The 880,946-nt window shown below is 44.6% G+C and overlaps 5 protein-coding genes across 9 annotated transcripts; 1 reads left to right on the top strand and 4 right to left on the bottom strand.

Annotated features, from left to right (window-relative positions):
* Positions 1-31,908: 31,908 nt before the first annotated feature.
* Positions 31,909-104,193, bottom strand: BCR (BCR activator of RhoGEF and GTPase). Of its 2 annotated transcripts, XM_077293771.1 has the most exons (23): positions 102,785-104,193; positions 81,516-81,682; positions 80,508-80,612; positions 80,228-80,413; positions 74,378-74,485; positions 72,095-72,155; positions 71,834-71,886; positions 65,144-65,284; positions 55,865-55,986; positions 55,614-55,782; positions 54,723-54,842; positions 54,550-54,625; positions 54,333-54,437; positions 54,161-54,235; positions 53,955-54,052; positions 52,959-53,093; positions 52,802-52,861; positions 52,489-52,598; positions 52,208-52,347; positions 50,292-50,426; positions 50,091-50,196; positions 43,120-43,282; positions 31,909-35,498 (listed from the first exon to the last, which is right to left on the bottom strand). In XM_077293771.1, the coding sequence occupies exons 1-23, from the start codon at positions 103,752-103,754 to the stop codon at positions 35,409-35,411; spliced, it is 3,495 nt and encodes a 1,164-aa protein (XP_077149886.1). In that variant the 5' UTR covers positions 103,755-104,193; the 3' UTR covers positions 31,909-35,408. The 2 variants fall into 2 exon arrangements, with proteins under 2 accessions (XP_077149886.1, XP_077149893.1); XM_077293778.1 differs by lacking the exons at positions 80,228-80,413; positions 80,508-80,612; positions 81,516-81,682; positions 102,785-104,193 and adding an exon at positions 75,234-75,299.
* Positions 104,194-225,239: 121,046 nt separating this feature from the next.
* On the bottom strand, positions 225,240-267,310 carry RAB36 (RAB36, member RAS oncogene family). The gene is made up of 10 exons (XM_077293843.1): positions 267,172-267,310; positions 265,033-265,124; positions 256,503-256,568; positions 253,116-253,217; positions 241,914-241,978; positions 232,855-232,906; positions 232,696-232,777; positions 228,365-228,455; positions 228,152-228,271; positions 225,240-226,111 (listed from the first exon to the last, which is right to left on the bottom strand). The coding sequence occupies exons 1-10, from the start codon at positions 267,229-267,231 to the stop codon at positions 226,044-226,046; spliced, it is 798 nt and encodes a 265-aa protein (XP_077149958.1). The 5' UTR covers positions 267,232-267,310; the 3' UTR covers positions 225,240-226,043.
* Positions 267,241-592,053, top strand: RSPH14 (radial spoke head 14 homolog). Of its 4 annotated transcripts, none has more exons than XM_077293829.1 (7): positions 267,241-267,357; positions 267,822-268,038; positions 301,210-301,312; positions 310,669-310,787; positions 558,520-558,745; positions 591,054-591,190; positions 591,267-592,053. In XM_077293829.1, the coding sequence occupies exons 2-7, from the start codon at positions 267,840-267,842 to the stop codon at positions 591,503-591,505; spliced, it is 1,023 nt and encodes a 340-aa protein (XP_077149944.1). In that variant the 5' UTR covers positions 267,241-267,357; positions 267,822-267,839; the 3' UTR covers positions 591,506-592,053. The 4 variants fall into 4 exon arrangements, with proteins under 4 accessions (XP_077149944.1, XP_077149936.1, XP_077149927.1 ...); XM_077293812.1 differs by lacking the exon at positions 267,241-267,357 and adding an exon at positions 267,396-267,440; XM_077293803.1 differs by lacking the exon at positions 267,241-267,357 and adding an exon at positions 267,472-267,726.
* GNAZ (G protein subunit alpha z) lies at positions 321,291-533,029 on the bottom strand. Its single transcript, XM_077293790.1, has 3 exons — positions 532,804-533,029; positions 463,417-464,634; positions 321,291-324,861 (listed from the first exon to the last, which is right to left on the bottom strand). The coding sequence occupies exons 2-3, from the start codon at positions 464,137-464,139 to the stop codon at positions 324,517-324,519; spliced, it is 1,068 nt and encodes a 355-aa protein (XP_077149905.1). The 5' UTR covers positions 464,140-464,634; positions 532,804-533,029; the 3' UTR covers positions 321,291-324,516.
* Positions 592,054-603,813: 11,760 nt separating the features above from the next.
* SLC5A1 (solute carrier family 5 member 1) lies at positions 603,814-772,828 on the bottom strand. Its single transcript, XM_077293857.1, has 15 exons — positions 772,318-772,828; positions 769,790-769,861; positions 694,561-694,665; positions 664,932-664,991; positions 660,553-660,657; positions 656,508-656,613; positions 651,277-651,357; positions 650,914-651,134; positions 650,688-650,823; positions 650,498-650,605; positions 647,979-648,129; positions 619,837-620,005; positions 614,241-614,456; positions 605,280-605,388; positions 603,814-604,651 (listed from the first exon to the last, which is right to left on the bottom strand). Exons 1-15 carry the CDS (start codon positions 772,441-772,443, stop codon positions 604,443-604,445), a joined length of 1,974 nt encoding a protein of 657 aa, XP_077149972.1. The 5' UTR covers positions 772,444-772,828; the 3' UTR covers positions 603,814-604,442.
* Positions 772,829-880,946: the final 108,118 nt, after the last annotated feature.

The following is an 880,946-nucleotide window of genomic DNA, read 5'->3' on the forward strand; positions in this document are numbered from 1 at the left end:
ATCAACCTCTCCGCGCCTGACATTGGTTTTGTACTCTGAGCCTGTGCTACCTGTCCAGAGGATGGATTGTCAGACCAAGTCTTTGCCTTCATCCTCCTATACCTTATACCTGTGTCTCTGACCCTCCGGTCAGCTGCTGCAAACCTGGAGACTGCCATGGAGTGCTACCTGGTGACTACCAGCAGCCAAGCCTATGTTCACCATCAGAGGCTCTAGTAAAAACCTGGTAGTTACTTAGTTACACTACTCCAGATTATAATGATGCCAACAGAGTGAACATGTGCTCTGTCGCACAGCACTTTGGAGATGGACACCCAAATGCAGTCTACTAGTCTACTATTGCAGCAGAGCATGATAAATAATGCATGACACAGCACACATTCATTCTGTCAGCACCATTATTGTCTATGGGCCTCTTGGCAAATGCGCCACCAAATCCCCCGGGAAGGGGGTTCAGACACAAGCTTTGATGGGACCAGGGACCAACGTACGTGTGCTGAACCGCAGTGTGAAAGCACCCTTAAAAGGGAATGTGCCAGGTTCTGATGGTGATGTGAGGACACTTCTGATGAGATTAAATTGGTTGTTCCATTTCAACTAAATTTCTACCCTGGCTTCAAATTGTGATAAAAAAAATGTGAAACTAACCGCGCTATACTCTGATTCACTGGCGAGTTGTTGCTACTGTTACCTGTGTTGCCTGGAATGTGGGAGGAAACCAAAGTACCTGGGAGAAAACCCACGCAAACTCAGGGAGAACATGCAAACTCCTTGCAGATATTGTTCTTGGTGGGATTTGAACCCACGTCCCCAGCGCTGCAAAGCACTTTCCCACAAAGGGAATTAAACCGTATAGAAGGTGCAAATTGGCCAGACTGAGGCAAAAAGGAAGCACTCTTAGCCTCCACGTGGTGATTTGAGGCCTATAGGAATGTTAAAAAAATATATATGCTGAAAGCTTTCCTACGGAATATGTTTGCTCAAAAGTTGTATGGCCTGAACAAAAATATTACCAAGGGCATGGATGGGGTGAAAATAACAAAATAAGACAAACTTACCTGCTGCAACCTCCAATGATCCAGCACAGGCCTCTCTGGTACTCTGCACTGACACCAATTTTTTAACCCTCCTGTCACATGGCCTCGGAGGTACATGATTAGCTGCAGCAGTCAGGTGACTGGAGTGATGCGCTATTAGAGAAACATTCGATGACAAGCCATTCTAGTCACCTGTCTGCTGCAGCCAAACAAAAGCCTCAGCGGTCCCATGACAGAACCTTGAAGTCTTCAGTTTAATTGCTGGTACAAGCCATTGAGAGTGGCCTGTCCTGTAGCCACGAGGTGGCGGAAGGTAAGTATGTGGGGTTTTATCTATTTTCACCCCATCTATGGCCCCAGTAATTTTTTTGCTATCTGAAAACAGCTTTAGATTATGTGGACAAGATGCCTTTTTTCAGGCTGAAACCACCTATAAAGTCAATCAGACAATGCTCAAAAAAGAATGAACAGATTATTATTATTATACATTTTTATATCGCCATTTATTCCATGGCACTTTTCATGTGAAAAAGGGGGCAAATATAGATGTAGCGCCCCCACCGCCGCAGGGCCGAAGGGTACCCGGTCCCGGGCCTCTGAGTCTCGGCTCTGGGGTTGTCACGGTGGCTAGGCCCGGTCCGTGACCCTGCTGAGGGGCGTTACAGTGAAAGATATGATGGATGATGGTGGTGGTGATGCCGTAGTGGTGCGGTGCAATAAATAACAAGGACACCAGGTTGCAGTCTCTTTACTGAAGATCTCTGGGTCCTCAATCCGGAATACGGTTCACCAGGCTGCGTAAGTCCGGCCGGTCCAATGGCACCTCCAGAGTTCTCTTAGCAGGTGGAAATCTGTGCCTTCCTTCTAGCGCTATGTGTTGCGGTCCTTCCCTGCTGTGCTTACAGAAAGTCCCCACAACTGTTGTGTCTGTTTCTTAAGTTCCCTCACAACTCGATTAGATGATGTTCTGCTAATCCTCCGTCCCTCCCTGGTGTTCTGGTTGGGACGGCACCCGTTTGACGGGTAGGCTCGGAGCTCTTCCAGGACTCTAGAGTCGCCCCTCTCCACAAGTTGCCCCCCAAGACTGCATAGGTGATTTAAGTTAGACAGCCCGCCTTAGACTGACTGCCCTGCCGCTGTTTAGAGTATTGCTTGAAGCTGGATGTTGAAATTCCCTCTCGGTGTTCCGGCCACCGGTAGTGCGCCTCAGTAGGGTGTTGCTTCGGTTTTACAGCACGACCCCTACCGGTATTCTCCTATTGCTGGATCTCGTTTCTCACTCAGCACAATCTATCTCGCTTCTAGTCCTTCCTTGGGCACCGCCGCTATCCTGAGCAGGCACGGTCCCGTTACGTTCGTCCAAGTTGCCAAGCCTCTGTCAGGATCCCACCCCTGACAGAGACCCTACTGTATCTTCCCCCCACAACACCCTCTGCCACAAGGTGTTGCCTGGTTCCAACCCAGTCAGCTTTTTGATCTAACTTCCTGCCTGACCCCCAGTTTACCCACTATGGTGGGGAGTGGCCTAGTGAATAGAACCCTTAGCTCCCCCCGGAGGCCCGACTGTGAAATGTATTGGTGTCTGTGATACCTGATCAGATGAACTCCTTCAGTGCCATCAGACGCACCATAGCTCCCCATAGTGGCGGAGCCACAGTACTGCAACGACCAGGACTCTGGGGCGCTGCACTCCCCCCTGGTTAAACACAGTACTCCGGGACTGAGAAGAAAACAACAATACAGGTTAGCAAAAAGACATACAATTTTGTTGAGTGCAATAACAATAAGTATACTTGAACAGAGCTTCCCTTTATGGGAGGTGAGGACACTTGAACGTTACAAACATGGCTAGATATCATAGCAACATGCTATAAATAACTTTCTTTTACCCAACCGGGTATTCTACTAAGTGCAAAATTGTTGAACAATAATTTAACATTGCCTTTAAGGACATACACTCTGAATCCACTAAAGACCTTCTTATAATCACATTATAAGGCAATTTAACTTTTTCATTCTCCTACTTTAAATCTGCAGGACCGCCTGTCCTAACGGCACCAGACCTTCTGCCTCTCCTTTCTGTTACAGGACCGCCCCGTTCAGCCCGGGCCTACTGCCTTTTCAACTACTATACACAGTATAGAACATAACATTACTTTCAGTTTAAGAGTACTGAGCCATTTCTATATAGCTCCTATGAGGACTCAGGGTTCACCTTCTATTCTCATTGTCTATCAACATTATCAGCATTTCTTTACAATTAACTAGTTGAATACATAGAACTTTCTCATGTAAACATTATCATCACTTTCTTTCATTAAACATTATTGCCACCTGTCTTAAAGCAATATCACCATTTAAGTGCAACAAATGAACATCCCCTTTAAGAGGGGACCAAGTCTCTATGAGGTAGCATATCTTCTCCAGCTACCAGTCCATACTCGGCAAAGGTTCCAGTGTGGTATCTTCACAAAGAGTCCTTTCTGAAGTAAAACCAGTAGGGAGCACCTTTAATAAGGTGCAAACTATTTACAAAAAGTTCGTATCATGCACTGTTCATGATTGCGGCAGTTCTGGAAACTTGTGCAAAACTTAGAAGAACAAACAAAACAATAGGGATCCCGGGTCAACAAAAGGAATCCCTTTAAAAGTTAACCCTGGACGGGTTTTAGCAGCAACATAATAGAACAGTAACTATTTACATTCATAAGGCATTCATGCTTACTCATTTTTCGGCAGAGAAGGTGGTTTCCTTCCGGGCCTCACCAGACCCACGGGTCGTGCTGCCGATCCAGGAAGCGGTTCCGGTCCCAGCAATGACAGGATCCCTCGTCGCGATGCTCTTTTCACTGATGATCCGGCACGCCCCCAAGGTACATGGTGGGTCCGGGTTCCCCGCTGCTCCGCAGGGACAGGTTCCATTACCTTTTCGGCAGGAGGTTCATCTTCGGATGTTTCAGCGGCGGCCTGGAGCGCGACACACCGCTGGACGCCCCGTGCCATCCAGCCAGCTTCGCCTGTTCCCCTCCTCCACCTGGTGTAGGTTACAGCGTCACCTGGCTCCAGGTCGCGAGCGAACCTTCTTCCGCAGGGCTCTACCTCCTCCCGGTCTACGCGGACTTGTAGCGGCTCCCCGATCTCCTGTATAACCCCGCTTCCATGTCGGGGGTTAAAGGACACCACCACACCCCAGTGTGACGTCGGGATTTCTTCCACGCTGGTCAGGTCAATCCGGGCTGCAGGCTGGGGCCGGTTCCGCCACGCTGTCGTCAGGCGCCGCAGGTGTTCGGCCTCCGGCAGAAGTTTCATGCCCTGCGCCCGCAGCGTACCTTCAGCCACGGCCGGGTTGGGAGGAGCAGGGAACACCGGAGACAAACGGACCTCCGTGGGCTGGCCCAGCCGAGCGAGCATGCGGGCATCGGCCTCCAAGCGGCGTGCTATCTGGCGGGCCTCGGCTGCAGCTACACACTCCTCAGACGGTGGCAAGGGGGGTCGGCCCATCGGTAGCTCCGCGAGGGTCAGTCCCCGCAACGTTGGCGCATCTGGGGCTGTGTCAGGTGGCGCAGCCTCAGGCTAGATCAGGTCAGTCCCACGCGGTGTTCCCGGCATCGCCATCTTTTCTCCTTCTCCAGTGTCCTCTTCCCGCGGTCTCCTTCGTGGGCGGCCCAGTCTCCATGGTCTCCACCCTCCAAACAGGATCAGGAGGCGGACCTCAGCTGTTGACGGACACGTCCTCAGGACACAGAAATATTTAGACTGGGCGGCCATTGTTGTTCGCGCTCTCCAGCTTGCCTACGCCCACTCCACGCCCCTCTTCTCCTGCGCTCTCCTCAGCGCTATAATGGCGGCGGATTTTGGCGGTAAATGGCGCAGCACAGTCTTTGCAATAAAGTACAGTCCAAGCACAACAAATCACAGTTCCAAGGCACACATGACCTGATTCTTCAGGCTTAAGTAGATCCTGTTCGTGACGCCAAGTTGTAGCGCCCCCACCGCCGCAGGGCCGAAGGGTACCCGGTCCCGGGCCTCTGAGTCTCGGCTCTGGGGTTGTCACGGTGGCTAGGCCCGGTCCGTGACCCTGCTGAGGGGCGTTACAGTGAAAGATATGATGGATGATGGTGGTGGTGATGCCGTAGTGGTGCGGTGCAATAAATAACGAGGACACCAGGTTGCAGTCTCTTTACCTCTTTACTGAAGATCTCTGGGTCCTCAATCCGGAATACGGTTCACCAGGCTGCGTAAGTCCGGCCGGTCCAATGGCACCTCCAGAGTTCTCTTAGCAGGTGGAAATCTGTGCCTTCCTTCTAGCGCTATGTGTTGCGGTCCTTCCCTGCTGTGCTTACAGAAAGTCCCCACAACTGTTGTGTCTGTTTCTTAAGTTCCCTCACAACTCGATTAGATTATGTTCTGCTAATCCTCCGTCCCTCCCTGGTGTTCTGGTTGATGGGTAGGCTCGGAGCTCTTCCAGGACTCTAGAGTCGCCCCTCTCCACAAGTTGCCCCCCAAGACTGCATAGGTGATTTAAGTTAGACAGCCCACCTTAGACTGACTGCCCTGCCGCTGTTTAGAGTATTGCTTGAAGCTGGATGTTGAAATACCCTCTCGGCGTTCCGGCCACCGGTAGTGCGCCTCAGTAGGGTGTTGCTTCGGTCTTAAAGCACGACCCCTACCGGTATTCTCCTATTGCTGGATCTCATTTCTCACTCAGCACAATCTATCTCGCTTCTAGTCCTTCCTTGGGCACCGCCGCTATCCTGAGCAGGCACGGTCCCGTTACGTTCGTCCAAGTTGCCAAGCCTCTGTCAGGATCCCACCCCTGACAGAGACCCTACTGTATCTTCCCCCCACAACACCCTCTGCCACAAGGTGTTGCCTGGTTCCAACCCAGTCAGCTTTTTGATCTAACTTCCTGCCTGACCCCCAGTTTACCCACTATGGTGGGGAGTGGCCTAGTGAATAGAACCCTTAGCTCCCCCCGGAGGCCCGACTGTGAAATGTATTGGTGTCTGTGATACCTGATCAGATGAACTCCTTCAGTGCCATCAGACGCACCATAGCTCCCCATAGTGGCGGAGCCACAGTACTGCAACGACCAGGACTCTGGGGTGCTGCATAGACAAATACTTTAAACATGAGCAAAAAACAAGGCACACAGGTACATAAGGAGGGAGGACCCTGCCCGCGAGGGCTCACAGTCTGCAGGGGATGGGTGAGGATACACTAGGAGAGGGTAGAGCTGGTTGTGTGGCGGTTCTGTAGGTTGAGGATGACTGCAGGCTGTAGGCTTGTCGGAAGAGGTGAGTCTTCAGGTTCTTTTTGAAGGTTTGTATGGTAGGCGAGAGTCTGATGTGTTGGGGTAGAGCGTTCCAGAGCATTGGGGAAGCAGGGGAGAAGTATTGGATGCGGTTGTGGGAAGAAGAGATGAGAGGGGAGTAGAGATCTTGAGAGGATCAGAGGTTGCGTGTAGGTAAGTACCGGGAGACCATGTCACAGATGTATGGAGACAGGTTGTGGATGGCTTTTTATGTCATTGTAAGGGTTTTGAACTGGAGTCTCTGGGTGATAGGAAGCCAGTGAAGGGCTTGGCATAGGGGAGAGGCTGGGGAATAGCGGGGAGACAGGTATATTAGTCGGGCAGCAGAGTGTAGGATCGATTGGAGTGGTGCCAGAGTGCTAGAGGGGAGGCCAGAGAGTAGGAGGTTGCAGTAGTCAAGGCAGATGATAAGGGCATGCACTAGTGTTTTTGTGTCGCGGTCAAGGAATGCGCGGATCCGGGAAATATTTTTGAGTTTGAGACGGTAGGAGGAGGCAAGGGCTTGGATATGTGGCTTGAAAGAGAGGGCAGAGTCGAGGATCACCCCGAAGCACCGGGCATGTGGGACTGGGGTAAATGAGCAGCCACTGACATTGATGGATAGGTCTGGTGGAGGGGTAGAGTGAGATGGGGAAAGATGATGAATTCTGTTTTGTCCATGTTCAGTTTTAGAAAGCGAGTAGAATGTAAGCCCGCAAGGGTCCTCCACCCCCACTCACAAGACCTTATCTTTACTCGCCTGTTCCCTTACTAATCTCACTAACTCACCGCTCCCCCTGTCTGACCACATCCTACTGACATTTTCTTTCCTCTCCTCTCCTAGTGTGCATAGCTCAAGTCTGCCAAGACTTTAGTCTGAGTGTGTATTATCATTATGCATTTTTATAGCGCCATTTATTCCACGGCGCTTTACATGTAAACGGGGCAAATATAGACAAGTACAATAAACATGAGTAAAACAAGGCACACACAAGTACAAGGAGTAGGGAGGACCCTGCCAACGAGGGCTCCCTGTCTACAGGGGATGGGTGAGGATACACTAGGAGAGGGTAGAGCTGGTCATGCGGCGGTTCAGATGCATTTCTATGTAGAAATGACTTGCTGTGCAGATGTTCGGGTTTTGGAACTTTTTTTTTAACTGCTTCATTTTTCTAAATACAGCAAACGGTTAAAAGAAGTGAAATGACCATTTCTTCTGCTGTTTTTCACTCAAAATCAGTGGAAAGCTCCAAACACACCTGGACTTCTTTTGTAGCGCTTTGCCACTCTTTTTGCGTAAAAAAGAAAAATGTGAGAACCTTCTTTGTTATTCAATGGAGTGAAAAACAGCATCAGAAAACGACTGTAAAAACTACAATCACAAAAATCATGGGAAAACCCTTAAAAAAAATCTCTTGTGACCAAAAACACTCAGGAAACAAAGACAAAATATGCTACTAGGGAAAAAAGCCTGAGTTTTCCGATACAACCTTTGATTGAAAGACTTGGCCAGAGTTTATAAGACATCATGTGCACATAGCCAAATATTATTATTATTATTTATTTATATAGCACCATTAATTCCATGGTGCTGTGCATGAGAAAAGGGGTTACATGGTTATAGATATCGTTAGCAGTTAACAAATTTACAATAACAGACTGGTACAGACGGGAGAGGACCCTGTCCTTGCGGACTTACATTCTGCACAGACACATGGTATTCTTAGCCTAATTTGTCTTTTTGGGGGGCATTTTTACAGCCTCCGATATGCGTAGTGTAGAAACTGCCGCCGTACCCCCATATATTACATTACTGTGTTAATTATTTTATACTGCAGAAATACTACTCTCCAATCTATCGATGTTGCAATATGATGTGTAGTGTCTGAAATCTCTTCATGCCATAAACCTAGAAGTTATGAATCAACATTTACTGCACAATTATGATTTATTTCACATTCAGATTTAACTCCTCACATCACCTGAAAATTCAGGTTAAACTACAGTTCCACCCATCCCTTACTGTGTCTCCCTCTGGGAAAGGAGGGTTGCTTTAGCTTTTCCAAGCCTGGATTGATAACATTTCATATTATCAATTGCTTAGCAAAGCGCACAAAAAAAATCTTTGCTCTGAAAATATGTACAGATTAGTAGACTGTAAATCCTTGCGGGCAGGGTCCTTGCCTTCTGCATGTCTGCACTGATAGATCATGTTTATTGTACCTGCTTTGTATTTATATATGTGAACCCTCCACTAGTACAGCACCCAGGAAATAATAGTGCTTATAGATACAAATACAAGGTTAAAGCAGCTCTCTAAAAATGCACTCAAGGGGAGGAAGTTACCCTGATCATACATTCTCAACGACTCTCAGTTGAAAACGCCAAAACTTTCTACAGACATGCATTCTCAACTCCGTTGCGCATACATATGTCCTGAATGAAAAGAGGAATAAGTTCACTGCCAGATCAGGCACGTTGAACTATTATTTCCTGGCATGGGATTTCCTGGCATTAGACAGTCGATCCTTCTGAAATTATGGATTATTACGCCTAATTTATATTGCTGCTAGTTCAGACAAGCGTAATTTCAGTTTGTGCAGACTGATTGGCACTTTGCACATGGGTTCATATGTGATATACAGGGTGGGCCATTTATATGGATACACCTAAATAAAATGGGAATGGTTGGTGATATCAACTTCCTGTTTGTGGCACATTAGTATATGGGAGGGGGAAAACTTTTCAAGATGGGTGGTGACCATGGCGGCCATTTTGAAGTCGGCCATTTTGGATCCAACTTTATTTTTTTCAAAGGGAAGAGGGTCATGTGACACATCAAACTTATTGAGAATTTCACAACAAAAACAATGGTGTGCTTGACTTTAGCATAACTTTATTCTTTCATGAGTTATTTACAAGTTTATGACCAATTATAAAATGTGTTCAAAGTGCTGCCAATTGTGTTGGATTCTCAATGCAACCCTCTTCTTCCACACTTGACACACTGATAGCAACACCGCAGAAGAAATGCTAGCACAGGCTTCCAGTATCCGTTGTTTCAGATGCTGCACATCTCATATCTTCACAGCATAGACAATTGCCTTCAGATGACCCCAAAGATAAAAGTCTAAGGGGATCAGATCGGGAGACCTTGGTGGCCATTCAACTGGCCCACGACAACCAATCCACTTTCCAGGAAACTACTCATGTAGGAATGCTCATACCTGACACAAAAGATGGTGAACCACATCATTATGACACTGCCATCATTTTATAGACGATCATCTTGGCTATCTCATACATAAATTTGATTTGCAACTATTTAGCATATGATTAGTTATGCAGATTCTTGTCATTAGGTTGATTTCCAAGTGAAAGGTCATTGGTTTGAATCGAGAAGCAGCCATGAAGACGATTTCCCAACAAAAGAGAAACTGGATCATCCAGTTCATCGATAGCGATCTCTTGGCCAAGAAAATTGCCAAACTGCTGTCATGAGTGTCATGAGTGTGTCACACTAACCTGGGAGATTTGGGGGTAGAATATCCCTGCATATTGTGAATCACAGATTTTCAATTTAGCCTGTGTATTTGGATCCCATATTAAATGAGATTGGTTTATTTTGGTGCTGAAGAGGTTAACGACCCTTTCGATAATGGTCAGAAACAGGCAGCTCCATTTAAGCTGCTTCTGATCTGGTTGCTAACTCTCTATAAAAACCTGGCCAGACCCTCTCTGTCCTGCTGGTGAAAGCTCTGCTTCCTTGCTCTTAGGAGACACTGTCCTACATATTAGTTCGTTGTTGCTATTCTTCTTCCTGTGCTGTCTGCTAAAGCTAAGTAGTTGAAGTTTCGAGTTGGAGTTGTGGTGTTCTGTAGGTTGCTGTTGTACCTGTGTTTATCTCCTGTTCCCTTTGCCCATTTAATGTATTCCTCCTAGTCCCTATCCTCCTCCTTATGGTTTGTTAGTGCTTTTGTATGATAGAGGTTTTCTGTTATCCCTGTTTTGTCTTTATGTCTGGTTTACCTTTCATTGCTGTCCCATGGCTCATGGGGTGGAGGAGGGGACAGATTAGGGTTTTTACAGGAGCATAGTAAGTTCAGACACTCAACGGATTTTCCGTTTTTCCGTGTTCGTTTTTCGCTCCCCTCTTTCCCAGAGCCATAAAAACAAAGCCATGCGAAACAAGTTGTACTTTTGAACGACATCATTGGTTTTTAGCATATCGTGTACTAGAAAACGGGAAAAAAATTGCAAGTGCGGTGAAATTGCAAAAAAAGTGCAATCCCACACTTGTTTTTTTGTTTGTCTTTTTTTGCTAGGTTCACTAAATGCTAAAACTGACCTGCCATTGTGATTCTCCAGGTCATTACGAGTTCATAGATAAAAAATAACCTAGTCATGTTAGGTGTCTAAGTGGTGAAAAAAAATACCAAACTTTGCTTAAAAAAAAAAAAAAAAAAAAAAAATGCGCCAAATTCCGATGCCTGTAGCGTCTCCATTTTTCGTTATCTGGGGCTGGGTGAGGGCTTATTTATTAGGGCTTATTGTGTGCCGAGCTGGCGTTTTTAATTATACCATTTTGGTGCAGATACGTTCTTTTGATCGCCCGTTATTGCATTTTAATGCAATATCGCGGCGACCAAAAAAACGTAATTCTGGAGTTTCAAATTTTTTTCTCGCTACGCTGTTTAGCGATCAGGTTAATGCTTTTTTTTTATTGATAGATCGGGCGATTCTGAACACGGCGATACCAAATATGTGTAGTTTTTTTTTTTTATTGATTTATTTTGAATGGGGCGAAAGGGGGGTGATTTAAACTTTTATATTTTTTTTATTTTTTTCACATTTTCTTTAACTTTTTTTTTTTACTTTTGCCATGCTTCAATAGCCTCCATGGGAGGCTAGAAGCTGGCACAACGCGATCAGCTCTGCTACATAGCAGCGATCATCAGATCGCTGCTATGCAGCAGAATTGCAGGTGTGCTATGAGCGCCGACCACAGGGTGGCACTCACAGCTATCCGGGATCAGTAACCATAGAGGTCTCAAGGACCTCTTCCCAGTTGGAAGCGCTGGTTAAATGCCACTGTCAGCGTTTGACAGCGGCATTTAACTAGTTAATAGCGGCGGGTGAATCGCGATTTCACCCGCCGCTATTGCGGGCACATGTCAGCTGTTCAAATCAGCTGACATGTCCCGGCTTTGATGTGGGCTCACCGCCGGAGCCCTGCAACAAAGCGGGGGATCTGGCCTCGGACCTACTATCCCGTCCGAGGTCAGAAAGGGGTTAAAAGTACCCCCCGGACAGGGATAGTTAGGGTCCCAGGCTCCAGGGACAGTTTGAGGCCCTTCTTCCTTACTGAAGACTGTCACAACGTAACATGTGCATCATGTGAGTGCCATGGCAGTTGGAAGAATACGAAATTAAGTCCGTCCATCCATTGAGAAGCCAAAAAGAGGACATCCAGGCAAAATCTCATAGTCAACAAGTCGGCTCATCCCAAGGTCTATCAGTTCTGGCGTGACAAATACAACAGTGGAGGTGGCTTGTATGCTTCATAATAGTTTGATCACTGACGTCGATGTAAGCACCGTGCAATGCACATTACACAAGTATCCAATAGTGGCCCGAAAAAAAGGTGAAGAAGCCTCAACTACAATATTTTCATAACAAGCGTCGGTTCGCGTTTGCAAACATGTACGAAAAGTGGACGTTTAATGATTTGAAACAGGTGATTTGGAGCAATGACACGAAAATCAATAGACTAGGCTCTGATAGGTGCAAATGGGTCTGAAAGAAACAAAGGTGAAAGGGACTAAGGGATTGAGAAATTGAAGGAAATGTCAAGTTCGGAGGAGGAAGCCTGATGATATGGGGTTGATTCACAGCTAAAGGCATTGGATACCAGGATCGATGGTGATCTCAATGCTGAGCTATATCTGAACATCCTATAAGTACTATGAGCATGAAAAGGACGACAGTGTTCCAACAGCACAACACAAAGCATATGTCGAGATTGTCGATGAAATGGTTAAGTGACAATGAAGGTGCTGGAATGGCCCCCAAAGTCCCCAGACCTCACCCCAAACACTTGTGGCTAAAATTGAAGAAAAAACTATATACATACCCAAGTGAGTAGACCAATATGCACAAACTTTTGGAAATTTAGATTTTTAGGAGCAAAACAGTAAAAATTCAGTGACATGACAAGAATCTGCATAACTATTCATATGCTAAATAGTTGCAAGTCAAATTTATGTATGAAATAGTGATGGTCTATAAAATTATGTAAGTCTCGAGTTCAAAGCAAAAGTAGATAATAAGGTATGCGGCATGAAAGTCAAAAGCTAAAAACATTGTTACCCTTTTGCAATTCACTGCATAGACATACCAATAGCTATTACCATTCACCATATACTATTAAATATACACTTTTTTTGTGAAAATAGGGCAAGCTTTCCATCACCAGAAATATAAGGGAGGGAATTAGCATGGTGCTGTCATGGTTCTAGAAAATCAAATTACTGGTAAGTAATTACTGTATATACTCGAGTATAAGCCGACCCGAGTTCAAGCCGACCCCCCTACTTTTGCCACAAAAAAACTGGGAAAACTTAATGACTCGAGTATAAGTGCAGCGCCCCCGCTGCCGCAGGGCCGAGGGGTACCCGGCACCGGGCCTCTGAGTCTCTGCTCTGGGGGTTGTCATGGTGGCTAGGCCCGGTCCGTGACCCTGCTGAGGGGCGCCCAAATAATAGGGTGTGGATGGTGGTGGTAGTGCGGTGCTGTGCCGGTCGCAGTAAATAACGAGGACACCAGGTTTCAGTCTCTTTACCTCTTTACTGAAGGCTTCAGGATCCTCAGTCCGGAATACGGTTAACCGGGCTGCGCAAGTCCGGCCGGTCCGATGGCACCTCCAGAGTTCCCTTTGCAGGTGGAAATCTGTGCCTACCTTCTAGCGCTTGTGTGTTGCGGTCCTCCCCTGCTGTGCTTACGGGATAGTCCCCACAACTGTTGTGTCTGTTGCTCGTGTTCCCTCACAACTGGATTCTGATGTTCTTCTTCGTCCCCCAGATGATATGGCTAGGACGCACCCGTATGACGGGTAGGCTCGGAGCTCTTCCTGGACCCTAGTGTCGCCCTTCTCCTAGTGTGCCCCCCATGTCTTCATAGGTGATTGGTGTGAGACAGCCCGCCTATAGCTGACTGTCCTGCCGTAGGTTTGAAGTATTGCTTGGAGCCTGATACTTCCTCGGCGTTCCGGCCACCGGCTACGTGCCTCAGTAGGATGTTGCCTCGATCTTACAGCACGACTCCCACTGGTATTACTCCTTGTTGCGTTGATCTCGTTTCTCACTCAGCACAATATACCTCGCTTCTTGTCCTTTCTTAGGGCACCGCCGCTATATCGTGCAGGCGCGGTCCCGTAACGTTCTCTCTGTTCGCTAGGCCTCTGTCAGGATCCCACCCCTGACAGGGACCCCTCTGAATCTTCCCCTACAACACCCTCTGCCACAAGGTGTTGCCTGGTTCCAACCCAGTCAGCTTTCTGATCTAACTTCCTATCCAACCCCCAGTTTTACCAGACTGTGAGGAGTGGCCTAATGCATAGCGCCCTTAGCTCCCCCTGGAGGCCAGACTGAAATGTATTGGTGTCTGTGATACCTGTTATGACCCCAATGGCGAGGGTCTCAGAGGAACGTGGAAATCTGCAGAATACAAAAATCCAGCTCATAGGGCAGTGGTAACTGGGTTGACCATATATCTACTCCTAACGCCAACACTAGAAGTAGCCGGGGATCATTCCTACGTTGATTCTAGATGACACGCGCCAGCCGGAGAATCTAGCTACCCCTAGTAGAGGAAAACAAAGACCTTTCTTGCCTCCAGAGAAGGGGACCCCAAAGCTGGATAGAAGCCCCCCACAAATAATGACGGTGAGGTAAGAGGAAATGACAAACACAGAAATGAACCAGGTTTAGCACAGAGAGGCCCGCTTACTGATAGCAGAATAAAGAAAGGTAACTTATATGGTCAACAAAAACCCTATTAAAATCCACACTGGAAATTCAAGAACCCCCGAACCGTCTAACGGTCCGGGGGGAGAACACCAGCCCCCCTAGAGCTTCCAGCAAAGGTCAGGATATAGATTTGGAACAAGCTGGACAAAAATACAAAACCAAAACAAATAGCAAAAAGCAAAAGGCAGACTTAGCTGATATAACTGGAACCAGGATCAGTAGACAAGAGCACAGCAGACTAGCTCTGATAACTACGTTGCCAGGCATTGAACTGAAGGTCCAGGGAGCTTATATAGCAACACCCCTAAGTAACGACCCAGGTGCGGATAAAAGGAATGACAGAAAAACCAGAGTCAAAAAACTAGTAACCACTAGAGGGAGCAAAAAGCAAATTCACAACAGTACCCCCCCCTTAGTGAGGGGTCACCGAACCCTCACCACGACCACCAGGGCGATCAGGATGAGCGGCATGAAAGGCACGAACTAAATCGGCCGCATGAACATCAGAGGCGACCACCCAGGAATTATCCTCCTGACCATAGCCCTTCCACTTGACCAGGTACTGAAGCCTCCGCCTGGAGAGGCGAGAATCCAAGATCTTCTCCACCACGTACTCCAACTCGCCCTCAACCAACACCGGAGCAGGAGGCTCAGCAGAAGGAACTACAGGCACAATGTACCGCCGCAACAAGGACCTATGAAATACATTGTGAATAGCAAACGACACAGGAAGATCCAGACGAAAAGATACAGGATTAAGGATTTCCAATATCTTGTAAGGCCCAATAAAACGAGGTTTAAATTTGGGAGAGGAGACCTTCATAGGAACAAAGCGGGAAGAAAGCCATACCAAATCCCCAACGCGTAGTCGGGGACCCACACCGCGGCGGCGGTTGGCAAAGCGCTGAGCCTTCTCCTGTGACAACTTCAAGTTGTCCACCACATGATTCCAGATCTGCTGCAACCTATCCACCACAGAATCCACCCCAGGACAGTCAGAAGGCTCCACATGACCCGAAGAAAAGCGAGGATGGAAACCAGAGTTGCAGAAAAAAGGCGAAACCAAGGTGGCGGAACTAGCCCGATTATTAAGGGCAAACTCAGCCAACGGCAAGAATGTCACCCAATCGTCCTGATCAGCAGAGACAAAACACCTCAAATAAGCCTCCAAAGTCTGATTGGTTCGCTCCGTCTGTCCATTAGTCTGAGGATGGAAAGCAGACGAAAACGACAAATCAATGCCCATCCTACTACAAAAGGATCGCCAGAACCTGGAAACGAACTGGGATCCTCTGTCTGACACAATATTCTCAGGGATGCCGTGCAAACGAACCACGTTCTGGAAAAACACAGGAACCAGATCGGAAGAGGAAGGCAGCTTAGGCAAAGGAACCAAATGGACCATCTTGGAGAAGCGATCACATATCACCCAGATAACAGACATGCCCTGAGATAGCGGAAGATCAGAAATGAAATCCATGGAGATATGTGTCCAAGGTCTCTTCGGGACAGGCAAGGGCAAGAGCAAACCGCTGGCACGAGAACAGCAAGGCTTAGCTCGAGCACAAGTCCCACAGGACTGCACAAATGACCGCACATCCCTTGACAAGGAAGGCCACCAAAAGGACCTGGCCACCAGATCTCTGGTGCCAAAAATTCCCGGGTGACCTGCCAACACCGAGGAATGAACCTCAGAAATTACTCTGCTGGTCCACTTATCCGGGACAAACAGTCTGTCAGGTGGACAAGACTCAGGCCTATCAGCCTGAAATCTCTGCAACACACGTCGCAGATCCGGAGAAATAGCTGACAAGATAACTCCATCTTTAAGAATACCAACAGGATCAGCGACTCCAGGAGCATCAGGCACAAAGCTCCTAGAAAGAGCATCGGCCTTCACATTCTTTGAACCTGGTAAATACGAGACAACAAAATCAAAGCGGGAGAAAAACAATGACCAGCGGGCCTGTCTCGGATTAAGGCGTTTAGCAGACTCGAGATACATCAGATTTTTGTGATCAGTCAAGACCACCACACGATGCTTAGCACCCTCGAGCCAATGACGCCACTCCTCAAATGCCCATTTCATGGCCAACAACTCCCGATTGCCCACATCATAATTTCGCTCGGCAGGCGAAAACTTCCTAGAGAAAAAGGCACAAGGTTTCATAACAGAGCAACCAGGGCCTCTCTGCGACAAAACGGCCCCTGCCCCAATCTCCGAAGCATCCACCTCAACCTGAAAGGGAAGTGAGACGTCAGGCTGGCACAAAACAGGCGCCGAAGTAAACCGGCGTTTCAACTCCTGGAAAGCCTCCACGGCAGCAGGAGCCCAGTTAGCTACATCGGAGCCCTTCTTGGTCATATCCGTCAAAGGTTTCACAATGCTAGAAAAATTAGCGATAAAACGACGGTAGAAGTTAGCGAAGCCCAAGAACTTCTGAAGACTCTTAACTGACGAGGGCTGAGTCCAATCAAGAATAGCTCGGACCTTGACTGGGTCCATCTCCACAGCAGAAGGGGAAAAAATGAACCCCAAAAAGGGAACCTTCTGCACACCAAAGAGACACTTTGAGCCCTTGACAAACAAAGAATTTTCACGCAAAATTTTAAAGACCAACCTGACCTGCTCCACATGCGAATCCCAATAGTCAGAAAAAACCAAAATATCATCCAGATAAACAATCAAAAATTTATCCAGATACTTCCGGAAAATGTCATGCATAAAGGACTGAAAAACTGAAGGCGCATTGGAGAGCCCAAAAGGCATCACCAAGTACTCAAAATCACCTTCGGGCGTATTGAATGCGGTTTTCCATTCATCACCTTGATTAATGCGCACAAGGTTGTACGCACCACGAAGGTCTATCTTGGTGAACCACTTGGCACCCTTAATCCGGGCAAACAAGTCAGACAACAGCGGTAAAGGATACTGAAATTTGACAGTGATCTTATTTAAAAGTCGATAATCAATACAAGGTCTCAAAGATCCGTCCTTTTTTGCCACAAAAAAGAATCCCGCACCAAGAGGGGAAGAAGACGGACGAATATGTCCTTTCTCCAGAGACTCCTTGATATATGAACGCATAGCGGTATGTTCAGGTACCGACAGATTAAACAGTCTTCCCTTAGGAAATTTACTGCCTGGGATCAAATCTATAGCACAGTCACAGTCCCTATGAGGAGGCAGTGCACTGGACTCAGACTCACTGAAGACATCCTGATAATCAGACAAATACTCCGGAACTTCCGAAGGCGTAGAAGAAGCAATAGACACAGGCAGGGAATCCCCATGAATACCACGACAGCCCCAACTTGAGACTGACATAGCCTTCCAGTCCAGGACTGGATTATGGGTCTGTAACCATGGCAGCCCTAAAACAACCAAATCATGCATTTTATGTAAAACCAGGAAACGTATCACCTCGCGGTGTTCAGGAGTCATGCACATGGTAACCTGTGTCCAATACTGCGGTTTATTTGCTGCCAATGGTGTAGCATCAATACCCCTAAGAGGAATAGGATTTTCTAATGGTTCAAGAGTAAAACCACAGCGCTTAGCAAATGAGAGATCCATGAGACTCAGGGCAGCACCTGAATCTACAAACGCCATGACAGGATAAGATGACAGTGAGCAAATCAAAGTTACAGACAGAATAAATTTAGGTTGCAAATTACCAACGGTGACAGGACTAACAACCTTAGCTATACGTTTAGAGCATGCTGAGATAACATGTGTAGAATCACCACAGTAGTAGCACAAGCCATTCCGGCGTCTATGAATTTTCCGCTCATTTCTAGTCAGGATTCTATCACATTGCATTAAATCAGGTGTCTGTTCAGACAACACCATGAGGGAATTTGCGGTTTTGCGCTCCCGCAACCGCCGGTCAATTTGAATAGCCAGTGCCATAGTATCATTCAGACCTGTGGGAATGGGAAAACCCACCATAACATTCTTAATGGCTTCAGAAAGGCCATTTCTAAAATTAGCGGCCAGTGCACACTCGTTCCAATGTGTCAGCACGGACCATTTCCGAAATTTTTGGCAATACACTTCAGCCTCGTCCTGCCCCTGAGACATAGCCAGCAAGGCCTTTTCTGCCTGAATCTCAAGATTGGGTTCCTCATAAAGTAAACCGAGCGCCAGAAAAAACGCATCAAGATCAGCCAATGCCGGATCTCCTGGCGCCAGCGAAAAAGCCCAATCCTGAGGGTCGCCCCGTAAGAACGAAATAACAATTTTTACTTGCTGAGCAGAATCTCCAGATGAACAGGGTCTCAGGGACAAAAACAATTTACAATTATTCACGAAATTCCTAAACTTAAACCTGTCTCCGGAAAACAGTTCAGGAATCGGTATTTTAGGTTCTGACCTAGGATTTCTGATAACATAGTCTTGTATGCCCTGCACACGAGTAGCCAGCTGGTCCACACTTGTAATCAAGGTCTGGACATTCATGTCTGCAGCAAGCATAGCCACTCTGAGGTAAAGGGGAAGAAGAAAAAAAAAAAAAAAAAACTCAGAATCTTCTTTCTTATAATCCCTCTTCTGCAATGCATTAAACATTTAATACTGGCCTGGCAAACTGTTATGACCCCAATGGCGAGGGTCTCAGAGGAACGTGGAAATCTGCAGAATACAAAAATCCAGCTCATAGGGCAGTGGTAACTGGGTTGACCATATATCTACTCCTAACGCCAACACTAGAAGTAGCCGGGGATCATTCCTACGTTGATTCTAGATGACACGCGCCAGCCGGAGAATCTAGCTACCCCTAGTAGAGGAAAACAAAGACCTTTCTTGCCTCCAGAGAAGGGGACCCCAAAGCTGGATAGAAGCCCCCCACAAATAATGACGGTGAGGTAAGAGGAAATGACAAACACAGAAATGAACCAGGTTTAGCACAGAGAGGCCCGCTTACTGATAGCAGAATAAAGAAAGGTAACTTATATGGTCAACAAAAACCCTATTAAAATCCACACTGGAAATTCAAGAACCCCCGAACCGTCTAACGGTCCGGGGGGAGAACACCAGCCCCCCTAGAGCTTCCAGCAAAGGTCAGGATATAGATTTGGAACAAGCTGGACAAAAATACAAAACCAAAACAAATAGCAAAAAGCAAAAGGCAGACTTAGCTGATATAACTGGAACCAGGATCAGTAGACAAGAGCACAGCAGACTAGCTCTGATAACTACGTTGCCAGGCATTGAACTGAAGGTCCAGGGAGCTTATATAGCAACACCCCTAAGTAACGACCCAGGTGCGGATAAAAGGAATGACAGAAAAACCAGAGTCAAAAAACTAGTAACCACTAGAGGGAGCAAAAAGCAAATTCACAACAGATACCTGGTCAGATGAACTCCTTCAGTGCCATCAGACGTACCATAGCCCCCCTTAGTGGCGGAGCAACAGTACTGCAACGACCAGGACTCTGGGGCGCTGCACTCCCCTCCGGTTAAATCCAGTACTCCTGGACTGGGAAGAAAACAACAATACATGTCAGCAAAAAGACATACAATTTTTGAAATGCAATAACAAGTAAACTTTAACAGAGCTTCCCTTTATGGGAGGTGAGGACACTTGAACGTTACAAACATGGTTAAATATTTAAGTAACATCCTATAAATAACTTCTTTTACCCAACCGGGTATTCTACTAAGTGCAAATTTTTGAACAATAATTTAACTTTGCCTTTAAGGACGTACTCGCTGAATCCACTAAAGACCTTCTTATAAAACATTATAAGGCTAATCAACTTTTCTGCATTCTCCTTCTTTACATCTGCAGGACCGCCTGTCCTATCCGCTCCAGGCCTACTGCCTCTCCTTTCTGTTACAGGACCGCCCTTTTCCGCCCGGGCCTACTGCCTTTCTACTACTATACACGGTATAGAACTTATCATCCATCTTTCAGTTCAGGATTACTGAGCCATCTCTGTATGGCTCCTAGGAGGACTCACTGACTAACCCCGTACGGGTTCACTTCCTGTCCTCATTCTTCTATCAACATCATTAAACATTTCTCACAATCAACTAGTTAGCTACATTTAACTTCTTCTTTCAAGACATTATTGCCATTTAACCATCTTAAGGCAACACTGTTCATAAGTGCAATATGTGAACATCCCCTTTAAGAGGGGACCAAGTCTCTATGAGGTAGTGCAACTTCTCAAGCTGCAAGTCTGTTCGCAGTAAGGACTCCGGTGCTGGTTCCAAGACCAGTGTCTTCGCAAAGAGTTCTTTCCTTGTGTAAAACCAGTAGAGAGCACCTTTAAGAAGGTGCAAACTATGTACAAAAAGTTTGTAATCATGCATTGTTCATGATTCAGCAGTTCTTTCAATGATGAATAAACAGGAAACAAAAACAAAAAGCAGAAGAAGGGATCCCGGGTAAACAAAGGGATCCCTTTAAGAGTTAACCCTGATCGGGTTGTAGCAGCAAAAACATCAGAAGGACAAACAGTTAACTATATACATGTTCAGAAGATCAGGACATTTACTTGAACCAGTCAGGGGGCAGCACCGGCGGAGGCAACCCCTTTGGATATTGCCCGCCGCCTGGTACTGCGTAAGGGGGAGTACTGTCCCATCTGGGGGTCTGCGTACCCACTGTCTTCCGTTCTGGGGCAGCTGGAGCACCGACCACCTGGGAGGACGCCCCCTTCCTGGGAGGACGCCCCCTTGGCCACGACAGTGGTTGAGGTGACAATGTTGCAGGTCGTGGTTTTAATGACGGTGTACGTCGGAGTGACCTCGGTGGTCTTGGTGACGATCATGGGCTGACCACGAGGGGGCACCTTTGCTACGGGGGTCAGCTTCACTGGCACCTTAGTCGGGGGTGTCACGGGGCTCTGCTTCTTGTGGACATTCAGGGCGAACCACCCCTTTTCCCCAAAGTGCCTGGTGTAAATAACTTCGTCCCCCGGGTAGAGATCCCGGTCTGGGTGGCCCTCTCTGAGATGAGACTCTACATCCCGTCGGTTAACAAAAACTTCGGCGTACAGGCCCGGCTCTTTGATAAAGCCCCAGCCTCCGCGGAGCTTGAAGGCGACAACGGTGCCCTGCCTGCGGGGGCCTGGTGAGCAATGGGGTCCTTGCGGGCCCGGTCCTTGACCACCAAGTCCTTTTGGTGGTAGGCCTCTAGCCCGGCCTGGTACGCCCTTTCTCTCTCCTCCCACTGCTGTCCCAGCTGGACCTGGTATTCCTCCCAGCTCAGGGCCTGTACCATCTCCCCTTCCTGTGTCTTCACCCCGGGGAACCCCATGAGGTCGGGTCCTAGGTTCACCAAGCGGCATACTGTACGCTCCGCATGGACCTCACTCAGCAGGGTAATTGGTGGAATCAGGGCTTTCAAGAGGTGTTCCATACCCGTCGCCTCCTCCCACGGCAACAAGCGCTGGAGTCTATGGGTCCCAGGGAGAGGGGGTGCCACAACGGGGCCTATCAACAGACCCTCAGCCAGCGGGACAGGGTCGGCGGACTCACCAGTCGGTGTGTGCCCTTCCTCCTCGGTCGGCTCCGCTGGTGGTATGGTCAATGGGAGCGTCGGCTGGGGTTCCGGCAGCAAAGTAGGGTCCGGCGTTAGAAGGTCCTCCGCTGGCGTCTCCGTCCGTAGCTGGAGGAGTTGTTCGATCAGGCCCTCCATCTCCATTTGCAGGAGACCGGTCCCGATCACGGAGAGCTGGCCACTGTGCTCGTCCGGGTGGCTGGGGAAGTCTTCGGCTTCAACCCCGCATTCCTGGTCTGAGCGACTCGTCATGGCGTCCTCCGCATGGGTCGCTTCCTGGTCTTTTTCCCGCTCTCTCCTTCGTGGGCGGTTTCGTTTTCTCTGTCTCCGCCCACCATTGAGAATCAGGAGGCAGATCTCGGCTGCTGACGGACACGTCCTCACAGTGCAGAAATATTTAGACTGGGCGGCCATTGTCTTTCGCGCTCTTCAGCTGGTCCACGCCTACTCCACGCCCTTCTTCTTCTCCTGCGCTCTCCCTAGCGCTGTAATGGCGGCTGGTTTTGGCGGCAAATGACAATCCACAGTCTTTGCAATAAGTCACAGTCCAAGTATAATAAATCACAGTTCCAAGGCACACATGACCTGATTCTTCAGGCTTAAGTAGATCCTGTTCGTGACGCCAAGTTTTGCAGCGCCCCCGCTGCCGCAGGGCCGAGGGGTACCCGGCACCGGGCCTCTGAGTCTCTGCTCTGGGGGTTGTCATGGTGGCTAGGCCCGGTCCGTGACCCTGCTGAGGGGCGCCCAAATAATAGGGTGTGGATGGTGGTGGTAGTGCGGTGCTGTGCCGGTCGCAGTAAATAACGAGAACACCAGGTTTCAGTCTCTTTACCTCTTTACTGAAGGCTTCAGGATCCTCAGTCCGGAATACGGTTAACCCGGCTGCGCAAGTCCGGCCGGTCCGATGGCACCTCCAGAGTTCCCTTTGCAGGTGGAAATCTGTGCCTACCTTCTAGCGCTTGTGTGTTGCGGTCCTCCCCTGCTGTGCTTACGGGATAGTCCCCACAACTGTTGTGTCTGTTTCTCGTGTTCCCTCACAACTGGATTCTGATGTTCTTCTTCGTCCCCCAGATGATATGGCTAGGACGCACCCGTATGACGGGTAGGCTCGGAGCTCTTCCTGGACCCTAGTGTCGCCCTTCTCCTAGTGTGCCCCCCATTTCTTCATAGGTGATTGGTGTGAGACAGCCCGCCTATAGCTGACTGTCCTGCCGTAGGTTTGAAGTATTGCTTGGAGCCTGATACTTCCTCGGCGTTCCGGCCACCGGCTACGCGCCTCAGTAGGATGTTGCCTCGATCTTACAGCACGACTCCCACTGGTATTACTCCTTGTTGCGTTGATCTCGTTTCTCACTCAGCACAATATACCTCGCTTCTTGTCCTTTCTTATGGTACCGCCGCTATATCGTGCAGGCGCGGTCCCGTAACGTTCTCTCTGTTAGCTAGGCCTCTGTCAGGATCCCACCCCTGACAGGGACCCCTCTGAATCTTCCCCTACAACACCCTCTGCCACAAGGTGTTGCCTGGTTCCAACCCAGTCAGCTTTCTGATCTAACTTCCTATCCAACCCCCAGTTTTACCAGACTGTGAGGAGTGGCCTAATGCATAGTGCCCTTAGCTCCCCCTGGAGGCCAGACTGTGAAATGTATTGGTGTCTGTGATACCTGGTCAGATGAACTCCTTCAGTGCCATCAGACGTACCATAGCCCCCCTTAGTGGCGGAGCAACAGTACTGCAACGACCAGGACTCTGGGGCGCTGCATAAGCCTAGGGTGGAAAATGCAGCAGCTGCCGGTAAATATCAAAAATATAAATAGGTACCAATAAAAGTAAAATTAATTGAGACATCAGTAGGTTAAGTGTTTTTTGAACATCCATATTGAATCAGGAGCCCCATATAATGCTCCATACAGTTTATGATGGGCCCCATAAGATGCTCCATATTAAAATATGCCCCATATAATGCTGCAGAAATGCTGATTATGGCCCCATAAGATGCTCCATAGACACATTCGTCCCGTATAATGCTGCAGAAATGCGGATTATGGCCCCATAAGATGCTGCATAGAAATATTTGCCCCATATAACGCTGCACATGGCCCCATACGATGCTCCATAGAGATATTTGCCCCCATATAACGCTGCACATGGCCCCATAAGATCTTCCATAGAGATATTTGCCCCATATGCTGTTGCTGCGATAAAAATGAATATGAGTAATGACTATGCGGCTCCACCCCTATGGGAGTGGAGTCAGGTCCATATTCATTACTGTAATGAGCGGTACCATGTGACCGCTCAATACAGGAAGAAGCTGTCAGCGCCCGGAGAACCAGGGACCTGCAGGGACCAAACCAGGAGCAGGTGAGTATTGTCAGACCCCTGGGAATGACTCGAGTATAAGCCAAGAGGGGCAATTGCAGCCTAAAAAAAATGGGCTGAAATTCTCGGCTTATACTCGAGTATATACGGTATCTTCTGTCTTCACCATAACAGCACCCTACCTACAGTTATATGAAAAAGTTTGGGCACCCCTATTAATCTTAAGCTTAATGTTTTCTAAAAATTGTTTTTTTTTTGCAACAGCTATTTCAGTTTCATATATCTAATAACTGTTGGACACAGTAATGTTTCTGCCTTGAAATGAGGTTTATTGTACTAACAGAAAATGTGCAATCTGCATTCAAACAAAAATTGACAGGTGCATAAGTATGGGCACCTCACCAGAAAAGTGACATTATTATTTAGATCCTCCTTTTGCAAAAATAACAGCCTCTAGTCGCTTCCTGTAGCTTTTAATGAGTTCCTGGATCCTGGATGAAGGTATTTTTGACCATTCCACTTTACAAAACAATTCCAGTTCAGTTAAGTTTGATGGTCGCCGAGCATGGACAGCCCTCTTCAAATGATGCCACAGATGTTCAATGATATTCAGGTCTGGGGACTGGGATGGCCATTCCAGAAGTGTAATTGTTCCTCTGCATGAATGCCTGAGTAGATTTGGAGCGGTGTTTTGGATCATTGTCTTGCTGAAAGATCCATCCCCTGCTTAACTTCAACTTTGTCACTGATTCATGAACATTATTGTCAAGAATCTGCTGATACTGAGAGGAATCCATGCGTCCCTCAACTTTAACAAGATTCCTGGTGCCGGCGTTGGCCACACAGCCCCAAAGTATGATGGAACCTCCACAAAATTTTACTGTGGGTAGCAAGTGTTTTTCTTGGAATGCTGTGTTTTTTTGCCGCAATGCATAACGCCTTTTTGTAGGACCAAACAACTCAATCTTGGTTTTATCAGTCCACAGGACCTTCTTCCAAAAAGAAATTGGCTTCTCCAAATGTGCTTTTGCATACCTCAGCCGACTGTTTGTGGCGTGCTTGCAGAAACGGCTTCTTTCGCATCACTCTCCCATACAGCTTCTCCTTGTGCAAAGTGCGTTGTATAGTTGACCGATGCACAGTGACACCATCTGCAGCAAGTTGATGCTGCAGCACTCTGGAGGTGGTCTGAGGATTGTCCTTGACTGATCTCACCATTCTTCTTCTCTGCCTTTCTGATGTTTTTCTTGGCCTGCCACTTCTGGCCTTAACAAGAACTGTACCTGTGTTCTTCCATTTCCTTACTATGTTCCTCACAATGGAAATTGGACAGGTTAAATCTCTGAGACAGCTTTTTGTATCCTTCCCCTTAACAACTATGTTGAATAATCTTTGTTTTCAGATCATTTGACAGTTGTTTTGAGGAGCCCATGATGCCACTCTTCAGAGGAGATTCAAACAGGAGAACAACTTACAAGTGGCCACTGTAAGTAGCTTTTCTCATGATTGCATACACCTGGCTATGAAGTTCAAAGCTCAATGAGGTTACAAAACAAAAAAGGGCTTTAGTAAGTCAGTAAAAAGTAGGTAGGAGTATTTAAAACAAGAAAATGATAAGGGTGCCCATACTTATGCACCTGTCAAATTTTGTTTGAATGCAGATTGCACATTTTCTGTTAGTACAATAAACCTAATTTCAAGACAGAAACATTACTGTGTCCAACAGTTATTAGATATATGAAACTGAAATAGCTGTTGCAAAAAACTCAATTTTTATAAAACATTAAGCTTAAGATTAATAGGGGTGCCCAAACTTTTTCATATAACTATTAAAATTGAAGAAATCCCTAGGGAGGGACCATAATTTTTTTGTTCGGAAGATTTAAGGGTTAAAAGTTGATCAGCGATTTCTCATGTTTACAACAAAATTTTCAAAACCATTGTTTTTCAGGGACCACCTCACATTTGAATTGACTTTGAGGAGCCTATATCACAGCAAATACCCAAAAGTGACACCATTCTAAAAACTGTATCCCTCAAGGTGCTCAAAACCAGATTCAAGAAGTTTATTAACCCTTCAGGTGCTTCACAAGAATTTTTGGAATGTGGAAGGAAAAAAATAAACATTTACTTTTCATTGTCAAAAAATTTCCTTTAGACCTAATTTTTGTTTTTACTTTCGCAAGGGTAACATGACAAAATAGACCATACAATTTAGTGTGCAATTTCTCCTGAGTGCGCAGATACCTAATATGTGGAGGAAAACAACTGTTTGGGTGCACGGCAGGGCTTGGAAGGGAAAGAGCGCCATTTGACTTTTTGAATGTAAAATTTGCAGGAATAATTAGCGGATGCCATGTCGCATTTGGAGAGCCCCTGATGTGCCTAAACAGTGGAAACCCCCAACAAGTAACACCATTTTGGAAACAAGGCCCCTTAGGGAACTTATCTGGATGTGTATCGAGAACTTTGAACCCACAGGTGCTTCACAGACATTTATAATGAAGACCCGTGAAAATTAAAAAAAAGTTAAAAAAATCAAATTTTTCCTGCAAAAATAGTTTTGTAGCTCCAAATTTTGTATTTTCACAAGGGTAACAGGAGAAAATGGACCCCAAAATTTGTTGTGCAGTTTCTCCTGTGTTCACTGATACAGTGCAAAGCTCAGAAGGGAAGAAACGCCATATTACAGAGCAGATTTTGCTGCACTTGTTTCAGGGTGTCACATTACATTGGCAGAGCCCATGAAGTACCAACACAGCAGAATTCCCCATGAGTGACCCCATTTTACAAACCAAACTTCTCAATGAATTCATCTATGGGTGCAGTGATTATATTGACACCATAGGTGTGTCACAGACTTTTATACCACTGGGCAGTGAAGGAAATTTTTTTTTACATTTTTACAACCAAGATTGTGTTAGCCCCAAGTTTTACATTTTCCTACTGGGAAATGGGTAAAAATTGCACCAATATTTGTCCCACAATTTCTGCTGAATGCAGAAATACCCAGTATGTGGATGTACAGTACTGCTTAGCCACATGGCGAGACTCGTGAGAGACAAAGCGCTATTTGCCTCCTGGAACTCAGATTTTCCTAGAATAGATGGCGGACTCCATATATAGAGCCCCTAACTGCTAGAGTAGCACGTGACCCCATTTTAGAAATTATATCCCTTTATCTACAGGTGTAGTGACGATTTTGACTCCATGGGTGTTTTCCAGAAACAAGCAGTAGTGGATGTTGCTGAGTGAAAATTGCAAACTGCCGTTGTAGTGACGAGTACGTTGCAGTCACCAGTCTGGAGACACACACCTGTAATTTAGGCGGGCTCTCATCACTACAGAAATGCCAAACATGTAACGCTAAAAGTGGTTTAGGTACACTGTGGGGCTCAGAAGGGATGGGGCATTTGGGAGCAGATAATTTGCTGAATTTCTTTTGGTGGGTGAGAAGCCATTTCACTTTTCCAGAGACTTTTTACTACCCGTACCGTGGAAGTCCCCTATATTTCCGTTAACAGATGATGACCCTGAATGGGGATTTGTTTTTTTTTGTGGATTGAATTGAAGCTTTTATTGGGAATATTTTACACAACATTTTGGATCACATTTATCGGGCGTTCTACGCTGAGCACTTACTTTGTGGTTTCCATCTAAATCTCTGAGTGACGTGATTCAGATGAAACCCCCGAGTGATCCATTCATATTATGAGGCTGCAGAGTTACTCTGGACTGTCTGGCCTCTGTTCAACTGTGTCCTTTTCAGAAGTGCACAAAACTGTGGCCGACTGCACTTTTATACAATCCTAAAAAGACGGGGCTTCAGCGACTCTGATGTATAGCAATAACATTTATACTTACCTCATGATTTATTGTGGAGCCACAGACTGCAGCCATAACCAGTCAGTATTGAGTCTGATTGCAAGCAAAATAAACAATATGGTATCACTCTAGCAAATTTAATCTTATTGACCACTTTTTTTTAAATTGAGATTTAATGAAAGTCATGTTTTATTACATCCCTTAACATGGGGTCTATTTACCCTTTTGGGTAATTTGTTGTAAAGAATTTTCATCCCTAAAGGGGTGTTTATACTTCTTTTTGCCTTATTTTTAAATGTATGCACTCAACAGTGCCACACTTTTTCTCAGCCCAGTCTTCCGAACCCAGAAGCAGCCCGACGGGAAATCAAACAAAAAGGTCCGGGTGGAAGGTCTTCAGAAGTTTAGTGCCCCCAACCTTAGGACAGCCATTCAGCACCACAAACATCACAGGATCCGCACCATTACCAGGAGAAATCTCCCCAGTTGTGTTCCTTCTCCCTGACTGTAGTTATCCTTTTCCAGGAACAGGAAACCACACTGGGGCAAATGGAGAGGTACCACCCCTTTTATTTCACTAGGGTTCCTGTACCTGGGGAAGGATATTCTGCAGTCTGCCTGTGTAAATAAGCTATAAAACAATCAATCTGCAAACAAGTACATGATCAGAAGTCGATACATGCAGCAATTCGGGTGGTTTAAACTCACTCGTAGAAAGCTGAGAGACATCTATACCAACTCCTCTTTACAAATAAATGCTAGGTATTAGGGCTCATGCACATCGGTCCGAACACGTACCGATAATGCACGGGCTGGCTTCGGCTCCTGACCATCGCATGACTGCCTCATAAAAATATATCAACCTGTGACGCTCGAATCAGGAGAGCTTCAGCCATTCCGTGCGTTGCAGGCTGAGATTCACAGATCTCTGCATGAGCTCTTAAACAGGAAAAAAGGATTAAGATGCTGCCAGAGCTTATTGCACATACACCGTGTTCCAAATTATTATGCAAATTGGATTTAAGTGTCATAAAGATTTAATTGTTTTGTTTTTTAAATAAACTCATGGATGGTATTGCGCCTCAGGGCTCAATGGATCATAGAAATCAATCTTAAACACATGATAATTAGTTTTCCAGGTGATTCTAATTAAAGGAAAAATACTCAAAAATGAAGTTCCACATTATTAAGCAGGCCACAGTTTTCAAGTAACATGGGAAAGAAAAAGGATCTCTCTGCTGCCGAAAAGCATCAAATAGTGTAATGCCTTGGTCAAGGGATGAAAACATTAGATATTTACCAAAAACTTTAGCGTGATCATCGTACTGTTAAGAGATTTGTGGCCGATTCTTAACACAGACATGTTCGTGCTGATAAAGGCATAATGAGGAAGGTTTCTGCCAGGGAAGTTCACCGGATTAAGAGAGCAGCTGCTAAAAAGCCATTACAAACCATCAAACAGATATTTGAAGCTGCTGGTGCCTATGGAGTCCCTTGAACCTCAAGGTGTAGGATCCTTCAAAGGCTTGCTGTGGTTCATAAACCTACTATTCGGCCACCCCTAAACAGTGTTCACAAGCAGAAATGGTTGCAGTGGGCCCAGACATTCTTGAAGACTAATTTTCAAACAGTCTTGTTTACTGATGAGTGTCGCGCAACCATGGATGGGCCAGATAGATGGAGTACTGGATGGTTGGTGGATGGCCACCATGTCCCAACAAGGCTACCGTGAGTGGCGATATGCGTCGGGTCCTTCCTGCCTCACATGATTCCATGTGTGCTGTGCATGTTGGTGTCATGGCGCGGGCATGATATTTTGCATGGATTCTCTGTAGGTATACATTTCGTAATGGCATCCCTTTTACCATCTTTTGCACTTTAATATATTTTGATCATTTATGATCATTAACCATATACATCATTGTACACTGCCCTCTCTATTTCTATGCAGTGCCTCTGATTTTGGGGCTTCCTAGAACTTGATTCTGGGGCTGGTTTATTTTTTTCAGCGATACATAGCTTGGTATTTATGCAAGGTTGTTTAGGAAATGGAGGGTTAGGAATTTGTTGTTTAAGTATGCATTTGCACTTTCATGTTATTAAGGATTGTGCCGTACACCTGTGCTGGTATGCTGTTTATACCTTTATATTTTAGCCAGCACACACTGGTTATCTGTGGGTAGGTTTAAGCTTTATTAGGAGCTTGGGTTGTATATTTTCTGCTATGTCACATGTGTGACTTATTTTAATGTTTTTAATGGTGTTTGTGTTTCTTTGCATCCAATACAATTTATATATCATGTTCAAGTCTCATGGTGATCCCCTCTTTATAGTCTACTGCTTTTTCTTCTATTAATGGGAACAAGGCTGCGATGTCAGCAAGGAAGTGGAGGATTCATGTTTTGGGCCGGAAACATGGGGAAACAGCTGGTAGGACCCTTTAAGGTTCCTGAAGGTGTGAAAATGACCTCTGCAAAGTATATAGAGTTTCTGACTGACAACTTTCTTCCATGGTATAAAAAGCAGAAACGTGCCTTCAGGAGCAAAATCATCTTCATGCATGATAATGCACCATCTCATACTGCAAAGAATACCTCTGAGTCATTGGCTGCTATGGGCATAAAAGGAGAAACTCATGGGGTGGCCACCATCTTCCCCTGACCTCAACCCTATAGAGAACCTTTGGAGTATAATCAAGCGAAAGATCTATGAGGGTGGGAGGCAGTTCACATCAAAACAGCAGCTCTGGGAGGCGATTCTGATTTCATGCAAAGAAATACAGGCAGAAACTCTCCAAAAACTCACAAGATTAATGGATGCAAGAATTGTGAAGGTGATATAAAAAAAGGGTTCCTATGTTAACATGTAAGGCTACGTTCACATTTGCGTCTTTGGGCGCAGCGTCGTCGACGGATACCGACGCATGCGTCATTCACCCCTATCTTTAACATGGGGGGCGCATGGACATGCGCCGGTATGCGTTGTCATGCGTTGTATGATGCATGCATTTTTTTGGCGCACCAGACAGGGCGCAGACGACGCTACAGGTTGCAGTTTTGCGTCACATTTCCAAAGAAAAACGCATGCAACGCACCTGCATCGTAAATGCGCCAAAAACACACATTAGTGTCTATGAAAAACGCATAGGGCGCAGTTGCCTGCGTTGAGCCGCGTTTTTAGACGCATGCGCCTTTTGACTAAATGTATTTTTTGGGGGGCGCTTTGGATCTTCAATTGTATAGGACAACGCATGCGTCAAAAAACGCTGCGTTGTGTATGCGTTTGACATGCGTTGTGCGTTGCGTCGACGCTGCGCCCAACAACGCAAATGTGAACGTAGCCTAACTTGGCCTGTTAGAATGTTTTGGAGTTAAATAGCTTTTTTGTTCAGTGAATGTGACCTCCTAATGCTGCAAATTCCACAAATGAGCATTTTCTGTTCTTTAAAACATATCAAATGTTTAGAAATTCTACTGTGCCTAATAATTTGGAACAGTGCATTTTGAGTTTTTATTCATTTTGGAGATTATACTGTTATCATTGGGAGGTTTCAATAAAATTCAATTTATACTCTAACGGGTGATGACTTTTATTAGACTGACTGTCATTTGCACCAATCATTTAGGAAAATCTGAAAAAAATATAATTTGCATAATAATTTTGAACATGGTGTATATAAAGACGTTAGATGTTTGACTTCAACCTTCCCGATCCTCATCTTCTCTGTTTTGTTCTCCCAGTTTAGGAACAATTTTCCTTTGCCCTAACTGTTATAACTATACCTTGAAAGCGAGGTAATATTTAAGTTCTACAAAACAAATATTTTTTTTTATTTCCTCCCCGATGTCCTGCCCAGTTTAGGAAGCTGCAATAAATACATTTAGTAGCCAAAATATAGTTCCAGCTTTAGTTTTATTGAATAGCTTGTGTACAAACAGAGGCTAAAAATGCATTTGGATTTTTAAACAAATACAATATAATTCCCTTTTTAAATATTATTTATCTAATTTAGAAAAAAAAAAAAAACATTAGTGTATTTAGGGTTCTTGTTCTTACCCCTAAAACTGGGGTGAAAATACCAAGCTTACCTTAGCCAAAACATTCTAATGGTACTGGTTTTCAGAATCCTCCTAATTGTAATAAATGATGACTTTGTACACAGGACAGAGTAAAATAGAACAAGTGTAAAACACTTTAATATAAAAAGTTGACTATAAAGGTTTGTGGTAAATCAGAATTTGCTTCTTCATATCAGCAAGCCATTGGATGACTAGTAGAGAAACCAATGCATCAGTACAACCCTTACAAATAATGCTCTTTATATGGAGCCATAAAGACACTATATGACTACTACATAGGAAGGAAGAGCACACAGGTACGTTATAGATGTAAACTGAGTGTGCACCAATTCTCATTTCTCCTATACCCCCATAAGTAGAACCCATATTAATTGAAAGTGCTGTTACGTGACGTTTCGGTGACTTACTATAGAATGGTTGTTATTATTTCCATGCACATCATAAAAAAAAAAAAGTTTTAAGTATAAATTCACATTACAAATTACTTTTTTAGTAGAGAAACCTAAAAATTATCAAATGTTTAATAAACTGACACTGGCTTCAGACCTGTGAATATACAATTTTATAAAACTTAGGGGGTGTTCCAGACTTCAAAACTTCAAAAGTATATAAAAAAAATTCAGTCTATGTCCAAATGTGTCAGATTTGCTGAAGATTTTGCAATTAATATGATCCAAGATCTGCAGGGAAGCTGGGCAGAAAATCCACATTAAATTTTGAAAATTTTTTCTATTCCTACAATTGATCTGGAAAAAAGAATAAAAACTTGATATCACTCTCCTTAAGCCATTTCTTACCTTCTCTGGTGCCCCCTGGTTCCCTGTACAGTGACTGTTAGCACAACAAGAAGGGACCAGGAAACAGAGACCGGAAGGGGGAGAAAGGAAGACCAACTTCCAACGAGTATGGTAGAAAACTAAGTTGAGTGTGCCGTTTTTGTTCTCAGAAAAGCTTACACTTCTGCATATTTCTATAGGTAATCCGAAACAAAAGAATCTGATTGCGGATTATGATTTCCCCATTAAAGTCAAACATGCAGTCACTTTAGAAAATGACCTGCAATTTAGATTTTGAAACTAAAACTTTCTGCAACATAGGTTAAAATCTTATCCATTTTGCTTTGCTTTTTTGCCCGTGAATCAAATTGGCATATCTGAAGCGTTCCTGACCAATGTGGACCCTCCTGACCTGATTTACCAAATGTTCTATGGAAATCCCTTTTAACATTGACCCTTGTACTATTGCTTTGGTAGTTTTTCTTTTTTTGCGTCACATTCTGTTTGGGTGCTATAAACAAGCCAGGTCACAGTACTTCACAGTTTTGAATGATTCTGATTCTTAACACATTCAGTGTAGATAAATTATTTCTCAATAGTCCACTGAGTGACAGAATTCTAAGAACTTAAATCTGATTATCGAAGACAACAAGGTGGAAGAGGCATGAGGAAATCGCACATTTAAGTAATTTATTTCAACCCCAAATAAGGATTCTCCAATATTTGGCCAATTATATATTTCCCTCCACCAAATCATTTAGGGTATGTTCACATACAACGTACTTTCTTTTATGCAAACAAGAAGATGTGTTTACAGTTCCAGCAAAAGCCATGAGATTTCCGAAATTCCTGCACACGTCTGGTTTTTTTCCTGACTATTTTGACAACAGTAGCGTTTTTGAAATCTGCAATATGAAAATTCTTTCAATGTTTTTGCAGTGTTTTTCACCCAAAGAAAGAAGAAGAAAGTGCAAAAACACTGCAATAACCTCTGCAAACAGGTTTTGCTGCATTTTGGTGAATAAAATTAACTTCATTAAATATGTACTGTGGACAAACCATGTATGCAGCTAAAAAAGTTGCAAAAACATCACAAAAGTGCAGCAAAAACTGCTGTTTGAATGCAGTGTTTTTTACTGCCAAGACAACAGTTTTTTTGCTGCATGTGAACATAGCCATGGGAGGATTCTGGTTCCACATTGCAAGACATAGCACACAAAATTGCCATATGTGCTCAGTAACCGCCCTGTAATAACTCCCCAAAAAAGCAAGGCGGCCTACTTCATAGCACATCACACATTACATGCCTTTGTACTCCTTGTGTACAGATCACACCTAAAACTGTACATCAGTGTAGTGAAGTAAGTGGAGAAAATGTATCCACATATCTGGCAGTGAATTCCTATGGTCCAGAATATGAAGCACCTGAAGGCTGAGACCAGCTCCGCTTTCAGATTGTAACATTGTCCGAGACATTATTCCGGCAGCCGCTGAGTGGAGGACATACTTGAGATAAAGTCAGTAACTCACTTTATGGCTTTAGATCCCAGTGTAGACAATTTATCTGATGACATGGTATATGCATCCGCTGGTTGATACTGCACAAATTAAAGAAATAAGCCAAGGCCATATTCATATCTTGTAAATGTAAGGGTAGCTGCACAGTGATGTCCACTTGGAGTGTCAAACACACACTTGTCTATGCCAATGGGCTGAAAATGAATTGCTTATGACAAAATACACTTTACAGTTCCTGCATAAAACTGGATCCTGACATTTTTGGCTATATTTCTTAAAAGGCCAGTCAGAGAAAGAGTCAGCTAAAACATGCTGCAAATACAACAGACAATAAAAAATGTTCTAAAAACTACTACAAATACACCTGAAACAACAGGCACAAGGACGTCCTACAAAGAACATCCCAGTGCTAAAAAGGAGGACCTCAGATATATCCAGCATTGAAAAGCTAAATTCAGCAGCAGGTCAGTCTTCACTTGGACGCTAGGTGTCAGGATAGGCTTTCAAGATCTGAAGCTTATTAGAAAGAGTCCTAGATATATTAATTATTAGCTATTGCATTTATATATCATGATAACACTGTGCATTGACAAGTATGAGCTCAACTTCTAACAAGGTCATCTAAATTGTAACCGGAGAACATGACATTTCTGCTTCATTAGTTATACAAAGCAATCATTCGTATAAAGGAAAGGATGCACTGGATTTTCTATTAGGGTGAACAAATCTACAGAAAATCCTTAGGATCGTTTGTTTTTTGAAGAAATAAGGATGTCTTCTACAAAATTCTGTCTCGTAGGAATGGAAGCCACGGGGCCATGGATGAACTACAGCTTATCTATCAGCTAATAAATAAATAAATTAGAAATATAGTATTCTAGTGCAAGCCTCATATGGATTGAAGAAAAGTCCCTGTCCCTCATTCATACAGCGCCCTCTCCTGAGAGACGATAAAAGGCTGAGAAAAACAAAACTCCACAGAGGCGACACACTTGCTCTGTCTCGGTGGGGAGGACTGTATTACACTTCAGTGGAGAAAAGTATGCTCTGACGTTTGCTGTCCGGGGTGGGAATTGTGTCCAGTTGTAGAAAATACAGCAGAACCTGCACCTGAAAGATAATTTAAAAAAAAACCAAAAGATCAAACAAATTCAGTCTCCCAATAAAATAACAACATGAAACAATGCAAATCTAAAATGTTTTCTATCCAGCGCGTTTCTCTACTTCAGGTATATATACACATTTTCTTTTTTGCTCTATTTTATTGAGTCTGACCACAGAAGAATTCAACTGGAGTAGCTCCAATATTAGCAAATACCTACAAAATGGAGCGAGAATATTGACACGTGTCTCATGTGTTAAAAACTAGCAATAATGCGACCATTAGGTGTTCCTCAGGTTGTTGTGCCACAGAATAGAAAGCCTTTGTACACAAAATTACTATTCCTTTCTGACTTTATTAGCTACACATTTACATTTACATTTAGAATTATGCATCAAATTGTTAGATATGATTGTTCAAGGAAGGGTATCTTCACAGGTAGTGTTTTAATGCATTTTTCTGCCTGAAAAACACAGGCCAAGTCCCGAAAACTGCAGTGTAAATTACATGTTTTTTGGTGATATTTTTAGTGTTTTTTTTTTTTAAGCCTTTTTGCTTTTTCTACATTTTTTTTGTACTTAGCCACTTGGGGGAAAAACTGCAGAACAAAACACTGAAAGGCACCATAGGTTAAAAAGACAAGAAACAAACCCACACTAAAGCCTAAGTCACACTAAACGACTTACCAAAGATCACGACCAGCGATACGACCTGGCCGTGATCGTTGGTAAGTCGTTGTGTGGTCGCTGGGGAGCTGTCACACAGACCGCTCTCTCCAGCGACCAACGATCAGGGGAACGACTTCGGCATCGTTGAAACTGTCTTCAACGATGCCGAAGTCCCCCTGCAGCACCCGGGTAACCAGGGTAAACATCGGGTCACTAAGTGCAGGGCCGCGCATAGTAACCCAATATTTACCCTGGTTACCATTGTAAAAGTAAAAAAAAAACACTACTCACATTCTGATGTCTGTCACGTCCCCCGCCGGCGTCCACAGGGTTAAAACTGCTTTCGGCAAGAGCGCTGCTAATGCACGCGCTGCTGCCGAGAGCTTCCCTGCACTGAATGTGTCAGCGCCGGCCGTAACAGCGGTGACGTCACCGCTGTGCTCTGCTTTACGGCCGGCGCTGACACAGTCAGTGCAGGGAAGCTCTCGGCAGCAGCGCGTGCATTAGCAGCCCTCCTGCCGAAAGCAGTTTTAACCCTGTGGACGTCGGGGGACGTGACAGACATCAGAATGTGAGTATGTACTGTTTTTTTTTTAACTTTTACAATGGTAACCAGGGTAAATATCGGGTTACTAAGCGCGGCCCTGCGCTTAGTAACCCGATATTTACCCTGGTTACAAGTGAACACATCGCTGGATCGGCGTCACACATGCCGATCCAGCGATGACAGCGGGTGATCAGCGACCAAAAAATGGTCCTGATCATTCCCCAACAACCAACAATCTCCCAGCAGGGGCCTGATCGTTGGTCGGTGTCACACATAACAAGATCGTTAGCGGGATCGTTGCTACGTCACCAAAACCATGACGTTGCAACGATATCGTTAACGATATCGTTATGTGTGACTCAGCCTTTAGTGAATGCGATTTTAACCCCTTTCTGTCATTGGACGTACTATTCCGTCCATGTGGGGTGGGCCCTACTTCCCAAGGACGGAATAGTACGTCCAGCACGATCGGCCGCGCTCACGGGGGGAGCGCGGCCGGGTGTCAGCTGACTATCGCAGCTGACATCCGGCACTATGTGCCAGGAGCGGTCACGGACCGCCCCCGGCACATTAACCCCCGGCACACTGCGATCAAACATGATCGCGGTGTACCGGCGGTATAGGGAAGCATCGCGCAGGGAGGGGGCTCCCTGCGGGCTTCCCTGAGACCCCCGCAGCAACGCGATGTGATCGCGTTGCTCCGAGGGTCTCCTACCTCCTTCCTCGCTGCAGGTCCCGGATCCAAGATGGCCGCGGCATCTGGGTCCTGCAGGGAAGGAGGTGGCTTACCGAGTGTCTGCTCAGTGCAGACGCTGGTAAGCCTGCAGCCCTGTCAGTGAGATCGGTGATATGACAAAGTGCTGTGCACACTGTCAAATCACCGATCTGTGATGTCCCCCCCTGGGACAAAGTAAAAAAGTAAAAAAAAATAATGTCCACATGTGTAAAAAAAAACAAAAAAAAAACAAAAACCTAAATAAATAAAAAAAAAAAAATATTCCCATAAATACATTTCTTTATCTAAATAAAAAAAAAATCAAACAATAAAAGTACACATATTTAGTATCGCCGCGTCCGTAACGACCCCACCTATAAAACTACATAACTAGTTAACCCCTTCAGTGAACACCGTAAAAAAAAAAAAAAAACGAGGCAAAAAACAACGCTTTATTCTCATACCGCCAATCAAAAAGTGGAATAACACGCGATCAAAAAGACGGATATAAATAACCATGGTACCGCTGAAAACGTCATCTTGTCCCGCAAAAAACGAGGCGCTATACACCATCATCAGCGAAAAAATAAAAAAGTTATAGTCCTCAGAATAAAGCGATGCCAAAATAATTATTTTTTCTATAAAATAGCTTTTATCGTATAAAAGCGCCAAAACATAAAAAAAGATGTAAATGAGATATCGCTGTAATCGTACTGACCCGAAGAATAAAACGGCTTTATCAATTTTACCAAACGCGGAACGGTATAAACGCCTCCCCCAAAAGAAATTAATGAATAGCTGGTTTTTGGTCATTCTGCCTCACAAAAATCGGAATAAAAAGCGATCAAAAAATCTCCCGTGCCCGAACATGTTACCAATAAAAACGTCAACTCGTCCCGCAAAAAACAAGACCTCACATGACTCTGTGAACTCAAATATGGAAATATTATAGCTCTCAAAATGTGGTAACGCAAAAAAATATTTTTTGCAATAAAAAGCGTCTTTCAGTGTGTGACGGCTGCCAATCATAAAAATCCGCTAAATAACGCGCTATAAAATTAAATCAAACCCCCCTTCATCACCCGCTTAGGCTACGTTCACATTTGCGTTGTGCGCCGCAGCGTCGGCGACGCAACACACAACGCAGGAACACCGCATGCACAACGCTGCGTTTTGCGACGCATGCGTCCTTTTTTTGCTTGATTTTGTACGCACAAAAAAATGCAACTTGCTGCGTCCTCTGCGCCATGACGCGTGCGCCGCAGTGACGCATGCGTTGCAAAACGCAAGTGCAACGCATGTCCATGCGCCCCCATGTTAAATATAGGGGCGCATGACGCATGCGGCGACGCTGCGGCGCCCGACGCAGAACGCTAATGTGAACGTAGCCTTAGTTAGGGAAAAATTTTAAAAAATTAAAAAATGTATTTATTTCCATTTTCCCATTAGGGCTAGGGTTAGGGCTAGGGTTAGGGTTGGGGCTAAAGTTAGGGTTAGGGTTTGGATTACATTTACGGTTGGGAATAGGGTTGGGATTAGGGTTAGGGGTGTGTCTGGGTTAGAGGTGTGGTTAGGGTTACCGTTGGGATTAGGGTTAGGGGTGTGTGTGGATTAGGGTTTCAGTTATAATTGGGGGGTTTCCACTGTTTAGGCACATCAGGGGCTCTCCAAACGTGACATGGCGTCCCATTTCAATTCCAGCCAATTCTGCGTTGAAAAAGTAAAACAGTGCTCCTTCCCTTCCAAGCTCTCCCGTGCGCCCAAACAGGGGTTTACCCCAACATATGGGGTATCAGCGTACTCGGAACACATTGGAGAACAACTTTTGGGGTCCAATTTCTCCTGTTACCCTTGGGAAAATACAAAACTGGGGCTAAAAAATAATTTTTGTGGAAAAAAAAAATATTTTTTATTTGCATGGCTCTGCATTATAAACTGTAGTGAAACACTAGGGGGTTCAAAGCTCTCACAACACATCTAGATGAGTTCCTTAGGGGGTCTACTTTCCAAAATGGTGTCACTTGTGGGGGGTTTCTACTGTTTAGGTACATTAGGGGCTCTGCAAACGAAATGTCACGCCTGCAGACCATTCCATCTAAGTCTGCATTCCAAATGGCGCTCCTTCCCTTCCGAGCCCTCCCATGCGCCCAAACGGTGGTTCCCCCCCACATATGGGGTATCAGCGTACTCAAGACAAATTGGACAACAACTTTTGGGGTCCAATTTCTCCTGTTACCATTGGGAAAATTCAAAACTGGGGGCTAAAAAATAATTTTGGGGGGAAATTTTTTATTTTTTTATTTTCACGGCTCTGCGTTATAAACTGTAGTGAAACACTTGGGGGTTCAAAGTTCTCACAACACAACTAGATAAGTTCTTTGGGGGGTCTAGTTTCCAATATTGGGTCACTTGTGGGAGGTTTCTACTGTTTAGGTACATTAGGGGCTCTGCAAACGCAATGTGACGCCTGCAGACCATTCCATCTAAGTCTGCATTCCAAATGGCGCTCCTTCCCTTCCGAGCCCTCCCATGCGCCCAAACGGTGGTTCCCCCCCACATATGGGGTATCAGCGTACTCAAGACAAATTGGACAACAACTTTTGGGGTCCAATTTCTCCTGTTACCATTGGGAAAATACAAAACTGGGGGCTAAAAAATAATTTTGGGGGGAAATTTTTTATTTTTTTATTTTCACGGCTCTGCGTTATAAACTGTAGTGAAACACTTGGGGGTTCAAAGTTCTCACAACACAACTAGATAAGTTCCTTGGGGGGTCTAGTTTCCAATATTGGGTCACTTGTGGGGGGTTTCTACTGTTTAGGTACATTAGGGGCTCTGCAAACGCAATGTGACGCCTGCAGACCAATCCATCCAAGTCTGCATTGCAAATGATGCTCCTTCCCTTCCGAGCTCTGCCATGCGCTCAAACGGTGGTTCCCCCCCAGATATCAGGTATCAGCGTACTCAGGACAAATTGGACAACAATATATAGGGTCTAATTTCTCCTGTTACCCTTGGAAAAATACAAAACTGGGGGCTAAAAAATAATTTTTGTGGAAAAAAAAATATTTTTTATTTGCACGGCTCTGCGTTATAAACTGTAGTGAAACACTTAGGGGTTCAAATCTCTCACAACACATCTAGATGAGTTCCTTAGGGGGTCTACTTTCCAAAATGGTGTCACTTGTGTTTTTTTTTTACTGTTTAGGTACATTAGGGGCTCTGCAAACGCAATGTGACGCCTGCAGACCATTCCATCTAAGTCTGCATTCCAAATGGCGCTCCATCCCTTCCGAGCCCTCCCATGCGCCCAAACGGTGGTTCCCCCCCACATAGGGGGTATCAGCGTACTCAGGACAAATTGGACAACAACTTTTGGGGTCCAATTTCTCCTGTTACCCTCGGGAAAATACAAAACTGGGGGCTAAAATATAATTTTTGTGGGAAAAAATGTTTGTTTTATTTTTACGGCTCTGCATTATAAACTTCTGTGAAGCACTTGGTAGGTCAAAGTGCTCACCACACCTCTAGATAAGTTCCTTAGGGGGTCTACTTTCCAAAATGGTGTCACTTGTGGGGGGGTTTCAATGTTTAGGCACATCAGTGGCTCTCCAAACGCAACATGGCGTCCCATCTCAATTCCTGTCAATTTTGCAGTGAAAAGTCAAACGGCGCTCCTTCCCTTCCGAGCTCTCCCATGCGCCCAAACAGTGGTTTACCCCCACATATGGGGTATCAGCGTACTCAGGACAAATTGTATAACATCTTTTGGGGTCCATTTTCTCCTGTTACCCTTGGTAAAATAAAACAAATTGGAGCTGAATTAAATTTTGTGTGAAAAAAGTTAAATGTTCATTTTTATTTAAACATTCCAAAAATTCCTGTGAAACACCTGAAGGGTTAATAAACTTTTTGAATGTGGTTTTGAGCACCTTGAGGGGTGCAGTTTTTAGAATGGTGTCACACTTGGGTATTTTCTATCATATAGACCCCTCAAAATGACTTCAAATGAGATGTGGTCCCTAAAAAAAAATGGTGTTGTAAAAATGAGAAATTGCTGGTCAACTTTTAACCCTTATAACTCCCTAACAAAAAAAAATTTTGGTTCCAAAATGATGCTGATGTAAAGTAGACATGTGGGAAATGTTACTTATTAAGTATTTTGTGTGACATATCACTGTGATTTAATTGCATAAAAATTCAAATTTGGAAAATTGCGAAATTTTCAAAATTTTCACCAAATTTCCATTTTTTTCACAAATAAACGCAGGTAATATCAAAGAAATTTTACCACTATCATGAAGTACAATATGTCACGAGAAAACAATGTCAGAATCACCAGGATCCGTTGAAGCGTTCCAGAGTTATAACCTCATAAAGGGACAGTGGTCAGAATTGTAAAAATTGGCCCGGTCCATAACGTGCAAACCACCCTTGGGGGTGAAGGGGTTAAACATTGCATTTATTTTATTGTTATTGTAAAAGGCTTTGTTTTATCCCACACATACAAGACATTTTGGTGCATTTTTTATGTCAGTATATATCTAACTGGTGTTACCATCTTACTGGGATTTGTGTTATGCACCTACTGACTCCCTTTTCTTGGTTAGGCTACGTTCCCACAATGAGCTTTTGGTGCATTTTTGATGTTGCAGAATTTCTTCACCTACTTTTTTTGTCTGTTTGGTGCGTCATGCTTGAAATAAAGCTGCTTTGTTTTTGATACTTTTGTTTTCTTTGCTTTGACAAAAACTTTGGCCATGTACCTGAGGAAGTGAACGGGACGTCCACGAAACGCATAGTTTTATAGCCCTGAATAAAGTATGCAACTCTTTTGAACTCTGTGATTCCCTTGCCTGATTTTGGAGGAATGCGGATTTGTCGGAATCTTGAATATCCTATCCCGAATTTCTTGACCAAAACTTTGACATATTTAGATGCGGATTACCTGAGTTTTTGATAAGCGTCCGCTGGGAAATACACTAAAAACACATGTGTTTTTTACCTGCGGAATTTCTGCACCTAATGCAAGTCTATGGGAAAATTGTGCAGAGAAAACTTATCGTACCCCCAAGAGAAATTGACATGCTGAGGATTTGAAAAATGCACCGCAGGTCAGTCTACGAAGCGTAAAAAAAAAAACAGGTGCCTTTAGGCTAAGTTCACACTAGTAGGTTTTTTTATGCTTATTGTCAGCTGCGTTTTACAGTACCAGCAAAGCCTATGAGATTTCAGAAATCTCATGCACACACATTGTTTTTTTTTGTCATCAGTATTTTGTGCTTTGCATGGTTTTGGACATAGAGCATGTCACTTCTTTCAGCGTTTTTTTACCCATTAAAAGCAATGGGTAATGAAAAAAACAAGTACAGCAGTATTGGAAACTCATTTATTTTTGTGATTTTTCCAGGTTTACCATCTTGTCTTGGTCATCTGAGATGTCAGTTGGGATTAGAACAGTTTAAATAAATTTGTGAAATGTACGAGTAAAGCAAACATTGAAGATCAGTGTCCAATCAAAACTGCAAAGTTTGTTAATTTGTTCCATATACTTGTAAAAAGCAACACGGAGGGAAAAAAAATAAAAATAAATGTTTTGGATAAAAACTTGGATTGATAAAAAAGGTCATTCTGTAACTATAAATTATTTTAAAACTAAAATTATACTGTATTATTCTCAAAGTATTCTTCCACATTACCTGCGACATCACTTCCAAACTCCAGCTGTCTGCCATACTGATCGGCTGAGTGGGATTGGTAGGGATCTTGCTATCCTTTTCTGAAGGGCGGAGTAAAGTTGGGCCAAAAACTGTGGCAATGTTATGAAGGGACATCTTATTCTGACTCTCTTTGTCAGCCACCCTGACAAGAAAAATAAAAGATTGAATTAAAAAAAAAAAAAAAAAAAAAAAAATCACAGTACCGTAAAGAAATAGTTCCTTGATTTGATTCTGTGCCAAAATCTGGAGAATTCATGAGAGGAACATTTAGGTGGGGTTCCATTTCTTCACATTATAAACCTTTTGCTTACAGTAAATCATGGAGAATATTAACCTTAGTTTCACATAAGATATCAATGCAAATCGTAAAATGTCTGCTTGAGCTTATTAAGTAGACTCTAGATAAATTTTCAAATAAAAGATGCAGCCATTCACATTAGGAATCTGGAGAGTTGGTCGGCTTTCCCAATTCTCCACTCTCTTCCTTCTAGACCGTTAGACAATAATAAGACAGAATCCGAAACATCTTGCTCGGATATAGGTCCCTTGCAACATACATGGTCCTTCTCATAACCTCTGCTGATCAATCCCCCCAGGGACCAACCTAACACCTGTGTTCAGACCCAATGGCTGAATGACCCGAGTCTCACTCTGTCAAGGGATCTGTGACAGTGTATTCTTGCTTTAGCACAAATCCTCTGAGCGTGTATTCCTCTACTATGGAAAAAGACACCAACCCAACAACTTCCCTCTGGTTTGTGAAGATGAATTAACCGATGCTTATGGAGGAACTTACATCTATGATCAATAATTCCTATGACCGCTTCTATAAAACTTGGTTTTATTGCCTGGAATTTAGATCCTCTGCTGAAAATTTGGCTCTGATTGGGGATAACTGAATCCGTAATTTTTTGAACCCCAACCTTTATATACATTCTCCTTTCCCCACTTCTCCCTGTCCTCCCACCTTCCCTCTCTCTCTTATCTCTGCATCTCTTCTGCTTTTCTCCATTTCTTTCTTCTTCTGAACTTAAGGTACCTTCACATTAAGCGACGCTGCAGCGATAGCGACAACGATGCCGATCGCTGCAGCGTCGCTGTTTGATCGCTGGAGAGCTGTCACACAGACCGCTCTCCAACGACCAACGATGCCGAGGTCCCCGGGTAACCAGGGTAAACATCGGGTTACTAAGCGCAGGGCCGCGCTTAGTAACCCGATGTTTACCCTGGTTACCAGCGTAAAATGTAAAAAAAAAACAAACACTACATACTTACATTCGCGTCCCCCGGCGTCCGCTTCCTGCACTGACTGAGCGCCGGCCCTAACAGCAGAGCGGTGACGTCACCGCTGTGCTGTACTTTCACTTTCACTTTACGGCGCTCAGTCAGTGTGGGAAGCGGACGCCGGGGGACGCGAAGGTGAGTATGTACTGTTTGTTTTTTTACATTTTACACTGGTAACCAGGGTAAACATCGGGTTACTAAGCGCGGCCCTGCGCTTAGTAACCCGATGTTTACCCTGCTTACCAGTGTAAAACATCGCTGGTATCGTTGCTTTTGGTGTCAAACACGACGATACACGCCGGTCTGACGACCAAATAAAGTTCTGAACTTTGTTCAACGACCAACGATGTCACAGCAGGATCCTGATCGCTGCTGCGTGTCAAACTAAACGATATCGCTATCCAGGACGCTGCAACGTCACGGATCGCTAGCGATATCGTTTAGTGTGAAGGTACCTTTACTCATATGTTCATGTTAGATCACTTTGACTGTGAGATTATGTTTATAGAATTAATATTCTGCCCTCAGTATACGTTTTATGTTAAAGTTCTAGACTCTTTGTAGGGTTCTTTGAATAGACAACACTGTCTATGGTTATTACTCTTTCACAGTGATTGTGCTTTATTTTGGCATGGTTAGTGCCTTATTTTTGTACATTTTTTTTTCTTTTTATAAACCAATAAATAAAATAAATTGAAAAAACTTGAAGCTTCAGGTGTGATGTACTAGTGATGAATCAATGTTTAGAACAAAAGGGTGGAGATTCACAAAGCTAAAAGTGCAAGATTTCTAAAGTAACTCACACCAAAACCTTGATTATAAGCCTTGTGCCATATTTCTTACATGTTTTTAACAAATTGGGCCTCGACAAAAGAGCCTGGCTTAGAAAAAAAGGGTCATGGTTTAACAGAAAGGCATGGAATGAACAAGTTGATGACATATTGTAATGTCTCGTTTTACATTCTTGAAGAATGTTCCATTTCAGAGCCTGGATGCTGGATGGAGAGTTATGCTCAAGTTGTATCTTCAGAATTTCCCGTAGGTGATCGAATGAGTTCAGATCAGGAGACACACTTGGCCACTGAATCACTTTCTCCCTGTTAGTCTTCATAAATGCTACAGATGTGTGTTTTAGATAATTGTCATGCTGAAGTACACGTCTATCAAGGGCATGGAATTATAGTAGCACCTTCTCTTTCAATATAGAGCAGTACATCTGTGATTTCATGATACCATCAATAAAATGTAGCTCCCCAACACCAGGAGCACTCACGCAGCCCCACACTGCCACCATGTTTCAATGTAGGCACCATGCACTTTTCTTTGCCCTCCTTACCTTTGCGACGTCATAGTTTTGAAACAATCAATTCCAAAACATTTATCTTGGTGTCGTCGCTCCAGAATATACAGTCCCAGTAGTCTTCATATTTTCTTACATGGGCCCTTGCAAGAACTTGCAAGTCGATTTTTTTTCAACCCTTCTCATCAAAAGATACTCCTGTTTACCTATTTAGGTGTTACGTGGCAGCCCAGCAGTCACTGGCTGCTATTCCATATTTATTAAATGTTTGTATCACTTTTGCTACAGTATTCTGACTGATAAGTAAAAGCTTTGCTGATCTTCTTGCTGCCGTCACCTCTCTTGTGTAAATAATTTTTTTTTTCTACATTTCTCTTCCATGTGGTGCCACTGCTGACAGCACCTTTTATTGTAAATGGTCTGCTGGAAACCAGTTTAATGAAAAATTAGTCTTACCAGAGGTCCAATTCTTGTTAACTAGAATTCTGTAGTCTAAGCTTTAGCTTTGCTCCTAAGATTATTTTTAATAACCAGCTAAGGTAAAGCAGACAGCTGGGGGCTGATATTAATAGGCTGGAAAGGGCTATGGATATTGGTACCTTACCAGCCTAAAAAGACCAGCATTCAGCCACCCCAGAAATGGCACATCTTTTAAATGCGCCAATTCTGGCATTTAGCGTCGGCTCTTCCCGATTGCCCCGGTGAGGTGGAAATCGGGGTAATGGGATTGTTGGGTTGAGGTCAGCTGTGTAATGTCCACTGACATCAAGCCCGCATGTTTGTAATAGAGCGGCGTCTATCAGACACCCCCATTACTAACCCAGTAAGTAAAAAAAGAGAAGAAAACACACCGGAAAAAAATCTTTATTTGAAAAAATCTCCAATAATCAATAATAAGGATGTCCCACAATTATCCCAGTCTTCTTCATCCAGTCTATGGAGCTGATGAGTGGTAGTTCATCAGTCTGGCACTGGGGCTGTGCATTATGAGAACCGGTGGCTATGAACTGAGGTAACATCAATTCACAATAGCCGGGTCTCCAGGAGTGCAGCGTGAGACCTGGCAGTGGATGCTACTCCAGTCTATGGAGCTGCGTTCTCTGAACGAAGCTTCACAGACTGGATGAAGAAGACTGGGATGGTTGTGGGACCTCCATATTGTGGATTATGGCAGACCCTGTAGATTATTTTTTTTCATTATGTTTTTTTAATAAATGAGTAAACGAGGGAGTGTGGGGGGGAAGTCTTTATTTAAATAAAGTATTTTTGTCCTGTTATAAGGGGGACCCCATGTCTTTTTACTTTTTTTCCCCTAACATGGTGTGTCGGCCAATCACAATACTTGGCATGGCTGTGATGGTGTCAGAAGAGTCCACACCAGAAAAGCATGTTGATAAGGCTGCCGCGCAACCTTTCAACAAGCTTTATCAGTCTGCTGAACCCGAAGAGTAAACCGGACGTACAGTCGGTTTTACAGTTTATACTTTACAGTTAGGGCTCACTCATCCGTATTTATGAGGCTTTTATTTGATGTGCCGTCAATTTGCATTTTCTGAAACTGGTAACTCTGATGAGCATCTCTTCTGCAGCACAGACAATTCCTGGACTTCCATTTCCTGGGTCGGTTCTCATGAGAGCCAGTTTCATCATAGTGATTGATACTTTTCATGACTGCACTTGAGGATACCTTCATAGTTTAAACTAATATTCCGATTTGACTGACCTTCAGGTCTTAAAATAATGTTACACTTTCTTTTTTCATAACTTAATTGAGTGGTCCTTGTCATATAATCTGGTTTAGAACTGTTGAGGAATAGGACTCAGCAGAGTATGGAACTATGGTACAACACTCCCTCTGCAAAAAAACAAGCCTAATGTTCTAAAACACTTCTTGAAGGCATGGGTAGTAGGGTGGCTCAGTGTAGCCTTGCAGCGCTGGGATCCTGGTTTCAAATGCCACCAAGGACAACATCTGCAAGGGGTTTGTATGTTCTCTCCATGTTTGCGTGGGTTTCCTCCATATACTCTGGTTTCTCCCACACTCCAAAGACATACTGATAGAGAATTTAGATTGTTAGCCTCAATGCAGACAGCAATATTAGTGTATATAAAGCGCTGCGGAATATGATAGGCTTAATAAATAAATAAGGCCATTGACTCAACAGATGGGCTCTTGAAGAGTATGTAGATTGTAAGCTCTCACGAGCAGGGTGGTCTTATTTTGCTTTAATTATTGTATTCTTAAAGGGACTCTGTCACGGCAACACAGCAAAATACTTTCGGGACATAGCGCGCTGGCGCATGCGCAGTAATGCTTTTCGGCTTTGCCCGCAGTTGTACAAAGCATACTGCGCGTGCGCAACCGAAGATTGCATTGCGCATGGGCCAACTATGGAGCACAAGTTCTCTAATTCACTAACATATTGTGGACAACAGGGACGGACGGGGTGGAGAAATGAAGATGAAACGCCGCCCATCGGACAATTGAAAAGTCATTTAAATATCCCACAAATTTGAGGTGACAGAGTCCCGTTAACATTGTTACTTATGACTGTTGTGTTTGAAACTGTTAAACTGTAAAGCGCTGCGGAAAATATGTTGGCGTTATATAAAGGTTATTATTATTATATTATTATTGAAGAGGCATACATATTTGTTGGAAGCCATTCCATCTGATGAAGCTGCTTGAGAGAAGGCTAAGCGGTATAAAGCTGTTATCAGTGAACTCCACGGTTTAACACATATTCTCGTTTTTGTCACAGGCGTTTCTTTACTCGTTTCCATAGGATCTCCTTTGAGGTTTTGTTGCCTTCAGTCTCAATATACAACGTGCACATTCAAGTAAGAACAAGGAAAACTATTGTATGAATAGGCATGTTCAAATTTTTGAGCTGTATAGTACGAGGAACATACCAAATAAAAGTAGTGAGCTCATGCGAGTTTATTACAAAATGTTGAGTGAACCAAACTACTAGCTCCATTATCAAGTAGGGACTGCAGCTAAGTCCAATCAGAGCAACAAGGAGAGGAAGAGGCAATGAAAATTCTTGTCTCTTCCTTCCATTGGTGGCCTTCACTTAAGTGGAGCCAGTAACCTAACCCTTACTTGGAAAACCCTTTTAGTGCAAGAAGATCCTCACTTGAGATGGTTTGCTAGACCTTTTAAGGCAACAGTATTCCGTTGCTGCTTGTCTGTGGGCCTTCCTGCATCAAAAAGTGAAAAACATGCTCCATCAGTTAAGTTTTTTGTTTTTATTTTTGCTTCATTGCTCATGACATCTGGGTCCAGGATGGAGCAGGTATATTTAGATGTCTTCTAGCAAAGTGTGATCTGAGCTTTCTGTTCTTGAGTGGTACTAGTGATTCATCCACGAAGAACTCTAGATTGTAAACTTGGATAATTATATGCCAACCTCGTGAGTGTTCTTGTTTTGGCTAGATATTGTTTACCAAGGAATTCTTTCTGCGATTGTTCACTTTAGGCTTCTTTCACATTTCCGTTGGTAGTCGGCCGTCACAAAGCGTTGGCGCGACGTACCGACGGATGTTTGTGAAATAGTGGATAGCGTGTGCAGCGGATGAAGAGATTTCCTGCCGGGCATGCTCAGTAGGAAACACAGGATCCAACGTACAGAAAAACGTTCCCTTGAACGTTTTTAGCAGACAACGGTCCGCCAAAATGCACAGGATCCAGTGCACGATGGACATAACGTGTGCCCCTACGTCGCTAATACAAGTCAATGAGAAAAAAACAGGATCCTGCATACAAATTCGCAGGATCTTGTTTTTTCACAAACCGACGTATTTCGACGTGTGCAGAAAGACGAAAGTGTGAAAGAGGCTTTAGTTGTCTTCCATGGTCTTATAAGGCTCTTAGGGCCAAATTGTTTATTTAGCCACTCCAAAGGTATCTGCTCTCTTGCTCAGAATTTTTTTTTTTTTTTTCTGTCTAATAATCATTTAATTAATTTGCAATAAAGATAACATGCAAGGAGTTGCTTGCTGCCCAAACCACAGGCAGCATGAAACAGGAACAGTCTCCTTCACCACAAAAGTTAGGTTTTGCTCTAAAACTCTGCAGTGTTTTAGAAAAAGAGAATGATAAGTTGGAAATGGTGAGAATAGTCATGGAGAGGGGGAACCTTTAAATCAAACCAAGAAGGGCGGGGAAATATTGCCATGGAGAGCCGCCTTCATGACTGGCTGCCCTGAAAACCACGATCGCAATCACAAGAGAAAACCTGACGTCTGAATGAGCTCTAAGACACTGTGGCCAATCTCTTTACCACTAGAATTCACAGCACAAGTTGGAATGGAGACCGTTGCAAACACTTTGTAATTTCTTAAAAAAAGAAAATAAATGTACCTTTTGAGATGGTCAAGGAGATAAAGGAAAGTTAGCAGGTTGGGCTCTGGCAGGGACAGCAGTAAATTCAGCATGCAGCTTTCTTTGGCAACAGGGTCTGAAAGGGCTGAGAAGTGAAGATCCATGGAATGTTAACAGCTGATCGCATTTATATATTCACAATGATCTCTGTAATTCTTGAGAACAATACAGAAAACTCACCAATTCCTTCTGCAAAGTTGGGATATAATTCATCAGTAAACAAAGGTGCTGGTAGTTCCCGAAAATATAGTTTGAGGGTTCCGGCAATGGCATTAACATCCATATCGCTCATCATGATAGCCACATCCTTGTTATCTTAAAGAAAACAATAAAACAGTGTTATTTCAGTATTTAGTATGTTTGCCGAAAGATAAAAAGGTTTGATGCTCCTTACTGCACAAACCTGCATGACAAGATCCTTGACAGGAGCTGGTTTGGCTACAGTTAAAAATGCATTGATCCTTTAGTATTGTTTCTATTTCTAAAAAACTATTTTGCTTACAGAAATTGCATAAGCTCCCTACATAAATAATCCAACTACTAATATATGTAACCAATTACTATGACATTATCCACTGCCTTGTATTACAATTTCATAATACTTACTTAAATATGCAAATTGTCTCTTCAGAGAGGACGAGAACTAGAACTCTAGTGCCACCTATTGGAAACAGCAATTCTAAGTCAATATCGACTCTTTAATGAGCCTTGTCACATGACTTAGGATAAAAGCCAAACCAGAATCTCAATTTGCAGACAGCTATTCTGATTTGGCTTTTATCCGAAGTCATATGGCAAGGCTTGGTAAAGAGTTGATAATTTTTAGGATCACTGCGTCCAATAGGTGGTATTAGAGTTCTAACCCGCTACCTTGCTGAAGATACAATTTGCATATTTAATTTCCCAAAGGAGCATGCATAGCTTATAGGTCTCCTCACTCTGACATGCCAGGCTTGGCTTGTCACTCTCCACAAAAAGAAACGTTACCCCTTTGAACAGACTTGGGCAAACTGCAGCCCGCCAGTCACATTCAGGAGGCTATGTGGAGGGGCTCACACTGTATATACGGAGGCTATGTGGAGGGGCTCACATTATATACGAAGACTATGCAGAGGGGCTCACACTGTATATACGGAGAGGCTATGTGGAGGGGCTCACACTGTATATACGGAGGCTATGCAGAGGGGCTCACACTGTATATACGGAGGCTATGCAGAGGGGCTCACACTGTATATACGGAGGCTATGTGGAGGGGCTCATACTGTATATACGGAGGCTATGCGGAGGGGCTCACACTATATACGGAGGTTATGCGGAGGGGCTCACACTGTATATACAGAGGCTATGTGGAGGGGCTCACACTGTATATACGGAGGCTATGCGGAGGGGCTCACACTATATACGGAGGTTATGCGGAGGGGCTCACACTATATACGGAGGTTATGCGGAGGGGCTCACACTATATACGGAGGTTATGCGGAGGGGCTCACACTATATACGGAGGTTATGCGGAGGGGCTCACACTGTATATACGGAGGCTATGTGGAGGGGCTCACACTGTATATACGGAGGCCATGCGAGGGGCTCACACTGTATATACGGAGGCTATGTGGAGGGGCTCACACTGTATATATGGAGGCTATGTGGAAATCACACTGTGTATATGGAGACTATGTTGGGGGCTCATACTGTATATTGTGAGGCTATGTGGGGTACATGCTGTATATAAGAGGCTTTGTCGGGCTCATGCTATATATAGTTAGGCTATGTGGGGCTCACGCTATATATAGGAGGCTATGTGGGGGCTCACAATGTATACAGGAGGCTATTTGACAGTTCATATTGAATGTAGAAGGCTATGTGGCGGCTCATACTGTATACAGGGGCTGTGTGTGGGCTCCTAAGGTATATAGGGGAATGTCAGGATACTTAATTCTGCTCAAGGTTAAGTGATACAATGAATATTAATATAAATGATTAATTTGTTAATACTGCAGAATTACTTTCAGCCTATTGGTTCGGCCTCCACAACAGTCACGTCTCATGTGGCCCTTCGAAATTAATTGCCCATGTCTGCCTTAGACCATAATACTTACTTGAATCAAATGCATTTTTCAGTGCTTGAATATCTGTGGCTACACCAGAAACTCTGTAGATGCCAACTTCTTCCATGCCACGTCTCTCAATTTCCTCCACACATTGCCGTACTATATACGGCACCTTGGAACGTTCTCGCCTGTCAAAATAACTATAATTACACTAACTGAATGAAAAAGGCAACATTTAGGATGCAAAGCTGCACCTTTCCCATTGTCTCAGCATAAAAGAAACACCTTCCGAACATTTTGGTACTTAAAATCTAATAGAAGACACTTACTTAGTAACCACGCCAATTTTTACACCAAAAACTCCGGTTTGTTTTCGAGATGGGAGACGCTTCAGACTAAACTCTCGGCTTATGAACTTCATCGACAGTTTGACCTCTATCTATAAAGAAATTGATCAGGATTCTAGGGAGTGATATGAAGGCCAAAATATAATAGGGGGTGACAAGTGGGATAAGATGAATGTAAGGCTATACAGAGGTATAAGGCAGCGCTGGAGGGTAAGGGGAGGTCAGGTAAGGAGCTGCACAGAAGGCACAATGCACCTCAGCAGCATTCCAATTATTATTACTAGTAAGGGCTTACCCCATTCATGGAGACCACTGACCGCTGCCAATCCTTTCCTATGACAAGCTGAGGGTCCAACTGTAGTAAAAAGCAGAAAACAGTGGGTTTGATGCTAGACAGTATCTTAATGCTGTAATATTGAACTTCCAAGCATCCTGCTATCATTTGCTCTTACCTGCACCTGTCCTTTGGCCACCAAGCGCTCACTGCTCTCACCGACATCCTCCCTCACAGGTCTGTTTTTATTATAAAACTTTTCATAGCACAGGATGCGTAACGTCTGGGAGCCCTCCAGCTCAATCTCAAATTCCTGCACATAAAGAAACCAATAGATGGAGTAAACTGATGAAACACAAGGAAACTATTTTTATCAGTTATGAACCATCAACTAATTAATGTGGAAGTTTGCTGCCACAATTTCTTCCCACATGCCCCATTTGGAAGCAATAGATGGGTACTCTAAAGAAATCCACCCCACTCTTCCTCCCTCCAAATAATATCAGATCAGTGGGGGTCCAACCCCTGAAATTGTTCCTTTTTATACACTTTTTTTTGTGGCGGTCGGAACCTCACAGATCTGATATTGAAAAGCCCTTTATATAAGTGTAAAAAGAGGTAGGAGGTTTCTGTACGAAAACTAATATTTGCGTAATCCATTGTCAGATTACCTTTAAATGAAAGATACATAGTATGGAAGAATTGTTGCAGTCATTGCTTAGGTAAAATTATTAGTTTGCCTAATCATATAATGAGTTTCACATACTTTCTCTAGCTGCACAAGGTCAGAAGGTGGGCACTTTGGACTGGCTATAGATGTCACGCGTGGTCCCAATAATGCAGCAATGGGCAAGCTGTGTTCTAATGCAGCTCACTGGAGGAGAACCATTTCGGTTCTGAGACAGGAGAGACTTTGGATACTAGTAGGCAGACCCAAAAACTACAGTTCATAACGCTGCCTTTTTAATCAAAGTGAAGTATGTTTTGCTCACGTCTGATACTTTCTGCTATTTTAGTACTTGTGATGCAGATTGATTTATCTTAACAGGAGAATACACGTTAATTTTTTTTTGTTTTGCAAATGTGTAGGAAAAAAAATCAACAAACTGCAACTTTAACAACCCAAGACTCAATCCCAGAGGTCTGAATAGGGAATAGCGGACAGAATCCTCACCTCATTCCAGCTAGGTTCAGTGGTGTTCCGGTAAACTCTTGTCTTTGCTTTGTTAACAAAATATCCAAAGGAATCCACTTCAAGAGAGCAGAACAGATCTATTGGGACCAACAAGGATGCCAGTGTCATAAATTATTCACTTTTATATACAATGTGAAAACTGTATTCTACGGTGTGATGGTCGTACAGGTGGCAATGGCACATACTTGAGCTCTGTTGGAATCCAGAAGCAGAATGGACAATAACATTCAGGAACCCATAGAGGCCAGAAGACTCATCATCTATAGGAAATAAATATTCATGTCATCAGAAGACATTAAAAATCAAAGACAGGCATATGTGATACTGTTTTCACATATAGGTGCCAAGTGTTTTTACCTTCTTTCCCAATGGTCAGAGGAACCCGGTGTACTGTCTGTAATTTCACACAGGAATTCGTTAACATTTGAATCTCCAAAGAGGTAAGAGAGAAGCTTTTTACGCCTAAATATAAAGGAAGACACTAAGAAAGACCGAACTAATACTAGACATTTCTATGAAACACAATAAAAGGAATGAAGTACAGCTACAGTAATCAGATGTACACTGCACTCACATTTCTTCTGCTGTTCTCGTATGTGTTCTCCCCATTCTGCCCGCTCATAATCAGACCACGTTAGGAATGTGTAACCCTATAAAAATGTCAGTTAAAGGTAAGACACTAACCAGGCTGGCATGTAGGATAGTAGAAGTGTGCCAACTATGGTGGAAATACAAAGGGAAAGTCACCTTGCCATTGCGATTGTGCACTCGGAAGGCCATACTTGGGGACAATAGCAGCAACATTGACTCCTGTTCTGAAAGTTTCTTGCGTAGACGCTCCTGACCCTTTCCCCCCTTGTTTGCCTTCTAAAAAAAAGTGGAGAAATGTGTTTCAGTTTGACATTGTGTTTAGTATAAGGCTTTGGTGGTGACAGCCACCATGAGACCAAGTTCATTCGGTGCCGCTGCTAGGGGTTGCATTGCGACCGCTACACTACTGCAACAAATAAGTCACAAAAAAACCTAACAGAATTTGATATTTTTTACGACTTCCTTGTCATTTTGCGTAGGTGTCACAATGCAACCCCACTCACTTCTACAGCGCTGCGATGTAGAAGAGGCACCAAGCGAATTGCTCTCGCGGCCAAAGTCGCCATTCAATGACATATTGGCAGATCCAATGTCAAACATTTTGGTTTCATGACCATTTTTATTATAGTGTATTCATTTTAATACTGCTTAGACGTCATGAAACTTTCTGAAGGAGATGCATTTAATTCATTGTCTAATTAACATGAACTGGATCTTTGAAGGAAGGATACAGCGGAGGTGTGATATTACAGTGCCAACTATAGTGTGTCGCCCAATACAGGGTGGGTAGACCCTGAAAGTCAAAATGCTAATCTTCTCCACCACTGAATATACAACTTCCCTACGTTTCTGCAGAATATCCTTGCTCAGCCAAGACACTAGTGCTCAGGCTTTCATAACTGGTAAATTCACCAATTATACATGAATTATTTACAAACTCACAAATGAAGGGAGCCAATAATTACAAACCCAAGAGACTTCTTATAAATATATTCTCAAATCCAATTGTGCTCCCCCTTGTATAAAATACAGGTAGATAAGACATACCCTTTCCCTTTGGATATCGCTTTTCAGCTGTGAAATTTTCACTTTAATAGTTTCCAGCTCATCGTCTTGTATAAGAGGAATGTTGATTGCAGTTTCTGATTCATCCAAAGGTTGGAATGACAGATCCGCAAGAGGAATGTACCACTTACAGTCATACTGTTGACTTTTCCTGAGTATTTAGAAATATTAAAATTATTACACATGGTTAATTTTCTGAAAAGACCATATTTTGACCAATAATAGACTCATACCCTCCTAATTGCTTCTTTAACTTTGCACAAAGCAGAAGATCAGTGAAAAGAAAGACATGACGCAGCTTTCGAGCTCCTTCCACCAGCTCAACCATGAAACTGTCCTTCAAAAGCTGTCGATGCTATGGAAGAAGAAAATAGGAAAAAACTTTACTAGAAAAAACAAGCAAACATTAAATTATCTGCCATCCAAGTCCATAATAAACAGTAAATTGCTCCAGAATGTATGTTTATCCTGTATGATGCCAACATCAAGCAATAGGCCCAGTATTATGAGATGGGTCAAGATTAATCATCAGACATGTCAGGAAATAGATTTCTACTTATTTGTGTCTATAGTCAAGTTTACTCCTCGATACTTTTAGCGTCAACTGGCACACAAAATCTCTAGGTAACTAGCGTATATAATGGAAACTTTATTGGTCTGAGACAAAAAGTAAAAAACTAAAACGAAGTAGAGGTACATATAGATTGTAACTGAAAATTATATTATTGAGATTTTTTTCAAATATCACACATTTCACAGCTTAGTATCCATATACTGTTTTTATTTAAAAAAAAAAAAAATAATAATTTTTTTTAACCCTTTCATGACCTGACGTATTTTTATTTTTTGCTCCCCTTTTTCCCAGAGCCATAACTTTTTTTTTTCTGTCAATATGGCCATGTGACGGTTTGTTTTTTGCGAGTTGTACTTTTGAACGACACCATTGACTTTACCATATCATCTACTGGAAAACAGGAAAAAAATTTCAAGTGTGAAATTTCAAGATACCCTAAGTGCAATCCCACAGTTGTTTTTTGTTTTGCTTTTTACCATGTTCACTAAATGCTAAAACTGTCCTGCCATTATGATTCTCCAGGTCATTACGAGTTCATGGACATCAAACATGTCTGGGTTCTTTGCTATCTAGGTGGTGAAAAAAAAATCCAAAGTTTGCTTAAAAACAAAAATTGCGCCATTTTCCGATAACCGTAGCGTCTCCATTTTTCATGATCTCAGGTTGGGTGAGGGCTTATTTTTTTCATGCCGATATGCCGTTTTTAACCCCTTTACCCCCAAGGGTGGTTTGCACGTTAATGACCGGGCCAATTTTTACAATTCTGACCACTGTCCCTTTATGAGGTTATAACTCTGGAACGCTTCAACGGATCCTGATGATTCTGACATTGCTTTCTCGTCATATATTGTACTTCATGATAGTGGTAAAATTTCTTTGATATTACCTGCGTTTATTGTGAAAAAAAAGGAAATTTGGTGAAAATTTTGCAATTTTCCAACTTTAAGTTTTTATGCCCTTAAATCACAGAGATATGTCACACAAAATACTTAATAAGTAACATTTCCCACATGTCTACTTTACATCAGCACAATTTTGGAACCCAAATTTTTTTTTGTTAGGGAGTTATAAGGGTTAAAAGTTGACCAGCAATTTTTTTTAGGGACTACATCACATTTGAAGTCACTTTGAGGGGTCTATATGATAGAAAATACCCAAGTGTGACACCATTCTAAAAACTGCACCCCTCAAGGTGCTCAAAACCACATTCAAGAAGATTATTAACCCTTCAGGTGTTTCACAGGAATTTTTGGAATGTTTAAAAAAATGAACATTTAATTTTTTTTTCACAAAAAATGTACTTCAGCTCCAATTTGTTTTATTTTACCAAGGGTAACAGGAGAAATTGGACCCCAAAAGTTGTTGTGCAATTTGTCCTGAGTACGATGATACCCCATATGTGGGGGTAAACCACTGTTTGGGCGCATGGCAGAGCTTGGAAGGGAAGGAGCGCCATTTGACTTTTCAATGCAAAATTGACTATAATTGAGATAGGACGAAATGTCGCGTTTGGAGAACCCCTGATGTGCCTAAACATTGAAACCCCCCACAAGTGACACCATTTTGGAAAGTAGACCCCTTAAGGAACTTATCTAGATGTGTGGTGAGCACTTTGAACCCCCAGGTGCTTCACAGAAGTTTATAACTTAGAGCTGTGAAAATAAAAAAAATTGCATTTTTCTACAAAAATTATCTTTTTGCCCCAAAATTCTTATTTTCACAAGGGTAACAAGAGAAATTAGACCACGAAAGTTGTTGTGCAATTTGTCCTGAGTACGCCGATACCCCATATGGGTAAACCACAATTTTGGCACATGGAACTTATCTAGATGTGTGGTGAGCACTTTGACAAGTGCTTCACAGAAGTTTATAACGCCATGAAAATAAAAAATATTTTTTTCCACAAAAATTGTTTTTTAGCCCCTAGTTTTGTATTTTCCCAAGGGTAAGAGGAGAAATTGGACTCGAAAAGTTGTTGTCCAATTTGACCTGAGTACGCTGATACCCCATATGTGGGGGGGAACCACCGTTTGGGTGCATGGCAGAGCTCGGAAGGGAAGGAGCGCCGTTTGGAATGCAGACTTGGATGGATTGGTCTGTAGGCGTCATGTTGCATTTGCAGAGCCCCTGATGTACCTAAACAGTAGAAACCCCCCATAAGTGACCCCATATTGGAAACTAGACTCCCCAAGGAACTTATCTAGATGTGTTGTGAGAACTTTGAACCCCCAAATGTTTCACTACAGTTAATAATGCAGAGCCATGAAAATAAAAAATCTTTTTTTTCCACAAAAATTATATTTTAGCCCCCAGTTTTGTATTTTCCCAAGGGTAACAGGAGAAATTGGACCCCAAAAGTTGTTGTCCAATGTGTCCTGAGTACGCTGATACCCCATATGTTGGGGTAAACCGCTGTTTGGGCGCACGGGAGAGCTCAGAAGGGAAGGAGAATGTTTTACTTTTTCAACGCAGAATTGGCTGGAATTGAGATCGGACGCCATGTCGCATTTGGAGACCCCCTGATGTGCCTAAACAGTGGAAATCCCCCAATTCTAACTGAAACCCTAATCCAAACACACCCCTAACCCTAATCCCAATGGTAACCCTAACCACACCCCTAACCCTGACACACCCCTACCCCTAATCACAACCGTACATGTAATCCAAACCCTAACCCTAACTTTAGCCCCAACCCCAACCATAGCCCTAACCCTAGCCCCAACCCTAATGGGAAAATGGAAATAAATTCATTTTTTTAATTTTATTATTTTTCCCTAACTAAGGGGGTGATGAAGGGGGGTTTGATTTACTTTTATAGCGAGTTTTTTAGCGGATTTTTAAGATTGGCAGCTGTCACACACTAAAAGATGCTTTTTATTGCAAAAAATAGTTTTTGCGTCTCCATATTTTGGTCCACAAAGTCATGTGAGGTGTTGTTTTTTGCGGGACGAGTTGATGTTTTTATTGGAACCATTTTCGGGCACGTGACATTTTTTGATCGCTTTTTATTCCGTTTTTTGTGAGGCAGAATGACCAAAAAACAGCTATTCATGAAGTTCTTTTGGGGGATGTTTATACCGTTCCGAATTCGGTAAAATTGATAAAGCAGTTTTATTCTTCGGGTCAGTACGATTACAGCGATACCTCATTTATATCATTTTTTTATGTTTTGGCGCTTTTATACGATAAAAACTATTTTATATTAAAAAAAAATTATTTTTGCATCGCTTTATTCTGAGGACTATAACTTTTTTATTTTTTCGCTGATGACGCTGTATGGCGGCTCGTTTTTTGAGGGAGAAGAAGACGTTTTCAGCGGTACCATGGATATTTATATCCTTTTTTTTATCACGTGTTATTCCACTTTTTGTTTGGCGGTATGATAATAATGCGTTGTATTTTGCCTCGTGTTTTTTTTGTGTGACTGTGTTCACTGAAGGGGTTAACTAGGGGACAGTTTTATAGGTCGGGTCGTTATGGATGCGGCGATACTTAATATGTGTACTTCTATTGTTTTTTTTTATTTGATAAAGAAATGTATTTATTGGAACAATTTTTTTTTTCTTCATTTAGTTTATTAATTTTTTTTTTTACATATACATATACATATATATATATATATATATAACTTTTTTACATTGCCCCAGGAGGGGACATCACACTATAGTGTCAGATCACTGATTTGACACTTTGCACAGCACTGTGTCAGATCAGCGATCACACAGGCAGTGCTCCTGGCTTACCAGCGCCTGCTCTGAGCAGGCGCTTGTAAGCCACCTCCCTGCAGGACCCGGAAGCAGCCCCACGGCCATTTTGGATCCGGGACCTGCAGGGAGGAGGTGGTAGAAGACCCTCAGAGCAACGCGATCACATCGCGTTGCTCCGAGGGTCTCAGGGAAGCACGCAGGGAGCCCCCTCCCTGTGCGATGCTTCCCTATGCCGCCGGAATGCTGCGATCATCTTTGATCGCAGTGTGCCCTGGGGGTTAATGTGCCAGGAGCGGTCCGTGATCGCTCCTGGCACATAGCAGACACCCGGCCGCGCTCCCCCCGAGAGCGCGGCAGATCGCATATGACGTACTATCCCGTCGGTGGTCATACGGGCCCACCCCACCTCGACGGAATAGTACGTCTAATGTCAGAAAGGGGTTAAAGATACCATTTTGGTGCAGATACGATCTTTTGATCACCCATTATTGCATTTTAATGCAATGTTGCAGTGACCAAAGAAACCCAGTTCTGGCGTTTTCACTTTTTTTCTCGTTACGCCGTTTAGCGATCAGGTTATTTCTTTTTTTTTATTGATGGTATCGCTGCATTCAGAATCGCCTGATCTAAGTATGTGTATGGTTTTTTTTATTGTTTTATTTTGAAAAGGGCAAAAGGGGGGTGATTTGAACTTTTATATTTTTTTTATTTTTTTATAATTTTTTATTTTTTTAATATTTTTAAAAAACTTTTCCCTTTACTTTTGGCATGCTTTAATAGCCTCCGTGGGAGACTAGAAGCTGCCATAACCTGATCTCCTCTGCTACATACAGGCAATGATCAGATCGCTTGTATGTAGCAGAATTGCTGACTTGCTACGAGCGCTGACCACCAGGCGGCACTCATAGCAATCTGGCAGTGACAACCATAGAGGCCTGCTGGGGACCTCTGGTTGTCATGTAAAACCAATTGGCGACCCGCAGTCATGTGACACAGGCGCCGATGAGCGGGATTTCCGGCAGCGCATGTTAAATGCCGCTGTCAGAGTTTGACAGCGGCATTTAATGGGTTAACAGCCGCCAGAGGATTTGCGATTCCTCCCGCAGCTGTTCAAAACAGCTGACATATGCCAAAAAAGATGTGGGCTCACCGCCGGAGCCCACATCAAAGTGAGGGTGTCTGACATCGGCGTATTATTACGCCTGATTTCGGAAAGGGGTTAAAAGTGTAAATTATTATCTCCCTCGTGCACTCTGCCATACTTGTTAGTCATGGCCAGGGTACGCATGGGTGGAGCAGGCTCAGCAGCTAGGTCCACTCCTTATAGCTCAGATGCCGGCTGTAATTCATAGCCGACATCTGCACACAACAGCAGCGGACAGCATTAGCCACAATCACAAATGTTTAACTATTTAAATATCGCTGGCAATCACTGACAGAGCCACTTAAATAGTTTGATCCATGCTGTGCTTGCTCACTGGTGCCCATCGGCCACCTGTGAGATCCTAGGGGACCAATAGGTAATTGCCATCTTTACTGTAGTAGTGCAGTATATAGTATAAGTGATGAAACAATTGCAGGTGAACCCCAAGTTTTCACCTTCATGACCAGGTCAAATTTTACAACTCTGACCACTGTCACTTTATGGTGTAATAACTCTGCAACGCTTTAAAGGATCCCACCAATTCAGAGATTTGTCTTTTCTTGATAAATTGTACTAAAATTTGGTCAATTTGACTTGCGTTTATTTGTGGAAAAAAATTGGAAATTTGGAAAATGTTGTAATTTTCAAACTTTGAATTTGTATGCCCTTAAATCACAGAGATATGTCACACAAAATATTTAGTAAATGACATTTCCCACATGTCTACTTTACATCAGCACAATTTTTTAAACAACTTTTTTGTTTTGAAGTTATAAGGGTTACAAGTTGGCAAGCGATTTCTCATTTTTACAACAACATTTACAAAACCATTTTGCCTATATGACAGAAAATACCCCAAAAGGACACCATTCTTAAAACTGCACCCCTCATGGTGCTCAAAACCAAATTAACAAAGTTTATTAACCCTTAAGGTGCTACACATGAACCGATGCAATATGGAAGGAAAAAAAAAGAACATTTAACTTTTCAGTCACAAAAAGTTTACTTTAGACCCATTTTTGTTTACTTTCACAAAGATAACAGGAAAAAAATGGATGCCAAAATTTGTTGTGCAATTTCTCCTGAGCATGCACATACCCCATGTGGGGGAAAAACACTGTTTGGGTGCACAGCAGGGCTTGGAAGAAAAGGAGCACAGATTGACTTTTTGAACACAAAATTGGAAGGAATTGTGAGCGGACGTCATGTCCCGTTTGCCTCTTCTTATGCGCGTAAATGGTGGAAGCCCCCCACAAGTGACCCTATTTTGGAATTGAACTAGTGCTTCCTGCTATGTAAATTTTATAATAAAGAAAGTTATGTAGAGTGCATCAGGTTGGCATACGTGAGTGGTGTAGTGTACGTCAGGATGGCATACGTGAGTTGTTCAAGTCAGAAATTAATTTAGCCTATGGATGTATGGTACAGTTTGAAGCAATCTTTTGCTACCTTCCTTTCTTTGTGGTTTGAGGGACCTCTCCGGGGAAATGTTGGCCTGGAACGATACGAGCACCTTCAGTTCCGGAAGTACTGGGGCCCGCTCCTTCCTGACCTCCAAAGATTAGGGCCTTGGATCACTACCTCCTGGAACTGAAGGTGCGATGTACCAGTCTGGCCTGCACATCGTGATAGCACATAAGCATTGTACATTGTCATCCTTACGATGGGCACAGTCAGCTTCTTGTACCACACTTTGGCCTTTCTCATGGCACTGTACGGCTGGAGGACTTGATCAGAGATCAACTTCCCCCATGTTCTTATTGTACCCCAGGACACAGTCTGATTTGGTGACCTGTGTAAAAGTATCTCGCACAGCGGTGGGGGTGCTGCTATCACCATGTATGGTGGTCAAGAAAAGGACATCCCTCTTGTCCTTTTACTTGACCACCAGCATGCTGTTGCTACATTGGGCTCCACCTTCACCCTTTCTGAGAAGCTGCCTAATTAGCGTCTTAGAGAGGCTTATGATTTTTGCAGACAGTACTACAGGCTGTGGTAGCTCGTGCAGAGAGGGACTTGAAGAGTAGGATACTGGTATAAAAGTTATCTAAGTAGAGGCGATAACCTTCATCCAGCAGTGTGTGCACCAAATCCCACACAATTTTCCCACTCACTTCCAGGACCGGGGGGACATTCAGGGGGTTCAATCCGGGTGTCCGTCCCTTCATAAACTGTAAGAATGTGGGTATACCGTAAGGTACTCTCGCACAGCTTGTAGAGTTTAATTTCGTACCTGGCCCTCTTACTGGAAAGGTATTGCCGGAATTTTAGCTTCCCCTTGAAATGTATTAGGGACTTATCCACGCAGATGTCCCTTTGGGAAATGTACATCTCAGCAAACTTGTTGCTGAAGTGATCAATGACCGGCTGAACTCTGAAAAAGTTGGTCAAAAATGGGGTCATCTTGGGGATGACATTGTGCATTATCGTTGTAATGCAAACATTTTTTACTTGCTTCAAATCGTTTACGGGTCAACACCATGTGGAACAACGGAGTGTTGTATAAAACATCAACACTCCAATATTGCCAGTTATGGTTTCTTCACTAATGCCTTATGAAGGAAAAGTCCGCAAAACGTAATCATTTCTATTGCGTCTACAGGGGTCCAGATAGAAAATAATTAAGGGAGGTTTTGGGCCAAAAATTGCTGGGAGTACAAATCTGTCTGGCCCACCACTAGGTTTTACAAAATCCTCAGAGAAAAAGACTTTCAAAAAGTCTATGTCTGTGAGACCAGTGGCGTCAAATTTGAGTCCTGATTGCGCCACAAAATCAGGAATCAGTAGCTCATAATCTTGGGGGGTGAGGTCTATACAGGGTCAATAACGGCGGGTGCTGTTTCATTTTCTGTCATGGTGCGCTCTGTGGCGGTTCAGTATCACTTGAGGAAGAGTAGGAGGAGGAAAAATAAAAGGAAGGTGGAACCCTCTACCTCACTATCAGTGATGGAGGTAATGAAGGTGTATGCCTCTTTCAGCTGAACACAGTGATTAGGACATTTTTTCACGTATGCGGTGCCCGAGTGTGTACCAAATTTTATTCAGAAAAAAAATTCAGTAAAATTTAGAAAAATTAATTCAGTTATTACTAGTCATTACTACGGTAAATTTTTACTGTCCCTAATCTAGTCTTATTAACTGATATAAAAAATGTTTTATTCTTTTTTCACACCAAATTAAAAAAAAAAAAGCAACAACCCGAGGCCGATCACCGATGTGCGCCAGTGATCAGTGTTCGACGGCTGTAGTATGCAGGCACGGATGTGGCACAAAAAGGGGCTAAAAAATAAAATAAAAAAATAAAAAATAAAGACAGAAAAAAAAGAGAAAAGAAAAAAAAGTCCTTGCCAAAAACAAGCACGAACTAGCGAGCTAATGCGGAGGTGGTGCAAAGGGAGGGGGAAAGAAAAAATAGCGACAAAAAAAGTCCATTAAAACAGTGAGATTTGCATCACTGATAAGGGATCTGCAGAAAAGTCCACTGTATCAAAATATAAAACTAGTTAAACATAAAATTAATGTGGTTAACAAAAGCATAGTTCCTCACAAAAAAATGCAACAAAAAATGATCAATGTATCATACGTACCCAAAAATGGTATCAATGAAAACTACAGGTTGGCACGCAAAAAAAAAACAAGCCCTTTTTACAGCTCCACCAAGACAAAATACATTTTTTTATGAATTTCAGAAAATGATGACAAACAAAAAATGTTTTAATTTTTTTTCTTACAAATTTCAGAATTTTTTTCACTGCTAAAATATAAAATAAACTACAAGTTTTTTTCCACAATATCATCCCTCTTGGAATATTATTCCCAATTTTAACGACATGATACATTAAAATGAATACTGTAATTCAAAACTTCTACCCGTCCCATAAAGAACAAGCCCTCACACAGCTCAGCTTTATTAATGGAAAAATATAAAAAGTTATGGCTGTTGGAAGGAAAGGAGAAAATGAAAGTGCAAAAATGAAAAATCGGATGGTCACAAAGGGGTTAAAAGCCAATATGTGAATGCTCTATAAATGTGTGGAGAAAGTAATTTCCAAATCTTAATACTCAGACCTCTACGGTGGCCACTTACTTCTCCTTTTTGAACAGTCATTGACTGCCGACGTGGTGTGATCTCCTCATTGATGCTAGATAAGAAGTTTTGGGAAATTCGAAGTGCATCTTGAAGTAGGGGGTAGTCTGGATGCCCACTGGGTGTATGCTTCAGCAAGTCCTACAAGCATTAAAATGATTCAGAAATCAAAGTATTTATTTGTTTCATCTAAGGCCTTTTTCACACTTCCGTCTTTTACCTCCCATCATAATCCGTCGATTTTTGAAAAAACAGGATCCTGCAAATTTTTCTGCAGGATCCTGTTTTTTTCCCATAGACTTGTATTAGCGACGGATTGTGACGGATGGCCATCCGTTTCATCCGTCGTGCACTAGATCCGTCTGAAAATACCGTATTTTTCTGACCATAAGACACACTTTTTTTCCTCCAAATTTGTGAGGAAAGTGTGGGTGCGTCTTATGGTAGGGATGTAGCATGTGGGGAGGGAGGCAGCAGCGAGTGGGATCGCACTGTTATCCCACTTCAGGAGGCAGAAAAATGTCCCCACTGCCGGGAATCAGCGCTGGGGAAACCATGTGGTCCCGATGATTAAGTGCAGTGAATATTCATTAGCTACTCCCTGCCCAGCTGAGCGGTGAGTCGGGAGCAGCAAATGAATACTGCACTTAAGCAGGGACACACATGGTTTCCTCAGCGCTGATTCCTGCAGCAGCTGGGGAGATCTGTGTGTCCGGAGGAGGAGGAGGCAGCAGCAGCAGGGTCCGGGGGAGAGGAGATCGCTGCATACCTTCCTGGGCTGGAGCTGAGTGCTGTGCAGTGTGCACAAGGAGGACCTGTGATGATGTCAGAAGTGGGCGGGCTGGAGCATCACATGGCAGCACAGAGCCCTCCCTCTTCTTGACATCATCACAGGTCCTTCAGACTCCAACACTAGAATCTGCTGGCTTCCATTACCTGTGCTGTGGAAAGGCAATAAGAGGGAGGGCTCTGTGTGTGCAGTCATGGGATGCTTTTACCTCACCACAGTGTGGCTGGCTGCCACAATTAAGAGGTTAGTCTTTCCAAAACACAATAAAGCACTCTGCCACTCCTTTAGTGAACTATAACTCCCAGCATGTCATAGGATCTGCAGGACATGCTGGGAGTTATAGTTCTCCCATGGGATTTTAAAGCAGCACTCCAGTGTTATTTTGCAGTGCTGGAGTGGTGCTTTCAATATAAGCCCTGTGCCCCCATTCTTATACTCACCCTCCAGCATCTTCATATAGTACTTCACAGACACCACACTGGTCCCGCAGCTTCCAACATAATAACATACTATTATATATAATAACACCACATATAATAGTATGTTATTAAATATTTTACCACATTTTTTTGCTTCAAATATTTTTTTCCCTATTTTCCACCTCTAAAACCTGGGTGCGCCTTTAGTCCGGAGCGTCTTATAGTCCGAAAAATACGGTAACTGTCCGTCGGGCGGAGAAAACATTCAGAGGAACATTTTTGTGCACATCAGAAAATCGCTCAGTGACGAGTCCTGCGCTGCCCGTCAGCGGCTATAATGGAAGCCTATGGGCGCAGGATCCGTCACTGACCGTCAAAAACAGGAATCCAGTGAAGTATCCCGTTTTTGTATTCTGAGCATGCCTGGAAGGATTTTCTAGTCAGGGGAATCTCTCTCTCTCTCAGCGCCAACTTCAACGCATCCATCAGGACACATCCTTTTTCCACTATTTTTAAGACATCCATTGCATTGATGCATTCTGACGGCCGCCTGTCAACGGAATTTGTGAAAGAAGCCTAAATATACATTGCAGACTGAAATTTATGTGAATAAATAAAAATATCAGGGATTTACATATTCTTTCATGTTAAACTGAAAACAGGATTTACTGTATTTTGCGAACTATAAGGCACACTTTTTCGCCTAAAAAATTTGGAGGAAAGTGGGAGGTGCATCTTATAGTCCAGATGTACCTTCTAGTCTGGCTGTGGAAAGGGGGGAGGAGATGGAGGGGCGGCGGAGGAGCAGGTCACAGGAGGCAGGAGCCGGCTGCTACGCCTAACAAGTGTGCCAACTATTAAAGAAAATGAATGTTCACTGCTCCCCACGCCCATAGTCCCTCCCACCTCTATGTACTGATGCCTGTACTGAAGTGAATAATCATGCTCTTTAATATCGGGCACATGTGTTAGCTGCAGCCCTCCGCTCCTGCAGTGACGAGGGGATCACGCGTGTCCGCAATTAAGGAAAATGAATATTCACTGCCCCCCACTCCCATTGTTCCGGGCGTATGAAGCAGTGAATATTCCGGAAGCTGACGTCGGCGTATGGGGAAGCATGGCAGTGACGTCACATGCTTCTTACATGCCTATGTCAGCTGCCAGCATCAAAACTGGACGGCGCGCTGCGAGGAGGCGGAGAGAAGGTCAGTAGAATTGTTGCTTATTTTTTATGTGTGCGGCATGATTGGGGTCATGTATACCTGGACGGGGAGCCATGTATACCTGGACGGGCAGCCATGTATACCTGGACGGGCAGCCATGTATACCTGGAAGGGCAGCCATGTATACCTGGACGGGCAGCCATGTATACCTGGACGGGCAGCCATGTATACCTGGACGGGCAGCCATGTATACCAGGATGGGGATCATTAGTACAGAATTAGGGGACATTACCCCTATAACAGTGTCAGCAGCAGATCCCCCCAATAACAGTGTCATTACATTTTTTGCTTACTTTTTTCTATTTTCCTCCTCTAAAACCTAGGTGCGTCTTAAAATCTGGTGGGTCTTATGGTCCGAAAAATATGGTAATAGTTGCTGCAGAGTAGAATACTTTTTTTTTTTAATTTCAATTTCCTGTTGGCGGAGATATTAGAAATCAAAGAATTTTGCATCTAATGAGTTAATTTTTATTTAACTGTGTGTTATCCAATAGTTTTCACTGGGGCATGCAGTTATTTCCCCTATAGGATGCTGACTAATCTTGGGCAGGCAGCAACACTCATGGGATAAAAAGAACATGCCCCCACCACAGCCTGATCTTTGTCTAACCTCCTGCATGAATCACTGTAGGGGGAAGAGGAACCACAGCTGAGTTTAGCTATGTTACACTACAAACCCTTCAATCAGCTCTCCTATTCTCACAACACAGCCTGCTCTACTGAACTGCCCTTCCCCCACACTGCCTATCCAAAGATGTGTTGTTAAACTTATGTCTGCTGTGCTCAAGGCACGATGAAATCACTCTGCAGTGATATCAGAGCAGGGTGTCATTATATGTCTCACAAAGAAGTAACCTTTCTGTTCTGGACTACTCCTATCTGAGATATCTTTTTTATTTTTATAGATATAATGACACCCTGCTCTGATCTCACTGCAGAGCGATTATAAGTTCCCTAGCGAACAGCAGACATACAGTTGCTTCTCACAAAATTATTATATAATCAAAAAGTTAATTTCTTTCAGTTCGTCAATACAAAAAGTGAAACTCATATATCATATAGAGTTATTACAAACAGAGTAATCTGTTTCAAGTGTTTATTTCTGTTAATGATTATGGCTTACAGCCAATGAAAACCCAAAAGTCATTATCTCAGTAAATTAGAATAATTTATAACACCAGCTTGAAAAATGATTTTAAAATCCAAAATATTGACCTACTGAAATGTATGTACAGTAAATGCACTCAATACTTGGTCAGGGCTCCTTTTGCATGAATTACTGCATAAATGTGGCCTGGCATTGAGTGCCTGTGGCACTGCTGAGGTGTTATGGAAGCCCAGGTTGCTTTGATATCAGCCTTCAGCTCATCTGCATTGTTGGGTCTGGAGTCTCTCATCTTCCTCTTGACAATACCCCATAGATTCTCTATGGGGTTAAAGTCAGGCGAGTTTGCTGGCCAATCAAGCACAATGATACTGTTGTTTTTAAACCAGGTATTGGTACTTTTGGCAGTGTGGAAAGGTGCCAAGTCCTGCTGGAGAATGAAATTTCCAGATCCAAAAAGCTTGTCAGCAGAGGGAAGCATGAAGTGCTCTAAAATTTCCTGGTAGACTGCTGCGCTGACTTTGGTCTTGATAAAACACAGTGGACCTACACCAGCAGATGACATGACTCCCCAAACCATCACTGATTGTGGAAACTTCACACTACACCTGAAGCAGCTCAGATTGTGGCTTCTCCACTCTTCCTCCAGACTCTGGGACCTATATTTACAAATGAAATGCAAATTTTACCTTCATTTGAAAACAGCATCTTGAACCACTGAGCAACAGTCCAGTTTTTTTTCTCCTTGGCCCAGGTAAGTCGCTTCTAGCGTTGTCTATTGGTCATGAGTGGCTTGACACAAGGAATGCGACACTTGTAGCCCATGTCCAGGATACGTCTGTGTGTGGTGGCTCCTGAAGCAATGACTCCAGCAGCAGTCCACTCCATGTGAATCTCCCCCAAATTTTGAATAGCCTTTTCTTAATCCTTTCAAGGCTGTGTTTATCCTGGTTGCTTGTGCACCTTTTACTACCACACTTTTTCCTTCCACTCAACTTTCCATTACTATGCTTGGATACAGCACTCTGTGAACAGCCAGCTTCTTTAGCGATGACCTTTTGTTTCTTACCCTCCTTGTGGAATGTATCAATGACTGCCTTCTGGTCATCTGTCAAGTCAGCAGTCTTCCCCATGATTGTGGAGCCTACTGAAACAGACTAAGGGTACCGTCTCACATAACGATTTACCAACGATCACGACCAGCAATACGACCTGGCCGTGATCGTTGGTAAGTGGTTGTGTGGTCGCTGGGGAGCTGTCACACAGACAGCTCTCCAGCGACCAACGATGCCGAGGTCCCGGGTAACCAGGGTAAACATCGGGTTACTAAGCGTAGGGCCGCGCTTAGTAACCCGATGTTTACCGTGGTTACCAGCGTAAAAGTAAAAAAAACCAAACAGTACATACTTACATTCCGGTGTCTGTGCCCCGGCGTTCTGCTTCTCTGCACTGTGTCTGCGCCAGCCGGAAACCACAGCGGTGACGTCACCGCTGTGCTCGCTTTCCGGCCGGCCGGCGCTCACAATGCAGAGAAGCAGAACGCCGGGGGACAGACACCGGAATGTGAGTATGTACTGTTTGTTTTTTTTACTTTTACGCTGGTAACCACGGTAAACATCGGGTTACTAAGCGCGGCCCTGCGCTTAGTAACCCAATGTTTACCCTGGTTACAAGCGAACGCATCACTGGATCGCTGTCACACACAACGATCCAGCGATGACAGCGGGAGATCCAGCGACGAAAGAAAGTTCCAAACGATCTGCTACGACGTACGATTCTCAGCAGGGTCCCTGATCGCTGCTGCGTGTCAGACACAGCGATATCGTATGGATATCGCTGGAACGTCACGAATCGTACCGTCGTAGCGATGAAAATGCCACTGTGTAACAGTACCCTAAGAGACCTTCTTAAACACTTAGGAATCCTTTGCAGGTGTTTTTTTGTTAATTATTCTAATTTACCGAGATAATGACTTTTGGGTTTTCACTGGCTGTAAGCCATAATCATCAACATTAACAGAAATAAACACTTGAAATGGAGCACTCTGTTTGTAGTGACTCTATACAATATATGAGTTTCACTTTTTATATTGAAGAACTGAAGTAAATTAAGTTCTTGATGATATTATAATTTTATGAGAAGCACCTGTAAGTGCATGCTGTCAGCAGGATTGTGCTGAGTAACCTACAGTTTTAGGTTGGCGCCATTATACTGATTAAAATGATACCTTGGTTGATGAAATCCATCTTGTGGTTGTTGTTTAATCTGTATTTGTAGTTTTCAACTAATGATATGCCCGAGCTCCGGTGCGGCCTGTGGTGGGTAGGGGGGTCTTTATGTGGTGCTCTGCTTAGGTATTCATCTGTATGGGCTTATGACAGGTCACTGATTCTTCACTGTAGTTTACTGAGCAAAATCCTGCTGACAGGTTCACTTAAAAGATAATCTGTCAGCAGGTTTTTGCCAATTAATCGGAGAGCAACATAATGCAGAAGCAGAGAGCCTGATTACAGCAATGTGTCACTTTCTCAGCAATACAATCAGTGTTTTACCAGAAGAAGATTATCATTGCCAGACTAGTTGTGGCCAGGAAATCCAACTAGATGTGTGTAACCTTGCCCCCACCACTGATTGGCAGCTTGCTGACAATCTGACAATGTACAGTGTACACATGAAGCTGACAGTCAGGGGTGTGTGGGTGGGGTTATACACAGCTCAGCATTCTGAGCACTGCTACATCTACAACAGAGAAAACAGGGATTTTATCAATACTACACCAAGCAGTCTGGGAAATGATACATGGCTGGAATGAGGGTCTCAGCCCTATATCATCTCAGAATACATAGTAAAAAACCTGCTGACAGATTCCCTTTAACTGAAATTTAAGTCATTGGGGACCAAATACTTTGATTGCTAATATCTTCGTAAAGGAGAGGTAAAATGAAAACAAAACAAAAACACAACAACAACGTTTTATTCCGCTCTGCAGCCATTATTATATTCTGTGTCCAGTTCAACATGAAATGTTTGGTGAAAGGTCCTCATTAAACAAAAGCCACAGCTGTATTACTGGGGGTCCTTCACTGTAAAATTGCAGAATGACTGGAGTTTGCCTATATACATTATAGTCACATATAATATAAAATCACTCACATGTAGAACAAGTGTACTGCGTGTCACACGATCCACCGGCTTATAGAGAAGAGCTACAGACAAAGAACAGACAGGGTGGCACATTTTACCATTACAGCATAAAACAGGATGACACACCCAGGACTAGCCAATATTCCAAGATTCCCGTCAACACCAATTTGGCCATTATACTGTAAGTATGTTTCTGAAGATCACAAAATGTCCTGCCCCAATAATGCCAACCAGCCCATCCCTATCCCTTTACAAATGCAAATCACTCACCCTCCAGGGAGGTTTTAGCCGGCTGCTCCTTGGACTCACGGGTGCTTCTGGCTCTTAAATTCTAGAAGCAAAAATTCCAGGATATTCATGCTATTTTTATTTCAGACAAATTCCATCTTAGAGATTCAATAACTACTGACTGTCTTTGTATATGGATGAATTAAGAACAAATGTGAGGAAAAAGAACATGGAAGATTAATGTTTATTTATACTAGATTGCACACATAACCATAAGTAGTCTATAAGCCCATAAGTAGTCCAGATTAACCGTAAGTAGTCTATAAATCCATAAGTAGTCCAGATTAACCATAAGTAGTCCATAAGTAGTCCAGACTAACCATAAGTAGTCCAGATTAACCATAAGTATTCTGTAAGTCCATAATAGAAGATTAATGTTTATTTATACTTGATTGCACACATAACCATAAGTAGTCTATAAGTCCATAAGTACTCCAGACTAACCATAAGTAGTCTATAAGTCCATAAGTACTCCAGACTAACCATAAGTAGTCTAGATTAACCATAAGTAGTCTATAAGACCTCAAGTAGTCCAGATTAGCCATAAGTAGTCTATAAGTTCATAAGTAGTCCAGATTAACCATAAGTAGTCTATAAGTCCATATGAAGTCCAGATTAACCATAAGTAGTCTATAAGTCCATATGAAGTCCAGATTAACCATAAGTAGTCTATAAGTCCATAAGTAGTCCAGAGTAACCAGAAGTAACCCCTACATAGAAATAAATTTGCACAAACAGGATCAAACTCGAGCACAATAATTTTTATTATACAAACCACATTAAAATCAAATCCTAACAATCTGTGGGATACTCTGATAAATGACAACTACGAGGGAGCCACAGGTCAGAGGCTACAAACATGCATGTAATAGTACTGATACCCTTAATATAATCATAACACATGTGCATAGTGGGTCCAACAAAATGGAGCATAACACACCACGCTGGTAAAAAGCATCCAGCAACAACACAAAGGAAAACATTAAGGGAGTTATAACCACTCGTGCAGCATATTTACCTCAGACCTGCGGCGCCACAACCCCTACGCGCGTTTTGGCGTGCGTACCTTCTTCCGGGGGAGGCACACTGTGTATTGTTCATCAATATCGGTTTATATAACCAGAAGTAGTCTATAAGTCCATAAGTACTCCAGACTAACCATAAGTAGTCTATAAGTTCATAAGTAGTCCAGATTAACCATAAGTAGTCTATAAATTCATAAGTAGTCCAGATTAACCATAAGTAGTCCAGATTAACCATAAGTAGTCTATAAGTCCATAAGTAGTCCAGATTAACCATAAGTAGTCTATAAGTCCATAAGTAGTCCAGATTAACCATAAGTAGTCTATAAGTCCATAAGTAGTCCAGATTAACCATAAGTAGTCTATAAATTCATAAGTAGTCCAGATTAACCATAAGTAGTCTATAAGTCCATAAGTAGTCCAGATTAACCATAAGTAGTCTATAAGTCCATAAGTAGTCTATAAGTTCATAAGTAGTCTAGATTAACCATAAGTAGTCTATAAGTCCATATGTAGTCCAGATTAACCATAAGTAGTCTAGAAGTGCATAAGTAGTCCAGACTAACCATAAGTAGTCAAATGGAAGTCCAGTATGCATTCTGCAGCCCCAAAAAGACTCCTACATAAATCAGTTGATTTATAAGAAAAGTCAAAGATATCAAAGGATGGTGACGAGTTAATGCTATTATTGTGAAGAGCGAAAGATGAATTTCATTCAAGATGGTCAGCTGCATGTTAAGATGTGGTGGTTTTACCTTAAAAGAGCTTTCCCACAATGGATATTTATGATATATCTACAATATTATTGATAAAAGTCTCATTGATGGGGTCCTCACCAATGGGATCCTGATCGATCAGTAGAATGGAGACGGAGGATTTCAAAGCCCCTCAATTCCCCCTTACTTCACAATAAGGAGGAGTTTGAAGGGAGTGAAATTCAAGAACTGCCCCATTCACACTCCTTCTCTCTGCAATCGTGCAATGATGCGGACGGGCAGTACTAGGGACCCCCGTGGTGGTTCCAGTAGTTGCCCCAATGATCAGACATCAATCACTTCAGTAGCCATCCTGTCAGAAGGTGATAAATGGCAATTATGGCAAAACCCCTTTGAAACTGTATAGCAGATGGTCACAGAGCGTAGTTTTCTGCATTATCAAGGAATTACGAAGTCACTAAAATGATTTTTTTTCTTATGTTGCACACTTTTTATTTTAAGCATGAAAGGATTAATGCTCTTCTCACCTCGGAAATTTCAGCAAACTGAGCGTTAGCTTGACAACATTTCTCCGCCGTTTCCATAGCAACCTCATAGTTGTCAACAAAGGCGCGATACACACCCAGCTGGCTGGCCTGTACATGGAAAGAGCGAGGAAGAATTAGAAAGGTGGAAAATAAAAAAAAAAAAGGTGTAGAGTGAAAATAGCAAAAGATAGATAATTAAATAATTGGGAAAAATGTACTTCATATAATACCATAAAACTTCTAAATTCTTGCAAAGTAAGGATAGATTTATCTAGTGTAACAGGATATCACTTATACATCAATGAGAGTGCAGACATACAGTGGCTTGTGAAAGTTTTCACCCCCTTGGCTTTTTACCTATTTTGTTACATTACAACCCGTGCTAAAATATTTGGTAATCTGATTTGTGTGGGATGCATCAGCACTAAATAGTATAAGTTGGGGGAAGTACAAGGGGGAAAGAAAAAAACGATCAAAAAGTCCCATATGGAGTAAAATAGAAACAAATCTTTATTAAGCAAATGGTAGTAGAACAGACACGGAAAAAACTTGGAAAAACAACATACCGTACACAAAACATATACAAAATATGTGCATGGGACACTCAGAGCAAGGAGCTATGTTATACCACAGTAACAGAATATTTGTAATAGGACAAATGTAGCAAAGTTAAAATATATGAGGTAACTCTGCAGTAAGAAGCAAATGGAATCATGTCAGATAATCCAAATAGGCATAAGCAAAAACAATAGTCACCACAGAGAAGGTAAATGTGAAATAGATGGCCCTAAAGTGGTGGCCCAAACATTGTCACCAAAGGTGATGCCATGGTCACAAAGAATGATAGGTATTATACCTGAGAACTGACACCAAAAGAAGCAGGGACTCACAATGCCTGTGTGCCCACCCCAACGAGCGTTTCGGATACCAAACTTGCTGTTCAGAGGAAACCATCTAACTTGAAGGAGCTGGAGCAGTTTAGCCTTGAAGAATGGGCAAAAAAATCACAGTGGCAAGATGTAGTACGTTTATAGAGACTTATCCAAAATGGCACAAAGCAAGAAACAAAGCTATGACTGCACAGCTGCTGCTGGACCACAAACAGTTAACAGTCACTACGACGCTGAACCAGGATCCAGGGTCACGGTCGAGGTGCTCGCAGGAATGAGGATGAACAAGCAGCAATGAACAGAAGAATGCGGCACACTCACGGATCCAGATGCAATGCTTTATTGAAGATTCTTATATACGGGACCCGTTGAAGCGCTGACGTAAGCGCGAAACGGCCGTCGTCACATCCTGCTCACCTCCTTCCTGTTTCACCGTCCCGGACCGTGTCTGAGATGTCTGTATAAGAATCTTCAATAAAGCGTTGCATCTGGATCGGTGAGTGTGCCGCATTCTTCTGTTCATTGCTACTTATCCAAAGTGGCTTGCAGCTGTAATTGCAGCAAAAGGAGGCTCTACAAAGCAGGGCTGTGGAGTTGGAGTTTGAGCCCATTTTGGTAGAGTTGGAGTTGGTATAAAATGGACCGACTCCTAAAATATATAATAAATTGGGTATAGTAGTTCAATGCAGTTTGTGGAGAATATTTTTTTCATAAGAATTTGGGAAAGTTATGAAATGTCCTATAAATGTCTGTCCTATTCCTGATTTAAGGTCTAGACTTTTAGCTGAGATGAATCTGTGCTGCAGTTTATGTTCATGATAATCATCAGAGCCTCCGGAGTGAACAGGAAAGAAGGATTAAGGCAAGTACTTCTTAAAGCATATCTAAACTTTCAATAAACCGTGCATAAATAAATAGTCCAATATATGTTGTCTCTGTATTCTTGATGTTTTAGTTTGTTTTTCCTCTTAGGGTACTTTTACACTTCCGTCTTTCTTGGTCCGTCGCAATCCGTCGTTAAGGGCAACAAACGGATCCTGCAAATGTACTTGCAGGATGCGTTTTTTGCACATAGACTTGAGTAAGCGATGTATCGCGTCGGATGGGCACACGTCGCATCCGTCGTGTGATGGATGCGTCGTGTTTTGGCGGTCGCGACGCACAAAAAAAGTTCAATGTAACCACTAGCGTCGTTTAGAATACGTCACAATGCGTCGTTTAGGAGAAAAAACGCATCCTGCAAAGTTGTCTGCAGGATGCATTTTTTTCCTCATAGACTTACATTAGCGACGCATTGCGACGTATGGCTGCGCGATGGTTGCGTCGCGTTTTGGCGGACCGTCGCCACAAAAAAACGCTACATGTAACTTTTTTTTGCGCGTCGTGTAAGCCATTTTCGACCGCACATGCGCGGCCAAAACTCCGCCCCCTCCTCCCCGGACCTTACAATGGGGCAGCGTAAGCGTCGTAAGACTGCTTCCGCTGCCTACGTCGGGCATCACTTTCACAACGCGCGTCAGCATGTCGGGCCGACGCTAGTGTGAAAGCAGCCTTAGCAGAAAAAATTCTTCAAGATTATGAACTAAAAAAAAACAAAACAGGTTCTTGCTAGTGTAACTGAAAATGCTGCAAACATGATAAGTACAACTAAACTGATGAATGAGAATAATGAAGGTAAACAGCCGCCAGAAGTACATTTCACATTCAGTATGTTGGAGATGGAAGGCCACAGTCCTGTTTCCATAACGGAGGAACAAACAGATATTACTACAGAAGAACAGCAAAATGATTCTTTACAATTAGATGATCTAGTTGAAGCTGCTTCACACCTCTTTCCTATTCATCACATGCACTGTGTTGTGCACACACGGCAGCTGGCAATAAGAGATAGTCTGCAAGAGGGACATGCTGGAACTCTGATTAGCAAAGTGAAGAAATTGGCTATTGCTGCCAGAACCCCTAAAATTGATTCAATCTTGAAGAGACGTGCTGGAAAAGGGGCAATTGTGGTTGAAGCCACTCGGTGGGGAAGCACCCATTTAATGATTGAGCGATTACTTGAGCTGAAACCCTTCCTTGTAGATATGGCCAACCCTCAGGTAACACTACATGAAGGTCAATGGACACAGGTGGCTGAATTGAAGGAATTGCCTCATCATCCATTTACAGTGACTAAAACATTACAAGCTGAGGATTTAACTCCTGGTATTTTTATAAAGGAGTGGAAGAACTTGTTGTTTTGCCTGTTGTGTATCCGCTTTTTGGGCTCCCCTGGTGGTTGCTGGTGGTACTGGTGACTTGTTTGCACTTTGCTGCTTCTGTTCACCTGCTTCCATCAGTGTTTGGGAGTTTCCTATTTAGCCTTGCTCTCCAGTCATTTCCTTGCCGGTCATCATTGTAACCAGAGCCTTTGGTTGCATGTTCCTGCTACTAGTCTGCTGATCAGCTAAGTGGACTTTGTCCTTTTGTTTTGTACCTTTTGTCCAGTTTGCAGTTTTTGTAATTCTCTGTAGCTGGAAGCTCTTGCGGGCTGAAATTGCCACTCCTGTGTCATGAGTTGACACAGGAGTCTTAAAGTAATTTCAGGATGGTTTTTGAAAGGGTTTTTAGTTGACGTCCTCTTTTGTATCCTTCTGCTATCTAGTAAGTGGACCTCTCTTTGCTAAATCTACTTTCATACTGTGTATGTCTTTTCCCCTGAAATCACCGTTAATATATGTGGGGGCTGCTATCATCTTTTGGGGTATTTCCCTAGAGGTAAGCCAGGTCTGTTTCTTCCTCTACCAGGCGTAGTTAGTCCTCCGGCTGGCGGGTGGCATATAGGAAGCCGTAGGTATGCTCCCTGGCTACTGTTAGTTGTGTGGTAGATTTAGCTCACGGTCAACTCGAGTTTCCATCACCCGAGAGCTCGTTCGTTACTTATATGTTTCTTACGTTCCCTTGCCATTGGGAACCATGACATTTGCCTGTCCCAAAGACGAGGTTTAATTGTAGATGGCATTGCTGCTTCAATGAATCGGAGCGAGACACTGATATTAGAAAATAAAATTCTTCTGGCAGCTGTTTATGTGGACCCGAGTCATCGTATATTGCTGGATGATCAACAGCTTACTGAAGGAAAAGAAGCTCTGACTGAGGTAGCAGTTAGGATGAGTGGGCTACAGGACGGCCAAGAGCAAGAGGACTTGGGTCCTGCTAGTGCTGCTGCTGCCGTTTCTGTCATGATCTGCTTAGTTTGTGGGATTAGGTTGTTCAGAGGTTAATCTTGACGGCCTCACTCTGGGATTCTGGGAGGCTTCTTATAGCCTCATTGTGGGGTCATTCTTCGTCGCTTATACTTTGACCCTTGGCCGAGTGTGTGTGACCCTGTTGTGCCTGTGCTACTTTATGCTTGTCTGGTTCTGATCTGGTTCTGTCCCCATTAAGAGTTCTGCCTGTCCCTCTTGTACTGCGCTGCTATCTCCGTGTATGACTCCTTGCCTACGTTCTGACTATTCTCTGCTCGCCCCTCGTGTACCGCGCCACCCTCTCCATGTATGACCCCCGTTTGTCCGACCTGAGTTCCCCTATCCTCCATTCCAGGGTCCCAGTAGCATCTTGCACTCATCTCCAGAAGCAGGACGCTAAGCCCCGCCCCTGTAATCACATGATCGCAGGTCCTTCTGCTTTCTACTATCCTCAGCGTCTACTCTAACCACACTGCTCAGGTTCCATCTGCCAGACCTTTCCCTGCGACATCTGACCCCGGGCTCTCCCGCAGTGTGGGTGAGTCACCCTGCTCAGTCGTGGCAGTTTGCCGGTGCTGACAGGATCCTGATAGTATCTTCATCCTCATCAGACGAGGAGTTTGATTTCGACAAGTATTTGGACGACATGGAGCAGGCAAAGCGTTGCTGCTGGGAAAAAGCATCCACTCCCATAGAAAACAGATTGATGATATTTCAGCAACGTTTTTCACTTGCTCTCAAAGAAGTAGAAGAGTTCAATTGTTCATCAAAACTGACTGCACGAGGCAATTCCTTTATACCCTGAAATTGTTAGAGATGTTGCCCATGTGGTTACTGCTTTGCCACCAAACCAAGTTAGTTTAGAGAGGTTGTTCTCTAGCCTTAAAATAATTAGGTCAGATTTGAGGTCATCTATGAAGGAGGATCTGATGGAGGTGATACTATTTCTCAGAACAAATTCATAGACCTGCACAAATGCTATTCAGTACGTTTTTGTTGAAAACTTTTTTTTTTTTTTTTTTTACACTTACTGCATAGTGTATAATAAATTGTAAATATGAAAAAGTTTTTTGTTCTAAAGTTACATTCCAATAAATATATTTTATGTTCATCTAAACGGCTTGATTTTTGTATCATAATAATGATTAAAAGCCTGATGTTACCATTTTACCACAGTAAATTTGTCACGAAAACTTAAACATGAGCCATGTATGAGGGAGTCGGAGTTGGAGTCGGTGTCATGGAAATTGAGGAGTCGGAGTTGGAGTCGGAGATTTAGCCTACCAACTCCACAGCCCTGCTACAAAGTACTGACTTCAGGGGTGTGAATAGTTTATACAAACTGAAAATTTCAGTTATTTGGTCTTATTTTTTGTTTGTTTCACAAAAAAAGAAAAGCCAAATGTTATTTACATTAACTGATGCAAACCCTCAAAACAGTGAAATTTCAGGTTGTAAGATAGAAAAACATGAAAAATGCCTAGGGGGCGAATACTTTTGCAAGCCACGAGGATGGGAGATTCCAACAACTATATACTCAGCAATATCACCAACCCTTTCTTTGTGACAATGGGGATCACAGGGCACATGTCCGGCACCAAACACTTTTTTCTTTTACGTCAGATTATTTTCAAACCAGTATGACAAAAAACATTTGTTGAAAAATAACTAATTCTTGGGAAAACTATCAGGACTTGTAAACCCTAAATTATGTTCCGAAATCCTTCACTGACCAGTTTTTGGAAAAGATCCCCAACTCGTTGCTGATGACTCCATTTTTGGACTCGAGGGAACAAGGCATCATAAAATTCCTTGTGGATCTCATACAACTCTGGAACCTTGAAGAAAATAATTTCGATCTGCTGGATGGTCAAAACAGGCTGTGAAGTAGTTGCTGCTGCTTTAAGAGGTTTCATTGGCTACAGGACAAAGTGGTAAAAACAAACAAAAAAAGTTGGATATTCATACGAGTTGTTGGTGAAATGAAAAGCACAGTAATATCCATATACTTACCAACAGTAAAGCTTCAAGATGACTTAGGTATGTTTCTTCACTAGCCAAAATTGCAGACAGGACCCATTTCCTCATCTCCAGGCCCTTCTCCAGATCCAACTCATTCTATAAACCAGAAAAAAACATCACAGCTAAACATGGCTAATGTGAGCATATCATATCAGGCTGGGCGTTGGACTGTGTATGTGGAGCCATGAAAGTCTTCTGGAGATCAGGAGCACTTAATACCTCTAAAGACATCTCCCCCAACATCCCTCTGTCAGAGACTAAGGAGATGTCTCAGCAACAGTGAAATGTCTCATGGTGTTTGGCTAACAGCCACTTGATTCAGTCATTTAATTAAAGTGTTAGAATATCTTGAGGTTTTTAGAATAGAGATAGCTTAGGATGAATTCAGACATCCGTGAAACCTGGCCCAAGTATAGACCGTGATGCACGGACTGACCATGGATCTCTTGACCTGAACTCAGCAGCCTATGAGGCTGTCAAGCTCAGTCAGGAGTCCCGCAGACATTCCGTGCAGCACAGTCCATACACCGACGGTGTTTTATGGACGTCCAAAGTTGCCGTTAATCTGTGTGGTTCCCTAAGATGCAACCAATGTATTGTCTGTGGTTACTTCTCCATACAAAAATTAGACTATATGAGCAGATCTCCTTGTCTGAACAACCCCAACTCTAAATGATGACTAGCTGTGATCAGCTGGTAGTCATTGGCCGGGCACTAGAAAACCCCAATGACAAGCTGCTTTTCTCCAGTAAAGCTGAGGGTGACCACACGTGGTATGTAGCCATGGATCACTAAGTGTTTGTCGTGCGGCCAGTGACAGTCCAAGGTGCGGGTGAAAAGCAGCCACTTCATAAAAGTCACAGCAACTTTTTGCTGAGCTATTGGAACTTAATTGTTAATGGTCATGTGGTTTTGTAGAACGCTACTTAAGACCCAAGTCCTGATGATGCCCAATGTGTGCATAGGTGCAATAGAAGTGGTCCTATCAATACTACTCACCGATTTACTGGAATCCAAAGACGCAGAGGAAAGGGTGTCTCTGCTGCTGTGGCTCTTCGCACTGAGCTGAGGAGAGGAGCTGGGGGAATCATCAATATATGGCATAAGTTCATGCTGTGTCCTCTGCTCTTCTGTCCCGCCAGGGGGTGTCCTGCAAAGTGACCCATCTAAAAGGAGAGAAACCACAAAATTAGCCAGTATGAAAAAGAGCATGTCACTAGGCCATTGGCATGGAGTTGAATCATAGAAAAATATATTATTCTTCTGAAAACAGTTGTAGCCTCCACTTTGCAGTATTGTAAGTCTACGTTCCCACGATGAGCTTTTGGTGAGTTTTTGATGCTGCAGCATTTCTGCAACTATTATGTAAATTGGGTTACTTGCGTGTTTTTTTCAATGCATTTTTTGCGTGTTTTTTTTTTAAGGCTGCATTTGAACAAGCCTTGAAACCTGCAACAATTTTAGATTTAACTACAGTTTCCGGACGCCTGTAGAGTCGGTAAGCCAAACCTCCAACTCAGACACCTCAATTTCTCCGACTCCGACCCCACAGCACTGCCCCCTACTGAGCATGTTGATAAAGTGCAGCACAGATTCATCTCAACTAAACGCCGAGGACCTCAGATCAGGAACAGAACAAACATTTATAGGACATTTCATAACTTTCCCAAATTCTTATGAAAACATTTACAGCAAATCCTCATTGTACTACTGGACCCAATTAATTATATATTTTAGGAGTCGGTCCATTTTATACCGACTCCAAGTCCACCAAAATTGACACCGACTCCAACTTCACAGCCCTGGACTTTCCAGCAGATTTCAATGATTTTGTCCAGGAATTAAATCTGCTCCCCAAAGCCACAGCAAAAAGGACGGCACACTTCTGAACTCCTGCAGCAAGTCTAAAATTGACTGAATCTTTTACTTGGTAATTAAGTGGATTTTTCTTTAATTAAAATCACATTGATTTATACTGATTTGTTCTGAAACTGAAATTCTGCAACAAATATGAAGCACAGAAACCCAATGAAGTGAGAACTTAAAGGGGTATTCCCATCTTGTACATTTATGGCATATCCACATTAGACACACAGGTAAGCAGATGGCTCTGACTTAGGCCTCTTTTACACTTCCGTTTTTACAATCTGCACAGGATCCGTCAAAATGTTGAAAATACAGATCTTGTGCAGATTGTAAAAACAGGTGCACTGGGCCCATTTTTCTGATGGACCCATCGAGGCTATGTGCACCTGTTGTGTATGCATCTTCGCAGCGGTTTTCCGCTGCGAAAACGCATACACAACACAACCCAGCTTAAAAATAATTAAAAATAATTTAAAAAAACCCGCAATATTCTAACCTTCCTTACATCATTGGGTCATTTTGCAATGCATTACTGGGAACGCCAGCTGCCGGGAGCATCGCGAGCATCGGTAACGCTGCACGAGACGCCGGAAGGTGAGAATATTGCGACATTTTTTTCTTATTATTTTTAACATTATATCTTGGTACTATTGATGCTGCATAGGCAGCATCAATAGTAAAAAGAGCGAGCGACAATTTCCCTGACTGGAAATTCTTCCGCGCATGCTCAGTTTCAAAAGACGGAACCCATCGCTGGATTCCTGATTTTCACAGTCAGCGACGGATAGGCTTCCTTTATAGCCAATGACGGACAGTGCAGGATCCGTCACTGAGTGATTTTCTGACGTGCAGAAAAAACGTGCCCGTTGTCCCCGCCCGACAGACAGCAATTTTCCGACGGATCCAGTGCACGACGGATGAAACTAATGGCCATCCGTCACAATCCATCGCTAACACAAGTATATGAGAAAAAACAGGATCCAGCAAAAAAATTTGCTGGATCCTGTTTTTTCAAAAATCGATGGATTTCGATGGGAGCTCAAAGACGTAAGTGTGAAAGAGGCCTTAGCTGCTATTATCATAGAATATTATTGTTGGAAAGGACCTAAAGGCTCATTTTGTCCAACCCCCTTCTAAATGCAGCAGAGGATTTACTAAACCTCTGTTTGAAGACTACCTTTAAAGGGAACTCACCACTTCTCATGGCAGCATGTTCCACTCATTGATCACCCTCACTGTCAAAAAGTGTTTTCTAATATCTAATCTGTATCTTCTCCCTTTCAGTTTCATTCCATTCCTTCCTATGTTTCCTTGTGTAAATGAGAAAAAGGATGATCCCTCTACACTATGACATCCTTTCAAATATTTGTAGACAGATATTAGGTCTCCTATTAGCCTTCTTTTTTGCAAGCTAAACATTCCCTCGTAGGACATACTTTGCAGTCCGCTAACCATCCTGGTAGCTTTTCTCTAAACTTGCTCCACTTTTTTAAAATGTGGTGCCAAAAACTGGACACAGTATTCCAGATGAGGCCTGACTAAGGAGGAGGGAGATAATTATTTCACGTGATCTAGACACTGTGCTTCTCTTACTAGATTGTAGAACTGTGTTTGCCTTTTTTTCTGCTGCATCACACGGTTGACTCATATGCAGTCTGTGATCTATTAGTATACCCAAGTCTTATTCACACATGCTGTTGCTTTAGTTCTATTCCTCCCATTCTGTAGATGTTTATTTCGTTTCTCTTGTCCAGATATAGAAACCTGTGTCTTTCCCTGTTATTAGGATGGGTCACTCCTTTTCACAAACTTTGCTTGACCCTGTCACTTTCTAACTGTACATGCATACTATCGGTATCCATTTACTGCACATTTCACCCTTTCTATCACAAAGACCCATAGATGTGCAAGGGTAAATCTGATCTGTGAGTTGGATCAAAGTAGCATGTCTCCACATTATTTTTATTTTTTTTGACAAACTGGAAAGAAAGCACAGACGTGAACTTCACTAAAGTATAGGTAAGTGTTCTATGAACATGCGGATGTTAGAGTGCTGCCAATTGTTGGAGATGAACTTCTCAGGTACAAATACCTGTGTTCAACTCAAACCTCTATAAACAGTGTCATTGTAGAACGAGAACGAGGTATTAAATATTGGGCACATAGACTGAAAACATGACTTTGGCTAGATAAAATATAGCATTCTTCCCACACACATTCCTCTAGTGTTCATTTCATTTATGCTCTATTTTTTTTTTCACCTGTCCCTCCACATTTTTCTCTTCGCTTCTGCCCTTTCCACCCTCTTACACTGAGGCGAAAGGAATCTGAAAGAGCGGATTTTCCAGCTTGATAAGCGAGTTAGGAAACAACCAGCTTCACAGAGATGTTATCTCACAGACAAACATGGGTGAGGGAGTGTACACGGATGATCGCAGGACGATAAATAGAAGTGACATGTATGTGCCACATACTCCTGTAATGAGGCCAGGAATGCAAACAGACAAGTGAACGCGAGCCATCTATGTGACGGCAGCTCCCAGGGTGTGCTCACAGGAAACATGACCAGCAGACTAGGAAACTGGCCTTCTCATGGAAACACAGGCCAGGAGCCAACATTTAAAGCGCCACTCCAGAAGTTTTTTTATTGCAGTGCTGGAGTGGCGATTCAAATGTAGGGTCCCTGACCCAACTCTTACTTACCCACCTTCTACACCTTCTATCGCCACCGGTCCTGTCAGTATCCAGCAGTTTGAGACCTGCTGGATTGCTCCAGTGTTTGCTGGAGGTTACTTTTCAATGCAAGTCTATGACAGCCTCGTTCAGGCCTCGTTGTGGCTCTCAGATAGACTTGCATTGAGAGTGTATGTCATAACTTCTCATTTCCAGCCAGTCAGAAGCTGCAGACACAAGACGGCGCCACAGTACTTGAGCGGCGCTGAGAAAAGGTGAAGATGGCAGCGAGTAAGTATATGGTCAGGTACCTTATATTGGAAGCACCACTCCAGTGCTGAAAAAATCAAACGCTGGAGTGGTGCTATAACCCATGCTTTTCTCAATTGTAATTTGCTGTGATTTGACAGCATCACATACCTGCAGATATCATACTCATTTCCTCAAATAGCATGTGTTTTTCAATGATACCTCTCAGAAACACTCTTATTTACCAACGATTATGGACTAAACTGTTCAGGCTTGGAAATATATCCAGATAGCCAAGTAAAGAAAAAGACAAATGGCAAATTATTTTAGAAGAAATGTGTCACCAGGTATGTTTTCTAGTTTGAGAGAGGCATGATGTAGGGGCAGAGACCCCAATATGAGCAGTGTGTTACTTACCTGGCTTCTTGCCACACTTTTATTTGTTGCAAATCTATCAATACTCTGAATGATGGGCTGTGTATAACCTAAACCAACATCATTGACAGCTTTTTATCAACACTGTGCATAGGCAGAAAGCCGCCCAACAGTGGTAGTCATATACAGAGCTCATAAATATCAAGGACCACATAGCAAAATGTCATCATTGAGAAGACTAGCAGAACTGCAGCAGTTCAGCAGTGTTTTATCAAACTGACAGCAAGAAGCCCGGTAAGTGACACATTACTGGCATAGGAGTCTCTAGGGGGAAAATAAACCACAGCAAACCAAATGCTAAGACCTTTAGGGGTTAATAGTTTCAGACATATGAGAATAATGCTACACAATATGTGCAAAGGTTAATCAGGCTAAACTAAAGTTTCAATATAGTGAAAACCCATGTACGTCTATGAAACCAAAATCATGGAACAAGAAAGAAACGCTTCTATCCTGCAATGGCTGCATGTATTGCAGTGCGAGGCAGTCACACAACGCCATCCTGACTAATACTGCTGCAATGCCAGGCAACACCCAACTACAGTGTTCAAAGCCACAAATGCCAGGGTATAAATATATTTTGGTTCAGTTCCACGTGTATGATAAATCCAGTTCTGTATCAAAGCACTTAATTAGAGGAGTCTTCCGCGTATACCATGAAGCTCCCCGGTACCCTCCGCTCCACAGCAGCTGTACGGCTATGCCATCACTCTGCAATGTGCTGTGTGCACCCTAGGGACCACATTGTATTAGGAACCAATGGCAATGTGGGGTACAGGCAGCAAAAACAGGTGGAACACACATGTGGGCTGACAGCCCCGTTTTGGATACAGTGCACCTGTTACCTAGATGCCAGCTGGACCGTTGCACTCACAGGCTACTGTGAGCCTAAGGGTAGCCCCAATATATGCTGCTGTAACTGCCCAATCATTGGGTTACACAACAACAGACATATTACTGACCCAATAGAACATAAACTGCAAAAAATAAACACATACAAGAAATCTGTATGCCTGCTACAAAGCATTTATTAACATAAGAAAAATAAGATCCCAGAACTAAAACACTGCTACAGTGGGCATAAAAAGTATGGCGCCACGTATGGTGTCAATACGTGAGAAGAGGCAAGTTGTCTGTCTGGGGTGGGACCCAAGTGGTCAGAACTGATCCAAGCAATATGGATCCACGTCTCCAAAAATCACCCCTCTGCTTCCTTCGCCCATAAAGGGATCAGCTTTGATGCCGATGGACACTTACCACAAGTCAGCGCCATTTTATTTTTATTTATTTTACTCATTTATATAGCGCCATTAATTCCACAGTGCTTTACAGACATTATCATCACTGTCTCCATTGGGGATCACAATCTAAATCCCCTATCTTTGGAGTGTGGGAGGAAACAGGAGGAAACCCGCAAGCACATGGAGAACATCCTAACTCCTTCCAGATGCTGTCCTTGTTTGGATTCGGACCCAGGACTCCAGCGCAGTACTAACCACTGAGCCACCATGCAGACCTGTTTTCATATGATTATTAAAGTCTGCACTTTACGTGCTGTGAACGATGTGTGTGCGTCTTACTGCACTTGCAAACTCACCAGATCTCCTAATCGGTATGGTTCCGACCCAGCGCTTGAACATCCATCAACCAATAACGGTACTGCATATCCTATCACTATGTCGGAGATAATTCTGGTAGGAAAAACCCTTTAACAACCTGACATAGGACAAAACGTAATGACTCATATTCACCGGCTGCGGGATGTGTTGGCACTATATAAAGAACAGGAAATATGTTATTAAAATAAAGAGATTTTGGTGGGGATTTTCGGAGGAGTGCTTGCCAGCTTATTTCTCCCCTGCTCACATACAGCTGCAGTTTCCCATTCCAATCATTGCCATCACAGAGGGTGCATTGGTGCCATCACATCTTACATAATAAGGATCCCTCCTACAGCCGAACAAGGTCAGCATGGCTAGAAGAACATATCAAATATTTACACTGGGGCTTACTCAGGCAGTAGTCCTACTGTGGGGGGCAGGGGCTGGTTTCCCAAAAGGAGGAGAGAAGGGAGTAGAGAGAGGTGGTATAAAAGACAAATACAAAGCCCGGCCATTAGCGGAGCTGGAGGTGCTCAGAGCCTGATAAGGTTGAGTGGACACAATGGGATTAGGCTGTAACTATCTGGCGCCTGAGAAGAAGTCACATGGCCTCGCTTTATCTCTTATATATATATATATATATATATATATATATATATATATATATATATATATATATATATATATATATATATATATATATATATATTCGCTGATTATTTTCAATTTTAGAGATGCCCTAGATAATCATACCCAAGAGATCCAGGAGTCCGAAAGTGAAGCAGTGTCAGTATTTCAAGATGAATATGGCAAGAGAACAAGTGGGAAATAAAAGAGTGCCCCCCGTTTGCCCTGGTGGGATGAGAGTTCTTTAGGATTAGCAGGTGCTCCATGCAACTAGGCTATTGTTCTCAGGACAGAGAACCGGCCCACTGTGCGGAGACAGATGGTCTCTACAAGACACTCCTCATTAACATCTGTCCAGCTTTTCCTTCTCCATGTATCCTGCCCATAAAAATTCAATAAGCACACGCAGGAGAGGCAATGAATGGATAGTAGCAGACTGGACAATCAATATAGCCGTCACACCAGCACACATGAGATAACAAGTGTTATATGGCGCTACTAAACCAGCCGCCTTGTCAGCACAAAGTCTCACCCGGAGATATTTACATGGGTTCTCCTGAAATTTGCAAAACGCAAATAATGGCACATGTCAGTCCAAAGTGCACTGTGCTTCACCCTCCACAAAATGCCCCTTTTACAACATCTATAGTGGCTCGCAAAGTATTCACCCCCTTGGCTTTTTACCTATTTTGAAACACTACATCTTGTGTTTAAATATTTTTGCAATCCGATTTGTATGTGGAACATTAGCACAAAATAGTCTAAGTGAAGTAAGAAGAATATAGGCATAAATTACATTTACATTATCAAATAACTAAAAATTGGCCTGTGCATATGTATTTACCCCTTTTGCAATAAAGCCCCTACAAATTTTTGGTGCAAGCAATTACCTTCATAAGTCACATGCTTAGTGACAGGAAGTCCGCCTGTGTACAATCTAAGTGTAACATGGTCTGTCAGTGTATACACACACCTGTTCTGAAAGGCCACGGAGGCAGCAAGAGGCACCACTTACCTAATACCACCATGAAGACCAAGGAGAACTCCAAACAAGTCAGGGACTACAGTCATGGCACTGCTACAATGCAGTAGCTTAAACAATTAGTCAAGTTAATATCTTGGCCTATCATCTACTACAGAGGTGAACAATATGCGGCCTGGGGGCACATGTGACCTGTGATGCCTTTCAATTCGGCCCCCAACCATCAGGTCACAGAAATGCCTGCCTGTGTGTGGTTGACCGAATGCAGTTTTCTTATCAAAGAAAAGCAGGTGGCAAACAGTCATCTTTGTGTCTCCCATCAGTTTTAGAAGAATGGGGACCCTGAATCATTTGGTTCCAGAAAAATGTGGCCACCTGTAAACCTCGTATACCTCTGTTCTCCCATTCATGCACAGCTTTCCCACTTCCCTAACTGCAAACAGGTAAGGAGGACCCAGTTTATTCTCGTAGATGAAGGTTCTTCTTTATGGACTACTATCCATCAGGCATTTAGGACATAATTTTGATATGCAGATTTTTTTTTCCATGAGAATACCCCTATAAGGTTTTTCCTTTAAACAGCGGAAAGCTATTGACCATATTGCTCAAATTGTGTCGAACACACTAAAGCTACCTTCACACTGAGCAACTTTCCAACGAGAACGACAACGATCCGTGACGTTGCAGCGTCCTGGATAGCGATCTCGTTGTGTTTGACACGCAGCAGCGATCAGGATCCCGCTGTGATATCTCTGGTCGGAGCTAGAAGTCCAGAACTTTATTTGGTCGTCAGATCGGCGTGTATCGTCGTGTTTGACAGCAAAAGCAACGATGCCAGCAATGTTTTACATGGAGCTAACGACCTGTGAGAACGATAAGTGCGTCACCGTTACGTCACTGGATCGCTCCTGCATCGTTGTGGAGCTGCTGTGTTTGACATCTCTACAGCGACCTAAACAGCGATGCTGCAGCGATCGGCTCGTTGTCTATATCTGCAGCGGCGCTGAGTGTGACAGTACCTTAAGATTCTTAGACTAGGTTTACATTCATACAGTGCATTCTTCAAGACATATATGCCTGGATTGCAAAAAAGATAACTGCATTCAGATGTATATATGGTGGCATAGCCACAGAATTATTACAAAACAAACTAGTTCTTCCATGTGGCTTGAAGACTAGAGTAAATTTGCAATTAGATGATATGTATGAATGATCATTTGGTGGTGGTTCATTACCCGGGGCCTGGTAAGTTAGGGACAAAATAAAATTGTCCTGAGGAATGGCTATGCATCAATTATTTACAGCTTGGGACAAATAATAGTGTAAACCTACACACACAAAAGCCCCAAGGGTGGCTCATATTGCGGAACAATTCCTATGCTAATCCAACAGTCTAACATGCTTCTCACATTATAAGTTTTGTAGCACTGAAGTATATGAGCAATATATGCCGCTGTGTGTACAGTGGGGAAAACAAGTACTTGATACACTGCTAAATTGTTAGTTTTCGCCACCTACAAAGAATGGAGAGATCTGTAATTTTATCATAGGTACACTTCACCTGTGAGAGACAGAATCTTAAAATAAAAACAAAAAACATAAAATCAAATTGTATGATTTTTAAATCGAGTATAAGCCGACTTTTTTTTTTGTGTGTGCTGAAAACGCCCCTCTCGGCTTATACTCGAGTCATTGTCCCAGAAGATGGAGGGGGAGCGGAAGAGCAGAAGGTCACAGGAGGCAGGAGAAGCTAACACCTGTGCAGGCTGCTAAAGAGAAAGGAATATTCACTGCGCTCGCAATAGATGTTATTTTATGCTTTTCTGATGGGGGCATGCATACAAGGATAGGGATGAGGTGGCCATGCATACAAGGATAGGGATGAGGTGGCCATGCATACCAGGATAGGGATGAGGTGGCCATGCAGACCAGGATAGGGATGAGGTGGCCATGCAGACCAGGATAGGGATGAGGTGGCCATGCATACCAGGATAGGGATGAGGTGGCCATGCAGACCAGGATAGGGATGAGGGGGCCATGCAGAACAGGATAGGGATGAGGGGGCCATGCATACCAGGATAGGGATGAGGTGGCCATGCATACCAGGATAGGGATGAGGTGGCCATGCAGAACAGGATAGGGATGAGGTGGCCATGCAGACCAGGATAGGGATGAGGTGGCCATGCATACCAGGATAGGGATGAGGTGGCCATGCATACCAGGATAGGGATGAGGTGGCCATGCAGACCAGGATAGGGATGAGGTGGCCATGCAGACCAGGATAGGGATGAGGTGGCCATGCATACCAGGATAGGGATGAGGTGGCCATGCAGACCAGGATAGGGATGAGGTGGCCATGCAGACCAGGATAGGGATGAGGTGGCCATGCAGACCAGGATAGGGATGAGGTGGCCATGCATACCAGGATAGGGATGAGGTGGCCATGCAGACCAGGATAGGGATGAGGTGGCCATGCAGACCAGGATAGGGATGAGGTGGCCATGCAGACCAGGATAGGGATGAGGTGGCCATGCAGACCAGGATAGGGATGAGGTGGCCATGCAGACCAGGATAGGGATGAGGTGGCCATGCAGACCAGGATAGGGATGAGGTGGCCATGCAGACCAGGATAGGGATGAGGTGGCCATGCAGACCAGGATAGGGATGAGGTGGCCATGCAGACCAGGATAGATATGAGGTGGCCATGCAGACCAGGATAGGGATGAGGTGGCCATGCATACCAGGATAGGGATGAGGTGGCCATGCAGACCAGGATAGGGATGAGGTGGCCATGCAGACCAGGATAGGGATGAGGTGGCCATGCACACCAGGATAGGGATGAGGTGGCCATGCAGACCAGGATAGGGATGAGGTGGCCATGCAGACCAGGATAGGGATGAGGTGGCCATGCACACCAGGATAGGGATGAGGGGGCAATGCATACCAGGATAGGGATGAGGGGACAATGCATACCAGGATAGGGATGAGGAGCCATGCAGAGCAGGATAGGGATGAGGGGACAATGCATACCAGGCTTATACTCGAGTCAATAAGTTTTCCCAGTTTTTCATGGCAAAATTAGGTGCCTCGGCTTATACTCGGGTCGGCTTATACTCGAGTATATACAGTAATTAATTTGCATTTTATTTCATGAAATTAATATTTGATACAATAGAACAACAGAACTTAATATTTGGTACAGAAACCTTTGTTTGCTATTACAATGGTCAGATGTTTACTGTAGTTCTTTGACAGTTTGCACACACTGCAGCAGGGATTGTGACCTACTCCTCCATACAGATTATTATTATTTATTTATATAGCACCACTGATTCCACGGTGCTGTACATGAGGCGGGGTTACATACAAATTACACTAGCGTTAACTGCAATACGTCGCAAATGCGTCGTTTTTGCGAAACGCCGCATCCAGCAAAAGTTTTTGCTGGATACGTTGTTTCGTCATAGAGTAACATTAGCGACGCATTTGCGACGCATTTGCGACGCATTTCCAAACGGTGAATGCGTTTGGCGGCGTTTGGGCGTATGGTAGCGGTCCGTCGGGAGAAAAAAACGTTACATGTAACGTTTTTTGCTCCCGACGGTCCGCTTTTTCCGACCGCGCATGCGCAGTCGGAACTCCGCCCCCACCTCCCCGCACTTCCCCGCACATCACAATGGGGCAGCGGATGCGTGGGAAATATGCATCCGCTGCCCCCGTTGTGCGGCGGAGACCACACTAGCGTCGGGAACGTCGGCCCGACGCGCAGCGACGGGTTGTTCCCGACGCTAGTGTGAAAGTAGCCTAAGCAAACTAACAATTACAGACTGATACAGAGGGGCGAGGACCCTGCCCTTGAGGGCTTACATTCTATAGGATTATGGGGAAGGAGTTAATAGGTTGAGGGTTGCAGGAGATCCAGTGTTGGTGAGGCAGTATCTCCGGTAGTGATGAGGAGGCAGCGGGGTCAGTGCAGGCTGTAGGCTTTCCTGAAGAGGTGGGTTTTCAGGTTCCGACTGAAGGATCCGAATGTGGTTAATAGTCGGACGTGTTGGGGCAAAGAATTCCAGAGGATGGGGATATTCGGGAGAAGTCTTGGAGGCGGTTGGATGAGGAGCGAATAAGTGGAGGAGAGAAGGAGGTCTTGGGAGGACCGGAGATTACGTGAGGGAAGATATCGGGAGATTCATTCAGAGATATATGGAGGAGACAGGTTATGGATGGTTTTGTAGGTCAGTATTAGTAATTTGAACTGGATACGCTAAGAGAATAGGAGCCAGTGAAGAGATTTGCAGAGGGGGGAAGCGGAGGAGTAGCGAGGAGAGAGATGGATTAGTCGGGCAGCATTTTAGTAGATTGACGGTTGAGGAAAGGACGGATTCCGGAGATATTTTTGAGCTGGAGGCGACAGGAGGTGGAGAGAGCTTGGATGTGCGGTTTGAAGGACAGGGCAGAGTCAAAGGTTACTCCAAGGCAGCGGACTTCCGGTACGGGGGAAAGCATTATGTCGTTAATTGCGATAGATAGGTCAGGCAAGGAAGATCTATGGGATGGAGGAAAGATGATGAGTTCAGATTTGTCCACATTGAGTTTGAGGAAGCGAGAGGAGAAGAAGGAGGATATGGCTGATACACACTCCGGGATTCTGGACAGCAGAGCGGTGACGTCTGGGCCAGAAAGGTAGATCTGAGTGTCATCAGCATAAAGGTGGTAATTGAAACCATAAGACTTTATGAGTTGTCCCAGGCCAAGTGTATAGATTGAGAAGAGTAGGGGTCCTAGAACAGAGCCTTGGGGGACTCCAACAGAGAGAGGGTGGGATGACGAGGTAGTGTGGGAGTGGGAGACGCTGTATGTGCGGTTAGAAAGGTACGAGGAGATCCAGGATAGGGCGAGGTCTTTGATGCCAAAGGAGGAGAGGATCTGTAGTAGAAGGCAATGGTCAACTGTGTCAAAAGCAGAGGACAGGTCTAGAAGGAGGAGTACAGAGTATTGTCTGTTAGCTTTGGCTGTAAGTAGGTCATTAGTGATTTTGGTCAGGGCTGTCTCAGTTGAGTGATGGGGGCGGAAACCAGATTGTAGATTGTCAAAGAGCAAGTTAGATGAGAGGTGGGAGGAAAGTTTAGCGTGGATAAGCTGCTCCAGGAGTTTGGAAGCGAATGGGAGCAGCAATATTGGGCGATAGCTGGACATAGCAGTTGGATCGAGGGTTGACTTTTTAAGGATAGGTGTGATTGTGACATGTTTAAAAGCAGAAGGGAAAGTGCCAGAAGTTAGTGATAGGTTGAAGAGGTGGGTTAGGGATGGGATAACTGTGGTGAGGTTGGGGAGGAGGTGGGATGGGGTCGAGAGCACAGGTGGTGAGGTGTGATTTGGAGAGGAGACAATTAAGCCCCCCTTCAGTGATGTTGGATAGGGAGGTTATGAGGTTTGGGCATTGGTCTGGTATACAAAGGGGTTGCGGTGGTTGAGCAATGAATACTTGCCTTGTTTGGTCGATCTTATTTTTAAAGTGTGTGGCAAAGTCCTCAGCAGAGATGAGCAGATCCTCTCCGTCTTTCAGGTGTTGGGGCTGTCGCTGGGCAACATTGAGTTTCAGCTCCCTCCAAAGATTTTCTATTGGGTTTAGGTCTGGAGACTAGGTGGCTAGGCCAATTCAGGACCTTGAAAAGCTTCATGCGGAGCCACTCATTAGTTGCCCTGGCTGTGTGTTTTGGGTCATTGTCATGCTGGAAGACCCAGCCATGACACATCTTCAATGCCCTTACAGAGGGAAGGAGGTTGTTAGCCAAAACCTCATGATACATGACCCCATCCATCCTCCCTTCAATGTATTGCAGTCATCCTGTCCCCTTTGCAGAAACGTCCCCCACTTTAAAGTATGATATTTCCTCCACCATGCTTCACGGTTGGGACGGTGTTCTTTGTGTTGTACTCCTCCGTCTTCAACATGACCTTCTCCCATGCCTCCTCTGGATCACCCAGATAGTCATTGATGAACTTCAAATGGGCCTAAACATGTGCTGGCGTGAGCAGGAGGACCTTTCGTGCCCTGCAGGATTTTAATCCATGACGGCGTAGCGTGTTACTAAGAGCAATGTTTGAGACTGTGGCCCCAGCTCTTGTCCTGTGTTCTGGGCTGATTCCTGACCTTTCTCAGAATCATACTTACCCCACAAGGTGAGATCTTGCATGGAGCCCCAGACCGAGGAAGATTGACAGTCATTTTGTATTTTTTTAATAATTGTGCCAACAGTCGTTGCCTTCTCACCAAGCTGCTTCCCTATTGTCCTGTACCCCATCCCAGGCTTGTGCAGGTCTACAATTTTGTCCCTGATGTCCTTAGACTGCTCTTTGGTCTTGGCCATGGTGAAGAAGTTGGAGTGTGAGTGTTTGGATAGGTGTCTTTTGTACAGGTAACAAGTTCAAACTGAAATGCAAGTGCAATTAATTCAGGTAATGAGTGCAGAGTAGGAGGGCTTCTTAAAAAACTAACAGGTCTGTGAGAGCCGGAATTCTTGCTAGTTGGTAGATGATCAAATACTTATTTCATACAATAAAATGCAAATTAATTACGTAAAAATCATACAATGTGATTTTCTGTTTTTTATTAGATTCTGTCTCTCACAGTTGAAGTGTATCTGCGATAAAAATTACAGACCTCTTCATTCTCTTTCGGATGTGAAAACGTGCAAAATCGGCAGTGTATCAAATTCTTATTTTCCCCACTGTATTTGGCATACGTTACAGTAGGGTATAGTAGGATCTTGCCCGTCAGAGGAGGAGCTTGAAGCTAGATGCAATATTGTGATTTGATAGCTTCATGCGAAAATACCGAATGTGAAAGTAGGAGCCCTACAGATGTAAATATACTGCCTCGGTGTGATTTCTATGGGGAAACATTGGTTGTCATTACACATTTAATGGGGGCCCTGGGTGTCACTACTGTAGTTAAATGGGAGGGTTGAAGTAGGGGCTGGATGTCACTACTCGGGGGACGTCGATGTGGATCATGATCGTCCATCAGAGTTGAAATGTGGATCTCAAGGAAAGAAGGGTTGGGGAGCACTGCGTTAGAGGTATATGCTAGGCAATACACCTGACATACAGGATACACCTGCCTGAGGGCAATTCACACAACCACATCGTGGCCATATTTTCTTGCTTTTCCTGTGGCCGCTGCTCCTGGCCCAACTGCAGATTATGAGACGTGTAGTTGGGCCATCCCTGTGCTATCCATATGCAAAGCGGGCAGCATATCACAGCACAAGGACCAATGCAAGTCTAGGTAGTAGTTCACATGAACATTTTTATGGTGGTCAGTAAGTAAAGGAAAAAAAAAGCAGCATGTACCGATTTGATCCACATTCCGGATCAGACTCATTATTAAGTCAATTGGTGAGATTAAAACCACATTCAGATACCATCCTTAGGTCATGCCTTTTTTCGCTTATCCATTACAAATAATAATTTAGCAAACTGTATTTGGCCTTATTTTTTATTAAGTTGTTTGTGTAAAAACTGGATGCCATATGGATGTTCCAAACAGACGTACAGAGGGAAAACTGATGATTTGAAAACCTGCCTTAATGAAGAGTTAAAAAAATTGGCACAAACATGACCATTAGTGATGAGCTAATGGCCTCCGAGTATTTATGACTGCTCGGAGATTTAGGGCTCCTACTCACTTGCGTGAAATACGGCCGAGTCTCGCATGGTAACACCCGGCTCTGCCGCCGGCACTAGGGAGCGGAGCGTACAACTCCATGTATTGCTATGTGGCCACACGCTCCGCTCTGGAGTGCCGGCGGCAGAGCCGGGTTTTAACCTGTGAGACTCGGCCGTATTTCACGCAAGTGAGTAGGAGCCCTTAGTTTTCATCGCCGCAGCTGAATGATTTACATGTGTTAGCCAGCTTGATTACATGTGGGGATACCTTAGCAACCAGGCAACCCCCACATGTACTCAGCCTGGCTAGTAGCTGTAAATCATTCAGCTGCCGTGATGAAAACTAGATCTCCGAGCAGTCAAATACTCGGAAGTCACCCGAGCGTGCTCGGGAAAACACGAACAACGAGTACACTCACTCATCACTAGTGACCATGTGATTTAGACCTTAAAAGGTTTTTGCTATGAAATCTGAGAGCACCATGATGTAGGGGCAGAGATCCTGATTATAGAGATTTATCACTTACTAGGCTATGCTTTGCTGTTTCAATACAACAAGTGTTTTATCAGAAGGAGATTATCACTACAGGTCAAGCTGCTTGGGTGCCTCCTACTCTAAACGTACCCGCAGCACTGATTAGCAGCTGTCACAATACACTGTACAGAGAAAGCTACTAGTCAGCGGTGTAGGGAGGGTTTTACCGGGCTAAAAATTCTGAGCTCTGCTAAATCTACAGAAAAAAACTGTAAGGCTATGTTCACACTTTGCGGTTTTTGCTGCGGATCTGCAGCGGATTTGACGCTGCGGATCCGCAGCAGTTTTCCATGCAGGGTACAGTACAATGTTACCCTATGGAAAACAAAAACCGCTGTGCCCACATTGCGGAAAATCCCTTTTAAAACCGCGCGGAATTGCTGCGGAAAAAAAGAAGGAGCATGTCACTTCTTTCTGCGGATTCCGCAGCGGTTTTCAACATGCACCAATAGGAAAGTGCTGTTGAAAACCCGCAGAGGAATCCGCAGAAGAAACCGCAGGAAAATCCGCAGTGGTTTTGCACTGCGGTTTTTCCAAATCCGCTGCGGAAAAATCCGCAGCAAAATCTGCAAAGTGTGAACAAGCCCTTATTCTATCACAAGTGCTGCACCCAGTAAACTAAGTGATACATTTCTGGAATCAGTGTCTCTGTTCTTACCTCATGCTGCTGTCAAATTACACAGTGAAAAAAAATGCTGACAGATTCTCTCTGAAAGAAAATGGTCAACGAGCATTCTTAAAAACATTTGTTTCATGATTACAGTGCCAAATAAAGCTGCCGATCACCCATTGAATAAAAACAGATCTTTTCCAGGTTTCTACTCCTTCAGCCTGAAAGAAAACAGCCATGAAATGGCTAAAAAAAAATATCACTATCTATCTAGATACATTTAGTATTATAAGATAGTGGAGTGGATGAGCTAAATCTCCTGTGTGGAAGGTCTGCATTTAGTAAAATGGAACAAGCAATGCTTTGGGGAACAGAGAGTGATGTCAGCAGCGTTGCTGTAGTATTCAGGTTTCAGATGATGAAACTAATTCTTGCCATCTCAGGTGTTTCCGAACATCAGAGCTGTATTCTCACGGATGACTCCTGACTCATTAGTTCATCACGAGTCTTACAGAGAGAATTAACAGATACAAGTTAATTAAATGGTCGTCGGTTAAACCTGGTAACATTTAGCCAGTATAAGGCTGCCGTCACGCTAGCAGTATTTGGTCAGTATTTTACCTCAGTATTTGTAAGCCAAAACCAGGAGTGGAACAAATAGAGGAAAAGTATAATAGAAACACGTCACCACTTCTGTATTTATCACCCACTCCTGGTTTTGGCTTACAAATACTGAGGTAAAATACTGACCAAATACTGATCGTGTGACGGCAGCCTAAGCCTTCCATCTTCTTCCCCTACTCAGACATAGAGGACCGAATGTAGGACACATACTCAGACGCTCACAGTCATCAGTATTTGCTGCTCTAGTTAACCAATATGATTAGCAGATAGCTGACTTTTACTGGAGGAGGTAAAACAATAAAGATATTCACACATTGAGGTTGCAGCGAAGTTTTAGGTCATTATATCTGAAAGGGGTAGTCCTGTCATATGATATTGATTAGCCATTTTCGCCTCAAGATGTCATCAGTATCAGATTGGGGAGGGTCCGGCAAGCAGCTCCAACAGAGGTGGCCGGATATTAACATTTAATGGAGCGCAATGTAAAAGCTGCCACTGGGGGCTGAACAACTGGCGCCTGAACATCCGGGGGCGGTGGTCCTTTCATTGGAAGAATAAGAGCTGCTCAGTTCTCAACATCACATAATCAGACAACTTCTTTTAAAAAAAGCACGGACGTGTCTAATGGGTGTGAAAGTCTAGCCTAAGGGGATGTGGATACGGTGTCTTTTAGACACCGGCGTACCTGCTGAATTTTTCAAACGAAAGACGCTTCAAGAAGACATCGGCAGTGTTTTTCCTGATGAGTCTTCTTTGGCATCTCTGGTTGTTTTTCGGCAGTCAGGTAAATTCTTTTAACGGTTAAAAAAACAGTTAAAAAGACTAACCATCTGCAAAAAGACTAACCATCTGCAAAACGACTAACCATCTGCACAGCAAGTTGTATTTACATTGCTGTACACTATGTTCCATCTTTTGGCCATTTTTAAACATTTTTTAAGCAGAATCAGCATGCAAAGGATGTGTTCTCATACCCCAAAACCAGTATCATATATGCGTTTAGCAGTCTGTACTTGGATCTGAATGCTCGGACGTGCTGCAGGTCTCATGAACCCAATGTGACAGCCTCACATACGGCCGGGTTTCATGGTGTCAGTATGGACCATTATGCATGGACTGACCATGGGTTTCCTGACCACATAGGCATGTATGAATTCAGGTCAGGAGACCTGAGGCCGATCTGTTCATCACGGTCCATACTCAATCCATGAAACTCGGATGTGTAAAAAAATAAGGGTATATGCACCCGCTTCACGATTCCAAAGACGGTTAAAAGAAGTGACCTGACCACTCTCCAGATGTCTTCCACTCAGGAGATGCTCTACACTTCACAATACAAAGCAATAGGAAAGCTCACTGACACGCTGACGAAAAAAAAAAGAAAAAAAAACGCAAGAAAAGTCTCTTTAGGGAAAAAACAAAACAAGTACACTCCTGCGTTTCCTAAAGTCTCTTTCTCTTGGTTCACCAACCTGAAAAAAACCCTTGTGTGCACACACCCCAATAAGGTTGTGTAAAAAACTCTCCAAATCAAGTTCAAAAACTCTGCAAAAAGACTTGTGTGCACATACTCCAAGGCGGTATCCAGACTGCTTCCACCGTAATTACCTTTAGTGCATGCACTGGGAAGTGCAGGCTGCATACATATTCCCAAGGGCACAAAAAAAATATCCTTTTGGCCACCATCGAGGTGCTAAGCAGAGGTATACCCATTTTTTCTACTGTATAGAAAAGTGCGGAAGTCTGAGAATCTCTAAACATTGGACAACGGCAAAAGAACATAAGGGTTTTTCTTGCAGTTGAATTACGGTAAATGGGCAATTGATGCTTTGAATGCAGTGTGCACAGAGCCTTAGGACTACACTGCATCTTCAGGGGCTTATAAAAAAAAAACTTGTAAAGCTTGATTATTCACTAAAACACACTTCCCAGAATGCCATGAAAGCTTACCTATATATTATTCAGAGTTTCCTTCCCATTTATGAGCTCTGTATAGATTTAACAATTTAGGAAGCAACATCAGTGGTCAGCGGAGTGCGGCTCTCCAGCTGTTGGGAAAGTTCAGGCTAGTCCCTGGTCTCCATCCTGGTGCTTCCCAGCCGTCAGGGAATGCTGGGAGTTGTAGTTTTCCAACAGCTGAAGAGCAGGTCAGAGATCACAGCTGGGAAAGGGTAAATATGAAGCTTAAATATATGTCTTTATCTGGAGGGCACAATCCATGTCTGCACACAGTGAGTAAAGGTTGGGAGGGGACAGCTATAAGAGAAAGGTAAAGGTTGGGGTGGAAGGCAGAAGGGATTATGCAGAAATACTCAGAGGTGCTAATATGATAATACATCTATATTTCTCTTATACAGCGCTGACAGACAGCTAGTCACCACAATGACAGTAACTCAGAGGGCAGCCTGACTATGTAAGGCTGGTTTCACACTTGCGTTTTGATCTGCAGCGTTTTTAAAAAAAACGCAGGTGGTGAAAAAACGCATGTAAACGCTGCGTTTTTGCATGCAGAAAAAAAAAACGCGGCGTTTTGACGCGTTTACATGCGTTTTTTCCTGCGTTTGCGTTTTTGAAACGCATGCTGAGAAGTGTGTGACAGCTGCCAATCATCAAAATCAACTAGAAAACCCACTATTAATAGAATTAGCTAGGGTTAGGATCCCTAGGGTTAGGGTTAGCTTTTTATTAGAAGAATGTCCTGGTCACCAGGTCACTGATAAGCCACCCCCCACCATCAAGGTGATAAAGGGATCCAAACCCTAACCCTAGGGATCCAAACCCTAACCCTACCCCTAACCCTAACCATAACCCTTGGGATCCTAACCCTAACCCTACCCCTTGTGATCCTGACCCTACCCCTAACCCTAACCCTTGGGATCCTAACCCTACCCCTAACCCTAACCATAACCCTAGGGATCCTAACCCTAACCCTACCCCTAACCCTAACCCTTGGGATCCTAACCCTACCCCTAACCATAACCCTAGGGATCCTAACCTTAAGGGTTAGGATCCTAACCCTAAGGGTTAGGATCCCTAGGGTTACTAGGGATCCTAACCCTAACCGTTACCCTAGGGATCCTAACCCTAAGGGTTAGGATCCCTAGGGTTAGGGTTAAGGTTAGGATCCCTAGGGTTACTAGGGACCCTAACCTTAGGGTTAGGGTTAGGATCCCTAGTAACCCAAGGGTTAGGGTTAGGGTTTTCTTGTTTTTGTGTTTTCTTGTGTTTTTCTATAGAAACGCATGTGCTTAAAAACGCATGCGTTTACATAGACAGCAATACATTTTTTTTGCAGCGAATAAACGCATGCGTTTTTTTGCGGCAAAAAAACGCCGCTAGAAATTTTTACTACAGGTTGCATTTCTGCAACTAAACGCACGCGTCAAAAAACGCATGCGTTGCCGAAAACGCGTCAAAACGCATGCAAAAAAACGCATGCGTTTTTAATGTTAAGTATAAAAAACGCATGCGTTTTTTAGCGCTAAAACGCAGTGGCAAAAAACGCAAGTGTGAAACCAGCCTAAGGTGTTCAGGGGGCTTCCAGCCTCTCCCCTGATGGATGGTGTCGGGGGATGGGGGTCTGAGGACCAGCCTATTGAGTTCACTATAATAATTCTGACCCTTTACATCAGCTGCAGCCGGAGAGCTATCTGATGTCTCCTACTACCCTTCTCCCCACTAAGGCCACACTCACAATCTTGTAAATCTGTTTTTTTTTCAGTATCAATTTCTTTTCTCATCCGTTTTTTTCTATCACTGAAATAAGTAGATCGCCTGAGCCTCTATTTATCTTTACTCTCTTAACATCGCCCAACGGATGAAAGACGGATGGAAAACTGAAGTACAAAGTATGTCTTCTCTTTCTCTTCCGTATTATACGGCTCCGCATCGACTTCAATGGCTGAGACTGATCCGAGAACAGGATATGTTCACAGACCGGAGATACAGATCTGTTTGTTCTGTCTGAGAGAAAAAAACTGGACAGCAAATAAATGCGTGAATGTAGCTCGAGTCCAAACTGAGAATTATAGAATGGGTCTATTAACATTGTAGGCACCTTTTACAAAAACGTCACTCATGTACAGGTTCATGGGCGCTTTAATGTGGCAAAAGGTAAGCTTCATCACTTCTTCAGGTCTCTTATTTACCGTAGTTCACAGATTAAAGTTAACTCTGAATTACAATGGGATAGAAAGATAGACAGAAGGACAGACAGACAGAAGGACAGACGGACAGACAGACAGGACAGACAGGACAGACAGGACAGAAGGACAGAAGGACAGAAGGACAGATGTTTTTAAAAAAAAAAAAAAGAGGCAGGGAATGAAAATATGGAAAGATGTTGAAATGTTTCGGCGACATTGGAAGGAAAAAAAGGATAAAATAGAATATTCTCACCGCCATCTGCATGGTATCCTCCATCCCTTCCCGGCGGGTCAATACAACTTGGCCAGATCTGTCCACTACGTCTCACACCAACAATTGCGGCTTCAGATACCCTCAGCTGACAGTGGCGAGCGGGTGCCTGAGGTGTGGGAGGACTGGCACTGCCAGGAGAGGGAGGAGACCGACCCCAGGGACCTCGTGGTGAAACTCTTCCTGAGGGTCCAGAAGACAACTCCTCCTCACTGGATGTCAAGTTCTCGTTGGAGCTGCAGTCAGGTGTATATCCGCCCCCTAGATCCTCAAAGCTTTGCGGTGAAACTGAGCGCCTAGGCCATGGTCCTCCCCAATGACCTCCAGGACCAGGTAGTGCATTATCTCTAATGAAGCGTGGATTCAACTCGGTTTCTTCGTAGTCGCCATCCCAGCCACAACTGCTGTCTGACGAGCGTCCACGGTGAGGTTCTATAGGCTGTAGGGGCCTTGGATTCCCTTCTGGATGAGACGCTGCCCTGCGAAGTCTTTCTGAACGAGGTTCTGGGGCATCCCTTTCTGTTAGACTTGATAGCCTGCGGGGGCCCCTAGGCTTGTCCCCTGGAGACAGATCAGGGGCTCCGACAGGTGGCTCCCTGCGACCTGGTCCTCTAATTCTTTCCTCTGGGCTCTTTGGCTCCCGTGCCGGACCCAGTGCCCTCTCTTCTCGCCCAGGACCCAAAGGTCTCTCCTCGCCACCACCTGGTGGATCCCTTTCTTCGAATCCCCAGCGCTGTCGATCATATCCTCGTCTTTCTTTGGCCAGGAGGGTCTGCAGGTAGATCATACGGAACCTCTCCCGGCTTAGCTCCCGCTCCAGTCTACGTACGGACACACGGCATCGCTCCAGCTCCTGCTCCATGTCCCGCACCGTGCGCAGCTCCATGCGTGGCGGTTCCGCGTCCGGAAACTGGGCACGCCACGCCTCGACAAACCCTGCTGGCTCCAACATCCTGACCTGGGCCCCTGGGGGACACTTTGCCAAAGAAACTCAGCATGGGGCTTCTGGCATCACCAGTCTGTGTCCAGCAAAACCAGTATGGAGTAACCAGTGAATGTGGCACCTAGGGGCGTTCATCCAGGTTGTCTTCTATCAGATCTGGGCCATAGAGGACAAGGCTGCTCTGCCCTCGCCAGGTGTCACCAAATGTCACTGTATGCCCGGCTCCGGTGCACCCATGTTAGTGTCCGCTCCACAGCGCTCTCTTACCAGGACTCCTGCCGCCAAGGTGGCTGTAGTGCTCCGGTCTCTGGCCTCAACTCTCCCGGGATATGAGGATGAGTTCAGGGCGTCTCGGCTCCGGAGCGTCTCCGTACTCCTCTCGTAGTATCCTCGGCCTCTCTATTGTGTCAGTGCCTGACTGCTTGTGTACGTGTGGGCGGGGCCCGGCGCGGCTCCTCCCCCGGTGTCAGCCGGAGTGTACGCTCCCTGTCAGGGAGGGAGAGAGGAAGGCAGGCACTGGCAGACATGGCACAGGCAGGCAATGGTGTCCCCCGGGCGGGCACTGCACATTGCTCCGGTCACAATGCCGGGACTCGGAGTACACACTGCTCCGTCCACATTGCTGGAGCTCCCGGGAGTGCACTGCACACAGCTCCTACACAATGCCGGGAGTGCACTGCACACACAGCTCCTACACAATGCCGGGAGTGCACTGCACACAGCTCCTACACAATGCCGGGAGTGCATTGCACACAGCTCCTACACAATGCCGGGAGTGCACTGCACACAGCTCCTACACAATGCCGGGAGTGCACTGCACACAGCTCCTACACAATGCCGGGAGTGCACTGCACACAGCTCCTACACAATGCCGGGAGTGCACTGCACACAGCTCCTACACAATGCTGGGAGTGCACTGCACACAGCTCCTACACAATGCCGGGAGTGCACTGCACACAGCTCCTACACAATGCCGGGAGTGCACTGCACACAGCTCCTACACAATGCCGGGAGTGCACTGCACACAGCTCCTACACAATGCCGGGAGTGCACTGCACACAGCTCCTACACAATGCCGGGAGTGCACTGCACACAGCTCCTACACAATGCCGGGAGTGCACTGCACACAGCTCCTACACAATGCCGGGAGTGCACTGCACACTGCACCTACACAATGCCGGGAGTGCACTGCACACAGCTCCTACACAATGCCGGGAGTGCACTGCACACTGCACCTACACAATCCCGGGAGTGCACTGCACACAGCTCCTACACAATGCCGGGAGTGCACTGCACACACAGCTCCTACACAATGCCAGGAGTGCACTGCACACACAGCTCCTACACAATGCCGGGAGTGCACTGCACACAGCTCCTACACAATGCCAGGAGTGCACTGCACACACAGCTCCTACACAATGCCGGGAGTGCACTGCACACAGCTCCTACACAATGCCGGGAGTGCACTGCACACACAGCTCCTACACAATGCCGGGAGTGCACTGCACACAGCTCCTACACAATGCCAGGAGTGCACTGCACACACAGCTCCTACACAATGCCAGGAGTGCACTGCACACAGCTCCTACACAATGCCGGTGCTCCCGGGAGTGCACTGCACACAGCTCCTACACAATGCCGGGAGTGCACTGCACACACAGCTCCTACACAATGCCGGGAGTGCACTGCACACACAGCTCCTACACAATGCCGGGAGTGCACTGCACACACAGCTCCTACACAATGCCGGGAGTGCACTGCACACACAGCTCCTACACAATGCCGGGAGTGCACTGCACACAGCTCCTACACAATGCCAGGAGTGCACTGCACACACAGCTCCTACACAATGCCGGGAGTGCATTGCACACAGCTCCTACACAATGCCGGGAGTGCACTGCACACAGCTCCTACACAATGCCGGGAGTGCACTGCACACAGCTCCTACACAATGCCGGGAGTGCACTGCACACAGCTCCTACACAATGCCGGGAGTGCACTGCACACAGCTCCTACACAATGCCGGGAGTGCACTGCACACAGCTCCTACACAATGCCGGGAGTGCACTGCACACAGCTCCTACACAATGCCGGGAGTGCACTGCACACAGCTCCTACACAATGCCGGGAGTGCACTGCACACAGCTCCTACACAATGTCGGGAGTGCACTGCACACTGCACCTACACAATGCCGGGAGTGCACTGCACACAGCTCCTACACAATGCCGGGAGTGCACTGCACACTGCACCTACACAATCCCGGGAGTGCACTGCACACAGCTCCTACACAATGCCGGGAGTGCACTGCACACACAGCTCCTACACAATGCCAGGAGTGCACTGCACACACAGCTCCTACACAATGCCGGGAGTGCACTGCACACAGCTCCTACACAATGCCAGGAGTGCACTGCACACACAGCTCCTACACAATGCCGGGAGTGCACTGCACACAGCTCCTACACAATGCCGGGAGTGCACTGCACACACAGCTCCTACACAATGCCGGGAGTGCACTGCACACAGCTCCTACACAATGCCAGGAGTGCACTGCACACACAGCTCCTACACAATGCCAGGAGTGCACTGCACACAGCTCCTACACAATGCCGGTGCTCCCGGGAGTGCACTGCACACAGCTCCTACACAATGCCGGGAGTGCACTGCACACACAGCTCCTACACAATGCCGGGAGTGCACTGCACACACAGCTCCTACACAATGCCGGGAGTGCACTGCACACACAGCTCCTACACAATGCCGGGAGTGCACTGCACACACAGCTCCTACACAATGCCGGGAGTGCACTGCACACAGCTCCTACACAATGCCAGGAGTGCACTGCACACACAGCTCCTACACAATGCCGGGAGTGCACTGCACACAGCTCCTACACAATGCCGGGAGTGCACTGCACACACAGCTCCTACACAATGCCGGGAGTGCACTGCACACAGCTCCTACACAATGCCAGGAGTGCACTGCACACACAGCTCCTACACAATGCCAGGAGTGCACTGCACACAGCTCCTACACAATGCCGGGAGTGCACTGCACACACAGCTCCTACACAATGCCGGGAGTGCACTGCACACACAGCTCCTACACAATGCCGGGAGTGCACTGCACACAGCTCCTACACAATGCCAGGAGTGCACTGCACACACAGCTCCTACACAATGCCGGGAGTGCACTGCACACAGCTCCTACACAATGCCAGGAGTGCACTGCACACAGCTCCTACACAATGCCGGGAGTGCACTGCACACACAGCTCCTACACAATGCCAGGAGTGCACTGCACACAGCTCCTACACAATGCTGGGAGTGCACTGCACACACAGCTCCTACACAATGCCGGGAGTGCACTGCACACAGCTCCTACACAATGCTGGGAGTGCACTGCACACACAGCTCCTACACAATGCCGGGAGTGCACTGCACACAGCTCCTACACAATGCCAGGAGTGCACTGCACACAGCTCCTACACAATGCTGGGAGTGCACTGCACACAGCTCCTACACAATGCCGGGAGTGCACTGCACACAGCTCCTACACAATGCCGGGAGTGCACTGCACACAGCTCCTACACAATGCCTGGAGTGCACTGCACACAGCTCCTACACAATCCCGGGAGTGCACTGCACACAGCTCCTACACAATGCCGGGAGTGCACTGCACACAGCTCCTACACAATGCCGGGAGTGCACTGCACACAGCTCCTACACAATGCCAGGAGTGCACTGCACACAGCTCCTACACAATGCCGGGAGTGCACTGCACACACAGCTCCTACACAATGCCGGGAGTGCACTGCACACAGCTCCTACACAATGCCAGGAGTGCACTGCACACAGCTCCTACACAATGCGGGGAGTGCACTGCACACACAGCTCCTACACAATGCCGGGAGTGCACTGCACACAGCTCCTACACAATGCTGGGAGTGCACTGCACACACAGCTCCTACACAATGCCGGGAGTGCACTGCACACAGCTCCTACACAATGCCAGGAGTGCACTGCACACAGCTCCTACACAATGCTGGGAGTGCACTGCACACAGCTCCTACACAATGCCGGGAGTGCACTGCACACAGCTCCTACACAATGCCGGGAGTGCACTGCACACAGCTCCTACACAATGCCGGGAGTGCACTGCACACAGCTCCTACACAATGCCGGGAGTGCACTGCACACAGCTCCTACACAATGCCGGGAGTGCACTGCACACACAGCTCCTACACAATGCCGGGAGTGCACTGCACACAGCTCCTACACAATGCCAGGAGTGCACTGCACACACAGCTCCTACACAATGCCGGGAGTGCACTGCACACAGCTCCTACACAATGCCGGGAGTGCACTGCACACAGCTCCTACACAATGCCGGGAGTGCACTGCACACACAGCTCCTACACAATGCCGGGAGTGCACTGCACACAGCTCCTACACAATGCCAGGAGTGCACTGCACACACAGCTCCTACACAATGCCGGGAGTGCACTGCACACAGCTCCTACACAATGCCAGGAGTGCACTGCACACAGCTCCTACACAATGCCGGGAGTGCACTGCACACACAGCTCCTACACAATGCCGGGAGTGCACTGCACACAGCTCCTACACAATGCCAGGAGTGCACTGCACACAGCTCCTACACAATGCTGGGAGTGCACTGCACACACAGCTCCTACACAATGCCGGGAGTGCACTGCACACAGCTCCTACACAATGCTGGGAGTGCACTGCACACACAGCTCCTACACAATGCCGGGAGTGCACTGCACACAGCTCCTACAGAATGCCAAGAGTGCACTGCACACAGCTCCTACACAATGCCGGGAGTGCACTGCACACAGCTCCTACACAATGCCGGGAGTGCACTGCACACAGCTCCTACACAATGCCGGGAGTGCACTGCACACAGCTCCTACACAATGCCGGGAGTGCACTGCACACAGCTCCTACACAATGCCGGGAGTGCACTGCACACACAGCTCCTACACAATGCCGGGAGTGCACTGCACACAGCTCCTACACAATGCCGGGAGTGCACTGCACACACAGCTCCTACACAATGCCGGGAGTGCACTGCACACAGCTCCTACACAATGCCAGGAGTGCACTGCACACACAGCTCCTACACAATGCCGGGAGTGCACTGCACACAGCTCCTACACAATGCCAGGAGTGCACTGCACACAGCTCCTACACAATGCTGGGAGTGCACTGCACACACAGCTCCTACACAATGCCGGGAGTGCACTGCACACAGCTCCTACACAATGCCAGGAGTGCACTGCACACAGCTCCTACACAATGCCGGGAGTGCACTGCACACAGCTCCTACACAATGCCAGGAGTGCACTGCACACACAGCTCCTACACAATGCCGGGAGTGCACTGCACACACAGCTCCTACACAATGCCGGGAGTGCACTGCACACACAGCTCCTACACAATGCCGGGAGTGCACTGCACACAGCTCCTACACAATGCCAGGAGTGCACTGCACACACAGCTCCTACACAATGCCGGGAGTGCACTGCACACAGCTCCTACACAATGCCAGGAGTGCACTGCACACAGCTCCTACACAATGCCGGGAGTGCACTGCACACACAGCTCCTACACAATGCCGGGAGTGCACTGCACACAGCTCCTACACAATGCCAGGAGTGCACTGCACACAGCTCCTACACAATGCTGGGAGTGCACTGCACACACAGCTCCTACACAATGCCGGGAGTGCACTGCACACAGCTCCTACACAATGCTGGGAGTGCACTGCACACACAGCTCCTACACAATCCCGGGAGTGCACTGCACACAGCTCCTACACAATGCCAGGAGTGCACTGCACACAGCTCCTACACAATGCTGGGAGTGCACTGCACACAGCTCCTACACAATGCCGGGAGTGCACTGCACACAGCTCCTACACAATGCCGGGAGTGCACTGCACACAGCTCCTACACAATGCCTGGAGTGCACTGCACACAGCTCCTACACAATGCCGGGAGTGCACTGCACACAGCTCCTACACAATGCCGGGAGTGCACTGCACACAGCTCCTACACAATGCCGGGAGTGCACTGCACACAGCTCCTACACAATGCCAGGAGTGCACTGCACACAGCTCCTACACAATGCCGGGAGTGCACTGCACACACAGCTCCTACACAATGCCGGGAGTGCACTGCACACAGCTCCTACACAATGCCAGGAGTGCACTGCACACAGCTCCTACACAATGCTGGGAGTGCACTGCACACACAGCTCCTACACAATGCCGGGAGTGCACTGCACACAGCTCCTACACAATGCTGGGAGTGCACTGCACACACAGCTCCTACACAATGCCGGGAGTGCACTGCACACAGCTCCTACACAATGCCAGGAGTGCACTGCACACAGCTCCTACACAATGCTGGGAGTGCACTGCACACAGCTCCTACACAATGCCGGGAGTGCACTGCACACAGCTCCTACACAATGCCGGGAGTGCACTGCACACAGCTCCTACACAATGCCGGGAGTGCACTGCACACAGCTCCTACACAATGCCGGGAGTGCACTGCACACAGCTCCTACACAATGCCGGGAGTGCACTGCACACACAGCTCCTACACAATGCCGGGAGTGCACTGCACACAGCTCCTACACAATGCCAGGAGTGCACTGCACACACAGCTCCTACACAATGCCGGGAGTGCACTGCACACAGCTCCTACACAATGCCGGGAGTGCACTGCACACAGCTCCTACACAATGCCGGGAGTGCACTGCACACACAGCTCCTACACAATGCCGGGAGTGCACTGCACACAGCTCCTACACAATGCCAGGAGTGCACTGCACACACAGCTCCTACACAATGCCGGGAGTGCACTGCACACAGCTCCTACACAATGCCAGGAGTGCACTGCACACAGCTCCTACACAATGCCGGGAGTGCACTGCACACACAGCTCCTACACAATGCCGGGAGTGCACTGCACACAGCTCCTACACAATGCCAGGAGTGCACTGCACACAGCTCCTACACAATGCCGGGAGTGCACTGCACACACAGCTCCTACACAATGCCGGGAGTGCACTGCACACAGCTCCTACACAATGCCAGGAGTGCACTAAACACAGCTCCTACACAATGCTGGGAGTGCACTGCACACAGCTCCTACACAATGCCGGGAGTGCACTGCACACAGCTCCTACACAATGCCGGGAGTGCACTGCACACAGCTCCTACACAATGCCTGGAGTGCACTGCACACAGCTCCTACACAATCCCGGGAGTGCACTGCACACAGCTCCTACACAATGCCGGGAGTGCACTGCACACAGCTCCTACACAATGCCGGGAGTGCACTGCACACAGCTCCTACACAATGCCAGGAGTGCACTGCACACAGCTCCTACACAATGCCGGGAGTGCACTGCACACACAGCTCCTACACAATGCCGGGAGTGCACTGCACACAGCTCCTACACAATGCCAGGAGTGCACTGCACACAGCTCCTACACAATGCTGGGAGTGCACTGCACACACAGCTCCTACACAATGCCGGGAGTGCACTGCACACAGCTCCTACACAATGCTGGGAGTGCACTGCACACACAGCTCCTACACAATGCCGGGAGTGCACTGCACACAGCTCCTACACAATGCCAGGAGTGCACTGCACACAGCTCCTACACAATGCTGGGAGTGCACTGCACACAGCTCCTACACAATGCCGGGAGTGCACTGCACACAGCTCCTACACAATGCCGGGAGTGCACTGCACACAGCTCCTACACAATGCCGGGAGTGCACTGCACACAGCTCCTACACAATGCCGGGAGTGCACTGCACACAGCTCCTACACAATGCCGGGAGTGCACTGCACACAGCTCCTACACAATGCCGGGAGTGCACTGCACACAGCTCCTACACAATGCCGGGAGTGCACTGCACACAGCTCCTACACAATGCCGGGAGTGCACTGCACACACAGCTCCTACACAATGCCGGGAGTGCACTGCACACAGCTCCTACACAATGCCAGGAGTGCACTGCACACACAGCTCCTACACAATGCCGGGAGTGCACTGCACACAGCTCCTACACAATGCCGGGAGTGCACTGCACACAGCTCCTACACAATGCCGGGAGTGCACTGCACACACAGCTCCTACACAATGCCGGGAGTGCACTGCACACAGCTCCTACACAATGCCAGGAGTGCACTGCACACACAGCTCCTACACAATGCCGGGAGTGCACTGCACACAGCTCCTACACAATGCCAGGAGTGCACTGCACACAGCTCCTACACAATGCCGGGAGTGCACTGCACACACAGCTCCTACACAATGCCGGGAGTGCACTGCACACAGCTCCTACACAATGCCAGGAGTGCACTGCACACAGCTCCTACACAATGCCGGGAGTGCACTGCACACACAGCTCCTACACAATGCCGGGAGTGCACTGCACACAGCTCCTACACAATGCCAGGAGTGCACTAAACACAGCTCCTACACAATGCTGGGAGTGCACTGCACACAGCTCCTACACAATGCCGGGAGTGCACTGCACACAGCTCCTACACAATGCCGGGAGTGCACTGCACACAGCTCCTACACAATGCCTGGAGTGCACTGCACACAGCTCCTACACAATCCCGGGAGTGCACTGCACACAGCTCCTACACAATGCCGGGAGTGCACTGCACACAGCTCCTACACAATGCCGGGAGTGCACTGCACACAGCTCCTACACAATGCCAGGAGTGCACTGCACACAGCTCCTACACAATGCCGGGAGTGCACTGCACACACAGCTCCTACACAATGCCGGGAGTGCACTGCACACAGCTCCTACACAATGCCAGGAGTGCACTGCACACAGCTCCTACACAATGCTGGGAGTGCACTGCACACACAGCTCCTACACAATGCCGGGAGTGCACTGCACACAGCTCCTACACAATGCTGGGAGTGCACTGCACACACAGCTCCTACACAATGCCGGGAGTGCACTGCACACAGCTCCTACACAATGCCAGGAGTGCACTGCACACAGCTCCTACACAATGCTGGGAGTGCACTGCACACAGCTCCTACACAATGCCGGGAGTGCACTGCACACAGCTCCTACACAATGCCGGGAGTGCACTGCACACAGCTCCTACACAATGCCGGGAGTGCACTGCACACAGCTCCTACACAATGCCGGGAGTGCACTGCACACAGCTCCTACACAATGCCGGGAGTGCACTGCACACACAGCTCCTACACAATGCCGGGAGTGCACTGCACACAGCTCCTACACAATGCCAGGAGTGCACTGCACACACAGCTCCTACACAATGCCGGGAGTGCACTGCACACAGCTCCTACACAATGCCGGGAGTGCACTGCACACAGCTCCTACACAATGCCGGGAGTGCACTGCACACACAGCTCCTACACAATGCCGGGAGTGCACTGCACACAGCTCCTACACAATGCCAGGAGTGCACTGCACACACAGCTCCTACACAATGCCGGGAGTGCACTGCACACAGCTCCTACACAATGCCAGGAGTGCACTGCACACAGCTCCTACACAATGCCGGGAGTGCACTGCACACACAGCTCCTACACAATGCCGGGAGTGCACTGCACACAGCTCCTACACAATGCCAGGAGTGCACTGCACACAGCTCCTACACAATGCTGGGAGTGCACTGCACACACAGCTCCTACACAATGCCGGGAGTGCACTGCACACAGCTCCTACACAATGCTGGGAGTGCACTGCACACACAGCTCCTACACAATGCCGGGAGTGCACTGCACACAGCTCCTACACAATGCCAGGAGTGCACTGCACACAGCTCCTACACAATGCCGGGAGTGCACTGCACACAGCTCCTACACAATGCCGGGAGTGCACTGCACACAGCTCCTACACAATGCCGGGAGTGCACTGCACACAGCTCCTACACAATGCCGGGAGTGCACTGCACACACAGCTCCTACACAATGCCGGGAGTGCACTGCACACAGCTCCTACACAATGCCGGGAGTGCACTGCACACACAGCTCCTACACAATGCCGGGAGTGCACTGCACACAGCTCCTACACAATGCCAGGAGTGCACTGCACACAGCTCCTACACAATGCCGGGAGTGCACTGCACACACAGCTCCTACACAATGCCGGGAGTGCACTGCACACAGCTCCTACACAATGCCAGGAGTGCACTGCACACAGCTCCTACACAATGCTGGGAGTGCACTGCACACACAGCTCCTACACAATGCCGGGAGTGCACTGCACACAGCTCCTACACAATGCTGGGAGTGCACTGCACACACAGCTCCTACACAATGCCGGGAGTGCACTGCACACAGCTCCTACACAATGCCAGGAGTGCACTGCACACAGCTCCTACACAATGCCGGGAGTGCACTGCACACAGCTCCTACACAATGCCGGGAGTGCACTGCACACAGCTCCTACACAATGCCGGGAGTGCACTGCACACACAGCTCCTACACAATGCCGGGAGTGCACTGCACACAGCTCCTACACAATGCCGGGAGTGCACTGCACACACAGCTCCTACACAATGCCGGGAGTGCACTGCACACAGCTCCTACACAATGCCAGGAGTGCACTGCACACACAGCTCCTACACAATGCCGGGAGTGCACTGCACACAGCTCCTACACAATGCCAGGAGTGCACTGCACACAGCTCCTACACAATGCTGGGAGTGCACTGCACACACAGCTCCTACACAATGCCGGGAGTGCACTGCACACAGCTCCTACACAATGCCAGGAGTGCACTGCACACAGCTCCTACACAATGCCGGGAGTGCACTGCACACAGCTCCTACACAATGCCAGGAGTGCACTGCACACACAGCTCCTACACAATGCCGGGAGTGCACTGCACACACAGCTCCTACACAATGCCGGGAGTGCACTGCACACACAGCTCCTACACAATGCCGGGAGTGCACTGCACACAGCTCCTACACAATGCCAGGAGTGCACTGCACACACAGCTCCTACACAATGCCGGGAGTGCACTGCACACAGCTCCTACACAATGCCAGGAGTGCACTGCACACAGCTCCTACACAATGCCGGGAGTGCACTGCACACACAGCTCCTACACAATGCCGGGAGTGCACTGCACACAGCTCCTACACAATGCCAGGAGTGCACTGCACACAGCTCCTACACAATGCTGGGAGTGCACTGCACACACAGCTCCTACACAATGCCGGGAGTGCACTGCACACAGCTCCTACACAATGCTGGGAGTGCACTGCACACACAGCTCCTACACAATCCCGGGAGTGCACTGCACACAGCTCCTACACAATGCCAGGAGTGCACTGCACACAGCTCCTACACAATGCTGGGAGTGCACTGCACACAGCTCCTACACAATGCCGGGAGTGCACTGCACACAGCTCCTACACAATGCCGGGAGTGCACTGCACACAGCTCCTACACAATGCCTGGAGTGCACTGCACACAGCTCCTACACAATCCCGGGAGTGCACTGCACACAGCTCCTACACAATGCCGGGAGTGCACTGCACACAGCTCCTACACAATGCCGGGAGTGCACTGCACACAGCTCCTACACAATGCCAGGAGTGCACTGCACACAGCTCCTACACAATGCCGGGAGTGCACTGCACACACAGCTCCTACACAATGCCGGGAGTGCACTGCACACAGCTCCTACACAATGCCAGGAGTGCACTGCACACAGCTCCTACACAATGCTGGGAGTGCACTGCACACACAGCTCCTACACAATGCCGGGAGTGCACTGCACACAGCTCCTACACAATGCTGGGAGTGCACTGCACACACAGCTGCTACACAATGCCGGGAGTGCACTGCACACAGCTCCTACACAATGCCAGGAGTGCACTGCACACAGCTCCTACACAATGCCGGGAGTGCACTGCACACAGCTCCTACACAATGCCGGGAGTGCACTGCACACACAGCTCCTACACAATGCCGGGAGTGCACTGCACACAGCTCCTACACAATGCCGGGAGTGCACTGCACACAGCTCCTACACAATGCCAGGAGTGCACTGCACACAGCTCCTACACAATGCTGGGAGTGCACTGCACACACAGCTCCTACACAATGCCGGGAGTGCACTGCACACAGCTCCTACACAATGCCAGGAGTGCACTGCACACAGCTCCTACACAATGCCGGGAGTGCACTGCACACAGCTCCTACACAATGCCAGGAGTGCACTGCACACACAGCTCCTACACAATGCCGGGAGTGCACTGCACACACAGCTCCTACACAATGCCGGGAGTGCACTGCACACACAGCTCCTACACAATGCCGGGAGTGCACTGCACACAGCTCCTACACAATGCCAGGAGTGCACTGCACACACAGCTCCTACACAATGCTGGGAATGCACTGCACACAGCTCCTACACAATGCAAGGAGTGCACTGCACACAGCTCCTACACAATGCCGGGAGTGCACTGCACACACAGCTCCTACACAATGCCGGGAGTGCACTGCACACAGCTCCTACACAATGCCAGGAGTGCACTGCACACAGCTCCTACACAATGCTGGGAGTGCACTGCACACACAGCTCCTACACAATGCCGGGAGTGCACTGCACACAGCTCCTACACAATGCTGGGAGTGCACTGCACACACAGCTCCTACACAATCCCGGGAGTGCACTGCACACAGCTCCTACACAATGCCAGGAGTGCACTGCACACAGCTCCTACACAATGCTGGGAGTGCACTGCACACAGCTCCTACACAATGCCGGGAGTGCACTGCACACAGCTCCTACACAATGCCGGGAGTGCACTGCACACAGCTCCTACACAATGCCTGGAGTGCACTGCACACAGCTCCTACACAATCCCGGGAGTGCACTGCACACAGCTCCTACACAATGCCGGGAGTGCACTGCACACAGCTCCTACACAATGCCGGGAGTGCACTGCACACAGCTCCTACACAATGCCAGGAGTGCACTGCACACAGCTCCTACACAATGCCGGGAGTGCACTGCACACACAGCTCCTACACAATGCCGGGAGTGCACTGCACACAGCTCCTACACAATGCCAGGAGTGCACTGCACACAGCTCCTACACAATGCTGGGAGTGCACTGCACACACAGCTCCTACACAATGCCGGGAGTGCACTGCACACAGCTCCTACACAATGCTGGGAGTGCACTGCACACACAGCTCCTACACAATGCCGGGAGTGCACTGCACACAGCTCCTACACAATGCCAGGAGTGCACTGCACACAGCTCCTACACAATGCTGGGAGTGCACTGCACACAGCTCCTACACAATGCCGGGAGTGCACTGCACACAGCTCCTACACAATGCCGGGAGTGCACTGCACACAGCTCCTACACAATGCCGGGAGTGCACTGCACACAGCTCCTACACAATGCCGGGAGTGCACTGCACACAGCTTCTACACAATGCCGGGAGTGCACTGCACACACAGCTCCTACACAATGCCGGGAGTGCACTGCACACAGCTCCTACACAATGCCAGGAGTGCACTGCGCACACAGCTCCTACACAATGCCGGGAGTGCACTGCACACAGCTCCTACACAATGCCGGGAGTGCACTGCACACAGCTCCTACACAATGCCGGGAGTGCACTGCACACACAGCTCCTACACAATGCCGGGAGTGCACTGCACACAGCTCCTACACAATGCCAGGAGTGCACTGCACACACAGCTCCTACACAATGCCGGGAGTGCACTGCACACAGCTCCTACACAATGCCAGGAGTGCACTGCACACAGCTCCTACACAATGCCGGGAGTGCACTGCACACACAGCTCCTACACAATGCCGGGAGTGCACTGCACACAGCTCCTACACAATGCCAGGAGTGCACTGCACACAGCTCCTACACAATGCTGGGAGTGCACTGCACACACAGCTCCTACACAATGCCGGGAGTGCACTGCACACAGCTCCTACACAATGCTGGGAGTGCACTGCACACACAGCTCCTACACAATGCCGGGAGTGCACTGCACACAGCTCCTACACAATGCCAGGAGTGCACTGCACACAGCTCCTACACAATGCCGGGAGTGCACTGCACACAGCTCCTACACAATGCCGGGAGTGCACTGCACACAGCTCCTACACAATGCCGGGAGTGCACTGCACACAGCTCCTACACAATGCCGGGAGTGCACTGCACACAGCTCCTACACAATGCCGGGAGTGCACTGCACACACAGCTCCTACACAATGCCGGGAGTGCACTGCACACAGCTCCTACACAATGCCGGGAGTGCACTGCACACACAGCTCCTACACAATGCCGGGAGTGCACTGCACACAGCTCCTACACAATGCCAGGAGTGCACTGCACACACAGCTCCTACACAATGCCGGGAGTGCACTGCACACAGCTCCTACACAATGCCAGGAGTGCACTGCACACAGCTCCTACACAATGCCGGGAGTGCACTGCACACACAGCTCCTACACAATGCCGGGAGTGCACTGCACACAGCTCCTACACAATGCCAGGAGTGCACTGCACACAGCTCCTACACAATGCCGGGAGTGCACTGCACACAGCTCCTACACAATGCCAGGAGTGCACTGCACACAGCTCCTACACAATGCCGGGAGTGCACTGCACACACAGCTCCTACACAATGCCGGGAGTGCACTGCACACACAGCTCCTACACAATGCTGGGAGTGCACTGCACACAGCTCCTACACAATGCCGGGAGTGCACTGCACACACAGCTCCTACACAATGCCGGGAGTGCACTGCACACAGCTCCTACACAATGCCAGGAGTGCACTGCACACAGCTCCTACACAATGCCGGGAGTGCACTGCACACACAGCTCCTACACAATGCCGGGAGTGCACTGCACACAGCTCCTACACAATGCCGGGAGTGCACTGCACACAGCTCCTACACAATGCCGGGAGTGCACTGCACACAGCTCCTACACAATGCCGGGAGTGCACTGCACACAGCTCCTACACAATGCCGGGAGTGCACTGCACACAGCTCCTACACAATGCCGGGAGTGCACTGCACACAGCTCCTACACAATGCCGGGAGTGCACTGCACACACAGCTCCTACACAATGCCGGGAGTGCACTGCACACAGCTCCTACACAATGCCGGGAGTGCACTGCACACAGCTCCTACACAATGCCGGGAGTGCACTGCACACAGCTCCTACACAATGCCGGGAGTGCACTGCACACAGCTCCTACACAATGCCGGGAGTGCACTGCACACAGCTCCTACACAATGTCGGGAGTGCACTGCACACAGCTCCTACACAATGTCGGGAGTGCACTGCACACAGCTCCTAGACAATGCCGGGAGTGCACTGCACACACAGCTCCTACACAATGCCGGGAGTGCACTGCACACAGCTCCTAGACAATGCCGGGAGTGCACTGCACACACAGCTCCTACACAATGCCGGGAGTGCACTGCACACAGCTCCTACACAATGCCGGGAGTGCACTGCACACACAGCTCCTACACAATGCCGGGAGTGCACTGCACACAGCTCCTACACAATGCCGGGAGTGCACTGCACACACAGCTCCTACACAATGCTGGGAGTGCACTGCACACACAGCTCCTACACAATGCCGGGAGTGCACTGCACACACAGCTCCTACACAATGCCGGGAGTGCACTGCACACACAGCTCCTACACAATGCCGGGAGTGCACTGCACACACAGCTCCTACACAATGCCGGGAGTGCACTGCACAAAGCTCCTACACAATGCCGGGAGTGCACTGCACACACAGCTCCTACACAATGCCGGGAGTGCACTGCACACACAGCTCCTACACAATGCCGGGAGTGCACTGCACACAGCTCCTACACAATGCCGGGAGTGCACTGCACACAGCTCCTACACAATGCCGGGAGTGCACTGCATACAGCTCCTACACAATGCCGGGAGTGCACTGCATACAGCTCCTACACAATGCCGGTGCTCCCGGGAGTGCACACTGCACCTACACAATGCCGATGCTCCTGGGAGTGCACACAGCTCCTACACAATGCCGGGAGTGCACTGCATACAGCTCCTAGACAATGCCGGTGCTCCCGGGAGTGCACACTGCACCTACACAATGCCGATGCTCCTGGGAGTGCACACAGCTCCTACACAATGCCGGTGCTCCCGGGAGTGCACTGCACACAACTCCTGCACAATGCCGGTGCACCCAGGAGTGCACACTGCACCTACACAATGCCGGTGCTCCCGGGAGTGCACACTGCTCCCTACTCAATGCCAGTGCTCCCGGGAGTGCACACTGCTCCGTACACAATGCCGGTGCTCCCGGGAGTGCAATAAATAAAACCAATTCTTCACCTATTGTTCATTTTTTCATTCTGCTTCCCAAAGATTGCAGTAAGTCTCACATTTATCCTGTGCTCTGTTGAGCGCTTACACCGGGGTTTCTGTGTAAATGTCTGAAATACGTGATTCAGACGGAACCTCTGGAGGAAGATTCCCTATAATCAGGCAGATGGAGACACTGTGGAAGCCATCTGACTTGTTATTCGGCGGTGTCCGTCTTCTTAGGATTACATAAAAGTGCTGTCGGCCACAGTTTTGTGCACTTCTGAAAAGATGGACACCGCTAAACAGAGGCCAGACGGAGTCCAGGGTAACTCTGCAGCCTCATTATAGTGAATGGTATATAGTGTGGGGTACACAGAAACTTAGTGATACATAATATATAAATAAATAAATATTGGTCCCTATTGTCACTAAAAGAGACCATACCTATTATCTTAATTTAACAAAAACACATATAGCCAAAAGATTATATATATAACACAAAAAGTGACAAGTGAATAAATGTGAAAATCATGAAAACAACATATACATATTCAACAAACAAGAAATAGCAACGCTTCTTCCTTCTTTTGCTCCGTGAAGTTGAAGGGGTTCCGCTGCGGCACCGTGACAGGTGTATAGCCATGGACATTATACACATATACTAAAAGAAACAACACAAACAAGACTGTCAAAACACATAATATTTAAAAACGAATGGTGGGTCAGTCATATTAGAGAGGTCAGCCAGATCAAAAAACCATAAACGTGTATCCACATATATTGCTGCATATATTTAACAAAGCTGACAATGCAAGTAGGGAATAGGGCAAAAGGTCAAAATATTAAAAGACATCACAGAGACCTCACAAAAATGGAGCGAAACTCAGTTGTTCATTAAGTCCTTTAGGGGCAAGGGTATCCAGGGTGACAATCCACTTACACTCGCATTGTGCGAGTATTTTGGTCATATTGCCACCCCTGATTCCTCCATGTATTTTATCAATCCCTCTCACTTTTAGGCCCCTAGGGTCAGATCCGTGAAACAATCGGAAGTGCCTTGGTATAGTTTTCAAACCTGATGGGTCCTCTACTTCTTTAGCAGCCAGAATGTCTCTTACGTGTTCGCGTGTCCGAACCTTCAATTCTCTGGACGTGAGACCGATATAGATCAGGGAGCAGGGACAAGTAGCATAATACACCACAAATGTAGTGTTACATGAGATAAAATCTCTTATTTTAAATTCCCTGCTCCCATCTGAGTTCTTAAAGGTCCCACATCTAAGAATGTTCGGACACGCGACACATGAGCCACAAGGAAAACATCCTTGTCTTGGACTTCTCAAATCAAGAAATGTTTTATTTTTTGCTATGTAGTGGCTTCTGACCAATTTATCTTTCAAATTTTTGCCCCTTCTCTGTGTCATCAGGGGAGCTTCCGTCAGGTATGAAGCCAAGGCACTATCAGTTTGTAGCACGGGCCAGTGTTTATTAAGCACCTCACGAATGCGGTGCCATTGGCAGTTTGAAGTGGAAATAAATCTAACTGCCGTCTCATCGTTCGCTCTAGATTTGTTTGATTCCCGGAGTAGGTCCTCTCTCCGTGTTGATCTGGCCCGTCCATACCCTGCCCTGATGCTACGACGACTATAACCCCGTGCCCTGAAACGCTCCGTGAGGATGGCAGACTGCCTCTCAAAGCGGGCATCTGTAGAGCATACCCGCCTATTCCTCAGAAATTGCCCAACTGGGATGGCCTTGATAACAGAATAATTGTGTGCCGAGGAGGCATGTAGAAAGGAATTCACTGACGATTCCTTGCGGTATAGATCAGTTTCAATAGAGCCATCCTCGGCAACACATAACGTAATATCCAAAAAATTAATCTTTTTAAGGTGCCAAGTATATGTAAATTTTAAATTAAAATTATTAATATTCAGAACCGGCATAAATCTGGATAGGCTGGCCTATCTTTGAAAACAAAATAATTGTGAGTTAAAATAAACTCAAGTAGTTCCAAAATAAACTCAGAAAAATGGCCATCCCAGTTAGCAGTCTCGAGGAAGAAGCGGGCAGCCCTCAGACCATCTTCGTGTCTAATTGATGTATACAACGATTCAACATCGATGGTAACCAGAATCATACCCGCCTCGAGAGACAGCCCATCCACCCTCCTCAATACGTCAGTAGTGTCTCTGACATAGGAGGGAAGTGTCTCCACCAAGGGTTTTAAGTAGAAATCAACAAATTTACAGATGTTCTCACACAACCCCCCTATGCCAGAGACTATAGGCCGTCCGGGTGGGTTAACAGCGTCCTTGTGCACCTTGGGCAGGGCATAGAAAGTGGCCACCTTAGACCTCGGCATAAGTCCATCAAGGACCTTTTTAGGGGCAATACCCGACTCGTTCGCCAGACCCAAGATATGTTCCAATTTCCCAGAAAAAACCATGGTAGGATTTTGGGGTAAACTCCGATATGTCTCTTTATTCTTTAATTGTCGAAAAATCTCTCTTTCATATTTTTCGATTGGCCAGATCACCACGTTCCCCCCCTTGTCTGCAGGCTTTATAACCACTGTGTCTAATGCCTGTAGTTCACTTAATGCCTTTCTTTGTTTTAATGTTAAGTTATCATTATACAATCCTCTCGGTATTTTCATTAAATCCTCAATGACAAGTTTACAAAAAATGTCAATCTGTGGGCATAGATGATATCTTAGACTTGGTTTAATGCTGCTATCCGAAGGGTATATTAGAGCATTCCCCCTCTAACTTGGTTAGTGCCACACTTCTCCTTTCTGTATCTCCTGCTATATGGCTGTGTTGACAACACACCCATTTTGTATTTTGTGCATTGATGCATGTATGTGATTGTTATAAATTAATAAACATTTTGAATATTTTTATACAATTATGTTCAAGTGGACGTTTTTTCTCCGTATCTTTGTGGTTCTAGTATTTTGGAGTAGTCCTGGAGGGGCACCTGTGGGGTGCCTAGAGAGAGCTGGTATTACCCGCTCACCTGTATTAAGCATATCAGTGCTTCATGATTGTAGTATTAAACTGAAGGTGTGCGTGTCTGGGCCGCCAGGCCTGACCCTGAGTCCTGTTTCAGTACTAAGCTGAAACCTCCAGCCGCCACCCAGTGATAAAACCTCACACCAACCCCTACAGAAAGCACAGACAGGGAAAACTAAAAACGCACCACGCCGCAGACACACAGGAAAACACTATAATGTGCACAGGGCAAAACAATACAAATATAGGAAGGAGAAATATAACGAAGGATAATACACCACCAGATACAATATTTCCTCTCCTAGACCACCACTCCAGACCAAGATCACCAGGCACAAGACACAAGCTATAATCGGCGACGCCCAAAGCCCAGCAAAACTATTTAAAGGCAATGGGCGTGACTAAGCCTCCAACCCGAGTACCAGCCAGATTAACCCCGGACAATCTGGATCAATCTAGCCGGCGCCACTGAGCATATAGAGGACGAATGAGGAATTACCGCTGTCTGTCGGACGCCCTAGTGTGAACAGCGTCCAACATGACAGTACCCCGCCTTCTACGAGGGACCCCAGGGCCCTCACGACTTATAGGACCCGGCTTGTCCGGATGGCGGCGGTGAAACATACTGACCAGCCGGTCCGCATGTATATCCGAGGCTGGTACCCAAGACCTCTCCTCCGGCCCATAACCACGCCAGTGTACCAGGTACTGTAACGTGCGGCGCACCACTCGAGAGTCAACCACCTTGGAGACTTCAAACTCTAAACTGCCATCCACCAAGACTGGAGGAGGCATCGGCGCCGCGTCCACAGAACCCACCACCTTTTTTAACCCCTTAAGCCCCGAGGGTGGTTTGCACGTTAATGACCGGGCCAATTTTTACAATTCTGACCACTGTCCCTTTATGAGGTTATAACTCTGGAACGCTTCAACGGATCTTGGCGATTCTGACATTGTTTTCTCGTGACATATTGTACTTCATGTTAGTGGTAAAATTTCTTCGATATAACTTGCGTTTATTTGTGAAAAAAACGAATATTTGGCGAAAATTTAGAAAATTTCGCAATTTTCCAACTTTGAATTTTTATGCCCTTAAATCACAGACATATGTCACACAAAATACTTAATAAATAACATTTCCCACATGTCTACTTTACATCAGCACAATTTTGGAACCAAAATTTTTTTTTGTGACGGAGTTATAAGGGTTAAAAGTTGACCAGCAATTTCTCATTTTTACAACACCATTTTTTTTTAGGGACCACATCTCATTTGAAGTCATTTTGACGGGTCTATATGATAGAAAATACCCAAGTGTGACACCATTCTAAAAACTGCACCCCTCAAGGTACTCAAAACCACTTTCAAGAAGTTTATTAACCCTTCAGGTGTTTCACAGGAATTTTTGGAATGTTTAAATAAAAATGAACATTTAACTTTTTTTCACACAAAATTTATTTCAGCTCCAATTTGTTTTATTTTACCAAGGGTAACAGGAGAAAATAGACCCCAAAAGTTGTTGTACAATTTGTCCTGAGTACGCTGATACCCCATATGTGGGGGTAAACCACAGTTTGGGCGCATGGCAGAGCTTGGAAGCAAAGGAGCGCCATTTGACTTTTCAATGCAAAATTGACTGGAATTGAGATGGGACGCCATGTTGCATTTGGAGAGCCCCTGATGTGCCTAAACATTGAAACCCCCCACAAGTGACACCATTTTGGAAAGTAGACCCCCTAAGGAACTTATCTAGATGTGTGGTGAGCACTTTGACCCAACAAGTGCTTTACAGAAGTTTATAATGCAGAGCCGTAAAAATAAAAAATCATATTTTTTCACAAAAATTATCTTTTCACCCCCAATTTTTTATTTTCCCAAGGGTGAGAGAAGAAATTGGACCCCAAAAATTGTTGTGCAATTTGTCCTGAGTACGCTGATACCCCATATGTGGGTGTAAACCATTGTTTGGGCGCAGGGCAGAGCTCGGAAGGGAAGGAGCGCCATTTGACTTTTCAATGCAAAATTGACTGGAATTGAGATGGGACGCCATGTTGCATTTAGAGAGCCCTTGATGTGCCTAAACATTGAAACCCCTAACAAGTGACACCATTTTGGAAAGTAGACCCCCTAAGGAACTTATCTAGATGTGTGGTGAGCACTTTGACCCAACAAGTGCTTTACAGAAGTTTATAATGCAGAGCCGTAAAAATAAAAAATCATATTTTTTCACAAAAATGATCTTTTCACCCCCAATTTTTTATTTTCCCAAGGGTAAGAGAAGAAATTGGACCCCAAAAATTGTTGTGCAATTTGTCCTGAGTACACTGATACCCCATATGTGGGTGTAAACCATTGTTTGGGCGCAGGGCAGAGCTCAGAAGGGAAGGAGCGCCATTTGACTTTTCAATGCAAAATTGACTGGAATTGAGATGGGACGCCATGTTGCGTTTGGAGAGCCCCTAATGTGCCTAAACATTGAAACCCCCCACGAGTGACACCATTTTGGAAAGTAGACCCCTTAAGGAACTTATCTAGATGTGTGTTGAGCACTTTGACCCAACAAGTGCTTCACAGAAGTTTATAATGCAGAGCCGTAAAAATAAAAAATCATATTTTTTCACAAAAATGATCTTTTCACCCCCATTTTTTTATATCCCCAAGGGTAAGAGAAGAAATTAGACCACAAAAGTTGTTGTGCAATTTGTCCTGAGTACGACGATACCCCATATGTGGGTGTAAACCATTGTTTGGGCGCATAGCAGAGCTCAGAAGGGAAGAAGCGCTATTTTACTTTTCAATGCAAAATTGACTGGAATTAAGATGGGATGCCATGTTGCGTTTGGAGAGCCCCTGATGTGCCTAAACATTAAACCCCCCCACAAGTGACACCATTTTGGAAAGTAGACCCCCTAAGGAACTTATCTAGATGTGTTTTGAGAGCTTTGAACCCCCAAGTGTTTCACTACAGTTTATAACGCAGAGCCGTGAAAATAAAAATTATTTTTTTTTTTCACAAAAATGATTTTTTAGCCCCCAGTTTTGTATTTTCACAAGGGTATCAGGATAAATTGGACCCCAAAAGTTGTTGTCCAATTTGTCTGGAGTACGCTGATACCCCATTTGTGGGGAGGGACCACTGTTTGGGCGCATGACAGAGCTCGGAAGGGAAGGAGCGCCATTTGGAATGCAGACTTAAATGGATTGGTCTGCAGGCGTCACGTTGCATTTGCAGAGCCCCTGATGTACCCAAACAGTACAAACCCCCCACAAGTGACCCCATATTGGAAACTAGACCCCCCAAGGAACTTATCTAGATGTGTTGTGAGAACTTTGAACCCCCAAGTGTTTCACTACAGTTTATAACGCAGAGCCGTGAAAATAATTTTTTTTTTTTTTTTTCACAAAAATGAAATTTAGCCCCCAGTTTTGTATTTTCACAAGGGTATCAGGATAAATTGGACCCTAAAAGTTGTTGTCCAATTTGTCCTGAGTACGCTGATACCCCCTATGTGGGGGGGAACCACTGTTTGGGCGCATGACAGAGCTCGGAAGGGAAGGAGCGCCATTTGGAATGCAGACTTAAATGGATTGGTCTGCAGGCGTCACGTTGCATTTGCAGAGCCCCTGATGTACCCAAACAGTACAAACCCCCCACAAGTGACCCCATATTGGAAACTAGACCTCCCAAGGAACTTATCTAGATGTGTTGTGAGAACTTTGAACCCCCAAGTGTTTCACTACAGTTTACAACGCAGAGCCGTGAAAATAAAACATATTTTTTTTCCCACAAAAATGATTTTTAGCCCCCCAAATTTTTATTTTCCCAAGGATAACAAGAGAACTTGGACCCCAGAAGTTGTTGTTCAATTTGTCCCTAGTACGCTGATACCCCATATGTTGGGGTAAACCCCTTTTTGGACGCACGGGAGAGCTCGGAAGGGAAGGAGCACTGTTTTACTTTTTCAACGCAGAATTGGCTGGAATTGAGATTGGACGCCATGTCGCGTTTGGAGAGCCCCTGATGTGCCTGAACAGTGGAAACTCCCCAATTCTACCTGAAACCCTACCCCTAACCGTTTACTGAACATTTTCTGACAGTCATAAGTGCCACGTATATAAGTGCCACGTATATAAGTGCCACGTATATAAGTGCCACGTATATAAGTGCCACGTATTTAAGTGCCACGTATATAAGTGCCACGTATATAAGTGCCACGTATATAAGTGCCACGTATTTAAGTGCCACGTATTTAAGTGCCACGTATTTAAGTGCCACGTATTTAAGTGCCACGATATTTCAGTGCCACAATATTTCAGTGCCACGTATTTCAGTGCCACGTATTTCAGTGCCACGTATTTCAGTGCCACGTATTTCAGGCACTGAAAAATACGTGGCACGTAAATACTTCAGTGCCACGATATTTCAGTGCCACGATATTTCAGTGCCACGTATTTCAGTGCCACGTATTTCAGGCACTGAAAAATACGTGGCACGTAAATACGTGGCACGTAAATACGTGGCACTTAAATACGTGGCACTTAAATACGTGGCACTTAAATACGTGGCACTTAAATACGTGGCACTTATATACGTGGCCACTGAAATATCGTGGCACTTATATGCGTATATACGTATATAAACGTATATTTCAGTGCCACGTATTTCAGTGCCACGTATTTCAGTGCCACGTATTTCAGGCACTGAAAAATACGTGGCACGTAAATACGTGGCACTTAAATACGTGGCACTTAAATACGTGGCACTTAAATACGTGGCACTTAAATACGTGGCACTTAAATACGTGGCCACTGAAATATCGTGGCACTTATATACGTATATACGTATATAAACGTATATTTCAGTGCCACGTATTTCAGTGCCACGTATTTCAGGTTAGGGGTAGGGTTAGGGGTAGGGTTAGGGTTTTTTGTTTTTTTCTTGTTTTCTTGTGTTTTTCTATAAAAACGCATGCGTTTTACCGCATTTACATGCATTTTTTCACACATGCGGTTTTTTTAAAAAACGCATGCAGATAAAAACGCAAGTGTGAAACCAGACTAAAAGACGCTTTTTATAGCAAAAAAGTTTTTGCGTCTCCACATTTTGAGACCTATAATTTTTCCACATTTTGGTCCACAGAGTCATGTGAGGTCTTGTTTTTTGCGGGACGAGTTGACGTTTTTATTGGTAACATTTTCGGACACGTGACCATTTTTTATCACTTTTTATTCCGATTTTTGTGAGGCAGAATAACCAAAAACCAGCTATTCATGAATTTCTTTTGGGAGAGGCGTTTATACCGTTCTGCGCTTGGTAAAATTGATAAAGCAGTTTTATTCGTCGGGTCAGTACGATTACAGCGATACCTCATTTATATCATTTTTTTATGTTTTGACGCTTTTATACGATAAAAACTATTTTATAGAAAAAATAATTATTTTGGCATCGCTTTATTCTGAGGACTATAACTTTTTTATTTTTTTGCTGATGATGCTGTATGGCGGCTCGTTTTTTGCGGGACAAGATGACGTTTTCAGCGGTACCATGGTTATTTATATCCGTCTTTTTGATCGCGTGTTATTCCACTTTTTGTTCGGCGGTATGGTAATAAAGCGTTGTTTTTTGCCTCGTTTTTTTTTTTTTTTTCTTACGGTGTTTACTGAAGGGGTTAACTAGTGGGCCAGTTTTATAGGTTGGGTCGTTACGGACGCGGCGATACTAAATATGTGTACTTTTATTGTTTTTGTTTGTTTTTTTTAGATAAAGAAATGTATTTATGGGAATAATATTTTTTTTTTTATTATTATTTATTTAGGAATTATTATTATTTTTTTTTACACATGTGGAAATTTTTTTTTTTACTTTTTTACTTTGTCCCAGGGGGGGACATCACAGATCGCAGATCTGATAGTGTGCACAGCACTCTATTAGATCTGCGATCATACTTTCATCGGAGCAGGCTGCAGCTTTCATCTGCAGCCTGCTCCGACCCGGAAGTGCTCCCTGCAGGACCCGGATACAGCCCCTCGGCCATTTTGGATCCGGGGCCTGCAGGGAGAAGACGTTCGGTACGAGGTGAGTACATTCCCTTGTACCGATCGTCTCAGGGAAGCCCGCAGGGAGCCCCCTCCCTGCGCGATGCTTCCCTGTACCGCCGGTACACCGCGATCATGTTTGATCGCGGTGTGCCGGGGGTTAATGTGCCGGGGGCGGTCCGTGACCGCTCCTGGCACATAGTGCCGGATGTCAGCTGCGATATGCAGCCGACACCCGGCCGCGATCGGCCGCGCTCCCCCCGTGAGCGCGGCCGATCGCGTATGACGTACTATACCGTCACCGGGAATTAAGGCCCACCCCACCTCGACGGTATAGTACGTCATATGGGATTAAGGGGTTAATAACGATCTGTGGAACACGTTGTGAATCTTATATACCGTAGGGAGCTCCAATCGGTAAGCAACCGGGTTAATAATGGCGGCGACCCTAAACGGACCAATAAACCTAGGACCCAATTTAAGGAATGGTATTTTGAGTCTTATGTTTTTTGTGGACAACCACACCCAGTCACCCACACTCAGGTCCGGACCTGGCACACGTCTACTGTCAGTCACACGTTTGTACCTAAAACCCACGCTCAACAGGCGCTGTTTCACTTTCCAGACGGAAGACAGTTGTGCTCCTAACAGGTCCTCCTCCGGGACGCCGGAAGAGCCCCCCTGACTCAAAGTACAAAATTGAGCATGGTGCCCGTAAACACAAAAGAACGGAGACTCCCCAGAAGATTCCTGGCGGTGATTATTTATGGCAAACTCAGCCAAAGGAAGGAACGTCGACCACTCCTCCTGGTTGTCAGAAATAAAACAGCGTAAGTACTGCTCCAAATTTTGGTTCATACGCTCGGTCTGACCATTTGACTGAGGATGAAATGCCGAAGAATGCGACAACTTGATCCCCAGCCGTGAGCAAAATGCTTTCCAAAATGTTGCCACAAACTGAGTACCCCTATCAGACACGATGTCAGACGGGACCCCGTGAAGTCTGACCACCTCCTGCACAAATACCTGAGCCAGAGTCTTAGCGTTAGGCAACGAAGGCAAAGACACAAAGTGCGACATTTTTGAGAACCGATCAACAATCACCAAGATGACCGTGTTCCCAGCTGAGGAGGGCAAGTCCGTGATAAAATCCATGGAGATCTCCGTCCACGGCCTACTGGGTACCTCGAGAGGAAGTAGTGTGCCAGCAGGACGGGAGAGGGGCGTCTTAGCCCTAGCGCACGTGGTGCATGCTGATACGTATGAGACCACGTCCTGTCGGATTTTGGGCCACCAAAACCGACGCGACACCAACTCCAAAGTACCCATAACCCCTGGGTGACCAGCCAGGACAGCATCATGATGCTCTGCCAATATCTTTAGGCGAAGATGGAGCGGTACAAACGATTTGTTAACGGGAAGTTCTGGTGGTACTTCCTCCTGAGCCTCAGCAATCTCAGCCTCAACCTCTGTCGTGAGAGCCGAGACCACTACACCTTTTTGGAGGATGGGTACCGGTTCTCCCCGAGGTTCTCCCCCCGGAAAACACCTGGACAAAGCATCCGCCTTAGTGTTTTTAGACCCAGGTCGGTAAGTAACAAAAAAGTTGAACCGCATGAAAAACAATGCCCAGCGAGCCTGCCTGGGGGACAGACGCTTGGCTGGCTACAAATAAAGCAAATTCTTATGGCCGGTAATAACAGTAACCTGGTGAACCGACCCCTCCAAAAAGTGTCGCCATTCCTCAAAATCCAACTTGATAGCCAACAACTCCCTGTTGCCTATATCGTAGTTACGTTCGGCGGGCGATAGTTTCTTGGAGAAATAGGCGAATGGACGCAACTCGCTCAAGGATGAGCCTTGAGACAGCACCGCCCCCACTCCAACCTCAGACGCATCGACTTCCACGGTAAATGGTTTTGAAACATCCGGTTGCACCAGAATGGGAGCTGAAGCAAAACTGTTCTTCAGAAACTCGAATGCGCGCACAGCAGGCTCAGACCAGGCGGAGAAATTGGTACCTTTTTTGGTCATGTCAGTGAGCGGTTTAGCAATGGTAGAAAAGTTTTTGATAAACTTTCTATAATAGCTAGAAAACCCAAGGAACTGCTGGAGCGCTTTTAGGTTATCAGGCCTTTCCCAACGCAGCACCGCTTGCACCTTAGCGGCGTCCATTTTAAACCCAGAAGCGGACACAATATAACCCAAGAAAGGCAACTCCTGGACCGAAAATACACATTTCTCCAAATTAGCATAGAGCTTATTCTCTCTGAGTAGCTGTAACACCTGCCTAACATGCTCTAAATGAGTATCACGGTCGCATGAATAGATGAGAATGTCATCAAGGTACACAATAACGAATTTTCCCAGGACATGAGAGAACACATCGTTTATGAAATGTTGAAATACAGCAGGCGCGTTTGTCAAACCAAATGGCATCACCAGATTTTAAAAATGACCCTCAGGAGTATTAAAAGCCGTTTTCCACTCATCCCCTTGACGGACTCTTATGAGGTTGTACGCCCCCCTGAGGTCAGGCTTAGAGAACCACCTAGCACCAGCCACCTGATTGATCAGATCGGGTATCAGCGGCATAGGGTATGGGTCACGAACCGTAATCTGGTTTAACCCCCTGAAATCCAAACACGGGCGTAAACCGCCATCTTTCTTCTTAACGAAGAAGAACCCTGCTGCCACAGGCGAGGACGAAGGCCTGATGTGCCCTTTGCTCAGACTCTCAGCGATGTAGTCTTTTAAGGCTTGCCTCTCAGGACCGGAGATGTTAAACATCCTAGCTTTCGGCAATTTGGCCCCTGGTTTTAACCTAATAGTGCAGTCATAGGGACGATGTGGTGGCAATTCTGAACAACCCTTCTCAGAAAACACATCTGCGAAATCCAGCAGAGACTCAGGAATACTAGGAGTCACAGCGGACACACACGTGGCCAGGCAATTCTCCTGGCAGAATCTGCTCCACTGGATGATGCTCCGAATGTAGGACCCCAATGTGGAGTTTAACCTCCGCCACAAACTCAGTAATCTCCCCCTGTGGGAGAGGAGCGGCATTGATGGTGACCACCCGGATAGGATGAGGCAGTTTTTCGATCCTAAAACCGGCTGTGCGCGCAAACGCCTCATCAATAAGATTAGTGGCAGAACCACTATCCACAAACACAGTGATTGGCAGCTCTCTGCCAGCGACCATAACTTTGGCAGGGAGCATGCATTGAGAAACCACCATGGAGGATATGCATAAGTTCAGATTGGCCTCCTCCACACCCTCTGAGCTTAGTAGTTTTTCCGCCGTTGCGCTTTTCTTAGATAGCAGAGGACAAGTATTAACATAATGACCAGTTTTACCATAGCAAAAACAGGCTCTCTGCTTCCTGAGCAAAGGGGCACGATGCTTCACATGTGACACCCCTGCGATTTGCATAGGCTCCGTGGGCTCACCTGCAGCAACCTCACGTGTACCTACGCTCTCTCCCATAGGCGGCGTTTCTTGCACCCCCTGACGCAGACAGCGATCAATGCGGATAACAAGACTCATAGCGGATTCTAGAGAAGCAGGAGTCTTGTACATCAGAAGAGCTTTTTTAACCCTTCCTGAAACCCCATGAACAAACTGACTCCGCAGCGCGGGATCATTCCACTGTGTATCTACCGCCCAGTGGCGAAATTCAGAACAGTAATCCTCCACCATACGCTCCCCCTGGCGGACAGCGCGAATTTTAGATTCTGCTAGACCCATTCCGTCAGGATCCTCATAAATGAGTCCAAGAGCAGAAAAAAACTCTCCACTGAGTTATATGCAGCTGAATCAGATGGTAAAGAAAACGCCCATGCTTGAGGATCCCCGTTCAGTAATGACAACACCGGGCCCACACGCTGAGCCTCATTACCTGAGGAGATCGGGCGCATATGAAAATATAGTTTACAAGATTCACGAAAAGTAACAAATTTACTGCGTTCCCCAGCAAACCTTTCAGGTAAAGGAAACTTTGGCTCGGCAACTCTGCCTGCAGATTCAGCTTGCACATTAGATACTACTAGACCCTGTTGCTGAACTGTCCCCTTCAGCTCAGTGACCTGCAGGGACAGCGCCTCCAACTGGCGAGTTATGGAAGTCATGGGATCCATGGAATACAAAAAATATGGCCGATTATAATGTCACGGGGGGTACTGGGTAGACTACAGCTGATTACCCGGGCCCCTGCAATATCCCTCAAACTAGGGAAACCCTGTCTGTCCCTCTCCCAGAGTTTACACTGAAGGTGTGCATGTCTTGGCCGCCAGGCCTGGCCCTGAGTCCTGTTTCAGTACTAAGCTGAAACCTGCACCCGCCACCCAGTGATAAGACCTCACACCAACCCCTACAGAAAGCACAGACAGGGAAAACTAAAAACGCACCACGCCGCAGACACACAGGAAAACACTATAATGTGCACAGGGCAAAACAATACAAATATAGGAAGGAGAAATATAATGAAGGATAATACACCACCAGATACAATATTTCCTCTCCTAGACCACCACTCCAGACCGAGATCACCAGGCACAAGACACAAGCTATAATCGGCGACGCCCAAAGCCCAGCAAAACTATTTAAAGGCAATGGGCGTGACTAAGCCTCCAACCCGAGTACCAGCCAGATTAACCCCGGACAATCTGAATCAATCTAGCCGGCGCCACTGAGCATATAGTGGACAAATGAGGAATTACCGCTGCTGTCGGACGCCCTAGTGTGAACAGCATCCGACATGACACCCTCCCGTCTGAACCCCACAGTGTACCTAAACCACATACTGTATAGCGTCCACGTTTGGAATTTCTGAAGCGATGAGAGCCCACCTAACTTAATGGGTGCATGCCTCCAGAAGCACGGGCTGGGCATAACGTACTGGTGACTGCAACATACTGGTCACTACAGCATATTGGTTACTACAGCGGCAGTTTGTCATTTTCACTTGGCAACATTCATTGCTGCTTGTTTCTGGAAAATACCCATGGAGTCACAATCAGCACTACACCTGTAGATAAATTCTCAAAGGGGTATAATTTAAAAAATGTGGTCACTTGAGGGGGATTCTGCTCTTCTTTCAATTAGGGGCTTTGTATATGGAGTCCGCAAACTATTCTAGAAAATCTGCGCTCCAGGAGGCAAATAGCGCTCTGTTCCACCTGAGTCTCTCCATATGGCTAAGTAGTACTGTACAGCCACATATAGGGTATTGCCACGTTCAGTAGAAATTGTCGGACAAATTATGGTGCTATTTTTACCCACTTATTGTGTGAAAATGTAAAATCGGGGGCTAAAACTAAATTTTGATGGTAAAAATGTACTTATTTTTTCTTCACTGCGCAATGGTATAAAATTCTTTGACACACCCATGGTGTCAATATGATCACTGCACCCATGGCCAACGCTGCTAAAGGAGACCGCTGGGGCTAATGGTGACGCAGCTGGGATGGTTCTGCTCCCCACAGGTAGAGTGAGGCCCCAGGGATACCGGTTTTGTTTATGTCAGGCTTCGTCAGGGCCGTATTTAGAGTTTCTGCTGCCCTAGGCACTTTTAGCGCTGCCTCCCCCTTTGGTGAGTATGACACTATCGGCAGTGACTTTGGCAAGAATCGCTGATGTGAAAGTCGCCTTTTGCAGCAGATCCGGCAGTTTTTCTGCATCTGCCGTGTAATGGATCACTTACAGCAACACTGCGTTCAGCCTCATTCATTCCCTATGGGATTTGCGGCACTTGCCATGATCTGGCAAATGCGGTACCATACCTCCCAACTTTTGAAGAAGGGAAGGAGGTATAAAGTTTGCGGCGCACTAAGTGCGCCGCGGCAAATTTTAGGCCACGCCTCTGACCACACCCATTTCACAACTAGTCACACCCATATCCACGTTCCAACCACAGCCATTTAGCACTGCTGATCACACTGTTTTATATACAATAATTATGAACGAAAAAATATGCCACAGTGCTCCATACTGTATAATGGCCACACATGATGCTCCATACTGTATAATGGCCACACATGATGCTCCATACTGTATAATGGCCACACATGATGCTCCATACTGTATAATGGTCAAACACAGTTCTCCATACTGTATAATGATCCCACATGATGCTCAATACTGTATAATGCCCACACATGATGCTCCATACTGTATAACGGCCACACATGATGCTCCATACTGTATAATGGCCAAACACAGTTCTCCATACTGTATAATGATCCCACATGATGCTCAATACTGTATAATGGCCACACATGATGCTCCATACTGTATAACGGCCACACATGATGCTCCATCCTGTATAACGGCCACACATGATGCTCCATCCTGTATAACGGCCACACATGATGCTCAATACTGTATAACGGCCACACATGATGCTCCATACTGTATTATGGCCACACACAGTTCTCCATACTGTATAATGACCCCCCCTCACACAGTTCTCCATACTGTATAATGACCCCCCCTCCTGTATGCATGGCTCATATTCACCTCCCTGTATGCATGGCTCATATTCACCCCCCTACTGTATGCATGGCTCATATTCCCCCACCCTGTATGCATGGCTCATATTCACCCCCCCTGTATGCATGGCTCATATTCACCCCCCTGTATGCATGGCTCATATTCACCCCCCTGTATGCATGGCTCATATTCACCCCCCTGTATGCATGGCTCATATTCACCTCCCTGTATGCATGGCTCATATTCCCCCCCTGTATGCATGGCTCATATTAACCCCCCTTCTGTATGCATGGCTCATATTCACCCCCCTACTGTATGCATGGCTCATATTCACCCCCCTACTGTATGCATGGCTCATATTCCCCCCCTGAATGCATGGCTCATACTCACCCCCCTGTATGCATGGCTCATATTCACCCCCCTGTATGCATGGCTCATATTAACCCCCCTTCTTTATGCATGGCTCATATTCCCCCCCCCCCCTGTATGCATGGCTCATATTCACCCCCCTACTGTATGCATGGCTCATATTCACCCCCCTACTGTATGCATGGCTCATATTCACCCCCCTACTGTATGCATGGCTCATATTCCCCCCCCGTATGCATGGCTCATATTCCCCCCCCTGTATGCATGGCTCATATTCCACACACACACACACCCCCCCCCCCCCCGTATGCATGGCTCATATTCACCCCCCTGTATGCATGGCTCATATTCACCCCCTGTATGCATGGCTCTTATTCACCCCCCTGAATGCATGGCTCATACTCACCCCCCTATATGCATGGCTTATATTAACCCCCCTTCTGTATGCATGGCTCATATTCCCCCCCCCTGTATGCATGGCTCATATTCACCCCCCTACTGTATGCATGGCTCATATTCACCCCCCTACTGTATGCATGGCTCATATTCACCCCCCTACTGTATGCATGGCTCATATTCCCCCCCCCCGTATGCATGGCTCATATTCCCCCCCCTGTATGCATGGCTCATATTCCACACACCCCCTGTATGCATGGCTCATATTCACCCCCCTGTATGCATGGCTCATATTCACCTCCCTGTATGCATGGCTCATATTCACCCCCTGTATGCATGGCTCACATTAACCCCCCTTCTGTATGCATGGCTCATATTTTCCCCCCACCCTGTATGCATGGCTCATATTCACCCCCCTGTATGCATGGCTCTTATTCACCCCCCTGAATGCATGGCTCATACTCACCCCCCTGTATGCATGGCTCATATTCACCCCCCTGTATGCATGGCTCATATTAACCCCCCTTCTGTATGCATGGCTCATATTCCCCCCCCCATATGCATGACTCATATTCACCCCCCTACTGTATGCATGGCTCATATTCACCCCCCTACTGTATGCATGGCTCATATTCACCCCCCTACTGTGTGCATGGCTCATATTCCCCCCCTCCGTATGCATGGCTCATATTCCCCCCCCCCGTATGCATGGCTCATGTTCCACACACACCCCCCCTGTATGCATGGCTCATATTCCACACACCCCCATCTTGAATGGCACGGCTTACCATCCTCCTTCTTCCCCCCTCCCCTGTCCCCCCATCCCTCATACTCACCTGTTCCTCACCGCGCGGCCGCGACGTCCCTCTGGCTGTCCCGACTCCCGGCGCGCTGCACCTTCTTCCTGCGTGAGCGGTCAGGTGATACCGCTCTGCTCATTAAGGTCATGAATATGCGCATATTCATGACCTTAATTAGCGGTACCACGTGACCGCTCATTCAGGACGAGCTCCAGACGCCGAGACCAGGCATCGCTGGAGCAGGGTGAGTATCGTCTTCAAGGAGGGCGGGTGGGGGGCGGGCGGCCAGTGGGGGGCGGGGGGGCATTGGGGCGGGGTCGGTCGGGAGGTGACCCAGCTTTAAAAAAAACAAAAACAAAACAAACCTTGCTCAGGTGCCGCCCCCTGCAGTGTCCCCGCCCTAGGCACGTGCCCTCACGTGCCTAGTGGCAAATACGGCCCTGGGCTTCATGTACCTTGTAGTGCGGGACTCGGGACTCAAGAGATCACTGGAGGACACAAGGACTGTAGTTTTTTTTCCTTTACTTAATGGTTGCTAGTACAGACCGGGGCACTGGTAACAGATCGTGATAGAGAGCCGGTCAGCCTTGAAGCAATTTTGGATACAGCTAGCCAGGTAGGTACGGAGCCTTTCCTTCTGCGCTGTCCTCCCTTTTCCCTTGCTGCTTAACATCTCATCCTCCTGCTGCTAACTACTCTCTTTTAAAAAAACTAACCATTGCCCGCATGGCAGGCTGCTCGAGCCTATCACAGGTGCCGCTCCTTTGTGTTGGCTCCAGGCTCTGGTATGCTGCTGTGCCGCCAGGTATTAGATCGGGCCATGAGACCTGCAGTCCCTTGCCCTCCAGATTTAGCTACCGGGAATTCAGTACCCACGCAATCACGGACTCTGGTATCCGGTTCCTAGCGCTCAGCTCTGGGGCGAGTTTAAGCACAGCTCCACTCCCCAGGTTATGCTCTACTTCTCTCTTACTGACACCTGGTAAGGGGACCCCTCCTTGCTTCCAGGCAAGACATTACCCACTGTGGCAACCAAACTCCTGGGGTGCCACAATGGTACCAGCAAACCATAACAGTAAAATCTGTCGCTCCATGCTTTCTGAGCTTTACACTGTGCCTGAAAAATATTTCCCGATTACATGTAGAGTATTGGTGCACTCAGGAAAAAATGGACCTCAGTTTGTTGTAAAAAAAAAAAAAAGTCCTATTAACCCTTAGAAAAATTAAAAACTTTATAAACGTCTGTGAAGCACCTGGGGATTCAAGCTGCTTATCATGCATCTAAATACATTCCTTGAGGGTTCTATTTTCCAAAATGGGGTCACTTGTGAGGGGTTTCCGCTGTTTAGGCACATCAGGGGCTCTCCAAACGCGATATTGCGTCCGCCAATTGTTCCAGGAAATTTTACATTCAAAAAGTCAAATGACGCTCCTTCCCTTTCGAACTCTGCTGTGTGCCCAAACAGTGGTTTTCTCCCTCATATGGGGTATCAGCATGCTCAGGAGAAATTGCACAACAAATTACATGGTGCAAATTTTCCTGTTACTCTTATGAAAATGCAATATTTTGTGCTGAAAACATATTTGTGGGGAAAATTTGATTTTCTTTATTTTTACGACTCAACATTATAAACTTCTGTGAAGCACCTGAGGGTTCAATGTGCTCACCACACATCTAGATCAGTTCCCTGATGGTCTAGTTCCCAAAATGGTGTCACTTGTAGGGGATTTTCACTGTTTAGGCACATCAGAGGCTCTCCAAATGCAACAAGTCAAATGTCGCTCCTTCCGTTCTGAGCTTTGCCGTGCGCCTAAACAGTGGTTTTCTCCCTTATATGGGGTATGCTCAAGAGAAATTACACAACAAATTGTGAGGTCAATTTTTTCCTGTTGCCCTTGTTAAAATAAAAAAAAAATTGATCTTAAGTCAATTTTTTTCTCAAAAAATTCCTGTGAAACACCTGAAGGGTTAATAAACTTCTTGAATGTGGTTTTGAGCACCTTGTGGGGTGCAGTTTTTAGAATGGTGTCACTTTTGGGTATCTTCTTTCATATAGGCCCCGCAAAGTGACTTCAAATGTGATTTGATCCCTAAAAAATGATTTTGTAAATTTTGTTGGAAAAATGAAAAATTGCTGGTCAACTTTTAACCCTTATAACTTACATAACAAAGAAAAGTTTGGTTCCAAAATTGTGCTGATGTAAAGTAGACATGTGGAAAATGTTATGCATTAACTATTTTGTCTGACATATCTCTGTAATTCAAGGGCATGTAAATTCAAAGTTTGAAAATTGCGAAATTTTGTAAAAATTCAACAAATTTCCGTTTTTTTCACAAATAAGCGCAAGTCATACCAAATAAATTTTACGACTATCATGAAGTACAATATGTTCCAAAAAAACAGTCTCAGAATCACCAGTATCCGTTAAAGCATTCCAAAGTTATAATCTCATAAAATGACAGTGGTCAGAATTGCAAAAATTGGTCCATTCACCATTGGTGCAAATCACCCTTGGGGGTAAAGGGGTTAAGATTACATTTATACATGGGAAAACGTTCACACAGCTTCCATGCACTTAATAGCTCTCTGTGTCTGTACTGGACAGATACTGGCTGGTGACGGGTACATGCAGAGTTATGTGAATACCCTATTTATTATATTGATGGCTGCAGCATACAAGCATTTTTTACCATTTACCTCTCGTGTCTTCCCTATTTCATTATGGATTGTAAGCTTGCGTGCAGGATCCGCACTCTTCTTTGTATCTATGGAATTATGTGTTTTCTCTGTTATGGCTTTATTGTCTGTACAGATCCCCTCTGTAATGTAAAGTGTTGCAGAATATGTTGATGCTATAGAAAAAAATTATCATTAAACAGCACTGCATAGGTTCAAATAGGGCATTGAAAATCTGCTTAAAATGAGCATGTCACAGACTGTAAAAGGGAAGTGCACGCAAAATGTACATCTTTACATAGAGATGTGTTTAGTGCATGTTTTGGGTATATCCCCCACATGGAGCAAAGCCCCCAGCTCCAGCCTGCTGTAAAACAAAGCTGCCATGAGCTGGAAAAAGAAGTTTCATTTAGGACTGAGGGGGTGTATCTTAGTGGACAATAGACCGTGACCTCATCTCACACACCTGGCGCTGGACACACCTCTTTTAGCTGGTCACTTATAAGGGACAAGACCAGGTGGTTCTGACTCTTTTTGCTGTGCCTGCATTGCCTGGAATGATGATGGACCCACATGGCTTAAGTATACTCTGTATCCCCTTTTCTTAATAGGCCCAGTACTATTTATTAGGGTTAGCTAGCCATAGGTGAGAGGGCTGATATTGTATGTGTGATTTGGGTAATCGGACAGTTAATTGCGGGTTTTTATATTGTGTGATATTGTTGTGTTATTACTGGTTATTGTGGGTTATTACTGTGTGATACTGTTGGGATATCACTGTATACTGTAGTGATATTACTATATCAAAGTTGTGATATCCGTATATTTGTATATATATACATGAAAACAGGAGGACAAAGAGCATATGGTAAAGATATATACAAACATAGTCTTTATTAATATAAACATTAAAAAACAGACATCAGTAATGCAATAAATACACAGAATGGGGGATACCACCCATCTGCCACCCCAGTACTGAACCATGACTACACAAAAGGAGAAAAAAGAAACCCCATGTGCAAAGTAATTATGACAAGGCAAGCCAGAGTATAAATAATGTGCCCAGTAGTCCAATCACATGCGCTGGACTAAGATAACAGTGGTAAATAATCCGTACCGCGCCACATATGTAAAGGGTGGACTTACCAACACAGGGGGAGGCAGAGGAGAGGAGTCCCATCGGTGAAATGACCCCGACGCGCGTTTCGTGGCACTGCCACGCCGCTTTCTCAAGGGGATGTATATATATATATATATTGTGGGGATATAACTCAGCAGGGATCTTTGCTTTAGCCCAAGCAGGTGGCTATGGAGTCACGATGGACAGTAGCAGGTTGGCGAGTTCCACACAGATATGAGCCAGGCGTATTTATTGTACACACTTGTCATACAATGTTACGCTTACTAAACATAAAATAAAATGTCTAAGGCCGTCTGGCCGCTAACTAACAATAAGATTCTAACTACAAAATAAACCTACACAATAACAAAGAAGTTCATGCCGTCTTACTGTGTCAGCTCCCCCAGACCAGCAGATGATGAGAGTGAGATCCCAGCAGCTCCTGATTATATCAGCTGAAGCAGTCAGGAGTCAAAACCTGGATTGCATGTGTGGAGGGGAAGCACCAGTCCTTTCCACGCTGATCACTAAAGAAACCAGGACCGGATTACATTGAAATAAACAGCTTCACAATCAATGCCGGGAGACATATGAAATGAAACGGGGAGAAACATATCGGTTTTCTAGTACTTCTCCCCTTGGCACCTCACACACCCCCTTCCTCTGTTTGAGCCCGTAGGGTCGGACACAACGAGTCGCCAAGCAGTGCGTTCTAGACAACGCATCTGCATTCCCGTGCGCTGCGCCTGCCCTGTGCTCAACGGAAAATTTAAAACCTTGCAATGCTAAGAACCAGCGTGTCACCCTCTTTTGCCCTCTTTTGCCCGGGACATCCACGTTAGGGGTGAATGATCCGTCACTAGCCTAAATTGGCGACCTAGTAAATAATAGCATAAGGTGTATAGGGCCCATTTCACAGCCAGGGCTTCCCGCTCAACCACACTGTAATTCTTTTCTGCCCTTGTAAGTTTTCTGCTTAGATAGCCCACTGGGTGTTCCTCGCCATTCACTTCCTGTGACAACACCGCACCGAGGCCAACACCAGAGGCGTCCGTTTGGACAATAAACTCCCGTTTAAAGTCAGGGGCAACCAACACTGGTTGGCCACAGAGGACCGTTTTCAAATGTTGAAAGGCCTCTGCTTCTGCGTTCCACTTTACTGTGACAGATTTCGACCCTTTGGTAAGATCTGTGAGAGGGGCCGCGATGGTGGCAAAATGTTTGATGAAGCGCCTATAATAACCAACGATTCCTAAAAAAGCACCAACTTGTTTTTTGGTGACCGGTCGTGGCCAATTCTGAATAGCGTCCACTTTATTGGACTGTGGCTTTACGACTCCTCGCCCTGTGCTATATCCCAGATAGCGAGCCTCTTCCAATCCCAAAGTACATTTCTTGGGATTGGCAGTCAACCCAGCGGTTTTTAGCGAGTCCAAGACGGCTTGTACTTTCGACAAATGTGTGTCCCAGTCATCACTAAAGATAATGATATCGTCCAAGTATGCGGACGCATACTGGACATGGGGTTTTAGGACAATATCCATTAGACGTTGGAAGGTGGCTGCGGCACCATGCAACCCAAATGGCATATCACGGTACTGGAACAGTCCCTGGGGCGTGACAAAGGCAGTTTTCTCCTTGGCTGAATCCGTGAGGGGAATCTGCCAATAACCTTTTGTTAAGTCAATAGTGGATATGTACCTGGCCGAACCCAGTCTCTCTATAAGTTCATCAACTCTTGGCATCGGCTAGGCATCAAATTTCGATACCTCATTTAATTTCCGAAAATCATTACAAAATCGAATAGTCCCATCGGGTTTGGGCACCAGTACGATTGGGCTAGCCCAATCGCTCCGGGACTCCTCAATAACTCCAAGCTCTAACATTTTCTCGACTTCCTGGGCAATGGCTTGTCTCCGAGCCTCTGGAACTCGATATGGTTTTAGCCGTACCCGCGCCTGTGGATCAGTAACAATGTCATGTTTAATTAAGTGAGTACGGCCAGGAAGTTCTGAGAAAACCTCTGCGTTTCTCTGTATGAATTCCTTGGTCTCTCGTTTTTGACTTTCAGATAGTGTCTCTGCAATACCCACTTCTGGCAGTGCTACCTGGGGGTCATTTACCATAGATGGTGGTACCCTTCGAGGTCCCTCAACAAGGGCAGCTCCTGCCATTAGGCTCTCCCTGTCCCGCCAGGCCTTAAGCAAGTTTATGTGGTAGATTTGTTCGGTTTTTCTCTTATCTGGTTGGTGTATCTTATAATTCCCTTCACCTATTCTGTCCAAGACCTCGTATGGGCCCTGCCACTTCGCAAGAAATTTATTTTCTACAGTAGGTACTAATACTAACACTCTGTCTCCGGGTTGAAAGACTCGTGTTTTAGCCGCTCGGTTGTATACCGTACTTTGGGCATGTTGTGCACGTTCTAAACATTCTTTAACTATTGGCATGACTGCCTCAATTCTATCTTGCATAAGCATTATGTGTTCAATTACACTACGATAAGGAGTCACCTCTTGTTCCCAAGTCTCTTTGGCAATGTCTAACAGGCCTCTAGGACATCGCCCATATACTAACTCAAATGGCGAAAAGCCTGTGGAGGATTGGGGTACCTCACGTATAGCGAACAGGAGATATGGTAGGAGAGCATCCCAATCCCTCCCGTCTTTGTCCACCACCCTTTTCAACATTCCCTTCAGGGTTTTATTAAATCGCTCCACCAACCCGTCAGTCTGAGGGTGATATACTGAAGTACGCAAGTGGGAGATTTTTACATAAGTCCTTAAGTATACGAGACATAAAGGGGGTCCCCTGATCCGTTAGTATTTCCCTCGGAATGTCGGTGCGAGAAAACATATTAATAAGCTCCTTTGAAATTGCCTTCGCATTGGCATTCCGCAGGGGTACTGCTTTAGGATAACGAGTGGCATAATCTAGTACTACAAAAATGTACTGATGATCCCGGGCAGATTTAACTAATGGACCGACTATATCCATTGCTATCCTCTCGAAGGGCACCTCTATTATCGGTAAGGGCACAAGGGGGCTTCTAAAATGTGACATAGGTGCGGTCAATTGACACGTAGGACAGGACTGACAATACTGGGTCACGTCTCCCCCTAGACCCGGCCAAAAGAAACGTTGCAGAATACGATGTTTTTTTTTTTCTCCGGCCAGATGTCCTCCCAAGGGATGTTTATGTGCCAGATCCAAAACTACTTGGCAAAAGGACTTGGGCACCACTAGTTGCTCTACCACCACTCCTCGCACTTTATCTATGTGATACAGCATACCCTGTTGCACCGCCACATGTGGGAACTCATATTGAGCCCCTGGGTACAATGGTCTTCCCTCAGAGACCTTTACATTTTCCCATGCCCTTGCCAAAGTAGGATCCTGGTGTTGAGCGGTCCCGAACTTACCACGGGCCAGCTCAAGGCCCGGCATTTCTATAGCCTCCTCTAGTTCATCTGCCTCGCCTGCTTATACAGCCAGAGGAGAGTCTACAGATTCTGGGGTTTCCTCTGAGATGGGTCCCCTTTCATTTTGCTGCAATGGGTCAGGGGGTAGCCCCACGGCACCGTCTTCAACTAGAGTTTTCATGCCATTTTTAAGGCTCCACAAGTCCCAAAATAAGGGAAAGTCTCTCCTCAATATTACGTCATGTCCCATAGACTTTAGGACTGCCGCTTGATGTCTTTTGGTTCCCACTGGCGTGGCAAGGGTGACCCAGGCAGTGGCGTAGTTTTTAATATCGCCATGGATACAACTAATGCCCACGGTTAAGTTTGTTAGGGCTCTAGGGTCCACCAAACTGGCATGTACCAGAGTTACTTGACTGCCGGAATCCAAGACGGCATTAACACTATGGCCATCTACCTCAAGGCAACACACGTTTCGTTCTTCTCCTGTAAGGACCTCTGCAACACAGACCGACTGTACATATAACGAAAGACGCCTCATAGCGTTACAGTCCATGGGCTCTGTAGTCATTGGGCAGTTAGCTGCTACATGGCCAAGCCCGTGACATTGCCAACACTGTATAGGTCCTTGCCTCCTTGCTGGGGACCCCAGAAAGGGTCTGCTGGCTTGCTGTGAGACCGTACCACCTCCATAGTCCTTTGTGGGTTGGCTACCCTTAATTGCAACGTTCTCTTCTTTTGAAGATGAAGTAGGTTTGGCAGGATTTTCTGGCGATTTCTTGGGAGCCCAGCGAGGTGATAACGTCCCTTGGAGTAGGCTTTCAGAAGCATTGTAGCGTTCGACCATATTCACCAACTGGTCGGCCGTAGATGGGTCCCCCTGTCCAACCCACCTCTGTATCTTAGCGGGTAAGGACCGTAGGTACTTGTCTAGAACAACACATTCCACCATCTGTGCGGATGTCAAAGTCTCTGGTTGCAGCCATTTTTTTACTAAATGGATGAGATCATGCATTTGTGAGCGGGCTGGTTGATGCTGCACAAAAGTCCACAAATGTACCCTCTGTGCTCGTACATATGTGTTTACTCCCAGCCTTGCCAGGATTTCGCCTTTTAGTTTGGTATAATCCATAGCATCCACTCCACTTAGATCGTAATAGGCCTTTTGTGGATCTCCGCTCAGAAATGGAGCAACCACTTCAGCCCATCTATCCAGCGGTAAGTGCTCACGTTCTGCAATACGTTCAAATACGGTGAGATACGCTTCCACATCATCGTCAGCAGTCATTTTAAGCAGAGTCTTTTGTACGGCTTTCCATGCACTAGCAACACTTTGTGCATGGTCTTCCTCATCTCGGGGCTGCCGAACCAAAGCCTGCTTAATTGCATTCAACTGCTCTTGCTGAATCTGGTTTTGCTGGTCCAGGGCTTGCTGGAAGTAAGTATTGGTCTGCTGTTGTTGAACATTTGCCTGCAATAACTGTTTCACTAGTTCCTCCATATTACTGGACTCTTGGCTCTTCAAAAGCACAGGAGCTTTCAGTCAGGACTGTTGTGAATTTGGATTCTGGGCTCCCCCGGTGGCTACTGGTGGAATTGAACTGGTGTTTTCATCTTCTCTGTTCACCTGTTCCCATCAAGATGTGGGAGTCGCTATATAACCTTGCTGCTCTGTTAGTTGCTTGCCGGTCAACAATGTTATCAGAAGCCTCTCTGTGCTTGTTCCTGCTCCTAGACAACTACTAGATAAGTTGGACTTTTGTCCATGTTTGTTTTTGCATTTTTGTTCCAGTTCACAGCTGTAGTTTCGTTACTGTGTCTGGAAAGCTCTTGTGAACAGGAATTGCCACTCTGGTGTTATGAGTTAATGCCAGAGTTTTAAAGTAATTTCTGGATGGTGTTTTGATAGGGTTTTCAGCTGACCATGAAAGTGCCCTTTCTGTCTTCTGCTATGTAGTAAGTGGACCTCAAATTTGCTAAACCTATTTTCATACTACGTTTGTTATTTCATCTTGATTCACCGCCAATACATGTGGGGGGCCTCTGTCTCCTTTCGGGGTATTTCTCTAGAGGTGAGCTAGGACTAATATTTCCCTCTGCTAGCATTATTTAGTCCTCCGGCTGGTGCTGGGCATCTAGAATCAACGTAGGCATGCTACCCGGCCACTGCTAGTTGTGTGTTAGGTTTAGTTCATGGTCAGCTCAGTTCCCATCTTCCAAGAGCTAGTTCCTATATATGCTGATGCTATGTTCTCTTGCCATTGAGAACATGACAGTTTGACCGGCCCACTAAAGGGTTAAAATCCTTGGCTGAGAAAGGAGAGAAATAAGAAGTCGGCTGAGAATTTTTTTTTTTTTTTTTCTCCTTCTAATCTTTGAATGGCTCTGTGTCCACCTGTTTGTAATGGATCTTCAGAGTGTAACTGCAGGTTTGAATAATCTCGCCACGAAGGTACAAAATTTGCAAGACTTGGTTTGTCATGCACCTATATCTGAGCCGAGAATTCCTTTGCCGGAATTTTTCTCGGGGAATAGATCTGGGTTTCAGAATTTTCGAAATAATTGCAAATTATTTTTGTCCCTGAAATTTCGCTCTGCCGGAGACCCTGCACAGCAGGTCAGGATTGTGATTTCCTTGCTCCGGGGCGACCCTCAAGACTGGGCTTTTTCATTGACACCAGGGGATCCTGCGTTGCTCAATGTGGATGCGTTTTTTCTGGCCTTGGGGTTGCTTTATGACGAACCTCATTTAGAGCTTCAGGCAGAAAAAACTTTGATGTCCCTATCTCAGGGGCAAGATGAAGCGGAAATTTACTGTCAAAGATTCCGTAAATGGTCTGTGCTTACTCAGTGGAATGAGTGCGCCCTGGCGGCGACTTTCAGAGAGGGTCTCTCTGATGCCATTAAGGATGTTATGGTGGGGTTCCCTGTGCCTGCGGGTCTGAATGAGTCCATGACTATGGCTATTCAGATCGATAGGCGTTTGCGGGAGCGCAAACCAGTGCACCATCTGGCGGTGTCCACTGAGAAGTCGCCAGAGAGTATGCAGTGTGATAGAATTCTGTCCCGAAGCGAGCGGCAGAATTTTAGACGGAAAAATGGGTTGTGTTTCTATTGTGGTGATTCTACTCATGTTATATCAGCATGCTCTAAGCGCACTAAAAAGCTTGATAAATCTGTTTCCATTTGCACCTTACCGTCCAAGTTTATTCTATCTGTGACCCTGATTTGCTCTTTGTCATCTATTACCACGGACGCATATGTCGACTCTGGCGCCGCTTTGAGTCTTATGGATTGGTCCTTTGCCAAACGTTGTGGGTATGATTTAGAGCCTTTGGAGACTCTTATTCCTCTGAAGGGGATTGACTCCACCCCATTGGCTAATAATAAACCACAATACTGGACACAAGTAACTATGCGTATTAATCCGGATCACCAGGAGATTATTCGCTTTCTGGTGCTGTATAATCTACATGATGATTTGGTGCTAGGATTGCCTTGGCTGCAATCTCACAACCCAGTCCTCGACTGGAGAGCTATGTCTGTGTTGAGCTGGGGATGTAAGGGGGCTCATGGGGATGTACCTGTGGTTTCCATTTCATCATCTATTCCCTCTGAAATTCCTGAGTTCCTGTCTGACTATCGTGACGTCTTTGAAGAATCCAAGCTTGGTTCATTACCTCCGCACCGAGAGTGCGATTGTGCCATAGATTTAATCCCGGGTAGTAAATACCCAAAGGGTCGTTTATTTAATTTGTCTGTGCCTGAACATGCTGCTATGCGAGAATATATAAAGGAGTCCTTGGAAAAGGGACATATTCGTCCATCGTCATCTCCCTTAGGAGCCGGTTTTTTCTTTGTGTCAAAAAAGGACGGCTCTTTGAGACCATGTATCGATTATCGGCTTTTGAATAAAATCACTGTAAAATATCAATACCCATTGCCGTTGCTGACTGATTTGTTTGCTCGCATAAAGGGGGCCAAAGTGGTTCTCTAAGATTGACCTTCGTGGGGCGTATAATTTGGTGCGAATCAGGCAGGGGGATGAGTGGAAAACCGCATTTAATACGCCCGAGGGCCACTTTGAGTATTTAGTGATGCCTTTTGGTCTTTCAAATGCTCCGTCAGTTTTCCAGTCCTTTATGCATGATATTTTTCGCGATTATTTGGATAAATTTATGATTGTGTATCTGGATGATATTCTGATTTTTTCGGATGACTGGGACTCTCATGTCCAGCAAGTCAGGAGGGTTTTCCAGGTTTTGCGGTCTAATTCTTTGTGTGTGAAGGGTTCTAAGTGTGTTTTTGGGGTACAGAGGATTTCCTTTTTGGGATATATTTTTTCTCCCTCTTCCATTGAAATGGATCCTGTCAAGGTTCAAGCTATTTGTGATTGGACGCAGCCCTCTTCTCTTAAGAGTCTTCAGAAATTTTTGGGCTTTGCTAACTTTTATCGTCGATTTATTGCTGGTTTTTCGGATATTGCTAAGCCATTGACCGATTTGACTAAGAAGGGTGCTGATGTTGCTGATTGGTCCCCTGACGCTGTGGAGGCCTTTCGGGAGCTTAAGCGCCGTTTTTCCTCTGCCCCTGTGTTGCGTCAGCCTGATGTTGCTCTACCTTTTCAGGTTGAGGTCGACGCTTCTGAGATCGGAGCTGGGGCAGTGTTGTCGCAGAAAAGTTCTGACTGCTCCGTGATGAGGCCTTGTGCCTTCTTTTCCCGTAAATTTTCGCCCGCGGAGCGGAATTATGATGTTGGGAATCGGGAGCTTTTGGCCATGAAGTGGGCTTTTGAGGAGTGGCGCCATTGGCTTGAGGGGGCCAGACATCAGGTGGTGGTATTGACTGACCACAAAAACTTGATTTATCTTGAGACTGCCAGGCGCCTGAATCCTAGACAGGCGCGCTGGTCATTATTTTTCTCTCGGTTTAATTTTGTGGTGTCATACCTACCGGGTTCTAAGAATGTTAAGGCGGATGCCCTTTCTAGGAGTTTTGAGCCTGACTCGCCTGGTAACTCTGAGCCCACAGGTATCCTTAAGGATGGAGTGGTATTGTCAGCCGTTTCTCCAGACCTGCGGCGGGCCTTGCAGGAGTTTCAGGCGGATAGACCGGATCGTTGCCCACCTGATAAACTGTTTGTTCCTGATGATTGGACCAGTAGAGTCATCTCTGAGGTTCATTCTTCTGCGTTGGCAGGTCATCCTGGCATTTTTGGTACCAGGGATTTGGTGGCAAGGTCCTTCTGGTGGCCTTCCCTGTCACGAGATGTGCGAGGCTTTGTGCAGTCTTGTGACGTTTGTGCTCGGGCCAAGCCTTGTTGCTCTCGGGCTAGTGGATTATTGTTGCCCTTGCCTATTCCTAAGAGGCCTTGGACGCACATCTCGATGGATTTTATTTCAGATCTGCCTGTTTCTCAGAAGATGTCTGTCATCTGGGTGGTGTGTGACCGTTTCTCTAAGATGGTCCATTTGGTTCCTCTGCCCAAGTTGCCTTCTTCTTCCGAGTTGGTTCCTCTGTTTTTTCAAAATGTTGTTCGTTTGCATGGTATTCCTGAGAATATCATTTCTGACAGAGGGACCCAATTCGTGTCTAGATTTTGGCGGGCATTCTGTGCTAGGATGGGCATAGATTTGTCTTTTTCGTCCGCTTTCCATCCTCAGACGAATGGCCAGACCGAGCGGACTAATCAGACCCTGGAGACATATCTGAGGTGTTTTGTGTCTGCTGACCAGGATGATTGGGTTGCTTTTTTGCCATTGGCAGAGTTCGCTCTCAATAATCGGGCCAGCTCTGCCACTTTGGTGTCCCCATTTTTCTGTAATTCGGGGTTTCATCCTCGATTTTCCTCTGGTCAGGTGGAATCTTCGGATTGTCCTGGAGTGGATGCTGTGGTGGAGAGATTGCATCAGATCTGGGGGCAGGTGGTGGACAATTTGAGGTTGTCCCAGGAGAAGACTCAGCTTTTTGCCAACCGCCACCGTCGTGTTGGTCCTCGGCTTTGTGTTGGGGATTTGGTGTGGTTGTCTTCTCGTTTTGTCCCTATGAGGGTCTCTTCTCCTAAGTTTAAGCCTCGGTTCATCGGCCCGTATAAGATATTGGAGATTCTTAACCCTGTTTCCTTCCGTTTGGACCTCCCTGCATCCTATTCTATTCATAACGTTTTTCATCGGTCATTATTGCGCAGGTATGAGGTACCGGTTGTGCCTTCCGTTGAGCCTCCTGCTCCGGTGTTGGTTGAGGGTGAGTTGGAGTACGTTGTGGAGAAAATCTTAGACTCTCGTGTTTCCAGACGGAGACTCCAGTATCTGGTCAAGTGGAAGGGATACGGCCAGGAGGATAATTCTTGGGTGAATGCATCTGATGTTCATGCCTCTGATCTGGTTCGTGCCTTTTATAGGGCCCATCCTGATCGCCCTGGTGGTTCTGGTGAGGGTTCGGTGCCCCCTCCTTGAGGGGGGGGTACTGTTGTGAATTTGGATTCTGGGCTCCCCCGGTGGCTACTGGTGGAATTGAACTGGTGTTTTCATCTTCTCTGTTCACCTGTTCCCATCAAGATGTGGGAGTCGCTATATAACCTTGCTGCTCTGTTAGTTGCTTGCCGGTCAACAATGTTATCAGAAGCCTCTCTGTGCTTGTTCCTGCTCCTAGACAACTACTAGATAAGTTGGACTTTTGTCCATGTTTGTTTTTGCATTTTTGTTCCAGTTCACAGCTGTAGTTTCGTTACTGTGTCTGGAAAGCTCTTGTGAACAGGAATTGCCACTCTGGTGTTATGAGTTAATGCCAGAGTTTTAAAGTAATTTCTGGATGGTGTTTTGATAGGGTTTTCAGCTGACCATGAAAGTGCCCTTTCTGTCTTCTGCTATGTAGTAAGTGGACCTCAAATTTGCTAAACCTATTTTCATACTACGTTTGTTATTTCATCTTGATTCACCGCCAATACATGTGGGGGGCCTCTGTCTCCTTTCGGGGTATTTCTCTAGAGGTGAGCTAGGACTAATATTTCCCTCTGCTAGCATTATTTAGTCCTCCGGCTGGTGCTGGGCATCTAGAATCAACGTAGGCATGCTACCCGGCCACTGCTAGTTGTGTGTTAGGTTTAGTTCATGGTCAGCTCAGTTCCCATCTTCCAAGAGCTAGTTCCTATATATGCTGATGCTATGTTCTCTTGCCATTGAGAACATGACACAGGACATACACAGAGCGCTTTCTCTGCAGTCACAGTCCAACAGCCACTATGCCCGCTTTCTCCACCATTTGTGGGGATATAACTCAGCAGGGATCTTTGCTTTAGCCTAAGCAGGTGGCTATGGAGTCACAATGGACAATAGCAGGTTGGCGAGTTCCACGCAGATATGAGCCAGGCGTATTTATCGTACACACTTGTCATACAATGTTACGCTTACTAAACATAAAATAAAATGTCTAAGGCCGTCTGGCCACTAACTAACAATAAGATTCTAACTACAAAATAAACCTACGCAATAACAAAGAAGTTCATGCCGTCTTACTGTGTCAGCTCCCCCAGACCAGCAGATGATGAGAGTGAGATCCCAGCAGCTCCTGATTATATCAGCTGAAGCAGTCAGGAGTCAAAACCTGGATTGCATGTGTGGAGGGGAAGCACCAGTCCTTTCCACGCTGATCACTAAAGAAACCAGGACCGGATTACATTGAAAAAAACAGCTTCACAATCAATACCGGGAGACATATGAAATGAAACGGGGAGAAACATATCTGTTTTCTAGTACTTCTCCCCTTGGCACCTCACAATATATATATGTGTATATATATATATATATATATATATATATATATATATATATTTATAGTCGCCAGCTTAGGTATAAATATATATGTATGTTATAGACTGTAGACTTGTGTGTGTGTGTAATAAATACCCTTTATTGTTACACTGTTTTGTCTCAGTTAGTATATAGTATAAGGTAAAGATAACGTTGTGGTATTAAGTGGATATTAATTATTAGTAGTCAATTTTGGCATTAATAGTTGATATCGGACCTCAATAGAGGTGTAAGGAGAGTTCCCCTCTTTGATAACCATAAGGTTTAGTATTTTGTAGAAGGGAACCCTGCCCTTTTACACAGACTTAAAAAATCTGCAGTGTTTGTGCAGATTTTTTACACATCATTTGGATTGGTTTCAAACCAGTTTTCACTTGGATTGGAATCATTGGACTGATCTGACAACTTTTAGAAAAGTGGATGCAGCCAGGGCTGGGCTGGGTTTTTGGGCAAGGCCACCCAAAAATTAATCTTGATTTTCTCCACAAATGTTTGCTAGCACCTGGCTGGAGTAATATGTCTGACCAGGGCCCGGCTCCAGTTTTTTGTGGGCCCCGGGAGAAAGAGTCTCAGCGGGCCCCTTTAACACATGATGCACAGATTCGGGAAAGAAATAAAGGTATTAGTACAATGCCAAAGATTTCCCTTCCCTTACATTACATGAGTGATATTTATTGTAAATTCTCCAATAGCTCAGAAAGTATAGTCATCCATACAGTATTATGGGCACCACATAGTGCTCTTTACAGAATAATGGACCCCATATAAGACTCCATACAGTATAATGAGCCCCATATATTGCTCCATACATAATGAGCCCCATATAATGTTCCATACAGTATATGATGGGCCCCATATATTGCTCCATACATAATGAGCCCCATATAATACTTCATACAGTTTATGATGGGTCCCATACAGTAAAACGAGCCCCATATAATGCTCCGTACAGTATAATGAGCCCCATATATTACTCCATTCAGTATAATGAGCCCCATATAATGCTCCATACAGTATAATGAGACCCATATATTGCTCCATACAGTATAATGAGCCCCATATAATGCCCCATACATAATGAGCCCGACATAATGCTCCATACAATATATGATGGGCCCCATATATTGCTCCATACATAATGAGCCTCATATAATGATCCATACAGTTTATGATGGGCCCAATCTACTATATAATTGTCTAAGGGTCACTTCCGTCTTTCTGTCTGTCTGTCTGTTTTTCTGTCTGTCACGGATATTCATTGGTCACGGTCTCTGTCTGTCATGGAATCCAAGTCGCTGATTGGTCGTGGCAAAATGCCCACGACCATTGCCACGACCAATCAGCGACGCGCACAATCCGGAAGAAAATGGCCCCTTCTTACTCCCCTCACTCAGTGCCCAGCGCCCGCTCCATACTCCCTTCTGGTCACCGCTCACACAGGATTAATGCCGGCAGTAACGGACCGCGTTATGCTGCGGGTAACGCACTCCGTTACCGCCGCTATTAACCCTGTGTGACCAAGTTTTTACTATTGACGCAGCCCATTCAGCGTCAATAGTAAAAACATCTAATGTTAAAAATAATTAAAAAAAATAAAAATCATTACTCACCTTCCGCCGCCTTTCCCGCTCCTCGCGATGCTCCGGCCGGTCCATGCAAGCAGCACGTTCCGGTGGCAAGGATGGTCTGGGAGAAGGACCTACCATGACGTCACGGTCATGTGACCGCGACGTCATCACAAGTCCTGCGCGCCTGCGTGAGAAGGACCTGCTGTGACGTCACAGTCATGTGACCGCGACACGGTCATGTGACCGCGACGTCATCACAGGTCCTGCGCGAAAAGGACCTGCCATGACGTCACGGTCACGTGACCGCGACGTCATCACACCCTGGGACCGGAAGCTGCTGCCTGCACCCCACATAGGCGACAGAACTACAACGCGCCTGCGGAAGGTGAGTATATGTTTATTTTTTATTTTTTTAACCTGTGACATACGTGGCTGAGCAATATACTACGTAGCTGGGCAATATACTACGTGACTGCCCAATACACTACGTGGCTGGGCAATATGCAACGTGGCTCTGTGCTGTATACTACGTCACTTGGCAATATACTGTCATGTCGGACGCTGTTCAGACCAGGTCGTTCAACAGACAGCGGTAATTCCGCTTTTGACCACTATGTGCTCATTGGCGTCGGCTAGATTCTATCTAGCTGGTCCGGGGTTAATTTACCTGATGCTCGGATTGGAAGCTGGGCCATGCCCACTGCCTTTAAATATTTCTCCTGAACATTGGGCGTCGCCGATTATAGCTTCTGTCTTGTGCGTTGTTATCTCGGTCTGGAGTGGTGAGCTAGTAGTTGGAGTATCGTTGCTGGTGGTGTATTTCCCTTTGTCTTATTTTCTCCTTTTTATATTTGTATTTATTTTGTCCTGCGCATTTATAGTGTATTCCTGAGTGACTGCGGCGTGGTGTATATTTTCCGTTATCCTTGTCTGTGCCAACTGTGGGTATTGGTGTATGATCTCTTCACTGGGTGGTTGGCGGTGGTTTCAGCCTAGGGTTGAAACAGGAGACAGGGCGAGGGTCGAGGCCTAGACATGCACACCATCAGTGTAAACTCTAGGTAGAGGGTCAGTCAGGATTTCCCTAGTCTGAGGGAAATTGCAGGGGCCCGGGTTATTAGCTCTTGCCCACCTAGTTTCCACGTGACATTATAATCGGCCTTTACAACAAAAAAAAAACAGGGGTTTCCTTTTTTTTGTTTTGTCATCGATCCCATGACTTCCATAACCTGCCTGTTGGAGGTGCTGTCCCTACAGGTCACTGAGTTGAGGGGGGCAGTGCAGCAACAGGGACTAGCAGTATCTAATGTGCAAGCTGGAGCGACAGGTAGAGTTGCTGAGCCTAAGTTTTCTTTGCCTGAAAAATTTGCTGGGGAACGCAGTAAATTTGTTTCTTTTCGTGAAGCTTGCAAACTATATTTCCGTATGTGCCCGATCTCCTCAGGTAATGAGGCTCAGCTTGTGGGCCTGGTGTTGTCATTGTTAAGCGGGGATCCCCAAGCATGGGCGTTTTCTTTGCCATCTGATTCTGCTGCATTTGACTCTGTGGAGAGTTTTTTTTCCTTTCTTGGAAATATTTACGATGAGCCAGGCAGAATGGCTCTAGCAGAATCTAAGATACGCACTGTTCGCCAGGGGGAGCGAGTTGCAGAGGATTACTGTTCTGAATTTCGTCGCTGGGCAATCGATACACAGTGGAATGATCCAGCGCTGCGGAGTCAGCTTATTCATGGGGTTTCTGGAAGGCTTAAAAAGGCCTCCTGATGTACGAGACTCCTGCTTCTCTAGATTCCGCTATGAGTCTTGTTGTCCGCATTGATCGCCGTTTGCGTCAGGGGGAGCATGAGACACCGCCTATGGGAGAGGGTTTAGGTTCACGTGTGGTTGCTGCAGGTGAGCCCACGGAGCCTATGCAAATCGCAGGGGTGTCACATGTGAAGCGACGAGCCCCTGAGCTCAGGAAGCAGGGAGCCTGTTTTTACTGCGGAAAGACTGGTCATTTTATTAACATCTGTCCTCTACTGTCTAAGAAAAACGCAACGGCGGAAAACTTCTAAGCTCAGAGGGTGTGGTGGAGACCAATCTGAGCTTATGTATATTCTCCATGGTGGTTTCTCAATGCATGCTCCCTGCTAAGGTTATAATCCCTGGCAGTGAGCTGCCAATTACTGTGTTTGTGGATAGTGGTTCAGCCACAAATCTCATGGATGAGGAGTTTGCGCGCACAGGGGGAGATTACTGAATTTGTGGCTGAGGTGAAACTCCACATTGGGGTTCTATATTCTGAGCAGGTTACATGTAAGGTGCTCAGGAATCTTCCTGCTCAGGTGGTTTTGGGTTTTCCATGGTTGTCTATGCACAACCCGGTAATTGACTGGAAAACTCAGGACATAATTCAGTGGAGCGAATTCTGCCAGGAGAATTGCCTGGCCACATGTGTGTCTGCTGTGACTTCAAGCGTTCCGGAGTCACTTCTGGATTATGTGGATGTGTTCTCTGAGAAGGGTTGTTCAGAGTTGCCGCCACATCGCCCCTATGACTGTACTATCAGATTTAAACCAGGGGCCAAATTGCCTAAAGCAACAATGTTTAACATCTCCGGTCCGGAGAGACAAGCATTAAAGGATTACATTGCTGAAAGTTTGAGCAAAGGGCACATCAGGCCTTCATCCTCGCCTGTGGCAGCAGGGTTCTTCTTCGTGAAGAAGAAAGATGGCGGATTACGCCTGTGTTTGGATTTCAGGGAATTGAACCAGATTACGGTTCGTGATCCATACCCTATGCCACTAATACCAGATTTGTTCAACCAGGTGGCAGGTGCTAAGTGGTTTACCAAGCTTGACCTCAGGGGGGCGTACAACCTCATAAAAGTCCGTCAAGGTGATGAGTGGAAGACAGCTTTTAATACCCCTGAGGGTCATTTTGAAAATTTGGTGATGCCATTTGGGTTGACTAACGCACCTGCAGTGTTCCAACATTTCATTAATGATGTGTTTTCGCATGTTTTGGGGAAATTCGTTATCGTGTACCTAGATGACATTCTTGCGACCGTGATACTCATTTAGATCATGTCAGGCAGATGTTACAGCTTCTCAGAGAGAATAAGCTGTATGCTAATCTTGAGAAATGTGTATTTTCTGTTCAAGAGTTGCCTTTCTTGGGTTATATTGTGTCTGCTACTGGTTTTAAAATGGACGCCGCTAAGGTGCAAGCGGTGCTGCATTGGGAACGGCCTGATAACCTGAAAGCCCTTCAGCGGTTCCTTGGGTTTTCTAACTAGTATAGGAAATTTATCAAGGATTTTTCCATCATTGCTAAACCGCTAACTGACATGACTAAAAAGGGTACCAATTTCTCCGTTTGGCCTGAGGCTGCTGTGCGCGCATTTGAATTTCTTAAGAACAGTTTTGTTTCAGCCCCCATTCTTGTGCAGCCAGACGTATCAAAACCTTTTGTTGTGGAAGTCGATGCGTCTGAGGTTGGTGTGGGGGCGGTACTATCACAAGGCTCATATTTGAGTGATTTGCGTCCATGCGCCTATTTCTCCAAGAAACTGTCGTCCGCCGAACGTAACTACGATATCGGCAACAGGGAGTTGTTGGCAATCAAGTTGGCCTTTGAGGAATGGCGACACTTCTTGGAGGGGTCGGTACATCAGGTTACTGTTATTACCGATCATAAGAATCTGCTGTATTTGGAGTCAGCCAAGCGTCTGTCCCCCAGGCAGGCTCGCTGGGCATTGTTTTTCACGCGGTTCAATTTTGTTGTCACTTACAGACCGGGGTCTAAAAACACTAAGGCGGATGCTCTGTCCAGGTGTTTTCCGGGGGGAGAACCTCGGGAGGATCCAGTACCCATCCTCCAAAAGGGTGTTGTGGTTTCGGCTCTCACTACCGAGGTTGAGGCTGAGATTGCCGAGGCTCAGGAGGAGGTACCATCTGAGCTTCCCATCAACAAATCTTTTGTACCGCTTCATCTCCGCTTAAAGGTTTTGGCGGAGCATCATGATGCTGTCCTGGCTGGCCACCCAGGGGTTAGAGGTACCTTGGAGTTGGTGTCACGTCGGTTTTGGTGGCCCAAGATCCGACAGGATGTGGTCTCATACGTGTCAGCTTGTACCACGTGTGCTAGGGCTAAGACGCCCCGCTCCCGTCCTGTTGGCACACTACTTCCTCTTGAGGTACCTAGTAAGCCATGGACGGAAATCTCCATGGATTTCATCACTGATTTGCCCTCCTCAGCTGGGAACACGGTCATCTTGGTGATTGTTGATCGGTTTTCAAAAATGTCGCACTTTGTGTCTTTGCCTTCGTTGCCTAACGCTAAGACTCTGGCTCAAGTATTTGTGCAGGAGGTGGTCAGACTTCATGGGGTTCCGTCTGACATCGTGTCTGATAGGGGTACTCAGTTTGTGGCAAAATTTTGGAAAGCATTTTGCTCACGGCTGGGGATCAATGTGTCTCATTCTTCGGCGTTTCATCCTCAGTCAAATGGTCAGACTGAGCGTATGAACCAAAATTTGGAACAGTACTTACGCTGCATTGTCTCTGATAACCAGGAGGAGTGGTCTACCTTTCTTCCTTTGGCTGAGTTTGCCATCAATAATCACCGCCAGGAGTCGTCTGGGGAGTCTCCGTTTTTTTGTGTTCACGGGCTACATCCTCAATTTTGTACTTTGAGTCAGAGGGGCTCTTCTGGCGTTCCGGAGGAGGACCAGTTAGGAGCACAATTGTCATCAGTCTGGAGGAGAGTTAAACAGCGCCTGTTTAATGTGTGGGTGCTAGGTACAAACGTGTGGCTGACAGTAGGCGTGTGCCAGGTCTGGACCTGAGTGTGGATGACTGGGTGTGGTTATCCACAAAAAACATAAGACTCAAAATACCATCCCTTAAATTGGGTCCACGGTTTATTGGTCCATTTAGAGTCACCGCCATCATTAACCCAGTAGCGTACCGATTGGAGCTTCCTACGGTGTATAAGATACACAACGTGTTCCACAGATCTCTTTTAAAGAAGGTGGTGGGTTCTGTGGACGCGGCGCCTATGCCACCTCCAGTCTTGGTGGATGGTAATTTGGAATTTGAAGTCTCCAAGGTGGTTGACTCTCGTGTAGTGCGCCGCACTTTACAGTACTTGGTACATTGGCGTGGTTATGGGCCTGAGGAGAGGTCCTGGGTACCAGCCTCGGACATTCATGCGGATCAGCTGGTCAGGTTTTTTCACCGTCGCCATCCGGACAAGCCAGGTCCTATAAGCCGTGAGGGCCCTGGGGTCCCTTGTAGAAGGCGGGGTACTGTCATGTCGGACGCTGTTCAGACCAGGTCGTTCGACAGACAGCGGTAATTCCGCTTTTGACCACTATGTGCTCATTGGCGTCGGCTAGATTTTATCTAGCTGGTCCGGGGTTAATTTACCTGATGCTCGGATTGGAATCTGGGCCATGCCCACTGCCTTTAAATAGTTCTCCTGAACATTGGGCATCGCCGATTATAGCTTCTGTCTTGTGCGTTGTTATCTCGGTCTGGAGTGGTGAGCTAGTAGTTGGAGTATCATTGCTGGTGGTGTATTTCCCTTTGTCTTATTTACTCCTTCCTGTATTTGTATTTATTTTGCCCTGCGCATTTATAGTGTATTCCTGAGTGACTGCGGCGTGGTGTATATTTTCCGTTATCCTTGTCTGTGCCAACTGTGGGTATTGGTGTATGATCTCTTCACTGGGTGGTTGGCGGTGGTTTCAGCCTAGGGTTGAAACAGGAGACAGGGCGAGGGTCGAGGCCTAGACATGCACACCATCAATGTAAACTCTAGGTAGAGGGTCAGTCAGGATTTCCCTAGTCTGAGGGAAATTGCAGGGGCCCGGGTTATTAGCTCTTGCCCACCTAGTTTCCCCGTGACATATACTACGTGGCTGGGCAATATACTACGTGGCTCTGTGCTGTATACTACGTCACTGGGCAATATACTACGTGGCTCTGTGCTGTATACTACGTCCCTGGGTAATATGCTACGTCATTGGGCAATATACTACGTGGCTGGGCAATATACTACGTGGCTCTGTGCTGTATACTACGTCACTGGGCAATATACTACGTGGCTCTGTGCTGTATACTACGTCACTGGGCAATATACTACGTCGCTGGGCAATATACTACGTGGCTGGGCAATATACTACGTGGACATACATATTCTAGAATACCCGATGTGTTAGAATCGGGCCACCATCTAGTACAGTATAATGAGCCTCATATAATGCTCCATATGGTATGAGTCCCATATATTGCTCCATACATAATGAGCCCCATATAATGCTCCATACAGTATATAATGGGACTCATATATTGCTTCATACAGAATAAGCCCCATATAATGCTCCATCCAGTATATGATGGGACTCATATATTGCTCCATACAGAATGGGCCCCATACAATGCTCCATACAGAATAAACCCCATATAATGCTCCATACAGTATATGATGGACCCCATATAATGCTCCAGTATATTATGGGCCCCATATATTGCTCCATACGGAATGGGCCCGTATAATGCTCCATACAGTATATGATGGCCCCCATATTATGCTCCAGTATATGATGGGCCTCATATATTGTTCCAAACAGAATGGGCCTCATATAATGCTCCATATATAATGGCCCTCATAAGATGCTCCACATAAAATGGTCCCCTTAAGATGCTTCATATATAATGGACCCCATATGATGCTCCTGTATAGGATGGGCCCCATATGATGCTTCATTGTACGATTGACTCCATATAATGCTCCATATATAATGGGCCCCATATGATGCTCCGGTATATGATGGGCCCCATATAATGGTCCATACATAATTGGCCCCATATAATGCCCCATATATAATGGGCCCTATATGATGCTCCAGTACGTGATAGACCCCATATATTGCTCCAAACATTTAAAAAATGAAATACTCACCTCTCCTCGTGGGCTGCTGCTCTGGACTCCTCAGCGTCGACGTCTTTCGCCTCTGCACTGTGACAATTCAGGCAGAGGGTGCACACCAGTAATGTCATCGCACCCTGTGACCTGAAACGTCACAAGCAGAAGACACTGGCACAGGACCCCCATAGCCTGCTCAGGGCCTTCTCAGGGCCCCGTCACTAGCCCGGGTGCAGACGCCGGCCCTGTGTCTCACAAAGATCCACAGCAGTTTTAAGATGTGCTGAATTCACTAAGAAGCACACAACTCTAAATTAATTTGGCACAAATTGCTCAAGCGCTCCCTTCATTAAGACTGGAACACGAAACAACAGTTTTAATGAAGCGGTTCCACAGTCTAAATAATATGCACTGCTCAAAAAAAAATAAAGGGAACACTTAAACACATATCATATCTCAATCGATGAAAGATACAAATTAAAAATCTTTGATATAAATTCACTGATAGCACAATTGTCTAAACAGTCAATGGAAACCAACATTATCAAGTAATTTGGCCTGGATTCCAAATTACCATGAAAATCAATGGAAATAAATTGAAAACAAAATTAATCCAATGTGCATTTATTTCATGCCAGTAAATCATAATGTGACTCAGTAGTTTGTATGGACAGGACATCAGTGAGCTCGTGGACAGCACTACTTGGTGTTGTCAGATGCATTGATACATCATGTTGCAGAGGACTTCAGTTGGACTTATGTCTTAGGAATGGTAGGGCCTGTAAATAATACCATTTTCATCCTGAAAACAGACATTGTTCTGCACCATGATTAATCCAAGGTCCACTACACTATTGTAAGAAATGACAATGGCTCTGAAGATTTCATCATGGAATCTAATAACAGTCAGCAGCCACTCAACACTTCTCATTTAATGGCTTGTATCTTGGCATCTCTTCCATTCTCTTGAGACTGTGCTGGGAGACACTGCAAACCTTGCAACAGTGGGCATGTGTCACGGGTGTGTCAGATGCTACAGTCGCTCTGCAACTGGCTGCAGAAGGTCTCTGCGTTTTGCTTTACAGACACCTTCTTAATCCTTCTGACTTTTGGACCCAGTGGCAACCTCCCTCCAGCTCTAATTGACGCACCAGGAGCTGGTTGTTTATGGACTCCGAGTCTGCTTCAGGTAGTCGCCGGTGATATTCACATTTTCCCTTGTGAAGGCCTTGAGCTATAGGAGTCGGCTTACTTCCTCTCTAGTGCTCCTGAAGGACCTTTGGTGTTATCTCTCTGGAGTCTGCTCAAGTTACGTTGCTTCCCCTTGTTTGTCTCCCTTCATATCTTTAGTATTCAGTGGGAACTGACCAGTGCTCATCCCCCTTCCCTATTCAGGGCCTAGACTGTCCTTTTCCTCTGCCTTCCAACCCCCATCGAATGGACAGACCCAGCGCATTAATCAGAATTTGGAGACTTACCTCTGGTGATTTGTCTCCGAGAGTCGGGAGGAATGAGCCTCCTATGTACCACTGGCAGAATTTGCTATTAAGAACCATCGTCAGGAGTCTATCGGCAGGTCACCGTTCTTTAGTGTGTAAGGTTACCATCCACAGTTTGGTACTTTTAGCGGGGGAGGGGCTTTGGGAGTTCCTGAGGAGGAACGTTTTGCTTTATCGCTCTTTGTGGTGTGGTGGGGGTTTCTGGGTAATTTGAAGATTATGGGAGACAGGTACAAACGTATGGCTGACAGAAAACGCTTTCCAGGCCCGGGCCTGAATGTGAATGACTTAGTGTGGTTGTCTACCAGGAATATCAAGTTGAGGGTTCCTTCCTGGAAGTTGGGTCCTAGATTTATTGGCCCCTATAAAATAACCGCAGTTATTAACCCAGCAGCATTTCGTCTTTCACTGGTCTCTGCTCAAGAAATATGTGGAACCTCTTGAGTCCTCACCCCTACCGCCGACCCCAATAATGGTTGATGGAAATGTAGAGTTTCAGATTTCGAGGATTGTGGGTTCTCACCTTCAATGTTGTAACCTATAGTACTTGGTGCACTGGAAGGGTTATGGCCCAGAGGAAAGGATGTGAGTTTCAGCATTAGAAGTGAATGCTTCCAGGCTGGTTCATTCATTCCACACCTCTTATCCTTGGAAACCTGGCCCTGAGTGTCCGAGGCCATTCGTAGAAGGGGGTACTGTCAGGGGTGAGTCTGATGCTACAGACAGTTGTTCTGCATCTGGCTGCAGAAGGTCTCTGCGTTTGACATTGCAGACGCCTTCTTAATCCTTCTAACTTTTGGACCCATTGGCAACCTCCCTCTGGCTCTAATTGACACACCTGGACTCGGGTGTTTATAGACCCCCAGTCAGCTTCATGGAGTCTCCAGTGATATTTACATTTTAACCTTGTGAAGGCTTGGAGCTATAGCAGTTGGCTTACTTTCTCTCTGGTGCTCCTGAAGGACGTTTGGTGTTATCTCTCTGGAGTGTGCTCAAGTTAAGTTGGTTCCCCTTGTTTGTCTCCCTTCTTATCTTTAGTATTCAGTGGGTACTGACCAGTGTATCCCCCCTTTCCTATTCAAGGCTTAGTTCTAGGGATATACAGGACTTAGATTCCTTCTAGGCGATTGGTGTGGAACCAATATAGGGACGGTAAGGGAGGTAGGGTGCTATTAGATCTACCTAGGGGTCTCCACTCCCTCTTCCCCTATCTTTTGGGCTTCCTTCCCCTCTTCCCCTCGTGTTGCACTTAGTCTTCCCACACTATGGGAGTCCTATACTGGAGGGGCTGAACAACCTGTGCATCCTGGATGGCTGTAGGTACCGCCTCATGCTACGAGTATTGACAAGGGCACTAGCAAAATGCAAAAATAAAGAACAGTAAGATAGGAAAGAGAAAGTCAATGTGTGCAATCACCTGCAAAATAATTCCTTTTTAAGGGGCTATCTTGCTGCTTCCTCTCCAGTGCTTCGGTCATTACTTTCATTTGAACAAATACAAATGAAAGTGATTCAAAATTGCTTGTGCTTCCTAAATGGACAGTCTGATGAAGTTTAATTCACTAGAAAATACAGTATTGTGCAAAAGTTTTAAGCAGGTTTGGAAATGATGCTTCCAGGTAATAATGGTTTAAAAATAGTTTATTTTTATCAGCTAACAATATGCAAAGTGAATAAAAAAGAAATAAAAGAAATCTAAATCAAATGATTATTTAGGGTGTCCACCCTTTGCCTTCAAAACAGCATCAACACATTAATATTTTTCTAAGTACACTTTTCTAAATACATTTTGAAAGGACTTGGCAGTAAGGCTGTTCCAAGCATCTTTGCGAACTAATAACAGATCTGTGGATGACCAGTGCACAAATTTTTCTTTCTCTTCGTGCAATCCCGGATACACTTGAAGATGTTGAAATAAGGGCTCTTTGGGGTTCATATCATCACTACCAGAACTACTTGTTCTTTTGTATGCTGCTGATGTTCTTCATGACATTGGCTCTTTGTATGGGGTCATTATCCTGCTGCTAAATATATATTTATATATTTGGAGTCCATCAGATGCCTTCTTGATAGCACTGCATGATGGATAAATATTTGCCTGTGGCAATAATACAGTAGTAAGTAGTAACATACACCATTTTTTGCCCCTCACCATTGAGTCGAGATCTAAATCTGTGCATGCGCCACCTCCAGCAGCCATTGTCCTGAAGCCCACCAAGCTACATTCGGACTATGAGAAGCACCCCCATTTTTGGGGGAAATTGCATCTTATAGTCCGCAAAATATGGTAGATCCCCATACAATAACAATGCCCCCACTTGCTGCCATAAACTAATAATATTCCCTCATTCTGGCCCTCATCCTGTAATGTCCCCCATCATGGCTGCAATCCTTTAATAATGTTTCCCATCTTTCTATAGTGTCCTTCATTCTGACCCCTCTAATTAATAATGTTCCCTTTCCTGGCCACCATTCTGTAATAATGTCCCCCGTCCGGGCCTCCTGGCCACAATAGGAAATATTAACATCGCCATTGTGGATTAATAGTGTCCCCTATTCTGGCTCCCATACAGTAATAATCTCCCCCCCTTGCTACCATAAACTACGGTAATAATGTTTGTACTTCATTCTGTTCCTCATCTTTTAATGATGTTTCGTATCCTGTTATAGTGTCCTTCATCGTGGTCCCTTTCTTTAATAATGTCCCCTTCCTTGCTTTTGTCTTTAATAATGTGCTCCATCCTGTAATAATGTCTCCCTTCTTTGCTCCTATCCATTTATTAACCCCTTAGTGACGGAGCCAATTTGCAGCTTAATGACCAGGCCAATTTTTACAACTCTGACCACTGTCACTTTATGAGGTTATAACTCTGGAACGCTTTAACGGATCCCGCTGATTCTGAGACTGTTTTTTCATGACATATTGTACTTCATGTTAGTGGTAAAATTTATTCTATATTACTTACGTTTATTTATGAAAAAAACAGAAATATGGTAAAAAAATTTACAATTTTACAATTTTCAAACTTTGAATTTTTATGCCCTTAAATCAGAGAGATATGTCACACAAAATAGTTAAAAAATAACATTTCCCACATGTCTACTTTACATCAGCACAATTTTGGAAACAAATTTTTTTTGTTTGTTAGGAAGTTATAAGGGTTAAAAGTTGACCAGTGATTTCTCATTTTTACAACAAAATTTACAAAACCATTATTTTAGGTACCATCTCACATTTAAAGTAACTTTGAGGGGTGTACAAGACAGAAAATACCCAAAAGTGACACCATTCTAAATACTAAACCCCTCAAGGTGCTCAAAACCACATTCAAGAAGTTTATTTACCCTTTACGTGCTTCACAGGAACTGAGGCAATGTGGAAGGAAAAAATTAACATTTAACTTTTTTTTAGGAATATAAGTTTATAATGCAGAGCCGTGAAAATAAAAAATAATTTTTTTCCACAAAAATGATCTTTTCACCCCCAAACTTTTACTTTCACAAGGGTAACAGGAGAAATTGGACAATGAAAGTTGTTATGCAATTTGTCCTGAGTACGCTGATACCCCATATGTGGGGGGACCACTATTTGGGAGCATGGCAGAGCTCGGAAGGGAAGGAGTGCCCTTTTGGAATGTAGACTTTGATAGAATGGTCTGCGGGCCTCATGTTGCATTTGCAGAGCCCCTGATGTGCCTAAACAATAGAAACCCCCCACAAGTGACCCCATTTGGGAACCTAGATCCCCCAAGGAACAGAGCCGTGAAAATAAAAAGATCTTTTTTTGTTCCACAAAAATGATTTTTTAGCCCCCAATTTTTTATTTTCCCAAGGGTAACAGGAGAAATTGGACCCCAAAAGTTGTTGTCCAATTTGTCCTGAGTACACTGATACCCCATATGTGGGAGAAAACTACTGTTTGTGCGCACGTCGGGGCTCGGAAGGGAAGTAGTGATGTTTTGGAATGCAGACTTTGATGGAATGGTCTGCAGGCATCATGTTGAGTTTGCAAAGCCCTTGATGTGCCTAAACAGTAGAAATCCCCCACAAGTGACCCCATTTTGGAAACTAGATCCCCCCAAGGAGCTTATCTAGATGTGTGGTGAGCACTTTGAACGCCCAAGTGCTTCACAGAAGTTTATAATGCAGAGCTGTGAAAATAAAAAATCATTTTTTTTCCCAAAAATGATTTTTTAGCCCCCAATTTTTTTTAATTTCCCAAGGGTAACAGGACAAACTGGACCCCAAAAGTTGTTGTCCAATTTGTCCTGAGTACCCTGATGCCCGATATGTGCGGGTAAACCACTGTTTGGGCACACAGCAGAGCTCAGAAGGGAGGGAACACCATTTGACTTTTTGAACGCAAAATTGGCTGGAATCAATGGGGGCACCATGTCGCGTTTGGAGACCCCCTGATGTGCCTAAGCAGTGGAAACCCCCCAATTCTAACTCCGACCCTAACCCCTACACACCCCTAACCCTAATCCCAACCCTATCCATAATCCTAATCACATCCCTAACCGCAACACACCCCTAACCCTAACACTAATCACAAACCTAACCCCACCACACCCCTAACCCTAATCCCAACCCTAACTATAACCCTAATCACAACCCTAGCCCCAACACACCCCTAACCCTAATCCCAACCCTAACCATAACCCTAATCACAACCCTAACCCCAACACACCCCTAACCCTAATCCCAACCCTAACCATAACCTCAACACACCCCTAACCCTAATCCCAACCCTAACCATAACCCTATCCACAAACCTAACCCTAATCCCAACCCTAATCCCAATACACCCCTAACCCTAATCCCAACCATAACCCTAAACCTAACCCTAATCCCAAGCCTAACTCTAATCTCAACCCTAACCCTATTCCAAACCTAACCCTAATCCCAAACCTAACCCTAATCCCAACCCTAACCCTACTCTTAACCCTAATCCAAACCCTAATCCTAACCCTAATCCCAACTCTAACCCTAACTTTAACCCCAACCCTAACTTTAGCCCCAACCCTATCCTTAACTTTAGCCCCAACCCTAACCCTAACTTTAGCTCCAACCCTAACTTAAGCACCAACTCTAACCCTAACTTTAGCTCCGACCCTAATTTTAGCCCCAACCGTAACCCTAAATTTAGCCCCAACCCTATCCCTAACTTTAGCCCAACTCTAACCCTAATTGGAAAATGGAAATAAATACATTTTCTTCATTTTATTATTTTTTCATAACTAAGGGGGTGATAAAGGGGGGTTTATTTACTATTTTTTTTATTTATAGGGTCTATCACAGTGACCAAAATGAACCGATAGGAAAAATCTTCCTATTGTTGCCGGGTGCCGGCCAGCAGATCTCACTGCGCATGCGCCCACCATTTTCTTGCCGGAAGAAGATGGAGGCGCCCATGAGGGGAAGCAGGAGGGCCAAGGAGCACCGGGAGACATTGGTAAGTATTGGGGGGCGATTGGGGACCCTATTTCTCTGTCCTCTGATGTGTGATCAGGACAGAAAAATTAAATGGCACAGCGGACTTTTTTTTTTGTTTTGCACAATACTGTTAATACCACCAATCGCAACCCGGGGGTTGGTAAAAACCATCCCGGATCATGTTCTTTGGGGTCTTGGCTACCCCTGGCAGCCGGGACCCCGAGATTTGCCGGGTGCAGGCCGGCAGATCTGCGCCCACCATTTTCTTCCCGGAAGAAGATGACAGCGCCCATGGGAGGAAGCATGAGGAGCACTGGGAGGTACCGGGGGGGTTCAGGGACCCCATTTCTCTATCCTCTGATGTGTGATCACATCGGAGGACAGAGAAATGAAATGGCACAGCTGACTTTTTTTTTTGCAGTCGCCGGTAAACGGTTAATACCGGCGATCGTAACCCAGGGGTTGGTAAAAACCGACCTGAATCATGTTCTCTGGGGTCTCAGCTATTCCCAGCAGCCGAGACCCCGGAGAAAATCCGACTCTGGGGGCGCTATACATTCTTTCCACAGCGCCACTAATTAACGGTGCTGTGGTTTGAGTACCCTTAATTACAGCCGTTAAAAGGTGTATCGGCAGTCGTTAAGGGTTAATGTGTCCCGTCTTGGCCCCCTCATCCTGTAATAAAGTACCCCATCTTTTAATAATGTTCCTCATCCTGGTCTCTACTGTTTTTTTTTTAACCCCTTCCCAACCTGTGACATCACGTAGGCTGTTATGGTTCCCAATGGCAAGAGAACATAGCCCAGCATACATAGGAACTAGCTCTTGGAAGGATGGAAACTTAAACTGACCATGAACTAAACCTGCCGCACAACTAACAGTAGCCGGGTAGCGTAGCCTGCGTTTTATCCCTAGACGCCCAGCGCCGGCCGGAGGACTAACTAATCCTGGCAGAGGAAAATATAGTCCTGGCTCACCTCTAGAGAAATTTCCCCGAAAGGCAGACAGAGGCCCCCACATATATTGGCGGTGATTTAAGATGAAAATGACAAACGTAGTATGAAAATAGGTTTAGCAAAATCGAGGTCCGCTTACTAGATAGCAGGAAGACAGAAAGGGTACTTTCATGGTCAGCTGAAAACCCTATCAATACACCATCCTGAAATTACTTTAAGACTCTAGTATTAACTCATAACATCAGAGTGGCAATTTCAGATCACAAGAGCTTTCCAGACACAGAAACGAAACTGCAGCTGTGAACTGGAACAAAATGCAAAAAACAAACAAGGACAAAAGTCCGACTTAGCTGGAAGTTGTCTGGTAGCAGGAACATGCACAGAAAGGCTTCTGATTACAATGTTGACCGGCATGGAAGTGACAGAGGAGCAAGGTTAAATAGCGACTCCCACATCCTGATGGGAACAGGTGAACAGAGGGGATGATGCACACAAGTTCAATTCCACCAGTGGCCACCGGGGGAGCCCAAAATCCAATTTCACAACAGTAGGCGTCATGAAAGTCGGTGCCAATCCGACCTGTGACGCCTATGTGGCGTCATGGAGGGATTGCGTTTCTGCAGATCGGGTGAAAGGGTTAACTCCAATTTCACCCAACCTGCTGGGACAGGGGGAGTGGTACTTCAGCCCGGGGGGGTGTCTTTGCTTCATGTGGCTACGATTGCTCTGATTGGCTGTTGAAAGTGAAACAGCCAATCAGAGCAATTTGTAATATTTCACCTATAAAACTTGGTGAAATATTACAATCCAGCCATAGCCGATGCTGTAATATCATCGGCCATGGCTGGAGACCACGATCTGCCCCCTCCACCAACTGACAGCGGCGATCTGCAGCCGCTGTTAGTCTTTCCTCCCCTCCGTTCTGTGCTCCGCTGCCCTCCTCTCCCCTCTGCCTGCCCCCTGCCTCCCCTCCCCCCCTGCTGTCTGATCCCACCCCCCATACTTACCAAGTCCCAGTGTCCCCAGAGTCCATCTCTCTTCAGCGATGGTCGCCACCATCTTCCAAAATGGCGGGCGCATGCGCAGTGAGCCCGCCAAGTCTGCCGGCCGGCAGATTCATTCCAGGTACATTTTGATCACTATGATAGGTTATATCACAGTGACCAAAATAAAAAAAAATAGTTAATAAAGCCCCCCTTTATCACCCCCATAGGTAGGGAAAATAAGAAATAAATAAAATATATTTATTTTTATTTTTTCACTAGGGTTAGGGTTAGAACTAGGGTTAGGGTTGCAATTAGGGTTAGGGTTAGAATTAGGGTTAGGGTTGCAATTAGGGTTAAGGTTAGAATTAGGGTTAGGGTTGCAATTAGGGTTAGGGTTAGAATTAGGCTATGTGCACACGGTGCGGATTTGGCTGCGGATCCACAGCGGATTGGCCGCTGCGGATTCGTGGCAGTTTTCCATCACGTTTATAGTACCATGTAAACCTATAGAAACAAAATCCACTGTGCCCATGGTGTGGAAAATACCGTCCTGAAACGCTGCGTTGTATTTTCCACAGCATGTCAATTCTTTGTGTGGAATCCGCACAAAAAACACTGGAAATCCGTAGTAAATTCGCAAGTAAAACGCAGTGCATTTTACCTGCGGATTGTTAAAAAACGGTGCCGAAAAATCCGCACACAAATCCGCGACGTGGGTACATATCCTTAGGGTTAGGGCTGGAACTAGAGTTAGGGTTGGAATTAGTGTTAGGCTTGGAATTAGGGTTAAGATTAGGGTTAGGGGTGTGCTGAGGTTAGGGTTAGGCTTGTGATAGGGTTATGGTTAGGGTTGGGATTAGGGTTGGTTGTGTGTTGGGGTTAGGGTTGTGGTTAGGGTTGGGATTAGGGTTAGGGGTGTGTTGGGGTTAGGGTTGTGGTTAGGTGTGTGATGGGGTTAGGGTTGTGATTATGGTTATGGTTAGAGTTGGGATTAGGGTAGGGGTGTGTTGGGGTTAGTGTTGGAGTTAGAATTGAGGGGTTTCCACTGTTTAGGCACATCAGGGGGTCTCCAATCATGACATGACGCCACCATTGATTCCAGCCAATCTTGCATTCAAAAATTAAAATGGTCCTCCCTCCCTTCCGAGCCCCAACGTGCGCCCAAACAGTGGTTTACCCAAACATATGGGGCATAAGCGTACTCAGGAAAACTTGTACAACAATGTTGGGGGTCTAATTTCTCCTGTTACCCTTGGAAAAATAAAAAAATGGGGGCTAAAAAAAATTTTTTGTGGGAAAAAAAATTATTTTTTATTTTCACGGCTCTGTGTTATAAAATTCTCCATAACAACTTTGTGGAAAATATACCCATACCACTTTGTTTAATTAGTAATGTACAATTACATAATACTATGGGCTATATCAGGATTATAAATCATAAAGGGATAATCGTAAACATTTAATAAACAAGGCCATCACGCCGAAACGCGCGTAGGGGTGGTTGCACTCTGTGGGTTGAGACTAACAGCTTATACAGGTAATTATGGAAACCAACATGGTGATTGCAATGTATGTTGACCAGCTCTAAATTGAATATTGGTTACACAACCTGTTAAGCTGTATTAAACATGTTATACTATGCATTTTGTAGCGAATCACTAGATGTGAGATCCATTTAATACTGTTTGAGCCTTGACCCATTTTTGTGCACCCCTGAGTTTCCCACATGTACAACGTGGCTTTGATCCTTCGCTGTTCTCCCAATAGCCTGAATATTTAATAAATATTTAGGGGTTTTTTTAAATAAGATTTTGTTGGGGTGTTCTTATGATCACGGTTTCTTTGCGGTTTGGGTTATAAAATTCTGTGAAGCACTTGAGGGTTCAAAGTGCTCACCACACATCTAGATATGTTCCTTGGGGGGTCTAGTTTCCAAAATGGGGTAACTTGTGGGGGGTTTCTACTGTTTAGGTACATCAGGGGCTCTGCAAACGCAACGTGACTCCCCCAGACCATTCCATCAAAGTCTGAATTTCAAAACGTCACTACTTCCTTTCCGAGCCCTGACGTGTGTCCAAACAGTGGTTTACCCCCACATATGGGGTATCAGCGTACTCAGGATAAACTGGACAACAACTGTTGGGGTTCAGTTTCTCCTGTTACCCTTGTGAAAATAAAAAATTGCAGGCTAAAATAATCATTTTTGAGGAAAAAAATATATTTTTTATTTTCACGGCTCTACGTTATAAACTTTTCTGAAGCACTTGGGGGTTCAAACTGCTCACAACACATCTAGATAAGTTCCTTGGGGGGTCTAGTTTCCAAATGGGGTAACTTGTGGGGGGTTTCTACTGTTTAGGCACATCAGGGGCTCTGCAAACGTAACATGATGTCCACAGACCATTCTATCAAAGTCTGCATTCCAAAACATCACTACTTCCCTTCCGAGCTCTGCCATGCGCTCAAATAGTGGTTTACCCCCACATATGGGGTATCAGCGTACTCAGGACAAACTGGACAACAACTCTTGGGGTCCAATTTCTCCTGTTACCCTTGTGAAAATAAAAAATTGCGGTCTAAGAAATAATTTTTGAGGAAAGAAAATTTTTTTATTTTCATGGCTCTGCGTTCTAAACTTCTGTGAAGCACTTGGGGGTTGAAAGTGCTTATCACACATCTAGATGAGTTCCTTGGGGGGTCTAGTTTCCAAAATGGTGTCGCTTGTGGGGGAGTTTAAATGTTTAGGCACACAGGGGCTCTCCAAACACGACATGGTGTCCGCTAACGATTGAAGCTAATTTTTAATTTAAAAAGTCAAATGGCGCTCCTTCCCTTCCGAGCCTTGCCGTGTGCCCAAACAGTGGTTTACTTCCACATATGAGGTATCGATGTACTCAGGAGAAATTGCCCAACAAATTTTAGGATCCATTTTATCCTGTTACCCATGTGAAAATGAAAAAAAATGAGGCTAAAAGAATTTTTTTGTGAAAAAAAAGTACTTTTTAATTTTTACGGATCAATTTGTGAAGCACCTGGGGGTTGAAAGTGCTCACTATGCATCTAGATAAATTCCTTGGGGGGGTCTAGTTTACAAAATGGGGTCACTTGTGGGGGAGCTCCAATCTTTAGGCAAACAGGGGCTCTCCAAACGCGACATGGTATCCGCTAAAGATTGGAGCCAATTTTTCATTCAAGAAGTCAAATGGCGCTCCCTCCTTTCTGAGCCCTGTCGTGTGCCCAAACAGTGATCCCCCCCCACATATGGGGTATCGGCGTACTCAGGACAAATTGTATAACAACTTTCGGGGTCCAGTTTCTCCTTTTACCCTTGGGAAAAATTGTTGCTAAAAGTTAATTTTTGTGACTAAAAAGTTAAATGTTCATTTTTTCCTTCCATGTTGCTTCTGCTGCTGTGAAACACCTGAAGGGTTAATAAACTTCTTGAATGTGGTTTTTAGAATGGTGTCACTTTTGGGTATTTTCAGCAATATAGGCCCCTCAAACTGACTTCAAATGTGAGGTGGTCCCTAAAAAAATGGTTTTGTAAATTTTGTTGTAAAAATGAGAAATCGCTGGTCAAATTTTATCCCTTATAACTTCCTAGCAAAAAAAGAAAATTGTTTCCAAAATTATGCTGATGTAAAGTAGACATGTGGGAAAAGAACAGGCTAGAGCGAGCCGCCCCCTCCCCCCCAGGCGGCGTATGTGCAGGCCGGCATGACACGAGTTTGGAGCAGAAGGGTAGAGGGTGGGGTTATGTTTAAGGGGAGGGGGTAATATTTATTATAGGGCAATGAGGGGGTGGGGTTTGGTCAGTTCCCGCTCTGGAGGCCAATCAGCAGTAATCTCTACATACCGGGATGGCATCCGTGGAGCAGGTTGTTGATAGGCTGCGGGCGGCTGCCGGAAATCAGCCCCCTGACTGGCTGGATTCCCAGGTGGCTGGAATCCTGGGTGGAGGCAGCAGGGACGTCCCGTCGGTGGCTGCAGGCGAGCTGTGCTCCCGGCGGGTTTGGCCTCCGGAGCGCTTATCCCCTGATATGCCTCAGCTGTCCCAGCGCAGGCGCAGGAGCCCCTCCAGGGACCCTCCGGACCGAGTGCCCGCCCGCAAACGTCCAATCAGGGCCTGGTCCGGGAGGAATCCACCCGTAGCGGTGATGCCACGGCCGGGCGGCCCGCTTCCTCCGCAGGACATAGACAATGGGGGAGAGCCTCTCCTTGAGAGCCTTGACGAGGCCGGAACATCACGGTCTTCACTGCAGGGTGAACCTCTGCTCCAGGCGGGTCCACGGAGCAGATCGGGAGCAGTGGACGGCTGGACAAGCGGGATGTCTGCGGCTGGGGGGATCCCAGCTCCCCTGTAGCCTGGTGAGCACGAACCTGTGTCTGGTTTGTTACCGACGCTATCATTTTCCCCGTCAGTCGGGGTTAGTCAGGTGGGTGAGTCTGTAGTTATAGGTGAGCATTTGGGAGTTCAGTCTGATTCGGGGATTGAGGGGGTAGGTGAGCTGTTATCTAACGTTCGAGAGTTGCTTACACGGTTGGGAGGTGTTTGGTCGGTGCCGTCACCTTTGGCGGCGTGGGTGGGTCCTACATACTTAGGTCTCGGATTGTCAGGTTGTGGTTCTTTGGTGCAGAGCAGGTCGTCTGAGACGGTGTCGGTATCCGTGCAGACTGAGAAAGAGAAGGAAGGCGGGAATCGTTTGGACGATAAGGCGCGGGGCGAAGTTTGTTTGTTTTGAGGGACCGTTGGGGGCTCATTTGAAAAAGGAAGTTGGCGTCTTATTCCTCAGACTTTTGTGAATTGGCTACAAGCGTTTGCAATTTTCGCAAGCATAGTAAGCAAAAAAGCTCCTGAACATTGTTCTGCCTTATTTTGCTATATGAATTCAATAGGCGAGGCACATAGGGCATATGGAGGCCAGGCGTGGCTCCATTATGACGAGCAGTTTAGGCAGCGAAAAGCGGTTCATCCGGCGATTAGATGGGTTCCGAAGGACATAGGAATGTGGCTGCGTTTTATGGCACCGACAAAATTTGGTCATTCCTTTCAAGGTGGGGCCGGAACTGCCGGCCAAGCCACTTCGCAAGGAAGTTCTTCAGGATCAGGGGGTCAGTCCGGACAATCAGGAGGTCAAAAACACTGTTTATACAGGTGGGTCTGATGATCACCCGAAAAGGGATAGGTTAATGACTGATCAGGCAGGCACCAAAGATACCACTATCCGCTCTTTACAATGGTGCTCATGGAATGTCAATGGACTTAATTCCCCGGTCAAAAGGAAAAAGGTTCTACATTTCCTGCAGAAACAGAATTTCCACATTATTTTTCTTCAGGAGACACATTGGGTTAAGGGTAAACACCCTTCTATGTTTAGCAGGAAATATACACTCTGTGCTGAGGCCTCATATACAAAAAAACAACGAGGGGTAGCCATACTGATATATAATGGCCTCAACTATGAAATACTAGACACTTTAGAAGATCCTCAAGGCAGATTTCTGCTAGTCAAAATCATGATTGAGGGAATGTGTTTCAATCTAGCCAACATTTACGCCCCAAATACACCTGAGGTTCAGTTTCAAGTTAAATTACGAGAGAGACTGGCGGGATGGGATACATCACGGGTGGTCATGGGAGGTGACTTCAATGAGGTAGCAGACATATTCATGGATAGATCTAACCCTAAAGACACTCATCGTTCACTGCAGAATAGTGGCATCCAACTACTAATAGATCACTTTGATTTGATTGATATATGGAGGCTACAACATCCTTTGGAGAGGGACTACTCTCATTACTCCCATGTACATGATACACATGCCAGGATTGATTGCTGGTTGATACATGAATCTCTGTTACCCTTAGTAACACAATCAAACATACAAAACATTCATATTTCGGATCACGCCCCGGTGACATTTCAGACCAAATTAGTATCCCCAATTCATCAGGAACGGAGGTGGCGCTTTCCGTCATACCTATACCAATCAGACGATTTTAAAAAATACCTACAAATGTCATGGGCAGTATATAAAAATGATAACCAGGTCCACTGTGATAATCCACACCTGTTCTGGATGGCCTCTAAGGCCGTGTTGAGAGGTCAAATTATTTCTTATGTCAGTCATAAAAAAAAAGAAATAATGAATAAAGCTAGGGATATACAGAATTCACTAACCCAAGCATACAAAGATTTCAAACTAAATAACACTCCATCGACGAAGGAAAAATATTTGAGGGCAAAAGAAGATGCAGACACTTTAGCACATGAATTGGCTTTATTTAACTTAGACTACCAAAAACAAAAATACTTTAAATGGGGTAACAAACCGGGGAGGGTGTTGGCATCTCTCACAAAACCATATAGGAAACAAACGAGAATACACAAAATTAAACAACGCAGTGGTCACACCCTATTTAAAAATGAAGAGATAGTGGATGAGTTCCGTTCTTTTTTCAGTGAGTTGTATAAGTCAGAAATAGGGGGAGGAAGCGGGGAATTTCTCACAGACAACCTTGCCCCGGCGCTTACGGAAGAAGAGAGAGAGACTATTAATTCCCCAATAACACCCTCAGAAATTGTACAGACTATAACTAAACTTAAAGTATCCAAGGCACCCGGCCCAGATGGGTTCAGCAATGAACACTATAAGATCTTAGGTCCTTGTATAGCTCCCCATTTGAGTGAATTATTTAATAAGATAGTTAGACTTGGTCACATGCCGGACTATTTCAATGAGGCGGTGGTTATTGTTCTCCAAAAACCAGGTAAAGATCTTGCTCAGGTCGAAGGTTATAGACCTATTTCATTATTAAATTCAGATTTTAAAATTTTCACAAAAATTCTGGCAGACAGATTACAGAAAATAATGCCAAAATTGATATCACCACAACAAACTGGTTTTATTCACGGAAAATCCATTACATTCAACATTAGGACAGCGGTGAGTGCCATATCTTATAGTAGAGCTAATAAACATATGAAAACCATTGTGGTAAGTCTAGACGCGGACAAGGCGTTTGATAGAGTAGCCTGGAACTATTTGTATGACCTGTTATCATTCCGGAAGTTTGGTCCGTGGTTTAGTGAAGCGGTCAAAACAATTTATAGGAAACCATTATCCAGAATGTCCGTGAACAATGTACTATCCAAACCCTTTGAGATTCAGAGGGGAACCCGACAGGGTTGCCCCTTGTCTCCACTATTATTCAACATAGCATTAGACCCATTTCTGAGAAGATTACAAAACGAGGCGGCATTTGAGGGGGTGAAGGTGGGAACTACATCGGTAAAAATCTCGGCCTTTGCTGATGATGTCCTTTTATTTATTGCCAACCCAGTTAAGGCAATCCCGGCCATAATGCTTATTTTAGAGAGTTTCGGTAAATGCTCTGGTTTCAAAATCAACTACAGTAAATCTGAAGCCCTGGCAGTTTTCAGATCCGGGAGGCTAAGTGACCCCACATTCCCATTCCACTGGTGCCAAGAATCCATTAAATACCTGGGGATACGGTTGCCTGCAGACCCATCTATTTTATATAGAGCTAATTATAGGCCACTGATCTCCTCCACAGTTGATCTCCTCCACTCCTGGAAACACTTCTCACTATCATTCTCTGGTAGATGCTATTTAATTAAAATGATAATTTTTCCTAAACTGCTATACGCCTTTCAGACTCTGCCCCTTCTCCTGACTCAATCGGATCAGGATCTGTTGAACCTAAATTTTCGAAGATTCATTTGGGGAATCGGAGGTAGATCACGCATAAGTCTCGCAAAATTACAAGCGACTAAGTTGGAGGGTGGTGTTAACTTTCCTGATTTGGGAAGATATAATTTAGCGGCTAACCTCAGATATGCAATTGACTGGATTAGGGGTCTTTCTCATTTTGCAAACGTTGAAATAGAGCAACAATTTTACCCACACATTTCATTACCATCTTTATTACATTTAAGTGGGGAGGAACTCCCAGAGGGAATACATGACCACCCATCACTTTGGCAAACGATGCAGACTTGGCGACAATGTAGGAAGATTGGTGGCTTGAGATATGATTTATCTCCATTTCAGACCTTTTTGGGAAACCCGAAATTCTTGGAGGGCTCCACACCGTCTTTTTATAGGATTTTGGCCTCTCAGGGTTGCAGGCAGGTGGTAGATCTCTTGGATCTTAATTTCTCAATAATATCTTTTGAAAAGGCATCACAACAATACCCATTATTTAATAATAAACCGTTTTTATTTCTTCAAGCGCGTAGCCTGGTACAAAAATGTCAGACACTGGGGGAGACGACAGTGGGGAGGGCCAACTTGGATGGGTTTATTCGGAATGCAAATTCTAATCCGGCTTCTATAAGTAACATCTATTCAATATTGCGTAAAAAATGGGTGGGGGAAGGGAAAACCACGGGTGTGGCAAGATGGCTGAGGGTTATGCCTGACTTGGAGGTGAGTGACCTTTTTGAGGCTACCATGACACAAAGAAAAATTTTACCATATAGCAGCTATACTGATATGGCACTTCTAATATTGCATAGAGCCTATATCACACCCAGCATGCAATCTAAGATGTCCCCATCCATTGTCTACTCATGCTCCAAATGTAAAGCCCATAATACTGACTTATACCATCACTTATGGAGTTGCCCGCTAATCCGGGAACTTTGGGAAAAGGTACACAAAGAACTGCAAAACATTTGTGGAGTGGGTTTCACACTTACCCCACAATGGGCTATCTTTAATATACTAGATGAAACATCTCAAAAATTACCCAAACATATCAAGGCAACACTTATAATATGGGCCTCAGCAACTAGAAAGAGTATTTTACATCAGTGGTTGAATCCTTTAGTTCCTTCGCTCCCTTTCATTCGCACAAAAATACAGTTTATATTTAGAATGGAATGGCTAGACGCATTGACTAACAAAGAAAGACAAGTAAGCAAATTCTTTTCTACATGGGTTGCTTTTATTCCTTCGCTCCCTTTGGAAACTAGGGAGAAATTGAGAGCACAATTTGAAAATACCCAATGGTACTTATTGCAGCGGATTGGTGGTGACTCACCAATTCCTTGAGACACCTCTATGATTGGGTGTACGCAGAGTCTAGAGGTTTATGTTTTTGGTTTAAGTAGGGTTGGGAGGGTTTGGGGACATAATATAGTTAATTTTGCCATATTACTGCATTATTATCATTGGAAATGTATGTTGTAAATTACAATATATTATAAACTCTAATAAAAAGATTTTCAAAAAAAAAAAAAACACTGTTTATGCTGGCAGTTTAATGAAGGCCAGTGCAAGTTCGGAACCACTTGTAAGTTCAAGCACATGTGCTCGTACCGCAATGGGTCTTCCCATGGCGCTGCCAAGTGTTTTAAGAAAAAAGGGAAGCCAGAGGGCAATTCAAAAGGGGGTGACACCAGTGAGTCTGGACACGATGGTCCCCTATATAAATAGGTTCCAGGATAGGGAAAAAGCAGAGTTATTGTTGTTGGGTTTCCGTGATGGTTTTCGTATACCTGCTCCTACTTTTGTTATCCCTCAGGTGTTGAAGAATCTTAGATCAGCTGAGTTGCACGCTGCTGTGGTTTCGGAAAAGTTGAATAAGGAGGTTTCTTTAGGTAGGATGTCCGGACCTTTCCCTGTTCCGCCGTTAGAGGATTTAGTAGTATCGCCGTTGGGTGTGGTTCCGAAGAAGGAACCAAACAAGTTTAGGCTGATTCAGCATTTGTCCTATTCTCGGCGGAGGTCTGTGAATGACGGGATAGACCCGGAGCTTTGTTCCATTGTTTATACGTCTTTTGATGAGGCGGCACGCTGGGTGCGTAGTTGCGGTAGGGGTGCGCTATTGGCCAAGACCGATATTGAGTCTGCTTTTCGTTTGCTACCTGTTCACCCCGATAGCGTGCAGTTGTTGGGTTGTTATTGGAATGGGGGGGTTTATGTTGATAGATGTTTGCCGATGGGTTGCTCGTTGTCTTGCGCATATTTTGAGGCTTTTAGTTCTTTTCTTGAGTGGGTCGTTCGGAATGTGTCTGGTTTGGATTCTGTGATACATTATTTGGACGACTTTTTGTGCATCGGGCTGGGACAGTCCGGGTGTTGTGACGTTGTTTTAAAGACAGTGATCTGGGTAGCCGAACGATTTGGTGTCCCACTAGCGCCAGGGAAAACCGAGGGGCCTCGCAGGAGTCTTTCTTTCGTGGGCATTGTTATTGATTCAGTTAATTGGGAGTTTAGGTTGCCTGAGGAGAAAGTGGTTGGTGTCATGATCTCAATGGCAAGAGATCATAGCATCAGCAAATATAGGAACTAGCTCTTGGAAGATGGAAACTGAGCTGACCATGAACTAAACCTAACACACAACTAGCAGTGGCCGGGTAGCATGCCTACGTTGATTCTAGATGCCCAGCACCAGCCGGAGGACTAAATAAAACTAGCAGAGGAAAATATTAGTCCTAGCTCACCTCTAGAGAAATACCCCGAAAGGAGACAGAGGCCCCCCACATGTATTGGCGGTGAATCAAGATGAAATAACAAACGTAGTATGAAAATAGGTTTAGCAAATTTGAGGTCCACTTACTACATAGCAGAAGACAGGAAGGACACTTTCATGGTCAGCTAAAAACCCTATCAAAACACCATCCAGAAATTACTTTAAAACTCTGGCATTAACTCATAACACCAGAGTGGCAATTCCTGTTTACAAGAGCTTTCCAGACACAGTAACGAAACTACAGCTGTGAACTGGAACAAAAATGCAAAAACAAACATGGACAAGAGTCCAACTTATCTAGTAGTTGTCTAGGAGCAGGAACAAGCACAGAGAGGCTTCTGATAACATTGTTGACCGGCAAGCAACTAACAGAGCAGCAAGGTTATATAGCGACTCCCACATCTTGATGGGAACAGGTGAACAGAGAAGATGAAGACACCAGTTCAATTCCACCAGTAGCCACCGGGGGAGCCCAGAATCCAAATTCACAACAGTACCCCCCCCTCAAGGAGGGGGCACCGAACCCTCACCAGAACCACCAGGGCGATCAGGATGGGCCCTATGAAAGGCACGAACCAGATCAGAGGCATGAACATCAGATGCATTCACCCAAGAATTATCCTCCTGGCCGTATCCCTTCCACTTGACCAGATACTGGAGTCTCCGTCTGGAAACACGAGACTCTAAGATTTTCTCCACAACGTACTCCAACTCACCCTCAACCAACACCGGAGCAGGAGGCTCAACGGAAGGCACAACCGGTACCTCATACCTGCGCAATAATGACCGATGAAAAACGTTATGAATAGAAAAGGATGCAGGGAGGTCCAAACGGAAGGAAACAGGGTTAAGAATCTCCAATATCTTATACGGGCCGATGAACCGAGGCTTAAACTTAGGAGAAGAGACCCTCATAGGGACAAAACGAGAAGACAACCACACCAAGTCCCCAACACGAAGACGAGGACCAACACGACGACGGCGGTTAGCAAAAAGCTGAGTCTTCTCCTGGGACAACCTCAAATTGTCCACCACCTGCCCCCAGATCTGATGCAATCTCTCCACCACAGCATCCACTCCAGGACAATCCGAAGATTCCACCTGACCAGAGGAAAATCGAGGATGAAACCCCGAATTACAGAAAAACGGGGACACCAAAGTGGCAGAGCTGGCCCGATTATTGAGAGCGAACTCCGCCAATGGCAAAAAAGCAACCCAATCATCCTGGTCAGCAGACACAAAACACCTCAGATATGTCTCCAGGGTCTGATTAGTCCGCTCAGTCTGGCCATTCGTCTGAGGATGGAAAGCGGACGAAAAAGATAAATCTATGCCCATCCTAGCACAGAATGCCCGCCAAAATCTAGACACGAATTGGGTCCCTCTGTCAGAAACGATATTCTCAGGAATACCATGCAAACGAACAACATTTTGAAAAAACAGAGGAACCAACTCGGAAGAAGAAGGCAACTTGGGCAGAAGAACCAAATGGACCATCTTAGAGAAGCGGTCACACACCACCCAGATGACAGACATCTTCTGAGAAACAGGCAGATCTGAAATAAAATCCATCGAGATGTGCGTCCAAGGTCTCTTAGGAATAGGCAAGGGCAACAACAATCCACTAGCCCGAGAACAACAAGGCTTGGCCCGAGCACAAACGTCACAAGACTGCACAAAGCCTCGCACATCTCGTGACAGGGAAGGCCACCAGAAGGACCTTGCCACCAAATCCCTGGTACCAAAAATGCCAGGATGACCTGCCAACGCAGAAGAATGAACCTCAGAGATGACTCTACTGGTCCAATCATCAGGAACAAACAGTTTATCAGGTGGGCAACGATCAGGTCTATCCGCCTGAAACTCCTGCAAGGCCCGCCGCAGGTCTGGAGAAACGGCTGACAATACCACTCCATCCTTAAGGATACCTGTGGGCTCAGAGTTACCAGGCGAGTCAGGCTCAAAACTCCTAGAAAGGGCATCCGCCTTAACATTCTTAGAACCCGGTAGGTATGACACCACAAAATTAAACCGAGAGAAAAATAATGACCAGCGCGCCTGTCTAGGATTCAGGCGCCTGGCGGTCTCAAGATAAACCAAATTTTTGTAGTCAGTCAATACCACCACCTGATGTCTGGCCCCCTCAAGCCAATGGCGCCACTCCTCAAAAGCCCACTTCATGGCCAAAAGCTCCCGATTCCCAACATCATAATTCCGCTCAGCGGGCGAAAATTTACGGGAAAAGAAGGCACAAGGCCTCATCACGGAGCAGTCAGAACTTTTCTGCGACAACACTGCCCCAGCTCCGATCTCAGAAGCGTCGACCTCAACCTGAAAAGGTAGAGCAACATCAGGCTGACGCAACACAGGGGCAGAGGAAAAACGGCGCTTAAGCTCCCGAAAGGCCTCCACAGCATCAGGGGACCAATCAGCAACATCAGCACCCTTCTTAGTCAAATCGGTCAATGGCTTAGCAATATCCGAAAGACCAGCAATAAATCGACGATAAAAGTTAGCAAAGCCCAAAAATTTCTGAAGACTCTTAAGAGAAGAGGGCTGCGTCCAATCACAAATAGCTTGAACCTTGACAGGATCCATTTCAATGGAAGAGGGGGAAAAAATATATCCCAAAAAGGAAATCCTCTGTACCCCAAAAACACACTTAGAACCCTTCACACACAAAGAATTAGACCGCAAAACCTGAAAAACCCTCCTGACTTGCTGGACATGAGAGTCCCAGTCATCCGAAAAAATCAGAATATCATCCAGATACACAATCATAAATTTATCCAAATAATCGCGAAAAATATCATGCATAAAGGACTAGAAAACTGACGGAGCATTTGAAAGACCAAAAGGCATCACTAAATACTCAAAGTGGCCCTCGGGCGTATTAAATGCGGTTTTCCACTCATCCCCCTGCCTGATTCGCACCAAATTATACGCCCCACGAAGGTCAATCTTAGAGAACCACTTGGCCCCCTTTATGCGAGCAAACAAATCAGTCAGCAACGGCAATGGGTATTGATATTTAACAGTGATTTTATTCAAAAGCCGATAATCAATACATGGTCTCAAAGAGCCGTCTTTTTTTGACACAAAGAAAAAACCGGCTCCTAAGGGAGATGACGATGGACGAATATGTCCCTTTTCCAAGGACTCCTTTATATATTCACGCATAGCAGCATGTTCAGGCACAGACAGATTAAATAAACGACCCTTTGGGTATTTACTACCCGGGATTAAATCTATGGCACAATCGCACTCTCGGTGCGGAGGTAACGAACCAAGCTTGGATTCTTCAAAGACGTCACGATAGTCAGACAGGAACTCAGGAATTTCAGAGGGAATAGATGATGAAATGGAAACCACAGGTACATCCCCATGAGCCCCCTTACATCCCCAGCTCAACACAGACATAGCTTTCCAGTCGAGGACTGGGTTGTGAGATTGCAGCCAAGGCAATCCTAGCACCAAATCATCATGTAGATTATACAGCACCAGAAAGCGAATAATCTCCTGGTGATCCGGATTAATACGCATAGTTACTTGTGTCCAGTATTGTGGTTTATTATTAGCCAATGGGGTGGAGTCAATCCCCTTCAGAGGAATAGGAGTCTCCAAAGGCTCTAAATCATACCCACAGCGTTTGGCAAAGGACCAATCCATAAGACTCAAAGCGGCGCCAGAGTCGACATAGGCGTCCGTGGTAATAGATGACAAAGAGCAAATCAGGGTCACAGATAGAATAAACTTAGACGGTAAGGTGCAAATGGAAACAGATTTACCAAGCTTTTTAGTGCGCTTAGAGCATGCTGATATAACATGAGTAGAATCACCACAATAGAAACACAACCCATTTTTCCGTCTAAAATTCTGCCGCTCGCTTCGGGACAGAATTCTATCACACTGCATACTCTCTGGCGATTTCTCAGTGGACACCGCCAGATGGTGCACTGGTTTGCGCTCCCGCAAACGCCTATCGATCTGAATAGCCATTGTCATGGACTCATTCAGACCCGCAGGCACAGGGAACCCCACCATAACATCCTTAATGGCATCAGAGAGACCCTCTCTGAAAGTCGCCGCCAGGGCGCACTCATTCCACTGAGTAAGCACAGACCATTTACGGAATCTTTGGCAGTAAATTTCCGCTTCATCTTGCCCCTGAGATAGGGACATCAAAGTTTTTTCTGCCTGAAGCTCCAAATGAGGTTCGTCATAAAGCAACCCCAAGGCCAGAAAAAACGCATCCACATTGAGCAACGCAGGATTCCCTGGTGTCAATGAAAAAGCCCAGTCTTGAGGGTCGCCCCGGAGCAAGGAAATCACAATCCTGACCTGCTGTGCAGGATCTCCGGCAGAGCGAGATTTCAGGGACAAAAATAATTTGCAATTATTTCGAAAATTCTGAAACCCAGATCTATTCCCCGAGAAAAATTCCGGCAAAGGAATTCTCGGCTCAGATACAGGTGCATGACAAACAAAATCTTGCAAATTTTGTACCTTCGTGGCGAGATTATTCAAACCTGCAGTTACACTCTGAAGATCCATTGCAAACAGGTGAACACAGAGCCATTCAAAGGAGAGAAAAAAAAAAAAATTTCAGCAGACTACTTATTTCTCTCCTTTCTCAGCCAAGGATTTTAACCCTTTAGTGGGCCGGTCAAACTGTCATGATCTCAATGGCAAGAGATCATAGCATCAGCAAATATAGGAACTAGCTCTTGGAAGATGGAAACTGAGCTGACCATGAACTAAACCTAACACACAACTAGCAGTGGCCGGGTAGCATGCCTACGTTGATTCTAGATGCCCAGCACCAGCCGGAGGACTAAATAAAACTAGCAGAGGAAAATATTAGTCCTAGCTCACCTCTAGAGAAATACCCCGAAAGGAGACAGAGGCCCCCCACATGTATTGGCGGTGAATCAAGATGAAATAACAAACGTAGTATGAAAATAGGTTTAGCAAATTTGAGGTCCACTTACTACATAGCAGAAGACAGGAAGGACACTTTCATGGTCAGCTAAAAACCCTATCAAAACACCATCCAGAAATTACTTTAAAACTCTGGCATTAACTCATAACACCAGAGTGGCAATTCCTGTTTACAAGAGCTTTCCAGACACAGTAACGAAACTACAGCTGTGAACTGGAACAAAAATGCAAAAACAAACATGGACAAGAGTCCAACTTATCTAGTAGTTGTCTAGGAGCAGGAACAAGCACAGAGAGGCTTCTGATAACATTGTTGACCGGCAAGCAACTAACAGAGCAGCAAGGTTATATAGCGACTCCCACATCTTGATGGGAACAGGTGAACAGAGAAGATGAAGACACCAGTTCAATTCCACCAGTAGCCACCGGGGGAGCCCAGAATCCAAATTCACAACAGGTTGGATTGAGAAGTGAAGTGGCTCGAGCGAGATATTTGAAAAAGCTGCCACTCCGTGAGGTTCAGTCCCTTCTCGGAAAATTGAATTTTGCTTGCAGGTTCATCCCGATGGGGAGGGTGTTTTCACGCAGGTTGGCTAGTGCCATGGTTGAGTTAAGGCCCCGCATCATTTTGTTCACTTGTCTAGCGACCACAAGGGCGATTTAGAGGTTTGGGACAGTTTTTTTGGCATGGTACAATGGCCGTTCGTTGCTGATGGAGGAAGTGGTGGGTAATGCTGATTTGGATTTGTTCACTGATGTTTTAGGCGGTGTTGGTTTTGGTGCCTTTTTCGGTGGCCGGTGGTGTGCCGCTAGGTGGCCTGATGACTGGTTCGCTGCTGGGTTAGTGAAGAACGTCACCTTGCTGGAAATCTTTCCTGTCATGGTTGCGGTTTATCTGTGGAAGGAGGATTTTCGCAATAGAAGGGTCCGCTTTAATTGTGACAATATGGCGGTTGTGTGTGTCATCAACAGTTTAACGGCAGCTTCCCCCTCAGTTATCAGGGTTCTTCGTCAGTTGGTGTTGTTTTGCTTGTCTATTAATGTGTATATTACGGCATCTCATGTGCCTGGAGTTAAGAATTCTATTGCTGACTCTTAGTCTCGATTTCAGTGGGAGCATTTTCGGTCATTGGCCCCAGACACGGAGGAGGCTGGTCTGGACTGCCCGCCGGAGCTTTAGAGCGTGGTATCCGGGCTGCAGAACCTTTGATTCATGCATCTTTGGCACCCAGCACATGGTCTGCGTATCAGTCGGTATGGTGTGATTGGGAGACCTGGTTGGCGTCATGCGGGGCTACTGATGCGGGTGATGATCAAGTGGATGCCTTGTTATTGTGGTTGAAACGTGGTGCCGATGAAGGGTGGTGGGCAACGAAGGTAGATAGAATTAGGGCAGCTTTGGTTTTCGGCTTTGAGGCCTGCGGGATTTGACAAAATTGTTTCTGGTACAGCAAGCGGTAAAAGGGTTTATGTTGTGAATTCTGCTCTTGGGTTCCCTCCGGTGGTTGTTGATAGTAATGCAGTTGTCCCTGGGTTGCAATCCTGGGCAGGTGTCCCTGCTGATTGCAGCTCTGACTGGGATATTTAGGTGTGCAGGATTCATTAGCCCTTGCCAGTTGTCCATTGTTCTTGGAGGTTTTGCATCTCTGTCTGGTTCCTTCTGCCCTGCTGTCAAATCAGCAAAGATACAGTGGGGCAAAAAAGTATTTAGTCAGTCAGCAATAGTGCAAGTTCCACCACTTAAAAAGATGAGAGGCGTCTGTAATTTACATCATAGGTAGACCTCAACTATGGGAGACAAACTGAGAAAAAAAAATCCAGAAAATCACATTGTCTGTTTTTTTTAATCATTTTATTTGCATATTATGGTGGAAAATAAGTATTTGGTCAGAAACAAAATTTCATCTCAATACTTTGTAATATATCCTTTGTTGGCAATGACAGAGGTCAAACGTTTTCTGTAAGTCTTCACAAGGTTGCCACACACTGTTGTTGGTATGTTGGCCCATTCCTCCATGCAGATCTCCTCTAGAGTAGTGATGTTTTTGGCTTTTCGCTTGGCAACACGGACTTTCAACTCCCTCCAAAGGTTTTCTATAGGGTTGAGATCTGGAGACTGGCTAGGCCACTCCAGGACCTTGAAATGCTTCTTACGAAGCCACTCCTTCGTTGCCCTGGCGGTGTGCTTTGGATCATTGTCATGTTGAAAGACCCAGCCACGTTTCATCTTCAATGCCCTTGCTGATGGAGTCGTCCTGGCACCTTTGCAGAGAAACAGCCCCAAAGCATGATGTTTCCACCACCATGCTTTACAGTAGGTATGGTGTTTGATGGATGCAACTCAGTATTCTTTTTCCTCCAAACACGACAAGTTGTGTTTCTACCAAACAGTTCCAGTTTGGTTTCATCAGACCATAGGACATTCTCCCAAAACTCCTCTGGATCATCCAAATGCTCTCTAGCAAACTTCAGACGGGCCCGGACATGTACTGGCTTAAGCAGTGGGACACGTCTGGCACTGCAGGATCTGAGTCCATGGTGGCGTAGTGTGTTACTTATGGTAGGCCCTGATACATTGGTCCCAGCTCTCTGCAGTTCATTCACTAGGTCCCCCCGCGTGGTTCTGGGATTTTTGCTCACCGTTCTTGTGATCATTCTGACCCCACGGGGTGGGATTTTGCGTGGAGCCCCAGATCGAGGGAGATTATCAGTGGTCTTGAATGTCTTCCATTTTCTAATTATTGCTCCCACTGTTGATTTCTTCACTCCAAGCTGGTTGGCTATTGCAGATTCAGTCTTCCCAGCCTGGTGCAGGGCTACAATTTTGTTTCTGGTGTCCTTTGACAGCTCTTTGGTCTTCACCATAGTGGAGTTTGGAGTCAGACTGTTTGTGGGTGTGCACAGGTGTCTTTTTATACTGATAACAAGTTTAAACAGGTGCCATTACTACAGGTAATGAGTGGAGGAAAGAGGAGACTCTTAAAGAAGAAGTTACTGGTCTGTGAGAGCCAGAAATCTTGATTGTTTGTTTCTGACCAAATACTTATTTTCCACCATAATATGCAAATAAAATGATAAAAAAACAGACAATGTGATTTTCTGGATTTTTTTGTCTCAGTTTGTCTCCCATAGTTGAGGTCTACCTATGATGTAAATTACAGATGCCTCTCATCTTTTTAAGTGGTGGAACTTGCACTATTGCTGACTGACTAAATACTTTTTTGCCCCACTGTAAGTGTCTTGTTTTGTTTCTACAGCACACATGCTGTGTGCTTTACAATTCAGTACTATTCAATGTTTTTTCTTGTCCAGCTTAGACTGTGTTTGGATATTTCAGTCAAGTTGGATTCTCAGGAGATGCAGATATACATTCCATGTCTTTAGTTAGATGGTGGAATTTTTGTATTATCTGCTGTGGATATTTTTAGGGTTTTAATACTGGCCGCTTAGTATTCTGTCCTATCCTTTCCTATTTAGCTAGCGTGACCTCTTTTGCTAAATCCTGATTTCTGCCTGCGTGTGTCTTTCCTCTAATACTCACAGTCAATATTTGTGGGGGGCTGCCTATACTTTGGGGTTCTGCTCTGAGGCAAGATAGAATTCCCATTTCCATCTATAGGGGTATTTAGTCCTCCGGCTGTGTCGCGGTGTCTAGGATGTGTTAGGTACACCCCACGGCTACTTCTAGTTGCGGTGACAGTTTAGGGTTTGCGGTCAGTATAGGTTCCACCTACTCCTGAGAAAGTCTCATGCGGCTCCAAGGTCACCAGATCATAACAGGTTTAGGAGAAAGGTGAGGCAGGGGGATCACAGGCGCCCGGTCTCTTTTGGTGTGTTGGAGCTTTTAGGCGCGCGTTTGGGTGAAATTTGTATATCCAATTTTAAGGTGGCTCTTTTGGACCTTTGAGGGTTGGGGAGATTGTGTCTCCCACTACGTACAGACAAGGGGGGCTTTGGGCTAGGGATGTGTTGCTTATTGGGGGTCGTTTACATTTCTGGGTACGGCGGTCTAAGACAGACCAGGAGGGAAAGGGTAAAAGGGTAGTTTTGGGCACTGTTCCAGGTTCACTTATGTGTACCATTCGTTGTTGGCAGGTTTTTAATAGCTTTCAGCCGACGAAAAATGGACCTTTGTTGTGTCGTGAGGATGGATCTTTCCTATCCAGATTCCAGTTTGTTGCGATTTTTAGGCAAGCCTTGTCGTTGCTGGGTTTAGATGCTTCTCGTTTTGCATCTCATTCGTTTCGTATCGGGGCCGCGACTGAAGCGGCTTTGGGAGGTTTGGCCCCTGAAGTGGTTCAGAGGATAGGAAGATGGGAGTCCGGCCGTTACAAGAGTTATATTAGACCTTGAAGGCGTGGGTGTTTTCTTGTAGGTCTGTATTTTCTATTTGATTGGACTCTTAAGTTGTTTGTAGTTTTCTAGGTCACAATTCTCTGTTGGTTTGGATCGTCGGCCACTCCTACGTTTATAGGCGTGCGAGGCGTGCGGATGTTCGGCGTGAAGGACGTCAACTCGGTTTTTCCAAGGAAGTTGCTGTGGTCAGATGGTTGGATTTTCGGGGTTTGTGTTGCAACAGGGTCATGCAGGAGGTACATAATGGTGCTCGGTTAGATAAACTTCCTGACATTTTGGTGTTGCATGTTGGGGGAAATGATTTGAGAGTTTGCCCATTTCGTGAGTTAATACGAGATATTAAGCACGATCTGCTCAGTTTATGGGTGTCTTTTTGAGATTTGCTCGTGGTGTGGTCGGATATCGTCCCGAGGAGATGCTGGAGGCACGCTAGATCGGTGGACAAGATTAATAAAGCTAGAATTAAGGTAAATCGGGCGGTATCTAGTTTTGTCGTCAGGAACGGAGGCTTGTCTATCCGTCATTTTGATTTGGAGAATGGGGTGAAGAATTTCTCCTGGGAATGGTGTACATTTGAACGCGGTGGGCATTGATTTGTGGGCCCTCGGGTTACAGAGCGGTATTGAGAGGGCCATAGCGGTTAGGTGTGGGGGGTCTCGGGTATTTGAGGTGTTCAGTTACCCTCGTTGTGGCAGTGGGAGGGGTCCGTGGAGTTGGTGCTAAATTGGCCCGGGGGGATCCGTCGGAATACGGATTCTTCAGTTGGTGTAAAGTTTGATTTCGGGTCTGGTGGTTTGGGGGAATATTGGAAACGGTGGGCCGGATTCCCAAGTTTTAAGTGGACAATGGTAACCCTTCGGGGTACTTTGGTGCTCCCGAGCCAGTGTGGTAACGGCTGGGAGTAAATTATGCTCTGTTTTTCTGTCCACTTTCTCTTATGGTTTACCACCAGATTTTGAGCTTCAAGGACCCTCCCCACGTTACTTTACTGTTATGTGTTTTTGTATGTTTAATAATAAAGACCGCTGTGGCCAATTATTATCCAAGTTTAGAATCCTGTCGTTATTTGGGATGGGGTTTTTTCCCCTTGGGAAATGGGGGGAGCAAAAAGGTGAGAGCGTCCTACTGGTCTATCGACAATACCAATGTCATGTTATTTATTAACTATTTTGTGTCACATAACTCTCTGGTTTAACAGAATAAAAATTCAAAATTTGAAAATTGCAAAATTTTCAAAATTTTTGCCAAATTTCCATTTTTTTCACAAATAAATGCAAATATTATCGACCTAAATTTACCACTAACATGAAGCTCAATATGTCACGAAAAAACAATCTCAGAATCGCTAGGATCCGTTGAAGCGTTCTTGAGTTATTACCTCATAAAAGGACACTGGTCAGAATTGCAAAAAATGGCCAGGTCATTAAGGTCAAAATAGTCTCGGTCATGAAGGGGTTAAACTGTAAATTTTTATTAAAGTTTTACCAAATTTTGTCGTATGAACATATATCAAGACACAAAATTACATTCGAAGACAAAAGAAATAAAAGGAACTGGTCTCTACTTTTAAAAACATCTCCCATCCTTTAATAATATCCTCCATTCTGGTGCCTTATATTAATAATCTCCCCCATCCTAGCCCTTGTTCAGTAATGTCACCCATCCTCTACTACACTAAAAAAATAAACAATTCCTGTCACTTGTCCCTGCTCTTGCGATATGCAGCACCATTTTCCTCCTTCATAGCTGGGGTAGGAGGGCAAAGTGGCAAATGATGTTAGGCCCTGCCTGTGACTGGCACGCCGACGTTAGCTGCCGGCATTTTAGAACACTCATATGAGAATGCACTTACAGTTGAAAAAGGTGTCAGTGGGCCTCCTTCCAAGAGTCTGATCGCACCATCGGCGACTGTCATCTGGTGTCCACACCAAATACTGATGTGACTTAGAATTTTCTTCTTTTTTTTCACTCACTTTGCATTTTGTTAATCGATGAAAGAAAACTATTGACACTTCTATTTTTGAATCCATTCTTACTTTGCAGCATTTTTTACACACCTTCCTAAAACGTTACCATAGTGCTTTATGCTATGATGTTCAAGGGTTGCCTTAATTTTTTGAGCAGTGTCTCAGTACCGTAGGCTATAAAACTACTTGAAGGAAGAAATAAACCAGTTGGAAACTAGCAGGTAAAGCTATGATTGTGATTCATACTTCCTCCTCAGTCTGACACCTGTTTCATCATTTTCCCACCGATGGTCACATAAGGTTTGGTGGTTAGCAAATTTGATGTTGATAGCTGGGACTATCAGCAACATGGAGCAGGAAGTAAGACGATATTGCTTAACAGCGCCAAGAACATTATTTTTAGTGCATTGCATGATGTCATTAATATAACCCACATGTCTCTCGTTCAACAGTCTCTCTCATGTATCTCCCAGAATCCCAACTTTGCTGCTCATTTATGGCCTGAAGTCAATCCAGCTTCATTAATAATTACTGACATGGCTACAGACAGTGTACTCTCACTTCTTTGCTTTTAAAAGGAAATAATCATCAGAAAATGACCCATTTCCTTTCAGGAAAATGAATACAGCAGTTTCCTTATCAGCAGAGGCAGGATTACAAGGACAGGGAACACAGGAACCACCAATCACAATAGGCGATTTCAAATTAATTGATGCTGTGCTGCGATTTGCTGCTGTGGGCAGAGAAGATTTTCTTAACCCAGTTTTCAAAGAGTGTGCAGGTGTCCATAATATCCAATCATAGCATATCTTTCATTTTACCTCAGTAGTATAAGAAATAAAAGCTGCGCTGTGATTGGTTGTTATGGGCAGTAAAGACTGTCACAGTTCATAACAGTGTGGTGGTGTCTATAGCATCCAACCAGAGAACAACTTTCATTTTACCTCAGCAGTATAAGAACTGAAAGCTGCACTGTGATTGGTTGCTATGGGGAGCAAAGGCAGATTTTCTCTTACACAATGTTCATAGGAGTGTGGTGGAGTGCCTACCACAATTCCTTTCAGTGTTTAGGGGTTGTGGTGGATTAATCTTCTGTTTCTAAAAACAAGTTCGAAATGGCTGCAATGGGGTGTCCTAATTCACAACTTTTGCTTCATTTGCGGTTGTTTTGTAGTGAAGAAACAATGAAGGAACATTACCGACTTCGTTAGAAAACTGTATTATGCGTACTTTGGTGTAAAATGACATGATCAGGACAAATCGTGGTCTCCACATGTAGTGTGTTCTGCTTGTGTAGAAGACCTATGGCAGTGGTCTAAAGGGAGGTGCTTATGATCTGGAGGGAACCATGAAATCATGGTGATGACTGCTACTTTTGTACATGCAACGTGGAGGGATTCAACCTTACAAATAAAACGGAAATTATATACTCGGACCTCCCGTCAGCGATTCGCCCTGTGCCTTACAGCCCAGGAATACCTGTCCCTTCACCTCTGGAGAAACTTGAAGATACCTCTGATTCAGAACATGAAGAGCAGGATTCTGACAAAGGGTTTCACGCTTGCCCCAATGAGCCACAGCTTTTTTCACAGCTCAAATTAAATTATTTAGAAAGGGACTTGGACCTTCCTAAACGTTATGCAGAACTTTTAGGCTCTAGAGTAAAAGAAAAGATCCTGCTAGTTCCTAGTAGCTGTTGTTCATGGTACTCAAACAGAGAAAAATAATTCCTCCCATACTATTCTCAAGACGGTGCTCTAGTATATTGCAGTGATGTTAATAAGCTGATGGAAAATTTTAACATTGAGTACAATGTGAGCGAATGGAGACTCTATTGATTCCTCAAAAATAAAATCTGAAAGCTGCGCTAAAATGGCCGCAAGTATGCTTCAGCACCTATAGAACATTCTGTGCACTTAAAGGAAAGCTATGAGATTTTGGACTTTATTCTTAAGAAACTTAACTATGAGTATGAAGAATGGTCATTATGTGGTGATCTGAAAGTTCTCTCTTTGCTCCTTCAGCAGCAAGGAGGATACATGAAGTACCCATACTTTTTGTGTGAATGGGACATCGGGACTGGATTCACTTATAGAGCCAAAAAAGTTGGCCAAAGAGAACATATTTGCAACCTGGACTTAAGAATATAGTGGCGGAAAGTTTAGTTGATCCCACAAAAGTTCTCTTGCCACCACTTAACATTAAGCTTGGACTGATGAAGCAGCTTATAAAGCTCTACCGAACGAAGGAGACACTTTTAAGTACCTGCGTACCAAGTTTCAGTTTTATACATTTTATAATCCACCACTGTTCCCCAACTAACTATACATAGCACCTTTCCCCACCTAATAAATATATAAATTAATTAGCACCTGTACTCTTTCCTCCAATTCATTACCAGTCACTGCATACTGCCCCCACTATGTACCTCCCGCTCCCCCAATTCATTATATTTACATGCCCCTTCCATTCCAATTCATTGTCATGTCTTCTCTCTCTCCCACCCTCTATTAATTATCAACAGCTCTCCCCCCACATTTAATACACTATGTTCCAAATTATTATGCAAATGACATTTTTCTTGGCTTTTCCTAAATGGTCAGTGCATAGGACAGTCAGTCTAATAAAAGTCATCACCCGTTAGAGTATACATCGAATTTTATTGAAGAAACCTCCCAATGACAACAGTATAATCTCCAAAATTAATAAAAACTCAAAATGCACTGTTCCAAATTATTAGGCACAGTAGTATTTCTAAACATTTGATTTGTTTTAACCCCTTAAGCCCCGAGGGTGGTTTGCACGTTAATGACCAGGCCAATTTTTACAATTCTGACCACTGTCCCTTTATGAGGTTATAACTCTGGAACGCTTCAACGGATCTTGGCGATTCTGACATTGTTTTCTCGTGACATATTGTACTTCATGTTAGTGGTAAAATTTCTTCGATATAACTTGCGTTTATTTGTGAAAAAAACGAATATTTGGCGAAAATTTTGAAAATTTCGCAATTTTCCAACTTTGAATTTTTATGCCCTTAAATCACAGACATATGTCACACAAAATACTTAATAAATAACATTTCCCACATGTCTACTTTACATCAGCACAATTTTGGAACCAAAATTTTTTTTTGTGACGGAGTTATAAGGGTTAAAAGTTGACCAGCAATTTCTCATTTTTACAACACCATTTTTTTTTAGGGACCACATCTCATTTGAAGTCATTTTGACGGGTCTATATGATAGAAAATACCCAAGTGTGACACCATTCTAAAAACTGCACCCCTCAAGGTACTCAAAACCACTTTCAAGAAGTTTATTAACCCTTCAGGTGTTTCACAGGAATTTTTGGAATGTTTAAATAAAAATGAACATTTAACTTTTTTTCACACAAAATTTATTTCAGCTCCAATTTGTTTTATTTTACCAAATAAAAAATCATATTTTTTCACAAAAATGATCTTTTCACCCCCAATTTTTTTATTTTCCCAAGGGTAAGAGAAGAAATTGGACCCCAAAAATTGTTGTGCAATTTGTCCTGAGTACACTGATACCCCATATGTGGGTGTAAACCATTGTTTGGGCGCAGGGCAGAGCTCAGAAGGGAAGGAGCGCCATTTGACTTTTCAATGCAAAATTGACTGGAATTGAGATGGGACGCCATGTTGCGTTTGGAGAGCCCCTAATGTGCCTAAACATTGAAACCCCCCACGAGTGACACCATTTTGGAAAGTAGACCCCTTAAGGAACTTATCTAGATGTGTGTTGAGCACTTTGACCCAACAAATGCTTCACAGAAGTTTATAATGCAGAGCCGTAAAAATAAAAAATCATATTTTTTCACAAAAATGATCTTTTCACCCCCATTTTTTTATTTCCCCAAGGGTAAGAGAAGAAATTAGACCACAAAAGTTGTTGTGCAATTTGTCCTGAGTACGACGATACCCCATATGTGGGTGTAAACCATTGTTTAGGCGCATAGCAGAGCTCAGAAGGGAAGAAGCGCTATTTTACTTTTCAATGCAAAATTGACTGGAATTAAGATGGGATGCCATGTTGCGTTTGGAGAGCCCCTGATGTGCCTAAACATTAAACCCCCCCACAAGTGACACCATTTTGGAAAGTAGACCCCCTAAGGAACTTATCTAGATGTGTTTTGAGAGCTTTGAACCCCCAAGTGTTTCACTACAGTTTATAACGCAGAGCCGTGAAAATAAAAATTATTTTTTTTTTCACAAAAATGTTTTTGTAGCCCCCAGTTTTGTATTTTCACAAGGGTATCAGGATAAATTGGACCCCAAAAGTTGTTGTCCAATTTGTCTGGAGTACGCTGATACCCCATTTGTGGGGGGGGACCACTGTTTGGGCGCATGACAGAGCTCGGAAGGGAAGGAGCGCCATTTGGAATGCAGACTTAAATGGATTGGTCTGCAGGCGTCACGTTGCATTTGCAGAGCCCCTGATGTACCCAAACAGTACAAACCCCCCACAAGTGACCCCATATTGGAAACTAGACCCCCCAAGGAACTTATCTAGATGTGTTGTGAGAACTTTGAACCCCCAAGTGTTTCACTACAGTTTATAACGCAGAGCCGTGAAAATAATTTTTTTTTTTTTTTCACAAAAATGAAATTTAGCCCCCAGTTTTGTATTTTCACAAGGGTATCAGGATAAATTGGACCCTAAAAGTTGTTGTCCAATTTGTCCTGAGTACGCTGATACCCCCTATGTGAGGGGGAACCACTGTTTGGGCGCATGACAGAGCTCGGAAGGGAAGGAGCGCCATTTGGAATGCAGACTTAAATGGATTGGTCTGCAGGCGTCACGTTGCATTTGCAGAGCCCCTGATGTACCCAAACAGTACAAACCCCCCACAAGTGACCCCATATTGGAAACCAGACCCCCCAAGGAACTTATCTAGATGTGTTGTGAGAACTTTGAACCCCCAAGTGTTTCACTACAGTTTATAACGCAGAGCCGTGAAAATATATATTTTTTTTTTCACAAAAATGAAATTTAGCCCCCAGTTTTGTATTTTCACAAGGGTATCAGGATAAATTGGACCCTAAAAGTTGTTGTCCAATTTGTCCTGAGTACGCTGATACCCCCTATGTGGGGGGGAACCACTGTTTGGGCGCATGACAGAGCTCGGAAGGGAAGGAGCGCCATTTGGAATGCAGACTTAAATGGATTGGTCTGCAGGCGTCACGTTGCATTTGCAGAGCCCCTGATGTACCCAAACAGTACAAACCCCCCACAAGTGACCCCATATTGGAAACTAGACCCCCCAAGGAACTTATCTAGATGTGTTGTGAGAACTTTGAACCCCCAAGTGTTTCACTACAGTTTATAACGCAGAGCCGTGAAAATAATTTTTTTTTTTTTTTCACAAAAATGAAATTTAGCCCCCAGTTTTGTATTTTCACAAGGGTATCAGGATAAATTGGACCCTAAAAGTTGTTGTCCAATTTGTCCTGAGTACGCTGATACCCCCTATGTGGGGGGGAACCACTGTTTGGGCGCATGACAGAGCTCGGAAGGGAAGGAGCGCCATTTGGAATGCAGACTTAAATGGATTGGTCTGCAGGCGTCACGTTGCATTTGCAGAGCCCCTGATGTACCCAAATAGTACAAACCCCCCACAAGTGACCCCATATTGGAAACTAGACCTCCCAAGGAACTTATCTAGATGTGTTGTGAGAACTTTGAACCCCCAAGTGTTTCACTACAGTTTACAACGCAGAGCCGTGAAAATAAAACATATTTTTTTTCCCACAAAAATGATTTTTAGCCCCCCAAATTTTTATTTTCCCAAGGATAACAAGAGAACTTGGACCCCAGAAGTTGTTGTTCAATTTGTCCCTAGTACGCTGATACCCCATATGTTGGGGTAAACCCCTTTTTGGACGCACGGGAGAGCTCGGAAGGGAAGGAGCACTGTTTTACTTTTTCAACGCAGAATTGGCTGGAATTGAGATTGGACGCCATGTCGCGTTTGGAGAGCCCCTGATGTGCCTGAACAGTGGAAACTCCCCAATTCTACCTGAAACCCTACCCCTAACCTCACCCCTAACCGTTTACTGAACATTTTCTGACAGTCATAAGTGCCACGTATATAAGTGCCACGTATTTAAGAGCCACGTATTTAAGTGCCACGTATTTCAGTGCCACGTATTTCAGTGCCACGATATTTCAGTGCCACGATATTTCAGTGCCACGTATTTCAGTGCCACGTATTTCAGGCACTGAAAAATACGTGGCACGTAAATACTTCAGTGCCACGATATTTCAGTGCCACGATATTTCAGTGCCACGTATTTCAGTGCCACGTATTTCAGGCACTGAAAAATACGTGGCACGTAAATACGTGGCACGTAAATACGTGGCACTGAAATACGTGGCACTTAAATACGTGGCACTTAAATACGTGGCACTTAAATACGTGGCACTTAAATACGTGGCACTTAAATACGTGGCACTTATATACGTGGCCACTGAAATATCGTGGCACTTATATACGTATATACGTATATAAACGTATATTTCAGTGCCACGTATTTCAGGTTAGGGGTAGGGTTAGGGGTAGGGTTAGGGTTTTTTGTTTTTTTCTTGTTTTCTTGTGTTTTTCTATAAAAACGCATGCGTTTTACCGCGTTTACATGCATGTTTTCACACATGCGGTTTTTTTAAAAAACGCATGCAGATAAAAACGCAAGTGTGAAACCAGACTAAAAGACGCTTTTTATAGCAAAAAAGTTTTTGCGTCTCCACATTTTGAGACCTATAATTTTTCCACATTTTGGTCCACAGAGTCATGTGAGGTCTTGTTTTTTGCGGGACGAGTTGACGTTTATATTGGTAACATTTTCGGACACGTGACCATTTTTTATCACTTTTTATTCCGATTTTTGTGAGGCAGAATAACCAAAAACCAGCTATTCATGAATTTCTTTTGGGAGAGGCGTTTATACCGTTCTGCGCTTGGTAAAATTGATAAAGCAGTTTTATTCGTCGGGTCAGTACGATTACAGCGATACCTCATTTATATCATTTTTTTATGTTTTGACGCTTTTATACGATAAAAACTATTTTATAGAAAAAATAATTATTTTGGCATCGCTTTATTCTGAGGACTATAACTTTTTTATTTTTTTGCTGATGATGCTGTATGGCGGCTCGTTTTTTGCGGGACAAGATGACGTTTTCAGCGGTAACATGGTTATTTATATCCGTCTTTTTGATCGCGTGTTATTCCACTTTTTGTTCGGCGGTATGGTAATAAAGCGTTGTTTTTTGCCTCGTTTTTTTTTTTTTTCTTACGGTGTTTACTGAAGGGGTTAACTAGTGGGCCAGTTTTATAGGTTGGGTCGTTACGGACGCGGCGATACTAAATATGTGTACTTTTATTGTTTTTGTTTGTTTTTTTTAGATAAAGAAATGTATTTATGGGAATAATATTTTTTTTTTTATTATTATTTATTTAGGAATTTTTTTATTTTTTTTTTACACATGTGGAAATTTTTTTTTTTACTTTTTTACTTTGTCCCAGGGGGGGACATCACAGATCGCAGATCTGATAGTGTGCACAGCACTCTATCAGATCGGCGATCATACTTTCATCGGAGCAGGCTGCAGCTTTCATCTGCAGCCTGCTCCGACCCGGAAGTGCTCCCTGCAGGACCCGGATACAGCCCCTCGGCCATTTTGGATCCGGGGCCTGCAGGGAGAAGACGTTCGGTACGAGGTGAGTACATCACCTTGTACCGATCGTCTCAGGGAAGCACGCAGGGAGCCCCCTCCCTGCGCGATGCTTCCCTGTACCGCCGGTACACCGCGATCATGTTTGATCGTGGTGTGCCGGGGGTTAATGTGCCGGGGGCGGTCCGTGACCGCTCCTGGCACATAGTGCCGGATGTCAGCTGCGATATGCAGCCGACACCCGGCCGCGATCGGCCGCGCTCCCCCCGTGAGCGCGGCCGATCGCGTATGACGTACTATCCCGTCACCGGGAATTAAGGCCCACCCCACCTCGACGGTATAGTACGTCATACGGGCTTAAGGGGTTAAAGAACTGAAAATGCTCATTTGTGGAATTTGCAGCATTAGGAGGTCATATTCACTGAACAAAAAAGCTATTTAACTCCAAAACATCCTATCAGGCCAAGTTACATGTTAACATAGGAGCCCTTCATTGATATCACCTTCACAATTCTTGCATCCATTGAACTTGTGAGTTTATGGAGAGTTTCTGCTTGTATTTCTTTGCATGAAGTCAGAATAGCCTCCCAGAGCTGCTGTTTTGATGTGAACTGCCTCCCACCCTCATAGATCTTTTGTTTGATGATACTCCAAAGGTTCTCTATAGGGTTGAGGTCAGGGGAAGATGGTGGCCTCACCATGAGTTTATCTCCTTTTATGCCCATAGCAGCCAATTACTCAGAGGTATTCATTGTCATGCATGAAGATGATTTTGTTCCTGAAGGCACGTTTCTGCTTTTTAGACCATGGAAGAAAGTTGTCAGTCAGAAACTCTATTTACTTTGCTGAGGTCATTTTCACACCTTCAGGAACCTTAAAGGGCCCTACCACCTAGTTCCCCATGATTCCAGCCCAAAACATGACTCCTCCACCTCCTTGCTGACGTCGCAGCCTTGTTGGGACATGGTGGCCATCCACCAACCATCCACTACTCCATCCATCTGGACCGTCCAGGGTTGCTCGACACTCATCAGTAAACAAGACTGTTTGAAAATTAGTCTTCATGTATGTCTGAGCCCACTGCAACCGTTTCTGCTTGTGAACACTGTTTAGGAGTGTCCGAATAGTAGGTTTATGCACCACAGCAAGCCTTTGAAGGATCCTACACCTTGAGGTTCGAGGGACTCCAGACACACCAGCAGCTTCAAATAACTGTTTGCTGCTTTGTAATGGTATTTTGGCAGCTGCTCTCTTAATCCAATGAATTTGTCTGGCTGAAAACTTCCTCATTATGCCTTTATTTGTATGAACTCTGTCTGTGCTCTGTTTCAGTCACAAATCTCATCAGAGTATGATGATCACTCTTAAGTTTTCGTGAAATATCTAATTTTTTCATACCTTGTCCAAGGCATTGCACCATTTAACGCTTTTCAGCAGCAGAGAGATCCTTTTTATTTCCCATATTGCTTGAAACCTGTGACCTGCATAATAATGTGGAACATCATTTTTGAGTAGTTTTCCTTTCATTAGAATCACCTGGAAAACTAATTATCACATGTGTTTAAGATTGATTTCAGTGATTCATTGAGCCCTGAGACACAATACCATCCACAAGTTTATTTGAGAAACAAAACAATTAAATCTTTATAACACTTAAATCCAATCTGCATAATAATTTGGAACACAGTGTACATAATTTACTCCCCCACCCTCAAAATTCATCATTATTTGCTCTCCCCAAGATTAACATTTGCTCTCCCCACCCCCACCTTCTATTCAATTGCTGTCCCCATCCCTCACTCTCAATTCATCACTCGCAGTCTCCCATCCCCTCCTCCCAGTTCTTCATGTGCAGTCCCCCTCCCCCCACTTCATCATGTGCAGCCCCCTCCCCCTATTTCATCATGTGGAGTCCCCTTCGCGTTTCATCATGTGCAGTCCCCTTTAACCCCTTCATTATTTGCAATCCCCATTCCCCACTTCATCATGTGCAGTCCCCTTTAACCCCCCACTTCATTATTTGCAATCCTCCTTCCCCCCACTTCATCATGTGCAGTCCCCTTTAACCCCCCACTTCATCATGTGCAGTTCCTTTTAACCTCCCCACTTCATCATGTGCAGTACCCTTTAACCTCCACTTAATTATTTGCAATCACCCTGCCCCCCACTTTATCATGTGCAGTTCACTTTAAGCCCCACTTCATCATGTGCAGTACCCTTTAATGCCCCCACTTCATTATCTGCAATTCCCCTCCCCCTTCATATGCAGTACTCCTTAACCCTCAACTTCATCATGTGCAGTCCCCTTTACGCCCATGTCATGAGCAGTCCCCTTTACCCCCATGTCCTTATGTGCAGTCCCCTTTACCCCCCAGGGAAGTCCCCTTTACCCCCCATGTCACCATGTGCAGTCCCCCTCCTCTTCCCCTCACTCATTTATTTTATAAAGAAAACAAAAACATTTTTCATACTTACCTCACAGATGTTCTCCAGCAGCGCAGCTCTGCTTCCAGTGTCCGGTACATGTTGGCGTGTATGCGATGATGTCATCGCGTAAGCGCCGTCACCTGACAGGAAATACACAGAAGACGAAGTTAGTGGGAGCTGCGCAGTAGTCAAGGTAAGACAGCCACACACAGCTCAGAGAAAGCTTGCGGGTCCCAGCCCTGACTTGTGCACTGCAGTGCGCACCACGTTAATGCACGATGGGGCCCAGTGAGCAGAAGCATTTAGGTCTAAGTACTGCTGCTCACCGGGCCCCATAAAGCAGTAAAAGCAGTAATGCTCTGACGGCGGCCCTGGCCTTGAAATTGTTCTAGAAAATAAAATATGTCTCTCAAAATTCTTGCAATTACACATGGATTGTTATAAACGTTTATTTCCTTGGTGTGCTGTTGTGAATTGAACTTTTTGGCTCCCTCTTGTGGTCACTAGCGACATGACACTTTGATTTTCTTTCCCCAGCTTGGTACCCACCTGGTTCGTTAGTCCAGGGGTGTTGCTATTTAAACTCCCTGGATTCTCAGTTTGGTGCCTGGCATCGTTGTAATCAGTTCCTTTCTGTTTGCTCCTGTCTGCTGGTCCTGGTTCTTTGCAAAATAAGCTAAGTCCTGCTTCCTTATTTTTTGGTTATTTGCATTGCTCTTATTTTTGTCCAGCTTGTACTAAATGTGATTCCTGATATTGCTGGAAGCTCTAGGGGGCTGATATTCTCCCCCCGTGCCGTTAGACGGTTCGGGGGTTCTTGAATATTCAGCGTGGAAATTTTGATAGGGTTTTTGCTGACCGTATAAGTCATCTTCCTATATTCTGCTATTAGTCAGTGGGCCTCTCTTTGCTAAAACCTAGTTCATTCTTGCGTTTGTCTTTTCTTCTTACCTCACCGTTATTATTTGTTGGGGGCTTGTATCCAACTTTTGGGGTCTTTTCTCTGGAGGCAAGAAAGGTCTATTGTTTCCCTTCTAGGGTTAGTTAGTTCTCCGGCTGGCGCGAGAAGTCTAGAACCAACGTAGGTACGTTCCCCGGCTACTGCTATTTGTTGTGCTAGGATCAGTTATACGGTCAGCCTAGTTACCACTGCCCTATGAGCTGGTTTTTTGTGTGTGCAGACTGTTGTGAAATTGGATTCTGGGCTCCCCCGGTGGCCACTGGTGGAATTGAACTTGTGTTCATCATCCTCTCTGTTCACCTGTTCCCATCAGGATGTGGGAGTCTCTATATAACCTTGCTCCTCTGTCAGTTTCATGCCGGTCAACAATGTAATCAGAAGCCTTTCTTTGCATGTTCCTGCTACTAGACAACTCCCAGCTAAGTTGGACTTTCGTCCTTGTTTGTTTTTGCATTTTGTTCCAGTTCACAGCTGCTGTTTCGTTACTGTGTCTGGAAAGCTCTTGTGATCTGAAATTGCCACTCTGGTGTTATGAGTTAATACTAGAGTCTTAAAGTAATTTCTGGATGGTGTTTTGATAGGGTTTTCAGCTGACCATGAAAGTGCCCTTTCTGTCTTCCTGCTATCTAGTAAGCGGACCTCGATTTTGCTAAACCTATTTTCATACTACATTTGTCATTTCATCTAAAATCACCGCCAATATATGTGGGGGCCTCTGTCTGCCTTTTGGGGAAATTTCTCTAGAGGTGAGCCAGGACTGTATTTTCCTCTGCTAGGATTAGTTAGTCCTCCGGCTGGCGCTGGGCGTCTAGGGATAAAACGTAGGCACGCTACCCGGCCACTGTTAATTGTGCGGCAGGTTTAGTTCATGGTCAGTTTAGATTCCATCTTCCAAGAGCTAGTTCTTATATATGCTGGGCTATGTTCTCTAGCCATTGAGAATCATGACAGTTTGACCGGCCAAAAAGGGTTAAATTATTGGCTGAGAAAGGAGAGAAAAAAAGAAGTCTGCTGAAAATTTTTATTTATTTTTTTTCTCTAGTTCTGAGTGTGCTCATAATTGAATCACTTGCTAGTCTGCCTATACTGCAGCCTTCCTCTCTTTCTCTCCTTCTAATCCTTGAATGGCTCTGTGTTCACCTGTTTGAAATGGATCTTCAGAGTGTAGCTACAGGTTTGAATAATCTCGCCACGAAGGTACAAAATTTGCAAGATTTTGTTGTTCATGCACCTATGTCTGAACCTAGAATTCCTTTGCCTGAATTTTTTTCAGGGAATAGATCTTGCTTTCAAAATTTTAAAAATAATTGCAAATTGTTTTTGTCCCTGAAGTCTCGCTCTGCCGGAGATCCTGCACAGCAGGTCAGGATTGTAATTTCCTTGCTCCGGGGCGACCCTCAAGATTGGGCTTTTGCATTGACACCAGGGGATCCTGCGTTGCTCAATGTGGATGCGTTTTTTCTGGCCTTGGGGTTGCTTTATGAGGAACCTCATTTAGAGCTTCAGGCGGAAAAAGCTTTGATGTCCCTATCTCAGGGGCAAGATGAAGCTGAAATATACTGCCAAAAATTCCGTAAATGGTCTGTGCTTACTCAGTGGAATGAGTGCGCCCTGGCGGCGATTTTCAGAGAAGGTCTCTCTGATGCCATTAAGGATGTTATGGTGGGGTTCCCTGTGCCTGCGGGTCTGAATGAGTCCATGACAATGGCTATTCAGATCGATAGGCGTCTGCGGGAGCGCAAACCTGTGCACCATTTGGCGGTGTCTACTGAGAAGACGCCAGAAAATATGCAATGTGATAGAATTCTGTCCAGAAGCGAGCGGCAGAATTTTAGACGAAAAAATGGGTTGTGCTTCTATTGTGGTGATTCAACTCATGTTATATCAGCATGCTCTAAGCGTACTAAGAAGCTTGACAAGTCTGTTTCAATTAGCACTTTACAGTCTAAGTTTATTCTATCTGTGACCCTGATTTGTTCTTTATCATCTATTACCGCGGACGCCTATGTCGACTCTGGCGCCGCTTTGAGTCTTATGGATTGGTCCTTTGCCAAACGCTGTGGGTATGATTTGGAGCCTTTGGAAGCTCCTATACCTCTGAAGGGGATTGACTCCACCCCATTGGCTAGTAATAAACCACAATACTGGACACAAGTAACTATGCGTATTAATCCGGATCACCAGGAGATTATTCGCTTTCTGGTGCTGTATAATCTACATGATGTTTTGGTGCTAGGATTGCCATGGCTGCAATCTCATAACCCAGTCCTCGACTGGAAAGCTATGTCTGTGTTAAGCTGGGGATGTAAAGGGACTCATGGGGACGTACCTTTGGTTTCCATTTCATCATCTATTCCCTCTGAGATTCCTGAATTCTTGTCTGACTATCGTGACGTTTTTGAAGAACCCAAGCTTGGTTCACTACCTCCGCACCGGGAGTGCGATTGTGCCATAGATTTGATTCCGGGTAGTAAATACCCCAAGGGTCGTTTATTTAATCTGTCTGTGCCTGAACACGCTGCTATGCGAGAATATATAAAGGAGTCCTTGGAAAAGGGACATATTCGTCCTTCGTCATCTCCCTTAGGAGCCGGTTTTTTCTTTGTGTCTAAGAAAGATGGCTCTTTGAGGCCGTGTATTCATTATCGGCTTTTGAATAAAATCACGGTTAAATATCAATATCCGTTACCACTGCTGACTGATTTGTTTGCTCGTATAAAGGGGGCCAAGTGGTTCTCTAAGATTGATCTCCGTGGGGCGTATAATTTGGTGCGAATCAAGCAGGGGGATGAGTGGAAAACCGCATTTAATACGCCCGAGGGCCACTTTGAGTATTTGGTGATGCCTTTTGGTCTTTCAAATGCCCCTTCAGTCTTCCAGTCCTTTATGCATGAAATTTTCCGCGATTATTTGGATAAATTTATGATTGTGTATCTGGATGATATTCTGATTTTTTCGGATGACTGGGACTCTCATGTCCAGCAGGTCAGGAGGGTTTTTCAGGTTTTGCGGTCTAATTCCTTGTGTGTGAAGGGTTCTAAGTGCGTTTTTGGGGTTCAAAAGATTTCCTTCTTGGGATACATTTTTTCCCCCTCTTCCATCGAGATGGATCCTGTCAAGGTTCAGGCTATTTGTGATTGGACGCAACCCTCTTCTCTTAAGAGTCTTCAGAAATTTTTGGGCTTTGCTAACTTTTATCGTCGATTTATTGCTGGTTTTTCTGATGTTGTTAAACCATTGAGTGATTTGACTAAGAAGGGTGCTGATGTTGCTGATTGGTCCCCTGATGCTGTGGAGGCCTTTCGGGAGCTTAAGCGCCGCTTTTCTTCCGCCCCTGTGTTGCGTCAGCCTGATGTTGCTCTTCCTTTTCAGGTTGAGGTCGACGCTTCTGAAATCGGAGCTGGGGCGGTGTTGTCGCAGAGAAGTTCTGACTGCCCCGTGATGAGACCTTGTGCTTTTTTTTCCCGTAAATTTTCGCCCGCTGAGCGGAATTATGATATTGGGAATCGGGAGCTTTTGGCCATGAAGTGGGCTTTTGAGGAGTGGCGTCACTGGCTTGAGGGGGCCAGACATCAGGTGGTGGTATTGACTGACCACAAAAATTTAATTTACCTTGAGTCTGCCAGGCGCCTGAATCCTAGACAGGCGCGCTGGTCGTTGTTTTTCTCTCGGTTTAATTTTGTGGTGTCATACCTACCGGGTTCTAAGAATGTTAAGGCGGATGCCCTTTCTAGGAGTTTTGAGCCTGACTCCCCTGGTAATTCTGAGCCCACAGGTATCCTTAAGGATGGAGTGATATTGTCTGCCGTTTCTCCAGACCTGCGGCGGGCCTTGCAGGAGTTTCAGGCGGATAGACCGGATCGTTGCCCACCTGGTAGACTGTTTGTTCCTGATGATTGGACCAGTAGAGTCATCTCTGAGGTTCATTCTTCTGCGTTGGCAGGTCATCCTGGAATCTTTGGTACCAGGGATTTGGTGGCAAGGTCCTTCTGGTGGCCTTCCCTGTCACGAGATGTGCGAGGCTTTGTGCAGTCTTGTGACGTTTGTGCTCGGGCCAAGCCTTGTTGTTCTCGGGCTAGTGGATTATTGTTGCCCTTGCCTATTCCTAAGAGGCCTTGGACGCACATCTCGATGGATTTTATTTCAGATCTGCCTGTTTCTCAGAGGATGTCTGTCATCTGGGTGGTGTGTGACCGTTTCTCTAAGATGGTCCATTTGGTTCCCTTGCCTAAGTTGCCTTCTTCTTCCGAGTTGGTTCCTCTGTTTTTTCAAAATGTTGTTCGTTTGCATGGTATTCCGGAGAATATCGTTTCTGACAGAGGGACCCAATTCGTGTCTAGATTTTGGCGGGCATTCTGTGCTAGGATGGGCATAGATTTGTCTTTTTCGTCTGCTTTCCATCCTCAGACTAATGGCCAGACCGAGCGGACTAATCAGACCTTGGAGACATATTTGAGGTGTTTTGTGTCTGCGGATCAGGATGATTGGGTTGCTTTTTTGCCATTGGCGGAGTTCGCCCTCAATAATCGGGCCAGCTCTGCCACCTTGGTGTCCCCGTTTTTCTGTAATTCGGGGTTTCATCCTCGATTTTCCTCCGGTCAGGTGGAATCTTCGGATTGTCCTGGAGTGGATGCTGTGGTGGAGAGGTTGCATCAGATTTGGGGGCAGGTAGTGGACAATTTGAAGTTGTCCCAGGAGAAGACTCAGCTTTTTGCCAACCGCCGTCGTCGTGTTGGTCCTCGGCTTTGTGTTGGGGACTTGGTGTGGTTGTCTTCTCGTTTTGTCCCTATGAGGGTTTCTTCTCCTAAGTTTAAGCCTCGGTTCATCGGCCCGTACAAGATATTGGAGATTCTTAACCCTGTGTCCTTCCGTTTGGACCTCCCTGCATCTTTTTCTATTCATAATGTTTTTCATCGGTCATTATTGCGCAGGTATGAGGTACCGGTTGTGCCTTCCGTTGAGCCTCCTGCTCCGGTGTTGGTTGAGGGTGAGTTGGAGTACGTTGTGGAAAAGATCTTAGACTCCCGTGTTTCCAGACGGAAACTCCAGTATCTGGTCAAATGGAAGGGATACGGTCAGGAGGATAATTCTTGGGTGACTGCCTCTGATGTTCATGCCTCCGATCTTGTCCGTGCCTTTCATAGGGCTCATCCTGATCGCCCTGGTGGTTCTGGTGAGGGTTCGGTGCCCCCTCCTTGAGGGGGGGGTACTGTTGTGAAATTGGATTCTGGGCTCCCCCGGTGGCCACTGGTGGAATTGAACTTGTGTTCATCATCCTCTCTGTTCACCTGTTCCCATCAGGATGTGGGAGTCTCTATATAACCTTGCTCCTCTGTCAGTTTCATGCCGGTCAACAATGTAATCAGAAGCCTTTCTTTGCATGTTCCTGCTACTAGACAACTCCCAGCTAAGTTGGACTTTCGTCCTTGTTTGTTTTTGCATTTTGTTCCAGTTCACAGCTGCTGTTTCGTTACTGTGTCTGGAAAGCTCTTGTGATCTGAAATTGCCACTCTGGTGTTATGAGTTAATACTAGAGTCTTAAAGTAATTTCTGGATGGTGTTTTGATAGGGTTTTCAGCTGACCATGAAAGTGCCCTTTCTGTCTTCCTGCTATCTAGTAAGCGGACCTCGATTTTGCTAAACCTATTTTCATACTACGTTTGTCATTTCATCTAAAATCACCGCCAATATATGTGGGGGCCTCTGTCTGCCTTTTGGGGAAATTTCTCTAGAGGTGAGCCAGGACTGTATTTTCCTCTGCTAGGATTAGTTAGTCGTCTGGCTGGCGCTGGGCGTCTAGGGATAAAACGTAGGCACGCTACCCGGCCACTGTTAATTGTGCGGCAGGTTTAGTTCATGGTCAGTTTAGATTCCATCTTCCAAGAGCTAGTTCTTATATATGCTGGGCTATGTTCTCTAGCCATTGAGAATCATGACAGCAGACTTGGTAATAACCTCTGAGACCCTCTGCCATTGGGGTCATAACAGTGTGCATTGAAACAGAGGAAAAATAGGTGGAGCGCCCCGTCAGGGCCGTGGGGTCCTCGGTACCGGTCCTGCTGTTCAAAGGGGGATGTCACAGTGGCTGTGACCCAATCTGTGGCCCTGGGACGTCGGTATAAAAAGGGAAAGCTCTTTAAAGGGATAAAGTTTATGTATGTGACGCCACCTCTGGTATTCGGTCAGGGTGACCGTCGCTGCTTTAAGGGGTCCGCTGGGGTGATGTTATGGCAGCTAGATGGTATACCTTCCCACAGGTGAAGTACACTCACCGGCCACTTTATTAGGTACACCATGCTAGTAACGGGTTGGACCCCTTTTGCCTTCAGAACTGCCTAAATTCTTCGTGGCATAGATTCAACAAGGTGCTGGAAGCATTCCTCAGAGATTTTGGTCCATATTGACATGATGGCATCACACAGTTGCCGCAGATTTGTCGGCTGCACATCCCAAAGATGCTCCATACAAGGCAGGATGGATCCATGCTTTCATGTTGTTTACGCCAAATTCTGACCCTACCATCCGAATGTCGCAGCAGAAATCGAGACTCATCAGACCAAGCAACGTTTTTCCAATCTTCTACTGTCCAATTTCGATGAGCTTGTACAAATTGTAGCCTCAGTTTCCTGTTCTTAGCTGAAAGGAGTGGTACCCGGTGTGGTCTTCTGCTGCTGTAGCCCATCTGCCTCAAAGTTCGACGCACTGTGCGTTCAGAGATGCTCTTAGGCCTACCTTGGTTGTAACGGGTGGCGATTTGAGTCACTGTTGCCTTTCTATCAGCTCGAACCAGTCTGCCCATTCTCCTCTGACCTCTGGCATCAACAAGGCATTTCCGCCCACAGAACTGCCGCTCACTGGATTTTTTTTCTTTTTCGGACCATTCTCTGTAAACCCTAGAGATGGTTGTGCGTGAAAATCCCAGTAGATCAGCAGTTTCTGAAATACTCAGACCAGCCCTTCTGGCACCAACAACCATGCCACGTTCAAAGGCACTCAAATCACCTTTCTTCCCCATACTGATGCTCGGTTTGAACTGCAGGAGATTGTCTTGACCATGTCTACATGCCTAAATGCACTGAGTTGCCGCCATGTGATTGGCTGATCAGAAATTAAGTGTTAACAAGAAGTTGGACAGGTGTACCTAATAAAGTGGCCGGTGAGTGTATATCCCCAGGGCTTCCCAGTAAGAAGATGGTGGTATGGTGAGAGGTGCAGAGAAGAACGAGGACACAAGGTTGCAGTCTCTTTACCTTTACTGAAGACTTCAGCATCCACAGTCTAGGGCACCAGACCATAGGGCAGGCAGAGTCTGGCCGGTTCAGAGGAAAGTTCAGAGTCCCATTGTCCAGGTGGAAATCAATAGCCTTCCCTTGCGCTGTAGTGGTGTAGTCCCTTACTGCATAAGCTTCAAATAAGGTCCTTACAGATGTGGTGTCTCTCTCTCTGTCCCCCGTAGTCGGATAGGACAAAACCCGTATGACTGGTGGCTTGAGGCTGTTTATAGGGACTCTAGCACGCCCCAGCCTCTGAGGGGTGCCACCGTGCCTCCTGGGTGTAGGTGCGGGCAGGTAACGTGCAATTAGCTGTCCTGCCGGTCTCTGAAGTAAGGCATAGAGGTCCTTACTACCTCGGTGTTCGGCTACCGGTGTTCTGCGCCTCAGAAGGAGGCAGCCTGTTTGGAGCTGGTCCCCTTCTGGTATCCTCTAATTGCTTTGCTTTCCTTCACGTTCGCTGCAATACAATTCTGCCTTCAAAATGTCTCTTTCAGGGAGCTGCAGCTCTTAGGGCATGCACAGCTCCGTGGACTCTCTCCTCTGTCCTCTGACAGGAATTTGCTTCTGCCAGGAACAGCTTCCCTGAAACACTGATTGACTTTCCCTACAGACTACCAGTTATATATATATGGGGAGTCACCTAGTAAATAGGATCAGAAGCTCCCCCTGGTGGTCTGCAGTGTGAATGTGTTGCATTTTTGTGATATCTGGATGCAGTTATCCTTCCTTGCCTCCAAACGTCAACTTAATATTTGGTCACACACCTTATAAATAATAAATGCAATAAATCGCTTCCTACAACCATCAATAAGCTTCTTACACCTCTCAACTGGAATTTTGGAGCACTCTTCTTTTGCAAACTGCTCCAGTTCTCTCATAAATGAAGGGTGCCTTCTCCCAACAGCAATTTTACGATCTCTCCACAGGTGTTTCAGACTCTTTGCAGGGAACTTCAGAACTCTCCAGTGCTGTGTTTCCAATCATTTCTGGGTGCTTCTCAAAGTATGTTTGGATTCATAGTCCTGCTGGAAGACCCATGACCTAGGCGTCAAACCCAGCTTTCTGACACTTATGCTATGTGCCCACGTTGCAGAAATGCTGCGGAAATGTCCGCAGCATTTCCGCAACTCCCTGCCGCAGGTAAAATTCATGCGGAATTCGCATGCGTTTTCCCACAAAACACAAGCGTTTTGCAAGTGTTTTTAGCTTGCAGAATGCTTGCGCTTTTCGAAGCAATTTGAAGCATCGCTTGGAAAAGTGATTGACAGGTTGGTCACACTTGTCAAGCATAGTGCTTGACAAATGTGGGCAACTTTTTACTATTGATGCTGCCTATGTAGCATCAATAGTAAAAGATAGAATGTTAAAAATAATAAAAAAATAAAAAATATGGTTATTCTCACCTTCCGACGGCCCCTGATCTCCTCAGCGGCGCTCCTGGTATGTTCCGTTCCCAGGGATGCTTTGTGCGAAGGACCTTTGTGACGTCACGGTCGCGTGACCGCAATGTCATCTCAGGTGATTCGTGCAATGCATCTCTGGGAACAGAAGCCGCCATGTGCACCGCTGAGAGCCGAGAGGACTCCTGGGGCCATCAGAAGGTAAGTATATCCCTATTTTTTATTTTAATTATTTTTTTTACAGGAATATGATACCCAGGGCCTGGAGGAGAGTCTCCTCTCCTCCAGACCCTGGGTACCATCCGCACATGAGGTGTTCACTTTACGGTTGGTGGGCATAGCTACATGCGTAAAGTGAGCAGTTCAATGCAATCCTATGGCGGCGGAATCGCCGTGATTCTGCAGAAATAATGAACATGCTGCAGATTGTACTGCTTATGCGATTCTGCAGTGGGAAAATCCGCAGCATGGGCACAGCAACTGCGGAATCCCATAGAATTGCATGGGAATGTGTTTTTAAGCGTTTCCGCTCCGGCAAAAAAGTGGCGGAAACGCATACAAAACGCAACGTGGGCACACAGCCTTAACATTACATTGCAATTCAAAATCCATCGGTAATTTCAGATTTTAAGATGCCTTGCACACAGTCATGCCACCCAGTGTCAGAGGCAGCAAAACTACAAAACATCTTTGAATCCCTATCATATTTGACTATAGGTACTGTGTTCGTTCCTTTGCAGGCGTCATTCGGGTTTCGGTTAACAGTAAAATGATGTGTTTTAATAAAAAGATCTATCTTGGTGTCATCTGTCCACAAGATGCTTTCCCATAAGGATTTTGGTTTATTCACAAACATTTTGGAAAACCGTAGTCTATCTTTCTTATGTGTACTGTATGTCAGCAATGGGGTCCCTCCTGGATCTCCTGCGAATAGTGTTTCATTTCATTCACATGTGGACAGATAGTTCGCGCTGACACTGATGTACATGAGCCAGCATGACAGCTTGAATGTCTTTGGAACTTGATTGGGGCTGCTTATCCACCATCCAGACTATCCTGCATTGCCACCTTTTATGAATTTTTCTCTGCCGTCCACGTCCAGGGAGGTTTGTAAACTTCTTGATTATTTTGTGCACTGTGGATAAAGGAACATCAAGGAGATGGACTTGTAACCTTGAGATTGCTTGTATTGTTCATCAATTTTGGTTCTCAAGTCCACAGGCAGTTCTCTTCTCTTTCAGTTCTCCGTGCTTAGTGGAGTACACAGACACACAATGCAAATTACCGTATATAACTCGTGTATAAGCAGAGTTTTTCAGCAATTTTTTTTTCTGAAAAAGACCCCCCTCGGCTTATACACGAGTCACGGTCCTACTTACCTGTTCTCCATTGACGTGCGGGTGGTTCCCAGTCTCTCCTGGTCATCTGCGAGCACCTGCAGCCTGCCAGTGTTCTGGAGACAGCTGACAGGGCCGGCGGTCGGCGTTAGCATCGGGGCAAGTGCCAGGGTCCTGAGCAGGCTGGGGCACCGATGCACTACGGGCAGGGGTGCCGCTATCATGAGGCAAGTTGAGCCCTTTGCTTCAGGCGGCAGTCCTCACTGAAAGACAGGGGGTGGCAGAGCGGCAGTCAGAACACCTGGTGACAACTATCCATAATCCCCGACATTTGCTGAGTCTCACTAGTGCGGTGCGCGTGCCCCTGCTCACAACCCACAACCTATTGGCTGCTCTGTGCGCACAGGACCTGTGATGAGGTCACAGGAGGGGAGGAGTCAGGGGTCACATGATCGGGACCTCCATGGATTGCAGGACTCTGCTGTGCTGGTTGCCATGGTAAACTACCTTATGTGTGGGGTCAGGAGGGGTTTACAGTGTGGATGTAGCAGAGCCATGTGTGTATGAGGTGTGCGGAGCTGAATGTGTACGAGGTGTATGGAGCGGAGCCGTGTTTGTATGAGGTGTATGGAGCGGAGCCATGTGTGTATGAGGTGTATGGAGCGTAGCTGAATGTGTATGAGGTGTATGGAGCAGAGCTGAATGTGGACGAGGTGTACGGAGAGGAGCCGTGTGTGTATGAGGTGAGCGGAGTCGTGTGTGTATGAAGTGTACGGAGCGGAGCCGTGTGTGTATGAGATGGGCGGAGCAGAGCCGCGTGTGTACGAGGTGTACGGAGCAGAGCTGGGTGTGTATTAGGTGTACGGAGCGGAGCTGGGTGTGTATGAGGTGTATGGGCAATATACAGTATGGAGCACTATGTGTGGCCAATATACAGTATGGAGCATCATGTGTGGCCATTATACAGTATGGAGCATCATGTGGGGAAATTATACAGTATGGAGCATCATGTGGGCCATTACACAGTACGGAGCATCATGTGGGGCCATTATACAGTATGAAGCATCATGTGGGGCCATTATACAGTATGGAGCATCATGTGGGGCCATTATACAGTATGAAGCATCATTTGGGGCCATTATACATTATGGAGCATCATGTGGGGCCATTATACAGTATGGAGTATCATGTGTGGCCGTTATACAGTATGGATGCGGCCATTATACAGTATGGAGCATCATGTGCGGCCACTATACAGTATGGAGCATCATGTGAGGCCATTATATAGTATGGAGCATCATGTACGGGCAATATACAGTATGGAGCACTATGTGTGGCCAATATACAGTATGGAGCATCATGTGTGGCCATTATACAGTATGGAGCATCATGTGCGGCCAATATACAGTATGGAGCATCATGTGGGGCCATTATACAGTATGGAGCATCATGTGTGGCCGTTATACAGTATGGATGCGGCCATTATACAGTATGGAGCATCATGTGCGGCCACTATACAGTATGGAGCATCATGTGAGGCCATTATATAGTATGGAGCATCATGTATGGGCAATATACAGTATGGAGCACTATGTGTGGCCAATATACAGTATGGAGCATCATGTGTGGCCATTATACAGTATGGAGCATCATGTGCGGCCAATATACAGTATGGAGCATCATGTGTGGCCATTATACAGTATGCAGCATCATGTGTGGCCATGATATTGTATGGAGCAATATATGGGGCTCATTATTCTGTATGGAGCACTGTGGTGCCCAGAATACTGTATAGAGGACAATACTGTCTGATTTATGACCTATTGTAGAATGTACAATAGTTATCACTCATGTAATGTATGGGGGACTGTATATAAAATGGGAGCCCTATAGGGGGGCTGTACTGTATGTGTTTGGGGGGGCGCCGTTTTGAAGTTCGCCTCAGGCAGCAGTGTGGCTAGGTTCACCCCTGACTATGGGGACCAGGTGTCTGTGCCGCCGCTTGCTTAGAACCCTGGCACTTGCGATATTCACCTCTCCCAGTTTCACTGCTGCAATGTCTTCCGTGTCCTCTGACTGTGACGTTCAGGTCAGAGGGCATGATGACGTGATTAGTGTGTGCCCCCAGCCTGAACAGTCACTGCAGAGAGACGGCAACGCTGAGGAGCATCGGTCAGCGACAAGAGGTATTTCATTTTCTTTGCAGCATAAACTGTGCATTATATGGAAATCTTATGGGCCCATCATGAACCTTATGAGGCGTATTTTGTATGGAACATCTTATGGGGCCCATCTTGAACTTAATGGAGCATCTTATGGGGCCCATCTTGAACTTTATGGAGCATTATAAGGGGCATATTTGGAATGGAGCATTTTTGGGCGCACATCTTGATCATTATTGTGCATCTTATGGGGCCCATCTTGAACTTTATGGAGCATCTTATGGGCGTATTTTGTATGTAGCATCTTATGGGGCCCATCTTGAACTTTATGGAGCATTTTATAGGGAGTATTTTGTATGGAGCATCTTATGGGGCCCATCTTGAACTTTATGGAGCTTTATATGGGGGCATATTTTGTATGTTGCATCTTACGGGGCCCATTTTGAACTTTATGGAGCATTATATGGGGCATATTGTGTATGGAGCATTTACCAGGAGCTGCTGCATTTCCCACCTTAGGCTTATACTCGAGTCAATAAGTTTTCCCAGGTTTTGAGGTAAAATTAGGTGCCTCAGCTTATACTCGGGTCAGCTTATACTCGAGTATATTAGGTGTATATAAGGTAGTTAACTTTTTCTTTTTTTATCTGGTTTCATGTGTGATTTTCATATTGCCCTCACCTCTTACTTGCCAAAGGTGAGTTTGAACGAGCATTACATGCTTGAAACAATGTAGCGTACCCACAAATTTGGAAAGGTGCTAAAAATTTTGTCTGGCCCATTTTGGGCGTTTTGTGTGAAATTATATCCAATTTTTTTCTCTGTTTAAGTTTGTGTTTTCAATACACACAAAGGAAATAAACATATGTATAACAAAACATGTAATAGCAATAATTTTCAGGAACAGTTTGAAGGGTGCCAACACTTTCGGCCATGACTGTATACTCTTAATATTATGTATCAATAAAGTCCATTTGAATTGGTCTTTTGAAAAGGTTTTCTGTTTTTTTTGTTGTGGGTTAGATGATGATGTTTTTCGGCTTTCTTACATGGATAGTGGCTATATGTGTGTCTAAAATTAATCAGTAAAACAAAATTAGAAATCTGCAGGCAACTGACTAGTAAGTGCTTACTGTAACAGCTCCATGCACCGTCCCGACAAGTGGAAGTGAGTGGCTGCAGGGAAAATATAACTTTATTTTCTCCCTGTAGCTGCTGTTCCAATTTCATTGCCCAACATGATTTAAATGCTGTTTATAGGTAGATTACCACTATACCGTTTGGAGGTGACAGTCTTGCCATTTGAAAATGGAGCAAATAGCTCCAAAATGTGTTATGTATTAGACTTTTAACAAATAAAGTCTCCCCTTTATAGAAAGATTTTTCGAATCATAGTTTCCTTTTAAGTCTCTGCTTTGTATTTCCTTTATTAAATTTTGATTGTGAAAACGCCTTTCACAAATAGAAAAAAAAAATTCAATTTCGGAATTGGGGCATGCTCTCAATTTTAGAATGCAATGCAAAGGGAGAAATCTATGCCAAACGACAGCAAAGTGCATTGTAAAATCTGCATATTACATTCAGATTTGCATCAAAATTTTCAGATCAAAAATTCTACTACACCTCTACTTACCCTAAAGAAGACTGAGGCTAAATGATACCTGTGCTTGACTGGGACACCCAATCATAGCAATGGTAAAGTACGATCCAAGGAACTGTGCCATGCTCAAAGTTGTCTTGGGCCTGTTTCACACATCAGGTTTTCGCTGTCAGGCTGAGTACGGCGAATGTTGAAAAAAAGGATCTGTCGCAGATTGTGAAAAACTGATGCGACGGATCCGTTTTTTCCACGGATCCAACTAGCTGATCCAGCTAATTGGATCCTAAAAAAATCTGAGCATGCGCAGTTAAAAAACCCGGAATCCGGCGCCGGAATCTGCCATTTGACGGATCCGGAGCCTTCCAGCGCCCATAGGCTTTCATTCTAGCAAAAATTCGGAAGTGCCGGATCCGGCGCTGTCCGGTTTTTCGCCGCAGACAAAAAACGTAACTTTGTAAGTTTTTTCCAGACACCGGAATACCCCTTTTCGCCGGATGCGGCGAAAGACGAATGAAACATGAGGCCATTCGGCACTAATACAAGTCTATGAGAAAAAAAAGGATCCAGCAACAGCTTTTGCTGGATACGTTTTTTTTTTTTTAAAAAGACGGATTTAGCCTGACGGCGAAAACCTGATGTGTGAAGGGGGCCTTAACCCCTTCACCCCGAAGCCTGTTTTCAACTTCCTGACCAGGCCATTTTTTTCAATTCTGACCACTGTCAGTTTATGAGGTCATAACTCTGAAACGCTTCAACGGATCCTAGTGATTCTGAGAATGTTTTCTCGTGACATATTGTACTTTATGATAGTGGTAAAATTTCTTCGATATGACTTATGGTTATTTGTGAAAAAAATGGAAATTTGGTGAAAATTTTGAAAATTTTGCAGTTTTTGAACTTTGAATTTTTATTCCCTTAAGGGTATGTGTCCACGTTCAGGAAACGCTGCGTTTTTGACGCAGCGTTGAGCCGCAGCGTCAAAAACGCAGCGTCCAGATGTTACAGCATAGTGGAGGGGATTTAATGAAATCCCGTCTCCACTGTGCTTTAAAAAACGCATGCGTTTTTCCCGCAAAAACGCACATGCTTTGCGTTTTTTCAGAACGCAGCATGTTGCTACAATGAGCAAAACACGCAGGAACACCGCAGGTGACCTGCCAGTGACCTCAGGTGCATTTTTGGTCAGGATTTTACCTGCATAAAATCCTGACCAAAGCCTGAAGCAAACCTGAACGTGGACACATACCCTAAATCAGAGAGATATGTCACACAAATTAGTTCATAAATAACATTTCCCACATGTGTACTATACATCAGCACAATTTTGGAACCAAAATATTTTTTGGTCAGGAAGTTATAAGGGTTAAAAGGTGACCTGCGATTTTTCATTTTTTTTCAATAAAATTTAAGAAACCTTTTTTTTAGGGACCACCTCACACTTGAAGTCACTTTGAGGGGTCTATATAAAAGAAAATACCCAAAAATGACGCCATTCCAAAAACTGCACCCCTCAAGGTACTCAAAACAACATTCAAGAAGTTTATTAACCCTTCGGGTGCTTCACAGGAGCTGAAGCAATGTGGAAGGAAAAAATGAACATTTAACTTTTTAGTCACAAAAATGATAATTCGGCAACAATTTGTTTATTTTCACAAGGGTAAAAGGAGAAAATTATCCACTAAAGTTGGTGAGCAATTTCTCCTGAATACGCCGATACCCCATATGTGGGGGAAAACCACTGCTTGGGCGCACAGCAGGGCTCGGAAGGGAAGAAGCGCCTTTTGACTTTTTGAAAGCAAAATAGGCTGGAATTGAGAGTGGACGCCATGTTGCGTTTGAAGAGCCCCGATGTGCCTAAACATTGAAAAAACCCCACAAGTGACCCCATTTTGGAAACTAGACCCTTTAACGAACTTATGTAGCTGTGTGGTGAGCATTTTGAACCCCCAGGTGCTTCACAGAAGTTTATAACGTAGAGGCGTGAAAAAAAATCAAATTTTTTTCCACGAAAATGATCTTTTAGCAACAATTTTTTTATTTTCACAAGTGTAAAAGAAGAAAATGGTCCAATAAAATTGTTGAGCAATTTCTCCTGAATACGCCGATAACCCATATGTGGGGGAAAACCACTGTTTGTGCGCACGGCAGGGCTCAGAATGGAAGGAGTGCCGTTTTGGATTGCAGACTTTGATGGAATGGTCTTCGGGGGGAGTCATGTTGCATTTGCAGAGCCCCTGATGTGCCTTAACAGTGGAAATCCTCCACAATTGACCCCATTTTGGAAACTACACCTCCCAAGGAATTGATTTAGATATGTGGTGAGCACCGTAAACCTCCAAGTGCCTCACAGAAAATTATAATGTTGAGTCATGAAAATAAAAAAAAACAACACATTTTTTCCACAAAAATGATCTTTTAGCCCCAATTTTTTTATTTTCACAAAGGTAACAGGAGAAAATAAACCACTAAAGTTGTTGCACATTTTCTCCTGAGTACGCAAATACCCCATATGTGGGGGAAAACCACTGTTTGTGATGTTTTAGATTGCAGACTTTGATGGAATGGTTTGCGGACATCATGTTGCGTTTGCAGAGCCCCTGATGTGCCTTAACAGTGAAAATCCTCCACAATTGACCCCATTTTTGAAACTACACCTCTGAAAGAATTTATCTAGAGGCATAGTTTTATAGTAATAACTATAATGCTTTTGGTTTTAGTGTATGAATTTATAATGTGGCGGCATGTGTAAGATGTGCTCGGTACATCAGATTATAGATGTGTTGTGTCAAAAGGGTATAAACTAATTTTATTAATTTGTGGCCATGTGGTACGCTTTGAAACAATCCTTAATGCAAAGGACAGGTTTCTCAGGGCAGGTTTCACAATGGTAAGTTGTGTCCTTTCGGATTCCCCTCTTGGAGCATATTCTGCATCGTTTTTGTGATCAGCCTGTCCTTGCTGCTTGGGGAACCTGTCCTGGGAAATGTTGACCTGGGACAATACGGGCACTAGCAGATTCAGAAGTACTGGGGCCCTCACCTCCCCGAGTGCCAAACATTAGGGCCTTGATGACTTCCTCCTGAAAATGAAGGAAGGTCCCCGTATTGCCTGCAGATTGGGACAGCACAAAAGCATTGTACAGTGCCATCTGTACAATGTGCACGGCCAATTTTTTGTACCATACTTTGGCTTTTCGCATGGCACTGTATGGTTGGAGGACCTGATCTGAAAGATCCACACCCCCATGTACCAATTGTAATCCAAGATACAATCTGGCTTTCGGACTTGTGTTGTGGTCCCACGAACAGTGACAAGGGTGCTGTTGTCACGGTGTATGGTGGTCAGGATAAGGACATCCCTTTTGTCTTTATACTTGACCACCAGCATGTTGTCGCTGCATTGGGCTCTGCTTTCCCCTTTTCTCAGCATTTGCCCAATTAGCGGCTTAGGGAGGCCTCGCTGATTTTTTTCGCACGGTGCCACATGCAGCTGTACCTCTGGCAGAGAGGGCCTTGAAGAGTGGGATGCTGGTGGAAAAGTTATCAATGTAGAGGTGATAACCCTTATCCAGCAGTGGGTGCAGCAATTCCCACACAATTTTCCCACTCACCCCCAGGATGGTGTGTGTGTGGGGGGGGCATTCAGGGGGGTTAATTTGGGTGTCCTTCCCCTCGTAGACCCTAAATCTGTGGGTGTACCCGGAGGTACTCTCGCACAGTTTGTACAGCTTTATTCCATACCTGGACCTCTTACTGGCAGGTATTGTCGGAATTTTAGCCTCCCTTTGAAGTGAACGAGAGATTCATCAACAGCGATGTCCCTCTGGGGTATGTACGCCTCAGTAAATTTTCTGCTGAAGTGTTCAACCGCTGGCCGAATTTTATATAGATGATCAAAGTTAGGATCCTCTCGGGGAGGACACTGCGCATTATCACTATAAGGCTGGGGTCACACATGGCGTAAGAAAATACGCCACGTATTATACGTCCGTACTACGGCCGTAATACGGAGAAATGTCCCCAAAATATTGATCCGTAGTCAGGGTGTTTCAGCGTATTTTGCGCATGGCATCCTCCGTATGTAATCCGTATGGCATCCGTACTGCGAGATTTTCGCGCAGGCTTGCAAAACCGACATCTAATGGATTTATGTGCTCAAATGTTAGGGAAAACATATATACAGTATATATATATATATATATGTCATTGAGACACATATATATATATTCTGTATTTAGATTTCATTCAGCGCGATATCTGTGAACAGCCGCTAATTCAATTGCCGGCTTTTCATTTCTCCTGCACAAACCCGACAGGATATGAGACATGGTTTACATACAGTAAACCATCTCATATCCCCTTTTTTTTTGCATATTCCACATTACTAATGTTAGTAGTGTGTATGTGCAAAATTTCAGCGCTGTAGCTGCTGAAATAAAGGGTTAAATGGCGGAAAAAATTGGCGTGGGCTCCCGCGCAATTTTCTCCGCCAGAGTGGTAAAGCCAGTGACTGAGGGCAGATATTAATAGCCAGGAGAGGGTCCATGGTTATTGGCCCCCCCGTGGCTAAAAACATCTGCCCCCAGCCACCCCAGAAAAGGCACATCTGGAAGATGCGCCAATTCTGGCACTTGGCCACTCTCTTCCCACTCCCTGTAGCGGTGGGATATGGGGTAATGAAGGGTTAATGCCACCTTGCTATTGTAAGGTGACATTAAGCCAGATTAATAATGGAGAGGCGTCAATTATGACACCTATCCATTATTAATCCAATTGTAGGAAAGGGTTAAAAAACACACACACACATGATTACAAAGTAGTTTAATGAAATAAACACAGCGGTTGTTGTAATAATTTATTGTTCTCCCATTCCATTTCCAGGACCTCGCTTGGCAACATAATAAACGCACAAGATACATACCTTCTGCTGTCAGATCTCGTCCCACGAAGTAATCCATCTGAAGGGGTTAACTAATATTACAGGCAGGAGCCCTGCAAATGCAGCTGTGCTCCCTGCTTGTAATCCCCGGGGAATGAATGAAATGTAGGTCATTGACCTACATTTCCTTCAGTCGCGGTGATGCGCCCCCTGGTGGATGTCCTCATATGACCTGGAGCGTGGGAAAAAGTTCCCAGGCTGCAGTTCATGAGAACATCCAGCAGGGGCGCATCACCGCAACTGAAGGAAATGTAGGTCAATGACCTACATTTCATTCATTCCCCGGGGATTACAGGCAGGGAGCACAGCTGCATTTGCAGGGCTCCTGCCTGTAATATTAGTTAACCCCTTCAGATGGATTACTTCGTGGGACGAGATCTGACAGCAGAAGGTATGTATCTTGTGCGTTTATTATGTTGCCAAGCGAGGTCCTGGAAATGGAATGGGAGAACAATAAATTATTACAACAACCGCTGTGTTTATTTCATTAAACTACTTTGTAATCATGTGTGTGTGTGTTTTTTAACCCTTTCCTACAATTGGATTAATAATGGATAGGTGTCATAATTGACGCCTCTCCATTATTAATCTGGCTTAATGTCACCTTACAATAGCAAGGTGGCATTAACCCTTCATTACCCCATATCCCACCGCTACAGGGAGTGGGAAGAGAGTGGCCAAGTGCCAGAATTGGCGCATCTTCCAGATGTGCCTTTTCTGGGGTGGCTGGGGGCAGATGTTTTTAGCCACGGGGGGGCCAATAACCATGGACCCTCTCCTGGCTATTAATATCTGCCCTCAGTCACTGGCTTTACCACTCTGGCGGAGAAAATTGCGCGGGAGCCCACGCCAATTTTTTCCGCAATTTAACCCTTTATTTCAGCAGCTACAGCGCTGAAATTTTGCACATACACACTACTAACATTAGTAGTGTGGAATATGCAACAAAAAAGGGGATATGAGATGGTTTACTGTATGAAAACCATGTCTCATATCCTGTCGGGTTTGTGCAGGAGAAATGAAAAGCCGGCAATTGAATTACCGACTTTTCACTAACAGCGCTGCGTATTTCTCGCAAGTCACACTGCAGGTCCGTGTGGAATCCGTATTTTTCGCGCCCCCATAGACTTTCATTGGCGTATTATTTGCGCAGTACGCTGACAAACGCAGCATGCTGCGATTTTGTACGGCCGTAGAAAGCCGTATAATACTGAACCGTAATATACGGCTAATAGGAGCAGCCCCATTGAGAATAATTGTGCCGTATGTAATGCGAGTTTTACGGACGTAGTTTCTGCGCTCTTACGTCCGTAAAACTCGCATGTGTGACCCCAGCCTTATGCAAAAATCTTTGGATCCCTTCAAACCGTGTCCTTTTCATGGCCATGCGGAATACTGGTGTACTGTAGAGAATATCAGTACTCCAGTACTGACGAATCTCTGTTTTTTTTATTATGCCCATATGCAGCACAATTCCCCAAAATGTCCTCATCTCTGCTGCATTTACGGGGGTCCATCTGGCGTATGATGACGTGGGATTTTGGGTGAAAAATTGCTGGGCATACAGGTTCGTCTGGGCCACCATAAGATTTATTATTTCCTCACTGAAAAAGAATTTTAAGAAGTCAATTTCAGTGAGGCCAGTGGTGTCAAACTGGATTGCTGAGCTGCTGCTGAAATCCGGAATGTCGGGCTGAAAATCGGGGGGTGCAATCCATACGGGATCAATTGCTGCAGGAGTTGCCTGGGTCCTAGGGCGCCTTGTTGGGGGTCCTTCCTCACCAGATGAGGAAGAATAGAGGAATGTGGGATCTTCCTCAGTGGCTGAATCCGTGTCGGACGCAAGGATGGCGTAAGCCTCCTCTGGTGAATAGCGCCTTGTTGACGAATGGGCCATTTTTATTTTTTTTCCCAAACCCCGGGGATGTGTATGTAAGTGGTGCTTTTACACACGTAATGTGTGGGGCTTGTGTATAGGGTACTCTTTATTATAACAAAACAGAAAAAAAGAAGTAGAGGTAAAATGTAGAAGAAAAAATGGAAAGAAAAGTCAGATTTAAAAAAAAGTTTGTATAAAAAAAACAACAAAAAAACAGACGTTCACTACACTTACGCCCCCCCCTATAAATTTATCCGACGAAAAATTTTTTTTACAAAAGAAAAACGGACGTCACCAATAATGTGACGTACGCTCCCCTAATGCACTCGCTAAAAAGTTAATCGACGCAATTCTTTTTTTTACAAAAGAAAAACGGACGTCACCAACAATGTGACGTACGCTCCCCTAATGCACTTTTTATGCAAGAAAAAAAAAGCTACCTCCCTACCTATAAAACTACTCTGTACTTTTTTTTTTTTCTAAAACAAGATTGGTCGTCACTAACGCTGTGACGCCGGCTGTACTAACACGCTACCACTAAAACTACGTGGTACAATTTTTTTTCTCTAAAAGAAGATCGGTCGTCACTAACGATGTGACGCTGGCTACGCTACCTTGCTATGTCTAAAACTATGCTGAACTACTATTATTTTTTTCTAAAAAAACTTGGACGTCGCTTAAGACTGCGAAGTCCGCTACACTAGCTAAAAAAGAAAAATTCCCGTGGCGCAGTCTCTGATCAGCAAGGATACTGATCGAAGCACTGCAGACACAGGAAGAGCACGAATGCTCTGCGCGGGACGACGCGCACAGGAAAAAAAAAGCGCAAAAAAAGTGCGCTAAAAATTCAATTGGACGGTGTAGGTCACTAAACACTGACGCCGGCTGCGCTACTTTGCTACGTCTAAAACTACACTACACTAACTACGATTGTTATTTTTTTCTAAAAAAAATCGGACGTCACTTAGACTGCGAAGTCCGCTACACTAACTAGCTAAAAAAGAAAAATTCCTGTGGCGCAGTCTCTGATCAGCAGCGATACTGATCAAAGCGCTGCGAACACAGGAAAAGCACGAATGCTCTGCGCGGGACGCTGGACACAGGAAAAAAAAGTGCAAAAAAGTGCGCAAAAAAATCAATTGGAGGGAGGGGGTACTGGAACAGGGATGGGGGATGGGAAAGGGGTGGGGGAGGTGCTGCTGCTGCTGTGATCACAGCAGTCAGATGGCAGCACAGCACAGATCGCGGGAGATCAGCACAGGAGGCAGGAGATCGCAGGGACGATCGCACTGGCCACCAATGGAATCTTTTGCTCAGGTGACACAGAGGGGCTTAAGACCACCGCTCTGCACGCCAAATCTGAGGTAAAGGATAGCGTGCAGGGCGGTGATCGCTATTTTAAATTAACCCCTTTGGCGCTGATTGGCTAGAAGCTATTGTTCAGCCAATCAGCGCCATAGGGGTTAATCAGGTGAGGTGACGTGGTGATCACCCCGCCTACTGTGACGGCTGTAATTGGTGCGACGTCACACAGCACCAATCACAGCCTGTCACATGCTTTTTTTTTTCCTCTGCAACTATAATGTCAGCTTTGCTGTGATTGGCTGGTGAGCGTTCACCAGCCAATCACAGCGATCGCCGACGTGGGGGGGGGCAGATCAGCCCCTCGTGGTGACGTGTCGGGATGGTCTACTATCAGGAATAGCAGCCATCCTCACCCAGTCACCGCGCGATGCAGCGCGGTGACAGGAAATAGCAGCGCCGTATAGTACTGCGGTTTGCGGGAACAGGAAATGGTTAAAGATGGTCATATCTGACCTTGAATTGTGTTAGTCACCTTTCTGCCTTCTTTTCAACCATAGGAGATGATAGATTGGAGACTGGCAGGCACTGCATGACTCAGGAAGCATTTATTGTTCGGTAATCTGGTTAGTACAAGAAAGAGAGGAGACTGGAGACTTTTAGATTAAAAAATAATAACTTTAACCATCAATAGCTTAATTGATTTTATTCACATGGCCAATGAGTCATGGAGAGAGCTCATTGACCAAATGACCTGCTACTAATACCCGCATGTGACTGGCATGTGTAGTGTTGTCTTGTTCTACAATAAAATAGGTCACAAACGCAGTTTGGTTTTTAAATATCACTTTTATTATTCATGTAATAAAAAGTAGAGAGATATTTTCAAAAGGATCAACAATTCTAGAATAAAAATCTCTTACTGGACAATGTATAAAGTATAGAAACAAAACTATTACCATAAAAATACTCCATGATGCATTTAATGAGAATATTGCCTTCATCAGTTTCCGGAGTCACTGCCACAGAATGGTAGTCAGGTGGTGGCACGCAATATGGCATGTATGCCAGGGCACCAGGAAAGCTCAACTTTTACAATGTTTCATTTACATCAGCTAATCACATGCATCAAACAGATGGCACGGCAGTGAGGGGAAAGCACAATAAAACACAGGGACAGAATGAGAAAACCCAGGCTTGGAGGCTGGAAATGTCATGATTCATATATATACACACACACTAATGAAGACAAGGAATGTGCTGCCATTATACAACATCACTAAAGTTAATGCCTTTGGTATCTTCCGTAATATGTAAAGAAAAAATTATAAATGAATGCTTCAATGTCTATTGTAGAAATCACTATAGTTTCCTGCATGTTAAATATATCACACAAAGTTTTAAAAGTAAGGCTATGGCAAAGTGGCATTTAGTACATAATACAGTTGCAGGGCGGTATGTAGTCTTGATGCAGTGAATGGCTGTATTGTCCCAGTGCCGAGAATTAATACTTCCAGTCATTCATGCCCACGATGCAGCATCCACGGCAAGTTCAAGAGTAGAAGACACACTTCAGTCAACATTCACGCCAACCTTTGTGAACTCGCCACTGATCCCAAGCTAGTGTTGTCAGATCTGGTTAGCAGCAGTTCATATTATTCTGCAGATTTTCATTTTCCTTTTTCTCGGAGGGATTCCCCTCTAGCTCTGAAATATAAAAGAAACTGGCTCATGGATATACTTTGATCGTTGTAATGAATATAAGTCCGGTATTTCTATATAAAGCTTCGAAACTCTGGACGCAGATCTTCATTTGGATAAAGATATCACAGCTGAAAAATCTACTGTATGAAGAGGTGTTTTCATGTATCAGATTTGTACAGAAACATCTGACTGTCCCATACTCCTGAATTGGGCTTTGAAAATATATAGCCCAAACAGAGGAGTTCAGAGGTACAGAAACGATAGTCTGTTTTGAGAAAATGTGAAAATATCCATATTTGATTGCATCCGGCAAAATCAAATGCCATAGCCTTATTGAAGACAAGTGCTCAAAATGTTAGTAAGACATAGCTTACGGGCGCTGCACGCTGGGTCTAAAAGGAAGAGAAACTGTAAATACAACTGGGACAAACCTGAAAGTATGCAGTGTGGTATCGTTTTCCCATAACAGCACTTTTGTGGCCCTAACCTTTGGTATCGTTTTTGGGATTCTAACTAGAGTTGTTCTAAATAAGTCGAATAAACCTGAAATACAAGTTGGATTTATGATCTTTGCTACACAGAGGTAATTTTACTACAGTCATTATGCATAAGGGGGAAGACGTTATTTGTACAGAAACGTTAAAGAGCATATCCCAAATCTTTTAAGGGAACCTGTCTCATCTATTAAGTCTCCAAAACTGTCTCCATATCATATAGGTCTTGAAACCTGCATTCTCAACATGGTGCTGTAATGCTAAATAACCCAGGTTATCACAGAATATAGCTGCTATGCAAATTACGAGCTTCTAGTCAAGTGGGAAGGGGCAGACTCACAACAGTCAAAGCTTTAGAACCTATAATCTCCTCCCATCTGACTGGAAGCTAAAGGTTCAAAGTGTTTTGGATTTTTTTTTAGATATGCTTATCGTTTCAATATGGTATTGTGAATGCAGGCGGGTTTTCTGATTTATATTGTACAGGAGTGGTTGGGAAGGCATAAAGGACATGATAGCTACATGAGGGCTTGGTTTTTGTGGGATGAGTTTTGATTGACATCAATCATCTTGCTTTATAATGTACGGAAAAATTAGGAAGAAACTCCAAGTATAGTGGAACTGAACAAAAACCTGAATAGTCATTGCTATTTTTTGAGTGCCTACAAAGTTCACATTTGTTCTATGGGTCAGTACTAGTGATACCAAATTTATATAGGTTTTATGGTTGTTTACTTAGAAAATGGTGGCTGAAACCAATTTATTTCTAAGAGTTATATCTTTTTTGGGGGGCTGATAGCGATGTGTGAGAGCTTGTTATTTCCATACAAATTGTAGTTTTTATGGATACTATTTTAGGTTCCATACAACATATTTTCTTTATTCTTTTTTTGGGTTTGCAAAACAACAAAATAAAATGATAATTCTCATTTTTTTTTTCCCCACGCAGCAATAGCAAATATGTTAATATTTTAATTTGTTAGACATTGCTTACGTTTTGAGATATTGTTTTTAAATTTTCTTTCTTTTTTTCGGTTTTAGTTGGTTACTTTAGAGCACTTGAATCTGTGATTGCTTGATTATCTATGCAATACACTACAATACTATGGTACAGTTAGTAAATATATGGTGAATGTTGCCAAGGGGTTGAAAATGGGCATGAAGCAGTGAGTGCGATAAAATAAGTTAAATTTATCAGGTAAAACCCCTGCGACTCTTGTAAACCTTCCAATCTTGACCTGCTGTGCCAACTACACACACATGAACGCTTCAGCTAGTCACTGCTAAAATCAGTGACTGGCTGCAGCAGTCATGTGCACGTGGTAGGCAAGCTATAAAGTCAGGATGGTTCACCAAAACCAGCAGAATGTATCTGTTATTTTATCATTTTTTTTTGGTCTGTGGTCATTTTAAAAAATCTTGGACAACCCCAATCATGATTCGAATAGTTATTGTAGACAGCAAATGCTTCCTTCTTTTCATTCTCCCAAACTTTTGTCTGAAAGAGCTTATTATGCCTTTACTACACCAAATTATTCACAGCACATACGTATGAGATTGCCATCGCCAATCTGAGCTGTACTATGTCTGTTCTTCTCCAGCTCTTTTTTCATGGACAGTTCAAAGGCAAGAGCTGCCACTCGGAAAAAGAAATCTCTTACATTTTCACCTGGGCAAAGAAACAAATCAAAGCAGTGTGTTATCAAAATTACAAATGTACTACAGTGGTATAAATACTACATAAGTGTGGAAACAGTGGTACCTGTTTTTGCCGAGACAGACCAGTATTCAGCCTGCATTTCCACAGCAAATTTCAAAGCATCTCGCTCTGTCCGCTCACACTCTGCTTCTGACTGCAAGAAAAAGTAGATTAAGGAGGAACTAGCTAAGCTTTTTACCTGCGCCAGATCATGTTAGCAACATATGGCATCTTCAACAAAGTCAATGTCATGATCCAGGCCGGGTTTTGGTTTTGTCTTTCCTTTCCCGGTCTGATCATGTAGGGGTTAACTTTCCCTGCCTCGTTCCAGTGTCCGATCTGCTATATATTGGTGCTGCTACCTGTGGGCAGTGGCAGTTATATTGCTTGCCTTCGGCATGCTAGCTGGCTCTGGTGAGTTCCTGATCTGTCCTGCTGCACTTTTCTGACCTGACCCGTGTCTCTTTACCTTCCCACCTACCCGTTCCTGCCCCTTTTTCCCATGTGTGTTTTGATTCCCAGGTATTGACTTTAGCTTGGCTCTGACCTGATTCTGTCTCTCCCTTCTGGTATTTCTGCTACTGACCGCTACTGATATTTTACTCTTGGCTGACTCTGCTCCTTGGTTTTTCCCTGATACTGCGTTATCTCCTGGTATTGACTCGGCTCTCTGACTACTCTGCTGCCACCTAGTGGTAGCTCTGCTGTATTATTGTGGGTCTGCTTCATAGCAGGATTTTCAGCTCACTCTCCACTCTGTTGCCATCTAGTGGAGTCTGTGTTACTCAGCATTAACCCTCGGGAGTACAGCGTGACAGTCAAATTTTGAAAAGCATTCTTAACTCCTTCCAACAATCATTGTTATTTCTTTCCCTTTAGTTTTTTGCTTTCACCACAGCACAAAGATTGATAAAACAAAGGGGCAGTACTACTCAGCCAAGCAGTTACTCATAAAAAGGTCTTATCTAAAGTAGGTATGATGATCTGCAATAAATATACTGAGAGATATAAAAAAACTATTCAAAATATTTCTAGTGAAAAACCATATGCAGGCGAATATTTCGGATTTTAAAATCATTTTTCAAGCTGGTGTTATAAAGTATTCTAATTTACTGAGATAATGACGTTTGGGTTTTTATTGGCTGTAAGCCATAATCATCAACTTTAACAGAAATACACACTTGAAGTAGATCACTCTGTTTGTAATGACTATATAATATATGAGTTTCACTTTTTGTATTGAAGAACTAAAATAAATTAACTTTTTGATGATATTCTAATTTTGTGAGAAGCACCTGTATATTACCTCTAAAGTCATCTTATAAAATGGAGCTATAAACATAATTGACAAATGTAAATGTTTCTGGGTTATGGGTGGGTGACAATGTGAATATGCATGACCAGTTTTAGATATCTCTTTGATGGCGGCTACACACAATTTCTTCCCATAGTAAAAAAAAAAAAAAGACAGATTATTTCAAGCTGCACAGCAAAGAAAAGAATGACTACAGGCCTGATTCTTTTCTGCATTTGCACCTTTTTGTCTATGTTTTTAGTTTATTTAGTCTGTTTTTGTTTTGTGTCAAATTTTTCTTTTAATTTACGCCCTTTTTAAATCATTTTATTTGTGTATGGGTATATTGGGTTACTTTTTAGTCATCGCTGTGGTAGGGGTTTTGGGTTTCCAGTCATTTTCATAAAATGCAACTTTTTAAAAGGGCCCTTTATGTTTTAAATGTAACTTCTATGTCCATATAACAGGATGACATTACACGCTTCCAAAAACAGCAGTTCTAAACAAATTGTAGGATATTGCCATGCAAAACCATCATGTAGGCTTTTCTTTACATCTCTTTTTCAATTGATCACTCATTGGATTAAATGTCTTATCCTCACATAGCAGACGTTATAAACACTCATGTGAACAGTTTACCTTGGCTAAGAAAGCTGGCAACCAAAACAGTGGCCCCTGGCAACAGGCGTACAACAAATCCCACATAGATTAATAATTAAAAAGGACAGACGGCCTCCTTGTATCTCTAAATGTAATTTAAAGCCAAAGAAGATTCTTATAATCTAAATTAGATTAAATATACAATCACAATGTACATTTACATAATACTTGATTCCTATATCCCTAGACGGACATGTAAATACTTTTTTTCTTTGTGTTCACATACATAAAAGAATATTTTGTTCATGTTCATCTGAAGGTGCAATTGACCGTAAGTCCCTGTCTGAGGTTGGGGGGAAGGGCTACATAGTAATTCATGTCTGGATCTTGATCCCCTGTGAATGAGGCTGTGCGCTGTCACTGGTGAAACAGCTAACATAAAACGTTGTAACAAAAGCTTGAGCATCTTTTAATGAGAATACGTTTATTCTAGATATAAGACTTTGAGATACTGTAAAGTTACACCTCAGTACATCAAAACAGAGGATCAAAAATCGTTATCTGCTTGGTGCACGCTTGTGTTTCTGTTATAAAGCTGGAAATAATAATTCTGCATTATTAAGATTGGGCTTGAAAGTTGTTCTTCATTTTGTCTTCTTTCAACTGTACAACTAAACAACAACTTGCTGATACGTTTTCATGTTAGACGATAAACAAATACAATTATTTATGCTAGAAAACAAATGTCCGCTTGATCGATTTCACAGAATTCTTGCTTCTTTTGAAATTTTTTTTTTAGAAATTTGATATGAAAAAGGGGGAATCATATTTTTAAAATGAGAAATACTGCATAAGACAATTATAGCTTAGTTTTTACAAACTCGGTATTTTGGCTGCACAGGGTCAATATTATAAGTGCTGGTAAGATTCTTGGGCAACACAGACTTCCAACATTAGTTTCTATACATAAAGTTTGAGCTACATTGAAGCATCAGCTGAATTTAGTGCATGATTTAGACCATATGGCCAAACATATATACTGTATATACGGTATACACCTTCTCATCTACAGTAATTGTCTTCCCTCTATCTCCACCCCCCGTTTATTTGTTTGAAAGCTCTCCCTTTATAGAGCCAGAAAAGGGTGGTAATAGAGGGAAAACAAGTAGGTGGGAAGGTGCATTTAAATGTTTGGCCATAGTGCTCCATACAGTATAATGGCCCCACATAGTGCTCCATACAGTATAATGGCCCAGCATAGTGCTCTATACAGTATAATGGCCACGAAAAGTGCTCCATACAGTATAATGGCCCCACATAGTGCTACATATCGTATAATGGCCCCGCATAGTGCTCCATACAGTATGCTGCACCCCACATAGTGCTCCATACAGTATAATGATAGTGCTCCATACAGTATAATGGCCCAACATAATGCTCCATACAGTATAATGGGCCCCTTATAGTGCTCTATACAGCGTAATGGACCCCATATAGTGCGCCATACAGTGTAATGCGCCCACATAGTGCTCCATACAGTATAATGTGTCCCACATAGTGCTCCATACAGTATAATGGGCCCCACATAGTTCTCCATACAGTATAATGGGCCCCACATTAAAAAATAGAAATACTCACCTCTGTCTGTTCCCCTGCTGCTCCGGTCTCTTCAAATCCTCTGCACAACTTGGTACAGGGGGCGCGTTGTAGTGATGTGATCGTGCCCACTAAGAGGAGACGTCAGACGCAGAGGGGGAAATGATGGGAGAGTGAGCATCAGCTGACGCTCCCTCCTTCATCATTGCTTTCAACTGATATAGTTGAAAGCACAATGCCGGGCGGGAGACCGGGACAAATATACTTGTTGGACTTACCTGGCATTGCGGGCCAAATATACTCACCCTGTGGGCCAGATTTGGCCCGCGGGATAAAGTTTGATATATGTGCTGTAGAGAGAATATAAGATAATTTTCTCCCTCTAGCTGCTGTTTTAGTTACAGTCAAACATGATTAAAATGCTATTTACCTGCAGATTACCACTATATCTACATGTAAATACCATTTTGTAAGTGACAGGTTCCTTTTAATAAAAATTATTTGGTTTAAAAAAAATGAAAATGAATGTTCACTGTTTATAAGATGAGCATGCTGATAAAGGCCTGCCAGCAGAAGGTTTTTTTTTTTTTAGAATGTATATATACTGTAATATTCCTTATGTTAACTAGGGGGCAGGTCAGTGAGGGATCAGTTTGAAAAATTGATGTGAAAAACATTCAATAAAAATATTAAGAAAAAGAAGACGTTGTGTACAAATACAAAACACCTTTAAAGGTGTCCTGCCCAATCTGTAGAGATGATGATTTATATAAAATAAAAACAAATCATGTCTATCCTGCATTTTAACTTTATTTTATCAATTCAGATAAAATGGGACAAATAAAGATAAACAATTTGTAATCGCAATGTACAATATATCAATAGAGGAGCGCTCTTCACTTACCAGTGTGTCTTTTTTAGTTCCGACAAGGAAGACTGAGCAAGTATCAGGTTCATTCTCCCTAAGAGCATCTTGTAGCCAACGCCTAAAACAACAGATGAGATGTGACATCAGATCGGGTTCTGATGTGCAAACAAGTCACTTGTGTTTGCTAATGCTCACTTTGTGTGCTCCAGGGTCTGGATGTCACCAAGATCAAAGGCGGTAATAATCACTGTAAGGTAAAAGAAACAATGAACAAGTCTCAGGAGAGGATACATAGTCAGTTGTATCACCTGACCTATGGAGGGGAGACATGTACCCATTAAGTAGACCACTCACCCCACTTGCCTGTGATAATGTAATGAGAGAAAAGGATAAGATTGCATAACTCCCGAGAAACTGTCCTTTCTGTTGTGTGATCATCATTACCTCCCTCTACACAGCCTGTCGAATCGTATAGGGCAAATCACTACCAGGAACTTGCTTTTATCTTTTAGTCTTTATCTTTTAGTAAAAAGTAATCAACATCTGATAAAGTAAGAGCAATGCTGTTCATTTTCTTACCAGGTGCATTATTCCTGATTTAGGAGCCTTTGTTCTGTTCCTTGGCTCTACCATGTAGCCTCCCTCTAAAGGTACCGTCACACTCAGCGACGCTGCAGCGATATAGACAACGATCCGATTGCTGCAGCGTCGCTGTTTAGGTCGCTGTAGAGATGTCAAACACAGCAGCTCCAGAACGATGCAGGAGCGATCCAGTGACGTAACGGTGACGCACTTATCGTTCTCACAGGTCGTTAGCTCCATGTAAAACATTGCTGACATCGTTGCTTTTGCTGTCAAACACGACGATACAGGCCGATCTGACGACCAAATAAAGTTCTGGACTTCTAGCTCCGACCAGCGATATCACAGCGGGATCCAGATCGCTGCTGCGTGTCAAACACAACGAGATCGCTATCCAGGACGCTGCAACGTCACGGATCGTTGTCGTTCTCCTTGTAAAGTTGCTGAGTGTGAAGGTACCTTAAGGCTACAGTCACACGTTCAGTATTCGGTCAGTATTTTACATCAGTATTTGTAACCCAAAACCAGGAGTGGGTGATAAATACAGAAGTGGTGCATATGTTTCTATTATACTTTTCCTCTGATTGTTCCACTCCTGGTTTTGGCTTACAAATACTGAGGTGAAATACTGACCAAATACTGCTAGTGTGACCCTAGCCTAACTCTCCAAATCACAAGACATCGTCAGTGAGGTCCGTCAGTCTCTATGCATTCAATTGAGAGCCTAGATATGAATCTCTTAGGGTACTGTCACACTCTGCAACTTTCCAACGATCACGACCAGCGATACGACCTGGCCGTGATCGTTGGAAAGTCGTTGTGTGGTTGCTGGAGAGCTGTCACACAGACCGCTCTCCAGCGACCAACGATGCCGAATGCCCCGGGTAACCAGGGTAAACATCGGGTTACTAAGCGCAGGGCCGCGCTTAGTAACCCGATGTTTACCCTGGTTACCATCGTAAAAGTAAAAAAAGTGAGTGCCGCCGTAAAGTGAAAGCAGATCACAGCGGTGACGTCACCGCTGTGCTCTGCTCTTACATTCCGGCCGGCAGTCAGTCAGAGCGGGAAGCAGACTGCAAGGGACCTGACGGGCACCGGAATGTGAGTATGTACGTTTTTTTTTTTTTTTACTTTTACGATGGTAACCAGGGTAAACATCAGGTTACTAAGCGCGGCCCTGCGCTTAGTAACCCGATGTTTACCCTGGTTACAAGCGAACGCATCGTTGAGTCGGTGTCACACACGCCGATCCAGCGATGACAGCGGGAGATCCAGCAACGAAAGAAAGTTCCAAACGATCTGCTACGACGTACGATTCTCAGCAGGGTCCCTGATCGCTGCTGCGTGTCAGACACAGCGATATCGCTGGAACGTCACGGATCGTACCGTCGTAGCGACAAAAGTGCCACTGTGTGACAGTACCCTTAGGTGTACATAGAGAGACTGACTTCTGGTTCACACAGAAGATGCTGTATGATTTGGGTAGTCACTGTGTGGGTCCCAAGGTATGGCTGAGGAATGGCGTTTCAAAAATCAAGAATAAAGAACCTGATAAGATAATTAGGATGTTCACTTTTGTGTATTTAAAAGGAAACATGTGCCCTCCAGAAACACTATTTACCTGCAGATGTAGAAATAGTGTTCCGGTAAATCAAGTTTGGCAGGCTTCTGTGCTAAACAGAGAAAATGAAGTACCGTATTTTTCGGATTATAAGATGCACTTTTTTCCCCAAAAATTTTTGGGGAAAATGGGAGTGCGTCTTATAATGCGGATATACCTTACTAGTACCGTTGCTGCAGGCTGGGATGAGGGGGTGTCCGGCGCTGCTGCGGGTACCCGGCGGTGCTGCGGGGGTGTCCGGTGCTGCAGGGGGCTCTGCTCACATTTTGTGAAAGGCCAGAGGCTCCCGCAGTTCCATGGTTTCCTGTGCGGTGGACTCCTGGAAAATGGCTGCCAGGGGGAGGTTCATGTGCAGATGGAGATCTCGGCACCAAGATCTCGGGAAATGAGATCTCAGCAGAGTTCCCACACTTCCTTTGCTCCGGGGGCTCCACCGAGGCCTGTACTCATCAAATGACCACATTTTAAAGATAGAGACCTTATCCTACGAAAGGTCTGGGACCACTCTTGACTTATCATTAATGGAAGAAAAATATCCACTTATCTTGATTTTTCAACATAAGTTCAGAAGAAGAGAGCAAAGTTCTGGGATATAAAAAGGAGGCTCAGTGAAAAGCAAATTTCCTATTCTATGATCTACCTTACTCGGTTCAGGATGGTTGCCCTTGGTGGTATTCATATGTTTGACTTCCCTACAGATGCTTTATTATTGTTGGATGCCAATGAGAGATCTCTGCGAAATGGAGCTGGATGAGAGACTTCTCCTAGAGGCGGTTTTCTCCAAGTATTTTTCATATACTATTATGAAAAAGTGGCTATACTATGCTTGTTTTGCTAATAGCCGATTCTATTCCACTACTCCACTATGAAGGGAAATGTTAAGTTATGATAGTATACAGTATGTACCTGCGTTATTGTACATACAAACTATTCTTCTTTTAAGGGCAGTCAGGTTGGTAATTATCCCTAATTCTCTTAAGTTAAAGGGGTTGTCCACTACTATACAATATACAAACTGAACATGAAGAGGAAGTAGGGGATGAGCTGCAGCCCTGGCTTCCTCTTAGTGTTCAGTTCATACGAAGGTGGAGACAGTGACGCCAGCGCTTATTGGCACAGCACTGCATCACAGCCCCAGGAGGGCGAGTATCGACACCGTGGGAACGGCACTGTGACGGGAGGCGAGTATAAGCTTTATTATTTTATCGGGCCCGAAAATTTCGTATAACAAGGGGTTGTAATAGTAGTCGACAAGCCCCTTTTAGAGGAATGTGCCAATATTCTTGTTTGAATGGTTTCTGGTTTTATGAAGGAGAATAGTCCAGTAAGGTTTTCTATACTATGCAAGGAAGTATTCTTAAGAGATAAGCAATTCAAAGGGGGGAAATTATGTTTTAGGCATTATTTTTTTATATGATTTATCCTGCCCTAAAATGACAAACTACTTAATGTGGCGCATATGACTAATGTGATAGCCTGGAATGTCAGGGGCTTTGGGGGAAACAGTCAGGAGATGTGCTGTGTTCTCTTGGATCCAACAATTTCAGCGTGGTATTATTTTTTCCCAAAACTCATACGACCCGTGAGAGACTCCGATTTCTAAGGAGGTCGTGAGTAGGTCCAGAGTAGCATTCAGTTTTTTCTACTCATGCACGGGGAGTAAAGATACTGTTACACTAAACGACTTACCAACGATCACAACCAGCGATACGACCTGGCCGTGATCGTTGGTAAGTCGTTGTGTGGTCGCTGGGGAGCTGTCACACAGACCGCTCTCTCCAGCGACCAACGATCAGGGGAACGACTTCGGCATCGTTGAAACTGTCTTCAACGATGCCGAAGTCCCCGGGTAACCAGGGTAAACATCGGGTTACTAAGCGCAGGGCCGCGCTTAGTAACCCGATATTTACCCTGGTTACCATTGTAAAAGTTAACAAAAAAAAAACACTACATACTCACATTCCGATGTCTGTCACGTCCCCCGAGCGGCCCTGCGCTTAGTAACCCGATATTTACCCTGGTTACAAGTGAACACATCGCTGGATTGGCGTCACACACGCCGATCCAGCGATGACAGCGGGTGATTAGCGACCAAAAAAAGGTCCTGATCATTCCCTACGAACAACGATCTCCCAGCAGGGGCCTGATCATTGGCCGCTGTCACACATAACGAGATCGTTAAGCGGGATCGTTGCTACGTCACCAAAAGCGTGACGTTGCAACGATATCGTTAACGAAATCGTTATGTGTGAAGGTACCTTAAGACTTTTAATGCATAGATCAATTCCATTTGTCTGTTCCTCCTCTAAAATAGATAACGATGGAAGATTTATATGTCTTGCTTGTACCATATACAATATTAACTGTTATTATAGTAGCTTGGTATATTCCACCCCCTTACTCAGCAGAAATCCTTAACAGGATTACCGTATTTCTTTCATAAATTCCCTTCCAGAGTCACCAGTTCTTCTTTAGCATCTACCTTACACCAGTTCTTCTTTAGCATCTACCTTACACCAGTTCTTTTGATAAATTTCATATGGGAAATATTTCTTAAAATGTGACATATACATCACTACATCATCTCCTAGAGGAAGTGGGCACGGTGGACCTATGGAGAATATGGCACCCTGATATTCCTGTTATTCCACCTCCCATCATTATTTGCCAAGAATAGACCTAGTCATTGGGTCTGAATCAATCATACCCTATACTAAATCAGTGAGGTATCTGCCAAGGAGTATCTCTGCCCACTCGCCTACACAGGTATAACTGCAGATAGGTGGTGTGAGGTCTCCGGGGGGAGATATACATGGCTCCTCAATCCTTTTTGGTTGAAACTAATTGGCCCTACTCTTAGCTCTGGAATTTTAGAATATTTTTGTTTTATTGATGCGCCGTCATGTACAAGATTTATATGGGAAGGTATGTACGGGGAATATGTATAGGGGAGATCAATAAGATAAATTCCAAAACAAAGGAGTTAACCCAAAAATTGCAACAGAATGTTTGGGAAAAGGAGACACATTATGTGGCAGATATGCCTGTGACAAGAATAGAATGGGAAGATGCACAGAAAATATTGACTGATCATTAGCTTCTCAGAAACAACTGTTTCCTAAGCAAAAATACCTCATAGAGGGTGAGAGTGCAGGCCACCTACTGGCAGCTATAGTTAAAGCACAACGCGAATAGCCTATACAAATAGACTGGTCACAACAGATGGGAGGGTGGTTACGGACACTGATGAGGTTATTAAACTTCTCCATTCTTATTACATGAATGTGTACACATCTAAGACTAAGGCTTTGGAGGGAGATATTGCCTCTTACCTAGATGGAATTGCTCATCCTAGACTGTCTTGATCTACAAGTGAGGCTTTGTGTCAACCCTGGACTTGGAGGAACTAGATAATGCATTGCACAAACATTGAAAAATGAGAAATCACCTAAGGGTACCGTCACACAGTACCATTTTAATCGCTACGACGGCACGATCCGTGACGTCGCAGCGATCGTATGATTATCGCTCCAGCGTCGTAGACTGCGGTCACACGTTGCAATCACGGCGCTGGAGCGATGCCGAAGTCCCCGGTAACCAGGGTAAACATCGGGTAACTAAGCGCAGGGCCGCGCTTAGTAACCCGATGTTTACCCTGGTTACCAGCGTAAACTTAAAAAAAACAAACAGTACATACTTACATTCCGGTGTCTGTCCCCGGCGTTCTGCTTCTCTCCACTGTGTAAGCGCCATAGCCGGAAAGCACAGCGGTGACGTCACCGCTGTGCCCGCTTTCCGGCCGGCAGGCGCTCACACTGCAGAGAAGCTGAGACGCCGGAGGACTGACACCGGAATGTAAGTATGTACTGTTTGTTTATTTTACGTTTACGCTGGTAACCACGGTAAACATCGGGTTACTAAGCGCGGCCCTGCGCTTAGTTACCCGATGTTTACCCTGGTTACAAGCGAACGGATCGCTGTCACACACAACGATCCAGCGATGTCAGCGGGTGATCAAGCGACGAAAGAAAGTTCCATACGATCTGCTACGACGTACGATTCTCAGCAGGATCCCTGATCGCTGCTGCGTGTCAGACACTGCGATATCGTAACGATATCGCTAGAACGTCACGAATCGTACCGTCGTAGCGATCAAAATGGCACTGTGTGACGGTACCCTAATGCCGATCAAGGAGAATTTTATAAACTAAATAAAGAGGTTCTGTTGCCAAAGCTCTTAGATGTATTTAACCCCTTAACCCCCGAAGCTTTTTTCAGTTTTGCGTTTTCGTTCCTCTTCTTCCCAGAGCCATAACTTTTTTATTTTTCCGTCAATATGGCCATGTGAGGGCTTGTTCTTTGCAGGACGAGTTGTACTTTTGAACGACACCACTGGTTTTACCATGTCGTGTACTAGAAAATGGTAAAAGAAAATTCCAAGTGCGGTGAAATTGCAAAAAAAGTGCAATCCCACACTTGTTTGGCTTCTTTACTAGGGTCACTAAATGCTAAAACTGACCTGTCATTATGATTCTCCAGGTCAATACGAGTTCATAGACACCAAACATGTCTAGTTTCTTTTTAGAATGGGGCAAAAGGGGGGTGATTTGAACTTTTATATTTTTTAAAAAATTTTTTATATTTTTAAAAACGTTTTTTTTACTTTTGGCATGCTTCAATAGTCTCTATAGGAGACTAGCAGCTACCATAGCCCGATTGGCTCTGCTACATAGAGGCGATGGTCAGATGTAGTAGAATTCATGACTTGATGGTCAGATGTAGTAGAATTCATGACTTGCCATGAGCGCCGATCACTGGGTGGCGCTCTCACAGCAATCCGGCACTGACAACCATAGAGTTCTCCAGGAGACCTCAGGTTGCCATGCCGACACACTGGTGACCAGCGATCACGTGACGCAGGTCACCGGTGTGTTTATTTCTGGCGCGATTGCCGGAAGCGCCATTTAAATGCCGCTGTAATTCGTTTCCTGACGAAGGAATCTACATTCCGAAATGCACGTCAGGGTGCGCGGTATCAAGATCCTTGCAGTATTTAAAGGTATATTCCCCTATTTTCCTCTTTGGTGATTTTTGAGCACCATGCACATTTCACTTTAAAATGCACATCGTATAGCACTTTGTTGATCTGTACACACAGGCACTTCATTTTTTGTGCTCAATTTTTTCCATAGTGTTCACTGTTAGGCCGGTTTCACACGTCAGTGGCTCCGGTACGTGAGGTGACAGTTTCCTCACGTACCGGAGACACTGACACACGTAGACCCATAAAAATCAATGCATCTGTTCAGATGTCATTGATTTTTTGCGGACCGTGTCTCCGTGTGCCAAACACGGAGACATGTCAGTGTTCGTGGGAGCGCACGTATTACACGGACCCAATAGAGTCAATGGGTCCGTGTAAAACACAGACCTCACACGGACGTTCTCCGTCTGGGGTCCGTGTGCGTGCAGGAGACAGCGCTACAGTAAGCGCTGTCCCCCCCACATGGTGCTGAAGCCGCGATTCATATGTTCCCTGCAGCAGCGTTTGCTGCAGAGAAAATATGAATAATAGTGTTTAAAATAAAGATCTATCTGTCCGCCGCCCCCCCACCCCCTGTGCGCCCCCCCGCTGTCCTGAAAATACTCACCCGCTCCCACGTTGGCTGTCACTCCTTCCTCTCTGCCCCGCGCCTCCTACTGTATGCGGTCACGTGGGGCCGCTCATTTACAATCCTGAATAGTCGGCTCCGCCCCTATGGGAGGTGGAGCCACATATTCATGACTGTAAATGATCGGCCCCACGTGACCGCATACACTAGAAGCCGCGGCCAGACCAGGAAGCAGCGAGGGAGGCGGGTAAGTATTTTCAGAACAGCGGGGGGGCGCACAGGGGGTGGGAGGGCGGCGGACACATAGATCTTTATTCTAAACACTGTTATTCATATTTTCTCTGCAGCAAACGCTGCTGCAGGGAACATATGAATCGCGGCTTCAGCACGAACTGGTACCCACTCGCCATACGGGCGGCACACGTGTGCCGCACGTATGGCCTACGTGAGTTCCCAGGCACACGGACACGGATAACTCCGGTACCGATTTATTCCGGTACCGGAATTATCTGGACGTGTGGGACAGCCCTTATACACAGTTTATATTATTTGCTTTTATCCTATTCACCAAAATATATGTGTGTATATATTATATATATATATATATATATATATATATATATATATATATATATATATATATATATATATATATATATATATAATGTGTGTGTTCTCTGGCTTATATGCACCTTGTGAATATATGATTTTTTTTATATTTATTTTTTATATTTTTTTTCATGTATTATTCTGGCGCTCTCGGTTCACAAGTATGACCCATATTTTCAATCCCTATCTTGCTTGTGCATCGTAGTGATTATTTACACATTCTGTTCTTTTATTATGTATTATTATTTTTTATGTTTGGTGCTTATACCTCTTAGGGGAAATATTATACTGTAAAATATATATATATATTATCTTGTTAATTATACCTTATCCGCTACATGCAAAATTAGTCTTTTTATATACAAAAATTCTTTAATAATTTCTATTTTTTGCGCATATCTTGATACGTGCACATTTATTGTATGCCTTTCTATTGTCATATTTCTAATTAAATAAAGATATACCTTTTTATTATACATTCTCTGTTTTGGTGCTTCTTGGTCTTTTCATGTTTGGAGAATGGATTACTTTTTTTCTTTTAAGCGGTTTCCACTAAATCCTTTGCACAAACAGTGGTTCTATGGTATTTAATTATTTCTTTATAAATATTTTTTGAGTAAATTAGGTATTCCTATATAATACCATTGGGTATCACTGTTGTGTTTATAAAAAAAAAATAGCATCTTCATGACACTTAAATCCAATTTGCATAATAATTTGGAACACTGTGTATTTACTGCAGATTATTCCTATATCTGCCAACAAATAACGTTTCTAAATGTGATAAATTCCCATAGAACGTAATTCCATTATTTATAAATAATAATCACCTTGTGCTCCCCGATAATAAGCAGATGCAATGCATTTGAATTTCTCTTGACCTGCAGTGTCCCAACTTTGTAGGGAAGAAAAAAACAGACCATTAATTTGAAAAAAATATATTAATATAAATAAAATTATTAATATGTTACAACTATTCATTAAAATTGTTCCTCGGAAGGATCATTTCATGATAATCCTACAGTCTAAATAGGCTGCGTATTACCTGACAAACAAGCAAGCACTCGTTTGTTGGGTGAAATGATCTTTTGTGCTGCATCATCCCATGTAAACAGGAGCAGTGCTGTCAAGAAAAATGGCAGCCTATCTGAACAATCTGTTAGGGTAGGTGCACACGTTCAGGATTTTTTATGGTTTTTTTCGCTATAAAAACGCGAAAAAAACGCTTAGATATGCCTCCCATTATTTTCAGTGTATTCCGTATATCTTGTGCAAATGTTGCATTTTTTTCCGCTAAAAAATCGCATTGCAGAAAAAAAAGCAACATGTTCATTAATTTGCGGAATCGCGGGGATTCCGCACACATAGGAATGCATTGATCTGCTTACTTCCCGCATGGGGCTATGCCCACCATGCGGGAAGTAAGCAGATCATGTGCGGTTGGTACCCAGGGTGGAGGAGAGGAGACTCTCCTCCACGGACTGGGCACCATATAATTGGTAAAAAAAAAAAAGAATTAAAATAAAAAATAGTGATATACTCACCTTCTGATGGCCCCGGAGTCTTCCCGCCTCTCATCGGTGCATGCTCTCTCTTCCGTTCCTATAGATGCTCTGTGTGAAGGACCTGCGATGACGTCGCGGTCATGTGACCGCGACGTCATCGCAGGTCCTACACACAAAGCAACAGCTGAGGAGATCGGGGGCCATCAGAGGGTGAGTATAACCTTTTTTTAAATTTTTTTATTATTTTTAACATTATATCTTTTTACTATTGATGCTGCATAGGCTGCATCTATAGTAAAAAGTTGGTCACACTTGTCACGCACTATGTTTGACAAGTGTGACCAACCTGTCAATCAGTTTAACAAGCGATGCTACCGATCGCTTGGAAAACTTTAGCATTCTGCAAGCTAATTACGCTTGCAAAATGCTAAAATAACATGTGGATTTCTTGCAGAAAATTTCCGGTTTTCTTCAGGAAATTTCTGCAAGAAATCCTGACGTGTGCACATACCCTATCTGAAGTGTAATCTGTCTGTGAAAACAGGGTAGTAAACGACTGGGATCAGCCAACATTTATTCGGTGATTGCTTAAAACCAACGGTCGGTTTATGTAAATGGACTTTTAAGCTAACCAAAGTAATAACAGCCAGATTGTTATAATTTACTAAATATGTAGGAGATCTAGAGGTCTGTATCAGAAAGACAAGAGTTCAGAACTGCTATAAAAATATCTTGAGAAATGAAAAAGCTCAGACTTTTAACCTGAAGAGAACGTGTCACTTGCTCAACAAAATGAAACAGGTATTCTCATCTCCAAAATCTATCCAAATATGTAGTAGGTGTGGTGATAATAATAATAATATTAGCACATACCTCCAAATTGAAATGTAATATAGTTCTTCTGATTCACTATGTCCCTTACCCCATGTGCAGGGCATTGCAGTAGCTTACAATGGGTACGGAAAGTATTCAGACCCCTTTCAATTTTTCACTTTTTGCTTCATTGCAGCCATTTGGTAAATTCAAAAAAGTTCATTTTTTTCTCATTAATGTGCACTCTGCACCCCATCTTGACTGAAAGAAACAGAAATGTAGTAATTTTTGCAAATTTATTAAAAAATAAAAACTGAAATATCACCTGGTCATAAGTATTCAGACCCTTTGCTCAGTATTGAGTAGAAGCACCCTTTTGAGCTAGTACAGCCATGAGTCTTCTTGGGAATGATGCATCAAGTTTTTCACACCAGGATTTGGGGATCCTCTGCCATTCTTCCTTGTAGATCCTCTCCAGTTCCATCAGGTTGGATGGTAAACGTGGGTGGACAGCCATTTTCAGGTCTCTCCAGAGATGCTCAAATGGGTTTAGGTCAGGGCTCTGGCTTGGCCAGTCAAGAATGGTCACAGAGTTGTTCTGAAGCCACTCCTATGTTATTTTAGCTGTGTGCTTAGGGTCATTGTCTTGTTGGAAGATGAACCTTCGGCCAAGTGTGAGGTCCAGAGCACTGTGGAAAAGGTTTTCATCCAGGATATCACTGTACTTGGCCGCATTCACGTTTCCTTCAATGGCAACCAGTCGTCCTGTCCCTACAGCTGAAAAACACCCCTATAGCATGATGCTGCCACCACCATGTTTCACAGTTGGGATTGTGTTGGGCAGGTGATGAGCAGTGCCTGGTTTTCTCCACACATACCTCTTAGAATTATCATCAAAAAGGTATAGAATCTAAAGAATAAGACCATAGAATCTTATTTCTCACAGTCTGGGAGTCCTTCATGTGTTTTTTAGCAAACTCTATGTGGGCTTTCATATGTCTTGCACTGAGGAGAGGCTTTCGTTGGGCCACTCTGCCATAAAGGCCCGACTGGTGGAGCGCTGCAGTGATAGTTGACTTTGTGGAACTTTCTCCCATCTCCCTACTGCATCTCTGGAGCTCAGCTACAGTGATCTTGGGGTTCTTCTTTACCTCTCTCACCAAGGCTCTTCTCCCACGATTGCTCAGTTTGGCTGGATGGCCAGGTCTAGGAAGACATCTGGTGGTCTCAAAATTCTACCATTTAAGGATTATGGAGGCCACTGTGGTCTTAGGAACCTTGAGTACTGCAGAAATTCTGTTGTAATCTGTGCCTTGCCACAATTCTGTCTCTGAGCTCCTTGGCCAGTTCCTTTCACCTCATGATTCTCATTTAGTCTGACATGCACTGTGAGCTGTGAGATCTTATATAGACAGGTGTGTGCCTTTCCAAATCAAGTCCTATCAGTTTAATTAAACACAGCTGGACACCAATGAATGAAAAAAAATCACAGAGAAAAAAGCAGAGATGGTTACCTGCTGAAGCCTCCAAACAAATGCACCAGCAGAGCGCATCGTACCCGATTAATGATGGCCATCATTAATCGGGTCCGATGCGCTCTGCTGGTGCATTTGTTTGGAGGCTTCAGCAGGTAACCATCTCTGCTTTTTTCTCTGTGATTTTTTTTGTCAATTTTCTGGAGGATTTTTAAGTCCTCTTTGTGCGTCTGTGAGCTTTTACTCAATGTTTAGTGTTAGGACCGGCAAAAATGTAAGGACCCTTGACGTGGGTTGCCAGCTTATGTACTGAGGCCCCAGTATAAACTAATACCTTACATACATTGATATGTGTTTTTTGCGCAGTCGGACCAAGATGGCTCTGTAAACTGTAGGCCTCTATTCACACAGCATGCATTTTGTAGCACTGGGCAGCCCGCCTGTATGTGCGTTAGTAATAGGCTGTAGACCAGATGCTCTGCATTGCTTGTGTGAACAATGCCACATACAGACTATTATCGCTTATCTTTTTGTGCACTAATGCCAAACAACCAATACTGGATTGAAAGTGGTTGTTTCATCGGTATTTTTTGCACCTGTGTTGTTGCCATCATTAATCGGGTCCGATGCGCCCTGCTGGTGCATTTGTTTGGAGGCTTCAGCAGGTTACCATCTCTGCTTTTTTCTCTGATTTTTTTTGTCAATTTTCTGGAGGATTTTTAAGTCCTCTTTGTGCGTCTGTGAGCTTTTACACCAATGAATGAGTAGAACCATCTCAAGGAGGATCACAAGGAAATGGACATCATGTGACTTAAATATGAGTGTCTGAGCAAAGGGTCTGAATACTTTTGACCATGTGATATTTCAGTTTTTCTTTTTTATTACATTTGCAAAAATTTCTACATTTCTGTTTTTTTCTCAGTCAAGATGGGGCGCAGAGTGTACATTAATGTGAAAAAAATGAACTTTTTTGAATTTATCAATGGCTGAAATGAAACAAAGATTGAAAAATTTTAAGGAGTTTGAATACTTTCCATACCCACTGTAGGTATCAATAGTTATGGCCATTAATAACTAACTGTCACTATATGAGTAGTTGGAACCATGGATAGCTAAGCTACTGCACTGCCTTACATGAAGTAAATGACATAGCGAATAAGAAGAACTATATTTCTAATTGGAGGTATTTGCTAATATTATTATTACTCCTACTACATATTGGAACAGGATCTTGGAGATGGGAATAGACCTTTAAGTTAAATACTCTGACAGAGTCACTGGCACAGTGTACGAGGGGAGATTTGGGTCGCTGCGCATATTGGCATCAGTGATGTGAAACCAGGATATTTTTCCTCCAGCACACTAAGGCCTCTTTCACACTTCCGTCGTTTGGCATCCGTCGCAATCCGTCGTTTTGGGCAAAAAACAGATCCTGCAAATGTGCTCGCAGGATGCGTTTTTTGCCCATAGACTTGTATTAGCGACGGATGGCCACACGTCACGTCCATCGTGCGACGGATCTGTCGTGTTTTGGTGGACCGTCGTCACAAAAAAAACGTTCAAGTGAACGTTTTTTTGTCCGTCGCGGCCGAAACTCCGCCCCCTCCTCCCCAGACTGCAGAATGGGCAGCGGATGCATCGAAAAACTGCATCCGCTGCCCACGTCGTGCAAAACTTTCACAACGTCCGTCGGTACGTCGGACTGACGCATTGCTACGGACCCGTACCGACGGAAGTGTGAAAGAGGCCTTAGCGTTGAGAGAGTTAAATTAAAGTTGCATATGTTAGAGGCCGGGACTTCCCTGCCCTGTGGGATCTATCGCAGGAACGGTTTGTTGCTCTGGTCCCAGCATCTTGCTCAGGCTCCTGTTATATGTGTGGTTACTACTGGCTCTCCAGCTAAAGTCTATGGCAACCAGTGGTATACAGAGGCAGCCCCACTCTCTGGAGTCTAAGTCTAGAAATCACCTTAGTGAGCATGTCCGTGATGTGGCGCCTTGTCATTGGTGCTCGGATGCTTTCTGCTCTGGTGATGTGGCAGCTCCGGATTGGCCCAAGGGCGATGCCCCGTCCGACTGGGTGCGAGTGTTTGGGGTGGAGCAAAGGGATTTCATCGAAGCACGCGGGCGTATTAGCGTCACTTGTGTTTGGTGTATGTGTGGTTGGATACGCTATTGCACTGTCTGTGCGTTTTGTGTGTTTAGCACTGTATCAGCTACCAGTGGGACATCTGTGATCTTGTCAGAATGTGTTCAGAGCTGGCCCTGTGCCATTAGAATTCCGGCACCTCCGGAGAGGAGGTTTGCTGCATGTTCTTGCTGAATGTGAGTTTTTGCTGTCTGTTTCCGTCCGTGTGTATGCTATACTTTCTTGAGGGGTTAACAGGGTATTGCACCACAAAGCAAGTTCAACCCACGTGTTCTTTCGCAGTGGTTCTAACAGGGTATTGCACACTTCCTATTGTCCCTGTATCCCTCGGTGGTTAGCTGAGCTGGTATTTACTGTCCCTTCACCTCTCGGTGGTTATATGAGTAGTTACTCCTCTCCCTGTGCATCTGAGTAGTATCTGGGTTTGGTTTTCTGCGTTCCATTCACACTTTGTGGAGTTAACTCAGTGTGTTTAAGGAGGAACGTTCGCTAGTTTTTTATCCGTCTTTGTTCATATTAGCAGCAGTTTACTGCACGGTGGACCCCGGGTTACGATTATGCAGCGCCCCAGAGTCCTGGTCATTGCAGTAATGTCGTTCTTCCACCAGGGGGAGTGATATTACGTCTGAAGGCAATAAAGGAGATCTCTTTACCAGGTATCACAAACCAGACAACACACTTCACACTCCAGGCCGCCAGGGGGAGCTACGCTCCTATCTATTAGGGCACTCCTCACAATTAGGTAAAACTGGTGGTTTGGATAGAAAGTTGGTCAGAACCAGACGGAGTTTGGCAGAAGATGGCTGGAGCGTGTTCCAGTCAGATCCAGACTGCGGTCTGAGGAGGACGAGGGTCCACAGAGCTGCGCCTGCCCCACGTGCGGCAGCATCCTAAGAAAGAGACATTAGAAGAGAAGTGTATTGCAGAGAGTGAGAAACGAAGTCATAGCAAAAAGGAGAGGAAACCAGAAGGAGTTCTGCCCTGTGAAAGGCTGCCTCCTTCTGAGGCGCAGGAATTCCGGTAGCCAGAATACCGAGGGAGTAAGGATCTCTACGCTTTACTTCAGAGACTGGCAGGACAGTTAATTCCACGTTAGCTGCCCGACCTTATACCCAGGAGGCACGGTGGCAACTTGTGGGGGCCGGGGCGTGATAGAGTCCCTGTAAAAAGCCTCAGGCCATCAGTCATACGGGTTTGTCCTATCCTATCCATCAGGGGGACAGAGAGAAAGAGACTTAACGTCCACAATAGTTGTGAGGACCTTACCGAGAAGCTCAGCAGGGAGGTACTACAACACCCAGGCGCTAGAGGAAGGCTATTGATTTCCACCTGGATAAAGGGACTCTGGATTTGCCTTCGGACCGGCCGGACCCTGCCTACCCTGTGGTCCGTACCCTGGACTGTGGACACTGAAGCCTTCAGGAAAGGTAAAGAGACTGCAACCTTGTGTCCTCGTTCTTCACTGCGCCTCACACCATTCACCATCTTCACTCTGAGAAGCCCTGGCGACATATTTCACCTGTGGGAAGGTATACCATCTAGCTGCCATTACATCACCCCAGCGGACCCCTAAGCAGCGTCGTCGGTCATCCTGACCGAATACCACAGGTGGCATCACGAACATTATCCCTTTATTGACCTTTCCCTTATTTTACAACCGACGTTCCCCTAGGGCCACGGACCGGGTCAGCTACCGTGACATCCCCGCCAAGAGAGAACTGTAGGACCCGGTACCGAGTACCCCACGGCCCTTGGGGGTGCTCCAATTGCACCTTATTTATTTGTTTTTATTTGGTGCAATCCGCCAACCCTAACAGCATACATGGGCTGGTTTTATGTGGGCACCCATAAAGCGGGTGGGAGGGTGCTCACCATATCTCCACCTGCACAGCCAACATCAGCATGTGTACTGACAGGACCTGGGATGATGGCACAAGCTATTTAAGCCAGACAATTTGATCACCTGATCATCACATTGTCTGGGTCAAATAGCTTGTCTAGAAAGTCAGTGTGTGTTGTAACTTGGGACAGGCAGAACTCCCACGTGGCTCCAGGAGGAGCTGAGGACATTGTGTGGTATCTGCGGGTGAATCCTGTTATGACCCCAGTGGACAGGGTCTCAGAGGTACGTGTAAGTCCGCGAGATACAAAAATCCAGCTCATAGGGCAGTGGTAACTGGGTCGACCAAATATCTACTCCTAACACCAACACTAGAAGTAGCCGGGGATCATGCCTACGGTGATCGCTAGATGACTCGCGCCAGCCGGAGAATCTAACTACCCCTAGGAGAAGAAAACAAAGACCTCTCTTGCCTCCAGAGAAAGGGACCCCAAAGCAAGATACAAGCCCCCCACAAATAATAACGGTGAGGTAAGAGGAAATGACACACAGAAATGAACCAGGTTCAGCAAAGAGAGGCCAGCTTACTAATAGCAGAATAAAGCAAGATAACTTATTTGGTCAACAAAAACCCTATAAAAATCCACGCTGGAGATTCAAGAACCCCCGAACCGTCTAACGGTCCGGGGGGAGAACACCAGCCCCCTAGAGCTTCCAGCAAAGGTCAGGATACAGATTGGAACAAGCTGGACAAAAATACAAAACAAAACAAAAGCAAAAAGCAAGGAAGAGACTTAGCTTTAACAAGCAGGAACCAGGATCAGTACACAAGAGCACAACAGATTAGCTCTGATTTCAACGATGCCAGGCATAGAACTGAAGGTCCAGAGAGCTTATATAGCAACGCCCCTGAACTAACGGCCCAGGTGAGCATATAGGAGAAGACAGAAGCTCCAGTGTAAAATCACTAATGACCACTAGAGGGAGCAAAACGCAAATTCACAACAGAATCCTGCAGGGAAAGGACTCTTTTGCACTTTATCTTTTTGTTTTTCTGTTAGGCCAGAAAGGCCACGTTTACTTTATTCAACCCTGCTATGGTTTATGCTGTGTTTTAATAAACTAGCGTGTAAGGTTTCCGGATGTTCTATGGAGCCTGTTTTGCCTTTGTCCAAGATGGAGTCTGGTACTTTGCCCTGTCCTTTAACTTCCTGTCAGTTCTGTTGTTTAAGTCCATGTTGGGAAATACTCCTTGCCTGAGTATTTTGTTGCTGTTGGCTTCTGAGCTTCCTTCTGGCTTGCTTCTGGAATTCCTGCTGCTGCTCGTTTACTCTGTGCTCTGCCTCATCACTTCCAGCTGCCTTCAGTCCTCTGTGCTGCATACTCCATCTGTGTACTAATTCTTGGACTGTTCTGTGCGGGCTGCTGTGCTGGACTTGAGCAGGACTTTTCAACCCAAAAGAGGGACACTGAAAAACCTTCTCCTTATTGTGCTTCACCTGCATATTTCTGGACTTCCATGAAATGTGTCGTCTCCACTGTCTGCCTATTTCTGGACCACCACGTAAGGAGTGCCGGTCGCACTCTTGCTTCATATAACTGCTGGACTTGCTTGTATTAGTGGTCGCGCCCCGCTATCATAGCTGCTGGACATTTCAGTTTTGTGCTGTGCACTTCGCTGTAATTTCAGGATTGTCTCTGTTAGTTTGTTATAGTCCTTGCTTTGTTAAATACAGTTTTATTTGTCTCAACTTTGGTCTCAGATTCGTTTTATCCCGTGCAATCAGATTTCATAGTATCTTCATAATTGTTACATAGCGGGTGATTTACCTCAAGAGAGGCGTTCCTGAGTCTACCTTTGCAAGCAGCCAAGTGAGTCAACCTCTCACAATACCTTAAAAACTCCCGAGCTCTCCTGATTTTACCACTTTTTTCCATTTTGCGGTGTGTCATTCTATTGCAGGGATATTCACATTTGTTACTTTTGGAGCACAGTATATAAAAACTCTGCTTGCAATCCAAGTGGGCGTTTCTTCAGGATTTTTTCTAGGGGTGTACACTTTCACTTCTTGCTCTCAAATGCAACCAATCACAGCTTGGCAGCTCATCTAGCAGTCTAGTAGTCTCCCATGTTGCCAAGCTGTCAGGGATAGCGATTAATAGGAAGGGGTGAAAGCACATGTTCGCAGGGGAGACTCTGAAAAAAATACCTGGAAGCAGAGATTTCACATACTGCTCTCCCAAATCAACAAATATGAATACCTCCGCAATGGTGAGATGCAACGCAAACCAGAAAAATCGGCAGAATCAGGAGAGCTCAGGGATTTACAAGTTATTTAAATTGCTGGTCCGAATCTAAAGTTGATATTAATCCTAAATGTCTGTCTATGTCTATTTAATGTAATAATCTATTTGCTCAGTTTTTGTGACAGGTTCACTCTAAAATGACATGGTGATAAAGGATGCAGATTGATTTTACTCCTTAATGACTGCCGATACGCCTTTTAATGGCAGCAGCTAAGAGTACTTATTCCTCAGCGACGCTTTTTAACAGCACTGAAAATAAGTCTGTAGGGCCCCCCAGCGTCAAAAAATTTCAGAAGTCTCAAATACTTGGGGTAGCTGAGACCCTAGAGAACATGATCAGGGCAGGTTTTTCCAGTTCCCTATCACGTGATCACCGGTATTCACCGAATAACGGCGATCACAAAAAAAAAGACTGATTTAAAATCAATTTCTCTCTCCTCTGACATGATCTAACATTTCAGAGAAAAGAGAAATGGAGTTCCCAGAAAAAAGCTGGAAAAAAATGGTGAGCGCATGCGCAGTGCGCCCGCTGAGATTTGCCGGCCAGTACCCAGCAACAATAGGGAATTTTTCCTATTTGTTCTTTTTGATCACTGTGATCACCCTATCAAAAGTAAAAAAACAAAAAAACAAAACAAAAACATGGCTATGGTTGAGCTCAAGTGCTCGGGTATGCATAGAGTATCGCGGATCCCCACATGTTTTTATTTGGGTGTCTAACAGACGGGAAACATGCAGGGCAGAGACCTCAGCATATCACTTGAGCATCCGCCATATTCGGTGCATACCCGAGCACCAGATGCAAACTGGAGTAGCGAGCACTTGCACTGAACACTAATGAAGACATATTCAATATGACAACCTGTGATCAAATTCTGTGTCGTACCTGTGAGTTCAAAATGCTCACAATGGAGCCGCTTGGGGGGGGGGGGGGGGGGGTTTCCACTGTTTAGGCACATCAGGGGCTCTCCAAACACGACATGGCGTCTGCTCTCGATTCCAGTCCATTCTGCTTTCAAAAAGTCAAATTGCGCTCTTTTCCTTCCAAGTCCTGCCGTGCGCCCAAACAGTGGATTTCCCCCACATATGAGTTATCGGTATACTCGGGAGAAATTGCACAATAAATTTTGGGGTACATTTTCTCTTGTTACCCTTCTGAAAATAACAAAATTTGGGTCTAAAAGTATATTTTTTGTATAAAAAGTTAAATGTTAATTTTTTCCTTTCACATTGCTTCAGTTCTCGTGTAGCACCTGAAGGGTTAAAAACGTCATGAATGTGGTTTTGAAAACATTTGGGGATGCAGTTTTTATGTGTCACTTTTGGGTATTTTCTGTGATATATGCCCCTCATAGTCCCTTCAAATGTGATGTGGTTCCTAAAAAAAATAGTTTTGTAAATGTTGTTGGAAAAATGAGAAATTGCTGTATAACTTTTAACCCTTCTAACTTCCTAACAAATAGAAAATGTTTCCAAAATTGTGTTGATATGAAGTAGGGAAATGTTATTTATTAACTATTTTGTGTGACATTACTCTCTGATTTAAGGGCACAAAAATTAAAGGTTTGAAAATTGCTAAATATAAAAAAATGTTTTTTGCCAAATTTCATTTTTTTCAGAAATAAATGCAAGTCATGTCAACGAAATGTTATCACTGTCATGAAGTACAATATGTCACAAAAAACATGCTCAGAATCAGTGGGATCTGTTGAAGCGTTCCAGAGTTATTACCACATACAGTGACACTGGTCAGAATTGTAAAATTTGGCTTGGTCATTAAGGTCAAAATTGGCTCGGTCACTAAAGGGTTAATATGTGTAAATGAGCACTATCTAATACAATTTATTTGTATTATCAGTCATTTTCTATGAAGGGTACTTACGCACCACATACACAACAAAATACCTGGGTATATTAGATATGGAAACACTGTTAGTTACTTACACCTGCAGGTTAAAAGAGACACCCAAGATTTCAAACCGTTCAATCTCAAAATCAACACCAATGGTGGCTTTATAGTCACGATCAAATACATTCTTGCAAAACCTGTAGAAACATATTTAGTTACAGCTTTTAATTTGCTACTGATTAGATATAATTAACTTTACTATAACCTTCGGGAAAATACATTTTAGGCAGGTTTCACACGTCAGTGGCTCCGGTACGTGTAGTGACAGTTTCCTCACGTACCGTAGACACTGACTCACATAGACACATTCAAATCAATGTGTCTCTGCACATGTCAGCGTGTTTTCACGGACCGTGTGTCCGTTTGAAAAACACGGAGACATGTCTGTGTTCGTGGGAGCGCACGTATCACACGGACCCATTAAAGTCAATGGGTCCGTGTAAAACACGTACCGCACACGGATGCTGTCCGTGTGCCGTCCGTGTGCCGTGCAGGAGACAGTGCTACAGTAAGCGCTGTCCCCCCAGCTTGTGGTGCTGAAGCCACCATTCATTTCTTCTCTCCAGCAGCGTTCGCTGCATCTGGTGCTGAAGCCGCCATTCATTGCTTCTCTCCAGCAGCGTTCGCTGGAGAGAAGATATGAAAAATCTTTTTTTTTTTTTTTTTGTGTTTCAAATAAAGATCCCTGTCACCACCCCCCTCCCACCCCCTGTGCGCCCACCCGCTGGAAATAAAATACTCACCCGGCTCCCTCGCTGCTTCCTCTCAGCGCCGCAGCTTGTCCTGTATGAGCGGTCACGTGGTGCCGCTCATTACAGTGATGAATATGCGGCTCCACCTCCCATAGGTTTTGGTGACAGGGATCTTTATTTGAAACACAAAAAAAAAAAAAAAAAAAGATTTTTCATATCTTCTCTCCAGCGAACGCTGCTGGAGAGAAGAAATGAATGGCGGCTTCAGCACCAGATGCAGGGGACAGCGCTGATCTCTAGCGCTGTCTCCTGCATGGTCCGTGTGGTACCCAGTCGGCACACGGCTGCCGCACGTGTGCCACACTGATGTGCCACGTGAGCACACGGACACAGGAACATGGATAACTCCGGTACCGATTTTTCCGGTACCGGAATTATCTGGACGAGTGAGACTGGCCTTAGGGTGGGTTTGAATGGCCTACATCATAGCTCTAGAGTAGTGTTAGCCAAACTCCAGTCCTCACGGCCCACAACATATCAGGTTTTCAGGATTTCCTTAGTATTGCACAGGTGATGGAATGATTATCAAGGTATCAGAAAATGCCACAGGTTCCATCACCTATGCAATACTAGGAAAATCCAGAAAACATGATGTGCTGAGGACTGGAGTTTGGGAAACACTGCTATAAAGTAAAGAGAGAGAGGTTTTCTTTATTTCACATATTTCACAAAAAAATCCAAGTTCTTCCACAAGCATCATAGCTCTATTATTCATCTCTGTAACGTTCTCAGAGCCTGCACCCCATTAAAACTATTTTTGTGCGCATAATTGAATATTTTTCCTAAATGAATGTTAAAAAAACATGCTTATGTTATTCTGCTGCTATGCATATTATGGGCCCAATTCATAAAAGCTTTTACATCAGTATTCTGCTGTAAAAAGATTTGAAAAGTCACACAGTTTTGGTGCAACTGGTGCGTGTTCTAACATTAGGCCAATTCTGGTGTTGTCAAGCCATTTTCGTCCAGCTCTGACAAAGGAGGTGGAACTAAGGAAAGACGGGGGCATGGTGACTGCCACCAGTCTAATTCATGAAGGTTTAGGCAGATATAAATAAAATATAAATTTTATTAATAATTACATAAAATCGTACATAAAACAAGACAAGGAAGGTTCACAGAAAAAATGAAAATAACTGATGGTAACACCGATGCAAGAATTAAGAAACGCTATGGGCATAACACCAAAAAAGGTTCAAAAAGTATATAGATAAATACATGTCAAATCCTCAAACCTTAACACGCCCCCATTTGAGGAAGCCAGTATGGCGAAACGGCGCTGCCGGGGTCACTGATGGTCTCATAGATGTAAGTAATAGAATACATACGCTGTGGTATATTCTGACTTTGTTATTCACAACAGTAAATTGTATCCATTCCATATGTGAGCTGCTGTTAGTTCATCGGTGGTTTTTGTATTTGCACAGCATAATGCACTTTATATATACCTCATACTAGGATATATACAGCAGGTCATACATAGGAACATCATTTAGGCTCACTTTCTTATGAATTAGAGGTTACTCTCCCTCCTTTTGGCCCTAATATGATTTATTGCACTATGCACTTTATTTAATGGGCTGTTAAGGTTTGAGGATTTGACATGTATTTATCTATATACTTTTTGAACCTTTTTCGGTGTTATGCCCATAGCGTTTCTTAATTCTTGCATCGGTGTTACCATCAGTTATATTCATTTTTTCTGTGAACCTTCCTTGTCTTGTTTTATCTACGATTTTATGTAATTATTAATAAAATTTATATTTTATTTATATCTGCCTAAGCCTCTAAGTTTCACCAGTAATATACCTGGTAGATATGTGTTTAATATACTGATTGGAGGTGGTACTCCACTATTGGACCTTTTTTGGTAATGTATTAATTCATGAAGGTGGCTGATGGAGTAGGATTTGTTGCGAGGTGCACAGAAAAATGAACGTCACTCATTCGGCACTTCTGATTTATGAAGAGACGTACACTTCTTCTGAATCAGGAGTGTGTGACTCCAGTCCATCTCTTCATCAAGAATGGCGTGAACAACGCTGGTCTTGATGTATCGATGATATGGGTTTTCCAGATAGTAAGACATCAAAGGCCTATTCATGAAAGCTTTCATACCAGAATTTTGGGGAAAAATTTGGCATTTTCACCCCCGCTTCTACCAACTCCAACAAAATGGGCAAAGTTGCGGTCAGACAGTGGCGTGACACCACAGCTCGTCTAATTCATGAAATCTCACTCAAGTAGGTGACTGAATTTCTGGGGTGGTGCATGGAGGAGCATGCCACTGGTGAGAAGCTTAAGATTTCTGCAGAGGAGTGCACTTCTTCATAAATAAGGAGCATCTGACTCCTGCACACTCCATGATCAAGATGAATTGGGCCCATAGTATATTACGTTAGATTCCTTTACTACTGAAGGACTCTTCCTCTTTTACTGATGAAAATATGAAGGTTATACAGCATATTCCAATATTAGTAACTGTGAATACTTTCTCACTACCGTGTCTTCATCTATAGTCATGTATTGATAAAACATTTTTGCCTCCTTCAGTACCAAATACTTTGCAGACTGCATCTTATGTAATATAAATCACATAACATGTTCATCCTGCATTAATTTGTAAGAAATCTAATAAAAAGTAATAAAATAAATATTTAAAAAATGTACCTGTTGATCAAACTTGTTTTCCCAACATAAAGATCCCCCACCATCACAACTTTTGACATCTTCAATCTGTGGAACATGTTTATATATAAAAAAAAATAAATTAAAGTGCATCCATGTATTCGATGGTTTAAGGAAACATTTTACTGTGTCCGTTTGATCATTCTACTATTGAGGCTCATTTGTTTTAGAAAGACAACATGTAGCAATTAGTGGTTCATTAGAGGTGATTTTGATCATTTTTACTCATTCTGCCCTTGCAGTGTTCCCTAAATCCGATGAGCTTGTAGTGGGCTTGTGATTACACACATCTTTAACATTAAAAGTACCACGTCAGATCCATTGAGGTTTTTTTAACTATTAACTATTTTATCATTAGGATTTTGAGTCATGAGAAGACAGATATTTACCCAACAGATTATTGAAATAACAAGGGCTGACCACCTTTGGAGACATTTTTATTTACTTAATGCAAGTATTTGGGGCTAAAAAATCTTTTTTCTAAATAAATAAATAAATTTGTCTCAAAAGTTAGACAACACCTTGTTAATTTCCAGGTCCAATTCTAAGGTTTTGTTACTGTTCTTCATTATTAAAAGTTGCCGTACTCCATACACCAATGTAAATGAATAGCTAACACAATTATGTAGCGAGTGATATGTGTAACACAGGTATACACTTATGTCAGACAAGGAGAAGGGGTTTTGCAGTTGTGGGTGGAAGTCACATTATTTTTGGCACTATGTCACAGTCACGGGTATTTACTTCTGCTCAAAGTCCATATTTGCCAGCCATAATATCTGTTCTACACATCCATGAGGATGGTTTGTGTCTGTGCTCGCTTGATCTAGTCCTACTGTTTTGTGGATCTTACTCCACACCTGAGCGGTGTAGCTAGAGAGACAGCAATTACACCTGGATCTTACTCCACACCTGAGCGGTGTAGCTAGAGAGACAGCAATTACACCTGGATCTTACTCCACACCTGAGCGGTGTAGCTAGAGAGGCAGCAATTACACCTGGATCTTACTCCACACCTGAGCGGTGTAGCTAGAGAGGCAGCAATTACACCTGGATCTTACTCCACACCTGAGCGGTGTAGCTAGAGAGGCAGCAATTACACCTGGATCTTACTCTACACCTGAGCGGTGTAGCTAGAGAGGCAGCAATTACACCTGGATCTTACTCCACACCTGAGCGGTGTAGCTAGAGAGGCAGTAATAACACCTGGATCTTACTCCACACCTGAGCGGTGTAGCTAGAGAGGCAGCAATTACACCTGGATCTTACTCCACACCTGAGCGGTGTAGCTAGAGAGGCAGCAATTACACCTGGATCTTACTCTACACCTGAGCGGTGTAGCTAGAGAGACAGCAATTACACCTGGATCTTACTGCACACCTGAGCGGTGTAGCTAGAGAGGCAGCAATTACACCTGGATCTTACTCCACACCTGAGCGGTGTAGCTAGAGAGGCAGCAATTACACCTGGATCTTACTCCACACATGAGCGGTGTAGCTAGAGAGGCAGCAATTACATCTGGATCTTACTCCACACATGAGCGGTGTAGCTAGAGAGGCAGCAATTACATCTGGATCTTACTCCACACCTGAGCGGTGTAGCTAGAGAGGCAGCAATTACACCTGGATCTTACTCCACACCTGAGCGGTGTAGCTAGAGAGACAGCAATTACACCTGGATCTTACTCCACACCTGAGCGGTGTAGCTAGAGAGACAGCAATTACACCTGGATCTTACTCCACACCTGAGCGGTGTAGCTAGAGAGACAGCAATTACACCTGGATCTTACTCCACACCTGAGTGGTGTAGCTAGAGAGGCAGCAATTACACCTGGATCTTACTCCACACCTGAGCGGTGTAGCTAGAGAGGCAGCAATTACACCTGGATCTTACTCCACACCTGAGCGGTGTAGCTAGAGAGGCAGCAATTACACCTGGATCTTACTCTACACCTGAGCGGTGTAGCTAGAGAGACAGCAATTACACCTGGATCTTACTGCACACCTGAGCGGTGTAGCTAGAGAGGCAGCAATTACACCTGGATCTTACTCCACACCTGAGCGGTGTAGCTAGAGAGGCAGCAATTACACCTGGATCTTACTCCACACATGAGTGGTGTAGATAAAGAGGCAGCAATTACACCTGGATCTTACTCCACACATGAGCGGTGTAGCTAGAGAGGCAACAATAACATCTGGATCTTACTCTACAACTGAGCGGTGTAGCTAGAGAGGCAGCAATTACACCTGGATCTTACTCCACACCTGAGCAGTGTAGCTAGAGAGGCAGCAATTACACCTGGATCTTACTCCACACCTGAGCGGTGTAGCTAGAGAGGCAGCAATTACACCTGGATCTTACTCCACACCTGAGCGGTGTAGCTAGAGAGGCAGCAATTACACCTGGATCTTACTCTACATCTGAGCGGTGTAGCTAGAGAGGCAGCAATTACACCTGGATCTTACTCCACACCTGAGCGCTGTAGCTAGAGAGGCAGCAATTACACCTGGATCTTACTCCACACCTGAGCGCTGTAGCTAGAGAGGCAGCAATTACACCTGGATCTTACTCCACACCTGAGCGCTGTAGCTAGAGAGGCAGCAATTACACCTGGATCTTACTCCACACCTGAGCGGTGTAGCTAGAGAGGCAGTAATTACACCTGGATCTTACTCCACACCTGAGCGGTGTAGCTAGAGAGGCAGCAATTACACCTGGATCTTACTCTACACCTGAGCGGTGTAGCTAGAGAGGCAGCAATTACACCTGGATCTTACTCCACACCTGAGCGGTGTAGCTAGAGAGGCAGTAATAACACCTGGATCTTACTCCACACCTGAGCGGTGTAGCTAGAGAGGCAGCAATTACACCTGGATCTTACTCCACACCTGAGCGGTGTAGCTAGAGAGGCAGCAATTACACCTGGATCTTACTCTACACCTGAGCGGTGTAGCTAGAGAGACAGCAATTACACCTGGATCTTACTGCACACCTGAGCGGTGTAGCTAGAGAGGCAGCAATTACACCTGGATCTTACTCCACACCTGAGCGGTGTAGCTAGAGAGGCAGCAATTACACCTGGATCTTACTCCACACATGAGCGGTGTAGCTAGAGAGGCAGCAATTACATCTGGATCTTACTCCACACATGAGCGGTGTAGCTAGAGAGGCAGCAATTACATCTGGATCTTACTCCACACCTGAGCGGTGTAGCTAGAGAGGCAGCAATTACACCTGGATCTTACTCCACACCTGAGCGGTGTAGCTAGAGAGACAGCAATTACACCTGGATCTTACTCCACACCTGAGCGGTGTAGCTAGAGAGACAGCAATTACACCTGGATCTTACTCCACACCTGAGCGGTGTAGCTAGAGAGACAGCAATTACACCTGGATCTTACTCCACACCTGAGTGGTGTAGCTAGAGAGGCAGCAATTACACCTGGATCTTACTCCACACCTGAGCGGTGTAGCTAGAGAGGCAGCAATTACACCTGGATCTTACTCCACACCTGAGCGGTGTAGCTAGAGAGGCAGCAATTACACCTGGATCTTACTCTACACCTGAGCGGTGTAGCTAGAGAGACAGCAATTACACCTGGATCTTACTGCACACCTGAGCGGTGTAGCTAGAGAGGCAGCAATTACACCTGGATCTTACTCCACACCTGAGCGGTGTAGCTAGAGAGGCAGCAATTACACCTGGATCTTACTCCACACATGAGTGGTGTAGATAAAGAGGCAGCAATTACACCTGGATCTTACTCCACACATGAGCGGTGTAGCTAGAGAGGCAACAATAACATCTGGATCTTACTCTACAACTGAGCGGTGTAGCTAGAGAGGCAGCAATTACACCTGGATCTTACTCCACACCTGAGCGGTGTAGCTAGAGAGGCAGCAATTACACCTGGATCTTACTGCACACCTGAGCGGTGTAGCTAGAGAGGCAGCAATTACACCTGGATCTTACTCTACACCTGAGCGGTGTAGCTAGAGAGGCAGCAATTACACCTGGATCTTACTCCACACCTGAGCGGTGTAGCTAGAGAGGCAGCAATTACACCTGGATCTTACTCCACACCTGAGCGGTGTAGCTAGAGAGGCAGCAATTACACCTGGATCTTACTCCACACCTGAGCGGTGTAGCTAGAGAGGCAGCAATTACACCTGGATCTTACTCTACATCTGAGCGGTGTAGCTAGAGAGGCAGCAATTACACCTGGATCTTACTCCACACCTGAGCGCTGTAGCTAGAGAGGCAGCAATTACACCTGGATCTTACTCCACACCTGAGCGCTGTAGCTAGAGAGGCAGCAATTACACCTGGATCTTACTCCACACCTGAGCGCTGTAGCTAGAGAGGCAGCAATTACACCTGGATCTTACTCCACACCTGAGCGGTGTAGCTAGAGAGGCAGCAATTACACCTGGATCTTACTCCACACCTGAGCGGTGTAGCTAGAGAGGCAGCAATTACACCTGGATCTTACTCTACACCTGAGCGGTGTAGCTAGAGAGACAGCAATTACACCTGGATCTTACTGCACACCTGAGCGGTGTAGCTAGAGAGGCAGCAATTACACCTGGATCTTACTCCACACATGAGTGGTGTAGATAAAGAGGCAGCAATTACACCTGGATCTTACTCCACACATGAGCGGTGTAGCTAGAGAGGCAACAATAACATCTGGATCTTACTCTACAACTGAGCGGTGTAGCTAGAGAGGCAGCAATTACACCTGGATCTTACTCCACACCTGAGCGGTGTAGCTAGAGAGGCAGCAATTACACCTGGATCTTACTCCACACCTGAGCGGTGTAGCTAGAGAGGCAGCAATTACACCTGGATCTTACTCCACACCTGAGCGGTGTAGCTAGAGAGGCAGCAATTACACCTGGATCTTACTCTACATCTGAGCGGTGTAGCTAGAGAGGCAGCAATTACACCTGGATCTTACTCCACACCTGAGCGCTGTAGCTAGAGAGGCAGCAATTACACCTGGATCTTACTCCACACCTGAGCGCTGTAGCTAGAGAGGCAGCAATTACACCTGGATCTTACTCCACACCTGAGCGCTGTAGCTAGAGAGGCAGCAATTACACCTGGATCTTACTCCACACCTGAGCGGTGTAGCTAGAGAGGCAGCAATTACACCTGGATCTTACTCCACACCTGAGCGGTGTAGCTAGAGAGGCAGCAATTACACCTGGATCTTACTCTACACCTGAGCGGTGTAGCTAGAGAGACAGCAATTACACCTGGATCTTACTGCACACCTGAGCGGTGTAGCTAGAGAGGCAGCAATTACACCTGGATCTTACTCCACACATGAGCGGTGTAGCTAGAGAGGCAGCAATTACACCTGGATCTTACTCCACACATGAGCGGTGTAGCTAGAGAGGCAGCAATTACACCTGGATCTTACTCTACATCTGAGCAGTGTAGCTAGAGAGGCAGCAATTACACCTGGATCTTACTGCACACCTGAGCGGTGTAGCTAGAGAGACAGCAATTACACCTGGATCTTACTCTACACCTGAGCGGTGTAGCTAGAGAGGCAGCAATTACACCTGGATCTTACTCCACACCTGAGCGGTGTAGCTAGAGAGACAGCAATTACACCTGGATCTTACTGCACACCTGAGCGGTGTAGCTAGAGAGGTAGCAATTACACCTGGATCTTACTCCACACCTGAGCGGTGTAGCTAGAGAGGCAGCAATTACACCTGGATCTTACTCCACACCTGAGCGGTGTAGCTAGAGAGGCAGCAATTACACCTGGATCTTACTCTACACCTGAGCGGTGTAGCTAGAGAGGCAGCAATTACACCTGGATCTTACTCTACACCTGAGCGGTGTAGCTAGAGAGACAGCAATTACACCTGGATCTTACTGCACACCTGAGCGGTGTAGCTAGAGAGGCAGCAATTACACCTGGATCTTACTCCACACCTGAGCGGTGTAGCTAGAGAGGCAGCAATTACACCTGGATCTTACTCCACACCTGAGCGGTGTAGCTAGAGAGGCAGCAATTACACCTGGATCTTACTCTACACCTGAGCGGTGTAGCTAGAGAGACAGCAATTACACCTGGATCTTACTGCACACCTGAGCGGTGTAGCTAGAGAGGTAGCAATTACACCTGGATCTTACTCTACACCTGAGCGGTGTAGCTAGAGAGGCAGCAATTACACCTGGATCTTACTCCACACATGAGCGGTGTAGCTAGAGAGGCAGCAATTACATCTGGATCTTACTCCACATCTGAGCGGTGTAGCTAGAGAGGCAGCAATTACACCTGGATCTTACTCCACACCTGAGCGGTGTAGCTAGAGAGGCAGCAATTACACCTGGATCTTACTCCACACCTGAGCGGTGTAGCTAGAGAGGCAGCAATTACACCTGGATCTTACTCCACACATGAGTGGTGTAGATAAAGAGGCAGCAATTACACCTGGATCTTACTCCACACCTGAGCGGTGTAGCTAGAGAGGCAGCAATTACACCTGGATCTTACTCCACACCTGAGCGGTGTAGCTAGAGAGGCAGCAATTACACCTGGATCTTACTCTACACCTGAGCGGTGTAGCTAGAGAGACAGCAATTACACCTGGATCTTACTGCACACCTGAGCGGTGTAGCTAGAGAGGCAGCAATTACACCTGGATCTTACTCTACACCTGAGCGGTGTAGCTAGAGAGACAGCAATTACACCTGGATCTTACTGCACACCTGAGCGGTGTAGCTAGAGAGGCAGCAATTACACCTGGATCTTACTCCACACCTGAGCGGTGTAGCTAGAGAGGCAGCAATTACACCTGGATCTTACTCCACACCTGAGCGGTGTAGCTAGAGAGGCAGCAATTACACCTGGATCTTACTCTACACCTGAGCGGTGTAGCTAGAGAGACAGCAATTACACCTGGATCTTACTGCACACCTGAGCGGTGTAGCTAGAGAGGCAGCAATTACACCTGGATCTTACTCTACACCTGAGCGGTGTAGCTAGAGAGGCAGCAATTACACCTGGATCTTACTCCACACATGAGCGGTGTAGCTAGAGAGGCAGCAATTACATCTGGATCTTACTCCACATCTGAGCGGTGTAGCTAGAGAGGCAGCAATTACACCTGGATCTTACTCCACACCTGAGCGGTGTAGCTAGAGAGGCAGCAATTACACCTGGATCTTACTCCACACCTGAGCGGTGTAGCTAGAGAGGCAGCAATTACACCTGGATCTTACTCCACACATGAGTGGTGTAGATAAAGAGGCAGCAATTACACCTGGATCTTACTCCACACCTGAGCGGTGTAGCTAGAGAGGCAGCAATTACACCTGGATCTTACTGCACACCTGAGCAGTGTAGCTAGAGAGGCAGCAATTACACCTGGATCTTACTCTACACCTGAGCGGTGTAGCTAGAGAGACAGCAATTACACCTGGATCTTACTCCACACCTGAGCGGTGTAGCTAGAGAGGCAGCAATTACACCTGGATCTTACTCCACACCTGAGCGGTGTAGCTAGAGAGGCAGCAATTACACCTGGATCTTACTCCACACATGAGTGGTGTAGATAAAGAGGCAGCAATTACACCTGGATCTTACTCCACACCTGAGCGGTGTAGCTAGAGAGGCAGCAATTACACCTGGATCTTACTCCACACCTGAGCAGTGTAGCTAGAGAGGCAGCAATTACACCTGGATCTTACTCCACACCTGAGTGGTGTAGCTAGAGAGGCAGCAATTACACCTGGATCTTACTCCACATCTGAGCGGTGTAGCTAGAGAGGCAGCAATTACACCTGGATCTTACTCCACACCTGAGCGGTGTAGCTAGAGAGGCAGCAATTACATCTGGATCTTACTCCACACCTGAGCGGTGTAGCTAGAGAGGCAGCAATTACACCTGGATCTTACTCCACACCTGAGCGGTGTAGCTAGAGAGGCAGCAATTACATCTGGATCTTACTCCACACCTGAGCGGTGTAGCTAGAGAGGCAGCAATTACACCTGGATCTTACTCCACACCTGAGTGGTGTAGCTAGAGAGGCAGCAATTACACCTGGATCTTACTCCACACCTGAGTGGTGTAGCTAGAGAGGCAGCAATTACACCTGGATCCCATAATCCGCACCGCAGTCATTTTCTGTATAGTCTTATAAAAAGTGCTCTTTTTAGAGACAATTCTCCAATTATTCCAGGAGTTAAGAAAGCCACGCAACTTTAATTACCATCATCTGCCAGTTTAGTGTACAGCATTACAGAATATGTTGGTGCTATATCAGTAATGAGATAAATAGGCAGTGTGACATTGGTATTCACTCACTTTCAACCCAGTTTTCAGGCTTTGTAACACAAATTGTCTTCTAACTCATATAACTCATGTCTTATGGTATCATTTTGAAGTCACAGACATGATAATGACATGAGATACTTGCGACACAACAATTTGTGGTGTGACCCAGCTTAGGTTTTTTTAAGTATAGATTAAAATGTAACCTCACCCAAAGTTCCCGGCATGGCGTTGCTGACAAGCGCTCTTCACTACCGCATCAAAATGAGTTTTATACTGGAGGCAAGACTCTGCTGTGTAACACTGAAAGGGAGAAAGCGTGGAGAATCTGGTGAGAACACATTCACTAAGACTTCTACAATAGAGCCGGCATGGTGTCCAGGCAATGGTTAAGGACGCTGCAGCAAGGGAGACAAAAAGCAGCACATCAGCCTCCGGCAAGGTCAGTTCCCCTAATACAGACTGAAACCTAGGATGTTTAAAGGGGTTTCCTGCTCCTGCGTCCGTAAAACTTAAAGGGCTTTCCCATAAAGTACACTCTAATCAATGGAGCTTGTAATAAATAAGTGTCACATTCGGATGTGTTAAATAAAATGTCCCTGTGCTGAGATAATCTTATACATGTGCCCCTGCTGTGTCCTGTGTAATGCCCGTGTCTGACCATGAAGGAATATGGTCTGATCATACCACAGCTCCTGGGCGGGGGGGGGGGGGGGAAGGAAAAGAGAATACAGACATTACAACACGGGATCACAGCTGAGTCTTTCTGTGAGGTAAAACATTTCCCTGCCTGTTTAAAAACATGTTTTACCTCACAGAAAGATCAGGTGCTTGGTCGCTGGACAGTCTTCTCTTCTGATCTGACGAGTACCATCGAAGTGGCAGAGCTGGAGCGGAGTGAGGAATCTGGGGCAAAGTGTGACTCCTTTTGCTTTTAGAAGCATTACTCCTCACTATATATGAGCTCGGGTCAGGAGAGCCGTGGCTAGACTGAGCATTATACGGAAATCTGACTGCGCCCCCATAGGGGTTGTCTCATTGTCATTCTTGAGGCGCACTGCTCCCCACTTCCTGCTTAACAATTTGCCTGTGCTGTCTCAGATGCTCCTTTTCGAGGCAGCTTTGGCTACTTTCACACTAGCGTCGTGCACTGCACGTCGCTATGCGTCGTTTTGCAGAAAAAACGCATCCTGCAAAAGTGCTTGCAGGATGCGTTTTTTCTCCATTGACTTGCATTAGCGACGCATTGCCACACGTCGCAACCGGCGTGCGATGGTTGCGTCGGACCGTCGCCACCAAAAAACGTTGCTTGTAACTTTTTTTAGTGCGTCGTTCCCGTCTTTTCTGACCACGCATGCATTGCCGAAACTCCGCCCCCTCCTCCCCGCACCTCACAATGGGGCAGCGGATGCGTTGAAAAACAGCATCCGCTGCCCCCGTTGTGCGGCGCATTCACTGCTAGCGTCGGTACGTCGCAACGATGCAATTCGTCGTGCGTCGTCCGACGCTAGTGTGAAAGTAGCCTTAGCCTGCGGAGCACTGGAGGGAATCTGTATTCAAGTTTTTGCTATGTAATCTGAGCTCAGCGTGTGGTAGGGGTTAAAACACTGAACTCAATGATGTGTCACATGTCCGGCTGTGTGCTGTTGCTTATTCAGACTGAAGGTTTAAATAGTTAGTGATTAACATTGCTGTGACAAGCTGGTGTGTGTATGCTAGACCGACTCCGCCCCCTCCTGTGATAAGCAGCTCACTGTCTATATACATTGTATATAGAGAGCCTGGTGTGGGCGGGGCTACTGTGGTGTGGGTGGGGTTAGCTTTCTCAGCTCTGCTGCATTGTTAAATCTAAAAGCTCTGATTGTGTCACAAATGCTGCACCAAGTTACACCACTGGATTCAGGGTCTCTTTTCCTACATTATGCTGGTGTCAGAGGAGGTAACAAAAACCTGCTGACAGATTCCCTTTAATATGGCTGGATCACTGAACTAAGAGTGTGCTTACAAGCTCTATAGGAAAGCACTGCACATGTTCGGCCACCTCTAACACCCTGCAGCAGTGGACGGTAACCTAGGCAACCAGCTCTAAACAATAACATAAAATCTCTCTCTGGTTTGGAGAATTGTGAAGCACAGCGCAGTTGTAGCCATTTACAGAAGAGACTAATGGAAAGAGCAGCAGTAACCCACAGACTCGGGCACTCTGGGATCCTATGGATCCCGCACACAGGGTGCCAATCGCTGAGCACAGTGCACACAGGGTGCCAATCGCTGAGCACAGTGCACACAGGGTGCCAATCGCTGAGCACAGTGCCCACAGGACGCACGGGCGGACGCAGCGGGTACTCGCCTTGGGCATGTGGCAGATGAGCCTGTCTCTGGGCACCGGGGACACCGGCTGGTTCTGCATGCTGGGCTGGCAGGTCCCTTCTGGCTCGGCCTCTGGGGACGCGGCGGGTTACGGTTCTGGGGTAGCGGATTTGTCAGGGCAGCGTTACCAAGACAACGGCTGGCAAGCTATGGGCGTGGTTTGAAGGTAACAGACGGCTTGGGGGAGGGACAGTATAGTTGGTTATTGGGCGGGGCTTACACATTAACTTTCTAGGACGGTTTTCCTCGGTGAGTATGACCGGACCGGCTGCCTCCTGTTTTATACAGGAGCCGGTAAAAGTGCCAGAAGTGTACAAGCACTGGGCGGTCCCATCACTGCGGTAATGACAGAGGCGCATTTTCCTGTTTGCGCTTATTGCGTAGCTAGCAGAAGTGAATGCTCTACGCTTACGTAAAGTAGTATTCTTCACCGCGCACGCCGCGTTCGGCTCCTGGTTGCTTGGTAACCGTAGTACGCTGCCCTGTGTCAAGCTGCGGAGTGCAGGCAGGTGCTGGGGTCGGACACAGCTGACGGGTGAGCCCCATAACAGAGAGACTCGTACCCCGCCGTGCGCCCCCTGCAGGACGGGCAGCGCAGTGCTACCCAGTAACCCCCTGCTTTTCCCCTAGGACACAGACGACTGTACAATGGCTGCTGCGAGGAGCTCTCCCTACCTGCCCCCTAACATCGACCCCACTAAAGCAGCTGTTGCCTTTGGAGACAGGGCATTACCCAAACTAAACGAGGAGCTGAGGGCCCCCGCCCTACTCACCAGGCAGCGGGCACTGATGGCGGTGTGCGACCTGCTGCACGATCCGGAGAACGTCTACCAGGCCGTACAACTGGGTACGTCGCGAGGTCACGTCTTCTCGAAGTCATCTGGGTAAAATGTGTCTGGTAATTCCACACGATAAATCCCTGGGATCTCCTTATGGCCCCCCAAGAGATCACCATTCGTGGTCCGCGAACACGCCGCATCCATAGAGATGAACGGGACCATTAAGGGTATGTTTAGGTATACCTAAGGGTATGTTTCCACGGTCAGGAAACGCTGCTTGTTTGACGCTGCGCAGAGCTGCAGCGTCAAACAAGCAGCGTCCAGATGTTCCAGCATAGTGGAGGGGATTTTCTGAAATCCCGTCTCCACTATGCGTGGAAACCCGCACGCGGCGGCCCTGCGACTCCGGACATGCTGCGCGTCTTTTCAGATCGCAGCATACCCGTACACCTTGCGGGGACGCAGCGTCCCCGCAAGGCATATCACAGGGCCCTATGGGAGGGGGGGAGATGATCCCGGATGTGAAGAGTTAACACATCCGGCATGATCGCGTCCCAGAAAGGGGGCGGGGCTTAGCGCCGAGCGGCTTCGCCGCTGCGGCGATACCGCCGGCCATCCTGAACGTGGAGACATAGCTTAAGGGTACGTGTCCACGTTCAGGAAATGCTGCGTTTTTGACGCAGCACTGAGCAGCAGCGTCAAAAACGCAGCGTCCAGATGTTACAGCATAGTGGAGGGGATTTAAAGGGTCACTGTCACCCCCCCCAGCCGTTATAAACTAAAAGAGCCACCTTGTGCAGCAGTAATGCTGCAGTCTAACAAGGTGGCTCTTTTAGTTTTTGATTCATTTATTACCTCAATAAAGCGTTTTAAAAATTGGCCACAAATACCAGATATTGTACCAGGAGGCGGTCCGAATCGTCCTCTATCAATCTCCCAACTGCCGTCACTCTCCTCTTCAGGGGCGATGGTCGCCGCCCCCTTCGCGCTGTTGCTTCTTAAATCCGGCGCCTGCGCTGTGCGTGCCTGCCTGGGGCCCGCACTGTGTTATTCATTATGCACAGTGCGGGGCTGGGGTTCCTGGGCATGCGCACTGCGCTTGTCAGACGCTCCCCCGGTCCCCCGCCTTCCAGCATTGCCGGAATATACAGGTTTCATTGCCGACGTTTTGAACAGCCACAAAGAACAACGCTGGAAGGCGGGGGAGCGTCTGATAAGCGCAGTGCGCATGCCCAGGAACCCCAGCCCCGCACTGTGCATAATGAATAACACAGTGCGGGGCGGGGATTCAGGAACAGGGTGGCCGCACTGCCCGCACAGGCGCAGTCAGGCACCCTGCATCTGACCTATGACGGATAATGAAGACTGCGCCTGCCCCAGGCAGGCACGCACAGCGCAGGTGCCGGATTTAAGAAGCAACAGCGCTCGGGGCGGCGACCACATCCCCAGAAGAGAAGAGTGACGGCCGTTGGGAGATTGATAGAGGACGATTCGGACCGCCTCCAGATACAATATCTGGTATTTGTGGCCAATTTTTAAAACGCTTTATTGAGGTAATAAATGAATCAAAAACTAAAAGAGCCACCTTGTTAGACTGCAGCATTACTGCTGCACAAGTGGCTCTTTTAGTTTATAACGGCTGGAGGGGGTGACAGTGGCCCTTTAAAGAAATCCCGTCTCCACTGTGCATTAAAAACACATGCGTTTTTCCCACAAAAACGCACATGTGGTGCGTTTTTTCAGAACGCAGCATGTTGCTACTATGAGCAAAACACGCAGGAACATCGCAGGTGACCTGCCAGTGACCTCAGGTGCATTTTTGGTCAGGATTTTACCTGCATAAAATCCTGACCAAAGCCTGAAGCAAACCTGAACGTCCGCACACGTGCACACGTCCGGATTTCTTGCAGAAATTTCCTGAAGAAAACCGGAAATTTTCTGCAAGAAATCCGCATTTTTTTTTTTGCGTTTTTTTTCCCGTTTTTTTCCCGTTTTTTTAGCATTCTGCAAGCGTAATTAGCTTGCAGAATGCTAAAGTTTTCCAAGCGATCTGTAGCATCGCTTGGAAAACTGACTGACAAGTTGGTCACACTTGTCAAACATAGTGTTTGACAAGTGTGACCAACTTGTTACTATAGATGCAGCCTATGCCGCATCTATAGTAAAAGATAGAATGTTTAAAAATAATAAAAAAAATAAAAAATGGTTATACTCACCCAGACGATCTCCTCAGCGGCGTCCGTTCCTATAGATGCCGGTGTGGTTCAGGACCTGTGATGACGTCACGGCTTGTGATTGGTCGCGTGAGTCACATGAGCGGTCACGCGACCAATCACTGTGACGTCATCACAGGTCCTGAACCACACCATCTATAGGAACGGACGCCGGAGCATGCACCGGAGAGGTGGGAACACTTCGGGCCATCAGAGGGTGAGTATAGGACTATTTTTTATTTTCATTCTTTTTTTTGGACCAATTATATGGTGCCCAGTCCGTGGAGGAGAGTCTCCTCTCCTCCACCCTGGGTACCAACCGCACATAATCTGCTTACTTCCCGCATGGTGTGCACAGCCCCGTGCGGGAAGTAAGCAGATCAATGGACTCCTAGGTGTGCGGAATCCCCGCAATTCCGCATTTTTAATGAACATGTTGCTTTTTTTCCGCGATGCGATTTTTTCGCGGAAAAAATCGCAACATTTGCACAAAAAATGCGGAATACCCTGTAAATAATAGGAGGCATATGGAAGCGTTTTTTTCGCGTTTTTATCACGTTTTTATAGTGAAAAAACGCGAAAAAAACGCGAAAAATACTTAACGTGTGCACATGGCCTTAGGGTATGTGTCCACGTTCAGGATTGCATCAGGATTTGGTCAGGATTTTCCATCAGTATTTGTAAGCCAAAACCAGGAGTGGGTGATAAATACAGAAGTGGAGCATATGTTTCTGTTATACTTTTCCTCTAATTGTTCCACTCCTGGTTTTGGCTTACAAATACTGATGGAAAATCCTGACCAAATCCTGATGCAATCCTGAATGTGGACACATACCCTTAGGCTGCGTGTTCACGGTCAGGATGGCCGGCGGTATCGCCGGAGCGGCGAAGCCGCTTGGCGCTAAGCCCCGCCCCCTTTTTGGACGCGATGATGCCGGATGTGTTAACTGTACACATCCGGGATCATCTCCCCCCTCCCATAGGGCCCTGTGTTATGCCTTGTGGGGACGCTGCGTCCTCGCAAGGTGTACGGACATGCTGCGATCTGAAAAGACGCGCAGCATGTCCGGAGTCGCAGGCCCGCCGCGTGCGGGTTTCCACGCATAGTGGACACGGGATTTCAAAAAATCCCCTCCACTATGCTGGAACATCTGGACGCTGCGTGTTTGACGCTGCAGCTCTGCGCAGCGTCAAACAAGCAGCGTTTACTGACCGTGGACACGTACCCTTAGAGGTCTGCAGTGATTGCAGTCACCTAACCCCTGCAGGCAATCACTGGTCCCCATGGTGACATTTGTATGTCTGACGTGACGGCCAAAGCCGATGATTGCTTGCAGCGGTCACGTAAACGATAAGCGGGACATGATCTCTGCAGAAGCAGCAGGGACCCCTCATGCCCTGGAGCCGAGGGGTGCCAGCCAGGGTGAGGATTTCTGTATTTTACTTCTTACATGCTCTATTCTTTGCCAACTTTTACAAATTGATGGAAAACCTCATTTTTGCACTTAACTCTTATTTGTAATTGTTTTTTTTTAATTTTTAAGTTATTATTATTTTAAGTACAGGGTAGCAAGCCTACAGACAGGGGAAAAAACCTTGCAAAACAATTTGGCACAGTACTCAAATTCTGAGAGGCAGCACATTTTTGTTTTTCCGATGACGGACCTGCTCAATGTGATGGTATAACAAGCTGTAGTTTTCATTGATACCATTAGGGTCTTTTTATTCCTTTTGGGGGGCGGTGACTTGACCATAAAATCGAGATTCTGACATTTTTTTTCTGTTGAGACATTCAACATGTGCAATAAATATTTTTAGATTTCATGAATTCAGACAATCACACACGATGCTGTACCAAATATGGTATTTTATATTTTGCTATTTGCATTATGGGAACAGGGATTTAAATCTTTTGTTTTTGTTTTTTTTCCTTTATATTTTTTCACAATATTTTGTCATGCATTTTAGTAATCTCTTTAGCGGACTTGAACCTGTGATTGCTACCCCGCCTTTAGAATACATTGCTATCCTGTAGTATTACAATATATTGCATAATTACTGGTCTCTTATGAAAGCCAGCCACAGGCCAGACATAGGGGCCTTTAATGGGCCTCCAGCTGCCATCACAACCCATTGGCATCCCACAAGGGTGTTGTGGGGGGTCAGATGGACATCCAAATGCTTCCCCCGTTTCTAACCTCTTAAACCCCGCTATCGCAATTGACTAGCTCCAATCGTAGTAGTTGCTCTGCATAACACAGATGACCCCCATGCTGTGTAATGCAGACTCCTGAACCTGCTCTATATAGTTAGTGCATCTATCTGCCGCACCTACTTACACAGTGCATGTCGCCAAAGGTCATTGTGCTGCTGGTACTTATCAATGTGTGTCTCCTTTTTCAATATAATTGACAAAGGAAGATCTTACCAAGACATTGTAGAGCTAGCGTTATAACATCGGGGTCGGATTCTTTAACCTCCTTCCACCTGGCAGTGTGACAGTATGCTGCGAGCTGCCATTCATGGTGTTGTAATGTGGAGGGCACAATGGCAGTGCCCACTCCATCACTCGCTGGATTTTTCATACATGGCTCTCATGGCCAGAGACTGTGATGACACCAGTACTGTCATGTCACCACCTGCATGCTTCAGTCTGCGTTACCTGTCACATCACACATAATGCTTTTAAAGAGGGAGCTCCCCTCAAAAAATAAGTTCTTATGAGACTTTGTCAATGGAGAAATTGAAAAGATTACAGATCTTCGTACTTTTATTGTGCAAAAGTTGTTTCTGAAGTTAGAATATTAAAGGGATTGTCCTGTCTAAGAAGCAAAGTCTGCAGTCACTCCAGTATGCTGTCAGCCTGCACCACAGTGCTCCTAAGGGCCGGGAGGACGGTAACATTTCTTCCTCATGTAAAGTGTGGTACCCATGAGCATGACATGCTGACAGCAATAAAATATTCTTCACTTCAACCAAAGAGTGCAGTGGTCTTTTGTACATTGCAGTCACTCTATGTGATTGTCAAATCGTGACAGTGTGCAATGCGCGCATTGTCATGATCCCCGATACTCCCCGTGTGGGAGGGTGGACACATGCCTGCATGTATACCATTTTCATACTCATACCGGCTGCTCAATTCTCTTCTATTGAAAAAAGCTTTGAGACTGGTTGGCACGTGACAGCAAGTTTGCAAATCGCCCTGTTGCACGGGGCATACTCAGGAATCGTGACGGTGTGTGCACAGCAGACTTTGCTTTTTAGACAACCTTTCATTTGTTCCAGAAGTTTAATATTTTGTAACTGGGAAAATTAAGCTCCGGAAAACTACAAGATGTGTGTCTTTCTAGCCCAGTATAAAGAGTAGTGTCATCTCCCCATTGAAGCCATTTTTATCCTCCTACGTCATCCACATGGAGCCGCCTTTAGCTGTCACCATTGAGCCGAGGCACAAGACATTTGTTCACAGTTCCAAGCAATATACTTCTATAGTATAGAGTATAGACACTGAACCCCAGCATTGCAGTATGGTGTGCTCGCTGTACTCGGCAGGGTATTGATTCCTAAATGCCTTCTGATACATATGACAGGGACTTTCTTTATATACTTATCTTCTTCCATCCACTAAACCTTTATATAGGTGGGATTTATCATTCTTATTGCACCACTGTTAGCTTCACTTTGTGTGTTTGCATTGGTTTTCTTTTCTGGATTATTTATATGACATGTTTGCCCCAGTATTTAGCCTTTGTGCTCCTGGTCTGTCATTTTATCGATCTTTAATACCTGCAAATTATTAAAGTTGAAATACCAGTCAGGCCGGGTGCACACAATCTGGAAGTAGCAGCGCTTTGGACGCGGCACATGTCCACTGCGTCCAAAGCGCTGCTATGTATTTAACACAGGTAAATCTGCATGTGTTCTGTGAGACAGTGACCGGCGTTGTTGTGAATGACTGGTATGTGTCGCAGACTAGGAGGTTCTCTGCGCTGTAAGCCTGAAATGTTCTTCTGGGACCTGTAGTTCCACAAGCTCTGTTTAGCTTGTAAGGGGCTGGGCTTACAGTTTTGATTGGTCGTTCGTGAACGATCCGGTACAAAGAGTCGAAGCTGCGAATGATGGGAGCCGGCACCCCAGTGAGAGCCACAAAATTCTCTGAATGGCTCTCACTGGGCATAAAATTCTGGTGTTCGCCGGATGTAACTCCACCCACCTGACACAAACTACACCCATTTATCAATTTAATTGGCTGGCCCAAGTAGGCAGGGTTTCGGCCATGGGTGAGCGGAGTTTTGGCCACATTCACGTAATTTTAAATATGTGTTCACATATTGTGAACGCATATTCAATAGGGATCCATTTAGGATCCAAAAGAGCCAGCTCTTCTTGGTGAGCGGAGCCAAAAGAGCCGGATCACCAAAAAGAGTCGGACTGCCCACCACTAGCCTACAGGGTTGGTCGGAGAGCTGGGTGGGTCTGGCCAACCACCTACCTCCCATCAAGGAGTGTGTCTCAGATGATATAGTGAGACTGTGGTGTGATCACATGGTCTCTGTGTTGGAAGGTCCTGCAAGTAGGGACTTCCTGAAGAGCACATGGTGAGGCCATGTTCCTGGATGGTCTGTGTTGGAAGCTCCTGTAAGTGGAGACTTCCTGAAGAGCACATGGTGGGGCCATGTTCCTGGATGGTCTGTGTTGGAAGCTCCTGTAAGTGGAGACTTCCTGAAGAGCACATGGTGAGGCCATGTTCCTGGATGGTCTGCGTTGGAAGCTCCTGTAAGTGGAGATTTCCTGTAGAGCACATGGTGAGGCCATGTTCCTGGATGGTCTGTGTTGGAAGCTCCTGTAAGTGGAGACTTCCTGAATAGCACCATGTATCTGCAGAGTCTGTGATGGCTAACTGCATTGGGGAAGCTACCGACCTTCTGAGGGTCTGGAACTGTCGAGTTTAACCTGTTGAGCAAGTCATCGTCCAGGACAGTGATCCTAGTAAGGCAACTTCCCTGGAAGCCAGTACTGACAAGGAGTCAGCGTGTGGACTGGAGCTCCTGGAAGGTAACCTCAGACAAGGGGGTTGCAAGTAGGCAGAAAGGTGTATCTGCTACATGGACAGACTGGTGTCTTATTATGTTTCGTGGATGTAACAGTACTTACTGTACTCTATCTGATTTATGCTGCATTTAAATAAACCGGATGGTATGATTAAGTGAGAAACCGTTTCTGGGTGCATTAATCCAGTTGCCAAGCAAGTGTTCCCCAACACACTCAAAGAGCGCTATCTCACAGTTCACTGAAACATGCGGATTCACCACGTTCAATATATTCTATAGGTGAAATTGACATGCTGCGGTCTGGAAAGATGCGCCGCATGTCCGTCTCCGTAGGTGTCTCTGGATGTAAAGTGGACTTGGCATTTCTTGAAATCCCATCCAATATGCTGTAACATCTGGAAGCTGCGGGTTGGATGCTGCACAAGCATGCAACGTCCGGATCGTGTGTACATACCCTTACAAGGTGGCGTAAAAGCCGGAGAACAACTTCCTGCCTCAAGTGTTGAATTGATACATTTGGCATAAATAAATGTAACAAAGCATTTAGCGAAATCTCTCCTACAGTATTATCACTCACAGATCAATGTTGGTGATAGATAATTCCGTAGTCCACAGACCGTCCATATCATGCCTAGCAGTGCAGAAAGTCCACGAGGGACATGCTGCCAAGTGCGCCAGTTGTTTCCACAGCCCTGAATAGTGCAGTCTGAAATGCACATGTGCCAGACTTCAGCTCCGCAGCTTGATGTGTATGATGCCGGACGTCATCCACATCAGCCAAAGACAAAGAGGAACAGGATTGTCAGGCTCAGATTGGACGGTGATGATGGTCAGGGCCTTTAGAGGGCACACAGAACTGTCACAGAAATTTGCAAAAAGGAATCCTGATAACACACTCTCAATACCTTCCGTTAACTCAATGTGGGAGTATGATTGCCTAAAAATTATACTTAAAACACTGATAACCTTGCTTTTCACCATGGCAAAACAGAATTGCGAATCAACTAGTAACAGCCACATGTGATTTTTGTTTCCACCACTAGGTGGCGATGTTATGTGCACATTAATTTCCTAGAGCTTTTCCTTTATTGCGGATTCATAATGAAAACTAAAAATGCTCCAAACCTTTCCGTGTTCTACCTATGACCGCTTACATTGTTATGACCACAGGATATTAGCTTTATTAAACATTTCTTTAGCCTAAGGTGTATCTCATTGCAGTAACAGGTAACCTGATGCTTGCTTATATATTGGATATTAGTGTAGAAGATAACCTCTAAATGTATCTAATACCCCAAATGGTGAGAACAGAAAACTGTAAGAAATATGCTGTTTGTACAATGTTTTCTATCCATATGGGCTGAGAGGGATCCAGTGGCCCACAGTGCACCTTAGGAATACGGAGCTTGCACTGGCAAAGATCCCACAGGTTTAACCATTCATAAGGTTCATCCACACCATGTGATGCCCATTGTTAAACTACCACCGACCTGGCTTCAGATGCATATTGAAAAATGACTAATAGATTGCTCAGTTTGCACAGGCTGCCATTGTTTTCAGCATGGCAAGTCCTGTTTACACAGAGCGATGCACTGCCAAGAACGGTGATCTTTTGTGCAGTACAGAAGATAATTACAACCGACAAACAAGCATTTTGTCCCCCTGAGTCAATACTTTGTAGGACCACCTTTCACTGCAATTACTGCCGCAAGTCTTTTGGGTTATGGCTCTACCAGCTTTGTACATCCAGAGGGTGAAATGTTTGCCCGCTCTTTTTTGCAACCCAACTCTAGTTCAGTGACATTGGATGGAGGCGTCTGTGAACAGCAGTTTCCATGTCTTGCCACAAATTCTCAATGGGATTTAGGTCTGGACTTTGACACATGAATATGCTTTGATCCAAACTATTCCATTTTAGCTCTGACAGTATGTTTAAGGTCAATGTCCTGCAGGAAGGTAAACTTAAGCCACAGTCTCAAGTTTTTTGCAGCTTCTAAAAGGTTTTCCTCTAGGATTGCACTGTATTTAGCTCCATCCATCGTCCCATCAACTCTAATTAGCTTTCCTGTCCCTGCTGTAGAGGAGCATAACCATTGCATGATGTTGCCACCACCATGTTGGACAGTGGGGATGGTGTTTTCAGGGTTATGTGTAGTGTTTGGATTCTGCCACACATAGAGTTTTGCACTTAGCCCAAAAGGTTCTACTTTGGTCTCATCTGACCAGAGTACCTTCTTCCATATGCTAGCTGTGTCCCCTACATGGCTTTTTGCAAACTACAAACAGGACTTCTTATGGCTTGCATTAAAAAATGGATTTCTTCTTGCCACTTCTCCATAACTGCCAGATTTGTGGAGTATGCAACTAAGGGTTTGCTAACACTAGCGTATAGCATCTATTGATTCCCTCATGCGAGAGAATTATATACAAATGACCCTCGGCTCAAACTCTGCTGCAATCATGAGCTGAATGGAATCCAATTCTCTTGCATGCGACAATTGGATCACAGGAGCGGACAAGATGGAAAACTTAATTTTTCCATCTTCTATATTGTGTGAGTCGACCTATTTCGGATGACATCCGAGTGCAGTCCTATGTTTCACACACACCCATAGACTTGTATGGGTGTGAGCCGAGTCTCGCAGCCACTCACAGTCAGCATGAGAAGAAAAAAACGCTACTCTGCACCTCTCCATAGTATAATATTGGAGTGAGTGCTAGCCGATGAAACATCGGATAGCACGAGTCTGAGTTATACTGGATACTCGCCAGTATGAGCAAACTCTGATAGATGCCTTGTGGACAGATTCTCACCTGAGCTCCTCCAGAGTGACCGTGGGCCAGTCTTCAGTTGTACCATACGCCTTCCATTTTTGGATAATGGATTGAACAGTGCTCTGTGAGATGTTCAGAGCCTGGGTTATTATTTTATAACTTATCCCTGCTTTACTCTTCTCCACAACTTTATCCCTGACCTGTCTAGTGTGTTTCTTGGTTTTCATGATGCTGTTTCATCCCTAATGTTCTGAAACAAACCTCTGAGGCCTTCACAGAACAGCTGTTATACTGAGGATAAATTACACTGAGGCCTCTTTCACACGTCAGTGTCTCAAGTACGTGTAGTGACAGTTTTCTCACGTACCGGAGACACTGACACACGTAGACACATTAGAATCTATGTGTTTCTGCACATGTGAGTGTTTTCACACGGACCGTATGTCCGTGTGCAAAACACGTAGACATGTCCATTTTTTTCCGGCAGCACGTACAGCAATACGTCCTGCACACGTGCACACGGAGGACAGTGTGCACTCTCCTCCGTGTGCACGTACCGTCCGCAGGAGAGACAGCGCTACAGTAAGCGCTGTTTCCCACGGAGATGAAAGATCAAGTTTTTGTTATTTTTTGTAAAAAATAAAGTTTGCATGTGACCCCTGCGCATATTCCTCACTGTAATGAGCGGTCCCACGTGACCGCTCACACAGGACAGGCTGCCGGCGCTGAGAGGAGAGTGGAGACATCGCGGGAGCTGTGTGAGTATTTCTTCTGCAAGGGTTCGGGCGGCGCACTGGGGGTGGGAGGCAGGGGTCACATGCAAACTTTATTTTTCACAAAAAATAACAAAAACTTGATCTTTCATCTCTTCTCTCCTGCGGGGGAGAAGAGATGAATGCCGCCTTCAGCACCACACAGGGGGGACAGCGCTTAGTGTAGCGCTGTCTCTCCTGCACGGTCCGTGTGGTCCTCAGGCAGCACACGGGCGGCACACGGATGCCGCACGTGTGCCACGCTGATGTGCCACGTGAGCACACGGACACACGTACACGAATAACTCCGGTACTGATTTCTCCGGGACCGGAATTATCTGGACGTGTGAAAGAGGCCTTAGGTGGATTAAATCTACTAATTATGTGACTTCTTGAGGCATTTGGAACAATCAAAGAATAAAGTAGAATAGAAACTCGTCACCACTTCTGTATTTATCACCCACTCCTGATTTTAGCTTGCAGAAACTGAGGTAAAATACTGACCAAATACATATGAACATTGCGATAAACTGAAGGTGCACTGCTAAGGCCACCAGTGCACTTACGAACCTATTTTGTATATCTTTAAGAGCTAAAGTTTAACTCAACTGCCTAGTGGATAGCGCTGTAAGGCTACTTTCACACTAGCGTTGGTACGGGGCCGTCGCCATGCGTCGGCCCGACGTACCAACACACGTTGTGAAATAAATGCACAACGGGGGCAGCGGATGCAGTTTTTCAGCGCATCCGCTGCTTCATTGTAATGTCCGGGGAGGAGGGGGTGGAGTTTCAGCCGCGCATGCGCAGTCGAAAATGGCGGACGCGACGCACAAAAAAAGTTACATGGAACGGATGCGACGTGTGGCCATAAGTCGCAATGCGTCGCTAATGCAAGTCTATGGAGAAAAAACACATCCTGCGGGCAACTTTGCTAGACGTTTTTTTTCCAAAACGACGCATTGCGACGTACGTCACACAACGCTAGTGTGAAAGTAGCCTAAGAGGCACCCCAAGAGAATGCCAAGAGTGTGCAAAGCAGTCATCAAAGCAAAAGGTGGCTACTTTGAAGAACCTGGAATATAAGACATAGTTTCAGTTGATTCACACTTTTTTGTTAAGTATATAATTCCACATGTGTTAATTCATAGTTTTGATGCCTTCAGTGTGAATGTACATGGAGCGCCCCCACACCGCCGCCGGGCCGAGGGGTACCCGGTACCGGGCCTCTGAGTCTCTGCTCTGGGGTTGTCACGGTGGCTAGACCCGGTCCGTGGCCCTGCCGGTCAGTGGGGGACGTCCGGTGCAATGAGTGATGATGATAGTGGTGCGGTGCAGTAAATAACGAGGACACCAAGTTGCAGTCTCTTTACCTCTTTACTGAAGATCTCTGGGTCCTCAGTCCGGAATCCGGATAACCAGGCTGCGCAAGTCCGGCCGGTCCAATGGCACCTCCAGAGTTCTCTTAGCAGGTGGAAATCTGTGCCTTCCTTCTAGCGCTATGTGTTGCGGTCCTTCCCTGCTGTGCTTACGGAAAGTCCCCACAACTGTTGTGTCTGTTTCTTAAGTTCCCTCACAACTCGATTAGATGATGTTCTGCTAATCCTCCGTCCCTCCCTGATGTTACGGTTGGGACGGCACCCGTTTGACGGGTAGGCTCGGAGCTCTTCCGGGACCCTAGAGTCGCCCCTCTCCACAAGTTGCCCCCCAAGACTACATAGGTGATTTAAGTGAGACAGCCCGCCTTAGACTGACTGTCCTGTCGCTGTTTAGAGTATTGCTTGAAGCTGAATATTGTGATACTCCCTCGGCGTTCCGGCCACCGGTTGTGCGCCTCAGTGGGATGTTGCCTCGGTCTTACAGCACGACCCCTACTGGTGTTCTCCTTATTGCTTTGATCTCGTTTCTCACTCAGCACAATCTATCTCGCTTCTGATCCTTCCTTGGGCACCGCCGCTATCCTGAGCAGGCACGGTCCCGTTACGTTCTTTCAAGTTGCCAAGCCTCTGTCAGGATCCCACCCCTGACAGAGACCCTACTGTATCTTCCCCCACAACACCCTCTGCCACAAGGTGTTGCCTGGTTCCAACCCAGTCAGCTTTCTCATCTAACTTCCTGCCTGACCCCCAGTTTACCCACAATGGTGGGGAGTGGCCTAGTGAATAGAACCCTTAGCTCCCCCTGGAGGCCCGACTGTGAAATGTATTGGTGTCTGTGATACCTGATCAGATGAACTCCTTCAGTGCCATCAGACGTACCATAGCTCCCCTTAGTGGCGGAGCCACAGTACTGCAACGACCAGGACTCTGGGGCGCTGCACTCCCCCCTGGTTAAACACAGTACTCTGGGACTGGGAAGAAAACAACAATACAAGTTAGCAAAAAGACATACAGTTTTGTTGAGTGCAATAACAATAAGTATATTTAAACAGAGCTTCCCTTTATGGGAGGTGAGGACACTTGAACGTTACAAACATGGTTAAATATCATAGCAACATGCTATAAATAACTTTTCTTACCCAACCGGGTATTCTACTAGTACAAACTTTTGAACAATAACTTAACATCGCCTTTAAGGATGTACACTCTGAATCCGCTAAAGACCTTCTTATAATCACATTATAAGGCAATTTAACTTTTACATTCTCCTTCTTTAAATCTGCAGGACCGCCTGTCCTAACGGCACCAGACCTACTGCCTCTTCCTTACAGGACCGCTCCTTTCAGCCCGAGCCTTCTGTCTTTTCAACTACTATACACAGTATAGAACATAACATTACTTTCAGTTTAAGAGCACTGAGCCATCTCTACATGACTCCTATGAGGACTCAGGGTTTACCTTCTGTCCTCGTCGTCTATCAACATTATCAAACATTTTCTATAGAACATTAAACCTTCCCATTATTTTCTTACTGACATGTATACTGGACACTACGTCTACCCCCACGGGCCCACTGCATCCTTCTTCTAGCTTCCACTTTCTTTCAGGGAACATCATCAGCATTTCTTTACAATTAACTGATTGGATACATATAACTTTCTCACGCAAACATTATCATCACTTTCTCTTTATCAAAACATTATTGCTATCTCTCAGTCTTAAAGCAATACCATTCTCTAGTGCAACAAATGAACATCCCCTTTAAGAGAGGACCAAGTCTTTATGAGGTAGCATATCTTCTCAAGCTACCAGTCCGTACTCAGCAAAGGCTCCGGTGCGGTATCTTCGCAAAGAGTCTCTCTTTAAGTAAAACCAGTAGGGAGCGCCTTTAATAAGGTGCAAACTATATAGAAGGAGTTTGTATCATGCATTGTTCATGATTCAGCAGTTCTTTTCAACATGGGTGAACAAAAAGCAGAAAGGAAAACAAAAGCAAAAATAAAAGGCAATAGGGATCCCGGGTAAACAAAGGGATCCCTATAAGAATAACCCTAGTCGGGTTTAAAGCAGCAAAAGCAGGGAAACAAACAGTTAACTATTTACATGTTCAGGTTTCCGAGGTTTAGTTGGACGGCTTCCAGGGCTGCACCTGGCACTTAACCCTTCTCGGCCTGGGCAAAGTGAGGTCCAGGGTTACACCCAGTGCTGGACAAACGCCGTTAATCCGTCTTTCATGTACAGTTAAATCATGCGCAACGATGGAGGTCTGCGCAGCTTGAGTAGGGGCATTTGCTGCAGCAGAGGTAGCGGCTGCTGCAAGATCAGTCACTGGAACAGAGTCAGCAGCTGTGGCACTAGCAGTCACTGGAGTGGTGTCGGTCTTCAGGGCAGGGTCGTCCTTCATACCTGCCTCAGACGTGGTCCCTCCGGTGCCGGTCTGCTCCGCCTCCGCTGGGGTCTGGAACGCTGGTTGCGGGGCCTTGTGCTGCGACGTTGTCATCTCTGCTCGCAGCATACCCCTTCCCGGCAGGGCCTTGCTTTCCAGCTTCGGAGCGCTGGGACTTCTTTCCTGCTCCGGACCAGATGAGGCTGCTGACAGATGTCTGGCGAGGCTCCCGATGATGGTCTTCTTCCACCCGGCCTCAGTGCTCAGCTGCGTCTGCAGGGGTTGGCGGATCAGCCCGTCCGCTCCGGTCTGCAGGAGGTCAGCGTCAGCTGTGGAGGTCTGGCTGCGGTGCCTCTCCGGGTAGCTGGGGGAGTCCTCGGCTCCGACCCCACGCTCCGGCTCTGGATGACTCGCCATGGCGTCCTCCATGTCGCTCACTTCCTCTTCCTGGTCCTTTTCCCGCTCTCTCCTTCGTGGGCGGTTTCACTTTCGTTGTCTCCGCCCCCCATTGAGGATCAGTAGGCGGATCTCGGCTGCTGACGGACACGTCCTCAAGGGGCTGAAATATTTAGACTGGGCGGCCATTGTCTTTCGCGCTCTCCAGCTTGTCTACGCCCACTCCACGCCCTTCTTCTTCTCCTGCGCTCTCCTTAGCGCTGTAATGGCGGCGGTTTTGGCGGGAACTTCTGGCGGCAAGTGGCAATGCGCAGTCTTTGCAATAAGTCACAGTCCAAGCACAATAAATCACAGTTCCAAGGCACACATGACCTGATTCTTCAGGCTTAAGTAGATCCTGTTCGTGATGCCAAAATGGAGCGCCCCCACACCGCCGCCGGGCCGAGGGGTACCCGGTACCGGGCCTCTGAGTCTCTGCTCTGGGGTTGTCATGGTGGCTAGACCCGGTCCGTGGCCCTGCCGGTCAGTGGGGGACGTCCGGTGCAATGAGTGATGATGATAGTGGTGCGGTGCAGTAAATAACGAGGACACCAAGTTGCAGTCTCTTTACCTCGTTACTGAAGATCTCTGGGTCCTCAGTCCGGAATCCGGATAACCAGGCTGCGCAAGTCCGGCCGGTCCAATGGCACCTCCAGAGTTCTCTTAGCAGGTGGAAATCTGTGCCTTCCTTCTAGCGCTATGTGTTGCGGTCCTTCCCTGCTGTGCTTACGGAAAGTCCCCACAACTGTTGTGTCTGTTTCTTAAGTTCCCTCACAACTCGATTAGATGATGTTCTGCTAATCCTCCGTCCCTCCCTGATGTTACGGTTGGGACGGCACCCGTTTGACGGGTAGGCTCGGAGCTCTTCCGGGACCCTAGAGTCGCCCCTCTCCACAAGTTGCCCCCCAAGACTACATAGGTGATTTAAGTGAGACGGCCCGCCTTAGACTGACTGTCCTGTCGCTGTTTAGAGTATTGCTTGAAGCTGAATATTGTGATACTCCCTCGGCGTTCCGGCCACCGGTTGTGCGCCTCAGTAGGATGTTGCCTCGGTCTTACAGCACAACCCCTACTGGTGTTCTCCTTATTGCTTTGATCTCGTTTCTCACTCAGCACAATCTATCTCGCTTCTGGTCCTTCCTTGGGCACCGCCGCTATCCTGAGCAGGCACGGTCCCGTTACGTTCTTTCAAGTTGCCAAGCCTCTGTCAGGATCCCACCCCTGACAGAGACCCTACTGTATCTTCCCCCACAACACCCTCTGCCACAAGGTGTTGCCTGGTTCCAACCCAGTCAGCTTTCTCATCTAACTTCCTGCCTGACCCCCAGTTTACCCACAATGGTGGGGAGTGGCCTAGTGAATAGAACCCTTAGCTCCCCCTGGAGGCCCGACTGTGAAATGTATTGGTGTCTGTGATACCTGATCAGATGAACTCCTTCAGTGCCATCAGACGTACCATAGCTCCCCATAGTGGCGGAGCCACAGTACTGCAACGACCAGGACTCTGGGGCGCTGCATACAATTTTCATAGTCATGAAAATACAGAAAAATCTTTAAATGAGGTGTGTCCAAATTTTTGGTCTGTACTGTATATCTACTATATAATTGTCTAAGAGTCACTTCCGTCTGTCTGTCCTTCTGTCTGTCTTTCTGTCTGTCACGGATATTCATTGGTCGTGGCCTCTGTCATGGAATCCAAGTCGCTGATTGGTCGTGGCAAAACGCCCACGACCATTGCCACGATCAATCAGCGACAGGCATAGTTCGGCGGCAAAATGGCCGCTCTTTCCTCCCCGCAGTCAGTGCCCGCTCCATACTCCCCTCCAGTCAGCCCTCACACAGGGTTAATGCCAGCGTTACCGGAGCGCAGTGTAACGCACTCCGGTTACGCAGCTAATAACCCTGTGTGACCAAATTTTTACTATTGATGCTGCGTATGCAGCATCAATAGTAAAAAGATCTAATGTTACAAATAAGAATAATAAAAAAAAAAAGGTTATTCTCACCCTCTGACGTCGCGCGCTGTCCTCGGCAGTGCAAGCGGCAGGTTCCGGTGCCAAGGATGCTATGCGAGAAGGACCTGCCATAACGTCACTGTCATGTGACCGCGACATCATCACAGGTCCTGCGCTCATACCAACCCTGGGACCGGAAGCTGCCGTGTGCACCACACACAGGCGCCAGGACTTCAAGGGGCCTTCGGAAGGTGAGTATATGTTTATTTTTTATTTTAAGTTTTTTTTAACCACGCATATAGTGCCCACATTGCTATATACTACGTGGGCTATGTTACATACTGCATGGGCTCTGTTATATACTACATCTCTGTGCTATATACTAACGTGGCTATGTTATATACTGCGTGGCTGCTATATACTGCGTGGGCTGTGCTATATATTACATGGCCAGTGTTATATACTGTGGGGGCTGTGCTATATACTGTGTGGCTGCTATGTACTGCGTGGGCTGTGCTATATATTACGTGGCCAGTGTTATATACTACGTCGCCTGTTTTATATACTGCGTGGCTGATATATACTGCGTGGGCTGTGTTATATAGTACGTGGGCTGTGTTATATATTGCGTGGCCACTGTTATATACTGCGTGGCCTGTATTAACGCAGCGGGTATTCTACAATATTTATGTATGTATGTATGTATATAGCAGCCACATAGTATATAGCGCAGGCCACGTAGTATTTGTCTGCTATATAATACATGGCTCCTATATACTACCTGGCCTGTGCTATATACTATGTGGCTGCTATATACATACATATATATTCTAGAATACCCGATGCGCTAGAATCGGGCCACGCAGTATATAACACTGCCCACGTACTATATAACACAGCCCACGCAGTATATAGCAGCCACGCAGTATATAACACAGGCGACGTAGTATATAACACTGGCCACGTAATATATAGCGCAGCCCATGCAGTGTATATATGTATATATATTGTACCTATAAATAAATATTTTTATGAAAATAAAACAAAACAAAAAGAACCCCACATATTTGGTATCGCTGCATCTGGAACGACTCAACCTATAAAACTAGTTAACCCCTTTAATAAACACCGTAAAAATTAAAGTTGGCAAAAAACTACACTACAGCATACTGGTCACTACAATGGCGGGTTGCAATTTTCACTCGGCAACATCCAATGCTGCCTGTTTCTGGAGAACACCCATGGAGTAAATATCCTCACTACATGTGTAGATAAATTCCCAAAAGGGTATAATTTTAAGTGGAACTTTGCTCTTGTAGCACTTAGGGGCTCTGTATATGGAGTCCGCAAACTATTCTACTAAAATCTGTGCTCCAGAAAGCAAATGAGCGATGAGAAGTGAGTATGTGATTTATTTATTTTTTAATCGCAGCAGCCGGCTATGGGGCAAATGTTTATATGGAGCATCTTATGGGGCCATAATCAACCTATGCAGCATTGTATGGGGCAAATGTTTATATGGAGCATCTTATGGGGCCATAATCAACCTATGCAGCATTGTATGGGGCATATTTTCTATGAAGCATCTTATGGGGCCCATCATAAACTTTATGGAGCGTTTTATGGGGCATATTTTATTATGGAACATCTTATGGGGCCATCGTGAACTGTATGGAGCATTATATGGGGCTCCGATTCAATATGGATATTCAAAAACACGTAACCTACTGATGTCTCAATTTTAATTTTATTGGTATCTATTTTTATTTTTGAAATTTACCAGTAGCTGCTGCATTTCCCACCCTAGGCTTATACTCGAGTCATCAAGTTTCCCGTTTTTTTTGTGGCAAAATTAGGGGTCTCGGCTTATACTCGGGTTGGCTTATACTCGAGTATATACGGTAATTATTATTTTTCTTCACTGCCCAATAGTATAAAATTCTGTGATACACCTGTGGTGTCAATATAATCACTGCACTCCTAGATGAATTAATTGAGAGGTGTAGTTTGTAAAATGGGTGTCTCTTATGGGGGGTTCTTCTTTTCTGGCATGCCAGGGGCTCTGCCAATGTGACATGGCACCCTCAAACCAGTGCAGCAAAATCTGAACTCCAATATGGCGTTTCTTTCCTGCTGAGCTTTGCATTGGGGTATTGTTGTACTCTTGAGAAATTGCAAAACAAATTTGGAGTACAGTTTCTCCTGTTACCCTTGTGAAAATAAAAAAAATTGGGGCTAAAATAAAATTTTTTATTTTCACGGCTCTACGTTATACACTTCCGTGAAGCCCCTGGGGGTTCAATGTGCTCACCACATATCTAAATACATTTTTTGAGGGGTCTAGTTTCCAAAATGGTGTCACTTGTCGGGGGTTTCCACTGTTTAGGCACATCAGGATATGTCCAAACGTGACATTGTGTCTGCTAATTATTCCATCAAATTTTGCATTCAAAATAGCGCTCCTTCCCTTATGAGCCCTGCTGTGTGCCTAAACAGTGTTTTTTCCCCACACATGGGGTATCGGCATGCTCAGGAGAAATTGCACAACAAATTTTGGGGTCCATTGTTTCTGGTTACCCCTGTGAAAATAAGAAAATTTGGGTCTAAAGTAAAATTTTTGTGAAGAAAAGTTAAATGTTAATTTTTTTCTTTCCACATTCTAAAAATTCCTGTGAAGCACCTGAAGGGTTAATAAACTTTTTGAATGTGGTTTTGTGCCCCTTGAGGGGTGCAGTTTTTAAAATGGTGTCACTTCGGGGTATTTTCTGTCATATAGACCCCTGAAAGTGACTTCAAATGTAATGTGGTCCTTTAAAAAAATTTTTTTTGCAAATTTTGTTGAAAAAAAAATAGAAATTGCTGGTCAACTTTTAACCCTTATAACTTCCTAACCAAAAAAAATATGTTTAAAAAATTGGCCTCATGTAAAGTAGACATGTGGGAAATGTTATTTATTAACTATTTTGTGTGATAGAACTCTCTGATTTAAGGGCTTAAAAATTTCAACATTTTTGCCATATTTCCTTTCACAAAGAAATGCAAGTCATATTGAAGAAATGTTACCACTATCGTGAAGTACAATATGTCTCAGAATCAGTGGGATCTGTTGAAAAGTTCCAGAGTTATTACCTCATAAAGTGACAGTGGTCAGAATTGTAAAATTTGGCCTGGTCACGAAGGTGAAAACAGGCTCGGGAAAGAAGGGGTTAAGCGAGAGGCACCACTAACCAAACAACACCGTGAAGACCAAGGAGATCTCCAAACAAGTCAGGGATAAAGTTGTTGAGAAGTACAAATTAGGATTGGGTTTAAAAAAAAAAAAAAAAAAAATCTTATTCTCTGATAATCCCACGGAGCACATATTATCAAATGGAAAGAACATGGTACCTCAACAAGCCTGCCAAGAGAGGGTTGCCCATCTCATCGAGGGCAAGGAGGGCATTAATCAGAGAGGAGCACAGAGACCAAATGTAACCTTGAAGAGCTGCTGAGTTCCCAATCAGAAACTGGATTATCTGTCCATGTAACCACAATAAAGGTACCGTCACATTAAGCGACGCTGCAGCGATAGCGACAGCGATGCTGATCGCTGCAGCGTCGCTGTTTGGTCGCTGGAGAGCTGTCACACAGACCGCTCTCCAGCGACCAACGATGCCGAAGTCCCCGGGTAACCAGGGTAAACATCGGGTTGCTAAGCGCAGGGCCGCGCTTAGTAACCCGATGTTTACCCTGGTTACCAGCGTAAAAGTTAAAAAAACAAACAGTACATACTCACCAGCGCGTCCCCCAGCCTCTGCTTCCTGACACTGACTGAGCTCCGGCCCTAACAGCACAGCGGTGACGTCACCGCTGTGCTTTCACTTTCAGTTTAGGGCCGGCGCTCAGTCAGTGTCAGGAAGCAGAGGCTGGGGGACGCGCTGGTGAGTATGTGCTGTTTGTTTTTTTAACTTTTACGCTGGTAACCAGGGTAAACATCGGGTTACTAAGCGCGGCCCTGCGCTTAGTAACCCGATGTTTACCCTGGTTACCAGTGTAAAATATCGCTGGTATCCTTGCTTTTGCTGTCAAACACGGCGATACACGGCGACCTAGCGACCAAATAAAGTGCAGACCTTCTAGCAGCGACCAGCAATTTCACAGCGGGATCCAGATCGCTGCTGCGTGTCAAATACAGCGATATCGCTATCCAGGTCGCTGCAACGTCACGGATCGCTGGCGATATCGCCTAGTGTGACGGTACCTTAAGCTGTGCACTCCAGAGATGTGTATCTTCCCATATAGCACGAGTACTCTGTATAGGACATCTATGTCTACACTATGAAAAGGACAATGCGGTTATAATTTTAGAGATCTGTCTTTTATAATTGCTGCCAAAGTATAAGGACACCTAATTCTAAGGTCAAATATACCCCTAATATGAGTAGTAAGTCGTATCCTACATTTTGTAATGAGAAATCATATTATAACTGTACATGGATTAATATGTAGCTGTTTTCTGTTTTTGCTACCTCATCTGTGAGCAGCCTGATGTAGACAAAGAGACCCTGAATCCAATGATGTGCCACTTAGATTACTGGATACACTGATTCTGACACAGAGTTCTTAGATTTAGCAATGCAGCAGAGCTGAGATAGCTAAACCCCACTCTCACCACTCTCACCAGATTCTCTATGTAAATTGTCTATAGACAGTGAGCTGTTTATCACAGGAGGGGGGGCGGAGTCAGACTAGCATTCACGCCCTGCTGTAGCTGGTGTAGTCCAGACAATGATAACCACAAAATGGTAAAACCTTCAGAATAAGTAACTAACAACACACAGCTGGATATGTGACACATAGTTGAAATCTGTGTTTTACTTCATGCTGTTTTTAGATTACGTAGCAAAAACCTGCTGACAGATTTCATTTAATAGGAAGTATACAGCAGCCTCCAGTTTACGAGGACTCTCTAGCTGTTTCCGCTCTACTCAACTCTGACCATTTTATTAGCTTGTATAGAATAGTGATCATCAATCAACTCAAAAGAGGACGGCGATCACCATGAATGTGGAGTCCTCTGATGTATGATCAGTTTAGAATTACTTGAATTGTTTATTTATGCCAAGAAGCATTGCTATAAGATTTAGTAATGTTTCCCTTCATAAATAGCAAGCTCCTAACAGTGTGTGTTCCCTCGTATTCCAAATTTGCGTTATAGCAAATGACCTACTCTTGTATATGGGTATTGTTACCTTTCTCTAAATATGCAGCACAACTTCTGAATCCAGTCGTCATTAGGAGAGTGTCAGCCACTCCTGCCACAGTCAGGATCATGAACGATAAACCTATAATTCATGAACAACCATTGACTTTCTGATTGATGAATGAACTTTAAAAGGGTTGTCATATGTCTGAAAACTTCCCCCTATTAAGGGCTCATTTTATGAGGTGGATACTCTATGTCCAGGTGGGCACATGGATCCTGGGAGCTGATGCAGCAGCAAGAAGGCATGTATGGAGTGAGGACTTGGAGCACTGCAGGCTGTAGACAGACAGGACATAGGAAAGCAAATATGGAGTAAGGACTTGAGACACTGCAGGCCACAGGCAGGCAGGACGCAGGAAAATCCAAGACCATGCAGTTGGAAGCTGGCCAGGAGCAGGTAGTAGTGCACAGTAAAACTAACAGAACCAAGAGTCTTAATACCAAGACACAGGTGTGTGCCTTAGTGGGCCTTATATTGGGCTAGTCAAATGATGATATTGGAGCGCCCAGGAAAACTTGTAAAACCCAACATGGAGCACAGCAGAGGGCAGTAGCCATAGGGAAGGTGGAGAAGCCCTGCTAAGCCAGACGCATAACACCCAGAATTGCCAACCATCCAGAAATTCCAAGACAATCCTTAAAATGGGGCATTTTTTTCCCTGTCCTTAAAAAATGTGAGGCGTCCATGAGTTTTTTGAAGCTGGAAAAACTTATGCTGATTTTTTTTTTTATTGTAATTATCATAGTTTTACAGTTTACAGTGAATGCAGCTGATGTCTTCATACCAAAATAATAGCCTGTAGACATTTATCACTTTTAATCATAATAAATAGTAATGAGCGAATATACTCGTTACTTGAGATTTCCTGAGCACGCTCGGGGGGTCCTCCGAGTATTTTTTAGTGCTCGGAGATTTTGTTTTCATCGCAGCAGCTGAATGATTTACACCTGTTAGCTTGATTACATGTGGGGATTCCCTAGCAACCAGGCAACCCCCACATGTACTTATGCTGGCTAACAGATGTAAATCATTCAGCTGCGGCAAGAAAAACTAAATCTCCGAGCACTAAAAAATACTCGGAGGACACCCGAGCGTGCTCGGGAAATCTCGAGTAACGAGTACCGTATATTCGCTCATCACTAATAATAATTTATTATGGTTTTCCAGTGTGTCAGTAAAAAACATTGTCTGTACATGATTTTTTTAATAAGCAATCCATAAAAAAATAAAAATTCACATTAGCAATCCTGGTTAATACCTACAGTTAGGTCTTGAAATATTTCGACAGTGACACAAGTTTTGGCATTTTAGCCGTTTACCTAAACATATTCAAGATACAGTTATATATAATCAATATGGGCTTAAAGTTCAGACTCTCAGCTTACTTTTAGTATTTGGTCATTATTTCAAATCAGTATTCGTAAGCCAAAACCAGGAGTGCGTGAAAAATACACAACTGGTTGATGTGTTTCTATTATACTGTTCCTCTGATTGCTCCACTCCTGGTTTTGGCTTACAAATGCCGATGTAAAATACTGACCAGATCCTGAACATGTGAATATAGCCTTAATTGAGGGTATACACATCCTAATTGGAGTAAGAGTTTAGGAATTATAGCTCTTTAATATGTATCTGCCTCTTTTTCAAGGGACCAAATTTAATTTGACAGTTATCTGAAAAGTTCTTTAATGTGGTGCGTGTGCTAGTCCCTCGTTAATTCATCATCAATTAAGCAGGCAAAAAGTCTGGAACTGAGTCCAGGTTTGGTATTTGCATTTGGAAGCTGTTGCTGTGAACCCAAAACATGCGGTCAATGGAGCTCTCAATGGAAGAGAAACAGACCATCATTAGGTTGACAAAAAGAAGAAATCCATCAGTGAGGTAGGAGAAATATTATGAGTGGCCGAATCAACATTTTGGTACAGTCCATGAAATAAAAAAACACCCTGGTGATCTTCAGAACTCAGAAAGGTGTGGACGTTCACAGAACACAACAATGGTGGATGATCGCAGAATCTTTTCCATGGTGAAGAAGACATAACATCCACCCAAGTGAAGAATGGACCCCAGGAAGTGTTTCAGTATCTAAGTCTAACATATAGAAAATACTTCATGGGAGCAAATAGAGTTTTCACTGCAAAATGAAAACTATTAATCGGCCTTAAAAATAGAAAGGACAAATTAGACTTTGTTAAAAACATCTAAAGAAACCAGTCCAGTTCTGGAAAAGCATTCTTTAGATAGATGAAACTAGAATCATCCAGTACCAGGATGTTACTTTCTGTTCAGATTCAACCAAATGCAGCAAGTTTGATTGGACGGCGCTTCACAGGACAGATGGAGAATGACCCAAAATATACTGTGAAAGCAACCCAGGAGTTTTTTATGGCAATGAAGTGAAATATTCTGCAATGGCCGAGTCAATCACCAGATCTCAACCCAGTAGCGTAACTACTGGGGGGCAGAGGGGGCCATCGCCCCGGGCCCTGTCACATGAAGGGGCCCACTGGGAGCCAGGGCCACTACTGTGAGGAGGCAGAACACTGCATAGGAGCAGAGCAGTATAATGTCTGCTCCCATCTGAGGAAGACTCTGCAGGCTGCTCGCACAGTGGCCGGCTGCAGTCTCCCCCCTGCAGTGAATGGTGCTGCCCTTCTGACCTGATCATGAAGCTTTTCCCCGACTGCAGTTTTCTTCACTCTGTGCAGGCTGGGATTGGCTCAGGCACGCTGGGTCCTAGTGCCCACACCGTGCATTTCACCTAGACACTTCCTGGTCCTGCCTGCAAACTTTATCAGTAAGTGGGGATGGAACTTATTAGGTTTATTAGATTCAGGTATGTCACTGTGATGTGAATGTGAGACCATTGGGGTATTGTGGGGGCTGAAAGTGGGTGAGGGGGGACAGGGTACTGAGGGGGTGGATGTGAGACCATCGGGGTATTGAGTACTGAAGTGGGGGAGGGGAGACAGGGCACTGGGGGGTAAATGTGAGACCATGGGGGTGTTGTGGGGGCTGAAGGTGGGTGAGGGGAAACAGAACACTGAGGGGGTGGATGTGAGTTGATGGGGGCATTGGGGCTGAAGTGGGGGAGGGGAGACAGGTCACTGGGGGCTGAATATTATAATGTTTTGTTATGATATTATATGTGATCCATCACATGTAATATTTGCTGGCTGGAGATGGGGGAATGGTAGGGGGCTTTTGATACGTACCACCTGGGTCTTTATGAGTATTAGTATACGAAGCCCTCATATAGTAACCAAGAGCTGCATCACACTTACAGCACCACTCCAGCATTTTTTTTCATTTCACTGCTGGAGCGGTGCTGAAAATCCACGTCCCCTGCCCCCTGTCTGATACTCACCTTCTGGAGTTTTCATCTGTTTTAGTCTCCGCTCGGCTCCGTCTCCTGCAGTTTGTGACTTGTCCGCTGCTCCAGTGTTTTATGGAGCAGCGCAGAGGTCACTAATCGATGTAAGTCTATGGGAGCCTCGTTCTGGCCTCTTTCTCACTCTCAGGCTATGTGCACACGGTGAGGATTCACAGCAGTTTTCCATGCGGTGTACAGTACCATGTAAAACTATAGAAAACCAAATCCGCAGTGCACATGGTGCGGAAAATACCACACGGAAACGCTGCATTGTATTTTTCACAGCATGTCAATTCTTTGTGCGGATTCCGCAGCGTTTTACACCTGCTGTATAATAGGAATCCGCAGGTGTAAAAACGCAGGCAAAATCCTCACAAAAAACGCAGGAAATACACGGTAAATCCACAGGTAAAACGCAGCACGTTTTACCTGTGGATTTTGCATAAACGGTGCGGAAAAATCCACACACGAATCCGCAACGTGGTCACATAGCCTCATAGTCTTACATTGAGCGCTTGTGACATAGCTTATCACTTCTGGCCAGTCAGAAGCTGCGCTCACAAGTTTGAGCCGTGGGACTGCAGCAGTGCCACAAAATAGTGAATATGCCGGAGGATGAGTAAATCACCAGGGCAGGGGACTTGCGTTTTAAACACCACTCCAGCGGTGGAAAAAAAAACCCTGCTAGAGTGGTGCTTTAATAATTTAATAATAACAAATTTATTACTATAAAGTTGATAAAGGCTTGGAATAAATGTCTGCAGACTGCCAAATCATGACAGGGAGCTGCGGGCCCATCATACTGTGTATAAGGGAGCTATGCGCTCATCATACTGTGTATAAGGAAGCTGCGGGCCCATCATACTGTGTATAAGGGAGCTGCGGGCCAATCATACTGTGTATAAGGGAACTGCGGGCCCATCATACTGTGTATAAGGAAGCTGCGGGCTCATCATACTGTGTATAAGGAAGCTGCGGGCCCATCATACTGTGTATAAGGGAGCTGCGGGCCCATCATACTGTGTATAAGGGAGCTGTGGGCCCATCATACTGTGTATAAGGGAGCTGTGGGCCCATCATACTGTGTATAAGGGAGCTGTGGGCCCATCATACTGTGTATAAGGGAGCTGTGGGCCCATCATACTGTATATAAGGAAGCTGCGGGCCCATCATACTGTGTATAAGGGAGCTGCGGGCCCATCATACTGTGTATAAGGGAACTGCGGGCCCATCATACTGTGTATAAGGGAGCTGCGGGCCCATCCTACTGTGTATAAGGGAGCTGTGGGTCCATAATACTGTGTATACGGGAGCTTCGGGCCCATCATACTGTGTATAAGGGAGCTGCGGGCCCATCATACTGTGTATAAGGGAGCTGCGGGCCCATCATACTGTGTATAAGGGAACTGCGGGCCCATCATACTGTGTATAAGGGAGCTGCGGGCCCATCATACTGTGTATAAGGGAACTGCGGGCCCATCATACTGTGTATAAGGGAGCTGCGGGCCCATCATACTGTGTATAAGGGAACTGCGGGCCCATCATACTGTGTATAAGGGAACTGCGGGCCCATCATACTGTGTATAAGGGAGCTGCGGGCCCATCATACTGTGTATAAGGGAGCTGCGGGCCAATCATACTGTGTATAAGGGAACTGCGGGCCCATCATACTGTGTATAAGGGAGCTGCGGGCCCATCATACTGTGTATAAGGGAACTGCGGGCCCATCATACTGTGTATAAGGGAGCTGTGGGCCCATCATACTGTGTATAAGGGAGCTGCGGGCCCATCATACTGTGTATAAGGGAGCTGTGGGCCCATCATACTGTGTATAAGGGAGCTGCGGGCCCATCATACTGTGTATAAGGGAGCTGCGGGCCCATCATACTGTGTATAAGGGACCTGCGGGCCCATCATACTGTGTATAAGGGAGCTGCGGGCCCATCATACTGTGTATAAGGGACCTGCGGGCCCATCATACTGTGTATAAGGGAACTGCGGGCCCATCATACTGTGTATAAGGGAGCTGCGGGCCCATCATACTGTGTATAAGGGAACTGCGGGCCCATCATACTGTGTACAGGGGAGCTGAGGGACATCATACTTTTTGACGGAAGCTGCGGGCCCATCATACTGTTTATAAGGGAGCTGTGGACCCACCATACTGTGTATAGGGAACTGTGAAGGCATATTGTGCATATGGGAGCTGTTGGCCCATTACACTGTATATAGGGGAGCTCTGGGGGTCATTATACTTTCTATAGTGGAGTTCTGTCAGCATTATACTGTGTAAAGAGGAGCAGTGAGAACATCATACGGTGTATAGGGGAGTTATAGAATCATCATACGGTGTATAGGGGAGCAGTGAGAACATCATACTGTGTATAGGGGAGCTGTGGGGGCCTTAGACTGTGTATAGGGAAGCTTTGAGCTCACCATACTGTGTATAATGGAGCAGTACATGAGGGAACTTATGGGACATTATTAAATGTAAAGTGGGCACTTAAGCATTACTGTATTGTTATAGGGGCACTCAGAGTATTGCGACCATCAAAGTTGCATATGGTCACAGTATGGCGGTAAAATCAATGTTCGTTTTTGTATATAGATTTATTTTCAATAACAGAGCGGTCTTATTCTGAGTTTCCACTATATTCACAATTAGAGTGCGCAACCGTAGCTGTAATCAGGGTTAGCTGGTTAGGGGCCCACTCAGATGTTTCGCCCCCCCTAAGTTGAAACCCTAGCTCCGCCTCTGTCTCAACCCCATGGAGCTGCATTGCACATTCTCTAGATAAAACTTAAGGCAGAAAGACCCACAACCAAGCAACAACTGAAGTCAGCTGCAGTAAAGGCCTGACAGACATCACAAAGGAGGAAACCCAGAGTCTGGTGACCGCCATGGCTTCCAGACTTCAGGCAGTCATTGTCTGCAAAGGATTCTTTAACATTAGGTACGCAGGTCGTGCGGCTGTATGCGGATGCTGCCGCATGCGTCGTTGTGACGACGCGGTGACCAGCGTAGGACGCAGCCTGTAGCATTTTTTTTTTCCGCATTGTCAAAACGACGCATGCGGCAGCATCCGCATACAGCCGCACGACCTGCATACCTAATGTTAAAGATAGGCACGGAGGTCGCATGCGGGCCGCATGCAGAAGTAGGCGGAGCTAGAGGTGGAGGTGTGGCCGAGGGTGGGGCTTCACGGAGAAAGTCCGCAGCCTGCCGCAGATCAGGTAAACGCTAGTGTGAAACTAGCCTTATGAAGGCTATTAATGCATGCCATTGTGGCCATAAATCTTAGCTATCTCAACTCCCCCATATACAGTACCGTGCAAACATCTTGCGATTGTCTGTTTTTGCATTTTCACTTCTTCCTCCCCTTATTAAAAGAGCCATAACTTTTTTTATTTTTCTATCCCCATAGCTGTTTGAGGGGTTGATTTTTTTTTGCAGGACAAGTTGTGCTTTTCAATGACACCATTGAATTTATCATGTGATGCACTGGAAAGCGGGGAAAAAATTCCAAGTGCATTGAAATTGCAAAAAAAAGAGCAATTCCACAATTGTTTTGGGGTTTTTTTTGCCATGTTTACTATACAGTAAAACTGACCAGGTAATATGATTCTCCAGGTCAGTACAAGAACGCAGATACCAAACATGGTGTGTATGTGTATATATATATATATATATATATATATATATATATATATATATATATATATATATATATATATATATATATATATATATATATATATATATATATATTTTAAATTTATTTGGTGGAAAAAAAATCAAATTTGTACAAAAAAAAGACTCTAATGTCGCCATTTTCCAATATTCGTAACATTTTCAATTTTCAGGATATGAGATGGGGTAAGGGTTTATTTTTTTTGTGCCCTGAGCTGACATTTTTACTGCTAGCATTTAGGGGCAGGTTCAATGTTTTTTTTTTTTGTGGCGGCCTAAAAAACATAATTCCAACATTTTTACTTTTTTTCCGTTACGCTGTTTATCGATCAGATTAATATATATTTTGATAAATTGGACTTTTGCGATATCAAATATGTGTTTTTTTATTGTTTTATTTTTAATGGGGCAAGAGGGGGTGATTTGAAATTTTGTGAGTTCGGCGTGTGCAGTGCCCCAGAGTCCTGTTCGTTGCAGTGATGTCGCTCTTCCACCAGGGGGAGTGATATTACGTCTGATGGTACTAAAAGTGTTCACCTTGCCAGGTATCACAAGTCACACACTACACTTCACACTCCAGTCCACCAGGGGGAGCCTTGCTCCTATCTATTAGGGCACTCCTCACAATAGGGTAAAACTGGTGGGTTGGATAGAAAGTTAGTCAGATGCTGCCTGGGTCTTGACCCAGAGAGTTCCTGTCAGGCAGACAGGGGGAAAAGGAGGAACATCTGAGCTGCAGACAGAGGTCCCTGTCAGGGGTGGGATCCTGGCAGAGGCCTAGCACGAAACAGAAAGTCACGGAGCTGCGCCTGCCCCACGTGCGTCAGTCTCCTAAGAAAGGACAAGAAAGGAATTGTATTGTGGAGAGTGAGAAACGAAGTCACAGCACAAGGAGATAACACCGGGAGGAGTTCTGCCCCGAGATCGGCAGCCTCCTTCTGAGGCGCGTAGCCGGTGGCCGGAACACCGAGGGAGTAATAGACTCTACGCTTTACTTCAGAGACCGGCAGGACAGTCAATTCCAAGTTGGCTGCCCCACCTTAATACCTAAAAAGACACGGTGGCAAATTGTGGGGGTCGGGGCGTCTCTAGGGTCCCTACAAACAAGCCCCAGGCTATCCCAGTCATACGGGTTGTCCTATCAATACCATCTGGGGGACAGAGAGAGAGAACATCAGAAACATCCACGAAAGTTGTGAGGACTATCCTGTGGTGCTCAGCAGGGAGGTACTACAACACACAGGCGCTAGTAGGTAGGCTACTGATTTCCACCTGGATAAGGGAGCTCTGGATGTGCCTTCGGATCAGCCGGACTCTGCCAGCCCTGTGATCAGTGCCCTGGACTGTGGACGCTGAAGTCTTCAGTAAAAGGTAAAGAGACTGCAACCTTGTGTCCTCGTTATTCACTGCGCCTTACATCGTCCACCATCACCACCTACACATCTGGGAAGCCCTGGGGACATACTTCACCTGTGGGAAGGTATACCATCTAGCTGCCATTCCATCACCCCAGCGGACCCCTTAGCAGCGTCGGTCATCCTGACCGAATACAACAGGTGGCGTCTCGAACACCGTACAAACTACACCTTTATTTGGAAAAGGGCCACGGACCGGGTCGGGCCACCGTGACATCCCCAGAATTGAGAGGGACCCGGTACCGAGTACCCCATCGCCCTACTCTGGGGCGATCCACGTGCGAAAAGCTTTTTTTTTTTTTTTTATAAAAAACCTATGAAATATGGATACTTTAAGAAATATAAATGTCCATAATTTATTTTTAGCAATTAACAAAATGCTAAGTGAATGAACAAAAGAGAAATCAAAATAAAGTCAATATTTGGTGTGACCACCCATTGCCTTCAAAACAGCATCAAGCACTTCAATGCATTTTTTTTTTTTTTTAAGGAACTTAGCAGAGAGATTGTTCCAAACATTTTGGAGAAAAAAACACAGATCTGCTGTCATGTAGGTTCTCATCACTTCCAGGGGCCAAATCATCACTTCCAGGACTCCGTGTTTTTTTGGAAGCTTATAGTTCTTGGCATTGGCAATGACACTGGTTTTATGTTTGAGGTTCTTGTTTTGTTGCAGACAAAATTTGGAGCTAATCAGAGGCCTCCCTGGTTTTATTTCATGATGGATAAGTATCTGCAAGTATTTCTCTGCATTGAGAACACCAACAAATTGGCAATGTAGATGCAGTGGTCTGAACATAAAACTTAGTTCAGCAGCAGAAAGACACATTATACTTCCCTCTGATATCGGAAGATGCCCAACAATGCCATTGGCTCAGAACTGTCAGCAACTAGTGGGGCCCCACTATACTCAATGTACTGTTCGGAGAAGCTTGGCCAGAAGTGATTTTTATTGAAGAATTGTGGCCAAAAACCATATTTGACATAGAAGCAAGGCCAAGCTACTCAACTATTAAAGAAAACCTAACCGGGATGCATAAAAATGGCAGCAGGTGCTCTGGAGTGATCAAAATGTGAAATATTTGGCTGTCATGAAAGGCAATTTATTTGCTGCAGGGCTGGGGAGTGGTACAGTATTGAGTGTCTGTAGGCAACAATGAAACATGGTGGAGGTTTCTTGAACACTTGGAGCATCATTTTAGCAAATGAAGTTGGGGATTTGGTCAAGATTAATGGTGTCCTCACTGCTGAGAAACACAGGCAGATAATTAGTGTCTGCAGGCAACAATGAAACATGGTGGAGGTTCCTTGAACACTTGGAGCAGCATTTCAGCAAATGAAGTTGGGGGATTTGATCAAGATTAATAGTGTCCTCTATGCTGAGAAACACAGGCAGATAATTACCCATCATGAAATACCACTAGTTAGGTGTCCGTCTGATTGGCTCAAAATGTATCCTGCTGCAGGACAACGACCCCAACAAACAGTCAATGTCATTAAGGACTATCTTCAGTGTAAAGAAGAACAAGGACTCATATTTGTGCCTCATATGGGTGTCTTATGCTCTTGGTTAAGGTATCAGACCCATGGTATAATTAGGGCAAGGTTAACTTTGCCAGACAGTATTATTTAATGAGCAATGAAATATACTGTTTGTTGTATGATGTAACCTTGATATGTTGTATAATCTTCAATAAAACGAGCTTAAAAAAGGAGGAGTAGTCCTGGAAGTGATGGTATGGCCTCCACGGAACCCTGATCTCAACATCTGTCTGGGATTACATCAAGAGACAGAAAAATTTGCACAAGTCTACATCCAGAGAGAATCTGTGGTTAGTTCTCTGAGATGTTTGGAACAACCTCTCTGCCAAATTCCTTCAGAAACAGTGTGCATAAGTGTATCTAGAAGAATTGAAGTTGTTTTGAAGGCAAAGGATGGTCACACCAAATATTGATGTGATTTAGATTTCTGTTTATTCATTCACTTTATATTCATACATTAACAGAATGCAATTGATGAACACTTCCGTTTTTGAAAGCTTTCTTACTTAACAGTATTTTTTCTACACATGCCTAAAACTTTTGCACAGTAGTTGCTTATATACATTCAACTCAGCTAAGCATGCCATCATTATTAATAGGGAATAAATTAGAGATTGTAAACCACGTCAGAAACAAAGGATCGGTGGCTTCTCCACTGAAATCTCTGGGTTCAGTTGACTTATATCTAATGCTGATGGTCACTTTACCAGAACATCAGTTTGTATTTTGACTCTTTAACCCTGGTAAGCTATGATTACTTGAAAGTGGCTGTGAATGTAAAGATTTGTCCACAATATCACAAGCAGTACAATATTTGTGTTCAGAAAGCTCATCAGGATTAGGGCATTCAGGAAAAAAGTTTCCTATAATATGAAGAATAGAGACCTGTAGTATAGGATTTAAAGGATAGGAGCTGTCATGCTTGAATTTACAGGTTGAATGGAGAAAGCTTTAATAATAAAGTTATAATTCTACAAGAGTAAGACAATATGGTCCTGTAATCATTTATATCATCTCTTTATGACACAGGTATTATGGAAAGCCTGAAAGATCTATTGTATGATGACGACTGCACAGTTCGACAGAAGACTACTGAGATTTTCTACATAATGGCTGGTCATAATATTGGAAGGTTGGTGAGCTCCGATTGGAATTAAAAGGAAGCTGTCCGCTATTTCATGCAAACCCAAACTATGAGCAGCATGAAATCCAGATGGACACCCTCATTACAGAGTTTTACATTATATTCTGACATGCTGCGGCATTGATCCTCATAAAAACCTAGCTTAAACGGATTGTCCACTACTTGGACAACCCCTTCTGAATCTGTATGTTCCCCCCCAGTAAAATAATAATACTTATACTCGCCTCCGGGGCTGGTGCCGTCCCACAGTTGGAGACTGGCTCTCCGGAGGCTCGGGTAACATTATGTCACGTGATCACTGCGGCCAGTCAGCGCTGGCTTCACACTCCCCTCCTTTGTTCAAAATCAAGACATATGGAGGTAGTGAGAGCAGCTGCAGCCCTCTCGCTTTCTCCGGATGTCAATTACGTCCATAGGAGAAGAGCGAGAACCAGCTCTGATTAGCCACAGGGACATAGTAATGTCACGTAAGCCCCGGGAGAGCCAGTACCGACACCGGTAGTACAGTGTCGTCACATAAGAGTTGAGCTTAAATGTTATTCTACTGAGGGAAAACATTAGGATTCAGAAGGGAATGTCCAAGTAGTTGACAACCCCTTTAAGCAAGGAGCAGGGTATAGGAAGAATATACAGGATGGCTCCCTCCAGCATCTCCCTGTAAATCTTGGCTTTATTCCTGTAGGGAGAGAGCTGTCACTCAAGCTGAGTCAGGCAGAGAAGTGATGGAGGAACCACCCAGAGGACTCCTTCATTTGTGCTTGGCTCATTTTTTTCAAGCTAGGTTTTTTCGAAAACTCTGTAATGTCTCACAATAAAACATAGCTCTTTGTAATGACGTGGCCTGTGTGGATTTTATGCTGCCCAAGGTTTAAGAAACCAGAAAAGTCTGACGGAATGAAGAAAATGTAGGCTGTGCATATGAATTTACTTTGATAAATACAAGCTCGGTGGCTTCCAGGACAATCTCCTAAAGACTGAATGTTAAAGAGGTTATTATACAAAACCCCATATTTAAATTTTATAACCTGACAACTATAGCGGTCATAAAAGTAAAGGGGTAGGTGCGACTTCTGGGATATCTAGTGTTACTATGGCTCAATTCATACTAGATCATGACTTCCATTTATTACAGAGCATAACAGCTTTTCTGCAGCCATTTTTAAAGGGAACCTGTCACCCCCAAAATCGAAGGTGAGCTAAGCCCACCGGTATCAGGGGCTTATCTACAGCATTCTGTAATGATATAGATAAGCCCCCGATGTATCCTGAAAGATGAGAAAAAGAGATTATATTATACTCACCCGGGGCAGTCCCGCTGCGGTCCGGTCCGATGGGCGTCGCGGTCCGGTCTGGGGCCTCCCATCTTCATCCGATGACGTCCTCTTCTTGTCTTCACGCTGCGGCTCCGGCACAGGCGTACTTTGTCTGCCCTGTTGAGGGCAGAGCAAAGTACTGCAATGCGCAGGTGCCGGGCCTCTCTGACCTTTTCCAGCACCTGCGCACTGCAGTACTTTGCTCTGTCCTCAACAGGGCAGATAAAGTACACCTGCGCCGGAGCGTGAAGACAAGAAGAGGACGTCATCATAAGAAGATGGGAGGCCCCAGACCGCGACGCCCATCGGATTGGACTGCCCCCCCAGGTGAATATATCTAACCTCTTTTTCTTACCTTTCAGATTACATCGGGGGCTTATCTACAGCATTACAGAATGCGGTAGATAAGCCCCTGATGCTGGTGGGCTTAGCTCACCTTCGATTTTGGGGGTGACAGGTTCCCTTTAAATAGATACTGTTGACTTTTGACAGTCCACTCGTTTTGCCTCTACAAGAGGCATGTTACCACAAGGTAGTTGCCAAATGGTAAAAATGATGTGCCAGCAAAACTGCACAGAATACACAATACATAATTTGTTTGCTGTCTGTTATCATGGAGACACTCAATCTGCATAAAAGCTGTAGAAACAAAACCATAGATTTGTTTTTTAAGACATATAGCAAAAGTGCTTTGCTTTTATTTCCGATTCATTAGGGCGGTTAAAAAATGTTGTGAAGCTGTACATAGCGTTTAAAGAGATATTTCATATAAAATGTAATGGGTTGTCCATTTTCACAATAAATGGACAATAGGCAAGTGATACAAGCACTTACATTTTAAATCAATTGCCTCTCCTCTGCAACTCGTAAAACTCATGACTCCCCCTTATTTTTAACGCCTTTACAACGTCACCGTTCATAGAGTAGGAGCCAGCAGTAAGTTCGCACACTGCCGATAACCTTACACTCGTCACAGCAGCTAGGTTCTCGCGCTAAACAGCGTGATAACCCACCGTGACAGCAGCTCCAGTCTATGGAGCCGTGTTCTCTGAATGGGGCTCCATAGACTGGTCGAAGTAGAAAGGGATCGTTGTGAGACATTCATATTATGAATTGCGGCAGACCCCTGTGGATTATTTGTTTATGGTAAAAGAGCGCAATTGTCGAGGAGTGCTTTTTACAATTAAAGGATATTTGTGTGTGTGTTTATTTATTTTGACTACGGGGTTAGTAATGGGGGTGTCTGACCGATATAATGACAGTAAGAATAATTACCGTATTTTTTTCGGACTATAAGACACACTTTTTTCCTCTAGAAATGTGGAGGAAAATGAGGGGTGCGTCTTATAGTCAGGATGTACCAGTTCTGGCTGAGGTGGGGGAGCGGCAGCGGTGGAGCAGCGGGTCACAGGAGGCTGCAGCTTACTCCCGTGCCTGCTTTTAAAGAGAAATTAATATTCACTATATTCCACACTCATGGGCGTGGAGGGCCATGAATTTTCACTTCTGTTTAATAGCATCCTGGTATGACTGGCCCCCATCCTTATCCTGGTATGCAGGGCCCCATAAAAAAAAACGCTCCCTCACAGCGTCTTGTTCCAGTGGCAACAGCTACTTTATGCTTGTAAGTAGCTCATGGCAGGGATGTCATATGCTGCTTACAAGCCGAAGGACAGCTGACGGAATACTCATTGCTCCCCACTCCGGGACTATGTGCGTGGAGGGCAGTGATTATTCATTGCTCTTTACTAGTGAGCACAGTGTCAGCCACATGCTTCCAGCAGCTGCCGGACGGTCACGGGTCCCCGCTACTAAAGGGAATGAATATTCAATGCTCTACGCTCCTATAGGCGTGGAATGCAGTGGATATTTATTTCTTTTAGTAGCTGGGACACGTGACCGCCCGACAACTGCAGGAAGCCTGTGGCTAACACTGTGCGAGCTACTAAATAGCAATGAATACTCACTGCCCTCCACACACATAGTCCCGGTGTGGGGAGTAGTGAGTATTCCGGAAGCTGTCCTTGGCTTGTAAGCAGCGCATGACGTCCCTGCCATGTGCTGCTTACAAGCATAAAGTAGCTGCTGGCACCAGAGCAAGACACTGTGAGGGAGGGCAGGAAGGTAATTGTCATGTTTTGGGGTTTTTTAAATGTTTTTCTGATGGGGTCATGCAACCCGTATATATGACCTGATCTTCTGGGACTCCTGCATGGTGTTTGGATACTTCCTGAGATGATTTTGAGGTCAATGCCATTGTCAGGTCCAAAGTGGTGTGCGGCAAAACATTTTTTTGGGTGGACTGGAAGGGTCATGGACCAGAGGATAGGACCTGGGAGCCTATAGAGCACCTTCATGCCCCCCAGCTTATTGCGGCTTTCAAGCATGGTGAACGTCGTGGGGGGGGGGCAATGTTAGGGTTTCTCCCGCTGCACAGGGTAGATCTCAAGCCTTGTCTGCCTCGGCGGTCTCCCATTCAGACTCGGCCGCTGCAGGTGCTGCTCAGCATAGAGGTCGGTCCCAGCATCTAGCTCTGGCTCGTGGTGTGCGCTTGGTTACTGCTGGCCTTCCAGCCAAGTCCCTAGTGACCAGTTATATTCAGGGACAGTCCAGCACTCTGGAGAATAAGTCCGGAGATCACCATACTGAGCATGTCCGTGACGTGGCGTCTTCTCATTGGTGGTCGGACGTCAACTGCTCTGGTGTTGTGGCAGTGCCGGATTGGCCCACGGGCAAAGTCCTGTCCGACAGGACATGAGCCTAGTGTATAAAAGGTTCTCAGAGGCGCATGCTGGTGCGCTAGTATCATTTGTGTGTGGCTATGTGAGTGAAGACCCTACCACTCTGTCTGCAAGTGTCGTATGTCTGTCTAGCTTTGGGACTGTAGACATAGGCAGGCAGCTAGCATCAGTGGGGGCAGTTAGCCGTTTGGCTTAGCATCTGTTACCTACAGGGGTGGATTAAGGGTAGCCAGGGCCCCGGGCTGTTCAGAGACTGTGGGCCCCCCCGGTCATGTGACGGGGTCATGTGTGTCATGTTACAAAGATTTTGTAAGCCGCCACCATAACACGGTAGACACTTTTGGCCGGGCCCTACTCTACTGTAACCTATTAAATATTTGTTAAAATATGCAATACAATTTAGTTACATTATGATTTATTTTTCGATTTTTAAAATGACCAATAATATCACATACAAGGAACAAATACCACCGCACCATGACCAGACCACATATTAAAACCACAGTGATTGAATAATATCACATACAAGGAACAAATACCGCTACACATGTCAAGACCACATATTACCACCACTTGGTGACCAAATAGCACATACAAGGGACAAATACCGCAACACCATTTCCAGACCACATATTACCACCACATAGTGACTGAATACTACAATACTGATCAGTAATAAAACAAAACAAAACAAAACACAATACTATCACAAGTGCCAGTATTCACAGGAGATCTGTACTTAGTATGCAGTGTCTGTGTAGAGGTAATACAGAGATCACTGGTGGTATTATACACAGGAGCTCTGTATATAATGTATAGGTAATACAGTGATCACTGGCGACATTATACACAGGACCTCTGTATATAGTATACAGTGTATAGTGTCAGTGTATAGGTAAGGGCTCATTTCCATTGGCGAGAGACAAATCGGTCCGTAATCTGGACCGAAAAAACGGATGTAACGTATGCGATTGTCATGCGAGTGTCATGCGAGTGCAATGCGATTTTTAATCGCATCATCCGTATGACATCAGTATGACATCCGTATTGCTGTCCGATTTTTACGCACCAGTGTCCTTTGAAAAGCCGGCAATTCAGCGCCGTGTACAGTAAAATCACACTGACAGGTTAGAATAGACTAGATATATACACATAGAATGTGTATATATACATATATATATGTCAGTGAGACACCTATATATGTATATTTATATTTAATGCAGCGCTAGATAGCATAAAAGCCGCTAATTCAATTGCCGGCTTTTGCTCTCTCCTTCACAAACCCGACAGGATATGAGACATGGTTTACATACAGTAAACCATCTCATATCCCCTTTTTTTTTGCATATTCCACACTACTAATGTTAGTAGTGTGTATGTGCAAAATTTGGCCGCTGTAGCTGCTCAAATAAAGGGTTAAATGGCGGAAAAAATTGGCGTGGGCTCCCGCGCAATTTTCTCCGCCAGAGTGGTAAAGCCAGTGACTGACGGCAGATATTAATAGCCAGGAGAGGGTCCACGGTTATTGGCCCCCCCCGTGGCTAAAAACATCTGCCCCCAGCCACCCCAGAAAAGGCACATCTGGAAGATGCGCCTATTCTGGCACTTGGCCACTCTCTTCCCACTCCCTGTAGCGGTGGGATATGGGGTAATGAAGGGTTTATGCCACCTTGCTATTGTAAGGTGACATTAAGCCAGATTAATAATGGAGAGGCGTCAATTATGACACCTATCCATTATTAATCCAATTGTTTGAAAGGGTTAAAAAACACACACACATGATTTAAAAGTATTTTAATGAAATAAACACAACGGTTGTTTTAATATTTTATTGCGCGCTGAATTGCCGGCTTTTCAAAGGACACCGGTGCATAAAAATCGGACAGAACTCGCATGGTGTGAGTGCTGTGCGATTTTTTTTCTCGCACCCATTGACTTGCATTGGCGAGTCTCGTCCGAGACTCGCAGCAAATCGCAGCATGCTGCGATTTTTTTCTCAGTCCGATTTCGGCCGAGAAAAAAATCGCAGATGAAAAGACACCTATTGAATAACATTGGTCCGAGTGCAATCCGATTTTTTATCGTTTTCCGCGCCAGTGGAAATGAGCCCTTACACTGACTCACCAGTGACGTCTCTAGGTGAAGTCCTTCATCTTTCATCCAGCACAGACCGCCATCATTTCTTCCAGCCAGGACTCGTTTCTGCAGGAAATAACACAGTTATCTCACGCTCCGCTTGCAGAACACATTACTTAATTTTTCACAACTTCTACATTACACCACATGAAGAAAAAAAGGCGATATAGTGTCACTCTGCACAGTAACAGGACCGCCCCCCCCCCCATTTAAAACAGTATACTCAAAAAATAAAATAAATACATCACTGCAGTAATAATATCCCTTAATTAGCTCCTATAGGTAATAATATTCCCCATCCTGGCCCCGTGTATCTCATTCCTGGCTCCAGCTATATGTTCTCGCATCCTGCCCTCATGAGTATCCATTCTACCCCATATGATCTCCCCATCCTGCCCCATCTGTCTCCATCGTATCAATCCTGCCCCATGATCCAATCCTGCCCTATGTCTTTCATTCTGCCCCGTGTCTCCAATCATGCCCCGTATCTACATTCTGCCCATGCCTCCAGTCCTGCCCCCAGTGTGTCCAGCAATTTGCCCCAGTGTGTCCAGCATATTGCCCCAGTGTGTCCAGCAATCTGCCCCAGTGTGACTCCAGCATATTGCCCCCAGTGAGTCCAGCAATCTGCCCCAGTGTGTCCAGCATTGCCCCCAGACAGTGTGTCCAGCATATTGCCCCAGTGTGTCCAGCAATCTGCCCCAGAGTGTCCAGCATATTACCCCCAGTGTGTCCAGCAATCTGCCCCAGTATATCCAGCATATTGCCCCAGTGTGTCCAGCAATCTGCCCCAGTGTGTCCAGCATTGCCCCCAGACAGTGTGTCCAGCAATCTGCCCCAGTGTGTCCAGCATATTACCCCCAGTGTGTCCAGCAATCTGCCCCAGTGTGTCCAGCATTGCCCCCAGTGTGTACAGCATATTACCCCCAGTGTGTCCAGCAATCTGCCCCAGTATGTCCAGCATTGCCCCCAGACAGTGTGTCCAGCAATCTGCCCCAGTGTGTCCAGCAATCTGTCCCAGTATGCCCAGCATATTTCCCCAGTGTCCAGCAATCTGCCCCAGTGTGTCCAGCATTGCCCCCAGAGAGTGCGTCCACCAGAATCTGCCCCAGTGTGTCCAGCAATCTGCCCCAGTGTCTCCAGCATTGCCCCCAGACAGTGTGTCCACCAGCAATCTGCCCCAGTGTGTCCAGCATTGCCCCCAGTGTGTCCAGCAATCTGTCCCAGTGTGTCCAGCATTCTGGCCCGCCCGGGCCCCCCGGATTGCCGTTAGAAAAAAAAAAGAAAAATGCGTTCTCATCTGACCTGTGCGCTCCAGCGGCGAGCTCCCTCCAGCAGCGCGCACTCGCCAGCGACTGACAGCGGATTTGCAGCTGCGGATCCGCAGACGTTTTCCATGCAGGGTACAGTACAATGTTACCCTATGGAAAACCAAATCCGCTGTGCCCACTTTCCTTTTTTCCGCTTGAAAATCCGCGCTGATTTTCTGCGGAAAAAAAGAAGTAGCATGTCACTTCTTTCTGCGGATTCCGCAACGGTTTTCCACCTGCACCAATAGGAAAGTGCAGTTGGAAACCCGCAGTGGAATCCGCAGGAGAAACCGCACAAAAAACCGCAGGGAAATCCACCGCGGATTTGCACTGCGGGTTTTCCAAATCAGGACCTGAAAAATCCGCAGCAAAAAAAGGATAGTGTGAACAAGCCCTAAGTGTGTCATGATTTTACATTTGAAATGTATTTATAAGGGTACTGAAAAGAGATGAACAGTTTAAAGAAAATCTTACTTTTGTCTTTAAAGTGAATCTATCAGGAGGTTTTTGCTATATAATCTGATAGTAGCAGGAGATGGGTACAGAGACCCTGATTCCGGCATTGTATCACTTAGTTTACTGGATGCTGCAGTTGTCATGCAATCACAGTTCTCTCTGCTACAGTTCTTGCAGAGCTCAAACGTTGATCCCTTTGTAACCTGCCCACACCAATGATTGGCTGCTTTCTGTGTACAATGTATGTTGTCATAAAGCTGCTAGTCAGTGGTGGGGTTAGGATTGGACTAGGAGGCACGAGGCCCCTTGTTCTGTAGTAATAATCGTCTGCTGATAAAACACTGATTGTATTGAAACAGCAAAACACAGTCCAGTAAGTGACACATTGCTAGAATCAGTGTCTCCTATATCATGCTGCTTTCAGATTATAGCAAAAACCTGCTGACAGATTCCCTTTAAATATTCATGTGCAATGTGGACAATGCAGCCAGTGCTAATGGATTGCAGCGCTCACACCTCCCCGGACATCTAGGTGATGGAACTGTTTGAATCTGATATGAATGAACAGACAATACATCCCTGCCCTGACATGAGATCGATCCTGTTTCTTACAGCATCCAATCAGAGTTCATGGGTGATTTTTTTCCCCCCACAAATCTGTAATATAAACTATGATTGGTTTTTTGGAAATACAGCCAAGTTTCTCTGGCATTACATCCATTTGGGGTTCCTGCCTCGGGCATTGTTTGATACTTGTCTTCTAAGTGGGTGAGATGCGGTGTCGCCACTGGGCACGGTTAGGTAGAACAGAGGCTTTAGGATTATGAGCAATGAGAGACACATGATCAAATTGTTAAAAAAAGAATGGCATGTTTAGGAAAACGCACCAGTGTAAAATTCGGTTCTGTTGGCACCATCTTGGGCTTTCCCAAAGGTTGTGAAAAAGTGGTCTGTTTGGTAAAGCTGTCAACCAGACTAGTGGGCTGAGTGCCAATGCCAGATACATGCCCTGTCCAAGGGGGTAGTTTTTCGGGAACTATATTTCCAAAAATTCATACAGCCACTATTAAAGGATTTTCCCATTTATTTATTTATTTTTTTAAAAAAAAGGTATTTAACGCCATGCTTTGTAGGCAAGTTGACCTCTCCCCAGGGGAAAATAGTGCTGGAGAGGCCCCCTGCATATAGAAAGGCCCTTCAACACTAGATATCCCATTTTAAGCTGTAAAGTCACGTCTGACAGCAGAACAATGTGGTGTTTCCAGTGACAACCATGGAAAGTTCAGTTTAGTAGGTATCTGACGCTAGATATAATCACTATATTGTGAATAAGCAGTTCTTTTTCTCCACGTCTATTCCTAATCCATCTATTAATATTTCTTTTTTAGAGATGGCATTCTGAGAAGTGGTATTATTGTTGCCATTTCTCACCTCCTTGATGATCCCATAAATGTCTGTCGGAGGAATACGCATCTGATGTATGAAATGCTATCTGAGCTTCCCGCTGGTGAGTGCATACAGTATATTTCGGTGTATTTGGGCATAATTCATACTAGTTAGCTCTCTGGCATAATGCATTGTCTATAAGTCTCCACACTCAGTAGGTCTTTCTAATTAGAATCTGTCAACAGGTTTTTGCTACCTAATCTGAGAGCAGCATAATGTAGAGAAACAGACCCTGATTCCAGCGATGTGTCACTTACTGGGTTGCTTGCTGTAGTTTTGATGAAATCATTCATGTGCTCTGAGTAACCCCACCCCCACCACTGATTGGCAGCTTTCTGCCTATGCATAGAAAGCTGCCAATCAGTGGTGTGGGCGGGGTTATACAGAGCTCTGCATTCAGAGAACTGTTAAATCAGCAGCAAATAAAACTGTCATTTTCTGGTATGCAACAAAATGAGTGACTTTCATCAGTATTTTGGATTAGTGATCAGTTACAGTTTTTTAAAACATAGCAGTAAAAAGGCAGCCGTATTTACCAACACGGGTCACAAGCTAAGGCACTTACAGGGTGCACCTCAAAACTGGACATGTGATTTCATCCGAGCACATAAGGTCCATGAACAACCACCCACGTACATATGTACAACACTATAGATTATATCATGGGGTTGTGTTTTATCTGTGAAAAAGGGACTTCTGAGTGTGCCGTCTAGGGAATCAGTACATCTCCCCATGGAGCAATTCATGAAAATCCATACATAGGGAAAATGATGCAAGCTATTGGATCTGAGGTCTGTTTTATCCTACGGCATAGTACAAATATGAACTCTAGTGATCTATGCTAAGATTATAACCCGTATTATTGCCATTTACAATGTATACACATTATAGTAATAAGAAGTCTGTATATTAAAGGGGTTGTTGCCTTTCACTTAATTGTCTCCCTGATTGGCTGCAGCGCTGTTGACGTGATGTCAACGCCACAGCTAATGTCAGGCACCGGGGACAGTGGCGGAGACTCCGCAGGTGACCTCCGCAAGGGGATTACAGCGTGAATTTGCTTTTTTTTTTAGAAAACTGCAGCCAAGGAAGGTATGTAATTGTAAAGCGCTGCGGAATATGTTGGCGCTATATAAATAAAGATTATTATTTTTGAAAGGTTACAACCCTTTTTATGTTTATGGAAATCTGTACTTTCATATAGAAACAGAACTGGTGACAGCAGTAGCACAAGATTGCCTCTAGAGGGCATGATTGCTTGCGATCTGTCCCTGGGTCTTTGGAGACTTGTCTATTCAGTAGCTTCTGACTCATCACATCAGTAATAATATTCAATCTGTTTCTGTGTGATATGGGTGAAAGGTGCAGCGGGGTAAGGGACATACTTTTAAGCATTGAGCATCTCCTAGTTTTGTATCATTCTTAGATGCAAACTTACCGTCAGTCTCATAGATTGTGTGCAGTGGGCGCATTATTATAGCCATATGTATAGTAACAGCGGTATGATGGCATAGAGTGTGTGGCACAAAGGTGCCATCAGATCAGGATAACAGAGACTACTTTGACAAGTCTTTATCTAAAGGTAGGTTCACATGACCGGTGTCTCCACATCCAAGGAAAACAGTCTGATTATTCTCATCAGTTTGATCAGAGCGGCATCACTTTTTCTCCGATGTGTCATTCTGTGAGTCTGCGAAAATTCACTGCCATCTGAGTGCGGTCTGATTTTTTTCACAGACCCATGGACTTGAATTGCCCACTCAGTCTGACACTCGGATCAAAATTGGACTTGTCTCCAATTTTCTCTGTGGACCACCTGGTTCTAGGAAAAAAATGGGACATATGCACAACCCCATAGAATATCCTAGTTACGAGTGCGATCCGTGAAAACCATTGATAGTAGTAGTATGAGCTCTTAGGACACATTCAGATGTTCGTACAAATCCGTCTAGGATTGGACCACAAGGCATGGACTGGCCGTGGGCCTCCCGACCCGAGCATAACAACTTCATAGAAATAAGGAATAGAAAGAGGAACAGGTAAAAAAAAATGGGAGACCTGCGGTCAGTCTGTGCATTGCTGTCCGATCCCAGACCGATTTGTACTGACGTTGAATTTGACCTTCTTAGGCTAGATTAGCAAGGCTGAGCAGGCAGCTATGTAAGCCTGACATGATTGTTTCTGGAAGATAGACTTCATAACACGCCTGCTTTTAACATTTGTATTTTTTTAAGTCACTTTTTTCGTCTTGTGGTATTCATTGTTGCTTTTTTGTGCTAGTTTCCTCAAAGTGGGGCATGCGGTCCATGAATTTTTGTGTATAGTCAAAGTTTTGATTTCGGTCTTTAACCTTTTCTGTAACAATATTTTTGTCAAAACTCCTTGACCAAACCCTCACCGTTGTTGGGCAGCAGTACAAACATAATTGGGAACTGCCTTCAAAATCAGAGTCCAAAACATTTTCATTAGGCCTCATTCAGATGTCAGTGATGTTTATCATTAGTGATGAGCGACCGTGGTCGCGTGCTAGTAGTATCTTCGGCATGCTCGAATCCTACATTCGAGTTGCTGTGGCTATAGGTCTCGCAGCTGTTCAACAGACGTAACAGATGCAGGGATTTGCTATTTGTTAAGCAACCCCTGCATGTGTTACGGCTGTTGAACCCTGCAGCCTGCCATCTAGATGTAGCAGAGCTAGACTCGTCATGGGACAAATGGATTAGCAGCATCTCTTCTGAAGGGTGAGGAATATTTATTTATTTTTTTTTTTTAAACTCTTTTGCAGGTGGGGAATAGGCGAGATCGTAAGTGGTTTAATTAAGATTTATTAGAGGAATCTGTGTCATTCTTTCAGTTAAAGGACTTTATTCTGGGTGTCTGTGTTTTCATACAGTGTGACTATGGGGTTAGTAATGGGGGCGTCTTATTGACACCTCTCCACTACTAACCTTGGGGCTTGATGTCACCTGACAATACAAAGGTGACATCAACCCCTCCAACTATGATCCCACTTGCCACCCCTACAGGGCAAGCGGGAAGAGCAAGGCTAAGTGCCAGAATTGGCGCATCTGATAGATGCGGCTTTTCAGGAGCGGCTGAGAGCTGATGTTTTTAGCCCGGTGGGGGGGGGGCAGTATCCATGGACCCTTCCTAGGCTATTAATATCAGCCCACCGCTGTCTGCATAGCCGTTGCTGGTTATTAATTATAGGGGGACCGTACATGATTTTTTTTAGGGTCCTCCATTTTAATAGCTAGTAAAGGCTAAGTATACAGCTGTGAGCTGATATTAATAGCCTGTGAAGCTCCATGGGTATTACCCCCTTCCCAGGCGATACTCAGCTGCCCCTAGCCGGCGGCTTTCCCTCTGCTGTTTAAGAAAATTACACGGGAACCCACGCCATTTTTTCAGAAAAATAATCTTTTATTAATTAAATGTGTACAGTAAGCTGTACACACACTGCACTAATTGTATTTGTCACTGATGTGTATATATCTACCTATTCATGTGTACTTGCTGTATGTAATCCATCTCTTCTATCCTGTCGGCTCCTGGTCTGATATTACTGTACACGACAGATGAATTGCCAGCTTTTCTTCTGTCTATGTAATATACAGTACAGACCAAAAGTTTGGACACACCTTCTCATTTAAAGATTTTTCTGTATTTTCATGACTATGAAAATTGTACATTCACACTGAAGGAATCAAAACTATGAATTAACACATGTGGAATTATATACTTAACAAAAAAGTGTCAAACAACTGAAATTATGTCTTATATTCTAGGTTCTTCAAAGTAGCCACCTTTTGCTTTAATGACTGCTTTGCACACTCTTGGCATTCTCTTGATGAGCTTCAAGAGGTAGCCACCGGAAATGGTCTTCCAACAATCTTGAAGGAGTTCCCAGAGATGCTTAGCACTTCTTGGCCCTTTTGCCTTCACTCTGTGGTCCAGCTCACCCCAAACCATCTCGATTGGGTTCAGGTCTGGTGACTGTGGAGGCCAGGTCATCTGGCGTAGCACCCCATCACTCTCCTTCTTGGTCAAATAGCCCTTACACAGCCTGGAGGTGTGTTTGGGGTCATTGTCCTGTTGAAAAATAAATGATGGTCCAACTAAACGCAAACCAGATGGAATAGCATGCCGCAGCAAGATGCTGTGGTAGCCATGCTGGTTCAGTATGCCTTCAATTTTGAATAAATCTCCCAACAGTTTCACTAGCAAAGCACCCCCACACCATCTCATTTAAAGATTTTTCTGTATTTTCATGACTGAAAATTGTACATTCACACTGAAGGCATCAAAACTATGAATTAACACATGTGGAATTATATACTTAACAAAAAAGTGAGAAACAACTGAAATTATGTCTTATATTCTAGGTTCTTCAAAGTAGCCAACTTTTGCTTTGATGACTGCTTTGCACACTCTTGGCATTCTCTTGATGAGCTTCAAGAGGTAGTCACCAGGAATGGTTTTCACTTCACAGGTGTGCCCTGTCAGGTTTAATAAGTGGGATTTCTTGCCTTATAAATGGGGTTGGGACCATCAATTGTGTTGTGCAGAAGTTTGGTTCATACACAGCTGTTAGTCCTACTGAATAGACTGTTAGAATTTGTATTATGGCAAGAAAAAAGCAGCTAAGTAAAGAAAAACGAGTGGCCATCATTACTTTAAGAAATGAAGGTCAGTCAGTCCGAAAAATTGGGAAAACTTTGAAAGTGTCCCCAAGTGCCGTGGCAAAAACCATCAAGCGCTACAAAGAAACTGGCTCACATGAGAACCGCCCCAGGAAAGGAAGACCAAGAGTCACCTCTGCTTCTGAGGATAAGTTTATCCGAGTCACCAGCCTCAGAAATCGCAGGTTAACAGCAGCTCAGATTAGAGACCAAGTCAATGCCACAGAGTTCTAGCAGCAGACACATCTCTACAACAACTGTTAGGGCTCCTTCTCACTTGCGAGAAATACGTCCGAGTCTTGCAGGTTAAAACCCTGGTCTGGCGCCGGCACTCCAGAGCGGAGCGTGTAGCTCCATGTATTGCTGTGCGGCCGCACGCTCCGCTCTGGAGTGCCGGTGCCAGGGCAGGGTTTTAACCTGTGAGACTCGGACATATTTCTTGCAAGTGAGAAGGAGCCCTTAAGAAGAGACTTTGTGCAGCAGGCCTTCATAGTAAAATAGCTGCTAGGAAACCACTGCTAAGGACAGGCAACAAGCAGAAGAGACTTGTTTGGGCTAAAGAACACAAGGAATGGACATTAGACCAGTGGAAATCTGTGCTTTGGTCTGATGAGTCCAAATTTGAGATCTTTGGTTCCAACCACCGTGTCTTTATGCGACGCAGAAAAGGTGAACGGATGGACTCTACATGTGTGGTTCCCACCTTGAAGCATGGAGGAGGAGGTGTGATGGTGTGGGGGTGCTTTGCTGGTGACACTGTTGGGGATTTATTCAAAATTGAAGGCATACTGAACCAGCATGGCTACCACAGCATCTTGCAGCGGCATGCTATTCCATCCGGTTTGCGTTTAGTTGGACCATCATTTATTTTTCAACAGGACAATGACCCCAAACACACCTCCAGGCTGTGTAAGGGCTATTTGACCAAGAAGGAGAGTGATGGGGTGCTACGCCAGATGACCTGGCCTCCACAGTCACCAGACCTGAACCCAATCGAGATGGTTTGGTGTGAGCTGGACCGCAGAGTCAAGGCAAAAGGGCCAAGAAGTGCTAAGCATCTCTGGGAACTCCTTCAAGATTGTTGTAAGACCATTCTCGGTGACTACCTCTTGAAGCTTATCAAGAGAATGCCAAGAGTGTGCAAAGCAGTCATCAAAGCAAAAGGTGGCTACTTTGAAGAACCTAGAATATAAGACATAATTTCAGTTGTTTCACACTTTTTTGTTAAGTATATAATTCCACATGTGTTAATTCATAGTTTTGATGCCCTCAGTATGAATGTACAATTTTCATAGTCATGAAAATACAGAAAAATCTTTAAATGAGGTGTGTCCAAACTTTTGGTCTGTACTGTGTATATATATATATATATATATATATATATACATACACACACTGCTCAAAATAATAAAGAACACTTAAGCAACAAAATATAACTCCGAGTAAATCAAACTTCTGTGAAATCAAACTGTCCGCTTAGGAAGCAACACTGATTGACAATCAATTTCACATGCTGTTGTGCAAATGGAATAGACAACAGTGGTTCTGCAGGTGGGGACCACAGACCACATCTCAGTACCAATGCGCTCTGGCTGATGTTTTGGTCACTTTTGAATGTTGGTTGTGCTTTCAAACTCGTGGTAGCATGAGACGGACTCTACAACCCACACAAGTTGCTCAGGTGGTGCAGCTCATCCAGGATGGCACATCAGTGTGAGCTGTGGCAAGAAGGTTTGCTGTGTCTGTCAACGTAGTGTCCAGACGCTGGAGGTGCTACCAGGAAACAGGCCAGTACACCAGTCAAGTAGAGGAACAGCGCTCCATCCAGGTGTAGACCTAATGATGGTCGAAACGTCGCTTCACATTATGGCAGAATGAAGTTCTCTTTTCTACTACACCTGGATGGAGCACTGTTCCTCTACTTGTTTGATTGCTTGGACTATACATGACGGTTCCTTGGATTCGGAACAGGCGCCCCAATATAGTGAGTGCTGTCAGCCTTCTCTTACGTATAGGCCAGTACACCAGGAGACGTGGAGGGGGCCATAGGAGGGCATCAACCCAGCAGCAGGACCGCTATCTCCGCCTTTGTGCGATGAAAAACAGGAGAAGCACTGCCAGAGCCCTGCAAAATGACCTTCATCAGGCCACAAATGTGCATGGGTCTGCACAAACTGTTAGAAACCGACTCCATGAGGATGGTCTGAGTGCCCGACGTCCACAGATGGGGGTTGTGCTCACAGCCCAACACCCTGAAGGACGCTTGGCATTTGCCACAGTACACCAGGATTGGAAAATTCGCCACTGGCGCCCTTTGCTCTTCACAGATGAAAGCAGGTTCACACTGAGCACATGTGACAGACGTGACAGTGTCTGGATATGCCGTGGAGAGCGATCTGCTGCCTGCAAAATCCTTCAGCATGACCAGTTTGGCAGTGGGTCAGTAATGGTGTGGGGTGGCATTTCTTTGGAGGGCCGCACAGCCCTCCATGTGCTCACCAGAGGTAGCCTGACTGCCATTAGGTACTGAGTTGAGATCCTCAGACCCCTTGTGAGACCATATGCTGGTGCGGTTGGCCTTGGGTTCCTCCTAATGCAGGACAATGCGAAGACCTCATGTGGCTGGAATTCCCCAGACCTGAATCCGATTGAGCACATCTGGGACATCATGTCTCGCTCCATCCACCAACATCACGTTGCACCACAGACTGTCCAGGAGTTGGTGGATGCTTTAGTCCAGGTCTGGGAGATCCCTCAGGAGACCATCCGCCGCCTCATCAGTAGCATGCCCAGGCATTGTACAGTAGGGAGGTCATACAGGCACGTGGAGGCCACACACAATACTGAGCATCTTCTCCTTGTCATTAGGCATTTCCACTGAAGTTGGATCAGCCTGTAATTTGATTTTCCACTTTGATTTTGAGTATCATTCCAAATCCACACCTCCATGGGATATTCATTTTGATTGACATTGATAATTATATTTTATTGTTCTGAACACATTCCTCTATGCAATGAATAATAATTTGCAACTGGAGTATTTCATTCAGAGATATCTTGAGCAGTGTATATATATATATATATATATATATATATATATATATATAACAGTATACTTACCGAAACTTTGATTGCATTCTGAGTCTTTCTTAAGATTGTTTACATATCGCCAATATTGCTCACATCTGGATTCTTATGAGCAAATGTAATAAAGTCCATAAAAGTTGCAATACTATAGCTCTGAAGAATTGAGGGGTTCGAAATCAGGAAAGGCCACAATGCTTTCATTTTTCAATGGAGGTCCTAGTGGTCAGACCCACTGTTTAGACAAAGACCTATCCAATTGATATGCCATGAATACTTAAGGTGGAAAGCCTCATTTTAGGGTACCGTTACACTAAACGATTTACCAACGATCACGACCAGCGATACGACCTGGCCGTGATCGTTGGTAAGTCGTTGTGTGGTCGCTGGGGAGCTGTCACACAGACAGCTCTCCAGCGACCAACGATGCCGAAGTCCCCGGGTAACCAAACAGTACATACTCACATTCTGGTGTCCGTCAGGTCCCTCGCTGTCTGCTTCCCGCACTGACTGTGAGTGCCGGCCGTAAAGTAAAAGCAGAGCACAGCGGTGACGTCACCGCTGTGCCCTGCTTTCCGGCCGGCACTCACAGTCAGTGCGGGAAGCAGACGGCGAGGGACCTGACGGACACCGGAATGTGAGTATGTACTGTTTTTTTTTTTTTTACATTTACGATGGTAACCAGGGTAAACAACCGGTTACTAAGCGCGGCCCTGCGCTTAGTAACCCGATGTTTACCCTGGTTACAAGCGAACGCATCGCTGGATCGGTGTCACACACACCGATCCAGCGATGACAGCGGGAGATCCAGCGACGAAATAAAGTTCCAAACGATCTGCTACGACGTACGATTCTCAGCAGGGTCCCTGATCGCTGCTGCGTGTCAGACACAGCGATATCGTATGGATATCGCTGGAACGTCACGGATCGTACCGTCTTAGCGACCAAAGTGCCACTGTGAGACGGTACCCTAAGGTGTTATGGTGACGAGATGAATCAAGTGACAGAAAAGCTGGATGTGATTTAATTTGCCAGAGATATGAGTAGCAGATTTAAGGATTATTCTTAATGAGTAGAGGATTATCCTGTGATGACTGAGCATGCCACAAGCCTGTCACTACGTAAAGAAACACTCCCTATGCACGATATGACAGAATCCAGCAGAGAAGTATTTATTTCTACCTTTGGCCTCATTCAGACTTCTGTTTTCTTTTTTTGCTCATACATGAAAAAAAATGGACCAAATTTTAATCAGTGTTTTGGGTTAGATTGTCAGCAGTATCTCAGTTTTTACCATCAGTGTTTCATTAGCGATTTTCACTCATGGAAAAATAAATTGCCAAGTCTCTCCTGGTGATTTGAAGTTGTATGGTTAAAAAAAAATAAAAAAATCTAAAAAAAATCTGAATTTTCTATTTTGGCCTTTCTGATAAACTTTCATTGATTTTTTTCTTCACTTGGAAACATGCACAGTTTGTATAAATGCAAGTAACGATGACCGATCACCAAGATGGACCCATTGAAGGGTTCCTGAAAAGGCATGGGCATTATGCAGTGAAGCAAATCCCACTAGTTTAATTGGCCAAGTGGGATCATCTTACAAGCTCTAGATCTTATTTAGAAGAATTTTGCCAAGCAGCTTGTCGTTAGATAATCTCAGCCAGTTAGCCAAGAAGAATGAACGTTTGGATATGGCTGTGCACACTTTCTCCTGATCAGATTTCTTGAGGTGCTTATTCACAACACACTTCTCAGGTGAATTCCGCATGAAGAAGCACCAAAAAAGACTCAAAAAAAAAGTGAACATATGCACAGCAATGTCAAAATGACTTGCAAAACATATGTTCGGTCTTTTGTCACTAAAAAGAAGTGATCTGATTATTCTTCAGTATGGATGCCGCCAATACATTACTATGGAATGTAAAACTCTGCCATGACGAAAGATGTCCAAATTGCTGTCAAAGATGTTTCAAAAAAATGCAGGCATTTAAATAAAGGATGCAGTTAAGCTGGCCTCTGAAAAATGCTATGTGCCCATACCCTAACTCTTAGGCATGACCTTTATGGTAGTTGCAAAATTCATATATCAGTAAGATTATCAGAAAGCAGGGCTGTGGAGTCGGTGTCCTTTTGTGGTGGAGTTGGAATAAAGTGGACCAACTCTGACTCCTAAATTATATACCGTAATAAATTGGGTGCAGTAGTAGAATGCAGGATGTGCTGTAAATGTTTTCATAAGAATTCGGAAAGTTATCAAATGTCCTATAAATGTCTGTTTTGTTTCTGATCTAAGCATCTAGGCCAGAGGTGAGGAACCTTTTTTCTGCCAAGGGCCATTTGGATATTTTTACCATCCTTCAGGGGCTGTACAAATTGTGCCCACAAAGTACATCCTGAAGCTGTGCTTGGTTTCAGGGCGTAATCTTTAATTGCATGCCCTTAGTTCTCAGTAGTAAAGCACTGTATGCGCAAGCTCAGAGTAAGAAATTAATGGGCCGGCAGCCATGACAATTCACTTGCCTGCCCAGGTACTGCGGTCCCCAGGAATCTGCCCTGGGGCCGGTTAAAAGGTTGTGGAAGGCCATAAACGGCCCTTGGGCCTGAGTTTCCTCACCCCTGATCTAACTTTTAGGCGAGATGAACCTGCGTTGCACTTTATCTACATGCTCTGTAGGGGGCAGTGCTGTGGGGTCGGGGAAATTGAGGAGTCAGAGGTTTGGCTTACAGACTCCACAGCCCTGTCAGAAACCTACCCCGAAAAACAACCAATTAGCCATCAAGAAGAATGAAACACCAAGTTAACCATTCAGAATCTTTATTTCCCTTTCGCCAGTAGAGATTTCATTCTGAAATTGTAGTGTCATTAGTCTTCAGGGGCGAAGAAGCCTGCAAGGCACCCTGGGCAGTGCCAGGTACCAGGTACATACAGTGTGTTGCAGGCATCATGGACCCTGAGGATATAAGCCCTTGGCAGAGGAGTCATACACTTTTTATAGGGGGGTTGTGTTTTCAGGAGGACACTGTGTGACTTGACTTGAGTTACACATGAAGCTGGAAGGAGAGGAATTTACAGACTAAGTGGATGTGCTTTACACGGTCTCAACTTATTTACACACAGACATCACACAGACATCCAGAGCCAGCAGCCCTACTGCCAGAAAATGGAGAATATCCTTATGTTGGGCCTATGGAATATCACACTTCCAGCTCCCAAAAACCTTGTAAAAAGCAAAAATGTGAAGATATTGTTCATATTGCTCCACTGATGCTTCTTTAAAAATGTACTGCTGTAGTTTAAGGGAAAGAAAAGCCAGGCCTCGCCACAACGTCTTTATTACCATAGAAAGTCTTTGTCTCTCAGTGTAAATACTCAAAAGCTGAAAGCTTCTTTTCATTGCTTTGTATGTTTGTTTGTTTTTTGCAAAATAAATAGCCAGTGTTATATGTTCCAGTGTTTCTTTGCTTTTTTTTTTTTATATATAGCTTTTTTTGTTTCATAACAAACAAAAATAGTCAAGCATGTCTTTAAAATGTCTTAAAAATGTCCCCCTTTTTTTGTTTATGAAAAACAGCATGGGATGTTGCAGAAAAAAAAGAATCTTGACAGCTGTATTTGAGTGGGCAATCTGCTGCTGGAGCCTGTTCCAAGCCGTCCTTGTGTCTTTAGAGGAGATGGTTGGGTTATAAGGATATTACCTCGAAACAAAGCGCCAGAGGACAGGCTCTTCTAGTGCAGATACGGGCATACAAAATAGAGGTTCAGAAATTTAAAAAGAAAATGTCTCCAAAGTGACCAATTCTTTGGATTCTACCTACTGTTGTTCAGATGCAACAGAGAGCAGCTGCTAAACAGGATTCCAATATAGAGGCCCATTTGCCACATTGAAAACGAGAAGGTGAAGACAGGAGAAAGTCCTTCTGGTACATATATTAGCAACTGTAAGGCAGTAAACACTGGGGAGCAATCCTGGCCTAAACCATGAGAAGAACAAACTGTTGGGGAGCTTGGCCTGCTGCGTTTTCACAGCAAGGTCATTTGGCATGCTTTACATTACCAGTCTATAATATAGCTGAATGTTGTATACTGCCTTCCAGAAGACAAAACATTCTGGAGAAATACTATTAATATGGTGTCATCATATCAGTACATATGAGTACTAGTTCCAGAAATATTTCACCTTCTCACCAGCAGCATCTGTGTAATACCATTGATATTCTGAACAAATCAGACGAAGCAGTTAAATCGATGGTTCAAGATTTTCTAAAACTTGTAGGACACAGGGGATCCCCTAAAATTACCATGTGAATTACAGTCCATTGATCCTGGAGTCCCACCGATCTTCGTTACCTACACTGCGGTGACCAAGCTTGGACTTGTCTTGTGACTGCTGTAGCCATTGCCAAAACTAGGTAGTGGGAACGTCGCCGTTGTAGGACAGTTAGACTGGTGAAAGTACTAGAGCTTGTAGGGTTTATTAAAGAGAGAGTCTGTCAGCAAGTTGAAGCAATCAGTGCACTCTTGGAGTGGAAAAACAGTCCAGTGCATCTTTTCACCTACCTTCATTCCTTACTTGTTTTCCATCTATCTCTGCTCTTCGCTGACTCTGTAAAGCAAGAGCTGTCAACCAAAGAAGAGGGAGGCAGACAGAGGGAGAAACAAGAAGGTGATAAAGCGCAGTGACATGTTTGGCCAAACCAAGGGTGCTCCGTGTGACTATAGGAACAGTCATACTGTGCTGACGAGAGTCCCTTTAATCATGCATTGTGTGTTCTAGTACGAGCGCGTGCTCTAGTGCGTTCGTTTGTGTTCCAGTGCGCGCGTGCCTTCGCGTGTGTGTTCTAGTGTGTGTTAGTGTGTGTTCTAGTGTGTGTATGCGTTCGTGCGTGTGTGTGTTCTAGTGCATGCATGCGTTTGTGTGTGTGTGTTCTAGTGTGTGCATGCGTTCGTGTGTGTGTTCTAGTGCGTGCATGCGTTCGTGTGTGTGTGTTCTAGTGTGTGCATGCGTTCGTGTGTGTTCTAGTGCGTGCCTGCGTGTGTGTTCTAGTACATGCGTGTGTGTTCTAGTGTGTGTGTTCTAGTGCGTGCGTGTTTTAGTGCATGTGTGTGTTCTAGTGTGTGCGTGCATTTGTGTGTGTACGTTCTAGTGCGTGCATGCGGGCGTTCTAGCTTTACGTACTGTATATCTGTTAATATGGAAAAAACTGAACTATTGTTGCAGTTCTCCAGCTGCCTTTCGAGTGGTGTATGAAGGAGGAGTAGCCGGTCCAGAAGGATAGTTAAAACAGAGACGTAGGTTCATAATGGTACATCACTTGGGAATGTGGTTGTGAGTGGTTTTGGTTTATCTTGTCCCATCTCTGTATGAAGTAAGGCTACATGAATGAGACAAGCTATTGGCACCTTGATTTGTAGAAAGTTTTAAGCCGCTGCAGCCATATTTGGACCAAAGAAAAAAAGAAATATCTTGTATTGCAGCCATAAAGTTGCAAATGTACAACAATTTTAAATACATATTAAAATATATAACCCTGTGTAGCTTTGGCACATATCGTAGGTGCCAGGCCTAGTTGGAATAATTCATGATTGTTTGATCGGTGCTGGCAATAAAGCATCCTTTCTGACAGAACCTAGTGACATTTGGGACTTCTGCCTCGCTGACATACCTTAGATTCCCATTGGTAGCCAGTAACCTTTTCTCAAACGGAGCTTGTCGCAGGTTTACTACATCGGGCACCAGTCAAGCACAGTAGATCCACGCACACACCACACATACTTGATACAGGGAGCAAATTAAAAAAAAACATTATTTTTCTGGTCTGACACCAGAAAAATCCAGATCACCCTTTCAGTCTGAAGACATCAAGTTTGTGAGGGTGAGGAATTCACTCTGGACTTTCAGTGCTGTATGTGGGGACTTTCTGGATCTGGCCTCACCCCTTGCTTAGTGTTGGCTTTAACCCCTGGCATGTAGTGTCAGGGATAAGGACGTGCCCTATTTACTTCGCAGGCTCCAGGGGAAACACTTAGCACAGTCCAATGTATTTGAGATTGTTCTGGATAATAACATCTGTCACTGCGTCAAACACAAACTGAATGTTGCTGGTGTCCGTAGCGCAGGTGAAGTGTGAATAAATCTCCTTGGTCTCCTTGTTACGATTCAAGTCCTCAAACTGACGCTGGATGTAGACTGCCGCTTCCTCATACGTATTCTGTCCCTTATAGTCGGGAAAGCAGACAGTAAGTGGGATGCGTCGAATCTTCTCAGCTAAGAGGTCCTTCTTGTTAAGGAAGAGGATTAGAGAAGTGTTGATAAACCAATTGTTGTTGCAGATGGAGTCAAACAGGCGAAGGCTTTCTGCCATGCGGCTCTGTATAGAAAAGAAAAGAGAGTTAGCTGTAAGTCATAGATACAGTATAATACCCAGGTATTAACAAATCTTCTGGAGAAGGATTTCCTGAAACATTCTTAAACCACAAGATGAAATTCTGAAGGCAGTTACAGCATTTGCAGGTGCAATAGTTGAATTAGTTACCAACCATACTGTCAAATATGTAGACTCACATTACTGAACAATTTATACTGATAAAACCTCTTTAATAATCTATAGAGCTAGTAATGTGAAATTGGTGACCGATTTGCTTTAAAAAATATGTATAAAATAAACTTAGACCAATTAACAGTGGGGTGCCACAGAGGGTCATTATTGGGCCCTCTTCTTCTTAACATATTTCGAAGATAATACATATTTAGTAGAATTTCAATATTGGAAGAGGATACTAAACTCGTCAAGGCAATAAACAGAGGAGGATAATTTAATATTACAAAAGGATTAATATAATTTGGAGGCCTGGGCAGAGAAACTGCAATTGTTTTAATTTAGATAAATATACGGTCATACACTTGGACTGAAGAAATAAAATGTACAGTTATGTACAAATGGTAGAACACTTAGTAAAACTTTCACTTAAAAAGACTTATGGGTGGGCAGGAAACTCTGCTTTGGTGACCAGTGCCAGCTGCTGCATGGGATGCATTAAAACAGGCATAGATGCTTATGACAAGAACATTGTTTTGCCTCGATAAAGGTCACTAATGTGGCCACACTGCTACACTGGAGCCCAAAATTGTACACAGTATTCTAAAAGGGACGAACTAGAGCCGATGCACGGATATTGAGGGAATGCGTGAACTGAAATTACTGGTTTTCACACCTAAGGTTATTTAGTTTGGAAAAATGAAGGCTTTGGGGCGATTTTATAACAATGTACAAATATGAGGGGACAGTACAGAGATCTTTCTAGTGATCTTTTTACACCTAGGCCTGCAATGACGACATGGGGGCATAGAGGAAAGAAGGTTTAATCACAATCACAGACGCAGATTCTTTACTAAGTATGTTCAGAGAAACTATGGAACTTTCTGCCACATGATGGTTGATTAACAAAAAAACTACAATGAGGGCCTGGATGCCTTTCTCAAAAAATGTAATATTACAGGTTATGGGTACTATATTCTACGATGGGATGTTGATCCAGGGAACTAGTCAGATTGCAGTTTCAGAAGTCGGGATGTCATTTTTTCCCTAATCTGGGGCAATTAGCTTTTGCCTTCCTCTGCATCAACATGTTACGGTATAGGTAGAACTCAATGGACTGGTCTCTTCTTTCAGCCGTAAAACTATGCCACCAAGATATAAATACAAAGAAAAAGAAATAAATCTAAACCATGCCACATACAGCTCTGGCAAAAATTAAGAGACCACTGCAAAAATGTTCAGTTTGTCTGATTTTTCTCTTTATAAGCATCTGTTTGAGTAAAATGTAAATTGTTTTTTTATTTTATAAACTTCTGACAACATGTCTCCGAATTTCCAAGCAATACATTTTTGTATTTTTTTTCTGAAAAGGAGAAATGGTCAAAATGAAAAAAACAAAAAAAACAAAACAGTGCTTTCAGAACTCAAATAATGCAAAGAAAACACGTTCATAATCATTTAGAAACAACAATACTAATGTTTTAACTCAGGAAGAGTTCAGAAATCAATTATTTTGTGGAATAACCGTGATTTTTAATTACAGCTTTCATGCGTCTTGGCATGCTTTCCACCAGTCTTTCACACTGGTTCTGGCATAAAAATGTAAGACGTTCTTTGTTTGATGGCTTCCGACTATCCATCATCCTCTTGATTACATTCTAGAGGTTTTCAATGGGGTTCAGGTCTGGAGATTGGGCTGCCCATGACAGGGTTTTGATGTGGTGGACTCTTAATTTTTGCCAGAGCTGTAAGAGTTCAAATAGGGTAACTTGACCCCCTACTATTGCCATCAGTTGCCTCTTCTGCTCCTCTGCACTGACTTGTTCACAATGGGGAGGAGTACAACAAGGAGCTGCTGCATATACCTCTATGGGAGACATAGAAACAGCTGAGCGCTTGCCATGGGGTTGGCCAAGAATATGTAATATTGCTAGAGTATATACCTGCTGTGAATAGAAAACCCCCGTACGGATCACATCCTGTATTTGTTTATTCAGATCAGTTTGCGTTTTAGAGAACAAGGGCCTGGGCAGAAATCCCATTTTACAGACACTTCCGTGTCCTTGTCACCGATGCCCAGGTGGCTCCCTGCTCCTGCTAGATAATTAACAAGCCAATAGCAGCGATAAGCGAGAGTATGCTGCCGGTGACTGAGCCCACTGTGTACACGCACATTCAAGTAATGTCACGGATCCCCCCAGGTAACATTACAGCCACCACAATTTAATTAATCTCGCAGACTTTGTGTGAAGAATTAGCATGCATATGGCTCCAATATGGCTCGCTAACCTAGAAATATTATCCAGATAGTTTTACAATAAACTGTGCTTTACATATGCGATCGCTCAGCAAGCAAGATTAATAAATGTCTCATACAGAATTAATCATTCTAATAGTGTAATTTAATTTATCCAGTAGCGTAATTTATTAATACGGACGCTTGGGCTAATAAAACTCCAGGATGCACTCAGATTGTTAATTACTTAGTTAATTAGTCATGCTGCGGCCCTACCTAATACAGTCACGTGCATCAAAAAAGGGCACATAGACTTCTGACCGGTTGTGTGTAGAGAGTAACAGTAACGACGCCCTCGTTCCGGCTCTCATAGACTTACATTAAAAAGTGGCTCATTCTAGCAAACAATGGAGCAATCTGACAGGTCACAAACTGCTGGAGACTGCCTGGGGTGGCGCCGATAACAGAAGAAAAAGGCAGCTGGTGATATAAGATGGGGGAAAGGGAACTCAGATTAGTTGCACCACTCCAGCGCTGCAACAAAAAAACAAAACAAGAAAACACTGGAGTGGTGCTTTCCATTGTCAGTCTCTCTACTGAACATTGCAGGTTTGTTGTTCTTTTACTTAACCACAAACTAATTAATTAGGGGCCACATATGGAATAAAAAGAATGGCTCCTCATTATTATTATTATTATTATTATTTATTGTTATAGCGCCATTTATTCCATGGCGCTTTACAAGTGAGGAGGGGTATACATAATAACAAGTACAATAATCTTGAACAATACAAGTCATAACTGGTACAGTAGGAGAGAGGACCCTGCCCGCGAAGGCTCACAATCTACAAATATCCCAGAACAGCACCGTTCCAGTAATGTTGACGCCACCATTCTTGGAGGGTGACGGGACGATGCAACTCCTGAGCGGCCAGATGCAGCTCATCAATATTCCTTCAGGGCAGACGTCCACACATGCACATGACACAACAATGTCACGTCACTGTCCGGGAACAGTGGTGCGGACATCACTGAACAGCACCAGGCAATTATCCAATGTTTTTATCAGGGCTGTGGAATCGGAGTCGTGGAGTCAGTCGGAGCCCATTTTGGTGGAGTCAGAGGTTTGGCTTACCGACTCCACAGCCCTGGTTTTTATTGCACATGGAGTCCTAAATTGATTAAGCTAAAACCATGTTCACGCATTTTTGCAGTGTTTTTTTCCCCGAAGCAAAACCTACTCTGTTGACATTAAAAACAAAACACAGATTTTGCTGCTTTTTTGGTGCTGATTACATGTTTGAATTGTCTACAATACATGCGGCAAAGCCTGTTTGTTGTATTTTTTCCCCACCTTCTTATTGCTTTCTATGGTTAAAAAAAGGTGCAAAAATTGACATGCCCTGGATATCAAAAACACTGCAGTACCGTACAAGTCAGGAAACAAAACAAGAGTAAGCCTAAAAGCTAGGAGATTCAGAATCCTCAGGCAATGTGCACACGTCAGGATTTCTTGCAGAAATTTCCTGAGCAAAACCGGACATTTTCTGCAAGAAATCCGCATGCGTTTTTTTCGTGGTTTTTTTTTTTTTCCCCCGGAGCTTCCCAATGCAATAATATAGTGGGAAATCAGCAAAAAAAAATCCGCAAAATGAATGAACATGCTGCGTTTTTTAACGCGATGCGTTTTTTTCGCGGAAACAAACACAACATGTGCAAAAAAATTGCGGAATGCATTATAAATGATGGGATGCATATGTATGCGTTTTTATAGCGAAAAATCTGCAACGTGTCCACACAGCCTTACAGCTTTTCAGGAGGCAGAATAAAAAAAAAGGCTATGTTCACATGCAGCGGTTTTTGTAGTGTTAATTGTTTTCTCCCCAAGATCAGTTTTGATATTCCACAAATAAATGGTATATAGAGCTTTAAATGCTAACACTACATAATTCTAGGCATGTGATGGTTTAAAAGGGTTCTCTGGGAATAGAAAAAGAAAAAGGAAATGTCATTATAAAAAGGTTCCTTATTTATATTTAACCCTTTCATGACTGAGTGATTTTCATTTTTTTGTTGTTGCGCTTTCGTTCTTTGTAGCCTGTCTTCTTATTTTACGGGGTTTGCTTTATTGTGGTACGAGTTATGGTTTAGAAAAGCAGCATTAATTTTAATATAGAATGTACTGGTAAATGTGAACAAAAACTCCGAAGTGAAGTAAAATCATTAACACCCCTCCACCCCCTCTGCAATTCCACCATTGTTTTTCAGATCTTATTTTTGCAATGTTCATTGTGCCCTAAAAGTGACCGGGAGATAGGATTGTACTGGCCAATGCGTTTACGACAATATCAAATTTGTAAACATTCTTTTTTTCATTTAAATTTTAAGCAGTGAAAAGAATTCAGAAAAATGTCATTTTTTTGTGTTTTGAACTGACACATTTTACTAGCTTTTTATTGCATTTATTTATTTTTTTATGAGGTGCAGGGTTCAGAAAAAAAAAAATGCAATTTTGCCATTTCAACTTTTACCTTTTGGAGTCAATTTTATAATTTGGACTTTTTCAGACGCAACACTAACAAACATTTATTTTTTATGTCTTTTAAAAAGGAAAAAAGGTGAATTCGAAATTTTATATATTTTTTTAAATATTTTTTAAAATGTGTTTTCTTTACTTTATCTTTTATTCGCTGTGGGACTCTGATCACTTGTCTTACATACCGCATACCATGTTAGTGTATAGATAAATTCATGGTGTCCTATGAAGGCCAGCCAAGTGCTGGACTACCTAGGAGTACCTTCATAGCAATCACCCAATGGCAATGGCAGCCCCCCGGCACCCTGTGAGGAACAGAAAGTAGGAGACAACATTATCTTTTAACACCAACTCAAAGAGTATGTCTCCACGATTAGGAGACCGATTTGGCAATGTGCTGTGCACGCTGTAAGAATTCAGAAGTCAGTCTGCAGTCAGTGATGTAGTGACTGGAGACTATCATTAGAGGTCCAGAGGAGTCCATGTGATTTGCATGCTTCATGCAACATTCTAACGACGTTCCTGGACTCATTCAGCTCACTTGTATAGAGCGAGGCCAAGCAAGTCTAGACGGCACGTGACTGTATGTGTACAAATCGCATACTTGTGGTCATGCTCTCGCAGGCAATACTAGAGAATCCTGACAGTGTGCAGTGCACACACTGAAAGGATTCAGGAGTCTGCAGTCACAGACTGACTGCAGACTTTCATCAGCAGACCGGACAACCCCTTTAAGGCCATTCCGATCTACGTAACCTATTAGCCTAGAGGAGCAGTGTAGAGGATGGCATTTAAAATGAGCGCTCGTTGTGCATTCCGCTCTAGCCATGCCACCTCAGGCATGGTTACCCACACAGGGAGGCACACTGATGTTGTACCCACACCCCTCGCAAAGGCTTAATTACTAGAATAGCACTGATCATGCACCTGACTTGTCAAGTGCCAATCTCAGCACTAACCAAAAGAATAAGGGCCAGAATAAAGGCCACAGGGAGAGCATGAGGCTGAGCTTCTGCAGCCACAGAACACTGCGGATTCCTTGCAGTAAATACATTGGAAAGATGCTGATGACCAAGGGAAGAAGGGTTTTGGATTATAGTCACTTGTCCTGGAAAACTAACAATGTTTAGTCCTACTGAATACAAGCAGAGGGGATAGGATCCTGCTGTAACTGGTTAGGAAGAGTGGACATAACTGACTTCTTGGAAAACATACAGAGGAATTCTTTATATATATATATATATATATATATATATATATATATATATATATATATATATATATATATATATATATATATATATATACACATATATATATATACACTAGCTGTTTCCAGCCAGCTAACGCTCGGCACGCTCATTGCTATCTAATTAACGCTGCTGGTGATTATGCAATTAAATGTACGTTTACCTTGGCTGAAGTGGTTGAATTACATAGAAAGGAAGTGCTGTGTGTGGTAATGTGGGGGGGAGGAGCTTCGTGTGGTAATGTGTGGGGATGGAGCCTCGTGTGGTAATGTGGGGGGGGGCGGGATTATGTGTGGTAATGTGGCGGGGGGGCGGGATTATGTGTGGTAATGTGGCGGGGGGGCGGGATTATGTGTGGTAATGTGGTGGGGGAGCGGGATTCTGTGGTAATGTGGTGGGGGGCGGGATTGTGTGGTGGTGGAGGGGCGGGATTATGTGTGGCAATGTGGTGGGCGGTGGGATTATGTGTGGTGATGTGGTGGAGGGGCGGGATTATGTGTGGTAATGTGGTGGGGGACGGGATTATCTGTGGTGATGTGGTGGGGGGGCCGGGATTATTTGTGGTAATGTGGTGGGGGGCAGGGTTATGTGTGGTGGAGGGGCGGGATTGTGTGGTAATGTGGTGGGGGGCGGGATTATCTGTGGTGATGTGGTGGGGGCGGGATTATTTGTGGTAATGTGGTGGGGGGCAGGGTTATGTGTGGTGGAGGGGCGGGATTGTATGGTAATGTGGTGGGGGGCGGGATTATTTGTGGTAATGTGGTGGGGGGTGGGATTATGTGTGGTGATGTGGTGGAGGGGCGGGATTATGTGGTAATGTGGTGGGGGGCGGGATTGTGTGTGGTGATGTGGTGGGGGCGGGATTGTGTGGTGATGTGGTGGGGGTGGGATTATGTGTGGTGATGTAGTGGGGGTGGGATTATGTGGTGATTAGATGGGGGCGGGATTATGTGTGGTGGGGGCGGGATTATGTGTGGTAATGTGGTGGGGGGGCGGGATTATGTGTGGTAATGTGGTGGGGGCGGGATTATCTGTGGTAATGTTGGGGGTCGGGATTATGTGTGGTGATGTGGGGGGCAGGATTATGTGTGGTAATGCGGTGGGGGGCGGGATTATGTGTGGTAATGCGGTGGCGGGCGTGATTATGTGTGGTGATGCGGTGGGGGGCGGGATTGTGTGGTGATGTGGGGGGCGGGATTATGTGTAGTGATGTGGGGGGCGGGATTGTGTGGTAATGGGGTGGGGGGGCGGGATTATGTGTGGTGATGTGTTGGGGCGCGGGATTATATGTGATGTGTTAGGGGGCGGGATTATGCGTGGTGATGTGTTAGGGGGCGGGATTATGCGTGGTGATGTGTTGGGGGCGGGATTATGTGTGGTGATGTGGGGGGGCGGGATTATGTGTGGTGATGTGGTGGGTGGGCGGGATTATGTGTGATGTGTTGGGGGTGAGATTATGTGTGGTGATGTGTTGGGGGGCGGGATTATGCGTGGTGATGTGTTTGGCGGGATTATGTGGTGTTGTGGTGGGATTATGCGTGGTGATGTGTTTGGTGGCAGGATTATGTGTGGGGGTGGGATTATGTGTGGTGATGTGTTGGGGGGCGGGATTATGTGTGATGTGGGCGGGATTATGTGTGGTGATGTGTTGGGGGCGGTATTATGCGTGGTGATGTGTTGGGGCCAGGATTATGTGTGGTGATGTGGTGGGGGGGCGGGATTATGTGTGGTTATGTGGTGGGTGGGATTATGTGTGGTGATGTGTTGGGGGCGGGATTATGTGTGGTGATGTGTTGGGGGCGGGATTATGCGCGGTGATGTGTTTGGTGGAGGGATTATGTGGTGTTGTGGTGGGGGGGCGGGATTATGTGTGGTGATGTGTTGGGGTGGGATTATGTGTGGTGATGTGGGCGGGCAGGATTATGCGTGGTGATGTGTTTGGTGGCAGGCTTATGCGTGGTGATGTGTTTAGTGGCAGGATTATGCGTGGTGATGTGGGGGGCGGGATTATGTGTGGTGATGTGGTGGGGTCGGGATTATGTGTGGTGATGTGGTGGGGGGCGGGATTATGTGTGGTGATGTGGGCGGGATTATGTGTGGTGATGTGTTGGGGGTGGGATTATGTGTGGTGATGTGTTGGGGGGGCGGGATTATGCGTGGTGATGTGTTTGGTGGCGGGATTATGTGTGGTGATGTGGGGGGGCGGGATTATGTGTGGTGATGTGGTGGGCGGGATTATGTGTGGTGATGTGGTGGGCGGGATTATGTGTGGTGATGTGGTGGGGCGGGATTATGTGTGGTGATGTGGTGGGGGGGCGGGATTATGTGTGGTGATGTGGTGGGGGGGCGGGATTGTGTGTGGTGATGTGGTGCGGATTGTGTGTGGTAATGTGTGTGGTAATGTGGGGGGGCGGGACTGTGTGGTAATGCGGTGGGGGCAGGATTGTGTGGTAATGGGGTGGGGGCGGGATTATGTGTGGTGATGTGGTGGGTGGAGCTACTGTGCAGGGGGCGGGATTAGCGAGTGTGATGTGGTGGGGGGCGGGATTGTGTGTGGTGATGTGGTGGGGGGCGGGATTATGTGTGGTGATGTGGTGGGCCGGCGGGATTGTGTGGTGATGTGGTGGGGGACGGGATTATGTGTGGTGATGTGGTGGGCAGGATTATGTGTGGTAATGGGGTGGGGGGCGGGCTCATGTGTGGTAATGGGGTGGGGGGTGGGATTATGTGTGGTAATGGGGTGCGGGGTGGGATTATGTGTAGTAATGGGGTGGGGGGCGGGATTATGTCTGGTTATGTGGTGGGGGCGGGATTGTGTGTGGTAATGGGGTGGGGGGGCGGGATTGTGTGTGGTAATGGGGTGGGGGGGCGGGATTGTGTGTGGTAATGGGGTGGGGGGCGGGATTGTGTGTGGTAATGGGGTGGGGGGGCGGGATTGTGTGCGGTAATGGGGTGGGGGGGCGGTATTGTGTGTGGTAATGGGGTGGGGGGGCGGTATTGTGTGTGGTAATGGGGTGGGGGGCGGGATTCTGTGTGGTGATGAGGTGGGGCGGAGCTACTGTGCAGGGGGTGGGATTAGCGAGTAATCACGATGCCGGATTTACTCAATTGGGGCGTGAAACAGCACAGCTCCAACTGTATAGAGGCCACAGCAGGTTACTGCAGATCGACATCTATTCATTTGAATAGGAGCCAATTTGCTGTACCTGGCCATGACCACTATACAGTTGACGGAGCTCTGTACTGTGCATCTCCGCAACTGATGACATCCAGCTGCCATCGGGAACAGCTGAGCAGCAGGGGTTGCCAGGTGTTTTACCCCCACCTTATATTGATGGCCTATCCTTAGGATAGATCATCTATACTAAAATACCGAACAACCCCTTTAAGCATGCCATACATTAGGAATATTAACTGGCCATTTTTCTAACAGGTCGTTAATTTTTAGATTGGAAAAGCTAGTCTAGTCTTCCATTGATGAGATACAGATCCTCAGCATAAACAACTTTTCAACTACAGCACCTGACAATGACCCCCAAAAAAACATGGCAGATTGGCTTGTCGACAGATATCTCAGGGCATCTGTCAAAACCAATAATGTAAGAAAAAATCACTGATGGTTACCAGAAAATGGTCTAAATCAGCCTTTTTGGCCATCCTAATGTAACGCGTATAGTGGTGGAACCACTGTGCCGTGGACCGAAGAGAGCATGGCGGTGCATTATTAGGCGAACACCTGACTCTTCGCTAGAGCCCCTGAAGGTGAGGTTAGACTTGGCTCCAGATGGGAGCCAGGTACTACTCCATGACAGACCTTGGACATATGGCAGCTGACCCTCAAAGGGGCAGGTAGTTGGATTGGCCAGGAATGGATGGACCTTGACAAGTACAGGCAGGTGCAGACAGGTACAGGTGGTATACAGACTGGCATTGCAGGTATACAGGTTAGGACAGCAGATGACGCTGGTATACAGACAAGCAGATACTGAAAGGCACAGGTAAGAAGGAGCAGGCTCAAGTGGGTACTGGTAAGTACTAACAGACAGTGGACCTGAGAAACAGTAAGTGTTCAGACTAACTGACTTAACACGTTGCTCAAGCACCTCCCAACAGGTGGAGGTGCCTTAAATCAGTGTCTCCCAGCCATTGGCTGGGGACACTTTTGGACGGTGCACACGATCTCTTTAAGACCTAAACACCTTAAATGCAGTGCCAAGCATGCGCAGACCCCAGGAAGCAGCAGGAGGAGGAGGAAGACACGCAGGACAAGGGCTGGGCCAGGACGGTCAGTGAGTCGGTGTCCTTGTCGGGGGAGGGGAGAGTGGGAAACGTGCAGGGAAACAGACGCTACACCTAAAAATTGCTAGTGACCATTTCAAAAAGGAATGTTGCTGTTGATTTTTTTTTTAGGTGAGTGTGGGGGAGGGGGCATATTCTTTGATTAGGTTTCCTTTTATTCCAGAACTGTGGTTTTTAGACACATTTCTAGGAGATTGCTGTTTGTGTTAACCCTGATAATGACAATTATTACTAATTTTCTTTCTATGCAGATGCCAATTAGTCCCAAAGAAATGCCTGTTACATATTTGCTTGTCATTTCTACACAATTTGTGTAGGACGGAGGAACGTGGCTACTTCTATGAGCGACGGAATTCAGACTAGTCACTAGTTTTAGGAATTAGGTAAAAAAAAATTAATTGTGAATAATTACATTATCTTTAATGAAGAATATTAAAAATTTAATTGACAAATAAGCTTGTTGTCCTTTGTCCTGTAAGGATTAAGTAGCCTCTCTGTGTAGCTGCTATTTTATGCCATTTGTCTGTACGTTTTATAGATCTGCAGTTCGTTGTTCTCATTATTAACCAACCCAATCAGTGGGGTTCAACAGCGTACAAAGCAACAGCGGAGAGACGCTCGCCGAGACAGCCATGTTGGTGGTAACCATGGGAATAGCAACAGGCAGGACCACATGAGGGAAACATGTCTTGATTGTTCCCAGCTGAATACCTCACTTGGGTCGCAATGTAAAAATTTTAATTAGCCCATACACCAAAATTAATTAACGAGAGGCAAGTGAACTCTATAGGCCTAAAGGAAAGGGGGACAGAATGGAGCGAGGGGAGGAGGAGGGAAGCAGCCATATGCAGCATGGGGATAAGTGATGCTTTTCCAGTCACTCTTCAACTGCTTTGCTTTTGGCAAGAAGTTCATAGACAGTAGCTGGATTTCTTGTGAACATGCACGCGTGCCCAATTGGTTGATGTGGGGTGCGGATACCGCCCTCCTGCAACATTGTCATGTACCCCCATATTAATTAGCACATAAACCAGAAAGAAATACCATTATTTTAGGCCAACGAAAGGGAAGCCAGCTCACCGTGGACAAATGAAGTCCAGAATGAACAGACACACATGCTGATCACTGTGTGGATGCAAAGTGGCTAACAGGGCTTCCAGATAAATATCCAACTTTATTGTGTCATTAATATTCTTTATCAAGAACAGTGTTCCTTTTTTTTTTCTATCCCCCTTTTTTTGTTTCATTTGGCATGGCATTTTAATGACAAAATAAAAATTGAATATGTTGTCAGAAGTTGGAATGCCCTCCTTGCCACTTTGTAAGCTTTTAGGCTGCCTGTGGGTGAATGGCTTGGGTAAACGGAATACTGGTGGGACACCCACTTAACAAGGGATGAATTCCACCCAAGTATTAACCACTTCAGTACCAGAGAAAAAATATTGAGCCGGCTCGATTAATTTTCATGGCTTACGGACACAGCCCCCATTGAAATCAATGGGGCCGTAAAAACAACGGAAGCTTGCCCAGTGTGTTGGTATTGCGGTACACCGTGAAGAACATATAGGCGGAACGAACGCCGTATTTTTACTAGACACTCCCATGTACTTCCTGTTTATCACTTTGAAGGCCTGCAGAGACACGAGATGGACCTATTCCAAACCAGAAAAACGGCGATCCGAGAAGATTTTTGCAGTTCGTTTTTGTGACAAACCGTGAAAATTACAGCAATACGGCCCGCAAAAAACACGACAAGTGTAAAAGAAGCATAATACATATTTTAGTCTGCTTAGTTCCTCCTGGGCCCTATACTATGCCTTTGGAGATATTGATGTGTATAAATAGGAAAAAGATGACCCGGCTGTTTATAACCACAATAATATGGCTCTATTTAGATATGAAATTGCCGTAGCCTAAGGTGGGTGGCGTATAGTTATCTTGATAAACAAACGATGCAATATATAAACTAAACCAGTGTTAATCAGAACTGAGCATATCCTTTTATTAGGAACCAGTGAAATCAACAGAACACTTCATGCCCAGTATTCATGAATGATGGTAATTATCATTGAGTCATTAAAGGTCACTGACTCATGGAGTAACATTCTTTTTCTAGCAAGCAAAGGCAGATATAAAGATTTACATGGGCATAGATGCCTACCCATATATATTTATAGTTCTTCCAATAAAAGTAATATATATATATATATATATATATATATATATATATATATATACACACACTATGTTCCAAATTATTATGCAAATGACATTTTTCTCGGATTTTCCTAAATGGTCAGTGTAAATGACAGTCAGTCTAATAAAAGTCATCACCCGTTAGATTATACATCGAATTTTATTGAAGAAACCTCCAATGATAACAGCATAATCTCCAAAATGAATAAAAGCTCAAAATGCACTGTTCCAAATTATTAGGCACAGTAGAATTTCTAAACATTTGATACGTTTTAAAGAACTGAAAATGCTCATTTGTGGAATTTGCAGCATTAGGAGGTCACATTCACTGAACAAAAAAGCTATTTAACTCCAAAACATCCTAACCGGCCAAGTTACATGTTAACATAGGACCCTTCTTTGATATCACCTTCACAATTCTTGCATCCATTAAACTTGTGAGTTTTTGGAGAGTTTCTGCTTGTATTTCTTTACATGAAGTCAGAATAGCCTCCTAGAGCTGCTGTTTTGATGTGAACTGCCTCCCACCCTCATAGATCCTTTGTTTGATGATACTCCAAAGGTTCTCTATAGGGTTGAGGTCAGGGGAAGATGGTGGCCACACCATGAGTTTATCTCCTTTTATGCCCATAGCAGCCAATGACTCAGAGGTATTCTTTGCAGCATGAGATGGGGCATTGTCAGCATGAAGATGATTTTGCTCCTGAAGGCACGTTTCTGCTTTTTAGACCATAGAAGAAAGTTGTCAGTCAGAAACTCTATATACTTTGCAGAGGTCATTTTCACACCTTCAGGAACCTTAAAGGGCCTTACCAGCTGTTTCCCATGATTCTGGCCCAAAACATGACTCCTCCACCTCCTCGCTGATGTTACAGCCTTGTTGGGACATGGTGGCCATCCACCAACCATCCACTACTCCATCCATCTGGACCATCCAGGGTTGCTCAACACTTATCAGTAAACAAGACTGTTTGGAAATTAGTCTTCATGTATGTGTGGGCCCAATACAACCATTTCTGCTTGTGAACACTGTTTAAGGGTGGCCGAATAGTAGGTTTATGCACCACAGCAAGCCTTTGAAGGAGCCTACACCTTGAGGTTCGAGGGACTCCAGAGGCACCAGCAGCTTCAAATATCTGTTTGCTGCTTTGTAATGGCTTTTTAGCAGCTGCTCTCTTAATCCAATGAACTTGTCTGGCAGAAATCTTCCTCATTATGCCTTTATCAGCACAAACACATTTGTGCTCAGATACAGCCACAAATCTCTTAACAGTACGATGATCACGCTTATGTTTTTGGAAAATTTCTAATGTTTTCATCCCTTCACCAAGGCATTGCACTATTTGATGCTTTTCAGCAGCAGAGAGATCCTTTTTCTTTCCCATATTGCTTGAAACCTGTGACCTGCATAATAATGTGGAACATCATTTTTGAGTAGTTTTCCTTTAATTAGAATCACCTGGAAAACTAACTATCACATGTGTTTAAGATTGATTTCAGTGAATCATTGAGCCCTGAGACACAATACCATCCACGAGTTTATTTGAAAAACAAAACAATTAAATCTTTATGACACTTAAATCCAATTTGCATAATAATTTGGAACACAGTGTATATTACGGTATCGTTTAAAAATCTATAAATATCTTGGCTTACTTTTACAGTTCTGTTCTTTTTATACAATACTGATCCTCCATTCTGCGTCTGAGACCGGTATACACCGTTCAGGAATTTCAAAAGAAAAGTGCAAGGATTTAAATCACTGAGCCATGCATTGATCGGCCTAATGCAAGCCAAATCCTGGACGAGGCAGAACCTGTTCCAAGTACGAGAGTAAGGCTGGCAATGTGCCATCTAGCTAAGGAAGCAGACTAAAGGGGATTGTTCAATTTTGGCTTTTATGAAATGTCACTGACATTAATGAGAAATTCACTAGCGGGAATGCAATGGGTGTACCACCTACTTGCGCAACTAAAGCTACCCAGGGGTGCTTCTGGGATTGCAGTCAACAAGGAGATATGGTCCTCCACACCTGTTGGATATGACCAAAGTAGTTGTGTCTGGTATAGAATGTATTGTCTTATTTTTTATCTGTTCCAAATCCAGCTTTGAGGAACAATTTTGAGAAGCCTAGCTTTATTTTAAAATAGCCCAACGTATGGTCTTCCAATTACGACCTTTATTATTGACATTTTTGACTGCTAAGCAGACTATTTCACGTGCCCGGAAATAGCCCTCTGTCCATTTTAAGCAGAAAAAAAGCCAGATTCAACAAAATTCTAATGAAAAAAAAACCTCATGAACATCCATGATAAATCTTTGAAATTCTGATCCTCCTAGATCACATACGCCCACCAACATCTGGATCTGGAAACATTTTAAGAGCCCTTTCCCTTTTTTCCTGCCTTTTTCTGTTTTCTTTTTAGACTTACTGTTTATTATTTTCAGCATGAATCTTCCATTTAATTTTTTTTCCTCTTACCATATATATTCGTGTATAAGTCGACCCAAGTATAAGCCGAGGCACCTAATTTTGCCACGAAAAACTGGGAAAACGTATTGACTTGAGTATAAGCTGGGTATGCGTGGTTCCCCATCCCTGTCCTTGTATGCATGGCTCCCCATCCCTGTCCTTGTATGCATGGCTCCTAAAAATAAAAAACCACATCCTACTTACCTTCCCTGCACGCCCTCGCTGCATCTCGTTCTGGCGCCAGCAGCTCTTCCGGCCTAGCGTTCACGTGTCCCCACTCATTAAGGTAATGAATATTCACTCCATGCCTATGGGAGTGGAGAGAGGTGAATATTCATTACCTTAATGAGCTGGGGACACGTGATTGCTTGGCCAGAAGAGCTGCTGGCGCCGGAACGAGATGGAAGCCAGCTGCTGTAACTGTGCCAGCTATGAGAGAAATGAATATTCATTGCCAGCGCAGTGAATATTAATTTCTCTTTAGCAGCGGGCACAGGCTTTAGCCACAGCCACCGACTTCTGCCTCTGTGACCTGCCGCTCTCCTTCCTCCGCCGTCTTTCTGGGACAATAATTCGTGTATAAGCCGAGGGGGGCATTTTCAGCACAAAAAAAGGGCTGAAAAACTCAGTGAGCCCCTGCATGCATCTTATACCCAGGTACTATGACTCGGCCTCTGAAACTTGCTATATAGTAGGTTATCTACTACGATGGAGTCAGTAGATACCATACAATTATATTAGACCCATATCTATTAGCACAGGGCAGGCTTTCCCACCTATATTTATTGCTAATACACTGATTATTTAACCACACATCTGCGTTGTGGGATGTTTGTTCCCCCGTTTCCGTTCGTCCCTTTGTGATCTGTGCATTTGATTGCATGTTTATTTGTCCACTGTTTCCCCATACTTGTAATTTATACATTTATATTAATAAAGTTATTTTTTTTATGCATTACGGACTTGGTCGTTTTTGGTTTCCCTCCCCCCTCTTCCCTTAGTGCATGATGACCAGTCCGCACTGTAGTCCATCACTTATGTTTGCTGGTTTCTGAGCCATATTTGCGGCAGATAGGCACATACTTACATCTTAAATCTGCTGAAGCTTTTCAGGAGTTTTCTCTGAGGCTGATGTATGTATATTAATCAATCCATGTTAGACTTTTATGAGTCCATGTTAGAGCATTTTATGAGTCTAGCTAAAGAGTGACAAAGCACAGGGAGTCCTGTGTATTCTGTCCCCATCTACCCAGTCTGATAGCGGCGGCTTGTGCTGAGCAGGTTCAGCAGCAGAGAGGAAGTACACTGATGGAGTATGAACTTTCAAAAAGGATAAAATCATTAGGTCTGATCTATGTAGTGACATGCAGGTTTTATTTAGAAATCTAGTGATAGATCCTCTTCAAATGTCAGCCTTTTATCTACCTCCTCAAAGCTGACCTTTTAGTTTGCCTATTCAGTCTTATACGACTTAATTTTAACGTTGTGAAAGGGAATGTCTTGTCAAAAAATGGCATAACTGTTAACACTAGGTTTTTAGGGTAAACGTGGTTTAATGTTTGGTTATGTGTTTTTATTTCAATTTTAAATAGCACTATCTATTTATATACTTATATATTTTTCTCCTTGTCTCCTTTCTTCTGACCCGCGTGTAACAAGCGACCTCAAAAGAAAGGAGCCAAGGAGAACACGTGTGGCTGCACACTCACTGACAGCATTCAGACAGTGCTGGCTCTGGGAAGTGAGGACTGTCAATCAGAAGCAGAGGAAGACCCCTAATATGCAAAGTGTGCCAAACTACTGGCCACAGCAGGGGTGCATGGAAGCCTCCTCATTTGCATATAAATTAAGTTATTTTCTCAAGCACAGTACCAAGGGTATGTGCACACGTTGCGGAAAGGAGTGCGGATTTTTCCGCAGTGATTTTGGTAAATCTGCACTGCGGAATTACCGCTGTTTTTGTGCACAAAGAATTGACATGCTGCGGAATGTAACCCGCAGTGTTTCCGCACTTTTTTTTCCGCAGCATGGGCACTGCGGATTGCGTTTTCCATAGGTTTACATTGTAATGTAAAGGCATGGAAAGCTGCTGCAGACCCGCAAAATGTGCACATAGCCTTATACAAAGTTTAGATAAAGCATAACTCTACTTGCAAAACCAATTTTTTAAAGCTTTTAACAGAATTGTGAGATTCACAGCCGTGCTTTACTTTTAAGTCTGCCCATCTGAATGATGTTGTTGCGGGTTTTCTCCCCATGTTTAAATAGATAAAAACTAAACAGAATCAACCAGCCAGGTTACATCTCGCCTTCCTGCAGGTGTGACCACCAATCAATATAACAATAAGTCATCTATTAAAATAAGGACAACATGTTACCTTCCACTAACTGTTACAACTACACTACTATGCCCCCTCCTTACTCCGAACTAGGGTAGCAGAAATGCCCTGAAATCACCATGTTGTACAGTCTTTGATTTTCATGATGTGAATGTCGCATCAACATTTTTGAATGGGATTTAACAGGTTTTTTTTCCATCTCTTGGTTGGAAAATTTGTATCTACTTTTAGGATCACATTAGGCTTTTTTCAGCGTTTTTTTCTGCAGCGAAAACATCTCTTGGCAGAAAAGAAGCTGCAGAAAAAAAATGTCCTTGTTTTTTTTTTTCTTGCAGCTGTTTTGGCATGCTAGATTTCTCATGTGCATGCTGATATACTTTAGTGTTGAAAAATAAATTCCTATTCTATAGAATCAGGTTTTGTCCAAAAAACCATGCAAAGCACTAAATACTGATGACAATAAAAGCAATGTGTGTGCATGAGATTTCTGAAATCTCATAGGCTTTGTGGTCCTGTAAAACCCAGAAGAAAATTAGCATAAAAATGAGCAGCAAAATCGCCCAGTGTGAACTTACACTTATTTTTTTTAAAAGAATTATGGTCCTATGAAGTGGATTGACATGAGTCAGGCTTCACTAATCCTATTGATCGGCTATTATAGTCAGAGGAAGATGCTTCTGGTCAGAAATTTGTATTTTGAACTTAAAGGGAACCCTTCAGCAGGATTGACCATTTATGTAATATACGGACAGGAAGATGTGTTAGAGCTCTTTATCAACTGTGTATTTTGGTCCATACAATATACTTCTGCACTATTCATGTAAAGACATATGGACGGGTTGTTTTCATGACACACCCTCTGAGGTCGGGGTCACCAATCATTGTTACTTGAGAGCGACATTCAGCACTGAGAGATGGTTGCGAGGCACCTTAACCCCCGGGCCATTTTCATTTTTTGCTCCCCTTCTTCCCTGAGCAATAACTTTTTATTTTTCCCGTCAATATGGTCTTAGGAGGGCTTGTTTTTTTCTGGATGAGTTGTACTTTTGAACAACACCATTGATAACATATAATGTACTGGAAAAAGGGAAACAAATTCAACGTACGGTGAAATTGCAAAAAATGACCTGCCATTATGATTCTCCAGGTTATTACGCATTAGCAGCTGCCAAATTATACCAAACATGTATAGGTTCTTTTTTATTTAAGTGGTGAAAAAAAAATCCAAAGTCTGTAAAAAAAAATAAATAAAGCCATTTTGAGACCCATAGCATCTCAATTTTTCGGGATATGGGCCTGGGTGGGGACTTACTTTTTGCATGCCGAGCTGACGTTTTTATCGATACCATGGGTAGATACGATCTTTTGCCTGTTATTGCAATGTTGCGGCGACCCCCCCACAAAACTGATGTTTTAAATGTTTTTCTCATTACTTAGCTTACCAATCAGATTAACCTTTTTATATTTCAATAGATCGGGCGTTTCTGAACGCGGCGATGCCAAATGTGTATTTTTTTATTATTTTATTTTGAATGAGGTGATTTGAATTTTTCAAATTTTTTTTTATATTTTTAAAAAGTTTTTTCTTTTTTACACTTTTTATATGCTTCAATAGAATACTTAGGAGACTTGCAGTTGCGATCTTCTGATCGCTTGTGCTACAAATCGCAGGGCTTATCAGAAATGCTCATCAGCTATGAACGCTGGCCACAGTTCGACACTCATAGCAAATAGTCAGTGACAACCACGAGATCTCCTGCAGACTCCGCGTTGTCATGCCAACCCATCGGCACCCCGCAGTCATGTGACAGGGGCGCTGATGAGTGAAGTTAGTGACCCTCCTCTGGCACGATCATGTTAAATGCCGCTGTCAGAGATTGACAGTAGTATTTAACATGTTAACAGCTATGGATGGATTGCGATTCCACCTGCGGCTGTTAGGGGCACCTGACAGCTGTCATGTGCCAGAAAAGATAGGGGGCTCAGCGCCGGGGGAGACACGACACTTGACGTGTGTGTGTGTGTGTGTGTGTGTGTGTGTGTGTGTGTGTGTGTGTATATATATATATATATATATATATATATATATATATATATATATACATATATATATATAGACACACACACACACACACACACACACACACACACACACACACACACACACACGAAAGCAGCACACCAGTTCAGGGTGAAAAAAGCAAAGGTTTGGTCATTGACTTGGAGGCACGGCACCCAGGAACATTATCTGCTTGTGCTGCTTTTCGTTTTATATACACTGTGTTCCAAATTATTCTGCACAAAGAGTTTAGGAGTGATAAGGTTAGATTTTTTTTGTTTGTCATTTAACCCCTTCACCCCCGGAGCTTTTTCCGTTTTTCCGTTTTTCGCTCCCCTCCTTCCCAGAGCCATAACTTTTTTATTTTTCCGTCAATTTGGCCATGTGAGGGCTTATTTTTTGCGGGACGAGTTGTACTTTTGAACGACATCATTGGTTTTACCATGTCGTGTACTAGAAGACGGGAAAAAAATTCCAAGTGCAGTGAAATTGCAAAAAAAGTGCAATCCCACACTTGTTTTTTGCTTGCCTATTTTGCTAGGTTCACTAAATGCTAAAACTGACCTGCCATTATGATTCTCCAGGTCAGTACGAGTTCATAGACACCTAACATGACTAGGTTATTTTTCACCTAAGTGGTGAAAAAAAATTCCAAACTTTGCAAAAAACAAAACAAAACAAAATTGCGCCATTTTCCGATACTCGTAGCGTCTCCATTTTTCGTGATCTGGGGTCAGGTGAGGGCTTATTTTTTGCGTGCCGAGCTGGCATTTTTAATGATAGCATTTTGGTGCAGATACGTTCTTTTGATCGCCCGTTATTGCATTTTAATGCAATGTCGTGGCGACCAAAAAAACGTAAATCTGGCGTTTCGATTTTTTTTCTCATTACGCCGTTTAGCGATCAGGTTAATGCTTTTTTTTTATTGATAGATCGGGTGATTCTGAACGCGGCGATACCAAATATGTGTAGACAAAAGAGCACAGTGAGGTCAAAAATACGCTGTTGTAAAAAAAATCACAGTAATCAGCAAGTGCTTTTCTAGCACTTGCTGATTACTGTGATTTTTTTTACAACAGCGTATTTTTGACCTCACTGTGCTCTTTTGTCTTCAAGTTTTCTGGTGGTGTGAACAGGTTCCTATAGACTTGTTCAATGTGCAAGTGGCCCATGTGTTTCTGGTTCTCCAAATATGTGTAGGTTGGGTTTTTTTTTTATTGATTTATTTTGATTGGGGCGAAAGGGGGGTGATTTAAACTTTCATATTTTTTTTATTTTTTTCACATTTTTTTTAACTTTTTTTTTTTTTACTTTTGCCATGCTTCTATAGCCTCCATGGGAGGCTAGAAGCAGGCACAGCGCGATCGGCTCTGCTATGCAGCAGCGATCATAAGATCGCTGCTACACAGCAGAAATGCCGGTGTGCTGTGAGCGCCGACCACAGGGTGGCGCTCACAGCCACCGGCGATCAGTAACCATAGAGGTCTCCAGGACCTCTATGGTTACAATGTACAAGCATCGCCGACCCCCGATCATGTGACGGGGGTCGGCGATGCGCTCATATCCGGCCGCACGGCCGGATGCGGTAGTTAAATGCCGCTGTCTGCGTTTGACAGCGGCATTTAACTAGTTAATAGCGGCGGGTGATCGCGATTTCACCCGCCGCTATTGCGCGCACATGTCAGCTGTAAAAAACAGCTGACATGTCGCGACTTTGATGTGCGCTCACCGCCGGAGCGCACATCAAAGCAGGGGACCCGACATCTGACGTACTATAACGTCAGATGTCGGGAAGGGGTTAAACTCATTGATGGTGATGTGTGTCAGGGCTCTTTATATCACTGAAAGCAATTGCAGATACCTGTGCACATTAGTTTGGCAGGTGTGTCCAAATAAAGGCAAGACTACTTAAGAAGGCTGTTCCACATTATTAAGCAGCCTACATTTTTGGCCAAAATGGGAAAGAAAAAGGATGTGTCGGTTGCTGAGAAGCAACAAATTGTGGAGTATTTAGGTCAAGGCATGACTACAATCAACATTGCCAAGACACATCGTGATCATCGCCCAATCAAGAAGTATGTAGCTTATTCCCAGCACACACGTGTGCGTGCTGATAAGGAAAAATTGAGGACTCTTTCCAACAGGCAATTGCGAAAGGTTAAAAGAGCAGCTGCAAAAATGCCTTGTCATAGCAGCAGACAAGTTTTTGAAGCTGCTGGTGCCTCCAACGTCCCCAGAACAACAAGATGCACGGTCCTTCAGAGGTTTGCAGCTGTGCGTAAGCCATCCTGTCGACCACCTCTATCCACTGCACACAAGCAAAAACGGCTCCAGTGGGCCAAACGATACATGAAGACTGACTTCCAAACTGTTTTGTTCACCGATGAGTGCCGTGCAATGCTCGATGGTCCAGATGGATGGAGTGGAGGATGGCTGGTTGATGGACACCCCATGAAAACACGGCTAAGGCGCCTACAAGGAGGAGGTGGAGTAATGTTTTGGACTGGAATAATGGGGAGAGAGATTGTCGGCCCCTTTATGATCCCTGAAGGGGTAAAGATGAACTCCATAATCTATGTGGAGTTTCTAAAACAACACTTCCTGCCATGGTTCAAGAGGAAGAACCGTACTTTCCGCAGCAAGATCATTTTCATGCATGATAATGCACCGTCTCATGCTGCAAAAAACACATCTGCATCTCTGGCTACTATGGGCATAAAAGAGGACAAACTTATGGTGTGGCCACCATCTTCCCCTGACCTCAACCCCATTGAGAACCTCTGGAGCATCATCAAAAGGAGTGTCTATGATGGCGGGAGGCAGTTCACATCTAAGCAACAGCTCTGGGAGGGTATTCTGTCCACATGCAAAACAATTGAAGCAGAAACCATCCAAAAACTGACAAATTCAATGGACGAGAGAGTTCAGAAGCTGCTTTCGAACAAGGGGTCCTATATGCAAATGTAACATCACCTATAATAAAGTTTTCACTTGAAAACTGTTTGATTTCATTTTGTAATAAGCTGATAATGCTTATAACTTCACAATTGACCATTTTTTTGTTCAAAATAAAAAAAAAAGGTTGAAAACTCTGCTGTGCATAATAATTTGAAACATGCATTTTGAGTGTTTTTTTTTTTTTTTCAAAAAAAGATACTGTTTTCATAGGCAGTTTGTTCCAAAACATTGCAATTATACTAGAATAGTAGATGACTGGAAGATAACAATGACTGCAATTCAGATAGGTAATTTAGAGAAAATATGAGGAAATATTATTTGCATAATAATTTGGAACACAGTGTATGTATATATATATATATATATATATATATATATATATATATACTGTATATATATATACCAGCTGAAGAGCCCGGCGTTGCCTGGGCATAGTAAATATCTGTGGTTAGTTATAGCACCTCACTTCTCTTATTTTCCCATCACGCCTCTCATTTTCCCCATCACATCTTTCATTTTCCCCCTCACATCTCTCATTTTCTCCCTCACACCTCATTTTCCCCCTCACTCCTCTTATTTTCCCCCTCACTCCTCTCATTCCCCCCTAACACTTGTCATTTCGACCTCACATCTGTCATTTTCCGATCACTCCACTATTTTCCCTCACTCCTCTCATTTTGCACTCACACCTTTTCATTTTCACCTCACACCTCTCATTTTCACCTCAGTATATACATGTTTGTCATCTCCCTTATATATAGTATACACCTGTATGTCATCTCCTGTATATAGTATATACCTGTATGTCATCTCCCCTGTATATAGTATATACCTGCTGTGTGTCATCTCCCCTGTATATAGTATATACCTGTATGTGATCTCCTCCTATATATAGTATATACCTGTATGTAATCTCCTCTTGTATATAGTATATACCTGTAGGTAATCTGCTCCTGTATATAGTATATCCCTGTGTGTCATCTCCTCCTGTATATAGTATATACCTGTATGTCATCTCCTCCTGTATGTAGTATGTACCTGTAGGTCATCTCCTCCTCTATATAGTATATACCTGTGTGTCATCTCTCCTGTATATAGTATATATCTGTGTGTCATCTCCTCCTGTATATAGTATATACCTGTGTGTCATCTCCCCTGTAAATAGTATATATCTGTATGTCATCTCCTCCTGTATTAGACCTCGTTCACACGTTATTTGGTCAGTATTTTTACCTCAGTATTTGTAAGATAAATTGGCAGCCTGATAAATCCCCAGCCAACAGTAAGCCCACCCCCTGGCAGTATATATTAGCTCACACATACACATAATAGACTGGTCATGTGACTGACAGCTGCCGGATTCCTATAGGTTACATTTGTTGCTCTTGTAGTTTGTCTGCTTATTAATCAGATTTTTATTTTTGAAGGATAATACCAGACTTGTGTGTGTTTAGGGCGAGTTTCGTGTGTCAAGTTGTGTGTGTTGAGTTGCGTGTGGCGACATGCATGTAGCGACTTTTGTGAGATGAGTTTTGTGTGGCGACATGCGTGTAGCAACTTTTTGTGTCGAGTTGCATGTGACAGGTTAGTGTAGCAAGTTGTGTGCAGCAAGTTTTGCGCGTGGCGAGTTTTATGTGTGGTGCCTTTTGAGTATGTGCAAGTTTTGTGTGCTGCAACTTTTGTGCATGTGGCAATTTTTCCGCGTGTGCAAGTTTTGCGTGTGGTGAGTTTTCCATGAGGTGAGTTTTGCACGTGTGGCGAGTTTTGCATGTGGAGAGTTTTGCGCGGCGACTTTTGTGTTTCGACTTTTATGTGGCGAGGTTGGTGTATGTGTGGTGAAATGTGCGCTGAGGGTGGTATATGTGTTCGAGCACGTGGTAGTGTGTGGCGCATTTTGTGTGTGTGTTCATATCCCCGTGGTGGTGTGGTGATTATCCCATGTCGGGGCCCCACCTTAGCAACTGTACAGTATATACTCTTTGGCGCCATCGCTCTCATTCTTTAAGTCCCCCTTGTTCACATCTGGCAGCTGTTAATTTGCCTCCAACACTTTTCCTTTCATTTTTTCCCCATTATGTAGATAGGGGCAAAATTGTTTGGTGAATTGGAAAGCGCGGGGTTAAAATTTCACCTCACAACATAGCTTTGACGCTCTCGGGGTCCAGACATGTGACTGTGCAAAATTTTGTGCCTGTAGCTGCGACGCCTCCAACACTTTTCCTTTCTCTTTTTCCCCATTATGTAGATAGGGGCAAAATTGTTTGGTGAATTGGAAAGCGCGGGGTTAAAATTTCACCTCACAACATAGCCTATGACGCTCTCGGGGTCCAGACGTGTGACTGTGCAAAATTTTGTGGCTGTAGCTGCGACGGTTCAGATGCCAATCCCGGACATACATACACACATACATACACACATTCAGCTTTATATATTAGATATATATTATTATTATCTGTTATAGGCAGCAACTACATCCAGAAGCCTCAAGTATTTACATTGAGGGACCCCCAATATTCTTATATACTGTAAAGCACACTCACCAAACTATTTCATTTAACTTCAAGGACCCCTCTAAGGCCGGAGTCACACACAGCGAGATACGGCCGAGTCTCACAGGTGAAAACCAAGCTCTGGCACCGGCACTCCGGAGTGGAGCGTGCGGCTCCATGTATTGCTGTGCGGCTGCACGCTCTGCTCCGGAGTGCCGGTGCCAGAGCTTGGTTTTAACCTGCGAGACTCGGCCGTATCTCGCTGTGTGTGATCCCGGCCTTACTTGGAGTATCATCCTATCTCTAAATTACTATATTCCCCCCGCCATTAAATGTACATTAAGATTTGCTGTTGTGTTCAGGACTACTCACAAAAGTCACCATCAGCAGACCTTCTCTATATAGCGGTTTGCTTGATTTGTTACTAATGCGCCAGCCAGGAACCACACATCATGTGCCTGCAAGCGACATGTGGCTCCCTGCTCTAAGTGTTGGCCAAAGTCTTTACCCTGAGGGTAACGTATTCTTGAGGTCTGCGGATTTTTCTGCAGCGGGTTTGTGAAAACCGCAGGTAAAAGGCACTGCGTTTTACCTGCGGAATTACCGCGGATTTACCGCAGTTTTTGTGCGGATTCCACTGCGGTTTTACACCTACGGTTTTCTATTATGGAGCAGGTGTAAAACAGCTGCGGATTCCGCACAAAGAATTGACATCCTGCGGAATGTGAACCGCTGCGTTTCCGCCCGTGTTTTTTCCGCAGCATGGGCACTGCGGATTGCGTTTCCCATAGGTTTACATTGTACTGTAAACGCATGGAAAGCTGCTGCAGACCCGCAGCAAAATCCGCAGCGTGTGAACATAGCCCGATAGTCCCAAAAATGGGCTTTTTTTTTTTTTAAAAGGGAACTAGTCGTGAGAAACTTGCCTATTGAACTTACGCCACGCAGGTACAGTACATATAAATATAGTTGTAAGTATATATGCTTGTGTAAATAGGAAGTTTAAGGTGCAGAGAGAAAGAAGAAGAAACTCTGTGCAGAGTGGGGTATGTAGCACAAGGTCATTGTTGTACGATCGGGCCCCAGGGTGCATCTGCGGAGTAGCTGCTCACTGATTTAGCAAGCTGAATAGAGTAACCAAAAAAGACCGGATCAGAACCAGAGAATAAGTAGACTATGGCCAACCAGAGTTCAAGAGCGAACGGCTAAGGCTGCGTCAGAATGCAGGATTGTTAGGCAGCATCATTAGGCAAGGAGTCTGGCAGAGGAAAGTATGTGACACTGATCTAACATTTTGTAGCGGAGTTGCAGTGCTGTAATATGCACATCAATGGCCAGGACTTTGCATGAGACAGCAGATTACGCCTTTCCACAAAGTACAGTGTAAACAACAGATTTTCCTCCCCAGAACATAGGAGATAAAGGTTGTGTCCTGGTGGAGAGGGATAAATACAAGCTGTCATAGCGCAGCTGGAATGTAAAGCTAAAGTCAATGAGTGGGGGCACACAAGGGAGTCTGCGCACGTCACAGCGCACAATTTCATCCCGGGCTGCAGAAAAGACAATATGACTGTGGGTTACTGCTAATCACTTACTGAAACTGGTACAAGGCATATGCTTTTCTGTGCCCAGCAGCCAAGGGCAACCATAAAGGCCCCGGACAGGCGAGCGCATTATTTCAGATTCATTACACAACCGCTAAATTAAATAAATTGTGATCTCTGAATATAATGTGCCAAATTGGGCAATAAATGGCATCTCTCCTGGTTTTCATATAAAGCTACAGTCCTCCCAGAACCTTTTATGAGTATTAGCGGGAATGTCATTTGTTTTGTAATAACGGTCTATAGGCCAATTCGCCAGCCTATTTACACCGCTACTGCTTTCTATGTAATCTTTCTCAATGACAAATTCATCATTAAAGGGAACCTGTTAGGTCTCCTGGCAGTCCCCAACCAATCATACAACAGTATGCATGGGTATTTCCTTTATCTAATAGGGTGATTTATGGGACTTACTGGCGGTGCGATCTTTGAAATATTAAATTTAATCCAGCAGCGCCACATATGCAAATGAAGCCAGACTAATCTGGTGGGGCGTTTCTACTCCTGCCATTGGCCTGCATCAATTCTTCTAAGGCCGGCGTCACACTTGTGAGAACAATGCGAGGAACTCGCACGAATCTCTCACATCAATACCCGGCACTTGGGACCGGAGCGTGCGGCTGCATAGAAATACATACAGCCGCACGCTCCAGGCCCGAGTGCCGGCTGTAGTGTCGGGTATTCATGTGAGTTTCTCGCATTGTGCTCGCAAGTGTGCCCCGGCCTTAATTATGCCTCTCTGGCGAGACTGGTGGACTGCATATAATACTCATTATGGTAGGACCATTATTCAGGTTGTCAATCATGCCCAGGGAGGAGTGTTTAGAAGATACAAGGTAGGACTAATGAGACCATATACCTCATCGGACTAGCCTTATTAGCATATGCAGAAATGCAGGATTGAGGTTCAATTTTCAAAAATCGCAAAATTAGTAAGCATAGTATTACTAAGTATTAGGCTGGGGTCACACTTGCGTGTGCAATGCGAGAAACTCGCACATCAATACCCGACACTGCCGCCGGACCGGAGCATTCAGCTGCCTAGAATTATATGCAGCCGCACACCCCGGTCCCGAGTGTCGGGCATTGAGGCAAGAGACTTGCACGAGTTTCTCGCATTGCACTCGCAAGTGTGACACCGGCCTTAGAGAGGTCCTTGCATATTTCAGCAAGACAATGCTAAACCACATACTGCTTCATAAAAATAATTTATATGAACATTTAGCCCATTAGGATATGAACAAATCTAGCAAAGAAGTCCCTGTTCCAATTTTTTTGAGATATGTTGCTGCCATAAATTTCTAAATTAGACATTTTTCCATTTTATTTGAAAAAAAAAACCTAACTTTCACCTTCTGATCTGTGTTCTATGTTCTGAAAACCATATCTATAAGGGATTTCCAAATCATTGCATTCTTGTTTTCTTGACATTTTACACAGCATCACAACTGTTTTGGATTTGGGGTTTTATTAAGTTGAGCAAGAAATAACTACAGTTAACAAAAAAAAAAAGACATTATGCTAGTGCATGATTAAACAGCTAGATATAGATATTATCTCTAAAGCCCGGTGGAATATGATGGTTCGTAAGATTTGAGATCAAATTCCTATATTTGTGAAGTGAAATGGATTGGCATACATCTTCAATATCGACATGTTAGACTAATCATTTTCTAGGTGTTATCCACTAGTTGACAACCCAAAGTTAATAGTCTTTGTTAGGTCTCGGAAGGATTTGGCAGAGTTTTCCTACATGGTGAAAGCTCACTGTCTAATGATTAGGATGACTGACTCTCACCACGCCGACTCTGTGTTTAGGGAAAGGATGCCATATGGTCAACAGAATGATCAAAATCCATTTCACAGGATTCTCTGGCATTATGTCTTACATGTAGCGAGCAGCCACACGGCTGTTTATTTAAGCCCTGCGTGTTATAGTGGGATTTACAAGAACATAATATGAATACCTATAATGGGCTAGTAGGGGGAGGGGAAATGTACTGACTATTGCCTAGACCAGTTAGGATGACCTGAAACAGTACATAGGTACCTACTTTATATACAGTGGCAGTGAGCTAGAGGTTACTCGACATAACTCACGTGTGTACATAGTATAAGCGATAACCTTCTTTTATCTTCGTGTTTGACCCGGTTGACTCTGACCTCAGTGTTTGGTGAGCACATAGGGGACATTCTCTACTCACAGGTTAGTCCCTTAATTTTTAACTTTGTTCAGATTTGCATTATTTAGCAAGGTTAATGTCTTTTTTTCAACCTAAGTAACTATGTCTTCAGGCTGAAGAATTCAGTACATTGTTGTAAAATAGATTTTCCAGATATTGGACTACATTTATAATTTCACTGGCGTTATGTACACCAACCTTACTGAAAGCACAGCTCGAGTAACCTATGCATGCACCTCGCAATCAATTACAGTCATGGCCGAAAGTGTTGGCACCCTTGAAATTGGTCCAGAAAATGAAGTATTTCTCCCAGAAAATTATTACAATTACACATGTTTATTTTTTATTGGAACAGCACAAAAAAAGAAAAAAGGGCAAATTGTACAGAATTCCACACAAAACCCCCAAAAAGGGTTGCAAACTCTTAGGAATATATAATTGCAATCAATTGCTTCCCATAACCATCAAAAAGCTTCTTACGTCTCTCAACTAGAATTTTGGAGCACTCTTCTTTTACAAACTACTCCAGGTCTCTCATGTTTGTAGGGTGCCTTCTCCAAACTGCAATTTTAAGCTCTCTCCACGGGTTTTCAATGGAATTTAGATCAGAACACTTCAGGCTCTCCAGCACTTTCTTTCCATCCATTTCTTGAAGTATTTTTGCTGTCATTATCCTAATGGAAGGCCAATGAACTAGGACACAAATCCAGCTTTATGACACTGGACACTCCATTGTGACCCAAAATCCTTTGGTAATCTTCAGATTTCATGATGCCTTGCACACAGTCAAGACATCCAGTGCCAGAGACCGCAAAACAACCCCAAAACATGTTTGAATCTCCTCCATATTTGACTGTAGGTACTGTGTTCTTTTCTTTAGAGTCCTTATTCCATTTTCGTTAAACAGTAGAATTATGGGCTTTAGCAAAAAGCTCTATCTTGGACCCATCTGTCCATAAGACACTGTCACAGAACGATATTGGCTTATGTACATTTTGGCAAACTGGGGTGTAGCTAATTTTTTGTCTATGTATCAGTAGTGGAGTCCTCCTGGGTCTCCTGCCATAGCGTTTTGTTTTATTCAAAAAAAGGCAACTGATAGTTCACGCTGACACTGATGCACCCTGAGCCTACAGGACAGCTTGAATTTCTATGGAACTTGATTGGAGCTGCTTATTCACTAGCCGTCCACTTCCAGGGAAATTAGCTACTGTGCTATGGGTTGTAAACTTCTTGGTTATGTTGCGCACCACAGACAAAGGAACATCAACATCTGTGGAGATAGACTTGTAATCTTTAGATTGTTGATATTTTTCAACAATTTTGGTTCTCAAATCCTCTTGTTCTCTTCTCTTTCTATTCCCCATGCTTAGTGTGGCACATACAGACACACAATGCAAAGACTGAGTCAACTTCTCCCCTTTGTATCTGGTTTCAGGTGTGATTTTCATATTGTCCACACCTGTTCCTTGCCACAGGTGAGTTTTAACAAGTATCACATGCTTGAAACAAAAGTTGTTTACCCACAATTTTGGAAAAGTGCTAACAATTTTGTCCAGCTAATTTTTGTGGCTTTGTTTGAAATGATGACAAATTTGCCACTTTTTCTTTTTGTGTTGTTCCAATACACACAAAACAAATGAACTGTGAATGTGTATGTGAATGAATGTGTAAAACAAAACATGTATATAATTTTCTGGGAGAAATACTTCATTTTCTGGAACAATTTCAAAGGTGTCAACACACGGCCATGACTGTATGTGCATCTTCCAGCTGCTGGGTACTTCCGTAAGAAATGTTACTCCAGTCCTGGAGTACAATTCTGGCGTACATTTTAACAAATTTGCCAGGTGGGCCTCAAAGCACCCAGTCATACTGAAGCTCCTCCAACTTAGTGTGCACGTGTATGAGGTGGGTGGACGGAAAGGATAGTTGTTGGCTGAACAAGTGTTCGCAAGCAGATATCTAAAGTCAAGTCAAGTCTATCAAGCTTATAATTCGTTTGAAAATGCTACTAGGTGCCTAGGTTGCTTTTTATCTAGTACAGTTACTCTCCTTATTTATTGATATTTACTTACCATCCTATTAAATGGAATCTGACAGCAGGTTTTTGCTATGTAATCTGACAACATCATGATGTAAGGACAAAGTCTCCAATTCCAGCTAGTTTACTGGGTACAGCAGTTGTGATAGTCTCAGTCCTCTCTGCTGCAGATTGAGCAGAGCGCAGTTGTTGAGCTGTGTATAATCTCACCCACCCCACAGCTTTCTGTGTACATTGTATAGTGATAGAGAGCTGCTAATCAGTGCTGAGCGCATGGTTGGATTAAGGTACCGTCACATTAAGCGACGCTGCAGCGATATCAACAACGATGCCGATCGCTGCAGGGTCGCTGTGTGGTCGCTGGAGAGCTGTCACACAGACCGCTCTCCAGCGACCAACGATGCTGAAGTCCCCGGGTAACCAGGGTAAACATCGGGTTACTAAGCGCAGGGCCGCGCTTAGTAACCCGATGTTTACCCTGGTTACCAGTGTAAATGTAAAAAAACCCAAAACACTACATACTTACATTGCCGTGTCTGTCGCGTCCCTCGCCTTCAGCTTCCCTGCACTGTGTAAGCGCCGGCCCTAAGCACAGTGGTGACGTCACCGCTGTGCTTTGCTTTCCGGCCGGCCGGCGCTGACACATTCAGTGCAGGAAGCTCTGAGCAGCAGCGCGGACGCCGGGGGACGTGACAGACATCAGAGGGTGAGTATGTAGTGTTTTTTTTTACTTTAACAATGGTAACCAGGGTAATTATCGGGTTACTAAGCGCGGCCCTGCGCTTAGTAACCCGATATTTACCCTGGTTACCATTGTAAAACATCGCTGGCATCGTTGCTTTTGCTGTTAAACACGACAATACACGCCGATCTGACGACCAAATAAAGTTCTGGACTTTCAGCAACGACCAGCGATATCACAGCAGGATCCAGATCGCTGCTGCGTCAAACACAACGATATCGCTATCCAGGACGCTGCAACGTCACGGATCGCTATCGTTATCGTTGCAAAGTCGTTAAGGCTACTTTCACACTAGCGTCGGGAACAACCCGTCGCTGTGCGTCGGGCCGACGTTCCCGACGCTAGCGTGGTCTCCGCCGCACAACGGGGGCAGCGGATGCATTTTTCCCACGCATCCGCTGCCCCATTGTGAGGTGCGGGGAGGTGGGGGCGGAGTTCCGGCCGCGCATGCGCGGTCGGAAAAAGCGGACCGTCGGGAGCAAAAAACGTTACATGTAACGGTTTTTTTTCCCGACGGTCCGCTACCACACGCCCAAGCGTCGCAAAACGGACGCAACGTTTTGCAATGCGTCGCAAATGCGTCGCTAATGTTAGTCTATGACGAAAAAACGTATCCAGGAAGAACTTTTGCTGGATGCGTATTTTCGGCAAAACGACGCATTTGCGACGTATTGCAGTTAACGCTAGTGTGAAACTAGCCTTAGTGTGAAGGTACCTTTATTCTTCACATGTGAAATTGCTCTGTACTGATAATCTCCTGCTGATAAAATGCTGATTGTATTCATACAGCAAAACACAGCCCAGTAAGTGACACATTGCTGTAATCAGTGACTCTGCTCCTACATTATGGTGCTCTCTGACTACACAGCAAAAACCTGGTGATAGATTCCCTTTAAAAATTCCATAGTAGCTATTGTAACACATTAGCGAATTAGCTCACAGGATCGCTGTCTTCTAGGACAGGCCCTCCAAGAAACCGTCCACACCAGGCAAGTTTGTTGCAACTGGCCCGAAAAGGAAAACACAGGCCTCCAATCATCAAGGCTGGTGTTTTCTACGTCAGTTTTAATGGTGCGTGCAGGAATAATATGTGCCTTACTCATTTAGAGAAGAACTTGATGGGTGGGCATAGCCACACCAAGATCAGTCTCCTCCCAAGCTCCACCAATTTTGGAGACGCTGCAAAAATTTGTGAGAAAACACCAAAAGTGGCAAAATTTTATGCATTCTTATTGCGTTGCACAAGCATTTTATGAGTTTTTTAAGTGTTTTATGCCAGTTGATGAATCTGGGCCAAAGGGTACAAAATAATATACTAGGCTGGCTGCTAGCTATACATGCCGGATTAACTAGAGCAGGGCCTAGTGCACAGCTCCCAGCAGTTTGTGGACTCTGCCCTTTTACGTCTCACCTTGAGCATTGCAGGCGTTCAGCCAGGATCACCACCAGCACCTGGTGTGGCTAAACGGCACAGGAATATACACAGTTCCCGGCTACAAATTACCTGGCTGGTTCATTTACACTGTATAAGTCAGGACCCTAGGGAAAATGTACACATCTAAGCTTTACCTAGTCCTGCTATATTACCTATACTTGTCATGCCAGTTTTCCAACCTACAATTTGATTCTAGTCATTGTAATTGTCAGCTAATATGTAAATCTATAGATTAGTAAGTTGTAGTCGAACTTAACAGTGGCCTTAATGGCTGTTACTTTTCCAACTAAGAAATGACTGAAGAGCGTTCTCATTAAATGTGATGGAACATGACTGTATATTAATAGTAATCGTAATTATCGAGTCAAATGATCATACACAATTTCCTTTACATGGATAGAATATTTAATCATTCTGTGAAGCGACTGATATCTCGACAATCATCAGTGTTTAATTCTCATTATCTGATCCTACCAAACTGTGTGAAATATAACAATCTTGAGAACGGAGATGCTCGTTCTTGTATTCATTCCTTGAAGTGGCTACGTGTCTCAGAGAGAGAGGGCATGCTCACATGAGCGTATACCACGGCTGAGTGCTACGCAATGTTTTATCAGATGGCGCTCGGACTAATGTTACACTATTGGGCAGTGCAGATCTGCTACTTTTTTATCATTCTGATCCGACAGGAATAAAAAATTGCAACATGATGCAAGTGGTTCTGCAGATCGGAGCATATGCACCCATTCAAGTCTATGGGTGCATGTAAAACATAGGAATGCACTCGAATGTCATCTGAGTGCAGTCCAATATACGCGGACACAGACTATGGTGAACATGGAGAAATTAAAGCAGATATCCAGGACTTTAGAAAAAAAAGGCATGTAGATGCTAACAGAGGCTACTACCTGTCTGTTGTATCAGGGAAAGATAGAGTCCAGCTCACCCGCATGCACTTTGAATATCCAGAGCAAAGGAAGCATCCGTGCCTTGGTCGTGAATGATTTTAAAGAAAGAAAACTCCAGCTCCACAAAAATGCCAAAACTCTTCTTTATTAGTGTTACTAGAAAACACTCCACTTCCATGGTAGTAGATAAACAACTAGTTTCAGGTAGTGAAACCATTGATCATGGTACCATGATTACCTACCCGAAACTAGTTTTATCTACTACTACGGCATTTCAATTCACCGACTGGAGTGTTTCTAGTCACAATAATAAAGAAAAGTCTTGGGATTATTGTGGAGCTGGATTTTTCTTCCTTTGCACCTGTCTGTGGTACTCGGCCATTGACCGCTCCTGCCAGAGATTCAGCTACTCACTGTCAGAGCAGCAGTTTGTCTTCCTGTTCACAGAGTACTAATGTCATGCTGATTGACAGTCTGCTCTCCGCTGCCTAATTGGGGAAAGCGCGCTGTCGATCAGCATGACACCAGTAGTCCCGCCCTGTCAACAGGAAGAGAATCTGCTGCTGTGTTGTCAGGGAGCAGCTGAATCTCTGGCAGAAGTGGTCAATGACCGGCGCTGGGTACAACAGGGAGGTAGTTGTCTCTGTTAGCTTTTTAAAGACCTGTATATCCTCTTTAAGTTGGCCATCTTCTAAACACCTGTGATACGATTCTCTTAGCCAAAAATCGAATCACCGTAAACTGACCCTCGGCTTAAACTCAGAAACAGTTTGAGCCGAGTGTGATTAGAGATTCTCTCACAGAGGAATATCACTCGCGTGACCTTGGCCTTAACGGGACACTGTCAGCACAGAATGACTGTTCAAGCATAGTACAGGTGTTTGGTGCATAATCGCTTGGCCAAACATTTAACTACACCTTCCCACCTGCTTGTTTTCCATCCATCTCTGCCCTTTTCTGGCTCTATGAAGCCAGAGCTGTCAAAGAAGAGGTGAGGTGGAGATAGATGGAAAACAAGCAGGTGGAAAGGTATATACAGTGTGTCCGTAAAGTCATGGTGCACTTTTGACCAGTCACTGGAAAGCAACAAAAACGATAGAAATGTGAAACCTGCTCCAAATAAAAGAAAAACTCTCTCAGTTTCATACCTATTCAGTGCAGTTTGATGTGGGCTCCATATGTTGCCCTACACTCATCCAAACGATAGTGAAGTTCTTGCCACACCCGGGTAAGGACGCCTGGTGTAACAGAGTGAATAACGTCTGCGATTCTCTGTTTTAAGTGATTAATGTTGTTGATACGTTCAATGTACACAAGTTGCTTCACATAACCCCAAAAGTAAAATTCTAAGGGCGTCCGATCCGGCTTGACAGAATCCCTGCCTATCCACCGCCGGGGGAATGTTCTATCCAGAAACTCACGAGCAATGGTGGCGTAGTGTGGAGGAGCGCTGTCCTGTTGAAAGATGACACCTTCTGGAAATTGTGGCACTGCATACAATTCCAACACGTCAAGATACGTATTTACCGTCACAGACCGCTCCTCGAAATAAAATGGGCCTATCACCTTATCATGCATCAGGCCACACCACACGTTCACTTAAAGGGTGTTACGTTAGTACTCCACATAGGCATGAGGATGTTCAGCAGCCCATATTCGGACATTATGGCGTTGAACATGTCCACAGATATGGAAGGTCGCCTCATCGCTAAACACAATCTTCTGCAAAAATCTTGCATCATTGTCGATCTCATGAAGCATATCTGTAGCAAACGCGCATCATTTGGGTCTATCTGCCGGTTTGATAGCAGGCAACAGCCGCAATTTGTACCCCGTAAAACAGACGTTTCCTAAACACCTTATGAACTGTAGTCTTGCTGAGGTGTAATTGTTGAGCACACGCACGCACAGATTTTTTAGGGCTCCTTAGGTAGCTATCCTGTATAGCCTCTAAAGACTCGTCACTGACTGATGGCCTACCAGAATGGGGTTTCTCCACCAAACTGCCGGTTTCCTTCAACTGCTTATCCCACCGAGTAATGTTATTCCTATGTGGTGGCACTTCGTTATAAACGCGCCGATATTCACACAGCACTTTAGTCACAGATTTGGATTTAGCGAGCCACAGAACACACTGGACTTTCCTCTGTACCGTCCACATCTCAACTGGCATGGATGTTGTCACAGACCTGGCAGTGTATTAATCAGAGTTCAGTTTATCAGGGGTTAATCTGGGGGCTCAGCAACAGCTTAAATGAGTTTGGTGTTGTTTGATTGGTTCTTGTTATCTCTCCTCATGAACAGGTCTGATATGATTGGGCCAGAGAAAGGGCGCCAAAATGTAAACTATAAATAGATCCTGTGACTGGTCAAAAGTGCACCATGACTTTACAGACACACTGTATAAGTGTTTGGTCCCGCTTTTATGCACCAAGCTTCCTGTACTTGGTTTGGCTTGATCAGTCATTCTGTGCTGACAGAGCCCATTTAAAGGAAATCTGTCACCAAGTTTTTGCTACCCCATTTAAAAGCAGCATGATATAGGGGCAGAGACCCTGATCCCAGTGACTGGTCACTTACTTTACTGATTGCTGCGTTTTTTACAAAATCACCGTTTTATCTTCTGCAGATCTCTCTCGGTTTCTCTGTCTCTACATTATGCTACTCTTAGATTAGGTGGCAAAAACCTATTGACAGATTCCCTGTAAGTGAAAAGGGACCTGCACACCCTGGTCATGTCGTGAGCAATATGAGTAAGGACACCATCAATTGTGAAATAAGTTGAGAGATGAAAATTATTTTGACATATACAGTTTAATGGCAGAGTCAGGCTGCTGTATTTCTCCTGCGATAATCGCATCGCACTGCAGGGACTGGCCGGCACCTCTCTTGACCCGAGCATGACAGCATAATGGATTACTATGCAGCTGTCAAGCTCAGGTCAGGAGAGCCGACAGCCAGTACGAGGTTTACGATGCGACTCTCACAGGAGAAATACGGCAGTGTCTCTGCCCTTAACTGCCTGACATGTTAAAAATGGCCATTTCCAGAAAATCCCTTTAGGCTATGTTCACACGTTCAGTATTTGGTCAGTATTTTACCTCAGTATCTGTAAAACCAGGAGTGGGTGATAAATGCAGAAGTGGTGACGTGTTTCTTTCCCTCTGATTGTTCCTTTCCTGATTTTGGCTTATAAATACTGATGTAAAATACTGATCAAATACTGATTGTGTGAATGTGGCCTTAAAGTGAGACCATGAGGTGTTGATTGGTGGAGCAGATATGTGTAGATTAGGATCTGGTTATAAGGCCAAAGAGTGTTGATAGAAGCAGCAAGAATATGTACAGTGGAGGGGGTATTCCTATCAAGTGTGGTAGATCGGCTTACTCGGCTGCACATGGAGCTAGACACAGATACACTGTCTCTTTAAATCTGCTGGTTTATTATACATGTGACATAAACCAATGTGAAGTGAAAATAAACATGTCCCTTTGGACAAAACAGGAAAAACCCAAAATGATATCTAGTCTCTGCAGCTGCGGGTGATCCACCAGCTCAGGACATCACAGCCAGGGTGAGTATAGTCCACATGAACCAAACCACTTCTCTGGAGCTGTCGCCTCCAGACCCACTGAACACTGAATGCCTCAGGAGGCTGACTATTTAAACCCCAGAACACACTCTGGGGTGGAGGTAAGGTGGCCAACTTCCCACCCCTCTATGGTTTTCCACAAAAACCCCGCCTTTAAAATGGCCGATTAACCCCTCTCAACACAGTGTGCTGGAGCAAGCTTCTGGATCTCAAATCACTGAAGCTAATAGCCTCAGTGAGACGTAACTCCCCTCTAGCACTTTGCCAGTGACTTTGTCACTATATATACCATACTCTCACTTAGAGTCAGAAACTTTTACCCAACTACTGAATAGCTGATGCTTGATTAGAGGGGTCTAGATACTGGTTGTCTTTAACAATTGCCAGGTCTAACATTGTACCTCACTTTAGAAAATAAAACGGAATGTTCTATGTACCGTATATTTGTAAGTGTATGAGCTCCACTAGGATGTGATCCTATTAGGTCAGGTGTATGGAAAATGCTACATTAGTATAAAGTCTTGCAATAAAAATATGGGTTGGCCATATATGCGCAGGCTGGGATCTATGGTGAACCAAATGAGAGATAGGGGAGTGTCCGGCGACAATAATGCTCAGCATCACAATAAACATGGTGGAACCTCGAAAAATAACGTTAGCATAGACTTGTATCATCTCCATAACTGGCTCATGCAGTTTGAGCTTTACAAGCCGTTAGGCCTCATTCAGATGGCTGTGAGTCACATACAGTTAGGTCCATATATATTTGGACAGAGACAACATTTTTCTAGTTTTGGTTATAGACAATACCACAATGAATTTTAAACAAAACAATTCAGATGCAGTTGAAGTTCAGACTTTCAGCTTTCATTTGAGGGTATCCACATTAAAATCGGATGAAGGGTTTAAGAGTTTCAGCTCCTTAACATGTGCCACCCTGTTTTTAAAAGGACCAAAAGTAATTGGACAGATTCAATAATTTTAAATAAAATGTTCATTTTTAGTACTTGGTTGAAAACCCTTGGCTGGCAATGACTGCCTGAAGTCTTGAACTCATGGACATCACCAGACACTGTGTTTCCTCCTTTTTGATGCTCTGTCAGGCCTTCACTGCGGTGGTTTTCAGTTGCTGTTTGTTTGTGGGCCTTTCTGTCTGAAGTTTAGTCTTTAACAAGTGAAATGCATGCTCAATTTGGTTGAGATCAGGTGACTGACTTGGCCATTCAAGAATATTCCACTTCTTTGCTTTAATAAACTCCTGGGTTGCTTTGGCTTCATGTTTTGGGTCATTGTCTATCTGTAGGATGAAACGACGACCAATCAGTTTGGCTGCATTTGGCTGGATCTGAGCACACAGTGTGGCTCTGAATACCTCAGAATTCATTCGGCTGCTTCTGTCCTGTGTCACATCATCAATAAACACTAGTGACCCAGTGCCACTGGCAGCCATGCATGCCCAAGCCATCACACTGCCTCCGCCGTGTTTTACAGATGATGTGGTATGCTTTGGATCATGAGCTGTACCACGCCTTCGCCATACATTTCTCTTTCCATCATTCTGGTAGAGGTTGATCATGGTTTCATCTGTCCAAAGAATGTTCTTCCAGAACTGTGCTGGCTTTTTTAGATGTTTTATAGCAAAGTCCAGTCTAGCCTTTTTATTCTTGATTCTTATGAGTGGCTTGCACCGTGCAGTGAACCCTCTGTATTTACTTTCATGCAGTCTTCTCTTTATGGTAGATTTGGATATTGATACGCCGACCTCCTGGAGAGTGTTGTTCACTTGGTTGGCTGTTGTGAAGGGGTTTCTCTTCACCATGGAGATTATTCTTCTATCCTCCACCACTGTTGTCTTTCGTGGGCGCCCAGGTCTTTTTGCATTGATGAGTTCACCAGTGCTTTCTTTCTTTCTCAGGATGTACCAAACTGTAGATTTTGCCACTCCTAATATTGTAGCAATTTCTCGGTTGTTTTTTTCTGTTTTCGCAGCTTAAGGATGGCTTGTTTCACTTGCATGGAGAGCTCCTTTGACCGCATGTTTACTTCACAGCAAAACCTTTCAAATGCAAGCACCACATCTCAAATCAACTCCAGGCCTTTTATCTGCTTAATTGAGAATGACATAACGAAGGGATTGCCCACACCTGTTCATGAAATAGCCTTGGAGTCAATTGTCCAATTACTTTTGGTCCCTTTAAAAACAGGGTCGCAAATGTTAAGGAGCTGAAACTCCTAAACCCTTCATCCAATTTTATTGTGGATACCCTCAAATGAAAGCTGAAAGTCTGAACTTCAACTGCATCTGAATTGTTTTGTTTAAAATTCATTGTGGTAATGTCTATAACCAAAATTAGAAAAATGTTGTCTCTGTCCAAATATATATGGACCTAACTGTACGTGTTCTGCAATTTTCCAGGATAAAACATATATGGGGCTTGTCACATGTCCATGGTTTTTTTTTGTACGGCCTCACAAATAATCAGAGAAATGTCTGTTTTTTTTAATCAAAATTACCCATACAAGTCTATGGGTCTGTGAAAATCACAGATAGCGCACGGATGGCATCAGTGACCAACAATGAAATGGGTAGGAGAAAATTTGCATTTAATTGATTTATTCCATAAGTAAAAATCACTGACCAAACACTGCTAATAAAAACTGAAAATGACCAAACACTACTGGAAAAATCAAGGATGTCTGAATAAGGCCTAAAACGGTGCAAATGAAATGCTGTTACAGCAAATGAAGAAGACGAATGTGCTTAAAAATGTGAATCTATTACATCACTTTTGAACAGATGTCTATGCCATGTTTTTCAGGCACTGGTAACATGAGCGGCCAATGTAATAAATGTAGCCTAATTTTCATTTTTATAGAATTTACATGACATCAGTTGAACATGAGCAGTTGGCAAGCCGTAGACAATGCTGCTATGCTGCAAAATGTTTGACAGCATCACTCGTCTGAAAAGAAAAAAAACCCTCAGAAAAAATTTGATGTTGCGTTTGGAGCAGTTTTTTACAAGCTCGGGTCTAATGATGTCCAGCTGCTGCCATCCCGCTTGTCTTCTGCGGATCTCGTAAAGCTCAAGGCTGTATCTTCAGGGTGAAGAAGCCGAGAACGGGCCCTCTTCCCTCTCCATTCTCTTGGAATCCTATTGACTGAGCTTTTCCGGTTTCCATGGAAATAGCAGTATTCTCAGTGTTAAAATATTCAGAGTGAGAGCAAGAGCTCCGAAGATCACACGGCAGATGCTGCTGAGGCAGACAGAGCTCCGTACGCAAGCATGGCTCCTACGCACACCATTATCAGACTGGAAATGTGCCCCGTACACGCACGCCCACCCTCCCGCCCACACGCATACAACTGTCGCCTACTTGTACTTCCTGCACGCGCACCTACAGGATGACAACACTCAGACATGCATCTTGTAAAATTAATATTGATAAACAGACGTTACAAATGTCACGAGCGTCAAGATCAAAAAATGTTTCCACATAACCAAGATACTGACAAGTGGTGTGTGATTGTAGCCGAATACATACATAGTGCACGTGGTTATATGGGGGCACTGCGACACCTCTCCTGCGTGCTGCACCATACAGAAGCACACACTGTCCATAGTCCCTATGTTGTCCCCAGTAAAACAATAACACTTGGCGCTGGAGTCACACTACCGTAGTTCTGCGCGATAAAACTTCACATAGTATGGGCCATATTTAACCCCTTCACCCCCAAGGGTGGTTTGCACGTTAATGACCGGGCCAATTTTTACAATTCTGACCACTGTCCCTTTATGAGGCTATAACTCTGGAATGCTTTGACGGATCTTGGCGATTCTGACATTGTTTTCTCGTGACATATTGTACTTCATGTTAGTGGTAAAATTTCTTTGATATAACTTGCGTTTATTTGTGAAAAAAATGGAAATTTGGCGAAAATTTTGAAAATTTTGCAATTTTCCAACTTTGAATTTTTATGCCCTTAAATCACAGACATATGTCACGCAAAATACTTAATAAGTAACATTTCCCACATGTCTACTTTACATCAGTACAATTTTGGAACCAAAATTTTTTTTTGTGACGGAGTTATAAGGGTTAAAAGTTGACCAGCAATTTCTCATTTTTACAACACCATTTTTTTTTAGGGACCACATCTCATTTGAAGTCATTTTGAGGGGTCTATATGATAGAAAATACTCAAGTGTGACACCATTCTAAAAACTGCACCCCTCAAGGTGCTCAAAACCACATTCAAGAAGTTTATTAACCCTTCAGGTGTTTCACAGGAATTTTTGGAATGTTTAAATAAAAATGAACATTTAACTTTTTTTCACACAAAATTTATTTCAGCTCCAATTTGTTTTATTTTACCAAGGGTAACAGGAGAAAATGGACCCCCAAAGTTGTTGTACAATTTGTCCTGAGTACGCTGATACCCCATATGTGGGGGTAAACCACTGTTTGGGCGTATGGCAGAGCTCGGAAGGAAAGGAGCGCCATTTGACTTTTCAATGCAAAATTGACTGGAATTGAGATGGGACGCCATGTTGCGTTTGGAGAGCCCCTGATGTGCCTAAACACTGAAACCCCCTACAAGTGACACCATTTTGGAAAGTAGACCCCCTAAGGAACTTATCTTGATGTGTGGTGAGCACTTTGACCCACCAAGTGCTTCACAGAAGTTTATAATGCAGAGCCGTAAAAATAAAAAATCATATTTTTTCACAAAAATGATCTTTTCGCCCCCAATTTTTTATTTTCCCAAGGGTAAGAGAAGAAATTGGACCCCAAAAAATGTTGTGCAATTTGTCCTGAGTACGCTGATACCCCATATGTGGGTGTAAACCATTGTTTGGGCGCATGGCAGAGCTTGGAAGTGAAGGAGCGCCATTTGACTTTTCAATGCAAAATTGACTGGAATTGAGATGGGACGCCATGTTGCGTTTGGAGAGCTCCTGATGTGCCTAAACATTGAAACTCCCTACAAGTGACACCATTTTGGAAAGTAGACCCCCTAAGGAACTTATCTAGATGTGTGGTGAGCACTTTGACCCACCAAGTGCTTCACAGAAGTTTATAATGCAGAGCCGTAAAAATAAAAAATCATATTTTTTCACAAAAATGATCTTTTTGCCCCCAATTTTTTATTTTCCCAAGGGTAAGAGAAGAAATTGGACCCCAAAAAATGTTGTGCAATTTGTCCTGAGTACGCTGATACCCCATATGTGGGTGTAAACCATTGTTTGGGCGCATGGCAGAGCTTGGAAGTGAAGGAGCGCCATTTGACTTTTCAATGCAAAATTGACTGGAATTGAGATGGGACGCCATGTTGCGTTTGGAGAGCTCCTGATGTGCCTAAACATTGAAACTCCCTACAAGTGACACCATTTTGGAAAGTAGACCCCCTAAGGAACTTATCTAGATGTGTGGTGAGCACTTTGACCCACCAAGTGCTTCACAGAAGTTTATAATGCAGAGCCGTAAAAATAAAAAATCATATTTTTTCATAAAAATGATCTTTTTGCCCCAATTTTTTATTTTCCCAAGGGTAAGAGAAGAAATTGGACCCCAAAAAATGTTGTGCAATTTGTCCTGAGTACGCTGATACCCCATATGTGGGTGTAAACCATTGTTTGGGCGCATGGCAGAGCTTGGAAGGGAAGGAGCGCCATTTGACTTTTCAATGCAAAATTGACTGGAATTGAGATGGGACGCCATGTTGCGTTTGGAGAGCCCCTGATGTGCCTAAACATTGAAACTCCCTACAAGTGACACCATTTTGGAAAGTAGACCCCCTAAGGAACTTATCTAGATGTGTTTTGAGAGCTTTGAACCCCCAAGTGTTTCACTACAGATTATAACGCAGAGCCGTGAAAATAATTTTTTTTTTTTTCTCAAAAATGATTTTTTAGCCCCCAGCTTTGTATTTTTACAAGGGTAACAGAATAAATTGGACCCCAAAATTTGTTGTCCAATTTGTCCTGAGTACGCTGATACCCCATATGTGGGGGGGAACCACTGTTTGGGCGCATGACAGAGCTCGGAAGGGAAGGAGCGCCATTTGGAATGCAGACTTAAATGGATTGGTCAGCAGCCGTCACGTTGCATTTGCAGAGCCCCTGATGTACCCAAACAGTACAAACCCCCCACAAGTGACCCCATATTGGAAACTAGACCTCCCAAGGAACTTATCTAGATGTGTTTTGAGAACTTTGAACCCCCAAGTGTTTCACTAAAGTTTATAGCGCAAATCCGTGAAAATAAAAATTCCTTTTTTTTTTCACAAAAATGATTTTTTAGCCCCCAGTTTTGTATTTTCACAAGGGTAACAGGATAAATTGGACCCCAAAAGTTGTTGTCCAATTTGTCCTGAGTACGCTGATACCCCATATGTGGGGGGGAACCACTGTTTGGGTGCATGACAGAGCTCGGAAGGGAAGGAGCGCCATTTGGAATGCAGCCTTAAATGGATTGGTCTGCAGGCGTCACGTTGCATTTGCAGAGCCCCTGATGTACCCAAACAGTACAAACCCCCCACAAGTGACCCCATATTGGAAACTAGACCTCCCAAGGAACTTATCTAGATGTGTTGTGAGAACTTTGAACCCCCAAGTGTTTCACTACAGTTTATAACGCAGAGCCGTGAAAATAAAACATCTTTTTTTTCCCACAAAAATGATTTTTAGCCCCCCAAATTTTTATTTTCCTAAGGATAACAAGAGAGCTTGGACCCCAGAAGTTGTTGTTCAATTTGTCCCGAGTACGCTGATAACACATATGTTGGGGTAAACCCCTTTTTGGGCGCACGGGAGAGCTCGGAAGGGAAGGAGCACTGTTTTACTTTTTCAACGCAGAATTGGCTGGAATTGAGATTGGACGCCATGTCGCGCTTGGAGAGCCCCTGATGTGCCTGGACAGTGGAAACTCCCCAATTCTACCTGAAACCCTAACCCAAACACACCCCTAACCCTAATCCCAACGGTAACCCTAACCACACCCCTAGCCCTGACACACCCATAATTCTAATCCCAACCCTAATCCAAACGTAAATGTAATCCAAACCCTAACCCTAACTTTAGCCCCAACCCTAACTTTAGCCCCAACCCTAACTTTAGCCCCAACCCTAACTTTACCTCCAACCCTAGCCCTAACCCTAACCCTACCCCTAACCCTAACCCTAAACGTGACTGAAATACGTGGCACTGAAATACGTGGCACTGAAATACGTGGCACTGAAATACGTGGCACTGAAATACGTGGCACTTAAATATGTGATACGTGGCACTTAAATACGTGGCACTGAAACACGTGGCACTGAAATACGTGATACGTGGCACTGAAATACGTGGCACTGAAATACGTGGCACTGAAATACGTGGCACTGAAATACGTGATACGTGGCACTGAAATACGTGGCACTGAAATACGTGGCACTGAAATACGTGGCACTGAAATACGTGGCACTGAAATACGTGGCACTTAAATACGTGGCACTTAAATATGTGATACGTGGCACTTAAATACGTGGCACTGAAATACATGGCACTGAAATACGTGGCACTGAAATACGTGGCACTGAAATACGTGACACTTAAATACGTGGCACTTAAATACGTGGCACTGAAATATGTGATACGTGGCACTTAAATACGTGGCACTGAAACACGTGGCACTGAAATACGTGATACGTGGCACTGAAATACGTGGCACTGAAATACGTGGCACTGAAACACGTGCAACTGAAATACGTGGTACTAAAATATGTGGCACTGAAATACGTGATACGTGGCACTGAAATACGTGATACGTGGCACTGAAATACGTGGCACTGAAACACGTGGCACTGAAATACGTGGCACTGAAATACGTGGCACTGAAATACGTGGCACTGAAATACGTGGCACTGAAATACGTGGCACTATGACTGTCAGAAAATGTTCATTAAACGGTTAGGGGTGAGGTTAGGGGTAGAGTTAGGGTTAGGATCCCTTTATCACCTTGATGGTGGTGGGTGGCTTTTCAGTGTGTTTTCTGTTTTTTTTCGATAAAAATGCATGCGTTTTTAACGCAAACAAACGCATGTGCTTAAAAACACCAAGAAAATACTGCAGGTTGTATTTCTGAAAATTAACGCATGCAGAAAAAAACCGCATGCGTTTGAAAACGCGACCAAACGTGTACAAAAAAACCGCATGCGTTTTCAATGTTAAATATAGGGAAAAAACGCATGCGTTTTTTTGTGCAAAAAACGCTGCAGACAAAAACGCAAGTGTGAAACCAGCGACGCTTTTTATAGCAAAAAAGTTTTTGCGTCTCCACATTTTGAGAGCTATAATTTTTCCACATTTTGCTCCACAGAGTCATGTGAGGTCTTGTTTTTTTGCGGGACGAGTTGACGTTTTTATTGGTAACATTTTCGGACACGTGACCATTTTTGATCGCTTTTTATTCCGATTTTTGTGAGGCAGAATGACCAAAAACCAGCAATTCCTGAATTTCTTTTGGGAGAGGCGTTTATACCGTTCCGCGTTTGGTAAAATTGATAAAGCAGTTTTATTCTTCGGGTCAGTACGATTACAGCGATATCTCATTTATATCATTTTTTTATGTTTTGGCGCTTTTATACGATAAAAACTATTTTATAGAAAAAATAATTATTTTGGTATCGCTTTTTTCTCAGGACTATAACTTTTTTATTTTTTTGCTGATGATGCTGTATGGCGGCTTGTTTTTTGCGGGACAAGATGACGTTTTCAGCGGTACCATGGATATTTATATCAGTCTTTTTGATCGCGTGTTATTCCACTTTTTGTTCGGCGGTATGGTAATAAAGCGTTGTTTTTTGCCTCGTTTTTTTTTTTCTTTTTCTTACGGTGTTTACTGAAGGGGTTAACTAGTGGGGCAGTTTTATAGGTGGGGTCGTTACGGACGCGGCGATACTAAATATGTGTACTTTTATTGTTTTTTTTTTTTATTTAGATAAAGAAATGTATTTATGGGAATAATATAAAATTTTTTTTTTTCATTATTTTGGAATATTTTTTTTTTATTTTTTTTTTACACATTTGGAAATTTTTTTTTTTACTTTTTTACTTTGCCCCAGGGGGGGACAATACAGATCGGTGATCTGCCAGTTTGCATAGCACTCTGACAGATCACCGATCTGCGAGAAGTACAGGCTGCTTCACAGTGCCTGCTCTGAGCAGGCGTCTGTGAAGCCACCTCCCTCCCTGCAGGACCCGGATCCGCGGCCATCTTGGATCCGGGTCTGGAGCAGGCAGGGAGGGAGGTAAGACCCTCGCAGCAACGCGATCACATCGCGTTGCTGCGGGGGGCTCAGGGAAGCCCGCAGGGAGCCCCCTCCCTGCGCGATGCTTCCCTGCACCGCCGGCACATCGCGATCATGTTTGATCGCGGTGTGCCGGGGGTTAATGTGCCGGGAGCGGTCCGTGACCGCTCCTGGCACATAGTGCCGGATGTCAGCTGCGATATGCAGCCGACACCCGGCCGCGATCGGCCGCGCTCCCCCCGTGAGCGCGGCCGATCGGCTATGACGTACTATCCCGTCGGCGGTCATACGGGCCCACCCCACCTCGACGGGATAGTACGTCGGATGTCAGGAAGGGGTTAATATCCTAGACGAGTCATCTCACAAACTGCCCAAACACATTAAGGCAACACTTATAATTTGGGCTTCGGCGACTAGGAAGAGCATTTTACACCAGTGGCTGAGCCCTTTGGTCCCTTCACTTCCTTTCATCCGCACTAAAATTCAGTTTATATTCAGAATGGAGTGGTTGGACGCACTGACTAATAGAGAAAAGCAAGTGGGTAAATTCTTTTCTGCGTGGGCTACTTCGCTCCCTCTAGAAACTAGGGAGAAACTGAGAGCACATTTTGAAAACACCCAATGGTACTTGTTACAGAGGATAGGTGGTAACTCACCAGTTTCGTGAGACACTTCTTGGTTATGCGCAAGCAAAGTTTGGGGGTCTCTAATTTGGATTTTGTAGGGGGGGGGGGAGGGATGTTGAAGTTACATTGTTATTCAACACTGTCATATTATTGCACTATTATTGGAATGGTATGATTTGTACTGTCTTGAAAAATCTAATAAACAGATTTTGAAAAAAAAAAAAAAAAAACTTCACATAGCACTCGGCCAGTGTTATACTATGGGGCAGATCAGATCTGCCATTATTTTCTCATGCCGATTCGGCCTGCTGCGATTTGCAGCGAGACTCGGCTCACCTGCACCCATACAAGACTATGGGTGCGAGTGAAACATCCCACTGCACTCTGATATCACCCAAGTGCAGTGTGATTTCCGCCAACGCCGGCAGCAGAGGAGATGGAGAAATTACTTTTTCCTTCTCCTCCAATCCGGTCATACATGAGGATCGGAGCACAGTAGCATGACATTTGGCTCCCGCTCCTAGCAGAGCTGGGGCTGAGGTCATTAGCATACCACATTCCATGCTCTCACATCGGGTGCCATACGCTGGTGTAATTCCAGCCTTATACTCCCCTCCAGTGGCAGCACCGCTCCAGCAGTGTCGGCGGTGATCCCTACAGCCAATCAGCAGTGGCTTCACTCTTCCCCGCTTTCCAAGGAATAACACCAGGATGAAATGAGAGCGCTGCAGTCTGTGAGCAGTGGCCTGTCTCCTAGGCACAAGGTCTTTCCGCTAGAGTTCTGTAAGTGCTTGCTCTAGCCGTCCAGCTTCAGTGCAAGCATTGGAAAGAGCATAGTTCAGGCCAATGGTTCAACGATGCCAGGTCCAAACTGAAAAGCAAGCAGGAATTCTGGAGGCTTTGCGGCAATGCTTCAACAAGATGAGACAATTCATTTACATTTGTTTTTTTACAAACTTTTTCAAAAAAATTTTTTTATATCCATATTGTATTAAGAAAAAAAACAAAACAAATGCCTACTTCCACACTGGCCACCAGTAGTGATGAGCAAACATGCTCGGATGCTATCCAAGTGTTTTGGGCATGCTCCGATAATATGTTTGAACCTCAACACATGCAGGGATTGCCTAACAGACAATCGCTGCATGTGTTGCAGCTGTAGAGAAAAAAACACAACTAACTTCATCAAAATGGCGCCTGCGCTTTCCGATATAAGGTACTGCGCAAGCGCCGCCACTGGCTCCATTTTGCTGGAGAAAATTTTTTTAGTCGCCGGCACTTGTGTAGTAGCATCTATCGGAATTACAAAGATGCTAGTGTGCGTGCGATGGCGGCATTTTGCTGGAGAAAAAAAAAAACCTGTGCTCCAGCAAAATGGCACAGGCACAGTAGCATCTACCGGAGCGCAATAGATGCTAATGCACATGTGCCGCCGCCATTTTGATTAGGTTCTTTTTTTTTTTACCTAACAATAGTACAGGCATAAAGCAATACATGCTACAGCACAAGGCACTATTTTAAGTTTATTTTTTTTTCTAACACCAGAATACTATATGTATTATGTAAAATAGGAGGCAGGTCACTGAAGGATAAGCCCATACAGATGAATGTGTAAGCAGATCACCACATGAAGACCCCCACAGGCCGCCCCGGAGCACGAGAATGTCATTATCTGAAAACTACAAATACAGATTAAACAACTACAAGACCGATTTCATCAACTAAGGTATCATTGCAATCAGTATAACAGCGCCGACCTGACACTGTGTGTAGTTTACCCAGCAAAATCAGGTTTGTTTTAACTCTGATTGACAGGTTGCTTGTTATGTACGGTAGGTTTACAGCAGCCAGCCTTCAGTCACTGATGAGAGGGGTTTGGGAGAGACCAGGGATAGCACTCCCCTCATAACTACTGTATACTCTTAGCTATGTGTCCATTGTATTTTTGTATTGTTTTCATAGGGCAGATCTCCAGATTTTACCCAGAGTCACAATGCTTGCAGCCTGACTTCACACTCACCTCACCATCAGTTGGTGTAATGAACCTCCAAGGAACCTGTGCAGAAAATACCTTTCTGTGCAAGCAAGCTAGTATGTGCAGGGGTGACCTCCAAAAATACCATCCTGGACCTCCAACCTTGGATTTACTTCAAGGGCAAGAGCTGAAAATCTCAGCTTTTTTTAGTCAATTTTGTTGAAAAAAAAAAGGGATATGCTTTTTCTTAGACACCAAATCATGTCTTCCCTCTCTCTCTTGAACTCATCATTCATTCTAAAAAAAAATGTCTTCCTTAAAACAAGACAGACTGTTGGTTCACTGATGGGTTAGGTTGCATATACCTATTGAATTCTATGGACAGGATAGTAGGATGTATGTTGAGGGTGAGAATAGAGAAAAGCACAGACAAATCTAGATCAGTTGCAGGATTCACAGTTACCCTGCTCAGTACAACTATATGATGTTCTCCATGTTTCTGTGCATGTGCTACATGCAGATAGGAGAAAAGGAATCCCTCAAGTCCCTGACTGTATATTTAAGATTTCAACAACAAATTAAAATTAATTAGCAAAATATAGGATTACAAGTCATTTAATATCAAGAAATAGTATGATTTCTCATGTGCTCACACAAAAGCAACTTTGAAAGGCCTCCTGATAACACAGGTATGCTTGAAGGATGGTTTCACGTATAGTTTTTCTAAAAAACAAAAACGCAACGTAGTCCCCCATGTTAGTAAAAAATCCATATACCCATCTCCTGACCTGGTGCCATTTCAGCAGTGTCAGCACTGTGTCTCCCAGCACTCATTATGCCATCTGAGTGCAGCAGTTTCAACTGAGGGAAGCATGAAAGCTGCAGTCGATCAATGGCCACTAATCGACTGCAGCACTTACGTGGGACAATGATACGCAATCGTCCACAGACATAGCGCTGACATTGCTGGAATGGCATCGGTATGAGGGGGATTATGTTTTTTACTGTACACAGGGAATTATAGTGTTTGAGAAATAGTGGACAACCCCTTTAATGGAAGCTACTGTTATATGTAAAAAAAATGGTGGTTTCAAAATGACTATTTATTAATTATAAAAGACCTCTTGAAGGAAGCCTATGGCAGAATGTGCTGTACAGATGGCCTGGTGCTTGTCCATATGGAATGCCTTTCAAAGAAAATAGTTCCTTGTCAATCACGGCACCATGGATAATTGATGTATTGCTTAATGGGGACATGACAAAGAAAATCAAATCAATGAAATCTGTTCAAAACTGGAAGAAATTCATGGCAAATAGTAATACTGCATGTTTATTTAGACATCCTCATTTCTGCCGAAGCTTTCCACAGCATTCAGTATACTGTACCAGTTTATGTTGTGGATTTTCTGTTCGGATGCTAGCTTTTGCAATGCGTAGGGTAACATTTGTAGCAAATCCGCACCAAAATTCACATGTAAAACTGACAGATTTTTCTACAAAATCTAATGCTGGATACACAGTCAAAGAAATCGGGCACAAATTTGCCCGATGGAAACATTCCCTACTAAGGATGCGGACTTATCTACCACTGCTATTGTGCACAGCATAATACATGAATGTAAAAACTAGATAGTTAATGCGGATCGGTCACCAGATTCCCCAATACATACTACATACATTATTCAATAGATCTATTAGACCTGATTAATTTACATTGTTTTACATCAGAATGGCTATATAATGCTTCTCTTTTTTGTAAAATGTATTTTATTGGTCAAAACATCACAGGATAGTATAGTAACACATGTGATTGCAGGCCCTAACATTAGGGGTACAGTGCAGAAATAAAATGTTATAATCGGTTATCTATACTGTTGTGAATTAGACTTTTTGGCTCCCTCTTGTGGTCACTAGTGATATGACTCTGGGATTGTCTTTCCTCAGTTTGGCACCCACCTGGGTCGTTAGTCCAGGGGTGTTGCTATATAAACTTCCTGGTTTCTCAGTCCAGTGCCTGGCATCGTTGTAATAAGTTCCTTTCTGTTTGCTCCTGTCTGCTGGTCTTGGATCTTGCAAAATTAAGCTAAGTCCTAAAATGCAGAAAAATAGGAAATGAAGGCACTCACCGTCTATCGTTCATTTCTGTGCTTTATTGTGGCATAAAACGAAATCGTAGGAGCAGGTCTTACAGGAGAATGCAGGTGTCAAGACGACGGCCCGTTTCGCGCTAGTGCGCTTCTACAGGTCTACAGGTAAACTAGACAGAAGGGGGAATTAATAGCAGCTGTGGCGCTGCCTCAACTCCTCCTCTACCGGCTTCCCGCAAGTGACCTAACAACATACTAAACATTAAAAGAACAAATTAAAAACAATGTGTATATACGCTGACACCTTTCAACAGTCACTATTATGGTAAGCACGTATGTGATTAATCAGACGAGGAACTCCTTTTCCTGTTTTTATGGAACTAAAATGTTCTCTGAACCTTATGAATAAGGGGCGAATAGTTTTCCCCACGTAAAAATATCCACATGGACAAAAAACTATGTATACAACGTGTGTTGTTCTACAGGTCACAAAATCTCTAACTCTGTGATAAACCGATCCTATGTGTATTACTTTCTCAGTTAGATGATAATCACAGAAATTACAATGTCCGCATTTGTAGTTCCCTTGCGGGATACCTGTTTTTAACCAATTGTTGTCATGTGAGATTATTCTATTACGTACTAATAGATCTTTTAAATTTTTTCCTCTACGACAAGCAAACAGCGGTCCTCGGTTAGTTAATTCCGCAAGAACTGGATCTTTTTCCAGAATATGCCAGCTTTTACGGATGGCTGATCTTATACAATTATCCATCGGTCCAAATTTGAAGCTAAATACAAATCTTTTTTGCGAAGTGTCGTTTTTACTCAGAACTATACCTTCATTTGTTTCGGCTCTCCTTTTCGCCTTATTCAATATAGGTTGTGGATAGCCCCGTGTTCTAAACCTTTTATATAGCTCCTGGGGTTCCATAAAAACAGGAAAAGGAGTTCCTCGTCTGATTAATCACATACGTGCTTACCATAATAGTGACGCCACAGTCATGCGATTTGCTGGTTTAGAACGTGTCTCTCTCCCAAAACAGGGCGGCGATCTCAATAAACTTCTGCTCCAAAGAGAAAGTAGATGGATTCTAAAAGTAAACGCTATAGGCCCCATGGGTTTGAATGAAAGAGTAGACATGTCGATATTTTTATAAATATAACAAGTGTGTTTTTGTAAATAATTGCATTTATTCCATTTATATAGCAACTGTTGAAAGGTGTCAGCGTATATACACATTGTTTTTAATTTGTTCTTTTAATGTTTAGTATGTTGTTAGGTCACTTGCGGGAAGCCGGTAGAGGAGGAGTTGAGGCAGCGCCACAGCTGCTATTAATTCCCCCTTCTGTCTAGTTTACCTGTAGACCTGTAGAAGCGCACTAGCGCGAAACGGGCCGTCGTCTTGACACCTGCATTCTCCTGTAAGACCTGCTCCTACGATTTCGTTTTATGCCACAATAAAGCACAGAAATGAACGATAGACGGTGAGTGCCTTCATTTCCTATTTTTCTGCATTTTTGGTATTAATGGACTATACCTTACACAGAAGTGCACCCCGCCTCTCAGCTCTAATGGAACTGATCCACAAGCAGCAGCAGACGCAGTCTATACATAGCTGTTAGTGCGGACCATTTTTTCTTTTTTCTTTTTTCTTTCTTATTTTGGGCATTAAGCTAAGTCCTGCTTCCTTGTTTTTTGGTTATTTGCTTTGCTCTTATTTTTTGTCCAGCTTGTACTAAATGTGATTCCTGATTTTGCTGGAAGCTCTAGGGGGCTGGTGTTCTCCCCCCGGGCCGTTAGACGGTTTGGGGGTTCTTGAATATCCAGCGTGGAAATTTTGATAGGGTTTTTGCTGACCATATAAGTCATCTTACTATATTCTGCTATTAGTCAGTGGGCCTCTCTTTGCTAAATATCTAGTTCATTCTTACGTTTGTCTTTTCTCCTTACCTCACCGTTATTATTTGTTGGGGGCTTGTATCCAACTTTTGGGGTCTTTTCTCTGGAGGCAAGAAAGGTCTATCTTTTCCCTTCTAGGGTTAGTTAGTTCTCCGGCTGGCGCGAGACGTCTAGAACCAACGTAGGCACGTTCCCCGGCTGCTGCTATTTGTGGTGCTAGGATTAGATATATGGTCAGCCCAGTTACCACTGCCCTATGAGCTGGTTTTTTGTGTTTGCAGACTTGGTATGTACTTTTGAGACCCTCTGCCATTGGGGTCATAACAGTATGCCAGGCCAAGGTTGAATGTTTAATGCATTGCAGAAGTGGGATTACAAGAAAGGAAAGTCTGAGTTTTTTTTTTTTTTCTTTCCTCTCTTTTTTCCTCCCCTTTACCTCTGAGTGGCTTGTGCTTGCTGCAGACATGAATGTCCAGACTTTGATTACAAGTGTGGATCAGCTTGCTGCTCGTGTGCAGGGCATACAAGATTTTGTTACCAGTAGTCCAATGTCTGAACCTAAAATACCTATTCCTGAACTGTTCTCTGGAGACCGATTTAAGTTTAGGAATTTCAGGAATAATTGTAAATTGTTTCTATCTCTGAGACCCCGTTCATCTGGAGACTCAGCTCAGCAAGTAAAAATTGTTATCTCTTTCTTACGGGGCGACCCTCAGGATTGGGCCTTCTCGCTAGCGCCAGGAGATCCGGCATTGGCAAATATTGATGCGTTTTTTCTGGCGCTCGGATTGCTTTACGAGGAACCCAATCTTGAAATTCAGGCAGAAAAGGCCTTGCTGGCTATTTCTCAGGGTCAGGATGAAGCTGAAGTGTATTGCCAAAAATTTCGGAAATGGTCCGTGCTTACTCAGTGGAATGAGTGTGCTCTGGCCGCAAATTTCAGAAATGGCCTTTCTGAAGCCATTAAGAATGTGATGGTGGGTTTCTCCATTCCTACAGGTCTGAATGATTCCATGGCGCTGGCTATTCAAATTGACCGGCGTTTGCGGGAGCGCAAAGCCGCGAATCCTCTGGTGGTGTTGTCTGAACAAACACCTGATTTAATGCAATGTGGTAGAATTCAGACTAGAAATGAACGGAAAAATCATAGACGTCAGAATGGGTTGTGTTTTTACTGTGGTGATTCTACACATGTTATATCAGCATGCTCTAAACACCTAACTAGGGTTGTTAGTCCTGTCGCCATTGGTAATTTGCAACCTAAATTTATTTTGGCTGTGACTTTAATTTGCTCATTGTCCTCCTACCCTGTTATGGCGTTTGTGGATTCAGGTGCTGCCCTGAGTCTTATGGATCTGTCGTTTGCCAAGCGCTGTGGTTTTGTTCTTGAGCCGTTGGTAAATCCTATCCCTCTTAGAGGTATTGATGCTACGCCATTGGCGGAAAATAAACCGCAGTTTTGGACACAGGTAACCATGTGCATGACTCCTGAACATCGGGAGGTGATCCGTTTTCTTGTTCTGCATAAAATGCATGATTTGGTCGTTTTGGGTCTGCCATGGTTACAGACCCATAATCCAGTCTTGGATTGGAAGGCAATGTCTGTGTCAAGTTGGGGCTGTCAGGGAATTCATGGTGATTCCCCGCCGGTGTCTATTGCTTCCTCTACTCCTTTGGAAGTTCCTGAGTATTTGTCTGATTACCAGGATGTATTCAGCGAGTCCAGGTCCAGTGCTCTTCCTCCTCATAGGGACTGTGACTGCGCTATAGATTTGATTCCAGGTAGTAAATTTCCTAAGGGAAGATTATTTAATCTGTCTGTACCTGATCATACCGCAATGCGTTCGTATATCAAGGAATCTCTGGAGAAGGGGCATATCCGTCCATCCTCTTCCCCTCTTGGTGCGGGATTCTTTTTTGTGGCCAAGAAGGACGGATCTTTGAGACCTTGTATTGACTATCGGCTTCTGAATAAAATCACTGTTAAATTTCAGTATCCTTTGCCTCTGTTGTCGGACTTGTTTGCCCGGATTAAAGGTGCCAAGTGGTTCACCAAGATAGATCTTCGTGGTGCGTACAACCTTGTGCGCATTAAGCAAGGAGATGAATGGAAAACTGCATTTAATACGCCCGAAGGTCATTTTGAGTACTTGGTGATGCCTTTCGGGCTCTCTAATGCTCCTTCAGTGTTTCAGTCCTTTATGCATGATATTTTCCGGAAGTATCTGGATAAATTTATGATTGTTTATCTGGATGATATTCTGTTTTTTTCTGATGATTGGGACTCGCATGTAGAGCAGGTCAGGATGGTGTTTCAGGTTTTGCGTGAGAATGCTTTGTTTGTTAAGGGCTCAAAGTGTCTCTTTGGAGTACAGAAGGTTCCCTTTTTGGGTTTTATTTTTTCCCCTTCTGCGGTGGAGATGGACCCAGTCAAGGTCCGAGCTATTCATGATTGGACTCAACCCACGTCAGTTAAGAGTCTTCAGAAGTTCTTGGGTTTTGCTAACTTCTACCGTCGTTTTATCGCTAATTTTTCTATCGTTGTTAAACCTTTGACGGATATGACCAAGAAAGGTTCTGATGTTGCTAACTGGGCTCCTGCAGCCGTGGAAGCCTTTCAAGAGTTGAAGTGCCGGTTTACTTCGGCGCCTGTTTTGTGCCAGCCTGATGTCTCACTTCCCTTTCAGGTTGAAGTGGATGCTTCTGAGATTGGGGCAGGGGCCGTTTTGTCGCAGAGAGGCCCTGGTTGCTCTGTAATGAGACCATGTGCTTTTTTCTCTAGGAAGTTTTCGCCTGCTGAGCGGAATTATGATGTTGGCAATCGGGAGTTGTTAGCCATGAAGTGGGCATTTGAGGAGTGGCGTCATTGGCTCGAGGGTGCTAAGCATCGTGTGGTGGTCTTGACTGATCACAAAAATCTGATGTATCTCGAGTCTGCTAAACGCCTGAATCCTAGACAGGCCCGCTGGTCATTGTTTTTCTCCCGTTTTGACCTTGTGGTCTCGTATTTACCAGGTTCAAAGAATGTGAAGGCTGATGCTCTTTCAAGGAGCTTTGTGCCTGACTCTCCTGGAGTCGCAGAACCAGTTGGTATTCTCAAAGAGGGAGTTATCCTGTCAGCCATTTCTCCGGATTTGCGACGTGTGTTGCAGAGATTTCAGGCTGGTAGACCTGACTCTTGTCCACCTGACAGACTGTTTGTTCCTGATAAGTGGACCAGCAGAGTCATTTCCGAGGTTCATTCCTCGGTGTTGGCAGGGCATCCGGGAATTTTTGGCACCAGAGATCTGGTGGCTAGGTCCTTTTGATGGCCTTCCTTGTCACGGGATGTGCGGTCATTTGTGCAGTCCTGTGGGACTTGTGCTCGAGCTAAGCCTTGCTGTTGCTCTTGCCCTTGCCTGTCCCGAAGAGGCCTTGGACACACATTTCCATGGATTTCATTTCAGATCTTCCGGTGTCTCAGGGCATGTCTGTCATCTGGGTGGTATGTGATCGCTTTTCCAAGATGGTCCATTTGGTATCTTTGCCTAAGCTGCCTTCCTCTTCCGATCTGGTTCCTTTGTTCTTTCAGAATGTGGTTCGTTTACACGGCATTCCTGAGAATATTGTGTCTGACAGAGGATCCCAGTTTGTTTCCAGGTTCTGGCGATCCTTTTGTGCTAAGATGGGCATTGATTTGTCGTTTTCGTCTGCCTTTCATCCTCAGACTAATGGACAAACGGAGCGAACTAATCAGACTCTGGAGGTTTATTTGAGGTGTTTTGTTTCTGCAGATCAGGATGATTGGGTGACCTTCTTGCCGTTGGCTGAGTTTGCCCTTAATAATCGGGCTAGTTCCGCTACTTTGGTTTCGCCATTTTTTTGCAACTCTGGTTTCCATCCTCGTTTTTCCTCGGGACATGTGGAGCCTTCTGACTGTCCTGGGGTAGATTCCGTGGTGGATAGGTTGCAGCGGATCTGGAATCATGTGGTGGACAACTTGAAGTTGTCACAGGAGAAGGCTCAGCGTTTTGCCAACCACCGCCGCGGTGTGGGTCCCCGACTTCGTGTTGGGGATTTGGTATGGCTGTCTTCTCGATTTGTTCCTATGAAGGTCTCCTCTCCTAAATTTAAGCCTCGCTTCATCGGTCCTTACAAGATATTGGAAATCCTTAATCCTGTGTCCTTTCGCTTGGATCTTCCGGTGTCGTTTGCCATTCACAACGTGTTCCATAGGTCTTTGTTGCGGCGGTACGTTGTACCTGTGGTTCCTTCTGTTGAGCCTCCTGCTCCGGTGTTGGTTGAGGGCGAGTTGGAGTACGTGGTGGAGAAGATCTTGGATTCTCGTCTCTCCAGGCGGAGGCTTCAGTATCTGGTCAAGTGGAAGGGCTATGGTCAGGAGGATAATTCCTGGGTGGTTGCCTCTGATGTGCATGCGGCCGATTTAGTTCGTGCCTTTCACGCTGTTCATCCTGATCGCCCTGGTGGTCTTGGTGAGGGTTCGGTGACCCCTCCTTAAAGGGGGGGTACTGTTGTGAATTAGACTTTTTGGCTCCCTCTTGTGGTCACTAATGATATGACTCTGGGATTGTCTTTCCTCAGTTTGGCACCCACCTGGGTCGTTAGTCCAGGGGTGTTGCTATATAAACTTCCTGGTTTCTCAATCCAGTGCCTGACATCGTTGTAATCAGTTCCTTTCTGTTTGCTCCTGTCTGCTGGTCTTGGATCTTGCAAAATTAAGCTAAGTCCTGCTTCCTTGTTTTTTGGTTATTTGCTTTGCTCTTATTTTTTGTCCAGCTTGTACTAAATGTGATTCCTGATTTTGCTGGAAGCTCTAGGGGGCTGGTGTTCTCCCCCCGGGCCGTTAGACGGTTCGGGGGTTCTTGAATATCCAGCGTGGAAATTTTGATAGGGTTTTTGCTGACCATATAAGTCATCTTACTATATTCTGCTATTAGTCAGTGGGCCTCTCTTTGCTAAATATCTAGTTCATTCTTACGTTTGTCTTTTCTCCTTACCTCACCGTTATTATTTGTTGGGGGCTTGTATCCAACTTTTGGGGTCTTTTCTCTGGAGGCAAGAAAGGTCTATCTTTTCCCTTCTAGGGTTAGTTAGTTCTCCGGCTGGCGTGAGACGTCTAGAATCAACGTAGGCACGTTCCCCGGCTGCTGCTATTTGTGGTGCTAGGATTAGATATATGGTCAGCCCAGTTACCACTGCCCTATGAGCTGGTTTTTTGTGTTTGTAGACTTGGTATGTACTTTTGAGACCCTCTGCCATTGGGGTCATAACACTATACAGTATATTTTAAAACCCAGTTTCTGCCCCCTCAGGGTTCCACCTCCCTGCTGCTGCAAAATATCTCACATTGCTCAGTACAACCTGCTGCTCTCGGTGAAGCTCTATACAGGACTCATGAGCTCACTCTCTCTTTATCTGGACTCATAAAATTCTCACACACCAAGATTATACAATAAGTATATCTGTCACATCAGGAGTAAGATCTAGTTAACAGTGTCCTCTGCTGCATAATGAGAAGTCCAATGTAATAAGTGACCGGCAGCTGCTTGTGACCGCTGGCCGTGACCCCTCGCTGTTTATTGTAAGCTTCTTGTTACTTATCTATCTAGTGAGAAGGGTAGAGACCCCATGAGAAATCGGCCACGGTCCAACATCTGCTCATATGTTGGCTGCTCAGTTCGCGATTTAATTCCCAGCTTGTGCTAAAATATCAGCCCTAATCTGGCCAATGAGCAGGGCGTATAATTCAGCACAGCGTCTCCATTCGATGGGAGTATAAACCGGCATAAGTGAGTCCGGCTGACAGGTGAGCGCTGGCTTGGACAGGGCACTATGTGTTATGATGACATGGACCAGAGCAGAAGCTCATGAATTACCGCACATTGACTTTCTTGTATTTCTGCTGCCAAGACAGCCCATCATGACCATTTGTTACTAGCCGACAACTCAGGTGTCTTTCATGGCGGTGAATTAATTTGCAATGTTATATATTTTATCTGACAGTTTCCCTTTTTTCATTTTTATTATGCACTTTGATCCATTCATTTAGATTCTCACACCTGACATCCAGTCACGTTTGCCCAGAAAGTGTATTTCCATTCTAGAAGTAGAAATGTTACTATATGTGCAGCCCGGAAAATTCTGCTATGGAAATTGCCAGAAAATCCTTATGTTACAAGCAGATTTGGCCACAGATTTAAAGAGGCGGCACATTAATACTGTATATATCCATCATGTTTCTAACAATATTAAAAGTACTTGATACATTTTTTTCATTCCTGGAGTTTCTGTTCACACTCCAGTGCACAATAGAGACTTCCATGACTCTGAAATCACATTTCCCATTAAATATTTATAGAGATCCCGTCCGTTCGGTACACGGCTCCCTAAATGCGCTGCCTCGTCCCTCCCTCCAGCGCTACTCTTTCCATAGTAGACACACCCTTGTAGCAGGGAGAGATGAGACAACCCTTTTAAATGGACGTTATATTATTTCCTACACGGGAGGATTGACATCAAGTGGGAGAGAAGTGTAGTCATTTCCCGTAGAATTGGCGTGATGAGCTCCCCTGATGCTTTTTTAACAATATATTGGAGAGCATCAGTTTTTCAGAAGTTGTGAATGGTGGGTAATAAAAAATGATTAAGAACAACCCAGGGACTGACATATCGCTAGAGCAGCCGGTGCTGCCGTACAGGGGCCCCAATACCACCTTCAAATTAGCATGCAGCTACTCTCAGACAGAACTATTGGACTGCAAGGGGCCCTTTTATTGTTCTTGCACAGGGGCCCTTTTCTGTCTGTGCCCACCACTAGAACAACCACTTTAACCATTTTCACCTTAGGTTTAGCTAAAATAAACAGCTCAGAAAAGTTTAGGGAAAAGTTTTGTGAGGAGTGCATCTTTAATTAACGTACTAATTATGTGTGTAGTATAGTTGCATTAAAATATAAAATATATACTGATTACAGTCATTTCTCTGTTCCAGCATCACTCCGATCCTCTTCTGACTCGTGTGACTTCAATTGCGACTTTCTATATTATTACACAGGGGTTTATGCGTCTGACACTCCCTAGACTTCCATTGTAAGGGCTCATACTCACCTGCGAGAAACTTGGAGGAGTCTCGCACGGCAATACCCGGCACTCAGGAGCGGAGCATGCGGCTGCATGTATTCATATGCGGCCGCACACTCCGATCTGGGTGCCGGGTGCAGCGCCGGGTATTAACATGCGAGACTCATCCGAGTTTCTTGCAAGTGAGTATGAGCCCTAAAAATGACTTCGGTTCACATATAAACCCTTTGTGTGATCCGGTGAGTGGGAATTGAAGTTAAGAGGAACACAGCGTGAAAAATGGGGAAAATGGCGATCATTAAATATTTTAATGCACCTACAGTTGCTTCTCACTAAAATATCATCAGTAAGTTAATTTATTTCAGTTCTTCAATACAAAAAGTGAAACTCGTATGTTATATAGAGTCATTACAGACAGAGTGATCTATTTCACGTGTTTATTTCTGTTAATGTTGATGATTATGGCTTACAGCAAAAGAGAGTATAAAGATATTACTTAACGGGATCACAAATGATTCTTTTTGTGAGGAAAAACATTTCACTGCCTAGTTTTAAGCAATGTAGTTTCTTAAAGAAAAAAACAACTGCGATCCCATGCTGTAATATCTGTATACTCTTTCCTTCCTCCCCTGCCCAGGAGCTGTGGTATGATCAGACCATGTTCCTGTACGGTCAGACACGGCCAGTACACAGTACACAGCAGGGGCACATGTATAACATTATCTCAGCACAGGGACATTTTATTTAAACACATCCAATTGTGCAAATTATTATTATTCCAAGATCTATTAATTAAAATGTACTTTGCTCATAGGACAACCCCACTTATTCCTAGGTCCATACACCTCAATAAGCTGTAGCTAAACAACTGTTTGTCCCAGAGCCATTTCTCCTGACCCAAGTACATGTGTTCTGTATGGGGAGAGTGGAGAAAGCAGCGCCACCTCCAGCAGTTGCGGATCTCCCCCACCGCCCAATATCATAGGTCTTGAGTCCACCACACAGCCACTTCCAATGACTTTCTAATGTGTATTGTGGTCCTTACACTGGCTGGAATCAATAGCAATTGATGGCTTACTATATATTTGCAGGATTCTTATGGTCCAACTGAGCAAATCCGGCGAAAAGACGACCATAGTCATTTAGAGCCATGCTCATATTGTAGTTCTCCAATAAACAGTAGGTTCACTGAAGGTAAATCTACATTGTATGCAGAGGTCTGATGGGGAGCATCACAAAGTGACTGTTTATCATCAGGGCAGGAGCGAAGACGCGCGTGTTTACACTAATCCCATCCAGCGCGCTCCATATAAAAGCTTTGGATGAATGCTGTTATTATAATGAATGCGTTCAGCCTGCAGATCACACAGCAGCTCTGGCTTCTTCACAGAGAACAGGACAAGACATCAAGTGGAGAATATCATCCTCCTGGCCCCATAATAATAAAGGATTGTACTTCATTTATATGACACTGGAATAAGCCAGAAGGGCTGTGTTATAACATGCACGTAAAAGAGCACGAATTGCAAAGTGCTGCAGAATATGTTGCCATCATATATAAAAGTTATTATACATTTTAAGACTTTTTAATGACATTATAAAAAAAAGTCTAGGCAGAAAAGAAAACACCATACTTATTGGATGCTGTATGAGCAAAAAAAAAAAAACCTTTCAGCACTTCACTGTTGACCTGGAAGGCTATGTTCACACGTTGCGTTTTTTTCTGCAGGCAAAATCTGCTCTCTTGGCAGTAAAGAAGCTGCTTACAAAAAGAATTGTTTTGCTGCCGAGAAAACCACAACCGAAAATGAGTGACAACACAGTGTAAAACCAGCCTAATGGTATGTGTCCACGTTCAGGATTGCATCAGGATTTGGTCAGGATTTTCCATCAGTATTTGTAAGCCAAAACCAGGAGTGGAACAATCAGAGGAAAAGTATAATAGAAACACATGCACCACTTCTGCATTTATCACCCACTCCTGGTTTTGGCTTACAAATACTGACGTAAAATCCTGACCAAATCCTGATGCAATCCTGAACGTGGACACATACCCTAAACGTCCTGGGCATGCTCTGTGCAGGTCCCCATTTATGTGGCGGAAAGGAAAAAAAATACTATGTCATGCTCACATTATGACCACTGCTATACAGGGGGAGGACGGTTTTATAGCGGTGTGAGAATGTGCTCTTTTCTTACAGCGTACAGAGATTTGGCCCAATAAATGGAGCTTAATTATTGCAAATGACAAAGTTATGACACTGGCTGATAATACGGGGCAGATATACTAACCCTAGACAGTCTAAACTTAGACAAGACCGTCTGAAAATGTGCCGAATTTATCACAGTGGCTCATGCTGGATGAGAAATTTGGTGTATCTTTAGACATTGTTTACACCACCTTATGTTTTAGGGCCTTTTTTTTGCGCTTGGGTGAATATTAAGCCACACAGCTACACTGCTGTCATATGAATAAAACACAGAAATGAATAAATAAGTCTAAATCTAGATGGATGCAATAATTTGCACAAGTTTCAGTAGCTATATCCTATTCATCATGTGATACAACAGAACTGGGGGAAATTAACCAGTACAGTAGCCAATCCGCAGGGTCCAGAGTGGGCACCCCGAGTCTTTCCCGTCACACACCCGTCTTGTAGGCTGTGGCGGGCGGCTCTGATATTTACTGGAAATACCGAGGTGTGTAAACATTAACAAATGTCTCGCTTCTGTTTACACTGTCAGTTAATGAGTAAAAGAGACTGTTGTTACTGCACATCTAGGAATCTGATGCAACAACACGCGCAGAGAACCAATGTCAGAGTGCCACCCCGGGACTAGATCAGGACTGGCATTAGGATCGAGGAGTAAGTCAGGCGTGGATTATTATCCGGATTTTGCGCACATGAGGATGTAAAAATCCCCTGGAACGCACTGCTGTGAGCAGAAAGCCTGCAGAGGTTTTTAACCCGGTTGACCTTGGCATTGCAGGTTTTTTATGTGTCTTTTGTGCTCTATAAACAACCAGTGACCCACCCATCTACCTTGACCTTGTTGTAACCTGTTCTAAGGAAACCTATGCTGAGTATAGGACGTTGCTTCTGCACATTGCCATTTACAAGAAATATTTCTTCTGGACTATATAAAGTTTATACCATTTCTGCTTTTTAAACGGTGTAATCTGACTATAAACCCATAACAGGGTAAACTACTGGTGATTAAGAGCTCATATTATAGCACTCCTATATACTTGGCATCCAGCTGGAAAGGACATTCGGAAAACATTATCATGAACTGCTGCTCGTCGGTCAGCTGCTCGCTACCAAGCTCAGGGCCACAGCTTACATGAACCTCTGAAATTGCCATATCAAATAGTGCCAATATACAGTGCCTACATAACACTGCAGCAGGTGCCATTGGGTATCTCTGTGGCAGGCTGCAAGAGATACATTTTATAAACATGTGGCTAGTGTATAGGCTAGAACTAAAAAACTCAAAACTTCTAGGGGACAATTATTACAAAAAAAAATGCAAAGAGAAAAAACCCATTAAAAACAATACCAATTAAACTATACTCATAGCACACAAAAAAACCACACTACAGCCTGGCAAGGAAATGGTTTAATCAGAAGCTCCACTGACAAATAACTAGGGGCATTAATAGGTATAACCAGTGTGAAGGCTGACACCAGAGAGATCCCACCGAGTCCCACCATTACACCCCGCCTGACTTCACTGACATCAAGAGGGACCACATTGTACAGTCTCCCTACTTGCACCATCGTAACGTTCCGCACCCGCTGGGTACACGTAAGGTCAGCTTGGCACAGTATTATACAGTCATCCCCTGTACACAGGCCCAGGGAGGCACGGGGAAAGTGGCTGCAGCCACTGATGTGGCACCAACTCTCACAGGCTAAGCGACCCCTTCCACTAGCACCAGTGAAACAGAGTCCTGCCAGCCTGGTAGGACTGCCACCAGTTCCTTGTTAGATATAAGCCCAGTCTGTTAACAGGATTATATCGGACCAGAAACCAGCCCCGGTAGCATAAAAAGTTAAAACAGAGAACGCGGATGTGTGGATTCGTAGATCGAGACATGTTGATCCTTTTAAAGACGCCTCTCAAATCAATGACAATTTTATATCCTTATGCCAAGCACATGTTGTACAGGATCCCCGGCATGTTCCCATACATATGACTTGAGTCATTTATTTCTTTAATATTAATATTGTAATTTCATAAAATGAGTAAACCTAGCAAGACCAGTATTACAGCCAGTCCATAATTCCACAATTCAGCTCTAGTACAGACCCCATGTGAGGATTTTTCATTGCATGAACAGGCAGTAATTGTAATACTTGCCAACAACTGACAAGAAGGAAGAATAAGTAATAAAAGTGCCTTCAAGGACATTTTGTAGTTAGGTGGGTGCTCACCAAGTCTGCTCGATAATGGGCGGCCGCCTCAGTCAGCTGACAGTGCTCAGACTTGACTTAACCTCTGCACCACAAACAATTTACATAATACTGAAGCTGCTCCAATATGGAACATTATATGCACAAGACTGCTGTATCTACCCTGCTAAGTAGGCACATTTCCAGAGACTTCTACAGCCTGTTCTGGATCGGTCTGACCGTACAATAAGAACGCTATATGTGTTAAAATCCAGAGTCTGACCTTGCTATGTACGCAGTTATCAATTAAATTCATCTTTATTAACCCTAACAGGTTACTTATTCCACCGCCGGTGTTATTATTGAAATATACTTCTCCAAACTCCCTTTACTTTAATTTGCTTACACCATAGGCTTTATTCTGGCGTCAGTAATGGAAGGCACTTAGTACAACTCATCCTGCAAAAAACAAGCCCTCACATGGCCATATTGGCGAAAAATAAAGTTATGGCTCTGGGAAGAAGGAGAGCGAAAAACATACGCAAAAGCTAAAAAGGGCTCCATCATGAAGGGGTTAAAGGCCAATTTTCACAGTGTTGAAAGACTGTTGACTGGCAACGTGTTCCGTAATAGCATGTTCACACAGGCCAATCCTGCCTCAGATGCACACTGAAGGATCAGTAATAGATTTCTCAGCAGCACAGGTTCTGTTTACAAAGGACGATGCGCTGCCGAGAATGATGATCTTTTGTGCAAGGCAAAGATCATCTAGTGGGATTGTCAGCCTGTTTAAAAGTGCACGATTGTTATGGAATGTGCGTACCTGGGAATGCTCGTTCATGATAATCGTGCAGTGTAAATGCATCTTTAATGAGTAACGGCTTGGTCGCTGTGAAAATAAGACCACCATCACTGCTGACTCTCCCCGGTCTTCGTAGATCTGGCAGCAGAGGTCACAACTACAGAAGCAAAAGGGCCAGCGCTGGGTCAGAAGGGGATAAGTAATGTTGATCTTGTTATTTTACTACCCAAGAAGCCTACGCAATAAAGAATACATAAACCGGAAAAACCTCTTTAGCAGATAACTTTCTGGCCACTTACAGGTGTTTATGGAGTGAGCATGTGAGCTCATTGCACACTATATTGCTAAGTGTTTTACAATATGTAGGTAGCTAAAACCTACAACAAACGGTTTTCTTTCCACTTAAAGGAGTTGTCCACTACTTGGATAACTGCATCTCATACCCCCGGATAAAATAAAAAAGCCTATACTTCCCTCCCATGCTGGCGCCGTTCCAGCGATGTCGCAACTTGCTCTCCCCGGGGCTCTTTTACGGTGTAGTGACATGTGACCCTGGCGCCCCATCAGCGCTGGCGTCCCTGTTTAGCGGAAGTATGGGCTGCAGCTAATCTCTGACTTCCGCTTCATGTTCAATTCAACAGGAGGCAGGGACAGTGACGCCAGTGCTGATTGGGCGCTGGCGTCACATGTCACAACACCACATGGGAGTCCCGGGGAGAGCGAGTGCCGACACCGCAGGAACGGCGCCAGCACAGGAGGTGAGTATAGGCTTTATTTTAATTTATTGGGGCCAAGCATGGGTTACGACAAGGAGTTGTCCAAGTAGTGGACAACTTCTTTAGAGAAGAGAATCCCAAATATTTCCGGTCATGTAAAATAACAAAATTAGTGCTGGCTCTCAGTCAGTTCTCCAGCCTTAGTGTTTAGGCGCAGCGAGCGGCGTCACAGCGGTAGCTCACATCATGGCTGCAGCAAATCATAGTAAACAGTTGGGTATAAGTGCTGAGATTGGTCAGTTCACAGTCAGGTGTAAACGCTGCAGTCGGTCAGTCCACAGTCGGTGTAAACGCTGCAGTCGGTCAGTCCACAGTCGGTGTAAACGCTGCAGTCGGTCAGTCCACAGTCGGTGTAAACGCTGCAGTCGGTCAGTCCACAGTCGGTGTAAACGCTGCAGTCGGTCAGTCCACAGTCGGGTGTAAACACTGCAGTCGGTCAGTTCACAGTCGGGTGTAAACACTGCAGTCGGTCAGTCCACAGTCGGTGTAAACACTGCAGTCGGTCAGTCCACAGTCGGTGTAAACACTGCAGTCAGTCAGTACACAGTCGGGTGTAAACGCTGCAGTCGGTCAGTCCACAGTCGGTTGTAAACACTGCAGTCGGTCAGTCCACAGTCGGGTGTAAACACTGCAGTCGGTCAGTCCACAGTCGGTGTAAACACTGCAGTCGGTCAGTCCACAGTTGGGTGTAAACACTGCGATCTGGAAGATTTAGGTCTATGGTTTATAAATAAAATCGTGGCAGCTATGCGTCTATTATTGAGATGATTTCCATTGCCAGCTCTGAACATGGCCACTATATACAATGTAGTATTTTTCATCCAGTATTTCTCACGGTAATGAGGTTTCTAGCTGAAATTTGATAGAAGCTTAACCTACAAACATTTCTTTCCATCTCATTGCAAACTCTGATGAATAATTATGTAATGATGATTTTATTATGGTTAACCCTATGAAGACTTGACCCCTTATTACTGCATTTTTCTCTACTGCAGTATACAGGATGTCTGCTTTTCGTACCAGATACAAGATTACCATGGAAATCTCACTACCAGGACCGTGACTCAGCAATACGCTACATCTTAGCGTACTTGTACACGGTCAGTAAACGCTGCTGGTTGGACGCTGCGTACATCCGCAGGCGTCCAAATGATATATCATAGTGGATGGGATTTCAAGAAATCCTATGTCCACCATGTGTGCACAGACGCCTGCGGATCACCCCCGGAGACGGACATGCGGCTCATCTTTCCAGACTGCAGCATGTCAATTTATCTTGAGGAGTAATCTCACCTATACAATGTATTGGACGTGGCGATTCTGCACGGTTCAATGAACACTTGCGAAATCACCTGTGTTGAAAAGTTGGCAGCTCTTTGGATGCAGCGGACATGTGCTACTTCCAAAGCGCTGCCAATTACTGACCGTGTGCACCTACCCTTAAAGATCTAATTCTGGGCTACTTTATCAGTCGTGCATGAAGAAACGTGTAAAATATACCATACAACATATTCTGTCTATATATGTGTGCCTCATAAGATGCAATATAGCTTGATGGGTGTGACACTACTAAGCCGTATGTAATAAAACAGAATTAATAAGTTGCCCATACAGCTATTAAAGTGCCCACTACACAGGCATCCAAACCAGAGTCTAGAGAAGTAAAGCGGGTTATATACTGCTCCAGACGGGGCTCTGCTGACATTCTGCTAACCAGACAGCAGATCAGATGAGTAAGAGCATCAGTATTTACAATAAAGACAAGGCTATAGCTGCTATCATAATGCCTCCTCCATGGATATACCTTCATAATACTGCCCCATGTGGAAAAGGATATACAGTGGTGCTTGAAATTTTGTGAACCCTTCAGAATTTTTCATATTTATGCATAAATTTGACCTAAAACCAGATCTGATTGTCACACAAGTCCTAAACGTAGAAAAAGAAAACCAAATAAAATAAGTTAAAAAATATTATCCAATATAACGTCTGTGAGTGGCAAAAGTATGATAACCTTTAGGATTAGCAAATAATTTGAAGGTGAAGTGGATAATCAATATTCAGATCAGTGGAATGACAATCAGGTGTAAGTGGGCAACCTGTTTTAATTAAACAACACAGATCCATCCACGTTTGTGGAAGTGCATCAGGACGTGGACAAAAGGTGATTTCGGAGGACTTGAGAAGAGATGTTCATGCTAATCAGGTAGGAAAAGATTACAAAACAATCTTTAAAAAGTTTTGACTCCACTAATCCACAGTCAGATTGGAGGTAATTCAAGACCATTACCAGGAGTGGTTGACCAACAAAGATCACAGCATATAGTAATCTGTGAGGTAATAAAGGAACTCAAGGTAATCTATAAGCAACTAAAGGCCTCTCTCACATTACCTGATGTTAATATTCACAAATTTCATGTGTCCACCGACATGAGGACGCTGAACAACAATGGTGTGGATGACCGGTTTGCCAGGAGAAAGTCACTGCTCTCAAAAAACAAAACATTGCTGCCTGTCTGCATTTGAGAAAGTTCTCATGGACAAACGAGTAGGCTACTGGAACAATGTGTTGTGGACGATTGAGAACAAAATATAGCTTTTTGGTTTAAATGACAAGCTTTATGTTTGGAGATCGAAAAATACTGCAATACAATATAAAAACCTCTTACCATCCGCGAAACACTGTGATGATAGTATCAGGGCTTGGGCCTGTATGCGCTATCTGGGCCCGGGCAGTTTGCCATCATTGCTGGAACAATTAATTACGGTGTGCCATCAAATTCTAAAGAAAAATGTCAGGACATATGTCCACGATCTGAATCTCAAGAGGAAATGGGTGATAAAGAAGATAACATCGCGGACAATACAAGTTGTTCTATAAAATAATGGGTAAAGAAGAATAAAGTTAAAGTTTTGAAATAACTAATTCAAAGTCTTGACCTTAATACTATAGAAATGTTGTGGAAGGACCTGAAAAGAGCATCTCATGGGAAAAAACAGCAGCATAAGAGCTGCAACTGGTAATGCAGAATGGGCAGAAATTCCTCCGAGCTCGGCAGGACCAACCAACAAGTACCAAACGCTTACATGCAATAATTGTTGCACTAGATCCTGGAAGCAAAAGGTTCTCGTAGTTTTGCCACTCAGACACGTGATATTGGATCACTTGACCTAACAAAACCATGACAAGTCTGATATTTTTTACTTTTTGTTTGATTTTGTTCTCTTTATCTACTTTTAGGACTTGTATGAAAAGCTTACGTGGTTTTAGGTCAAATATATGCAGAAATATGGACATTTTTCAAGGGTTGACAAACTTTCAAGCACCTACGTACATACTATAACACTGCCCCCTATACCATAGGGGTAGTATGATAGTAGTATTATAGCAGGTATACACATGGGGCAGCATTATGATACAACTTTATTTAGCCTATTGGAGCACTAGGCAGCATACTGGAAGTTATAGTTTTGGAACCACCTATATCACATAAAAGATGTGCTTGATAACTTTCCTGAGTGCCAGTAACCAAGACCGGCCATACACAGCCTGACTACTGCTATCCTAGTCACCGGGAACACTGGAATTGTAGGGCATTCATTCATGGGTACGTTGCCTTATGTTGCTGGACAGAGCAAGGAAACACTTAGGCTACGTTCACATTTGCGTTGTGCGCCGTAGCGCACAACGCAAACAAAAACGCAGCAAAACGCATGCACAACGCTGCGTTTTGCGCCGCATGCGTCCTTTTTTTCATTGATTTTGGACGCAGCAAAAATGCAACTTGCTGCGTCTTCTGCGCCCGGACGCGGGCGCCGCAGGGACGCATGCGGCGCAAAACGCAAGTGCGACGCATGTCCATGCGCCCCCATGTTAAATATAGGGGCGCATGACGCATGCGGCGACGCTACGGCGCCCGACGCTGCGGCGCCGACCGCAAATGTGAACGTAGCCTTAGTGTGGGCATGTTCTGCACCTTACCACTGGCTAAGAATGAATGAAGTCAAAAACATATATATAGGCAGAAACTAGAGCGTAATATAAATAACAGTATTTAAACCCCCATCTCCAACCATTATATATTATTAAAGGAAATTTGTCACTAGCTCTCTGCTACCTCATCTTAAAGACCCCGATTCCACCGATGGATCACGTAGGTTACTGGGTGCAGCAGTTGTGATACTGTAAGGCCGGCCTCACACTCAGCGTATGTAAATACGGTCTGTTTTTTACGGCCATTATACGCAGAAAAGTCCCCAAAATAGTGATCCGTATGTCATCCGTAGGCAGGGTGTGTCAGCGTATTTTGCGCATGGCATCCTCCGTATGTAATCCGTATGGCATCCGTACTGCGATATTTTCTCGCAGGCTTGCAAAACCGACATCTAATGGATTTATGTGCTCAAATGTTCGTTAAAACATATATACAGTATATATATATACATATATATGTCATTGAGACACATATATACCGTATATACTCGAGTATAAGCCGAGATTTTCAGCCCAAATTTTTGGGCTGAAAGTGCCCCCTCGGCTTATACTCGAGTCACGGTCGGCGGGTGAGGGCGCTGAGGCATACTTACCTGCTTCCGGGGCTCCTGGCGCTCCCCCTGCCCGTCCCACGGTCTTCGGTGCCGCAGCTCTTCCCCTGTTCAGCGGTCACATGGGACCGCTCATTAGAGAAATGAATAGGCTGCTCCACCTCCCATAGGGGCGGAGCCGCATAATTCATTTCTCTAATCAGCGGTGCCGGTGACCGCTGACAGAGGAAGAGGCTGCGGCACCGAAGACCAGCTGTCCGGGGGAAGGAGCGGGACGCCGGGAGCAGGTAAGTATCGCATATTTACCTTCCCTCGTTCCACCCGCCGGGCGCCGCTCTGTCTTCGCGTCCTCTTGTTCTGACTGTTCAGGTCAGAGGGCGCGATGACGCATATAGTGTGCGCGCCGCCCTCTGCGTGATCAGTCAGTGCGGAGAGACGCCGGGACGGGACGCTGAGGAGCTGCAAGCAAGACAGGTGAGTATGTGTTTTGTTTTTTTTATTGCAGCAGCAATGGCACAGCTTTATGTGGAGCATCTATGGGGCAACGGTGCAGAGCACTATATATAAGGCACAGCTTTATGTGGAGCATCTATGGGGCAACGGTGCAGAGCACTATATATAAGGCACAGCTTTATGTGGAGCATCTATGGGGCCATAATCAAAGGTCAAAGGTGCAGAGCATTATATATGGCACAGCTATCTATGGGGCCATAATCAAAGGTGCAGAGTATTGTATATGGCACAGCTATCTATGGAGCATCTATGGGGCCATAATGAACTGTGCAGAGCATTATATATGTGGCACAGCTTTATGTCGAGCATCTATGGGGCCATAATGAACGGTGCAGAGCATTATATGTGGCACAGCTTTATGTCGAGCATCTATGGGGCCATAATGAACAGTATGGAGCATCTATTTTTAATTTTGAAATTTACCGGTAGCTGCTGCATTTTCCACCCTAGGCTTATACTCGAGTCAATAAGTTTTCCCAGTTTTTTGTGGCAAAATTAGGGGGGTCGGCTTATACTCGGGTCGGCTTATACTCGAGTATATACGGTATATATATTCTGTATTTATATTTAATCCAGCGCGATGTATGTGAAAAGCCGGTAATTCAATTGCCGGCTTTTCATTTCTCCTTCCCAAACCCGACAGGATATGAGACATGGTTTACATACAGTAAACCATCTCATATCCCCTTTTTTTTTGCGGTGATACGCCCTCTGCTGGATGTCCTCATATGAACTCGAGCGTGGGAACTTTTCCAAGGCTCCAGTTCATGAGGACATCCAGCAGAGGGCGCATCACCGCAACTCAAGGTAAGTACAGATCATCCTGCTTTCCTTTCAGTACCCGGGGTTTACAGGCACCAGCGAGTGCTTTAGCACAGCTCCTGGCTGTAAAATGATTTAACCCCTTCAGATGGATTTACTTCGTGGGATGTGACAGATCATCTGAAGGTATGTATATTGTTGGTTTATTATTTTTCAGAGCGAGGGTCTTCAGGTGGATTGAGAGAGCAATAAAATATTAAAACAACCTGTGTGTTTATTTCATTAAAATACTTTTTAATAATGTGTGTGTGTTTTTTTTAACCCTTTCATACAATTGGATTAATAATGGATAGGTGTCATAATTGACGCCTCTCCATTATTAATCTGGCTTAATGTCACCTTACAATTGCAAGGTGACATTAACCCTTCATTACCCCATATCCCACCGCTACACGGGAGTGGGAAGAGAGTGGCCAAGTGCCAGAATAGGCGCATCTTCCAGATGTGCCTTTTCTGGGGTGGCTGGGGGCAGATGTTTTTAGCCAGGGGGGGCCAATAACCATGGACCCTCTCTAGGCTATTAATATCTGCCCTCAGTCACTAGCTTTACCACTCTGGCGGAGAAAATTGCGCGGGAGCCCACGCCAATTTTTTCCGCCATTTAACCCTTTGTTTTAGCAGCTACAGTGCCCCAATTTTGCACAGTACTAACATTAGTAGTGTGGAATATGCAAAAAAAAAAGGGATATGAAATTGTTTTACCGTATGTAAACCATGCCTCATATCCTGTCGGGTTTGTGAAGGAGAAATGAAAAGCCGGCAATTGAATTACCGGCTTTTCACTAACACCGCTGCGTATTTATTGCAAGTCACACTGCTGGTCCGTGTGGAATCCGTATTTTTCTCGCCCCCATAGACTTTCATTGGCGATTTTTTGGCACAATACGGTGACAAACGCAGCATGCTGCGATTTTCTACGGCCGTACAAGACCGTATATTACGGATGCGTAATATACGGCAGATAGGAGCTGGGCCATAGAGAATCATTGGGCCGTGTGTAATGCGTATTTTACGGACGTAGTTTATGCGCTCATACGTCCGTAAAACTCGCTAGTGTGAGGCCGGCCTAAGAGTTTCCTCTGCTGTAGATGTAGCAGTGCTCAAGAAAGCTGCACCCACCCACACTACTGATTAGCAGCTTTCTATGTACATTGTATATTGACAGTAAGCTGCTAATCCAAGCTAGGGGCCGTGGTTGGACCAGGAGGCACACAGGCAGCTAGTATGGCACTGATAATCTCCTGCTGATAAAACACTGATAGTATTTAAACACCACACAGCCTAATACACAATACATCACTGAATTCTGTGTCTTAATAGCATCCATCTCATGCTGCCCTCAGATTGCACAGCAAAAACCTGAGGGCAGATTCCCTTTAATATGCTTTCTGTGGTACACACAGAATTTTCAGCATATACCGCTGTAATGGGTTCTTGTGTATGTACTACATCTCCTATGGGCTGGTACATTGAGGTCTAGAAACCTAAAATGACTTTTGCAAAGTATTTTATCAGTAGTAAATCTAAACTTTGCACTAAGCAGAGAGAGTCATTAAACTGCTGCTCTATTATCCACTGTCCTATTTCTTCATCATGAAATGTCCTATGGTCACAGGGAGATGGCCGTGTGTTCTGTATGAGAATTGGGAACCAATTAGCCTACTAACGACAATGGGAATTCTCCCGCACTTCCTGTGCCTTATTCCCCAGGCACCATCTAGTTTTTCTAGGCTGGCATTTTACATTAGACTAATGCAAGCTGGCCACTTTGCACTAAATCATACAGGTCAGTGCAGAGAATATGTAGATAAGTGTTTTTTTGTTTTTTAATAAATAGTATATGCTACCAGTGGGAGTGAGGATACCGGGGATGCTGCTAGGGGCATCTCACAAAAACCATTTTGGAACACCATGTTAGTTAGAGTTTATCAGAAAGAATACAAATAATGCCAGTTTAATTTGCAACACACATATATATTGCATCCAAATATATTTTTTGTTAAAAAAGGGAATGTCCAGGTTTTTCATGCAAGTCTGCAGTCTCTCTATTTGAAGATTCTACGATGCCGGCAGTGAGACTGAACGGTCATTCCGACTAGACATGCACGGTCTCGCTCAGTACATGTGAAATCGGAAATCGTCTATGTACTGTATAAATTAAAATGTTTGTACAATACTTTATGAATTGATGTATTCAGTATATATAGTGCCACTTATGGGATTTGACCATTGAACACAAATACAAATTCAGATTATTTGTGTGAGCACAGTGCCCGATGTAACCATCCTACATTTCATGCAGGATTCTCATCCTATATAAACACTCGTCTGACTTAGATCACATGGCTCATCACTTACAATAAACTCATACCCTTAGGATATGTTCACACCTTGCGTTTTTGCTGCATCTCTAGAACTATATTTCTGCGAAAAAATGCAGCGTTTTAAAATTCCGGCAAAGTGAATGAGATCTCTGAAGTCTTATGCACATGCTGCTGCTCCTTTCCTTGCAGATTTTGAGCAGTTTGAAATCTGCATCATGTCGGCTCTTTCAGCATTGTGCGTTTTTCACCCATTGGAAAAAAAAATGTATCAAAAACCTTCATATTCTTCTGCTGCAGATACTTACACCCTTAGGATACATGCATATGTTTGCTGTTCTGTCTGAATACATTCTCTACAAAATGTGCCTTCATAAACGGTGATAAATTGCATGTTTTAGCCCAGTATTATTTCCATTACTGAGATTTCTAGTATTTTTAGTAGATGTATTGGAAGAAAAGCAGGAGTGAATCAGCAACAGAATTGATAGAAGGAAGTAGGTCAGTATTTTCCCTTCTCCTTGTTTTCTTAGAATACTGAATGAGTCAATGGATCTCTCTCTAAATAGCCATATACTAGAAATCTGGTGCCTTTAGAAATACTTATCTATGCTTCCACTGGGAAAATGTTCAGAACCTTTGATTTTTATATACAGAAAAATGTCACACAAAGGACAGCAGCATAATCCCGTGTAAATCATATAATCTGTAAGAATATAAAATGTGAAACACACATATGTCCGGCCATTAACGTGAACTATCCTGAATGTATACCTCAACAGGTAATAAAGAAAACCTACAAAAAGCAAAATAAACATAAACCCTGCTGTAACTTCACTAAGTAAAAAGAAAAAGTGTGTTTAAATAACATAGGACTCTATATTATAGACTCTATGTTATAGGACTCTAGGCTTTGTATGCTTTATAGCCAATGTGCTACATGTGTCACGCTGCTGCAATGCAGGTAGGTGCAGGCTTCACTAGATGGCAGTAGAGAGGAAGCAGGTCTGCACCTAAAGAGAGCTGACCTGCAGTGCAGCAGTGAGGCTGCCACAGGTGGCAGCAGAATAGTCAAACAAGCCGGGTCAAATCCTAGACTGTAGAGCAGTACCAAAGGAATAAGCAAACTCGAGGTCAGAGACAAGCCAGGGGGTCCGTAACGGTCAGAAGCGGATAAGCCAAAAGACAAAGGACAGAAACAGGTTAGGATACAAGCCAGGTCAAAACCAGGGAGTCTGCACACTAACAGGAAACACTGAATCAAGACGGGAACAGGGGAAACCGGAGACACGGGTTCAGACAGCAAACGCAGCAGGAGGCAATCAGAGCAATCAGAGTCAGCTACAGCAGCACTAGTCAAAAACTATAACTGACATGGTCTGCAGGACACAGCGGGGATAAATAGTAAACCTGAGACCAGACTGAGGCTGAGAAAGATTAACTCTAGACATGACCAGACCAGGAAAAAGGGAAAACAGGACCCAAAACCCAGTCTGGATCATGACAACATGTATACCAATTTAATCCAAGTTCAATTTTTGTGTTTTCTCAACAGTTAGTACAATCATTTAAAAAAGAATCAGATCTTGTCATGTAAAATAATGCTATTAACCTGCAGATATGGGGTCAATCTGCAGATTAATAGCATTCCAACAGCCACTGCAGGGACGAAATGAACTTTTCTCCCCTTGGCATAATTCGGCTTCCAGCCATAGGGGTGGCGTTGGCATGATTTCACTCACGGCTCAGCGTATAAGTCGGCTGTAACCGCACCCCCCGATACTGACTGACAGCAGGATCAGCATTAGATCTGGCTGTCAGTCAGTGCTGGAAGTGCAGTTACAGCCCCTCACTCTGAGCAGAGACTGAAACCTTGCCAATGCCACCCGTCCCAGCAGTGGGGTTCTCAGTGCTGGCACCACTAGGTATCAGAACGTTATTAACATGCAGATTAATAGTGTTATTTTATATGACAGGTTCCCTTTTTATTTTTCCATCGATATAGTGGTATTTGGGCTTGTTTTTTTTTGTGTGGAACGAGTTGTATTTTTGATTGTCACCATCAAAAAAAAGAAAAGGAAAAAAAATACATTTTGGGGGGGTTTTGCTGTTATGGCGTTTATTGTGGAGGAAAAATAACCTGCCATTACGATTCTCCTGGTGAGTATTATTACAGAAATACAAAATTTATGTAATGAAAAAAAAAAATTGGTAATTTGTAAAAATTTGTGTCGCCAAGACCCGTAACATTTATATTTTTCTGTTGGAGTTGTGTAACGGCTTATTTTTTCTGTGGCGAGCTGATGTTTTTTATTGATGCCATTTTGGGGTAGATGGGATATCGGATGAGGTGTTGTCTGTACATGCTCGTGTGCTAACACAGTGTCTTCGGAGTGCTCGAATAATATGTTAGAGTCCCTTCACCTGCATGTCTCGCAGCTGTTCAACTCAAACATATTATTCCAGCACGCTGAAGACACTTGTTTAGCACACGAGCAAGGTTCATCATCACTAATCTTTACTTTAAATGTGGAAATGGGCATGGATTAGAATTTTTATGCTTTAATTTTTTTTTTTTTTTAATTTCAATCTTTATTCTTTAGTCCCAACAAGAACCTGTGAGCATGTGGTTGCCTATCCCATATATTGCAGGATTACAGTATATAGTAAAATTCATGGTCACCTATGAATGCAGGCTGATGATGACAGGAGCACAGTTATGGCAGGCACAGGGGTCTCAGCAGACGTCCATGATGCAGTCTCCGGAGCCCATGGGTGTGTGGAATGACGCTTGCTCCAGTATGCACAATTTACATGCTCAGCTCCACTTGTTACTATTACAAGCAAATGGCGGCTGAATATCATAGCCATCATCTGCTGGGAATGGGGCCGGTACAGCTCTGAGCCCACTCCGCACACTCACTATAACTCAATTCATGCTGCCCAAACCATAGGCAACATAAATGCTATCCTGGCTGCATGATCACTTTCTCCTTAACATTCTGGCATTGCAGAGCAAACAGTTTGAAGAGCTGATCAGTCTCCATTCAACTATCTAGTTGATGGCTACGCACTCTCCCATGGCTCTTTTTTTTTCTTCTTAATCTTGAATAACCCCTTTAAATTGTGAAAATAATTCATGATGAACAATCTGTGGATGGAGATTCCAAATACCGTACGTTTTCCAAGTCTGATCTATTCTCTAATTCCTCTATGGTCAGACTACACTGTAGTGTATTGGTAGTCACAATTTGGGGCGATTGGAAAAAAAGTCACACTATAATAATGGCCCCCAGTTTCTAGGAGTTTTTAGATGCCACATGCTCCCACTACAATACTCCATTGTCCCAATAGCACTTGTCTCATGAGTATACATTTCCAGACCAGATTCTGAAAAGTCCAACGTTAAAAAAAAGAAAAGGCATTACAGCACTGAGTAAATGGTGCTAAATATTCCCAAGCTGCGGCCAATACAATGGCCTTACTCACCCCCACTATCATTTTTGTTGTATCCATACTCACATTTTCCATTTTGTATCAGTGTGCTCTGGGCTCTTATCATTCAGACGTCCTTGAAACATGGTCAGAGTACAGATCACAATACGCGGACTGCCACAGGTCTCCTGACCCGCATATATGATCTGGTCATGTTTGGGTGAAGAGACACACAGCCATACTCTGCATCATGGTCCATAGATGGACCATGTTTCACAAATAACTACAGTAGATGAGGCTTTAAACAAATATTTTGGAAAAAAAAAGCTCTGAAGGATTGAGCACTTGCCTAGAAATTGTGATCAACTACTAGTTGAGCTTTAGAACAACTGGATGAAGGGAAAAAATTCCATAGACGGCTTCAAAATTCAAATGTTAAAAGCTCATTCAGAAGAGCAGTAGCTGTGTCAACCTAGGTTATATTATGGACTATGGGTTTACAACTGTATGTCATAAGAGCTCCCTAAAAGAACCCTCGTTTGGCAGCAGTGGGTGCTGTCCTAATTCCAGGGATGTTACAAAAAGTGCTGAGTAAAGAGAACTTAAGCAAGATATAAGACATCAACAGGTGATAATTTTATTGGAAATCTTGTGATTAAAATTATATATGGATATATGTAATGATTAGTGATGAGCGAGTGTGCTTGTTACCCGAGTTTCTCCGAGCATGCTCAGGTGGTCTCAGAGTATCTGGGGCGTGCTCATAGATTGTTTGTGTCGCCGCAGCTGCATGATTTGCGGCTGTTAGACAGCCAGAATACATGTGAGGAATGCCTGTTTTTTAGGGTATCCCCACATGTCTAGCAGCCGCAAATCATACAGCTGCGGGGACACAAACATGATCTCTGAGCACGCCAAAATACTCTGAGACCACCCAAGCATGCTCGGAAAACCTGAGTAACGAGTATACGCGCTCATCACTAGTAATGATCTATACATATGTTCTTGTACCAGGAGGTAGGTGTTGCTGATATCTTGATATAGTCACATTTTTGCAACATTATCTTCATATAGAATATTTCATGTGATTCAGCGTTGTCTGTTACATTTTGTCCAGAGGATTGGTCCAAGATATTTAATATTGTATTACCATTTTGTGTGTCATCCCAATAGGGTCTTATAGTGACCTATAGGGAGAGCTGTTGTGGAGCGGGGGCGCCATTGCATTCAAGAGGGTGCCAACCTCTGCTGGCAGGTGCGGACAGAATAGGGTGAACGCCATCTCCTCTCATAACTAGTATCTTGCACCACTCTAGAATGTAATTTTTATGGAGATTTTGTATATGTTTTTCGGATTTATTTTAATTGATACCAATAAATAGACATTTTATGTGTAGTCTGTGAACCAAGGGAGGTGAATACTTTCACAAGCCACTGTAGTGTAGTATCATATGTGATATTTCCAAGCCAGTTCACCGCCATCTGTGAAGATGGAAGAAGTGACCCAGAATACCTTGAAATCATTAGCTGTAAAACACATTACCATTACATCACTGGTGTGAGTCCTTATCTGAACAGAACCTTCACTAATGGAAGAGGAAAAATAGGGTTAACTCCAGTTGAACAGTGTGATCTCTAAAGTGTAATTTAGCACAGGATCAATGCAGGAAGCAGGGAGATGGCCAGGATTACGGTAATCCCAACCAAACCCCCCTTTCCGCTCTGCCAGGATTACGGTAATCCCAACCAAACCCCCCTTTCCGCTCTCCTCAATGATAAAACAAAAAGTCAACTTTCCCTAGATAAACAGGATTAGTGCCTGGTGAAGGTTCATCTACACCACAAGCGGCTCCCAGACCAGTGATAAGGCCATGGCTCCTCTATGGAAACGTTCCATCACGTGTCGGCACCAGGTACAACCTGCCTGAGGTCCAGAAGAAAGGACGCCCCATTCAGCCCAAGAGGCGCATACAGCAAACCGGCATCTGATGTCGGAGGAGAAATAAGACGCCCCCACACCTATCAGGCAGCAATGGATGCTAATTAAGGGAGCGGAACGGTGTATTAGAGTGCTTGGCCACACCAAGGGTGCCCCAAGATCCTTCGTTTGCATAATGAGTAAAGATCATGTTCTACACAAGGAAGGCAGAGAAAACTGCAATACAGGCATGATTTTTCTAGTTGTTAAAGGGGTTGTGTCCGCTCAGAAAGTTTCCTTTCATAGCCTGGGTTAGCTATAAAAATCAGAGTATTACTTACCCTCCCTGGGTCCAGTACCAGCTCTCCATTGCTGCCCTGGTCTCTGTTTGGCTGCAGCGTTGATGTCACATCAATAGCGCTACAGCCTATCAGTGTGCCCAGCGGCTCTGTGTGCCTCGTGTCGTCTACGAGGGCAGAGCGGCTAAGTTCACTGACTGGCCAGCACTGAAGCTGTAGCGCACAGCTGGCATTGGACCTGGGGAGGATAGGCAATGCGCTTTTATTATTTAATAGAAACCATAGCCTATGAAAGAAAGGTTTGAATTTAGTTTTGGGTGTGACAGACTCCCTTTAGTTATCTTTTCTGCCCAGAGAAACTGCACATGGATGGGAGCCGGATAAGCTGCTGTCACCCCCTTTCTGTATATTTCATGGTCAGTGGGCTCCTCCGGAGCAGAATTACCAGTGATGCAGCCTTCAGTTCTGGCTCATTGCCATTCTGGCTACCCCGCCAATTACCACGACATGAATTAGCAGGGGTTATCGAAACCAGACAATATCCTTAATTAATCCCAACCTAATTTCTGAGAGTGCAGCGGTAGATTCTCTTTATACTTATTGTACTGCGGATCAGTGGATATTCAGTAGAACGTGTCCTTTACTTGATATGAAATATGTGCATGGAATCAATTGAATGTGTTCCCGATACGCCTTTTGTTGTGCACGGATGGCGTGCTTGCCGCTGATTTGTCCGAGGGTGTTTTGGAGGATGTACGAGTCGCTGCTTTGATATGATATTGAATGATATATTAATCTGTTAGACAGTGTGCATTGTCTGTATTCCTTAATATCCTCATGCCCCAGTTCTGCTCGGCAGCCCAGTGTCTTCCATTACTGCCTTCAGGGAGCGTGCTGCTGGAGAGCTCCTGGCACTGCTCCCCCTCCCCCGGCCTTCTCTTTACCATGTACGACCCAGGGATAAAGACATTGGAACCCGCACTTCTAACTGCTAGCTCCTTACATATGGATTGTACTACAGCCGCTCGCTAATATAGCCCATGAATCACTAGGTTTAGCTCCTCACAGACACAGTTAGGATAAAAGCTGCAAAGCAGTGGCTTAATCTGGTTATACATAGTTTAATGGAGAATTACAATGTGGATACTTGTGCTGATTGTCTGCTCCGATGCAGAACTGTGTGGTTAGAGCTGGTCATCGCCGATCACTCAATATCTCAGGTATGTCCTTTTCTTGTAGGTGTGTACTAATAGACGCATCACCACTGGGGTGGAAATTATGTTCCAACAAAACTCTGGCAATTAGGCACTTTTACTATGAATACCAAATTACACTATGTACTGCATAACAATCCACAAGCAGATCAGACAGGTTAGATGTCAAAAGTCTACTCTGGAGACAAGCTAAGGCTGGTTTCACACTAGCGTTCGGCAGGGCTGCGGACTTCCTCCGTGAAGCCCCACTGCCGCGCCTCTTCCTTCAGCTCCGCCTACGGCTGCATGCGTCCCGCATACCCCATCTTTAACATTGAGTACGCAGGCTATGAGGATGCCTCCGCATGCGTCGTTTTGAAGCTGCGCCGACCGCAACAGAATCCTAACATAAGGTCAGCGCAGCGTCAAGACGACGCATGAGGAGGCATCCTCATAGCCTGCGTACTCAATGTTAAAGATAGGGTACGCGGGACGCATGCAGCCGTAGGCGGAGCTGAGTGAAGAGGCGCGGCAGTGGGCGGGGCTTCAAAGAGGAAGTCCGCAGCCCTGCCGAACGCTAGTGTGAAACTGGTCTAAGGCTGTCTTCACATAGAGTCCGTTGGCACATGCATCGTGAAATGTATCCATAGACCCCAATCTCCCGCTGAAAGACTGTCCTATTGGCCTACATTTTTCAACCGTATAGGAAAAAGCGCAGCAGTCTGGGCTTTCTTTCTTAAACAGTGGCTGACCCCAAAACCATATACTACTTAATATATGACACAATGGAGCCTGATGGTGAAAACTGTGCCTTACTTGGGGAAAAATATGCTCTAATCTCTGGTTCTGTAGAGAGAGATGTCCGTTTGTGGCTCAGTGCCCTCTCCCAATCGCGAACACACGCATTCTCAGTGGCGAATGTGTATTGGTGGATGTAGACAATCAAAAGCATTGAACTCAATATTGGCAAAAACGTATGAATATTAAGTAGGTTGTCCGGTCTTCTAATAAAAAGTCTTCCATTATTCTATGCGACTGCAGCCTTCTGAATCCTTTCAGTGAGCACACACGGTCAGGTTATATAGCTGTTGCTAACAATTTGCATACTTCCAGTCCACCTTCCGACTAGACGTGATCAGTCTCTCTCAATTAACTTATATTGAGAGAGGCCGATCAAGTCTAGTTGGCACGTGACTGCATGCATGCCAATTTCATACTTGCAGTCACGTGACCACCCACTCTCACAGCACTACCGTAGAATCCTGACCGCACTGCACTTCAATCACAGAGTGACTGCAGACTTATCACAAGACTTAACAACACCTTTGATAAATTTGTTATAACAAAGTCTACAAGTAAAAAGGCATAAATCACAATAGACATGACTAAAATATTATCCCCTGATGGAGCTTAGGCGAAACGCACCAATTTATTTAATACAAATTCTTTCAAGAGACTGTAGTAAGTGGTATTCTTTGGCAGTAAATTTATATTATGTGGTTACTTCCTTCCAATTTAGGCTTTACTTATATTGGTGGATGTGGTATGTCCAAACTATTATAGTTTTACTGTATGTAATTATTAAAAGGAACCCAACAGCTGATTCATACTGCCCGAGCCATGCATGAATCAGAGACTGGCTGCATTTTTGCAGTTGTGTATGTCATACTCTGAATTGCTGCAGCGTTTCATAGAAAACATACTTTCAAAAGATGACTGGGGACTAAATGTCTTGGATGACTAGTTCAAGAGGCAGCTTCCCAGCAGGTATTCCTCATCACACTCCCCTTGACAGATATGTGTATATACAGAGAGACCTAAGTAGACACCTGTCAGTCAAAGGGAGTGGGGCAGAGAAAAGCTGCCAGGGACCATCCTTGGAACAGTCATCTGACATGAATACTACCCAGTTGGCTATTAAAAGTATGTTGTCTCTGGAATGGTGGCAACATTACAGTAAAGCATAAATTGCTGCATTATTGGAATCCATTTTTTATTCATGCATGGTTTGAACAAGTTCCCTTTAGGGTATGTGCACACGCTGCGGATTCGCAGCCGTTTTCCAAGCGTTTACAGTACCATGTAAACCTATGGAAAACAAAATTCGCAGTGCACATGGTGCGGAAAAAAACGCGCGGAAAGGCTGCGTTGTTTATTCCGCAGCATGTCAATTCTTTGTGCGGATTCCGCAGCGGTTTACACCTGCTCCATAATAGGAATCCGCAGGTGTAAAACCGCAGGTGGAATCCGCACAAAAAACACAAAAAAACACGGTACTTCCACAGTAAATCCGCAGTGCAGATTTCCTGCGGATTTACCAAAATCAGTCCGGAAAAATCCGTAAGACTTTCCGCAACGTGTGTACATGGCCTTAGACCATGTTCACACGATCAGTGATTGGTCAGTATTTTACATCAGTATGTGTAAGCCAAAACCAGGAGTGGGTGATAAATACAGAAGTTATGGACATGTTTCTGTTATACTTTTCCTCTGTTTTTGGTTTACAAATACTGATTATCAAAATATTCATGTAGCACAAAATGTATTTCCAGGTTGGGAACATAATGTATTGTGTTCCTCCTATTGGTAATAAATGAAGGGTGCTTTCACATTGCATTCAGGCACCCATTCAGTGGCTCACATGGTGGCTTACGTCCAAACCCCCAATCCCTCCACAAAAACTGGATTTGAATGCATGCGACCGACGTGTGACCGACGGGCCATAGACTATAATAGTGCCAACAGAGCGAACGTGTGCTCTGCCTTGCATGGTTTTCAGGAGCGTAGGCCTACTGGAGGCGGACACTCAGGACATAGTAGACTATGTCTGCGTGACTGACTCCAGTAGGCGTATAAGCCCGAAAATTATGCACGGCAGAGCACACGTTCGCTCTCTCGGCACTATTATAGTCTATGGCCCGTCGGTCCCATGCATCCAAATCCCATTTTGTTGGGGGTTCAGGCGAAAGTCCCAAAATGCAGTGTGACAGCACCCCAAGTTACGATCAGGTGGAGTACTCCTATAATATTCTGTTCACAAAGAAACAAACACGGCTTCCACGATTGTTGCTTTATCTTCGTTATAGCAATTGCCTACACAGAAGGGATTGGCAGCTCCTGAGGTAAATGTGACAGCTTTGGACATTATCTCATTATGTTATATATCTACTATATAATTGTCTAAGGGTCACTTCCGTCTGTCCTTCTGTCTGTTTTTCTGTCTGTCTGTCTTTCACGGATATTCATTGGTCGCGGCCTCTGTCTGTCATGGAAATCCAAGTCGCTGATTGGTCGTGGCAAAACGGCCACGACCAATCAGCGACGGGCACAATCCAGCGGCAAAATGGCCGCTCCTTCCTCCCTGCAGTCAGTGCCCGCTCCATAATCCCCTCCAGTCAGCGCTCACACAGGGTTAATGGCAGCGGTAACGGACCGCGTTATGCCGTGGGTAACGCACTCCGTTAAAGCTGCTATTAACCCTGTGTGACCAACTTTTTACAATTGCTGCTGCCTATGCGGCATCAATAGTAAAAAGATCTGTTAAAAATAATTTTAAAAATTTGTTATTTACTCACCGTCCATCGGCCCCTCGGATCCAGAACCGGCCTTTCCCGCTCCTAGCGACGCTCCGGTGACCGCTCCATGCATTGCGGTCTCGCGAGATGATGACATAGCGGTCTCGCGAGACCGCTACGTCATCATCTCGCGAGACCGCAATGCACTCTTGGGACCGGAGCGAGCGAGGAGCGTCAGTAACCGCTTCGCCTGGATCCAGGGCCAACGGAAGGTGAGTATATAACTATTTTTTATTTTAATTCTTTTTTTTAACAGGGATATGATGCCCACATTGCTACATACTGCGTGGGCTGTGCAATATACTACGTGGGCTGTGCAATATACTACGTGGGCTGTGCAATGTACTACGTGGGCTGTGCAATGTACTGCGTGGGCTGTGCAATGTACTGCGTGGGCTGTGCAATGTACTGCGTGGGCTGTGCAATGTACTGCGTGGGCTGTGCAATATACTACGTGGGTTGGGCTGTGCAATATACTACGTGGGCTGTGCAATATACTGCGTGGGCTGTGCTATATACTACGTGGGCTGCAATATACTACGTGGCCTGTGTGTTGTGAATTTGGATTCTGGGCTCCCCCGGTGGCCGCTTGTGGAATTGGACTTGTCATCCTCTTTCCTGTTTCACCTGGTTCCATCAGTAGTGGGTGTCGCTATTTAAGCTCATTTCTCTGGTGGTTTCTTGCCGGTCAACAATGTTATCTGATGCCTCTCAGTGCTTGTTCCTGCTTCTAGACAACTACTAGATAAGTTGGACTTTTGTCCATGTTTTGTTTTGCCTATTTGTTCCAGTTCACAGCTGAAGTTTTGTTACTGTGTCTGGAAAGCTCTCGTTGATCAGGGATTGCTACTCTGGCGTTATGAGTTAATGCCAGAGTTTAAGGTAATCTCTGGATGGTGTTTTGTTAGTGTTTTTCTGCTGACCATGAAAGTATACTATCTGTCTTCTGCTATCTAGTAAGCGGACCTCAAATTTGCTAAGACTATTTTCCTGCTGCGTTTGTTGTTTCATCTGAACTCACCGTCATTATATGTGGGGGGGCTACTGTCTTCTTTGGAATATTTCTCTAGAGGTGAGCCAGGTCTTATATTTCCCTCTGCTAGCTATTTAGGTCTTAGGCCAGAGCTGGGCATCTAGCGATAAATAGGAAATGCTACCTGGCTATTTCTAGTTGCGCGGCAGGCTTAGTTCATGGTCAGTATAGTTCCATCTTCCGAGAGCTTGTCCCTCTATAGGCTTGCTATGATCTCTGCCTGCAGAGATCATGACAGTTTGACCGGCCAATAAAGTGTTAAAGACCCAGGTTGAGAAAGGAGAGTTATAAGAAGTCTGCTGGAATTTTTTTTTTTTTTTTTTTTTTTTCCTCCAGTCTGCCTTGCTGCAGTCTTTTTTCTCTCTCTCCTCCTAATCTCTGTATGCTCTGTGTGCACCTGACAATTATGGATCTCCAGAGTGTAACTGCGGGTTTGAATAATCTCATCACGAAAGTACAAAATTTACAAGATTTTGTGGTACATGCTCCGGTATCTGAGCCGAGAATTCCTTTGCCGGAGTTCTTCACAGGGAATAGAGCTAGCTTCCAGAATTTCCGAAATAATTGTAAGCTTTATTTGTCCCTGAAGTCTCGTTCAGCTGGAGACCCTGCTCAGCAGGTTAGGATTGTGATTTCCTTGCTCAGGGGTGACCCTCAAGATTGGGCCTTCTCATTGCCAGCAGGGGATCCTGCGTTACGCGATGTGGATGCGTTTTTTCTGGCCTTGGGCTTGCTTTATGAGGAACCTCATTTGGAACTTCAGGCAGAAAAAACTTTGATGGCACTATCTCAGGGGCAAGACGAAGCTGAAGTTTTCTGCCAAAAATTCCGTAAATGGTCTGTGCTTACTCAGTGGAATGAGTGCGCCTTGGCGGCAACTTTCAGAGAAGGTCTCTCTGATGCCGTTAAGGATGTTATGGTGGGGTTCCCTGTGCCTGCAGGTCTGAATGAGTCCATGACAATGGCTATTCAGATTGATAGGCGTCTGCGGGAGCGCAAACCGGTGCACCATCTGGCGGGGTCTATGGAAAAGACGCCAGAAAGTATGCAGTGTGATAGAATTCTGTCCAGGAGCGAGCGACAGAATTTTAGACGGAAGAATGGATTGTGTTTCTATTGTGGGGATTCTACTCATGTTATATCAGCATGCTCTAGGCGTACAAAGAAGCTTGATAAGTCTGTTTCCATTGGCACCATTCAGTCTAAGTTTATTTTGTCTGTAACCCTGATTTGCTCTTTGTCATCCATTGCCACGGACGCCTATGTTGACTCTGGCGCCGCTCTGAGTCTTATGGATTGGTCCTTTGCCAATCGTTGTGGTTTTGATTTAGAGCCTTTGGAGACTCTTATTCCTCTGAAGGGGATTGACTCCACCCCATTGGCTAATAATAAACCACAATACTGGACACAAGTAACCATGCGTATCAATCCGGATCACCAGGAGATTATTCGTTTCCTGGTGCTGTATAATTTACATGACGATTTGGTACTGGGATTGCCATGGTTGCAGTCTCACAACCCAGTCTTGGACTGGAGAGCAATGTCTGTGTTGAGCTGGGGATGTAAGGGTATTCATGGGGACGTACCTTTGGTTTCTATTTCGTCGTCCATTCCCTCTGAAGTCCCTGAGTTCCTCTCTGATTATCAAGACGTCTTTGACGAACCCAAGCTTGGGTCGTTACCTCCGCACCGTGAGTGCGATTGTGCCATAGATTTGATACCGGGTTGTAAATATCCAAAGGGTCGTTTGTTTAATTTGTCTGTGCCGGAACATGCTGCTATGCGGGAATATATAAAGGAGTCTTTGGAAAAGGGACATATTCGTCCATCTTCTTCTCCCTTGGGAGCTGGGTTTTTCTTTGTCTCAAAAAAAGACGGCTCTTTGAGACCATGTATTGATTATCGGCTTCTGAATAAGATCACTGTTAAGTATCAATACCCATTGCCATTGCTTACTGATTTGTTTGCTCGTATAGAGGGTGCTAAGTGGTTCTCTAAAATTGATCTTCGTGGGGCGTATAATTTGGTGCGGATCAGGCAGGGGGATGAGTGGAAGACCGCATTTAATACGCCCGAGGGCCACTTTGAGTATTTGGTCATGCCTTTTGGTCTTTCTAATGCCCCTTCAGTTTTCCAGTCTTTTATGCATGATATTTTCCGCGATTTTCTGGATAAATTTATGATAATATATCTGGATGATATTCTGATTTTTTCTGATGACTGGGACTCTCATGTCCAGCAGGTCAGGAGAGTTTTTCAGGTTCTGCGGTCTAATTCTTTATGTGTGAAGGGGTCTAAGTGCGTTTTTGGGGTCCAGAAAATTTCCTTTTTGGGGTATATTTTTTCTCCCTCTTCCATTGAGATGGATCCCGTCAAGGTGCAAGCTATTTGTGACTGGACTCAGCCCTCCTCTCTTAAGGGTCTTCAGAGATTTTTGGGCTTTGCCAACTTTTACCGCCGATTTATTGCTGGTTTTTCGGATGTCGTTAAACCACTGACTGATTTGACCAGACAAGGCGCTGATGTTGCTAATTGGTCCCCTCATGCTGTAGAGGCCTTTCAGGAGCTTAAGCGCCGTTTTGCCTCTGCCCCTGTGTTGCGTCAGCCTGATGTGAATCTGCCTTTTCAGGTTGAGGTTGACGCTTCGGAGATCGGAGCTGGGGCAGTGTTGTCGCAGAAAGGTTCCGACTGCTCCGTCATTAGGCCTTGTGCCTTCTTTTCTCGCAAATTTTCGCCCGCAGAGCGGAATTATGATGTTGGGAATCGGGAGCTTTTGGCCATGAAGTGGGCGTTTGAGGAGTGGCGCCATTGGCTCGAGGGGGCTAGGCATCAGGTGGTGGTATTGACTGACCACAAAAATTTGATTTATCTTGAGACTGCCAGACGCCTGAATCCTAGACAGGCGCGCTGGTCTTTATTTTTTTCTCGCTTTAATTTTGTGGTGTCATACCTACCGGGTTCTAAGAATGTTAAGGCAGATGCCCTTTCTAGGAGTTTTGACCCGGACTCTCCTGGTAATTCTGAACCCACAGGTATCCTTAGGGAGGGAGTAATTTTGTCGGCCGTTTCTCCTGATCTGCGGCGGTCCTTGCAAGAGTTTCAGGCGGATAGACCGGATCGTTGTCCGCCTGATAGACTGTTTGTTCCGGATGATTGGACCAGCAGAGTCATCTCTGAGGTACATTCTTCTGCATTGGCAGGTCATCCCGGAATTTTTGGTACCAGGGATTTGGTGGCAAGATCCTTCTGGTGGCCTTCCCTGTCACGAGATGTGCGAGTCTTTGTGCAGTCATGTGACGTTTGTGCTCGGGCCAAGTCTTGTAGTTCTCGGGCTAGCGGACTGCTGTTGCCCTTGCCTATTCCTAAGAGGCCTTGGACACACATCTCGATGGATTTTATTTCAGATCTGCCTGTTTCCCAGAAGATGTCTGTCATCTGGGTGGTCTGTGACCGTTTCTCTAAAATGGTCCATTTGGTTCCTCTGCCCAAGTTGCCTTCTTCTTCTGAGTTGGTTCCTCTGTTTTTTCAGAATGTTGTCCGATTGCACGGTATTCCTGAGAATATTGTTTCTGACAGAGGTACCCAATTTGTGTCTAGATTTTGGCGGGCATTCTGTGCTAGGATGGGCATAGATTTGTCTTTTTCATCTGCTTTTCACCCTCAGACTAATGGCCAGACCGAGCGGACTAATCAGACCCTTGAGACATATCTGAGGTGTTTTGTCTCTGCTGACCAGGATGATTGGGTTGCTTTTTTGCCATTGGCAGAGTTCGCCCTCAATAATCGGGCCAGTTCTTCCACCTTGGTGTCCCCGTTTTTCTGTAATTCGGGGTTTCACCCTCGATTTTCCTCCGGTCAGGTGGAATCCTCGGATTGTCCTGGAGTGGATGCGGTGGTGGAGAGATTGCATCACATCTGGGGGCAGGTTATGGACAATTTGAAGTTGTCCCAGGAGAAGACTCAGCGTTTTGCCAACCGTCATCGTCGTGTTGGTTCTCGGCTTTGTGTTGGAGATTTAGTGTGGTTGTCTTCTCGTTTTGTCCCTATGAGGGTCTCTTCTCCTAAGTTTAAACCTCGGTTCATCGGCCCTTATAGAATATTGGAGATTCTTAATCCTGTTTCTTTCCGTTTGGACCTCCCTGCGTCCTTTTCCATTCATAACGTTTTTCATCGGTCGTTATTGCGCAGGTATGAGGTACCTGTTGTACCTTCAGTTGAGCCTCCTGCTCCGGTGTTGGTTGAGGGTGAGTTGGAGTACGTTGTGGAGAAAATTTTGGACTCTCGTGTTTCCAGACGGAAACTCCAGTATCTGGTCAACTGGAAGGGTTACGGCCAGGAGGATAATTCTTGGGTCAATGCATCTGATGTTCATGCTTCTGATCTTGTTCGTGCCTTCCATAGGGCTCATCCTGGTCGCCCTGGTGGATCTGGTGAGGGTTCGGTGCCCCCTCCTTGAGGGGGGGGTACTGTTGTGAATTTGGATTCTGGGCTCCCCCGGTGGCCGCTTGTGGAATTGGACTTGTCATCCTCTTTCCTGTTTCACCTGGTTCCATCAGTAGTGGGTGTCGCTATTTAAGCTCATTTCTCTGGTGGTTTCTTGCCGGTCAACAATGTTATCTGATGCCTCTCAGTGCTTGTTCCTGCTTCTAGACAACTACTAGATAAGTTGGACTTTTGTCCATGTTTTGTTTTGCCTATTTGTTCCAGTTCACAGCTGAAGTTTTGTTACTGTGTCTGGAAAGCTCTCGTTGATCAGGGATTGCTACTCTGGCGTTATGAGTTAATGCCAGAGTTTAAGGTAATCTCTGGATGGTGTTTTGTTAGTGTTTTTCTGCTGACCATGAAAGTATACTATCTGTCTTCTGCTATCTAGTAAGCGGACCTCAAATTTGCTAAGACTATTTTCCTGCTGCGTTTGTTGTTTCATCTGAACTCACCGTCATTATATGTGGGGGGGCTACTGTCTTCTTTGGAATATTTCTCTAGAGGTGAGCCAGGTCTTATATTTCCCTCTGCTAGCTATTTAGGTCTTAGGCCAGAGCTGGGCATCTAGCGATAAATAGGAAATGCTACCTGGCTATTTCTAGTTGCGCGGCAGGCTTAGTTCATGGTCAGTATAGTTCCATCTTCCGAGAGCTTGTCCCTCTATAGGCTTGCTATGATCTCTGCCTGCAGAGATCATGACACCTGTGTTATACACTACGTGGCCTGTGTTATACACTACGTGGCCTGTGTTATACACTACGTGGCCTGTGTTATACACTACGTGGCCTGTGTTATACACTACGTGGCCTGTGTTATACACTACGTGGCCTGTGTTATTTACTGCGTGCGTGGGCTGTTATATACTACGTGAGCTGTGTTATATGCTACGTGGGTTGTTATAAACTACGTGGCTGTGTTATATGCTATGTGGGCTGTTATACACTCCGTGGGCTGTGCTATATACTACGTGTTTGTGCTATATACTACGTGGCTGTGCAATATACTACGTGGCTGTGCTATTTACTACATGGGCTGTTATATACTACATGGCCGGCTGCGAACAATCAGCGACAGACGCTGTCCGGCCACGAATTGGCGTGGGATTTTAACCACGCTTCGCTAATTGGTCGCGGCCGGCATCGTGATTACTCGCTAATCCCCCCCCAGCACAGTAGCTCCGCCCCCCATATCACCACACACAATCCCGCTCCCCCACCACATTACCACACACAATCCCGCCCCCCACCACACAACCCCGCCCCCCCACATCACCACACACAATCCCGCCCCCCACCACATTACCAAACATAATCCCGCCCCCCACCACATCACCACACATAATCCCTCGCCCCCAACACATCACCACATAATCCCGCCCCCAACACATCACCACACATAATCCCGCCCCCAACACATCACACATAATCCTGCCCCCCACCCCATTATTACACATAATCCCTCGCCCCCGACACATCACCACATAATCCCGCCCCCACCACATCACCACACATAATCCCGCCCCACCCCATAACCACACATAATCCCGCCCCCCACTGTTGTGAATTCTGCTTTTGGGCTCCCTCCGGTGGTTGTAGGTGGTAATGCAGTTGCCCCTGAGTTGCAGTCCTGGTCAGGTGTATCTGCTGATTGCAGTTCTGACTGGGGTATTTAGGCGTGCAGGATTCATTAGTCCTTGCCAGTTGTCAATTGTTGTTGGGAGGTGTTGGACCTCTGCTTGGTTCCTCCTGCCTTTCTGCCAAATCAGCAAAGATAAGTGTCTGGGTTTTTTTTCCTGTGGCGCACACATGCTACGTGCTTCACAATTCAGTGCTATTCTTTGTGTTTTCTTGTCCAGCTTAGATTGTGTCAGTATTTTCTCAGTCTTGTTGGATTCTCTGGAGTGGCAGATATACATTCCATGTCTTTAGTTAGATTGTGGAACTTTTTGTATTATCTGCTGTGGATATTTTTGGAAGGGTTTTAATACTGACCGCCTAGTAATCTGTTCTATCCTTTCCTATTTAGCTAGAGTGGCCTCTTTTGCTAAATCCTGTTTTCTACCTGCGTGTGTGTATTCTTCTCCTACTCGCAGTCATTATTCGTGGGGGGCTGCCTATCCTTTGGGGGTCTGCTCTGAGGCAAGGTAGCATTCCTATTTCCATCTATAGGGGTATTTAGTCCTCCGGCTGTGTCGATGTGTCTAGGGTTTGTTAGGCACACCCCACGGCTACTTCTAGTTGCGGTGTTAGTTCAGGATTTGCGGTCAGTACAGGTTCCACCGACTCCAGAGAAAGTTTCATGCGGCTCCAAGGCCACCAGATCCTAACACCCCACCACATTACCACACATAATCCCGCCCCCCCACCACATTACCACACATAATCCCGCCCCCAACCACATTACCACACAATCCCGCCCCCACCACATCACCACACATAATCCCGCCCCCCCACTACATCACCACACATAATCCTGCCCCCCCCCCAAAAAAAAAAAAAAAACAGAAAAAAAAATCCTATGGGAGTGGAGAAAGGTAAATATTTATTACCTTAATGAGCGGGCACCCGTGATAGCCTGGTAGTTGCTGGAAGCTGTGGCTCTAACTGTGCGCACTATAAATGAATATTTATTGCCAGTGCACGGAATATTAATTTCTCTTTAGTAGCGGGCACAGGCTTTATCCGCAGCCGCCGGCTCCTGCCTCCTGTGACCGCTGCTCCGCCACTCCCCCTCCCCGACCTTCTTCTGGGACAATGACTTGTGCATAAGCCGAGGGGGGGCGTTTTCAGCACAAAAAATGTGCTGAAAAACACGGCTTATACACAAGAATTTTCAGTAACCAGTGCTTTGCCTGTGTAGCTTATTGTATATGTACTGTATTTTATTACTAAATAACTTATTTTCTGGAAAAAAAAATGGAGTGGGATTGACCAAAATTTTATTAACCAGCAGAGGGAAAGCGGACAGCTTTGGGCAAATGTTTATAGCCTGGGAAGGGGGCAATACCCAGGCTGATATTGATAGGCATCTTATGGGGGCACCTTTTCTGGGACAGCAGAGAGCTGATGTTTTTAGTCTGGGACGGGGCCAATATTCATGGCCCCTTCCTAGCATAATATCAGGCCACAGCTGTATACCTAGACTTTGCTGTTATTAAAGGGGATCCAACGTCTTTTTTTTTTTTTGGGGGGGGGGGGTCCCCATTTTAATAACCAGTAAAAGCTAAACATACAGCTGTGAGCTGATATTAATAGCCTGTGAAGCTCCATAGTTATTACCCCCTTCCCAGGCTAAGAACATCTGCCCCAGCTGTCCGCTTTCCCTCTGCTAGTTAATAAAATTTCAGGGCATCCCATGCCATTTTTTTCAGATTTTTTTTATTTAGGAATAAAATACATATACAGTAAGATACACAAGCACTGTAACATTTATTTATGTGACTGACATCTTTAGATCTATACTGAGTCACGCTGTGATTTTACTGTACGTGGCAGATGAAACGTCAGGTTTTCAAGAACATAGGTGTGTAACGATAGGATGGCACTCGCATGGTCCGAGTACTATGTGATTTTTTTTTTTTAAATTTTAGTCACAGCCATTGACTTGCATTGGCGAGTTTCGTCCGGGATACGAGGACAATTGCAGCATGCTGCAATTTTTTTCTCAGCACGATATGAGCAGAGAAAAAAAAAAAAAAGAAAATTGCAGACTCATAGATTAACATTGGTCAGAGTGCAATCCGATTTATCGGATTGCACTCTTCCGCTTGTTTGTTTTTTTCGCAAAAGAGTAAGAGCCCTGAAACTGATGATTTTTTTTAGACGGCATGGTGCACTTACCTGCTTAGCTACGCTTCCTGATACACGTGACTGACGCACCTGTCTTTTCGTGTCCTTCCCCAACCAAATACTACAAGATTTACAGTAATGCCAGTCGCTAATTAGTGAATAGATTATTAAATTCAGCAGGATCACTCAAGCGTTTATCAGAAAAACGATACAGACAAGGAGGGGGATGGGCTACGGGCCAAGTTTTAAGTAGTGTTGACATGTGGACAGCAACCAATATAGAAGTATGTCTTCAGCTCAGTAACCCGCCGTGACGTGATCAATTTGAGCGCAGTCCATATCCACTGAATTCCTTTCACCTTACTGACGTCGCCTTATTTATTTTGTTAAAGAGTTGTGTACTATGAAAAGAACGGCATAGATGATGAACTGACCAGACTGAGCATTTTTTTCTTTTTTACAGTGATACACAATTGCATATTTTATTGTGACAGACGCTGGTTCACTGCGGTACTTGTACCAACTTGTTCCAATCACAGACACAGCGACTACTTGTGACATCTATGATGACCTTGCAAAGCGCTGCATCTGTGCCCACCCCGGCTGTTCTCTGGGAGATTATACGTTGTTCCTTCTCAATCTCATTCCCTACAGCCACAGCCATGGAGTGTGTGGATTAATAATGGCCGATATTCTCTGAAAATGGCTTGTAATAAAAGCTGTGAATATTGCCTTAAGTACTGCTGGGCTTACGTACTACAATATTTTGTGCAATCCAATTAATTCCGAGGGAATCTAGTGATAACTGCTGGGTGTAAATGCCCCAAAGAAATAGCTTATGAACAGCAATTATCACCGGCACAGTAATTGAAACGAATCCGATGTAAAAATGTGACGTCAGACAGTCCAAATTGTACTGAAAGCTACGGCCCAGATTCATCTACAATGGCGTTTGGTACAGTAAGTGTGTGCTGGAGTAAGATGTGCCAAATTCGTTATACGGCCTGCGCCTCAATGAATTTTGCACATCTTAAGCTGTCGCACACCAAAGCAAGAAGTGTTTTCTAGTTAGAGACTGGAGTATATTTCTGTTATAGTTTACATCACTTTTATGGTGTAAATTTTTATTAATTTTAGTCAAGGACAAACATGCTTGACTAAAACATTATTTTAACACAAACCTGTACCTCATCATAGAAATAGACAGTTTGTGCTTCGGCACGGCCTGTGGGCAGCTCTTTCCTTGGTTTCTCTGACTTAAAGCAGAAAGATAAGACTCTGCCTACAGTTCCTCCCCAGAGCGCGAGCATCTCATTAACTGAAAACTTCTAACTCTGATTACACAAGAACCACAAGACTGATTTCTTCACCCCAGGTATCAATTTCATCAGTTTAACAGTGGCAACCTGACACTGTAGTTTTCTTTGCAAAATCCTGCTGACCGGTTTGCTTTAATGTAAGTTTGAGAGCCAGAATGGAGGTCATAGACTTAGGCCGGAGTCACACAAGCGTATAACACGGCCGAGTGCTATGCGATGTTTTATCATATAACTGATTGATGACCCTGTGAACTCAAATTACCTATACCACCAAAGAAACAAATTCACTGACTGGGGTGGAATAACACAATAAAACCTAACTTTTAATGATAATAACCTGATAAAAAAAATATATTAACCGATCCACCGTGCTTATGTGCCATCAATCCACTGTACCCTGATGGTTACAGAACCATGGTGTTATAATGGACACTAATATAATTTAAAATAGGATCCTGGGATATCAAGGATAATATAGTGAAAGAATCCTGTGATAGATCCTCTGAAGGGATATTGATACAGAAGAGAGAGCCTCCCTCACTGTACCTATAACAGAGAGTAATGTACCAATATATCCCATAGAGCTATAATGCGCATAGAGATAAGGAGAGAATTGCACTTTGCCCTTTATAAGGAAAATAATTATTTATTGATGTGTCCTTAATTTCTTAAAGAGCCCTAATACAATCAGCTTAAGTGCATTAGCTATTGCACTTAATAGTTTCCATACGATGCACTGTGGCTAGCACTTGAACCAGTATTATTCTATGGGGCTGCTCAGATCTGCAATTATTTTCTCATGCCAATTCAACATGAGAGAACAATCGCAGCATGCTGCAATTGCATCCGAGAATCAGATCACGCTCAACCATGCAAGTCTATGGGTGCGTGGGAAACATCGCACTGCATCCGGATGTGATCCAAGTCCATTGCGATTACCACGGATGCTGACAATGGAGGAGATGGAAACATTACTTTCCCCGTCTCCTCCGCATCTGTGCTGTGATTGGTTTGTGTGAGAGGATCAGAGCACGGACACTCAGCTCATGCTCACAGCTCTCGCATTGGATGCTATACACTAATGTGACTCTGGCATTACACAGAGTTTGAGACCATTACCATTGACTGCTGGTCAGTCAGAAATTGCGATCACAAGCTGGGGGCTCAGGACCGGAGCGCTGCCAGGCATAGCAGAAGACAGCGTCAGGTGAATACAAGACTATAGGGACAGGGAACTTACATTAGTGGCACCACTGCATCGCCGAAATTACATTTAAAAAACAAACACTGGAGTGGTTCTTTAAACACGTGTCTGTGACACTAGTCACTATTCTTGGAAAAGCCGTGAGTAGTGATGAGCGAATATACTCGTTACTCGAGATTTCCCAAGCACGCTCGGGTGACCTCCGAGTACTTTTTAATGCTCGGAGATTTCGTTTTCTTCGCCATAGCTGAATGATTTACATCTGTTAGCCAGCATAAGTACATGTGGGGGTTGCCTGGTTGCTTGGGAATCCCCACATGTAATCAAGCTGGCTAAGAGATGTAAATCATTCAGCTGAGGTGAGGAAAACAATCTCCGAGCACTAAAAAATACTCAGAGGTCACCCGAGCGTGCTGGGGAAATCTCGAGTAACGAGTATATTCGCTCATCACTAGCCGTGAGGGTTTGGTAGTCAAGAGGTCTGGAGTGAAATACCAAAAGGGCTCATAATAAACAAACAGGTAAGACAGACGGCGTAGTCAGGTCACTGTCCAGTCAGAATTTCAATGTCAACGAGTGTCAAGACAAAAGGGGTAACACAAACATAGATAAACAATGGACAAATTCAGAGTCCGACAACAAAATGGTCAGAATGACAGAATTCGGGGCAAGGCACAGAGGACACGCCACACAGAGCTTAAGCTACAACTGGCAGCTATCTGGAACAGACAACTCTGTTAAGTAGCTAGGCAATGGAACAGGGAACACCTGAAGGAAGCTCAGCACTTCCCAGCCCCAGATTGGACAGCAGAGCGGTCACTCAAAACACAGACCGCTCAGTCCCTGCACTAGATTGGACGACTGAGCTGTCAGTCACTGCGTTCAAGATACACTGAAAGGTGGAATCATGACAATGCCATCTAGTAATAACCCTAAATATGAAGATGATACAACAGCAGGAATAGTGAACCCGTTTTCGCAATGTACCATAATGGGGTATTATTGGCAACTGATTTCTCTGGGGATCCAAACCTATAGAACCTACAGACCAGTACCTATAAAAGACAAAAAATTAGGAGCTGGACTGTGTATGTTAAAAGGTTTAAAGAAGTTGTCAAGCAGGGAAAAAAGTGTTTTGAAGTATGCAAATATAATGCTTATTAATACACATGAACCAAAAGAAATGTCCCAATTTTGCAATATTAGGACCAGTCTCAGCTCCAGTTAGGGCACCTCAACACTTATGTTTTGGGGGTTTTTTTAATACAAAAGAGAGCTTCATTCCCGTCTCTATGACCCTACCAGGTATGAACGGGGTGCAGCTCATTGTAATTATATACCGTAACTAGTCTCCTTCAGCAGAAACAGACAAGAAGGCTAAGCTATTGAAATAAGTCAGTCCGACCCCTTCCTCCATGGTAATGTTGTTATGGACACCGGCAAAAGGAGGAAGCCCTCTCCTGTGTCGTAACAAAGCAAAACGTGGAGGCACCAAGGCCACTGCTGATATCTTGAAAACAGGTCAGATTTTCTTATTAAAGGGTATCAAATTCATTTTTCCCCACTTTACACACAGTAAAAAAAAATTTTGGCATTGCACAACCCCTTTAATTGCAAGAAGTGGAAATACATTAAACAATGTGAATATAGAGCAGGATATATGGTCACCATGGTAAGAAATGCTTGGAGTGATAAATGAGTAGAGACCTATGCCACTTCATGAATGGAATAAAGATTGTAGATTTTCTTTCTTTTCCCCCTGTTTAAAATGTGTTTGTGGACAGTAGCGACTGAGTCATGATAATGGATCCTTTTCAGCTGACTGCGTAGAAATAAATGGAGTTGTTCCTACTCTTGTAAAAATGGTTTGCAATTGTTCTAATAACCAGATTGTAAGCTGCGAGCAGAGACCACAGCGCTAACGTTTGACAGGCGGAAAGTGCGGTCTATGACTGGGATAGATGGAGCCAAATGTAGTAACAGGCCAACTTTGTACATTAGGCAGTGGGTGTACGCACCCTCTGCCGCATGTAGTGCAGGCTGCAAGATGTATCAGTTGCTAGGGATCATTTTTTTCCCCCAGTTGCTATGGCAACCCGTCATTTTTGCCCAGTGCATAAATGAATATACAGACATGGGTGAATAAAGTTACTGTCTCTTATCTGCTTTTTATGATGTTATTTCTTCTATTTGTAGGCAAGCACATACTGTACACTAGATATACTTTTTCCTTCTCTGGCCTTCTCTAGTTCTCGGTGCCCGACCCTTACAGTCCTAGTTACAGAATATTATGTAATTAGGCCATTTTGTCAGAGAAGCACTGAACATTTAGTGACAAAGTTATCAGATTCCACAAGGCAAAACTTAGTCCACTGACTCCATTGCAAAACACTTCAATTTAATCTTGGGCCCCAATTCATTAAGACTGGCGTTTTGTATGCTACTGCAGGTGTCTTAATGATCAGCATACAGAAACAAAATGAGCCTAATTAATAAAGCAGTGCAGGACACTTAAATAAGTGCATCCTTAAATTAGTGGCGCGCCCCTCCGTCTGGGGCTGGAGTAATATTTCTGGCATAAGGAACGTAACCACTTTTAAAAAATTTGTCTTGCGGGTATTGCCACACCCCATCCCAAATCCTCCCCAGCTCCACTCATTTTGGCGGAGCTGCATTCTGAAATTAGCATGAAGACATCAAAAGTTGCAACATTTTTATGCAATTCTGTGTAGTGAGAAAATTCGGCGCCGTTTGAAAATGTTTTATATCAGAATTCTGGTGTTTATGATGAATCAGGGCCTTAGTTTTAAAATAAGCTGGGTACAGGGACAAGTAGTACCTGAATGTCTCGCCTTTTTCCTGCTCAGCTCTACATAGTTACGTAGGTTGAAAAAAAGACCTGGGTTCATCAAGTTCAACCTTTCTCCACCAATTGTACATTTTGTCACTAATTTAACTATAACCAGCAATGTTATGTAACATAGTTATTAAGGTTGAAGGAAGACTTTAAGTCCATCTAGTTCAACCCATAGCCTAACCTAACATGCCCTAACATGTTGATCCAGAGGAAGGCAAAAAAAACCCATGTGGCAAAGAGCAAGCTCCACATTGGGGCAAAAAATTCCTTCCCGACTCCACATACGGCAGTCAGACTAGTTCCCTGGATCAACGCCCTATCAAGGAATCTAGTGTATATACCCTGTAACATTATACTTTTCCAGAAAGGCATCCAGTCCCCTCTTAAATTTAAGTAATGAATCACTCATTGCAACATCATACGGCAGAGAGTTCCATAGTCTCACTGCTCTTACAGTAAAGAACCCGCGTCTATTGTTATGCTTAAACCTTCTTTCCTCCAGACGTAGAGGATGCCCCCTTGTCTCTGTCTCAGGTCTATGGTTAAAAAGATCATCAGAAAGGTCTTTGTACTGTCCCCTCATATATTTATACATTAACATAAGATCACCCCTTAGTCTTCGTTTTTCCAAACTAAAAAGCCCCAAGTGTAATAACCTATCTTGGTATTGCAGACCCCCAGTCCTCTAATAACCTTGGTCGCTCTTCTCTGCACCCGCTCTAGTTCAGCTATGTCTTTCTTATACACCGGAGACCAGAACTGTGCACAGTATTCTAAGTGTGGTCGAACTAGTGACTTGTATAGAGGTAAAATTATGTTCTCCTCATGAGCATCTATGCCTCTTTTAATGCATCCCATTATTTTATTTGCCTTTGTAGCAGCTGCACTGGCCACTAAATGTGAGTTTGTCATCCACCCATACACCCAGGTCTTTTTCATTGACGGTTTTGCCCAGAGTTTTAGAATTAAGAACATAGTTATTCATCTTATTACTTCTACCCAAGTGCATGACCTCACATTTATCCCCATTAAAGCTCATTTGCCATTCATCAGCCCAAGCTTCTAGTTTACATAAATCATCCTGTAATATAAAATTGTCCTCCTCTGTATTGACTACCCTGCAGAGTTTAGTGTCATCTGCAAATACTGAAATTCTGCTCTGATACATTTACATTAATAAATATGTTAAAAAGAAGAGGGCCCAATACTGACCCCTGTGGTACCCCACTGCTAACCGCGACCCAGTCCGAGTGTGCTCCATAAATAACCACCCTTTGTTTCCTATCCCTGAGCCAGCTCTCAACCTACTTACACATATTTTCCCCTATCCCCATTATTCTCATTTTATGTATCAACCTTTTGTGTGGCACTGTATCAGAAGCTTTAGAAAAGTCCATATACTCTACGTCCACTGGGCTCCCTTGGTCCAGTCCAGAACTTACCTCTTCATAGAAGCTGATCAAATTAGTCTGACATGAACGGTCCCTAGTAAACCAGTGCTGATACTGGGTCATGAGGTTATTCCTCTTCAGATACTCCAGTATAGCATCCCTTAGAATGCCCTCCAGGATTTTACCCACAGTAGAGGTTAAGCTTACTGGCCTATAATTTCCGAGTTCAGTTTTTGTCCCCTTTTTGAATATTGGCACCACATTTGCTATACGCCAGTCCTGTGGTACAGATCCTGTTATTATAGACTCTTTAAAGATTAAAAATAATGGTCTATCAATGACTGTACTTAGCTCCTGCAGTACTCGAGGGTGTATCCCATCCGGGCCCGGAGCTCAGTCAATTTTAGTGATTTTTAGACGCCGCCGTACTTCCTGCTGGGTTAAGCAGGTAACATTAAATTGGGAATTATTATCACTAGTCATATTGTCTGCCATGGGATTTTCTTTTGTAAATACTGATGAACAAAAGTCATTTAGCATATTGGCTTTTTCCCCATCCTCATCCACCATTTCACCCAGACTATTTTTAAGGGGGCCAACACTTTCATTTTTTAGTTTCTTACTATTTATGTAGTTAAAGAATATTTTGGGATTATTTTTACTCTCTCTGGCAATGAGTCTCTCTGTCTCAATCTTTGCAGCCTTGATTTGCTTTTTACAGAATTTATTAAATTTTTTGTATTTATTTAATGCCTCATCACTACCTACTTCCTTTAATTCTCTAAATGCTTTCTTTTTGTCACTTATTGCGCCCCTAACAGTTCTATTTAGCCATATTGGTTTCCTCCTATTTCTAGTATGTTTATTCCCATACGGTATATACTGTGCACAGGTCCTATCCAGGATGCTAATAAACGTCTCCCATTTTCTTTGTGTATTTTTATGTCTCAGGATATCGTCCCAGTTACCGTATTTTCCGGCGTATAAGACGACTTTTTAACCCCTCAAAATCTTCTTAAAAGTCGGGGGTCGTCTTATACGCCGGGTACAGACAAATGTGCATATGGTGGGTGGGGGGGAGTGGTCCCGATGACGAAGAGAGGGGGCGTCTCACAGGAAAGTGTGAGTGGAGTAGCCCCCTGTTACCTCATTGCGGCAGCGTGGGGGTCTCTGTGCTGGGGAGCGGCGGCTCCTCATTGTTGTAGCATAGGGTTCCTGTGCTGGGAGCGGCAGCTCCTCTTCGTGCCGCGGGGGCTCTGTGCTGTGGGGCGGTGCATCTTCTTGCAGCGTCGGGGCTCCTCCGGCATCTCTGCAAGGCCCGGAGGCACCGGCAGCTCCATTGCTCGGATACGGTGGCCTCCGGGAAAATGGCCGCTGGGGGCGGCGCATGCTCAGATTCAGATCTCGTCTCCCGAGATCTCGGGACGAAGAGGAGCTGCCGCTCCCAGCACAGGAACCCTATGCTATCGCAATGAGGAGCCGCCGCTCCCCAGCACAGAGACCCCCACGCTGCTGCAATGAGGTAACAGGGGGCTACTCCACTCACACTTTCCTGTGAGACGCCCCCTCTCTTCGTCATCGGGACCACTCCCCACCCCAAAAGGCACATTAGTCACCGGCCCTATAAGACGACATACGGCATATAAGAAGACCCCCGACTTTTAAGAAGATTTCATATTTTAACTGGAAAAGTTGGGGGGTCGTCTTATATGCCGGAAAATACGGTAATTGCACCAAGATCCTCTCTCATCCGTTGGAAATTTGCCCTCCTGAAGTTTGGTGTCCTTGTAACCCCTCTATTACACATCGAATCTACAAAGTGTAGGCAGGCACCACCGCCAGGGATCACCTATAGCATGCTACAAAAGAGCATAGTATAATAAGCAAAGAAAAGAGTAGCATGCATACTAAAGGGATCACCACGAGAATTTATCAAAATATAACAAGTTTATTAAACCACACTTTAGAACACTACAAAAGACAGTTAAAAACAATTAAAATTGCACAACATAGCAACAAAGTACCTTGTTGCTATGTTGTGCAATTTTAATTGTTTTTAACTGTCTTTTGTAGTGTTCTAAAGTGTGGTTTAATAAACTTGTTATATTTTGATAAATTCTCGTGGTGATCCCTTTAGTAGGCATGCTACTCTTTTCTTCGCTTATTATACCCTCTATTACACATCTTATTAAAGATACATGAAAACTTATTATTTTGTGATCACTATTCCCCAAGTGACCCCCAACCCTTATATTTGATATGCGGTCTGACCTGTTGGTTAATATTAGGTCTAGCAGTGCCCCCCAAATATGTGTATCAAGGAAATTGTCCAGCCCTATTTTAAAAGCTGATATAGTGTCTGCCATTACTACCTCCTGTGGTCGGGTACTCCACAGTCTGACTGCTCTAACTGTAAAGAACCCTTTCCTATTTAGCTGCCGGAATAGCCTTTCTTCCACTCGTAATGAGTGCCCCCTGGTCCTTAGTATGAACCTTGGAAGGAATAAGTCATGTGCCAGTGTTTTGTACTCGCCACTAGTGATGAGCGAGTATATTCGTTGCTTGGGTCTCCCCAAGCATGCTCGGGTGGTCTGAGTATTTTGGCGTGCCCGGAGATTTAGTTTTCGATGTCTCAGCTGCATGATTTGCGACTTGTAGACAGCCTGAATACATGTGTGGAATGTCTGTTTGTTAGGGAATCCCCACATGTATTCAGCCTGTCTACAAGTCGCAAATCATGCAGCTGAGACAACGAAAACTAAATCTTCGAGCAGTCCAAAATACTCGGAGATCACTCGGGGAAACCTGAGCGACAATGCTACTCGCCCATCACTACTCGCCACACATATACAGCTCTGGCAAAAATTAAGAGACCACTGCAAAATTTTCAGTTTGTCTGATTTTTCTCTTTATAGGTATATTTCTGAGTAAAATGTAAAATGTTCTTTTATTCTATAAACTACTGACAACATGTCTCCGAAGTTCCAAGCAATAAATTTTGTATTTATTTTCTGAAAATGAGAAATGGTCAAAATAACAAAAAAATGCATTGCTTGCAGACCTCAAATAATGCAAAAAAACAAGCTCATAATCATTTAGAAACAATAAAACAAATGTTTTAACTCAGGAAGAGTTCAGAAATCAATATTTTGTGGAATAACCATGATTTTTAATCACAGCTTTGATGCGTCTTGGCATGCTTTCCACCAGTCTTTCACACTGCTTCTGGATGACCTTATGACACTTCTGGTACAAAAATGTAAGCAGTTCTTCTTTGTTTGATGGCGTGACTATCCATCTTCCTCTTGATTACATTCCAGAGATTTTCAATGGGGTTCAGGTCTGGAGATTGGGCTGCCCATGACAGGGATTTGATGTGGTGGTCCTTCATCCAAACCTTGATTGACCTAGCTGTGTGGCATGGTGCGTTGACCTGCTGGAAAAAACAGTCCTCAGAGTTGGGGAACATTGCCTGATAAAAAGGAATCAACTTTTTTCCAGGATAACCTTGTATGCGGCTTGATTCATACGTCCTTCGCAAAGATTAACCTGCCCAATTCCAGCCTTGATGCAGCATCTGTAACGCTCGCGCCCAGACTAGTTGGAGCGGGCGTCTGGGAGTGTGGCCCCACTGGACCACAGACCAGACTTCCCTGGAAGGGGCGTAACTAAGTAGCTTCCTAGGTGTTCGCTGGAGCCTCCGATGGTGAGGTCAGACTTGTGCAGTAGGTAGCTACCAGGTACCATTCCAGGCTGGAGTCTGACTGTGGATGCTGATCCCACCGGGGGACTAGACACAGGCAGGCAGGCACAGCTGTGACACTGGCTAACGGACGGGTTCGGCAGAGGCCCTGACGGGCAGACTGGCTTGACGGAGATACAGGCAGGTAGACAGGTACGGCTGGCACTCTTGCAGACAGGAGGGCACGGCTGGCAGACAGGCGGACAGGGCCGAAACTCTGGTAGGAACGGGTATACAGGCGGGTGTATGGAAACAGGTAAGAGCCTGTTCAGACTGGTGAATATAAAGAAACAGGTAGAGACCTGTACGGCAACATGCTGAACAGAGGTAGAGCAAGAGGGGATGCAAAGCAGAACCACAGGAGGCAGAGTAAGAGCAGGAGGTGAAGCTAAGAGCAGAGAAGGAGAAGACGGGGCTAAGAGCAGAGAAGGAGAAGGCAGAGCTAAGAGCAGAGAAGGAGAAGGCAGAGATAAGAGCAGAGAGGAGGAGACGGAGCCAAGAGCGTAGACGCTGGAGGTGGAGCCAAGAGCCATAGGGTGCAGAGCCACAGGTTGTGGTGAGAAAAACTGAGAGGCACAGAACCACAGATTGTGGCAGAACTAAGAAGAGGAGCACAGAGCCATGGGTAGTGTCAAACAGAGCAGAGAGATGCAGAGCCACTGATAGTGGCAAGCAGAGCAGAGAGGTAACGCAGAGATAAACACAGCAGAGTGAGAATACTAAATAAAGAAGGAACAGGAACGGACATAGACCATAGTTAAGACACAGAAGTAACGGAACACAGATTCAGACCAGGGTACAACGCCCCACTGGGTGGCGTACACAAAGACACAAACAGAACACAGATAAAGGCCTGCGTATTGCAGCCCTCAGAGACAGGAAACAGACACGACCTGGCATCTCAGTAGCAAATGCTGAGGGAAATAGTTTGCTCAGGCATCCTCCAATGGGTGAGGATGCCTTAAGTATCAGAGGCCTCTAGGCTATTGACCAGGGACACCTTAGGGAGGTGCACACAGTCTCAATAAGAATCCGGAGTTGCTGGCGCCGCCCCCCTATGCACACAGCCAGGAAGTGTACACAGCGAGCGGCCATGAAGCACATGGCATGGAGCTTGCAGCAGACAGATCTCACAGCATGGCACCGGGTGAGTGAGTTGATGTAACAGGCAGGTGGGGGATGGAAGGCCATGCAGTGATGCCGGCAGGGTTGTTACAGCATCCTTAGATCATCACCGATCCTCCACCAAATTTCACAGTGGGTGCAAGACACGCCTTGTGCTTGTACGCCTCTCCAGGTCTCCGTCTAACCATTAGACAACCAGGTGTTGGGCAAAGCTGAAAATTAGACTCACCACAGAAGATTACCTAACTCCAATCCTCTATGGTCAATCCTTAAGGTCTTTGGCAAACTTCAGCCTGCCTCTCATTTTCTTCTCATTCTCATTTTTTTTAGCATTACATGACTTGAGTCCTGCCTCTAGGAGCCTGTTACGAACTGATCTTGCCGTGCACTTCACCTCAGCTGCCATTTGCCATTCCTTTTGTAGGTCATTTTATGTCATCCTGCGGTGGCTGAGTGATATTCGAAGAAGATGACGGTCATCCCGGTCAGTGGAGAGTTGTTTTCGCCCTCTGTAGCTTTGTTGTCCCCAATGAACTGCTGCTTGACCTTGTTGTAATTGACTGCCGTCTTAGAAATTTTAAGGATGGAGGCAACATGTTGCTCACTATGTCCCTGTGCTAGTAAAGCCAGAATTGAGCCCTTCTTTTCCTCACTCAAGACTTTTCTTTTCAACTCCTTTGGCATGGTTAAAAGTTATTTTTTCATTCCTATTACTTTTGGGATATTACTAGCACTTGTTTTGCCATCCAGCTTGTCCTATTGCAAGAGGATCGTGAACACCACAGCAGTGTTTTTTATGCTTTCCTTCGTTAAATAAGATTTGGTTCAGGTGATCACCTAATCAGAAGCATATTAAGTAGAATGCGGTGTACTCTGGATTGAATTCAACTGACACTGGAATGGAATGGCTGTCAGACATGTAGAGAAGCTGATTTTTATAAAACTGTGCAGTGGTCTATTCATTTTTGCCAGTGCTGTACATTGTGGCTTCTGTAAAATTAAAAAAAAGAAAGATGTGTTGTTTCAGTGTATGTTCCCATATTTTGAATACGTAGTGGATTTTAGGTCCTGATCTTCCAGGCAGAATATCTGCTGTGCTTTACATTGTGGCTGAGATTTCACAAAGTCTAATGCGCAGGCTGTGAAGAAGAAAATCAGCCGTTTAAAATTGACCAGGACTGAGGATCTGAAATCTGCAACATGTCAATTTTATGCTTCGGACTTCACTGCGGATTTCGTCCATAGCAATCACGTCATCAAAGAGGCCACAAAGTGTAAATGTGTGTGACATTAGCTTTACCCAGAAGTGATGCCTATATTCAACGACACCGTTTCTATGTGAACTAGGCTTCATTCACCGAATTCACAAAGATCCGACAGATGAACTCAAGCTCGTACGTGTCAATTCCTGCAGCAGAAATCATTTCAATCTCTTCTTGCTGTACATTACCCGCAAATATATTCTTTCCATTTCCTGTTACTTGTTTATAAGCTTTGTTATTCCAGCTGGACGCAGAGAAGTTTTTTGGAATATATTGGGGTGGGCAGCATCCGTTATCCCAGCTGTTACTCAGCAACATACGGTAATTTTTCAGTGCCCGCATATCAAAATTCTAGATTTTATTAGATGTACTGTAAAACAACAACCAGGTGCCTACATAGGTTCCCCCTTTATTAGGCTTCTTTTACACTTACCGTGTTTTTTGCGGCCCGTTATTGCGGGTATTTTTTGCGGGACGTGTCGCCCACAATCTCCACGGTCTGCTGCAATAACGGACCGCAAAAAACTTGCGGATCGCCGTTTTTTGGGTTTCCAATACTATGGAAAAAGTATTGTAAAAAAAACCCGGCGTTCCGCAAAACCGGAAGTCACGGTGCACCGCAAAAACAAGCTTCCGTTGTTTTCGTGGCCCCAATTGATTTTCAATGGGGGCCATGTCCATAAGCCGTGAAAAAGATCAAGCAGGCTCGATATTTTTTCACGGCCGTAAATACGGCGCTCCGTGGAATTATTGCGGCCCGTTTTTGCCACCTCATAGAAACATATTGGGGCCGCAAAAACGGGCCACAAATCCACGGTAAGTGTAAAAGAAGCCTTAGCCAGAGTATAAAGCAACTCACAAAGTACAGCATGAATGACTTTGGCTAGTTACGTATTAAATAGTTGGCTATGACTGGCATAGAATACTACATGTCAAATGCATCTAACCCTGGCAATTATCAGCTTACACCGGGGTTGCCTTGAAGAGCTTCTCCATCTATATCTCTTTGATCGCAAACCACATGAAGTGTAAATACGTCAGAAGATAAGGCAGCCAATTCACAGTCCATATTCTCTATCATATCACTATAAAAATGCACCTGTCAATTTTGGTGATTTTCAGAATAAGCCATCATATGTGTACATGAGAAATAACGGCATTCCTATCCATTATATGGCTTTTATCCTACATTTTTCATCAGTTTTCACAGTACACACAGACACTGGTTTTCTATCTAAATGTAGTACAACATAAGAAGCACTAATAGCACGGAGGATGATATACAGCAGTCCTGAGCTGTGTAGCTGTGAATCCAACACTGGAATGAGACAAACACTAGCTAGAAACAGCATCATTTGTGTTTCTCTTTGCCTGTTCTCTCAGGTGGCTCCTCCTTTTTCCCTTCTCCATACACTTCAATAGACAGCTATAATCTAAATCTACAGTGAGTTGGCTGCCTGTTTTTGCTTCAGTGGATTTGCGATATATTTTCAGAGAGGCTTAGGAGACCAGGAGGAAGTGGAAGAAGTGGCTGATATGTGAAGAAAGATAGCTCAGATATATTCCAAATATTTCTAGAATAAATTCATGACCATTTACCTTCTTCAATGATACATTTGGAATCCATATGCAGGACGTTATGTGGTCCAGAACTGGCTGCAATGATCGCAATTTATATTGTTTGTGTATCCAAAGTAAAGCATTGCACATGTCCAACGTACGGGATTTGGAAGCCTAATAGGCCCCAGGCAAAATAGATAGCTGTTGGCTGATGATCGTTCGTCTGGCAGCTCTTCTGGAGTCCTGCTCATTTTTCTGAGTACACAAAAGTAGACCCTAATTGATGGTGTGGTATACTCAACATATATTAAACTTCCCTGATGCTAGCTGATAAAAGTGTAATAATACTTCTGTGTGCTCCTGTGTTCACCAGGAAAGAACAGCTGTCAGACTTCTCTGGCGGCGTCTTATATCACAGAGAACAAACATATCGGCAATCCAATATCGAACATGCTGGATCCTTCTTTGCCCCATGCACATTAGTGTCGGGCCAATATTGGTGAATTTGGATGACAATACTCTAAAGTTCAAGGGGTCTTAATGTTAAAGTAGATCGGTTTAAGATATTAGGATACTATATAAAAGCGGTTATCCAATCACAGTTGCATTCATATTCCTGCTATTACATGATGTATTTATGTCTGGGAACAAATGGAATAATTGCAGTCAATTAGAACAATTTGGTTGTGCTTCTCTAATAAGAGACTTGGAGCTGGCTGTATTGTGTGATTTCTAATGCATGAAATAGGAGAAGAATGGAAAGCATTAATGGTGACCGAGCTTACGTGGTCACAACTTTGTATGAAGTCATCTGCGATTCAGAGGCAGTAACTGTCTGATAATTAATAATTTATATAAAAAGGATGAGATAACGTCCTTTGTAGAATTTAGTCAGTAATGGCTTTTCATTGTAGTTTTGGGCACATATTGAAAACATTTAATCTATTCTTGGAAAAAAAAAAAATACAAAAAAATCTCCACAAAACACAGGCTTGTAAGTAACCGAAGTATTAGGATATAACAAAATGTGTTCTCTTGGTGCAAGTTTGATCGGTATGTATTAACTCTCTCTATAGACAGAGAAAGTTGTCAATCAGCAGTGAGTTGGCAGGCGGAGACTGTATACAATGAACACATTGGACTCCTCCTTGACATGACTGGCAGCGTGCTACAAGAATTAAACCGTATGACCTCATCAGACATAACAGGGCATTTGGCTCCGAGGGGGCACCATGACAGATTTCCATCCAGCTAAGCAGGGGAACTGGCAGGCAACCGGCTAACAGTTTTTTTGACACATGGCAAGAAAAAGAGGGAACAGGCATGGTGCATTTCAACATGCCCCGTCCTTTGTTCTCCAGAAAAATGTCAGCCTGCAGAGGTGTCCGACAGCGGCTTCCTCTCCGCATTGACATCACATGCCTCCTTGGCCAGATGTGACAGTTATTGAACGTGTATAGCCACCACGAGAATGTCCCACCACAAGAATGCACCAGTATAATGCCCATATGCCCCTGACATGGATGTGGAGTAACAGGTTGAGAAAACCCTTTTAATCTGAGTGATGTGCGCAGTTAAGAGTTTAACCTATCCATATATTAGAATAAGATCTATTTTTGCAACTAATATATATATTTTTCACCTTAAAGATCTTTTCATGTTTAGGTCTATACAGAAAGTAGGTGATTAAGCAGCTTTAGTCATTTTTATCTAGGATGAGCTAATGATGACTGGACAACTTCCCAGCCTTCAACAGATGACTAATGGGGCCCATAGACAATGAATGAAGAAGAATCACTGTGGTCTGGTCTTTCTCGTAGAGTGGTTATCGTAAGCTTAGCGTGGGAAGCAGTCACGTGATGGAAAGCGGCTTCCTACTGAGTAGAAAACACATATCTAGCACACCAACGTTTGTGTGTCAGCATTTCTACTTATCTTTGGCTTTTCAGGTTTCTCATGCTCTACTGCTCTCTATGGATGCAATGGTAGAAGCTCTCCAGGGATGCAATGGTAGAAGCTCTCCTGCTCTCTATGGATGCAATGGTAGAAGCTCTCCTGCTCTCTATGGATGCAATGGTAGAATCTCTCCAGGGATGCAATGATAGCTCTCCTGCTCTCTAGGGGGATGCAATGGTAGAAGCTCTCCTGCTCTCTATGGATGCAATGGTAGAAGCTGTCCTGCTCTCTAGGGATGCAATGGTAGAAGCTCTCCTGCTCTCTAGGGATGCAATGGTAGAAGCTCTCCAGGGATGCAATGGTAGAAGCTCTTCTGCTCTCTATGGATGCAATGGTAGAAGCTCTCCTGCTCTCTATGGATGCAATGGTAGAATCTCTCCAGGGATGCAATGGTAGAAGCTCTCCTGCTCTCTAGGGGGATGCAATGGTAGATGCTCTCCTGCTCTCTATGGATGTAATGGTAGAAGCTGTCCTGCTCTCTAGGGATGCAATGGTAGAAGCTCTCCTGCTCTCTAGGGATGCAATGGTAGAAGCTCTCCAGGGATGCAATGGTAGAAACTCTCCTGCTCTCTATGGATGCAATGGTAGAAGCTCTCCAGGGATGCAATGGTAGAAGCTCTCCTGCTCTCTATGGATGCAATGGTATAAGCTCTCCTGCTCTCTATGGATGCAATGGTAGAAGCTCTCCAGGGATGCAATGGTAGAAGCTCTCCTGCTCTCTAGGGGGATGCAATGGTAGAAGCTCTCCTGATCTCTATGGATGCAATGGCAGAAGCTGTCCTGCTCTCTAGGGATGCAATGGTAGAAGCTCTCCTGCTCTCTAGGGATGCAATGGTAGAAGCTCTCCTGCTCTCTAGAGATGCAATGGTAGAAGCTCTCCTGCTCTCTAGAGATGCAATGGTAGAAGCTCTCCTGCTCTCCAGGGATGCAATGGTAGAAGATCTCCTACTCTCTAGGAATGCAATGGTAGAAGCTCTCCTGCTCTCTACGGATGCAATGGTAGAAGCTCTCCTGCTCTCTAGGGATGCAATGGTAGAAGCTCTCCTGCTGTGCTGTTGCTCATCACCAAACAAACACAATAAAACTGTAAATGCAGCTAGATCCCAGGTTACCAGTAATATAAAACCATTTATATCCTTTTTTACTAAGAGGTACGGAGTCACGGAAGCAGTGCAGATATACGCAGGATGTGTGCCGATATCTCTGGTAAATATGAATAAAACTAAGCCATTCTTGCTTGACCAGGGCTGTGGAGTTGGAGTCGGTGTCCTTTTTGGTGGCGTCGGAATAAAATGGACCAACTCTGACTCCAAAATTATATAATAAATTGGGTACAGTACAGTAGTATAATGCAGGATGTGTTGTAAATGTTTTCATAATAATTTGGGAAAGTTATGAAATGTCTTATAAATGTCTGTTCTGTACCTGATCTAAGGATCTTGGCTTTTAGTTGAGATGAATCTGTGCGGCACTTTATACATGTGGTCAAAATTGTTGGTGCCCCTCGTTTAATGACAGAAAAACCCAGAATGGTCATTGAAATAACTTGAATATGACAAAAGTAATAATAAATAAAAGATCTATGAAAATGAAGAAATGAAAGTCAGACATTGCTTTTCAACCATGCTTCCACAGAATTTAAAATAAAAATAAAACTCATGAAGTAGGCCTGGACAGAAATGATGGTACCCCTGAAAATAATGTGACAAAAGGGACATGTTAAATCAAGGTGTGTCCACTAAGTAGCATCACAGGTGTCTACAATCTTGGAATCAGTGAGTGGGCCTGTATATAGGGCTACAGATACTCACTGTGCTGTTTGATGACATGGTGGGTATCACACTCAACATGGACCAGAGGAAGCGAAGGAAAGAGTTGTCTCAGGAGATTAGAAAGAAAATTATAGACAAACATGTTAAAGGTAAAAGTTCTAAGACCATCTCCAAGCTGCTTGATGTTCCTGTGACTACAGTTGCACATATTATTCAGAAATTTAAGATCCAACCTTCCTGGACGTGGCCGCAGGAGAAAAATTGATAACAAATCAAAGAGATGGATAATACGAAGGTAAACATCAAGCTCAAGGAACATCAGTGTCAGATTGCACCATCCGTCGTTGTATGAGCCAAAGTGGACTTCATGGGAGACGACCAAGGAGGACACCATTGTTGCAAACAAATCATAAAAAAGCCAGACCAGAATTTGCCAAACTACATGTTGACAAGACACAAAGCTTCTGGGAGCATGTCCTATTGACAGTTTAGGCTACTTTCACACTAGTGTCGGTACGGGGCCGTCGCGCTGCGTCGGCCCGACGTACCGACGCATACTGTGCAAGCGCCGCACAACGGGGGGCAGTGGATGCTGTTTTTCCACGCATCCGCTGCCCCATTGTGAGGTGCAGGGAGGTGGGGGCGGAGTTCCGGCTGCGCATGCGCGGTCGGAAATGGCGGACCGTCGGCACAAAAAAAACGTTACATGTAACGTTTTTTGCGGCCGGTGGTCCGCCACAACACAACGGTTGCGACGTGTGTCAATGCGTCGCTAATGTTAGTCTATGGGGAAAAAACATCCTGCAGACGACTTTGCAGGATGCGTTTTTTCGCCAAAACGACGCATTGCGACGTATGCAAAAAAATGCTAGTGTGAAAGTAGCCTTAGACAAAAATGGAACTCTTTGGCAAGGCACATCAGCTCTACATTCACAGATGGAAAAATGAAGCTTTTTTTTAAAAAAAAAAGAACACTGTCCCTACTGGGAAATATGGAAGAGGCTCTGTTATGTTCTGGGGCTGCTTTGCTGCATCTGGCACAGGGTTTTTAGAATCTGTGCAGGGTACAATGAAATCTCAAGACTATCAAGGGATTCTAGAGAGAAATGTGCTGCCCAGTGTCAGAAAGCTTGGACTATTCTGGCCTTCTATGAGCCCTGACCTAAATCCTATTGAGCTGAAACATGCTGTCTGGAAAAGGCAACCTTCAAACACGAGACAACTGGAGCAGTTTGCTCTTGAGGAGTGGGCCAAAATACCTGTTGAGAGGTGCAGAAGTCTCTGACAGTTACTGGAATCACTTGATTGCAGCGATTGCCTCAAAAGGTTGTGCAACAAAATATTAAGTTAAGGGTACCATCATTTCTGTCCAGGCCTTTTTCATGAGTTTTATTATTTATTTTTTTTATTCTGTGGAAGCAGGGTTGAAAAGCAATGTCTGACTTTCATTTGTTCATTTTCATAGATTTTTTTATTTATTACTTTTGTCAGATTCAAGTTATTTCTGGGACTATTGTGGGTTTTTCTGTCGTTAAACGAGGGGTACCAACAATTTTAACCATGTGTGTATGTACATGCTCAGTAGGGGGGCAGTTCTGTGGGGTCGGGGAAATTGAGGAGTCAGAGGTTTGGCTTACTGACTTCACAGGCCTGAGCTTGACTGCTTCCATAGTTGCTGTTGTAAGGAATAAAAGCAAGTACAGCAGTATCCTACTGTATTTTGCACCTCCGGTGGATATGGAATTTTAGTATGCTTAACTCATTGTTCCTACTACAGATAATCTGTTTCCAGGGATTTCTGGCAGCGGCTAATTCCCATTTTCCCATTAAAAACATGCGTGCTGAGCCATATGGGCATGTTTATGCGGGAGTTTGGGGGAAATATGATATAATGAAAGAGAATAATGAACACCCCTTTTTCAATAGTATCAATAGATCATACCAACTATACCTTATGAATAGTGATGAGCAAATACATTCGGCACTATTTGTTACTCGGCGAGTAATTTGGCATTCGCCTCGGTATATTCGGGTGACCCGCCCAGCATATTTGGCGCTTTATTTGCTTGCCAATCACAGTAATCCCAGCACCACCGCATCTGCGCCGGCCAGAGAGCCACGGTTCCCACGCTGTCAAAAGACAGCGTGAGCGCACAGCTGTGATCAGAGGTATAAAGTTTACCTCCAGTCACTGGTGACGTAGGGGCCCCCATAATTAATAACCAGCAAAGGTTATGCAGACAGCTGTGGGCTGATATAATAGCCTAGGAAGGGGCCATGGATACTGGACTCCCCAGCTTAAAAACATCAGCTCTCAGCCGCCCCAGAAAAGGAGCATCTATAAAGCCGCTGCCTGGTGTCATTGTTCTCACTTGAATACAACTCTCATCATTCTCCCCTGCTCGTGCTGATCACTGGTAGATCAGGGAAGAATGATGAGCGTCGTCTTCAGGACCTGGCGCCGGGGAAAAGCGCTTCCTGTACCACTGCTTCCCTGGCGCCTGTCGAGTGGTACTGATGCGGCACACGGTTGCCACATGTATTACATACCCGGACATGGACATCTCTGGTACCGCTTTGACGTTAGCGTGAGCGCCGTGGGAAAATTTCCCACTGCACTCGCACGAACGTCAGCTAGGTGAGGTGACGTCAGACAGGTCCTACCAGTTCACAGCGAGACACTGGGTAGTGGTAGCAGACGCTGCTCAGTATCTATGTTGGAGGATCGGCTGTATGGTCACATCATGCAACCATGCAGCTTGCCATCCAGATGTGGCAGAGCTAGACCCGTCCAGGACAAATGGATTATCATCTTCTCGGCGGAAAGGTGAGGAATATGGTTGTTTTTTACTTTAACTCTTTTGCAGTAGATGATGGCATTAGTGGAATGGGCGAGGTCGTAACTGTGGTTTAATTAAGATTTATTAAAGAAGTCTGTGTCATTCCTTCAATTAAAGGACTTTTTTCTGTGTGTGTGCACGTGTGTTTTTATACGATATGACTATGGGGTTAGTAATGGGGCGTCTTATTGACGCCTCTCCCATTACTTGGCAATACAAAGGTGACATCAACAACCCCAACTATCACCCCACTTGCCACCGCTATAAGTGTACATATTCTATGTGTATTTACTGTATGTAATCGGTCCATTCTATCCTGCCGGGAACAGCCCACTTAGAAAAACGCAGTCATACGTCCAAGTATATATAAATTACAAAAAATCTTTATTAAACATATCAGGTAAAAAAACAGCAAATAGGGATGTTCCCTGTCCTGTGCGCGGCAGATTAATTGCCGGCTTTTCATCTATTGCGCAGTGTGAGTCAGAAAGGCATGCAAGCATCTTCTCCATGTTATTCCCATTTAGTTTTAGCTCTTTCCTATTCATTTCAGCTTTTTCCCCATGCCCCAGACCTGTTTGTTGGGTCCAGCAGAAAGATATTTGGCTTTCCCATTGACTTGCATTGGATCAGTTATTTGGTACGAATACTAGAAAGTATTTGTGCCAATTTTCCCAAATCCAAATATTTCACTATTCAATCAGAACTACTTATGAACCATATTGGGAGGAAGAAAAAAAGTCACGAACTTGGTGATCACTGCCAGGAGGAAATGGACCAAGGTAGGGATGAAAACTTTTTAATCAGACTACACGCTTCGGGGAAGATCTGGCTCCAGATACATGGTGAACCATGCACCTGATGAAGGAGCCAGATCAGCCCACAAACGCATAGTCAGATTAATAAGATTTTATCCCTAGCTTGGTCAGTTTCTTCCTAGCAGGGCTCACCTGTGACTTTATTCTTCTTAACATTGCCTTTCTGAGACCCGGAGGTCTACTGAGAGCTTTGCGGACATAGCTGCAGGCGTTGGAGGAGATCATCCTCTCTCCCGACACCAGGTGAGTTTACAACTCACATCTTCTCCCTCCACATGTCTGTTTGATCGCACTAGGAGCCCTTTTCTCTTTTCTCTGTTATGAGCCATGTTGTCTTTTACTAAGGATCCATTCACACAGGGTAGTCCAATTGCAGTTGCAGCAAAAATCTTGAAAAAGAAAATGCAATTTGCAGCCCGAACTACTCTATTTGTTACAATGTGCCATGTAAAGCTCTATAAACACTGATAATTATGTAATATATAGGAATGTCAGTCTTTGTCCAAAAATCGGCTTTTTTGCTCAGTTACATTGGAATTTCATGTGCCACTTAGTTAAAGGGAATTATTTTACCTGATCTTCCATTTAACAAAGCGTCAGAGAATCGTTGACTGGTCAGTGAATATTCTCATAACAAAAAAAAACAAAAAAACAAAACAACACACTGCAGGAAAAACAGTAAAAATCAGTGCCGACATATTATATATAAGTTAGTATGTGAATAATCTATGTCTAAGCAGAAAGAGAAGCCAGGCAACATTTATCGTGCCCCAATGACTCTGTCCTTGGCACCAACCTTTATAAAAGGTCATTGCATTCCACAAAATGACAGAAAATCAATGTAATTGTAACTATGTCACACGAACATGTTGGCCATAATGTATCTGTGTAAAGTATTTGGCCACATTTATGTTAGTGCGCCGACATCCGACAATCTGCGCCTTCTCTTGCATTTTTTCAACCTGTAGTAATAAGTCAAGGCAGCTGCTCGGCTTTATATTTTTATACATGAAGCCCTCTTTTATCAAGGCTCGCTTCGCACTAGTGTCAAGGCTTTGGTTTAGGATGCAGTCATAACCAATGTGACAGATCTGTTCTGTTAATGGATCCTGACAGGCCACAGGGTTTTGATATTTTATATGGCAAGAATTGCACAAAGACAGCACTGTGTGCTACATGAACAGTTCTAGAAAGCCTATGGAGTCTTAGAATTGAGAGCTAGATCTTATATAGTGAACACATGCATGTACTAAAATTAAAAATTGGTGAATATATTGTAAGAGGTTGTCTAGTGGATAAAAATTATATTGAAAAGTGTTCAGGATGTAAAAAGAAAAAAAGGGGTTATTCTTTCCCTCACCAATCTCCAGCATCTACATTTTTTTCAGTTACGCTGTCTGTGTTGGCCTCTACTTCCCACTATTCATAGAATCATGCAATGTTAGAGGTGGAAGGGACCTCCAGGGTCATAGTTTTCAAACCCCTGCTCAATGCACAATTCACTAAACCATCCCAGACCGATGTCTGTCCAGCCTCTGTTTGAAGACTTCCACTTAAGGAGAGCTCACCACCTCTCGTGGCAGCCTGTTCCACTTATTGATCACCCTCATTGTCAAAAAATTTTTTCTAATATCTAATCTGTATCTTCTCCCTTTCAGTTTCATTCCATTGCTTCTCGTGTTTCCATGTGCAAATGAGAATAAGTATGATCCTTCTAAACTGACATCCCTTCAGATAAATATAGACAGCTATTTAGTATCCTCTTAGCCTTCTTTTATGCTAACTAAACATTCCCAGATCCTTTAATTGTTCCTCCTAGGACCATACTGTGCAGTCCGCTAATCATCCTGGTAGCTTTTCTATGAACTTGCTCCAGTTTATTAATGTCCTTTTTTAAAATGTGGTGCCCAGAACTGGACACAGTATTCCAGATGAGGACAGACCAAGGAGGAGTAGAGGGGGATAATTACTTCATGTGATCTAGACTCTATGCTTCTCTTAATACATCCTAGAACGGAGTTTGCCTTTTTTCTGCTGCATCACACTGTTGACTCATGTGCAGTCTGTGATCTAATAGTATACCCAAGTCTTCTTCACATGTGCTGTTGCTTAGTTCTATTCCTCCCATTCTGTAAATGTAATTTTCATTTTTCTTGCCCAGATGTAGACTCTTGCATTTCTCTCTGTTAAATGGAACCTATCAGCAGGATTGAGCACAGTAACCTACAGTGTCAGGTCGGCGTCGTTATACTGATTAAAATGATACCTTGGTTGATGAAATCCGTCTTGTGGCTGTTTAACCCTTTAACGACTGCCAATATGCCTGTTAACAGCGGTAGTTAAGGGTACTTATTCCTCAGTGCCGCTTTGTAACAGAGCTGAGAAATAAGTGTATGGAGCCCCCCAGCGTCAGAAATTCTCTGGGGTCTTGGCTACTGGGAGTAGCCGAGACTCCAGAGAACATGATTCGGGTCGGTTTTAACCGACCCTGTTGTGAATTCTGTTTGTGGGCTCCCCCGGTGGTGTTTTATGGTATTGCCACTTATTTGCCTTCTTCTATCCTTGATCACCTGTTGACACCCATTAGGGGAGTTTCCTATTTAAGGCTGCTTGGCTGCTGGTCCGAGGCCGGCCAACAATGTATCAGTAGCTTTCTGTTGCATTCTCCTGCCTCAAGTTCCAGTTCAGCTAAGTTGAATTTTGTTCCTAGTTAATGTTATTTTTTGTCCAGCTATCTGCAATGTGACTCTCTGCAGCTGGAAGCTCTCGTGGACTGAAATTGCCACTCCAGTGGCATGAGTTGTCACTGGAGTTTTAAAGTAATTTCAGGATGGTGTTTTTGAGTAGTGTTTTGAAGTTGACCGTGAAGTAACTCTTTCCTGTACTTCTGCTATCTAGTAAGCGGACCTCACTGTGCTAAATCTGCTGTTCATCCTACGTATGTCTTTTCCTCTTGACTCACCGTCAATATTTGTGGGGGCCTGCTATCTCCTTTTGGGGTTCATCTCTGGAGGTAAGGCAGGCCTGTATATTCCTCTGATAGGGGTAGTTAGATCTCCGGCTGGCGCGTGGTGTCTAGGGCATCGTAGGAAACACTCCCCGGCTACTTCCAGTGTTGTGTCAGGTTCAGGTCACGGTCACTTTAGTTTCCATCACCCGAGAGCTAGTCCGTTTGTTATTTTTGATTTCCCTGCCATTGGGAAAATCATAACAGTTTGGCCGGCCACATGTGTTAAAACTATGCACTAAAGCAGGAAAGGATATGAAAAGGTTTTTTTTTTCCTTCTGTGTTTGGAAAGTGCACCTTAGTGCTTATTTGTACTCCTTGCTTAAACTGCAGTCTTCAGCCTTTTTTTTTTTCCTCTCCTCTTAATCTTTGAATGGCTTTGGTTACACCTGTTTGAATCATGGATCCACAGAGTTTGGTTGCAGGTCTGAATAACCTGTCTTCAAAGGTCCAGAACTTACAAGATTTTGTTATACGTGCTCCAATGTCTGAACCTAAGATCCCTATGCCTGAATTTTTTACCGGAGACAGATCCCGTTTTTTGAATTTCAGAGAGAATTGTAAATTGTTTTTGTCTCTGAAATCTCACTCTGCTGGTGATCCTGCGCAACAGGTTAAAATTGTTATTTCTCTATTGCGGGGTGACCCACAAAGTTGGGCATTTGCATTGTCGCCAGGGGATCCTGCGTTATTAAATGTAGATGCGTTTTTTCTGGCTTTGGGGTTGCTTTATGAAGAACCTAATTTAGAGATTTTGGCTGAGAAAGCCTTGATAGCTCTTTCCCAAGGGCAAGATGAAGCTGAGATATACTGCCAGAAATTTCGTAAATGGTCGGTACTTACTAAATGGAATGAGTGCGCTCTAGCAGCTAATTTCAGAGAAGGTCTCTCTGATGCCGTGAAGGATGTCATGGTGGGGTTCCCTGTGCCTACAGGTCTGAATGATGCCATGAAATTGGCTATCCAGATTGATCGGCGTTTACGGGAGCGCAAATCTGTGCACCATATGGCGGTATCTTCTGAGCAAAAATCTGTGCACCATATGGCGGTATCTTTTGAGCAAAAACCTGTGCACCATATGGCGGTATCTTCTGAGCAAAAACCTGTGCACCATATGGCGGTATCTTCTGAGCAAAAACCTGTGCATCATTTGGCGGTGACCTCTGAAAAGGCACCAGAGCATATGCAATGCGATAGTGTATTGTCTAGAGGCGAACGACAGAATTACAGGCGCAAAAATGGGTTGTGCTTCTATTGTGGAGATCCAGCTCATGTTATATCAGCATGCTCTAAACGCATAAAGAAGGTTGATAAAAAGGTTGATAAATCTTTTTCTATGGGTACCTTGCAGTCTAAATTTCTTTTGTCCGTGACATTGATTTGTACTTTATCATCTGTTACTGTGGATGCTTATGTGGATTCTGGCGCCGCTCTGAGTCTCATGGATTGGTCCTTTGCCAAGCGTTGTGGGTTTGATTTAGAGCCTCTGGAGGTTTCTATTCCCTTAAAGGGTATTGATTCTACACCTTTGGCTAGCAATGAACCACAATATTGGACACAAGTGACTATGCATCTTTTCCCAGACCATCAGGAGATTATTCGTTTCCTTGTGTTATATAATCTACATGACGTATTAGTACTTGGATTACCATGGTTACAAATTCATAATCCAGTCTTGGACTGGAGATCAATGTCTGTGCTGAGTTGGGGATGTCGGGGGATTCATGGGGATGCACCTTTGGTTCCCATTTCTTCATCTACTCCCTCTGAGATCCCAGCATTTCTGTCAGATTTTTATGATGTCTTTCAGGAGCCTAAAACTGATTCTCTCCCCCCTCACAGAGAGTGTGACTGCGCTATTGAGTTGATTCCCGGTAGTAAATTTCCTAAGGGTCGCTTGTTTAATTTGTCTGTACCTGAACATACTGCTATGCGGGAGTATATCAGAGAATCTTTAGAAAAGGGTCATATTCGCCCCTCTTTGTCTCCATTGGGGGCAGGGTTTTTCTTTGTGGGTAAAAAGGATGGTTCATTGAGACCTTGTATCGACTATCGACTTCTGAATAAGATTACTGTTAAATACCAGTACCCGTTACCTTTACTGACTGATCTTTTTGCTCGCATAAAGGGGGCGAAGTGGTTCACTAAGATCGATCTACGTGGTGCGTATAATTTGGTGCGGATTAAGCAGGGGGATGAGTGGAAGACCGCATTTAATACGCCTGAAGGCCATTTTGAGTATTTGGTAATGCCTTTCGGTCTCGCGAATGCCCCTTCCGTTTTTCAGTCCTTTATGCACGATATTTTCCGTGAATATCTGGATAAATTTATGATTGTGTATTTGGATGATATTTTGATTTTTTCGGAGGACTGGGAATCTCATGTTCAACAGGTCAGGAGAGTTTTTCAGGTTTTACGAGCTAATTCTCTATTTGTGAAGGGCTCAAAGTGTATTTTTGGGGTTCAGAGAATTTCCTTTCTGGGATATATTTTTTCCCCTTCATCTATGGAGATGGACCCTGTTAAGGTTCAGGCTATTTGTGATTGGATACAACCTACTTCTCTAAAGAGTCTTCAGAAATTCTTGGGATTTGCTAATTTCTATCGCCGATTCATAGCGGGTTTTTCTGCCATTGCTAAACCTTTGACTGATTTGACCAAGAAGGGTGCTGATGTTGCTAATTGGTCCTCTGCGGCTGTGGAGGCCTTTCGGGAGCTTAAGCGCCGCTTTTCTTCTGCTCCTGTGTTGCGCCAGCCTGATGTTTCGCTCCCGTTCCAGGTTGAAGTAGATGCTTCCGAGATCGGAGCAGGTGCAGTTTTGTCGCAGAAAGGTCCTGACTGCTCAGTGATGAGACCATGTGCGTTTTTCTCTCGAAAGTTTTCGCCCGCTGAGCGAAATTATGATGTTGGAAATCGGGAGCTCTTGGCCATGAAGTGGGCATTTGAGGAGTGGCGTCATTGGCTTGAGGGTGCTAGACACCAGGTGGTGGTCTTGACTGACCACAAAAATCTAATTTATCTTGAGTCAGCCAGGCGTCTGAATCCTAGACAGGCGCGCTGGTCGTTGTTTTTCTCTCGATTTAACTTTGTGGTCTCATATCTGCCTGGGTCTAAGAATGTGAGGGCGGATGCCCTCTCTAGGAGTTTTGAGCCTGACTCGCCTGGTGATTCCGAACCTACTGGCATCCTGAAGGATGGGGTGATATTGTCAGCTGTCTCCCCAGACCTGCGGCGCTCTTTGCAGGAGTTTCAGGTGGATAGGCCTGATCGCTGTCCGCCTGGTAGACTGTTTGTCCCTGATGACTGGACCAGTAGAGTTATTTCGGAGGTTCACTCTTCCGCGTTGGCAGGTCATCCTGGAATTTTTGGCACCAGGGATCTGGTGTCTAGGTCCTTCTGGTGGCCTTCCTTGTCTCGAGATGTACGTATTTTTGTGCAGTCTTGTGATGTTTGTGCTCGGGCTAAGCCCTGCTGTTCCCGGGCCAGCGGGTTGTTGTTGCCCTTGCCTATTCCTAAGAGGCCTTGGACGCACATCTCTATGGACTTTATTTCTGACCTTCCTGTTTCTCGTAGGATGTCCGTCATCTGGGTGGTGTGTGACCGTTTTTCCAAGATGGTTCACTTGGTACCTTTGCCCAAATTGCCCTCCTCCTCTGAGCTGGTCCCTCTATTTTTTCAGAATGTTGTGCGTTTGCATGATATTCCTGAGAATATAGTTTCTGACAGGGGTACTCAGTTTGTGTCTAGATTTTGGCGGGCGTTCTGTGCCAGGATGGGCATCGACTTGTCGTTTTCGTCTGCATTCCATCCTCAGACTAATGGCCAGACTGAGCGTACTAATCAGACCTTGGAGACTTACTTGAGGTGTTTTGTGTCCGCTGATCAGGACGATTGGCTTGATTTTTTGCCATTGGCAGAGTTTGCCCTTAACAATCGGGCCAGTTCTGCCACTTTGGTTTCTCCATTTTTTTGTAATTCAGGGTTTCACCCTCGCTTTTCGTCCGGTCAATTGGAATCTTCGGATTGTCCTGGAGTAGATGCTGTGGTTGATAGAATGCATCAGATTTGGGGACAGGTTGTGGACAATCTGAAGTTGTCCCAGGAGAAGACTCAACAGTTCACTAATCGTCATCGGCGTGTCGGTCCTCGTCTTTGTGTTGGGGACCTGGTTTGGTTGTCTTCTCGATTTGTTCCTATGAAGGTCTCGTCTCCTAAGTTTAAGCCTCGGTTTATCGGCCCTTATAGGATTCTGGAGGTTCTCAATCCTGTGTCCTTTCGTTTGGACCTCCCAGCATCTTTTACTATTCATAATGTTTTTCATCGGTCATTATTGCGGAGGTATGAGGTGCCGGTTGTTCCGTCTGCTGATCCTCCTGCTCCTGTGCTGGTTGAGGGTGAGTTGGAGTATGTGGTAGAAAAGATCTTGGACTCCCGTGTTTCCAGACGGAAACTTCAGTATCTGGTTAAGTGGAAAGGCTATGGTCAGGAGGATAATTCTTGGGTGACAGCATCTGATGTTCATGCTCCTGATTTGGTTCGTGCATTCCATAGTGCTCATCCAGATCGCCCTGGTGGTTCTGGTGAGGGTTCGGTGCCCCCTCCTTAAGGGGGGGGTACTGTTGTGAATTCTGTTTGTGGGCTCCCCCGGTGGTGTTTTATGGTATTGCCACTTATTTGCCTTCTTCTATCCTTGATCACCTGTTGACACCCATTAGGGGAGTTTCCTATTTAAGGCTGCTTGGCTGCTGGTCCGAGGCCGGCCAACAATGTATCAGTAGCTTTCTGTTGCATTCTCCTGCCTCAAGTTCCAGTTCAGCTAAGTTGAATTTTGTTCCTAGTTAATGTTATTTTTTGTCCAGCTATCTGCAATGTGACTCTCTGCAGCTGGAAGCTCTCGTGGACTGAAATTGCCACTCCAGTGGCATGAGTTGTCACTGGAGTTTTAAAGTAATTTCAGGATGGTGTTTTTGAGTAGTGTTTTGAAGTTGACCGTGAAGTAACTCTTTCCTGTACTTCTGCTATCTAGTAAGCGGACCTCACTGTGCTAAATCTGCTGTTCATCCTACGTATGTCTTTTCCTCTTGACTCACCGTCAATATTTGTGGGGGCCTGCTATCTCCTTTTGGGGTTCATCTCTGGAGGTAAGGCAGGCCTGTATATTCCTCTGATAGGGGTAGTTAGATCTCCGGCTGGCGCGTGGTGTCTAGGGCATCGTAGGAAACACTCCCCGGCTACTTCCAGTGTTGTGTCAGGTTCAGGTCACGGTCACTTTAGTTTCCATCACCTGAGAGCTAGTCCGTTTGTTATTTTTGATTTCCCTGCCATTGGGAAAATCATAACACGACCCCAGTGTTGCGATCACCGTTATTCACGGAAAAAAGTCTGATTTCCCATTTAATTTCTCTCTCTGATGTGATCGCACATCAAAGGAGGGAGAAATGGGGTCCCCCGATACCTCCCCTCCTCCCCGGTACCTCTGGTGTCACTGGACCCTCCTGCATCCCCCTGTGATGTCCCCCGGCATCTTCTTCCAGGAAGAAAATGGCAGACACATGCGCAGTGCACCCGCCGAGATCTGCCGGCCGGCACCCGGCAACAATAGGATATTTTTCCTATTGGTTCATTTTGATCACTGTGATATACCCTATCACAGTGATCAAAATATGAAAAAAAATCAAACCCCCCCTTAGTTAGGTAAATATAATAAGATACAAACTAGTGATGAGCGAATAAACTCGTTGCTCGAGATTTCCCGAGCATGCTCGCGGGTCCTCCGAGTATTTTTTAGTGATTTAGTTCTTATTGCCGCAGCTAAATGATTTACATCTGTTAGCCAGCATATGTACATGTGGGGGTTGCCTGGTTGCTAGGGAATCCCCACATGTAATCAAGCTGGCTAACAGATGTTAATCATTCAGCTGCGGCAAGAAAAACAATCTCCGAGCACTAAAAAAAATACTCAGAGGACCCCCGAGCATGCTCGGGAAATCTCGAGTAACGAGTATATTCGCTCATCACTAATAAAAACATGTATTATTTACATTTTTCCATTAGGGTTAGGGTTGGGGCTAGGGTTGGGATTACGGTTAGGGTTGAGATTACGGTTAGGGTTGTGTTTAGGATTAGGGTAAGGGGTGTGTTGGGGTTAGGGTTGGAGTCAGAATTGGGGGGGGTTTCCACTTTTTAGGTACATCAGGGGGTCTCCAAATGCGACATGGCGCTCAACATTGATTTCAGCCAATTTTGCGTTCAAGGCATCAAACGGTGCTCCCTCACTTCTGGGGCCCTGCTATGCGCCCAAACAATGGCTTTCCCCCACATACGGGGGTATCGGCGTACTCAGGACAAATAGCACAACAAATTTTATGGTCCATTTTCTCCTGATACCCTTGTGAAAATAAAAAAGTTTGGTTCCAAAGTAAATTTTTTGTGAAATAAGTAAAATGTCCATTTTTTCCTTCCACATTGCTTTAGTTCTTGTTTATTAACCCTTCAGGTGCTTCACTTCTTGAATGTGGTTTTGCGCACCTTGAGGGGTGCAGTTTTTAGAATGGTGTCACTTTTGGGTATTTTCTGTCATATTGATCCCCTAAACTCACTTCAAATGTGAGGTGGTCCCTAAAAAAAATTGTTTTGCAAATTTTGTTGGAAAAGGAGAAATCGCTGGTCAACTTTTAACCGTTGTAACGTCCTAACGAAAAAAAATTATGTTTCCAAAATTGTGCTGATGTAAAGATGACATGTTAAAAATATTATTTCTTAACTATTTTGTGTGATATGATTTAGGGGCTGTGATGCAGTGACCCCTGTTACAGCTAGGGGGTGCTGTATGTGCTCCCCAGGACACACATGGAGGCGTAATGGGGATAGTGAGACAGTGTCCGGCATTGTGGTGAATGGCCGGTATGTGTCGAAGAGGAGGAGGTCTTCTGTGCTGTAAGCCTCCCTGGATATGGGGAGCTGCTTCCTGCAATGCAATAAGGAGTATTTTGTCTTTGGTGCACATGAGCACTAAGATGTTGCATAGTGTATCTGGGTCCGGATTGCGGGTAGCTATGAGAGATGGGAGGGTCTGGCTACCCACATACCTCACCTCTGGGTGAGGGTGCTCACTGTACCCCTTTTTCCTGTGGGACGAGCGGGTGTTAGAGGACCTGCAGTGATGTCAGGATCACGTGACCAGCCCATGTGGTCCATACCTCACCTGTGGGTGTGGTTACAAGGTACATAATGTGACCAGGATTTGGTCACAAGAGGAGAGTGTTTGGTTCCTGTATGCTCTCTGAGTGTGAATGGTTCTGTGCTGGAAGGTCCTGGAAGCCTAAGTGTTGGGAGTGTTGTCTCTCTGTAGAGCACGTGATGGGACTCTGGTACTGGTGGCCTGGGGTGGTGGACGGTCCCCGCCGGGGTCCTGAATAGCACCCGGACAGGTCACCTGTGGTGAGGACCTTGGACTGACAAGGAGTCGGCCTGTGGAGCAGGAGCTCCTGAGAGGTAACCCCGGGTATAGGGAAAGGACTATGTGCCTTGATAAAGGACAGTTACTGAACTGTGCAGTCACCCGTTGACTGGAGAGATACAGGCGTGACTATGTGTAAACTATTGATGTGAATACTGCAACGCTGACAAGCCGGTAATCCAGACTGTGTATGTTTGGCTCCAGAGCGAGCCTGAATATTGGTCTCTACCAAGTGTGTATGGTCACAGTCCTGATGGAGCAGAGCCATGCTATGAAGGCTGTTACTTTGTGTTTTGTGCCACTGGGGTTTATGGAGTAATAAAACCCAGCTGAACTTTTGAAGAAATACGGTCTTTCTGTGTGTTATATCGCTGCCAAGCGAGTATTCCCCAACGCGTTAGTGAGCGCTATCTCACAGGATACAAAAACTAAAAGTTTGAAAATTACAAAATTTTTAAAGTTTTTGCCAAATTTTTTTGCCAAATTTATTTTTTCATAAATAAACACAAGTTATATCAAAGAAATTTTACCACTAAAATGAAGTACAATATGTCACGAAAAAACAAACTGAGAATCAGTGGGATCCGTTGAAGCGTTCTACAGCTATAACCTCATAAAGTGACAGTGGTCAGAATTGTAAAATTTGGCCTGGTCATTAAGTACCAAATTGGCTCTGTCACTAAGGGGTTAATATTTATCTTCAGTTTTGTGGTAATGATATGCCCGTGCTTCGGGGCGGGGTCTTTATGTGGTGCTCTCATTAGGTATTCATAATGCAGACTGCTGACAGGTCACTGATCCTTCTCACCTGCCCCCTAGTTTGCATAATGAATACCTGTACATAGTGAAGAAAAAAAACAACAAAAACCGCTTTTGCAGGCAGGTGCCAGCTTGTGGCACCTGCTCTGCAGCATAATCAGTGTCCAGTTAATAAGTATTCTTCATGTTATTGTACAAATGTAAAAAAAAAAAAAAAAATTGAAAATGGCGCCCGCTGCACCTGCGCAGTAGCAGCTATAGGTGAGTATAGAGAACTGATAGGTACTATTGCGCAGGCATCGGCGGCACCATCTTGCTGGAGAATAAAAAAAATTTCCTCCAAGATGGCGCTGCCTGCGCAGTAGCAGCTCTGAGATCGGCAAAAACTGCTACTGCGCAGGCGGCGCCATCTTGGAGGAAATTTTTTTTTCTTCTCTAGCAAGATGGATACTTATTAACTGGACACTAAACATGCGATTATGCTGCAGCACAGGTGCAACGGCTGGCACCTGCCTGCAGAAGGGTTTTTTTTTTCTTCATTATGCAAACTAGGGGGCAGGTCAGTGAGGGATCAGTGACCTGTCAGCAGTCTGCATTATGATTACCTAATCCGAGCACCACATGAAGACCCCTCACAGGCCCACTCCGCAGCACGGGCATCTCAGTAACACAAAACTGAAAATAAAGATTAAACAACAACCACAAGACGGATTTCATCAACCAAGGTGTCATTTTAATCAGTATAACGGCGCCGACCTGACTGTGCACAATCCTGCTGACAGGTTCCCTTTAAATACCATTCTATTAGTTGCTACACATTGTTTTAGCTTATCTGGATCCTTAAATCCTTTCTCTGTCTTCTCTAGTGTTAAGGTACCTTCACACGAAGCGACGCTGCAGCGATAGCGACAACGATGTCGATCGCTGCAGCGTCGCTGTTTGGTCGCTGGAGAGCTGTCACACAGACCGCTCTCCAGCGATCAACTATGCCGAGGTCCCCTGGTAACCAGGGTAAACATCGGGTAACTAAGCGCAGGGCCGCGCTTAGTAACCCGATGTTTACCCTGGTTACCAGCGTAAAATCTAAAAAAAACAAACAGCACATACTTACATTCACGTCCCCCTGCGTCCACTTCCTGACTGACTGAGCGCCGTACAGTGAGAGCAGAGCGGTGACGTCACCGCTGTGCTGCTTTCACTTTCACTTTGCGGCGCTGAGTCAGAGGAGGAAGCAGACTGCAGGGGGACGTGAATGTAAGTATGTGCTGTTTGTTTTTTTTACATTTTACGCTAGTAACCAGGGTAAACATCGGGTAACTAAGCGCGGCCCTGCGCTTAGTAACCCGATGTTTACCCTGGTTACCAGTGTAAAATATCGCTGGTATCGTTGCTTTTGCTTTCAAACACAACGATACACAGCGATCGGACGACCAAATAAAGTTCTGGACTTTATTCAGCGACCAGCGACATCACAGCAGGATCCTGATCGCTGCTGCGTGTCAAACGAAACGATATCGCTAGCGAGGACGCTGCAACGTCACGGATTGCTAGCGATATCGTTATAATGTCGTTTCGTGTGAAGGTACCTTTAGCTATCCCTCCTAGCTTTGCATCGTCAGCAAATTTGATTAGTTTACCTTCAGTTCCCTTATCTAGATCATTTATAAAAATGTTGTACAACACAGGGGCCAGGACAGAGCCTTTTGGTACCCCAATTGAAACATTCTTCCAATTGGATGTGCAACCATTTATTACCACTCTTTGAGTACGATCAGCGAGCCAGTTATGACTCCACCTAACCGTAGCCTTGCCAATCCCATACTAGGCCTTTTTTTTTTTTAATAAGGCTAGTATGAGATACTTTATCAAATGCTTTGCTTAAGTTGAGATATACTATTGCCGCTTGGTTGCCGGCATCAGAAGATGATGCTGCTCGGCTCGGCAGGGGAGAGGGATTTTTTTTTCTAGGTGTTGAACAACACTGGCACCGGCAGGATAGGGGAGCATATACAAGGATGGGAGGGCATATACCAAAATGAGACGAATATATCAGGATGGGGGGAAGGGGGAGCATATACGAGAATAAGCAGTATATTCCTTTACATCTGCAGTCTGGTACCCCTGCTCCTGTCTATTGCTGCTCTGCTGCCCTTCCTGCGCTCTTTAGTTTTTTTTCCAAACTAAGACATCAAATTGCAGTGTTGGCACTTTGCGATAAATAAATGGGTTTTGGGTTGTAGTTTGGCACTCGGTCTCTAAAAGGTTCGCCATCAGTGCCATAGTGGATAGACTGCAAAAAGCACGGTGGATATAATATTACTATTTTAAGCATATACGTTTTTGTTCAACAATAGATTTTTATTAAAAAATTATACTAATAACTAACAGGTACATTGTAGTGATCAAAAAGAAAAAGAACATTTACTTGGGTGGCGTACAAGGGGAGGCGTTACGTAACTGACAGGAAGGAGTAGAGCGTAAAGGTGGATTAAAAGGAGCCCGAGGTGGGGGCGCTAGCCAAGTAAATGTAATATAAAGAATTAGGACGAATCTGGGGAGTCAGGAGCATGTAAACAAAGTGAAGAGATGGTGAAGGGTGTGTAGTTGGTGTATTCCGCCCAGGGAAGTCAAATTTTCTTGAATTTACGGACTTTATCCATAAGTATGGCAGATAATTTTTCATTGATCGTATACCAAGAAAGGAATCTCTTGACTTCTGACAAATCTAGACCTGATTTTTTCCAGGCCAGTGCTATAGTTTGCTTGGCCACTAGGAATATAATCCCTGCAGCGACCCAAATACGAAAGCTCCATAGAGACTCATTTCCCTGGGGGAACTACAAATTGCCCCATAGTGGGGAAGGGGGAAATTAAGTTTGAGGAATATTTTAGAGAATACTATATTTTGAGTGAATGTGATAGAATTGGATTTATAATTTGTTTGCGTTGCGCTGGGAGGATCCATAATAAAGCGTCAAGGGTCATTGGGTGACACTCAGGGGCTTCTAAGGAAAGCCAATATGGGGGTTCTGAATATTCACGGTATAGAGTTAACTGGGCTGCCTGCTAATATTTGGAAAGGTTAGCGACTCCCAGTCCTCCTTTTAGGCGGTGTTGGTAAAGAGCTGCTCTGTTAACCAAACAAAAGTGTTAACTAGACATTGTGCTAATTTGACGTAGCATGATGGAACAGGGATAGGCTATACAGGGAATAAATAGAGTATTCTGGGGAGAAAAGTCATCTTAATCGCTGTATCCGACCCAGCCAAGGGAAATGCAGCTTCTCCCAATTCTAAAGATGTGAACGAAGTAGTAGTAGGATAGTTTGCAGAGAAAAGGGACTCTAAGTTCACACCTACATATTCGAGGTGATTGGTGGTCCATTGAAAGAGAAAATCTAGTTTGAGCTGCGGTATAATGGTGGCAGGAAGGGATATGTTCATGGTGTGTGATTTTGAATGGTTTATCTGCAGGGCAGATTTGTGTTCCTAAGCATAGAAATGTTACAATATTTTTAGTCCACATCAGTGAGTGAATTTTTTTTATATAGTGGAGTTTAGAGGTCCTCAATCAGTAACATACATGAAAGCTTTAGAACAAGAGCTGCAGAGAGAGTATTATTTTTTTTGTTAAACTAGTTGAAGCCCTTTAAAAAAAAATTTTTGTGATCCGCTGGACAACTTTTTTAAACCATCAGACCTATCTTCATAGTGCATAACCCATAAAAAATATTGAGGAAGTTGAGACATTGAATTTTTCCTATTCCTGCCTTTTCTGCTCCATCCTGTGGCCCGGGTGACTAGTTGTGTTCGGGAGTGTGCTGACATCAAGTCTGTCTCTTCCATTTTGGTAAATGAAATCAATACAGTATATTAACTTAATTTACAATACACACAAATCACATGTTATCCATTCATTAGTAGCAATTAAAAGTCATTTGCATGAGAAATCGAGTGCAAGTCTGCATGAATTGATCCAAACTGATTAAAGCATTGATTTTGGTTACGGTTAGGGTTACATGCTGACTTTGGTTTCATGATATAAAGAGAATGTTAAAATGTTTTTTTGGTCAAGCGATATTTGAGACTTTTTATCACATTACCAAAGTTGTCATACAGACCCAGTTTAATGATTAAGACTTTACACATGACATTTTGATGCAGTTTTTTTAATCCAGTATCAGAAATACAGTAAATTGTAAGAGATACATACACGCATTCATATACCGTATATTCATGCGCGTTACTCTACAATGTAAGGATGCTTTCAAAAAATAAAAAAAATCATTAATATATCAATTGACAAAATGCATCTTGGTGTAAACCACGGAGCTTCCGTATGGGCGCAGCCATGTTTTCATTAGACAGCAAAAGACAAATGCTTATGGAGTAGTTTTGTGGTACACGCCCTGTTAGTTGAAGAGAAAAGTAACACCTTTATTACCTCTGGGCTTAACTCTGGAGAAAAGGGTACAGAAGAAAAAGAAAACGGTCCCAAAATCAGTGGTACAGCACCAACTGGAGGAGCTACAGAGTTTAAATAAAAATAAAATCCAGAGTAATGTCCCCTTTACGTGCTTTTGAATAGGCAATAAGAAATGGGCACCATTAAAGGGTTGGTTTGGCACCTAAAATGTCCTTTCTGCAAGAAACTGTACTAAGTACGGTAACTGCAGCCCCAGCCTCCAGTGACGTCCTGCTCCATGAGCGGTGAAGAACACTGTGGGAAGTGATTGCAGCCCCAGCCTCCAGTGACGTCCTGCTCCATGAGCAGTGAAGAACGCTGTGGGAAGTGATTGCAGCCCCAGCCTCCAGTGACGTCCTGCTCCATGAGCGGTGAAGAACACTGTGGGAAGTGATTGCAGCCCCAGCCTCCAGTGACGTCCTGCTCCATGAGCAGTGAAGAACGCTGTGGGAAGTGATTGCAGCCCCAGCCTCCAGTGACGTCCTGCTCCATGAGCGGTGAAGAACACTGTGGGAAGTGATTGCAGCCCCAGCCTCCAGTGACGTCCTGCTCCATGAGCAGTGAAGAACGCTGTGGGAAGTGATTGCAGCCCCAGCCTCCAGTGACGTCCTGCTCCATGAGCGGTGATGAACACTGTGAGAAGTGACTGCAGCCCCAGCCTCCAGTGACGTCCTGCTCCATGAGCGGTGATGAACACTGTGAGAAGTGACTGCAGCCCCAGCCTCCTGTGACGTCCTGCCCCATGAGCTGTGATGAACACTGTGGGGAAGTGATTGCAGCCCCAGCCTCCAGTGACGTCCTGCTCCATGAGCGGTGATGAACACTGTGAGAAGTGACTGCAGCCCCAGCCTCCTGTGACGTACTGCCCCATGAGCTGTGATGAACACTGTGGGGAAGTGATTGCAGCCCCAGCCTCCAGTGACGTCCTGCTCCATGAGCGGTGATGAACACTGTGAGAAGTGACTGCAGCCCCAGCCTCCTGTGACGTCCTGCCCCATGAGCGGTGATGAACACTGTGGGAAGTGACTGCTGCCCCAGCCTCCTGTGACGTCCTGCCCCATGAGCTGTGATGAACACTGTGGGAAGTGATTGCAGCCCCAGCCTCCTGTGACGTCCTGCCCCATGAGCTGTGATGAACACTGTGGGGAAGTGATTGCAACCCCAGCCTCCAGTGACGTCCTGCTCCATGAGCGGTGATGAACACTGTGAGAAGTGACTGCAGCCCCAGCCTCCTGTGACGTCCTGCCCCATGAGCGGTGATGAACACTGTGGGAAGTGACTGCTGCCCCAGCCTCCTGTGACGTCCTGCCCCATGAGCTGTGATGAACACTGTGGGAAGTGATTGCAGCCCCAGCCTCCTGTGATGATTTTTTAAGACTCCTCTCAAAAAGAAGTCACAGGAAGTGCAGTAAAAAAATACACATTCAGGAATTAGCAGGGTAGGGAGATATATAGGGTGTTGTATAATAAAGCTTATTGCAAAAGTTATTTGGGTGTAAAAATAAATATTTAAAAGGACATTTTAGGTACTGGACCATTTATTTTTTGGACCATAGATGCAGTTTTTGATCTAGTGGACTAAGTTTCTGTGATAAAAGACACATAAGACACATCATGCTCACTTGACACATCATGCTCACTTCCCTTCTAAATCGGAAGATGTCCAGCACTGTCATTAGCTTGGAACTGACAGCAAACAGTGAAATCCAGGTACAACCATCTACTGTTCAGGGAAGTCTGGCTAGAAGTGGTTTTCATGGAAGAATTGCAGCCATAAAGCCATACCTTCACCATGGAAACAAGGCCAAGCGACTCAACTGTGCACAAGAACATAGGAATTGGGTGTAGAAAATGACTGCATGTGAGAGCAAATCTAGAAATACCGCATTTTCCGGCGTATTAGACAACTCCCCAACTTTTCTAGTTAAAATATAAAATCTTCTTAAAAGTCAGGGGTCGTCTTATACGCCGTGTGTCGTCTTATAGGGCGGGTGACCAATGTGCATATGGTGGGATGCAGTGGTCCCGATGACGAAGAGAGGGGGTGTCTCACAGGGAAGGTGTAAGTGGAGTATCCTCCATTACCTCATTGTAGCAGCGATGCTCTCTGTGCTGGGGGGGCGGCGTCGGCGGCAGCTCCTCTATGTGCAGCGTGGGGTCTCCGTGCTGGGGGAGGCGGAAGCTCCTTTTTGTGCAGTGTGGGGGCTCTGTGCTGGGGGGGCGGCGGCGTATCTCCATGCAGCATTGGGGCTCCGCCGGTATTACCTCAAAGCCCAGAGGCACCGGCAGCTCCATTGCTGTGATGAGGTGGCCTCCGGGAAAATGGCCGGTGGGGGCGGCGCATGCTCACATTGAGATCTTGTCTCCCGAGATCTCGGGACGAGATCTGAATGTGAGCATGCGCCGCCCCCAGCGGCCATTTTCCCAGAGGCCACCGCATCGCAGCAATGGAGCTGCCGGTGCCTCCGGGCTTTGAGGAAATACCGGCGGAGCCCCAATGCTGCACAGAGATACGCCGACGCTGCCCCCCCAGCACAGAGAACATCGCTACAATGAGGTAATGGGGGATACTCCACTTACACCTTTCCAGTGAGACGCCTCCTCTCTTCGTCATCGGGACCACTCCCCCCCACCCACCATATGCACCCGCCCTATAAGACGAGACCCAGTGTTTAAGACGACCTCCGACTTTTAAAAAGATTTTCATGGGTTAAAAGGTCGTCTTATACGCCGGAAAATACGATATTTGGTTGTATCAGATTGTTCGCTGGAGAGCGGTACAATAATAAGTCTGTCGGCAACAGTGAAGCATGGTGCAGGTGCAAGTCTGCATTTCAGTGGAGTTGTGAATTTGGACAGTATTTAATGGTGCAATACCACCATCAAGAAGTAATCTCATTGGCTCCAAATGTATTCTGCAGCAGGACAACGACCCCAAACATACAGCCAATGTCATTAAGAACTAAATTCAGTGGAAAGCAGAAAGTCTTGGAAGTGATATCACAGAGACCTCATCTCAACATCAGAGTCTGTCTTGGATTACATGAAGACACAAAAGGATTTGCCAAGCCTACATCTCCTCCAGAAGATCTGTGGTTAGTTATCCAAGATGTTTGGAATAACTTTCCTGCAGAATTCTTTCAAAAACTGTGCGCAAGTGTATCTAGAAGAATGGATGCTGTTCTGAAGGCAGAAGGGTGGTCACACAAGTATTGACTGGAGTTAGATTTCTCTTTCGTTCATTCACTTTGCATTTTGGTAATTGATATTAACACTTCAGTTTTTGAAAGCATTACTTTACAGCATTTTTTCCAGTTTTTTTTCCCACACTTTGCACAGTATTGGACAAATATGAAAATCTCCTTCCTATTTTTTTAATCCACTTCCTGCATCAAAGTAGCACTAGTAAAATGATCCTGCATTCATAGCAACGAATCTACAATGCGTCCAATGTTTCTAATCATCTATGAAAAAAGCCATTTGTTTTTGTAGCCAAACATCAATGAGCATTGATGGCCTTGGTTCTAATTGTAAGGTGGTGGTCTAATAAAAAAAAATTCTCAAATATTATCATAGGTTTACTGATGGTGGAAATGTCTTTTTACTGAGCACTAACGTTGACACTGATGTGATGTCCGCCTTCGGTCCCATCAGAAGCCATTAGTTAGATCACTTCTGTTTGGTTGCTCGCAGGCAAAGGAGGTGGGAGAAATGGCGTAGTGCCAACAGTGCTGGAGCATTCACCTTTAGTGATACAGGTTGATATTGATTTGCAGATTACATGAGGTTTTAGTGCTTTTTCGCAGCGGAAACACACATGGTTTTTGTGTATTTTCTACATGTAATGCAATTCTGTAAGGAAAATCCACACAATTACTCTTGCAGATATGCCGATTTTTTTTAAATATTGCGGATTTCAAGAAGGTACCAAAGGTCAGTTGACGCAAACAAAAAAAACGTAAAAAGTTTTATGGAACTTAAAGGGATCAAACCTCCTAAGCCGTCTATATGAGCATGTAGGACATAGGAAGCTGAATAAAATGATACCTTCATAACTGCGATCCGATGTCTTGTTCCAGAGAAATCCATGTATTTCTTGTAATTGAGCGGCTAAGATCTATGGGCCGGGCACTGATCTGCATGAGAATCTGCCTCCAGAGCTTGTTTTAAATGAAAGGAGGCGTTAGCAATGTGAGACTTGTAGATCAGAAAAACAGACGGTCATTACATCCCAAACAAAAAATCGATGGACAGCAATCGCCAGTGGTAGAAAATATGGAAAAAAAATTCCTTTATTGCTCCATGCACATAACAAATCATGCTTTAATATATGCATGGAGAAATAAAGGATTTTTCCCCATATTTTCTACCACTGAAGAGTGCAGTCCATCAATTTTTTGGTTGGGACTATGTGTGGATCAACACATTCTGGTCTTTTTAATATTTCTCAGTCTTTACATGTCTCATACTGGTGATGCAGAAGCTTAGTTAGATTTATGTGCTGCCCATAGATCTTAAGAGCTCATTTACATTAAAGAAAAAGATGGATTTCTCTGGAATAAGTAATCAGATCGCAGATATCAAGGTACCATTTTATTAAAGGAATTGTCCAGGTTGATCACAAAAGTCAGTATTCACTCTGTGTGACTGCAGACTTGTGAATGCTCACATCATGAGCACTGTGAGAATCCTCTGGTGACGACCACATTCCGACTTCGCATCATGACAGAATTCACTTTAATTTTTTTTGTCACCTGGATTGAATGATGTTCCTTTTTTATGCTGGGCCACATTCCGACTAGTCCTGCGGAGCTCGATTCACTTGTATTGAGCAAGGCCTTTCACGTCTAGTGGGAATGTGGCCGGAAGTGTGCATATTGCATACTTTTGCTCATATCACTGCCTGATCTCCCTGCCGGCACAGGAGAATCCTCACAGTGTGTGGCATGCGCGATGTGAGGGTTCATAAGTCTGCAGTCATAAAGTGAAAAACTTGGGACAACTCCCTTTATACTTATTATGACCTACATGCCCCTGTAGGTGGCTTACGAGGATTGATCCTACTGACAGATTCCATTTATCATAATGTGGAACATTGCATAACCAGGTTTGGCCACAATTAGTAAATGGCTTATTACAAGTGTCCATTGATATTAAAGGGAACCTGTCAGCAGGATTTTGCTCAGTAAACTACTGACAGTGTCAGGTTGGCGCCGTTATACTGATTAATATGATACCTTGGTTGATGAAATCAGTCTTGTGGTTGTTGTTTAATCTGTATTTGCAGTTTTCAGTTATTAATATGCTTGTGCTGCGGGGCGGCCCGTGTGACGGGCAGGGGGTCTTTATGTGGTGAACTGCTTACATATTCATCTGTGTGGCTTATGACAGGTCACTGATCCCTCACTGATCTGCCCCTATTTAACATAATGCATATAATATTGTATGGTTACAAAACAAAATTCAACTTCATCAAAATGGCGCCTGCGCTGTAGCATGATAAATGCCTAATATGCCTGTATGCATTTATGGTTTATTCTTATACTATCGTAGGGTAAAATATATATACAGTATATATATAATATTTCATCAATATTGCGTTCCGATAGATGCTACTGCCATTTGGTGGAGGAAATAAAAATAAAAAATTGTCTTCGTCAAAATGGAGGGGGTGTTTGCGCAATAGCATCTATCGGCGCCACCGCATGGCAAATAAGGCATTACTCAGTTCCGGCTCAGAGTTTAAACGACAAAACAGGTGTAACCCGTATGTAGAAGATACAGACAAATCTCCGTCCCCCGCATTATCTTATGTGCACTTGTGGAAGAAAACATCTCCCCATTGTGAGAATCAGACTAAATACTCCGGGACAGTCAGCTCTCTGTGCAGAACACATTGTGGCGGTACAGCAACAGTAACTGTGGCACATCCTCAACAATGGCTGGTATAGAGCTCTCCTCGCAGGTTATTTACACCACACAAATAGTGCTCCATCCAAAATAAACTAATGGCTCCTGAGTCCTAAAGCCATTCTGTACTCCAAATTCTGTGCATATATAAACGGCAGTCTCAGAGCCGAGATCACAGAGATTGCTGCTGTTTGGAGGTGCTGCCGTCTGTTATTACTATAGGAATGCAATCACCTACCTAGTTTTCTGCCTTTGGCGAAAGCAGTCATTTTCGACATTGACCATATTTTAAATTGAAGTTAATGGGATTTTTTTAGGAATCTTATTTACTAAATGCAGCCAAATGAATGTGCGTTTTTAAGACACACTGTATAGTTTTTTTGTTTTAAACCTTAGTATGCCCAATTCCTTGTGTCTTTTTTTCCATTCTCTATTTTATGTGGGCATAGGTACGGAGATGCAAGTTTGCATTGACACAGTTGCGACACACGTTTTCTAAAATGTCACTAAAAGAAAAAAAAAAATTCAACAAAATTATCCATATGGTCCATCCATATGGTCCATCCAAGGGCATCTTGTGTATTTATGCTCAAACTATAAACTTGGTGTATGGACACCTCCATACAAAATTGTCCCCTTGCATTTTGGCCCAAGGTTTGCATCGACCTATAACAACCATTTCTGATAGCATTATAAAGTGTACCCCCTTTTCTCAGGAATGTCTCAACTTACTGTTTGGTTGTCTTCATAAAGTTTCAAGTCATATCCACTGAGTTCCACACAGAATATTATGGCTGTCACACCCTCAAAGCAATGAATCCACTTCTTTCTTTCAGACCGCTGGCCTCCAACATCGACCATCTTGAAGGTCAGCTCTTTAAAGGTGAACTTGTTCTCTACAATGCCTGTAGTCATGTCTCGAGAACGCAGGATGTCTTCTACAGTGGGGATGTACTCAACAGCTGCTATTCTCTCAAGGTCATTTAGGTAATAGGCAGCATTGTCTTCTAGATGATACTCATTAGAACGGGAGAAGCACTCTTGGACACCCGAGTCTGCCCAAAGTCGCTTCATCACTCCAAGCAGTTCAGAAGTAATTTCACCCTTGCTTTCTGCGGGGCCAGTCAAAGCAAACAGCTGGACGGCATCATATGCCCGGTCAGGGTTGTGAAACTCAATCTTCAAAGTAGCAAGCGCCCTTATGATGCGAGTGAGGGAATCAATGGCATTATAAATGATGAGGGGCTTATATTCTTTACATGCTTCCAGATTGAAGCCGCCACTATGGATAATTTTCATTTGCTTTACAATGGTGCTTTTACCAGAATTGCTGGTTCCGAGCAGCAGAAGTTTGATTTCTCGACGTTGGCGCTGACTTTCAGAGCGCAGGTGTCTATCGATCCTGCGCGAGCGCCTTGCTGCCTCTTTCTCCTCCGCACTCTGCCGACATCCCATGGTAGGCGGTTGCCAGAGGTGGAGATTCCCCCTTCTCTCACTATCCTTCCTTCTGTCTGACAGATATACTTGGCACAAGGCTGAAAGACGAACTATGAGAGTGAATGAGCGCCACCCCTAACAAGTGTGTAAAAAGAAGGGCCAGCTCAACCTCATGCAGATGGTCTCCTCAGCAGATGTCATGGCACTGCCTTTCCTTTGAGGCAGCAGTGGCACATTCCTTTTTTTAGTGGAAAAAGTCTCATTACCTCATATGAGTGATCATATCCGTCATAAACTCCTTTCGCCTCTGCATAATTATTTCACTTCCTTCTGTCCAAAAGTAAGGAGCAGCCTACATCTGATTCTGCCTCTCTTGCCTTTTTAATTGTGTTTTCTGGTTGCCATGGTGATCCTACTCCGATGATCGTGATTGTGTGGCCAGCCTATTGTCTATTCCACTGGCCTTTTTGATGTTTTTTCTTTCTCCGTCCTCTATCTGACAGCGATCCGTACCTGTTGAACACAAAGAAACGTAAATATGGATTGACTGCATTTCTATTCTCTATTGTGTCACAATACAATATATGCATTATGCTCTATGCGAGAGCTTCATTAGACAGTATACTATTACACGAGAGAAGATTTTGTAAGCCTGTATGTAAAGAATCCAAACATTTTGTTTTTTTGACCTTGAGAAAGGTGCTGAAACGCGTTGGTACTAATAAAATCCTTATCTGAAGCTTAAAGGCTCCTCATTTCCCATAGCGCAGCTCGCTCAAAGTGATTTTTCTACACTCTGATAAATATACACTACCATTCAAAAGTTTAGGGTCACTTAGAAATTTCCTAATTTTTGAAAGAAAAGCACAGTTTTTTCCAATGAAGCTAACATTAAATGATTCATAAATACACTCTATACATTGTTAATGTGGTAAATGACTATTCTAGCTGCAAACGTCTGGTTTGTAATGCAATATTTTCATAGGTGTATAGGGGCCCATTTCCAACAGCTATCACTCCAGTGTTCCTATGGTACTTTGTGTCTGCTAGCTGTGTAAGAAGGCTAATAGATGGTTAGAATACCCTTGAAAACCCTTGTACAAGTGTGTTAGCACAGCTGAAAACAGTTTGGCTGATTAGAGAACCTATAATCCTGACCTTCCTTTGAGTTAGTTGAGAATCTGGAGCATTACATTTGTTGGTTCCAATAAACTATCAAAATGGTCAGAAAAAAAGAACTTTCATGCGAAACTCGACAGTCTATTCTTGTTCATAGAAATGAAGGCTATTCCATGCAAGAAATTGCCAAGCAACTGAAGATTTCCTACAACGGTGTGTACTACTCCCTTCAGCGGACAGCACAAACAGGCTCTCTAACCAGAGTAGAAAGAGAAGTGGGAGGCCCCGCTGCACAACTGAACAACAAGACAAGTACATTAGAGTCTGTAGTTTGAGAAATTGAAGCCTCACAGGTCCTCAACTGGCAGCTTCAATAAATAGTACACGTAAAACGCCAGTGTCAACGTCTACAGTGAAGAGGTGACTCTGGGATGCTGGCCTTCAGTGCAGAGTGGTAAAGAAAAAGCGATATCTGAGTCTGGCTAATAAAAGGAAAAGATTAATATGGGCAAAAGAACACAGACATTGGACAGAGGAAGATTGGAAAAAAGTGTTATGGACACAGGAATCCAAGTTTGAGGTGTTTGGATCACACAGAAAAACATTTGTGAGACGCAGAACAACTGAAAAGATGCTGGAAGAGTGCCTGACGCCATCTGTCAAGCATGGTGGAGGTAATGTGATGGTCTGGTGTTGCTTTGGTGCTGGTAAAGTGGGAGATTTGTACAAGGTAAAAGGGATTTTGAATAAGGAAGGCTATCACTTCATTTTGCAATGCCATGCCATACCCTGTGTACAGCGCTTGGTATGGAGCCAATTTCATCCTACAACAGGACAATGACCCAAAGCACACCTCCAAATTAAGCAAGAACTATTTAGGGAAGAAGCAGGCAGCTGGTATTCTATCTGTAATGGAGCGGCCAGCACAGTCACCAGATCTCAGCCCCATTGAGCTGTTGTGGGAGCAGCCTGACTGTATGGTACGCAAAAAGTGCCCATCAAGCCAAACCAACTTGTGGGAGGGGCTTCTGGTAGCATGGGGTGAAATTTCTCCAGATTACCTCAGCAAATTAACTGCTAGAATGCCAAAGGTCTGCAATGCTGGAATTGCTGCAAAGGGAGAATTCTTTGACAAAAGCAAAGTTTGAAGGAGAAAATTATTATTTCAAATAAAAATCTTTTTTTCGAACCTTGTCAATGTCTGGACTAGATTTTCAATTCATTTGGCAACTCATTTGATTAATAAAAAGTATGAGTTTTCATGGAAAACACAAAATTGTCTGGGTGACGCTAAACGTTTGAACGGTAGTGTACATCTGTAAGATATCTCCTCCAGCCACGGGGCACCAGATATTCATGCTTAGGTGTTGTACCTTCACACAACACCAGATGAGCGCAGTCACCCCACTCAGTTGTGCTTTTTTTGAAAAACTGTACTGGCCTATTGTGTATACTTTTGCCCCTCTAGAGTTTTTCAAGAATCTGAACATGGCTAATATATTCATGGTTGCATAATCATTATGGGCTCATGAGCAGGTACTGGATGTCTACTGGTGCACACTGTAATAGGCTTCTTTTACGCATACCGTGATTTTGCGGCCCCAACAGATTTCTATGGGGCCGCAAAAACGGGCAGCAATAATTCCACGGAGCGCCATACGCCGTATGGCCGTTAAAAAATATATCGAGCCTTAACGGAAGCTTGTTTTTGCGGTGCACCGTGACTTCTGGTTTTGCGGAACATCGGGTTTTTGTGCAATACTTTTTCCATAGTATTGGAAACCTGAAAAACAGCGATTCGCAAGTTTTTTGCGGTCCATTATGGCGGCAGACCGTGAAAATTGCAGCGATACGGCCCACAATAACGGGCCGCAAAAAAAACAGTAAGTGTAAAAGAAGCCTAATAGTATAAGACTGTTTTTAGTTTGCAATGTGGAGTTCTGGATATGGGTGGTCAGACTTGTGAGTCACTAATTAACCAAAATATATACTGCTCTTCACAAAATGAGGCTAAGTTCACGTCTGTGTCTGAGGCTTCGTCACATAAAATATTGGACACTATGATTGAACGACAAATCTCATAAGTCAGTGGTGTCCATCATGTGCTTGATCTGGCACTCCATCTTCTAGAGCTGTGGAGTCTGAGTTTTGTGTGGAGTACAGACTCCAACTCCATTTTAGAAAAATAAATAAAATTATCCATTGTTCATTTTGTAAAATTAATTTATTAAATTTCATAGCAATTTAGACAAGTTTAGAAATTTTGATAATTTAAATACATTGTACATTCTATTAATCTAAAGCCTCAATTTATCAAAAAAGAGGGATGTTTCCATTTTACTACAATAAATGGCCATTTATGAAGGAGTTGTAACTGGAGCAAAAGTTGGAAAAGTAGGGAGTGGAGCAGAAGCCTTGGCTTTGCAGGCTTCTTACAATTTTCTGTTACTCTGGCAGAACATGATTTGAACCTACCCAGCTCAAAATGTGTCCTCCTGTTTGAATTATTAGACTGTCTGATCTCAAACAATTCAGTGTCTTGAAATGTTAAAGAGTAACGATTGTTTTAATATTTTTTCATAAATCAATAGTACACTGAAGAAACTTTGTAATACATCTAATCTGAGAAAGCCACTTCTTTCTCCTCCTACACGGATCATTTATTCTTCAAATTTTCAATTCATGGATGAAATCTGTCTTTGTGAATACAAACTTTCCTTTTGCTGAGATCGTTTTCATGAGAACTGCCATCTTCTATGGAAAATTATAAGCCCACGTTCACACGTTCAGTATTTGTTCAGTATTTTACAGTCATGGCCAAAAGTATTCACACCCCTGCAATTCTGTCAGATAATACTTAGTTTCTTCCTGAAAATGATTGCAAACACAAATTCTTTAGTATTATTATCTTAATTTGTCTTAAATGAAAAAAACACAAAAGAGAATGAAGCAAAAAGTAAAACATTGATCATTTCACACAAAACTCCAAAAATGGGCCAGACAAAAGTATTGGCACCCTCAGCCTAATACTTGGTTGCACAACCTTTTGCCAAAATAACTGCGACCAACCGCTTCCGGTAACCATCAATGAGTTTCTTACAATGCTCTGCTGGAATTTTAGACCATTCTTCTTTGGCAAACTGCTCCAGGTCTCCAGGTTTAGATCTCTCCACGGGTGTTCTATGGGATTCAGGTCTGGACTCATTGCTGGCCACCTTAGAAGTCTCCAGTGCTGTGTCTCAAACCATTTTCTAGTGCTTTTTGAAGTGTGTTTTGGGTCTTTGTCCTGCTGGGAGACCCATGACCTCTGAGGGAGACCCAGCTTTCTCACACTGGGCCCTACATTATGCTGCAAAATTTGTTGGTAGTCTTCAGACTTCATAATGCCATGCACACGGTCAAGCAGTCCAGTGCCAGAGGCAGCAAAGCAACCCCAAAACATCAGGGAACCTCCGCCATGTTTGACTATAGGGACCATGTTCTTTTCTTTGAATGCCTCTTTTTTTCTCCTGTAAACTCTATGTTGATGCCTTTGCCCAAAAAGCTCTACTTTTGTCTCATCTGACCAGAGAACATTCTTCCAAAACGTTTTAGGCTTTTTCAGGTAAGTTTTGGCAAACTCCAGCCTGGCTTTTTTATGTCTCGGGGTAAGAAGTGGGGTCTTCCTGGGTCTCCTACCATACAGTCCTTTTCATTCAGACGCCGACTGATAGTACGGGTTGACACTGTTATACCCTCGGACTGCAGGGCAGCTTGAACTTGTTTGGATGTTAGTCGAGGTTCTTTATCCAACATCCGCACAATCTTGCGTTGAAATCTCTTGTCAATTTTTCTTATCCTTCCACATCTAGGGAGGTTAGCCACAGTGCCATGGGCTTTACACTTCTTGATGACACTGCGCACGGTAGACACAGGAACATTCAGGTCTTTGGAGATGGACTTGTAGCCTTGAGATTGCTCGTGCTTCCTCACAATTTGGTTTCTCAAGTCCTCAGACAGTTCTTTGGTCTTCTTTCTTTTCTCCATGCTCAATGTGGTACACACAAGGACACAGGACAGAGGTTGAGTCAACTTTAATCCATGTCAACTGGCTGCAAGTGTGATTTAGTTATTGCCAACAGCCTGTAGGTGCCACGGGTAAGTTACAGGTGCTGTTAATTACACAAATTAGAGAAGCATCACATGATTTTTCGAACAGTGCCAATACTTTTGTCCACCCCCTTTTTTATGTTTGGTGTGGAATTATATCCAATTTGGCTTTAGGACAATTCTTTTTGCGTTTTTTCATTTAAGACAAATTAAATGAAGATAATAATAACAAAGAATTTGTGTTTGCAATCATTTTCAGGAAGAAACTGAGTATTATCTGACAGAATTGCAGGGGTGTCAATACTTTTGGCCATGACTGTAAATCAGTATTTGTAAGCCAAAACCAGGAGTGGAACAGAGGAAAGGTATAATAGAAACATATGCACAACTTCTGTATTTATCACCCACTCCTGGTTTTGGCTTATACTGATGTAAAATACTGACCTAATTCTGAACTTGTGAACGTGGCCTAACTATGGTTTCAGTAGAACTTGCAACAGAACGTCTGTCTGCCCCTAGTGCCTTTTTCCATAGAATCTTAGAAGCACCAACTGTCACCTCCTATCTTACTAATATACATCTGTCTTCACCGAATACAGAGTTTATCCACAAACAGAATTAAAGATCAGTCCAGAAAAAGAAAGAAGCAAATTTCTCAGATAAGATATATTTCAAAAGTTGCTTATTTTCAGGTGTACTATTGATGTATGAAATAAAAACTAAAACAAACAAATTACTCTTTAAGCATTGGTTCAAGCTGGAAGCTTATAAGCAACTTTCATGTTGGGAGTTTCTAGTATAAACAGTAGTATTGCATTTTATAAATTATAATAAAAGATAAAATGTTTTTGGAAAAATAATAAATTCACGTAGTGTATCTCATACAGCTTCACTAGAGTTCCCTCCAGGTAAAGCACAACCCTGTGTGAAAATATTAGGTGACGAAAACGTTATAGTCTTCTATTCACTAGTCACATAACACTTGCTGACCTTTCTTCTCGTATAGATCACCCATGTATCAAATTAAGGTTATGAGCACAATGGATATTTCACTTTTGAAGTAAGCATTAATCTTTAACCGAAGAATATTACGTAAGTAGGAAGGGTTATTGATTAATATGTGAGCGGATAGAATGTATACCACTACCCAAGGGTCATATCCTATCATGGGATCAATAGCAGCAGAGGACTGAAAAAAAATATCAGATTGGTTTCTTCAGTAAAGGCAAATACATTACAACCAAAGACATTCACATGCTGTACGTAGAATACAGCACAATTATGTTTTTTAAAGAGGTTTTCCACCCCAGGGCTAAGGCTACTTTCACACTAGCGTCGGGCTCGGTCCGTCGCGGTGCGTCGGGCTCGGTCCGTCGCGGTGCGTCGGGCCGAGGTTCCCGACGCTAGCGTTGTCTCCGCCGCAGAACGGGGGCAGCGGATGCTTTTTTCCAGCGCATCCGCTGCCCCATTGTGAGGTGCGGGGAAGTGCGGGGAGGTGGGGGCGGAGTTCTGGCCGCGCATGCGCGGTCGGAAAAAGCGGACCGTCGGGAGCAAAAAATGTTACATGTAACGTTTTTTGCTCCCGACGGTCCGCCACAGCACGGCGCAACCGTCGCACGACGGTTGCGACGTGTGTCATTGCGTCGCTAATGTTAGTCAATGCAGAAAAAACGCATCCTGCAAGCACTTTTGCAGGATGCGTTTTTTCGGCAAAACGACGCATTGCGACGTAATGCAGTTAACGCCAGTGTGAAAGTAGCCTAACTTTCGACAAGCAGTGCAGCTTGCCTAATTGTAGCAATGTGTAATACATACACTGTTAGGATTTCATTCTGCTAGCCTATTCGAGCAATGGTCATGTGACTAAATTGCTCGCTTGCGGTTATGTGCCGACTAGCTTCTCTCCGTTTTTTTTCCATGTTCTATTGAGAAAAGATAGTTGGCACATGACCGCAAATTCGAGAATCGCTGCGTGATACGTTCATGGTCAGTTCAACAACCAAATATCCAGGCTAGAGATGGGAGAATCGATATGCAGGACTCCAGTCCATCAGCAATCTGTGACAGCTGGGAATTTCCTCGCCTCCCGGCACTCCAAGCTCTACTTACTCAGGCAAGCGTGACACACACACGATGTTGCGCCACCCCGGCTAATCAAAAGAAGAGCCTGGAATGCCGGAAGGTAAAGAGATTCATAAGCCGCCCAATAACTAGTCACAGACTACTGACCTGGAGTCTTGAGAATCGATTCTCCCATCTTTAGTCTTGGCCATAAATTTGTACCATCTTTTTCTTGCATTCAAATATTTTAGCTTGTTCTTTGCTGGTTACTTTTGATCAGTGCAGCACTTTAGATGCTTTACTTTCACACAAGCTGGATGTAACTAAAGCCCACATACATGCATACTATACAATAACATTTTTTTCTATTGTTGTCACCGGATGACATGGTTGTGCGGGTGTATTGCCCAAAACTTCCACACTTGCATAATAACATGCTCGCTCTATTCTATGATAAACATAGATTATATGAAAAATATTTAATAAGTAAAAATGTTAAAATCAGATACACAAGTAGTCTGTTTTTAGGTTTGAAATTTTCATTTAATATTTTATCTTGTTCCATAAAATCTGGCTATGTGTTCCTATCAGTTAAATAAAACCCCATGCGTGCAGTCTACTATTAAATTCTCACATGAGATACTAATGAATGCTGCTGTCCTCATCACTTGCCTTCCTCGTATGTTCACTTCCTCATCTAACTTTTATGTGTGGCCAAAGTAAATCTGACAGAACTGCTGTTCTGGGATTCCAGAAAGTATTGTTCAACTGTACCAAGAGATCTCAGCTTTTGTCACCGACTCACTGCGCGTTTTAATAAAGAAAAAACTACAGACTGTACCATCTGTAGCATGTGGCAAGAGCGAGGGCCAATTAAATAAATTATATACACACACACACTCGTATATACACATATATATATATACACACTGCGGGTGAAGTAAGTATTGAACTGTCACCCATTTTCTAAGTAAATATATGTCTAAAGGTGCTATTGACATTAAATTCTCACTAGAGGTTTGTAACAACCCATCCAATCCACACAGGCAAAATGTAACGCCTCTGTCCAGTTCTGCTCCCCAATCCTCACCTGTGACCTCTGGCTCGTCGCTTCTGCTCGGCGGGGACACTGGTCTCCTGGGGCTCCCGTCCCATGTCCTGCGCTGTCTGCTCCTGCTTCCTGGGCTCTGCGCACACCCCACAGGTCTCTGGGCACATCTCTAAGGGCATGCGCGCACTCCCAATCTCTTAAAGAGACAGCGCACCACTTTCAAAATAGCTTTTTGCCAATGGCTGAGTGTCTCGTATTAATTCAGGCACCTCTGCCCTTAGGGAGGTGCCTGAGCAACAAGTGCTTCCTGTTGCTAATCCCAGGTTCCCACCAGTATCCTGCTAATTCTGTTTGTCTCCTCAGAGTGCCAGCCGTGTCTCCCTACGTCTCCTGGGACGTAGCCAGAACCTCCCGCACCAGTTCTTACCCACTCCAGGCCACTACCTGACTCTTCTGCCTGCCGTCTGCTGAGTCCTTCGCTACCCGCAATACCTGCCAGTCCACCTGTTCCGCTAGGTCAGCTTCCACGTGTCCAGGGTCTAACTGGAGGTAGCACCTGCGTCCCTCGGGCATTCCAATCCGACCCTGTTTGAGGGGTCGTACTATGGGTGTCTGGGGCTCGCATAGTCACGCCCCATTCGGAGCCCCCCACACAGTGGTCCCGTGGTTCCACAAAATTGCAATAAACGAATGTACACTGCAACATCTATGTCTCCGTTTCCATTCGTTACATAAAATATTCAAACCATAGATGTCCATAACTTTTGTGTAACAACAAGAAATGACACAGGAAAAAGGTATTGAACACATAAAGAGGTGCAAAAAGCCATGTTAAGTCATGACACCAGTTGAAATCTATCAATAATTTGAAAGCAACCCTGAAAAATATCAGCTGGTTCATCTGATAGCCTATAAAATGGTGTCTCATTACCAAGATGCTACCCAAGAAACATCTCAATGAGCTGTCTCGAGACCTTTGCAACCTTATTGTTGTGAAACATACTGATGGCATTGGTTACAGAAGAATTTCTAAAGTGGTACGAACATCATTTCACCATAAACCAGCCATGACCAGGTGCTCCCCACAAGATTTCAGACAGAGGAGTGAAAATAATTATTAGAAGAGTTGTCTGAGAGCCAAGGACCACTTCTTGAGAGCTAGAGAAAGACCTTCATGTTGTGTAAGCATGCTCACCACGCAAGACTCCACTGCTGAACAAGAAAGGATGTTCAAGCACATTTAAAGTTTGCTTGACAACATTTAGTCAAGCCCGTGAAATACTGGGAGAATATAGTCTGGTTAAATGAGACCAAAATTGAAGTCTTTGGATGCCATAACACATCATGTTTGGAGGCTAAAATGCACTGGATATCACACCAAAAACACCACACCAACAGTGAAGTTTGGAGGTGGGAAAATGTTGGTGCGGGGCTGTTTTTCAGCATATGGCACTAGCAAATTTCATGTAATTGAAAGAGGGATGGTCAAATGTACCGAGACATTCCTGATAAAAATCTGCTGCCATCTACCAGGATGATGAAGATGAAACGTGGGTGGAAAAATGTGCCAAAATCACACCTGAGTAATACATACGACTAGTTTCTCCATACAGGAGGTGTCTTGAAGCTGTCGTCTCCAACAAAGGCTTTTGTGCGAAGCATTAAATGAATTTCAGTAAGCTTGTTCAATACTTTTTCTCTGTGTCATTTCTCATTATTAGGCCACGCTCACACGAGCATATAACAGTCGAGTGGTTATTGCTGTTTTATCAGATAGCACTCGGTCCAATGTTATACTATGGGGGGTAGTGCACATCAGCAATTCAGCATAAGAAAACAATCGCATGACGCTGCGATTGGCAGCGAGACTCTGCTCACACGCTGTTGCTTTTTTATCATGCGGATTCGGCATGAGAAAAAAAATTGCAGGATGATGCAAGTGGTTCTGTAGATCGGAGCACGCACACCCATACAAGTCTATGGGAATGTGTGAAACATTGGTCTGCACTCGGATGTCATCTGAGTGCAGTCCGATATACGCCGAGACAGGCAATGGAGGAGATGGAGAAATTACTTTCTCCATCTCCTCCGCACCTGTGCTGCACTTCTCTCATGCAAAGGAATTTTAGCACAGTGCCCTGACATGGCTCACGCTCGCAGCAGAGCTGGAGCACAGTGTCCTTAGCATATCGCATCCGATGTGATATGCTAGTGACTCTGGTTTTACACATAAATTAAGTTATGGTTTGATTTCTTTGCCTGTGTGGATTGGATGGGTTGCTACCAACATCTGGTGAGACTTTCATGTCAATAGTAGTTTTGAAATATATTTAATTATAAAATTGGTGATGTGTTCAATACCCATTTCAAAATAGGTATTGAACATGTCACCAATTTTATCAGTAAATTTATTTCTAAAACTGCTGACATGTATATTTTACACACAAACGCATATACAGTACATCTAATATATAAAGCTGAATGTGTGTGTGTGTGTGTGTGTGTGTGTGTGTGTGTGTGTGTATGTGTATGTGTATGTGTATGTGTATGTCCGGGATTGGCATCTGCACCGTCGCAGCTACAGCCACAAAATTTTGCACAGTCACACGTCTGGACCCCGAGAGCGTCATAGGCTATGTTGTGAGGCAAAATTTTAACCCCGCGCGTTCCAATTCACCAAACAATTTTGCCCCTATCTACATAATGGGGAAAAAGTGAAAGGAAAAGTGTTGGAGGCAAATTGACAGCTGCCAGATGTGAACAAGGGGGACTTAAAGAATGAGAGCGATGGCGCCAAAGAGTATATACCGTACAGTTGCTAAGGTGGGGCCCCGACATGGGATACTCACCACACACGGGGATATGAACACACACAAAATGCGCCACACACTACCACATGCTTGAACACATATCACCCTCAGCACACATTTCACCACACACACACCAAACTCGCCACATAAAAGTCGAAACACAAAAGTCGCCGCTCAAAACTCGCCACGCACAAAACTCGCCACATACAAAACTAGGCTCACGCAAAACTCGCCACACGCAAAACTTGCACACGCGGAAAAATTGCCACATGCACAAAAGTTGCAACACATGCAAAAGTTGCCTCACACAAAACTTGCACATACTCAAAACGCACCACACATAAAACTCGCCATGCGCAAAACTCACCATGCTCAAAACTTGCTGCACACAACTTGCTACACTAACCTGTCACATGCAACTCGACACACAAAAAGTTGCTACACGCATGTCGCCACACAAAACTCATCTCACAAAAGTCGCTACATGCATGTCGCCACACGCAACTCAACACACACAACGTGACACACGAAACTCGCCCTAAAACACACACAAGTCTGGTATTATCCTTCAAAAATAAAAATCTGATTAATAAGCAGACAAACTACAAGAGCAACAAATGTACCATATAGGAATGCGGCAGCTGTCAGTCACATGACCAGTCTATTATGTGTATGTGTGAGCTAATATATACTGCCAGGGGGTGGGCTTACTGTTGGCTTGGGATTTATCAGGCTGCCAATTTAGCTTACAAATACTGAGGTAAAAATACTGACCAAATAACGTGTGAACGAGGTCTAATACAGGAGGAGTTGACACACACATATATACAGGGGAGATGACATACAGGTATATACTATATACAGGGGAGATGACACACGTATATACTATATACAGGAGATGACACAGGTATATACTATATACAGGAGGAGATGACACACAGGTATATACTATATACAGGAGGAGATGACACACAGGTATATACTATATACAGGAGGAGATGACACACAGGTATATACTATATACAGGAGCAGATGACACACAGGTATATACTATATACAGGAGCAGATGACACACAAGTATATACTATATACAGGAGGAGATGACTTACAGGTATATACTATATAAAAGAGGAGATGACACATAGGTATATAGAGGAGATGACATACCTCAGGTATATACTATATACAGGAGAGATGACATACAGGTATATACTATATATAGGAGGAGATGACAGGTATATAGTATATACAGAAGAGATGACATACAGGTATATACTATATATAGGAGAAGATGACACAGGTATATTCAATATACAGGAGATGACATACAGCAGGTATATACTATTTACAGGGGAGATGACATACAGGTATATACTATATATAAGGGAGATGACAAACATGTATATACTGAGGGGAAAATGAGAGGTATGAGGTGAAAATGAGGGGTGTGAGGTGAAAATGAAAAGGTGTGAGTGCAAAATGAGAGGAGTGAGGGAAAATAGTGGAGTGATCGGAAAATGACAGATGTAAGGTCGAAATGACAAGTGTTAGGGGGGAATGAGAGGAGTGAGGGGGAAAATAAGAGGTGTAAGGGAGAAAATGAGAGATGTGAGGGGGGAAATGAGAGGCGTGATGGGAACATAAGAGAAGTGAGGTGCTATAACTAACCACAGTATTTACTATGCCCAGGCAATGCCGGGCTCTTCAGCTAGTATATAAATATATTGTGACATAGTCACTGGAGGGGAGATATGTATCACTGAGGTTATTAGTTTCAGTGATATGAACCTAGAAAAATGCTCCAGCACACCAAGTGCTGAGAGAGGTTAATTGGCCATGTTTAGTGAACAGCTGAAGAGTGGGTGGGAAGATGTTCACCATATCTCCACCCCAGGGGGGAGTCCAGAGGATAAATACACTGCCTTCCGACTCAGTGTTGAGTGTGCCTGGAGATGGGAGCTCCATAACTGTGTTTGAGGATAAGGGTAGCTGAACTTTTTTTTCTTTATTTATGTTCGTTACATGAGTGGGTTGTTCCCCGCAGCAACACAGACTGTGCCATTTGTTTTTGTTTTCTCGTTAGGCCAGAAAGGCCGTGTTTATGTTGCCAACCCTGCCCTGGTTTATGCTGTACCTCAATAAACCAGTGAAAAATTTAAAGAGACAGTTGTTAGGGGTCGAGTTCCCGCTTCTGCACAGGGGGAATCTCGGGCCGTTTCTGCTGCGGTCTCCCATTCTTCTCCTGCCGCAGTGGAGCCTGCTCAGCGGAGATGTCGGTCCTTGCGTCTGGCTCAGTCTCACTCTGTGCTTAGGCTTGCTGTTGCTTTTCCAGCTTTTGCCATTAAAGCCAGTGCTGGGCAGCAGCGAGTGGACGCTTTTGGGACTAAGTCCTGCTTTTTCCCTTCTGAGCATGCCCAGGGTGAGATCTCCCGTTGGAGATCGAGGGTCACATGCTCAGATGCTGCAGCGGTTCCCATTGGTCCTCCTGGAAGGTCCTGAAGGTGCTAAACGTCTGTGGCAGCTTCCAATTGGTCCTTTTTTGGAAGGTCCTGTACGTGCTGCAGCTATATAAGCTTCGCATGACCGCACGGCCATGCGCTAGTGTACAATTGTATACGTGTGTTTGTTGATGAGTGCAAGTCGTTCTTTAAATACCCCTTCCCTATTGTATGACTGCTCGCGTAAGGTGTATGGCTGCTATCTAGCGCCCGACTATCCTCTCAACGTGTTCCACACGAATCAGCGTCTATTGCTGTGACTGCCAGTGCGGCGCCACGCGCCAGTAGTGCGCTTCCTAACCCACGTCCGGGTGCTTAGTGGTGTCTGCCAGCACGGCACAGTTCGCACTTCGGTGCTCTAACTATTTCTATCAGTTACCTAATACACCCAGTTGCGGTGTTGTGCGCAAGTAGTCTGAACGGACTTCAACCCTGTGTCTTGGGACTGAGTTCGCAGACTCCTTGCTTGCACTCATTAGTGCAGTATTGCGGTCCTGTGGCTTAACAGGGTTCGCTTCCACCGCCATATAGTGCTGCCATTTACTAGCAGCAGGTTTTCACTTGCACGGTGGACCCCGGACTGCGAACGCACCTATATTATTTCACCTTATACTAGGTGCGTTCCGCCAGTCCTAACAGAACACTAGCGCCAGGGTCTGGCTAGTAAATGGCGGACGATCAGCGTTTACAGCGGTACATCCAGCAGCTGGAGGAAAGGATGGCGGCTCTAGAGCGTTCAACCTCAGCTGTGGATGTCACTGCTGTCGCTGTTCAGGCTGCAAGTGTAGCCGCAGCCAGTTTGTCCGCTGCCACCCCTGCTCCGACTATATCCCGTCTCCCACTTCCTGACAAGTTTGCCGGTGACAGTAAACAATGTCGCGGATTCGTGAGCCAGTGCTCCATACACCTTGAGCTCCTGGCGGCACGTTTCCCTACGGAACGGGCGAAAGTGGGATTTATTCTATCTCTCTTGTCGGGCAGGGCGTTGGAGTGGGCAATGCCACTTTGGGAGCGTGATGATCGTGTGGTACAGAGTGCTCCTCTCTTTCTGGACGCTCTGAAGCAGGTCTTTTTGGGACCTCGTATTACCCACAATACCGCGCTCCAGTTATTGACTATTACTCAGGGCTCGTCTGTGGTCAGCCAGTTTGCCGTCCAGTTCCAGACTCTAGCCTCAGAGTTAGAGTGGTCAGATAAAGTTCTAATTCCGGTGTTCTGGAAGGGACTGGCAGACCACGTGAAGGACGCCTTGGCCACCAGGGAGATTCCCGCCACACTGGAGGAGCTTATTTCTGTATCTACCCGCATCGACCTCCGTTTTCACGAGCGGAGGTTAGAGCGGACCCAGTGTAGGCAGAGGTTTCGGCTGGCTCCCACCTTCGCCAGACCTCTTAAATCTCCCGTTCTGGCGTCCGACTCCCATGAGTCCATGGAGGTTTCTCGAGCGGGACCTAAGTCTCAGGCCGCTCGAGTACCCATGGTTTGTAAAAATTGTCACCAACTAGGACATTATACCAATAAATGTCCACGGCGATCGGGAAAACGATCGCGTCTAGTAACCATTGGGGGAGGTTCACTAGACACAGCGGCATTTACCTCCAAACTGTCCTTTAAAGGGACAATCCTGTTAGGCTCGTCCACTCTATCAGTCGAGCTTTGTGTGGATTCAGGAGCAGAGGGAAATTTCATGTCCTCTGCTTTTGCTCTGCGCCACGCTATACCACTTGTAATGCTCGCCAAACCTGTAACTGTCAGAGTTGTGAATGGGTCGACACTTCCTCAGCAAATCACACACCAGACTGTTCCATTCTCGTTGTTCATGTCCCCTTCCCACCAGATTATTTCCCTTCTTGTCCTTCCCGAGGGAATGGATGAGATTTTACTGGGAATACCCTGGCTCCGTTTCCACTCCCCACATATTGAGTGGTCCTCAGGGAGAATATTGGGTTGGAGTGAGTCTTGTATGGGCAGGTGTGTGAGTGAGTGTGTACAGGTTTCTACTACCGAGATACCCGCAGACCTTTCTTCTCTTCCCAAGTGCTATTGGTGCTATGCAGACGTATTCTCTAAAAAGGCTGCAGAGACTCTACCGCCTCATCGCCCCTACGACTGTCCTATTGATCTCTTGCCTGGAGCTGAGCCTCCTCGGGGAAGGGTATATCCCCTCTCTCTCCCTGAGACGGAGGCTATGTCTCAATACATCCAGGAGAATTTGGCAAGAGGGTTCATTAGGAAGTCAGTGTCTCCTGCAGGGGCGGGATTCTTCTTCGTACAGAAGAACGGTGAATTACGTCCTTGCATCGATTACAGGGGTCTTAATGCCATCACCATTAAAAATAAGTACCCGTTGCCCCTGATTTCTGAGCTCTTTGACAGGCTAAGGGGAGCAAAGGTGTTCACCAAACTAGATCTGTGGGGTGCCTACAACCTGATTCGCATCTGTGAGGGGGACGAATGGAAAACGGCTTTTAATACCAGGGATGGGCACTATGAATATCTGGTGATGCCCTTCGGGCTCTGTAATGCCCCAGCCGTTTTTCAGGACTTTGTCAACGATATCTTCCGGGATATGCTTTCCACCTCGGTCGTAGTCTATCTGGATGATATTCTCATCTTCTCTCCAGATGTTGACTCCCACCGGAGAGATGTTGGCAAAGTTTTCGAACTCTTATGGGCGAATTCTCTTTATGCAAAGTTGGAGAAGTGTGTGTTCGAGCAGGAGTCTTTACCTTTCCTGGGCTATATCATCTCCACCCAGGGATTGGCTATGGATCCTGCCAAACTACAGGCTGTGATGGACTGGCAAGAACCCCATTCTCTTAAAGCGGTGCAGCGCTTTATGGGGTTCATAAATTACTATCACCAGTTCATTCCCCACTTCTCAACTTTGGTAGCTCCCTTGGTATCCCTCACCAAGAAGGGAGCGAATCCCAAATTGTGGTTGGAAGAGGTCTCCAAGGCCTTCACTTCTATAAAGTCTCATTTTGCTAGCGCTCCCATCTTACATCATCCTGATGTGGACAAGCCATTCCTAATGGAGGTGGATGCCTCATCCGTTGGTGCTGGAGCAGTCCTCTATCAAAAGGATGCTCAAGGTCGGAAGCATCCATGCTTCTTCTTCTCAAAGACCTTCACACCAGCGGAGAGGAATTACTCCATCGGGGATAGGGAGTTGCTAGCAATGAAGTTGGCCTTTTCGGAGTGGAGACATCTTTTGGAAGGTGCTCGGTTTCCCTTCCAAGTCTTCACAGACCACAAAAATTTGGTCTATTTGCGTACAGCTCAGCGGCTGAATTCTCGTCAGGCCAGATGGTCCTTGTTCTTCTCCCGGTTCCACTTCACTCTCCATTATCTCGCCGGGGAGAAGAACATTCATGCTGACGCTCTCTCTCATTCCCTTGTGTCAACTGAGGAGGACGAAGAGGAGCCTCGGCTTATTGTCCCTTCAGAGAGTCTGAGAACCGTAGCTCCGGTTTCGCTAGAGTCTGTGCCTCCGGGTAAGACTTTTGTTCCCATCAATTTGCGACCGGAGGTTCTCTCTTGGGCTCATTCGTCCAGAGTGGGTGGACACTTTGGGGCAAAGACGACATCTGAGTTGCTGGCGAGAATGTACTGGTGGCCACATATGGTTCGTGACGTCGGAGACTATGTCGGGCATGTGTCTCCTGTGCCAAAAATAAGTCTCCCCGACAACGGCCAGCTGGATTGTTATACCCTCTGCCGGTGACAGACAGGCCTTGGGAGATGGTGGGGATGGACTTTGTGTTGGGTTTGCCCAAGTCACGTGACTGTACCGTCATTTGGGTAATCACCGACCATTTTTCTAAAATGGTGCATTTGGTGCCGCTTCCTCGGCTACCTTCTGCACGGGCCTTGGCAGCGTTGTTTATCAAACATATCTTCCGCCTTCACGGTATGCCGGACAAAATTGTCAGTGATCGGGGTCCCCAGTTTGCATCTCGGTTCTGGAGAGAGCTTTGTCATCTTCTCAGTATTGAGTTAAATGTCTCTTCTGCCTATCATCCCGAGACGAATGGGTTGGTAGAGAGAGCCAACCAGACCTTGGTCACATATCTGCGACATTTTGTCTCTGCTAGGCAAGATGACTGGGCATCTTTGCTATCGTGGACGGAGTTTGCTCTGAACAACGCTGTAGCCGACTCCACTGGACAGACTCCATTCCTCCTTAACTATGGTCAGCATCCGCGGGTACCTGTGCCCATGCCCGTGTCTTCCGCCGATTCCAGGGTGGCAGACTGGGCTGTGGAGGCACGGGACATTTGGGATCGCACTCAGGATGCCATTCGGGCTTCCAAGGAGAGAATGAGGTCCTCCGCCGATGCTCATCGGAGCCCCGCTCCGACCTTTCCTCCTGGCGACTTAGTGTGGCTCTCCGCCTGTAACATCAGGCTGCGAGTTGAGTCCACTAAGTTTGCACCTCGCTACTTGGGTCCTTTTAAGGTCCTCAAACAGGTTAATCCTGTGGTCTACCGTTTAGCCCTTCCGCCTCGCCTAGGTATCACCGACACCTTTCATGTGTCCCTTTTGAAGCCCGTATACATGTCCCGGTTTTCTGAGTCATCTGCTGGGACATCGGGTTCGTCTACGGACGATTACGAGGTGAATGCCATTCTGGGGTACAAGGTGGTATGTGGCAAAAAATTTTATCTGGTGGATTGGTAGGGCTGTGGTCCTGAGGACAGGTCTTGGGAGCCTGCTGAGCTCATTCGGGCTCCGCAGCTCATTGCTGCCTTCGAGCGTAGCGAGGTTCAAGGGGGGGGCCCTAGGAGGGGGGTAATGTTAGGGGTCGAGTTTCCGCTTCTGTACAGGGGGAATCTCGGGCCGTTTCTGCTGCGGTCTCCCATTCTTCTCCTGCCGCAGTGGAGCCTGCTCAGCGGAGACGTCGGTCCTTGCGTCTGGCTCAGTCTCACTCTGTGCTTAGGCTTGCTGTTGCTTTTCCAGCTTTTGCCATTAAAGCCAGTGCTGGGCAGCAGCGAGCGGACGCTTTTGGGACTAAGTCCTGCTTTTTCCCTTCTGAGCATGCCCAGGGTGAGATCTCCCGTTGGAGATCGAGGGTCACATGCTCAGATGCTGCAGCGGTTCCCATTGGTCCTCCTGGAAGGTCCTGAAGGTGCTAAACTTCCGTGGCAGCTTCCAATTGGTCCTTTTTTGGAAGGTCCTGTACGTGCTGCAGCTATATAAGCTTCGCATGACCGCACGGCCATGCGCTAGTGTACAATTGTATACGTGTGTTTGTTGATGAGTGCAAGTCGTTCTTTAAATACCCCTTCCCTATTGTATGACTGCTCGCGTAAGGTGTATGGCTGCTATCTAGCGCCCGACTATCCTCTCAACGTGTTCCACACGAATCAGCGTCTATTGCTGTGACCGCCAGTGCGGCGCCACGCGCCAGTAGTGCGCTTCCTAACCCACGTCCGGGTGCTTAGTGGTGTCTGCCAGCACGGCACAGTTCGCACTTCGGTGCTCTAACTATTTCTATCAGTTTCCTAATACACCCAGTTGCGGTGTTGTGCTCAAGTAGTCTGAACGGACTTCAACCCTGTGTCTTGGGACTGAGTTCGCAGACTCCTTGCTTGCACTCATTAGTGTGGTACTGCGGTCCTGTGGCTTAACAGGGTTCGCTTCCACCGCCATATAGCGCTGCCATTTACTAGCAGCAGGTTTTCACTTGCACGGTGGACCCCGGACTGTGAACGCACCTATATTATTTCACCTTATACTAGATGCGTTCCGCCAGTCCTAACAACAGTATTCTGGTGTCTTCCACAGGAGGCCTGCAATACTCCCTACTGTGCGTCTCTTCTTTTGATTATTTGATTAGCAGGGCTAATGACCTTGTCATTGCAGAATGGCACAGACAATGTTGTGGGAGCTCCAGTAATCAAAAGAAGAGTCGGGAATGCCAGAAGGTGAAGAGATTCGCAGGTCTCCTGTACAACAGTCACAGATTATTGACCTGGCCAATGCATGGGAGTCCTGCGAATCAATTCCACCATCTCTGGTCACTATGCCTATTGAAACAAAACTGGAATGAAAAAGACTAGAAAGTCAGGTGAACCCCAAAATGGTAATGATTAGCTCTTAGATGGAGAAAATTATCAACAGCGATGAGGTGCCCACTGGGACGGGTTCCCAAGGGTCCACATGAACCCAGAGCAGGCCTTGTCTACAGGCAGGAAATGCAATAAGCCATTCACACTGTCACCTTCACACTAACATACTCTCATACGTATTCCCAAATGTGCAGACTGTCTAAAATGATTGCCTGATTTCAAGGTCAATAGGACAATTCTTTTGCTGGAGCTCAGATGTCTGGATTTCGAGTATACAGTAAGGAATGATGTAAAATTAAACAGATGTAGATACAACAGCAACATTGACTGGCAAATTAAAACAAAACGGTTTGCCATTAGTTGGCAGATGACCATATTCCTGTGCTGCCACTTACCAACCGCGATGACCTAGATTTTTCAAAGACTGCTCTAGTTTTGCACTTCTTATCGCCCATTCCTGCACATGGAAGTTGTGATTTTCTGCTAGCACTCTCTGAATTATCAAGAAGACAGTGGGGGGTGTATTCATCTGGTGCTGACTCTTCTCCAACTCAAAATCACGTTGTGCCAGCTTCCTCAAAAACATGTTCCACTACAAGCAGAAGGTTTGCAACATGGCTTTGTGCTTAACAAAAAAGACGTTTTGTATCAGGATAGCTGACAATTCTTTCTGAAAACTGATGCCTTTCTCCAAGCTTGGTGATCACATTACTGTATAATTCTGGGTACTAGGTGTAAAATCAGATGATGGTGTGTCTCAGGGGAGAAGTCTGCAGTCACTTAGCCTTCACGTGCCTGCAGAATGACAGCGTGAAATGTGCACACTGTCACGATTCCCATATATTCCCTGCAGGTATACGATTTGCATCACTTGTCGACTAGCCTCACCCGGCTCCGATCGATTGAATAGAGTTGAGAAGTGCAGGAATTTAGTCAGTATGTGACCACAAGTATGCAAATCGCACACATACGGTCACATTACCCACCCACCCACACGAGGAATGTCACAAGGTGCGTATTGTACTCAGTCACGATTGGAGGTCGGCCATGCCTTCCTCCTTCTCCTTGTCCTGCAAATGACTGCAGCAGGAGCCTCCCCCCTTTGCTCTGTCTACAATAGGACAAAAGATTGCCAAGCACTGCCCCCCGGCTATATATCAGTTAATTGAAACATTAATCTCAGGGTTCTGTGCGTTTTTAAAGATGCTCCAATAGCACTGTGCTAGAAGGTGTAATGACTGCAGTAAACGATCTTGCAGTGTACTAATGGAAAGTGCAGCATATATTAACTGCCATTATTCAGGAAAGCGTTACACTCCTTTACAACTCATCTAAGGCCTCTTTTACATTTCCGTCTTTCATCTCCCATCACAATCCGTCGAGTTTTGAGAAAACAGGATCCTGCAAATTTTTCTGCAGAATCCTGTTTTTACCCATAGACTTGTATTAGCGACGGATTGTGAGATGGCCATGCGTTTCATCCGTCGTGCACTGGATCCATCGGCAAAAAACAGTCCGTCGGGCGGGAAAAACGTTCAGAGGAACGTTTTTTCTGCACGTCGGAAAATCGTACAGTGACGCATCCTGCGCTGGCTATAATGGAAGCCTCTGGGCGCAGGATGCATTGCTGACTGTGAAAAACAGGAATCCAGCGACGCCTCATCGTAGGATGCTTACGGTAATGTGCTGGAGCTTGGCCTGTTACATATGGTGAGTGGTGTTCAAAGAAGAATGCCATATGCCATATATGTAGAACAAAACGATCGAAATTGTAGAGGATGCGACCGTGACTGGGCATACGAGAGGGTGGTCCACCTGGGTCAGCGTCATATCGTAATTTTTTTTTTTAAACTTTTGAAAAACCCCCAATTCTAACACCCTAACCCAAACCCTAACACAGCCTCAACCACAAAGAATGGAAAAAATATATATATTATTATTTTTATCTAACTAAGGCTACTTTCACACTAGCGTTGTGCACTGCACGTCGCAATGCGTCGTTGTGGATAAAAAACGCATCCTGCAAAGTTGCCCGCAGGATGCGTTTTTTCTCCATAGACTTTTATTAGCGACGCAGTGCCACACGTCACAACCGTCGTGCGACGGTTGCGCCGTGTTTTGGCGCACCGCCGGCACAAAAAAACGTTACATGTAACTTTTTTTGTGCGTCGAGTCCGCCAGTTTCGACCGCGCATGCGCGGACGAAACTCCGCCCCCTCCTCTCCGGACCCTGCAATGGGGCAGCGGAAGCATCCTAAGACTGCTTCCGCTGCCCACGTCGGGCATTTTTTGCACAGTATGCGTTGGTTCGTCGGGCCGACGCAGCGCGACAGCCCCGTACCGACGCTAGTGTGAAAGTAGCCTAAGGACATGACAAAGGGGGATTTGATTTACTATTTTTTTCATTTTGATCAGTATGATATCATTTATCACAGTGATCAAAAAAAGAACCAATAGGAAAAATGTCCTATTGTTACCGGGTACCGACAGATCTCGGCGGTGCCTTTTTTTTTTTCCAGGAAGATGACACCGGGCCGATGGATGGATCAGGAAGGTCCGGAGATGGAGGAGGTATTGGTGAGTCTAGGGGGGCATCATTTTCACTTCTCTGATATGTATATCATATCAGAAGAGAGAGAAATCATTAAAACAGCCAGCACACTTTTTTTTGTGTGACCGGACACTGGAAAATCCGCATTGATCATGTTCTTCGGGGTCTCAGCTACCCCGGTAGCCGAGACCCTGGAGATTTTGCACTCTGGGGGGGCCGCTGCAACCTTACTCACGATTGCAGTTTTAAAATGGCAATGAGAGAATGAGTACCCATAGCGGCTGCTGTTTTATTGCATATCGGCGGGTGGTCATTAAGTGGTTGTACTCGGGAGAAATCACAAAAATAAATGGGTTTCACATAGTGCTGTAGATTTTTTTTTTTCCCCACTAAAACAGCAGTAAAACCTGATACCTGCGATTTTGCTGTGTTTTTGCACTTACCATTGTTTGCGAAGGGTGAATAAACGCTGAAGGGACATGCTGTAGTTTTCAAAACCACAGCAGTTTTCCAAATCAGGAAAGTAAAACAAATGTATGTCCACGAGATTTCTGAAATCTCATAGGCTTTGCTAGTACTGTAAAAAGCAGCTTAAGGCTGCCGTCACACAATCAGTATTTGGTCAGTATTTTACATCAGTATTTGTAAGCCAAAACCAGGAGTGGGTGATAAATGCAGAAGCGGTGCATATGTTTCTATTATACTTTTCCTCTAATTGTTCCACTCCTGGTTTTGGCTTACAAATACTGATGTAAAATACTGACCCAATACTGAAGGTGTGACGGCAGCCTAAAACTTCCAGGAGAAAACGCAACATGTGAACATAGCCTTTGGGAAATTGCAGCATATTGTACCAGGCGATACACCGTTTCTTCAGATGGTGGGGAATATACCAAATCTTTCTGAGATAGTTTCATAATAAAATCGGCTGATACTGCTATATAGCGGTTTCTGAAAGGTGTGCACTGGATAGTCACAAGATATACTGTACAAAGAGCATGTTAGCAGTAAAAAATAACCTAGGCCGTTCTCTGCTCTTTTACTGCTGGCGTGCTGGATTCCATCTACCCACATAGGAATCTTCTCCCAGAGCTGTGAATCTGGGCTCTCGTCACTAGCAATCCTGGCAACTCTGCTATATTGCACAAATGGGAATTAATCCCTGAAAGTGGAATCTTTACACATTTTTTTTAAATTCTTCCTGCCATGTTTGGAAGTAAAAGCATAAAGCAAAGACGCACAGTACCGAACATATCCTGCACACGTGCTCTCCTGCTATCATGGCGGACAGGCTGATAATATAAATATTCTTTAACTACATAAATAGTAAGAAACTAAAAAATGACAGTGTTGGCCCCCTTAAAAATAGTCTGGGTGAAATGATGGATGAGGATGAGGAAAAAGCCAATATGCTAAATGACCTTTTTTCATCAGTATTTACACAAGAAAATCCCATGGCAGACAATATGACTAGTGATAAAAATTCCCCAGTAAATGTCACCTGCTTAACCCAGCAGGAAGTACGGCGGCGTCTAAAAATCACTATAATTGACAAATCTCCGGGCCCGGATGGGATACACCCCCGAGTACTGCAGGAATTAAGTACAGTCATTGATAGACCATTATTTTTAATCTTTAAAGAGTCCATAATAACAGGGTCTGTACCACAGGACTGGCGTATAGCAAATGTGGTGCCAATATTCAAAAAGGGGACAAAAACTGAACTCGGAAATTATAGGCCAGTAAGCTTAACCTCTACTGTGGGTAAAATCCTGGAGGGCATTCTAAGGGATGCTATACTGGAGTATCTGAAGAGGAGTAACCTCATGACCCAGTATCAGCACGGGTTTACTAGGGACCGTTCATGTCAGACTAATTTGATCAGCTTCTATGAAGAGGTAAGTTCCGGACTGGACCAAGGGAACCCAGTAGATGTAGTGTATATGGACTTTTCAAAAGCTTTTGATACGGTGCCACACAAAAGGTTGATACATAAAATGAGAATAATGGGGATAGGGGAAAATATGTGTAAGTGGGTTGAGAGCTGGCTCAGGGATAGGAAACAAAGGGTGGTTATTAATGGAGCACACTCAGACTGGGTCGCGGTTAGCACTGGGGTACCACAGGGGTCAGTATTGGGCCCTCTTCTTTTTAACATATTTATTAATGACCTTGTAGGGGGCATTCAGAGTAGAATTTCAATATTTGCAGATGACACTAAACTCTGCAGGGGAGGACAATTTTATATCACAGGATGATTTATGTAAATTAGAAGCTTGGGCTGATAAATGGAAAATGAGCTTTAATGGGGATAAATGTAAGGTCATGCACTTGGGTAGAAGTAAGATGTATAACTATGTGCTTAATTCTAAAACTCTGGGCAAAACCATCAATGAAAAAGACCTGGGTGTATGGGTGGATGACAACTCATATTCAGTGGCCAGTGTCAGGCAGCTGCTACAAAAGCAAATAAAATAATGGGATGCATTAAAAGAGGCATAGATGCTCATGAGGAGAACATAATTTTACCTCTATACAAGTCACTAGTTCGACCACACTTAGAATACTGTGCACAGTTCTGGTCTCCAGTGTATAAGAAAGACATAGCTGAACTAGAGCGGGTGCAGAGAAGAGCGACCAAGGTTATTAGAGGACTGGGGGGTCTGCAATACCAAGATAGGTTATTACACTTGGGGCTATTTAGTTTGGAAAAACGAAGACTAAGGGGTGATCTTATTTTAATGTATAAATATATGAGGGGACAGTACAAAGACCTTTCTGATGATCTTTTTAATCATAGACCTGAGACAGGGACAAGGGGGCATCCTCTACGTCTGGAGGAAAGAAGGTTTAAGCATAATAACAGACACGGATTCTTTACTGTAAGAGCAGTGAGACTATGGAACTCTCTGCCGTATGATGTTGCAATGAGTGATTCATTACTTAAATTTAAGAGGGGACTGGATGCCTTTCTTGAAAAGTATAATGTTACAGGGTATATACACTAGATTCCTTGATAGGGTGTTGATCCAGGGAACTAGTCTGATTGCCGTATGTGGAGTCGGGAAGGAATTTTTTTCCCCAATGTGGAACTTACTCTTTGCCACATGTTTTTTTTTTGCCTTCCTCTGGATTAACATGTTAGGGCATGTTAGGTTAGGCTATGGGTTGAACTAGATGGACTTAGTCTTCCTTCAACCTTAATAACTATGTAATACACACACCTAGCCAAATCAGTTCTCATGCTTCGCACTGACGAGGGCCAACAGCCCGAAACACCGTGTCTGCGAATTGAGATACTGATTTGGCTTTTATCCTAAGTCATATTGCACGACTCGTTAAAAGGGTTGATTGTGACTTGTAGGATCGCTACTTCCAATAGGTGGCGCTATAGAGTTAAGTCCTCTTTTTTTCAGCAGAGGCAATTTGCATACAGCAGGATTTGTCCTTTTAGCAGATCCTGTGCACTTGTCTCTTTGGAACTAAAGGTCCAATACACAAACAAAAAAATAATATTTGCTTCACTTAAACCTGTGTTTAAGATACGAGCTCTATCCTGTATGCACATTTTGCTTTAACCCTGACCTTCATCTTTGTCCATTTTAATTGGAGATATCTCGCCAAGGATGTCCTCCACGTGGTTCTCTAGTTATGTGATCCTTCAGCAAACCCTTCTCATTCACTGATTTTCTCTACTGGTGAAATACTGATATATATATATATATAATTTTATATACATATAGAATTTTTACAATGAGCCAGTCATTTGTGTATTGGTTAAATTGTTACTCGATTTCTTTTGTTCTTCTTTTTTATCAGTTGCCCTTTAGACCAGTTATGTCGAATTTGGCTACCCAGAGGCTGCATTTGGCTACTTTGGCTGGGCCACAGCAGATGGCTGGTGAATCCGATCGCGTGCCTTTAACAGAAAGACAGGAGCAGTCCTAGACCCGTTTTCTAGGGCTCTGACCTACCATAGAGAACATTACTGCAGCTCTTCAGTTCTCTCCTATACTGGAAGCTGTCACTGACTGGTCAGTCACAGCAATTTCCTGATGGAAAATGACAAAGCAGAATTTACGACTGCCACAATGGCCATCACTGTCCGGTTAGGTGCAGACGACCGTTTTGTCTCCATTTGAGAAAATCCGTCTGATTATGCTAATATGATTTCAGAATTTGATCAGAGTGGGACCATATTTTCTTGAAGGTGGAGAAAACAAAAGGTTCTCCACCTTCTTCATTATGTCAGTCCGTGAAAATTGGGACTGCAAGCAGAGGAAAAAAAATATTGGACATGTGCACAACCCCATAATGTGTAAGGTTGCCATCCTACAAAACCGCAGCTAGTACTTGTCCGATTAAAACGGTCGTCTGCACAGGCCATTATGGGGCACTGTGGTCAACACCGCTCTGAAGGAACTGTGCCTGGCTCCACACACCTAATATACACTATTATTATTATTTATTGTTATTTATTATTATAGCGCCATTTATTCCATGGCGCTTTACATGTGAGGAGGGGTATACATAATAAAAACAAGTACAATAATCTTAAACAATACAAATCACAACAGGTACAGGAGGAGAGAGGACCCTGCCCGCAAGGGCTCACAGTCTACAAACACCCACTATTTGTGGGGGCTTCTTTCTACCCCCTGCCTCGGCGTTGGCTAAATACGCAGATACTGTCAATGTAGAGACCTACGCATGAATCTCCTATGAACACATTACATATAGCACAGGTAATAATTTTCATAAACCCAAATGATATTATTGATATCGTCCATTTTGTCTGATGTCGGCCTAATGTGCATGTATGTGCTGCTCACTAGAGAAGAGAAAATTTTACTTTACATCAATTCTCTGAAGATTTTGCAGAAAATATAAATCTTTTCAATTCTCTTTGCATCTGAAAGGACATTAGTGAACCGTTTCATTACGTTCTCTCTTTCCTTCACATTAATGGCTCCTAGCGGTATACAATGAAGCTTACATAACATAAAGGCTAAAAGGCAGCTTGGTTTCGTCTCAGACCCTCTTACAGCCCCAATTCCTTAAACTTGAGCACAATGTTGACATACAGCATGCAGTAAAGTTAAATGGCACTGTGCCCGATTCGCTACGAGCAGGTAGATGCCAACGGCGAGATATTCAATTGTGACATCCTCATTTATTCCTTGAAGCTATTTTCTTAGCTGACACTACCCAGATAGATTAATTGTGCAGCCAAAACTAAACATTCAGTGCTACTTGTAATTATTACAAGTTATGTAGCAAGAGCTTCTGCTGATACTATAGGGTTAAATGCTGAAAATCCTCTTATGGGTAACCGAAACACCGATTGCTTTACAGCCAAGCTACTGGGTCATAAAAAAGTAGGAATGAAGGTATGAAAGGTGTGCCAGTGGTGGTGGTAACATCCTGTACAAGCATACAATGTACTACTGTATGGAAAACGATGGAAGTGGAACTTCTGCTCACAAAGGTTGGGTTTAAACAAATACAAGGACATAGGAGATTACAGCTCTTAAAATTGTAGTTCTGACTAGTGATGAGTGAACGTGCTGGGATAAGGTGTTATCGGAGAATGCTCGGGTGCTAACAGAGTGCCTCCGGCATGCTCAAAAACTATGTTTGAGTCTCTGCGGCTGCATGTCTCACGGCTGTTAGGCAGTCCCTGCATGTGATGCTGCTGTCTAACAGCCGCGAGATCTGCGGCCGCGGGGACGCAAAGATATTTTTCAACCACGCCAAAGGCGCTTGGAGACACCCTTATGCAATTGAAAGGGCTGTACTTTATTATTTGTGCTCAAAAGCATTGCTGGTTCTTGAATGGACCGTTAACACGTGTAGGCCCACTAGGATGTTCAGTCTTGGTAAATGAACTGGTTGGATTGGAACTTTCCTGATGTTTTATTTCTTTCTGATAAAGAACGTTCTGTGATCACAGCAGCATCAGCGCTGATTTCTGATATAGGAGGCGACTGCTTATAGGGAGTGTTTCACTACATTTTACTTTATTTATTCCGAACACTGTATCCTATTCCTTGTTTGCTAATCTGTTTTTTTTCCTCTTTCCTATCCTATAGTTTTTATTCTGCTTTCTGTACATGATTTAGGAGGACGGCCCTGTTACCAGACCTACTGGCTCTACTCTGTGACCAGGAGTTCTTAGGGCTTATTCAAACTTCACTGATTTTTCTCGTATGCAAAAAAAAAAAATGGACCGCGTTTCATCAGTATTTTTGATCCGATCAGAGTTTGGGCAGTGGATCAGTTTTTAGCATGAGAGTTTTATCAGGTTTTCTCATATGAATACCAATAAATAAATCTAAATAAATCTTCTATCAAACAGCCAGTGAAATAACGGACAGCACACACGACATTTGGAGGGAGTGCTGTCCAATTTTTTTCTGGGACCCATAAAGTTGCATCATAGAATTTAGTCTACGACTCGACTCAAAATCAGACATGTGAACAGTCCCATAGATTTGTCACTTTTTTCAGCGTTTTTTCACCCATACACACATACCGTATATACTCGAGTATAAGCCGAACCGAGTATAAGCCGAGACCCCTAATTTTGCCACAAAAAAACTGGGAAAACTTAATGACTCGAGTAGAAGCCTAGGGTGGAAAATGCAGCAGCTACTGGTAAATGTCAGAAATAAAAATAGATACCAATAAAAGTAAAATTAATTGACACATCAGTAGGTTAAGTGTTTTTTGAATATCCATATTGAATCAGGAGCCCCATATGCTCCATTCAGTTCATGATGGGCCCCATAAGATGCTCCATACAAAATACGCCCCATATAATGCTCCATACAGTTTGATGGGCCCCATAAGATGCTCCATACAGACATTTGCCCCATATAATGCTGCACAAATGCTGATTATGGCCCCATAAGATGCTCCATAGAAATATTTGCCCTGTATAATGCTGCACAAATGCTGATTATGGCCCCATAAGATGCTCCATAGACTATTATGCCCCATATGCTGTTGCTGCGATTAAAAAAAAAAAAAATCACATACTCACCTCTCGTCGCTCAGGCCCCCGGCACTTGCTATACTCACCTGTCCACTTTCCACCGTCGGCGCCGCTGTGTCTTCTACGCCCTCTGCACTGACTGTTCAGGCAGAGGGCGGCGCGCACACTAATCGTGTTATCGCGCCCTCTGACCTGAGCGTCACTGCAGAGGACGTGGAAGACACAGCGGTGCCGACAGTGGAACGGGGGACAGGTGAATATCGCACACTGCCCCCGCCATACTCACCTGCTCCTGGCACTGTCCCTGGTTCTCCAGGCGCTGGCAGCTTCTTCCTGTATTGAGAGGTCACATGGTACCGCTCATTACAGTAATGAATACCATATATACTCGCGTATAAGCCGAGAATTTCAGCCCATTTTTAAAGGCTGAAATTGCCCCTTTCGGCTTATACTCGAGTCATTCCCAGGGTCGACAGGGGAGGGGGAGCGGCAGCTGTCTAATACTCACCTGCTCCCGGCGTGGTCCCTGGACATCCCTCGTTCTCCGGCGCTGACAGCTTCTTCCAGCGTTGAGCGGTCACATGATACCGCTCATTACAGTAATGAATATGGGCCCGACTCCACTCCCATAGGGGTGGAGCTGCATATTCATTACTGTAATGAGCGGTACCATGTGATTGCTCAATACAGGAAGAAGCTGTCAGCGCCGGAGAACCAGGGACTGCACCTCGCCAGGAGCAGGTGAGTATGGCGGGGGCAGTGCACGATATTCACCTGTCCCACCGTCTGCGCCGCTCTGTCTTCCGCATCCTCTGCAGTGACGCTCAGAGGGCGCGATGAGTGTGCGCCGCCCTCTGCCTGAGTGTCAGTGCGAAGGACGCGGAGCACACAGCGACGCTCGGCGGTGGAACGTAGGACAGGTGAATATAGCAAGTGCCGGGGGCCTGAGCGAAGAGAGGTGAGTATGTCATATTTTTTTTTTTTTTAAATAGCAGCAACAGCATATGGGGCAAATATTTCTATGGAGCATATTATGGGGCCATGTGCAGCGTTATATGGGGCAAATATCTCTATGGAGCATCTTATGGGGCCATGTGCAGCGTTATATGGGGCAAATATTTCTATGGAGCATCTTATGGGGCCATGTGCAGCATTATATGGGGCAAATATCTCTATGGAGGATCTTATGGGGCCATAATCAGCATTTGTGCAGCATTATATGGGGCAAATGTGTCTATGGAGCATCTTATGGGGCCATAATCAGCATTTGTGTAGCATTATATGGGGCATATTTTAATATGGAGCATCTTATGGGGCCCATCATAAACTGTATAGAGCATTATATGGGGCGTATTTTGTATGGAGCATTATATGGGGCCCATCATGAACTGTATGGAGCATTATATGGGGCTCCTGATTCAATATGGATATTCAAAAACACTTAACCTACTGATGTCTCAATTAATTTAACTTTTATTGGTATCGATTTTTATTTTTGACATTTACCGGTAGCTGCTGCATTTTCCACCCTAGGCTTTTACTCGAGTCATTAAGTTTTCCCAGTTTTTTGTGGCAAAATTAGGGGTCTCGGCTTATACTCGGGTCGGCTTGTACTCGAGTATATACGGTGATTATATATATATATATATATATATATATATATATATATATATATATATATATATATATATTACTGTATATATATATATATAATGTGCATATTCATCACTGTAATGAGCGGTCCCACGTGACCGCTCACACAGGACAAGCTGCCAGCGCTGAGAGGAGACATCGCGGGAGCTGGGTGAGTATAATTGATCGGCAAGGGGCCGGGCGGCACACTGGGGATGGGAGGCGGGAGGTCACCAGCAAACTTTATTTTTAACAAAAAAGAACAAAAACTTGATCTTTCATCTCTTATCTCCTGCAGGGCAGAAGAGATGAATGCCGCCTTCAGCACCACACGCAGGGGGGACAGCGCTTACTGTAGCGCTGTTTCTCCTGCGGCGGTACGTGCACACGGAGGAGAGTGCACACTGTTCCCCGTGTGCACGTGTGCAGGACGTATTGCTGTACGTGCTGCCGGAGATAAGCGGACATGTCTCCGTGTTTTCAACACGGACACACAGTCTGTGAAAACACGGAGACATGTACATAGACCCATTCATTTGAGAAAACTGTCACTACACGTACCAGAGACACTGACGTGTGAAAGAGGCCTAAGAGCCATTTTATAGCCGCCTCATGGACATTTGCTTGTATAGAAGGGATGTGTGATCTGTGCAGACATCACTGTGCAGGGATGAGGAGGAGGAGGTGGGGGTCTTTCACTTGTAGGATGCGCGCTTGTTTCATATCAACACTGCCGTATACGTGGAAAATTCATTTTTTACAACCTTCCAGGTGCAGGATCAGATATAAAGACAGACGACATACGTCATTATGTACGGTACATATTGTAATATGCAGTGTATCAAAGAAACATTTAATTGCGAGGTGTTATATATCCGCACACAGAACATGCTAATTAATAAAGTTCTGTGATCACAGCAGCATCAGCCCCGATTTAGTCACTAATTGATGATACGCTGCACCATGACAGCTTACAGTTACTGAATTAGGAAAAAGGTTTGCAGCTTCACAAAAGGTATGGTACATGAGAAGCCAAGAGTACTGTCAAGTTTCCGGTTTATTATTCATGCACCCTCAGCCCATCAGAGAGTTCATATTTATGGGGGAGGGTGGCTGGACAGAGTAGCAGACACCTGAATGAGCTGACAGTTGTGTTAAATCTAAGCCAGCCTTAGACTTGTCAGACTGGCTCTTGAATAATATGTTTATTGTTCAGGTTGGTAAATAAAAGAAACTCGACATATATTCCTGGGCCTTGTCAAATATTTTATGTGAAAATCCATTTCTCAGTGTTACGTGTAAATAGGAAACTCACAGAAAACATAGGAAAAAAGCTGCTGCAAGTTTCAAGAACAGATTTTTGTCTTGTTGCGACTATTTTAAGCTTAAAAGTAAAAATGTATTTACAGAATTTTATCATATTTATCGCCCGCCGTTCACATACCTAACCTGAAAAGGGAAGGTCAAATCTTAGAAGTCTGGAAAGCCAGGTTAATTAAGACAGAGGAATGTAGCACACACTGTGTAGACCCATTTTTGCCACGCAAGACATACTTGGGACTTTAAATGGACTGTCAGCACAGAATGACAGATCAAACCAAGCACAGGTGCTCGGTGCATCATGGCGAGGACAATCATTTATATACACTTTCCAAACTGCTCGTTTTCGGTCTATCTCTGCCTCTCTTTTCTCTGATTGACAGCTCTGGCTACATAGAACCAAGAGGGTGGAGATAAATGTAAAACAAGCAGGTGGGAAGGTGTATATAAATGATTGGCCCCGCCATGAAGCACCGAGCGCCTGTACTTAGTTTGAACAGTCATTCTGTTCTGAGTTAGGGTTGAGCGACCTTGCCTGTTTTAGGGTCGAGTGGTGTTTCACGAAACCCGACTATCTGAAAAGTCGAGTCGGGCGAAATCGGCCGACTACTGCGAAAAGTCGGGGATCGGCCGGAACACGAAACCCAATGCACGTCAATGGGGAAAATCTCTCTCTCTCCAATGCACGTCAATGGGGAAAATCTCTCTCTCTCTCCAATGCACGTCAATGGGGAAAATCTCTCTGTCTCTCTCTCTCCCCCCCCTTCGTCCCGTCCCAGCAAAGAAAATCTTGTGTTACACATTGCAAATCCCTACTGCGCACAAGCGCTAAAATGGCGATAGGCGTACACGCCCCTAAGACCTATGTCATCACTCTGCCCACGCTCCTTCATTGGCTGAAAAAATGGCGCTAAACGCGTCATACGAAACGCGACTTTGGCGCCAAGATCGCAAACCGCATGGCCGACCCCACACAGGGATCGGGTCGGGTTTCATGAGACGCCGTCTTTGCCAAAAGTCGGCGACTTATGAAAATGACCGATCCGTTTCGCTCAACCCTATTCTGAGTGCCTTTAGTTAACCTGCATTAAAAAAAAAAATCACCTTAAAAGGGAATCTGCTTGCAGATATTTGCTATGTAATATGTTATGTTTGTAATGATTGTTTTAGCACCAGGAAATTATCATTGCTTGGACACAGCAGGCATGCCTCCTGGGTCGACTCCACCCCTTCCTGTGATGAGCAGCTCACTGTCAATAGACAATGTACATGGAGAGCCTGGTGTGGGCGGGGTTTCCTTTCTTAGCTCTGCTTCATTGCTAAATCTAAAAGCTGTGTTTGTGTCAGAACGATGGCACCCAGTAATCTAAGTGACACATCACTGGATCCAGGGGGCCTTTCTCTACATCATGCTGCTCTCAGATGAATAAGTAAAAACCTGCTAACAGATTCCCTTTAACAGCAGGGACTTAGATAAAAATAACTTACACTCACCTATTCAATCCCTTGCTGCTGCTACTTAATCACCACCACTTTGGTGGTCCTCTAAGTCTTGAACTATCCTGTAGTAATAATGTGCCATATGTTACCTTTACTACTTAGGACAGTGATTGGCGACAGCAGTCACCTGCTCACGGTAAGAAAGTTACCACCTCGGAAACTTCACCAGCACCAGAGCTTTCAGTCCATTTAAAAAAAAAAAAAAGTCTGTCACTTTCCATGAACACATAATACACCTACAGTCTGCAGTTTTCCATGTACTCCAGAACACTGCACTGCCATGATCATAGATGTTCACGGATATGTACTCTGTTTAAATGCACATACTATTTTTGTAGCAAACTGCTAGTAAGACAGTGGATCAGAGCACTGTCCCAGTAATCATTATACTAAGGCTATAGTCACACATCTGTTTCAATTTTTTATTCGTACAAAACATGTATTCTTCTGGGTGTCACCTATTTGGCTTCCCCATTAGGTCCATATCGGCAGCGCTGCCGGCTTTTGTACGTGCGGTGATTCCGCATGTGTCCATTGAACCACCGCATCCTATACATTGGACGGTGATATTTATCTTGTGGAGTCTGAGCGTCTTTGCAAGATAAATAAACATGCTGCAGTCTAGGAAGATGCGCCGCATGTGCATATACGCAGGAAGCCGGAGGCGTCCCTGCACGCATAGTGGAGATGGGATTTAATAACATCCCCTCCACTATGCTGTAACATCTGGCCGCTGTAGATTGGACGCTGCGGCTGTACGCAGCGAATGCTGACCGCGGAAACCTACCCTTATTCTCATCCATTTTTACAAACTGAAGGAAATAATCTGTATGAACTTTATTTTCCTTTGACTCTTCACAATGGAGAATTTAAAAAAACGAATGGAAAATTTATGTAAAACAGAGGTCTTTCATTTTTATCTGATTTTGATACAGTGTCACAAAAACGGATGAGAATAGGACATAAGATGTGCACTGGGTTTAAAGGAACAGACACACTGACCCATAAAATAAACGATTGTGCGATAAACTCAATGGGTCACTGTCTGTCCTAAGCTGAGAAGATGTTCTACTTCCAACTAGTGGGAGCAATTTGGCTTTCTTAATTGGGTTGCATGTCTTGGTGAATTCCTGTTCTCATGGGGTTTTGCTACCAGGATAATCTGACATTGCTGGGAGAAGATGCCAGTTGGTGCCTATTTCTCCTGAGAGGGCTCATCTGGCCATAGGAGAAGAAACCGTCTGTAGTGCCTCACTGGGGAGAGGGGCCTACTGAGGGCTTTATATAACTTGGCCGATCCATAGAGGTGGTTTGGGACAGCCAATTCATTTACCACCGTCCATCAGGAAAGGATACGCCTAATAATTTTAAAGTGTGACCCAGAGATAAAAATCATTGCTTAAGGTCCTCTGAATGTATAAAACAAACAAAACAACATCTGATGGCCAGGGCTGTGGAGTCTGTAAGCCAAACCTCCGACTCCTCAATTTCCCTGACTCCGACCCCACAGCACTGCCCCCTACTGAGCATGTACATAAAGTGCAGCACAGATTCATCTCAACTAAAAGCCCATATACTTAGATCAGGAACAAAACAGACATTTATAGGACATTTCATAACTTTACCAAATTCTTATGAAAACGTTTACAGACATCCTGCATTGTACTACTGTATCCAATGTATTATATACAGGTCCAGTTCCAGCAATTACCTGGTCCCTATTGGTCTACGCTTCCTACAGGGACTGGAAGTAAACACATTGGGGACCAGCAAAGCTTTTGGAGGGGGAACAAGGAGGCTTGGTATCTTTTCTTTTTCTTTTGTATGCATTTCTTATTCCTCAAAAAAAGCCTTTAAAAGGTAATACGTGGTTAGAAAATAACCGATTGTTTAAATCAGGTTTTTGTGTAACGTGCATTTTTTTTTTTTTCACAATCTTTATTAAAAAGTGAAACTCGCAATGTTGCAGTTTTCACAGCGGCCATTTAGGCTATATAACGGGTCATGCTTCCTGTCTTTTTAGGAAAGTTTACAGGAATTTCCTTATCATCAGAGGCAAGATTATAGTGATAGGTAACCTCTATACACAGCTGATAACACAGGATCCACCAATCACATTAGGTGATGTCACGGTTGACCCTGCTTTTCCCTTCCTTCATATTGACCTTTGCACATGGTCATCAGATACTTCAATAATCCCGTGGCTGTGATGCGGTGGAATGACACGTGATGCCTGGCGCCCAATCAGTGCTGGAGTCACTGTCTGTGCCTTCGGGCAAAATAAACTAGACATGAAGCTGAAGTCCGGGCTACTGCTGATCTGGAGACAGTGACGCCAGCGCTGATTGGCCGCAGGGCATCACGTGTCATTCCACCGCATCACAGCTCCGGGACTGCGAGTGCCGACACCGCAGGAACGGAGCCGTCATGGGAGGAGAGTATAGGTTTATTTATTTTATCTGGGCAAAACATTTAGTTTAAGAAGTGGTTGTCCCAGTAGTGGACATATTCCTTGAGGTCTGCTCATTGTGGCTAATGTACATGTGGATTTTCTAAAACAGGAAATTGAGTCTAAAAGAAAAAAAAACAAACAAAAAAACTGTGGCCAGTTTGAAAGTTACAAGATCTCTCGCTTATATTATTAATAAAAATTGTGTTAAAAATAATATGCGGGATATATATATATATCACATTTAACATAACCTGATTTAACCCTTTCACAACATCCGCCGTATATACATGGCGCATGTCGGAAGTGGGTGTATAGAGTGGGCCACTGCTCCATACCCAGCAGGTGATGGCTGAAGATTACAGCCAGGACCGGCCCCTAACAATCACATGTGGAGCTCTGCATCTCCCGAGATTAACAACTCGTTAAATGCCACTGAGCCTGCCTAAGGCCAGTCCCGCCCGCTGGAAATAAAATACTCACCCAGCTCTCTCAAAGCTTCCTCTCAGCGCCGCAGCTTGTCCTGTATGAGCGGTCACATGGTGCCGCTCATTACAGTGATGAATATGCAGCTCCACCCCTATGGGAGGTGGAGCCGCATATTCATCCCTGTAATGAGCGGCACCACGTGATTGCTCATACAGGACAAGCTGCGGAGCTGAGAGGAAGCATCGAGGGAGCTGGGTGAGTATTTTATTTCCAGCGGGCGGGCGCACACGGGGTGGGAGGTGACAAGGAACTTGATTTTAAACACAAAAATAATTTAAAAAAAATTAATTTTTCATTCCTTCTCTCCAGCGAACGCTGCTGGAGAGAAGAAATGAATGGCGGTTTCAGCACCACAAGCTGGGGGGACAGTGCTTACTGTAGCGCTGTCTCCTGCACGGCACAAAGACAGCATCCGTGTGCGGTACGTGTTTTACACGGACCCATTGACTTTAATGGGTCCGTGTGATCCGTGCACTTCCACGAACACTGACATGTCTCCGTGTTTTTCAAACGGACACACGGTCCGTGAAAACACGCTGAAATGTGCAGAGACACATTGATTTCAATGTGTCTACGTGAGTCAGTGTCTCCGGTACGTGAGAAAACTGTCACCACACGTACCGGAGCCACTGACGTGTGAAACAGGCCTAACCCGGGGGGGGGTAGAGAGAGAGACTCTGTCACTGTGCGCTTTTTTCGCCAGACAAAAAAACGTTCCTATGGACGTTTTCTCCGTCCGCCGGAAACGACTATTTAGATATTTAGACGGACCTGGAAGAAAACGGATGAAACGTCTGGCCATCAGGCGCAATCCGGCTGACAACTGACAAAAGCAACTCTGACAAAAAAAAACAGATCCGGCGTACAAAAAAAAATAAAAAAATCGGGTCCGTTTTTTTCAAAACTTGCCGGATTGTGCCTGAAACAAAAAAACATGTGTGAAAGTAGCCTAAGGGGGTAACAAGATCAGAAAAAATAAATAAATGAATAAAAATAAAAAAAAAGTTCAAATCACCCATTTCCCCCCATTGAAAATAAACATATTAAAAAAAAAAAAATACAAATGTGGTATCGTTGCGTTCAGAAAAGTGGGGACAAAATATAAAAACAATTAACCCGATCAGTAAACACTGTACAAGGAAAAAAAAAAAAAAATCAAGAACGCCAAAATTACAGGGCTTTTTGGTCACAGCAGTTCCCCCCCAAAACAAATGCTGTAAGGGTGTGTTTCCACGTTCAGGAAACTCTGCGTGTTTGACACTGCGTAGAGCCGCAGCGTCAAACACACAGCGTCCAGATGTTACAGCATAGTGGAGGGGATTTCATGAAATCCCGTCTCCACTATGCATTAAAAGACGCATGCGGCAGACCCGCGTAAACGGACATGCGGTGCGTCTTTTAAGAACGCAGCATGTCCTTACAATGCTGAAACAATGCAAGAACAACGCAGGTGACCTGCCAGTGACCTCAGGTGCAGATTTGGTCAGGATTTTACCTGTGTAAAATCCTGACCAAATACTGATGCAATCCTGAACGTGGACACATACCCTTACAAGCGATCAAAAAGTCTCATCTATCCCAAAATGGTACTAGTAAAAACATTGTCTCACCCCGCAAAAAAACAAGCCATCACATAGCTCCATCGGCAGAAAAACCAAAAATGCTTCAGATCTTGGAAAATGGCAACACATCCCCAAAATGTTTTTTTTTTTTTTTTTTTTTTGCAAACTTCTGATTTTTTTTTTTTCACCACCACAATAATAAAAAACTGGACATGTTTGGTATCGCCATAATTGTATTGATGAGGAGAATCATATTTCATGGTCATTTGTACCACAAAATGTACACATTAAAAACAATTCCCAAAAAACAATGTCAGAATTGTGTTTTTTTCTCAATGTCACCGTACTTAGAATTTTTTTCCCTTTGACGAGTTCACTAAGTGGTAAAGTGAATGGTGTTATTCAAAAGTACGTCTCATGCCGCAAAAAACAAAAACTCATGTCTATGTGGACAGGAAAATAAATGCGTTATGGCTCTGGGAAGAAGGGGACGAAAAAACGGAAAAGCAAAAATGGAAATTGGCTCCAGCCTAAAGGGGTTAAACATTTTCTCATTGCTCATTCCCTTTAAGCCTTTTCAGCCTTTTGGCAGGGTCAATATAGGGGAAATGGCACACTCTCATGCATCTTTCTTCACTTCATGAATAGCAAGTTCTATGGCGGAGGGGCTGGCCACCTTGTGTAGTTGGTGCCATGTATTCGCTATTTCTGCATTATTTAGCAATAATAATGCTTATTTACATGGAGCACATCTTAAAGACGCTAGGACGCCTGCACTATCAAGTAAGGCAGTGCCTGACAGGTGAGAACAACTTGTAAGACTTACAGCAGGCAAATTAAGAATTGAAGACGTCACATTTCCTAAGTTAAATATATTCCTAAAAGGTGCTATTGACATGAAATTCTCACCAGATGTCGGCAACAACCCATCCAATCCACAAAAGCAAATAGATAAAACCATAGAGGTCCATAAATTAAAAAGTTATGTGTAATATTAAGAATTAACACAGTGAAAAAGTATTTATAGAGAACTTGTCATCACAATTTAACATTTTAAAGTAAAAGATATGGCTATAATAGTCCTAATATACTGGTTTAATGGATGCATGTAGTGACAAAAAAACAGTAGCCAGCTTCTTGTTTAATTCACCTTAGAAGTTTTGATGTAATAGCCGCTTCGTGCATCTAGGCGGGACTGTGGGTAGCATCTTCGGCTCTGCCCTGGGCCTTCCGCATTTCTAGGAATCTCCTTTTTTAAAAGTTTACGCTTGGGCTGCCCTTGCACACATTCATGCCAGAGTGTTCTCCATCAAAATGGCGTCAGAGGCGGCACATGCTCCGATTAACCTCCGGCGGTCTCTGGCAAAATGGCGCAGGTGGCTGCGCATGAATAGATTGGGATCTTGGCTCAATGACTTGCATAGATCTTTTTGCGCATGCGCCACCTTTTGGCTGGAGACTATAAGGTTCATCTGAGCATGCTCTACCTTAGGCACAGTTTTGCTGAAGAGTGCTGGGACATGAAGGTGTGCAAGCTCAAAATTTAAAAATTGGACGCAAATATAAATGCAGAGGGGCCACGGCAGAGCCAAAGACCCTACCCACAGTCCCACCCCAATGCATGTAGAGGCCATTGATCAAAACTGAGCTGAATTAAACAAAAACTAGGCTAAAGATTTTTTTTCACTACATGCATCCATTAAACTAGTATATCAGGGCTATTATGGCCATAACTTTAACTTTAATTTTACTAGGTTAAATTATGATGACAGGTTTTCTTTAACACATGAAGAAAGAGGTGCAAAAAGCCATGAAAAGTCATGACCCCAGCTGAAATCTATCAGTAAGTAGAAAGCAACCCTGATGGTTCAACTGTTGGCCTATATCATCTGGTTCAACTGATGGCCTATAAAAAGGTGTCTTATTACCACGGTGCCACACAGGAAAAATCTCATGATGGGTAAAACCACTGAGCTGTCTCAAGACAGTAGCAACCTTATAGTTGCAAAACATACTAATGGCACTGGTTACAGAAGAATTTCTAAACTGCTGAAGGTTCAAGTGAGCACTGTTGGGGCCATAATCCGGAAGTGGAAAGAACATAATTTCACCATAAACCGGCCACAACAAGGTGTTCCCACAAGACAGAGGAGTGAAAATAATCAGAAGAGTTGTCCAAGAGCCAGGGACCACCTATGGAGAACTACAGAAACATTTAGAATCAGCATTGTTTCAAAGAAAACTATAAATAATGCACTCAACCTCCATGGCCTGTAGACATGCTCACCATGCAAGACTCCATTTCTGAACAAAAAGCAAGTTCAAGCCTGTTTAAAATTTGCTATACAACATTTAGACAAGCCTGTGAAATACTGGGAGAATATAGTGTGGTGAGATGAAACAAAAATTTAATACTTTGGATGCCATAATACACACCAAGTTTGTAGGCCAAAAGGTACTACGTAACACCCCTAAAACACCATACCATAACAGTGAAGTTTGGAGGTGGGAATACCATGGTGTGGGGCTTTTTTTTTCAGCATACAACACTGGCAAACTTCATATAATTAAAAGGAAGGATGAATGTACAAATGTACTGAGACATTCTTGGTAAAAATCTACTGCCAACTACCTGGATGATGAAGATGGAATGAGGGTCGACATGTCAGCAAGACAATGATCCCAAACACACAGCCGAAGAAACTATCAATTGGTTTCATAGAAAATAAAGTTGCTAGGGGAGCCCTAGCCCGCCCTACTCCCTGGGATACTTCTGAAGGTGAAGATGCCTCCGCCCTTGCCTTATCTCCTGAGTTAGCCCTCCGTCTGTTCTCTTCCCCCACCCAGGGAAGAGGGGCGCTACTGTGCACCGCAGTACACAACCCAATAAACAAGGCAATGCAAACAAGGGTTAACAGAAAACTCCAGGCATACAAAATATTAACTTCCATATGACAGAGGAATGCACCGGGGCGTGGAGGTAGGGGAATAAACCAAAACAGAGAAGGATAGAGAGTTACCACACATACAAATCAAGCAACAGTCACAGATAACTCCTTCAACTCTCCTCCTCATATGTACTCCTCTCCCACTGTTAGCCATGCAGCAAATGCTAACACTGACAAGGATTTGTAAGAGACCCCAGATTACAAAAGGAAAAGGAGTGGCTAACAGAGCACAGCAGTGAACACAGGTATTTTCAACATGGCCGATTAACCCGTTCTACCAGAATAAACATTTAAAATGAAGGAGAAGTGCTTCTTCTCAGCACCGGAGTAGAAGCAATCGGACACTGCGGTCTTCTGGCTCCATACTGTTGCGGTAACCCTGTGAGAAAAACACCTTTGGAAATACCTTAATTTAGAAAATTGGGGACGTGTTCAATACTTATTTCAACCCCTTTAAATAAGTATAATTAAAAGTAATGACAGTACACAAGAACAATTTACAGTAACCAAACTAAGATGTGAAAAGCATAATTCAAACATGCTACTAGAAAAAAGTCAACCAGAGGTATCCCAAACCTAGCAGCATAGTAACAGAGCTCCTCTGGTAATGGTTAATTCACAGTTAATAGCATTAAAAAATAATGTGTGTGCTAATCTCTGCCATGAACATTCCCAGAATGCGTCTGGGTACAGGCAAAACAAAGATTTAACTGATTCTTTGATCCGTCTGAACGAACCTCTGTTCATATGATTAGGAAATAGAAATCTTTGCTTTAGCCTACGAGACGTGTCCAAATACTGTCCTGGATGTGAGCGCCATGCTGAAATAATTTAAATAAGTTCTCTTAAAGGGGCATTCTGGTTTCACAAATCAAGGTTACTTATTGTATCATACGTTACATACGTTGTTTATCTCTCGGGGATTAAAGTCAAGTAATAGGCTAAAACTTCATCAAGTATTCTTGTGTGTGTGTACATCCATGCCTTAGGGGGGTCCGTTTTCACCAAAAGTTTGCTCATAGTCTCAGTAATGTGTAAAAAAACCCAAATAAACTGAGCTTACCCGTCCAGTGCTGTCTGCCCTGGTCTCACGTAGCTGAGCCTATGAACAAAAGTTTGGTGAAAGCGGACAAACCCTTTAAACACAATGATTCCATGCATGCGGTATGTACAGAGCGTAAACAGACCCTCACTACAGGCACCACGACTCGGTGACAGGTCCCACGATCCTAATGAACTATCTTTTACAGTAAAGCAATGACGTGTTTTAGAAAAAACATAGTTTTCAACTGGCTTGTGGCCAGTGGTATGTGCTGGGCTTGGGAGAAGTGTTCATTACACAATGCTCCTCCAGCTTATCCCCGTTTGACTCTTTATTGTAGAAAGGTCTTTCCCCATCGATAATGATGAGTCTGATCCAGCACCCTCACTGAAATCGGTCAGCTTTTTATTCACGTAGGAGATGAAAACAGTTGTCTGAATTAGGAAAGGGTCACACGGACCAATGTCATGCAATGGGGCAGTGCTGATGACCGATTGATTAAAAAAAAAAAAAAACACATTCTGTGCATGCTACTATTTCATTATGAAATCAGATCTCACTCACCCACTCAATGTTATGGGTGCGTGGAAATCATCAGACTGAACTCAGATGACATCTGAGTGCAGTTTGATTTCTGCAGCTGACAGTAGAAAAGATGGAGAAATGTTGTTCTCCATCTTCTCACAGTGTACACCGATTTTCTCATCCGAGGGAATCTGATCACACACTGCTGACACTAGGATTAAACTTTGATCAAAGTTTGGGTCATTTATGCTAATAAAACTCCATGCTCTCAGATGAGAGAACCTACGGTCATGTGACCTTAGCCTAAGGCTACACGGCGACTTTTCTTCCGACAGCTGTCATGCAACCAGTGTTCACTCAGGGTCACTGCTACATCGCAGCACTATGCAAGTGAACGGGCTCGCATTTCAAAACCTACCCAACCGTGACCTGCAAATAACAAAAAATCCTAGAGTCTGATTTTTTTAATTATGTTTTTTAAACTTGCTTGCTGCGATTGTGTAGATGGCACAAACAGACCCCCATTCACTAGAATAACGTGCAATGTAGCATCAGCACCGAGACATCTTCAGTCTTACCAATGCCGAAGTCTCCGTGTAGCCCCAAGTGTTCATGAAGCAGTTCGCTCAGGTTCGTAGACACTGCGGTCGGGTTCTCTGATCCACGTATGGTCTCACGGACGTGGAAAATGCGGACGTATTTTTAAGCACACTGACCCATTTTATTCAATACAGAACATGTGCTGTACATGAGAAATGGATATCTGAATGAGGTGTGTGTGTGTATGTATGTATGTATGTATGTATGTATGTATGTATGTATGTATGTATATATATATATATATATATATATATATACATATATACACTCACCGGCCACTTTATTAGGTACACCTGTCCAACTTCTTGTTAACACTTAATTTCTAATCAGCCAATCACATGGCGGCAACTCAGTGCATTTAGGCATGTAGACATGGTCAAGACAATCTCCTGCAGTTCAAACCGAGCATCAGTATGGGGAAGAAAGGTGATTTGAGTGCCTTTGAACGTGGCATGGTTGTTGGTGCCAGAAGGGCTGGTCTGAGTATTTCAGAAACTGCTGATCTACTGGGATTTTCACGCACAACCATCTCTAGGGTTTACAGAGAATGGTCCGAAAAAGAAAAAAAATCCAGTGAGCGGCAGTTCTGTGGGCGGAAATGCCTTGTTGATGCCAGAGGTCAGAGGAGAATGGGCAGACTGGTTCGAGCTGATAGAAAGGCAACAGTGACTCAAATCGCCACCCGTTACAACCAAGGTAGGCCTAAGAGCATCTCTGAACGCACAGTGCGTCGAACTTTGAGGCAGATGGGCTACAGCAGCAGAAGACCACACCGGGTACCACTCCTTTCAGCTAAGAACAGGAAACTGAGGCTACAATTTGTACAAGCTCATCGAAATTGGACAGTAGAAGATTGGAAAAACGTTGCTTGGTCTGATGAGTCTCGATTTCTGCTGCGACATTCGGATGGTAGGGTCAGAATTTGGCGTAAACAACATGAAAGCATGGATCCATCCTGCCTTGTATGGGGCATCTTTGGGATGTGCAGCCGACAAATCTGCGGCAACTGTGTGATGCCATCATGTCAATATGGACCAAAATCTCTGAGGAATGCTTCCAGCACCTTGTTGAATCTATGCCACGAAGAATTGAGGCAGTTCTGAAGGCAAAAGGGGGTCCAACCCGTTACTAGCATGGTGTACCTAATAAAGTGGCCGGTGAGTGTATATATATATATATATATATATATATATATATATATATATATATATCAGGGGTTGGACAAAATAATGGAAACACCTGGAAACATCAACAAAAGTTAGTTTAATATGGTGTAGGTCCACCTTTTGCGGCGATTACAGCCTCAATTCTCTGAGGTATGGATTCATACAAGGTGTGAATTGTTTCCAAAGGAATTTTAGCCCATTCTGCAGTTAACACCCTCCAGTTCTTTGAGCGACGATGGCGGCGGAAATCGATGTCTAACTTGAATCTCTAAACTCGACCATAAATGCTCAATAATGTTGAGGTCCGGGGATTGTGGGGGCCAGATGAGATGCTCAACTTCATTAGAATGTTCCTCGTGCCATGCTTTAATGATTCTAGCTGTATGAATTGGTGCATTATCATCCTGAAAGATGGCGTTCCCCTCCGGGAACAGTGCTTGAACCATTGGATGCACTTGGTCGCCCAAAATGCCTAAAAAATCTCGGCTGTTAATTCTTCCATGAAGGGATATCATTGGCCCGGCGGATCTCCACAAAATAGCACCCCAGATCATCACAGAACCTTCACCATGTTTTACGGTTGGGAGAAGGCAGTCTGGATGGAATGCTTCTTTTGGCTGTCTAGAAACGTACACTCGGCCGGAGGTCGGAAATAGGGTAAACGATGATTCGTCTGAGAATATCACAAGTTTCCACTGCTCGAGGGACCAATTCTGGAGGTTTCTACACCACTCTAAATGCTTGGAAACATTTGTAATTGAGAGCAGCGGTTTTCTAATTGCAGCTCTTCCGTGGAATCCAGATCTGTGCAGCTCCTGACGAACAGTTTTCGTGGAAACTGGGTTCTGTAGGTGTTCATTGAGCTCAGCAGTGATTTTTGGAGCCGTGGTCTTGCGATTCTCTCTCACAATTCGCTTTAGAGTCCGACGGTCTCTCTGTCAACTTTGACTTTCGGCCGGACCTGTGCTTTGCTGCGGACGTTTTTCCTTCTCTTTCAAGCGCAGTCATTACTTTGGAGACAGTACCTCTTGACACGCCAAGCATTCGGGCACTTTCTGTTACACTAGCGCCTGCCACACGAGCACCAACAATTTGGCCTGTTTGAAAATCCGAGAGGTCTGCCATTGGTATCAGATTCTCATCAATGTTCTTACAATTATGCAAAACAACCAGTTAATTTACATACACATATCACATAACACAAATAATCAGCTACAAAACATTACCATATGTCACGGTTTGCATGCTTATCACATGTTCGAAGATCATGATGCCAAAACGCTAGGTGTTTCCATTATTTTGTCCAACCCCACTGTATATGTATGTATGTATGTATGTATGTATGTATGTATGTATGTATATATATATATATATATATATATATATATATATATATATATATACTGTATATATAGCTCTGGCAAAAATTAAGAGACCGCTGCAAGATTTTCAGTTTGTCTAATTTTTCTCTTTATATGTATATTTTTGCGTAAAATGTAAATGTTCTTTTATTCTATAAACTTCTGACAACATGTCTCTGAAGTTCCAAGCAATAAATTTGGTATTTATTTTCTGAAAATGAGAAATGGTCACAATAACAAAAAAATGCATTGCTTGCAGACCTCAAATAATGCAAAAAAAAAAAAAGTTCATAATCATTTAGAAACAACAATACTAATCTTTTAACTCAGGAAGAGTTCAGAAATCAATATTTTGTGGAATAACCATGATTTTTAATCACTGCTTTCATGCGTCTTGGCATGCTTTCCACCAGTCTGTCACACTGCTCCTGGTACAAAAATGTAAGCAGTTCTTCTTTGTTTGATGGCTTCTGACTATCCATCATCCTCTTGATTACATTCCAGAGGTTTTCAATGGGGTTCAGGTCTGGAGATGGGGCTGGCCATGACAGGGATTTGATGTGGTGGTCCTTCATCCACACCTTGATTGACCTAGCTGTGTAGCATGACACATTGTCCTGCTGGTAAAACCAGTCATCAGAGTTGGGGAACATTGCCTGAGCAGAAGGAATCGACTTCAATAAACTTGTATGCGGCTTGATTCATACGTTCTTCGCAAAGATTAGGCTGGTTTCACATTTGCGGTTGTGTCCGCAGCGTTTCTGATGCATACATCTGCATGCGTCTTGATTTCCTATCTTTAACATTGTAGACGCAGGTGCATGCGTTTGCATGTGTTCGCCCGCGTTTGCTTACGCATGTGTTTTTTCGCGGTGTGCGAAAAGGCGTGGAGAATGTACCATGTTAGAATTTTTGAGGCGGCAAATTTCCGTCAAATATGCGCATGCGGATGAATGCGTTAATAAAATGGATTACTGTCTATGGGAACGCATGCATACACATGTCTTAGCGTACGCATGCGTTCGATGCGCTTGCGTACTTTGGACTGCGCATGTCCACAAACTGATTTAGACACGCCCTCCTAGAAATATCAAATGCATGCGCATAAAAAGCGCAAACGCATGTAAATGAATACAAACGCGGTTTTTTTTGCCATCATGAGTTAGCTGATGCAGATAACGCAGCGTTTTTTTATCATGCATTTGCAGTTGCGGACGATACGCTGTGGACACAACCGCAAATGTGAAACCACTTTGCTTTGTCAACAGGGCAGACAAAGTACGCCTGCGCCGGAGCCGCAGCGTGAAGACAAGAAGAGGACATCATCATAAGAAGATGGGAGGCCCCGGACCGGACCGCGACGCCTATCGGACTGGACTGCAGCGGGACCACCCCTGGGTTATCCCCAGGGGTTTTCTCATCTTTCAGGTTACATCGGGGGCTTATCTACAGCATTACAGAATGCTGTAGATAAGCCCCTGATGCCGGTGGCCTTAGCTCACCTTTGATTTTGGGGGTGACAGGTTCCCTTTAAGGGTATGTGCTAGTGATGAGCGAATGTGCTCGGATAAGGTGTTATCAGAGAGTGCTCGGGTGCTAACAGTGACTTCATTCAGCGTGCTCGAATAATACAGTATGTTCGAATCCTCGCGGCTATTTGACAGCTGCATCACATGCATGGATGGTTGGGCAAACTTTGTATGTGCTGCGGCTGTCGAACACATGTTTCGAGCGCGCTGAAGTCACTCTTAGCACCCGAGCACGCTCCGATAACGTCTTAACCCAGCACGTTTGCTCATCACTAGTAGGTGCACGTGATGTCTTTTTCAGGCAGACACACTGCATTGTCAAAACGACTTGCTGTGCATATATTTAGTTTCTGTGAGCTTATTTTAACCACTTCAGGCTTCAAAAGCTGCAAAGAGGTTAAAAGAAGTGCCCCGACCATTCTTCAGGCAGTTTCCACTTGAAAGCCCCTCACTATTGCATACAGAATTACGATTAACTATTGAATACAATAATTCATGTATACCCAAGATGCCTAAATAGTCAGCCGGCTTTTTAAAAACTTCATGTGGAAATACCTTTTAAAGATATGATGCTAAAAGCCATGATTTTTATTAAAATAAGACTTTGCAGAGTAAAACTAGACCACCATCATCACTAAGAGTTATTAGAGATATAGGCCCCAATTCATCAAGACCAGTGATTTATCTCGCCGGTCTAGACACTCCCGATTCATGAAGAGCTGAGCGTCTGACAAGTGGCGTGCCCCTCACCAGGTATCTCACATCCGTCAGGAACTGGAATGAGATTTCTGGAGCAGAGGACGCCACAGCCGGTTAAGAATTAGACTATCTATGGCGTCCCACCTCTGTCCCACACCAGCTACACCAATTTTAGCAGAGCTGGGAGAAATTAGTGTGAAACCACCAAAAGTTGCTACATTTTGGCACAACTCACTTGTGCCAAAATTGTGCAACTTTTCAAAGTTTTCACACCATTTTTTGGGCATAAACGCTTTGATGACTCAAGGCCATAATATATATGGCTGAGTGGAGGACAGAGGAGCCTCTTAAAAAAGAAGTTACAGGTCTGTGAGAGCCAGAAATCTTGCATGTTTTTAGGTGACCAAATACCTATTTTTCACCATAATTTGCAAAATAAATCTTGCCAAATCAGACAAGATGATTTTCTGGATTTGTTTTCTCATTTTGACTCTCATAATTGTGGTCTACCTATGATGTCAGTTACAGGCCTCTCATCTTTGTAAGTGGGAGAACTTGCACAATTGGTGGCTGACTAAATACTTTTTTCCCCACTGTATATTAAGCCCAGGATGGGGGCATTGTGAGTTGTTTCTGCATAAACCTGGAACCATAATGTCATTTTTTTTCAGCATTTTCTGAATTATGACAGCACATTTATTTTTTCCCAGCCGATTGCTGCTGGTTGTGCCTGGTGGCCAGTGAAGCAATGCAGACACCCATGTCCTGGAACTCTGATAACTCCACAGAGCGGTGTGAGCCCAGCGTCCTGTCTGGGTGTAAATGTTGTGACATCAGTCGCCTATCAAAGGCATAAGAGCTAAACCGGTCAATATGCCGCGTCGGGATATTATCAGAACTGCTCGCGTCACTCAAGTATTTCTGTTCATCAGGTTTCACTATCTTCAAAATATCTTCTTGGCAAAAATATTTTCAGTGGTGCGGGCTGGGAAGGAGGAGGGGGAAATTAGATAATGTCTGGGCCTAAATGAGGTTTCTATCCAACGTATTGTACAACGCTTATTAACCCCTAAGAGTCCGAGTCTCTAAAGTACACCAGACACTTTAGCTTCTTTATATTGTTTTCAGTGCTAATCCAACACAAAAAAAGCGGAGAAATGCAGAAACTGTGTGCACTCTAAGATACCGGTTATCTTCTCTGTCGCTGAAGTCACTTGGAATGAGGTATCGATCAAAATAAAATCAAAAATATAACACCAGAAGTGAAAGTCCACAAATACCCACTATGTAAATTCCAGAAATGACATGAAGGATTCTCTAAATAATAAATAATAATAATAATAAATAAATAATAATAATTCTCAGCCCCTCAAATCTACTGAAATGTATCACACAATACAGAAACCGTAAGATTAAAAACACTTAAAGAGAACCTCTCCCCGGGATCTTGTCACCTAATATGAGAACAGTATTATGTAGGGGCAGACACCCCTGATTCCAGTAATGCGTCATTTTCTGGGCTGCTTGTTGTAGTTTTGATAAAGTGTTTTAATCAGCAGCACCATTAAAACGGATGCTATGTAGTGTAACGTAACCCATACCTCTGATTGGTAGATTTCTGCATACAGTTATAAATCTGCCAATCAGAAGTGTGGGTGCGGTTATACAGAGCTCAGCATTCAGAGAACTGATAAGATCTGGAGTAGAGAAAACAGGGATTTGTCAAAACTGCAGCAAGCAGCCCAGTACGTGACACATCACTGGAACATCAGGGTCTATGTCTCTATATCATGCCGTTCTCAGATGACGTAGCAAAATCCTGGTGAAATAGTCCCTTTAAAAAGAACATAAAAGAAGCATCTCACATTACACCTGAAAAGACAATGTAATATAACATTATCCCTGGTCAGCTGGCAGTCCAGTGATATGCATAGGACTAATGCCAACATGGAACCTTGGGCATTTTTTGTGTACGATTTTATGAACATTTTTCTATAGTTCTTTAGAGACAGAATATTGTATTATTTGTACCACTTTTCTTGCAATTTATTTGGTTACATTTTTTGCCACAAAATGGTTTGGGCGTGATACTGCTGATATGGTTACATTCATTTCTCTTCTCGCTGTGTTTTTTTTCTTAGTTTATCCAGGGTTAGAACATTGATAGATGCACTTGTTCATGCATTTTCTGTGTTTTTTGGCTGTTTCTGTGTTATATTATTACATATTGGTAGAAAGGTCTGAATTTATTTGGAGGTGCAGTCTCTTGTATCTACACACATTTACTGGATTTCGGAATCACACCGACAACGGACTAGTCTTGGCCGAGCGTTCATGGAGGGGTCGGGGGAGACAGCTAATGAGCATGGACACTGAACTAAGGTGTATGGGTGCAGTTACAATCTGCACCTTATGATAATAATTGTGCTTAAATCATTATTAATCTGTTAATAGAAAGAACAATTACTTTCTCTCTACATGATCCGGCATACAAACTTGGTAGTGTGGCCTGTCATTTTCTAACCCATTACAGCCAATGTTCCAGTGCACATGGGATGGGCGATGGCCCGGGGATCCATGTGGGGGGCAGATTCATCGTGCAATATACGGTGAGTGGATTTATGGGTCATACATGAACTAGATCTAATCAGCTGCATTTAGAAAAGTGTTGATCCAGATTAAAGCCAACATTTGGCCACTTTTATAAATGACCTAGTATCAGAAAAAAACGTAGTATATGTAACCTGAACAACTTCAAAATTAAAGATTTGTAATGTAATATGTGCAATGTTGTATTCAGGAATTTCTTGTTATTTTGTGTTAAACCGCTATAATAATAACAGTCCAATTATTAGTGAATTATGTTTTTTTGACTATCAGAACCAAATGCTTTATTGCCAGTGATGTCCTGATTATAGCTGCGACGGCCATCCTGTGCCTTGCCAGAACTGCTGTTACATCCGCTTCTATGAGCGGTCAGCCGGGTTCCGGTGGATTTTGATATAGAATTTTTAGCGCTGTGGTTTTGTAGCCAATAAAAGCTTAGGGTGTTATTACACAGGTCAACAAAAAAAAAATTTTTTTCTGGTGTCCAAAATATTTTAATGAATTTGGGGTATTTTGGGGGTGCTGATTCTGAATATGCTATTAGTTTTGCCAGATTGGCTCAAGTTTTTGAGATTTTTGGTATCTTATTTATAGCACTTGTTGGTAAATGCGACGCATCATCTCATTAATTTCTTTGGATTAGTACTTGAACTGAGCAGTTCTCAATATAGTTTTGTGTTAATTAGTGTTCTAAAAGTTTGTTCATAGCTTGATTTTTGCACTAACTTTATGTTGTTGTCTGTTTTCCAGTGAAAAGCATGAACTCATCAAGAAGAAGTTGTCTTAACGATCCAGACTCATTCTGTTACATTTGTGGTGAATACACACTGCCAAAACATAGAAGAAACATAACAGACTTCGTAAAAAAAAGTGTATTTTGCCTATTTTGGGGTTATGCTTGGGGACCAAGACAAGTTTTGGGCACCACACATAGTGTGCAAAGCATGTATCGAATTATTACGAAAATGGAGCAAAGGGCAAAGGACAAAGAAAAAGCTTCAAATTTGGTGTTCCAATGGTGTGGAGAGAGCCAAAAAATCATCATGATGACTGTTATTTCTGTGCAGTGCAAGTGCAAGGATTCAATAAGCATAAGAAACGAAAATGGGAGTAACATGGAATCTGCAAGAAGGCCTGTCCGTCATTGTGAAGATGTGCCTGTACCTGTGTTTACCATAAATAACAGTCATCATGATGATTTTTTGGCTCTCTCCACACCATTGGAACACCAAATTTGAAGCTTTTTCTTTGTCCTTTGCTCCATTTTCGTAATAATTCGATACATGCTTTGCACACTATGTGTGGTGCCCAAAACTTGTCTTGGTCCCCAAGCATAACCCCAAAATAGGCAAAATACACTTTTTTTACGAAGTCTGTTATGTTTCTTCTATGTTTTGGCAGTGTGTATTCACCACAAATGTAACAGAATGAGTCTGGATCGTTAAGACAACTTCTTCTTGATGAGTTCATGCTTTTCACTGGAAAACAGACAACAACATAAAGTTAGTGCAAAAATCAAGCTATGAACAAACTTTTAGAACACTAATTAACACAAAACTATATTGAGAACTGCTCAGTTCAAGTACTAATCCAAAGAAATTAATGAGATGATGCGTCGCATTTACCAACAAGTGCTATAAATAAGATACCAAAAATCTCAAAAACTTGAGCCAATCTGGCAAAACTGATGACATATTCAGAATCAGCACCCCAAAAATACCCTAAATTCGATGAAATATCTTTGGCACCAAAAATGCTGTTGACCAGTGTTATACCTCTGATCTTCCTATAGTTGCACAACTCCATTTTAAGAATATCCACTATGTATGAACCAATATCCAGAACTGCAAATGTATTATTTGTCCTGACATGTTGAGGTACCATTATCCGTCAGGCAATAATGGTTAAAGCATCCTCTTTCCATATGCCCTATGCAATATGGATGGGGGTCTCCTGTTCTGCCTTCCATTAGGAAGCATTGACTCTGGTGAATTATAGAACTCAAGATGAAGGACACCATTTAATACACAACTTCGCCAACAGCTGCAACAAACTGCAGATCAGCCAGATGATTGGTGATCAAAGTTAAATATATGTGGGGTTGGGGTGGGGGCAGAGCCAGTTTTAGAAAAAGTGGGGCCCCTATACAAGGGTTTAAGGTGGGGCCCCAAATGCTAATATATTGCACCATCACACAAACATTTCAGTTGTATTTAAACGCGCTGAGTTCAGGCCGTTAAACGAGCGTGATCAACAACAAAGAAGTCGTTCGACGCTTGTTTTCCAATCTCTTTATATCGGCAGAGGAATGATGGGCCCAGAATGATCACTAATAGATCAATCTGTCCCCATACAGTGTCATGTTATCAGCAGCACATCTGCAGATTTTACCAAGAGAAGTGCTGCCGAGAACAATAATTTTTGTTCCAGCATTAACAATCCAATTTCTCAATGAATAGGCAGCATTTTGATAGTTTAGTACAGTGCACAGCCCATAACCCTCCATACAGTACAATGCACAGTCCATAGCCCTCTATATAGTGCAATGTAGCCCCCATAGTCCTCTTTATAGTACAATGCAGCCCCCCATAGTCCTGCATATAGGACAACGCAGCCCCCCATTGTCCTCCATATAGTACAATGCAGCCCCCCATAGTCCTCCATATAGTACAATGCAACCCCCAGTCATCCATATAGTATAATGCAGCCCCCATAGTCCTCCATATAGTACAATGTAGCCCCCCATAGTCCTCCATATAGTACAATGCAACCCCCATAGTCCTCCATATAGTATAAATGCAGCCCCCATAGTCCTCCATATAGTATAATGCAGCCCCCCATAGTTCTCCATACAATATAATGCAGCCCCCCATAGTTCTCCATATAGTGTAATGCAGCCCCCCCGCTCTCTCCACCATCATTGCCTTCAACTGTAATAGCAGTAATGATACCGATACAGCTGAATGCGCAATGAGGTGCTAGCACTGGGCTCCCTTGAGTGATGGGCTCCGTTAGCTGCACAGGGGCCCATGGGGTATTAGGGACCCTAGGCAGATGCCTAGTCTGCCTGCTCCTAACGCCAGCCCTGGGATGCGGGGGGGGGGGGGGTCTCAGCTCATTACCCCCCGACAATGAAAGGACAAACGGGCATAGGGGCGGCAGGGACAGCACCGTGCCAATACGTATTAGCAAGTACCTGAAAAACCCTACCTATGTCTAATCTCACTATCCGTACACTGATAGCTGTATACTGCTATAAAACATTCTGGGTTAATCTCTGTCCATTACATAACACGTGGTAATATTTGATTAATGCAATTGAGTGGAGATGATTACAGTGTTGATAGTAAAATGTATTTAATATGATTGAATTTGATGCCTACGGACTGCATAGAACTGGATCTGCATATTAGCCAAGCACTATCCATGCACAGACAGCAACACTGTGGCAATACATCACTAAGGAATTGGAGGTGATAGGAGCAGGCGCTGGTAATTTCTTGTACAAACATACTTTGAATTCAGTATTTCGGGTCAAATACTGTTATTGGCATAGGTACGCTTTATTTCCCTGCATTTCATAGCAGCACTCTGATGGATTCAATGTCTTTAATACAGTTTAATATACTCTAATATCCAGGGTTTATTTATACTTCTGGGTAGTTGTTATAATACCATTATCTGCGAGTTGTTATTGTTGGAAAGATAATTTTACATATAATTACGATTACCCAGAATGGTTCGGTACAATTGCATTTTCCGATTCCAATCCCACTCCTCAAAACGTGCCATGTTTGCAAAGTGTTATTTACCTAGGGAGCTGAGCGTAAAGAACATTGCAGAGCGGCGTGCAGGATATATAAGGTAAGTATAAACTTTCACACAAGAAGACATTTATCACAGGCTCATTTCTGTGTCCAGGGGGTGCAGGAGCCACGCATTTCATGATGGCCACCTCTGTATTTGGGCACTGCACTGGCTGTGTTTTGGGCATTTGATACACCTAAAAAGTAGCTCTGATATTGAAGCATTAAAAGGGTTTTCCCACCAACAAAAGTTCATTTTAATCAATAGATCTTGAAATAATAAGTTCCACATTTGGACGTGGCTAAATAACGTTTGTCTGTGTGAAAACCCCTTTAAGGCATGTAGCATTGTCTTACTGTTTGGTGTCTCTACGACAGTTTGCCAAAATAGCAAAAATCTGTATTCAATAATAAATGGCAGCATATCCTTAGACTAAAATGGGCAACACATTCAAAAAGTGTTCTTTTAACTTTGTGTTTTTTAGGCTTATCCTTTTGTAGATTATTATTTTTTTTTTTGGGGGGGGGGGACTATTGAAATCAAAAAACGGTAATTAGTTCTTACCGGTAATTGTATTTCCAGGAATCCACCTGACAGCACCATTGGAGGACGTCCTTCTTACCCTCAGTGGGACAGGAACAACAAGCGGTTAAAAGGACCCTCCCCACTCCACCCACCAGTGATTTTCTAAGTACTACATCTGGATGGATGCAAAAAAGAGAGTTTATTATCAATTATACACCAATGTCACATCACATTAGTCAGTAGTATAAGTTTGCAGTGGGAGGGAACTAGTAGTGCTGTCAGGTGGATTCCTGGAAATACAATTACCGGTAAGAACTAATTACCGTTTTCCAGTCCACCACCTGACAGCACCATTGGAGAAATACCAAAGGATGTTTAACTAGGGTGGGACTACTGCATGTAATACTTTTCTACCAAAAGCTAACTGGTGTGATACGACATCTAATTTATAGTGTCTAGCAAAGGTAGAAAGACTGGTCCAAGTCGCCGCCCTACAGATCTGCTCAGCTGAGGCTCCCCCCTTCTCTGCCCATGATGTAGAGATAGCTCGTGTTGAATGGGCCCTAAGAGTATCCGGGGGATCTTTCCCTTGGTCTGTATATGCTAGGCTAATCATGTTTTTAATCCACCTAGCAATGGTTGATTTTGCTGCTTTACAACCCCTATTTGGATCACCGTACTGAATAAACAAGTTAGTGTCCTGTCTCCAACTTTCCGTCGCCCCCAGGTATTTTAGCACAGTCTCCCTAACGTCAAGGTTATGGTAGACCCCTTCTTTAGCGTTTCTAGGGTGTTGGCAGAATGAAGGAAGGATTTTCTCCTGATTTATGTTGGTAGAGGATACAACCTTGGGGAGGAAAGCTGGGTTAAGTTTAAAGACTATTCTGTCGTCAAAGACCTGAAGATATGGGTTCTGGATGGAAAGAGCCTGCATCTCCCCCAGCCTTTTAGCTGACGTGATGGCAATCAGAAAGGCAGTCTTAAAGGAGAGATTGGCTATGTCCATATCTTCTGACAACAAGTACGGGGTTTTACACAAAGTGTTAAGAACCAGGTTTAGGTCCCAGGGAGGAGTTGATTTCCTCACAAGTGGCCTCATTCTCTGCGTGGCCCTGGAAAATCTTGCTATCCAGGGATGGGAGGCTAGCAATGTATCAAAAAAGAAACTAAGTGCTGCAATCTGTACTTTTAGAATACTAGGCCGAAGGCCCTTGTCAAATCCGAGTTGCAGGAAATCGAGCATTCTGGGAATGTCTGGTTTCGAAGTATCCACAGGACCCCCTCCCAAAAAGGAACAATACCGCTTCCAGATTTTGTTGTAAATCGCCGAAGTCACCGGCTTTCTGCTTGCCTGGAGTGTGGTAATGACATCTTCTGACAGGCCTCTGGATCTTAAGGTTTGCCGTTCAGGATCCAAGCAGATAGGTGAAGAGAGTCTGGGTTCTTGTGGAACACTGGACCCTGAAGTAGAAGGTCCTGCCTGTTCGGTAATAAGACTGGTTTCTCTGTTGACATTCTGGATAGCAGAGAAAACCAGCTCCTTTTTGGCCAAAAAGGAACCACCAGGATCACGGTTGCTCCTTCGTCTTGTATCTTCCTGAGTGTCTTCGGTATCAGAGGAAGAGGCGGAAATGCGTACAGGAGACCTTCTCCCCAGTACTGAGACAAGGCGTCTACTGCGGTGGCTCCGTCGAAAGGATTGAGCGAAAAAAATGCTCTGGTTTTTGTGTTTGACCTGGTGGCAAAGAGGTCCACCTGAGGTGTTCCCCACCTCTGGCACAGACTGCAGAATACTTCTGGGTTTAGTTCCCATTCTCCGGGATGTAGAGACGTTCTGCTCAGGAAATCTGCTACCTGATTCTTGGCGCCTTCCAGGTGAACTGCCGAGATGGATCTGACAGATTTTTCTGCCCACCTGAAAATCTGGTCTGCTAAGTGTTGCAGTGGTGGATGCTTCGGACCTCCTTGGTGTCTCAGGAACGCCACTGCTGTGACATTGTCGGACAATATTCTTATGTGTTTGTTCTGGACCAGTGACTGGGCCTGGTACAGCACCTTCCAGATTGCATACAGCTCCCTGAAATTTGAAGATCTTGCGGCAATCTGAGGAGTCCATTCTCCCTGATAGTATGTTCTTCCTATGTGACCGCCCCATCCGTATTGACTGGCGTCTGTGGTAACCGTAACACAGGGATCGAGTATCCAAGGAACTCCCTTTCTCAGGTTTTCTGGTTTGGTCCACCAGGTTAGGGATTTCTTTACAGATGGAGACATAACCATCTTCCTGTCTAGGGAACTCTGTTTCCTGTTCCAGGATCCCAGGACTTCTCTCTGTAACTCCTGCGAGTGGAATTGGCTCCATTTCACACAGGGTATGCAAGCTGTCATGAAGCCGAGTATCCTCATTGCCTCTCTTATGGAGGGGGTACTTCTTCTGAATTGATGAATGTGCCTGATCAAGGCCTCTTGTCTGTCTTCTGGTAAAAAAGATGTTCTTAGATTGGAATCTAATATCACCCCCAAAAATTTTATTCTGGAATTTGGGACCAGGCAGGATTTCTTCCAGTTCACAATCCACCCCAAATCCTGTAGGATGGAAAGAGTGAAGTTGCAGTCTAATCTGAGGAGTTTCTCTGATCTCGCCATTATCAGAAAGTCGTCCAGATATGGTACTATGATCACATTCTGGTTTCTTAGATAGGCCACAACTTCTGACATCAGCTTGGTAAATATCCTGGGCGCCAAAGCAAGCCCGAAGGGGAGACATCTGAACTGGAAGTGATGTACTATCCCCTTGTTCATTATGGCGAACCTCAGGAATTTTTGGTAGGAAGCGTGTATCGGGACATGATAGTACGCATTGCTTAGGTCTAAGGTGCACATCACCATGTCCTTGTCTATAAGAGGCGTTGTGGATTTTATAGATTCCATCCTGAATCTTTTGTACCAGACCCATCTGTTTAGTGGTTTTAAATTTATGATCGTCCGGGAGTCCCCGGACGGTTTCTTTATTGAAAACATATGGGAATAATGGCCTTTGCCTCTTTCTGGGATGGAGACTGGAATAATCGCCTCGAACTCCAACAACTCCTGGATGTTTGTCCACATGAAGGAGTCTGAGAGCGGACATGGTCGGGTTATCACAAATCTTTCTGGGGGACTGCCGGAGAACTCTAGTTTTTATCCCTGAGCAATCACCTGCAGAATCCAAGGATTCTGGGATACTTTCTGCCAACCCCCTAGAAATTTTTGTAACCGACCACCCACCTTGATGTCATTTATTAGGTTTTGTTGCACCTGCACTTGGGAAGATGGAGTCTCTACCCTTTCCACCCTTGGGATAAGACCACCTCCCAGTCTTCCCTTTCCCCCTGTAGTCTGTCCTCTGACTAGGTCGGGCTCTACGAAAGGGCTGGTACTTTTTTGTATTTTCCTCAGGGAACCCCTTCTTTTTATCTGAGGCTTTTTCTAGTATGTCGTCTAGAATAGGCCCAAATACTTTATTCCCTGAGAATGGGATTCCGCACAATTTATTTTTTGACTGGAGATCACCTGACCAGGTTTTTAGCCATATGGCTCTTCTGGCCGCATTAGACAAAGACTCGCTTCTAGCCGCGAAGCGTACAGACTCCGCCGATGCGTCTGCCATAAAGCCCGTTGCTAGTTTAAGCAACGGCAGGGATTTCAGGATAACATCTCTGGAAGTCTTGGCTTTAAGATGATCCTCCAAATCGTCAATCCATAAATGCATTGACCGGGCTACCGATGTTGCGGCTATATTGGCCCGTATTATTGCCGCGGAGGACTCCCAAGTTCTCCTTAGCAAACCGTCCGCTTTACGATCCATAGGATCTTTTAATGCGGAGGAGTCCTCAAATGGGATTGAGGTCTTCTTTGCTACTTTAGCTAGCGGAACATCAATCTTGGGTACTTCATCCCACACTTTAATGTCCTCTGGATTATAGGGCAAACAAAGTCTAAAATCTCTGGGTATCACAAGTCTCTTCTCCGCTTCCTGCCATTCTTCCAGGATCATAGAACGGATGTGGTTGTTGACGGGGAAAACTTTTGTCATTTGGGCATGTAATCCACCGAACATCTCATCCTGGATCGAGGTTTCCTCTGGCGTGTCCTGTAGCTGCATGGTGTTACGTACAGCATAAAGAAGTTCTTCTGTGTCTGCCGCCGAGAAGAGATATCTTTTCCCTCTGCTCAACGACCCGTCTCTTTCTTCCTGGTCCGAATCTTCCGAAATCTCTCCCTCGGAAGAGGGGCTAGACTCCCTTGGTCTCTTCCGTGAAGTCTGCGGTTCAGACTGAGTTGCCTGGGGAAGATTCAAGCTTGAGATAGAAGCCTGAACTTCCTGCCGAATCATTGTCCTCATACTAGATAGTAGCACCGTCTGCTCATCACCCACAATTTTGGATGTGCACGATTTGCACAACGGTTTTCGCCAATTTTCTGGAAACTTAGTGGCACATATTGGGCATTTATTTTTCCCAGATTTTTTCCTTTCGGCTGTGGGAATGGGAGGCTCTGCCTAGAATAAATAGAGATACATGTGGTACGTAGGTAGGGAAGCAGGGGGAGGGGTGAGCTTTGTGGTATGGCTTTTACATAGCCCACTCACGTGCCCCTGAAGCTGGTCAGTCCCCTCAGGTCTGGCAGTCTCCTCCATAGTAAAGATAAGCTTAAACGTATAGCCGAGTGCTCCTTTGTCAGGATGGCCGGCGGCATACAGACTCCCTTAGTGAGTTTATATAGGTTTTACCTGGTTGATCCTGCCCTCCTTACCGCCGCTGCGGTGACCGCGCTGTGCCCCTCACCGAGGCCGGCGCTGCTGCCGGCGCCATCCTCCATGCTGGCCGCGACCGGAAGCGACGCGGCCGTTGCGGGCGGAAGTGACGCGGTCGCTGGACCCGGAAGCGGCCGCCTGGAAGCGGTCGCTGGAGAAGCTGCGGCCGCGTGCTGGAACCGGCCGCCCTGGAAGCGGCCGCCGCACTCACCCCCCGGCAGGCAGGCGCCCGGACCAAGAGCCCCCAATGAGGAGGAAGCGGACCCGACCCCAGGAGCAGCGCTACACTGGGGAGGCTGAGGGACCCCCCATAGCAGGTATCAGCCGCAGATATCTTGCGGCGGGGAAGGGAAAGGCTGGGCCCCCCGATCCCCACCATCTGCACAGCACCGTCGGAGGACACGCTTGCCGTTCCTATCCGCAGTGGGACAGGAAAAACACTGGTGGGTGGAGTGGGGAGGGTCCTTTTAACCGCTTGTTGTTCCTGTCCCACTGAGGGTAAGAAGGACGTCCTCCAATGGTGCTGTCAGGTGGTGGACTGGAAATAAACATAAAACATTTTCAACCACTTTTTTTTTTTTTTGGGGGGGGGGGGTCATCCACCCAAAAAAAAAAGTACAGTATATATTTTTTCTTCACTATTCTCAGGGGTTTGAATGTATAGCAGTACATTTCAGTATGTCTAGGGCCTTATTTAGACGTCCGTGTTGCGCGTCCTATGCGTTTTTCTTGAGTATAGAACACAAACGTATTATAGTATATGGTGCTATTCACATTTAACTTATTTATATCAGTGCGAAAACAAATAGTTTTTTTTTCTCCAGCATTATGGATGAAATACAAGTCTATGGGTGAAAAACACATACAGCACACGGATGGCATCCATGTATAGTGCACGTGCTGAACATGCTTAACATTGCAAAGGATAGAAGTTTTGTCATTTGTTTATTCAGCCGTGAAAAACACTGGTGGTAAAAACGGACACACGGTGTTTGTCATGACACCGGTAACATTTTTTCACAGACATGTGAACAGTTGTGCGAATGAGGCCTAAAGCAGATATACGTTTTCCAGTCGGTAACATTAACAGCTAATAACCCTTTTTTTCTTTCTTTTTTTCTTAAAAAAAAAAAAAAGACATAGATGACGTATATGTTGAAATTCAGTCGCAGTTCGATGCATTGCGTGCGTTTTTGATGTATATGTCTGCTGATGTACGAATATGAACCTACTGACTTATTAGTCACCATTTTGAGGAATTTGTGGCTCCGATTGTTATGGGTGACCTGCGGTTGGCGTTGTTCTTGTACATAGGGAGTGAATGTCACAGGCATAGTGCATTATACTGCTACCTTCTGGCAATGTTACATAGGTGTTGTTCAGCTCTACTCCTATTATAATCTTCATATATTTTAGGTCTCCAGAGTTGGAGAAAACTACTTTTTAGTGAATCTGTCTGAAAATTTCACAATACAAACTGCACATAATGTGAAACCGATTTCTTAGAACTGATGAGGCTGGTGTATCTACTTTCAAACTCCATGTAATAATCCTAAAATGAAGAAGATGAACATTTTATGAGTCCCACTATAGAATAAAATAGCTCATGAGTAGAGATGAGCGAGCCAGAGCTTATAAGTTTGGGGTTTGTATCGGACAGTGAGGCTATGTGCAGATTTTTCCGCACTGTTTTTGAAAAATCCGCAGGTAAAACGCACTGCGTTTTACCTGCAGATTTACCGTGGATTTCCTGCGGTTTTTGTGTGGATTTCACCTGCGGTTTTACACCTGCGGATTCCTATTGAGGAGCGGGTGTAAAATGCTGCAGAATCTGCACAAAGAATTGACATGCTGTGGAAAATACAACACAGCGTTTCCGCGCAGTATTTTCCGCACCATGGGCACAGCGGATTTGGTTTTCCATAGGTTTACATGGTACTGTAAGCCTGATGGAAAACCGCTGTGAATCCGAAGCGGCCAATCCGCTGCGGATCCGCAGGCTAATCAGCATTGTGTGCACATAGCCTGAGTGTCCAGTGCTAAACGCCGAACATGGACTTCTCCTGGAAGCCCGTTGCCTAGTTCGGAGTCAGGGCTGTGGAGTCGGAGTCATGGAAATTGAGGAGTCGGTAAGCCAAACCTCCGACTCCACAAACCTGTTTGGAGTTCTGGGAGAAGTCTGTTGCAGAGAGAATTTTCCAGCTCAAAAGTTCAGGCCCTCATTGTTTTCAATGGGGTTCAGGTTCCGGTGCAAGTTCGGGTACAGTTCTGGTACGGAACCAAACTTTGGCATAAAGTTTGGATCGGGTACAAGAACCTAGACTACCGCGGGTCCGCTCATTCCTACTCATGAGGGCCAGTGTATTCAGTCTCAGATTGACTGACAGCTGCTGCTTTTACTGAGCAGTGTGAGATCACAGCAGCTGGAGGAGCACTGGAGGAGCTGTCAGTCAGGCAAGGTGGGAAGAGACTGAATTAAAGTTTCATAATGGATTTTATGGTCATTCTGACATGGATTTTCTAAGTAAATGGTTCAGTTAGTATTGTGGATTCTGATGCTTTAAGCTGAAAACCAGGAGCTGTTCATATATGGTCCCAGTGATGTTTGGATGAATGTTGAATATACTATAATTAATTTTACTCAGTGTACCATTCATTTAAAATTTTCCTGTTAAGAAGCTAACAAAAAGAAGAAAGTTTGCACAAAGTGCAATCATCTATAAAGTAAATGATTAAAGATCTTTAAGATTATCTATAGCATAAGGGACCAAGATGCCTTCCGGGGGGTGTCCAGTGGGGTCTGCCAGCACTTACACATATTAGGTTGTGAGCAGATGTTACAAAAAACTACAGGACCTTTAATGAGTCCGTACTTCTCCTATTTGGTCCTCTGAGTCACATAATGCACCCCAATGATCCTTCAAGGCCCTCATCTCTCAGCTAACACTACAGAGCCGAGGAACAGAATGGATCAGCTGTGCATGTATGCAGGCTTATTAAAAGTGACAGCCATCTCCTGGACTTCAGCAGGAAACCATCTGGAGCCCTTCCTTTGGTATTCTGGAGATGCTAGCATATTGATCATGAGTCATATGTCAGATGAACAGGGCATGTTATAGAGAAAAATGCCACAAAGAGGAGCATTCTGAGTACAAGTTATAACAAATGGTTGAAAGATGCGGGTCCCACCTGAGTCCCCCAACTATTCGGAAAATGGAAGTTCTACATCTCCCATTCACTGATTCAGGCTGGCCAATCTCCCGATAGACATCAATAAGATAGAGTTGAATGGAGGTTTCAGTCTGTAATATTCCTTTATTTTTTACTCCTTTTTCAAAACTGGCCAGAGGGAAGAGCACATTGTAAAAAAACTCACTGAAAGTCTGCAAGGTTAGGTGATTGATGAAAGGACGTAATACCACCATGATGACCTACCATCCATCAGTAACCTGACCTTGTGGCCTCAGAGGTCATCTGACAGTCTGGATGGGACGTCATCACTTCCAGTCCTGACTGTGTCCACCTGATCAATTCCATTGACATGGCAGAGATTCGTAGAGGCAATTAATACATCTTTGATTATTTTACATGGATTGCTGTAAATGAGAACTAGGACAGAATGTAAACTGCTAATGTAACTGAAGACACTTACGGGATAGTCTAGGCTAAATACATAGATGTCCGGGGCTTAGATTCTCTGAAAGTTTAAAGCTGACAAAGCGGCCCCCCGCCTATACCAGCTTCTTTATGTACATTGTCTATAGATAGTGAGCTGCTTATCAAAAAAGGGGGCGGAGTTGGGCAATTGCTTACAAGCCAGCTAGTCACAGCAATGATAATGTCCTAGTGATAAAACCTTCATTATACGTAAACTACAGCACACAGCCTGATATGTAGAGATGAGCAAATATTTAAATACTCGGTTCGGATTACGGTCGCCGTATTTGCAATATTCGCCAAACGCTATTGCAGTACAGATGAGCGAATATGTTCGGAAACCATCATTAAACACGAAAACGAATATGTTACAAATATGGCACATTCGGATTTGGCAATCTTTTGCTGAGCATATTCACTCATCACTGCTGGTAAGTAACACGTCGCTGAATTCAGCGTTTTAACCCCTACCCCCATGCTGTCCTCAGATTACATAGCAAAAGCCTGCTGACAGATTCCCTTTAAACTGTTAGAAAAAATAATAGTATTCCCTACTAAGAACATTATGGCAGATTACTTTTCGATTCTTAGTAGTCCAATCTATAAGACCCTGGTTGTGCAGAGAACAACTGTGAAGAGACAAATTGGGTAAATCAGTGTTGTGGCCCCTCATTTGCAGAATCAGTAAGGGTCCCAGAAGTTAGACATGACCGATCACAATCTGATGACTGATTCCAGTGATAGACATCACTTTGTGACATGAGAATAACACGGAGAGCAGTCACATGATGTTATATTCATTAGAAAACAGTAGATTCAATTTAATATTACCGTAATTGAACTTTTAAAGCTTAAAGGGGAGGATCACTTTCTTGTTACCTTCACAGTTTTATTGGAAATGGCACATAGTGCTATCAGCAGCTCAGCCCTGACGTATATATCTGTGCCGCCTCTCAGTTAGTACCCGACCCATCCATTTACCATAGAGTAACACTGGGCATGGAGTTGCGCAGGCGCTGGTCTCCCCTGACTGGTGCACGTTTATGCAGATCGCTGCTGAATCAGACAGTAGACTACTGTATCTAGTATGAAGTGATTTTGGAAAAGATGAAGGATGATTTGTATGTATGGACACGTAACCTACAAACAATAAGATGGGGTTTACAGGTGGATTACATGTGGGTTTTATCAGATCAGGTGAAAACTATACTAATCGAATACGGTATGGTGTTATATTCTGGTCTGATGGTGGATGTCACAAGTGACAATCACGGAGGATTGGTGACACAGTGCCCACAGGGGATGTCTGCCTACTCCTTAATACGGCACTGTGTAACAACACAGCATTATATGTGGTCCAGGCTATGGGCACCGTCAGGACGCAGACGGCCGTATAAATCAGACCGCAGTGCACGGACCGGCTGTCATGCTTGGGTCAGGAAGGCCGCCGGGCCAGTCCGTGTATCGCGGTCCGATCTCAGAGCGATTTATACGGCCGTCTGACAGTGCCCTAAGGGCTACCATTAGTGGTTGGCGCTCTGCATCTAAGTTGTCTGGCTAATAGGAGCCTTCAATAAATAGGGAAAATAAATGCCAATGCCAGGACCTGACATTTCTCCGGACATGTCTGTTTTAGTAAATACTTTAGTATTCAAGAAATTATCCCATGTTTGGCCTTGTTAAAGTAAGAACACTTCTACTCACCTCTCGTGCCAGCGCCGCCCCACCGGTGTCAGGACTCACGTTCCCAGGGCTCATGTGTGGTTATGTCACGTGATCCTGGCGCCCAATCAGCACTGGCGTCACTGTCCCGCCTTTGGACAAATTGATCAAGAGAACGTGAGAGCGCGGCCGCTGCCCTGACTTCCTGTTGTTCAATATGTTCGAACGCGAGGACAGTGACACCGATTGGGCGCCAGGCTCACGTGACATAACCAAACCTGAGCCCCGGGAACACGAGTGCTCACACCTCTGGAATGGCACTGGCATCGGGGGTGAGTATAGGCATTTTTATTTTAACGGGGCCCAAACATAAGGAATGAGAAGGGGTTGTCCCAGTAGTGTGTCTACACAAGCTGACCTAAGTTTTATGAAGAATGTAATCGTTTACTGACAAACATGGCTAGAGAGCAGATACGTCCTCTAAGTGCCCCACCCGCAGGGCCAATAACAGCATTTGAGGCATAAGTACAATAGGTGCGGGGGCTACAGTTGCTCTCGGGCCATAGGAAAATAGGGGGTCCATATGAAAACACTATTCTGAAGACCTGTGATAAGTTGGGGGCCCTGTTGGAGATCACACATTTCAAGTAACGCTACCGACACATAGCATATTCTATAGGATCCTGATGGGACGGGAATACATGATGATAGCATATTCGATAGGATCCTGACGGGATGGGACTACATGATGATAGCATATTCTAGAGGATCCTGATGGGACGGGAATACATGATAGCATATTCTAGAGGATCCTGATGGGACGGGACTACATGATGATAGCATATTCTAGAGCAATGGTCCCCAACTCCGGTCCTCAAGAGCCACTAACAGGTCATGTTTTCAGTATTTCCTTAGTATTGCACAGGTGATAACTGCATCACCTGCACAGGCAATAATTCCATCACCTGTGCAATACTAAGGAAATCCTGAAAACATGACCTGTTAGTGGCTCTTGAGGACCGGAGTTGGGGACCACTGTTCTAGAGGATCCTGATGGGACGGGACTACATGATGATAGCATATTCTAGAGCAGAGGTCCCCAACCGCGGACCGGCTGAAAAACCCCAACGGCCCGGTCCTGGTCCGCGGCGCCGCTGACAGCTACCGTATATACTCGAGTATAAGCCGAGATTTTCAGCCCAAATTTTTGGGCTGAAAGTGCCCCCTTGGCTTATACTCGAGTCACGGTCGGCGGTGGGGTCGGCGGGTGAGGGGGAGAGGGCGCTGAGGCATACTCACCTAGTCCCGGCGCTCCTGACGCTCTCCCTGCCCGTCCCACGGTCTCCGGGTGCAGCAGCTCTTCCCCTGTACAGCGGTCACGTGGGACCGCTCATTAGAGAAATGAATAGGCTGCTCCACCTCCCATAGGGGCGGAGCCGCATAATTCATTTCTCTAATCAGGGGTAACGGTGACCGCTGATAGAGGAAGAGGCTGCGGCACCGAAGACCAGCTGTCCGGGGGAAGGAGCGGGACGCCGGGAGCAGGTAAGTATTACATATTCACCTGTCCTCGTTCCACACGCCGGGCGCTGTCTCCATCTTCCCGGCGTCTCTCTCTCTCCTCACTGACTGTGCAGGTCAGAGGGCGCGATGACGCATATAGTGTGCGCGGCGCCCTCTGCCTGATCAGTCAGTGCAGAGAGACGCCGGGACGGGACGCTGAGGAGCTGCAAGCAAGAGAGGTGAGTATGTAATTTATTATTTTTATTGCAGCAGCAGCAGCACAGCTATGGGGCAATAATGGTGCAGAGCACTGTATGGCACAGCTATGGGGCAATAATGGTGCAGAGCACTGTATGGCACAGCTATGGGGCAATAACGGTGCAGAGCACTGTATGGCACAGCTATGGGGCAATAACGGTGCAGAGCACTGTATGGCACAGCTATGGGGCAATAATGGACGGTGCAGAGCACTATATGGCACAGCTATGGGGCAATAACGGTGCAGAGCACTGTATGGCACAGCTATGGGGCAATAACGGTGCAGAGCACTGTATGGCACAGCTATGGGGCAATAACGGTGCAGAGCACTGTATGGCACAGCTATGGGGCAATAATGGACGGTGCAGAGCACTATATGGCACAGCTATGGGGCAATTATGAACGGTGCAGAGCACTATATGGCACAGCTATGGGGCAATTATGAACGGTGCAGAGCACTATATGGCACAGCTATGGGGCAATTATGAACGGTGCAGAGCACTATATGGCACAGCTATGGGGCAATAATAAACGGTGCAGAGCACTGTATGGCACAGCTATGGGGCAATAATGGTGCAGAGCACTGTATGGCACAGCTATGGGGCAATAACGGTGCAGAGCACTGTATGGCACAGCTATGGGGCAATAATAAACGGTGCAGAGCACTGTATGGCACAGCTATGGGGCAATAATGGTGCAGAGCACTATATGGCACAGCTATGGGGCAATAATGGTGCAGAGCACTATATGGCACAGCTATGGGGCAATAATGGTGCAGAGCACCAGGGAAACAAGCATGGTGCTCCCACTCATTCTGAACCTATGGTAAGTTGAATCACATTCTCATTATAAATGTCACAATTATATGATAAGTATGCACTAAGCTCCATCCCTCCATAACCCCACCCCCATATGACCAAAGCCCCGCCCCTGCCCCACCCCCACCGAGCCATGGAAAACTGGTCTTGCTTAAAGCCGGTCCCTGGTGCAAAAAAGGTTGGGGACCTCTGTTCTAGAGGATCCTGACGGGACGGACTACATGATGATTACTACTCTGGCCCTATCAGAGACAGTCAGCTTCCAACAACTCAGCCGGCGGCAGCGATGTGTGCCATAGCCATAGTCCCACCGGCGTAGGACAAGAGATAACATGAAAATTACTATAAGGGATCGTCTGTTGCCTTCTCTCCTCCACCGAATATACCACATCCAGCTCAGGCTATACAGAACGTGCACTGACCAGGGGCTTGCCTTGCCAACGCTGCTGTCCTATGCACCAGTTATCTGTGCCCAGCAGTAGTGATGGCATTCTGGCTTATTAAAGGCACAGTACATATCATATAGCAGCAGCCATGCAGCCCTAGCACACTGCAAGACCTATGTAACCAAGCAGCAGCCTGTGCTGCAGCCTCTGTTGTAGACTGGCATTACAGCCACATTGTATGTAGTAGGCACTGCAGAGCACACAGAAATCTGTGCCAGGCACTTGGTGGCATCACTCCGCTGCAGATGCCAGCTGTTACCCGGCAGGAGCACATGGGTGAGGAGACAGCGAGCACATCTGCTCCAGGACCACTGCCACAGTACAGGGCACGGGAGGGAGGATGGCAGCAGGACGGCGGGAGAAGGTCACCAGTGTGATGGGAGCCTGCACTGGCACTGCCATGTCCTCTGCACCCACCCTGCACACGGCCAGTGACAGCCGCACCCTGCACCTCGCTGCCGTGCACACAGCCCGAGAGCTCCGCTAACGCTGGGATGAGGGAAGGGTGAGTGAAGGGTAACCGCGATCTTACCTACTGCAGCCGCCTCCTCTGGGGGGCATCCAGCATGGCGCACATAGGTGCAGACTGGCGACCCCGCTCACTGCTGGGCTAGGCTCCCGTCCTGGTAATTAGCCCTTCATGCTACAGAGCAGGCGGGGGGCGCTCGGTGCGTCCTGTGACACGGGCGGAGGGGAGGCGGGAGGCAGCGCCGCTGTCAGAGAGGAGGGAAGGAGCGAGCTGCCCGATCTATACAGGGTGGGCGGAGAGAGGGGAGGACGGAGGAGCCGGGAGGAGGGAGCAGGAAGGCGGCGACACCGTCACTGCACCTGCCGGGCATCCGTGCCGGAACTGGCCTGCCTGACCTGTGTGTGCTGCAGAGCATCCCTGCCTGCCTGACCTGTGTGAGCTGCAGAGCATCCCTGCCTGCCTGACCTGTGTGTGCTGCAGAGCATCCCTGCCTGCCTGACCTGTGTGCTGCAGAGCATCCCTGCCTGCCTGACCTGTGTGTTGCAGAGCATCCCTGCCTGCCTGACCTGTGTGCTGCAGAGCATCCCTGCCTGCCTGACCTGTGTGTTGCAGAGCATCCCTGCCTGCCTGACCTGTGTGTGCTGCAGAGCATCCCGACCTGCCTGACCTGTGTGCTGCAGAGCATCCCTGCCTGCCTGACCTGTGTGCTGCAGAGCATCCCTGCCTGCCTGACCTGTGTGCTGCAGAGCATCCCTGCCTGCCTGACCTGTGTGTTGCAGAGCATCCCTGCCTACCTGACCTGTGTGTGCTGCAGAGCATCCCTGCCTGCCTGACCTGTGTGCTGCAGAGCATCCCTGCCTGCCTGACCTGTGTGTGCTGCAGAGCATCCCGACCTGCCTGACCTGTGTGCTGCAGAGCATCCCTGCCTGCCTGACCTGTGTGCTGCAGAGCATCCCTGCCTGCCTGACCTGTGTGCTGCAGAGCATCCCTGCCTGCCTGACCTGTGTGCTGCAGAGCATCCGTGCCTGCTTGACCTGTGTGCTGCAGAGCTCCCTGCCTGCCTGACCTGTGTGCTGCAGAGCATCCCTGCCTGCTTGACCTGTGTGCTGCAGAGCATCCCTGCCTGCCTGACCTGTGCGCTGCAGAGCATCTACTCTCCCTGTCTGACCTGTGTGTGCTGCAGAGCATCCCTGCTTGCCTGACCTGTGTGCTGCAGAGCATCCCTGCCTGCCTGACCTGTGTGCTGCAGAGCATCCCTGCCTGCCTGACCTGTGCGCTGCAGAGCATCTACTCTCCCTGTCTGACTTGTGTACAGCAGAACATCTCTACCCTGTTTGACCGACCTGTGGATTTTCCTCATAGAATTGCAAAGATGTAGAAAATCTGCAGGTAAAAACTCATTCATTAGGCTACGTTCACATTTGCGGTGTGCGCCGCAGCGTCGGGCGCCGCAGCGTCGGGCGCCGCAGCGTCGCCGCATGCGTCATGCGCCCCTATATTTAACATGGGGGCGCATGGACATGCGGTACACTTGCATTTTGCGCCGCATGCGTCACTGCGGCGCCCGCGTCCGGGCGCAGAGGACGCAGCAAGTTGCATTTTTGCTGCGTCCAAAATCAATAGAAAAAAGGACGCATGCGGCGCAAAACGCAGCGTTGTGCATGCGTTTTGCCGCGTTTTTGTTTGCGTTGTGCGTTGCGGCGCCGACGCTGCGGCGCACAACGCAAATGTGAACGTAGTGTGAACGTAGCCTTAGTGTATTTCCACTGGCAACGCATCTAATCCGGACATGACCGTATCAATAAAGTTTTGTCAAAGCCAAATACCAGGAAGTATCAAAAACAAAGTAGCTTTATTTAAATGTCACATACCAGAGACAAAAACTGCAGCATCAAAAACGAAATAATAACGAATCCAACCTGCAGCGTCCAGATGTTACAGTATAGTGGATGGGATTTCAAGAAATCCCATGTCCACTATATGTCCAGAGACACTTGCGGATTACCTGTGGAGACGGACATGCGGCACGTCTTTCCAGACCACAGCTTGTCAATTTCTCGAGAGCTTTCACCCATATAATGTGTTGGACGGAGTGAATCTGCGCGTTTCAGCGACCACGTGTGGATTCACCTGCTTTCAGTAGACGGCAGTGAACATGTGCTGCGACCAAAGCGCTGCTACCTCCGGGTCGTCTGCACATACCCAAAGAGAGCAAGAGCAAGTCTCATAGACTTACACTGAGCGCTTGTGTCAGTTATCTCTGGCTCCCAGTCAGTCGGTACGGGAAGAGCAGAAGATGGCGGCTGCTCAGTATATTGCTACGGGCAGGGAACTTGCATTATCAATACCACTACAGCCGGAGAGATTACAAATAAAACACCAGATTGGAGCTTTATAAGCGTCTTATCATTTATTGTTCACAACTGCAAGGCTGGTATTTAGCATTCATTTACCTCAGCCTTGGAACGTAAAGGGAGCGGGCCGCAGATTGGCGGTGCGGACTAGAAGCATGGTCTGAACTGTGCGACCTGCCATGCTGCTTATAGACGCAGCTCGGCTTCGGTAGCATCGGAGGAGCTCTGGGCACTGGATCCGGCCAGCATCATAGCAGCGCTGGCATGCTCTAAAGCAAAGGACTTACAAGCGCATGCCTTGTGCAGGAAACCGCCCACCTCTGATAGACTGTAGAGGCGGCCGGTAACCTAGACAACAAGCAGTAAACGATAGAATTAAAAATCTATAGAGCTGAGAGGATTTTTAATAAGAGGTAAATTACATGGTTGTTTATAAAGCACTTTTACCCATTTATCAAGATGACACAACCCCTTTAACAAGCTCCCAACGAGCTGGCTGGCTGTGGGACTGTAGCAGCTGCAGTTCTGCTTATGCCTGGTATTCCTGTCACATACATGCAGACACTGTATACAGACATTATATATATATATATATATATATATATATATATATACACACACACACATATCGTGCACTTCGTATATCAGTGCTGCGCTGGGCTTCCTGTCTGCACATGATGCTGGTAACCTGCACGGTGCAGACTCTGCAGCACGTCGGCTGAGCCCGCCCAGCGCCCTACAGGCAGACACAAGTGTGAGGTGAAATGTGACGTGGCTCCATAATGCTCTAACGCAGAAGAATAACAGTTACCATGGCAACCACTACAGCACATCACGTGACCACAGGAGCATGTGGCTACTGGGACACAGACATAACCTAACTAGAGTATACGGTATATACACACAAGACTGCCGGAGCGGTCAGTGTGTGCAGCAGAGCATGTGTTAGTACTTACATGGCACCCTTTGTAAGAGTGTGCCCACCTATTCTGTATTATTGGGCAGCAAGAGTTGTCATGGGGCCGTACTGTGTACAGAAAAAAAGATCTGCCGGGACGGCTATTTTCCCATAATACTAAGTGACAGATTAGCAGTCCCATAGACAATGAATGGAGAAAAGATCAGGTATAAGCACCGCCCGTACGTTTAGGAGAGGGCTCTGCATAACTCAAGTTTCACGTTCCCAGCTTGTTGGGGGTCCCAGCAGTCAGACCCTCTTCAATTAATAAGTGATCCCTATGCAATGGGAACCCTTTAAAATATCCATACACATCAGAGGGAAGTTAATAAAATGTGGGAGTCGATGATCATCTAATGTGTACCCAGTGCCCAGGCCTTCCCATAAAGCAGGTGTCGGAATATTGGGTTTCAAAAGGGTGACTGGCAGCGCCTTATTCCCCACCTTTATTTGACAACATATGTCCGCTTGGCCAAGTTGAGAGTGTGTGAGAGATTTGGAAATAGTTCCTGCTCTGGAACCCAGGAACTGGGCTCCTCAGATCGCCTTTCCTGAATGAAGAGAAAGTGTTCATACTCGATCTTCGCTCCGTCCGCTCTGGGACTGCTATGGATTCTCAATGACATCTAACAAAATGTTCCATTGCTATTGTGAAGCTAGTGTCCGATCCTCTTAAAATTATTCCATATATATGCAGTGGGCAGAATTATTAGGCAAGTGAGTATTTTCACCATATCATCATATTTATGCAGATTTTACAACTTCAATCTGTATAAACTAGAATGCTGATTGGATGAAGTGATGTCATGATGCGTATTTGTGTAACGAGACTGGTTGAGGCCAAAAGATACAACACCCATTATCAGGATGTGCAGAATTATTAGGCAACTTGTTTTCCTCCATAATGCACCAAAAAAGAGATTTAACTGACTGTGGGCCAAGACGTATCTGAAGACAAGACTTTTCAAAGTTTTTTTGTACCGATGAGTGACTCAACGGAGAAGATGGGCTCGTGGCTGGATCAGTAACAGGCAAAGACCTCCACTGCGACATGGAAGCCAGCAAGGTGGATGTAGGTGGGGTACTGCTATGGGCTAGAATTATTAAAGATGAGCTAGTTGGACTTATTCATGTTGCAGGTAGACTCAAAATCAACTTCTGAACCTATTGTCAGCTTTTAGAAGACGCTTATTTCAAGCAGTAGTACAGGAAAATATCTATATGTTTAATAAAAAAAACTATGATATTTATGCAGGACAATGCTCCATTGCAGAATTGAAGTTCTCCACTGCTTAGTTTGTCAATAAATGCCTTAAAGGGGTTGTCCACTACTAGGACAACTCCTTCTTAATCTAAATGTTTGACCCCCCAAAAAATTAAAAAAGCCTAAACTCATCTCCAGTGCCGTTCCAGTAGTGTCAGCACTGGCATTCCTGGGGCTTTCGTGAGGTTGTTATGACACATGAGCCTGGCGCCTAGTCAGAGCTGGTGTCCCTTTGTACAAGTTGAACATGAAGAGGAAGTGAGAGACCAGCCATAGCCCTGATCAGGAAGGGGTTGTCCTATTAGTGGAAACCCCTTTTAAAGATGAAAGAACAATGACATGGCCCCTTTCCCCACTCGACCTAAACCCTATTGAGAACTTGAGGGACCTTTTTAAATATTCAATAAAGATTCATGGTGAAGAAAAACAGTACACCTCTCTGATCAGTGTCTGGGAGGTTGTGATTGGTGCTGCCCAAACAACAGATTAAGAAACTGACTGACTCCATGGATGGATGGCTTATGACTTATTGAAAAGAAGGGTGGCTATATTGGTCACTGATATTTTTGGGGGAAATGTCATAAATGTAGTTACAGTATATACTCATGTATAAGCCGAGTGTTTCATCACTTTTTTTGCTGAAAATGTCCCCCTCGGCTTATACACGAGTCATTGTCCCAGTTTACGGCAGGGGAGGCGGAGCGGTGGGTCACAGGAGGCAGGAGCTGGCAGCTGTGGCTAAAGCCTGTGCCCACTGCTAAAGAGAAATGAATATTCACTGCACTGGCAATGAATATTCATTTCTCTTATAGCACGCACAGTTGCAGCCGCTGGCTTCAAGTATTAAAAAAAAAAAATCCTACTTACCTTCCCTGCGGTCCCTCGCAGCATCTTGTTCCAGCTTCTAGGAGCTCCTGCGGCCGGGTGATCATGTGTCACCGCTCATTAAGAGAATGAACATTCCATTCCATGCCTGCGGGAGTGGAGAGGTGAATATTCATTATCTTAATTAGCGGTAACACATGATCGCCCTGCCGCAGGAGCTGCTAGAAGCCAAACGAGATGCTGCGAGGGTGTGTAGGGAAGGTAAGTAGGACATTTTTTTTATGCTTTTCTCATGGGGGCCATACATACAAGGATGAGGATAAGGAGCCATGCAGACAAGGATTGGGATAAGGAGCCATGCAGACAAGGATGGGAATAAGGAGCCATGCAGACAAGGAAGGGAATAAGGAGCCATGCAGGCAAGGATGGGAATAAGGAGCCATGCAGACAAGGATGGGAAAAAGGAGCCATGCATACAAGGATGGGAATAAGGAGCCATGCATACAAGGATGGGAATAAGGAGCCATGCAGACAAGGATGGGGTTGAGGAGCCATGCATACTAGGTTGGGGATGAGGAACCATGTATACCAGAATAGGGATTAGGGGACAATGCATACCCGGGTTATACTAGAGTCAATACGTTTTCCCAGTTTTTCAAGTCAAAATTAGATACACGAGTATATACGGTATGTACATTTTGAGTTCTTTGGTTATTATTCTTACTTTAAAAGTAAGATGGGAAAATTTACGGTATTCATTTAGGTGCATAATAATTCTGCACACAGAGATATTATCCTAAGAAAGAGAAAACTTCACTTTCAGATTATTAAATATTCAGGTATATTAACCTTTTGGATTGACCGACGACACTGTAGTTCAATAATTATATTAATCATCAAAAATTCAAATTGCCTGATAATTCTGTATGCAGTGGGGACAAAATGTATTTGATACACTGTCGATTTTGTACGTTTTGCCTCCTAAAATAATGGAGAGGTCTGTAATATTTATCGTAAGTGCAATTTAACTGTAAGAAACAGAATCTTTAAAAAAATCCAGAAATTCACATTGTATGATTTTTACATAATTAAATTGCATTTTATTGCATGAAATAAGTAATTGACTCATCTGTCAGGTGACCCAGGACCAGGGGCTCCTTCCCTTTCCTTAACACTAGGGGGCACCCCAGCTCGCCCTATTCCCCGGGATACTTCTGAAGGTGAAGATTCCGGGGCCACAACCCTTGCCTTATTTCCTGAATCAGCCATCTGTCTGTTCTCTTCCCCTACCCAGGGAAAAGGGGCGCTACCGTGCACCGCAGTACACCTACCCGACGAACAAAGCAACACGAACACGGGTAACTGAAAATACCAGGCATGCAAATATTCACTCACATATAACAGCGGAATGCATCGGGGAGTGGAGGACGGGGAAAACCAAAGTAAGAGGAGGGAAGGGAATTATCATCCTTACAAACCCATGCAACAGTCACATGTAACTCCTCCAAACTCCTCATATAAACCCCTCTCCTCCAAGCCATGCAGCATAAGCTTGATTTGACATGGGTTTCAATCAGGACCCAGATTATAAAAGAGATGGGAGTGGCTAACTGAGCTCAGCTAAAAGCTCAGACTCCCAGAGCTCCCAACATGGCAGACTAACCCCTGTTCTACCAAAAGAAATTAACACTATTTAAAAAGAAGGTGAAGTACTTTTTTTTCAGCATAGGAGCAATAAGACGCTGCGGTCTTCTGGCTCCTCTCTGTTATGGTAACCCCGTGACAAATTGATAAAAAAAGAAAAACAGAACTTAATATTTGGTACAGAAACCTTTGTTTGCAATTATAGAGTAACCCCAGTATGGAGATACACCACCCCCCCAGCTTCCTTACGGACCTTTCGACCACCTGATATCTTTCTATGAGACCCACCAGGGGATCCCCCTGGGCAACTCATGTCTGTACCAATCTTGGTAGTGAGCAGATAAATCTGTCCATTACAACCCGCTCCACCATCTGGGTTGGGGTGGAGGACTCCGGTTGCAACCATTTAGACACCAGATGCAGCAAGTTGGACATTTGGGAGCGAGGAGGTTTATCACTGCACTATGCCCAATTATGAACCCTTTGTGTTCGGACCGACATAGTCACCCCTTAGCGTTCCAGTATCTCAGTTTTAAGTTTGGCATATTCCTGGGCATCTTGTAAGGCCAGGTCATAATAAGCCTTCTGGGGCTCGCCGGTTAGATAGGGGGCCAGCATCCCCGCCCACTCGTCTGGCGGCAGTCTCTCTCGCTCCGCTACCCTCTCAAAAACAGTCAAAAATGCCTATATATCATCACCCGGGGTCATTTTCTGCATCGCTCGTCTTACCACCTTCCGGACGTGCGTGTCATCACCTGGACTTGTGGGCTGGGCTTCCGGTCTCCCACTAACTGCCTCGCTAAGCAACTCAATCTGCTGCTGCTGTTGTCTAAACTGGTCGTGATGCTGTTGCTGCCGCTGTTGCATCTGCTGAAGAAGCAGCTTACACGTCTCCTGATGTGCCAGCTGTTGTTGCTGCTGCGCACTCACCAGATGCTTGAGCAAGTCCTCCATTTTGCCTGACGTCGTCTGCTGGCTTGTGGTCTCCTTTACCCAGGACATGCGGTTTGTCCACGGTTGCTACTGGTGTTCCCAGAACACTGCCCGCATTCGAAACACCACTTGTGGTATGTCAACTCACTTGGCGGTACACGGAGGTAGGAAAAACAGGAACACTGTCTCTTTAAGTCTTCAGTTGGTATTATAAGGCAGCATAAACCAACTAGAAGTGGAAAGCAAACACAGCCTTTCCAACTAAAACAGGAAAACAACAAAGAAAAACAAAATGCTGCAACACAGTCTGTACGTGTGCAGGTAACATCCTGCTCTGGAGCAACACGGGTTCAGTCTTTCCTCCACAAGACACTAAACTACTGGATAATCCTCTCTCCAGTCTTGCTGAACAAAGACTGCTTCTAGAGCCCATTTATTTAAACCCCAGACGATGTGAGTCTTTCCATCATGTGATTGACCACATGATCATGACATCACACAGCTTCAGGAAGCTATGCAAGCGGAGATAAAGCGGACCTCCTCCCTCCCGCTCTATGAAGGTCCACATGAAACCAGCACATTATGCAACTTTAACTTAACTTAAGAATGTATCCATCCTGTAATAATGTTCACTGTCATGGACCCTTTCTTTAACAATATCATCCATCCTGGCCCCCAACCTGTAATAATGTCACCCATCGATGCCATACTCTTTTAATAGAGTGCTCTCTCCTGTCCCCTCTCATTAAATGGGTATTCCCATCTCCATGATCCAATCCCAATATATAGTAAGTGTAATAATAATGATATTAGCAAATACCTCCATTTAGAAATTTAGTACAGTTCTTCAGATTTGCTATGTCACTTACCTCATGTAGGGCATTGCAGTAGCTTAGGTATCCATGGTTACAACCACTAAAAGCTGTCTAACTAGCTGTTACTATATGAGTGATCATAACCATGGATACCTAAGCTACTGCAATGCCTCCACATTCGGTAAGAAACATACAGGACTATACTACATTTCTAATTGGAGTTTTTTTGCTAATATTATTATTACACCTACTACATGTTGGGATAAGATCTTTGAGATATGAATACTCCTTTAATAATGCCACCTATCCTGGTGTTCAAACGTTTCTTCTCACATGTGGCGCATGGAGTTGACATTATGCCGCCCATGAAAGGCAAACAGACATCAGCTGTCAGCTTCTTATTGGCTGGTGTGTTATGACCCCAATGGCAGAGGGTCTCAGAAATAATAACCAAGTCTGCAAACACAAAAAAACAGCTCATAGGGCAGTGGTAACTGGGCTGACCATATATCTAATCCTAGCACCACAAATAGAAGTAGCCGGGGAACGTGCCTACGTTGGTTCTAGACGTCTCGCGCCAGCCGGAGAACTAACTAACCCTAGAAGGGAAAAGAAAGACCTTTCTTGCCTCCAGAGATAAGACCCCAAAAAGTTGGATACAAGCCCCCAACAAATAATAACGGTGAGGTAAGAGGAAAAGACAAACATAAGAATGAACTAGGTATTTAGCAAAGAGAGGCCCACTAGCTAATAGCAGAATATAGTAAGATGACTTATATGGTCAGCAAAAAACCCTATTAAAATATCCACGCTGGATATTCAAGAACCCCCGAACCGTCTAACAGCCGGGGGGAGAACACCAGCACCCCTAGAGCTTCCAGTAAGGTCAGAAATCACATTTAGTACAAGCTGGACAAAAATAGAAGCAAAGCAAATAACCCAAATAACCAAAAAGCAAGACTTAGCTTAATTTTGCAAAAACCAGGACCAGCGGACAGGAGCAAACAGAAGGATCTGATTACAACGATGACAGGCACTGGACTAAGGATCCAGGAAGTTAATATAGCAACACCCCTGGACTAACGGCCCAGGTGAGTGCCAAAGTGAAGAAAGACAATCCCAGAGTCATATCACTAGTGACCACAAGAGGGAGCCAAAAAGTCTAATTCACAACACTGGTGGTGTGTATAGCTATTGCGCTTCTGAGACCCGGTGGCTCTCTGTGCCGCAATACATTTCAATTGATTGCACACCTGAAGACACACTTCCAGCTGAAAACAGCACTCGGATCAGCAGGACCCCGTTCTACAAGAGCCCTTTTCTCATTGCGATCGTTTCACCCCTGTATATTGGGTATACGGCTTGTTTGCAGACTGTGATTCGCAGCGACCATGATCATGGACTTACTTGAGTAGTACATGTGCAGCGCCCAGAGTCCTGGTCGTTGCAGTAATGTCGCTCTTCCACCAGGGGGAGTGATGTTACGTCTGATGGTACTAAAGGAGTTCACCTGACCAGGTATCACAGTCACACACTACACTTCACACTCCAGTCCACCAGGGGGCGCAAAGGTACTATCTACTAGGCCACTCCTCACACACGGGTAAAACTGGTGGGTTGGATAGGAAGTTAGTGAGAGAGAAGCAGACTGGGCTTCGACCAGATAACATCAAGGGAGAAGCAGCCTGGGTTTGACCCAGAGAGGTCCTGTCAGAGGTGGGATCCTGACAGAGGCCTAGCGAGAGATAGAACGTTACGGAGCTGCGCCTGCACATCATTGCGGCAGCATCCTAAGAAAGGACACGAAGCGAAGTATATTGTGGAGAGTGAGAACCGAGCCGGTGGCCGGAACACCGAGGGAGTACTGACTCTACGCATTACTCCAGAAAACGACAGGACAGTCAATTCCAAGTTGGCTGCCCAACCTAAATACCTAAGAAGACACAGAGGCAATTGTGGGAGAGGGGCGTCTCTAGGGTCCCTATAAATTAATAAATTAACTCCAGGCCTACCCCGTCATAAGGGTTGTCCTATCCATATCATCTGGGGGACAGAGAGAGAGAACATCAGAAATATCTACAAAGGTTGTGAGGACTTTCCCGTGGTGCTCAGCAGGGAGGTACTACAACACACAGGCGCTAGTAGGAAGGCTACTGATTTCCTCCTGGCTCAGGGAACTCTGGATGTGCCTTCGGACCGGCCGGTCTCAGCCTGCCCTGTGAACAGTACTCTGGACTGTGGACCCTGAAGTCTTCAGTAAAAGGTAAAGAGACTGCAACCTTTGTGTCCTCGTTATTCATCGCGCCTCACAACGATCACTATCATCATTCACACACCTTGGGAAGCCCTGGGGACATACTTCACCTGTGGGAAGGTATACCATCTGGCTGCCATTCCATCACCCCAGCGGACCCCCCAGCAGCGTCAGTCACCCTGACCGAATACCACAGGTGGCGTCACGAACACCAGACAAACTTACACCTTTAATTGGGCGCCCCTCAGCAGGGCCACGGACCGGGTCGGGCCACCGTGACATCCCCAGAACCGAGACCGAGGGACCCGGTGCCGAGTACCCCATTGCCCTGCGCCTGGGGGCGATCCACATGCATGCAAATTGCCCTGGCAGGTGCCCTTCTGGCTTGTAGTCTACACAGGACATCGTTTCCTGTGTCACCATGTCAGTGCTGTGTGTGTGGGACGTCTGACTGGCTTAGTTCAATAGCTAGGTCCAGCACCCTTCTCAGTCCATGAACCTTCTGTGACAGAGAATGGGGCTGGCTTAGCTATTGAAAGAAGTCAATGATCTAACCCCCTTCACACACAACCCTGATTATGTGCTGACACAGGAAACCCCACCCTGTGTACAGCATAAGCCAGAAGGGGGAATATCAAGACCGGAGCTAATTTTTACCGATCAGTGACCCTATTATATTTGAGCTATATTAAATAGTGTATCATTTACTATTTTAAGAATATATATGGCATACTTCATACAATACATTTGTAAGTAATTTTATCCAGCAGTTTTCTTTTTCTTTGATGAAAATAGTGTGGCTGGCAGAGAAATTGAAGACATTGCTTTTCTACTGAATGGTAAATACTGTCAGAAATTAAACATTTATTAAACTTTTTTAGTGATTATTTTTCTAATTTTCCATTTTATTATCTGTATTAAAAGAATATACTGAAATGTTGCAGTTTCCACTCAGGGCCACTGCGCCTCATAATGGACTGATACTTCCTGTTCCGTAGAGATCACTTCTCAGCAGCCACTACATTATCATCACAGGAGTACTACAATACGTGGGAATATCTATATTATCAAGCAGGATCAAATCATTCACAACTGTATGATGGGCACAGCTTACCTACTCCATTTCCCTATGAATCAGCTCCAGATATTAGTTTCCTATTGTCTGTGTGGCTGTTGTAAAGGAAATCTGTAAGCTGGTGTAGGCAAAATGTAGGCTGCCCACATATATAGTGTAAGTACAATGCGTCATGGACACGTGACTTTTTTTTAACCGCTAAGGCTACTTTCACACATCAGGTTTTCAGTGTCAGGCTAAATCCGGCGAATGTTGGAAAAACTGGATCCGGCGCAGATTTTGAAAAACTGATGCGACGGATCCATTTTTTTGGCGGATCCAGCTAGCCTATCTAGATTATTGGATAAGAAAAAAATTTGGAGCATGCTCAGTTTAAAAAACCAGATCAGGCCGCCGGATCCGCCTTTTTCCAGATCTGGCACCTTCCGGCTCCCATAGGCTTTCATTGTAGCAAACAGCCGGAAGGCTTTTTCACCGGAGACAAAAAACGTCTTTTTCAGACGCCGGAATCAGAATTTTAGCCGGATCCGGAAAAAAACGGAAGGAACGCTGGGCAATGCGGCGCGATCCGGCGCTAATACAAGTCAATGGGGGAAAAAATCGGTTCCGGTTTTAATTTTTCCCGGTTCCGGTTTCTCTCTAAAGAGCCGGATTTAGCCTGAAACAAAAAGACGGATGTGTGAAAGTAGCCTTAGTTGTTTTAGAGACTTGAAGAAGTCAAGTTGTTCAGCAGACTGAATACATTCACAGCAAGTCGTATTTACATAGAAATTCACATGTTCATTTCTATGCACATTTCCTCTTAGGTTTTATGGGCAGTTTCTGCAGTTTAGCCATCCTGAAAAAGATAGTATGTGCACATAACAACAGGGTTTTTTGGCTGAGTTATTGGAATGGAATCTCCAAGATTTTACAGTAGATGAGGATTTGAAGAGCTCAGTTTCTGCTCCAAAAACAACTTACAAACTCAGTGTGAGCATACTTTTACTATATGGCTTTGGTTAGTAAAAAAAAAATATATCAAGGTCATACTTTCCCTTTCAGTGTAAAAAAAAATCCATCCTATGTATACAAAAATATAGCATGAGTTAGGAGTGCACAGCTTGATCATCTGTGCAGAGAATAGGGATGACGCCAGAGCTCTTGGGCCCGTATTATTCTGTCAGTGAATCAGAAACTTATTTTGTGCCCAAATAATAACCCTGGATCGTAATGAGCAAAATAATTTAGATAAAATGTAGAAAAAAATAGCTTTCATTGTCTTTTCTCTTTCATTATAATGCTTGAGGTTTTTGTATGTTCTTTCTAAAGGTCAATAGAATAGGCTAATCAGGATTTGTAGCTTCAAGCACAGTAGGCTTGTAATCCAGCCATGATGAACATACATCTGTAACTACAGCTAATGAGGTCAAGAAAGCTCGTCTCCATCAATTCCTTTCTATGGATATGTACAGCATAGTAATATATTCAGAAACATGGTCGATTTATGTCTGTGATATACTAGACAGCCCAAAATGTGTACCAATATACCTGACATCAGCTTTCTGCCAGGAGTTACTCAAAAGCAAAAGAACCAGTCAGATTTTCATAATGCCAGTGTTTCATCAGTGATTTCCTTGTATGAAGCAATAAATAAATTGCTAAGCTTCTCCTATCCATAACACTGTTAAAGGCCGGTTTCACACGTCAGTGGCTCCGGTACGTGAGGTGACAGTTTCCTCACGTACCGGAGCCACTGACACACGTAGACACATTGAAATCAATGCATCTGTGCAGATGTCATTGATTTTTTGCGGACCGTGTCTCCGTGTGCCAAACACGGAGACATGTCAGTGTTCGTGGGAGCGCACGTATTACACGGACCCATTAAAGTCAATGGGTCCGTGTAAAACACGTAACGCACACGGATGTTTTCCATGTGCAGTCCGTGTGCCGTGCTGGAGACAGCGCTTACAGTAAGCGCTGTCCCCCCAGCATGGTGCTGAAGCCGCCATTCATACGTTCTCTCCAGCGCTCGCTGGGGAGAAGGGATGAAAAATCTTTTTTTTTTTTGTTTTTATGTGTTTAAAATAAACTTTAGGGCATCCTCCCCCCTCCCACCCCCTGTGCGCCCGGCCGCCGGCATTAAAATACTCACCCGCATCCCTCGACGCTTGCTCTCCGCCCCGCAGCTTCTCCTGTATGAGCGGTCACGTGGTGCCGCCCATTACAGTGATGAATATGCGGCTCCACCCCTATGGGAGTTGGAGCCACATATTCATCAACTGTAATGGGCGGCACCACGTGACCGCTCAGTGCAGGAGAAGCTGCGGGGCGGAGAGCAAGCGTCGAGGGAGGCGGGTGAGTATTTTAATGCCGGCGGCCGGGCGCACAGGGGGTGGGAGGGGGGAGGATGCCCTAAAGTTTATTTTAAACACATAAAAACAAAAAACAAAAAAGATTTTTCATCCCTTCTCCCCAGCGAGCGCTGGAGAGAACGGATGAATGGCGGCTTCAGCACCATGCTGGGGGGACAGCGCTTACTGTAGCGCTGTCTCTCCTGCATGGTCCGTGTGGTACCCAGGCAGCACACGGCTGCCGCATGTGTGCCACACGGATGGCCTACGTGAGCTCACGGACACACGGACACGGATAACTCTGGTACCGATTTTTTCCGGTACCGGAATTATCTGGACGTGTGGGACAGGCCAAAGACAACACACACGGGTGGCAATGTGCGCTGTCGATGATTTTTTCACAGACCAATAGATTTCGATGGATAATTTTGATCTGTGACTCAGATATCATCATGATTGTATCCAGACACACGTTCCGAAAAAAACCATGGCCACGTGATTAGCCCCATGGACTATACCTGATCTCTGTGAAAAATGCCGATAGAACACGTATTCATGGACATCTAAATGAGGCCTATAAGCATGTAACGTCATGGTCTCAACTAGAGACCTTTTGCAAACATCGAATTGCCATGGTGTTGTGTGACGTCCATTGCCGTATCAGAGTGCCCTTAGTGACTAAATTATGAAAAACCTCGACACAATCAGCAAGTAGGTCGTCGTCCACAAATCTATTGTTCCAGAATCCAGTGATGGGGGATTTACAACACTCCAGCTGACAATTGGCATTGCGCGCAATGATCTTTGGCTTGTGTGCAGCTTGGCACACTCAGGATTTTATTTGGGGAGCTGATTAAGCTACCTACTGCTCCTGGTAAACTCCTACTCTTTCTTTGGCCAACTTGGAGGCGATAGAAGCTAGCCGCTCTCAAACCTCCTACTTCTCATAAGATATGGAGAGGGAGACACATAGCACAATGCCAAAGCCAGCTGTACCCACTATTGTCAGGCCTTTTCTCTCTCTGTACTGCAGTCCAAACATCAATCCAGACCCAAAGACTTGATCCTCTTGAAAATAAAGTCTTATGGTTCATTCAAACTTCAGTTTTTCACATACAAGTTCTATCCCTGTTTTTTTACGGATAAAACTTGTACCTGTGAAAGTATGTGAGGCTGTTCTCGTGTCCATGCATTTTTGCGAACTGATTTTGACTTGAGTCTTGGTTCAATCCATGCAAGTCTATGGGTCCATGAAAAAGAAAAAAATCACATCTGAATGAGCCCTGCTTGCCTCCGAGGAAGAGAACAGGAGAATTCTGAGTCCAGTCTCTGGCTGCAGCAGTCACTTGGTGGTTATTCCAACATTGTTCACTATTCAGTTATACCCTTGCTATTACCAATGTTTAGCTGTAGAAATTGTATGATTCAGCAGTTTTCAAATGGTGGTGTAAAAGCCCCTTAAATGTTTGTCCAGTGAAAACCTGTTATCCACAGAATAGGCAATAACTTGTTGATCGGATTGCTGATACCCACACTGATCGTCAAAATGGGGAGCTTTATCCCTGTTAGAATGGAGCGGCAGTGCACATGCTTGAGCGCTGCTCCATTCATTCCCTATGGGGCAGTCAAGCCCTGCACTCTGCTTTTTCAGGCAGCCACAAAAGAATGAATGGAGCAGCGGTGTGATCTGTCACTCCAATTTGGAACAGGATGAAAATTCTTTAATCTGCCTATCGGAACTTCCACCAATCAAGTTATCACCTATCCCATTGATAGGTGATAACTTATTTTTACTGGACAACCCATTTAAACTCCCGTGTTATTGATGCCGCTAATCTTTCCTATTAGGCTGCCGTCACGTTTGGTCAGTATTTTACATCAGTATTTGTAAGCCAAAACCAGGAGTGGGTGATAAATGCAGAAGTGGTGCATATGTTTCTATTATACTTTTCCTCTAATTGTTCCACTCCTGGTTTTGGCTTACAAATAGTGATGCAAAATACTGACCAAATACTGCTAGTGTGACGGCAGCCTAATACTGGTATATACTGGTATACAGTGATTTTGGTGCCAACGATATCTAAACAGTTTTAAATTAAAGGCGTTTACACACTAACAAAAGTTCATTTTAATCAATAGACCTTGGAATAATAACTTCCACAATTGGATGTGTTTTAGTAAAATGTTCATGAGATAATATTAGAAATGTGCCCCTGCTGTTTACTGTGTAATGGCTGTGTAAGGCCGGTTTCACACGTCAGTGTCTCTGGTACGTGTAGTGACAGTTTTCTCACGTACCGGAGACACTGACACACATAGACCCATTCAAATTAATGGGTCTATGCACATGTCTCCGTGTTTTCACGGACCGTGTGTCCGTGTTTAAAACATGGAGACATGTCCGTTTTTCTCCAGCAGCACGGTCCGCAAAGCGTCCCGCACACGTGCACACGGAGAACAGTGTGCACTCTCCTCCATGTGCACGTACTGCCCGCAGGAGAGACAGCGCTACAGTAAGTGCTGTCTCCCCTGCGTGTGGTGCTGAAGGCAACATTCATCTTTTCTCCCCTGCAGGAGAGAAGAGATGAGAAATCAAGTTTTTGGTTTTTTTTGTTAAAAATAGAGTTTGGGGTCACCTCCCGCCTCCCACCCCCGTGCGCCCGCCCGCTTGCAGAGAAATACTCACCCAGCTCCTGCGATGCCTCCTCTCAGTGTCGGCAGCTTGTCCTGTGTGAGCGATCACGTGGTACCGCTCATTACAGTGATGAATATGCGCAAAGTTTGTAAACAAAAAAAGTTGCCATTTTCCGAGACCCGTAGCATCTCCAATTTTTGGGATCTGGGGCCAGGTAAGGGCTTATTTTATGTTCGCCAATCTGACATTTTAATTGATACCATTTTGGTGTGTATACGATTTTTTGATCGCCCGACAAAAAAAAATGTAATTCTCGCACTTCGATTTTTCTTCTCGCTACATCTTTATCCGATTGGATTAATTCTTTTTATATATTGATAGATCGGGTGATTCTGAACACAGCGATACCAAATATGTATGTATTTGATTTTTTTATTGTTTTATTTTGAATGGGGCGAAACGGGTGATTTGAACTTTTATATTTTATTTTTTTATATATTTTTGTTATATTTCTAAAAACATTTTTTTTTACTTTTGGCATGCTTCAATAGTCTCCAAGGGATAGAGCTGTCATTGGATGTTAAGGGGTTAAAAACAGGCAGTGAAATGTTCTACCTCACAAAAAGAATCAGCTGTGATCCCCTGCTGTGCTATCTGTATACACACTTTTCCTCCCCCCTTCCTCTGCCCAGGAGCTGTGGTACGATCAGACCATGTCCCTGTAGGGTCAGACACAGACATTACACAGTACACTGCAGGGGCACATTTATGAGATAGGCTGGTGTCACACTTGCGAGTGCAATGCGAGAAACTCAGGAGTGTCTCCCATCAGTACCCAGCACTGCCACCAGCACTTGGGACCGGAGCGTGCGGCTGCATGTATTTCTATGCAGCCGCACGCTGCGGTCCTGAGTGCCGGCGGCAGTGCCGGGTATTGATGGGAGAGACTCGTGCGAGTTTCTCGCATTGCACTCGCAAGTGTGACCCCGGCCTATCTAATAAACACATCCAACTTTGAGATTATTATTCAAAGATCTATTGATTAAAATGTACTTTCTTCATGGGAAAACCCCTTTAACCCCTTTCTGACATCAGGCATAATAATACATCCCTGGGCCTTATTAACCCCTTCCTGCCAGCTGACGGGATAGTACGTCAGCTGGCAGTATCCCCCGCTTTGAGGTGGGCTCCGGTGGTGAGCCCACCTCAAAGCCGCAACATGTCAGCTTTTTTCAACAGCTGACATGTGCGTGCAATGGGCACGAGCGGAATCGCTATCCGCCCGCACCCATTAACTAGTTAAATGCCGCTGTCAAACTCTGACAGCGGCATTTAAAAAGCGCTGCCGGCCACGTGGCCGGGTTACTCGCACTGCTGAACCCCGCCACATGATCGGGGGTTAGCGGAGTGTTGCCATCACAACCAGAGGTCTCCTCGAGACCTCTATGGTTGTTGATGGCAGATTGCTATGAGCGCCACCCTGTGGTCGGCGCTCATAGTAAGGCTGCCGTCACACTAGCAGTATTTGGTCAGTATTTTACATCAGTATTTGTAAGCCAAAACCAGGAGTGGAACAATTAGAGGAAAAGTATAATAGAAACATATGCACCACTTCTGCATTTATCACTTTGGCTTACAAATACTGATGTAAAATACTGACCAAATACTGCTAGTGTGATGGCAGCCTAAGCCTGTAATTCTGCTGCATAGAGGTGATCTGTGCATCACCTCTATGTAGCAGAGGTGATCGAGTAGTGGATGCTTCTAGCCTCCCATGGAGGCTATTGAAGCATGCCAAAATTAAAAAAAAAATGTTTAAAAATATTAAAAAATATATATATATCACCCCCCTTTCGCCCCAATCGAAATAAAACAATAAAAAAAAAAATCAAACCTACACATATTTGGTATCGCTGCGTTTAGAATCGCCCGGTCAATAATAATAATAATCTTTATATAGCGCTAACATATTACGCAGCGCTTTACAGTTTGCACACATTATCATCACTGTTCCCGATGGGGCTCACAATCTAAATTCCCTATCAGTATGTCTTTGGAATGTGGGAGGAAACTGGAGTACCTGAAGGAAACCCACGCAAACACGGAGAGAACATACAAACTCTTTGCAGATGTTGTCCAAGGTGGGATTAGAACCCAGGACTCCAGCGCTGCAAGGCTGCAGTGCTAACCACTGCGCCACCGTGCTGCCCACCGGTCAATCAATAAAAAAAGGATTAACTTGATCGCTAAATGGCGTAACGAGAAAAAAAAATCAAAAAAGCCAAAAATTACGATTTTTTTGGTCACTAAAATGCAATAACGGGCGATCAATAATAATAATAATAATAATTTTTATTTATATAGCGCCAACCTATTCCGCAGCGCTTTACAACTTATAGAGGGGACTTGTACAGACAATAGACATTACAGCATAACAGAAATCACAGTTCAAAATAGATACCAGGAGGAATGAGGGCCCTGCTCGCAAGCTTACAATCCATGAGAAAAAGGGGAGACATGAGAGGTGGATGGTAACAATTGCTTTAGTTATTTGGACCAGCCATAGTGTAAGGCTCGGGTGTTCATGTAAAGCTGCATGAACCAGTTAACTGCCTAAGTATGTAGCAGTACAAAAAAAGAATGTATCTGCTCAAAAGTGGTATCATTAAAAACGTCAGCTCGGCACGCAAAAAATAAGCCCTCACCTGACCCCAGATCAGGAAAAATAAAAACGCTATGGGTATCAGAAAATTGCGGAATTTTTTTATCTTATTTTTATTTAGAAAATTTGGATTTTTTTTACCACTTAGGTAAAAGAGAACCTAGACATGTTTGGTATCTAATGACCCGGAGAATCATAATGGCAGGTTTTAGCATTTAGTGAACCGAGCAAAAAGGCCAAAAAAAAGTTGCATTGCACTTTTTTTGCAATTTCATCACACTTGGAATGTTTTCCTATTTTCTGTTACACGACATGGTAAAACCAATGATATTGATCAAAAGTACAACCCGCCCCGCAAAAAATAAGCCTTTATATGGCCATATTGATGGAAAAGTAAAAAGTTATGGCTCTGGGAAGAAGGGGAGCGACACTTGGCTCTAAGTGCCAGGAGCGGTCACGCACCGCTCCCGGCACTTTAACCCCCGAAATGCTGGGAGCGAATGCGATTGCAGCATTCCGGGAGTTGGCAGACAGCCCCTTTGCTCTTGGATCGGGGACCCTGCAGCGTGACGCCTTGTCCCGATTGCTGCCATGGTGACCTAATGTCGTCATGATGACATCCGGGTCACCAAAGCTAGGAAAGTTGCTTGATCATGCGCAGTGCATGATTAGCAACTTTCTCTGTCAGTACACTGCTGATAATTTGCATAGCTGCATCCCCATGCTATACAAGCGATCAACCTGCCAAAAATGATAGTCCCACAGTGGGACAAAGTAAAAAAGTTAAAAAAAAATAATAATAATTGTAAAAGTATTTAAAAAAATAAAAAAATAATAATACAAACTTAAAAGATATTGTATCCATAAATAAATATTTCTATGGAAAAAAAAAGTACACATATTGGTATCCCCGCGTCTGGAACAACCTGATCTATAAAACTGTCCCACTAGTTAACCCCTTTAGTGACCACCATACTTTTTTTTCTTTTAAAAAGGCAGAAAAATTCCGTGACACACCCGTGGTGTCAATATGATCATTGCACTCCTAGATGAATGCTTTATCATCATACCGCCAAACAAAAAGTGGAATAAAACTCGATAACAAAGAAGGATATTAATAAACATAGTACCACTGAAAACGTCATCTTGTCCCGCAAAAAAAGTCACCATACAGCTCCATCAGCAGAAAAATAAAAAAGTTATAGCTCTCAGAATAAAGCAATGCAAAGATAATTCGTTTTTCAATAAAATAGTTTTTACTGTGTAAAAGTGCCATAAAAAAATATAAATGAGATATTGCTGTAATCTTACTATCCCAAAGAATAAAACTGTCTTATTAAATTTACCACACGCAGAATTACATAAACCCCCCCCCCCTCAAAAAAATCCTGAATTGCTGGTTATTGTACATTCTGCCTCCCAAAAATCAGAATAGAAAGTGATAAATCAATGTAGTATCTTAAAATGATACAAATAAAAACGTCATCTCTTCCCGCAAAAAACAAGCCATCATATGCCTCTGGCAGCCAAAATAAGGAAAAACTATAGCTCTAAAAATATGGTGATGCAAAAAAATAGTTTTTGCGATAAAAAGCGTATTTTAGTGTATGATAGCAGCCAAACATCAAAACCCGATATAAATCTGGTATCGCTGTAATCGCACCAACCCTAAGAACAAAGTCACCTAATCACTTATACTGCACGAGGAACGATGTAAAAAATAAATAAAACTAATTCTTCACCTGCTGTTAAATTTTTCACTCTGACTCCTAATGATCGCAGTAAGGCTTGGCACACATTTATCCTGTGCTCTGTGCTGAGCACTTACATTGGGGTGTTCGTGAAAATCACTGAAATACGTGATTCAGACGGAACAGAAGATTCCCTATAATGAGGCAGCAGAGTTACTTTGGATTCTGTCTGGCCTCTGTTCAGCGGTGTCCATCTTTTTATGATTGCATAATGCAGTTTTGAGCATTTTTGAAAAGAAGGACACTGCTGAATAGAGGCAAGACAGAATCCAAAGTAACTCTGCTGCCTCATTATAATTAATGGATCCCTTGGGAGTTTCATCTGAATCATGTCACTCAGAGATTTAGATGGAAACCCCAAAGTAAGTGATCAGCGAAAAGTGCCGGATAAATGTGATCCTAAACTTATGTAAAATGTTCCCTATAAAAGCTTCAACTCAATCCACAAAAAAAACAAGTCCCCACTCAGGTTTGTCATGTGTTAACAGAAATATAGGGGGCTTCCATGTTACTGGTATTACAAAGGCTCTGGAAAAGCGAAATGGCTCCTCCCCCTCCAAAAGAAATTCAGCAAATTATCCGCTCCCAAATCGAAATGTCCGCTCCCTACTGAGCCCCACTCACGTGTTTGGCATTTCTGAAGCGATGAGAGCCCACCTAACTTACAGGTGCATGTCTCCAGAAGCTTGAGCTGGCCATAACGTGCTGGTGACTACAACTTACTGGTCACTACACCATACTGGTCAACACAATGGCAGTTTGCAGTTTTCACTCAGCAACATTCATTGCTGCTTGTTTTTGGAAAATACCCATGAAGTCAAAATTGTCACATCACCTGTAGATAAATTCCCAAAGGGGTATAATTTCCAAAATAGGTCACTTGAGGGGGAGATTCTGCTCTTCTAGCAATTAGAGGCTCTGTATATGGAGTCTGCAAACTGTTCTAGGAAAATCTGCGCTCCAGTCTCTCCGTATGGCTAAGTAGTACTGTACAGCCACATATAGGGTATTGCCACGTTCAGTAAAAATTGTGGTACAAAGTATGGTGCCATTTTTACCTTGATTGAAAATGTAATATCTGGGGCTAAAGCAAAATTTTGATGGTAAAAATGTAGTTATTTTTTTCTTCACTGCCCAATGGTATAAAATTCCGTGACACACCCGTGGTGTCAATATGATCACTGCACCCCCTAGATGAATTCATTGGGGAGTGTAATTTGTTAAATGAGTTCACATATGGGTGGTTTCTGTTGTTCTGGCACCTTAGGGGCTCTGCCAATGGGACATGGCACCCTCAAACCATTCCAACAAAGCCTGAACTCCAATATGGCGCTTCTTCCCTTCTGAGCTTTGCACTGTGCCTCAACAGTAGTATTCCCCCACATATGGAGTATCAGCATACTAAGGAGAAATTGCATGGTGCAATTTCTCCTGTTACCCTTATGAAAATGCAAAATTTGGGGCGAAAATAAAATTTTTGTGGGGAAAAATTATTATATTATTTCACGGCTCAAAGTTATAAACGTTATAAACGTGCTCACCACACATCTAAATACATTCCTTGAGGGTCTAGTTTCCAAAGTGAGGTCACTTGTGGGGGGTTTCCACTGTTTAGGCACATCAGGACGCGTCCAAATGGGATATGATTCCAGGAAATTTTACATTCAAAAAGTCAAATGACGCTCCTTCCCTTTCGAGTTCTGCTGTTTTCTCCCTCATATTTGGTATCGGCATGCTCAGGAGAAATTACACAACAAATATTTTGGGGTCCATTTTTCCTTTTACCCTTGTCAAAATAAAAAAAATTGCATCTGAAGTAAATTTTTGGTGATAAAAAGTTGCATCTGAAGTAAAAAATTTTTGTGAAAAAAGTTAAATGTTCATTTTTTTCCACGTCCCAAAAATACATGTGAAGAATTGATAAATTTCTTGAATGTGGTTTTGAGCACCTTGAGGGGTGCAGTTTTTAGAATGGTGTCACTTTTGGGTATTTTATCTCATATATGCCCCCTCAAAGTGACTTAAAATGTGATGTGGTCCCTACAAAAAATGGTTTTGTAAATTTTTTGGAAAAATGGAAAATCGCTGGTCAACTTTTAACCCTTATAACTTCCTAACAAAAAAAAATATGTTTCAAAAATTGTTCTGATGTTAAGTAGACATGTGGGAAATGTTATTTGTTAACTATTTTGTGTGACATATCTGTGATTTAAGGGCATGAAAATTCAAAGTTTAAATATTGTGAAATTTTCGCCACATTTCCATTTTTTTCACAATTAAGCGCAAGTCATATTGAAGAAATTTTACCACTATCATGAAGTACAATATGTCATAAGAATACAGTGTCTGAATCACCGGGATCCGTTGAACCATTCCAGAGTTAGTGTGACAGTGGTCAGAATACTAAAAATTAGCCTGGTCATTAACGTGCAAACTACCTTCAGGGGTACAGGGGTTAAGTATATGGTGCTGATTAAGAATATGACTTCGGTTTTGCCAGACTGGCTCTAGTTTCTCAGATATTTAATAGTTAATTAATTACAGTAAAATACTGGTTTCAAAAAGTCACTTTTATAGCTGTGTAAGATTACAAATTAAAATACAAATTAATTATATGGAATATTTCATTACCTAAAACAATGTTAAAGAGTCAAAAGACAGACCAAAAGATATTGCATTTGTTAACACACACAAGTCACATTGGAGGAATGCATTATTTTCATATATGAATTATATAAAAATCTTGAACAATTCAGCAAAAATAATTGAATTTTTGAATTCAGATCCTCAGAATACCCTAAATCCATTAAAAAAAAAATGGCTACTCACAAACAAACCGTGAGAAAGGGTAATCAACATGTCCGGGGTCAGATATCAAGAGAGCTTGTATGAAAAGTGACGGATCAAGACAAAGGGGCTAGTCAAACGGGTGGTCAAAGACAAGGTCCAAGGTTGGGCAGTAAAAGATGAGAAACGGAGCACTGGAAAACAAGGCACACACAAACTGTCGAGCTAACGCTACAACAGGCAATAATCAGGCACTGACTGCCAGCTAAGTAGCCAGGGAATCACCCAGCACACGCCTACCCTGATTGGTGGTTAGACTGTAACTCAAAATACTGACAGCTCATCACGCCTCTGCCCCAGATTGGACAGCTGAGCTGTCACTCACAATACTGACAGTGCAGCACGACCCTGATTCTATAGCGTGACTGAACTGTCACTCACTGTGTCCAGTACACAGTGAATAGTAGAATCATGACAGGAGGTAAGAGAGTTGTTCTAACATTCTAGAAGTCGTGGCCTTAAAGGGGTTGTCCGGTCTTAAGCTACAAGTCTGCAGTCAGTCTATGTGACTGCACACTTATAAATCCTGACATCGCACTCACTTCAAACTGTGAAAATTCTGTGGTGTTGGGTGCAGTGGGCACATGACGGCAAGTATGTGATTTGCATATGTGCGGCCACTTGCCTACTAGATGGGCATTACCTCGCTCAATGCAAGTGTATCGAGGAAGGTCCGGAAACAGTGTAGTGGAAATGTGAGCAGAAGTTTGCAAATCGCATACAGTGCCTGTAGATTCTCTAAAGTTAGCCAAACCCGACAGCATTGGCCGACGGTCTATTGTTTATGGCGGCACCGACCAACTGATGGCTGGTGAGTTGTTGACCGCACATGTCTGATTTTGGGTTGCCGATCACATTGTCCTCCCAGAGATAAGTCGCCGGGTGACGTGTCAGTTGGCGATTTTCTTATATTGAACACTGAAGCTCTCGACCAGACTTCCTGTGTATGGGAGAGTCGGCTGGGATCGCTGACAGCCAAATGAGCGACCGGAGCATCGTGTGCCCAACAGTTATCTAATGTGTATGGCCAGGTTTTGAGGTGTTATAATAAGATTTTGGGATTCATTGACTGTTAGTTATGAAATGTATTGTTCTGATATAGTACAATCATGACATTGTGCAGTGACAATGGCTGTTCCGTCTATGCTGTGGGCTCTGGACATGAGAGTGTTAATATCACAGACAGGTATATGTGTCATAGGGATGTCTGCCCTCATTAGAACAGCAGAGCTGCGCTGATATTCTCACTGTGCTAGTCAGTGTGCATTACTGTACAGTGAAGTGCAATTTACTATACAGTATATCCATACAGTTAAATCGGGCACACTATAAACTGCCAGGTTTACAAAAAAAATGCTGAGTGGACAAAGTATGTGCCCAATATGGTTACTGCCACATCACTTATTGTGTCATGCTTGTATTGCAGGTGCAGCCGCTCTGGTTGACGCAGGCCTAGTCTCACAGCTGGTGAGGAAGTTGGAATCCGAGCTGGATGAAATACAGGAGGTCATCTTGGAAACATTACATTTCTGCTTACAAGCAGATGCTTCCCAGGCTCTTGGGGCAGGAGCTGTGATGGTTCTCAAGGAAAAGCTCAGCCACCCATTAGTAAGCATTAGAAGGAAGGCTGCCTGCGCTCTCATGGAAATATGGTGAGGAATGGAGACCTGTCAGTATTCCTGTAAGGCCACTAGAGGGCAACATTTATACATGAATGTAATTGTCACTCTCCTCAACACCCAGAAAGATGACAAGTACAGGATCATTGCTCTATTTATGTGGCGGATGTAATAGTAAAATATATATATACAGCGGGTGAAATGAGTATTGAACACTTCACCAATTTTAAATATATTTCTAAAGGTGCTATTAATATGAAATTCTCAAAAGATGTCCAGCCAATCTACACTGGCAAAGAAATCAAACCATAGATGTCCATGAATTAAGTAATGTGGAATAATGAGAAATGACGCTGGAAAAAAGTACTGAACATGCTTAGTGAAATGTATTTAATACTTTTTACAGAAGCCTTCATTGATAATGACGGCTTCATGATCCCTCCTGTATGGAGAAACTAGTTGCGTGTAGAGATGGGCAGACCCCTGGATGTTTGGGTCCTGAGGGTTCGGCCGAATAGTTACCAGAACAGTACCCGGACCCGAATCTGGACCCCAGTCACGTGAATGGGGGGGCCCGAACATCCAGTGTTTGTCATGCTGTCATGTGCATGACAGCGCAGCAAACACCGCTTCGAATTGGCAGTAAAATCATCACCGCTGGTCAGAGAGCTGCGGTTCTCGCACTGTCAAAAAACAGCATGAGCACGCATGTGTGATCGGAGGTATAAAGTTTACCTCCAGTCACTGGTGTCAGCTGATGGGGCAACTGCTCCCATCAGCCAACGCCTGTTGCCGCTAATAACAATGAGAGCAGGAGCGGCTGATGGGAGTATTTCTCTTCCCACTTGCCCTGTATCGGTGGGAAGTGGGGTTCATGCTTGTGGGGTTGATGTCACCTTTGTATTTTCCGGTGACATCAAGCCCACAGCTTAGTAATGGAGAGGTGTCAATAAGACACCTATCCATTACTAATCCTATAGTTATATGTAAATAACTATAACACAGGCAGAATAAAGTCTTTTATTTGAAATAAAAGAAAACATACTTTTCCATTTTTATTCAAAAATAACAAATACAGTTGTACTCACTGTATACTCAGAACTATACGTTGTCACCTATTATTGTCTTAATAGATATAAGTTATGTAATAATTTTCTGTTTTAAAAAGATCCTAAAGTGTATGTGCCCACGATCAGGAAGATCAGTGTTTTGGACGCAGCTCACTGGCACTGCGTTCTATATTAGAAGCAGAGTAGATGAGATTTAGGCTATGTGCACACGTTGCGGATTGGTGTGCGGATTTTTCCGCACTGTTTTTGCAAAATCCGCAGGTAAATCGCACTGCGGATTACCCGCGGATTTGCTGCGGATTTATCTCGGTTTTTGTGCGGATTCCACCTGCGGTTTTACACCTACGGATTCCTATTGAGGAGCAGGTGTAAACCGCTGTGGAATCCGCACAAAGAATTGACATGCTGCAGAAAAAGCAACACTGCTTTTCCGTGCGTTTTTTTCCGCATGTGCACTGCGGATTTTGTTTTCCATACGTTTACATGGTACTGTACAACGCATGGAAAACAGCTGCAGATCCGCGTGCACATAGCCTTATAGAAATCTCACCCCTACTATGCTTCTTTATAACACTGTGTAAACTTTCCCCCCGTGCAGGTTTATGAGCCGCAGCATGGCAATTATTTGCAGCGGAGTCACTGTGTAGTTTCACCCATAGCCATTCATTAGATGCGGTAAATCCACATGGTTCAATGAACGCCTGCAGATTTACCTGTGTGATTAGATCTTAGAACACAGCAGTTTTGGACACATTGAAAATACGCTGCGTCCAAAACGGTGCTATTACCTGATGATGGGCACATAGCCAAATAAGTTCTTTGGTGAAAACAAGTTATCATCTATCTACAAAAATGATGATAATTATTGATTAGTGGGGTCTGATCAATGAATGGGGCATTTTTATTCCCTATGGAGCACTTTTTAACCCCGCTAGAATGGAGCAGTGTTGCGCATGCCCAACCAGTGCTTCATTCATTCCATATGGGGCTGCTGGAAAAAGACAATTTAATTTCTTTTAACTTATAAGTTTATTTTATATTGTCATATATAGGACTTTAATGGAATTGGCAATATCAATTAATCTTTTTTTTTTATTTCGTTGTTTTTAACTGGAAAAGTAGTGATTTGAATTTTCTTTTTTAAAATTTTTTGTTACAATTTTTTTAACTTTTTTTTTCTTCCTTTACGCTGTCATTTTTAGTCCATTTGGATATTTATACCATCATTCGCAGGCCGTAAAAAATGATGGCTGGAGCTTCTTCTCTTTTGTGAGATGTGTGATGTTAGGTGTTACAGATGATGTTATTCATCAAGTCTTTGTGATTAATTTTGACAAGAACTGGAAATGCTGGGGGTGTACACATCTCAGGAGATGCTGGGGAATATACATCACAGGAGACATCACAGGAGACACAGGGGGCGTATATATACATAACAGGTGACTCTGGGGACATTTATACATCACAGGACAGGTTGGGGGCCAATAGACATCACAGTAGGGGCTGGGGGCAAATAGACATCATGGGATGGACAGGGGTCCTATAGACATCACGGGAGGGGCTGTGGGCATATAGACATCACATGAAGGGCTGGGGGCATACATACATCACAGATCGAGTCGGGGCTGCCACTTCTGTCGTCATCGTCAGTGAGATGTGCACACAGCGGGCTGACTCCAAGGTACGTCAACATCTTTGGTGCATGCGCCACAGCGTTCTGTAGTGAACGCTGCTTGTGCGTGCTTGCAGTCTCAGGAGCAGTTAACTGGCCCACAGCCGGCAAAATGCAGCCACCGACCCGAGCACTGCAGTCCTTGGGGAGCCACAGAAAAGGACACTTCCGGGCCAGAGTTTTCCCACCCTGCTATAGGGGGTAACTTTATCCTATTTACTTTATCCTTTATACTATAAATGGCAAAACTCTACTATTGCAGTATATAGTACGAATCATGGTATTTTATTAAGACCAGCTTGGGACTGGTCTTCCAAGATGGCAATGACTGGGTCATTCAGCAGTCATGGTAACCCATCAGCACCCCACGATCACATCATGGGGAAGGTAGGGAGGTGACAGGCAATATTGTGCCACTAAAATGCTGCTGCCAAAGAGCTAGCTCCGATTGCTGAAGTTATAGGCAGGTGCTGGCTGTATAACACAGCCGCCACCTGCCTTGTGTAAATTAGACTCAACTCCTGATATACCTACATGCTACATGATGTCATAGTGCGTTACGTGTGGGCAAGGGGTTACTGTAGATATTCCATTGGAGAATGAGATCACAAAAATATTGTCATGGCCATGTACAGAATATAAGAACAGCAATCAGCTTACATATGAACAGAGTGCGTGGTGGGAAATGTAATAATCCTTTCCTATTTCCTGTATAATCTCAATGTGTAAAAAGAGTAAGACAAGCCTGATATTACATTTCATACATCACATAAATATGTAAGACCTGCTGTTTGTACCCTGGGTATATTGCAGCCACATCCAGTGTGCTTTTTCTGTATGAGACCCACCGCCATTAAAGTTACCAAGTAACTAATTGATATATTCAGTGAGTTGAGCGCTTGCTATTAATTGCAGGAACTCTGGATTCGGGATATCAGTATATTCAGTTTAGCAAATAATTACATGATAATTACTTTTAGGACAAGTGGTAGAAGCTTTGAGGTTTGACCATATTGTTTTATCACAGCCATTATAAGAATATTAAAGTTTAGTAACCTTGAGTGTTATTGCTTGCGGAAAGTAAGCAGAAAAAACAGCTAAAGGTTAATGACAGTGTAGTCATGTTCCTAAGAACGCTATTATTAACCTCTACTCAAAACCTACAATATATTTGATACTGCTAATATAGAAGGGCTTTATGTATTACCAGTAAGGTACATGTTATACACGATGCAAAATTAGAATATCACCAAAAAGTTTATTTATTTCAGTTCTTCAATACAAGAAGTGAAACTCATATAGTCATTACAAACAGAGTGATCTATTTCAAGTATTTATTTCTGTTAATGTTGATGATTATGGCTTACAGCCAATGAAAACCCAAAAGTCATTATCTCAGTATATTAGAATAATTAACAAAAAACACCTGCAAAGGCTTTCTAAGCGTTTAAAAGGGTCCCTTAGTCTGTTTCAGGCTCCACAATCATGGAGAAGACTGCTGACATGACAGATGTCCAGAAGACAGTCATTGACACACTCCACAAGGAGGAAAACCCACAAAAGGTCATTGCTAAAGAAGCTGGCTGTTCAGAGTGCTGTATCCAAGCATATTAATGGAAAGTTGAGTGGAAGGAAAAAGTGTGGTAGAAAAAGGTGCACAAGCAACCGGTATAACCACAGCCTTGAAAGGATTGTTAAGAAAAGGCTATTCAAAAATTGGGGGGAAATTCACAAGGAGTGGACTGCTGCTGGACTCATTGCTTCAAGAGCCACCACACACAGACGTATCCGGGACATGGGCTACAAGTGTCGCATTCCTTGTGTCAAGCCACTCATGACCAATAGACAACGCCAGAAGCGTCTTACCTGGGCCAACGAGAAAAAGAACTGGACTGTTGCTTAGTGGTCCAAGGTATTGTTTTCAGATGAAAATAAAGAAGAAGCTGGCAGCGAAACACGCGTCGGGGTGAGGGGACGCTAAGCAGACCTTGGGCAGCAGAGCCATCACGGACCTTAAATTACCAGATATAATATGCACAGCACTCTGCACTTTATTCAATATGTTTCTTTGTATCTCTTTATAGCTTGCTGAGCACTGCAGTTTGCAATGAATCAATTTAGTGAATGTTTATCAGCAATACAAAGGCAGCACTTACATGTAGATACAAAGTAATTATGAATGTGCCACAGGAAGATTTGCATACTAAGCATATCACCTTGCAGTTTACCTATAGATAGATTATGATCCTCCTATGACAATATCAAATGGTGGTTTTATTCAGGGCTGCCATTAATTTGGATTTACTCATTTATGTATAAAATATAAATGTAAGAGCAGCATTTGAATATATTACCACTGGGATCCAGTGACTGCAAAATCTATGTGAATATTCTTCTGTAATGATTATGTAAGAATCCAGCTAATCACTGAATTTATTGTTCTATTAATTTGTGCAGTTTCTGTACTTAATAATTCATTATATTGGCCTTTTTGTATACCTTTTGAGTCTGATTTTAGTGTCCCATATTGTGACATTTTCTGAATTTTAATCATGTTTTAATATAATATCAAAAATTATGTTTTATATGGATCTCTTTGGTGTTCGACCCATTAATTGGAGCGAAATGTGAAACACCAGACTCAACAATGCAGATGAGCTGAAGGATGCTATCAAAGCAACCTGGGCGTCCATAACACCTCAGCAGTGCCACAAGCTGATCACCTCCATGCCACTTCGCATTCATGCAGTAAGTGATGCAAAAGGAGCCCTGACCTAGTATTGAGTGCATTTACTGAACATACATTTCAGTAGGCCAACATTTCGGATTTTAAAATCATTTTTCAAGCTGGGTTTTGGGTTTTCATTGGCTGTAAGCCATAATCAACATTAACAGAAATAAACACTTGAAATAGATCACTCTGTTTGTAATGACTCTATATAATATATAAGATTCACTTTTTGTATTTAAGAACTGAAATAAATTAACTTTTTGATGATATAATAATTTTGTGAGAAGCACCTGTAAGTTTCATGTACAGGGTTGCTGGTAAGCCAAGTCAGAGCAGGGCTGATTAGATTAAAAAATGGACAAAAAGAGGAAGCGGACAATAAAGGAAAAGCTTAGGGTCCTATTCATTATTCCGCCTTTCTCTTATTTGTCCAATTTTTGGTGTTTTTCATTTTCACCTTATTCTTTTAATTTGCACCTTTTTAAAAGTCCATTTTACATACAGCAGGTGAAATAATAAATAATATTGAACATGTCACCAATTTTCTAAGTAAATATATTTCTAAAGATGCTATTAACATGAAATTCTAATGTGTAGTCTTTCACAAACAACAAAATTATCCAGTCCATAACTAGTCTAGGGATACCTAGCCGTTTTCTTTATGTTAACCATAAAAATGGTCTAGCCATGCAATTTCCTTTATCACGTTGCAGTAATAATCAGGTGTTTGCTAAAAGTGACAAAACTATTTACTATTGCTCTTGTAAGGTCTTAGCTATGCGACTTTTGCAATCGCATCGGGTGCATCACCCCTCCTTAAGGAGAGACTATACTGTATATGGCTTCATACCTAAGGCTTGTGACCACCATGAATATTATTAACCCCTTCACGACCTTAGATGTAGCTATTCATCCAGATTGGGAAGTACTTCCTGACCTTGGGCGTATGGATACATCCTGGCAATTTTGTGCGCACAGTACCTGTGCACGTGCGATCGCCACCGATTGTTCAGCTAACATGACAGCTGACACCCAGCACTCACTGCCAGGAGCGCTGCTCACATTGCTCCCAGTAGTTTGACCCCCCTAATTGCTGCAATCGATATCCATAGCAGCATTTAGAAGACAGGAAGGAGGCTCCCTCTGCCCTCCTATTGGCGTCATCACGAGGGACTGATTGTTGTCATGGTGACTCGATGTCTTCATTGCGACATCCGGATCACCAGGACTAGCAAGTTAGTTAGATCATGCTCAGTACATGATTTAACTTACCTGGGTGAGTGTCACGGGAGACCTAGGTAGGAAAGAGCTAATAACCCGGGCCCCTGCGATTTCCCTCAGACTAGGGAAACCCTGACTGACCCTCTCCCAGAGTTTACACTGATGGTCTGCATGTCTGGGCCTCCACCCTCGCCCTATCTCCTGTTTCAACCCTAGGCTGAAACGACTACCCACCACCCAGTGAAGAGACCACACTCCAATACCCACAGTAAGCACAGACAAGGATAACGGAAAAATAAGCACCACGCCGCAGTCACTCAGGAATACACTATAAGTGCAAAGGGCAAAACAAATACAAATATGGGAAGGAGAAAATAAGACAAAGGGAAATATACACCACCAGCAACGATACTCCAACTACTAGCTCACCACTCCCGACCGAGATAACCACGCACAAGACAGAAGCTATAATCGGCGACGCCCAATGTTCAGGAGAACTATTTAAAGGCAGTGGGCATGGCCCAGCTTCCAATCCGAGCACCAGGTAAATTAACCCCGGACCAGCTAGATAAAATCTAGCCGACGCCAATGAGCGCATAGTGGACAAAAGCGGAATTACCGCTGTCTGTCGAACGACCTGGTCTGAACAGCGTCCGACATGATAGTACCCCGCCTTCTACGAGGGACCCCATGGCCCTCACGGCTTATAGGACCCGGCTTGTCCGGATGGCGGCGGTGAAAAAACCTGACCAGCCGATCCGCATGAACGTCCGAGGCTGGTACACAGCACCTCTCCTCAGGCCCATAACCACGCCAGTGTACCAAGTACTGTAAAGTGCGGCGCACTACGCGAGAGTCAACCACCTTGGAGACTTCAAATTCCAAATTACCATCCACCAAGACTGGAGAAGGCATTGGTGTCGCGTCCACAAGACCAACCACCTTCTTTAACAACGATCTGTGGAACACGTTGTGTATTTTATACACCGTAGGAAGCTCCAACCGGTACGATACTGGGTTAATGACAGCGGCGACCCTAAATGGACCAATAAACCGTGGACCCAATTTAAGGGATGGTATTTTGAGTCTTATGTTTTTTGTGGATATCCACACCCAGTCATCCACACTCAGGTCCGGACCTGGCACATGCCTACTGTCAGCCACACGTTTGTACCTAGCACCCACACTCAACAGGCGCTGTTTAACTCTCCTCCAGACTGATGATAATTGTGCTCCTAACTGGTCTTCCTCCGGGACGCTGGAAGAGCCCCCCTGACTCAAAGTACAAAATTGAGGATGTAGCCCGCAAACACAAAAAAACGGAGACTCCCCAGACGACTCCTGGCGGTGATTATTGATGGCAAACTCAGCCAAAGGAAGAAACGTCGACCACTCCTCCTGGTTATCTGAAACAAAGCAGCTTAAGTACTGTTCCAAATTTTGGTTCATACGCTCGGTCTGACCATTTGACTGAGGATGAAACGCCGAAGAATGAGACAACTTGATCCCCAGCCGTGAACAAAATGCTTTCCAAAATTTTGCCACAAACTGAGACCCCCTATCAGAAACGATGTCAGACGGAACCCCATGAAGTCTGACCACCTCCTGCACAAATACCTGAGCCAGAGTCTTAGCGTTAGACAACGAAGGCAAAGACACAAAGTGCGACATTTTTGAGAACCGATCAACAATCACCAAGATGACCGTGTTCCCAGCTGAGGAGGGCAAGTCAGTGATAAAATCCATGGAGATTTCCGTCCATGGCTTACTAGGTACCTCGAGAGGAAGTAGTGTGCCAACAGGACGGGAGCGGGGCGTCTTACTCCTAGCGCACGTGGTGCAAGCTGACACGTATGAGACCACGTCCTGTCGGATCTTGGGCCACCAAAACCGACGTGACACCAACTCCAAGGTACCCCTAACCCCTGGTTGGCCAGCCAGGACAGCATCATGATGCTCCGCCAAAACCTTTAAGCGGAGATGAAGCGGTACAAACGTTTTGTTGATGGGAAGCTCAGATGGTACCTCCTCATGGGCCTCGGCAATCTCAGCCTCAACCTCGGTAGTGAGAGGCGAAACCACAACACCCTTTTGGAGGATGGGTACTGGATCTTCCCGAGGCTCTCCCCCAGGAAAACACCTGGACAAAGCATCCGCCTTAGTGTTTTTAGAACCAGGTCTGTAAGTGACAACAAAGTTGAACCGCGTGAAAAACAATGCCCAGCGAGCCTGCCTGGGAGATAGACGCTTGGCAGACTCCAAATAAAGCAAATTCTTATGGTCGGTAATAACAGTAACCTGATGAACCGAACCCTCCAAGAAGTGTCGCCATCCCTCAAAGGCCAACAACTCTCTGTTGCTGATATCGTAGTTACGTTCGGCGGGCGACAGTTTCTTGGAAAAATAGGCGCATGGACGCAAACCGCTCAAGGATGAGCCTTGTGACAGCACCGCCCCCACACCAACCTCAGATGCATCGACTTCTACAACAAAAGGTTTCGATACATCTGGCTGCACAAGAATGGGAACCGAAACAAACCTGTTCTTAAGAGATTCAAATGCGCACACAGCAGCCTCAGGCCAAACGGAGAAATTGGTACCCTTTTTAGTCATGTCAGTTAGCGGTTTAGCAATGATAGAAAAATCCTTGATAAACTTCCTATAGTAGTTAGAAAACCCAAGGAACCGCTGAAGTGCTTTTAGGTTATCAGGCCGTTCCCAATGCAACACCGCTTGCACCTTAGCGGCGTCCATTTTAAAACCAGAAGCAGACACAATATAGCCCAAGAAAGGCAACTCCTGTACCGAAAATACACATTTCTCCAATTTTGCATATAGCTTATTCTCTCTGAGAAGCTGTAACACCTGCCTGACATGAACTAAATGAGTATCACGCTCGCAAGAATATATGAGGATGTCATCTAGGTACACAATAACGAATTTCCCCAAAACATGCGAGAACACATCATTTATGAAATGTTGAAACACTGCAGGTGCGTTTGTCAAACCCAAATGGCATCACCAAATTTTCAAAATGACCCTCACGGGTATTAAAAGCCGTCTTCCACTCATCACCTTGATGGACTCTTATAAGGTTGTACGCCCCCCTGAGGTCAAGCTTGTTAAACCACTTAGCACCTGCCACCTGGTTGAAGAAATCCGGTATCAATGGCATAGGGTATGGATCACGAACCGTAATCTGGTTTAACTCCCTGAAATCCAGACATGGCCGTAGTCCACCATCTTTCTTCTTAACGAAGAAGAACCGTGCTGCCACTGGTGAGGATGAAGGCCTGATGTGCCCTTTGCTCAAACTTTCAGCAATGTAATCCTTTAGCGCTTGTCTCTCCGGACCGGAGATATTAAACATCCTTGCTTTAGGCAATTTGGCCCCTGGTTTAAACCTGATAGTACAGTCATAGGAGCGATGTGGTGGCAACTCTGAACAACCCTTCTCAGAGAACACATCCACAAAATCCAGAAGTGACTCCGGAACGCTTGAAGTCACAGCATAAACACATGTGGCCAGGCAATTGTCCTGACAGAAATCACTCCACTGAATTATGTCCTGAGTTTTCCAGTCAATAAACATGTTGTGTGTAGACAACCATGGAAAACCCAGAACCAGTTGTGCCGGAAGACTCTTGAGCACCTTACATGTAACCTGCTCGAAATGAAGAACCCCAATATGGAGTTTAACCTCAGCCACAAAATCAGTAATCTTCCCCTGTGGGAGAGGAGCAGAATTGATGGTGACCACGCGGATAGGATGAGTGTTGTGAATTTGGATTCTGGGCTCCCCCGGTGGCTACTGGTGGAATTGAACTGGTGTTTTCATCTTCTCTGTTCACCTGTTCCCATCAAGATTTGGGAGTCGCTATATAACCTTGCTGCTCTGTTAGTTGCTTGCCGGTCAACAATGTTATCAGAAGCCTCTCTGTGCTTGTTCCTGCTCTTAGACAACTACTAGATAAGTTGGACTTTTGTCCATGTTTGTTTTTGCATTTTTGTTCCAGTTCACAGCTGTAGTTTCGTTACTGTGTCTGGAAAGCTCTTGTGAACAGGAATTGCCACTCTGGTGTTATGAGTTAATGCCAGAGTTTTAAAGTAATTCCTGGATGGTGTTTTGATAGGGTTTTCAGCTGACCATGAAAGTGTCCTTTCTGTCTTCTGCTATGTAGTAAGTGGACCTCAAATTTGCTAAACCTATTTTCATACTACGTTTGTTATTTCATCTTAATTCACCGCCAATACATGTGGGGGGCCTCTGTCTCCTTTCGGGGTATTTCTCTAGAGGTGAGCTAGGACTAATATTTTCCTCTGCTAGCATTATTTAGTCCTCCGGCTGGTGCTGGGCATCTAGAATCAACGTAGGCATGCTACCCGGCCACTGCTAGTTGTGCGTTAGGTTTAGTTCATGGTCAGCTCAGTTCCCATCTTCCAAGAGCTAGTTCCTATATATGCTGATGCTATGTTCTCTTGCCATTGAGAACATGACAGTTTGACCGGCCCACTAAAGGGTTAAAATCCTTGGCTGAGAAAGGAGAGAAATAAGAAGTCTGCTGAGAATTTTTTTTTTTTTTTCTCCTTCTAATCTTTGAATGGCTCTGTGTCCACCTGTTTGTAATGGATCTTCAGAGTGTAACTGCAGGTTTGAATAATCTCGCCACGAAGGTACAAAATTTGCAAGACTTTGTTGGTCATGCACCTGTATCTGAGCCGAGAATTCCTTTGCCGGAATTTTTCTCGGGGAATAGATCTGGGTTTCAGAATTTTCGAAATAATTGCAAATTATTTTTGTCCCTGAAATTTCGCTCTGCCGGAGACCCTGCACAGCAGGTTAGGATTGTGATTTCCTTGCTCCGGGGCGACCCTCAAGACTGGGCTTTTTCATTGACACCAGGGGATCCTGCGTTGCTCAATGTGGATGCGTTTTTTCCGGCCTTGGGGTTGCTTTATGACGAACCTCATTTGGAGCTTCAGGCAGAAAAAACTTTGATGTCCCTATCTCAGGGGCAAGATGAAGCGGAAATTTACTGTCAAAGATTCCGTAAATGGTCTGTGCTTACTCAGTGGAATGAGTGCGCCCTGGCGGCGACTTTCAGAGAGGGTCTCTCTGATGCCATTAAGGATGTTATGGTGGGGTTCCCTGTGCCTGCGGGTCTGAATGAGTCCATGACAATGGCTATTCAGATCGATAGGCGTTTGCGGGAGCGCAAACCAGTGCACCATCTGGCGGTGTCCACTGAGAAGTCGCCAGAGAGTATGCAGTGTGATAGAATTCTGTCCCGAAGCGAGCGGCAGAATTTTAGACGGAAAAATGGGTTGTGTTTCTATTGTGGTGATTCTACTCATGTTATATCAGCATGCTCTAAGCGCACTAAAAAGCTTGATAAATCTGTTTCCATTTGCACCTTACCGTCTAAGTTTATTCTATCTGTGACCCTGATTTGCTCTTTGTCAACTATTACCACGGACGCCTATGTCGACTCTGGCGCCGCTTTGAGTCTTATGGATTGGTCCTTTGCCAAACGCTGTGGGTATGATTTAGAGCCTTTGGAGACTCTTATTCCTCTGAAGGGGATTGACTCCACCCCATTGGCTAATAATAAACCACAATACTGGACACAAGTAACTATGCGTATTAATCCGGATCACCAGGAGATTATTCGCTTTCTGGTGCTGTATAATCTACATGATGATTTGGTGCTAGGATTGCCTTGGCTGCAATCTCACAACCCAGTCCTCGACTGGAGAGCTATGTCTGTGTTGAGCTGGGGATGTAAGGGGGCTCATGGGGATGTACCTGTGGTTTCCATTTCATCATCTATTCCCTCTGAAATTCCTGAGTTCCTGTCTGACTATCGTGACGTCTTTGAAGAATCCAAGCTTGGTTCATTACCTCCGCACCGAGAGTGCGATTGTGCCATAGATTTAATCCCGGGTAGTAAATACCCAAAGGGTCGTTTATTTAATCTGTCTGTGCCTGAACATGCTGCTATGCGAGAATATATAAAGGAGTCCTTGGAAAAGGGACATATTCGTCCATCGTCATCTCCCTTAGGAGCCGTTTTTTTCTTTGTGTCAAAAAAAGACGGCTCTTTGAGACCATGTATCGATTATCGGCTTTTGAATAAAATCACTGTAAAATATCAATACCCATTGCCGTTGCTGACTGATTTGTTTGCTCGCATAAAGGGGGCCAAGTGGTTCTCTAAGATTGACCTTCGTGGGGCGTATAATTTGGTGCGAATCAGGCAGGGGGATGAGTGGAAAACCGCATTTAATACGCCCGAGGGCCACTTTGAGTATTTAGTGATGCCTTTTGGTCTTTCAAATGCTCCGTCAGTTTTCCAGTCCTTTATGCATGATATTTTTCGCGATTATTTGGATAAATTTATGATTGTGTATCTGGATGATATTCTGATTTTTTCGGATGACTGGGACTCTCATGTCCAGCAAGTCAGGAGGGTTTTCCAGGTTTTGCGGTCTAATTCTTTGTGTGTGAAGGGTTCTAAGTGTGTTTTTGGGGTACAGAGGATTTCCTTTTTGGGATATATTTTTTCTCCCTCTTCCATTGAAATGGATCCTGTCAAGGTACAAGCTATTTGTGATTGGACGCAGCCCTCTTCTCTTAAGAGTCTTCAGAAATTTTTGGGCTTTGCTAACTTTTATCGTCGATTTATTGCTGGTTTTTCGGATATTGCTAAGCCATTGACCGATTTGACTAAGAAGGGTGCTGATGTTGCTGATTGGTCCCCTGACGCTGTGGAGGCCTTTCGGGAGCTTAAGCGCCGTTTTTCCTCTGCCCCTGTGTTGCGTCAGCCTGATGTTGCTCTACCTTTTCAGGTTGAGGTCGACGCTTCTGAGATCGGAGCTGGGGCAGTGTTGTCGCAGAAAAGTTCTGACTGCTCCGTGATGAGGCCTTGTGCCTTCTTTTCCCGTAAATTTTCGCCCGCTGAGCGGAATTATGATGTTGGGAATCGGGAGCTTTTGGCCATGAAGTGGGCTTTTGAGGAGTGGCGCCATTGGCTTGAGGGGGCCAGACATCAGGTGGTGGTATTGACTGACCACAAAAACTTGATTTATCTTGAGACCGCCAGGCGCCTGAATCCTAGACAGGCGCGCTGGTCATTATTTTTCTCTCGGTTTAATTTTGTGGTGTCATACCTACCGGGTTCTAAGAATGTTAAGGCGGATGCCCTTTCTAGGAGTTTTGAGCCTGACTCGCCTGGTAACTCTGAGCCCACAGGTATCCTTAAGGATGGAGTGGTATTGTCAGCCGTTTCTCCAGACCTGCGGCGGGCCTTGCAGGAGTTTCAGGCGGATAGACCGGATCGTTGCCCACCTGATAAACTGTTTGTTCCTGATGATTGGACCAGTAGAGTCATCTCTGAGGTTCATTCTTCTGCGTTGGCAGGTCATCCTGGCATTTTTGGTACCAGGGATTTGGTGGCAAGGTCCTTCTGGTGGCCTTCCCTGTCACGAGATGTGCGAGGCTTTGTGCAGTCTTGTGACGTTTGTGCTCGGGCCAAGCCTTGTTGCTCTCGGGCTAGTGGATTATTGTTGCCCTTGCCTATTCCTAAGAGGCCTTGGACGCACATCTCGATGGATTTTATTTCAGATCTATAATCAAAAATGAAAAATACCCGCGCTAAGAGAATACCTAAAGATGAAATTCTGTCCCAGAGCACAGTCTTTCAAACGAGGCTCCGGTGCATTGGTCCGGTATCGGCAGTATATAGATGAAGCACAATTACCTTGGGAGTCTGCGGTGATGATAAACAATCTTCCGTGCAGCTCTATAGAGGGTGCAGCTTTCTTTGCGAGGTCTTCAGGTAGGCAGGCTGTGTGCGCCGCCCCGGCCGGTGGCAGAACGCCACAAGCACGCCTACCACAAGTAAAGGTGAGCGCTGGTATAGCCGTTAGGTGCTCCGCCGCAGCAGGACCTATCGTGACGTCACGAACACGTGGGTGAGCACGTGATTCGGCTAAGGAGAGCAAGAAGGACCAAAATCCAACGCGTCCCCTGAGGAAGGAACGCGGCAGTTCCGAAACGCGTTGGATTTTGGTCCTTCTTGCTCTCCTTAGCCGAATCACGTGCTCACCCACGTGTTCGTGACGTCACGATAGGTCCTGCTGCGGCGGAGCACCTAACGGCTATACCAGCGCTCACCTTTACTTGTGGTAGGCGTGCTTGTGGCGTTCTGCCACCGGCCGGGGCGGCGCACACAGCCTGCCTACCTGAAGACCTCGCAAAGAAAGCTGCACCCTCTATAGAGCTGCACGGAAGATTGTTTATCATCACCGCAGACTCCCAAGGTAATTGTGCTTCATCTATATACTGCCGATACCGGACCAATGCACCGGAGCCTCGTTTGAAAGACTGTGCTCTGGGACAGAATTTCATCTTTAGGTATTCTCTTAGCGCGGGTATTTTTCATTTTTGATTATTTATTTGTTATTACTATACAAGCAGGGTGGGCTTGTGTTTTTACCTGCAGCTCCTTGGATTGGCGCTACTGGTTTCTTTTACTAATTTGTGTTTTATTTCAGATCTGCCTGTTTCTCAGAAGATGTCTGTCATCTGGGTGGTGTGTGACCGTTTCTCTAAGATGGTCCATTTGGTTCCTCTGCCCAAGTTGCCTTCTTCTTCCGAGTTGGTTCCTCTGTTTTTTCAAAATGTTGTTCGTTTGCATGGTATTCCTGAGAATATCATTTCTGACAGAGGGACCCAATTCGTGTCTAGATTTTGGCGGGCATTCTGTGCTAGGATGGGCATAGATTTATCTTTTTCGTCCGCTTTCCATCCTCAGACGAATGGCCAGACCGAGCGGACTAATCAGACCCTGGAGACATATCTGAGGTGTTTTGTGTCTGCTGACCAGGATGATTGGGTTGCTTTTTTGCCATTGGCGGAGTTCGCTCTCAATAATCGGGCCAGCTCTGCCACTTTGGTGTCCCCGTTTTTCTGTAATTCGGGGTTTCATCCTCGATTTTCCTCTGGTCAGGTGGAATCTTCGGATTGTCCTGGAGTGGATGCTGTGGTGGAGAGATTGCATCAGATCTGGGGGCAGGTGGTGGACAATTTGAGGTTGTCCCAGGAGAAGACTCAGCTTTTTGCCAACCGCCACCGTCGTGTTGGTCCTCGGCTTTGTGTTGGGGATTTGGTGTGGCTGTCTTCTCGTTTTGTCCCTATGAGGGTCTCTTCTCCTAAGTTTAAGCCTCGGTTCATCGGCCCGTATAAGATATTGGAGATTCTTAACCCTGTTTCCTTCCGTTTGGACCTCCCTGCATCCTTTTCTATTCATAACGTTTTTCATCGGTCATTATTGCGCAGGTATGAGGTACCGGTTGTGCCTTCCGTTGAGCCTCCTGCTCCGGTGTTGGTTGAGGGTGAGTTGGAGTACGTTGTGGAGAAAATCTTAGACTCTCGTGTTTCCAGACGGAGACTCCAGTATCTGGTCAAGTGGAAGGGATACGGCCAGGAGGATAATTCTTGGGTGAATGCATCTGATGTTCATGCCTCTGATCTGGTTCGTGCCTTTCATAGGGCCCATCCTGATCGCCCTGGTGGTTCTGGTGAGGGTTCGGTGCCCCCTCCTTGAGGGGGGGGTACTGTTGTGAATTTGGATTCTGGGCTCCCCCGGTGGCTACTGGTGGAATTGAACTGGTGTTTTCATCTTCTCTGTTCACCTGTTCCCATCAAGATTTGGGAGTCGCTATATAACCTTGCTGCTCTGTTAGTTGCTTGCCGGTCAACAATGTTATCAGAAGCCTCTCTGTGCTTGTTCCTGCTCTTAGACAACTACTAGATAAGTTGGACTTTTGTCCATGTTTGTTTTTGCATTTTTGTTCCAGTTCACAGCTGTAGTTTCGTTACTGTGTCTGGAAAGCTCTTGTGAACAGGAATTGCCACTCTGGTGTTATGAGTTAATGCCAGAGTTTTAAAGTAATTCCTGGATGGTGTTTTGATAGGGTTTTCAGCTGACCATGAAAGTGTCCTTTCTGTCTTCTGCTATGTAGTAAGTGGACCTCAAATTTGCTAAACCTATTTTCATACTACGTTTGTTATTTCATCTTAATTCACCGCCAATACATGTGGGGGGCCTCTGTCTCCTTTCGGGGTATTTCTCTAGAGGTGAGCTAGGACTAATATTTTCCTCTGCTAGCATTATTTAGTCCTCCGGCTGGTGCTGGGCATCTAGAATCAACGTAGGCATGCTACCCGGCCACTGCTAGTTGTGCGTTAGGTTTAGTTCATGGTCAGCTCAGTTCCCATCTTCCAAGAGCTAGTTCCTATATATGCTGATGCTATGTTCTCTTGCCATTGAGAACATGACAGATGAGGCAGTTTTTCGATCCTAAAACCAGCAGTGCGCGCAAACTCCTCATCAATGAGATTTGTGGCAGAACCACTATCCACAAAAACAGTGATTGGCAGCTCTCTGCCAGTGACAACAACTTTGGTAGGGAGCATGCACTGAGAAACCATCATGGAGGATATACATAAGCTCAGATTGGACTCCTCCACACCCTCTGAGCTTAGAAGTTTTCCGCCGTTGCGTTTTTCTTTGACAGCAGAGGACAGATATTAATAAAATGACCAGCTTTTTCCGCAGTAAAAACAGGCTCCCTGCTTCCTGAGTACAGGGGCTCGATGCTTAACATGTGATACCCCTGCGATTTGCATAGGTTCCGTGGGCTCACCTGCAGCAACCTCACGTGAACCTAAACCTCCCACAGGCGGCGTCTCATGATCCCCGACGCAAACGGCGATCAATGCGGACAACAAGACTCACAGCGGAATCTAGTGAAGCAGGAGTCTCATACATCAGGAGGGCTTAACCCTATCAGAAACTCCATGAATAAAGTGACTCCGCAGCGCGGGATCATTCCACTGTGTGTCGACCGCCCAGCGGCGAAATTCAGAACAGTAATCCTCTGCAACACGCTCCCCCTGGCGAATAGTGCGTATCTTAGATTCTGCTAGAGCCATTCTGTCCGGATCGTCGTAAATGTGTCCTAGAGCAGAAAAAAAACTCTCCACAGAGTTAAATGTAGGAGTATCAGACGGCAAAGAAAACGCCCATGCTTGGGGATCCCCGCTTAATAATGACAACACCAGGCCCACACGCTGAGTCTCATTACCTGAGGAGATCGGGCGCATACGGAAATACAGTTTGCAAGCTTCACGAAAAGTAACAAATTTACTGCGTTCCGCAGCAAACTTTTCAGGCAAAGGAAACTTAGGCTCAGCAACTTTACCTGTAACTCCGGCTTGTACATTAGATACTGCTAGTCCCTGTTGCTGCACTGCCCCCCTCAACTCAGTGACCTGTAGGGACAGCGCCTCCAACTGGCGGGTTATGGAAATCATGGGATCCATGGAAATAATGTTGGCCGATTATAATGTCACGGGAGACCTAGGTAGGAAAGAGCTAATAACCCGGGCCCCTGCGATTTCCCTCAGACTAGGGAAACCCTGACTGACCCTCTCCCAGAGTTTACACTGATGGTCTGCATGTCTGGGCCTCCACCCTCGCCCTATCTCCTGTTTCAACCCTAGGCTGAAACCACCACCCACCACCCAGTGAAGAGACCACACTCCAATACCCACAGTAAGCACAGACAAGGATAACGGAAAAATAAGCACCACGCCGCAGTCACTCAGGAATACACTATAAGTGCAAAGGGCAAAACAAATACAAATATGGGAAGGAGAAAATAAGACAAAGGGAAATATACACCACCAGCAACGATACTCCAACTACTAGCTCACCACTCCAGACCGAGATAACCAAGACAGAAGCTATAATCGGCGACGCCCAATGTTCAGGAGAACTATTTAAAGGCAGTGGGCATGGCCCAGCTTCCAATCCGAGCACCAGGTAAATTAACCCCGGACCAGCTAGATAAAATCTAGCCGACGCCAATGAGCGCATAGTGGACAAAAGCTGAATTATCGCTGTCTGTCGAACGACCTGGTCTGAACAGCGTCCGACATGACAGTGAGTGCAGCACTGACAGTTATAAAGCATAGCAATGCGCCTGCATTGCTATGCTTTATAATTAGAACCAGAACTGTGAAAGTGAAAGTTTCATAGTGGGACTAAGTAAAAAAGTTTAAAAAAAATATTAAAAATATTTTTTTTTAAAGTAAATCTGAAAATAATAATAAAAAATATATACAGATGTGTGAAAAAGTGTTTGCCCCCATTCTGATTTCCTATTCTTTTGCATGTTTGTCACACTTAAATGTTTCAGATCACCAAACAAATTTAAATATTAGACAAAGATAATACACATAAATGCAAAATGCAGTATTTAAAGGGAACCTGTCACCCCCAAAATCGATGGTGAGGTAAGCCCACCGTCATCAGGGGCTTATCTACAGCATTCTGTAATGCTGTAGATAAGCCCCCGATGTTACCTGAAAGAGGAGAAAAAGACGTTAGATTATACTCACCCAGGGGCGTTAATAATAATAATAATAATTTTATTTATATAGCGCCAACATATTCCGCAGCGCTTTACAAATTATAGAGGGGACTTGTACAGACAATAGACATTACAGCATAACAGAAATCACAGTTCAAAATAGATACCAGGAGGAATGAGGGCCCTGCTCGCAAGCTTACAAACTATGAGGAAAAGGGGAGACACGAGAGGTGGATGGTAACAATTGCTTCAGTTATTGCTACCAGCCATAGTGTAAGGCTCGGGTGTTCATGTAAAGCTGCATGAACCAGTTCACTGCCTAAGTATGTAACAGTACAGACACAGAGGGCTATTAACTGCATAAAATGTATGAGAACATGATGCGAGGAACCTGATTATGGTTTTTTTGTTGTTTTTTTTTATTATGATAGGCCACACAGGGATCGTTAGGTTAATGCATTGAGGCGGTAGGCCAATCTGAACAAATGAGTTTTTAGGGCACGCTTAAAACTGTGGGGATTGGGGATTAATCATATTAACCTAGGTAGTGCATTCCAAAGAATCGGCTCAGCACGTGTAAAGTCTTGGAGACGGGAGTGGGAGGTTCTGAATATTGAAGATGCTAACCTGAGGTCATTAGCGGAGCGGAGGGCACGGGTAGGGTGGTAGACTGAGACCAGAGAGGAGATGTAGGGTGGTGCTGAGCCATGGAGTGCCTTGTGGATGAGGGTAGTAGTTTTGTACTGGATTCTGGAGTGGATGGGTAGCCAGTGTAATGACTGGCACAAGGTAGAGGCATCGGTGTAACGGTTGGTGAGGAATATGATCCTGGCTGCAGCATTCAGGACAGATTGGAGCGGGGAGAGTTTGGTAAGAGGGAGGCCGATTAGTAGAGAATTACAATAGTCCAGACGGGAATGAATAAGTGAAACAGTAAGAGTTTTTGCAGAGTCGAAAGTAAGAAAAGGGCGAATTCTAGAAATGTTTTTGAGATGCAGATAAGAAGAGCGAGCCAGTGATCGGATGTGGGGGGTGAATGAAAGCTCGGAATCAAGGATGACCCCAAGGCAGTGGGCATGTTGCTTTGGAGTAATGGTGGAACCGCACACGGAGATGGCAATGTCAGGCAAAGGTAGGTTAGTTAGAGGGAGAGAACACGAGGAGTTCAGTTTTTGACAGATTCAGTTTCAGATAGAGGGAGGACATGATGTTAGAGACAGTGGTAAGACAATCACTGGTGTTTTCTAAAAAGGTCGGCGTGATAACAGAAGAAGAGGTGTATAATTGGGTGTCGTTAGCATAGAGATGGTACTGGAAACCAAATCTACTGATTGTTTGTCCAATAGAGGCAGTATACAAAGAGAAGAGGGGGCCTAGGACTGATCCTTGAGGAACCCCAACACTAAGGAGAAGGTGAGAGGAGGAGGAACTAGCAAAACATACAGTGAGGGATCGGTCAGAGAGATAGGAGGAGAACCAGGGGAGAACGGTGTCATTGAGGCCGATGGAGCGGAGCATATTGAGGAGGAGCTGATAATCCACAGTATTGAATGCTGTGTTCCCACTCCAATGGGCGTCTCAGGTCCGTTCCGGCACCTCCTATCTTCATTCCATGATGTCCTCTCCTGGTCTTCATGCCGCGGCTCCTGCGCAGGCGTACTTTGCCTGCCCTGTTGAGGGCAGAGCAAAGTACTGCAGTGCGCAGGCGCCGGAAAGGTCACAGAGGCCCAGCACCTGTGCACTGCAGTACTTTGCTCTGCCCTCAACAGGGCAGACAAAGTACGCCTGCGCCGGAGCCGCAGCGTGAAGACCAGGAGAGGACGTCATCGTAAGAAGATGGGAGGTGCCGGAGCAGACCTGAGACACCCATGCAAGCAGGAACACCCCTGGGTGAGTATAATCTAACCTCTTTTTCTCCTCTTTCAGGTTACATCGGGGGCTTATCTACAGCATTACAGAATGCTGTAGATAAGCCCCTGATGACGGTGGGCTTACCTCATCATCGATTTTGGGGGTGACAGGTTCCCTTTAATTGAAGATCTTTCCAAGCCCTGCCGTGCGCACAATAGTAGTTTTCCTCCACATATTGGGTATCGGCGTAGACAGGAGAAATTGCACAACAAATTTGGGGTCCATTTTCTCCTGTTAAAAAATTTGGGTGTTAAAGTAAAATTTTTGTGAAAATTATGTAAATTTTTTTCTTCCACATTGCTTCAGTTCCTGTAAAGCACCTGATGGGTTATTAAACTTCTTGAATGTGGTTTTCAGGACCTTGAGGGGAGCAGTTTTTAGAATGGTGTTAATTTGGGGTGTTTTGTTTGTCATATAGGCCCCTCAAAGTCACTTCAAATGTGATGTAGTTCCTAAAAAAATTTTTTGTAAATTTTGTTGGAAAATGAGAAATTGCTGGTCAACTTTTTACCCTTCTAAAGGTACTGTCACATTAAGCGACACTGCAGCGATATAGACAACGATGCCGATCGCTGCAGCGTCGCTGTTTCGTCGTTGTGTGGTCGCTGGAGAGCTGTCACACAGACAGCTCTCCAGCGATGCCGAAGTCCCCGGGTAACCAGGGTAAACATCGGGTTACTAAGCGCAGGGCCGCGCTTAGTAACCCGATGTTTACCCTGGTTACCAGTGTAAATGTAAAAAAAAAAAAAACACTACATACTTACATTCTGGTGTCTGTCGCGTTCCCCTGCGTCCGCTTCCCTGCACTGTGTAAGCACCAGCCGTAAAGCAGAGCGGTGACGTCACCGCTGTGCTCTGCTTTACGGCCGGCCGGCGCTGACACAGTGCAGGGAAGCGGACGCCGGGGGACGCGACAGACACCGGAATGTAAGTATGTAGTGTTTGGGTTTTTTTACATTTACAATGGTAACCAGGGTAAATATCGGGTTACTAAGCGCGGCCCTGCGCTTAGTAACCCGATGTTTACCCTGGTTACCAGTGAAGACATCGCTGAATCCGCGTCACACATGCCGACTCAGCGATGTCAGCGGGTGATCCAGCGACGAAATAAGGTGCTGGCCTTCTAGCTCCGACCAACGATGTCACAGCAGGATCCTGATCGCTGCTGCGTGTCAAACACAACGATATCGCTATCCAAGACGCTGCAACGTCACGGATCGCTATCGTTATCGTTGTTAAGTTGTTCAGTGTGAAGTTACCTTAACTTCCTTTAAAAAATAAATTTTGTTTAAAAAATTGTGCTGATGTAAAGTAGACATGTAAAAAATGTTATTTATTAACTATTTTGTGTGACATAACTCACTGATTTAAGGGGATAAAAAATAAAAGATGAAAAATTGCAAAATTTTCAAAGTTTTTGTCAAATTTCCTTTTTTTTTCACAAATAAACGCAAGCTGTATCATATATATAAGTTTTACCAATATAATGAAGTACAATATGTCATGAAAAAACTCTCTCAGAATCAGTGGGATCAGTTGAAACGTTCCAGAGTTATTACCTCTTAAAGTGACACTGGTCATAAACGAATTAAAAAAAAAAAAAGTGACACTGGTCAGAATGGTAAAACTTTTACTGGTCATGAGGGTGAAAACAGTCTCAAGGGCTGAAGGGGTTAATATATTAGCTTTATTTAGACACTAAATACTGCTATTAGATTACTTTATTATGTTGGTTATTGTGTGTTGGGTTATTGGAGCTTTAGATACTTGTATTTACGTATCAGCTTGTACTGCTATTTAGGAACTGAACAGTATATTATATTTGTAATATATGGCGGCGGCACCGTATATTATTGTTACTGTATAGAAATGTTATTTGGCCAATGTATGGCACAATTATTTGGGCAATATACTGTTTAGTGCTTATGACACGGGATGGTGTTATTTTTACACTATATAGGGGTACATAGTGCGTCAATCATTGTAAGGCCTTGCACTATGTCTTTGCTGGCTCTTTTTTCTGGATTTTATTCTTTTCTTTTTGTCCGTGTTGTGAGCTAGAGAAGAAATTCATTTTCTTCTTAAAGTAGACCTGTCACCATAAGGGTGTGTGTCCACGGTCAGTAAACGCTGCTTGTTTGACGCTGCGCAGAGCTGCAGCGTCAAACACGCAGCATCCAGATGTTCCAGCATAGTGGAGGGGATTTTTTGAAATCCCGTGTCCACTATGCGTGGAAACCCGCACGCGGCGGGCCTGCGACTCCGGACATGCTGCGCGTCTTTTCAGATCGCAGCATGTCCGTACACCTTGCAGGGACGCAGCTTTTCCGCAAGGCATAACACAGGGCCCTATGGGAGGGGGGCGATGATCCCGGATGTGTACAGTTAACACATCCGGCATCATCGCGTCCCAGAAGGGGGCGGGGCTTAGCGCTGAGCGGCTTCGCCGCTCCGGCGATACTGCCGGCCATCCTGAACGTGGAGACGCAGCCTTAGGCCGGTTTCACACGTCAGTGGCTCCGGTACGTGAGGTGACAGTTTCCTCACGTACCAGAGACACTGACACACGTAGACCCATAAAAATCAATGCATCTGTTCAGATGTCATTGATTTTTTGCGGACCGTGTCTCCGTGTGCCAAACACGGAGACATGTCAGTGTTCGTGGGAGCGCACGTATTAGACGGACCCAATAGAGTCAATGGGTCCGTGTAAAACACGGACCTCACACGGACGTTCTCCGTCTGGGGTCCGTGTGCGTGCAGGAGACAGCGACAGTAAGCGCTGTCCCCCCCACATGGTGCTGAAGCCGCGATTCATATGTTCCCTGCAGCAGCGTTTGCTGCAGAGAAAATATGAATAATAGTGTTTAAAATAAAGATCTATGTGTCCGCTGCCCTCCCACCCCCTGTGCGCCCCCCCCCCGCTGTCCTGAAAATACTCACCCGCTCCCACGCTGGCTGTCACTCCTTCCTCTCTGCCCCGTGCCTCCTAGTGTATGCGGTCACGTGGGGCCGTTCATTTACAATCATGAATAGTCGGCTCCGCGGGAGGTGGAGCCACATATTCATGACTGTAAATGATCGGCCCCACGTGACCGCATACACTAGAAGCCGTGGCCAGACCAGGAAGCCGCGAGGGAGGCGGGTAAGTATTTTCTGAACAGCGGGGGGGCGCACAGGGGGTGGGAGGGCGTCGGACACATAGATCTTTATTTTAAACACTATTATTCATATTTTCTCTGCAGCAAACGCTGCTGCAGGGAACATATGAATCGCGGCTTCAGCACGATGCAGGGTACCACACGTGTGGGTACCACACGCTCCGTGTGGTACCCACTCGCCATACGGGTGGCACACGTGTGCCGCACGTATGGCCTACGTGAGTTCCCAGGCACACGGACACGGATAACTCCGGTACCGATTTATTCCGGTACCGGAATTATCTGGACGTGTGGGACAGCCCTTAGGGTATGTGTCCACGTTCAGGAAACGCTGCGTTTTTGACGCAGCGCTGAGCTGCAGCGTCAAAAACGCAGCGTCCAGATGATTTAATGAAATCCCGTCTCCACTGTGCATTAAAAAACGCATGCGTTTTTCCCGCGAAAACGCACATGCGTTGCGTTTTTTCAGAACGCAGCATGTTGCTACAATGAGCAAAACACGCAGGAACACCGCAGGTGACCTGCCAGTGACCTCAGGTACATTTTTGGTCAGGATTTTACCTGCATAAAATCCTGACCAAAGCCTGAAGCAAACCTGAACGTGGACACATACCCTTAGGGTATGTTTCCACTGTCAGGATGGCCGGCGGAATCGCCGCAGCGGCGAAGCCGCTCGGCGCTAAGCCCTGCCCCCTTTCTGGGACGCGATCATGCCGGATGTGTTAACTCTTCACATCCGGGATGATTGCTCTCTCCCATAGCGCCCTGTGATATGCCTTGTACGGACATGCTGCGATCTGAAAAGACGTGCAGCATGTCCGTAGTCGCAGGGCCGCCGCGTGCGGGTTTCCACGCATAGTGGACACGGGATTTCATAAAATCCCCTCCACTATGCTGGAACATCTGGACGCTGCTTGTTTGACGCTGCAGCTCTGCGCAGCGTCAAACAAGCAGCGTTTCCTGACCGTGGAAACATACCCTAAGAGTCCAATTTTTGTTTTTGTGACAAGTTCATATTTTATTCCCGCTGCTCCCTGAGTAATCTTGATTTTGTTTTTAATCTGCCATACGATTACTTAGGCTGCGTGTCCACGTTCAGGATGGCCAGCAGTATCGCCGGAGCGGCGAAGCCGCTCGGCGCTAAGCCCCACTCCCTTCTGGGACGGGATGATGCCGGATGTGTTAACTGTACACATGCTAAGCCCCACTCCCTTCTGGGACGGGATGATGCCGGATGTGTTAACTGTACACATCTGGGATCATCGCACCCCTCCCATAGGGCCCTGTGTTATGCCTTGCGGGGACGCTGCGTCCCCGCAAGGTGAACGGACATGCTGCGATCTGAAAAGACGCGCAGCATGTCCGGAGTCGCAGGCCCGCCGCGGGCGGGTTTCCACGCATAGTGGACACGGGATTTCAAAAAATCCCCTCCACTATGCTGGAACATCTGGACGCTGCGTGTTTGACGCTGCAGCTCTGCGCAGCATCAAACAAGCAGCGTTTACTGACCGTGGACACACACCCTTAGACATGGGCCTTATTATTATGTGCTAATTTTTATGATGTTTACTCAGGGGATGTGACTCACAGATTTTCTTTTGGGGGTATCTTTAGGCTGCTCAGCATAATTGCCCTGTGAGTACTAATGCCCACTTGCCATCAAAATTAGAAAATAAATCTCTTCAAACCTATGGGTATGTTTACATTCAGGATTCCTCATGAAAAAGCACCACAAAAGTGCGCCATAAAATGAGCACAGTGCACAACAGTCTAAAAGCGGCATTACTGTGCATACGTTCCGTCTTATGTCATTTTTAACTGCTTCAGGGTTCGTAAACCATGAAGCGGTTCAAAGAAATGACATGCTCAGAATTACTTTTCCTCTGACTGTTCTATTCCTGGTTTTGACACTGAGGTAAAAAAACTCACCAAATAATCAATGTGTGCACGTGGCTTTATGCTGTGTGCCCACGATGAGCTTTTGGTGAGTTTTTGATGTTGCAGATTTTCTGCGTCAATTTAGTAAAATAAGTTACTTGCATTTTTGCACTAATCAAAAGCTCATCATTGGAACATAGCCTCAAACTGTTTTTTTTTTTCATGTCTGCAACATGTCGATTACACTGCACAACAAATTTCAGGGAAGTTCTTGTCCCCTGAGAAAATGTTATTGTATCTTATAGATTTTGATATGCTGAACACTAATATGTGCTCCAAAAGGCTGTATCACGTAAGGTTTTTAACCCCTTCATGACCGGAGCTTTTTTGTTTTTCGCTCCCTTTCTGTCCAGAGACATTGCTTTTTTATTTTTCCGTCAATATGGCCGTGTGAGGGCTTATTTTTTGTGCAACGAGCTGACATATAATGATACCACATTTGTGCAGATACATTCTTTTGATTGCCCGTTATTGCATTTTAATGCAATCTCGTTGCGACCAAAAAAACGTAATTCTGGCGTTTTGATTTTTTTATCGCTATACCGTTTAGCGATCATGTTAACCCCTTAAGCCCCGAGGGTGGTTTGCACGTTAATGACCGGGCCAATTTTTACAATTCTGATCACTGTCTCTTTATGAGGTTATAACTCTGGAACGCTTCAACGGATCTTGGCGATTCTGACATTGTTTTCTCGAGACATATTGTACTTCATGATAGTGGTAAAATTTATTCGATATAACTTGCGTTTATTTGTGAAAAAAATGGAAATTTGGCAAAAATGTTGAAAATTTTGCAATTTTCCAAATTTGAATTTTTATGCCCTTAAATCACAGAGATATGTCACACAAAATGCTTAATAAGTAACATTTCCCACATGTCTACTTTACATCAGCACAATTTTGGAACCAAAATTTTTTTTTGTTAGGGAGTTATAAGGGTTAAAAGTTGACCAGCAATTTATCATTTTTACAACACCATTTTTTTTTTAGGGACCACATCTCATTTGAAGTAATTTTGAGGGGTCTATATGATAGAAAATACCCAAGCGTGACACCATTCTAAAAACTGCACCCCTCAAGGTGCTCAAAACCACATTCAAGAAGTTTATTAACCCTTCAGGTGTTTCACAGGAATTTTTGGAATGTTTAAATAAAAATGAACATTTAACTTTTTTTCACACAAAATTTATTTCAGCTCCAATTTGTTTTATTTTACCAAGGGTAACAGGAGAAAATGGACACCAAAAGTTGTTGTACAATTTGTCCTGAGTACGCTGATACCCCATATGTGGGGGTAAACCACTGTTTGGGCGCATGGCAGAGCTCAGAAGGAAAGGAGCGCCATTTTACGTTTGGAGAGCCCCTGATGTGCGTAAACATTGAAACCCCCCACAAGTGACACCATTTTGGAAAGTAGACCCCCTAAGGAACTTATCTAGATGTGTGGTGAGCACTTTGACCCACCAAGTGCTTCACAGAAGTTTATAATAATAATTTATAATGCAGAGCCGTAAAAATAAAAATCATATTTTTTCACAAAAATTGTCTTTTCACCCCCAAATTTTTATTTTCCCAAGGGTAAGAGAAGAAATTGGACCCCAAAAATTGTTGTGCAATTTGTTCTGAGTACGCTGATACCCCATATGTGGGTGTAAACCATTGTTTGGGCGCATGGCAGAGCTCGGAAGGGAAGGAGCGCCATTTGACTTTTCAATGCAAAATTGACTGGAATTGAGATGGGACGCCATGTTGCGTTTGGAGAGCCCCTGATGTGCCTAAACATTGAAACCCCCCACAAGTGACACCATTTTGGAAAGTAGACCCCTTAAGGAACTTATCTAGATGTGTGGTGAGCACTTTGACCCAACAAGTGCTTCACAGAAGTTTATAATGCAGAGCCGTAAAAATAAAAAATCATATTTTTTCACAAAAATGATCTTTTCGCCCCCAATTTTTTATTTTCCCAAGGGTAAGAGAAGAAATTAGACCACAAAAGTTGTTGTGCAATTTGTCCTGAGTACGCTGATGCCCCGTATGTGGGGGGGAACCACTGTTTGGGCGCATGGCAGAGCTCGGAAGGGAAGGAGCGCCATTTGGAATGCAGTCTTAGATGGATTGGTCTGCAGGCGTCACGTTGCATTTGCAGAGCCCCTGATGTACCCAAACAGTACAAACCCCCCACAAGTGACCCCATATTGGAAACTAGACCTCCCAAGGAACTTATCTAGATGTGTTGTGAGAACTTTGAACCCCCAAGTGTTTCACTACAGTTTATAACGCAGAGCCGTGAAAATAAAAATTATTTTTTTCACAAAAATGATTTTTTAGCCCCCAGTTTTGTATTTTCACAAGGGTAACAGGATAAATTGGACCCCAAAAGTTGTTGTCCAATTTGTCCTGAGTATGCTGATACCCCATATGTGGGGGGGAACCACTGTTTGGGCGCATGGCAGAGTTCGGAAGGGAAGGAGCGCCATTTGGAATGCAGACTTAGATGGATTGGTCTGCAGGCGTCACGTTGCATTTGTAGAGCCCCTGATGTACCCAAACAGTACAAACCCCCCACAAGTGACCCCATATTGGAAACTAGACCTCCCAAGGAACTTATCTAGATGTGTTGTGAGAACTTTGAACCCCCAAGTGTTTCACTACAGTTTATAACGCAGAGCCGTGAAAATAAAAATTATTTTTTTCACAAAAATGATTTTTTAGCCCCCAGTTTTGTATTTTCACAAGTGTAACAGGATAAATTGGACCCCAAAAGTTGTTGTCCAATTTGTCCTGAGTATGCTGATACCCCATATGTGGGGGGGAACCACTGTTTGGGCGCATGGCAGAGTTCGGAAGGGAAGGAGCGCCATTTGGAATGCAGACTTAGATGGATTGGTCTGCAGGCGTCACGTTGCATTTGTAGAGCCCCTGATGTACCCAAACAGTAGAAACCCCCCACAAGTGACCCTATATTGGAAACTAGACCTCCCAAGGAACTTATCTAGATATGTTGTGAGAACTTTGAACCCCCAAGTGTTTCACTACAGTTTACAAAGCAAAGCCGTGAAAATAAAAAATCCTTTTTTTTCCCACAAAAATGATTTTTAGCCCCCCCAATTTTTATTTTCCCAAGATAACAAGAGAACTTGGACCCCAAAAGTTGTTGTCCAATTTGTCCTGAGTACGCTGATACCACATATGTTGGGGTAAACCCCTGTTTGGGCTCACAGGAGAGCTCGGAAGGGAAGGAGCACTGTTTTACTTTTTCAACGCAGAATTGGCTGGAATTGAGATCGGACGCCATGTCGCGTTTGGAGAGCCCCTGCTGTGCCTGAACAGTGGAAACTCCCCAATTCTACCTGAAACCCTAATCCAAACACACCCCTAACCCTAATCCCAACGGTAACCCTAACCACACCCCTAACCCTGACACACCCCTAACCCTAATCCCAACCGTAAATGTAATCCTAACCCTAACTTTAGCCCCAACCCTATCCCTAACTTTAGCCCCAACCCTAACCCTATCTTTAGCTCCAACCCTAGCCCCAACCCTAACCCTAGTCCTAGCCCTAACCCTAGCCCTAACCTTAGCCCTAACCCTAGCCCTAACCCTAGCCCTAATCCTAATGGGAAAATGGAAATAAATACATTTTTTTAATTTTATTATTTCTCCCTAACTAAGGGGGTGATGAAGGTGGGGTTTGATTTACTTTTATAGCGTTTATTTATATCGGATTTTTATGATTGGCAGCTGTCACACACTAAAAAACGCTTTTTATAGCAAAAAAGTTTTTGCGTCTCCACATTTTGAGACCTATAATTTTTCCATATTTTGGTCCACAGAGTCATGTGAGGTCTTGTTTTTTGCGGGATGAGTTGGCGTTTTTATTGTTAACATTTTCGGGCACATGACATTTTTTTATCGCTTTTTATTCTGATTTTTGTGAGCAGAATGACCAAACCCAGCTATTCATGAATTTCTTTTGGGGGAGGCGTTTATACCGTTCCACGTTTGGTAAAATTAATAAAGCAGTTTTATTTGTCGGGTCAGTACGATTACATCGATATCTCATTTATATCATTTTTTTATGTTTTGGCGCTTTTATACGATAAAAGCTATTTTATAGAAAAAATAATTATTTTGGCATCGCTTTATTCTGAGGACTATAACTTTTTTATTGTTTTGCTTATGATGCTGTATCATGGCTTGTTTTTTTGCGGGACAAGATGACGTTTTCAGCGGTACCATGGTTATTTATATCCATCTTTTTGATCGCGTGTTATTCCACTTTTTGTTGAGCGGTATGATAATAAAGCGTTTTTTTTTTCTCATTTTTTCTTTTCTTACAGTGTTCACTGAAGGGGTTAATTAGTGGGACAGTTTTATAGGTTGGGTCGTTACGGACGCGGCGATACTAAATATGTGTACTTTTATTTTTTATTTTTTTTAGATAAAGAAATGTATTTATGGGAATAATATATATTTTTTTTCTTTATTTAGGAATTTTTTTTTAACTTTTTTACTTTGTCCCAGGGGGGACATCACAGATCGCCGATCTGACAGTTTGCACAGCACTCTGTCAGATCAGCGATCTGACTGACAGCGCTGCAGGCTTACCAGCGCCTGCTCTGGACCCGGAAGTAATCCCTGCAGGACCCGGATGCAGCCCCGCGGCCATTTTGGATCCTGGGCCTGCAGGGAGAAGAAGGTAGGAGACCCTGCGCGATGCTTCCCTATACCGCCGGAACACTGCGATCATGTTTGATCGCAGTGTGCCGGGGGTTAATGTGCCAGGGGCGGTCCGTGACCGCTTCTGGCACATAGTGCCGGATGTCAGCTGCGATAGTCAGCTGACACCCAGCCGTGATCGGTCGCGCTCCCCCCGTGAGCGCGGCCGATCGCATATGACGTACTATCCCGTCACTGGGAATAAAGTCCCAGGTCACCTCGACGGGATAGTACATCATATGGGATTAAAGGGTTAATTCTTTTTTTTCCTTTGATAGATCGGGCGATTCTGAAGGTGGCTATATCAAATATGTGTAGGTTTGATTTTTTTCTATTGTTTTATTTTGATTGGGGCGAAAGGGGGGTGATTTGAACTTTTTTTTTTTTTTTTTTTTTTTTTTAGATTTTTAAACACTTTTTTTTTTTACTTTTGGCATGCTTCAATAGCCTCCTATGGAGGCTATAAGCTGTCATAGCGCAATCGCCTCTGCTACATAGAGGTGATGCTCAGATCACCTCTATGCAGCAGAATTTCAGGCTTGCTATGAGCGCCACCCTGTGGTCTCGAGGAGACCTCTGGTTGTGATTGCAACACAGTGATGACCCCCGATCACGTGACAGGGGTCTTTGCTGCGCGTATTTCCGGACCAGTGTCCTGAAGTGCATTTAAATGCCCGCTTTCTGAGTTTGACAGCAGCATTTAACTACTTAATAGGTGCGGGTGGATCGCGATTCCGCTCGCGCCTATTGCGGGCATATGTCAGCTGTTAAAACAGTTTATAGTCTACATTATGACGTCTGAGACACTACATACATGTGCATCGATGTCGGTAGCAAAGGCAATTGTTCAAAATTGTTTTGCAGACGACTTTCGTTTATAATCTATGTCAGATGCTTCTCAAATAAGATTCCAGCAATAGTCAGCCAGCATTGACGTACTCCACTCCACTCCGTACACGGTCAGCCGAATGATTCACTGCGCCTGTGCCGAATTCGCATAATAAGTGCTTGTATATGTGTAGATCAGCGATTTATGTTATTTCAGTGGACAATTCAGCATATTCTGTTTCAGAAAAAGTTCATATATGAGTTTTAGAATTATAACAATATTATAATGTTTTGTATAATTTAATTGTGATAGGAAAAATCAGAAGTAATTTCTGAAATCAGCATGAAAAAAAAATCAATCAGGAGCCCTTAAAATTGTCTGAGGGACAAAACCTTTGTAACACAGTGTTATTTAAGCAGTTTTTGCAGTTTTCCACCCATTCAAATGACGGGAAAAAAACTCATCCTAAAAACACTGCAAAAATGCACTTAAAAAAGTGAGTGTAAAAAAACCCGTGTGTTTTACGCACCATTTTTCCTTCCAACACTCAGGTTTTAGGTGCTATAAAATCTGCTACAAATACTCAACGTGTGCACAAACCCTCAACGTAACTTTAAAGTAATTTTACCCTCTCCCGTTTCACACAGCGTGCCGCTAGAAGGAAAAGAAAGTGTATGCAAAGCTGAAGTGATTCCTTTACTGGTGCAACTACTGGATGATAGTGATGCTGAGGTCAGAGCTAATGTTGCAGGGGCTTTAATGTATATTACCATCACCACACAAGGTAAAACCTGGTTTCATATTAACGGGATAATTCTAAATTTCATTCAAGTCTTCTCACAACCCTATTCTTTCACCAGGTAAATATGCTGCCCTCCATTCTGGTGCCATTCCTAAGCTGCTAGCTCTTATAGAAGATAACGACAGCAAGGTGCGACTAAACTGCCTCAAAGCATTAACAACTCTCTCCGAGACTCCTGAGGGACGGAAACTTCTTCTACAGGATGCGAGTTTAATCCAAGCATGTACGGAGGACTCCAGTGAAGCAGTCGGCAGGGCCGCCTCTATAGCAGTGAGAGTCATACAGTGGAAACCATGAGCTGAATTGTCCACATCACATTATCTATTCCTTGTATAGATGAAACTGTAGGATTGATCTTTTTATCTCTAATAAACCTGGCTTTACTGGAAGGACTGGCCATCCACCAGTTCTGGAGACAATGTGTATTGCTTTTACGCTATTAGTTTTATAACATGTCCTGATAAGTAGTAATATGAGGTCAAGGTGTAGTTTATAAGTCACGTAGAGCTCAATACTAAATATTATGATTTCCTGTAGTCTGAGCATAACTGACATCTTCTAAGTTCTTGATATCAAATTGATATTCTGAGTCATTTTACAGTCACCTTTCCCCAGTAATCGTTAGTTCAAATTCTCCCTTATCACTTGCATACCTTAATTAAGTCTTGTAACTTTATTCTTTTCTATGATAAGGTAAAGGAGATCAATATCCCTATCATAAATTTGTTGCCCTTGTAAAGTGTCTCCGTCATTACCATGTGTGAAGTCAATGCTGTCTTTTCTAGGTTTATGAGTATTGTAAATTTTAATTAAAATGTAACTTGATCATTACATAGCAATGGTCCAGAGAAATGATGAGTGACAACTTGAAATATTTTTAACTATGCAAATTCTTTTTCTGATGCTGAGTTTCCTCCTGCCAACATCCAGATGATTAATTTCTTTCCCTCACTGTGGTGGGTTAGTTTGCAATTTGCCTGTGACATGTATGCTGCTGCATAGGGCACAGTCTGGAGCTTCTCCTGTGCCATAGTAGACCTGATGTGCTGAGGGGTTATGTGGTGAGGTAGATTCTCTAAGCCGTAAGTCTTCGTGAGCAGTACTGTCTAGTGGCGATGAAACAGCGGAGCTGGGCTTGTCGGACCGCATATAGAACATATGTATATTCAACACAACAGATAGCTAAGCAAAGCAGAAAGCACTAGATGCAGCAGAGCCAAATGTGTGGACAACACAGGAACTGCAAAGTAGTAGATGCAGCAGCACCAGGATAGTTGAGATGAGTTGCTGTAAGAAAAAATAACAGTTTCTTACTTTCTCAAGTTTATAGCACACAAAAAAAGATATTAGGTTACAAAAGAGAAAATAAAACTTTTAATGGTTCTTAAATATGATCTCTGAGGCATAAAGCTTGATGTGGTCCATTGCGGAGATTCCCAAAGAATGAGAGATCCGACCTCCAACAATTTTTAGGCCAGATTAAATACCATTTCCTCCCATAGACTTACATTAGTTACTACGTTCTCTGTTTTATTGGCTCATTTGGTGACATGCTTCTGTCCTGATAGCTTCTACCATATTATAAGAACTCAACTGACTTGTAGAATATGCGTTTTAGTTACCGTATTTGCATATTGTCTCATATTGGGACACTTATAACCTATAGCCATGACATTTGAGTTCTGTATTTGTTATCCCCAAATAGACATTTTGACATTTTAGTCCTACAGTTCTGAAAAACAGAACATATGTCTCTGCTAAGATTCTCAGAATAACTCAGTCAGTCACTAAAACCAAAAGTATTTGATTGGGACTAGTGATGGGTGAACCCTTGGATGTTCTGGTTCAGCCGAACAATTAAAAAAAGTTTGGTTCAGGTACCAGAACAGTATCCGAACCCGAACGAAGACCCCATTCAGATGAATGGAGGGCCTGAACATTCATTGTTTGCCATGCTTTCATCTGCATGTGTCTGTGCTTTGCATATGCATGTTTCTGTATGTATGTGCTATGTGTATACATATATGTTGGTATCTATCTGCTCCATGTAAATGTGTAGGTATGCATATGATCTGTGTATACATATATCTCTGTATGAATGTGCTCTGTGTATATGCGTCTGTATGTATCTGCCCTGGGTATGCATGTTTCTGTATGTGCTCTGTGTGTACATATTTCCCTGTATGCATGTGCTCTGTGTGTGCATGTGTCTGTATGTATGTGCTCTGTGTATGCATATGTTTATGTATGTGTTCTGTGTATGCATGTGTGTGTCTGTATATATGTGCTCTATGTATATATGTGTATCTGTATGTGCTTTTTGTGTACATTTATGTATGTATCTTTCTATGTGCTCTGTGTATACATATATCTCTGTATGTCTGTGTTCTGTGTATGCATGTTTCTGTATGTATGTGCTCTGTGTATACAAACATGTCTATATGTATGTGCTCTGTGTATGCATGTCTCTGTATGTATGTGCATTGTGTATGTCTGTCACTGTATGTATGTGCTCTGTGTATATATACAGTACCTTGAAAAATTATTCATATAACGTAAACTCTTCCACATTTTTAATGTTACACCCACAGGCTTAAATGTATTTTATTGGGATTTTATGTGATATACAAACACAAAGTAGCAAGTATTTGTGAACTGTGAACCTCTGCCACAGCTCTTATTAGCCAGAAGAAGACAATTATCTATATTTTCAGAACAGTGTTCTAAACTCATCCTGCTCTGTTCCAAAAAAAAAGTCCTGGCATGAGCTTGAGGTTTGAAGTGACATCTGCAACACAGGATTTTATCCAAACTGCTCTCCTTCCAGCAGTAGACAGTTCATATACCTAGCCGCCAGCTTGGTCTAAAACACTGCAGAATTGGAAAGATAGTCCACAGCCAATTTATTGTGTATTTATTTTGATTCTCGTCACTCTAGATTAACTGTCATCTTGTAAATGCCGAAACCATTTTCTTAGCACCTTCACCGTGTCATATGAAGACACAGCAACTTTAACTTGAGACACCGCAGAAATGTAAACATGTCGAAGTGCATATTCAATCCTTTAGTCCATCGGACCTTGAAGATTGGATGCATCATAAGTAGAGGCCAGAGTGCATCTTGATAATCTGACAACTTCAATGTCTACTTTTGAATGCATTAGTCAAATTAAGCTATGTTTGTTCTTTAGAGGATAAACAAACTTGAACCTTACTGAGGAGTCAGGACACTTAACAGAGTTGTGAGGGACTTTTCCACTTTAAAGCCATAGGTCCCCTAGAGGTGGAAGACTTGATCATCTTTCTGGATGGTTGTCTGGTCATTTGATGGGATTGCTGTATTGAACCTACCGATTTTATCCACATAAAATAAGATTAGCCTCATGCTCCTCTAAAGCAGAAGAATGTACCTCATCCACCACCCTCATTTCTAGGAACTACATCCAGCAAACTTATCAGTACATTTATATTTCATCTCCTTTACATAGAAGCAAACTAAATCTTTAACCCTCATCACTACATCCTTAAAAGTAGCATGCCTGTCAGGTGGAACTTTAGGTTTTCAATAACTCCAGTATAACAGGTCACTCATATCAATGCCAAGGGATATTATACTCCTTGCAGGCAAGATAAGATCTCTCCCACAAGCCTTTTTATGAGTTGAATGTATGCAAGAAATCTGAAAAAAATAATTAAATATATCAATAACAAAATTGAGATATACAAACAATACTGGACAAATATTTTATACAGATATAGAAAAATGCTGCAATGTAAGAATTATTTAAAAAATAGAAGTGATAAAAGTGTATTTTTATCAATTAGCAAAATGAAATCCGAATGGACAAAAGAGATATCAAAATCAAATGAATATTTGGTGCGATCACCCTTTGCCTTCAATTTATCATCAAAGCAATAAATCTTCTATGCATGCTTACATTCAGTTTATAACCCCTTAACCACCAGAGCGTTTTTCGATTTTTGCTTTTTCGTTTTTTGCTCCCTTCCTTCCCAGAGCCATAACTTTTTTATTTTTCCGTCAATATGGCCATGTGAGGGCTTATTTTTTGCTGGACGAGTTGTACTTTTGAACTACACCATTGGTTTTACCATGTCGTGTACTAGAAAATGGTAAAAAAATTCCAAGTGCGGTGAAATTGCAAAAAAAGTGCAATCCCACACTTGTTTTTTCTTTGGCTTTTTTGCTAGGTTCACTAAATGCTAAAACTAACCGGCCATTATGATTCTGCGGGTCATTTCGTGTTCATAGACACCAAACATGTCTAGGTTCTTTTTCATCTAAGTGGTGAAAAAATTGCCAAGCTTTGCTACAAATAAAATAAAATTGTGCAATTTTCCGATACCTGTAGCGTCTCCATTTTTCAGGATCTCGGGCCAGGTGAGGGCCTATTTTTTGCTCGCAGAGCTGATGTTTTTAATGACACCATTTCTGTACAGATAGGTTCTTTTGATCGCCCATTATTGTATTTTAACCCCTTTCTGAGCTCAGACGGGATAGTACGTCCGAGGTCAGATACCCTGCTTTCATGCGGGCTCCGGCGGTGAGGCCGCATCAAAGCTGGGACATGTCAGCTGTTTTGTACAGCTGACATGTGCCCACAATTGCGGCAAGTGGAATCACGATCCACCCTATTAACTAGTTAAATGCCGCTGTCAAACTCTGACAGCAGCATTTAACTAGCATTTCTGGCAATCGGGCCCGAAATGAGCGCATCGCATCGGGGTCAGCGATGCGTCGGCATGACAACCAGAGGTCTATTGAAGACCTCTATGGTTGTTGATGCTGGCTTGCTGTGAGCACCACCCTGTGGTCAGCGGTCATAGCAAGCCTGTAATTTAGCTACATAGGGGCGATCAGAGCATCGCTCTTATGTAGCACAGCCAATATGCGTATGCAGCATCAATAGTAAAAAGATCTAATGTTACAAATAATAATAATAATAAAAAAAAAAGGTTATTCTCACCTTCCGACGTCGCGTATTGTCCTCAGCAGTGCAAGCGGCAGGTTCCGGTGCCAAGGATGCTATGCGAGAAGGACCTGCCATGACGTCACGATCATGTGACCGCGACGTCATCACAGGTCCTGCGCTCATACCAACCCTGGGACCGGAAGCTGCCGCGTGCACCGCACACAGGCGCCAGGACTTCAAGGGGCCTTCGGAAGGTGAGTATATGTTTATTTTTTATTTTAAGTCTTTTTTAACCACGCATATAGTGCCCATATTGCTATATACTACGTGGGCTGTGTTACATACTGCGTGGGCTCTGTTATATACTACATCTCTGTGCTATATACTATGTAGCTGGGCAATATACAACGTGACTGTGCAATATACAACATGACTGTCCAATATACTACGTGCTCTGTGTTATATACTATGTAGCTGTGAAATATACTATGTGGCTGTGTCGGTTCTGTTATATACTACGTCGACTGTGCAATATACTATGTGGCTCTGTTATATACTATGTAGCTGTGCAATATACTACATAGTAACATAGTTATTAAGGTTGAAGGAAGACTTTAAGTCCATCTAGTTCAACCCATAGCCTAACATGCCCTAACATGTTGATCCAGGGGAAGGCAAAAAAAAACCATGTGGTAAGAGTAAGCTCCACCATGGGGAAAAAAATTCCTTCCCGACCCCACATACGGCAATCAGACTAGTTCCCTGGATCAACGCCCTATCAAAGAATCTAATATATATACCCTGTAACATTATACTTTTCCAGGAAGGTATCCAGTCCCCTCTTAAATTTAAGTAATGACTCACTCATTACAACATCATACAGCAGAGAGTTCCATGGTCTCACTGCTCTTACAGTAAAGAATCCGCGTCTGTTATTATGCTTAAACCTTTTTTCCTCCAGACGTAGAGGATGCCCCCTTGTCCCTGTCACCGGTCTATGATTAAAAAGATCATCAGAAAGGTCTTTGTACTGTCCCCTCATATATTTATACATTAACATAAGATCACCCCTTAGCCTTCGTTTTTCCAAACTAAATAGCCCCAAGTGTAATAACCTATCTTGGTATTGCAGACCCCCCAGTCCTCGAATAACCTTGGTCGCTCTTCTCTGCACCCGCTCCAGTTCAGCTACGTCTTTCTTATACACCGGAGACCAGAACTGTGCACAGTATTCTAAGTGTGGTCGAACTAGTGACTTGTATAGAGGTAAAATTATGTTCTCCTCATGAGCATCTATTTCTCTTTTAATACATCCCATTATTTTATTTGCCTTTGTAGCAGCTGCCTGACACTGGCCACTGAATATGAGTTTGTCATCCACCCATACACCCAGGACTTTTTACTACGTGCCTCTACAATATACTACGTGGCTATGTTATATACTACGTGGCTCTGCTATATACTACGTCGCTGACCAATATACTACATAGCTGTGCAATACACTACATAGCTGTGCAATACACTTCGTGACTGTGTTATATACTACGTGGCTGTGCAATATACTACGTGCCTGTACAATATACTACGTGGCTCTACAATATACTACGTGGCTCTGCTATATACTACGTGGCTGACCAATATACTACGTGCCTGTGCAATACACTACATAGCTGTGCAATACACTACGTGGCTATGTTATACACTACGTGGCTGTGTTACATACTACGTAGCTCTGTTATATACTACATAGCTATGTTATATACTACGTCGGTTGTGTTATATACTACGTCACTGTGCAATATAGTACGTAGCCTGTGCTATATACTACCTACATATTCTAGAATACCCGATACGTTAGAATCGGGCCACCATCTAGTGCATTATAACTACCTTGAGTCTTATTACCATGGCATGTGACCTCTGACATGAAACTGTCTTTCACAACCTCACCTCTATAGCAGAGTTTGCCTGTTACTTACAGTTTTAGGCCTCCTACACAGCTGTTTTTATTTTAGTTACTGAGTGTGTTTTAACCTATGTATGAAAATGATGATCACAGTTACCTGTTTGATACAATTAATTATTCATACACCAGACCATAATTCTACAAAATCCCTGACTTTGTGCAAGTATACCTATAAGCGTACCTAGAATAACTGAAATAGTTTTAAAAGTAAAGGGTGGTTACTAGATATAAGCGGATCATTTGAAATTCAAGTTCGTCAGCTTCACTGAATTTTCCGCAAAAAATTGATTTGTGGCGAATATATTCTCTGCAGCTCAAAAAGTGATGAAGAAGCAGACAGATGGAGCGTGAGTGAGAGGTTTGGAAAGAGAGACAGAGAGAAAGAAAGTGAGAAATACGGAGAGAGACCTAGAGAGAGGGAGAGAGAAAAGAGAGATCTCTGATAACCTTGGTACTGGCCACTAATGTACAAGATTTGATATTCTGCTCAATAAACTGGAATATATCACGTGCTGTGATGTTATAGCGGCAGTGCATTATAGTAAAGCCCGTGTGGCCATGCAAAACATCAATAGATGGCTCTCTAATGCTTCAGCAGTATGTGAAATGGTGCCAGGTATGTTTTTAACCCCTTTCTGACATTAGACGTACTATCCCGTCAAGGTGGGGTGGGCCCGTATGCCCATCGACGGGATAGTACGTCATAGCGAACGGCTGCGCTCACGAGGGGAGCACGGCCAATCGTGGCCGGGTGTCAGCTGACTATCGCAGCTGACATCCGGCACTATGTGCCAGGAGCGGTCACAGACCGCCCCCGGCACATTAACCCCCGGCACACTGCGATCAAACATGATCGCAATGTTCCGGCGGTATAGGGAAGCATCGCGCAGGGTCTCCTACCTTCTTCTCCCTGCAGGCCCAGGATCTAAAATGGCCACGGGGCTGCATCCGGGTCCTGCAGGGAGGTGGCTTACCAGCGCCTGCTCAGAGCAAGCGCTGGTAAGCCTGCAGCCCTGCATGTCAGATCGCTGATTTGACACAGTGCTCTGCAAAGTGTCAGATCAGTGATCTGACCCTATAACATGATGCCCCCCCTGGGGCAATGTTATAGTGTAAAAAAAAAAAATATTCAGATGTGTAAAAAAAAAAAAAAAAAAAAAAAAATATATATATATATTGTTCCCATAAATACATTTCTTTATCTAAATAAAAAAAATAAAATAAAAGTACACATCTTTAGTATCGCCGTGTCCGTAACGACCCGACCTATAAAACTGTCCCACTAGTTAACCCCTTCAGTGAACACCGGAAAAAAAAAAAGAGGCAAAAACAACGCTTTATTATCATACTGCCGAACAAAAAGTGGAATAACACGTGATCAAAAAGATGGATATAAATAACCATAGTACCGCTGAAAACATCATCTTGTTCCGCAAAAAATGAGCCACCATACAGCATCATCAGCAGAAAAATTAAAAAGTTATATTCCTCAGAATAAAGCGATGCAAAAATAATAATTTTTTCTATAAAAAAGTTTTTATCGTATAAAAGCGCCAAAACATAAAAAAATTATATAAATGAGGTATCGCTGTAATCGTACTGACCCGAAGAATAAAACTGCTTTATCCATTTTACTAAACGCAGAACGGTATAAACGCCCCCCCAAAAGAAATTCATGAATAGCTGGTTTTTGGTCATTCTGCCTCACAAAAATCAGAATAAAAAGCGATCAAAAATGTCACCTGCCTGAAAATGGTACCAATAAAAACGCCAACTCGTCCCACAAAAAAACAAGACCTCACATGACTCAGTGGACCAAAATATGGAAAAATTATAGCTCTCAAAATGTGGTAACGCATAAAATGTTTTTTGCAATAAAAAGCGTCTTTTAGTGTGTGACGGCTGCCAATCATAGAAAACCCACTATAAATAGTAAATCAAACCCCCCTTCATCACCCTCTTAGTTTCTGAGCTCTGCCATGCGCCCAAACAGTGGTTTACCCCCACATATGGGGTATCAGCGTACTCAGGACAAATTGCACAACAACTTTTTGGGTCCATTTTCTCCTGTTACCCTTGGTAAAATAAAACAAATTGGAGCTGAAGTAAATTTTTTGTGAAAAAAAGTTAAATGTTCATTTTTTTTTAAACATTCCAAAAATTCCTGTGAAACACCAGAAGGGTTAATAAACTTCTTGAATGTGGTTTTGAGCACCTTGAGGGGTGCAGTTTTTAGAATGGTGTCACACTTGGTTATTTTCTATCATATAGACTCCTCAAAATGACTTCAAATGAGATGTGGTCCCTGAAAAAAAAAATGGTGTTGTAAAAATGAGAAATTGCTGGTCAACTTTTAACCCTTATAACTCCCTAACAAAAAAAATTTTGGCTCCAAAATTGTGCTGATGTAAAGTAGACATGTGGGAAATGTTATTTATTAAGTATTTTGTGTGACATATCTCTGTGATTTAAGGGCATAAAAATTCAAATTTGGAAAATTGCAAAATTTTAAAAAAATTTCACCAAATTTCCGTTTTTTTTTTTCACAAATAAACGCAGGTAATATTAAAGAAATTTTATCACTATCATGAAGTACAATATGTCACGAGAAAACATTGTCAGAAGCACCCGGATCCGTTGAAGCGTTCCAGAGTTATAACCTCATAAAGGGACAGTGGTCAGAATTGTAAAATTGTAAAAGTGGTCATTAACGTGCAAACCACCCTTGGGGGTAAAGGGGTTAAGAGTGGATCTTGGGAATCGAATCTCAGTGTTCAGATTTGCGCAGAACTGCAAATTTCAGGTAATACAACTTTAAATCAATCTCCAAGGATCAAGCTACTTGATAAAACCAAATATTTATTTGATTTAGATTTCTTTTTTTTTTTTTTTTTCATTTAATTCGCATTTTGCTAATTGATAAAAATAAACTATTAGGGCTTGTGCACACGTTGCGGATTCTTCTGCGGATTTTTCCGCAGCGGTTTTTGAAAATCCGCAGTGAAAAACCGCTGCGGTTTTCACTGCGGATTTTCATGCGGTTTCTTCTGCGGATTCTTCTGCGGGTTTTCAACTGCACTTTCCTATTGGTGCATGTTGAAAACCGCTGCGGAATCCGCAGAAAGAAGTGACATGCTCCTTCTTTTTTTCCGCAGCGGTTCCGCAATGAATTTTCCGCATCGTGGGCACAGCGGTTTTTGTTTTCCATAGGGTAACATTGTACTGTACCCTGCATGGAAAACTGCTGCGGATCCGCAGCGTCAAATCCGCTGTGGATCCGCAGCAAAAACCGCAAAGTGTGCACGAAGCCTTAGCATTTCTATTTTTGAAAGCATTCTTACTTTGCAACATTTTTTCCACACCTGCCTAAAACTTTTGGACAGTCCTGTACATTTCTTTCAGATTATAAAGGCAGTATCCAAAAACTAGTTGGGAATATTCTTATGGGATTGTCCAACACTTGGTTAAATAAAAGCATCCCCATTTGTAGTTTTCATCAAACCTGCTTTTACTCTCAAATATTGTTCACAAATTTGTTTAAATCTGTGTTAGTGAGCACTTCTTCCTTGCCGAGATAATCCATCCACCTCACAGGTCTGGCATAGATGCTGGTTAGGCAGCATGATTATTGCACAGGTGTGACTTGTGCTGGCCACAATAAAAGGCCACTCTAAAATATTCAGTTTTATCACACAGCACAATGCCACAGATGTCGCAAGTTTTGAGGGAGCGTGCAATTGATATGCTGCTGACTGCAGGAATGTCCACCAGAGCTGTTGCCTGTGAATTCAATGTTATTTTCTCTTCCATAAGCTGTCTCCAAAGGCATTTCAGAGAATTTGTCAGTACATCTGGCCTCACAATCACAGACCACATGTAAACACACCAGCCCAGGTCCTCAACATCGAGCACCTTCACCTCCAAGATCATCTGAGACCAGACACCTGGACAGCTGTTGCAACAATCAATTTGTCTACACAAACTGTAAAAAACTGTCTCCGCGAAGCTCATGTGCATGCTCGTCATCCTCATCGGGGTCTCCACCTGACTGCAGTTCGTCATCATAACCGACTTGAGTGGGCAAATACTCACATTCATTCTATAGCGTCTGGAACACTGGAGAGGTGTTCTCTTCATGGATGAATTCCAGTTTTCACTGTACAGGACTGATGGCAGACTGCGTGTATTGTATTGTGTGGGTGAGCAGTTTGCTGAGGTTATGCCTCTGAATTTAATGGTCCATGGTGATGGTGGGGTTAAGGTATGGGCAGGAGTATGTTATGGACAATAAACAGTTGCATTTTGCTAATGCCATTTTGAATGCACAGAGATACCGTGACAAGATCCTGAGGCCCATTGTTGTGCCATTCATCCACGACCATCACCTCATGTTGCAGCATCATAATGTACGGCCCCATGTTGCAAGGATCTGTACACAATTCCTGTAAGCTGAAAACATCCAGTTCTTGCATGGCCAGCTTACTCACTGCACATATTTGGGATACTCTGGACCAGCGTATACCACAGAATGTTCAAGTTTCTGGCAATATCCAGTAACTTCGCACAGCCATTAAAGAAGAGTGGACCAATAATTCCACAGGCCGAAGTCAACAACCTGATCAACTCTATGTGAAGGAGATGTGTTGCAATACGTGAGGAAAATGGTGGTGACACCAGATACTGATTGGTTTTCTGACCTTCCGGCTCACCCCAATACTGTAAAACTGCACATTTTAGAGTGGCCTATTGTAGAGAGTCTAAGGCACATCTGTGCAATCATTCTGTCTTATCAGCATCTTGACATGCCACACCTATGAGGTTGATGGATTATCTCAGCAAAGAAGTGCTCACAAACAAAGATTTAGACAAATTTGTGATCAATATTTGAGAGAAAAAGGGCCTTTTGTGTGCATAAAAAAAACAGCCTTAGATCTTTGAGTTCAACCCATGAAAAATGGGAGAAAAAACAAACGTGTTGCATGTTTAATTTTCATCAGTGTAGATTATTTATGAGATTGATTTATTTATCACTCTTTGATAACTGCTAGAAAAGAACACTATTTTGTGCCAAAATTGTAAATGCATAGTACAGTTGAAATAATAAAAACACTGCCAAAAATTTTAAAAGAAAAATGTTTTTCTTACATCGAACTAACAAAAACATTATGTACCTGCAGATATAATGGTAATCTGCAGGTAAATAGCGTTCTAATCATGTTTGGCAGTGTAACCAGAAGAGCAGAAAAGCCCAACAGATAACCACCTCCTCTTAGAGATCAAAGGGAAACTTCCCTCTGAAAAAAGTATTTTTGTCAAACCTAATTTTTAACAGGTACCTGTCAATTACAAAAACACTAACTACCTTCTAATTTACTGGTTGATAGCATTTTAATCGTGTTTCACTGGAACAGCGGCTATAGGGAGAAAATGAAGTTACTGTATATTCTAACTGCAGCTGCTCACGTCCAGTCACTTGAGCGGTGCAAGGGGTTCCCGTTCAGTATTACAGTCTTTAAAAATACTCATTTCTGAAGGAAGAGTCCTTTTGATCTCTGAAAGTAAGAAGGTGGTTATCTGTAGAGTTTTATCCTACAGGTGATGGAACACTATGCTACAGATGTGGAGATGGAAGTTAGTAATAGGTGGACTAGGTACCCAAGTTACATATATGCTGGTGATAATTGTGAAGGACACAAAGGCTGGTAAAATTGTTTCAAATTTAGACATTTATTGTTGTATTTCATAAGTCCTCACTGTTATCTTTTAACATTTTTTACATAAAGAGTTTAAATAATTTAAGGTCTTTCCAAGGCATAATTTCTGAGTTAATATTTATAATTTAACCATAATTATATCCTTCTTTAGAAATTAGTTTGCAACAAAGCAAAAATGTTTATTTCTGTCTTAAAATATTTTTATTTATTTTTTTTATTAAAAAAAACAAGAAATCTTCAAGCCAAAAAGTAGGGGGCATAATTGTATCTGTTATTTCTGGCAGCTGGCAATATGTAGAGCTCAATGAGCAAAATATTGCTGCCATTCTGCATTACCCATGCATTGCAGGCCAATGCAGTTTATATAGTTCATTACATGCATTTGTCTAGGACATTTACCATAGTACCCTGATATCTGACGTATACTGCTTGTAGGGCTGCATGGGTAAACATTACCCACAGGGTACATTCTACTGTGGAATCATGTTAACATCCAATTTTCTTTTTTTCCACAAGACCAAGTGATTTTGAAATGAACAAGATGTCACAGAACCAACCATTTACTGTTTGTTCATTCCATCCATTTCCACATCAGATCAAAGTCTATTAATATCACATCGGATCTATGCAAAATAGGCATGGCAGAAAACAGCCACAGTGAGCAAGATGATGCCATTGATATTGACTACGTTCTTCCAGAGAGGAACTTCTGAGGTGTCTGTCAACTTTAATTCCAGGGCTTTCTTCTCTTCTTCACTAAGTTTTGGAGCCTTCGTGTCTTCGAAACCACAGAACCAGTTGTATGCCTTTCGAAAGCAACTCTTTTTCTTGACTGCATCAAATATAAAAATAAGTGTTAATAGGAAATTGTAAGGTTCAAAGTAGACAATTGCCAAATGGTTTTTAAAGAGATTTATATGTGTCACTGTTTAATATTGTGTTCATTTTGGTGCTCAATTCACTTAAAGTATACCATAAGAGTGTTCTTTTAGCATAAACCAGGCTCGACATGCCAACTTTTTTGTGGTACGGCATAACAAAGTAGGCTACACCATACCAAGGTATACAGTAACAAAATGTTGTTGTTTTTTTCTTACAAAAGACAAACTTGTAATTGACAAAACCCACGGTATGCATTGGAATAGATTTCAGTCTCACATTGGAGGTATCATGGGTAAGCTCCTCCTAATCCATACCTCCGACATTCAGATGTGAACAGAGTCATAGTGGGAATACTGATAAAAACAATGGGAACTTGGTGGAATAGAAACCAAGTGATGGTAGAAGAAATCCCATTGATATGAACATTAGGGACATTAATGGAAATGTTCAGCAAGTTTAATCTTTAAAAAAAAATGAAATAAAACAGTTGAAAAATCCAAATAAAATACAGCTAAATACAAACACATATAGAAGGAAATACATCATTTTTCAATAGAATATAGTCCTATATGTCTAACCTTCTTCATAATCATTATCATCTTGAACCTCTTCATTAACCCAGTCACTTGCATCCAGGTCTTCCCTCTCTTCTTTACTGTTTCTTAAAACCCAGCATAAACGGTGAAGCTGCCAATAAAAACAATGTCTATTTATTCATATCAAGCACATGTGTGCGCTCAACCAATACAGTTAACATTATATTAGCATTTGAATTGCCTGTAAAAAGGTACTATATTATAGGACGCACTTTTTTTTCTCAAGGCCCAAGGCTAGGAGGAGAACGTGTCCTGGTGGTATGCGGCTGTTGGCCCTTGGATTTTTGAAAATTTCGGCGGTGAGCAGATTCCTCATCGCCAATCTCTTTCCACAGCCTCCAGCTTCCTGCAGGAGCGACCCTGCCTTATTTCATCGCCACCGCCTCCCCTCCCTGATAAGCTACCGTAAACTCGAACTATCAGACAGACCACCATTTTATAAAAAAATAAATAAATAAATTTTCCTCCCAAAATTAGGGGTATGTCTTATATTTTGGTTCGTCTTACAGTTTGCAAAATAAAGTATAAGTATAAATATATACAGTGCCTTGCGAAAATATTCGGCCCCATGGAACTTTTCAACCTTTTCCGACATATCATGCTTCAAACATAAAGATACCAAATGTAAATTTTTGGTGAAGAATCAACAACAAGTGGATCACAATTGTGAAGTTGAACGACATTTATTGTTCATTTTTAATTTTTGTGGAATTTCAAAAACTGAAAAGTGGGGCGTGCAATATTATTCGGCTCCTTTAACTTAATACTTTGTTGTGCCACCTTTTGCTGCAATTACAGCTGCAAGTCACTTGGGGTATGTCTCTATCAGTTTTGTACATCGAGAGACTGAAATTCTTGCCCATTCTTCCTTGGCAGACAGCTCAAGCTCAGTGAGGTTTGATGGAGATCGTTTGTGAACAGCAGTTTTCAGCTCTTTCCACAGATTCTCGATTGGATTGAGGTCTGGACTTTGACTTGGCCATTCTAACACCTGGATATGTTTATTTGTGAACCATTCCACTGTAGATTTTGCTTTATGTTTGGGATCATTGTCTTGTTGGAAGACAAGTCTCTGTCCCAGTCTCAGGTCTTTTGCAGACTCCAACAGGTTTTCTTCAAGAATGGTCCTGTATTTGGCTCCATCCATCTTCCCATCAATTTTAACCATCTTCCCTGTCCCTGCTGAAGAAAAGCAGGCTCAAACCATGGTGCTGCCACCAGCATGTTTGACTGGGGATGGTGTGTTCAGGGTGATGAGCTGTGTTGCCTTTACGCCAAACATATCGTTTGGCATTGTTGCCAAAAAGTTCTATTTTGGTTTCATCTGACCAGAGCACCTTCTTCCACATGTTTGGTGGTGTGTCTCCCAGGTGGCTTGTTGCAAACTTTAAACAACACTTTTTATGGATATCTTTGAGAAATGGCTTTCTTCTTGCCATTCTTCCATAAAGGCCAGATTTGTGCAGTGTACGACTGATTGTTGTCCTATGGACAGACTGTCCCACCTCAGCTGTAGATCTCTGCAGTTTATCCAGAGTGATCATGGGCCTCTTGGCTGCATCTCTGATGAGTCTTCTCCTTGTTTGAGATGAATGTTTAGAGGGACGGCTGGGTCTTGGTAGATTTGCAGTGGTATGATACTCATTCAATTTCAATATGATCGCTTGCACAGTGCTCCTTGGGATGTTTAAAGTTTTGGAAATCATTTTGTATCCAAATCCCGCATTAAACTTCTCCACAACAGTATCACAGACCTGCCTGTTGTGTTCCTTGGTCTTCATTATGCTCTCTGTGCTTCAAACAAAACCCTGAGACTATCACAGAGCAGGTGCATTTATACAGAGACTTGATTACACACAGGTGGATTATATTTATCATCATTAGGCATTTAGGACAACATTGGATCATTCAGAGATCCACAATGAACTTCTGGTGTGAGTTTGCTGCACTGAAAGTAAAGGGGCCGAATAATATTGCACGCCCCACTTTTCAGGTTTTGAATTTCCACAAAAATTTAAAATAACCAATAAATTTCGTTCAACTTCACAATTGTGTTCCACTTGTTGATTCTTCACCAAAAATTTACATTTGGTATCTTTATGTTTGAAGCATGATATGTGGGGAAAGGTTGAAAAGTTCCAGGGGGCCGAATACTTTTGCAAGGCACTGTATAACCTTGTCAATTACCTGAAGAGAGCTGGAACTACAGTCTCAAACATTTATGTTAGTAACACACTATGCCGTTATGGATTAAAATTCTGCAGGGCAGGCAAGGTCCCCCTGCTCACACCAACACATGTACAGTACCATTTGACAATGACCATCTGGATTATCTAGAGAAGACATGAGGGAAGATCATGTGGTGAGATGAGACCAAAATAGAACTTTTTGGTATAAACACCACTCGCTGTGTTTGAGGGTAGAAGGATGAGTACGACCCCCAAGAACACTGTTCCAACTGTGAAGCATGGTGGGGCAAACATCATACTTTGATGGTGCCCAGAAACCTGAAAGATATGGAGAAGATCTGTATGGAGTAGTGGGCCAAAATCCCTGCGGCAGTGCATGCACACGTGGTCAAGAACTACAGGAAAAGTCTGACCTCTATAATTGCAAACAAAGGTGTCTGCACCAAATATTAACTTCTGTTTTCCTATTGTATCAAAAACTTATTTCATGCAATAAAATGCAAATTAGAGTATTTTTCGGACCATAAGACGCACTTATTTGGGAGGAAAGTGTGGGGTGCGTCTTATGGTCCGAATGTAACATGTGGGGAGGGGGCAGCGGCGAGAGGGATCACATTCACAGGAGGCAGCAAAAGGTATCCGCTGCAGGAATCCGGCGCTGGGGAAACCACGTTGTCCCAATGCTTAAAGTGAAGGAATATTCATTAGCTGCTTCCACTCTCATCTGTCAGCGCCGAGCAGTGGGCTGGGAGCAACAAATTAATATTCCTTCACTTAAACAGCAGACCCACATGGTTTCCCCAGCGCCGGATTTCTGCAGATTTACCTGACAGCACAGAATAGGTTGTGTTGATGCTGAGTGCTCCCATCATTATAGGACCTGTGGTGAGATAATGAAGAGGGTGGGCTGGAGTATCACATGACAGCACAGAGCCCTCCCTCTTCATTATGTCACCACAGGTCCTTCAGACACCGTACTAGAAACAATGCAGCTTCCTCTTACAAGACGTGTGGTGAGGTAATAAGAGGGAGGGCTCTGTGTGGTCATGTGATGCTCCAGCCCTTCATTACCTCACCACATATCCTGCAAGCTGTAAAGAGAGAGACTTTCGGTTTTCTAGCATAGCTGGCTGGCTGCAGGACCTGCACTGATGTGAGCACAGCCTGTACAGGTAAGAATTAAACGTTTAGTAATTACAACACATAAAAAGCACTGTGCCACTCCTGTGGTGAACTATAACTCACAGCATGCCATAGGATCTGCAGGACATGCTGGGAGTTATAGTTCTCCCATGAGATCATAAAGCAGCACTCCAGTGTTATTTTTCAGTGCTGGAGTGGTGATTTAAATATAAGCCCTGTGCCCCCATTCTTTTACTCACCCTCCCTTCATATAGTACTTTACAGACACCACACTGGTCCCGCAGCTCCATCTTCTACCCGCAGCTTCCAACATAATAACATACTGTTATATACAATAACACCACATATAATAGTATGTTATTTATTTATTTATTTAAATATTTTACCACATTTTTTAGTTCAAGTATTTTTTTCCCCTATTTTCCACCTCTAAAACTTGGGTGCATATTATAGTCTGAAAATTACAGTATGTAAAAATCATACAATCTGATTTTCTGAATTTTTTTTTTAAAGATTCTGTTTCTCATAGTTGAAGTGTACCTACGATAAAAATTACAGAACTTTACATTGTAGATGGAAAAACTAGCAAAATCAGCAGTGTATCAAATACAATATTATATATATATATACACTGTATGTGTATATATATATATATATATATATATATATATATATATATATATATATATATATATATATATATATATATATATATATATATATACACACATACTGTATGTATATTTTTCTTTTCACAGTGAATAGATGTTAGTAATTATGCTCAGCTATTTCCCCATAAATGATTTACTTAACAAATAGTAAACTTGCTTTAATCCACCTTTTTTCTAAAATCTAAAACTCCTTTAGCCTCTTCACCCTGCAGCCTAACCAGGCCACATTGTACAATTCTGACCAGTGTCATTTTATGTGGTATCAACGATGGAAAGCTCCAATGTATCCTTGTGATTCTGAGAGATTGTTTTTTCGTGACACATTGTATTTTATGTTAGTTTTAAATTTAGGCCGATATTTTTATATTTATTTGTGAAATATCAGAATTTTGTGAAAATATTGCAATTTTCCAACTTTTCATTTTAATGCCCTTAAACCAGAGAGTTATGTCACAAAAAAAAGTAATTTATTAGCATTAACCACATGACTACTTTACATCAGTAGATAAAACAAAAAAACTATAAAAGTTTACTTTTAATAATTTCAATTAAGAGTAATCATTCAAAATTCCTTGGAAAATAAAAACTAAAGAAACACCTCCCAAGCCCTTAAATAGTGGGTATGGTCAAACAACAATTGTAAAGCAGGTAATTGAGTGAGATATGGTATATCAATCCTACGCTGACCCTGATACGCCCCTTTTATCTGTAATTCTACCTAACAGTGGAGGATGGCACTCTAAGATTCAATGTGGCGACCCCGCTATTAGTTGGCTTGTAAGGATTCTATCTATCAATCAGATACAAGTAGGCTTAGATGAATTCCAATGAATTTTGAATAATTACTCTTAATTGAAATAATTAAAAGTTACATTTTATAAGGGTTTTTTGTTTTCTCTTTTGGTGTACTTTTCTAAATATATACCCATTAAATATTAACTGTTTTTTGTACTTGATTGTTATGGCAGGGATCCTATCAGTACCACGTAATACAAATAAATGTTTAGTTGAAGTCAGGGAAGTGTTTTCTGAAGCTGAAGTAGACACTAACACATCCACAAGTCCTAATTTGAGGACCAGCTCAGAACTTCTGGTTGTCTATAAAGAGAATATTAAGTCGAGGTGGGAGGTACACTTATTAGACAACTACATTAAACAAGGGATTGTCCCTAGAGGGCTGAGAATCAATATTGTCCCAGCATTAAGAAGTAGATAGATCTAAAAGTCGACTAGAAAAGTGGGAAAATGAGTCCACAGCCTCATCCTTAAGGTTCATGCGCATCCTCCTAGAGGAAGAAAAGGTGACCTTAGAGCAATCATCAGTAAAACTCAAAGAACAAACTGATGGCATTTTGAAACATAATACGGCACCTGACTTCGCAACCAATGAGGACAATCTCAAATCAGCAATTAATAAGTACCAACTAACGCTGAAAGACAGAAAGCATGAAAAAATTATTAGAGACCTTACAGAGTTTAGAGCTGATATGGAGCCTGGGCAGTCTCGAAAATGTTGCCAGTATGGGGACCTGTAATTCCTGGAGACAGCCCTGCATTAGCATTGCAATGCATTATACTCACCAGTGCTGCACTGACAAAAGCCTCTTAGACCATGCTCTGGAATGATCTCCGTAGCTGGTAGATCCGGAGAATGTCATGATGACCTCAAGTTGTCACGGCACCGATCGAGCCCTTAAGATGACGTCGTGGGGATGCAGATCAAATGGGAGTGTAAGCCCTCTCTCAGTCTTCTAAATGCTGCAATTACTATCAAGCCAAAGCTTGGCTATAAGTTCCGTGCCCTCCTGTGCCCATATAATCGCCATGATGTAAATTTACACCCCTTCCAGACCATGGCATAAACTTACGTCAAATGTTGTGAATGGGTAAATAGTGACTGTCAATTGTACCAGCAAATGTAAAGCTTTGTAATTTATCTTATAAGAGAAATATTATTTTTTCTCCACTTTTGAGTTATGACCTACTTCATACCCTTCCCCTATAACCTGAACTGATTTCTCACTCAGAAATACAGCTGAAATATATCTTCCTCAAGGGAAGACAGGCTGCCAGTTCACTGAGGGATCAGGTTACAGTTGCCCATTGAAGTCTATGGAGAGGAGAGCACAGGGATGGAAAGCAAGCAGAAATTGCTGATAAGTAGAGAAGGAATCAGATTTCTCTGGTACGGTATATTACAAATTTTAACAGCACACTTGCATATACAGCAAGAAAAATGTGGATTTCTCAGAAATAAGACATCGTAAGGCAGATATCAAGGTATCATTTTAATCAGCTTCCTATCACCTAGAGTCCCATATAGACGGCTTAGGAAGGTTGATTCTACTGATATATTCACTTTAGTTAATGCCGACAAGTTAGTTGACTACTTTTAACTACACATTTTTTCACACCACTAGATGCAAATTCTTTTATTCCAGAAAAAGACAAAAGTATTCTAGTAGTGATACCTTTATTGGCTAGCCAAAAAATATATCGTATTTCAGAGCACAAAGGCTCCTTCTTCAGCCGGGTTTACAAATGAATTACCGTAGCCAATAAAGGAATCACTCCTAGAATGTCTTTGTCTTTTTTGGCGATAAAAGTATTTGCACCAATTTTCTTGGCTAATATGGTACAGCAATATCATTTTTTATTGTACTTCACACTACTAGAGAACACACTCAATAGTTTGGCATTTCAAATAATTTCTTGAGTATGTAAGGACTGCATCTGTCATTGTAACAAAAATAAGCTAATCGATACGTAGCAGTCATGTCAGTAATCTATGACAATCAAAGCCTTCTACCTAATGGCATTCCTAGCTCCTCTTCTGATTAGTGGGCCCAGTTTGGTAACATGCGTGCGTCACGCTGCAACAATGAAGTAGCATCGGGCCATCCAACGAAAACAGATGACGGATGGTAGGGGAAAAGAAAGTTCATAGGGATGGGGCCATCCTTTATAACTTCACCATTGTACACCATATTTTCTACACTTTACAAAAATATTCAACAAATGTATTTATTAAATCTGCACTTGTTTCCATTTTAGGATTTTGAATCCATTAAGATGGTAACCTTATTCAGTACTAGAGAGCAATTAATTAAGGGAGGAATGGAAGCGCTAACTTTCCAGGGGAAAGACTGGGGAATATCACAACACAGAGATTAGAACGAATTAATATTGTTATTTATGAAGCTTGAAGTATGAACGGTGCAGCGCCCCCACCGCCGCAGGGCCGAGGGGTACCCGGTGCCGGGCCTGTGAGTCTCTGCTCTGGGGTTGTCACGGTGGCTAGGCCCGGTCCATGACCCTGCCGTGGGGCGCTGACAGTAGATAATAGATGTGGATAGATGATGGTGGTGCGGTGCAGTAAATAACGAGGACACCAGGTTGCAGTCTCTTTACCTCTTTACTGAAGATCTCTGGGTCCACAGTCCGGAGTCCAGATAGCCAGGCTGCGCAAGTCCGGCCGGTCCAATGGCACCTCCAGAGTTCTCTTTACAGGTGGAAATCTGTGCCTTCCTTCTAGCGCTATGTGTTGCGGTCCTTCCCTGCTGTGCTTACGGAAAGTCCCCACAACTGTTGTGTCCGTTTCTTAAGTTCCCTCACAACTCAATTAGATGATGTTCTGCTAATTCTCCGTTCCTCCCTGATGTTACGGTTAGAACGGCACCCGTTTGACGGGTAGGCTCGGAGCTCTTCCGGGACCCTAGAGTCGCCCCTCTCCACAAGTTGCCCCCCAAGACTGCATAGGTGATTTAAGTGAGACAGCCCACCTTAGACTGACTGCCCTGCCGCTGTTTAGAGTATTGCTTGAAGCTGAATATTGTAATACTCCCTCGGCGTTCCGGCCGCCGGTTGTGCGCCTCAGTAGGATGTTGCCTCGTTCTTACAGCACGACCCCTACTGGTATTTCTCCTCTTGCTTTGATCTTGTTTCTCACTCAGCACAATCTATCTCGCTTCTGATCCTTCCTTGGGCACCGCCGCTATACTGAGCAGGCACGGTCCCGTTACGTTCTTTCTAGTTGCCAAGCCTCTGTCAGGATCCCACTCCTGACAGAGACCCTACCGAATCTTCTCCTGCAACACCCTCTGCCACAAGGTGTTGCCTGGCTCCAACCCAGTCAGCTTTCTGTCTAACTTCCTGCCTGACCCCCAGTTTTACCAGTGTGTGAGGAGTGGCCTAATGAATAGAACCCTTAGCTCCCCCTGGAGGCCCGACTGTGAAATGTATTGGTGTCTGTGATACCTGGTCAGCTGAACTCCTTCAGTGCCATCAGACGTACCATAGCTCCCCTTAGTGGCGGAGCCACAGTACTGCAACGACCAGGACTCTGGGGCGCTGCAAACGGCACTAGGCAGCGTGACTACAAGTGGTTCAATAGCAGACGTAGGATCCTAATTAGGACACATGCAGCACATATAGATCAGCAACGTGCGAGTGGTGCTCAACGCCAAGTGATACTCAGGTATGAAAAGAAGAAAATAGAAGTGGCACTCACCCAAATGTTGCTGTAATTCAATGTCCTTTATTCATGTTACAAAAAAACAGACATGATGTGGAGAGGCGGCTGGTGAGAGTTGCGGTGCGGGGAGGAGGAAAAGGACGACGGCCATTTCGTGCTCGTGTGCTTCCACGGGTCCAGGGCCGTCGTCCTTTTCCTCCTCCCCGCACCGCAACTCTCACAAGCCGCCTCTCCACATCATGTCTGTTTTTTTGTAACATGAATAAAGGACATTGAATTACAGCAACATTTGGGTGAGTACCATTGTTATTTATGAGCAATGCAATTATTTGGTAAAAACAAGTGAGATATTTTTACATAGGTTTTAACTGTGAAGTGTTAAAAATAGTTTTTGTCTATTGATGCCATTGAATGGTATACTATTAATGAATATGAATGACCAATATATTAGATACGTTTTACTCACATGTTTGTCAGCGATGGGCTTAGTCATGAAGGACACTGCCAATACGATAATGCTGGTTGATGCAAACAGGATCAATGCAAAATATAGATAGTGCACCTTGCAAATGATATCTGGGCAATTGCTGGGCTTCACACAACTTCCAGTGCCATAAGCAAATTCTGTGATCATCCGTGACAAACCAATAAATAGTCCAATTATTAATCCCCAGAAAGCTCCCTGAATAAAAATAGAAAATAAGTTATTCAGAAGTAATACTTGTGTTATTTGACATGTGTCACAATTTCACACACTGTAATCATGAAGAAAATTGGTTTGTATTTTTCTACCCATTCATACAAGATAACGAATTCTATCCCCTGACTCCACCCGACATGATCATGAACGCTGAACATGCATCTTATTGCCGCTAGGTTCAGACAGGTTAAACGGGTTGTCTTGTGTCAGTTGTGTAGGTGGGGTGGGGGACTGGCACATGTGCCCAGGTTACTGAGTGTTGGGCGGGAAGGAAAATACAAAATACTGCCTTAGGCCTCTTTCACACGTCCGTGCCTCCGGTACGTGTGGTGACAGTTTTCACATGTACCGGAGACACATACACATGTAGACCCATTCAAATGAATGGGTCTGTGCACATGTCAGTGTGTTTCCATGGACCGTGTGTCTGTGTGCCCCACATGTAGACATGTCCGTTTTTTACCGTCAGCACAGACCTCACACATGCATATGGAGAACACATTGATGTCTTCCGTGTGACACGCATCGGCACCTGGGAAGAAGCGCTACAGTAAGCGCTGTTCACCGGCAGCAGGTGCTGAAAACGGCTCTCATCATTCTCCCCTGCTCTGCCGGCAGTCAGCGCGAGCAGAGGAGTGATGAGAGTTACAGTGGGTGCCGAAAGTATTCAGACCCCTTTAAATTTTTCACTTTTTCTTTCATTGCAGCCATTTGGTAAATTCAAAAAAGTTCATTTTTTTCCTCATTAATGCACCTTTTCTGGGCAGCTGCCAGCTGCTGTTTTTAGGCTGAGGGGGGCCTATATCAATGGCCCCTTACCAGCCTGAGAATACCAGCCCCCAGCTGTGAGCTTTAGCAAGGCTGATTGTCAAAAATGGGGGGGACCCCATGACGTTTTTAAAAATTATTTATTTAAATAATTTAAAAAAACAGCGTAGGGACCCTTCTATTCTTGATAACCAACCTTGCTGGAGCTGACAGCTGAGAGTTGCAGCCCCCAGCTGTGAGTTTTGCCTGGTTGGTTCAAGTAAATGGAGGAACCCACGCTGGGTTTTTCATTCATTTATTTCGCTGTATCGCAGGCGGCAGCTGAGGAATACCCCGATCATCTGCTCCTGCTGTCACTGTTATTAGCGGCAGCAGGTGTCGGATGATGGGAGTAAGAGTCCCAAAAGCTCCCACCTGCTGTCATTGTTCGGACTTTAATATACAGTGGGTACAGAAAGTATTCAGACCCCTTTACATTTTTCACTCTTTTTTTAATTTACCAAATGGCTGCAATGAAACAAAGTTATTTTTTTTTTCTCATTAATGTACACTCTGCATCCCATCTTGATTGAAAACAAACTGAAATTATTATGGAGGCCACTGTGCTGTTAGGAACCTTGAGTACTGCAGAAATTCTGTTGTAACCTTGGCCAGATCTGTGCCTTGCCACAATTCTGTCTCTGAGCTCCTTGGCCAGTTCCTTTGACCTCATGATTCTCATTTAGTCTGACACGCACTGTGAGCTGTGAGGTCATATATAGACAGGTGTGTGCCTTTCCAAATCAAGTCCTATCAGTTTAAACACAGCTGGACTCCAATGAAAGAGTAGAACCATCTCAAGGAGGATCACAAGGAAATGGACAGCATGTGACTTAAATATGAGTGTCTGAGCAAATGGTCTGAATACTTATGACCATGTGATATTTCAGTTTTTCTTTTTTAATAAATTTGCATAAATTTCTACATTTCTGGGGTTTTTTTCAGTCAAGATGGGGTGAACAGTGTACATTAATGAGAAAGAAATGAACTTTTTTGAATTTACCAAATGGCTGCAATGAAACAAAGATTGAAAAATTTATAGGGGTCTGAATACTTTCCGTACCCACTATAACTCTCATCATTCCTCTCTGCTCGCACTGAGAGCCATCTTCAGCACCTGCCGCCGGGGAACAGCACTTACTGTAGAGCTTCTTCCCCGGCGGCCGTCCGTGTGATACCGATGCGGCACCCGAGCGGCACACGGTTGCCACATGTGTGCTGCAAGTATTACACACACGGAGACGGATATCTCCTGTACTGGTTTTTCAGGTACCGGAAATAAATGGATGTGTGAATTCGGCCTTATTCCAAGATACAGGACTGGAGCAATAAACTAAACGTTTTCTCCAGATGAAAGAAAGTCTCGCTATGGTTCTGCTCATGAAGACAATCCCTGTCCATATGCCCCATTAATTAAAGAGCAGAGCAGAACTGGTGTACAGTATTTCAGATGCCAATGTAATACACAGATGGCCACTCATCTGCATGACCTCAATATAAAGGAATGGGGAATGTAAGGCTGTGTCACACATTGCGTTTTTGCAGCATTTTTTCACCCGTAGAAAGCAATGGGTAAGTGTAACCCTACGTTCACATTTGCGTTGTGCGCCGCAGCGTCGGCGATGCAACACACAACGCAGGAACAACGCATGCACAAAGCTGCGTTTTGCGACGCATGCGTCCTTTTTTGGCTTGATTTTGGACCCACCAAAAATGCAACTTGCTGCGTCCTCTGCGCCATGACGCGTGCGCCGCAGTGACGCATGCGTTGCAAAACGCAAGTGCAACGCATGTCCATGCGCCCCCATGTTAAATATAGGGGCGCATGACGCATGCGGCGACGCAGCGTCGCACAACGCAAATGTGAACGTAGCCTTAAAATGCAGCAAAAACGCAGGTATCAGGTTTTGCTGCTTTTTTGTGCAAAAACCTGAGGAAGTTGAAAAATGTTTGTGTATGCACTAAAACCTTATCAGCATGCACAGGAGACAAATGTACCCTGACAAAAACGCAGCAAATATGCAGCAGAAAATGCAGCAAAACCTGCTTTTTGAAAGCAGCTTCTTTACTGACAAGAGAGCAGGTTTTGTCTGTAGAAACAAAAATGCAATGTGTGAACATAGCCTAAGGCTAACTGTTTTTTCCTGCTGCAAAATCTGGCAATCCTGGATTCATGATTCTATACTAAAAAGGGTCATCTCTGATGTGATGTCTTTTTAAAAATTCAGCCTGTATTTTTGGTAGCTGTGAAAGTTTTTGACCCACCCCTCCCCCTCAAATCTAACTTTAGTTAAAGGGAATCTGATGCTGATCTAGTGGAAGAGACACTGATTACAGTGATGTGTCTTTTACTGGGCTTTTTTTTGCTGTTTCAATACAGTGTTTTATCAGCAGTAAATTATCACTACAGGACAACTGTCCTCCTGTCACCTAGTCCAGCCACTCTCCCAGCACTGATTATCAGCTCTCTGTAACTATGCAATGTACACAGAAAACTCCAAAAACTGAGCTCTGACTCAAGACTATAAATACATGTTTGTTGCACAATTATTTATATTTATTTATATAATATTTAATAATTTATGGTACCCACATTATCACAAACCATGTTTGTACTCTTTCGGGACCTTGAATGGAGGTGTCCATGTTTATACATGGGATGTCCTCTTTCGTGATCCCTTAGGGATAGCATTGGTACACATTTGCACATTGTGGGTAGCATTTGTTCCGATGTTTGTATCATAGTTCACAATTATATGTTTTATAATATTTTGTATATGTTTTTGGTTAATACTTACCTTTTTTGATATGTGTCATTTTCACTTTTGGCATTATGCTGCACGGATGGTGAGAATGTTTTTATTATATACTTTCATATGGCTTCATTGAGATGGCGTTTAGGTGCGCAGGCGCAGTGTAGTGCTTTTATTAGCGGTTAGGTATATATGATATTTTCCGTGGGTCTCCTAAAAAATGGCACGGGTGTTTAACAGCTAGCTCCTTAGTGATGGCGCCTTGATGCGCAAGCGCACTTCATTTCCTCTGAGCATTCAGTGTCATAGTATTTTCTTCCGGACTTCTTAAAGATGGCGCTGGTCTGCGCATGCGCACTTGCTTACCTTTTTTCTCTTGCATCAGCGAAGGCCTCTGAGTTTCCGGTGGGCGCCTAATGACGTCACAGAGGGATTTCCTCTAGCGCTAGCCGGAAATGAGTGCCGGATACGTTGCACATGTGAGAATGGTAAAGCGTCTCCGCATGCGAACTATTTGACTGGCTGACTTGAAATTGGAAGGGGTATTTAATGAGGTAAGGTGGGGGCAAAGAATACACTCCCCTTGAGAAAGCACGTAGGCGAAACGCGCGTCGGGGTGTTCCTGCCAGTGGTACATAGAATGGGTAAGCATTGATTTACTTTAATACACCTTTAGATGTTCTCAAATGATGAATTCTCACCATCCGGGTAGAAACATATTGAAGTTAACCTTAAAGGGTGTCTCTGAGAAGCTTCATATGGGACAAATACAGATGTACATAAACTTCAAATGCTGAGTTACATTTAATGAGATTTTACCACTGTGTCTATATGGAACTTTTGACTGATTCCTTTTGAGATCCTCATATGGTATGATTGTACCTTTTAAAATAATTTTCAATAAACTTGTATTGATTTTATATTGGTTGTGTTATAGTGGTCTGTGAGTACTAGTTACTAATTTTTTGGTAGCTGTAATGTATAATCTGTATAATTCTACTCTGCTTCGTTTGAAAGCTATAGGTAATTAATGTCTTTAACTTTTAAATGGCTCGATACAACCATAAGGACCCAAAAATGTTCACAAGCTTAACAATTAAATGAGTGCTTAAAACACAATAGGCCAGATGTACTAATACTGTGCAATAGAAAATGTTAACTTCAACTAAGTCTGAAAATGCCCCAAATGTATCACTTTGTTTCATGCTGGGTAATAAGTTTGGTGCATCTTTAGATATTTTTGTCTAATTTGACACCATCTATTAGATATCTTACTATATGCCAATCATTGGCATATGTTGTAGCATCTTGCCCCTCTAAGGCCTAACTTCTTACCAAGTGCAGCCCACAAAGTGATCGAAAAACACTTAATAAATGTTGTACAAGACATGAATGTCCGTAGAGCAAATTGCACGATAAGAACTGGTGCATTTAGTTCAGTAAATCGTACTCATTACGGAAGATTTTTGACGATAAATGTGCCAAAATTAAAAATGACCTGGCATGACTTATGCAATATCGATTATGTGTTTTACACACTTTCTGCACATTGCACGACAAGGGTGGAAAGAATTCACTAAAAAGGGCCGTGGCTTACTGGAAACGTAGCAGAAATGCGCCTGAACTTTGTTGCAAATTTCTGGCACATTGTAAACCAGCTAATTGATGGTGTAAACTTAGACTAGAAAGTAGAAATGCAAGAAATGTATCAAACAGCATGGACCTCTAGGATAAATCAGGTGCATTTCAAGGCGGTAACTGGACTAGTGTAGTCAGAAAACTGATGGATAACTTTTACTGACCGGCTCATTAACTCTTTTCACAAAGATAGCCAGAAAGAAGACCGAGGCAATGGGCGGTCCTAGGTAACTTGTGATGGACTGCATATAGTCAAACAATTGCCCACTTTGAGCAGACTGTAGAATAGGAACCCAGGCTATGCTGACTCCAATCAGGAACACGATAAAGACCCTGCAATGAGGAGATTATTATTATTCATTTTATAGTGCCATTTATTCCATGGCGCATTACATGTGAAAAAGGGGCATACATAGACAAGTACAATAAACATGAGCAATACAAGGCACACACAAGTACAGAAGGAGAGAGGACCCTGCCCGCGAGGGCTCACAGTCTACAGTAATTTACTAAATTTTTCATAAATACTTGTATCACATTCATCTTTCACTATTAACAATACCCAGCAGATATTACAGATTTTTCTAGTATTGTATTTTTAGATTTTGCAATACACAAAACTAATTTTAAAGAGGCCTTCCTATTTAAGCCCTCCCAAGCCCTCGTGACAATTATGGTCCCACAGATAAATAACAATTATATTTTAAGCTAAAATTTTAATTATCGCAGGCAGACTGGTTGCAAACAACATGCTATCTACCGTAACTATAGGTACCTTCACACTGAGCAACTTTCCAACGAGAATGACAGCGATCCGTGACGTTGCAGCGTCCTGGATAGCGATCTCGTTGTTTTTGACACGCAGCAGCGATCTGGATCCCGCTGTGATATCGCTGGTCGGATCTAGAAGTCCAGAACTTTATTTCGTCGCTGATCACCCGCTGTCATCGCTGGATCGGCGTGCGTGACGCCGATCCAGAGATGTGTTCACTTGTAACCAGGGTAAACATCGGGTTACTAAGTGCAGGGCCGCGCTTAGTAACCCGATATTTACCCTGGTTACCATTGTAAAAGTTAAAAAAAAACCACTACATACTCACATTCTGATGTCTGTCACGTCCCCCGGCGTCCACAGGGTTAAAACTGCTTTCAGCAGGAGCGCTTGCTAATGCTGCGCTGCTGCTGAGAGCTTCCTGCACTGAATGTGTCAGCGCCGGCCGTAAAGCAGAGCACAGCGGTGACGTCACCGCTGTTACTGCCGGCACTGACACATTCAGTGCAGGAAGCTCTCAGCAGCAGCGCAGCATTAGCAAGCGCTCCTGCCGAAAGCAGTTTTAACCCTGTGGACGCCGGCGGGGGATGTGACAGACATCAGAATGTGAGTATGTAGTGTTTTTTTTTTTTTTTACTTTTACAATGGTAACCAGGGTAAATATCGGGTTACTAAGCGCGGCCCTGCGCTTAGTAACCCGATGTTTACCCTGGTTACCCGGGGACTTCGGCATCGTTGAAGACAGTTTCAACGATGCCGAAGTCGTTCCCCTGATCGTTGGTCGCTGGAGAGAGCTGTCTGTGTGACAGCTCCCCAGCGACCACACAACGACTTACCAACGATCACGGCCAGGTCGTATCGCTGGTCGTGATCGTTGGTAAGTCGTTTAGTGTAACGGTACCTTAACTTACTTGTTATGCAAATCATCCTAAAACGCCCCATACACATTAGACTAAAGCTGATTGAACTCACAGATATTGACAGGATGGGCCAACAATCTAATGTGAAAGTGGAGGTCCTAGCTGGGTGATGGTGTTAGTGCTGTGAGGGTCTTATACCTGTGCAAGCCGGTCTTGTTGGCTGGCCAGGACCATAGGTTCCGTAGTTCAATAAAGGAGACACCTGTTCCAAAACATAGTCTTTTCTGGACGGTAACTTCAGAAGGGTTATGTGCAAGGGATAGCGGGTACAAAGTCTTATGGAAGTTTCCTTTGCAGTATAAACATTTTCATGCACACAGTATCCTTCCACTGTAGTTTACTGAAGAGCTGGTGAAGCACACTATTTCGCACTACTTCGTCACAGCCTAGGTTGTCGCCACAGCCTTAATCAGCAAGTCTCTCTACTTGCTCAGTTGTTCCGCATCATACTTCTTCCGCTACTGGCACGCTGGTTCTACTGCTTGAAACCCACACTATCTCCACAAACTAAGTCCTTTTTAGGTCTGATACCTTCAGCGTTTTGCAAGCTAAGGTTTTCTTGTGACACGTCGTCCTATCCAATAACCCCTTTTCCTGGAAGGCCACACTGTCTCCTCAATCACTTCAAAATCTCACTATTCTCTTAGTCTCCTTTTCCTGTAATTCATCCAATATAGCAGCACTACTGACATACATGTTCTACTCGTACTTGAACTCGACCATACCTGACTATCTACAGGAAGTAGTCACTTACCCTAAGATTAAGCCCCTCCCACTATGGGCTATACCTGAACATTAACTCGATCTTACCCTAATATCATTACCTAACTACAGTCAATTATCTTACACTGTTGGAATCATGATTATAATTGTATATATTGCATCAACTGCTATTTACTACTGTTTAATAGTGCATGGGTTTCTGTCTCCAGCAATACAGCAATAGTGTTGTATTGCCAGCAAAGCATTTTAAAAATAAATAAATAAAAGGAACCATAGAGTTCATAATCACTGTGTGTGTAGCTGGAGCTCACTTATACTTTTACTTTGCAAGCCGAGAGACAAGATGCTAAGCTTTAAGAAATACCAGTTGTAAGCTGTGTTATCTTTGTTCCTGAATAAACATATATTCACTGTTGAACGGCTGGACAATAGGGAGATTAATCTGCTACCAACAGGTTAAGGTACCGTCACACTCAGCGACTTTGCAGCGAGAACGATGACGATCCGTGACGTTGCAGCGTCCTGGATAGCGATCTCGTTGTGTTTGACACGCAGCAGTGATCTGGATCCCGCTGTGATATCGCTGACGTCACCGCTGTGCTCTGCTTTTCGGCCGGCCGGCGCTGACACATTCAGTGCAGGGAAGCCGCCGGCGGGGGACGTGACAGACATCAGAAGGTGAGTATGTAGTGTTTTTTTTTTACTTTTACAATGGTAACCAGGGTAAATATCGGGTTACTAAGTGCGGCTCTGCGCTTAGTAACCCAATGTTTACCCTGGTTACCCGGGTGCTGCAGGGGGACTTCGGCATCGTTGAAGACAGTTTCAACGATGCCGAAGTCGTTCCCCTGATCGTTGGTCGCTGGAGAGAGCTGTCTGTGTGACAGCTCCCCAGCGACCACACAACGACTTACCAACGATCGCATCGCTGGTCGTGATCGTTGGTAAGTCGTTTAGTGTAACGGTACCTTTAGGCTACTTTCACACTAGCGTCGCTTGCTGTACGTCGCAATGCGTCGTTTGGAGAAAAAACGCATCCTGCAAAGTTGCCCGCAGGATGCGTTTTTTTCTCCATAGGTTTGCATTAGCGACGTATTGCGACGTATGGCCACACGTCACATCTGTCATGCGACGGATGCGTCGTGTTTTGGCGGACTGTCGGCAGAAAAAAGTTACATGTAACGCTTTTTTGTGCGTCGTGTCTGCCATTTTCGACCACACATGCGCGGCCAGAACTCCGCTCTCTCCTCCCCGGACATTACAATGGGGCAGCAGATGCATTGAAAAACTGCTTCCGCTGCCCCGTTGTGCTACTTAACACACTGTCCGTCGGTACGTCGGGCCGACGATTTGCGACGGTCCGTACCAACAAAACTAGTGTGAAAGTAGCCTTATGTGCCCAGAGTTTTATAAACATAAAGACCCAGAGAACAGCCCAGGGGAGAGAGAAAACCGTCAGTAACTTTGTGAAGTTCACAGTGCTGAATCTGATTAACCAGAACTACTAATTCTGGAAATTCAAGGTAAAGATGCTGCTGATAAGAAAAGGTACGTAGAAATATGTACAGGAGTCTAGAGCTGACCCACTACCAGACGACTGGGTAGAGAAGGATCACAAAGCACTATTTTCCTCAGTATAGATGATGATCAGATTGACATACATGCACAATGTGAAACTTAAAAAAAAATGTGAGAATAGCTGCAGAAAGTGCATGAAAAGATAGATCAGCAATAAGCTCTATTTAATGAGAAACTATCAGTCTAAGATAAATAAGAGCCAAGATATAGAGGATTACATAAGAAATACTCTAAAAATTGTGGAGCACCTGTGGGGCATTGGGGAAGATCTAAAGGATTTCTATATTGCTGCATTGCTAAGCAGTCTACCAGAAAGCTATAAGGGTACGTGCACACGTAGGTGGGATGTCTGCGGTTATTTCCGCACTTGCTTTTGTAAATCCGCAAGTAAACCTCACTGCGGATTACCTGCGGATTTACTGCGGATTTACAGCGGTTTTTGTGCGGATTCCACCTGCGGATTCCTATTATGGAGCAGGTGTAAACCGCAGCGGAATCCGCACAATAATAGACATGCTGCGGAATAAACAACGCAGCGTTTCCGCTCGTTTTTTCCGCAGCATGTGCACTGCAGATTTTGTTTTCCATAGGTTTACATGGTACTCTAAACTCATGGAAAACCGCTGCAAAATCTGCAGCGTGTGCACATAACCTAATGATGATTTATTGTAGTACGCTTTACAAACGTTTCGGTCACGTTTGACCTTCATCAGTGACTACAATAGTAAGACAGTGATAAAAAAATGAACAAACAAGAATAACAACATATACAATATACATTGGCCATAACTGTGTATAAGCATAATATGCAGTTCGTATCACAGCACATACACAGTTCGTCAGTGCCCAGTTTCCAGAGAGGTAGATCTTAGAGGAAGAAAATGTGTTGATATATGTGACGTACCGTACTATATTCAATGGTATATTTGAGGATATCCGTAGGGATAGTTCCTGGTAGGTCTGTATCTGATTAATGATTCACTGTTAGTATATGTCATTTATACATGCACCATAGGTGTGCTGGAGGGGACACTTACTTTTGGTAGATTTAGGGATTGTGAAGTGGATCTGTAACGCAAGGTAAAGATATGGCCATAAGTGCAGGGAGGTTACAATTCATATGAACAAGTCATATTTCATGCGTATAGTATAAAGCCAGATTAAACCACCGTCTATTAATTACCTTTTGCTTGTGATGTTGGAGCATGTGAGTCTCAGACGCGGTGTCCACCGCTTGTCTGGAGCTGGAGCAGCGTGTGCTGCTTAAACAGGGAAGGGGTGGGACAGACGCACCGCATGGATCAATGGTTGTAACCCCCATCTGAAACCGGAAGTGACATACTGGAAGTAGGATGGCCATATGTTCCACACAAAAAAAAAATTGTTTTCAAGCAGTCATATATATTGTTGATTAAATACCGGAAAGGGAGTAATAAGTATTCTAAGGGTGCAGGGAGTTCCTTTGGCAGGCAGGGAGGTATAAATAGCAATATGCTGCGGATGTGAGAATCCATTATGCTTATACACTGTTATGGCCAATGTCTATACTTTTGTTGTTATACTTGTTTATTCATTTTTTATCACTGTCTTACTATTGTAGTCACTGATGAAGGTCAAACGTGACCGTAACGTCTGTAAAGCGTACTACAATAAATCATCACTATTTCTAAGTTGAGTGCAAGGTTTAATTTTTACCATTGTACGGTTTGGGTACCTACCTTAGCACCACCCATAGTAGTGCTCACGGTGTTTATTTATATACCAGAAAGCTATGACACACTTGTAACTGCACTAGATGCGCGTCCAGATTATGAGCTTACATTGGAGTATGTCAGAGTAACGCTTGCAGAGGAGTATAAGTGAAAGACAGAAAGTGTAAGCAGCAGTGGAGTATCCAAAGCAGAATCCATTTTAAAAACCCAAGATCTACCCAAAAATCAAAATAATTTGAAGTAAACACATGAGTATTTTGTCTGGAAGAATTCAGGGTACCAAAAGGCTGACTGCAGAATCTGGAAATCTGGAATGATTCAGATAAAAAAATAATAATTATCAAAGTGTTAAAAGTGCCATTACTGAAGAATATGACACTTGAAGTACTATTGATGCAAGTACATCAAAGCATGCATGGTGTAAAGACTCAGGGATAACTAGTCATGACTAATGACAGAAGCTTCTTCTCTAACCTTGACCAAAGTAAGGCAGAGAAAGTGATCTTGGTCATATATGAGTTCAGAAGGAAAAAATCAAAGATGAGTTGTACCAGCTAAAACGCATACCATTAAAACCCTGAACAAAATGGTGTAGTGGAAAGAAGGAACCAGACACATCAATCATGACAGCTTGCTATCTTCAAAACAGACTACCAGGTAAAGCTACTGAGAAAACTCCATTTGAGTAATGAAACAGCAAGAATCCTCAATTGCAACACATACATATATTCCAAAATAAAGTATTTGTGCATATTTGCATGAGTGGGAACCTCATGCAAAAGAGGGTATCCTGGTGAGCTACAGTGAAACCCAGAAAGGATATAGAATCATGTACCCAGAAATAAACAAGGTCACAATAAGTAGAGATATAATGATTTATGAGAACTTCATGTCACTCAAGTTTCATGACATCATACCAGTAGACCAGCTGAAGCAACAACAATCTCAGTCAGAATTTCACAATAACAAGAAAAAGCATGTAGACGTTTGGTTAGGTTCTTCAACCACTGAAGAAGCAGCAGAAAAATCAGGGGAACTTGAAGTTAAGAGATTGTTGAGATCAAACAAAGGTATACCAGCTAAGTGTCTATCCTACTTTGTCAAAACATTACCTGAGTAAGAGCCACAGTCATGGGATGAAATGCAACAACTACCTGTTCATGAAAAACTAAAGTGGTTTACTGCTGCTAATGAAGAAATTAAGTCCCTTCATCAACTTCAAACCTAAAAACTCACCAAACTACCACAAGGCAAGGAAGAAATCAAATTTAAATGTGTTTTTAAGACCAAGTATGACTCTGAAGGCAAGGTTCACAGATTTGAAGCAAGAGTTGCAAAAAGATATTTTCAGAAATATGGTGAAGATTATGACGCCATATTTTTTCCATTTGCTAAGCAGACCACATTCAGAGTTCTAATGGCTATAGCTGCTGTACAAAAGATGTTTGTCAGACATTTAGACATCAAAACTGCCTTTTTAAATGGTGACATTGAAGAGGATTTGTATATGTCTCAACCTGAAGATTATATCAAAGAGGGTGAAGAGAATCTTGTTTGCGTTTGCAAACAACAAAAATCAATCAGCAAGAGCATGGAACACTAAAATAAGAAAAGTCTTATTGGAAGAAGGTTTTAAAAGAGGTCAAGCAGATCTGTGTTTATACACAAAATGGACAGAAAGTGGATACATATTCTCTTATATGTGAACAATGTGATTATGGTTCATCAAGAGGAAACAAATTTCAATGATGATGACTAAAATTCTGAATCAGCATTTTGAAAGCAAAGACTTTGGAAATGTTACATATTATCTAAGAATCCAGGTTCAAAGAGAAGAAGATGAAAGCTCTCTTATAAACCAAAGTGCACAAATCTACTTAATTTCTGAATCACTTTGCAATGTCAGAAGCCAAAGGTATAAAAATTCCAATGTAGCCATCCTATGTAAAGTTGGAAGGAGAAGATGATCTGTTACCTAACAATGAGAAATACAAACAGGCAGTGGGGACATAGTAACTATCACTCAACTGGATATCGCAGCAACAATTAGAATTCTCTGCAGATATGTGTAAAAAATGCACCAAAAAGACCGGAATGCTGTTAAGAGACGTCTTCGATATTTAAAAGAGACTCAAGACATAAATTTAAGGATATCTGCAGCAGGAGATCTAAAACTCACAGGCTATGTGAATGCAGACTGGGCTGGTGACTTAAGTGAGTGAAAGCAGCTATTTATTCAAACTTGGAAAAAGTTCAATTTCTTGGTCATGCGGAAAACAGGTGAATATAGCCTTGTCATCGACAGAAGCAGAGTATGTGTCTGCAGCCCACGCAAGTCAAGAGGTCATTTGGTTAAACCAATTGTTAGGCGATGTTGGTAAGCTATCAACTTAACGGTGATTTATGAAGACATCTAAGAATTCAATAAACTTGCATGCAGTTAGAAGACCAATGCAAAAACATTGATGTTAAACATAATCACCTGCGTGATTTGATAGAACGTGGCATAATTGAGTTTGTTTTTGCAAGACTGACCAGATAGCTGATGTTATGATAAAGCCACTACCAAGAGCCAAATTTGAAGAATTCATAACCACTATGGGACTAACAGGATGAGTAGTTGTTGAGTGGGGGTGTTGTAATAATGCTTATTGTATATATTGCATCAACCATAGCTCCCAACCGTCCCTCACTGTGCGGGACTGTCCCGGTTTTGTTGCTTCACCCCGCTGTCCAGCACGGGACGCTCTGATCCCGCCCTCCCTCCCTGCTTCAAGACGATACTCACCTCACCTTGCTCCAGCGATGCCTGGTCTCGGCGTACACAGCTCGTCCTGAATGAGCGGTCACGTGGTACCGCTCATTAAGGTCATGAATATGCGCATATTCATGATCTTAATGAGCGGTATCACGTGACCGCTCATGCAGGAAGAAGGTGCTGCGCCGGGAGTCGGGACAGAGCGAGGGGGATGTCGGCATGGCCGCGCGATGTGAGACAGGTGAGTATGAGGGACAGGTGAGTATGAGGGACGGGGGACGGGGGGAAGAAGGAGGACATAAGCCGGCACGCCATGCAAGATGGGAGCAGGAGCGGGAGGGGGGGTGGAGAGATAAGCCATGCATTCAGGGGGGAATATGAGCCATGCATACAGGGGGGGAATATGAGCCATGCATTCAGGAAGGGGAATATGAGCCATGCATACAGGGGGGGAATATGAACCATGCATACAGGGGGGGATATGAGCCATGCATACAGGGGGGGGAATATGAGCCATGCATTCAGGGGGGGAATATGAGCCATGCATACAGGGGGGGGGGGAATATGAGCCATGCATACAGGGGGGGGGGAATATGAGCCATGCATACAGGGGGGGGGAATATGAGCCATGCATACAGGAGGGAATATGAGCCATGCATACAGGAGGGGGAATATGAGCCATGCATACAGGAGTGGGGATATGAGCCATGTATATGGGATGGGAGGGAGATGAGCCATGCATACAGGGGGGGGGGAATATGAGCCATGCATACAGGAGTGAGGGGGATCATGTGGGATCATTATACAGTATGGAGAACTGTGTGGCCATTATACAGTATTGAGCATCATGTGTGGTCGTTATACAGTATGGAGCATCATGTGTGGCCGTTATACAGTATGGAGCATCATGTGTGGCCAATGGCCATTATACAGTATGGAGCATCATGTGTGGTCATTATACAGTATGGAGCATCATGTGTGGCCATTATACAGTATTGAGCATCATGTGGGATCATTATACAGTATGGAGAACTGTGTGTGGCCGTTATACAGTATGGATAACTGTGTGACCATTATACAGTATGGAGCACTGTGTGGCCATTATACAGTATGGAGCACTGTGTGACCATTATACATTATGGAGCATCATGTGTGGCCATTATACAATATGCAGCATCATGTGTGGCCATTATACAGTATGGAGCATCATGTGTGGCCATTATACAGTATGGAGCATCATGTGTGGCCATTATACACTATGGAGCATCATGTGTGGCCATTATACAGTATTGAGCATCATGTGCAGCCATTATACACTATGGAGCATCATGTGTGGCCATTATACAGTATTGAGCATCATGTGTGGCCATTATACAGTATGGAGCATCATGTGTGGCCATTATACACTATGGAGCATCATGTGTGGCCATTATACAGTATTGAGCATCATGTGCAGCCATTATACACTATGGAGCATCATGTGTGGCCATTATACAGTATTGAGCATCATGTGTGGCCATTATACGGTATGGAGCACTGTGTGGCCATTATACGGTATGGAGCACTGTGTGTGGCCATTATACAGTATGGAGCACTGTGTGTGGCCATTTTACAGTATGGAGCATCATGTGGGGTCATTATACCGTATGGGGCACTGTGTGGCCATATTTTTTTTTGTTTATAATTATTGTATATATAACAGTGTGATCAGCAGTGCTAAATGGGTGTGGTTGGGACGTGGATATGGGTGTGACTAATTATGAATGGGTGTGGTCAGAGGCGTGGCCTAAACTTTGCCGCGGCGCGCGCCGCAAACTTTGTCCCTCTTTCCCATCTTCAAAAGTTGGGAGGTATGCATCAACTACTATTTACCACTGTTTAATAGTGCATGAGTTTCTGTCAACAGCAATAGTGTTATATTGCCAGTAAAGCACTGTTAAAAAACAAACAAAAAAAAACAGGAAGTTCCTGTTCGCTGTGTGTATCTGGAGCTCACTTTTACTTTCGGTTTGCAAGCTGGCAGTCAAACTGCTAAGATCCTAAGCTATAAGAAATGCAAGTTGTAAGATGTGTTATCTTTGCTCCTGAATAAGTATATATTCACTGTTGAACGGCTGGACAGTACAGAGATTAATCCGCTGCCAACGTTTACTACCTATCTTATGTACTAAACTGTATTATCCTACATTATCCACGCCCTGTACTGTACACTATGTGTGACACTCCAGGAGTTCGGTTTTCACAGTGGTATTGCCTTCCTCAAGGGGAGGGTGATGCCATGCTTGGAAGCAAGGAAAGATCCTTTTAACAGGTAGCACGTACACACAACACCGTTCTGACTCCAGGCCAGAAGGGGGAGCTCTGATCCAGTTTGTGGGTGGCTTCCCTGTATATTCAGGCTGGAGGAAGAGTTAGCCAGTCTGTCAGAGAGGAGTAAGGAGTGAGGAGTGATGAAAGGAAAGCTGGGGCCGTGCAGACACGTAGTTCTGCAGCTCCTGGAAAGAGAAGAGAGGGACAGAGCAGTGTGTGAGAGACTGTGAGGGGAGAAGAGGCAAAGGAGAGGAAAGATACTGGGAGTGGAGCTGCGAGAAGGCTCACTCCAGAATCAGCGCAAGAAACCAGAAGCCAGAATTCCGAGGTTGTGGGGGTAACCGTATGCCCCACAGCAGAAACCGGCGGGCAGGAGATTTCAAGTCGCCTCTCCACCATTACAGCCGAAGGCACAGCAAGATATAGAACTCGGAGTTGCCGCAACCAGGGACACCTGTAAAAAGGCTTGAATTGCCTGCCATACGGATTAGTGTCCTACTTAAAGGTACAGAGAGAAAGTGAGGACCTTGTGTGAAGCCTTAGGCAGCAAGGGACTTAAACCACAGCGTAGTAAGGAAGGCTTCCAACCCCACCTGGCTAGGGGAATTCCCGAATCGCTTACAGGCTGGCCGGACCTCACCACCACCTGTGATCCGTACCCTGGACTGTGGCTGCATACCACCAGTAAAAGGCAAAGAGACTGCAACCTTGTGTCCTCCAATTCTTTCCGGCGCTACACCGTCTGTCATCTTTGCCTTCTACACTGGGAGCCCTGGAGACTGAGTTCTACCTGTGGGGAACTATACCACCTCTGCTGCAATACCATCATCCCCAGAGGGCCCCTTTAAGCAGCATCAGCCATCCCTGGCCAAATACCACAGGTGGCGTCATGAACACTACTACAATAGACTTTATTCCCACTGCACCTTTCCCCTTTTATTGGATGCCCAGGGCCACGGACCGGGTCACTGCCACCGTGACACATCCCTTTAAAAACCGCCCGGTTCCGAGTATCCCACGTCCTAGCGGACGCTCCACTATGTCCTACACTGTATATTACCAACATTGCTATACATTATACAGGCAAACATCACAATACATCACATAACAATATATTCATACAAAAGATGCAAAAGAAACATTATGCGATTGGTGTCTTCAGGGGTAGGAACGCACCAGCAATTGTCCACCACCCTTTCACACACGCAGTTTTGCACTTACAGCTCAGGTTTCATCCACAGGTTTGGTAATAACTTACAGATTGCAAACAGGGGTGGATTAAGGGTAGCCCGGTTCCCGGGCTGTTCAGACACTGTGGGCCCCACGTCATGTGACGGGGTAATGCGACGGGATCATGCGACTGGGTCATGCGAGGGGGTCATCATATACCTGAACCAGATTATTCCAGAAAAATAGTTGCTGTGTGAAACTATAACCTGTCAAACATCCATTGATCTAGTCAATTTACCCTTCAGTTAGGAAGAAAAAAAAAAAAACCACAATACTATCACCATAAGTGCCAGTATTCACAGGAGATCTGTACTTAGTATGCAGTGTCTGTGTAGAGGTAATACAGTGATCACCGGTGACATTATACACAGGAGCTCTGTATATAGTATACAGTGTATAGTGTCAGTGTATAGGTAACACTGACTCACCAGTGACGTCTCTAGGTGAAGTCCTTCATCTCTCATCCAGCACAGACCGCCATCACTTCATCCAGCCAGGACTCGTCTCTGCAGGAAATAACACAGTTATCTCGAGCTCCGCTTGTAGAACACATTACTTATATTTTTCCCAACTTCTTCATTACACCACATGAAGAAAAAGAGGCAACATAGTATCACTCTACACAGTAACAGGACCACCCCCCCATTTAAAACAGTGTCCTCAAAAAATAAAATAAATAGATCACTGCAGTAATAATATCCCTTAATTAGCCCCTATGGTAATAATAATATCCCCCATCCTGGCCCCGTGTATCTCATTCCTGGCTCCAGCCATATGTTCTCCCATCCTGCCCTCATGCGTATCCATTCTGCCCCATATGATCTCCCCATCCTGCCCCATCAGTCTCCATCATATCCACCCTGCCCCATGATCCTGCATGATCTGTCTCCAATCCTGCCCCATGTCTTTCATTCTGCCCCGTGTCTCCAATCATGCCCCGTATCTACATTCTGCCCATGTCTCCAATCCTGCCCCATCTGTCTCCAGTTCTGCCCCCAGTGTGTCCAGCATCTCTGCCCCCAGTGTCCAGCATCTCTGCCCCCAATGTGTCCAGAATCTCTGCCCCCAATGTGTCCAGAATCTCTGCTCCCAGTGTCCAGCGTCTCTGCCCCAGTGTCCAGCATCTTTGCCCCCAGTGTCCAGCATCTCTGCCCCCAGTGTCCAGCATCCTGTCCCCAGTGTGTCCAGCAATCTGCCCCAGTGTCTCCAGCATATTGCCCCCAGTGTGTCCAGCAATCTGCCCAGTGTCTCCAGCATATTGCCCCCAGTGTGTCCAGCAATCTGCCCCAGTGTCTCCAGCATATTGCCCCCAGTGTGTCCAGCAATCTGCCCCAGTGTGTCCAGCATCCTGCCCCCAGTGTCCAGCATCTCTTCCCCCAGTGTCCAGCATCTCTGCCCCCAGTGTCCAGCATCTCTGCCCCCAGTGTGTCCAGCAATCTGCCCCAGTGTCTCCAGCATATTGCCCCCAATTTGTCCAGCAATCTGCCCCAGTGTCTCCAGCATATTGCCCCCAGGGTGTCCAGCAATCTGCCCCAGTGTCTCCAGCATATTGCCCCCAGTGTGTCCAGCAATCTGCCCCAGTGTCTCCAGCATATTGCCCCCAGTGTGTCCAGCAATCTGCCCTAGTGTGTCCAGCATCCTGCCCCCAGTGGGTCCAGCATCCTGCCCCCAGTGTCTCCAGCATATTGCCTCCAGTGTGTCCAGCAATCTGCCCCAGTGTCTCCAGCATATTGCCCCCAGTGTGTCCAGCAATCTGCCCTAGTGTGTCCAGCATCCTGCCCCCAGTGGGTCCAGCATCCTGCCCCCAGTGTCTCCAGCATATTGCCTCCAGTGTGTCCAGCATTCTGCCCCCAGAGTGTCCAGCATCCTGCCCCCAGTGTGTCCAGCATATTGCCCCCAGTGTGTCCAGCATATTGCCCCCAGTGTGTCCAGCATATTGCCTCCAGTGTGTCCAGCATCCTGCCCCCAGTGTGTCCAGCATATTGCCCCCAGTGTGTCCAGCATCCTGCCCCCAGTGTGTCCAGCATATTGCCCCCAGTGTGTCCAGCATATTGCCCCCAGTGTGTCCAGCATATTGCCCCCAGTGTGTCCAGCATATTGCCCCCAGTGTGTCCAGCAATCTGCCTCAGTGTCTCCAGCATATTGCCCCCAGTGTGTCCAGCAATCTGCCCCAGTGTGTCCAGCATCCTGCCCCCAGTGTCCAGCATCTCTGCCCCCAGTGTCCAGCATCTCTGCCCCCAGTGTCCAGCATCTCTGCCCTGTAAGGTTTCTCTTACTGAGAGTGTTGGGGGACACTCACTTGGCCGCGATATTCAAGCACACGGGCACGGGTTTATAAAACAAAGCAGTCCATGCGGTTTATTAAGCGTCATAAACCGGGTTACGCACAGTTCATAACATGAAACACAACAGGCACCAACTGGTGATATTTAACTTGCAGCTTCAAACACTTCAGTGTACGGCTTTGCCTCACGGACACTAACGTGCTGGGCCTCTCACTTCGCCCAGTTACCAGGGTGTCCGTACGCCGTACACTTCACCAATGTCCCAAGTCGCAAACAGCACATACGACTCTGGGTCACAGTCTCTTAATCACGCTGGTCCTCCCTTAACCAGTTCCCAAGGGAGACCACACAGTTCACAGAACTTCACAAGCACTACCGGCCTGTACGGTACCTGACGGGAGCTCCGGCTCCACCTGCTGACTCCTTGCCAGTCCACACCTCCGGGTAAGCTGCCTTACAGGGATCACCAACTTGCCTGGCCGGCACACACTAGTCAGTCCAGAGCCACTGAAGGATTGTAGCTTCCCCAGTTCCACTGTGCACTGCTCCGGGATCCGGTCCTCCTCCTAGGACCTCCCACGCCAGCAGGTACTTTCCAGGAAGCCTCCTCCCAGGCTTCCAACACAGGAACACACCGAGCCCTCAGGAACTCCCTCAGGGATTTTGCACTTGGACCCTTCAGGTCCAAACACTGGAACCACACAGGAACATGTGACCCACACTCTGGTCACGTTATGTACCTGTAACCACACCCACAGTAATGGATCACATGGGCTGGTCATGTGATCCTGACATCACTGCAGGTCAATTCTCACGGCCTCAATACAACTCCGTGCACATCCCGGGGAGACCATGCAGCGCCCCCTACCTGTTACAGGGGTTACTGCATCACATATATCACATATCCCCCCCCTCTGTTCACACCTGTAGGGTTGAACACCTGTCATACACGTGGGATCACGGGATATGTCATGCACGTTGCCTTGCCCTACCTGTCGAGAGAACCGTCTCAGTCGGTTTTGAGCATCACACAGACCCATCCAGTTGTTGAGTTTACCCCGCCCCCAGCGGTCAACATGTAGGCCTTGAGCTTTGGCCCTTAAGTTACAGTCTGTCCGTGACACCAAACCTTTAGTCAAGTTTGTCTCTTTACTCGACCTTTCTCTCCAGGGTCGCCACCCACGGTTGGTACGGACATTAGTCCCACTTACAGTCGAGACTAGCAACTGATCAGAGTCTGACCCTCCATCACTACGTCTACTACTGTACATGTCCTTTTTGTTTCCTTTTCCTTGGGAAGAAGGCGGCCGCCACCTTATGTTCTGCAGCTGTTTATTGACCTGCCGTCTGTACAGTCTTAGCTGCTCTATTTCTCTCAAGTAGGCCACGCGATACCTCAGGAGCATCCGGACATTCGCTAGACTCTCCTTGGACCCGACAACCAGGAATGACACCATTCCATCTTCACCCACCTGGGCCTCGTCTTCAGCCGGAATCCTCAGTCTCTTCACACCTGACATATCCACCATCTCCTGCATCGTTTTTCCAAATCGGCCAATGAGCTTCGCTACCAGAGCTCTGGGCACTTGGACTGTGTCCTCTACCAAGCCCAGACGACTTTGAGCTTTCCTGGCTTGCTCCAAACAATGAGTGGCCTCACCATTCCCCAACAGGACCCTCTGCTTCGTGCGGAGGCACCGTAGGTGCATGTCCCTCAGGACAGCCACCCTCTTCACTGTGACTTCCTTAGTAGACAGTACCACCAACTGTTTCGTCTCTAGTGCCCAGTGCACACTAGACGCTTCCACTGCCTTTTTAAAGGCCTCATGCACACCCTCGCAGGTACATGCATCTTGCGCCTCTACGGGTACATCTATCACGCACTTGAAGAGCGGAGTCTCACTTCCTTCAAGAACAGATGGCTCCTGCCTTGCCATGGACCTTTCCATCAAGACACCTGTCACAACCGGGTGACCATCTTGTTCTGCTTTTAGCGCCAACTCCTCTTCAGCTTTACTCTCATTACCACTCTGGTACTGGCACGAGAAGTCTGCGACCATCACCTCTTTTCCGTGTAGAGGGCCTTTTAGTGCTTCTCTAAGCACTACAACGTCTTCCTTTAGGGTCTGATACACACTTTGCCATCTGAACAGGTGGCCTCTGAGCTCAGAGACTTCCTTCTCCAGCTCATCCACTCTGCGCTCAGCCGCTTGTCTCAGGACCCTTTCTCGTTCGACATGGTCGTTCACCGTCTCTATAACCAATTCCATCTCGCTTCTCCCATCCTCTGGACTGGTGAAACATCCATCACTTGAGGAGGTATTCACTTCCGGCACCATCTCCTTGGTGGCCTCCTCCACTTCCGCACCCTCCGACTCTGCACTGTCAGGGTCGGCCCTCTCTTGGGTCTCAGCGGTGACGTCATTAGGTTCGTCCCTTTTCCCTGGGACTTCAGAGTACTTCATACACCCCAGGTCCTCAGCATCTTCCGTCAATACCTCACACGGAGCAACGGGTTCAGCCCCTTTGGCTCTTTTACGTCTCCGACGACGGGAGGAAGAATTGCCTGAGTCAACCTTATTACACTCTTTTCCACTGGCGTCACCGTCTGAATGGGAGTCACCACCAATCGTTCTCACAGGTCCTGGACCCCGTCCTCCACCTATCACCACAGGTCCTGGACCCCGTCCTCCACCCGTCAGCACAGGTCCTGGACCCCGTCCTCCACCCGTCACCACAGGTCCTGGACCCCGTCCTCCACCCGTTACCACAGGTCCTGGACCCCGTCCTCCACCCGTTACCACAGGTCCTGGACCCCGTCCTCCACCTGTCACCAGGGCATATGCGCTTGTTACTGGCCATGACTTGTCACAGTCACCCCCAGAATCTGTGTCACACCTTACAGTTCGAGGACCCTGCAAGTCACTCTCTGTCTGGGTGTCAGCTCCACTTGTTTTATCCAGCAGACCACTACCAGTCGTATTGTGGCACACTTCACGTGACGTCAGGTCAGTTAGTTGGGCAGTCGAACCTTTCCCTCTGGTCAGGCCTGCCTTCTCAACATTACTAACTGACATCCACATTACATCCACAAACACTTCAGCCTTTTCCCACAGTGCTACCAAATCTTGTCCTATTACCATAGGATACGGCAAGATCGGGTCTACAGCCACCTCATGGTATGTGGAAACCTCCGCTGCGACAATGTAGATAGTGGCTACCTGGAGATATTCAGTGTCGCCAGGTGACACAGAATCTCCTGGTCGGGTTCTCAGCACAGACGCTTCTCTCCCCGGGTCTATCAACCCCCGCACACACTTTCCATCCAGCCAAAAAGGACACAGTCGTGACACCTCACTGTTTGCTGCCCCTCTTTTGGCTCCGCCCCCTTTCTGGGCAAGTGCTCCGCTTTTTGATACCACCCCGGTTCGAGATTCAGCCCCCCTTCGGGATTCCACCCCTTTTTGGGCCATTACCCCTATTCGGGTTACCGCTCCTTTTTGGGTCTCCGCCCCCTTTTGGGCAACCATCCCCGTTTGGGCCACCGCTCACTATTAGGGATACTCCCCTCCCTGGGATACACCCGGTGGACTCCCCCACGGCACTCAGGCCCCAGTTCGCACAGTACACCCCTTTGTCTCTGGGCTTGTACTGGCCCTTTAAGAGTCTGCACAAAAAGGGAAAAAAATTTTTTTTTTTTTCCTCTATGTCACTTCACCAGCTCCTGCTGGTACGGCCACAGCTCCCGCTGCAGTCACACACAACCGGCACCTCCAGGTGCTGCCAACCACAAGACACTACAGCTCCGCCTGCTGTGGAACCTCTCGCTGCAACCACGGCTACTCTCCACACGGCTCTGCACGACTCCACCGCTGCCGCTTGTCACCTTCATGACCCCGCCGAGTCACAGCAGACGCTTGTCACTTTCGTAACCCCGCCGAGTTACAGCTAGACGCTTGTCACCTTCGTGGCTCTGCCACAGCAATTAACTCCACGTGTGCTAGCGGGATCGTTGCCAAAATTCTCCACCAATTGTAAGGTTTCTCTTACTGAGAGTGTTGGGGGACACTCACTTGGCCGCGATATTCAAGCACACGGGCACGGGTTTATAAAACAAAGCAGTCCATGCGGTTTATTAAGCGTCATAAACCGGGTTACGCACAGTTCATAACATGAAACACAACAGGCACCAACTGGTGATATTTAACTTGCAGCTTCAAACACTTCAGTGTACGGCTTTGCCTCACGGACACTAACGTGCTGGGCCTCTCACTTCGCCCAGTTACCAGGGTGTCCGTACGCCGTACACTTCACCAATGTCCCAAGTCACAAACAGCACATACGACTCTGGGTCACAGTCTCTTAATCACGCTGGTCCTCCCTTAACCAGTTCCCAAGGGAGACCACACAGTTCACAGAACTTCACAAGCACTACCGGCCTGTACGGTACCTGACGGGAGCTCCGGCTCCACCTGCTGACTCCTTGCCAGTCCACACCTCCGGGTAAGCTGCCTTACAGGGATCACCAACTTGCCTGGCCGGCACACACTAGTCAGTCCAGAGCCACTGAAGGATTGTAGCTTCCCCAGTTCCACTGTGCACTGCTCCGGGATCCGGTCCTCCTCCTAGGACCTCCCACGCCAGCAGGTGCTTTCCAGGAAGCCTCCTCCCAGGCTTCCAACACAGGAACACACCGAGCCCTCAGGAACTCCCTCAGGGATTTTGCACTTGGACCCTTCAGGTCCAAACACTGGAACCACACAGGAACATGTGACCCACACTCTGGTCACGTTATGTACCTGTAACCACACCCATAGTAATGGATCACATGGGCTGGTCACGTGATCCTGACATCACTGCAGGTCAATTCTCACGGCCTCAATACAACTCCGTGCACATCCCGGGGAGACCATGCAGCGCCCCCTACCTGTTACAGGGGTTACTGCATCACATATATCTCAGCCCCCAGTGTGTCCAGCAATCTGCCCCAGTGTCTCCAGCATATTGCCCCCAGGGTGTCCACCAATCTGCCCCAGTGTCTCCAGCATATTGCCCCCAGTGTGTCCAGCAATCTGCCCAAGTGTGTCCAGCATCCTGCCCCCAGTGGGTCCAGCATCCTGCCCCCAGTGTCTCCAGTATATTGCCCCCAGTGTGTCCAGCATCCTGCCCCCAGTGTGTCCAGCATCCTTCCCCCAGTGTGTCCAGCATCCTGCCCCCAGAGTGTCCAGCATCCTGCCCCCAGAGTGTCCAGCATCCTGCCCCCAGAGTGTCCAGCATCCTGCCCCCAGTGTGTCCAGCATCCTGCCCCCAGTGTGTCCAGCATCCTGCCCCCAGTGTGTCCAGCATATTGCCCCCAGTGTGTCCAGCATATTGCCCCCAGTGTGTCCAGCATTCTGCCCCAGTGTCCAGCATCCTGCCCCCAGTGTGTCCAGCATCCTGCCCCCAGTGTCTCCAGCATATTGCCCCCAGTGTGTCCAGCATTCTGCCCCAGTGTGTGCAGCATATTGCCCCCAGTGTGTCCAGCAATCTGCCCCAGTGTGTCCAGCATCCTGCCCCCAGTGTGTCCAGCATCCTGCCCCCAGTGTCTCCAGCATATTGCCCCCCGTGTGTCCAGCATATTGCCCCCAGTTTGTCCAGCACATTGCCTCCAGTGTGTCCAGCAATCTGCCCCAGTGAGTGCAGCATATTGCCCCCAGTGTGTCCAGCAATCTGCCCCAGTGTGTCCAGCATCCTGCCCCCAGTGTGTCCAGCATCCTGCCCCCAGTGTGTCCAGCATCCTGCCCCCAGTGTCTCCAGCATATTGCCCCCAGTGTCTCCAGCATATTGCCCCCAGTGTGTCCAGCATCCTGCCCCAGTATGTCCAGCATCCTGCCTCCAGAGTGTCCAGCATCCAGCACCCAGAGTGTCCAGCATCCAGCACCCAGAGTGTCCAGCATCCTGCCCCCAGTGTGTCCAGCATCCTGCACCCAGTGTGTCCAGCATCCTGCCCCCAGTGTGTCCAGCATATTGCCCCCAATGTGTCCAGAATATTGCCCCCAGTGTGTCCAGTACATTGCCCCCAGTGTGTCCAGCAATCTTCCCCAGTGTGTCCAGCATATTGCCCCCAGTGTGTCCAGCAATCTGCCCCCAGTGTGTCCAGCATATTGCCCCTAGTGTGTCCAGCAATCTGCCCCTAGTGTGTCCAGCAATCTGCCCCCAGTGTGTCCAGCATCCTGCCCCCAGTGTGTCCAGCATCCTGCCCCCAGGGTGTCCAGCATATTGCCCCCAGTGTCTCCAGCATATTGCCCCCAGTGTCTCCAGCATATTGCCCCCAGTGTCTCCAGCATATTGCCCCCAGTGTCTCCAGCATCTCTGCCCCCAGTGTGTCCAGCATCCTGCCCCCAGTGTCTCCAGCATATTGCCCCCCGTGTGTCCAGCATATTGCCCCCAGTGTGTCCAGCATCCTGCCCCCAGTGTGTCCAGCATCCTGCCCCCAGTGTCTCCAGCATATTGCCCCCAGTGTGTCCAGCATATTGCCCCCAGTGTGTCCAGCATCCTGCCCCCAGTGTGTCCAGCATCCTGCCCCCAGTGTCTCCAGCATATTGCCCCCCGTGTGTCCAGCATATTGCCCCCAGTGTGTCCAGCATCCTGCCCCCAGTGTGTCCAGCATCCTGCCCCCAGTGTCTCCAGCATATTGCCCCCAGTGTGTCCAGCATTCTGCCCCAGTGTGTGCAGCATATTGCCCCCAGTGTGTCCAGCAATCTGCCCCAGTGTGTCCAGCATCCTGCCCCCAGTGTGTCCAGCATCCTGCCCCCAGTGTCTCCAGCATATTGCCCCCCGTGTGTCCAGCATATTGCCCCCAGTTTGTCCAGCACATTGCCTCCAGTGTGTCCAGCAATCTGCCCCAGTGAGTGCAGCATATTGCCCCCAGTGTGTCCAGCAATCTGCCCCAGTGTGTCCAGCATCCTGCCCCCAGTGTGTCCAGCATCCTGCCCCCAGTGTGTCCAGCATCCTGCCCCCAGTGTCTCCAGCATATTGCCCCCAGTGTCTCCAGCATATTGCCCCCAGTGTGTCCAGCATCCTGCCCCAGTATGTCCAGCATCCTGCCTCCAGAGTGTCCAGCATCCAGCACCCAGAGTGTCCAGCATCCAGCACCCAGAGTGTCCAGCATCCTGCCCCCAGTGTGTCCAGCATCCTGCACCCAGTGTGTCCAGCATCCTGCCCCCAGTGTGTCCAGCATATTGCCCCCAATGTGTCCAGAATATTGCCCCCAGTGTGTCCAGTACATTGCCCCCAGTGTGTCCAGCAATCTTCCCCAGTGTGTCCAGCATATTGCCCCCAGTGTGTCCAGCAATCTGCCCCCAGTGTGTCCAGCATATTGCCCCTAGTGTGTCCAGCAATCTGCCCCTAGTGTGTCCAGCAATCTGCCCCCAGTGTGTCCAGCATCCTGCCCCCAGTGTGTCCAGCATCCTGCCCCCAGGGTGTCCAGCATCCTGCCCCCAGTGTGTCCAGCATCCTGCCCCCAGTGTGTCCAGCATATTGCCCCCAGTGTGTCCAGCATATTGCCCCCAGTGTGTCCAGCATTCTGCCCCAGTGTCCAGCATCCTGCCCCCAGTGTGTCCAGCATCCTGCCCCCAGTGTGTCCAGCATCCTGCCCCCAGTGTGTCCAGCATATTGCCCCCAGTGTGTCCAGCATATTGCCCCCAGTGTGTCCAGCATTCTGCCCCAGTGTCCAGCATCCTGCCCCCAGTGTGTCCAGCATCCTGCCCCCAGTGTCTCCAGCATATTGCCCCCAGTGTGTCCAGCATTCTGCCCCAGTGTGTGCAGCATATTGCCCCCAGTGTGTCCAGCAATCTGCCCCAGTGTGTCCAGCATCCTGCCCCCAGTGTGTCCAGCATCCTGCCCCCAGTGTCTCCAGCATATTGCCCCCCGTGTGTCCAGCATATTGCCCCCAGTTTGTCCAGCACATTGCCTCCAGTGTGTCCAGCAATCTGCCCCAGTGAGTGCAGCATATTGCCCCCAGTGTGTCCAGCAATCTGCCCCAGTGTGTCCAGCATCCTGCCCCCAGTGTGTCCAGCATCCTGCCCCCAGTGTGTCCAGCATCCTGCCCCCAGTGTCTCCAGCATATTGCCCCCAGTGTCTCCAGCATATTGCCCCCAGTGTGTCCAGCATCCTGCCCCAGTATGTCCAGCATCCTGCCTCCAGAGTGTCCAGCATCCAGCACCCAGAGTGTCCAGCATCCAGCACCCAGAGTGTCCAGCATCCTGCCCCCAGTGTGTCCAGCATCCTGCACCCAGTGTGTCCAGCATCCTGCCCCCAGTGTGTCCAGCATATTGCCCCCAATGTGTCCAGAATATTGCCCCCAGTGTGTCCAGTACATTGCCCCCAGTGTGTCCAGCAATCTTCCCCAGTGTGTCCAGCATATTGCCCCCAGTGTGTCCAGCAATCTGCCCCCAGTGTGTCCAGCATATTGCCCCTAGTGTGTCCAGCAATCTGCCCCTAGTGTGTCCAGCAATCTGCCCCCAGTGTGTCCAGCATCCTGCCCCCAGTGTGTCCAGCATCCTGCCCCCAGGGTGTCCAGCATATTGCCCCCAGTGTCTCCAGCATATTGCCCCCAGTGTCTCCAGCATATTGCCCCCAGTGTCTCCAGCATATTGCCCCCAGTGTCTCCAGCATCTCTGCCCCCAGTGTGTCCAGCATCCTGCCCCCAGTGTCTCCAGCATATTGCCCCCCGTGTGTCCAGCATATTGCCCCCAGTGTGTCCAGCATCCTGCCCCCAGTGTGTCCAGCATCCTGCCCCCAGTGTCTCCAGCATATTGCCCCCAGTGTGTCCAGCATATTGCCCCCAGTGTGTCCAGCATCCTGCCCCCAGTGTGTCCAGCATCCTGCCCCCAGTGTCTCCAGCATATTGCCCCCCGTGTGTCCAGCATATTGCCCCCAGTGTGTCCAGCATCCTGCCCCCAGTGTGTCCAGCATCCTGCCCCCAGTGTCTCCAGCATATTGCCCCCAGTGTGTCCAGCATTCTGCCCCAGTGTGTGCAGCATATTGCCCCCAGTGTGTCCAGCAATCTGCCCCAGTGTGTCCAGCATCCTGCCCCCAGTGTGTCCAGCATCCTGCCCCCAGTGTCTCCAGCATATTGCCCCCCGTGTGTCCAGCATATTGCCCCCAGTTTGTCCAGCACATTGCCTCCAGTGTGTCCAGCAATCTGCCCCAGTGAGTGCAGCATATTGCCCCCAGTGTGTCCAGCAATCTGCCCCAGTGTGTCCAGCATCCTGCCCCCAGTGTGTCCAGCATCCTGCCCCCAGTGTGTCCAGCATCCTGCCCCCAGTGTCTCCAGCATATTGCCCCCAGTGTCTCCAGCATATTGCCCCCAGTGTGTCCAGCATCCTGCCCCAGTATGTCCAGCATCCTGCCTCCAGAGTGTCCAGCATCCAGCACCCAGAGTGTCCAGCATCCAGCACCCAGAGTGTCCAGCATCCTGCCCCCAGTGTGTCCAGCATCCTGCACCCAGTGTGTCCAGCATCCTGCCCCCAGTGTGTCCAGCATATTGCCCCCAATGTGTCCAGAATATTGCCCCCAGTGTGTCCAGTACATTGCCCCCAGTGTGTCCAGCAATCTTCCCCAGTGTGTCCAGCATATTGCCCCCAGTGTGTCCAGCAATCTGCCCCCAGTGTGTCCAGCATATTGCCCCTAGTGTGTCCAGCAATCTGCCCCTAGTGTGTCCAGCAATCTGCCCCCAGTGTGTCCAGCATCCTGCCCCCAGTGTGTCCAGCATCCTGCCCCCAGGGTGTCCAGCATATTGCCCCCAGTGTCTCCAGCATATTGCCCCCAGTGTCTCCAGCATATTGCCCCCAGTGTCTCCAGCATATTGCCCCCAGTGTCTCCAGCATCTCTGCCCCCAGTGTGTCCAGCATCCTGCCCCCAGTGTCTCCAGCATATTGCCCCCCGTGTGTCCAGCATATTGCCCCCAGTGTGTCCAGCATCCTGCCCCCAGTGTGTCCAGCATCCTGCCCCCAGTGTGTCCAGCATTCTGCCCCCAGTGTGTCCAGCATCCTGCCCCCAGGGTGTCCAGCATATTGCCCCCAGTGTCTCCAGCATATTGCCCCCAGTGTCTCCAGCATATTGTCCCCAGTGTCTCCAGCATCTCTGCCCCCAGTGTCTAGTATTCTGGCCCGGGCCCCCCGGATTGCCGTTCACAATAAAAAAAAAAAACGAGTTCTCCTCACCTGTCCATGCTCCAGCGGTGAAGCTCCCTCCAGCAGCGTGCACTCGCTGGCGACTGACAATGACATCAGATGCCGGCGACGTGCGCCCTGCGGCTGACATCAGCTGCCAGCCTCCAATTGGCTGGCGGCTGTTAACTATTGACATGCGGGTGCGCGCCCGCACGTCAATAGCGTTGAAACTGCCGCAGCGCCGGTAGGGGCCCGGTGAGCAGATGAGACGGGGCCCGATGCGGGCCCCCTCTGCCCACCGGGCCCATACGCCAGTAATGCCCTGATGGCGGCGGTCAATCTGAGCGGTTGCCCAGGGCCCCCCCCACACCACTGGGCCTGGGCTACCGCCCAGATTGACCTCATTATAATCCGCCACTGATTGCAAAGATCCTGAGAATGAGTCCCTGAAATACCATGCTAGAATGGAATAGTGGTCATTGATGCATTCATTTTCTAAGGATAATAGCCGAATGCAGCAATCCCATACAGAATGAATAGAGCAATATGTGTGGTTAACAACATTCTGGCATTTTAGAACCCTGTTTAGCGATCAGTGGGAATTTTAGCAGTTAGAGCCCACTAATCAGAAAGTTATCATCTATCTGGTGGAAATAACCCTTTTAATCACATATGGCTTTTAAATAATTGGTTTTTTTTTTGTTTTTTTTCAATTAAAGCATCTAGCATACTCTACAAGATGTCTATGGCTGTTTTTATATGGTGGGTATAACCTCAACCTACTATATGTATCTCAGGATGAAGTGCAATACTTCACAGAGTTATAGTTTTTTCAGTTGATTGGCTTGTAAATGACATAACTTGTAAACCAGTCACAAGAGGGTCTTTTTGGGAGATGTGGGGTTGGAGAATCATCACATATTGTGAATCACTGATCTTCCATTTAGCCTGTGTGTTTGTGTTTCATGTTAAATTGATTTAATTTCTTTTGGTGTTGAAGAGGTTAACCATCCTTTCTATGCTGGTTAGAAACTTGCAGCTCCATCTCACAGCTGTTCCTGACCTGGTCATTTCCGCTCTCTATAAAATCTGAGTAGACTTTATCTTCCTCACCAATGAAAGTTTTACTTCCTAGCTTTTTGGAGTCGCTGTGCTGAGTTGGAGATCGTTGTTTCTGCTGAAGATTGTTGCATGCTGTTTTTGGGTGTATGCTTTCATCATTGTCCTATTCCCATGTGGTTTGTACATTCCAACCCTACCCCTCTATCTTTGGCGAGTGTTTTGTATGTTAGTTTTTTTGTTATCCCTGTTTGTCCTATGTGTTTATACACTAGCATTTCTGTCCCAGGCCTCCTGGGGAAGGGGGATGAGACAGCTTAGGGTATAACAGGAGAACAATAAGGCTGGTGGGCCAAACCCCCTTACCTTTAGAGGTACCTATGGGAGCAGGGATAGTTAGCGTTCCAGCCCTAGGGACAGTGCAGGGACCCTTTCTCTATTTACATACAGTCACAGCGTGACAAAAACTGTGTGTTTTTAAAGTTTATCAATAATTAAGGTTTTACACTGTGCAACAACTTAGTCACATAGCTTACATGGTTGAAAAAATAAACATTTCCATCATGTTCAACCAACAGATGAGAAAGGATAAAGAAAAGGAGTATATGTACAACCATAATGCATGATACAGTCTGCTGTAAAAGAGCTAATTTTCCCTGCTGGTCACAATTGTTGATTTACTAGAACAAACTTTCAGAAAACAACTTTTTATATTTACAAACGCATTTATATTATTTTTTTCTGAAAAGCATCTGAGACCTCTTTTGAAAGCATCAATCGTACCTCCTTATGTCTTTCGGGAGACTATTCCACAAATTAATAGTTCTTATGTTAAAAAAGGCCAGCCCAGTATCCAATGTAGAATCTTTCTCCAGATGAAGGGAGTGACCTCTTGTCTTTTGAGAGGGTTTTTACATGAAACAGCTTTTAACCATACATTCTGTATGGGCCATGGATGTTCTTTTACAAGTTAATCATGTTGCCGTTTAGATGTCTCTTTTTAAAAAAATATATATTTCATTCTTTTATTCTTTCTTCATAATCTTAAGATTCTTAATGGCCCTTATCAGTTTTGTTGCTCTTCTAAATACCTTTTCTAATTCGAGGGCATAGTTTCTGTAACGTCTGTTTCAGGCTACAGGCTCAAAAAGCCTAGATCGGACAGTACCTTGGACAGTGGCACAAGCCACTCCAACTAGCAGACCCCAGAAAAAACCAACACCTGTTAAGCTCTATACAGGGATCTGGACTTACAATGGAAAATTGTATCCACATAAGTACTGCCATCCGCCAAGTAGGGTCAAAATCGAGAAACTGAATAAAGGACAAAATCAGGATCCATAAGAGTAGTCAGAAAAACTTAAGCCAAGGTCAAAACAAAGAGCAATGAAACAACAAGGAACTAACAGACAGGACTGAACCAGAGAAGCACAAGACTATATCTGGCAGATTCCAGCAGTAAGCTGGAAGCTTTATTAGGGTGTGATGCTCTCCAATTGGCTGGAGCAGGGAGCTGATAACTCCAGCTGGAAAACACATGCATCCATACTGCCATACCAGTTAGCACAATGGTTCCCAGCCACCCAAATCGAAGTGGCTGGATAGAACCTGTGCCGTACAGAGTTTCTGGTTCCAACGTCTCTTTTATCACCAGCACCGCCCATTGAGTGAATACGTCGGCGCCTGGCAACAGTAGCAGATGTTGCAAGAGTGGGTACTGGTGGAGATGTGACAGTTTCTATGAACTGTTGCCCAGAACTGAACTGCATATTCTAAAAGATAAAGCACTTACTGTATGTAAGAACATACAGTATGTTGCCCACATATTTGGTGCCCAGGTGAATAACCTTACATTTCCTTTCATTGAACTTCATATGCCACGTTGATGCCCAAACACTAATTTTGCCCAAGTGAGCTTGTAAATTATGAACATCTTCCACAGACTGCACTATACTATATAACTTGTTGTCATCTGCAAAAAAGGTAACGACACTATTAATCCTGTCTTCTATCTTTGGGATACACCACTTACAACCAGAGACCATTAGGAGTAGCAATCATAGACTACAATTCTCTGGGTGGGGTCTTTGACATGAGACAGTTTTTAATGGAATTACAAACATTACTTTCTAAGCCTACTGACCTTAATGTACCCATTAGGTGATTATGTGGGACAGTGTCAAACGCCTTTGTAAAGCTCAAAACCACTATATCCACAGCTGTGTCTCTGTTCACGTGAACATGAACTCATGACCTGTGATGTGGATCCCACTGAAGATGGCTATACGGCATGCCTTGATAATATGGCCGCTTTTGGTTTCGCCATTGACCATTGGTTGACATGTAATGCATTAATAACGTCTTGGAAACTAATTACTGACAGACTAGTAAATATTTTGGTAAATCTTTGTTTGATATACAGTATTCAGTCATTCCACACTAATATAAGGAATATGTCTTCTGGATTTAGCATGGCCTACTCAAATATGACATATCGTAAATGAATATGAATTATGCTTCACTTCAGGCTATGCATGATGGGAATGTTATAAAGTATTAGAATAGAGATATTGTTTTTAAATATTGATTCATTTACAATGGTTAATGGATAACTACAGGAGCAATTCAACAACCATTACAGATGCTGAAGGGTCAGTCAAGCACTTAATGGCTACTCAAAAAGCTTTTAAAGTAATAAAATGGCAGTCAAACAGGGAAACACCACACTAGTACTTTTTCAGTCAACATATGCCACCCTAAATATGGGAGAACAGTCAGGTGAGCCACTGTAGAAGTTTCTATTACCTCCCAGCTATCATCAGCTCTTTCTCTGAAGCCTTCTTACGGATGTTGGTGTAAATGTCCATGGTAAACAGGGTACTGGCACTATTGAAGATGGATGTTAAGGAACTCATGAGAGATGCCAACATTACTGACAACATCAAACCACGAAGTCCTGGGAAATCAAAGAAAGGTTAGCAAGGATGAATTGTGATGCTACTTTAGTAAACTGTGACTAAAACAAAATAAATAATAGGAAGAAAGGTGCCAAGCTGCTACAAATGAGAGATTACTCATGATGGTCTATTAAACTATCAGCAGCTCTGAAGTGACAGTAGCAAGAAAAAAGTTTACAGTTATTACATTCACAGTTGTTGCCAATCTTGTATACAGTGGCTATAAAAAGTCTACATACTCCTATTAACCCCTTCACCCCTGGGCAATTTTACATTTTTTTCTTTTCATATTTTCCTCCCCCTTCTTCCAAGAGTCATATTTTTTCTTATTTTTGTGTCCACACAGCCATATGAGGGCTTATTTTTTCCAAGACGAGTTGTATTTTGTGATGCACTGGAAAGCGAAAAAAAAAATTCCAACTGCGCTGAAATTGAAAAAAAAAGTGTAATTTATTTATTTTAGTTTTTTTTTCTTAAATGTACCATGTTAACTATGGAGAAAAACTGACCTGACAATATGATTTTCCGTGTTAGTTTGATCACGCAGCTACCAAACATGTATATTATTTTATTTAAGACAGATCTCCTGCTGACATAGCAAACCATCGGTGCTCTGTAGTCACATCAAGGGCACAGCAATGGGCATGTAGAATGACACGTCCCCCTGCTGCGTGTTAAATGCCGCTGTCAGAGATTGACAGCAGCATTTAATTGGCTAACAGTCATGGGCGGAGCTCCACTCCACCTGTGGCTGTTAAAGGCACATGATGGCTGATTAAATCCATAGACTTAAATGCAAGTCACACATGACTGCAACTAGCTCGCAGCTTTTCTGCAATTTAACCATTTTTTTACAGAAAAATCACTGCTCTAAAATAGTTGCATGACAGCAAATTGCAGATAAGTTGCTGTTAGGGCTAGCGGAAGGCACCAAATAATTAGAGAAAAGGAATAAGGTGCGTTCGCAGCCCGGGGTCCACCGTGCAGAGATGGAACCTGCTGCTAAGCAATGACAGACTATATGGCGGTACAATGAGAATACACACACGGGTTAGCTTCACCCTGTGTAAAAGAAGCTAACCCTGTTGCGTCACAGGGCCGCAGTACAGCACGTAACGAAAATAATAATAAAGTAGCACGAGAGTGCATGCGGTGCTGCACTGATGGATGCCACTAACCACCCAGACTTGGGTTTGGAAAGCGCAGTGATAGCGCATGGCGCCGCACTGGCGGTCACAGCAATAGACGCTGTTTGTGTATTATGTTGGTAAAGTCGGGCGCTAGATTACAATCATCCTCCTTACGCGAGCATTCAAACACAAGGGAGGGGATGATTAAAGAGCGACTTTCACTCACAACACACACACATAAACAAGTGTATACTAGCGCATGGCTGTGCGGCCATGCGAACCTTTTATAGCTGCAGCAAGTTCAGGACCTTTCTAGAGGACCAATGAGAACTGCTACAGTAACTGAGCAACTTCAGGACCTTCCTAGAGGACAAATAGGAGCTGCTGCAGTACCTGAGCATGTGACCCCAGACCTCCACTGAGAGGTCTTCCTTTGGGCATGCTCAGAAGGGGAAAAGCAGGACTTAGTCCCAGAGACGTCTGCTCGCTGCTAATCAGTACAGGCTACAATGGCAGAGCCTGGAAAGGCAGCAGTAACCCTTTGCACAGATTCAGACTGAGCGAGACGCTGGGACCGACATCTCCGCTGAGCAGGCTCCACTGCAGCTGATGCAGAATGAGAGACCGCAGCAGACAAGGTTCGAGATTCCCCCTGTGCAGCAGCGGGAACTCGACTCCTAACAGTTGCCCAAATGTTTTTTTAGTAGCCATGGCCTTATACTTTCAAAACCCAAGTTGACCTATAGGAAGTAAATATTCCTTACTCCCTACCAGTAATTATACGGATTCCCAGATCAACATTTTATATTAATACTCTTAATCCTGGTTTTATTCATTTTCTGGGATATTAGCAACAAGGGGTGTAAAACATTCCACAGGTCAAGCTGTCAAGCTTATTAACCATTTAACATTTCAAGTAATAGTGAACAGAAGTGTAGAAATTCTAAAAATCTGAATTTTAATCTTTACAACAAGTCAAAAGTATTGTCATACTAGACTCGCTAACCTTTGAAGCAAAATGCTATCCAATATTACAAATGTTAAGAGATTTTGGAGAAAAAATAAACAGTACAGATTGAAGGGAAATTTATTAAAAGCAGACAATATTGCTGAATGGCCCATGAATTAAAATCCTCCCAAAACATGCATGTTTTTGGTTAATACAAAGTACTCTGCTGTTGTCTTGCACTTGCCTGTATATTACATATAATAAGTGCTATATCTGAAGGCACCTTACCATCTGGCATCAAATCAATCACCAACTTGGGGTAAGCGATATTGGTACATCCAACTTCTGCGTCACAATATTCTTTACACTTAGATGGTACCACACAAAGAACTTCATCTAAAAAAAGAAGCTAAAATTATAAATGAATGACAGTGTAATAGGAAATAGTAAGTATTTTACAAAGCTCTTGGGCATTTACTTGTGTATAAAATGCGGCTGATCATTCCGGGAAAAACCATCAAAAACATGGGCAACAGTTTAAGATATCCACACAGGATACAGCCAGCCTTCACATGTGACATGTTCTTGGCAGAGAGACATCGCTGAACAATTACCTAGCACCAAAAAACAAATGAGAAAGGTTTTCCTCATCTACATTCTTCATATAAAAATTCAATCTGAACTCACTAGAATCTCTACGTTACCTGATCTGTGCACCAGTACCAAAGAGCCAGGATGGAAAGACCAAAGATAAGGCCAGGCCATGGCATATCTCCAGTTATAGGATCTCGGAAAAGGTGGAATGCATCAGCTCGTGGAGTGTAACATTTTGGATCAATCAAAGTGCCATTATCATATACTTCAGTAGGAATGGCTGCCATATATTTATCCATGAATGACTCATATCCTCCAACTTTGTTGAAAGCTGAAAGAAATTTTCTAAGGTTAAAGAATGGCACATAAGCTAATCCAATGGGGTAGATAGAAATGAAAAAGGCAAAAATGCCCATTTAACATATTACCGTAGTAGTTCTACTTGTTAAGTAAGGTGATTTTAGCTCACTCACCAAAGCCCAAAAGTATGAATGATCCTACAAGCATGATGATGGTTTGCAGAGTGTCTGTGTAAATGACAGCAGCCAGGCCACCTAGACAACAAATAAGAACAGTTAGCAAATCAGCAAAAACATTCAGCTAAGGCTCTGTTCACATCTGCGTTGAAGGATCTGTTAGGATTCTCAGCCACAGGTTTTGTCTGATTTTAAGGTAAGAATAACACATCATGCAGGGCTATTGTTACTGTTAAAGGCATCATGATGGAACTCAACCAGCCCAATTATTAGTCAGTAGATTTTGTTGAGCCCTGCTGGGGTCCATTATGCAATGGTTTTATTCAATCTAATGGGGCAGATGGAAATGAAGAGAGCACCATTAATTTATCTTTTCTGCTCCTATGCTGAAACAATGTAATTAATTATGTAAATGCCTTAAGTGTCATTAAGACATCAGTTTTTGTCATACGATTTGTAGCCATGTTTTTCACGGGTACTTATTACAGTCTATTGGGCTGTTCACATGTCCAGGTGTTTTTGCTGGTCTGCAAAAAATTACAGAGACTTGTCCAACTTTGATCTGAGACTTAGGTCAAGCTCATCAATGCAAGTCTAGAGGTCGTGAAAAATAAAATTGGGCAGAACTCAATTCGTATGCTGGCTGCTGCTCATTTTTCATGATTTCATTGATAAGAGAATGGTGAGAAACTTCCATCAGTTTTTTTCATCTGAGAAAAACTGATGAAACTCAGACCAAACTTTCTTGACAAAAGCTGACACATCAACCAAACTGTTCAATTTTCTCATACAAGAAAATCACTGATGACTGAATGAACTCTTAGATAACTTTCTGTAGAATAATTTACTACTCTTATCTTATCAGCTTTAAAACTTATAACAGGTGTACATTCTGTGACATAGCGATTACGAAGTGGGTAGGGGTACACTCACTGCGATGGGAGGAAAACAGGAGGCACGTTCCTTTAACCCCTTAACCCCCAAGAGTGGTCTGCCAATTTTTTACAATTCTGACCACTGTCCCTTTATGAGCTAATAACTCTGGAATGCTTGCATGGATCCCAGTGATTCTGACACTGTTTTCTCGTGACATATTGTACTTCATGATAGTGGTAACATTTCTTTGATATGACTTGCGTTTATTTGTGAAAAAAACTAAAATTTGGTGAAAATTTGGAAAATTTCACAATTTTCCAACTTTGAATTTTCATGCCCTTAAATCACAGAGATATGTCACACAAAATACTTAATAAGTAACATTTCCCACATGCTCACTTTACATCAGCACAATTTTGGAACCAAAATTTTTTTCGTTAGGGAGTTAAAAGTTGACCAGCGATTTCTCATTTTTACAACACCATTTTTTTTTAGGGACCACATCACATATGAAGTCACTTTGAGGGGTCTATATGATAGAAAATACCCAAAAGTGACACCATTCTAAATACTGCACCCCTGAATGTGCTCAAAACCACATTCAAGAAGTTTATTAACCCTTCAGGGGCGTCACAGGAATTTTTGGAAAATTAAAAAAAAAAAATGAACATTCAACTTTTTTTTCACAAAAAATTCACTTAAGATCCAATTTGTTTTAATTTCCCAAGGGTAAGAGGAGAAATTGGACCCCAAAAGTTGTTGTGCAATTTGTCCTGAGTATGCTGATACCCCATATGTGGGAGTAAACCACTGTTTGGGCGCATGGCAGAGCTCAGAAGGGAAGGAGCGCCATTTGACTTTTCAATGAAAAATTGGCTGGAAATGAGATAGGACGCCATGTCGCCCCTGATGTGCCTAAACAGTGGAAACCCCCCACAAGTGACATAATTTTGGAAAGTAGACCCCCTAAGGAACTTCTTTAGATGTATGGTGAGCACTTTGAAACCCAAAATGCTTCAAATAAGTTTATAATATAGAGCCGTAAAAATAAAAAATCATTTTTTTCACAAAAATGATCTTTTCGCCCCCAATTTTTTATTTTCCCAAGGTTAACAGGAGAAATTGGACCCCAAAAGTTGTTGTGCAATTTGTCCTGAGTATGCTGATATCCCATATGTGGGGGGAACCACTGTTTGGGCGCATGGCAGAGCTTGGAAGGGAAAGAGCACCGCTTTAGAATGCAGACTTAGATGGAATGGTCTGTGGGCGTCACGTTGCATTTTCAGAGCCCCTGATTTACCTAAACATTAAAAAAAAACAAAAGTGACCCCATTTTGGAAACTAGACCCCCCAAGGAACTTATCTAGATGTGTTGTGAGAACTTTGAACCCCCAAGTGTTTGACTAAAGTTTATAACGCAGAGCTGTGAAAATAAAAAATAATTTTTTCCCACAAAAATGATTTTTTAGCCCACAAATTTTTATTTTCCCAAGGGTAACAGGAAAAATTGGACCGAAAAAGTTGTCCACTTTGTCCTGAGTATGCTGATACCCCACATGTGGGGATAAACCACTGTTTGGGCGTACAGCTGAGCTCAGAAGGGAAGGAGCACCGTTTTACTTTTTCAATGCAGAGTTGACTTGAATTGAGATCGGATGCCATGTCACATTTTGAGAGCCCCTGATGTGCCTAAACAGTGGAAACACCGCAATTCTAACTGCAACCCTAACCTGAACGTACCTCTAACCCTAATCCCAACCCTAACCATAACCCTAACCACACCCCTAACCCAAACACGCCCCTAATCCTAATCCCAACCCTAATCCCAACCGTAAATGTAATCCACACCCTAACCCCATCCCTAGCCCCAACCCTAGTCCTAACTTTAGCCCCAACCCTAACCCTAACTTTAGCTCCAACCCTAACTTTAGCCCTAACCCTAACCCTAATGGGAAAATGGAAATAAATAATTTTTTTTATTTTAGTATTTTTCCCTAACTAAGGGGGTGATAAAGGGGGGTTTGATTTATTATTTATAGTGGGTTTTAGTTTGGCAGCTGTCACACACTAAAAGATGCTTTTTATTGCAAACAATAGTTTTTGCATCACCACATTTTGAGAGCTATAATTTTTCCTTATTTTGGCCCACAGAGTAATGTGAGGTCTTGTTTTTTGTGGGACGAGTTGATGTTTTTATTGGTACCATTTTCGGGCACATGACTTTTTTTTATTGCTTCTTATTATGATTTTTGGGAGGCAGAATGAAGAAAAACCAGCAATTCATGAATTTCTTTTGGGGGGGCGCTTATACCGTTCCGCGTGTGGTAAAATTGATGAAGCAGTTTTATTGTTCGGGTTAGAACAATTACAGCGATACCTCATTTATATAATTTTTTATGTTTTGGCGCTTTTATACAATAAAAACTATTTTATATAAAAAATAATTATGTTTGCATCGCTTTATTCTGAGGGATATAACTTTTTAATTTTTTTGCTAATGACGCTGTATGTCGGCTCATTATTTGCGGGAAAAGATGACATTTTCAGCGGTGCCATGTTTATCTATATCCGTGTTTTTGATCACGTGTTATTCCACTTTTTGTGCTGCGGTATGGTGATAAAGCATTGTTTTTAGCCTCTTTTTAGGAATTTAAAAAAATATATTTTTACACATGTTAATTTATTTTAACTTTTTTACATTGTCCTAGGGTGGGACATCACTGTATAAAGTCAGATCGCTGATCTGACACGTTGCAGATTACTGTGTCAGATCAGCGATCTGACAGGCAGTGTAGGAGGCTTCTCAGTGCCTGCTCTCAGCAGGCACTGACAAGCCACCTCCCTGCAGGACCCGGAAGGACTCCATGGCCATCTTAGATCTGGGGACCTGCAGGGAGAAGACCCTCGGAACAACGCAATCACATCGCGATGTTTTGAGGGTCTCAGGGAAGCACGCAGGGAGCCCCCTCCCTGCACGTTTCTTCCCTATGCCACCGGAATGCTGCAATCTTGTTTGATCACAGTGTTCCAGGGGTTAAAGTGCCGGGAGTGGTCCATGATTGCTCCTGGCACATAGTGCCGGGTGAGAGCTGACACCTGGCTGCAATCGGCTGCGCTCCCCTCGTGAGCATGGCTGATCGCGTATTACGTACTATCCCGTCGATGGTCATACGGGCTCAGGTTACCTCGACGGGATAGTACATCAGAAAGGGATTAAAAGTTCATGTGGGTTTATTGCTTCATAAATCCCAGAAGCACAAACAGAAAGTAAACAGCCTTTAGAGCAGGCAAAACAAAATAGCAATATCCATAGCAGGGCTCTGCTCCATTAAGCCTGTGGTTAGTGTACAGGATTCAGGCTCTGTCTGGAGCCAGACACACACAGGAGGCCTTCTCCCTCTTAACACACAGACCCTCAGTAGCTTCCTGGACTTTCAGGAAGCTTCAGCCAGCTCCAGACTCCCACATGGCCTTTTCTTTTCCCTCTCTCTCCATGTGGTCTACCCAGGAAGCATATAGGACCTTTCTGACATAACAGGAACAACCCCCCCAGAGGTATGTGGTGAACTAGATCCGCCCATCACTTTCTGGTTAACTCTTAAATCCAGCACTTTTCAAATATACAGGTTTGTGGGACAAGACCCAGCAACCTGGACCACAAAAAACAAAAAGACAGCGCCACAATGGATGGTGAAAAAATAGGAGCTTACATTTATTCTGCCTCCTGTAGTGACGTTTCGGTCAACAGACGTGCTTGATAAAGGTCTTTTGACCGAAACGTTGCTACAGGAGGCAGAATAAATGTAAGCTCCTATTTTTTCACCATCCATTGTGGCGCTGTCTTTTTGATCTTTGTGGTCTTGGTACTGTCCGGGATGGGCTCCCTGGTTTTGGACGTGCGCCCTTGTGTCCGCTGAGACCTTCAATCTATATATAAAAGGGGGCGGTTTTGACTTTCTTTTGTTTTAACTCTGAAGACCCAGCAACCTGTCCTGGAGTCAGATCGCAGCAGACCCCTGTCTGTGCGATACATACCTGTCTCTACTGATACAACTAGTTGGTACATCAGAATTCATATACTTATATGAAACCAACAATTTCTAACATTTAAGTCAGTTTCAGGAGATGCTGTTGATCAAAACTGGATATTGAAAGGAATGTCTAATGTATTTCAAATGGTTTCCTCAGAGCTGAAAGTTGTAATATCCTAAACTTACTGATCAATGGGGGTTCAATCACTGGGACCGCCATCGATCTCGAAAACAGGCCCATGTTGAGTGGAGCAGAGGTGTGCATTCTCCACCTCCTGCTCATTCATCGTCTATGGGACAATTCCAAGTAAGCTTACCTACCAGTAACAGTGTACAAAGCAGTGATCAGTAGCAGCATCACGATAGCTATATAGATATTGATCCTCATAGCTTGTTGGATGAAAATGGCTCCAGAGAACATGTCAGCCTAAAAAAAAGAATATATTAGTGGTATTGGAGATATTTTCTAAATGTTGTAAGAGCGCAGAGTACCAAAGAGTTTTTAACACGAAGAAGCAATTATTCTCTCAATGTGGATACAATACTTATAATTGTGTAAGATATTCTGAATGGAGGTAATGTACTGTATGAGAAAGAAAGAAGTTCTACTCCTTGTAGCTCCAGTCTTCTATTGTTATATATTTTCAGCCTGAATGGCTTGAAATGCACATAAATGGTTATACTGTTACATAGTTATGTAGGCTGAAAAAAATAGATAGGTTTATCAAGCTAAACCTATCTCCACCAGATATACATTATCTTTCGCTAGATTGTTTATATCCAACAATTCTATATGTTGTGAGAAAAACATTCAGCCCTTTTTTAAAAGCTGTTCTAGTGTCTGCCATTACTACCTCTTGTGGTCCGGCATTCCACAGTCTGACTGCTCTAACTGTAAAGAACCGTTTCCTATTTAGCTAGCAGAATTGCCGTTCTACTATACTTAATAAATGTCCCCTCTTCTTTTATAAGGTCTTTTGGAAGGAAGAAGTCATGTATTAGCTCTTTGTATTGACCACAAATGATGTATACATATAAATGAAATCTCCTTTGAGGCGACTTTTTTCTAAGCTAAACAAGCCAACTTTTCTAAACTCTCATCATAGGAGAGGCCTTCCATCCCTTGTAATGATCTAGTTGAACACCTGTGAACTGACTCTAATACCTAATATCCTTTTAAAAATGTGGTGCCAAAACTGAATCCCTTCATTTTTAGAGGGGAAATAATACATTGGGATCCTGGGATTTATCTCTCTTTTTATCATCCTAAAATCTTGTTTGCTTTTGCAGCTGCTTCCTGACATTGAGTACTGTTGCTCAGCTTACTTGTAACCAGAATACCCAAGTCCGTCTCCTGTTCCGTAGTCCCTAGTTTATTTCAATTTAATGTATATAATGCAGCAGTATGATTTCTCCAGTCTAGGTGCATTACTCTTTTTTATCACCATTAAATCACATCAGCCATATGTTTGCCCATGCAGACATCTTATCCAGATAGTTTTGTAATATTATACCATCAAGCTCAGTTTAGAATGGTGTTATATGGTGATATTAGATACAGCACTTCTTTTGATATATTATTGCATTTTTAGGGATGTAATGCTTAATTCTACAGGGTGGGCCATTTAAATGGATACGCCTAAATAAAATGGGAATAATTGGTGAAATCAACTTCCTGCTTGTGGCACATGAGTATACGGGACATGGAAAACTTTTCAAGATGGGTGGTGACCATGGCAGCAATTTTGAAGTCGGCCATTTTGGATCCAACTTTATTTTTTTCAATGGAAAGAGGGTCATGTGACACTTCAAACTTATTGAGAATTTCACATGAAAAACAATGGTGTGCTTGGTTTCAACGTGACTGTATTCTTTCATGAGTTATTTACAAGTTTATGACCACTTATAAAATGTGTTCAAAGTACTGCCCATTGTGTTGGTTTGTCAATGCAACCCTCTTCTCCCATTCTTGACACACTGATAGCTACACTGCAGAAAAAATGCTTCATGTAGGAATGCTCGGACCTTGATACCCATAATGTGGTGGTGCACCATCTTGGGTGTCAGATCTGAGCATTCCTAGATGAACAGTTTGCTGGAAAGTGGATTGGTCATCGTGGGCCAGTTGAATGGCCACCAAGGCCTCCTATTATGATCCCCTTAGACTTTTATCTTTGGGGTCATCTGAAGGCAATTGTCTATGCTGTGAAGATATGAGATGTGCAGCATCTGAAACAACGGATACTGGAAGCCTGTCCTAGCATTTCATCTGCGGTGTTGCTATCAGTGTGTCAAGTGTGGAAGAAGAGGGTTGCATTGACAATCCAACACAATTGGCAGCACTTTGAACACATTTTATAATTGGTCAAAAACATGTAAATAACTCATGAAAGAATAAAGATACATTAAAGCCAAGCACACCATTGTTTTTCTTGTGAAATTCTCAATAAGTTTGATGTGTCACATGATCCTCTTCCCATTGAAAAAAATAAAGTTGGATCCAAAATGACAGACTTCAAAATGGCCGCCATGGTCACCACCCATCTTGAAACGTTTTCCCCCTCCCATATACTAATGTGCCACAAACAAGAAGTTGATATCACCAACCATTCCCATTTTATTTAGGTGTATCCATATTCATGGCCCACCCTGTAGAATTAGTTACAAAGCCTATAGAGTTATGGCGCTATAGAGTTCAAGTCCTCTTTCTTTCTGAAGAGGCAATTTGCATATTAAATTTCCTAGAGGAGCATTGCATGGCGGATAAGCCAATTTACATTGACATTCCAGAGCTGGTATGTTACTCTCCACAAGGAGAAATATTACCCCTTAGACCTTAGTCCAGAGTCTCTCGCCTAACTAAAACAGTTCTTATACTTTGCACTGGTGAGGGACAATAGCCCGAAACACCGTATATTTTTTTATGAGGCAGTATAATGATAATTTTTATTTTTAAGGGCACCATGTCGGGATTTGCTGCAGAAGATGGAGAAGAGGGAAATCTGGAGAGATTAGCTCTGGGCATGAAATCTCATCATGGCATCTGTACTACATGAAGACAAAAGAGATGGGAACAACTCCAATCAGAGAAAATGTAATCTATAAAGTATCTGGATGTAAATGTTTATTTGTGATACTGCCTGCATCTCATCAATCTAGTGGTTCCTGCATAGTCCATAGGTTGATAAGGGCTGGTAAAAACAACTTCCAGAATCTCCTTGTTATTGTAAAATACATATTGGGAATTATAGATTCATGTGACACAAATGTATATGAAGCTGACTTGACATTGCAATTGATGATTGTGCTAAGCTTGGTGCTGCATTTATGTACTGACTGTAGTTCTGGTGCTGCATTAATTTACTGACAGTGGTCCTGGTGCTGCTGCATTCATGTACTGATGGTGATTCTGAAGCTACATTCATCTACTAACAGAGGTTCTAGAGCAACATTCATCTACTGATAGTGGTACTGATCTTGTACACATGTAAAAATCCATAATATTCTTAAAACTGAAAAATCCTCAAAACTTAGTTTTGAGATTATGAGGATTTGATGAGTTTCTACTCAATTTATGCTCCAAAAACTCAGTGTAAGAAAGTGTGTGTTTACACTGATTTTTTGGAACAGAAACTCTCCAAATCCTTTTGAAATACTTAAAACTTGATTCTGGTTATGTATGAATGTACTGACAGTGGTTCCGGTGATGTATTAATTTAAGTAACTCTTAAAAAAATGTTCGGCTCTAGGGATTGATTCAGTATGGTCCTTGTGCCAAAAATGTTGTGCACCCCTGGTCTACATGCACCTTTAAAAAGTTTGCTTACAGCTATTTCTCCTGACTCCCCCACATATAAACACAGGGCTTGAATGAGTGATCATGTATTTGCGAAGGGGAATGAGGATGCCAGACATCTCTAGTCATCCAGGAGACCAAAAGAGATATTCTAATTTATATTGGGGCCTTACATGGTGATTTTACCCTGTTTTATTCACAAGAAGTTTAAAAGTCAATGAAGGTATATAATTACATTGCAATTCAAAACCTCACAGAAAAATGTGGTCTATGGTCTGAAAACTGTGAATGCACACTTCTCTACTTTGTAGCCATTATCCTACTGAACTCATCACATTCAACAAAATTAAACTCTTCTGATTGTAGATGTAGACTACAAGGCTTACACTGGAAGATCTTGTGAATTATCAGAAATATAATTCGATAGATATTAGAAGTATCTATGTGAATATATTGGGCCAGAAATTTTCTGGTAATATCAGTGTAATTATAATGAAAACTGGGAGGGTCAGCAATTTTAAAACACTGACTTGCAAATGCCTAATGGGAGTAAACGTAAAATGAACTCACTGAGATCTTGGTAAACACGTAAAGAAGTAGAGAAAGAACGGACAGGTAAATTCGAATCCGATCCCCTCCAAAACGTTTCCGCAGGTACTCTGGCATTGTGACTACCTAGGAAAAAATAATTATTTAATACAATAATGAATCACTGTTACAAGTTTGTAGGAATGGAGTTGTCACATGAAGAAATGTTCACAGCATGATTGCCAGATGGGCCCATAAACCCTATGGGCTGAATAAATGAACTTCAACATCCATTGTGGTCGACAATATCAGTATACTATGTTTTTGGATCAAGAATTTCAGCATGGCACAGCAAAAAAATGTAATACTGCCTATTATATCTTTTAAACCTAATTTTAGTCGGCAGGTGTCATATATCATACAACGAATATATTGGGATTCTTCCAAAATAAATGGCAGGAGAATTTACTGATTAAAATGCTAACCAGAAGCAAACACACAATGTGAATAGATCAATACAAAAATGCCCAGACTCATATTAATCAGTAAGCCAAGCGCCATCACCTAGCTACCTGTATACCACTCCATTACAATATACTAACAAAGGAGAAACATAGGAGTTTTATGGTAGAAAAACTTATGACAAATCTTTATTAATACAATCACACGTATATTGACAAACAATTTAAAAAAATATATATATATGATGGTAAAGGACACCAATGAGCAACATACAGCACCATATAAAAATGAACTTCCAACGAAAAGGACCAAAAATATATGCGGTAAATAACCCTATCCAATAGTGTGTCCAAACATATCCCCACAAGACCTCTAGGGGGAGGACAACACAAGTTCTGTCCCAATGGTTAATGCATGATAATGTCCACAGTTCATAATAGCTCCGTCTCACATGCCACCATGTAGGTACAAAGTTATAACATAGGTATTAGACAGAACGAATAAGGGTTAACCTTACCGATGCCGTAATGCGCAACTGGACGCACCCCGACGTACGTTTCGCCGCTTTACAGCATGGCTTTCTCAAGGGGAGGTGTGTTTCCACTCTCCTGCAGGACCTTAAGTATCCCTGGTAACTGGTCACATGTGTCTCATGTGACCGGCTTTTTTTTTGCTGCTGGGCTGTGTGTATATGGTGCATGCGCCCGCGGCCGACCCCACCAAACCCGCGCCGCCCAGCGGATCACCGCCCAGCGTCCGAGCAGGAGGTAACCATAGCTCCCAGTCAGACGCCAGTGGCGACCATTGCCAGACCATGCAGGGCAGCAGGCGGCGGCAAGTGGGAGCACGCGCACCGCAGCCACAGCAACAGATACCAAATAAACTTTAGACGCAATTACAATATAACATATCTCATAAAAGGGTTATTCCAAATTGTAGCGTTTAATGGCATCATGATAACGGTAATTCATTCTTCGAGTCTCCTATCTTTTGTGGTCCCAAACCCAGTGGATTCTTCAAGGAGTATTATAATAATGTTAATAATAATAATATTATTCAAACAATAGTAGTATAATAGTAGTATAATAGTATTCAAACAATGATGGGGATAACTGATGTAAAGATAAGATGTAGTTCATCATACCGCAGGGGATAGATTAACATTAAAAAACTATTCAAAGAAGAAAAAATAATAATAATAATAATAATTAAAAACAGATAAAAACACACACAAAAACCAGTTAAAAACATACAAGTGGAATAGAGTATGAGCAGAAAAACAAACAAAGCCACCTCTAATTACATTTCTTTACAGAAAGGGTGCGAAATTAAGGGCCTCATTAAGCCCAAATGGTTTAACTGTTCCTAGAGTAACAATCCATTTTAATTCCCTCTGCGCCAATAATTTTTTTAAATTCCCCCCCTAATACCTGTGTGGACCACGTCAATTCCCCTGATCAGAAGTCCTCTTGGGTCACAGTTATGAAAAGACCTAAAATGTCGTGGGATTGTTTTTAATTCCGCAGGATCCTGTACCGACCGGGCTGCGCCAATGTCCCGCACATGCTCCCTCACTCTTATTCTCAGCTCTCTTGATGTATGCCCTACATAGATCAATGAACAACTGCACGTGGCATAGTATATTACATTGACGCTGCCGCAATTGATGTATTCTTCGATCTGAAATTCCTTATTACCATCTGCGGAGCAGAATGGAGCTGCGAAGGACATTGGCGCAAGCCACACAATGGCCGCAGGTATAAAATCCCCTTGCGGGTTTAACTGACCCAAATAAGCTCTTTGTTGGTGCTGCATAATGGCTCTTAATTAGCATGTCCTTCAGGTTTCTCACCCTGCGTGAGGTCATAAGAGGATGATCCCCAAGATATGGTCCCAGGGAGGGTTCAGTGCTTAAAATTGGCCAGTCAGAATGGCCCTCATATTGTCCCATTCGTGGTTGAACACTGAAATAAAATGAACCTTTTCATCTCCCTTCTTCCTCCTATTATCTTGATAAAGCAGTAGGTCCCGGGGAGTCGATTTTGCTCTATTATAGCCTTGTTTGATGTTTCTTTTACTGTAGCCCGTTGACCAAAACATAACCTCAAGTTTGCTGCTTGGGCTTCGAATCTTTCCTCCGTGGAGCAGATCCGCCTCATCCTCAAGAACTGTCCGATCGGGACGGCCCTTATGGTGGCTTGGCTGTGTGCAGATTTTGCATGGATCAAAGCATTAACTGCAGTTGTCTTTCGAAAGACATCGGTCTGGATCGCCGACGATGAATCGACCTCCAGACTGATGTCCAAAAAATCAATTTTAGCCAAATCATATCTGTACGTCAATTTGATATTATAACAGTTAGAATTCAACACAGCCATAAAATCCTCGAGCTTCCGCACCGTCCCGTTACCATCATATATATGTTTTTTTAAAATTGTTTGTCAATATACGTGTGATTGTATTAATAAAGATTTGTCATGGTCTTTTCTTGCTTTACTGTTTTATATTTTTGATCAGGTAATCATAAAATTGACTCAACCATTTATTTTGATTTCTCGGTGTCATTCTATGGACCCGACAAAAATACTTAAAGTGGATCGGTCACCAAATTTAACACTAAAAACTGCATTCATTTTAAAAATAGATTATTTAAACCTGATGACGCTGTTTGAATAGCTGTAGAATCTTGATATTAAAACAAGCCTTTTATGAGTCCAACTGAAGAGATAGAGAGTTAGTGAGTCCAAGGCCTGATTTAACAAGGATTTTTTTGGTGTAAAACTCCTTGAAATTTTTCAAACTTTTTCTGCAACTTGAAGTTGTGCAAAAAATGTTGGGACTTTTGATGCTTTCATGCCGATGCTAGACATCCTTCCATGCCGATGCTAGACATCCTTCCATAAGTGGATGAAGCTGCACTGGGATCGAATGTGTGAAGGCTTGCCCATCAAGTACATGAAAAAGTCATTGACCTTGATATACTAAGACCGGCCTTTTTTACGCCAGTCTTGATTGAATGTGGTGCGTCTTTCAATTGCCATGCCCCACTCTACAAATAAACTCCAGACAGGTGGTGGCATACAATTGTCTTAATTTACGCAGAATAAATGATCATGAATTTGTCGGCCATGCTTGGTCTTGTCTCATCTCACTGGAGCTCCAGGCACTTTTCAAACAGTTTTGTGATATTGTAGAAAACTGCTTGATGAACTGGCGCTACTGAATAAAAGACTCAGCCAAATTATTGGGAAAAGCCATATAAAGCAGACATAAACTAACTGTTATCCATTACTGCAACATCATTTATAGGAGAACATTTATAGACATTTTACTGCAATTCACTAACAAAGACGGTGTTTTCATCCTGTTTCATTTTGATTAGCAATGAGTAAAAGTGGCTGAAGTGAAATAAATGTGAAATTTCCAGTGGAAATACAAATACATGTGAAAAACAAGTGAAATAAATATTTCACTTGTAATTTTTAAAGTGGTTTTCTTATTATATATGGGTGAAATTGCAAAGTACTTGCAAAAGCATGAAACTTTATTTCTTATTAAAACTCTTTCTCCAGTCACTAGAATGGAGAACATTTTAGTTCTATTGTGTACAGCTTGTTGCCTAGGTTACCAGCCACCTCTGCAGTCTACCAGAGATAACTGATTTCCTAGGCAAGGAGTGCTTGTTTGCAAGCTGTTCACAACAGAGCTTGAAAGTGCTGTTAGAATGCTGGTCTGATCACTGGGTCCGGCCAGCTTCAGTGCCCTTGCACTCCTCTGGTGCTGCCGAGGCTGCTTCTACATGCAGGATCAGGGGGTGCACAATTCAGAACAGTAACGTGTCAATGCTGCTGGTCTGAACAGTAAATCATCAGGAAGCTGGGAGGCAGAGGAATGATGCACTCTAACAACAAGAGAGCAACCCGCTACATTTTGGAAAAATGTTCATTAACAAGACTTACCCCTGCTTTCACGTAGATTGGCACAAAGATCCATCCTAGAATGACCACCATGACCAGAGCCTGAAAAAAAAATGAAAAAAATCCTCAGTGATTATTTCCCTTTCGATTCCAAATATTTTATGATTTTACTTGCTGTCGGTGAAAGGAAATATTGTTTCTACCTAGGTACTGACAACCTGTACAGACCTAAAGACTCCAATATACTTTAGACAGCTGTTGGCGGAATGATGGTTCGGCCGGCAGCGATCTCACCTGATTCTCCTCTCTCAGCCAAGTGCTCCTGTGTTCTCTATGAGAGAGTCACTACTACATCATGTTCCAAATTATTATGCAAAAACTATTTTACTCTGATTTTCCTAAATGGTCTATGCAAATGATTCAGTATAATGTTAAAATCCTCAACTGTTAAAGTATAAATCACATTTTATTGGACAAAGCCTCGCAAATACAGTATTTTTTTTCAAAGCTAAAAAAATCTCAAAATGCAATGTTCCAAATTATCAGGCTAAGTTCACCTCTTGCGTTTTTGATACTTTTTTTACGCAGGAAAACCTGCTCTCTTATCAATAAGGAAGCAACGTACAAAAGCAGATTTTTCAGAGTGTTTGCCATGTTTTTGCTGCATTTTTTTACAGCATTTTTGTAGGGTACACTTGTGCATGCTAAGGAAGTTCAAATTCATCAGGTTTTGCACCAAAAAAAGCAACAAAACTTGATACCTGCATTTTTTGCAGTTTTTTTACACTACTCGGTGAAAAAACGCTGCAAAAACTGAAAGACATGACATGCTGCATTTTGCAAAAAGGCTGCTCTTTGACAAAAAAGTCAGGAAAAAAAAAGCAAGGTGTATGCGTGAGATTTCAGAAAATTAGCATTAAAAAAAAAGCTTGAAAAACGCAATGTGTGAACATAGCCTGATGCACAATAGCGTTTTCAAACATGTTGCAGGTTGTAAAGAACTTAAAATGGTAATTTGTTGAATTTACAGCATGAAGAGGTCACATTCACTGATATAAAAAGCTTTTTCAATCAAAACCAACATAACAAGCCAAGTTACATGTTAATGCAGCGCCCCAGAGTTCTGGTCGTTGCAGTACTGTGGCTTCGCCGCTAAGGGGAGCCATGGTACGTTCGATGGCACCGAAGGAGTTCCTCCAATCAGGTATCACAGACACCAATATGTTTCACAGCTGGGCCTCCGGGGGGAGCTAAGGGTGCTATTCATTAGGCCACTCCCCACCATAGTGGGTAAACTGGGGGTCAGGCAGGAAGTTAGGAGAGAACGCTGACGGGATTGAACGGAGCAACACCCTGTGGCAGGGGGTGTTGTGAAGGGAGAGACTGTAGGGTCTCTGCCAGGGGTGGGATCCTGGCAGAGGCTTGGCATTGAAAGAACGTAACGGGTCCGCGCAGGCTCCTGGAAGCGGCGGGACTCAAGAAAGGACTAGAAGCGAGATAGATTGTGCTGAGTGAGAAACGAGATCAAGCAGAAGGAGAATACCAGCAGGAGTTTTGTTGAAAGAGGCAGCACCCTGCTGAGGCGCAATACCGGTGGCCGGAACGCCGAGGGAGTGGATTAGAATACAGCTTCAAGCCATACTCCAAACAGCGGCAGGACAGTCGGTCTTAGGCGGGCTGTCTACCACATATCACCTATGAAGTCTTGGGGGGCAATTGCGGGAGAGGGGCGACTCTAGGGTCCCGGAAGAACTCCAGGCCTACCTGACAAACGGGTGCCATTCCAACCTGAATACAGGGAAGGGGTGGATTACAGAGGAACATCAAATCGAGTTGTGAGGGAACTTAAGAAACAGACACAACCGTTGTGGGGTTACTTTCCGTAAGCACAGCAGGGAAGGACTACAACACATAGCGCTAGAAGGAAGGCACAGATTTCCACCTGAGAGGAGAACTCTGGAGGTGCCATTGGACCGGCCGGACTTGCGTAGCCTGGTGAACCGTGTTCCGGACTGAGGACTCAGAGATCTCCAGTAAAGAGGTAAAGAGACTGCAACCTGGTGTCCTCGTTATTTGCTGCGACTTACACCCCACAACCGCTACACCACCCCACCGCTACCATTACTACCACCTATTACACCGGACGTCCCCCACTGACGGACAGGGCCACAGACCGGGTCTAGCCACCGTGACAACCCCGAGACTGAGAACTAGAGGCCCGGCTCCGGGTACCCCTCGGTCCTGCGGCGGTGTGGGGGCGCTCCAAACTTGGCGTCACGAACAGGATCTACTTAAGCCTGAAGAATCAGGTCATGTGTGCCTAGAGACTGTGATTTACTGTGCTTGGACTGTACTTTATTGTAAGACTGTGCTGCGCCATTAGCCGCCAAAAGTTCCCGCCAAAAGGCGCCGCCATTGCTACACCCAAGGGGAAGGAGGGCGTGTTATGGGCGGAGACTCCCAGTGTGGCGCGAGAAATGGCTACCGCCCCCTGCACTTCTGGCTGCAGAGGAATGACCTGCCTCAAAGCAGAAGAGAAACACCCCTTGATATGCAACGGCGGGAAGCGGGTGACGGAGAAGCCCGACCTCGGAGAAATGGCGGAGCTAGGTGCATGCACTGCCACCGACTATCAGGCAGCAATGATGAACGGCGAGTGCCTGAGCGAGGAAGAAGCGGTTCAGGCCTGCCTTTCTTCACCGGAGATGGACCGGAGGCCTGCGGATCCGACAGCGGAGTTACGTCCACCAATCCCGACCTCGAAGTTAGAGGAGGAGGAACCACAGCCAGCGGAGCCGAATCCGAGCATCCCATTGGAGGAGCCCCGGTCCGGGCTGCAGCAGACTCCAGCGTCCTCGTTAACGGACCAGAGCGACACCGATGGAACCACATTAGGCGCAGGTATGGCCGACGTCCCTGCTCCCCTCCGCGAGCCCGCTTCCATGACCCACCTCTATCGCAGTAGGGAGCGACTTATCACGGCAGGGCTAATGGTGCTATCCCCCGATGACCTGGGGAGGATGGTGCCACCGCTGTCGACTGGAGTGGGGGAGCCTGTGGATGTGAGCTTAGATGGAGTAGTTCTTCGGTGGGACACCCCCTGGTTTAGAGCAGATGGATCCCGGGAGAACGGGTCCACTCTTGCGGTGCTTACATGGGAACAATATAGACAGTGCTTGATTATGCAGTGGAAAGGACGGAAAGGAGCTGAGTCGATGGGCTCATCGAAAGTACAACAACCCCCCCCGGCATGGGATGACAGAGACGCGACAAGGCGGGGCACTGTGTTGGCCTACCATGCAAGAAGAGGGTGGGGCCTCATACACGAGCCAGGATTGGATACTGACGTTTTTGTTGCGCACTGTAACGTGAGGGCTCCCTGCTGTGGCCGAAGTGGAGAACCATTGCAAAAGGGGGATTCGGTGACCTACAGCCGCCACCAGAACCCGCTCGGGTGGTATGCACGGAATGTTCGGCGGTGTATGTCTGGAGCCGCGACTCTTACCGCCTCGGACCTGGTCCCAGGAGCACCCGAACTTGTCACCATCGCAACGGTACGCCTAGTAGCAGCCCCGGAATTGGCCAGTCGGGTTCATCTGCATGTTCGAACCGCGGACGCTGGCACCACGGTGGCTGGGGGGCAGGAGCCCGAGCCGCCTGAAGAAGAATAAACCTCGATACCATGAAAATGTAAATAGTTACTATTTGTTCTTTTGAGTTGCTGCTAAACCCGCCCAGGGTTAATGGATCCCTCTGTTAACCCGGGATCCTCTTTGTTTGTTTTCCTTTTCTGAAGTTGTTGCACAAAAGTTACACAAACTGCAGAAATCATGGACTGTGCATGATTCGAACTTCCTTTGTAAATAGTTTGCACCTTCTTAAAGGTGCACCCTACTGGTTTTAGCCAAAGACACTTTGCGAAGATATTTGCCCTATTTGTTTGAGCCAAAGACACTTTGTGAAGATACCTTTCCTACCGGTTCTAGTTAAAGACACTTTGCGAAGATACCATGCCGGAACCTTTGCATGGGCTGGTAGGCTGAGAAGACGAGCTACCTTAGAAAGACTTGGTCTCCTCTTAAAGGGGATGTGAGAAACTGAGCTTGAGAGAGATACTGTTGCAGAACAGTAATGCCATAATGATGCTTTGAAAAGAAATGTAACTGTTTTACATGCTAAGTTATATGTGTTGAATTTGTTGAAATGTGAAATCTAAATAATGTTTTGCAGAAAGAAAAGATGCAGAGAGCCCGTAGGGGTAGAGTAGAGGTCTGCATAGTTGAAAGTAAGCGAAGTAATAATGAAGGTGAGAATAGAAGGTAAACCCCGCGTCCCCATTGAAAGTTACTTTGTTACTAAGGACAGAGAGTGAACCCGTAGGGGTTAGAGAGTGAGTCCTTAAAGGAGCCGAGTAGAGCTGGCTCAGAGTTCTTTAAACGAAAGGAATGTTATGTCTATACCATGTATAGTAGAGAAAGGCAGTAGGCCCTGGCTGAACGGGGCGGTCCTGTAAAAGAAAGGAGAGGCAGTAGGTCTGGTGCCATAGGGACAGGCGGTCCTGCAGGTTCAAAGTAGGAGAATGTGAAGTTACCTTGCCCTGTAATGTGATTATAGGAAGGCCTTTGGTAAACTAAGAGTGTATGTTTCTTAAAGGCAATGTTAATTTATTGTTCCAGAATTTGCACTAAGTAGAATACCCGGTTGGGTAACAGGAGTTATGCATAGCCTGTAATTTATAATGTTGACCATGTTTGTAACGTTAAAAGTGTCCTCACCTCCCATAAAGGGAAGCCTGTTCAAGTATACTTATTGTTTTGCACTCAACAAAATTGTATGTCTGTTTACTAATCTGTATTGTTGTTTTTCTTCCCAGTCCCGGAGTACTGTGTTTAACCAGGGGGGAGTGCAGCGCCCCAGAGTTCTGGTCGTTGCAGTACTGTGGCTTCGCCGCTAAGGGGAGCCATGGTACGTTCGATGGCACCGAAGGAGTTCCTCCAATCAGGTATCACAGACACCAATATGTTTCACAGCTGGGCCTCCGGGGGGAGCTAAGGGTGCTATTCATTAGGCCACTCCCCACCATAGTGGGTAAACTGGGGGTCAGGCAGGAAGTTAGGAGAGAACGCTGACGGGATTGAACGGAGCAACACCCTGTGGCAGGGGGTGTTGTGAAGGGAGAGACTGTAGGGTCTCTGCCAGGGGTGGGATCCTGGCAGAGGCTTGGCATTGAAAGAACGTAACGGGTCCGCGCAGGCTCCTGGAAGCGGCGGGACTCAAGAAAGGACTAGAAGCGAGATAGATTGTGCTGAGTGAGAAACGAGATCAAGCAGAAGGAGAATACCAGCAGGGGTTTTGTTGAAAGAGGCAGCACCCTGCTGAGGCGCAATACCGGTGGCCGGAACGCCGAGGGAGTGGATTAGAATACAGCTTCAAGCCATACTCCAAACAGCGGCAGGACAGTCGGTCTTAGGCGGGCTGTCTACCACATATCACCTATGAAGTCTTGGGGGGCAATTGCGGGAGAGGGGCGACTCTAGGGTCCCGGAAGAACTCCAGGCCTACCTGACAAACGGGTGCCATTCCAACCTGAATACAGGGAAGGGGTGGATTACAGAGGAACATCAAATCGAGTTGTGAGGGAACTTAAGAAACAGACACAACCGTTGTGGGGTTACTTTCCGTAAGCACAGCAGGGAAGGACTACAACACATAGCGCTAGAAGGAAGGCACAGATTTCCACCTGAGAGGAGAACTCTGGAGGTGCCATTGGACCGGCCGGACTTGCGTAGCCTGGTGAACCGTGTTCCGGACTGAGGACTCAGAGATCTCCAGTAAAGAGGTAAAGAGACTGGAACCTGGTGTCCTCGTTATTTGCTGCGACTTACACCCCACAACCGCTACACCACCCCACCGCTACCATTACTACCACCTATTACACCGGACGTCCCCCACTGACGGACAGGGCCACGGACCGGGTCTAGCCACCGTGACAACCCCGAGACTGAGAACTAGAGGCCCGGCTCCGGGTACCCCTCGGTCCTGCGGCGGTGTGGGGGCGCTCCATTAACATAGGACCCCTTCCTTGATATCATCTTCACAATTCTTGCATCCATTGAACTTATGAGTTTTTGAATAGTTTCTGCTTGAACTTCTTTGCAGGATGTCAGAATAGCCTCCCAGAGCTTCTGTTTTAATGTGAGCTCCCTCCCACCCTTATATATCTTTTGCTTGAGGATACTCCAAAGGTTCTCAATATGGTTGAGGTGAGGGGAGGATGGTGGCTTTAATTATCATAGCAGCCAATGACTCAGGGTATTCTTTGCAGCATGAGAAGGTGCATTTTCATGAATGAATTTCTTATTTTTGTACCATGGATAAAGTGGTCAGTCACAATCTCTATGTACTTTACTAAGGTAATTGTCACACCTTCAGTGACCCTAAAGGGGCCTGCCTACTCTCTCCCCAATATTCCAGCTGAAGACATGACTCCACAACCTCCTTGCTGACGTTGCAGCCTTGTTGGGATATGGTGGCCATACATCAACCATTCACTATTCCGTCTACCTGAACCATGCCGAGTTGCGTGGCATTCATCAGTAAACAAGACTGTTTTAAAATTAGTCTTTAAGTATGTCTGGGCCCACTACAACCATTTTGGCTTGTGAGCACTGTTTAGCGGTGGTTGAATAGTAGGTTTATGCACAGCAGACTGTAGAGGATCTTACACATTGAGGTTCAAGGTACTCCAGATGCACCATCAGCTTCAAACACCTTTTTGCTGCTTTGTTATAGTATTTTTGCAGCTGCTCTCTTACTGTACTTTGAATTTGATGAATTTGTCTGTCAGAAACCTTATACCTTTATCTGCACGAACCCGACTGCACGAACCCGTGCTTTGAATCAGCCATAAATCTCTTCACAGTAAGATGATCACGTTTAAGTTGTCATGACCCACTTCATGGTTTGATCCGGTGACCTCTGGATGTTGGTCGATTTCCCTCTCTGTTGGACACCCTATGCTGTTTCTGTCCTACTGCTGGTAATGCTCTTGTCTTTGCTGCTGTGTTGCTTCTATGTAGGTTTTTTCACTTCCTTATTCTGGCTTGTCCTATGACATCTTGGGAGGGGCTATTTATTCTCTCCTGACATATGTAGCCTTTGCTGGCTATATTCCAATTTAGATGGATGTTTAGAATCCCAACTCCTCAGTGAGGGATTATCCTGCTAAGCTTATGCTTCTCCTGTGGTTTGTTTGCGTGTTCCCCCTCTCAGCACTTTTCTTATTTTGTTACATTCAGGGTCTGAGGATTTTCACATGTACCAGAGGTCTTTTTGGGTTCCTTTCTTTTCATCCATCTCTCTTGTATGACTATGTGAACACGTCTTTAGCCCTGTATCTCACCCCCTGTCTGTGTGCACTACATTCTGTTGCTTTGTATAGTTGAGGGTGCAGTTAACTCCTTCACCCCAGAGTCTGTTTTCACCTTCCTGACCCAGTCAAATTTTACAATTCTGACCAGTGTCATTATATTTAGTTATAACTCTGGAACACTTCAATGGATCCCACTGATTCTGAGAATATTTTCTCATGACCTACTGTACTTCATGATAGTGGTAAAAATTTGTTGATATGACTTGCAATCAAAGTTATGTCACACAAAATAGTTAATAAATAACATTTCCCATGTCAATTTTACATCAGCACAATTTTTTAATCATAATTTTTTATTTGTTAGGAAGTTATAAGGGATTCCTAATTTTTCCAACAAAATTTACAAAACCACTTTTTTTAGGGACCACATAACATTTGAAGAGACTTTGAGAGGCCTATTGTTACGGCTAGCGAAACACACTGAGTAAATATAGATGTTTATTATAAATGGTGCGTTCGCAGCCCGGGGTCCACCGTGCAGGAGGAACCTGCTGCTAGTGAATGGTGGCACTGTTTGGCGGTATAGACTAGCTCTGTTACTTCACAGAGTAGCCGTGAGAGGAAAGCACTGCTCCTTGTTAGCCTCACAGGAGCACAAGCTTGCTGCCGAACTGATAGCAGTCAGTGGTTAGGCACATATGCAATCTCCTCACCGGAGGTGCCGGTATTCTAGGGGCTTATTTCAGCCGGGTCCCTGAATACATTCATACATAACCATACTGGCGCAAAGCACATATTTGGATTGATACTAGCGCATGGCCGTGTGGCCATGTGAGCCTTTTATAGCTGCAGCAAGAACAAGACCTTCCTAGAAGGACCAATGAGAGGCTGCTGTTATGACCCCAATGGCAGAGGGTCTCAGAAATAGTTACCAAGCCTGCAAACACAAAAACCAGCTCATAGGGCAGTGGTAACTGGGCTGACCATATATCTAATCCTAGCACCACAAATAACAGCAGCCGGGGAACGTGCCTACGTTGGTTCTAGACGTCTCGCGCCAGCCGGAGAACTAACTAACCCTAGAAGGGAAAAGAAAGACCTTTCTTGCCTCCAGAGAAAAAGACCCCAAAAGTAGGATACAAGCCCCCAACAAATAATAACGGTGAGGTAAGAGGAAAAGACAAACGTAAGAATGAGCTAGGAATTTAGCAAAGAGAGGCCCACTAGCTAATAGCAGAATATAGTAAGATAACTTATATGGTCAGCAAAAACCCTATCAAAAATATCCACGCTGGAAATTCAAGAACCCCCGAACCGTCTAACGGCCCGGGGGGAGAACACCAGCCCCCTAGAGCTTCCAGCAAGGTCAGGAATCACATTTAGTACAAGCTGGACAAAAATGAGAGCAAGCAAATAACTGAAAAAACAAAGAAGCAGGACTTAGCTTAATTTTGCACGAACCAGGACCAGCAGATAGGAGCAAACAAAAAGGATCTGATTACAACGATGCCAGGCACTGGACTAAGGATCCAAGAGGTTTATATAGCAACACCCCTGGACTAACGACCCAGGTGGGTGCAAACTGAGGGAAGAAAATCCCAGAGTCATATCACTAGTAACCACCAGAGGGAGCCAAAAAGTCTAATTCACAACAGGCTGCCACAGAGCCTGAGCACCTTCAGGACCTTCCTGGAGAACCAATGGGCTTTGCTGCAGTATCCAAGCATGTGACCCTCGATCTCCAATGAGAGATCTTACCCTGGGCATGCTCAGAAGGAGAAAAGCAGGACTTAGGTCACAAAAGCGTCTGGTCACCGCTGCCCAGCACTGGCTTCAATGGCAGAAGCTGGAAAAACAGCAGTAACCCTTTGCACAGAGTCAGACTGAGCGAGACCCTGGGACCGACGTCTCCGCTGAGCAGACTCCACTGCGGCAGGAGAAGAATGGGAGACCACAGCGGAGATGGCCTGAGATTCCCCCTGTGCAGAGGCGGGAACTCGACCCCTAACACCTATATACCGTATATACTCGAGTATAAGCCGAGATTTTCAGCCCAAATTTTTGGGCTGAAAGTGCCCCTCTCGGCTTATACTCGAGTCATGATCGGTGGTGGGGTCGGCGGGTGAGCACTGTGTCATATACTTACCTAGTCCCGGCGTTCCTGTCGCTCCCCCTGCCTGTCACACTGTCTTCGGTGCTGCAGCCTCTTCCCCTGAGCGGTCACGTGGGACCGCTCATTAGAGAAATGAATAGGCTGCTCCACCCCCCATAGGGGCGGAGCCGCATAATTCATTTCTCTAATGAGCGGTGCCGGTGACCGCTGACAGAGGAAGAGGCTGCGGCACCGAAGACCAGCTGTCCGGGGGAAGGAGCGGGACGCCGGGAGCAGGTAAGTATGTCATATTCACCTGTCCTCGTTCCACACGCCGGGCGTCGCGCCATCTTCCCGGCGTCTCTCCGCACTGACTGTTCAGGCAGAGGGCGCGATGATGCATATAGTGTGCGCGCCGCCCTCTGCCTGATCAGTCAGTGCGGAGAGACGCCGGGACGGGACGTGAGGAGCTGCGGCCAAGAGAGGTGAGTATGTGTTTTGTTTTTTTTTTATTGCAGCAGCAGCAGCTATGGGGCAATAATGGACGGTGCAGAGCACTATATGGCACAGCTATGGGGCAACGGTGCAGAGCACTATACGGCACAGCTATGGGGCAACGGTGCAGAGCATTATATGGCACAGCTATGGGGCAATGGTGCAGAGCACTATATGGCACAGCTATGGGGCAACGGTGCAGAGCAATATATGGCACAGCTATGGGGCATCGGTGCAGAGCACTATATGGCACAGCTATGGGGCAATGGTGCAGAGCACTATATGGCACAGCTATGGGGCATCGGTGCAGAGCACTATATGGCACAGCTATGGGGCAATGGTGCAGAGCACTATATGGCACAGCTATGGGGCAATGGTGCAGAGCACTATATGGCACAGCTATGGGGCAACGGTGCAGAGCATTATATATATGGCACAGCTATGGGGCAATGGTGCAGAGCCCTATATGGCACAGCTATGGGGCATCGGTGCAGAGCACTATATGGCACAGCTATGGGGCAATGGTGCAGAGCACTATATGGCACAGCTATGGGGCATCGGTGCAGAGCACTATATGGCACAGCTATGGGGCAATGGTGCAGAGCACTATATGGCACAGCTATGGGGCAATGGTGCAGAGCACTATATGGCACAGCTATGGGGCAACGGTGCAGAGCACTATATGGCACAGCTATGGGGCAACGGTGCAGAGCATTATATATATGGCACAGCTATGGGGCAACGGTGCAGAGCACTATATGGCACAGCTATGGGGCAACGGTGCAGAGCATTATATATATGGCACAGCTATGGGGCAACGTTGCAGAGCATTGTATATATGGCACAGCTTTATGTGGAGTATCTATGGGGCAACGGTGCAGAGCATTGTATATATGGCACAGCTTTATGTGGAGCATCTATGGGGCCATAATGAACGGTGCAGAGCATTATATGTGGCACAGCTTTATGTGGAGCATCTATGGGGCCATAATGAACGGTATGGAGTATCTATTTTTAATTTTGAAATTCACCGGTACCTGCTGCATTTTCCACCCTAGGCTTATACTCGAGTCAATAAGTTTTCCCAGTTTTTTGTGGCAAAATTAGGGGGGTCGGCTTATACTCGGGTCGGCTTATACTCGAGTATATACGGTAACAGAAAATACCCAAAAGTTACACCATTCTAAAATCTGCACACCTTGAGGTGTTAAAAAAACACATTCAAGAAGTTTATTAACCCTTCACATGCTTAACAGGAATTAATGGAATATGGAAGACAAAGAATTAACATTTAACTTTTTTCGCAAAAAAAATTAATTTTGATCCAATTTTTTTTATTTTTACAAGGGTAACAGGAAAAAATGGAGAGCAAAATTTGATGTGCAATTTCACCTGAGTACGCCGATACTCCATATATGTGGGGGAAAACCACTGTTTGGGCATATGGCAGAGCTTGAAAGGGAATGAGCGCCATTTGACTTTTTGAATGTAAAATTTGCTGGAATAATTAGCGGATGCCATATTGTGAGCCTCTGATGTGCCTAAACAGTAGAAACCACTTACAAATGACACAATTTTGGAAACTAGACCCCTTCAGTGAACATATCTACATGAACCCCCAGGGGCTTCACAAAAGTTTATAGCATCCAGCCGTGAAAATAAAAAAATCTAATTTATCACACAAAAATGTTTTTCATCCCCAAATTTTGCATTTTCACAAGAGTAACAAAAAATTGCAGCATACAATTTTTTGTGCAATATCTCCTGAGTACACCGATACCCCCATATGTGGAGAGAAACTACTGTTTTGGTGCACAGCAGGGCTCAGAAGGGAAGGAGTACCATTTGACTTTTTGAATGTAAAATTTGGTGAAATAATTAGCGGATGAAATGTCGTGCTTGGAGAGCCCCTGATGTGCCTAAACAGTGAAAACCGCAAACAAGTGACACCATTTTGGAAGCTGGACCACTCAGGAAACTTATCTAGATGTGTGGTGAGCACCATGATCCCTCAGGTGCTTCACAGAAATTTATTAAGTTGAGCCTTGAAAATAAAAATAAAAAAAATCGCATTTTTACCACAAAAATGTTCTTTAAGCCACATTTTTTTATTGCACCACAAAATTTGTTGTGAAATTTCTACTGAGTACTCCGATACCCAAAATGTGGAGGAAAACTACTGTTTGTGCCCACGGTGGGGCTCAGAATGGAAGGAGAGCCATTTGACTTTTTGAATGCAAAATTTGCTGGAATCCTTAGTAGATGCTATGTCAAGTTTGGAGAGCCCCTGATGTGCTTAAAGAGTGGACACTCCCCACAAATGACCCCAATTTAGAAACTAGACACCTCAAGGAACTTATCTAGATGTGTGGCGAGTGCTTTGAAACCCCAGGTGCTTCATAGAAGTTTATAACGTTGGGCTGTGAAAATGAAAAAAAAATGTTTTTCTTGGCCCCTAATTTTTTATTTTCAAAAGGGTAACAGGAAAAAGACGGACCACAAAATTAGTTGTGCAATTTGTCCTGTGTACGCAGTTGCCCCATGTGTGGGTGGAAACTACTGTTTGAGCGTGCGGCAGGGCTTATTAACCCCTTTACCCCCAAGGGTGGTTTGCACGTTAATGACCGGGCCAATTTTTACAATTCTGACCACTGTCCCTTTATGAGCTAATAACTCTGGAACGCTTCAACGGATCTTGGCGATTCTGACATTATTTTCTCTTGACATATTGCACTTCATGATAGTGGTAAAATTTCTTCGATATAACTTGCGTTTATTTGTGAAAAAAAAACAGAAATTTGGCGAAAATTTTGAAAATTTCACAATTTTCCAACTTTTAATTTTTATGCCCTTAAATCACAGAGATATGTCGCACAAAATACTTAATAGGTAACATTTCCCACATGTCTACTTTACATCAGCACAATTTAGGAACCAAATTTTTTTTTTTTAGGGAGTTATAAGAGTTAAAAGTTGACCAGCAATTTCTCATTTTTACAATACCATTTTTTTTTAGGGACCACATCTCATTTGAAGTCATTTTGAGGGGTCTATATGATAGAAAATACCCAAGTGTGACACCATTCTAAAAACTGCACCCCTCAAGGTGCTCAAAACCACATTCAAGAAGTTTATTAACCCTTCAGGTGATTCACAGGAATTTTTGGAATGTTTAAATAAAAATTAACATTTAACTTTTTTTTACACAAAATTTATTTCAGCTCCAATTTGTTTTATTTTACCAAGGGTAACAGGAGAAAATGGACCCAACAAGTTGTTGTACAATTTGTGCTGAGTACGCTCATACCCCATATGTGGGGGTAAATCACTGTTTGGGCGCTTGGCAGAGCTCAGAATGGAAGGAGCGCCATTTGACTTTTCAATGCAAAATTGACTGGAATTGAGATGGAACGCCATGTTGCGTTTGGAGAGCCCCTGATGTGCCTAAACATTGAAACCCCCCACAAGTGACACCATTTAAGAAAGTAGACTCCCTAAGGAACTTATCTAGATGTGTGGTGAGCACTTTGAACCCCCAAGTGTTTCACTACAGTTTATAACGCAGAGCCGTGAAAATAAAAAATATTTTTTTCCACAAAAATTATTTTTTAGACCCCAGTTTTGTATTTTCCCAAGGGTAACAGGAGAAATTGGACCCCAAAAGTTGTTGTCCAATTTGTCCCGAGTACGCTGATGCCCCATATGTTGGGGTAAACCCCTGTTTGGGCGCACGGGAAAGCTCGGAAGGGAAGGAGCACTGTTTTACTTTTTCAATGCAGAATTGGCTGGAATTGAGATCAGATGCCATGTCTCGTTTGGAGAGCCCCTGATGTGCCTAAATAGTGGAAACTCCCCAATTCTAACTGAAACCCTAATCCAAAGACACCCCTAACCCTAATCCCAATGGTAACCCTAACCACACCCCTAACCCTGACACACCCCTAACTCTAATCCCAACCCTAATCCCAACCGTAAATGTAATCCAAACCCTAACCCTAACTTTAGCCCCAACCCTAACCCTAACTTTAGCCCCAACCCTAACCCTAACTTTAGCTCCAACCCTAGCCCCAACCCTAACCCTAGCCCTAACCCTAGCCCTAACACTAGCCCTAACCCTAGCCCTAACCCTAGCCCTAACCTTAACCCTAGCCCTAACCCTAATGGGAAAATGGAAATAAATACATTTTTTTAATTTTATTATTGTTGTACAATTTGTGCTGAGTACACTCATACCCCATATGTGGGGGTAAACCACTGTTTGGGCGCATGGCAGAGCTCAGAAGGGAAGGAGCGCCATTTGACATTTCAATGCAAAATTGACTGGAATTGAGATGGAACGCCATGTTGCGTTTGGAGAGCCCCTGATGTGCCTAAACATTGAAACCCCCCACAAGTGACACCATTTTAGAAAGTAGACCCCCTAAGGAACTTGTCTAGATGTGTGGTGAGCACTTTGAACCCCCAAGTGTTTCACTACAGTTTATAACGCAGAGCCGTGAGAATAAAAAATATTTTTTTCCACAAAAATGATTTTTTAGCCCCCAGTTTTGTATTTTCCCAAGGGTAACAGGAGAAATTGGACCCCAAAAGTTGTTGTCCAATTTGTCCTGAGTATGCTGATACTCCATATGTGGGAGGGAACCACTGTATGGGCGCATGGCAGAGCTCGGAAGGGAAGGAGCGCCATTTGGAATGCAGACTTAGATGGATTGGTCTGCAGGCATCACGTTGCATTTGCAGAGCCCCTGTTGTACCCAAACAGTAGAAACCCCCCACAAGTGACCCCATATTGGAAACTAGACCTCCCAAGGAACTTATCTAGGTGTGTTGTGATAACTTTGAACCCCCAAGTGTTTCACTACAGTTTACAACACAGAGCCGTGAAAATAAAAAATCTTTTTTTTCCCACAAAAATGATTTTTAGCCCCCCAAATTTATATTTTCCCAAGGGTAACAAGAGAACGTGGACCCCAAAAGTTGTTGTCCAATTTGTCCTGAGTACGCTTATGCCCCATATGTTGGGGTAAACCCTGTTTGGGCGCACGGGAACGCTCGGAAAGGAAGGAGCAATGTTTTACTTTTTCAATGCAGAATTGGCTGGAATTGAGATCGGACGCCATGTCTCGTTTGGAGAGCCCCTGATGTGCCTAAATAGTGGAAACTCCCCAATTCTAACTGAAACCCTAACTTTAGCCCCAACCCTAACCCTAACTTTAGCCCCAACCCTAACCCTAACTTTAGCTCCAACCCTAGCCCCAACCCTAGCCCTAACCCTAGCCCTAACCCTAGCCCTAACCCTAGCTCTAACCCTAGCCCTAACCCTAGCCCTAGCCCTAACACTAGCACTAGCCCTAACCCTAGCCCTAACCCTAGCCCTAACCCTAATGGGAAAATGGAAATAAATACATTTTTTATTTTATTATTTTTCCCTAACTAAGGGGGTGATGAAGGGGGGTTTGATTTACTTTTATAGCATTTTTTATAGCGGATTTTTATGATTGGCAGCCGTCACACACTAAAAGACGCTTTTTATAGCAAAAAAGTTTTTGGGGCTCCACATTTTGAGACCTATAATTTTTCCATATTTTGGTCCACAGAGTCATGTGAGATCTTGTTTTTGCGGGACGAGTTGACGTTTTTATTGGTAACATTTTCGGACACGTGACAGTTTTTGATCGCTTTTTATTCCGATTTTTGTGAGGCAGAATGACAAAAAAAACAGCTATTCATGAATTTCTTTTGGGGGAGGCGTTTATACTGTTCCACGTTTGGTAAAATTGATAAAGCAGTTTTATTCTTTGGGTCAGTACGATTACAGCGATATCTCATTTATATCATTTTTTTATGTTTTGGCGCTTTTATACGATAAAAACTATTTTATAGAATAAATAATTATTTTGGCATCGCTTTATTCTGAGGACTATAACGTTTTTATTTTTTCTTTGATGACGCTGTATGGCATCTCGTTTTTTGCGGGACAAGATGAAGTTTTCAGCGGTACCATGGCTATTTATATCCGTCTTTTTGATCGCGTGTTATTCCACTTTTTGTTCGGTGGTATGATAATAAAGCGTTGTTTTTTGCCTCGTTTTTTTTTTTTTTCTACGGTGTTCACTGAAGGGGTTAACTAGTGGGACAGTTTTATAGGTTGGGTCGTTACAGATGCGGCGATACTAAATATGTGTACTTTTATTGTTTTTTTTTGTATTTAGATAAAGAAATGTATTTATGGGAATAATATATATTTTTTTTCCTTTATTTAGGAATTTTTTTATTTATTTTTTTTTTTTTTTACACATGTGGAAATTTTTTTTTTTTCCTTTTTTACTTTGTCCCAGGGGGGGGGACATCACAGATCGCTGATCTGACAGTTTGCACAGCACTCTGTCAGATCGGCGATCTGACTTACAGTGCTGCAGGCTTACCAAGCGCTTGCTCTGAGCAGGCATTCGGTAAGCCACCTCCCTCCCTGCAGGACCCGGATGCCGTGGCCTTTTTGGATCCGGGGACTGCAGGGAGAGGAGGTAAGAGACCCTTGGAGCAACGCGATCACATCGCGTTGCTCCGGGGGTCTCAGGGAAGCACGCAGGGAGCCCCCTCCCTGCGCGATGCTTCCCTGTACCGCCGGCACACCGCGATCATGTTTGACTGCGGTGTGCCGGGGGTTAATGTGCCGGGGGCGGTCCGTGACCGCTCCTGGCACATAGTGCCGGATGTCAGCTGCGATAGTCAGCTGACACCCGGCTGCGATCGGCCGCGCTCCCCCGTGAGCGCGGCCGATCGCGCTGGACGTACTATCCCGCCGGTGGTCATACGGGCCCACCCCACCTCGACGGGATAGTACGTGCAATGTCAGAAAGGTGTTAAGGATGGAGTGATGTTTTGGAACACAGATTTTTATGGACTGTTCTGCAGGTGTCCTGTTGCGTTTGGAGAGGACCTGATGTCCCTAAACAGTGGAAATACCCCACAAGTGACCCTATTTTGGAATAGACCACTCAAGGAATTTGTTGAGATGTGTGGTGAGCTCCTTGAACCCCCAGGTGCTTCCCAAAGTTAATAATGCTGAGCCATAAAAATAAAAAGAACAAAAGAACAATTTTTTTCCCACAAAAATGTTCTTTTAGCCCCAATTTTTGTATTTTTGCAAGGTTAATCTGGGAAAATGGACCTGAAAATTTGTTGTGCAATTTTTCCCGATATACTCAGAATGGAAGAAGTGCCATATTCGAGTTCAAATTTTGCTGGACTGATTTGAGGGCGCGTTGTCACATTGACAGAGTCCCTGAGGTGCCAGAATAGCAGAACCCCCATAAGTGACCCCATTTTACAAACTACACCTCACAATGAATTCATCTATGGGTGCAGTGATCATATTGACACCACAGGTGTGTCACAGAATTTTATACCATTAGGCCGTGAAGAAAAAATAAATACATTTTTACCACCAAAATTTAGTTTTAGCCCCCAATTTTTTATTTTCACACTAGGAAATGGATAAAAATAACACAAAAAAATTATCCCACAATTTCTGCTGAAAGGGAAAATACCCCATATGTGGCTTTACAGTATTGCTTAGCCATACGGTAAGGCTACGTTCACACGATCCGTTTTTTGCTGCGGATCCGTAGCGGAATTGCAGCTACGGATCCGCAGCCGTTTTCCATGCAGGGTACAGTACAATGTTACCCTATGGAAAACAAAACCCGCTGTGCCGACGATCCTTTTTTTCGCTGGAAAATCCGCGCGGATTTGCCAACGGAAAAAAGAAGTACCATGTCAATTCTTTCAGCGGATTCCGCTGCGGGTTTCCAACAGCACCAATAGGAAACTGCAGTTGGAAACCCGCAGTGGAATCCGCAGAAGAAAAAGGACACAAATCCGCCGAGAGAAGCACCGCCGTTTTCCACTGCGGATTTCCCCGAAAAAGGACCGGAAAAATCCGCAGTGAAAAACGGATCGTGTGAACGTAGCCTTAGACTCAGGAGGGAAGGAGCGCTACTTTCCTCCTGGATTGCAGATTTTGCTAGAATAGCTTGTGGACTCCATATACAGATCATTAAGTGCTAGATAAGCAGAATTCCCCCTCAAGTGATCACATTTTGGAAATTATACCCCTTTGGGAAATTATCTAGATGTGTAGTGACGATTTTGACTCCATGGGTGTTTTCCGAAAACAAGCAGCAGTGGATGTTGCTGAGTGAAAATTGCAAACTGCCATTGTGGTGCCCATACATTGTAGTTACCAGTATGTGGTAGTCACCGGTACGTGATATTGACTAGTACGTGGTAATGCGCAGCTCATGCTTCTGGAGACGTGCCCCTGTGGGCTGTCATCACTATAGAAATGCCAAACAAGTGGATGCTAATTGTGGTATAGGCACACTGTAGTGCTCAGAAGGGAAGGGGCATTTGATTTGGCAGCACAGAATTTGCTGATTTTCTTTTGGGGGAGCTAAAGCACTTTTCCAGAGCCTTTGTACTACCAGTAATGTAGAAGCCCCCTATATTTCCATTAACAAATGACAGAGCTGAATGGGGGCTTGCTTTTTTTGTTGATTGATCTGAAGCTTTTGTAGGGAACATTTAACATAACATTTGGGATCACATTTATACGGTGCTCTACGCTGAGCACTTACATCGGGGTTTACATCTAAGTCTCCAAGTAACATGATTCAGAGTATACCCCTGAGGGATTCATTCACTATAAGGTGGCAGCAGATTTTCTCTGGACTCCGTCTGGCCTCTGTTCAGCGATGTCCTTCTTTTCAGAGGTGCACAAAACTGTAGTCGACGCTTTTATGCACGCCTAAAAAGAAGGACATAGCCAGATCATAAGCAGCCACACGGCATTCACAGTGCCTCCATCTGCCTCATTATAGGGAATCTTCTGCTGGGGGTTCCATCTGAATTAAGTTTTTCAGAGATTTACACAGAAACTTCGATGTTTGCGCTCAGCGTAGAGCGCAGGATAAATGTGAGCTGAGCCTTACTGCGATCTTTGGAAGGCAGAATGAAAAAAACAGCAGGCGAAGAATTGGTTTGATTCATTTTTTACACCGTTCCTCATGCAGTAAAAGCGATTAGACGACTTTATTCTTCGGGTTGGTGCGATTACAGCAAAACCAGATTTATATGAGGTTTTTATGTTTGGCTGCTGCTGTCACACATTAAAAGATGCTTTTTATTGCATTGCCATATTTTGATAGCTATAATTTTTCCATGTTTCGGCTGACATAGTCATGTCATTGTTTTTTGTGGGACGAGTTGAAATTTTATTGGTACCATTTTGGGGCACATGACATGTTTTGATTGCTTTGTATTCTGAATTTTGGGAGGCAGAATGAACAAAAACCAGCAATTCAGGAATTATTTTTTAGGGGTTTTTTTTATGCCGCTCTTTGGGTCAGTACGATTACAGTGATACGACATTTATATATTTTTTATGTTTTGGTGCTTTTACACAAAAACTATTTTATTAAAAAAAATATATTTTTACAGTGCTTTATTCTGTGAGTTACAACTTTTTTATTTTTCCGCTGGCAAAGCTGCATGGTGGCTTGTTTTTTGCAGGACAAGATAATAATTTCAGACATACCTTTTTTATTTAGATTGGCCTCTTTGATTGCACTTTATTTCACTTTTTGTTTAGCGGTGTAACAATAAAGAATAGTTTTTGGCTTGTTTTTTATCTATATTTTTAACAATGTTCACTGAAGACGTTCACTAGTGGGACAGTTTTATAGGTCGGATTGTTCTGGATGCAGCCATACCAAATATGTGTACTTTTTTTTACATAAGTAAGTGTTCTTAGTGTATTAATATTTTTTCCTTTTTTGCTCTTTATTTTGTGAATTTAAAAAATCTATTTTTACATTTTTTATATATTTTTTTTTACTTTTTTACATTTACATCAACTTTAAACTGACAGATCGCTTATCTAATACTCTGCATTGCTTCTGGTGCCAATGGTCACCATTGGCATAACGCGATCGCATCGCGTTGTGCTGATGGGAGCACAGAGGAAGCTCCCTCACTTTGTGATGCTCCGCAACATGTGATTTTGCCTAAAATACAATGGAAATGTGCCTATTAAAGATAATTTCATCTTCAACTTGCTTAACTGTCCACAATAACAGTAATTTTGACCAGGGGTGTCAGAACTTTTACATGCCAATATATATATATATATATATATATATATATATATATATATATATATATATATATATATATATATATATATATATATATACACCGTATTTTCCGGCGTATAAGACGACTTTTTAACCCCTGAAAATCTTAAAAGTCGGGGGTCGTCTTATACGCCGGGTATCGTCTTGTACGCCGGGTGTATATGGTGGGTGGGGGGGGGGAGTGGTCCTGATGACGACGAGGGGGCGTCTCAAAGGAAAGTGCGTGGAGTATCCCCCATTACCTCATCGTAGCGCTGCAGCGTGGGGTCTCTGTGCTGTGAGCGGCGGCTGCTGCTCCTCTTTGTGCCGCGTGGGTGCTGTGCTGTAGGGCGGCGGCTCCTCTTCTGCAGTGTGGGGCCTCTGTGCTGTGGGGCGGCGGCGGCGTATCTTCATGCAGTCAGTCGGGGCTCCTCCGGCATCTCCTTAAAGCCCGGAGGCCCCGCCGGCAGCTGCATTGCTGCGATGCGGTGGCCTCTCGGGACGAGATCTGAATCTGAGCATGTGCCGCCCCCGACTGACTGCATGAAGATACGCCGCTGCCGCCGCCCCCGCCCCACAGCACAGAGGCCCCACACTGCAGAAGAGGAGCCGCCGCCCCACAGCACCCACGCGGCACAAAGAGGAGCCGCCGCCGCTGCTCCCAGCAGAGACCCCACGCTTCAGCGCTACGATGAGGTAATGGGGGATAGTCCACTCACATTTTCCTGTGAGACGCCCCCTCGTCGTCATCGGGACCACTCCCACCCAAAAGGCACATTAGTCACCGGCCCTATAAGACGACATACGGCGTATAAGAAGACCCCCCACTTTTAAGAAGATTTTATATTTTAACTGGAAAAGTTGGGGGGGTCGTCTTATACGCCGGAAAATACGGTATATATATATATATATATATATATATATATATATATATATATATATTAGTAAGCGTTCAAAGAAAAGAGTGCCCCTAATCTGAGGGTTCATGTTTTACAAAAAAAAGTAAAGAATTGCATTATGAAACATTACAGAATGCAATATGAATGATGGGTGTGATCTGGATAGCTACAAAATGAGCTTGATTGGAAATGTGTGCAAAATGTGTATGTCTTGTAGTGATTTCTGTTTTGTCTATAAAATATTACATATTGTACATTTCTTTTAGAAATTTGAATGCATTTGTCTTGTCTTGTTCCATAACTTATAGAGAGCCGTGACTGTAATTTTCTTGTGAATTAAGTTACAATTAACGTCTGCTGTTTCCTGTGTAGAAATAACGTTTTTAAACAGTAAACACGTAACCTGCTCGATATCATATACTTAACGCATTACGCACATAATCCTCTCTAAAAGTGGACTCTTATTTACCCAGATGGAAACTATAGCTATAATAGGAAACACTCTGCAATTTAGCATGACTCATTAGTTCAGATCACCCTAGAAAATAGCAAGTTTCAAAAACAAAATTGATTTCAAGGTTAATTTTGCACAAATAATGAGGATAATGAGGACCTACCCTAAGCAATCATTAAACGTTTATGACTATATGTATGTTTCATATTTCCATAGGCATTACTATGATACCCTCCAAAATCTTTCTTATTAATCTATTAAACCCTAATGCATGCAGAGTCCCTTTGGTTACACAAATTTACATTTTGGTCCTGATTCATCAAAGTGTTTACACCAGAAACCAGTGTAAACACTGACAAATTGCAAACTTTTCATGTAATGCAAAGTTGCGCAAAACATTTGCTACTTTTTGCATTTTCCCACTTATTTTGGGCGGCTCTGACAAAATGGGTAGAACTGTGGCAGGACTTGGCTATGTCCATCTGGCAAATTGTTCCAAAACTGACAGTCTCTGATGCCAGAAATATTACTGCAGTCACTAACTGGAGTAACATTTCTGGTGAGGAGCACGCCACTGACAAGATGAGCCAAATTCATTAAGTGGCAACCACCTCTTAATGTCTTATTCTGGCCAGCCTCTACTTAAGATTGGTGTATAAAATGCAAGTCTTAATGAATCTTGGTGTGCCCCAATATGCTTTTTCTGTATGATGATATTTCTGATAGATTATAATAATACTGGAGTATCAGTCAATCTGCGTGACAGTTTTCTTCCACAATAGGGTACAAATGATTAATCTGCCAGAGTTGATAAACAGTAGCAGGTGGATCCTTATATTGTTTCTGGGATGCTGGATCAATGTACCCAATTGATAATTCTTCTATAAGCTAAAAAGAACCTCTGTCCATTATAAAGCCTGTAACAATAATTGGACATTGCTGAGGATGCTGCTAAAAATGATCCTGCTGGTCTGACATTAATACTTACATAGACCTCCCCATTAAGGGAATCTGTCAGCAGGTTTTTGCTATGTAATCTGACAGCAGTACAATATAGGGCAAGAGAGTCTGATTCCAGACATGTATCCCTTACTGGAATGCTTGCTGCAGTTTTGATATATTCTCTGTTTTATTTGTTGTAGATAAAGCAGTGGTCAAAATGCTAAGCTGTGTATAATCCCGGCCATACCCCTGACTGGCTGTTTCCTGTGCACACTGTACATTGTCAGCAAGAGAATAATCAGTGGTGGGGTCAGGGTTACACAGATTAGCCTGACTGCACATGAGACCCAGCCCAGCAGTGATAATTTCCTGATGATAAAACACTGATTGTATTGAAACTACAGCACAAAACCTAATGCTGTTGTTCATCTTTCGTAGCTGAAGATGACCATGACTTCAGGGTTTAGGGGAAGATCACTAACTGCGGGTCCGGAAGTGACTAATGAGGCCAATCAGGACAGTAGATACCGCTTGTGCCTTGTGCACAGCTCGCTTTCTTTTTGCCTCAAAGATTCTCCTGTCTTCGACTGCTCATGCTCCTGAGGTGATTCTTCCTAGCGAGGCTGGGGAGTCCAGGTCAGGCATCTCCCATTCATTGATGTCAACTCCCAGGTTTTTGAGGAACGTTTTAAGGCAGTCTTTGTAATCTTCTGCCCCCTGACTTTTCACTTTCCCTGACACAGTTCTCCACACAGCAGTGGTTTAGGCAATTGTCTGTCTGACATTCTGACCACATGTCCAGCCCACCTGGCTTAGTCTATAAACAGGAAAGTGTAAACACTGCAGAGCCCAGCTTGTTCCAGGATTGCTGGATCAGGGACATTGTCTTGCAACCTGATGTGGAGAGTTCTGTGAAGTCAATGCAGGTGGAAGTGACTGATCTGTTTGGCATGCCGGCTGTACACAATCCAGGTCTCACTGGCATAGAGAAGTGTGGTAAGGTCAACGGCACTGTAGACCTACAGCTTTGTGATAAGGCTAAGTGCCCTTCGTTCTTACGACTCCCAAAAGTGATGCTGTGTTATGCACTGGTGGCCTAGGAGCAGCATGGACGAGCTCTGGAGTAGGTGGCCTCTATACTGACCGCAGACCCTGAGCTTAACACATCAACTAGAAGTAGCCGTGGGATGTTCCTGTCACTCCCTAGACACCTCGTCACGGCCGGAGGACTAATTACACCTAAAGAAAGAAACAGGAATACTATCTTGCCTCAGAGAAAATTCCCAAAGGAAAGGCAGCCCCCCACAAATATTGACCGTGAGAGGAGATGGAAATTACAAACGTAGACTGAAAACAGAATTTAGCAAAGGAAGCCACGCTACCTAGAAGGAAAAGACAGGAAAGAGTACTGTGCGGTCAGTATAAAAAATACTACAAAATCCACCACAGAGAATACAAAAATCTCCACACCTAACTAAAGGCATGGAGGGTAACTCTGTGACTCCAGAGCTTCCAACTTGGCTGAGTAAATCTTAACACAGACAAAGCTGGACAAGAAAAAACATAGCAATTCACTGAACTATTAAGTCCATCGCATGTGGACTGCAAAAACAGAGCCAGGACTTATCTTTGATGATTTGAACAATCCAGAAGGAGAAACCAAGCAGAGATGTGGATCCCTAGAAAACAATGGACAACTGGCACTCACTAAAGGAAGGAGCCAGACTAAATAGCCCCGTCCAAAGTGGAAGCAGCTGATGACTGTTGTGAAGGACAAACAGCAGCACTACCACTTATAACCACCGGAGGGAGCCTAAGAGCAGAACCCACAACAGAATTCACAACAATGCTGGCTTTGGCAATTCTGTTGTTGACCTCAGCATATATGGTCACTAAGTGGGAGAGTGTGCTACCAAGGCAGGTGAACTTGTCGACTGCTTTTGAGGCTGTGCTCCCTTCACCGTACTGCATAGCTTGTGGTATGGTTTACCTGAAGCAGGTTGGTATATAACTTTGGTCTTTCTAGTATTGATAACGAGAACAAAGTTGTCGCAAGCTTGTGATAAACAGTGTATTTCACGCTGCATCTTCTGCTCTGTGCTGGCGTTGAATGCGTCATCACAGTTTCTATATGCATCTCTCAACATGGTAGAAAATAGCATACTGAACAGCATTGTAACTGGGAAGGCCTCCGATTCGTCTCAATCATTCAGGACCTTCACCATAATACCATCATGAAGCTGCCGGACAATTGTCATTAACTTGTTCGGGCAGCCAAACTTTCCCATGATTTCCCACAGGCTGCCTGTTGACTGTGTCGAATGCCTTGCTGAAGTCAACAAAGGTCACAAAAAAGTCGCTGCATTGCTGCTGGAACGTTTCCTGGTGTTGACGTGCCATGAAGACCATACCTGCCGTCCCATGTTCAGCACAAAAGGCCCACTTGCTATCAGTAAGAGATATTGCTCAAGGTGCTGGAGGAGGCGGTTGAGAAAGAGGCACATCAGAATCTTCCCAGAAGTGGACAGAAGGGAGATGCCTCGATGGTTGTGCAAGATTGGCGTTTGCCTTTTCTATTGTAGATGTGTATTATGCTGGCATCCATATGGACTGGAATAGTTTAGTCATCATTTGCATCAGGACAGGACTGCCTGCTTAGTATACCTCGGCAGGAATAGCATTGTTTGCTGGTGATTTGCCACAGGAGAGTTATTTTACTGACTTCCTGACTTCAGTCTTCAGTGCGAAGAACATTGAGGTCCTTGTTGATCTCTACTTGGGGCATACGAACAATGGCCTCGCCGTTAATATTGGCAAGGCGAGTAAGGATGCTGTTGAACTGATCAGCCCACTGTCCTAGAATCTGTTTCGTTTTGTCAGGAGTTTAGTTCCGTCCGTGTTGAGGAGAGACGAGGAGTTGCATAATTTGGGTCCATAAACAGCTTTTAGCGCATCATTGAAGCGCTTCAGGTCGAGGCTGTATGCATAGCCCTAGATTTTGTTAGCCTTCTTGCTAAACCAGTTGTCTTGCATCTCGTGTAGCTTTTTCTGTACCTTTGTTTTTGTGTTGATAAAGGCATCCTTCTTGGCTAGAAACGTGCAGAACTTTTGATGCATTTTGTTTGTGTTTCTCTTCTAGGAGTGCCCTTATTTCTTCGTCATTTTCATCAAACCAATCTTGGTTACTTCAGGCTGCTGGTCCAAAATGTTCCAATTCAGCATTGTGCATAGCATGCTTAAGAATCATCCACTGTTCATCGACGCCTGTCTCGTGTCCCTGTGGAGTGTCTTAAATTCTGCCGTTAAGATCCCTGGCAAATTCCCCTGCAACTCTTCTGCTTTGCAGCTTGGAGACATTCAGCCTCTTTGAAGTCTTCTGCCCTTGTGGTCTTTTCAACAGCAGAATGCAAAACCTGCACTTAGAAACAATGAGGCTGTGGTACAACCAGCGGTTGGTACTACGCAAAACTTTCATTACTTTAAAGTCCATCATGTCCTTCTTCCTGACAATAACATAGTCAATGAGATGCCAGTGTCTCGAGGGGTGAATCCACGATGTCTTCTTGTGAGTGGGTAGACGGAACAGGGTGTTGGTGATGACAAGGTCTTGTATGTCACACGTCTTGAGGAGCAGAAGGTCATTACTGTTAAACTTGCCAATGCCATGTCTCCCACTGAATCCTTCCTAGTTTTGATAGTCTATTCCCACTCCCACCCTGGCCTTAAGGTCTCCAAGTATAATGATCTTGTCTGACGGTGGAATTGCTAAGATACAGTATATCACAAGCGTGAGTACACTCCTCACATTTTTCTACATTTTTTATTATATCATTTTATGGGACAGCACTGAAGATGTGACACTTTGATACAATATAAAGTAGTCAGTGTATAGCTTGTATAACGGTGTAAATTTGGTGTGCCCTCTGAATAACAACATACAGATATTAATGTCTAAACCACTGGCAACAAAACTGAGTACTCCCCTAAGTCAAAATAGCCAAATTCTGCAAAACCAAGGCCTGCTTCTTGTCATTCAATGCTGCCTCGACCACTCCAGAGAAGCATGTTTCCACTACTATGCCGTCAGTTAGCCCTCATCTGCTAAGCGTGTTTCGCCGATAGCTGCTATGTCCACATTGTAGCAGGCTAGCCACTTAGTAACCAGTGCCATTCTTCCTTCTGATCTGTCTGACTTTGTATTGTCTGGTAGAGTTCTCATGTTCCATGTGCCAAGGTTGAGTACTATAATTTTCTTCTTTGTGTGTTGACTGCTATAATGGATACCCGCCAGCTCGGTAGGCTTGTCAGGGCAAGGTGAAGCAAACTACGGTATGTTTAATGCATCTTTGCTAGCCCTTTCCTCAATGGAGGTGAGTAGAGTGATCCTATAGATTGCTGCTGAGATCCCCAGGGGCTGCCGATCTCCACTGCTGCTTTGGTCCAGTGGGGAGCGGACAAATGCGGACTTCCTGTGTGCAGGTTCATGACTACAGCTTCCAGTGATTCCAAACCTGCTGTTTTGCCGCTCCCCCATCGCCACAGTACTTTGAAGCAGTGATTGAAGCCATGATTTGCGTTTAACTTGAATTAAAGTGAGGAAGAGTTGCGTAGGTTGTCAGCCTCACTCTCTTGACCAAGCCCCCAGTGATAAGAGCTAGTAGAGATGACTGGAGATAGGTCAGGATGCAATGGATGGTTTGCAGAGTTCTAAATGTGCCTCATTGCGCCCTCTCAGCACTCCATAACGCTTAGCTGGAAATCGCTTTCCTGTCTGTTGAATCTTAGATGGTTTCTTCTGCACAGTCCAGTTTTCCCATGTATGGGTAGGCGAATTCTTAAAGTCACTGTGGGCCTCAAAAACCGATGGCTACCATCACCTGATTTGGCTCGCCTGCAGAGGCGGTGTTCCAGGGTGTACCCACTGTTTCTTGCTAGCAGTTACTTGGATGTACAGGTGACAGTTGAGTATCAGATGAGGACCAAAGATGGGTGATCTGTCCTTAAAGCACATAGCAAGCCCTCTACCAGAGGTGCTAACTCTATCTGAACATCCCATATGCAGCTTAATAAGTGACATCACTGTAATTAGGCTCTCTTGCTCTACATTATATTCCTGTCAGATTAAATAGCAAAAACTTGTTGACAGATTCTTTTTACAGGGATAGTCTAGTTATACAGCATATAAATAAAGGTTATAATGAAAAGCTCTGCAACTAAAAGATCACAAGGAGATGAATTGCTAAGTGTAGTGCACAAGTTCTGTGAAACCTAGTGATGTAATATGGCTGGAGTTAATGTATTAGTGTACAGTTGTGGCCAAAAAAATTTGAGAGTGACACCATTTTTTTCATAAAATGTGCTGCCTCAATGTTTTTATATCTTTTAATCAGATGTTTCCATGGTTACTAAAGTACAAATATAAGCTGACTCATTATTGTTTAGATCTCTTTTTCTATATTCCATGCTTCCAAATTTAGAGTGATCTACATGCATATATATATCTGACAAGTTTTTAGACATATTTCAATTCAGTCACTCTAATATTGGGGGGCACAAGTAAAGAATATTTTTTAAAGGGATTGGCCACTTTATTTTATTGTGGACATGATTTATGATCATGATTGATGGCACTTTCTAATGTATTAGTATGACAGGTTCTCCTCCTTCTCTTGTTAGTGACGCCTTCCTCACAGACGGCACAGCTTTCCTGTCCACACAGTCGTTGCTGGTGGAAGAGCAGGTGACCAGTTCTGTCCATCAGCCTCCTCGAATTATAACAGCCAGGCTCAGACTGGCCCACATTAAAACAGGAGAATCGTCTGGTGGGCCCTTGTGCGGTAGTGGGCCACCAGCCATTTATCTGAGCAGTACTTGGTACAATAGACTTGATTCATTCACTATCTACAGACAAAGGCAGCATCTTATTCATTTAACAATCAACCCAATGTATTGCTATAGAAATTTGTGAATGAGGATAAAGTCATATTTGCATGCAGCTGAAAGGTAGGTTCATTAAACTGAGGTTACTCGTGGGCGCTTGGCACCCCAGTCTGACATTGATAACAGCTATTCTATGTGCAGAGTATTACAATATGAAGAGACTGATAGACAGGACTGGTCACCAGCTCCTCTGCCGGCAGCCATTGTATGGACAGAAGAACTGTACAGTCTGTGAGGAAGACGTTACTAACAAGTGCAGGAGGAGAACCTGTTGTAGTTGTGTATAGAAAGTGCCACAGAATCGTGTATTCAATATGTTTGTAATGTAACGCAGGAGGATGTGAACATACTGCTCCACGGGATGGGCTTACCCTGGAGGGGCATGACTAAGCAGCTACTAGAGCCTCTGGGGGTGAGGTTAGGCTTGGCCTCAAGGTAGTCACTAGGTGCCTACGCGGTATGGGGGGGGCGAGACAGAGGTGAAATCAGGAGGTCCTAGGTTGGAGGAGGCAGGACAGGATCAGAAAATGTAACCTAGGTCAGGAGTGGGGATGTCAGGCTGAAAGGGTAAACAGGCCGGGTCGTTAACGGGAAGCTGGATACAGAAGGTTGCATGCACATAGACTAGCAGAGCAGAAACAACGTTCGAGCAAGGGGTGGAGAGACGAACTGCCTTAATTAGAGCCTGCTAGCATGGGGGAACCAAATCTCTGTCTGACACACCAGGCTTAAATTCCTGCAGAGACAGACCATGCCCCACTAGGGCCACATGGAACCACCATACTTTAGTAGTTGTGCAAAGTAGTACAGCAGGAAACAAACCACAGTGAACCAATCTGATGCAAAGAGATGCTGTGCGGTGACCATGATGAGTAGGGCGGTGCTAAGGAGGCACAGGAGTTTGGGCTGTGACGTGTAAAAATAAACAAAAATTAGCCAACCCTTTTAAATCAGAGTGAGAAAATTAACAAATCCAAATGATAAAGAGATTCTTATCATGTATTTAAGAGAAGATTTAGAAAAACTTAGTGCACTGGTTTCATTTCTACACAATACCTACAAGTCATAAGTATAATGTACATATAATAAAATATATATGTAAAGAAGTTTACAAGTAACAGTGGAATTATCCATTACACTCTTTGCAACAAAAGATCAACATGAAAAATATTGTTGCCATTCTGCTTCATTGAATAAAAAGAATTTTACTGGCTGCAGCATCAGCAAGGTTTTCTTGTTATTTGCTTCCATACAGTGTAGTGTCACAAGCAACAGTATCACAACGGTGTTGCAAATTCTTACATTCCATTCGAAGCCCCCAATGACGATTCCACCAGCAGCTGCTGTGCCTGCCAGGCCAACAAAGTGACCACTTCCAATGTTGCTGGCAAAAAGAGAGGCTCCAATCTAAAAGGCAAAAGAAACAGGGTTAGTTGATTCACTGTTAAATAGCTGTAGGGCATAGCTGGAGGATGAGGTGTGTGATTGTTTATACCCGAGGGCCTGTGTCAGTGGGTTACAGGATGAATACTACAAGATTTGTAGGATAACCAGAACACTAAAGACATAAAATGCAAAAAAATTCCAAAGCCTTCTCCTCTTAATTAGAGATGAGCGAATGTGTTCGTCTCCCTCCTTATTTAGCAAGCTATAGCGCTTACCGAAGAAGCTGCAGTGGGAACCTGAATACCTGGAGCGCTCCCAATAATCAGGTGTCTGGCGCCGCAGCTGCATGTGTCACGGCTGTGTCACAGTCACAACACACACAGGCTCTCCGTGCATGTGTTGTGACTGCCACAACGCCACGACACATGCAGCTGCGGCGCCGGACACCTTATCGGAGCGATCCAGGTATTCGGGTTCCCACTGCAGCTTCTTTGGTAAGCGCTATAGCTTGCTAAATAAGGAGGGAGACGAACCTGTCTATAGCAAGATGCAATATTGTTAGGCCCTATCCCTATAGCTAAAGGGGCAGATGTTCCGTTTGCCACCAGCCACAGATGGAACTGTTTAGCAGGAAATTAATCCTTTAGCTATAGGGGCGCTACGCCCTTGCAGACCGCATTATGCCTGTGAGTTTGACTGTCAAGGACCAGATTCTATAGAGTTCAATGAGAGATACCACCACTCAAAAATAAATTGTATTTTACAGAACAATAACGTAGGGGAAAGTATGTCCAGTGGGTAGTGGGTGCAAAACTTTGTGTATGTTTCTCTTAGAGCATATGACATTTTTATACACACTCTGCTCCTTCCTGAGCTTGATCCTCTCTAGCTTCACCACCCACTACAACAGTTTGAGAGCTTCCCTAGTCTCCAACAGCAGCACCACTAATCAGTAAGCAAAAGGCCTATTCTTGAACCCGCAGTTCTCCTTAGAGGAGCTACTTGTGCCACTATGGCCGCTGTTTAACTTCTCTGCTTCCTGACACCTTGGAACTACCACAGAGGGCACTCTCGCTTCATCCCACTTTCCTTTTTAGTGCTGTTCCATCATTTGATTGTCAGACAACTCTGTCCCAAGAGGCTCCCATTCCCAGACCTCTTATCCAAAGAATTAATCACTCCTTCTAACACTTTTCCTTGTCTCCACTCTGGATAATCCTATCCATTAAATCAGTCTTCATCTCACTTTTGGGACACCCAATTCATGCAGCTTTGTTGACTAATCAGACCAAAGGTCTGCTCTAGCTGCAAGCTAGGCCCTATCTGCTATTCTACCAGGAAACTCTCCATTGTGCCCCCACTGAGCTCCTCCTCCCGGGTTAGACCCAGCTACTAACCCTGTAGGCTACATTGTGCTGGACAGAACACAACCTCTCACTATCAATACAGCTTACTTAGGCTACGTTCACATTTGCGTTGTGCGCCGCAGCGTCAGCGCCGCAGCGCACAACGCAAACAAAAACGCGGCAAAACGCACGCTAAAACGCTGCGTTTTGCGCCGCATGCGTCCTTTTTGGCCGAAAGTTGGACGCAAAAAAAATGCAACTTGAAGCGTTTCTTGCGTCCAACGCTTGCGGCCATGCGGCGCAAAACGCAGCACAACGCATGTCCATGCGCCCCCATGTTAAATATAGGGGCGCATGACGCATGCGGCGCCGCTGCGGCGCCCGACGCTGCGGCGCTGACCGCAAATGTGAACATAGCCTAAGCACTCAAACGTCAAAACATGTTGCAGCAATATGCATGTCTTCAAGGGGCAATGGAGCAATGCAACTACCTCCTTACACAGGCAAAGCTGCACTCTATGGGTATGTTTCCACGGTAAGTAAACGCTGCTTGTTTGACGCTGCAGCGTCAAACAAGCAGCGTCCAGATGTTCCAGCATAGTGGAGGGGATTTTATGAAATCCCGTCTCCACTATGCGTGGAAACCCGCACGCGGCGGCCCTGCGACTCCGGACATGCTGCGCGTCTTTTCAGATCGCAGCATGTCCGTACACCTTGCGGGGACGCAGCGTCCCCGCAAGGCATATCACAGGGCCCTATGGCGAGGGGTGCGATGATCCCGGATGTGTACTGTACACATCCGGCATCATCGCGTCCCAGAAAGGGGGCGGGGCTTAGCGCCGAGCGGCTTCGCCGCTGCGGCGATACCGCCGCCCCTCCGGACCGTGGAGCCATACCCTAAGGGTATGTGTCCACGTTCAGGATTGCATCAGGATTTGGTCAGGATTTTCCATCAGTATTTTTAAGCCAAAACCAGGAGTGGGTGATAAATGCAGAAGTGGTGCATATGTTTCTATTATACTTTTCCTCTAATTGTTCCACTCCTGGTTTTGGCTTACAAATACTGATGGAAAATCCTGACCAAATCCTGATGCAATCCTGAACGTGGACACATACCCTTAGGGTATGTGCACAATGAGTCTTTTTGCACAGTTTTAGAAGTGGAAACTAGGCATAAACTCCAAGTTTTTTTAGCTGTTTTGAATTTTTAAGAGGATTTTGTCAGTTTCTGCTCTAAAAATAAATCAGTGTGCAAATAAGGCCTATTCACATGTCTGTTTTACATGTGTGTGTGTTGTATCTGCGATCCTCACGTATACAACATGTAACTAGTATAGTCAATGGGCATATTCACATTTTTGAGTCCGCAAAGAAAAAAAAATGTCTGTTTTCCATTGGATTTGTGGAGTAGAAACTGCCCTGGGCACTCAGATGTAATCCATTTATGTACCAAAAATATCTGAAAATCGGATGCATAAAAAATTATAAAGTACAATAGCTGGAGATAGAACACACAAAGCTCTCTAACCTTATTCCTAATAACACTAAATTTAATACATGTAGATGCTTAAAAAGGTGGGTTTAATCTGCAGGTTAGCAGCGTTCTGAGGCTATGTGCACACATTGTGGATTTTGCTGCGGATCCACAGCGGATTGGCCGCTGCGGATTGGCAGCAGTTTTCCATGAGTTTACAGTACCATGTAAACCTATGGAAAACAAAATCAGCAGTGCACATGCTGTGGACAAAACCGCGCGGAAACGCTGCATTGTTTATTCCGCAGCATGTCAATTCTTTGTGCGGATTCCGCAGCGGTTTACACCTGCTCCATAATAAGAATCCACAGGCGTAAAACCGCAGGTGGAATCCGCATAAAAAACGCAAAAAAAATTTGGTAAATCCGAGGTAATTCCACAGGAAATCCGCAGTGCGGTTTACCTGCGGATTTACCAAAATCAGTGTGGAAAAATCCGCACAACTTTCCGCAACGTGTGCACATACCCTCAAGCTTCTCGGCAATGAGAGCCCTGTTGTCATGAAGAAATTAACTTTATTCCTTCAAACAGCCTCGGGCTTTCAGACATAGGGGTGGCACTGATGCAGATTCAGGTTCTGATTAGCACATAGTGAGCGTCGGCTCTAACCGCCCCCTGGCACTGACTGACAGATAGGAATTGGGAATTATTTTCATATACTGGCAACTATGCTTGGCAAAATATACAGGTGATAGTGCCCTATGCGCTGTGTTTGAACACAAACTGACAATGAAATTCCAAACTGATAATGTATTATCCAACATCCCCTCAATCAGGGCTTGTTCACACACATCCGTGGAAAAACATAGCGTTTTACAGTATCAGCAAAGTGCATGGGAGTTTTCAAATCTGCAGCATGCCAAAACACACCGAAAAATGGAAAAATGTGCAGCAAATACTCAAAAAATGCATATTGAATAATAATGTTTTTGTTAACATCAAGAAGCCAATACGAAAAACAAGGAAGATTAAGATATGAAGCATATTTTTTCATTTTTGTATAATTTGTTTCTATTTTATTTATTACTTTGGATTGCTTCATTAGTCTTTTGTTGTCAATGGGTAATTAATTGGACTAGGGCATCGCTGAGGGGCCATACGCCAACACAAAAAAGAACTAGAGGTTCATATTATGGTCTGATAGGAACTCCAAGCTCTAGGAGTATGGCACTGCTATGTGCACAGACCCTTAATTAATTTGTCCATTCATTTTTGGAGAATAAAACTGGGTACAACAACATTTTGTACGATTCCTTTGTCTCATAAACAGTTGCCAGTCTATAAAAGTATACTCATCTTGTGAAATTATGTGACAAATTTATTCTATAAACATAACTAAATGTTGCCATTGGAATACTGTACATCCTATTGCCACTTGTCTCAGAAATGAAGCCTTGGTGACGAGAATAGCATGATAAAAAAAAATAAATAAATAAATACAATAAAAATAAAAAACACATTTTGTATATATTCAGTACAGATGTAGATCTATGCATGGCTACTGTACTGTGTTAATTAGACCTCAAACACAGGCTACATGGCAAAGTGTCAGGCGACATTCAGATCATTGTCTCATTTCTAGATAATTTGCATCTAATAACTTCCTACCATGTCACACTGAGAATTGCCACCTACTGCGACTACAACACCATGACAAAGACATTTCCAAATGTGTTGCTGGTCTCATGCAGCACACAATGTAATTGCCATAGACTTCAATGCAAGTCTCATGCACTTGCAACTTGCAGAATTCAGACTTTTTTAATTCTGGGGAACACAGGAATTAACTACATGCCAGGAGAGCTGTCATATACTCTTTAAACAGACTTATGGAGACGATTCTACGAGACTTGAAACACCAGGAATGTCCTATATTGTTCCTTCTCTACTTTTAGCTGTCACTTGACACTTTAACCTAACGTTGAGGTCATAGGACAACCTTTTATGCAATTTTACAGCCCATGTTACACAAGTCACCTGATATTAAACCTTGTTTTATTACTTGTTTTATTACTTGTGTAGCACTTATTACTAACAAATATCAATTTATCAAGGCCTCACTGCTTATGCATGCACATTACAAACTATAAGGCAGAATTCATTCACGTTACCTACACATTCTGTTACAGATTTTGATGTAAATTTGCCAAAGGATTTCACCTACTAAACTGCATTGTAATGGGTGAAATACATAGGATAAATTCATAATTGGGAAGAGTTTATTCTGAATATGGAGACCTGACGCATGTCTAGGAGCAATTGCAGATGATTTATGTGTTGTTAATGGGGTTTGTTAGACCCTCACTCACGTACAGTCAATAGTGCCTCTATACAGACAGGGCTTGGACAGGGGATAGATAGAGTACTTGGCCACTTAAGGCACCATTGTTATTACTGCACAGTTTAGATTTTCTCTTCTGCAGCCAATTGCAGGTCTCGTTAGGCCACAGATCACTATAGGTCTTCAACCTTTAGGCCACAGATGAGATCACAATAGGTCTTCAACCTTTAGTTTAGGCCACAGATGAGATCACTATTAGTGATGAGCGAGTATTCTCGTTGCTCAGGTTTTCCTGAGCACGCTCGGGTGGTCTCCGAGTATTTGTGAGTGCTCGGATGATTTACGGCTGCTAGCCAGCCTGAGAACATGTGGGGGTTTCCTGGTTGCTAGGAAATCTCCACATGTATTCAAGCTGTCTAGCAGCCGCAAATCATGCAGCTGCGTCAACAAAAACTAAGCCTCCGAGCAGTCACAAATACTCGGAGACCACCCGAGCATACTTGGGAAAACCCGTGCAACGAGTATACTCGCTCATCAGTGATCACTAATCACTATAGGTCTTCACCCTTTAGGCCACAAATTGCTTTAGGTTTTCAGCCTTTTGGAAGAAGAAGGGATAAGCAAAGGACATCAGCATTCCAGTGCAGACTGAACAATGATGTCACTGCATTGCTCCACTTGTACTTGGAACATAAGAGAAGAGTCGGTGAGCTTCAGCAAATCAAGAACAGGGTAGGCAGCACTCCCATAGATTATTGTGTAGGCACAGTGGTTGGTAGTTCCTATATAGCCAACAACTTTGCTTCCATCAGAATGTAGCAAATATGGGGAGAAACTTCACACCAAACAGCACAGAAAAATACTTCAAACATGAGTCATCATTAGTTTCTCATGTCCATTATTCACACCCCAGTAAGAACAGGAGATAGCAACATTTCAGGTATAAAAACCCTTAGTCAGACAATAACAATGGATCTGTGGATATGTGATAAACAGTAGGAGATCCAGAAATCGGGGTCAGGTTCTAAAGGAGGCAAACTAGGAATGACCCTTTTATTTTCAAACATGAAGAAGCTGCTTCCTGGTTTGCCTCCCAGTTTGAAGCTTTTTTCCATGCCATTTGGCATGCTGTTTCTTCCCTTATCCGGTGTCGGCTAGTGATTTTATCAGGGACAAGGGACTCAGGAAGCATTATTTAATTTTGGAAAGCATTAGGGGGGCATTATTAATTTTTTTTAACATTTAGCTAATAAGGGTTACCCTGAGCATCATTACTTGCTAAAGGAACACTTAAGGAGCTTTACTACCTTTTGGGGGCTTTGAAGTTGAAGAGGTATTAGGCCACATGCACATGTTGAGTATTTGGTGAATATTTTACATCAGTATTTGTAAGGCAAAATCAGGAGTGGGACAGTCAGAGGAAAAGTATAATAGAAACACATCACCACTGCTATATTTTTTACGCACTCCTGGTTTTGGCTTACAAATATTGAGGTAAAAACTCACCAAATACTGAACGTGTGCACATGCCCTTATTGCTTTAAAAGAAGTACTCACTGCATTACCATATAAGAAGGGTAAATTGGGCATTATTGCTTGATAAGGAGACATTGTGAAAATTCTCACCTTTAAAAAAGCATATATGTGTATCACTAATGACTGGGAAGCAAAAAAGGGTCATTACAATGAGACCTATATACCTGAAGAACAGTATTTAGGGTACCACACAGCAGTGGCAGTAACAGGCGCAGAAATGGGGCTTTCCGAATAGAGAGTTTGAGTAGGTTGCGAATAGATGGAGAAGGTGCTGGAAATATGTAAGTGAAAATGTTGCAAACACTGAAGTTGAGCTGTGGGTGAAAGAAATGGTCAAGACAGTCTGGGCCAGATGTAAAAGAAAGAAAAACTGACAGGATGTATTTAGTGTACTACTGTATGGTAGTAAAAGTGGTTTTGGACTTTATATAAAAATCAGATTTTTATGGTCATCGGCTGAGGTGACCACTATACTTAGGATGTGCCTCCGTCATTGTAAATATTTAATACCTGGTTTGGGGGTCTACTTTCTTCCTGCTGTGCTGAACCTTCAGGTTTGCCTCTGGGCCATATATCAAAGAAACAACATGCATGTTACTAGTTAAGTCATGACTGATAGCTGTAGGCTGAACAACTGAACATCCAATGGCTCATGCAAATTGGGCATGTGATCAAACCAGCTCAGCTGCCTACTCCAATTAAAAAACAGCTCTCCTTTGTTGCAGAGTACTTCAATTAAAGGAGGCTGGTAGACAGGTCTTGTCACATGCTCTTCCACCTGCAGCCATTTTGAAAACAGGAGATCTAAGCAGTCTGTGAGGAAGCCTTCACTAACAAGCAATCAATGTCACAAAGGAGGAAAACCTGTGATACTTTTATATTAGTAAGTGTGACAAAATCATGTCCACAACATATTTGTTAATATCAAGATAAAAAGACATCCCTCTTTAATCAGGGTAGGGCAATCCACGTACTTCTATTTTATTTTAGGCTAATTTTAATAGAAATAGTACAGGGTGATTCACTCACTACTTCACCTGGAATAAGTGCTGTATCTTCTAAAAGAGACCGTTGACCATACTAAAATTTGGACTGTACATACTTTGATTCATGAGAAGTGAGAGTGCAACGAATCTCAGTGATCGCATCGAGAAGCATACTCATTCCGAGTGGTCTCACTCACTCATCGTCAGGCCAGTCATCTCCACTATGACATAGAGTTTGTGTGATGCTTGCATTACACTCTGCCAAATTTCTTCTTCATTTATTAACAATTGTAGGGATTGGCTCGGGTGAGCAGAGGTAGGGCCGCAGTAATGAGGCAACACACAGGCTTACAGTCCAAACTTCAGTGGTTTATTGGCACTTTAAACAGTCCATGACAGAAAGTAAGAGAAAAAACCAAACATACTCCAGCTTGGAGAACCACTGGTCTCAGACTCACCCTTACACGGGACAGGCTTAACTAAGCGGCTGCCAAGTCAGTGGCTTCCGCCAAGTGCCATTCCCAGGGTTGCTACCAGTCATGTCACCGTCCTTTGCGGCATATGTGGCAGAGAAAAACAGTTCAGGCTCATTCCAGCCCAGCTCCAAACCCAGAATAACATGTGCCAAACAAAAGAAACTCCATTACATAGTCTATAGCCACACCCACAGGTGAGGTACCCATCACATGGGCTGATCACGTGATCGTGACATCACTGCAGGTCCTCAACCTTAGGAAAATAACAGGCCAAAACTTATCCTGCTGGGAGAAATATATCTTCCGTCCAGCACTACACCTTTTACTGCACTACATACCTCCCCCCTTTGTTCAACCCTATGGGGGTGGACACATGACATACAGTGGACTCTGGACAGGGCATCTGCATTCCCCTGTAGTCTGCCTGCCCTATGTTCTACTGAAAATTTTAAATTTTGCAGGGACAGAAACCATCTGGTAACTCGTGCATTTCTTTCCTTAGCTTGACTCATCCATGTAAGAGGGGAGTGATCTGTCACCAAGCAAAATTTTCTCCCCAGCAAATAATAGCGAAAAGACTCAAGTGCCCATTTAATGGCCAGGCACTCTCTCTCCACAATACTGTACCTGCTTTCGGCTGGGGTAAGCTTCCGGCTCAGGAAACTAACGGGATGCTCTTCTCCGTTAATTTCTTGAGACAACATGGCACCAAGACCTATCTCAGAGGCATCGGTTTGCACGATGAACTCTCTTTTGAAATCGGGTGTAATTAGAACGGGTGTACCACACAGTACTGATTTTAACTTTCCAAAGGCCTCTTCTAACTGATCATTCCATTGGACCATCACAGACTTCCTCCCTTTCAAGCAGTCTGTTAGAGGCGCGGACAATGTTGCAAAGTTGGGAACAAATCGCCTGTAATATCCCACTAAGCCTAAAAAGGCTTTTACCTGCTTGGTTGTGAGGGGACGGGGCCAGTTCTGAATTGCCTCCACTTTGTTTATTTGAGGCTTAAGGACCCCTCTCCCGATGACATAACCCAAGTACCGAGCTTCCTCCAACCCTATGGAACACTCCTTGGGATTGGCTGTTAGCCCTGCTTGTCGGAGGGAATCTATCACCGCCTGTACCTTGGGTAAGTGACTTTCCCAGTCTGCACTGTACACAATAATATCATCCAAATAGGCTGAGGCATAACGGCGATGGGGACGGAGAACAACATCCATTAGCCGTTGGAACGTCGCCGGCGCGCCATGCAAACCAAAGGGTAATACCTTATACTGAAACAGCCCTTCGGGCGTTACAAAGGCCATTTTTTCCTTAGCTGCTTTGTTAGGGGCACCTGCCAATACCCTTTTGTAAGGTCAAGGGTTGAAAAATACCGTGCCTGCCCAAACCGCTCTATCAACTCATCCACCCGGGGCATGGGGTAAGCATCAAATTTTGAAACTTCATTAAGTTTTCTGAATTCATTACAGAATCTTAGCGTTCCATCAGGCTAAGGTATTAGGACTATTGGACTGGTCCAGTCACTCTTCGACTCTTCTATGACCCCTAATTGTAACATATTTTCCTCCTCCCGTGATATGGCTTGTCGCCGGGCCTCAGACACCCGATATGGCTTTAATCGGACTTTGACCTGTGGCTCCGTAACAATGTCATGTTGGACTATGGAGGTACATCCAGGGAGCTCAGAGAAAACGTCCGTATTTCGGCTAACAAACTCCCGGACCTCCTGAACCTGTTTAGGAGACAAAGTATCTGGTATTTTGACTACAGACAAGGCTTCTCCTGACTCACTCAGCGGTAATGGAGCCTTCTCTACAGGAAATTCAGGCAGCGGACTATCCCCGCCAAGGTGGTCTCTGTCTTTCCACAGTTTTAGCAAATTAATATGATAAACCTGCTCTGGCTTCCTTCGACCTGGTTGATGTACCTTATAGTCTACCGGACCCACCTTCTCCATAATCTAATAGGGCCCCTGCCACCTTGCCAGAAATTTGCTGTCCATTGTGGGCACAAGTATCAATACCCGATCCCCAGGACTAAAGGTTCTTACCCGAGCCTCCCGGTTATAGACCCGACTCTGAGACCGTTGTGCTGCTTCCATATGTTCCCGGACCAATGGTAGGACTGTCTCCATCCTTTCCTGCATTTTTGCAACATGCTCTATTACACTCTTGTGGGGGGTTGGTTGGTTCTCCCAAGCCTCTTTGGCTATATCAAGTAAACCCAGGGATGTCGGCCATACAATAATTCAAAGGGCGAGAACCCCGTACATGCCTGCGGCACCTCCCGTACTGCAAACAACAAATATGGGAGTAAAAGATCCCAATCCTTCCCGTCTTTAGAAACGTTTTTTTTTAGCATGCTCTTTAGCGTCTTATTGAATCTTTCTACCAGCCCATCTGTCTGGGGATGATAAACTGAGGTGCGTAACTGTTTGACATTTAACAAGCGGCAGAGCTCTTTCATAATTTTTGACATAAAGGGGGTTCCTTGGTCTGTTAAAATCTCTTGCGGAATGGGGGCGTGGTTTGCCAGGGGAAAGGAGCAGACGTGTTCCTTAGGAGCTCCTGCCAATTCCCCTATAAATGCTACTTAAAGCTTACTAAAAAACAGAATATCTGCCTTTAATCCTTGCCGGATCATAGCAGGAATGGGACCCTCTAAGAAAAACGCTGGCACAAGGAAGATATCTCCCTTAACGGGAGTGAAAAAGCAACAGCTGATATCTAATGGAGGACGGCTTCCCTCGGGACAAAGGCAAAGTAGTCCTACACCTAACAGACAGAATTTCATCCAGCAACTGGAGGAGCAGAGATCGAAGTCGCAACCTAAGAAGACCCACAAGAAGATACAGCAACCTACAAGCAAGAAAATCGCAAGTTTGGGGACAATCACAGGAATTACAATGAGAGACAGGATGGCAGTGGAGCAGCACATTGTGAGGAATCGGCGGATGGACACTAAAGCCGAATCTTCATGCACACCTGGGAGAGGAGCGCTTCCTCCTGCAGCAGCTGCGGCTCTGAAAGGAGTGAGTAGGGAGAGCCGGCGGACTGCAGAGGAGCCGCAGACCACCCGGATGCAGCAGTCAGGAGCCGGTGAGTGTCGGCGGGACCGGAGCTTACAGAGGGGCAGAGGGATCTCCCCGGCGCCCGGAACTATTTACAGCAGCCTCAGGCATGACGCGCCGGAGTTCGTCCCGGTGAAGGAAGAAAGGGGTGTGTCCTGGATGTCAGCTGATCGGGCTGACGAAGAAAGCTGTGAGGTACAACGGAGCGAGAGGGGTGGAGGAGCTGGGATACAGGGCAAGTGGCAGATTAATGTGACAGAGGATTTAACAACATCTGCCACAGCCAGGGAGTTCAATGGAAAATATAATGTGCAGGAGTTTGGGTCTCATAAAACACTGCTACCCACCCTCATTAAAGCAGAGTCTATATCTACAGAGCTGGGAACACAGCCTGATACCACCAATGATATCCTCCATTTAAATAAAGAATCCTCTTTGAGTGGGGGTAAACCCCTTCCAGCAGGTGATACGCCAAAGCTAATTGAAAAGTTGTCTGAGGCGTGGACTGATTCGTGCATCTCATACTTTGTGGAGAGGGTTAAGCTGGATGTTAGAGAGAAATATGACCATTCACCTAAAGATTGCAGAGACACGGATAGGAAATCAGAAACAAGCGACAATATTGTTACATCTCCATCAGTCTCTCTCCTGCCTATCATGTCAAAAGGTGAAGAATGCTATGAAGATTCTTCAGTTTACTCTGACCAAGAGGATATTAACTCCATCAGTGAAGCTGTCTTTGAGGATACTACCTACTCAAATATTCCTTCCGAGGAGTTTAGTGACACCGAGGACTCAAAATGCTCAAGCAGATTATCAAAGGACTCAAATTCCAGCGATTCAGAACAGGAACAGTCGTGCTCTGAGGCTTCTGATCACTCATTCATTATTAGATAACATTTTAGCCTCTGATGAACAACCTTCTGAGAGCTTTTTGGTCAGTTTATCTAAAGCCCTCCTAACCTCTATGAGTTTAAAAGGGGCTCAAACCTCTGAAAAATTTATTAAAAATCTCTTCAAAGACACTTTCTCACAGATCAGTGCTACCCCACACTCTGATATAAAAAAAACTCCCAATAAATCTCTATTCACTCAAAAAGGACCGGTCCCTCAAAAGTCTCATCGGGGTGTTAAAAGTGATGTAGAGGGCGTCTCCGGGGGCTCGGACTCACTGGATTATTTAGAAACTGAAGTGGTTGCATTTAGGACTGAACTAGCTAATTTTGAGAACTTTAAAAGGAAAAACAATTTAAAAATTCGTGGGATTCCAGAATCAATTAAAAAAGCGCAACTGGGAGATTATGTCTCCTCTATGATTCTCCATCTTTTCCCTGAAACTCAAGGTAGAAATATGATTCACAAAATCTTCAGAATCCGCAGACCATCTACTTTACTGCCGAACATAGCGGCAGATGTGGTTGTTTCTTTCTATCCCAACTGGCTGAGAGACTCACTGCTTAACGTAACAAAAGAACCAAAATTCGTCTCTTCTCCCTATGGCCATTTAGCCTTTTATAAAGACTTATGCAAGGATACTTTGCAAAAACGTAGGTCGTTCCAACAATCTACTCAAAGATTGCAACAAGCTGGAATCCGGTATAATTGGCATCATTACTCAAATCTGAGGTTTTATTACGCATCGAAATGGAACATTTTCTCTTCCTCAGCTGAAGCAATGGTCTTCCTGAACTTTGCGGGTGTGGACTTCTCCGGGTCTTCGCCTAGTCCCAATTCCTCAATTTAATACAAAACTTCGTTAAGAATTCCGGACATTTTTTCTTTTTCTTTTTTATACAGATATTCTATATTTTAGCATTTAATAGAACCATCTTTTTTTGCCCACCGGGTCAGAGGGTTATCTTTGATGACCCAGACTCAACAGGCCTTCTTATAAAATTTTGTATCTCTTTGGTAAACCGTTATAGCCTTTGATATTGATTTGATAGTATCATTTTTGTGAAAACATAGTTGTATCCTTTTCTTTACTCGGCGCAAACCTTGTTTTCCACTTTTTTTTTGTCTTTTATTAGGCCAACTTTCGAGTTGGCTTACTAAGCTTCTACTAAATATTTTACCGTATATATTATAGCTTCTTGTATTTGGATGCTAACTCTTGTGAATTATGTGTAACATTATCTATGTTTTTACATTTTACTCAACTTTTTTAGGTAACGATTATAGGCTACATCGCATTGTCAGTGAGCCAGAGCTGAAATAATCTAGCTTTCACTGCTCTTTTATGAGAAGTCATACCAAACTAATTTTGTTTGTATTTTTGATTACGTTACCAAGTACTGTATGTGTGCCTGTTTCCCCTATTGTATAGGGGCCAATTTTCTTTTTCCTTCTTCAAATCCCAACCCTTCTCCCCTCCCCTCCTGGTCTACCCTTTCCTTTCAGAAAATGTTAAAACTCCCCAATAAAAATGTTTGAACACAAAATCTCTTGCGGAATCCCCACTCTAGAAAACATACCCATGAGTTCCTTTGCTATGAGCTTAGCTGACGTGTGGCGCAGCGGAACAGCCTCAGGATACCGGGTAGCATAATCTAGAACTACTAGGATGTGTTGGTGCCCCCTTGCTGACTTATTGACAGGACCTACCAGATCAATTGCCACTCTTTCGAAAGGCACCTCTATAATAGGTAAAGGCACTAAAGGACTCCGAAAGTGTGGCTGGGGACTGGTTACCTGGCACACAGGACAGGAATTACAATACCGTTTAACTTCTTCATGGACCCCTAGCCAGTAAAACCGCTGCAAAATTCGGTCTAGGGTTTTCTTTTGGCCCAAATGCCCACCGAGTACATGCCCACTGAGTACATGCGCATGCGCTAGGTCCATTACCAGCCTACGATAGGACTGAGGTACCAATAACTGCTCTACCCTTTCCCCACATACTTTCTCAACTTGATACAACAGGTCTCGGTTTAGCTCAAAGTGTGGCAACTCGGTGGCTGCCCCAGGTTGTTGGGGTTCCCCATTAACAAACAGTACATTTTCCCTGGCCCGAGTCAAAGTAGGGTCTCGGAGTTGCGCTGTACCAAAATTATCACACGATACATTTAAGTCTAACAATTCAGGTCCTGGCGGCAAGTCTTCCACATCCCCGGCCAACATTTCTATGGGAGAATTTTCCCCCTCCTCCACCGAAGGGGAGGCCAGCCCTACCGCCAACACTTCTTCCTCTGGGCTACCAGGTTCATGCCCCACTTCTGGAGAATGTAACCTGGTTGTCACTGGTGTCGGCAGTTGTCCACTGTTGGCCAAAGTACAGAAAATAAAGGAAAATCTCTACCAAATATCAATTCATAAAGAAGGTTAACCACAACCCCCACCTCGTGGCACCGCCTCCCCGCTGGCGTGTTTATCACCACTAGTGCGGTAGGATAGTCTTTTAAGTCCCCATGTATACATAACACTCCAATTTTCCGACCAGTGTACTCACTGGACTGAACTAGACTGGCTCGTACCAGAGTCACGAGACTCCCTGAGTCCAGTAGGGCCACGGCTGGGGTACCCTCTACAACCACCTTACACAAATGTCCCATATTGGATCCCTCCTGGATGCCTGTAGCGCAAATCAGTTCAGCATAATGGGATTGGCGATACCCAAAGTTTGTCTCCATGGGCTCAGCCAGGTGGAGGCAATCAGCTCTCATATGACCAGGCTCCTGGCACCACCAGCAGACTATGGGGCTTCTTTCTCCTCCAGACAAATCTTGAGTGGCCTTCCTAGGCTCTGCTCGCCAAGCCAGGGGTGGAGATTTAGGGAACCTTCCGGGGAGTCCCTCCCTGGAGCTCTTTGGTTGCCCCATATCGTTCTATCAGGTCCATCATCTGGAGCGCATTAGTAGGGGAAGCTTGCCCGATCCATGATTGGAGGGAGTGGGGCAAACCCCTCCAAAATTTATCAGTCACTATGCGGTCCACCATGGCCATGGGAGACAGTACCTCAGGCTGCAACCATTTCTGAAATAAGTGCAACAGGTCATAATACTGAGAGCGAGCTGGCTTGGAGGGGTTAAACTCCCACTGATGTACCCGCTGGGCCCGGACCAACACATTTACCCCAAGACATGCCAGTATCTCACCCTTGACGACTGCGTAGTCCTCCCTCTGCTCGGGGGGTAGCTCTTGATAGGCTTTCATAGGTCCTGGAGCCAGAAACGGAGCAATGACTTCTGCCCACTGGTCCCGGGGTAGTCTCTCCCGCTCAGCCACTCCCTCAAATATCTCCAGGTATGTCTCGAAGTCATCGGATTTCTCCATTTTGGGGATCGCTGTACGAACCGCTTTCCGGACATCATGGATTCCCCGTGAAGCTCCTCTTGTCTGCGACGCTGTGATATGCTGTATCAACAGCTGGTTGGTTTCCTGCTGCTGCTGCGTAGCCTGCTGCTGTTGTCGCATAGCATCCACAAGCACTTTTATTGTGGCCTCCATTTCTGCAGAGTTCCCCGACTGGGTCTGAGCCACTCTTTTCACCCAGGACATAAGCCGGAGTTCAGAGTAAAAATAAGCAAAAATAGCCTGGCCTCACTGCGATTGCCCGCATTCGAACACCAAAATGTAGGGATTGGCTCGGGTGAGCAGAGGTAGGGCCGCAGTAATGAGGCAACACACAGGCTTACAGTCCAAACTTCAGTGGTTTATTGGCACTTTAAACAGTCCATGACAGAAAGTAAGAGAAAAAACCAAACATATTCCAGCTTGGAGAACCACTGGTCTCAGACTCACCCTTACACGGGACGGGCTTAACTAAGCGGCTGCCAAGTCAGCGGCTTCCGCCAGGTGCCATTCCCAGGGTTGCTACCAGTCATGTCACCGTCCTTTGCGGCATATGTGGCAGAGAAAAACAGTTCAGGCTCATTCCAGCCCAGCTCCAAACCCAGAATAACATGTGCCAAACAAAAGAAACTCCATTACATAGTCTATAGCCACACCCACAGGTGAGGTACCCATCACATGGGCTCAGGGGTGGGATTCAGCCGGTACGACCCGGTACGGGGCAGCCGTTTACTAAAATTTCTATCTGCCAGCATTCCGGGAGCCGGCTCTGCAGCGTGAGTGAACCGACTCTTTTTTTTTTTTTTCCTTCCTTGTCTGGCGCCTGCAGCCTATCAGACTCAGCGAGCTCAGTGAGTGTGACTGTGACTCATGTGGGAGGAGCAGACAGGAGAGAGGGAGATGTGAGTCTGTGGAGTGTAAAGAAATGCCTGTGAGTGCAGTGATGTGATCACAGAATCAGTCCCCACTCCCTAGGAAGGCACAGCCGGGTGCGGTTGAAGTGTCGCTGTATTGTTCCCCTCAGCACCCGGGCATTCACCTCACACAGGTACCGCAGCTGTGCAGCCTGTAGCCTCCCGTCAGGCCAGGCTTGTGCTGGAGAGGTGGCCATGCTGTTAGTATCAGCTCCCTCTAATAACGGCTGCAGTTCTGTGCCATCTCCAATTATCTGACACTGCAGCTCTTGTCTTTACACTTTTGCAACCTTTTTAATGCACCCAAAATATCTGCAAATCATGGTGATTAACCCCTTCATGTTGCAGCTATTGTTCTTTTTCTGCCACACCTTTCAGGAGCCTTTGTAAGGGCTTGGGGTTTTGTTTTTCTTTTTTGCAGGACAAGTTTTAGTTCTGAATGAGCCCATTTTACCATATAATGTCCTGAAAAACCAGGAAAAAAAAAAGTTCACAGTGAGGTAAAATGAAGGTGGGGAAGCAATTCCACCGTATAGTTTGGGGGATTTGTTTTGCGTAGTTCAGAGTGCACGGTTTCATTTGAGGTGGTCTCACACGTGGCATCACAGGAGGCTGGGGCTGCACTCGCTTCTCTGCAGCGTCTCGCCACATTGATCACCTACAGTAAGGGTACCGTCTCACAGTGGCACTTTGGTCGCTACGACGGCACGATCCGTGACGTTCCAGCGATATCCATACGATATCGCTGTGTCTGACACGCAGCAGCGATCAGGGACCCTGCTGAGAATCGTATGTCGTAGCAGATCGTTTGAAACTTTCTTTCGTCGCTGGATCTCCCGCTGTCATCGCTGGATCGGCATGTGTGACACCGATCCAGCGATGTGTTCGCTTGTAACCAGGGTAAACATCGGGTTACTAAGCGCAGGGCCGCGCTTAGTAACCCGATGTTTACCCTGGTTGCCATTGTAAATGTAAAAAAAAAAAAAAACACTCACCTTCTGATGTCTGTCACGTCCCCCGGTGTCTGCTTCCCGCACTGACTGTGAGCGCCAGCCGAAAAGTAAAAGCAGAGCACAGCGGTGACGTCACTGCTGTGCTGTGCTTTACGGCCGGCACTGACAGTCAGTGCGGGAAGCCGCCGGCGGGGGACATGACAGACATCAGAATGTAAGTATGTAGTATTTGTTTTTTTTTACATTTACAATGGTAACCAGGGTAAACATCGGGTTACTAACTGCAGCCCTGCGCTTAGTAACCCGATGTTTACCCTGGTTACCTGGGGACTTCGGCATTGTTGGTCGCTGGAGAGCTGTCTGTGTGACAGCTCCCCAGCGACCATACAACGACTTACCAACGATCACGGCCAGGTCATATAGCTGGTCGTGATCGTTGGTAAATCATTTAGTGTAACGGTACCCTAAGGCCAGGCCATCAATGTTAGTCATGGACAATCTCTTTAAACTTGTTCTATCTGTAATACTACCTCAATCATATTTACTGTAACTTAACTGTTAATAAAGTTGGTATGTAACTAGGGTTGCAGTGCCATATTCTGTTTGACTTGCTGGGATTTGTAGTGCTGTGCACCACCAGCAGGAGTTGATGGTATAGTAGCAATTATACATTTCTGTTCCACATTGTGTTGAAATAAACTGAGTTTACTATTCCGTATGCTTTGCACAGCGTGTGTGTGTGTGTTTGTGTGTGTACAGTGTATACATTGCGTATGTACACAGTGTATGTGTGTGTAGTGTGTGTACAGTGTGTGTATACAGTGTGCGTGTAAGGCTACTTTCACACTAGCGTTGTTTGGTGTACATCGCAATGCGTTGTTTTGGAGAAAAAACGCATCCTGCAGAATTATCTGCACGATGCGTTTTTTCTCCATAGACTTTTATTAGCGACGCATTGCGATGTAAGGCCACACGTCGCATCCATCGTGCGACGGATGCGTTGTGTTTTGGTGGACCGTCGGCACAAAAAAAGTTCCATGTAACTTTTTTTGTGCGTCACATCTGCCATTTTCGACTGCGCCCCCTCCTCCCCAGACCTTACAATGGGCAACGGATGCATTGAAAAACTGCATCCGCTGCCCACGTTGTTCATTTCTTTCACAACGTGCGTCAGTACATCGGGCCGACGCATAGCGACGGCCCCGTGTGAAAGTAGCCTTAGCACAGTGCTTGCAGCATGCCTTTATTTTTATGAATTACAATCTTATACAGCACCAACATATAGCACAGCACTTGCTAATTCAGAAAGGACGTGTACAAAAAACGGCACATATTACAAAGTAATACAGGTTAGGCTGGGTTCACATTGCGTTAGTGGCGTCTGTTAGACGGACTACGTTACACAGCGGCATAAACGCGGTGTAACGCAGTCCGTTACGGCCACCATTGACTCCATTGTCGGACGCATCAGTAGCGCACACCCACAATGGGCGAGCGCTAGGGATATGCCATCATTGAGTGACGGACCCGGAGCCGCGGGCTGCAGCGTTTCCGGGTCCGTCACTGCTAGCGCAGATAGAGCTAGAAGATGCTCTATCTGCGCTAGCGCGATGTAACGTCGGCACTTGCGTTAACAGCAGCCAGTTAGCATATGTGCTGAGCGGGCTGCTGCTAACGCAGTGTGAACCCGGCCTTAGGACTACAACCAAGTAGCGCGGGCTCTGTTCACAAGAGCCAACAATCTGCGGAAACAGCAACGCTAAAAAACAGTCTTTACTGCTTCACTAGATACTTACACAGGTGTATCATGAGGCTGTCACTTTACAGGCAAAGAGTGGGAACGATGACAGAGTAAAATCTAGTTTTATTTAAAAAAGAGCCGGTTCACGAGCCGAAAGAGCCGGCTCTTTATAGTGAGCGGAGCCGAAAGAGCCGGATCACCAAAAAGAGCCGGACTGCCCATCACTAGCTCTCAGCGACTGCACGACTGCAGCTCGCCCTGTGTGAGCGGTCACATGGTGCCGCCTCATTAAGGTGATGAATATTCATGAATATTCATCATCTTAAATGACCGTTACCACCTGACCGCGGCGCTCACACAGGACGAGGAGGACGGTGCAGTGCTGCGCAGGGACAGAGCGAGGTGGAGGATTCCGTTCCTCTGCTACGCGGTGTGTGAGCCTGTGAGGTGACTCAGGTGAGTATGAATCATTCCAGCCAGGGAGGACGGGGGGAGCCGGCGGGGAGGAGGAGGTCTGCGGTGGACGGCCAGGACGGGGAGCCATGCCCATGAATGATACAAGATGGGACTGGGAGCGTCGGGGAGCCGGCGATGAGCCACGCATGGGGGGGGGGCGGCGGGATGAATCATGAATCATTCCAGGCAGGCAGCCAGGGAGGATGAAGGGAGCCGGCGGCGAGCATGTAGGAGGTCCGCGGTGGACGGGGAGCCATGATACAAGATGGGACTGGGGAGCCGCGCCGGCGATGGGCCACGCATACGGGGGGGGGGGGATGGGAGATGAGCCAGTGCCTGAGCCACCCATGCATACATAACGTATTCTTGTCATTAAGGGAGACAAACTGCTCCCAAAAATATGAATCGTGCCACTGGGCGTGGCTTATTAGTATGGGCGGGGTTATTGAAAATGGGCGTGGCCAAAATTCCGGCGACTTAGAGGACCTGTTGTTAAAAATTTGAATCCCACCCCTGCATGGGCTGATCACGTGATCGTGACATCACTGCAGGTCCTCAACCTTAGGAAAATAACAGGCCAAAACTTATCCTGCTGGGAGAAATATATCTTCTGTCCAGCACTACATCTTTTACTGCACTACACAATGTACAGACAAAGTTTGGATGAGCGTGTTTTCATTGTGAACATTTATTGGAAAACTGAGTGAGGCACCCCAGGAGTCCAGATGCCACAGTGGCAATGCCTCCCTCACAGGGGGTGGTGACATGCCTGGAAGCAAGAAGGGATTTCCTTAGCAGCTACACTGGCATGCAACACCTTTCCTGACTCCAGACCAGAAGGGGGAGCTCTAAACCCGGTTTCAGGGTAGCTTTCCTAAAAGTTCTGGTCTGGAGGAGGGGTTAGTTCAGTGTGAGACAGTGAAGGAAGAGGAAGCAAGTGAGGAGAAGCTGAGGATAGGAGCTGTGACTGAGCTCACCCCAGGACTAAGCGCAACAGACCAGATACTGGAGTCTGTGGTTGTGTGGGAAGTGCATGCCCAGCAACTGAATCCGGAGAACAGAAGATTGCAGGTCTCCTGGCCACAACTGACACCCGAAGGCACAGCCGCCTACTAGAGCCCCGAGTCACCACGAGGGTGTGACACTTTGAACAGGCTCAAGCTGCCTGCCATGCGGGTAGTATTTCATTTAAGGAACAGACAGAGAGGGACTTGAGGAGAACTACAAGCATCAGGAACCAAGAGAGCAGCATAGTAAGGAGGCTTCCAACCCCACCTGGCTAGGGAAATTCTGAACTGCTTCCAGGCTTCCCCGATCTCCAATACCACCTGTTACCTGTGCTACGGACTGCACCTACAATTAAAGGTAAAGAAACTACAGTCCCTGTGTCCTCAGATTTGTTTGCTACACCATCTGCCCTGCACTACAACCACCATCATCTTCGCATCACTTATACATACAGTTGCCCTGGGGTCTAGCTCTACCTGTGGAGAGCTGTACCAAATCTGCTGCATCACCCACAGCCCCAGCTGAAGAAGCGTTGGCTAACACCTTTATTGCCGAGTACCACAGGTGGCGTCACAAACTATTTCATTTATCCCCTCTACTATTCCCCTTTTCATTTTTATTGGACGCCCAGGGCCACGGACTGGGTCTCTGCTGCCGCAACATTTCCCCTTTAGGAGCACTGTCCGGCCCAGTACCGAGTACCCCACGGCCCTGGGGGCGCTCCATGAGTCCTTGAAGCGGAGCCGAAGAGAGTTCCTAAAGAAGTTTAAAGGTTGAAATTCACTGTTCAAACCCTGTTTTCTCTCATTGATGAATAAGCTGGAATGTACAGGAACATTACAGGAAAGACATGTTGGAGGATGTCCGAAAATGTCAAAGGAAACAATTCAAGATGTGAAAAAGCAACTTTTGACATCTCCACATAAATCGTTGCACAGGCTTTCCCAGAAGACAGGCATGTCATATTGCACTTGTCAACAAGCAGTGAAGAAAGGTTGTGTTCATCCGTTCAGAGTCACTGTCATTTGGAAGTTGAAAGGGCCAGATCAAGAGAAAAGAATTTGTTATTTCTGAATTTTTTCCTTTGGGGCCATTTGAAGGGTCATGTGTACAGTAACAAGCCATGAACATTACAGGCACTCTGAGAGAACATATAGTGAGAAATTCAGGCTATGACCCCAAATGTCCTGCAAAATACATTCAACAATATGGAATGGTGTGTGCAGGCGCGCTTGGATGCGAATTATTGACATTTTCAAAACCTGCTTTAAAAACAATTTGTCATGAACCAAGGTTTGTACAGTTCAAATTTCAATACAATAGCAATTTTTCCTGGTAAAGTAGACAGTGAATCACCCTGTACTACTCCTTGCAGACTGTTCTTTGAACAACATACCATATTTTTCAAACTATAAGACACACTTTTTTCCCCAAAAATTTGGGAGAAAAATGGGGTGGTGTCTTATAGTCCGAATGTAGCTTACAGGGAGAGCGGTGGTAGAGTGTGGTCACAGGAGGCAGGATCGCCGCTGCAGGAAGTAGGCGGTCGCATCAGTGGGACGATGCTGTGTACCCTGGGCTAGGAGGAGGCGATGTGAGGCAGGAGCCATTGCTCTCCTGGTGGTGAGCTTCACAAATATGTCAGCGGTACAGTACTTCATTTTCCTGAAGCTCCTGCCTATCACCACCGGGACACCTTCTACTCCTAGCCCAGAGCCTGCAGCATTGCCCCAATCCTCCTGCTGGCTTCCTGCAGCTGCCAACTTCCTGCAGCGGCGACTCTGCCTCCTGTGACCCTGCTCAATCGCCGCCCTCCCGGTAAACTAAATTTGGACTATAAGACTGACTCCCACTTTCACATGAAATTTTTTATTCCTATTTTTATCCTCTAAATTTGGGGTGTGTCTTATAGTCTGAAACTATTCAATCCTCAGCACTGAAATTGCAATACCAAGAAGGAAAAATTGTGGAATTATGAAAATCCCAGGATCAATAGACATGTTAATTATATGAAAAAATGGAAATAAAATGTTCAAAACATCTCGATTTACTTGCAAAATAAATATGCAGAAATACACACGGCTGTTATCAGTGTATTATTAATAGTTGCCTGAGGAATATTCTGCTACTCTGAAATCACCTTGGCATACCAATCATCAAGATCCACTGCTTGCAGCTCCCTTTGCAATGGCCAACCAATGATGCCCCAGATGTGCTTGATGGAAGACAAGTCCAGAGACGCTGCCGGCCATGGAAGCACATTTATGCCACTGAGGCTGCTCACAGTAGCACCAGCAACATGTGGACATCTGGGATTTTATTGGTTCACATCTGCAAAACGAGCTGCCAGCAGTGGAAGAGGTGCATGCCCAAGTGCATTCAGTGTCGCAGGACATTCCCCAGACAAGCATTCATTAAAAATTTTGCTTCCAATTTAGCATCATTTGCATTCATTAACATGTCTATTGATACGAGATTTCCATAATTCAACTTTTTCTTCTTGATTTAACAGTTTCGATGTTGAGGTGTGTAGGTGCTAGGAACAGCATCTAGAACTGCATGTAAATTATCACATCAGTTACCTTTGTTTCTGCCATTCAGTCACCAAAATAAATGGTTCAGAATTTCCAGAAATGTGAATAAGAAAATGCACTGAAAATATGCACTGATTTCATCTTTGGCTAGATAAATATTTAATCTTAATAACAGGTATTAAGAACACTATCATCTAAAATCATTAACTATGTACATTGCACCTCTGTTATCCACAATAGCCACTACAGTGTGGACTTTAAACATTTCGTGAGCAAGTTGCAGGCTCCTGTCTGTAAATCCTATTGATTTTAATCCTATTGATTTTAATTTGAAGTTTGAGCTCCCTAGAATATCACTTTGGCATGTGTTAACAGGTACCCAGATGCAACAGCACAGACAATGTGGAGGCAGTGGTGTTAACAAACAACTATTTATTTAGCTAACTTAATAAATATACAGGTATTGTGTTGAGGTTAAAAGTGAACAACAGTACAGTAAAATGTGGCACAATCAGAACACAGCAGTACAAATAAACAGGATATCTATACAGCGATATATATATTCACACTATTCTTAAAGATTACCATTAAAGGACTGTTATTATGAGTCTTGTCTAGTCTTAAAGCCCCAATCTAATGGGCGGCACTCTCACTACTCGTTGTCTTTCTTCTAGGCATCTCAAATTGTCACACAGGCCCTTACGGGGATCGACGATACTGCCCGCTAGGTTGCAAGTCCCAGGTTGGTGAGTTACTTCGTAATCGATATGCTTATCATACTGGCTGTCTTCATTCTCTGAAGCATGGTCCTGGTCCCCACTCTGTACCGTACATCTACACAGACATAGCTCACTCAAACATCCTTCCTCTGCGACTGCGACCAGATCTCTCTCAGCCCTGGCTCGGCTCAGTTGGCTCGGTCTATTTCAGCCCTGGCTTTGCTCACTTAATTTGGATCTCCTGGATTTGGTCTCTCGTCTCTGGCCGTGACTCTGCCCACTCAGCTCGGATCTTCTGGATCTGATCTCTCAGTTCTTCACTCGCATCTGACTACTTGGGTCGGCTCTTCACTCGCATATCACCTCTCAATATCATGGCTGCAAGCATGCTCGCTGTTGCCCACATCTGTCCTGCTACAGGTTCAACTCCTTCCCTTCACTGGCTTCCTGGGCCTTTTATAAATACTAACTGGGCCATGGCTATCACCTGAACTGCTGCCTTCTCCAATAACTTCCCCGAGGGAACATGCACTTCACTCTTGGGTTCCTACTACTGTAATTCTTTCTTCTTTCACTTTCTCTTTAGTCTTTGACCAGCACATGGTGGTGTTCGCTTGCAGTTCCTCTATTAGGCAATAAATGGAGCCTGTCACCTGGTTTGGCCGAAATGAGATACGGCCACCAACTTTCAGAGCTCATATACAGCATTCTATAATACTGTATATAAGCCCCCAACCTGATCTATAAGAGAAGAAAAAGAACTTTTATTATACTCACCTGCAGGGCTGTCAGGCCGAGGGGTGTCAATGTTCTTGGTCTCTCGCCTCCCATCTTCGTACAATTGCTGTCCTCGTTCTTGTTTAGTGCGGATGATGCGTCCCTACGTCATCCACACAGTCTCCTCGCCATCGTGCTCCTGCACGGGTGTAGTTTGCTGCCCTGTTAAAGGTAGAGCAAAGTACTGCAGTGCTCATGCGCTAGGGCTCTTTGACCTTACCCATTGCGACTGCGCAGTGCAGTACTTTGCTCTTCACTCAATAGGGCAGAGAAGTACGCCGGCTCAGGAGCGCGATGCCAAGGAAACTTTGTGGATGACGTAAGGATGTGTCATGCACATGAAGCAAGAAGGAGGACGGCGATCATAAGAAGATGTGAGGCGCCAGACCAAAAACATTGACACCCCACAGACCAGACTGCCACGCAGGTGAGTATAGTAAAAGTTATTTTTCTTCTCTTACAGGTCGGGTTGGGGGCTAATATACCGCATGATAGAATGCTGTATATCAGCCCTGAAAGGTGGTGGCCGTATCTCACCTGGTAACAGATTCGCTTTAACTGTGTGTGTCTTCTCTTTTGTATATATCCTTACACATGATTCTCTCAAAAAAAGATGTCTAGTATGCTTAGTATATGTGGCAATGAAAATCTGTCACAGAAAATCTGGTCTGCATAGAAAGGATGTTCTTGAAGGGGGCAGACTTCTTGGGAGGTGATACTGTATCTGAATGGGGCTTGCAAGAAAGCCATTTATATGCTGCAGAAACAATTCAACTAACCTGTGAGGGATAGATTTTAGGTCACTTTGCAAATGAGAGACCACCAAACACATGCAATAGCTGTTGATTGCCGACAATTTTTACGAACTCCACCATAAACATGCATTCTATGCTCAGTTTAACATGCATGTCTATTTTAATAAGAAGGGAGGATATGTCTCACTCTCTGCCAGATACCTCTTCTGCAGGAAAATTAAAATAAACATTTCTTATGCCACTTCTATGGTATATGTTAAATATATATTTTAAAAAGTTTAATGCTTTTTCATCACATGATCTATAATAAAAATGAATAAAAATACTTGCAATTTACTCACTGGCAACTAGGCCTAATTTAAGGCTCTTACTTCTTTTAGGGCAAATGGATGTTAGCAGCAACAGATTGACTGACTCAGACCCTATTTTGTATATATACATTTTCTGAGCGTCTAATCTGAGCATGCTCCCAGGGCTGGACTGACCATCTGGCAATTCTGGCAAGTGCCAGAAGGGCCTGTCTGGTCGTGGGCTAAATTGTCTGCTACGTTGTTAGCAGAATCTGTCTTCTCAAGACACCCATACTGTTAAGAGTTGTGACGGAGCACAAAGTCGCTGACTCCGTCACTTACCCCAGCAGGCCACGGGTGTCATTAGAAATATTGATTTTGTAGTAAATCTTCCTTTCCTCCATCCAGGGTAATATTAGTAATATATCCCATCTGGTTCATGGGGACGGGGACAACATGGGCCTGTGTGATTTCAAATGCCAGGGCTGAATTTCATCCCCAGTCCGTACCTGCATGCTCCCATAAAGGGAAAGGTACTGTAATTGTGAAGGGAAGTGGAGGGGGTGATCTGCGACTTCAATGATCAAATATATTATTATCTTCTGTTTATAGAGGTGTTATCAGTCATTGTACAGGAGACGGAGGTAAGCTAAGCTGTGGCATCATCCATTGTAAATGGTGGATCCTGTGTTGTCTACTGTATATAGAAGCGTTTTTAGTCATTGTACAGGAGGAGGAGGAGGTAAGCTGTGACATCACCTAGTGTGAATGGTGGATCCTGTGTTATCTACTGTATATAGAAGCGTTTTTAGTCATTGTACAGGAGGAGGAGGAGGTAAGCTGTGACATCACCTAGTGTGAATGGTGGATCCTGTGTTATCTACTGTATATAGAAGCGTTTTTAGTCATTGTACAGGAGGAGGAGGAGGTAAGCTGTGACATCACCTAGTGTGAATGGTGGATCCTGTGTTATCTACTGTATATATAGAAGCGTTTTTTATTCATTGTACATCAGGATGAGGTAAACTGTGACATCACCTATTGTGAATGGTGGATCCTGTGTTTTCTACTGTATATGGTGCCGTTATTATTAGTTATTGTACAGGAGGAGGTGAACTGTGACAGCAGCACCTATTGTGAATGGTGGATACTGTGCTTTCTACTGTTTATAGATGTGTTACTTTTCTTTGTAATACTGTCTGTGAGAATAATTGTAGTACTGAAAGAGCTTCTGCATAAAACAGAAGGCATGAGTCTAAAATTAGGTTTAGTGGCCAGTGAAAAAATTCTGGATTTCAGCAGTTTTTTCAATATATATTTTTATAGTGGTATGGAAAGTTAGAAAAACATTTTTTTAAATATACTATTAACAAAAATTTACCCATTCTCTTTAAAGGGAACCTTTCCTATCAGATAACGCTTTAATCTGAAGCTATAATGTTAATTTGCTGGTCAATAGCGTTATGAAGGTGCCCAGCTGCTATTCTGAAAGTGCGGCACTTGGGAGGAAATCAACCCATTCACGACATGTACCATACATGTATTGCGCATGTCATGTCTCCGCCTTTGATGTGGGGTCCGGCGCTGAGCCCACATCTTTTCTGGCATATGTCAGCTGTTTTGAACAGCTGACATGTGCCCCTAACAGCCGCGGGTGGAATCGCGATCCTCCCACGGCTGTTAACCTGTTAAATGCTGCTGACAAACGCTGACAGCGGCATTTAACGTGCCCTTCCGGCAAGCACGCCGGAAATCCCGCCCATTGATGACCCTGTCATGTGATCGTGGGTCACCGATGGGTCGGCATGACAACCAGAGGTCTCCAGCAGACCTCTATGTCACTGCCAGATTGCTATGAGCGCCGCCCGGTGGTTAGCAGTTCTGCTACATACAGGCGATCTGATCATCACCTGTATGTAACAGAGATGATCAGACAAGTGCAGCTTTTAGTCTCCCATAGAGACTACTGAAGCATGCCAAAAGTAAAAAAAAAAAAAAAGAAGTTTTTAAAAATGTAAAAAAAATAAAAAATATATAAAATTTCAAATCACCCCCCTTTTGCCCCATTCAAAATAAAACAATAAAAAAAAAATCAAACATACACATATTTGGTATAGCCACATTCAGAATCGCGCAATCTATCAATATAAAAAAATTAACCCAATCGCTAAAAAAAAGTAAAAACGCCAGAATTACTTTTTTTGATCGCTGCAACATTGAATTAAAATGCAATAATGGGCGAACAAAAAATCGTATCCACATCAAAATGGTATCATTAAAGATGTCAGCTCGGCTCACAAAAAATAAGCCCTCACCCAACTCGAGATCACGAAAAATTGAGATGCTACTGGTCTCGGAAAATGATGCAATTTTTTTTCCCCACAAACTTTGGATTTTTTTTTCACCACTTAAATAAAAAAGAACCTATACATGTTTGGTGTCTATGAACTCATAATAAATTGGAAAATCATAATGACAGGTCAGTTTTAGCATTTGGTGAACATGGTAAAAAAAAAAAAAAAACTGTTGTGGAATTGTACTTTTTTTGCAATTTCACCGCACTGGGAATTTGTTTCCCGTTTTTGATTACAAGATATGGTAAAACCAATGGTGTTGTTCAAAAGACAACTTGTTTCGCAAACAACAAGCCCTCACGTAGCCATATTGATGGAAAAATAAAATAGTTATGGCTCTGGGAAGAAGGGGAGCGATAAATAGAAACGCAAAAATTAAAAAGGGCCCCGTCATGAAGGGGTTAATTTTATTCCTCCCTGGAGCCGCTGGCTTTCAGTCTTAGGCTGGGATCACAGTTGCGAGAAACTCGCTCGAGTCTTGCATCTCAATACGCGGCGGGAATTGGATGTTTCGCCCCCAGCAGTTCGCCCTGGGGTACATTTCACCCTTGTACCCTGTTTTGCCCCCAGAATTTTGTGTTTGGATGTTTCGCCAGTTTGTCCTTGTGGTTCATGAATTCCCGTCCGTCAGCAATCCAAATGTCACAAAAGTACTGTACAGAGTGCTGCACTTTTGTGACATGTTAAATCAACTGTTTCCATCTGACGTGACGGGGAACCGCTAGACTGCACTCCGTGACCCAAGGAGCTGCAGCTGCGACAGGTAAGTATCATCCTGGAGGCCAAATGTTGGGGACGAAATGTGCGTGGCCGAAATGTACCCGGGGGCGAACTGCTGGGGGCAAAACATCCTATAGCCATATGCGGCACTGCCTCCGGTGTTATGACCTGGTGGTTAAGGAGCAACACTGATATGACCTCGTGGTTAAAGAGCAACATGGGACAAGCTCTGAGGAGGTGGTATCTTTACTGACCGCAGTTCCTAATCCTAACACCAACACTAGAAATAGCCGTGGAGTGTTCCTGTCTCTCCCTAGACACCTCGTCACAGCCTGAGAACTAACTACCCCTAAAGATGGAAACAGAAAGCTATCTTGCCTCAGAGAAATTTCCAAAAGGAAAGATAGCCCCCCACAAATATTGACTGTGAGTGGAGAGGGAAATAACATACACAGAAATGAAAACAGATTTTAGCAAAGGAGGCCAATACTGTTGTGAACTCTGTTTTCGGGCTCCCTCTTGTGGTCACAGGTGGTATTGCGTGAGTTTTATTTTTGGGCTCCCCCTGGTGGCTTTGTTTGTTATCTTGCGGGTCTGTGGCTGGATCACCTGCCTCGTTATTCTCTAGGGAGGTTCCTATTTAGCTCTGCTTCACCTCCACTTGTTGCCGGCTGTCGATGTATTCAGTGCTATTCTGATTACTCCTGACTATCTTGGTTTTCTGTCTCTTCCTGAGAAGCTAAGTTCTGTTTGATTATTTTTTGCTCATCTGTCTGCAATATGATTTCTGTTTATGATGAGTTTAGTCCAGCTTGCTAATATGTGATTTCTTGCTGCTGGTAAGCTCTGGGGTACGGAGTTGCTTCCCCCGCACCGTTAGTTGGTGTGGGGGCTCGAGCAATCTCTGCGTGGATATTTTGAATAGGGTTTTTCATTGACCGCACAGTTCTCTTCCTATTTTCTGCTATCTAGTGTTAGTGGGCCTCATTTGCTAAATCTATTTCATCTCTGCGTATGTGCTTTCCCCTTAACTCACCATTAATATTTGTGGGGGGCTTTTCTATATCTTTGGGGGTCATTTCTCTGAGGCAAGTAAGGACTTACTTTCTCTCTAGGAATAGTCAGTTTCTCAGACCGTGACGAGACGTCTAGGATTTCCAGGTAACGTTCCACGGCTACTTATAGTTGTTTGCGGATAGGATCAGGTTGCGGTCAATTCAGTTACCACTTCCCCAGAGCTAGTCGTCGGTTCAGTTTCTTAGCTAGTCAGATTTGCGATCCTTGCCACTAGGATCATAACAGTACAGCCGGCCCCTATAAAGTGTTAATTACATGGCAGAAGCAGGAGAAGAGAAGCCTTGAGGTTTTTTTTGTTTTTTTTTTGTTTCTGTGTGTCTAGCTGCTGTGTGTCTAGCCTCTCTCCTCCTCTTAATCTTGGTGTGGCTCTGAGTTCAGCTACTGACATGGATATCCAGAGTTTGGCCTCCAGTGTAGATCATCTTGCTGCAAGGGTACAAAGTATTCAGGATTTTGTTGTTCACAGTCCTATGTCAGAGCCTAGAATACCTATTCCGGAGTTGTTTTCTGGAGATAGATCTAGGTTCCTGAATTTTAAGAACAATTGCAAGTTGTTTCTTTCTTTGAAACCTCGTTCCTCTGGTGATTCCGTTCAGCAAGTTAAGATTATTATTTCTTTCTTGCGCGGCGACCCTCAAGATTGGGCCTTCGCATTGGCGCCAGGGGATCCTGCATTGCTCAGTGTGGATGCGTTTTTTCTGGCCCTTGGATTGCTCTATGAGGAACCTAGGCTGAAAAAGCTTTGTTGGCCCTCTCTCAGGGGCAAGATGAAGCAGAGGTGTATTGCCAGAAACTTCGGAAATGGTCGGTGCTTACTCAATGGAATGAGTGTGCCCTGGCTGCAAATTTCAGAAAAGGTCTTTCTGAAGCCATTAAGAATGTCATGGTCGGGTTCCCTACGCCTGCAGGTCTGAATGAGTCAATGACTCTGGCCATTCAGATTGATCGGCGTTTGCGGGAGAGCAAACCTGCGCACCATTTGGCGGTGTCTTCTGAACAGACACCTGAGTCTATGCAATGTGATAGAATTCTGACCAGAAGTGAACGGCAAAATTATAGACGGCAAAATGGGTTGTGCTTTTACTGTGGTGACTCAGCTCATGTTATCTCAGCATGCTCTAAGCACACAAAAAAGATTGATAAGTCTGTCACCATCGGTACTTTACAGCCTAAGTTCATTTTGTCTGTTACCCTGATTTGTTCCCTGTCATCTTACCCGGTTATGGCTTTTGTGGATTCAGGTGCTGCCCTGAGTCTGATGGATTTGTCATTTGCCAGGCGCTGTGGTTTTGTTTTGGAGCCTTTAAAATTCCCTATTCCACTAAGGGGAATTGATGCTACACCATTGGCTATGAATAAACCTCAGTACTGGACGCAAGTGACCATGTGCATGACTCCTGTTCATCAGGAGGTGATTCGCTTTCTTGTACTGCATAATTTGCATGATGTCGTCGTGTTGGGTCTGCCATGGTTGCAGACTCATAATCCAGTCCTGGATTGGAAAGCAATGTCTGTGTCAAGTTGGGGTTGCCAGGGAATTCTGTTGTGAAATTGGATTTTGGGCTCCCCCGGTGGCCACTGGTGGAATTGAACTGGTGTGCATCATCCCCTCTGTTCACCTGTTTCCATCAGGATGTGGGAGTCGCTATTTAACCTTGCTCCTCTGTCACTTCCATGCCGGTCAACATTGTAATCAGAAGCCTTTCTGTGCATGTTCCTGCTGCTAGACAACTCCCAGCTAAGTTGGACTTTAGTCCTCGTTTGTTTTTGCATTTTGTTCCAGTTCACAGCTGTAGTTTCGTTTCTGTGTCTGGAAAGCTCTTGTGATCTGAAATTGCCACTCTGATGTTATGAGTTAATACTAGAGTCTTAAAGTAATTTCAGGATGGTATTTTGATAGGGTTTTCAGCTGACCATGAAAGTGCCCTTTCTGTCTTCCTGCTATCTAGTAAGCGGACCTCAATTTTGCTAAACCTATTTTCATACTACGTTTGTCATTTCATCTAAAATCACCGCCAATATATGTGGGGGCCTCTGTCTGCCTATCGGGGAAATTTCTCTAGAGGTGAGCCAGGACTATATTTTCCTCTGCCAGGATTAGTTAGTCCTCCGGCCGGCGCTGGGCGTCTAGGGATAAAACGCAGGCTACGCTACCCGGCTACTGTTAGTTGTGCGGCAGGTTTAGTTCATGGTCAGTTTAGTTTCCATCCTTCCAAGAGCTAGTACTTATGTTTGCTGGGCTATGTTCTCTTGCCATTGAGAACCATAACAGAATTCATGGCGATGCTCCTGTGGTGTAAATTGCTTCATCCACTCCTTCTGAAGTCCCTGCGTTTTTGTCGGACTACCAGGATGTATTTGATGGGCCCAAACTCAGTTCTCTGCCTCCTCATAGGGATTGTGATTGTGCTATAAATTTGATTCCTGGTAGTAAGTTTCCTAAGGGACGACTCTTCAATTTGTCAGTGCCGGAGCATGCTACTATGCGGAGTTATATAAAGGAGTCTTTGGAGAAAGGACTTATTCGCCCCTCCTCCTCCCCTCTTGGTGCGGGGTTCTTTTTTGTGGCTAAGAAGGATGGTTCCCTGAGACCTTGTATTGATTATCGCCTTCTAAATAAGATCACGGTCAAATTTCAGTATCCTTTGCCATTGTTATCTGATCTGTTTGCTCGCATTAGGGGGTCTAGTTGGTTCACCAAGATAGATCTTCGTGGTGCTTATAACCTTGTGCGTATTAAGCAGGGTGATGAATGGAAAACTGCATTTAATACGCCCGAAGGCCACTTTGAGTACTTGGTGATGCCTTTTGGACTTTCTAACGCTCCTTCTGTCTTTCAGTCCTTCATGCACGACATCTTCCGCGAATATCTGGATAAATTTATGATTGTGTATCTGGATGGTATTCTGTTTTTTTCTGATGATTGGGAGTCCCATGTTAAGCAGGTCAGGATGGTGTTTCAGGTCCTGCGTGCCAATGCTTTATTTGTGAAGGGCTCAAAATGTCTTTTTGGAGTCCAGAAGGTTTCTTTTTTGGGTTTCATTTTTTCTCCTTCTACTATTGAGATGGACCCAGTCAAGGTTCAGGCTATTCATGACTGGACTCAGCCTACATCTGTTAAGAGTCTTCAGAAGTTCTTGGGTTTTGCTAATTTTTACCGTCGCTTCATCGCTAATTTTTCTGGTGTTGTTAAGCCTTTGACGGATTTGACCAAGAAGGGTTCTGATGTTACTAATTGGTCTCCTGCGGCTGTGGAGGCCTTTCGGGAGCTGAAGCACCGGTTTTCTTCTGCTCCGGTCTTATGTCAGCCAGATGTCTCTCTTCCTTTCCAGGTCGAGGTTGATGCTTCTGAGATTGGAGCGGGGGCTGTTTTGTCGCAGAGAAGCTCTGATGGCTCTGTGATGAAGCCATGTGCTTTATTTTCAAGAAAGTTTTCGCCTGCCGAGCGGAATTATGATGTCGGTAATCGGGAGTTGTTGGCTATGAAGTGGGCATTTGAGGAGTGGCGACATTGGCTCGAGGGAGCTAAGCATCGTGTGGTGGTCTTGACTGATCACAAAAATCTGATCTATCTCGAGTCGGCCAAGCGGCTGAATCCTAGACAGGCTCGTTGGTCGTTGTTTTTCTCTCGTTTTGATTTCGTGGTCTCGTACCTGCCTGGTTCGAAGAATGTGAAGGCTGATGCTCTTTCTAGGAGTTTTGTGCCTGACTCTCCTGGAGATTCAGAGCCGGCTTCTATCCTCAGAGAAGGGGTGATTTTGTCCGCCATCTCCCCAGATTTGCGATGAGTGTTGCAGAAGTTTCAGGCGGATAGACCTGACCGTTGTCCACCGGATAGACTGTTTGTCCCAGATAGATGGACCAGTAGAGTCATTTCCGAGGTTCATTCTTCGGTGTTGGCGGGCCATCCTGGAATATTTGGTACCAGAGATTTGGTGGCCAGGTCCTTTTGGTGGCCTTCCTTGTCGCGGGATGTGCGTTCCTTTGTGCAGTCTTGTAGAATTTGTGCTCGGGCTAAGCCTTGCTGTTCTCGTGCCAGTGGTTTGTTGTTACCTTTGCCTGTCCCGAAGAGGCCTTGGACGCACATTTCCATGGATTTTATTTCAGATCTCCCTGTCTCTCAGAGAATGTCTGTCATCTGGGTGGTGTGTGATCGTTTTTCTAAGATGGTCCATTTGGTGCCCTTGCCTAAGTTGCCTTCCTCCTCCGAGTTGGTTCCACTGTTTTTTCAAAATGTGGTTCGTTTGCACGGGATCCCTGAAAATATTGTTTCCGACAGAGGATCCCAGTTTGTGTCTAGATTTTGGCGGACCTTGTGTGCTAAGATGGGCATTAATTTGTCTTTTTCGTCGGCCTTCCATCCTCAGACGAATGGCCAAACCGAGCGAACTAATCAGACCTTGGAAACTTATTTAAGATGTTTTGTTTCTGCTGATCAGGATGACTGGGTCACTTTTTTGCCATTGGCCGAGTTTGCCCTTAATAATCGGGCTAGTTCTGCTACTTTGGTTTCTCCTTTTTTTTGTAATTCGGGGTTTCATCCTCGTTTTTCCTCGGGTCAGGTGGAGCCTTCTGACTGTCCTGGAGTGGATATTGTGGTGGATAGGTTGCATCAGATTTGGGATCATGTGGTGGACAATTTGAAGCTGTCACAAGAGAAGGCTCAGCGCTTTGCCAACCGCCGTCGCTGTGTGGGTCCCCGACTTCGCGTTGGGGACTTGGTGTGGTTGTCTTCTCGCTTTGTTCCTATGAAGGTCTCCTCTCCTAAGTTCAAGTCTCGGTTTATCGGTCCTTATAAGATTTTGGAAGTCCTTAACCCTGTGTCATTTCGTCTGGACCTCCCGGCATCGTTTGCTATTCATAATGTGTTCCATCGGTCGTTGTTGCGGAGGTATGTGGTGCCTGTGGTTCCTTTGGTTGAGCCTCCTGCCCCTGTGCTGGTTGAGGGTGAATTGGAATACGTGGTGGAGAAGATCTTGGATTCTCGTGTTTCTAGACGGAGGCTTCAGTATTTGGTTAAGTGGAAGGGCTATGGTCAGGAGGATAATTCCTGGGTTGTCGCCTCTGATGTTCATGCGGCCGATTTGGTTCGTGCCTTCCATGTGGCTCACCCTGATCGCCCTGGGGGTTTTGATGAGGGTTCGGTGACCCCTCCTCAAGGGGGGGGTACTGTTGTGAACTCTGTTTTCGGGCTCCCTCTTGTGGTCACAGGTGGTATTGCGTGAGTTTTATTTTTGGGCTCCCCCTGGTGGCTTTGTTTGTTATCTTGCGGGTCTGTGGCTGGATCACCTGCCTCGTTATTCTCTAGGGAGGTTCCTATTTAGCTCTGCTTCACCTCCACTTGTTGCCGGCTGTCGATGTATTCAGTGCTATTCTGATTACTCCTGACTATCTTGGTTTTCTGTCTCTTCCTGAGAAGCTAAGTTCTGTTTGATTATTTTTTGCTCATCTGTCTGCAATATGATTTCTGTTTATGATGAGTTTAGTCCAGCTTGCTAATATGTGATTTCTTGCTGCTGGTAAGCTCTGGGGTACGGAGTTGCTTCCCCTGCACCGTTAGTTGGTGCGGGGGCTCGAGCAATCTCTGCGTGGATATTTTGAATAGGGTTTTTCATTGACCGCACAGTTCTCTTCCTATTTTCTGCTATCTAGTGTTAGTGGGCCTCATTTGCTAAATCTATTTCATCTCTGCGTATGTGCTTTCCCCTTAACTCACCGTCAATATTTGTGGGGGGCTTTTCTATATCTTTGGGGGTCATTTCTCTGAGGCAAGTGAGGACTTACTTTCTCTCTAGGAATAGTCAGTTTCTCAGGCCGTGACGAGACGTCTAGGATTTCCAGGTAACGTTCCACGGCTACTTATAGTTGTTTGCGGATAGGATCAGGTTGCGGTCAATTCAGTTACCACTTCCCCAGAGCTAGTCGTCGGTTCAGTTTCTTAGCTAGTCAGATTTGCGATCCTTGCCACTAGGATCATAACACAATACTAATCTAAATAGACAGAATAGGAAAGGATACTGTGCGGTCAGTATTAAAAACTAAAAATCCATGCAGATTTACAAAAATGATCTCCACACCGACTCACGGTGTGGAGGGCAAATCTGCTTCCCCAGAGCTTCCAGCTAGCCTGAATATATCATAATGACAAGCTGGACAAAAGGAAACATAACATGAGCTGAGCAATAAAGTCCAAAGCAAATGGACAACAAAGAACTAGCAAAAACTTATCTTTTGCTGAAATGGACAGGTCATCATAGAAATCCAAGGAGAGATCTGAATCCCAAACCAGAAACATTGACAGCTGGCATAAACTGAAGACCAGAGCCAGGTTAAATATCAAAGCCAGGAGAGACGATCAGTGAAAGCAGCTGCTACAGCTAAACTCAAGGAGCAGCAGTTCCACTCGAAACCACCAGAGGGAGCCCAAGGGCAGAACTCACAAAAGTACCATTCACAACCACAGGAGGGAGCCCAAGGACGGAATTCACAACAGTACCCCCCCCCCTGAGGAGGGGTCACCGAACCCTCACCAGAGCCCCCAGGCCAATCAGGACGAGCCAAGTGAAAAGCACGAACCAAATCGGCAGCATGGACATCGGAGGCAACAACCCAAGAATTATCCTCCTGGCCATAACCCTTCCACTTGACCAGATACTGAAGCTTCCGCCTCGAAAAACGAGAATCCAAAATCTTTTCCACCACATATTCCAACTCCCCCTCAACCAACACCGGAGCAGGAGGATCAATGGAGGGAACCATGGGCACCACATATCTCCGCAACAAAGATCTATGAAAAACGTTATGAATGGAAAAAGAAGCTGGAAGGGCCAAATGAAAAGACACCGGATTGATAATTTCAGAAATCTTATAAGGACCAATAAAGCGAGGCTTGAACTTAGGGGAAGAAACCTTCATAGGAACATGACGAGAAGACAACCAGACCAAATCCCCAACACGAAGCCGGGGACCAACACACCGACGACGGTTAGCAAAACGCTGAGCCTTTTCCTGAGACAACATTAAATTGTCCACCACATGAGTCCAAATCTGCTGTAACCTGTCCACCACAGAATCCACACCACGACAGTCAGAAGGCTCAACCTGCCCTGAAGAAAAACGGGGATGAAAACCAAAGTTACAAAAGAAAGGCGAAACCAAGGTAGCCGAACTAGCCCGATTATTAAGGGCAAACTCGGCCAACGGCAAGAAGGTCACCCAATCATCCTGATCAGCAGACACAAAGCATCTCAAATAGGTTTCCAAGGTCTGATTGGTTCGCTCCGTTTGGCCATTTGTCTGAGGATGAAATGCTGCAGAAAAAGACAAATCAATGCCCATTCTAGCACAAAAGGACTGCCAAAACCTAGAAACAAACTGGGAACCTCTGTCAGACACAATATTCTCCGGAATGCCATGCAAATGAACCACATGCTGAAAAAATAATGGAACCAAATCAGAGGAGGAAGGCAACTTAGGCAAAGGTACCAAATGGACCATCTTAGAAAACCGGTCACAAACCACCCAGATGACAGACATCTTCTGGGAAACAGGAAGATCAGAAATAAAATCCATGGAAATATGCGTCCAGGGCCTCTCAGGGACCGGCAAAGGCAAAAGCAACCCACTAGCACGGGAACAGCAAGGCTTGGCCCGGGCACAAGTCCCACAGGACTGCACAAAAGAACGCACATCCCGCGACAAGGAAGGCCACCAAAAGGACCTAGCAACCAACTCTCTGGTACCAAAAATCCCAGGATGACCAGCCAATACTGAACAATGAACCTCTGAAATTACCTTACTAGTCCATCTATCAGGAACAAACAGTTTCCCCACTGGACAGCGGTCAGGTTTAACAGCCTGAAACTCCTGAAGCACCCGCCGTAAATCAGGAGAGATAGCAGAAAGAATCACCCCCTCCTTGAGAATACCAGTAGGCTCAAGGACTCCCGGAGAATCAGGCAAAAAACTCCTAGAAAGGGCATCAGCCTTCACATTCTTAGATCCCGGAAGATACGAGACCACAAAATCAAAACGGGAGAAAAACAGAGACCATCGAGCCTGTCTAGGACTCAACCATTTGGCAGACTCAAGGTAAATCAGATTCTTATGATCGGTCAAGACCACAATGCGATGCTTGGCTCCCTCAAGCCAATGTCGCCACTCCTCAAATGCCCACTTCATAGCCAACAACTCCCGATTGCCGACATCATAATTACGCTCAGCAGGCGAAAGAACTTCTCTGAGACAAAACGGCCCCTGCCCCAATCTCAGAAGCGTCAACCTCAACCTGAAAAGGGAGATAAACATCTGGCTGACGCAACACAGGGGCAGAAGTAAAACGACGTTTAAGCTCCTGAAAGGCCTCAACAGCCGCAGAGGACCAATTCATCACATCAGCGCCTTTCTTCGTCAAATCGGTCAGAGGCTTAACCACACTGGAAAAATTAGCAATGAAGCGGCGATAAAAATTAGCAAAGCCCAAAAATTTCTGAAGGCTCTTCACAGATGTGGGTTGAGTCCAATCATGAATGGCCTGGACCTTAACAGGGTCCATCTCAATAGCCAAGGGAGAAAAAATGAAACCCAAAAACGAAACCTTCTGAACTCCAAAGAGGCACTTAGACCCCTTCACAAACAACGCATTAGCACGAAGGATCTGAAATACCATCCTGACCTGCTTCACATGAGACTCCCAATCATCGGAAAAAAACAAAATATCATCCAAATATACAATCATAAATTTATCCAGATAATTCCGGAAGATATCATGCATAAAGGACTGAAACACAGATGGAGCATTAGAGAGCCCGAATGGCATCACAAGGTATTCAAAATGGCCTTCGGGCGTATTAAATGCTGTTTTCCATTCATCACCCTGTTTAATACGAACAAGATTATACGCCCCTCGAAGGTCAATCTTGGTAAACCAACTAGCCCCCTTAATCCGAGCAAACAAATCAGAAAGCAAAGGTTAAGGGTACTAGAATCTGACCGTGATCTTATTGAGAAGGCGATAATCTATACAGGGCCTCAAGGAGCCATCCTTCTTGGCAACAAAAAAGAACCCCGCTCCCAACGGTGACGAAGACGGGCAAATATGCCCCTTCTCCAAAGACTCCTTTACATAACTCCGCATAGCGGCATGCTCTGGCACAGACAGATTGAAAAGTCGACCCTTAGGGAACTTACAGCCAGGAATCAAGTTAATAGCACAATCGCAGTCCCTATGAGGAGGAAGGGAACTGGACTTGGGCTCATCAAATATATCCTGGAAATCTGACAAAAACTCAGGAACTTCAGAAGAGGGGGAAGAGCAAATTGACATCAAAGGAACATCACTATGTATCCCTTGACAACCCCAACTAGTCACAGACATAGATTTCCAATCCAGCACTGGATTATGTACCTGTAACCATGGAAAACCCAGCACAACAACATCTTGCAAATTATGCAACACCAAAAAACGAATATTTTCCTGATGTGCTGGAGCCATGTACATGGTCAACTGTGTCCAGTACTGACGTTTATTCTTGGCCAATGGCGTAGCATCAATCCCCCTCAAGGGAATAGGGCTCCGCAAAGGCTCCAAGGAAAAACCACAGCGTTTGGCAAATTCCAAGTCCATTAAGTTCAGGGCAGCGCCTGAATCCACAAATGCCATAACAGAAAAGGACGACAATGAGCAAATCAGGGTAACAGACAAGAGAAATTTAGGCTGTACAGTACTAATGGTAACAGACCTAGCGACCCTCTTAGTACGCTTAGGACAATCAGAAATAACATGAGTAGAGTCACCACAGTAAAAACACAGCCCATTCTGACGTCTGAATGTTGTGAATTCGGTTTGTGGGCTCCCCCGGTGGTCTGTTATGGTAGTGTCTCTTATGTGCCTTCCTCCATCTCTGATTACCTGTCGCCACCCTCTTGGGGAGTTTCCTATTTAAGGCTGCTTGGCTGTTAGTCACATGCCGGCCATCAATGTGCTAGTAGCATTCTGTTGCATTCACCTGCCTCAAGTTCCAGTTCAGCTAAGTTGAATTTTGTTTCTTGTTTTGCTATTTTTGTCCAGCTATCTGCAATGTGACTCTTCAGTGCTGGAAGCTCTTGTGGACAGAAAATTACTACTCCAGTGGCATGAGTTGTCACTGGAGTTTAAAGTAATTTCTGGATGGTGTTTTTGAATAGTGATTTTTAGGTCGACCGTGAAGTAACTCTTTCCTGTCCTTCTGCTATCTAGTAAGCGGACCTCACTGTGCTAAATCTGCTGTTCATCCTACGTATGTCATTTCCTCTGAACTCACCGTCAATATCTGTGGGGGCCTACTATCATCTTTTGGGGTTCCTCACTGGAGGTAAGGCAGGCCTGTATATTCCTCTTATAGGGGTAGTTAGATCTCCGGCTGGCGCGTGGTGTCTAGGGCATCGTAGGTACATCCCCCGGCTACTGTAAGTGTTGGGTCAGGTTCAGGTCACGGTCGACCTTAGTTTCCATCACCCGAGAGCTAGTCCGTTTTGCATTTTTTTCCCATGGTCATTGGGGTAACCATAACAGTTTGGCCGGCCCTATAAAAAATCTATGTGTTAAAATATGCACTAAAGTAGGAAGGAGAAGAAAAGGTTTTTTTTTTTTTCTGTGTTTGAAAGTGCACCTTAGTTGGATCATTTGTATTCCTTGCTTAAACTGCAGTCTTCAGCCTTTTTTTTTTCTCCTCTCCTCTTAACCTCTGAATGCTTGGGTTACACCCATCTGAAACATGGATCCACAGAGTTTAGTTGCGGGTTTGAATAACCTTGCGACAAAAGTACAGAACCTACAAGATTTTGTTATACGTGCTCCAATGTCTGAACCTAAGATTCCTCTGCCTGAATACTTTACCGGAGACAGATCCCGGTTTTTGAGTTTCAGAGAAAATTGCAAATTGTTTTTGTCTCTGAGATCTCACTCTGCTGGTGATCAGACTCAACAAGTTAAAATTGTTATCTCTCTACTGCGCGGCGACCCACAAAGTTGGGCATTTGCATTATCGCCAGGGGATCCTGCGTTGTTAAATGTAGATGCGTTTTTTCAGGCTTTGGGGTTGCTTTATGAAGAACCTAATTTAGAGATTTTGGCTGAGAAAGCCTTGATAGCTCTTTCCCAAGGGCAAGATGAAGCTGAGATATACTGCCAGAAATTCCGTAAATGGTCGGTGCTTACTAAATGGAATGAGTGCGCTTTAGCAGCTAATTTCAGAGAAGGTCTCTCTGATGCCGTGAAGGATGTCATGGTGGGGTTCCCTGTGCCTACAGGTCTGAATGATGCCATGAAATTGGCTATCCAGATTGATCGGCGTTTGCGGGAGCGCAAATCTGTGCACCATATGGCGGGGTCTTCTGAGGAAGAATCTGTGCACCATATGGCGGTATCTTCTGAGCAAAAACCTGTGCACCATATGGCGGTGTCTTCTGAGCAAAGACCTGTGCACCATTTGGCGGTGACCTCTGAAAAGGCATTGGAGCATATGCAATGCGATCGTGTTTTGTCTAGAGGCGAACGTCAAAATTACAGGCGCAAAAATGGATTGTGCTTCTACTGTGGAGATCCAGCTCATGTTATATCAGCATGCTCTAAACGTATAAATAAGGTTGATAAAAAGGTTGATAAATCTTTTTCTACAGGTACCTTGCAGTCAAAATTTCTTTTGTCCGTGACATTGATTTGTACCTTATCATCTGTGACTGTGAATGCTTATGTGGATTCTGGCGCCGCTCTGAGTCTCATGGATTGGTCCTTTGCCAAGCGTTGTGGGTTTGATTTGGAGCCGTTGGAAGTTTCTATTCCCCTGAAGGGTATTGATTCTACACCTTTGGCTAGCAATAAACCACAATATTGGACACAAGTGACTATGCGTCTCACCCCAGACCATCAGGAGATTATTCGTTTCCTTGTATTATATAACCTACATGATGTCTTAGTGCTTGGATTACCATGGTTACAGATTCATAATCCCGTCTTGGACTGGAAATCTATGTCTGTGTTGAGCTGGGGATGTCGGGGTATTCATGGGGATGCACCTTTGGTTCCTATTTCTTCATCTACTCCCTCTGAGATCCCAGCATTTCTGTCAGATTTTTATGATGTCTTTCAAGAGCCTAAAGTTGATTCTCTCCCTCCCCACAGAGAGTGTGACTGCGCTATTGAATTGATCCCCGGTAGTAAGTTTCCTAAGGGTCGCTTGTTTAATTTGTCTGTACCTGAACATACTGCTATGCGGGAGTATATCAGAGAATCCTTGGAAAAGGGTCATATTCGCCCCTCGTTGTCTCCACTAGGGGCAGGATTTTTCTTTGTAGGTAAAAAGGATGGTTCATTGAGACCTTGTATCGACTATCGACTTTTGAATAAGATTACAGTTAAATACCAGTACCCGTTACCTTTACTGACTGATCTGTTTGCTCGTATAAAGGGGGCTAAGTGGTTCACTAAGATCGATCTACGTGGTGCGTATAATTTGGTGCGGATTAAGCAGGGGGATGAGTGGAAGACCGCATTTAATACGCCTGAAGGCCATTTTGAGTATTTGGTAATGCCTTTCGGTCTCGCAAATGCCCCTTCCGTTTTTCAGTCCTTTATGCACGATATTTTCCGTGAATATCTGGATAAGTTTATGATTGTGTATTTGGATGATATTCTTGTTTTTTCGGAGGACTGGGAATCTCACGTTCAACAGGTCAGGAGAGTTTTTCAGGTTTTGCGAGCTAATTCTCTTTTTGTAAAGGGCTCAAAGTGTAGTTTTGGAGTTCAGAGAATTTCCTTTTTGGGATATATTTTTTCCCCTTCATCTATGGAGATGGACCCTGTCAAGGTCCAGGCTATTTGTGATTGGATGCAACCTACTTCTTTGAAGAGTCTGCAAAAGTTCTTGGGTTTTGCTAATTTCTATCGCCGATTTATAGCGGGTTTTTCTGCCATTGCTAAACCTTTGACTGATTTGACCAAAAAGGGTGCTGATGTTGCTAATTGGTCCTCTGCGGCTGTGGAGGCCTTTCAAGAGCTTAAGCGCCGCTTTTCTTCCGCTCCTGTGTTGCGCCAACCTGATGTGTTACTTCCGTTCCAGGTTGAGGTGGATGCTTCGGAGATCGGAGCAGGTGCAGTTTTGTCGCAGAAAGATCCTGACTGCTCAGTAATGAGACCATGTGCGTTTTTCTCCCGAAAGTTTTCGCCCGCTGAGCGAAATTATGATGTGGGAAATCGGGAACTTCTGGCCATGAAGTGGGCGTTTGAGGAGTGGCGTCATTGGCTTGAGGGTGCTAGACACCAGGTGGTGGTCCTCACTGACCACAAGAATCTAATTTATCTTGAGTCGGCCAGGCGTCTGAATCCTAGACAGGCGCGCTGGTCGTTGTTTTTCTCCCGATTTAACTTTGTGGTGTCATATCTGCCTGGGTCCAAGAATGTGAGGGCGGATGCCCTCTCTAGGAGTTTTGAGCCTGACTCGCCTGGTGATTCCGAACCTACCGGCATCCTGAAGGATGGGGTGATATTGTCAGCTGTCTCCCCAGACCTGCGGCGTTCTTTGCAGGAGTTTCAGGTGGATAGGCCTGATCGCTGTCCGCCTGGTAGACTGTTTGTCCCTGATGATTGGACCAGTAGAGTTATCTCGGAGGTTCATTCTTCCGCGTTGACAGGTCATCCTGGAATTTTTGGCACCAGGGATTTGGTGTCTAGGTCCTTCTGGTGGCCTTCTTTGTCTCGAGATGTGCGCATGTTTGTGCAGTCTTGTGATGTTTGTGCTCGGGCCAAGCCCTGCTGTTCTAGGGCCAGTGGGTTGTTGTTGCCCTTGCCTATTCCTAAGAGGCCTTGGACGCACATCTCTATGGACTTTATTTCTGACCTTCCGGTTTCTCGTAGGATGTCTGTCATCTGGGTGATTTGTGACCGTTTTTCCAAGATGGTTCATTTGGTACCTTTACCCAAATTGCCCTCCTCCTCTGAGTTGGTTCCTCTATTTTTTCAGAATGTGGTGCGTTTGCATGGTATTCCTGAGAATATAGTGTCTGACAGGGGTACTCAGTTTGTGTCTAGATTTTGGCGGACGTTCTGTGCCAGGATGGGTATCGATTTGTCTTTTTCGTCTGCATTCCATCCTCAGACTAATGGCCAGACTGAGCGTACTAATCAGACCTTGGAGACTTACTTGAGGTGTTTTGTGTCCGCTGATCAGGATGATTGGCTTGACTTTTTGCCATTGGCAGAGTTTGCCCTTAACAATCGGGCTAGTTCTGCCACTTTGGTTTCTCCATTTTTTTGTAATTCAGGGTTTCACCCTCGGTTTTCGTCCGGTCAATTGGAGTCTTCGGATTGTCCTGGAGTGGATGCTGTGGTTGATAGGATGCATCAGATTTGGGGACAGGTTGTGGACAATCTGAAGTTGTCCCAGGAGAAGACTCAACAGTTCACTAATCGTCATCGGCGTATTGGTCCTCGTCTTTGTGTTGGGGACCTGGTGTGGCTGTCTTCTCGATTTGTTCCTATGAAGGTCTCGTCTCCTAAGTTTAAGCCTCGGTTTATCGGCCCTTATAGGATTCTGGAGGTTCTTAATCCTGTGTCCTTTCGTTTGGACCTCCCAGCATCTTTTAATATCCATAATGTTTTCCATCGGTCATTATTGCGGAGGTATGAGGTACCGGTTGTTCCTTCTGCTGATCCACCTGCTCCTGTGTTGGTTGAGGGTGAATTGGAGTATGTGGTGGAAAAGATCTTGGACTCCCGTGTTTCCAGACGGAAACTTCAGTATCTGGTTAAGTGGAAAGGTTATGGCCAGGAGGATAATTCTTGGGTGACAGCATCCGATGTTCATGCTCCCGATTTGGTTCGTGCATTTCATAGTGCTCATCCAGGTCGCCCTGGTGGTTCTGGTGAGGGTTCGGTGCCCCCTCCTTAAGGGGGGGGTACTGTTGTGAATTCGGTTTGTGGGCTCCCCCGGTGGTCTGTTATGGTAGTGTCTCTTATGTGCCTTCCTCCATCTCTGATTACCTGTCGCCACCCTCTTGGGGAGTTTCCTATTTAAGGCTGCTTGGCTGTTAGTCACATGCCGGCCATCAATGTGCTAGTAGCATTCTGTTGCATTCACCTGCCTCAAGTTCCAGTTCAGCTAAGTTGAATTTTGTTTCTTGTTTTGCTATTTTTGTCCAGCTATCTGCAATGTGACTCTTCAGTGCTGGAAGCTCTTGTGGACAGAAAATTACTACTCCAGTGGCATGAGTTGTCACTGGAGTTTAAAGTAATTTCTGGATGGTGTTTTTGAATAGTGATTTTTAGGTCGACCGTGAAGTAACTCTTTCCTGTCCTTCTGCTATCTAGTAAGCGGACCTCACTGTGCTAAATCTGCTGTTCATCCTACGTATGTCATTTCCTCTGAACTCACCGTCAATATCTGTGGGGGCCTACTATCATCTTTTGGGGTTCCTCACTGGAGGTAAGGCAGGCCTGTATATTCCTCTTATAGGGGTAGTTAGATCTCCGGCTGGCGCGTGGTGTCTAGGGCATCGTAGGTACATCCCCCGGCTACTGTAAGTGTTGGGTCAGGTTCAGGTCACGGTCGACCTTAGTTTCCATCACCCGAGAGCTAGTCCGTTTTGCATTTTTTTCCCATGGTCATTGGGGTAACCATAACATCTGAATTCCTGCCGTTCCGCTCTAGTCAAAATCCTATCACATTGCATAGGCTCAGGACTCTGCCCAGAGGACACCGCCATATGGTGCACCACCTTGCGCTCGCGCAGGCGCTGATCAATCTGAATGGCCAAAGACATTGATTCGTTCAAACCAGCAGGCGTGGGGAACCCCACCATAACATCTTTAAGGGCTTCAGAAAGACCCTTTCTGAAAATTGCTGCCAGGGCATACTCATTCCATTTTGTGAGCACAGACCACTTTCTAAATTTCTGGCAGTATACTTCTGCCGCTTCCTGACCCTGACACAGAGCCAGCAAGGTTTTTTCTGCCTGATCCACAGAATTAGGTTCGTCATACAGCAATCCGAGCGCTTGAAAAAATGCGTCTATATTGAGCAATGCAGGATTTCCTGGCTCAAGGGAGAATGCCCAGTCCTGCGGGTCTCCACGCAGCAGAGAAATGACAATCTTCACCTGCTGAATGGGGTCACCAGAGGAACAGGGTCTCAGAGCAAAAAACAATCTGCAGTTATTTTTAAAGTTCAAAAATTTAGATCTATCCCCTGTTATGACCCCAATGGCGAGGGTCTCAGAGGTACGTGGAAGTCTGCAGAATACAAAAATCCAGCTCATAGGGCAGTGGTAACTGGGTTGACCATATATCTACTCCTAACGCCAACACTAGAAGTAGCCGGGGATCATTCCTACGTTGATTCTAGATGACACGCTCCAGCCGGAGAATCTAGCTACCCCTAGTAGAGGAAAACAAAAGACCTTTCTTGCCTCCAGAGAAGGGGACCCCAAAGCTGGATAGAAGCCCCCCACAAATAATAACGGTGAGGTAAGAGGAAATGACAAACACAGAAATGAACCAGGTTTAGCACAGAGAGGCCCGCTTACTGATAGCAGAATAAAGAAAGGTAACTTATATGGTCAACAAAAACCCTATCAAAATCCACACTGGAAATTCAAGAACCCCCGAACCGTCTAACGGTCCGGGGGGAGAACACCAGCCCCCTAGAGCTTCCAGCAAAGGTCAGGATACAGATTAGGAACAAGCTGGACAAAAATACAAAACCAAAACAAATAGCAAAAAGCAAAAGGCAGACTTAGCTGATATAACTGGAACCAGGATCAGTAGACAAGAGCACAGCAGACTAGCTCTGATAACTACGTTGCCAGGCATTGAACTGAAGGTCCAGGGAGCTTATATAGCAACACCCCTAACTAACGACCCAGGTGCGGATAAAAGGAATGACAGAAAAAACCAGAGTCAAAAAACTAGTAACCACTAGAGGGAGCAAAAAGCAAATTCACAACAGTACCCCCCCCTTAGTGAGGGGTCACCGAACCCTCACCACGACCACCAGGGCGATCAGGATGAGCGGCATGAAAGGCATGAACTAAATCGGCCGCATGAACATCAGAGGCGACCACCCAGGAATTATCCTCCTGACCATAGCCCTTCCACTTGACCAGGTACTGAAGCCTCCGCCTGGAGAGGCGAGAATCCAAGATCTTCTCCACCACGTACTCCAACTCGCCCTCAACCAACACCGGAGCAGGAGGCTCAGCAGAAGGAACTACAGGCACAATGTACCGCCGCAACAAGGACCTATGAAATACATTGTGAATAGCAAACGACACAGGAAGATCCAGACGAAAAGATACAGGATTAAGGATTTCCAATATCTTGTAAGGCCCAATAAAACGAGGTTTAAATTTGGGAGAGGAGACCTTCATAGGAACAAAGCGGGAAGAAAGCCATACCAAATCCCCAACGCGTAGTCGGGAACCCACACCGCGGCGGCGGTTGGCAAAGCGCTGAGCCCTCTCCTGTGACAACTTCAAGTTGTCCACCACATGATTCCAGATCCGCTGCAACCTATCCACCACAGAATCCACCCCAGGACAGTCAGAAGGCTCCACATGACCCGAAGAAAAGCGAGGATGGAAACCAGAGTTGCAGAAAAAAGGCGAAACCAAGGTGGCGGAACTAGCCCGATTATTAAGGGCAAACTCAGCCAACGGCAAGAATGTCACCCAATCGTCCTGATCAGCAGAGACAAAACACCTCAAATAAGCCTCCAAAGTCTGATTGGTTCGCTCCGTCTGTCCATTAGTCTGAGGATGGAAAGCAGATGAAAACGACAAATCAATGCCCATTCTACTACAAAAGGATCGCCAGAACCTGGAAACGAACTGGGATCCTCTGTCTGACACAATATTCTCAGGGATGCCGTGCAAACGAACCACGTTCTGGAAAAACACAGGAACCAGATCGGAAGAGGAAGGCAGCTTAGGCAAAGGAACCAAATGGACCATCTTTGAGAAGCGATCACATATCACCCAGATAACGGACATGCCCTGAGATAGCGGAAGATCAGAAATGAAATCCATGGAGATATGTGTCCAAGGTCTCTTCGGGACAGGCAAGGGCAAGAGCAAACCGCTGGCACGAGAACAGCAAGGCTTAGCTCGAGCACAAGTCCCACAGGACTGCACAAATGACCGCACATCCCTTGACAAGGAAGGCCACCAAAAGGACCTGGCCACCAGATCTCTGGTGCCAAAAATTCCCGGGTGACCTGCCAACACCGAGGAATGAACCTCGGAAATGACTCTGCTGGTCCACTTATCCGGGACAAACAGTCTGTCAGGTGGACAAGACTCAGGCCTATCAGCCTGAAATCTCTGCAACACACGTCGCAGATCCGGAGAAATAGCTGACAAGATAACTCCATCTTTAAGAATACCAACAGGATCAGCGACTCCAGGAGCATCAGGCACAAAGCTCCTAGAAAGAGCATCGGCCTTCACATTCTTTGAACCTGGTAAATACGAGACAACAAAATCAAAGCGGGAGAAAAACAATGACCAGCGGGCCTGTCTCGGATTAAGGCGTTTAGCAGACTCGAGATACATCAGATTTTTGTGATCAGTCAAGACCACCACACGATGCTTAGCACCCTCGAGCCAATGACGCCACTCCTCAAATGCCCATTTCATGGCCAACAACTCCCGATTGCCCACATCATAATTTCGCTCGGCAGGCGAAAACTTCCTAGAGAAAAAGGCACAAGGTTTCATAACAGAGCAACCAGGGCCTCTCTGCGACAAAACGGCCCCTGCTCCAATCTCTGAAGCATCCACCTCAACCTGAAAGGGAAGTGAGACATCGGGCTGGCACAAAACAGGCGCCGAAGTAAACCGGCGTTTCAACTCCTGGAAAGCCTCCACGGCAGCAGGAGCCCAGTTAGCTACATCGGAGCCCTTCTTGGTCATATCCGTCAAAGGTTTCACAACGCTAGAAAAATTAGCGATAAAACGACGGTAGAAGTTAGCGAAACCCAAGAACTTCTGAAGACTCTTAACTGACGAGGGCTGAGTCCAATCAAGAATAGCTCGGACCTTGACTGGGTCCATCTCCACAGCAGAAGGGGAAAAAATGAACCCCAAAAAGGGAACCTTCTGTACACCAAAGAGACACTTTGAGCCCTTGACAAACAAAGAATTTTCACGCAAAATTTTAAAGACCAACCTGACCTGCTCCACATGCGAATCCCAATTATCAGAAAAAACCAAAATATCATCCAGATAAACAATCAAAAACTTATCCAGATACTTCCGGAAAATGTCATGCATAAAGGACTGAAAAACTGAAGGCGCATTGGAGAGCCCAAAAGGCATCACCAAGTACTCAAAATGACCTTCGGGCGTATTGAATGCGGTTTTCCATTCATCACCTTGCTTAATGCGCACAAGGTTGTACGCACCACGAAGGTCTATCTTGGTGAACCACTTGGCACCTTTAATCCGGGCAAACAAGTCAGACAACAGCGGTAAAGGATACTGAAATTTGACAGTGATCTTATTTAAAAGCCGATAATCAATACAAGGTCTCAAAGATCCGTCCTTTTTTGCCACAAAAAAGAATCCCGCACCAAGAGAGGAAGAAGACGGACGAATATGTCCTTTCTCCAGAGACTCCTTGATATATGAACGCATAGCGGTATGTTCAGGTACCGACAGATTAAACAGTCTTCCCTTAGGAAATTTACTGCCTGGGATCAAATCTATAGCACAGTCACAGTCCCTATGAGGAGGCAGTGCACTGGACTCAGACTCACTGAAGACATCCTGATAATCAGACAAATACTCCGGAACTTCCGAAGGCGTAGAAGAAGCAATAGACACAGGCAGGGAATCCCCATGAATACCCCGACAGCCCCAACTTGAGACTGACATAGCCTTCCAGTCCAGGACTGGATTATGGGTCTGTAACCATGGCAGCCCTAAAACAACCAAATCATGCATTTTATGTAAAACCAGGAAACGTATCACCTCGCGGTGTTCAGGAGTCATGCACATGGTAACCTGTGTCCAATACTGCGGTTTATTTGCTGCCAATGGCGTAGCATCAATACCCCTAAGAGGAATAGGATTTTCTAATGGTTCAAGAGTAAAACCACAGTGCTTAGCAAATGACAGATCCATAAGACTCAGGGCAGCACCTGAATCTACAAACGCCATGACAGGATAAGACGACAGTGAGCAAATCAAAGTTACAGACAGAATAAATTTAGGTTGCAAATTACCAACGGTGACAGGACTAACAACCTTAGCTATACGTTTAGAGCATGCTGAGATAACATGTGTAGAATCACCACAGTAGTAGCACAAGCCATTCCGGCGTCTATGAATTTTCCGCTCATTTCTAGTCAGGATTCTATCACATTGCATTAAATCAGGTGTCTGTTCAGACAACACCATGAGGGAATTTGCGGTTTTTCTATCACATTGCACCGAATTAGGTGTCTGTTCAGACAACACCATGAGGGAATTTGCGGTTTTGCGCTCCCGCAACCGCCGGTCAATTTGAATAGCCAGTGCCATAGTATCATTCAGACCTGTGGGAATGGGAAAAACCCACCATAACATTCTTAATGGCTTCAGAAAGGCCATTTCTAAAATTAGCGGCCAGTGCACACTCGTTCCAATGTGTCAGCACGGACCATTTCCGAAATTTTTGGCAATACACTTCAGCCTCGTCCTGCCCCTGAGACATAGCCAGCAAGGCCTTTTCTGCCTGAATCTCAAGATTGGGTTCCTCATAAAGTAAACCGAGCGCCAGAAAAAACGCATCAATATCAGCCAATGCCGGATCTCCTGGCGCCAGCGAAAAAGCCCAATCCTGAGGGTCGCCCCGTAAGAACGAAATAACAATTTTTACTTGCTGAGCAGAGTCTCCAGATGAACAGGGTCTCAGGGACAAAAACAATTTACAATTATTCATGAAATTCCTAAACTTAAACCTGTCTCCGGAAAACAGTTCAGGAATCGGTATTTTAGGTTCTGACCTAGGATTTCTGATAACATAGTCTTGTATGCCCTGCACACGAGTAGCCAGCTGGTCCACACTTGTAATCAAGGTCTGGACATTCATGTCTGCAGCAAGCATAGCCACTCTGAGGTAAAGGGGAAGAAGAAAAAAAAAAACAAAAAAACTCAGAATCTTCTTTCTTATAATCCCTCTTCTGCAATGCATTAAACCTTTAATACTGGCCTGGCAAACTGTTATGACCCCAATGGCGAGGGTCTCAGAGGTACGTGGAAGTCTGCAGAATACAAAAATCCAGCTCATAGGGCAGTGGTAACTGGGTTGACCATATATCTACTCCTAACGCCAACACTAGAAGTAGCCGGGGATCATTCCTACGTTGATTCTAGATGACACGCTCCAGCCGGAGAATCTAGCTACCCCTAGTAGAGGAAAACAAAAGACCTTTCTTGCCTCCAGAGAAGGGGACCCCAAAGCTGGATAGAAGCCCCCCACAAATAATAACGGTGAGGTAAGAGGAAATGACAAACACAGAAATGAACCAGGTTTAGCACAGAGAGGCCCGCTTACTGATAGCAGAATAAAGAAAGGTAACTTATATGGTCAACAAAAACCCTATCAAAATCCACACTGGAAATTCAAGAACCCCCGAACCGTCTAACGGTCCGGGGGGAGAACACCAGCCCCCTAGAGCTTCCAGCAAAGGTCAGGATACAGATTAGGAACAAGCTGGACAAAAATACAAAACCAAAACAAATAGCAAAAAGCAAAAGGCAGACTTAGCTGATATAACTGGAACCAGGATCAGTAGACAAGAGCACAGCAGACTAGCTCTGATAACTACGTTGCCAGGCATTGAACTGAAGGTCCAGGGAGCTTATATAGCAACACCCCTAACTAACGACCCAGGTGCGGATAAAAGGAATGACAGAAAAAACCAGAGTCAAAAAACTAGTAACCACTAGAGGGAGCAAAAAGCAAATTCACAACAATCCCCAGAAAACAAATCAGGAATAGGAATTCTAGGCTCTAAAACCGGAGTGTGAACAACATAATCTTGGATACTCTGTACCCTTGCAGCGAGTTGATCCACATGCGAGGACAGACCCTGAACCTCCATGTCAGCACCGGAATCTTGAACCACCCAGAGATTAAGGGGAAAAAAAGACAAAACAGGCTGCAAAGGAAAAGAAAAAAAAATGGCTCAGAACTTTTTTTTCCCTCTTTTGAGATGCATTCAACACATTGCGGGCCAGCTGTACTGTTATGACCTGGTGGTTAAGGAGCAACACTGATATGACCTGGTGGTTAAAGAGCAACATGGGACAAGCTCTGAGGAGGTGGTATCTTTACTGACCGCAGTTCCTAATCCTAACCCCAACACTAGAAATAGCCGTGGAGTGTTCCTGTCTCTCCCTAGACACCTCGTCACAGCCTGAGAACTAACTACCCCTAAAGATGGAAACAGAAAGCTATCTTGCCTCAGAGAAATTCCCAAAAGGAAAGATAGCCCCCCACAAATATTGACTGTGAGTGGAGAGGGAAATAACATACACAGAAATGAAAACAGATTTTAGCAAAGGAGGCCAATACTAATCTAAATAGACAGAATAGGAAAGGATACTGTGCGGTCAGTATTAAAAACTAAAAATCCACGCAGAGTTTACAAAAATGATCTCCACACCGACTCACGTTGTGGAGGGCAAATCTGCTTCCCCAGAGCTTCCAGCTAGCCTGAATATATCATAATGACAAGCTGGACAAAAGGAAACATAACATGAGCTGAGCAATAAAGTCCAAAGCAAATGGACAACAAAGAACTAGCAAAAACTTATCTTTTGCTGAAATGGACAGGCCATCAGAGAAGTCCAAGGAGAGATCTGAATCCCAAACCAGAAACATTGACAGCTGGCATGAACTGAAGACCAGAGCCAGGTTAAATAGCAAAGCCAGGAGAGACGATCAGTGAAAGCAGCTGCTACAGCTAAACTCAAGGGGCAGCAGTTCCACTCGAAACCACCAGAGGGAGCCCAAGGGCAGAACTCACAAAAGTACCATTCACAACCACAGGAGGGAGCCCAAGGACGGAATTCACAACACTCCGGCACTCAGGACCGGAGTGTGCGGCTATATGTATTTCTATGCAGCTGAACGCTCCGGTCCAAACTGCCGCCGGCAGTGCCGGGTATTGAGATGCGAGACTTGTGCAAGTTTCTCACAAGTGTGATCCTGGCCATACAAGTGTGATCCTGGCCATACAGGCATACTCACATGGCTACAGTCACCTTTCACAGCACTGACAGCCTGCCCTGCACTGATGCACTGCTTACTCAGCTGTCACTGTCAGTGTTGGGAGCAATAACTGTAGCCACTCTAGCACTCCTGTAAGACTTAAAACCGGCGGCTCCCAGGAGTGATAAAGTATATTTTCTCCCAGGTGCTGCACTTTTCTAACACTATTAACCTGCAGATTAACTTTATATCTACATCAGAAAAGTGACCGGCAGCTGTAATTAATTGTCATTCATCACTTGCGCTTTATAACTTTTCTCTCCCTGGAGCCGCCGGCTTTCAGTCATACAGATATGTGGGCACACCCTGACTCTTTGACTGACAGTGGCTCTGCAGTGAATTACCTGACATTACAGGTTCCCTTTAAGGTCCTTGATATTTGTCATGGTGCCCTGCTTATCTCAAATAATTTCCTTATAGGGGTTGTTCAGCCCCTTCTTTTATTTTTAAATTGTCTGAGTGTTGTAGAAAAATAACAAAAATCACATACTCATCTTCAGCCATTCCTCCATGCCCCCAAGGAAATCTGTAGGTCATGCTTTGGTTGCCGCTAATTAGCAATCACCCATCTACAACATCAGAAGAGCAGCATATGAGACATAAGGTGGACATGGCCAGTGGTATGGTGGAGTGGTGGGGGATTTATAGGTAAGTATGTTTTTTTTATTTGTATTGCACGTTTAGGCTATTTAGAAAAGAAAAGGCTTGATAACTGTTTTAATGTAATCTTTTGGATGGCAGTAATGCAGTTACTTCTTGTTAGGCCTCATTTAAACATCAGGTTTTTTGATGGACGATAAAAAAAGTTACTAGAGTTACATCAATGATTCTCATCAGAGTTTCATCAGTTTTTTTTACTGATGAGGAAAAAAAGAAATTTAACAACACCTTCTCCTATCTGTCAGGGAAAAATGTACACAGCACAAGGATGACATCTGATTGTTATCCAATTTTTTGACGGGCCCATAGATTTTCATTGATGTTTTGGTGGAGATCTCATTTATATGTACAGTATATAGACATGTGTGGTCAATACAAAGGACTGGCACATGACTTATTCCTTCCAAAGATCATGCTAAGGACTGGGGGGCACTCATTAAGTGAGGAAGAAAGATGATTCCAACAGCTAAATAGAAAAGTGTTTACAGTTATAGCTTGACCACAAGAGGTAGTAATGGCACTATAACTGCTTTAAAAAAAAAGGGCCTAATTATTTCCTCAGAAGCAATTAGTAACACACAATGTATAATTGGTGATGAAAGTTGAACTTGATGCACTTGATAATTTTTTCAACCTATATAACTATATGAGTTTGATCCAATACTCAGATGATCAATATTGGACATTATCTCTGTGATTTTGCACATACCACTTTACCACTTGGTCCATAAAAAATCACAGACCCATAGATCTTCATACATACAATTGCTATCCATGGGAAAAACAAATATCAGTACATGCGTACAAACTGATGTGTGAACGAATGCTTAGAATGAACTGATTAGCATTTTGCCTATACAGTATTGTACACAGCTAGGCTGGTGTATTTCTCGAGTGTCAGCTCTGGATTAGAATTAAGTAAATAGTAACAGAGTATGCTTTTAAATTAAGGAAACTGATGCTTAAATAAACATAAGTCATTGCATGTGAAAACTATGACTCCAGCTACTTATTAGGCAATAATGTAAATAATATCTCATTCATTGCTTGCAGGAATAGAATATGATTTTGTTTGGTTAATGTTGTTGTTCATCAGGTGTATGAGTTGCGAAAGATTCATTGTATAGTGACACATAGACTTAACAATGAGAACATTATAAATAACTTAAATGGGTATTTTAATGTTATTAAATTGATTTAGTTAGACAGCATGATAATAAATATGTTTGCAATTGACTTGCTTTTTCTATCTACTGTCATTCTCCTGCTGTGAGAGCTTTTATCTAATTTTATATATAGTTGGTTTCCATGGAGCTCAGCCACTGAGTATGTGAAATGGTTACATTCCAGGAGAGGGTTAACTCCTAACCTACCAGCCACCTTTCTCTAGCCTATTGATTTCTATATAGCAGGTAGATGCTCACTTTCCTCTCCCTTCCTCTCAACTCCTAACTGTTATAAATTATGCAAAATCACTAGCCCCTACCACTAGCTGCTTTCAGGGCAGTTCTACTAATAACAGTTCTTAATTAACTGTGTGCTTGTTCACATACCCTGTTACAGTGGGGGAAATAAGTATTTGATCCCTAGCTGATTTTGTAAGTTTGCCCATGAACAGTCTATAATTTTAAGGGTAGGTTAATTTTAACATTGAGATTTAAAATATCAAATATAAAATCCAAAAAATCACATTGTATAAATTTTATATAAATTTATTTTCATTTTGCAGTGAGAAATAAGTATTTTATCCCTCTGGCAAACAAGACTTAATACTTGGTGGCAAAACCCTTGTTGGCAAGCACAGCAGTCAGACTTTTTTTATAGTTGATGATGAGGTTTCTGCACATGTCAGGAGGAATTTTGGTCCACTCCACTTTGCAGATCATCTCTAAATCATTAAGATTTTGAGTCTGTCGCTTGGCAACTTGGAGCATCATCTCCCGCCATACGTTTTCTCTGGGGTTAAGGTCTGGAGACTGGCTAGGCCACTCCATGACCTAAATGTGCTTCTTTTTGAGCCACTCCTTTGTTGCCTTGGCTGTCTGCTTTGGGTCATTGTGTTGCTGGAAGACAAAGCCACAACCCATTTTTAATGTCCAGGCAGTGGGAAGCAGGTTTAAATGCGGAATCATGAAGCAACACGTTATATAGTACTGGAGAGGAAATCTCATACACTCTCCCTACACGCCCACCAGGCGCTGACCAGATCGGATAACTCCAAACAAAACTTGTTATCAGAAAACGGAGCAAAAATATCCATAACACCATAGTTTTATCTAAAAGGTATAAACTTTATTTAATGATTTATCCTAGACAACATCAATACCAATACTGCACTAAGCGCTGTATGCACTTTGCACAAATAGTGCACTCTGCACAAATAGTGAGGTTACAAAAAGGAGACATGATGGTTTACCAAACACCTAAAGGGAACCATATTATGTAAAACGCCTTATATACACTTTTGTCACTAGAAGCTATAGCCCACAAATAATCACATGTAGGGTCCTACCGGTATCCCCTTAATCTAAGTGGCTGCTATATGTTCATGGCGTGTAAGTTACACCATACATATGATCACGCTTACCCATTTTGTAGTAGGCTGAGAAAAGGTTCCCCCTCTTGGTGTGGCCCCCCTGGACGCGCGTTTCGCGTTCCCGCTTTTTGTGCCTTCTTGAGCAGGGGGACCTTGCTCGCACTGCATGACTTTAAACCTTTACAGCGTAATGTGCTACCAAGTGTTTTCTTAGTGACTGTGGTCCCAGCTGCCTTGAGATCATTAACAAGTTCCCCCCATGTAGTTTTAGGCTGATCTGTCACCTTCCTCATGACCAAGGATACCTCACGAGGTGAGATTTTGCTTGGTGCCCCAGATCGATGTCAATTGATAGTCATTTTGTATTTCTTCCTATTTTTCTTTCTTTCTATCCTATATTTTCTTACTATTGCACCAACAGTTGTCTCCTTCACACCCAGCGTCTTACTTATGGTTTTGTAGCCCATTCCAGCTTTGTGCAGGTCTATGATCTTGTCCCTGACATCCTTATAAAGCTCTTTGGTCTTGCCCATGTTGTAGAGGCTAGAGTCTGACTGACTAATTGAGTCTGTGGACAGGAGTCCTTTATAAAGGTGACTATGTAAGACAGCTGTCTTTAATGTAGGTAATGAGTTGATTAGGAGCGTCTAACTGGTCTGTAGGAGCTAGAACTCTTATTGGTTGATAGGGGATGAAATACTTATTTCTCAGTGCAAAATGCAAATAAATTTATACTAGTTGGCCCGTGCGAAATTTTCGCACATTGGTTGTCGGGGGCACAGGCAATTTCAGGAATATCAAGCTGGTCAAATTTTAATGTATTTAATGAGATGATGAACACAGAGAGGTATTTATATATGTACATTGGTAATACAATAAATTGGTTTGATAAGTAGAGGCTAACAAATGTCTTGAGGTTGTGGTGCCACCTGCAGGTTATTGTTTTTTTCTGCAGGTTTCTGAAAATGAATGTTTAAACTGTATTTATTGATCAAATCGTGAATGTGTGGTTTTTTGTGTCTTTTCTTGCTGAAGGGGGCAAGTTTACCTTTCAAATGGTGTATTATTTGTATGTGTGGGCCGAAGTAATCACTGAAAAAGCAGTGCATGTTTACAAATGTAGTCGCATATGTGAGTCACCTGCAGTGAAGTGTGCAACCCTCGAATTTGCCTGAAATAGGCTGGGCTAGCACTTCGGCAAGCTGGAGAGATCCCAAGGCAAATGCCACCTGCAGGTAATTTGACCTTTGAAATTGTGTATCATTTGTTTGTGTCGGTGGAGTATAAATGGAGCAACTTGAGGTTGTGGTGCCACCTGCAGGTTATTGTTTTTTTCTGCAGGTTTCTTAAAATGAATGTTTAAACTGTATTTATTGATCAAATCATGAATGTGTTGTTTGTTTGTGTCTTTTCTTGCTGAAGGGGGCAAATTTACCTTTCAAATGGTGTATTATTTGTGTGTGGGTTGAAGTAATCACTGAAAAAGCAGTGCATGTTTACAAATGTGTTTGCATATGTGACTCACCTGCAGTGAAGTGGGCAATCCTCAAATTTGCCTGAAGTAGGCTGGGCAAGCACTTCAGCAAGCTGGAAACACCCCAAGGCAAATGCCACCTGCAGGTAATTTGACCTTTGAAATGGTGTATCTTTTGTGTGTGTCGGTGGAGTATAAACAGAGCAAGTGTGCGATTGAATTGGCTGTGCATGTTTACAAATGTATTTGCATATGTGACTCACCTGCAGTGAAGTGTGCAATCCTCCAATGTGCCTGAAATCAGCTGGGCAAGGAGTTCGGCAAGCTGGAAAGCCCCCAAGCCAAATGTTAGGATTTGTTTGTGATGTCTGTAAGCAGATTTGTGGTAGTGTGCTTTGGGGTAGTGTGGTGCCACCTGCAGGTCATTTTTCCTTACTGCAGATTTATGAAATTTAATGTTTAAACTGTATTTTGTGATCACATCATGGATGTGGTTTTTTTTGGCTATTTTCATGCTGAAGGGGGCAAGTTTACCTTTCAAATGGTGTATCATTTGTGTGTGGGTGCAGTATGAACTGAGATACAAAGTAATCACTGAAAAAGAGTGTTTAGAAATCTACTATATAATTGTCTAAGGTCCACTTCCATCTTTCTGTCTGTCCTTCTGTCTTTCTGTCACAGAAATCCCAAGTCGGATTGGTCGCGGCAAAACGGCCACGACCAATCAGCGACGGGCACAGTCCGGCGGCAAAATGGCCGCTCCTTACTCCCCGCAGTCAGTGCCCGCAGTCCATACTCCCCCCCAGTCAGTGCTCACACAGGGATAATGGCAGCGTTAATGGACCGCGTTATGCCGCGGTGTAATGCAGTCCGTTAACGCTGCTATTAACCCTGTGTGACCAACTTTTTACTATTGATGCTGCCTATGCGGCAACAATTGTAAAAAGATCTAACGTTAGAAATAATAAAAAAAATAAAAAAATCATTATATACTCACCTTCCGTGGGCCTCCGGATACAGCCGAGGCCTTTCCCGCTCCTCGCGACGTTCCGGTGACCGGTCCATGCATTGCAGTCTCGCGAGATGATGATGTAGTGGTCTCGCGAGACTGCTACGTGATCATCTAGCAAGACCGCAATGCACTCTTGGGACCGGAGCGTTGCGAGGAGCATCAGTAAACGCCTCGGCTGGATCCGGGGGCTTCGGAAGGTGAGTATATAACTATTTTTCATTTTAATTTTTTTTTTTAACAGGGATATGGTTCCCACATTGCTATATACTGCGTGGGCTGTGTTAGATACTGCGTGGGCTGTGTTACATACTGCGTGGGCTGTGTTATATACTACATCTCTGTGCTATATATTATATGGGCTGTGCTATATAGTACGTGGCTGTGGTATATATTACGTGGCTGGGCAATATACTATATCGCTGTGCTCTATACTACGTGGCCTGTGTTTTATACTGCATGGGCAGTGTTATATACTACGTCTCTGTGCTAAATACTATGTGCCTGTGCTATATACTACGTGGCTGTGCAATATAATACGTGGCTGTGCAATATACTACCTGGCTGGGCAATATACTATGTGTCTGTGCTATATACTATGTGGCTGGGCAATATACTACGTGGGCTGTGTTATATACTGCGTGGGCAGTGTTATATACTACGTCTCTGTGCTATATACTACGTGCCTGTGCTATATACTATGTGGCTGTGCAATACACTATGTGGCTGGGCAATATACTACGTGGCTGTGCTATATACTACGTGGCTGGGCAATATACTACGTGGTTGGGCAATATACTATGTGGCTGTGCTATATACTACGTGGCTGTAAACTACATACATATTCTAGAATACCCGGCCACCATCTAGTAACATATAAGGATAATTTATATGATGCGATTTTCTGGATTTTATATTTGATATTCTATCTCTCTGTTAAAAATTAATCTACCCTTAAAATTATAGACTGTTCATGTCTTTGTCAGTGGGCAAACTTACAAAATCAGCAAGGGATCAAATACTTATTTCCCCCACTATACCTCTATGTGTAAATATAGTGTAGACTACAAAAAAACACTGATAAATGAATGTATTTGCCCGAGCTTTAAAGTTCAATTCAAATATTAGTCACTAATGTAAAATAGACATAACCTCTATTGTGTCCCACAGTTTGAAAATATTGTACAGAAGTATATTTCATAGAGATTGGATATCACTTGTGTATCCTAAATGACTTAAAAATAAGGTAATCTCATATATACTTGTCACCAGTGAAAGTAAAGGAACAATCTCACCCATTAGATGAATGAAGAATCTGGGGCATTTATAGTAGTCCCTGTCACTCCAATCAGGTGCCGTAGATATCAGGTGGGTATCAGTCAGACATCTATTATTGTAAGTATTCCCTTAGTAATCTTTTATCTCCCAACATGTTTCCTCAATTAAAATTCATCAGGGTAGTTCACTAGTGAAAATTTAAGTTCTTAGATAAGATGATGTCTCTACAGCCTTAGGCTACGTTGACATTTGCGTTGTGCGCCGCAGCGTTGGCGACGCAACGCACAACGCAAATGTAAACGCATGCACAACGCAGCGTTTTGTGACACATGCGTCCGCTTTTGCATGGTTTTGGGCGCAAAAAAACCTGCAACTTGCTGCGTCCTTTGCGCCCTGACGCATGCACCACAGTGACGCATGCGTCACAAAACGCAAGTGCAACGCATGTCCATGCGCCCCCATGTTAAATATAGGGGAGCATGACACATGCGGCGACGCTGCAGCGCCCGACGCTGCGGCGCAGAACGCAAATGTGAACGTAGCCTTACCGGCTATTAGGATATGCTGCAGTGCAGTGGTCTATTAGCGACTAATATTTTAATTGATACTATTAAAACTTAATTTTTTACTTCTCACATTTTTTGCCACATATACAGTGGTATGTAAAAGTTTGGGCATCCCTGGTCAAAATTACTGTTATTGTGAACAGTTAATCAATTTGAAGATGAAATGATCTCTAAAAGGCTTAAAATTAAAGATGACACATTTCCTTTGTACTTTAGAAAAAAATATATATATATTCATCTTTTACATTTTAAAAATTACAAAAAGGAAAATGGTCTGATACAATAGTTTGGACACCCTGCATGATTAGGCTACTTTCACACATCAGGTTTTCGCCGTCAGCCTGAATCTGGCGAATTTAAAAAAAAAACGGATCCGCCGGAAATTGTGAAAAACTGATGCAATGGATCCGATTTTGTTGATCTGCCAGCTATTTTGGATTCTGGGGAAGAGAGAGAAGAGAAGAGAAGAGAAGAGAGAGAGAGAGAGACTCCAGAATGGAAAATGCATGATTTGTCTAAAACAAACTGAATCCATCGCCGGATTCCATCATTTGACCTCACGTTTCATCCGTTTTTCGCCAGATCCGTCTCTGTCCGTTTTTTTTCAACGGACAGAGAAAATGTTCCTATGTCCGTTTTCTCCAGCCGCCGGAAAACTAATTTTCTACGGATCTGGCAAAAAAACAGATGAAACGTGAGGCCATCCATCGCAATCCAGTGCTAATACAAGTCTATGAGAAAAACGGATCCGGCGGCAACTTTTGCCGGATCCGTTTTTTTTCAAAATTCGCCGGATTGTGCCTGACGGCAAAAAACTGAGGTGTGAAAGCAGCCTTAGCCCAGTAGTACCCTGTTTTTTGAAAGTATCACAGCTTGTAAACACTTTTTGTAGCCAAACAAGAGTCTTTCAATTCTTATTTGAGGGATTTTCATCCATTCTTCCTTGGAAAATTCTTCCAGTTATGTGAAATTCATCTTGCATGCACTGCTCTTTTAAGCATACCTCCCAACTTTTGAAGATGGGAAAGAGGGACAAAGTTTGCGGCGCGCGAAGCGCGCCCGCGGCAAATTTTAGGCCACGCCTCTGACCACACCCATTCATAATTAGTCACACCCATATCCACGTCCCAAGCACACCCATTTAGCACTGCTGATCACACTGTTTCATATACAATAGTTATAAACAAAAAAATATGGCCACACAGTGCTCCATACTGTATAATGACCACACATGATGCCCCATACTGTATAATGGCCACACATGACGCTCCATACTGTATAATGAACACACATGACGCTCCATACTGTATAATGACCACACATGACGCTCCATACTGTATAATGGCCGCACATGACGCTCCATACTGTTAATGGCCGCACATGATGCTCCATACTGTATAATGACTGCACATGATGCTCCATATTGTATAATGACCGCACATGATGCTCCATACTGTATACTGGCTGCACATGATGCTCCATATTGTATAATGACCGCACATGATGCTCCATACTGTATAATGACCGCACATGATGCTCCATACTGTATAATGGCCACACATGATGCTCCATATTGTATAATGACCGCACATGATGCTCCATACTGTATAATGACCGCACATGATGCTCCATACTGTATAATGACCGCACATGATGCTCCATACTGTATAATGACTGCACATGATGCTCCATACTGTATACTGGCCGCACATGATGCTCCATACTGTATAATGACCGCACATGATGCTCCATACTGTATAATGACTGCACATGATGCTCCATATTGTATAATGACCGCACATGATGCTCCATACTGTATAATGGCCACACATGATGCTCCATACTGTATAATGACCGCACATGATGCTCCATACTGTATAATGACCGCACATGATGCTCCATACTGTATAATGACTGCACATGATGCTCCATACTGTATACTGGCCGCACATGATGCTCCATACTGTATAATGACCGCACATGATGCTCCATACTGTATAATGACTGCACATGATGCTCCATACTGTATAATGGCCGCACATGATGCTCCATACTGTATAATGACCGCACATGATGCTCCATACTGTATAATGACCGCACATGATGCTCCATATTGTATAATGACCGCACATGATGCTCCATACTGTATACTGGCTGCACATGATGCTCCATACTGTATAATGACTGCACATGATGCTCCATACTGTATAATGACCGCACATGATGCTCCATACTGTATACTGGCTGCACATGATGCTCCATACTGTATAATGACTGCACATGATGCTCCATACTGTATAATGACCGCACATGATGCTCCATACTGTATAATGACTGCCCATGATGCTCCATACTGTATAATGACCCCACATGATGCTCCATACTGTATTATGGCCACAGTTCTCCATACTGTATAATGACATACAGGCACGCAGCTCACACACATGCAGCATCACACACACAGTATCACACATACACACGCAGCATCACAAACGCAGCTCACAAACACATGCAGCTTTGACACAAATGCATCACACATGCAGCCATCACACACATGCAGCCATCACACACACACGCAGCCATCACACACACACACGCAGCCATCACACACGCACCCAGCCATCACACACACACACCCAGCCATCACACACACCCAGCCATCACACACACCCAGCCATCACACACGCACCCAGCCATCACACACACACACACCCAGCCATCACACACGCAGCCATCACACACACCAGATACCTCATACACACATGACACACACACAAATGCAGCATCACACATCTCACACACACACACACACACACATCACACACACATCACACACACACAATCTCCTCTGTGGTGCAGGGGCGGCTGATCTGTCCATGTGCACTGCAGCTCTTCAGTTTCTCCGGCTGCTCACAGCTCTGCACTCTCCCGGCACCTCCCCCGTCTCTCCTTCTCTGCCGGGATAGCAGCTAGAGCAGGAGACGCCAGAGCTCCGTGCACACACAGGAGGAAGTGAGTCGCTGACCTCTCATCTTGATCGCTGCTGGCTCTCTTCCTCAGCGTGGCAGCGCCGCACACACAGGGGGCGGGGGGGGGGGCGGGATCGGTCAGGAGGAGACCCAGCATGTATAAGAAAAAAAAAAACAGCCACAAACCTAAGCTACTCAGGTGCCGCCCCCTGCATTGTCCCTGCCCTAGGCACGGGACATTAGTGTCCCGCCCGGGATCCCGGGGCTGGCTGTCAAAATCAGGACAGTCCCGCGGGATCCGGGACGGTTGGGAGATATGTTTTAAGGTCTAGCCACTGTGACAGGATCACTGGCGCCGTATGTGATATGTGTCATGAAGGTTGTTATCCTGTATGATGTGAAACCGATAAATTTCCCTCCAGCATATTATGTGCTGGGAGTTAATCAGCAATTACCAGAGTCTGGGTTTTGTTGTAAGTAGGTGTCAGAGATGGGTGGGATGCCCACTCACCATATCTCCACCTTGAGGGTGTGCTTGGAGGGAGTTAAATCTCCAGCTACTATTTTTTTTCTCTCTGGTGTGTTTTTTAGGAAGGAAGCCTCCAGGCTGAAGCTCCGGTGGGGGTACCACTCCCTCTACTCACTTCCGAAGTCGCCTAGTTCAATTACCTGTAATAAAGGTCCCATATGAGAGCATTGCCATGGACCTAGTAGGTCCCCTAGTCAATTCTGCACAAGGGCATCAATACATCCTAGCTGTCATGAACTAAACTTAAGCATCACCACTAAGGAACTCTTTGGCCAAGAGTACTGCCTGGAAACTTGTCCATATTTTTGCTAGGACATGCCTGTCGAAGGACATTTTGACAGACCAGGGACCTTTGTTCATGAGCAAGGTGATGAAAGAGCTGTGTAAGGTCTTTCAGGTTGCCCAGCTGCGAACCTCAGTTTACCATCCGCAAACAGACGGCCTAGTAGAGCTCTTCAATAAAACCTTAAAGGCCATGCTCAAGAAGGTCATTGAGAAGGACGGTCGAGATTTGGACTATTTGCTTCCGCTTCTGCTCTTCTCTCAGAGAAGTTCTTCAAGCCTACACTGGATTCTCGCCTTTCGAGCACCTGTATGGTCGACATTTGTGACGGCTCCTGGACATTGTCAAGGAAACCTGGGAAGCCAAGGTCACACCACACCGGAGCATCATAGAGAATGTCTCCCAGTTGCAGGAGAAGATGGCAAAAGTAATGCCTATCATGAAGGAGCATTTTCTCCAGGCACAAGTGTCACAGGCAAGGGTGTATAACTGATCAGCAAGGCTGAGGCAGTTCCAACGCAGGTACTGGGGGCTAGTGCTTATCCCTACGGTAGAGAGCAAATTCCTAGCCAAGTGGCAAGGCACCAAAAACTGGACGAGGTGAATTGCAAGGTACACCATCCAAGTCAAAGGAAGCCGCACCAAATACAGCTCTGGCAAAAAATTAAGAGACCACTGCAAAATGTTCAGTATGTCTGATTTTTCTCTTTATAGGGACATTTTTGAGTAAAATGTAAATTGTTCTTTTATTCTATAAACTTCTGACAACATGTCTCCAAATTTCCAAGCAATAAATTTTACAGATGGTGTTATGTTTGCATCAAGAATTTGTTGAAATTTCACTGAATCCATTCTTGCCTCTGCAAGTGTTTGCAGAAGAAATGTGCAGCACTCATCGGATTACTTTTAACCAGAGTCCTTTATTGTGTCACAATAAAGGACTCTGGTTAACAGCAATCCGTTGAGTGCTGCACATTTCTTCTGCAAACACTTGCATATGTACTTGTTTTTTCATGTGAGCACCGCATACCAGCTGCATAAAACCGACTTTCTTCAGTTTCTAAGGATCGTTTGTGGATATATTCAGGGTTAGACCTTGGTGCCGTTCACTTGTGGACTCTTTTTGTTGCTGGACCATTCTTGCCTCTACCCGTGAAATGTTCCCTGTGCCATTGGCTGCAACACAACCAAAGCATGATTGATCCACCCCCATGCTTAATGATTGGCGAGATATTCTTTTCCTGAATTTCTGAGCCATTTTCTTTTCACAAATACCTTTGATCATTGGGGCCAAAGAGTTCCATTTTAACCTCATCGGTCCAAATGACTTATTTCCAAAATGCATCAGGCTTTTTTAGATGTTCTTTTGCATACTTCTGACTCTCAATTTTATGGTGAGGATGCAAGAGAGGTTTTCTTCTGATGACTCTTCCATGAAGACCATATTTGTGTAGGTATCTCAGAACAGTAGAACAATGTACAACAAATTCAAAGTCTTTCTGAAGGTCTCTGATTTGCCTCTGTAGCAATCCTATGAGCAGCTCTCACTGAAATTTTGCTTAGTCTTCCAGACCTTATCTTGACCTCCACTGTTCCTTTTAAGTGCCATTTCTTAGGCCGGATTCACAAGTCCTAATATTTCCGATACCGGAAAAAAAACAGTATCGAAGACAACAGTGTCCGTGTGTGTAATACTTGCAGCACACATGTGGCAACCATATGCTGCCCATGTGCCGCATCAGTCAGGGAAGAAATGCTAGAGTAAGCACTGTTCCCCGGCGCCAGGTGCTGAAGATGGCTCTCATCATTCTCCCCTGCTCTGAAGAAAGTAATGTCTCCATATCCACCATTGCCAGCTTCCGCGGTTATCGGCCTACCCTTGCATGACATCTGAGGGCAGTCGGATATTTCACACTCGCCCATAGACTTGTATGGGTTTCTGCGATCCGATCCTCGGTTGCACTCACAGCACGCAGCAAACGTTCTCTCATGCCGAATTGGCATAAGAAAATAATCACAGATCTGAGTTGCCCCAAAGAATAACACTGGTCATAGTGCTATGTGTTAAAACATCGCATAGTACTCAGCCGTGTTATACATTTGTGTGAGCCAGCACTATTGGCCACAAAATGTGCTCCATACAGTATAACAGGGCCTTGCATTGCCTTCCATACAGTATAATGGCTCCACATAGTGCGACATACAGTGGAATGACCCCACCTAATTCTCTATACATTATAATGGCCACAAAAAGTGATCTATATAGTATAATGGCCCCAAATAGTGCTCCATGCAGTATAATGTCCACAAAAAGTGCTCCATATAGTATAATGGCCCCACATTTATGCTCCATAGAGTATAATTTCCCCACATAGTTTATACAATATAATTGCCCCACACAGTACTCCATACAGTATAATGGCCACACATTGTGCTGTACACAGCATAATGGCCTCACATAGTGCTCCATATTGTATAATGGCCCCACATAGTTCTATACAGTATAATGTATGACTTTATTATGACCAACACTGTCATGTTCCTAATGGCAGGGAATTAAACACATAACATGGGCAAAAACAGGACAAGCTCTAGGGTGATGGAACCTGAGCTGACCGCGATCCTGAACCTCAACACTCAACTAACAGCAGCCGGGGAACGTTCCTGGGGGAACTCGACGTCTCGCGCCAGCCGGAGATCTAGCTACCCCTATCAGAAGAATCACAGACCTATCTTGCCTCCAGAGAAATATTCCCACAGAAATAGCAGCCCCCCACATATAATGACGGTGAAATGAGAGGAAGGCACAAACGTAGTTATGAAAACAGATTCAGCAAAATGAGGCCCACTTAAGCTAGATAGCAGAGGATACAAAAGGTGAACTGCGCGGTCAGCTTAAAACCCTTCAAAATACCATCCTGAAATTACTTGAACTCATGTGCCAACTCATGGTACATGAGTGGTAATTTCAGCCCACTAGAGCAACCAGCAGCAGAGAATTACATATCTGCAAGCTGGACTAAAAACATGAAAGCAAACATGAAATAGGGAAATCCAGACTTAGCTTGTCTTGAAGGCCTAGGAGCAGGTAGCAAAGGTAACAGAGACACACTGATACATTGATAGCCGGCAAGGGAATGACAGGAAAGCCAGGTTAAATAGGAAACACCCAGCCTCTGATGGACAGGTGGAAACCAGAGACTGCAACCCACCAAAGTCACCCAGTACCAGTTGTAACCACCAGAGGGAGCCCAAAAACAGAATCCACAACAGTACCCCCCCCCTTGAGGAGGGGTCACCGAACCCTCACGAGAACCCCCAGGGCGATCAGGATGAGCTCTATGGAAGGCGCGGACCAAATCAGTCGCATGAACATCAGAGGCGACCACCCAGGAATTATCCTCCTGACCATAACCCTTCCACTTAACCAAATACTGGAGTTTACGTCTGGAAACACGAGAATCCAAGATCTTCTCAACAACATACTCCAATTCTCCCTCCACCAGCACCGGAGCAGGAGGCTCAACCGAAGGAACAATGGGCACCTCATACCTCCGCAATAACGACCGATGGAACACATTATGAATAGCAAACGATGCTGGGAGATCCAAACGAAAAGATACAGGGTTAAGAATCTCCAAGATCTTATAAGGACCGATGAACCGAGGCTTGAACTTAGGAGAGAGACCTTCATAGGGACAAAACGAGAAGACAACCACACCAAGTCCCCAACAAGAAGTCGGGGACCCACGCGGCGACGGCGATTAGCAAACTGCTGAGTCTTCTCCTGAGACAACTTCAAATTGTCCACCACCTGATTCCAAATCTGATGTAGCCTGTCCACCACCACGTCCACTCCAGGACAATCCGAAGGCTCCACCTGACCAGAGGAAAAGCGAGGATGAAACCCCGAATTACAAAAGAAAGGAGAAACCAAAGTAGCAGAACTAGCCCGATTATTAAGGGCAAATTCGGCCAGTGGCAAAAAGGCAACCCAGTCATCTTGATCAGCAGAAACAAAACACCTTAAATAAGTTTCCAAGGTCTGATTAGTTCGCTCCGTCTGGCCATTCGTCTGAGGATGGAATGCAGACAAGAAAGACAAATCAATGCCCATCTTAGCACAAAACGTCCGCCAAAATCTAGACACAAACTGGGATCCCCTGTCAGAAACGATATTCTCCGGAATCCCATGCAAACGAACCACGTTCTGAAAAAATAAAGGGACCAACTCAGAGGAGGAAGGCAACTTAGGCAAGGGTACCAAATGAACCATCTTAGAAAAGCGGTCACACACAACCCAGATAACGGACATTTTCTGTGAGACAGGGAGATCTGAAATAAAATCCATGGAAATGTGCGTCCAAGGCCTCTTCGGGATAGGCAAGGATAACAACAACCCACTGGCCCGAGAACAGCAAGGCTTAGCCCGAGCACACACTTCACAAGACTGCACAAAGGTGCGCACATCCCTTGACAAGGAAGGCCACCAAAAAGACCTGGCCACCAAGTCTCTAGTACCAAATATTCCAGGATGACCAGCCAACACAGAAGAATGGACCTCGGAGATGACTCTACTGGTCCAATCATCCGGAACAAACAGTCTTTCTAGTGGACAACGATCAGGTTTATCCGCCTGAAACTCCTGCAGTGCACGTCGCAAGTCTGGGGAGACGGCGGACAATATTACCCCATCCCTAAGGATACCAGTAGGCCCAGAGTCTCCAGGAGAGTCAGGCACAAAACTCCTGGAAAGAGCATCTGCCTTCACATTCTTCGAACCTGGCAGGTATGAAACCACAAAATTGAAACGAGAAAAAAACAACGACCAACGAGCCTGTCTAGGATTCAGACGCCTGGCAGACTCAAGGTAAATCAGATTTTTGTGATCAGTCAAGACCACCACACGATGTCTAGCACCCTCAAGCCAATGACGCCACTCCTCAAATGCCCACTTCATGGCCAAAAGCTCCCGATTACCCACATCATAATTGCGCTCGGCGGGCGAGAATTTTCTAGAGAAGAATGCACATGGCTTCATCACCGAGCCATTAGAACTTCTCTGTGACAAAGCCGCCCCCGCTCCAATCTCGGAAGCATCAACCTCAACCTGAAAAGGAAGTGAAACATCCGGTTGACATAACACAGGAGCAGAAGAAAACCGGCGCTTAAGTTCCTGAAAGGCCTCCACAGCCATAGGAGACCAATTAGCAACATCAGCACCCTTTTTAGTCAAATCAGTCAAAGGTTTAACAACACTGGAAAAATTAGTAATGAACCGACGATAAAAATTAGCAAAACCCAAGAACTTCTGAAGACTCTTAACAGATGTAGGTTGTGTCCAGTCACAAATCGCCTGAACCTTGACGGGATCCATCTCAATAGTAGAAGGAGAAAAAATGTACCCCAAAAAAGAAATCTTCTGGACTTCGAAGAGACATTTTGAGCCCTTCACAAACAGAGAATTGGCCCGCAGGACTTGAAACACCTTCCTGACCTGTAGAACATGAGACTCCCAGTCATCAGAAAACACCAAAATATCATCCAAATACACAATCATAAACTTATCCAGATATTCACGGAAAATATTGTGCATAAAGGACTGAAAGACTGAAGGAGCATTAGAAAGTCCAAAAGGCATTACCAAATACTCAAAATGGCCCTCAGGCGTATTAAATGCAGTTTTCCACTCATCACCCTGCTTTATCCGCACAAGATTATACGCACCGCGAAGATCTATCTTAGTGAACCACCTAGCCCCCTTAATGCGAGCAAACAAATCAGTCAATAATGGCAATGGATACTGATATTTGACTGTAATCTTATTCAGAAGGCGATAATCTATACAAGGCCTCAGGGAACCATCTTTTTTTGCCACGAAAAAAAAACCTGCTCCCAGAGGGGACGAAGATGGACGAATATGTCCCTTTTCCAAGGACTCCTTAATATAATTCCGCATAGCAGTATGCTCTGGCACTGACAGATTAAATAAACGACCCTTAGGGAACTTACTGCCAGGAATTAATTCTATAGCACAGTCACAATCCCTATGAGGAGGGAGCAAATTGAGCTTAGTCTCCTCAAAAACATCCCGATAGTCAGACAAAAACGCAGGGACCTCAGAAGGAGTAGATGAAGCGATTGAAATCAGAGGTGCATCATCATGAACCCCCTGACATCCCCAGCTTAACACAGACATTGTTTTCCAATCCAGGACTGGATTATGAGTTTGTAACCATGGCAGACCAAGCACTAGTACATCATGTAAATTATACAGTACAAGGAAGCGAATCACCTCCTGATGAATGGGAGTCATGCGCATGGTCACTTGTGTCCAGTACTGCGGTTTATTCATAGCCAATGGTGTAGAGTCAATTCCCTTCAAAGGAATAGGAACTTCCAGAGGCTCCAGACTAAAACCGCAGCGTTTGGCAAATGACCAATCCATAAGACTCAGGGCAGCGCCCGAATCCACATAGGAATCGACGGAAATGGATGACAGTGAACAAATCAGAGTTACAGACAAAATGAACTTAGACTGCAGAGTACTAATGGCAAAAGATTTATCAACCTTTTTTGTGCGTTTAGAGCATGCTGATATAACATGAGCTGAATCACCACAATAAAAACACAATCCATTTTTCCGCCTATAATTTTGCCGTTCACTTCTGGACTGAATTCTATCACATTGCATAGTCTCAGGTGCCTGTTCAGAAGACGCCGCCAACTGGTGCACAGTTTTGCGCTCCTGTAAACGCCGATCAATCTGAATGGCCATAGCCATAGACTCATTCAGACCTGTAGGCGCAGGGAACCCCACCATAATATCCTTAATGGCCTCAGAAAGACCATCTCTGAAGTTTGCAGCCAGGGCGCACTCATTCCACTGAGTAAGCACCGACCATTTCCGAAATTTTTGACAATATACTTCCGCTTCATCATGCCCCTGAGAGAGGGCTAATAAAGCCTTTTCAGCCTGAATCTCCAGGTTAGGTTCCTCATAGAGCAATCCCAGTGCCAGAAAAAACGCATCCACACTGAGCAATGCAGGATCCCCTGGTGCCAATGCAAATGCCCAATTCTGAGGGTCGCCCCGCAGGAAAGATATTACAATCTTGACCTGCTGAGCAGGGTCTCCAGAGGAGCGAGATTTCAAAGAAAGAAACAATTTGCAATTGTTCCTGAAATTCAGGAAGGTAGATCTATCTCCAGAAAAAAACTCTGGAATAGGAATTCTAGGTTCAGACATAGGAGTGTGAACAACAAAATCCTGTATGTTTTGAACTTTTGCAGCAAGATTATTCAGGCTGGAAGCCAAACTCTGGACATCCATGTTAAACAGCTAAGGTCAGAGCCATTCAAGGGTTAAGAGGAGGTAAGAAGCAGCTAGACAGCAATTAAGGGCTAGGCAGCAAAACTCTGAGGGAAAAAAAAATATAAAATTTCCCTTCAACACTTCTTTTTCTCCTGCTTCAGCCCAAACAATTAACACTTTGTGGGCTGGCTATACTGTCATGTTCCCAATGGCAGGGAATTAAACACATAACACGGACAAAAACAGGACAAGCTCTAGGGTGATGGAACCTGAGCTGACCGCGATCCTGGACCTCAACACTCAACTAACAGCAGCCGGGGAACGTTCCTGGGGGGACTCTAGACGTCTCGCGCCAGCCGGAGATCTAGCTACCCCTATCAGAAGAATCACAGACCTATCTTGCCTCCAGAGAAATATTCCCACAGAAATAGCAGCCCCCCACATATAATGACGGTGAAATGAGAGGAAGGCACAAACGTAGTTATGAAAACAGATTCAGCAAAATGAGGCCCGCTTAAGCTAGATAGCAGAGGATACAAAAGGTGAACTGCGCGGTCAGCTTAAAACCCTTCAAAATACCATCCTGAAATTACTTGAACTCATGTGCCAACTCATGGTACATGAGTGGTAATTTCAGCCCACTAGAGCAACCAGCAGCAGAGAATTACATATCTGCAAGCTGGACTAAAAACATGAAAGCAAACATGAAACAGGGAAATCCAGACTTAGCTTGTCTTGAAGGCCTAGGAGCAGGTAGCAAAGGTAACAGAGACACACTGATACATTGATAGCCAGCAAGGGAATGACAGGAAAGCCAGGTTAAATAGGAAACACCCAGCCTCTGATGGACAGGTGGAAACCAGAGACCGCAACCCACCAAAGTCACCCAGTACCAGTTGTAACCACCAGAGGGAGCCCAAAAACAGAATCCACAACACAACCCGTATCACACCAGGTACCCATAAATGAACACTTACTACTTCATAATACTATCTCTTTGGGTACTGTGTTCATCTGCCTTTACAGATGATGTTCGATATTCACTCTTCTTCATGTTATGATTTAATAGATTACTTACTATACTAGGAAATTAGAGAAACAATTAAAGGGGATGGCCACCTTTGGGGACATTTTCCTACTTAAATTGCATGTATTTTGGGCTAAAAATAATTTTTTCATTTGGGTTTCATTGCAAATTTTCCACCGTTTGGCTTTTACAAGCTCTTTGTTTCACTGCAAATTCAAGTTTGATGTGGTCTATGGTTATAAATCAGCTGAGAGGAGGTCAGAAAAACACAGATAAAAACTCCAACTTTTCTGAACGAGCTCACTTCATGAATCAGGAGCATCTAACTCCAGCACACCCCCTTATCAAGATTGGAGTGCAGAATGCCGATTTTGATAAATTGGGCTTTAGTTTATTTCTCCAGATAAAATGGGATTTCTCAAGGAGGGATAAGACAATGGCTATACATGGAGAAGATGGAGAATGAGAATTGTTTACTTGAAGAAAAGATTTTGTGAAACATTGTGACCTCCACCCTTCATTGTATCTGAAAGTTTATGGGAAAGTAATTGAGTATAATCTGTAATTTCTAGATATCCTCAGTTTTGAACTCACCATTGGATTTGCATAATGTTAGAGACATAGAGTAGGTAGGGGCACAAGGAAGTTGTCTTTAATCCTTCCAAAGCATGAGTGTTCTTATCCGGATCAACACGTCTCGATTTGGCAAGTTGTTCATTCAGCGTGCTATTGCGACACACAGAGAACTGGCATTGTGCCTGCTTGTACCATTCATAACCTCGCCACTCATACTGTTCATTTAAGCTTAGATTATATTTACTGGTTTTCTTTCTAAAATAACTTTACATAAATATTATATTACAAGTTAGTTCTTCACAACTATATATAAATAAATGTAAAGGACGGCATTAATCATAATACCATTGCAAAAGAGTGCCAGATTAGCATGATACAGAAGAAAGTATTGCCACTGTCTTGTCATCTCTGGAAACAGAAACACATGGGCTACTTGCACAGTGAACAAGTCTGTAGGAACATGTTCACACACCACCAAGAGACTTGAAGACACAAAAGTCTCCTTGTGGGCTATCTGCACAAAAGCTGTTCCATTCAGCGTGCCCACATAGGCATTTCCTCTCTGAACCCTGCTCATACAGGTAATATACAGATGATCAGGTTTTTAAATACATCAGATAGGGATTGCATGCATCAGTTAGGACTGCTCTATATGGGTATACCTTGACGTTTGGTGGAGCAGCTTAGTATACATTTTTGCAAAAAAATGTATCAACCAAATACCCTGTTTTTTACATCTTTTTACTAGCACTTGCTGATTACTGTGATTTTTTTTTACAACGGAGTGTTTTTGGTTTCACTGTGCTCTTTTGTGTCTTCATGTCTTGTCATCTCTGAATGCATCCATGGGTACAAACCTACCCAGACATTTAAGGCTATGTGCACACGTTGCGGTTTTACTGCACCTGCATTTTCTGCCAGGAGATGCAGATTTTGTACAGAACATTCTGCACCCCAATCCGCAACATGTGTACATAGCCTTATACTTGTCAAATAAAAGCGCAACCTATTAATGCATGTTTATCATTTTATATAAGTGCTAGGCAGAGCTGAGCAGATACTTTAAAGGGAAGTCATCAGCTGGTTCATGCTGCCCAAGCCACCAGCAGCATGAATCAGACACTGCAGCTATGTACGTTGTCTTTAAATCATTGCGGCATTTCATAGAAAACATATTTTGTAAAACTGGTCGGTTACTCTGTGTCTGGGTTGACCAGTCCAAAACAGGTGCCTGGCCACTTTTCCCACCTAGTTTCTATGACTGACAGCTCTCTTCCCATGAGTGTGTATAGGAAGAATCAGTCATGTGGATCAGGCATGGAGAAGCCGCTAGAGACCTGCCTTTGGGAGTAGTCATCCAAGACACATAAACCCTGATTAATCCAGAGCGGCATTGTTGAGAGAAGGTTTGTCATCTTTTCCATTTGATTTACACAGATTTCTGGCATAATTGCTTTGCTGAATCAGGGCCATAGTATTAATCAAGTTCCATTTGATTTGTATTACTGTTCTCCTACCGATGAAATGATTTACTGTAACCTCACCCACAACATGTCGTACTGTAACCTTTATGTATGCAAGCGACTGACTGCTACATGCGATAAATTTGCAATATCGTGGTTCATGAGTTTATGTGGATATGAATAAATTATCTGATGCTATGTCCAGTTGGATATTTGCTGCTATGACCCAAAATGTTTCCAGGTGTTGCACCAGCATTAATCTGATATTGATGGCATCCTAAGGATCAGTTTTAAAGTAGTGGACAACCATTTTAATTAAGTCCCCTCTTCTTAATGACACTTACCGGCCACCACACCATGCTACGTCCTGCCAAGAAGAAACCTCCTACAGTACCACGGCTTGTCCTTACCATAGCCTGAAACAGTAGACAGGGTAAAAGGTCAAAAGACATGATAGACTCTGATATCCATGTATCAGAAATGTACCAGATACGATGATGCAAGGCTATAGTCTATATACTATAGTTCTAATAACATCTGCGATGTAACTTGGCACCACTCTGACATGTTTCATTTACATGGGCTTCTACTAATAAATTCCGGATACATTTATTAGATTATTTTGACAAGATTTATTGCTAATGTTATTGAAAGGGGGCATGAAGTTACAAGAGAAAATGAGGAGAAAATGACAGAAAGTGCTCCAAATTCATCATAATGGTGCATATGCCATGATAAATTTAGTAGGACCCATAAGCCACATTAGACACTTTTTGGGGTGGTCCAAAACTAATATTGATTTACATCCTAAATGTCTTATCCATTTATTTAAATAATATGATACTTTTTCTAATATAGTTTAATTAAAAAGTCCATACCCTTCCCTCTCTAATCTAATTGCTTTATTTTTTCTTTACCTATATCCGTTTTGATGAAGCTTTGTTTGAGAATCTATGCATGTTGGGATACTCAAAGGGGACATCATCAGGGGACTCAAAAGCCTCTGTCCCTACCCTAAAAGGAAGCTTCATCACTGAGGTCCATTTCAGGAGCTGGGCTAGTTCCTATTGTACTATGTATGCTTCAGTTGTCAATTATGACATATGCTCAGTCCAAGCTCACTGCTCACTCTGCAATATTCTGCTTATTGAACAGTAACAGTGCGCTTCTTCACTGGTTATAATGAGAAGTGACCATCCAGAGTCAACTGTCAGTGCACCTTGAAAGAAGATTACCTTGTGATCTCTTTTCTCCCTGCTACTCGGATAACAACCTTACAATGCACACTGAGCGTGCACTCTGTTACTGGGTCACCACTTCTAATAACAGTTGGCATGGGAGCACACTGTCACTGTGCACGGAGAAGACTATTGCACAGTGAGCAGTGACCTCATATTGAGCATATGTCGTTATTGACAACCAGCTCATACTCAGTACAGCAGGGACTAGTCCCGCACCTTAAATGGACCTCACTGATGACGCTTCATTTCAGGGTTGGGACAGAGGCTTTGATTGGTGACCACAGCCCCTGCCCCCTGATGACATCCTGTTTGAGTATCCTAGCATTTGCTGGGGATTCACAAATGGAGCATCATCAAAACAGAAATAGGTAACAAACCATACTAGATAAACTATTATATTATTAAAATAAATAGAGACATTTAGGATGAAAATTAATATTAGTTTCAGAACATTCCTTTAATTACTGGCATACAAATACAGCAATAATTTGCATTAAATAATATATTTGGTACAATGGCTATATCAGTGCATTGAGTATGTCCAGGGAGTCAGTAGTGATGTAAAACATCAATCTGCATGATTTACAGAGCCAGTGGTGAAGAATGGAGTCCTGTGTCATCGTTGCCTCTCTGGGATGAAGCTGGGGAGCGTACACCCGGCTTCAATGCAGATTGTCAGGGAGGCAGAGACTTGCAAAGGGTCGGTGGTGATGCCGCTCTTGCAAATCATATCACTCACCCCCACAGGGGCATGATACTATGATTAGTGGGATGATTAGTATGGTGAAAGCATCACCCCACTACTAGTCACTTTCTAATTAGCATATCACAGGCCAAGGTATAAAAATGATTTTATGGTCACAGACAAGGCAAAAAGCCAAAAAAGGGGTTTGGGTGGGCCTGGGAAAGCTGAAAGGTTCCATTTAAAGACACGTTTTAAATGAGAAGTGCTCTTTTGGGGGGCAATTTGTGGCATATTTTGTTATTTAAAGCTCTTCAATACACAGCTCTTAAATCCATTTCTCAAGCTATTAGATGATTAGAACTTTAAATGAACCTAATGCATATAACAGAAAAGTACACTTTGGATTTTGCAGGAATTATTTACAGACACAAAGAAAAGAAATACTGCATTATGTAATTCTTTGCACGTTGTGGAACTGCCTAGTTTATCATCATTTACTCATTAGATTAGTCTTTCATTCGATTTTTTTTCTGCCTTGTTACTAACAATCAGTTATGTAGTACTGAATATCAACAATAGGTAAGAGCACAATATATAGACAATGGCCCAAATGCTCCAAGATTTGTCTGGGTATATTTTTGCTACCAGGGAAGCAAGCTTGATATATCTCATATAGGATGTTTAATTTGACTGTATGATAACATCTCTTCACTGGTTTCTTGCATAATGTAAAAATAACAGAGGCTTTTATTCCCATTCTAGGAGTCCAAAGGTCTCAGATTCTGCACCACTACATCACATAAGCTAAATAATTGCACGTGGTCCAAAAACGTATAAAGAATACATTAGTGACAATTTAGCTTTTTGCACCGTTCTTCATAAGAGACAAATCCGCAATCATTATGATGATCTCCAAATACAGTTTCCAAATAAATAAAATACTCACCCATATTCCCACAGCCAGCACCACCAAAAAATATACCACAATTACAGATATATCCGCTGGGTTGTTGATGGGGATGGAGTCGTCTTTGGCTGGACCACCTGTGGTGGAACTTGGAGTGGATGACATGTTGCCTGTGTCAGTCTAGAGACACTGTCTCTGTGCACTCTGCCAGCAGGTGCCCTATTCTTCCTTTAGGTGTGTGACTCAGATGTGGGGTTAATAATAAACTCATCCCACATTGGTCCTCCCGCCCCTTACCTTACCAATGTATAACTTGCTTCTGATTTACTTTCCAAAACCTAGTCAGGACTCAGATAAGTCCTTCATATCCCCTACAGTTCAGCATTCCTTGATAAGGGTGAGACCTGAGAAGTCACCTGTGTTGTTAAGAACTGGAATGTGCGGAATCAGGTAACAGACAGCAGATGGGTGTATGCCAGGTGATGCCAGCTTGGCACCTTTCTCCGGACAGTTTGTGTATTGTTAGCATTAACAATGTTGTCTTCTCTATGAGACAAATACATAAAGGAAGTGAAAGAAAAATCTGATGTGCTGACAATCATTTAATTAAAAGATAACTTTTCCGGAACATGATGTCCTTTTCAGGTTCAGTTTGACCCTTAGACTTTCTAATTAACAATCTTACAATACATACAACTAAATAGCTTGATAAAGGTAATTAAATGGCATATTTCTGATGTCAAAGAAAAAAAAGATGACAAAGTCCAGTCTTATTTTATCCCATTCTGGCTTACATGAAAATCTGCAGTCAACAATAAAATTACTTAAAGAGTAACTGCTATTTTAATTTTTACTTCATGAATCAATAGAACATATGAAATAAAAAACCGTAAATATAACCTTAGATAACGATTCCTAGTAATTACACAGCCACACGTTGACTTAGTGGAAAATTATTGGCTGCGGCCTTTATTAAAATTCCTCAATACATAGGTAACCATCAATACTTCATGTAATAAACTATCTTTTTTTTATAATACCTTCTGTCTGTTCAGTTCCCTGAAAGACTAACCCACCCAGCCTTATTGCCTAATTCATTAGGTACGCATGGCCCCTCCCACAAGGGCCACTTCTACTACCTGTAAATTCAGGTTAAATATGTCATTGCCTATCTCCCATTACTGCACATAAATCCATAATCTTTCCGAAACACGCCTGGCAAACCCCATTCCAAGTCAACGTGCCTAAAGGAAAAACCTCCAATCGTCGGCATGAACTTACCCATAGATCTATTTAGTCTCTTCCTGATTTTCACCGAGGATTTTAGATCCAATGACTTTACCCAGACCAGCCTAAATATAATCTCAGGAAATACAATTTTAACACCATGAAACAGCTTGTTTAACTCTAACAAACTTTTTTCATCTGGAATAAAAGATCAATAGTACCCTGCTTCCCAATGTCGTTTCCTCCTAAGTGTACGATGATAATATCAGGGGATGTAGCTCTATCACACATCAAAGCTGCTTGATCCAACAGGCCATTTCATCTTTGTCTTCTAATCCCGAAACAAAAGATTCTCACTTTATCACAAGACAATGATAGGTTTGACATCGCTGCTGTGCTCTTCACTCTGCTTAGTGAATAAAGGAGTGTCCCAAGATCCATACCATGGCTCTTATGAGAACCATAGCAAAAAATGTTACTTTCTAATTTGTAATTGATAACATCTCGAGCCCCATCTCCCTAATTTCTTAATCACTTCTTCGCTTAGATCTAATCTGGTAGCCTCTATTACTGCATCAATCCTAACAGTATGAGTGGAAAAATATTTATCACCCAAATTAAGTTTTGACAAACACTTATTAAATATACTTCTAAACTGGAATTGCATCAGAGGCATACCGGACTGATGTAGCAAGAATTTTTTCCCTTTTCCGGGAGTAAGCCCATATAATTCCTGACCATGAAAAGCGGACAGACTCCTGTTTCAGATAAACACTTCAACTTCAAACGACCACCTTTTCCGGCTTGGTCTGTTTTAGATTAGATTTAGCTATATAAATTATTAATAAATCCATTCCTAGCGTAACCTGATCAAACGCCAGACCCTCTGTAACTTTCTTGCCTCTTGGCAACAACTCTCCTATGCGCAGGGTCCCAAAAAACTTTAATGTTCTTGCTGTAGAAAACAACAGTGCTTCAAAATGATCATAGCAGCAAGAAAAGGAAACTGCACATAAGTTTTTTTAATATATCCGGAGAGATAGGGCATCTAACATCATGAACAAAGTGCTCCTTCTTATACCCTTTTAAAACCTGTTTGACTAAAAAATAACCATTAATTGGCTGTTGTGCAAGAATCTTCATAAAAAACAATACACCTGCCAATTTTTTTTTACTATTGTTGAATATGTAAGCCCGTTATCGAAAAACCATAATGCAAACATTAAAGTGGCCTGCTCTGTACTCCTGCCTACTTCTAAACTTCTGTTACTACAAAATTTGGACTATAGGTCCCAAGTTGCCAGGTAGCCCTTCCAGGTAGAATCAGCTACGGACTGCTGCAAAAGCTTCAATACTATGACCAAATTATTCCCCATAGATAGTCCGGACAATCCTCTCCTACTTGATGGGCATAGGGAGCGAGACTGAAGAAATTCCCAAACTGAAAATAAGAGAGTGATTCAGTAATTGAATTGCATGTATGTTCAACCTGTACTGCTTTTCAACCAAACGTTCCATTTTAAACATAATAACACTAAATGTCTGAGCAGTTTAATCACTATACTACATTTACTTGACAAACAGTTTATAGCAAACACCACACCTTTTCTAATAGACTTAATAATAACATTTCTATTCACTAATTGCCCATCCCAAATGGCTACCGCCACTACAATAGGAAACAATTCCAATAAAACTAAATCGTTCAACACGCCATTCCTAATCCATGCCTGGTGCCACCTATCCGCACACCATTTCCCACTCCAAAAAGCACCGAAACCTACGGCAGGAGTTACATCTGTAAATAAATTCAAATCGTCCTCAGTGGTAAAAGAAGAACAATATAGCACCTAATCGTTAAAAGACTTCAAAAATTCTAACAAAGCTTCTGAGTCTTCCTTTATTTCTCTGCATATGCACACATGAAAACAAGGATTTCTGACCCCCCTGCAATGTGTGCTGCTAAGCGCCTACAAAAAACCCTACCCATTGACATTATTCTAAAGGCCAATAAACCCAGCAATGACTCTACTACTTTTGCCGTTGCTTTTTTTTTAAGTTCCCAGTGATAACAAAGAATTCTTACATTTAACAATATTTCTATTTTTGCTACTGGCAGGCGAAACTCGCCTTTACATTTATCTATAACTATACCCAAATATTCTATACAACTAGCAACTAAGATGCCCCCTGAGGAAGGTTTCTTAACCGAAACGCGCGTCGGGGATCGCAGTGGACGGCGTGGTGACGGACATTATACCCTGGTATGTTGCTATCCTAGCGTATTCACTATATTGCCTTATGTATTTCCTATTACTAGTACCTGGGGAGCCAAGCATGGCTTCATAAGGGATTACGCCATGTTAAATCCTTGCTTCTACCATTACCTTTTTTTAATATACTATATGGATACCGTCCACAGCTCTCTTTGGGCACTATAGTGCTGTGTTGTTATATGTGTTCCCATGCTTTCAAATGTACCTGTTTCTCTATTCTTTATAAATAAAATATACCTTTTTGCTACTTTGGATATTTAAACTGCTGTGGTGCTTTTTTGTTTGCTTAGTGTTTATTGTAGTTTATCCCAATGTGGTCCATATATGTGAGGGGGACCATACATTATATTCTTGGCTCTAATGTTGGGCCCTGTACTTAGGTCTTCTTTCCCTGCACATATAGGATGTCAATGTTGATATATTTAAAATTAATTGAAATGAAGACAGCACATCTTTGCAAACCTGAGAATTACTAGGACCAATAAAAGGAAGTTGTCTAAATAATGCGCTAGACCACTTTTCATACACGGCACTGTTGTTAACCATTCAATAAATGACGCAAATGCTTCAAAATAAAAACAGAATACAGAACAGCCCATAGGCAAATATTTATCAACATAGAAAAAAAACACCAACTAAAAAACAAAAGAATTAAAACCGCTGGGATGAATTGGCAACGATCTAAATGCTGATTCAATATCGGCCTTGGTTATCAAAGCCCCAGACACAAAACCTCTAACAATTTCTGCTGCTTTATCAAAAGATGTATATGTGTCAGATATCAAACAAGGGTTGGACTGGGGTGTCTGGCGCCACAGGGAGAGTTGACTCTAGGGGCCCACCCTACAGCTATATGTAAATATCTGTTAGTTGTTATCCCTGTTATAGTGGAGCATCGATTGTAAAATACAGGTGACTCCAACACATCTACTGTGCGCCCTATAACTGGGATGTACCATTGCGGTAGTTTGCATTGAAGGGTTCTTTGATGAAAACAAGTTATCACCGATCCACAGGTTAGGTAGGTGATAACTTATTGATCGGTGGAATCCAACCATTGGAAACCACAATAATGGGAAAAATTGAGAACTTTCATCCCTGATGGTGAACTTTTATCCCCATTTTAAAATGAAGCGGCAGGTGGGATGTCTTTGGAGCTTTCAGAAAAAGCCAAGCTCAGCCATCTAAAGAATGAATGGATCAGCGGTCGAGTCATACATGCCATTCCATACTAATGGGGATAAAAGTTGCACATTCTGCAGATCAGTGCAGGACCCAGCAGTCGAACCCCCACCAATCAATAATTTATTATCACTCACCCTTTGCCACGTTCACACATTCAGTGTTTGTTCCACTCCTGGATTTGGCTTACAAATATTAATGTAAAAGACTGACCAATCAGAGGAAAAGTATAACAGAAACACGTAATCACTTCTGCATTTATCACCCATTCCTGGTTTTGGCTTACAAATACTGAGTCAAAATACTGACCAAATACTGAATGTGAGAACATGGCCTTAGCATAGCTGATTACTTGTTTCCACCGTAGAACCCTTGCAAGTGCATATTTAATACTGTGTAATAGTCACAGTACAAGGACGGGTTAAACATCCAAGTATTTAATCTCTATTGGAAATCAAGAATTTTCCCCTTATTCATATTAGAGAAAATAAGTGACCTCCATACACAACACAATCCCCTATACCAAGACCAATAATACCACATACAGGGAACAAATACCACCACACCATGATCAGACCACATATTATCACCCCACAGTGATCAAATAATACCACATACAGGTGATAAATAGCTTCACAACATTACCAGATCACATGGTGACTGAATAATTCCACATCCAAGGAACAAATACAGCCACACCGTAATCAGACCACATATTATGACCACATAGTGACCGAATAATGCCACAGACAGTGGACCAATACCTCCACACCATGGTCAGACTACATTTTACCACCACATAGTGACTGAATAATGCCACATACAGGGCATAAATATAGTCACGCCTTGACCAGACCACAAATTACCACCTCCTAGTGACCGAATAATACCACGTACAAGAGAGAAACAGCATCTCGCCATGACTAGATCACTTATTACCACCACATAGTGACCGAATACTACAATACTGGTTATAAAAAACACAATACTGATAACACTAACATTACCACTGGTGACATTAGTTTCAGTGTACAGGTAATGCAGTGATAATCAGTGACATTATACACAGAAACTCTGTACATAGTATACAGTATATAGTGTCAGTGTACAGATAAGACAATGACTCACCAGTGACATTATACGTAGGAGCTCTATATATAGTATATATTGTCAGTGTACATGTAATACAGTGATTACCAGTGACATAATCCACAGGAGCTTTGTATATAGTGTCAGTGTACAGGTAATACAGTGATCACCAGTGACATTACAGTATATACAGAGCTCCTGTGTATATAGTAATCAGGTAACCAGTGGCCACCAGTGCCATTATAAACAGAAGCTCTGTATATAGTGTACAGGAAATACAATGAGCACCGGTGACACTATACACAGGAGCTCTGTATATAGTTTACAGGTAGAACAGTGTGGTATGTCTTACACAATGAATGAAAAAGGGTGAACTCACAAACTTGCTAACTAAGAAAACCCCTTTGAAATGTAACTTTTATTCATAGGTATAAAATACCCCACAACCAAGGAAGGTGCATTAGCACATAAAAAAGATTAGCCAGCCCAAGCGGTATATATCAAAACAATGGGAAATCAATATAATATTCTATCCTCACTGTTCAATCCCTGGGATATACAGTGACTCACTCCAGCAGTGATATAAATACCTAATGGACTAATCTTAAGTCCTTAATAAACCGCTCCTCTAAAATATTTGCACAATTCCGATAGCATATACAATATCATAATAATCAGCACCAAAATTGATTCCACATAATCTCTGAAAACCTAAGGTGCTTTTCAGATACCAAATCACCCATTGAGATGTCAAGAGATCAGTGCTCACAAATGTCAATTAACCCACCGAACTGCCAACAGATTAAACATATTGATAACCAGAAGCGCCTGAACACCCCATGTCACATATACTCAAAAGATCAGCAGATATAATAATGATAATATAGCTCAAATTGTATGAAGCATATAGAGGGGCTAAATCTTCTTATCTTAACATGGCGGTGTCCACCAACGGCACTGCTACATTCCACATTATCTCAATGCGTTTCTCCCTTTCATGGGATCATTGGGAGAGATCAGTTGACCAGCATATTGGCAATGTTGCCATGTCCAGAGAGATGAGGCTGCTACCTTCAATAGCTAAGCCCCCTATATAAATACCTGACTAATCTTTTTTATCCACTAATGCACCTTCATTGTTGGTGGGGTATTTTATACCTATCAATAAAAATTATATTTTAAAGGGTTTTTCTTAGCAAGTTTTACAGGTAAAACAGTAGCAATCGGTGACATTATACACATGAGCTCTGTATATAGTATACGTATAGTGTTTAGTGTCAGTGTACAGGTAACACACAGACTCACCAGTGATGTCTGTAGTTGAAGTAATTCATCTTCACTTTTCTTCTGCATCCAGTGCAGATTACGATAATTTCTTCCAGACAGGACTCGTTTCTGCAGAATATAAGACAAAGTTAGCTATAGCTGATTGATTTCAAAGCACATTCCCCAACAACAACATAGTGCCACCCTGCACAGTTCCATCCCATGGAAGACTGCATCCTCAAAAGAAAATTAAATTACAGCAGTAATAATGTCCCATAGTTGGCCCCTACAGTAATCCCCACTTGCCACCATAAACCAATAATAGAAGAAAAAAAAAAATGAGACAAAACCAGCTCACCTACTAGGCATTTGTTGTGGGGAAGCCCGGATGACGTGCAGTCTTCACGTGAGGCAATAGAACAAATAGAGGAGAAAATCCAGCTTCCAAAAATATCAAAATTTATTAAAGATAAAATCCAAAGTCCAAAAACATGGTTCACAGGAGAAGAAATAGCAGCAAGCTACATGTTTCGAACAATAAGTTCTTTTTCAAAGCTGCTCACCATGCACCAGAGTGAGGTTTAAATAGCAGCTGTGAAAATCACAGAAAATCACTCCACCACCTGATGCAGCAGTGATTATATACAATAAAAACGCAAAAATATCACAAAAAACATCACAAAAAAACAAAGAAATATATAATATACATATGTGAAATATATAGTACAACTAGACAATGTGAATCTCTCAGTAATGAAACATGATTTCCTTGCGAGCATTTAAGCCCATGGGATGGCAAGTGTTAAGGTAAAACATCCAATAAGCTTCACGCGTCATAAGACGTCTCTTCAAGTCTCCTCCTCTGGCTGTCACTCCAAGCCTCTCAATGCCGACAACCCGAAGGAATGCAGTATTTCTTTGATGACTGGTGATAAAATGCTTAGACGCATGAGACACAGAACGATTATTATTAGTGGACACAACAATATCAGTGATATGTTCAGAGATACGCGTCTTTAACATGCGAGTGGTACAACCTATGTAACTTAATTTGCATTTCATGCATGTTATCATATAAACCACATTCTTACTATTGCAGTTAATAAATTGCTGGATTTTATGTTCTTGTTTATCACTGCTATCAGTAAAAGAATGCGTGACAACGGAATGGGCACATGTGCGACATTTAGAAGCACCACAGTGATAAAAACCTATATGGTGTAACCATGTATGGGAGACTTTACTAGATTTAAATAGGCTGGGTGAGAGAATGTCAGACAAAGTGGTAGCCTTTTTTGCAATCACCTGACAGCCTGAAGATAGAATTTCAGAAAGAATTTCGTCCTCATATAAAATAGGAATGTTTTTCAAGATAAGAGATTTAATATCGTTGTATTGAGGACTATATTTGATAGAGCAAAAGGTTTTTTGATTTTGATACACTTTTTTCTCCTTATTTTTTGATACCAGCATATCGCTGCGTTTTTTTTGTTGTACTATATTTTTAGCTCTATCAAGAGACCAATTAGAATAGCCTCTTTTTTCTAATTTTTTACAACACAGATCGGTCTCTTGCTTTAAAATACTGGCATCATTACAATTCCTGGTTATTCTGGTAAGCTCGCCCACTGGTATGGACTTTATTGTATGTCCAGGATGGCTGCTGGACGCATGTAAAATGCTATTGCCAGAGAGGGGTTTATGAAATGTGGAGGTGGTAATAACATGGCCCACAGTACTGCACAGTGTCAAGTCCAAAAAAGAGATCATGTGCGGATTATGACTGCATGTGAAGCGAAGATTGAAGTCATTAGAATTGAGATGGACAAGAAACTCTGGTATGGCAGACACATCGCCACTCCAGATGAGGAGTAAATCGTCGATGTATCTACCATACCAGAAAATGTCCATCGCAAATGGGTTGCAATCCGAATAAAAAAACAATTCCTCCCAATATGACATTACCAAGTTAGCAACAGATGGTGAGTGTTTACCTCCCATAGAAACTCCTTTGCATTGGAGAAAGAACTGCTGATCAAAGGAGAAATAATTATGAGTCATTAAGAAAAAGATAACCTGTATAACATAATTACACAAATCAATAGTGTAGTTACTGTACTTATGCAGATGAAATTCTAGTGCTTGAATGACAATGTTTTGTGGAATACAGGTATACAATGAAATGACATCACAACTTATCCATTGAAAACCATCACACCATGCAATATTAGAGAGCTGATGTAGAACATCTCTTGAGTCTCTCAAAAAACCTGGAACTCTCACAACCAATGGCTGTAGAAGAGAGTCAACCCATTGGCTTAGACGTTCTGTTAGAGAACCCATCCCTGATAATATAGGGCGCATTGGTGGAGGTGTAATACCTTTGTGTACTTTGGGTAAGCCATACATTGTAGGTATAGTGGGGCAATCAACCTTGAGATACTCAACATGTGTTCTGGTTAGAACACCCAAAGCTGCGCCTTCATCTATCAAGCTGAACAGTTCTTTTTTGTAAACCGATGTGGGATCTGAAGGCAGTTTTCTGTACGTTGTGGTGTCATTCAAGAGATTGTTCATCTGATCTTTATACATCAATGTGTCCATGACAACAATCAGGCCACCTTTGTCTGCCTTTTTTATAGTGATCTGGTCCATCTTTTTAATTTCCTGGAGAGCTCTGCGCTGCTTCCAATTTAAATTACCTTTATGTGTTCTATGCTGGACATGTGTGTCTAAAGATCTCAGATCTCGTTCAATGACAGCTTGAAATCTGTCCATGCAGTCAACACGTGATTGAATAGGATAAAATGATGGATTTTTTGTTACAAATTGATCAGCTTGATTTACATCTCGGTTTAAAGATACATTAGACCCATTCAAGTCATTCAGATTTCTCAAAAGACATTGTTCATTAAACGTAAGGTCACAAAATTCATTCCTGACAGCAGAGGTATCCACAATGGAGGTAGATTCCATTCTTGACTTGAATGGGTCTAATGTATCTTTAAACCGAGATGTAAATCAAGCTGATCAATTTGTAACAAAAAATCCATCATTTTATCCTATTCAATCACGTGTTGACTGCATGGACAGATTTCAAGCTGTCATTGAACGAGATCTGAGATCTTTAGACACACATGTCCAGCATAGAACACATAAAGGTAATTTAAATTGGAAGCAGCGCAGAGCTCTCCAGGAAATTAAAAAGATGGACCAGATCACTATAAAAAAGGCAGACAAAGGTGGCCTGATTGTTGTCATGGACACATTGATGTATAAAGATCAGATGAACAATCTCTTGAATGACACCACAACGTACAGAAAACTGCCTTCAGATCCCACATCGGTTTACAAAAAAGAACTGTTCAGCTTGATAGATGAAGGCGCAGCTTTGGGTGTTCTAACCAGAACACATGTTGAGTATCTCAAGGTTGATTGCCCCACTATACCTACAATGTATGGCTTACCCAAAGTACACAAAGGTATTACACCTCCACCAATGCGCCCTATATTATCAGGGATGGGTTCTCTAACAGAACGTCTAAGCCAATGGGTTGACTCTCTTCTACAGCCATTGGTTGTGAGAGTTCCAGGTTTTTTGAGAGACTCAAGAGATGTTCTACATCAGCTCTCTAATATTGCATGGTGTGATGGTTTTCAATGGATAAGTTGTGATGTCATTTCATTGTATACCTGTATTCCACAAAACATTGTCATTCAAGCACTAGAATTTCATCTGCATAAGTACAGTAACTACACTATTGATTTGTGTAATTATGTTATACAGGTTATCTTTTTCTTAATGACTCATAATTATTTCTCCTTTGATCAGCAGTTCTTTCTCCAATGCAAAGGAGTTTCTATGGGAGGTAAACACTCACCATCTGTTGCTAACTTGGTAATGTCATATTGGGAGGAATTGTTTTTTTATTCGGATTGCAACCCATTTGCGATGGACATTTTCTGGTATGGTAGATACATCGACGATTTACTCCTCATCTGGAGTGGCGATGTGTCTGCCATACCAGAGTTTCTTGTCCATCTCAATTCTAATGACTTCAATCTTCGCTTCACATGCAGTCATAATCCGCACATGATCTCTTTTTTGGACTTGACACTGTGCAGTACTGTGGGCCATGTTATTACCACCTCCACATTTCATAAACCCCTCTCTGGCAATAGCATTTTACATGCGTCCAGCAGCCATCCTGGACATACAATAAAGTCCATACCAGTGGGCGAGCTTACCAGAATAACCAGGAATTGTAATGATGCCAGTATTTTAAAGCAAGAGACCGATCTGTGTTGTAAAAAATTAGAAAAAAGAGGCTATTCTAATTGGTCTCTTGATAGAGCTAAAAATATAGTACAACAAAAAAAACGCAGCGATATGCTGGTATCAAAAAATAAGGAGAAAAAAGTGTATCAAAATCAAAAAACCTTTTGCTCTATCAAATATAGTCCTCAATACAACGATATTAAATCTCTTATCTTGAAAAACATTCCTATTTTATATGAGGACGAGATTCTTTCTGAAATTCTATCTTCAGGCTGTCAGGTGATTGCAAAAAAGGCTACCACTTTGTCTGACATTCTCTCACCCAGCCTATTTAAATCTAGTAAAGTCTCCCATACATGGTTACACCATATAGGTTTTTATCACTGTGGTGCTTCTAAATGTCGCACATGTGCCCATTCCGTTGTCACGCATTCTTTTACTGATAGCAGTGATAAACAAGAACATAAAATCCAGCAATTTATTAACTGCAATAGTAAGAATGTGGTTTATATGATAACATGCATGAAATGCAAATTAAGTTACATAGGTTGTACCACTCGCATGTTAAAGACGCGTATCTCTGAACATATCACTGATATTGTTGTGTCCACTAATAATAATCGTTCTGTGTCTCATGCGTCTAAGCATTTTATCACCAGTCATCAAAGAAATACTGCATTCCTTCGGGTTGTCGGCATTGAGAGGCTTGGAGTGACAGCCAGAGGAGGAGACTTGAAGAGACGTCTTATGACGCATGAAGCTTATTGGATGTTTTACCTTAACACTTGCCATCCCATGGGCTTAAATGCTCGCAAGGAAATCATGTTTCATTACTGAGAGATTCACATTGTCTAGTTGTACTATATATTTCACATATGTATATTATATATTTCTTTGTTTTTTTGTGATGTTTTTTGTGATATTTTTGCGTTTTTATTGTATATAATCACTGCTGGATCAGGTGGTGGAGTGATTTTCTGTGATTTTCACAGCTGCTATTTAAACCTCACTCTGGTGCATGGTGAGCAGCTTTGAAAAAGAACTTATTGTTCGAAACATGTAGCTTGCTGCTATTTCTTCTCCTGTGAACCATGTTTTTGGACTTTGGATTTTATCTTTAATAAATTTTGATATTTTTGGAAGCTGGATTTTCTCCTCTATTTGTTCTATAAACCAATAATGTCTGTTCCTCATCCTGACCCCCATACAGTAATGTCACCCCTTTATTTAATAAGGTCCCAGATCCTTTGCCCTTTTATTTAATATCCCCATCCTGGGCCCCTTTATGTTGCCCCCATCCTGGTCCCCTATGTCCACTTTAACAAGGTCCCCATTCTGGGCCCCTTTATTTCATAATGTCCCCATCGTGAGCCTCTGTCACAACTCTGTTTTCAGGAGTCCCTGAACCAGGTGTTCCTTCCTTGTCCCTAACGCTAGGGGGTGCCCTAGCTCACCCTGCTCCCCGGATTACTTCTGATGGTGAAGACGCCGGGGCCAAGTACCTTGCCTTAGCTCCTGAATCCGCCCCTGGTCGTACCCTTACTCCACCCAGGGAAGAGGGGAGTAGTAGTAGTGTACCATAATATACCAACCAGACTTAAGAAGGTAATACAAACAGGTAGCTGAAAATACCAAACATACAAATATACACACATATAACAGAGGTATGCACCAGGGAGTGAAGGATGGAGTTAAACCAAAAAGTAGGGGAGAAAGGGAAGAAAGGGAATTATCACACACTCAAAACCAAGAAACAGTCACAGATAAATCCACCAACCTCCTACTCAAATAACCACCAACAGCCTCCAAGCAATGCAGCAAAAGCTAACTCTGATGATGAGTGTTAGCCAGGACCCAGATTATATAGGAGATGGGAGTGGCTAACAATGCTCAGCTGAGAGCCTTAGCTCTGAGAGCTCTCAACAGAGCAAAATAACCCCTGCACTGCCCAAAGAAATTAACTCCGTTTAACATGAAGGTGAAGTGCTTCTATTCAGTGCAGTAATAAGAATAATCAGATGCTGCGTCTTCTGGCTCCTCTCTGTCATGGTAAATCTGTGACAACCCCTTTATTTAATAATGTCCCTATCCTGGGCCCATTCCAGTAATAACGTCCCCATCATGGGCCCCTTCTAGTAATAATGTCCCCATTATGGGCCCCTATGTGTGCTTTAATAATGACTCCATCCTGGGCCCCTGTGTCAGCCCCAATGTCCACTACCCTGCCCAATCACAGAGGGGAAAAAGTGTAAACAAATTCTTCTCACATTCCTGTGCTCCTTGGCATCCTCTTGCGGCTTCATATTTGGCTTGGTTGTTAAAATGGCTGCCGACTGCAGCTGTGACAGGGCGCTCTGTTCTGTGACAGGCCGCACCCTGACATCAAATAGTATTGACATTGAAAAGGCTGCCAGTCTATCAAAGGCCGCTGGTGTCGGCGGGCAGCCTTTGATAGGCCGTCAGCCTTTTTACGTCACTGCAATATCACGGCCTGTCACAGAGCAGAGCGCCCTGTCACAGCTGTGGCCCGCGTTTATCTTGATGTGCGTCATCGCCATGGCTGGCTCCAGGTTTTCGTGGACCCCGGCGAAAGAGTCTCTGTGGGATCCTTTAACATACACTGCAATTTATGATGCAGAGATAAGAAACATACGTAGTACAATGCCAAAGATTTCACTTACTTCTTACATTACATGAGTGATATCTATTGTAAAGTCTACAATAGCTCAGAAAAATATTTAGAACTAGATGGCAGCCCGATTCTAAAGAATCGGGAGTCTAGAATCCATATATACTTTATTTATTCAAATGTAAGAATAATACAATTAATAAATAATAGTAAGAAAGAACAAAAAATGGCGGCAACCAATCAGAAAAGTGCCGCGCACCACGAAGGCATATATCTTTGTCCACCCTGAGCGGGTGTAGGACGCTGGTGACGTCACTTATCTCCGGACATTATCTCCGGACAAAACCACGGAAGTTGGCACAAATTGCCGGAAGTAGTATTCTAGGCAATTATATATTAGAATTGTCCTGTCACCAGCCATGTGTACGATTATCGGCCAAAAGCCTCTCTGGAACCAATAATCACCCCATGTAAAGGTATCTTTATAAGTTAAAGATTCAGAATACTATGACTTTTATCATATCCTGAACAGTCAAGTTTTTTATGAACAGTTAAGGTTTTCTGGTTGAAGTAAAAAAAACTCTGAGTGTTTACAGTTTGAAACCATAAAATGTTGAAAAATTATGTCATTCTTGAGTATATCACTCAATGGTGCTCATAAACGTGTCAAATTTGATCTATAATATACTTTAATATACGTTACTTTAATCTTTAATATACTTAAGAACAGGGCCCCAGACATCACACAGGGGGTCTGAAACACCGCACAGTGGTCCAAAATATCGCTGTGCTCCGCCTGGGGCCCCATATGCTGCCTGGGGCCCCTGTGCTCTGCCTGGGGCCCCATATGCTGCCTGGGGCCCCTGTGCTCTGCCTGGGGCCCCTGTGCTCTGCCTGGGGCCCCTGTGCTCTGCCTGGGGCCCCATGTTCTGCCTGGGGCCCCTGTGCTCTGCCTGGGGCCACTGTGCTCTGCCTGGGGCCCCATATGCTGCCTGGGGCCCCTGTGCTCTGCCTGGGGCCCCATATGCTGCCTGGGGCCCCTGTGCTCTGCCTGGGGCCCCATATGCTGCCTGGGGCCCCTGTGCTCTGCCTGGGGCCCCTGTGCTCTGCCTGGGGCCCCATGTTCTGCCTGGGGCCCCTGTGCTCTGCCTGGGGCCACTGTGCTCTGCCTGGGGCCCCATATGCTGCCTGGGGCCCCTGTGCTCTGCCTGGGGCCCCATATGCTGCCTGGGGCCCCTGTGCTCTGCCTGGGGCCCCTGTGCTCTGCCTGGGGCCCCATGTTCTGCCTTGGGCCACTGTGCTCTGCCTGGGGCCCCATAAGCTGCCTGGGGCCCCTGTGCTCTGCCTGGGACCACTGTGCTCTGCCTGGGGCCCCATATGCTGCCTGGGGCCCCTGTGCTCTGCCTGGGGCCACTGTGCTCTGCCTGGGGCCCCATATGCTGCCTGGGGCCCCTGTGCGCTGCCTGGGGCCCCATATGCTGCCTGGGGCCCCTGTGCTCTGCCTGGGGCCCCATATGCTGCCTGGGGCCCCTGTGCTCTCCCTGGGGCCCCATATGCTGCCCGGGGCCCCTGTGCTCTGCCTGGGGCCCCTGTGCTCTGCCTGGGGCCCCATATGCTGCCCGGGGCCCCTGTGCTCTGCCTGGGGCCCCTGTGCTCTGCCTGGGGCCCCATGTTCTGCCTGGGGCCACTGTGCTCTGCCTGGGGCCCCATAGGCTGCCTGGGGCCCCTGTGCTCTGCCTGGGACCACTGTGCTCTGCCTGGGGCCCCATATGCTGCCTGGGGCCCCTGTGCTCTGCCTGGGGCCACTGTGCTCTGCCTGGGGCCCCATATGCTGCCTGGGGCCCCTGTGCTCTGCCTGGGGCCCCATATGCTGCCCGGGGCCCCTGTGCTCTGCCTGGGGCCCCTGTGCTCTGCCTGGGGCCCCATGTTCTGCCTGGGGCCACTGTGCTCTGCCTGGGGCCCCATAGGCTGCCTGGGGCCCCTGTGCTCTGCCTGGGACCACTGTGCTCTGCCTGGGGCCCCATATGCTGCCTGGGGCCCCTGTGCTCTGCCTGGGGCCACTGTGCTCTGCCTGGGGCCCCATATGCTGCCTGGGGCCCCTGTGCTCTGCCTGGGGCCCCATATGCTGCCTGGGGCCTCTGTGCTCTGCCTGGGGCCTCTGTGCTCTGCCTGGGACCACTGTGCTCTGCCTGGGGCCCCTGTGCTCTGCCTGGGGCCACTGTGCTCTGCCTGGGGCCCCATATGCTGCCTGGGGCCCCTTTGCTCTGCCTGGGGCCCCATATGCTGCCTGGGGCCCCTGTGCTCTGCCTGGGGCCCCATGTTCTGCCTGGGGCCCCTGTGCTCTGCCTGGGGCCACTTTGCTCTGCCTGGGGCCCCATATGCTGCCTGGTGCCCCTGTGCTCTGCCTGGGGCCCCATATGCTGCCTGGGGCCCCTGTGCTCTGCCTGGGGCCCCTGTGCTCTGCCTGGGGCCACTGTGCTCTGCCTGGGGCCCCATAGGCTGCTTGGGGCCCCTGTGCTCTGCCTGGGACCACTGTGCTCTGCCTGGGGCCCCATATGCTGCCTGGGGCCCCTGTGCTCTGCCTGGGGCCACTGTGCTCTGCCTGGGGCCCCATATGCTGCCTGGGGCCCCTGTGCTCTGCCTGGGGCCCCATATGCTGCCTGGGGCCCCTGTGCTCTGCCTGGGGCCCCATAGGCTGCCTGGGGCCCCTGTGCTCTACCTGGGACCACTGTGCTCTGCCTGGGGCCCCATATGCTGCCTGGGGCCCCTGTGCTCTGCCTGGGGCCACTGTGCTCTGCCTGGGGCCCCATATGCTGCCTGGGGCCCCTGTGCTCTGCCTGGGTGTAGGACACTGGTGACGTCACTTATCTCCGGACATTAGCTCCGGACATTAGCTCCGGACATTATCTCCGGACATTAGCTCCGGACAAAGCCACGGAAGTTGGCACAAATTGCAGGAAGTAGTATTCTAGGCAATTAATCTCTGGACATTAGCTCCGGACATTAGCTCCGGACATTAGCTCCGGACATTAGCTCCGAACATTATCTCCGGACATTAGCTCCGGACAAAGCCACGGAAGTTGGCACAAATTGCAGGAAGTAGTATTCTAGGCAATTATATATTTAGAATTGAGAGTCGTCAGTGGTTGATACCTTTTAATGGCTAACTGAAAAGATGGTAACAAATTGCAAGCTTTCGAGACTACGAAGGTCCCTTCATCAGGCAAAGACTAATTCAAATTCTGAAGAATCACATATTTAAACACAACACAGCACAGAAGTAATGTCATAGATAAGGCAAGTGACGTGAAGCAGAATTATCATTATGTGAGAGGGATAGATATAGATATTGGAACAGTTCATAGATAAGGAAGTCTTAATGTTTTATGGTCCTCTGAATGGGTCTGGTTCTATGTTATGATGACCCCAGAAGGTCTGAAGAGCAAATTCCTTAATTGATGTAAAAAGACATAAATCCATTCGAAACATTTATTCCTGCACTAAGACTGTCAAAGGTCATCATCAGTTTATATTCCCATACTCTCCTGTCTCTCTGAGATTTGAAATTACCTATTAAAACAAGTAATTTCATGTCCATGATGCTATGATCGGGGAAACAAAAATGTTTTGCTACCGGTAGGTCCATTCTTTTTTCTCTTATTATGTGGCGATGAGAATTCATCCTTGTTTTAAGTTTCTGCCCTGTCTCCCCCACATACAGACCCCAGTTGGACATTTAGTACAAATAATTAAACACATCACATTAGATGTGATGCAGCTGAAAGTACCTGGGATCTTGTAGTCCTGATGTGAGTTGGGGATCTTTATCTTGTCCGTGGTCATTATAAATGGACAAGTTTTACATTTTTTCTGGTTGCAAGGAAAGGTTCCTGTAACTGTTGGAGAGGACAGGGAGCTTCTGACAATGATGCTTCTTAAATTTGGGGGCTGCCTAAAACACAGTAGTGGGGGGGGTCTGGAAAAATGGATTGTAATCGGGCATCTTTTTGTAGTAAAGGTTGTAATTTCCGTGCAGCTCCTCTTAGCACTTCCAGATTTGGATTGTAGGTGACTACTAGAGGCACCCGATTATTTTCTTCTTTAGCTTTGTAATGTAGCAGGTGATTCCTTGATATTCTGGTGGCTCTTGTAATTTGGTTTTCAATTGTTCTTGGATGGTAGCCCTAATTCAAAAAGGTCTTTTTGAGGCGACCAAGGTGTTCATCCCTATCCATTGGGTTGGAACATATACAATTGTATCTGATGGCTTGGCTGAAGACAATAGAGTTTTTTATGCGTTTTGGATGGAAACTGTCCCATTTAAGGTATGTTTGACAGTCGTTTGGCTTCTGTTAGCCGGAGTATTACCACAGCAGCGCGTGTTACTTCATATAAGCAGCAGAATCCAACGTAAGGCAAACTGTGTTTAATATATGCAGCTTGAACTGGAACAAAATAAGAAAGCTTTGACAGTAACTACCGATATAATCTAGTCCATGTAACACATGTCTCTCTGTGAAGGAAACAGCAGCAGACTGATGCAATCAGTGAGTGTCCTCTGACCCTTTTTTTTTTTTTTACAAACTTTAACAATCACAGCATAGCTGACAAATGAACACTCATAGACATTCAATGCAGACTACAACAGGAATGGAGTTGTTGCATTTAAACTTATTCCAACACCCCCACTCAACAACTGCTTATCCTGTTAGTCCCATTGCAGTTCTGAATTCTTCAAACTTGGCTCTTGACAATGGCTTTGTCAAAACATCTGCTAACATCTTGTCAGATTCACAGTAAACAAACTTTAGAACTTCACGCTCTACTAAGTCACGCAAGTGATGATGTTTAACATCAATGTGCTTTGTTCTTGCACTTATCCTTTCACTGCTGGCGAGCTTGATACATCCTTGGTTGTCCTCATAGATAACAGTTGGTTCAGCTAGTGGTTTGCCGAATTCTTCCAAAAGTTGCTTCAACCAAATTAACTCTTGACTTGCATGAGCAGCTGATGTATATTCTGCTTCTGTAGAAGACAATGCAACTGACACTTGTTTTCTACTCGACCATGAGATTGAAGTGTGTCCTAACTTGAACAAGTAACCACTTGTTGATCTTCGATCACTTGAGTCTCCAGCCCAATCTGCATCTACATATCCTCTGAGAATTAGATCTCCTGATGCAGAAATCTTTAGACTTAACTCTTGGGTTGCCTTAAGATACTGAAGAAGTCTCTTAATTGCATTCCAATCTCTTTGGCGTGGCTTGCTTACACGTCGGCAGAGAATTCCCACTGTGGCTGAGATATCTGGACGGGTTGTGGTTGCTATGTATAGAAGTGCCCCCACTGCTTGTCTGTAACTGTCATTTGTGGGTAGCAGATCTTCTTCTCCTTCCAATTTTAGGTAAGATGGATCCATTGGAGTTGATATGCCTTTGGCTTCTGACATTCCAAACTGGTTTAGAACTGTGGAGATTTTAGAATTTTGATTAAGAAGAAAACTTCCATCTTCCTCTCTCTGGATTTGGATTCCCAAATAGTATGTCACATCTCCAAGGTCCTTGGTCTCGAAATGCTTGTTCAGAATTTGACCTAGTTTTGAAATTTCTCTCTCTTCTTGATGCGCTATTATTACATCATCCACATATAGAATAACATACATCCAATCTTGTGATACACTTTTTGTATACAAACATGGATCCGCTTGAGACCTTTTAAATCCTTCGTCGATTAACACTTTGTTCATCTTAGTGTTCCATGCTCTTGCTGATTGCTTAAGGCCGTAGAGAGATTTTTGCATTCTGCAAACAAGGTTCTCTTTACCCCTTTTAACATAGCCTTCTGGTTGAGTCATGTACAGCTCTTCTTCAATGTCTCCATGTAGAAAGGCTGTTTTGATGTCAAAATGTCTTACTTTCATCTGCTGAACAGCAGCTATGGATAATAAAGTTCTGAATGTAGTTTGCTTGGCAACTGGAGCAAAAGTAGCATCATAATCTTCACCATATTTTTGTGAATATCCTTTTGCGACCAATCTTGCTTTAAAACGGTGAATATTACCTTCGGAGTCATATTTGTTCTTAAAGACCCACTTACATCCAATTGCTTTCTTGCCTTGAGGTAGCTCTGTGAGCTCCCATGTTTTGAGCTTATGAAGGGATTCCATTTCTTTATCAGCAGCTTTTATCCATTTTTGCTTCTTATGAATAGGCAGTTTTTGCATTTCCTGCCATGACTGTGGCTCTTCTTCTGGAATTGATCTGACCATATAAGAAAGGCGTTTAGCTGGAATTCCTTTATTTGATCTTTCTGATCTTCTGATCTCCTGAGGTTGGGTTGGTTCTTCTGTTTCTTTTTCAGTACTTTCAGAGCATATCCAGACTTCAGTATTTTCTTTGAGATTCTCTTCAATGTCTGGAATCACTGACTGAAATTCTTGTTCCTTAGGTTGAATTATTTGCGTAACCTCATGAAATTTGAGCGATACTGAGTTTTCATCAATCACTACATCTCTGCTGATTGTTACTGTGTTGGTCTGTGGATGCAGGATTCTGTATCCTTTCTGAGTTTCACTGTACCCCACAAGAACTCCTTCCTTTGCATGAGATTCCCACTTAGAACGTTTTTCTTTGGGAACATGCACAAAAGTTTTGCTTCCGAATATCCTGAGATGCTTCAGGTTGGGCTTCTCACAGTTCCATAGCTCATACGGAGTTTTACTTGTAGCTTTACTTGGCAGTCGATTTTGAAGATAGGTAGCAGTCATGATGGCTTCTCCCCAATATGTTGTAGGTAGGTTTCCATCAAATAGCATACTTCTTCCACTTTCACAAAGAGTTCGGTTCTTTCTCTCTGCTGTGCCATTCTGCTCTGGGTTGTATGGAACGGTTGTCTGGAACACGATTCCATTCTTTTTCAGGATGGTTTGCACTTTACCACTTGTATATTCAGTTCCATTATCTGCTCGCAGTACCTTTGGTATTCTTCCAAATTTGTTAAGAACTGCAGCAAGATATTCTTCAAGTTTCTGTGGAACTTCATCTTTACTTTGAAGTAGGTAAGTAACAGTATATCTGGAATAATCATCAATGAATGTGAGAAAATATCTCTTCTTGCTGGGAGTAAGAACACTCATTGGACCACACACATCTGTATGTATCAAATCCAGTATCTGTGCAGATTTAGTGGTGCTTACTTTAGGAAACGATTTTCTGGACATTTTCCCTTTTAGGCAACTTGTGCACTTCATTGTTTGATTACACTGGTTGATTGCAATACCATTTGCAAGTTGAGCTAGTTTCTTTACTGCTTCTGGATCTCTGTGGCCTAGGCGTCTGTGCCACACATGAATACAGTCCTTATGAAAATCTTGTCTAGCACTGTAAACAGTTTCATTGCATTTCAGCTGATAAAGTTCATCTTTGATTTTTCCTTCGGCAAGGGTATGACCCTTCTTTGAAATGATGCATCTGTCATCCTTAAATGTAACTATATTTCCTTGTTGTGCAAGCTTCTTTACAGATAAAAGGTTACTTTCAAGTTTGGGAACATACAGCACGTCTTTAACTGGGATTTTTCTGACTTGTGCTGAGGATTGAACTTGACAATGGAAATAACCATCTCCTATTCCTTCTGATGTCATATAGTGACCATTAGCTAAAATTACCTTTTCAGACTTGCTTTCATCTAGATTAATGAAGAAATCCTTATCACGTGTCATGTGAGCAGTCGCTCCAGAGTCAATACACCAAACATGGTTTGCATATGGGCTTGTGCTGACCCCAAATGCAGTCACAATACATGCATCTTCCTTCTTTACAGCTGTTTTAACCTTTTGATGACTGTCCTGCTTTTTAAACTGATTCATTCTTGCTTTCCACACTCTGCAGTCTGCTTTAAGGTGACCAGGCTTTTTACAGACAAAACATTCACGAGTTTCCTTTAAATGACTCTGAGCTTTAGAAAAGTACTGTGTCTTTAATGCTGTTTCTGCTTTGCATATATTATTGCTAATAGTCTCTGACTTTCTCTTGTATTCATCTGCAAGTTTCCCTTTCACATATTCTAGTGTGAGTTCATCATCTGGTCTGGCATCTAATGCAGTCACAAGCGTGTCATAACTTTCTGGAAGACCACTTAATAGTAATGCAGCAACATGAAAATCTTTAATTTCTTCACCAATACCCCTTAGGCGCTCCACAATCTCTAGGGTGTTTCTGATATAGTCCTGCATATGCTGGCCATCACTTAATTTAGACTGATACAGCTTTCTCATAAGATATAGCTTATTGCTGAGATTTGACCTTTCATGCACTTTCTGTAATTCTTCCCACATTTTCTTTGCAGTATCACATTTGCATACATGTACAATCTGGTTATCATCTATGCTGAGGGAAATAGTGCTTTGTGCTTTCTGATCAGTCTCTAGCCAATCACCCGGTACTGGGTCAGGCACAGGCTGTTCAATACATTTCCATGTACCCTCTCTTATAAGTAACATCTTTACCTTGAATTTCCAGGAGCTGTAATTGTGATTTGTGAGACTTGGCACTGTGTACTTCACTGCATTCCTTTCTGTAGACATTCTTGTCTCTTGTACCTCTTTTGTTTTTGTTTGTTACTGGCCCTTTAAGCTGCGCTGTCCGGTGCTCTGTACACTGCGGTACCTTTGCGTTCCGGTGTCCTTGTATTCCGGGGGTTCCTCTGTGCTGTCTGCGCTTGGCTCGCTGCTTATTCCGGTGACTGGGCTTTTTACCATTTACTTTCCGGTGGCTGGGCCCATAACCTGTTAGCCGGAGTATTACCACAGCAGCGCGTGTTACTTCATATAAGCAGCAGAATCCAACGTAAGGCAAACTGTGTTTAATATATGCAGCTTGAACTGGAACAAAATAAGAAAGCTTTGACAGTAACTACCGATATAATCTAGTCCATGTAACACATGTCTCTCTGTGAAGGAAACAGCAGCAGACTGATGCAATCAGTGAGTGTCCTCTGACCCTTTTTTTTTTTTTTACAAACTTTAACAATCACAGCATAGCTGACAAATGAACACTCATAGACATTCAATGCAGACTACAACAGGAATGGAGTTGTTGCATTTAAACTTATTCCAACAGCTTCTGATACAGGGATGTCTCTATTTCATTGTTCTTTAGCTCAATGATGGTGTCCAAAAAGTTAATTTCAGTGCTGGAGTAGTTGAGTGTAAGGGCTCATACTCACTTGCATGAAATACAGCCGAGTCTCGTATGGTAACACCCGGCTCTGCAGCCGGCACTTGGGAGGGGAGCGTGCAGCTACATGTATTGCTATGCGGCCGCACGCTCTGCTCTGGAGTGCTGGTGGCAGAGCCGGGTGTTACCATGCGAGACTCGGCCGGTCTGGCTGATATGTAGACTGGCACATCAGATGCAGGAGGGTCTGGCTGATGTACAAATTGGCACGGCAAGTGCAGACGGGTCCGGATGAGTGGTTTTCTTTTTTTTTTGTCCCGTTCTTCTCTTGCCCTGTGTTACCATTGTCAGTGGTGCGGTCAGCTTCATTGCTGGCTAGTGCACTAACCATGGTACATAGAAGTGACAGTCATTTACTAGGCACGTTACTGCGACACGGAGAATGACCCATCATAGGGCATTAGCGAAGCTTAGGGACAGGTGCAGGTTGGTGTCAGGAGGTGTCCCATCCCCTGCTCCCTACCATTAGGGCCTTCCTCTCCTTTTTCAATCCGGTCTTATTTATATTCTGTGTAGTCCACCGGACCGTGTCTGAGTGTGACATTATAACTGACCTGCACCATTTTTCAGAGTTCCTATGGCTCAAGCTGAGGCTTTTGCATGCTTGATCCAGACACTCATGGATGAGGTTACGGAGTTATGGTCATAGGTGGTGCAGCCGCTTCATCAGATGTCTGGATTCTTGGTCTCAGCTCATGCTCTGGCTCAGGGACCCAAAATATCTCTCCCTGACAGGTTTTCTGGAGGGAGAGATAAATTTACGGTCTTCAAGGAAGCCTGCAAATTATATTTCAGGCTCTGCCCTCGTTCCCCAGGCAGTGAGGAACAACAAGTGGGGATTGTAGTCTCCCTTCTTAAGGGTGATCCACGGTCCTGGCCTTCTCCCTGCCAACCGACTCCCCATCGTTGCGGTGGGTGGACAAGTTTTTTTTGGCTTTGTCCCTGGTGTACGGTGATCCTGATGGTGTCTTCCTGACTGAGTCAAAGCTCCGGAAGATCAAGCAGGGGGGCAAGCTGGCAGAGAAGTACTGCTCGGAGTTCCAGAGATGGCCACTGACATTCAGTAGGATGACCCTGCTCAAAGGATTCAGTTTTGTCAGGGTCTGACAGCTAGGCTTCAGGATTCTCTGGTGCATTATGCTACTCCAAGGTTGTTGGAGGCCACCATGGACCTTGCTATTAGGGTGGATAGATGCCTCAGGGACAGACATACACCTACTCTTCCCCCTGTTGTTCTTCCTAGGGAAGACGTCACACAGGTGCTGTCTGACGTACCCATGCAGTTGGGGTGTGTCTCCTCTCATACTAGGTTGCCTGCAGTTCACTGTGGGATGGGGGCATGTTTTTACTGTGGTAAACAGAGGCAATTGCAGTACTTTAAGGGTACCGTCACACATTGAAATTTTCATCGCTGCGACGGCACGATCCGTGACGTCGCAGCGTCGTATAATCATCGCTCCAGCGTCGTAGACTGCGGTCACACGTTGCAATCACGGCGCTGGAGCGATGCCGAAGTCCCCGGGTAGCCAGGGTAAACATCGGGTAACTAAGCGCAGGGCCGCGCTTAGTAACCCGATGTTTACCCTGGTTACCAGCGTAAATGTAAAAAAACAAACAGTACATACTCACCCGTCGGTGTCCTTCAGGTCCCTTGCCGTCTGCTTCCTGCTCTGAGTGCAGCCGTACAGTGAGAGGCGCAGAGCGCAGCACCGCTGCGCTCTGCTCTCACTTTCCGGCCGGCACTCAGAGCAGGAAGCAGACGGCAAGGGACCTGAAGGACACCGACGGGTGAGTATGTACGGTTTGTTTTTTTACGTTTACGCTTGTAACCAGGGTAAACATCGGGTTACTAAGCACGGCCCTGCGCTTAGTTACCCGATGTTTACCCTGGTTACAAGCGAAGACATCGCTGGATCGCTGTCACACACAACGATCCAGCGATGTCAGCGGGTGATCAAGCGACGAAAGAAAGTTCCAAACGATCTGATACGACGTACGATTCTCAGCAGGGTGTCTGATCGCAGTAGCGTGTCAGACACAGCGATATCGTAACGATATCGCTAGAACGTCACGAATCGTAACGTCGTAGCGATGGAAATTTCAATGTGTGACGGTACCCTAAGGCACATTATCAGGGAAATCTTTCTCCAACTGGACGGATCTTTCAAAATCAATTCAAGAGTTAAAGCAGTAAAATCTGTTCAGTGAAGACAGATTTACCCATAATTGTGATAGGAGATGCCAGTTGCTGCTCATAAGATTCTACGGAGATGGGAGGAGAAAGGAGCTAGTAGCAGACACAGATAATCTGCTGTGAAGATCTCAAAAAACCACAGTTGGGCCAAAGTCATACGCTCGGATGAGGAGAATCGTAGCTCAGGTGAGAAGATGGAGAACAGAATTTCTCCTTCTCCATTCTGTGAGTCCATGGAAATCGGACTGCACTCATATGTCATCTGAATGCAGTCCAATGAATTTCGCGTTTCTAATAACTTGAAAGGGTACGTGCTACACAATTTGCATTGGAAATCACAGCATGCTGTGATTTCTTTCTCATGCCATATCAGTATGAGTAAAAAAATCTTATCAGCACTGCCCCATCATATAGCATTGGTCCAAGTGCTATCCGATAAAACATCAGATAGCACTCGTCTGATGTACACACTCGTATGAGCGAGCCCTAACACTTTAAATCCACAGTAAAAAAAAATGTATCTGTTGCTTTAAGTGAACTTGTGGAAGAATATCTGTGTCTGCCTTTAGCTTCTCTGTCCCCCTCCCCTCTCCATAGAATCTTAGGCCGGCGTCACACTAGCGAGTTTTACGGACGTATGAGCGCAGAAAATACGTCAGTAAAATACGCATTACACACGGCCCAATGAATCTCTATGGGGCTGCTCCTATCAGCCGTATATTACGCATCCGTAATATACGGTATTGTATGGCCGTAGAAAATCGCAGCATGCTGCGTTTGTCACCGTATTGCGCAAAAAATACGCCAATGAAAGTCTATGGGGGTGAGAAAAATACGGATTACACACGGACCAGCAGTGTGACTTGCGAGAAATACGCAGCGGTGTTAGAGAGAAAAGCCGGTAATTCAATTGCCGGCTTTTTATTTCTCCTTCCCAAACCTGACAGGATATGAGACATGGTTTACATACAGTAAACCATCTCATATCCCTTTTTTTTTGCATATTCCACACTACTAATGTTAGTAGTGTGTATGTGCAAAATTTGGGCGCTGTAGATTGTAAAATAAAGGGTTAAATGGCGGAAAAAATTGGCGTGGGCTCCCGCGCAATTTTCTCCGCCAGAGTGGTAAAGCCAGTGACTGAGAGCAGATATTAATAGCCTAGAGAGGGTCCATGGTTATAGGACCCCCCCTGGCTACAAACTTCTGCCCCCAGCCACCCCAGAAAAGGCACATCTGGAAGATGCGCCTATTCTGGCACTTGGCCACTCTCTTCCCACTCCCGTGTAGCAGTGGGATATGGGGTAATGAAGGGTTAATGTCACCTTGCTATTGTAAGGTGACATTAAGTCAGATTAATAATGGAGAGGCGTCAATTGTGACACCTATCCATTATTAATCCAATAGTACGAAATGGTTAATACACTGTGTTCCAAATTATTATGCAAATTGGATTTAAGTGTCATAAAGTTTAATTGTTTTGTTTTTCAAATAAACTCGTGGATGGTATTGTGTCTCAGGGCTCACTGAAATCAATCTTAAACACATGTGATAATTGGTTTTCCAGGAGATTCTAATTAAAGGAAAACTACTTAAAAATGATGTTCCACATTATTAGGCAGGCCACAGTTTTCAAGTAACATGGGAAAGAAAAAGGATCTCTCTGCTGCCGAAAAGCATCAAATAGTGCAATGCCTTGGTGAAGGGATGAAAACATTAGAAATTTCCCGAAAACTTAAGCGTGATCATCGTACTGTTAAGAGATTTGTGGCTGTATCTGAGCACAGATGTGTTTATGCTGATAAAGGCATAATGAGGAAGGCAAGTTCATCGGATTAAGAGAGCAGCTCCTAAAAAGCCATTACAAAGCAGCAAACAGATATTTGAAGCTGCTGGTGCCTCTGGAGTCCCTCGAACCTCAAGGTGTAGGCTCCTTCAAAGGCTTGCTGTGGTGCATAAACCTACTATTCGGCCACCCTTAAACAGTGTTCACAAGCAGAAATGGTTGCATTGAGCCCACACATACATGAAGACTAATTTCCAAACAGTCTTGTTTACTGATAAGCGTTGAGCAACCCTAGATGGTCCAAATGGATGGAGTAGTGGATGGTTGGTGTATGGCCACCATGTCCCAACAAGGCTGCAACAACAGCGAGGAGGTGGAGGAGTCATGTTTTAAGCTGGAATCATGGAGAAACAGCTGGTAGGGCCCTTTAAGGTTCCTGAAGGTGTGAAAATGACCTCTGCAAAGTATACTATATAGAGTTTCTGACTGACAACTTTCCTCCATGGTATAAAAAGCAGAAACGTGCCTTCAGGAGCAAAATCATCTTCATGCGGACAATGCACCAACTCATGCTGCAAAGAATACCTCATTGGCTGCTATGGGCATAAAAGGAGATAAACTCATGGTGTGGCCACCATCTTCCCCTGACCACAACCCTATAGAGAACCTTTGAAGTATCATCAAGCAAAATATCTATGAGGGTGGGAGGCAGTTCACATCAAAACTGCAGCTCTCGGAGGCTATTCTGACTTCATGCAAAGAAATACAAGCAGAAACTCTCCAAAAACTCACAAGTTCAATGGATGCAAGAATCGTGAAGGTGATATCAAAGAAGGGTTCCTATGTTAACATATAACTTGGCCTGTTAGGATGTTTTGGAGTTAAATAGCTTTTTTGTTCAGTTAATGTGACCTCCTAATGCTGCAAATTCCACAAATGAGCATTTTCAGTTCTTTAAAACATATCAAATGTTTATAAATTCTACTGTGCCTAATAATTTGGAACAGTGCATTTTAAGTTTTTATTCATTTTGGAGATTATACTGTTATCATTGGAGGTTTCTTCAATAAAATTCGATGTATACTCTAATGGGTGATGACTTTTATTAGACTGACTGTCATTTGCACCGATCATTTAGGAAAATCCGAGAAAAATGTCAGTTGCATAATAATTTGGAACATAGTGTAAAACACACACACATTATTTAAAAGTATTTTAATGAAATACACAGGTTGTTGTAATATTTTATTATACTGGTAATCCACCTGAAGACCCTCGTTCTGTAACAAAGAAAAAAAAACAAAAAAACAAACAATATCTCATACCTTCCGTCGCTCAGGTCAAGTCCCACGAAGTAAATCCATCTGAAGGGGTTAAATCATTTTGCAGCCAGGAGCTCTGCTAAAGCAGTGCTCATGACTGTAAAACCCCCGGGAATTAATGGATTGCAGGGGAATGACCGGTAGTTACCTTGAGTTGCGGTGAGGTGCCCTCTGCTGGATGTCCTCATATGAACTCCAGCGTGGGAACTTTTACCAGGCTGCAGTTCATGAGCACATCCAGCAGAGGGCGCATCACCGCAACTCAAGGTAACTACAGGTCACCTTGCTTCCCATTCATTCCCCGGGTTTTTACAGGCAGGGGCGGCTGCATTAACAGGCTTCTGCTTGCAAAATTAGTTAACCCTTTCAGATGGATTTACAACGTGGGACAGAACAACGGAAGGTATGGAATATTATTGTTTTTGTTTTTTTTTAAAACTTTGTTTCAGGTGACAAGGGTCTTCGGATGGATTAAGAGTCTAATAAAGTATTACAACACCCTGTGTCTTTATTTAATTAAAATACTTTTAAATAATGTGTGTGTTTTTTATTAACCATTTCGTACTATTGGATTAATAATGGATAGGTGTCATAATTGACGCCTCTCCATTATTAATCTGGCTTAATGTCACCTTACAATAGCAAGGTGACATTAACCCTTCATTACCCCATATCCCACCGCTACACGGGAGTGGGAAGAGAGTGGCCAAGTGCCAGAATAGGCGCATCTTCCAGATGTGCCTTTTCTGGGGTGGCTGGTGTCTGTGTGCAAGTTATAATGGGAAAAGATCCCCAGCACATACATTAATCAGACCATAGTATACTTACAAATAAGAAGGTATATGCACACGTAGAATCACACGGGGCTCCTCTTTTCCGCATACGATTACAGGGTGTGATTCTACGTGTGCATATACCTTCTTATTTGTAAGTATACTATGGTCTGATTAATGTATGTGCTGGGGATCTTTTCCCATTATAACTTGCACACAGACACTAGGACTCGTCTTTTAAAGACTTGCATGAGTCACTCTATTTATTTATTTATTTACTTATTATCTTCTGTGACTCACACGCACACCTTTTGTCCCCCTGTACCTGCTTTCTTAGTGTGTACCAGCACCTTATTGCTGCTATAATAGTTGTATACCTTCATTACAATCAGGTGTCACACATTGGGTTTTTCTGCCATAATTTATTTGCACTAGGCACTTTAATTAATATATTTTTTTTCTTTTGACTCACATACCTTGTCTTTTATATCTACCTATTATATGTGTATTTTTACTTCATTATTTGACAGGTTATTGATTGTGAGTCACTGGAATATCATCAAAATATCTATCGTGCATTGTGCTATGGCATATTTCCCTTCTTTTTTCATCGTTAGAGCAGGATATATATGTATGCGGCACTAGTGTTGCCTTTCTACTTTTATTTTTTGCCTTACTATATACCTTATTTGTATCTTGTAATGTTTTAATGGTTCTTTAATAAACTGTAATTTTTAGCTTTGGAGTCCATCTTTTTTTCGGTTTATTATGCATTTTTGATGGCTGAGCACTTATTTGTAGTGCCCTCTCTATAAGGTTTACATGTCTCATATCATGTCGGGTTTGTGAAGGAGAAATTAAAAGCCGGCAATTGAATTACCGGCTTTTGTGCTATCTTGCGCTGAATTAAATATAAATACAGTATATATATATGTGTCTCAATGACATATATATATATATATATATACACTGTATATATATATATATATATATATATATATATATATATATACTGTATATATGTTTTAACGAACATTTGAGCCCAAAAATCCATTAGATGTCGGTTTTGCAAGCCTGCGAGAAAATATCGCAGTACGGATGCCATACGGATTACATATGGAGGATGCCATGCGCAAAATACGCTGCCACACCCTGCCTACGGATCACATACGGATCACTATTTTGGGAATATTTCTGCGTATTACGGCCGTAATCAACGGACCGTATTTACATACTCTGAGTGTGACGCCGGCCTAATAGGAAGACAACTACCATCTCTTATTTTGGTAATGGGAAAGTCTGTCTTCACTGTACCTCAGAATTGAGAGATCAAGATCAGTCCAGGAGGAGAAAAAAAGCAGATTTCTCTCATAAGATATATTACAAAGTTTCTTATTTTCATGTGAATTATTGATTTATGAAATAAAAATTTAAATGACGGTTAGATTTTAGACTTAAACAGCAAAATTCTCAATTCTGAAGTAAAATCTGTATTCAGTGAAGACAGTTTCCCATTACTGAGATAGACATGAGGAAGGTGAAGCTAGAGGCAAAGCCCGTCCTCCCTCCTCCTAGCTACCGTAGATAGAATCTTATCAGTAGCAGCTGTCAACTCCTATCTCAGTAATGGGAAGTGTATTCACCGAATACAAACTTTACCTCAGAATTGAGAATTTTGATAAAGACTGATCAATTCTGACAGGCAAAGAAGCAATTCTCTCTGATAAGACGTATTACAAAGTCACTTATTTTCATGTATACTACTGATTTCTGAAATAAAAATTAAAATGATGGTTACTCTTTAAATTGGTTAAATACAATTTCCCTGACAGTCTTTCTTTGCTAGTCAACGCATCTAAATAGTTCATTTTGAAAAGGAGCGTAATCTTTGTGTAAATTAGAGATTGTGGTGGCACAATTGGGTTCAACCAGTGATGTAGTATGCTTTTGTAGCGCCCCCACTGCCGCAGGGTCGAGGGGTACCCGGTACCGGGCCTCTGAGTCTCTGCTTCTGGGGTTGTCACGGCGGCTAGGCCCCGGCCCGTGACCCTGCCGTGGGGCACACAGTGAAAGATAGGTGTGGATGTTGGTGGTGCAGTTGTGGGGTGCAGGTCGCGGTAAATAACGAGGACACCAGGTTGCAGTCTCTTTACCTCTTTACTGGAGATCTCTGAGTCCTCAGTCCAGAATACGGTTCACCAGGCTGCGCAAGTCCGGCCGGTCCAATGGCACCTCCAGAGTTCACTTCACAGGTGGAAATCGGTGCCTTCCTTCTTAGCGCTATGTGTTGTAGTCCTTCCCTGCTATGCTTACGGAAAGTACCCCACAACCGTTGTGTCTGTTTCTCGTGTTCCCTCACAACTCGATTAACTGATCTTCTGCTAATCTTCCGTCCCTTCCTGATGTTACAGTTAGAACGGCACCCGTTTGTCGGGTAGGCCTGGAGTTCTTCCGGGACCCTAGAGACGCCCCTCTCCCGCAATTGCCTCCCAAGACTTCATAGGTGATTTAGGTGAGACAGCCCGCCTGAGACTGACTGTCCTGCCGCTGTTTAGAGTATTGCTTGAAGCTGTCTAATGAAATACTCCCTCGGCGTTCCGGCCGCCGGTAGTGCGCCTCAGTAGGATGTTGCTCCGGTCTTACAGCACGACCCCTACTGGTATTCTCCTATTGCTTGATCTCGTTTCTCACTCAGCACAATCTATCTCGCTTCTAGTCCTTTCTTGGGTCCCGCCGCTTCCCGGAGCTGGCGCGGACCCGTTACATTCTTTTCAATGCCAAGCCTCTGTCAGGATCCCACCCCTGACAGAGACCCTACTGTCTCTTCCTCCACAACACCCTCTGCCACTAGGTGTTGCTTCGTCCGATCCAGTCAGCTTTCTCATCTAACTTCCTGCCTGACCCCCAGTTTACCCACTATGGTGGGGAGTGGCCTAATGAATAGAACCCTTAGCTCCCCCCGGAGGCCCAGCTGTGAAATCTATTGGTGTCTGTGATACCTGATCAGATGAACTCCTTCAGTGCCATCAGACGTACCATAGCTCCCCATAGTGGCGGAGCCACAGTACTGCAACGACCAGGACTCTGGGGCGCTGCACTCCCCCCTGGTTAAACACAGTACTCCGGGACTGGGAAGAAAACAACAATACAGGTTAGCAAAAAGACATACAATTTTGGTTGAGTGCAATAACAATAAGTATACTTAAACAGAGCTTCCCTTTATGGGAGGTGAGGACACTTAAACGTTACAAACATGGTTAACATTATAAATTACAGGTTATAAATAACTCCTGTTACCCAACCGGGTATTCTACTAAGTGCAAAATTGTTGAACAATAATTTAACTTTGCCTTTAAGGACATACACTCTTTATCCACTAAAGACCTTCCTATAATCACATTATAAGGTATTTTAACTTTTACATTCTCCTACTTTGGATCTGCAGGACCGCCTGTCCTATCGGCACCAGACCTACTGCCTCTCCTTTCTGTTACAGGACCGCCCCGTTCAGCCAGGGCCTACTGCCTTTTCAACTTCTATACACAGTATAGATCATAACATTACTTTCAATTTTAGAAGCACTGAGCCATCTACGTATGGCTCCTAGGAGGACTCACTACCTAACCCCTACGGGTTCACTTTCTGTCCTCTGTAACACATTATTAACTCTTTCTTTACAATAACTAACTTACTATGGAGGACTCAGGGTTTACCTTCTATCCCCATTGCTTGTCAACATTATCAAACATTTTCTAGAACATTAAATTCCATCTTTACTTTCCTACTACCGACTATGCAGGACACTATGTCTACCCCTACGGGCCTACTGCACCTTTCTTGCAGCTCTCACACTTCCTTCTAAAGAACATTATCAAGATTTCTTGTACAATTAACTAAACCATTACATACAACTTCTACATGTAAACATTATCATTTTCTCTTTAAGCATTGTCATCACATTACTGTTCTAAAACAGTATCACTCATAAGTACACTTTTGGCATCCCCTTTAAGAGAGGATCAAGTCTTTCTGAGGTAGTACGTCTTCTCAGACTACCAGTCCATTCTCAGCAAAGGCTCCGGTGCGGTATCTTCGCAAAGAGTCTCTTTCTAAGTAAAACCAGTAGGAAGCGCCTTTAATAAGGTGCAAACTATATACAGGAAGTTTGTATCATGCACTGTTCATGATTACGGCAGTTCTTATAACATTGTGGAACAAAAAAGCAAAAATGAAAGTGAAAGCAAAAATAAAAAGCAATAGGGATCCCGGGTAAACAAAGGGATCCCTTTAAGAGTTAACCCAGGACGGGTTTTAGCAGCAAAATAGCAAGGAAATAAACAGTTAACTATTTACAGTTTCAGGTTTCCGAGGCTTAGTTGGACGGCTTCCAGGGCTGCACCTGGCACTTAACCCTTCTTGGCCTGGGCAAAGTGAGGTCCAGGGTTACACCCAGTGCTGGACAAACGCTGTTAATCCGTCTTTCATGTACGATTAAATCATGCGCAGCGATGGAGGTCTGCGCAGCTTGAGTATGGGCATCTGCTGCAGCAGAGGTAGCGGCTGCTGCAAGATCAGTCACTGGAACGGAGTCGGTCGTCAGGGCAGGGTGGCTCTTCCTACCTGCTTCAGATGCGGTTCCTCCGGTGCTGGTCTGCTCCGTCTCCGCTGGGGTCTGGAACGCTGGCTGCGGGGCCTTGTGCTGCGACGCTGTCATCTCTGCTTGCAGCACCTCGCTTTCCGGCAGGGCCTTGCTTTCTGGCTTCGGAGCGCTGGAACTTCTTTCTTGCTCCGGACCAGACGAGGCTGCCGACAGACGTCTGGCGAGGCTCCCGATGATGGTCTTCTTCCACCCGGCCTCAGTGCTCAGCTGCATCCGCCGGGGTTGATGGATCAGCCCGTCCGCTCCGGTCTGCAGGAGGTCAGCGTCAACTGTGGAGGTCTGGCTGCGGTGCCTCTCCGGGTAGCTGGGGGAATCCTCGGCTCCGACCCCACGCTCCGGCTCCGGGCGGCTGGCCATGGCGGCCTCCATGTTGCTCGCTCCTTCTTCCTGGTCCTTTTCCTGCTCTCTTCTTCGTGGGCGGTTTCGTTTTCGTTGTCTCTGCCCACCATTAAGGATCAGGAGGCGGATCTCGGCTGCTGACGGACACGTCCTCAAGGGGCCGAGATATTTAGACTGGGCGGCCATTGTCTTTCGCGCTCTTCAGCTTGTTCACGCCCACTTCCACGCCCTTCTTCTTCTCCTGCGCTCTCCTTAGCGCTGTAATGGCGGCGGTTTTGGCGGGAACTTCTGGCGGCAAGTGGCAACACACAGTCCTTGTAATAAAGCACAGTCCAAGCACGATAAATCACAGTTCCAAGGCACACATGACCTGATTCTTCAGGCTTAAGTAGATCCTGTTCGTGACGCCAAGTTGTAGCGCCCCCACTGCCGCAGGGTCGAGGGGTACCCGGTACCGGGCCTCTGAGTCTCTGCTTCTGGGGTTGTCACGGCGGCTAGGCCCCGGCCCGTGACCCTGCCGTGGGGCGCACAGTGAAAGATAGGTGTGGATGTTGGTGGTGCAGTTGTGGGGTGCAGGTCGCGGTAAATAACGAGGACACCAGGTTGCAGTCTCTTTACCTCTTTACTGGAGATCTCTGAGTCCTCAGTCCAGAATACGGTTCACCAGGCTGCGCAAGTCCGGCCGGTCCAATGGCACCTCCAGAGTTCACTTCACAGGTGGAAATCGGTGCCTTCCTTCTTAGCGCTATGTGTTGTAGTCCTTCCCTGCTATGCTTACGGAAAGTACCCCACAACCGTTGTGTCTGTTTCTCGTGTTCCCTCACAACTCGATTAACTGATCTTCTGCTAATCTTCCGTCCCTTCCTGATGTTACAGTTAGAACGGCACCCGTTTGTCGGGTAGGCCTGGAGTTCTTCCGGGACCCTAGAGACGCCCCTCTCCCGCAATTGCCTCCCAAGACTTCATAGGTGATTTAGGTGAGACAGCCCGCCTGAGACTGACTGTCCTGCCGCTGTTTAGAGTATTGCTTGAAGCTGTCTAATGAAATACTCCCTCGGCGTTCCGGCCGCCGGTAGTGCGCCTCAGTAGGATGTTGCTCCGGTCTTACAGCACGACCCCTACTGGTATTCTCCTATTGCTTGATCTCGTTTCTCACTCAGCACAATCTATCTCGCTTCTAGTCCTTTCTTGGGTCCCGCCGCTTCCCGGAGCTGGCGCGGACCCGTTACGTTCTTTTCAATGCCAAGCCTCTGTCAGGATCCCACCCCTGACAGAGACCCTACTGTCTCTTCCTCCACAACACCCTCTGCCACTAGGTGTTGCTTCGTCCGATCCAGTCAGCTTTCTCATCTAACTTCCTGCCTGACCCCCAGTTTACCCACTATGGTGGGGAGTGGCCTAATGAATAGAACCCTTAGCTCCCCCCGGAGGCCCAGCTGTGAAATCTATTGGTGTCTGTGATACCTGATCAGATGAACTCCTTCAGTGCCATCAGACGTACCATAGCTCCCCATAGTGGCGGAGCCACAGTACTGCAACGACCAGGACTCTGGGGCGCTGCACATAGGCCACGCCCCTTAAGCCATACAACGGGATTCCGATCGGGTCAAAATAGTGTTGCGTCCCTCAAAATAAATGGGATAAAGCTGCCTCCGCTCATACAGTCTGCCTCAGCACGTTGTGCCTGTGGTTCCTTCTGTTGAGCCTCCTGCTCCGGTGTTGGTTGAGGGCGAGTTGGAGTACGTGGTGGAGAAGATCTTGGATTCTCGTCTCTCCAGGCGGAGGCTTCAGTATCTGGTCAAGTGGAAGGGCTATGGTCAGGAGGATAATTCCTGGGTGGTTGCCTCTGATGTGCATGCGGCCGATTTAGTTTGTGCCTTTCACGCTGCTCATCCTGATCGCCCTGGTGGTCTTGGTGAGGGTTCGGTGACCCCTCCTTAAGGGGGGGGTACTGTTGTGAATTAGACTTTTTGGCTCCCTCTTGTGTTCAGCGAGTCTGCTAAACGCCTGAATCCTAGACAGGCCCGCTGGTCATTGTTTTTCTCCCGTTTTGACTTTGTGGTCTCGTATTTACCAGGTTCAAAGAATGTGAAGGCTGATGCTCTTTCAAGGAGCTTTGTGCCTGACTCTCCGGGAGTCGCAGAACCAGTTGGTATTCTTAAAGAGGGAGTTATCTTGTCAGCCATTTCTCCGGATTTGCGACGTGTGTTTCAGAGATTTCAGGCTGGGAGACCTGATTCTTGTCCACCTGACAGACTGTTTGTTCCTGATAAGTGGACCAGCAGAGTCATTTCCGAGGTTCATTCCTCGGTGTTGGCAGGGCATCCGGGAATTTTTGGCACCAGAGATCTGGTGGCTAGGTCCTTTTGGTGGCCTTCCTTGTCTCGGGATGTGCGGTCGTTTGTGCAGTCCTGTGGGACTTGTGCTCGGGCTAAACCTTGCTGTTCTCGTGCCAGCGGGTTGCTCTTGCCCTTGCCTGTCCCGAAGAGGCCTTGGACACACATTTCCATGGATTTCATTTCAGATCTTCCGGTTTCTCAGGGCATGTCTGTCATCTGGGTGGTATGTGATCGCTTTTCTAAGATGGTCCATTTGGTACCTTTGCCTAAGCTGCCTTCCTCTTCCGATCTGGTTCCTGTGTTCTTTCAGAACGTGGTTCGTTTACACGGCATTCCTGAGAATATTGTGTCTGACAGAGGATCCCAGTTTGTTTCCAGGTTCTGGCGATCCTTTTGTGCTAGGATGGGCATTGATTTGTCGTTTTCGTCTGCCTTTCATCCTCAGACTAATGGACAAACGGAGCGAACTAATCAGACTCTGGAGGCTTATTTGAGGTGTTTTGTTTCTGCGGATCAGGATGATTGGGTGACCTTCTTGCCGTTGGCTGAGTTTGCCCTTAATAATCGGGCTAGTTCCGCTACATTGGTTTCGCCTTTTTTCTGCAACTCTGGTTTCCATCCTCGTTTTTCCTCGGGACATGTGGAGCCTTCTGACTGTCCTGGGGTAGATTCTGTGGTGGATAGGTTGCAGCAGATCTGGAATCATGTGGTGGACAACTTAAAGTTGTCACAGGAGAAGGCTCAGCGTTTTGCCAACCGCCGCCGCGGTGTGGGTCCCCGACTTCGTGTTGGGGATTTGGTATGGCTGTCTTCTCGATTTGTTCCTATGAAGGTCTCCTCTCCTAAATTTAAGCCTCGCTTCATCGGTCCTTACAAGATATTGGAAATCCTTAATCCGGTGTCCTTTCGCTTGGATCTTCCGGTGTTGTTTGCCATTCACAACGTGTTCCATAGGTCTTTGTTGCGGTGGTACGTTGTGCCTGTGGTTCCTTCTGTTGAGCCTCCTGCTCCGGTGTTGGTTGAGGGCGAGTTGGAGTACGTGGTGGAGAAGATCTTGGATTCTTGTCTCTCCAGGTGGAGGCTTCAGTATCTGGTCAAGTGGAAGGGCTATGGTCAGGAGGATAATTCCTGGGTGGTTGCCTCTGATGTGCATGCGGCTGATTTAGTTCGTGCCTTTCACGCTGCTCATCCTGATCGCCCTGGTGGTCTTGGTGAGGGTTCGGTGACCCCTCCTTAAGGGGGGGGGGTACTGTTGTGAATTAGACTTTTTGGCTCCCTCTTGTGGTCACTAGTGATATGACTCTGGGATTGTCTTTCTTCACTTTGGCACTCACCTGGGCCGTTAGTCCAGGGGTGTTGCTATATTAACGTCCTGGATCCTTAGTCCAGTGCCTGGCATCGTTGTAATCAGATCCTTCTGTTTGCTCCTGTCCGCTGGTCCTGGTTTTTGCAAAATTAAGCTAAGTTCTGCTTTTTGGTTATTTGGGTTATTTGCTTTGCTTCTATTTTTGTCCAGCTTGTACTAAATGTGATTTCTGACCTTGCCGGAAGCTGTAGGGGTGCTGGTGTTCTCCCCCCGGCCGTTAGATGGTTCGGGGGTTCTTGAATATCCAGCGTGGATATTTTAATAGGGTTTTTGCTGACCATATAAGTCATCTTTCTATATTCTGCTATTAGCTAGTGGGCCTCTCTTTGCTAAATACCTAGTTCATTCTTATGTTTGTCTTTTCCTCTTACCTCACCGTTATTATTTGTTGGGGGCTTGTATCCTACTTTTTGGGGTCTTATCTCTGGAGGCAAGAAAGGTCTTTCTTTTCCCTTCTAGGGTTAGTTAGTTCTCCGGCTGGCGCGAGACGTCTAGAACCAACGTAGGCACGTTCCCCGGCTACTTCTATTTGTGGTGCTAGGATTAGATATATGGTCAGCCCAGTTACCACTGCCCTAGGAGCTGTTTTTTTGTGTTTGCAGACTTGGTTATTATTTCTGAGACCCTCTGCCATTGGGGTCATAACAGATCTGCCTGAGACATTAGTAGAGGAAGGATTTAAAAAGGATACATTAGTTTGGGAAACGCTACCATTTTGATAAGATGGCAACGACTCGAAAAAGATAATGTGAAGTGTTTCCATGAATTTAAAAGACTGGTTAGTGATGATGTTAGTGGCCTATAATTGATCCTGTATAGAATTGATGGGTCTGCAGGAAGCTGTATGCCTAAATATTTGATAGTGTTGAGGAGAGCCATAAGATCAAATACTTAATTAACCTCAAGACGTAAGAGATTGAGAGAAGTGACCCATAACATGTATTGTTTAACCTTACATAAGTTTTCCCAGATCAAAATGAGACACTAAAGATGGCTGCCATTTCCTGTATCAGCATGCCATGTGCTGGTATCCAAGATGACGCCCACCCTGATGACCTCATGGATCCACCCACAGTGATGTCCACCCTGTTGACCTAATAGACCAACCCACCCTGATGACCTCATGGATCCGCCCATGGACTTGCTCATTGCCCAACCCACTAACCAATGGAATACATCCGATCACTCCCATTTTAGAGCTAACCGAGCCCCCTTACAGGAAATATATAAACTTGTGTTCTGACTAATAAAGGCCCCCCTTGGAGCTGAGCCATAGATTGATCAAGAAGAGTTTACATCCGACTGTGTGGTGTATTTCTTTAGTGCGCACCTGATCAATATCCATTAGGCCAGGAGTAGGCAACTGAAGTGAACATTTTATTATTTGTTCAACCTAACAATAGATTAGTGGCCGCAGTGAAATGGGAATAGATGATCAGACAATCTGAAGAGTGCCAAGGCCTCAGCATTGTTGTAGTTAACCTTAAAGTCAGAACATTTACCAAAATCTCCCAAGATTTCCATTATAGCTGGAATTGTTTGGACAGGGTTTGCAATAAACAAAAGTATGTAATCAGCAAAGGCTGAAATTTTAACTGAGGTGGTCCCAACCTGTATACCTTTAAGCACCGACAGATCTTGGAGGGTTCTTAGGTGTGGGTCCAACGCTAAATTGAATAACAGGGAAGACAGTGGGCAGCCCTGACGTGAACCACGCTGAATCTCCAAGGGAAATGACAACACGTTGTCTATGTACAACCTGGACACCGGGTTTTTGTAGATTGCTTTAACAGCGTCACAGAACCATGGAGCAAAGTTTCTGAATATTAGTATGTCAAGCAGATAGTCCCAGGCCACCCTGTCGAATGCCTTATCGGCATCCAGGCTGACCACAATGATTTTCATACATCTATGCACTCTACTGAAAGATATTGCTCTTAATGCTGTTCTGATGTTGTGTGTAGTGGATTTGCCGTGTACAAATCCCGTTTGCTGGGGTGTAATCAAGTCTGGGATTATTTTTTGGAGTCTATTAGCAAAAATTTTTGTGAAAAGCTTAAAATCAGAATTCAGTAGCAAAATTGGTCTGTACCCCTACTATATTATTATATACCTCACAAAGGTGGGGAGCTACAGAATTTCCCAGTATTTTGTAATTGTAATGATTATAAGGGATAACTCAGGAGACTCTTTGCATGGAACAAGACAACTACAGGACACAGTTTTATAAGTGGTAAAGTCTATATTATCACATGGTGATTCAAACAGGTGCAGAAAGAAACTCAAGTCCACAAGACTTGGTGTAAATATAAACGCAGTTTAACAGTCTATAGGAAACTTCAGAGGAAAGTGCAATCACGCAGAAAGTCTTTGAAGCACAATTATTCTTGAGGATACTTGACACGAATAAGTCCTTGGTAGTCCAAACACAGATAGATATGCTTATAAGGCAGTTCAAATAATATCTTAGCACAACCAGGGAGGCCTGGGTAAAAGTCTGAGGTTTAGGCAGAGCAGCAACAGCTTACATGTCCAGCAAATGCAGATGGAAACAAACACAAGCAGCCAGATGGAGGATTACTGGAAACCGATGTATGCAGCAGAAACTCAGAGCTGAGTAGCAGGATCTCCACACAGGTTCACAGGAGCAGGTGCAGGTGCAAAACCAGGGAGTCGCCAGGGTGGAGCTGGATGCAAGGCAGAATACTCTAGCACAGACTAAAGGCTGGGGTGGAGTTATATAGCAGGAAGACACAGTGCATATGAGACCAAAGACGCCATCGTGGAAAAGGGCAGTAATGCACAAAAGGTAATCAAAATGTTCAGAGTCCTGACATTACTCCCTCCTTAGAAGCGGCCTCAGGACAATCCTGGACCTGGTTTCTAAGGGAATCTTTGATGAAAACGAGAGATCTTCTGTTGGGCATTGATGTTTTTCACAGGTTCCCAAGAGTCTTCCTCAGGGGGATATCCCTGCCATCTTATAAGATATTGGAGCCGATTCCTGCGAATCCTGGAATCAATAATTTCCTCCACCACAACTTGTTCTTGCCCATCAATCACCACAGGCTGCGGAGGTGGCACAACACGTCCCTGGAAGGTATTAGGAGATACAGGCTTTAGTAAAGATACATGAAAAACTGGGTGTACCTTCATAGTCCTAGGCAGCTTCAGACGGCAGGCCACAGAGCTCACAATACCGTTGATCTTGAAATGGCCAATGAATTTCTGTCCAAGTTTTTGTGAAGGAACGTTTAACTTCAGATTCTTAGTTGCTAACCACACGGAATCTCCTACCTTGAACATGGGTGCAGGTTTACGGAATCTATCAGTCGATCTCTTATAACATTCTTGAGCTGTTGTCAGGGATTCCTTCAGAGCCTCCAGATTTTGCCTCATCTCAGTCAGCCTTTCCTCGACTGCTGGAACCGGAGAATTAATCGGAGACCTAGGTAAGATACATGGATGATAACCCAGATTGGCAAAGAAAGGACTGAACTTAGTGGAGGCGCTCTGAGAATTGTTGTATGAAAATTCGGCTAACGGCAGTAATTCCAACCAATCATCTTGGAGATGGCTAACATAGCATCTTAGATATTGTTCCAACGTCTGGTTGGTACACTAAGTCTAACCATTTGTCTGGGGATGGTAAGCGGAAGAGAGACAGACATTAATATTGAGTGCAGAGCAAAACCCCTTCCAGAATCTTGAAGTGAACTGTACTCCACGGTCAGAGATGATCTCATCCGGGACCCCATGCAGCCGGAAGACATTCTGAATAACCAAGTTCACTGTATCCTTAGCTGAGGAGAGGCCGGAGCATGGAACAAAATGAGCGGCTTTAGTCAGGCGATCAACTACTACCATGATCGTATTCATGCCCCCCGATGTAGGCAGCTCCACAATAAAGTCCATTGATATAGACCCCCAAGGTCGGGTCGGAACAGGTAATGGTCGCAGGAGACCCGTAGGTGCCACATGAGGAGTCTTGTAATGAGCACATACCTCGCAAGAGATAACATAGTCCTTAGTATCCTTCAGGCAAGTTGGCCACCAGAAAAATCGGTTTAGGAACTCTTGTGTCTTCTGTACCCCCCTCTGACCAGCCAACTTGGAGTCATGTACCAACTTGAGGATCTGCAGACGGACAACCTCCGGGACGTAGATACGTCGATCTCTGAACCACATGCCACCCTTAAAGACAAGATTAATATCCACAGGTGGGTTGGCCAGAAATACATCACCGTCATATGCCCCCCTGCACTTCTTCCACAAGTCCTGATCGTGGATACCTCCAATGAAATTGGCATCAGATAGAATGGTCTTGGACGGGGCTCCAGGTACGGAATCCGCAGCATGGATTTGGGATAAAGCATCAGCCTTCCCATTACGAGAACCTGGACGGTACGACATAAAATTAAATTGATTTTAAAATAAATTCCAACGAGCCTGACGAGGAGAAAGACATCTAGCGGATCTGAGGAACTCTAAATTGCGATGGTCAGTAAGCACTGCGATCTGTTGTGCAGCTCCTTGCAGATGATGCCTCCATTCCTTGAAAGCCGCAATACTAGCCAGCAATTCCTTGTCTCCCACATCGTAATTCTTCTCTGCTGAGGTTAGTCTACGGGAAAAGAAAGCACAAGGATGTAGCAGACCCTTCTCTCCAGTTCTTTGGGAGAGAATAACCCCCAAGGCATTATCAGAAGCATCCACCTCCACAATGAAAGAAAGTGTTGGATCTGGGTGTATCAACAGCGGTGCTGAGGTGAAACAGATCTTAAGCCGATCAAAAGCTTCTTGAGCCGGTGATGACCACTTAAAGGGCTTTTCCTTCTTTGTCAAGGAAGTAATGGGACGGACAATATCAGAAAAATTTCGAATAAAACTTCTGTAGAAATTTGCAAAACCAATAAAACGTTACACCTCCTTAACGTTCTTGGGCACCGGCCAGTCAAGGATAGCCTGAATCTTACCAGATTCCATGTTCAGCCCCTGGGGAGAGATGATATAACCTAAGAACTGTATCTCAGAACGATGGAACTCGCATTTCTCCGGCTTGATATACAGATGGTTCTATTTCAGACGTCTTAAAACATCTTTGACATGTTCTTCATGTTCCTGTAGAGAGTCAGAAAAGATTAGAATATTGTCCAAGTAGATCACCACAAACTGGTCCATCAAATCTCTGAAAATGTCATTAGCAAGGTGTTGAAACGTTGCAGGGGTATTACAAAGCCCGAAGGGCCTCACGAGATATTCAAAGTGTCCATACCGGCATCGGAATGCTGTCTTCCACTCATCCCCTGGACGAATACGCACCAAATTATAAGCCCCACGAAGATCCAGTTTAGAGAACACCTTAGCATGGCGGACTCTTTCCAGTAATTCGTGAATCAAAGGCAAAGGGTATCGATTCCTTACGGTTACCTTATTGAGCTCTCGATAGTCCACACAGGGTCTCAGGGACCCATCCTTCTTCTTTACAAAAAATATAGGTGCCCCTGCTGGTGAGGAAGAAGGACGTATGAAGCCTTTGGCCAGATTTTCATCAATATACTCCTTTAAGGCTTGAAGCTCAGGTGCCGCCAAAGGATATACGTTACCAAAAGGAATAGCTGCCCCAGGAAGCAACTCAATGGGCCAGTCATAATGCCTTTGTGGAGGAAGCTGATCTGCATTCTTCTTGTCAGAGATCTCTTTATATGCTGAAAGTAAAGTAAATACCTGTACCGGTGGTTCCGTAGCTGTGGACTCGGGGACAGCTTCAGTTATGCTGAGTTGCTTCTTGTTGGAAAGATAATCTCCTTGGTCTCCCAGTTGATAGTTGGATTCTGAGAACGCAGCCAAGGGATGCCTAAAATCACAGGAACATGAGAAGAAATTAACAAGAAAGAGAGTTGCTCTTGATGATTAGGCTCCAACAAAATCTCAAGGGGTGCGGTCTCCTGATCCACAGGCCCGGAGATTAAAGGTGACCCATCCACTGTTTCCATGGTAATTGAAGAGGCTCTGTGCTGAATTTCAATACCATGTTCCTTGGCAAATGCGATATCCATAAAATTGCCACCTGCACCAGAGTCAATCATAGCTGCACTGGAAATCCACTGTCCTGTACACAGGATCTTAATTGGGAGAGAACAGTGAGAGTTCTTTTCATTTAGCTCCTTGGCTGGTGAAGTCATAGAAAGTGAATGGAATACAGCGTTTAAAGGCAGGCTACATTCAGAGATGTCAGATTCATCATCATAGTTGTCATACTCCCCTAGTGCTGCTAGCACCTTGTTAGGCCACTTGGGACACTTGGGACAGTTGATTGGAAAGTGGTCAGACTGGCCGCAGTAGAAACATAGACTTTCTCGAAGGCGATGCTCCCGGTGCTCATTACTCTCGCGTCTCTGAACAGAATCAATTTGCATGGGCACCTCCTCTACCTCACGAGATGTTTTACCTGCAGGCTCTTTGGAAGGAAGGGAAAAGTTAGAAATATGGTTATATGCAGCAAACTTCTCCTGCCTATGCTCAGTAAGGCGAATGTCAATGCGCACACAATGCTGTATAAATGTTTCTAGCTCTTGTGGTGATTCAGAGCGAGCTAATTCATCCTTTACAATGCTAGACAGACCCCTTTTAAAAATAGGCAATTGTGCATAACTGTCCCAATTAGTATCTACCGCTAATCTCTTGAATTCAATAGCTAACTCAATAACAGAACGTTTAGCCTGGCGTAAAGACAATAAAGCGGATTCAGCGGTTGGGTCATCAAACATTAATGCCATAGCTGCCAAAAAAATCGTCCAAATCATTTAACCGCGGGTCACGAGACTGAATCATCGGATTCGCCCAGGCGAGCGCTCGTGCGGTCAGCAGCATTATTACACACAATACTTTGGATCTATCATTAGGAAAACGGTCAGCATGCACATCAAAATATAGCATACATTGATTCACAAAGCCACGAAATTTGTCGCGATCACCATTAAATCTGAATGGGGGCAACTTAGGTGGGCTAGCTGGTGGCGGTTTCCCAGATGGAAAAGTCGCTTGTGCAGCCATTTGCGTGCATATGTCCTGAAAAGCCCATCCATACTAGGACTCTATGCCAGCAAGTTTGTTTTCCTGGGCTGCCATGCGGGTGCTTAAGTCCTGCAAAGTTTGTCCAAACATTTGTTGATTGTGTTCAAAGCTTCCAAACTTCTTTTGCAGACCTTCCACATCTTTCTGCAGTGATATAATTATGGAGAACACCTGCTCTAGTCTGCTTTCTGCAGTCATTGTTCCAGCAGTCTCCTCTTTTGAGGCTAGAGTATCCTGTAATGATTATAAGGGATAACTCAGGAGACTCTTTGCATGGAACAAGACAACTACAGGACACAGTTTTATAAGTGGTAAAGTCTATATTATCACACGGTGATTCAAACAGGTGCAGAGAGAAACTCAAGTCCACAACACTTGGTGTAAATATAAACGCAGTTTAACAGTCTATAGGAAACTTCAGAGGAAAGTGCAATCACGCAGAAAGTCTATGAAGCACAATTATTCTTGAGGATACTTGACACGAATAAGTCCTTGGTAGTCCAAACACAGATAGATATGCTTATAAGGCAGTTCAAATAATATCTTAGGACAACCAGGGAGGCCTGGGTAAAAGTCTCAGGTTTAAGCAGAGCAGCAACAGCTTACATGTCCAGCAAATGCAGATGGAAACAAACACAAGCAGCCAGATGGAGGATTACTGGAAACCGATGTATGCAGCAGAAACTCAGAGCTGAGTAGCAGGATCTCCACACAGGTTCACAGGAGCAGGTGCAAAGCCAGGGAGTCACCAGGGTGGAGCTGGATGCAAGGCAGAATACTCTAGCACAGACTAAAGGCTGGGGTGGAGTTATATAGCAGGAAGACACAGTGCACATGAGACCAAAGACGCCATGTTGGAAAAGGGCAGTAATGCACAAAAGGTAATCAAAATGTTCAGATTCCTGACAGTAATGTTCATTGCTGAACCCATCCAGGCAGGGAGCATTGGATATTCTTAATGTGTTAATAACCTGAAGAATTTCTGTGGGAGTAATAGGTGAGTTAAAGACTTTCCTATGATCTTCAGTGAGTATAGGCGCTGGGTTCTTTAAACTAGATCTAAATGTTGCTGGAGCATGTGAATCATGTACATGAGGGTAATGAGAAAAGTCCCTCTCTATCGGATGCTGTAGTCTCCATCTGTCTATCAAACCCAAATGGTCTGAAAATGATTGTATACATCCCCCATGTAACAACTCTAACAACAAGAAATCTTTCCATTGGATCCTCCAACACATCCAGAACATCATAGTTAATACATTTATTAATTAGTATGGCTACACCTCACTGTTTTTTTAAGTGCGATGCCTCAGCGCACAAAGCATACTTCCTACTGAGAAAAGATGGATGACTGCCCCTTATCCAATGCGTCTCCTGTAAGAAAATAATATGAAGATTTGCCCTATGTAAATAATTCAACACTTTTTTCCGCTTAATTGGTGAGTTCAACCCGTTGACATTCCAAGAGCACCCTGGGCCGCCATCAGGGCATTAGTACCCTGACTGGTGTATGGGGCCCGCTGGCAGAGGAGGCCCGCATTGGGCCCCGTCTCTTCTGCTCATCGGGCCTGGGCCCCAGCGGCAGGCTTCCATCCACTCTATTGCAGCCTTGCGGGCCCATGTGCAATGCCCGCACTGCAATGGTTAAAGCCGCCAGCCAATCGGAGGCTGGCAGCTGACGTCAGTGCGCATAGCCGGCGTATGACGTCATTGTCATTCGCCGGCGAGTGCGCACTCAAACGCCGGGAGGGATCTTCGCTTGTGTGCGGCAAAGTAAGAAGAAAGGTTTTTTTAGTTTTTTAACTGAAAGCGGCAAGCCGCAATGTGGACCATGTGTCTCCATTCAGCCCGGCACAGAAAGGAGACCGGGAGCAGAATGGAGACAAGGGGGCAGAATGGAGACAAGGGAGCAGAATGGAGACAAGGGAGCAGAATGGAGACAAGGGAGCAGAATGAGACAAGGGAGCAGAATGAGACAAGGGAGCAGAATGGAGACAAGGGGGCAGAATGAGAAAAGGGGGCAGGATGAGACAAAGGGGCAGAACGGAGACAAGGGGGCAGAATGATACAAGGGATCAGAATGGAGACAAGGGGGCAGAATGATACAAGGGGGCAGGATGAGACAAAGGGACAGAATGGAGACAAGGGGGCAGAATGAGACAAGGGAGCAGAATGGAGACAAGGGGGCAAAATGGAGACAAGGGGCAGAATGAGACGAGGGGGCAGAATGGAGACTTGGGGCAGAATGGAGACATGAGGGCAGAATGGAGTCAAGGGGGCAGAATGGAGACAAGGGAGCAGAATGGAGACAAGGGGACAGAATGAGACAAGGGAGCAGAATGGAGACAAGGGGGCAGAATGGGACAAAGGAGCAGAATGGAGACAAGGGGCAGAATGGAGACAAGGGGGCAGAATGAGACAAGGGAGCAGAATGGAGACAAGGGGGCAAAATGAGACAAGGGAGCAGAATGGAGACAAGGGGGCAGAATGGAGACAAGAGGGCAGAATGGAAACAAGAGGGTAGAATGGAGACAAGGGAGCAGAATGGAGACAAGGGAGCAGAATGGAGACAAGGGGGCAGAATGAGACAAGGGGGCAGAATGAGACAAGGGAGCAGAATGAGACAAGGGGGCAGAATGAGACAAGGGGGAAGAATGGAGACACGGGGCAGAATGCAGACACGGGGGCAGAATGGAGACAAGGGCAGAATAGAGACAAGGGGGCAGAATTGAGACAATGGGGCAGAATGAGACAAGGGGCAGAATGGAGACAAGGGGGCATAATGGAGACAAGGGGGCATAATGGAGACAAGGGGGCATAATGGAGACACGGGGGCGGAATGGAGATACGGGGGCAGAATGGAGATACAGGGGCAGAATGGAGATACAGGGGCAGAATGCAGACACGGGCAAAATGCAGACATGGGGCAGAATGCAGACACGGGGCAGAAAGGAGACAAGGGGGCAGAATGGAGACAAGGGGGCAGAATGGAGACAAGGGGGCAGAATAGAGACACGGGGGCAGAATAGAGACACGGGGGCAGAATGGAGATACGGGGGCAGAATGGAGATACAGGGGCAGAATGCAGACACGGGCAAAATGCAGACACGGGGAAGAATGCAGACACGGGGCAGAATGCAGACACAGGGCAGAATGCATACATGGTTGCAGAATGGAGACAAGGGGGCAGAATGGAAACAAGGGGGCAGAATGCAGACACAGGGCAGAATGCAGACACTGGGGCAGAATGCAGACACTGGGGCAGAATGGAGACACTGGGGCAGAATGGAGACACTGGGACAGAATGGAGACACTGGGACAGAATGGAGACACTGGGGCAGAATGGAGACAGGGGCAGAATGGAGACACAGGGGCAGAATGCAGACACTGGGGCAGAATGGAGACATTGGGGGCAGAATGGAGACAAGGGGCAGAATGGAGACACTGGGGCAGAATGGAAACACTGGGGCAGAATAGAGACACTGGGGCAGAATGGAGACAAGGGGCAGAATGGAGACAGATCGGGCAGGAATATGGGGCAGGATGGAGGCAGATAGGGCAGGATCATGGGACAGATGAGGCAGGATAGAGACAGATGGTGTAGGATGGATACGATGGAGACAGATGGGGCAGGATCATGGGACAGATGGGGAGATCATATGGGGCAGGATGGGACATCACATGGGGGCATGATAGGAGAACATATGGCTGTAGCCAGGAATGAGACACACGGGGGCCAGAATGGGGAATATTGTTACCATAGGGGCTAATTAAGGGATATTATTACTGCAGTAATGTATTTATTTTATTTTTTGAGGATACTGTTTTAAATGGGGGTGGGGCGGTCCTGTTACTGTGCAGACCAACACTGTCGCTTTTTTTCTTCATCTGTTGTAGTTTAGAATTTGGGAAAAAAATAAGTAATGTGTTCTGCAAGCGGTGCTCTAGATAACTGTTATTTCCTGCAGAGACGAGCCCTGGCTGGATGAAGTGACAGCGGTCTGTGATGGATGAAGATTAAAATCAAAGATGAAGGACTTCACCTAGAGGCATCACTGGAGAGTCAGTGTGTTACACTGATGCTATACACTGTATACTATATACAGAGGTCCTGTGTACAATGTCACCAGTGATCACTGAATTACCTTTACATTATACACTATATACAGAGCACCAGTGAATAATGTCACCGGTGATCCCTGTATTACTTGTACACAGACACTGCAAACTAAGTACAGATCTCCTGTGAATACTGACACTTATGGTGATATTAGTATTGTGGGCTTTTTTTATTACTGATCAGTATTGTAGTATTCGGTCACTATGTGGTGGTAATATGTTGTCCGGCCATGGTGTGGCGGTATTTGTTCCTTATATGTACTATTATTTGGTCACTATGTGGTGGTAATATGTGGTCTGGTCATGGTGCGGTGGTATTTGTCACCTGTATGTGGTATTATTGGTGATCATATGGTGGTAATATGTGGTCTGGTCATGGTGCGGTGGTGTTTGTCCCCTGTATGTGGTATTAGTCATTTTAAAAATTGAAAAATAAATAAAAATATACCTAAATTGTATTGGATGCTTTAACAAATGTTTAATAGGTTAGAGTAGGGTAGGGCCCGACCTTGTGGTGGCGGCTTTAAAAATCTTTTGACTGTGGACAGTTCAAGGGGTGGAGCCTGGGCGGAGTCTCAAGGGGGCCCCGAAAATGTTGCCAGTATGGGGCCCCGAAATTCCTAGTGGCAGCCCTGCGAGCACCAATGGAGGGATCGAATTGTGGACACCTCCAGATTTGGCTGATCATCCATTTAACCCACTCCTGTGCGTTGGAATAAAAGCTTAATTTTCAATAAGTGTGGATAAGTTTCCTGCTTATCCCAGCGAGTAAGCACAAAAACCCCTGAACCAAGAGAATTACGTATGTGCATGCAGAGACCCATCCCCATCAAAACCCCTAACAACTGTAACTTTTCATCTGTAACTACATTGCTCAAAAGCAGGATGAGCAAATCTGGGATAACAAGCATACCCAGATAAAAAGGCCACAAACAAAGTGATAAGTAATAAATAGTGACATCACCATATTTAGGTTAAAGAGAGATGGCATCATTAGTTCAAGTGTCTTCGTGTTCCGACTGCAGCATCCGAGACTCTCCCTGGAGGAATTTTTGGGCCTTCATTGGATTATCAAAGGCAAAGCTTTATTCTGTTACTTTTTGTAAAATAGTTGACTCTGTGTAAGGAAAGGACTATGAAGGGTTCAAATTCCTAATGAGCACTTCAGCGATTTCACTGTGATACACCTTTAAAATGATTGACAGAGGAGGTGACTAACACTGTTTGTTGTGGAAATATCACCTCTCAAGAGATATAATATGGTAGACAGTGAACAATTATCACTTCCTGAAGTTAAGGTGTTGGAAGCTGGAAAAATGGACAGACATAAGGATCTGAGTGACAAATGACAAAACAGCAATTTTTGTGGGGGGTGGAAGTGGGGGCAGGAATTGTTATATGGTGGTCAGAAACTACTAAAAGTGGTCTAAGAGAGCAGCGACAGGATATTGGTTGTGTAACGTGGCGTGGGGCAGTAGCCGTGGACGAGGTACTCGTTTGTTGCACTCCAGCACGTTATATAAAGGTGGGGGTCCTAGCTGGCTGTTACAACTCTATGCCCATGCAGGCCACATGTACCAATGTTGCTGGTTTGCCAGGACCAGATGTTTTCTTTTAAACTGGAGTTCCTCGCCATAGTCTGGGTGGTAACGGAGCGCTTCAAGCACTACCTGGCTTCGGTGAAGTTTACTATCTATACGGACAATAATCCACTAACCCACCTTGAAACCGCAAAGCTGGGTGCACTGGAACAGTGATGGATGACCCGGCTGTCCAACTACGAATTTACCATCAAGTACCAAGCGGGACATAAGAACGCTGATGTGCTGTCCAGAAGGCCCAATTTACCAGACGAGGGAGAAGATCCGGAAGCATTCGAAGAAATCGAGTTACCAGCCTTTCACCACCCAGTTGCGGCCCAACGCTCCCAGGGGGTGAGGAACAAGCGCTGCATTGTGCAGGAGGCCACGTTAAACCCATTGCCCCACTATGAGTGGGCAGAGACGCAGGATAGCAATCCAGCAGTCCGCCTAGTAAAGGAGTTAAAGAAACAAGCTGACTCACACCCTGGTCCAGATGCTCCTCAGGAAGCGCAGCAGTTGTGGAAGGAAAAGGGCAAGCTGTTCATCTGTGAGGGTAAGCTGTGTTGGAGGAACATCAACTCACACACTCATGAACTGGTCTGGCAGGTGGTAGTCCCGAATTGGGATGCGCCAATATTCTTGGAAGCGTACCACAATGGAGCAGAATATTTCGGGTGGAAGAAGTTGGAGGTCCTACTTCGTAAAAGATTCTACTGGGTTGGCATGAGAAGAGCCATTGAGAAGTGGTGCCGAGAGTGTGGCCCATGCAACTTGCATAGGAAAGACCGCAATAGCCAGCGAGCCCCATTACAGCCAATAGTCACCAAACAACTGCTTGAACTGGTAGCCTTGGACCATGTGAAGCTGGCCCCAAGCCGGTCAAGCTATGTCTACGTCCTCACCATAGTGGACCATTACTCAAGGTTCCTGGTAGTCGTGCCAAACGGCAAACAGCAAAGATGGAAGCCAAAGCGTTTCAGTTACCCTGAAAAAGTGCTCACCAACCAAGGCTCAGCCTTTGAAGCCAAAGTGTTCCAGGAGTTCTGTAACCTGTATGGCTTCAAGGAGATCAGGACAACGCCGTACCATCCGCAGACAAATGGCATGTGCGAGAAAATGAACCAGGTTGTAATTGACCTGTTGAAGACCTTGCCCCTGGACGAGAGAAACCAGTGGCCAGAGAAGTTGCCGCACTTGGTAGATCTATACAACCATATCCCAGTGAACTCCACCAATTGAACTCCGGCCTACTTAATGAGAGCAAGACCTGGCAAGTTACCCATTGACTTGGACATGAAACCACATCACCAGATGCAGACTGGGATACAGAGCGGCAGCTGCAATACCACAAAGTGCAAGAATGCGTAGAAAAGAGTTTGTCACAGGCAAGACAGAGGCAGGGGAGACATTATAATCAGCACTCCCCTGCAGTTCCCTTGTCACCTGGAGAACAAGTTCTCAAAAGAAAGAGAAGAATGTACAAACTGGATGATCAGTGGGAGGCTGAGCCATACACCATTTAGCCTTCAAACTTTGATAACACCATCAGTAAAGATGCAGAAACCTCAGCGGCAGTGTTGAGGGATCATCTAAAATCATGCCCTTACCAACTGAAGGAGAGGATTGAAGATTAAGACATTCCTCAGCCCATGGAAGAAGTAACGAGTCCCCTCCAAATTGGCCAAGAGTGAACCAGACCATAGTCGTGCCTGTTTTGACCTTTCCCCAGCTAGTAGTGCCAGAAGGAGATGTGACTCAAGACCAGCCTGAAGACCAGCAGGTTCAAGCAGCAGGTGCCACCCCAGCAGCGGAGCAAGAGAATCCACCCCCTGCCAGCGGTGAATCTGTCATGCCCACAGTGAGCAGGAGTAGTCCTAGAAAATCAGGTATACCTTTGCTACGTAGAACCACCCATAGCGTAGCCAATAGAGAGTGCACTACACCAGTGGTAGCAAGCATAGTGAATCTGGTTAGGTCACTATCAATACCTGTACTGCGTAGATCCACCCGTAGTACTAGAGGTCAGATCCCAGCCCGGTATAGGGACTAAAATGTCACTGTGTTGGTAATGTAAATAAGTTGAAACGTATATGATTGCAACCGTTAAAGCATGAGTGCCTACAGAGACTTGCTGTAAGAACTTAAAGATATGCATAATAACCTGTTAAAGGACAATTGGGCCACAAGACTATGTGTGGTTAGGGCCTTTATTGTGTATAGTTCCGCGACCTTACGTAAATATAAACCGTCGGCATGGCCGAAGAGCCAAATAAAGTCAGGTATAGAGTCCCATAGCCACGCCGGGGAACGAAGCAAAGGTGGGTTGGGGCGGTTCCCACCGAGGAAACTCAAAAGTCTGTAGGGTAACGCAAATGGATCAGTGTTGCCCTCAGGAACTTAATTGTCAATTGTTTACCGTTTTTAAGGTTTTTGTAATTTTTATCTTGCTAAAATCTTGTAAAAAGTTACAATTGTTTGCCTGTTAAACCATATTTATGTTTTCCCAGTCCGGGAGTACTGGATTTCACTAGGGGGTAATGTGGCACCCCAGGAGTCCGGTTGCCACAATGGCATTGCCTCCCTTATAGGGGGTGATGCCATGCCTGGAAGCAAGAAAGGATCCCCTTAGCAGGTAACACTGGCATACAACACCTTTCCTGACTCCAGACCAGAAGGGAGAGGTCTAAACCCGGTTTCAGGGGAACTTCCCTAAAAGTTCTGGTCTGGAGGCGGGCTTAGTCAGTGTGAGTTTAGTGTGAGACAGTGATGGAAGAGGAAGCAAGTGAGGAGAATCTGGGGACTGGAACTGTGACTGAGCTCACCCCATGACTGAGTGCAACAGACCGGACACTGGAGTCCGTGGTTGTGTGGTAACTGCTTGCCCAGCAACTGAATTCGGAGAAGAGGAGATTACAGGTCTCCTTGCCACATCTGAAGCCCGAAGGCACAATAGCAAACTAGAGCCTGGATCACCACCAGGGAGTGACACCAGGAAAAGGCTCGAGCTGCTTGCCATGTGGGTAGTGTTCCATTTAAAGGACAGACTGAGAGAGGGACTTGACGAGAGCTTAAGGCATCAAGAACCTAAAGAACATTGCAGTAGGGAGGCTTCCAACCCCACCTGGCTAGGGGGATTCTGAACTGCTTCCAGGCTGCCCGGATCTCCATTACCACCTGTACCTGTGCTCCGGACTGCACCTACAATTAAAGATAAAGAAGCTACAGTCCCTGTGTCCTGTTTATGATTATTCCTGCACCCCAACGTCTACAACCCCTCAAAGACTGTTCCGGTAGCCCTGGGGCCTCGCTCCACCTGTGGGGAGCAGAACCATCCCCGCTGCATCACCATTGGCCCCAGCGGTCCCTTTACGCAGCGTCGGCCATATATAGCCAAACACCACAGGTGGCGTCACGAACAATCCCCTACAAACATTCCCTAATCACTTTTATTGCGCGCCCAGGGCCATGGACTGGGTCACTGATACAATGACCACTCCTTTAAGAACCATTTGACCCGGTTCCGAGTACCCCACGGCCCTAGCGGGTGTTGCACACACATCAACTCAAACTAATGTGTCTAGTGACCGCATTTTATTTGGTGTAGCAATCACTATAAGGATTCTATAGGTGCTATAATATATGACTGATCTTGTATAATGTGTATGCGGTACAATGCATATAATGTACTAGACAGAACAACAAGAAATCATATAGCCCCACAGATCCTCAACAATTTAATGCATGCACACAAATTGCAGGCTCACTTAGTGAACAAAGCGATAGTAAAGATATCTATCCATCTATCTACACTCACCGGCCACTTTATTAGGTACACCATGCTAGTAACGGGTTGGACCCCCTTTTGCCTTCAGAACTGCCTCAATTCTTCGTGGCATAGATTCAACAAGGTGCTGGAAGCATTCCTCAGAGATTTTGGTCCATATTGACATGATGGCATCACACAGTTGCCGCAGATTTGTCGGCTGCACATCCCAAAGATGCTCCATACAAGGCAGGATGGATCCATGCTTTCATGTTGTTTACGCCAAATTCTGACCCTACCATCCGAATGTCGCAGCAGAAATCGAGACTCATCAGACCAAGCAACGTTTTTCCAATCTTCTACTGTCCAATTTCGATGAGCTTGTACAAATTGTAGCCTCAGTTTCCTGTTCTTAGCTGAAAGGAGTGGTACCCGGTGTGGTCTTCTGCTGCTGTAGCCCATCTGCCTCAAAGTTCGACGCACTGTGCGTTCAGAGATGCTCTTAGGCCTACCTTGGTTGTAACGGGTGGCGATTTGAGTCACTGTTGCCTTTCTATCAGCTCGAACCAGTCTGCCCATTCTCCTCTGACCTCTGGCATCAACAAGGCATTTCCGCCCACAGAACTGCCACTCACTGGATTTTTTTTCTTTTTCGGACCATTCTCTGTAAACCCTAGAGATGGTTGTGCGTGAAAATCCCAGTAGATCAGCAGTTTCTGAAATACTCAGACCAGCCCTTCTGGCACCAACAACCATGCCACGTTCAAAGGCACTCAAATCACCTTTCTTCCCCATACTGATGCTCGGTTTGAACTGCAGGAGATTGTCTTGACCATGTCTACATGCCTAAATGCACTGAGTTGCCGCCATGTGATTGGCTGATTAGAAATTAAGTGTTAACAAGAAGTTGGACAGGTGTACCTAATAAAGTGGCCGGTGAGTGTATAAGCACAATAACTAATATACAGACACCATTTTGGTTAGTACACTACCAACACCCATCAAGATCGATTCACACCTTATTGTCACAAGACTCGGCACCTTATATTATATGGGAATTAACTTGACTAATAATTTAAAGGGACAATAGTCAAGAATCACATTTAATTAAATTTGAATTATCTACAGTACATCTTTCACTAACCGGGATTTAGTGTGTCACACTGGTTAAAACATCACTCTGTGACCCAATATACAGCTCTGGCAAAAATTAAGAGACCACCACATCAAAACCCTGTCATGGGCAGCCCAATCTCCAGACCTGAACCCCATTGAAAACCTCTGGAATGTAATCCAGAGGATGATGGATAGTCACAAGCCATCAAACAAAGAAGAACTGCTTACATTTTTGCGCCAAAAGCAGTGTGAAAGACTGGTGGAAAGCATGCCAAGACGCATGAAAGCTGTGATTAAAAATCATGGTTATTCCACAAAATATTGATTTCAGAACTCTTCCTGAGTTAAAACATTAGTATTGTTGTTTCTAAATGATTATGAACTTGTTTTCTTTGCATTATTTGAGGTCTGAAAGTATTGGGATTTTTTTATTTTGACCATTTCTCCTTTTCAGAAAAAAATACAAAAAGTATTGCTTGGAAATTCGGAGACATGTTGTCAGAAGTTTATAGAATAAAAGAACAATTTACATTTTACTCAGATATATACCTATAAAGAGAAAAATCAGACAAACTGAACATTTTCCAGTGGTTTCTTAATTTTTGCCAGAACTGTATATACAAATTGAATGTATGAAAATATTCTAAAATATTCTTACATTTATATGGAATAAAAGTTAGATTTTAATTACACATTCCCTTTTTCTCTTCTTTTTCAAATATCTATTATAACTTTTACCTGCACACATTTATATATTTTAATTTATTGTATCATATACTTAATTGTTTGATTTGACTATTACTTCCTTTTCTGGGAATAAATTTCAAGCGGAAAGGGAGCATTAATATAACGTATCACAATAGTAACAAGTATGACTCATAGAGACAAGAGATTCAATATGCCATCACTGAGACAGCAGCCACGTCAGTGGTACATCTGACAGAAGCCCTGGGAGCTGCCTCCTACCTGAGGGAATCTCTGATGCCTCTTCTGATTTGCATGACATTGCCCCAGGCCTGCTGTTCAGTAGACGTGAATGAGATTCCAGCAGGTAGGAAGTGGATCGCAGAGTTCCTGTTCGGCAGCCACAAACCATTGCCATGACTGCTAGACCAGGGTCCTCATTTATCTTTAATAGTCTTTTTCTTAGGAGTCAAACTAGTGTATGGCATCCGATGTGAGAGCATCGGATGCAATATGCTAATGACCCTCGGCTCCTGCTTTGCTGCGACTCTGATGCCAATTCGGCATGAGAAAATAATCGCAGATGTGATCTGCCACATAGATTAACAGTGGGCCAAGTGCTATGTGATGTTTTATCGCATAGCACTCAACCGTATTCTACTGTCGTGTGACTCCGGCCTTAATGTGATACTTTATATTAATTCTCATTAACAATTTGAACCTGAGTCCCAGAAAAGGGAATAATAGTGACATTTAAGTATATGCACATATGCAAACATAAAAGAGATATAAATGTGTGCAGGTAAAAGTTAATCACCAGGGTACTGCAAATCGATTCATTCATCACTAATCAATAGTTTTTCCATATACATGAAAAGAAGAATTACAGGTCTATCATTCTTCTAATAAGTGATAGCTGCACAATATACATACATCTTCAAGGTTACTTATTAGCTGCAATCATATAGGCATACTTGAGATACCAAGACATATTAGGAAAGATAAGATCGCTTTTCGCCTCTAAACCTTGAACCATCCATCACCATGTTGTTGAAGCCTTTCCATGAACTTTACTTTAGAGATATACGGTGCCATACTGACATTTTATATATCTGAGCAGACAGACAGAATAAAGACTGGTATAATACAAGTTTATTGATAGTGGGAAAACTCCTATCACTATCTATGTCATGGAAGATTAAGCAAATACCACATATTTTGATTACTGTTGGACTCAACTACCCAATTGATTGACTCATTTAACTGCTATAGTATATGCACGATATATCAAAGGTATTTTTACACGTTTGAAGTCACACTGCAGGCAAAAAGAATGGTACGCAGGCTCCATTTACCCTCAAGTGTTAATTTACCTGTTCTGGACACTAATCTTCTCTTATCTTTATTTTTTTTATATAGCGCTAACATATCCCGCAGCACTTTACAGTTTGCACACATTATCATCGCTGTCCCCGATGGGGCTCACAATCTAAATTCCCTATCAGTACGTTTTTGGAATGCGGGAGGAAACCGAAGTACCTGGAGGAAACCGATGCAAACACGGGAAGAACATATAAACTCCTTGCAGATGTTGTCCTTGGTGGGATTTGAACCCAGGACCCCAGCGCTGCAGTGCTAACCACTGAGCCACCATGCTGCCCTATACTAGTACTCTGGAACTAACCACTTCAACCCACCAGAGTGTCCATTATCTTCAAAAGCAACCTAAATCCCACCTCATAAGAAAAGACTGCAACCTGTAACAACCCCCACTCCACTAACTACACATTCAGTCACATTTTCGGAAGCTTATAAGCACTCATAAAAGTGTCAATCTCCATCTCGGCACTCAGTAATGTTTAACCCCTTCACCCCTAAGCCTATTTTCACTTTCCTGACCATGACAATTTTTACACTTCTGACCACAGTCAATTTATGAGGTCATAACTCTGGAAAGCTTCAACAGAACTCGGTGATTCTGAGATAGTTTTCTTGTGACATATTGCACTTTATGATAGGGGTAAAACCTCTTTGATATGACTTGCGTTTATTTGAGAAAAAAAAGAAATTTGGCAAAAATTTTGGAAATTTCACAATTTCCAAACTTATAATTTTTATGCCCTTAAATCAAAGAGTCATATCGCACAAAATAGTTAAGCACAATTTTGGAAAAATAATTTTTTTTGTCAGGAAGTTATAAGGGTTAAAAGTTGACCAGCGAGTTCTCATTTTTACAACAACATTTGCAAAACCATTTTTTAAGGAAGCACCTCACATATGAGGTGACTTTGAGGGCCTATATGACTGAAAATACCAAAAATGACACCATTCTAAAAACGTCACCCCTCAAGATACTCAAAATCACATTCAACAAGTTTATTAACCCTTCAGGTGCTTCACAGGAATTTTTGGAATTTTCCTTTAGACCTAATTTTTTTTACTTTCGCAAGGGTAAAAGGAGAAAATCGACCATACATTTTGTTGTGCAATTTCTCCTGAGCATGCCGATACCCCATATGTGGGGGAAATCTACTATTTGGGCTCACTGCAGGGCTAGGAAGGGAAGGAGTACCATTTCACTTTTTTAATGTAAAATTTGCTGGCATAATTAGCGGACGTCATGTCATGTTTGGAGAGTCCCTGATGTGTCTAAACAGTGGAAACCCCAAACAAGTGAATGGAAACTAGACCCCTTAGGGAACTTATCTAGTTGTTTATTGAGCACCTTGAACCCTCAGATGCTTCACAGAAGTTTATAACGTTAAGCCGTGAAAATAAAAAAAATCACATTTTTCCCGGATAAATCTTTTTTAACTCCAAATTTGGCATTTTCATAAGGGTAACAGAAGAAATTGCTACATATAATTTTTTTGTGCAATTTCTCCTGAGTGTGCAGATACCCAATATGTGTAGGAAAACAACTATTTGGGTGCACGGCAGGGCTTGGAAGGAAAGGAGCGCCATTTGATTTTTTGAATGCAAAATTTGATGGAATAATTAGCGGACGCCATGTTGCGTTTCAAGAGCCCCTGATGTGACTAAACAGTGGAAACCCCCCATGAGTGACACCGTTTTTGAAACTAGACCCATCTGGGACCTTATCTAGATGGGTATTGAGCACCTTGAACCCCCAGGTGCTTCACAGAAGTATATAACGTTAAGCCATGAAAATAAAAAAAATCACGTTTCCCACTAAAGTCTTTTTTAGCTACAAATTTTGTATTTTCACAATGGCAAAAGGAGAAAATGTACCCCAAAGTTTGTTGTGCAATTTCTCCTGAGTTCATCGAAACCCCATATGTGGTTCAAAACTACGTTTGAGTGACAGGGCAAAGCTCAGAATGGAAGTAGCGCCATATTACAGTGCATATTTTGCTGCACTTGTGTGAGAGTGCCATTTTACATTGGCAGAGCCCCTGAAGTGCCAGAACAGCAAAACCCCCAATAAGGGACCCCATTTTGCAAATTATAACCCTTTGGGGATTTATCATCAGATGTAGTGATGATTTTGACTCCATGGGTGTTTTCCAGAAACAGGCAGCAGTGGATGTTGCGGAGTGAAAATTGCAAACTGCCGTTGTAGTGACCAGAACGTTGCAGTCACCCGTACATTATGCCCAGCTTATGCTTCTGGAGACACACACCTGTTAATTAGGGGAGCTCTCATCACTACAGAAATGCCATGTGGGCACTAAATGTTGTTTAGGCACACTGGGGCTCAGAAGGGAGCAGGGCATTTGGATTTGGGCTGGGGAGGGAGGAGTCATTTCGATTTTCCAGAGCCTTTGTACTACCAATAACGTGGAAGCCCCCTATATTTCCGTTAACAGATGACAGATCTGACTGTGGGCTTGTTTTGTGGATTGAGCTGAAGCTTTTATTGGGAACATTTTACATAACGTTTGGGATCACATTTATCTAGTGTTCTACGCAGCGTGGAGTTTCTATATAAATCTCTGAGTGACGCGACAGATGAAACCCCCGAGGGATCCATCTACTATAATGGGGCAGCAGAGTTACTCTGAACTCCGTCTGGCCTCTGTTCAATGGTGTCCATTTCAGAAGTGCACAAAACTGTGGCCGACGGCACTTTTATGCAATCCTAAAAAGACAGACACCGCCAGATCACAGGTCAGACGACGTCTACAGCCCCTCCATCTGTCTCATTATAGGGAATTTTCCCCCTGGGGTTCTGTCTGAATCACGTATTTCAGAGATTTACACAGAAACCCCCGTGTAAGCGCTCAGCGTAGAAGACAGGATAAATGTGCGCCAAGCCTTACTGCGATCTTTGGAGGCAGAATGAAAAAATCAACAGCAGGTGAAGAATTGGTTTTATTTCTTTTTTACACCATTCCTCATGTGGTATAAGTGATTATTTGACTTTATTGTTCGGGTCGGTGCAATTACAGTGATACCAGATTTATAGCGGGGTTTTAGGTTTGGCTGCTTTCACACACTAAAAGATGTTTTTTATTGCGAAAACTGGTTTTTGCATCACCATATCTTGAGAGCTATATTTTTATTATATTTCGTCCAACAGAGTCATGTGATGGCTTGTTTTTTTTTGCGGGACGAGTTGACGTTTTTATTGGTACCATTTTAGGGCACATGATTTTTGATCACTTTCTATTCTGATTTTTTTGGAGACAGAATGAACAAAAAACAGCAATTCAGGAATTGCTTTTTGTTTTTTATACCGTTCCATGTGGTAAAATTGGTAAGACTGCTTTATTCTTCGGGTCAGTACAATTACAGTGATACCTCATTTATATTTTTTTATGTTTTGGCGCTTTTACACAATAAAAACTATTTTATAGAAAAAAAAATATTTTTGCATCACTTTATTCTGAGAGCTATAACTTTTTTATTTTTCTGCTGATGGAGCTGTATGGCAGCTTGTTTCTGCGGGACAAGATGACGTTTTTAGTAGTACCATTTTTATTTACATCTGTCTTTTTGATCGCGTTTTATTGCACTTTTTGTACGGTGGTATGATGATAAAGCATTGTTTTTTGCTTCGTTATTTATTTATTTTTAACGGTGTTCACTGAAGGGCTTAACAAGAGGGACAGTTTTATAGAGTGGGTCGTTATGAATGCAGCGATACCAAATATGTGTACTTTTATTGTTTGTTTTTTTTATTTACATAAATAAATATATTTATTGGAAAAATATTTATTAATGTTTTCTTTATTTAGGGATTTAAAAAAATATATTTTTACACTTGTACATTTTTTTTTACTTTTTTACATTGTCTCAGGATGGGACATTACTACATTACATCAGATCGCTGATCTGACACTCTGCACTGCAGGACCCGGAAGGACCCCACAGCCATCTTGGAGCCAGGGGTCTCCATGGAGACTATCAGAACAACGTGATCGCATCATATTGTTCTGATGGAAGCGCACAGGGAGCCCCCTCCCTGCGCAATGCCGCTCTATGATGCTGTCACTACTTACAGCGGCATCAGAGGGGTTAAATGACCATGATCGGTGCCAGCACCGATCGTGGGCATTGCTGCGGGGTCTCAGCTGTCACATACAGCTGATACTCGCATGCGATCGCCGCAATGCTCAGTGCGAGGCCGCGCGATCGTGCTGCCTTTCTAGTACTGCTATTTGCGGGAACAAACCTCCTGCAGAACAGTATTAGTATGTCGCATGTAGGGAAGGAGTTAAAGGGTTTTTCTACTTTCAGGAAAGTTGTCACCATATGCTGTACCATAAAATTACTAAAATAACAAACAGAGCTGGTGCTCACTTTCTCCGGCTCCATCGCTGCCTCCGCTGGCGTCTCAGTATATTAACTAGAGCAGCGATATCATTTTGACAGTGCGCATCAATGCTGCAGCCAATCACTGAGATCAACACCTGTGCAGAGGTAGACGGCATGAGCCACCGCACTTAGTGATTGGCTAAAGCAATGATGCACGCTGTTGACTTAACCTCACAGTTTCGGCTAAAACACCAAAATCCAAGCAGCGGTAGGGTGAGAATCTTTATTGTCGTTATTAAACAGGTGTTTTTCACAGAATTCTCTAGAGGGGGTGTCTTTTTGCTTCCCTGCATAATCAGCCTATAAACACCACCTCTTGGTAAAAAAAAAGCATACTGGATGCACTAAATAAAAAGGATGAATTAACTTTGCTTGTATATAATTATACTAGATTGTGGCCCGATTCTAACGCATCGGGTATTCTAGAATATGCATGTCCCTGTAGTATATGGACAATGATGATTCCAGAATTTGCGGCAGACTGTGCCCGTTGCTGATTGGTCGAGGCAACCTTTATGACATCATTGTCGCCATGGCAACCATTATGACATCTACGTCGATACTGTGCCCGTCGCTGATTGGTCGAGGCGAATTTGCGGCAGACTGTGCCCGTCGCGGATTGGTCGAGGCAACCTTTATGACATCATCGTCGCCATGCTGTGCCCGTCGCTGATTGGTCGAGGCCTGGCGGCCTCGACTAATCAGAGACGCGGGATTTCCAGGACAGACAGACAGACAGAAAAACCCCTAGACAATTATATATATAGATTAAATAGAGAAGAAAAGGAAATGGTTCATAATTGCAACCAAACTTCCTTCCATCGTGTTTCAGAGATAATGTTTTCCTTTGTCAGGGATGTCGAAACACTTTGGAAGTAAATTTGGTTGCCAAAACTCTCTGTAGTTTATGAAGTCACAACTAAGTGATTGGTTGTTCTGAATCGGGAATTGTCTGAAAACATGCCACCTACTGATGAGAGCCAGACTCAAATCTCGGTCAATAATGTGGTTCCAAGAAAGGCACAATTTTTTCCCCATTTACCATTAGCAGCTGAAGTTACCAAATTACTTGCTCCAGAGAAAAAACAATATCTGGAATCTACAGTCACCATTACACTGAAGTAGATGCAGGGTGATACATCACATCAAAGTGAGAGACTTGATAAAGCTGTAGATAGAATCATCAATTTGGAGGATGAACTGGAGAGAGCCTGTACAGATCTTCAAAAAGCCAATAAACTAACTCAACTAATTGATAAAGTCGATGACCTGGAAAATAGGTCCCAGTGAAACAATCTGAGGATCATTGGACTTCCAGAATCCATTACACCAAGTCAACTCATATTGACATGTACAGAAGACTTACCTAAGCCACTGGGCATCAATGCACCGTTAATAGTGGAGAGGGCTCACAGAATTGGTCCCCCTGCATCAGTTTGGGCAGGGATCTGCCTCAAACATACCCAGACGAGTTAGGGTATGTGCACACGTTGCGGATTCTCTGGATCCGCAGCGTTTTTTGAGGCGCAGAAACGCTGCAGATCCGCAATTGATTTACAGTACAATGTAAATCAATGAGAAAAAAAAATGCTGTGCACACTTTGCGGAAAATCCGCTGCGGAAACGCTGCGGTTTAAAAGAAGTAGCATGTCAATTCTTTTTTGTGAATCTGCAGCGTTTTTGTACCCATTCCATTATAGAAAACCGCAGAGGTAAAAAACGCAGCAAATCCGCAAGAAAAGGGCAGCAAAAATGCACAAAAAAACGCTGCGGAACCGCACAAAAAACGCGATAAATCCGCAGGTGCGTTTTCTGCCAGGAGAGGCAGAATCCGCACCAGAAATTCCTAAGCCTAATCCGCAACGTGTGCACATACCCTTATAGTGAAACATCTGGACTATACAGACAAAGCTAACATCTTGCAGAGATACAGAAAATCCTCACCACCTTTGAGATTAAAAGGACAGGAAGTGTTGATTGGAGCACCCGTCAGGGCCAAGGGGTTTACTCGGTACCGGGTCCGGTGTTCACAGGGGGATGTCACAGTGGCTGACCCGGTCCTTGTCCCTGGGACGTCCGTATAAAAGGGAAAGGTCTAAGGTTTATGTTCGTGACGCCACCTGTGGTATTCGGTCAGGGTGACCGACGCTGCTTTAAGGGGTCCGCTGGGTTGATGTTATGGCAGCTAGATGGTATACCTTCCCACAGGTGAAGTATATCCCCAGAGCTTCCCAGTATGTAGATGGTAGAATGGTGAGAGGTGCAGTGAAGAACGAGGACACAAGGTTGCAGTCTCTTTACCTTTACTGAAGACTTCAGCATCCACAGTCCAGAGAACAGATCAAAGGGCAGGCAGAGTCCGGCTGGTTTGGAGGCAAGACCAGAGTTCCCTTGTCCAGGTGGAAATCAATAGCCTTACCTTGCACTGCAGTGGTGTAGTCCCTTACTGCCTATGGCTTCACATAAGGGTCTCACAGAGGTGATGTTTCGCTCTCTCTGTGCCCCATATAGGATAGGACAAAACCCGCATGACTGGTGACCTGAGCCTGTTTATAGGGTCTCTTAGATAACCCGGCTCTATGGTGTGTCACCGTGCCTCCTGGGTGTAAGTGTGGACAGGTAACTTGCAATTAGCTGTCCTGCCGGTCGTTGAAATAAGGCGTAGAGGTCCTTACTCCCTCAGTGTTCTGGCTACCGGGGTTCTGCGCCTCAGAAGGAGGCAGCCTGTTCGGGGCTGGTCCCCTTCTGTTATCCTCTCCTTTGCTTCGACTTCCTTCACGCTCGCTGCAATACAATTCTGCCTTCAAAATGTCTCTTTCTAGGAGCTGCAGCTCTGAGGGCATGCACAGCTCTGTGGACCCTCTGTCCTCCTCAGACTGATGAACTCACTGAGCTGAGCTCAGCCAGCAACTAACTTCTGTCTGGAACTGACTAACTTTCGCTACAAAACGTAGCATCACTCTCCCCTGGAGGAAAGCAATACCACTGTGATGACCAGGACCCTGGGGTGCCACATACTTATTTTTTTTTCTCCACTTTCTGTTTGGCAGATTTCTGGCTACCTGAGAAACCTTATCATCTCTACATTTTCAATTCCGGATTGGAGTGTCCACCCTTTCTGAGATTGTTGGAGACACCAACTGTGCTTTATGTGACATTCTGCGTGCAGAATTCCTCCCTCAACCCACAACTGAACTGTGGCTGGAAAATGCTGCAAATTTCAAGTTGACATTGGCTCATTTGGACGAGTAATGTGTCGTATTGACAGTCAATACATACCAATCAGTATAGCGAATGTACTCACTTCATCTGTGTCTTGTCCACTCTGGGAAGAGTTCAGGTCTTCACTCGGGGACTTGTTGGAATTGAAGGCTGCAAGAGAGACAGAGTACACACTGCATAACATGACAAACACCTTGAGACAGAGTACAGACTGCAGTGAAAGAGACAGACAGACATTTTCATAGCTTCTATACTCACATCCAGAGTCTTCAGATGAAATCCAGAGTCTTGGTAGTGCAGCACCCCAGGGTCCTGGTCGTTGCAGTAATGTCATTCTTCCACCAGGGGGAGTGATGTTGCGTCTGAAGGCAATAAAGGAGATCTTCTTACCAGGTATCACAAACCATACACAACACACTTCACAATCCAGTCCACCAGGGGCAGCTATACTCCTATTTATTAGGACACTCTTCGCAATTAGGTAAAACTGGTGGTCTGGATAGGAAGTGAGGCAGAAGCGAGCTGGGCTTCACCCAGTGAGCTGCTATCTGAGTTCCACTCAGGTGGTCCCTGACAGGGGTGGGATCCTGTCAGAGGCCTAGACAGAAAATCACGGAGCTGCGCCTGCCCGACGTGCGGCAGCATCCTAAGAAAGAGACAAGAACAGCGAATTGTATTGTAGAGGGTGAGAAACGAAGTCATAGCAAAAGGAGAGGAAGCCAGAAGGAGTTCTGCCCTGCAAAAGGCTGCCTCCTTTCTGAGGCGCAGGATCCGGTAGCCAAAACACCGAAGGAGTATCGTCTCCAAGCTTTGCTCCAGAGACCAGCAGGACAGATAATTCCATATTATCTGCCCGACCCATACCCAGGAGGCACGGTGGCAACTTGTGGGGGCCGGGGCGTGCTAGAGTCCCTGTAAAAAGCCTCAGGCCATCAGTCATACGGGTTTGTCCTATCCTTACCATCAGGGGGACAGAGAGAAAGACATAACATGTAGAACACCAACATCAGTTGTGAGGACCTTACCGAGATGCTCAGCAGGGAGGTACTACAACATCCAGGCGCTAGAGGAAGGCTACTGATTTCCACCTGGATAAGGGGACTCTGGATTTGCCTTCAGACCGGCCGGACTCTGCCTACCCTGTGGTCTGTACCCTGGACTGTGGATGCTGAAGCCTTCAGTAAAGGTAAAGAGACTGCAACCTTTTGTCCTCGTTCTTCACTGCGCCTCACACCATCCACCATCTACACTCTGGGAAGCCCTGGGGATACACTTCACCTGTGGGAAGGTATACCATCAAGCTGCCATTACATCACCCCAGTGGACCCCTAAGCAGCGTCGGTCACCTTGACTGAATACCACAGGTGGCGTCACGAACATTATCCCTTTAAAGACCTTTCCCCCATTTTACAACGGACGTCCCTAGGGCCACGGACCGGGTCAGCCACTGTGACATCCTCACTGAGAACCGAAGGACCCGGTACAGAGTACCCCATAGCCCTACGGGGGCACTCCAAATCTTTTGGCGCCATGAACAGGATCTACTTAAGCCTGAAAATCGGGTCATGTGTGCCTAAGAACTGTGCCAGAATTGTATTTGAACTGTGATTTACTAAAGGACTGTGTATTGCAAAAGACCACCAAAATTCCTGCCAAAACTGCCGCCATTACAGCGCCACGAGGAGCACAGGAGAAGAAGAAGGGCATGCCAATATGGGAGGAGACTACCAAAGCGGCACCAAAAGTGGCAACCACCCCCTTCGATTACTGCTACGAGATGATGACGTGTCCAGCAGCCAAGGAGCTCCACCCCCAGAAAATGGAGGGGCAGCATGCATGTGCGGCCGCAGATCCAGGAGCAGAGATGGCGACCAGCCGGTACCTGAACGACGGCGAAGTGACCCAGGACCATCTCAGGCGCTCGGAGGCGAACCCGAGCTTGCCGCTGCTGGAGGAGCCAGACTTCTTGGACCTGCAGGTGAAGGAGCCGAGCCACCAACTCCCAGATGCAGAGGCGACAGCAGTGAAGAAATGGAAGTCGGAGCTGTGCAGGAAGATCGCACTGGAAGAACCGTGGTCCGAGCAGCAGCAGACTTCAGCGTCCTTGTCAGTGGAGCAGATCGACATTGGTGGAATCACATCAGACGCAGGTACAGAAAATGCCCCTGCCCCACCGACCGATCCTGCTCCAGTGACCGCTCCCCGCCCAGACTGTGACCAACCACCAGCCACCGCTCCAGTCCTAGCAACTTCCCGTGCCACTGGCGAGACACCACTCCTGCTCCTAGCGAACGAGGGCATACCGGTGGATGTGAGCCCAGAGGTGGTGATCTTCCGCTGGGACGCACTGGGAGATGGAGTGAGCGGGTCCTATATTGCCATGCTCACCTGGGAGGAGTATAAACAATGCCTACTGGAAACACAGACAAGAGGAAGAACGGACTGCCCACCGTAAAACACCGACTGGTAGGGCCAAACAATGTAAACCGCGTCCCGCGATGCTTGGGACAGTCACAGCATTTCACCCGAAAAGGGGTTGGGGCTTCATACAGGAGCCGGGACTACCAACAGAAATCTTCGTTGCCAGCTATAATGTGGAGGTCCATTTTCGGGATGGTCGCTCCACCCGGAGGTTGTGCAAGGGGGATAATGTGACCTATACTCACCACTGGGGTGACCAAGGTTGGTACACAAAGAACATTAATCGATGTGAACCTGCAGTAGCGCCATCTGCTGCCACAACTAAAACTAACGATATTACCCCTCTAGTCTCTGAACTAGCGGGTCCTCAAACCAAAACCACCACTACTGTGTGCATCATTTCTACTACTGAACCTGCCACTGTGACAGATGCTGACATCTGTACCCAGGCAACTAATGACTTGATCACACCTGAGAACCAAACCAATGACGTCAATACAGCATTAGATGAGAACTCGGATGCAAACCTTCCGCGGCCAGGAAGTGTTTGCTACCGACTGATGCCTTGCAACCTTCTATAAAAGAACACTAAAAAGATTGTAAATAGTTATTAACATTACCTTTTCTACTTTAAAACCCGCCTAGGGTTAACTCTTAAAGGGATCCCCTGCTTAAAGGAATCCTATGTTTGCACAAGTTTTCTTATTATTACAACGTACTGAGGAATCATGAACTGTGCATGATCACAAACTGTCCTTGTAAATAGTTGGCATCTTCTTAAAGGTACTTTCTACTGGTTTTACATAGGAGGCTTTTACAGAGACTGCCTCTTAACAGAAACTGCTGTTAATATTACTGTAAAAATAACTGCTTTGCTTTTCAGACCTGAAGAAAAACCTGTTGATGTGGCAGAATTCCGGGTCAGGATTACACATCTTGTAGCCCACCCAAACCAATGTTGGGGGTTCGTCACGGGTCCCTCGCATCACGTCACCTTTAAATTAACTTGAATACTGATGATGTGATTACTTTGCACTACCTCATTGAAAGACTTGAATGTTGTTTTGCCCTTAAAGAGAATGTTGAATTGTTGCACCTTGATAAAAAGTTAATATATTGTAGAGTTAATATAGCAGATAGCGAGTTAATGTAATAAAGAGAATAGTAATGATGTTTACATAATCGATAGTATGTAGCTAGAAATTTAGATAATAGAGATACTGTAGTTGATACTTTTGATAAACTGAAAGAGAAAATGCAGTGGGCCCGTGGGGGTTAATAGACTGTTCTGCATTTAAATAAAGTAAACCCGTGTGGGTTAGTTAGAACGTTTGCCCTTAGAGAGGAATAACTGTTTTGCACTTGAATAAAGATAAGATGTTTGCATATGCAGTTAGTAAATAATTGATAGTATACCTGTACGGGTAGTTATATTTCATAGTTAATTAGTACATCTGTACTGGACAGATAAAGAAGCAAGTCAGTAATGTAAATATGTTTTTGTTTGTAATGTTCAAGTGTCCTCACCTCCCATAAAGGGAAGCATAGTTAAATTAATTAGTTTTATAGCATTTTAAAAATTTGCATGTCTTTTGCTAATGTATTGTTGTTTTGTTTTCCCAGTCCGGGAGTACTGGATTTAACAGGGGGGACTGCAGCGCCCCAGGGTCCTGGTCGTTTCAGTAATGTCATTCTTCCACCAGGGGGAGTGATGTTGCGTCTGAAGGCAATAAAGGAGATCTTCTTACCAGGTATCACCAACCATACACAACACACTTCACACTCCAGTCCACCAGGGGAAGCTATGCTCCTATTTATTAGGACACTCTTCACAATTAGGTAAAACTGGTGGTCTGGATAGGAAGTGAGGCAGAAGCAAGCTGGGCTTCACCCAGTGAGCTGCTATCTGAGTTCCGCTCAGGTAGTGGTCCCTGACAGGGGTGGGATCCTGTCAGAGGCCTAGACAGAAGGCTACGGAGCTGCGCCTGTCCGACGTGCGGCAGCATCCTAAGAAAGAGACAAGAACAGTGAATTGTATTGTAGAGGGTGAGAAACGAAGTCATAGCAAAAGGAGAGGAAGCCAGAAGGAGTTCTGCCCTGCAAAAGGCTGCCTCCTTTCTGAGGGAGTATAATCTCCAAGCTTTGCTCCAGAGACCGGCAGGACAGCTAATTCCATATTATCTGCCCGACCCATACCCAGGAGGCATGGTGGCAACTTGTGGGGGCGTGCTAGAGTCCCTGTAAAAAGCCTCAAGCCATCATTCATACGGGTTTGTCCTATCCTTACCATCAGGGGGACATGACATCTAGAACACCAACATCAGTTGTGAGGACCTTACCGAGACGCTCAGCAGGGAGGTACTACAACACACAGGCGCTAGAGGAAGGCTACTGATTTCCACCTGGATAAGGGGACTCTGGATTTGCCTTCAGACCGGCCGGACTCTGCCTACCCTGTGGTCTGTACTCTGGACTGTGGATGTTGAAACCTTCAGTAAAGGTAAAGAGACTGCAACCTTGTGTCCTCGTTCTTCAATGCGCCTCACACCATCCACCATCTACACACTGGGAAGCCCTGGGGATACACTTCACCTGTGGGAAGGTATACCACCTAGCTGCCATAACATCACCCCAGCAGACCCCTAAGCAGCGTCGGTCACCCTGACCGAATACCACAGGTGGCGTCACGAACATAATCCCTTTAAAGACCTTTCCCCATTTTACAACAGACGTCCCTGGGGCCACGGACCGGGTCAGCCACCGTGACATCCCCACTGAGAACCGAAGGACCCGGTACCGAGTACCCCATAGCTCTACGGGGGCGCTCCAGTAGCACATCCAGAGTGTTGTGATCACTTCAAGAGTATTGAGAATACTGGAATTACAGTGTCCACACCCCCTTTTTATACAGCTTGGTTTTTGGAGTGGCTGAAACCAGTTCCTGGGCATGTTCAGTCTGAAGTACACATGCGCATCGAACGCATCCATGCGCATATCCATGCGTACCAATGCGCTCCCCTAGACAGTAATGCGTTGTTTATATGCACTCATCCGCATGCGTATGCCTGCGCATATTTGACGCCTCAAAAAATGCAACATGTTACATTTGCCGGACACCGCGAAACAACGCATCGGGAGACATCCGCATACAAACTGATGTCAACACATGTCCCTGCGTACACAATGTTAAAGATAGGTACGCAAGACGCATGAGGACAGTACGCAGGCTTACGCTGTGCAAAAAAACGCTAATGTGAAACTGGCCTTAAATCTAACAGAAGATAGGAGGCAAGAAAACACAACTTCTCGCCCAGAAAAATGCAAATAATAAGGTATTAGCCCCTTTGCTAGAAACGACTAATCCCAAAGATGCATGGTGTAGTGCATACCCACTGGGCAGAGAATATACACACTTTTCTCATATTCACAATTCCTGGTCTAGAATAGATTATTTTCTAATATCCCAAGAAATACTAAGCAAAGTTAATCATATTGCCATAAAAGATTTGGTCATTTCTGATCATGCACCAGTATTGATATCCATTACAGATGCCTTTCCCAAAGGGACAGATATTGTTTGGAGATTGCCGACTTTTTTAACCAGAGATGAAAACTTTCATAAACAGTTGAAGGAGTGGTGGATGGAATATAACTTAGACAATAAAGAACATATAGAAAACTCTCATCTCTTCTAGAACGCAGCAAAGGTGATGATTAGGGGTCGCATCATGGGTATATAAAATCTATTAAGACTAAAACTACACTAGTCCACAAGGAAATATCACACATCCAAAACCTAGCAACAGTCACAGATAAATCCACCAAAAGCCTTCTCAAATAACAACCACCAAAAAAAATCCAGCCATGAAGCAAAAGTTAGCAATGAGTGCTAGCCAGGGCCCAGATTATATAGGAGATGGGAGTGGCTAACGGTGAACAGCTGAGCCTTAACCCCTTACTGACATCGGACGGTATAGTACGTCCGATGTCAGCTCCCCTGCTTTGATGCAGGGCTCCGCGGTGAGCCCGCATCAAAGCCGGGACATGTCAGCTGTTTTGAACAGCTGACATGTGTCCGCAATAGCGGCGGGTGAAATCGCGATTCACCCGCCGCTATTAACTAGTTAAATGCCGCTGTCAAACGCAGACAGCGGCATTTAACTACCGCATCCGGCTGGGCGGCCGGAAATGACGTCATCGCCGACCCCTGTCACATGACAGGGTCGGCGATGTGTCAGGACAGTAACCATAGAGGTCCTTGAGACCTCTATGGTTACTGATCGCCGGTAGCTGTGAGCGCCACCCTGTGGTCGGCGCTCACAGCACACCTGATTTTCTGCTACATAGCAGCGAACAGCAGATCGCTGCTATGTAGCAGAGGCGATCGTGCTGTGCCTGCTTCTAGCCTCCCATGGAGGTTATTGAAGCATGGCAAAAGTTAAAAAAAAAGTTAAAAAAAATGTGAAAAAAACAAAAAATATAAAAGTTTAAATCACCCCCCTTTCGCCCCAATCAAAATAAATCAATAAAAAAAAAATCAAATCTACACATATTTGGTATCGCCACGTTCAGAATCGCCCGATCTATCAATAAAAAAAGCATTAACCTGATCGCTAAACGGCGTAACGAGAAAAAAATCGAAACGCCAGAATTACGTTTGTTTGGTTGCCGTGACATTGCATTAAAATGCAATAACGGGCAATCAAAAGAACGTATCTGCACCGAATTGGAATCATTAAAAATGCCAGCTCGGCACACAAAAAATAAGCCCTCATCCGACCCCAGATCATGAAAAATGGAGACGCTACAAGTATCGGAAGATGGCGCAATTTTTTTTTTTATTTTTTTTTAGCAAAGTTTGGAATTTTTTTTCACCACTTAGATAAAAAATAACCTAGTCATGTTAGGTGTTTATGAACTCGTAATGACCTGGAGAATCATAATGGCAGGTCAGTTTTAGCATTTAGTGAACCTAGCAAAAAAGCCAAGCAAAAAACAAGTGTGGGATTGCACTTTTTTTGCAATTTCACCGCACTTGGAATTTTTTTCCCGTTTTCTAGTACACGACATGGTAAAACCAATGATGTCATTCAAAAGTACAACTCGTCCCGCAAAAAATAGGCCCTCACATGGCCATATTGACAGAAAAATAAAAAAAGTTATGGCTCTGGAAAGGAGGGGAGTGAAAAACGAACACGGAAAAACGAAAAATCCCACGGTCATGAAGGGGTTAATGCAGGAAAGCTTCCAGGAGCTCTCAACAGAGCAGATTAACCCTTGCACTGCTAAAAGAACTCTCACCATTTAATATGAAAATGAAGTGCTTCTAATCAGTACAGGAGTAGGAGAAATCAGACACTGTGGTCTTCTGGCTCCTTTCTGTAGTGGTAAACTTGTGGCAAGGAGACATTCTTATAGGAAGGTTCAAGGATGGTGGGACATTATTATAGTAATGTGCCAAGATGGCGGACAATATTTACAGGAAGGGGCCAGGATAGGGGACATTATTACAGGATAGGGCCAGGACAGGGGACATTATATAGTATTGAGTCAAGGACAATAAAGGATGGGGGACTGTTGTGAATTTACTTTTTGCTCCCTCTAGTGGTTACTAGTTTTTTGACTCTGGTTTTTCTGTCATTCCTTTTATCCGCACCTGGGTCGTTAGTTAAGGGTGTTGCTATTTAAGCTCCCTGGACCTTCAGTTCAATGCCTGGCAACGTAGTTATCAGAGCTAGTCTGCTGTGCTCTTGTCTACTGATCCTGGTTCCAGTTATATCAGCTAAGTCCGCTTTTTGCTATTTTGTTTTGGTTTTGTATTTTTGTCCAGCTTGTTCCAAATATATATCCTGACCTTTGCTGGAAGCTCTAGGGGGCTGGTGTTCTCCCCCCGGACCGTTAGACGGTTCGGGGGTTCTTGAATTTCCAGTGTGGATTTTGATAGGGTTTTTGTTGACCATATAAGTTACCTTTCTTTATTCTGCTATCAGTAAGCGGGCCTCTCTGTGCTAAACCTGGTTCATTTCTGTGTTTGTCATTTCCTCTTACCTCACCGTTATTATTTGTGGGGGGCTTCTATCCAGCTTTGGGGTCCCCTTCTCTGGAGGCAAGAAAGGTCTTTTGTTTTCCTCTACTAGGGGTAGCTAGATTCTCCGGCTGGAGCGTGTCATCTAGAATCAACGTAGGAATGATCCCCGGCTACTTCTAGTGTTGGCGTTAGGAGTAGATATATGGTCAACCCAGCTACCACTGCCCTATGAGCTGGATTTTTGTATTCTGCAGACTTCCACGTTCCTCTGAGACCCTCGCCATTGGGGTCATAACAGGGGACATTAGTAAAGGAAAGAGCCAGGATAGAGGACAATATTACAGGATATGGCCAGGACAGGGGACATTATTACAGGTTGGGGCCAGGACAGGGGACATTATTATAAGTGCCTGTACATCTGACCAACATGCTGGTGGGGCCCATAACTTATTTTTGCATCGGGGCCCATTATACACCACTGTGTATAACAAAGAAAACAGAACAATAAAACAGCAAAAAAACAAATACTCAAATAATGGAACTCTAAAATAATAAAGGAGCTGCAGAATTTAAAAAAAAGCCACTTTTGACCAGGTGACAGGTCAATTAAACTAAATTATAATTTTGAAGATTCGATATTCACAAGTTAAAGCAGCAGAACTTTAATGAGTTGCTAAGGAATCGGTTAAGGTAGTAGTGTAATTGACAACCATTTATGTACGCAATGACAATATTATAAATGAGAAATACTGAACCAGCCAGGAGTTTTGTATTAGAAACACTCCAAATTTAAACAGATATGTTGACGGTTACATATGGTAGGGTGATATAAGGGGAAGATGTTATCTAAATATACAGATGGAATGTGAGAAGAAAATGCACGGTAGCAGTGAGTAGACTTTAGTATGTGATTTACACTTTAGTACATTTGAAAGGCAGGAGTGCCCGCATTCTAACTTTCCCAACCTGGAGTCTCGGTGCATAGCCTTTGTACTGCGCAGTCAGCACTTGGAGGTGTTGGTCTGTAATATATTATGGATTGATCATCAGGGCCATTTTCTGGTTGACCAGTTTTCCTCCTAGCTCTCAGTAATCATTACAATGCCAAAAGAGAGTGATAGAACGTGCAAAAAGCACATCAATGATTCACTGCAGACTATAAGCTTAAAAAATGAATACACACCAGCATGTTGGTCAGGTGTACAAGGCCCTGTAATAATGCATACCTCCCAACATTTGAAGAACAGAAAGAGGGCCAAATTATTCACCCATCCCTTGTAGATTGTGAGCCTTCGCGGGCAGGGTCCTCTCTCCTACTGTACCAGTTATGACTTGTATTGTTCAAGATTATTGTACTTGTTTTTATTATGTATACCCCTCCTCACTTGTAAAGCGCCATGGAATAAATGGCGCTATAACAATATAAATAATAATAATAATAATTATGCGGCAAGCCAAGTAAGGCAACTAAATTTGACCAGGTCTCTAGCCAGGCCTATATTTGCCACTAGTTACCGGAGATCCAATGCCTAGGGCAGCGGGTCGCGGGGTCTTTAAGATGCTAATACAAATTAAACTCTGTGCATGATGGCCTCTTCCAGGGTCAGTGGAGCTCCAATTAACATTCTGACATGGCGTGTGGTAGAGTGTGCGTTCTCATGACATCACAGCAGCGCAATGAGTTTACCTCGTCACTCTGCGACGTTACTTCAGACTGCCGCCGGAGCCAGGAGCTGGTAAGCACTCATTTAGCCGAAGAAAGAAGAGGTAGCCTGGGGTGGGGGGCTCAATGTACTTCTAGAAACAGCAGCCCAGTATACAAAAAAGGGCTCAGAACGCAAAAAGGGAGCCACTTGGGGTGGGATGTCTTGAAAAAGGGGGCAGTGTGGGATGGGATGTCTCTGGAAAAGTGGGGTCGCATGGGGTAGTATGTCTTAAAAAAGTGGGCCATGTGGGGTAGGATGTCTATAAAAAAAGAGTTCCACGTGGGGTAGGATGTCTCTGAAAAAGGGGTCCGCGTGGGGTGGGATGTTTCTGGAATGCCCGCCAGGGCCGTGGGGTACTCGGTATTGAGTCCGGTACTTAAAGGGGATGCTTCACGGTGGCAGCGACCCGGTCCATGGCCCTGGGCGCCCAAGTAAAAGGGACGGTCTTTAAAGGGGTTTGTGAAATAAAGTTTGTAAAATAAGAAATGTTCATGACACCACCTGTGGTGCTCGGTCAGGGTGACCGACGCTGCTTAAAGGGGTCCGCTGGGGTGATGTTATGGCAGCGGGGATAGTATTGCTTCCCACAGGTGAAGCTGGGTCCCCAGGCCTCCCGGTGTAGTTGGGACAGGTGGTAGGTGGTATAGAAAGAAACGGAGGACACAGGGTTGCAGTCTCTTTACCCATTTACTGATTAATTCAGGCAGCCACAGCCCAGGGTACCAGATCACAGGTACAGGTACAGTCCGGCCGGCTTGGAAGCAAATCTGGACTCCCCTTTACCAGGCAGGGTTGGAAGCCTCACACAAGGTCCTCACGTTTCTTCTCTGTCCCCCTTGTTGGTAGGACACTACCCGTACGACAGGTAGCTCGATCCTTTTTACAGGAACTCTATCACGACCCGGGCTCTATTCTGCTACGGTGTCCTCAGGTGTCAATGGTGGACAGGTAACTTGCAATCTGCTGTCCCGTTGGTTTCTGCCGTGGGGCAAAGAGTTACCTCCACAACCTCGGTCTTCCGGCTACTGGTATCCGCGCTCAGGGTGGAGGAAGCCCAGCCGCAGCTTCTCTCTCCAGCTCTCAACTCTCCTTTGCTCCTTTCCCTCCTTCACTGTCTCTAGAAACTATTCTGTTCTCATTCCTTCTGGGAGCTGCAGCACCTCTCGTGGCTGCACAGCCCCCTTCTTCTCTCTCAGACCCTCACCGTCTGCTTCCTCTCCTTTCTGTTCCTCTGACAGACTGTCTAACTCCTCCCCCAGACCAGAATATATATTTATATACAGGGAAGCTCCCCTGAAACCGGGTTCAGAGCTCCGCCTTCTGGCCTGGAGTCAGAACTGTGTTGCATGTATGTGAATACCTGATAAAAGGGATCCTTCCTCGTTTCCAAGCATGATATCACTCTCCCCATGAGGAAAGCAATGCCAATGTAACAGCCAGGAACCTGGGGTGTTACACTCCCCCCCCCCCCCCCATTAAATCCAGTACTCCCGGACTGGGAAAACAAAAAGACAATAAATTGGTTAAAGACATGCAAAACATTTTTGGTATGCATACAACAGGTTGTGAAGACTTTTCCTTCCCTTTATGTGCTGAAATGCACGTTGGGGAAGGCGCCTATCCAGGAGACCAGGAGCATATTACACTAATCTGTAAGGTGCAATATAATTTTGTTAATACACACTGACTTTTCCATCTTACAGTAACCGTGCTTCCTGGTCACATAGTATATGAAGTGGTTACACTGACACCCGGTGGTGATTTTTTGCACTGCTTGCACTTCACTTTTTGCCATAGGCTTTTCCTTATCAGGAACATATATATGTTTTTTATATGCACCTTATATTATGGTTGTGTTTGGATTTCTTAGTATTACACTGTATGATATATTTTTAATATAATAACGAAAAAAAAATTATATTGAAATTTTGTGCACTATACTTATTCATCATAATTGTTTCACTTTTATATATACACTCACTGGCCACTTTATTAGGTACACCTGTCCAACTTCTTGTTAACACTTAATTTCTAATCAGCCAATCACATGGCGGCAACTCAGTGCATTTAGGCATGTAGACATGGTCAAGACAATCTCCTGCAGTTCAAACCGAGCATCAGTATGGGGAAGAAAGGTGATTTGAGTGCCTTTGAACGTGGCATGGTTGTTGGTGCCAGAAGGGCTGGTCTGAGTATTTCAGAAACTGCTGATCTACTGGGATTTTCACGCACAACCATCTCTAGGGTTTACAGAGAATGGTCCGAAAAAGAAAAAAAATCCAGTGAGCGGCAGTTCTGTGGGCGGAAATGCCTTGTTGATGCCAGAGGTCAGAGGAGAATGGGCAGACTGGTTCGAGCTGATAGAAAGGTAACAGTGACTCAAATCGCCACCCGTTACAACCAAGGTAGGCCTAAGAGCATCTCTGAACGCACAGTGCGTCGAACTTTGAGGCAGATGGGCTACAGCAGCAGAAGACCACACCGGGTACCACTCCTTTCAGCTAAGAACAGGAAACTGAGGCTACAATTTGTACAAGCTCATCGAAATTGGACAGTAGAAGATTGGAAAAACGTTGCTTGGTCTGATGAGTCTCGATTTCTGCTGCGACATTCGGATGGTAGGGTCAGAATTTGGCGTAAACAACATGAAAGCATGGATCCATCCTGCCTTGTATGGAGCATCTTTGGGATGTGCAGCCGACAAATCTGCGGCAACTGTGTGATGCCATCATGTCAATATGGACCAAAATCTCTGAGGAATGCTTCCAGCACCTTGTTGAATCTATGCCACGAAGAATTGAGGCAGTTCTGAAGGCAAAAGGGGGTCCAACCCGTTACTAGCATGGTGTACCTAATAAAGTGGCCGGTGAGTGTATATACTGTATATAATAATTTTGTTTTAAAGTGTGATCCACATATATTATGTGAACTGGATATTTGCGCTCTTGTAACAACATACAGTTAGTTGTTTTTATTCTTTTATATATTTCTTGATTCCATTGTTTTAATCTGGTACAGCATATAAATAAATAAAAATCATATATTATTGAGAGAAATTCTTTCTGAACTTGCTGGTCAGCTTGCTTTTGCTTGTGGGTGTTTTGTATGGTATTTCCGACTGTCCTTCCACTCATTAGGTCCTCTTCTCAGTTTTACATATCCTTCATAATTGATATAATTACTGTCTTACTATTTTTTATATATTTTTTATATATATTTAAATTTGTGCACTCTGAGTTAGGGTCCCCGTTTCTTGTTTTTCTAGTCTCTAAATAAAGCACAGTCTCTTAGGCGCACAAGACCCAGTTTGCTGGGTCGGTCCATCCTGTTCGTGATGCCAAGTTGGAACGCCCGCCAGGACCGTGGGGTACTTGGTACCGGGTCCGGTACTTAAAGGGGATGTGTCACGGCGGCGACTAGGTCCGTGGCCCTGGGCGCCCAAGTAAAAGGGAATGTGCTTAAAGGGGTTTTGTGAATAAAGTTTGTTCATGACGCCACACGTGGTATTCTGTCAGGGCTGACCGACGCTGCTTAAAGGGGTCCTCTGGGGTGATGTTATGGCAGCTGTGATGGTATGGCTTCCCACATGTGAAGTTGGGTCCCCAGGGCTCCCGGTGTATAGATAAAGATGGTGGATGGTATAGCAAGAACCGGAGGACACAGGTTTGCAGTCTCTTTACCTGGTTTGCAGTCTCTTTACCTGGTTTACTGATGAATTCAGGCAGCCACAGTCCAGGGTACCAGATCACAGGTACAGGTAAGGTCCGGCCGGCTTGGAAGCAAATTAGGAGTCCCCCTTACCAGGTGGGGTTAGAAGCCTTCCTTCTAGCGCTGTGGTGTAGTCCCTTGCTGCCTTAGGGTATGTGTCCACGTTCAGGAAACGCTGCGTTTTTGACGCAGCGTCCAGATGTTACAGCATAGTGGAGGGGATTTCATGAAATCGCATGCGTTTTTGCCACGAAAACGCATGCATGGTGCGTTTTTTCAAAACGCAGCATGATGCTACAATGAGCAAAACACGCAGGAACACCGCAGGTGACCTGCCAGTGACCTCAGGTGCAGTTTTGGTCAGGATTTTACTTGCATAAAATCCTGACCAAAGCCTGAAGCAAGCCTGAACGTGGACACATACCCTTAAGCTTCTCACAAGGTCCTCGTGTTCTCTCTGTCCTCCAGGTTGATAGTACGCTACCCGTACGACAGGTAGCTCGAGCCTTTTTACAGAGTCTCTATCATGACCCGGGCTTTATGCGCTACTGTGTGCTCAGGTGTAAGGACGGAAAGGTGACTTGTAATCCAGCTGTCCTGCCGGTTTCTGCTGTGAGGCGTGGAGTCCCTCTCAACCGCAGTGTCTGCGCTCAGTAGGGAGGTAGCCCAGTCGCAGCTAGCTCCCCAGTTCTTCACTCTCCTGCGCTCCACTTCCCCTACATACTCGCTACAATCTGTTCTTCTTTCTCTTCTGTCTCTTGCCAGGAGCTGCAGCACCCTCATGGCTGCATGGCCCCTCTAGTCCCTTCTCCTATGTCTCTCTGACAGACTGTCTGATCTCACTTTCCCTCCAGACCAGAATATATATAGGGGAGCAACCCACAAGTTAGATCAGAGCTCCTCCTTCTAGCCTAGAGTATGAACATGTTGCATGCTTGTGATTACCTGAAAAGAGAGATCCTTCCTCGCTTCCAAGCGTGACATCACTCTCCCCGTGAGTAAAGCAGTGTCACTGTAACAACCAGGAACCTGGGGTGTTACACAGTCCTAACAGACCCCGCCTAGCCCAGTCACATGACCCGGTGTGTCCAGCAAACTAGAACTTCCCCCTGCAACATGGGTGACAGCCCTGGCAGTTCCAGAACCGGCGTGCAAAAGGTACCCCTGCTTCTGGTACTCCTCCTTACAATATCAGAATGTATGGGCCCCTGTCATGTATATATTAGTGATGATATCAGAATGTATGGGCCCCTGTCAGGTGTATATTAGTGATCATATCAGAATGTATGGGCACCTGTCAGGTATATATTAGTGATGATATTAGACTGTATGGGCTCCTGTCAGGTATATATTGATGATGATATCAGACTGTATGGGCCCCTGTCATGTATATATTAGTGATGATATCAGAATGTATGGGCCTCTATGGGTATATATTAGTGATGACATCAGAATGTATGGACTCCTGTCAGGTATATATTAGTGATGATATCAGAATGTATGGGCTAATGTCAGGTATATATTGTTAGCACCACGCCAGATCCCTACTCTGACAGGCAGGGCTTCCAGGATGCCACTTCACCCAACCACGCTGCGGTCGGTTCTCCGGTTTCTCGTGCTCCACATGCTTCAACAAAGAGCTTCTAGCCGGACCTCTAACCATGTCATTAGAGCACGCACATGCATGCTCTCACCCACTTAAAAGGGCCAGCGCATGCACTTGCTATTTCCTCCCCAGCCAATGGCTGTGGGTCAGTATATATATATTGCTTCCTCCCCACTGAGAAGGTGCCTGAGCAACCTTCCTGTTCTGCAGTCTAAGTTATGTAAGGTTGCGTACCAGTCCTTGCTGCACTCTGGTGCAGATCCTGTCTGCTGCACTCTGGTGCAGATCCTGTCTGCTGCACTCTGGTGCAGATCCTGTCTGCTGCACTCTGATACAAACTCTGCCTGCCGCACCATCCAGTCTGTCCTTCCGGGTCCAGCTGCCAAGCGTCCGTTGCACTGTCCAGGAGTGGCACGTGGCATGCATCAGAAGCCAAGCCTAACCTTACCATCAGAGGCTCTAGTGAACAGTCCAGTGCTCGCTTAGTCACTCCCCTCCAGGCTCTCCGCGGTCTGAGGCACAGTGGTTCCACAACCACGTCCATGACATATATTAGTGATGACATCAGAATGTATGGGCTCCTGTCAGGAATGTATTAGTGATGATATCAGAATGTATGAGCCCTTGTCAGGTATATATTAGTGTTGATATCAGAATGTATGGGCCCCTGTCATGTATATATTAGTGATGATATCAGAATTTATGGGCCCTTGTCAGGTATATGTTAGTGATGACATCAGAATGTATGGGTCCCTGTCAGGAATGTATTAGTGATGATATCAGAATGTATTTGCCCCTGTCAGGTATATATTACTGATGATATCAGAATGTATGGGCCCCTGTCAGGTATATATTAGTGATGATATCAGAATTTATGGGCCCCTGTCATGTTTATATTAGTGATGATATCAGAATTTATGGGCCCTTGTCAGGTATATGTTAGTGATGACATCAGAATGTATGGGTCCCTGTCAGGAATGTATTAGTGATGATATCAGAATGTATTTGCCCCTGTCAGGTATATATTACTGATGATATCAGAATGTATGGGCTCCTGTCAGGTATATATTACTGATGATATCAGAATGTATGGGCCCCTGTCAGGTATATATTAGTGATGATATCAGAATGTATGGGCCCCTGTCATGTTTATATTAGTGAGGACATTAGAATGTATGGGCCCTTGTCATGTATATATTAGTGATGACATCAGAATGTATGGGCCCCTGTCAGGTATATATTAGTGATGACATCAGAATGTATGTGCCCCCACCCCCATCATGTATATATTAGTAATGATATTTGAATGTATGGGCCCCTGTCAGGTGTATATATTAGTGATGACATCAGAATATATGAGCCCCTGTCAGGTATAAATTATGTATGGGCTCCTGTTATGTATATATTAGTGATGATATCAGAAAGTATTGGCTTCTGTCAGGTATATATTAGCCAGTGCCATCTGCTCCCTGGCAGCATAGATGTGGAAAAGAGCTAGGAAGAAACAAAGCGCAATAGGGTCTTTTCTCGAAACACATGAGTGTCAGGTAAAGGTACACTCCCCTCGCTCAGTTGCTTAATGGCAACACCTAAATAGCATACATCAGCTGCTACATAGATACCGGTCGGGAAGACGACACTTGGTGAAAGGAAAAATGAGGAAGGTATCACTAATGCGCTGCTGAGATGGAATATCCTTGAAAGCAAAACATTTATTTAACAGGTTTATAAGTCTACGCATTTCAAGGTCACGCCGGACCTCTTCATCAGGACAAACCTGGTGGGACTGTAAAAGGGTATGTGTCCACGTTCAGGATTGCATCAGGATTTGGTCAGGATTTTTCATCAGTATTTGTAAGCCAAAACCAGGAGTGGGTGATAAATGCAGAAGTGGTGCATATGTTTCTGTTATACTTTTCCTCTAATTGTTCCACTCCTGGTTTTGGCTTACAAATACTGATGAAAAATCCTGACCAAATCCTGATGCAATCCTGAATGTGGACACATACCCTAAGGCATAGCTGTATTTTATGCTGTGTATCTTGCAAACAACCGCCAAACCGGGCACATGGCTGGTCAAAGTTCAAAAATGCCACGAGGATGAACTCGGGTGTCATCCAATTTGGAATCACAACGACGAGTTAAGAACAACACTAAAAACATTAGAAACCCTAGAAATGTCGGTGCATAGAACAAATGATAAGGTAAATTAGGTTAATAAACAAGGGAAAAAATTACTCATAATAAAATAAATTAGCACATAATAAATCCAGGAAAGTATCAGGATTCGAACTAGTGAATGAAACAAGCATATATGTGGCTAACTCAGGAATCAAGATCCGTGCCACCATAGCACACAGAAAATGATGAGTGAATGAAGTGTAATGTGGAACAAGGTTGCTATTAAAAACGGGATGAGTAATACATATCCAAAAAACTTTTTATTATATTATGTAAGGGAAAATTCCATTTGTAATTCATAAAGGGATTTAAAGTAAACAATTAATACTGTGTATACGAGCTGAAAGCAACAAAAAGGACTATCAAATTGATAATCATTTTGTTATTAAAAATTATATAAAAACGTATTTATAATAAAAATTGTGCCCACATAAGTGTATGTAAGATGTAAAAATCCTATGGTTATGAATAATGAGGGAAAATAAATGGAAGAACCCTAGTATGGACATAATGTTAAAACCGGTAGGCTAAGTAACCCAATTACTGTAGACATTTCATTTGCTAAAAATTATGGGGAATCACAAAAAAATTGTAAGAACAAAAGTACACAAAAACCTGACACCATATTGTGGAGAAGATATCGGGAGTAAGGAATAAATGACCACAAACTGGTATAAATGAGACCAGTGAGTGAAAGTATCCAGGTTTATTAGTGCATGAAGCTAGATCGAAGACTATGAGGCTATGTGCACACGTTCAGCAATTTTCGGGTTCTCTTGCTATAAAAACGTGATAAAACCACAAAAAAATGCATACATTAAGCATCCTATTTATTAGAATGCAATCCTCAATTTTTGTGCACATGCTGCGTTTTTTTCCGCGGCGGAATCGCATTCCGGAAAAAAAAACGCAGCAGGTTAATTCTTTGTGTGGAATCGCGGGGATTCCGCACACATAGGAATGCATTGATCCGCTTACTTCCCGCATGGGGCTATGCCCACCATGCGGGAAGTAAGCGGATCATGCGCAGTTGGTACCCAGGGTGGAGGAGAGGAGATTCTCCACCAGGCCCTGGGAACCATATAATTGTTAAAAAAAAAAAAAGAATTCAAATAACAAATCGTGATATTCTCACCTTCCAGCGTCCCTCGCAGCGTTTCCACTCCTCGTGATGCTTCCGTTCCCAATAATGCAATGACCTGTGATGACGTGCGGACCACTATGTCATCTGAGGTCATTGCGGCAAAGCATTACTGGGACCTGAGCATCGCAAGGAGCGGGAAAGGCTGCCGGGGATGCCGGAAGGTGAGAATATCACGATTTTTTATTTTTTTTTAATTATTATTATTTAATTATTTTTAACAATAGATCTTTTTACTATTGATGCATAGGCAGCATCAATAGTAAAAAGTTGGTCACACTTGTCAAACACTATGTTTGACAAGTTTGACCAACCTGTTAATCAGTTTTCCAAGCGATGCTACAGATCGCTTTTAAAACGCTAGCATTCTGCAAGCTAATTACATTGTAAAACGCTAGTGTTTAGCGGGAAAACGCATGCCAAATACCTAAAACTGCAATACATGTATTTACAAAATAGGCTAATCAGTTAACAATTATTATGGTTATTATGATTAATAAAGATTATTATTATTATTATTTTACTATTATTTACATATTATTTTACAAATAACTGTTTGGTTTATGGCAAGGGTGGTCAATTTATTTTCCCAAAGTGACACATAAAAGACTGTGTCTGTTGTGGAGGGTCATAAAAATAGTCTGTAATTAAGTCTACTCAATATTGATGTTAATATATTAATTATAATTATTATTATTATCCATTAATTGTATTACTTATTATTGAGCAAAATTCAATGGAATCTGTCAGTAGGATCAACCCTCCTAAGGCGCCTATATGGGCATGCAAGTTATAGGAAGTTGAATAAAATGATACCTTGATATCTGCGATCTGATGTCTTATTCCAGGGAACTCTGCATTTTTCTTATATTTAAATGAGCTGTTTAGGACTATGGGGCGGACACTGATCTGCATGGGAATCTGTCTCCAGAGCTTATTTTTATAAAAGAGGGAATTATCAATGTGAGAAATGTAACTAACACAGAACAGGAGAGATTAACTTTATCTCTTTATAAAAAAAAAACATTTGCTGCTGCTCTCACAGCTTTGCTGCATTACAACACTTACTGCCTGTGAAGCTGAAGCACTGAGAGGATACCTGTAGATGTGTTAAATACTAAGCTGTATCAGTTACAACCACACACAGCTCTGCAGTGAGATCAGGAGAGCAAAGAGCAGCCATCACACTGTAAGTCTAGGTTCACATTGCGTTAGGGCAATCCGTTTAGCGCTAGCGCTAGCGGATTGCGCTAACGCAATGTTTATTTAAAATAAGTTCTGGAGACAAATTTTCTTGGAGATCATAGCCTGGACCATAGATCTTTACATTTAATTTACATATAAGAAAAATATGGATTTGTCTAGAATAAGACATCGTACTACTGATATCTCTGTATCATTTTATTCAGCAATTACCTGAATGCCCATATAGTTGGTTAGAAGGGTTAATCCTACTGACAGATTCCCTTTAAGTCTGCTGAATAGCTGCTACTGCAAATACATGTTATGATCGGGCTTATTGTAACCTGTATTCTTTCTTAAGAAGTAGGAGAAAAGCCAGCTCATCAAGGCGCAGATGTATGGACCCTGTGCGGAATCAGGGGATTTGCAGGAAAAAAAAGAGGAGAAAATCCAGCTCTCTTTAGTGGAAAAAAAAAACACGTTTATAAGTAAGAAATGTCATGATCCAGGTCGGGTTTTGAGTTCTGTTAATTCCTTCCCAGTCTGGTCATGTCAGGGGTTAACTTTGCTCTGCCTCATTTTGGGTTCAGGTTGCTATTTAACTCCGTGGCATCCTGTAGAAGGTGTCACTTATAGTTTCTGCCTACAGTGTGAGTAGTTGACCCTGTTTATACCCTTATTTGTCTGGCTGCCTTTGCTGACTGTGCCCGTGTCTGTTTACTCCCCTCTTCCCGTCCCGACATTGTGTTTCCCCTTCGTGTGTGGACTCCCAGGTACTTGACTCGGCTTGGACCCTGACCTGCTCTTGTCTTTGGTATTTCCACTCCTGACCAGTATTGTCCTTTTTAGCTTGTCTCTCGCTGCTGCGTTGCAGGTCTGCTCTGGCAGAGTGAAATTCCAATCCGAAACTGGATATGGAGCGATGATAGGCTCTCTCTGGTAGCCAGGAATCTGCCGAACAGAGAAAAAAAAAAAAATTCAGAACAATAATATTTATGACAAGGGTTTTGCAAAACAGAGAAAGAAAAAAAAACCCAAGGATATGGCTTTTAGAACAATAATATCTAGGACAATTTTTTTACAAAACTAAAAATGAGGAAAAAAAAGTACATTGCAGAACAATAATAATTATGGCATGCGTTTATTTTTAAATATTACGTACCTTAGTGTCACCAGCAGACGTTCCTCAGCAGGAATCGCTCTACGGAGCTGGGTGTCCTGCCTGCTGATGGCTCTTTGTACACGAAGCAGCAAATCCATGAAGCTCTCTTAAGACATCCTTGTGTACTCAAAATATTTCTCCGGGTTTTCATGGAGCTCACTGGTATAAGGAGTGGTAGGCTCCACGGCTCGGTTGGAGTTCAAGAATCGAATGCTGCTAAAAGCGCCGACGCCGTCTTCTCTGTCTTTCTCTTTTCCGTTCAAGCAAATGCAAAGGCAAGAAACAAGTTGGCATCTGTTACAGAATCCCCCAGCACCCAGAATATGTTATGCAGTCATATGTATGTATAATAGGTTCCATGTGAAATGCATCAGTCCACAGGCTGCGCTCCCTGGGCAGAGGGGACAAGATATTCTCCTTCTGACCTCCCCCACCTTTGTAATTCCCACAGTAAATATCGGCAGGCTCCGGCCACCTGCGGCTATTGTAATGTATGTCTGGCCTGCCACTTTTGAATTGGCCCGCCCTCTGTATCTGTGTGATATATTCTGTGTCCTGTGAATAAAGTGTTGTCACACTGGAAATACGTGGAGAAGCAGTGATATTTTATATGCGCCCATGTAATGAAGCCATTCCAGTCAGCGTCCTTCATTCAGAATCCAGCCAAAGCAGAGTGGACCTACTGAAACACAGGGTGGTACTAAAGAGGTACTCCAGCACAGCAGACCAGCACAGCAGACCCCGTTACAACATCCAAATCCAGATTCCGATAGAAAATAGAAACTCTCCATGCGAAGGTTTATCTTGATGCTGGATACAGGAGCACAATCTGAGGATTTCATCTGTACAAGGGTCTATATACAGAAATCCCATGAGACATGTCCATTTGGCTTGGCTTGTGTCAAGGAAATTCTCCTGGAAAATCTTTTTCCTATTGAACGCATGGGCATAAAAACCGCAAACGCATGCAAAAACGCACGCAAACGCAGCTTTTTTTTTCCATCATGCGTAAGCTGATGCAGATAAAAAAAACTGCGTCATTATGCATTTGCATGCGTTTTTGCATGCATTTGCAGTTGCGGACAAGACGCTGTGGACTCAACCGCAAATGTGAAACTAGCCTAAGATTACAATTGCATTCCTACTATGTCTGTTCTGTCCTAGCAGTGTACAGTAACTGCTGTATAAAAGTCTAGTAATTTTTTATGTCTCAGTAATTACAGACATGGATTTTATGTGTATAGTAATCATTCCTATATATTTATATTGTAAGGTAACAGCACCATCTGCTGGTGATTTAACCCCTTAATGACGGAGACAATTTTGCACTTAATGACCGAGCCAATTTATGCAATTCTGACCACTGTCACCTTATGAGGTTATAGCTCTGAAACACTTCAACGGATGCCACTGATTCTGAGACTGTTTATTCGTGACATATTGTACTTCATGAAAGTGGTAAAATTTATTCGATATGACTTGTGTTTATTTATGGAAAAAATGGAAATTTGGCAAAAAATTTTAAACTTTATATTCAAACTTTACATTTTTGTGCCCTTAAATCAGAGAGTCATATTGCACAAAATAGTCAATAAATGACCTTTCCCACATGTCTACTTTAGGCTAAGTCCACATTTGCGCATATGTGCGCAGCGTATCATCTGCATACGCAAAAGCATGCCAAAACGCATGCAAACGCATGTTTACGCAGCATTTTTTATCCGCATCAGCTTTCGCATGACGGCAAAAACACGCTGCGTGTGCATGCGTTTGTATGCATTTTTTGCCTGCGTTTGCGTTTTTATGCGCATGCGTTCGATATTTCCAGGAGGGTGTCTCAATCAGGGTGTCTCAATCAGTTCTTGGACATGTGGGGTTGGCGCGCCGCCTGACTGGAGCTGCTGCTGTCGCTGTGTGCGAGATCCATGAGGTGGCGGTGGAGGTACATTGGGTCAGACAACATAAGAAGCTGGAACTCTAATATACAAGATAGCTGCTCTGGATGTGCTCTGCTGACACCTAGTGTCTGTTTAGTGGAACTGCTCATCTCATTTAATTGCTACAATCTTTATTAAAGCTCCTCCAGGTTCGGACTGGGGTGTCTGGGGCCCATCAGAGGAATGGACTTCTAGGGGCCCACCCTACAGCTATATGCAAATATCTGTCATTATAGTGGAGCATCGGCTGTAAAACACCAGCAGCTGCTGCACATCTACCTTGTGCCCCCAATAACTGGGATGTATAATTACGGTAGTTTACATTAATGGGGTTCTTGGTTAAAACAAGTTATCACCGATCCATGGGCTCCACAGGATAGGTGATCGCTTAGATCCGACCATTAGAAACTGCACCGATCGGAAGAATGGGGAAGTTTTATCCCTGACAGGACACTTTAATCACTATTTTAAAATGCAGCGGCAGGTGGGATTTCTGACCGCAGCTCCATTCATTCTCTTCCAGAAAAAAAACAAGTGCAGCCACAGAGTGAATGAATGGATCAGTGATCTAGTCAGACATGCCACTCCAGTCTAATGGGGATAAAAAGTTCCACATTTTGCTGAATGGGTCCAAGCAGTCAGACCCCCACCAATCAATACGTTATCACTTATCCTGTGGAGAGGTGATTGCTTTTTCCCCACAGGAAACCCCCTGTAAGTGCATCTCCGCCGCTGTGTACAAAGCATTAAAACTCTAATGGAAATAAAGAATCTTCTAATTAATATCAGAGAGAACAAATGACCGCCATACACAACACAATCCACTATACCAAGACCAATAATACCACATACAGGAAGAAATACCACCACACCATGACCAGACCACATAGTGACCGAATAATACTACATACAAGGGACAAATACCACCGCACCATGTCAAGACCACATATTACCACCACTTGGTGACCAAATAGCACATACAAGGGACAAATACCACAACACCATTTCCAGACCACATATTACCACCACATAGTGACTGAATACTACAATACTGATCAGTAATAAAAAAAACCAAAACACAATACTATCACCATAAGGGCCAGTATTCACAGGAGATCTGTACTTAGTATGCAGTGTCTGTGTAGAGGTTATACAGAGATCACTGGTGGTATTATACACAGGAGCTCTGTATATAATGTATAGGTAATACAGTGATTACTGGTGACATTGTACACAGGACCGCTGTATATAGTATACAGTGTATAGTGTCAATGTATAGGTAACACTGACTCACCAGTGACGTCTCTAGGTGAAGTCCTTCATCTTTCATCCAGCACAGACCGCCATAATTTCTTCCAGCCAGGGCTCATTTCTGCAGGAAATAACACAGTTATCTCAAGCTCCGCTTGCAGAACACATTGCTTAATTTTTCACAACTTCTACATTACACCACATGAAGAAAAAAAGGCGATATAGTGTCACTCTGCACAGTAACAGGATCGCCCCCCCCCCATTTAAAACAGTATACTCAAAAAATAAAATAAATACATCACTGCAGTAATAATATCCCTTAATTAGCCCCTATGGTAATAATATTCCCCACCCTGGCCCCGTTTATCTCATTCCTGGCTCCAGCCATATGTTCTCGCATCCTGCCCTCATGAGTATCCATTCTACCCCATATGATCTCCCCATCCTGCCCCATCTGTATCCATCGTGCCCCATGATCCAATCCTGCCCCATGTCTTTCATTCTGCCCCGTGTCTCCAATCATGCCCCGTATCTTCATTCTGCCCATGCCTCCAGTCCTGCCCCCAGTGTGTCCAGCAATCTGCCCCAGTGTGTCCAGCATATTACCCCCAGTGTGTCCAGCAACCTGCCCCAGTATGTCCAGCATATTGCCCCAGTGTCCAGCAATCTGCCCCAGTGTGTCCAGCATTGCCCCCAGACAGTGTGTCCAGCAATCTGCCCCAGTATGTCAAGCATATTGCCCCAGTGTGTCCAGCAATCTGCCCCAGTGTGTCCAGCATATTACCCCCAGTGTGTCCAGCATATTGCCCCAGTGTGTCCAGCAATCTGCCCCAGTATGTCAAGCATATTGCCCCAGTGTGTCCAGCATTTCCCCCAGACAGTGTGTCCAGCAATCTGCCCCAGTATGTCCAGCATATTGCCCCAGTGTGTCCAGATTTGCCCCCAGTGTGTTCAACAATCTGCCCCAGTATGTCCAGCATATTGCCCCAGATTGTCGAGCATTGCCCCCAGACAGTGTCCAGCAATCTGCCCCAGTGTGTCCAGCATATTACCCCCAGTGTGTCCAGCAATCTGCCCCAGTATGTCCAGCATTGCCCCCAGTGTGTCCAGCAATCTTCCCCAGTATGTCAAGCATATTGCCCCAGTGTGTCCAGCATGTTACCCCCAGTGTGTCCAGCAACCTGCCCCAGTATGTCCAGCATATTGCCCCAGTGTCCAGCAATCTGCCCCAGTGTGTCCAGCATTGCCCCCAGACAGTGTGTCCAGCAATCTGCCCCAGTATGTCAAGCATATTGCCCCAGTGTGTCCAGCAATCTGCCCCAGTGTGTCCAGCATATTACCCCCAGTGTGTCCAGCATATTACCCCCAGTGTGTCCAGCAATCTGCCCCAGTATGTCCAGCAATCTGCCCCAGTATGTCCAGCATTGCCCCCAGACAGTGTGTCCAACAATCTTCCCCAGTATGTCAAGCATATTGCCCCAGTGTGTCCAGCATTTCCTCCAGACAATGTGTCCAGCAATCTGCCCCAGTATGTCCAGCATATTGCCCCAGTGTGTCCAGATTTGCCCCCAGTGTGTTCAACAATCTGCCCCAGTATGTCCAGCATATTGCCCCAGAGTGTCGAGCATTGCCCCAGACAGTGTCCAGCAATCTGCCCCAGTATGTCCAGCATATTACCCCCAGTGTGTCCAGCAATCTGCCCCAGTATGTCCAGCATTGCCCCCAGACAGTGTTTCCAGCAATCTTCCCCAGTATGTCAAGCATATTGCCCCAGTGTGTCCAGCAATCTGCCCCAGTATGTACAGCACTGCCCCCAGTGTGTCCAGCAATCTGCACCAGTGTCCAGCATTGCCCCAGTGTGTCCAGCAATCTGCCCCAGGGTCTCCAGCATTGCCCCAGTGTGTCCAGCATTGCCCCCAGACAGTGTCCAGCAATCTGCCCCAGTATGTCCAGCATATTACCCCAGTGTGTCCAGCAATCTGCCCCAGTATGTCCAGCATTGCCCCCAGACAGTGTGTCCAGCAATCTTCCCCAGTATGTCAAGCATATTGCCCCAGTGTGTCCAGCAATCTGCCCCAGTATGTACAGCACTGCCCCCAGTGTGTCCAGCAATCTGCCCCAGTGTCCAGCATTGCCCCAGTGTGTCCAGCAATCTGCCCCAAGGTCTGCAGCATTGCCCCAGTGTGTCCAACAATCTGCCCCAGGGTCTCCAGCATTGCCCCAGTGTGTCCAGCATTGCCCCCAGACAGTGTGTCCAGCAATCTGCCCCAGTGTGTCCAGCATATTACCACCAGTCTGTCTGAGTCAGACATAAAGAAAAAAAAAAGTAAAATCCTCACCTCTCCTGTTCCTAGCGCAGGTCCGGTGCACTCAGCGTCTCTCCGGCTCTGCAACGCTCAGGACAGAGAGGCTGAGCGCGCAGTGATGACGTCATCGCACCCTCTGCCCTGAGACGTCGCAGAGTCAAAGGGCGCTGAAGACGCTGCAGCTGCCGCAGGAACCAGGAGAGGGGAGTATTAGAAGGGGGGCCCAATGCCAGCGCTGGCATCGGGGTGGGGCCTGGTCGTGGCGGCGGTCGGCGCCGCCCGAAGATTTAAAGGGCCCGCGTCTCTCTTTTTTTTTTTTTCTTCCTCCTCCTCCTCTCTGGGTCGGGGCCCACTGGGCATTTCACCGGTATCCCGATGGGCCAGTCCGACGCTGAGCTCCTCCAACTGATCTAATTACAATTCTGCATTGAATTCAAATAAACCTACCTATCTGGGTTCATTCAACTTTGTATCCTGGGATTTCCATGATGACTTAATCCTACCCCCATATCTTGTTAGAGACCGTGCAAAATATGCTCTTCCTTTGATTTTATTTTCCTTAAGCTGGACATACAGTAAACTACCGGAATTTCCTTCAGCATAAAGTCATCCCCATGCCTAAATCACACAAAACCAACGGAACTGGACATCAATTTATCTTCTGGACCTTACTCTCCAATGGAATCTTCTAGTTCCTCCATACTAGACGGAGCCGATTCAAAAGTGATCCCATCCTCTACAACTAAGATTCCAAGTACCTCAACACTAGAGCAAACAGCTTTACTCTCACAATTTCAGACTATCCTACATGCCAAATTATCCAAAATGTTGGACAGGTTAAAAGGAAAAGGAGATGCTCCATGAAGAGATTTACACCCTCAACAACAAACTAGAGGATTTTGAAAACCGTGCCCGCAGATGCAATATCCGTATTAGGGGCTTCCCAAAACAATCACAGACATCCAATCCACAGCGACGGCTCTGTTTCCAGAACTCCTACCTGAAATCTCCATAGAATGCCTAGAAATGGACCGCATCCGCAGAGCTTTAAGTAAGCGCAAGCCAGATGATCCGCCATGAGACATTATCCTTAAATTACATTTTTATAAAACAAAAGAACAAGTTCTACATGCGACAAGGAATTCAGCACCTCTGAAATTTCAAGGCATTCCTACTAACTTTTTCCCGACCTGGCTCCCACTACTATTGCTAAAAGATAGGCAATTAAACCTTATCTAGAAATTCTCCGCTCTAAGAACAACAAGCATCGCTGTGGATTCCCATTTAAACTGATCTTCACTAGTGATGAGCGAGTGTACTCGTTGCTGGGGTTTTCCTGAGCACGCTCGGGTGACCTCCGAGTATTTGTTAGTGCTCGGAGATAGTTTTCATCGCCTCAGTTGCATGATTTACGGCTTCCAGATATGCTGAATACATGTGAGGAATGCCTGTTTGTTACCACATGTATTCAGCGTATCTGGAAGCCGTAAATCATGCAACTGAGGCGATGAAAACGATATCTCCAAGCAATAAGAAATACTCGAAGATCACCCGAGCGTGCTCGTGAAAACCCTGGCAACGAGTATACTCGCTCATCACTAATCTTCACCCACCTTGACGTGGTCCATACAGTCCTCTCTCCTGAGTGCACCAGCCGTTGCCTTACTAAATTACGGCTCATGGATCATTCCTCGCCCCTCAGCTTCATCTTCAGTTCCTCAACCCAAGGATCGCCGTTTCAAGCCGCAAGATCCAACTGCTCCCCCTTGATAATGTGCTTTAGACTCTGGTTCCACTTCATATTCAGGATATCTAACAGACTACTTCACATGGTGTTTCACCCCACTTACTGTCATAATTGTTAGACTGTTATTTTCCAGTGTTTTGGAACTCTGATTGTTGAATTGTGCCTGGGTTTTAGGCATAACTGAAAGACTTCTCTGGCGGATATTGTACAAATTGTTTCCCAGTTTCTTGTTTCAGATTCCTTCAGAGCGTATATCTCCGACTTTCACCTGTTCAGAAGTACGTGAGCGCTCCAACTTTTCTGTAAGCTCAAGACAGAAAGCCGCTTTTCATCTTCATCTCCAGGAAGGATAAGGGACTATGTTCAACGAATCTGCTATAGCTCATTGTCCCTTATAATTGCATAATTTAGATCTTAGCTAAAACTTTATTGGATTATCAGCTCACTAATATATTATGATATTTTCTAAAGTTTAATGATTACACACTTTAGATATGTTCATGCCTAATATTACTTCCCATCTCTTAGAGTTGTCATGCCTATCCCCCTTTTCTTGAATACTGAACTTAAGTCTGATGTGTCTTTCAGACTATTCTGCACCCTCCTATACAAAATGTATCAATATTTGTATAAGATTCTGGTATTAGTATATGCAAATTTCTTATAGACAGATTTTGTCCGTTAACACACCCAGCTTACCCTAACCCCCTTTATTACCTAACTATAACTATTTTATATCAGGATGCATTGTCCCTGGCAAATCCACATGGCCCTACAGTGCTTCTACACACTGCTGCTTAGCACTTTGTGCTTTGCCATTCTTAAGGTTACCTCTTTTTCCCCTACAAGTTCCCTTTACCATAATCAAGCCACATGGTTTGTTCTGCCTGTTCAATTTCCCATGCTTGCAATAATGCCAACCTTTGCAAGGTCTTTGACTTGTAGGTAGTGCTGACTTGTAAGACTTAGCTATATGAAGTAGGCAAGTGATGGCGCGAACGAGTGACTTCCAGGTTGAAAACCTGCTGAACCGTTGGGATTTGAGGTGATGACTTGAGGTCACTGTACATAGAATGGACACTGGAGGACGGAATTCTTCATCAGCATCTGGATCCACTAGTTCAAACGTATCAGGCTTGATGATGTGGGGTATCGAACGGTACAAGGATGCAGGGCCTGTGAACCATGTAGTCTCCTTAAGATGACTTGAAATGACGGATCTAGTTGCATGGTCCACAGGATTGTGGTGTCTAGACATGTAATGCCACTGATTAGGGCAAGTGGATCTCCTGATCCTCTCAGTACCCAACTGCTAACGTAGGTATAGAAACGTCGTGTTTCATTGCAAATATACCCTAGTACCACTTTGCTGTCTGTGTAGAATTCGACATCTTTGATCTCCAGATTCATTCCGTCTAAGATAGGTTTGGCCAACTCAACTGCGAGGACTGCATCGCAAAGTTCCAGTCTGGGTATCGTGTGTTCGTGGTGTGGCGGCAGTTTTGTCCGGTTCTTAACAAACCCGATATGGCATTGTTTGTTCACATCTATAATTTTGAGGTACACTACTGCTGCGATCGCTTTGACTGATGCGTCACGGAAGAGACAAAGTCTTTGTGTTTTGACTTCTGTGGATGGCACAGGAGCATATGTGTCATGATTCCCAATGGCAGGGAAACATCAAAACACAAAGATAACGGACGAGCTCTGGGTGATGGAATCTCGAGCTGACTGTGAGCTAAATCTACCACACAACTAATAGTAGCCAGGGAGCATACCTGATTAACCCTAGATGCCACGCGCCAGCCAGAGGACTAACTACCCCTGGTAGAGGAAGGAACAGACCTGGCTTACCTCTAGGGAAATACCCCAAAAGATGATAGCAGCCCCCCACATGTAATGACGGTGAGTTTAGAGGAAAAGACATACACAGTATGAAGGTAGATTTAGCAAAGAGAGGTCCACTTACTAGATAGCAGAAGGATACAAAAGAGGACTTCATGGTCAACTGAAAACCCTATCAAAAAACCATCCTGAAATTACTTTAAGACTCCTGTGTCAACTCATGACACAGGAGTGGCAATTTCAGCCCACAAGAGCTTCCAGCTACAGAGAATAACAAAACTGCAAACTGGACAAAAGATACAAAACAAAAGGACAAAGTCCACTTAGCTGATCAGCAGACTAGTAGCAGGAACATGCAACCGAAGGCTCTGGTTACAATGATGACCGGCAAGGAAATGACTGGAGAGCAAGGCTAAATAGGAAACTCCCAAACACTGATGGGAGCAGGTGAACTGAGACAGCAAAGACACACAAGTCACCAGTACCACCAGCAACCACCAGGGGAGCCCAAAAGCGGATTCACAACAGTACCCCCCCCTTAAGGAGGGGGCACCGAACCCTCACGAGAACCACCAGGACGATCTGGATGAGCCCTATGAAAGGCACGAACCAAATCCGAGGCATGAACATCAGAGGCAGTTACCCAAGAATTATCTTCTTGACCATAGCCCTTCCATTTAACCAGATACTGAAGTCTCCGTCTGGAAATACGGGAGTCCAGGATCTTCTCCACAACGTACTCCAATTCACCCCCTACCAGCACAGGAGCAGGAGGTTCAGTAGAAGGAACCACCGGTACCTCATACCTCCGCAACAACGACCGATGGAATACATTATGGATAGCGAAAGATGCCGGGAGGTCCAAACGAAAGGACACAGGGTTAAGAATCTCCAAAATCCTATAAGGACCGATGAACCGGGGCTTAACCTTAGGAGAAGAAACCCTCATAGGGACAAAACGGGAAGACAACCACACCAAGTCCCCAACACAAAGGCGAGGACCAACATGACGCCGGCGGTTAGCAAACTGCTGAGTCCTCTCCTGGGACAACTTCAAATTGTCCACCACTTGTCCCCAAATCCGATGCAACCGATCCACCACAGCATCAACTCCCGGACAATCCGAAGATTCCACCTGACCAGATGAAAAACGAGGGTGAAACCCTGAATTGCAAAAGAAAGGGGAAACCAAAGTGGCAGAACTAGCCCGATTATTAAGAGCAAACTCTGCCAACGGCAAAAAGGCAACCCAGTCATCCTGATCCGCAGACACAAAACACCTCAAATAAGTCTCCAAAGTTTGATTAGCTCGCTCCGTCTGGCCATTAGTCTGAGGATGGAATGCAGACGAAAAAGACAAATCAATTCCCAACCTGGAACAGAATGTCCGCCAAAATCTAGACACGAACTGGGTTCCCCTGTCAGAAACGATGTTTTCCGGAATCCCATGCAGGCGAACCACATTTTGAAAAAACAGAGGGACCAATTCAGATGAGGAAGGCAACTTAGGCAATGGCACCAAATGGACCATTTTAGAAAAACGGTCACACACCACCCAGATGACAGACATCTTCTGAGAAACAGGGAGATCAGAAATAAAGTCCATAGAGATGTGCGTCCAAGGCCTCTTCGGAATACGCAAGGGCAACAATAACCCACTAGCCCTAGAACAACAAGGCTTGGCCCGAGCACAAACATCACAAGACTGCACAAAAACACGCACATCTCGAGACAGGGAAGGCCACCAGAAGGACCTAGCCACCAAATCTCTAGTACCAAAAATTCCAGGATGACCTGCCAGAGTAGAAGAATGAACTTCCGAGATGACTCTACTGGTCCAATCATCAGGAACAAACAGTCTACCAGGTGGACAACGATCAGGTCTATCTGCCTGAAATTCTTGCAAAGCACGTCGCAAGTCTGGGGAGACAGCAGACAAAACCACCCCATCCTTAAGGATACCAGCAGGTTCAGAATCCCCAGCAGAGTCAGGCTCAAAACTCCTAGAAAGAGCATCTGCCTTCACATTTTTAGAACCCGGTAAGTATGAGACCACAAAATTAAACCGAGAAAAAAACAACGACCAGCGTGCCTGTCTAGGATTCAGGCGCCTGGCAGACTCCAGATAAATCAGATTCTTGTGATCAGTCAAAACCACCACCTGATGTCTGGCACCCTCAAGCCAATGACGCCACTCCTCAAACGCCCACTTCATGGCCAAAAGCTCCCGATTACCAACATCATAGTTTCGCTCGGCGGCCGAAAATTTACGAGAAAAGAACGCACAAGGTCTCATCACTGAGCAATCGGAACTTTTCTGCGACAAAACCGCCCCTGCTCCGATCTCGGAAGCATCGACCTCAACCTGAAAGGGAAGAGAAACATCAGGCTGGCGCAACACAGGAGCAGACGAAAAGCGGCGCTTAAGCTCCCGAAAGGCCTTTACAGCAGCAGGGGACCAATCGGCAACATCAGCACCCTTTCTAGTCAAATCAGTCAAAGGTTTAGCAACGCCAGAAAACCCAGTTATAAATCGACGATAGAAATTAGCAAAGCCCAAGAATTTCTGAAGACTCTTAAGAGAAGTAGGCTGCGTCCAGTCACAAATAGCCCGAACCTTAACAGGGTCCATCTCAACAGAAGAAGGGGAAAAAATGTACCCCAAAAAAGAAATCTTTTGAACCCCAAAAACACACTTTGAACCCTTTACACACAAAGAACTAGTCCGCAAAACCTGAAAAACCCTCCTGACCTGTTGAACATGAGACTCCCAGTCATCAGAAAAAATCAAAATATCGTCCAAATACACAATCATAAATTTATCCAAATATTCACGGAAAATATCATGCATAAAGGACTGAAAGACCGAAGGTGCATTTGAAAGGCCGAAAGGCATTACTAAATACTCAAAATGGCCCTCAGGCGTATTAAATGCGGTTTTCCACTCATCCCCCTGCTTAATTCGCACCAAATTATACGCCCCACGAAGATCAATCTTAGAGAACCACTTAGCCCCTCTTATGCGAGCAAACAAATCAGTCAACAAAGGCAACGGATACTGATATTTGACTGTAATTTTATTCAGGAGTCGATAATCAATACAAGGCCTCAGAGAGCCATCCTTCTTAGACACAAAGAAAAAACCAGCTCCTAAAGGAGATGAAGAAGGACGAATATGTCCCTTTTCCAGGGACTCCTTAATATACTCTCGCATAGCAGCATGTTCAGGCACAGATAAATTAAACAAACGACCCTTTGGAAATTTACTGCCAGGAATCAGATCTATGGCGCAATCACAATCTCTGTGGGGAGGGAGAGAACCAATCTTAGGCTCTTCAAAAACATCACGATAATCAGACAAAAATGCTGGAATCTCAGAGGGAGTAGATGACGAAATGGAAACCAAAGGTACATCCCCATGAGCCCCCCGACATCCCCAGCTTATCACAGACATTGTTTTCCAGTCAAGGACTGGGTTATGAGATTGTAACCATGGTAATCCAAGCACTAAAACATCATGTAAATTGTACAACACAAGGAAGCGAATCACCTCCTGATGGTCTGGAGTCATACGCATAGTCACTTGCGTCCAGAATTGTGGTTTATTACTAGCCAAAGGGGTAGAATCAATACCCTTCAGAGGCATAGGGACTTCCAGTGGCTCTAAATCAAACCCACAGCGCCTGGCAAAGGACCAATCCATAAGACTCAGGGCGGCGCCAGAGTCCACATAGGCATCCACAGTAATAACTGATAATGAACAAATCAAGGTTACAGACAGAATAAATTTAGACTGTAAAGTGCAAATAGACTTGTCAGCCTTCTTTGTGCGTTTAGAGCATGCTGATATAACATGAGCAGAATCACCACAATAGAAACATAACCCATTTTTACGCCTGTAATTCTGCCGCTCGCTTCTGGACAGAGTTCTGTCACATTGCATATTCTCTGGCGACTTTTCAGAAGATACCGCCAAATGGTGCACAGGCTTGCGCTCCCGCAAACGCCGATCAATCTGAATAGCCATTGTCATGGACTCATTCAGACCTGTAGGCGCAGGGAACCCGACCATAACATCCTTAACGGCATCAGAGAGGCCCTCTCTGAAATTTGCGGCTAGGGCGCACTCATTCCACTGAGTAAGCACAGACCATTTACGAAGTTTTTGGCAGTATATCTCAACTTCATCTTGCCCTTGAGATAGGGCTATCAAAGCTTTTTCAGCTTGAATCTCCAAATTAGGTTCCTCATAAAGCAAGCCTAAAGCCAGAAAAAAGGCATCCACATTGAGCAACGCAGGATCCCCTGGTGTCAATGAAAATGCCCAGTTTTGAGGGTCACCTCGCAGCAAAGAAATCACAATCTTAACCTGCTGGACAGGATCTCCAGAGGAGTGAGGTCTGAGAGAAAGGAATAATTTACAATTATATTTGAAATTCAGAAACCGAGATCTATCTCCGGAAAACACCTCTGGTGTAGGAATCTTAGGTTCAGACATCGGAGTATGTATAACAAATTCTTGTAAATTTTGAACCTTAGTAGCAAGATTATTTAAACCTGCAGCCAAGCTCTGAGGATCCATCTTTAAACAGGTGAGATCAGAGCCATTCAAGGATTAGAAGGAGAGAAAGGCAAAGGCTGTAATTAGCGCTGAAATACAACTGATCCAACTATGGAGCAAACATAGGAAAAAAAAAACAAAAAAAAAAAACTCTACAGACTTCTTTTTCTCTCCTTTCTTCTGCCAGTAACTTTAACACGGGCCGGTCATACTGTCATGATTCCCAATGGCAGGGAAACATCAAAACACAAAGATAACGGACGAGCTCTGGGTGATGGAATCTCGAGCTGACCGTGAGCTAAATCTACCACACAACTAATAGTAGCCAGGGAGCATACCTGATTAACCCTAGATGCCACGCGCCAGCTGGAGGACTAACTACCCCTGGTAGAGGAAGGAACAGACCTGGCTTACCTCTAGGGAAATACCCCAAAAGATGATAGCAGCCCCCCACATGTAATGACGGTGAGTTTAGAGGAAAAGACATACACAGTATGAAGGTAGATTTAGCAAAGAGAGGTCCACTTACTAGATAGCAGAAGGATACAAAAGAGGACTTCACGGTCAACTGAAAACCCTATCAAAAAACCATCCTGAAATTACTTTAAGACTCCTGTGTCAACTCATGACACAGGAGTGGCAATTTCAGCCCACAAGAGCTTCCAGCTACAGAGAATAACAAAACTGCAAACTGGACAAAAGATACAAAACAAAAGGACAAAGTCCACTTAGCTGATCAGCAGACTAGTAGCAGGAACATGCAACCGAAGGCTCTGGTTACAATGATGACTGGCAAGGAAATGACTGGAGAGCAAGGCTAAATAGGAAACTCCCAAACACTGATGGGAGCAGGTGAACTGAGACAGCAAAGACACACAAGTCACCAGTACCACCAGCAACCACCAGGGGAGCCCAAAAGCGGATTCACAACACATATGCTCTTTTCACAAGAAGGTCGGTCAAGGCTTCAAGAGACTTCCTCCACTCTACCCACAGGTCTGCTTTTTCTGCTGGAAGCGGGATCATCCCAATCAGACGTCTCTTGGGCGAAGTCTCTTAGCATAGTTTTTCCTTGGATGGTTACCGGAGCTACGAATCCCAGGTGGTCATACAAACTGTTTTACGAAAGAAAGGACAACTTTGCGTGTTAAGGCTTTCTGGTCTTTGCCAATCTGAAAAGTGAATGCATCCACCTTTAAATCACAAAGCAAATCAAGGCTCCACTACATGGGAAGGGAGTTGGTGCTTAGGTGCAAGTCTTTTAGATCACTTGAATAGTCTTGAGAGGGAAAGGCTTCCATTCATTTTCGGCTGCTGGAGGCAATCTTGTGCAACCTCAAGTTAGACAGAGCAAGCATTTCTTGAGCCCTTTTTAGGAGACTGATTGCAGCCTCATTTGTTAGTGTGGATTTCAAACAGTCATCTACATAGAAGTCCTTTTCTACAAAGTATCTAATATCCGAACCATACTTTTCTTCACCCACCTTGGCGGAATTTCAGAAACCGTAGATAGTGACTGCAGGGGAAGGACTGTTCCCAAAGATGTGTACCTTCATCCGATACTCTGCGATGTCTTAATCGGGATCGTTGTCGCAGTACCAGAGGAAACTCAAGTAGTTTCTGTGTTCTTCTTTGATGGAAAAGCAGTGGAACATCTGTTGTATGTCAGCCATAAATGCCACCGTATCCCTACGGAAACAGAGTAGTACTTCTAGAAGTCTGTTATTGAGACCTGGGCCCGACAGTAAGATATCATTTAATGAGACATCTTCACATCTAGCGCTTGAGTCGAATACCACTTTTATCTGGCCTGACGTCTTAGGATGATACACACCGAAGATGGGTAATTACCAATACTCTTTGGATTCTCGAAGTGCAGGTGCAATCTCTGCGTGGTTATTTTGGAATATCTTCCCCATGAAGGCAAAGAAATGTTCTTTTGTCTCAGGTGACCTCTGAAGCTTGTGTTTGAGGGAGATGAATCGACTGTAGACAAGTTCTCTGTTGTTGGGTAGGCGTCGTCTCTAAGGTCCGAAAGGTAGAGGTGCAACCCAACTATTTGACTTATCCTTCACTATTTCTCGATTCATGATATCCAAGAACATTCTGTCTTCTATAGCCATCCCTGCCTTGTTGTCTTCCTTTATCCTGTGGAAAACTGTACATCCTATGTGGTCTTGTTCACCCTCACAAGCGTGGGCTTCACTGGAAGGGCCTGCGAAAGGGCAAGGTAAGAGAGTAGTGCTCAGCAATTCCTTTACCAACCAACTACTCTGACTGGAAGAGAGATGGACGTCCATTTTCTAGTTTGCTGGTGAGCATGCTGTTGACTGAGATCGGCTTGTATGCTCCTCCTAGCCAGACATCCCCCTATAATGACCTATCCAAGATCGAGTCTCTGTGCATATGGAGCATTCTGGAAGCCATTAATATATTCAAGAGTCTTATGGGCTCGTAGTATGTCTCTTTCAAGGAGTAAAGCTATTGGAGCTTCTGGGTCCAACTCTGGTATCAGGTGAGCTATATGCCTCAGATGGGGGTGATTTGCTACTACCTCCGGTGAAGGTACCTCCGACCTGTTGTCAGGAATCTGGTTGCACTCCAGTATAGTTGGCAGCGGTAAGCAGGTCTGGACATCCATGGACTCCACTTTGTATCCGGTTGCTTTCCTCCCTGCTGTCTCAACGGTACCTGCACACGTCTTCAGGGAGAACTGGGGCCTACAATGCTGAAGTTGTCGAAGACGATGGACTTGGCTAGAGACCTGTTGATCTTAACATTTAGGATTACATAAATCTTGATCGCCTGCTGCATAGACTCTGACAAGGCAGATTTTTGAACAGGACCTTCCTCCTATAAGTCCTTTACAGATCTCTGTACATTGAGAGGTGACCACAGGGGTGTCTACATCAGTGTCCTTCTGCTTTCCATCGTGCTCCTCTGCTTGCGAGAATGCTTATGGGGTGGTCCAGGGTGCAAAGCTGTATTGTGATCCATGGTGCCGCATTCTGCGCATTCCACACTGGCTTCACAGTTCCTGGCAAAGTGTGATGTGGTAGCACAGCATTTGAAGCAGATGTTATTTTCCTTGAGGTTTCTTCTAAAGACTTCTCCCTGAAGGCTCTATATTTTAGTAGAGGATGTAGTTTCCGATGTGGAGGACACTGCTTACTGATGTCTTGAGGTTTGCTCTCTTCTGGAGCTGACTTACTAGTTTTGTGAGGAGGACCTTTGGAAGTAATGTTAGTTTTGTGGACTGCCACTGGTGTTCTACTAGGTTTCACACCAGGGGCAGTGGGACATGACAGAGTAAAGTCAAAGCTAGGGTAATTTCTGATTTTAGCTTGTTGGGTGACAAAATCTACGAACACTGAAAAAGGAGGGAACGGTATATCATGAGTCTGTTTATACCAGGAACCATATGTGGCCCACTTATCTTGTAGGTTGTAAGGAAGTTTTTGCACAATCTGATTGACACCCCTGGCAGTGTCCAAGAATGCCAATCCAGGCAAATCTCCTTCTGCCTGAGCAGCCTGTAACTCTGCTAACAAATTATTTAGTTCTCTGAGCTTTTGGTAACCCTTAGACACTATTTTGGGAAAATTGTCAATTCTCTTATATAAAGCATTTTCTATAGCTTCTATTGACCCATAACATTCATCAAGTCTTTCCCACACCTTACGTAGACCTGTATATGGATGCTTTATATTAATGTCGCTGATTCTTTTGGAGTGTTCAACAGACTCGCTTCCAAGCCACTTTACCAGGAGATCCAACTCCTCGCTACAAGAAAGTCCAAACCTCTGATGGCATTCTTGAACAAGGCTCACCATGACCTACAGTTCTCAGCATGGTCAGTGAACTTTACAAGTCCCTGTGTGACCAGCTCTCAGCAAACAAACAACTTTGCAAAGTCCATGGTGGCTTGGCCAGTGCTGATACGAGCTGGTGTGTTGTCATCATGTTGAGTATGTGGTGTATCATCATACCTGTTAGATGATTCTGGCTTTGGATAGTCTGTATAATACTTTTCTGATAAAAAAGGTGTCCCTTTAAGGCGGGATGGAAGTTGTACCTTCTGTTTGCTAGAACGGTAGCTGAGGCAAGCGTCTCCGTACTGTATAACTTCTCGTTTGCAGTGGTGCAGTTCGAGGTTGGATTGCTGGCAATTTGCATAGTCTGGTTGATGTAGTGCATCAGGGCTGTCATCTATTTCAGGATGCTGGTGGAGGTACTCTGAGACGCAGTGTGCTGGATCCTGCTGGTCTAGATCTGGTCATAGTAACAGAGATAGCAAGGCCGAAAAAAGAAATTTGTCCATCCAGTTCAGCCTGTATTCCGTCAAAATAAATCCCCAAATCTACGTCCTTCAAGATCCGAGAACGTTGCTGCATTTCTCAGAATCAGGATACTCCAGTGCTTCCAAGTACTCTGACTTGGCTATTGTGTTTGGATGTAATTAAAATCAATGCATGGTAAGGGCGTGGCATTCTAGTCAGAAAAAATAGTACATAGTAAATATAGGTAAACTGACTGAACAGCAATCTAGTCTGAACTGGTGCATAACACAGTTGGTTCCGACCTTCCTATAAATGCAGGCTTTACCATGTTATTAGCCATAGGTAAGTGTTCACACTAGGTAGACAGGTCAGGGACCCATCCGATCTGAGATTACCTTGACGTTTGGTGGATGGGCTCACGTTTTTTGGCCAAATCTTGTGCTAAGCATCTCATGTGTTTTTTCATAGATTTCACAAGCAATTAAGCTATTCACATTTCATGTATCGCACATTACCTTGCTTTAGTACAGATGAGTGCAGCCATTGATCTATTTGCTATGTAAGTCTTTTTTGGTTATGCACCAGTTCAGACTAGATTTCTGTTCAGTCAGTTTACCTATATTTACTACTGGACAAAGGCCAACATGGCCGAAACGTTGTATGTTATGATGGCAGAATAAAGGACTGTTTGATATCCTCTTCACCTGGAACGGATGCTGCTTCTTTTTCTATATTTTTTACCTATATTTACTAGTGACAAATCACAGTCAGGACATATACACGCGCACGCACTGACAGGGAAGCCCAGATCACCCGCCGTGAATGATTTCCCTTTATACCTGCTTTCCACCGTTTATTGTCTCTGAACTCTGACAAGGAAAAAGACAGTGTTCTTTCCTGTTCGCCATTTCTCAACCCTCCGATCATCAACCGGACCATGAGGAATCACTGCCGCTGCCAGGATCCAGGATGCCATTTTCTCCAGGACTACACCAGACACCTTACGACCCACAGCCTTGACGCCAATGCTCACATCCTGAAAACCGCACTCTAACATCATCGGACTGATAAGTTTGTTATTCTTCAACTTTCTACCTTATCCACTAGACCTGTTTTCCCTGAGTTCCAAACTTCTTGCTCAATTATACTGTTTTTCCCATTTTCTCCCTGCGAGTATACCTGTTAAAGTAAACCCCACGATAACCCTTGCTCTGTCTCTGACCCGTTACTGCATCTTGCAACCTGCTCACAGAGACATCTTGGAATCAAGGGAAACAGATTGCTGGTCAGAGCGGAGGAGGCAATGGACGGAAAAGAGAAGAGATTATACATGGAAAATGTAAAGTCTCTTTTTAGTCCCTAAGTAGAGGGTCACTTTAATTTCTGATTTCCCAGTATTATTGCAATCCCCCTCTAAAACTCCCCCCTTCCAAGATGACAAATAATCCCTTAGGCCGGGTTCACATTAGCGTTTCTGTGCACAGCATATGTTCCACATACATCTACATGCGTAATGCGTATGTATCTTTAACATGGTGTACGCCGGGACATGCTTTTGCATGCGTTCGCATGCGGATGCTTACACATGCGTTGTTTCGCGGTGTGCAGCAGTGTCTGGCGAACGCAACATGTTTCAAGGTGTCAAATATTGCGCAATCATCCGCATGCAGACAATTGTGGATGATTGCATAAAAAAAAAAACATTACTGTCTATGGAAACGCATTGGTACGCAATGACATGCGTACGAATGCGTTCGATATGCATGCGTAGTTTAGACTGCGCATGTCCAGAAAATGATGTCACCGCCTCCACCATGCACATAAAAAATGCAAACACATTTAAACGCATGCACACACAGTGTTCTTTCATTGTTTGTGTCATGCACAAGAAGATGTGCAGGCATAAGCATGCTTTTGCATGCATTTGCACATGCAGATGATATGCTGTGCACAGAAACGCTAATATGAACTTGGCCTAAGCGAAGCATTCCAATGTTGTACTTTTATGGCATACCCACAGATGTATGGTGTGGGAACTACCACTGTAAACCTCATATCTTGTTTGCAGTACACATGCCACTATCAAAGGCGCATTGGTCGGAACTCCTATTCATTTGTATGGGAACTCAGCCCACCTTTCCACTAACGGCAGCACACGACATAGCCCATTCTCAAGACCTATGCAGGTCCAATTGATGAGAAGTGCTTCTACAATACACTTATGGCAGTGTTCCCAAAGTTCGGTCCTCAAGAGCCACCAACAGGTCATGTTTTCAGGATTTCCTTAGTATTGCCCAGGTGAGAATTCCATCATCTAGACAGGCAACAATTCCATCACCTGGGCCATACTAAGGAAATCCTGAAAACATGACCTGTTGGTGGCTCTTGAGGACCGGAGTTGGGGAACACTGACTCATGGCTTATCCTGTGAATACACCACAATATACAAGCTGGGACTACCCCTGAAAGTAGTTGTGAATTCCAGTTTAATTTAGTGCTAAGACCCCAAAAGAGAAATGGACCATTTTACATGTGTGTGAGTGAAGGCTAACACTTAGAACCGGTATATAGATTTTGGCATTATTTACTGGTTATATTTTATTCTAGTGTGGCAACGCTTCATTTGCCAGAGTATAAATGCTTTCTCTTTCTTTTCTTGCTTGTGAAAGCACACTAACTTCACTGCCCGACTTCCAGGAGTGTACAGGGTGTCTTTCTAGAACGTTCTCCTATAGGTTGAGTGCAGACTGCTTAAATGATCCTTAAACCTGAATATTCAAAATCTGAATTAAATTAAATCCAACCCAGAAAAAAAGTTCCTCATATACTGGCACTTTAAAAGGATATTCCTATCTTCTACATTTAGGTCACAAAGTGGAAATACAGTAAATGCAGGGGATGGTGACCCTACCACCCCATTTAGAACAGGGTTCGGTTACATGTCACTGTTAGAAAGGAGGTGGGCAGTGTATCCATGCACAGTTCTCCTCATTAATTTGTATGAGAGCTCTGATAATTTGTGTGGAATTAAAAAAAACCCTCAAGAATGCTGCCTAAACCATTCTCCTAAGCGGCAAGACTTCTTGGACCAGTTCCCATCCACCAAAAAGTATAAACAAATATTAAAACAGGAGGGCCAGGACACTAAACACCATGTGAACTTTTCAATAGATATTTTATTTCTGTGATACATCCATGGTGGCAGTTGTTTGCAAGATTTGTACAAAGAACCAGCAGTTAGGCTAAGTGTGTACGCTTTGACCACAATCTCTATGAAACAGGACAATGAAAAACGTTAAAGGGTCATCTCATATATATGATCACTTGGGATCCCCAATGATGCAGAGATCGGGGCTCTTCAGCTCAGTCCTGAATGGAGTGGAGGTTGACATGTGGGCCTTTACGCAATCGTCTATGGGACTGCCATAAATAACAGAGCACAGAACTCGGAAGTCCCATGTACCATCATTCGCACGGAGGAGGCACAAGTGCAACACGGCTTCATTTAAGAGGAGGCTGCGGGATGCTGAGAAGGCGGCTGAGTGATCAGCTACGAATAAGAGATAAAGGGTTATGCCAAAAATGTTAAATTATATGTTGGAAGCTTTTCTAATACACATTCAACGGAGTGCCTAATTGCGTCCTTTCCTTCCCAATAGCGAATATTCACCACTGTGGTAATATGTTTGATATATCATTAAACAGACATGAGGACATCCATCTGGAATTTTACGTTACCTCTTTTTGAATGTACAAATGTTCACCCCTTTACCACCCAGGGTGGTTGGCACGTTAATGACCAGGCCAATTTTTACAATTCTGACCATTGTCCCTTTATGAGGCAATAACTCTGGAATGCTTCAATGGATCTTGGCAATTCTAAGACTGCTTTTTCGTGACATATTGTACTTCACGTTAGTGATAACATTTCTTCGATATAACTTGCGTTTGTGTAAAAAACAGAAATTTGGTGAAACTTTGGAAAATTTTGCAATTTTCAAAACTTTGAATTTTTATGCCCTTAAATCAGAGAAACATGTCACACAAGATAGTTTATAAATAACATTTCCCATTTCTACATTACATCCGCACAACTTATTTTAAAAAAATGTTCTCGTTAGGAAGTTATAAGAGTTAAAAGTTGACCAGCGATTTCTCATTATAACAGCAAAATTTACAAAACCATTTTTTTTTTTTTTAGGGACCACCTCACATTTGAAGTAACTTTGAGGGGTCTATACGGCAGAAAATACCCAAACGTGATACCATTCTAAAAACTGAACCCCTCAAGCTGACC

Source organism: Ranitomeya variabilis, chromosome 1, assembly GCF_051348905.1.
Source record: "Ranitomeya variabilis isolate aRanVar5 chromosome 1, aRanVar5.hap1, whole genome shotgun sequence".
Lineage (NCBI taxonomy): Eukaryota > Metazoa > Chordata > Amphibia > Anura > Dendrobatidae > Ranitomeya > Ranitomeya variabilis.

What these genes read in the sequence shown, in the direction of transcription:
- BCR (XM_077293771.1), bottom strand. Translation starts at nt 103,754, where the DNA reads ATGTTGGAGCCAGCAGGGTTTGTCGAGGCGTGGCGTGCCCAGTTTCCG. An exon ending in TGCACAATCGCAATGGCAAG is followed by an intron (nt 54,626 to 54,722) that starts GTGACTTTCCCT and finishes ACATTTTTATAG; the next exon opens with GGTTACACATTCCTAACGTG. An exon ending in TCTGACCATTGGGAAAGAAG is followed by an intron (nt 54,236 to 54,332) that starts GTAAAAACACTT and finishes TATTTCCTATAG; the next exon opens with ATGATGAGTCTTCTGGCCTC.
- RAB36 (XM_077293843.1), bottom strand. Translation starts at nt 267,231, where the DNA reads ATGCAGAACCAGCCGGTGTCCCCGGTGCCCAGAGACAGGCTCATCTGC. An exon ending in TCATCTGCCACATGCCCAAG is followed by an intron (nt 265,125 to 267,171) that starts GCGAGTACCCGC and finishes TCTCCCTTTCAG; the next exon opens with TGTTACACAGCAGAGTCTTG. An exon ending in GAACTAAAAAAGACACACTG is followed by an intron (nt 228,456 to 232,695) that starts GTAAGTGAAGAG and finishes TTTTTCTTGCAG; the next exon opens with TCAGAAGCAGAGTGTGAGCG.
- RSPH14 (XM_077293829.1), top strand. Translation starts at nt 267,840, where the DNA reads ATGGCTGCTGCGAGGAGCTCTCCCTACCTGCCCCCTAACATCGACCCC. An exon ending in CTACCAGGCCGTACAACTGG is followed by an intron (nt 268,039 to 301,209) that starts GTACGTCGCGAG and finishes TTTATGACACAG; the next exon opens with GTATTATGGAAAGCCTGAAA. An exon ending in TGCGCTCTCATGGAAATATG is followed by an intron (nt 558,746 to 591,053) that starts GTGAGGAATGGA and finishes CGTTTCACACAG; the next exon opens with CGTGCCGCTAGAAGGAAAAG.
- GNAZ (XM_077293790.1), bottom strand. Translation starts at nt 464,139, where the DNA reads ATGGGATGTCGGCAGAGTGCGGAGGAGAAAGAGGCAGCAAGGCGCTCG. An exon ending in TTTATGAAGACAACCAAACA is followed by an intron (nt 324,862 to 463,416) that starts GTAAGTTGAGAC and finishes TTTTCTATACAG; the next exon opens with AGCCGCATGGCAGAAAGCCT.
- SLC5A1 (XM_077293857.1), bottom strand. Translation starts at nt 772,443, where the DNA reads ATGTCATCCACTCCAAGTTCCACCACAGGTGGTCCAGCCAAAGACGAC. An exon ending in ATTCATACTTTTGGGCTTTG is followed by an intron (nt 651,135 to 651,276) that starts GTGAGTGAGCTA and finishes AATTTCTTTCAG; the next exon opens with CTTTCAACAAAGTTGGAGGA. An exon ending in GATTGATTTGATGCCAGATG is followed by an intron (nt 648,130 to 650,497) that starts GTAAGGTGCCTT and finishes TTGATTTCCCAG; the next exon opens with GACTTCGTGGTTTGATGTTG.